Raw genomic sequence first — 1,153,433 nt, 5'->3', positions numbered from 1 at the left:
ACATCTGCTGTATTCCATAACTGATTGGGGGTGGGGGTGGGGAATAATGACAGCAGAATATGTGCCCCGAAAAGGCTGAATGCAAAAGAAGAAGAAGAATCTATATGAGAAAAAAAATCTTTGTGCTGAAAAATGACAGCCAAGTTGATAATTATTGATGAAATATGTGCATCTGATTTTTTTAAAAGTTAGTTTCTAGCTAGTGATTGATTTCATTTAGAATGGGAAAATAACTGGAAAAATACAATCTTACCCATAAGCTTCAGAATCCTGGTTACAGGATGGTATTGTCTGATAACAACTTGTCATGCTATATTTCAGGAGCGTTTTGCAGGCAAAGCTGCTGAGGCTGGGAATACAATGAGGTCCAGGGAAGCTTCCTTTGAGAGCTGGCCTTGACAAAGTCTCTTTGTCCCAATCTTGGTTCTCCATTTTACTTTTACCAATTCTGTTTATCCTGCTGAAGGAAATAGCCTAAGGTTTGTTTGCAATTCCTGATTATATTTACACCTTACAAACATTAAGGGCCTTTTCGCACAGGGATCTTTGTTGCAAATTGTTTGCGGAATGAAAAATCGCCATTTAAAATAGTGGAATTCGTCGTTATGCATACCTGCCTTTGTAGTGGAATCAGTTGCGTTTTTTAGCGTTTCCCACAGGCTTCCGGTCTCAGCAGAAATCGCTAGAAAGGAAGCGCTATTGCCAAGCTCGTCCCGCCCCTGGCCGTCAAGCAGCCAATGGGCAGCCGTTAGCATGCTCCCAAACAGCCCCTTTCCCTTTAAGAAAGGTTTTAAAAAAAAAAAACGACCCATAGCAACGAATCTAGGTAGATTCGTTGCTACGGAGAGACCCGTCCAGCTGCCTAATGTGAGCTGTCGTTTGATTGTATGATCGTTTGCACGCTGCCTCGAGTGATAAAAAAAAAATCCCCCCCCCTCTCACGGGCCCGATTTTCGGCTGAATTTATTTGTAAAAAATAAAGGGACTTTATTTCAGCAAACGGGCTTTTCAGTGGTTTGTGCTTAGTGACTAAAGGTGAAGGACTGAAGCCAGGGAAGCCTCTAAACAGAAAGAGGCTCGCCGGTGCGTTTATCCCCGCTCGCTCGGAGAAAAAAAAATGGCGATCGCTTCGCCGGAAGTTTGGAGGAGAGAGCCAGGGGGAGGGACTTTGAAGAACCAGCAACAATGGTAACGCACAGGTCTTTAGCGCTACTGTTGCAGATTGGTTGCAGGAGTGTATCGCTATCCGGAGGGTGAATCCACTTTTCTGGATTCCCCTGAAAGCGCCACAACGAAGCGCTTTTTGCTGATTGGTTTCAGGATTGTTGCAAATTGTCTACGACGTCGTGGGTTATGGCAAATTAGTAGCGTTTCCAAATAGCAACCATTCTGCTACTTTGAAGCCGTGCGAAATGGCCCTAATGGTTCCTAGTACAAACATTATTTCAATGTGGGAGCAGAAGAGCAGGATCTCCCACTTCCAGCCTTCATATGTTAACCTGAAAGTGCATTGAGACTAATTTTTCCTCCATGCCAACCCAAGCTGGATAGTCCAGGCCAGCCTGATCCCATCAGATGTTGGAAGCTAAGCAGGGTCGGCCCCGGCTAGCACTTGAAAGGGCAACTTCCAAGGTCGTGACACGGGAGCAGGTAATGGCAAACTACCTCTGGTCATCTCTTGCCTGGCAGCCAGACAACCTTATGATCTCCTGACTATACTACACACATGCCAAATCGCTCCATGCAACCAGAATCCTGGCAAACTAGGGTTCCTTTACTGCATAGAGAACATAACTCATAATAAAATAATTCCTGTGAACATACAGCTAGGCAGACCTTCAGTTCCCCTTGCACACATAGATTGAAATAGCATAAAGTTCATGTACAGCCATCACTCATTTTTGTCTACATGCTGTTCCATGTTGGCTTCCAGTACCAAGAGAGAAAAATATTCCTCTACCCAATGTCTCTGGGTTTGTTCTAAGGATAGATTTGCTTTAATTCTATACAGGTTACATATCCTTGTTTTATTGCTGCCTTCCAAACATAGGGTTGGACTCCATGTACCATTCCCACTAGCAGAGGCCCTTCCCTATGAAAGAAGGAGCCTTTTCATGCAAGACAATCATCCATATGGGGGATCATCCCATCAGGGGGAAAGAAGGAAGGAAGGAAGAGGGACAGACAGACAAACAGACAGACAGACAGACAAGAAGAAAGAAAGAAAGAAAGAAAGAAAGAAAGAAAGAAAGAAAGAAAGAAAGAAAGAAAGAAAGAAAGAAAGAAAGAAAGAAAGAAAGAAAGAAAGAAAGAAAGAAAGAAAGAAAGAAAGAAAGAAAGAAAGAAAGAAAGAAAGAAAGAAAGAAAGAAAGAAAGAAAGAAAGAAAGAGGACCACTGTAATCTGAGAATTTATTGATCTATTTAGAACAGGGGTAGTCAAACTGCAGCCCTCCAGATGTCCATGGACTACAGTTCCCAGGAGCCCCTGCCAGTGTTCGCTGGCAGGGGCTCCTGGGAATTGTAGTCCATGGACATCTGGAAGGCCGCAGTTTGATTACCCCTGATTTAGAAGAATCCAGCAAGTATGGTAAAGAAAATCAAATCAAGCTGGAAGAAAATAATAATAGCTTTATTTTTATACCCTTCCCCTCCCAGTTGCTTAATGGTGGCTGGGAGGCAGAGTGGACCTAGAACCCATGTTATGTTGTCACTCCAAACTGAACACTGCATAGGTTATGTGGCATCCAGCTGTTCTGAAGGCAAGCAGGGGGAAGTGTGTTAAAACAAGCAGGAAGTCTCCTATTGAGCTAATCAGGACACTGGAGGAGATAATTTGAAAATCATCAGGAAGTTCCTAATCTCACTATGCTACATATACATCTCCTCCAATGCCCCCTGCAGGACACCCTTTATATTCTGTTCGATCTTGCACACCTCAGATATTACATCTTCCTAATATTGTTTTCTATCTTTTTAATACTTTAGTTTGAAATGGTTCAAAATCCACACTGAATGTCCATGGGTCATTTACCCCATACATTTCTGGATTCCACATACCATATGCAGTGTTCAGTTTGGAGTGATGACAAAACATGGATCCTGGGTCCACTCTGCCTCCCAGCCACCGTGATTGAGTACATGACGAGTTCTGCTGTCAGATGTGGCAATTTGAGACTCGTCTTCCTGCAAAGCATATCTGCTGATGAAAAGCTGCTTTAGCAGCAAAGAGACTGCTAATTGTTTGATTATACAGGTCTTCACATTAATGAAGCACTATTCCATGGATTTGGAGCATGGCGTGCAACCAAATTACCACCCCAGCACTCAAGCTGTGAAATCTGATTATTCATTAGCCAGTCAGTGAGTGGTACAAACATCTTTCCTCCCCCCCCCCCAAGAAAAACCCTCAACAAATGAAAGGACTATTTTTTAAAATTCTGCCCCCCGCCTGTTAGTAAAATTATTAGATTTCAGATATTTCTATCTTTTTTTTTTATTTACACATGCAACAGTGACAGTAGCTGGCTCAAGAGCATTAAGAACGAGTGTGTTAGAGGAAACATCAAGACTCAGTTCTCCTACTTCAAACAGCGTACTTCGTGGATCATTTGTCCGTGTTTGTTTTATCTCCTGCCTCCCTCCCTGCCCCCCCCCCTAAGATCATCATTGGTTACCTACTGTGGCCCGTTTTATGAACGGAGTCATCCATTTCCTCCCCAAACCGACACGACTCAAACAGCAATTCACTTTAAACAAAACAAAACACCGAATCAAAGTGAGGACAGCTCACACAGCTTCTTCCTCTACAAGACTGACTGGGCCCAAGATAAATGAGTCTCTAAAAGTCATTCAGAGCTTTTTGTTTTTAATTACTTTATAAATCTTGTTCTTTTAGCTGGGAAAATATCACAAATTCCCTCTCCACCTAGTGTAAATAGTGAGTCATCTTGCTGAGAGTAATTGGAAAAGAACAGCCAGTTATTTTCCCCCCATCTCCCTGACATATTTCTATGCCAGTAGAGCACAGACATCTCCAACCTGAGGGAGATTCCCGCTCCAGCTAGTCTGTTTATACAATAAATGTATCTGGGATCCGTTACAAAATGAGATGAGTAGAAATCCTTCCTCATATAGAGAAGAGGTACTCCTGACATCGCCAGCAAATGGGATTATCGGTAATGAGATTACGCACAAAGAGATTAAGATGTGAACTGACGCTCCTAGGAGATGCGGAAAAGACTCTGGAGACCCCAGAGAAATTAGGTGTCAGAAGCGGAAAGTGGAATTGCTTCCTGGAGAAGATTTTTCACGATAATGATAATGATCTTATGGTTATAATAGCACCTTTCATCTAGGGAGGACCCCACCCCAGAGCAGAGTGAGTTATGGGTACATATATTTTACTCATCACAGATGGGAGAAATTCCCACTTCTGGACCTCCAATGGGGATCGTCATTAGGTAACACATTAGGATGGAACATTCATGATGAACATAGAAGCAGCAATAAAAATACCTTATGCGCTAGCAATGGAAACCTAGGAACAAAAGGAGATTTTGTTCCCAAATATTGTATCAAAAGATGCATCTACACATTTAGAAAACCAGCCAGAGGAACAAATTTCCCCCAAAAAAGACCAATTCAGAGAAAGTTCGGTCATTACACCTGTATCCTTCTTGCGTATTTAAATTCTGCCAACCAGTATGAACACTTTCTTAGAGCACAATTCAAACTCTGCTCACCACAGAAGAAAATTGCTATTGGTGGACCAGATGTATTTCAGAGACGCTTCTCTGCCATTTACATGAAGGAATCTTTCTGAAGCTTCTAAGGAACTCCAAATGATCTAGGGCATAATATGTCATCTACTGCTTTGTTCTCACCTGGTCACATTGACTTTTAGCTGGTCTGTCATTCATTTCAGAACACCCTACTGCCATTCAAAATAATTTCTAGAATCAGAGTATTTTAAGGGGTGCCTCCCACAAATTCTCTCCCGTTAAAAATATTACTATGGAGATGCAGGTCAAACAACTCTATAATAGATCATTGTTAGGGGTTATTTTTATGCTAGTTCTTGAAATTTATCAGTGGCTCACATAACCAGAAACTAGGCTGTGATAAGCCAAAGAGAAAATTCAGTATGAATCATCTTGTCTTCACCATAGCAAAGTTTCTATTCTTTGCTTAATAAAAACATTATATGCTAAGAACAATCCTATTAGTTTAACAAAAAGTTGAAAAATTAGGATCTTTTCCACTTCAGTAGCCACAAAACTTCATATTGATAATGTAGATTTATCTTCTCTTCCCATGCATTCAAGAGATAAATAGGATTTTTCTCTCTCTCCCAGTTACTGTCATGATTAAGGATAAAACCAAGAATTTTTAAAGGAATTATTTCAAAACAGAAACACAATGGTACTCTTTATTGTTCAGTAGTTTTGGTAAATGGAAGGACTGCATATATTAGTAATCTATAGATCAAATTGAGGCAGCGGAAAGGTGAAGTTCAGGTTCTTATGTTTGCTGTTAAAGATTTCGTATCCCATGCCTCCATCCTCAACCATAAGGGTGACTGCAGCCAAGAACTCAGAAAGAAACAGACTGAGGAGGGCATTCATGAAGGCTCTAGAAAAGATCCTTAAGCGCAAGGATGGGTCACTGGCTACTAAAACCAAGTTAATTCAAGCCATGACATTCCCCATTACTGTGTACAGTATGGATGTGACAGTTGAACAATAAAGAAAGCTGACTGGAAGAAAATAGATTCCTTTGAAATACTGTGTTGGAGGAAAGCTTTACGGATACTATGGACTGCCAAAAGGACAAATAAGTGGGCTCCAGACCAAAATCAAGGCTGAACTCTCCCTAGAAGCTAAAATGACTAAACAGAAGTGATTGCACTTTGATCATACTCTGTGAAGACAAGAGTGACTAGAAAAGACAATCATGCTAGGAAACTTAAAGGCAGCAGGCACTGGGGAAGCTGAAGCCAACATGACATGGATTGACTCAGTCAAGGAAATCTGCAAGACCTGAAAATGGCTGTTAATGATAGGATTTGATTTAATTTAATTTGAGATTTATGCAATCCCCCTCCAAGCAAGCTGGCTCGGGGCAGTTTCCAACATTGTAAAACCACATAATACATGATGATAATACACAATTTATCATAATGATTATACTATGCGTTAGCATTAAAATATTAAAGCAATATTAAAATCAGTCGTCCCAGTTGATAAGCCAGATAAGACCCATACTGCCGTGTTTGGGTTTTGGGATGGTGGTGGTGGAATAATCATATAGAGGGAGTTTCATTGATGTTTTATCCAGTATCACCATGGTGTCCATGGGCCCCAACCAAATACTTGAGGAAGAGCTCTGTCTTGCAAGTTGCGCAGATGTTTCAGAGGACATCGATTCATAGGATCACCATAAGTCAGCAGCAACTTGATGGCACTTCACACATACCACAGAAACTATATTACTACAGTTCTTGCTGAAGCAGCACCAATTGGTGTATAAGTTGCTTCACACAAGCAAGAAATGCTTCCCCCATAAGGTGCTCACCATCTGTACTGGGACCATGTGCCAGCAAAGGAAGGGGAGGAGAGATCCAAAGGGACAGGTATGCCGGGATGAATGGGCACGACAGTCTGTGGACTTCAGCTTATTAAGAGTTGTGGATGAGGATGAAGCATCGAAGCCAACGAGTTTGCAGAAGACATGAGTTTTGAGAGGCATGAAAGAGAGGAGGCACCATGATGGGCTATTAGAGATGGGCAATTAAGTTTGGATAAGACAGAAAGCACCCATAACAATGTAGCTTGGTCTTCCACAATTTCCCCAGCAAGTCAAAGAAAGGAGCCAGGGGTGGAAGGCTCATTGCAACAGTTTGCTCTAACGAGGTATTTCATTTCCCTCTACAAGTGAATGACAATTATACACTTACATGATAACAAATAAAGGGGTTTCAGTCAAGGACACCATGGAGAGTGTCTAAAAGTGCAATCCTAAACACAGGTTCAGGCGGGTAGCTCTGTTGACCTGAAGCAGCAGAACAAAGTTTCAGTCCAATGGCACCATGAAGACCAACAGAGTTTTACTCAAGGTGTAATCTATCATTAAACATAATAAAGCTCGAGTTGACAACTCACTTCCTATCTGATTGGCCCTCCCTGTGGTTGTGCCTGAGAGAGAGAGAGAGAGAGAGAGAGAGCACTCTGCCAATGAGCTTCCCTGGGTACAGTGGGCTTTGCCTCTAGTAAACTATGTTTTCCATGTTATCTGTGAACTGTTTGTACTATTAGTTGGTGGTTTCTCTATAATACAGTACATAACACCACCGATAGAGAAAAGACACCCTGTGTGTCTAGCAACGTCATAGAAAGGAGAGTGTCACCAGGCATATGCTTGTCACATTCTATAACTCAGGTGGGTAAAGTCACAATGGCATATATCTTTCCATTTATAGAAAAATGATAGGCCATAGTTGCTGAGGCCCACTGCAACTGCAAATATCAAAATCCATACAGAGAAAAATGCATATATGTCTCTGTTTTGATGCACTTGCTTCTGGTCTAAAAGGGCAGGATCAAGGTAAACAACTAAGCATAGACAATGCCTGCAAAATTATGTTACCAGATATTCAAACATCCTTCACTGATTGAGCTTATATTTTCATTGCAACTATTGCTGGAAAGTCAGTCTGGCATCTGCAGCACACTTAGAATGGTTCAACCTCAGATGCTTCCTGAAATTCTCATACTGCAAAGGTCTCTACTGATTGAATAAATTATCTCAGTCAGTATGTCATCATATCCATGACAACCCTACACATAAAGGGAACAGTGTTCCAGCCTCTGGCCCAGGTGGCAAGGGCAGAGCTGGAGGGTAGCGTTGGGTCTGACTGATAAGGTTGGATAAAGCATTTGAGGCAACTGCACCCTACTGGAGATGAAAAGGAGACTTTGACCTTGGTCAGAAGGCCCCCTCCTAGGTTCTCCAGATTAGAGGCCGCCACACTTAACCACTACATCAAGCTGGAAGAACAGACGCAAAAAGAGCTTCAAAGAACCAGGGCCTATTCTGCACACAATAGATAATGCACTTTCAATGCACTTTAGAAGTAGATGTTCCTGTTCTGCACAGGAAAATCCAGCTGCCAAAACACATTGAAGGTGCATTATTCAATGTGTGCGGAATGGGCCCAGGTCTGTTTTTCTATGGTATGACTTCATAATGGATACGTGAGTATTTTTACACTTCATTGTAAAGAGTGTAATTCATACAAATGATGGAAGCAGCAAAACCAGGCCTCTAATACATCCATTTCTACAGGGAAAAAAATTGAGGGTAGGATTAGTAAGTAGCCTTAAGAAACTTCTGCCCATTGAAGTCTGGAGTGTACCTGAATGGGATACCCCCTGGGAACCTTATGGACACCATCTGGGCTTCAATGATAGAAGAAATGAAGTCATTAAGTACATTGTGAATCTTTAAATGAAACACCTGTGAATCATTGTACCTTTCTCCTTATTTTTCCTTCTAATACTGAATCACATGATCAGGTGGCTGCAAGCAGAACCGGCAGAAGTGGACTTGGTGGACTCCCCAAGTGTACAGAGAAATATAACAATGTAAATTTAACAAATAAGAGAGTCCAACTCCCAACAGCCTAGTGAGATACTTATCATAGAACATGGTGTGATAAGTGAAACAAGAGTCAAGTTAGAGATCCCCCCTATTGGACTATACAAGATCTGCAAGTGTGCATTAGGCAACAGCCTAAAAAGAATATCCTGCAGGGGGCATCGAAGAAGATGTATATTTAGCATAGTTAGAATAGGAACGTCACAGAATTTTTCAAATACTCTTCTTCAGGGCCCTAACTAAAAGGTAAAGGTACCCCCTGTGCAAGCACCGGGTCATGTCTGACCCTTGGGTTGACACCCTCTAGCATTTTCTTGGCAGACTCAATACGGGGTGGTTTGCCAGTGCCTTCCCCAGTCATTACCATTTACCCCCCAGCAAGCTGGGTACTCATTTTACCGACCTCGGAAGGATGGAAGGCTGAATCAACCTTGAGCTGGCTGCTGGGATCGAACTCCCAGCCTCATGGGCAGAGCTTCAAACAGCATGTCACTGCCTTACCACTCTGCGCCACAAGAGGCTCTAGCATATAGGAAATTTCCTACTCCTTTGAGCACCCTTCCTCCCTGCTGGCCTCAGCAACAGACAGAACAAACAGCAGGCCAGTTAGTTCCCTCTCCTCTCTCTTTTTATACACTGTTGTTTCTCTTCTTAATAAAAGTATTTTATTCTTTTAAGCAGGCAGGTGCAACACTCTTTACGTATTCAAACTCTGCAAACACCCCCAAACCAACTTGCACGAGGGGATCAGCTCCGAAGCACCATGCAGGAGCAGGAAGGGTTTCAGCTTTCCCCCCTTTCCCCCCTGTGCTGCTTTCAACAGAAACAAAAATGGCTGCAGGGGAGGGGGCAATTTGTCTCACTGCTGGTTCCACATGTCTGCCTCCAAGGCCATAAAATATTTCAGTTGCCCAATTACACACATTAAGCCTCTCCTACAGTTCTGCGGACAACCCTACCACTTCTTTCGACAGCACCCTGGGACCCCCAAAAATCCGATGCTGAGTCATGGGACTTTTGTAGCTAAAAAGCTGCAATGAGGGAAGAATTGCCCCTTCCAGTTAGGAGCATCAACTTCTAATTTGGCAAGGCAGTTTGACTCCCCATTCCTCAACATGCAGCTAGGGCTCGCCACAGCACTGATAAAGCTGTTCTGAACTAGCAGTAATATCAGGGCTCTCTCAGCCTCACCTACCTCACAGGGTGTTTGTTGTGAGGAGAGGAAAGGGAAGGATTGTAAGCCACTTTGAGACTCCTTCAGGTATAGAAAAGCAGCATATAAAAACTACTTATTATTATTCTGTCTCTTCAGTGGAACATTGGTGGGATACAATAGTAGCTAGCATTTTCTCCTCTCACAGACAAATATGACTCTTAATCCTACTTCATGGTATTTCACCACTAAAGGGCAGGAACAACGAATTTTACTCTATGCCATTCTAAATTATCACCGGCAGGTGTTTGCTTTTGAGTTAAGGGCAATGTCCTAGTGCCTTCTAAGTGATGGGTAGTTAAGGAAGTATGTTTAGAATGTATTGCTGCTTGTAGTATATGGATCTCAGACAGGACACATCCTGTGGATAACACAATGCTATAGGGGGTCAGGAATAAACTGCCTTTCTTCTGAAATGATGGAAATTCATCCTGAATTCAAGGTCTGAATTCCCATCTGCTTCCCACTTTTTTATTTCTGCAAGTTTTTGCAGCGAATATCCCCTTCAGAATTGTAGAGAGACCCCATCTGGGCTCTGTGTCCTCCCAATCTTCACTAACTCTAATTTCATTATAACCTGTCCTTAAGTGACCCCAACTTCCCTCTGCATTTCTGTTTACTCCCATAGGAAATTAATTCCTGTCTCTGGCTTTAACTCATCCATCTTAGTGAGCCCCGAGGCAGAGAGAGATGGTGCTAGAATTGCTCCCCCTTTCCATCACTAATCTCAGCATCCCGTGCTCTTTCAGAAATTCGGCTGAATTATTCAATCTCCTCTTTGTTTCGTATTTCAAAACGTATAAAATAGATGTTTAACCATAGGTTCTACACTAACATTTCATGTCAGGTTCTGGCTTTTTTATGACCAGAGGAAGCCCATGTCTGAGGATCCACAAGTGGTCAGAATAGCCTTGTTTCCTTCCTCAGTCTCAAACGCTCTGATTGTTGTTTTAAAAAATAGAGATTTTCTTACAAATTTAAAAGGAGGGGAAAGGTACAAATAAATGAAGAAAAAAAATAGAACAAAGAACAGATATACCAACTTCATTGTAATAATTTTTGCATCTCCAGCCAACCAGATCATAAACTATAATCTACACATCCAATTTATTAATTTATACCACACTTATCTCTCAAGGCTGAAATTAAAAGTAATTCTATATTTGCTTCCTTGACTCTCTAAAACCACAAGTCATCCTGTCATTTCCCCCTTTTTCCTGCAAGAAGTCAATAAGAAGTATCCAATTAGTCATAAAGAAAGTGGCTATCCTCTCTCTAATTGGTGGCATCAGTGTAGCCATTTCACTCAATTCTAACATCTTCAACAGTCACTCCGCTCTTGTAGATTAGTTTTGTAGTTTTCAAGTACTGAGCATATAAGCCAGTATCACATACAATAATAAAGTCCCATGGCGATTTTCCAAATCTTTATCAAACTTAACAGAAATGCTTCTGGTCTTATTTGTAGATTCATATATATAAATACTGTTAATGCAGAAGAGAAAGACAAAGAAGAGTTGGGCTTTATATCCCGCTTTTCACTCCCTGAAGGAGCCTTCAGACAGCTTACAATTGCCTACCCTTCTTCTCCCCACAACTGACACCCTGTGAGGTAGATGGAGCTAAAAGAACTCTGAGAACTGTGACTAGCCCAAGGTCTCCCAGCTGGCTGCATGTGGAGGAGGAGTGGGAATCAAACAAAATTAGAGGTCACCACCACTCTTAACCACAACACCAAGCTGGCTTCTCTGAATATATGCTTCCCCTCTAAAATTACTTCATGCTCCGTGTGGAAAACTCTATTTACTGGTTCTCCGCTTCTATGCTTTTTCTCGGAGTGTAGTATTATTTTCTAGTAATATAGAAGCTCGTCTTCCAGTAAATTATTAAAACTTCTTGTCCTGTATTTTTATTGCTGTCCTTTAAACAGCTTTTTAAAAAGGCTTCCGAATAACCAAATAGCACAAGACACCAATCAACTTGAACCATATCTACTGAACAGCTGTACAGATGTGCCCATTCAAGAGTTCCAGGGTACCAGACAGTGGGAAAGGAAGTTACAAAAACTGCCTGTATCTATCCCTTGCCAGTTGTTGAGGGTGCTGCCCTCTGATTGGACTACAGCTTAAATGGCAGGGCAATAACATTTTATTTCTGTCCTGTACCTGACTAATGAGAGTGCTTGGCGCTGATCGGAAATAAACTCTGAAAAGGAGAGGGGAAAGAGAGGGAGGGGGAATAAACCCTTTCTTTCATGTTGTGTCTTTGACAAAACAGCTGAGGTAATAAACAGGGAGTTTTATGGCCTAATTGCATTTTAATCAATTTGAGCTCTGAACTACATTTGAGAGGCTGCTAACTTATATTAGAATCATGTATGGCTTTATTATTCCATGTTCCTTCCATAAATAGGTTTACTATAATGATGCTACATGGCCTTTTACTTCAGTGAGGTTCAAGAAACAGGGAACCAGGTAGCATTAGAAATTGCTGGGTGCAATCCTAAGGACACATTCCTGGCTGTCAGAAAACTTGAACTTACTTCTAAGTAGGCCTGCTTGGGATTGCTCCCAATGCTTATCGGACTAGCCAATACAGAGAAGCATCTCACTGCCATATGAGTGATGAGCAGAAAAATGCCTGTCAAAGGGAATTTCCTCCCACAAACTGGGCCTTGCTTGAATCAATGCTCATCCAGGTTCTTTTACCAAAGAATGTTTATAGGTCAGTCATAGGAACTTGCCCCCTCTCTACTTTACAAGAGATCTCCAAGGTGGTTCACACTATGACCATTTACATACTGGGAATTTCACTGCCTCAGCTCCCATGCAGAAGCACAAATTGGGGACAGATAAGATGTGCTGGGCCAAATGCTCCCCCGTGTGGGTTCAGGAAGAGGTGGGGCAATTTGCCACAACTAAAACTCCAGCCTGCAGCCAGACATGAAACCTCTAGTGCGTAAACGGTCTATGAGAAAACTGAGATACAAAGATATAGAATAAGATTTTGAGAAGGTAATGGTGAAAGATGTGAGGCACAAATATGACTTCTCCTCTGATGTTTTAGGCCTGTTATGTATGTGTGTTTTCTGTAGCTTTCAGCATCCATGAACTTCAGCAGGGTTGTTTCTGCATTTGTTTTCCTCCCTTTAGTGCTTGCCTTGCTTTATGTGCTTTCTTCCACAACTATTGACGTGACTTTTTAAAAGATTTGGTTCCAAGTAAAAACAATTCTTAGAGCTGAATGATTTCACTGGATTTCCCCCTTAACTAAGAAAAGTTGAGTACTGAGACAATCTGAACCTAGCCCTGACAGAAAAATGGTTTAATGCTGACAGATCTGAAATTCAGCTCTGACTGAGAGCATTTTAACACAGACAGGAGAACTGAAGAAAGTTGGCAAGGATTAGTGGGTAGTGAGATAGAAACTTCTATCTGGGATAAGAACTGGAGAAAGATCTTCTAGAGAGAGAAGGAAATTTACCACCTGATTTCACCTGATGTTTCCCCTTTAGGTTGAATAATATATTTTGTCAATTTGGAATATAAAAACGTCTTGTGTGCCATTCAGGTCATATAAGATAAGGAGACTCCCATTCCTTCCATCAGGTTCCTGGGCTGATCAAACAGCAAAAAAAATTATACTGTGACAGGGTGGGACAGAATTCTTCAGAAAAAAAAAGAAAACTGATAACTTGGGAGGCTTAGTCACAGAAGGGAAAGAAAAATTGAGAGAAAATCTTGCCTTTGAGGGAGGAAAGTATACTCCTCTTGCTTGGCCCTCTGGGACGTCACTTGCCCCAGAAGACCAATCAGGTAGGGGATTCCCTGCCCCCCCCCCCGACTGCTTCTGCCTCCTCTTTCCACCCACAGGAAGAGTTGGCAGCTGTAAAGTAAGCCAGCTGAGCAGGGTGACTGGGTGGGAGTGAGGGAGAGAGTGAGAGGCTGGGCTGCAGGCCAGCCCCAGGAAGCCTCTGAGGCTGCCTGGCTACCTGCCTGAGATCCTGGGGAAGGGAGGCCGGGAAATGGACACCTGCTGGCAGGAAGTGGCCCACAGCAGCCTGGAGAGGCCATTACATGGCCCCCCAACTTCAGGGGACCAGTAATGCCCTGCAACCACCTGCCCCAACCCAATCAGCCCCCTGCCTGCCCCGAGCCCGAATGCCCCCACCATGACTTGTACAGGCCTTGGGGCCACCCACCCAAGGAGGAGGAAGGCCCTGAAAATGCCATGCACTGCAGTGCCAGTGTGCAGCATTTTGTGCCTCCAAGGGCACAAAACTACCCAAGTGCATAGAGAGGCCTGTACCTGCTGGCACAGTTTGGAGGGGAAGGCTGCCAACTCATAGGGTTCACAGTGGCCTTGGGGCACTCCTCTATGCCTCCTGACAAGGGGTGGGTGGGGAAGGGTCTCCTTTCCTTTTTCCCTCATTCCCTCTCTTTCTCTCTTTTTTCCATCTTGTCTGTCTGGCCTGTGTTTTGTTTTTCCTGTCATTTTCTTTTTTTTCTGGCTGTCCAACTTCCTTCCTTCCTCTCCTCATCCTCTTCCCCTTCCTTCATCCTCTTTCCTTCCTTATGTCCTTCACTCTCTCCCTCCATCCTTTCCCCACCTGAGGTTGGCAAACCAGCTGACTGCATGTGGAGGAGGAGTGTGTGTGTGGTGGGTGGGGGTGGGGGTGGGGGTGGGGGTGGGGGTGGGAATCAACCCTGGCGCTTGGTACTTCAGTCTGTTAATCTTTGCCCACTTCACCAAGCTGGATCTCAAGATCGAGCATGGGGAGGAGAGCCAGCACCCAGGAAGAACATACTTCCTGGGTGCACCAGACTTTGCCCCTAGTAAAATTGTGGGCCCTCCAAGATGTTCCAGTGAGGACCCTAGCAGCCATATCCTGTATCAGCTGTAATTTCCGGGTCAGGAACAAGCTACACTCATCAATTTCAGAATAGTTTCCAGTTTCAAGAAATCCTCCCTCCTCCTTTGTGTTCCTGTTCATTCAATAAACTAAGGCTAAAAGAAATGTACAACTCTGAACCAGTGGGATTTAAGGCCCTTACTTAATGCTACTGTGGAGCTGGAGTAGGGCAATTGCGGATTTTTTTTAAAGCTATGGGAACCATCCCCTACGTGACACAAATGAGGTTCCCAACTCAAGAAAATTGCAGGGTTTATGTGGTAACTGCAGAATAAATATGCAGAAAAACCAATGGTACATAAAGCAGACACAGAATCCAAAGTCAAGCTTAAGGACTCGACTACTCAGAAAATCTGCAGTAAGCTCTTTATGCGCAACAGACTTAAGTCTGATTACCACTCTGTAAAGTTCCCACAATAGGTGTAAGGGAAATCACTTCTGCCTCATCCCCACCAGTGGCCAGGTATGACTGGCAACTCTCCTCCATTTTATAAAGAGGCTCAGAAACAGTGACTGGCCAAGGCTACCTGGCAGACTTCATGGCCAGGTAGGATGTATTCCCCCCTAGTCTTCATCAGCTATTCTAGCAACTTCTTCATGCTGGCTTTAGACTGAATCGCAACCATCTACATTTATACTGCAGGGAACAGAGGCAGTAAACTAGCTGGTATTTATTTCTCCATCCATGATTGTGTGTGAATACTGCTTGCTGTGGCCGGCTGAGCCATGAGATAAACACATCCCAAAACCAGCAAGGCATTATGTCAGCTATTGGGCATAGAGCGACACTCATATACAAAGCACATAGGAAACTTTTCGGCATCTAAACTGGCAGCTGACTGAAATTTCCCCTCTACTTTCCCAGAGGTCTGAGGTGTGGGATTCATGAGCCAGGGTCTCAGCTAGAACAGGTGTCTATCGCTGTGTAAACAGCAATTAGGCCCAAATTTCAGACTTTTTTTTCCAAATCCCTATCTGAGGAAAAGCCCAGGAATAAATAGTTGCTGTAACGGCCAGGGGTATTGTGTAGCATTATAGCCTCCAGCTGGGCTATTACATACTATAGACGGGTGAAGAATACGAGCACCTGACAGATGTGTTCTGTTAGCTTCATTAGGAAAGAAACAAAGAAACTCCTCAATTAATAGCAGTGGAGCCAACGGGAGAGGGGTGGGAGGAATCATAGCCTGTTATTTAAACAAAGTCAGGGAGCTTTTCACTGGTGGCTTAATATGGTTCATTAATAAAAACAGCTTTCTGAATGCCCAGTTTAAGTCAAAAGAAATCACTAGCATTTTTTTCGCTCAGAAAAGGAAGGGCAAAATGATAAACTACAGTTGTTACATTCATGTCATGTGGGGGGGGGAGGAAGGGGAGGGCAGTCAATCTCAAGGATCCCTTTAAACTGTAAGTCTGGTTGTTTTTCACATTAAGTGGCAGAACAGCCCTTAGAAGCAGGCTGAGTCACAGCAAGACCTCCCCTGAATGGTTTGCTGGGGTTATATAACCATTTCCAAAAGTCCAGACCAAGTAGCATTCACTGCAGACTACAGGAACTATGATTTGCAAAGTGCTAAAAAAAAAGGATCTCTTTATTGTAATGGAAATAAAATCTGTCCACAGAGCCAGAAGACATTGTTTTTTATTATTAGTATATTCCTGTTGTAGGGATTTGAAAGGCTGGTAAAATCACGTTGACTGTAGCTCTGGGTATCATTTCTTCAGAACAATAGCCTTTACCATTACTTTGGTTTAAAACACTGGATTATTGAGAGGTACATAACAGGAGAGTCAAGGGTTCTTGAGCATGAACCCCATGAGTCCCCTGATCTAGTGTGTACAAGAAAACAATCCTTTTAAGATATATAGAGTTTATTTGAATAATATTCAGAAATGGCTTTATCTCTAGGCACTCTTAGATCATACAGCAAAGAAAACAAGGAAATCTAGCTTAACTATCTAACACATTCAAAATCTGCATTAGATGACACAATCTTAATCTTCCAAAGTCAAAGACCTTGGCTCAAGCATTCTGTATGCTGCTGCCCATTGCAATAGAAGCGTATTATAGCCCAGGCCTTTAGTCCATCAGAATCCAAGCTAGCTTTTTTTCTCCTGGCTCTTAGCACAATTACAGCTTTTTGGCCAACTGGCATCAGGTGATGATGACAATCCAAGCAGGCCATGTTTTTCTGGAAGCTTCTAGAAAATGACCTCCTCTTATTCTACCCCTCCCCCCAATCCTGTTGGCCACAGGTTTGCATAATGAACCAGTTATCCCATTCCTAACTCTGGCGTTGAAGATGATACAGGCCAGGTAGGCAGAGAGGGCCCAATCAGCAACACTGGAATCAGGGGTGCTTTGCCTAACAAGGAGGAATGTATTTTTCACCATATATGTAATAACTGCACATAAACTAGTGCACATTATTAACATTATCTTCATCCAAGTTTGGTAATACAGAACTGCTGTTTTCATTCTTTTTTTCTAAATACAACACTGGGGAAAATAATAGCCAGGCTTTTTTATTAAAAAGAAAAGAAAAGAAAGAAAGACAAGAAATGAAACCCAATTCCAAATGCAATAATAAGCTGGGCTTATTGCTACCTCACTGAGCAATAAAGTTGCCTGTTACCATTTTTGTATGGGGGAATGTATCTGTTCAGGTGCCGTGAGCTTAGAAATAGGAGGAAAGAGCAGAAGCACATTGCGAAAAAGAAAGCTGTGCTGTGGGAATTTTTTTTAAGTACCTAGAAAAGACTGCAGTGAATAGATATTGCAATAACATGAGTTGGGGGTTGTTTTAAGGAGCGATTACTGTTCATAGTTTGTACTTTGCAGGTTATAAACATATTTTACTAAGCTGTGAAACTGCTTTATGCCAGATCAGACCCTTCGATCCCTATAGCTCCTTATTATATTTCACGAGGAACTGACTGACCAACAGAGCATCAAGGACAAGTGGAGGGAATACACAGAATTGTATGCATGCAGAACAAAAAGTTTGCTGTCTTCAAAATGAAAACGAAATAGAAATAGAAATTGAACCAGCCATTCTTGAGGAGGAAGTTGAAAGGATCTTGAGTCAGTTGACAAACAACAAGGCCCCAGGCACTGACATCATACCCATGAAACTGCCGAGATGTGTACCAATCAAAACCATTACAGCTTTGTTCCAGAAAATTTGGCAAACTAATAACTGGCCAGGAGTGGAGGCGATCTGTGTTCATCCTATTACCAAAAAGGGTGACTCAAAAAACTGTTCCAATTACTATACAATAGACCTCATTTCTCATGCTAGTAATATCATGCTGAAAATCATACAACGCATAGCAACAACCATTGAAAGGGAATTACCAGGTGTTCAAGCTGGCTTTGAAGGGGGCATGGAATATTTGTGCTGGAATTTAGAAAAGTCACGGGAATATTAGAAGGATGTCTACATCTGCTTTATCGATTACAAGAAAATGTTTGATTGTATGGATCACAACAAATCGTGGGAAACTGTGCAAAATTTATGGGCGCCGGTGCATTTGATCAAACTGATCCAGTCACTGTACGCAAACCAAGAAGCCACCGTATGTACACCATTTGGTGACACTGACTAGCTCAAAATAGAGAAAGGAGTGCGCCAAGGTTGTATTCCGTCCACCTTCCTGTTTAATATGTATGCTGAGATCATTATGAGAGAGATTGAATTTAAGGAATCAAACACTGGATTTAAGATTGGAAGGAGGAATGTAAATAATCTTCAATATGCTGATGACCACCCTCCTATCAGAAACTAAGGAAGGCCTAGAGCAGTTGATTACAAAGGTCAATGAAGTAAGCAAGAAATTTGGCCTTTTCTTAAACACTAAAAAGACAAAAATAATGACCACTCAAAAAACAGACATGTCACAGTAGCAATTGATAGTGAAGAGATCAAATACATTCAAGAATTAATTTTTTTGCATCACTAATTGATGTGAGTGGTGATTGCAGTATGGAAATAAAATGTCAGATTGCTCTGGATCGCTCAGCAATGATGACTTTGAACCAAATATGGAAAAGCAAAGCCTGACTACCAAATGTTGATTACTTCGATCAATCATATTTTGATAGCCATTTATGGTTGTGAAAGTTAGAAGATGAAAAAATCAGACAGGAGAAGAATCAATTCATTTTAACTCTGGTGTTGGAGAAGGATTCTGTGGGTTCCATGGACAGTAAAAGGCACAAACAAGGAAATACTACAGTACATAAAGGCTGATCTGTCACTAGCAGGCAAAATCACAAAATTCCAGCTCACTTACTTTGGCCATATCATATGAGTCAACTCAATGGAGAAAGCAATTCGGATTGGTTGATGGAAAAAGGAAATGAGGCTGGCAAAGAACGTGGTGGTTAGTATGATCAAAATGGACACCGACCAGAAATTACACAACTAAAAGAAGTGGTGCAAGATCGAAAATCATGGTGGCAATCGTGCAATAGGATCGCCAAGAGTTGGACTCAACTGAATGACTAAGATCATCATCATATGTCACAGGAAGTTAATTTCCTCTCAGCCCTTCAAAACTATTATCTGCCTGTAGCCAGACAGATGGAATGTTGTCGAGCTATCTTTCTACATCAAAGGCAGAATCTGCCAGGCTTTACCAAACACAATGCAAACCTATACCATGCAAATTTGAGCTCCATTCAAACTGATGGCTAAATACAGGATTGTTTTCCAACGGGAGTGACAAACTAACCCATGATATATTGTCATTTGGTCTTGAGAAATGAAAACTTTCCAAGTATGTCTAAGATTAATTTTTAAAGAAATATTATAGGTAATATAACAGCAGTGAGATAGTTGCAAGGTCTATGTTCTGTGTCCACTAACAAAACAGAGCATGTCAACTGGTTCTCCATTTCCAATGCAGTTCCCCATAACACATTCTGTATTGGTTCACAAATTTAGGAGTCTGTAGCTGGGAGGGAAAGTCATGAAAGATCTCTTCATTAGACCCAATCAGTACTTTGTATCTAAAAGATAACCAGGGTATTAAGAGTCTTTCTTCAACTTCATCCTATATTCCTCATATTTCTTGGTTTGTCAGCCTACGACTCAAAGATCTCCCAGAATTATTCAGAGTACAGAATTCAGTTTCCTTAGAGAAAATGACTGCTTTGGAAAGTGGGTTCTATAGCACTTTGCCCCACTGAGGTCTCTTCTCTCCCCAAACCCTAACTTCCCCAGCCTTCCTCCACAAAACCTCTAGGAAATTCCTAACTTGAAGTTAGATATAGGTAGGTAGCCATATTGTTCTTTAGTAACAAAGCAAAGTTTGCGTCCAGTGGCATCTTTAAGACCAACGAGTTTTAATTCTGGGTAAAAGTTTCCATCTGCATGCACACAAAAACTTATACCAGAAATTAAACTGTATTGGCCTTAAAGGTGTAACTGGACTCAAACTTTGTTCTCTGGCTTGGAATTGTCAGCCTTACAGTCCTCTTTCCATTGTTTCTGCCTTTTAACTTAATCCCATCCAGCTACTTCTCCCTCAGCTATCTGAGTCTTATGAGATAGGGCAGTTAATAATAATAATAATAATAATAATAATAATAATAATAATAATAATAATAATAATAATAATAATAATCTTGTTAGAAACGCAAATGTCCCGAATGTCACCTTGTTCAGACCACATTAGGATTCTACAATAGCTAGTGCACCTATTGGGTATAACAGAACAAAAGCTAAATAAATTGTTTCAAAAGAGAGGTGGTTGGCAGAAGATTTACAGCTAGAGAACTCTTTCAAATGCTACTGATAGATGGCCTCTTTTAGTTCACTTGCTATGTTTATGGGGAATCTTTGGTACAAATAGGAAACTGTTTTGTGACCAATAAAGCCTACTTTACTTTCCAGGATTTATAATACCTTCCTTTTTCATCTTTTCATCACCCACATTGCAAATTATTCTAGCTCTATTTCCCTGGTGTATTAGGCTAGTATCTCTGCCAAGTCCCAGTTCTCTGTTTAGATTCTGGCATCACAGCCTTAGGCCAATTTTATTTCATTTGTATTTTGCTGTCAGAAAAATGTCTTTATTCTAAAAATGTCCCTTGTATATCAGCACTCAAGTGACCTGATGAAAGTGGCAGGAAAATTCACTTTTGTTTTCTCTTGCCTGTAGACACACTTTTGCATTTGTTTGCCATTTGTTTACCAGCTTCTCCTTTCACAGACTGCTAAATTCAGACTGCTAGGAAGAGTTTTTGAACTTCTATTTTAAAAATATAGGCTGGTTAGTCTACGTCAGTTACAAGAATCAAAACAACCATTGCTTCTGCAAAGAACTGCTTACATGGTGGACAGATAGAGCAAATGTAGTATAGTACAGGGGTGGCCAAACCATGGCTCTCCAGATATCCATGGACTACAACTCCCATGAGCAAGTAACATTGTAGCCCATGGACATCTGGACAACCATCGTTTGGCCATCCCTGTCCGACAGATCTTGGGAGACCCAACTTCAGATTCCCACTCAGCCATTAAGCTCATTGGATATCCTTGGAATATTCACTCTCTTTCAGCCTAGCCTAAGTTAAAATGGAAGATCTGAGGACTATATATGTCCTTCTGAGCTCAATGGAGGATGCAGAAAAGTGTACTTGGAGAAATTTCAAGTTCACAGAAGGGAACATCTTGCTTGCATTCAAGGCTCCAATGTTCCACTGCTAATACAGATGTGTATTATTTGTAGAAACAATAGCAGATGTTGATCCTCATTGGTGGCAGTAGAATGTCACAGCTGGCTTATGGCGAACCTATAGGGTTCTCAAGCCAAGAGACATTCAGAGGTGTTGCCCAAAACATAACAAATTAAGATAAGAATTTTGGGTCTCTTTTTGGCCTGGATGATAGGTCTTTATTGTCCTACATGACGATTTTTGTGAAATGGCAAATTACTTAACTCATCTAAATACTAGCCAGGGCCTTGGCAGATGGCTGGTCATGAGAGTACAAACATACATACATACATACATATATACATACATACATACATACATACATACATACATACATACACACATATATACATGATCATTGGTGGCAGGAAAGGCATATTAAGCAGCCTGTTCCCCAAAACATCAAAAAATCAGGGTAAGAATTCTGGGTCTCTTTTTGGCCTTACATGATGATCTTTGGAAATGGCAGGTTACTTAAGCATAGATACAAGTTGGTAGCCATGTTGGTCTGAAATAGCACAACAAAATTTGAGTCCAAAGGGACCTTTAAGACAAACAAAATATTATCCAGTGGGTACACTTTCATGTGCACAGCACACTTTAACCAGAAAAAGACCATTTCCACACAGGAGGCTTTGTGCTGGGCTGCAGGCTAGAGTTTGAGCTGGGGCTGGTGGTCTTCTCTCTTTCTGCTCCCGCTCAGGGGAGCATTTGGCCTGGTGCATCTCATCTACCCCAGAACACTGAAGTTCACAGTATAGAAGCAGTCAAAGTGTGACAAGCTTATACCTTCAGTAAAGGTCTTAAAGGTGAAATTGGACTCAAACTTCTTTAACTTAAACACATTTAGAATCTAGAAGAGAGGAAGAATTGTTTTTTTTATAACCCACTTTTCACTGTTTGAAAGAGTCTCAAAGTGGCTTACAATCTCGACAACAGGCACCCTGTGAGGTAGGTGAGCCTGAGAGAGCTCTGACGGGACTGTTTGGTCAGGGCTGTGATGAGTCCAAGGTCACCCTGATAGCTGCATGTGGAGGAGTGGGGAATCAAACCCAGCTCATCAAATGAGAAAACACATTTAATCACTACACCATGCTGGCTCACTACCTACTAATAACTCACCACCCATAGTTCAAATAATATGCAGAACAATATAGGAAGTATTGTCAATGTCATCAGCTAGGCATTGACGTGCCTTTGGATGTTTCAAAACCACAGCCAGTTGTGTGGTTGAAATATTAAAATAAAAACAAAGTTGAAACAAGAGTATATAACACAATATAATATTTCTCACTAGACCATGGTTTTTCACCATATGAACAGAGATTACAAAATGACCACTTCCCTAGAGCCTCCATGTTTTTAAGGTTTTAAAACATCCTCACCCGGGAGCTTCCACATACACTGAATAATGCATTTGGAACCCACTTTGCAACTGAATGTCACTGTGTGAAATGGCAAAATCCACTTGACAACAATAGCTCAAATGCACCAAAACCATCATTTAATTCCACCCATCCCAGCTCTTCCTGTTTTTCCCTACAATGTCCTCTGCGTGGTGTAGATGTTAAGAGCAGTGGACGCTAATCCGGAGCATGGAGTTTGATTCCCCACTTCTCCACATTCAGCCAGCTGGGCAACCTTGGGCTAGTCACAGTTCTCTTAGGGCTGTTCACCCAGTAGTTCTGTTAGAGCTATCTCAGCACCACCTATCTCACTGGGTGTCTGTTGTGGGGAGAGGTGTTGGTAAGTCATTTTGGGACTCCTTTGGATAGTGAAGAGGCTTGAGGATCCCAGGTCTCCTCCTCCTCCTCGTATATTCTGAGCAAGGCTTCCCTATATTTCAGGTATGTATGAATTATGTCCTTTGTGTTATTTTAAATGTTAACTGTATTTCAACTGGTGTGTTGGGATTTTCTGGTTGCTTTATTTTGCTCACCATTGTGAGCAATTCTTCAACGACAGCACACAGGTTTTATAAACAAATGTGAATGTTGCATTCAGCTGCTGCATTTTTAGCCTGGAATCTGTCATGAGTATTTTTACTTGGGGGACGAACCAAATGTAGATCCTCAAAGAACTCTGATGTTACAACTGGAGTCAGAGGTCACTGTCACAGCATTTCAAGCAACAGTTCCCCAGATTGCTAAAAAAAAAGCACAACTTATTTCTCCAAATGCAACTTTGCCTATGTGGTCATGTCACTGACACTTTTGCATGTTTACCTTACTGTCATTTCTGTTTCCTAACAGAAGTTCCTGAATTTCCAATTGCCCCCTGGTTCAACTTTTAAAAAAGTGATCATGGAAGATCTTACTTAGTAAATATCTCCCATAATAACCTCAGAAGGGCATTTAGAAGAAAAGTTGGTTCTTATATACTGCTTTTCTCTACCAGAAGGAGCCTCAAAGTGGCTTACAGTCGCCTTCCCTTTCCTCTCCCCGTAACAGACACCATGTGAGGCAGGTGGGGCTGAGAGAGCCCCGATATTACTGAAGAAAAAGAAGAGTTAGTTCTTATATACTGCTTTTCTCTACCAGAAGGAACATCAAAGTGGCTTACAGTCGCCTTCCCTTTCCTCTCCCCTCGACACCTTGTGAGGTAGGTGAGGCTGAAAGAGTCCTGATATTACTGCTCGTTCAGAACAGCTTTATCAGTGCTGTGGTGAGCCCAAGGTCACCCAGCTGGCTGCATGTGGGGGAGTCGGAAATCAAACCCAGCTCACAGATTAGAAGTCTGCACTCTTAACCACTACACCAAGCTGGCTTATGATTTCACTTCTTACTGGTCATTATCCCGAGTGCCATTAGTTCTTCATTTTTGTATTTGCAATGAAGGACTTAGTACATTAGATCTTCTTTTACCCTTGGTATACAGATCAAAGGTCCAGATTTGTGAATAAGCTTTTAATGGGCTCTTAATTTATTATCTGATTTGGACTAATTTGGAGGTTTTGCTCTCTGGTATTAACTTCTGGGTTACTTACAATATATTTCTCACTTTGGCCACTGAAAATCTGGGCAAAATGTACCTCTTCAGTGAGCATACCCTTTGGCTCTTTGGCCTTGTAACATTTTATTGTATTTATTGTTATAGTTATTAGGCAAATGTTTATCTTAATGTAGTTTAACTGTATTTTTAACTTAGAGTATAAACATGATATGTGCAGGGAAATTTATCTGTTTATTTTTTTATTATTATTTGCAGCAGCCTTCAGTGCAATGCAATGAATTTCTTGACTGACTGACTAAGCTTCCAACTGCACAGGCTTGAAAGTTGAACAAATACCATACAGTAGAAACAATAATGCAATTGAGACCTTCTCAAACTTCCCTTATGGAACAGCACAATCCGGTGTTATCCTGCCCACCAGCATCTGTGTGACAAAGTGTTTTTATTTTAACATCTCTCTTCTCCTGATAAGAGAATGCATTTGAGAGAGGTTCTGTGGCATTCATGGCTACAAAGCTGCAGAGGTAGGGGAAAACAATCAATACGAGAAAGCTGGATCAACAGTAAGGTTGGGCTTTTCACCCCTGGAACTTTTCCCTACGACAGAAGAGGGAAAAGTGAATGAAAACCTTTGTTACAGCAGACGGTGAGCGTGATCTCAAGAAGACAGAGGGCAGGGCAAAGGAGAAATTCTGGGTTTCAAACTCTCTAGGATGCACCTCTGACTTGAGATGCTGTGAATTTCACACAGAATGTGTTCAGTTGACCATGTTCGAAATTTTCAGATGGACCTGAGCTGATCACCCACTCCATTTGGTCCAGGTTGAATGTCTGCAAATGCCTGCCAAACAGGTTTGCATTCAGGAGGGTTTCCCCAAAAAACCTGAGCACGAGCCAAAACATTTCTCTTCCAAACAGGTCAACAGGTGGCATGACTAGCTATGACAAGCATGAAGAATTATGACTGATTTATCTGCTTATGGATACATCCAAGCCACTGAGCCAACATTTCCCTGCCTTTACCCCTGCCATGCTACCAGAGGGGAAAGAGCTAGAAACTTTAAAGAATGAAATTACACTTGCACGCATGTTATTGTTTCTTAAAGCCTTCCAATACCACGACAGAGAAAATGGGGGTCACAGCTGGAGGGAGAAAAACCATTTGCCATGCTTTTCTTTGTTAGGAAGGAGGACAGCGAAGTTACCTGCTGAACAATCCACAAATGGATTGATGAAAAATCAGCTCCCTTTTTGTAGCCCGTCGACAGGACATGAGCTGAACCAATGAGCTAATTGCACCAGCTGAGCATCCCTGCCTCAGACTGATTGAGCCCTTGTCCTTACGTAGGGATGTGGACCTTTTAAAAATGGTATTTTTCAGATTTGGATTCCAGGAAGGAAATAAATACTGGTTATTCCTGTCTCCCGCTATCAGTCTAAGATTTGGGTTTGAGTTTTTTCTAGAATTCAGAATTATTCTCTATGAGGTACTGGGATGTGTGGAATGTCTGATCCACACTTTCAGGGATCCTAGTGCTACCTGTCTTCTAAAGATCTCCCAAATTTTTGGTGAACTGAACTTAGGGGTTCAGTTCTACAGATCCTAGAACAGCATCCTATTAATTTCCATTGTTTACTTTGGGAGGGGGAATTCAAAGAAGCCAATGGCCAGACACACAAGACCAGTCCCTGCCCAAAAACCTCCAATGCCAAGAAAACAAGCAAGCCCAATAGAAGCAACTCCAGACCTGAAAATCCAAGCCAAGCTAGCCTTGTGTTTTTTTAAAAAAATATACCACAACCCTCAGCTACAGTTAAAACTTTACCAGAAATCTCATTCTGAACCAGTTGTGACAACTAAATTGTTAAAAACCAACAGGAACATGCCAAAACTCTATAAAACAAAAAACAAGGGAAACTATTATTTAAAGAACCAGACCTTGTGAGGGAGAGGGTAGAGACTACCCCTGATAAAATACACCCATCCACAGAAGAAATAATATTTTGAAACCAATTTCACCAACCTTGTAGATGTCTAGTAGACACAAAGATAAGAAGATGTTTTCAGGCAGTAGAAATCAAAAGCAGATTAGAGCAGCTGAAACAAGCAGCAGTAAACTTCCAAAAATCTAGCTCTGAAATGGAGTCAGGCTGCTTTGATCCTCTTTGAACCATACACAGAATACTCCACATACAGCAGCAAAAACAAGAAGATAATTGCCACTCTTAGCACTGTTTCAACATAGGAAAGCAGGTTGTGGGGAAGGCAGAAGCCCTTTCTCCATTCCACAGCAGCATTCTGAGCCCTCAGGGTCTCCTTTGTTTAAAACAAAAGCTGTATGGCTGCAGGAAACCTGAAACAGGTCCAGAGAACCTGGAACCACCTTGTTAAAAACCCACCTGTGTCATTAACACTCAAGTGCTCCTTCTAACATCTGATTCTATTGCCTGGGACACCTGGCTCATCCTTCCCTTCCTCATGTTACCAAGGGACACTGCAAGATGGAAGAAAAATATTCTTGGAGCACTAAAATGGTGGTAACAACCCATCTCCCTCCCCCTTATTCCCATATAGTTCCAGGATTTGTCAAGAATCAGTATTCAGTGTTCTGGTATCCCAAATAGAAGAAGAAGAGTTGGTTCCTATATGCCGCTTTTCCCTACCCAAAGGAGGCTCAAAGCGGCTTACAGTCGCCTTCCCATTCCTCTCCCCACAACAGACACCCTGTGAGGTGGGTGAGGCTGAGAGAGCCCTGGTATTACTGCTCGGTCAGAACAGTTTTATCAGACAGTTTTATCAATGCTGTGGCGAGCCCAAGGTCACCCAGCTGGTTGCATGTGGGGGAGCACAGAATCGAACCCGGCATGCCAGATTAGAAGTCCGCACTCCTAACCACTACACCAAACTACCATTTCACCTCACAAGAATATTCACAAATCCCTTTGAAATGTTTTCCAGATATAATTTTGGACTTGACATGACTGTGTGCACTTCCCTAGCCTTGACTGCTTCTACAGAACTTCATCGGTATGCTGCTGGTGGTCAGAGCATATGCATCGGAATCAACAGTAGAAAACTGAATGTGTTTTGTTTGGCTGGCTAGTTGGACCTAGATGTACAGTAGTTGGAACCGCCACATCCTGAACGGTAGCAGAACGTTGTTATGTTCGAAGCAAATGGAGATTCATTATCCAACACCAATAGGTAGCCAGGCCACGTTGTTGTGCTAATGCTTCAGAAAATACTGAGTGACACCCTCCGTTGGTTTATTTTTTTAAGGTGTACAAGACGTTTCTGTAACCCTGCTGCCATGATACATTGTTTTACCATTGTGCTAAGTAATGAACAGCTATACACTGATTTTCTTTCAAAGATCAAATATCTTGGCCCAGAATGAGCAGCACCTAATCTCCTAATGAGTTTTAATTTAAGAGAAATGAAGTGCTCAAAGAGATATATGAGTATTTTGGAGGCTCCTTAACAAGTACTTAATTAAACTACAGAATTTCCACAGTTTGCTGAGCGCTATGAAAAATGGCTGCATCTCTCTCTCTCTCTCTCACTCACACACACACTGTTTCATTCAGGTTGTTTTAGAGAGGATACGGTTTATCCCTTTATCAGTACATGCTAGCCCTGGGCAAACTTACTTGGAAAATAACTGGAATGTTTGGTCTAGGAATAGGGTAGTCAACCAATCAACTGCTCATATTCTCTCTCTGTTGCTTAGCAACTATTACCCATCAGCTCCTCTCACCTTATCTCAGGGATATTACCAAACCAGATTTCAGCATGGCTTTTACAGGCCACCAAATATACCAGTGGCTGGACAAAGGTAAGCCATCGTAATGGTCAGCCAACGACATGACCAGCTGCACCAGCCTTTCTTGTGTATGTGCACTGCATTTGGTAACATTAGAGAATATATAGTTTGTTATTTGCTTCATTTATAACCCGCTGTCTCCCCCAACAGGGACCCAAAGCAGCTTAAATTGTCCTCCCCTCCTTGACTTTATCCTCACAGCAATTCTTAGGGCCATTCCGCACCGGGATCAATGTTGCAAATTGTTTGCGGAATGAAAAATCGCCATTTTAAATAGTGGAATTCGTCGTTATGCATACCTGCCTTTGTAGTGGAATCCAGTTGCATTTCTATCGTTTCCCACAGGGTTCCGGTCTCTGCAAAAATCGCTAGCCAGGAAGCGCTATTGCCGAGCTGTGTCCCGCCCCTGGCTGTCAAGCAGCCAATGGGCGGCCGTTATCATGCTCCCAAACAGCCCCTTTCCCTTTAAGGAAGGTTTTTAAAAAAAAACACACACACACACACACACGTTGCAACGAATATGCATTGATTCGTTGCAACGGAGAGACCCATCCAGCTAGCAGGTGGTGTTTGAGCTGCCGTTTCATCGTTGCCACGCTCCCCCCGAGTGAAAAAAAAAATCCCCCCCCCCTCACGGGCGCAATTTTCGGCCAAAAACAGTGTGAAAAATAAAGGGAAAATAAACCAGCAAACGGGCCTCTGTGTTGCTTGTGCTTGGTGACTTTAAGCAGAGGGACTGCAGCCATGGAAGCCTCACGGGGTAAACGAAGGCTTGCCGGTGCGTTGATCTCTGCTCGCTTGGAGAAAAAAATGGCGATCGCTTCGCCGGAAGATCAGAGGAGAGAGCTAGGGGGCGGGACTTTGCAGAAACCGCAACAATGGTAACGCACAGAACTTTCCCGCTAGTATTGCAGATTGGTTGCAGGAGTGTAGTGCTTTCTGGAGGGTGAATCCACTTTTTGGGATTTCCCTGAAAGCGCTACAACGAAGCGCTTTTTGGGGATCGGTTTCAGGAGTGTTGCAGATTGTCAATGACATTGTGCATAACGGCAAAACTGTAGCGATTTCAATTAGTAACCATTGTGCTATTTTGGACGAATGCAGAACGGCCCTTAGAGTGTGTGCTTGGCCCAAGGTCACTCAGCAGCCACCTGTGTTGGACAAGGAACTAGAATCTAACACCACACTAATGTTCCCTTCCCCAGCAAAGTTTCTCAGAATAAAATCTTCCCTGACCTCTTAGCTGTACTGCCACTTACACAAACCATAGTCCCTCACCAGACTGCTAAACTGGATCTCTGGTTAACACTCATTTTCAGAAGCTACCCAAATTGTCTTCTCTGGATCTGCCTCAAATGGAACCTGGGACTTCCTGCTGACAAAACATGTCCCAGCTTAGTGTAGTGGTTAAGAAAGCCAGCTTGGTAAGAGAAGAAGTTGGCTTTATATGCCGCTTTTCTCTACCTGAAGGAGTCTCAAAGCGGCTTACAGTTGCCTCCCCTTTACTCACCCCACAACAGACCCCTTGTGAGGTGGGTGAGGCTGAGAGAGCCCTGATATTACTGTTCGGTCAGAACAGCTTTATCATGGCCATGATAAGCTCAAGGTCACCCAGATGGGCTGCAGGTGGAGAAGTGGGGAATCAAACCTGGCTCACCAGATTAGAATCAGCCACACTTAACCACTACACCAAGATGGCTGTTGGTGGTTAAGAGTGTCAGCCTCTAATCTGGAGAACTGGGTTTGATTTCCCCACTCTTTCACATGCAGTTGGATGACCTTGGGCCAGTCACAGTTTTCTCAGAGCTCTCTCAGACTCACCTATCTCACACAGTGTCTGTTGTGGAGAGAGAAAGAGAAGGCAATTGTAAACTGCTTTGAAACGTCTTTGAGTAGTGAAAAGCAGGATCCAAAAACACAGTTCTTCCTGTGCCACTGAGCGTTCCCCTTTGTCACAGGTCACAAGCTCTGAAGTGTGCATAATTCATAATCATGAAAAGAATATCCTGTGGGGGCATCAGAGAGGTGTGTTTAGCATAGTCAGAATAGGAACGTCCTCAAATTTTTCATATCCTCTTCTCCAGTCCCTTGATTGGCTCCACAGGAGATTTCTTCTTGCTCTTTCAGGCATACTTTCCCCCTTGTTGTCTCCACAACAGAAAGACCAGAAATAGAATGACTGCAGACAACAGTTAGAACAGTTAGTTAGGTCTCTCCTCACACACACACACACACACACCTTTCAACACAAAGTTGTTTCTCTTCATAATAAAATCATTTTATTTTTTTAAGCCAGGCTTTTTCAAACTTTCAACCATGGAGGAGCCCCTAAAATGAATAGTCAGGCTTTGAGGACCCCCAGAAGTGATGTCAGCTGGTCATTCCTCCCTGCAAGTGACATAGTCAGCCACGCCTTTTGCCTGCCTTTTTCTCCCTCCCCCGCCTTTACTACTACTATCGTGGCTCTACCTAATATAGGCTTGAAAGAAGGGCAGGAGCTAAGAAGACAGTCCGAACCCCCCATACCATGCCACAACCAACACCCCCCCCCCTTTGATTTTTACACCCGTTGCCTACTCACTGAGCCCTCCAGATAGAAGTGGTCAGTTCCTATCTTGTAGCCAAGACCATTAAGGCAGGAGGGGGAAGATTGCAGACCCCCTTTGGAGCTCCCGCAGACCCCTGGTTGAAGCAGCCTGAAGCTTCATTTCTTTGCATATTGAAACTCTGCCAACAGAATGAAGTAAGCTAATTCCCAACCATTAACTTCAATGGCACCAAATGACCAAGTGCAGAGCTGTGTAACATGCTAGCAGTGAGTGATGGAGGAAGGGAGTTCTAGTCTAAGCAGTATAAGACCTTTCAGCTGTGAGAAGCCAGTTCCAATCTGATCTTCCAGAGAAAGATTTTGAAACATTGACAGGAAAGAAAAGCTACAGCCTGTCCTGGACCTTGTGTTGTTCAAAATATTTATAAATGATTTGGATGAAGGAATAGAGGGGGGGGTACATTAAATTTGCAGATGACACTAAACTGGAAGGGGTAGCAACCACAGCAGAAGATGGAATCAGGATACAGGATGATCGTGACAAGCAGAAATCTGGGCTAAATTAATAAAATGAATTTCAATTGTGATAAATGTAAAGTTCTTCATTTAGGTAGAAAAAAATAATATGCCTCACTATAGGATGGGCAAGACTTGTCTTGGCAACAGTATGTGTGAAAAGTATCTGGGGGTCTTAGTAGGCCATACACTGAACATGAGTCAGCAGTGTGACTTGGTGGCTAAAAAGGCAAACAAGATTTTGGGCTCTATTAAAAGAAGTATAGTGTCCAAATCACATAAGGTGATGTTACCGCTTTACTCCACTCTGGTTAGACCTCAGTACTGTGTTCAGTTTTGGGCACCACAACTGAAGAAAGATGTAGAGAAACTGGAGCGTATCCAGAGGAGAGCTACGAAAATGGTGAAGGGTTTGGAGACCAAATCGTATGAAGAAAGGTTGAGGGAGCTTAGTCTGTTTAGCCTGGAGAGAAGACGACTAAGAGGTGATATGATAATCATCTTCAAATACTTGAAAGGCTGTCATATGGAAAATGGAGCAGAGTTGTTTTCTGTTGCCACAGAGCATTGGAACAGAACCAATGGGTTGAAATTAATTGCCACTGTGGGATGGCAGGTGAATTTCCTCCAGGCCAGGCTGGATTCTGGATATTTTTGGTGGGGGAATCACTGGGCATGAAATTGGGGTCACGAGGGCGGGCAGCTGTACTGTGTGGGGTGTTGGACTAGATGACCCTGGAGGTCCCTTCCAGCTCTATGATTCTAGCCCATATGAGCTCAGGAATAGTTCAGGAGGCCCAAAGCACAAACGTAGACATAACTGACTGCAGATTAGGGACTTGCTATCAGTGTTGACCAAAACTTTTCAGAAGTGACATTGCAGGATTCTTCACTTTTTAATACTCAAATCATACCCTAAGAATATTCTGGAAAGGCAAATATGCTTTTCTGAAACCAACTGATATTGTGGAGGCCTTAGGAGATAGAATTTTTGTACATATAGGTTTATCTATAGGTTAGGGAAAGTATCTGTCGAAATTCATCTTGTTACTCCAAGGCTGTAGACTGATTTTATATGGTTAAAGCACATATATTTTACACTGCAATATGATGCAGTCACCCCAGTATTAGCACATTGAAATCAATGGACTTAGAATGGAGTAGCTCCACATAGGATTTCACTGTTTGGAGTCACAGCAATGAAAGGGAATTATGTTTTATTTAAAATGCAATCTCCCAAAATGCCTTTCTAGCCTCCAGTCTCTCCAGATTGAACACACTCCATTCCTTGGTAAAAAACAAAAAACAAAAAACACCCTACTTTCTGCACGTCCCAGCTTGCCGGCTGAAACATAAGATCCAAAAGAGACACCGAGTTCTTTCTGGCCCGTTTGTCATAAGCAATGAAAACTCTGTAACTTCTTGCTAATTAATAATCCCGTAGAGGACATGCAAACCAAAATGCAATCTTGTTTGAGTCCCCAAGGATTTTTCTGGCTTCATGGTGCTTAAAAGAATAAAAAGAGAGACCATTATTTGTAGTCAGCAAAGTAAATAGATGGGGCCATATAAATACAAACTTGAAGGAGACCAGTTGGGGGTTGTTCAAAAGTGCCTTCTAAATATGTTTCCAATTTAAGGGCACAGCAAAAAACTAATCTAGTTACAAGTTGACTTTTCTAGGACTGCCTGACTTTAAATGGATTAATCCATTAAGTAATCGATTAAACGGAAATAAATGGATATATTGTCAAACATTAATATTCTGATTATAGGAAGAATGAAGGGTACAAACTCATTAATGGTCGTTTCATTACAGTATATATAAATTAGAAATTCCATCTCCCGCAGCCCAATTTTGGGTTGAGGCTCAACAAATCAGGAAGGAACTGAAGAGAATGAAAGAAGTATTAATTATCTGGTCAGGCATCAGTGCTTCATTCATTTAATTGGGCCCTAAGGAGCAAATCAGTACAGAAAAGTTGCCCCCCAAAATCAAATGTTTCCAGAGGATTTCCCCTTTCATATAATAATCTTTCATGTGTAGTGGAAGTTACTAACTCCCCTATTCATCAATAAATGGGAAGAAATTGTTGTTTACTAGATGAAAGGACAAATCTTTTGCTCATACATGATGCACAATAAATTTTCCTGTAGCTCAAAATATTGGGAAATGCTGTGCATTAAAATGATTGAACTTGAAAATGTATTTATTCTTTATCCATTATTATCTCCTGTCTTGAAAACCTTGGTAATTCTTTCTGGCACATTTATTTTGCCACATTTATCTATGTATACATGACTCAAAGATTCAGGGGAGCAGCTGCATTGGTCTGAAGCAACAGAACAAAGTTTGAGACCAACGAAGTTTAATTCTGGGAATAAGTGTTCATGTGCATGCACACTTCATCAGATATGAAGTATGCATACACAGGAAAGCTTACACCCAGAATTAAACTTTGTTGGTCTTAAGTGTGCTGTTGGACTCAGGCATTGTTTGATATGACTCATATTTATAGCTCTGACTTTCATTTAGTATACATATACCAACAGTGCAGACAGCAGACAGGGCTGCTGACAGAGGAGAATTGGAGGGGACAAAATTTGGAGGGGGCAATCAGCTGGAGGCCTCACACTGGGTTTGGTGTTTTTCAACATTTTTGTCAATGATCTGGATGAGGGACTACTCATTAAATTTGCAGATGACGCCGCATCGGGAGTAGTAGCAAACAGCCCAGAAAATAGAAATACAGTTCACCGAGATCTGGGCAGGCTGGAAAAGTGGACAAATGAGAACAAGATTCAATTCAATAAGGTAATTCAATAAGTACAGAGTTCTACATCCAGGTCACAAATATGAGAAGCGTGCATATTGGATGGGAGAAACACTTCTAGGTAGCAGTGTGTGTGAACAAGATCTTGGGGTACTTGTGGACTGTAAGCTAAATATGAGCAGACAGTGTGATGCGGCAGTAAAGAAGTAAAGAAGGTGAATGCAGTCGAGTTGTATCAATACAGGCATCACATCAAAATCCCACTGAATGCTGCATTGGTCAGACCACACCTGGAGCATTGTGTGCAATTCTGGAGGCCTCACTTCAAAAAGGATGTGGACAAAACTGAGAGGATGCAGAGAAGAGTAACGAGGATGATCTGGAGCCTGGATTATGCAGTTTTAGATGCAGCTTTATTCGCTGATGAGTTATGCCTGCCAGTGTGATATAGTGATTAAAGTATCAGAGCAGGATCTGGGAAGTTAGGTTCAAACCCCAAGCTGCCACAGAAGCTTGTGGGGTGACTTGGTCCAGTCACACATTTACAGCCTCTACCTCACAGGGTTTTTGTGAGAATAAGACGAAGGTGAGGAGAATGATGTAAACTGCTGAATAGAGGTGGGATATAAACAAACATGGAGAGACAGACCAGTTCTTTTACTATTGTAGATTCCTGGCAACAGCAAGCCAAGTGGCTTGTTTATTTTGTGATGATCTTTGGTTGGGATCAAGTTACTATGGGAACAGGCCCAGTTGGAACCATTGTCCTGGTGGCTCTTAGCATCCCTGAATCCTGATATATCACTGCATCCAGGGGAAATAAGCCATAAAGAAGAACTTCTGGGGAAAGAAGGGAACATATAAGGTCCATTTTAATTTACTAGTTTTGGTGGCTGTGACTGGAAATCTGTAGGGGCTTTGCAGAGCTATGCAAAAGCCCTTGGCCAATAAATGTTTGTTTTTGAGTAATCTCTTGGCCTGAAATCTGGCATGTAAATCTTAAGAATCCAAAATTGGTTACTTGCCTTTACTACCCATAAATCTCTGTGAACCTATACTATCAAGGTCAAATTGAGACCAAGAAATGAGAAAATTAGAAAAACACTTGTTTATCACCAAGAACAGTGTTTGTGACTGGTACACAGCACTCATTTGTCCAAGCACAATATGTCTATGTACTAATTTAAAGTGGGTACTGCAGCAGTAGTGCCCCTGTATTTGTTTCAAGTTCTTTTTTTAAAAAGAAAAGGTGAAAAATGTTGGACTATGCAAGCTCTGTAGTGTGCATGACTGAACAAAATATGAAGAACAGCCTTTAGGGACCATCAGAAGAGATGTCTATTTAGTACAGTTAAAATATGAACTTCATGATGTTTTTCTACGATTCTCCTCTGTGGTCCTGATTGGCTCATTTGGAGACTTCCTGCTCCTTTGAGCCCACTTCCTCCCTGCTTGCCTCCAGAACAAGCTGAATGAACAAAGAGGAAAATTTAGACTATTAAGATTACTAGGACTCTCTCTCCTCTGTTTCTTCACAAAGTCACTTCTCTTCATGTCAAAACTATTTTATTCTTTCAAGCATCTTGGTGCTTAACCCTGCTTTGCATATTTAAACTCTGAAAACAAAAACAAAAAAAGAGGCCAAATGGACACAGTGAGTAGAAAGATGGGAAATAGGAGAGGGAAAGGAAGGAAATGCAAAATATGATAAAGTTGAAAGCTACTGCTCCATTCAAGGTAATTGATTAATATCATCAAGGACTGCCAAGTGCAGAAATCTAGGAGAACCAGAAGCAGCCCCAGGTTGGAGTTAGGGATGGCATTTCAGGTGGGGGTAGATGGTAGCCATTCACAAAAGCAACCTGCTTCCCTAAGCTGTAAAACCTATTCTGAGTAGGAAAAACTGTGCTTGCTTTTCTGGGAACTGGGAAGTAGGAATTGCCAAGCCAGCCCCTCCACCCTCCACCCTGGTCACTTAGCCATCCCAATGCCACCTAAACAGTTAAAACTCAATAACGTCACCCTGGTTTGCCCTGCAGCACTTTGATAAAAGGCTGCAATGCTCTCTCTTAACATGTCTTTCAGGCTTACACAGACAGTTCACTGCAGCATGTGGCTGCAAAGAGAGGAAGGGAAGAGGAAAATACTGGCCAGGACACAAAGTTGTCACGGGAATAATAATACGATGGCAGGCATTGCAAAAGACGACATTGCCAGATCCAAAAGGACGAAATTTATCCGCCAAATTATCTTACCTTTCTCTTTCTTCTCATCTGGGTTTCTTTTTTCTCACCTCCCTTTGTCTGGCTGTCTCAGCTTATTTTCCCAGGTTCTTTTCAGCTAGGTGGCTATAGTGTGGATTTAAAGGCAGCCGTCAAGCCGAATAATGCTTGAGGAGGACAAGAAATGAAATCACCTCCGAGAAAGGAGGCAGACAGATTAGTGTGGAAAATGCAGACTCTCCAATCATAGAAAATGACTTCTATTTTTTTGTTTTGTTAAAAGACATTCCTCTTATTTATGGGTAGAGGTAGACGGACATATAACCTCAGATCTATAAATAGCTACACTTGTACATGAAGCATGTTTGAGTCTTTGACGCAAATACATTTAGCCCCACAAACTTCAGGATGTTCCCTCCACCAATGGCAAAGTTTGTGAAGCATGAAAAGGATGGAGAACAGGATATGGAGGAGTTTGGAGGAGTTGAGCTCTCTCCCACACACACACACACACATTCAGTGATGAAATGGATCACTGAATGCTCCATTGCTATATTTACTATATAATAAGAGCATGATATAGAAAAAGTCTGTGACATTTCAATCCCACTGGTTTCAGTACATTGTTAACACTCTGTTGATTCAACTGAAGTTAAAAATGCTTCATTTTCGCCTAGATTATGCCCTGATTGATTAGACATATCATGAAAATGGTAATAATGCACCAGGTGGCACTAGGTTGGGCCAATTTTGACCATATGGTGTACCTAGTTAAAAGCACGCACTCTTCTTGTGAACAGTTTCTTCATTCTGCCCAAACACATTGCACGTTTCCGTTCCACAGAATGCCCACTTCTCATGTTCTGTCTATGAAGATTGACTGTGGGTGTTTGATTTAGAAAGCCCCCATTATTCCAGATCCCTAAGCAGTGACACAGAACAACACATGGCCATAGAACAATCAGGAGCCAAGCTATGAATAACATGTTCCTCCAGGAGCTTGGGCAGATCTTGAGATGGATGAAAAGCTTCTGAGAATTACCCGTCAGAGTACCCTGATGCCGTCTCGTACACCAGCTTGAAAGTTACATGAATGTGGGCCTGAATGTTTCTAGGAAGTGAGCCACTTGTGCTGTATCTTATCTGGAATGTTTTAATTTGCTTGAGACACTTTGCTGGGCAGTGATTTACAGGACACTGAAGATATGAATGCCAACACAGCAATCCTGTGAGCCTTTACATGGAAATGGAAATGTTACCCACATAACTTATAAGGATGTCCTTCCTACTAATTGTACAGAGCCAGGCTGTTTAGTACTCTGATCAGCCCCATTCCTTAAGGGGTCTGGGAACCCTGGGGTTATACAAAAGGTTTCCCAGAAGTTTGGATGGCTGCTAATATCACTAGACTTCAATGAAGCCCACTTTGTCTGCGGCTCTACAGGCCTAGTCTCTTCTCAATGGAAATGGTGACTGACTGACTGACCGACAGGCTGGCTGGCTGGCTCCTGCATTTGACTTCTGTGCCTACTTCTTTGAAGGGCGTGTCACCACTTCTGGGGGCTATCAAAGCCTGAAAAATATTTCAGGGGCTCCTCCATGGTCAAAAGGTTGGAAAAAGTTGCCTTAAATTATTTTATGTCAAGTTTCACCTAGAAAGAACTACATCTGTTGTATATCTTACATCCACATGGAATTCAGTGTTTCTGTCATACTGCTATTTTCTTTTCTTTCTTTTTTTTGTGTGTGGTGGATTTAGGGAAGCCAGTCCTCAGGCAGGACCTGGAAATCCCCTGGAATTATAGCTCATCTAAAGAGACTAAAGAGGCTAACTCCCCTGCAGAAATGAACTCTGCAGCATTATACTCTACTGAAGTCCCGCCCCAAATCCTATCCACTCCTGGCTCCACCTCAGAAGTCTCCAGACATTTCCCAACCCAGAGCTGGCCACCTTAGGTGGATCCCCTTGTCCAAGATATCTCAATAGCCCAAATCTGTTCTCTTTGTCCAGTCCAAACAAATGTCTTCCTCTAATTTTTTCTGCCTCACGCAGTCAGTTCCAAGTTATTGGTGGTCCTCAGCCTCAGAGAGGCATGCTTGGCCAGAGCTAGGGCTTTTTCGGCTCTGGGTTCATCCTGGTGGAACAAGTTGCCAATAGAAATCTGGGCCCTTTCAGAAGTGTCAATATTCTGATGAGCCTCTAAAACAGCATTCTTCCACCGGGCCTATGGTTGAGGCCAAGGACAGCACTCTTGATGCCAGAATGGCCCCCTGCTCCCTCCACCCCCACCACCTCAAGCCTGGGTGGCTATATATGATCTATCTGCCCCCGGTTTTAGTGATGGATGGCGTTATTTGTTTTAAAGAGATATTATATGATTTAAAATGTAAATTCTTATATTTTTGTATAGAATTTTTAAACTCTTGTTGCCCCCTCAACCCCAAGACTGTTCCTAGAGAGGGGTGGCCTAAAAATATAAATAAATAAAAATGCAGATGGGTAGCAATGGAGGTTGAAGCAACAGGACAAAGCCTGAGTCCAGCGGCACTTTGCAGTCCAGCAAATCTTAATTCTGAGCACATGCTTTTGTGTGGAGGCCCAATTCATCAGGTGGCATGCTTTGAGTGAAGGGGGTATTAAGCACACAACAAAGTGGACCACTGGGAGGTCTATTGATCTCACGGTCATGGGGAACCTCTGTGAGTGAGTGAACTGTTCTTCGTTCAGAGGGAACAGGGACTGAGGGGCACGAATGGAAGAAAATCCCCCTCTTCTCACACCTTCCTAATCACATGGTCTCTGATCTTTCCGAACCAGGAAGGTCATCAGGGGAAAGAAACAAAGGGATGTACAACAGAGAGCATTGTGTTTTGTGAGCCTCCATGTCAGGGGGTCTCAGTTAGGCCCCTGTGAGCACGATGGCACCTGCCAATATTGTTTCTAGCAGCCACCAAGTGTTTTTAAAGCGTGGGTGGGGAAAGGTGGAGCTTCTGATTGACTGCTGGAAATTTGATTGGCTGCACAGATTTTTTTTTAAAGGTTGCTTTGTCAGCAGCTGCCACTACAGTCCAAGGATCTTCACTGGGTGACTGATGATAAGCTGTGGCAGCTGTTCCTCCTGTGGCAACCATTTTGTGGTTGTTCCCACCATGCCAGAATTCCAAAGGTGCCTGGAGACTCAAAAATGTCAGGAAATTTTGTCCCACCTTGTTCTTCCCTCCCTTCTCTCTGCATGGCTTTAAGAACCCTGGAAGGGAGATAAAGGGAGAGATGGTTCCTAATTCAGGGATGAGACACAATCCCTTGGGGGTGGGGATATATAAGATTATATGACATACATCACTTTCTCAAGAACACATCGTAGCCTGACAAAATCCACCCACATATCTTCTAATAGCCACAGTTAAAACCGATCTGTCAAGGAAATGTCTGCTCCAAGATTTGGAATTGCTCTCTAGACAAGAAGCAGTCCTGGATCAGTAATAGCTTCCCTTGAATAAAAACGTCACACGCTGAAGACCTCTATATCACGTCCTACAGAGCTAGGAATTGGTGCTCTATATCACTGGGAAGTAGAAAACCCAGTTTGCTAATGAGACTAAGTACTCCCATCCAGAGCTGAACATGTCCAAGGTGTCAGACTTAAGACCACTTAGGTTTTATGGCTAGAAGCAGCTTTGGCTCATTTTTATCTATAGGCACAAAAGAGATTGAATGCTGCCTTAGACGAGTATCACACACACACACACACACACCCACACACACACATGCTTTATGCCTTTCCCATGTGCATTCCTGCAGGACTGGGCTATCCGTTCCCTCTCTCGGCCATGCATCTTCTTCTGCAGCATCTGTTTTCCTGACAGACATGCTTGCTTTCCATCATGTGCTTGGGTTGGAGTGTACTTTGCAAACTCTGCATGTATGCAGTGCTGCACAACCAGTTATATGATACTATGGCACCATTCTGAAAAGTCCAAGTATTGACAGATTCCCTACTACAGTGGAAATGCAGAAACTGTTATGTGTTTTGAAAGATATTGTGCTTGGCAATGTTATTTTATATATATACCCCATATATTGAGTCTGCCATGACTCAAACCACCCCATATTGAGTCTGCCATGAAAACGCTAGAGGGCATCACCCCAAGGGTCAGACATGACCCGGTGCTTGCACAGGGGATACCTTTACCTTATAGAAAAAGGAGAACGTGAATTAATCTTAACAGTCTAATTGGTCTGTTATTTCATTCTGCCTGCTCATCTTCTGTTCTGGATGCCAGCAGAGAGCAGGTGCTCTCAAAGGAGCAGGAAGTCTCAAAGTGAGCAAATCAGGACATAGGAGGAGATCATTTGAAAATACCAGGAAGTGCCTGGTATGGCTATGCTAAATCCAAGGGGCTTTACGCACCGGGATCTTTGTTGCAAATTGGTCACTGAATGAAAAATCGCCATTTAAAATAGTGGAATTCGTCGTTATGCATACCTGCCTTTGTAGTGGAATCCAGTTGCGTTTTGTAGCGTTTCCCACAGCTTCCGGTCTCGGCAGAAATCGCTAGAAAGGAAGCGCTATTGCCAAGCTCGTCCCGCCCCTGGACGTCAAGCAGCCAATGGGCAGCCGTTAGCATGCTCCCAAACAGCCCCTTTCCCTTTAAGAAAGGTTTAAAAAAAAAAAAACAGACCCATTGTAACGAATCTGTGTAGATTCGTTGCAACGGAGAGACCCATCCAGCTGCCTTATGTGTTTGAGCTGTCGTTTGATCGTATGATCGTTGCCACGCTGCCTCGAGTGAAAAAAAAAAATCCCCCCCCCTCTCACGGGCCCGATTTTCGGCTGAATGAATGTGTAAAAATTAATGGGAGAATACATCAGCAAACGGGCTTTTCTGTGGTTTGTGCTTAGTGACTAAAGGTGAAGGACTGAAGCCAGGGAAGCCTCTAAACAGAAAGAGGCTCGCTGGTGCGTTTATCCCCGCTCGCTCGGTGAAAAAAAAATGGCGATCGCTTCGCCGGAAGTTTGGCGGACAGGCTCAGGAGGAGGGACTTTGAAGAAACCGCAACAATGTTAACGCACAGGTCTTTTTCGCTAGTGTTGCAGATTGGTTGCAAGAGTGTAGCGCTTTCCGGAGGGTGAATCCACTTTTTGGGATTCCCCTGAAAGCGCTACAAGGAAGCGCTTTTTGCAGATTGGTTTCAGGTGTGTGGCAGATTGTCTACGACGTCGTGCGTTATGGCAAATCAATAGCGTTTCCAATTGGCAACCATTGTGCGATTTTGAAGGCGTGCAAAAAGCCCCCAAATCTCCCTTGATGCCCCTTGCAGGAAACTCTTCCTATTCCATTCATTCATGCACACTGCAGATCTTGCATATTCCCACAAGAAGCAGAGGGGGTTTGTCCTTAACTTCTTCTGCAGAGTCTTCCTTGGTGGCCTCCCATCCAAGAACTGACCCTGCTTAGCTTCCAAGATCTAACAAGATCCCGCTATGCCATGCTGCCTTCCCTCCCTCAATGGAATTACAATAGTGGAATTCTACTTAGGGTGGTACTACAAGTCTCTCCCACCATAGCTGGCCTCACAAATTCATTGTGAGGGAAATAATGGGGAAACTCTATGTGCTCCTGCTTGGAGAACAGCTGGGGATCCAGCTGTGACCCTTAAAGTAAAAAAAATAAGTTAAGTGCAAACAGACCTATGGGTTAACCTATACATGCGGCAACTTTATGCACAGTGACAATAGAGTACACTTATTGGTGTCAGTTGAGTATACATCCATAGAACCAGGCTACGCAAAAGGTGCTGCATTTTCTGAATATACCCGAGAGAGCTAAAAGCAGAAAGCCACCTTAAGGGCCGTTCAAGGTGCTGCCATTTTTTATATTTTTCACCATGGAACTTGTCAACGCTTGTATGGCCCTGTCACGGCTGCTTGCTAACTTAAAGGAGAGAGTTGGTAAAACAAATCCCCCAAGAAGCCAGCGAAAAATATAGCTGCTTTGACAACTGACGAGGTCATTGTCTAGAGGGTGATCAGTGTCTGTCAGAGTTTGCCGGTTTTGTTTGGTGTGTGTTTGTATTCCTTTCTAACAGAGTAGGCTGTCAGAGCCCCATTTTCAATGATGCAAGTCCCCCCCTCCCAAAAAAAAACCCTGATAACGCTCTAAATAACAGGTGAGTGACTCCTGGTAGGAAGGAGATTGTCTGACCTCATTGTTTGCCTTTTCTCCCCCCCTCTTTGTTCTTCACAAATAAAGGGTTTTTTAATAAACTGAAAGGTCCTCCGCTCCTGCCTGATGATAAAATGAAAGGAACCAGTGAGGTATGGTACAACGTGGCAGCAAAAAAAGGGAAGCTCATCAGAAAATAACAAAGGTGCAAGTTGAAGATAAGGCAGCTGTCAGAGATTAATCCTGCTGGCCTGATTGTTTTCTTTAATACCAAGGCCTGCAATAGCAAAGCGATAAGTTTGCTGAGTAATTTGGTTTTTGGTGAGGAAATAAAATTCAGGTAAGACTCATAATTGATTTCCTTTTCTTTAGTTTTCTAAACATTAAACAAACAAAAAAAAACCCAGCCCCTACACAGCTTTGAGTATCCCTTCCTCTCCCCCGCTCCACTGATTCTCACACTTTCTTCTCCTTCCTGAGGCCTAGCTGAAGGTGAGAGAAGGTAGCTTCATGGGATGGGCATCACATTTGCACGGCACAATGTCATGGTGCGCTTTCGTTTCGACTGCAAGGGACCGGCCTCTTTCCCCCATGTTTCTGTCGATAGATTTGTACATTGCAGACCCAACAAAACAAACTGGAAAAGCATGGTGGGGTGAAGGAGCAGGCTTGGAAGCACTGCTACCTCTGAGGAGGTTGCGGGGGGGGGGGGGCACACACAACTGTTCCAAGTCTCCATTCAGCAACACCTCTCCTTACTCTAAGGTCACCAGATTTTAACATTAGTAAAGTGGGACACCATTGACCAGGGGGGTTCTTGATTAAAAATTTGGCCTATATGGAGCAACAAAAAGTTTCATAGAACGCAAAAAATAGTATTATAATATATATTTTTTAATTTCAACATAAGTACAATTTGCCAGGTACCTCCAGATGTTCCTCCAAAAGTGGGACGATCTGGTCACCTCACCTTACTCCCAGGGAGCATCTAATTTCTCACTACAGCAAATCTGAGAGCATCTTCTGCTAGATGGATCTGCACATCTAGCACCCTGAATCTGCGTTGCCATTTCAAGGCTTTGCCAATTGGTGTGTCCCTACTTCACTCCCGCGACTTAGCACGGGCAATCACAGTTTCACAATTTCACACTATCAGGTGATAAGTTCACCTGTTGCGTCTCCTCTTTACTGCTCTTTAGGTAACAAGACTGAATAGATATGCTGTATATACAGAGCTCAGGGTTTGAAATCAAAGTATAAGGAAGTTTAAAATGCAAAAATACATGTGGTCTGGAGCACCGAGCTGATGCAGTGGTACCCAACCTTTTTATCATGGGGGACCGGTCAATGCTTGACAATTTTACTGAGGCCCAGAGGTGGTAGTCTTTTGCCGAGGGACGTCACCACCACCGCCTGAGCCCCTGCTCCACTTGCTTTCCCGCCAGCGCCCCTGACTTCACGCCGCCCGATGGGAGGCGCTGCCAGCAGCAACTGCGCAGTGCTACACCAAGGGGGAGCCCCAACCATGGCGGCCATTGAAGAGCACCAAAAGTGAGCCGGTGGCAGAGTGGCAGGGCAGCCCCCGAGGCAGCAGCCGGGGAGGAGGACAAGGAGGAGCTGCGGTGCAGTACCGACTGATGCACGGACCAGTACCGGTCCCCGAACTGGGGGTTGGGGACCACTGCAAGGATGCAAAAGAAGAGTGAAGACTTGAAACGCGCAGACCCTGTATGCAATATTTATCCTAAATGATGCTTAATTAGAAGTTCTCTTGAAGTTCTTGATGGTAAAAGTATAATCTTACCTTAGTTCACTGCCCCTTGACATGTGGACAAGATGGAGGTAGACTTCATCCTGCATATCCTAGGAAGCCGAACATGAAGAGACCTTCCTTTTCATATCTAGAAGAAGAAGAGTTGGTTCTTATATCCTATTTTTCTCTACCCAAAGGAGTCTCAAAGCGGTTTACAATACCTTCCCTTTCCTTTCCTCTCCTCTCCCCACAACAGACACCCTGTGATGTGGGTGAGGCTGAGAGAGCCCTGATATCACTGCTCTGTCAGAACAGCTTTATCAGTGCTGTGGTGAGCTCAAGGTCACCCAGCTGGCTGCATGTGGGGGAGTGCAGAATCAAAGATTAGAAGTCCGCACTCCTAACCACTACACCAATTCTAAAGAATTAATGATCTTCCCTTGGAAGTTCATCTCACTCTGGGATCATTCTGGTATAGTCCATCATCATACTATATTGGTGAGACATGGCCTCAAACTGACACCAACTCTAGGTGGATGCTGCGTTTCAAGAACTAAAGAGAAAAGCCATCCCCACCCTTCTCTTGGAGAGTGCACCGACATTTTGAGTGGAAGTCAGAACATCATACCATTTTTTGTTTTGATTTAAAGAAGTACACAAAAAGTATGTGCCCTTACCTTTATGATTAGGATTGTCTTTTATTTGGTCAACTCAAATCACAACATAATAAGCATTTTGTGTTTGTCAGAACATTTCTTCAGACCAGATATTAAGCAACAACCAGGCAGAGAAAAAAGATGTTGCCGTCTGTGGTTGGTAATAATATGGTATGGAGAAGGCATTTTCAGACTCAGGTTAAATTATGCTGTGTGTAAAAAAAAGTGTCAGTTCAGGTTGTAGCAAAGCATGCTGGGACAAAGGATCTCCATCATTGCTGGTATAAAGGCTATTGTGTTTTTCTTTACATCTGGTCTCTGCCTCATGGGGAATCCAAGAGTTCTGAATAAAACTAGAAACAGCTTAAAATAACAGCTGACCACCCTTCCATTCTTTGATCATCAAGGTGCTATAACATTGTTGCTTCCTCCCTATGAACAGAAAAGTACCTGTGAAAGAGTGCTTCTGTTGGATTCTCAGGCTGGCATCCCTAATCCAGCTCAAATTCCCTGCAGCCATGTTGCAACCTGAATGGGCTTCAAATACTGCAATGGGGGAAGGTCTCCTGTCTCCTTTGCAACCTGTTTTCCCATGCTAAATCAGCAATCGGGGTTACATATTTCCCTGTTTTTGCAGCTCCATGTGCGCAGAATACACTACATGGAGCCCCAGAAACAGGGAATTCACTATCCTGCAGTTCCAAATCTATGTGGAGAAATGGGGGAGGTACAGGAAGTCCCCCCCCCATTCATCGCAGCATTCCAAGACCATTTGGATGTTCCTTTATTTTTTAAAAGCTATTTCCAGCTGTCGGAAATCAGGACCCAAATCATTAGAATCTCGACAGTGTAGTTTGGCCCTGTGTGTCATGGTCCCAGTGGACCATAAGGTGTCCTTCCTATTTTCTACAGCTACAATCCAATTCCTTGATGCATTCGCTGGTAAAGATTTTTTTGATTGAAATTAGATTTGTTTGTCAAAAGCTTCCCTCTTGCATATGCCTGCAAACATGCAAGTTCACAATGAAGAAGCTGAACCGCTTTCACTATCAGGCTGTTGGTGGGTGTATGAGGGGTGGGAAGGTTTTGTGTCTGACCATCCACACACACACACATACACACACACACATAGTACTTCAGCAGCAGCCAACCTTATTTATTGTGACAAAATGAACAGCCCCCAGGATGCTCATCCAACAGCTAATTTCTCATCTTATCTATTATGTGAATGAGATAGGAAAACAGTTTCCTGTTTTTCACAGATACCGCTAACATGAAAGATACAGAATGAATTCCCTTGAAAACCATGCAGTCAGATCTGGCCACAGACTCATTTGTTTCAATGGGAGGCATTAATGCCGTCAGGGCTTCTCGTCAAGGGGAAATAAGTCTATAAACCCCTCTGTAGAAGCAACCTCGAAAATGCCGGGGAGGTTGACAGACACTTTGTTATCTGTTTATTAAATACGGCGCCTGGAGATACAGTTCCCACTTCACATGGAGGAAGAAGAGATACCTTCCCATTAACACCATGCTCTGCTTTCTACACAAGGAGGCTCTGAAGCTGGCATTGGAGAGTGTGGGTAGTACATATTTTGTAAGTATCCGGGGAGGAGTCAAGGGGCACAGTTCGGGAAGACACTACAGGTTGTGTATGTCCATATGTGACCACCCCTGCCCTATTCCTCACACATTGGATTATGTACTTTCAATGTACTTTCAAAGTAGATTTTCCTGTTCTGCAAAGGAAACTCCAGCTGCAAAAGCACATTGAAAGTGCATTATCCAAAGTGTGCAGAATGGGCCAAGAATTCTCAAGCAACAAAATCAAGAGGGAAGTGGCATGGCTTCTTCTTGTGAAGAATCATTCTATCAGGAATAAAGAGTGCAAGTATAAAACAGATGGGAGAGATGTAGATATGTCAGTTAAGATGAACATCCATTAAAAATAGGCACCTCTTCTCTCTCAGCTGAATCAACTTTGCAGGGTTGTTGAGATAATAAAATGGGAAAGGAAAGCACGTCTGCTCCTTTAGCTGCTTGGAGAAGGAGAGGGGATTTGAAGAAATTTAATTCATTTGCTTATTTGGTGATTTGTCCTCCACTTTTCTTCCCAAAGGAGACATCAAAACAACTTACAACATCATCATCACCTTCTTCATTCTATCTTCACAACTGTTGGAATATGGAAGATCTGCAGTGTGCACTGGGATACACCTGCAAAAATCAAAGTAGGACCATCGGGCTCCCTAACAAAGGACATCCCAGTTAGAAAAGGAGTTAAGCAAGGCTGTGTATTGGCCCCTATGCTCTTTAATCTATTCATCAACGACATAGTTCAGAGATTAGATGGTTCACAGTTTGTGGCACCTTCTATTGGTCAACAGAAAATATCAGTGCTGTTGTATGCAGATGACACGGCCCTTGTCTCTGACAAGAATTGGACTAAAAAGGCTGCTGAACAGGTTGGGTGATTATTGCAGGGAGGAAGCTCTTACCATCAATTATAAAAAAAACCCAAAGGTTATGATTTTTAGAAGAAACCTGAAAAGGCTAGCTTGGAGCATACAGGGCATTCAGACTGAATGATGCAAATCATTTAAATACCTAGGAGTCACATTCTCTGGGACCCTTTCATGGAGTGCCCAAAGCAGCCTTAAAAGCCTCAGCAACAAAAATTATTCTTAGTCTTTTGTATGGCATTGAAGTGTAAGGTAGGAAGGAACAAATACTTAGCAGTCTAGAATCCATCCAGAATATCTTCAAGAGGCATGTCCTTGTTCTACCAAAACGGGCTCCAGCTACTCTGATGAAGGCAGAGTTAGGACTTCCTTCCTTCAGGGCACACAGCTACTTAGCTCTATTAAAATGGCAGACTGAAAACAAACTGTCCATCTTTAGTCATCAGTGCTTCAATTTAGCTAGAGAAACTAAGGGATCACTTTCTTCTTTTCTGAATACTATTATTGCACGCTATACACTATCCCAGATGACTTACTAGTGGGTCTAGGAAATAAAAAAGACCTAAAAGAGTGGATCTATTTTCAGGATACAAAAATTGACAGAGCTTGAATCGTGCGATCTAGATGTGCTCCGTGGTTTAAGAACTTCAAAAAAGATCATAACAGAGCCCCATATTTGGCAAATCTTAATGTGAGCAAACTAAGGTCGGTTTTCTCAGCCCTGAGATTCCAGCTAATGCCCTCAGCTGTCCTGTCTGGGAGGTATACCCAAACTCCCATATTATAACATTTCTGCATTTGCAGAGATCAATCAGTTGAAGATCTTCCACATTACTTGTTAGACTGTCCACTTTTTGTATAACTCAAGGGGAAATTTCTATACAAAATAACTAAGGGAAATATCTTCAGTAAATGACCAGCTAATATATTTGCTTTCTGACACGGATCCTTATATGTCACAAAGGGTTGCTATCTTCACGTTGCCCACAAGAAAGACCTGAACTGAGTGCCTGACAAATATCATGGCTCCTTCAAACAGCTGAACTGCAGTGTTTATTATTAGCATTAACTTTTTTTCGGTATTGTTGATAATTGGGTCGGACTTAAATCCTAATGTGGCTCCTGAAAACAATAACGTGGCCTAGTGCAATAAAATGTATTCTAAGAAAACTCTGTGCCTTTATTTATGTTTCTGTGGTAAATACAATATACTAATAATGCAGCCATTCCCCTTCCGGTGTTCCTCTAAATGCCACAGTTCTTTCAATCAAATGCTCACTGAGTCCAAAAGGAGATTCAGATTTCACTGTCCTCTTTGTATATAGTTGAGGATAATGTGGTAGCTGTGTGAGTACCACGCTGAGACAAATTGGAATAACAATATGTTAGCATCCCTTCAAAAATTATCTGTGGACATCAATGCTTCTGCTATTACCTCGCTACTCTGCCAGACAGGAGTGGTTTAAAGATTGGTGTAGTACCAGAGCCAGTTTAGGAATTCGCAGAGCCCTAGCAAAATACAATTGCAGTAGGAGCAGCCAGACTGGAGGCAGAAGGAAAGGGGTGTCACTACAAGTGTCCTTAATGAAGGGAAAGGGGAGGAGGAGAGAGGATATGGCTGTGATCCATGGGTGGAAGGCATCACTCAGATGCTACATGGATAAGCCAGCTGTGGTGTCAGATTCCCAGATAGCCATATTAGATTATAAAGGACAAGGGACTCTGACTGCCCCAAATAAAATGTTGTTGCCTGCGGAAACTCCATCAACCATCAGGTCTCAATTTTTAATGCTCAAACCTATAAAGACCCATAGTGCTCACCCCTCAAAAGGAATGCCACTACCTTTTGTGGAGCCTTTCCCTTTATTTTACGTATCTCCTTTAAATTCTTTTTTCAAACAACAGCTAAAGGATAAAGGAAGCCTGAGTCACTCAGAACTCTAGCATCCATCTCCAAATATGGGCATCTCTAATGAGGCTGCAGCTCCTCACAGCTTGCTTAAGATGCAACTGAGTGAAAAGTGAACGGGGTCTGGCCCGTTTTCATGCAGCGAGAAATCCAAGAGATTGTGGACAGAGCTGATCCTGATATGGCGTTGACCGTCTGAAGACAACCGCTTGGGGGGAACTGTTGCATCCCAATGCAAAATCTGTTTAAGTGGGACCAGAAAACAGAGCACTGCCAAATGACACATAAAAAATTGTGACGTGAGGGCGTTGTGAAGAATTAAACAAGTCCCTGTAACCTATCCTGAAGGAATTCAAAGCAAAAAGGAAGAGAACGATCTCAGAAAAGTAGCCGTATTATCAGCAGTATGCAACTAATCTCAGAGATTCATTTGAACAGCCAGTACAGCAACAAGCCAATAATACAATCCAGATGAAGAAGATGAGTTGGCTTTACATCTGAGTTTTCACTGCCGGCTGGAGTCTCAAACCAGCTCACAATCATCTTCCCTTCCTCTCTCCACAACAAACACCCTGTGAGGTTGGTGGGGCTGAGAGAGCTCTGTGAGAAACTGCTCTGTGGGAACAGCTCTATCGGGACTGTGATGAGCCCAAAGTCACCCAGCTGGCTGCATGTGGAGGAAGGGTGGGGAATCAAACCAGCTTGCTGGATTAGAAGCCACCGCTCTTAACCACTACGCCAAGCTGGCTCCAGAAGTGCATAGCCCAACATCCCTGATGCCAGTGTGGCAAGACCTTCCATTCTATGGCTAGTAAAAGCGAAGTGTGGGAGAGGCTTCTCACAGAAAACCCCAAGTGGAATAAAATTAGAAGATTGGGGTTGTAGTCCTAGGCTGAGCTGCTCCAGAATAAATGTATTGAGATCAATGGGATTAACCTGAAGTAACTCTACATAGGATTGCACTGTTAATACCATGGCCACAATACTTCCCCATCACTAGTTATGTATGGGATTGTTGAGTTCGCAGACTGTGAGTTTTCTCCCCTCTTCATTACCTGTATCTATTATCATTTCCAATCAATAAAAAAGTAGTGAATAAACTAGGAATAACATAAACTGATTTGTATACAAGGCTTTTGTTTGGAGGTAGTTTAACTTTGAAACATATAGAGACATCAAAAGTGCATACTTCCACCATTAAATATGCATTTCTGCTCAGAAAATGTACAGTGGATTGTTTTGGTTTTGACATTTTTTAAGGGCAGTTCATTTCAGAAAGTAGTGGCAAGGAGTTATATTATGCCCTTGTTTAGTTATTATTGTTGTTGTTGTTGTTGTTGTTATTTCGATTTATTTCCCGCCACTCCCAAATGGCTCATGGCGGGTTACAGTGTCTTAAAACCCCATTAAAACTCCCATTAAAAGACTTTAAAATATCACAACATGGCGGCACAATAATAAAATCCCCTTCCTACCCCCCCTTCCTAAAAAAAAGGGGGGTGGAGGAGAAGGAGGTCAACGGTGTTCAAGAAGAAGCTCGGGGGAGAGCAGTCGATGTACCACAGCAGCCCCAGTTTCAACCATAGACCTGGCGGAAGAGTTCCGTCTTGCAGGCCTGCGGAACGTTGAAAGGTTATAGACCTTATCCAGTCAATGCTCACAAAAATCATATTCTACACTAGTTACAATAGGCACTGAATATAGCAGCTGGTAGAAATAGGAATGCCAGTCTCCAAGTGGGACCTGGGTGTTGTATCTGTAGACTGAGCCTGGGGTTATTATTATTATTATTATATTTATTTCCCGCCACTCCCCATAGGCTCGTGGTGGGTAATAGTAGTCTTGTCCCCATTAAAAGACTTTAAAATAATCCCAACATGGCAGAAAACTCTCAGGGCCATTCCGCACAAGGACCAATGTTGCCAAATGTTCACAGAATGCAGAAATGCTATATTAAATAGTGGGATTTCGTAATTCCGCATAACTTTATTTTTAGTGGAATATAGAAGTCCCAGTAGCGTTTCATTCATTCCCCACAGGTTTCCGGTCTCGCTGCAATTGCAACAAAGAAAGCGATTTTTTTCTGTGCTTCTTCCCACCCCTGGCCGTCAATCAAATGGAACAGCCAATGGGCTGTTGTGTTCATGCTCCCGAAAAGCCCCTTTCCCTTTAAGAACTGTTTTTTTAAAAAAAGAAAAACACGTGTTGCAACGAATATGCGTTTAATTGTTGCATCGGAAAGACCTTTTTGCTGGCGTAGGAGCTGGTGATTAATCGTTTACATGCTCCTCAAGTAGAAAAAAAAATCCCCCCCCCACAGGTGCGATTTGTGGCCGAAATTACAGGCAGTGCTGAACAGGGGGCTGTGTTGTGCTTGGGAACTTAGAGAGCTTTGTTTTACTTTAAATTACTTCTGTGGAGGGACTTTAGCCAGAGAAGCCTCACTCGTTTGTTGCTTTCGCGGGTCTAAGGGGGAAAAAATGGTAATCGCTTCTCCGGAAGTTCATGGCAAGAGCGGGGGAGGGACTTTCTTTCTACCGCTACATTGAGAACACACATGTATTTCGCTGGTTTGTTGCAGCTTGTGCACAGAAGTGTAGCGTTTTTTTCAGGGGGAATCCACTTTTCCCGATTCCCCAAAAAGCGCTACAACGAAGCGCTTTTTGCGGGAGTGTTGCAGATTGTGTGCGACGTCATGCGGAACATTGAATTTGTAGTGTTTACCAAAGGTAAGATTTCTGCTATTTTTAAGTCGTGTGGAATGGCACTCATTATTCCCACCCCCTGCTATCAGAGCAGCAGGGAGGATGGGGAGGAGATCTAACCTGCTAGACCCGGGGGGGGGGGGGAATACTGGCTCTCATTCGCTGGCCCTGGTCTCAACCAAAACCCTGGCGGAAGAGCTCCGTCTTGCAGGCCCTGCGGAAAGCTGGTAAATCCCACAGGGCCCACAGCTCACCCGGGAGCTCATTCTACTAGGTAGGGGCCAGGACCGAAAAGGCCCTGGCCCTGGTCAAGGCCAGGCATGCTTCCCTAGGGCCAGAACGACCAGGAGGTTCTCCCATGCAGAGTGTAAAGCCCTGCGGGAGGCATAGGGCGACAGGCGGTTCCTCAGGTATGTGGGTCCCAACCCGCGTAAGGCAATTGGCCAGTGCATGTTGGATTCATCCAGTCAGTTTAAAGTTAAACTGACTAATTGTGCATACTGGCAGGAAGTTCCTTTTGTTCTGCTATGTACATAAGTTTGGGAGTTGTGTGGGTTTGCTAGTTCAGTTCTGGTCCTCTGTACCTTAGAGCTGGGGTCACAATAAAGAGCTGAAATAAATTCCCAGTGTCCTGGTCTCTGAACCCATGAATCTAAAACTGGGGATCCCCTGGAATTACAGTTCACCTCCAGGTGACAGATATCAGTTCCGCTGGAGAAAATGGCTAGAGAGTGGACATCTGGTACATGTTTTCTCAAAAACCACACTAAATTCTGAGTCTCAGTCTCCTGATTTCTGGGTTGCAGTCTCCCGTTTGGTTGAAGATTGATCCCAGGAACAACAAATTCTGAATGGTTTCTATTTCTTCATTGTTAAATTTTGTAATTCCAGAATTGTCATTACTTCTTGGTGTAATCCTGCTTTGGTACTCCCTGCTTTAAACTTCATCAGCAGTCATTTCAAGTCTTCACTATTTTCTGCCACTAATATGGTGTCAATTGCATATCTCAAATTGTTAATATTCCTTTCTCCAGTTTTCACTCTACTTTCACCTAAATCTAATTCAGCTTCATTTTGCTTATATTCTTTATATATATTGAGAAATTAGGGAAATAAAATACATCCTTGTCTGACACCTTTGCCATTTGGAAGCCATTCTGTTTCATTGTGTTCTGTCCATAACTTCTTGTCCAGAGTACAGAACAAGCATTAAAGCAATCAGATGTTGTGGGACACTCATTTCTTTTAAAACCAACCATAGTTTCAATCGTCCGCACATACCATACGATAAATAATAATTCCCCCTACCCTGTTTTGCAAGGCTGTTATGAGACTAAAATAGGAGCATGCCATTCTGTGGTCCTTCGAAGAAAGAGAGGATACATCTTCCTAAGCAGGTCTGTCCAGTGGGGCTTACTCCCAGGAATGTGTTCTTCAGATTTTACTGGTAGTCCTGTACTTGTACTTCAGGGCAGTTAGGTTAGGTGGACCCATTAAGCCATGACAGAATAAATATTTGAATTTCAATCTCCCTGTTTCCAATACAACACTTTAGAATAGTTTTGGTTCTTAGCACAAAGGCCAAGGAAAGGCCAACAGTTGCTTTGTTACTCTTCCCCTTTTGAAAGTCACCTTCTGAAAAAGCTTTTAAAATCCTGCTGCCCAGGCTAGTACACCTCTCTGCGCACTTATGTGATAAGTTTTGGCAAGTTTAGCAGATAACCCTTGATTTCAAGATCTTCTTTGAATTAATCAGTTCCACAAACTGAATATACTGAGGAAATTATTCTATATGTATTTGTCACCCAATATTTATTGTGTATAATGAATAACTAAATTAATCCTATTTACGATTCACTGTTTGTAATGTTAGTCTCAGGAAATGTATTTCAGTACAATACTGTTTTTGACAGCCATGCTTAATGTAATTTTCCCCCCTCCGGTGTGTTTCTGAATTATTGTCATAAAAGAAGGTCTATTTGTAGCATTTTTACCACCCACTCCCACCCAACCTTCTGCTATTTGCATCCACAGAAAAACCTTTTTATCAGTGCCTAAAAACCACTTGTGTTTTTCAAGGAAGGTCTGCAAGCAAAGAATCCTTCACAAATCTACATCCCATTTGGAAGATTTTTCCTGGGAAAGAAAAACATATTTCCCTAATGACGAAGACCATGGCAGTGCTGCTCAGATGCATGGGAATGCATAGCTGGGTACATAATCACTATGGAAAATGCTGCAGGAGTTGCCATAAACTCACTCACCGGTACTAGGCGAGTCATAATCACTAATCAGTTAAGCCTAACTATACAATAAACCAGGGATTCCCAACCAAGTGTCAGTGGACCCTTGGGGGTCTGTAGGAGCTCCAGGGGGTGTCCATTGCCTTTCCCCTCCTGCATTAATGGAGGCGGCTACAAGCTAGGGAATTGGCTGCTTCCATTGCTCCTCCCCTCCTTCCTGAGCCTGAGTTGTCTCATTGTTTCCATGTATGGAAGGGGGCAGAGCCTGCACCCCAACACTCACCTTCAACTGCTTCCTCTCCGAGGGTGTAGTGGGCATGGCTGGGAGGCATGGTCAGCTGATCACTTCTGGGGCTCCTTGAAGCCTGAAAGATTATTTCAGGGGCTCCTCCATAGTCAAAAGATTGAAAAAAGGCTACAATAAACAGTCCTGGGTTTTGTGTCCAGGTCTGCCATCAGAACTATCATTCAGACATACACATGATTTCCTCACATTGGGAATTCAATGATCAGATGCATGGGACAGGGACCATCACACTCAGGGCATGGATCTTGTGTTTTCCTCGCGTACCATTTTCCCAAACAAAACATCCCCAAGCTATTTGCCACATTTGGGAAATCTTCAGGTAGCCCCTCAATGAACTTGGAGCTCCCAGTATAGCAGACGGTGCCCCCCTCAAGATGTTTCTGTTGGGAAAACAGCACAGAGAAAAAGGTGAAGATCCAGCTTGGTATAGTGGTCATGAGTGGCAGCTTCTAATCTGGAAAGGTGGGTTTGATTCCTCACTCCTCCACATCCAGCCAACTGGGTGACCAGAGTCCTGTTAGAGCTGTTCTCACAGAGCAGTTCTGTCAGAGCTCTCTCACCCTCATCTATCTCACAGATTGTTTGCTGGGGAGAGAGGAAGGGAAGGCAATTGTGAAATTCCAATTGTAAAATTCCACATAGTGAAATGTGGGGTATAAAAACCAACTTTTCTTCTTCTTCAGCTTATGTGCCATTTCCCTATCAGACTCTATACACCTGGGACCAGCTCATCTAGTTGGGCCCTCAGTGATGTTTATGAGGGTGTTAAAAGTTTCTGCAGCCTGCTTCAGAAAACCTAAAGAATATCAGACTTACAATAGTGAAAATCCTTATCCTTATTTATTACATATCCTTTGTGAGGGGTGGGTAGGTCATGGAACCCCTTACAGCATGCATAGGTCACCAGCAGGTCTCCCATTCAAAAATTATATAAATCTTCGCTTCAGCCAGGTTGCGTTATCATGGGCTTCCAAATCATACATCCTGAGAATCTGGAATTGTATCACAGATTTGTAGAGCCCTTGCATTCAAACCCATGCATATGAACCTTAGGATGCTGTGTGCAGCTAGAATATTGACTTCAGAGTCAAGAAGACTCATTTGCAGTGGAATAAAATCATGGTCATTTTCTTTTTTTCAACAACACTCTAGCAAATTCTTTGGAAAGCCTGCCACCGTGTGCTAGATCGATAACATGACAGCAACATCTCCTGAAAGATTGGGCGGTATGAGGAACCCACAGAAAAAGCAGTTCTTAAAGTTCTGGATTATAAATTTTTCAAACCTGAAAATAGTTGTAGCAATAAATTTCATTGGGAAAAATCTGTGGACGGAATGCAAAGATGGTACATGAAACACCAGATGAAATACACTAGTGAATCAAACTAAATTAACAAGCTGAGGACAAGATGTAATATTTAATTTTAAAAGAAAGATTTGGGAATTTCTTCATTAGAATTTTTAATTCTGCTTGATCGCAGTTACTAAAATTTCTGTTTAAATTTTTGGGGGGTGTTATTATAATGGGGGGTGTTCTTGTACTTACAGTAGTATTGGATAGAATGGCTACCTTGTTTCTGACAGGTATCCTGTGAATAACTGTAAGATGACAGATCAAAATTTTCCCCAGGATGGAGATGCCATGACAGATCCAAACTTTGGGTTTTCTCTAAACAGTTTAAATCCTAAAGAAAAAAGTTGCAGTACAGTAGCACCTTTGTCTGTCTGTCCGTCTGTCTGTCATCTATTACATTTATATACCGCCCTCTCCTAAGACTTATGACTTACGGTTCACATGAAATGTAAACAAGAACAATACATCAAACTAAGTGATTATAACTAATGAAAGACAACAGTACTAATAAAAGCAATGAACAACGAAGATAACATTGTAAAAAAGTAAACAGAGTGCTTGCACTCAAAAGCTCACACCTTGAATAAATCTTTGTTGGTCTTAAAGGTGCCACTGGACTCTGGTTTTGTTTTGTTGAGGCCTTTGAGGAGAGGCACTTTCTTTTCATTTTTTGCTTAAACATTCAAGCATAGGTTTCTGAGTTTCACTGATTCTTAAAATGTAGAAGGCAAGAACATACAACCACGTTCCAAAAATCCTCCTACATTCACAGACCAGGGATCACTCCTCTTTTATGATCTGTCTCCTTTTCCACTGGACAGGGACTATTAACAAGAAAAATATTCATTTTTTGCTTGAATGGGGATCCTCTTATTCATTTTTCCCCCTTCCCAGTCCATAATTTGTGCTTAACTGTCTCTTCTTCAACTGTCAGTTCCCAACTGTCATTTAACTGACTCTCTCCACAGAATTCCATTTGAACAGCCTGTCACTCAGAGGTTCTCAGAATCAGTTAGGCTTTAACTTTTGACAGTCTATCACAACTATACAAAAAAAGGCCACCTCATTCTGAAGTTGGTGTTGGAAGTTAAGGGTAGCAGCGATCAGCTTTATGGCATTCATGAAACAATGCAGAACCTTGTGAAAACAAGAAATTCCTTCAAGAAAAAATTCATAGCCAATCAGCAGTTCCTTCTATAAACTACTCCCCAATTAGGAACTGGAAGGCACTGAAAACACTGAACTCCCATCTGTAGTTTGGCCCAAAAGGACATTATATTTGGGGGTATCAAAAGCAGTCAAAAGAACTAAGAGGGTAACAGTTTAATCTACAAGACAACTGACAAAAGTCTCTCATCTGAAACTGAACTTGAAGAAAGACTGAAATGGATCCACATAATCTGTTTCATCTCAAGATGGCTGAATCTGATAAACTACTGACTGGTTGGCCATCATGGATTAAAAAGGAAAGTGAAACAAGATCTATTAATTCCCAGCATAAATATCAATACAGATGGTCAGTACAATACACCCTGCCACCCGAAATGAGGCTGTCTGAATTAGTAGTAGCACAGCAATCTTAAATAACCATTCTATATGTAATGATCTGGGCAGTGACCATAGTGACGATGACACATATTTCACCTTGTTTTTGACTGCACAGATCCAGATTCTTGGATCTGTCGAGGTCTAAATCTGTATTAGATTGTTACCTTCCTCTTCTTTTGAGGGTCTCAGAACTCTGATTCTCCTGAGCAGGGGGTTGGACTAGATGGCCTGCATGGCCCCTTCCAACTCTATGATTCTATGATTCTACTTGTTGTTGTTGTTGTTATGTGCGAAGTCGTGTCTGACCCATCGCGACCCCATGGACAATGATCCTCCAGGCCTTCCTGTCCTCTACCATTCCCCGGAGTCCATTTAAGTTTGCACCTACTGCTTCAGTGACTCCATCCATCCACCTCATTCTCTGTCGTCCCCTTCTTCTTTTGCCCTCGATCTCTCCCAGCATTAGGCTCTTCTCCAGGGAGTCCTTCCTTCTCATGAGGTGGCCAAAATATTTGAGTTTCATCTTCAGGATCTGGCCTTCTAAAGAGCAGTCAGGGCTGATCTCCTCTAGGACTGACTGGTTTGTTCGCCTTGCAGTCCAAGGGACTCGCAAGAGTCTTCTCCAGCACCAGAGTTCAAAAGCCTCAATTCTTTGACGCTCGGCCTTCCTTATGGTCCAACTTTCGCAGCCATACATTGCAACTGGGAAGACCATAGCCTTGACTAAACGCACTTTTGTTGGCAGGGTGATGTCTCTGCTTTTTTAGGATGCTGTCTAGATTTGCCATAGCTTTCCTCCCCAGGAGCAAGCGTCTTTTAATTTCTTTGCTGCAGTCCCCATCTGCAGTGATCTTGGAGCCCAGGAAAATAAAATCTGTCACTATCTCCATTTCTTCCCCTTCTATTTGCCAGGAATTGAGAGGGCCAGATGCCATGATCTTTGTTTTCTTGATGTTGAGTTTCAAGCCAACTTTGGCACTCTCCTCCTTCACCCGCATCAACAGGCTCTTTAGTTCCTCTTCACTTTCTGCCATTAGAGTGGTATCATCTGCATATCTGAGGTTGTTGATATTTCTCCCTGCAATCTTGATCCCAATTTGTGACTCCTCTAATCCCGCATTTCTCATGATGTGCTCTGCATACAAGTTAAATAGGCAAGGCGACAGTATACAGCCTTGCCGAACTCCTTTCTCAATTTTGAACCAGTCAGTGATTCCATGTTCAGTTCTCACTGTTGCTTCTTGACCTGCATATAAATTTCTCAAGAGACAAATAAGATGCTCTGGTATTCCCATCTCTTTAAGAACTTGCCACAATTTGTTGTGCTCCACACAATCAAAGGCTTTAGCATAGTCAATGAAGCAGAAGTAGACGTTCTTCTGGTACTCCCTAGCTTTCTCCATGATCCAGCGTATGTTGGCAATTTGATCTCTAGTTCCTCTGCCTCTTCGAAATCCTGCCTGTACTTCTGGAAGTTCTCGGTCCACATATTGCTGGAGCCTAGCTTGTAGGATTTTGAGCATAACTTTGCTAGCATGAGAAATTAGTGCGATGGTGCGGTAGTTTGAACATTCTTTGGCATTGCCCTTCTTTGGGATTGGAATGTAAACTGACCTTTTCCAATCCTGTGGCCATTGTTGAGTTTTCCAAATTTGCTGGCATATTGAGTGTAGCACTTTTACTGCATCGTCCTTTAAGATTTTGAATAGTTCAACTGGAATGCTGTCACTACCACTAGCTTTATTGTTGCTCAGACTTCCTAAGGCCCATTTGACTTCACATTCCAGGATGTCTGGCTCCAGGTCAGTAACTACCCCATTGTGGTCATCAGGGATGTTAAGCTCGCTCTTGTATAGTTCTTCTGTATAATTTTGCCACCTTTGTTTGATCTCTTCTGCTTCTGTGAGGTCCCTACCATTTTGGTCCCTTATCATACCCATCTTTGCATGAAACGTTCTCTTCATATCTCCAATTTTCTTGAAAAGATCTCTGGTCCTCCCCATTCTATTGTTTTCTTCTATTTGTTTGCACTGTTCATTTAAGAAGGCATTCTTATCTCTTCTAGCTTTTCTCTGGAATTCTGCATTCAATTGGGTGTATCTTTCTCTTTCTCCCTTGCCTTTCACTTCCCTTCTCTCCTTAGCTATTTGTAAAGCTTCCTCAGACAGCCATTTTGATTTCTTGCATTTCTTTTTCTTTGGGATGGTTTTAGTTGCTACCTCTTGTACAATGTTGCGAACCTCCGTCCATAGTTCTTCAGGCACTCTGTCTATCAGATCTAATTCCTTAAATCTATTTGTCACCTCCACTGTGTATTCGTCAGGGATATGATTTAGTTCATACCTGAGTGGCCTAGTGCTTTTCCCTACTTTCTTCAATTTAAGCCTAAATTTTGCAACAAGAAGCTCATGATCTGAACCACAATCAGCTCCTGGTCTTGTTTTTATTGACTGGATAGAACTTTTCCATCTTTGGCTGCAGAGCACATAGTCAATCTGATTTCTGTGTTGACCGTCTGGTGATGTCCATGTGTAGAGTCGTCTCTTGGGTTGCTGGAAAAGAGTGTTTGCTATGACCATTGTATTCTCTTGACAAAATTCTACCAGCCTGTGCCCTGCTTCATTTTGTACTCCAAGGCCAAACTTGCCTGTTATCCCGGTTATCTTTTGGCTTCCTACTTTAGCATTCCAATCCCCCATGATGATAAGCACATCATTTTTGGGCGTTGCTTCTAGAAGGTGTTGTAGGGCTTCATAGAACTGATCAACTTCATCCTCTTCAGCAGCAGTGGTTGGGGCGTAGACCTGGATCACTGTGATGTTGAATGGTTTGCCTTGGATTCGAACTGAGATCATTCTGTCATTTTGGGGATTGTATCCCAAGACTGCTTTTCCTACTCTCTTATTGATTATGAATGCTACTCCATTTCTTCTGTGAGATTCTTGTCCACAGTAGTATACCTGATGGTCATCTGAATTAAATTCACCCATTCCTGTCCATTTTAGTTCACTGATTCCTAAAATGTCGATGTTCAGTCTTCTCATTTCTTGTTTAACCATGTCCAGCTTGCCTTGATTCATGGATCTGACGTTCCAGGTTCCTATGGAATAAAAATCTTTACAGCATCGGACCGTCTTTTCGCCACCAGTTACTTCCACAACTGAGCGTCCTTTCGGCTTTGGCCCAGCCGCTTCATTCATTCTGGCGCTACTCGTACTAGCCGTCTGCTCATCCCCAGTAGCATATTGGACACCTTCCGACCTGAGGGGCTCATCTTCCAGCGTCATATCGTTATGCCTATTGGAACTGTCCATAGAGTTTTCATGGCAAAGATACTGGAGTGGTTTGCCATTGCCTTCTCCAGTGGATCACCTTTTGTCAGAGCTCTCAGCTATGACCTGTCCGTCTTGGGTGGCCCTGCACGGCATAGCTCATAGCTTCACTGAACTACGCAAGCCCCCTTGCCACAACAAGGCAGCGATCCTTGAAGGGGGATGATTCTACTACAAGCTCTCAATTATACTAGGGCTTCTCAGGTGTCCCCTGTCCACTGACATGAATGGAAAAAGGATAGCCAGAGTCAAGTTGGGGAACTCCTGGAGAATTGGGGCTGGAGCTTGGGGAGGACAGGGACCTCAGTGGGAGACAAGGCCACAGAATCCATCCTCCAAGGAATCCATTTTCTTCAGGGGAACTGATCTCTGAAACCTGGAGATGAGCTGCAATACTGAAGGATCCCCAGGTCCCACGTGGAGGCAGGCTTTCATACGTGGCTGACAAGCAAATCAAACTCTTCTGCTCCCGCCTACTGATTATCTGCATAAAGGTTCTGGATGAGACAGCCGAGGGTAACACATCGAATTGTGTTTCCGTGTAGCTACTAAAATGGTACTTTGGACTGCAATGTGATGTACCAACATTAGCAGCTGATAAATATTTATCTGCATGCTGGAAAAAGCATCCTCTGCCAATTGATGCTCATCAAGGTGCTGCTGAAAGTGCCAGAGCCAAGCAGGGTGGCGTTGCCCCCCTCCGAGCCAGCTGGCCATTCCTAATTCAACACCTTTGTTTCACTGACCATGCACAAAGAAGCTCCATATCATTACATCTGTGCACAATACATTTACAGGGAGCCCTACGGAAGGAAAGAGGTCCACGGTCACTCCGAATGCACCTTTGCAGCAGCACCTCCATGTGCACACAGAGAAAGCTTTCAGGGAGAAATAGAAAATAATGTTTTGCAATTACGGCTCCCAGCTGCTGTACCTCCAATCTGCTTGCCATACACAGGTGCAGCTATTATGACAATGAATAGTATGCATTAAAGGTGCCATCTATAGGGGTAATAATACCGGGGCTGAAAAAGGTATTTTCATTGGCAGCCTGATGTTGAGGAGAGGAAAAATAAAATAACGTAAAATAAAAGAAGGCCATTCACCGGCAGCCCTGGCAACTCAGCCACTGCTTGGAAACACTCAGGTCTCAAAGAAGTCGAAGGCTTAGCAGGCAAAAGCACAGAGCAGTTCAGAGGTGATTTCTTTTAGTGTCCCAAGAAGATAACAAAAAAGCTGTGAGATAGAAGGAATGGGAACGAACCAGTTCCCAGAGGGCACCAGACTGTGGGGAATACACTGCCACCTCTAATTATTCATTTATTTATCGTATGGCATGTGTGTTATGTAGCCGGGAATACCTAAGGTTGTTCAGCTGCCAGGCAAGAGATGTTTGGAGGTGGTTTGCCATCGCATGAGCCTATGTCATAGCCCAGGTTTTCCTTGGAGGTCATCCATCCAGGGGCTAGCCATGGTTAGCCCTACTTAGCTTGACAGGATCAGGTTTGCCTAGGCTATCTTGGGGGGGAGGGGAGGTCAACCACTTCTAAATATCAGTGCTAGGAAGTAGCAACAGGGGATGGGTGGGTTTCTGTACCCTCTTCCAGGGCAACTGGTTGGCCAGTGTGTGAAACACTATGTTGAACTAGATGGAATATGGGTCAGATGTCACGTGTTGTTCTTGTTCTTGTTCTTGTTCTTGTTCTTGTTCTTGTTCTTGTTCTTGTTCTTGTTCTTGTTCTTGTTCGTGGTGGTGGTGGTGGTGGTGGTGGTGGTGGTGGTGGTGGTGGTGGTCTTCTTCTTCTTGTCATCGTCATCGTTAAATTTATTACCCACCAATTCCAAGCAGGCTCATGTTGGGTTACAGAAGTCCAGTTAACCCCCCCCCATTAAAAGCCCATTAAAATGGACAGAAAATACCAATACAATACACCAACAACCCAGCAACATGGCAGAGAATCCCCCCATCCCCAACTCCTACCTCCAGAGGGAGCAGGAAGGAGAGATGAGGTAATCAAAGTTGCAGCTTGACACTTCTTTAACCCGCTCCTAGCGGAGCGGATTAAATAATTCGGTAAGGGCCCCGAAGGCGGGCCCTGTACGTGATGAGGAAGGGTGCCCATAGGCCCCTTCCCCCGGACTGACAATCAGAGGGGCCAATCGGCAGGCACGCAGTGCCTGCCGATTAGGCCCTCCGATTGTCAGTCCGGCGGCAAGGGACCAGTTGTGAGCAATGCACAGCAAAATGCTGGAAGGACTAAAAGAGTCTCAAGTTGTCCCCTGAAATGTAACCAAGTTTGTCTTACTTACTTATTTTATGGTGTGTGTAGGGGAAGCCGGGAGAGCCACGGATCGTCTGGCAGCCAGGCAAGGGATTTTCAGAGGTGGTTTGCCATTGCCTGCCTCAGTGTCATGACCTCTAGTGTTCCCTGGAGGAACTCCATCTAAATTCTGGGAGGTCTCCCTCCGAAATTCTAGCCAGGATTGGCTGTGCTTAGCTTTTATGATCTTGACAGGATCAGGTTTGTCTGGGGTATCCAGGTGAGGGCACCATATCTGGCACAAATCTGATTCTTATAGGGGGTGAGATCCAATGGCAAGACAGGAAAAAGTCTATTTCTGATATCCATCAACCATACCTGCTGTCACATGACCCATCCACTCCTTAGAAATCTACAGGCAAGGATCCGTTCAAAATTCCAATTAAAGAGACACAAACATGACAAGTACTGAGAGCAGTTGCTTCTTTCAAGGCTGCTGAAGGCTTCTTCAGGAATTTGATACTAGATTGATCTGAATTATTTGTTTGCTTCCTGTCATTCACTCACTCACTCACTCACTCACTCACTCACTCACTCACTCACTCATTCTTCTATATTGCACCCTTTTGGCACAACTGTCTCAGGGCAGTTTACAACATAGACAATGATAATCCTAAAACAAATTCAAACAGGTCGCTGTGTTGGTCTGAAGCAGAACAAATTTTGAGTCCACTAGCTCCTTTATGACCAACAAAGTTTTATTCAAGGTATGAACTTTCATGAGCTACAATGTATCTGAAGAAACACACGAAAGCTCTTACCTTGAATAACACTCTGTGATCTTGAAAGTCCTAAAAGAATTTATAGCAGTTTAAAAGCATTAAAAATGAACCAAGACACTGGGGTTGTCAGATCTGCTGACTGAACAGCTCTGCTCCGTTCACAGGGTGGGAGAGGGTTTTGGAGGAGTTGGTGGTATCCTAACTATTGGTGGTATCCTAACTTACTGGTCTCAAGTAAACACCTGGTGGAAGAGCTCTGTTTTGCAGGCCCTATAGGGCTTGCAGCTTTTCTGGGAGCTTGTTCCACTTGGTTGGGGCCAGGACTGAGAAGGCCGTGCCCCTGGTTGGGCCAGGAATCACCAGTCTGTTTACATTGGTATAGTGGAGCACTCTTTGGGGGATATAGTCAGTAAAGCAGTTCCTCAGATATGCTGGATCCAGACTGCAAATGGCCTTAAAAGTCAATACCAGTCCCTAAAAGGTCAATACCAATACTATGAATGCTGATTTCAGGACAATTTATCCATAAGATTGTTGGTTTTATGTGTCTGTTGTCAATAGCTTTGCATTCCTAACCGGAATGGGCAGATTTTGTGGGTCACCGTTGAGACTGAGGACATTTCTTTGACCTGAAGTCCACGGCTGTTTTAGGAGTAAGAGGCAAGCAAAGAACGTTCTCTCCCTTGTGCTCAAGCTTTTTGTAGATCTGGGAAGTGAGCCACAAGTCACACTGGCATATGTCTAGAGTACACATTTGCTCTTGGCCACACTCAGTAACAAAGGAACACAATAATGTTATCGCTTGGTTCGTTTTCTATCAGACAACGCCCAGACTCAGGCCTTTTGTCTGCATACGCCTGTAGAATAGATTAGTATTTGTTCCAGGTAAGTGGTGCATACAATAGTAGCATTCTTATTTAGTATCCTAATCCTCCAGTTTGAGTTTCTGTTTGCCTGCTGTGTTGTTCAATGCACAGATCCTTGGATTCTTCTAGAGATTCCATCCTTCAGAGCCCCCCCCACCCCACCCCCAATAATTTGGTCCCTCTCTGAATAAAAGGTCAGGACTGCCAGTTTTCAGGGTATAACTTTGATACATAATAAATCAGCATTGGAAGAAAATGGAGTCCAATATTGACCGGTAAAAATTGTGATGTAAAGAAATAATGGATTCTTAGACTATATATGTAAGCTAGCCTTTTTCAACCTTTTGAGTGTGGAGTAACCCTTGAAATATTCTTCAGGCTTCAAGTAACCCCAGAAGTGAACCTCCCTCGTAAGCTCCCCTCCCCCCCCCGGAAGTCACATGTTTACAGTGGGCATGACATCAGAAATAAGATCAATAGCTTGTTAAATAAGAAGTTAGTTTCATTTTTGTGTGTCCGTTACATTGTAAGCGCTGGGGGAAATGTAAACTCTGGAAACAGATAATATGTGGTGTATGACACGAGGTATATATTGTTAAATGCCAGGTTGGTGTAATGGCTCAGAGCGGCAGCTTCTAATCTTGCAAACCGGGTTTGATTCCCCATTCCCCCACATGCAGTTATCTGGGTGACCTTGGGCTAGACACAGTCTTGCTAGTGCTGTTCTCACAGTGCAGTACTATCAGGGCTCTCTCAGCCTCACTTACCTCACAGGGTCTCTGTTGTGGGGAGAGGAAAGGGAAGGCGATAGTAAGTTGCTTTGAGACGCCTTTGGGTAGAAGAAAAGCAGCATCTAAGAACCAACTCTTCTTCTTCAGTAATATCAGGGCCCTTCTCAGCCTCACCTCACAGGGTGTCTGTTGTGGGTAGAGGAAGAGAATGCGATTGTAAGCTGATTTGCGACTCCTCCAAGAAGTGAAAAGCAGGGTATAAAAACTAATTCTTCTTTATCCTTACTCTTCTCAAATAATAGTTCTCTAATATATGGTATGTAGCATTTGTCCCCTTTCTGAATAAGAAAGTTCTATTTTTAAATATATATCTGTAGCTTTAATGGCAGTCTGCGGCACTGGAATTAGCAGGTGACAACTGTGGCTCTAGTACACAAAAGTTTATGCTTCAGTCCATATTAAGATGACCATAATCCATGGATCGAAAGGCGGGATTGGGCCACTGCCCCTCCCCCCCACTGCCGGAGCCGCTTCCCCTCATCCCAACCAACGTCTCACATTTAGCGGGCTCGCTGGCTGGGCTGAGGGGAAGGGAAACCCCTCCCCCCCTCACCCTGCTGACGTAGCCGCTTCCCCTCGGCCCAGCCAGTGTGCCCGCCACATTTCTGACGCAGCGGGAGCCATGGCTGGGCTGAGGGGAAGGAAAACCCCTCCACCCCTCACCGGAGCCGCTTCCCCTCGGCCCAGCCATGTCTGAGACATGGCAGGCACACTGGCCGGGCTGAGGGGAAGGGAAACCCTTCCCCCTTGGCCCGCCGATGGAGCCGCCTCCCCTCAGCCCAGCCAGGGCGCCCACTGCCTGGTTGGGCTGAGGGGAAGGGAAACCCCTCCCCCACCAACAGAGCCACTTCAAAGCAGGATGGAGGGAAACTCGGGACTTTTGCACCCAAGGCGTGAGTGTCCCACCATTTTTGGGACACCTGGTCAAGACTCCTTTTAGAAAATTGTCATTGTATTGGGGGGGGGGGGGTCCTCCAGCAGACTGACATGGCTAGTAGCAGGATTTTACATCTGCTTCACCTGCTTTTCCTGCACCCAAGGCTAGTGTTAAAGCTACAGGTGCAAGACTGGCCAGAAGGGCTGGGCAGTTGATGCCCCTATGCCTTGCACATTTGCCTCTTAGAAGGTCTGTTCTAGCAATTTGTTTTCCTTGAGCTCAGCTGTGTTTTTTCCAGGCAGCTTATCTATTCAGTTTTGTTTTCATTATGCTGGCATCCTGTGAAGTTTCAAATTAATTTTAATGTTTCGTTCAGTTTTAAGGCCTATTTAAAAGGCTTTTGTTCTGCCTGCTCTGGCGCACTGGGGCCTATCATGAATCCGGAAAACGGCTTTGCAGACAATGTGATGCTGTGTATTTAATTGATCCTTGTGCGTGCTTTCAGTGTTCTCAGGCCTTAACTGCTTGGCTTCTGGGATGGCGCTCAAGACCCACTACATTCTTTAACTATTGTGGCTTCTGAATCCTGTAGGTCAGCCAGCCAACAACCAGGATTCCAGGTGGGCTGGGACATAGGAGGCACCATAGGGTGGCAGTATTACAGCAGTTCAGGAAAAACTCATAATCAACGTCAATAGCAGTCTAGGAATCACCAGAAATGCTATGGTAAAACCATAGAGTTCCTGGTAATTCCTAGAGAGGTATGGCATGATTTAAGGGTTTTCCCTGGAAATAATGTGTCATTGCCTGATGGCCATTTTTTATTTCCTGCCACCATCTGCTGAAGTGGTGATGGGCAATGGGAGCTGGGGGGAGGAACTAAGCCTAATCCCCGATCTGTAAACTGAGGAACACAGCAAGCTTTCTTTATGACAGTGCTGCTAGAAGGCATAATTTTAAAATCGAGTGATATTTTCTGGTGATTACATGACATTGTATAGCTCCTTGTGTGGGGAGTGGCAGAATCCCTTGGACATCCAGGAGCTGCTTCAAATCATTAGGGACAATATGTTTGACATTTTACCTCAGTCATTTTTAAATTTGGTTTAATTTTTTGTGCCATTAGAGCTCACTTACGGTTACTTTGTAAGGTTTTCAAGGGAAGAGATGTTCAGAGCTGGCTAGCTGTTGCCTGCCTCAATGTCAGGACCCTAGGATTCCTTGGAAGTCTCCCATCCAATTACTAGCCAGGGCTGACCATGCTCAGCTTCTGAGATCTATCCAGCTCACGGCTACCTCAGTCATAAGCACATTTGAGCACGGATTTGGAACCTCTGATGGTGTAGACCAATTATAATGGACTGCTTTGGAGGCAGATAGATCCAAATGGATTCCTAAGATCCCAAAGAGAGTTCCCTGCCAACAAGGCCTTAGTCAGTTTGCAGAACACAGAAGTGAGCCACACAACCAAAACTTGTTTCTCTTTGACCTTCTCTGTCTCACAGAACACATTCTGCTGCTTCATTGCCACTTCGAAGCTGGGGTGCAAGAAAGTGGGCTGACTCAAATGCAATGCGAGGTAGAAATCCAAATAAGGGCACGGAATATTCGCAGACCACGGAATATTCTCCATGCAGTATGTCTCCTCTTCAAATAATTAAATTGCGTCTACAAGGAGAGTAGATTAATTGGATTTAAATTCCAAATGACTGCAAACGGCAAGAAAAGAGTCGCTAGTCCATTCTAATGAGAAGCTGTATTAAGGGCCCTTTCTCCTGTAGACATATAGAGCAAGGTTATAAATATTTCATATTCAATTAATTGAATTTTGCCTTCTGTCTGCGATGCTGCCTTGAAACGTTAATACACAGAGACCGGGAGAGGGGGAAGAGATGAAAGAAGAAAATAAAGTCAAAGAGAAGGAAAAAGAATTTCATCACAAGAGAAACACTGCCTTCACCACCCCAAGCCTATGCAGGAGCGCTTAGAAACGAAGCTGGAATAGCAACTAGTTTGGATTTCTAGCAGCTGAAGAGATTTTCCCCCCACCAGACTGGCAATTTATAAGACAGATATCTGGAGAAAATTGTCAAAGCCCTTACTTAAATTAAATTTATAGGTATAGTTGCCATTCTGAACAGCCCTCAATAAATAGGCTTATTACATTGGGCATGAGTTCAAGGGTTACCCTGGAGCAAGATAAGAACTGCCATGCTGGATCAGGCCTTGGGATGTCAACTCTGTTAGAAAACTTGTGGAGAGTAGAGTGGAGCTGAGGAGGGTGGAGTTTGGGGAGTGGAGAGGTATAATGTCCTGTAGTCCAGTGGTCTACAACCTATTTATCACCGGGGACCGGTCAACACTTGGCAATTTTACTGAGGCCTGGGGGGGGGGAGTCTTTTGCCGAAGGACATCGCCGCTGCCACCTGAGCCCCTGCTCCACTTGCTTTCCTGCCAGCGCCCCTGACTTCCCGCCACCTGCTGGGGGGCGCTGCCAGCAGCAGCTGAGCAGTGTTACGCCAAGGGGGAGCCCCAGCCATGGTGGCTGCTGGAGAGCACCAAAGGTGAGCCGGTGGCAGAGTGGCAGGGCAGCCCCCAAGGCAGCAGCCATGGAGGAGGACAAGGAAGAGCCACGGCCCAGTACCGACTGATCCATGGACCGGTACCAGCCCACGGACCGGTACTGGTTCACGGACCGGTGGTTTGGGACCACTGCTGTAGTCCACCCTCTCCAAGCTGCCATTTTCTCCAGGGGAACTGACCTCTGTAGTCTGATTAGTTGTAAATCCAGGAAATTTCCTGGCTCCTACTTTAGTTTTCTTCACAGGGTTGGTGATCACTTCACCATACTGTTTGCCCTTTTCTACACCTTTTCAAGGTCTGTAATACCCTGTGTGACTTGAAATAAATAACAAAACACATCACCAGCTATAGGCCATAACAGAATGAGCTTCCTCATTCCAAGTAGCAGTTAGGATCTATGAGGTGGTCATTTTAAAAGCACCACCCTGAACTCACAGCACTTGCCACGGAGAATTTATTTTGTACAAAATATTTTTATTTGCTAGTTATCCTTTGTAAGAATATGTCATTGGAGTCATGAATCCATAACAGAAACATCATACTCCTCATAAGATGAAGTGAACAGTAACATCATCCTAAACAGCAGCAACTTTAATTCTTTACAACATTCATCTTTTTTTCCACAGGGGTGGTCACCTGATGATAGTTCATTCCACCCAACATTTAAATCCTGAACACTTCAGCTCTTCAATGATCAAAGTGTACGTTAAATATTTTTGGTATTGTATTTGCAAAAATGGGTTTTTAAAGTGAAAAAGTATCAAAAGTAGAGAAGAGGCTTGAACAAGAAAAACTCAGTTGTTGCTAGGTGCACAGACACACCCACACCCACACCCACGACCACCATAGTGCTCCATCTTAACAGAATCCCAGTGGGCATTGTGAAACTGATGGTGGAAAACAGCCGACATGGCAACCCTGTATGGTTTTCAAGGCAAGAGAGGTGGGTTTGCCTGCCTCTGCACAGCAACCCTGGACTTTCTTTGTGGTCTCCCATCCAAGTACTAACCAAGGCTGACCCTGCTTAGCTTCTGAGATCAGGCTAGCCTGGACCCCTGAGGTCTGAAGCTATTATAAAGCTACACAGGTGAAAAGAGACAAAGTGGATGAATAAGGAAAGGAGCTTACCAGTGGAGACAGGCTCAAATACACACTACAGCGATGGATTTGTATCTATTAAATTGTTTTAAATTGTGCCCCCCTCCCCCCCAAACAAAGAACAATTTGGGAGGGGCAGAGGAGGGAGGAATAATCTACAAATCAAATGTAAGAAAAAGTTGTATTTTCAAAACCAGGAAATGGCTAGGCAACATTTTCTTAGCAAATCTAGCCAAGTGCTGAACACACAGTCTCCCTGAGTCATTTCCAAGAGCCTGAGATCTTTGCCTTGGATGTGAGGGTGATCTGGCTGCGACATCTGTCACCCCATTGATCACCAGGATCTTTGCCTTGACACTGGTCAGTCCTATTGGCAGTGATGAAGGTGCAGAAGTGAGGTTCATCGACAAGACGTTATGGTGCTGTCGCAGGTGGAAAAATCACGTGCATCCATTGCTTATCTCAGAGTACACATAAGACATGGAACAGCATCCATGTTTCTCATCTCGAGTGGCATACCGTTGATTTTACAATGACATGGAGACCTTTCAACTGTTGTCTCTTACCTAATGGCTATTTCCAGCTACACAGCATGATGGCTCTAAGCTGATGGTTATGCTCCCTTTTAATCACCACTGGAGGATGTATGCCATAAACGTAAGAGATGAGTCTGTTTGTTGACCTTGGCGTGCTGTCTCCAAGGCAAGGCTTAAACAGGGGTCCTGCAATCTATCCACTTGCACGTACTTGATGAGCACTGATCCTGAAATCACACATGCACTGGAGAGTGCAGAGAACTTGAAATGAAATTTTGACAGCACCATCCTGTGTAGATTTACACTCTTGTAAGTATGTTGACTTTCACGGAAAGGCACAGTTCAGCTTAGATTGGTACTGTCGCTCAACCTTTGTATTAGGCCATTCAAAAACCTGATATGAACACCTCCAGCATGCCTTATACACACAAACACAACCACAACAGCAGGGGAAGGGCCACAAAGTGCTTCAAGCGGCAAGCATAAAACTGGTCCATATGCTCTCTTTGATTTTAACCCTTCAAAGCAAACAGCACCAGTCTACTAAGGCCCAGTGATTGTTTTTCTTCATAGTTATTATACATTTCTCTAAAACATGAATCAATTTGAATACATTAAAGATCTTCTATTAAAATATTCTCTTTCCCTTTTTGTTTAAGATCAGAGTTTTTGCCCTTTGAGGATGTAAACAGTATACAGGAAGTTCCTTTCTGTCTATTAAAGTCATTTTTTAAATTAAATCCTTAGATGAAACAACCTAGTCTTCTGTGTATCCTTTTATTGCCAGCATCCATGCCAGATATGGTTCAGGAGCTCCCTTCTGAGGTATCATTTTCCTTTCTTGTTTCTATCGGAGTTCTGCATGCCTCTAACAGGAGGCTGCCTTTTGCTGTGGCCTTCAGGATTCTTTGGCAGCACCAACAGCACAAAAAAACACAAAATGTGCATATGGAAGTAAAGTGACCTGCAAGTGACAAGGACAGAAGCAGCAAACACAATGAGAGTTCCTAGAAATATAAATGATCAGACTCTCATTACAATCCTCAACAAATTAAGCAGCATTTGCAGAATGGCATCAGTAGCAATAATGAGGAGCCTTTTTCAATTTGTTTACCGTTGAGAAACCCCTGAAACATTCTTCAGGCTTCGAGAAACCCCAGAGGTAGTGCCACTGTGCAGAATGGGAAGCTGGGAAGCATAGCTGTGTCCATGCCCACCCAGTGCGCCTCCCCTTCCCACCCCCCCTCCAGGGCCATCGCTGGCCATTTTGGGAGGGGTGGGTCAACATGACCATATATGGTTATAGTACCTGATAAATGTTTAACAAATTTCATATATTAAAAATTAATTACTCCGAGTATATACTTGAGTATAAGCCAACCTGAATTTTAGCCGAGGCACCGAAGTTTACCACAAAAAACTGGGAAAAATTATTGACTCTAGTATAAGCCTAGGGTGGGACATGCAGCAGCTACTGGTAAATTTCAACAATAAAAATAGATACCAACACAATTACATTAACTGAGGCATCAGTAGGTTAAATGTTAAATGTTTTTGAATATTTATTTCAAAGAAAAACAAGAAACTAGCTCTGTAAGTGGAAAAGAGGGTCAACAAAAACAATATGGTATCAACAATAACTTTAAAAGTACAAAAACCTTAGCTCAATCAGCACCCACAGGTAAGCAGGAGAGACCGGAGAACCCTCGCTCAAGTATAAGCCAAGGGAGGCCTTTTTCAGCATTAAAAATGTGCTGGAAAAAGTCAGCTTATACTCGAGTATATACGGCAACTCCCACCCATTCAGGAAACCCTTCCAGTGCCAGCAAGAAACCCCAGGGTTTCATGAAATTCTGGTTTAGAAATTCTGGTCTACAGGATGATGAAGTAGTATAGAGCTTGTGGAATAGGACTATCCTGCCTCCCCTTCTGATGCATCATTCCTCCGAGCAAGTGGAAATTTTGTTCCTGGGACACCAAAGTACTTTTGTGAATGACCAAGGGAGGGCAGAAAGTAAGGATCTGCAGTGGGAAGGGGAGGAAAAATGGTGGAAATTGCATCCTGCCTTGGACAGAAGCAGCCTTCCGTTGTTGGAAAAGAATACAAAGCAACATCTTCCAATTCCAATGGGCAGATTATGTTCTACTAATTAAAAAAAATAGAACTGACCATTCTACTTTCTTAACCAGTATTCAGGAGTCTCTATAAACAGTACCCAGATCTTCTTGGCAGGTATTACCTTTATGTATTTGCTTTCCAGCAGAATGGTGACGGGCTTCCCCTTTCGGTTCTCAGCCTTGCTAGACCAGTATTACCTTCCCCCACTCCCAGATACATAGAAGACTACATTTCTTAGGGGAATCCTCACTTCTCCTTCACCCCTCACCTTGATTCATTCCAAGATCTTTCTTCTCTCCCCCATTCCTTCCAGGGGAAAGATTTTAAAAATGTGGCCTATATTCAAGCTGCCCCGTGGATGTCAACACTTGGAACTAAACCAGTTCTTCTTAACTTGTCCATTCCCACATGACTGGCCTAAAGAAAATCCAGTGACCTTCCTGGATGCAGAGAGGTTTGAACCAAGTCAAAGCCTAGGCATTACACCATATGATGAGAGCCAAATACCTACCTCTTATTGAGTATCCTCTTCAAACCCCAGTAATATTTCACTCAGCTTTTGGTCACAGGCTAGCATGGCCAACAAGACCTTTCTAATCTTGTATTTGTAACAGAAGGGAACATACCTGTATAATTTAATTGTGGGCTCAACAGCGAGCAGAACAAATGGGGCCACCGTATAACAGACAGACAGCTGAGTTACCATCCAAGTAGCAACGTCATAGCTCATCTTCAGAGGCTTTGAAGAGGTGAAGAAATGCCGAAAATTGTTCCTGATCTTTAAAAATCCAAAATAAAATAGCCAAAATGAATCATCATATGTAACAGCACTTCTCACAGACATTCTCACTGTCCCAGGGAAAAGGGGGTGGAGCATCTAGGGTCTGAGGGAGCCTGTTTAAACACTCATATCCCTGGTTGAGAAGGGAGTAATCAAGGCTGCCTCTTGCCTTTAGACAACCAGTGAGAGAGATTCAGAAATGTAGAGAGAACCTGAAGGACTATGAGGAAACCTTTCAACATGAGGAGAAAGACCCATTTGGGGCTGAATGTATTTCCCTCCACATCTGAGGCCAAGACGCTCTCTTCAGCTGTAGAACAGGAGGAGGTTCTGGCAGGTCTACCACGCCGCTCCTTTCTTGGTCCTAGGCCACACTTCTTTGGCCACTCTTCCCTATGACAGGAAGACAGGTACCACTCGTCCTCCCCACACGTGTAAAGGTCAGATTTTGGAATTATACATGTGGGTCAATACATGAAGAAGAGCTGGAGTTTCATGTATCTCACATTTTAATTACCCAACAGAGTCTCAAGTGGCTTACAATTGCTTTGCCTTCCTCTCCTCACAACAGACACTCTGTGAGGTAGGTGAGACAGAGCGCGCTGAGAGAACTAGACAGAAGTCTCATTTTGGACCTGTCCTCAGAGAAGCACACAGTAGGGTTCTCCAATCCCAAGAATGGAATAAGAAATATTTGCTGGCTGAGTATTCTGCTAATATGAACACCTTGCAGGACCAGAACTAACCATATCAGACCATATACGTTTTTTTCACCCTCCCTGTTGAAAATTATAAAAATTGGTTATCTACATCTGTGGCCATCTGTACATTTGACCTCTGATGAAGATCTGTTAGATCAAAACACGTTAGGTCAAGGTCTAAACTTTTTGACATTGCTGGTGTCCTCACTTAAATGTTTTATATGTGCCAAATAGATATTCTTTTATGGTTTTTAAACATTTGAAATCTTATAGTGAATTGTTTATATTTTTCTAAAAATGATTTTAACATTCTTGGTTCACACCTGTATTTCATGTTGGGTTTCTGTTTCTCTTTATGCTACTTGTTAAATTTTTCTCTACACCTGTTTCCTGTACACTTGTTTGTGTACCTCTGTTGTGTTAATCACTCAGCCAACAATAAGCAGAGAAATTGGCCAAGTGAAAAAACCTGTCTGGATCCATCTCAACTGCAATTCAAGTGCTAGTCTCAATGATTTTAACCAGTATAAGTTATATCTGAGTTGTGCCAAGAGAGGAAAAAAATATGATACCCACCACTCTGGCCGCTAGTGTCATAAAGATTCCAGTGATAAATGTGAAATAATATCCAGGGTAAATGCCATGCCAAACAGCTGAGAGAAGAAATGTTAAAGCTGTAGGATACCAAGGAGCTCTGTCGTAGCACACACTGAGAAGGAATAAGAACCACACAAAATTACTGGAAGCCTGAATCAAGGCATCAATGAACAGCACCCTCAAGTTTAAGTAAACTCACAACAATATTCCTCACTCCATCTTTAGCTATATGTGTAATCCTGGAAGCAAGCCAGGTTGATTCAGGTGTCAGTTCAATATGTTGTTTATTCATTTATATTTATTCATTTATATTTAAACTTGTATATCGCTGCTCTTAGAGACTTGCGGTGGTTTCCAATAAAAAACTAAAATCAGCCTGTCCCATAAAGCCCCATTACATGAAAAGATGGCTACACATAAATTCGTCAGAGTCAATGTGGTCTGACTGCAGCCTTACCGTATAATATAAAAGCACAATCCAAATTATTTGAACAATTTTTTAAAACAGAGGTAACATAAAAAAATCAAAGATCTGTCCTTAGCAATGTGGTTGGAGGCAGCCTTGAAAAAAACAGCTAGCTTTACAAGCCTCTCTAATGAACCAGCTCTTCAATTCATGAGAATGGTCTGTGCCTTGTAGCTTCCCAATGGCCTACAATGTAGGAAAATGCAGGTCGTGTGTCAACAAGACCTTTTGACTACAGGCAGCATGAAGCTTAGAGAGTTCAATGTATTAGTATGGGCTTTCCCAAAAGACTTGTATTCCGCTTTTCCAATGTTTGATGAAATGGTATGAAAAATACTACTGATTTGGGACAAATTAGACATCAAACAAGACGATCAAAGGCACCCCTGGATTCTCCCTGAGACACTGGTGAGGGGTTGCTAGAAAACGGGGTAGAGTTGGTTGGATGTTCTTTTTTTTCGCTGCTGGGGCTTGATTGTAAGGGGGAGACTGATAATGTTTTTAAGTTTTATGTGGGGTTTTATCTTTTTATGTAAGCCGATGCGAGACAGCTCGCTGACAGTGGCGAGATAGATAGATAGATAGATAGATAGATAGATAGATAGATAGATAGATAGATAGATAGATAGATAGATAGATAGATAGATAGATAGATAGATAGATAGATAGATAGATAGATAGATAGATAGATAGATAGATAGATAGATAGATAGATAGATGTGTGCATACAGAAAGATCAGGCAGAGGTGGGGGGAGTTTGGATTGCTTTGCCATTGAAGATCTATGGCACTTTGTTCCCATCTTGTTCTCCATATTTCTACTAATTATTTAGCTGATGTTCCCAGCCTGGATGTTGACTTTTAATAATATAACATCTTTATCTCAATTATACTGTACTATATGAATTCAATATCTGCATGTCGTTTATATAGTTTTAGGTTTGAGATTTTTGTAAATGGCTCTGACATTTCTTCTGGACTGTGTGATTTTATACTGCAGTCCTAAACCGTGTTAAATCTTTCAAAGTGCACTGGCATTCATGGGCGTAATGTTGCTTAGAAATGCACTGTTAAACAATCAAATACATTTCTATAGGGTAAATGTCACTGACAAATACTAAACTAGTATCATATTTTTGAGTGTGTATAGTAAAAGGAGGATTACCAAAGTCTAAAAGCACTGAACTACATTATTCTTACCATTTAAGCCAGGCAGTGGTTTGTATATTCCAGTTTCCTACATACATTTTAAAACTTGTTGCTGTCTAGAAGAGAGAAAATTCCCACGCATTATTACCTTGAATACCTGTTAAACAATGTTGACCCCTATCCAGTTTTAATAAAGAATGAATGGACATAATTTAACAATCCAGAGATCAAATAACATTATAACAACAGAGTCTGTATCAAGTACACACGGCCAAAGCAGCCGGTCTCTCCCAGCACAGCCAGGAGCTCTGCGCCTGTGTGTGTGCACCCGCCAGTGTGCTGACGTCCACACCTCCCCTGCCCCCCTCCATGGCACGGTGCTGGCTGCACCAGGAGAGACCGGCCACTTCGGGCACTAAAGCGCCCAACCGTAGTGTAAACATTAAAGAAAATTAAAAATCAAAAACCTACATTACGCTGTTTTTGAATGCCATATGGCTGGCAACTGTGTTTTCTCACTCACAACTGAGATCATCAATTAATCTCTTAAGAAATCACATTTGGTATTTGTTTTATAGGTAAAAAATACTTGGAGCTTGCATATCTAAACGTCCAGGAAGAATGCATAGTTGGAGAAAGCTCCTGATTAAAACATGGTTGGCTTTGTTGATTTTCATCATTCATATTTCCAAAATAAAAAGGTGCAAGCACCAAGTTATGTCTGACCCTTGGGGTGACGCCCTCTGGTGTTTTCTTGGCAGACTCAATACGGAGTGGTTTGCCAGTGCCTTCCCCAGTCATTACCGTTTACCCCCCAGCAAGCAAGCTGGGTATTCCTTTTACCGACCTCGGAAGGATGGAAGGCTGAGTCAACCTTGAGCTGGCTGCTGGGATCGAACTCCCAACCTCATGGGCAGAGCTCCAGACAGCATGTCGGCTGCCTTACCACCCTGCACCACAAGAGGCTCTATTTCCAAAATAGAACATTTCACACGCTTCTATCACATGTGTATCTGGGCAGCAAGGGTTTTCTTTAAAAAAAAAACAATTACAGGCACTAATGCCCATGATCTACCCCCATTCTATAACCTTTTGTTTGGACTTACCTCAATATTCCAGATATTTAGATTAGATAATAGGTCCCAGTGGAAGCAGCCTTTTTCATCAACACCACTGAACCCATAACCAGCTGCATTGTTGATCACATCAGCTGTAATATCAGAAACAGTAGAATCAGAAACCACATTTGCCTGAGATCCAAAGCACTACTTACAGATGGCCGAGGGTTCAGGTAGTGCCTAGCGGTCCCCTGACCCTCCCAACTGGAACCCTATTAAACACTGCTTTGGAAACTCCTCTTGGTTTCTATGCTTTATCATATGATATGGGGAACTGCTGTTTGAGAAACACAAATTTAAAGCCCGAAGGAACATGTGAAACAAATGGTGTTTGGATCGAGGACCTAGGATATACAAAGCAAGTTATATTGTGGAAGACTTCAAAAAGAGCTCTGCACAAATGGAACATCAATGGTGAATGCTAATATTCAATTAAACAAAATTAGTGCTTCAGAAGAAACATAGTGGCATTTCACTTAGAAATATAGGCTAATCAGACTGGGGAAGCGGAGTAGCTAGATTTGGGTTTGAACTTCCAAGTTACAAAGGAACGGTTTTTTAATGATTCATCCATGGATTGGATACAGCTATAGATCCAAATTATGCTATAGCAATTCTAGTTCTGAAAAATTCACAATCAACAGTCCTGTTACCCACAGATTTAAAAGTCAGCATGCCTTACAGCAGTGGTCCCCAACTTTTTTCAGGCTGGGGACCAGGGGGGAGAGAGGGACGCCCAGGGACCGGAGGGGGGGGAGAGGGAGGCGCACATGCCGGCAAGAAGTGTGGGCACTGGCAGGAGGCAAATGCAAAAGGGGGAGGCATGGGCACAAACACTCAGGTGCGGCAGCTCCGCGCCTGTGCCTGCCGGTGAGTGCCATGCTGCAGGATGAGCAGTGCTCGCCGGTGGGCGCAGGCGCGCAGCTGCTGCACCTGAGTGTTTGTGCCTGTGCCTCCCCCCACTCAGCGCAGCGCTTGCCAGCGAGTGCAAATGTGCAGGTGCGGAGCTGCCGCGCCTGCGCATTTGCGCCCACGCCTCCCCCGTGGATGCTCTATGTCATTAGGCAAACGTTGAGAAAGGGGAGAATGGATATTTTTTGACAGAAAAGCCGTTTTTTTGTACATGCGTTTTACTACCCGAAGGAGTCTCAGAACAGCTTATAATCACCTACCGTTCCTCTCCCCACAATAGTCACCCTGTGAAGTAAATGAGCTGCTTCTACTGTGACGTTTGACCCATCGTTCATACTCTCAGCAGAAAATGTTACAACACACCAAACAGGTTGTTCCATGAGCTTTCAAATACATTTAAAGACATTTAGTTTTCTACTGATTGCCAAACAAAAAGAACAATTGTGTCAGTCTTACCGAGGGTCCATGCAAAGTAGTATTTTGGTTTTGAAGCCTGCATAACAACGTACAAGTAGCAGAGTCTTGTCAAAAAAGAAGTCTTCTCAATAAACTGGTCATCAACAATGTATGCAACTGGAAAGCTCTTGGTGAATGTCAAGAACAAAAGCAGTGATACAAGGGCAATGCAGAGCTTGCGCAGGACAGCTCCCTGTAAAACACACACGGAAGACGAAGCAATCAGTCTGGAAAGAAGGCCAAAAGACAAAATATGTCCTCCAAATAAAAGGCCCGTTTCTAATTTCATTGTGAATGCAGTAAACTCAATGCCTGCATCAGCAACTTCGTAAGGAGGACCTGGTGGCATGGTAAACAATACTGTCTTTTCAGGTGGATGGTTGTGTTGGTCTGAAGCCATAGAACAAAGTTGGAATCCAGTGGCACCTTTAAGACCCACAAAGTTTAATTTGGGGTAGAAGTGAGAACTGAGTGCCTTAACTTGTGCAGAAGCATACTACTTCAGATACACTAAAGCACTACTAGCGGTCACATGTAGCGCTTAACTCAAACAAGTTCAACTCATCATTACCAACTTACAACCTCTACAGTTCCCTTTCACAGGTACTGGGGGGGGGCAAACCTTTTCTTGCACATTGTCAGCCCCCACAATAATTCAACATCTAATATGAACATGGGTACTATTAAATTAATGGAAGTCAAGTTAATAGGGCAATCTTAAACTCTTCCGTCCCTGTTGCTATATAAGTTTGGGATCCCAAAAGTTAATGCAGAGAAACAGTAAGAACTGAGAGTATTCAAATACTGGGAGCTGCATTGTGCCTACAGGATGAGCGATAGTGTAACAGCATCTGAAGTAAGGACTTGCCATTTTATAGCTTACCCTTGGAGAAGGTTCAAGAAGTTTATCATTCCCATTTGGCTTCCTGCTGACTTCTAAAAGCTTCATCTGCAGGTGTCTCCCTTCAATGAAAGCTATGTAGTCCTTGTAATTGCTGCATGGTCCCGCCAGGATACTCATAAAGTTGAGCAGATAGCTCAAATACTCCAGCAAAGAAGGCCTTGTCCTGTCAGAGTACATAACAAACGAGGTCAATAAAATATTTAAGAAGCAAAGTTTCCCAAATGTTCAGGTACCAAATATTATTAGTTGATAATTTAATATTCCTGTGGTCATCTCCATCTGTGTCTTACCTTCCAGTCTAATATCTATGTAAAAGCAATTTCTACATACCTAATAGATAATTAAGAGCCTCTTGTGGCGCAGAGTGGTAAGGCAGCAGAAATGCAGTCTGAAAGCTCTGCCCATGAGGCTGGGAGTTCAATCTCAGCAGCCAGCTCAAGGTTGACTCAGCCTTCCATCCTTCCGAGGTCGGTAAAAGGAGTACCCAGCTTGCTGCTGGGGGGTAAACGGTAATGACTGGGGAAGGCACTGGCAAACCACCCCGTATTGAGTCTGCCATGAAAACGCTAGAGGGCGTCACCCCAAGGTCAGACATGACCCGTTGCTTACACAGGGGATACCTTTACCTAATAGATAATTACAGTCTTGGTGTAGCAGATTTCCAAATAAGATACCCTTAGGGGGCATACAGCATACATGCTACCAACCCTTTAACCAAAACTTATGTCCCCTCTTTATTTGATTGTGTGTAGTTGGCATTTCATGAATCTGTAGGAGAAACCAGAGTCGAAGACGGCACATTCTTCGTTTTGGAAGGCGGTTGCCTCAGAATTTCACCCCGTTCCCATAACTGCCACAACTTCCTAATCAATAGTAGATGTAGAGGGTGGGTTCTAACATGTAGTTCACATATTTACAGGTCTCATTCCCCAACACAAAAAATTAGGAGCAGGGGTAAAAACATGTGTCTCTAAAACCTCTCCAATTAATAAATCTGGAGAAAGATGAGCTTCACAAATCACCTTTCATGCAAAGGAAGACAACAACCTAAAGTGCTTGCATGCATACAGTAACTGTGAAGATTACTGAATGTTTTGGTATTTGTTTCCTCCGCATGAAACCATCCCACCCACCCCCGATCCTGACTGCATCGGCTTGGAAGTAAACTTGCACACGTAGGTAGGTTAACTTTCCCCAGACCAGTTGGATTCTGGACATTTTTTGTGGAGGGATCACTGGGGCATGTAATTGGGGTCACTGTGGGTACTTGTAAATTCCTGCATTGTGCAGGGGGTTGGACTAGATGACCCCAGAGGTACCTTCCAGCTCCATGATTCTACATGCACACATGCACACAATGTAATTGCACCAGAAGATCTTCCAAAATTAGACACCAGTTCTTAGCCATGACTTGGTAATCCTCTCCAGTTTCAAAAACCAGCGGTCAGGGATTGTATAGTACATGGCATGAATGTGGAAAGATGGGGAAAAGGAAGCACGAGGGAGTCACAAAGTAAGTAGCTGACCTTCACATGTTTCCATGTACATCACAGGACAGCTCATGAAAACAAATATTAAAAAAGACATGTTCTTGACTGTAAATATTTCAACAGTGGGAAGCAAAGAGCCCATTAATAGGGAATACACCATGAACGCATCCCAACATTTAGACTATGAACTCCATGTATTTGGAGAAAGGTGCAATATATAGTAAATAAGTAAAATGCAGCAGGCGTAAACAACAGAATTTCATAGAAATGATTAAATTATTAGAATTACTTCCTTACTTTACAGCAAGCTGATTCTGCTCACTTGATAAGCCTTCTGCTTTCCGGCCTATTCCTAGGGGGGGAGGGAGGGAGAGAGAGAGAGACAGAAAGCTAGTTTGCACTGGACAATGAAAACACAAACTAATGCAATTATGCCAGTACATTAATTAAAGCTGCCTCCTTCACCACTACAAGATCCATGTTTCCCTCTGCACTATTATCCTGCCTTCTTTTCATCATCAGCGAGCCAGTGTGATTCAATGGTTCAATGGTGTTAGACTGGGTTCTGGGAGCCCCAAGTTCAAGTCCCCACTCTGCCATGGAAGCTTACTGAGTAACTTGAGTCATACACACTCATCTTAGCCTAACTAACAAGGCTGCTGTGAGAATAAAAAGGAGAGGATAATAATATAAGCCTATTAAGAAGGATAGTGAGGGGATGAAATAAATAACTGTTTTCCACTAAACTTGAGGGCAGGATGCTGTTTCTGTTGGCTGCAGAGGAGAGGACACGCAGTAATGGGTTTAAACTACAAGTACAACGATATAGGCTAGATATCAGGAAAAAATGTTTCATAGAGTAGTTCAGCAGTGGAATAGGCTGCCTAAGGAGGTGGTGAGCCCCCCCCCCCTCACTGGCAGTCTTCAAGCAAAGGTTGGATACACACTTTTCTTGGATGCTTTAGGATGCTTAGGGCTGATCCTGCATAGAGCAGGGTGTTGGACTAGATGGCCTGTATGGCCCAACTCTATGATTCTATGATGACTTTGTAGTGAGCCCCAGCTACACACTGACCTGGGAAAGCTGTGACTAGATTTCCTGGCCATTACTTCAGCACGTAGCTCTTCAGAACTCTTACCTTAACACTGTCGATGTGACTTATATGGTGGAGTCCGTGCAAGAGGACAAAAAGTAAGCTTCCCTTTCTATTGTTGCAAAACCCCTGACCCACATCAGGCTCCCCCACAGCTGTTTTTCCACTGTTAAAAAATGAGAGATTTATTTCTTAATCCAAGATAGTGGCCTCCTTAGAGAGGCCACCTTTTTTTTAAAGTTATTTATCATGCTGCAAAGTCTAACTGTTTAACTGTTATGATTTTGAAACAAATCCTGGAACCTGAAGTTGGTCAAGGATGCAGATATTTTTGGCAGATCCCCAGCCCCTCACAGAACTATATCCAATTCTTTCATCCCAGAATATCCTGCAATTGTATTTATATGAGAAGCAGATATCAGATTTACATGGATTTAACAGAAACACCTTTTCAATTCATAGTGGCACAACTGAAAGTCTGTCAGTCACCCTATGCAAACTCCATTCTAGGGCTGCAACTTCAAAATTGGGATAAAGTTTTAGTTAACTGGAAACACTCTAATTTGCATCTCATTTTAACTACATTTTTACCCTTTACAACTCCCACTCCTGCAATTGCCTTTCAATGAGCTTTGGTTGAAGGAAGGACACAAAGTAACCTATTTTCAAGATCTTTTAATCCCCATAATACACTCTTCCCCAATTAACCCCACACATGTTAAATACATTTTAAAGCCAAAGGTGTCTTTTGCAAGGGGAAAAGTGTTTCCACTTGGTCAGATCTTCTTCCAAGAGAACAAGGACTATGACGTGTTATTTAGCCTTCTACACACATTAACTGAATTACAACAATGTAACTTCCTTCATTTTAGGGTTGCCAGCTCTGGTTTGGGATATATCTGGAGGGGGGGGTAGAGCCCTCGGTGTTGTATAATGCTATGGAATCCACCCTCCAAAGCAGCCATTTTCTCCAAGGGTCGGATCTCTTCAGTGATCTCTGGTGTGGTGCCTCTGGGCACTGTGATGGCTGCTGTTAGTTTTCTTGGCCTCTATTTACTTCTTTCCCAAGCCAGTCCTGATTCCCTTCAGCTCACTTGTAGCAGGAGGTGTTTCAGAAGAACCTAGAATCACTGCTGTGTCTGCAAAAGCACCCAATTCAGAAACAGCTGCCACCATCTTAGGAGGATGCATATCTGTAATCTGACAGCATTTTGTGATTTTGTGATTAGCTTCAGTATGCCATGAAGGTCTTTTTGTGATTGGCCCTGCCCACCCCAGCAGTCATTTTGCGTTCATGCCCACCTCCCCGTTCCTTGAATTCCAAAGGTGCCAACTGACTCAACATACGCTATACCGTGTACTGTATGTGCTGGCAGGGGCTCATGGTACTTGTAATCCATGAACATCTGGAGGCCCACAGATTGGTCACCCCTGCACTATAAACTAGACAGAAAACTGAAGATCTGGTACATTCTTCTAATGCAGTAGAGCAAAAAATATGAGAGAGGCCTCTATGAACTTCAGTTCAACGTAATTTTTCTAACTGAAAGAGAAGAGCAGATAAAACCCTAAATGTAATAGAATGACTTCAAAAGTCGGCCAATGAATCGCTGACTGTTCCTTTGCCAAAAGATGCTAACATCTTTTTTGGAGAACTTTACGGAAGACAATGGGATGGAGAACAGAAAGGTCATCTTCCTTACCATCATGTACCTGGAAGGCAAGTGTAGTGATCTTCTGTGTTATAATCATTAGTGGCCTAAAATACATGGGGAAAAGGTGTCAGATTGTACATGCCATTAAATGGTTTTTGATATATTCAAATTGATTCTTCATTTCACATTCATATCAACTTTTCCCCAAGATGCTCAGGGCAAGACACAGAGAATCTCTGAATTGAATAAGTCACAATTAGTCTAATTTACAATCTCTCAATAACTTATGTCCAGCTCGGGACTTTAACCTGTCCCAGGTCTGTCTGATTCCCCAACCATAACAACATATATGCTCCATCATCTAATTCCCTGTTGCAGTATGTGAGATCTATAGTGTGCATGGTTCAACAGCATATAAAAACTATCCTACAGGAGGCATCCGATATGTATTCAGCATAGTCAGGTTAGGGACTTCCTGATACTTTCAAATAGTCTCCTCCTATTTCCTGATCGGCTTAATTAGAGACTTGCTGCTCATTTGAGGATACTTCCTTCCTGCTCACCTCCAGAACAGACAAAATGAAAGAAGAACAATTAGACAGGAATCTCTCTTCTCTCTTATTCAAGAAGTTTGTTTCTCTTCACAATAACACTATGTTATTATTTTAAGCATCCTGGTGCTTAACTCCTCTTTGTATATTTTTTCTTCCAAAAGACATAATGGGGAACAGAGCTGGGGAGAGGATGTGTGGGCTCTGAGGACAAATGGACAGAGGATTCAAGGCAAAAATAACTTCAGGGCTATGACAAGGATGGGAAAGAGAATGTTGGGAGGGGGAAGAGAGGATGCAGGAGGATGCAGTAGCTACAAAGTGACAGAGGACAACAAGGGATGAAGGATGCAGCAGCAAATGGGGGGGGGGGAAACAATGGTAAAAAGGCACCAGGAAGATGTTGTTCCCCTGCATATCAGCAATTACTTTAACATTTAAAAGTCATATTTCTGAGCCATACTGAATGACTGGAAAGGTGGCCAAGTTAAAATAATTCTAAATAATCTTTCACACATAGTTGAATATTCTAGGGTTTTCCTCAAAAACTTGGCCAAGTTTCTCTTCTGTGGGGTAGATCTTACAAAAGATTTCTGCTAAAGATCTCCCCTTCTACTGCAGGCCACCATCTCTCCCCTCTTTATTTATTTATTTCTCCTATTTCTATACCATTCCTTTCGGACCAGTCATCTCTGGGTGGTGTACAACCTTTAACATTATACATCATTACATTATCGTAAGTGATAAAAATAACATAAATATTCGATAAAATAAACTTTAAACAATTTACAATTTCATATATAATCAGAAACTGCATAAGTTAGTAATAGCCCCATTGGGGAGTTGGGGAGAGAAGGGGGACGGACAGAATGAGGGAGGTCCAACAAGAATGTACTGAGTACATTTCTGCTGGCCTCAACCATAGGCTTGGTGGAAAAACTCTATCTTGCAGGCTCTGCAGAACTCAGTGAATTCTGTCAGGGCTTTCATCTCATCTGAGAGTTCATTCCACCAAGCTCTTTCTATTTCTGGGATTCTGCAGGCTCCCAGAAACAGCATTTTTGAGAGAATTTCAAGCTGCAGTGGGACAGGAGAAGTGAGAAATCTTTTCCATTGATAGAAATCACCGCCAGATCCACCCATGTGCCCCACTGTGGTTCAGAGAATGTGCTTTTTAATAGGAAAATGTAATAACTGAGTCAAGGGTTAATCGCAAGGTATTCTTAACAGCTGTCTCTTAGAGGTTTGACATAGTCTGGATGTCCTTTGGAAATTAAGCTGCATTTGTGTTTAGACTCACAGTCTGAAGATCAAGATAAATTTTGTGACAAATTCATTGCAACTCAGTGTTGTCACATAGAAGACACATCATACAATAGACAGAGCTGCCAAATGATAATTTGAAGAAATGAGTGGTAGCAGATGGTATCCATATACTGCATTTTACACTAAAGAAGTACAGCTTAGCTCTGTTCATTGAACATTGGCTTCAGTTTTTCATGTGTAAACTGTAGCAACAATTATCTGCATTAGACAGTTTTGGTGAGGCTGGAAGGAATATGAATACATGAAACTTTGCAAAAAAGCTGCCCAATAACAGCAAAATACTATCAAAAACAAAGCACCATCAACAGTGTAAAAAGATGACAACTAGTTCAGTGAGCTGTATTTCCCTGCACCTTCTCCCCCAATTTGGATCAAGGCACAGGCACAACTAGCTTAATTCTTCAACCAAAAAAGCAGGCAAGATAAATAACCAGGATGCTGAATACTCTCCATTTGCTAGATTTGTTGTGGTGTCAATTACTGTCCCTCAGAACTGTCCATTTTTATTATGTGATGTGAAATTAAACATGACTGAACTTAGGAAACGTTTAACAACTTACCAACATAATCCGTTTGGCATAAAAGAATAAGATATGCAATTTAAAAAAGCACTACTAGTACAACTTCTGGGGTTTTAAATACAAAACAGATAACAGGTGATATTTTAATTGCTGAACAACCAGAACAAACAAGACAAACTATACAGTATCATTTGTTATTGCAAAAGGAGGGCCAGTGAAAAAGGGAAAATCTTATTTGCACTTCCTCACTGCGGCTTCTGGCTTCCCATACATCTCTGGCCTGCTTTTCCTGTAAGGCCCCCTTGCCTGAATTTGCTGCCCCACTATGAGACCCTGGGTTGCTTCCCTCCAGCCTACTGTGGTTCTCTCTCCCATCATCGCCACCACCATCACCACAACTCACCTCTCACCAGACACTTTAGTTTCTCTAGCCCAGTGGTCCCCAACCTTTATATTACCGGGGACCGGTCAATGCTTGACAATTTTCCTGAGGCCCTGGGAGGGGGGGGTAGTCTTTTGCCAAGGGACACTGCTGCCGCCTGAGCCCCTGCTACGCTTCCTTTCCCGTTGGCGCCCCTGACTTCCCGCTGCCCACTGGGGGGCGCTGCCAGCAGCAGCTGCGCAGTGCCACGCCGAGGGGGAGCCCCAGCCATGGTGGCCCTGGAGAGCACCAAAGGTGAGTTGGCAGCAGAATGTCAGGGCAGCCGGTACCAGTCCCCAGACCGGGGTTGGGGACCACTAGCCCCTCCTGCCCCAAATTTGGTGAGGGCTGGGGCAGAAAGGAAGAGAGACAAGCAGGACAAGGGAATCAAGCCAAATCTTCACTGTATCTTGGCTGCATTTTTGCATGCCATGTCTTCCAATTTGCTTAAAATATGTGGGTTCATTTACTTAAAATATGTGGGTTCAATAACCACATGACACTGGAATCATTACAGCTCTTTTAATTGTGAGAGTGCATGGTACAAAAGACTTCCCTCTGCAAACCATCCGTCCCCCAACATATATACAAGCAGACAACAATGGGGCTGGCCAAGGCGCTGAGCCATTGGCTCAGAGCCCTTGATTAATTTAAGCTGATTGGCTGTTGCAGAAGCCACGAAGGTTAAGAGTCCAGGTCTACCCGATCCTACTGTGGACCATGTGCTCGGTCCTTTGTAGGATCACCCGCGTGTCCACATACACAACAATTTGCACGCAGCGAACCTTAAGTTCCTGTCCTGCATATTAAGGCAGCTGTGAAATGCCGGTAACTGGTCCTGATTACCCTTCCATAACATAATGCAACTTGTTATTGCCCTGTCTAAGGACTTTAGTTTCATAATTCTGTTTCTTTTGTAGAGGTAGCTATGACACCCCTTCTCCATTCACACAGAGTGCCTGCCCCCCTCTTAAACCTCTCTTTGCCAGATTATGGGCTAGATCAGGATGCCACACTTCCCAACCTTCCTGCTTCTTTAAAATATAAAGAGAGCCATGCCCATTTCACATCTCCGGTCCTCTCTCACACAGAGAAAGAGGGTAGCCCAGCCCCCTTTAATAACATGTCCTCATATAAAGCGATATTCGGCTTAGGGCTCACACACTGCTCCATTCACACACTGCCAACATTTATTCATTTCACATTATCTATCGGTCAGTCAGTTTGTCTGTCATCACTTTTTAGTTATGGTATAAACATATCTGAAGAAAGTAAGATACAAGTAGCAACATCTTGCTTCCACTGAACTTTCGAACTGAGGTCCTCTTCCTGCATCTGGGATCCTTTAGTTACGGATTTTCGGCCCTGGCCCCAGCCTGGTGGAACACTTTGCCTGAAGAGATCAGGGCCCACTGTGATTTCAAGCAGTTCTGGAGGGCCTACAAAATGGAGCTGTTCCATCAGTCCTATGGTTGAGGCTAGGGTGGGGGGCGCTTTGGCCACCAAAGTGACTATTCGCGCACGAAATAACCAGCAGCGAGGCATGGAGGGGAAGGGTGGCGCATGTGCTGACTAGTGCACCAGTGCCTGCACTGCCCCTCCCCCTTGTGCCGTGGTGCTGGCTGCTTTGGGCACAAATGGCTGCTTTGGCGGCCGAAGCGCCCAACCCTAGTTGAGTCCAGATAACCACCACAACGGTCAACTTGCATTTGAAGCATCTTGAAGAACATTTTGCATGTTCTATGGATAATCCTTTTTGGGGAATTTATCATTGCCTGGTGATACTTTATTGATGGTATCCTCTTGCTATGGACTCTTATGGGTATCATGAAGGACAGAAAGGTTCTGACAGTAGGGTTGCCAGCTTTGGGCTGGGAGATACTTAGGCAGAATTTGGGGTAAGGAAGGACCTCAGTAGAGTATAATGCTGTGGAGTCCACCTCCAAAGCTGCTGTTTTTATACCCTGCTTTTCACTTCCCAAAGGAGTCTTACAGTGGCTTACAATTACCTTCCCTTCCTCTTCCCACAACATGCTGTGATTTTCACATTGGCAAAACCCTGAGTGGAAAAAAGTACATTCTGCAGAAAATCAACGTAATATCCATCTTAAAAAAATCAGTTGCCACTTTGGTTCAGCACTTTCTAGAACATAACCACAGTTCAGTTTGTGCTATTTCTAAATCTGCATGCCACAGGCAGCATGGTGGATGGCAACTCAGGTTCTTTATGGGTTAAATAAAAGCCTTCAATTGTTACCATCGATAAGATAAAAACCTGAGTCAAACTAACACACTTCCTTCTCATTAAAATTTGGTTGGTGTGGGAACTGCTTGATACAATTACATAGATTAGTTCTTTAGATACAGCTACAGATGACCTTTAATGGAAGAAAAGAAAACTCAAATACATACAGAGTAGTTTTATATTTGTCTAACTTGTGGGAGTTCTCTGGTTTGTTGTGTCCAAATGCTGCTTTAAATTCTGATTCCAACTACATATTGCACCTGTATTATATCGGTAATATTCTGTGCTCTACCCATTATGACAATTCTGTGCTCAACCAGTCACGAATTCCAGCACAAACAACAGCATCAGGTATGTCCACTAGATTACCCGACATTCCTGCTTAGTACTGAAGAAATGGTAGTGCTATCAATTAAAAAGTTATCACTACTTACCCAGAGAAGTCTGTAGTAAGAATACCATAGTGGAATATGTATATCCGGCTAGCATGACACACAGTGAGGTATCCCATTGCTACTACAAAAGAGTACCTAGAATCATACAAATTTAATTACATGACATAAAAGAATTAACAAAAACTGTAATCAAAAACCTCAGCAACAAACCCCAGCTCCCAACCCAACACGATGAGCTACTATTTATTTATTTATCGTATGGCAGAGTTACACACAAGAAGAATTTATAATAATAAAATTATGTCACCAACCAGGTACAATGGTTACGCAGACAGATTGAGCAATCCCACTAAATACTAATCTCTAAATTTTCAATCTACTCAATAGCAATTCTGTCTCATCTCCTTGTGGCACACCTTGGATAACGCTAAAAGAACTTTGGGCTGCCAGACAATTGTAGGATCTCCTGGCGACACAACATGCATAGCAACAATTAACATGATGAACTGTGACAAAGGAAGAAAAGAAGGAACAGCTAAATTCTTTGGCATGTAAACGGGTATAGGGCATCTGAGCTGATTTCTTGATGTGACAAGCTGTCCAGTTAGCTCTTTCAACAGGCTATATTTTTCCTGGGATTGCCTATCCAAAAGGATGCAGGCAAATAATTGTTCTGCCCTCTCTAAAGCATATTAGTCCACAACAGTTTAGTCATGGATGTTCAGAGATTGGAAAGAGAAAGCAGAAAATGAGCAACTCTTAATTTGAGGAAAGGAGGCAAGAAAATGACAGGAATAATCGGCAGAGACAAACTGCGGCAGACGCACAGCCTTACCTATGAATGTTGGCAATGCTGGCCGTGCTCATGATACCGTAGCTCAACATCACTAACACAAAAATATGGATGGAGTACCTTGGATGTAGGAAGCAAAACAATAATAACATTCAAATGTCAATGCAGGATAACAGAAGTGATGGAACTTTTTGTCAAGTAACTCAATCTGCATAGAAAGGGAGGGGGCAGAAACATCAAAACACTTTATTGAATTGAAAAATTGAAGTCAACCAGTTACCTTCTGAAACAGAAGTGAAAATCTGGAAGCCAATTTCCCTCAGTCAACTCTTTATTGATCAAATACTGCCCTGAAAAATATGCTAAAGATTTTTGGTATTTAAGTTGTTTTAAAGGCTACTTCCTTGTGGTGGTTTTTCCACCTTGGCTGCCAAAATCGAGGTCTTTTTTCTTAAGAAAAGTATGTTTTCATATCCTGCTTTCCCCTACCTTAAAGAGTCTAAAAGTGGCCTACCATAACATTCCCTTCCCCTCCCCACAACAAGCACTTTGTGAGGTAGGTGAGACACAGAGTGCTGAGACGGGCCCAAGGTCAGGGGCCCAAGGTCACCCGCAGACTTCAAGTGGAGGAGGAGAGAATCAAGCTCAGTAGGTTAAAGTCTGCTGCTTGTAACCACTATACTGCACTGGCTCTTCAGTGTTTCAACATGATGTAGTACTACACTTATCTTGTTTGCAGGTTTTCCTTGATCTCAAAATTGAGAGGGTTCAGAGGAGAGCGACAAGGATGATCTGGGGCCTGGGGACCGAACTCTACGAGGGAAGGCTGAGGGACTTGGGAATGTTCAGCCTGGAGAAGAGGAGGTTGAGAGGGGACATTACCTGAAAAGTTGCCACTTAGAGGAGGGTAGGGAGCAGTTCTTGTTGGCAGCAGAGGACAGGATCCACAGTAATGGATTTAAACTACATGCATAATGGTATCAGTTAGATAATGGGGGGGGGGAATTCAAAGTCAGAGTACTTCAGCAGTGGAATGGGCAGCCTAAGTAAGTGGTGAGCCCCTCCCCTCCCCTCAGTTGTGGTGTTTAAGCAATAGCTGAACAGATATATATCACTGACACTTTAACTCAGGATTTCTCAACCAACGTTTCACAAAATCCTGGGATTTCTTGATGGCCCTGGAAGGTTTCCCAAATGGGTGGGAGTTAATTAATTTTTGTATCTTTTTAAAATTTGTTAAAAAATTTATTGGGTGATATGACCATATATGATCCTGACGACCTGCCCCCCTCCTTAAATTGCCAATGATGGGCCTGCAGGGAGTGGGAAGGGGAAGAGCCCCAGGTGGGCGTGTATACAACTATGCTTCCCAACCATATTCTGGATGATCGTGCCACTTCTGGGATTTCTCAAAGCCTGAAGAACGTTTTGGGGGTTTCTCAATGGTAAAAAGGTTGAGAAAGGCTGCTTTAGACTGATCCTGCATTGAGCAGGGGGTTGAACTAGATGGCCCATATGTCTCATTCCAATTCCTATGATTCTATGATATGCACTCTCAGATTTGCTTTATTCCAATCATTTGTGAAGAAGACAGTCTGAACACATTAGCATTGGTAACAAAAGGTATACAGTTACCTGCCTTGGAAAGGTCCTGCTTACATTAGTGCAATTTCCTGCTCTTAGTACCTTATGAAAACCTTATTTTCAGATTTTTTCCTCCCTAACATGCCACCAGAGTGTTTTAGAGCTTTATAAAACATACGTGCAACTGGTAATCGCTATAGCACTGTAATAACCTACTGACACTTAAAATTAGAAGTGGAAATAGTTCAGTACTGTTATAGTGCTATAGCAAATATGTGAAGGGAAAAAAGACCAAAAAAGTGGTAGTGAGTCATAACACCAGTCACAACAACCATGTTCTTGAGAGCTAATGTAAAGTTGCTGCAGAAAATGTATAGAAGGGAAAAGCTGGGGAAAAGATGGAAGAAATGTGTGAAATTCTGACACCATTACACATGTCTGTGCATTCCTGGAAGTGATTCCTGGAAGACAACACGGAGTGTTGTGATTCCTGGAAGACAACACGGAGAATCCTTGCCATGTGGAAGGAGGCACTGCATGCATGTATGATGCGACTTATTTAGAGGTAGAACCCAAGTAACCTTCCAAACCTATCACAAAATACATAAGCAGCTTTATGGAAATACTCACCAACCAAAGCAGAAAACAGCAAAACATATTCCAAAAACAATGGCAAATACATGTCGGACACCAGAACCAGCACGACTAGGGCTTAAGTACAGGCGAAAACAAAATGCTGCCAAGAGTGCGAAGAGCTGACAAGCAACAAAATTGACCTGGGAAAATGAAAAGAAGATTGAAATCTGACCTCTGTTGTCAGCAGCTTCCATTACTGGCAAGCCAAGAACTCAGCTACATGACCTTGGAAATGCCATGAAGATTTCCCCCATGCAGCCATCCAAAGAAGCTTCAAGGTATTCTTGCCAAACATTTAAACTCTATACAAAGCTACCAGTTACACACTGTGGTCAATTCAATGTGCAAAAGAGGGCATCTTCATAAATGTTTACATACCTAGAGGTGCCATATTCCAGGTGGGACACAGAGATCTCCTGAAATTACAGCTACAGGGATCAACTATCCTGGAGAAAATGGCTGTTCTGGAGGATGGACTCTGAGACCCCAGAGAGGACCCTCTTCCCCCCCAGAAAGCTTTTCCCCCCAGAGAGGACCCTCCTTTTCCCCAAACCCTGCCCTCCCTATGCTCCAATTCCCCACATCTCGAGGAATTTCTTACCCTCCGTAAGTATTAGTACTGTTTATGGTTTTATGGAGGTTTTATTGATTTTTGACATTTGTTTCTACACTTTGTGAACCTCCTGGAGCCTGTTCATTAAAAGTGGTGGTATAATAAATAGATAAATCCCCTGTCACTCAAGGTACTCAGACCAGGTTAATAAATTAACCATGTACTGTCCATTATACATATATCTGGGTGTTACTTTAAAACGAGAAGAAAGGGACTAAATAATTTATTGATTTTAAGAGATTCAAATTTATTTATTTATTTATTATTTGCATTTATAGACCGGCCCTATTGACCCAGTGATCTCAGGGTCCTGTATTCATTTTTCTTTATTTCATGCATGGGTTGAAATATGCCTCTGTTCTTGACACTGTGTTGTTCTGATGCTCTCCTTTTCCAAAGGCTGCACAATCCTTCTGAGATTTGGACTCTAAAATTGAAACAGATGTTCTTTGTGGATTACCATTATGAAGCAGCCAGAGGAATAATCGCTAACAGACTTTGTGGTGAAGCTGCAGAATAGATTATAAAGTCCTTAGTCAACAAAAAACTAAAGAGGGAGAATCCTTAGTCAACAAAAATATACAGAGGGGAAAATATTTAAAGTAAAAAACAAAACTGGAGAATTAAACATTGTGCAGCAAGTTAGTGAAATCATACAAATGGCAATTATGGTTTCCTGCTTTTACTGGTGGGTTGAATGAATGGTGGCTTTGGTCCAGATGCAATTTTCTGCCACTCAACAACTCATATTGAAATGGAACTGCACACGACACAGAGGTGCCTAAATTTTTCAATCAGAAGCAACAAAGTTCTGTCACTATCTCATGAAGAGGGAGTGCCATACACTTGTGAAATTGGGTAAGAAGCTTGTGGGGTGTGGCTCAGAGTGGTGACTAAGACTATTCTTCCATTTGATTGAGCTGATAGGAAGACCTGAAAAGTTCCTAAACATTCCATACTAGTTTCAAAGCCCCTTTATAAAAAGGGGTTTTGAAAGGGGGGTTGCCTCGTGCGGCGGTCTGACGCTGCGCGAGGCGCTTCGCGGCTCCCGCAGCGTCAGACCAGGAGCAACTGCGAGCCGCGCTGCGCGCGGCACGCAGTTGCTCAGCCTGGGAATCGGAGGGACCTGCCAAAGCGCCTGCCGATTGGTCCCTCCGATTGTCTGTCGTGAGGAAGGGTCCAACCCAGACCCTTCCTCATCACGGACAAAGCCCACCTCTAGGGGGCTTAACGAATTATATAGTCCGTGGCGCCCATGGCGCCACGGGCTGTTTAAAGATGCTCAGAAAAGCTCTCGGGCATGCATGATACTTTGGTTTAATGACTGAGAATGGAAACATTTTTAATACAAACATTGTGCCCACTGCAATTGGAACATTGGTAATTTGGAGGGGTTATTATTTGGGGTACTTAAAAATAATATAGACTAAAGTACAGTGAGGGTCAAAGCAAATTCTAGGACAATGACACATCCCCAGGAGAGAAAACAGCCACACCAGAGCCGCAAAGTATTATTTTAACATTTCATGAATTAAAACAGCCTGAAGTCCACCAACTTGTTATTGCACAAAATATATATTCAGGACTGCAGCATATTTATCACAACTGATTGAATGCATCTAATAATAAATTGTAGTGCATCAAATCTGACAAGAAAATGGGTAAGATGTTACAAAGATTTCTCACAAGTAATCAAAAAAAGGGCAATGTACCACATTTGAAGCGGGATACCATCTACCTTTCTAGAAACAAAATTTACAGGAAGCTGGGAGCAAAACTACTTCCAGTACAAAGGTCCTCCTCAGATTTTTTAGGCCAATCTTGTTTGTTTCAACCGTTAGCTAAGTCAAAAAAGGAACAAAATCGAACCTTAACAGGTAGGAACTAAAAAGTTGAGCTGAACAATAAAAATAATGTAAAATTTGTTAATTATTTATTATAGTGCACAATTAAAAACAGAATAAAAACCTCTTAAAAACTATACCGAACTAACAGCACATAGAACCAAGGACCAAACGTGTTTTGACCCTTCCGGGTCTTCCTCAGTGGTCAAGATTATAATAATACACTATATATACCTATACAGAACTTTCTATAATGTGTAGCTGAATGGTTGAGTGGGATCTGTAATATATAAATGTTATCCTTTTTGGAGACCAATTCCTTTGTTATGTCCCTAAAGTCACCACTCTTCGCTACCATTAAGTTCTGTACTCAGAGTGTAATCTCATGCTCGTCAGAAAAAGCTATATATATTAGAGATCCCACTCAACCATTCAGCTATACATTATAGAGAGTTCTGTATAGTAGTGATCCCCAACCTATGTCCCGCGGACCACATGTGGTCCTTCGACTAATTGGAGGTGGGCCCCGAAGGACGCCTTCTCCCCCCCCCCCGGCCCTTTACTTCATCCCCCCCTCAGCCCTTTACAACACACTTCATTGTTGTGGCGTGTCTGTATCTTATTTTGAAGGGATGTTTAAACATTACCATAGCGATCAGAGAGCGCTAGGGCAGTGGTTGAGAGTAGAGGAGTAAACTACCCCCCCCACCGGGCCTCAGTAAAAGGCGTTGAGTGGTCCCCGGTAATAAAAAGGTTGGGGACCACTGCTGTATAGGTATATATAGAGTGTATTATTATAATCTTGACCACTGAGGAAGACCTGGAAGGGTCGAAACGCGTTTGGTCCTTGGTTCTATGGGCTGTTAGTTAGGTATAGTTTTTAAGAAGTTTTTATTCTGTTTTTAATTGTGCACTATAATAAATAATTAACAAGTTTTACATTATTTTTATTGTTTCAACCGTTAGGCCAATGTTTTCAAGGGTTTCATACCCAGCAACCAAAATAAACAGGAAGAAATATATAGCAGAACTGTTAAGTCTAAGTGAATAATTTAAATGAGGCTAAAGGGGAGGGGAAGCAGTAAATTCAGGAAGAAGTGACATAATTTCCCCCCCTCTGAAAACACTGGAATATAAGAACTTGCTTCCATACTTTTTAATTGATTCTGTATAGTGCAACTAAGAACAGCAAAGTATTTGGTTCAAGACTATTTTTGTAAAATGAACTTGCTTAGTTTCCGAGATGTGATGAGACGGGGCTTGCTTAGGTAAAGAAAATGATTGCAACCTTCTGACTGAACATAGTTATCTTTACACCCCTCCGCAGGAGTGGTATAAATAAAAGGCTAAGGGGTACGGGGGTGGGCTCAGTCTGGGACGGGGAACAGAGCCCATTGGCCCCGGACTGACAAGCGGAGGGGCCAATCGGGAGGCATGAAGCCTCCTTCCGATTTTCAGTCTGGGGCCAAGGAGCCAATCGGGAGGCGCGCAAAGCATGCCTGCCGATTGACCACTTGGCCCTGGAGTCGGAAGGCGCACAGCGCCTCCCGACCTACCCACACCTCACCGGATGCACGGGTAAGCCCGGCAAGCAGTGGGGGACTAAGCTGCAGGGGGGGAAGAGCCAGCCCTTCCTGGGGGCCTGGCAAACGCAGACACCACCTCCAAGAGCCGGAATCTGTGCTTGCCAGCCTCCCAGGAACAGCTCCAGCTGCAGAAGGGGGACGGGGGGGGGGGGAATCGCAAAGCCCATTTATTATAAATGGGCTTTGAACCTAGCTAGGCTATAATTCTACATCCTGGTCTGTCCTGGTTCAAGTCTTTGGCAGAGAATACAGCCTGTTCCTCTCTGGAATGTAGTTTTTTATGAGCTCTTTCACAAAATCCAAGTTTATTTAAAAGCTGATATAGTCCTTTTCAAGGCTAGAGAAATGGAAGAAGAGTGTGTGACTACTGTTCATGTAAACAATTGGAGGTTGGGGGGGAAAGCATGCGAGCAGCTTTTGGACCTGTCAGCAGTTCCAGGAAGGGTGGCATAAGGGCTGCAGGGTATTCCCAGGAGGTGAGTGGAGAGGTATAAACCCCAAGCTATTGGCTCATCCTGCAAGGCATCATCTTTTCCCGCCTCTAAGGAAAACATATTTAACATTATGTAATCCTATTGTTCTGTGCACAGGTTTGGGTACTCACCTGTATCTATATTTCTTCTGCAGTAAAAATTTAAAAAGGTTTTTCTTTCCGGGTGATTAATTGGGGCTGGGCAAAAGAATCTTAATTTGGCTATCATAAGCTACCAAGGTCAGGGCTACCCATGATCAATCAAGGTCAGTATCATGTAGTCAGATTGGCAGTTGCTCTCCAGGGTCTTAGACAGAGACCTTTCAAATCATCAGTAGCTCGGTCCTTTTTAAACTACAGATGCCAGGTATTGATGCTGGGAATGTCTGCAGGGCAAGCTGATATTCTCTCTCTGAGCCATGGCCACCCTCAAACCTTGTGATAATATCTGGGCTTAAAGAATGCTGGACCAGACAGCCCTGGCTCTACTCCAGCAAGGTACTTCTTATTCTTAAACAAAAGAGCATTTGCAGAATCACAAACATGTCTGAACAAGGTTCAAGGTGTCACTGGACTCAAATTTTGTTCTGCTGCTTCAGACCAACATGGCAACTCACCTGATTCCAAACATGGATTCCTCCCCCCCCCCTTTTTTTATTATTAAGCTCATATGACCAAATGTCTTGCTCCTGAAACCAATAAATCACATCAGGATAAAACAAGTGTTGCAAAACATGCCAAAAAAGACAAGTGGAAAATACAAAACCATAAAAGTACGTATATCTCTTAAAAGTTCAAAAAAGTATTGGATAAAAGAAAACATGACTGCACATATGCAGATCTCAAATTGTCACTTAGATGAGATCAAAACATGGATGAAGTTATTTTTCTTCCTTTAAAATGTGCTGGCAGACCATGGGGGATTCTGTTTTTTTTTTTTTAAAGAGTAGACAAAAGGGAAAAAACAAAACAAAACCCCGACACATCTAAATAACTCAACAAGTCAGTCAAATGCCTATCTAACAAGATCTCTGAAAACTAGATCAGGCTCCAGGTACCTAGATAAAAAGTGCAAACCCTAGGGAAATAATAGGATTTGGGAATAGTACTGGATTGCTTCACAGTATACTATTGAAAACAAATACCTCTTTTCATGAGCATGTGTGAAGGCAACACCTTTAAGTAAACATTGTTAAAAAGCCTACAGGTGAACATGTTTGCATTCTGTTCCAATTAAGCTGATAAAGGCATAGTCTATTTCAGACTCTAGGGTAGAGGTGCCCAGCCTTGACAGGGTAGATACTCTTTTAAGGAAGTCTGAAAAAACTGACATTTGACATTCCAAAGGACAAGTGTTTGGCCTTCAAAAGCAGGTTAAAAGCTCTGCACAGCAGCCATGCTGCAGAGGTAATGAAACCTCAAAACTGCTTGCAGGAAGTGGCGTGTGCGGGGCAGGGACAGAGTTAACTTATCACTAAAAATGTTTGTTTTGCATCCTACAGATTCTTCCAATATTGCATGTGAAAGTTGAAATTTCAGTTAGTTTGGGGCATCTTCCAAAAACGTAACCCTTGCAAGTTTTTCCCCCACTCCTGATTTCTATTTTGTTTTGCTGCAATTATCTAATGGCTACCAGATCAGATTTTTCATTCCCACCATCCTAACTGCATTCAAACTTCTACAATTGCAAAGCTCCCCCTGTACATAGCTCCTTCAGCATGCTTTCTTTTGGTGTAAACAGAATGAACCAGAATGAAATCAAATAAATAGAGAATGAACCAGAGATTATCCACAACACCCTAGGAACCCTAGGAAGCAAAGCAGTATATTCCTGGTTCAGGGTATTTGGTTTGTCAAAACAAGCACAGGTAGCTACTGAAGCTTCCCCCCCCCCAAGCTAAATTCTTCTGTTCTCATTGGTAACATGAGAGAAACAACATCATTCAGAGCTGCAAGGTCAAATGCAATAAAGTGTTTATTACTATGACTACTAATAAAAAAATCCTTTGGTGGGAGCATGAAACAGATAAAAACCAGTTTCTCAGCTGCTGCTGGTAATGCATTTGGAGCAGCAGTTCTCAAATACTATAATTGGCTGTCCAGGCTGCTCCTCAGAAGCAAGTCCCACCGAACTTAATGGAATTTCCTTTCTAGCACATAAACACACGTTTCTAAATAAGTATCAAGCAAAACGTAGATCATGATTCACAGAATCACAGAGCTAGAAAGGGACATACAAGCCAGCTCATCATCCCCTGCTCAGTGCATCCAGGATAAGGATCTGTCCAGCCATTGCTAGGCTTATCCTGCAATCAAGCAATGCTGCCCCAGGGCGTAGAATCATAGTTTGGGTCATAGAGTTGAAAGAAGTCATACAGGCCATCTAGTCCAACCCCCTGGTCAATACAGGATCAGCCTAAAACATCCTTGATAACTATCTGTCCAGCCACTGCTTAAAGGCTAATAGTGACGGGGAGCTCACTACCTTCTCCACTGCTGAACTACTCTGTTAACATTCCCTGATATCTAGCTGGTACAGTTCTACATTTAATATAAACCCATTACTGTGGATACTATCTTCTACTGCCAACAGGAACCACTCCCTGCCCTCCTCTAAGTTACAACCTACTAGATACTTAAAGAGAGCAATCATGTCCCCCTCTCAACCTTCTCTTCTCCAGGCTGAACACTCCCAAGTCCCTTAGCCTTTCCTCATAGGTCTCCAGGCCCTGAATCACCCTCTCCTCTGCACCATCTCAATTTTGTCCATGTCCTGTTTGAAATGAGGCCTCTAGAACTGCACTCTGTACTCCAGACTATGGCATCTTGCAATTTTGATGTGATGCCTCTGTTGATACAGCCCAAAACTTCATTTGCCTTCTTTACCACCACATCACACTGTTCATATTTAACTTACAGTCTACAAGTACCCCAAAATCTCATTCACGCAAACTACTAGCCAGACATGTATCTCCCACTCAGTATGCATGCTTCTCATTTTTGTGACCCAGTTGCACAACTCTGCACTTTTCCTTATTGAACTGCATCTTGTTCTCATTTGCCCACTTTTCCAGCATGTTCAGCCCTTGTTGAACTCTTCTGGGATGTTCGCTACTCCTCCCAATTTGGCATCATCTGTAAACTTCCCCGAGCTGCAAGGGAGGGTGGTATAGAAATCTAAGAAATAATTAATTTAAAATATATTTAATGAGTAATCCCTCATCCAGATCATTGATAAAAATGTGGAAAAACACCAGACCCTGTGCCCTGTGGCGCCCCACTACTCACCTCCCTCCAATCCAGTAAGCACCATTGAAAACTACTCTTTGGGTGCAGTTTTCCAACCAGTTTCCTATCTACCTAACTATCTGAAAATCCAGTCTACAGTCCTCCAGTTTACCCACCAGAACGTCATCCACTAACAGACTGGCCAGTTTTAGACCATCTAGTGTAGGGGTCTGGAAGCTATTGCCGCAGAGCCAAATAAGGCTCAGTGCAGGACAAAATGTGGCTCTTTAAAGAAGAGAATGAACCTTTTAAGTTGCGGGTTGTTGGAAGGGCAAGTGAGGTATCAGAACAGCCAGTATTGTAAAGGGAATAGCAAGCAAGGATTTTTATGGGACCAAAGGGCTTCTTAAAGAACTTTTGAAGAAAGAACTGATAGAAGTGCATGCTTTCTTATAATACAGCTGCACAACATGCATAGGTATATGCCAATGTATTACAATCACTGTGAGGTAAATGCAGGACAAATTATGAGTGCCACTCCCTAAAAAAGTTCTCCCAACCACCTGCATTTGGGCAGCATATAAGTAGCAAATTATTAAACCACAAGTATCAATGATTGTTAGAGCCTCTTGTGGCGCAGAGTGGTAAGGCAGTGACATGCTGTCTGAAGCTGTCTGCCCATGAGGTTGGGAGTTCGATCCCAGCAGCCGGCTCAAGGTTGACTCAGCCTTCCATCCTTCCGAGGTCGGTAAAATGAGTACCCAGCTTGCTGGGGGGGGGGGGGTAAACGGTAATGACTGGAGAAGAGAATGGCAAACCACCCTGTATTGAGTCTGCCATGAAAACGCTGGAGGGTGTCACCCCATGGGTCAGACATGACCCGGTGCTTACCTTTTTATCAATGATTGTTAACGTTAAGCAAAAGGAAATTGCTTGTATGGATGATTTGCTGATCTCGTACCCTGAACTATGTGGATCTTTGATTAGCTAAAAGGATAGCTTGGTGATTGCTGGGGTGCTCCAGAGAATCCTTGACCAGTCAGTTTGGTGTAGTGGTGAGGATTGCGGACTTCTAATCTGGCGAGCAGGTTCGATTCTGCACTCCCCCACATGCAGCCAGTTGGGTGACCTTGGGCTCACCATGGCACTGATAAAACTCTTCTGACTGAGCAGTAATATCAGGGCTCTATCAGCCCCACCCACCTCACAGGGTGTCTGTTGTGGGGAGAGAAAAGGGAAGGCGACAGTAAACCGCTTTGAGACTCCTCCAGTTAGAGGAAAGCGGCATATAAGAACTAACTCTTCTTCTTTATTTGATTCTGCAAAGAACTAGAAAAAGTACACACACACCCAAGATCAGTCACCACAGATTTGTTTTTGAACTGATCCAAAGCAGAGTAGCGTCTTTTAAAAATTAAAATGCATCGGTTGATCACAGGGATTCTAGTTGCACAGAAATAGACCATGCCAGTTATACCCAGGCTCAGGTCTAGGCTAGAGCATCCATGTGTATTCTGCATTCAAAACCTACTACAACAGACTTTTCTGCTCACTTTATCTTGCTGTACAATCTAAATAGTGTAACCCATTTATTCAGTAGGTAGAGCAAACACCACAAACTTCCTCGTTGCTGCGGAAGTACAGAAAATAGCAACAGATGCATGTCACGGTGGCTCAGAAAGGAGGAGGACAAGAAGTCAGTTATCTTATGATACAAGCCATACTTTTGGGGAGTTGGGGGTTTTTTTGTACGCACTGACTCTCTCCCACAAACCTGGATCTTGTATACAGGATGTGCATTCAAAGTTCCAACCAAAAATCTGTGCAAAATGAGACACCATTATGTTGACTGTAATGGGGAAAGATCTGCTCCCATTCCTGCAACTGCTAAATTAGTCGTCTGGCACTTACAGTACATAGCCACTCATCCTGAGGGGACACAAGATCAGTAAAGCGGTTCCCCTGTGTACGAAACTCTGTACTCAAAACTTTGTACACAACCAAATAATCAGTCTCTGACTAAATAATTGCAGAGGGATGGGGCAGTATACAAATACATTTATCTATCTATCTATCTATCTATCTATCTATCTATCTATCTATCTATCTATCTATCTATCTATCTATCTATCTATCTATCTATCATTCAAACTGCATCACAGACCCCTGGGTTAGACCCCTGGGTTCTTCTTTTGGAGAAATCACTCCCATTTCTGGTGGTGTACACATTCCCCCCCCCCCCAATTTCTGCATAGCAAAGGACTGGCTGCCTGGATGTAAATCTCATAAAGGCTCAAGCACGCTAACCCTTGTCACTGGCTCTGTTTCTAGGAGTACCACAAACTCTCTGCAGGTTGCCCAGGCGACTCAATTTGGGCTGCTATCCATGCACACTCCCTTGTAAACAAGCTACATTGCACACAAGGCTGCTGATATTAACTCTTAGCAAGGTGATGAAATCATAGAACGGGGGCGTAAAGTTTCACTCAAGTTCTATTGCATCACATTTCTGCCTTAACCTGGAACCAGCACAAATGTTTATAGCAAAACAAGGCAAGGGAAGAACCTTGGGCACCGTGTCAACAGAAATCCTTGCCACAGTTCTGTCAACGGTGTACTTCAGAGCAGGCCTAATTGAATCAGAAGGAGTTAATGCTATGTAAATACACGAAGACTCAAGCTCCAAGGTTAATATCCTGTCTGATGAGCCTATTTATATGAATGTGCCGTTACAAACCTGAATTACCAACATTAATTCGCAGTTCTACAAGCAAGCCAGTGTGGTGAAGCAGTGAAGAGCAGAGGACTCTCCTTCCTCACGACTCCACAAGAAGTCTGACGGGTGGCCCTGGGTCAGTCACAGGACTCTCAGCCCCACATACCACACTGGGTGTGTGTTGTGGAAGAGGAAGGGAAGGCGATTTGCAAGCTGCTTTGAGATTCCTTATAGAAAAGCAGAGTATAAAACCCAACCTTCTTCCTTCTTCTTTCGTCTTGTTCTTCATCAATATCATGTGGAATCACAATTGTCTAATATTAGTTTCTTGAGATAACCCTCTTTTAAAATAAGAACAATCATCTAATTTGTAGTGACGTTCTGCATGGGCCTGACCATTGGGCCCCATTAGAATTCTGAAAACCTATTGGTTCAGACTAGGCTTGTGCACCAGGGGCCAGATCTGGACCAATTGACTTTAATGGGAATTCCGGGGTTCCTACCTTTCCAATGGGATGGACTCTCCATTGGATAGAATGGAGAGATGGGGGCACCCTCTTTCGGAACACCTGGGCTTGGATCCCATGGTCCAATTGTTGTGAAATTTGGAGGGGGTGGTCAGGGAACTCCTGGAGCTACCCTGAAAGTTCGAAGGCTGTAACTGCAACCCCAACCCCCCAGGCCCCGGGAAAGGTGGGAATGCCAGAATTCCCATTACAGTCAATGGTGCCATTGACTTTAATGGTCGCCAAAGCCAAATTGTTCCAGATCAGGCCCCTGGTACTCAAGCCTAGTTCAGACCCATTCTCCAAACTTGAATCAAAATGCCTCAGTCACCCATCCCTGGGATGAGAGTAAGAATCAGAACCAGTTTTCCCCTGAAGAAGAGCTAGTTTTTTTATACCCCAAAGCAGCTTACAAACACCTTTCCTTTCCTCGGAGATCACTCATACTGCTTGAGAGCCTATTATGAATGACAGCCTCATAAGCAGGTATTCCCAAATGAGTGTCACAGGGTTGCCCCTCAGCTGTGATTTCAGGGCATTCTTGGGAGTGACCCCCATTGAATACAGCAGGATCAGCTTCAGACTATGAATGCTTGGCTTAGGCTACGCATGGCAATCCGAGAGCCATACCCACAAGAGCAAAAATGACAACAATCTTCCCATGCCACACCCTTGGAGATGATGGGAGGTATCACAGGCAAAGTGCTAAATACTACACAGGTCAAGGAAAGGGCAGTCTTTGTGCTCCTTGGTGTTTGTTTTTTAAATGCCAGGGCTTGCACCAATTTTCACCAATTCCCCACACAGGATGTGGGACAGCCCCCCCCCCCACCACCATGCTGGTACTCAGTGCTGACCAATATTATCACCCCCCCCCTCAAAAAAAAGACCTGGAGTTAACTGATATTATTACTGCTGTTGCTTTTATTATTACTGCTGTTGCTTTTATATGGGAGCCAGCTTGGTGTAGTGGTTTAGAGGTGTGTCCTCAAATCTGGAGAACTGGGTTTGATGCCCCGCTCCTCCACATGCAACCAACTGGATGCCCTGGGTTCAGGCACAGTTCTCTCAGAGCTCTCTCAGCCCCACCTACCACACCCCCCCCCCCCGAGACATAGGAGTCCTGCTGGGTGATGCTGGGCCACTCCCAGTTCTCTTAGAGCTCTCTCAGCCCCACCTACTCATAAGGTGCCAGTTGTGGGGAGAGGAAGGGAAGGTGATTGTAAGCTGCTTGGAGATTCCTTCAGGCAGCAAAGGGGGGGGGGATACCTAAAAATCAGCTTTTCTAATAATTAGCCCCAACTAGCTCAGTACTTTTGACATTCCAAAATTTGCCACAGAGGGGAAAGTAAACATGAAAAAGACTGGGTGTGTACCCCCCCCCCCCCGATTCACCCTCAGGCTTACAAGCAGTTCAGTTGCTCCAGGACACGCCGGGCCAGGAAGCAGCTCCCTGCCCTTTATAACCTTCAGGAGGGAAAGCGGCCTTCCTTGCCCCCTCTGTAAGCAGCGTGGCCTCTTCGCCAGCCTGGAGGGCAACCCCGCCAAGCCACCACCTCGCCGCCGCCTTCCTCACACGCATGGCTAACCGGGCCTCATTGCCAGGTCACCCCTCCGTGGCAGCAAAGCTGTCCTAGGGATGGACCGCGCAGCAGGCTGAGACCAGCCACGCTTCCCTAGTTGGAGCAAACAACGCACGACCCTCCAGGGAAGCGGCTGCGCTCCAGCGTGCCTTGCCCACGTTCCGCGTCCAGGGGAGTAAGAGCGGCGATCCGGATCCGTGCCATTCTAACCAGGGGAGAGGCAAGGAGCGCGATCGGACGCTCCGTCGGGGAAGTGCGGGCTCGGGCGGCCGGTCTCTGCCCGCGTCGGCCTCACCTGGTCCAGCGGGATGCCTAGCCGCTGGCTCAGCGGGCGCAGGAGAGCGCAGCCCGTGGTCGTGGAGGGCGAGCTGCCCGCGCCTGCTGCCATCCCGCATCCCGGCTGCAGGGAGCCCGGGCGGCGGCCGAGGCAGCCAAGCCCCCGCCCAGGCACGTGCGCCGGGGGCCAATGCGGCGGCGGCGGCGGCGGGCGAAAGGAGGCTCTGCCTCTCGGCCGGCCGCGGATTGGCTGCGGGCGCCTCCCTTCCTCATTCGCAACGCGAAACGAACGGGTTTCCCCCGAAAGCTTGCCTGCCTACCGGCTGGCTTGACTGCTTCCCGGGACGCGGTGCGGCGTTCTGGTCGGAGCCACAGGCGAGCCCGCTCGGGAGGTAGCCGAGGCCGGGCAGGGGTCGCTGTTGGCTGCAGAAAGCCATTGGAGCGAAATCAGTGCTTCTCTCTGCAGCCGTGATCTGACTCGTGGCTACCGAGGGGTTCGCACTCTGCACGTGCTCGGATACCTCCACCACCCACCCACCCACCCACCCCTATTGTTTTGCGCGGCAGCCCGGGAGGAGGGATTGATGAGAGACTCGGGAGTGAAACGTAGGTTGCTGGGTTCCCCTTGGCCACCAGCCGGGGATGAAGAAGACGAGCTGGTGTTTTTATACCTCGCTTTTCACTACCCCAAGGTGTCCCCAAGCGGCTTACAGATAACTTTCTCTTCCCTTGAGGCAGATGGGGCCGAGAGAGCTTGGAGGGAACCTTTCTCTCCTCACAACAGATGCCCTGGCGAGGTTGAGAGACCCCTATGAGAACTGTGATTGGCCCAAGGTTACCCAGGTGGACCCTTAGATTAAATCCTGTGAGGTTGTAGGGGCTGTTTTACAAATGGCTTTCTCTCCCCATCCAAAACCTTTAGGCTGTCCAAGGAACTGGTACTAATCTCATCAGTTTCCCAACCGCTTCCTTCTTCTCACACTCCTCATTAGACGGTGCACCCAGCACCTGTCTGTGTGTTCTAGAACTCTCTGCACACCTCCACTTGTGGGTAGGCCAGCCTTCCTCTTCTGTGTGTGTGTATGGGTGTGTGTAGAGCCTCTTGTGGCGCAGAGTGGTAAGGCAGCTGTCTGTAAACTCTGCCCATGAGGCTGGGAGTTCAATCCCAGCAGCCGGCTCAAGGTTGACTCAGCCTTCCATCCTTCCGAGGTCGGTAAAATGAGTACCCAGCTTGCTGGGGGGTAAACGGTCATGACTGGGGAAGGCACTGGCAAACCACCCCATATTGAGTCTGCCATGAAAACGCTAGAGGGCGTCACCCCAAGGGTCAGACATGACTCGGTGCTTGCACAGGGGATACCTTTACCTTTACCTTATGGGTGTGTGTTCTCTGGGCAACTTGCATACACTGCCAACTTGTGAGTAGGCGGTGTCCACTGACTGTAGGTTGTTGCACTGAACATCCACGGACGTCATCACATCATGACAGTAACTATCACCTCTTTCCTAAAACACGATTCCCTTTCACCCTTGCCTTCCTTAGATAATCTTGTGTATGTGTTTCTATGCTTTTGGTGTGTGTTTGTGACTAGGGTTGAGTGGTCTGGCGCACTTTGGCTGCTTTGGTGAGCACTGAAGCCCGAAGCGGCCAGTGCCAGGGAGGGGCAGCTGCCTCGGGCTTCAGTGCTCGCCGAAGGGGCCGAAGTGCGCCAAACTGCTCAACCCTATTTGTAACTACTTTAATTCTCTTTAATAAAAGCAACAAAAGCATACCTAACGGGGTTATTTAGAGTTTCTTAAGGGAGCACTCTTGTATACATAAGTGGAGATCCTGTAGTTACCTTCCGCTCACTATGTCTCCAGCTAAATAGCTAATTACCCAGTTAAAATCAGGATACCTCCAAATTGGGTAACAAGAGTTTGAACATGGGGCTGAACTGTGCTTGAAGCAGGATATACCGGGCCAAGGCTCCTCCTTGTCCTCCTCCCTGGCTGCTGCCTCAGGGGCTGCCCTGCCACTCTGTTGCTGGCTCACCTTTGGTGCTCTCCAGTGGCCGCCATGGCTGGGGCTCCCCCTCGGCCCAGCACTGTGCAGCTACTGCAGGCAGCACCCCCCAGCGGGCAGTGGGAAGTCAGGGGCGGCGGTGGAAAAGCAAGTGGAGCAGGGGCTCAGGCGGCAGCAGTGTCCCTTGGCAAAAGACTACCACCCCTGCCAGGCCTTAGTAAAATTGTCAAGTGTTGACCGGTCCCCGGTTATAAAAAGGCTGGGGACCACTGGATTGGAGTATTTCTATGCTGCTTTGAAACCTGAAGGAACCCAAAGTGACAGACAGAAAATTCCAAAAATTCAAAACTATTTAAACAGAGATGAAGACAATACAGACATATCTGGGCTGGTCTTGGTCTTTCAAGCTGCCTGACATAGATCTCAGGTTGTGAATTAACAGCTGTTGGGTTGAGGCCTGTGCCTCTGGCCCCGCTCAGATAAAGCACCTTCAAGAACAGAAGAAGGCAACAGGATTCTCCTCTGTTTCTACCCTCAGGCTGTGACTATGACGGAGCAAGTTGTTCATATACAAGAGCTCCTCTAGTGGAACAAAAGTGAATAACAGTAAAGATTACACTGGTGAGGAACTAGGGCCAACTACTGCAGCTTTAGAGATAAGGACTAGGAGCAATGGGTTCAAATTATGGGAAAGGGTTCACTTAAATGTTAGAAAGCATGGTGAGGAGATGGAATATGGTGCCTCAAAGGGTGGTGGAGTCTCCTTTGTTGGAGGAGATTGGATGAGCACCTGTTAGAGGAGTGTGTGTTTTTAAGTCCGGGAGAAGGTGGGGGGCTGGACTGTATGGCCCTCTGTGGACTCTTCCAGCTCTGTGTGATCCTGATTCTGAAGATTATTGTAACTGGTGTGGTGAATCGGTAGTAGATGAGCATTTTGCCACAGTGTTTCCATCTGGCAGCTATAATGTGTACATAAGCCCATTTACTTCTTTAAAAATTTAGTCTGAGCGATGCACTTCTGAAAGATAAATTACTTCTTGAGATATATTCTAAAAACAAACATACAAGTCAGTGGCTCTTACTGGAATAGCAAAAGTTGCTTTACGGTATCTGTCTACCTAGCTATTTACTTGATTATCTTGCTTATAATGCATATTGTAAAGCTCTTTTTCATATGCATCTGTATGCAGTTATTCCCACTGGTTGGTATCTTTAATTTTCTCCTTTCTTGGATGGTGGACTCGCCTTAGAAAACTGTAATAGGTCACTCAGGGTTTAGTGAGAAAGAGGACCACCCATCTGAGTATGCCCCTTAAAGGGCTCTACGCTCAGTCAATGCCAATAGGCTGGTGATCTCCAGCCCCAAAGAAGTGCGCCTGACCTTCGCCAGGGCCTTTTTGACCCTGGCCCCAGCTTGGTGGAATGAGCTCCTGAGACCAGAGCCCTACTGGAGCTCCAGTAGTTCTGCAGGGCCTGTAAAACAGAGCTCTTCTGTCAAGTTATTGGCTGAGGCCAGTGCAACTACTAAGTGCACTGCACAATACGTACTTAATGGGCCTCCCCCTACACACTCCACTGCTGTCCATTACAGCACTGGAAATTGCTCCATAAACCAACCGAGTAAACTTGCATCTGTGGCAGTTAGGAGGCAGATTTGGTTGTCCAGTCTTCTAACTGGATGTATTTTATTATTTTAAGAAACTTATATTGTATTTTAATTAATCAATTAATATTGAGATTTATTTGCCACTGCTCTAATGTAATCCTATGTTGTATTTTAATTATGTTCTTAGCTGCTGGTGAGGGGCAGGATATAAATCCAATAATAAGAGGAGGAGCCTGATGTAGCCAGTTTAGAGGCAGCAGAAGCCTACTACCAGGAAGAGGAAATGCAGGCAGACCAGGACTTACAATTGAGAGCTTGTGCTCCCCCCCCCCCCCCAATCTAGCCGATGAAAGCCAGTTGCCATCTCTCTGAGATCACTGACACCTTTAGAGAAAAGCAGGAGGCTGTGGATGGAACTCCAGGCTGAAAGGTGAAGCATACTCCTTGTGGCTCAATGCCTGTTGCCTGCTGAGAGCAATGAAGAGTCCTTACAGGACTGTGCCTGAAAAACTGATGTGGAGCTACGAAGAGAAAATTCTCTCCTGAGAGAAAATTAAGGATGTGGATGCAATGCAAACAATACATGCTGGATAGCTGGCACCTTCCTGAAGAATTCCCAGAATTCCTTCAAGAGGCTTTATACTTAAATTTCAGCTGCTCAGACTTAATCCTGCAAGAATTCATCATCACTTTCATTTGGCTGACATTTAGCCATAAGGTAAGTGCTTCTCCTTTGAGCCTGCACCTCTGCTCCAAGCCTGCACCTTCACCTCTCTAATGATGCAGGTGAGCCTGGAGGGCTGAAAACAGGCAGCTGGCTTTGATCTGCAGGATCAGAGCTGGGAAATGGAGGTGATTGTACAAGCTCTCAGCTGTAAGCCTTGGCCTGCTTGCACCTCCTCCATTTTTTGGTGGCTTCTGCTGCCTCTGACCTGGCTATGCTGGCTTCTTCCTCCTCTGAGCAGTTCTCAACATTGCCGATACTTGGCTGACCCATGACACCCTATGTCCTTGTGCCGTTTACCCATGTCAACTCACTTCTGCTAAGCAGAACTATACAATTTGGGGATAGAAGCACCTAGCAATCAAAGCAGCCTTTGAAGCCTGCTGCCATCACCTGGAGGGAGTCCACACCCAGTGCAGGTGCAGACAGATCACCACAATCTTGAGCATCTGCAAATGGCAGATTGGTTAAGCCAGAGGCAGATTTGATGGTCTCTCTTTTTAAGCTTCCACTTCACTGTTGTCTACATTCCTAGGGTCCAGAATGCCACGTTGGAATGGTACCCCCGGTGTTATACCAACCACCAACAAGATGATTAGTCAACCTTACTGTCCTTTGCTGAATTTGCATATAACAATGGAGGGCGTATTTCCACCCACTAGATGTCCTTTATGGTCAATGATAGGGAAGGGTCCGATTAACCGAGCATTCAACTTCCTTGAGGAACGTTGGATGCCACATTATACTGATTGTGTTGACTTTCTCTGTGTAATCCTCCTTTGACATTCAGTGAGAAAGGGGGAAATATAAACATAAATATATAAATACATAAAATAAATAAATAATAAAACATAAAAGATTCACATGTCATGAAGTCTGAAGCATTTGCATGTTTTTACTTTGCCATATGCACATATAATGGCTTATTCTGAATGAGGGACTTTGTAGGAATTCTTCAGCATGTTATATGCATGTGCAATATTCATATATGGCAAAGTGCATGCCTCCTTTTACCCCCATGATAGAGCACATAAGGAATAATCTTATGTATGTTGTACTAGCCAAACTGCCTACACTGTGTTCCAATCCTTTTTCAAGCAGACAAGACAAAACTTGTGGTTGTTTGGTCCATTAAATGCAAGCTGCAGTGTATCGGTGAGGCCAAAGAGACACACTGGATTAATAATCCTCATCACCTTACTTTTATTTTCATAGTGACCATCACTATAGGCCAGCCTTTCTCAACTTTTTTCCTGTCAAGAAACCCAGGAAACATTCTTCAGGCTTCAATGACCCCCAGAAGGGATGAGATTGTGGGAAACATAGTTGTGTACATGTCCACCTAGGAACCCTTCGCTTCCCACCCCCTCCAGGCCCATCATTGGCCATGGGGTGTGTGTGTCAACATCACCATATATGGTCATATCACATGATGAATGTTTGACAATTTTTTTAAAAAAATTAAAAATTAATTAACTCTCACCTATTTGGGAAACCCTTCCAGGGCTATCAAGAAACCCCAGGATTTCACAAACTTTATTTATTTACTAGTATCGAAGCCCATTTTAAAAATGGGCTTTGAAAGGGGTGGCAGGAAGGAGGGTGTGAGAGGGTGGCCGCAGCTCCTACAAAGCGGGCTAAAGGGAGTGGAAAGCCACTGGCGGCGACAGGGCTTTGTAGCCCATAGGGAGGCTGAAAACTACCCCCCCCGGCTCCCTCCCATCAGGAGCGTACCTGCGGGCCGCAAAGTCCTGTCGCTGCCTCTTCTCATGGGCGACAATGGAGACCGCAGCCACAAGGCTTCTAGCAGGCAAGGAGGGAGGGTGGGAGCTGGAGGGGGAGGGCCAATCAGGGTGGACCTGGACAGACAGGGCCCTGGACAGTCTCCTCCCAGGGTGCTGTTTCCCCAACATATAAGGGAGCAAAATAGTGTTAAGGATATTTATATACCGCCCTCAGCTGAGGCTCAGGGTGGTTGAGAAAGCCTGCTGTAGACAAAAAGAATTTTTGATCCAAATGTTTGTATGCATTCTTAAGCTAAGGTTCTTACCCTGTGTCTGTGGACAGATACTAAGAAATATCATAGTTCTGAACACAGATGCCTTTTATTAAATTTCAATACCACCCTTCCCTAATAGGCTCAGAGAGGTTTACAACATGTATTATAAAACATGTATTATAAAACGTTTATTCCCCTTCTTTTTCTCTTCAGTAGGGACACAAAGTGACTCACAGAATTGTTCTTCCCATATAGTTTGATGTCTTCTGTCCAGTTTTTTTTTTTAGCAACTATCCTGCTTATATATGGGCCTCTTGTGGTGCAGAGTGGGAAGGCAGCAGACATGCAGTCTGAAGCTCTGCCCATGAGGCTGGGAGTTCAATCCCAGCAGCCGGCTCAAGGTTGACTCAGCCTTCCATCCTTCCGAGGTCGGTAAAATGAGTACCCAGCTTGCTGGAGGGTAAACAGTAATGACTGGGGAAGGCACTGGCAAACCAATACGTATTGAGTCTGCCATGAAAACGCTAGAGGGTGTCACCCCAAGGGTCAGACATGACCCATTGCTTGCACAGGGGATACCTTTACCTTTACTGCTTATATAATATTGCTGACTTCCATGTGGGACTTGAAATTCACCCAGAATTACAATTGATCTCCAAACTATTGAGAAAATGGAAACAAAACAGGAAGAAAACAGAACTCGAGACATGGCGGAATACAAATTTTTAAAACAAAGAAAAATATGAAGAATGTCCTGTAGGGGGCATCGGAGAAGTGTATTTAGCATAGCTAAAAGAGAAACTTCTTGATATTTGCCCTATAATCTCCAGTGTACTGATTGGCTCACTGGGAGACTTCCTACTCCTTTGAGTCCACTTCCTCCCTGCTTGTCTCCACAACAGGCTAAATGAATGCAGAACAGCTGTTAGATAGTCAGGACTGTCTCTCCTCTTTCTGTACAAAGTTTGCTACTCTTCTCAATAAAACTATTATTTTAAGCAGCCTAGTGCTTCGGTCAATATATTTAAACTCTGCCCACACTTTGGAGGGTGTGGCATCTCATCCCAGCTGAGTTTCTTCCCAAATCCCCAAGAATATGCTAACCCAGAGTTGGCTATTAAAGAGAATCTTTGCTTCAACTGTCTCTGTATTACTGCCAGCAGGAGCTTGGCTGGTGGACTATGACCTTCTTCACAGTGGACATGATGTTGGCAATTGGGTTAGTATACAATCCCTGCTCCTTGTAGAGATAATGCAATTACCGTAACATCAAGCCTGGGTTAACAACATCCAGGAAGGAAGAAGGAAAGGCAAGAGGCAAGGCGAGACATTTCAGTGCCTGAGGCAGAAAAACAAAGCAGTTCTCCCCCTAGTGGTAAAATTAATCACATCTCTGAATGTCTCTTGCCTTGGAAACTACAGCCTGGTGGCCAAACGGCTAGTGAGAGCCAGCATGGGGTAGTGGTTATGAGCAGTGCCCTCTAATCTGAAAAAACAGGTTTGACTCCCCACATGTAGCCAGCGGGGTGACCTTGGGCCAGTCACAGTTCTCTCAGTTCTCTAAGGCCCACCTATCTCGCAGGGTGCTTGTTGTAGAGACAGGAAGAGAAGGCGATTGTGAACCGTTTTGAGGCTCCTTTTGGTAGTGAAAAGTGAGGTATCAAAACCAACTCTTCTTCATTACGGAAAGCAGGTGAAATCCATGTTCTTAGAACAGAGGAGCTTCATGGGATTGCGCTTTTACCAAGTCAAAGGACTAAAAGATCTAGACAGAGTGAATTCAAGAGATGATGAATTGGCAAAACAAGGTGAATAGTGTACATACACCTTTGAAAAGGGATAATTGTTGTCTGTAATCCATGTGATCCAATTGTCAGATTTGCATATGACTTCCAGCTCAGCTCATTCACTCTCTTGCTGAAGGTGAGGCATGAAATTAGGAGTTTCAGAGTTTTTTTTTTAGTGTTCCAAGGAGAGTCTTGACCTCACTTTCTCCAAAGCAAGGCATTCCTAACTATGGATGACAAGAATCATTTAGCCAAGCTGGAACGAGTGCAGATGGCACACACCTAGGTACCAATGGGGACCTTGGTAACACTCCTCCACACCCATAGCTAGGCATAAAATGGAGATGGGAGCATTGCCGTGTGTACAGCACAGAAAAATAATGCAGTTATTAGAATCCCATCTGTGCATGCTAACAATAATACTTTTGATCTAGTACTTATACCATTTGAAAGGATAAGGAAAGAACAGATAGGTTTAAGTCCCATAAAGACCAACAAAGGCCAATGCAGATGCTAATGGAGCTCTGACTTTTGAAACCATCTACCCTCCAAATCATCTTGCTCTCTAAGCTGCTATTTATTTGTCAGATGGCATGTGTAATGTAGCCAGGAGAGCCAAGGATTGTCTGGCAGCCAGGCAAGGGACGTTTGCCCGTGTTTGCCTCTGTTCCAAGTACCTTGGAGGAACTACCACCCAAATACTTGGAGGTCTCCCATCCAAATACTAGCCACAGTGGGCCCTTCTTAGCTTCTGAGATCTGCTAAGGATCAGGCTTGCCTAGGTGCTGTTGGACTCGAATCCAGCTGTGTTTACATCAGAGTTAGTTTTGCAGGCTACAGGAAAAACATCCTTCAGTCCCACCACTGAGGCCTCCAGTTTGCTAGACAGACTAATCTTTCTCTTCCTCCCCCTCCATACCTTTTCTCTCTTCACAGTCAGTCTCATCAAGTGAAGGTTCCCTCCCCTTATCTTTACAAGGGACAAAGAAAACCAGCCCAGCCTTTCCTAGGCACTTGTGAAGTCCCCATGATCCTGCATTGAGCAGGGGGACTAGATGGCCTGTATGATGACCCCCCCCCCAAAAAAAAACCCTCTATGATTCTATGAAGACAAACAGGATTGATGGAAATTGAGAACCTGATAGCATGGGTAGAGGACAAAACCAAAAAGGGAAACAAAACCCAACCTGACTAAAGTTAGGATCCTAAAGGTTGAACTACAGGGAAAGTTTCAAATGCAAATATTTATTACAGTACTGTGCACAAGTTAAAAATTCAAAACATTGATGATAAACCACAGTCACGTACTGAATATCCATTTCACAATAACACATGGAACCAAGACCAAACATGTTTCGACCCTAAGGTCAAGTGGCCAAGTGATTTTAAGATGCACTAATACAGTAGCTCTTAGGGTTTGCTGGGTGGGAAAAAGAAAAATTCTGTATGGTGCTGCTCCAACTACTCTATGTAATATGTCTGGTATGGAGGCCACAGTTTAAAATATAATTCCAAAGACCACCACTCTCTGCATTTGCCCTGCTCTCATTCAAAAGTGCATTCTCATGTGCCTTGTGCCAGAACCCGCTCCCCCCTTCTTCTTCTGGATGCTACCTGGCAGTGCCCCTGCCGCACGGTCGGGCAGCTCAGAAGGGGCGAGCGCACAGGTAAATGCACGGGCATGGATGTCACCCGATCTTGTGGCAGCGTCCCTGCAGGAGACGACGGTGGTGACGAGCCTCTGGCCAAGCGCATCCGCGGCGTCCTGCTTCTCCCGTCGCCTTCGCGGCGGAGATTCTCCTTCCCGGCAGCCGCCGGCGGATCTTCCCTCGCAGCCTCAGGAGCGCGCAGAGCCCCGGCGACGTCACAAGTACAACCCCCCTCCTTCCCCCCAAAGCCGGTCTGGCCCGAGCCCGGAATCCCGGCCGCTCAGAAGGGAATCCCCCACCCCACCCGCCAATAAACGAGCGGTATGCAAAACAGGGCAACCCCGCGCCTCCCTCCCCCAATGAAGAGTCGGCTAAGCGCGGAGGACTTTCCGCATTGGCCGAACGCGCGGAAGGAGTGGGCCAATGAGGAGCCGCCTCCAGCTCGGCGCAGCCGGGGGGCGCGGCTATGCAAATCCGATTTGAAAAGCGGGCGGGAAATCTGAGTTTCGCGGGAGGCCCTTGGCGCGCAACCCGTCTCCTTTCCCTTCATTCATTGTCAGCGGCAGCCGTCGCGGCTGCTGCGGCTGCTTCCTGGAGCCATTTTCCAGCCGGCGCTGCACAGCGGGAGCGGCTGCCTTCCATCCGTCGCATCTGCCGGCTCGCCGGGCTCGGCGCCCTTCGCGGCGCGGCCTCCCGCCGCAGGAACCCCCCCGGCGCCCCCGGCCGGGACCATTTTTCGCCGGGCGCGGCCGCCGAGCCGCCCCCGGGCCGCGAAGGCCTAGAGGGGGGCGGCGAAGCGAAAGGGGTGGGTGGAGACTCCGCTCCGGGCGCCGGAGGATGCGAAGGGGACTCCAGCCCCACGCCCTGGCGGCGGCGCAGTCGGCCTCCTCGCCGCCCATGGACCCGGCCGCCAGCCCCGTCGTCGCCGTCCGCCTCGCCGCGGCCGCCGCCTTCCTGCAGATCCACACCGGCGCCGGAGCCGCCGTGCTGGCGCCGCCCTGGGTCCGCGCCTGCTTCCCCGGGGCGGACGGCGGCGGCGCGGAGGGCGCTCGGCCCGCGCTCGGGGACAGAGGAGGCCCGGCGCTGAGCTACACCCCGCACGGCCCCGAGGGAGGCCCCGCGCTGCTGCAGCCCGGCCGGGAGAGCGGAGGAGGGCGACCCTCGGTAATGCACCCGGCGGCGCCCCCTCGCCCCAGGACCTCTTGCCCCCCTTTTTAAGGGGGGAAGGGGCGTCTCGCTGGGCACGGGCGGACGGAGTTGCGCTGTCACTACTTTCCCTCCCCCGACGGGGCCCCGAAGCGCCGCTGCAGACCCCCTTCCCTCCCCCCCATTTCTTAGCTTAGCTTGAGAGGTGGGGGGCAGCCCCCGTGCCCCCATCCAGCCCCGCACCCAAAGCCCGGCGACGGGGGGGGGGAGGGAGCCGCGGCGGCCTGCCGGGCGGCCCCTCCGTGGATGCGGGCCGGGCGGCCGCCGTGGTGCGTGGGGTGCCGGCTGCGCGCGAGGCCGCATGGCCGTGGGGGGAAAGGGGAGGCTCCCGCTCCGTCCCGCTGGGCTCGCTCTTTTCTCTCCGCTTCAGCCCCGGACTCGGCGGTGACGTTTCGCACACGTGCGCCGAGGCCGCGTCTGTGACTGGGAGCCGGGCGGAGGGAGGGAGGGGGCGCTGTGCCGAGCGGGGGGAGGGGGACACGCCAGTTTCTTCCTCGGCCTGGGCGACCGCGGGGGCGCGCGTGGCTGGCTGGCCGGCCTGCCTCCTGGGGGGCGCGTCTGGATCGCTCGCCCGCCCTCCCTCCTTCCTTCCTTGCTTGCCCACGCTGGGAGCTGCCTGGTGGGGGGCGGCGGGGTTAGGCTCGGAAATGCCCCTGCAGCAGGTAGGTTAGGGAGTAGTGGGGGGGGGGGGTGAGGGTTTCTTTTTGGGGGGGGGGGAGGTTCAGTTAAAGTACTAGCTGCAGGAGCAGGCGCACCCTCCTGACCTGCCCCGACAAAGAGTTCCCAAATTCAAGGGCTGTCTTCTGGAGGAAGGGTTTTAAGTTGGGGGAGGGGTGGGACACAGAGAGAGGTTTTATAAGGAAGTGCCCTGTCTCTCTCCCCACCCCCATCATGCCCCTTGCCTCAGACCACGGGGGCTGGGGGGGTTAGGTTTTTCTCCTTGCACATAATTTCTTCTTGACTTTTCCCTAAGTTTGGGCCTCCCTCCCTGTCCTGGAGTGGGGGGGGGGGGTTCAAGTAACTGCTTCAGGTCCCTGTTGTCCTGAATGCAACTTTTAATTTGAAATTATTTCATACTCTTTTAATGTTTGTGTGTGTGTGGGGGGTGGGGTTGGACTGGTGTGGGGCCCACAACACAAACTTCCAGGCTTCGTCAGCTCTTCTATGCTGGTGGTTAAACATAACTTGGTAAACTTTTTTGGTAAACTTGGTAAAGTGGAGAGGGGCAACCTTTGAGAGGAAAATGGAAAGCTGTCTGGGGTTAAACTGAGAATTGTGGGGATGTGGGTTTGGATGTCACAGAATAATTTAGCATGCTGTGCCCTTTCTGGAGTCTCAGGAACCTTTTCCTGGAGGTTCCCCCCCCTTAATGTGTGGTTATAACAAATAATACCATGGGAGTTTAATTCATCAGTTAAAATGAGGTTTGGATAACAAAGGGGTTGTGGAGTGAGATGGGCGAAGGTGATTTATTTCCCTCTCCTAGTTTGGGTGTATGGGCCTGTTTAGAGGCAGGGCAACCAGAAATGATCAGGACAGCCTGACCTAAAGGGTTGTAGTGTCAAATAGGAATCTCTTTGGGGCTTGCAGTCAAGGCAAAATAGACATTTTGAGCACCTGTCAGGTAAGAGTGAATGTAGCATATTCTAAAAAAAATAAATTACTGAGGCATTTTGCTTAACCGATTAAACTGATTCTTTGAATATGACCTGATAAAGGAATTACTTTGAGACTGTTATAGCTTATTTTTGAGAGTTTGTCGTGTGACTGATTCTTTGATTTTTCTCTTGGTAGTAGTTATCTATGGTTGTGCCTATCCATGCAGTGGAATGAGGTGTGCCGGACTGCCACCCTGGAAGAGAGGGAACAGGAGGAAGTGCAAACATTATGTAGTATCTTGGCTAAAACCACCATCTGGATCTTAAGTTCCAGAATGATGATTTTTGGCTTGAGAATCAAGGCTTTTTGGAAGCAAAATAAATGATAAATCTGATTGAGAAGTGCATTTTAAGTTTGCAAAATGAATGAGGATTTAAAAACAAAGAAACATGAAAGTGTTTCTAATCTGTGTACTTTACCCCGGTGGTCCCCAACCACCGGGCCGCGCCCCCCCCCCCCCCCCCGCAGTGAGAAACTTCCCAGGCCGCAAGCAAATTGGCCGCAAAAGCGGCCAATTAGCTTGCGACCTGCAAGCTTCTTTTTGTGGGGGTGGGGGAGAAGGAAGCAGGGCCGCCAGCACAAACGCGCATGCGCGGCCGCCGGATCGTCCTCCCCACCACCACCGGTCTGCAGCCTTAGAAAGGTTCCGGACACTGCCTTACCCAACTAAGGGTGCCTTACCCAACAAGATTCCAGGCCTACTATAAAGTGTGTTCTGAAGTTATATAACATGTTTGGGGTGTGCCCTAAAAGGTACCTCTTTAAAAGCTTTGTCCTGATTAAAGAACTAGACATCTCTAATGCTTCAGACATGTAATTTGGAGCATTTCATCATATTGATGGCTTTGAATCTGGAATCTGACTGTATCTAGCAACTGGCTGCAAATACTATAGTTCATGGCTGTCAAATGGTAGATAGATGCAGGTGCTGCTAAGAAAGGCTGTTGCTTGTAAGTTGGTGATGTGCTGGAATTTTTGTATATGAAGAGCTATCTATCTGCATTGAAATAGTGGTTGCCAGAAATAAGGATATTATAAATTGCTTGCCAAGATGATTGTATCTTTGTTTTAGTAAACAGATGCAATATTGGCCATTATCTCATAGAAAATACAATTTTTTAAAATATGCAGGGGTTAGGATATTCAACGCTGCATGAAGGAAGGAATGCACAGCCAACCCAAAGTCAGAAACCAGTGTGGATTGGTTTGGAGTAGTGTTTTCCAAACTTTCTGCATTCTAAGAATCTTTCCAGTGTTGTCTGTGCTTCACAGGATCTCCATGTGGAGTTTGCGTCTGATTCTAAGGTGTGCGCTAGGTTTTGGTGAAGTCTGCTCGTTTGCTGTGTGTTGCCCCATGTGAACTGTGACAGCTTTGAACATACTAAATATTTTCCTGCACTGTGGAAGATTGGTAAACTATCTTACTGAGGAGGCTAAGTTACCAATGAACAATTTACTTTAGAAGTAAGTTCCTTTGACATCTGAAGTCTTTAGTGTTGAAGAAATAAAGCTAAAGCATTAAACCTGCAGTTAATAATATATTATTTTTTAATCTACTGCAGCCTTTTTCAACAGTTTTATCATTGAGAAACCCCTGAAACATTCTTCAGGTTTCGAGAAACCTCATAAGTGGCATAACTGTAGAGTATGGTTGTGAAGCATAGCTTTGTATATACCCACCCAGGGCTCTTTCCCACCCCCTGTGGGCCCATCATTGGCCATTTTGGGAGGGGGGGGTAGTTTAACATGACCATATATGGTCATTTCACCCAATAAATGTTTTAACACATTTAAAATATATATATATTAAGAATTAACTCACACCCATTTGGAAACCCTTCCAGGGCCATCAAGAAACCCCAGGGTTTCATGAAACCCTGGTTGAGAAAGCCTAATCTACTGGAAGGATCCTTGTAGCTCTGGAATCCACATGATCATACCGGGTGCTAATCAGCTTTAGGAAGCAATCCTACACAGATCCATAAATTCCTAGATGTGGGCAGTCTCAAAAGGTGAGACATGGTGTTGCTCCAGGTCAAAGAAACTTATCAAGATCCAGCATGGTGTGGTGGTTAAAGAGAGGTGGACGCTTTAATTGGGCTTGATTCCACATTTTCCCACATGCAGCCACCTGGGTGACCTTGGGCATCTTCGAGCTGTTACAGTCATCTTAGAGCTGTTTTTGCAGAGCAGTTCCTAGAACTTTCAGCCCCACTGACCTCAGCCCCAGGGTGTCTGTTGTGGGGAGAGAAAGGGAAAGGTGCTTATAAGCTGGTTTGGGACTCCTTTGGGTAATGAAAAGTAGGATATGAAAACCCAGCTCTACTTTTATTGCATTTCTTAAAAAATAGATTTTATTTATTCAGAAAGGAAACATCGCAAGAAAAGAGAAAGTTTATATTTCATTTCCAGAACTGTGAATATGAATATTAAACTTATATATTGCAATATACTTTATACAGTTTTCAAAAATACTACTTATATTTCCATTGTTTGTTTATTAATTTATTTAGATTTTTATTTATACTGCCCTTCCATTTGGCTCCAGGGGGTTTACATAAAACACTGTAGAACATTGACATAGAACATATAACAACTAGATTTAAAGCTCATTGTATTTTTTAATACAGTGGGTGCTAGCCTTTGAGCCCTGCTGGGCCCCCCTGGTGCTGAAGTCTTTCTCACCTGCCGAGGCGCTGGCCTTTCCCCTGCCCCCCGAGACCCTGGCTTCGATGCGGCGAAAGGAGCAGGGCCGCCTCATCTTCGACGCGCTGAAGCCTTTTCCCTCCCCAGGCCCCGGCTTCGCCCCCCCCCTGAGGCCCCGGTTTTGGCGCGGCGTAAGGAGCAGACCTGCCACGTCTGTGACGCCGTGGGCCTGCTGCTCTCGCTGCACCGAAGGCTTCCCCCCCCCCCGAGGCCCCGGCTTCAGTGCAGAGAAAGGAGCAGGCCCACCGTGTCTCTGATGCAGCGGACCTGCTCCTTTCTCTGCACTGAAGCCATTCCCCTCCCCAGTGCCCAGCTTTGCCACCGGGAAAGAAGCAGGGGTGCTGCGTCTTCGATGAGTTGGCCCTGCTCCTTTCCCCGCGGCAAAGCCTCTTCCCCCGGCCCCGTCACGTGCGAGTCCGGGACGAGCCAAGGGGCCAATCGGGAGCCGCTTTGCGGCTCCCAATTGGCCACTTTGAGTTTTTGGCCACTTTGAGTTTTTATCCCGACTCGCTCTGCCCCTTTATCCTCCCACCTAGGGCTTACTGCTTTATTTAGACCGCTTCCGCGGGAGGTGCTTTACAGATATAACGGATAACAATCATGATACAACATACCAACTAGAACAGCATTTCAACAAACAGTAACATTGACAATCCCTAAGTAGGTTCAACCTCTCAGTTTGAAGGGAGGGGGACCTGTAGATGTTTTGAATCGGTCGGCCTCAAGCAAATGCCTGGTGGGGGATCTTTCCATCATGCTTCATCAATTGATATATTCTAATATTAGATTCCATTTTCAATTAAAATCTGATGTTGATCTGTTTTGCATCAAAAATGTAAGTATTGCCTTTGACATCATTTCATTTATCCATTCTGTGATACCTGGTAAGGTAAAGGTAAAGGTATCCCCTGTGCAAGCACCGAGTCATGTCTGACCCTTGGGGTGACGCCCTCTAGCGTTTTCATGGCAGACTCAATACGGGGTGGTTTGCCAGTGCCTTCCCCAGTCATGACTGTTTACCCCCCAGCAGCAAGCTGGGTACTCATTTTACCGACCTCGGAAGGATGGAAGGCTGAGTCAACCTTGAGCCGGCTGCTGGGATCGAACTCCCAACCTCATGAGCAAAGCTTTCAGGCGGCTGCCTTACCACTCTGCGCCACAAGAGGCTCACTAATGATACCTGGTAGAGATTCTTTTTTCTATTTTGATGCATGTAAAATCCTTGTAGCTGCTACCGTAAATTTAACAAGTTCACTATATAATTTAAGATTATTTGGTACCATATTTAATAACATACATTTTGGGTCCTTTGTAAACCTGATTTTCAGTATTTTTTTGCATTTCATCATGAATCATAATCCAGTATTTCCTTGCTGTCTGGCAGGTTTGCCACATATGATAGAATGATGTGTTTATTTCATGACATTTCCAACATTTTCCATTATAACTCTTATTAACCTTTGCTATATCTTTTGGGGCTGTGTACCATCTGGAAAAAATTTTATACCAATTTTCTTTTGATGTATGACACTCTGTTTCTGCACTTGAAACTTTGCTGCCTCGACTCCCATACAGGAGCAGAAATCTGGGGCAGATGATGTGCACTGGGCCAAATGCTCCCCCTTGTGGGAGCTGGAAGAGGCAGGGCAACCTGCCCTAGGTAAATTCCAGCCTGCAGCCCGGCGGGAAGCCTCCAGTGTAGAAATGGTCTAAATATCAATTCATTAACTCACAGTGCCTGGTCCATACTTACGTTCCCTTCAGAATTTTGAACCCATTTTGTCATACTTCTATTGCACTTTTTTGTCTCATACTGCCTCCAAGGTATTTGGGGTGGCCCATGTTCTCTTTTTCCCTTTTTGTGTCCTCGAAGCAATAATTTGAGGTAGATCTCATTGAAAGAGTAATTGAAGGCCATTGTATGGTGGGCTTCATATGGAAGGATGGAGATCTGAAGCTCACTAGATATTCACCATTATACCTGTTGGCTCTGTAATGTATATGGGTATCAGCCACACTTGTATGTGTGAGTGATCTAATATTTTACCAAAGTGTGAAAAATGAAATACAGTGTAAAAAGATATCCCTAAGGGTGCTTTATCTGTGTCTTCCTATATCAGGTGGTTCAGTGCTGTGTGCTAGGAACAAATTCTTATACCTTGTAATTCTGCACATTTTATTGAAATCCGGTTTGTTTGCTTGTGTGCTACCAAGGCACAGAAATGCTTTGTGAGTCCACACACTGATCCAACTGAGGAGAGTTGTATACAGAAGCAGGCTTTGGTTGTCATAACACTTGCTGGATCATGTACAGTAAATATCGTAAGTGTGAACTCCCATCTAATTTCACTGAATTTCTTTATATGAATTATATACTTGAATGCCCATCTTTCTCCAAATTATGTCACAGGTTGCTGTTAACAAAATATGCTTCACTAGCACTGGATTACAGTAAGAAGTGATGGTAATCCTGCAATTGTTCCAAATTTTAAAATCTAGACACCTGGAAAGAGGCACAGCTTATATTCCTACAAATTAAAAAATATAATGCTAACAGAACACATTCTCCTGCACTTTGAAGACTGCTATACCTTCAGGGGAAGTCAACCTTCAAATCTGCTACTTATTAAATATCGTTGTGGCCCTTAATTCTGTGCTAACCCCAAAAACATGTCTTAGCATGTTAGCTCATTGTGAGAGATCAACAACTTAAAGAGGTACAAGAGACAGTCCAGAACCAACTGCATACAGGTCTTTGCTAAATTAAGAGCCAAGAGAAACAGGATTCTTCCAATATAAAACAAGGTTTCTTCAGCATGTATGGTTCTGCTTCTCTGGATCTTTTGTAGAGGTAAATAAGCGTAAGGTTTCTTTCCGATTAATGTTCAGCATTAGCAACATTTACTAATTAAGAATCGCAGAGGTTAATGGTTTTCTGAGTATTGACGATATTTTGGTTGGCATTGGAATAAGAACATAAAAGAGGCAAAATGAATTGTGATTTCTTAATCCTACTCTTCTTAATATGCAAGCAGTAGCAAAAGTAGATTCAAGTGCGTCGCTGTGTTGATCTGAAGCAGCACAACAAAATCTTTGTTGGTCTTAAAGGTGCCACTGGACAAAGTAGTTGTAGTTATGGCTCATCAACTCATAGAATCATAGAGTTGGAAGGCACCTCATGGGTCATCTAGTCCAACCTGCTGCACTATGCAGGACACTCACATCCCAATCGCTCATCCACTGTAACCTGCCACCCCCTTGAACCTTCACAGAATCAGCCTCTCCGTCAGATGGCTATCCAGCCTCTGTTTTAAAATTTCCAAGGATGGAGAACCCACCACCTCCCAAGGAAGCCTATTCCACTAACCCTCTAACTGTCAGGAACTTCTTCCTGATGTTTAGACAGAATTAAAAAAAATTAATTTCATCCCATTGGTTCTGGTCTGTCCCTCTTGGGCAAGAGAGAACAATTCTGCTCCATCCTCTATATGGCACCCTTTTAAATACTTTGCCGCCAGCTTTTGTATCATCTCAACACAATGTCTATACAAAGGTCTTGACAACCAAGCTTCTATTTTATTTTGCTTCCTCTGTATCCTGCTTTTCTTCCTAGTGGGGACTCAAAGCAGCTTGCATCATTTTCCTTCCCTCAGGCTTATCCTCACAGAGGCGTGTTGAGCCGAGTGTATGTTCTGGGCCAAAGTTTCCCTGAAAGCTTTCATGACAGGGAAGATTTGGGCTTGATACTCCCAGTCCCTAGTCTGACACTCTAATCCAAGCTTTCTCAACCAAGTTTCATGATGGCCCTGGAAAGGTTTCCCCAGTGGGTGGGAGTTAATTAATTTTTACATATTTTAAAAATTTGTTAAATATTTATTGGATAATATGACCGTATATGGTCAAGTCAGCCTGTCCCCGTCCCCCCCTGACCAATGTTGGATATGGAGGGGTGTGGGAAGGGGCGAAGCCCCTGATGGACATGTACGCACCTATGCTCCCCAACCATATTCTGCACAATTGCACCATTTCTGGAGTTTCTCGAAGCCTGAAGAATGTTTCAGGGGTTTCTCGATGGTAAAAAAGTTGAGAAAGGCAACTACTATACCAGGGATTCCTAACCATGGTTCCCGAGAACCCTGGGGTTATGCAAGAGTTCCCCAGGGGTACTCTTGTAGCCTTTCCCAGAAGTTCAGGTTTCTGCTGACATCACTAGACATTACTGGAGACCACTTCTCCTGTAGCTCTACAGGTCTAGTCTCTTTCTCCACAGTCAAAAACAGTAAATGATCAATTGATTGGCTGGCTCCCACATCTTACTCCCGTGCCCACTTGTCTGAAGGGGCATGCCACCATTTCTAGGATTCCTTAAAGCTGAAAAAATATATCAGGAATTCCTCCCCCGTTAAGGGGTTGAAAAAGACTGCACTACTCCATTAAGGCTTACATCTTTTCTCAGAGGAGTTGCTGTATTAATCGGATACAGCAAGCACAAAAATTATTGTGATCTCTTGAAATGCTAAATTTTAATTTTTTCAAAGAGTTTAGCAACCATCTCAAACTGTTTATTCCCCTTGTTCTAGATGTAGTTCATGTACCATGTTTTGTGCTGGTAGTAACTTTTCTTTGTTGAAAATGCTTTGTAGCTTCTAATTAATTGGTCTGAAGCTTGCTATCCATTTGGACAAGTGTCTTTCATGATAGGCAGCCATGCTTGGTGTAGTGGTTAGGATGCGGACTTCTAATCTGGCAAGCTGGGTTTGAATCTGCACTCCCACACATGCAACCAGCTTGGGTGACCTTGGGCTCCCCACAGCACTGAGAAAACTGCTCTGACCGAGCAGCAATATCAGGGCTCTTTCAGCCTCACCCACCTTACACGGTGTCTGTTGTGGAGAGAGGAAAGGGAAGGTGATTGTAAGCCGCTTTGAGACTCCTTTGGGTAGAGAAAAGTGGCATATAAGAACCAACTCTTCAGTAATATCAGGGCTTTCTCAGCCTGACTTACCCCACAGCATGTCTGTTGTGGGGAGAGGAAAGGGATGACGATTGTAAGCCGCTTTGAGACTCCTTTAGGTAGAGAAAAGCGGCATATAAGAACCCACTCTTCTTCTAGGCAGCATTGGCTGGGGAACTTTGGTACTCCATCAAATAGTTTAGGGGTTTGCATGGTAGTTAAACAGTAAAACTAAGGAAGATAGTACTGACTATTTTTATTAAAAGATGTTCTTCCATACCATTTATGGAGGAATATTAATGCAATGTGTACTTTTGCATGTCTGGTTAGCTGGCTTCTAGATGTAACCCTAGGGACACTAAAGATTTCAGAGGGGTGAGAGTTCTTGTGTCTCAGAGGCCTCCTCTGTTTACTGAAATATCCTTGGGTTTGCTTTCCAAAGCGACACAAAGCAGCTAACATCAACAGAAGAAATATAGCTTAAATAAAAAGCTTGACCAGTCTTTGTTCCAATGGACCTGTTTATCCAAGAGCCATGGGCTAAAACCTTTTACCATTTAGACCAGTTAAAGGCTATTGACTGATTGACTGATGTTGTACCAAAAGGTTCCCATATTTGATCATACTCAAGCTTCATACCTAGAACTAGAAGGGGGGAACCAACTCTCACTCCAGATGTTACTGCCATATTCCCTCCCTGCTGGTGGTCTTTTTAATTGATGTGAAATATGCGTTTATACATGGGAGTCAGAACACAAGAGAAGGTGTGGTTCTTGACCTTGTTGCTGAAAGACTTATATAAGAGAGAAATAGGATGTGCTTATTACCTAGTACTATGTTAAAAAATGAGAAGGGCTGGTGTTAAACCTCCTTGAGAGGGACTGATTACCAGTAGAAGGTACAAAAGACCGGTGAAATAACTGCATGCAATTTTGTAAACTGGGAAAAGAATGTATGAACCAAGACACTAAATGTCTGGATCTTTTTTACTTGGAAGTGAATCCAGTTGCCTGGGATTCAATGTTTCCATAGTAGTTTGTGGTCTAGAGCAGTGGTCCCAACCCCCGGTCCGGGGACTGGTCCCGGTCCGTAGATCAGTCGGTACCAGCCACAGCTCCTCCTCGTCCTCCTCCCCAGCTGCTGCCTCTGGGGCTGCCCTGCCACTCTGCTGCCAGCTCACCTTTGTTGCTCTCCAGCGGCCGCCATGGCTGGAGCTCCCCCTCAGCATGGCACTGCGCAGCTGCTGCTGGCAGCGGTCCCCAGCAGGCGGTGGGAAGTCAGGGGCGGCGGCGGGAAAGCAAGTGGAGCAGGGGTGACATCCCTCGGCAAAAGACTACCCCCCTCCGGATTTCAGTAAAATTGTCAAGCGTTGACTGGTCCCCAATGATAAAAAGGTTGGGGACCACTGGTCTAGAGTTCCAAGAAGTCGTAACCAACTTGTGGTGACCCTGTAAGGTCTTCAGCGCAAGCAACAAACAGAGATAGTTTGCCATTGCCTACTTCTTTGTGGCAACTCTGGACTTTGGGGGTTCCCATCGAAGTACTAACTGAGCCTAGTCCAATTTGGCTTCCAAGATCTGGTGAGATTGGATTAGACTGGCTGACCCAGGTTAGGGCTCTTACTAGTTTGTTGCACCCTCATTTGGGACTGAAAAAATTGCTTCCTGTTCTATATGCTGGAACCAAGGTTTTTGGATACAGTAGGCAAGAGGAAGTCAGAGATGGTTGTCCCAGTAAGGGGTAGAGGAAAGAAGAACTGCTGCTTACTAAGAACACATGGAAGAAGATTTACTCAATATTTATAAAGAGGCTTTGTTCTGCAGTGGAAGCAGAGGAAAACAGGAAAGTTTTACAGTATAGTCTTATGTAGGGTTTTCCCAGTCAAAGCCTTTTGCTTTCAGTTGGTTTAGATTGAATTAACTCTACATAGGATTACCCTTTTTGTCTCCTCAATATGGTGAAGTTTCTCAAAAAGGGTGCCAAAATGAGGTACATTCTGATTTTACTATAATATTAAGGTTGCTAGGTTCTTGCTGTAGGTAGATTTCCTGCCCCTAGTTCCCATTGCTTGCCACAGCGCTGGTAGCTGGCAAGAGAAAAATAATCCCTTTTTGACAGCATTGCATCACTTCTAGGGAAAACCCGGATATGATGTCATGACTCTCTGGGAATTACCAGAAACTTTGTGGTAAACTCAGTAGCATTCTTATGTTATCCCTTGAGACATCTGCCAGTTGCCTGGTGACCTTCCTTCTCATAGTGTGTTTTATAATTTCGGTAGTCTGTTTCAATCATGTTTCAATTATGAAGATGTATAGAGATTCTTAAGATACCACATAAAAATAGAGAAACCTGTTGTCATGTATTTTTAAATGCCAGTTTACATGCGTGTTCTTCCCCACTGGCACTGTGTGTATACTTTGTACCTGAGATGTGCTAAAGCAAAATGTAGCCCAAGTACCTGTTTGTAGTATTTTGTTTTCTGAAGAACACTGAGAAACTCAGTTAATCCTTTCAAAATACAATGCTTTCACTGCATATTGGAGCGCATCACATTTACCCGTATTTGCCGGCATATAAGATGACCCCCCAACATTTCCACTCAAAATATAGAGTTTGTTATATTACATTACAGTACCTGTCATTGTCACCATTGTACGGCCACAGCGCCTCTGGCCCGCCCCTGCATCTCCCTGTGACTGGCACTAGTGCTCATGTGCAAGCTTTGCGTAGACAAGGGGCGGGCCGGAGCGCCACTCCTTTCCACCGAGCAGATTGGGCCAGTCATGCCGAAAAGGCTGGCACCCCTGTCTCGCTGCTTTTGTTCGCCGCAGCCACGCTGATGACCCGCCGCGCTGGATACCGCGCAGTACTGGATGGTATGTAGAATGAGGTGGGCGGGCATCGGGAGGCCACTATGGGCAGCTATGTCTATCCCAACTGAAGTGCACCCGGCGTATAGGACGATCCCCCCACTTGGAGGCATGTTTTTCAGGGGGGAAAAGTAGTCTTATACGCCAGCAAATACTGTAGATGTCGTATTCATGAAGTGATGCTTTCTCCATTTCATAGTAAACAAATTCTGCATTATCAGGTAAACAATTTCAAAATTCAGTACACAGTTTATGAAGACCTTTTGTTGGGTTATCTCATAATAAACTTCCAAAGCACTGCTAATCTCTGGCTATATGTAACATATATGCTTCCTTAAAAAAAAAGATTTTTATTATGGTCAGTTTTTCCTAAATGTAATTCCAATAAGGCTGTAAGTAACCTATTGCTAGGTTTCCAAATGCACTTACTAAAAGAGTAATTTACTAAAACATGCCCCTTCCTTGGTTTTTCTGTGATGTTTCTAAAGTTTGAAATTGTTAAGAGCTTCTGTTCTTAGGATTTTTACTCTCAGCTAATAAATGGGATGTAGTAGCCCTACTAGTCCAGACTGATCTTGGAGCTCAGAAATGGATAAGGATTAGTACTTGGATGGAAGACCACCAAGAAAGACTGAGGCTGCTACTCAGTGGAAGTCTGCTTATCTCTTGTGTTGAAAACCCCATGAGATGGAACTTCATTGGGTTTCCATGAGTTGGTTGTGATTCAAAGGTGCGCTTCACTTTTTAATGAGTAAATGAGGCTCTTGCTGACTAACGGCGTGAGTAGAATACCTGAACTCTTGATGCCTATAACTCTCTTAGATTTTCAAATCTTTAGAGCAGTGAATTATGTTGCCGAGCCAAAAGCTCTGCTTGGAAGTTAGTCATTTGTCACAAAAATGCTTTGTTTCCCAGAAAAAGGGAAAATATAGCCATAGTGCATCTCTGTTATTCCATCTACTTTGCACTGTTCATTTGCTTCTTGGAAACAGTTTCATGTTGGTGTCTTGCTTACAAAGGAGTTAAAATCTACACTGTTTAACACCCTCTCCAAAAAAACAGGTTCCCCACCTTCCCTACATATGATTTTGCTTACTGTCAATTAAACAGAAGTGTTTGCAATAAATGTTGTGGGAAAACAGTGAAGGATTTGATTCCCCTAGGACATCCATCTCCAATGAGTTGTCCATGGACAGCTTGTATTAACTAATGTGAACACGATGATACCCACTTTCTCCTTCTCAAAAGGATATTTCCCCCATAAACACAGAGGCCATCCTGACTTGCTCTTCCTTCTCACTTGAGCAGAAGGTAAGAAGAACCTGGGACTTATCACCTTTGTCTGCAGGGAATGCCCAGCTAGAAATAGCTCCCCCTTCCCTCACCTCTTAATGTTTTGTAATTGTTCCTATGGCAGCCATTTTGTAGTGGCATCCACTACCTTATCTTAAAATTCACAAAGTGCCTCCAGGCTCAGCGAAGTTATTATTGAATACTTCAGTCAGTATCAGCTGCTCTACCTCACCATTACAGGCAATATCTCTATCTAGCTCTAAAACTGGAAAATATTTAGCCACTAAAGAGAAATTAAGTGCCTGTCACATAAATAAAATGCTTGATATGTTCCACTTCCATTAAAACAAGTGTTAGATTAAAATATTGATCCAGCTATGTTAATTTTTTATAATTAAATACATATTTTAACATGAGTTTTCATTGCTACTGAAATGTACTTATTAGCAGCTTCTATAAACTCTGGTATTACCTGTGAGAATATTTAAAATGTGAGCATCTTCAGAAAAGACAGGGCAGGTAGCCAGGACAGGCACCAGGGTAGAGGCTTTTGGATTGTCACAACGTTTAATTCCCATCCCAAGGGTGATTCTAGTATCTGGGCTCCATATATAAACACTGTCTTTGTTCCCAAGGAATTCCTGCAAACTTGCCATAGCATTCTGCCAAAAGGTGTGCTTTAAAGTGTGCCAACAAGAATAACCTACAGTTAATCAGAACTGTGAGATGGAATATGTATTTGCTACACTGTTCTGGGAAATCATTATTACGTTCCCCGGCTTCTCCAGTTTATGTGGTGTTGATTATAAAAAATGCTAGAAGATGACGACATGTGTTTCAAATGCTCTAACTTCTAGAACTGAAACTTGTAGTAAGGAACAGGGATTTCAGTTTGAGTCATGGCAAAGCTGTTAAAGTGAATATCCTGCCTCTAGAATATCTGTTGTACTTGAGCGGCCATTTTAGATACATTTTGAGTTTTCACAGTCCTTTAATGGTGGCCATCAAGTTATAGAAGGCATCACTTGCTAAACATCTTTTAGAACCTTTGGGCAGAATTTTAGTGATCCGAGTTGTATGTACTTACTTTATTTCTATCTTGCCTTTATCTCCAGTGAACATCCAAAGCAGCTTACATTATTCTCCTCTCTTTCGTTTTACTCTCAATGCACCCGTGAGGTAGTTTAGTTAGTGTGTGAGACTGGTCCAAGGCAAGGTCATCCAGCAATGCCAGCTTCCAGGTGGGACTTGAGGTTCCTCCGGAATTAAAGTTCATTTCCAGACTACAGGTCGCCAGAAGAAAATGGAAGGTGTCCAGTATAGTGTCCAGTATCCCATTGAAGCCCCTGTGCTCTCCAGGCTCCACTCCCAAATCTCCTGGGGTTTTCCAACTTGGAGCGGAAAACCTACCCCCTCGCCCCCATACCAGTGGCCAGAGCACCTGGGAGCCCTTCAGCAATGTTTTGCCAAACCTGGGTGATCCCAATTCTAGTCATATACTGATACCACTGCACTACACTATCACATGTCTTGAATTGAGAATATATATTTTATTCATTTAATTAAAGCAACTGGCTAGGTCAGAATCAACCCAAGTTCCAGAAACAGCTTTTGAAACCTCTGATGGTCATAAATAATTTCGAGATCAATACGTCAGTAATGAGTCTGCCATTCCAGGGTAGTTTTCTACCTCTGTGTTAATGATATCACTGCAATTTAATTATGGCTTAGTTACAAAGACTTTTCACTACACCTAGTTACTTTATGACTGTAGAAGTATTTGATGACTGCTTTGCTGCCTGTCCTAAAATTGCTTTCCTGCCCAGCCAGAGTTCAAATACACTGCAATTTATTCTGTTCTTTTATAAATTCAGCTACCTGTCATTACTTTCTCGAGAGACGAGTATGGGGAAAGTGGAAACTTTAAATCTTTCCTATCTTGCTGTTTCCTCATGGTGGGGTCTTTCTCAAGGGGAGTGGCTTTTATCTGTGTGGGTGGGTGGGTGGGTGGCTACCTGCAAGTTTCCCCAACTCCAATAAAAGCTTGGCATGACTTTTTGAGAAAAGGGCAAGAGAAGAATGGGTTAATATCTCCTCTTTCCCTATGCTGGCCTCCTTAATAAAGGAAGCCCAGGCAGCTGAATTTCAAAAGAAAAGGAGAAATATTAACACTGTCATGATGCTGTCTAGGTAGTCTAGTATTTCACTGCCTTTTTGAAGCATAGTGTACCCCGCAGGATTGTGAATATTAAAATAACCTTACATTATCCTGAGCTTGGAGGACAAAATGTAGGATACAATATCCTGCTTAGAATTCTGAAGTTTTCAAAGGATGAAGGATATTGGCCATTGTAAAGCCTGAATGTGTCTGATAATCTGAATCGTTTGTCTGGTTAAGCTTTGACTGGCTGAGCAAGATGATGCTTGAGTAAATAAATTAGCTTCTGAATCTTCTCTGTGATGATGGGGCTTCCATTTTCCATTCATAGCTGATGTTCTGAGTCACCACTAAATTGGTACAGTTTCCTTGATGCAGGTTGCCACAGAGCTAGTATTTCATTTTTGATGGTGGATTTTTAAAAAAATGTCATTCAGAGAACTACCCACAAGCCATAGTTAAGATGTGCATATTGTCTTTCCCTTATTTCACCGGCAGCCAGCTCAAATTCTTAAGATGCTAATAGTACTGGGAGATGTTTACTGCCTTTCTAAGGATGCACCAAAAATAAGAAGGTAGATAGAAATATTCAAAAATCAACTCAAGAATAAACAACCAATCCGGGTATATAGGCCAGTGATACTTTTGATAGAAGTTTATTAATTTTTTATTTATTTTGTTTTTTGTACCACCCTCCATACAGTTCTGGGCAGTTTACAACAGATACAACAGATATAACAATCATAACATAACTATTTAAGCAGGAACATTGACACAGCTTTGGGTTGGTCAGAAACTAAAGCAGGTTCAGTTTTCACTTTATTTCCAATTCTTCAAATTCTGACGTTATATGGCTTGTAATCCTTGTTTCAAATTACAACATACTACTTCAGATTCCATTAATAATAAAGTGCATTACAATTGTGTTTCCTAAGGGATTTCTAAATGCCGACTAACAGACCCTCAGATATTTTCTCGATATTGCTCCAAATCCTTTAGGACAGGGGTAGTCAACCTGTGGTCCTCCAGATATCCATGGACTACAATTCCCACGAGCCCTTGCCAGCATTTGCTGGCAGGGGCTCATGGGAATTGTAGTCCACAAACATCTGGAGGACCACAGGTTGACTACCCCTGCTTTAGAAAAATTAATTGTTATGTAGTTGCATGTTATTATTGGAATCTGAAGAATGTTCTAATTTGAAAAACGGACTACAATCTGGATAATTTGTCAGAATTTGGAGAATTGGAAATAAAGAAATGAGAACTGAACTAGCTTTTGCCTCTGAGCTTCTCTCAAAAGCATCAGTTGCATTACATGGTCTATAAACACAAATTGGTTTTAGTTTGCATTTCTAAGGAGACAAAATGCCACACTCATGGGATAGATTTCTAAATGCTGATGCCATTACTTTGGAGTTCATAGCTATATGCGCAGTATATGTGATGGATGATGTTATCCGTTCAGTCAAGTCCGACCCTCAGCGATTCTATAGGAAAGTTTTCTCCATTCGTCTCTGTCAATGACCGCTTCTTTCAGTTAATTCATGGTCATCCCTGCGTCGGCTTTGATCGTGACGAGCCAGCGGATCCTTTGGCGACCACATTTCCTTTTGCCGTTGACCATGCCGAGCATTAATGATTTTTCTAAAGAGTTTGATCGCATGATGTGTCCAAAGTAAGTAAGTTTTAGCCGTAATATCTTGCCTTCTAATGACATGGTTGGTTTGCTCCTCTCTAAAACTATCTTGTTGGTAAATTTGGCTGTCCATGGTATTCGCAGCATTAGTCTCCAACACCGTAATTCGAAAGCATCTATTCTCCTCCTGTCTTCCTTCTTCAGGGTCCAGTTTTCACATCCATAGGTTGTTATGGGGAAGACAATGGGATTGACTAGCCAGCACTTTGTATTAAGGCTGATATCCTTACTTTTCCATATTCAGTTCATGCCTAACATTGCGTTCCAGCCCAGTGTTATTCGCGGTTTGATTTCACAGCTGCATTGACCACTTTGAGTGATCATAGAGCAATTGCAATGAGTGTCCTTGGCCATTCTTTCCAGCCTTAAAAAAGCTCCTTAAATCCCTCTATCGTATACATTTGTCCATAACAATCAAGTTAACTGGTGTATGTTGGCTTTGTGCTGACCACAGTGATGTGAGCCCCTAAATGAACTAATCTTTATCCATTGTTGGAATCCATGGGTAGGTGGTGCTTCTATTTAGTCAAATGTTGAAGACTTGAGCTTACCTGACCTCATTAAAAAAAATAATTAGGCAGCAGAGCTCTTCAGTACAGTAGCTGCAGAATATACCATTTATAAGGGATACATGACTGTATGCCGTGAATCTGTCCAGCCATTGTTCTCTCTAGCTCTGCAATCTTGTGCACAACTCTTTCCTGGCTGTTAACCCAACCACAGGTGCTAGAAACTGAAATTAAGTCTTCTTTTTTTCAGAGCTATTGTTCGTTTTACCCCTGCCTTGGTAAACTGCTTCAGCCTTCAAAGAAGCTCACATGTTTTAAAAGTTTAGCAGCATCTCAGAGCAGTACTTTCCCCTTAAAAACGAATTAACAATGACCTGCATAAAGTATATTGACGTGTGTCAGACAAACTTTTTTCCTACTGTTCTATAAGCTTTCTTACCCTTATATACAAATTTGTGCTTTTTATGAAAAGTATTGTCTTCACTGGTGTTTGTTGCTTTTGTGTTTGCTTGTGAATCTATGCAATAGCAAGGTGCATCACTGCTGACGTGTTGATATTTCATATACCTTGCTTTTATTTAACTAAAATTCCTCAAGTTTGACAGGTTGTCCTGCAGAGTTGGCTTGTTAGAATGTAGCTGCTCTCAGGACTCCAGTTCTCTTGCATGGTGAATGTAGATATCCTTTTATATCTGAATAATACCACTTGTGTGGTTTGGAAATAATGCAAGTATCAACAACTACATCTGTCCAGGGCTTGCAGAATGTTTATCTCTAGCTGCCATATTAGAGCTTTTTAAGTGTCTTGGAGCAGAGGAAACCTGATGTGGCTTGCCAGGAAGTAATATACTGCGTTTTCAGCTGAAGTAACTTTGGTATATGCAATAAAACACCAAAAATACGATGATGCTGTTGGCCACCTAGGAACTAATAATCATGCAGAACTGGGAAGATGCTGAAGGGTCTTGGGTAAATCCCTTGTCCCAAAGGCTTTCTCCATGGTCAGTTTGATCTCCTCTGGGCACCAAGGCAGTCTTACTCTCAAAATTTTGAACTAGGGAATGAATGGTTGCAAGCAGTTCCACATGATAAACATCAACAAATGGATTTAACTTGTCACATAAATCTGCCAGAGGTAGCACAGTTCCTCAGGGCCTGGAAACGGAGCTCTTCCGACAAGGTTCTGGTTGGGACCAGTGAGCCAACAATATCTACTGGACCCTCCAGAACCCCCTTCTATCGGATATGCCTACTGGACGTGCCATGGAGCAATTTCGATCTGACCAATCTGCTGGGTTATTGTCAAAATGTTAAATGGTTTAAATACTGAATGATTAAATGCTCAGTGTTGTTGATGCTGATGCACTTACTGAGTTTGTGTTGTATCTGTTATATCAGAGTCATGTTTTCTGTGAACCATCCTGAGCCACAAGGGAGGATGGTATAAAATGTAATAAATAAATAAAAGCATGGAAGATGGCTAATGGAATAAGAACAGGCTTTGGCAGGTTGGTTGTGTAGACCTATTTTTTTAAATCAGGCAAAATATCAGGTCCCAAATGTGATTGTGGTGCAGCCCAACAAACTATTTTCCATCTGTAACAGGAATGTGAACGTTGTGCTTTCTAGGGAGATGTGACAGAACTTCTTTGTACTCTTATCAGCTGCAATTGAGTTGATTTAGAACATAGATGTTGGTATTTAGGGGGATTGCCCAATCTGTCTACACAAACATTGTGCTTACTTGGTGATATTTATATTACATGCTTCCTGTGTGTTACTCTGAGAGTAGACATGAAGGATACGCAGCCTTCTTGTGAAGAGTTGCATCAGTCTGCTGTTGATGGCCCCAGAGCAGGCATCTCCCTTGTCTTTGCTGCTTTCTTGCTCTCTCCCTGGCAAGACGTTGAATAACCTTGTGCATCTTACTCTCCCCTGAGCAGCAAGCCCCATGCCAGGGAGAGAACAAGGGTTCTGAAGGTCACACAAAGTCAACAGTGGTGCAGAGAGACAACCTTATATGCTGGCAATAGTAAATGCGAAAAGGATCTGGGGGTCTTAGTAGACCATACACTGAACATGAGTCAGCAGTGTGACTCAGTGGCCAAAAAGGCAAATAGGATTTGGGGCTGTATTAAAAGAAGTATAGTGTCCAGATCATGCAAGATGATGTTACCCCTATACTCCGCTTTCGTACTGTATTCAGTTTGGGGCATCACAACTGAAGAAAGATGTACAGAAACTGGAGTGAGTCCAGAGGAGGGCTACAAAGATGATGAGAGGTTTGGAGACCAAGTCATCTGAGGAAAGGTTCAGGGAGCTTGGGAGAAGAAAGGGAAGGTGACTGTAAGCCACTTTGAGCCTCCTTCAAGTAGAGAAAAGCGGCATATAAGAACCAACTCTTCTTCTTCTTCTTAGCCTGGAGAGAAGACGACTAAGAGTTGATATGATAACCATCTTCAAATACTTGAAGGGCTGCCATATAGAAGATGGAGCAGAAGTGTTTTCTGTTGCCCCAGTGGGTTGAAATTAATTCTAAATAATGTTCTGTTAAACATCCAGAAGAAGTTCCTGACCGAGTGGTTCCTCAGTGGAACAGGCTTCCTTGGGAGGTGGTGGATTCTCCATGGATTCTCCTTTGGAAGTTTCTAAGCAGAGGCTAGATAGCCATCTGACAGAAATGCTGATTTTATGACGTTAGGCAGATTTTGGGCAGGAAGGGATGTGCCAATGTTTGTCTCTTGTGGCCCCTCCTTGCATACCCAGGGTATTGCTAATAGTTGCTGTGGGGTGTTAGATGAACTTTTAACATTTACATTATATCATATTTATATACCGCCCTCCCCAAGGGCTCAGGGCAGTTCACATAAAACAGAAACAGTACAGATAACTTAGGTTAACAATAATAAAGTGGTAACAACAAGCAACATGGAACAAGTCAACTCTGGGAACCAGCAGGAACAGGAAGAGGTGGTCACTGTGGGTGGGCAGGTAGTTGTAAGTTCCTGCATTGTGCAAGGGGTTGGACTAGATTACCTTGGAGGTCCATTCCAACTCTGTGATTCTATGATACTCCAGAAATTTAAAAAATTGTGATAGTGTTTGCTGTCAAGTTACAGCCAACTTACAGCAACCTTGTAGGATTTTCCAGGCAAGAGGCTAACAAAAGTGATTTGCCACTGCCTGGCTCAGTGTCCTGAATCTGCTATTCCTTGGTGGTTTTCCATCCAAATACTAGCCAGGGCCGACCCTGCTTAGCTTCCAAGATTAGGCTAGCCTGGGTTATCCAGGTCTGTAGTTAACCGGCAATTGTTTGAGTGTATGCTGAGGAGAGAAAAGATAGGAAAAACACTAATTATGTGGGTCTTTTGATTAACGGTTATGAGTTTGCTTGTCTGCAAGCCATGGGGTGAGTACTGCTATGCAGAAGAGTTCATATGCCATTAGGAGTTTATCCTGTATAAAACAGGATTTTACTCATTAGGCATTTGCAGCAAGCTAAAAACATGCTGCGGTGTCTGGGAATACTTTAGTTGTTGGGAAAGGTTTGTGATCTTTTTTTTTCTTTTTTCTGGTCATCCAAACTTCTGCATCTTGAGTGTAGTCTTACAATGTTGGTGTTGCTCTTCATAGGGACACTCTCCTGTCTTTGCAGGCGAAACGAAGACTGGAACTAGGAGAAAGTGGCCAGCAGTTTCTAGCTGAAGGGTTAAGAACACCAAAGGGGAAAGGGCGAGCTGCAACTAGAAGCCCAGATAGTCCAAGAAGTAAGTAATGCTTTCAACTATATGCAAGGCTAGCTTCTTAGATCTTTAGCATTTTTGATCTTCTTAGAGAGTTTTAATCTCAAATGAAACAAAGATAAATCTCATCTCTTTGTAGGGAATCCACCAGTACTTAAGTCAGCATGCTCAGTGTATACTTAAGTGTCACCAAACTGGTTGGATCTGCTCGTAATGTGAGGGAAAATTAGGTGTTTCTCAGAAGTTTCAGCTGTGTATTGTTGTGCTGTAAATGTTACAGCTGCTGGCTTGTGTATTCTGTATCAAACAAAATGATCAAATTGGGTGCCAAGAAGAATGAAATTCTGCTTTGAGCTTGTAGGGATCTGCACAGGCATGTCTCACCCTGGGTATAATTCTGTTTGCAAGCTCTAGGATGGCATATAACATTTTTAAAAGTTCAGCGAAGATAGGGATGGGAAAGGGGCTAGAACGGAATGTTGGTGCTGCCCTGGATACCTGCATGCAATGGGACTTCAAGAATAGTTAGAATTCACGACAGAGGGACCTCCTCGACATATTCGAGAGCCTTTTTCTGAATTTGTTTTCAACTTCTGCAGCAATAAGGGCTGGAAATGTGTGTATTTTTTAAAGATGATATACTGAGATGAGATTCATCTCTAAATATCACATTTCACACTTGCACACAGTGATCCCATTGCCATGGTTCTAATATCTTGGTACCGGTGCCTTCTAGAGGTCGGTGCCAGAGATGTCATGCTGAATGCCCAATGCAAAAAGAAAAAAAGAGTGCTGTAATCGTGACTCTGAAACGATAGAAATAATGCTTCCAAAAGTACAAAATAATCATTTATAAAGTACATAATGACTAAACAATATTGTAAGATAGTGTATAATAATACAACAATTCGACAAGTGTAATACAAAAGATAATCCAGGCAACAGTTCAACAGGTTAGTTCCAACTGAAGTCCAAACGAGGATCTGGTAGTCTCCCGTTTTGCAAGGTGGTTTCTACAGTGGACCTAACAGAAGTAATAATATTAACAAGTTCCTCAAGGAAATAAAACATTGACTTAGAAGAATTCTCCCCCCAAAAACTAATTTCTTACATTAATTGTGCTTTTTCAAGCTGCACCAAGCCTGTTCTATGATCCAGGGAAGGATCCCAAAAGAATAAAAAATATAGCTTCCTTACTTTCTAGTACTGATAAGCTGATAGTACACAATTTGAAACCTCTTCTGAAAGCATTATTTTACTGTATCTATGCCTCCCATTTATTCAGAAAATCAGATATATGTAGGGAATGGAAAGCAAACTCCTTAGGACCCTAATTAGAGCCTGGTGAGGTTAATGTAACACTCTGCTTACAGATACTGTATAATTTAAAGCAGTGGTCCCCAACCTTTTTATCACTGGGGACCAGTCAACGCTTGACAATTTTACTGTGGCCCGGGGGGATAGTCTTTTGCTGAGGGATGTCGCCGCCGGCTGAGACCCTGCTCCACTTGCTTTCCCGCTGGCACCCCTGACTTCCCTCCGCCCACTGGGGGGCACTGCCAGCAGCAGCTGCGCAGTGCCACGCCATGGGGGAGTCCCAGCCATGGCGGCTGCTGGAGAGCATCAAAGGTGAGCCGGTGGCAGAGTGGCAGGGCAGCCCCCGAGGCAGCAGCCAGGGAGGAGGATGAGGAGGAGCCGCAGCCCGGTACCAACTGATCCACGAACCAGTACCGGTCCCTGGACCGGGGGTTGGGGACCACTGATTTAAAGTGCCAGGAGTTTGATCTACTTCAGCATATATGCCCAAGCATTCCTCCAGTTTTGGGCTGGCTTTCCTCTTTTGTCTTTCCCATCTCTTGTTCTCCTTTACTTGGCTAAGAAGGAATCAGGCCCTTACATCTTGATTTCTCATGTGCCTCTGTTTTTAGTTCATGTGAATTAGTGGTAGTATCATCTGAGAGGCACAGAGGAAGGACCAAAATCATGTCCAGGGAACAGTGAAGTCTTGTAAAAATAATTAAAAAACTACTATTTCCCTCACGTTCTGCCTGTTAAGGTAATCTTGTCCAACGCTACATTTAGTGTGACAACAGCAAATCCAGGTCCCCCACAGACAAAGTGGGGATTTTTGCCTACTTGCGGAATACCCAATGATGCAGGGAGGTATGGATTTGTTAATCAAAAGAAAAAGATGGGATACCCAAGTTTTTTCTTTGGGAAAAAAAACTTGAGACACAAGGAAGTACTGAAAGAAGCTCAGTTGAAGTTGAAGGAAAGGTAGAGAATAAATGGGTCTCCTTAAGTTTCTGGCATATTAAAGAATACTGTATGAGGAGATTTTGGGAGTACAGGTGGATAACAAATGTGTCCCCTTTCCCACAACTCTTCTGGGTCACTAGCTTGTAGATGTCCAATTGAGAATTGTCTTGCGTGATCTGCAGTACAACATACAAAACAGTTTTGTACATTTTTTTGTAAAAATTCAGATTACTATCAGGATTTTAATTCAGTTTTTTTTCCCTTCAAGCTCCAAAATCTCCTTCAGAAAAGACGCGGTATGATACCTCCCTTGGTCTTCTCACCAAGAAGTTTATTCAGCTGCTTAGCCAGTCCCCAGATGGTGTTGTAGACCTGAACAAAGCAGCAGAAGTCCTTAAAGTACAAAAAAGAAGAATATACGATATCACCAATGTTCTAGAAGGTATCCATCTCATTAAGAAAAAATCGAAAAACAACATTCAGTGGATGTAAGTATTTTTTTGTAACAGATGACAGATCTCACCATCATATCTGTGATGACTAAAATTATATTTAATTGAGTCTGGAATTATTTACTCAGTGGAAGCAACTTAGATCTAATAGACATAGCGATAGGCATGAACTGCACTGCATTTTTGTGGTTTGGTTTGTGTCCAACCCACAAACTGATATGAACTGGGAGGTAGATTTGTGAACAGAACTGGTTTGTATTTTGGTTGTGATCCCTGCTTTCTGCTCACTGCTGGGTTTTGTGGGGAGCAGGAGCTTCCCCCATGAAAAGCAATGGAGAGCAGAAAGCAGTGGTTTAAATGGCTCAGAACCATTTAACCCCTTGCTTTCTGCTCTTCACAAACTGCCATGAGCTGCCTTTAAATTCATAGAAGCTTATGGTGATTCTTCAGTTTGTGAACATTATTTTGTGAACCACAAATGTGCAAAATTCTTCACAAAATTTTGTTTGTAAGCTAGTTCATGCCCTCCCTATTTAGGAAGACCTAATCTATCACAGCAGTGTGTTTGCTGTGTGCTGGGGGCCATCTGAAATGGTGTCACCATATATTTTGCTTATGTCTGGGGATCTCTGAGGGACTCATTGTGCCCAGACCAAACTTGCTTATCTACAAAATATGCACTGAAAGTAATTAAAGCTCAGAAAAAAGTTGTACCCAAGGGGAGTTTGGGGCAAAGGCATTTTAAATGTTCCATAAGCCTGGTTGAACTTCGAATGATGATAGAGGGGCTCAAGCCTTCACACACCCATCCCCTCGCATTGTTTTCCTGAGCCAAAATGGCAGGGTGAGGGGCAGTAGTTTGCTGATCTTTGGACCTGCCTGTGCACAGAAAAGCTGTCAAGAAATACAACGTGTAGCTTGTCTCTCTCCTTGGTGCCAGAGGTGGAATGCCGAATTCGATCAGATCTTCATGATTGTTGTTTGAATATATAGCACGTTGTACAACTTCTTTCTGGACCTTAATTCAGAATGCATGCTTAAGTAAAGCCTCTTGCATTGCATAGACGAGTCCAGAAAGGAACCACGGGGAGGAAGGAGGCGGTGCCTCCTCCCTCATTTAACCCTAGATTTCTAGTCATGTCCACAGCACAACACAGTAGAAAGCTGTTTTTAATCCTAGGGTGGAGGTTTGAGGTTAAAAGACTGATTTGTGGCACTGGAGGTCACTTGCATTTTCGAGTCTATTCATAGTGTGATCCTAAGCAGTATTACACCCTCCTAAGCTCATTGGCTTCAAGAGGCCTTCAAGGTGTAACACTGTTCATGTGTGTACTGTCAGGGAACTAGTGGCTGATATGCAAGAAGCCCTCACAGTTCATAACTTCTGCCGGCCTTTTTCAGCCTTTTGACCATGGAGGTACCACTGAAATATATTTCAGGCTTCAAGGTACCAGGACATGATTTCAGCTGGCCATTCCTCCCCAGATGTCAGAGGAGTCTCAGCTGGCAAAGCCTTAAATGTCTGGGGCACGTCCCCTTTCAACCCCCTTCAGGCCAGTCATTGACCACTTTGGGAGGGGTGGGTCAACCTGCCTAAATACAGGGAGAATTCTTTTTTTAAAATTAAAAACGTTTTTCTTTCCTCTTTACTTGGAGTCAGAAACAGCAAGCACAGGGTGGGAGAGCTCTCCCAGTGGCCATTTTGAGAACCCCCATGCCACAGTACCATGAAAGGGCCTCTGTAGTAGTGTATGGTCTCACGATACCATGGTTAGGAAACCCTGGCTCTTAGCTACTGTTGTGTGCACGTATACATGAGATGAACTGATTTGATCCAGAAATGCAATGTATATGAAAGTAGCATAAGCTAGGTCATGAAATGTGATTCAGCTGACCCTTGGCTAAAAAGGGAACTTAACATCACAAAGGCCAATCTTGTACTTTCTTTTAACCTTAAAATTATCTGTTGTGAAGTAAAGACATTGGATAAAGAACGGAGAACATATTTTATTGGGTCTGAAGTCATAGAACCCCCTTTCCAAGACTAAGTGAAGAAACACCCCACTGTCTGTCACCAAAAGGCCCTAGAGAAGTAATGGTGCTCTCTACGTTGGGCAACTGGGCTTCAGGAACAGGTCTGAACCATCTGCTCATTTTGTTCTTTAGGGGCTGCAGTCTTTCTGACGACGGGAACTTGTTGGCACATTGTCAAGGCTTGTCTAAAGAGGTAACAGAACTCAACCAAGAAGAGAAGAAATTGGACGAGTTAATACAAAGCTGCACCCTTGACCTCAAGATGCTAAGAGAAGACTCTGAGAATCGGAGATATCCTTTATAATGGTTGAGACTAAATTCCTAAGGGAAATGTGTTGCTTTTGCTAGCATAGAAAGATGTACTGCCCAGATGACTTCTGGCACACTAGGGTTTTGAGTGTAAGTGAATTAAGTGATACTACCAGTAATACAATAGGGAAAAGATTTATCAATATGTTACTATCTGTTCCACTATATATTTTTGATAAGGCCTAGGAGGAGAAGCATGTCTCATGGCGTAAGTGTCACTCAGTGCTTAACACCTACTCAGGGTGGCTGTCCTGCTCCTGAGAGCCTCCTCCAACCGGCTTGCCTGTCTGTCCTGCGACCAGCCAGTTACCTTCCATCCCCCACCCCTGACCACCCCCTCCTCCTTCCACTTCCCTCTGAGGCTTGGAGGCTGCAGATCCCTGCTGCATGAGAGCTGCCCCTGATGGTGAATTCCCTAACACCTGCCTGCAGCCTTTCCAGGTCCTAGGGGGAGGGGGAGGCCATCCGCAGAATGCAATGGCTAGTTTTAAAATAAACAGAAGAGGTGTCACTTCTAAATGACTGGTGGAATTCTAAATTTGGTGAAAGAGAAGCTTGCAGCTGGGAGCTGGAACTATACTGTGTATCGTATGAAGATCTGGAGCTACTTCTGGCTTTATTTTGTGGCACTATTTTGTGCAGGTAGCTAATTTTACAATTGGGGAAAGTTCTTTGTAGCTGTTAGGGTGGACTGTCTTGTTATGCTAGTCCTTGAGAATACAGAGCAGGACATGTGTTGGATGTGGTTCTAGTATTTAGTTGTATGAAATGCATACTGTTTTAATGCTGAAATAAAATGGTCTATCTCTATATAACTGAAGACATGTCTAACCATAGCTTTTTTCTGTAAACGTTGGCTTGTTGGTTTATAACTGACTTGTACAAAGAACAGTGTAGAAATCTATACATTGCTTTGTGTGTCTTGGTTGTAGCTATGTAGTTTTCATTCAGCAGAAGTTGGCTTAGTATTTTTTGTCGCAGCATTTCTATGATGCCTCTTGCTGAATAGGGAGGACTAGTTAAGAGGCTGACGGGCCAACAAATTGCATTTGAAAACCTAATCCTGCATGCTAATACTTGTGACTGAAGTGCTACTTTCTAAGGAATTCTTTAACATGGCTCACGTTAGCTTACATAAGGTATGAAGATATTCGAGCAATTAGTAGCCTTAAAGACCAAACTGTCATACTTGTCAAAGCACCTCCAGAAACCAAACTTGAAGTGCCTAACCCAGTAGAGGTAAGAATGACTTTTCTTGTAACTACTGTCCCATGTTTAGGGGTTTTCCTTTTAAACCAACCCGCCCGTTTTCAATACTGCAGTTAGCAACCGTCCTTTACCATATTTGTATATGTGCTCTACTGAACTTGATAATTTTTTATGTGTGAAAAGCACTTCCTGTAAAGAGAACTTCCTGTGTCTTTTCTTTTTCTTTCTTTTTTGTATTTGAAACTTGCAGTTCCTGGGAAGTCCATGGGAAGTCCAAACTTCTGTACTGATCTTTCCTGATGATCATGTGATCTTGGCTTTTTGTTTCACATTCTGTCCCTTTGTCCTGTGTGTTCCCCAGCTCCCTGCTTATTCTGTTCTTTCACAAAATCTTCTGTGACTAGTTTTCTGTGGTTCCTCTCTAGCTGCTGAGAGAGAGGGCCTTATGCAGTGCTGTTCACTGTACCTGGGGCAGCTTCTGTTTCACATTCCCCTTTCAATCAGATGTTTCCTCCCTTCTTTCCTTCCTTGCTGTTGCCACGTGATTTCTATCTTGCATAACCCTCTCAGTGTTTGTAAGTCTCTGACTATATTATTCATCAAAGATAGACTTCTGGGATTCTGTCATGTCACTCTACTATTAAGCTTCCCAGGTTCTGAAATCCTTGTTTGACAGTAACCGCAGTGGCTTACTCCTCACTGCCAGGCACCCATGTTGCATGGCGTCTTGTACACTGAGGGATTTCCCACTTTTGGCATAATTTTCCAGCATTCTTGGGAAGGTTCTAGGATAAGATGAAAAGATCTGCCCTTTCATGCACAGACAAATGAAGCCTCCTTATCTGGAATCAGGAACCAAAAGTTAATAGCAAGGGAAATGACTAAGGCCTAATGGGGTTGCATCATAAAGTTTCTAAAACATAATTAACTATGAAGATACCAGAATTTCACTAAGGGCTTTTATACGTAGCCTCAGATAGAATTCAAGCTTATATAGATACTTTCCGTGTATTTGGCTCCTTACGTGATGGGAGGACACTGACATGGATGCAGAAAGTCCAAGCTTAGACAAGATTAATGCTTGCCTTGACCATTATCCGGAATCAGGCTATCAAGCCCTCCAAGTTGCTGTAATTTCCTCAGACTGAGAGCAGATCTCCAAAGCCTCAGGTGGAGATATTCTGCATCATTTACAGATTGATCCTTTTAACTGGAGATGCTCATGATTGCACCTGGGACGTTCTTCACACCAAGCAGATGCTCTGCCACTGAAGCTGTTCTGGGGGACATCAGTTGTTTGTAGATTAATTCTAATGAGTTTCCTGATTTAAGAGTGAAATCTTGTAGTTTTATATGTATTCTTGGGTATCTTAAAGAATTATCCTGGGACCCAGGTAGCTCCTCCAAGAATGACTGGGATGAGAACGGCAACCAAATAGCATGCAATATTCCTACTTGCATGTATGAATTGTTCAGAAAATGGTCATGTCCTGTGTATCATTGAAAGGGTACTGAATTCTTCAGATGCAGAAGTGCATTACTCTTCTATCTATAGACTTGGCTCTGATTACCGTATCAGTCGTTACTAAAATGAGCCGTCACTCAGTATTTGTTACTTATAATAAATGTGTTGAAAGACAACATGCTGAAAAGTGGGGTGCTTTTTCTCAGCAGAACAAACGGATACATTTAGCTAGTACCCAAGGACCTATTGATGTTTACCTTTGTCCGGAAGAAACAGACTCTCCTAGTCCAGTGAAAACTCACAGTCAGGACCACAATGGAAATATCTCAAGAAACATTTCCAAAGGTAAAGTTTCAAAGTGGTCTTGAGCTAAAAGAGACTGCATTCAAGTGAAGATGTAACTGCATTGGTCGTTTTATTCAGTGTGCATTTATAGGCAGCCTTCTATCCAAATCCCCCAAAGTGGTTTACAATACAATAAAAAGAAACAGTTAAATAACTGCAAAATGCCAGGTCTTGTATCTCTAAGAGCCGAGTCTACTTCTCTAGACCAGCGGTCCCCAACCTTTCTGAGGCTGGGGACCGGCAGGGCATCGGGCCGCGTCCGCGCGGGCCGCACCTGCAGGCCGCGCCCCCGCGGGCCACGGCCACAGGCCGCGCCCCCGCGGGTCATGCCCGCGCATCGGGCCGCGCCCCCGCGGGTCATGCCCGCGCATCGGGCCGCGCCCGCGGGTCATGCCCGCGCATCGGGCCGCGCCCGCGGGTCATGCCCGCGCATCGGGCCGCGCCCGCGGGTCATGCCCGCGCATCGGGCCGCGCCCGCGCATCGGGCCACGCCCGCACGGGCCACGCCGGGCGCGGCCCGGCCCTGATTCCCTCTCCCCGCCCTCCCGCAGTAAGAAGCTTCCCGGGCCGCAAGCTTGCGGCCTGGGAAGTTTTTTACTGCAGGGGGGGCGGGTGGAGGGAGCCGCGGCCCGGCGCTATGGCCTTCGCGGCCCGGCACCGGGCCGCGGCCCGCAGGTTGGGGACCACTGCTCTAGACCTTGCTTAGTCCTGTGGTTAGTAGACGTCTGGTAACTACTAAGGCATTTGTCATAGAATCATAGAGTTGGAAGGGGACAGAGGCCATCTAGTCCAACCCCCTGCTCAACGCATGATCAGCCCAAAGCACCCTAAAGCATCCAAGAAAAGTGTGCATCCAACCTTTGCTTGAAGACTGCCAGTGAGGGGGAGCTCACCAATAGCTGATAGCTGTCAGACTATCCTGATGGCAGGTCAGAGTTTGGGATCACAGCAGCCTCCAGCATCCCTTTTCTTCCTGGCCTGGTGTCAAGCCTCACTTAGGGCAAGGAAGGGGGGGGGTGTTATAGTTTACCCTTGACCCCCTTCTCAAACCATCAGAATATTGTGGAAGTAGTTTGACCCCTGCTCCTTAACCCTTCCTGGGCTGGCCTAATAAAGGATTGCCAGGAAGTGGGCTGACCCTAAACTCCACCAAGGCCCTCTCTTTGGTGCCCATGGTGAATGAAGGAAATCTGGGCCAATTGTCTCACTGTCTGGGGACCTTTGCCTCATGCCCCTTGAGGCTTTATGAGGCTGTTCTGCCTGTATTCACAGGCCTCAGATCCTGCTGGTCTCCTGTGCTCTCATCCCAGATGCTACCCTGCCTCCCTTCCGAGGCCACTCCTGGGGCATTTCCAGGCATAACCTTGCCCTTGCTCTTTTTTCCGTAGCCCCTTGGCGGGCTGCCTGCCTTAGCAGTGCTTAGGGAAGGCTGTTCCCTACTGGAGCCTCTTTTAGAGGAGGGTATTTATTTTATCATTTATTAATTAATTTGACTTTTATACCGCTGCTCTCAGGAAGCTGGATCACGGCAGTTCACAATAAAATATCTCATAAAATAACAATATCTAGTCCTAAAACGTCATATAATACAATTCCCAATAAGCCCCAGAATACACAAAATACCATGACCCCTAGACAGCATGGTACATTTATTCACTGCATGTTGTGAGAACAGGCAGAGGAGCCAAACAAATCATTGCTTACTGGTTAAGTTTCTTTAATATTATGGAAGAATCTCCGAGCAATTCTCATTTTATATTTTCCTTTAAAAGAAGCAAACAACCCAAACATTTAATCTCTATTTCTGTTAACAGAAGTAACTTCTGATAATCCAGGAAGCATCAGCTGTTTGACTGCTACACCAGCCATCTCCCCGTTAACCTCTCCGACTAACTTTCTGCAGCAGACAGAGGACCAAATTCCTTCAAACTTTGAAGGGCCGTTTGTGAGTTTGCTGCCTCCTTTACTCCATGACGACTATTTGCTAAGTCTTGGTGAAGAGGAAGGTATCTGTGACCTCTTCGATGCCTACGATTTGGAAAAATTTCCTGCACTGGTAGATGAATTTCTGTATAGCTGATTATTCCTTGTTCCCCATCAGTTTTTTAAAAAAAATGGAACCAGAATACCTGCTGTCATTCCCTATTGCTCTTTATCTTCTTGCCTTTTAACCATTATCCCATTTCAGGAGCAGTGTGTAAAGGGCTGAGAAGTTTAAAAGGAATAGTCCAAACATGGAACTACGGGGCTACTTTTCTGAGCTAATTTAATCCCAAATCCCAGTTACTTCGGATCTGGCAAACTTATTTTTTAAAAATGCGCACCAACTGATCAACTATATCAGTCTTTCTGTCTGATTTCTTACTATGACTGAAAGCTGCGTGAAGGGCTGGAAAAAAACATTTTGCCACATTAAGCAATTCTTCCTGATATTTCAAGCTGTGCCTTGTGTGAAGAGTGCATGTCTCAGATCTTCAGCTGGGTCTAATGTAATGAATATGAGAATGGATGAGGATTTTAGCTATTTTTCTTCTTTTTTTTTGCTCAAAACTCAAAATAAGTTGTGACATGGGTTTCTTCCAGCTCTTGCTGGAAACGTTTGAATTGTTCTCACCGCTCTTTTTCTGAGCTAATATACCAATAGTCTTGGTAGGGAAAGAGACACCACTTTACTTGGAAATATACTTTACATGTACTCTGTGTTGCCATCCTGGGTACAACATCAAGATTGCTCTGATCCAGCACAGTGTTGCTAGGTTGTTTGCATTGTGTCTTCTTGTTAGCTTGCTGTTCGATGGGAGAAGAGACAACCCAGATCCATGGTGATTTCTCTCATGGCCAGTTGATGAGATCTCAGTGTTAATTGCCAGGTTCATGGCTGTTGGATTGGGCTGGGGAATGAAGTAGCAACTATTTATGTGTGGCTGTATCTAGCTGGAAATACTTGGGCAGAAATTGGCTTCTGCGTGCAGATAACCCCTAGTTGGGCCAGGGTGCTCCCTCTATTTTTACCCTTTCCTTCCTTTCCAAATAGCAACTGAAAGTTGAAAATTATTTGTAAGGAAATGACTTAAAAAATTTAGGACGCACAGTACAGTTGATGTGCAATAGAGCTGGTACGTGTAGTTTTCTGGTACGAAGTGGGGCTTTGTATTAAGTGCCTCCTACCATTGCACTTGAGCTTTCTCCTCAAAGGGATGTTGCTTTATGCCAACTTTCACTTATTAGCCACACTGCGTATTGCTGTGGTTTCGTCGCATCTGCTTCCGGTTCTGGGAGTTGATACAAAGCGGACATTTCACCCAAAGGAAAACAGTTTTCCTCTTGGTATTGGACTGAGCTTAGTTTATAAGACTTTGATAGTATGGTATGTGTATTTTCTAAAACTGATAGTATTCATACGTTTTAAAGCGTTGCCACTTTAAGTAGTTGCCCATCCCAAGCTGTTTGCATTACTGTGTTTTTTCCTCCTGTCTGATGCTTAATGAATAAAATGCTTTGTGTGTTTAAAATGTATGTGCAGGTTTTCTGGTACCACTGAGATGCTGCTAATAGACACTCTCAAATGAAATGGCTGAGTAATAAAATGTAAGCTGTATGAGTGAGCCTTGGAATATAATTGTGTAAAAAAGGACAACCGATTAAGAACTCTTAAACAGTGTTAAGTATGTTTATAACTGTACAAAACATGCATAGTTCATTATTTAATTTGTGTGTTCTTAGACTTTAGTCATCTGATAGTTTTGTACAAATAGGAATTAATTTGTAAACCTGACCAGAATATTTTATAACTGGTTTGTAATTTCTTGAGACATTTAAAATGTGGGCCTGTAAATGGGGGGGAGGGGAACCCCAATATTTATTTTTTTGTCTTGTAGAAGAAAGTAAAAGTTGTGTGAGCATGGATGTTTTTATGAGATGAAGGGGGAAGAATGAAATGAAGGGCAAAAAAATGTTATGCTATGATGTACAAACGACAGACCCAATTTGTGGGGTAAAGTACTAACCTTTAATATAGCTTTGAATTGAATGCTAGTTCTAAAAATCTCCTGTAAAATAATGTAAAAAATGAAACAAAAAATAGCTTTGCATTTGTAAAGACAACATGTTCTCTAGCTGTTACCTTGCCACTTCATATAACCATATATATGTAACTGGCAATTTTGTATGGCAATAAAAAGCTTTATATCTGTATATGAGTATTGCCTCTTGAGTTACTGATTTGGAAATTCAGTGTGTCTGAAATCCCTTTTACACCAGTGAAGGTATATTCAGAGACAGTATAAAAATAACCCGATCTCAGCAATATAAATGAACATGCTTTCTTAATTTGAAAGAGAAACGTGACTGATGCAACATGGTTATACTCTACTAGCATTCTGTAACTTCTGCAGGTGTTCCTGGCCAAAGGTATGTAATAAAATAAATAAATCTTGTTTGTGATACGGCAATACTTTCCTCATAAATGCAAGTTTATTCACAACTTCAGTGTGCAATAAAAAAAAGCCCAATCTCCATACACATTTCCCGTTCCTGTAGTGCAGTGGTCCCCAACCTTTTTAAACATCCCTTCAAAATAAGATACAGACACGCCACAACAATGAACATAAGGAACATTTTATTTTCATGGAAATTTTAACTCATGACAATGACAAATCAATGGGACCCCTGAGCTTGTTTCTCTGCAACGAGATAGTCCCATCTGGGAGTGATGGGAGACAATGACACCCAAAGTGTGTTGTAAAGGGCTGGGGGGGGGGGATGAAGTAAAGGGCCGGGGGGGGGATAAGGCATCCTTCGGGGCCCACCTCCAATTAGTCGGACCACATGTGGTCCGCGGCCCACAGGTTGGGGATTGCTACTGTAGTGCATGTGCTGGATTAAAAACTGTAAAATAATTAGGGTTTAGCAAAAATATATTATTAGACGTTTCTAAGAAAAATCTAGTGAAAAGACTATAGCTTTCCCCCAGTGTTAAAACTGAGTACTTGCATCTCTGGCTTCTCATTTCCTTATATGATCAACTCTGGTACACAAGGCTGAATGTAACGTGCAAAGTCGGATGGTGATCTTCATGGCTGAGAAGGAATCTGAACCAGTTTTCCTGCTTTTCACAACACTGATGCAACCATTGCTTCATATGGATTGTGCAGAATATCGAAGCCCTCCTGCAATCTAGTGGGTAGTGCAGAGGAGAGACCACAGCAATCGGGAGTCCAAAGGGGGGTGATAATATTGGAAAGTGGCCCAAAGGTTGGGAGATGAGTATAGAGGATTCTTTGCTCAACTGCTGAAAACAAGAAGCAAGTGGAAGAAATACAAGGTTGGTGTTAGAGCAGCTGTACTAGTGGAGCAGTACAAGAATATGGGAAGGAGATGGAGACAGGCATAGTTTCCTAATGAAAGTGGAAGCTGGAGGGCTCAGTATGCCGAGCTGGTTCATGGAGTTGTTTCAGATCGCAAGCTTACCCAGAGCCATTGGAATGTAGCATGGAGTCCTACAGTGGCGCACTTGGTATGTGCCCACAGCTATGCACTACTGAAAAGCTGCTAAATATACCAACTAGGTCTCAGTCTATAGAACCTCAAGCTGTGCCTCTGAGCGTATGCAGACTTGTAGCACCACTACAGTGAGTGAGTGATACATTTATTTGTATATAGCCATAGGCCTTTACAAAATATAAAATACAAATTTATAAACAGTAAAATTGAATAAAAGAACTGTATAAAAATATATAATTTAAGACCAAAGAACTGAAGCAGCATATATGAGTACAACGTGCAAGAGTATTAAGAGCTTGCCTTAACACTGTTGGCCCTTATTTTCCTTGCAGCCAAAGCAAAAAAGGCGGTTTTATATGATATTTTATCAACCTGGTCAGATAAAAGATAGTCTTTTCAGCAACAGAGGGCAGGTTAAAGCCCCTTAAAATCTCACTGAGGAATTTGGCCCTGGGTTGAATGTAAAGTAGGCAGTCAAATATATAATGGGGTAAATCCTCCAGAGCTTGTGCACCACAGATACAAAAACGCTGTTTTTTTGGTGTACGGTTAAAACGGCCAGCTAAAACCTCTGTGGGCATCGTTTCAAATCAGAGTGATGTGAAAGTTGCTCTGAGTTTGTGGTTTAGTAATCTTAATTAGGTAAGAGGATCTACAGTGGTCATATTTAAACCGCTTGAACCATGTTGCTGAGTTGATTTTCAAAATTTGCATTCTGTCTAGCTGGGCATCACTTTTGAATATCCAGTCTTTAAGGTTAGAGTTATTAGCTGATGGATTTAGGAGGTCATCGGGGATGGAGTAACATGCACGAAGGCTATTAATAAAGCTATGCTATGCTGGGTCCTTTGATAACATTATATTAAAGGACTGATGACTAAATTTGTTTGAGTTGGCTAACCTAAGGTTTTTCCACATTTTTAGAATTGCAAAATATGCTCAGGCACTAGAAAAAGGCAGGCCCATTTCTGCCATCAAAACAGCCGGAGTTCCCCTAGGTAGGGCTAGAATTCTCCTTAAGAATGTATTTTGAACAGATTCTAGCCTAAGCATGATGTTTTCCTTCCATCCCCAGACCTCTACTCGATACAATAGATGGGGGATAACCTTACACTTGTATAATTTGAGGGCTGGATCAATGAGGAAGCCTCCTTTTGTATAGTAGAACTTTAGAATAGTGCCCATTAAGCAAGTTGCAGAGGCTCTAATGGTGTCCAGATGAAGTTTCCAATTCATGCTCTCACTATGGAATGAATTGTCTTATTATGTTATTTATATAATCCTTTCTCATGAGGACTCGGGGATTACACTTTGAGTTGGTATGATCAACAAAATGGGACATTCAACATCTAATGCATTAGGTAGGAAACTAGAAGTCTGAAACGCACAGAAAGAAACAGACACATCACATGAATATATCATTTTGCTCTTGCTTACATCAGGGGTCCCAAACCTTTTGGTACATGGGGGTAATATTAGCATGCCCAGTGCCTAAAGCCAAAATGAGGGAGAATGCTGAGTGCTATAGCAGCAGACAAGCAGGTTGGAGGGCCACACAGAAAGAAGTCAGGTTGGAGACTCCTGGCTGACATTGACCCTTTTCCTTTTTTTTGTCATATCTGGAAGTTCTTTTTGGACTGCCTCATAATGAGGTTTGGTGTTGGCAGACCCTGGGCCAACTCTTTTGAACTCTTTAAAAAAATCCTGATTAAAAATTCCTCATTTGGAGTTGGACTGTTCGGAACATCCAGCAGAGGTCCCGGCTTCAATCGCAGCTGTATTTAAAACGAGCCTTGTCGCAGGGATCACGTGTCTGAAGCAGGCAGGCAGGGGCTCATGGGAATTGTAGTCCATGGGCATCAGGAGCGCCACAGTACAGCCCCCTCCGCCCTAAGGAAACGCTACTGACGAGAGGCGCCCAAGCTCTTCCCTCCCTTTCGGCGAACGCTGCCCTGATTTGTCCGCTCAGGGACGCCGTCGTCAAGCTGCCCTGTGACGTAAGGGGGCGTGGCGACGGCATGGCGGCCTCCATGTGACCCTGGCAAGTGCGCCAGGCTTGTCCGGTGAGGGTCGCGCCCCTGGCTGCGGGGCTTTGTGCGGAGCGTCGCTTGGCCTGCGTTGGCAAGGGTCAGTTGGGAGGGTTGCTTTGGGGGTCGTCGCTTGCTTTTGACGCTTTCCGTCGTGTCCTTTTCGGGCCCCTGCCTGTCTTTCCCGGGTTCAGCCTGCCAGGTTCTGTGGCTGAGTGGAGATTCAAACCCGGGTCTCCCTCGTCTGGGAGCCTAACCCTTTCGCTGCCGTCCTGTCTCGTCTGTGATGCGGTCGTGAGTACGGATGTTGTTGATGTGGTCCTTCCCTGTAGTGAAACAATGGAGAATATCAACAAGAATGAGTCAGATAGTACAGGGGACTTCAGGGCTGAATTCCTGAAATGCATAATCGATTTGCATGATAGTTAACATGATCTGAGCAAAAGGTACACTGAAATGGAAAGCAGCGGTACAAAACAGAGCTCTGTTTCAGACCTTGTCTTTGATCCCTGGAATTTTGCGGGGGAGGAGTGTTAACGAGTCTAAAGATGAAAATCCTCCAGAGACATTTTGCAGGATCAAGAAGAACTTGTGTTTGGAGGGGTCCTATATACTCAAATAAACACTGAATCTCTCCTTGGTTCGATCTGCAGATCCTCTATGTCTCCTTCCAGATATGTACAAAGTATTTGAACAAACCATATATGAAGGCCCTGGACAGGGGTGTGTGATGGGCTAGCAACTTAGTGAAGATATGCAATTACTGCTTAAAATCCCTTTTTTCATTCAGGAAAAAAAGGCTCTGCTGTCGTACCAAAGTTACTCCTGCAGGAGTGGGGAATCAAACCCGGCCCTCCATATTTGAGGTTGTTGCTCTTAACCACTACACCAAGTTGGCTCGCAATTTAAGCCAATTAATCACCTGGTTCAAGATTACAGATTGCCACATTCCAAATGATATGTGGATTTCTGCAGGCTGGGGATGTTCTCTATCATAATTCCATTTGTTTAAAGCCTGAAAGGTCAGGCGGTTTTAATAATTATGGACTTCTGCTGAATCTACAATGAAATTGAATTTATTATGTCTGAAGGTTATTTCAGTGTTATTTTGTAGGAGTGTTCTTTCTTGAGTAGGAAGGTCCTTTTTTCTGCATAAGTATCAACCATTCACCTTACTGGCAGTTCTTAATATCAGAACATCCCTGCAGGATTAAGCCAGTGGTACATGTAGTCCAGCATCCAGTTTCACACAGTGGCAAACTAGTTTCTCTAGATAGATGCCCATGCGTTCCCCTGGTGTTGCCTCCTGGCACTGGTATTTAGAGGTTTACTACCTCTGTACATTGAGTTCCCTGTAGTCACCATAATGTAGATACTTTATCAGACAGATGTACTCAGTTATTCTATGAAGAATATTTTGACTATGGGGCTGAGCACTGGTGGAATTGTTTCTCATATGATGTATTTTTCCCTGTGTAGAAAATGCCTGCTGTCTGTGATTCTCTTCTTGAAGACATCGAAGATATTGTGTCAGCAGAAGACCCAAAGCCTCATGATTGGCGGTTCAGGCGAGAAAATATTATTCCTAAAGTGCGCAAACGCAATTCACAAAAGAACGTGGAAGCCGATGATGATCCTCCAAGTGACAGGTTTGTTTTCTTTAAAAATGGGTTACTTCTTAGAGATGAAAACTCACTGTGGTAAAATTGAGTTCTGAGTTTCTCCTCCGTTGTTCCTTCCAAGTAAGGTTATTGCCTGTCTCCTGCTTGTTGGGAAGTCACAGGCCCATCTTCTTGTCAGATTTATTGCTTTCAGGTCATTAACAGTTGCACAATTGGTTCCTTTCCTTTTCCTTCTGCTCCCAAAAGTGTGTTCTCACATCTCTTTTCATTGCTTCTCTCTTTTTTTAGTGTTATTCCTGGTGTACAAAAAATTTGGATACGTACATGGGGCTGTTCTCATAATAATTCAGATGGAGAATACATGGCTGGACAATTGGCTGCTTATGGATACAAAATCACAGGTAAGGAGCTTGATACACTTTTTTATTTTTAAAATGTTTAGTCTCACAGAAATGTCAGTATCCTGCTCTGTTTTCCAACCTCTGATTGGATTCTAAATATGATGTGTTGTACACACTTAAGGCTGAGTTAATTATCATGCAATACATCAGATTCGGGTGGCTAGCTATGTTGGCCTGAAGCAGCAGGACAAAGTTTGGGTCTGGTGGCACTTTTAAGGCCAACGTTTTATTCATCGTATGAGCTTTCGTGTGTGTCCACTTCGGCAGGTACAGTGAAACAAGACGTCTTCAACCATAACATAGAAGAAGAGTTGGTTCTTATATTCCGCTTTTCTCTACCAGAAGGAGTCTCAAAGCAGCTGAGAATCACTTTCCCTTTCCTCTCCCCACAACAGACACCCTGTGAGGGAGGTGAGGCTGAGAAAGAAAGAAGGCTGAAGAAGAAAAGTTGGTTCTTATACGCCGCTTTTCTCTACCCGAAGGAGTCAAAGTGGATTACAGTCGCCTTCCCTTTCCTCTCCCCACAACAGAAACCCTGTGAGGTGGGTGAGGCTGAGAGAGCCCTGACGTTACTGCTCATTCAGAACAGCTTTATCAATGCTGTGGAGAGCCCAAGGTCACCCAGCTGGCTGCATGTGGAGGATGAGTAGGGAATTATACCTGGCTCGCCAAATTGGAAGTTGGTGCTCCTAACCACTACACCAAGCTGGCTCCTAACCACCAAGGGCTCCTAACCGCTACACCAAGCTAGGTGGTGGTGGTGGGGCTAGTTACTGGGAAGGGCTACTTAGCGTCAAGATGCATAAGTAACTGAAATTGAATTAAAGCGGTTGGTAGGATCTGTGGAAAGCAGTAAACTAGAATACAAATACAAGAGTTAACAAACAGACGTGAGGACTAGAAGTGAGCTCACTCATACTTACTTCTCACATCTGTTTGAGAGTTGCTGCTTACTGCTATTTGCAGATCTTAATTGCTTTAGCCCAATCTTAGTTCTAATCCCCCAGTTACTTATGCATTTTGACTCTAACCAGCCCTTCCTGTCAACTAAACCTCCTCCTGCCCTGCTTATGTCAGTTGTAAGTCTTAAGCCAGTGATGCAAGCTTGGCCTCGTAGATCTGTGGAACTGGAGAGGCCTGCACACTGATTTGTGTGGTTGCTATACCAAGGCAGGTTCTCTTCACTTACACTGGACACAGGGATAGTCAGGGCAGAGGAGAAAAATAATTGAAGTTCCTAAGGAAGAAGAAAACACTTTTAAAAAGCTTTAAATGCACTGAATATGTTGGCAATCCAGCTTCTATTGTAAACTATGTCAGGGAAACTCAAAATCTCAGTATCATCAGGAAGCTTGTTATCTGCCATCCAAAGCTGTGGTCCCCAACCCCCGGTCCAGGGACCGGTGCCGATCCGCAGATCAGTCGGTACTGGGCCGCGGCTCCTCGTCCTCCTCCCCGGCTGCTGCTCAGGGGCTGCCCTGCCACTCTGCTACTGGCTCACCTTTGGTGCTCTCCGGCGGCCGCCATGGCTGGGGCTCCCCCTTGGTGCAGCACTGCGCAGCTACTGCTGGCAGTGCTCCCCAGCGGGCAGCAGGAAGTCAGGGGTACCGGCAGGAAAGCAAGTGGAGCAGGTGTCAAACGTTGAAAGAACTCACAACTAGCTTCTTAATTAAAGAAAGCTTTTATTGAGAAGTACTACAAACTCAAGACTGGCGAAGTCAAATCTGACTTGGGTACAGGTTTGCTTCTTCTTATCCACCCATTCCTCCCGCCCAAAACTTGAAAGTTCCCAAGGGAGGGGAGAAGGAGAGAAGAGAGTCATGCAATTAAAAACAGTGATACATTCTCATGGCCTTGGCTGGCTGATAATACTGCTGGTCCCAGCCGAGAGGCCTCAACCGGTGATAAGAGTTACAATAACATATAATTCACTTTTACTAGATAGCATGAATACAGGGCCTGAGGCAACCAGGCACCAAGCAATTAAAACTGTCATGGAAGAACTCAGGCTAATTTATGACAGGATTCTATCAATCCTGACATCAGGGGCTCAGGCAGCGGCAGCAAAAGACTACCCCCCCCCCTGCCGGGCCTCAGTAAAATTGTCAAGTGTTGACCGGTCCCCGGTGATAAAAAGGTTGGGGACCACTGATCCAAAGCACAGTTACACCCTCCTAAATCCACTGAAATTATTTGGTTTTAGAAAAATGTAAGTCTGATTAGGATTGCAGTGTCAGTGATATTGGGCCAGTATCATGTGCTCAGTTTAATCTACCTTACAGCATTGATGTGAAGATAAAGTATAAGGAATCTTATATGCAAAGCAGAACGGTTTGGAATTTTATCTAAACATTACTCTTGGACTATTGGAAACTGTTTGACTTCTATGACCTGCTGTATGTAGGACAAGAGAGAGAGAGAGAGTAAATTTTGGAAGATGTAAGATTTTTAGGGGGTTTCATCTTACATTCAGGATTGCCTTACATTTGATTTAATGTGGTATACATTTTTTAGGTTTTCTTCCACAACCAGAGGGCATTAAAAGAAAGCTGAGAGTTTTGAGAATATACCAAATTTCACAGTTGTATGAATGTTCACAATCCTATTTATAGATTCAGGTGGGTAGCTGTGTTGATTTAATGCAATAGAATAAAAATTTGATTCCAGTAGCACCTTAAGACCAGCAAAGTTTGATTCTGCTTTTGTGCATGCACACAAAAGCTTATATGCCAAATTAAACTTAGTTCTTAAAGGTGCTACTAGACTTAAGTCCATTTATAGTGAGCCAAAAATGAGAAACTAGAAAACCAAACTGTACCATTAGAAGTCCTGATAAAAAAAAAAGGTATAAATGTAGTGTCACTTGCTAATGATTGAACAAATTATGCCACCAAGGCTGCTCAGCTAGTATGATATGTGGAGGGAAAAAACTGTTTCTAGATCATATTACAAGTATTTCATCTGTAATAGTTAAGCCGTTCATACCTATGGGGCCACATCTCCCTCTGTGTCCTCCAGAGCAGTGGTCCCCAACCTTTTTATCACCGCTTGATAATTTTACTGAGGCCCAGGGGGGGTAGTCTTTTGCTGAGGGATGTCACTGTCGCTGCCTGAGCCCCTGCTCTGCTTGCTTTCCCGCCGGCGCCCCTGACTTCCTGTTGCCCACTGGGGGGTGCTGCCAGCAGCAGCTGCACAGTGCCACTCCGAGGGGGAGCCCCAGCCATGGCGGCTGCTTGAGATCACCAAAGGTGAGCTGGCGGCAGAGTGGCAGGGCAGCCCCTGAGGCAGCAGCTGGGGAGGAGGATGAGGAGCCACGGCCCGGTAGCAACTGATCCACGGACAGGTACCGGTTCCCGGTCCGGGGGTTGGGAACCACTGCTCCAGAGAACATTAAGATCTATCCAGCAGAATCTACTTAGGAACCCTGGCCCCAAAGAGATAAAACTGCCCTCAACCAGGGCCTTTTCAGCCTTGGCCCCAGCCTCATAGGATGCCCTGTCAACTGAAATCAGAACCCTGTGGGATCTCAGAAAATTCCGCAGGGCTTGTAGGACAGAGCTATTCGCAGAGGACGTCCCCGGCCCTGGGGATGTACAGCCTCTCCCCTCCCTGCCCTGCCCTGACATTTTCCAATGGGCCAGCAAGGCCCTCTGTGGTCTCTGTTAGGCCGCAGAGGGCCTTCCTGGCCCTGGGAGGAGTGCAGCCTCCTCACCACTCCATGCCCAAGGGCCACTTACCTGTTGCCCTGTCAGCGGCTAGGGGCAAACTGGCGGTGATGTCCTGTCTAGTTTTTGGCTCAGTCAGGAGAGACTTGCAAGACAATTTGCACAGCCCTGCCTGGAGCTGGAGGAGGCATAGGTGGTTCCAACATTTCATTTTGGAGTGTGGTGTCTCAAAATACACCGGACACCGTATGACTGACTGCTCATTAGAAGAGGCGTCTTTTCACTGAGACATTCAATTTTAGGTTTCATTCTTGATAGTAGCAACTGTTTTTTGGCAGTGGCAGTTGATGGCTTTGCCATTCTTCATGGAGAACACGACACTAATAATAATAATAATAATAATAATAATAATAATAATAATAATAATAATAATAATAATAATAATAATAATATTTGTTTCCCGCCACTCCCATATGGCTCGTGGCGTGTTACAGCATCCTAAAATCCCCATTAAAACCCCATTAAAACACAATAACATTACCAACATGGCGGAGATCGGCAACTCAACTTCCCCCCCCCCCCACTACTGGCAGGTGGAGAGGAGGTCCTGATGATGTTTACTTCAGGTCGCAGATCCCAGGGGGGGGGGCGTAGATCTATATTATCAGCCCCGCCCTCAACCATAAACCTGGCGGAAGAGCTCCGTTTTGCAGGCCCTGCAAAACGTTGAAAGATCCCGCAGGGCCCGCAGCTCTCCCGGGAGCTCACTCCACCAGGTCGGGGCCAGAACTGAAAAGGCCCTGGCCCTGGTCAAGGCCAGGCATGCTTCCCTAGGGCCGGGAATGACCAGCAGATTTTCACCCTCAGAGCGCAAAGCCCTGCGGGCGGCATAGAGCAATAGGCGGTCCCTCAGGTATTTGGGTCCCAACTCGCGTAAAGCCTTAAAAGGTTAAAACCAAAACCTTGAACCGGATCCGGGCAGCAATTGGCAACCAGTGCAGCTGCCTCAGCACTGGCTGGATGTGGGCCCTCCAAGGTGTGTCAGTGAGGACCCTAGCAGCTGCTTTTTGCACTAGCTGAAGTTTCCGGATCAAGGACAAGGGACGGCCCGCGTAGAGCGAGTTACAGAAATCTATTCTGCAGGTGACCGTTGCATGGATCACTGTGGCTAAGTGTTCGGGGGACAGGTAGGGTGCGAGTAGTCGGGCCTGGCGAAGGTGGAAAAACGGCTGGCCGGTTACTTTTTTGACCTTCATCTCCAAAGTCAGGGAGCCGTCGATGGTCACACCCAAATTCCTGGCCTGGGACGTGATGTTGAGTTGTGTCCTTGCCAGGGTGGGTAAGCGCACTTCCTGGTCCCGCCCCCTACGTCCCAGCCACAGGACCTCCATCTTGGAGGGGTTGAGTTTCAGGCGACTCTGCTCGAACTATTCCGTCACCGCTTCCAAACATCTGGCAAATGGTTCCGGGGGGGAGTCCAGGTGGCCATCCATGAGGAGATAGAGCTGGGTGTCATCAGCGTACTGGTGGCAACCCAGCCCAAAACTCCGTACCAGCTGTGCCAGAGGGCGCATAAAGATGTTAAACAATGTGGGGGAGAGGACCACGCCCTGGGGGACCCTGCAAGAGAGTCTGTAGGTGTGCAAGAACTCGTCCCCTACTGCAACCCTCTGGGTCCGGTCCTGGAGAAAGGAGCATATCCAGCGTAGAGCTGTGCTTCGTATTCCCGTGCCGGTGGGGCGGTGGATCACCAGTTTGTGATCCACGATGTCAAAAGCGGCCGATAGGTGTGTGTATTTTCAGATTAACACTTATGACGTCATAATCTACATAGCTGAAATCCTGTAGTGATACCTATTTGGATCATAATTATTTTGGTTATGAGGACAGAAGCAGGTGTCAGTGGGCTGTGAGAAGCATGTTGTATGCTTTACCTTGGCTATAGTATGACACTGGTTTCCCACGAAGAGCAGATTTGGCAGAAGTTGTACTCAGAGGTATTGCATAACGTGTGTATCCTGATCTGTTAAACAGGGCATTTTGCTCTTCTGGTGAATTGATCACACAGACTGATAAAGGAAAGCCAGGTTGGCAGATACTTTAGTATCACTTTAATAAAACAAAAATTCGCCTCCTTTATCTTGCTGAATACTTGCTGGCTCAGGATCTGCTAATGGAAGAGACTACTTACTACTGCTTGGGCATACCAGGTCTTGACTTCATTCTCTGGGAGCAGGACACCCAACTTCTGTCCTGAACCAGACTTGGATGAACTTAAAGCATACAAATTATAAAACTATTTCTTTTGATACAAATAAAAAGGAGAATGGGCCTTTTCCAAGTAAAGAGGCTCTGGCCTTTATCTTTTTGTGGTGATTCTTGTGAAAGATCGAAGAATGAAGAATTTCCCACCAAGCCCAGGAAGGCATACAGCTGATGGCCTAGATCAGGGGTAGTCAAACTGCAGCCCTCCAGATGTCCATGGATTACAATTCCCATGAGCCCCCGCCAGCATTCACTGGACATCTGGAGGGCCGCAGTTTGACTACCTCTGGCCTAGATATATGCAAGCTTTTGTTGAAGCTAGCTGTATCTCGGTTGCCCGTGTGGCTAAGCAGGTGAACACTTGTTGTGTGGTGTATGTATAAACATGAGTCAAGCCTCTGAACATATAGTTGAAAAGAGACTGCACCCTGTATAGCTGGGCCTTTTTGTTCTTTGGCACTTTTGTTTTCCAGCAGCTAACCCATAAAGTAAAAGGGAGTGTAAACAAACATGGGAGAAGAATGTTGCAGTGTATTTAATCAAGTGGAGGGGGAAAAATCACAATTTTCTTCTGTTTGCTTATTTGTTCAAAAGCAAAACTAGGTATTGTATCTTGTTCCCGATGCTCAAGCGAGAGCGCCCTCTTGCCTGAATGATATGGACCCAGTTCCAACGGCTAGAGAAAGAAAGGGGTTCTTAGGGGTTGCCCCGCAACAGTGGAGCACTCTCCTTGAAGTGAGAACCTGCAATTTTCACCGGAAGATTTCATTGTTTGATGTGATTCTTAGATGAACTAAACTGTGGGTAACTGATATTTCTGGCAGGGATGAAGTTCGTGTGGTATTTTTCTTGGCAGATGTTTTTTCCATCTGTTACCTTGACAGCTGCCAATTTTATGTTATTTTTCTGTAATTGTTAGGAAAAGGCTTGTTTCCAGTTTTATCGATAACATCCATTGTACCTAACCTGATTTTAAACACTGCTCTTGTTTTAATTGTTTAAATTTTATGTTTAACTAGTAGCAAAGCCCGTATTTAAAACAGACCTTAGAAGGGTGGCAGGGTCCCTGCAGAGCAGGGCAGCTGAGCTCACCAGCCATTCTGCAATGCTCTGCAGGAGCCCTGCCACACTTTGTCTTCCGCCCTGCAGATCAGGGAGAACCTGGGAGCGAGTTGGGCTGGACAGTTCAGCAGCTGAGCGCAAGATGGTTTTTAATTTGCAGTGCATTTTCATTGGGTGCTAATATTGCCTTTAATTTAAAATATTAAATAAATGTACTTTGATGAGGAAAAGGTTCATTGACAGTTCTGAAACAGCAGGATTTCAGGTTGCTGAGGAAAGCAGCACAGAAAAATGACCAAAAATTAAGGGGGCTTCTGTCTGATGATGCATACGGTAACCCTTAGATGGCCATATGTCCTTTACATGCAGAGACCCAGTTATGTGCATCCCACCATAGGCTGGAAGACCTTCCAGCTTATGACTCTGGTGTTTGAGGAAAGCACTCTAGGATGGAGGAAGGCTTTCAGGACACATACCAATAACTATATAATGAAGAAGGTTTAAAGAAAGCTAATGTCACAACTCTTAACTTGGCTCTTCAGCTATAGGGACATTGAGGTGATCAATCTGCTGCATTATGATGAGAAGCATTAGATACAGATTAAAAGTAAGCCATGTCAAGATCTTGCATGTGTTGCAGAAATGTGCTTCATGTTGTCGTGGGCTGTTTGTGCCTATTCGTGGAGATAAGGTGTTTGTAAGCCACTTTTGGGACTCCTTTGGGTAGTGAAAAGCCAGAATTAAAAAAAAAACCAGGTCCTCATCTTCTTTTACATAGAATCATAGAGTTGGAAGGGACCTCATGGGTCATCTAGTCCAACGCCCTGCACTATGCACGACACTCACAACCCTATCACTCATCCACTGTAACCTGCCACCCCCTTGAGCCTTCACAGAATCAACCTCTCTGTCAGATGGCTATCTAGCCTCTGTTTAAAAATTTCCAAAGATGGAGAACCCACCACCTCCCGAGGAAACTGTTCCACTGAGAAACCACTCTAACTGTCAGGAACTACTTCCTGGTGTTTAGACAGAATTTCTTTTGGTTCTGGTCTGTCCCTCTTGAGGCTGACATGGAATATGATCTACTAGTAGTAAGGCCCGTTGCATTCTGTAATGTAATGTGCACTAGCTCATTATTTGATGTGTTTAGTGCCTCGGAAGAAGAAAAAGAAGAGTTGGTTCTTATATGCCGCTTTTCCCTACCCGAAGAAGGCTCAAAGCGGCTTACAGTCGCCTTCCCATTCCTCTCCCCACAACAGACACCCTGTGAGGTGGGTGAGGCTGAGAGAGCGCTGATATCACTGCTCGGTCAGAACAGTTTTATCAGTGCTGTGGCGAGCCCAAGGTCACCCAGTTGGTTGCATGTGGGGGAGCGCAGAATCGAATCCGGCATGCCAGATTAGAAGTCTGCACTCCTAACCACTACACCAAACTGGCAACCCTAAGAAGAGGTCTCTCTGTGCACAGCAGTCTTGACCCTGGTCAGGTTTATGCACACCTAGTTATTATAGAATTCCAGAACATGAACCAACACCAATCTGGCAGCCTTACCTCCTCTCTACTTACTGGTATTTATTAGATCTTGCTAACTTCAGGACAGTTTTCTTTGGAAAACATATTCTCTAATCTTATCATGGCATCAAGGAACTATATATTACATAAAGTTTTTGGAAACTGAGAATGACAGTTTGCCTGTGGAACTAAAGGACAATGAAGGATTGTTCGAATTATTAACATCAGTGGAACTGCTGTACGTTTGGCAACTAGATGGCAGTATTGGATTTTGGTTTTGTTGCTCATAGGTATCGTTTAGTATCACAGTTTGAGAATACCTGTCATGCACTTCAAATTACTGAAGTCGTGGTTAGTCTGGATCTCATCTCGAGTCGGACTATTAATTTGCAAGCATTTCTCCCTTGCTCATATCATGGGGATCCCACCATTCCTGTTCTTGTTCTTTTGTGACTGTTAATGGGCCTTGAGTGCCTGCTTGGTGGTAATTCCTTTTGATTTTAGAGAGGGTAATCATAGGTGACTTTTTTCCAGTGACAGAATTAGAATCTATGTACATTATCTATGGGCAAATTAATTATTTTTTTGTTTTGTTCGTCCTATAGTGGAGTATTGGAGTCTGGGCAGGATGCTGTTTTTTAATGTGTGCTTTTTCTTAGAAACCTACATGTATCATCTTGAATCTGAATTGCTAGTAAGTTACGCCCATACTTCCCTTTAATTAGAACACTTTAAAGGCCTGCACCTCTTATATTGCTTCAATTGCTTTATAACATTTTAATGTTCAGTTGCTCTAAAATATATTTGGCGTATTTTGGATAAGCTACAGAAATAATGATCCCTGTGATCCATTCATTCCTTTTTGCCCCTTTCTGCTGTACCTCCCTTGCCCCCCACACTTGGAGGGTTTGAAGACTCTTGGGACTGACATGGAATATGTTCTACTAGTAGTAAAACCTGTTGCGTTCTGTAATGCAGTGTGCGCTAGCTCATGGTTTGGTGTGTGTTTAGTGCCTCACTTGGAAACTGGCAACCCTAAGAGGAGGTCTCTCTGTGCACAGTAGACCTTGCTCAGGTTTATGCACACCTAGTTATTATAGAATTCCAGAACATGAACCAACACCAATCTGGCAGCCTTACCTCCTATCTACAATGTTTTCTTGACCTGAAGTAGTTCAGGGGGTGCTAGGTGGCTGGTTAGCTGGCTTCGGAAGCATTAGACAGTTTTGAGGCTCCACTTCCAAACCTCAGGGAATATTTCCAGACCAGGGACAGCCAGATGGGGCCTAGAGAGCTCCTGGAATTGCTACTCATCTCCAGTCTATACAGATCAGCTCCCCAGGCAAAAATGGCTGCTTTGGAGGGGTGACTCTGTAGCATTGTACTCCACTGAGGTTTAGGAATGCCAGACTCCAGGTGGGGTCTGAAGTACAGGTCCCCTGGAAGTACAGGTCATCTCCAGGCAGTTAGGCAAAATTGCCGTCCTCACATCATGAACCCCGGTATTCCTTGGTGGTATCCCACCCATATAAGCTGACCATACATAGTTTCCAAGATCTGATGAGATTGCACTACCCTGAACTATCCAGGTCAGGGCAAATACTAAATAGGTTGTGATTAACCTGGATCAAGAGTGGTCAAACTGTGTCTCTCTAGAAGATGTCCATGGATTAAAATTACCAGCATGCAGTCAGGAGCTCATCATAATTGAAGTCCATGGACTTGTGGAGAGCCATAGTTTTGATCTGGATGACATCTGAATCTAAACTTGGGTTTGGGGAAGAGGAATCAAAGTGAAAAGGGAACAGATATTTTTAAATAGACGTGAGAGATCACTGCTGCCACTTTTTCTGCATGTATTTAAACAAACTGACCTCAGATGGTTGGGAAACTTCTAAATACTATTGGATCTCATGTTTATGCTGTTGTCGGAATATGCAGAATAAGCCTCCAGCATCCAGAATGCCCCATATTAATAAAACCTATGAAGCTGGGCTGTTCAGTATACTTGATACTTTTCGGGAAGATCTTTAGATTCTGTCTCAAAGTACATAATCAAAACTGCTGTGTTGGTAATATTTCTTTCAAACGACATCTTCATTTTAACATATGTGCCTAGCATTTTGGGTTTTAGGTTCTTCCCCCTTCCCCCCCCCCCCCGGCCTCTTCCAGATAGGGATGGAAGGTCAACTAAATGTTGAAGGGCTGACAGGTTGGCTCGTCAAGGATCAGAGATACCTTGCCAGTGTAGGATGAATAGTTGGAGCTTGTACTCAGTGGCATGCTTGTGAATCTTTGGGCTGTTCTGTCCCACCACAATGAAGCATTATTTTGTGCAAGAGCGGAGGGAGAGACTCCCACTGAGCAGAAGACACTGACATTTGTCTTGTATGTCAAATCCTTGGCGCTGGGGTCTACTTACGATGCAGAGCAACTTTGTCTTGGATGGTTATAAATAGCTTTTTGACTTCATCCAGCCAAGAGTGAATTGCTGTTGATTACTACATAGCCCTGCAATATAAAGGAGCAGGGCTTTTTTTGGCTTGGTTTTTAATGCAAGACAGATCTCTTGGCTGCTCATATATTTTTAAACATTTCAGGCCTTGAAAGTTCATTGGCTAGATTTCAGGGGCAAAATCCCTGTTCGTGTATTCTGTGCCATGTTCTTCCGCTGTGCTAGAATCCGAAACTGTAGTTACTTCTTAAAACCTAGTTTCTCACTCGTGGCACGTTCTGTTCAGTGCAGGGTTGGTAGAATTTTATCCATCAAGGAATGAGGTAAAATGATGAGCTTATCAATATACTTAAAGCGTTTATTTACATAGAATGAGTAGTGGAGCGAATTATGTTATAAGAGACCTTTTTATTTCGACTTTCAGTTGTTTTGCTGTACAATTTATATGACTTGAGAAAGAATACGCTTCTCATTTTGAATGCTTCAGTAGAAGTGAATCCTTATGAACCCTTGAAAAGTAGATTTAATTATTGTTGTTATATTTATTAACTGGACTATCTTGTAAGACTCATGGTAGCTCACAGTAGAATAAGACATAAACATTCTTGTGAAACCCTAACTTAAATACATATAGCTTTAAAAACAATATAACAGTTGCCCATTCTCCTATCATGGGCAAGAACGGGGCTTATAAAGATGGACCATTACTACTTAGTCAGTGGACTCTGACATGGGAGGCCAATCGGTCAGATGGTTTTAGATGTCAATCATAGGCCTGATAGAATATTTTTGTCGATAGCATATTCAGGACTTTTTTGCTTTGGCTCTGAATTACATTGAATTAAAAGGATTAATTAAAATAATTAAATCAAATTCGCTGAATTAAAAGGATCTAGTATGCTTCTACAAATGAAATCTTTTGTGACTTGCTGTGGTACTTTAGAGAATGTGCTGACCACACTCCCACCCAATTAGGATACATGGATTAGTGGGACACTATAGGTGCTAAACGGTAATGACTGGGGAAGGCACTGACAAACCACCCCATATTGAGTCTGCCATGAAAACGCTAGAGGGCATCACCCCAAGGGTCAGACATGACTCGGTGCTTGCACAGGGGATACCTTTACCTATAGGTGCTACTCTAGAGGTATTCATTTTTCATGTTAATTTTTGTCTAGTAGCAGTTTTCCTCCCATTCCTGGGGTTTGTGTATATGTAAAAGTCAAAGCAGCTCACAGCTCACAATAACCCAAATCATAAACGTGTTTAAAACATCATATCCTCTAATACCAAAGTATGTAGGCCTCCGTACAGATAATGAAAATAAAACATGCTAATGCATGCCTCGGAGAAGCCACAGGTATGTGTAAAATGGGCCCTATATTGAATGAAAAGCTGAAGAAACATAATTTTATTTTTTTATATTTTTAGAATTCAATTTGTATGCTGCCCTTCCCTTGGGGGCTCAGGGCAGCTCACAAACAATACATAAAACAAAGATAAATCATTTTAGGTTTAAAACATTTAAACAATATATATTAAAAACGTAGGAGCACATATCTTATTCCCCATGTTCCATACTGGTGAGGGGGAGGTGGTAAGTTGCATGGGCATAGGTGCCATATTGCTGTAGAAATAGAGTAGGGGAAGGGAAAACCCAGAATCTAGCCCAGTCTTTTTCAACCTTTGGACTGTGAAGGAGCCCCTGGAGTATTGTTCAGGCTTCAAGGAACCTTGGAAGTGGTGACATGGCCTTTCAGAGATGTGGGCGTGGAAGTAAGATGCGGGAGCCATCCAATCTATCAATTGATCATTTACCATTTCCATTGTGGAGAAAGAGACTAGGCCAGTAGAGCAGCAGATGAATTGGGCTCCAGGGATGTCTGGTGATGTCAGCAGCCATTGAATTTTTTGAGAAAGGCATAGTAACCCCTGGGGAGCTCCCGTGTAACCCCAGGGTTCCCTGGAACCACGGTTGGGAATCCCTGATCTAGTTGTCCTTTGGGGTTTCACTTTGTTGCACTCAAGGTACATAATTCCATTCCTCCTTGGACCTCAGAAAGGGAAGCAGTTTTGCTGATTGGGGTGGGTGGGGGAGGAGACCTAGTGCTGCTCAAACCCTGGTGATTGTAGGCCATTTGCAAACAACCCAGCCTGGGCCTCAGCAGCATCAGACTTTGTGCTGTCCCAGGTTCAAAGTAGCATCGCTTTCAGGTTCAGAAGCAGCCAGCCAGCCACTTCCCTTTCTGTTTGTCCCTTTCTCCTTCGCGACCCATTGTCTTAGAGGAAGGAAGAAAAGCCATGACTCAGCTAGTATGAGGACCAACAAGGTGAAGTGGGGGTTAAGGCATAGTTTTGCAGTTTTGCCTCAGACCTTTTCAGATTCCTTCCTGATATTTCCCTTTGCCTTTCAGTAATGTCCCTCGTTGGTGTGAGACTCCACCCTCATTGCCCCTGCCCTCACTGCTCTTTTCCCTAAATCACCCTAGGCTGGCTGATGGTAGCTTCTGTATGAAAGCATTTGCACCAGAACTCTTTAACAACTGTGGAGGAGATATTTGATAAATGGACATCTTTTATCAGTTCCATTTTTATTGAGCATTGTTATTCATAGAGAATAAACTGGATTTCTGAAATCTCATTGATTGCATTTTCTAATGTATTTTCTAATGTGTGGTCAGGATTAGACCTCTGAGGCAGACCTATTTTGGGGTCAAAACGCATTAGGTCTAGCATTGTATGGTGTATAATTTGTGATTTCAGTGATTAGCCTATGGGTTCTGTCCATGTTTTTAACATTTTAACTTGATAAGCTGTGCACAATAAATGTTCATTTAATTTGCATTTTTAGATTTTGTGGGCACTTTTGGTTCCTAACTCGTGCTTGATAAGGTTTGTTGTCTTGTAATACTACCCCCTTTTTTTTGTTTTCTTGCAATAGTTCTCTTTGCCAGATGATGGCACTGCTTAACTGTACTATGTGCAGCGTTACTATGGCTGAAGCACTCCCCCCTGCAAATACAGTGACACAAGTACAGATTAAAAATATTAAATTTTATTAGATTTAATTTTCAATTTTGTCACTTAATAGATCCAGTGTGCAATAACCTTGTAGTTCCGTGAACTGCTCACCGTTCGCTCCAAGGTGGTGTTTATTAAGAGGAAGTTGCGGTACATGTTTTCACCTTAAGGCTGGGTCAGACACCCAGACAGATGCAATTGCCATTGATTCACTTCATTGTTTTTGTAAATCATTTTATTTTGCCTAGCAAGACCCAACGGTGGTCAAATTATGGCAAGCTACACAGCGTCCTGCTTGAGATGCAGGCATTGGCTGGACCTGCCCATTGCAGTATTATTCGAACACCAACTTGTGGTTTTCAGGCTTAGAATTAAACTTCTAAGAACCCCAGGCCTGTATCTTCTGCACTTATAAAAATACCGGGGTGGGGGGGATCAGTGCTGTGTTGCATCGCGGATTGTCTCGGGAAGCGTCCCTTCAACTATGAGGAAAATAGTTGTGTCCAAATAAAGCTCCCTCACGTTTGGATGTTAGCAACGATCTGCAGATTGGGCTCTTTCTCTGTCCAATCAGAGCACGACACGTTTTCTTTCGTGACGGTCCATGTTAGCTTGTGGTTCTGGCTGATAAGCTGGGAGAAGAGTGTACTATGCAGTTGTGTTTTTATTTTACCATAAAGGCTCAGTGTGTCATCTTACCTACTCCTCTGGTAATAAAAGTTGCCTCTAGTCCTGAAAGAGGTCTTAAGAAAAAAAACGTATCCAGAAGCTGCCGCTCTTTCTGCTTTCAAAATTATACTTTGACAGGTAGGAGATGGTGAACCACGGCAGCTTAGCAGACTGCATGGTTTTTAGAGCATGGAACAGACTTTTTGGGAGCAAAACGTTTTGGCTTCCAAATACAGGCAGCCTCCGTGTTGCCGCATGATTTAAATTTCTTCTAGTGCTTTATGCGTTAGGTACCGTTTCTTTCAGCAGCAGCTGTTGGTATCTTCCTCCTCCTCCAAACACTGCTCCGGGGTTCTTGCCTTTGTTCAGACATAAAGTAGAAGGTATGTGGTTCTTTGTCGTTTTGGGTACAACGGAAAATTAAGTTGGCTTCCTGGAACTCACCTTAGTACTCTTTGGAACTGCTCTGAAGTCTTGAAGTGAGAACCATTTATGGTTGCGATTCAGAAGTTTAATTCTGAGTTCCATAGCGCTTGTTTTGAATGGAGGTGTAAAACGTAACTTGCTGTCTCTGTAGCTTGCAATGATATCGTCCCAAAGAGTTTCATTTTAAAATGTGAGCCAGAGAGTTCCGGTTTTCTAAAGCTGTTAAATTAGCTAAAGTCAGGATACAATCCAAGGGAGTGATATAAAAGAATAATGCTGAATTTTTCAGTGGACAGTTAATGTTGGTGTTGCAGTTGATACTGCTGCCGTTCGTCTACCTGATCACTTGTCGTAAGAGTATTGGATGGAGAAATGGCACGTTAAAACATGTATTGCTATTCTTCCATTTGTTTTCGGTCGAGAGGGATTAGAAGATTGCATCCAAATGCCTCGATCTCCAAACCAATTCTCTCTCCCTTCCTCTGTATTCAGTCATATTTTTCAATTTGCAGGATTTCCCAGGCTTTGCCTTTGAACCAGTAAGGCATCTGCTAAGACCTGTTAGCTGTAGTTGATTCGTGCTAATTATTTTTTATTATGGCACATTTGGATTGCACAATGTTAAAAGGCTAACTTATCGCCTGGTGCTTTATATCACCTTTGGACCAACTGTTGGCTTTAAAACATTTTAGACTATAGCGTGAATGACTGTGTAGCCGTTTGACATGAACAGTAGATGAAGGACATACTGCTTTCTTCCTATCAGAGTACTTAGGGCCTTTTCATTTACTTTCTCTTTGAGCTGAGGCTGTGTACAAATCATGTGCGCTTGATTTTTATGTTACTGGGAGAACAGATGCCTAAAAAGTTGAGATTACTGAGTAACCTGCAAGTTTGCCATCCATAAGATAGGTGTGCCTCTCCACCTGGGCCTTCTGGTGTTTTCTGCTGTATTAAATCATCATAAAAATGGAAACTAAAAGATGAAGATGCTTTTCTTGTTGAGCAAAGAAAAATCCTTACTGGGGAGATAACTTTCCTTTTTCCTTACAGTTCACTTGCTGAACTCCTGGCTCAAGCCCCAAGGACTGAATCTCATCTGCCAGAAAAATGCCATTTCCTCCTTGAAGCTCGGAATTGTTCGCTCTCCCTGACATCTAAGTAGGGCCAATGCCAAAAATCTGTTTCCTTCAGCACTTGATACCAAGTTAGGTCTGTTAGACGCATGTTACTCTGCCTTGGTGAAATGGATAATAAAAGCCTGTCTAGTATTCACATAAAATAGGAAGAACAAATTGGGATTGATACAAATGGGAAGCTGTGTTGGTCTGAAGTAGCACAATAAAATCAGAGTCCAGTAGCACCCTTCGTCAGACTATGATCTTCTTACATGACAAGGAATATATAGCAAAAATCAATTCTGTTACATCAGTAGACTGTGTCACACAACCAAATACAGCCAATGATAATCCTTTGTCAAAACACCCAATCAATCCCCTAGAATTCAGTGTACTTTACAAAGAGAAACCAAAATACTGTTATCCGAGATCAAAATTGGGATTGTAAATGTTGGGGGGGGGGGGGGGAAGGTGGGGATAGTGTTTTAGCTTGAAACTTTTGTAATCTGAAGAGGTGATAATGCCCATCAGTTTTCCAGCAGAGTCATTTCATGGGTGCCCTGCAGTCATACTGCCGATAGCTTGGTAGGTCCAAGAATACGATGCCCACTTGGAACTCCTTGAGATGGTCTAGCGGTTAAGAGCATTTAAGAACCAGCTTGGTGTTAGTGGTTATGAATGGCAGCCTCTAATCTGGAGAACCAGATTTGATTCCCTACTCCTCCTCCTCCACATGCAGCCAAGTGGTGTACAAAAAAACAGCTCTTTTCTGAGAGCGGAAACATACTTTTTTTCAGAATTAAAATTATAGGCATTCTTCCCTCTTGCATAGTTATCTTTAGAGTGTGTTGAAAATAAGAATTAAAACCCTCAGGTGAACATTAGCCCTCGTGTTTCTTTTGAGTCGTTACAGTCCTAGAGGAGATCAGCCCTGCCTGCTCCTTAGAAGACCAGATCCTGAAGATGAAACTCAAATACTTTGGCCACCTCATGAGAAGGAAGGACTCCCTGGAGAAGAGCCTAATGCTGGGAGCGATGGGGGGCAAAAGAAGAAGGGGACGACAGGGAAAGAGGTGGCTGGATGGAGTCACTGAAGCAGTCGGTGCGAGCTTAAATGGACTCCGGGGAATGGTAGAGGACAGGAAGGCCTGGAGGATCATTGACCATGGGGTCGCGATGGGTCGGACACGACTTCGCAACTAACAACAGCAACTAAACAGAATTAAATTTCTGTGAACCATTAATGTACACTTGCAGCACAATAGAAAAAGAGCTGGGTTTTTGTACCCCTATAAGTCTCAAAAGGCTTATGGTCATCTACTCTTCCTCTCACCACAAAAGACGCTTTGTCAGGTAGGTGGGACTGAAGAAGAAGAAGAGTTGGTTCTTATATGCTGCTTTTCTCTACCCAAAGGTGTCTCAAAGTGGCTTCCAGTCGCCTTCCCTTTCCTTTCCCCACAACAGACACCCTGTGAGATGGGTGAGGCTGAGACAGCCCTGATATTCCTGCTCGGTCAGAACAGTTTTATCAGTGCTGTGGAGAACCTAAGGTCATCTAGCTGGCTGCATGTGGGGGAACGCGGAATCAAACCTGGCTTGCTAGATTAGAAGTCCGCAATCCTAATCACTACACCAAGTTGACTGAAAGAGCTCTGAAAGAACTGATTAGCCCAAGGCTACACCGCAGGTCTCGCGTGTCTCAAAGAGGCTTACAGTCGCCTACCCTTCCCCTTCCCACAACAGAGAGAGCTCTGAGAAAACTGTGACTGGTCCAAGGTTACCCAGCTGACTGCATGTGAAGGAGGAATGTGGAATCAAACCGGGTTCTGCAGATGAGAGGCCATCACTCTTAACCACGATACCAACCTGGCTCTCTAGTAGTAGTTGCTCTTAGGCTTACTATAGTACTACAGCATGTAATTTGGGAGTTAGTACGCCTACCTTTCAAAGACATCAGAGTAGCAAAAGTTTCCAGGTATTTCACTGGAATGAATCAGATCACAATTGCTTTTGTACATTTGTCTGAAAAGTATCAGATGTAACAGAACCCAAACAGTTTTGGAAGTTTTATCCCTGCAGACGTTTTAATAATCAGAATGACTTGTATAAAATGCAGTTGCTATCTTATTTATCTTTAAGCATTTACATTGCCTTTTGGTAGCCTCTGGGAAGCTGGATCTGACTTTTTTCTCCCTTGACTAGTCATCTGGTGTCTATTGATTAATTAAAAATAAAAATGTATTCTCCACCCCCAATTTCTCTTGGCTCACGGCAGCTGATGACTTCCCTTAGGCTGGCAGGACCACCTCTGAAAACATTTTGTGCTCCTTTGGGCAGGTGGCATCCCTGTCCAAAGCAGAGTGCATTACAAACTGGTGTGTGAGCTGCCATATATCTGCAGTTCAGTATAGCTGCTTCTATCTATTGTGTCTCGCAGCAAACAGTAGAAATACAATGCCTAAGAGTAGAACACATCTTAAATATATAAGGCTTACGTATTAGGTAGAATATAAAAACATCAAATAGGCAAACAAACATGGACCATCAACTATCAGTAAAAAGTAACAAAAGCATAGTTTCACACATTGACAGAGATAAAATAAAAGTAAGCAAGTAGAGGTAAAATCCTTGGCCCTCCTAGTTTGTCATTTTCTAGGAGGCCACTATTGGAACAGAATGAAGTTGGATCCAAGCAGGTTGCCCCCCCCCCCCCCAATTTCATCCAGTTCCTCTATCTTTCTATCCATCCATCCCCGGGCCGGCCAGCTCATAGTGATTTACAGTAACCCCCCCCCCTCATAAAACAGTAAAGAAAACAAAACTGTAGCCTGTATTTCGTATGTTTTTGTTCATGCAGATCCCATTCTATGTAATTACGCCCTGAGCCATATGGAAGGCCGGATAAAAATCTAAGTCTAAAATAAATCAATAATATCTGGCATAGACTTTTTTGGTTGCCAAAGGGATTTTTTTTTAACTAGCAAAAAACTTGGGTTGGATCTAACCAAGTTGTTTTCAGCCAGAGGTTCTGAGGAAGCCTGCAGGCAATCCATGAAGGCATCAAGCCTTCCTGTCTCCACCCCTATCCCAATCCCAGCAGCAGTGTCTGTATTACTTTGCCTCTAGATTTTTTGTAGCAGTCTTGGAAGCCAGTGACAATTCACCATGTCTTCTGGCAGTGAATTCCAAATGTTGCGGATACTGTATGAAGAAATATTTCTGAACTCACATTCAGTTTCATAGCTGCTGCTGATTGCTCTTTCTTGCTATTCTAGCTCTACAGTATCGTTTTTGAGATGGGCCATCTAGAACCACGCCAATTCCAACTGTGATCAGATCCTAGATGACAGTTTTCATTTGTATTTTGTCTCTTTCTTAATGGCTAATACAGAATATTCCCCGTCTGCTGCTGACGCTCACTTATTTGATGATAAAACAAAGTTTGAGTTCAGTGGGACCTTTAAGACCACCCAAGTTTTATTCAAGATGTAAGTTATTGCGTACACGCACACTTCATCATATAAGGTGCCACTGGCTTCAGACTTTGTCCTGCTGTTTCAGACCCACAGGGCCAGCCAACTGAATCTAACTTCATGATAATACACTTGGTATTATCACTGGCCTGTTCAGACGCTATCAATATGTCTGAAATAAGATTTTTTTTTTTTTTGCCCAGTGTTTTATCGCTTGACATTCACTTTAAATCCCATTTTTCATTTTGTTACCAATTCATCTAAGTTAGGAGAGAACCTTTAAATAGATATTTGCAGTCTGCCTGGGTTTTCAGCTGTCAGCCTGGATAACTTTGTGTTGCCAGCAAACTTGTTTGTCTCATTTTTCATCCCATCATTTAGATTAAGTTAAATTACACTAGTTTAAAGACACACTGTTTGGGAAATCTCACTGCTTATTTTCCTCTCTTTCGCTGTCTGTTATGTTATTTCATCGGTTACTGATCCATGAGACCACTCAGCTAAACCTGGCAGCCATGGGATAAATAGGAGCCTTCGTGGATGGGTGTTGTTGCACAGTTTTTGGAAGTTCAAGTAAATAATGGCTACTAAATCAATCCTGACTGATTGACAGGCTTTTTCTTGTATACATTTGATAATTTTAGGTTTCGCACCGTTTCCTATCAAGTTGCTGAAATGAATGTAACATCCTGGCTCCTACATATTGTTGACTTTTCCATTTGTCTAGTAAGGAGTTAATTTTTATGCAGAGCTATACATTTCTGTTATGAGATCAACAGTTTCAAATTCAATTCTTTTGAGAGGCATGCTCTCTGATCCTGATGATAACTTGTTAGCTGTTTAATTCATCAGGTAGCCCTTGAATTAGACAACTCTGGCTAGTATTTGGATGGGAGACCTCCAAAGACCTGTGTGGCATTTCCGCCAATGGACACTAGAGGTCATGACGCAGAGGCAGGAAATGGCAAAACACCTCTGGATGTCTCTTGCCTGACTGCCAGATAATCCTTGGCTCTCTTGGCTACAATACACATGTGGCACACGATAAATAAGAACTCAACTCTCATCATTCTCTTTGCCTTTTAGACATCCTCCCTGCAAAAAAGCAGTTCATCCCTGGGTGTCTCTACAGCGTTGTCCACTCTGTAGATATAAATAATGCATCTCTGTGTCCTCCTTCAATAATCCCTGTATGTTTTTCCCAAATGGTCTGACTGAAGCTGGTTGATGTCTGCTGTTTTATGTCTTCAAAATATATGTCATGTTGTATCTACCAACAGGCTCCTCATGCTTTTGCACAGCTTCTTTCCATGGTTCTGCTCATTAACCATGCTGGTGTGCTGTTTAGGCTCATTCTGCATACATTGGATACACTTTCAAATGCACTTCAGAAGTAAATTTTCCTGTTTTCAGAGAATCCGGTCCGCAAAGCACATTGAAAGTGCATTATCCAATGAGTGCGGAATGAGCCTTGTGTGTGTTGTTGGGCTCTGTGATAATACACTGTATATAAGCTGCTGTTGATAAAATATTGCTAGTATAAATTATTTACAACACTTGGCCCCAGTACAAAGGATCAAGATGTATACAGCATATGTGTGCTTATGTGCAAAATATATGTATCAAGGCACGTTCCTACGTTACTGCTGTTGATTATTTATAGAGGGGCATGGGACATCTGTTTGGATTCACAGGAATTGATTTGGTGAGAGATAGTTAACTGTGATAAGGTGACACCAATGAAGTAGTCAAATTATTTGACTTGTTGTTGTTGTTGTTAGGTGCGTAGTCTTGTCTGAACCATCGCGATACCATGGACAATGATCCTTCCTGTCCTCTACCATTCCCCAGAGTCTATTTAAATTTGCACCTACTGCTTCAGTGACTCCATCCACCCACCTCATTCTCTGTCGTCCCCTTCTTCTTTTGCCCTCGATCGCTCCCAGCATTAGGCTCTTGTCCAGGGAGTCCTTCCTTCTCATGAGGTGGCCAAAGGATTTGAGTTTCATCTTCAGGATCTGGCCTTCTAAGGAGCAGGCAGGGCTGATCTCTTCTAGGGCTGACCGGTTGGTTCGCCTTGCAGTCCAAGGGACTCGCAAAGGCCCATGCCATTGCACACGTCCTCTTTACTTAAGGGGAACCACAGATGTGGTAAATGTTCCGTGTACAGATACTTACAGGAGATTGATGTTTATAATCACACCAATGGCTTTAGGGTTAACATTTATAACTTCCACACGTGTGACACAAAAAATGTTATTTACCGTATTTGCCGGCGTACAAGGCGACTGGGCGTATAAGACGACTCCCCAACATTTCAACTCAAAATATTGAGTGAGCCCAGTGGGGGGGGGAGCCGCTCGCCGCCTGCCGCTCGCTGCTCGCCGCTCGCCGCTCGCCGCCTGCGGCGCTGCTCACCCAGTGGGGGGGAGCCGCTCGCCGCCCGCCGCCGCTCGCCGCTCGCCGCTCCCCGCCGGCGCAGCTCACCCAGTGGGGGGGAGCCGCTCGCCGCTCGCCGCCGCTCGCTGCTCCCCGCCTCCGCTCGCCGCTCGCCGGCGCAGCTCACCCAGTGGGGGGGAGCTGCTCGCCACCGCTCGCCGCTCGCCGCCTCCCACCGCCGCTCGCCGCTCGCCGCCGCTTGCTGCTCGCCAGAAGAGCACCCGGCGTATAAGACGGCCCCCCCACTTGGAGGCATGTTTTTCAGAGGAAAAAAGCCGTCTTATACGCCGGCAAATACGGTATGTTATTTTATGTGAATGTAATCTGGTTTATGTTGGCATTTCTACAAGAGCTTCGAAAATTAGAATCCAGGAACATCAATGTCGTATCAGAAACCATATTAGGGATGCTCCCTTGGTCCACCACTGGACAGAAAAACAACACAATGTGGGTGACTTCAGAGTCTCCGGACTGGAAAGTTTAAAATTGGGCTTGTCTAATACAATGGATATACAAACACGTCTTCAACAAAGAGAGACTTTTTAAATCTTTAATTTGGATACAATAACCGCAAAAGGTTTGAATTCCAACATGGACTTTACTTGTTTTCTGTAAAAAGAATATATATGTATTAATATGTTTGTCCACTGACTTGCCCTTTAATTCGCACTAATTGGCAACACCTGCACAATTAAGCGTTTGTTTAAACATGGACTGGAGATAACAGTAGCTGAGCACGTAGGAGTAAAATTGCCTCAAAATAGAGACCTTAAAGCTGAGAGATACGTCTTAATTTACTGTTAAATGGATTACAGGTATGTTGGCAAATGGATCTAGTTTGGTTTGTATTATTTTGTACATTTCATGATATCTTGTTAATTATTATGAAAACATTCATTTGTAGACTCTGCAGTGGCAATCATTGAAGAAGTATTTGAAAACGGGGAAAAATATACCTAGGAGCCCGTTCTGATTGCCCAGAAATTATTTGATTTATACACTATACAAGAGTGGCTGTGTGACATTTGTGTCCTCCTTGATTTTGTGCATGTGGCTTCCTCTGGACTCATCATATGGAATGGTGAAACACAGAGTGTCCTGGTCCCCCCTGGCCAATGGTGGGGTAAGAAGGGATAGGGTTGCCGGATCCAGTTTGGGAAACTCCCTAGAGATTTGGGTATGGGTATTGTGAAGGACAGAGACCTCATTGAGTACAATGCCATAGAGTTTACTCTCCGAAGCATCCATTTTTTCCTTGCGAGAAGATCTGGAAGCAAGCTGTAATTCTGGGGGATCCTCAGAGCCCATCTGGAGACTGGCCTCCCTTGCAAAACACCACTTCAGTGCTGCTTGCCTTTATGGTGGTTGGTACTTTTTATTTTTTAACATGCTTCCTGTTCAAGGAAGCAGCACTGATGTGCCTATGTGACTATCTCCCTTTCAGAGTACACTTCCTGCTGTCTTTAAACATTCTGCGTAAAATATATTCCTCTCTTGAGCATTTGTTTACACATGGGAAGGTACGGGTGGCATTTCGGTATTGCACATACATTAGACTTGACAGCTGCTTGCTTACAAATACTGTTTTCCATTATTGGGGGGAAGGGAAATATGTTTCTTGCCTTTGCTTTAGCTCCCAGAAGTCTTTGTTCTTAACATACTGGATAAACCTGCCTTTCTATACTCTTCTGTTATGGTGGCTTAGCGATCTCTTCCTTTACAGTGCACGCTATGGAGCGTTCAGCACTCCGGAAATAACTTTTCACCCCAAACAATGAAGCAGATATTTGGCTCTCTTGTTTTCTGAATCTGCCACCAGGTAGCATATCGTGAAATTTCCAAGTATAGGGCAAAGTTAGTTCCAGCAAATCTAATGCTTGGGCTGCAATTCTGTCTCCCTCGCAAGGGCTGTTTTTGGTAGATAGCATATTGAACTTTATGACATACATTTTAATGAGTACATTACTTTTACCACCTGCTGGAATCTGGAATAACTGTTGACCTGAAATGAATGTGGATGCTGTGTGTATTAATACTGCATGTTTCAATCCAGGCGGCCGTCTTTCAACTTGACATGCACATAGTCAAAGTAAATTAATGTTTAAAGCCCAGATACTTTGTGTTCAACTAGAGTCTGCAACATTCGTCATAATCTTGGAGAATGCATTTAAGCAAAATTGCTGAGTGCTTTATTTTTAAACCTTGATTCACAGTACTCCTAGGTGAGGTTGGTAGGTAGCAACCTTGAATTTAAATACTAGGTAGCAACACTTAATTTAAATTGTCAGTATTTCTTTTAAGCCTTCCGAAATATGTTTAGGAGCAGGATTTGAAATACAATTCCTATGCATTTTAATGTTAAAAAGCAACACAACTCAAGCACACTATATGTTGGGCATCTCAGATACTTAATGTAATACCTAATGTGCTGCTTTTTATTGAGGGAACCTTCGTTATGTTCCAGCTTCTAATCTTTTTTTTAAAAATGCTAGGTTTAATAAAGGATTGCCCTTGGGGTTTTCATAGAAAGTCAAATTGGATGCAATATGTTTTTGTTCAGCTTTGGGCTTTTCAGTTTTGAAGCTGGCTTCAAGTCGTGCTGTGTCACATGGTCATTGGTTCTGTAAACAATAATGGCTGTACTTCTGCTTTTCTCTAACTTCCTATAGGGTTGCTGTTCCAGCCTGGCCCCTCTAGCAGCCCCTTTGATATTGCTTTGCTCTCCATCAATAATCACGTGGTGTCTTTTCTCTCCCTGTCATAAAAAGTGGCTTCCACTGCCCATATCTTGTAGCCTATACCCACCTGCCCATATCCGCACCTCATAATCTCCCTGTAAGATACCTTATCACTAGGGAGGTCCTGTGGCTCAGTGAAACAGCCTCTGCTTTGCATGAAGAAAGCCTCAGGTTCTAAAGCCCCAGCGTCTCCAGCTAAAAGAACTAGGCAGGAGGTGATATGCAAGAAAACCCCTGGATAAACCCTTGCCTGAAACCCCTAAAGAGCTGCTGCCAGTAGACAGTAATGCCATTAGTGGACCAGTGGCCTGATTAATATAAAGCAGCTTTGTGTGTATTTGTGTGTGGCTGCTTCTGGGTAGCATTTCTTCCAGAATAAATAGTGTCCCTATACCTTTTAATTAGTGCTTCCCCTCCAGCATAAGTCACTTCCTCCAATAATAATCAAACCATGTATTTTATGCCAGTAAAGGTACTCTGACTCTGCCCATGGGTAACCAAATGAATCTATGTCCAGGCTCTAAGCCATGCTTTCTCAACCAGGGTTTCATGAAACCCTGGGGTTTCTTGACAGCCCTGGAAGAGTTACCCAAGTGTGCGGGAGTTAATTAATTATTATTAATATATATATATATTAAATTTGTTATCCATTTATCGGGTAATATGACCATATAGAGTCATGTTGACCCACCCACCTTTCCCACCATGGCCAATGATTTATTTTATCTATTTATCTCCCTGTTTTGAAGAAGAAGAGCTGGTTCTTATATGCCACTTTTCTCTACCCAAAGGAGTCTCAAAGTGGCTTACAATTGCCTTCCCTTTCCTCTCCCCACAACAGACAAGGTATGAGGTGGGTAAGGCTGAGAGAGACCTATTATTCCTGCTTGGTCAGAGCAGTTTTCTCAGTGCTGTGGTGAGCCAAGGTCACCCAGCTGGTTGCATGTGGGGGAGAGCAGAATTGAACCCAGCTTGCCAGATTAGAAGTCCGCACTCCTAACCACTACACCAATCTGACTCTAACCACTACACCAAGCTGCAGCGGGTTACAATCAAAACATAACATCCCACAGAAATAAAATGTAAATATTAAAAACCCCACAATTACCCAATTACCCGGTGGCAGAATAAAACCCTCAGCCCCTTCTGACTCAACCCTCCTCACCCAACACCTCGGGGAGGATACTAGGGGTGCCGGTCCTACCAGCTAGAAACAGCTATTAATGTATGTATGGAGGGCCCCCTGATCACCTGCACCCTTGTCTCAAACAAATACCTGGTGAAAGCGTTTCATCTTACAGATGGGCCTGGAGTGGGTAGGAAGGGGAGAAGCCCCGGATGGACTATGCTTGCCAGCCGTATTCATCATGATCACACCACTTCTGGGGTTTCTTGAATCCTGAAGAATGTTTCTCAGGGGTTTCTCAATTGTCAAAAAGTTGAGAAAGGCTGCCCTAAGTAGTAGGCACTAATACCAACATTAATTTAGCCATATAGTTTGGAAAAAAGCTGGCTGTGGACGCTATTTCAAATCTAGTGCAGCTATCAAAGCATGAGATTTCAGATGAGTTTGGTTCAAGTTCCGGGCCTCCCTGAGCATTTGTTTGTTTTTGTTGAAATCTTGGGCAGTACCTTAGCTTGCAGAAAATTCTCCAGCCTAAGGAGCCCTCAGTTGGAGGAAGGTTAGTAGCGAGATACAGATCATTATGTTATTATTATTTTTTAAATTGAGCACTTTGACAATCTTCCTGTTTTCAAAAAACTGGCTTCACATATAGTGGAGTCCTATGTAGAATTGCTCCAGTGTAAATGCGCTGAAATCAGTGGACTGGAGTCACTCCGCCCAGGATAGCTCTGTTAGACTCTCTGTAAAAATTCTGAAGTGTTAACAATTGTTTAAACTGTAAATTTGTGCAGACGGAAATGCCAGGAAGGCAGTCTTTTCAAATACACTATTAAATGTCCTGTCTGTAAGTAGAGGCTTCCCATATTTTGTCTTCTTAAATACTGCTTTATCAGAGTTTGGTTTCTAGCTGTGCTCTGTACCAGTTGATCTCTGAGCTACTGCTGAATGGCGATTTCTTTTTTTTTTTTTTTTTTTTTTTTTTAAAGTTTTTATTTTTATTTTCCAAAATTAAAGACAGTAAGATATATGCAATCTATGTTGTCAATACAGAAAAAAAAGGACTATGCTCTTCATTTAATACATTTGGTTCCCTGTTTCAATTCCCTTTGTGTTATTTTTTTAGATAGTTCAGGTAAGGGCCCCATTGTTCTTGAAAGGCCTCTTCTGTTTTTCCATTAATTATCAGTGTCAGTTTAGCCATCTTGGCAAAGTCAGCTAGTTTGTTCAGCCAGTCTTCTGTCGAGGGTAGTTCTTGCGTTTTCCATTTCTTGGCCAATTCTAGTCTTGCTGCCGTCGTCGCGTAGAAGAAGAAGCTCTGTGTGTGGGTTGGGAGGCACTGAGGAGGAACACTTAATAACATAGCTTCAGCTTTCATAGGGAATCTAAGACCCCACATTTTCTGCATAATAGTATGTATTTTTGCCCAAAACTTATAAACTTTTTCACATCTCCACCACATATGAAAAAAAGAACCTACTTTATCATCACATTTCCAACATTTGTTGTTACAATTTTTGGCAATTTTAGCGATCACTTTTGGAGTTACATACCACCTATAAAACATTTTGTACCAATTTTCTTTAAGTATTTGACTGTTGGTATACTTTGGTATTCTAGACCATACTAACTCCCATTGTTCCATTGTCACATTAGTCTCAATATTTTGCATCCATTTGATCATACATGGCTTTACCCGTTCCATTTCTGTCTCGTACCTTAGTAACAGTTTATATATTTGGCCCTGTAAATGTGGTTTATCTTGGATTACTAAGTTTTCAAACTCTGGTATTGGGGCCTCTAGATTTAACGGTTGCTGGAACTCTGCTTTAAATCTGGATACTAGTTGGTTGTACTCTAACCATTGAATTTCTACTCCTTCATCCTTTATTGTTTGTATATCCTTAAGCTTACCAGTCTTTGATATTAAGTCTTTGTACTGAATACAGGTCAACCTTTTTTGTTGAGCTTTACCAAAATGTGCCTCAATTGGCGATTTCAATATTGATGGTGTGGGGGAAAGTCTCTTATTATATCTTGACCATACATTCATAAGCCCACTAGTCCAGGTATTTGCTACTACTTTTTGTTTTTGTTTCCCTGCTGGCCATAGTCTTTCATGAAAACTGTTACCCATAGTTTTTCTTTCAAATACCAATTCTCTTGAGTGCGGTTCCCGTATCCAGTCCACTATGTATGTAAGTGTTGCTGCGTCTTTGTATAGTTTTAAATTGGGTACACCTTGGCCTCCTCTCTCCTTCACGTCTTGAAGTATTTTAAAAGCAACTCTTGGCCTTTTTCCACTCCAAATAAATTTGTTAATCGCTGATTGCCATTTTCTTAGCGTTTTTTCCTGGACCACTATTGGTAACATTTGGAACAAAAAGTTGAATTTAGGCAACAGGTTCATCTTGACCGTAGCCATTCGAGCTGACCAGGACAGTTTTAACTCGTTCCATCTTTTGATATCCAGTTGCATGTTCTTCCAGAGTCTTTCATAGTTACCAATGAAGAGTTCTTGGAATTCTTTGTCTAGATAGATTCCCAGATATTTCACCCATTTGGGATTTGTCTCACATCCGGTTTTTCGGTTGATATTTTGCACTTCGAGATCTGTGGCTCCCTGTAAAACGATTTTTGTTTTATCCTTATTTATTTTGTACCCTGAGTAATGTCCAAAGTCTTTCAATAGTTCCAGGAGAGGGGGAATTGACGCTTTTGGGTTCATGACAGTACACACTACATCATCAGCATAACATTTTAATTTGAATTCCTGATCATCTATTTTGATTCCCATGATCTCCTCTGTGGCTCTTATCTTAGTTGTCAGCATTTCCAGTACCAGGTTAAATAACAATGGAGACAAAGGACATCCTTGTCTGGTGCCTTTACCTATTTTAATGGATTGTTTTGTAAGCATTCCATTTATTAAGATTCTGGCTTCTTGTTCCGAATATATTTGTCTGATGAATTCCAGGAAAGTACCACCACAATCGGTTGCTTTCAGTGTTTCAAATAGGAAATCCCAACTAACGTTGTCGAAGGCTTTCTCCGCATCCAGGAATATAAAAGCGGCCTTCAACTTTTCTTTACGCACGTAGTCTGCCACATTCAATACGAATCTTATGTTATTTCTCATTAATCTTTTTGGCATGAATCCAGTTTGATCTTGATGTATAACGTCTCCGATGCATTTTTTCAGTCTTTCTGCTAAGATTTTTGCCAAGATTTTGTAGTCCACATTTAGCAGAGAGATTGGTCTATACGAGTTGGGTGAGTTCGTGTCTCCTCCTTCCTTGTGAATAAGTGTTATTGAGGCCTGTTGCCATGATTTTGGGAGAGATTTTCCAGGATTGTCTATAATCTCATTCACTAGTTGAAGTAGATGTGGAGAGACAACATGACTCATCTTCTTGTAATATATTGCACTCAGTCCATCCGGCCCTGGGGCTTTCTGGGCTTTTGTTGTCATTATTGCATCGTTTATTTCTTGCATTGTAATTCTTTGATTAAGAATTTTTCTGTGATGGTCTGTGAATTTGCTCATTGATATTTTTTGACAAAATGTTCCAGGGTCTATATTTTGTTCCTTTTTCGTAAATATGTTCTGGAAGAATTGGGTAAGACATGAGTGAATTTCTACTTCATTATTATAGTTCTGGCCTTCATGTGATAGCTTTGTGATGCTATGCTTCTGATAGCTCTTCCGCAGTCTTTGAGCCAGCCATCTCCCCGGTTTATCTGCCCATTCAAAGTTTTTTTGTTTGAGATAGTCGAGTTTCTTTCTCATTTCCTCCACCTCTAGGTTGTCTCTCTGTATTCTTAGTAATTTTATTTGTTTTGCTAATCCTCTAGTTTGATGTTCTTGATGTTGCTTTTCTGTCTGTTGCAATTTTTCTTTTATTTCACTCAGAGTCTTTTCTTTTCTTTTTCTTATTGTAGTATTAAGTCGTAAGAGTATGCCTCTCATATATGCTTTACTGGCATCCCACACCGTGGCCGATGAGGAGTCTGGAGTGACATTTAGTTTGAAGAACTCTTGTAGACTTGCTTCGCAGGTCTGCTGAACCTTTGGGTCCTCCAGAAGATAATTATTCATTTTCCACCTTCTTATTCCGACTCTTTTCACACAAAGCTCTATTTGTAATGGGTTGTGGTCTGCGAAGGTGTTTGGTAGTATCTCTGAAGTTCTCAGTTTGTGTAACATTTGTTTTGACGTCCAGCATTGATCCAGTCTTGAGTAGGCATCATGTCTGTTTGAATAGAAGGTATATTGGCGCAATTTTGGATGGTGTTCTCTCCATACGTCCACTAGAGCCAGGTGCTTAAAATTAGATCTTGCAGAAGGTGGAAATGTTGAACCTGATTTCCTTGAAGATTTATCCCAGTATGAATCTTGGACTGCATTAAAGTCTCCGATTATCATTACCTCATTTTCCAATGAGTCCGAGTTGGACAGGAAGAAATCCCTATAAAATGTCTCTTTGGCGTTGTTTGGCGCGTAAAGGTTCACCAAGACAAAGTTTTGCCCGTCAGGAAGCTTAATCCTAAGGATAGAAAAGCGTCCATCTGGGTCCTCGGATATAATCTTCGCATTTATATTGGGGTTTACAATATATGTCACCACCCCTCTTTTCTTTTCCTTTGCTGATGCAATCCATTCTTTTCCTAGGCTTTTGTTTTTTAATAGTTTTTGGTGTCTTTTTGCAATATGGGTTTCTTGTAGACATATTATATCACATTTTAGTTTTCGTAGTTGATTGAAAACTTTCGATCTTTTGTTCGGTGAATTTAATCCATTAATATTAACAGAAACTATCTTCAGAAGCTCCATTTTTACTTTCTGGTCCCAGCACCTTTTCTTGCTACTCCCTTGTGTTCTTGCTGGCTTGTCTGTTTTCTCTGTTCTTCTGCCAGGGCAGAGCCTTCGGCTAGGGTATCCGCTAATTCTTGTGCTTGTTGTAGTGTTTTTATGATCCTTCTTCCAGTTGGTAATATAACTTCCAATGCGAATGGAATTTTCCAGAAGTATCTGATGTTTTGTCCAATCAAAATTTGCCGTAGGAAGTGAAATTGTGCCCTTTTTTGTAATATCTCTGGTGGCAAGTCTTGAAAGATCTTAACTTCTTGGTCTTCCAGGGTGAATGGATCTTCTCTATGCTTTCCTTGGAGTGCGTTCTTTGCTGACTTAGATTCAAAGCCGACGAGAATGTCTCTTGGCTGGTTGTTTCTCTTGGCTGCTCTGGAATTTACTCTGTAAGCTTTCTCGATTTTCACCTCTTCTTCCTCCAAGTATGAAGCGATCGCCTCAGTGAGTTCTTTCTTTAAATCTTCCTTGCCAAAAGATTCCGGGGCCCCTCTGATTTTCACGTTCCTACTTCTCACTTCTGTTTGCAGGATTTCAAACTTGTCATCTGCTCCTACTCTCCAGCCTTCCAGTTTTTCAATTTTAACGTTGTGTTCTTTTAGTTGTTTTGTATTTCCTTCTACAAGTGTTTTTATTCCATCTATACTATCTGTGAGTTCCTTCTTGATGTCTTGTATTTCTTTGGAAAGTTCTTTAGATTGTTTTTTTAATGCTTCATCCGTATAGGCTTTTATCTCTTTGCTATGTTTCTCTAGAAGGCGGGCTATTTTTTCCATATCTAAGCTTTCTTCTTCTGAGCTTTCTTCCAGTTCTTCTTGGTCTTGTTGTTGTCGTTTCAGTCTTTCTAGTTCTTTTTCTTTTTCCTTAATTTTCTTTGCCTTGGCAGCTGTTGACATATCCTTCTTTCTTCTCCAAAAGGCTGTCACATCAACCTTTAATTTCTTTTTTGGTGATCTATCAGCTTTGGGGAGTTGTCTATCTTTTTTTCCAGACATACATTGAATACAAGTTATATTAATCAACAAGTGGTTATATCACCTGGTATATGTCGCTCTTTGAACTCTATTATTACAGGACACTATTAAATCAGCATATATACCGGTATACCCAATATACTTTATAGCCAAATTATAAAAAATAGTTACACCAATGTTCTACCCTCCGATCCTGCAGTGCCTCCTTGATGTCCTGGGTTCACTCTGCTTCGCTTCTTCAACCCTTCTTATCTACAGCATCTCAACAGATGGGAAGCTTATCCCGGTTATATGCACCTGCACCTTAGCCTGTCAGGCACCTCTGGAAGCAGAGAGAGATAAAGAGATAAAGGTGTGTTAGATATGACTTGAAAACACCAGGGGGGGGGAGGATGGGGGGAAAAAAGGAAAAAGGGAGAGAAAAAATAGATCCGGGGCAAAAAGGAAATTTAAAAAAGTAACAAAAAAGAAAGAAAGAAAAAAATAATAATAATAGAAAAATGTGATTTAAAAATAGAATAAATGTGATTAAAAATAGAGTAAAAATACTAATGAGAAGCAATATGCTAAAAATAACAGCAACTTGAGAGGAAAATAAAATGTCCACTAGATGGCAGCAAAGTCTTGATAATCTATCAGTCTCTCCTTGTAAAACTCAGAGTCCTGGGAAATCAGCCAAAATACATTTATGAAGTCAAACAAGGAGCCCTTGCGAAACAGAACAAAAAGGAAAAATCAAAAATAGCACTCCAGATAAAATTTTGTCTCGTTACACGCACTAGTCCCTGTAGTTGCCAATGGGAAACCGAAACTATTTTCTTCACCAGCTGTCGTTCGTCGCTTTGATGACCTGTTGAAGCTTTTCCAAGCCTGAAATCTCGTTCTGGCACGAAACTCTCGCAGAACTCTCGCAAAGTCCTTATATCTGCTTTTTCAATCTCCGGTTTATAAACAATGGTGGGGGGGTGTTCTGGCTGTCTTAACCCCTTTCTCTTCCTTCTCCCACACTCCCTGTCACTCTAACTTGCTTAAATTAGAGAGAACAGCTCTTCACGCCGAAAGTTTGTTCCAAAGGGAGAGGATGCCGGGGGAAACCCCCACTCACTGTTTGTAGGCTCGATCTGATGTCTGCCAGTTGTTTTCACTCCGGAGTTGTGATGGGTCAAAAGTCTTGCAGGGAAGAATCCAATTAGCTTTGAAGATTAAAGTAGAGGCTGTGTAGATTGCAGAGTTGTAGAAAAGGACGAGAATTTTAAGATGGCGAACGGCTCTTGCTGGACCCTGTGCACACTGAGCTTGCGTTCCAGGGAATATTAAATCCCCTGCGGAACAGAAAGGCCCCAGAAATTCACAGGGAATTCCTGAGTTGGTGGTAGGTGAGTTTGCGTACTCAAAACCCGATTATTGTCAATCACAGCAGTGATTGACCCTCAGTGGAACAGGAGCTCGAAGTATTCGAGCTATCCAAGTGCCATGTCTCCGCCCACCCTGAATGGCGATTTCTTCACTGCCAACTGATTAGTGCTGAGGTCCATCGCCATGTCATTGTGCTCTTTTCCTTCCATATGGTGCAAATAAATAACGGGTTGAAATCTGCCTCGGGATTAGCACCTCTGCACAACTAACCTGTGGTCCCCTTTAAATATATGCCACTACATTCCACCACCATCACCCCCTTTGTGGTCAGACAAGCGTGACCTACATTGAAAGGGCCCCTATGGGTATGCCTGGTGCATCAATGTCAGGTTGGATTCTTTGCAGTATGCTTCAGATGCTTCTTGGCAGCTCCCACCTTTTGGGAAGACTTGGGGAAACATAATTGCTATGTAATGCGTAGTTGTTTGCTGGTGGTGGAATAAGCATTTGTTTTCCTGGGAAGGGTTAGATTTTATACAGACAGAGCTTCTTGCCAACCCTCCTGCTTCTGCAGAACGTGGGGGATCTTCCTATGCTTTTTGGATCACCTGTGCTGGAAAGGGAGTAACATAGTACCCAAAAATACCCCTGGCTGCTTTTAAGTGACTCCTAGAAATAACCTTTAGAAACTGTTCTCAGTTTGGCAAGCCTTCCAAGAATTCTTTCACCCTACAGAAAATTCTCCTGCCGTCTGGAGGTAAGAACAGTGGCTCCCAGTCGATGGTCATAGTATTGCTTCTACCCTTCCTTCAATGAGCTCAGGACAGCATGTATCTTGTGTTTTATCTTGACAACAACCCTATGAGCAAGATTAGGCTGAAAGAATATTTATTTATTTATCATATGGCATGTGCGTTAGATATAGATAAATAGATAAATAGATAGGATAAAAGTGGTGCTTCTAGGAAATATTTTTTCTATTTTCTTTGTCAGACTTGGTGTGGCCCTTTTTTACTTCCATGTGTGTCATGTAGCCAGGAGCTCCTAAGTTAGTCTGGCAGCCAGGCAAGAGGCATTTGGAGGTGGTTTACCATTGCATGCTCCTGCGCCATGACCCTGGTGTCGCCCTTCCAACTGCTAGCTGGGGCTGACCCTGCTTAGACATACTCTTTTGCTGCTGAAAGCGTGTGACTAGCCCACAGCCACCTGGCAAACATCACGGCTGAATAGTGATCTGAACCCAGGGTCCTAGTCTGACATTCTGGTTGCTCTGTCTCTCTAGCTTGCACTTGGAGATCAAGAGTTGGGTCTGGTAAGAGTCTGCAGAACAAAGATTTTAAAGAATTTTCCCTTCAGTGTTGCAGGCTGGGGAGCATCCCATAATGTGGGGAACGGTTAGGTATTGGTTCCATTAGTTAACTAATTTGCAGACAGTAGAGGGGAATGAACATACATGAAGGTGCCTTATATGTAATCAGGCCATTAGTCTATCAAGGTCAGTATTGTCTACTCAGAGGGACAAGAGGCTTTCCAGGGTCTCGGGGAAAAGGTCTTTCACATCACCCAATGTCTGGCCCTTTTAAATTGGAGATACCAAGGATTGGACTTTGGATCCCTGCATGCTCTACCACTGAGTCACAGCTTCTCCATGCATGCAGCACAAGGAGGGAATGGGAAGAGACGGGTCACCTTCACTGGTATGAGGACGAATTGAGTTGAGTTCCGTCTGTGTGACCCTGAGGGAGAACTTCCCCACTAAGTCCACCATTTTGCTGTGCTTCTCCTTGTGGCATAGTTTACTGTTGAAGAGGGGCCTGACTGTTGGCAAATAGCTATTTGGGGGACTGCTGGAAAAGGGAAAGACCAGTAAAAACCACACCTTTGAACTTGTTCAGTTCACAGAAACCGGGATCCGGCCTAATCGTTAAAGTATTATTTACAAAGGCCAGCATTTATGAATCGTGGCAAGAAAGCTTATTTGCTGGTATTACATCTGGTATCATATCGATTAGGTAGCCCGAGTGTCCAGTCTAGGTTGCCCAGTTTGTGCAGTTGTGTGGTCAAAGAACCCATTCTGTGTTTCATGTTGTATCCTATTTATGTAGGGAAAATGGCATTTATTAAATAGGTGTGGTACAACAAAGCCAGAACAAAGATCTCTTAGCTTGGCCGGCCTGTTCCGATGCTGACGTTTGGCCATGCAAATAGATGTAAACTTCAGTTAACTTCCTTCAGCCCTTGGAGTGAAATTTAGAGAAGCTTGTTGTTTTTTTGCTTCCTTCACCACTAATCAACACAGTAAGTCAGGCATGTCCGGGTGGTTAGGTTTTAACAAATGGTAATATTGTGGGAAAGGGGAGTTCATCATTTGCTTTTGGCTCCCTGGAGGTATCACAAAAACTGAGCAGGAGGAAGAGAATGGGGAGGAGAGAGGCTTTTCTAGGTGACTTTTTGCCGATTTTTGCAGCAACTACTTATGCTCCAATGGGAAGCCTACCTGTCAGTGGGGGAAAAAACACGAGGAATAGCTGCCGACTGTTTTGATTTGAGACTTTGTTGCAAGCACGCAGACGTTATTTTCGGTCTGCCTCGTTCTCCCCCCCCCCCAGCAGTAACCAAGCCTCCTGCCCGTCTATCTACCTGCCATCCAAGTCATATTTATTTCTTTTTTTGTGTTCCAGTTGCAAAGGAGATAAAAGGTGAAAGAAGTTCAAGCAGTAAAAAGAAACAGTTTGTGTTCTGTAGATGTTCGGCTTTAAATATTAGTAAATCATTGCTGCAGTCTTCTTTATCAGATGTTTGCACAAAAGAAACACTGGGTTAGAATGATACTTGAAGCAGGCCATCTGCTGCGGTTCTCAGTGTTGTTGGAGTGATAAGAAATAAGAGTACCACAAAAGCTTACTCTGTGTGTGTGTGTGTAGTGCAGCTAGGATTTAGGTGGACGGCAGCTGCAGAAAGTCAGCTGGCTTTTCCCATTATCTGTCAGGACAGATGGGTGACACTTTAAAGGAGGGACTGAACAAAGTTTTGAGCCCAGTGGCACCTTTAAGACCAACAAAGATTTATTCAAGGGATAAGCCTTCGTGGGCACACAAGCTCATGCCTTGAATGAAATTTGGTTCATCTTAAAGGTGCCGCTGGGCTCAAACCTTGTTCTGCTGCTTCAGACAATCATGGATACCCACCTGAATCTAAATGAGGGACGGTTTGGGAACACACTATTAGCACATTTAATTTTGATTATTTGCAAGTTCTGTAGTTTTGGAGGGTTTTTTAAAAAAAATCAAGTAGTCAACTAGATTGGTCAAATGGCAACGTGAACAAAATGTGGCTCCTGGGCTTTACAACTGCTGATCCTGCTCTGTCTTTCCATGTCCCATTCCTATAGAGCCCCCCCCCCCCCGTTCTGGAGTAGGGACCATTAGAGCCTGTCCTTTGCCCTCTTCGTCCTACTGAAAGGCGATTAGGCGGATTCAGCCACGGTGGCCAGCAGCAGGCCTAACATCTGTTATCTGGGGAGTTTGGGGAGAGAGCCTGCAGCTCTACTATGTCTCGAAATACCGTCTTGAAGCATTTATAGTGTTAGAATTTGATTGCCTGAATAATAATCCTTGGTAGGGGAGGAGGCTTGGAGATATCTCTCTTCAACAGGGTTTGCTATTATTATTATTATTATTATTATTATTATTATTATTATTATTATTATTATTATTATTATTTATCATGTGACATGCGTGTAGTGTATCCAGGAGATCCTAGGATTGTCTGGCAGCCAGGCAAGAGACGTTCGGAGGTGGCTTGCTATTGCCTCCGTCCGCACCATGAGCCTAGTGTTTCTTGAAGGTCTCCCAGGGTCAATCCTGCTCAGCTTCTGAGATCTGATGAGATCGGGCTTGCCTGGACTATCCAGCTCAGGTTCAAGGTTTGCTTATAAATGTCAAATACTAATTGCGAATCCTGATTATGATGGAAAGTACCGACTTGTGCCAGTGTACTCATGGTGGTAAGATCAGGAAGGAAGGCAGAACGGACATGGCAGCAAAGTGGAAGGAGCCTGCAAGTGTATGGCCCATTCCCAGAGACTTTTACTGTACTGCACACATTGGTAGTTTTGCATTGGCATCAGTCCTCAGCAATACAGGCAGTATTCTTCAGTTAACTATGCGGCATGCCTTCAATCCCTTGCACCGTTCAGCTGTGCCCAACCTGGGTGGCCCAGGCTAACCCGGGTTCATTAGATCTGGGAAGCTAAACAGGGTTGACCCTAGTTGGTGCTTGGATGGGAGACTGCTGCAAAGTGCAGGGTTGCTACTCAGATGCAAGCAGTGGCAAACCACTGCTGGGTGTCTCTTGCATGAAAAAACTCAACAGGATTGCTTGAAGTTGACTGTGGCTCGATGGTACTTTGCACCACCATTGGACAATTGTAGAGCATATTTGTATGTTTTTAATGAAACACAAACAAAACTTGTCTGTTAGCATTGGGCATGCCTGGACCTATATATTTATGCACATGATGACTGCCAGTGATTGAATTTTGCCACACGTTTTTGCTACAGCCAGTTACAATGGCTAGTGCAGAAATTTGAATGACTGAGCAGTGGTGGCCGCTTCTTGTGTTTTAGATTGATGTTTGAGGCTTTGGGGGCCCGGGGACAAACTCTACTCTCCCCTGTATCATCATCTCCCACAGTGATTTTATTTTTTCAGATTGAAGTGAATGGCAATAATTCATTTGTATGAAAAAAGTAAATGGATTCACTTGGGGATGCCAAACCTGACTCTGGCTACCCCTAGGTCCACTTGTAACAAATCATGACTGACCCCACTTCAGGGATTCCTGAATGAAATGGATTGTTTGGATTCGTTCCAGTTTTGTTTCAGACCTGGGGATGAGACTCAAACGGCCTTGGTTGCCTTCTAGATGACATGCATTGGGAGATGGATGGGGAAGTATGACCCTCTCAGTTCTGTTGGGCCTCTCAGCATTATTTGATCCTATCTATCATAGTATCCTTCTGGATTGCCTTTCAGTACTGGGACTGGAGGGCACTATTCTGGGTTAGGTCTGGTCCTATCTCAATGGTACGTTTCATAGATGCTGGTAGACTGCTGCTCTGGCTTGTGAGACTCCTCAAGTTTCCATCTTGTCTCCTATGGTTTTCAACATCAGTATAAAGCCACTGGAAATGGTCGTTTGGAGATCTGGGCTGGGGTGCCACCAAGTTGCAGATAGCTGTCTCTTTAGCTATCAGCAGATCCCAGGGAGTCTGGAAAAACTGTGAGCAGGAGACAGTTCTGGATAGGGTTGCAGCTCCTGAAAGAGCAGGTTTGCAGCTTGAGGGTGTTCCTAGACCCAGGCCTTCTATAAGTGGCAGCAGGGCCCAGGGGTGCTTTTCACAATTTTTTGCAGGTGAGCCAGCTGTGGCTCTTCCAGATGGAGAAGGTCTTGCCTCTATGGTGCATGGTTTGGTAACATCTCAGTTAGATTCCTGCAATGTACTGAATGCAGGGTTGCCCTTGAAGAGTATCTCGAAGCTTCAGATCATGTAGAATGCTGCAGCCCAACTGTTGACTGGAGTGGGTCCTTGAGACCAAATCACTCTATTCTTGGCTCTTCTAAACATGCTTCCAGTTTGCTTCCAGGCTCAATTAAGGGTGCTGGGTGTTGACCTTTTAAGTCCTGTATGGACTGGGTCCAGCTTACTTCAAGGACTGCCTTATGAACCTCCCCATTCAATCTAGTCATCCTTGGAGTTCCTGCTTTGGTTGCCCCCACCGAGACTGGACTGGTGGTCACCTAAGAAACGGCTTTCTCAGTTTTGGCAGTAAAAATTAGAACTCTCTCACCAAAAAGATTGGTCTATCTCCCTCTGTTGGTGTCTTCCACCAGTGGGTGAATACTTTTGTTTCATTTGGCATACCTTGAATAACCGTCCTGTTTCTGTCATTGTCTAGATTCCTTCCAAACTTCTAAAATCTCAATGTATTGTGAATTTCTGGGACCTTTTGTCTACCACCCTTGAAAGTCTAGTCTTCCACTGACCTAGCCTCCCACTTTGCCCTTTGTGGAGACTTTAATGCTAGAAGAGGCCCAGGCTTCTCCAACTCCCCAGCTAGTGTTAATTGCTAGGCTTCTGAGCAAGCTTATCTTCGGATTGGTCATCTCAGGACTCAACCATGAACAAGTCAGGCCTAAGACTACTAGAATTGCTATCTCTCCATAAGCTGCATATTCTTCATGACATCAACTTTGTTATCTCCAGTGGTACATTTTCATTTTATCCATTCGGAGAACAAGCGACTATATAGTAATGTTGGGGAGGTCAGCTAGTCTAGCTGTTATGGTAGTCTGGTGGGCTTGGAATGTTATCAAATGGCACAGAGGCGCTTCAGTGTGTAAATTGTATTTCTGTTATCTATAATTCATTGTGAGGCTTGTTTGAAACGGCTTATTTTTTATCATTTATATGTTGCCGTAGATTGTGCCACAGGATTTGCTGCTTCTCGGCAAAATGCCTTAGGCAGCTTAGCGGGAGCCCGCCTTAGCAGTTCTGCACTAAGGATTAAGTACTATTTTCATAAATGTATAATAAATAAGCTTTCTTATTTAAAAACACCATAGGGTGAAAGGCACTGCTGGAAAAGCCTGTGTTTTTTTTTGGAGAGTTCACTTACAGTGCATCTTGTCTGGATATTTTTAAACTGTTGAGTTTACTAAAATACTCAACTGGTTTTAAATCAAGAAGCTTTTTTTAAACTTTAGGCATTTGCTAACTTAGGTGAGCTTCTAATTGAGGCATCGACCTTGAATGTCATTTCCTTAGGGATGCTGTTTTCTTAGATTAAGATGACAGTTTCCACGGTTAATGTTGAAAATGGCTCAAGATTTCCTGAATGGGTTCCTCTTCATGATTTCAGCTTGAAATTTAATTATAAAATATGCATTAATTTTCGGTATCCTAGCATCAGCCATTGTGTTCAGTTATGACTCCGGGCAAAGCTTCTAAGCTTTCTGAGCATGAACATTTACTTGTGAATCCCGCAGATGGCTTGCATCAGGTATCATGCATACAATTATAGCCCCCTTCAGAGTAGATGTCACAAGTACCTCTAGCATTGCTTCATTGGCATTTATGGTGGGCAGGACTGGTTCACATGTGAATTTTTGTCATGTTGGCCCAAGAGGATATAGAATGCTTTGCAGGGATCAATGGCATAACCACTTTCATATTAAGATTCATAGATCAGTGATCTTCAGTGCGTCACAAAGGGATGCCAGTATAGCTCTTGGCAGTTGTATACTTGTTGAACTTTGGGGAGGAAAATCAAAAGAGTCTCAAACAGGACAAAAGAGATTCAGGTTGTCCTCTACCAGCTGACTGGCAAGCAAGACCCTGAGCTTATTGGGCAGATATAGGCTAGATATCAAGAAAAAATTTCACAGTCAGAGTAGTTCAGCAGTGGAATAGGCTGCCTAAGGAGGTGATGAGCTCCCCCTCACTGGCAGTCTTCAAGCAAGGGTTGGATACACACTTTTCTTGGATGCTTTAGGATGCTTAGGGCTGATCCTGCGTTGAGCAGAAGGTTGGACTAGATGGCCTTTATGGCCCCTTCCAACTCTATGATTCTATGATTCTATGATTCTATATATGTCACAGCTTATGCACCTTTGGCTTTGGCTCTAATGTAGACATTTGGGTATCTCTGAGCTTGCGTGACATCTCCTTTTGGGACTGGAACATCATATTGCTGTGCTTACGTTCTGAAAAGGTGACTGATGCTTAGGATCTCAAATGTTTTTTTGTTGCAGATTTCCTCAACCAGGGTTTTGTGAATCCCTTGACAGCCCTGGAAGGGTTTCCCAAATTGCCTCTCCCCAAATTGCCAATGATGGGCCTGGACGGGGGGTGGAAAGGGGAGGGGTCTTAGGTGGGCATGTGCACGGCTATGCTTCCAAACTATATTATACATGATTGTGCCGCTTCTGGGGTTTCTCAAACCCTTAAGAATGTTTCAGGGGGTTCTCAATGGTAAAAAAGTTGAGAAAGGCTGCTTTATTGATTTGTGTGACAGGTTGGGGTTGGTTCTACAGTAACATCACTGAGTCAGGGAACAAGTTCCTGTAATGGATAAAACTCTACCTTCCCTAGGGTCTCTCCTAGCATTGTCTGTGTCTTTTTTTCTTTTCTCTGATCTGTGCTCCATTGGGCTTTCAGGACCGCCTTTGCCCTGAGAGCCACACCAGTGTAATTGTTCTCCTTTCATTGTCATACCTCTCTTTGGGATGCTGGACTCTTAAAGCAGATGATTCAAGTAGAGGGACATTCAGAGATATCACCAGGGATAACTCTGGGATCTATGGGGAGACCTAGAAAGGGCCCAGTGCTGAGCAGAAATTTCTGTACCAGCTGCGGGGAGGGGGGGGGGTGTTGCAGCTCCTCTCTTGCTAAGGAGCAGACATCCTGACTCCTTTATGGAGGACGAGGAAGATGCAAAGGGACCAGGTCTCATAGCCTGACAGTCTTTTCCCGTGGACACACAAGGAGAAAACCCTCAGCTTTCTTTGGAAACTGAAACAAAACACCATCTCTTCCACTAGGGCAAAAATTAAAAAGGGCTCCACACCGTAATGTCTACATGTGCTCTAACTATTGCCATTAACATTAAGAAGAAAGCATTTATTAATTTATTTTTAAAAAGCAGTAGCTCACAGGGAAGAGTCACCATGGCTAACGCCACAGTGTTTTGAAACCTGCTGTCTGACTGCCCACTCTAGTACAGTGGTGCTCACTCCAGAGGGAAAACCATCTCTCTCCACCATAGTTGAACCTTTATGCCCTTCGTTTTCCCTGTTTGATTATTTTGCCCTCAGGGTCAGACCTAGCAGGTTGGGAGATTTCCAAGGTGCCTGGAGGAACAGCAAGCCAGCCATGGAGAAAAGGGAATAAAACTGTCACCACCCCACTGTGGCCAGCTTGCCCTTTTCCTGGGTGGGTGCTGTTTCTGTTTCTGCCCTCTTGCTCCTTTCTTGGCAGCTACCCTGGCAGCTGATAGGAGAGCGCAAACACTGCAGGGAAGACCTTGGGGGGTTTGGTGAGGTTGGAGAGAACACGTGCGGTACTTGAATTCCTGGCCCAAGGCCTGTAGTGCATGGAGGCTTGCAGCTTACCCAGCCTATGGTTCTCCAGCAGAGGTAACTTGATGTTCAGAACCATTTGACAACCATGGGCCTTGCCTACTTTCCAGAAGCATGGGGAGGGTACCATGTTGGGGAACACTGCTCAGAAAAGCCATAGCTGTCAGAGATACATATGGTTCCCAAGCCACTGAGTGAGAGCCAAACTGCAAATGTTGGTGGCTGTGGGTCCATTAGGTGGCCACAAATATCAATTAATAAGCATTTGTGGTTCTCTCTGGGCCATTCCGCACAAGGACCAATTTTGCTGAACGCTTGCAGTATGCAGAAACGCTATATTTAATAGTGAAATATCGTCATTCTGCATATCTTTTAGTGGAATATTGAAATCCCAGTAGCGTTGTATTCATTCCCCACATGTTTCCAGTCTCGCTGGAATCGCAACAAAGGAAGCAATATTTTTCCACGCTTCTTCCCGCCCCTGGCCGTCAATCCAACAGAACAGCCAATGAACTGTTGTGTTCGTGCTCCTGAAAAGCCCCTTTCCCTTTAAAAACTGTTTTTTAAAAACCCAAACACACCAGTTGCAACGAATATTTGTTTTTTTGCTGGCATAGGAGCTGGCGCTTAATCGTTTAGACACTCTTCAAGTACCCCCCCCCGATGGGCGTGATTTGTAGCCGAAATTACGGCCAGTGTCGAACAGGGGGCTGTATTGTGCTTGGGAACTTTAAACACACTTGCAGTAGGGAGCTTTGTTTTACTGTTAATCACTTCTGTGGAGGGACTTTAGCCAGAGAAGCCTCGCTCGTTCGTTACTTTCGCCGGTCTAAGGAAAAAAATGGTGATCGAGTCTCCAGAAACTCGGAGGCGAGAGCGAGGGAGGGACATTCTTTCTACCGCTACATTGAGAATGCACATGTCTTTTCCGGATGTGTTGCAGGTTGTTCTCGAGTCTAGTGTGTTTTTAAAGGGGGAATCCACTTTTCTGGATTTCCCGAAAAGTGCTATAATGAAGTGATTTTTGCGGGAGTGTTGCAGGAGTGTTGCAAATTGTGTACGACATCATGCGGAACGTTGAATTAGTAGTGTTTAACAAAGGTAAGACCTCTGCTACATTTAAGTCGTGCAGAATGGCCCTCAAAGTTGCCATGATCTGAACCTGATGTCTGTTTTGCCGTCCTCAAGACCTTTTGGAGGTTATTAAATCATAGGGTTGTCATAAGTTGAAAGGGACTTGATGGCATTCAGTATATACACAAAACCTTTCAATTTGTTTTGAGCCCAAATGGTACCAGGAGGGTTTAAATTACAGGAAAGGAGATTCCACTTAAATATTAGAAATCATTTTCTGACAGTATGGGCTGTTTGTATATGGGATATACTGCCTTGGATGGTGATAGTCTTCTTCGTTGGAAGTTTTTAGGAGATTAGATGAACACCTGTCAGGAACATGTGTGATTTTAAAATTCCAAAGAAAGTAGAGAACTGTACCGGATGGCCCTTTGTTGTCTCTTCCAGCTCTGTGTTATTCTGATTCTGAAAACTGTATGAAATTGTCATTCCTTGTTCTTTTTACAAGATGGTATATGTGTATATGTGTATGCATGCACTCAAGTGGCTCGGGGAGGGGACGACGACAGGGCATCACTAGAGGTCATCTTAGTCAGGGGCTTCTAAAACCTGGATCCAGTTCTAATGTATCACACAATTAAGGGTCTAGCAAGAATATTGTCTGTTTCATGTTGCTTCTGTATTGTGCAGAAAATTCTAGTCATCCTTCACAATTGAGGTGGAAAATCTGCACATTAAAGGTGCGTTGATTTTTGTGAAAACTGGGGCTGCATTAGAACATCCAGCTTGTCCACATCGTCGCCAAATGATTATAATATATATGCACACAATTGTGTGGGATGTTAAAGATTTCGCTTCTACCAGACAAAATCAAAGTGAAAAAAACTTCTCAGTCAAGGATAGAACAGTATTGATAGGCCCTGTGAAGTACACATGGGAAAGTACAATAGCTATATGTGGCACTTTTGACTACAGGAATCTCTCTAGACATTTATTTCCTTAGTGTCTTCATAAATTGCATCCAAACAGAGACAATACAACAGCTACTTCCTCCTGTCCCTATGTACACCTGCTCCTCACAAATCAGGCGTATTTTTCCTGCAGCAAATGTTAAGTTTGACAAGAGCTATCCGTTATAATTTTCTGTTTGGCCCAACCCATGCAAACTTACTTACGCAAACACACAATACTTTATACAAATATCCTGTTCAGTAATTTAAAAAACATTCGGCAAGGATTCTTTAATGCAGTTTGCATAATGAGTCAGCCACCTGATATTGTCCCTTGTCAAAAGTTCAGCTTTTGATACGAAAAAACATTATCTTGCCTGAAATGAAAAGGTGGTGTGACCAATCCCGTTCCCAGGATAAATCCTTTCATGGCAATTTCCATGCACTTTGCATGTCCTCTCCTGCTTAATGTAACCCCGCACAGTGTTTGCAGTTAAGAGATTTGCATATTATTTGCTTGCGTGCTTGCTTGATGAAAAGAGCTGAATCTGGCCCAGCATTAAAAAAGCAAAAGCTGTTTGACTGCACAATTGGAAACTTGTCAGTCCATACAGAACAAAGATGAAAATGACTTGTATTGTAACAACACTCTTAAGGTTCAAAAAGAATACAAGTCTTTAGCCGTTTTGACGGCATGACCTTTCTCTTACAAAAACCCCCAAAACAAAACACCAGCTTGGAGAATGGCGAGTTTCCAAATGCAGCATCTGCAATCTCAAAAGGACATTATCTTGAGTTTATTTTTGATGGCAGGAGCAGGGGGGAAAAATACAGGTCATGCATACTTTCTTGTTTATCTCCCCCTGCCCTGCATTTATGGAGAAATTTTGCTCCTGTTTGTGTTTCTTTCACTCCCATTATTACTTACTGTTACTTAAGTCTTGTCAACTAATGTTTACAGCAGCAGCCAAGAGTGTGTTGCTAAAAAGGAATCCTGTAGCAGGTCCAACTTGTGGCCTACATAACTCAGTCTTGTAGCAGTAAGTTGCCAGATACCCCAGCAAAATTCCAATCAGGCTGTGATGGCCCTTTGTTGCTTTTTGAAGTCAGAGAGATATAGTCTTCGTATTCAGGGGCTGTACTTTTGGCTGCCAAAGTAATAATCTACTAGTAGTTTTTGTTTTCTCTATATCTGCTTGCATATAAGCTCTTCCTTCATGCGCTCAAGCAGTGCATGGAGTGTTGTGTGCTCAGATCTGTGAGGACTGGAAAAATCTGGCTTCGTATTTTTTGCTGATACAGCAACTTTCCTCATAACTTGTTTGTGTCTTCCTAGCCTCATATGCTAGCAATTTTGCTTCTGACAAATATAAGTAAATGGAGGGAAATCATTATTTTGGCTTCTGATTGAATAGGCTTTTCTGACATACAGAAAAGTTATGAACATAAATTAAAGAGGATCTTCTGGTCTTAAAGAGACACTGCTGTTAAAAAGGGCAAAACCACCAGAGATCAAAAAGAATAAAACAGGACTACCCCCATCTGAAAGCTCTGCCCATGAAGCTAGGAGTTCGATCCCAGCAGCCGGCTCAAGGTTGACTCAGCCTTCCATCCTCAACCTTCCATCCTTCCGTGGTCGGTAAAATGAGTACCCAGCTTGCTGGGGGGTAAACAGTAATGACTGGGGAAGGTACTGGCAAACCACCCCGTATTGAGTCTATCAAGAAAACGCTAGAGGGCATCACCCCAAGGGTCAGACATGCCCCAGTGCTTGCACAGGGGATACCTTTACCTTTACCCCCATCCTATAATATTTTCCTTCATAGCAGAATAGTGGTGAATATGGGCTAGATCCCAGGATAGCTTGTACTGAATGGAGGATGGATCTGCTCACTCTAGTGGTGGTCTGTAGGTTCCCAGGTTAAAACTGGAAAATTTACTTCTGTGAGCAGATGTCCACACCTGGCCCTTTTGCTTAGGAAAAGACATGGACAATAGAACCCCCCATTACTTGCTTGAGAATTCTCTTCTAATGGAAACAAAGTGTGTGTAGACTGGGATGAGCATTGTCCTTCAGAACAGGCTAAAAGGCTGAGGATTTCCTGCATTTCAAATCTCGTGTCCTTACGTGGCTGTCCTATTAAGTTAGGTGGCTAACTTCCAGTCAAGGAATCACTCTCAGAATATGTATATGTTGTGATGGCATACAAAAGAGTGAGTGATCAACGTAAGCATATCTACAGCAGCTTCCTTTACAATGCTTGTAGGGCGGGTGAATTCTAATATGCTGCCGTTTCTGTTGTAATCTGGCCTCTGTAGTATACTATTGAATATTAGCATTCATGTAGGTGACTGGTGCCTGTTTTACCCACGCTGTAATCTTTGATCACCTAGTAGGGTTCCCTGCTTTGGATTGGTAAATACCTGGAGACTTTGGGGGTGGAGCCAGGAGTGAGCAGGATTTAGGGGGGCAGGACCTCAATGGAGTATAATGCTATGGAATCCACCCTCCAAAGCAGCTATTTTCTCCAGGGCAATTGATTTCTGTCTCCTGGAGATGAACTGTAAAACTGGGAGATCCCCAGGTCCCTCCTGGGGACTGACATCCCTACCTCCAAGTCTTTTCAGCTGCTCTAACTCAGGAGTGTTATCCTCCCCTGTTGTATCCATGCGGCGCAGTGGATTGTGTCTCTTGGGTGGCCAGTATAGCAAACTGTTACGACCCAGCCACACTGGGACGCAAGATTCAAAATATCTAAAGTCCAGAAGTTTTAAGTATACAGCTTTCATTCTTTAATTTCAGAAAAGGAATTTCTTAACTTAATGACCATTGATGCATTTCCTCCCCCCTGCTCTTGTAAGTAATTATGCAGCTGGAATGGGAGGAGTCTGAGAATTGTAGATCACAATTTTTGTAGTCAACGGTGAAACAAATTAAAGAAAAAAGTGACTGGAATTATACATTGGTGTGGCACTATGATAACAAAGTTACATAGAATGGTCATTTAAATTTTGATTAATAGATGTATTAATAATTTGAAATAGTTTGTAAATTAGCTTTTGAACATTTTTGTGTGCAGATTGCTAAATGACCTTTTTCAGTTAGTTCAACTAGAATGGCATTTCTAATTGCATGAAATAATTAGTCCAGATGGGTAAAAAGTCTGTCTTGACGTGTGTATCCTGCAAATGCTTAATTGTCTTGCTTGTCCCACAAAATGTCTGTAACAAGGTGAATATAGTGTTGCAGAATTCCACACCTGTTCCAACCCAATAATTTAAAAAAACCAACTAGAGATTATACACAACTTTTAATTGATCTTTCCCCAGTTAAAAAAGAAAAAAATTAATGTCCAAGCTTGATTCCAACAACTAGGAATTCAGGCATTAATAATAAGGAACAGCTTGTGACCCCCAAAAACTCTTCATTAAATTATGAGTCTCTGGATAGGGCAGATTCCAACCTAATGCAGCCGTTTTGTGTCTTGCCAAAAGTGGAACAGATTAACATCATTGACAGGCTAGAGAATCTTCTTCTTCCATTGACAGGCTAGAGAGTCTTCTTCTTCTTTTTTTTTTTAAGGAAGCTGGTTACTAAGAACTGGGCTAGCTTTCTTTCAGAGTGCATCAAAAGGTCCTTTATGTCAGTGGTCCCCAACCATTTTTGGGCTGGGAACCTTGGGGGGGAGACCCGGGGACCAGGGGGGAGAAGGTGGGCGCAAATGCGCAGACGTGGAGCTGCCACGCCTGTGCATTTGCGTCCGCCAGCACATTCACACCAGTGCCTCCCCCCCTGCAGCGCAGCGCTTGCAGCACAGTGAACGCTATGCCACGGGGGGGAAGGGAGGCATGGGCGCCACCGCACCAGTGGACGCAAATGCACAGACGCGGCAGCTTCATGCCTATGCGTTTGCATCCGCTGGCGTGCCCACTTCTCCCCCCGCAGCGCAGCGCTTGCTGCGCCAGGAGCAATTGGCTGCCAAAGCAGTGTGCTGCAGGGGGGAGGGGGGAGGGAGGCGCACCTCCTGGCGCGCCCACGCCCGCACCTTCTGGTCCACGGCCCGGGGATTGGGGAACACTGCTTTAGGCCATACCTAAGGAGGGCTAGGATGTCTAGTTTCTACAGCATCTGTGATTCTGAAATGATTATGGCCCAAGATTTTGTTTTAGTAGTTAACACTAGGGACCCATACTATAATTTCATTCCACTGTTCAAGCCAATCAGTTAGGGCACCTAGCAGATATAAGGAGTACATTTCCCCCAAGCAAGGTACTAAATGGATTAGACAATAGCAGCAACCCAAGTCTTGTTCCTGGGAGCAGGCTTATTTAGTATCTTTAGTAATCAAGCTTATTTTAAACTTCTCAGTAGTGAGACCTGACAGTGTGGGCATGAGGTTCTATTTCTTCTTGTCCGTCAACGGAATACAATAAGGCTGTGAGACATTAATACACCAGACCTAGTATGTTACTCCACTAAATGAATGAATAAAACAAGTCGAGGCTTCTCAGTAGAGTTGCTGCAGAGAGTGTTCATAGTGTTCATGCCTTATAATTTGGAAGTATCAGTATCCCTTACACTCCCAAGGATGGTAGGTATCTCCTTTATAAGCAAAGTTGTAGCCATCATGGTGCAAAGAAACTTTAAAAAGTGCTTGCAAGGTTGTCTGTTTGCTGGTTTTTAGTAAAATTGTAAATTATCAAAGCAAAAGGCATATTATTTCCTTTGCGCTCTCTGTGTCACTATGGATTACTATTTGTATTTAATGCCTCCATCCTTTCTTTTTCTTGCTACTTTTATCTGGAGTTCATCAGTCTCGCCCCCCTTCAGTGTAACCCAATCACGATATTTTTGGTTTTAGCAATAAGTTCAAAGCAGCCCAATAATGTTATTTTTAATTCAATTTAGAAAAATAAGAGGACTATTTTATGTGACAGATTATCCAAGAGTCTTAAAACCTAGAACTGGGGGATTTCTTATCTTATTCCTGTTGTTTCATGATCAGTATTATAGTTTAATACAGCATGTGATGTCTTATCTCTCTGAGTTTTATAAAATGCAAAATTGTCCCTGGCTCTTTGACACTGTTAGGGATTCCCTTGCTGAGTCAGAAAGAAAGGTCTCTTTGAGATCCTGTAACTGGCGATGCCAGGGATTGAACCTGAGACCTTCTGCATGCAAAACAGGTACTCTTCCAGTGAGCTCCTTTCAATGCCAAATCATTGAGTCAATGTATAACTGTTGCATTTTCTTTTTTACTCCTCTGTACCAAATTCTCTTATCTGAGAACCAGCAAATAAAATTGTTCATGAACAACAAGAAGAAATATAATTAGCAGCTGGTCTTATCTTTTTGTCTACTAGCCTAAGTTCTAAGACAAATATGTGTTTACACAGGGTGGGAGTGATAACCCTTCCATATTTCCACACTCACCCTCCATTTCTTATTTGTTTTCCCACTAAGAGTACTTAGGAAAGGCCAAATGACTTTTGAAAACGTTAATGTCCATGGTAAAATAGGACCCTCTCTAGAATTATTAACATGGAAGACAATAACGCCTTTTAAACCATTCATCCATCAAACTCATATAAAAGACTTGAATAGATGCAAAGATACTTATCTGTTCAAATGCAAATTAGATATTATGTCCAAAGGCACTTAGAGTGAAGAATTTACTACAGGCCATTTGCCACATAAGATATGCTGAGACTGTATGATATGTTCTTTAGAACATTACTGGAGCATCTTACTAACATCTTATACAGCAAACAGTTGAGAATTTGTAAAGGCCTACAATCCTGAGCATAACAACACTCATACCCTAAGAAGAAGCTTATTTTTGTACACCACTTTTTGCTATCTGAAGGAGTCCCAAAGTGGCTTACAATTGCCTACTCTTCCTCTCCCCTCAACAGATACCCTGTGAGTTGGGTGGGGCTGAGAGAGTTCTGAGAGAACGGTGCCTGACTCAAAGTTACCCAGCTGGCTGCATGTGGAGGAGTGAGGAATCAAACCCAATTTTCCAGATTAGAGGTCTCTGCTCTTAACCACTATACCAAACTGACTTGCTATAATGGACGTTCGTACAGTATTCACTCAGTAAAATAAAAAATAGAGTGATAAAGCCAGGTTTGTTATAGACTACTACAATACAAGGCCACAAAAGATAATTGAACACCAATGGTTGCATCTCCAGCCTCCAGCTCCAACTAAACCAATCCATCATCATTAAACTGAACCTATCCTCCAGCCTTTTTTTGTTTACAAAAGCTGGCGTACCTAAAACAAGTTCTTACCAGCAACTATAAACCACCTAACAGAAACAATCAGAGGGGTTTAATTCAGCAACAAGCCAAGATGCCAGCTTTGTCCCCATATCCTGCCCCATATACCAGACAGTGCTATTGCAGGACCTAATATCAGTTGTACTGTCTTTCGGTTTTCACCTGCTTATCCTTCAGGGCAGTGTTTTTCAACTTTTTGACCACGGAGGACCCCCTGAAGTATTCTTCCAGCTTTGAGGACCCCCAGAATTATACCAGCTGGCCATGCTCCCGGAAGTCATGTGCCACCAGAAGTGACATCGCCCAGACACTTCCCACTGTATGTGAGATCAACCGAGCACTCCCACATCGCAGGAAGTGGGGTTACCAGGCCTCTTCCTTTGTCACCAGAATTGACATATTTGACTTTCACACATTGCCAGCCCGGGGGGGGGGGGGGGGGGCTGTCCAAAATCCAGGGACCAGCAGGAGGCCCAACAGCAGGGCCAGAACTCCAGAAGCACTTTTCCATTGGTTGGTTTCTAGAACAGGGACTCTTGGGATTTGTAATTCACATGGCCTTCCCTATGTGGCGCAAGGACCCTTGATGGCCTTTGAGATTTGGCCACTGTGAGACTGGTGGACTAGATGGGCCACTGGCCTGATCCAACATGGCACCTTTTTTGTTCTTATCACTGGGGCAATGATGGTCTTATTCTTGGTACTTGGGGGGCAGCAGTGGGAGAGCTTCTGGAGTTCTGGCCCTGCTGGTGGACCTCTTGATGATCCCTGGGATTTGGTAACTGTGTGACACAGAGGGCTGGGCTGATCCATCATGCCCTCTCTCATGTTCTCATGGTTAGCTGGGAGCCCATCTGGTGAATATTCCCAGTCAGGAGCAGGGCTGGCTTCTCCAAGGTTACACTGCAAACAGCCAGCCCAGAGTGCACATATTGTTCTGTTCATGAAGCATAGGAGATCAGTTTGTACTTTGAGGTTGCCAGCCCCCACCCCCCGAGGCTGGCATCTCTAACAATGTGTGAAAGTTAAGTGTAGGCTGGAGTGGGGTAGGCAGGACACTGGAAGAGGCCTGGGAACCCCAATTCTTGTAATGGGAAAGCACCAGTGTACATGGCATCACTTCACTGACAAAATAAAATGATTGTTAAATAAGAAGTTAGTTTCATTTTTGTGTATGCAATATGCTAAATAGCAAACCTTTCCTGAGCAAAACAAGGAAGTATTCATCTCAGCTGTCATAAAGTTTACCATGCAAAGCAGATCTTCAGGGAAAATTATCTGTATGATTTGGATGTGTTCTGGAGAGATCCCCAGGCAATACCAGGAGGGTGGCAATCCTAGGACATGAGAATATATTTTCTCAGGGTCAGAAATGGCTTCCAGGGCAAAAGGAAACCTGGAAGAAAGGAATCCTTATGCAGGCTGTGCACAGTCCTTGCACTGGATCCAGGTGTACTAGCTTTCGGCTAGGGATGCTAGAACTTGGAGATCCCCTGGAATTACTGCTCATCTCCAGATGACAGAGATCTGTTCCCCTGGATAAGATGGCTGCATTGGAGGGTGGACTCTGTGGCATTGTGCCCCACACAGGTTCATGGATGCCAGCCTCCAGGTTGGACTCCCTCCTTTCTTCCTTGCTATTGGGAATGCAGAAGGAGATGGAACAGGGGGAGGGACTATGGGATATTAATAGCCAGCCTCCTCTCTTTCCCCCCCCCCCACGCAAGCACCCTCCTCACACAAGCCCTGGCTCCCTTTCCTTTGCAAACTCACCAGTTTTAGGTAGAACCCACCCTCCCCCCAACAACTGGCTTTCTGCCTTTTCCCATACTATGGAACATACAGCATAAGAGGAAGCAGGGGAATAGGCTATGGGCTGTTAAGAGCCAGCCTTGTGTTTGTCTCCTCCCTCCCCTCCCAGCCACCATCCCACACAAACCTTGGCCCTCTTCACAAAGCTCACCAGTTTTATACAGAAAAATACCCCCCCCCCAACTGGTTCTTTGCCTTCTTTCTTGCTATCAGGGAATTTAGCAGGAGAGGAAGCAGGGCGAGGGGCTATGGGCTAAAGAGCCAGCCTTCTGTCAGTCTTTATCTTTCTCTCCCCCCCCCCCCCAGCCGCCCTCCCCATGCAAATCCAGAATTCCTTTCCTTTCCAAAGCTCACGGTTTTAGGCAGAAAAACAGAACCACCCAATAGCACTGCATGAAAGGAACATTCTCCAAGGAGCATAAATACTAACAAGTAGGCTCGATGAGGACTGCGGGGGGTGGGTGGGGGGAGACAGTAGGCAGTCCTGTAATGTGAACAGGGGTACTGTACCTGCCATGAGAGTCACAGCTCTTAGCAAAAATTTCAAAGAAAGAATCCAGTGTGAAAGTACTGGCGACTTTTTGATTCTAGCTCCTCCCCTGTGTTGAACTAAAACTTAGAATAGTAACAGTTATAGTGAGAGAAGAATTCCTCAGTTTTGTATCAGGACAAGTTTCCTGTCTTTTCCTTCGGTAGGCAGAGGGATTGAAAACTGAAGTATTACCAGTCATAGCCCTGTGGAAATAAAGAGAAAGTGGAGTGAAAATTGAAACGTTTCAAACTTCTTAGGCCATGGAAATAAAAACTTCTAAAAGTATCATAAAACTCTTGTTTGGTTCCTCCCTCTGCGTTATACAAAGAGATTTGACAAACATCTCAGGTGTTCCACTCTTGGTACTTTGCCTATGGGACAGATTGGGAGGCAGAAATGGCCCTGGGAAAAGGCCCTGGCCCACTCTTGGCTCCCTGGGTGGTGGGAGAACACGCTGGTGTTGTCTTGTGCTGTGAGGGTTTAGGGCCTTCTGAATGTGGAGGAACTTCTGAAATACTTTTCAGGCTTTGAGAAACCCTAAAAGTGGTGATGTGCCTCTTCAGAAAAGTGAGTGCAGAAATAAGATGCAGGAACCAGCCAATCAATCCTTTACCGTTTCCATTGTAGAGAAAGATACTAGGCCCATAGAGCAACAGGGGAAGTCTAGTGATGTCAGCGGCCCTCCAGACTCTGGGAAAGGCTGCATAACCTCTGGAGAGTTCTTGCGTAACCCCAGCGTCCCCCAGAACCCTGGTTGGGAATCTGTGATTTAGGCCCACCTCTAATGGAGCCATCCTATGACTTGCATGGTGGTCCTGGCAACGAATGACAACCCTGGGACTTTTCTTGGAGGCCTTAAGAGTCAACCCATCTTGATTTGCGTAAGGCAGCAAAATTTGCTGCATGCATCCAAGAAGGAAGTGCACTCAAAGGGCAGCAGGAAAAAGTGGAAAATAGAAAACCAGTGCTGACCCCAAAGCCTGCTTGCCACCTCCAGGATATCTCTAAAATATTTGCCCTTCTTAATTTGTGGTCTGTGCTAGAACATGCTTAATTTTGGACATCTTCTCTCCCATATTCAGCTATAGTGGTTGATAATGGAGGCAGAACTATTGAAGGGGTGTGTGGGGGTTTGGGGGTATTAGAAAGCTTTTAGAACCCATGGGGAAATCCTTTCTGGTGAACTCATTTTGGAATTTTCTCAAGTAATTCTGTTCCCTTAATACACTAGGCTGGGAGATAACTTTTAAAGCACTGGGAGGCTTTTATGTGGCTACTGGGTATGAGACCTTCAGCTCTGTATCTCTGAATTTTCAGAAGACGGATACAGTAACGAAGGGTAAAGTATGAAGGTAATTCTGTGGAAGTCGATAACTAGCTGGCAGCTACAATTTAATAAGTGTTTGGACATCTCTGGCTCAGATAAGTTCTCTATATTTTAACTCTCTCTATTTCTCTGTTAAAAGTGATAGATGTAGTTTAAATCCAGACTCCTTGTGGGATTAGATGTCGGGGGAAATATGTGGAAGCAAAGCATTTGAAATCAATATATTGCCTCTGGGTGCAACATAATACAGACAGAATTTACAGAAATGTAGGTTGGGAAATGGATATGGAAACAGAGTATGTTTCAGTTTATAAACTGACCTTGGCTCTTGTGAAAACATATGGAAATGAGTGAGACTTTAAAACCTGCCAGTCAGCCTGTGCGTAGAGGTACGAAAATAGCTGTGTTGGGGGAAATTCTAAGTTTGTAAAATAAGAATTCTATTTTTGTAGTGTAGCATAAAATGCTTCGTATGCTAGTTCTGACGGCCTAAGCACTGGAGGAAATTTTTCTTTTTAATATTCACATTATGCATTGAGGGAGATATGAGTTGTCTCATACTCCTTTTGAGGAACCTGCAATTCTCACTGGAATTTTCTTTTTTTATTGCAGAGTGCTTGTCTATGACTTTTCAAGGTTTTCATTTGTAGGGAGGATCACTTGATTTTTTGTTTTTCTCTGTAACTCTAGTTCTTGGTCTTCTTTTAACACCATTATAGGAATAGTCATCCTATAAGAACTTTCGGCTAAAGATTCAGAGGAAACTCCTGACAGTTCAAGCAGTTCTTCAGTGGAACAGGCTTCCTCAGGAGGTGGTGGGCTCTCCTTTGGAAGTTTTTAAGCAGAGGCTAGCCATCTGACAGATTCTATGAACTTAGTAGAAGCAGAGACCACCCATCAGCCGAAGATGAGTAGTCAAGAAAGAAATTTTCAAGCTGGTGATGGCAAAAACTTTATTCAAACAATAGAACGAGTTCCTAGGTATAAAACCTAATTTTCGTATTTTACTTCATCAGTGAACTGTAACAAAATCAAAGTAGACCTTATATATAAATAATATATGCAGACCTTATATATAAATAAATTTTATATAACTAAAATAGTTTTCCACCTTATTTCTTAATTGGTTTTTTCAAGGATACTAACAAGGTCTTCAGCACACTACCTAAATATGGAAACAAATATATACATTTTATATCAAAAAATCTTACATCAAAAAGCGAATTATTAAAGAACATATATCAAGGTATGTATATTTGACGTGTGTTCTTTAAGAATAAAGACCCCCCACAAATCCAGGGCCCTGCTGCCTCAAATGGCCTTTGCTACTAGGATAATCCCTGTTGATGTGAGGAAAGAGAGCATGCACAGTGTTCACTAGAGCTAGTTGTGTGTGTTTGACAGGGCAGAAGCTCATTGTGAGTCCCATTATTTTTCTTTAATAATGCAGGTGTTTGTAGCCTTTTGCTTTTTCATTCCTGCCTCAAGAACGTCAGCATAATGCATCGCAGAAAGAGAACAGGAGTCCAGAAGTACCTTTAAAAGTCTTAACAAAATTTGTGGCAATTAATTTGAACCCAGTGTCTTGTCAAGTACTAATGGGGTGGCTGCAAAGTGCATCTGTCATATGCATACTTTGCCTAGCACAGTTGAGCTGTGGTGTTCTTTATCAACTGTTGTCTTTCTACTGACTTCATTCACAAGCAATGCAAGACATGGTTTAAAAAAACCCATTTCCATATTTCTCAGTGCCCTTATCCCAGTGTCTTTACTATACACTTTGCTAAAAGGCTGGGAATCTAAACTAGGTTTGCCAAGTCCCCCCGAAAAGGAGGTTGAGAGTATTTGAGTATTTTAAGTATTTGAAAGGTTGTCACTTGGAGGAGGGCAGGATGCTGTTCCCATTGGCAGCCGAGAAAAGGACGCGCAGTAATGGGTTTAAACTACAAGTACAACGATATAGGCTAGATATCAGGGGAAAAAATTTCACAGTCAGAGTAGTTCAGCAGTGGAATAGGCTGCCTAAGGAGGTGGTGAGCGCCCCCTCACTGGCAGTCTTCAAGCAAAGGTTGGATGCACACTTTTCTTGGATGCTTTAGGATGCTTTGGGCTGATCCTGCGTTGAGCAGGGGGTTGGACTAGATGGCCTGTATGGGCCCTTCCAACTCTATGATTCTATGATTCCTGGCAAGCGATGATAGGGACTTGTAGGGTTGCCGTATCAAGGTTGGAGAACTCCTAGCTGTTTGGGGGTGAAGAATCGGGCCCTCAGTGGGGTACGCCATGGAGTCCACCCTCCAAAGCACCCACTTTCTAGAGGGAAATGGGCTATAATTCCAGAGGATCCCAGGTCCCACCTGGAGGCTGGCATCCCAAATTGACACACAGTGCCTTTCTAAGACATCCAGTGAGGAAAGGCCTTTCACCTTTCTGGTCTCGATGCAGTTATTCCTCCCTGCAGGTGGGTGGTGCTAGCTGAGAGAGTAACATCTGTCTCTTGGTTTTCTAGATTGGAATAGAATCTGGTAATGTAAGAATATGTTCTTAAGCTTGGAACCTAATCCAGATGTTTAGAGGTAGTAGTTGGATGGAAGAATGCTAGGAGACAAAAAAAGCAAAATTTAGAAATATAAGGGCGGAGAGGGGGAAATATTCTAAAGAGAAACTGACTTCAAGTTACATGTGGGGAAAGGAAGGAGTTTTAATTTTAAAAAATTTAAAAACTGAAAAAATTAAGAAAATGATAGAAATAGAGGTTTTACGAATATATTACTTTTGGCCATGTTAGAAAGTAGTACAATGCCATGACTCCTGCAGGCAACATCCTTCATTCTCATGTCTATGTTTCTGCCTGTCTTACTGTCATCTGACTTTGAGAGGGCAGCTCAATTGGATGGCAGAATAAAGACACGAAACATGAAGGCAGATTATGTGCCTTACTTCTGTGAAGGGCTTTGGTATGCTGTTCTGCTAAGTTTCAGATCTTCAAAATACATTTTGTACTGTCTGTTTTGCCTTAACCTCAACCAAGTTCAACAATTATCTGTCTTTCTTTCACCCAGACCATAAGCTAAGGCTGTGCTATTTGAGGATACACAGGCTGGTATCTAAAGAAGCAGTGAAATAAACAGAAATGCTTTCGGGGTGGAGGTTGGGGGAACAGAGATTGCAAACAAAGATGTTAACTAGAGTGCCAAAGTGTAAATATTTTGGTCCTTTCTGTGGATATCTGTATTGATGATTCAGTTTTATTTTTTTTTAACCAAGTTTTCGCTTCTCCAGTTGCTTAATACCGGTAGTTTTTGCCTCAGAGAACCTCTCGCTGTGTTTGGGTGGTTCAGAAGTTTCCATGACCTTTTGAATTTCTTTAGACTTGTCAGCATTTCATAAAAGTGTGATGATGTGTTCTGGGTTTAAGTGCATTATTTCTTTCTTGGAAAAGACATCCACACTGCTTTGAATTATCTTTGTAAGCTAAACTGTGGTGGTTTAGTATTGTTGATGGATTTTTTGTTACCAGCATACGTGATGACACAGATCCAGTGACCTCTGAACTTTCAGATGTTGGCATCTGTTTGGGGTAGCAAATGTGCTTACATTGGGGCATTGGTTGTCCAGGGTTTTTTAAAAAACCATTAAATGGCTTGCTGATCCTAATCTTTAACCAAAAACTTGAGAGTTGATTTAAATAGACTCGTTTAGAATATTGTTAATATGGGACCTCAAAAACTGTTGAAACACAATCTTGTGTATTTAACTTTCCCACAGTACAAAGCATTCTAGCATTTAACCTGCCAGCCTTCTGTTTTACAAATTTCTACCTGCTTTTTTGAATTCCCAAAATGTTTCAGAGGATCAGATCCTATGAGAGGAGGAAAAGCTGAGGGGAATGTTCAGCCTGAAGAAGAGGAGGTGAGAGGGGTCATGATTGCTCTCTTTAAGTATTTGAAAGGTTGTCACTCAGAGGAGGGCAGGAAGAAGTTCCCTTCAACTGAATGGTGGTGGGATTATGGATAAAATGAAAACAGAGCAAATCAGTAAAGGAATAAATACTAAGACAATTTTAAAACATGTGCAAGAAATTGAGGAACAGCTTCCAGCCAGCTGACATCATTTGAAATCAACAGTTTCAGAATAATATAATTACTTGCACACCAAATGTCAGCGTTGACAAGAGATTCCAGTATATCACACCTATAGCTTTAATAAACAAAGGACAGTGTAAACAGCACATGAGAGACGGTTTCTATGGCTCTAGATGCACAAGAACAATTTCCTTCAATCCAGGGAATACCTTTAAGTCTTCCTGTGTAGTTGGCTGTTGGGAGCAAGTTACATCTTGCCAACAGAATTACTGCAACAACTGTTACACACAGTCCCTTAAATCACCCTCATGAACCATTCCATTATAATAAATTCCTATTACTTTTGAAAAACAAAATAAAACCCCCTCCTGGGATAATTTAGTTTTGCATAGTTTCTCGAACCTTGTTTAATCATTGAGGGGGTGAAGCCTGAAATTCAACCCTGGTAAAATCAATTTATTTATTAAAATATTTATATTCCCCCTTTCCTTGTGGCTCAAGGAGGTTTACAAGTCACAATCAAAACATTACTATTTTAAACATCTGGGTTATGAAAGGTCTGTAGTGTGCATGATTCCACAGAATATGCTCCCTACAGAGGGCATCAGAGGAGATTATAATTCACATATTTAGATCAGGAATTTCCTGTTATTTTTCAAATAATCTCCAGTGTCCTGATTGGCTCAATTGGAGGCTTCCTGCTCCTTTGAGCTCATTTCCTCCCTATTTGCCTTCAGGTGAAAAACAACAATTAGTCCGGTAGGTAAGATACTCTCTCCTCTTTCTTTGCGGAGTTATTTCTCTTCTCAATAAAGTGATTTATTCCTGAAGCAGCAGGTGCATATTTAAACTGCCAACAAAAACCAGCAGAATAAAAGCGAATTTATCTCTTGTTATAAAATTACTTGTCAAATGGAAAATAACAGAATTACTTTCTCTGGGGTGCGATGTGCAGAGTTCATTTATTTAATTTGCTTCATTTGTACCCCAACTTCCTTCCCAATGGCGACCCAAAATGGATGACACTGTTCTCCTCTTCCATTTTATCATCCCTGCAGCCCTGTGGGGTAGGTTAAGATAACAGTGCATAGTTGGACCAAGGTCATCCTGTGAGCTTCCATTGACCAAGTGAGGATTCAAACCCCAGTCCTAGCCCCGAGCATTATGACTGACCTTTGTATGGTTTGAGACTTTGATTTGGACATTGTTTTGTTGTCACTGGTTCAGATTCATTTAAGAGTCAACTTGGTATAGCTGTAGAGCGACGGCTTCTAATCTGGTGAGCCAGGTTTGATTCCCCACTCCTCCGCACACAGCCAGCTGGGTGACCTTAGGCTGGCCTCAGCACTGACAAAGCTGTTCTGGCCGAGCAGTGATATTAGGGCTGTCTCAGCCTCACCCACCTCACAGGGTGTCTGTTGTGGGAAGGGGATTGTAAGCCACTTTGAGACTCCTTCTGGCAGAGAAAAGCAGTTCCTCCTCTTCCTCCTCCTCTTCCTAGTTGGATGGTACATCCTTGGGTAACTTGTATGACAGTCTTCCTATGTTTAAATCTCATTATTTTAAAATGGTGTAAACAATCAATTAAGCATGGTTACATATTAGCCCTGACCCAGATAGGCCAGGCTAGTCATCTTGTCAGATCTTGGAAGCTAAGCAGGGTTGGGCCTGGCTAGTGTGTGGATGGGAGACCACTAAAGAATGCCACGGTCCTGATGCAGAGTCAGGCAATGACCAACCATGTCTCTTGCCTTGAAAACCCTATGATGACTTGATGGCAAAACACACACATGGGCATATTTTTTTTTCGGACTGCTGCACTAATTAATTAGAATCCTAGAATCATAGAGCTGGAAGGGGCCATACAGGCCATCTAGTCCAACCCCCTGCTCAATGCAGGATCAGCCCAAAGCATCCTAAAGCATCCAAGAAAAGTATGTATCCAACCTTTGCTTGAAGACTGCCAGTGAGGGGGAGCTCACCACCTCCTTAGGCAACCTATTCCACTGCTAAACTACTCTGACTGTGAAATTTTTTCCCTGATATCTAGCCTATATCATTGTACTTGTAGTTTAAACCCATTACTGCGTGTCCTCTCCTCTGCAGCCAACGGAAACAGCATCCTGCCCTCCTCCAAGTGACAACCTTTCAAATACTTAAAGAGGGCTATCATGTCCCCTCTCAACCTCCTTTTCTCCAGGCTGAACATTCCCAAGTCCCTCAACCTATCTTCATAGGGCTTGGTCCCTTGGCCCCAGATCATCCTCGTCGCTCTCCTCTGTACCCTTTCAATTTTATCTACGTCCCTCTTGAAGTGAGGCCTCCAGAACTGCACACAGTATTCCAGGTCTGGTCTGACCAGTGTAAAAAATTACTCTTTTTATCAGAGCTGCAGATGAAATTCTGACTGCTTCATGTATCTTTCTGTTTCCCAGAGAATGCTTCCGAAGCGGACCTGTGGCTCTTGAACAGCTGCACCGTAAAGAACCCAGCCGAAGACCACTTTAGAAACTCAATTAAGTAAGTTGATGTCACTTTGTGAAAAAATTAGTTTGCACCTCTAAATGGGGTAAAGTTGTATATTTGATGGATGTCCATTGTAATCCAAATATAACCCACTCCATGCAAATCAGGATGAGTTTACATAGGAAACAGAGAAGACTTACTGATGGTGTTTGATAGAAAATAATGATATTCTGTAGACTATAAAGGTGATGTATCAAATCCTTCAAACCCACTTTCTTGAAGAACAAGTTCTAATTTCTCTTCTTCTTACCTAAAGGTAAAGGTAAAGGTATTCCCTGTTCAAGCACCAAGTCATGTCTGACCCTTGGGGTGACGCCCTGTAGCGTTTTCATGGCAGACTCAATACAGGGTGGTTTGCCAGTGCCTTCCCCATCTTCTTACCTACATGGTACTTAAAACGCTAGTCTTTCTCCAGCAAGTTGAGAATGGTTTAACATTTTATTTTCTGGAGGGTCCCTTACTGAGGCAGCTTGTTGAGGTAGCCCAACGTGCTGCAGCTTCATATTTATAATTATTTCACATAATGCTTTCTTAGCAGTTAAATAGCAACAGGATGGCCCTTGTGGATGGGAGCGCCTGTTGCTCCAAGGCAGGCTTTCTCAACCAGGGTTTCGTGATGGCCCTGGAAGGGTTTCCTAAATGGATGGAAGTTAATTAATTTTTAATATATTTTAAAAATCTGGTAAACATTTATTGAGTGAAATTGACCATATATGGTCATGTCAACCTTCCCTCCCGAAATGGCCAATGATGGGCCTGGAGGGAGTGGGAAGGGAAGGGGCTCCAGGTGGCATGTACACTGCTATACTTTCCAACCATGTTCTGCGCAATCACGCTACTTCTGGGGTTTCTCAAAGTCTGATGAATGTTTCAGGAGATTCTCCTTGGTAAAAAGTTTGAGAAAGGCTGCACTAAGGCAATGCTTCTTGGGTTTCAGACCAATTATTAATAAATGTATTGAAATACTTTGGGCCCCTAGAAAGGTTCTGTCCTTTAAGAAAAACCGTACTGAGCTAGATGGCTCAATGGACCAACCCTAGTTTAAGGCAGCTTCATGCAAATACAATCATTTGTTAAGTGAATTAGAAATGGATTGAGTTTAAAAACAAAACCTATCATCATAAGCTATCCGCACGTTGATTGCTCACAGTACCACAAATGAACAACACCTGAGAGGAGAAGCAGTATTGCCAGAATAGATCAGCGGAGGGCACCCTTGCATGATATTCGGATCTAGATCACACTTGGTGTACCTCAGACACTAGCTGCCCTATCTGGCCTGAGACAGGACAGCAGCAGTCAGCCACTCTTGTCCAACAGACCCCCCCCCCCCTGAACTCTCTCTCAGCTATCAGCTGCCTTCTGTGAAACCTGAAGAGATAAACTGCTTAGCAGTCTTCCCTTGCCTTGTTGGGGCCCCTTTTCTCAGTGGAACGAGCTGCGCCCATTCTTATTCCCTTTCTTGCCATTCTGATTCTTTCAGCAAGAGCAGTATGTGGAGTTAGGAGTTTTTTCAAAGACTTTCACTTCAACTGCAGCAACAAAAGCCGTAGTTCCGGGCTCAAAACTAAATTAATCACATAATTGCTGTAGGGCCACCTCTAACTGTCCCAAAAGTAACGTCATCTGAGTCACACTTAACTATGCTAACTGCTGCTAATGCTGATTTTCCCCCCTAGCTACAGGGAAACACAAAATACTTCAGGTAGAGGAAGATCTCTTATCAATCAATAGAATAGGTAGAAGTGTAATTTTTCACAGTGTGTACAGTGTAACCTTAAATACATTGCCAGTTTTTGTCAAGGCGGGATTGTTACCCGACAATCACATGGAAGTTTATGCAATCAATTGTTTAGTGTGGCGTGCAGATGGGTATCTGCTGAAAACAAGCATAAGCCATACTTAGCGTTCTAGTTAGGCAGCTGGTCCACTTGGAAGAATGAGGCTGTTAAAGCGGGGAGGGAGAGGGGGGAGCTGGATTGAACTGGCATGCTGGAGCTAGTAGAGGAAGAATTGCAGATTTCTCCTCTCCCATGCATTGTGTGCCCATTGTCGACAGAAGTACCTGCAGCCTGGCAATGAGTTAGCGCTTCTCTTGCCAAGAAAGAAAACGGCTTCCCAAACACCAGCTGTTCGTGTGCTGAGCTGGACAGCCAGTTATCCTTGCCATGAAACCCTTATCCCCTTTGGGCTGCAGCTGTTACAGGTTCTTACCCTTTTTGCAATAGTGGGTGCATGCTTTGAAGCCGAAGGGTGCCGACTGAAAATGAAAGACTGGAAATATTCCGTCCTTCTCAGCCACTCTGTCTGCCTTCCCCAATGTGACTGAATCTGAATGGGCCAGTAATTGAGGCTTTTTCTGCCCCCCAGAGTTGCACAGTGGCCTGGTCACTGGAGTATGTGAGAACCACAGATGGCACTCTGTCTCTGGTAAAATGGGAACTATTATGAGGCTTCAGTGGGGCAGATATTCCTGTGCAATTTAATATCCAGATTAATTTAAAGGGGAACTTAATTCCAAATTGATACAAATTATATTTCACCGTATGTGGAACACCACTATATTTCTCATTCCAAGGATAGTGATTCTTCCCTCTCCCAGTTCTGCTGATAATGTGGCCAGATTATGCAGCAGTGGTCTAGAACACATGACCATTGATCTAGCAAGGTCAGTGTTATCTACTCGGACCAGCCGTGGCTCTCCAGAGTCCCAGGTAGCCATCTGCCACATCACCCATTGAACTGGGCAAGAATGAACATAGGGATTTTTTTGAAGCCCAAAGCATGTGCTCTTCCAATGAGGCATGACGCCACCCACAACCTTTTCAGACTTGGGGCCCACCTTACAAGGCACCTACTGAGTTCCAAGCCACATAACAGGAATCATGTGATATCAAGAACCTGTGACAGGAACAGAAAAAGATCCAAAACTGTCATGACAGTTTTTGACATTATTTCTGGAGCACTTTATTGTCTTTCCTGTGTTTGTTGTTGTAAGCCACCTCACAGATATTTTAGTGGAAAAGCCAGTATAACTGGCTGTATCAACAGGGCTGTATCAACAGGGGCATCACATCAAAATCACAAGATGTCATAGTCCCATTGTATACGGCACTGGTGAGACCACAGCTGAAGGACTGTGTGCAGTTCTGGAGGCCTCACTTCAAGAAGGACGTAGATAAAATTGAAAGGGTACAGAGGAGAGCGACGAAGATGATCTGGGGCCAAGGGACCAAGCCCTATGAAGATAGGTTGAGGGACTTGGGAATGTTCAGCCTGGAGAAAAGGAGGTTGAGAGAGGACATGATAGCCCTCTTTAAGTATTTGAAAGGTTGTCACTTGGAGGAGGGCAGGATGCTGTTTCCGTTGGCTGCAGAGGAGAGGACACACAGTAATGGGTTTAAATTACAAGTACAACGATATAGGCTAGATATCAGGAAAAAAAATTTCACAGTCAGAGTAGTTCAGCAGTGGAATAGGCTGCCTAAGGAGGTGGTGGCAGTGTTCAAGCAAAGGTTGGATACACACTTTTCTTGGATGCTTTAGGACAGTGGTCCCCAACCTTTCTGAGGTTGGGGACCGGCAGGGCATTGGGGCGCGGCCCGTGCGGGCCGCGCCACCTCATCAGGCCGTGCCCGCGAGCCGCGCACGCATGGGCGCGACCCGGCCCCGATTCCCTCTCCCCGCCTTCCCGCAGTAAGAAGCTTCCCGGGCCGCAAGCTTGCGGCCTGGGAAGTTTTTTACTGCGGGGGGGAGGGGCGGGGAGAGGGAGCCGCGGCCCGGCGCCATGGCCTTCGCGGCCCGGCATCGGGCCGTGGCCCGCAGGTTGGGGACCACTGCTTTAGGATGCTTAGGGCTGATCCTGCGTTGAGCAGGGGGTTGGACTAGATGGCCTGTATGCTCCTTCCAACTCTATGATTCTATGATTCTAACTACCAGTCACAACATAGAAGCCAACTTTTGGAAGATTACACTTAGCTCTCTTTTGGAAGATTACACTTAGCTCTTGCTCTTCTGATGAGATAGACCACACATCATATTCCTGTTTTGATCATATTAAAGGAGACTGTGAGCTAGTATCCCCTGTACTTGGAACATGTATAGCTGGGGTGGCTTGGATTTGAAGTGTAATTAACACCACTGGTTAATAATTCAGTATCCACCTCAATAGCACTTCCTGTACTCTCTTGCAAGTCCTGATCTTCTCCATCCAGGTCCCTTCACTTAGAAACTATATTCAGGGTGCAGAAAGGAATAGGATGCCAGTTTCATCTTTGGAATATCTGGCACCAAATTTTCTAGTCATGGAGCAATCCCAGGGCAAGAAGCAATGTTCCAAAATGAAGCATCTTGATTGGCTTGGTTGTAACTAATAGTTTTCTTTGAATGGCCATCTATACAGTCAACACAACATGCTCTCCTGCATCTCTGTTGGCATTTCCCCCTTAATAGTCTGATATTTCCTTGCATGTGTTATCCAAATGAGATTGGAATGGGGTGTTTAACTTGTGAGAGGAGTAACAATGGGATTCTTCACCTGTGAATACTGGAGTCCTTCCCTTAGAAACTCACATGGAGGCCAGTTTAAATAAACTGAAAATGATTTTATTGGTGAACAAATTAAAATGTAGCTAGCACACTTGCACACAAACTAAGCATACACACAAGTGACAAACAGAGGTGTGATGATGCGATAGGGGAGTCTAATTGGGGAGAAAGAAATATCCATGTGATGTATAGATGCCCAAGTAGAAACAGGAAAAGCAATTGGTGCTCTAGGTGTATGCTGGATTTCCAGGTGACCCTTTGGGGCACAGATACATAGGGTACAATTGGTCAAGGGCAACAAGATACCAGCACCCTGGTTACAGCAATAGTTGTGAAGGCATTTAGTGAAGACAAAGGATGCTGTATGAATATGTACTTGAACACTTGTAAGCTGTTTGAGATTTCTGGATACAGATGAATGCATTCTTTTAATGAACTCTGCGTCAAACATTTCCTAATGTGTCTAACAACCAAATTAAATGGAAACGGTATGGACAACTTTGTCATTCGTATAGCATTGTCTGTAACCTCCTATCTCACAGGATAAGTGAGATAGGAGGGTAGAAAGCATCTGGGTGAAAATAAGCAGTTCAGCAGTGGAATAGGCTGCCTAAGGAGTTGGTGAGCTCCCCCTCACTGGCAGTCTTCAAGCAAAGGTTGGATACACACTTTTCTTGGATGCTTTAGGATGCTTAGGGCTAATCCTGCGTTGAGCAGGGGGTTGGACTAGATGGCCTGTATGGCCCCTTCCAACTCTATGATTCTATGATTCTAAGTAAACTTTATATCTGTTTCTAATAATGTAACCAGCAACGTTAAAAGATGGATTCTTCCTCGTGGTTAATAGATGTAATAGTGGAGCTGTTCATTCCTCCCCTCGAACTTGGCCATTAAATATTAATTTAATAATTTATAGCGATAAACAGTATTAAAGAAGCAGGATGAACTTGTGAGTATTTCTTGGAACAGAACAACCTTGCTTCTGTGCTCTAAGAACACTTTCACAGCTGAACAGTGTTTGCCGATGGACTAAAAAGAATAGAGCCCCCTCCCCTTGATTTTATTTCAACAAATAAACTATGTAGCACTGGTCATTTTCTGCTTCCAGTACTTTGCAATAAATTTTGTGTAAAAAATAAAAAACTTTAATGAACCTATGCTCATAGTAGTACTGCAGCTAGAAAGATGTTTGTTTATTGGACCCAAAAATTTAGAGCAGCACTTCAGTGGAACAGGCTTTCTTGAGAGGTGGTGGGCTCTCCATCTTTGGAGGTTTTTCAGTGGAGGCTAGATAGCCATCAGTGCTGATTCTGTTAACTTAGACAGATCTTGAGGGACGGATGGATAGACCGGAACCAATGGGATGAAATTAATTCAAAAGAAATTCCGTCTCAACATCCGGAAGAAGTTCCTGACAGAGGGGTTTCTCAGTGGAACAGGCTTTCTCGGGAGGTGGTGGGTTCTCCATCTTTGGAAACTTTTAAACAGAGGCTGGATAGCCATCTGACGGAGAGGCTGATTCTGCAAAGGTTCGAAAGCATTGCAAGTTGCAGTGGATGAGCGATAGGGTTGTGAGTGTCCTGCATGGTGCAGGGGGTTTGACTAGATAACCCATGAGGTCCCTTCCAACTCTATTATTCTATGACTAGGAATAAAGCCCATTGTAGCAAAAATACAATGGGCGCTAGCAGCCACTCTGGCTTTCCTGGGGGTGCAGGCAGTGGGTCCCTGGAAGTGCCCGTGTTCCCTGCGAGCACTGTGGGGCCAGCGAGTGGGTAGAAAGGGAGAGGGGTGGCAGATGTGGCGCATGGTGGGCAGCACGCAGTATAGCAGGGGTCCCGGGGGCAGCGTGAGGGAAGGAAACTTACCGGTAAGAGCAGCCATTTTCGAGGGTGGGCAGTGGCTCCGCGGCGTCCTTGTCATGTCGGCGGGCAGAGAAAGGAGGTGAGAAGGGAGGCCGTGGCTTCCTGCAGCGGCTCCCTGGCAGCCTCATGATGTGGGCGATGAAGTGGGAGCGCGGGTGGCGGCTCCGTGGCGGGTTTTTTTGGCTGCGGCCATTTTGGAGGGCGGGCGGCTCCTTCTGCGACTTGGGTGGCTGTTCAGTGGCTGGCGAGGGCAGGAGTTTGCAGGGGCGTTGTGCTGCAGCGGCGGCAGGCCCGTTGTGTTCGCGGGCATGTTGTGTGGCGCTGTGTGTAGGGTGTTGGTGGCGGAGCGCGTGGGCAGTGGCCTGGTTTTTGCTGGGGGCCTCATGGATCGGCGGGTCTTGCCCCAGCAGCGGCAGTGAAACGGAGTGGGCCCAGGAGCTCGGGAGCTGCAGGCGGCGGCGATGGGCCGTCGGGGAAAGCAGGCTGGATGCGGCGGTGATGGGGAGCCGGCCGGAGAGGCGGCGAAGCGGCGAGGCGGTGAGTGGGAAGCGGGGGGGGGGAAGGTCGCTGGCGGTGGTGAGCTGCGAGGGGCGTTTGCGGGGGGAAGGGCGGGGAGTAATGGCGGCTCTTCCGGTGCCCCCAATCACGGCACCGGCGTCGATCGCGTTGCCGCTGCTGCCGCAGCTCAGCTGGGTTGGGCGTCGGTGGGAAGTGCCCGTGCGGTGTCCAGATTCTATGATTCTGTGAAAGGGAGAAAAGAAGACAGTGTTTGCTTCTTATGAACCTTCCTTAAATGCCCACGGTAATGTTGATTCTCACTTTAGGATGGGAAAGGAATTTTTCTCCAGACCATATTGTCCATGGATCCTGGGGGGATTTTTTTTACTTTCTCTGGTCATAGAGCAGGGGTTACTAGGGAAGTGGGGAGGTGGTTGTATGTTTTCTGTGTTCTGCAGAAGGTTGGACTAGATGACCCTTGATGTCCCTTCCAGTTCGATGTTTCTGTGAACAGGATCCCAAAATACTACTGTTTTGAGCAGGAACTCATCTGCATAGGATATACAATGGTGAATTTGAAATGTAAGGTTCATAAATTAATATCTACATACTCTGCTGATTCAGTTTTATAAAGAGGTATTCCCCCATGTACAGAGGTTTTATTAAAAACTAGAGGTAAAACCCATTGTATTTTCTAATACAATGGGCACTAGGCTGGGTGCTGCTGACCCCGGTGGCCTTGCAGGGCTCCTGTTGGGCCCGGCGCGCTGAAGCCTTTCCTGCCTCCCTCCCCCTAAGGGCCCGGCTTCGGCACGGCAAAAGGAGCAGGTCCACCGTGTTGGAGACGCGGTGGGTCTGCTTCTTTCGCCGCGGCAAAGCCTTTCCCCCCCTCCCCCCGATGTCTCAGCTTTGGGGCTGGGAAAGGAGCAGGGCTGCCGTGTCAAAGAACCGGCAGCCCAGCTCCTTTCCTGGTGGCAAAGACTCTTCCCCCGGCCCCCTCACCTCCCGGACTGATATTCGGAGGCACCAATCAGGTTGGCCCCTTCGAGTTTTTATCCCTGACTCTCCCCGCCCCTTTCTCCTCCCACATTGCCCTTACCGCTTTATTACTACCACTACCACGGAGCTGTTTACAGATAGTTCATGATTAAAAATGCCTAAGGTGACAAAGTAGGCTAAAAATGTTTACATTTGCTTGTAAAGGTGTTGATGTGCCAGCAAACAGAAGGGGGGTGGATGTGTTGAGAGAGAGAGAAGAGCTGTAATTGGCCAGGCACTTCAAGTAGCTAGCAGAACCCCAGTGGTGCGGCCAGTGCCAGAGCTTAGACTGAGAACTGGGCCTGTGTGATAAGCAAAATGATCTGGGGGTACCATTGTTCAGTACTTATGCCAGGGTTTGCCTACCTCAGTTCAGATTTCTGCCACAGATTTTGAAAAAGGCATAATACATTCCACTCTAGTTGCTGGTTAGTGTCCAGTTTTAAGGTCTAGACTTATTTCCCGTTTTGGTATAAACAGTTCTGTTGTGCATTTCATGGTAGACTGAAGGGCAGCATAGAATGCTGAGTGCTGTATTTGCAGTAAAAGTAATAAATTTATGGATAAAAAGAATGCCTGGACTGGCCTTGAAAAACAACTTGTTTTCTCCTGATTTATTTTATTTCCTTGTATAATTTCTCCTCCGCCATTTTATCCTCACAACAGTCCTGTGAGTTAAACTAGACTGAGAGTGTGTGAGTAACCCAGCTAGCTTCCATGTAAGGATGCCAATTCCCAGGTTGGACCTGGAGATTGCCCAGAATTACAGTTCATCTCAAGACCAAATACATCAATTTCCTTGGAGAAAATGGCTACTTTGGAGGGTGGCCTCCATAGCTTTATACAACACTGAGGTCGTACTCTGCCCCAAACCCCATCCGCTCCTGGGTTCTACCCCCCAAACTCTCCAGGTATTTCTCAACCCAGAGCTGGCAGCCCTGCTTCCATGGCATTTAAGCCTGGATTTCCCAGATACAGATCATTACCCCACACTGTTTCGATGATGTTCCATAATAACTCTTAATATAGATAATGTGTTTTGGTCATTATGTTCCTTATGCTAGCAAATAGGTCTTTTAAATTCAGGTATTGGTGACATTTGATTAAAGGGCTTCCTAATTTGCAGCTTAAACTCATAGTCTCTGTGTCTGTCTCTCTGTCTCTGTCTCTCTCTGTCTCTCTCTCTCTCTCTCTCTCTCACACACACACACACACACACACACACACACACACACACACAAATCTATTTTTAATAGCCTATGTCTACATGCAAATAAATTGACTGTTGTGCATTCGTGCACACACACACACAAACAGAGTCTTGGTATAGTAGTTTAATGTGACTTTTTTTGGAAAGGAAAACTGTCTGTGTTACAGACTTATTATGCACATTGTTTAATGTTTAACATCTCAAAAACCACCTAAGTGAGTTATAAGAACAGGGCCTTTTGAAACTGTCCTGAGTTCTATTTTGAGGCCATGGCAGTTATTTTGCCAGGCAAAGTTTTAAATGTTTTGTTAACAGTAACCGTTGGCTACTGCAGAAATGGTTGGTTGCCAGGGAGAGGTATGGTGATCTTGGAACTTGTATGTGTATCAGCAATTTAGCAGCTGTCTTCGGAGTTTTAAATTATTTTTATCCAGGAGTAGTTGGTTGCTTTGTCCCCTCGTGTCCCTAGTGGAACACCAGCCTTAAAAATCATCCACAAAAACCTGCTGGCTCACAAAAAGATGGCTTAGCCCATGTGTCCTTGCACAACTTTGTGGCCTACAAGGAAAACACTACAACCCCGGTAAAGTTTCTCTCCCTTGTCACCTGAAAGGCAGCCTTAATTGCCACAGGCTGAAGCACTGAAATACTTTAAACAAAAAGAGTGGTTAGTTCCGTGTCACATATCAGATGTGCAATCACACTGGATTTAAGCACTGAAGTAGTCGTCACTATCTGGGATGTTCAGTTCATGTGCTTGTCAAAGCTTTGCAGGTTGTCTTAAACATGTATCTGTGTCTGACAGAAATCCGTATTTGCTTTTCTGGCATGTCTAAGTAAAATCCTTAGATTCAAGTCCAGTAGCACCTTGGTTGCCGACACACTTTTGACGCTCAAAAGCTTACAGCAAAAAATCTTGTTAGCCTCTTATTTATATAGTTACCAGTATATTATTTTATATAGTTACCAGTATATTATTTTGTACAACAAAAATTGAGTCCAAATAGCACTTTTAAGACCAACAAAGATTTATTCAAGGTGTGAGCTTTGAGGGCATGCACTTTTCCTTAGACTATATTATTTTGTAGTCCATCTTTCTCACTTGGATTCAAGGCAGATTACACAAAGGGGCTACTGGGCTTGAATCTGACAGTTCTAACTACAGACCAACACGGCTGCCCTGTAAAACTGTGGAATAGTAAAATCTGTGGACTAGTCTTTTACATGCATCTGGACATTGTTTTTAGCATAATGTAGTTTTGATACATTTGCAATCATTTCCTCTTTCCAATCTAAATAAATCAGTCTTCTGTTTTATTGTCCTCTGTGTTCGCCAGGCCCCCCATACTTCATAGTACAAAAGTCCACAGATTGATATAACAAAGGAAATAATGAAGTATCCCAGTTGCAAAACCTTTTGAGTTTTATTTAAGAAATGTACACAAACTTGCATCTGGCTTAATCCTATTAAACCGCAGAGTCCCTTGTCCACCTGCAGATAGGGTGACAATGGAGTTGGTGCCAGTATGACATTTGGTTAACATCCCTTTCTTGAATTTCAGGGTTACCCAGGGGCATAGCTGAAAGAGGCAGTCTTGGTGGCAGTCCTGGGCAGTCTCCGTACAACTATTTTGCAGTTTTTACAAAAATGGAGCACGTCCTGTGTGGGTGTAGCACCTATGTGTGCCTAACTACAGAGATCTGAGATCATTCGAATCCGAAGAAGGAAATAGCTACCCATATGCCCATCAAGCAACATAACTCTTCCTGGAACAAATCCATTCCCTTTGGGATTCTAGTTCATGTACTGAGTGTGTGCATAATCCAGCAGGCGTGTATGTAGCATGTGGAGCCCTTGTAGTTACCAGGCTAGATAACCTAGAAGCCTTGCTTCAGCTACAGTTCTGTGTTTTGTTTTTAAGGGGGGGGGGTTGCTATTATTCCAGATATCTTCTAAAACTAAGAACAGAATATGAAGGGGTGAACTTTGACACTTTCATGAGCTGCCTAGTAATCTGAACTACCTGTTTTGTTGACACAAGAGTTGCAGCAGCAGTATGTTGAAAATCAAAACACAGTATATAGACAGCACAGATCAGATTATTCTAGTACTGTATACCTGAAATACACCACTCTGAAAATAAGTTACAGTTAGTACCAAGTTATTTTAAAAATAATGTTATCTGTAGAATGAAGATTGCTTCAGGTCTGAACTGTTTGTTCTTTTGGAAAATGGGGGTAACATTATGCTTAATGGCAATTCCGGAAACTGGCTGCCATTTTAAAAATTATTGTTATTTGTTTCTAGGTTACTGGGGCAACCATGCAGTAAATACATGCAAATTATTTTTAGGATCTTTCTGAACTACTCCATTAGTAATTTTATCACATAGAGCTTGTTGCTCACTTAGCCCTTTTTGAGGATCTATCTAAGACTTATTTGCTACCTGTATGTATGCTAAGCATTTCTATTGGCTCCTGAACAGCTTTGTGTGATGCTTATGAATTTGCAAGGCTTCTGAAAATGTAATCTGGCAACTCCTGATCTTTTTATTAATATTTATCAATCCATATTTGCTCGATCCCCAGACCCAGGAGTGCCATTTTGTATTGTGTTCTGTGACATGACCACTGCTAGTCATGCAGCAGTCTGCCCAGTTGTTCCTCATTGGCTTTGCCACCGAATTATGCCTTAAACAAGTAGGGCTGAAACTTGAGGTGTTGCAAAAGTATTAAGTATACTTCAGCATATTGTACTTTGTACCCTCACATTCATGGCTGGTTCACAGAAAACCGTTTCTTGGGTCATATCTGGGTCAGTGAACGTTTTGTTAGGCCTTTACACTATGAATGCGGAGTCCATAAAATCAGCTACTATTTGTGTTGGTCATTGGCTCTTACCTTTCCCTGTTTGTAGGACTTCAAAAGATCCACACCTCTCTGCTGGGTGCTTGTCAGCTTTGGAGCAAGGATCAAGTTTAGCATAACGTAGACCAACTATTAGAGCGAATTTATGGAGGCCTAGTTTTTTTTAACAATTCCAGAAATGTGAATACATTCCTAGGACTTGTGTCTGCTTAGCAGGTGTAGTGAAGCCACAAGCAAAAATGCTTGCATACCTTTTGGCCTGTATGCTTGAAACGGTATCATCTGGTAAGATGTTGAATGAAAGCCCATCAGTGGTAACAGATTTGACCTGTAACTGGAACAAAAAATACAAACCAGCTTAGTTAAGATGGCATATGTTCAGCCACAAAAACAAGAACCTGCATTGGCTGTAGACTTCAAACATGAAATAAAGTTCAGGCAACTCACGAAAATTATCTTTTATTTTGGTTAGAAAACCCTTTCCTCTTTACAAGGTCTAACAGGAATAAAAGAAGAGACTTTTCCATGAGTTGCCTTGCCTGAACTGTATTTCATGTTTGAAGCCTGCAGTCAACACAGGTTCTTGTTTTTGTTGCTCTCTGCACTGTGTTTCCAGAGTTGCTTGCTGTTGTTGCATACTTTCAACCACAACCAAGGTTTAGAATCCTGCTTGGTGGGGAAGAAGCAATGTTCAGTTTGCCCAGGCACAAACTGGAATTTGTCAGTTTCCGGAAAAAAGGGATTCAATTGTGCATTTTGCATGAGGGGAGGTGGAAATGAGCATAGCAACAAGCATTCTTCATCACAGACAAGCAGAGGCTTGCTGTGGGATCGGCATTGGCTTGACCTCTTAGCCAAGTCATGAACTTGTGAGTTGGTTTTCACCCATTGGTAAGTAAAAAGGTAAAGGTATCCCCTGTGCAAGCACTGAGTCATGTCTGACTCTTGGGGTGATGCCCTCTAGCGTTTTCATGGCAGACTCAATACGGGGTGGTTTGCCATTCCTTTCCCCAGTCATTACCGTTTACCCCCCAGTAAGCTGGGTACTCATTTTACCAACCTTGGAAGGATGGAAGGCTGAGTCAACCTTGAGCCGGCTGCTGGGATTGAACTCCCAGCCTCATGGACGGACAGCTTCAGACAGCATTTCTGCCGCTTACCACTCTGCGCCACAAGAGGCATCAATAAGTACTATGGAGTTAATGCTGGCCATCGTACAGGGTTGTTGTGAGCATTGCTCACACCACAAAAGTGAAGCACACTCAGGACTTGCTCTTTTTTGAACTTCTGTTGGAATTGTTCATTTTCATCTTGTATGAGTCATTTACCATTGCCGTGATTATGTCGATAGAAATCTTTCTCTTGTCAGGTCTTTCCTTTAGCTGCAAATACAGGATATCGACCAGTAATGACACAGTCTGGTCAATTACTGTGGAGTTGTGGGGATTGTTTTTCTGAGAGCGAGGGGAGACTGCTTATTTTATTTTTTTAAAAATTAAATTTTATCAAATAAATCCACTTTGCGAACTTCATAAAGCATTGGGAGGCTTCTCTGTAATGATGTCATCATAGCTCCCAGGCAGAGCCCTGCTGATGGATATGTCTGTAAAAAGCCAAGGAGGATCAGCTTTTTTGATTGCTTCACGTAATAAATCTGTGTGATGGATTCATGCTGTATATTTCTATTAGAGATTAGTTAAGCCTAACTGAATTACTTGCTCAGTCCTTGGTAGATTCTGCAAATGGCTTGATTTCTGCCTGAGGCCAGATTGAAGGAAGAGAAAGCCCTGCTCTAAAAGTTTAGGCTATCCCCATGAGGGGAAAAAAAAAGGAAATTTTGATTCACCTACTCAATATAAGAAAAAAGAGGGGTAGATGCTGAGGAAGAGCTGAAAAAAACTGAAAATTAAAGGAAAGAATCTGTCCTGTTGATCAGTAAAAGAATGGAACTTTGGAAGGGGTTGGTTATAACTTGGCTTGTCTGTGAAAAAGCAGAACAATTACCCTTTCCCTCTTTCTAAAATAAAATCTTTAATTTGTCTGTTGGTAAAAACACCTTAGTACCATTTTCTGTGTGCCCAGAAGATTGTTAAGATCAAGCGATAGAAATCTGCTTAGGATTCCCGGCCCAAAAGAGGAAAAACTGGCCTTGGCTAGGGCTTTTTCAGCCCTGGCCCCAGCCTGGTGGAATGGTCTCCCTAGTGAGATCAGAGCCCTCTTGGACCTTAAACAGTTCCAGAGGGCCTGTAAGACACTGTGATCGACTGGAGGCTTTCCTAAACCTAGGGGGAAAATAGACATTTTGATGAGCCTATGGGAATGCTGGTCCAGCATCCAATCACCTTTCAGAGGGGGAAGGGAATGTTGGAGGAAGTAAAGCAAGGAGCAGTTCATGATTGTCTCAGAGAGAGTTCAGTGCTTGTTTGGGTCTGCCTGAGTAAAAGAGCAGTTGGTTTGAAGGCTATATCTGCTTGGTAGCATGACAGAATCGTTTTAACTTTAAGTCTGGGAGGGAACAGAGTACCCGGATAAGTAAACTCTCATTTATAGAACTCCTGCCTCAGTGATCTTAGCTGCTCACCACAAAAATTAATTCACTGCAGTGAATCCAAAGCATTTGCACTTGCAGTCTTATAAAATTTGGTAACTGAGAGGAAGGTTTACACTTGGTTCGTTCCCCAAAAGCACAGGCTGTCACAGGTGCCGTACAGACAATTAGGCTTAGCAATTTCAAGGCCACAGAATCTGAGAGAACACATTCTATTACATTAGTGCAAAGGCCATATGGGTTGAGGGAAGGTGCTTGCTTAATTTATTTAATTTATTTTTACATTTGTACTCTCCCTGTTCCCGGAGACTCAAGGTGGCTTACAAAGCATATAAAAATAAATAGGAATTTAAAATATTTTTAAAAATTAAATAATCAAATATTAATAACTATTAATAATAATATATTAAGAATTAGACCCTATTTAGCTGTAAGGAATACAGTGTTGTTAGGACAATCTTTCTGACAGGCTGAGTCACTTGGTTAGCAGCACAAATTATTGGTCAGGTTACATCAGTGAGTATACATTTGACTGGTCAACTAGAATTGTGCCAACACAAGTCATTTTAAAGAAAGATTCCACAGTCTACTTTTTGCCCTTTCCCTCACTGCCTTGAATTTCTTTAAAGAGGACGCAACTTCCAGTCAGTGAAAGAGTATTTGGTTTCCCTGATCTTCATTTATATCATCAGGCATATTTTTAACCTTGTACTAATTACATGCAGATGGACTTATCCATCTTGGGCTATTTTGGTGTATTCTTGCCTGGGGCACCTAACTAAATGTATTAGGATGTACTTCTGCTAGAGTGGATCCCATTCCTCCTGTGATTTCTATCATTAGAAACCATGATGTATAATATCACAACACGATCAGTTTGATCTATTTTCATATGCTCAATGAACAGTATGGACCAATCCAGAACTAAAAACTGAGGTCATTTTTTTTTTAAATGGAAGACTTGCGGGGGATTTTTACATCAGGCCAGTTGGTAGACTATGATGATTTTTGTTATTGTCTCAGCAGAGGTCTAGAGATGACTTGTCCACTTTTGTTGTGTGGCAATATTTACAATTGCAACATCTGATGGAATCTAAATATGGCCCTGCAGCATTAAGTGTCTCAGAGTTTCCTTAGCTTCTGGAAATACTAATTGAATTAAGGCAGAAAAAAAACCAACAACATTTGTTCGTAAATATTTCATGCCAGTTAATAAATATGATAAGCAGAGTCTCAGGAATGAGTAGAATAAAAGGCTAGATCAACCCCTGTTGCCAAAGCAATGGGATATGGCCTCAAAGTTTATACCTGCTCTTTCCATGGATCTTAGGGCTGATTAGATACTGCATTATCGTTGCTACACAGTGGCAACAAGGTGACTGACTTTCAGTTTTCTTATAAAATGTTTTTAGGACTTGCAATTTTAATAGATTCACACATGATATGCTAGAATTTGGTTTATAAAAAACTTTTCTAATGTTGAAAATGCTGTGAAAAACTAAAATTCCTTTTTATTTCAGCTGTGTCTTTGGCCAAAACTGTACCCCTCAACTGGTCATGAAGAACGACACTGAAGTGTTTTTTAATTTCCTATAGATACTTGAATTCCCCCTGACAGGTTACCTTAATGTCAGTTATTATACTTGGTCAGGCGACTGATACATAATTGTCTCCTCTGGTGCACCTTGGTAAAAGGAATGATAACAGATAACTTGTGTTGTAATAAGCTTCCTTTTTAGAATTGTTTTGAATATGTGAAATACAGTATTTGCTGGCGTATAAGACTACTTTCCCCCCCTGAAAAACATGCCTCCAAGTGGTGGGGTCATCCTATACGCCGGGTGCAATTCAGTTGGGATAGACATAGCTGCCCATAGTGGCCCATAGTACTGTAATGTAATGTAACAAACTCTATATTTTGAGTGGAAATGTTGGGGGGTCGTCTTATACGCCTAGTTGTCTTATACCCCTGCAAATACGGTATATAAAGACTGACACCAGGTCTCCTGGATCTTAGTCCCATACTCTAGCCACATAGTGGCCATCCATCATCTCTCTGTGTGTGGGTGAGTGGTCCTACCCTGTAAAGATTTCTTACTGACATACTAAAAGATGTAAATTCCTATCATAGAATCATAATAGTTGGAGGGGGTTTCCAGGGTCATCTAATCCAACCCTCTGCAGAATGCAGGAAATTCACAACGTACCTGCCCATCCACAGTTACCCCAATTCCACGCCCAGATGCAGCCCCCCCCCCCAAAAGAAAGAAAACAGAATCCCTGGGCAATCTGGCCTGGAGGACATTCTCCTCCCGACCCCAAAGTGGCGATCGGCATTACTCTTGGCATGCAAAAAAGGTCCATAAGAGACAAGCACCAACACAATCCCTTTGCCCAATTACTTATAATCTGTCTATGTTCACAGAATCCCCATTTCTGTGAGTTGGCTATCTAGCCTCTGCTTAAAAACTTTCAAGGAGAATCCACCATCTCCTGAGGAAGCCTGTCCCACTGAGGAACTGCTCTAACTGTCAGGAACTTCTTCCAAATGTTTAGCCCAAAGTATTTTGAATTAATTTCACCCCATTGGTTCTGGTCCAATCCTTTGGGGCAACAGTATCCTAATTTTCAGCATCCTAATTTTTCTTCTCTGCAATTTGGATAAATTTGTCTCTTATAGAATGGCAAAATTAGCCATTGCAGCAAAAAAACTATGGACCAGATATTGTTGCACGGCACAGCACTTGGTGCTCCTCCCATCCTAAAATAAGTTTAACTTCAGTTGTTAGGTACATATTGTCTGATTTCTTCTGACGGTCTGATTTGTGATGCGTTCATTTATGGGTTACAGTGAACTGCTGCACCTTGTTCTGATGTTCTGTTTGGGAAACAAGCACTGTAAAACCCATGTGCAAGAGAACAGGGTGTACATGCCGTGCCCGTGAGGCAGGAGGTCTGACATATTCTGTCTTAATGCTGAATGTTTCAAAATAGTTGCACTGCAGGCTGGTACATGGAATCAAATTCACCTTGAGGCTCCTTCTGTCAGTTATCCATCCCTGCCTAATCTTATGAATGAAACCTGAACCATCTGTTTGACAGATGGCGTAGGCAGGTAGGTAACCAGAGGAATTGTGTGTTTTTCTTGCAGATAAAGTTGCGCTTACCATATGTACTTTATTTACCAACTGTTAGTGGTTTTCTTTTGTAAAAAACAAAAAACAAACTTTGTACCATCTGGATGAGAAAGTCCTAACTGGAAGCAGGACAGTTAATTCTATACACAGTGCCTTTCTCTAAGACTGATGTTTTACTGGATTGTTTATGACTAATTATTACGCTGACTAATTCATATTGCTCAATAGTGGGTGGAACTGGCAGTGCATGAAAGCAGATGTGAAGAACTCTCCTGCTTCTAAACACAATCAAATCGATTCTTTTTTATTTTAAAAAATGGAACTCAAATGTTTCCAAAACGCTGATTGAGCGATTACTTAGAATGGAAATAATATGGCCATTGTATACATTGACTACAGCTTTTAAATCTGATTCAGTGTCTTATTTTCATTATTCTGCTCTCTTTTTTTCTATAGCCAGTTACAGACATGTAGAAATCTGGTGGGATTTTATGTAGTTTAAGGCAGGGACTCTTTAATAGCTTCTTAAACATATGTTTAATTTTAAACCTTGAGGGTTAAACGTTGCAAAACCAAAAAAAATCCATGGAACAAAGGAAGTCTCTTCTGAGTTCAGACAGGTGCAGAGCTGCAAATAATTATAGTTCTAGACAAAAAACCCAGTTGTAGAACAGCTGGCAGGCTTTACCTGTGACAGGTATTTCAATATTGAGCGTGAGGTGCACTCTGTATATGTGGCATGTTGTTTGTGTAGACTTGTTTTGTCATTATCCCACTTTTAGAACAGGCTTACAAACCATTTTTGGAAGGTTGAGTCTGAATAAGAGGAACCTGTCTTCAGATGTTTGGAATCTCAGCTGGAGATGCTCTGTGCTACTTAGAGCTCAGGACCTGTTTCCACTAGGGATGGCTTGTAAGGTGCATTGCCATTCCCCTTGTCTTCACTGGTACCATTCTTTCTCTAGGATGGAGAAACTTAAGAAGGATTGTGGGAAAGATTGTTTTAGAGGCTGCACAGGAGGGGCGGTTAGACCTGGGCAGCTGTGCCTTGACATCCCTTCCAGCATTTTCTGCTTTACCTGCTGAAGTACAAATTTCTGCTTAGCTGCTTCAGCATAGACTTAGGAGCATACATAACCGTTAAAAGAAAATACTGTGCCACACTTAATAGTAAAACACGATTATCTGGGATTAAGTCATGCTAGATTCTCTTTCAAAAAGCAGCTGCTTATTTACTTTCCTACCCTATTACCAACCAAAGTAAATGTGTTAATGACACTAAGTTGAGTGAGTGCATCTTAAAGATCTGTGGATGGGAAGAGGGTATATTGGGGATTTTTTTTTTAAACCAGGAATGCTGTCCTTCCCTTCACCCAGTACTGGAATTCAGTCTTTATCATTTAACCATTTACTTGTGTTCTGCTATCAGTAATTTTAAGTTAATGAAAACAATCCCTTTAAACAAAAGGGATTGCACAAAGATTAATACTATGTTCTATGCAGTATATGATTCATTTTGGAATAGTAGATACCCACCTGCTGCGAGCTGTAATCCGGCAAGGGAGGTGGTGTTATTTGGGATCTCTTTAGATCTATCCAGAATAGTTTGCGAGCTGCAGTGGTGAAATGCTTAGGTACTGTGCGCTTATACAAATACAACATTGTTTTGGAAAATCTCAAATTCCTTTTAGCTGACTTGTACAGCATTTGAACTTATTGAAAACCAGCTTGTATTTGTACCAAAATCACTAAAATAAAGCACCTTTCTGAGGGATTTAATAGAAGGGGTCTCATCTGCATTCTGGAGTGCTGATCTAAAGCTTGCTCTGTGGGCCATTCATAGAATGCAAAGAGTAAAACATTCAGTGCTCCATGAGCCACCTGGATCAAGAGCCAAAGTTCACATTGCATGCTAGGATACTCCAGTTTCACAGTGCCAAAATTAAAATCAAAGGAGAGATTTTCTCCTTAATTAAAAGAATTTCACCGTAGAAATTCCGGCAACTGTACAGGGTATGGTAGCAAAGCAATGGACAGATTCTCTGTATTTAAGTAAAATTCCACCACTCCCAAAGGGAGAATTATACCTAGAAGATTGTGTTGATGCTGGTAGTCACGTTGTCAAAAGCACTTAAAGAAATTATTAAGGGGGGTGTTTCATGTGTGTGTACATTCTGTACATAAGTAACAGATCTTCAGTGCTGGTTTGATAACTATATTCATGTAAGACTAAAATGCCAGTAATTTTGGTATCTCTCAGGAAAAGAAATACACTTATCAGACAGGTCTAGTTAAATCTGCCTCATTTTGCACTATTGCTACTGTTAAATTGCTACCCAATCTATATTTTTTGTCTAGTGCTTGAAGTATCAGTCCTGCTCGTTTCATTTTTTTTAGCTGTGATGGGATGAACAGTGAAATACATGTTCATTTTTCTGCTCTCTTAGACACAAGAATGAAACAATAATGATAATAGTGTATCATCATCACAGAAGTAGCTTTGTTGGGGAAGGCATGGAAGGTGCCGTCAAGAAACAGTATGGAATTCAGTTTACAAAATGTGCTGTTATTTAGTATATTTTTATTCCACCCTTCCAAGGAGCTCAAGGCAACATACATCTCACCTCCATTTTATCATCACAACCAACCTGCCAGGTGGGTTAGGCTGAGAAAGAGTAAGGTCACCCAGGAAGCTTAATGGCAAAATGGGGTTTTGAAGCTGGGCCTCCCAGTTGTTAGCATGTCTGACTCAATACTATACCAGGCTTTCTCAACCAGGGTTTCCTAAACCCCTGGAAGGGTTTCCTGAATGGGTAGGAGTAAATTTTTTATACTTAAAAAAATTGTTACGTATTTATCGGATGATATGACCATGTATGGTCATGTCAGCCCCTCTCCCCCATGGCCAGTGATGGGCCTGGAGGGGATGGAAAGGGGAGGGACCTGAGTGGGTGTGTATACAGCTATGCTCCCCAACCATATTTTGCATGATTGTGAAGAATGTTTCAGGGGTTTCTCAATGGTAAAAAAGTTGAGAAAGGTTGGCCTACACTATGCCACCCATATTCCTTTGGGATAGATCAGTTGGTAATGTGAGTCTTTCAGGATGTGAACTGTACCACACACACCAGGATAGTAAACTGCCCCCAACTTATTGTTGAAAAGACTAACTTGAGACCAGACAAGGGAGCCTTTTAGTAGCCTTTCATAAATTGGAACAAATTGTTTAAAATATTGTGGAAATAACTTGAAAATATCTTTTCCTTTCTGTTTCTACCTCAGTCAGAATATTTATACTACAATTTATTCCCAAGTACAATGTGTCACATGATATTTTTATGGTGGCTTTTGAAGTCTGCTGTGCTGTAGTTAAATAACAATGTAGGAATTATTATCTTTAAATGGATTTGTACCAGCCAAGCAGACTTGCCACCTCAGGACCCATTCTTGGATTTAAAGTATGAGGAGGAATTATTAAATGTTTTTGAGGGCCAAGCTACTTAAAACTTATCTTGCTCAACATGAAATATAATTTAATAACCCAAACATTTTAAATCCTATGCTTACCCCTTTAAATCTGAATCATGCTCATATAACTTGCCCAATCATTATATGGACATCTTCAGGGATCTTGCTTTGGATGCTCTTGGCCTTTGGTTTTTTGGCATCAAAGTTATGGAATTCTCACTCTAGGGAGATTTCTTTGCCCCAGTCTATCATTGTTCTTTGCCAGTGGGGTAAAGAGACTATTTGTTTCATTTGGTTTTCCCTTATTATTATTTTATACAAACCTCTGTATTGTTTTTGAAGTTTTTAAACTGTCCACCACAGTTGGTGGTGGGCCCAAATTGGTTGTGAAGGTGGCATGAAAATATTTTAAATGAATATATGGCTAAATAAAATGGAAAAAGTCCAAAATGATAGCTCCACCTCAATTATCGAAAAGAAGTGGTACATGGACCTAATGAGTCATATAAACCATATATATCCATATATCACACTAACAACAATAACTATAGCAAACAGTGATATAGCAATTCAACAAAATATTACTTACCAAATCTGACCATGGCAAGAATATTTCAACAGGTGTATTCTAGCAGGTCAATAATCAGGCCATAATCATTCAAAAGAACCAATATATTTCTCAGTTTGGGCCAAAAATACCAATTAATATGTTCTTTCCAAGCATCCGGTAGATTTCATAGTCCAATAATCATTCCAAATATGAATCAAAATAGTCTCATAAACCTGAATGAACAACATAATCATTCAGATGAATCAGTATATATCTAGGCCCAAAATACCAATCAGTATAAGGGGTGTTCATTTGGCTAAACTGAGCTGAAAAAATACCTGGAAAATACCTTTAAAAATTCAGTATATTAACTTCATTATAAATGTAGAGAGGCTTAGACAGTTTAGGCTTATTTAAATGTTAGGCTTGCTTAAATGTTATTTCATATTTGGAATGGCTTTCATTTTTTCATTTTTTAAAAAATATGGTGGCTGTTCATAGGAGCATTCTTGCAGTATGTGGGTGTGAAAATGCCAAACTACTTTAGGGAAAATTAGTAGTGCTCCTCCTAAGTAGTTTTGCTTACATTGAACAGTGTTGGCAATACTTAGCAAGGTTTTTCTTGCCAAAGACTGTGGGAAAATCTTAATGTTGTTTTTCTTGAGTCAGACTTTTTTTTCGGTGGGTGATATGAAACAACCCAGTCTACTCATAGTCTTAAACTGAACAGACTTTCTACTTAAACAGATCCTTTCTGCTCCTCAACCTGATTTTCTTTTCATTTTTCCTAACAACAAAAATGCATCAGCACAAACTATTTCATATGAAATGCATAATCAGTTTTATTTGAAAAAAAAATTGAAGTGCAAAATAATAACAGTACTTGGTCTTTTATTTGCCTAAATAACTTTTTAGTAGTTTAGGAAAGGTTTTTTTGTTTTTTTTGTTTTTTAATATTTATATCAGTCAGCCTTTATTACAGCCCACAAGCCATTCAGATGCAAAGTAAAAACAGATAAAAACACTAATATAAAATTAATTAGCTACATAAAACCTATCCTTACATCACTCCTAATATAGTTAAAAGGTTAGACCCTGAGTAAATTACTCACTGGACGCTACCTCAGCCTATGTTTTTATTGCAAAGTATTTCTATACTGCTTTCCGCCCCAAAAGGGGCCCAAAGTAGTTTACAGTTCCAAACAAACCCAGAAGCAGGAGAAATGGAAGCTTCTGAGTAAAGAACAGGGGCCCATCCGTGTAAAAGCTGATAGATAAGAGCCCTTTGACTCAAACTTCTGGGCACACTCAGCCATTAAAGAACTATGAGCACAGAAGCAAACCCAGCCAGATCTTATGCAGCTGTTGTAAGTCAGCTAGGAGTCTCTTCCTCACTTCCTGGCCCTGAAAATGCAAATGATATTTTCTGACAGTTTTGTTTCAGGAATACGGTCTAGAGGTAATAAGGACTGAAAACTGGAAGCAGTATTATTCTTGTAAAATAAGTGGCTATTTATTATCTCAGTAGGAATTTATGGTTATCCCAGGCAATGTGAATATACCAATTTTATGTTTATATCAGGCAATCCTTCACACATTATAGTTTCTTCCACATCATGTGGAAGAAAACTTTATGTATAGGTAATATAATATACACCATGGCATTGCCTTGTGATTTCACTTTGAGAACATGATGTAGGGAGCTATGATTAGTACCATATTTGTAGTCATTTATTAGGGAACAATTGTTTGAAATACGATGTTGGGAGATCCTGTGGACAGCCAAAAAGTGAAATAAGTGGGCTCTAGATCAAAGCAAGTCTGAATTCTCCCTTGAAGCATAAATGACTAAACAGGCTATTGTACTTTGGTGACTTTGTGCACAAAATCTGCAGCATAGTTACTGGTGTCTCTACTTCAAAAAACTCCCCAAGTTTGAAAAAGTTTGGACCAGGGGGTCCAGTTCAGTAGGCCCCCAAAGAAGGTGCCCATTGTTTCCAATGGAGGGCGGAAATACATTTAAACTTGAAAGGGAACATGGTCCCTTTAAAATTTACATACCTTTTGCAAGCCACAGTGCTCTGAAGGCATTCAAAGATCTCACAACTCCCTTTAAATGCCTTCTCCATTCTCATAGCACACTCCAAAGGTATTTGAAAGGATTGAGAGCCCTTTAAATGTACTTTGACTGCAGATATCTGGCAGTCCCGAAAAATCCTGAGTATTTTTGGGATTTTTTTGAGGTTGTTGTTGTTTTTATTATAATTATTATTTATATCCCGGCTCCCCCCGGAGGCTCGAGGCGGGTTACATAAAACAATTTCATTAAAACAATATCATAAAAGTATATCATAAATATCATAAAACAATATCACAACTAATCTTTAACAACATAGTTATAGCAGGCTAAGAGTGGCGGCAAGGTTCAATAACTAACCCGATCTCTACCCCCCGTAAAAGGGAAGTGGAGGGGAGCTGCTGATATACGCAACCGTCGTTCATTTTGGATAGCCAAAAATTAGCAAAAGACCCCCAAATCTAACTGAATTAATACCCAGAAAATACCAATCAGGTATATTTTGAGTACTTTTTGGGCTTTAATCAGCCCAATACATACCCCTAATAAATTACAGTCTACATTACTAATTACATTTGAGTAATGTAATATAACTAGACAAGAAAAATGCATAAGTAATGCATATAACTAGACAAGAAAAAAAACGACATACTTTTGTAGTGTTAAATAAAAATTACTAAAAAATCAATGGGTATCCTTTCCCAAATACCTAATTTCACCACATCTGGTTTTATATCAGGAGACTGCTAATTTCCTCCTTCCTCTTCCAGGCAAATGGGTCAACTGTAGGCCCCTATCACTGTGGTGGTTTTGTGAATACTGAAGAGAGTGTCGTGCTGCCTCCTTATCTCACAAAAAAAAAAATCACTGAATGTTCCCTTGATCCTCTTGCCTGAGGAAGTCCCTTAAGAGCACAGAAATTGTGCTTTGGTTTCTCCCTCTGCTTGCAGAATGGATCACTAAAGGGAAACCTCTTCAAACCAATTCTTAATGAATGCACAATAAACTGTTACGGGATTTCCCTTTTTCAGCAAAGCTATTATTGCATGCTTCCACTCAAGCTTTTCTCCATGAGGATGACAAAATGTACTGCTCTTGCACTTTCAGGTGTGTTTTAAGTATGTATCTGGCTGTCAAGGGAGTCTGCTCCAAATTAACCCTCCTGTTCACTGGTTGGACTCGCTGTTTGTATCCCAGGTTGTAGAAACAGCCAAAGAAAAATTCCAGAAAAAGATAATCAAGCTTCCAAGTTTTTTTAAAAGTATGACTCCACTAAATGTTTTACAATGCAGATTTCCTCTCCTAAATGTAAAGAATATGTTTATTGATGTGACTTGTTCACCCTTTTTAGTACTCCTTTAAAGGTCTATGTAGCTCTCTAAAATACAGCTCCAAATGAAATTACAAGAATACTTTGATTTGACTTCCTAATGCTAGAGGACAGATTGAGGGAGACAGTGGACATCAAGGCGTGCCATTACAGCTATCTCACTTGAATTCTCATTTTTATTGAGTAAAGGTTGTTGTTGTTTTTTAATTCTACTGGGAGCTACAAAAGTAGAAGGTCTTACGCAGCGCTAGAGCATGCCCTCAGTATGGACTGTGTGTCTCTCTGACAACAACACCAGTTTAAACGGAGTGTGATTTGCTGCATTTTGTCTGTGTCCAGTTACTATAAATAACCATTCCATGTTTATGTTTTATGTTGCTGCATCTTCAACAGAAAGTCCAAAATCCTTCCCAGTAAGGGAAATGAACTGTGAAGGCATATGAGTGATGAACAGGAAACCTGTTAGAGGATTTCCCAGGCAGAAGTGCCTGTTTGGGAGGGGGGGGGGCAAGTAAACAGTTAAGCAAATTTCTGGCTGCTTGTGCAGAATGGAATAGCACAACATGGTTCCGGTACGGTGGTAGTTACAATCCCTAGTAGAAGCTGACTCCTGGCAGTCTCTTCAAGGCAAGAGATGTTTGGAGGTGGTTTGCCATTCCCTGTCTCTGCATAGCAACTCTGGGCTTCCTTGGTGATCTCCCATCCAAGTACTAGGCAAGGTTGACCCTGTTTAGCTTGTGAAATCTAATAAGACTGGCTAACTGGGGCTGTCTCTCTCTGCCCCCATCAGTGATGGAGGAGCAAGAGTTTTCAAGGGCTGATGGTTTTGTCTTCTCCTGAAGGCTTCTGTTGCTGTACGTCTCAGTATAGAAGTTGCATTTGAATTTAATTTATTTTAAATTATTAATTGAAAAAGTTTTGGATGTGAACATATAGAAAGCTAAACCTGGTGAACTAAGAAGTTGTTTTAATTCAGAGACCGTTAATGTTCCTGAAAGAGTGGACTCTTAATGCAGAACTCTTCTCCATCGGATCTTTCAAATCTGCTACCAACATGCTCTTCTTCTGCTTCTGCTGCTTCTGCTTCTGCTTCTGCTGCTGTCACATCTTAGGGGGGGAAATCTTTACATCCCCAAGGCTGTATAATGGAATGTGCACATTGTTGTTTCAAGAGCAAAGTCCAAGAGGAAGTTTTTCTTTTGGAAGCAACCTTAGTGTCATGGCAGGTTCATCAGCCATAAAAAACCCCCTCTATCTGCATTTTGATGCCTACAGATGTTTTACTCCTTCCTTTATTGCTAGAGTTTCTGTCCAAAATGATACTATAATGCCTCTGAAACCTTTTAATGATTTTAAAGCATGTGGCTTTCTTACTACTTTGCCTTGTTCCTCTAGTTTGATAAAAATGATTGTCACATCTCATTTACTTTTAACTCATTTCCTTCCAGTCGGTCCAGTTCTGACCTATATATTGTTATGCAAACTTTGAGGGTGATCTTGCTATTCCTTCCAGAAACAACGTCCAGTATTTTTTTTCCCCTTCTGCCAAAGTTTTACCAATCCATTTGAGTAATTAAAATCTTTAGTGATTAACGTCTGGCCGGTTTCCAGAGCTGTTAACTCACTTCCTTATTCAGTTTTTCCACCTGCCCTCCAGATCGCCTGTAACGACTTTGCATCTCCTTGACAACCTTGTTATCTTTGGCTCAGAGCTCAAGTGAAAACGTATTATGGGATATCTACACCATGGGATACCTCTTCCCCTCTAGAAGATCTACCCCTCCTGTTTTTTAAAATCTAGCCTCCATTTGGCTTTGACCTCTGTTCCCTTTCTCTTTTTTTGTGAAGAGAGATATCTATTTGATGCCATAAATTAGTGAGATCTTTAGTTCAGAATGACTATTAATTCTCCCTCCCCCCACAATGCCTGAAAACTTTACAGTATTTAATGTTCCCAAAATTATATTGAGAGTACCATAGAGATTGTCAAGGTATATGTGCCTGAGGATAGGCTTCCTGAGTTTTACTACTTTAGCCTTTCAGTTTCAGATTATTGTTTGAGGAGCTTCCAAGTAGAAATCCGTCACAATGGATACCTGGGCCTTGGATTTGGGTGTGCAGATATTGCATACCGTGAAGCTACACTGGCATATTCAACACAGAAAACTAATTTCATAATTTTGCAGCACACTTACTTGGTTTTCACAGCGGTAATTTATTTCCAGAGCCTTTGGACAAGTTGTCTCTGGAGGAAAGGACTGGGGAGCCGGGGGGGGGGGGGGAGTAAACATACTGAAGTCTTGTTTCAGCTGGACAGATACTTCTAGGAGTTGAACCAGACAGCCAGCTTGGTGTAGTGATTGGGAGTGCGGACTTCTAATCTGGTGAGCCGGGTTTGATTCCACGCTCCCCCATGTGCAACCAGCTGGGTGACCTTGGGCTTGCGTTAGCGAATTAGGGATAAAAGTAACACAAAGTTTCATAACAGCAAGTCCAAGCCAGCATAAAGCAGAATACAGGCTTTAGAATACATGCTGCTGAACTGTGGAATAAAAATCATTTAGAAGACTGAGAAAATAAATCTTTTCAACAGCTCCAAGAATGCCAGCAAGTAAGACTTCAGGAGAATCACTAGCGGAACTCACTATACACAGCCATGGTGCTACAACTGAGTAGACCCTGTCCATCATTACCAGCTACTTCAGTTGCGGAGAGTAGGTGGCAAGCAGCCCTATACAGGCAGGTACATTGGTCTCAGACTGCTTAGGGCAGGGGTAGTCAAACTGCGGCCCTCCAGATGTCCATGAACTACAATTCCCAGAAGCCCCTGCCAGCATTCGCTGGCAGGGGCTTCTGGGAATTGTAGTTCATGGACATCTGGAGGGCCGCAGTTTGACTACCCCTGGCTTAGGGCTTTAAGGTAAACTCCGATCACTTTGACTAAAGCTCCGAACCAGACAGTGAGAGCATATCCTTCAGCACAGGAGTGATGTCCAGAAACAAACCCCTACTGCAATCCAGTTGTTACACCTGGCAAGCATTGAAGCTTCTTGGCCCTTTGCAAATCCAGCACACCCAGGCCACATTGCCCTGACTTAATCTAAATGTTCTCAGAGTGCAGATTACTGAATCACATGGCCAATAACATGGCATGACCTTAGCAGGTGCTATCGTTCTGTTCAGAGCATTTGCAGTCTGTATTAAGAGAGATGATAAGGAAAAGAACATTCTAAAGGATTTTCTGTAAACGATGAAGATGAGTCAGGACAAAGAGGTGACAGTGAAGGTCCTGGAGCTGGGATGCTTGCTTCGGAAGACACCTTGGTAGAGGAAAGGTCTCAAGGATTTAAATTACAATATAGACTAGCTAAAGAAACATATTAAGACTTGCAGCCACTGGGTCAACTAAATACCATTTCTTAGTATCATTTTATTAAGTCAGTTTGTGCAGGAACAGTCTTGAACTAATCCTCTTGCATGGCTTGTGCTATCTCAAAATTAATGTGGCAGGGAAGAGAATTGACAGTTTCCCAAGGAGTCCTCTATCAGTTTTGCACCCCACGTGTGCAGTTTAGAAGTCTTTCTTATAAGTCTGAGCCTGGTGGCACCATTAAGGCTAGCAAAGTTTAATTCTACGTATAAGCTTTTTGTGCTCCTGAAAAAAGTGTGCATGCACAAAAGCTTATACCCAGAATTAATCTTTGATGGTTTTAAAGGAGCCACTGGACTCAAACTCAGTTCTGTTGCTTCAGGCCAACACGGATATCTGCCTGAATCTATACACATGCAGTTAGGCCACCAAATTCAGAGATCACACCATTATCTGAAAAGATTGTACAATATAAGAAAGAAGACTTGTTTTTAAGGAGGGTCTGGTTTTTCAGCTTCTATTAATGCTACATACACAAAATGAGAAGTTCCCTGCAACATCACATGCCAGTGTCTGCTTGTTGAGTAGCTATAAAAATGTCATTAGTTGTTTTGTTTCGTCTGACAATGTCTTGTCAGTGTCTCCAGTTAGAACTGAGGAGGTACAGGTTCAAATTCTGTCTGTCCCATGAAGCTCACTTTGTGACTTTGAGCCCATTGCATACCTTCTCAGCAATTGCAGAGTTTGGGGCAGGAGGGCAGATTGGGGAGTGGAAAATTACGCACACTGCCCGGAATTCTTTGGAGTAAAGATGGAATTAAGAAACAATGTAAGAAAACATTATTCCAGTTTACTGCCCTCTTTTAAGCATCTGAACATTCTTGTGATTATTTAGGTATGTTATGCTCTAGAAAAAAATATAAAATCAAGAGTCATTCAAATTTAACTGCCTTTAATCAACATAGATTGCGGTTCATTGAACTGCATTGGAGATTGTTTTAGAAATTGCCAGCAGGTGGCAATATTGGTCTGTTGAATTTGTGTTCCAGGGCCACTTGGGATATGAAGAAGCTTCAGTCCTGAGTCCAGGGTAGCAATCCATTATCCAGAGTGTTGTATCTGTATATTTATATTAGATTCTCAGTTCTCAGTGTGCCTCCCGCCCCCCCCTCTGTGGTTACGTAAATCCATAGGCTGAGTCCATAGCCTCAGAAGCACAAACAAAATCTGAGACCTAAAATACAGTACATTGGGGCAGGGGTAGGGCTAGCCTTCTCAATAATACAAGCAATATATGTAGGTTTTAAAAGAAGAAGAGTTGGTTCATATATGCCGATTTTCTTTGCCAGGTGTCTCAGTTTACATTCCCCTTCCTTTTCCTCTCCCCACAACAGACACCCTGTAGGGTGGGTGAGGCTGAGAGAGCCTTGATATTGCTACTCAGTCAGAACAGCTTTATCAGTGCTGTGGTGAGCTGTATTTGGGGGAGCAGGGAATCAAACCCGGCTCGGCAGATTAGAAGTCCACACTCCTAACCACTACACCAAGCTGGCTCTCCTTTAGAAGCAAGTCTTTAGAAGCAAGTACCCTCTCGGTGGTCGTTGTGGTAGTTGCCAGGTAGCCAGAACAGTATTGCCAGCCTTTCAAGTCTTGGTTTCTGTCAGTAAAAGAAAGGGTGAGGGAGAAAAACCTTTTTCAGAACTGTTCTGGCCTTTGAAGGAGGACCCATCAGGGTCAGAACCACTGGCAACAACCAAGCAACCTGATTTGCACAACTCAATAAGGCTTAGCTGCTTGCCATTGTTTAGAGAGCCAGCTTGGTGTAGTGGTTAGGAATGCGGACTTCTAATCTGGCATGCTGGGTTCGATTCTTCACTCCCCCACATGCAGCCAGCTGGGTGACCCTGGGCTCACCACAGCACTGATAAAGCTGTTCTGACCAGGCAGTGATATCAGGGCTCTCTCAGCCTCACCTCCCTCACAGGGTGTCTGTTGTGGGGAGAGGAAAGGGAAGGCGACTGTAATCCGTTTTGAGCCTCCTTCAGGTAGAGAAAAAAGCGGCATATAAGAACCAACTCTTCTTCTTCTTCTTCTTCTTCTTCTTCTTCTTCTTCTTCTTCTTCTTCTTCTTCTTCTTCTTCTTCTTCTTCACTCTGTCACACAGTGGTCAAAATTCAGATGCCATCAAGAGGTCCACCAGAAGAGCCAGAACTCCAGAAGCTCACCATCCCCCCTACCCCAGCACCAAGAGTCCAGACATACGTTGTGGCTAATTCTCACTAATAGATCTCTACTCCATATCTATGCTTGTAGCCACCACCACTTCCTGCAGCAGTGAATTCCATCTGTCCCATCTTTTGGTGAAGAAGTACTTCCTTTTATTTGCTCTAAGCCTACTGCTCAGAAATTTTATTGAGTTCCCATGAGTTCTTATATTGTGAGAAAGGGAGAAAAGTACTTATTTCTCTATCTTCTCTATCCCGTGAATAACTTTATAAATCTCTATCATGTCATCCTATCTGGCCCTGCTCCCGGGTGCCCCAAATTTCTTCTTCCTGCATTGGGAGATGCCACCCCACCCACCTTGATGGGGCTGATAGGAAGAGAAGCACCCCCATGGCCCATTATGCACGGGGGGAATAGCACACATTCGGGGTGGAATGGCAGCGACTAAAATCACCTATAACGCACGGAGCCGGCTGCAACCGGCTGCAGATTCGGTGCATGCTGCCGAAACAGCTGCGTTAGCGAAACACGGAAGAAAGCGCAGCCAGAAGTGGCGCCGGGGTCGCTGCGTGCATAATCGGTTACTCTGGGTTTTGTCGCCGTTGCGTCCCGTCCCGTGCATACATGGTTTGCTTCGCTTCTTCCCCCTCCGCGTTTTCCATGTGACCCGAAATCGCCGTTTCGGCGGCCATGCATAATGGGCCCATCTCCAGCAAACATTGGCAGCAAACTTTGCAAGCATCGGGGGGTGGGGGATACATGCACAGCTGCCTTAGTTATGTAGTATAAATTTCCCACTATAAGGAGAAAGCAAAACAATGTCAGCTTACGATTTGCCTGTAGAAGGCCAGGGTAGCAATCTTGGGCCTTGAAGCCATGGGGAAGAGAGGATTGGAGCAACAGTGAATTGTAAACAGCAATGATAGGGATTTCAGAAAGAGCTCTGTCGCACTGTCATGGGATCTTCTACAAGCGGATCATGGGTTTAACTGCCATCACTTGCAGGTTTCCATTAATGTTTGGTGGAGATATGAGGCTTATGAAAAACGCAGAAGCTGGCATTTCTAACAGTTTCCACTTTTTCAAGTCAGATCCCTGCTGTTGTCTCCTCCAGCACTTTGCAAGTGGTGTGCTACTGCTTACGCTCTATTTTTATTTATTTTTATTTTTACTTTTACAAATCTGAATCAGCAGCAACAGAAGTCTTTCTTCTACATAAAGAACTTTTTAAGAGTTAGAACGTGGAAGCTTTAGCCTGGAGTTAGCTAGAAGAGGAAGAGAAAATGATAGTTTTATTCAGTAAATTTCTGCTGAAAAGAGCCAATTACCTGTGCTGGATTCATTCTAAATGAATGATTGAATTTGGAGAAAGATTAAGCAGGAAGTTTTTAATTACCAAGAAAAAAAATAACAGGACATTTATGGATTACAATGTTATCCTGGTTTAGTTTAAGGATGTCTTATGTTGTTCTGACTTCACTGGCATCTCAGTGTTTCTGCAATATTGGACAGCTGCTATTTTGATTATTTATTGTACCACTTTTTCAACTTTTAAATGGTTTGTGGTGGGAGCCGAGTGAACGGAGATAGATTATTCACACTACTGAAACTAGCTTCCTTTTACATCAAAAGGGAAAGTCCTTGGCAAATAATAACATATTTTGATGAAATAACAGCAGATGTTATAGTAGATAGATTACCTTTAATGGCATAGATACAGATAGCCACAGCTCAGGTGAACATAGGTGGTATACGCTAAAACCCAAAACACAGTCTACCATTTTGCAAACACAAAAAAAACAAAAATTTAATACTGAGCAAAGTACATTGACAACTTTGAGCAATAGAGCACGATTCTTCTCATTGAGCAGAGCTTTAAGGATTTGCCATTCATTCCTGCAGTTCAGCCCTAATTTGGCTATATAGTCGTGAATAGGGGTATCCAGGACAGGCCAGGATGATGTGGGGGAGGGTGTCAGGGACACCACAGCCATGCAGGCAAAGTCCAATTCAGGAACATTTGAGCAGATGTTATGGCAGGTGACAACATGTAGCTCTCTGTATCAATATGTTGGAATAGTTGGACTAGGTTCCGGGAGACCCGGATTCAGATGTCAACTCTGCCTTGTTGAGTGGCATAGGCACATTTCTCCCTGTCAGATAGGCATGCTAGTCCCCAAGTGGGACCTGGGGATCCCCTGGAATTGTAGCTCATCTCCAGGTGACAGAGATCAGTTCCTCTGGAGAAAATGGCAGATTTGGAGGGTGGACTCCATAGCATTATACTCCACCGAGGTCCCTTCCCCACCCCATATCCCGCCCACTCTTGGCTCCACCCCCAAAATCTCCAGGCATTTCCCAACCCAGAGCTGGCACACCTACAGCATCAGCCTAGCCTGTCTCTCAAGGTTGTTGTGAGGATAAAGTTGAACCGCAAACTACGTATGCTCCACTGAGCTCCATGGAGGAAACACACGATTGGAAAGAAATGCTTTAATCTGTACGATCACCTCCTCTCATGCTGTAGCTTCACATAAGCAAAATGCACTCATGAAAGATTTGGTTTGTTTTGAAAGATGTCTATATTTGGGAGATTAAATACCATTAATCTTTCCTAAGGTGAATTTGAATGGGATTTCACCTTATTCAAAGTTTTGGGGAGGCTGGTAGAATTAGAGAAGTATGACTTATAAAGATCCTGGCAATAACAAAGGAAAACTTGAAAGAATTATTTGAAGGCAATAGATTGAAGGCTTGCAAAATCTTTCTGGACTCTTAATAGTGCAGTCTTGAGAACACTCCCCTGAGAGCAAGCCTCATTGAACAGACACAAGTATGATTTGGAGCAGACCAGCTTAGGATCGCTTTCTAGGAATGCAAAAGAAAACAGTTTCCCAAGAGTAAGGTCCAATGACTACAGCCAAATTTTCCTCTGAATATTTCTTTTGTATTTATGTACAATTTATTAAGGACTTTTTTAATGACCCTGAAACAAAATGATGCCCAGCAGTAAAGAGGAGCAAACTTGGCAGAACAAAGGCCCTTTCTGTGCTCCAGGAGAAAGATTTTGCCTGTAACATTTCTTTTGTTTGACCAGAATTTGTGCTGTGGACTCAAGAACACTTACAAGGGAAGGATTCCTCCTTTTCTGTATCCCATTCTCCCGTACTGTTGTGAACGGAGTTGGATATTTTCGACTAAAGTTTCTTTGAATTGTTCATTTACTGGTAGTAAATGTTCCATGTCTTTACAGTCACATGATATGCATATATTCCGCTGGTAGTGTGGCATAATTTCGAGTGTTTTGTAGAAATGACCTTAGTAATGTTCAGTGTCACGTCACCAGGCCATGCTCCCTAAATATCGGGTTTGATAAGCTGGGGACCAATAACCCTAAGTAAGAGGCTAGCCAGTTTTTTTTTTTTTAATTACCACCGTACCAGAAAGTGACAAGATGGATAGGAACCCTGGCACAGCATGCATCTCTTCCTTTTTTCATTGATTTAGTCAAGATTGCTTACAGTAGTGTCTGTAGACTGAGTGCTAGGGGAACCATCTGAACTTGCAATTTTACATTGAAAATCACCTCTGATCTGGATTTCTCTTTAATTCTGTGGAAAATGGAACTAGAACAAGTTGAATTTTATACTTCACTATTATTATGTGGCTGAATTAATTTAGTCTCCTCTTGGTACTATTCAGCCAATTAAAGCTCCTGGGGCTGAGGTCTTCAACCCCAGCAGCCAATCAGCACATTTTCTGGTTTGTGATCTCAGGTTATCTGAAAACTAAGTGACTGTTGGTGGTGGCTTTAGAAACCCCCACCACTTGAAGGAGGAAACTGATTCTGTTCCGCTCTTAGAGTAGTAGCATTTCTACTGCAGTTCTTAAAAACCTGACAGGACTGACTCTATTTTCATGGTATTTAGATGGGCATGAGAAAGGCTTGTGATCGGTCCTTGTAAAGAATTTACAGACCCCCCAAGTACGCCACCTCAGGGATCCCAGGCTTCTAATTTGAGAAATTTTGTTCAAGTATGGAAAGCCTTTAAAAGAAAATTGACATTATTCAAATTCTATGTCATGAGATTGTGTAAATCCATTTTAAATGGAAGCGTATGTCTGGAAGGAAAGTTTTCTGAGGTAATTAAACGGTGAATTCAAGGTAAAGTTTGTTTAATTACAAAAGTAGAAAAGGTTTTGAAAATGGAGAGTTATTTATTTATGCTACTTAAATTCCATCAGGTATTCTTTTGGAGTAAACATTTTAACGCTTTTCTTAGTAGCATTCCATTTATAGCTAGTTTTCTAAAGAACAAATAATTTCCAAAGCTTTTGTTCTCATCTGAGCAAAGCTCATTAAAGAGTATTAAAAGGAAGTAATCTTGAATGGTTTGGTTTGTGTCAAGAGAAAAATATAATTAAAGTAGCTTTTTAATGTATAGTATTCAGTGAAATTCTAAGAGTATATAAAAGTCTGTAAGGATAACTACAGATAAATTAAAGAGAGATTAATTTTGGCTATGCTGTTGTCTTGAAAAGTATTGTCCTGGGTTTCTACCTACATTTCATGAACATTCAGCACAGTGTCAAGGTTATCTGATACCATTAACACATTACCATGTAATACATCAAGCAGGATTTATATACCTTTTTTTCAGTACATATCTTTGTCGTACTTACAGTTTGTGAGAAATAAGGACTATACAATTTAAGATGTTTCAGACATCTTTTTCTCCCTAGAAAGTTGGCGAATGAAAGACTTAAGGTGATGACTGATGACAGCAAAACAAAACAACAACCAGAAGCAAACACACAAATTAAAAAAAATAATTAAATGAAAAAGAGTTGCCAGAAAATGCATAAGTACGCCTTTACTATTCTGCCTGTTCCCTTAAACTTCTGATCTCTGAATAAATAAATAAAGGAGGGCCATTCTACAATGCAGAGGTGACTTGAGACCATATAGTTGTAGATGTAACAAGCTGCATTGTGTGTGCAGTCAAGACACTTCTGACTTATGGTGACCCTATGAATTAATGACCTTCAAAACATCCTATAGTTAGCAGCCTTGCTCACGTCTTGCAAACTGAGTCAATCCATCCCATGTTGGGTCTTCTTCTTTTCCTTCTGCCTCCAGCTATTCCTAACATGATTGTCTTTTTCTGTGACTCTTGCCTTCTCATAACATAACCAAAGTACAATAGCCTCAATTTGGTCATTTTAGCTTCCAGGGTGAGAGCACTCGTGATTTGATCTAGAACACCAGGTCCTTTTAGTTCACTCACTCCTAGGTCTGAATTGCTTACAATGCTCTGTTTCTCGTTTTGTGCTTACCTAAACTTCTCATGTTCCGTGTTCCTGTAATATGTTTCTGACAACTTTTTGCATCCACTCACATCAACAACTTTCAGCTTTGGTCCAGTTATTTCATGAAGAATAGCACTCCTCATACTTGTCCTCTAGTTTATTGGGTGCTGTCTGATCTGGGGTCTTCTCGTCCAGCACTATATCTTTTTCATTTTGGTTTGTGCCATCGTAGGGATTTCAAGGTCTGAGATGATCAGAAGTGGCTGACCATTGCTACCTTCTATGCAGTATTAACCATGGTTAGCTCAGGTGTCACTGCAGTTGTCTATGATAGATCCTGCATTAGGCACAGAAAGATGGCCCGGGGAAGAAGCTTTTTTGCAGTTTTGTATGCTGACCTCTTGCTTTGCTCTGAGTGTTAACATTGATGTGGATCCAGTAAGAGTGACATTGCTATATGTTTTATCAAATATTCGTATGTATACTATGGCTTGTTTGTCAGTATGCCATCAACTATAGCAGCCTTTCTCTGCTTTTTTACCATCAAGAAACCCCTGAAACATTCTTCAGGCTTCAAGAAACCCCAGAAGTGGTGTGATCATGCAGAATATGGTTGGGGAGCAGAGCTGTGTACACGGCTACACAGGGCCACTTCCCTCCCTTCCCCTCCTCTCCCCTCCCCTCCCCTCCCCTTCCCTTCCCTTCCCTTTACAAAGGTGTTCACCAAAATAATGGTAGTGACCCAACATGGAACTGCAGACTCAGTTACTTCCCTAGTGCCAAAAAAGGTACCACTGGGTATTGCTTAGAGTAGGTGACTTCTGATCCAATATTGAGTGGACATATTATAATATATGGTAGGTAGGTTTTTTGTTCCCCCTCCCCAGTGAAGTGTGTGCATCCAAGTACTATTGTGAAAACATGCCAATGGAAATTACTTACTTAGTTAACTGCCATTTCTATTCATTTATGACTATTCAGAACAAGAATATCAATGTGAGGTGTCTGTACATTGTGGAACCCTGTATCCATGTTTGATTAAAAATTGGTTTATTTTTAACTTTCCAGTTATTCTTCTAGAATTACCAGTAAAGCATACATTTTTCTGACTTGTTGTCTTCTGAAGAAAACATTTCCTGTGTCTGGAATTCTGTACTTTTTCATCTAGTAGTTCAGATGCATGCATGTTCTATATTTTTGTTGTGCAATTCTAGGGAAGTAATATTTTTAAAAAAATACCTTTTTAGGAAAGCACAGGAAGCAAAAAAGAAAGTTGTCTTAGCTGGGTGTGTTCCACAAGCCCAACCTCGCCAAGAATACCTACAAGGCCTGAGCATTATTGGGGTAAGAGCATTCTTTTATTCACTATACTTTCCATCAATTCTCCAAAAGTTTAATAAAGAATTAGAATAATGAAAAAGTTTTAGTGCATTTTTCAACTTCCAGAAATCCAGATGCAAATTTCTGTTCTGCCACAAAGTTCACTGGGTGACCTGGGTCATGACACAGTAGTAGGGCCCCTGCTTTGCGTTAAATTGGCGCCAGGTTCTGTGGCCATTATCTCCAGTTAAAGGGACTAGGTGATGTAAAAGAGGCCCTGAAGAGCCTCTGTCAGTCTGAGAAGCTAGTACTGACCTTGATAAATCTCTTGCTTTTCAGGTCCAGCAGATAGATCGTGTAGTAGAAGTAGTTGAGGAGACTATCAAAGGTAAGTCATCCCCCCACTAAATTGTACTTTCATTTATGTATTGCTTCTGTTCTCTTCATTGGTAAGAAATCTTACTGTTATGTGCCATATGTGCATTAAGCCGATGACAAAATAAACTAGGGGTCCCCAGTATTGAAGCACCTTTAGAATTCTGACAGCATGGTGGGTACAGCCAAAAAATAACTGCCGCAGAAGGCGGAGCCAGACAAAATGGCTGCTGCAGTTTATCTTCCATCACACAGTAAAGTTCTTTGTACTATGGCGGCAGCTGCTGCCAAAGCAACATTGTTATAAATCTGTACAGCTGATCAGGTCTTAACGGCTAGTCAGAAGCCTCGTTGGGCAAAATCTTCAACAATAGGCTATAGTTCCTGGTGGATCTTTAAAAAATAAGCCAAAAGATTGTAGATTTATTAAAAGGGGGGGGGTCAACCTTTACCAGCAAAAGCCCACTTATTCTCTGTTGACCTTGGTGTTATCAGAACCCAAGTAGAGCCTTAGTAAATGGGTCATCCTTCCAATGGATTCATGTATCAATTGGATCACCCCCATGGGAGGAGAGGTGAGGATAGAGGAATAAATTCTATCCTGGATAATATGCCTTCAGCAAGATACATTTGGAACATTTAAAAATGTGCCTATTCAGACTGCCATTTCTTTGGTGCTCCCTTAAGACTCTCTTATTATTGTTAAGGTTGTTTTTAAATTCCTGGCTATTTATAAAGATTATGTCATAAAATGCTACAGACATATCACTGGTTAGTTGAATTAGTTGTCTAATAAACTAGTCCTTCTGCTTATTTTATTGTTCTGTGACTTTGTGATTATAAAGCCTGCAGAAGGAATGTGTGAAAGTTGCTAAGTTCTGTTTAAGCATCTGTGTTTTTAATAAAATCATTGGTTCTTTTTTGACAATTTCTCAGATTATTTACATATCGGTGTTCTGTTCCTCTGTCTTTTGTTAGTCTTTAGGGTTGGAGTGTGTGTTTTACTTAAACATACATATGTTTTCTTGAGGGGATGTATTTTTTTCTAAACATACATAAGTGAATATGAATCTTTATACCCTTCTCTTCTATCCAAGTACTTAGAATGACTCACAAAATTTAAAACTGCAGAATTAAAACAGACACAAACAAAGGTCACCAGTTAGCTTTAACTATTGAGTAGCCCTTCAGTTACCAGCCCCCCCCCCCGATAAACCTTTGGGGCTTTCCTTGTTACATTTTTCAGCCTGTGGCCCCATTCAAATGTGCCAGGGCCTCCCGGGGGCCAGATGGCCCTCATTGACAATGGTTGCTATTGAGCCTCAGCCATATCTAAAATTTTATCTCAAAGCAGTAAAACTAAACCTGTAGAACTCTTCAGTACACCAATAATGCTTTCAAGTAATATGAGAAAACTCCTATTCACACAGCAGGAAATCAGTACCAAGAACCTGGTACCAAAATCATCACATGGGTTCAGACCCTCAGAGGCCCTACAGAAAATAACTACTTTCACCATTCTCTGAAGGACCTATAATGTGCGGGCTGAGAACTCTACATCCCATTTTATTCTCTGCTGAATATAATATTGTGTACCTGTTTAACTTAATAATCTTCCTGAGATCATCTGCTGTTCTACAGCATACGAAACAACAAAGGGTTCTTTGCCTCCTAACATAGCTACAAGTCAGTTTTTAATAGGTTTAATTGCCTGTTTTATATTTTATTCCTTTGTAAACTATCTTGAGTTTTTTGGAAAGTGTAACGCATATAACCATATTTTAAAAGTAGCAGTAAATACAATGGTGTCAGTCTGTCATTCTATAAGAATGGTCATCCTTGGCCTTCCAAAATATTGCCTTGTGCAGAGTGGAAACCTGTAGCACTTTTATTGTGCTACAAAACTAAACACTATTATTTGCCCTAATCTGTATAGCCCAGGCAAGCCCAACCCCATTAGATCTTGGAAGCTAAATAGGACTGACCTTGGCTAGTATTTGGATAGGCAGTGGCATTGCTAGGCAGTGGCAAACCACCTCTGAACATCCCTTGCCTGGCTGCCAGACAATCCTAGGCTCTCCTAGCTACAATACGCATACTATACTATGCAGTAAATAATATTGTAGTATTTGAATGTGACTCTTTTACTTTTGTCAAAACCCAATTTTTTTTCAGGATTTCTTGTTTAGCACAGATGATCACTGCACTACAAGGCACGCTTACATATTGCTACTAATTGATATAAAACGTTCAGGTGCTAGAAAGGCAAATATTATTGGTCTTATATGTTTCCTCTTGTATTATTGACCTTACTCTGGAAGGTAAACAGCACTGTTTATTTACAGTGAGTGCCATGTGGGTTACGAAGAGATGAGACTTTCTAGTTGAGTAAAATCTATGCCAGTCCTGAGTTCTTCACAAAGCGTTCTTTTGTGAAATGGGCCAGTGGACAGGACTATGGAAAATGAGCACAGGAAATTATTTCAAGGCTGAACCTCTTCAGACATCATATAACCTTCCCTGGTTTCAAGTCACATTAACCTGTCTGGTAATACGGTCTATTGGATACTAGTTTAAATATTAGCCAGTGTGTGTTGACTGTTTAGCTACTGTACAGAATTAATCGGCTGTCTTTGGCAATTGCTAAAAGCTGGCAAGATGAGGTGTGTATACATTGAAGGTGTGTATACATTTAATCCAGATCTATGCACCAACCACTGCTGCTGAAGAGGATGAAGTTGACCAGTTCTATGAAGCCCTACAACACCTTCTAGAAGCAACGCCAAAAAATGATGTGCTTATCATCATGGGGGATTGGAATGCTAAAGTAGGAAGCCAAAAGATAACCGGGATAACAGGCAAGTTTGGCCTTGGAGTACAAAATGAAGCAGGGCACAGGCTGGTAGAATTTTGTCAAGAGAATACAATAGTCATAGCAAACACTCTTTTCCAAGAGACGACTCTACACATGGACATCACCAGACGGTCAACACAGAAATCAGATTGCTATGTGCTCTGCAGCCAAAGATGGAAAAGTTCTATACAGTCAATAAAAACAAGACCGGAGCTGATGAGGTTCAGATCATCGGCTTCTTGTTGCAAAATTTAGGCTTAAATTGAAGAAAGTAGGGAAAAGCACTAGGCCGCTTGGGTATGAACTAAATCATATCCCCGACGAATATACAGTAGAGGTGACAAATAGATTTAAGAACTATGGACGGAGGTTCACAACATTTTAGAAGAGGTAGCAACTAAAACCATCCCAAAGAAAAAGAAATGCAAGAAATCAAAATGGCTGTCTGAGGAAGCTTTACAAATAGCTAAGAAGGGAAGTGAAAGGCAAGGGAGAAAGAGAAAGATACACCCAATTGAATGCAGAATTCCAGAGAAAAGCTAGAAGATATAAGAATGCCTTCTTAAATGAACAGTGTAAACAAATAGAATAAAACAAAAGAATGGGGAGGACCAGAGATCTTTTCAAGAAAATTGGAGATATGAAGAGAACGTTTCATGCAAAGTTGGGTATGATAAGGGACCAAAATGGTAGGAACCTCACAGAAGCAGAAGAGATTAAAAAATGGTGGCAAAATTATACAGAAGAACTATACAAGAGCAAGCTTAACATCCCTGATAACCACAATGGGGTAGTTACTGACCTGGAGCCAGACATCCTGGAATGTGAAGTCAAATGGGCCTTAGGAAGTCTGAGCAACAATAAACCTAGTGGTGGTGACAGCATTCCAGTTGAACTATTCAAAATCTTAAAAGACGATGCAGTAAAAGTGCTACATTCAGTATGCCAACAAATTTGGAAAACTCAACAATGGCCACAGGATTCGAAAAGGTCAATTTACGTTCCAATCCCAAAGAAGGGCAATGCCAAAGAATGTTCAAACTACTGTACCATTGCACTCATTTCTCATGCTAGCAAAGTTATGCTCAAAATCCTACAAGCTAGGCTCCAGCAATATGTGGACCGAGAACTTCCAGAAGTACAGGCAGGATTTCGAAGAGGCAGAGGAACTAGAGATCAAATTTCCAACATACGCTGGATCATGGAGAAAGCTAGAGAGTTCCAGAAGAACATCTACTTCTGCTTCATTGACTATGCTAAAGCCTTTGATTGTGTGGAGCACAACAAATTGTGGCAAGTTCTTAAAGTGATGGGAATACCAGAGCATCTGATTTGTCTCTTGAGAAACTTATATGCAGGTCAAGAAGCAACAGTGAGAACCAGACATGGAATCACTGATTGGTTCAAAATTGAGAAAGGAGTTCGGCAAGGCTGTATACTGTCGCCTTGCCTATTTAACTTGTATGCGGAGCACATCATGAGAAAGGCAGGATTAGAGGAGTCACAAATTGGGATCAAGATTGCAGGGAGAAATATCAACAACCTCAGATATACAGATGATACCACTCTAATGGCAGAAAGTGAAGAGGAACTAAAGAGCCTGTTGATGCAGGTGAAGGAGGAGAGTGCAAAAGTTGGCTTGAAACTCAACATCAAGAAAACAAAGATCATGGCATCTGGCCCTCAATTCCTGGCAAATAGATGGGGAAGAAATGGAGATAGTGACAGATTTTATTTTCCTGGGCTCCAAGATCACTGCAGTTGGGGACTGCAGCAAAGAAATTAAATGGCGCTTGCTCTTGGGGAGGAAAGCTATGGCAAATCTAGACAGCATCCTAAAAAGCAGAGACATCACCCTGGTAACAAAAGTAACAAACAAATAGTCAAGGCTATGGTATTCCCAGTTGCAATGTATGGCTGTGAAAGTTGGACCATAAGGAAGGCCGAGCGTCAAAGAATTGAGGCTTTTGAACTCTGGTGCTGGAGAAGACTCTTGCGAGTCCCTTGGACTGCAAGGCGAACAAACCGGTCAGTCCTAGAGGAGATCAGTCCTGACTGCTCCTTAGAAGGCCAGATCCTGAGGATGAAACTCAAATACTTTGGCCACCTCATGAGAAGGAAGGACTCCCTGGGAGCGATTGAGGGCAGAAGAAGAAGGGGGCGACAGAGAATGAGGTGGCTGGATGGAGACACTGAAGCAGTAAGTGCAAACTTAAATGGACTCCGGGGAATAGTAGAGGACAGGAAGGCCTGGAGGATCATTGTCCATGGGGTCGCGATGGGTCGGACACGACTTTGCACCTAACAACAACAACAAATACATATAGCATCAACATAGAACAGCCTTTCTCAGCTTTTTTACTATTGAGAAATCCCGGAAAAATTCTTCAGGCTTTGAGAAACCCCAGAAGTGGGGCAATCATGCAGAAAATGGTTAGGAAGCACAGCTGTGTACATACCTACCCAGGGCCCCTCCCCTTTTGACCCCCTCCAGGCCCACCATTGGCCATTTGGGGAGTCAACATGACCATATAGGGCCATATTACCCCCAAAAATGTTTACCATATTACCCCAATAAATGTTTACCAGATTTTAAAAAATATATAAACATTAATTAATTCCCATCCATTCAGGAAACCCTTCCAGGGCCATCAAGAAGCCCTAGGGTTTCACGGCCAAAAACCTGGTGTAGAGTATAAGCACAAAAGGTAATTTCTCTCCATCCATTTTGTATATGAAATTTCCTCTATAATTATACCCCTTCCCTAGGAGAAAAGAAAATGCAATTAATCTGGGAAGAATATACGTGTGTATTTGCCATAAGGGTATTCACAGATAAATCGGCTTACTTAGCTTTCATGCCATTCCGCTCATATGGTTACGTCAGTATATATATTAATCCCTACATAGTATTGTTGTCTCAGCAGGGAAAGCATCATGGATCAATTCCTTTCTAGATTGTACCGCTGTCTCAGCAAGCAAAGCAATACTCTCCTGTATATATCTTCCTTGAAAACCTTATATCCCCCTTCTGTTCGTGTGTTTCAACATAGCCAAGAATGTTCTTCTACTCTGCGTCTGTACCTTTGCAGGAAAGTAAGTTCACATTAGGAACTCTGTTAGGAACATTAAATTCCTAAAAGACAAGACTGGTTATCTAACTGAAGTAGCATAATGATAGGGAGAATACAAAGGGTTGTAGGGAGAGTACGAGGAGGCTGGTAGAAAAGCAGTTTTTTAAAGAAAGTAATATTAGAAAATGGTGGATTGCTTGTTGACAGTTTTGATTTGATGATGCAAAGGCCCAGAATTCAGTTCCTGTTCATGTTACAGGTATATCTCTAAGCAATGCTGAACATTCAAGTTTCAGGGATGGTTGAGGTCTTTTGTTTTTTCCTGTGCATGATTAATTTGTCATTATTGTGTTGTGGGATCTATGCAGAAGGAGGCTTTTGGAAAGAATTTATGGCAGAAAAAAAAATTAGTGGCTCTCGGAAACAACCCAGTCCCCTGTTGTTCTCATAGCTGTGCTATGGTGTTGCTAAACAAAATAACGATAGTTGTGATTGTTGACTAGAACAATGTTAAAACAGTCAAGATAACAGAGTAGAAGAAGAGTTATATGTCACTTTTCTCTACCAGAAGGAGTCTCAAAGTGGCTTACAATCGCTTTCCCTTTCCACTCCCTGCAACAGAATCCCTATGAGGTGAGGCTGAGAGAGCACTTATATGTTCCGAGGTAGGTGAGGCTGAGGGAGCCCTGATATTACTAAAGAAAAAGAGTTGGTTCTTATATGCCGCTTTTCTCTACCAGAAGTCTTAAAGTGGCTTACAATCACCTTTCCTCTCCCCACAACAGACACCCTGTGAGGGAGGTGAGGCTGAGAGAGCCCTGATATTACTGCTCTGTCAGAACAGCTTTCTCAGTGCTGGGGCACATCCAGGGTCACCCAGCTGGCTGCATGTGGGGGAGCGGGGAATCAAACCCATTGGCCAGATTAGAGGTCTGTGCTCCTAACCACTACACCAAGCTGGCCTTTTGCATTGGCCATAGGGTATAATAATTTGCAAATGATTTGGATAGGCCAAGCCAACACTATTATGAGATCTTGATCTGACACTCTTGCTCATTATTGTGCCCTGTTCTCTAAATACAGCCCACTTGTGAATGTTACTGTTTTTTGTATGGGCAGATAAGATTTTGACGTTCTACATTTGCTAGCGATAAGAGTTATATTTTTTTCCCCTTGCGAGACTGGAGTAGTGTAAATAAACTCTCTTGGGTTAAAGTATGTGGAATTAATACTGTTTGTATGAATCTGCATGGAATGCGACACACATACACAGTCTGTGTAAACAATGACATAGCATAGACAACTTTCTAGTTGATTTGGGATAACTGTACATTAAATGGCTTATTACTGCTTTGTTTAGATAAGAATGGATATTCTGAGCCCAGCAGGCCTCAGTATCTGTAGAAATCAGTGTGTGCTACCCTGTAGTGACAGTTGTGATACATTGTGGTGCTCTGAGCTCCTTTACCTTCATCTCACACAGCAGTCACAAGCTTTATGTTTATTTGCTTTGCTTGACAGTAAGGCAAGGAAAGAGTTGTCACTTCTGATGGCTAGCTCTTGCTTGATTTATGAAGATTTATTTTCCTGTCCACCTGCTATTCACTATCAAAACATGTATGTCCTGCTCTTGGCCCTTATGTGAAGGCTTTCCCCTGCCTGGAGTTTTTCAGTGACCACAGCAGAATTTATAGTATGTTGAACATGATGGCCCCGTAGGTTTTGGAATGCCCAGGCCCTGTAAGTAGCGGAATATCAAGTTTATTCCTTAAAGTCCATCATTGATTATTCGGGCAGCCCTTTCTCATTATGAGGAACAAGCTTCCTACTAAGTGCATTACTCATATGGATCATTCATCACTCCCTATCCCTTTTGATGTAGTGTAGTGGTTAGGAGCACAGACTTCTAATCTGGAGAACTGGGTTTGATTCCCTGCTTCTCCTCCACAGGCAGCCAGCTGGGTGGCCTTGGGCTTGCCACAGCACAGATAGAGCTGTTCTGACCGAGCAGTAATATCAGGGCTCTGTCAGCCTCACCCACCTCACAAGGTGTCTTTTGTGGGGACAGGAAAGGGAAGGAGAATGTAAGTTCCTTTAAGACTCCTTCAGGTAGAGAAAAGCAGCATATAAGAACCAACTCTTCTTCAGTTATATCAGGGCTCTCTCAGCCTCACCTGAGGGTGTCTGTTGTGGGGAGAGAAAAGGGAAGGCGACTGTAAGCTGCTTTGAGACTCCTTCTGGTAGAGAAAAGTTGACATATAAGAACCAACTCTTCTTCTTCTTTGGTAAGAGACCTTGGGTTCAGACACAATTCACTCCTTTCTTTGCCAGTCAGGATTAATTCACTGTGTAGAATCATTGCGTGCAAAGAAAACACTAACCATTGTTTGGCTATAACTATAAAGCAAGTTTTGACCGAAAATTAACAGTAAGTAATTAGATAGATGGCTGCGTGCGGGAGAAGAGGGGGAGAAACCACATATCTAATTGTCAAGGTCATTCATGCAGCAGCAGATCAAAGTAGGTCATCACAACACAAAACATAACACAATACTACAATTTATATTAGCTAATGGCTACTTGGGGCAGGAGAATTCTGCTCACAGGTAATCACTTAATCCTGGTTTACCTTCCTGGCTGAACTGGTCATGTAACTAGTGAAAGGTGGTGAAAGACAAGAAGCACTCCAATTCTGAGCCATTCTGTGTATGTGTAGCTCAGAGAATACCTGAAGTGTTTGAAGAAGCACCAGAGAACACCTCTACATATGTCATGAAAACCAGTAGTTAATTAGCAAATGACAAACTATGGTTTCAGATGCTGGTTGGTGGGGTTGCCGTTGCATGTATAGATGATCAGCCAACCACAGTTAATGAAACCACAATTTCATGTGACGCCTGAAGTGAACTCATGTCTCCATCACACTCTTAAGTCTTGTAGTATCAGCCATGATTTTAAAAATGTATGTAGCAAATTTATATGCTGCTTCCCTAGAGATCTGCTCAAGGCATCTCATAAAGTAAATATTAAAACAGCACCATCATGATCAATATTAGAAATGGCCATACAAAAAGCAAAAATAACTTTCAGTAGTCCAAAAAGATATCCATACAACAAGCCTTTAGCAAGAAATATACCTTTTAGAAAAAAGATGGGGCGCTCTATCAAAGCAACCAACCCCCCACCTACCCCCGCTAGGGACCAGGGGAACAACTGACCACCACAGATGGAGCATGGTGGAATACTCCTCCTTTGGGGAGAGGCATAGATCTTCTTTTCGCCCTGGCCTCAACCATAGACCTGGTGGAAGAGCTCTGTTTTGCAGGCCCTGCGGAAAACCAGAAGCTCCTGCAGGGCCAGCAGCTCCTCTGGGAGCTCATTCAACCTGGTAGGGGCCAGGACCAAAAAGGCCCTGGCCCTAATCAAGGCCAGGCAAGCCTCTTTGGGGCCAGGGATGACCAGTAAGTTGGAACCTGCAGAGTACAAGGCCCTGCGACAGGCATAGAGCATAGAGCGACAGGCAGTCTCACAGATAAATAGGTCCCAGACTGCGTAAGGCCTTAAAGGTCAATACCGAAACCTTGAAACTTATCTGGGCCGCAACTGGCAACCAGTGCAGCTGCCTCAGCACAGGCAGGATATGGGCCCTCCAAGGTGTTCCTGTGAGGACCCTAGCAATTGCATTCTGCACCAGCTGCAATTTCCGGGTCAGAGACAAGGGCAAGCCAGCGTAGAGTGAGTTACAGAAATCAATCCTGGAGGTGCCCATCGCATGGATCACCGTGGCCAGATGCTCGGAGGATAGATAGGGCGCTAGTAGCCTCGCCTGATGAAGATGGAAAAACGCCTGGCGGGCTACCTTCTTGACCTGTGCCTCCATGGATAGTGAGGCGTCCAAGGTTACACCAAGATTCCTGGCTGAGGCACGCTGGTTAGTTTCGTCCCAGCCAGGATTGGCAAATGCAATTCCTGGTCTATCCATTTCCTTCCCAGCCATAGGACCTCCATCTTAGATTTTCCCCTGAGCCTCAAGGAGAAGTACATTCTGAAAGTGAGGCATCTCCAGTGGAGAAGTTCTCTGTGGTTGCTCTCTGCCTGACCTCTGCAGGTGGGAACATGGAGAGTAGGACTATGGAAGAGATCACACTAGCAAGGTGCATGGTATGGAAAGAAGGGGTCTTTTGGGTAACCTGGCTTGAAGCCTAGACATCACTTTGGTGCCCAAAGATAAGCCAGCAATATAGGTCTCCCAGCACAAGAGGGCCAAATGTTGTAGTGTTAACTGTCACAGGTCATTGATAAAGTATTAAGCTGCATTTCTATGAAGTATTGTGTTGAAAAAATGTGCTTTGAATATCAGATGATTGTGCCTTGCTTCCACGAAGAATGTGTATATGAGAGCATGTGCTTAACTGAGCAGATAGCATCTATGTTATTCAGATTAATAGCTGTGCAAAAGAATTTCTCTTCATTTAATCACACAGTATTTTTAAGGATCCTCAAAACACTTCCCTCCTTATGTCTTATTGCTGACTAGTAATCAAGCCCGCTGCCCTCGAAATGCAGCGGGCGCTAGCAGCCGGCAGAGGCTTTCCGGGGCTGGTGGTAGGCTTAGGGAGCCCCCCCCCCGCAGCCGCCTCCGCGCGTTTCCGAGGCGGGTCGTCGTCGCTGCAATGCCTACCTGTCAATGGAGTGAGAGAGATGTCTGCGGGTGGGTGGGCGCGGAGTGCCGCTGTGGGCTGGGAGAGAGGTTGGTGGGCGGCAGGCCGTTGGCGGAGGCGCGGCTGGCGGGCGTCCTTTGTGCGGGCTCTTGGCGTTGGTTGTGGGTGGCAGTTGCCGTGTCGACGTCTCTGCGTTGAGCGCTCCTGTTGGCTGCGAGGCAGAAGATGGCGGCGGGTTGGCTTCAGGGCAAGCGGCGGCGGGTTTGGAGGTTGGAGAGGCGCGGACGTTCGCGCAGCCTTCTTTTAGGGAGCCCACGCAGCCGCGCTCCGCGCGACTACCAGGGGCTCCCTCGGGTGGTGTCCTGATGCGGTGAGAAGCGCTTTGCGCCTCTCGCCGCGTCAGGCCACCGGGCAGGGAGCCCCCGGCAGCGGCGCTCCGCGCGGCTGCTGAGGGCTCCCTTGCGGCCGGCCTGACGCGTCGTAGGCGCTTCGTGCCTCCGACGCTCCAGTCCAGCGGCAAAGGTAAAGGGAGCAAAGGCAAAGAAAGCAACTCCGAGCCGCGCTGTGCGCGGCTCACAGTTGCTGGGGCTGGGAATCGGAGGGACCAATCGGCAGGCGCTGCGTGCCTGCCGATTGGTCCCTCTGATTGTCTGTTCAGAGGAAGGGTCCAATCCAGACCCTTCCTCATCACGGACACATCCCGCCCTAGAACCCCTTAGCCTTTTATATAGTCCGTGGCGCCCGTGGCGCCACGGGCGGTTTAAAGATGCTTTGAAATTGCTGCAGAAGTAATTATGGTCAACTGATGCTGCATGAAAAAATTGATCTTTTGACTTCTTAGAAACATTTTGGGTTTTTTTCAAGATGGAATTTATTATTTGATCTAAAAGTTGCCTTCAGCTTAACTAGTTTGAAAAGGGGATGGGGAAACAATTTCCCATTTTGCTACAAAATGAGGGAAAGGGAATTTCAGGCACTACTATTCAGCAGGAGGATGCAGTGCTAAAAATGTTGGATTAATGTTGGATTAATCTATCCCAGGGGTAGTCAAACTGCGGCCCTCCAGATGTCCATGGACTATAATTCCCATGAGCCCCTGCCAGTATTTTCTGGCAGGGGCTCATGGGAATTGTAGTCCATGGACATCTGGAGGGCCACAATTTGTGTACCCCTGATCTATCCATTTTGTGTTGAAATGAGCAAAGGGTTATGCTCCTATAATAGCCACAAAGAGATAGTTTTAGAATTTTGCACTGTTAATATATTCGTATTTCCTAATTTTGAAAACAAATTTATTAAAGGTCACAGTTTTGGTGTAAATTTTGGTACGCTAAAAGACATTGGTCAGTTGTCTTAAACGTATATGTTTCTTGCAATTGCGGTAACAGTATTTTTAACTGAAATTGTCTTCAGGGTTTTTGTTTAACCTTGACTAATATATATTTCATATTTTTTACATTAGTATTTATGAGAAGTCTAACAATATTCATTTCAGTTTTGTTGCATATTATGCTGCATTAATTTTATTTAATTAACAAGGATAATACATGTTAGATCTGTGATGCTGTAATGAATGACAGCACTGGAAAATATCTGGTTATCTCATCAGCTGGTGATATTGCCATTATTATTAAAAGCAATTGAAAATGAATAATTTAGTGGTCCCTATTAGCATAGTCCATATATTACTGAAATCGCAGCAGGATATAATGGAATTCTTGGCATGTGCTGGTATGAAAATAGCAGGTTTACTCTCAAAATGGTTGAACTCTTGACATATTTTATGGTATTAAGTGCTTTATCACACCTGTGTTATCTATTAATTAAAAGGTGTTCTTAAAGTTTTATTTTGCTTTAACATTCATAATACGCGCTTTTAATATTATAACTATATTACAACTTTCAGGATATTATATCCATGTTACTGTTAAATTAACTGTTTGCCTAAGATGAGTGTCCAGGGCACTCTATTCCGGTGTTGATAGGTGGCCAGAAGCTGGTGTTGGGTGATAATTTATCTGCTTCTTGTTCTATAGAGTCATTCAGGGTTCCATTTTGTCCTGCTTGCTATTCAACATCGATATGAAACCATTGGAAGAGGTCATTTTAAAAATGGGCCTTGAAAGGCTTCCCTTTGGGCAGCAAAGCCCTGTTGTCAGCTCTGCAAGCCGGTGAGAGGGCTTTGCAGGGCAAAGGGAAGGGAATGCTCCCCTCCCCCGCCCCTCTCCCCCTTGGCTCCCAAAGCCTCCTCACTGGCTCTGCAAGCCAGCAAGAGGGCTTTGGGGGCCGAAGAGAAGGGAAATCTTCCCCCTCACCCTGCGGCAGCCTTCGCGGGGTAAAGGGCTAGGGAAACCCCTCCCCCAGGACAGAGTACCTGGGAGCTGTCGATGCACCCTCCTCGCAGGCCAGGAAGCTTCTGACAGCCAGTCTGGGTGCACGGCTGAAGGAGGCGGGTGCTCCAGGGGCTGGCCCAATCCGGACGTACTGGACGGGAAGCTCCTGTGCAGGACAGCTGCCGGACAGGACCGCCCAGGTGGGCATTTCAAAAATACATAGAAGACCTATGGTAAGGATATGGCTTATCAGATTGCTTGACCCACTGGCACCTGTTCTCACAGCAGAAATAAATGAGGGGAATGGGTTGATGGGTCAGCTACAGTGACATCATTTCCAACTGCTGTACTCATGACACTCTAGGAATTTTCCCGACTATGGTCTTTATCATATTGCTTGGGAGAAAACCTTAGAGAAGCACAGGCTAGAGTTTAAGGGATCACCCTGATGTGAAATCACCACCCCATGCTCTGCTTTCAAAAGCTCCCAGAAGCTGCCATTACAGGTATGGCAACCCTAGCTATGACCATAATGACATCTGTAAATACATGATCTTCTGCCTTCCTTAGTAACACTATGCTGAACAGAGGCAAATCCTTTAAATGGTACCATACGTAGAGGCAAGCAACAACTTGGAAAAACCCCTTTCTTTCATATCACCTTTTAAAATACAAATTTTAATTTGCAATTTATGCCCCATTTGGTGACCACAGCATACAAAGATTAGCAACTTTCTCAAATCAAACTCTGTCCTACTGCTGACTGGCCAGACTGAGGGCTGGGATGGGATCAGCTTTATAAACTGCTCATGCTCCATGACCTTTTGTTCTATGGGTACAGACTGATAGAAGCGGTTTACTTAACTTTTTAGAACAATATTCTGAACTGAAAAATATAGATTATATATGTTCCTGTCGTATTTAGCACAGAGTATTGTAGTCTGCTGTACTAGGCTTTTCTCATTTGGAAACCTCATTTGCTGCATGTCATAACCACAAGATTGCTGAGTTGTGATGCCAGGCATCTTTTGGTGCTGTCGGGTGGGACATGGAGTGGAAAGGATGATGGTCACCAGTCTAGAGAGTTACTTGGTGTGCTAACATCACATCCTCGTTTTTGCCTGGACCTGACGTTGTCACATAATTGTCTTCTTAATTTCTGTTTTCACAACAATAGTCATAAACAGCAAGCCATCTCACACTAAAGGAAAGCCAAATGTAAGTTTCCTGAGTTACTTGATTTTGTAACAGCTGCCAAAAAATTAACCACACCCAAGTTACTTGTTTGTGTTCAACTCTTAGGAACCAAGGAAGCTTAGCCTCTCAAGAGACAGAGGCCTGCTTAAGCAAAGGAAAATGCAATTCAGTTCTGAAATCTGAAAATTCAGGACAATCCAAAAAATATGATCTACAGCAGTAGTTCTCAACCTTCCGAATGCCACGACCCTTTAATACAGTTTCTCATGTTGTGGTGACCCCCAACCATAACATTATGCAAGTGTTCTTTCACAGAAATTAAACCGAAACTGACCCATGGCATGAAGATCCATTGTTCATGATTGTATATAAATTGTTTTTTTCCTGGGGTTTCTCAGTTCAGTTCTGCCTCTTGTCCCACCATGCCAATCTCGCTCTTTTCTGCTGCTCCAGACAGATGAATGTTCTATCTTGATTTACCCCGCAAGGCTGTTGTGTGGATGGTGCCCCCCAGCCAAGCTCCTTGCCCTGCCACGACCCCTGTGAAAGGGTCGTTTGACCCCCAAAGGGATCCCGACCCCCAGGTTGAGAACCACTGATCTATAGGATCAATAAAGTTAGTACCACATAGCAGAATCTATTTGAGTGTGGAATATCATTAAAACTTCCTGACAACACTATGAATGGCAAGGTATTCAAATATGCAAGCATAAGTGCCGTTCTGAATTTTGGGAGAGATGATTCTAACAGGTATGGCTTTTTTATTGAAAGGAAGAAAAGAATGAACATATTAAACAGGGCACTACTGGCTTACTCTTATAACTGATATTCGTCAAATATCTTTTAATTGACTGACTCAATTCGCAGCTAGCCATTTGATGAGAAAAAAATGGACCTTTTCAAATTCTGCTACAATCGATTTGGCCAAATCCGAATCACCTCGAATCATCCTTAACTGGGTTGAAAATCAGCTGAATACAAAGAGGTCCCAATTTTTTTCTATGCATGTCTCTCCCCTGTACCTTCCCAGACAGTGTCATGATCAGCTGCCACTGCTTCCCCAGGGGATGCCAGGGAAGTGGGGGAAGAAAGTGCACCAAACAGCTGATCTGTCGTGTCAGCTCCTTGGTGGGCCCTTTAAATGCCTCCCTCATTTCCGCTGCCTGAGAAAGTGATCCAGCCTAATTAATCCAAGAAGACCTGATTCTAAGTGTCGGATGAATATTTTTCTTTTTATACAAGCACTCACTGGGATTCAGACTAGCTTTTCTATAGATTCAATCTTTTCTGCTTCCAGATTATGGCTTTTTCATATCCTCCCTCCCATAGCAGCCCAGGAGCATTTTGAGCTGCTGTGGGAGAGGGAGGGTGCTCCATAGGTGGAAATACTAGTCTGGATGTAAGATGTTTTCTTTTTTTTTTTCCTTCTGTGTTTTGTAATCTCAGTTTTAGCTGTGTTAAATTTCCTGCACTATGCTGATTTCATTGTTGTGCTGGCTTCCAAGACATTTAAGGATTTGAAACTTGACTTTTGATTTTGTCTTTTAAATGTTGGCTTTATAAAAATTAGTTTTTGTTGCTGATCTTACATTACAACCTGTCTCAGGGCTTGAGAGCCCAATTCATAATTTTGAATAAATAAAAATAACTAGATCTCTTCACAAATGAAACATTAGTATGGCAGCGACCTATACAAAGAAGATGCACGGAAGTTGCTTCATGGAGCAGGCGCGTCAAGCAGAGGATCTTGTCATACAGTCAGCTTTTTCTTTTCTCCCCACATCACCAGAAACTGATGTTATTTTTCACAAAGTTGTGCACAATGCTATATAGAAAAAGATTGTCATACCACCGAGCAGCCTCCCATTCCATCCTGCTTATATAAAAATGAGAAAGAGAAGCAAATAGACAAGAATGGGATTGAAAAAAATGTTTCTGTGACTCATGACTTAATGAAATGACAGGTATTTGTACAGTAGAACCACAAAGCTATTTAAAGTTTGGTGCCCCAGCCCTTGTGTGAAAAAAATGTTGCTGCAGCAACATCAGGAAAACTTTGTTTGCCTACGAGGTTCTGCCCTGAACACGTTGTCATCCTTTACTTTGCTGTTCAGTGCTTATTTTATGCTATTTTTGCACCCATGTTTGATTTAATAGTTTTTTAATGGTTTAGTTTTATTGTCTTATTTATAAATCTCAGGTGGGTATTTAGAAAGGCAGCCTGTGTTGTTGTTTTTTTCCAAAATAAATTAATCTTATTGTCTTTTATTTTAAGTGAGCAGTGGCTATATCACTTGCTCCTGATTCTTTTTCATTTGTTTGTGAGAACTATCACCAGCAATGCATACTGCCCTCCACTTTAGATACCATTTTAAAACTTTCAAACAAATAGAAATGCATTTATTTATTTGCTTCATCTATACTAGTGATCCCCAACCTGTGGGCTGCGGACCACATGTGGTCTATCGACTAATTGGAGGTGGGCCACGAAGGACACCTTCCCCCCCCCCCGGCTCTTTACAACACACTTCGGGTGTCATTTTTCCCATCACTCCCAGATGGGACTATCTCATTGCAAAGAAACAAGCTCAGGGTTCCCATTGATTTGTCATTGTCATGAGTTAAAATTTCCATGAAAATAAAATGTTCCTTATGTTCATTGTTGTTGCGTGTCTGTATCTTATTTTGAAGGGATGTTTAAACATTACCATAGCGATCAGAGAGCGTTAGGGCAGTGGTTGAGAGTAGAGGAGTAAACTACCCCCCCCACCGGGCCTCAGTAAAATTGTCAAGCATTGAGTGGTCCCCGGTGATAAAAAGGTTGAGGACTACTGATCTATACCCCACCTTTTTCCCCAGTGGGAAGCCAAAGCTGCTTACATCATTCTTCTCTCAGTTTTCTCCTCATAACAGCCCTGTGAGGTAGGTTAGGCTAAGAGTGTGTGACTAGGCCAGGGTCACCCTGCAAGCTTCCACAGCAGAGTGGGGATTTGAATTTGAGTCACTCGGATTCTTGTCTGATTCTCTAACCGAGATTTTTTTCAACTTTTTAAATATTGAGAATCCTCTGAAACATTCTTTAGGCTTTGAGAAACCCCAGGAGTGTCATAATCATGCAGAATATGATTGGGAAGCTTAGCTGTGTACAATGACCACCCGGGGCCCCTCTCCTTTCCACCCCCTCCAGGCCCATCATTGGCCATTGGGGAGCGATTGGCCTTTGGGGACCATTGGCCATTGACTCCCTGTAGATCAATATCACCATATGTGATCATATCACCTGATATGTTTAACAATTTTTTAAAAAAATATTTTAAAAATCAATTAACTCCTACCCTAGGGTTTCATGAAACCTGGTTAAGAAGTCTTGCTCTAACCACTGCCCCACACTAGCAATTTCTACTGTAACTGTAATTAGCAAGCGGATTTTTTCATTAAAGTTTCCTAATATGCTTAGCAAAATACAGTAGGCTTAGCAAATAGCCGATATTCAGTTCATATTGAAGTTCCTCAGTTTTTGCTATATCAGGTGAGTGTTGAGTTGGTGCCAGACTGTTTAGTTCATATCTATTTAATAATATGCAAAATATTTGTGTGGAATATATTAAAGCAAATAAGATTTATGTATGATGGCGCCATATTTTTTTTCTTTATTTCAAGGTCACTCTGTGAGATTGCTGGGTCAGAAAAAGGATAATGGAAAACGGTTGGGGGGAGCTCGATTGGATTTGCCCAAGATTAGAAAGAACCCACTGATAGAAATAATTTCCATCAATACAGGGTAAGCATCATTCAAACTGACATAAAATATTCAATACTGCCTAGAAATTCAATTTCATTTTTGCCCATTCTTAATACAGAATTGCTTCAGGTCATACCATAAAGAACAATTTAGGGGGAAACGCAGATAAAATGAATGCTGCTTAGTTGTGTTACTGCGTTTAAACAAATTACTTAATTATTTGCAGTTTATAGTTTTTTTTAATGAAATCTTTATATGTGGTTTAATTTTCATATCTCTTATTTATGATCTTGCCACTAACTGTGTTTTCTATGTTGTGGTAGTCATTTTGAGGATAGGGTTAACTTGTTCTGTCCAGGTTTTAAAACAACCCATCCACTTACCTATTCTGTGGCCGGAGGAACTGCAGTGAAGTGACTTTTCATAACATAGCGGGGGGGGGGGGGCTCTTTTCTACTTGGATATTTCTACTTAAATAGAAAGTATTGATAAAATTCAAGAAATTGCTGTCGTTCTAAGAAGCAATAACAATTTTTCCAGAGCATAGCTCATTTATGTAAGCCTTAAACCGCTTTAAAATACAAACCTGTTTTGAAACAGTGAGAAAAGTAAGTACATTTTTATTGCTGTCTATAAAGGCTTATGTTTTGCTAGGAAAAATCGGGCTGTAGAACAATGTTATCTACCACGTATCCTGTGCCATGCGAGAAAAATACTGTAAGAAGAGTTACTCATACAAGAGCCCACTGACTTGTACATTTCCTTGTTTTTGTTTAAGACAAAAGTAGCATGGGGTATCATTTTTATGAGGGCAACAGCTGGTTCAATAAAAGAACTTCTGCTCTCTTGTTTGCCTGGCTCATACCCCGGCATCAGCCTAGCAGTGATGATGCAACCTTTGTAAATTTGCTCATATAGTCTTGATCTGTGACTGCTTAAGACAATGCATTTCGTACTTGGCAGTAATCCTTTGGAAAGGTATCGGCCCACATTGTGTGAATCTTTCCTTGTGGTCTTGTCTGTCCAAATTCTCAACCATTTGCTTAGTTTTCGATGTGCCAAAATCCTGCTTTTGATTCTGAGGTGGTAATTTGTGGGGGTTTTTACCAGGGAGAGGCAGTGAAGATCGCTTGGGAATACTGCATCACTTTGTAATTTTTTCTGCTGTTATCACATGGCATTTCTTTATGTAAGATATGTAAATGTTTTTGTAATTGTTGAAGAGCTATGCACAGAGTAGACTGAATAAGTAGTATGGATGCATCTTCCTAAGAGTGAGAAAAAACAAGTAAACAGCTTTGTTACATCTTCCTATATAAGGGGGGAAAAACCACCCTTGTGCTTAAATGTTATGGGAAACCACACTGGTGTAGCAACAGAGAGAGAGAGAGAGAGAGAAATAATTGTTTACTTCTGAAAACATAACAATCTCTGATTTTGCCTGAGGTTTCTTCCTGGTATGTGTTACTGGAATACTTCAAAGATGCAATTTCCTAATTAGACTATTTAAATTGGGTGCCTGACACACAGTATTTTTCCAATTACTTTTCCAGCTACATAACCACAGGTTTTAGAATCTAAGTAACTGGATTTGCTTTTTAAATTATTTTATTTATGAAGCTCTATGTTGTTGAGTGTGTTTGAACTGACGTCAGATGTAGGTGTGGTCACATATGCGCTTAGTTTTATACTCACATCCTAGATGGAGAATTCAGAGCAACAAAGACATTGTTTTGACAGCCCGGGACATGCCTCACACCACCATCATTAAAACAGCATTCTGTGCAAAGTAAATAGAACCACCTGTTGTACCTTTTGGTTCATTCACATTGTATCTGCCTATTACGCATTGCATGCAGTACATGGGGTAGCTTTAGGATTAGAACCGGCTCAGGGTTCTTTCGAAGCCGAATCATTGCTGTATGCCTTTATTTAATTTATTTGTCACATATTTATGATTCCCTCCCTTGTGGCTTACAGCATAGATTCCATTATAACACGTGGTAAACTATTCAGGAAGTTAAGAAATTGAATTCAGTAACTTATGTCAAACTGCTAACTATATAACCAAATAGCCATATTTGAAACTATTGCCAGGACTCAAGATCTAGTGGGCACATCTGATGTGTGTGTGAGGGGGGGGGGTTCTGGGGGGGGCAATGGATATTATTAGTTCATTGGTCTCAGCTGAAGGCTTGCTGGAAGAGCTCTGTTTTTCAGGCCCTGCGGAACTGTGCTAGCTCTGGCAGCCTTATCTCTTCTCTTATTAATAAATAAACTCTTAAGTTGGAAGAGAAGGACATTGCGATGCCTCTCAGCCTTCAGAGGGAGCTACAATGTAGTTAGACTAGAGATAGGTAGCTAGGACCCTAATATCCTGTGGTTTCTTCTTCTCTATAGCTGTCCTCATTGAAGTAAACTGATACTCTCAGGGAATCTTCCTTCCTTCCAGCTTGCTTTATTTACTCCTCCCTCTCCCACAGCAAGAAGCTCCCAACTTGGCACCCTGATGCTGGACATGGGTTCTGCATCCCTATCCATCTTAGCTAGTTAGCATAAAATAGGAATCTGTCTTTCTCCTGCATTCTCCAGCAGTGTAATTCTATAATAAAAGTAGTTATACTAGATCAGGGGTGGTCAGACTGTGGCTTTCCAGATGTCCATGGACTACAGTCCCAGGAGCTCATGGTAACTGTAGTCCATGGACATCTGGAGAGCCACAGTTTGGCCACCCCTGTTGAAGAGGGACTGTCTGCCTGTTTATTTTGTTTGTTGTTTTGCATACTTACACGACAGGGCCGGTGGCTGCCACTGTTGCTAAGGCTAAAGCACTCTGCTGACTTCAGAGAATATAGCCCAAGTGCCTATTCTGTTCTTGTACTTGGAGAAGTCAAAATGCTGTAAAAGTCCATCTTGTGTTGCAGTCCAGGTTCACTGGATTTGATGGCAGAGTAGTATATGTTTAAACGCTTGTCTCAAAATTTGAGTTTTAATAGAATTTTAGGAGTATTTTTTTCTGCCCAGTGTCACAAATGAAGCTGCCATTAATATCTTTTCAGCCTGATCTGGTACCTATTTGTTCAGAAATAAAGGCCCTTGACAGACACTGGCACCTATTCCCGCTAAGTGTGCATTGATCTTGCAGCTTTAATATTTACAACTTTATTTTAAAGCATTATTGTTAGTATGCTGAAATCATTTGGCAAATTGGAATGGAACTCATAGAGGAAATTTGCCTACTGACGTAAAGAGCTGCATCATAATGGACCTTTATTTTTCCAGGAGAAGACTCTCTTTGTTAGCAAGAAACTGAACTTTGTGGAAAGCAAGTGCTGACAACTCATTTTAAGGAAAGGCTGTTTACTCATTTGGTTTTCCCTCTCTCTTGCATGCCCAAGATCATTTCTGTGTTTTGCCCACTTTGGCTGACATTCTAATTTAAGGTGTTGGGTTTGCATAAGATTGAATGTAATTCAAACATGCTTGTAACAGTTTGTGTTAGAGAGAGAGCATTATGTCTTGATAATCACAGAAACAAACTTCTATCCATGTCTTTAGAAGATTCCCTGCTTTGCTCAACCCCACTCATTTTGTTCTAGAGCTTGTTGTCATTCCATTAATAAAATGACTTTTTGCAAATCTCTTGCTCCACCTTAAGTGAATCTCCTGTGCAGCTCTCGTTCTTGCACTGTCTGAGAGGTACTGGTGCAAGAACCAAGAAATATTACTGTTCCAAAAAGGTAATTAGCAACATTTCTGGATTAGTCCACATTGGCAAACCAGAGTGGCTAATTGAAGGGATAGCTAGCAAGTTAAATTCCTGTGCTAATATGCACTTGAAGCTTGTATAGCTCCAGTGATACTATAAATGGCTTTGATCTAGGTTTTGCCACTTCATGATGTAAAAAAGCAAGGGCGAGGGATCTTCCCAGTCCTATTCTGGCCTTTGAGGGAGACTTCATTGGCTATAGGCCTGGCTAAGGCTGCCAACTCTAGGTTGGAAAATTTAAAGAGATTTTGGTGGAGAGTCTTAAGGAGCTCAGGGTTAAGGGGTTTTTTTTGGGGGGGGGGGGTCCTCAGCCAAATATGATATATCGAGTCCACCCACCAAAGCAGTAATTTAGACAGACTGCATTAAAAAAATTGTAACCTAAAGCAGGGGTAGTCAGCTAGTAGTCCTCTAGATCAGTGGTCCCCAACCTTCTCATCACCGGGGACCGGTCAACACTTGACAATTTTACTGAGGCCCGGGGGGGGATAGTCTTTTGCCGAGGGATGCTGACACCTGAGCCCCTGCTCTACTTGCTTTCCCACCGGCGCCCCTGACTTCCTGCCGCCCAGGGGGGGGGCGCTGCCAGCAGCAGCTGCGCAGTGCCAGGCCAAGGGGAAGCCCCAGCCATGGAAGCCACTGGAGAGCACCAAAGGTGAGCTGATGGCAGAGTGGCAGAGCAGCCCCCGAGGTAGCAGCTAGGGAGGAGTATGAGGAGGAGCCATGGCCCGGTACGAACTGATTTACGGACCGGGACCGGTCCTCGGACTGGGGGTTGGGGACCACTGCTCTAGATGTTCATGGACTACAATTCCCATGAGCCCCTGCCAGCAAATTCTGTGGACATGGACATCTGGAGGACCACAGGTTGACTACCCCTGACCTAAAGAAAATGGTATAGAATAGTTTGATGAAGCGAGCAGATATCTGAGTTTCAGTATACGTATCTATAAGAAATGTTATCTGATATCCAGAAGTCTGTGTTTCTCTTTTACTATAATTCTTGCTAGTATCTGCTGACAGTCCAGAAGCAGGCTAGAACACCAGCTGGAGTGTATCAGATATTCATAATATCAGAAGCAGTTAATAGTAACAAAAGGAAAAGACAGTTTCATGGATCAGTCTGTGCTATAACTCTTCTAAACTAAACAAAATGTGAATCCAGTGGCACCCTTAAGACCAACAAAGTTCTGAACTGAAGAGGTTTGCATGCACTTGAAAGTTTGTACCTTAAATAAAACTTTTTTTGGACTCAAACTTTGTTCTTCTGCTTCAAATCCTCCAGAATCTATCTTCTAATCCATATCTTAAATGTAGTTATTGGGGGGGGGGGATGGGGAGCTTGGAAAATATGTGACTAAAGCTTTCTTCCATGTTGTTTACAAACTGGATTTAGCCTGGATCAGATACTGTATAGGACCAAGAGCAGTTTATCCAAAGTTGCTGTAAATTGTCACATTTATTGATAGAATAGAGAGCCAACATCTTCAACCTATAATGTGTTTTATAATGTGTCTTAGGAGTGTTTTCTTTCATTTTTTCAAATGCAGTGGAGTATTCTGTGTAGCAAGTAGGGGAAAAAACAGGGGGAAAGTTCAAAATTTTAAGTCAGGATTTGAAACTGTTTAGCAAACCGGTGAAGAGATTAATTCAGGTGGGTATCCATGTTGGTCTGAAGCAGCAGAACAAAGTTTGAGTCCAGTGGCACCTTTAAGACCAACAAAGTGTTATTCAAGGTGTAAGCTTTCATGTGTGCATGCCCACGGAAGCTTGTGCCTTGAATGAAACTTTGTCGGACATAAAAGTGCCACTGGATTCAGGCTTTGTTCTGATGAAGAGAAAAGCTTTTTTGGATGCTTTTATTGTTTCATTTTGGAGTGTATATATTTCATATTTCAGAGAAAGACAGGATATAAGTATTATAAATAACTAATGTGTTTTATGTTCTATGTTGAGCTTTGTTCCTTCCCCTAATAAACAACTTTCACAAATAATCATATAGGCATTATATAAATATTGTATGCACAGTAGTCTCAGTAGAGAATTGGTTTCTTTTACATGGCAAGCTTTTGTTTTCCTAGTTCAGTTTCTCCCTTCTTATTGACAGTTTTGTCTCATTTTGCAGTGGACCATCCCATATTGATAACCGTCTTTAAAGGGTTAATATCCAGTCCTGGGATACAGATTAAGTAAAGTGATCAGAATATGCCATGTTTTCATATAAGTCTTGGATTTTTATTGCACCATTAGTCTTCATATATGTTATCATCATATTAAATGTAACCATAGGCAATACACTTTAGAAATAATGAGAGGAGAAGAACAAAGTTCAAATTTTGTGTAGCCTTTAAAGCCATCTTTATTCAAGATATGATCTAGTGTTTGGATGGGAGACCTCCCAGGAACACTAGGGGTCATAACATGGAGGCAGGCAACAGCAAACACCCTCTGAACATCCCTTGCCTGGCTGCCAGACAATCCTTGGATTTCCTGGCTACACTAGACATACCATACGACAGACAGACAAACGGATCTACCATGGCCATGACATAGTTTCCTGATGATGAGACCCAAACAGTAGAACTCGAAAACAGTAACAAGTGTTTTTGTCTTGTGTGATTTGTCTTATATCCTTCCCTTTTGTTGTTTTTATTTGATGTGATATCATAAAAATTGAAGAATACAACACATCTAGCTCATGACAAGAACCACTTTTTAAGATTTTCAAGTCTTACTGGTCAGTTCTGATAATCTGAATCTTCCCTTAGGAAGCTGTGTCATGCCTCTCCCCAAAAAGGTGCCCTGGATAGTTTAAGCTAGCCCGATTCCAGTGGCAGCTGAGCAGGGTGGACCTTGATAAGTACGTGGATGGGAGACCCCCCTAAGAATATTCAAGTGGCAAACAATGGCAAGCCACTCTTGCTTTGAAAGCTCTGTGGGGTCACCATAAGTCAGCTGAGACTTGATGGCACTTTCCACCACCACCATTCTAGAAAATAAAATGGGTAAGCAGATGGGGTTGGGGCCCTCATTACCATATTAGGCATCATCATTACCATATTATGCACCCGAAGAATGGCCATGCTGGACAATCCTCTGACCATCTAGTCAAGGATAATCAGATTTCTCTATGATTATCACATTATTTTCTGGATGCAACCTATGAGATCAATAAAAACAATAGATCTCCAGTTTTAGATCATCAGATGCCATTTAGCTTGCCCCATTTCCTTATATTATACATTTCCCCCCTTTCAAAGTCCCAGCCTCATCTAGCTAATCTGGGAAGCGGCAAAAAGGAGCAGTACCATCAGATACCCCTGCTTTTCCTTTCAGTTTGATTGATATGATGTGCCTTAAGGATATCTCCCATTGTCTTGTGCAGACATGACCCCAAAAGTTTTATCTGTAGGAAAGAAGGGTTCCACCCAATTACCAGGCCCGCCTCCATGCATTGGAGGTCTTGTCTGCACACCAGCAGATGCTTATAAACCCCACCATATGTGATCTGTACTCTTCATATTTTAAGCACATGGATGACAAGTACAAAGCTTACACACACTAGGACATTATGCAACTTCCAAAATACTTATTTCCCAAGCTCCACAGTTCTAATATTTATATATTAACCTGTCTCTAAAGGCAATTTGCAGATGTTGAAAAGGTTGGGGGAGGAAGCAGGTTTCACCTTGGGTCGGGGCCTGACAGCAGCATTCATCATGTCTACCACTTGTTTTTAAATTCCCTGAAAATGCTTGACAGTCCCATGATCTTTTTGCTCTGCAAATGGGAGCCAGACTTGGAGTCTTTATTGTTTTTAAGAGATAAATGTCTAGTGTTTTTATGTTTGAGGAGTTTGTGTGTGAGTCATGCATATTATATCTTCCTTTTAAAGCCTCAGTTATCTTGGAGCAAGGTAACATTGCTCAACAATGTGGGGTTTCTATTAGACTTAACAGTGCAGTGAGGAGTGTGTTTACAAAAGAGTTTGCTTAGTCATCTGCTTTCCCCAGCCCATGCCAGTCTGTTTTTCTTCTTACTTGTATAAACTGTCCTCGTATGTTGGCAAATTAAATTGGGTTTGATCTTGTTTTGTACTTCCCATAGTTCCGAGAGTAAGTAACTGTTCTTCTGCATTGATTTAATTTTAGGGTGGCCAAAGGCAGTATATAACAAGAACAAAAAGGTGAAACACAGAAATGGAACTAATGCTGAATTTCATAGAATCATAGAGTTGGAAGGGGCCATACAGGCCATTGAGTCCAACCCCCTGCTCAATGCAGGATCAGCCCTAAGCATCCTAAAGCATCCAAGAAAAGTGTGCATCCAACCTTTGCTTGAAGACTGCCAGTGAGGGGGAGCTCACCACCTCCTTAGGCAGCCTATTCCACTGCTGAACTACTCTGACTGTGAAATTTTTTCCCCTGATATCTAGCCTATATCGTTGTACTTGAAGTTTAAACCCATTACTGCGTGTCCTCTCCTCTGCAGCCAACAGCAATAGCATCCTGCCCTCCTCCAAGTGACAACCTTTCAAATACTTAAAGAGGGCTATCATGTCCCCTCTCAACCTCCTTTACTCCAGGCTGAACATTCCCAAGTCCCTCAACCTATCTTCATAGGGCTTGGTCAAAATAGAATCAGTATCATTAAAATCAAGAAGTTAAGACTAAGATTTTCATTATGGCTCAATACATGAATGCATTGAGGTAAATGATATTCTCAACAGGGTAGTACTTCTTTATTTAATAGTCTTCAAGCATTCTGTGCATTTTATTTATGCGGTGGCACCTGGACTATTCTGATATCAGTAGAGTTGTAGAATAATCATTAGTGAAAATATCGTAGAATAATAATCATTATTGTATATGATTTATAAACTGCCCTTCTCTGTGTTACTTGGGGCAGTGGACAACAAGTTAAATTATACATTTATTTATTTTTATTTTATTTACAATTTGATTTCTAGACCACCGCTCCCAGCAAACTGGCTCGCAGCAGTTTACAGCGTATATAAAAAAACATAGTTACAAAAAAATCTTATAGCAATAAAATCCCCAAATCTTACCCTAATAAAATGAAATACAAATGAACAATAAAAAGCAACAGAACAAGATGGCAGTACAACTAAACGATCTCCCCAGCCTCTAATGCAGTTGATTAAGTGGGGTGGAGTGGCTAGGGATATAGAATACAGCAGGGCAGTTCTACATAGGTCTAATAGCCAAGAACTGGAGCGGGGGGAGTTTGAAATTTTCCGGTACTTATCATGTCCAGCCTAAACCAAATGCGTGGAGGAAGAGCTCAATTTAGAAGGCCCTGTGGAACCTCGAAAGCTCTTCAGGGAACTCATTCCACCAGGTAGGGGCCAGAACTGAAAAGGCCCTGTCCCTGGTTGAGGCTAGGCGTGCTTCCCGGGGACCCAGGACCATCAGCAGATTCATACCTGCAGAGCGAAGTGCCCTGCAGGGGGCATAAAACAATGCAATAAAATAATATACAAAAAAACATTTAAAACCATACTTCTAGATTTCCACTTGCTCTTCACAAACTTTTTATCCAACCAATATCATTGGCCAGTTATTCTAGTGTATTCGGGGGGGGGGGGATGTTCTGGGAGGAGAGGGAGACCCATTGATTGTGTTGTATGCAAAAGATGCATTCAGATAGATGGCCATGTTGGTCTAAGGGAACAGAACAAACTTTGAGTCCTGAGGCATGTTTTTTATTCTGGGTACTAGGGGCTAGAGCTTGGCAGTGGGAAAAGGAAGGAGGGGTGTCCAGTCTGTAGGGAGATGGGGTTGAATGTAGGTGTTGTGTTGGAGGTTGTGATGGCATGGTGGAAAATGAGGACATGGGTGTGGAGATATGGGTGTCAAGAACCTGTGGTTTGGAATGTTCGTTGAGTGGGACAGGACTGACCTTTGGGAATTGTGGCATAGTGGTTACAGATGAGCTTTTCAGAGCCATGTCTTCAGATATGTAAAGGGAAGATCAGACTGGAGACTCTTCTTAGGGGAAGATTACAAGGTAATCAATTCCTCCCAGTTCTGCGCCATTTCCCTTCTTGTGTGAATTAGGCCACATTTTTTCACTGTTAATAAAATGTTATGTGCCCACCTGCTTCTTTAATGATTACTCCTTAGAAGAAGAATGGATTTTTGTACCCTGTTGTTTACTACCAAAAGAAGTCTCAAAGCGGTTTACAAGCACCTTTTCTCTTCATCTCCCCACAATAGTCAACCTGTGAGGGATGTGGGGCTGTGTGAGGTATGAGAGAACTGGGAATGGGCCGCAGTGACCCAGCAGGCCCCAGGTGTCTCAAAGCATTTTCCAAAAATCTTCCCTTCCTCTCTCCATAGCAGACTCCCCATGAGGGAGGTGGGATAGAGAGCCTCACATGGAAGCTGGCAACCCTAAGAGGAACACTGTGCACAGCAGTCTTGGCCTTAGTAAGGTTTTTTATACTTTTTAAAAAATTTCCCACGTCAAGGTTGAAAGAAGTGATTGCAGTTCCCATGTCTCTCCAGCCATTTACTTGTTCACTATTTACAGTTTCAGGCTGTAAATGTTTATTTAGATCTTCCTGCACTTTCCAGACTCACAGGACTGATGCTGGTCTGGTTGTCTGTGCCCCAGAATACAAACAGTTGCTGGTAAGGGCTGGCCATAGCCCATAGCCCAGGAGGGACGCACCTGCACCACTCCCTCCCAACTGCAGGCAAAAATGGCTCCTTTGAAGGCTGGACTCTGAAGCATTGTACGATTTTGAAGTCCCACCTCCAAACCTCCAGGAATATTTCCAACCCAGGGGTAGCCAACCTCCAGGTGGGGCCTGGGGAGCTACTGGAATTACAGCTTACCTGCAGAGTATAAAGATCAGTTCCCCAGGCAAAAAGGGCTACTTTGGACAGGATTGTGGTAGAGAAGAAACATTTAAGGCCTCCCACACAGGTTGTTGTTGAATTGAAAGACTTGAGGCCTACTGCACAGGGTTGTTGTGCAGATGAAACAGGAGACAAAAGAAACAGCATCCAGTTTCGTCTGCAGAATAATGCTGCGCAGCAGGCCTCAAATCTGCAAAGAGTTGCAAAGAAGAAAGACACATGGCTTGGCTGTGTCTAACCCCCAGCCAGAGCAGTATTTTCAGTGAGAAGGGGCTTTTCTGTGGCCTTCCTGTCAGCCAGCTGTTTGGCAGAAGGGGAAAGTTCCCCCCCCTCAAAAGGAAGGCCCTCAGGCTCCCCTGCGTTGCTCTTGGAAACGCCTCCCTCCCCTCAGTCAGGGCCTGTCAGAGGCTCCTTCACAGCAGGCCTGAAGGGAGGGGGAGGGAGCGCACTGACCAGCCTCCTGCCAACTCTGTCAGGGTTCTGAGGCAATTTACAGTTGGACCTGACAGTTAGGACAGCCTTAGGGCAAAAAGGGCTGGCGCAGCCTGTCCAAGCCTCTGTTCTCATTCCCCTTGGCAGCCCTACTGATCTCCTCTCCCTGCAGTGGTCAGGAGCAAACTGGCAGCTATGTCTCCTGATTGCCCTGGAACTCTGGTCTGTCCTGGTGAGGGCCTAATTGGAAGGCATTTCGCACCTTCCAATTGGGCCCTCCACTTGTCAGTCCGGGGCCAAGGGGCTAATCCAGGAGTTTTGATCCCAGACTCAGCCCACCCCAACCCTTCTTACTGTTTTATTAAGAGGGACAGATAAGCTTACATGTGCCTGCACACGTCTTCATATCCTTCAAAATCTTATATATATACCACTGGATCCAAACTTATGTATGACTTTATACAACTCATTACTCAGTGTCATCTATGAAAAACTGGTTATAAGAAGGAGCCATGGGTTGGATCATGTTAATAGCCAACACAAAGAATGACTGTATCTAAAAATCCAGCTTTATAACCACAGCAGTAAAATCTTAAAAGCCAGCACATAAAAATTAATCATACAGCAGCTTGAAAGACCTTTACAACTGTCTTAACCTCAATAGAAATCCTAATGATTCAGCTCCAAGCAATTCCCGAAGGCCTGGATGTCTCAAGAGAAGATTTGGCTTGGACTACAAAATGTTTGTGGTGCAGAGTGGTAAGGCAGCAGACATGCCGTCTGAAGCTCTGTCCATGAGGCTGGGAGTTTGATCTCAGCAGCCGGCTCTAGGTTGACTCAGCCTTACATCCTTACGAGGTCGGTAAAATGAGCTTTTGAGTGCTTGCTTGCACTCGAAAGCTCACACTTTGAATAAGTCTTTGTTGGTCTTAAAGGAGCTACTGGACTCTGATTTTATTGTGCTACTTCAGACCAACACGGCTACCCATTTGAATCTATCTGGAGTTCCATTAGTGTTAAATAGTTTCCAAGCATCCTCTCAGGATATGACTCTCTTATGTTTCACTTTCAGCTTCCTTATAATCATTCCCTTCATCTTTGTACAGTTCCCTCTTTTGAAATCAAAAAGTTTAGGGGTAATTTTTCATTAAAATGAATGCTGGACGTCCAGATTTTTCAGGAGCTTTCCTCAAGTTCGTAGAAAGATAGGACTTGTACCGTTATCTGTCCTTGGCTCCCATCTTCAGATTTAAGTGTCCATTGAGAACTACCATATTTGCCGGCGTATAAGATGACTGGGCGTATAAGACGACCCCCCAACATTTCCACTCAAAATATAGAGTTTGTTACATTACATTACAGTAGTATGGGCAGCTATGTCTATCCCAACTTGAAGCGCACCCGGCGTATAGGACGACCCCCCCACTTGGAGGCATGTTTTTCAGGGGGGGAAAGTAGTCTTATACGCCAGCAAATACTGTAGATATATTGATTCTTGGATAGACACAGCTGTTGATGGCTTATTTACAAGGTATCAGTGCTGCATTTAAAATAACTCTGCTGTTTAGTTCCCCCGTTATTTTGTTCACACCATTCAAAATCTCTTTTCCCACACAGGATGTTGAAATTCTTTTTCTTTTCTTTTTTTTAGAGAAGCAAGACTGATAACTTTATTTCACTGTCTAAATTTAAACTCGCTAACTTCTGCATGCTTGCAGAGAACTCTTAACCCCTTGCTTCCGGATGTTTTGGCCAGCCTTCAAACAATACCTTTTATTCCAACAACCTGTTAAATGTTACAGTATTTACCGTCGCCAAATGTTTCCTTTGAGATTTAACCACTCTAAAAGGCTCTGTCCCAGAAGCCATTTAGGAAATGGAAACAACAGCTCTTATCGCAGGCAGCAGTCCATTTTTCAGCTGAGTTTTCTATATGGCTGGTTCAGGAGGCATTAATCTTCCAGAGCTCCATGGTTTACAATGCAGAACTTTTAGCATTAGCCATTTTGAAAGGACCAATGCAGTCATTACGGCACAAAATGAGCCATATTTGACTTCCTTCAGAATATTGTATGGCTTCTACTGCGAAGAGGATCTATGGCAGTGATTTTATCCCCCACCCAGCAGGCTGATCTACAGGTATTCAGGGGAGATTCAGTATTTTAGGCAGCCTCTTCTCCCTATTACAGTGACTTTGGGCAGCAAACAAAGAAGAGTTCTTCTTAAGCACTAATCTCACATTGAAGACAAAATCTCAGATGAGATGCTTAGATGATAAAAAAATGCCCCCATAATACACTTTAAAAATCATAGTAAACCTAACTTGAAGGAATGGGCAGGCCTTCAGATACAATTGTTTGATTGAATATGTGCTTTGAGTCCTGTGTACCATATGTCATAAATGTCTTGGCTGGAATGCTGCTTTCTGTTCTTTTTTTCTTTGAATGCCATCCCACATTCTCTCATTCAGCCACAGAACTGGCCCACTCTCTTTTATCCCTGGGAATTCTGCTGTCCACCCCATGTAAGAAGTACGAAGCCTGCTTTGTCTTGGCGGCCCTGCATCTTTCCTGGCACCCCCTCCCCAGTCAAGGTCCCTGGGTCGCCAGTGGGAAACGAGTAGGGCCGCTGCATCTTCGACGAGGCGGCCCTGTTCCTTTCCCGGTGGCAAACCCTTTGAGCAGCCAGTCCAGGGTGGGCCACTTGGCCCCAGAGTGACACTTGGAGGGGCCAATCAGGAGCCGCTTTGTGGCTCCTGATTGGCCCCTCCAAGTTTTTATCCCGGACTCGGCCCTCCCCTTTCTCCTCCCAACTTGCCCTTAGCGTTTTATTTATACCACTCCACAGGAGCAGTTACAGATGATGATGACGACAACAACAACAACAATAATAATAATAAAAACTGTGAGTGACGGGGAGCTTACCGTTTCCCTAGGCAGTCTATTCCTCTGCCGGACTACTGTGAACAATTTTTCTTGATATCTACCTGCTACCATCCTACACATAGTTTAAACCCATTACTGTTATCCACTAATGTTTCATGTAAAATTTCGTAATGTTCCATGTAAACCGCCCAGAGCTATAAAGAATGGGCTGTATAAAAATTCAAATAAATAAATAAATAAATACTGCGGGCTCTATCCTCTGCTGCCAACAGAAACTGCTCCCTGCCCTCCTCCAAGTGACAACCTTTCAAATACTTAGAGTGATTATGCCCCCTCTCAACTGCTTCTTTTCCCAGTCTGAAAGTCCTTCAGCCTTTCCTCATAGGGCTTGGCCCCCAGCTCCAGATCATCCTTGTTGTCTTCCTCTGTACCCACATCCTTTTTGAAGGGAGGCCTCTAGAACTACACACAGTATTCCAGGTGTGGTCTGACCAATGCGGTATACAGTGAGAGTTTGACATCTTGCGGTTTCAATGTGATGCCTCTGTTGATACAGCTCAAGACTGCATTTGCCTTCTTTACTGCTGCATCACACTATCTGATGATATTTAGCTTACAGTCCCAAAATACACCAAGATCTTGTTCAAGCTTCAGTATGCTGTGAAACAAGAAGCAGTGTCCTAATTTGTATGTTTCCCTCCTAAATACAGAGGATTAACCATTTTTCTTTGTATAAGACATATGTCTGATTCAAGAATAGTTTGCAGCTTTACCCCACTTTGGCAAATCCCAATGCAAGATATGCCAGTATGCCATATAAATAAATGTATGCTCAACCAAAACTGCATATTTTTAAAACATCAGTAATCCTATTCTATTGTTACTGAAAAGAAACATTTCTGTAATTAATACTTTAATTCTGCTGTGTATTATTGTAATGTAAAATTTCAGTCTCACACACATACATTCCTGCCACTGTTTCTCTAAGCCAGCGTTTCTAAACACTTTTACCATTGAGAAACCCTTGAAACATTTTTCAGGCTTCATAAAATCCCAATCATCCAGAATATGGTACACATAGATGTGTACATGCCTACCTGGACTCTCCCGCCCCCCCCCCCCCCTCCAGGCCCATCAGTAGCCATTTTGAGAGGGGGTGTTGGTCAACATGATCATATATGGTCATGTCACCCAATAAATGGTTAACACGTTTTTTAAATATATAAAAAATAATTAACTCTCACCCATTCCAGAAACCCTTCCAGGCCATCAAGAAGCCCCATGGTTTCATGAATGCCTGGTTGAGAAAGCCTGCTCTAATCAATATCAGAAAAGAGTAAGGTATTCTTATAGGAGGAAAATAGCTAGTGGAGGTAATTGTAAAGGCAGAATCTGGGTGTCCTATCCAGATACTTGTTTGATTTAGTACCCCATAGGAATTCATGACCTGTGTAAGTACTCTAGGGAGTGTCAGATATTTTATGGTGTTTTTAGTGGATTTAGTCATAGTAGTAAAACAAAATAATTAAAACTAATTCTGTGCAGTCTGTCTTTTGTCTCTGTGAGCCCTCTCACAGAGAGCAAGACAGACATGCACAACCCAATTGCAGACTCCAACGCATCGTGACCTTCCACAATTATCAACGAATCGCACATGAAACAGCCTGCTTGGCTACATACAGCCTTAGGCATGGTTTCATAAGCATGATGATTATTGTCAATTAGACAACGAAAATTCAATTGATTTATAGGATCGATAATTTATGCGCTCCTGTTTTGAACACTTGTGCAAACATATCTGTCTGTTGATATGACCTAACATGTATTATGATATTAGGCTGGTGCATAGCTGGTTTTTTTCCCCGATCTGAGTGCTTGAGTTGAGGCAGAGTCACAGTTAGGCATACGCTGTTGCATTATATCTCACAGAATTTAGACCCCACACATCACTGAGTGGCTCTGATGTATATTTTTAGGTGTGACTCAGCTAGCCATGTTTCTGAATGGATGCATCTTCATAATGGATGTTTGATATGAGTTCGAAGGTTCAAGTTCAAGAGTGTTTATTGTATGTGGCCAAAGACCATTACATTTGAGCAGATAAAACTTACATGTAAAACATGAACAAAGAACAGCAACGAGCAAAGCAACACAATACAATACAAAACCTTTAATGGCATTCACAATATAAAACAATATACGATTGGTTCTGTAATAAAAGTCTAAAAAACTGTGAGGGAAGTTACAAAAGGCAAGGGAGCGGCAAATACAAAAAGATGAAGCCAGTGACGTTTACTTCTTTACCCTATGGGACATTACTATAGATAAAAACTTGGCTACCCGTTCAGTGGTCTCCGAGCAATTATCGGTAAGCAGCAATTCAAGAGCCCCCCTGCCATCTGAGACATTAGGGAAGGGTAGAAGTGGGGAGATCAAGTCAGAACATTTGTTGTTATACAACTCACATCACAGAATGATATGGCAAACGGAGTCTGGTTCTGTGTGGCAATACCTGCAAATTCTTTCATTGCGGGAACGAGCAAAGCTATAATATTAAATGCACACAAAAAGTTTATGAGAACAGATTAGCACCTTCTTTGCGTACTGGTGAAGGAATCTTGAACATTCATAGCTGGTCTATAAAAAACATGCATCCATGTCAGAAAAAAAGGAGGGACAAAATTAGGCCTTTTAAAATTTCTCCAATGAACAGGATTTTCACTTCTTTCACACCAGTGTTCGGCTTGGTGAGTGCCAAGGAGGAGAACTTTATAGTGTACAGACCAGGCTACAGTGAAAACATGATGATGCCCCAAATTAATAGGAGTTGTACATTGCTGACATTTACTAAGCATTGTATGTTCATTGCAGTAAGGCACAAGCTCTAGTTCAATAGGAAGGGATGGAAGGAAAAGTATAGAATAAAGTTCAGTTTGGCAATTTCAAAGTAAAGAGGTGTGTTGTAAAAGGGTCTTTTACATCTAAAGAGGGAACAGACTGATGTGCCCATTCTGATAGTTTTAGAGCCACTTTTGTTTTTGTTTTTTCATAGCCAGGAAAGGCAAAAAGAGCTTCTCTGGGCATGCTCATTTTCTGTCCTCTTAATGGGGACCCACCTCTTGCTATGGTGTTCTCCCTGGGCAGGAGTGCAATTTTCCATTGGCCCCTGGACTGATGGATGACTTTTCTTTTTGAATTGGCAGCAGTGCATTTGTAGTTCTGTTATATCGGGAATTCGTTGTTGCCTGGGAGTGCTGTCTGTCACATAACTTGTTTAAGCCCATGGCAGTCAGCAAAACATTAGCCCCCATGCGCTGGCTAAAAACACAGTTGTGTAATTGCATATTACTTCCAGTTGGGTTAAAAAAAATGAACCAATTTCTTTCCTTATCTGTTGCATAGCGTTGGCTTCTACAAGCAGAGATGGATAAAAGTGAGCACTTAAATGCACTCCGAGGGCTGTAATTGGCTTATAAAACTTGAGCTCTTTGATTATTCTTCTCTAAAAAGCACTTTATCTTTTTTACTGTCAGTACGAATGTCTGTCTTCATTCTCCCATCCAGATGAGAGCCATACTTCAGGGAAGTCTTTTCCCGTGTTCTGTCATACTAGTTCTGACTTCCAGCTGTGAAGCACATCACTTCGTATTCCGCTCATTTTAGAGCCTGGGCAAAAGTGGTGTTAAACATGCTGTGTATGTAATCTTCACTTTAACTAGAACTTTGCTTTTCTTGGTCTGCACGTGAGCTTTGTGGTATCCTTTCTCCGTACATGAAGGTTCACAGTCCTATTTCATAGACATGGTTATTTTTTACCTTTTCAGTATCCAAAAATATATTTTAAGATGTTGTAATGTTCTTGCAAGAGCCTCTTGTGGGCGCAGGCTAGTAAGGCAGCCGACATGCTGTCTGAAGCTCTGACCATGTGGCTGGGAGTTCGATCCCAGCAGCTGGCTCAAAGTTGACTCAGCCTTCCATCCTACCGAGGTTGATAAAATGAGTACCCAGCTTGTTGGGGGGTAAACGGTAATGACTGGGGAAGGAAATGGCAAACCACCCTGTACTGAGTCTGCCATGAAAACGCTAGAGGGCGTCACCCCAAGGGTCAGACATGACTCGTTGCTTGCACAGGGGATACCTTTACCTTTAACGTTCATGCATTTCAAGCAGGTCTTTTATTCCTAAGTTGAAATATCCTGCTATTTTCTAGATATAGTTTTTTTCCCCTTTTCTTTCTTTCTTTCTTTCTTTCTTTTTTTTTTTTTGAACCATCTAGTCACAGCTGACTTACGGTGAATCCATGGGGCTTTCAAGGCAAGAGATGTTCTGAAATGGTTTGACATTGTCTGGCTGTGCATTGCAACCCTGGACTTCCTTGGTGATCTCTCATTCAGATACTAACTAGGGCCAATTGCTTCATCACTAAAATACATACATACAATATAATAATAAAACAATATAAATGTCATTAAAATAGTAAACATCCGGTAACAGGTAAGACTGGTAAGACTTTCACCCTGTTGACCCCATGTGTGTGGGGGGGGGGGGGGGGAGAGGCCCGTCAATATCTGCAATTTGCTGACCTCAACCAATGGCTTGGCATGTCGTTTCTATATGTATAATTTGCATCAACCTTTACACCAGCTGCATCCATCCAATATGTTTAGAGTCCTGTAGAATTGAATGTAAGACTTTAAAGCAGCCTTTTTCAACCTTTTGACCATGGAGGAGCCCCTGAAATAAATGTTCAGGCTTCTAGGCCTCCCAGAAGAGATGTCAGCTGGCCTTGCCTCCCTGCCGTGCCCTCGGAAGTGGACATGCCACTGGACATGACATCACCATCCATACCCTTCACCCTCATTTTGCTATCTTCCCCTGCCTTTACTAATACTATGGCAGCTCCGTCTTATATAGGTCAAAAAGAAGGGCAAGAGTTAAGACAACCTAGACCCCCCATATCACACCACAATCAACTCTCCCTCCCCCCTTTGATTTTTACACTGACTGAGCCCTCAAGGCGGAAATGTTCAGTTCCCTGGCTTGGGGCTAAGTCCATTAAGGCAGGAGGGGAAAGGCTGTGTACCTGCTCCAGAACTCCCACGGACCTTGTGGGGTCCACAGACCCCTCCTTCATTAAGTAAAGTCAGTGGTCTTGCTTTTGAGTTGCTCAACATTTAACAGCTTTAATACACTGGGTGAAAATTTCAGTACGTTTTGTGTATATTGGGAAAACTGAATTTTGGAGAGGTTTACTGAGAAGATGTACCATAATCAAACATCTGTCCATGGTGACTATACTTATAAATCTAATGGTCTTTTTACTGGGATTCACCCAGCAATTGCAGGCTGGATGAAGATATTTTTTCCAGCTCTATCTGCCTAGAAGATGCTTTAAATAAATGTATTAATAGGCATATTTTAAGAATCTACATTACTACACTATATCTTGATCACCTAGTTTTGTTAAAAATGTTAATACTATGTAATAAATACCTTCTTGATTTCACTGTCTTGAAGAAATTGTCTTCAGTTCTACCACAAAGTCACCATTAATCACCAACCAATTATATTAAGCCTTGGCAGTTCCAGTGTGGGTTATTTGAAACAGCATGCCATGTTCCTGTTTGCTGTGAAAATTGATTGTTTCACCAAATCTTTCCATTAGTTGCTTATGAGCAAATGGATTTCATTTGTTATGCCCACAGAGATTGTACAGAAACAACTCTCTTGGCATTGGCTTTAACCAGAGTTAAAAGGTCACGATTAAACCATGGGATTATGCACTCCCTTCTCTTAACCCCTCATTTTTCTTCCAGTGATAATTTACAGCAACTTCAACCTTTGCTAACACGAACTTGCAACCATTCCCAACCCAGCATCTGAATACAACTTTGATAAACATAAGATTAGAAAAGGTGCTGAAAATCCAGGTCCTGGATATGACCTAACATTTACCACTCTTAACGATTGCAAGGAACAGGACTGCTTGATATCCAGAGGTAATGGACTTGGTTTAAGAACTGTGAGTGGGAAAAAATTAGCTGCTGCTACTGTTCTGCCAGAGTTTGCATAAAAAATCATGTGCTGAAGTAGCATGATTCGTAATTGGTTCTCACACTTGCATCTCTGCAACAGGGCCTGCAGGCTTCTTGTGCAAGAGAATTCTGTTGCACTTTGCATGTTCGATGCCATCACTCAGGACAAAAATAGCCCTTCCATAACTAGAAAGCTCCTTCCCCATTTTGAAGGACATGTGCTCTTTGGATCCTGCTTTTTGTTTAGGATATTTGCTTAGAATATAATCATTCTTTTTCTAGATCCAAGTTTGAGTCCAGTGACACCTTTAAGACCTATAAAGTGTCATTCAAGATAAAAGCCTTTGTGTGCAAGCTGACTTCTTCAGAACAGCATCATCTAGAGTGGTGGTCCCCAACCATCGGGCTGTGGACATGCTGTCTGAAGCTCTGACCATGTGGCTAGGAGTTCGATCCCAGCAGCCGGCTCAAGGTTGACTCAGCCTTCCATCCTCTCTCCTGGCCAGTGCTTTTAATTGGTGTTTTTGTTTTGTGTGTATTTTAGTTCCTGTTTTTAATTATTTTAATGATATTTTGGGGTGCTTTTAATGAACTTAAAATACAATGATTTCAGAGAGTATGTTTTAATTGATAGCTGCTTTGATAGCAGTTGCGAAGGGAGAAAGATAGAAAACCAGGGTCAATGGTGCAAAATCAGATAAAGAATTTTATTACTCAGTTAAATTTCCAAAAATTCGCCATGTATTTTGCCAACAGGCTTCGCCAGCGGAATCCATAATCTATAATATAATAATATCATAACACTGCATTTGCATAGGTATTGTTAAAATTATACAAATGATACTTTATTGAAAATTAAAACCCAAGTCTTAACTGATGCAATATTTTGTCTGATTTTGCCCCAAATGCCTTGGCAGTGTTTTTTCGTCTCTTCTGATTGGTGCAGCTATATATTTTCTTGTGAAGGTAGAAAGGCAGGGTACAAATTATTATGTAAAATAAAAAGAATAAAATACAACCCTGTTTGGGCTGATTACGCATTGAGAGCTAATTCTAATACTGCATTATTTCAGCTTGAATTGTACTGTATATTTGATTGATAGATAGATAGATAGAAAGAAAGAAAGAAAGAAAGAAAGAAAGAAAGAAAGAAAGAAAGAAAGAAAGAAAGAAAGAAAGAAAGAAAGAATTTGGTTGTAGATTTCCCCCCTGGAATAGCAGATTAAGTATATCTGACCATCCAGGCAGAGAAGGCACACAGAGTTTTTTTGTGATCCTCTCTGAACCTATAGCCTCTTTGAACACCTGGGAAGATCACTGCTAAGGCTGCAGAACCCATGTTGAGGAACAGCTGAAACAAGGAAGGTTAAGGAGATAAAATCAATCCCTTTTCTCAGTGGAGCTGCATTTATGGAAGAGGAAGGAAAAGTGATTTGACTCCCTTGCCTTCTTTACGCCATCATCCACCCTTGCATGTCTATTCCTCCATGCAAATTTTACAACCCTGGGAACTGATCTTTTCAGAAGATAGAAGGAGCTGTAGGAACAGAAAGGAACACTGTAACAGGTATTGACACAAACTTATAGAACCTTAGTTGCTTGGGACACATGCATTCTCTCCATTGTCCCATCAAAACCATAACAAATATTTGTCAGCAAAGAGTATAGTTCAACAATTCTCAAATGCTGCTCCAAAACTATGTGACTCATGAGTACTTTCAGAGTTTGAGTCTGAATACTTTCTAGAACAGCTGTAAAACATGGCTTCAGTAGTCAAGGCTATACAAACAATGGGAAGTCTAAGGGGGAGTTGTCTAGGGTGTGTGTTCTGTTATATTTTTGTTATTCGCTATGTCTCTTAAAGTTTGAGTACGCGACATTCAAAATATATTAGTTACAATTCAGTCAAGCCCGGTGACTGATTAAAACGTCTTAAAGATGAACCATGATTTTAAAATATTCAAATTAATTGCTTGTGTTATTTCTGTTATGAATGTTTTAGATATAATTAAGTATATTTATTCCATAAATAGGAAAAAATAACTGAGTAGCAAAAGGATTAATGGAGATTTCAACACTGACAAATATTGCATGAATCATTTTTGAAAGGCTATATATCACTTGATTGAGCTTGGCTTTGGAGAGGTCAAGAGTCAAATTTGTTTGTCAGTAAAGGGCTGTTGTTTACTTGACCGCATGGCAGATTTGTTCCTATAGATTTAGTAGTATAATATACATTTGGAACCTGGTGCCATTTATCAACATATTTTCTTAACACAGAATATATGAGAGTACTTAGTACATGGTCGCCAACATTATATATTGAAATTGCTGTAATTTTCATAAATCCCTCAATATTTTAGAAATACCTGGTGATGACACTGCTGCTTAAAATGGAGGAATATGAATGCTTAGATAAATACCAGGATCAGAATTCTGATGTCATCCTCTATGGATTGGAAAGCTCTATGAAGGAAGAAAAGGATTAAATTCTAAAATGCTAATAATTGGAAGATTTGAGTTTGCTTGCAAAAGGAAAATGGATACCTACTAAGAGTGGGAAGCATGGAATATTTTACGCATGGAATATTTTACTGAAGCCTATGCAATTATTAAGAGTGAAGATATATGTAGATCTTTTGTTGAATCTGCTGAGGATTTTTTTTCCTTTCCTTTCCCTCCTTTTTCTGTCATGGAACATTTTTTGTGTGTGATTCAATTGCTATTTTATTTGGGTATTACTGCTTTTACTGAGTGTGTGTTTGTTGCTGTTCTATTTTGATAAGTTGTATTTATTTAGGAGAATTCTGTGTCATCTTATCAGAGTCCTGCTTGAGGTGACTTTCAATCGACATCATGTTGGTTGGTTTGTTAGTTTGTTTGTCTGTTTATTTTAGTTTTATATAACCACCCCTACCAGATGACGGGCTCAGGACAGTTTACAGCATAATAAATATGTTAAAGCGTTGATTATAACCCACAAAACAATGAACAATTGAAGATTTAAAACTGCCTCTAAAATTAAATCCATAGATAATGATCTTGATTCTTTAGCTAACTCTGGAAAGGACCATATTTTCAAACCATCCAAAGAAAAATCCAGGCTATTGATCTCCAGATAATTTATGCTGATTCAGGGGGGCTGTGTTCTCCACGAGTTCCTGGTCTAACCAAACTGTATGGCTCATTATTTTTCCAACCTTATAATACCTTTGAATTGTAGAGCGTTTATGTTAGCCAGACTAAATGTATTTCTCTCCGGTTGAAGGCCGGTATAAGAGAATTCTCCACAAGGAAAGAATCTGCAGGTATTGCCATACAGAACCAGACTCAATTTGCCATATTATTTTGCAATGTGAGATGTATAACCATCAACATTCTGATCTGATTTCCCCACTTTGGCCTTTTCCTAATGTTACAGATGCTAGGTCTCTTGAATTTCTGCTTACTGATAATTGTTCGGAGACCACTGAACAGATAGCCAAGTTTTTATCTATAGCTATGACCCATAGGGTAAAGCAGTAAACATCACTGGCTTTATCTTTTTGTACCTGCTATCAATACAGGGAATGTGTCAATACAGACTGGTATCCCCATACCTATGTGAGCCTGTGGCCAGTATTATACTATTAATATATATAAGGACTTGTCACTGATGAAAGAACTGAAAACGGAGATTACCTGGATTCCGTTTTGACAGAAGTCCTAAAGAATAAAGAAACAAGGAAAACCACAAAAATAGGACATTTTTCTTTATTTATCATATTGCCAATGGATAGGTCTGTTTCTCTCTGCCTGCTGCTCCCTTGTCTGCTGTAATTTTTATAGTTTTATAGATCCGTATCACAGAACTAATTTGTATACTGTTTTATATTTTGGATGCCATTAAAGTTTTTTGTATTGTTGTTTTCGAAAACATTTAAAACATTTGTAGAAAAGCCTAGGCTTCCAAATCTCAGCATAATTAGCTTGCCAGTGTGACAATAAGCAGCATAAAATAAAACTATCCATAAAATAAAGCTGTCCATGAAAAGCTGGAATGATAAACCCACTAACTAAAAGCTACATTTGGCCTGATGCTTGGAAGTCTGTAAAGCAGGTGCCAGACAATGAAGAGAATGTTCCAAATGTGAGGCGCAAGCACAGAAAATGCCCTGTCCCTACTTCCCATCAGTCTCAGTTCTGAAGGCAGGGCCACAAATGGCACAGGCCGAGAGGCAGATCTTAACTGGCAGACACGATTGTATGGGAAGAAGCTGGTCCCTCAGGTACTCGGACCCCAAGCCTTTTGTGACCTTATAGAAGCCAGCACTTTGTGGCTGAAATTGTGGCTGAAAACAAATCTTTCAGCATGTGGATGAGATACTCCCTGTAACCAGCCCCTGGCAATACTCTTTGCACTGCATTTGGGACCAGATGAATTTTCAATATTATTTATCAAAGGCAACTCAGAGCACTTTACAGTAGTCTTAACTTGGATATAATGATCTATATTGCTGCTTGGTGACTCCGGCCACAACCTCCCCCACTGGGATTTTAGTTGGGGGGCACAAATTATAATGTTTTAAAATTTTAACTTTTGTATCTGTTTTATATTGTTATGCACTGTGAGCATCGAAAGGGTAGGATATAAATGAAATTTTATGCTCACTGTCATCATCATTATTTTGTTAGGTTACTTGTATGGTGGGTTTGGTTATTATTATTATTATTATTTGCTTTTAATGGCTTGTTAAATTGAGAGTGGAGTATACAAATAATTAAAATAATTAAAATAGAATGAGTGTATCTTAAATGTAATTTACTAAAATGTGTTTGTGCTTGTCCCCCCCCCTTTTTTTTAATCCAGGTGCCTGAATGCATGTACATATTGTAAAACCAAACATGCCAGAGGAGATCTAGCGAGTTATCCTGTTCAAGAGCTGGTAAACAGAGCGAAACAGTCTTTTCAAGGTAATTTTTTTGGAAAAAAATCTTCATTCCTTGCAGGCATTGTCTGTGTTGACTGGTTTCAGTATGCTGCCAGATTTTACTAGAATTTCAGGGGTGGATTTGTCAGTAAGCTTTTCTGTAGAAATTTATAAAGAACCAGTATTGTATAGTGATTAAGAGTGTCACACCGCAGTCTCGGTCAATCCAGCCTGTTCTGAGGCAGCTGCATTGGTTGCTGGTCTTTTTCTATATGAAGTTCAAGGTTTTGGTATTGACCTTTAAGGTGTTACATGGTCTGGACCCTACGTACCTGAGGGCCGCTTATCCTCCTATACCCCCCACTGGCTGCTTTGCTCTGGGGGCACTAACAGACTGGTGATCTCTGGCCCTCGTCAAGTTCACCTGGCCTTGACCAAGTCAGGGCCTTCTTGGTCCTGGCCCCTACATGGTGGCATTAGCTGAGGGCACCTGACAGAGCTGTCACAATTCTGCAGGGCCTGCAAGACAAAGCTCTTCCACCAGGCATTAGGTCAGGGCTAGGGCTTGGAAGATTCATAGAATCATGGAAGGTACCTAATGGGTCATCTAGTCCAACCCACTGCACTATGCAGGACACTCACAACCCTATCGCTCATCCACTGTCACCTGCTACCTCCTTGAGCCTTCACAGAATCAGCCTCAGATTGTTGATCTCCCCTCGTTTTCTGCTTCCCCTTCCCTCATTTTTAGGATGGCTCCAACTTTGTTAGTTTATCTTCCTATTCGCATAGAGTAGGGCCTGCCAGGACATCTGTTTGGTAACTGCCGTGGTCCTATTAATTTTGTTGTTGTTGTTGTTATGTGCGAAGTCGTGTCCGACCCATCGCGACCCCATGGACAATGATCCTCCAGGCCTTCCTGTCCTCTACCATTCCCCGGAGTCCATTTAAGTTTGCACCTACTGCTTCAGTGACTCCATCCAGCCACCTCATTCTCTGTCGTCCCCTTCTTCTTTTGCCCTCGATCGCTCCCAGCATTAGTCTCTTCTCCAGGGAGTCCTTCCTTCTCATGAGGTGGCCAAAGTATTTGAGTTTCATCTTCAGGATCTGGCCTTCTAAAGAGCAGTCAGGGTTGATCTCCTCTAGGACTGACCGGTTTGTTCGCCTTGCAGTCCAAGGGACTCGCAAGAGTCTTCTCCAGCACCAGAGTTCAAAAGCCTCAATTCTTTGACGCTCAGCCTTCCTTATGGTCCAACTATCGCAGCCATACATTGCAACTGGGAAGACCATAGCCTTGACTAAACGCACTTTTGTTGGCAGGGTGATGTCTCTGCTTTTTAGGATGCTGTCTAGATTTGCCATAGCTTTCCTCCCCAGGAGCAAGCGTCTTTTAATTTCTTTGCTGCAGTCCCCATCTGCAGTGATCTTGGAGCCCAGGAAAATAAAATCTGTCACTATCTCCATTTCTTCCCCATCTATTTGCCAGGAATTGAGAGGGCCGGATGCCATGATCTTTGTTTTCTTGATGTTGAGTTTCAAGCCAACTTTTGCACTCTCCTCCTTCACCCGCATCAACAGGCTCTTTAGTTCCTCTTCACTTTCTGCCATTAGAGTGGTATCATCTGCGTATCTGAGGTTGTTGATATTTCTCCCTGCAATCTTGATCCAAATTTGTGACTCCTCTAATCCCGCATTTCTCATGATGTGCTCTGCATACAAGTTAAATAGTCAAGGCGACAGTATACAGCCTTGCCGAACTCCTTTCTCAGTTTTGAACCAGTCAGTGATTCCATGTTCAGTTCTCACTGTTGCTTCTTGACCTGCATATAAATTTCTCAAGAGACAAATAAGATGCTCTGGTATTCCCATCTCTTTAAGAACTTGCCACAATTTGTTGTGCTCCACACAATCAAAGGCTTTAGCATAGTCAATGAAGCAGAAGTAGACGTTCTTCTGGTACTCCCTAGCTTTCTCCATGATCCAGCGTATGTTGGCAATTTGATCTCTAGTTCCTCTGCCTCTTCGAAATCCTGCCTGTACTTCTGGAAGTTCTCGGTCCACATATTGCTGAAGCCTAGCTTGTAGGATTTTGAGCATAATTTTGCTAGCATGAGAAATTAGTGCAATGGTGCGGTAGTTTGAACATTCTTTGGCATTGCCCTTCTTTGGGATTGGAATGTAAACTAACCTTTTCCAATCCTGTGGCCATTGTTGAGTTTTCCAAATTTGCTGGCATATTGAGTGTAGCACTTTTACTGCATCATCCTTTAATATTTTGAATAGTTCAACTGGAATGCTGTCACCACCTTTATTATTATTTTATTATTTTTATTATTTATTTTTATATTTATTTTTTATTTATTATTGCTCAGACTTCCTAAGGCCCTTTTGACTTCACATTCCAGGATGTCTGGCTCCAGGTCAGTAACTACCCCACTGTGGTCATCAGGGATGTTAAGCTCGCTCTTGTATAATTGTTCTGTATAATTTTGCCACCTTTGTTTAATCTCTTCTGCTTCTGTGAGGTCCCTACCATTTTGGTCCCTTATCATACCCAACTTTGCATGAAACGTTCTCTTCATATCTCCAATTTTCTTGAAAAGATCTCTGGTCCTCCCCATTCTATTGTTTTCTTCTATTTGTTTGCACTGTTCGTTTAAGAAGGCATTCTTATCTCTTCTAGCTTTTCTCTGGAATTCTGCATTCAGTTGGGTGTATCTTTCTCTTTCTCCCTTGCCTTTCACTTCCCTTCTCTCCTTAGCTATTTGTAAAGCTTCCTCAGACAGCCATTTTGATTTCTTGCATTTCTTTTTCTTTGGGATGGTTTTAGTTGCTACCTCTTGTACAATGTTGCGAACCTCCGTCCATAGTTCTTCAGGCACTCTGTCTATCAGATCTAATTCCTTAAATCTATTTGTCACCTCTACTGTGTATTCGTTGGGGATATGATTTAGTTCATACCTGAGTGGCCTAGTGCTTCTCCCTACTTTCTTCAATTTAAGCCTAAATTTTGCAACAAGAAGCTCATGATCTGAACCACAATCAGCTCCTGGTCTTGTTTTTATTGACTGGATAGAACTTTTCCATCTTTAGCTGCAGAGCACATAGTCAATCTGATTTCTGTGTTGACCTTCTGGTGATGTCCATGTGTAGAGTCGTCTCTTGGGTTGTTGGAAAAGAGTGTTTGCTATGACCATTGTATTCTCTTGACAAAATTCTACCAGCCTGTGCCCTGCTTCATTTTGTACTCCAAGGCCAAACTTGCCTGTTATCCCAGTTATCTTTTGGTTTCCTACTTTAGCATTCCAATCCCCCATGATGATAAGCACATCATTTTTTGGCGTTGCTTCTAGAAGGTGTTGTAGGGCTTCATAGAACTGATCAACTTCATCCTCTTCAGCAGCAGTGGTTGGGGCATAGACCTGGATCACTGTGATGTTGAATGGTTTGCCTTGGATTCGAACTGAGATCATTCTGTCATTTTGGGGATTGTATCCGAAGATTGCTTTTCCTACTCTCTTATTGATTATGAAGGCTACTCCATTTCTTCTGCGAGATTCTTGTCCACAGTAGTATACCTGATGGTCATCTGAATTAAATTCACCCATTCCTGTCCATTTTAGTTCACTGATTCCTAAAATGTCGATGTTCAGTCTTGTCATTTCTTGTTTGACCACGTCCAGCTTACCTTGATTCATGGATCTGACGTTCCAGGTTCCTATGGAATAAAAATCTTTACAGCATCGGACTGTCTTTTCGCCACCAGTTACTTCCACAACTGAGCGTCCTTTCGGCTTTGGCCCAGTCGCTTCATTCATTCTGGCGCTACTTGTACTAGCCGTCTGCTCATCCCCAGTAGCATATTGGACACCTTCCAACCTGAGGGGCTCATCTTCCGGCGTCATATCGTTATGCCTATTGGAACTGTCCATAGAGTTTTCATGGCAAAGATACTGGAGTGGTTTGCCATTTCCTTCTCCAGTGGATCACCTTTTGTCAGAGCTCTCAGCTATGACCTGTCCGTCTTGGGTGGCCCTGCACGGTATAGCTCATAGCTTCACTGAACTACGCAAGCCCCCTTGCCACAACAAGGCAGCGATCCTTGAAGGGGGAATATTAATTTTATGGGGCTATATTGTGGGTTTTTAAATTGTGGGTTTATTAAGACTGTAAGCCACTATGAGCCAGCCTTGTGTAGCTATGAGCCAGCCTTCAAATAAATCTCAACAAAAAATAAATAAACCAGATTCATAGCTCCACTCTGTTATAGAAGCTTGCTTGTGCCACTCACTCAGCCTGATCTACCTCATAGGGTGGTTCTGAGAATAAAATGAAAGAGGCAGAACAATTCTGCTAGTGAACCTGGGACAAAACTATATTAAACAGATGGTTCTGGTTACAAAACAGTCTCTGGTAAGTCAGTGGAAGTTGCAACTGGTCAGTGATTTATAATTTTATACCAATGAGGAATAAAATTGGATACATTTCAGTGCCATTTTCATGCCATTAAAGGTGTATTGATTGATTGTTGATTTCCCTGCAATCACTTTTCTCCACACAAAATATACACAATCAGAATTTCTTGTTATTAGCCTTAACAGGAGCAATTTTATATTTTCTTTTTGCTGGATCTGGAGGTTGTGATAATCCAGGGTACCCTTGTGTTGAAACATGTAAATTGAGCAGGATGACTTACTACAACAAGATAAGTTGTACTGGTGAAATGGTGTGAGGCCAGCTTCAGGTCTAGCTGAGTCCCAAAGAACTGGAATGTTTAATTTCAGGCATCAGGTTAAATTTGTATAATCTCAGGAACATGTCTTTTGCTTTGGGGGATTTGCCCCCATTACTTTCCAAGGAGAGGAATCCAGACACAACTTTGGCTTTCATTGTACATTGAGACAATTTCATTAGAATAGTGAAGCATTTGTCTCTTTTCGCTTTGAAATACTGTTATTTTATTTTTCATTGTTTGCTTATTCATTGTTTAAGGTTTGTTTTGGTCTTTTTCCCCACATTTTCTTGGAGGGTTGTGTGTGTGTGTGTGTGTGTTAAACATCCAGTAAGCTCTTCAGTTTGAAGCTGTTTTAGATTTACATGTGTTACTTGTTTGTTTTTAAACTGTCTCAACTTTAGAAGTCTGCGTATCCCGGAGATTGTTTCACTGTCTTTTGTTGCAATCCCCTAAGACTTGAAGTGGCCTGTTGTTGAGCATAATGGAAGGAAGGTCAACAAAAAGGGAGACTGTTTGGTCTTGGCCAGTGCAAGGGCTTGCTTTTGATTAAATGAAAAAAAACATCACTGTTGTGTTTTATCATATTCTTTGTCATTATTTAATAAGTATAGCTTTCTCTTGCCGCTTAAGGTGACATGGCAGCAACTTGGTTACCCTGAGGACTTGACTCCATGTAGGAAGCAATTTGTATGAAGTGATGGTCCACTTCATGACCTTTACTCCTAACTGATTCTTACTCAGCACTTCATACACTGTGGTTTCAGGGGGGTGTTCCAAGGTAAATAGGGGTCTTTGGCAGTAGGGGTTTTCCACTACTACAACACTGCAAATATCTGTCGCCATATAGCCAGTACAAACACATAGACTTAGAGGAAGGTTTGGGATGTCACAGGCAGCTCCCAGACTTAGAAAGTATGTAATAGAAGATAAGAAAACAAACTCCATAAGAACTGTACAAATGGCAGCTGGATAGAAGTTTGTAGATCATTTGGGTGCGCTGTTTTATTACACGTGTCAGTAAACTTTCAGAGAGCTTTTATTCACCCTTTTCTCATATGGTCCCCAAAGATGTAAAAGATGGAAGTGATGAGGAATGTATTCTGTTAAGATAGCTAAATGTGTTTTGTTGCTACCTTTTGTGGTCTTGGCATTTCTTGTTATTGTCGAAGTGCTTAATGGCTGGGTTTTTTTTTTAAAGCTACGTGGGATAACATGAACAACCTCTCCCCCCCCCCAGTATTTCTTAATAGCGCGTGAAAGGGGGGAGGAAATGATGTTTACAGTTCTTAAGAGTATTATTTATCTAGAGATCCATGAAGACTACTGTGCTGCACAAATAGAAGCATGGAAAACAATAACTTAAAAAAAAATAAGGAGCTCAGTATAAAAAAGTGAGTCATAATCTATGTTAGCATACTCAATGCCGGCATTTTTTTTTAAAGTCTGCCCTTCAGCTAACCTTTATACATTACCAGGGGGTGGGGGGAAGCCTTACTTCTGGATTTTTATGTCCTTATCCTTGTTTTCTGTTTATGGTGACTTTTCTCTGTGTGTATATGGTTGCCATAGATCCACTGTGTGGTCAGAAAATTGAGGATTGTTGTTTCAGGGCTGTTGTGTTTATAAAACGCCTTTTCTGCTTAGCTGGCATAGTCTGATTGCCTGAGGTCGAGTGTGCTGTAGTTTGTGGCTGAAAGCTTTATCAGCTAGATTAACTTGGGTTTGTGCTTTTAAGGGCAGCTTTTGAGGGGAAACCAGAGGCGAAGGGTTGCTACATTGCCCTATTCAGTGGGCATTCTTCTGAGGAGCTGGAGGTTGATCTTGGAAATAAGGTGGTTGTTTCATGTGGGTTTGGTTTTGCCTGATGAGGCTTTTTCCACTCCTTTTTTTCCCCATTCCCTCCTTTGTATTTTTAGATTTGCAAATACTTGTTTTGCGCGTGGAAAACCTATAATGCCTCATAAATTACATATGCTTGGCTGTTTCTGTTACCACCATTCAATAAAACATGAACCATGACTGTTATCAAGTTGATTCCCTTTTGGTCGTGAACTGGCTATTGGTTGTGAAGAAGGGTGTGTGTGTGTGTGTGTGTGTGTGTATGTGTGTCTAGATATATAAATTGTATGTTAGAATTTTCATTTGTTCAGACATTAGGTGCCTGACAAATAGCAAATGGAGTTAATATTATAAACAAACTGAATGTTGGATCAAAAGTTGAATTCAGTGTTTCAGGGGTGGCCAAACTGTGGCACTCCAGTTGTCCATGGACTACAATTCCCATGTGCCCCTTCCCATGTGCATGCTTCTGGCAGGGCCACATAGGAATTGTAGTCCATGGACATCTGGAGAGCCACAGTTTGGCCACCCCGTAGTAGTTGATAAAATGTTAGGCCAGCTTCAGGTAAGTATGCTGGCACTGAATGAAGAGTCCCAATCTACTGCCACACAAGAAATTGTATATTGCAATGCTTGGATTATTTATTTATTGTATGGCATGTGTGTAACGTAGCCAGGTCATCCTAAGATTGTCCGGCAGCTAGGCAAGAGATGTTTAGAGGTGGTTTGCCATTGCCTGCCCCCACATCATGGCCCTGGTATTCCTTGTAGGTCACCCTTCCAAGTGCTAGCCAGGGCTGACTCTACTTAGTTTCCAGGATCTGACGGGATTGGACTTACCTCGGTTATCCTGGTCGGGAATGCTTGGATTCCAGGTAAGCGATGGAGGGGACAGGTGTTACTTTTGTCAGTGGTGAACTGCAGTAGTGTGAGGATCAGTTCCGATTGAGAATCCATCTAACTGGTTTTAGTGAGTAAATTAATTTGCACAAGTAAGTCAGTGGGTTAAACTGCCTTTCTATAGCCAGCATAACTAACAGATAGCAGATAAGTCCAGCGGAAATTGACATGGGATGCTCTGGAATTTGGAGATGACAGGCAGCGGATAGTTCCTTTGACAGTTCTGCAGGGTTAGCAAGATGGAGCTGTTCCGCCAAGTCTGTGGTTGAGGCCAGAAGTTACATCAGTAACCACTGACCTCTGTGTCCAATTCTGCTGGTCTGAAACCTTATTGAGAGCTCTTCCCCACATGAGAAATAAAGCACTAGAGGCAATTTTAACAACTAATTTTTATTATTCAATTTTTTGTTTTAATGCTTAATTTGAAATTTTATCTTGCATTTATGTAATTTATATTGCTGTAATCTACCATGAGTTTTCAAAGATAGGGTGGAATATAAATTCCTAAATCAGTAAATAAATAGAAATAGCTTTGACACAAGCTAGGGATGAGAGAAACTGGGGGGCAGGGAAGGTTAGGGAGTAGGAGCAGAAGAGTTGTAAGACATATCCTGAATCAAAATTACAGTGATGCAAGACTGGCAGGAATTGAAAACAGTCTTCAGGAGCTGGATCAGATAGGAACCTTCATAAAATACATTTTCCTGCAATAGTCATTGCTTTGCTCCTAAGCAACCCCCTAACAGAGAATGGTAATGGTCCTGTCATAAGGAACAAAACCTGGGACTTTTTGCATTCATGACCAAGACTTTAGTAATATATTGCATTGATACTAGTTGTCGATCCAGCATCTAGGAGTAGAACTGTAGGGGTAGCTATGAAGGAGAAATGAATGTTCCCTTTAAGTATTTGAAAGGTTCTCACTTGGAGGAGGGCAGGGAGCGGTTCCTGCTGGCTGCACTGGATAGGACCCACAGTAATGGCTTTAATCTACATGTAGAAAAGTACCAGTTGATATCGGGGGGGGGGGCGTTTACAGAGTACTTCTGCAGTGGAATAGGCTGCCTAAGGTGGTGGTGAGCTCCCCCTCATTCGCAGTCTTCAGGTAGTGGCTGGGCAGATACTTATCATGGATGCTTTAGGTTGATCCTGCATTGAGCAGGAGCTTGGACTAGATGGCCCCGTATGACCCCTTCCAGCTCTATGATTCTATGAATGCCTCTTTTCTCTGTGTTTGACTTCAGATGTAAAAGGGACATTGGCAGCTGAGACATTTGATCACTTGGCACTCAGGGTGCTTCTCAGCCTGAGAATAATGGTGCTCATTCACCCCTTTTGACACCAGGAGAGTAGCCATTCCCTTTCATCAAGATCAGCGCTTGCAATAATTGCTACTGGTGACTTTGGCGGCAGCATCTCACATTGGAAATAGACTCCTCCAATAATTGAGGCACTTTGGTTTCTTAATTTGCGGAAGAGTACTTGCACTCGAAAGCTCACGTCTTGAATAAATCTTTGTTGGTCTTAAAGGTGTTACTGGACTCTGATTTTATTCTTAATCAAGGGTTTGCTGTCTCCGTGGCTTGCAGACGTTGTCCTTCAGTGGAAATGATCTGCAGAGCAGCAGTTGGGCCTCCATTACTGAGCAATGTTCTTTCTTGCCAGCGTTGCCTTCAGCAGTTGGATTCTGCAACAGATGGTGCTAGCATGGCCCAATTTATTTTGTCCTGGTCGTGCATGGTTTTTCTGTATCCATGGAATTAAGACTGTTCCCTCTTGGTACTGACAGAGCAAAGAAAATATGTGTTTACCTGTGAAATTTCATTCTCGGTAGTGTAACAGTGGACAGCCTTCTCATCCATATTTTAAAAGGAAAAGAATGTTTCATACCCACCCACAATAGTTACGGTCTTACACAAGTTAAGTTTAAGATGACCTTATTTCCTGACGTCCTTCACTTTTTCTTTATATGGATCCTACTAATTTTGTTCATTGTCTATATATTGTCTCTATATAGTCAGCTATATGTTTTCATTCAGCTCTTCGCATTGAGTGTTCCTGATGTGTGTAATTTTTTACCGGTTTGTTTTAATTGCTTTTGCATCTCTGTAGCTCCACTCATTGCCTCTTACTACCTCTAGAATTCAGTAGGATCAGAGATGATGCACATGTCAAAAGAATATACAAAAATTAGCTCTGCTGATTTTATTGCACCTGATTTGCGTAATGGATTTTAATGGTATGCTTATGGGCCTGCAAGATTTTGGGGAGTTGGGAGCCCTATAGATTGTGATGATACATGAATTTAACATCTATATCTCAAACGTTTATTGCGGTGATATGGTCATGTCAGAGTGACCCCTCCCAAAATGGCCAGTGATAGGCCTGGAGGGGGTGGGAAGGGGAGGGGCCCCAGGTGGGAATGTACATAGCTACGCTTTCCAACCATATTCTGCACGATTGCACCATTTCTGAGGTTTCTTGATGCCTGGAGAATTTGAGAAAGGCTGACTTAGAGGTAGGCAATGGGAAATCACCTCTGAACATCTCTTGCCTTGAATACCTCATGGGGTTGACATAAATCAGCTGCAACCAAAACTCCTACTTCTAGTCTTGTTTCATAGAATCATGGAAGGGGCCATGCAGGCCATCTAGTCCAACCCCCTGCTCAACTCAGGATTAGCCCAAAGTATCCTAAAGCAGATAAGTGTAAAATGTTAATGGTGGGATGGATCTGAAATATACGTACAGAACAATTCACAATTACATTAAGGTAAAATGCCTGTGATGAATGTGGTATAAGCACTAATATGTTCAACGTTGGTGTGTTCCCTCCCCCCTCCTTTTTGCATGGTCATATAGGAGAGAACATTCATTTTAAAACACTAACACATATACTTTGATTGCTTAGAAATGTGTGCTACGTTTTCCGGTATGTGCTTGCATTCAAAGATGTTTACATTTTAATTTAAAATGCATGTTGTAAACCTGACCTGTACAAATTGTGATTGCCATTGTCCTTGTGGGGTGCTCCAGCGTTGCCCAAAGGGAGGTGCTGTGGCTGCTTTTAATTTAACTTGTGTTTGCAATCTGTCCTTTTCTTTGCTTTTATTTGCAGACCTCATGCCCCAGGTAAAATAAATAAATAAACCCGCTCCTGTCCCTGGTTTATTTGCAAGCCGGGTCAGATGCCTTTGATTAGGTCTCAGCTGGAGCATGATTTGAAGTTTGACAGACTGAATCTAAGCAGCAGGCTCTCTCCGGCTCAGCCAATCCAGGTGGGGTGGAGAAGAAGGGGCATAAAAGCCCATTCCAGTTCATAAGCAGAACAACAGTGCTGAATAAACGTGAAACTGTTAATGAACAGGCATTTCAAATATTTACAAAAGGTTGGAATAAAAAAAACAGACTGGCGTCTCAGTCACTACTTCCAGAGGGTAAACTTTAAAAAATAAATTTGTAAAATAACAGCCAAGTGCAAATGTGTTTGTTAAACCTGATGTGAATTCAGAAGACCATATAGCTTTATATTAAAGAAACCTAGATCTCAGATGACCATGAGCTGGAAAGCCAGGACAAAAATATGTAAATATCAGTATTCTGCATTCCCGTTAAGACTCTTTATGTCTTCTGCATTTATGTAACTTCTGTACTGTGGAAATAGGATTATTGCTAGATTGCATCAGTGTGCATCCCGTATTTTGAACATTTTGAAGTTTCTAACCTGTATTCTGATTCAGCATACTCTGCAGAATTTATTTATGTATTTGAAATATTTCTGTTTTGTTTCACCTTCAATGCTTGGATTCGAGGTATCTAACAATGCAACAAGTAGCAGGAACACAAAAGTATCGACCCATTAACAAAGTGAAAACGAAACTTAAAAACACAGATTAAAATTAATCTACCGTGGCAGTTTGATAATGTTATCCATTCAGTCGTGTCTGACCCTCGGTGATTCCATAGGAAAGTCTTCGCCATGCACCCATCTCTGGCTGCTTCTTTTAGTTGGTGGCAGTTTAATCTCTACTAAATGCCCTCTATAGCCAGTAAAGGTGGTTTCTACACCTGATCTTTTAAACAATTCCAGAGAACTGGTCCTATCACTGAGAAAGCCATATTGACAAGCCTAAGAGAGGATTCCACAAGGACAAGGCTGTCTGAAAAACATATTTAGATTGTAGATTGTAAATTTTGTTTACATTGGTCAGAAGTTGTACATATAGAGAAGAGCCATAAAGAAGTGCTTTGAGGAATCTAAGGGGGGGAATTGTGATAATTGGATTGTCACAGATTATGTGGAAACACATTATTTGCGCCAATGTAATTCTTGCCAGGGGCCACCCCTGCCCCCACGGCAGCATCCGTCAGCCTTCTTGACCTGAAGGCTGGAAAAGGAGACTAGGATACTCGGCCTCAAGTGGAGGCCAATATGGGAAGAGGTGGAAGGGTGCAGCAGCAGCTGGTGAGGCCTGGCACTGAGCCCCCTTGCTTCACTGCCACCACCTGTCTTACGTGCCACGCCGCCACTGCTGCCCATCTTCTGCACTGGGCCCTGGCCTGCGGCTGCGCTGAACTATGCTTGTTCCACCTCAGCCTGCCTTCGGTGCCTGGCCCTTCGGTGCCTGGCCCTGAGCTGCCGCTGTTGCTTCTCTTCTTCGGCACCCAGGTCCAGCCTGTGGCCATGCCAAGGCCCACACACTCCAGTGCTCCTCTTCTTTGGCCCCTGGGCTGCAGCCACATCAAGATGTGCACACTTTGCCGCCACCGCTCTTCTTCAGTGCTCTGCCCTGCCTCCGCCTCCCTATCTCTTATGCCACCTGACAGGGTCCTCGCGGGTAAGTCAATCCTGTCTGTCACGGGGACTGGGGTGGAACAGACAGCTGTCATGTCCATATTCATTTCCGTTACACTCCAGCCCCTGAATGTGCCAGAAGATGTGTTTCCACATCAGCAATTATGCTCTGATCCATTGGCACGTTTCCATAGTTCCCTTTCTACCCAGGAGTAGTATTTTTGAGGAACTGTTTTGGGCTGCAGAAATGGAGGGGAGGGTTATGGGCTGTGGCCACAAACTCTTCCACCCCAGAAAATGGTTCCAGTCCAAAAATCTGAATTCTAAAATACTACTTTTAAACTGGGAAATAATTTCTAGAGTACACTCTAGCATTCTGCAATGCTCCAAATCACTATGTTTGCTTGTCTCCTGACAGCCAATGTATTGTAGTGGTTAAGAGTGGTGGATTCTAATTTGGAGAACCAGCTTTGGTATTCTACTCTACCACAGTTCTGTTCTTTCAGAGCCATTCTCTTAGAGTTCTTTAAGCCCCACCTATCTCACAGGAGATGTGTTGTTGGGAAAGGTATTTGTAAGCCATTTTAGGATTCCTTCAGGTAGTGAAAAGTGAGGTATAAAAAATCAGCTCTTCTTATTGTGTGATGTTGGATATCTTTTGCATTGATTTTGGTCCTACTTGGTAGGACTAGATGAGGTCTCCAGAGGAGTTGGTGGTCACATGGCTAAGGTCAGAGTATTATTGGCTCTCATATTATCTTGCTTTAGTTGAACCCACACAAGGAGATGATTTTCACATTTATAAAAAACATGTTCAAGCATAATATTTGAACAATTACTCAACATGTTGCTTTCTTGACATGTTTCCAAGACAGAGCTGAAAACTGGGCAGGCAAATCGCTCTGGAGGTTGACTCACCTATGGAAATTATGCATCATTGTACCAGTGGCAGAACTGAATTGAAGTAGACTTGTAATCCTGAACCTAAGGCCTTTCAAAATCGAGTTAAAACCATGAGTGAAGTAAGGACTGCCTGCTCCCATGTATGCCTGAGAATAACCACCTTTAGAGAGCTCCTGCTCTTCCACAATCCTTCAGAAATTAGGTGAGAGGCCACTAAGGTCAGGACATTTTCCACTGTGGTGCCTCATCTACGGAATACTCGACCGATATTTTTCCAGCTGGCGCTGAATCGAATGTCCTTCAGTACTAGGTTTTAGTTGCCTGGACTTTTTCAGTTGGCCCATACCTGTGCTTTATTAGCTGTTCTCGAGCTATTATGCTGTTCTTTTCAGTCTCTTTGTGGCAAATTAAATTACAATGTGTCTTCCCTGTTGTTGCTATTCATTTTGAACATTTTAAAATTATTTTAATCCTGCAGCTTGTTCCTCCTTTTGTACTGTCCGTAATATGCCAGTCCATTTTATTGGCTCGCAATGGTTTTGTTAGTAACAGTCTTAGACGTTTTTATTAAGACGGCACTATTCAGCTATATTGAATATGTAATATAGAACTACTATATTTCTCTTTAAATGATTAAATGCCTGACTTGCCCACAGGGTTTTGACATTGGTAGCATCCATATATATGATAGCCATAGCCTAAGACAGCCTGTTTACTAGAAAAGTCTGAAAAAAGGACATTTGTATGCCCTTCATTCAGACATGTGGATCATGAGCCCACAGTGTTCCAGGGCACCCGGACAGTTGGAATGTAGCATGCACATATGCCAGAATACTTGGATTATTTGAACACTCTCAGAATAGAATGTTTTGTTCATCTAATAGTCCAATATGACATTTCTTTCACAGTCAAGGCTGGCATTTTAAAGATGAACAAGCCAGGTTGCATGTGCGATACAGCAAATGCTGTATTTGAGCCGCTCTGTCGCCTCTTCTAGTCTATCTAGCTGCTGTGTAGTAGAAGGATGTGAGAGGAATATATACAGGCAGTTCAGTTGCAATCAGAATGCAAGCTTTCCTTACTGTTATAATCTATAGACTCCCCGTGAGATGGAGCAATGTGGTTTGTTTTTGAGATCTGCTCACCTACCTAATTCTGCCTCCCACTATGTTATGCAGTGGAGGGAGGGGATGGACAGAGAGCATTCCAGCTGCTTAATTAAGTTTCCACAACAATTCTTGCTGGAAAGCTTGCAGGGAAATGACTTGGAATGGTTTGATAAATAGACTGTGAACAGTCCATCCTTTCCTTTGCAGTCTTGTGCATTTTAATGTATAGAATGGGAGCCCAGAGTTTACCAGTGTTTTCTAAATAGCTGTGCATCCTGGCGGTAAATTAAAATTAATTCTGACTTCCAGTAAGCGAAACTAATGAGCCTGGCCTTGCTCCCTGCTCTTTTGGCAGGGCGAGGCACAACATGCCTAGTTTTGGAGGTACCATTCAAGGAATTAAACTTTCAATTACTATCGTCACTGACAGTGAAGTACCAGGTCTCTGGGCTGAATATGAAAATTGCACATTGGAAACTAGCATGAAGGAGGTTTTTGACCCCAAGGAATGCAAAAAAAATAATCAGTTTTTTTTGGGGGGGGCAGAGACTTTTTGAAACTAAAAATATAATTAATGAAAGATTGTATATTCTAGCTAGAACATGCTGTCATGGAACAGGAACTGGCAGCACAGCATGGGTCTGTCTACCAACCATTAAGATCCACAGCCGTAAATGAAAGTCTTGTTGTCTTGTATTCTCCAGCAGTGTGATTGATCCTCCCTCCCTCCCATGGCCTGATTCATGACCGCAGAGCATGATTTTCCTGGCTTCCCCTCCCTCAGCAGCTCCAAATGCTCCTCAAGATCCTGTTCTTAGGAGAGAAGGAGCATGGGATTTGGGATGGGGCATTTCAACCTCTCCTAGGAGGGAACAGAGGAATAGCTTCCTGTGGGTAGAAATCTGTGTACCAGCGGAAATATTGGTATGGATCCAATTCAATATACCACCATTTATCAACTATTTTACTATTGAGAAACCCTGGAAGTGGCATAATTGTGTAGGATATGGTTGGGAATCATAGCTGTGTACATGCCCACCTAGGGCCCCTCCCCTTCCCATACCCTCCAACCCAATATCGGTCATTGGGAGGGTCAAGATGACCATATATGGTCATATCACCCAATAAATATTTAACACATTTAAAATATATATAAATTAACTCCCACCCATTCAGGAAACCCTTCCAGGGCCATCAAGAAACCCCAGGGTTTCCCGAAAGCCTGCCATATACCGATGTTGAGGGGAGTAAGTCAGAAGAACTATGGAAGGCCAACCTCTGTCAAGGAACAGTTGTGGTTTTCAGTGATCTTTCCTCGCTGGCATTGGGGGGGGGGGGAGAAAACAGTCACAGAGGCAGCCAGCAATAGAATGTGGTGATTCAAATCCTGCTGACCTCCTCTGGAAGCTGTGAAACTGTGGCAAAAATTGCTGACCAATCCAATTCCAAGATGAAATACAGCAATTTGCTACAGCCCGTAACGGAAGCACTTACTGGGAATAGGTTTGGAAATTTCTGCATTCCATTCAGAGCTATGAGAAGACCAAAAAAGGTTGTGACCTAGTACTGTATTGCTCAAAAACGAAATACTACGGAGTTCAGCATCTTTCCCCCCAGAACAAATTAGCATATACAACATAATAAAACAGTTTGCAAACATGTGCAAGAAACTGAGTGACATTAGCATGAATAGTGAGGTTAGATACTGGTATCTCTGTTAAGCCCTGTAGGTTCCATTGTCCTGGGTGTTGTGGGTGTTGTAATAACTAGTAACTCAGCCCTCTCCCGTTCTAGTATGTTTCTGAAATATGTTTGCAATAAAACAAATCTTTGAAATCCCTCATTGAGTGTCCTGGGAGGTTGACGTGTTTCTCACTTTTGTGATTCTTGATAAAATGTTAAGTGAACCAGTCCAGAAACATGTGTTGCCCCCCTCCCCCCGCCTGCAATACCTCATGGCTAATTCACATTCCCTTTCACCTGTTTTTCCATACAATGGGAGTCTGCCATTTTCTGTCTTGGGCACCAAAACATTTTTGGCAACGTATGGCCTTAGCCCCTTAATATTATGGTGGTGGCAGTCACCGATTAAGAACAGGGGTAGGAACAACCCCCTGCTGTCTGCTCCAGAAGGGATTTCAGGCATTCCTCGGTCTCACCAGTGTCGGTAAGGGATATGTTTTTAAAATACTAATACCACATCTGGTTTGCTAAACTCTCTGTGAATAGTAATTGTTTTTCAATTAAGTGTGTTAAGTTGGTTCATTATTGAGCTTCAAAATGAACAAAGTTGCATGAAGTATAACCTTCCTTTCGTGTGTTTTTAAAAAAATATTCTGTAATTATTGAAAGCAGATGCTTCTAGAAATGTCTTAAATGTAGCATGGAACAAAATGCTTATGCAGCACAGCTGGTTCCAACTTTATAACAATGTTGTAAACATACATACACAAATACATGTAAACTGTTAGCATAGTATGCACAGTGAAGATGTTACAGATCTCTAGGTTCTACCCCCACAAATTCTTTGATTCTGAAGATTACTCTAGTTTACTACTTGCTCCTGTCATATATATGCGGCAGCTTCCCATTGCAACCTGCATTAAATGTGCAACTTGAACTTAACTTGCCATGACCAGTTTGGATGTATTACTCTCCCCCTCCCCCCTCTTTGGTTATGCGCTGGTAGATATGTATTCCATTAAATAAAGGAATGCATATTTATAGGTGTGACAGTGACAGTCTGGCAATTTTTGGAGCTCTGTCTGCTTCAGTTTTTTGGTAGACCAGAGTTTGTGTGTTACAAACACATAATTTATATATTAATCTATGTTCATCTATATTCATCTATGCTCCAAGATGACTGCAGATGGGGACTGCAGCAAAGAAATTAAAAGATACTTGTTCCTGGGGAGGAAAGCTATGGCAAATCTAGAAAGCGTCCTAAAAAGCAGAGACATCACCCTGCCAACAAAAATGTGTCTAGTCAAGGCTATGGTCTTCCCAGTTGCAATGTATGGCTGTGAAAGTTGGACCATAAGGTAGGCCAAGCGTTAAAGAATTGAGGCTTTTAAACTCTGGTGCAGGAGAAGACTCCTGCGAGTCCCTTGGACTGCAAGGCGAACAAACCGGTCAGTCCTAGAGGAGATCAGCCCTGACTGCTCCTTAGAAGGCCATATCCTGAAGATGAAGCTCAAATACTTTGGCCACCTCATGAGAAGGAAGGACTCCCTGGAGAAGAGCCTAATGCTGGGAGCAATCGAGGGCAAAAAAAGAAGGGGACGACAGAGAATGAGGTGGCTGGATGGAGTCACTGAAGCAGTAGGTGCAAACTTAAATGGACTCTGGGGAATGGTAGAGGACAGGAAGGCATGGAGGATCATTGTCCATGGGGTCGCGATGGGTCGGACACGACTTCGCACCTAACAACAACAACTATGCAGATGTAGCTGTGTCCAAAATGGAGGGTTGGTTTGCTTGACAAAAACTAAAATAACTGAAGTAATTTATCAGAATGTGATACTTGCAAGACTCAGAGCAGGGGTGGCCAAGAAGGGCTCATGGGAATTGTAGTCCATGGGCATATGGAGAGCCACCCCTGTTCCAGAGACACTCCCTTCTCAAAAATTTTTAGAATGCAGTGCCAAGAATCATAGAATCTCTTCTCTCAACAAAGGCAGTAGTCTGTGTGGTGGCTCTGACTCCTGTGGTTTATGCTGTTGTGATGACACTTTGGCTGCATCAGATGTCATGGTAAGCTGTTGTTTGATCAAGCACAGTTAACTATGTTGTCTAAATGCAGATGCTTGTTGGTTAGCACCAAACCAAGATTTCGAACTATAATTGATAGTTGGTTTAACTTCAGGCTATAACTGTGGTTCATCGTGATGTCTGAATTAAAAAGTGATAGTTTGAGTAACGCTACCCCCTTCAAGCTGCCTCATGAGAAAGCAGATGACCTCTCTACTTGAGAGGCAGGGAAAAGTAGACAAACCAGGGTTTATGCACAGACCACAATGGGTTGCAAGAGTCTGTGCAGACTCGTTGCATGCGCCGTGGCTTGAACAAGCTACAGCTTATCATGAGTCATGAGTTTTGAGTGCCTGCTTTGTGTGTCTATTATAATTCCTCCAAAAGGCTGTTCAGCAAGAGATATCTACAAGTGCTGAACCATAGAACTTAACTGGGAGAGATGGCAGAAGCTCTCCAAAAATATTTCCAAAGCAAGTTTTCTGTCATGTGACAGAGGTGGGGTGAGCACTCCTCCCTCAGCTCTCTTCTTGCTGTCATGAGGAAAAGACATATCTCCAACACTTGCTTCGTGGGGCCTTAAAGGGCAGTCCACTGTGATTTTCCAGGAAGATAGCAAGAGACTTCAACCTTCAAATTGATTTTTTAAGCAATGTGTGGAGTGCAAAGAGGGAATACTCATATGGAAATGGCAATAAGACACAGGATGCAATTTACAGCTGAGCAGGGACATAAAAACAGAGAAGGAGCAATCTGTATCAGACCACTATCTGGTCCCAATCTTCAAGGAGTGAGGAAATCCCAAGGTTAGCAGACGACAACAAAAAAAGTGCCCCCTCTTCTGCACCAGGGCAGCAAAGGACTTGAGTTCTTTGGAGATGCCTTCCAATAGTGATGACATGGCCATCTGTTTTATGTGTTCCCCTCATTGGTGTTTTTCACAAGATGAAGACAGGCCAAGCCTCTTGCAGACTCCTGGCCCCTGCTCCCACAGAAGAGTGTGGTTCCCTTCACTGTGGAAGCTGGCCAGGAGGTAACATCTAACATTGCCCTCAGAAGATGATCTCCTCCACATAGGCCCTGTTCACCACCCACAGGTGGAATCACTGCACTTGACAGCTTGGTTAATCCTACAATCGAAAAGTTCTCACAAATAGTAGAGTAGGTCATTACAACCTCCTGTAAGCTCACAATGAGGAACTCATGGGTACAATCGGAAAAGGTTTGTTCACTGGGGTGACAATCAAGGACTTGATCTGCAATCTTGCAACCTAGATAGGATTTTCAGTTATTTCCTATAGTTACCGGAGGGGGGGAGGTACTGACCTCATCAATAAAGGTTCACCTGGACACATTATCTGCCCATCATAAGCCAGTTAGAGGGCAATCAGTCATCTCAGTACTAAAGTCCAATATTTTTAAAAGGTTTACTTAATATGTTTCCATCTGTTGTACCCCTGGTTCCCCAATTGAGTTTGTTCCTGGCTTTATCAAAGTTAATATATAAACCTTTTGAACCCATGATGATTTGTCTTTTGTTTCTTATAAGACCACCTTCTAAGAGGCAGTTACCTCTGCCAGAACGGTAGGTGAATTCTGTGCACTGTGACCCTCCTTTCATTGAATTCCATCCAAAGTAGTGTCAGACCTAGCCTAGATTTTCTACTTAAAGTAATATCACAATTCCATTTCGACTAGAACATCAATGAGCCAGTGCTTTTCCCGCCACCAACGCCATTGTCAGAACAAACACTACACACTTTGGATGTGAAAAGGACACAGGAACTTCTTCATATGTTTAGAGGCCCAAACAAAGGGAGAGCTCTAGGTGGGTGGGTGGGTGGTTTCAGCAAACAGAACCACTTAGGATGAAACTAAAGTCTCTTTCCCCATTTCCATAAAAGCGCATTTCATAAGGCCTCTTCAGCACCTTTCCCTGTTAGACTTGCACTGGAGGATGTGTGCAAAGCAGTGACTTGGTCTGCATTCGTCAAACACTATTCAATAGATGTGCACTCCAAAAAAGAAGTTGCTGTGCGAAAGGCAATGTTATAGTCAATTTACGCTGATCAGACTTTTGCCACCCCCTTAGTAAGTGAGCTTGCCTTGTCAGACTGCACAGAAGCCTTGTCAGCAAAAATGGGGTTGCACTTACTTGTAATAGTTGTTCTTCAAGTGATCTTCTGTGCATGCACACATCCCTTCCTCCTTCCACCATGATGGACTGCAGAATATGCAGGGGCTTTTTCACAATGGTGAAGAGAACTGAGGGAGAAATACTTTCTGTGCCCTATCATGTGACCCTTTGGAGGGAAAGAGGATTTATGTAGAAAGAGGGAAGGGGAAGCATTCCAGAGCCCAAACACTTCTCTGAAAAGCTTGGAAGCTCCTTTCCACGGATGGTTTGCAATCATGCAGTCCCATGTGTGCCTGCATAAAGGCCACTCAATAAACAATGGTTACAGGTAACTGCAACCCTGTTTTTTTTTTTAAAGAAAAAGGCCTCTGATCCATCACAATGTGATCTTTGGTAAATTAGCTGGCGTCCCAGCTATCTAATGTTTGCAAGAGCACAAGTCTGCCTTTTATTACCCAAAATTTCCAACAGAAGACAAAATACCATGTCAGGAACCAATCGTTCAAGAAGATAAATAGTTTACCTGGTTGTATTTGAAAAGTTAGCACAGAATAATTTTTAAAAAGCATTGAAACTATGGTTACCAAATGCTGGAATTCTAAGAGACTAGTTACCCTTTAGGAAATAGCATTGAGGGATAGAGTCTGTGCTATTCCCATAATGCTTAGGACAATTGATTGCCCCTAGAGCAGGGATGGCCAAACCATCGCTTTCCAGATGTTCATGGACTAGAGTTACCTTAAGTCCCTGCAAGAATGGCCGGTTGGCAGGAGCTCATGGGAATGGTGGTCCATGATCATTTGGAGATCCAGAGTTTGGCCATCCATCATCTAGAGTAACATCACAACCCAGCTGAACTCTCCAGGTATTTCCCAAGTCAAAATTATGGTCACATATGCCCATAGGGTTGGCTGGACATTGTGTGGGATTAGAGCTGATCTCCAGGTGATTTTTTTGGGTGCTAATGAAGAACACTGAGCGGCATATTGAGGCCTGGTTAAAAACTTTGCATTGTTAAATATGGAGGTAGGAAAGTTGGAGCAGAATTTATTTATTTTCTAATTTCTCTGCCACCCTTCTCCAAGGGCTCTGAGTGGCTCACAGCATAGCAGTACAATTAAATTAAAACATTTAAATTGTTAAAACTAATTTACATTACAACTAGGGAGCTCACCATCTTCTCTCCAAAGGGAGAGAGGGGGAATAAAGTGCTATGATGACATTTACTGCATGGCATCTGGATGTTATGGTCTGTGTAGAGAGGCCAGTTATTGATGGTAACCTGTGGGCCTCAACAATAGGCCTGGTGGAACAACTCTGTGAAACTCTTAAGTCCTGCAGGGCCCTGATCACACTTGGAAGAGAGTTCACCAGGCCATTGCCAGGGCAGAGAAAGCCCTGGCTCAGGTTGAGGCTAGTTTCAGTTTTCTGGGCCCATGGATCTTGAGCAGATTTGGTGTGCTTGAGCACAAGCTCCTCTGAGGGGCATAAGGGAGGAGGCAGTGAACAGAACACACTGCCAATTTTAAAGTATCTGTTCCACATAATATATTTCTGGTAAGGGCTTGGAGGAGGAGCGGGTCTCATGGCTTAAGTGCCACTCTGCTTAACATCCACTCAGGGCGGCTGTCCCGCCCCTGAGTGCCTCCTCCAACCGGCTTGCCTGTCTGTGCAGCAGCCAGCCAATCACCTTTTGTCCCACACCACTGACCCCCCCTCCTCCTTACACTTCCCTCCGAGGCTGCAGATCCCTGCTGCATGAGAGCTGCCCCTGACGGTGAGTTCCCTAACAGCTGCCTGCAGCCTTTCCAAATCCTGGGGAGAGGGGGGCCATCCACAGAGTTCTTCCCCCCCACCCCAATCTAGCGCCCATTGTATTCCTGAATGCAACAGGCTATATTTATATTATACGTAGTCTACCAGTTTTGGAAACTCTTACTCATTGCCAAAAGCTAAACAAAACACATATCCAAGAGTAATGATTTAATGATCAGGATCAGATGTTTGGGGGAATGACATGATCTTTTAAGAAGAGACTTTGTTTCTTAACTGGAGGTAACCTTGTGCTAGCTTTGATAGACAGTGGCATATTTGTATATTTATAACTGCTGGGGCTCTGGTGTTGAAGAGCAGTCTCAAAGCACTTGAGACACTCACAGTTTAATGTCTGCTTATTCTTCTGCATGATAAGGGTCTAGGTTAGGGTGGCATACTTTCAGAATTATCCTGTTTCATAGGCGCCATATATTGGAGCAAGCGAGGAAAAGAATTGAAGTTGCCCCTGAGCTTTTCTGCAAGGGTACATTTTTGTTGTTACCTTGAATTTTCTTGCCTTTGCTAGGCTTGGGTCCCAGCTTTTTCAAATATATTTCATTCTCTCCCCTACCCGGGTATGTCTTTTAATCTACACACTGAGGTTTAGTTAGAGTCCCTTCTAGATAGTTTGTTTTATGCCTCCAGCTGCTTCCAAGCAGCCATTGTGCTGAATAAGCACTTATTTCAGTATGCCCTTGATAAAATTAATGAAAGCATCTGTAGAAGTGGCGGCGGCAGCTGCGGGTGCCTTCTGGAAGCCGACTTCTGCTTAACGTTGTAATAAAAGGAATAGTTCTGTGCTCGAAGCAACCGTTGACTGACTTGGAGCAAAAAAAGAGCGGGGGGGGGGGAGTTTGCACCTGCCGCTTCTCGTCTGGGTTGTGTGGTGTGTTGATTGTATGCTCTTGTTAGTGCCATTGTCATGGGCAAAATGAGGGTGATGTCATCTTTATCCAGCCCATTTTGGCACCTCGGAGGGTGACAAATAATTTGGCAGCGGCTGTCTCTCCTCTCTTCCCCCCCCCCCGCCCCCCGCTTTCCTATCCAGCATGTGCCATGCTTTAGATGTAGGGAAATATCTTTTGGTCACAGTTCTTGTGCAGGACAACTGCAAAGGTGCATGAAATTGAAAGGAATTGATACTTGTAATTGGTGTGCACAGCAGTGATGAAGGTGAAACATAAGTGCACATTTAGGGTAATTATCCCATTAGTAGCTGGTGTCCTGGAGCTTTCATATTATACTGAAACCGCTCAGGGCTGTGCACAAGGGACTGTGGGACTGTGCCAGCTTCTTAATTGCTTTTGTAGTTTTATGTCTGCTCAAGTCCATTTTAAAATGTCTTTGGCCATCTCTGTTTAATCCTAATAGCAGCTGTGAAGGTTGCTGGAATGCCCACTTCCAGAAGTTACCTTTAAGAGCTGCATGCGGGCAGGGAGAGAATTTCACCAAGTGTGGTTTTTCCATTGCAGTTTGGCGGGCACAGGTGAAGCTGCACCTGGTGGAATCCTATATGTGGGTATTCCAAAGGCAGTGAAATACATTCAATATCTCGGCCTGGCAACACTGGTAAATGCTGTGACACCTTTGAAGACCATCAGAACCTTTCATGTCAAATAATATTCAGTAATTTTGGCAGCAATAGGTATGCCTGTTCGTAACAAAGCCTCTTGGGATTTTAATGTACACAAAAATTTCAGCATTGTGACGACTTCTTCTTTTTATATTATTATTACTATTATATTATTACTATTATCACTACTACTACTACTACTACTACTACTACTACTACTACTACTACTACTACTACTACTACTATTTATTGGACTTTTATACCATTGCTCCCAGCAAGCTGGCTCATGGCGGTTCACAAAAAAGAGACATTTTTGGCACATCCCCCCCCCCCCCATCCAATGTATTAAGAAAACACAGGAAGAAAAACGAACCAGGAGAAAAGTTTGTAATATTTTTGTTTTAATCAGTGCTCTCAAGAAACTAATTCCTCAATTTCTTTGATGCATATACAGTCAAGAAATTAAAGACCCCCCCTCCCCCAGGTTAATCTGCAGGTCCTCTATTTATTTTCGAGTTTATATTCTGACCTATCTGCAGTCTGAGGGCGGATCACAGTAATATAAAATTCATATAAATGTCATGAATACAAAATAAACTTTAAGTTAAGCGTTCAAACACCAAATTAAATATTAAAATATTAGTTATTATTATAATTGCCTCTAGTCCTGTCTCTTATTTGTGGTGTAGGAGAGGAGAGGTCATGTGGAAGAGTGTCCAGTAAGGGTTCAGCTTGGCCAAGCTGAACAGAGAGGCCAGTAGTTTCTGATGTTACTCCAGGCTTCAACCATAGATCTAGGGGGACAACTTTGTTTTGCAAGCCCTGCAGAACTGTCAAGGGTCTTTCAGGGCTCTGATTTCATTTGACGGTATGTTTTGCCAGGCTGGGGCCAGGGCAGAAAAGCCCTGGCCCTGGTTGAGGCCAATTTGATCTCCTTGGGGCCAGGGATCCTGAGCAAATGTTGCTCACTTGACCTTAGTGTCCTATGGAGAACATAGTGTGAAAGGCAGTCCCAAAGATACATGGTCCCAGGGTGTTAAAGGTGACCATGTGACATAGAGGGGAAGATCATCAGGAGGACTGGGCATGTTTGTTTCCACCTGTCTAGAGGCACGTCACTAAAATAGCCTTGTATGCCAAATTGGGCTAGGATCATAATGTTACCTTTGAAAGAACTAACAGTATTATGTATTATTAACCTATATTTGGCCCCATTAAGTATTCATTCCCAAATTGAAACCCTTGGGAAGGATATAGAGTCCTTTATAATCATCTTCATAAATAAATATCCTACTGGTCTTCTCCTCTTAGGAGGTGATTTAAATGCTAGCCTAGGGCACAGTGATGAATGTTTTAGCAAATAAATTTCAATATAATCCCCCATCTAGAGAAGGTGATCAATTTTTTCCACCCCGTTCCTCTTTCGATGCAAAGCCTAATTTTGCCCAACAGTGCCTCTGGTGTATATTTAATAAATTAAATCTGTTCATTCTGAACGGCTCCACTAGTGGAGAACAGCCTGGTCAGTTCTCCTTTTGGACTGCATCTAGAACCTCAACCATAGATTATCTTTCCCCACGTCTGGCGCCAAGACAAAATAAATTTGAAATAATTTGAAGATCAGAAAGTGACCATCTGCCCCTTACTCTTTATTGTAGTCTTCATATAGATTTGTTAAAACACCAGGGACAGACTCATTTAGATGCCTTTGTCAAACCAGGAAAACTTAAAATCAAATAGAGCTGCCAGCTAAATAATAATAAAAAAGGGTGGTTAAATTCTCAAGAAGCTAGAATGATTCGCGCTAAGATGTTGAACCCTGGAGATAACAATTCTATCTTTGACGTCTATGGGGAAATTATACAACTAAAGGGGGAAACCTGAACCTTGAATCTCAATTTGGAGCTAGTGCAGCTTGGGGGATCATGGATTGTATGTGGCTCTCCATTGGCCCATTATGCACGGCCGCCGAAATGGCGATTTCGGGTTACATGGAAAACGCGGAGGGGCAAAACCCAGAGTAACTGATTAGGCACTTGGCGACCCCGGCGCCGCTTCTGGTTGTGCCCCGGTCACCCGGAAGCTGTGCTTTTTTCCGCGTTTCGTTAACGCGGCTTTTTCGGTAGCATGCACCGAACCTGCGACTGGTTGCAGCAGGCTCCGTGCGTTATCGGTGATTTTAGAAGGTGCGCTATCCCCCTCGTGCATTGCCTCGTGCACTGGGCCATTGGGTCCCAGTGAGGATCCTGGCCCAATTGAAGTTTCCAGAGCAGCTTCAAGGGTAGCCCTGCGTAGAGTGAGTTGCAGTAATATATCCTGGATGTGACCATTGTGTGGATCACGGTGGCTAAGTTGGATGTCGACAGATAGGGTGCCAGTTGCCACACCTGGCAACCATCAATAAAAAGCTGGTGGCCACCATTTGTGATCTGGGCCTCCATAGATAATGAGGCATCCAGAGTCACACCCAGACACTTGAGAGTTATTGAAGTTCTAAGTTAGACTCCTCCAAAAGTCAGGAGCTATAGCAACCCACCTGGGGCATGTTGATGCAGCCCGAGGACCTGCGTCTTGGCTAGATTTAACTTCAACCAACTCCGCTTGAGCCAATCAGCAACAACATCCAAGAATCTGGGAGTGTGGATTGATATCATCTATCAACAGATATAGCTGGGTGTCATTAGCATATTGCTGACACTCTAGCCCAAACCTCCAGATCAGCTGGGTTAGGGGTGCATAAAGATGTTAAATAACATAGGTGAGAGAATAGCTCCCTGTAGGACTCCACATATTACGGTGTGTCGCTGGGAGGTTCTCTAACACCACCCTCTAACCCTGATCTTGGAGGAAAGATTGAAGGGCTGTACCTTGAATTCCCACGTCAGCTAGGTGCTGGGCTAACAGCCTATGTTCAACTGTGTCGAATGCTGCTGTCATATCTAACAATAACAGGAATTTCGACCAGTTTAGATCCACCTGTTTCTGAAGATCGTCTGTGAAGATGACCAGAGCCATCTCCACCCTATGGCCAGGTCAGAAACTGGATTGAAAATTTACCTGTTGCATTTGGGCATAAATGGCATGTGTGTAGGGGGGGGGGGTTGCAAATGTTATAATTTCAGAATTTATTGCTGCATGAAGGTAGAAAGATAGGCGTGGAGGGAGACGTGGTGAAAATATCCTGGAGTTTGATGGAACATCCTGAGTTCAATCCCTTCTGAAAACAATTCATCATATACCGCAACTATGCTTGTACACCAGAGACAGTTAAAATTTCCTTATACTCCTCCCTGGAGATCAGTTGCCCCCCCCTTTCAGCCATTTGTGGGTACTTTATTGAAATATTTCTGCTACATGTTGCTGAATTTGTCATTCATCAGGGCTTGGCTCTCTTTCCCACATCTCTGGATGTCTGTGTTAGGTGACAGAAGATCCATCCGCTGTACAAGCATATAAGTACATACTCATAGGCAATAAGGTACCACATAGAACTGTATCCTGCTGTAGCACACAGTTTATTTTGAACTGTTGATAAACTATAGCTTGATAGCTAGGTTTTCTGATACATCCTTAAACAAACTGGTTTTGCGAGTGTGTGTGTGTGTTTAAATTAGTGCTTTGCATTCTCTGTGCAACAGATTGAACCTGCTGTATACAATATTGAAGCCAGAAGTTTGGACTGGGACTATTTAGGGTTCAAAAATAGAAGTGTTCTGTTTTTCAGCTTTGCATGTTATGGGTAGGGATGTATGATACCTGAAAATATTAAGGTAAGAGGTTTGCTGGAACTGCTGCACTCTATTTTAGAGCTGTAGCATTACAACACAGCCCTGACCAGAAATGCAGCTGGAAATTTTAAATGAAACTTGTAAGCAAAATACATCAAGTTATCCAAATTCCCACAGTACTCTTGTTTATTGATTTTATCAAATAAATATACATATACCTTGACTTTCTCTTGTGGCTCAGGGTAGTTTAAAATAACAAGATTTAAAACATACAAAATGCAATAAACTCCTGTTAAGTTCCCTCCCCAAGGAAATGCTTGCCATGTATCAGTTTAATCTTTTCCAAATATCTTTAAGAAACATTCCAGCTTCTCGTCTGCAATGCACTAAGTATTCATACAAGGTGGTACCTCCTTCACGAATAGGAGAGGACATAGAGGAAGCCATTTGTGCCCTTTGTGAACCACTAAAACATAAACACAAAGAACTTGTGCATTGTGGACTGACAGATGCCTAATCGCTACCCCTTCTGGACAGTCTTATCACTTGAAAAAAATAATACAGTAGTAATACAATAATACAAGGTGGGGCATGAAACCCATGGGGGGGACCCCATTGCTCCCCCCACTCACCTTAAGGTCTACAGTGTCTGGGAGAAGCTCCAAGCCCCAGATGACTCCCAGTGTGCATCACCATGGGCACAACCTGAGCAGTTCCCAGCATCTGCTTTGCCTGAGCCTGGGCCAGCTTCTGGCATCCACTACCATATCTGGGCCAAAAGTGGCTCCTGGTGTCAGTTGCAGCCAGTCTCCAGAGCTCTGTTGCAGCTGCCACAAACATTTGTTTTGTTTTGCCTTACTGGGGTAAGACCAAACAATTTGGATTTTTATTTAAATCTGGAGAGTCTCCAAATTTTCTGAAAAATGTGTTTAGAGTCCATGTGGCCCCAGCCTATGGTTTTAGGTATCTGCAGATACATCATTATAATAGTATATAGATCCCATTAGCAGCAATCACATTCATGCATGATATTTCAGTTGAACTGCGTTTTTTCACTTCTACTTGTCTCTACAGTCCTTTTCAGACATTTCAACCACTTGTACTGGAAGGCATTTTGTGTGCTCTGATCCTGGTATGTGCAATCACAGGAGCTCTTGACACAAAATTACAGTTGTGTGTACCAGAGCATTGTAGGTAGCATGTACCTGCTGGGTACACAGTGCATAAGGTTGCAATGATGGAAATTGACTTAATTACCTTCAGAATGTACCTTAGTGTGAATGTATATCTATTTATATAATTTCATTTTGGGGTCACCTTAAATCCAATTATTAAAGCTAAAGAAAATTTTTAAAACAACCTACATCTAAATGGATTTTAAGCAGTAAAGTATATGTGAAAGTTGACAAACTACTTGCATACTCATGATTCAACCACTGAGTTCTGATTATTGGTTGCTTGAGTGAGTTAGTGATTGTTAAGGCAATACACAAGGTAAAATATAACCACAAAAATATCTTGGTTAGCATTAAGATAATTCTCCATTTGGTTACTTTTTAAAAAGTGCATCGTGCAATGTGCAGAGAGAAAAGAAAAAAACATATAAATGAAGGCTCAAGAATATTGGTGAGTGTCGCTGTGGGTTTGGAACACAGGCCCAGCTGTTAATGTACTTGCTGTTGAAGCAAATTAGGCTGCTGTCTTTAATCCATCCTGAAACCCAAGAGCCCATTTTGGCATCCCATCAGGCCACATTCCCAGACTCTTGTGGATAGGCCAGTGTGTTATTTGACAGCTGTCCTATTTCTGGTCTTTTACCCTAAGTTTCCTTCGGCCAGCAAGCTCGCTACTTTTCCGCAACTCATCTGCTGTACCTTCCTGTACTTCTATAGCAATTTCCATAAAATGGAGAGAAGTGAGCAAGAACTACCACAATGTGTCAACTATTAATTTAGAGAAAGTAATTTTCCACATAAAAGAGGAATCATTGAATAAGTTCCTAAAGCAAGAACTTCCCAGGGATTATTTGAATACAAATTCCACTGTTGCCAGTTTGCCACTGATTTCCAGTTTATTAGCTTCATGTAGGATTTCCCCTTTGAACATTTTTGTTGGTGTGTAGTGATTTTGATATTTTTTTTCAGAAATATTTAAGCATATTGTGTAGCCTCTGCTTTATAAGTATCTCACATTTTAATATTGACTCTTGCCCTTTTATTCTCTTACCTAGCAAATGAACTATGTTATGGGTATGGTTAGCGCGCACAGACACACACACACACACACACACACACACACACACATATATATAAGTTGGTGCTGTTTTTTTATACCCTGCTTTTACTACCCAAAGGAATCCTACAGAGGCTTACAAAAACATAGCAATTTAAGTATCCAAAATTAAAAATAAGAATCTTACGTTTTTAAAAACACATATGAAGAGCATTTCACAGATATCCCCAGTTTCTGGTGTGACAATTCGGACATACAGACTGTATTCAGACAAACCTCAATTTGTATAATGGGTACTGCCAATTTGGACCACTCCTGACAAACGTAAAAGGAACAACATGTAAATGGAAGCTGAAGCCGCATTGATGTGCCCTTCGAGAAGGAAAACATGACTCAGGAGTCATTTCATTTAGACTGTCCTTGGCTGATCATCTGATAATGCATTCCCTTCCTGAATCAATCCATTGTTCTGTTGCCTAGCTCTGGAAAGTGATGAGAGGTATTTTGCTAGAATTCTAAGTAAACATTACCTGAGTTTCTTTTTAAAAGGAGATTAATTTGGAATTAGTAGCTCAGGCAATGGAAGAGCAAATCTATATGAGGCCAAAGTTCAGCCCATTTTTCTTAATCTTTGTTTACCAATAGGCTTTCATTTTAGGGGGGGGGGCATGAGTTTTTAGTGATTTTTTTTCATACAGGGATTCCAACCAGTGTCATATAGAGATAGTAAGCATAGTTGAAGAGGCCTTCTGAACGTAGTCAACACCTCAGTGATGACGGTCTCTTGCATAGCTCAGTTGATTGTCATGCATGGAATGAAATGTTGAAAGTTAATTTCAATACAATGTTCTGTTTCCAATATTTTTATCCAATTTCAAAGAAAAGGTGGTTTCCAAGTGACATTAGAGAACTTTCAGAGGGTATAGTCTTCTTTCTGAGACTTGTCCAGTCATTTGTAATTCTACATGAGCCTCCACGTGCCTCCCATCCCTTCAGTCTAAAGATGATCAAGAAGAGTTGGTTCTTATATGCTCCTTTTCTCTACCTGAAGGAGTCTCAAAACGGCTTATAATCACCTTCCCTTTTCTCTCCCCACAACAGACACCCTGTGAGGTAGATGAGGCTGAGGGAGCCCTGATACTACTGCTTGGTCAGAACAGCTTTGTCAGTGCTGTGGTGAGCCCAAGGTCACCCAGCTGGCTGCGTGTGGGGGAGGAGTGGGGAATCAAACCAAACTTGCCAGATAAGAAGTCTGGACTCCTAACCACTACCACAAGCTGGCCTACTTGATATTGCATAAGATAGAGAACTACAACTAGCTAAGTTGGTGGCAGGCAAGCGGGCATCAGCACTGTGGAAAGGGGAAAGTAGTAAAAGAAAGACACCACGATGCTCTGCCCACTCTTCTGTCTACCATCTTCCGGCCGATCGGTCAGCTACTGCCAACCAGCAATCTGTTCACTGCAAGTAGCACTTCACTGGCTCTCTATTGAATTCCTCTTTCCCTGTCAGTGGGCCCGGCCTTGCTGTACAACACCTCATTTTGTCATGGTGACACTTTCAGAAACATGGCCCATGAGCCTTTGCTAAACATGAAAATTTATGCAAGCCTATGTACACCTCAGCTATCAACTAATATGGTCTGGTCTGAGCTCTATCCAAGTAGCTGCGGTCTGCTAATCAGACCTAGGCCTCCAATCCTTTTGTTCCAGCACAGGTTTATAGGTGCTAATTTTTATATAATGAAGAATGTGAAAGGTGTTGATTTGTATAGCATTATTACAGTTGTGAAGGTTATCTTTTGGCAGACGAGGCAGTTCCTCCAGCAGAAAAGCCCTTCCACCTAGTGAAGCCTCCAGGCTTAACTGAGCAGGTTGGTAGGGTAAAGTCCATAGTTCTGCTCTGCTAGCAGTAGCACTTTTCTCCAATCTTCTCCTGATGTGAGGGTCAGTGCCCCTTACATCCAGGGAAGACGTGCTAGAGGACAAGGTCACCATTAGCTGACTGTATTTGTGGAATCTAACCCATTATTTATTTAAATATTTATGAAATTTAAAAGTATAAATGCCTTAATTTTATTCAAATAATCTTTAGAAATGTACTTAGTATCATAGATGGAATTGTAAGATACTGCACAATAAGGTATGTTGGACTACTTTGGTTTGGGGCAGTTAGGTTATGTAATAGCAATATTTAAGGGAAAGCTTTTATTTGCAGGGCTTAGAAATAGCAGACTGAATCGAAACTCACACAGTTAGTCCATGTATCCAAGGTGTTGGAAGGCCTGGATTTCTCATTTCCCCATCTGATGGCAAATGTCTTTTTGAAATTCAGGAGGGTTTTAAAAGCAGTTTATGGTACAAGATTGTCATTCAAAGGAAATAAACCCCACTGGCTATGACCAAGGCTTCCGAACACTTACAGGATGCCTTTGGATTCTGGCATTATCATCATACAAAGATAAAATAAGTTCTCATTTTTAGAGGGGAAAGCTTTGAAAATATTTCTCTTTGGAACTATAATGCATTTTTTAAAATTTTATTACATGAATATTGGACATTCCAGCAAACTTTATAATGGTATGCCTTTATCCTGTCCAGTACTGCACTCATGAATAAGCAGTGAGCTTAGTGGCTTTTGCTTCTGAGTAAACAACATGCTGCAAAGTATGAGTAACTATAGTCATGCTTAGTAGTGCTGAATTTGATGCTACTAGTCTAGGTATAACTCTACGAGGTCACCATAAATGGGTCGTGACGATGGCCCTTTTTCAATGAAAATATAGTTTTCTCTCCTTTGTCATAGCTACGATGTAATTTACGATGCAAAAAAAAGGAGGAGGAGAAGAAGAAGAAGAAGCATTTGTGGGATGAGAAGTAAAAGGAAGGAGAAGACTTTGACCTCTGTTCTCCCAGAATATTGGGTTCACAATAGTTAGGAGCAGGATGTGAAGCTGGATGGAACATTGGCCTGACTCAGCCGAGCTTAAGGTCTTAGGAGAGCAGAGGCAACTGAGAAGCAGAGATGAGTCGTGATGCACCATGGAGTGGCCACTATAGAGCAGGAGCATAATATTCTGGTGGATGAATTGCTCCAGAAGATTTTTTTGGGGGGTGGGGGGAGTATGTGTTAATTCCTCTGGACTTCTGAGTAGCTTTTAGTACCATCAATCAAGGTATCCTTCTAGGCTAATGTGACTATACACCCCAAGAATAGTGGGGCGGTCCCGGGATTCCCCCATTGTCTTCTGTCTCGGGCCATTGTTAGAATCTCCCACGGCATCCTGGTGCTCAAGAGTGTCTGGCGTTTGCACGACCCCGGCCTCGCTGTTCCTTCGCTGTTTTTTTCTCCCTGCCTGCCCCGGCCGTACTCAGCCCGAAGCACCCTCCAGCACTGAGCTCAGCGCCGCCCACCACGGACATTCTTCCATGCGTCTCTCTTGATTGGCTGCCACTTCTTCTTTGCTCGGTGGGTCCAGAGAGCGGCAGCACATGGAGAGGAGGTGAGGCGACGTGAGAGCTGAGCCCGTGCAACTGCGAGAAAGGCAGAAAAACGCGGTGAGCCTCCCCGCTTCTCTGCAGAATCTTCCTTGGCTGTCTGTCCTCCTAATATCAACCCTGATTAGCTTCCCAGTTGGAGGGGGAGGGGGGCCTGCCACTGCGCCACCACCGCCACCCGTCCTAATACCAACCCTAGTTAGCTTCCCAGTCAGAGGGGGAGGGGGAGGGGGCCCGCTGCCGCGTCACCGCTGCCGCGTCACCGCTGCCGCGTCACCGCTGCCGCCAGTACCTCGGCGCGTCCCACCTTTCAGCCCATGAATTCTGGTCACCTTATTCTAGGCCCCCTTTTGGGGTTAGGAGCGTAATGGACTGGAAGGTGTTGTTTTGCAGTAGTTTTGGTCCAGTCTTAAAGGTAGATTTCAGAGTGCAGAGCTGGGGAACCGCTGATCAGTCCTTTGACTATTGGGAGAAAGCTTCCATTTTGTCCCCTGTGCTTTTTAACATCTATGTGAAGATCATGTTGATTCTTATAGCTGGAATATTTCAAATTTTATACTATTTTAATTATCAATTATTCTTTTATGTATTTTGTAATTTGATAACTCGTCTAGTACTGTAATAAAGAGTATTTGATTTGATGATCACTGAGGAAAAATGAGGGCAGAGTTGCTACCAGCTGTGTGGAAGATGCTCAACTCTGTCTCGCTGTTCACCAGGGGGAAGGTGTAACTCAGAAATTTGGGTGTGTCCTGTTCTGCACACTCCCACTAAAACAGCAGGTTTGTAGCTACTGGATTCAGGCCTCCTGCTGGATAAACAGGTACCAGTAGTGGCTGGGGGCACATTTTACCAACTCTGACTGGTGAACCAGCTGTGGTCTTCTTTTAGATAGGAAAGATCTCACCACTGTGGTGCATGCCCTGGAAAAACCTCGCTTAGATTTCTGCAGTGCAATCTACATCGGGCTGCCCTTGGAAACTGTTGAGAAGCTACAGCTGATGCCATCTGCTTCAACCAGTTTGAAGCAGTGTTTTTCTAAAATAATTCAGTCTTAATTCTGAGAAAAAATATTTCATAGGAAGGTTTTCCCACCCTAGTTTTCCCTCAAGTATTACATTTTGGTAATTAGAAAAAGAAAACCAAGAAGATCTTTCCATATCTTAACATCTGTAGTTAACAGGACCTCATAAATAGAAAAGTGACCTTTTCCCCCTGAAAAAATAATTCTTATGTAGCATACCTAGCAGAAGTTTAAGGGCGTTTAGTTTTTGTACAAGCTTACTGTTTGTAAGCTTTAATTTTTGCTGGTGAAAGGTTGAAAGGTTAAGAGATGCATGCCAGATCACTGGGAGGCAAGATGTGTGTGGGAGAGGAAAAGGGAAGGCTCCATGCGTCATGCAAACAGCGCCAACCCAAGCCTTTGAACAATGTATGAACTTGTATCAAAACTTTTATTTGGAGATTTACTAATGAACTGTTGGTGGCTCCAGGAGTGGAGAGGAGGAGGGCTGATTTTTGTTAGCCTGTTTTGCTGATTCTCTGCCTCTCATTATAGTTCTTTGCAAACGTATTTGATAATCTAAAATATTTTAGCATGTTTTTTTGGATGTGTGAAATAGTTGTGGGATTACCCAGATAATTGCACGTATTTCTGAGAACTTGAGGTGATAGCCAGCATTTTCTCCTTCAGAGCACCTGGTGTGTTTGTCAAGGTGGGGGAAAGTGAAAGAAGGGTTGTTTTTGGAAGCGCTTATTTTAGAGAATTTCCTGATTTATTCCAGATGCTTCCCCGCTTGTTTCATCATCAGCAACTCTCTTACTGGTCCGCATTTATCAGTGTTTCCCCCCCCCCCAGAACAATTACTGTTATTCAAGAATGCATTTCACTACGGATGCGTTACACCTCTTAACTAATCCTCCATTTCTTTAGGCCACACAAGTTTCCAGAAAAGCTAGCTTTCCCCAGTAATTTTGACCATATTTCTCTACGTGACTTCTCATGGAACTCCAGAGCTTGATGGCCAAAGTAATCGGGATCATGGGGGATGGGAAATCAGAGCCCAGAAGAGGGCAGCAGTGCTATTTGGAACTTGTTCGACTCAGCTTCATGTAACATCACAGGCATGCTTAAGCATCGTGTGCATATAAGCATAATCTCTGTAACATTTGCTTAGTTTCCTTTTACTGAATGATAAATAAAACACTTGTCACAATTTATGGGGGGGGGCAAAGGTTCCTCTGGCCTTCCTCTTAAAGTATAACTCATCTAAGAAAATTTTGATTTTGTTATATTGAATGTTTCTGTGGTTCTGTATCATAGCTCCTCACTTCTTGCTGTACACTAACACTATGTCGAGTGCCGTCAGTGTGGTGCAATGGTTGCAGTATTGTGTTTAGACTCGGGGAATTGCAGTTTAAATCCATAATCACCAATCAAGCTGGCTTCTCCTCTCTTCATTAGCCATCCAAAATCCTGAAGATAAAATTGGGCACATGCATACTGTGATGGAATACTTTGGTGAAATCAGGGCCCTGCAGGAGCTTAAGCAGTTCCACAGGGCCTGCAAGACTGAGCAGTTCCACCAAGCCTATAATTGAGGGCCTAGGAAATATCAGAATTTTAGTTGGTTTCCCTGCCTATACCCACCCTAATCAACATCTAAGATTTGATAGTGTACCTCTCTCTCCCTCTCCCTCTCCCTCTCCCTCTCCCCCTCCCCCTCCCTCCCTCCCTCTCTCCTCTCTGAGTAAGATAGAGCATCCAGCAAAGCAGTTTTATATTTTTTGGTATTATATTTAATGGAATTGTAATGACAAGGATTTTAAACTGCGCTTTTGTGATGTAACCCACCTAGAGCTTTTGGAGAAGGGTGGGGTAACATATGATAATAAATATATCTCATGTGCATTGTACTTTACACTCCCTGGGAGAAGGGTGGGATGCATATGTGCTGAGCAAGAAGTGAATAACCCTAGCAGGCAAGTAGACCATTTGAGCTTGCATCACTGTGGCCAGCAGGCAAGTGTTTGGAGCTATAATTGGCATTCTGAGAAATCTACTTGTGAAAAGCCTTTCATGAGCCGTTATATGTAGGGAGAGGCATCAACTGGGAAAATGTGGTTCCTGTCATGGATTCTGAACCATGGACCGTCATGAATTTTTTGATGCTAGATGAACTATTTTGGTTCATGAGGTTCATGATGCAGTAGAAGGCCTCCCCTCACAGCACAATAGAGACACCAAACTTCAGGGGATCTCCAGGTGACTCTTTTCTCCCTAAGGTTGGTGATGATTGGCTATACAGGATCTGAGTTACAACCCCCCCCCAAAAAAAGGTGTCCCAAGAAAGTGCTTCTTAGGGAAATGACAGGCAGAGGTTCAGGACTTTATAGAATGGATCCTGTGCAAGCTAGAGACACCAGATTTATAGAGGATTTTCAGATTGACTCTCCTCTACCTGCTGTCAAAGTTTCTTGAGCATTGGTTTTATGGGGTCCAAGTTACTTCCCTCCAAACAACGTACCCCATCCTCCATTGTTTCTAAGGGTAAACCAGATAATTTCTCAGTGGAAACTGATAAGGGGGGGGGACAATTCTGCAAGCAAGAGGGAGACAAAAACTCAGTTGAATTGTTCTCTGGCTGGCAAGATATTTCTTCAACAACTCCCCTTCAGTGCCCCAGAAACCAACGTCTGTTGGCAAGTGTACATTCAGTGATAGTGGATCCCCAGAAAGAAACAGTGTGATATAAATGTTACTGTTGGGATTATATATATTTGTGGTTAGAACTTTGGTTTGGAGAGGATCTCCATGCTGAAACTCTGATGTTTCCCTAAGGAATCCAAGTACTCACTCCTAAACCCTATAGAAACTCTGCCACCATCTCAGCTCTCCTGGGTCCCTGAGAACACTTTGAATTCTAAAATCTTGAAAATACCACAACACCCATGATTGAGTGTTGATAGGCTTTCAAGAGCAACATCCAGTGGGCACAGAAGTATATATTACCTAAGAAATCAGAGATCCCACGATATTTTAAACAATATTTTGAGATGAAACCCATGCATACATGCATTTACAAAGTTCTAAGAATAAAAATTCAACTTTCAGATACAACTCCAGTGCACAGACTGATCTCATATATGTCCAAGTACATGTCTGTGCCACTGTAAACAAATTAATATGGACTAAGTAACTTGCTGTAGAAACAGATTCAAAGAAAATTTACTTGTTTTAGTCAATGTCACAATGGGGGATAGTTTTTTACTCATTTGTTGCATTTCCCTCTGAACATATTAGGCATATTTTGTTGAGTAAGTTGTTATTGTTCTTCAACTCAGTTACTGGAATCAGGTTGACTAAAGGAGGCAAAGATCAAGGCATAGATAGGTGTGGCTACCTTGGCTTCCACTGAACATCTGTTGTGGTGACAGGCATACAAAGAAAACTTCTACTGAGTTACCTGGACAGAATTTGAGGCAGCAGGTGAAAGGGTTTGATTCTTTTGTTCTGCACCTGCTGCACTTCAGGTAAGTAGGAACAGCTGTTGCCAGTAGGATAATGTTATCCAGTAAGAAAATGAAGCATCGACTCAAATATGTAGTTTTGTGTTCACTTCCTACTTTTAATAACTGTTTCAAACCGTAGATCACAAATGCAGTTCAAATTAGACGAGTTGAAAAACAAAAAGATTAGCTGCTTGGACTTTTAGCAGCCATAGGATGCTAATGGGATTTTTCAAGCATAAACATGGTGTGCAAAATAAAATTTGATACCTTCAATTTTGAAAACTTTGCTTATGTAGAACAGAAAATAAATTATACATTTTCCTAGGTAATCACATGACATATTTCATTTGCCTTTGAAATAAGTAGTTCCTATATTCTGCTAAAATATTTATGATTAGAAACAGAAAAAAATAGTTATATAAAAGTGTGACACAAAGTGTTAGTTATTACCATTAAGGTGTTAAATAGCCGTGGGACCAGAATATTTGCAGGACATCTCCTCTTGTATCAGAGGTGGCCAAACTGTGGCTCTCCAGCATGCTGGCACAGGCTCATGGGACTTGTAGTCTGTGGACATCTGGAGAGCCATAATTTGACCAGTCCTGTCCTATACTGTCCAGGCTAGTGATTTTTCTCCTCTTTTCAAATTTTATTTATTTATTATATTTATATACCGCCCTTCCCGGAGGCTCAGGGTAGTTTACAGGGAACATAAGAACAGTAAACGAAACAGACTATAACATATGAATAACCGTGAATATTAATAACGAATAGTTGTAACCATATAACAATATAACAGTATAAACAGTATAAACAATGCACTGTTGCAAACAGGTCCAGAGTATACTGGTGGAGTTCTGAGGGGGGCAGGGGGGGGAGCAGGGGCCCTTCAGTCGCTGTTGGTTATGTCTGGTCTCAACCAAATGCCTGGCGGAAGAGCTCCTTTCTGCAGGCCCTGCGGAACTGTTTAAGCTCCGTCAGGGCCCTGATCTCCTCCGGGAGCTTGTTCCACCAGGTGGGGGCCAGAACAGAATGTTCTGGCCCTGGTTGAGACCAGGCAGACTTCTTTAGGACCAGGGATCATAACCCGGTTGGGAGAGGTGGAGCTGGAGTCCATTTTGCACTTTATCTTGCCAGCAGAAAATAATGGGCGGTGACCAGAGACAGGGCTTTTCAGTGGTGGCATCCCATCTGTGTCGTTCCCCTTGTGACTTTCCTGATGTCTACGTAACATCCCTTTTGGCAGCAGGCCAAAACAGTTCCTTTTGCCTAGGCTTTTAATTGAGGTATTGCATCTAAGTAGAGCCTCTTGTGGCGCAGAGTGGTAAGGCAGCCATCTGAAAGCTTTGCCCATGAGGCTGGGAGTTCAATCCCAGCAGCAGGCTCAAGGTTGACTCAGCCTTCCATCCTTCTGAGGTCGGTAAAATGAGTACCCAGCTTGCTGGGGGGTAAACGGTAATGACTGGGGAAGGCACTGGCAAACCACCCTGTATTGTGTCTGCCATGAAAACGCTGGAGGGCGTCACCCCAAGGGTCAGACATGACTCGGTGCTTGCACAGGGGATACCTTTACCTTATTGCTTCTAACTTTAGCAGTCCCTGTGTGTTGCTTCTAGCCTGAAGGCTCTCTCATGAAGGCTAAGGTACCTTGAGAATGATAGCTTAAGTGAAACAGTTTGGAAGGAATTCAGATAAGGAGCAAACCCCCAGGGTTTGAGTAGTACACCGTTAGACCTCTTTCTCCACCCCTGTAGTAGCAGGGGTTGGGAGTGGGTTTTCCGCCATGTTGGGTTTCTTTGATGTCTTTTAATGGGTGTTTTAATGGGGATTTTATAAGACGTTGTAACCCACCAATATCCAGCTAGGGAGTAGCGGGGAATAAATCTAATAATAAATCTAATAATAATAATAATAATAATAATAATAATAATAGGTGATCTGCATATATTTAAAATAATTAAAGACAACATGAACTAGTTATTTTTTGTTCAGATAAAAATATGGTATTCCATTAATATAGTTTAATTCTATACTTTTTTTTGCATTTTTGATTTTTTAAAGTCATATTCCATTGCAAAATCCTACTCAGTCTCATGAGTTGATTATTTAAATAATGCAAATTATTCACTGTTTTCAAGAATTTCTGGACGCAGTTAAAGGAGTTCTTTGATGAGGTTGTTTGTGGATGTATACCTACATAAGAAGCTTCTTCTTTACCCCTTCCCTTGATGGAAAATATGCTCAAATTTATCCTTAAAATATGACCAAATGTCTTACTATAAAATCACCAGTAGTTAGATATGTTGAAACCACTAAAAACAATAATCCTGTTAATTTGAAACACGAAGATAAAATAGCAGCATAAGAATCAAAGAATCATAAAGTTGGAAAGGGCCATAGAGACCATCGAGTACAACCCCCTGCACCCTCTCAGTTTTGTCCATATCGTTTTGGAAGTGAGGCCTCCAGAACAGCACATAGTACTCCAGGTGTGGTATTCAGCAGGACTATGACATCTTTGTTGTTGTTGTGTCCGACCCATCGCAACTCCATGGATAATGATCCTCCAGGCCTTCCTGTCCTCTACTATTCCCCTGAGTCCATTTAAGTTCCCACCAACTGCTTCAGTGACTCCATCCAGCCACCTCATTTTCATTAGGTTCTTCTTTATTTTATTTATAAATTCTCAGTTTATAGTCCTTCCGTTCTCTGAATCGGGGATTGATATTTTTAAAAAAGCACAAATCAAAGATTTGCTTTTGTTGTAAAAACTGAACTTCACAATTCATCTTGACTCTTTTTAAAACATTAGCCTAGTGGGTGTATATAAACCCATGGAACCCGAGTTGGTACCATTTCCAGTTCAAAACCTTGGCGCTTCAAAGATACCTAAAACTATGAAACAAGCAAGTATTTATGAGCTCAGGTGCCCAGCCTACTAAATGCTGAGTTAGAAATGTTACCCTCCAGAGATTCCAGTAAATAGAATATCACTGATTCACAGCTAATATGGCGTATCAAGGGAATGAGCTTTGAATTAGGAAGTCGTAATTAGGTATGAACTTGCTAGCTGGCCTCGGGTCACACATCTTAGAATCACTCTGTTTATTCACCTTGGATCATGGTTAGAGCCCCAGGTATATCAGTTCCCTACAGATCTGCCAGGTTTGATTGTTTAGCCGTTATTGCTCCTTCCATTTCTTTTGAGTGATGTCATTCTGTGTTTTCTTCCTCTCCTGCCCAAAAGTCTCCTGTCGACACTCCCTCCTGTTTGCAACTCAAAAAAGAGAAAAACTTCACATTTGACAACCACTTAAAATAAATACCACATTTTGTATTAATGTTTTGCTTTAGCAAGCCCTATCCTACCAAGCTGCTTAGCTAGATGCAGCCCCGTATTCTGGAGGAAGAAGCGAGTTCTTTAAAGGCAGAGTTCATGCTCGGAAAGGCTCTGAGTCCGAACTGAACCGGGTGGGATGCAAGTGCTTGAGTCCAAGTAGGTAGGTGCTGCACGGCTTCTTAAAATGCTGCAAACTGAGCTCTTGACCTCAAGGCTAGGATATTCTTAAGCATCTCATTAGAAGATGAGTTTTGAGAAGGCTTTCACAGGCCATGCATTAGTCAGTTGTGTTCTGCAGCATTGCATGCTCCCGTATCTGATTTGTAACTGTTGGCTGTGGCATAAAATGAGTGGTTTCTAAACAGCAGCGTGGGTGTGTTTGTACGCGCATGTTTTTTCTTAGAACGAGAGAAGCTCTTGAAGCATTTCTTCAAGACAACTGTGTATCTTGTTGAAAAGAATGACAAGTTGCATTAGTTCACCGTCCCTTATTTACCAAAGGATGTGACTACTACGATTTTAAATGGAAACCATTAAAAAAAATAAACCAGTTTTGACTTGCGTAAGGGGACCTTTTACCTTTGATCTCAAGCCTGTTATGAAGGCATTACCATATCCAGTGGTATAGTCTTTAATCTTTTCCAGGTGTTTCTACTTGACAATATTTCAGAGAAATGCCTCTCAACCAGTTGATGATCTTGGGCAGCAAAGGCACATACTGTCCTTGGCGTACTGCGTTTCTGTGTATTCTGGTATATTCTAGTATTTGGTGCTGAATAAAAACAAAACAAATAAACCCATACTTTCGCCCAACTGTGTGTCACACAAATATTAGTAATGTGGTTTAATTATAGGTGGTTATGTACTTATGTATATTCACCTAGAAAGTTGCTAACAAACCCAGAGATGTTACTAACTTTTGACTGTTAGGAAACCTGCAAGGACAGAAACATTAACCCATGTTGCAAAATAAGAAATAAAAACAGTTGATTTCCTAAGGGTCTGTGCACATAATCAGACTTGTGAGTTTTTCATAGTTGTCTTTCCAGACTTATAACTCTTGTCCAAACGTATGCAGGATTCTGTTTCTGTCATTCACCTTTGTGGACTGTGGATCCTTCAGAATTGCCACCCTGGACCTGTGATCTGAACTGTCAGTAAACTAATATGTAAAGGTCTGTAGTACTAGCCTTGATGGCACCTGATGTAATTTCATCTTCTTTTGTATCTTTTTCATTCCTCTCTCTTATACCATGTGACAGATTAAAGACTTATCTTGGGTCCTTTGTGCACTTTTAAGTGATAATCTTTAAAAGAATGTGCCTTTGTATACATTTGTTCTGTATAAAAAGATCAAGAAGACCCATAGCCCATGCTTTGCTTGTGGAATATTCCAGGTTCTCTTAGTGGCTTCTCCTATTCAAGATGTTCAGGATTTCTGGTTGCAAGTAACAGGAAAGTTTTATTCTCTTCCTGAAATCATGGAGAGCTGTACCCAGTCTGACAAGACTAAATTTCTACTATTCTCTTTCCTGACTGTGTACAAGACAAATCCATGTATTCATGCGCTGCATGTACCTGAAAAGGGAGTCTGGGATTTTTTTTTCCAGGTCTGCTGTCAACCAAAAGAGTGTTTCACCTTAAATGTTCATACAAGTTACAGGTTTGTACAGTCATTACAGTTGTGTATAGCATTTCTTAAAGAGTGTTAATCTGTATTCAAAGTCATTTTGTCTTGTGGTAAAGATGTTTGTATCAATTTTGTACAAGCAGAAACATAAATGCATTTTGTGTTGTTCTATTTGTGTAAGATCTTGTGAGGTACCTCACACAACCTTTTCGAGATTGTTGGTGCCTTTATAATACTGCCACAATGTGGTGGGTGTAGCTACAAAATGGCTGCCACAGAAGGCAGAGCCAAGCATAAAACCGTGGCGTCTGGCCATGGCAGCCAAGGGCACCATTTTGGGGACCTCTAACCTAGCATTTTCCTCCTCATATATTACAGTGCCCAGCAACTGGTTGCACAAGATCCTCCACAAGCAGAAATGCACGTCAGGAGGAGGAGGAGGAGGAGGAGGAGGAGAGTTGGTTCTTATATGACGCTTTTCTCTACCTGAAGGAGTCTCAAAGCAGCTTACAGTTGCCTTTCTCTCCCCACAACAGACACCCTGTGGGGTGGGTGAGGCTGAGAGAGCCCTGATATCACTGCTCAGTCAGAACCGTTTTCTCAGTGCTGTGGCGAACTCAAGGTCATCCAGCTGGCTGCATGTGGGGGAGCGCGGATTCAAACCCGGCTCGCTGGATTAGGAGTCTGCACTCCTAACCACTACACCAAACTGGCTCTTAATCAGTTTAACTTAGTGCAATCACCTACTGTGGTCTTTTTAATTTTTCCATTTCCACTTGCTCAAAAGCCCAAGCACAAGTGTAAATTGTGTGTTGGATCCAACCCAATATGTATAAGTGGCTCTGCCTGGGTGCTCTGTTATACCTTTGAATAGACAGGTCTCCAAAAGAGTAGATCTTGGCCTAGCACAGGGGCATCCAAATTGCAGCCAGTGGAATACTGCAGGCATGCACAGCCCAAGAAATTATCCCCCCCCCACCTTATAGAACGCTCTTGTAGGAGGTTGTGGGAAATGAAAAAAATAATAGGGAGTATGGCTGTCTTAGTTGAAAAGTAAACTTTGTTTAGTGCTGGTATTACTGAGACTTGGTTTCACAAAAGCAAATACATGAGTTGATTTTTCTGCAACACACACACATGAAATTATTCCACTGGAAAAGGATCCCATTTGAAATGTAAGGAGAGAAGAAAATTTAATCTCTGATGGCTCATCGTTGGGCACTGCATATCTTATTCTGGAGTTTAATTTACCCACTGGGTACACCATGCATATTTTAAAGGGGGGCTCACTCAACTATGTTTTATTGTATGGGTAGTCAAACTGCGGCCTTCCGGATGTCCATGGACTACAATTCCCGTCCGCTGGTAAGGGCTCATGGGAATTGTAGTCCATGAACATTTGGAGGGCCGCAGTTTGACTACCCCTGTTTTGAAACTTTGAGCATGACGTTTGGGACTGCCGTTTTTGTGGCCATAAACTGCAAATGTATGGATTTAAAGAAAAATCTGCTTGCTGGATTTTAGGAACGTGTATATTTATGTAACTATGTAAAAAATTCTTTGGGAACATCGCAAGGTTCTGCTCGTTTATCTTGCTGTCGTAGTCTGTCCACTTTGTTTACTTAATGTAAAACCAGTTTACTTGGTCTTTGTAAAGTCTGGCAAGGAATGCAGGTTGTATTTGTTTTATAAATGGAAGTAATTGCTCTTATACATGGAATGTGTTCACCTGACTTGTAGCTTGCTGGCCAGCTTTTTCACCAAGATAGCAATTACTAATAAGCGTTGGTAAGTCCAGTCTTATGAATGAGGTACCAGTATATGTTTAGATGTAAAATAAATCATTCTACATTAAGGTATGCATTGCGATATAGCTGAGAGTCTGCAGTCCTAAAAAAATGTGTATGAGCCAGTTTGGTGTAGTGGTTAGGAGTGCAGACTTCTAATCTGGCATGCCAGGTTCGATTCTGCACTCCCCCACATGCAGCCAGCTGGTTGACCTTGGGCTCGCTATAGCCCTAATAAGCTGTTCTGACCGAGCAGTGATATCAGGGCTCTCTCAGCCTCACCCACCTCACAGGGTGTCTGCTGTGGGGAGAGGAATGGGAAGGTGACAGTAAGCCGCTTTGAGCCTCCTTCGAGTAGAGAAAAGCGGCATATCAGAACCAATTCTTCTTCTTCTTCTGCCTTTTCAGCCTTGGCCTCAGCTTGATGAAATGAGCTCCTGGAGGAGATCAGGGTTCTGTCCTCAGGATCTGCAAAGCAGAGCTCTTATGGCAAGCCTATGGCTGAGGCCAGTGTGAGCAATGTATTTATCCAGTATGACCCTCCCCCTTTCTCCCCCTGAAAATGGAAGACTGCAGCTGATATTTTTAATTTTTTTCCAAAAAAATTAATACTAATGCAGAATGTTTTGTTTTAAATGGTTTTATGATTTATTGCTAACTTATAAACCAGGCTGAAAATCGATAATTGTTGAGATTAACTGGTCAAGAGGGGGTGATATAAAATGAAATATAAATAAATATTGGATTAGGGAGAAGCAATTAAAGTCCCCACTTTCCCATGAAGCTCACTGGCAGTGCCATCCTAAGAAGAGTAGCACTCTTCCAAGTTCATTGAAGTTAATGGGCTTACTTAGGATGGCACTATGGGTCACTCATACTGGAATAAACTGTTAAAAACTCATCATGATCATCACATATTCAAATAGGCATGTTAGGCAAATCTGAGAATACTTAAATCCAGTGATTGAAGCCACAAATGGACAAGACATATTTTTCTACAAAACACCCCAGGTTTGCATAAAAACCTGAATTCTAAGAAAATACACTGGGGAGAGTTATAAAATCCCAAAATTATAAAAGGTCTACCTACAACTTTTTTAAAAAGAAGCCCTCAGTGGGTGATGTTAGGCGACCACAGCAGTCTAAGCTTGGTTTCTGATAAGGGACTTATCAGAGTCAGGGCTGGCAGCAACCACTGGGTGCTTCGATACCACCTGACTTGCAGGACTCACCTAGGCTTGGCCGCTTGCTGCCGTTCAACAGCAGGCACCTAATGAATACCAGTGTGGTGTAACAGTTAGAGCGCCAGAGTAAGGTCTGGGAGACCAAGGATGAAATCTTCAGTCTGCCATGGAAACTCACTACGTGATGTTGTACCAGTACCAACTTTCAGCCTAACCTACAGGTTTGGTCCCCACTAAGGAGAAAGATGGGGTCTAAATTAAATAAATAATAAATATGACTGGCAACAGAAAGCAGATAAAAGGTAGATGGGTGAATGGCTGAAAAGGGGAGAATAAGGCAGAGAAAGGGGAGAGCATAGCCAGTTGCCAGCAGGAGGGAAATAATGTGAATAGGAGGATATAGGGAGAAAGTGATGTGTGTCCTCACAGGTCCTTGAATGCTCCCCATTAGGCAGGGGGGCCTGGCCCAGCAGCTGGTTTCACACAACTGTGACATCATTTTCCAGGTTAGGGAGCTAAAAAGGGGGGCAGATAAAAGTAGGTAGGCCATCAATTGGAAGGATGGAGTGATCAGGAGACGAGATAGTGTGGTAGGGAGAAATGAGATGCTCCTGTGTGGATCCTTTCATGTCCCTCGGGCTCTAAAACACAGTAGTAGTACTTCAAGCATCCGGCTTGCATAGGTGGCCCTTTGATTGTCTACTTGGGGACAGGGGGTCTGTCAGCAAGAAGGAGGCTGGGGGGGAAAAAAGAAAAAAAGAGAACAGGAGTAGGATCAGAAAGACAGGGGAAAAATTGAAACCAGAGAGAAAAACAGGCTTGTATGTATTGACAAAAATAAGAAGTGCTTTTCATGCTGAAGGTTAACTGATATATAAAAGTGAAGTTGTTATTATAGAACACTGGGTCCAGGATGTTAAAAAGTTGAAGATTATGCTCCAACTTAAAGGAAGGCCATGTGCATTGCCTATGCATTTCCTAACATTGTTTACAATGTATTATATGGTGTAATCCATCAGCCAACTTTAATTTCACGAGCTATTCATTGTGTTTAAACAGTCCCTTCCTTGCATTAAATATTTATGGAAGTCTTTGGGCGGAATACATTAAAATGGCAGATGGGGGTCATCTGAAGCATTTTCTTGATTGAAGGCTGGGGACCCCTGTGAATTTGTAGTCTGCTTTCAAGGAAAGTTCACTGCACCAAAGGAGGCAGGAATTCCACCAATTCCCAGGACTGTGGTTTCAAAAAGCAACAACTGCCTGCAATCTTCATGCTTCAGCACTTTTCATTTCAAAATCATTTGAAAATGCAGTGGAGACAGGTGAACAAAAAACATTTTCAGTTGCATTGCTTATTAATAATGGAGAGGACCTGAAATTCTTCCACATTATGATTACTTTACTCATTGATTTTTAACCAGTGCCAGCTTACTAGAAAATGAAGCGATTAGTCCAGGGGAGATATGTTTTGTGGAGCAGAATTGTGTGACTCCAGGACACTAGCGAAGAGTAACTGTCTCTTCTGATGAGGGAGTGAGCAACTATGGTGGGAAACCAAGTGTCAACTGGACATATTTTGGAATAGCAAAGGCCATTCTCATGGGTTCAGAGACCCTGCATAAGAGACCAATGTTGGCTCCACTTTCTAATGCACTCCAAAAGAAATTTGCAGGGTTTCCAACATGCTCCCCGCCCTGGAGAGGCAAAGCAAGCCCGATCCTGTATATGTAATCTCTATGTTTTACATGCCCCAAATTATCAATAAGCATGCAACTTTGTTTTTGTTTCCCCATGCAACCTTATGGCCGTGCTGCTCAAATTGGACACAAGGATAGGAGACATCTTTACAACTGTGCTGCTTAACCTATGCTGCTCCTTTGGGTAATGAAAAGTGGGGTATATAAAACCAGCTGTAGTAGTAGTAGTAGTAGTAGTAGTAGTAGTAGTAGTAATAGTAATAGTAATTTATTTCTAACCCAACTTTAAAAACAATTTTATGGTCTAGGACCAGCATATCTACAGGATTGCCTTTTCCCTTATAATCCCCCAAAGAGCACTAAGATTTTTGAATCAGCCTCTGCTCTGGGTCCCCGGCCCAAAAAAGGTGAAATTGGCCTCAGAGATGAAATTAGCTTGGTGGAATGTACTTCCAGGACTTAAATGAGTTCCACAGGACGTGCAAGATGGAGCTATTCCACCAGGCTTATGGACGAGGCCTAAAATGACATCCATCGAGAAAGGCTATCCTAACCTTTGAGGGGAAGAGGAAAGATGGAAGATCAGCTCCTTGCCAAACACCCCCCCCCCCATATTTATATTTATTTTTATTTTTTTCATTCAGCTTATATACCACCTCTCACTGTGTTGTGGAGGCATTGGTTATACTGTATATATTTTGATTTTTAACCTTTGTATGTCACTTTTAATTCTGTTACCTGCCTTGAGCATATGGAAGGGTGGGATAAAATTAAAAATTGATTATTATTATAATTATTATGCAAACTTAATAAAAGCAATAAAATCAACTGTAATAATTTCCACCTTTCTGAGGTTGGTCAGAGGTTGGAGAGTCTTCTGCTGGTGGATGGGTTCTCAAGCTGGAAGGCCGGTATCTTGATGTTTATACCTCAACTATGGGCTTGGTGGAACAGCTCTGTTTTACAGGCCTCATGGAACTGTTTAAGGTCCCCGACGTCCCTGATCTCCTCACCAGACCTTGCCTGGTTGAAGACTGAGATACAGTCACTGGGAGATTGAAATTGATAGTTGTAATGACTTGGGCTTCAGTATTCTCATTTCCTGTTCTAATGATCTACTAGCTGTTGCAGAGCACAGCCAGGGGGAGTCAGAGTCGACAGACAGAAGGCGACAGAACACAATCCACATAAGACCTCTTATTGGAACCAATCAATAAAAGTTTGTGAGCTTTCAGGCTCATCAGAACTATTAATCGGATTTTACTTTAAAAAAGAAGTTTTAAAAGAGAGATGCAACAACTATTCAGTCAACACCATTCAAATGACTTGAACCAACCTGAGATAGTAGCTACTCTTGATCCCTGTACAAAATCAGTATCACGATGCAACTTATTTGCTTTGTAGATAAAATAATATCTGCTTGTGAATAAAAGCATATCTGTTCTGATTGTTTAGAAAACTTAAGATCCATGCCAGAACTCACATTGAATTCAGCCAACCGACATTGCCTGGATGAATCTCAGTTTATTTCATATAAGGAGGTTGATATTATTTCAAGCAGTCCAGGGCATTACATGTCCTCTCAGTACTTGCCTTTCTTGGCTAATAGTAGCAAGCCACAGGATATTGGCAGTATGCTGTTGAACTGATCATTCAGCAACGCACTACCTGTCCCCAAAGTTGTGAGCTAAATTCCCTTCAAGAAACCCAGAGTGCACACCACTGATGTATAAATTATAGATCATTCTCACTCCTTAATTTTAAATGTCTCTCTTCCTATATAGGTCACATATCAATTGTAAATGTATCTTTTCACTATTTTCCCAGTCCGTAAATTAATCAGATTCCAAAAAGGTGAAAATGGAAGAGGGCTCTGGCACCCCTAAGGATTAACATGTAGTTGTGACATGAGTTTTTACTGGAATAAAACTCTTCAATGCACCACAGGGAACTTTGGTTAAGTTCATTCATCAAACAGAGTCATAGTTAAAATTGGTTATGGAACATAGGACACACTGCTAAGTATGACTAGTCAACCTATTAAAAGGTAAAGGTAAAGGTATCTCCTGTATAAGCACTGGGTCATGTCTGACTCTTGGGGTGACGCCCTCTAGCGTTTTCATGGCAGACTCAATATGGGGCGGTTTGCCAGTGCCTTCCCCAGTCATTACCGTTTATCCCCCAGCAAGCTGGGTACTCATTTTACCGACCTCGGAAGGATGGAAGGCTGAGTCAACCTTGAGCCGGCTGCTGGGATTGAACTCCCAGCCTCATGGGCAGAGCTTCGGACTGCATGCCTGCTGCCTTACCACTCTGCGCCACAAGAGGCTCTAGTCAGCCTATTAAATAATAATAAATAATTATTTATGAATAATAATTTATTAATTTATCATTTATAATAATTGTAAAAGTTAATATTAATTTTTGAGTCACATTCAAACATGGAACATGGATGTCCTTGCTTGTCCTATGGTGTTCCTTTAAGGCTGTCCAATCCCACCCTGCACCCCTGCGGGGTAGGGGGGGTAGGGCTACTGAGTCCATGTTGGGAAACTCCTGGAGATCTGGGGATGGAGCCTCAGGAGGACAGGGCCTCAGTGGAATGCTATGCCGTGGAGTAGACCCTCCAAAGCATCCCTATTCTTCAGGGGAACTGATCTCAGTAGTCTGGAGATGTGCTATTACAATATTAGCTATGATATTAGCTAGGCACACAGAATCCCCAAGTCCCACCTGGAGACAGGCTTCCCTTTGCTTATATTACTGTGCCGGTTGGGATACCATCTGAGTCTCTACAGGGAAGGAAGGAGAAAAAGCAGCAATGATAAAGCCAGCATTTTTTTTAAGCAAACCATAATTTGAATGCCTGTCTGTGAGCTGAATACTGACTTCAGTAAGAGCAATGCCACACATGTTAAAAAATAGTGTTATGCCAGTGAAATGGTATAGTGCTAAAATATATCCCGCCTCAAGCCATACCTCACCTTTTGGCTCTCTCACTTTTGCCTGCCTCCTTCTCATGCTTCTTGCACTCTGCATGCCTGCTTGAAATGGGGGAGGAGAGCAACGCACTTTACAGGTGACTCTCTTCCGCCTGTCAATCAAGCCAAGCATCCAATCCCCTTTCTCCATATTATATAATGGGAAATTCAGCATTCCTGCCTTTTTCAGGGTCTGGGGGGGATGTTTGGGTTTGAGGTAGAGCCTCCAGACTTTCAGGGTAGGTCCAGGAGACTCTTCCCTGACTTCCCTTGAATCAATAATTCTGAAATTTGGAGTCAGGGAAAAGCTTCCTGGAACTACCCTGAAAGTTTGGAGGCTCTACCTCAAACCCAACCCCCCCAAACCCTAGAAAAGGCAGGAATGCTGAAATTCCCATTATAGTCTATGGTACCATAGACTTTCATGGGTGCTGAAGCACAGAAAGCCAGATCAGGGCCTTAGTGAGTCCTTTGATTTGGGGAGAGGGCAAGAGAAGAATTGTTCTTGATGTGGGGAGGGGGGAGAAAACTTTAAAAAGGCATGCCTTGTGTTTAAACTGTGGGGCTATGTTTCTTCTTTCTTTTTCTTTGCCTGCATGATTCAATGCCTATTTGTTGCTCCAAGCAGTTTGCTTTAAAAAAAAAAACATCCCCGGGAGAAGGGAGAAAAAGGTGGGTGCGAGGGCAGGACATTGGAGGCAGATATAGCACTACTTTGGCTCCACACATCTCCTTAGTGTGTGGCTTGCTTGTTGCTCTCCTCTAGCTGGCGCTTTTTAGGTTGGGGAATCAACTTTATGCAGTTCCCCAGCTAGCAGTTTAAAATGGAGAATGTAGCTACTGGTTTGCTGCTTGGACACTGGATATTGGTGACATCGTGCAAAACACCAAAAATATAGCATCTGCATAAGGTAAGCACTTCACTACATTTAACGGGTGCAGAATGTTCCTAACTAATCACAATGGCCCTAACTAAACCATTGTATCTGAATACCTCTGTTGTTGTTTTTTTTCAAACAACCCGTACAACCACTTTTATTGTAATTTTTTGAAATTGTTTACTGTATAATGCTCAGAATTTATTGGAGAAAGAACCGTTCCAGTAGCAATAGTAAATGATTTCATTATTCTATAAAAGGCTGAATGTGGGCACCCAAATGTTGTTGAACTGGTGACATAATATATTCACTTTCAAAATTTTCAAGCTTTGTAAATAAGCAACTGGCTGCCTCAGGCTAAAATTTTTACTGATGCAGTGAGATAGAAGTAATTAAGAAACTTGTAGAGTGATGGGTAATTAAATCCATGGGAAGCATTTTGTGCCTAATTGCTATGCTCTAATCACAGATTGCTTTCTATTTGTCAAGGTAAATATATATAATTACCCAGTTCCTATTTTCTTTCATCTAAAATCATGCTAGTAAGGTGAAACTTATTTTATTTTGTTGTAGTAAAAGCAAAAGTCTTTACATTTCAAGTTCTAATATTTGAAGATGGCAGAAGGAAATAGCCATAGTCCACAGTGATATTGGCTTGGCTTACTTTCCTCCCAGTTGATTAATTTGAACCAGCTTTTTTGTCACATTCATAATCTTGTCATAGACATTCTGCAGCCCAGTTGACTTAAGGCATGCACTCCATCTCTTGGGGATTTGCATGGATGTTTGTAATCAAAGCATCCAGAATTCGCCATTAGAAACCTGTTTCCTGAGAGGCAGATCAGCAGTGGTACTTACATTCTCATCTTACAGATCAGAATCCAAAGTTCTTGCATTCTGTGCTCTAAAACTCAGGCTTCATTCAGATATCATAGTAAGTTTCAGGTTAAATATACTGGGGCACAGATGGTTGCTGTAACTCATGAATGTGCCCCTTGCTTCTGCCCTCTTTCATATAGCCTGTGGATTTTGATTGAATACTTCCCAGCTTGAATGCTCCAGTTCACCAAAACATTGGTGAGGGTACTGCCAGTTCTTTTTACCCAAATCTCACTGAACTCCTTCACCATATCCTTGCCTACATGGCTTTTGTCCATGCACGTCCCACAGTCCACAATGTAAGAGGAAGGGTTGGTTGTGAAAGGGGGGGGGGGGGGCTGTCTTCTGTTTTTCACAAGAAGGAGTAGGTTTTTATACCTACTTTTCTCTACCTTGAGGAGTCTCAAAGCAGCTTACGATTGTTTTTTCTAAGCTCTCTATTTGAGAGGGATTTCTAAACTGTCATCCTTCGGCTTGGGATTGCGTGCTAGTTGTCCATTTAATGGTGTCCGAGCACACTTTCCAGGAAGTGTGCTTAACTGATCACGCATCAGTCCTAAAACGTACCTTGGAAATTCAAAATCCCCATTTGCTATCATGACTCTTACATAGGTGGCTAGCATTCCATTCTTTAATAGTAACAGTATTTGACAGATTGCCGTCTAAATATCTTAAACATGACTCCATTAGACCACATAAATCTTACAAAAGGTAGTAAATGAGCAGGGCATGTCTGTGGATCCCATTGTAATGGTACAGAAGCTGATGTTAGTGTAAGTTGGCTGAAACATCCTAAGCAGCAAAAAAAGGCCACAGAACCCCTGGGGAGCTCTTCCATAATCCCAGAGTTTCCATAAATCCTGGCTGAGAATCCCTGCTCTACTATGCTTCAGGAGTATAGTTGCTGCCACCCTCGAATCACAGCATTGCACACTGATGCCCTCACATGGAAAACAGCCTTTGACACAAAGCAAAAAAAGATGTCCGTAATCTCAACACTCTCAGTATGTGCTGCTTCTACACATGGTATAGGCCGCCAGTGGGTGTCTTAAACATATATCTCCTCTACAAGCCCACAGTGCAATGGGGGGAAACCATACTCATGCTTCTACAAGCTCTGTTTATCCCATCATAGCTGATCCTTGTTCTTCCTCTGCTATCACAGTCAGGTTGCCAGTGATTTCTTTGCCGTCTGTTTTGTGTTGAGGGTATTTCTATTCCTGGTACAATTGTTTGGATATAATGAATGCACTGCAGGCCAAGGAAACTACTGCAGTTTACCAAATGGGTAAGTGTTGCAGAAAGCTGTTGCTTACAATACGTTAAGGTTTGTGAAGAAGCACTTGAGAGCTGTCAGTGTGCCAAATGCATCATCCTTCTTTGTTGCATAGTTTAAGTTTAGCTAAATATCCAGCTGCCTGGTGCCAGTTGGAAAGGTCTGTATGTCTTTCTCACAGAAGCACCCAAAATGGGGGGTCTGAAATGCATGCCTTTATCCCAAGTAAAATATGAATACCAGAAGATGCTCTGCAGGTGGTCAGTCGCACGGCTAATTTGCGCTCGAGATGACACAGGTCAGCAGAGGCTGCTGGTTTCCAAGTTACAGATCAGAATTAGAGTCAGCCAGCCGGCCAAATAATTTGAGCAAACATTTAATGGGGTGGCTATTGTATGGAGGCCTAGCTATGGAATAAGCAAATAGCTTCATAGAAACTTTGAGAATTTTTTTTTTGCGTGTAAAGCCCCATGTTGCTCAGTTACTGAGGTGCTAGGTGGTTTTTTCAAAAGTGAAAATGCTCGTAGAAAGACTGGATTGGGGGGGGCGGGGTAGATGTTATCCTGAGTTTATACAGGGCTGACAGTGTTTCAGTGAGTGAATCTTTGCCAAAATCTTACACCAATGCCAAACCAATACACAATGTGTCTTCTAGCTTACATTTAGATTTAGTAACCCATTTTTAAAGTGGCATATACCTTAACATTCTTTGCAGAGTGAACTATAATTTTAAATGGATTGTGTTCTCTCATTCAGCTTCTCAATTCATTGTCTCTTATGCACTAAGCATAAAACTTCTCTTTAAACATGAACTCAGTGATCACCACTCTTATGCACTAAGCACTAAGCATAAGAGTAATGATCACTGAGTTCATGTTTAAAGAGAAGTTTTTGTTAAGCTGATTATACACCAAATACATATCTGTATCCACAGTTCACATGCCATCTGTTCAATATTCATTGGGCTCATACATACACATGTTCACACAACATATTATAACAGGGTTGTGAGTCCTCAGTTGGGGTATGGAGAGCCCCCAGTTTGGAGGGAAAGAATCAACATTTTTCGGTTCGTTTTTTTGTATTTCCAAAAAATCCTAGATCCTAATATCAGTACGATATTTGGACCTGAGATTTTTCCAGGTCCACGAGGCCCAAGAAGAAAAATACTGATTTTAAAAAGCTACCCTGACCCTGAGACTGATTTGGCCTCTGTTGCAGCTTGGTTTAAACTGTGCTGCAGGAGACACTGACTTCAGGATCTACATGGTTGGGGAGGTCTCTCTTCACTGCAGCCAGATCTGCCTGGGAGCTCTCAGCTTCTGCTATCCCAGCAGATCTTGGAATCAGATCAGCCCCACAGTTTGAACTCAGCTGCAAGAGGTGTTAGCCCCAGCCGAAATAGCACGATGGTCTCCGCTCCCGCTGCCCCACGTGATCATTGTATAATCAAATATTTCAGCTTTTATTTGGGCTAAACTATATTGGTAGCCAGTCAAATTCTTTGATCTATAATCAGCTGAAATAATACCTGGAAAATACTAGTAAGGGTTTTTGTTTTTTGCTCAGTTAATGCCAAATGCACACCCCTAATACATAAGAATATCCTGTGCAGATGTTTCCTGAGAATGTCCAGGGAATGTGTCATTAAGCTGTGTGTGTGTGTGTGTCTACCATAGAAACATTCATGTAAAACTTAATTACAGATCATTGAATAATAAACAGGGATCACAAAAAATGCAATGTGATGTAATGCTGAATAGCTTAATAGCATCCCCTCTGAGCTCAGAAAAAGGTTTTTTTGAGATGGAATGTAACAAGGATGTCATTAAAGTAGATAGTGGTTTCAGAAGCTAATTGAACAGGAAGAGTATAGCATTGCATTACCTTCATCATTTGGACTTACTTTAATCTACCTTCCCATGAGTGCTTGTTGATCAAGGCCTGAATCATCTGCATAAATGGTAAGCATTAAACAGTCTGAATCAGTAAATAGCCATCAGATGGCCTTAATTTTTTATTGTTATTTTTTTTAGTTGGCAGGAAAACAGAGATTAATCAAAACTAGGCTTGAGGTCACCATAAGGGCAGCGTGAAGAAAGCTGCAGAGTAAAGTTTAAATGCATCACAGGAAACCTCCAGATAAAAATACTTATTTCCTGATAGCCTGGACATGTGTAGTCTGCCATGCGTCGATATAAATTTGCCTTTGATTTCAGAACAGTTATGATTCAGGTTAATATACCTTAAGAGTGTGTGGTTTTGAAACTATAGGTTGCTTGGGGCCCAGCAGACAAAAGAGAAGTGGCATAGAAATGTTACATGGCTAGTGCTACAGGCAGTGAAGGCTAGAACAACTCTTCCTATAGCCAGTTGGTTAAGTGAAGTGACTGAATTGACCACATGTGAAAAAGTGATACATAGAGATGGAAGGGCACCCCTCACCTCTTCACCAAAAACTGCAACATGGAAGGATTCAACATACACTAGATTCAAGGTACCATAAGTAGCATTCTCTTCTACACCAAAAACACTGTTCCTTGTATTATATATTCAGAATCACACAGATCTTGAAGAGACCACAGAGTGCCATCCAGATCAGCCTCCCACCTTAAAAATCACACACATCTGTCAGGTGCTCATCTAGTCTCCTACTAAAAGCTTCCAACAAAGAAAACTTCACCAGCCTCAGGGGCAGCATATTCCATCTATGAACTCCTCTCACCACCAGAAAATGCTTTATAATTTATTTGGAACCTCCTCTTGTAATTTGAGTCCATTGCTCCTAGCCCTTGTCTCTAAAGCTGCAGTGACCAAATTGAATCCCCTCTTCAATATTTTACATAGTTAAGCACAACTATTATATCAACCCTTGCCCTCCTCTTCTCTAAGCTACACTTCCCTAGTTCTCTCAACTTCTCCGAGTAAGGCATGGATTCCAATCCATCAACCATCCTAGTCGCCCTTCTCTGAACACATTTGAACTTGTCAATATCCTTGAACTGTGGCACCCAGAACTGGACACAATATTTCCAATGAGGTCTAGCCAATGTGGAATAGGGTAGTATTATAAACTTTCCTTGCTCTAGATCAGCCTTTCTCAACTTTTTTTTTTACCACTGAGGAACCTCTGAAACATTTGAGAAACCCCAGAAGTGGCGTGATCATGCAGAATATGGTTGGGAAGCTTAGCTCACCTGGGGCCCCTCCCCTTCCCATCCCCTCCAGGCCCATTACTGGCCATTTTGAGAGTGGGAGGTGGGTTGTCACTCAATAAATGCTTAACAAATTTTATTTATATAATATATGTGTGTGTATTAATTAACACCCACCCATTCAGGAAACCTTCCCAGTTCCATCAAGAAACCCCAAGGTTTCACAAAACCCTGGTTTAGAAAGCTTACTCTAGATTCTGTGTGTCTAGCTAATATCGTATTAACTGCCATATTGCACTGTTGACGTATATTCAACTTACTGTCCACCAGAACTCCTAAGTTTCTTTCACGTGTACTACTGTCAAGCCAGGTGTTGTTGTTGTTGTTGTTGTTATTATTATTATTATTATTCCAAAATGTAATACTTTACACTTCTCCCTATTAAAATTCATTTCGTTGACTATGGCCCAATTTTCCAATCTATCCAGATCTCCTTGAATAGTAGTTCTTTCCTCTGTGATATTAGCCACCCCACCCAATTTAGTGTTATTTGCAAATTTGCTCAATATGCCCTCTTTGCCTGATCTAATAGAAATAAGACTGAGTCCTGTAGTTTCTCCAGTATGCAAGGACTTGCTTTATTTGCCAAAGGCTTCCTCATCCTGTAGGAGTAGCCCATTGGAATAATGATTGGTCGGATATGTATAATATATCATTTATACTAAAGAACCAGTCATGGTCAGTGTTGGATTGTGTGTTTCTGTAGAGGTGGCCTATCATTTGTGACAAACCTCCCCAATGCAGACAATAAGCTATAACTTAATGATAGAGTATATGTTTTGTCTGTGCGGGAGGTCCTTGGTTTAGTCCCCAGTATTTCCAATAGGACTTTTGATGAGAGGAATGACGTTTCTCCTTCTGGTACTCTGGAGAGGCAACACCAGTGAGAGTAGACAGTGTCGTGATTTATCTGCTTCCTAGTACATCATTCTTGCCCAGAACTATCTGCAGATGACTATAATATTTCTACTTGGCTGCTTGACTTAACATGCTGGCATAGATTTAGGACAGGTAAAGTTTAAGAACATTGTACCTTTCATTAAATGCATTGTTTGAAATCAGGTTATGAAACGGAAATAGATAGATCATTGAGTAACAAATTCCAGATTAGAACGGCAAGAGAACTGGTAAACAAACAAACAAATAAGCAAAGTTCTCGGGTGTGTTAAATGGGATTCCAATGGGCTGTGTGCTTTCTATTCCTGCAATACTTCTAGTGAAGCCATCCAGTCTTGTAGAAAGAGCTTCACTGTAATGTTTCTTCTACTTAGTGAATTTATGTCTTTCAGTTCTTACAAGCTGTAGGTTTGCTAGAAGGACTCTAATAATATATGAATAAACTAGTATTATTTTAATTTCTGCAAACAGCATGGTACATAATAGCAACTGAAGTATGTGTGCATCTGATCAGACTATTCTGATCCTTTGAAAGCTCATTTCATTTCCCCCTATTAGTTTGATTAAACTCAGAATCCAATTTATAGAATTCACTGCCAGAAATCCATAGCAAAGTGATAAAGCAATTAAGGGCAAAGCAATAATATAGACTGGTCAGCTACTTACGTGTTGAGGCTCCATCAATCTAAGAGCCATAAGCCATGTTTGCTATTGACCAGGTTTGATTTATTTATGTCACTGACGTGAATTGTTTTGTTGAGATTTTTTTTATTGCATAAAAAGGTAAAGGTAAAGGTATCCCCTGTGCAAGCACCGAGTCATGTCTGACCCTTGGGGTGACGCCCTCTAGCGTTTTCATGGCAGACTCAATACGGGGTGGTTTGCCAGTGCCTTCCCCAGTCATGACCGTTTACCCCCCAGCAAGCTGGGTACTCATTTTACCGACCTCGGAAGGATGGAAGGCTGAGTCAACCTTGAGCCGGCTGCTGGGATTGAACTCCCAGCCTTATGGGCAAAGCTTTCAGACAGCTGCCTTACCACTCTGCGCCACAGCATATATATATATATATATATATATATATATATATATATATATATATATATATATATATATATATATATATATATATATATATATATATATATATATATATATATATATATATATATATAATTTGGTCTATTTGCTTGCTTTTGTTTAGTTGTTCTGAGGTGGCGTAAATATTTCTTTAAGAAACACAGAACAGGGTTTGAGTCCAATGGCGCCTTTTCAACCAACAATAATTCTGAATATAAGCTTTCATGCATGTGTGTACTTCATCAGATACATGAAATCAGGAACACGAAATCTGACACCCAGAATTAAACTTTGTTAGTTGTAAAAATGTCACTGGACTCAAAATGTGTTCTGTTGCATTAGACCAATAGTGCTACCCACCTGAATCTATAAGAATGATCCAAATAAAACAACTATACAAATATATGGTGAGTCGGAATAATTTGGAAAATGACTATAATCTGTAAATATTATAAAATGTGATCACCTCTGGTGGGAAAATATTGGTGACGATCTAAATTGGTGCATTCCCAGGAGTGATTTAAGGATTCTCAGGGACCATAGCTCTGTCTAGAGCCAGTTTAGGGATTTGTGGGGCACTCCCAGTTGTGTGGGAGCAGTAAGACGTGGGGCAGAGGGCCCCTCCCAGGGGAAAGGATTGTCACTCCAAGTGTCCTTAAAGAGGGAAAAGGGGAGGAGGAGTTACAGCATTGATCCATGAGGGGACGGGACTATGTGGGGCCCCTGGAAGCGTGCAGCCCATAGCACGTGCTATGTAGATAACCTGGCCCTGCACATCCTGCTACAGCCTTCATGTCCCACTAGCTGCTCTTTCTAATAGAAGCAATTCAAATGCCCAGCAGCATCTTAAAGACTTATAGCAGGGGTAGTCAAACTGCGGCCCTCCAGATGTCCATAAACTTCAATTCCCATGAGCCCCTGCCAGCAAACGCTGGCAGGGGCTCATGGGAATTGTAGTCCATGGACATCTGGAGGGCCGCAGTTTGACTACCCCTGACTTACAGCATTTATTTCAATATGAGTTTTCATGACTCACAGCTCATTACTTCAGAAAGAGGTGGTCAGGGGATTCTTGCGATTGTGTGTAGCCATGCTAGGGTGCAAGTTGAAGCCAAATTAGGTTGACCGCAGCAAGGGGCTCTCAAGGCAAAGTTGCCTTTCTCTGCAAAGGCTTCCTTACGGGTCTCCCTTCCGACCCTGATTATCTTCCAAGCTCTGACGAGATGGGAATATGCCACTGGGGATTCTTACGGGAAGGCAATTAAGCAATCACCCTCCTCCCCTTGCTCACAAGGAAGCACTTTCCACTCTCCCATAGTTAGATGCCAACTATAGCTATTCCATTTTAGACGCACCTGACTGAGAGTTTGTTGAAAAAGACAGAAGTTTGAATTAACAACCCCTGGGACGTTTGCCAATCAAAGATGCTGATTACACTGTAGTAACAAATGAGGACGGGATAATTTTTTCATTTGAATTAAAGTTCTCTGCATATCCTTCCCAAGTTTTAAGTCTCCTTACTGCTATATTTCTCCCTCTTTCTGCTTTTTATTAGTTCTTTCCCCACACAAAGTACATCCTCCCCCCCACTCCCGGAACCAGTTTGAGGATCAAAGACAAAACTGCTTCCCCCCCCCCTTTTCTTTCCTCTTTTGTGTGTATTTAATTATGTCTTGTTTTAAACAGGATGGGATTGGACTTGATACAATTCAAGACCTCTTAACTATTTTCCCCTTAATTCCGTCAAGAGTAATTAATACCTTCAATAATTCTCAATGAGAACCTTTCTTTCGACACAAGTTCTAAGAGATAATAAGTTTTGCATACCTAATTTTTCTTTCTGTTTATTTCTAATAAAGCTGAAGAAGAGAATAGTGTTGTAGCTGGGTTACTCATGGGGTTACTCTTGGCGGGTGACTGATCTATCGACCCTTTTCTGCCGCTTGGCTCAGGTGGGGCCAGGTTTAGGTTTGTAGTTTTTCAGCCACTTGGTTATTCTGTATTTCAGGTATCTAGGTTTTGAGAATTTCTTGATGTTTTATGGGGTGTTTTATTGAGGTTTTTATGTATGTTGTAACCCGCTATGAGCCTTTTGGGAGTGGCGGGCTAGAAATAAAATAATTAGAATAAGAATAATAGCTATTATAAGGGAGGTTTGTTGTGGTAACTAAGTAAGCTGGGGGGAGGGGGTCCTTCAATCTCAGTGATCAAAGCACATTTAACTGGGGCATAATTTCACGGACTGCACCTTTCCCACTGTATACTTTTTTCCAGGCCTGACTTGGTGGATCTTTGTGTTTTGTTACCTACCAGAAATCACTGAGACATTAACCTCACTGATTTAGAAATAGAGCCTGCTAAAATTATGAGACTTAGTCCTAAGTAGACGTTTCTAGATTTGGGAATATATGGATTCCCATGAATTCCGGATCAGACTAAAGGTTCTGGTAATTACCTTCAAAGCCATACGCGGTCAGGGCCCAGTGTACCTGAGGGATCACCTCCCCGCCTATGTCCCCAAAAGAGCTCTGCGCTCCACTGCCACCAACCAGCTAAGGATCCCTGGCCCTAAAGAAGTCCGCCTGGTCTCAACCAGGGCCAGAGCATTCTCTGTTCTGGCCCCCACCTGGTGGAACGAGCTCCCGGAGGAGATCAGGGCCCTGATGGAGCTTAAACAGTTCCGCAGGGCCTGCAAAAAGGAGCTCTTCCGCCAGGCATTTGGTTGAGACCAGACACAATTAACAGCGACTGAAAGGCCCCTGCCCCCCCCCCTCAGAATTCCACCGACATGCTCTGGACCAGTTTGTATTGTTGCATTGTTGTATTGTCTATATTATTTATACTGTTACATTGTTATACAGTTACAACCATTAGTTATTATTGTAAAGTTATTCACATGTTTATAGATTGTTTTATGTATTGTTGTTTGTTCTTATGTAAACTGCCCTGAGCCCCTAGGGAGGGTGGTATATAAATATAATAAATAAATAAAAAATAAATAAATAAATATATTTAATGGCAGCATGGATGAATGGCAAAACAGGATCTAGGAGTCCACCATTCAAAGTCCCAGTCAGTCATGATTGGTCATTTAAGTGAAGTTGGGCTGCTCACTTTCTCACTGCCTTATTATATTTCTATTATAAGCTCTGCCTCCCCATAAATAGGACAAACCAAATATAGACTGCTCAACTCTCAATCTGGGTGGGGGGTTCCCCACGCCGAGTTCTCATAGCCCACCACCACTTGGAGCTGCAGTGGGGGATAAACTTTTTAAAGCTGTTGAGTTGGACTTGTGACTGACAGGGGATTTTGATCTATGCTCTCCAGATCCAAGTCAATCCTGTCTGATTCACTGTGCTGCACTGATAGAACTGGCTATCTATTTCATAGGTATATTAAACAAGACTATGGTACATTCATTTTTGCTGCTGGATTTTTGCAGTTTACACAGTAACCATATGCTCTAAAGGGGACAGACCCCCAAAACGTACACAGATTGCCCTTCTTGCATTAGGGCACATGTTTTTATATTCTTCACAAACACATATTTGTTAAGTTTTTTTTTCAATCCAGTTTGCCAATAACATTATTTAATGCTAGAAAGTTATTCCTTTGTGAGAACATGAAGAGGAGGAGGAAGAGAGAAAGATTTTAGCTCTGTCTTTCTGTTAAAATGAGATGGTGATGACTATTGGGACAGCCGCACTTCTCCTGGAGGCAGCAAAAATATCTGAAATCCTACTTGTTTTTATTTTGACAGGTGCAAGACATTCCCTAAATAAGGGTACCAGTGTGGTAGTGCCTGTGGGCACCATAATGCACACAAACACTTTTTCCTGGTGCCCGCCTAGTGCTTTTAGAAAGTGGGCAGGGCTGGGTGGAGCTTGTGCCCAGCAGATTCTTCTGATTGGCTGTTAAACAGAGCTTCTGCCTGGAATGTCTCCTTGACATGTTGTGGTTGGCTGTGTTTCTTATGGCAGACAGGGGGCGGGGTTATATTGATCAGTGTATCACCTATCAAATCAGCTTCATATTGCCAGCTTCATATTGCCAGCTTGGTGCAGTGGTTAGGAGTGCGGACTTCTAATCTGGCGAGCCGGGTTTGAATCTGCGCTCCCCCACATGTAACCAACTGGGTGGCCTTGGGCTCACCACAGCACTGAGAAAACTGCTTTGACTGAGCAAGAATATCAGGGCTCTCTCAGCCTCACCCACCTCACAGGGTGTCTGTTGTGGGGAGAGGAAAGGGAAGGCGACTGTAAGCCACTTTAAGCCTCCTTTGGGTAGAGAAAAGCGGCATATAAGAACCAACTCTTCTTTTAGCTCAATAAACTGCTTTTGCTGCTAATGCCAAGTGTGTTCATTGAGAAACTTGACCGGGATCTGACATCAGTCAGATTAGATTTTGACAGGCCAGTGGTCTGACTCACTATAAGGCATCTTGATCTATGCATGTAGGGTTAAGGTCTTAGGCTACCTTTGAAAGAATAGTGTAGGACTGTAAATCACTTAAAACGTTTTACTGGAAAGCTGCCAAGCAATATAAAAAGAATACAACAAACTTGTTCTTAGATTGGTATTCTGCACACTAATTCTGACTACAAATGTTTTCCCCAGCCATTTTTAATCTTTCTGTTTCCTCTAGACAGGCTGTAAGGCCAGGAAAAAAGCCCACTTGACCGGGGGTGATGGGATTGGCCTAAAGAAATACATTTGCAAAGGAGCATCAAGGGTCACTAAAATGACTGGCTCAGCCATGGCAGCTCCTGCACCTGGTCAGATAACTCCCTCTCCCCCTCCCCAACCATTAATTGATTTATTTCCATTTTGGAACAACATAAAAATGCCTGTGTTCACCTTGAACGTTTCTAATTGTAATCTATTTGCTATTACAAAAATGTGAAAAGCCATTATATCTGTTTCCATAAAAACAAGTTATTTAAATGGCTTCCAATGCTTATTTAGTACTAAATAGTTTAATCTTTCCTACATCCTGCAATGTGTGTAGAATCCATTAATATTTCCTGTGATTCTTAAAAATGTGACCCTTTGTGTCTGATGTTTTAGCTACACTAGTATTTGTGCTATGTAGCTCTCTTTTGCTGTTTCTACTAGCATTACTGAAGTAGGACTCGATAATCTGATTAAGGGTTCTTTAAATTAGGGGTAGTCAACCTTTGGTCCTCCAGATGTCCATGGACTACAATTCCCATGAGCCCCTGCCAGTGTTTGCTGGCAGGGGCTCATGGGAATTGTAGTCCATGAACATCTGTAGGACCACAGGTTGACTACTCCTGCTTTAAATGATCAATGCAATATCTTCCACTGAGTGCTTCACTGTTAAAATCATAGTTGAAATTACTGTGGGTAAACAGCTCTCACAATCTTAAAGTTGTAAGAGGTACATTGCTGCCAGCCGAGCCCTGGTTCGCTTTAGGGCCTCCAATGGCCCACAGCAAGGGAACACTGAAATATTAATTCCATAATAAAAACTAGCACTAAAAAAATCAACTAAAATGTATGTATTTGACAAGAAAAGGGCTAGTTTTGAAGGGATTTCTATTTTGTTTTGTTTTCATTTTGTGTCACGTGAGAGTGTCATCACAGACCAGGCTACACCCTGAAAGACCTTCTTCAGTTTTGCTGTATACAGTGCCTCTTTTACAGGTAGTGGCATATTGATGACGGCAACTTGCTCCTCTGGTATAGCTGTTTTAGAGAAGAACTCTAGTCGTGTCCTCTCACAGGACCTGGCATTCATCAATGGAAGCCAAGAGCCAGCAGGTGGGGGCAGCAGCAGGAAGCTCTGGCCCAGATCTGCCACAGTTCCCCCTCCCCCAGGACCCATAAGAAGTACCGACTAGCCCCAGACTGAGTTTTGTGGCTGTGTTACCAACTGGACCAATACTGAGACCAGCTTGTGAGGGGAAGGAAACACGGGGACTTGCAGTGGCAGCTGGGCTACACCAGAAAACAGGAACCAAGGCAGCGTGACCAAGAGCTGAAAGCAGGAATTACAACTTCCAGGTGGGCCCTGGGGATCCCTCAGAAGTACAGCTCATGTTCAGACAACAAAGATCAATTTCTGTAGAGAAAATGGATGCTTTGAAGCATGGACTCTATAGCATTGTACCTCACTGAGGTCCCTGTCCTTCCTAGATTCTGTCCTGAAATCTGCAGGAGTTTCCCAACCAGGATCTGGCAAAACTTCCCCCCATCCCTTACTGGAGACTACTGGGGAGCTGGTAACTATAGCTGGGAGGAAGAACTCCATGTCCCACATATTGAGCCATCTGTCACTATAATGTTTGGTGCATACTGAATTTTAATCCCTACGGACATCATCTGTGAGGAGTAACAGTGACCTCATTTACATTGATACTGGAGGATTTCAAAGCCTAATCCTTTTACCCCAATATATTTGGCCACTGTTCACAATGATGCTGGCTAATTAGCATTCATGATTCAGAAGAGGAATTTGTCATGTTGCCTGTGGTTCTATGACGGCATTCTTAACCTCTACGTACAAGATGGCTAAAGAGCAATAAAGCCCTCTTCCCTCCATCTCTGTGCCATTTGAAACGCAGATGTGTGTTCTCATCCACCGCTCAGCTTTCCGTGCCGTTTTAGACTGGCCAAAGAACACCATCAATCATCGTAACATATGACATCACTGACCACCCTTTTTTTTTTTTTAAGGGAAAAATGAAGAGCATACCCATATTGATCTATATACCGGTTAAAACAACAACAAAGACTTGTCTGTCTCTCTTGGTTTCCTTTAAGGTCTGCTGTTTTTTGTAGCCAAGTGCAGCCATCACACTGTTTTCAGTGATCAAGAAAACCATAGCATGTCGTCCCCTCCGTACACACACCCCTCCTTTGCCCCCTGCTGCAGCTCTGTAACTGCAAACTGTGAGTCAGGGCTGTTAGCTTATACTCTGCTAAGCTGCAAAAGCAGAAGTCCCTATAGGGGTAGAATAACCTCTTTTATAAGCAGACACAAAGCTAGGCATTGTGAAGAGAAAGGAACTGGTTATGCTCCATTTAGCATTTCATGATCGTACAGGCCTATCTGCTGCAGAAACGGAAAAAAATATATATAGTGTGCTTAAAAGGGGGGGGGGTACTCTGTCCTATATTTAAAATGCCCTTTATTTTATGGTTAATGCCCAAGTCATTAGCAATACACTATGTTCATACATATTTTGACCTTTTACATTTTTTAACCGATGTTTTCAGTCTTAGTGAAGGTGTTGTTGTTGCTTCTTGTTGTTGTTGTTGTTGTTGTTTTTGTGCGTGTGTATTCAGACAAGTCTGGCTAAATAGTTTTCTTGGTATTCTTATTCAGGCCTTTTATTTGCATTTGATTCGTCTTCCTTCCTCCTGACCTCCCCCCCCCCCAGTCACTCTCCCCTTTCTCTCCCAGCTTCCTCTGCCCTATCTTGGTGCCTTCCTTGAGAAGCTTGTCTACTCCCCTATTTTATTACTTGATATTACTCCTCTGTCCTCTATCAAAAATCTCACTCTTACAAGGATCACAGTTCTTCAGTGGAACAAATTCTACACTATCTTATTCAAATTCTCCCCCCTCCCCCCCAGTAAATGCCCCCGAAATGCCAACAAATGAAAGAATGATAATTCCTGTCAGCTTAAGATTCATAATATGATTGAGGAAGAAGAATAAAAATGCACTAAATCTATTTTTTTTGAAATCCTTGGTTTGGGTAATAAGAGCTGAGTTTATTTACTATCCTAAGAAATCACCTGTCCACAGCACACACCCTGTGAGGTAAGTGAGGCTGCAAGAGCTCTGAGAGAACTGTGACTGGCCCAAGGTCACCCAATGGCTGCATGTGGAGGAGTGGGGAATCAAATTCAATTCTCCAGATGAGAGGCTGCTGCTCTTAACCACTATACCAAGCTGGCTCTCAGCACAGTTCCAAATAGATTTCAAAGGCAAGATATATGGATCAGAATTTAAACCAGAGAAATATATGTAGCAGTACTAAACCTTGCATTGAATTAACATGATCACTTAGAGGTGTGTTCACAAAGTTGCTTTCTCCTTCATCTGATGTATGGGGATTTTGGCTCTAACAAATTTTATGAGGCAAATTAACAGCTAAAGAAGAGACAGCAAAAAATTGACACCCTCTCCCCCCCCCCAAAAAAAAAAACAATCCTCCATCTTTCATCTGATGAGCCTGCTATCTTTTATAGTAGATCACTACTTTAACAGCAAACCTCTGCTTTTGGGAAAGTATAAGTTTCAAGGTCCTTGCCAATTTTTGCTTAAATCCCTAAGATAGAAGTTTCTTTAATGATTTTGCTTTAGCTTAGAGACATGCAGTTAATTGAATACCGAAGCATTTAAGTTGAGCGAGATTAGCCTTCACAGGGAGCTCCTATAAATTGCATTTTATTTTATAAGAAGACTTCCTTTTTGGTATTTGGCTTAAAAAAAAAACAACTCCTCATGTTCAACCTCTGATGAATTCTGAGAGCATGATCAAGAATGGTGACTTTGGATTAATTGTCCAATTTTGGACCTGAAGGAACCTCTTCAAAATTAGACTAAACCTCGGCAGATAGTATTCTTGAAGATGTGTCTTATATGGGAGATTTCTGTGTTCTGGGCAAGATGGCAGGCTGCCGAGTCAAGTTCTCTGCTGGGAAAGCAATAGGAGATAGGTCAGACAATTACTGATAAGAATATGTCGGTGAATATGAAGGTCAGAGCTGGTTTTTCCCTGCAGTGGAAGCATATGGTGAATTTTTCTGAAGTACAAACCATCCAGGAAAGGCCAGAATAAATGCTTGTTGGTATTCTTTAGGCCAGGGGTGTTAACCAATCCATCTAGGGCTCTTAGCTGGCCCACAAACAATTAGTGTGAGGGAGGGAAGGCAGGAGGCTGCAGGGGGGCGGGGGTTGTGCACGTGGTAAGGTGTGTGTAGCTGAAGCTGTCCGGAAATAGAAAGGAAATTGCTTAGGGGACGACTGGGCATATGTGGTAAAATAGTGTGGGGGAATGGCAGCGAAGGCAGAAAAACAGGAGGCATTGTGGGCGGGCATGTGAATTGAGAGGCAACTGGACTGTCTGGTGCATACAGCTCTGTGGAGAAGGATGTCTTTGGAAGTGAGTGAAGGAGCAAAGGGCAAAAGGGGCGCTGCTGTCACCGTCGTGCTTCTGTTTGGCTGCAGAACTGAGAGGCAGAGTGAGTGTCAGGAAGGGTGTGGAATAGCGACCTCCACGCTCCTTCCCGCTTCATGGAAAGACAAAAAGGTTTTGGAAACAGCCTCTCTGTTTCTGTGGGAAATGCAAGAGGGATGAGAACTGGCTAGGGGGGAACTGGGAGGGCCAGGTCCGTCCCCCACAACCGAGCTAGGAACGTGTTGTCTGGGTCACCCAGAGCTGGTCACTCAGTCTGGACCACTTCACAGGGTTGGTGATGGGAATTGGGCAGTGGAGGGAAAGACTGGTGTGCCTCCTCGAGAGTCACAAAAGTAGGACAGGGAAGAGAGGAGACCAAGGACAAGAGATGGATTTTACCATTCTTGGCTACTGAGGCTGAGGGTATGGGAAGGGCGCTGAAAAATGAACGTATTTATTTGCAAGGAGGATGGCACTTCCTAAAATTGCTATATAACTAATCTTATGGAAATGTAAGATAAGATATCCCTCCCCCCTGATATGATATCCCTTGGATATGATTAAATACTTTTATCGAGGCTTTTGTAGATTCTTCCATAAACCAATTGCTTTCATTTCTAGGAATCAATTGCTTTTGTATGTATTTTAGTCGGAAAAAAAAATAATATTGCTAATTGCGTGTGCCTGTGTCCTTGATAAAGTTTCTACCTGGCATTGCATTTTAGGGCACGCATATCCTGACCCAACAGTGATAGTTATGTTGGATCAGGCCCTCATAAGCAAATGAGTTTGACACATCTGGTTAGCATCTGCAGATGTAATTTCACAGATCCACTGCGGACTTTGATAATGTGTCCAGTAAGAATGTATTTACAAAGCTTTATAATTAGGATACTGATAGCAAGCATTAATTAATTGATTAAAATGGAATAAAAATCCCATGCCCATTATGACCGCATTCTTGCACTGCTCAGTTATATACTCCTTAAGATACAATCTTCCATACCTTCTTAAAAGAGGAAGAACTCATGGTTACCCTAGGTAACACAGATAACAAGGAGACATTATGTTGGTAGGCCTTATGGGACATTGTCACCCACCTTCCTCTGAGACTGAAGGTCAGGGTTTCTCGACCTTTTTGAGCCTGTGGGCACATTTGGAAATTCGTATCTAAGTATTCTGTTCTCAGCTAATGTGCCCTAGAAATCTCACTTTAAATTGTACTTAATAGGCAAAACACTGCTCAGAAATTTATTCTGTTCTCTTTGGACCTGCAGTTTGGATAAATACAGTGAAAGAGAAAATTGACATTCCACTTCCCCCACTGTGTTGCCTTACGGGCAGAATTTGGACAGAACTCATTAGAAGCTAGATCATGGCTCCTTGCTTTTAAGCTGAGGATAAAAAATGTGTTCTCTGAAGACACTCTGTTTGCTCTTCTGCCAAAAGATTCTTTTAACTCTACATGGCTAAAAATGGTGGTTGCTAAACTATTATTAACTAGGGATAAAGACCGTTGTATTCAGGGATACAATGGGTGCTAGAGCTTGGTGGTGGGAAGAGGAAGGTGGTGGGAAGAGGGTTGTCCTGCATGCAAGGGCGTGGGGATGAAGGAGTGTTTGAGGGGGGGGCAAATGGGAGCGTGGTAGTGGGGACGGGTGTGAAGAAAGTGTAGTAGGGAAGGTTGGATGGAAATGGTTGCTGGCTTCGAAGGGGCTGGGTGGCAGGGGGTAGTGGGGAGGGCTTTTGCAGAAAGGGGGACAGTAGGGCAGGGCAGCTTGCGGCTGCCAAGGTGCCCGTCTTGGAGGCCATGGCAGCATTTTGTTCGAGAAAGGGGTCCAATGCCTGGCCATGTTAGCTGTTTTGTAGGTGTGCTTGGTTGGGGAAGCTTGGGGGGGAGGGATGCAAGTGGGAGTTGGTTTCTGGGGGGGGGGTGGAGGGGGGAGCCATAACAGACACCCTGTGTGGGAGGTGGGACTGAGAGAGCTCTCCAGTTTAGCGGCCACCATTCCTTAACTGTTGGCAGGGGCTGGTAGGGGCTCATGGGAATTGTAGTCCATGGACATCTGGAGAGCCACAGTTTGGCCACCCCTGCCCTCAAACAACCAGGAGAATACTGGGGCAAGTATGCATGTTGTAATTCTAGAGGATCCCCTTCCACCTGGAGTCTGGATCCCCAATTAGAATGCAGAGAGTGCACCTTTCAAAGCATCTGGAGCTGGGGGCCCTCCCCTCTCCCTGGCATTCCTCACTGGCTCTCCCCTCTGTTTATGGTTTAGGCTGGGGCTATTGGGCTTTTCTCAGCCTGCAAGCATTACTCAGAGTTGCCGGGAGGCATTGTGGTGCTGGTAGCCTCCATGTCATGTGGGTGGGAGGGACGGCCTAGCAGCCATTGTGCTCTATCATTCATAAGAGGGGGAAGGCGGTGGTTGGAGGGGCACTCCCCCTCAGAAAAGACACAGGCTGACTTCTCTAAGCTCTGACAGTAGGAGCCATTGCCTCAGGAGGGTGAAGCAGAAGAGCCCCCAGGCACCCCTGGCAGCTCATTCATCTCAGAGACATCTGAAGGCCAGAGACTGCGAAGAAGTGGCAGAATTGTCGGAAGATGGTTAGGGGCGGGAGTTCTAATCTGATTGGGAAGCCAGTGGATGGACGGCCAATCAGAGGCCTACCAGCACCAATGATGGACCTGATTGGCCCATAACCCTTAACACCAACTTCTCCCAGGATGCCTTGCCACGTTTATTTAGACTATCATGGTTACAGATGTTGATGCTGAGGTGTACTTATAAGTCCATTTTTTCTGTGCTAATGGCTCCTAAATAAATGTTAATTATTTCTGTATAAAGTAGTTAAAGTAGCAGTGGAAGAAAGATCTATAACTTGGGAAATTTGAATTTGATTGTTTGGCATCTAATCTAGTTTCAGAACTGTCTGTGGAACCTTTTCATTGTAGACCACCTCAGTCAGCTAGTAAAAATGCCTGTGTGAAATAGTGTAAGGTATTTTCTAAATACATAGGACAATAAGCTTCTTGTATCCTGAAACCACTCACATTCCAGCGTTCACTAGTAGAATGTTTACCATGATTTGGGGTCTTGTTTCAATCATAATCCAGGCGAAGTGGGTGGGGTTGCAAAGACAGCAGAACCAGTACAATAGTGCCCAGCAGCACAATAGTGCCAATGTAGCAGCACTGCCAGCCCAACAAAACTAACCAGTGTCACACCAGAGAATCCCAACAGAAGTTTTTATAAGAAGCAAGGGCATTAGAAGCCCAGCAGAATACTCAAAAGTGCAAGGATAAGCAGGCACTTATGTTAGCCACCCTGAACTCAAGGCCAATCCAATGCACAGAAACCCAGTAATATTTTGTTTTCTTCCCAAGCCCAGGGCAAACCCATAGGAACACCATTGCCCCATGGAAGGCCTCAGAAAGTGAGAGGGAGAGAGTTGTGTCCACTCTGATCCTGCTGTCTTGGCCATCCCTGCAAAGAGGAAATATTTCACAGAAAATTGGCTTATTTTGGGGACTCATGTGGGTTCTCGCTGGTTTCTGTTTAGCGCACAGGTTGCAGTACTTTATTCTACCCTTTCTTTTCCATCAACATGAAGAACAGAGTTTTTGGGCTGCTGTTTTGATTTCAGCTTGCAATTTTGGTTTGGAGTGGCTCGTGATTGAGCGAGTGATTCTAAGCATACCACCTTCAGCATCAGCCCATGCTGAGCTCCTGCCAGGGTTTTGATGCAGCTGTATTCAGAAGGGTTGTGGAGAGAAGGGTGCAGCATTTCTATGCCAATCCAACAAGTTAATGTCCTTGCTACTTCTTTCTAGTCTCATTTTAACTTCCCAACACAGATTAAGACGGGATGCAGGATTAACTGTATGCTCACTTCAGTCACCCTCAAAGTCCAGGGCCAGGTAGAGCAGTAGCAAGTTGACACCCTGTGGAAGGCAAGTGCTCAACTGTCACAGGGTGCAGGTATGAGCACTGTGAACTGACAATGCAGGTGACAATGTCACTCAGCATGCTCGTCGGAGGGCATGAGGTCAGCCTCTAGCCCATGGCAGCAAGGTCTGGCCAATATCTCCTCCTTCATAGCCCAGTAGCTCAGCAGACTGGTGGCCTGTGACTTGTAGGGCTTTGCAAGGTAATTCCTCACCATTGCGGCTGCTACGTCCTGTCTACGTCCTGTCTTGTGTGACTTGTAGGGCTTTGCAAGGTAATCCTCACCATTGCGGCTGCTACGTCCTGTCACTCCCAAGTGGGGTGAGTATGCACCGGTCATCATGGTAGTCATGGTGGTGGTGGGGGATGCTGCCTAGCAGGGGAGGTGAGGCATGAACATCAGTCAAGCTGTTTTTACTCTCCTCTTCCTCAGCTTACTCCAACATGCCCCTCTTGGGCTGCATGCACTCAACTTTCCAGGAGAGCTCATTGCTCCAACGAATGAGCTTGTCAGCCTACTTGGCAATCTTGCCCTTGATGTGGGAAACACACATGGTCGCCAACGTGTACATCTTCTTCTGTATGAGAGGCTGAAGGCAGGCTTCATGTCTATCTTGCAGCCTTTTCACCAGCATGCACACCGGTGAAAGAACCACATCTGCAGGTCCTGCAGCTAGGTTACAAGCTGTTTGGATTAGGCATGGGCACTTTGGCTCAGATAAACTAGAAAACACACAAATCAATGCTGATTTGAGTACTTTTTCGGCTCATCCAGGCTGAACCACCCATTCCCTGCATAAAAATGTTCCATATAACCAAAAAGCCCCACAAGCTTCTGTAATTGGCTAAATTGCAGTGTTCCCCCTAGTCTAAAATCCTATTTGCCAAACCCTCACCCCCTCTTGTTCCTTGGAAGACTGGAGTTCACTTTTGAAGCCAGCAACAACCTTGTAAGTTGCAAATCAGCAATGCAATACCATTTTCAAAAGCATTGCAATGACTGGCTGTAGCTTCCCCTAAGGTGGTTTTGCCAGTGGGCTGCAAAGATGTCACTTCCCCCTCCCACCTGTTGCTCTAGTAACTAGAGTAAAAGACTGGAAAGAGCACTTGAGAAGAGAACTGAAAGTTAACTTCACAGCCCTTTAAAGTTGAAATCACTCTACCAGCAGCTATTTGGTATAGCCAAATATACCCGAATAAAAGGCAAATTGCTTTGGCTTTATTTGGTATCATATATACCAATAATCAAAAAGATTCTCTCTGTATTTGATTTTTTAGAATACCTAAATGATGGGAATTTTTTATAGCTCAAAATCCTGGATTGCACACCTGTAAATACAACCCATTATCTAGATCTATTTTTTTTAATGGCACCCTAAATGCTAACAATTTTTCCAAACTGTATAGTTTTGTGGGGGACAGATGAAGTAGCTTCACAGTGCCCCAAGCCTCCTTGTTCTTCTCCCAGCAGATTCTTGTGGCTACCCCACCAATGTCAGGAACTTCTAAAGCACTTATTAATCATAGCTTATTGCTATATTTCTACCTGTCCTTGGGTGCAATCAAATTACCTGTCTTACCTTCATTTTAACCTTCTCATGTGATTGCTCTTAGAACCTGCACCGCAGAGATCATTTACAGAGCTTCATGTTACTTATAGATAGGGCTGATTTTTCAGTTTTGAGGTGCTCTGGGCAGAGAGTTCCCAATGTTCCCTTCTACCCACTACCCAGACCACCAAACATGCCCTTCCCTGCCTTGCGCCTGTGCGTCCTCCTGCCTGCTTGTGAGTTCTCCAACTGCCTGTGCTCACCACAACTTGCACCCCCTCTCCAGTGGCCCTGGGCAGTGTGTATAACAGGTCATGGTGGAGTACTAGCAAGTAATTGACGAGGCAGCTGACAGCAGTGGGCTCTTCCGGAAGACACGGGCCCTGGCAGCTGCCCCACCTCAGGGCATGCTGACACTGGCCCTGCTTATAGATATCCAGGCTAATGGTTTTTTGGGAGATGCACAAAGATAGAGTATGCAAAGTCTGTTTAGGAATAAGCATTTTTGCCTGCCTGAATAACCACTGTTCCCCGTTCTCTAATGCCCTTCTGGTTCAGCAGCAAAGACGGCTATTCCTGTTGTTGCTAATTTACTGTTACAGCTGCTTCCTCTTTACTGGATTTAATTTTCAGCCCGCCAGGGGACTGTTGGTCTCCGACCACGGCGATTTTCAGGGAGGCTGCTGCTCTCCATGTGAATGTTGTTTCCATTCCTAGTCAGAGTTACTGTTTCTTTGCCCTCCTCTGGCAATCGCAAGGCAACATTCCAGCGGCCCTCTTCTAGGGCAAAAACATGGAACTGTTGGGATGGAAAATTTATACATTGAGATGGCAGTATTCTTTTTTTGTTTTTGATGGACGCTTATCCCTGGAAAATGATGGTTAACGTCCTGTTCATATGAATTGCTTTTCTGTTTTCCTCAGTTGGCTCCTCCCACCCCCCCTCCTTTGGTGAACATCCGATTGTTGATTGAAACAATGGATGGAATTTTAAGACCACAAATGGAGAGTTTGCTGTGATATAATATTTTAAAATGCTGTTGCTATTTGTTAATTTTTTTATCTGCATGTGGGTGGTAGGTTCAGACCTGTCTTTGTACACGTTTCCGTTTTAGTCGTACACAATTTGCAGAGTGGGGGGTGGAAACCCATTCTTTCTTGTTGTTCATTCGCATGTACAAAGACAGGTCTGAACATGCCACCCACATGCAGGCCAAGGGACCAAGCCCTATGAAAATAGGTTGAGGGACTTGGGAATGTTCAGCCTGGAGAAAAGGAGGTTGAGAGGGGACATGATAGCCCTCTTTAAGTATTTGAAAGGTTGTCATTTGGAGGAGGGCAGGATGCTGTTCCCATTGGCTGCAGAGGAAAGGACACGCAGTAATGGGTTTAAACTACAAGTACAATGGTATAGGCTAGATATCAGGAAAAAAATTTTCACAGTCAGAGTAGTTCAGCAGTGGAATAGGCTGCCTAAGGAGGTGGTGAGCTCCCCCTCACTGGCAGTCTTCAAGCAAAGGTTGGATACACACTTTTCTTGGATGCTTTAGGATGCTTTGGGCTGATCCCGCGTTGAGCAGGGGGTTGGACTAGATGGCCTGTATGGCCCCTTCCAACTCTGTGATTCTGTGATTCATCTATTTAACGTTTGCCCCCGTTCTAGAGACCCAAGTAAATTACAAAATTTAGTACACAGTGAACTCAATCTAAAGACATATTTTCTAACAGGCCCCCAGGACACCCTTTGGACAACTGATCAGCCACAAACTTCTCAGCTTGGTCTTGATTCTGCATGCATGGCTGTGAGTCACAAGGCCTTCAGCTCTTGTCCTTAGGCTGGGATCTTTGGGCAAATCCGGGCTCCCACAATATGGAAAAGGACAGAGATGCTCCACCCAGGTCTCATTCATCTGGTCCAGATGTTCAGAATTTCTTCCTCATAACCATGGCCACAGGGCTTGCCATGAACTTGACAATAGTCCTGTTTTTGTTGCTCTTTCGGGACTTCGAAAGGGAGTAGGCAAAGATTGCTCATGGCTGGCAAATGGCATTCTGCTGGGAGTTCACAGATTGTGCAGGACCAGCAGAGTGGCTAAAATAATGTGAATAATAGGGAAACTATGAAATAATAATTCTTATAACTTGTGGAACAAATTAGGATTTATTTCACAGTGTTTTAACAGGCAATTAAATATGATTTTGATAGTTTTTGGTCTTGGTGAAAACTGCATTGCTGAAGAGAACACATTTTGTGTTGCTTCTTTCCGTGTGACTAGAAACCATTGGAGATCTCTCCTCCCCGCCCCATATATGCCTTTTCAAATCCTTAAACTGCAGTCCTAATGTTAATATTTTACTATTCGTCTATTAATTCCCTATTGAAGAACCAGAGTATAAATCAAGTGTCTTTTGTACTCTAAAAAAAGATAACAGCCAATATATATGCACTTTGCTTAGTTTCATATCCAAAATAAGTTGGTAAAATTACTTGTTTGGGGGGTGAGGAGGCATAGACAATGAATGGGAATAAATGCAAAGTAATGGTGTTGTGCTTTTGAGCAAATGCATTTCCATGTTTTGGCCTTTGCTAGGGTTGGGATTAAGATAATCCGTATTACAAGGTAGATGCAAACAGAATTCCTGCTCTGTCCCATTTTCATTATATTTTCAAGGGGAGGAGATGCCGAAACACTGTCTGAGCCTTCTGTTTACAGACATGGATTAGTGTGGGTCCCCAAGTTCATTCCGTTGCAAAGGAAGTTGTGACCAGCTTTGTATAGTTGAGACCTTTAATTAAACTATTAAGGAAATGTTACTACTTTCTACTGTCTTCCTGATTCATAAGTATCAACTGATCAGAAAATCATTACCTCGATGTGGGGCTGTTTCTCCATGCTGCATTGATGGTCCCTCCAAGTGCACCATTTTATTTCTCCATCCTTGTTAATACCATTTTACAGGCCACAGTTGGCAACAGTGGCTTTGCTGTAAAGGACAACCAGTATAGTCAGCAGCTGACTTGCTGGAGCCCTCATTTACTTGGTCTTTTTTACAGGCCGTTAACTAGGCAATTACTCAGCTCACCATTAGCAGTTTAACCATGACTCGATTACTACTTCCTTGAGCAGCATTGCTCATAGAGTTTAATAAGCCGGATAGCCTCAGAGATGGGAGTGCAGCCTCTTGCTCCTGTCTGAGTTGCATGAAAAAGGCGTCTTGCATTAGTCACTGGCTGTGAATGTTAATCACTCCACAGCAATAATTTACAGCATTGTTGTAGCACTCTGGTGCTTGTAAAATGAACTCGGTAACCCGCTACTACCCAGGGGATATGCCTGCCTTTCTCCGCAGTTGAATACTCGGTCTGCCTGCATAATAGCTGGGCTTATGCAATATGGCATCTTTAAAAAGAGGGGACAGCTGTATGAAAAAAACAACCATCTCAAAAGCAGATTCATTAATTATCTCCCTCCCTCTCCCTCTCTCCCCCCCCCCTCTCCCCTATTGACAGAAGGGGTATGCGAGATATGGCTGACCAGCGAAGACACGGGAGCTTATGGAAGAGACATTGGCACAGACCTCCCTACGCTGTTGTGGAAACTGGTGGAAGTGATCCCTGAGGGATCGATGCTAAGACTCGGCATGACGAACCCACCCTATATTTTGGAGCATCTGGAGGTACGTTCAAAAGGGCAGCCATACATGTGACACAGATAAAAGGATTATGCATGGCCACATTTACATCCTGCGCGGACTAAAGTCTAGCAGCTATAACCATCCTTCAGTGTGGTCAGGATTGTCAGTATTTCATGAGTAACACTTACTAAGGAGGGCTGAGGAGGCCAGTAATTGTCTTACTGGTCAAGGAAAATGCAAGGACACACACCTGCAACTGTTAACATATAGCTATAGAACTATGAACATATATTTTTAACATGTGATCTCTGAAAGTGATAATTTATCGTCAAGGGCAATATAGAATCTTTCCCAAGGAGCCCAAGTATAAATTTGTGATAGTTACGTATGGTGTGCAAAGAACTATTTTGTGTCGTCAACATCCCCGTCTTCTGCCTAGGTTCTTTCTTTCCCTGTATTGCCAACGTAAAGCTATCGTCCCTTCCTCGCAGATATACGAACACTGTGAACTATTCTTTGTCTCTTTAGAACTTGTAGTAGCTCAAGCACATGTTAGCTTTATCATAGATAAACACTGTATCTTGGAACACTTAGGGAGTTTTATTTTAGCTTTATGCAATTATGAATGCCTTCCAAGAGTCGTTGATAGGGCTGTTGTTGTTTTTTTCTGGGGGGAGGGGTGTTTGTACTGCTAGAAGGTGCTGATCAGATTTACTTAGCATGGTAATTTAATTCTGTGTCAGACAGCAGCAGCAGGATGCTAGCAATAAAGACTGCATGTTTTAAATTAGAAGTCTTGGACTTCTTAAAAAGTCCAAGAGATTTTTATACATCTGAATGGTAGTGAATTAATTGCCCTGATGTGACCTCAGACGGTGATCTACAAAAGGAAAGAAAAATATCCCACGTGGATGTTGCCCAGTCAAGTCCCATGTCCCCCAACATAGCATGTTGGGTGGCCAAGAAGACCCCCTCCTCCTTGGGTCACCAGGGAAGAACTGATTGGACCTAACCCAATATGAGTATCTCTTGATCATACTTCTGCACACCTTTTTTAGGTTGCTCCTAGCTTTTAAGTATGCTGTTTGCTTCCTAGCACAAGGAGCCTTTGCTATGGAGAGACCATAGCTCCTCCAGTCATCATAACACCACTCAAGGCTCTTTTACCTTCAAAGGAATCTGAACTTTTAATGGCCTTATAGGATGATGCGTAGGGGGGGGGGGGAGACTAGGCCTTGGGGATGTGTGCTGCATAGTCCATGACTCTGAACCCTAATCTTTTCTTCACAATAAACTATCAAAGACTTGAACAGGCTCATTCTCGGTCTTCTTCCTTGGTGGAACAGATGGAATTTTTGTTTGTCCTTGGCACTAGTTTCTAGAGAATAGCAATCCTGCACTGTGTTTGTCAGGCCACTTTTGAGCCACCCCCACCTTTTGGGGGAGGGATACAAATCAGTATTTTCTGACATGTCTGGTAAATACCATTTTTGTCCATTTCTCTGCCTTACTGGCAAGCCCACAGGTCCCTTATTAGACGCAGTAACATTTCAAGCTTCTTTCTTCATTGCTGGATTTGTGAAAGTTTTGCATATGAAAGTTGGCCTGCCTTTTTTCTCCTATGAAGATAGATTCAAGTGGGTAGCCCAGTTGGTCTGAGGCAGCAGAACAAATTTAGAGTCCAGGAGCACTTTTAAAACCAACAAATTTGTATTCAAAGCATGAGCTTTCGTGTGCACATTGTCATTGTTGAACTGGTATTTGAGGAAGTGTGTGTGCACATGAAAGTTTATACCTTGAATAAAACTTTGTTGGTCTTAGAGGTGCCCCTGGACTCTAAATTTGTTCTATTTTCTCCTAGACCATGTAGTAACACTAGCAACCTTGAAAGTGTCATCTGCCACTGAAGACCACAATAGGATTGGCCAAGCAACATCAGCATCTGCCACACTCAAATGGTGCCTCTGGAAGAAGACAGACATCTCTCTCAAAACCAAAGTTCATCTCTTCCAGATGCTAATCCTGCCAATCTTCCTATATGGATCAGAGACATGGACTTTACTAAAGCCTGACATAAACAAATGTGAGACCTTCCAAATGCGATGCCTGCGGCAGATTCTGGGTGTCTCTCTATGTGATCCTAATTGAAATGAGACAATTCAGACAAAATGTGACAACCAGCCGCACGTTAAAGAACAAATCCAAAAGCGCAGACAGCAATGGTTTGGCCATGTCTGCAGAATGAACACCAGCAGACTGCCTCATAAACTCCTCTGGCAAGAACGATCAACTGAATGGAAAATCCAACAACTGGTGCCAAAGAAAACATGGCTTAAACAGATTGAGGAAGACCTTAGAAGCCAGTGAGTGTCTATCCACGTAGCCAAAACTACTGTCACCAATCGCCAAGAGTGGATACATATTATAAACAAGGCAAAAAATCCAGAGGCACCTACAGCATATTGGCTGAGAGGACAACCTTCTCCACCAATTGCCAGCTAAAGCAGGGGTAGTCAGCCTGTGGTCCTTCAGATGTTCATGGACTACAATTCCCATGAGCCCCTGCCAGCAAACACTGGTAGCGGCTCATGGGAATTGTAGTCCTGGAACCTCTGGAAGACCACAGGTTGACTAACGCTGAGCTAAAGGATAAAAAGAAGAAGAAAAACCTTGAACCAGGACTTGTAGAAATCACTGATGCTTCTCTTTTGGCTAGCTGAGTTTAGAAAAACTTGAGCAATATGTACCAGGATGAATTAAGGAAATCTTATGGGCAATGACTAATTTTATGGGAAGGGCCCATGCCTCACTGGTAGAACATCTGCTTTCTGTTCAAAAGGTCCCAGGTTCAATGTCCAGCCTCAAAAACAGTTGCACCTGCAACTTGATTTTTGCTTTTCCCTCCAGGCCAAGATTGGCAATCCCAAACCAAAGGAAGTGCAGCACTGGCTCATGGCCGCACCTCATGAGCCAGCCTGATTGAGCTCCACGACTGCAGCAGCCAGCTGAACCATGTGTGAGAGCCTCCTTTTTTGCTGGCATTCATGGATCTTGACAAAGGGGGCAGACAGGCAGGAAAGTGCGAGCACCAGAGAGGACACCCCAGAGACAGCAGTCTGACATTGCGAGTGAGAGGGCAACAGAGCAGCAGAGGCCTGTCCTGGCCATGTTCCTGGCCCAGCAGAGTAGGCCTCTGGGCCATTTCTGGTGTTGTGGGGGCGGCATGACAAAGCATGATGTCACATCCAGTGGGAGTGTCTGGGTGATGTCACTTCTGGTGACATGAGGCTTCTGGGGGTGTGATAGGGAGGTGTGACCTGCTGACAACATTTCCAGTGTTTCTCGAAGCCTGAAGAATGTTTCTGGGGATTCTCAATGGTAAAAAGGTTGAGAAAAGGTGGCGTAGGGTTTGAACCTATGTAACTTTCCCTCAGATTTTTTAAAATTTCTAGGTAAAATTAATTATAGTTACAAATATCTCTCATTAGATTCTTGTTTGTCATTGAATGGCCAATGCTTGTTCATTCCTTTCCACTAGTGATACTTTTAACAAACAACTAGTACCTCTTGAGACATTCTGCCTTTCGTTCCATTTACAAGTGTGTTCAGTGGCTCTATATGACAAAGCTGCCTTATATCAGGTCTTTGTAGCTCAGTACTGTGTGTATTCCAAGAGCCAAGGCCCTCTGGGATCTTGGGCACAGATCCCTTCAAAACTTGACATTCTTGACCAGGAAATGCCAAGAACTGAATCTGAGACCTGCTGCATCCCAGGCATGCAATCTACTATTAAGCCATGGCACCTTCTCTAAGTTCATAGGGTATTTACCGAGCAGCCTATTAACTCATAGAAGTTATATTTTCCTGGATTGCAATTATTGAGGTAGTATTCATTATTATTAATGCAAGAATCTGGCTAAACTTTGTAATTACTAGAAGATCCCTCGGACAAAGTCTTATTGCATCTTCTTTTGCTAAACTATGCTTATATAAGTATAGTACCTTTTTTATTACATGCTGCAGAAAAACATGCTAATCCACTCAGTATTTGTGGGTTTAAGCTCCCAGATGTTTCTTATCGCCAGACTTTTGGACAATCTCAGGACAATAAGCAATGAAATGTGCATCTGGACACAGAAGATTTTTAGAGGTCCACTTTATCACTAATTTAAAGTAGCATGATTATAGTGTTAATCTGTCAGAATGATTGCCTGATCACAAAATCAGAATCTATCCACACTCAGGTTTTTAAAGGAGAAGTCCAGCTCTACTTAGCGGTACCCCTGCAGGATTGTTGTGAGCAGAACTTGGTTTCCTCTCAGTTAGGGCCTATGTACACGGAGCCTTAATAAGATTTTGGAGAAAACAAAGCAAGGACACCATCAATCTACCTCATGGGCAGGGTTAGGAGATGATGTAGCAAAATGATGCTGCCCGGATAATCTGCTATGGTAACAACCTTCCTCCAGAGTGTTCTTCCCTCAACCTACAGTGTCCCTGGATGGACACTGCATGCCCCTGTCGGCTCCTCGGAGCCACAGAGCCGAACAGGGAGTCCCCCCACCCCTACCTTGGTGGGAGAGTAGCAAGCCGCTCCCCGCCATTGTGCAGTGGGGGCTCCATTCCCCCCCACTCCTCCCCCACTCACCTCCTTGCTGTTGCTGCCTCCAGGCAGTGTGTCCAGCTTTCCAGCCCTGGCGCTGTGCATGTGCGCCTGTCTGCACTACACCAGGGCAGCCCGCATACTCTGGGGGATTCCTTCCCCGTGAGTACATGGGAAGCACCGGGGCATTGTGCCATGGCATGATGCCCAGCAGCAGCCCGCCGTTGCTGCTGCCATGCATAAAGAGTCTTTGACTGGTTCCAGCATTTGTGATTGGAGGTTTGTGTGATTCTGCAAAATATGGGCAAGTCAGTTGCCCAAGCCAAATTCTTCCCATGGTTCAAACTGATTAAAGAGCACTGTGTTAGAGCCTTCTACCTGGTTAATATCTCCTTCTACAAGAACAATAGCCTTCAAATCACTTTCAGATCATGTCAACAGCTTTGCTAATTGCATGTTACTCTCTGAGAGCCAGCTTGGTGTAGTGGTTAGGAGTGTAGACTTCTAATCTGGCAAGCTGGGTTTGATTCCCCGCTCCCCCACATTCAGCCAGCCGGGTGACCTTGGGTTCGCCACAGCACTGATAAAGATGTTCTGACCGAGCAGTGATATCAGGGCTCTCTCAGCCTCACCCACCTCACAGGGGAGAGGAAAGGGAAGGCGTAAGCCACTTTGGGTCTCCTTCGGGTAGAGAAATGCAGCATATAAGAACCAACTCTTCTTCTTCAGTCATACCAAGGCTCGCTCAGCCTCACCTCCCTCGCAGGATGTCTCCTCGCAGGATGTCAGCTCTTCTTCTTCTGATATAGTTTTCCTATTTGCAAAGCTTCAGGGCCATTTCGCACGGCTTCAAAATAGCACAATGGTTGCTATTTGGAAACGCTACTAATTTGCCATAACCCACGACGTCGTAGACAATCTGCAACAATCCTGAAACCGACCCGCAAAAAGCGCTTCGTTGTAGCGCTTTCAGAAAAGTGGATTCACCCTCCGGATAGCGATACACTCCTGCAACCAATCTGCAACAGTAGCGCTAAAGACCTGTGCGTTACCATTGTTGCTGGTTCTTCAAAGTCCCTCCCCCTGGCTCTCTCCTCCAAACTTCCGGCGAAGCGATCGCCATTTTTTTTTCTCCGAGCGAGCGGGGATAAACGCACCAGCGAGCCTCTTTCTGTTTAGAGGCTTCCCTGGCTTCAGTCCTTCACCTTTAGTCACTAAGCACAAACCACTGAAAAGCCCGTTTGCTGAAATAAAGTCCCTTTATTTTTTACAAATAAATTCAGCCGAAAATCGGGCCCGTGAGAGGGGGGGGGGATTTTTTTTTTTATCACTCGAGGCAGCGTGCAAACGATCATACAATCAAACGACAGCTCACATTAGGCAGCTGGATGGGTCTCTCCGTAGCAACGAATCTACCTAGATTCGTTGCTATGGGTCGTTTTTTTTTTTTTTTAAACCTTTCTTAAAGGGAAAGGGGCTGTTTGGGAGCATGCTAACGGCTGCCCATTGGCTGCTTGACGGCCAGGGGCGGGACGAGCTTGGCAATAGCGCTTCCTTTCTAGCGATTTCTGCCGAGACCGGAAGCCTGTGGGAAACGCTAAAAAACGCAACTGATTCCACTACAAAGGCAGGTATGCATAACGACGAATTCCACTATTTTAAATGGCGATTTTTCATTCCGCAAACAATTTGCAACAAAGATCCCCGTGCGAAAAGGCCCTCAGTTCCAGAGGACCTATCACACTACACTATATCCTCATGCAGCTAGCTGGGTGACCTTAGTCCAGGCACAGTTCTCTCAGAGCTCTCTCAGTCTCACTACCTGACACAGTGTCTCTTGTGGGGAGAGGAAGGGAAGAGAAGGAAATTGTAAACTGCTTGGAGACTCCTTCAGGTCTCTCCTCTTTCACCTTCTTTAAATAGATCTCAGAACCAAATTAATCACAGCATTATTAATTAGCTGATTTTTTTCCTTCAGATACAGAGAAGCTGTTTTTTCTTCTCTCATATGTTGATTCGTTTCTCTCCTTTAGAGTCTCCTTGCTTTAGCAGCCAAGTAAATATGGGCCAGAGTAGCATCTAAAGATGGCAGTGTTTTTTATTTGATTAGTGATTTTGCGTTAGATTGTTTAAATTCTGGTATTTGTTATTACATTATATGTATCAGATTGTGTCGGCCTTTGGCCGTAGACAATAAACTTCACCGTGCCGTGTTAATGTATGCTGCCTATTTCTTTCCTCCTTTGGATATCATTAATGTTAACCTATTAAATATTTTCACAATCTTCCCCCCCGTCTCTGTGGCACCTTGGTGTGATGGTGTATGCTTCAGCCTGTATTTTTAAAAGGCTGTTCACACCTGCCGGTGCCTTTTTAAATGCTTAATTTCACATGATGAGATGCATAGTCTTCCATGTCACCTGTCAAAACGAATCTAGTTCAGACTCCTCCATGTGCCATCTGTGGGTTTTATCTTCATTATTAATTCAGAATGTTTCAGTGATACACCCGGCATTGAAAAGGAGCCTGTGCAGTGTGTATTTTTCTCTCTGGATGCACGCAGAATGCCAGGAGTGCTGCAAGTTACAATAGACATTTCTTTGCTCTTTCTCTTTGATTCTTTCTTGTCAACTCAGCATTTTTTTTTGTTCCCCAGCCTCATTTAAGCTGCTACTCTACAGATGGCTGCCACCAAACACGCCCTAACACGGCACCTGAAAATGCACTTGCAATACAACGGCTCAGCTGCCCTCCCTCCGTTTGTAAAACGCCTTAAGTATTTTTAATATTCCACGCCGTCAGGTTGTAAGTAAAGCAGGAAAGACATCTGTTTAGCAAGCATTCATAAATATTCTCATATTAGCAGAAACTTTGAAACAGATTTTCACTCAACTGCAAGTTTCAGCAGAATTTTATTCTTCCTGTGTTCTCAAGTGCTGCGCAATCTTATTTTTCCCCTTTGGCTTTTATATTCTTCTCTTGATGATGATGATTGTGTCCTGTACATCCAATGCAGAGCCAGGGTTACAGTTTCATAACATCAAATGATTTAGGCTCTCTGAGAAGATGCCTTTAGGCCACAGTTGGAGGATCTCATGTTTTCAGCACTCCCTTGTCAAAAAACCTGACCACAGTAAACCAGCATGACAGTGTTTTAGCCTAGCTGCCCTTCTTTTTTTTTGATAATGATTTTTATTAGCTGCTTTAGTGCAGATAAAAGAGAATGAGAAAGAACAAAGAAGAGATGTATCAGCCTCATTACAATAAATTTTTGAGTTTCCAGTCACTCATACTCTGGATTAAAAGGTAAAAAGGTAAAGGTATCCCCTGTGCAAGCACTGGGTCATGTCTGACCCTTGGGTGACGCCCTCTAGCGTTTTCATGGCAGACTCAATACGGGGTAGTTTGCCAGTGCCTTCCCCAGTCATCACCGTTTACCCCCCAGCAAGCTGGGTACTCATTTTACCGACCTCGGAAGGATGGAAGGCTGAGTCAACCTTGAGCCGGCTGCTGGGATTGAACTCCCAGCCTCATGGGCAGAGCTTCGGACTGCATGTCTGCTGCCTTACCACTCTGTGCCACAAGAGGCTCTTATACTCTGGATTATTACTTATTAATTCAGATTTGCCGTTTATCTCCATGTTACTTTGAAATTATTTCAGCAGATATCTTCTTTAGAGCCCGTTTGGTGTAGTGGTTAAGAGCAGCAGCCTCTAATCTGGAGGAGCAGGTTTGATTCTCCACTCCTCCACATGCAACCCTCTTGGGTGACCTTGGGCTAGTCACAGTTCTCTTAGACCTGTTCTAGCAAAGCAGTTCTCTCAGAGTGCTCTCAGCCCCACCTACTTCACAGGGTGTAAGTTGTGGGGAGTGGAGGAAAGGCGAATGTAAGCTGCCTTGGGACTTCTTCATGTACTGGAAACAGGGAATAAAAAGCAACTCTTTTTCTTCTATGACCTCTAAGGCCACAGGTCATCAAATCATTTCTTCTCTTTCTTGCAAGAAGTTATAAGAGATGGCTACTTAGTCATAAAAGAAGTTGTTGAGTTCTCTCTAGTCAGTGGCATACGTTTAGCCATTTCTGCGGATTCTCTCTATTTCATCAGTCAATCCTCTATAGCGGGGGCTGTCAACCGCCACGAAGGCCACAGTACCGGGCCGCCAGCAGCCGCGCCTGCCTCCTCCCCCCGCAGCGAGAAGCTCACCAGACCCAGCTGGCTTCTTGCTGCGAGAGGGAGGGGAAGAGGTAGGCGCGGCCACCGGCATGCTGCGCATGCGCATTTGCTCCCCCTGGTGGCCCCCTGTTGGCAACATCGGCTCTCTCCTCACCCCCGGAGGCGGTCCCTGACCACAGAAAGGTTGGGGACTGCTGCTCTATAGTAGGTATATTAGTGGTTTTCTAATGCTGTGCATATAGTAATCGCACAGCATAGCCTCCCTTCTCACATGCTGGTTTTCTATATGCAGGGATTTTTTCCTCCTTCAAATATATGATCTCCATCACCACCATCTGTAAGATGATGAGAGTTTCTGCTGTTAGTTCCACCCTAATGTTTGGCTCATAGCTGCAGACACACACAGCAGAAATGATTATCATGGGATAATGTGAAAATTGCTTCCTTGGGTACTATTAAAGAATCTGTGAAAGAAGTCACAGAAATCAGAAAAGTAAAGAACAAAAGCAGCAAAAACTTGTGGAATAAGTCCTATAAAGTAGTCAAACATTCACCAGATGTTTGGAATCCGCAGCTGGATGGCTGGAGCAGAGTTGCCTGAAACTCGCCTCCAAGTCCTGTGGCTGGGCAGGAAGGCCCCAGTTCAGGAAGAAGAAGAAGAGTTGGTTCTTATATGCCGCTTTTCTCTACCCTAAGGAGGTTCAAAGAGGCTTACAGTCATCTTCCCTTTCCTCTCCCCACAACAGACACCCTGTGAGGTGGGTAAGGCTGAGAGAGCGCTGATATCACTGCTCAATCAGAACAGTTTTATCAGTGCCGTGGTGAGCCCAAGGTCACCCAGCTGGCTGCATGTGGGGGAGTGCAGAATCAAACCTGGCATGCCAGATTAGAAGTCCGCACTCCTAACCACTACACCAAACTGGTAGGAAGCGCACCTACCCACCATGGCCAGGGTGTAACTCAGCATCTCGACCTCAGCCAGGAATCTGGGGGTGATTCTGAATGCCTCCCTTTCTATGGAGGCACAGGTCATGGAGGCACAAGTAACAGGTAGTGTGCAGGGCATTTTTCCATCTGCACCAAGTAAGGCTACTAACACCCTACCTATTGCTTGGCCACAGTCATCCATGCAACGGACACCTCCAGACTGTAAGTCACTCTATGTGGGCCTACCCTTGTCCCTGACCCAGAAATTACAGCTGGTGCAAAATGCCTTGGAGGGCCCATATCCAGCCTGTGCTGAGGCAGCTGCATTGGTTGCCATTTGTGGCCCAGATCAGATTCAAGGTTTTGGTGTTAACCTTAAGGCCATCTCAGTCTGCGCCCCATATACCTATCTCTTTATAGCCCCCGCAGGGCTCTGTGCTCTGCATGTATGAACTTGTTGGATGACCTCAGCCCAAGGGAGGTGCGCCTGGCCTTGATCAGGGTCAGGGCCTTTTGAGCCCTGGCCCCTACCTGGTGGAATAAGCTCCTGTGGGAGTTGAGGGCCCTTTCTTAGTTCTACAAGGCCTGCAAGATGGAGCTCTTCCGCCAGGTCTAAGGTTATTAGATCTGAGCCCCTGCTAGTTGTCAGTCCATCTCCCCCCATGGACGCTGAAGCGCTTTTTATTAAAAGGTCTATTAAGTCAGGGGAGGTGGTAACTTTCACTACTAAGGGTGAGTTTATACAGGGATTTTATATTGTTTTAGGGGATAGGGGATTTTAATGTTGGGTCAATATTGTCACCTCCACGAGCCTTGCTGGGAATTGGTGGGATATAAATTAAAATTAAAATTAAAATTAATAAATGAATAAATACGGTAATAAAAGTCGTATTGAAAATATGGTGCCATTAATTTTATTTCCTTAATTGAACTCTTGATTCTGCTGGGAACTCTTTAGGTAACCTTAGACGAGCCTTTCCCTTATCCCCCATTAGATATAACCATAGCAGCGATCACTATGGTTTCCTATTGCTCTTTCCAATTTTTTTTTTAAACCCATAAACAAATCATTCCACAACTTGTCACACTATCAGGCCTTGTCCTTGCTGACCAATCCCGCCAGTCTCCCCATCTATTATTCAATTCAGCTTGCTTTTCCTGGAGTTTCCCTCTGCTGTATTGCTTTCACCCCTCCCTTTACCCATCGTCCCAAAAATTGCCATACCGCCGTAGGGTTAGGTGTACTGATAAGGCTTTCTATATTATTTATTTCAGCCAGAATGATGCCATTTTACTCTTCTGTGGCAATCCTCCTGTCATTCCAAAGTGTCAGTTTGCACAATCCACTATCCATCCCAACAGTTCATTATGCTTTCACTGAATTTAAGAAAAATTAAGAGGCCTGAAAACCTGACCCACAGAACCCAGGCAAGCCCGATCTTGTCAGATCTCAAAAGCTAAGCAGGGTCAGCCCAGGCTAGCACTTGGATGGGTGACCTCAAAGGCAGGGGTAGTCAACCTGTGGTCCTCCAGACGTCCATGGACTACAATTCCCATGAGCCTCTGCCAGCATTTGCCAACAGGGGCTCATGGTAATTGTAGTCCATAGAGATGTGGCGGGCCGCAGTTTGACTACCCCAAAGACAAATTACACAACTTGCCATTTCTGTGTTTTTCAGAGTCCAAGTAAATTCTTAATCCAACACATTCTTTTTTTTTTTTTAATTCATACTCCCACCGAAATTGATTCTCAGAGTGGTTTCCAACAGTTAAAATCCACAAACACTGACTGTTCTAATTCCCCTGGTTTGGTTGTCAAGAGAGATTTAAATACAGACTTTTTGCCTTCTCAAATCTTGTGCTCGATGCGTCAGGCTCTCTGTCAGTCACTCGTAACACCATCTGCCTGTGGCGCATCTTTGGAGCAGAGGCTCATTTTGCTTGTGGATTAGCAGCAGGGAGATCAGCATTAATTGAGTGTTTGTAAATGTCTGACTGCAAAAAACACCCCCCCCCCCAAAAAAAAGGTATTATTTTGTTAAAATAATATCTCGAGGACTTGTGTTGATTTAAGACATCAGGGCAGAAGGTGTAGATCAAATGTATATTTTGCATAATTAACTGTCTCCAAAGTTTTCTTTTTTATATTAGTACATTCATTAATAACCAAATGAGATATCACCACACTAGTTATTTATATTCTGATGGGTAATTAAAGTTTTACCAGCAGCCACCTCTGCTCTTACAAAACTGTCATTTGACTTGAATGCATAAAATCTTTTGTATGCCTTGATAGATGACCTGACACATTTTTTGCTTTGTAGCATCATCTGAATAATCTGCAGTAACACAACTTGCTTCATTAGTATTTGTGGAGGGTTGGTTTTGTTTTTTTTAAGTCACATGTTTCATTTACATTTTTTTTAAATGAGCATGAGAGAGAAATCAAAACAATCAAAAGCTTAATGAGTCTATTTCAAACTACCATAGATGTCGACAGTAGCCTATATTAATTTCTGTTTTGGGGGTTTTGTGCATTAATTTCACAGCAGTCAGTACAAATGTGATTTCAAGCAAAGGAAGAAGAGAAAAACAAATGGAAGCGGTGAAAATTTCTACCTCACTATGCTTCTGTTAATTTTGATGTTCATTTAACAGAAATACAAGTGTTAAGCAGAAGGACTGGAAGGTCTAAACCCTAGAATTAAGGGGCTTTATGAAGAAGAGGAGTTGGTTTTTATACCCCACTTTTCTATACCCTGAGGAGTATCAAAGTGGCTTACAGTCATCTTCCCTTCCTTACCTCACAACACCGACCTTGTGAACAGTTTAGAATGTTTAACTCTAGACCCTTTCCCAGTTTTAAGAAATATGTACATATGGTGAACCCCTTCATTGAGGATGGTGAATGGATATGACTAGCTGTCTTTTAGTTAGCAGCAATTTGTCTTCTGTAGAACCATCTTTTATCCCTTTGACTAAATTATGCACCAATGACAGTTACTTGCCTTGTTGGTTGTGCCTCACCTAAGCTTTTCCACAGATGTCCCCAGAGTCAGCTTTCTATGTGAATGCAGACTCTTCTTGATGATCTGTGTGGCCTGGTCCCTGAATGAATTGCTCCTTTCCTTCAAACTCGATGCTGAGTGTTTCTTCATTAGTGCTTCTTGAAGCCTTTTGCCTTTCTTTCAGCAGCCTCCTTTTCAAAGAGTTGTAGGGTTCATGGCTGTAACACAGATGCATCTTCAATAAAACCGACACTGCCCCATTGCTATGGAGAAACATCAGACTGATACAGCATTCCCCCACACACACCTTTTTTTCTTTTTTTGGAATTGTAGGGTTTTTTTGCAGTTTATTTCTGCCTGTGTGGATTTCTGAGATGCTGAGCATTGTCCCTGGAGCCCAAGAAGACATTTTGTGCTAATGGTTGGCTTTAAATCAAGCTGCTCAGAGACCTGTATGATCAGGAGAAGGGATCCAGGGTGTAATTTGCACGGGGCTTTTTACCCACTCCCAGTTCGAATAAATCAAATAAACATGGCTATACTACTGAATCTAATAATTGCCATGTTAGCTGTTGAGTGGCATGTGTGACTAGTATGTCACAGATGGGACCTTGCATGTGCTTCTTTTTTGCTACCCAACTTCCAGGTATATAAGGTTCCAAATGTCCGTTATTTTGAACCATCTCCTTTCCACTCTCCCAACATCTTAGACTATCCTTATGCTCTTTTGAAATCATTAAGTGTTCTGATGTTATGTAATTTTTTTACTTTATCTAATTAAAAAAGAAGTCTTTCTATGGTGGGATGGGCTGTCACACCAGTTATGTGGCATTTAGGGGCTTTTTGTGCTGGGGATTCATGGAAGCAATGTTAATGCAATGCAAATGTTGCCATTTCTTTTCTAGGAAATGGCAAGAATTCTCCGCCATCCAAGGGTGTATGCTTTTCTCCACGTCCCTGTCCAAACCGCTTCTGACAGTATACTCATGGACATGAAGAGGGAATACTGCGTGGCAGACTTTGAAAGGGTAGTGGATTTCCTTAAAGAAAAGTAAGTTTCTTAACACCTGGCCAAGTGATCAACAGGTTCTTTTTCAGAGTCCTGACCGTGTAGCTTACATGCAGATACTTGCAACTTCACAATTAAAGTAGAAAAAGGATGCTTTTTCTACATTTCCAGGCAGAATGTTTTCCCTGCAATTCCTTTGATGTGGTCTGTTTGTTTGCTTGAATCTTAAATATGAAGCTTGTGTTGTTATATATTCCTCTTTGAAACGTGTCAGTGGATTGCTATTCTGCTTCAAATTACTTTTATGTCTGATTTGCATTATTTAGAAAGTTTGGAATTCAATTTGTTGAAATCTCCTTTAATGCATCTTTTCAGGATAGTTGACACTGCATGCAAAAACCCTCTGCACACCACATTAATATAATTGGATAATATTATCTCAAGTTGCTTTTTGTTTCCTGCATATACCACAGGTTGTCTTTTGTGTGTTAATCCCAGGCATTTGCTTTAGCAAATTATGACAATTTATTGCTGTACTTCCCAAATCCTTTCCCATAATGACATGAGCTATTTTGACAACAATTGAAGCCTTTTTAGAAAATACTTTCTTTCGGCTCCAACGTGCCCAAAGAATTGTGTGTTTATCTAAGAAATATCTGCATCAGCCAACAATAGTTGGTTTAGACATTTGTTGAGCAGTTCTGTTGAGTGCTGAGAAATAGAGTCTGGCTATTTACTGAGTAGTGTGCTGATCTCATGTGGAATGACTATTTTACTGGAAATACAAAGGTATGGATATATAGAAAAGTTTGTATTCAGTTTCTCCGGGTTCTGTCTGTTAAATTACTTAGCTTCTGTTATGGGTTTTGAGTTTTGTGCAAATGCTTGCGGCATACTCATTATTTATTTGCCTAGAAAACATATATGCTGCCTCTCCTGAGAACCCGTTTGAGACAGCTTACCAAATAAAATTGCGTGTGCTTATCAATTTGACAATCCATTTCCTGTAACACAGAGAGTACATGTAGTCTAGGACTGGTATCCTAGCTGAATATCTCCCACTATTACAACTGATCTCAAAGTGACAGAGAGCAGTTCACCTGGCGAAAATGGCCACCTGGGAGGTAGATGGTATCACAGGCATTGCTAACCAGGAAAGGTCCCCAGGGAACCATCACTTCCATTTACCAGGGTGTGGCGTTCTCACGTGGCTGCTGCACCTGGGAAAGGGGGTGGGGCCTGGATGCCTACTCCTGCCTCAGATTACCTCCTTTCTCTCCTTCCCTCAACTCTCGAGGAGGCGTGGCCAGCTGACATTACTTCTGGCCTGATTCCAAGGCTCCCCAAAACCTGAAAAATATTTCAGGGATTCCTCCATGGTCAAAAGGTTGAAAGAGGGTGCTCTATAGCATTACACCATTGAAGTCTTTCTATTCCTCAAACCCCACCCCCCCATTTTTTGGCTGTTTCCCTACCTAGAGTTGGCAGCCCTTGTGTGGTCTTACTGATTGTTGGCTCTTAATGCTAAATTTGGGACTCTAGAAGAATGCGTTCTGTGTATCAGTGCTCTTCAAGTATAGCAAATGATTGCATATGGGTTAGAAAACCTGGGATCCCAGAAGCTACTCTAAATAAAAATGAAATACATGTAAATAATTTGTTTAATTACAATGAATTATTTTAGAATCATGGACTTTTTACGCATTGGAGGTTTCTTGCCGGGCTGCAGGCTGGCGTTTTAGTTGTGGCAGGTTGCCCCACCTCTTCCTGCACCCACACAGGAGAGCATTAGGCCTGGTGCATCTCATCCGCCCCCAAACTGTGCCCTTGACCCATTTCAGTCGGGTTTCCAGCCTGGCTATGGCATGGAAACGGCACTAGTCGTTCTGACGGATGACCTCCGTCGCCAGCTAGACTGAGGCGGGTCAGTGCTGCTTGTTCTATTAGATCTGTCAGCAGCATTGATCACCTCCTCATGCCATTCATTTCAGTAGATGACTCTGTATATCATATTTAATAATTACTATCAAATATTTATAAACAGATATTGTAGATTTCATTTTTTGCTATGATTCTATCAGAATTTCCAGGCACAAAGGGGATTTTGAGACACTTAATGCTGCGGGACCATATTTAGATACCAACGCAGTTTGCAACTGTTAAGTATTGTCATTCTACAGAAGGTGTCAAATCATATCTAGACCTCAGCTGATAAAATGATAAAAACTCATCCTCAGGATATAGAATATATCTGCCAGGTATATAGAAAAGAATTGCATGTTGAAATGTAAAGAATCCTCAGTATAACATTCATTCCCATAGAGACAAGTTTAAAGGTGTCCATCTGTCCAAATCCACAGATATATTGTCAATTAGCTTGTTAAAGTTTATCATAATCCTATGCATAATATCTCTTGGCATCAGTATTCCAAGTTAAGTAATGACACCTGAAAATGTCCATATTCAAATACACTGTGTGATATATTGTCTCCCAATGGCATCAACTCAGATTTTGCCCAATTAATCAGACATCCAGACAAGTCTCCAAAGATACTAATCATATCCATTAATGCAGGAATGGAAGACTGAGGTTCTGAAATAAATAAAAAAGATCAACCGCATGAGAAATAACTTTAAATGTGAAAGACTTATGTATAAAGACATGAATATTATTATTTTGTCAAATGGCACAAGCCAGAGGTTCCAAACATAAATCAAAAATAAGAGAATGAGGACAGCCCTATCTAGTACTCTTCTCAAGAGAGAATGGTGTGGAATATATGCCCTTAGTCAACACCCTGGACCTGGGAGATGAATAAAGAATTCTAATCTACTTGAGAAATTCATGAGAAGAACCACATTTAGTCAATGTAGCAAAAATAAATTTCTAGTATATTTTGTCAAAGCTTTTTCAGGATCAAGTGAGAGAACGGCAGTGTGATCTGCTACTGTTTAAAGCAGTCAGATCAGTAACCAGCCTAAGAGTATCACAACATCACCTACAATATCTGCACAGTATTATTATATCAATGATAAACTGTAACAATAGAAATAGCAGGTTCCTGGAATTCCCAGGTTTCATGGGGGGGGGGGGAGTTTCTGGTCCCTTGCATTATGGAAATATGACCCACCAGAATGGAAGTGGAGAGCATTGTCTGCATTTTGGAATGTGTGTAAAGACTGAGATCAGCATATTTAGAGTTCTAGGATTTGGCAGTCCCAGGTTTGAATCCCTGCTCTGCCGTGGCAGATTGTGGGCTGATAGTATAAGAAAAAAATAACTGTTTTTTGTTATATACTCTGCTTTTCACTACTCAAAGGAATCCCAACGTAGCTTACAAAAACCTTCCCCTGACACTCTTGTGAGCTAGGTGAGGATGAGAGTGCTCCAAGAGAACTGTTATGTGAGAACAACTCTGAGAGAACTCTGACTAGCCAAGGTCACTGAACTAACCATATGTAGAGGATGAGTGGGGAATCCAACCCAGTTCTCAAGATTAGGGGCTGCCACTCTTTAACCAGAGTAGATTTAGTTGTGGCAAACCTGGCTGCCTTTGTAATCTACCTCGAAATCAGTATATAACAAGAACAGTTGGTTTTCGTACCCCATTTTTCACTACCTGAAGGAGTCTCAAAGCGGCTTACAATTGCCTTCCCTTCCTCTCCCCACAACAGACAAAATGAGGTGGGGCAAAGAGACCCCTGAGAGAACTGCTCCGTGAAAACAGCTCTAACAGGGCTGTGACAAGCCCAAGGCCCCCCAACTGGTTGCATGTGGAGGAGTGGGGCAGTGAACCTGGCTCTGCAGGTTAGAGGCCACTGCTCTTAACCATGACACCGAGCTCAGCGAGTGGATTTGTGGGCATTTGCCATGTGACTCATCCAGACAGGACAGGCAAGGTAGCTACCGCTGTGTGGCTTCCTCAGGCTAGGCTTCCACGGTGAGGGGAGGAGGGAATCAGGGTAGGGGACAGGACTCTTTCAGGGATACTTTGGCATCCCGTTCTACCCCTACAGGCAGTGGACTGCCTGCCTCCCAGTATCTCTGGATTCTGGCATTCGTGGTGATGCCAGGACTGGATTCCTTATGAGGGGCCTGCTGTACACTATGAGGAAACTCAGTAAGTGGGTAGAACTGTTGTGGGGAAAAAATTATATTTTAATAATCTAAATGCCATAAATTGAAATAATTAATAGATTGCTTAGGACAATCATTTATTGAGGGGGGTTATAATCTTATGCAACTATTAGGAACTTATGTGGGTTATTTTCTCCCAATAATGTATCACTCTAATTCACACTGCTTTATTAGGAGCGGCAGATGTTCTAGGCTTAAAGTTGTTTCATGAATCTTTTCAGCATTAAAGTCTGGCAGCTAATGTTTGTAATAGCATCTTGTTGCAAGATGACCTAGTCAAGCTGGTGAAGTATGCTTGCATGTTGAATGGCGTAGACATCTTTTCAGCCATACAATCATATATAACAAAATATACGTGTAATTAGTATTTTTTCAGATTTGGCTACGGAATATTTAGTGTGTATCAATCAGTTGTGAGTAATTCTCCATTTGATTTTTCTTTTCTTTCTTTGTTAAGTTACCAACGTTTGGTGACCGGGCTCTTTTAATAGAAGCATTTTTTTGTTAAACATTGCATTAAACTTCTGCATCTGTATCTAGTGAGTTCCAGTTGCTAACAGCTTCTAGAAAGCCTGAAAAATTGTTTCCATTATAAAGAAATCAAGGAGTTGGGAAGGGGAGCTTTTTGGATATTTGAACCAGCTCACACCTGCAAAACTCATTTATTTTTACTTCTGTATTTAGGAGGTCTTTATTTATAGTGTCTCATCTCCTAGAAGCAGCCAGCTATGACCTTCCTACATTACCGTTCCCATATAGACAACTCATCACAGACTTAGGGGTGGCAAAACATTTAACCAGATGCCTGCCGTCTCTACCAAGAATGTGTTGTATTAATAGAACCTTTATGGGTGTGTTCCAGTAGTCCTCATAAGGTTTTTCCCCCTTCTCCCAGCACCTGGATATTACAATGAAATGAAGCAACATGGCTGCTAACACAAGGTTGCTCAAAATCTGATGGTGATGTCTCTTTGATGCTGAGAATCAAACTACAGAATCATCATGAGATGCCAACCATGTCTAAATTATGTTTTCTCCTCTTTAAAAATGAATAATTTTCACAAGATATATTGGAGCTGAGTAAACATACAGTGTAAATTCGTTGAAGGCCTGCTCAGAGGGTGTAGTTATATACATATGGCATTGATCTGGTTGTCTTTTTTAAAGCTGACATAATCCATAACACCTGCAAATTAATTGCAAGGGGTAAATCTAAAAGAAAAAGAAAGGTACATTGTTCGTTTTCCCTTGGTCCTTGATTCTTTACTGAAATAGTGTCAAAACCAACCACCTGGCTGTTAGGGACCAGCACCTGGTGGGAGAGATAAACTGTTGGCCCTGCATGACCCCTCTGCAGGCCCACTCGCCCCACGCATCTCTTCTACCTGTCAGCTCTCCCCCCACTGAAGGGCTGCTGGTCAGCCAGCTTCCCAGTCCTCCTGCACTGCAGCTTGGTCCCCATACTTGGATATGCTACCAGTGATAGAGCTGAAAAATCTTTTCATTAATTTTGAACTTCAAAATTCTCTCACTTGGTCTCCATCAAAACAATATTGCATCAGTCCTTGTGGTTCATGTCTAGAGTTTGGGTCTACTCTCTTGAACCGGTAGCTGTGCGTAAGGCAGATTCTTGACTGTTGTGAATTTTGAAGCTTTCTATCGAAGAGGAAGCTGGACAGAGTCACAGGCAAATACATGGGAAAGAAAGAGCCACTGGGCCTTCTTTCTGCTGCTTATCTTATCCTGCTTTTACTGGTTGATTTGCCGGGTTGGAGGAATACAGGCTGCTAAGGAGAGATAAGGTAGGTAGTGACTGGCTTTGGTTAGAGAGATGGCCAGCAGTTTCGGCTTCCATTTGCCTGTGATCCTTTAGACTTTTTTTTGGCTGTCTCCAGGGATGTTTCCGAATTCTCAGAGCTTGGCTTACATACAGCTGCTTTTGATGATTAGTACACAGTCAGTCACTTTGATTGTTTATTCTTTATCAGGCATTAATTTAACATTATTCTCTGCAAATTGGGGTGTCTTGAATAACAAGATGTGTAATCATATGTACAATTTTTTTCTTGAACAAGCAGTCTATTAATTGGTGTTTCAAAGGCTGAAAATTTTCTTTTTTCAGGACTGAAACATAATTACATTTTTGTTAGGATTTTTTGCTAAAAAAATAATAAAAGTTATGTTTTATAACTTGCAAACTCTACCCAGCTTTGGGTTTCTTGCAGATTAATGCTAGAGATTAGAAGTAATTGGAAAATTATTTTTAGTTGAACAATGTCCTTCATCTAAATATGAAACACTACATTTACTTCAGCGACATATTATCAGCTTCAACATCTTAAAAATATTAAAAAATATAAAAACCAACTTGCTGTCCTCTTCTGTGTACCATTTTGTTTAGGCCATGGGAGAAAAATCTGGGTTTTTTAAATCTCCAGTTGGGCTGAGCAGAATGAAATAATTTTTCTCCACTAGCTGTCAAACACTGTTGCAAGTTAAGAGAGAGAGAGCGACTGTCTAAAATGCCAAATTCTACCCATTTCCCCCACAAATTTTGAATGCCCATAGATATTTAGGTCACACACTGGGGTGCCATGTGGCCCCTTTTAAGAATAGCTAACCCACTGTTTTAAAATGTATAAAAATTAATTGGTAGTGGTGATGTGCAATATCCTTTGTCTGAAAACCAGAGTGTAAACATAATGAGGTGTCTTCTATCTATGTTCTATAATAATTTATAAATCACAGAGCAGCACATTATATGCAGATTTGTGTAAATCCAAATTTTGAAAGATGCAGTTTTTCAGATTCCATACAAAAAAGGAATATTCTTTACCCAATGCTTACATATAATTACTATTTTTTTAAATGATGGCATAAAAGAACTGTTAACAGAAGCAATTTCTGAAAACCACCTTCAAATTAATTACAGCCCTTTTGCTGATCCTTCTTCATTTACAGACCACTGATCCAGTAGATCTTAATGCCTTTCAAATGAATTATTCTTAATGGATTTTTAAAATATGGCATTTCTGGTAGTTCATGCACTTATTTCAGGAGAATTATCATTTTAAATGCTTGTTGAAATTCTCAAAACCTCATATTTATTTAAATTTCTGTTACTCTGTGCCAAATGCCAGTACAAAAGAGCTGTCTTACACCTACCCAAAATACTCATGCTTTCATTTATGCAAATCTCTGAGTATAAGGACATTTTTTATTGTGAGGCATTCCCTATGCACATTTCTTTATGCGTGTTTTTTCCATTCAAACATGAGTCACCATGTTTGTGTTCTTTAAAATGTTCTTTAAAATAAGAAACAGTGATAGAGCCAAACTGCAGCTGATTATGGGAATTCCAGGGCTACAGTTCCCAAATCTTTTTTTTTTATTTTTTGATTCTACAATCTGTGAGTACAAGGGTATTGTAGAAGCTTCCCTGCTCTCAGAAGAATCTAATTACTCTTCAAAAGCTAAAAACGGAGGCTCAAGAAGTTTTGAGGACACAAAGCAAGGAATGGCATTGATAAAAGCAACTGTGAGATAGCAGTATCATTATCATTATTGTCCTGTCCTAGAAGTCGAAGAAGAACTGATTTTTTAGATCCCGGGTTTCACTACCTGAAGGAATCCCAAAGCAGCTTACAAAGAACCTTTCCCTTCGTTTCCCCACAGCAGGCACCTGGTGAGGTAGGTAGAGCTGAGAGAGCTCTATGAGACCTGTTATGTGAGAACAGCTCTAAGAGACTGTGACTAGTTCAAGGTCACCCAGCTGAGTGGATGTGGAGGAGTGGCGAATCTAACACGGTTCTCCAGATTAGAGTCCACCATTCTTTAACCCAGGGGTAGTCAAACTGCGGCCCTCCAGATGTCCATGGACTACAATTCCCAAGAGCCCCTGCCAGCGAATGCTGGCAGTGGCTCCTGGGAATTGTAGTCCATGGACATCTGGAGGGCCGCAGTTTGACTACCCCTGCTTTAACCACTACACCATGCTGCCCTAGCATCTTCCCGTGAAGCTCCTCTACTCTCGTATTAGATTTTTTGGAGGGAGTGGGCATCAGTGACTGCTGGAGGAAACGGAATGCAGGAAAATTGCATGTGCACATGGTGCTTGCAGCATCCATTCCAGAACCACTTTAAGAACCTGCTTTCTGTTGTTAATTAAGCCTGGTGGTTTGGGCTTCTGTGGAACTGCATGATTGCCAATTCTTAAAGTTGTGGCTCTAGCTCCTCGTTGAGTTACTGTCATTACTATCCATAGAACTTTGGTTTTATAATATTTATATCTGTCCCATCAACTTGCACATTCCAAGCTCTAAGATGTCAACTTAGGAGTATCCAAACATTGACCTTCAGCCCATTAAAAGAAATCCAAACCCACTTTGTACTTCAGCTGTTTGTATCAGCTAAATAAACACTCTTTTGTGCCTAATAATATTAATTTGTTGCAGATGTGGTAATTTTCAGTTACTTTGGTCAGAAGACCGGAGCAGGAGTTACATGAAGTGACAGTATTCCTATACGCATGCTGTGGAGTTCACTTACAATGCAGCCTTGACTCGTGTGTCTGCTGTTGGCAACTGCTTCAGTCAGCTAGTTGAGATATGAACAATGACTATAAAACTGTAATGTCATTGTACATTTTCTCTTGCAGTGGACCTTGCACTCAGAAACAGTGGCCTGTGACTTTATGTGCTGTTTCCAAAGCTTCCAAACAATCACTCCTTCATTCCATTCATGCCGATCATTTATAGTCTAGCCTCCTGCTTTGAGGGAAACTCAGAAAATACAGTGTGTACTTCGCTTAATTTCTGTATACAGTTCATTCTTGGTCAAGTTACGTACTTGCTCAAGTGTGTTAGCCTTCCACCTTCTGTGTAGTTGATATTTTTCTTTAAAATTCTTTTAGTGGTAGCCAAGTTCTTGGCAATTACACTTGATCACCTGTTTTCTGGGGGGGGGGAGTTGGTTCTTCCCCACGTGACAAGGGGACTTCTGTTCATTTAAATGTACATCAGACTGCTTCCACACTGGGAATTTGCCCTGCTTTACTGCGCTTCTGGTGGCAGGGCAATTCTCGGTTCCAGTTGACGTTGGCACCGGGCCAGGGCCATCTTAGATGTGGCCCGACTCAGGCCCTCCATTGCTCCACGGCAAAGGAACGTGGATATATATCCATGTTTCCTTTTTGCCACAGATGGCAACGTCCATGTGGCAGGGGAAGAGTCGAGCCATCCTGGCCCGGTTCTTCACCCACATTCAGCCGACTATGGCATCCCAGAAGGGACAAAAAATGCCCCAGGTGATTCCGCTGTGCAGTGCAGTGCAGCAAAACCACTGAGGCATTAAAAAAAAAATAAAAATGTGGTATTGTATAGGAACAAAATGCCAAGTTCTTAAAAATAAAAACAAACCCAAGGGCATGTCACCGTGCAGCACAGTGGAACCTTACTGCTCAGGCTCCCATGCAGGAGCACAAATCCGGGGCTGACAAGGGACACCAGACCAAAGAGCAGGAAGAGGTGGGGCAACCTGCCCTGAAGCAAACACTGGGTGGTGGCCGAGTGCAATGGCATCCGTGCAGTAAACGTCTCAGACAAACTATTGAATACTTCTTTTAATCTAGCTCAACGGCTTTCATACGATGTTTTGGGAACCTTTAATTTTCTTCGAAGCTTATTGCGGTAGATCAGTTTCCACAGTGAAAGACACTTTTTCCCACTCCTACCAATCTAACTGAGTAGAGTTGTGAAATCTCCTACATTGGTGTTCTAAGTTCTCATTGATGAAGCCCAGTAGCACTCTTGCCTAGCACTCTGTATAAAATTATCCTGCATCACAGACTATTCCAGGGATTTTTGCCTGCCACCTTAGCAGTAGTGGTTAATATTATTAAGGGGAACTTATTATTAATATTATTAAGGGGAATATATATTGCTTGTAAACTGCCTTGAGCATACCCAGGAACAGCAGTATATAAATTTATTTATTTATTTTAAAATACATTTATTTATTTTTAAAGAGATAAATACATTTGGGAAGAGTTCATTGTGTTATCTTATCCTTAATCTACAACTGACAAGTCTTCTGAAATAAAACCTATCTATGGAATTGTTAGCAGGACCCTTTTGGATGTAATGTTATATACCATAGCTCATTTTAACTGAAGTCTGTTTAGCATTCAGTTCACATGACATCAAGCAATTTTGGTTTATTTTGACAAATCTTGACCCCTTCCCTTCAACTATCCCAGCGTGCATTGCACCCACAGGCAATGGGCCAACCATTACTGCATCACTCAAGACATTCATCATTGGCTGATGACACTCGGAGGGTAAAGAAGCTGAAATCTTGGAGCACATAAAGTATCTACTAGTTTGCATATGAATAGCTTGGCTGGATCAGATCAGTGGTCCATGTCAGCAGCCTGCTTCACACATACACCCACCATTTACTCTGAGTATAAATGCACAGGGCACAAGGACCCTGATATTGCCTCCTAGCCACTGGCATTCAGAGGCCTACTCTCTCTGAATATGGAAGTTCCCTTACGTCACAATGGCTACGTGTAATTGGTTATATCTGGCCTCCAATGTGATTCAGCTGTTGGGGCACTGGAAGATTCCTTGCCCTTTAGCCTTCCCATCTTAGGAAGAACAATGGCAGGCTGCCATATTCTTTTTCGGCCCCACATAGAATGGTAGCGTCTCCCTGTGAGCAGCACCTAAAGCGATCTCTGCCCACCAAGTCATTTTGTGATGTGGAATATTAGTGTGGCCATCTTCCTATAGAGCTGCTTGGCTTTCTGAATAGTTCCTAGGGGGTGGCAGCCAGTTTTTTTGGCTTTCTTTTCAAAGGAAATATTCTTCAGAGGAACAGGGATTTCCAGGGGCAGCCAGGAACATATCTCTGCTTGCTGAATGCTTACAGAATGCTGCAGGGTGTGTGTTTCAAAGCTGTAGTCATTAGGTAAGCCTCGGTACTTCGTTCTAAAAGGAAGAGTTATGCTTGCACTGCCCCATCAGTTTTAGATTGCAAAATACTTCAGGACTCCAGAATGCCAGATATGGATACATTAGTTTAGAGGAACTAAAGAGCCTGTTGATGTGGGTGAAGGAGGAGAGTGCAAAAGTTGGCTTGAAACTCAACATCGAGAAAACAAAGATCATGGCATCCGGCCCTCTCAATTCCTGGCAAATAGATGAGGAAGAAATTGAGATAACGACAGATTTTATTTTCCTGGGCTCCAAGATCACTGCAGGTGGGGACTGCAGCAAAGAAATTAAAAGATGCTTGCTCCTGGGGAGGAAAGCTATGGCAAATCTAGACAGCATCCTAAAAAGCAGAGACATCACCCTGCCAACAAAAGTGCGTTTAGTCAAGGCTATGGTATTTCCAGTTGCAATGTATGGCTGTGAAAGTTGGACCATAAGGAAGGCCGATCGTCAAAGAATTGAGGCTTTTGAACTCTGGTGCTGGAGAAGACTCTTGCGAGTCCCTTGGACTGCAAGGCAAACAAACCGGTCAGTCCTAGAAGAGATCAGCCCTGACTGCTCCTTAGAAGGCCAGATCCTGAAGATGAAACTCAGATACTTTGGCCACCTCATGAGAAGGAAGGACTCCCTGGTGAAGAGCCTAATGCTGGGAGCAATCGAGGGCAAAAGAAGAAGGGGACGACAGAGAATGAGGTGGCTGGATGGAGTCACTGAAGCAGTAGGTGCAAACTTAAATGGACTCCGTGGAATGGTAGAGGACAGGAAGGCCTGGAGGATCATTGTCCATGAGGTCTCGATGGGTCGGGCACGACTTCGCACCTAACAACAACAACAATGAATAAGCTCATTCATCTTTTAAGGCTTTGTTTTTCCCTGAGATTTCTCCTCTGTCTATAGTTTGTCAATGTAGTTTTCCCTCCTTAGCAAGAGTATTTGCACTCACTTTCCACTGTGATGCTGTTTATGTGGATTTTTCTATAGATTGGGGGGGGGAGTGTTTGCTGTCTGTTATTTACTTATGGTATGTAACAAATTGAACTTTTTATTTCAAATATTTCTAAATATGGTTAGGAACATAAAAATGTTTTTCACTAAAGGACTTCCCTCTTCAAGAAAATTAGATTGGCCCGGAGCTGAATATGTGTGAGAACAGAAGCTAATAATGTTTCAGGTTTGTCCTAATTGCTCACTGAGTGCAAACCTATCATCAGTTATGCGTAGCTAAGCACCATTTACTTCCATGGGACAGATGCATTAATAACTAGGGCAGGATTGCAGCCTAAATAACAATAAATGAAGGTCTAATTAACACATTTATTCATCAGTGTTGAATCTGTAGTAAGGTGTAAATTATATTTATTTTGCTACCCATGTTAAGACTATACATAGGTGAATTAAGAAATAATTGAAATTGGAGGTGGAAACCAATCTTAAAAGCACAACACAACAGTTTATCCATATTTAATGTCTTCCCTGGTGACATTAAGTAGGATTGTATGGCATGTAATGTGTGCATCAGAGCAGATCGTTACAGTAATCAGTTCTGAAGAGTCAAGTACGATTTTGCACCATGAACTTCCATAGCAGAATGAAGGACATTTCTGGTAGGAAAAAATAGAAATAAATTTTCTATTAGAAATAAATTGGTATAATAGAATTCTGGTAAAATCTTTTAAAGAAATATACAAATCACTGTTTATGAAGAGAAGCAAACTGATTTTTAAAAATATACTGGAGATAAAAACTTCTGTTGAGGAAAACACAACAGCTTGAAAAACTGACGAAGATTAGTTTAATTGAAGGGGTTGACAACCTTTCTCAAAGTTTTTACTGTTGAGAAGCCCCTCAAACATTCTTCAAGTGATGTCAGCAGGCCTTATCTTCCTGTCACGCCTCCTGAAGTCACATGTCACCAGAAGAAACATCTCCCAGACACTCCCACTTTATGTGACATCACTAAGCCACTCGTACAGCACAGGAAGTGACAGCACAGAAATATTTTCAGATGATTTGCGAACAGAACCATACCTACATTCTCGGCTAGTTACTAGTTTGCTTTTCTTCACCAAAGGGAGCCTACAGAGACAGTCAGGTCAGACCTCCATTGCCCCCACTCCCTGCAATTAATTTTTTTTAATTATAATTTCTCAGACTCCGCTGTTTCAGATTGCTGAAAAATAGCAATATCTATCTATCTGTCTGCCTCTGTCTGTCTGTCTGTCTATCTATCTATCTATCTATCTATCTATCTATCTATCTATCTATCTATCTATCTATCTATCTATCTATCTATCTATCTATCTATCTATCTATCTATCTATCTATCTATCTAGATGATGTAGATGTAGATGTAGATGGCTGAATTAATACCCCAAAATACCAATATGGTGTTTCCCGGGTATTTTTTCAGCTCGGATTAGCCAAATCCACATCCCTATTTTAAGACTATTGCAGATAAAATGAATTGATACAGAATTTAGAAGGGGAAATGTTCAATTGGGATAAATTTTGGAAGGACTGAAAAAGGACAATTCGCTGCACTCCTTTCTAAGAAAAACATTCAGTTATTTTAGAATTAAATAATTGTGTAATTGTGTAATTGGCATTGAGACTTCAGTTCTGTATTTTCACAGAGTTTTCCCCAGGGATGTATTATTGAAATTAAGTTTGAGTGCAGGAGGCTATAAACTGGGATGGGAAGAAATTACACACGCAATTCCAGTATTACCTGACACACTACCTCAAATTCTGATCCCAAGTAGGGAATATGTACTTTAATAGGATGAAGATAGATGACCTTAGATATAAGTAGGCATGTTATTTAAAATGAATGACTCATCATTATGTCTTTCCTCTTTCTTACTTTATTAGAAGTTTGAATACATAAGTAGTAAATATTACAATTAGCCCCAATGACTAATACTAGACCAGCTAATAGATAAAGAGCGTAATCTTGAGGCCACATTTCTGAAAGTAAGCCCCACTGAATAACATGGGGCTTTCTTTTGAGTAGATCTTCTTAGGCTTGATCCTAGAGTTTCTGCATGCAAATGTTATTGTTATGACTCTTAATTGAACCCAAAGTTTCACTGTTACAAAGTAATCAGCTGATTATTCCATATTAGGTTTTTAACCAAATTAACAAAATCAATTGGAGTTAATGTGCTCCATTGGCCTTGGAAAAAAATTATGAAAACTTAGGGATCTAGGTCATTAAAAGATACAATTATTATATCTTTTAGGGAAAATAGTTTTTTGGAGGGAAAAGATGGGGATAATTTTTTAAAAAATGTAGAGCATTGGACTTGACCTTTCTGGGGAATGAGATGAGTGATCAAAAAGAAACTTCAAAATGTCCTTGATGACTCCTCTACACTTAACCCATTTTAATCTGACCAGGCTGGCTTTGATACAGAATGATATTAGTAGACAACTTCTGCTTCCCTTCTGTTATTGTTAAATATTTCAGAAGCTTTCAGTACAGTCAAATCACAATACTAGTGAAATGTTTAGAGCAGGTGGTTAGATTAAGAAGTGTATTGAAGTGGTTTACATCTTTCCTTCTTATGTTTATGGTAGAGATTGGCAGAGCCTCAGCTGGCAACATGGAATGTTCTCTGTGGAGTGCTCAAGGTTCTGCATTGTCCCTAATGCTTGTTAATATAAATGTGAAATCCTTGGAGAATATCGTCTGTCTGTAGATTTGGAGTGGCCTGCCATCTCCGTTATGGCTATTTTCCTCTAGATTCTGAGGAAGTGCAAATTGAATCCAAGATATAGGCCAGATGGGCTAAAGTACTAAAGGGTACAGAATTTCCCGCTTTTGATGCATACTGTCCCTTTGGGCTGACCCTGTTAACAGTTTCAAATTATATCTAGATCAGGAATTCCTAACCAGGGGTCCGCAAGAGCTCCAGAGGGGGTCTGTGGCCTTTTGCCTTCTGTCTTAATAGACAAGCTAGGGAACCAGCTGCTTCTATTGCTCCTCCTCCCAAGCATGAGTAAACCTGCATGCCTACTCCTGCATTAAACCATCTCCTATCTCTTCCCTCTCAGTCCTTTTCGAGCCGGCAGTAATGAAACTTCCAGTGACATGTCACTTTCAGGGGTGTGGCAGGGAGGTCTGGTCAGCTGACACCACTTCTGGGGCTCCTTGAAGCCTGAAAAATATTGCAGGGGTTCCTCCATGGTCAAAAAGTTGAAAGGGGCTGATTTAGATCGCTCTTTTCCGGAGGAGAGCATCAGATGTAGTGGCTAAGAGATCTTTTTACTATCTGCATTTGTTGTGAAAATTAGCTCTCTCCTTGGACTCCATCGATCTAGCCATACTGCTCCATTGGACTATTCTAATATACTGTTCTTGAAGACTTTGTATACTTCAACCATTGCCCATTTTCACTATTGTTACTCTCTAACAACGCAATCCTGAGGGTGGGGGAGTGCCCAAGGAACCAAGTGACCTTTGCATCAGTGTATGTCCAAGATATGCAAGCATGCAGGTCAGTGTTTGTGGATGGTGTTGGGGTCATGGCCAGAGTTAGTTGGCTCCCTGAGCCCAGAGGCAGAAACTTATGCCAATAAAAACCATAATGGAAAACTGAAAAACAGTTAAATTCAGAACAGTTCAGGATGCTGACTACATTCTCAACCAGTCACTTCCATGAGGCAGCCAAGCCCCCTCCCCAGCACCCAGTCACAGACCCCTTACAAAAACATCAGCCAGGATATCTTACATCTCTGTAGTTAGGGTGCATAGCACAAGATTCTGTCCCAGAGCTCTCTGCTGTATGGAATAAGAGCAAGCAGCATTGTACTACTGTGGTTAAAATACCAGGTCATGAATTTAATTATGGTGCAGCCTGATACTCTATTTTCCCAACTGTCACAAGAATGTGAGCATCATGCTTTCCAGGGAGATATGACAGGACTCTTGTAGTCTCCCCAGCTGCAATTGAATGGATTGAAAGCTTGGGTACTAAATTCATTTATCAGATTAAATTGTACTCAGAGTTCCATTGTGCTACCAGAGCAGATCATTGTCTGTCTACATCAGAGTTTTCAGTGGTGGCTTAAGTATGGTGGGTGGCTTTCTAGAACATATCATATTAGCATATTGACAGCTGTGTTAACCTGAGTTATTTACATGGACCTTCCAGTACATGTTTTCAGGTCATGTGTTTTATTTCATAGGACCTTCATGGGAAATAACTGATTTTTATTTATCAGGCCAGGCTTGAGCAAAGTCACTTCAGTCCCTATGTCTCTCCAGCCAGTTGCTTGCTCTCCATTTACAGTTACGGGGTCTAAATATTCTTTATTTAGATATCCCTGCACATCCAGACTTGCAGGACCCTTGCTGGTCTGTCTGTCTGTTTGTGCCTTATTGCTGGTAAGGTAAGCCCACAGCCCAGGTGGGACATACCTGCGCCACTTCACCCCAACCTCAGCCTGCAAGATTCTGCCATCGTCTCTACTATCCAGATGATCTGTCTATCTGTCTGTTTGTGCCAAAAAGTGCAAACCGTTGCTGGTGAGGGATGGCCAGAGCCCACAGCCCCGGTGGCATACACCCATACCACTCTACCCTAGTCTCAGCCTGTAAGCCTTTATTATCATCTCTACTATTGTTGCTCATCAACTCTGCAGACAAAACTTCCTGCTTTGGAGGATGGACTCTAAGGCATTGTACCATCTTGAGGCCCTACCTCCAAACCTCAAGGAATATTTCCAGCCCTGGGGATGCCAGCCTCCAGGTGGGGCCTGGAGATCTCCTGGAATCATAGATCATCTCCATACTATAAAGCAGTGGTCCCCAACCTGCGGGCCGCGGCCCGGCGCCGGGCCACAAAGGCCATGGCGCCGGGCCGCGGCTCCCTCTCCCCGCCCCCCCCCCCGCATTGAAAAACTTCCCAGGCCGCAAGCTTGCGGCCCGGGAAGCTACTTACTGCGGGAGGGCGGGGAGAAGGAATCAGGGCCGGGCCGCGCCCGTGCAGGCCGCGCCCGCGCGGCCCGCGGGTGCGGCCCGATCCATGGGTGCGGCCCGCGGGTGCAGCCGGGCGCGGCTCGCGGGCGCGGCCCGATCAGCGGGTGCGGCCCGCAGGCGCGGCCGGGCGCGGCTCCCGGCCGCGGCCTGATCCGCGGGTGCGGCCCGATCCGCGGGCGCGGCCCGAAGCGTGGGCGTGGCCCGCGCGGGCGCGGGCCCTGCGGGCGCAGCCCGATGCCCTGCCGGTCCCCAGCCTTATAAAGGTTGGGGACCACTGCTATAAAGATCAGCTCTCCAGGCAGAAATGGCTGCTTTGGAGGGTGGACAGGGCTGTTGTGCAAAAGAAACATTTGATGTTATTGTCGAGATCAAACCTATTCTTGCATTGAAATCACCACCCATTATAATATAGGAATTTGGATAGTGAAGGAGCAAGGATTCTATGGTATCAGCCAGGGAGTCCCAGAGATCGTCTCCTTGGCTCTTACTACTATTAGGTGGAATGTATACATTAATACATATTAATCTTCTGGGGAAAAGTCCCTTAACTAATAGGACCTGGAAGTTATTGTACTGACTATTTTCTAAGATTAAAACATCAACCGTTAAATCAACTGAAACAAAGGTAACCAGGCCTCCACGCCCCCGTCCCTTTGTATGTATCTTGGTTGCTGGGACTGAGAAGGCCTTGTAGCCCTGAATAGAAAGGAAATCCTGTTCCTGGATCCATGTTTCCTGCAGGAGAATAATGTCATGAATTTGCAAAAACTTTAAAAAATCAGTGTCATGGAGCTTGTTCTTCCACCCCCCAATATTCCAGGACAAACACTTTAATTGTCAGGGCTCATTTGTGATCTTATTCAGATCTCCCTCCGGATCCAGGACTACACAGCCATTATTACATGATGGTGCAAGTGTAGTGCTTTCCTCTCTCGGTTTTTTGGATTTTTCATTGGGCAGAGTGCCCTCTAAGATCTCCCGATTGGTGCTGGTAGTGGGTTCGTTTTGCTTCCCTCTACTTGTTAAAATTGAGGTTGGGATCAGCGGCTGAGATGACCCAGATGTACTTGCTGGCGGTACATTGTTTTGATGAGGAGATTCTGTGCTTTGTGAGTGCACGCCTTTTGAAGTACTCAAAAGCTTAAGCCTTAGATGTTCCAATCTGGTAGTGATCTCTTTTTGCTCTGTAGGTGGAAGATCAGAGTAGGAGTTCAATAGGTCTTCTTCTATTGTGTTTTCAGGTTCAAAATGAGTTGGATCCAAGCATGGTTGAGTGGGTAGATCAGTCCACTGTATCAAATCTTGCTGGCGAGCATCCGTTGATGGTTCTTCAGAGTGACTACCCAATTTCATCAGGGGATTAGTATGCTGCTTCGGCAATAAAGGTTTTCGAATAGTGTTTTCAAAAATGCGAACTGGGAAAATACCTTTTGAGCGAAGAAATAACTTCTTACGGAGTAGTAGGGAAGGAAACCTGGGGCTATGAAATTCCAGTAAGATTCTTTGCGTTTGATTCAGATTGTAGAGAGGCTGTACTTGAACTAAGTCAAGTGAAGAAGTATTCACACCGAGGATATTACTTAGATGACGTATCACCAGTTGTTTTGTCTTCCAAGGAATGAGATGGTCTCCATACTTGCAAACAACCAGACAAACTTTGCATGGCAGAAGCTTAAGTTGGTAATTTAAACTCTCCTCCGAAGACTGCAGATGTGTGCTAGCCTTTTTAGACTCTCCATTATTTGTAACAAATGGCTTCTTGTCAAAATTAAGTATTTTGGGAGGTTGATTACATACCTCTTTCCCACTGAAGTCTAGGTTGGGGCCGAAGTGTTGTGCAAACAATTGTGTCATATTGTCAATCTTATCCTCAATAAGCTTTATTCTTTCAAATAAGGCGTTCACAGTTTTGGCAGTCAGATGTGAGAGTTCACTTAGGATGTTATCGGAGGTTCTGCAATTGGCTTCAGCCTGGCCTTCTAACAGCCAAGCAGTTGAGTCATCTCCCTCTTTTCTTTCTTCTTCACACTGAGTCTTGATTATACAATTTTCCATTGGAGCAAATCGGTTTGAGGTTGAGGCAGCATATTTTGAGATACCACTTGCCATAATAAAATCGTCTATCTTTGTCTGCTTGCTGGCAGGGGGTGGGGTAATATCGCCATCACCTTCACGCACCCTCTTACTCACCCTTTTGCCACCTCCCATTGCAAAAGTCCTAAAGCTCACAAGTGCTTAAAGCTCACAAGTGAGAGGCTGTTATTGTCACAAATAGGCAATGAAAGGAACAGTCAGGAGGACAGGATATTCAAATAAACAAATGATGTTCAGGGGAGAAGAGAGACATAAAAGCTCGCTGCAGTCCCGTCCACTGAGCTTATTAGTGTTAAGGCGTGTTGAAGCAAAACAAACTGAATACAGCAGACAAGGAAGAATTCCAGACAGGAAAAAAAGAAACAAGAGTTGCTAACTATAGATAATTGGCTTCTTATCTTCAGTATAGTTAACTCCCCCGGTGAGCTCCAAGGTAAAGACTCTCTTAGTTGACGGCACTCTGTTCTCGAAACACAGCAGAATTTAAGTATAAATGAGTCCTACCAGGTGTTTAGAGTTCCAAGCTCGGATGTAAAGACTCAGGGTAAATCAGGTGGCACCAACGATAATACAAGCAACTCAAACAAGCTCCAGGAGTTAATTAGAAAAGAAAATGCGTAGGAGAGCCTCTAGAAACGCTGCTACTGCTCCGTCGCCATCTTGGAAGGCTTCGAGATCAAACACTTAAGGCCTACTGCATAGGTTTGTCGTGCAGACAAACAGGAGGCAAAAGAACCCTCGCAACAGCATTTAGTTTTTCCTGCACAGCAACCTTGCACAGTAGGTCTCAAATGTTCAAAGAGTGGTGGAGAAGAGTCACACACGGCTTGGCTGTGTCTTCCCTTCAGCAGCAAGACTGGCCACAGCAGTGAAAGGGGGCTTTTTTGTGGCCTCCCTGTCAGCTAGCTGTTAGGCAGAAGGGGAAAGTTTTCCCACCTCAAAAGGAAAGAGGCCCATGCCCTCAGACTCCCCAGCGTTGCCCTCGGAAGCACTTCCTTCCCTCAGTCAGAGATTATTAGAGGCTTCCTTCACAGCAGGGAGGACGGGGGTGCGGAATCCTGAGCAAGAGCAGCATTTCGGGATATTCCACCAATAGGAATCTTCAGAACCTTAAGCATTTTGCCAGGCTGTAAGGTCACAAATTTCTGTATACAGAAGATGCCTGAAATGATGAAAGTTTTGTACTGGTTTATAGAATGGTAGCCATTTCCTCCCCCAAATGGTTTGGAATGAAAGTTTTCAAGATAAAGTCGGACCGTGTTCATTGTTTACTATTTTAGTTTTTACTACAGTCTAAGAGATTTATGTCTTCTTGCATTATTTAGGGTGTTTACCTATGTTTATCTTATTTTCAATCCGCATTTATCCAAATTTATATTGTTTATGCTGTTATTCAGTGTTTATTTACATTCATGTTATTTACAATATATGTTTGTATTTTTGTTAGCTTAACACTATAAAAATACAGTCCAGTCAGTAATTGGGTAAAATATATTGAATTCTGACTGTAATGCTGTGTCAAAATGGAGAGATGTATTTTTGAAAAATGAACTCTGTGGAATATCTTTAGGCCCATGGAGGCAGTATACATCTCATGTTAGAGATATAAGTTTTACTAAGAAATTTATGGGAAATTGAGCTGCAAATAAGTTGTACCCAAAGGACCATTGTTGGAACTGCTCTTCTGCATTAGTTCCTTTGTTTCCAGATCTATTCCAAATCTGGCTATGATCCCCCTTGACTTTCGGGGTGGTGGGTCAAACCCTTGCAAACAAGGTGTGGTGTGTAGATCTGTAGTGATGATTGGCAGTAATATTCCTTCCCAAGCATACAAAGGAACTGGAATTCTCTAGTGTAATATTCCAAACCCATATATTGATCAAAGGTTATTTCACCACTGCATTATGTATAATGCAATGGGTTTCTTCCAAAGGTATGGAGGGTGTGGCAAAATGTACTTTAGATTAGTTGGATAATTAAAATTGACTTTTCTCTTGAAACAAATTTCCCTTCTTGAATGAGAATGACCTTGGGAGCAAAGGAATAGCAAAGCAATTAAGGAGTGTGTGTGTGATTGGGCGGGGGCACGCAACGGTGCTATCCACAAAGGGTATCTTCCCTATCATATAAATTTGTTCAAACCTTACATACCACCTGTGCAAGTTCTGTAGTGTTTTGGTAGCCTGTGCAATAAGATCAATACATGTCAAGAATGCTATTTGTTATGGAAGGGGGAAAATGTCAAATTATGGCCAGTATACTTTCTGAGTTTCTTGTTTTTTTCATGTATTGTTCATATATTTCATATATTTTTTTCATATATTGAAAGCACAAAAAAAACCAACTACTTTTATATCCCACTGTTTACTACCCAAAGGAGTCCCAAAGGAGTCCCAACGTGTCTTATAAATACCTTTCCTTTCCTCTCCCCACAAAGGACACCCTATGATGTAGGTGGTTATGGTAATATTTTTCTTATGTCTTGATGATGATCATGTAAACTAATAAGATTGTGAAATCTATTGGGAACTCAGACAGTCATGTTGGTCCATTCTTAAAAATCCAAATGAGAAGGACAACTCACAATGAGCTAGCTCTTGAGCGCTACAGAATTCTTCCTCAAATTTGAAGTTCAACTAAGGAAAATAAAAATAGAGAGGTAAAAAAAATGTTGCTGTCAGATGATAGGAGACCTGTCTGCATCATGTTAGTCTTAAGATTGGGACATGGGATTCTCAAAGCAGTCTAGGTTAGAGTGCATCCAAGCATTGTGGAACGACAATGGAAAGATCACTTGCCCTCTGAAATATAAATGTGAGCTCTTATTCATATCTGTGTCAAGCCCTAATCAGTATCTGATTAGGTAAGAGACTGAAGGAAAATTTAGTACACCTTCTATGAGCTTAGGTGGACATTAATTCTGGATGCTAAATTAGGCTGGAAACAATAAAAGCCAGACTGTCTTCAGTTTCCTCTCAGAATCCACACCAGGGACCCTCAGATGTTAAAAGTTTCTTTCATTCTCGTTTGATGATATTTTGTCTGCCACTTTCATGCCCCCGAGCTCTCAGGCCCATAGCTTTTAAACTTGTACCGTTTGCTTTAATTTTTCGAAGAACCGTTAGATGTGCTGCCGTCTTAGTACCATGTTTCACAACATTGACTGATCTGCGAAGTAACCACAGAGGCGATGAACCATTAAAGAGAAGCACTCTGCTTATATGAACAATAAAAAAATTGTAAATGTGTGCCTCAGGGCATTTTTTTTATTGAGTTGATGCTGTTTCATCTAGAATAGCTTCTGGCTGAGGTAATTTTTGATAAACTAGACCACTTGTTTTCCAGTCTCATCCTTTTTTTCATCCTGACTCCACTGAAGAGTTTTTTTTCCTCAAGAGTCAGTTTTTCAAGATGAAAGGTCTATGATAGTAACCGTTTTCAGAAGCAAATTTGTGAGTTTTTGAACTGCACAGTTAATAGACAATCCAGAGAAAGGTAGATATGCTTAAATCATCCACACACATTTAAGCACTTCAGCTTCATTGTGTTCTACAACCTTGAACCTATTGGACATTCAACAGAAAACAGAAGTGTCCTGCCAAATCACATCAATGGTCCATCTAGGAAAGGTTTTATTTATGTTACAGATGGTCGTCCAGATATGAAATGCTGTTTGTGTCTCATTTTATTTTTTTGATTTATGTTTTCTGTCGGATCCTGGGAAGTTCAAAATTCAGTAGCTTTATTGGCATAGTTATAAAAGAAAACAGTAACATTTAATCCATAAAAGAAAGCGAGTCTTCAAAATTTAGACTCGGGCAGTCAAGAGTTAAACCTGGCAATAATCTCGGTCATCTGAGGGGGGTGATCTTGAAGAAAGTAACATCTTCTTAGTATTGTGGGAGCCATCACTTCTCATTATTGGCTTCAAGAGCTATTCTCTGGGGTGGTGATGTCACTCACTTTTGGTGGTTTTTGTTCAGTGTTTATATACAATTCTGTCATTTTTTTATGGCAAGAGCTACGGTGAGAGCTCTCTGTTAAGACTGGTGATTTATAATCTGAAGAACCCTTCTCTTCCACGTGTGGCCAGCTGGGTGACCTTGGGCCAGTCACAGTTCCCTCACAGCTCTCTCAGACCTGCCTACCTCACAAGGTGGCTATTGTATGGAGAGGAAGGGTTGTAAGCCACTTTGAGACTCCTTTGGATAGTGAAAAGTGGGGTATAAAATAACTCCTTCTTATGAGCCACCCTTTGAAGAGCTTTTTTTTTTAATACCCTGCTTTTCACTACCCAAAGCAGCTTACAAACACTTTCCCCTTTCTCTCCCCAACACAGAGACCCTGTGAGGTAGGTGGGGCTGCAAGACTTCTAAGAGAACTGATCTGCAACCACAGCTTTGAGAGATCTGTGACTAACCCAAGGTCAGAGTGAGGAGTCTAATCCGGTTCTACAGATTAGAATACAGAATTAAGAAGGAAGAGTTATAGCGCTGGGGATCTTTATTGCCATGGTCACTGAATCATATGGGAAGGGATTTATACAGTATTCTTCCATTTTGACGCAGTATCAAAGGTGAACTATAACTGGTTAAAATTATCAAAGGCCAAATCTTGAAGTTTAAGGCTGTGTCATAGTATTTCCTATTACAGTAGGATAAACTGCAGTTGATGATTGTGTCCCAGAGGGATTGAATAGGGATAGGCTCTAGAAGACTGGTGACTGCTCTCAGTGTCTGCTGTCCTGCAGCAAATACGAAGCCAGTTCATGTGATCATTTCCCTGGTGCTACCCTTAATGAATGCCAACCTTAGTTTTGGTTATGACCTTTTGGAATGCGAACTTTGATCCATGGAGGTGCTGTTCACTTCTGATGCGTTCTCCAAATCCCCCTTTTTATGCATTTGAAATCAACACATGCTTGCTTTGAATTTATGCATGTGCATAGAAGGAGATGTAATTTAAACACATCTGTTCAAATATGCATTTCAGATAAACTTGGTGCTGGTTCTCATAATATGGCTGGGTTTTTTTGGCGTGTATTATATCCCCAAAGTACACACCAGATGGCATTTATTAGAGATTTAATGGAAATGAAGTTTAAGGATGTTGAGCTTTTGTCTTGAGTCCCTCAATTTAAAGGCATAAAACAGTAATGATCTGCAGTTATAAATCTTTAATGAAGTTTTGTGTAAGGATTTGTTTGGGTGGAAAGTGTATGCTGTTTTAAAGACAAGTAAACTGAATGGATGTTGGAGCTTGAAATCAGTTCTTCAAACGAATAATTGGTGAAAGGTAGGCATGTTTAGTAGTAGTAGTAGTAGTAGTAGTAGTAGTAGTAGTAGTAGTAGTATACATTTATATTTATATTATTTATATTTATATACTGCCCTCCCTGGAGGCTCAAGGTGGTTTACATAAAACATAGAAACAATACAAGAAACAAGTAGTAAACAACTTTAATTTTCTCACCCATCCTTCCCATAGGCTCAGGGCAGTAACTTCAATCAATCATCTGTACACCGCCCGTGGCGCCGCGGGCGCCACGGACTAAATAAAACAGTAAGGGGTTCTGGGGCGGGATGTGTCCGGGATGAGGAAGGGTCCGGATTGGACCCTTCCTCATGACAGACAACCGGAGGGACCAAACGGCAGGCGCGAAGCGCCTGCCGATTGGTCCCTCCGATTCCCAGCCCCAGCAACTGCGAGCCGCGCTCAGCGCGGCTCGCAGTTGCTCCCGGCCTGACGTGGTGAGAGGCGCGAAGCGTCTCTCACCGCGTCAGGCCGGCCCCAAGGAAGCCCCCGCCGCAAACACAACACAAGACTCCAGCCGCCGAGAAGCTGCAGAAAAAAAAGAAACACCCCCGGAGGAGCCTTTCGCCGCTAGCGCGACGAGAGGCAGCAGAAAAAAAAACCCCTGTAGGAGCTCCAAGCCGCCGCGCCGACGAGAGGCAGCAGAAAAAAAAAAACCCTGTAGGAGCCTTTCGCAGATCCAAGCAGCAGAAAAAAAAACCCCTGTAGGAGCCTTTCGCAGATCCAAGCAGCAGAAAAAAAAACCCTGTAGGAGCCTTTCGCAGATCCAAGCAGCAGAAAAAAAAAACCCTGTAGGAGCCTTTCGCAGATCCAAGCAGCAGAAAACAAAACCCTGTAGGAGCCTTTCGCAGATCCAAGCAGCAGAAAACAAAACCCTGAAGGAGCCTTTCCCAGCTCCAAGCAGCAGGAAAAAAAACCCCTGTAGGAGCTCCAAGCCGGCACGCCCACGAGAGCTAGCAGGAAAAAAAACCCTGCAGGAGCCTTTCACAGCTCCAAGCAGCAGAAAAAAAAACCCTGTAGGAGCCTTTCGCAGATCCAAGCAGCAGAAAACAAAACCCTGCAGGAGCCTTTCCCAGCTCCAAGCAGCAGGAAAAAAAACCCCTGTAGGAGCTCCAAGCCGGCACGCCCACGAGAGCTAGCAGAAAAAAAAAAAACCCTGCAGGAGCCTTTCACAGCTCCAAGCAGCAGAAAAAAAAACCCTGTAGGAGCCTTTCGCAGATCCAAGCAGCAGAAAACAAAACCCTGTAGGAGCCTTTCCCAGCTCCAAGCAGCAGAAAAAAAAAACCCTGTAGGAGCCTTTCACAGCTCCACGCAGCAGGAAAAAAAAGCACCTCCTGGTGTCCCCTGGGTCCTAGCGCCCATTGCATTCCTGGTTGCAATGGGCTTTCTTGCTAGTAAATACATAAAACATTTAAAATCATGGTTCACATTAAAACAGTTCCAGCTAATCCTCCCACCTCACATTAAAATATTACACATCGAAGGATAAGCCCTTGATATTGTATTGTTATTAGGAGGATATCCTTGTTTGAGGAAATAAATCTTCCCTTGATGGTTTGATGGATTCCTTTCCCCTCACTCATGTGGAGCCCTCATACACAGAGCAACCCAGCCCCCATCTGCCTCCTGGTGAGGGAGTGAAAACGTACCAACAGGATGCATAGAGGGGGAAGGAGATAGACGACCTGGCTGAAGGAACAGACAACCATGCAACCATGGGGGCCAATGACATCCATCCACCTGCTGCAGCTTTGGAAGGGAAAAGTCCAAGTTATCAGGAGAGGAACAGACCGGGGCCTGAGTCACCAAGCGAGCACCATAGCCTCTCTAGCTGGAAGAGGGAAGACAGCTGATGATGACCTTTAAGCCCTCTGGGGGACAGAACGGCAAAGAGAAAGGAAGGAAGGAGGGAGGGAGGGAGGGAGGGAGGCATCTGAGCCAATTGTATGGGAGGCTAAAAGGGATAGCCTGGCCTGCAACCCCTATGGAAACACCCAAAGACCTTACAAAGATGTTATCTTCCTGACCTCAACCAGAGGCCTGGCAGAATAACTCTGTCTTGCAAGCCCAGTGGAATGGATCAGAGTCCCACAGGGCCCTGATCTCAGGTGCCAGAGCATTCCACCAGGCTGAGGCTAGGGCCAAAAAGCTCCTGGCCCTGGGTGATACCAGTCTCACCTCTCTGGGGTTAGGGACCCTGAACAAATTTAGGTCTATAGACTTCAGTGCTTTTGGGGGGACATAGTGGGAGAGGCAGTCCCACAGGTATGATGGTCCTAGACCATATAGGGCTTTGAAGGTCAGCACCAAAACCTTGAATGTGATCTTGTTTGCAATCTGGAGCCAATTCAGGTGGGCAAGTACTGGACATGACCATTGCATGGATCACCCCTGTTAGGTCAGGAGCCAAGAGGTAGGTTGCTTATTGCCGTGCCTGGCAAAGTGGAAGAATACCAGGTGAGTGACATTCATGATTTGGGCCTCCATTGACAAGGAAGAGTCCAAGATCATGCCCAGGCTCCTGTTGGAGGCTACAGGTGTCAGTTGGACCCCACCAAGAGCCGGGATTGCCACCATCTTCCTCTTAGCATGCTGGCCCAACCAGAGGACCTCTGGCTTGGCTGGATTCAGCTTCAGCTGATTCCACTTGAGCCAATCCACCATGGCCTCCAGACACCTGTCCAGGTTGTCTCGGAGTGTTTTTTTTAAAATAATTCATATGTTTTGGAATGTTGAAGGGTGGCTGTCCATTATTCATTAGCATATTGGTGACAATCCAGCATGAAGTTATGGATCAGCTGAGCAAGAAAGCATATATAGATGTTGAATAACATGAGGGGGGGGGATATTGCTCCCTGCCAGGACCCCGCAGTCCAGGACTTGCTGCTTGGAGATTTCCCCCCTTGTGCCACCCTCTGTCCCTGACTGCAGAGGAAGGACTGTAGCCAGTGAAAGGTTATAGATATTCAGATATTTAGTCTGCAACAGCTTGTGCAGGAGACCAACTCTCAGAGTGTCTGTTGCAGAAATAAAAGACCTTGTTTTGCTGATGTCTATTTAATGTTGAGAGCCTCTTGTGGCGCAGGGTGGTAAGGCAGCCAACATGCTGTCTGAAGCTCTGACCATGAGGCTGGGAGTTCGATCCCAGCAGCTGGCTCAAGGTCGACTCAGCCTTCCATCCTTCCGAGGTCGGTAAAATGAGTACCCAGCTTGCTGGGGGGTAAACGGTAATGACTGGGGAAGGCACTGGCAAACCACCCCGTACTGAGTCTGCCATGAAAACGCTAGAGGGCGTCACCCCAAGGGTCAGACATAACTCGGTGCTTGCACGGGGATACCTTTACCTTTACCTTTTATTTAATGTTGAGAATTCTGGTATGTATAAAAATATGTAATGTAATGTCAGTGTCATGTCCTGAGGAAATCCCAATTTATAACGTGCAGTAATATGTTTCTTGCCACTTCTTGGGATGCAAGAGAGGGCAGATGCTGATCACAATTCATGTGCATTTAACCATTTAGCCAGCTTTTTTCACAGATTTAAAACTGATGAATATAAGACACTGAGGAATACAGTGGGTGCTAGCATGTACTATACTATTGCTTTCCTGGGTACTGCCCCTCCTTCCCCTGCTCTCTGCTCAGTCTATATCCAGCATGTTGTAATGGTTAAAGAGTAGCAGACTTGAAAGCCTGATTTGTTCCCTCATGCCTCCCCCATGTGCAGCCAACTGGGTTGCCAACCTCCAAGTGGGGGCTTGGAGATCTTCAGGAATAACAGTTGATCTCCAGGCATCAGTTCCCCTGGAGAAAATTGCTGCTTTGGAGGGCAACCAGTGAGAGGCCCTAAGGCCTTGTTGCTGCAGAGTTGGCCCCCCTCCCCCCCAATGCACCCTATTGCTACCTGAAGTGCGGGAAATGCCACGGTAAAACAGGCCTTTCTTTCCCTCCTCCAGTCCTCCCCTATCTGTAGTCCAAGAGGGCACCAGACTAGATGCCCAGCTGGGAAAGAAGCGATACCGTGGCAAGCCCTTCGTCTGGGAAAACTCATTCAAATAGTCAAAATCTTTCTATTCTATCCAACTTGTATGACTCCCCCAAGCCTGGCTGTTTGCTACTCTTCAACAGCATCTACCCAACAAAAGCCAGTATGGTGTAGTGGTCAAGAGTTTCAGAATACGCTCTGGGAGACCCAGGTCCAAGACCCCATTTTTCTGTGGAAGCTCACGTGGGCAACTTCGATCCATTCATCCCTTCTCAGCCTAATTCTCCTCACAGGGTTGTGAGTATAAAATGGAGGAGAGAATGATATTGGCTGCATTGAGTCCCCATTGTGAGGGAAACGGGTTATAAATGAAATAATAAATATCACTGTAGCCAAACATGGTGGGGGAGGAGAACAGACGGTTACTGGGTAGAAACGGTCCCCTCCAGGCATAAAGGCACGTTAGTGGGTGCGTGGGTGAGAGGGAAGCAGGAAAAGTGTAGAAATGGTAGACTAGAGGTTTTTAGGGAAGGGAAAGAGGAAATAGTGGGAGGGGATTGAATGAGATACTCCCTTGTTAAACAGAAATTCAGCAAGTCCTTCTACATATTCCTCTCAAACTTTTGTAAATGCTTTACTTTCCCCTTTCACTTCAACTATCATTTAGGTTTAACTGTGGCGGTGTTGCTTATAAATATGTTTGGGGAAAGTTTAGCATGTTTTTAATGGTTTGGGTTGGGCCTGCTTCACTGGGTTGTGGTTAACAGTTGTGTTTTTAATCAATTCTGCCACTGACTTTCCATGTTTGTTTTATTTGGAATGCAAACATATATTGACTATCCCCCCACAAAACAAATAAATTAGATGGTAATTATTGCGAAAAAAGCTCTGAGCACATATGCTTATTATGATTTTTAAAATGAAAGAGTTTAATCCCATGTCAGTCAGGGGAGTTTGTCAGCGACAAGCTGCGGAATTTGTGTCAAGGACATTTCACCAATTCCAGAATGACTGGAACTTACCATTTGTGTTTCCATAGAAACTGGCAAACACATCTGAAATAGGTGACATTGCCAGTGCTGTAAGGTATTGCATGTTTTTGCAAGAGCCAGCTGTGTCATTAAAATGAGTGAAACAACTAAAATAGAATGGGTTTTTTGTCAAATGTAATGCACATTTTATTAATCTTTTGAATGTCAGACAATGCTACTTTCCAGAGCACCATCTTGTGCCCCGTGTAGGCCTTGCTGACCTGCAACTCCTGTGGAGCAAGAAAAGAAACTCAGAATGCAGATTTATTTTCTTTATTCTGATATTGAAGTGCAGATCTTGAAAGAGATCAGAAGTATGTTAAATACACTTGATTGTGCTGGCATTGTACTTATTGACATCTTCCTGGCATTGCCAGTAGCAACATGGGGGAAGAAATACCAGTATTTTGGGTGCTTAAAGCTCTCTAACGAATGAAATCACAGTAAAGAAAGGGGTAAAGCAGGGGTGTGTACTAGCCTCTATGCTTTTCAATATTTACATCAATGATATAGTTAGTGCAAAGACTATCAGGCCCAGAATTTGTACCCCCTCTGTTGGTCAGCAAAAGGTTTCTATTCTGCTTTATGCAGATGACAGGGCCCTGGTCTCCCTTACAAGAGTTGGTCTGAAAAAGCTACTTAACAACTTGGGTACTTATTGTAAGGAAGAGTCTCTCTCCATCAACTAGAAGTTATGGTTTTCAGGAAAAGACCTAAAAAAATTATTTGGAGTATACACAATATCCCTATTGAACAGTGTAGTACATTTAAAAATCTTGGAATCACTTACAGTGAGACCCTGAGCTGGAATGCCCAACTTGCAACTATAAAGGCCTCTGGTCTAAAAATCACTGGAGCCATTTTGAGATTTTATTACACCAGGGGAGGGTTTCTAGTTGATCCAGCTCTAAAGCTGTTTGCAGCCAAGGTCATTCCTCACCTACTATACGGCATCGACATCTGGGGCTGGAAAGAACAAATAATAGCTTGGAGCCCATTCAGAATTTTTTTCCCCAGACAAATCCTGGCTCTTCTAAAAAGGTCTTCTGCAGCCCTGATGAGGGCAGAGTTTGGTTCTCCCTCGCTCAAAGCCCGTGCCCACTTAGCTATTCTGAAATCTAGGAAGAAAGTCATTACAACCAAATCAGATACTTTAAGCCATCAAAGCTTTAAGCTCTTATTGAGCAAAGATAGGACTCGGTCAAATCAAATCAAATCTATTTAATACAGCACTGCAGCCAGATAAAACAGATGGCAAAAAAAAAAGAATTTTACAGCAGAAATTACATAATCAGAGAGCCAATACAAAATTTACAATTTTTAAAATTGCATGATTGATAGGTACATTTATAAAACATGCATAGTAAAATTCCTCTAAAACACTTTTACTTAAGCTTAAGTTGTCTTTCCCATGTGCTAAGGACATGAGCACAAAATTTGGCAACCTGCTTAATAATATTGCCCCTATTATTCCACAACAGAAATTTGACTTTTCCTTTATTTGAGCTATTGGAGGAATCCCTGAGTAATGGGAGGATGAATTTATTTCTTACAGAATTGAAGGTAGGGCACCTTAAGAGGACATGCTCGATTGGCTCTATCTCCCCAGAATTACAGGGTCAGAATCTTTCAGCTACTGGGGTTTTCTTGAAGCGGCCCACCAGTTTGGCAGAAGGTAACGCACAGCATCTTGCTAGTGTGAGTGCTCTCCTATAGTATTTTGTTTCCAAACAGGAGAGATAGTCTGCCGAGGCTTGGATATATCTGGAACACAGTGGTGCACTATACCTAGGGGAGCAGGACTCAGTCTGATTATTTTAGCTCCATTCTTTCACGCTATACCATACCAGATGACTTGCTGCATACATCAGCCAGTATTTCTGATGTACATGATTGGGTGCTCAAAGGTTGACCATTTTTCAGTTCTGCTATCACAATCAGCCCCATGGTATAAAACAATTTAAAAAGTCCACTCTAAAGCATCATATTTAGTAAACATAACAACACGTAATCTTAGAATTATACACCTATACCCCCAGAAGAGCTCTACGCTCCGCCACCTCCAACTGGCTACGGATCCCTGGTCCTAAAGAGGCACGTCGGGCCCAACAAGGGCCAGAGCCTTCTCGGTCCTGGCCCCCACCTGGTGGAATGAGCTCCCCGAAGAGATCAGGGCTCTGCCGGAACTTCCACAATTCCGCAGGGCCTGCAAAAAGGAGCTCTTCCACCAGGCATTTGGTGGGGCCGACTGAGCCATAACACCTACAGGTGCCCCCCAGACTGAGGGAACGAACCGACTGAGGGATTGTCAAGTTATTGTTGAAGTGCCGTTCTAATTTTTCCAGTTGATATGTTGTTGTTATTGTTATATTGATTTTTGATATTGATTTTGATAGTGTTCTATGTGAATGTTCAAAAATGTTTTATGTAAACCGCCCAGAGCCGTAGGGAAGGGCGGTATAAAAATGTTATCATATCGTACCAGCATTTTTGGTGTGCTTCCTATTATAGTAAAGGGATTGCCTGGAAAGTGTCATGGACACACGTCCTAAGTGGGTGGTTTTCAAACTTCCTGCATCAGGGGACCATCTTTCTATTAATGCTGAGTAATGACTGAATACCTGTAGTATAAACTTTGGAATATTGTTGAGGATTCTGGGGTTCTAAGGTGCCTAGGGTTGTTGGGCTTCACTGCTGCTTCTTATGCACTGAGAACTCACCCTAGCTTATAGCCGAAGCTTTCCTGCAGATTCACATTTTAGAGGGCAACTGGGTAGCATGATCGACTGATTAAGGAACCCCTAATCAGCATTTAAGAAGTGTCAATGGGGTCCCAGAACAGTACTAGAACACAACAGATAGAGGCTTAGTCTAAATGGTGGATTAGGAAATGTTTCGAGGGAAGAAGGACCCTCAACCTTTTCTCATTTTTCACATATAAGGCAGGATGGTTTGGATCAAGGAATGGCTCCTCTCTGATCCATTGACACTGATCCATTGACACTTGCTCCTGTACCCCCTCCCCAATATTTGCTGTTCTAGTCTCATATTGAATGACCATAAGACCAACTTTCTTCAGATACAGTAATTAACAACTGCTTGTACTAATGAATTCATAAACCACAAAAATCATCCATTCTGCTTGAATGTCTGAATTTATGGGATTTTGTTGACAAATCGATAGTTTTTAATGACTAATCACAATTCAAGGAATACACAAAATACTGGTCTAGGGCTTTTAGGAGAATGAAATGTCAAAACAGGAATATTTCATGTTTCCCCAGCGAGTTCTGACACTTAAGGGCAAAATTAGTAATTAGAAAGTTTTTACTAAAATGCTCATTCCACTATTTACAGTTCTTTTCCAGTTTCAAAAACCATTTGTGTATCATGTTCTCTTTTATGAACATTCCTTTATTAATACACATTTTTTGTCTCCAAGACAATCTAACCAGTCAACTATTGTTCTTTAGACTTTTCTATAAAGCTATCAGCTGATCTACAGTTGGTGATCTTCAGCCCGAACTGAGAACTGGATTTATTAAATGCCTGGTATTTTGCTAGAAAAAGAAATTAATTCTTCAATGTAATGCTTTCTTTCATTTCAGAGTGCCTGGAATAACGATTGCTACAGACATCATTTGTGGGTTTCCAGGGGAAACAGATGATGATTTTCAAGAAACCATGAAACTTGTAGAAAAGTATAAGTTTCCAAGTCTCTTTATTAACCAGTTTTACCCACGCCCTGGGACTCCTGCTGCAAAAATGCATCAAGTTCCAGCTCAAATAGTAAGTGATTTTTTTTCCTTTCCAACTTTCTAGGCCAGATCATCTTGTGCCAGATACAGATTTACAGTACAATGGGCATTAGACTAAGTTTTAATCACTAGAAACTTTTAGTTGGGGAGTTTCATTTTGCAGGAGATTGAGAATATGATAGAAGTTTAAGCTTGATCGGACATCCTCTGTTCAGACTTTTGCTGAAAATTGGGTTAATGGTAAAGGTACCCCCTGTGCAAGCACCGAGTCATGTCTGACCCTTGGGGTGAAGCCCTCTAGCGTTTTCATGGCAGACTCAATACGGGGTGGTTTGCCAGTGCCTTCCCCAGTCATTACTGTTTACCCCCCCCCCCCCAGCAAGCTAGGTACTCATTTTACCGACCTTGGAAGGATGGAAGGCTGAGTCAACCTTGAGCCGGCTGCTGGGATGGAATTCCCAGCCTCATGGACAGACAGCTTCAGCTAGCATTTCTGCTGCCTTACCACTCTGCACCACAAGAGGCTTTTATGAGGTTAATTGACTTGGAATCAAAGTGATGTGGCATTGATTATTGTAGATTTTTCATCTGCATAACAAGATACAGAAAAACAAGATCCTGAATAATAAATATCTAGTTACCACATCCTTATCCATTGTTGTTCCTCTATGTATTTGTGAAACAGCCTAGGGGGTGAGACTTGTCCTGCTGTCCAAGTTAGAATAGAGCCAATCAGAGTGCAGCCAGCTTTGCCCTGCAGCTCCCGCCCTCCGTCCCTGGACTCTTTGCTCTCAGACACCTCAGTTCCTGGAGCCAGCAGCAGGTAAGGGGAGAGGGCCCTGGGAAAAGGGTCGTGGTAGAGGGCCTGCTAACGCGGGCCTCCCGGCCTGCTGACTGCCTGCTAAGGAGCTCTGTCCAGGCCCTGCTAACGAGCTGCCCAGCCTCTGGCCGCCCCACTTGATCTGGCTGTGGCTCAAAGCCACCTTAAGCTGCCTGGCAACGGTCATCTCTAAGCTAGTTAGTAGCATTATAAAATTTAATGTCACTTCACCATTTCAACCTATAGAGCAGTGAATTTTGCAAATGCTGCTTAACTTGTGAGTTTTCAGGCACATTGTGGTCATAGTTCTATAGCTCTTTGTGTTTATCAGTTAGTTTTATGTTTAATTCCTCTTTAGTGACCAATGTGGGAAATAGTTGCATTAAGGAAGATAGCTATCAAATGTATTTTAGTTCTTATAAAGTGGTTTTCTAATTTTGTTTTTGGTAGTTAGTAGTAATGATTATTTTTGAAGAGTTATTTGATATTTTAAAAGATCTCATGTGAATAATTCTGGGGTAAATGAATGTTGGTGTCAAGAAGAGTATTCATCAAAACAAAGTTATTTTAAAGCCAAAAACATTATGTCAATTAATATTATCATATATTGTTTCACAGTGCAGGGATATCCTTGGGATATTAAAATTTATTGACTAGTTTTTTTTTAAGTCTTTTTAAAGTTTTTTAATTTGAAAGCAGTATCCCCTAATCCCAAATATGTGGTTCATTTACTTTAATTAATTTACCAGCATTATTTTCTGGGTAATGAGTATTTAGAGATCCTTTCCTTATTTTTGGTATCTTTCAGGGGACAGCCAAGTAGTATGATTGCCTAAATATTGGTAACAATAATATGTTTTGTCAAATTTGCGGTGCAGGGCTCAGTTTTTAGGAAATCAAATTCACTCCTATTATTCATATATGCATCTTTTAATACATGTATAGTATTGGTATTTTTAAATGAATTACTTTTTCCCTTTGTTCCACAGAAAAAGCAAAGAACAAAAGAACTATCTAGTTTGTTTCATTCATACAACCCTTATGATCACAAGGTAAACAAAAAAATATCTTCTTATCAATAATAGCATTGTAGTAATCAGAATTTTCTAATGATTTTCAGTCTGCTGTGTGAAAGAGTATAACCATTTTGACTTCCTGATGCAACCGGGAATGCTTTTTGCTACTGCACTCTATAGAGTGCTTTTTAAATTTTGTTTTTGGCAGTTAGTAGTAATAATCATTTTGAAGAGTTATTTGATATTTTAAAATATATTTGATATTTGATAAAGGTAAAGGTAAAGGTATCCCCTGTGCAAGCACCGAGTCATGTCTGACCCTTGGGGTGACGCCCTCTAGCGTTTTCATGGCAGACTCAATACGGGGTGGTTTGCCAGTGCCTTCCCCAGTCATGACCGTTTACCCCCCAGCAAGCTGGGTACTCATTTTACCGACCTCGGAAGGATGGAAGGCTGAGTCAACCTTGAGCCGGCTGCTGGGATTGAACTCACAGCCTTATGGGCAAAGCTTTCAGACGGCTGCCTTACCACTCTGCGCCACAAGAGGCTCTTTGATATTTGATAGATGTGTGTAATTCTGGGGCAAATGAACATTGGTGTCAAATGAATGTTGGTGGACTAGATGGCCCTGGAGGTCCCTTCCAACTCTATGATTCTATGAACCATCATGAAAGTTTAGGCACTAAATGAAGTGGTTCACTTCATGAGGTTCATGATGTGGTAAAATTACCACCTCATTTGCCAGAGACACCAAACTTGCAGGATATCTCCAGCTGATTCTCTTCTACCTGTCCGCCAAGTTTGGTGAGAATTGGATTTACAGGGTCCATGTTACAGCCCCTCAAATAAAGATACCCTCAGGAAAGTGCTTTCTGGGGAAATGGCAGAAATGGCAGGGACCTGCCTCTGATGTTCCTCTACTTGCTGTCCCAATTATGTACACATTGGATTTAGGCTGCCACGGATAGGACATCCCCCTTTCCCAGGTGTTTGTGTGTTTGTTTGTTTGTTTGTTTGTTTGTTTTAGGGGAAATTATATATGTATTAAAAACCCAACACATTTGTCTATCCAAATCTTTTAATTTTCAATATTTTTAGACTTTATTTTGTGTTCCTTCACTTTGTAGATAGGTTTACATTTTCACAGTTTGATGTTGGGTTCTATTCTGACCATCGAAAGTAATTTTAAGGCATCTCTGTGACTTTTAGGTGTGGCATTCCCAATCAGGTAGCAATAATTTATCCAAATTATGAGTCAAAACAGTGTTAGTAATTTAGATTGTTGCAATATTTGGCAGTGATACATACCAATAATAGCATGCATCAAACCATGTTGTGTTTACAATAATACAGGATAATTGTAATTGTGGAAAATATAGAATAGTATTTGGGATATTTTTCTTTGCACTTAGAAGTACCAATGTTTTTAGCACCTGTGTAAATCGATTAATGTTTTCTAAGCAGATCTTTTAAAAAAGTTTTGCACTAACATTTCAGAAAAGGGTATTGTATTATTCAGCTGGGTCTATTTAGGCTAAATATTATAATAGATCAATTAAGATCTAACAAAGAGGTGCAACTGAAGAGCTAGAAGCTTTGATTCTTTATTTCCTTCTCTAAATTCCCTGGTGGTATAGATTTCTTTTTTATGCACAGTACGAGAAAATTCCTTTAGCCGTCTGTAATCTTCTCCCTCTTCCTGTTCATATCCTTTGTGGCACAATATCAAAGTATCCTCAAATGATTTTGACTCTGCTTGTGAACTTCTATACTTCTTTAGCAAATTAGTCATCAGGTAGTGTGGCAAATAATATAAATGCTCCGATTTGGTCTTTTTGATACTCGTTTTAAGGACTTTCATGAATAACAAAAATGGTAGAATCAAATGGTGAATAGTTTTTGAAGATCAACTGTGTGTCTTTTGGAGTGTGGGGATTTGTGCATGAAGAAGAAAGGGGAGACATGCAACAAATTGCCAGCACTGATGGATGAACTTTCTCTTGGTTCAGTTTAAATTTCATTCTGTTTGCACCTGCCAAATCAAGGTATTAAAAAAAATTCTCAAAAATTCTTGTTGAGTCGAGTTCTGAAATCTGGAAATCTTGTGTTCTTGCTGCTGTTATTGGGAACTTGATTGTCCTGTGAGCTTCAATCTGGCTTTGGCTCTTTACCTGACTGTATCAGCAGCCTATGAGTTCCCTCTCTTTCCTGAACTTGGAATGCTGATGTATTCAGCATTGCTACTTTCCTGGTTGTGGGAAGTCTGAGCCATGTGGTATGTAGGGTATGTTGCATCCATAGGACAATCATGTCCGGTGCCTTGGGAAGGCAATATTTCTGAAGGTTCCTGATACACATAAAATATTTATTCCTTCTTGATGCCCCACCAGTCTTCACATTAAATCTGTGAGAGTGAAAAAAGGGGGAAGATTATAGTTCTTTGCCCTGGATTACAATTTGAGCAGTGTAATGCCCACCTTGGTTTGGAGGCTACCATTATGGGCCTTTTCACTTCTTAGAAAATTACAAGTTTTCGATAGCTTTATTAGTTGTAAGCAGTATGCCTTGAATCTCAAAGAGTCGTGTGCTTTAAAGGTGCAGTTGACTAAGTGACTGTCTAAAGCCATTTGTTTCCCTTTGATCACTCATCATGGTCCTTTCCTTTCTGCCCACCTCAGAAGCTGCTGCAACACGCAGCATGGTCCTTTCCTTTCTGCCCACCTCAGAAGCTGCTGCAACACGCAAACTCTATGCTGTTATTTTTAGTTTAAACCTTCTACGATATAGCTTTTATAATTCAAAACATGTGTGGAGCTGCCTTTTGGCCTGGCAGATTAATTCATTTCATATATTTTTAGCTTTTAATCGTTTCCATGGATACTGTTTTCTGAAGTGTAATTCCTTACATGTTAGTTGCAAATTAGTTACAATGACTTCAGTGGAACTTACTTCTACATAATGGCAGTAGTCCAGCAACCTTTCTTTCCTTCCTTCCTCCCCCTTTTCTTCCTGTCTGGACAATTGAAAACTCTTTTGGTTAGGTTGGGTGGGTGGAGGGAAGTTTGTGACTTCCAAATGACACCAAGATCCAGAGTGTATGCACAACACTCTGGATCAGGGCCAAACTGATTAGTTAGTGTGCCAGTAACCTTTCTACATGAAATATAAACATTATAATATTATAATGGCATAGTATGTGTTGCATTATCAATGCTGAAGTTTGTCTCTGCAGTATTTCTGTAATAGACCCATTATGTACGGGGGTTTTAGCGCACATTCGGGGTGGAATGGCGGCGACTAAAATCACCGATAATGCACGGAGCCGGCTGCAACTGGCCGCAGCTTCGGTGCATGCCGCCAAAAAAGCCGCGTCAGTGAAACGCGGAAGAAAGCGCAGCTTCCGGGTGACCGGGGCGCAACCAGAAGCGGCGCCCGGATCGCCGCGTGCATAATCGGTTACTCTGGGTTTTGCCGCCGTTGCGCCCCGCCCCGTACATAACCGGTATGTGTCGCGTCTTCCCCCTCCGCGTTTTCCATGTGACCCGAAATCGCCGTTTCGGCGGCCATGCATAATGGGCCATAGGGATGTCAACCTCCAGGTGGGACCTGAGGGTCTCCCAGAACTAGGTCTCATCTCCAGACTACAGAGTTTATTTCCCCTGGAGAAAATGGATGCTTTGGAGGATGCGTTGTATCATAGAACTTCTGTGGCATTGTATACGGCTGAGGTCCCTGTTCTCTCGAGTCCCTGCCCCGGAACCTCCAGGAGTTTCCCTGGAGAATAGTTATCAAGAGTAGTTATCAATGGTGCTTCATCAGATTGGAGGGAGGTGATCACTGGGTCTGGTAATTTTAAATATTTTTATCAATGATCTGGAGGGGCTACTTAAATTTGCAGATGACACTAAATTGGGAAGAGTAGCGAGCATCCCAGAAATTAGATATACAGTTCAAAGAGATCTGAACATGCTGGAAAAGTGGGCAAATGAGAGCAAGATGAGTTCTACATCTGGGTCGCAAAAATGAGAAGCATGCATACTGGATGGAAGATACATTTCTGGGTAGCAATGTATATGAAGGAGATATTGGGGTATTTGTGGACTGTAAGCTAAACATGAGCAGACAGTGTGATGTGGCAGTAAAAAAGGTGAATGCAGTCTTGGGCCGTATCACAACAAAGTTGCAATATGTCATGGTCCTGCTCTATACCACAGTGGTCAGACCACACCTGGAGTGCTGCGTGCGGTTCTGGCGGCCTCATTTCCAAAAGGATGTGGACAAAATTGAGATAGTGCAAAGGAGAGTGATGAGTATGGTCTGTGGCATGGTGACCAAACCCTATTTGGAAAGGCCTATTTGGAGAAGAGGAGACTGAGCGGGGACATTTGCTGTCTTTAAGTATTTGAAAAGTTGTCATTTGGGGGAGAGCTAAGGAGTGGTTCCTGTTGGTAGCAGAAGATAGGACCCACAGTAGTGGGTTTAAACTACTGGACAGATACTTATCATGGATGCTTTAGGCTGATCCTGCATTGAGCAGGGGACTGGACTAGATGGCCTGAATGGCACCTTCAATGATTCTATGGATCTGACAAACATTCCCTGTCCATCCCCTGCCAGAGGCCTGGGGGAATCTGATAACCTTATACTGTTGCCTGATACTTAGGGTGTCAGTTCTGATATTAAAGAGAGGAAAAATCATAAAGAATCATAGAATCATAGGATGGAAATGGACCTTTACATCATCTAGTCCAACCACCTGCAGCATACAGGAAATTCACAACTACCTGCCCACCACAGTGACCCCAATTCCATGCCCAGATGATGCCCCCCCCAAACCAGAATCCATGCACCCCAATTCCATGCCCAGATGATGCCCCCCCCCCAAACCAGAATCCATGGCCAGTCTGGCCTGCAGAAAATTTGCTTCCGAACCCCAAAGTGGCAGTCAGTATTTCCCAGGGCATACAAGAAAGGGCCACAAGAGCCAAACACCAACACAATCCCTTCTGCCCATCCATTTACAATCTGCCCAAATTGACAGAATCAGCATTTCTGTCAGATGACTATCTCGCCTCTGCTTAAAATCTTCCCAAAGAAGGAGAATCCACCACCTCCTGAGGAAGCCTATTCAACTGAAGAACTGCTCTAATTGTCAGGAATTTCTTCCAGATATTTAGCTGAAAATTCTTTTGAATTAATTTTATCCCATTTCTGGTCCAACCCTCTGGGGCATCAGAAAACAACTCTGCTCCATCCTCTATGTGGCAGCCCTTCAAGTACTTGGAAGATGGATGTCATATCAGGGGGTTGGACTAGATGACCCATGAGGTCCCTTCCAACTCTATTATTCTCTTAGTTGTGTTCTCTCCAGTCTAAACAGACCTAGCTTCCTCAATATTTCTTCATATTTCTTCCTAGATACTTTATCACATACTACTACTAAGACAGCTCTCCCCATCTTATAATGGTGCATTTGATTTTTCCTACCCAAATGCAGAACTTTACATTTATCACTATTGAAATTCATTTTATTCAGTTCAGCCCAGTTTTCCAGCCTGTGAAGATCATCCTGTATCCTGATTCTGACTTCTACTGTATTTGCTACCTCTCCCAACTTAATATCATCTGCACATTTAATAAGCACCCCCTCTAGCCCTTCATCCAAATCCAAATCATTTATATGTTTGTTGAACAACACAGGGCCTGGGATAGATCCCTGAGGCATTCCACTTGTCATTCCTCTCCAAGAGATCAACAAACCATTAACAAGCACCCTTTGGGTGCGATCTGTCAACCAGTTCTTGATCCATCTAACAGTAATAGGATCCATATCGCATTTTACCAACTTGTCAACAAGAGTGTCATGTGGAACCTTATCAAAAACTTTACTAAAATCAAGATAAACCATATCTGCAACATTCCCCTGATCCAGTAAGGTAGTATCTTTCTAAAAGAAAAAGAAAAAAAAGATAAAGTTAGTCTGACATGACTTGTTCTTGAGAAAGCCATGCTGACTCTTAGTCATCACAGCCATCTGCTCTAGATGACTGTTTGATGATTTGTTATAAAATTTAGCTAGCTTTAGACATCGATATGACAGGTCGGTAGTTACCTGGATCCTCCTTTTTCCCCTTCCTGAAGATGAGGACAACACTTGCCTGCCTCCAATCTTCTTCAAGAATTGTCAAAAATAATGGACAGAGGTTCAGAAATTACATCCAAAAGTTCTTTTAGTACTCTTGCATGCAATTCATCTGTCATTTAAAGAAACTAAGTGTTTATGGACTAGCCAACTCCCAACCCTCATCATGTGGCATGATTTTGCCATGTTGAACACGATTTCAGTTCAGCGCTCTCTTCATCACCTGTTACAATGTCACTTTCTTGTCTTCACAATGGTCCTACCATATCCCTATTCTTTTTCTTACTTTGAACATAACTAAACCTTTGTTGTGTTTAGCATTTCTCATTAAAATGCAGGGGCTTTAATAAGGGCCATGATATACTGTCCTTTAGGTATTTAAAATCCTACTTAATGTGTTATTGTCCTTTATTTAAAAGAAGCAGAAAACGGGGCGGTCAAGGACACTTCTATGTTTTTCATTGATCCAGAGTTTTTAAAAGCCATGTTTCTCCCTTATTTGTTAAAAATTGTGAATAATATGGTAATGGGGGGAATGTGTAATGTTGTCCCTATATTAAATAAGGCATTTCACCAAATATATTTTGCACAATCTGAGAATATATGCTCCATTGTAAATGCAGTTTTTCTTCCCTTTTTGTAGTCTTGAGTTTATACTAGGGTATATTATTTTTTCTATACTTTCTCAGAGTATACCCTTTATAGCTCCAGGAACATGTTTGGAGGCCCTGTGGTTGTAAACAAATTTTGCTTAATCTCCAAGAGCATAATGCCAATCTTGTGAAGAAACAGATGCTACAGCTAACAAATGCCTAGATCTGATGGGACCTTAAAAAAAAAAGTTTTCTGCATGATATGGAAAAGATCCAGATCAAAAATTTTCTTCAGCTGATTGATGGTTGTTGTATGATTTCATCCCAAACCAGATATCTTTTACTTAAACCAGTTACATACACTGATCAGATTTTCCCCTTGTTATAAAGCCAATATTTGACTTAATATGGTCTCCGGTTGTTTCAGTTAAAATTCCTGACTTTGAAAGCATTACATTAATTTCCCTTTTCCCCCTCCATCTGCGATGTGGTATGTGATGGCAAACATAGAGAACATCAGCAATTCTGAAGCTTAGAGGAATGGATAAATGTGCAGCTTTATCATTTTTCTGGAACTGCTCCTGTTTGGATGACTTCAACAAGTCTAAAAGAGCATCCACATTGCTGAATTCTGTATCTTTTATCTCCCTAGATTATTTTTTTACCCAGGTCAATATTTTTTTTCCATGGGAGGGTTTTCATGAATTTTTCTGTCTCCTTCTGCTTGTTTTCTCACTGCTGTTTTACAGTTTCATCTTGATACTTGCAAAGCTGATGTACAAACTGTTAAACTAATAATTTGTTTTTCTATTGTCGATGGTGTTGCTTCTTTCTTTGTGCTGCGTTTATTCTAACATGTGCCTGTTTTATGAAGGGGACTAGAAATACCTGTGCTGAGGACTCTAGACAATTTGAAGAATTCCTATGGTTAGAACTGTCATACATTGGTTGACTTAAACAATATCATTGCTCTGCACAGATTCCACAACTCCAGGAATTATGGGGGGGGGAGAAGGGGCTGCAGGAACAGAGAGGAATATGGGAAAACTCCAACCCCATGTGTCTTCCGTACACAAGTGGTTGGATGCATGCCAGTGTACACAAGAATAAAGATAGACCTTGCAATGCATTTTTACTTGGCTCTGAATCTGTGGAAATCATTTGAAATGATGGAAACTCAACAGCGTTGTCCTTAGTGACAATTTCCATGATGGTTACTGAGGAATGATCTGTACAAAAACATACCACAAAATCTCACCTAAATGAAAATCTAATGTCCCATTTGGTGCTTGTAAATTATTTCTTGTGTGTTACAGTGCATATCAATCAAGACCTTGGACTAATAAGTCTCTTCAAGTTCAGAAATGTTATTTCAGCGCTCTCTCCAGAATCAGTACTTTATCTCCTCATGTAGTTTAGGTCTTCCATTTTTTTAAAATAAAAAATGTTTTGATGTGTTGCATATGAAAAAAGGTGGGTTTTGGTAGTTTGTCTCTGTGTTTGTTGCTTTATATAAAGCAAATGAGCTATGTTTTATTTATTTATTTATTTATTTTCTTAGATTTTTATACCACCCTCCCATATGGACCATGAGCCTCTTGTGGCGCAGAGTGGTAAGGCAGCCGTCTGAAAGCTTTGCCCATGAGGCTGGGAGTTCAATCCCAGCAGCCGGCTCAAGGTTGACTCAGCCTTCCATCCTTCCGAGGTCGGTAAAATGAGTACCCAGCTTGCTGGGGAGTAAACGGTAATGACTGGGGAAGGCACTGGTAAACCACCCCGTATTGAGTCTGCCATGAAAACGCTGGAGGGCGTCACCCCAAGGGTCAGACATGACTCGGTGCTTGCACAGGGGATACCTTTACCTTTTACCCATATGGACCAGGGCATGAGAACATTGTGGGATACATAAATGTTTTAAAATAGTAAAAGACATTTTATTTTTTACGAGGGTAGCCAAAGGTGTTTTCACTACAATAAGAATGTTTTACCTTCTGTTGTCTTCTGGTATAGAAACATCTTCCTAAACATACTAAGGTTAACATAATGTCTGTGACTCATCTTTGACTACCCCACAGAAGAAAACATTCAGGATAGCAGATAAATCTCGAATTGCATCTTGATAGAATGTGTAGTTTCTGGGCTACTTCATGTAGGCAAGGCTCGATCATATCTTTGTGTGCGTGTGTCTACAGCTACTTGGCACATGTGTTTTATGCTGATCAACATAATACCACATTACATTTCAAAACCTCTATGTACCTCCTTCAGGAAAGCAGGCATTGACTGTCCAAAGAGTTTACTCGGGTGTAGAAACTCCCTTGGAGTTTATTATCCCCAGGCGTGCCTCCATGATTGGGCCAGTTCTACCTCAGAATCATAAATATCTGTTTTGTCACCTCTGTGTATGGTCATAGCCACCAAAAACGGGAGTGTGGCTAGGGGAACAAAATCATGAGAAACTTGGTGTCCATGAAGTTGGGGAAATAATGTTGTTTGCTTTCATACAGTGATCGTTGTGAGTCTGAGTGATATGAGCTAGGCTGAGAGAGAAATGCAGTTCTACAGCTGAAAATGTTTAGTTTTAGTTTGTACAAGAAGTAAGAGTTTACGCAATCTCAGGGGAGCACTTCCCATTGTGATTTTGCTTCCGTTGTTGATCTTGATGCATCTTTTGTTTGAAAAGAAGGCATACCAGAGCAGTAAGTCATACAGTTATTCTGTTGAAGTGTCCAAAGAAATATTATGATTAACATACGCCACAGTATCTTGAATGCTCCTAGCAACATGTTAAGAACTCGTAAAAGACTCTTCCAGTGTTATTTATTTATCGTATAGCATGTGTGCAATATAGCCAGGAGATCCTAAGATTGTCTGACAGCCACACAAGAAATATTCGGAGGTGCCTGCCCCCCATTATTTGGAGGTCACCCTTCCAAGTGCTAGCCCAGGCCAACCCTGTTTAGCTTCTGAGATCTGATAGAATCAGACTTGCCTGGGCTATCCAGGTCAGATTATTCCAACGCAAAACTCCTTGCGGGTTTGAACGAATGAAGTGCTATACTAAGTCCATTGAACTCTGTATTGACTCTTCTAACTGGCAGCAGCCCTCTGGAGTAAAGCCATTCCTGGTATCTTTTGAATTGTAGATACTGAGGGTTGAACCTAAAACCTTCCATGTGCGATCATATGTTCTACCACTGAACCCACAGCCCACTTGTGTGCTTCAGCATTGCTTGTACGTCATTTACAGGAAAAAAAGTTATTTACAGGGAGACCTTAGTCATTCGAAAGGTAGTAAGAAAGAAAGTGTGGAGTATGTGGCATGCATAATCGATGTATAACAATAGTGGTGTATTGACACACACACACCCTATCTTTTATTTATGCAACCTTCTTTGCAAAGGCGCTTGTGTTCATTTCTGTGAAAGTGATACACAGGGAAGTCGAGGATTTAGTTCAAATTCTTCATTTTTTGAATGATCCTGTTTCAGAAAATTCACTGCAACTTTCTTTGTGTCAATTTGTACAGATTCCATGGTTCTGATTTACAAAATACTCCTTTAGCAATTGAAATTAATCAGATACCAGCTATCACAAAGGAGTGAGCATTTGTTTTATTTTAGAATTGGAGGGGGGGAATGCATTGTAAAACCAAGACATTTGGGATTACTGTATTCAAAAAAGCTTGTGCAGGTCACATCATTAAATGCCAATTCATGTGTCAGGCAGACAGTGGCAGCTGCTTGTTAATGTGTGGCATTATCCCATGTTAAATCAATGGCAAATGGACAGCTTGACACATACTGTCATCAGTGCAAATAGTATTCAAATAATTTAAAGCCCTACTTTTAACTAGCACAGTATTTTGGGCTTCAGCACTCTTCCCCACTCCCAGCCATGAGCCTTGCCTTTCCAGCTTCTTAGCGTAACAAAACACAACCCACCTCTGCTGATTCCTTGACGATAGTTCTAGTGTGTGCTGGGTATTCTTTGTATATCCTAGCCATGGTTCTGTGAACAAAATTTCCATTTCCAAGGCACATCATTGTGGAATAGCACTTGGTATTTTCATGTTGATTGATGGTTTGGTTTTGCACCATCTGGCTTTCTGATAAGCTGCATTAATCATAACCTAGAGAAAGAAAACCAAGGAGGTTTAGGCATACAGTGTATGGATACGTCAGTGTTAATTAATATAGTATTTGAAATGGGAGAAATAGATTTAAATAGTTATATATAAAATTATTGATGCTGTCTGCAAAGAGAGCAATCTAAAACGTGTATATTTCATAGTAACTGGAGAAAACAGTTGTGTTTTCATTAACATTGTGTTCCTGGCACAATGATTATGGATGTATCTGCCCATCTCAGAATGTCTTGATGTGAAATCAGGTTTCAGAATCTGGGCCCTGAGGACCTAAAATTATTAGCTGAGATTTGGTTGATTTCATGCAACAGCGTCTCAGAATTGTGTACATGATTTTCCGGTTTGATCACATTTCCTTGCAGATGCTCCACATAAACTGAGGTTCTAAACAGAGATTAAACCTTCTGTGGATGGAGTAAATAGACTTCCGTTCATTAAGGAGCTTTAGGACATGGCAGTGAACTGTAGCTTGGTCAAATTAAACAGCTTTGCGTCAATTTCAAAGACAGGATGGAAGAAACAGGAAGTCTGTGTGAACAGCTGCAACATACTGTGTTGTGCCTGACAACTTCAGTTTGGTGGAACATCTGAATGCAACCCTAATGTACAGGAGAGGATTAAAATTTTAAACAACCAAAATATTAATGCTCCCTGACTTAGTTGGACAAATATTTCCCATTTCTTTGCATTTATATTCTCATGAGTTGTTCTCTGGGCAAAAGGCGGGGGGGAGGCATTCCCTCTGAGGCCTAAAGGAGGTTATTAATGTGTGACTGTGTTCCCTGAGGACCTACTAAAAGTCAGTATTTCCATTCTTTAGGAACCAGCATGGCAACCAAGAGTCTAGGACTTTTATGTTCCTGTGCCCCGCTTAGCCATCTAATTTCAAGGATCCAAATGCATTTGTGGGTAGGAGAGGATATCATTTAAGTGCATTTAAGTTTCTGAAAAAACTATCCCTTACATAATATTTAATGGCATCATAGCATTGACCCAGGTCTGAGAAGGGGATATTATGAGTACCTTTGGAGGAAAAAGTCCCAAGATTACTGCTTCTTCCTTAGATAGGTGGAGATGAGACCCCCACATAATCTAATACATTAAAAAAATAACATCCCCAAATACGGGTACAGTCATTTAATTTTTTAATCAAGTAATCGATGGTACTGATAACAATTTACCTTTTGTCTCCTCTTACCTTTTTCCTTTCTCAGTCTCTTTCTCCTTCTTTTCATTACATTTAAAATCGTTCTTAGAAAATAGTGTGTAATAAACTAAATAGAGTGTGCAATCTACATGCATGCTTCTACCCACTGAAATTAAAACCATTGGTCTAATATTAGTTGTCCCAGGCTTCCCAGGGTTTATTTTAAAGTAAATATTTATGACATTTATTTGGAGATATTGGACATGGTCACAGTAATTAAACAGTGTCATCCTAAGCAGAGTTATGTCATTCTAAACCCATTGATTTATAAAAGTTGTAGCTGGATGCAAAATGACTGTAGTACTACAAGTTGTCCAAAAATTGGAAGAACCCATTGCTGACCAATTCCAGCTGACCAAGTTTCTTACACATAATGGCCTAATGGCCATTTTAACATATCCAGAGTTACTTATTATTTATTTTGTTTAGATTTTTAAAATTTATTTTATTTTATTTATTTGTTTAGATTTCTATACTGTATTTGAGTCCCCTTAGACCTCTCTGTGTGTATATATATATATCAAATAAAACCACACTTCTGCAATTAAAATAACTATTTTAATGCCCGTGTCACATAGGACTTGTTAAATTGCATCCAACAGATGTTGTCTGAAAAGTATTAGTCTGACCACTATGCAGTATGTTCAATTGATTTTATCTTGTTAAAGTCTTGTTCTTCCACGCCAAGAATATGAGCAAACTTGATGACCTCCTAAGGACTATAAATAAGATGTTGTGAGTACTGAATTTGTTGTTTAAGCCTTGATAGTTAAAAGCAGCATGATAACCTTGCATTGGGCTCAAAAGTGTCCTTTCATTGGCCCACTCCCACTGGGGAAAGGGGTGTAATTATGGAGCTCTTCAGCTGCTCAGAAGTGGAACTTCTACATTTTTGTACTAAACCTAAAAATAATTTAAAGTGATTAACTTAACCAGAGGCATCAAAATAGGAATATATATGGACCTATCATTTAGTAATATTGTCTAATTTGCTTAGATTAAAAGATTCAATAAAGATTTTGAAAATGCATTTACCAAAAAGTAATTGATCAGTGTGCAGAAAATATGGCAGTTCAGTGAATGAAAATAATCTTGATTATTACATTACAGAACTTTAATTAGAAGGCCAATTCCTGCAGCTGTGTTACATTTATTTGTTTGCTTGTTTGTTTTGCCTTTTTCCTCTCTTAATTCCCTTACCATCAGAGGTGGCCAAACTATGGCTCTCCAGACATCCATGTGCTGTCAGGGCCTCATTGGAATTGTAAGTTTGGCCACCTCTGATATATATACACACACATAGAAAGATTTCTAAGCTGCCTGACATTTCCTCCTCACCACCACCACCACCACCACCACCATTCTGGCACGTACAAATGGTCATTGATGCTTCCTTCTGTCAAAGGAAGGCACAAAATGAGAACAGGTTTTTTTCAGTCCTCTTCATAGAAGGTCATGGTCAATCTTCTTGATCCCACCAGAACACAGTAGCCAGTAGTCAAGTGCTTTTCACATTAGATGAATTCATTATGTTCCTGCAGGATAGGAAAGCATATAGGTCTGAGAGTGATAAGGTTTTCCAAATTGGACTCTCTCTGGTAGCAGCAGTTCATCTCCATAACTGTCAGCCCTTCTTAAGATGAAATGGCTTTTCCTGCTCTCATCCATGGCACGTACTATTTTATTTTATTATTTATTATTTATTGATTACATTTATATACAGCCTTCCCCTAAGGTTCAGGACGGTTCACATGGAATGAACAATATATCAAAGTCAGTGACTATATCGAATGAAAGGCAACAGTAATAATATAACAATAAACAGAGGAAATAACATTTTAATAGAGTAAACAATCTAGCAGACCCATGGTTGGTCAGTTCAGTTGTATGTGTTCAAGGAGGGAGGTTTGGGAACCCAGTAGATGTTAGCTTTGATCAACCTCAAACAAATGCCTGATGGAGGAGCTTAATACTAGAATACGAAGAATACAAAGACAGAGGACTTCCCTCTGAACAAATGTTTGTTTTAGGATCAGGGTGAAAGGATGTAAACAATGGGCATATAGGCATAGTTCAGGGGCCCCATTGTGGTGCCCGCGTGTGCCATGTGGTCCACCAGCACTTTCCCTGGAGACTGCAAAGTGCTTTTAGAAAGTGGCTGGGGTTGGATGAGGCTTTTGCCCAGCAGGCCTTCTGATTGGCTGTGCAGATTAAACAGCAGAAACATTGAAGGGTTACTATTAGATTATATAATATCGTTCCCAACATTTAGTAGTTGGCTCCACCTCCTGTACGCAGCCCAGAATGTCAGAATTCCAGAAGCTAAAAAAGAGGAGTCCTGGTATAGATTACTGGGGTAATGCCTTTTGGCAAATATTTTAATTCATTTGAGATATTAAGGCCATACGCTGCTTGGGTCCTACTTACCTGCAGGACTGTTTGGTTGCTTATGCCCCCCGCAGGGCTCTCCGCTCTGCGGGTATGAATCTACTGACTGTCCCGGGCTCCTGGGACATTCGCCTGGCCTCAACCAGGGCCAGGGCCTTTTTGGTCCTGGCCCCAACCTGGTGGAATGAGCTCCCGGAGGAGCTAAGGGCCCTGTCAGAATTACCATCTTTCCGCAGGGCCTGTAAGACAGAGCTCTTCCGCCAGGCATATGGTTGAGGCCAGGGCAGAGCCCGGGTTCCATCCAAGATCCCTAATCCATCGGCCAATCTTTCTCTCCTCTCTCTATTACAGAATTAACATCCGACCTCTCTCTGAACAAGTGGGGAAAGTTATAGAATAGAATGCCATCTTTTATTGTAATAATGGGGTATTTATGGGATTTTATGTGATTTTACTTTGATTTTATATTTTATTGTGAATTACCGTGAGACCTTTTGGCAAACGGCGGTATATAAATCCAATTATAAATAAATTATAAATAAATAAATATTTAACTTGATTTCCCCCCCCCTGCATTTACCAAAAACAAGTAAGCATTGTAGCTAGCTGTAATATTGAAATTAAAACTATTGTATTTCTTAGGGGGAGTAAGGTGCAATCTGCTTCATCTTGAATTTTCAAATCTCTCTCCTGACAGTTGTGTATGTGTGTTTTTAATGAAAAAGTATATAGGGAAAGTAATTATTTAGTAGTAAAAGAACCACTGTCTTAATGCAAACCTATACTAATAGCTGATAAAGCTACACATTTAATGTAGAAACTGCATATCACTGAAAATTAGCCATTAAAAAGGGCAAAGAGGATCATATTTTGTTTATAACTTGCACTTAATAATTATATGTAGTATAATTCAGCTTTTAATATTTGACATTGTTACAATTGCTGCGTTGTCCATAGTAGTGCTTACAATAGCTGTATGCAATTAAAAATATGAGTTATGTCTTTAAGAACTACCTCTGGCTTTCAGTTGCCTTAAGGCCAAATTATCCTTGTTATTAACTTGTGTTTCCCTCCCTCATAACTGTCAGTAACCTAGACCTAAAACAGGGGGGGGATTCCATTTCATTGTATTTATGAAATCGGAGCTTGCGGAGTGGCTATTGAATGTTTTTAAAGTTTCCCTGGCTTCTCCTAGACACAGTGAGCCATTCCCTAAAGCAACTTTATTAGAAAAGAAGAATACATGGACAGCTGGAGAGCCGGCATGGGGTAATTCATAGAGTGAGAGATGTACCATGGAAGCTTTGGTTTAAAAACTTGCTCAGATATGATATTTAGTAGGTGACATTTAGTAAGTGACAGGAGACGTAAAACTTAAACACAGTTGAAAATAATCAGATATATGAGCACAGTCATTCACAGGTGGCTGGTGCTGCTACAGCATTTCCAGGCTCTTAATGTTAATTTTAAATAGTTGGGAGATCATGCCTTCTCCTGCTTACTGTCTTCCTTTCCTCATATAAATCCTCTCTCTTTCCCTTGTCTTGGTTAATTGTGGTGTACAGCTGCACTGAGGTTAGTGCCAACCATGATTAACTTTATTCAGGACTTGAAGAAATCTGGTTAAAAGCTAACCATGGTTGGCATTACCTTATGTGTGATAAAAATGCTTCATAGTTAAAAGTGATGAAAGAAGAAAGGAGATAAGCAAGGGTGAAGTTATGAACATTTTGTGTCAGCACTGGCCCATGGATTTTAAGAAGAGATCATTTTTCTAATAGGTGTCAGCTTTCGTACAAGTTTCCTGCTTTGTTCATTTAGCAATGTATAACTGTTGGTTTATGGAAACTGTTATGGGACACATGCACATAATGCATCTTACAACAGGCCTTCTCATCTAGGGTTTCTTGAAACCCTGGGGTTTCTTGACAGCCATGGAACAGTTCCGCAAATGGGTAGGAGTCAATTTTGTATATATATATTTTAAATTTGTTACATATTTATAGGGTGATATGACCATATTTGGCCATGTTGACCTGTTTTCACCCCCAAAATACAATGGCCTGGAGGAGGTGAGAAGGGAAGGGGCTCCAGGTGGGTATGTACCTAGCTAAGTACAAAAGGAGGCTTCCTCATTGATCCAGCCCTCAAATTGTACATGTGCAAGGTTATTCCCCATCTATTGTACGGAGTAGAGGTCTGGGAATGGGAGGAAAACATCATACTTAGGCTAGAATCTGTTCAGAATACATTCTTAAGGTGAATTCTAGCCCTACCTAGGGGAATTCAGCTTTTTTGATGAGAGCAGAAATGGGTCTACCTTCTCTTAGTGCCCGAGTATATTTTGCAATTCTAAAATTGTGGGAAAACCTTAGGTTAGCCAACTCAAACAAATTTAGTCATCAGTCCTTTAATACAGTGGTCCGCAACCTTTTTTAGGCTGTGGACCGGTGGGGGGGAGGGTGATCCGGCTGCCAAGCATGGCAGTCCACACATGCACATTTGCGCCATGTGTGGCTGTAAGCACGCATGCATGGCAATTTTGCGCATGTGCGGCTGCGAATGTGCATGCACTTGGCTGCTTTGGCGGCCGATTTGCTTGCGGTCTGGGAAGTTTCTCACTGCGGGGGGGCGGGGAGAGGGAGCCGCGGCCCGGTGCCGGGGCCTTTGCGGCCCGACCTTTGCCGGGACCTTTGTGGCCTGGTGGTTGGAGACCACTGCTTTAATATAATGTTATCAAAAGATCCAGCACGGCATAGCCTTATTAATAGCCTTCTTGCACGCTATTCCATCCCCGATGACCTCCTAAATCCATCAGCTAATAACTCTCACTTTAGAGACTGGATCTTCAAAAGTGATGCCCAGCTAGACAGAATGCAAATTTCGAAAATTAAGTCAGCAACATGGTTCAAGCGGTTTAAATATAACCACCATAGATCCTCTTACCTAATTAAGATTACTAACCATAATCTCAGAGCAGCTCTTACATGACTCCGATTTGGCTGACCGTTCTAGCTGTATTAAAAAAAAACAGCATTTCTGTATTTGTGGTGCACAAGCTCTGGAGGATTTACCCCATTACATATCTGACTGCTTACTTTACACTCAACCCAGGACCAAATTCCTCAATGAGATCTTAAGGGGCTCTAACCTTCCCTCTGTTGCTGACCAGGTTTTATCTGACCAGGTTGATAAAGTAACATATAAAACCACTCTTTTTGCTTCGGCTGCAAGGAAAAAAAGGGCCAACATGATTACTGTTAAGGCAGGCTCTTAATAGTATTGCACTCTGTAGTCATGTATGCTGTTTCATTTCTTTGGTCTTAAATTTTATATTTTTATACAGTTCTTTTTATTCTATTTTACTGTTTATAAATTTGTATTTTATATTTTGTAAAGGCCTACATGGCTATATACAAATAAGTGTATCACTATCACTACTACCTAGCTAAACTTCTCAACCATATTTTGTGCCACTTCTGGGGTTTCTTGAAGCCTGAGGAATGTTTCAGGGGTTTTTCAACGGTAAAAAAGGCTGTCTTAGAGGTTCAGCAAGTAAGTGTAGAATAACTATGTCTGCCATTAAGTGGAAACCCACTGGAGTCTGGAATTATAAAGAGAAGATGAAAACCAAGAAGGCCAGAATGGAAAGGCCAGCATGTAAACACATGTGAATGTCACTTCTAGGCATGTGTCAAATCTAGGTAGGCCACAAGCCATGGTTCTTCTGGAATCACAGCATGGAAGAGAGTGAGAATTGTATTCCAGATGTCTCTCAGGGAATAAGTTGGGCCAGAGGCCTGTTGTAATTCAGTAAATCCGTAGTTTATTGTATTCTCTTCGTTTATTTGTGATGTATAGTTGAAAGTTACTTTATATGAAAAATGCTACATATAAATTTGATACTTCACCATGCTAGATATAAGAGTGGCTTGATCTGTTAAAATAACCTAGGAACATGCCAAACTGAGTGGACCCCCCCCCAACCCAGCCATGACAACTGTAATCAGTGTAGACTTCATCACCGTCACCTCCTCCCACACCTCCAATGACAGCATAGGAGGAGGCAGTGAGGTAATTTGTCCCTGTTGTCATCATCACTCACCAGGTCCAAACTTCACATAAATCTTGTGGCACTGTTAGTGATGTTGCTGCTTAGTTTGGCCTGCTCCTTGCCACCACTGGCCCTTTCAGTAGCAGGCCACCAGAAACTTCTCCAGTAAATTAAGTGGTTAGACCACTTCTGACTGTATTCAGGAAAACACACAGCTGAGGCCTTGTAAAACAAAACAATAGCCTTTTGTCTTATTCCCTGCTCTCCCCCTTCTCCCCCCTCCCCCGCTCATGCTACTATCCTGACCTGACCTGGATGACCAAGGTTGGCCCCATCTCATCAGATCTTGGAAGCTAAGCAGGGTCGGCCTGGTTAGTACTTGGATGGGAGATGGCCAAGGAAGTGCAGGGTTGACATGCAGAGGCAAGCAATTGCAAACTACCTCTGAATGTTTTGTGCCAGGAAATCCCTACAAGTCAGGGGTGGCTAAACTGTGGCTTTCCAGAGGTCCATGGACTACCATTCCCAGGAGCCCCTGCCAGCCCAAGCCACTCCTACTCCAGGGTCACCATAAGTCAGCTGCAACTTGATGGCACTTTCCACTGCCACGCTACTGTCCTAATCCCTATGTTTCCTTCATATTTATCATTTAAGTAGCCACATGATATCCTTCTTGCCATCCCACCCAATTATTCTATTTGAAGTAGACATTTATTTCAAACCTGTACAAAAGGTACAAAAGGTGAACACGGCATGAAGCTGTTTCATATCTTTTCCCCATGCTTTTGTTATAAACGAACTTACTCCAGCAGAGGCAATATAAAAACCCGCATAATCCAGTAAGTACCTAATGAGGTTTGAAAGGAGAAGCTTCTTGCAGACTGACTTAGCTTTCAGAAATGGCTTTTTGGCATCTCTGTGAATTCTGTGGAGGATCCCATGTAAGCACAGCCCTCCTTGACTGAAACCGTAGTTGGTTCTGTGTGTTTTTTTCCCTCCTGAGCTCTTCTAGACCAGTAAGTATTTGACATGGAGCAGTCACATTTCTCTTTTGAAATGAAAGATCACAACCTCGGCTCAGTAGAAGTCAAGTCAGTTTTCCACAGATGAAAGCACAAGAATTGTTTGTTCTTCATGGCAGAGATCAAAGGAATGATGAAACACAAACCTTCAGCCCTTAATGTATTACAATGAATTTGCCTTTTTACTCTCAAACCCTGCTGTTGTACTGAGTTTGTTTTTCAGCATAATACATGACACAAAGGGGGGGGATGTAGGTTTACATAATTTGACCTTAAGTATACATTACTGGCACTGTGGTCTACTAGGCATGCTCATACACAGCTCGGTGTTTTTCTATGAGGAGGTACAGATCCCTGGATTTGCACTCTTCAGTAATGAAAATGTTTTACAAGTCTGTCAAGGAAATATATGTCTTTGACTCCCAGAGGCCAAGGGCCCTAACCATATGCATTGGTTTTCTACCCACCCAGACTGTTTTATCAATTAGTAATAAATAAGCAATGCCATAATTATAATGGTGTTGTAGCTTTCTGTTTACAAACCATGTCCCTGCAGCCTACTTGGATTTCTAGTCTTTGTCTTAATTCCATAGCTGTACAGATGAGGGTTTAATTCACACAAAAACTGAGCTGATTGGATTTCAAATAAGTAAAAAAGCTGATACAACCCATCACTGCGATAACAGTATACCTTAGTATTGTCCTCAGGCTATATGAGCAGGCTCATTTACTTGCTTTTGGGTCCTTCATCAGGCCCTTGAGAAAGGGGGGCAGACTGGAGGAATACAATTCTAGATATCCTGGTCATGCTGGAGACTCAGCATCATGGGATTTACATTCATATGATGTTTGGGTTGGATGGACATCTCTTTCTGTTATCCCCTTATCTTCTTGGCTGCCTGTCTCAAAATGACCAAACATAATTTGTCTTCCATGGTCATTTGGTATTGTTGCTGCTATCCCAAAATTTATTCATTTACTGTTTTGCTTGTTTAATGTTAATTAAAGGTCTAGGCAGAGATCTCCCTAATTTCTAGTTTCTCAACAGAGAGTCAGCATGGGGCAGTTGGTGAAGTGGTTGCAGACACTCCAGGAGGTATTCTGCATGGAGTCAAATAAAATAGTTTAAAAAACAACCAGTTTAGACCGCTTTATTATATTACAATCGTTGTTCTGCATTGAATATAGTCTATTGAAGAACCATGTTGCAATGCTCTCTGCAGGAAACAATTCATAGCCCTGTGCCCCCTGTAGTTTTGCCAACTTTGCTTTGTTCTCTAATGCAGTCACTAATCTGCATAACTAAGGAGCTTCTCTGCATAACTAATAGTTTCATCTCAGGCAGAAATGAATCTGTGAAAAGCATCTTTCAGAAACAACGCTTAAAAGATGCTTAAAGCACCGAAGAGGCAGTTCACCATGCAGAGCAAAATCAGTTTTCCGGAGTAAATTCACTCTTCTGTGCAGAGATCAGAAAAACAACAATGTATTTAGTGAGTTTTCATCAGCTTATCCATCATGCAGAAGAGGCCCAAGTCTCTGTTCAGCCACAAAGCTTTTTTGATGACTTCAGGGCAGTTGCTCTTTCACACAGGGTGAGAAGGGAAACTCTGTGCATATGGCATGGAAGGACCATTTGCACTGCGATGGAGGAAAGGCCAGGTTAAATAAACAACTTATAACTTACTATGGCATAACATCACTTACTATATCCTCTTTGGATCTAATATTGTAGAAGGATCCACTTAGCTAGAGTCTATATGTTTCCATTGGTAGATTCCATTGGTAGATTGGTATATATATATATATTCGAAAGCTTAACGTGTATCTAGAAAGGCAACTATGATCTAATACATTTGAACAAAACCAAGTAGACAGACATTAATACTAATGTTTAACTAATTCCTGCTCCTCTTGAGGTAGTTCAGGAAATTCTGTTAAAGCTAACTATTCTTGCAGAATAATAGGGGAGAACAGAAATCCTTTTTAACCGAAGGCTAGAAAAAAATGCAAACTAATTAACCTCAAAGAAACTTCCTTAAAGTACAGAAGTACCCCCTTCCCTAAACTTGGGGTTTTCAGCTTTGCTATTACAGTCGTATTTTATATTGCATTTTATCACCATTTGTTCCTTGATGCTAGTATCTGCACAGTTGGAAACATTCATTAACAAATGTTTCAGGGAGAATACCAGACGGTAGACATAGTCCAACTAATTGAGTTAACTTCTAAATGTAATGCAGTGGATAACCTCTTAACAATTTTATCTCATACCATTGAGCTTCACTGACCCAATGTGTGATGCTGCTGTAGATGCACATATTCATAAGATTGCATCCAAGTGATCTTTCTTGTCTGCATCATTTTCCTTTTCAGCCTTTAATCATATTACTTCCAGGGAAAATTAACATCAGCTGAAGCTGTTGATCATTAACCAGTCTATTAACAGTTCTTCAGAGTATAGAACAAAGGGTTATGCCCTCCCTATTTCCTAAGACAGAATCATAGAATAACAGAGTTAGAAAGGACCTCCTGGGTCATCTTTTTTCTTTAAAAAGTCTCAAATATATCACCAAAACTTCGCAACAATAGGCTTAGCAAGTTCTCTGAATTCCCAGCTTCCATATTTTTAAAAGGTAAGCCTCTATCCCTTTCCCTCACTGAGATATAAAGAAAAAGGCAAATCTCCATGAGGGATGAGACTAGAGACTTACCTTTTTATTAATGAACACTGGGAATTCAAGGAACCTACTGTTCAGACAACCTACCGTTATAGTGTTCTGGTATTCTATCTGTATTTTAGTGCTTTTTGTAAAAAAGAAAATAAAACCATTTGTCTTGGGGGGGAGGGCAGAAGAGGCAGTGATTTAATAATGAAATAGTGGGTTGGAGGTGGGTAGGAAAAAGAAAAATAATAGCAGCATTAAGCACAAGGAAAAAGCTGACTTAAAATTGGCTTTCGGGGGGAGGGACATTGGTGTAAAAGTGGTCTCAAAAGATATGGGTGAGAAAGGGATTTTAAAAAAGAGAAAACCAGTGGCACAAAAATACATGCAAAAATCAGGGGATAAACCAAAGCAGCGTGAACCAACAAAACAAAAATGTGGAAAAGGTCTTTGTTCCATTGCCCTAGTCCCTTGATAAAAGGGGAATGAGGGAGGGCCTGTCCCTGCAACAAGAGAATGCACAGGCCTTCATTTTTTCAATCCCAGGCATGAGCAAGAATTTGGACATAGGAATTCAGTCCTCCCTGAAACTTTCCTGCTTTTATTTCAGCTGTGTATTTGTGAGACAGCACATGTTAAATCTCTCTCCTTTTTCTTCCTAAGGCTGTTAATAAAGTTTCTACACCATCTCCCATCTTCTAGCTTTAATAAAAAATATTGATTTGTCATTATCTCCACAAACGTAATGGGGCTCATTGCCACTTCCCCCTCTTTCTGTTCTTTGAAAATTGTATTTATCTTCAAACATGAAATAATTCACCCCTTTTAAAGAACATTAAAGGTAATAATTGGTTTGTTTTCCTCCAGAAATGATCTGAAGAGGATGGAATTCAGTCCTGTTTTTCCCCCCTCTTTTTCCTCAGCCAGTATCAGGCCAGAGTTACTCTCATGTGTGAGATAGCCTTATGACTGACAATACAGTATCTCTGAAATGATGTGGAATTTCATAATAGTATGATTGATTTCTGGATTATAGCAAGTAAACAGGGAAGAGAGTTGTGGCAGATAGGAAAACAGATTGCAGCTTGAAGGCCCATCTTGAATTTACTACCAGTGTCTCTAACAAGATGATTTTTCTAGACATTTGAATTGCAAGGGAGAAAATAAAATCAACTGGTCATAATTTGTAGATCATTAAAGAACTAAAATAAGAATGTTACATCTCACAGACATGCAAAAGCAGCACCGGAGAAACACTCTAGTTTTAATACTTTCTAAATCAGCCTTTCTCAACTTTTTAACCATTGAGAACCCCCTGAAATATTCTTTAGGCTTCAAGAAACCCCAGAAGTGTCATGATTGTACAGAATATGGTTGGGAAGCATAACTGTGGACACACCCACCCAGTGCCCCTCCCCTTCCCACCCCCTTCAGGCCCATCAGTGACCATTTTTGGGGGGAGGACAGGTCACCATGACCATGTATGGTCACATCACCCAATAAATATTTAACAAAATTTAAAAAATATATTAAAAATTAACTCCCATCCATTCGGGAAACCCCTTCAGGGCCCTTAAGAAACCCTAGGGTTTGACAAAACCCTGGTTGAGAAAGCTTGTTTTAAATATTAACGAGTATGTGCATCTTTTTTATTAGAGATGTTTATAGCATAATAGCATTTCATTTTGCTTGTTCAGCAGAGTATAAGACTTTTGAATTCAGCTGAAGGTGAAACAGTGTCTTAACACTGCAATTTCATATGTCTTAATCACATAGCTATTGATTCCATAAGGCACCATTTCAGTGACATTTGATACCAGTTACTTTTATTTAAGTCAGTGTTATGAATGGCGTCCAATATATTTGGACAGTGCTAGGTTGTGCCTTGTGTCCTCTTCTGAATTAGGAAAACTCAGCAGCATGTCAGGTGCTGGCAGATATTACAGCTAATGATTGATGAGAAAATGATTGCAAATTAGAAAGGTAGCTCCTACTGACTACAGAGCCAAGACACTTTCTCAGCTGCTATATGGCTCCTTTTCAGGAGCCCCAACATCTAGTGTTATGCTACTGGAAAGGGTGCAGTCAACATTTCTAAAGATCATCCAGCTCCCCAAATGCATTTCAAATGCCAGAGTGAGATTGGAAACAGGTATGCAAAGTGTGGAAGATAAAATCTATATGCTATCGATCCTCTATTGACTGAACCTAACCTACGACCCAAAGAGATTGTCTGCTTTGCTCTTAAGAGATAACTTCAGTCAATTTGGCTAAAAACTGTAAAGCGCAGACTATCACAGCTCGGCTTTATGAAACAACAGCTAGCCAACTTACACCAAGATCAAGCTAAATCCATAATTAAACAAAAGGCCAAGGACATTAGTCGGCAAAGTGATCTAGCCAAAACACCAGAGTTTCTGTGTCCAGATAGGATCCGATACAAGCTTGTGCCAGCCCCATATCTGTCAGACCTAGAACTTAACACCCATAGAAGGGCCTTCGCCCAAGCGAGATGCTCAGCTCTACCTACAGCCGTGTTGGAGAGGCGTTACAGAAAAAAAAAAACCTTGCTCAGTGACTCTGTCCTTGTGCCAGGGGATGGATAGAGTCAGACGAACATGTGCTTCTGTTCTGCCCCATTTATGATACCATCAGATGCAACTTTATTCAGCCACTTTTGAACACCTACCCAAGATCTTCCCCGAAGGAGGAAGTCAAGGTGCTGCTTCAAGATGAAGACAGGCAAATAACTCTCTGCACAGCTAAATTTTGCACTGCCACCATGAAATTACGTACTATGTATGTGGATCAGAAAATCTGATCCAATTTCAAATTACAAAGAGCCATTTGTCACTGGCAACTTAAATTATGTTTTAAATATTGAATGTGCCATCTTAAAGTTTTTATGTTGTCAGATCTTTTAAAATTTTTATAGTACTATTACTGTTTTTTCTCTTTTTAAATTGTCTTAGTTTTTAATTGCTTGTATTTTAATTTCGGTCTGATTGATTGATTGACCTACTTACTGAAGGCTCAGATTGCTCTCCAGAATCAGGAATATGGATAAAGACAATGTTTGTGACTACAATTGTTTAAAATTAGCGACCACCGGTAGCCATCATGCACACTCATGGAGCATTTTACATTCACTCTGTAGAGCGGATGTTGATTTATAGGTCCACCACAAATTGAGAAGATACACTGTAGATATGTTTACTTATAGGGTTTGTGTGAGATCAACATTTCTCCTGTATAAACAGTAATTGGTAAAAGCTTGAGAGTTGGCCATACATTTTCAATAAGTCTGTTGCTGGTAGAAAGGCTCTGGAAAATGATGTAACACCTTAAAGCAACCTAGTGTTAACCTAGTGGAAAATGTGTGTGTTTTACCATAATATTCTTTTTTAATGTTTTGATCTTCTCTGTTTCTGTTCTGTATTTCCAAATCTGCATGTTCTATATTTCCATTTGGGCATGCCTGTTAACTTTTTGCATTATATTAAAATGCTTTAGATTCAAATGGGTAGCCGTGTTGGTCTGAAGTAGCACAATAAAATCAGAGTCCAGTAGCACCTTTAAGACCAACAAAGATTTATTCAAGGTGTGATCTTTCGAGTGCAAACACTCTTCCTCAGACTAAGAACTCTCTACATGACAGTGGGAATATATAGCAAAAATTAAATCTGTTAAATTAGTAAACACATCCAAATACAGATTAGTTTTCCAGATTAGAAGATGCTTGTGTTTACCACTATACTAATCTGACTCTGTAAGGGTTTTAGAGAAGGCATCTACACTTTGGCTTGAATGGGGATCCTCTCTGATCCTCTCACTTCATATGTCTCCTTCCCAGTCTATTCAGAGCTTAACTGTCTCTTCTTCAACTGGCCATCTCTACCTGTAATTTCTTAAATGACTGTCTCCATAGAATTCTGTCTGAACAGCCTGTCACTCTAAGGTTCTCATGCATTAACCCTTGACAGTCCATCACAAATGTTCATTTCACAATGTCTGTAACATCTCTGGTCCTGTATGACAAAATTTCCCTGTTGGACTATTAGTGTCATAACAAGTGTAGTATAATTAGAACAGCTGGGGTGGGGAAAATGAGTGGGAAATTAGTTGGTTTGAAAAATAGAAGGAAAGATAGCCATGCTGCTTTTGAAAACGATTTTGAATGGGATAAATGAGAAGGGAGGATATTTCCATGTCTGTTCTCAATGTGATTTCCACTAATATACTTTGATTTAATCCAGTATGCATCAGGCTATAATTCTTTTCTTGTGAGTAATTTTTTCTGGTCATGGAATCTTTAATTGAGGTGATGAAAGAAGCGTATCAGGAATATCATTTCTGCCAAGTGTTGATAAAAAGCTTAAGGTTTTCTTAGTTAAAGAGGTATGAAATGTATTGTCAAATGAGGCACCATTCTGTATTCTGCAAGGGAATTATATCAAATGCTGAAAATAAGTGAATCCAATTTACAAGCCTAATCTCTTTAAAATCACAACATATCCTCCAGCAGTATTTGTACATCTGTCTCAAGGATCCAAATTTGCTTCTTATTCCTTCTCACCACAGTGATTTAGAGAACCGGAATTCCAGCCAGTGTAGAGAGCAGGAGTTGGTTAGTTTGCAGGATGGTAACATTCTCTCTTGTTAAAAACTGGTTGAGACTCCATATTGATCTAACCTTTTGGTTGGCTGATTTGCGATACTGAAGAAATGCATGGTTCGGTCCCTTTATCCAGCCTTATGTTAACCTTTAATAGATGAGATCCAACCCCTAGTTCATCACTCATTTTATGAGACAGTCACTGAGTAAAAAGGTAAAGGTAAAGGTATCCCCTGTGCAAGCACCGGGTCATATCTGACCCTTGGGGTGACGCCCTCTAGCATTTTCATGGCAGACTCAATACGGGGTGGTTTGCCAGTGCCTTCCCCAGTCATTACTGTTTACTCCCCAGCAAGCTGGGTACTCATTTTACCGACCTCGGAAGGATGGAAGGCTGAGTCAACCTTGAGCCGGCTGCTGGGATTGAACTCCCAGCCTCATGGGCAGAGCTTCCAGACAACATTTCTGCTGCCTTACCACTCTGCACCACAAGAGGCTCAGTTGTCACTGAGTAGAGAGCAGCAAGTGATAAAATGGCTCCATCTCCCAGTGTGAGCCTCTAGAAAATTCCAATTCCATAACCCACACTCTAATACTAGAGATGCCCACCTCCAGGTGGGACCTAGGGAACCCCTGGAATTATAGCACAGAGATAATTTCCTCTGGAGAAAATGTGTGCTTTGGAAGGAGAGCTCGATACGATATTGTACCATACCAAAGTTCCTGCCACACCCAAGCTCCACCCCCAAATCTCTGGGAGTTTTTCTACCAGGATCTGGGATTCCCTACCGGTGGCCAAGGAGAACTGGGCAATCCTATCTCATATACATCTACCTACTAACAGGGGGAAAGGGAAACTGGTATTTAACAGAGGTGTAGATCCACAACCAGCAACAGATGCTAGAAGTGCTGCTCTCATTTTAATATAACTTCTTTGCAAATGCCAGAAAATTAAAGAAAGCCTTTAATTAAATATGTATGTGTATACATACATACGTACATACATATGCACACATAAACACACACACACACACACACACAACCCCCTAGGAGTCCACCTTTCTTGTTTTGATTTTTCCTGACAAAAATGGGTTAGGAAAAGCATATTATACCAATCTGTTCCTGCTCCCATACAGAGTTCCAGTTCTGCTTTTCTTAGTTCACATAACACCAAACTGCCTGGCAAAGCAAAGGTTCTTCACTTATCTTGCATGCCAAGCTGACTTCAGCATCAGAGCAGCTTAAGAACACGATACAGTGCATTACCCGGCTCAGCCTGTTGTTCAGTGCAGGTCATTCTGTCCTGTCATTCCTGTGACAGGATGTCAAAGCTTTACTTTCTGTTTCCAGCATCTGGAGGAATCCGATATGCTACCTTCTCATTACACAAGGGACCAACATCAAGCAGTCTTGATGGAAGCCAGGAAGCCAGACAGCTGCAGGCCGCTGCATCATTTCGATGTTAGAAATACGTATTATTTTCCTTCCAACCTCTTATTTCAACTCATTTGACATCTTGAACCTTCTGACTTTTACGTTATTGTGACAAATTTACTCCTTCTGCCTTGGTTTTTTCCCTCCTGTTGCTTTCAAAGTAAATAGTGAAACAAACAAAATGTTGAAGATTTTCTGTCAGAAATTATGGCACATACTGCAGTAGACAAATGGAGAATGGTACCTCCATAGCCAGGTGTTTTATTTAGGCAGTAGAAACTGATGCAGGGAAAATAATCTAGAGCGGTGTTCCCCAATTACCGGTCCGCGGCGTGGTACCAGGCCGTGGAGGCCTTGGTACTGGGCCGTGGCAGGGGAGAGAGAGGTGCCGGCGCACCAGCAGGCACGCCTCCCTCCCCCTGCAGCGCTCGTGGGGGGAGCCATGGACGCAGGCGGGCATTGTGCCCACCGGCGCCTGCGCCTCCCACCCACTGCGCAGCACTTGCTGCGCCAGGAGGCGGCCGATCACTCCTGGCGCAATAAGCACTGCGCCGCAGGGGGGGAGGAGGTGTGCCTGCTGGTTTCAAGGACACTGAAATGACACTGAGTCACTGTCCTGGCCTCAACCAATTGCCTGGCAAAAGAGCTCTATCTTACAGGAATTGCTGAACTAAATCAGTTCCATCAGGGACCTGAGATCCTTTGGGAGCTCATTCCACCAGATGGGGGCCAGGACTGAAAAGGCCCTGGTCGAGGCCCGGCAGACTTCCCTGGAGCCAGGGACTATCAGCCTATTGGTGTTTTTTGAAAAGTGGAGTGCTCTCTGAGGGACCTAAACTCTACTAAGGTCCCTTCCCTCCCCAAATCCCACCGCCCTCACTCCCCCCCCCCCAACACATTTCCCAACCCAGAGCTGACAGCTTTACTGACCCTCAGGAACAGATTTTCAGGTTGTGCTGCAAACACACACACACACACACACACACACACACACACATAGAAACACAAGTTGGAAGATGTGTTCCTCTAGCACTGTTCCTACTCATAGGTTTTAATATCTAACCCAATAGTATTACATTATCTTGCTCCACGTGCAGATATTTGGGAATCTGTGATGCAAGTAGAATCTTGTAACTTATTAGAATATTCCTGTGATTATATTATTTAGTGCTGCCATCTTAGTGCAACTTACAAAGTGGTGGCATAAAATGTCAATTAAAACCATTAAAAAGACTATAAGGAACAACAGAACGATAACAATGTCATAGAAAGCACTGTTGCCTTAAAGCTAGTCTAAAAACAGACGCAACAACTCAGCAAATTCGCTGCCTGACCACCACCGGAAAAATCCCTAAGCCTCTCTTTCCTGTCTTGAATGCAGAGGTTTGTATGTTTTCAATCCAAAGGTTCTGTCATTATGCAGTCAGTACGCAAGATGAGTGGTAGAAGGCCTTTGCAATGCTAGTATACCCTGTGATGAAGGGAAAGGAAGGGCTTTCAAGCTTTCTGCTTAGCGCGCTGTTATGGGAATCAATGCCACAAGACATCGTTTATGGGGAATTCTTGGAGCAGCATGTGAACATCTGATCTTGGATTGCCACTGGGAAATCTATGTGGGGAGCAGTTCTACTGAAAACAGCTTGTGATTTTTGATCCATGCCTCAGGTACCTTTGCTCCATTGGTTGATACTTATTTTTTTAAGCCAGTGACTAAAGAGAACAGCCAATCTGACTGGGACTGGCACTCACAAACATTTATTGGTCATATCTGACACATTCCAATCTCCTCTCCTGCATCTCCCTTTTTCTTGGATTATTTCCCATTTTCTCAGGTCTTTATTTAAAGTCTCATTACCCAAAAATATCTAATTGCACATGAACAGATTTGGTATGGTTGTTTATCTTTATCATAGTTTCCCCCATACACACACACTCATTTTTTTGCTGGATTCACTCTAATATGTTTCTACGTTTATTTTTCCAGGATTTCTCTTGACTACCAAACCATACTTCGTAATTGGTTTTAGATAAGAGTGCATTATTTAATATTATTGACCCCAGAGGAAGACCCAGTAGGGTCGAAATGCATTTGGTCTGTTCATGTGCAGTTAGATCTGTATAGTTTTTACAGTGTTTTTAACCTAATATTGGTCCACTTTAATAAATAATTGTAAAAAACTGTATATTGTTTTATTGCTCAACTTTTGAGTTCCTGACTTTGTTAAGGTTGGGTTTTCATTCCCTTTTTGTTTTAGCATTCTTTTCCCCCAGTAACATACTACATCAAATGAACACATCAAATGTTGGTTTATCACATTGCCAGTTAGTTACAGAATATTCTGTTACATCATAGAGAGTAGCTCCCATTAACTTATTTTTTAAATTCCCCTTATCGATTGGTTACTAGTGAAAATGATATTTAGTACAGAAAAATCTGTATCCATTTTATATAACTCTGCAGTTTTGTTCCTCCATGTCATTTCAAGGTTTATTTAATAAGAGACTCTTTCTATACTGTGTGATATGTTGCTTTTAGTACCACATTACATAGCTGGAATGGAAGTACTGCTTAATTATTCGTCAAGACAGAATGGAAAAAAAGTCATTAAGTTTTAAAGCTTTAGTTTCTATGTATATCATTCCGAAAACCAAGCTTTTAACTCTACATAAAGATGCATTCAAAATTATACATTCTGAGTGTTCTTTGGAATTGTGATGACTTTCTTCAAATTCTGGACTTAGCAATTTAAATTTTAAACAAAGAAATTCCAAATGTAGGCTCATCTGCACTGCCTCCTTTGTCTGTATTACTATTGATTAAATAGCAATCCATTACAATTGCTATTTAAACAGCCAGGGTAAAAAGTACACTTTAGGGGTATATATGAAGAAATATTGAATTAACAGAGGACCCATGAATGCCAGTATCTCATATGGCCAAAGTAGGTAATAATCATATTTAATAATTTCCTGCTTTTGTACAGTTCAGGGATTTAATGGTTTATTTGCTGCACTGTCGTGTTTCATATCAAATATGTTGCAAGTCTCAACCATCTGTCATAAAATGCTGATCTAGCTGGGTTATAAATAAGCAAATTCTAGCTATCATGTAAAGCTACGTGATATAAGTTATCATGGAAAGTATCCTGTTGTCTGTTATCATAAGTTCACAAATTAGGAAAATTAGGAGACTGTGAACAGGGGAAGTTGATCAGAACAGATAATATTTGGAAAGGCCATGGTGATCAGTGTAATTTATATGTTCCTTCAATTCCCTTGTAGGTTGAGTTGCAGGAATCCATAGTTAGAAGTACACATCAAATGGGTCTCTTCACATGTGTATGTATTATAGAATATAGCCAGATATGTTCATTTCTAAACCATACTGTGAAAACCATACAACAAACTGTTGACTTTATGCTTAGAAACAGAAAGCAAATGTCCAAAACAATTAATAACATTCCCAAGAAAAACAAGAAATATTCTGAAAGAGTTCATTTCTCCATTTCACATTTTTGTGTTTTAATTACTACCATTACATTATAGGGTTGACTTTTGTTTTATAATGCTTATACCAATGATCTAACATGGATCTTTTGTCTAGAAAGGTTTTTTTTAGAAAATAAAGCTGAGACTCTTGCTTTATCAGTTCAGATAAATAGACTTATCTTACCAAATTTCATGAGGTGCAAGCAGGTGGCAGCTGTGCATTTGGATTTTATCCTTATGAAATCTGCCAGGATTTATCCAGGCACATCTTAAGATTCTTCCAACTTTTTCTGCAGAAGTCTATGTACCAAACCCCTTAAGCTACTTTCTAAGTCTGCTTTTTGTTAGTAGTTTATTGCAGGCAATCACTAGAGCAGTAACTGCTGCAGTAAAAAACTGAGATAAAAATATGCATTTTAGTAGATGTGGCATTCTTTGTCATGTGTGAAGGTTCGTGTGTGTTAAGTGCCATCAAGTCACTTCCAACTTCTGGTGACTGAATTAATGTCCTCCAGAACACCCTATTGTTAATAACCTTGCCCAGGTCTTGCAAACTGAAGGCTGTGGTTTCCTTGATTGAGTCAATCCATTTCATATTGGGTCATCCACCTTTCCTACTGTTTTCAGTTTTTCCGTGCGTTATTATCTTTTCCGGAGACTCTTATCTTGATGTCTGGAACATAATTTCTGGTTCAGTGAAAACTTACTGATATTTTGACCCATGATATTGATGGAGCATATTGAAGTGCTTTAAATCAGGGGTAGTCAACCTGTGGAACCTCCAGATGTCCATGGACTACAATTCCCATGAGCCCCTGCCAGAAAACACTGGCAGGGGCTCATGGGAATAGTAGTCCATGGACATCTGGAGGACCACAGGTTGACTACCCCTGCTTTAAATGATGTAGGAGTAAAAGAACCAGTCATTACCAGTATCTGGGTAGTGAATTTTTTACTAAGAATTAATTTTGTGATGTATATAGGGGTGCATTTTTGTATTTAGACTGGAATCTGGAGGATAACTTTAAAAAAATTATTTAGATTCTCTCATGTTTCTTCTTTGTTAATAATCACTGCTGAGTGGTGATATGTAATTAATTTGTGCCCATTGTAATCAGGTGTTTTTTAAGATGGAAAACATTGCTTGAATGCATCCATCTTGCTTCAGACGTGTGTTCAGATTCATTAAACTCTACATTGACAAATGATCCAGATAATTACTGATTTCTACCCGATACTTTAACGTCTTCCATTGAACAGTTTTCTTCTTTTATATATATTTTTTCATTCCCAAAGCGGAATGCAGAATTCACAAGCCCAACATCTGTTCTGATTTCTGTTTTGCAAAGCAGAAACTAGACTAGACAGATCATCTGTGATGAAGTTCTTGGAACAGCTGAAATGGAATCTAATTTCCTGGCAAGATGACAATTGTGTTACATACTGGACAGAGCCACTGGATAGGCCAATCTCAGCACACAGCAGTTGTTGAAAAGAGTAGGGTTTCAGCCTCTGGAAAAGTGAAGCAATTGAGCCAAACAGACTGAATCAATTAATTGGGGTATGCAAAGCTCAAGAAACCAGTATTGCACTTTAAAAAAAAGATATTTGGTCATGAAATTTACAATAACAACAAAACCCTGACTCACAAAAGTTTGAAGTGTTCATACAAAAAAAGATAAATTATGCATTTGAATTTTCTTTTTAAAATCCTAGCAGTCCTAATATTGCATTCTAGTATGATTTTTTGGTGTTATGTACAAATGGATTCGTTAGCAAATTAATAGTTTCTAAGCAGCCCTGATTTCTTTTTTTTATTGTTGGACTTTATTACATAATGTAAGGTTATTTTCCAGGAAAGAGTAATTCTAATGATAATAGAGATAGACAACAAAGAAAATTATCGTGGAACCATCATTTTAAGATGGAAACATTTAGTTGCTTTTAAACCATCATTGTTTGTTTATTTAGGGAATTTATAGGTCACCATCTAGCATGTTGTTCCCAGGCACTTTACGATAATTAAAAACAAAACAAAACTATGAGCCATCATTTTAAAGACAAAAAACATAGTATATTAAAATGATCTATAAAATCTTGAAACCACCAATAAAACCAAACATAGACATAAAACATTCTACAGCAGTGGTCCCCAACCCCCGGTCCATGGCCTGGTGACATGCCGCGAGAGCTTCGGCAGCGGGCCGCAGCTCCTTCTCCCCGTCCCCCCCCCCACCCACAGCGATAAGCTCGCCAGGCTGCGAGCAAATCGGCCACCGAAGCGGTCGATTAGCTTGTGGCCCGGCAAGCTTCTTGCTACGGGAGGGGGGGTAAGAGGGATGCATGCCTGCCGGTGGAGCAAATGCGCATATGTGGACCCGCCACTCATGTGTGTTTGCGCCCGGTGGGGGCGCAAACACGCACGCACAGCAGTTTTGCGCAGAGCCACTGTGCGTGCGTGTTTGCACCCCCACCGGGAGTGCAAACGCTCGTGCGCAAAACTCTGGAAAAGGTTGCGGACCACTGTTCTACAGCAAAAACAAGAATTATATATTTTTAAAAACATTAAGGGCAAAAGGGAAACAATTAAGCAAAAGCCTTAGTAGTCAATACTCGCTAAATTTGGAATTAGGTTAGCTGCTCTGAGAAGAACATTCAACAAACTAGGTTTTACATAGAGAATACCTTTTCCTTAGTGGTGACCCAAGTTTCCTCTGTTGGAAGGGGTATGTAAGTAGCATTGCCAGCTCTGTGTTGAGAAATACCTGAAGATTTTGGGGGTGGAGCCTGAAGAGTGCGAAGTTTGGGGAGGGGATGGACTTAAATGGGTTATCATGCCTTAGAATTGGCCCTCCAAAGTGGCCATTTTCTCTAGGTGAACAAATCTCTGTTATCTAAAACAGGGGTAGTCAACCTGCGGTCCTCCAGATGTTCATGGACTACAATTCCCATGAGCCCCTGCCAGCAAACACAGGCAGGGGCTTATGGGAATTATAGTCCACGAACATCTTGAGGACCACAGGTTTACTGCCCCTGATCTAAAAACAGTTGTACTCCTAGGAGTTCTCCAACCACTGCCTGAAAGCTGACATCACAAATGCAAAGTCAGGCCTCCCCTGTAGATGGTAATTGACAGACAACTTAATATAGGTACAGGTGGATGACCAAAAATCACACAGAAAGAAATTAGAAGCCAGTGAAACTCTCTCAAGGCTGACAAGATGCTTCTTGTCCCACAATGCTGATCTTTCTCTTTTCTGCTGCTCCAGACAGACCAACACTCTATCTTGATCAACCCTGCAAGGTTGTTGTGTGGATGGCACCCCCCCTGGCCAAGCTGCTTGCCCTGCCATGACCCCTGTGAAAGGGACATTCGATCCCCAAAGGGGTCCCAACCCCCAGGTTGAGAACCACTGTCATAAGTAAAGATAAATCATGCTTTACTAATTGTTAGGAGTACGTGGAGTCAGTGGTCGTCACCCTCTGGTCAGCGGCCCAGTGGCGGGCCGCGAAAGCCTCGCCACCGGGCCGCAGCAGGGGAGAGGGAGGTGAGCGCTGCACTGCGTGGAGGGAGGTGCGGCCGCCGGCATGCCGTGGGGGGTGACGGGAAGGGGCTAATTTGCACAAAGCTAGGATTGCATAACAATGCAGTCCCACCTTTATGCAATTTTTAAAAATGCCCTATTTGTCCCTGCGCCTCCAAAATGCTGCAGAGGTGAACGTGGCATTTTTTTTGTCCCAACTGGGACATCATAGATAGGGAGGAGAACTTAGCTGTTCTCTATCCAAACAGGCCTTGTCGAGCATGGCCATCGTTGGTACCCACAGTGGAAAAGGTTACACAGAGACAACAAAGGGCTTAAAGTGGGCCAGGGCCAGGAAGGGTCCAGGCTGGCACCGACATCATGTGGAAGCAGGGATTAGCCCCACTGCCATACGAGCACTGGCCCAGCCTTTTCCCCCTCATGCAGAATTGGTCTGCCTCTACCTTTTGTTCACAAAGGTAGCATTGAGTTCATATAGCCCTCCTATCATTTTATGTTTTGTTTTAAGAGCCAGTGTGGTGTAATGGTTTAGAGCAGCAGCTTCTAGTCCAGAGAGCTGGTTTTTATTCTCTACTCCTCCACATGCAGCCAGCTGGTTGTCCTAGGGCTACTTGCAGTCCTTTCAGAGCTGTTCTCACAAAACAGTTCTCACAGAACTCTTTCAGAACCACCTACCTCACAGGGTGTCTGTTGTGGGAGACTCCTTTAAATAGTGAAAAGCAGAATATAAAAAACAACTCTTGTCTTTTTTGTTTAAACAAATGAAAAGCAAGAAATGTTTTAATGTGATTCTTTTTTAACTGCATGAATGTAATTAAAGGTTTTATTTATGTCAGAGCAGTTCAGCATAAACGGTTCTTTTGTCTACTTCATCCTACATCACTAGTATCTGCCACATCTCTTCTCTTCCTGTGCTGTGTGACTTAATGATTTGTTCATTACTTCTGAAAAATGGGTTGTGCCCTTTGTGAACATAATATAATTTGCCTTCTCATAATTTCTAAGTTGGTTGCTCTGCCTGAAGAAGGATTACATTGGCAGTACAAAGATATGTATCTACGCTCATAAATTTAATCTCATAGTGCCTCACAATATTGAAGAAAACAGTAATTGAAATCCAGATCACTGCTGAAATATAATAAAAGCATAGCTGGATTGGATTCAGTCCCAAGGTATCTGGATTCTAGCGTTATCTTTTAAGCAAAGCAGAGACTGAAAAGGGGCCTAGATAACCAACAATGGGAGGAATTTTTATAGTCCGATCCTCCCTGTTAAATTCCAAATTTTTAACAAAAACCAAAAGTTGACTCAGGGTATATTAAAAACTGATAGATTTATGGTGCCACAAAGTTTGATGGTCTAGAATCCTCTTAATCACCTCTTCAGCACTGATGAAGTAGAACTTTATCCACACACAAAATTTCTGCCACAATAAGGTTTAAGGTTTTTGATGCAGTTGTCAGTGGTGCATTCCCACAAAGAAAACATAGTGTGTTTTAAAACATCTTTTGCTGTTGCTTTATGTATTCCTTTTGCATATTTCTTTGGGGTGTCACATATTTGTCAGCCCAATGTCATGTTTTGGGTGTCAGCTCTGAAACAGTTTATGCTGGCAACAGTCTGAACCAAGCAAGGTTATTGACTTCGTTCATTATTACTGTAAAGTAGTAAAACTATACCTTTTAATTCTGCACTGAGGAGAAAAGGAAAAGAATAACCTTTCTCCTAAAGAGTACTTTCCTGTTCTATAAACAAATATTTCTGCTAACAAGAAAAAGGTTGGCTTTGAGTGCCATAAAAGAGAGGGAGCAAGATTATGCAACAAGTATTATCAGTACAAGTTTTCTCTTAATGCTCTGGTCCCCTAAGGTAAGATAATCAGAATGACGCCATATTGATTTTCTTCTCTTCCTCTCTAACAGGGGCTTGTATGAGCTTGAAAATTCACAAACTGATGCCGGAATGCCATTTTAAGAACAATGAGTTAGTTGTTTAAAGTAATTGTAAATGAAAACTGCCATTATATTTAAGTACCTGGCTGCAGCTATATACAGAGTATCTTGAGAAAAATCTGTAAGATGATTTGGGCAGGCTTTGGCATGAAATACGTTGCCATTGCAACCGCTATAGCTGAGTTCATATATGAAATGAAGAACAATAGACTTTTCTCTCTTAAAATATGTTAGGACTTCTCTAAACTTGTATTTTCTGTCCTAAATGGCCTCAAGTTAGCCTGATCTCACCAGATCATGGAAACTAAGCCAGGTCAGCCTTAGTAGTTGGATGGGAGACCACCAGGGACGTCTACGGTTGCTGTGCAGGAGTAGGCAGTGCCTAACTGTCTCTGTTTATCTTTTGCCTTGAAGACCATGTGGGCACTACCGGCCAACTTTATGGCAATTCCCACCACAAACATGTATTGCCTTTAAAACCTTTTCTTTGAGGCTTCCTTTGTGCCCTGAGCACTCTCATAATCCTGCTTGTCTAACAGCACATACCCCCCCACACACCCCGTGTTCCTGTGCCTGATTCTTCTTCTCCCTACAATCAGAATTTGTAAATGTTTCTCACAGGAGGGAGGGGGGGAATGGGACTGATAGCACCAAATGAAGTGTTTTGATTAGAACCAAAACAAAAACCTCTGAAAAGCAAATGTATTTATTTATTTTATTACATTAATATACTGCCCTCCGTTACAGCTCAGGGTGGTTTACAATGAAGATTTGTAATACAATATGTAACACAATTCAAACTACTGCACCATTGCACTGATTTCTCATGCTAGCAAATTTATGCTCAAAATCTTACAAGCTAGGCTCCAGCAATATGTGGACCGAGAACTTCCAGAAGTACAGGCAGGATTTCGAAGAGGCAGAGGAACTAGAGATCAAATTGCCAACATACGCTGGATCATCGAGAAAGTTAGGGAGTTCCAGAAGAACATCTACTTCTGCTTCATTGACTATGCTAAAGCCTTTGATTGTGTGGAGCACAACAAATTGTGGCAAGTTCTTAAAGAGATGGGAATACCAGAGCATCTTATTTGTCTCTTGAGAAACCTATATGCAGGTCAAGAAGCAACAGTGAGAACCGGGCATGGAATCACTGATTGGTTCAAAATTGAGAAAGGAGTTCGGCAAGGCTGTATACTGTTGCCTTGCCTATTTAACTTGTATGCGGAGCACATCATGAGAAATGCGGGGTTAGATGAGTCACAAATCGGGATCAAGATTGCAGGGAGAAATGTCAACAACCTCAGATGATACCACTCTAATGGCAGAAAGTGAAGAGGAACTAAAGAGCCTGTTGATGCGGGTGAAGGAGGAGAATGCAAAAATTGGCTTGAAACTCAACATCAAGAAAACAAAGATCGTGGCATCCGGCCCTCTCGATTCCTAGCAAATAGATGGGGAAGAAATGGAGGTAGCGACAGATTTTATTTTCCTGGGCTCCAAGATCACTGCAGATGGGGACTGCAGCAAAGAAATTAAAAGACGCTTGTTCCTGGGGAGGAAAGCTATGGCAAATCTAGACAGCATCCTAAAAAGCAGAGACATCACCCTGCCAACAAAAGTATGTTTAGTCAAGGCTATGGTATTCCTAGTTACAATGTATGGCTGTGAAAGTTGGACCATAAGGAAGGCCGAGCGTCAAATAATTGAGGCTTTTGAACTCTGGTGCTGGAGAAGACTCTTGCGAGTCCCTTGGACTGCAAGGCAAACAAACGGGTCAGTGCTAGAGGAGATTAGCCCTGCCTGCTCTTTAGAAGGCCAGATTCTGAAGATGAAACTCAAATACTTTGGCCACCTCATGAGAAGGAAGGACTCCCTGGAGAAGAGCCTAATGCTGGGAGAGATTGAGGGCAAAATAAGAAGGGGATGACAGAGAATGAGGTGGCTGGATGGAGTCACTGAAGCAGTAGGTGCAAACTTAAATGGACTCCGGGGAATGGTAGAGGACAGGAAGGCCTGGAGGATCATTGTCCATGGGGTCACGATGGGTCGGACACAACTTCACACCTAACAATAAAATACCGAGAAAGCATTATGATTATGAATGTTTAACATTTCTAACAGTAGAACATTATCCTTACCATAAGTTCTTATATTTGTGAAAGAGCCATCTAGCTGGCCCCTGTCTGGGTGGTGACCAGGCTCGGTCTGGGAGACCGGAACCACCGGTCCGACCACCTCTTCCTCTCCAGTGGGCCTGAGCGCATCCAGATTGGGCCGTCCCCTGGAGCGCCCGCCTCCATCAGGCGAGCACCAGCTACTTGCCTTGCCTCTCCCCCAGAAGGTTCCTCACCCCTGAAGAGGGTGCTTGGACAGCTAACACCCTTCTCCACGCCTCCGCAGCAATGCCAGCAACCAACAACAAAGCACTGCCAGCTCCTGAGGTGTCCTGCCGGGGGGGGGGGCCTCTCTGACACTGCTTCACCCAAAAACGGCTCTCACCGCCTCCCAGCCGCGGAGAGAGCCCTTCGCACCCCGACTGCCACCTCCTGATGGACGACAACGATGGGAGGTCTCTTTCCCTCTCAGCTTGGCCCACCAACGCCCTTCACCACCCACCAGCCAGCTCCCAAGGACTGCAGCTGCCAGAGGTTCGCTTCCCCTCCCCGCTTGCTGCCAGAATGCGGCGACAGCCCTTGCCGCCCCACCTGTCCGCTCCCAAGGAGTGCGCCTGGTGGCGGGTCGCTTCCCCTCGCCACTGCTGCCCTTTCCACCACACCCGCCAGCTCCTAGAGACCACGCCTGGCGAGGGGTTCCTTCCCCTCCCTGCTTGACCCGAGAAGGTCTGCCACCCTGTTTACGATGTGGCGACAGCCCTTCCCGCCCCACAGGGTACCTCCACCGCTCGCCCCTTTGCTCCAAGTAATGTTATAATTATGTAACTGTTAATTTTACACCTGTAATTCAGCTCTTTCTGAGACTGTTGTCGGGTCAGGAGTTGTTCTGTACATCTGCTAGGCGCAGTTGGTGGTGGGAGGACCTTTTGGGGTCTCTAGTTGGTAGAGTTGTTTCATTGGCCTCAACCGAAAGCTTGGTAGAAGAGCTCCATTTTGCAGGCCCTGCCAAATTGTTTTAGCTCTGGCAGGACCCTGATCTCTTCTGGGAGCTCATTCCACCAAGTGGGGAATTGTTTCATTTTCTACCTGTTAATTTATATTTTGATCTTATGCACCTATGAATTTATGCCATTAATGGAATCTGAATCTATATGTATCAACACTGGGTCTATTTTGAAAATTGTCCACAGACATTCAATTAACTCTTTGCTCTCGTTAATTTTGTCAGAGGACTCCTGCCATGTTTTAGTTGTCATTGTCTCCAGTTATTGTTTCAGGACAGATTGTTTTCCATATATTCCATGTATGGAGCATTACGTTGCATTCCACAGTGCCTGCTTCAAAAACAGATCTTGAAAATTGGCTGTTCAGCCAGTTGTATGATCTGTACATTCCCCCTAACACAAGTCTATTCTTTGTTTTCTGGACAGCAAGATCTCTTGTGACCTCTTGTGCCCTCAGTATTTTTTAGGCCACTTTATGCGTGAATCACTCATTTAGACATTTAACATCATAACCTGCAAATGACAATTTTATAAATTTTACCCTCTATTAATAGTTGGAGGCTTTGCAGAACTCTTCACTTCAATGTCATCTGTCATCGTTCTGCTGTCTTTTTTCTTCCTTTTTAGTCTCTTCTTAGGTCAGGTGACCAGAATTAAGGGACCGTAAGGTGGGACGTGCTGCCACTTCCGCCACTGGCAGCAGTATGGTGGCAGCGGCGGCCTCCCTCCTTCTGACTGGGCTCACCTCGCCTCCTGTGCACCTCTCCCACAAGCCCATCTTGTGTGCCTGCACAGCGTTGGCACAGGTCAGGTGGAGGCTGAGGGCGGGCGGGCCTCTGCCTGGTGCGCCTACACAGGCCAGCCACAGGGTCAGCCAGGGCAGAGTGCCACTGCCGACCATCCTGCTGGCTGGGGGGCAGGGAGGAGACTGACTGGCGGGACTTTTAAGAACCCGGGCGGGACCCAGGATAAAGACCAGGAAAGCGTGAGTGTCTTGTGGGAGTCGGGATGGATGGGCAGCTTATTCTTAGAGTTGACAGTGAAAATGTCAGACGCATGCAACCTGATAGATATGCTCCCCCCTTCCCAAGGCAAATCAGTTTCATTGCAAATCTGACAGAAAAAAAGCACATTGTTTATTTTCAAAATGGGCCTTCTTGAGGATGAAAGACCAGCAGGAAATTTTTCACCAGCCCTATGAAAGTAAACAGGAGTGCTGTAGTAGAACTTTGCGGTATCTCGTTGTGGCAATCATGCGTAAAAGTCCCACCTCTTTGCTGGGGTTTTGAACCGATCCATACAAATCGAAGTGCTTGTTAGCCAATTGGAGCCTATGGAATTTTACTAGCTGGAAGGTCCCAGTTAAGGGGGTGACGAAAAATTGAAGGGTTTTTTTTCTCCCCTCAGACATGGAGATGTTGTTGGTCTAGATAAGAGCATCAGCTTAGCCAGGCTTTTATTTGGTTTTCAGATAGGGTTTGGGGTGAACTTAGGAAAGAAAACGTGTTTCAGAGAGACAAAGTCCTGGCAAGGGCCCTACATCCCTAACATAAATGCACAGGTTCTGTGGATAGGAACTCTGTGTGATAAAAGAGCAGCCACAAACCTGTTGAAGTATCTCCCTGAAACAGTAAAAAAAAATCTCTGCCCTCAAAACAAGGTAAGAAATTGAAAATATTTTTTCCTTAGCGCACACCCCTAGGAGACATTCCACATATATTGTGTCTTTTACATATTTATTGTTTTAAGCTTAGTTTTTCAGCTAGATTGTCTCCCAAAGCGGCTTACTTACAATTCTATATTTTCACATTCTTTAAAAACAAAACAATGCATAGTTCCTTTTCTGTATGTTTGTTTTACACAGTGAATGGAGTTTTACCAAATACAGCAACATCTCTTGAGATGTCCTAGAACACCCAAGATACTGGGGCTGTCAAAGCAGATTCATTTTATTTATACTCCTACCTTTCTTGCTGAGATTCAAGGCAGATTACAGAATATAAACAGTGCAATCAGACAGTATAAAGCAATCGATGAAAACAATGCCAACAGCAAACTACCTTAAGCAAGGTATTCTATAAACAATATTGGAAACAGATTACAAGATTCAATAAAAGCAGATGATACCTGTACTTGTTGCCATGGACTACAGCCCTATTCCATTTTAAAGGTGCCCTCCTGGACAGTTTATTCTACTACAGTTCTATTTTTTCCCCAATGCTGTCTTGAGCATTCCAGTTTTGCATATTTTGTCAATGGCTGAAGTGTGTGTTGGGTGGGGGAGACTTCTTGACCTCCTCAGGGTCCACCACTGAGTATGCATGTGAACAAGCAGCGACTGATCTTACCTGTTCAGAGAGGGTAGCGCCTTTCTAAAGCTTTGGATAGAAGGAGAGGCAGTCCCGTCAAGTATGTGGGTCCAAGGCTATTCAGGGATTTACAGGTGATAACCAGGACCTTGAACTGAATTCAGTAACCAATCAGTAACCAAAGAAGTGTCTGCAGAATAGGCATGATGTACATGTTCCACTTGTTGCCTGACAGTAACCAGGCTGCAATATTCTACATTTAACTAACAAGAGATAGAGGATTTTTTGTGGCGATATCCCAGCTTTCAAACTCCCCTTCTCTTTGAGGATCACTGGGTACCTACTTTACTTCCTTTTAGTTCCTTTTAGTTGCCAGGCTAGAATTCCTCTTTTTACCCTGACTTTTACTTAGGGGTTTTATCTTATCAGCTTGTTTAATGGGCTGCTTCTGTTTTATGGATATGCTGCTGCTCATATCCAGTGTTTTTTTTTAAGGGTTATTCTTTATATTGTGATGATCTTAATTGTAAGAGGTGGCATAGAAATATCAATCAATCAACAAATAAATAAAGTGGAGTTTCTGACTTGTCTTTAGGGGCAGGCCTATAGAAGAAGAGTTAGTTCTTATATGCCACTTTTCTCTATCTGAAGGAGTCTCAAAGCAGCTTACAGTCGCCTTTCCTTTCCTCTCTCCACAAGAGACACCCTGTGGGGTGGGTGAGGCTGAGAGAGCCCTGATATCACTGCTCAATCAGAACAGTTTTATCAGCGCTGTGGCAAGCCCAAGGTCACCCAGCTGGCTGCATATGGAGAAGCGAGGAATCAAACCCAGCTCGCCAGATAAGAAGTCAGCGCTTCTAGCCACTACACCAAGCTGGCTGTAATACACCAAGTGTATTACAGTAACCTAGCCTCAATGTAGCCATAACCTGGATGCACATGGCCAAGATCAGTGAAGTCAACATGGAGGACCAACATGGAGGTGTAGGTGGTAGAATGACTTTTTGCAGCTGCATCAGTTTGCTTCTCCAGTGATAGTTCTGGATGCTGTATAACCCTTGGGCTTTTGAGTCTATGAGTGTCATGTGGACTCATGGTATTCTTCAAGACTTCCAGTAAGTGAAAACTCTCAGATGTTAGGCCTCCACTAGCTCCTATATTCCAGCTGGTGGATTCAATAACTGGACCCTAGGATGTCCTTGACAACTGATGAAGACTTCTCTCCTGCAACTGCAGCCTAGTATAAATAAAAACAAAACAGTGTAGTGGATTAGATCTGAGAAACCAAGTTTCAAATACCGACACTGCCATGACCTTTGCTGGGTAATCTTGGACTGTTCAGACACTCTCATCCTACCTTACCTCAGCTGTGCTTTTGTGAGTTTACAGAAAGGAAAAGCGAACTGCATATTCTGTTGTTTGTACCTTGGAGGAAGGGTGATGTTTATGGGGTAGAGAGAGGGTGTGTGCAGGAAGGCTTGGTCCATCAGGAGAAACCTAGTCACTCTTATGGCCAGTAGAAACACAGAGAAGTAGTATTGCAACTAAAAATTAGCATGATTTCCTGATGGTGCTGTTCTGTACTGACTCACAACACAGCTGAACCTTGGACTAAATAGATAACCAGGAGCATCCTGTGGTATCATGTGTTTCCTTTGCACTTTGGGGGTTGTATTAGTGTTACATGAAGATCTGTGTGTTTGCTGTTTTTTAAAACAGCCTGTTGTTGGAAATCAATTAATTAGTTCTGTGTGATATTAACTGTGATTGATTTCAAAATTGAAGGAGGAGGAGTGGCCAAAATGAAAGGGGATAGGGGCTAGAGCCCATTAAGTCCATAAAATCGTTCCTGGGTAGACATTGGAGCTGTATTACATCTGTGTGGGGCCACCAAGATGTGATTAATGTGGGATATATGGACGAAGATTAATAATACAGAAGGTAATATCGTGTCTTCCTGCTATGTATTCAGTGAAATAAACAATTAAGCAATTATTCAGCATGGAATTATGAGAGAAATGCTTCCTAGTAAATTTTTGACCTTCGAGTATACAAATGTTAAGCATCCTTGCAAGGGTTTCCAATAGCCATCTCTGTGATTTGATAGCTATGAAATATATTTTCCTGTAGAATTGCTGAACGCCTAACCAGGTAGAGCTTTGAAACGCCATTAAAATTTTATTGCACCATCGTAGAAAACCAGGAGCAACAGAAAAGGACTACAGATCTGCACAACATAACAGAATTGAAAAGAAAGCAGATAGATCTGGGCCCGGTTGTCATTTTTAGGTCACCGCTGACATCTCTGAATATAATTTTCATATGAACTGCATTTCAGGGGCTTGTGTATGCTTGAAGAAGCGACATTTTCACAGCAGGAGACCAAATCAGAATGAAGTAGTCAGATGCAGGTGCACACTAATGGAAGCGGGCTATTTACCCTGAAGCAGGATTGCTGGGTTGCAAAAGCAGAAACTCTCCAATGGCCATGCTATTTCTCTCTGATATAATATAGCTCTGTGCCAAACAGTATTTGGGGGGGGGGGCAGAGGGGGGATAATAGTTCTTTCACTTGCAGTTAATGAGATGCATTGCCCAATGCTGAACAACTGAGGCACTTCCTTTTGTTATGCTAACTAGAAGCTATTGAAGCCTTCTTTCTTTGACTTCTATTTAATCCTTCCTGATTCTCTAGCCTCCAGCCAGGCAGAGAAATAGTTGAAAAGATGGCGCTCAGCACTGTGTACATCTGTTGCCTAGGACAGTTCTTCAGTGCTAAATGAAAGCAAGCATGGGCTTAGTGTATGCAGCTTTATGAACAGGGCACAGTATTAAAATTGTTCACCCTATACTATTATTATTATTATTATTATTATTAATCTATCTAATAATAATAAAATGTATTGGCTGCCCCTCCCTAACATAGGCACGGGGTGACTAACATCAATAAAACACATATACAAAGTAAGTATAATGCATTCAGAAACAGTAGTTTAATTTTTTTTAAGTATTTTTGAGTATTTCGGTTCTGCCTGCTTGAGTCAGAGAACTTCTGGGGTTGATTTTATAACCAGATTTCAGATGGGTAGGGAGCCAATTTGAGAGCCAGTTTGGTGTAGTGGTTAGGAATGCGGACTTCTAATCTGGTGAGCCAGGTTTGATTCCCCGCTCCTCCTCCACATGCAGCCAGCTGGGTGACCTTGGGCTTGCCACAGCACTGATAAAGCTGTTCTGACCAAGCAGTGATATCAGGGCTCTCTCAGCCTCACCCACCCCACAGGGTGTCTGTTGTGGTGAGAGAAAAGGGAAGGCGACTGTAAACCATTGGGGGGGGGCTTTCTGATATTATTTTGTGCATTTGTGTTGGACTCATATATAAACTGTTTATGTTATTTACACAGTGATGGTAATGCAATATTGCCTATCATTAGCATCAAGTATTTACCAGCAATTTCTTTTAAGCAAGAGGGTCAGAAAAAAATAAGTTTTAGCTTGTGGCCTGTCAGCAACACTCCCTGAAAGTCCCTGGCTAGACCTGGAATTCTAAATTCTGTGATCTCTCCACTACCTGTCTCAAGCCAGCTGCGACCCTCTGTGACTATTCCGTAAGAGCAGCTAGGCCTGGGGCATCCCGAGAGGTGGGAAGATCTTCAGACTGGCAGTACAGGCCCATATCTTTAGGAAAAAGATGCCTGTTGAAGAAGAACCCCACCTGTGAAATGGGAATGTGCTAGCTTAGATATATCTAGATTTTGCCATTTGAGGCAGATGCTTTGTAGTACTGGTCTGCTTTTCTGTCTTGAATCTCTCTTTAGGATGCTTTGGGCTGATCCTGCGTTGAGCAGGGGGTTGGACTAGATGGCCAGTTGCTGGCAGGGGCTCATGGGAATTGTAGTCCATGAACATCTGGAGGGCCACAGGTTGACTACCCCTGCTCTAGAACAGGCCATACCAAGCACCTATCTGCCAAATAAGGCCTGTACCTCAGGGCAAAATGTTCCAACAGAAGAGTGCACTTTGTATTTTAATGCGTATGGCCATTCTATCACCAAGTGCCTCATCGGTAAGAAGATTATAGGTTATACGTTGTGTGTGACATTAAACATGGAAGGAGATTTTGGACAATTTATTATCACCAGAAACTTGAAACCTTGTGGGACGTTTAGATCTGCGTTTTAGGAATTATCATAAAAAATTGTTGAGTGAAGAATTCAGACTTGTAAGACTACACAAGGGGTGTAGGAAAAGTCAGTTGATAAAGATTGATTGGTTTAGCTCTGCCCCAAGCTTGGTAGATCTAATGGATAATTGTGTCTGGCATCATGGTCAGTTCCTTTAAAAAGCACACACACATAAAATCACTTCAGAATCATTGTGAATTTGTGTTTATATTTGCACACATAATTGAATGGTCTTTCAAAGGTGGGCATGGCAGCTTACCACTAAAATGTACAGCAATCCTGATTTGTACCCATTTCCCTTCACGAAATACGTAGATGAGGAAAAGAGGCAATAGCTATAAAAGCATTAGTAGTGTGTGGTTAAAGGCTCACCCTTTAGACCAATGGTTCTCAACCGCCTTATGGCTGCAATCCCAACTGCAGCGGGGGCAGGGGGGCAGGCGCAGAACAATCGAGGCAGTGTGGAGGCGGCCAGTGACTCCTCCGCCCCCTGCTGTCACCTGCCACCACCTGCTACTGCTGCCGCCAGCTGCTGGCTGCTGGCGACCCTGCGGAAGGGGCCAGATGACCGCACTTGGGGTCGGGACCCCAAGGTTGAGAATCACTGTTTTAGGCTGTTCCAACGGGATAATCATTTTCCATTGAGGACATTAAAAGAAAATCTCTTCTTGCCCTTTTTGTTTCTTTGATGTATGAATTTATGCTCTGCTTGTTTAATGTTTCCCAGTTCCCAGTGGGCAGGTGGCCCCAGCTAAGATTATTAAACCCTAATAACCTATTTCCCAAATGTACGTGTGTGTGTGTGTATACAGAAGACACACTACTTTGTTTCAGCAACCTTGAACATAGGTAATGCATCACAAAGCATCAGATTTTAAATCACAGGTGCTACAGTGGAAACATACATGTTGCACTGATGTATGCCTGTTGTTGAAATGCACCAAAAAAAACTTGACAAAAGTGAGCGTTAAAAGAAATGATACTACATGACTTCAGAGCTAGTTAATCTCCAGCAGTCATAGATTTTCGTTATCTGTTCTACGGGTAACTTAAGGAAGTACATTTTAACAGTGGGTGATGAATTATCCAGACAGCAGTATTAATTAGCACAGGAAGTTTCTAAGCTACTTCTTTCTTCCTTAAGTAATTTATGGCTTTACCTCTTCACTGATCTACGGTTGTCTTTTTTTACCTACAGATTGGGGAGAGACAGAAAGTTCTGGTTACAGAAGAATCATTTGACTCCAAGTTTTATGTTGGCCATAATCAATTCTATGAACAGGTACTCTTTTATAAGGAGTGGGGGACATGGGGCTTTCAATTTTTGAAGCGTATCACATTCAAACCTGCATTTAAAAGGGAGCTAGCATTGTATAGTGGTTAAGAATGGTAGCCTCTAATCTGGAGAGCCTGGTTTGATTCCCCCTCCTCCACATGCAGCCAGCTAGGGGAACATGGGCTAGTCACTGTCCTGTCAGAGCTGTTCTCACAGTAGTTCTATCAGAGCTCTCTCAGCCTCACAGCATGTTTGTTGTGGGGAAAGGAAGGGAAGGCGATTGAAAGACACTTTGAGACTCCTTCAGGTAGTGAAAAGTAAGGTATAAAAACCAATTCTTCTCCTTATAAAACCCTATTAACAACCAATTCAAATCCTAACTATGAATCAAAGATTGTAATCATAGAAACTTAACTGGAACACATAAAATCAATACGTATGATTTAATCCAGGTGAGATTAAAAGGACTGCTAGGAGACAGTGTGGGATGGATTATTTTCCCCTCTTTCCTAGTGCAATCCACATTTCCTGGGGGTCTTGGGAATTGTGAGAGGTAGAACGTAGCGGTCTACAGTTAGAGAGCAGAATCTCCAAAAATCCCCCCCTTCATAGAATCATAAAGGGGCCATACAGGCCATCAAGTCCAACCCCCTGCTCAACGCAGGATCAGCCCTTCCTCTATTGGGGTTGTTGGTTGAGTTCAATTGTACAACTTTAGGGAAGTCTCTTCAGATTCTAAGCAAATTTGAAGTCTTCAGGGAAAGCTTTTATTCTTCAGCAGAATGAACTCTTCTCCCTCCTCTGTTCTGTAGTGACAAACAAATCTGGCTCCTGATTCAGCATTAATTGAAGCAGGCCTTTGGCTTATTTTTGAAATAAATAAATAAATTCCAGGCACCTGACATGTTCATCTAATTAAATGTGAATCCGTTCTGCTTCTAGTTGGAGCACTACTGTGGTAGAAGAATGGTTGGTGACTTGTGAGTGTCACAACACCCAGCCAATCAATATGCTGCACAGCTGACTGCTCCTGGAAGGGGGGGGGGGCAGTTGCACCAGGGCTTAATTCTCTGAAGGAAGCAGATTTAAGCACTCCAGGAGGACAAATGCTTATTTACAATAGGCAGCAGACAGAGTATCAAGGCTAAATTTCATAGCCTTTTCTCTATGGTGATTTGTCTCATGGTCATTTAAAAAGCATACAAAAAAATAGCGTACTGAAACATAAACACCCAGTAACTTTCTTAGGAAAAAAAAGTAGGAAGCACCATAAAAACATTGTCAGGAGAGTAATGGGAAATCTAAAAGAGGGTAAAATTGGTGCCATACAGATATTACTTTTTATACATCTAATTGTGTCTTAACATACACCTGCAAAGCACTAGGACTGAAATGTTGATCTAATTCTGCATAGGTTTAGGTAAGACAAAGATCTTGCTAAATTTTCACGTACTACAGCCAAGTGACTTGAATTTTGAAGGATTTCTGTTTACGGTTCTCATTTCTGAATGGGGAAAAAAGCATTCTTAATCATCCCAGTTAGAAAATTTTATATTATTCTTTAAAGGTTCTTGTGCCCAAAAAGCCTGAATTCATGGGTAAAATGGTGGAAGTGGACATCTATGAAGCAGGGAAACACTTTATGAAAGGGGAGCCGGTTCCAGATGCCAGAGTGTTCAGCCCATCTATTACTACACCATTAGCCAAGGGAGAAGTTTCTGGTTTAACAGAGGTAAGTAAAGGACTGCTTCAGACTTTGCAACTCTAGTAAATAGCCATGCAAGCATTGCAAGCCTCGGAGCTGTTTCTCTTGTTGTGGACTTTTGTGGGCCTAGCATTTCTAGAAATGTTCATATCTTTAAAATCTGATCTTTAAAGATGTTGTACTAATGTGCCTAGATTTATTTTGCACACTGCTAGCTGTACCTTGTTCTTTATTTTGTTACTAGGGGCCAAACCCATTGCATTCAGGAATACAACAGGTGCTAGATTGGGTGGGTGGGGTGGAATAACTCTGCACACAGCCTCCCCCACCCCCACCCCCCACAGTTCTTCAATAGGAGGAATTAAAGGCAAGATTTTTTTTTAAGTAATAGAGGGTTGATGGCGTTGTTTTTACACATAATGGCACATTGATCTGTATGGCTTCCAAGCAGCTTATCCACATTCTCAAGTGTCACTAAGTAAAGCTCAACCACTGAAATAAGACAAGAGGAATGTGGTGGATGAGAGGCAGATGGGGCTGATGGTTACGACTGACCAGCCTGAAGGAATCACAGAGGCTGTGGAAAACCCATTTGCAAATTAGGCTTTTATCTACAACCAGGAGAGAAAATATGCAAGCTGGACCCAGTAGGCTTTTGGGCTCAGAAACCTGAGGTCCATATTGGCTAATGCTTTATCTATCTATCATCTATCTATCTCTCTCTCTCTGTGGGGATGAGAGCAGAAAAGAAACTGTCCATATTATGTGAATGCATGTGTTAGTGTTTGTGGAAAAGCTATGTCGAACCTCTCCCAGCATACAACCACCTGCAACCCTCTGGTAGGACCAGGACAGGTAGACAGGATTTGTAAGTCTCAATAGCTTAGCGGCCTTTTCTTTGGACACCCCCCCACACACACACACACACACAAAATTGTCTCATTTTGCACAGTCATCCAATAACCCAGAAAGGCTGCATTTAGAATCTGCTCAAATGAGTCCCCTATGTTGAGACTCTACTAGAGCTCTGTTCACTAACACAGATGTCGAATTTCATCAGAGGACCTGATGATGCAGAGGCTGAACTAAGACCGGAGAGACCTAGGTTCAAATCACAACTTGTCACAAGATCCTTCAGTGACCAGGGGTTATTCACTCTTTCCTAGCTCACAGGGAAGTGTTATGAAAATAGAACAGAGGAGGAGTTGACAATGTATATTACCCTGAGCTCTCTGAAAGAATGGTGAAAGAAAAATGGAATCAAGGGCATGATTGTATCACTTCTTTATGTGTCCTATGTGTCTTGCTCGAAAGATTACTGTGTTGATAATTGATTCAGAGCATATTTGATTCAAAGCATATTTTTTGTGCATGTATAAAGTTACACTCAAAAGAGAGTTTTGAGTAAGACTCTTAGAACATCCTAATGTATCCCTGTAATAGATTTGTTTCCCCCCCATGATGCTATCTTGGTACAAAGCTTTCCCCATGGTTAGAAGCACGCATGAATTAATCAACCCTTCCCTTGTATTAACCGTGGCCATTGACTGGTTAATGCAGGTTAATAGTTTTATTAACTTCAGGAAGGGACTCATGCAAATTAGTCAAGTAATTTATTGGGCAAGTTGCCACATCACTAAAACAGCTTTTTCTTTTTTGAAACACAGATGCCATTTTATCTTAGTTTCTTTGATTTTATTGCTGCCACTGCTGCGGTGGTGATCCCAGGGAAGGGGCCAAGTGACCCCAAATGGGGTCGCGACCCCAAGGTTGAGAATCACTGTTCTAGAGTCACAGAACTGCCACCAAGAATGCTTTGTCAGTGCTGCTGAACCACTGAGGGCAGCAACAAGTAAACCATTTCCAGAAGGTTTAAGCAGATGGTTATTAGACAAGGTGGTGCTTGAAATATCCCAATCAAAACCATCTAAATCAGGGGTAGTCAAACTGCGGCCCTCCAGATGTCCATGGACTACAATTCCCAGAAGCCCCTGCCAGCATTCGCTGGCAGGGGCTTCTGGGAATTGTGGTCCATGGACATCTGGAAGGCCGCAGTTTGACTACCCCTGATCTAAATAATAAGAGTAACATCTGGTCAAGAAATATACTCACCTACAAACCTGGTCCATTGAGGGGAATGAAATACCATCTAGCACATGTTGAATCAAACTTTTCAAATCATATGACAAATACACGCTAGTCACCACAGTCTATATCTTGTCATGAGACTCTGGTTAAATAATATTTACAGTCTCCTTAGAATGGAGATAAAACAACACAAAGGTTTCATGTAGCTGTTAGATATCACAGGAGATGTGAACTCTTGCAAGATCCCAAAATCCATGGGGAAGATCAGCAATCTCCTAGCACCTCCTGGACTCTATTCACAAGGAATGTCTGAAAACAACACAACATGGTACCTCTCAATCCTCTTCCTGCCAGGCAGTCCAGAAGGCTACCATAGTCGGTACTATAGAAAACCATTCAGTTATCTGCCAAACTGACAGGGGTGCCAGTCCACAAACTGCCAAGGTAACCAGGACTATTTCAAGACTAAGTCCAGAAAGAGGTACAAAACTATTGACATAAGTTTTTTATGAATAAATTCCATCTGATTATGTTGAGCTTTCTAGGATATTTGTGACAATGGAATCTGAAACCAGGATATTAAGAACGGACAGGACAGCAGGGCCACCAAGAAAGCATTGGGCAGTATTCAACAAATATTAGTCTGGGAAGTAGGCTGACTAAAGGAGCTGGGTAGAGCACGCAGGAGGATGAAAAGAAACAAAACGAGAACATTCAGAGATTCAGGACACAGGACGTCAGAGCAAACAAACTCAAACCATGAACTGCCTGCCAGCCTGACTGAAGCTTTTGCCTGCTTCCCTTTTTGGGGACTAAAGGCAGTCAGATTGTGCACAGGTGGGTTTAACTGCAGAGTGATTTCTGATGGAACGTTCAATCCCAGTAACGATTTTACCCTTGAAAAAGGTGCTGAGGCTGATGTGGAATAGCTAATGACTTCTACTGCATGTGGTAGGATGTGAAAATGGGAACACAACAGCAAATATGGGCCTCAGCCACCATGCCCTATTTGTAGGTAATCCGGGAGCATCTGAAAAAGAATGCCGAACAAGATGGACCATTGGCCAGATCCATCATGGGTACTGTTAAATGTTGGACACAGTTTGGAATGTAGATTTTAGCACACTAGCAGAGTCTGCAAATATACATAACTTCCAATGTGTGGCTTTGCCGACTTTACTGCTGTGCTAACATATAGTGTGCATGTCCTGGGAAGGATGCGTGTGACCCAATTTCAGCATTCATGCTTTCCAAGCACAGTCAGTAGCTATTTAATAGGGCTTTATTTCTTCTTGTTGGAACTGTACCAGAGCTGCTATCGTGAGGAAGACGTGCTTCCAAGAAACCTGTAGCTGGAGGGACCAGCAGGTGGCTGATATATTAGATATTAAAAATGAAAGATGGACAGAAATAATGATTAAAAGCAACAGGAAACAAGTGGTTTTCACCAGGAGCTGCGATGCTAATGCAAGCAGGGGGTAAGGACCTCAGGTGTTCTGCTGCTGTCCTTTAGCTCTTTGTGACTGCATTTCTTACTTTCTAAATGATGCACCACAATAGAAAAGTGAAATCCCAAACAGCATTTCAGAATTCTTTGGCTGAAGAGGTTGTGCTTTCAATTAATTATGTACTTAGGCTTTGTTCATTAAAAAGCAAAGCTTCTTTTCTTCCTTAATCCTTGAATTTCCATTCACTGTAAGATCTGATTTGGAGAGTACTTGAAATCCCAGTTGCTCCTCACGGCTAGAGGTTTGCATCTAGCTGTTTTCCAGGGGATCCAACACTTGCCACCTGGATTTCAGCTCACGCAGCAAACCATTAAGAACTGTTCAGCATTGCTCATGATGAAAAACTGGCAGATCCACAAGGTGAGCAGCTAAATATGAATGAATCATCGTCTAAAGAAGCTTCCACACACTTTAAGTTGCATGTGGTAGCTTGGCAGCTGCATGTTGGAGTGAATCAGGTCCAAACAATTTGAGAAATGTAGGAAGACAGCAACCGCATAATTGTAAATGTGTCCTACAGTAGCTTGTTGCCATGGTTTCTCAGGCTAAAGAAAACCTAACTTGGCAAGAACAAAGTTCAATTCCAGTGGCACCTCTAAGACCAGCAAAATTGTATTCAGGGCCTAAGCTTTTGTGTGCATGCACACTCCTTTAGATACACTGAAATTCATTCTTGGACACTTTCAGGACGCATTTTTAATTTTCGTATATAGAGAGTAGGATTGGCTTATCTTAGCTCAAAAATACATTGCAGCTGTGTGTCAACCACTTTCCAGAGATAATGGAAGAAAGCATCTTTGCAAAGAGAAGTGGGTTGGGGCAGTTCGTGGCTCTGTGAATATCACTGCTACTGAAACAGGTAGCTCCAATGGTAGTTCTATTGAGTGTAAGGTGACCAGATTGTCCCACTTTTGGAGGGACATCTGGGGGCACCTGGCAAATTGTACTTATGTTGAAATTAAAAATATATATATTACAATACTATTTTTGCATTCTATGCATTCTATGAAAATTTTTGTTGCTCCATATAGACCAAATTTTAATCAAGAACCCACACAGTCAGTGGTGTCCCGCTTTACCAATGTTAAAATCTGGTCACCTTAATTGAGTGCCTAATTTCTTAATCTTTAAAGATGGTTTTGGTGTTATATTTCCATCCATAGCCATTGGCGCTGGCCTGGCAGCGCAGCCCTCGGCAGCGGGTAGCCTCATAAGAGGAGGGATGCTGGGTGCGGCCATGGTCTGTCTCAGCGGCTCTTCCGCAGCCATCACAGGGCCACCGTCTCCAGCGCCACCACCTCACCACCAGAGCCACCATAGGGAGGGCCAGTCAGGCGGGCGGGAGGTCCTTTGGGCTCCTCAGCCAATGCATGACTGGGCTTGAGGGCAGGCAAGCCGCGTACAGCTGGCTTGTGGGGGCCAGTGCTGTAGAGGCCAGCCCGATCCTTGGTCGCCCAGCTTTACTGGCATCCAGATTGGCCCATATTTCAGGCCCAGAGAGTCCCTGGCGGCTGTTTCTCTTTTATTATAAGGGCTAATGGTTAGGATGGCTTTTTATCAGAGAAATGCTCTGGCATCTGCGATTACAGGGAATTTTTTTGAACATGTATTCTGTTCCTAGACAGCAAATGGTTTATTTTTTTGGTTTTTGTTTGTTTTAAAAATGCCTTTCATGGACATTTGGTTGTAATGATCCCGGGAGAAGAACGATACAGGGCTATCTTGATAGAATCAAGCTGAATCATCATACAAGAATGCTGCCAGTCTTTCATGAGAAATCTCTAATTGTATGTAGAAGTAATAAATGCTGCTTACAGCTTTTTCTCTCTCGCTCTTTTTTTTAATTGGCATGTTTATTTTTGGGTCACCGTCCTAGTTTCTGTTGCATGCCAGCCATACTCCTGCACTTGAAATAGCTGCATCTCTGGAGTTAAGTTTTTCCCCTCTTGGGTTTTGTCATAATTCATTCCGTATGTTGACTACTCTCTGGATGAACAATATTGGGCTAAATATTTAATCTATATTAGTTTTGTCTCATGGCTTAACTATTAAACTGGCCCTTATTTGGCTTCTAATTATTTTAGTTAAAACAAGCATGAAATAAACCTCCAGTGAATATTGATTGCTGCTATTATTATTATTATTATTATTATTTGAACACACCTGTGATGGACAAGAGAAAATTTCATCAGTTGTTCTGTCTACTCTGAACCAGCCAATCAGATTCAAACAAGCTGAATAGAATGCTGTAGTAGGGGAAAACCGGGGCGGGGGGGAGGAGTTTACCTGTTGCACTCTGCAAATTCCAGTCCCCAGCCCAGAGCAGTGTGATTGGCCTCGACCAGAGCCAGGACCTTTTCGGCCCTGTTTCCAACCTGGTGGAATGAATTGCCGGCCAGGATCCAGGTCCCAAACAGCCTGCAAGACGCCACTCTTCCTATGCACAGTATGACATCAGGAAGGGCCCCTCCCTTTCCTCTCTACCTCCCTTACTTTCTGAAGATTTACCTAATATCAGTGCCACAGTTTTTCTGACCAATATGGCCAGAATTAGAGCACTCGATTGGGGGTTTCTAAATGTATTTATTAATTTTAATTTAAACACTTGTTCTTTAATGTTCATATTTGTATATATGTCTTTATTGTTGTCAGCCACATATCTGTATAGAAACAATTCATTCTGAGAACACTGTATTAGTAAACCACAATTCCTTCAGAGGAAGAAATTGTACTGCTTCTGCAGGGATCATCTTAATATAGTAAAGCTACTATTATCGCAACTGAGAAATAGGCACCATTTGTAATGCCTCTCCGATTATGTCTTACAAATTTTCTGTTATTGGACACATGATAGCTGGTATTGACATTAGCTAACTTTCCTAAGACTACTTGGGGAGAGACATAGACAGAGAGCTAGTTCTCAGAATCCCTGCTGTGCTTATGAATACAACACAAGAGGCCCACATTAATTGTGCTTCTCTTATTGCTAAGAAATTGCATATTACTTAGAACCTCTGACGTTATTATATACATGATACAAACTGTTTCCAGCATAAACATTTTAAATCCATTTAATGTAGCCAACTTGCAGGAAGGAAGAATTCCTTTTAGTGATGCATGATTCTTAGAAAGAATTCTTGCAAAGATAATTATGCTGCGCCTCTTGTTGGCTGGCTGGCTGCTGCATATTGATAAACTGCGTTGCTGTGAGCTTGTTCATCTCCGGTAAGTGAGTCAGGGATGAGTTGGGAAAGTGGCTTTTCACTTCATCGGGGTGGCCTTTAAACCTCAACCGTTTCGGGTTTGGAAGTTCAGTCACAAATTCTGTTTTGCGGTGGGAGAAAATCCTACTAGAACAAGACAAGCATACCTATTCAGAGCCTTGTGGAAACATATATACATAAATAGATTCAAAATATTCCAAATTTCATAAAAAGAAACTGCACAAATATTTAAAGGATCCCTGAAGATTCTTAAGCTCATACATAATGTATGATTTGAAGTCTCAGGAGGACTGAAAGGTTCAAAGGAGAAATGGGAAGAAGTAGTTGATGGCTTTTCCCTCATGATGCTATTTTGTATATTTGACATTTTGGGATGCGGGGATGTGATTGAACAATGGAAAGTCTAATGGCAGCATTCAGGGGCAAGGTTTTGTGGACATTCATTTCCAAAGTTCAAGGCTTAAAACATGGGAAGTGGAAGGAGAACCATAACTCCCTGTGGATAAAAATGCTTAGACCAGTTTTCTTGTAAGATCAGATCAACATCTGTCTAGCTCACCTTTTGCTACCAGTAGCAGCCAGCCAAAAGCTCACAAGCCAGGGCATGAGATGACAACTTACCTGTCTTGTGTTGTAATGTTAGCAACAGTAAGGACATGGAGGGTCCATTGGTGTGGGCGATTAGTTTGTCTGCAGGAGACAGGCAAGTAATTTAAAAGTACATAAACATCCTAAAATATCAATGAATGTTTTAATTCAAAATTAATATAAGTAATTTATTCTCAAAAGACCAAATAACTGGACAGGCCCAGAACATTTAAGAGATGTGCCTTGTAAGTTACAGTACCAACAATTAGACACTTAATCCTCTACTAAGAAGTTTCTGTGGTGTCCAGTATATCCTAAACATAATTTTTAGCAGAATATCGTCAAAGTTTATGGTCCATAGAAAGAAGTGTAAAATTTAGGGCCATAACCTATTGCTTTGGCAAGACAAGGCAATTTATGCGGCTCATTCCATTCTTTTGTGGGACTATGACTGGTTATGCATGGGCAGGGAAAGGCAGGCCAGCGCCTACATGACAGCAGAGCTAATCCTGCATATGTACTATGCCGATGCCATCCGGGGCCCCTCCTGGCAACCACGGCAACCATCAGAAGCCCAGCCAGGCCAGGCCTGTACATACTAGAAGAGCTTGGCCTTTGAGGCTTGGCTCCTTCACCCACCTACGGTGTCCCTGTAGGGACACAAAATGCCCCGTAAAGCTTTGCGGTACTACACAGCTGAATGGGGCATTTTTACACACACACCCATTATGGTGGGATAGCGCCCCTTCCCCCCCCCCACACACACACACACTGCCACTGCCCCTGTGAGGCGCACTGGGACCTTCCAGCCCTGGAGTTGTGCATGTGCACATTCAACTCAGGGGTCGACTGTGTGTGCCAGGGGATTTTGTCTCCTTTGCATACACAGAAAGTGGTAGGGCATGCTGCCCCACTGAAAGAAACCGGTGGTGGCATGTCCTCCACTGCGCATAATCAATCTATGAATGTCATATTTATTAATCAGCATCAAAAATTTATAAATAAATACTGTGTTATATTTTCTGCATTGTTTCAATGAGAGTATCCAAGAGTAAGGAAGATTCTGAAGCACTTAGTAATACTAGGCCATATTTAGATACAAACAGATAACTATAGCCTTTCTACAGAGACGGACAGATCATATCTAGACTTAAGGTTAGAAAATTATAAAACATTACAGAAATTCATGATCATAGTCTAGAAATTGTTCCAAAGTATAAATCTCGCTATCTGTCGAAGCCTTCCATTAAAAAAAAAGGTTTCTTCCCGATTTTTAAATCTGGATTGGCCCATACTGATAATTTAGAATGTGAAAATAGGTCCAGCTGATGTTGTGACATTCTATCCCGTAATTCTCCCAACTGCAAAAATTGTAGGAGGAACAGGATCTATTTTAGTATGAATAGACCATAATGCATTCCCTTTAAAGAGGGTCACTGGATAAGGACTCCCCCCCCCCATAGCCCATGATGGATTGCCCAAATGAGAGGAGCAATCCCAATTATGAATATAAATTCAGGAAACCAAGTAATTGTTCTGCCAGATTCTGACCTCTAACCACTTACTTTCCCAAGGATTTGTATTAGCAGAGAATGCCAAGGCTTTAACACAGGGAGAGCTGTAATAGGACAGATAAGGTGAAATAGAATCTCCCCATATCAGAATTGTATAATTGAACAATGTAGATATATTAACATAGCTCAGATAGCAGAACTATCATGAAAGAAACTAATCAAAATCTTGGGTTTAGCATCTCAGGGTTACGCTACAGAAATGTAGGCTGGTAGCAGGGATGTAGAAAGTGCATGGCAAGACAGTAGCTGAGATTCCAAACGGCAAACTCTAAACTGAAAAACCATTACAAGAAACTTGGCTGTGTTTTTATAAGTAACTTGCATGTGGCCAAATGTGAAATTGGCATGTGCCTACTTTGGGCATGGTTCTAGGGTTACACACATTTATTGTTGGGCAAAACAAGTCTGTGCTTGAGACGACATGTCTAGGCCTGTGCTAGACAGTGCTGCACCTGTGCCCCTTAGAACGGAAGGCAAATTTAATCTATATCAATTTAACATTTTATGTACCCAACTCTGTGACAAGTGAGGATTAGACTTTTAAATGGCATACTGTCCTGAAACAGTGTCTAGACTGTTCTAATAGAACCCCAACATGGGCCGTCTGTTCTAAAAGAACTATAATTTAATCTCATTTGAAAAAGAATGACCCTGTGATTTTGCAAGTTGTGTAGTAGTTATTGTTGTAGGAATGCTGATAGATTAGCCCTTTGTTTCAAACACAAAGATCATTTCTATGAGATTTTACAAGTGCAGGTTAAGTTGAGGAGGCCTTCCAACCCCTGCCTCCCCCCCCCAAAAAAAAAGAACAGTGTTTCCAGTGAGAGAGTTCTTGTTAACAATCTTTAAACTTGAGTGAGCATGAAATTAAGAAAAGGTTCTCAAGTCACTCCCTCAGGTGTTCAGATGTATGCTAGTTGGCACTAAAGCACTTGGAGGCATAGTGGAACCATGACAGTTCGGTATACATTACCTTATGCTGAACTCACTGAGAGCCAGTGTGATCCATTGCTGGACACCTGGCTGATCTGATGTTCAGATCTCAGGTCAGATAGCAACACTCATTGGCATCAGCTGGAGAAGTATGCACACAAAGTGTGCTGCCCTAGCCTGGCGCACGCAGGGTTAGTGCAAGGGCAAGCACAGTTACCGAGTCAAACAAGTTCAAAGCGCGTACCAGAGAGTAGTCAAAAGTCCAGTCCGGGTCTTATCAGGAATTGTTAGCTGATGAAGTTCAAAGGAGAACCGAAAGAGTTGTTGTTTATCTTTACCAAGGTCAAGCCGGGAATCAGTCAAACAGAGCTTCCCCGAAGCGTTGGGGAGCAGGAAACCAGTCAAGGCAACGGGTAGACATGTGCACAAGGTTGCAGCCACACTGAGAAGCACTTCTGTTGTGCTTAAGAACAAGCTGAGCTGTCACACCAAGTGGCTGCACCTGGCACTCAGCCTTCCTCCGATGAATGAGCCCCACCTGAGCCCAACCTAGCCTGTTGCTTTAGTCTAAGCCGAGCACTTTTCTGCGCTTTTCCTGCGTCTTGCCGACGTTGTCCTCCTGCGCTCTGGAGATGAGTCTGGGCTGTTCAGGGGTGTTGCTGCAGGCTGAGGTAATGCTGGTGCAGAGGGCATGGTGCTTGTCTGGCTGGGACCTGGTTGTGGCTCCCTATCGGGACTTGCCTCTCTAAGCAGCACCCTGCTGCTTTGCTCCAGCTCCTCCACTTCTTCCTCCGAGGGAGCTGGCAGAATGAGCTCAGGCAGTGGTGCAGAGGCACCCTCTGGAGATGGGGCCATAACACAAACCCATATGCCAGGAGAACTATACAAAAGGGTGCAGTTTCAGAGCAGTCTAAAGCAGGGGCGGCCAAACTGTAGCTCTCCAAATGTCCATGGACTACAATAACCATGAGCTCCTGCCAGCATGGCCATGAATGGTCTAAAGCAAGGGAAATGGACTAATAGGCCCGTTGCTGGGATGGCCTTGTTCAAGCTGTAAAATGCAGAGTGGTCAAGTTTTATAACTAAAGGGAGGACAATTAACTTTTTTTAAAAGGTAGTTGCTAATGCTAAATTTTTCTCCTTTACCCCTGCTGCCACTCCCCATGGGAACTAACAGTCATACTTGGAATGCATTATATTGTATTTATGTTTATTTAAAACATTTATTAGGTATCTTTCTTCCTTACAGATCTCAAAGTAGTTTACAATATAGATAAAATCATGTGGGTAGTCGTGTTGGTCTTAAGCAGCAGAACAAAGTTTGAGTCAAGTAGCAATGAAGAGAAGGAGTTGTTGTTTCTTATATGCCACTTTTCTCTACCTGAAGGGCCTAGTCTGCACACAAAGGATAATGCACTTTCAATGTGCTTTGGCAGCTGGATTTTCCAGTGCAGAACAGGAAAATCTACTTCTAAAGTGCATTGAAAGTGCATTATCTATTGTGTGCAGACTAGGGCAGAGTCTGCACTTACTTTCTTTATTCCATTGTCAATCCTGTTGAATTCAGATCGCTTTGAACTCAGGTCTTCTTCTCCCCCCCCCCCATTGAAACAGGAAAGTCTTCTGCATGTGGTTAGGGAGGCTCAGAAGAGGGGGGGGAGGCAAATGGAGACTCTTTCTCTGTTTTCTTGAAGGTGGGAGAGGATTCAAGAAGTCAGAGGAGGAAGGAAAAAATCCTTTCTTTTCTTGAAGTGGGTAAGAGGATCAAAGAAGGCAGAAAAAATATCTAAGACCCACAGAAGTTGAGAGAAATTAGGGGCTTCTCCTTTAAGGCAAGCATGTCACATGACCAGGTGTAGCCTATCAGAGGTTCTCTACCATGCAGCTTTCTTTCCCAAATGGATATTGAGGATTAAAAGCAGTCTGAGATATCGCACAATAAAGGTAGGGTCACTCCGGATCAATCCTTCTTGCTGCAGAAGGAAAATTTAAATCGCCCCAAATCCAAACAGAAATCGCATTCTGTGTAGAGGGCAGGGACTGAATGGATCTGGGGTTGGAATAAAAGCTCAGTGCAGTTTACACCTAGGCCAAGGAGTCTCAAAGCACCTTACAGTCGCCTTCCCTTTCATCTCCCCAGAACAGCCACCCTGTGAGGGAGGTGAGGCTGAGAGAGCCCTGATATTACTGCTCGGTCAGAACAGCTTTATCAGTGCTGTGGTGAGCCCAGGGTCACCCAGCTGGCTGCATGTGAGGGAGCGGGGATTCAAACCCAGCTCACCAGAATAGAAGTCCACACTCCTAACCACTACACCAAGCTGGCTCTTGACCATAAACGTTTAAGACCATCAGAGTTTTTTTTCAAAGTATAAGCTTTCATGTGCATGAACTGTTCTTTAAAGACAGTGAAATGGAAATTGGCAATCCATACACATAGGGTGAGCAGTGAATTAGCATACAGCATAAAGAGGTTATTGAACTGATTCAAGGACCAAAGAATAATCACAAGCTTAGGTTATATAGTTACCATTTTCCATGTCATCATGTTACATTATAATCTTCTATTCTAATCTTGTCTGGGAGTGGCGGGGTAAAAATCTAATCTGTAACAGCTAGCTAACTTTAATATTTGAGCAGAGGCCTCCTGGGCAGAGACTGTCTGCCCTCTGCTTCTGGATCACGGGCCAACCTGGCCAGGGGCACCCTGATGCTATTTCCCCCCGTCTGCCCCTGACCGCTGCCAGTACAGGAGGCTGGTGGGGCTGCTGGGGGGGGGGGGGAGGAATTTCCTGCCAATGCTCCCCATTGCCCTGAAAAGACCCACTGAGGCTTGGACAGGCCGCGGCAGGCTTGCCTGGGGGGGAGGGGGCAGAGTTCCCTACAGGCCAGCCCCGATAAGGCTTGCCACGGACTCTCAGAGCCTCAGTGGCTGTTTTAAGTTCTTCACAGCCCTAGAGCCTTAGGAAAGAAAGTGTGTCTTTAAAGATTTCCCACTCAAAGATCCTTATGCATAGCAGCAGGCTGCATGTATGATATTGGATGCGAGAATCTCCACTGCCAACCAATCAATTTCATAGACTCCATGCTTAATCTTTCAGTTTCTTTTGCACCTGCCTGTCTGCTCAGGTAACTATCATGAAGCTAAAATATATAAGATTCTTGTGGGGGAGCTAATGTTATTAAAATCAGATACAAATATTCATAAAATATTCATATTCATAAAGTCAGATACAAATATTAATTACTTTAAACGCTTAAAACATAAGGCAGACCACTCCATCCCAGGAACTTCCTAAGAACTTGGGGCTGATAGGTCCAGACCAAGTTTACAGTCTCAAGGTTCAGATGGAGAAGGTGTACTCTGAGGTGCCCATTCAAGGACATTACCAAGTTTTGGCAATGGCCACAACTATATGCCCTGTGGAAGAGTGCCATTTTACAGGCCCTTCAAAACTTTACTAGTTCCAAAAGGGCCCAAATTTCTGTTGGCAGCTCATTCCTACTGGCTGGAGCATGGGCCAAAAAGGCCCTGGTTGAGGCTAGCCAAACATCTTTGGGGCCAGGGACCACTAGTAGGTCGGTATTTGCTGAGGGGAGAGCTCTTTGGGGGACATACTTGGAGATTCAGTCCCTCAGATACATAAGTCCCAGACCACATGGGGCCTTGAAGGTCAAAAACAATACCTTAAACTGATGCAGAACTCAGCTGGAACCAGTGTAGCTGCTGGAGGACTGGTTGAACATGAGCTCTCCACAGGATCCTGGTAAGGATCTGGACAGCCGCATTCTGAACCAGCTATAATTTCCAGATCAAGTTTAACAGAAAGACCACGAAGAGCAAGTTACAGTAGTCTATCCTAGAGGTGACTGTCACATGTCAGCAAGGTGGTAAGCTGAAAGCTCATAACAAATACTGCTGTAAGGTCTAATAACGCAAGCAACACTGACTCACCTTGATCCAGCAGTCTTTGGAGATCATCTGTCAAGGTAGCCAAAGCTGTTTCCACCCTATGGCCAGGTCAGAAATTGGATTGAGATAGGTCCAGTCCTGATGCTTCCTTTAGGTATGCCAAGCTTTCTCACCCAGGGTTTCATGAAACCCTGGGGTTTCTTCACAGCCCTGGAAGGGTTTCCCAAATGGGTGGGAGTTAATTAATTTTTAATATATTTTAAAAATGCATTAAACATTGATTGGATGATATATATAATCATGTCAACCTACCCACCCCTCTCAAAATGGCCAGTGATGTGCCTCGAGGAGGTGGGAAGGGAGGTGTGCACGCAGCTATGCTTTCCAGCCATATCCTGCACAATCATGCCACTTCTGGAGTTTCTCGAATGGTAAAAAAGGTTGACAAAAGCTGAGGTATGCCTATAACTTGTCCAAAGCCGCCTGTTCAACCACCTTCCCCAGAAACTGTTGCATCATAAATGGAAGCACATCAGCACATCAGCTGAATAAGCATGTGCAAAAAAAAAAAAATTAACAAGGCAGAATTATTCAGAAAATAAACTGCAATGCATTTGATCAAACACTGGCAGTTTTAATAATGCATATGATGCTTTATTAGCTGAACCTTCTGTTTCTGTTGCTGCCAAAATAAGTTAAAAGACTGGTTCTTTGGATATATTCCGTGCATGCCTTGTGGCTGGTGATTTCTACACTGAACTGCGGGGATTTCCAAAAACGCCATCCTTTTCCCAGTTTTGATTAACAGTCTCTCATTTTAGTCCCTACACATCCTTTCCCCTCCTCTCTCTTGATCTGCTTGAACAATGAACCCATTAAACTGAAGGAAACTGGCTTTTTTCAGTTGCTTCTTTCATAGCAAAAATGTATTTCATGCCATATTGCTACAACGAGAGAGAGAAATTGATTAATTATTAAAATTCCATCATTATAGAAAAACAGCCTCATGACATTTCAAGGATTTCATGTCAATCTGAGATGTCCCTGAGGGCGGGAAAAAAAACCCATTTGTTATGAGCATTCCCACCTTCCTGTTAATGCTAAATATAACTGTCTTTTAAAAGAACAGTATCTTAAGACGTGTTTTTGAAAGCATAATTGGGATGATTTTGATGTATATTTGTTCTGTACTTTCTAGCTAACAGAGCAGCTACAATTGATGTAAATATAAACAGCTGCTTACTTTGGTTGAATGACCTTGGAATCAATATAAAAAAATCAGAACTATTCCAAACCTTTTTATACTTGAGATGCATACTTCCATTGGATATGGAAATCTTCTGTGTAATACATCCCAGAACTACTTCTCAAACTGCTGTGGATATTTTCCAAGAAAAGTCATTCCACCAGCAAAGACCAGCATTACACATGAAAGATTCAAAATGTTGCTCCACTCATTCTGGAGCTCTCAACCCAGCTGAGACTCACCAAGGAAGCTGTAGTGAGAAAACAACAGATGTTTCAGGGAAGTTCAGTAACTTTTTAAAATTTGAATGCATAGAAAAGAGTCCTTTTGCTGCTGCTTCAGGCTAAACAGCACAATAGATTTGGCCAGCTTGTCTGTCCTGATGCCCCTGGACTCCAGCTCTGTTCTGATGCTTCAGGCCAACACCGCTACCCCACCTGAACTTAACATGGAGAGTTGCAGGGGGTCGTGGAAATTGTACTCCATGAGCATCTGGAGAGCTGCAGTTTGGCTACACCAGTTATAGACATAGCTAAAGAAATAACTACAATTCAGTAGTGCCCTTCTGGCCTTTTAATGGAGCTAAAGGAGGAGATTAGAAACTTTTAAGAGCTCTGAAAGAGATAGGTATGATTGAGAGGAGGGCCTTGGTGTCTCTTTGTGGACACAGTGGTGCTGGGAAAGAAGTTAAGTCAGGTTCCTTTATACACTGCACCATCACTGTTTCTCTACTGAAACAAGGGATCAGAATGATTGCAAGGAAAAAATCAGTCCTGCGTCTCCATGCTATAATCTTCTTTTGGTCCCAGTCATATTCCTAATTATTCCAGGTGGTGGGGTTTGAATGGTTGGGCTAGGACCAGAGAGATGCAGGTTCAAACCCCTACTAGCTATGACATTTACAGAAGACCTTGGTCCATCCATTTTTTTTCTCTACCTAGCAGGGTAGTAATGAGAATTAAACAGAGGAGAGGCGGGCCATCTGTGCTGCTCTGACTTCTTTGGAAGAAGAGCAGGATTAATAATGCCCACAATGCATCCTTTTGCTTACACTAGTCAAATTAGACTAAGTCCATTTTACAAAATAATCATGAATTTTTACCACTGGGGTAACAAAATTTATTCACCCAATCTAGAGTGTATTGTAAATTGATAGTGGGCTGAGAGGAAAAGGGGGGAAAATTCTAATAGGGATATAATGAGATGCCCCAAGTGAATACAATTTTGTGCAAGCTTTTCCTCCCAAGTTTAATCAGTCTGCAAGATGAAGCCTATTATGAGGTGGCTTTTGTTGCAAATTAGTAAAATGTTTAATAATTGGTACTCTGTGGTTTCCAGTTTATTTCTCCTTATAAAGGTTAATTAGCTTTGACTCCAGGAATGAAATAGTTGTAACAAGTTATTAATTTTTAGATTCATTAGGCAATCGATTTTAATTACTCTGTCTGTCACTACAAGGAAATAGCCACTGAATGTTTTGCAGTGGAATCTAACCCTTTCTTTTGAACGATGGATATTGTTGTCGGCTCCTTGTGATTCCAGGGCTTAAGCATCTGTGTGCTTCCTCCTCTGTTTCTTCAGTTTTTTGGGAGGGTAATATTTCCATAAGTCTCAAGTTCCTAGTAGTTCACTCATGCAGTGCACATCAATACTGCCTTGGCAGAAAAACACACAAACCCTTCACTTCTCCTCCTAACCTCCCAGTTGACTCAGTGATAGGAGGAACAGTGAGAATAAAGAATACCATCCTATCTAAATTGGTGTCAACACTGGGACAAGTCCACTTGCCCTTCTTTCAGCCACCATCACTTCTCAAAGGTGGCCAGCAGGATGAGCAACGTGACCAGCTGTGTAGGGAGCAAAACTTCCAATAGGGACACCACCCTGTGCCATTCTGTTTTCAGTATCTGCTTGTTTGTTTGTTTTTGTTTTTTCTTGCAGAGTGTAGCGGTTAAGAGTGGCATCGTCTAACCTGGAGAACTGGGTTTGATTTCCCACTCTTCTACATATAGCTAGCTGTGTGACCTTGGGCCAGTCACAGTTCTCTCAGAGCTTTCTCAGCCCCTCCTACCTCACAGAGTGTCTGTTGTGGGGAGAGAAAGGGAAGGTGATTGTAAGCTGCTTTGAGACTCCTCCAGGTAGTAAGATGTGGGGTACAAATGGCAGCTCTCTTCTTCTTCCCTCTTCAACTAGTGCATGTATTACTCTGCTGTTTTTGACAAAGCAACAGCAGAGACATGTGCCTGCTTCTTCTCTTGTGCTAGGCCTTGATACTGGGGAGGCAAGATCTGGTGGTGGTAAGGGGCTGCTGAACTCTTTCCGACCCTGGGAGTATTCACTATATCCCCAGCTTAAATTTGACTGCCACTTAATTAAGATAGAAGAGCAAGAGGAAGCAAGCTCTTCACTAAATAGAAACGAAGCTGAGTCCAAACAAAATCAAAGCAATAATACCTGCTTCCAAGTGCTGCAAGACATGGAGAGTGAGGCCTGTAGTATCCCGCACCATTCTTGCTGGTCATTTCTCTCTGCTTTTGGAGTTCACAACCGGAAGTAATTTCAGATGTCTCCTCGCACTTGTAAAGGACCCGTTTGCCAACAAGTACATGTCATCACAGGGCTCAGTCAAGTCCTCCTGAACCCACCTAGTTCTTTGGGAAGTTGAGCTCTCTTTCCTGGGTTATGGCCAACTTAGGCCATATTCCTATTCCAGATATCTTCTTGGCTTCTCTGCTGAGACCCAGTTGCCCTCAGTGACTTCAAATGAGGGCCTTTCATTGTTCCAGACATTTGGACATTGTGCCTCAGTGCCTTTTCCTTCCACTGACATATCTTCCAGCTCTCAGGGATCCACTTCTGGTAGAGCCACTGAGTCTGGAAGTGGCTCGTGGCCAGCCATGGGAGTATATGGTAGACAATTGAATTAGGAAGATGGAATGAAGAGAGATTATGAAACGATAGGAAGAAGAATACAAAACCGGTCATATTGGAAGAGGTGTTGATACCCAGCCATGGCAGGAGAATACAAAAGTTCTGGAGCTGGCGTTGAATAGAATCACCTTGAGAGGTATCTGAGAAGGGTCTAGATCAGGAATAGTCAACCTGTGGTCCTCCAAATGTGCTTAGACTACAATTCCCATGAGCCCCTGCCAGCATTTGCAGTCCATGAACATCTGGAGGACCACAGGTTGACTACCCCTGGTCTAGATGACATTTAGAAAGTGGCTCAGTGCATGTGTGGTATAGGATGGGCTTTTTTAGGTTGACTACAGGGACACGAAAAAGGGGACGTAGAACACTGATGGACAAGAGGTGTCGATGCAGGTGAAGGACCAGTGGGCAAGCATGAGAGCCTGGCAGTCAAGATCAGAAACTGGCTGATTCCAGATACAACACAGGAGTATTTATATCCATGGAAGTAAAGACCAAGAGAGTGCTTAATAAATCATGATTTGTGATGTGCTGGCGGGGAGGGGAGCACTCTTCTGAGAATGTACACAGGACCTGTGGAAATACTTATCTGTATCCCTATTAACAAAAGGATTATGCTTTAAAAAAAAAAAGGTCTGTACACAGGCAGTGTGGAAGGTGCTGCAGCTTGCATGTAAATAACTGCCTGTAAGATTTGCATTCATGTCTGCTTCAGGTGCTGGAAACAGCAGCCAGCCATAGCTTTTCATACACAGACAAGATGAACTAGATCCTCGTGCCTTTTCATATGTGTTTATATGCTTTCCCTGCTTGCACAAATTGACTCTGGGCAGGATCAGGAAGGTGAATCTTCTGGTGCGGCTGAGAGAGAAGGGAAACGAACAGTAAGGATGAAATTGCACTGCTGAGCTGACATAATGTGGGACAGAAACAATTATCTGGCTTTGCGTTAATGTACAGAGGGCAAAACAGCAAGCATCCTCCATTGCAGACCGTTCAGGAAACCCAGAGACATCCAAAAGCCTAGATTAGAAATGAACAAGCGCCACTCTCTTGTAACCAACTCTGATGTCCACAGCTTTATCGCAGTTCCTTCCGTTGAAAAGGGTGACCCGGCAACATCTTTGGCACCATTTTATTGCATTCTTTAATGTCCCTCTGCAGATGGGCCCCATCCTTTAAAGTCCAAGGCAAATGTCCGTTGTGCTTGATGCCTGTCAAAAGCGCTTTTGCATCTGCTCTCAGTTTAATTTCCACCTCTCTCCACAGGAGTTCAGACATGCACCGGAGAACAGCTCGGAATCAAAACCCTGCCCATCTACTGGGAAGCAAAAAGTACCATTGAGCCACCGGGTGGCAATGCGGTTGCCATGGCGACAAGGAGGAAACGCTCTGAAGATGTTGTCAATAGGCATGGCTCTTCTGGCCGTTCTCATTGCCTTTTACTATGGAGGTGCCTAAGTGGAAGGCCGAACGGAAGGACAGTCTCGTCAAGAGATGCAAATTGCTGACCGAAAACTGCAGTGGAGAGGGGGGGGGGGGGAGGACAATAATTTGAGCGCTAAGGCATTGCCTGGTGAGGTGCTGCTCTATCAATTTAAATAATTAAAATCATATTTTCAAGATCAAGGTATCAGTGTGCACTAAAGACTTCCACACCATCTATTTTTTTAAAAGGTGGCTATTTTCCTAGTTGCTAAGAAACCTTGGGTGAGCCTTTTTAGCAAATTAAGTTATTTCAGTATTCTCGTACCACAAGTAATTGATAATGTCCTGGTTTTATGAGCATTTGAAGTCTTATTAAACAGCTATTTTTTTCCTTACGCACCTTAAACCTTGCCTTTTTAATATTACCTTGAAATGTTCAGAGCTATCAGACTACAAACAAACAAACAAAAACCCCGTGATTATTGTTTATATTACAACGTGAGTACTTGATCACCCACTTCCTGGAGACCTGGAAATGTCAGCCTCTAGATGTAGCGGAGAATTGAATCGCAGTAAATAACTATAGAGCTCATTCCTTAAATTGCATGGAGGCAAAATAGCTAAGGCAAAATAGAAACGCATTGATATTTTTGCCTTTCCCTGCTTGAGTCCCCTGGTACCAGTGCATTGTCAATTCACATATGTGCATTTTTTACTGCAATTTCTGAGCAAGGACTTGGTTAGCTCCTGTTTCCCCAAATTTTGTAGTTCCCAAGACAATGAAAAAAGTATTCTTGGTTGAAGCAGAAGGGTAACTTATAACTATCGGCATGCTTCAGGTGATTTTCAGCAAGAGAGCTCCTCCTGTCTCTTGAAGCTGCTGATGACCAAGGAGTTTTAATATTCTTTTGGCCTATGGAGGAACCCTGTTTGATTGAGAATTTTCCAAAACGTGTTGATTCAGACTGGTCTGTCTGCAGTCATACCGGATCCTTTCCTTCATCAGAACATCTCCGTATTCAAAATCAGTAGCAGACCAGACAGGAGGCCGGACCGACAATGGATTCCAAGGTTTGCAGCACTAAAGGTCAAACAAAGTGCATGGCCCAGAACAAAATAATCAATGGAGACACAGGGACAAGTTTACAAGCACAAATACGAGAAAAATAGCCTTATTTTAGTAGCACAATAACTAATTTAACCATTGCTTGTCTATATCGGTGGCAAATTCTGAATTTATCCACAAGTCTGGGAACTGGGATACCCAAATCTACAAAATGAAAAGAAAGTCATTTCCAGGAAGGGGGGGAAATGCCAAGATGAGTTTTCTCTAAGAAACACAAAGAATAGTTGTTGTTTTTATTTTGCCATCAAATCACGGACTATTTATGGCAACTTCACTCTTACTGTGTTGTTAAATGATGATTAAATCTGTTACTACTTATGTATACATTTTAGGAAGCTGGATTATGAGTCTCTTACTTGAGATGGGGAGTCGTGTGTTAAAGGCGTACCATTTTATATGGACAATGTAATATATACATAATATTTCTCTGTGTCTGAGGGAGTAATGGTTCCTTCTGAGGAGAGCTCGGGCACCTCTGTCACATTTCTGCCTACAGACTTCCGAACATCTGACAGCTCCTGTTAATTTAGTCTCACTCCCTAGTTTTGCTTCCCATATGGAAAGCTGGAGTGATTTTTGAATAACAGTAAGTAATATTTAAAGTGGCAGCAACTGGCAACTCTGATACGGAGGCTGGTTGTAGCCATTACCCAGAATTCCTGCGTTCTCCTTGAGAAGCAATTACAATTTCACAGGTTGGAATTAAAATTCCCTGCAGTATGCAATGGAGTAACAAACTGTCAAAGTGATTTCAAGCTGCTAATCTCTCACCATGGTATGAGTGAAAATAGAATTCCTCATGTCCTGTATACAGGGCTGACAACTTTAAAAGAGCTCCAGATTTCCAGCCTATTTGAATACATGTAGGAGAACAGCCTGGCCTGCCCACACACAGAATGTTTCGTAATACGTTGTGTGTGTGTGTGTATTTATATATATCTCCATACATATGTGTGTAAATTCAAGGTGTCACAAAGACCAAGTTGCACGTTATGCTGGGGGATACAATATTCTCCAGTGGGCTAGTGATGTGACATTTTACCCACTTTGGATACCGATGCCACACAAGAATAGGTATGCATTCAGTCTGTGTGAGTTAACATCATGTCCCAAGCGTAGTAAGTGGGAAACTAGGATTTGGAGAGGCAGTCTGGGTTGTAATCTCATTAGAAGAAAATATTTTTTTTTCTTTCAGGGTTCATAAATGGAAATTATAGGATAGTATCAGGAATGCAGGCACATTTGTAATGGGTACCAGACCCAGATAATTACTGCTGGAACCCAGGTTATTGTTCGTTCAAGTGGCATATACTCTAAGCCCCAACTAAACTGGAATGGCATGTTCTGGAGGGCACTGAACAAAAATGAAAGAAATAAGATATGGTTAGCTGTGGAAATAATAGTTATTATTTATTTGCACATACAGTTATTGGCAAGTAAGTTATATTTTTATCTTGGCTGTTTTGTCCCCTTAGTTTCCCAATTTAAAGGGGGGTGTCCTCAAATATCTGAAGGGCTGTTGTGTAGAAGATGGAACAGACTTATTTTCATTTGCTCTGAAGGGCAGGAGTAGAATTAATGGATGGAATTTGCAAGGAAGTAGATTTTGGCTAAATAATAGGAGAAACTTCCTAATGACGAGAGCTGTTCAGCGGTAGAACAGACTGCCTTGTAAGGAGATGGACTCAGGAGATCCTTTAAGCAGAGTCTGAATGGGCCATCTGTCCAGGATGCTGTAGTTGTGGGTTCATGCACTGAGCAGGGGGCTGGGCTAGCTGACCTCTAACACCCTTTGACTCTAGGGCATTTGTGCACTATATGCATTGTAATTAGAAAGAATTGAGCCAATCAGGACAAAGGAGCAGATTACTTGAAAATACCAGCAAGTTCCTAGTCTAAATATGCTAATTGCATATCTCCTCTGATGCCCACTGTAAGAAATTGTTCATATGCGGTTCAATCATGTACATTATTGATCTTGCATATTCCAAAAGGGGATTGGCTGGAAACCCAGCCTATTGGAAGCGGGAGAGTTAGTATCGTTATATTTTTAACTTTTTAGTGTCGTCATTCTGGTTTAAACCTTACAAGCCAGGCAAGTATGGCCCTGGGTCAGTGGTAGGGCATCTGCTTTGCATGCTAAAAATCCCAGTCTTCTAACGTTCACATGGCTCATACACCTCCTAAACCACAGGAGGAAATGTGAGCACATTTTTACTTAAAGAACAATTCTGTAGAAGCCTGTGCATAGTGCTCAAGGTTAAGCATGTGAGTTAAGTGCTTCTTCATCTCGCTTGTTGACACGTCTTATACCTTGAGGGAAGCTGCGACTACACAACAAAACATGTTGTTAGTCCCTTTAATGGTCAGACTTCTGCAAATGTTGAGTTATAGTCTGCTTATGAACATTCAGGTTTTCTGGGCCAGATTATGTAGTCATCCCATGCCCCTGAAAAAGCCTATACTATGCAGAGGAACCAAATGGGGCAAGAATACCGATGGGCTCTACAAAAAAATCTAAGGGCCTCCACATGGCATTGAATGTCTTCACCTTTGGGACAGGAAGCTATGGCTGACACCTGGAATTTTCAGAACCCTTGGTGCTTACTGTGCTAGTTCTGGCTGTGATTCCCCTTTGCCACATTTTGCATTTTGTTGTTGCATCACAGGAAAGAAAATATACTGGCAGCACAGAGAGACCAGACAATACCTTTGGTGACGTTCTGTTGCTGCCTCCTCTGGGCTTCATTTTTGTTATGGAATCCCCCCTCCCCCAGCATAATATATAGTGGTGGGAAGCTGAGAGTGGAGCATAAACCCTGATTTTGCTGAGAAAAATAATAAACCTGAAGAGAACATTAATAAATTCCTATGTATAAGTACCACAGTCATAATTCAATCTCATAAACTCATTTAGAGGTGTATCCTCTACTATGTAGCAAACCTATGTGATCCCAAAGCACAACAAAAATACAAGCTCCCCCATGCTTCAGCCTAAAGGAAAAACCAGATTGATCCCCCAAGGCCACCTCGCTTGCTGCCCCAGCCAATCCACCAAGCCACAGACAAGATACATGCTGATCAAACAGGTGGTATATTTGGAGGCCGGGCCCTCTGTCCTGCAGTGCCCTTGGGTACATGATGACAGCCAGTAAGCACCCCACAACTGGCATAGAGTGACAGGAGGCTGTGTACAAGCACTCCAACCCTTAAATGGGCTAGCCGACCCACGGCCTAACAAGGCCTGCCATGAGCAGCATGCTAGTTGTGTACAGTCAGTTGCATGTACTGAGCATGCCTGCCTCCTAGCGGGCCCCTCCCTTACCAGCACCAATGCCCATTCTCCTTAGTCCAGCCTCTGAGTCCTCCGTGGCTGCAATCTAGCAGCCTCGGTGAGTTGGGAGCCAGTGTTGTGTAAAAGAAAAGACATCTAATCTGGAGAGCTGGATTTGATTCCCCAGCTCCTCCTCCACATTAAGCCAGCTGGGTGACTTTGAGCCAGACACAGTCCTTTTAGAGCTCTCTCAGCCACACCTACCTCACAGGGTGTCTGTTGTGAGGAGAGGAAGGGAAAGCGCTTGTAGGCTGCTTTAAGACTCCTTTGGGTAGTGAAAAGCAGGGTGGTATTATTATTATTGTTGTTGTTGTTGTTGTTGTTATTATTATTATTATTATTATTATTATAGAGATCTAATTATATCTATATATCTATAATTATAGAGATAATAATAATATTTAGATTTGTAGTCTACCTTCCTCCTGGGACTCAAGGCAGATCACATAACAATACAACCCCATAAAACCCTAATCCCTTAAAACTAGATTTAAAAACATCACAAACAACAAGATGCCTAAAAACCCTCCTACCTCCCCACAGTCCTCCAGAAGGGGGTTCACTCTATAGTATAGCATTGCCTGAGGGGGGCCCACTCTTCTTCTATCTAATGCTGTAGCCCTTGGTCTTTGAATTCAGGAAGGTTATACATTATAATCCATAGGCATATATTTTAAAACACCCTGGCCAAGAATCCAAAACAAGGGATGACATTTGCTTAACGTATTAAAATGTCTTTTTAAGTATACAAACAATCCAGCTAATTTCCACAGCATTTGCTCCTGCACATTTATTGTATTTTTGAGCAACTTTCATGTGTTTCTGAGCAACCCCCCTGCTGTGTGTTTTACTGTTTTAGAGGTGCAAACTGAGACAAGGGATTTTGGTTTAGCTGCTAGAGTAGAAACCTGTGAAAATATCAAATGTTTCTCTAAGGTGAATCTGAACCCTAGCTTTGGCAGTCTTAGAGCCTGATTCTTTTGCACCATCCCAAGCCATTAAAGCATCTGGGAGGGGTGGGAATTCTGTTACTATTAAGATATAGATCTAGAAGTATTCAAGAAGAAAACATAGAAAAGCAAATGCCTGCCCATATTTCCTAAAAGAGCTTTCAGGGACCATCTTGAATGTGCTGTTGTACACAGACCGCATGTCAACATTTCCCCTTCCTCGTCCATTCTAGAAAAGACACTTGACCCTTCCAACGCACCAAGGGCTCTGCTTTTCCCTCCTCTTGCTGCTGTGCCACAACACAAGCCTGTTTGTGAGAATTCCTTGTGGACCAAAGAGTGCAGTGTTACATTTTAGTTGGCCTTTGAATGGCGTCTCAAAGTATTAGAGAGGTCTATCTCATTTCCTCATGACATTCTGTGCTGGTCTCCGAAGACTTAGGGCCTCTGTGTGACCTAATTCCACAGTATTTTCACCTTTTCCATTATCAGTTTCATGTTCACAGCTCGATTCTAAAGGTTGGGAACAGCACACTTCCCCGTTATTAGTTCTTTCGCCACATGAGGATTTTATCAGATATTATCAGAATCTAATTCTCTACTTGGCCAAAGAGTTTCCCATCTTCCAGGAAAAGACTGGAGAACTGAACGCAGAGAAGCATTTAGTGACACTTGTGGATATTTTGTTATATGTAAATGGGTGCTTCAGAAAGGTCCTTCATTTGCACAGAGCCTGTATAGGAGTTAGCCTGGCCTGACTACTCTAGGGCAGTGGTCCCCAACCTTTTTATCACCGGGGACCACTCAACGCTTGACAATTTTACTGAGGCCCACTGCCCTAACGCTCTCTGACTCTGGTCACTATGGTAATGTTTAAACATCTCTTCAAAATAAGATACAGACACGCCACAACAATGAACATAAGGAACATTTTATTTTCATGGAAATTTTAACTCATGACAATGACAAATCAATGGGAACCCTGAGCTTGTTTCTCTGCAACGAGATGGTCCCATGTGCACCTGCCGGATCGTGGATGAAGTAAAGGGCCGGGGGGGGGGGGGGGAGAAGGCGTCCTTCGCGGCCCACCTCCAGTTAGTGGACGGACCACATGTCCGCAGCCCACAGGTTGGGGATCGCTACTCTAGGGCAGTGGTCCCCAACCTTTTTATCACCGGGGACCACTCAACGCCGGGGACCACTCACCAGAGACCACTCAATGCCTTTTACTGAGGCCCGGTGGTGGGGGACAATTTACTCCTCTACTCTCAACCACTGCCCTAACGCTCTCTGATCACTATGGTAATGTTTAAACATCCCTTCAAAATAAGATACAGACACGCCACAACAATGAACATAAGGAACATTTTATTTTCATGGAAATTTTAACTCATGAGAAGGCATCCTTCGGGGCCCACCTCCAATTAGTCGAAGGACCACATGTGGTCTGCGGCCCACAGGTTGGGGATCGCTACTCTAGGGTACTCCTGGGTTCAAATCCTCTTTCTGCCATAAAGCTTGCTGGGGTGGTGACATGAAGACCAGTCACATGTCCTCAGTTTAATTGTCCTCACAGCATTGTTGTGGAAATAAAATTGTGAGGAGGTGACATATGCCATCCTGATGACATATGCCACTTCTTGGAGGAAGAGGGAATAAAGTGGTACTGGATCCTCATTAGAAAATTAGCCAGTATTGTGAAGGAAAGGGATTGATCTGGCCGTAGACCTTTTCACCTCCTTGGCTCATCACCAAATTCTCAGGCTGATTCCGCACAAGGACCAATATTGCCAATTGGTTCCACAAAGCGGAAACGCTATTTTAAATAGTGGTATCTTGGTGTTACGCATACCTGCATTTGTAATGGAATCCAGTAGCGTTTCATTCGTTCCCCACACGTTTCCGGTCTCGCAGGAATCGCTAGAAAGGAAGCGATTTTTCTGTGCTTGTTCCCGCCCCTGGCTTATTTGGTTTATGCGATTCGTGTGTTTTCTTGTTTTCTTGACTGTTCGGCTGTCGGTAACAGCAGGCCCTGAGGCCCTTGGCCTATTTCTCATAATGCTGTGTAAGGGACATTATTTATTTTGTGAATTGGTTATTTTTAGTGTTTATGGATTTGATTCCACCTGGAAAGGTGGAACTTTCAAAACAAGCCCTGCTGATACCATGGGATCCTGGCAGTGACCTGGGATGGAATGAAAGATTTTTAGAGATGCTGCGACCAGAAATGCCCATAGTATTGCAAATGAGGTTGCACCATAGATCTATACCAGGACATTGTAATATTGTCTGTTTTATTTTTTATTCCTTTCTTGAGAATCCCCAGCAAGGAGTTTACCTTTTTTACTACCATGGCCCTGGGCTGACATTTTTCATTGCCTGATCCACTACAACCCCAAGGTCTCTTTCCCTCTCAGTCTCAGCAGTTTCAGACCCCATTAGCATGTACTTAAAACTGGGATTTTGTATTCCAAGACACATCAGGTTACGCTTACCCACACCAAATCTAATTTGCCATGATGTTGCCCACACACCGAATTTGAGTGAGATTCTCTTGGAGCTCTTCAGAGTCAGTAAAGTATTAATTAACCTTAAAGTGTTCTGTGGGGCTTGCAAGACAGAGCTGTTCTGCCCGGCCTGTGGTTGAGGCTAAGAACTAGTATCTGCATCTGCTGGACGCCCCGCCCTGCCCCACCCAAGCCCACCCATTTGCAGGAAAGGAGGTTCCACTTAAATACCAGAAAGCATTTTCTGACATTGAGGGATATTTATGGATGGAATATGTTGGAGGGTGGTGGCGTCTCCTTCATTGAAAGTTTTTAGCAGGAGATTAGATCTTTCAGGAGGGTGTCATTTTTAATTCCCAAGAAGGTGGGGGTCTGGGCTGGATGGCCCTTTGTGATCTCTTCCAGCTCTGTCTGATTCAAATGCTGATTTACATCTACAGCTCCACCCCACATCCCCTGAAATTAGAGATGTCGAGATGAGACCAGTTATTTTAAATTATTTGGAACAACATAACTGCAATTTTATTGAATTTTATATTTTATATCCTCAGTATATATTTTGAAATTGTGTGAGTCGCAGTGAGCCACATAGTAGGGCCACATATGAATGAAATAATAAAAGTATTATTAAATATAAAATAAATCAATAATGACAGCTTTTCTGCCATCTCCTCATCGTTTTTTATCAATCCTTTTATTCTTTGGTCATCCCAAGGCCCAGCTGCCTCTCTGACCAGCTTCCTGCTACAGATAAATGCTTGTCTTAATGCTTTTATCAATCTGTTATTCAGATTTTTTTTCCTTGCGTAATTATTAATATAGACTTCTTTTGACAGACCCTTCCGCTCGCCTCACTGAGGAGACCTTTCACTTACAAGCTTTTTTACTTTTTATGGCTTTCTTGACTTGGTGTTTTAGACTTGTCAGGATGTTTCCTAACCTGGGAAATACATTAATCTGGCCTTCAATTAGTGTAGAATAGTGAACAGCTTTCAACATCTTCTGGAATCTGACTTTTTCCTTCCTTCTCATTTTTTGTGAAGTTCCCGCTTTTGAAAACCCTCTGGTTTGCCCTGACCAATAGGCTCAGCATATTGCAAATTTCCTCTCTTATTTTACTGTTTATGTCTAGCTGTGGCAGAAATTCCAGGGGGGTCGGGGGAACTATGCCTCTATAAGGAAATATATTATTGTATGCGTGTTCGTTCCTCTGCATATGTACATGAAAGATGTGCTCTATCACTGAAGCAAGGAGCACTTACAAACACACTGTCAACTTACATAACCATGGGTTTATCTGAAGCTGCCATCTAAGAGTCATCTCATTATGAACCGAGATGGCCAGAATAAATTTCTCCGTAGTGATACAGATGGAGGCAAGGAAACCAAGCAGATGTGTTGTAGCTAATCAGACACGAGCTCAGCAGGGTAATTAAAATCTCTGCTGGCATTTCATATCCCTTTGAGGAGTTTTTAATTAAAGAGCTTTTTTTGTGTGCATCCTTTTTGTTTTATCTGTTGCCAGTATTTTGTCTGTTTCCATTGTGGGCAGCTCTTCCAAATAACTCCTCAGTTTGCCAGACTAATCCAGAGGAGGAGTAATAGGATGCTTAATTATACAGAGTAGAAATCGATTCTGGCAGCTGAAGAGTTAACAGAGCTTGCTGTTGAATCAGAAAGTGTTCCTGGAACCTCAGTTGCCTTGTTAACCACCATTAAGTGGAGTCTCCAAGTGGTAAGTTCTGCTGAACTTCCTTTGAGAAGAGGCAAAAGAAAACCACCAGACAGGCTGTTAAGGGGGATTGGGGGGTGGGATAAACCTAGGAAAGCAAATTTTTTATTCGGTGCCTGACAATAAAGTTAAGCCAGCCTGACAAACTCACTAAAGCATTACCCAGTAATGCAAACACAATTCCGCATGCAGAGTAAAAAAGGTAAAGGTATCCCCTGTGCAAGCACCGAGTCATGTCTGACCCTTGGGGTGACGCCCTCTAGCGTTTTCATGGTAGACTCAATACGGGGTGGTTTGCCATTGCCTTCCCCAGTCATTACCGTTTACCCCCCAGCAGCAAGCTGGGTACTCATTTTACCGACCTCGGAAGGATGGAAGGCTGAGTCGACCTTGAGCCAGCTGCTGGGATTGAACTCCCAGGCTCATGGGCAAAGCTTTCAGACAGCTGCCTTACCACTCTGCGCCACAAGAGGCTCATGATGCAGAGTAGATACCAATTAATCTCTTGATCAAAATTAAGGCTCAAAATATAATCTTGTTCTGCCTCAACAGGTGTCACTGGAGGCTGATTTTTCTAGATATGAGAAATCCTAGAGCTAATCAAGGACAGCTCATTGCAAACTTATTGTAGAGCTGGATCCATGAAGCAAAACATAATGCCCACAAGCCACTGTTTTGAGAGATTAGCCCCCAAACATAGTAAATGTAGCCAGTCTTGTTCTACAATAAGCAGTAAACAAAATCAATAGTTGTAGGAATCAGTGACACTAAGGCTAACAGGTTTGAAAAATAGCATCACAGACTGTCCTCAAAACAGATCTTCTTGTGAGGAATAATATGGGTCCCCTTTTCCATGTTTTGTGTATAAAATTAGGAGTAGAAAATTAAAGATCAGAGGTTTAGGCTGTAATTATTCTCTCGTGATATCAGTCAAGTGGAACATAACTTTCAAGTTCATGGCTTCCTGACAGCTCTGAGGCAAACAAGTTCTTCCTATCTGGAGGCCTCATAAACATAAAAGCCTTTCCCCTCACTCTTTTAAAAGGAAAAGGGCTATGAAACCCTTTTCTTCTTGAACCTAGCTCTGTGGTAGGGCATATCTGCTTTTCAGGTTCCAAGTTCAATCTACGTCACCTCCAGTTAAAGGTTAGGAACCTTAGAGGTTGAGCAACAGAATATACTAAAAGTTAAGATGCAAATATTTATTTCTATTAATGTGTACATTTATTCATTTTTAAATGTCAATATTAATCATACACTGTTCCACAGATCCAGTACATATCGACACATGGATAAAGTGACCTAATATGATGGACCAAACACATTTCAACCCCTCTTTGGGTTTTCATCAGTGATCTGATATTAAAATGTTGCAATAGGGACTCTAAGGGCATAAAAAGAGGCTCGTGCTAGTATAAAATGTCTCCAAATATCTCTCTTTAGGAGCCTCCCTGTATAAGAAGGGAATATAGGAGGAGAGACCAAGGCACTCAGTTGGTCAGTAGGGGAGGCCCATGTGCTCTTTTAGTTCTTTCCTCCAGACTGGCCTCAATCATATGCCTGATGGCAGAGCTCTGTCATACAGGCCTTGTAGAATTGTGCCAGCTCTGTCAGGGCCCTGATGTTTTCTGGGAGCTCATTCCACCTGGCAGGGGCCAGGGCCGAAAAGGTCCTGGCCCTGGTTGAAGCCTGCCACATTTGTTTGAGGCCAGCCACACTTTATTTTCCAAAGTTTTCCCTTTATTAGGGTCCTCTCTTAGCCTGAGTGCATTCTCATATACTTCTTATGACGATGTGAAATGACTTTGAATAGCATAACTGAAAGGGAGTTTATTTTGTTTATTTATTTGCATTTATTTCCATTTCTTGTCTCCTTTCTCACTGGGGCTCAAGGCGGGTTGCAAGTATGAGAGAAGGATCCAAGCATGGTCACTCTAGATGTTCTCAGGAGGTACCTGAATGGTGGCGTTTGTCTATCAGGGTGCTTTCCAAGGAACTCTTGATCTAAGAGAGTTTTCCAGCAAGGAAAAATATCTCCTCTGCCCTGGTTTCCTTCTGCAACAACACAGTCCTTTGAAAAGGAGCTAAATTCATCTGCCTCCCCACAGTAATGTTAACTCCTCTAAGGTTTACATTATAGGGATTTGTTTTTAAAAGTGCTTTCAGTAATTACTTATGTCTGTTGGATGTTAATTTTTCTTTGCAGTGTCTCTGGACTGTTGAAATCTTGTTAGAGAAAGAATCCTTTAGACAGTTCAATATGTCTCTTTAGGAAAGCCAAGATACTATCTGTATATTAGTACGCTGAACTTTCCACTTTCCATTAAAAATGCTAGGCTTCATAATCCAAATAAGCAAATTGGAGAGGCTGCTGATCGTTCTAAAACAGAGGGATTGGTTTAATCAACCGTATCACCTCAGCTCACCCTTAGGCCTTCATTTCTGGGTATATCTGTGACAGAGTAGCTTTATATAGTACTAAAAACAAAACTTGTGAAATACCTATTATTAGAACAAATCGAAATAGAAGAAAACCACTATGCAAGTGTTTTCAGGTCTCTACAACGTTTGCCCCACCAACCTGGATGCCCCCCCAGGAGCTCCATGAACCTTTCCTTTCATGGGGAAGGAGCTGCAAAAGCAGAGCGTCAAGCAGCCAACAGGATGCATGCATGGCCGGGTGACTGTATTCAGCATAGGGGCTCACAAATGTTGCAGTAGGGAAATTACATTAGCATGACCCAGAGCCTTTAGCACAGGGGTAGTCAAACTGCGGCCCTCCAGATGTCCGTGGACTACAATTCCCATGATCCCCTGCCAGCATTTGCTGGCAGGGGCTCATGGGAATTGTAGTCCATGGACATCTGGAGGGCCGCAGTTTGACTACCCCCGCTTTAGCATAATCCCCTGGACTATGAGTTACTACCATTTATTTATTGTTTCTTTCTTACTCAACTCCTCTGACCTATAGGTCTTGAGTAGCAATTACCAAACATAACTGGGAATATGAGGAAAAATTCAGACCAGGCAGGCTAGTACACACACTGTTCTCTTGTAAGATGCAGGTGGATAATTGTGTTGGTCCGAAGCAGCAGAACCAAGTTTGAATCCAGTGGCACCTTTAAGTCCAACCAAGTTGTATTCAAGTTGTAAGCTTTCATGTGCATGCACATTTTGGATGTGATGAAGTCTGGATGCAAAGAAGGCTTATACCTTGAATAAAACTTTGTAGATCTTAAAGGGGCCACTGGACTCATACTTTGCTCTTGTAAGTTGTCCAAACTCATAGCTAAAAAGTTGCTAAAACAATTATATCTTCTGCTCTGGAATCTGCTAGTAATGTGGAAACAAGAATATCTGCTGAAGACTTGGTCCACTCTTGGGTCAAAGGTTTAATCCATTTCTGCCTCACCTTATTATACCAGGGACATTCAAATAGAATATGTCTTACAGATTCAGTAGTTCCTAAACCAAAGCTTTCCCAAACCATTTTGGGAAAGAAAGTTTGTAGATTCCTGTTTAAAGGAGCAGGCATGTGCTTGAAAATGGCTATTTTTCTTACTAGTTTTTTCAGACATAACTAAAAGGTGGAAGACCATCCTTCAAGCTAATCTGGTAGACAGAGAATTCTGTACATTGAACTTTGAATTTGATTAACTGATTAAACTGATTGATTCATCGGACCAAGATACAATTGAATCGTGTGACATCTCTGGGTCCCATGAAAAGTCTCCACCTTCTGTTTCTCTGGCACATATGGGGTTCACTACAGAAACCAGATTAGATGGGTGCTTAGTTATTCCTGCTTTATCACCAGGACTAATTAATAGAATCATGGAGTGGTAAGGGGCCATACAGACCATTTAGTCCAACTTCCTGCTCGGTGCAAGATCAGCCTAATGCATCCCAGCCACTGCCTAAAGGCTGTAATTCTACCATTATATGCACCAAGTAAAAAACTGGTGCCATCTATAGGATTAGGGGGAGGGGAAGTTTTATGGTGGGGAGAGATCTAACATGAATACTATGTTACCATTAGGAATGGGCATGAACTGGGAACATGTGGTTCAGTTCGTAGCATGTGTGCGTCAGGAATGTTTTGATGCTAGATGAGCTGACTCAGTTTGTTTGTGGTATGATGAAAGGCCCCCCTCCCTTTTCCAGGTATGTTAGATACATCAAAATTATAGGGTGCCGTAGCCCCTCCTGTCAGCACTGAGAGCTCCTCGGAGGAAGAGCTGGAGGTGTTTGCAGGCATAATGCAGGCAACTAAAATTAATCAGCTTCCAGCCTGACCAACCTCAGGGGGGTTGAGATGGGGAACGCTCAGCCAGAGGCAATTAGTCAGGCTTCACACAGTGACAGCTCTGACTCCCCTCCCCCAGCTCATAGGTGCAGATGGAAACTTTGGGTAGCACTACAGGAGAGGCAGAGCTCTGCTTATCTGCAGCCCCAGCCCTGTTTGAAAGATGCAGGTTCCGGGTGATTGCAGAAGCTGTCCCCAGGCAAATGGCAAACTGGATTTAAGGCATGACCCGGAAGAACATGGTGTGGAAGTAGCGTGCGTCAACTTGTGCAAGCCGGACTCCATCTGCATACCTTGATTGTTACATTTATATGTCGTCCTCCCTGGAACCCTAGCCTTGGACTTGGGAATTCCCTGACTGGCATCTTGATTACATGGCTCTGACTGCTCAGCTTGCTTTTGGTTCTGGTAATCCCCTGGTGGTCACTCGTTTGGTTTGTTTATGACTCGGCTCATTTGGTCATTCCTTTCAGTGCAGCCCATCGCTGTAGGAATTCCAGTTCTAGTTCAGACTGCGTTCAGAAGCTGTTCCAGCGCATCCTGTGGCAGCAGCATACCTGACCACTCAGCCAATGCAGAGGGGATCTCCAATGGACTCATCTCTGTCTGCCCTCCAAGTTCAGTGGGAATTGGATTTAGAGGGTCTGAATTGTGGCCTCCTAAAGAAGGTCCCCCCATCCATTGTTTCCAACAACTAAGCTCAAGACAGAGAATCTCCTTTGTTTCCAATCGACTAAGATTAAACCAGAGAATCTCTCAGTAGAAAATGGGGTTGTTTTTCAAAAATTGCTTTTTTTCATTTGCATGTATTGGACCTGAAATAATTATGGTGTTGCCAAAAAGGGGGGTAGGGTATTTGGATTCCAGAATTTTTTGGAAATTCTGGTTTTTTTTATCAGGTCCAATTGACCTGAGAAGGAAAAAGTCTGATTTGTTTTAAAAGCCAGCCTGATCCTGGGCCTGACTTGCTTCAGTTTAAACCAGTGGTGACCAAACAAGGGGGGAGGGATAGTTTGGTAGTTTAATCTCCCCCCATTAAATTAAATAAAAGAAAATGCAGAAAGCTACTAATTGAATCAATGAAAACCTATTAACAATGGAATGAGATAGAAAAATAATAGAAAAAGAGTTTAAACATTCAAGGAAAAGTGAGTTTCACAAAAGTTCTGGAATGTACTGCAATCCTTCTCCCTTTTAAAAATCCTGTGCATAGACCTGCTGGGGGATGGTCCCTGAAATTTTGGGGAAAATCTACTGTATCTCAATGTGAGCCCAATCTGTGGATTCAGATACCTGCAGATCTACCCACAGCTGAGAAATAGATGTATAGATGTATAGCTGGATTGTGACTGGTATGTATTTAGATACCTAGCAATGGATTTCATTCCCATGAAGGAGTGTAGCAATATTGAGTATGTCTCTTTCCCCTTGCATTGCCCATTCACATTAATCATAAATGTCAGCAGTCTCCAGATAGCATCCTGACTTTTCAACCCCCCCACCCTGAAGAAAAGCCTCCATTCCTGTCTTTTAAATTTCAAGGTCAAGGATAATGTAACATTCTGAATAATTATTGGCATTATTTTACCTTGACATTTCAGCCATGCTTTTCATTGAACATTTCATCCAAGGAATGAAGAAGGATGTCATCTTTCCAGTCACTGGAGGGACTGCCCCAATTAAACCTGACTGCAAGGATATCAGAAATCCTGCATTAATTTGCCCATAATTTGCGGATACTTCATGAAGGGGAGGGAAGAACTTTCATTAAAGGTATTAAAAGATTTACCATGACAAGAACAAGCAATTTTTGAATCCCACTCCTTCCCCTAAGCTAAGCAACTAATCCGCTCTCCTCCACACTCTTGGGGAAACACTGGCCTGACAGTAAGTATATGGGCCCAAGAGACTTGCTCCTTTAATTTCTGCTGAAAGGTCAGTGTTGTAATTTTGTTGTGTCATTGAATATTAGGGATATCTTCTCAAGGCTTTGCTACATTAAAGGAAACTATCTTTAGTCAGGTTTAGCTATAGAAGCTCATATTTACATCTTTTTTTTAATCAACATAATGGCACACAAGGATGTTTTTTAAAAAAGATTATCAACTACTAAATTTTATGCCCTTTAAACGGTTATACATGTAGGCATGGGAATAGCTGTGCCTTTTTCACTTGAAGTGAATATATATTTTTTATCATGGACTCCTTATCCAGCCCAGCACAGAAATTTTTATATACTGCTTCTGGCCCATAGGATTTCAACCCCCAGCCCTCTCTCAGGAACTAGATTTTAGAGTTTTTATTGCTGTTGTTGTTAGTTTGAGAGTTGGCAACACTGTAAGCTGAGCGTGAAAGAGTTCAAGTCAGATCATTGGCTCTCAAGAGTATAGTGGATAAAGAGTGGCATAGTGGATAAAGAGTGGCAACTCTACTCTGAAGAAATGGGTTTGATTCCCCACTCCTCCACATTCAGCCAGCTGGATGACTTTGGGCTACTGACAGTTCTCTTAGAGCCTATTCTTGCAGGGCAGTAATATTAGAGCCCTCTCAGCCACCCCTACCTCACAGGTTGTTTGTCGTGGAGAGAGGAAGGCAAAAGTGTTTGTAAGCTGCTTTGGGGCATATAAAAGTGGGGCATATAAACCAACTCCTCCTCCTTTTCTTCTTCTTGCTCAGGGGAAGATGGATTATGGGAGCTAAATCTTGCCTTTCCAACAGCTGGTTGGTGCTATTGTCCATTTTGTGATTGGGGATGTATGCATCCAGTTCTCACAGCAGGATTGAGTGGATTATCAATGCAGCCACATGAGTCCATTTCCTTGTGGGATAATCCCCTTCAGCTGCATGATTCTGCCAGCGTGGGCTAGTGGTGAAGTGCAGACTAGTGGGTTAGTAGTGAAGTGCAGACTAGAACTGGGGAGGCCCAGAGATCATTGGGTGACCTTGGGCTAATTGTTATCTGTTTGCTTATTTTATATGACTTATATCCCAGGCTTCGTATGGCTAACAAGCTTGTTGCCAAATTTGGGACAGAGGGAGATGTGGGACTTTGTGGCTGCCTCTCCTCCCTTCCCCACCCCAAAGCTTGCTGACCACATCAGATTCTTGAAGGCAGGGCTTGTTGGGTTCTCCTGCCTGATGTGGCTTAGCCGCCTGTCCTTGGCTTTTGAAATGTGCCATCTTTTAAAAAGCCAAAAGAGTCTCTGGTTCTTAAGCTATGCTTGTCAGGCAATTGCTCCCTGTTCTGGCCCACACTTCTCATGCATATTGATCAAAGGGTGGTTGGTTAGGTGTTGAGGTGGGGTGTGGGGTGTAAGATAGCTCAGGTACCTGGTATTGCATTTTATGGCACACATGGCCCAGCAGACTTCAGATCTGGCCCTAGTAACAAATGAGTTCAGCAGCTCTGCCTAAGAGCCATCACCCTCTCCAGTTTCCATTTAAACACAGGTGTCTTCAGAGTCAGTCAACAAAAAGCCTTCTGCTATATAGGCCTCATGCCTCCTGGTCTTTCTTAAACAAGATGCTTACCATCCTAGATGGGTGAACATGGTAGATGCTAGACTAAGGCTGCTAGGGTTTGTAACTCAGGGGCACCCAAAGGAGGGAGGTGGCTACAGCAAGCCCACTTCAGGCCACACAAGCTACGTGTTGACGGGATAGTCAGAAGTGATTCCTGGGCATGGTCCTATAGCAGGAGATTCAGTCCTTCGGATATGTCATAAAAGAGTTTTAAGGTCATGAGCCGCACCTCAGGATTACCAGCCTCCAGGTGGGGCCTGAAATTCTCCTGCAGCTACAGCTGATATCTGGGCTGACTACAACCCACCACCCAGTCTTCAGGAGGCTGAGTTTGCACACGTTGAACTGAGGCAAACAACAAACAACAGGGAAGCCAGCACAATCGCTTTAAAATGTGTTAAAACTGGCCTGCCCCTTTAAGTAAAATGGGTGGCCATATTTTACACAAGCTTGGATTTGAAGCTGCAAGGGTCATCTCCCAGCCTAGCCTACCATGAAGGGTTGCTATGACAATAATATTAGGCAAGGAATATTGCTCTGATTCCACCAGGCCTGTGGTTGGGGCCTAAAGCCATCTGCTCTTTTGGCCTCCCTGTCAGAATCCCACCAAGCAGTCATGGACCCTCTTTATAAGACCCCTTTATCTCCCCTGATTGGAGAGTGGGCAACTGTTTTTATGGTTTTAATGTTATAATTTAATGTATTTAAATTTATATTTTATATGTATATGTTTTATTGTTAACCACTCTGAGGCTCACGAGACAGGGTGGTTAACAAATATAAAATATAATAATAATAAGACGCAAAATCTGGTGAAATAAACGTATATTGAAATGCCAGGGTCGGCATTGCTCGAAAAAGGCTTCTCTCCTCACTTGCTGCCCTCCTTCCTTGTTAGGGTTGCCAACTCCAGCCAAGGAACTACCTGGAGATTTCAAGGGTGGGGCCTGAGGAGGGGCATCCGGGGACGGGAGGGATGCCATAGAGTCCGTCTTCCAAAGATTTGATCTCTGTTGTCTGGAGATCAGTTGAGATCTCCAGGCTGCAACTGGAGGCTGGCAACCCTCGTCCTGGTGGGGTATCCAGCTCTCTCTCTCTCTCTCACACATACATACCCAAAGCTGTATTGACTCACATCATGAGAAGTGTCTGTGTGGCAGAGGGAGGGTGGTCGGGGAGACAGACTGTTTTTCTCTCTAGCCCAAACGGTGATACCTTCTGGTAAAATTGGAAGGCCATTTCCCCAGCTCCGTAGTGGATTTTCTTTAATCCTTTTGTTCCTTGGCTGTTCAGTTAATTTCTGTGGAAAGCATGGAAAGAAGAAAGCTGAAGGCCTTACTGCTATTCCACACACCCCCTTGTTAATGTTTATCTTAAGTTTAACTCTCAGCTAAACTGTTCAAAGAGGGGGGGGCAGGACTACAGAAATGCTTCTATTTGCCCGCCTGATAATACTGCAGGGGTGCATCTGGCAATTTTTCACATAGTATTTCTAGGGTTTGCTTTTTTATGTCTCTTATTCCGAAGCAGCCCCCTCCATCCCCCTTTCCCTCAATGTCACATTTCCTTACAGGGATGCCGGTGGAAGAGGTGGTCTGTTATGCAGTATAGAATGAAAATGCCGTAAAATATCAGGTGTTTGGTGGGGTTCATGGTCTCACTCCACCCATGTAGCTGTGAGAGGTCTGTGTGTGTGTGTGGTAGGTTTTACGGGCTTCTCCGTGCTGTTTTCCTCCGTCTTTGTGTGGATGCTGACATGTCAAGATGATTGCGGGCTGTGAATTTTCAAAGGGCTTTCAAATAACAAGACCACCCTGGCGGCTCCACTAATGCTGCTGGAGTTGTGAGACGGAACTTTCCAAGTATTTGAAATGCAGAGGCTTTAAAGTAATTAAGGAGGGTTTGTTCAGGAAGCCGGCTATAAGCAAACTTTTCTGCCCTTTTCTGCCGTTGACAAGGGAAGAAAAAAGCCCAGAAATATGCCCCGAAAGCAACTGTGACAAATATCTTAATGCCATTTGTGTGGCTTTTTCGGCCTTTGTCTTTGTCCCTATAAGTCAGAATAAGTCAGTCATCTGTGCCTTTCTTAACAATATGCAGAATTCCTGGCATTCCTTAATAGGTTTTCAGAACACTGAGCTATTCAACAATGTGTTTTCAGCAGCTTCCATTTAAAGAAGCCACTCAGCTTTGCTTAGCAACAGCTGGTGTAGTGAAAGGAGACCTTATAGTAGGGAAGGCCCAAGCATAGAATGGGTGGAATGTTCCAGAACAACCGTAGGAAATACCTGAGTCTTCTAGCGTCCATGGACAGGAGAAAAAGGCTCAGGAAAGAATAACAGGGGAGTAACCTGTAATGTATTGACTGCTGTTGAACAATTTGAGGATGGACTGTATTTGTGTATATTATGGCAGCAATCGATCTCAGGTGCTGGAATACAATCCATGCAAAATGTGTACAGTGTGTTGTGATGGGCTTCTGCTTGTGAGCTCTTTTCAGCCATGTCTCTCCAGGAATGGTTACTGCCAATCTCCAACTAGGTTGTCAGGATGTAGCCAGGGCTCAGCAACAACGAGGACTCCTCAGAGGAGGGGGCCCCCTGTGTAGCCAGCCTGCAAGCAACAACAGCCACCCAGCTGGGGAATTCCATGACCTGCAGCTGAAAGTTTGTAAATAGTCGCTTCAGACCTCCAACTCTGACTCAGCAACTGAACGCCAGCAATCCCTCCCCCCCTTCCTTGGGGTCACCAGCACCCTTGGAGTGCCGCAGGAGATGGCTCAGTAAAGACTTACAGGAGAGGTGTCAGAGCGCAGGCCTCTTGGCTCAGCACCAGCTGCCTGCTGCCTGCATGGACGAGTCATCGCAGGAGCTTCCCTGAGAAGCTGGCTGAGTACAATGCTGTTTTGGCCAGTGGCTCACAAGGGGGGCTCATGGGCATGGACGCTGTGTGTTCCTTAGATGCTGAATTTGCTGACACTGACTTTGACAGATCCTTGGTAAACATGACTCCTGAACTGTTCACAACGTTGAGCTTCTGGAACCCCCTCTGGCCTTGTTTCTGTTGGCACTTTGGTAGACACTGTAACTTGACACAGAAAGCCTGTTCCAGCAGCATCCTGAATCAAAACATATGTATGGTGGAAGAACTCATCACCCCATCCTAGCTGTGCATACCAAAAGTAACCCCCCCCCTCCATTTGATAGGAATTCAGCAAATACTTGATATCTACGGGTCTTCTGCCTCTGCCACACATTCTTGGGACTTTTATAGGAGGGGGTGGGGAGAATGCAAAATAAAAGCGAGAACAGCAGATGCTAGGAAGGTAATAATAAAGTGTGTTTTGCGTTTCAATTCCTGCCTAGTCTATTGGCCTTGTCAATATCAAGCCATCAACATGGAAAAAGGATTGTAACTGGAGACCCTTCAAGACTCTGTGGGGTTGCCAGTCCCTTAATGAGGTTGGGGGATCTTCTAGCTCCCATTTCCTGTTGCCACTGAGAGTTGTGACAGATAGGGTTTTTTTAATAGCCAACAGGGCTGTGGTTGGCCTTACATCTGGAAAACACCCAGAGATGCTGACATGCCTCTCAAAGAATCACCCCAAATTCTATAGTAAGACATAACGTTTTCAGCAATTCCTACAGGTGATTGATGTCATCGGCGGGGGGGGGGGTACCATAGAGCATCTAATAATTCCTAGAGAGAACTGTCCATTTTTTTTCATTAGAAGTCTGGCAGGTTAGTTCATTGTGTGGTAGAAGAAAGTACAGGATATTAGTTCAAAGGTCATTTGAAACCACAATTTAATTACTGTGCCTGGACTGCAAAATGTGGTTTTTAGCTGTAGCTTTCCATGCTGTACCAATGCAAATATCCTGGTTTATTTCCAAGCTCTGAATGTTGCACACACTGTCTGACTACAGCATTGCATGGCCAGAGACAAAGTCAGGACATCTACAGCAGCCATTTCCTCCTTCACTGCCGTTTTTTGTTTGTTTTTAAACCAGTAATTGAATGTTATGATGTTATGTATATCAAGTTCTCTGAATTCTCAGAGAATTCTCAGAATTTTTTTAAAGTAGGTCTGTTGCCTCTTTCATTGTGGAGAAATAACGGGAAAGACATAGATCTGCAACAAAAGGGATTATAAAAGGACTTTTAAATAAACAAACACTGGGAGTTCAGGGAACTTGATTGTCGTAAACTTATGAAAATATTCATTTATGAGATTTCCTTTTAAAAAAATAAAAATTCTGGTGGTGCAGGTGAATAGCTACTACTGGGAGACAAGGCAGGAAAAATACAGGGAAACAATCCATGTGGAAGTTCAGTTCCTACTGCCTTTGAGGGGGGGGAACTACACAATGTGGAAAATTCCATGTGAAAAGTTGGGAAGAGTTCCAACAAGCATCACTAAAGCATCCTGAATGTTATGACTGTAAGAATCCCCAACTAAAGGTTGCTATAGGTCGCCCGATGATTGAAGCCAGGATCGCAGGACAAGGCTCATGTAGATCAGGGCTAGTCGCCTGTGGTCCTCTAGATGTCCATGGACTACAATTCCCATGAACCCCTGCCAGCATGGGAATTGTAGTCCATGAGCATCTGGAGGACCACAGGTTGACTACCCCTGATCGAGATTATACTAATCCTGATATCACAATAGAGGCTGCCAAATTTCTAGTAGTTGCTGCTAAGACTAACATTAACCTTTGTTATTAGTTCTCCTAGTTTTATGTTATCCTTTGATCTGATGGAGCGGTTTTATCAATTAACTCGTGCTGGGGGTTTTTGAGGGAGGAATTCAACAGTGCTTTAATTTTATCATCTTTTATATGCCATTAAAGGTGTTTAATTTGGCTGTAGCCAGGGTGAGGCAGCTGAGTACACTGCCACACCAGAAACATAGTTTTATCCCAACAGAGACTTTTAAAAGTAACGCTTTAGCACTTGCAATTTCAATTTTCTTTTAAAGGAGTGAAGCTTCTTTTTGGACAAAGAAAAGCCTTGCCTAAAAACAGTCCCCTTAATCGCCTGTGGCTGTGAGTGTGTGAAGACGCTAAAAGCAGGTAAGAGGAACTAAAGCCAGGGAGGCCTGGTTTTTCTGCTTGGAGAAAGGCCCTGATGTCACACTGCCCACTCACTACGTAGAAATGGTCTCAACCGGTATGAACCCCGAAGTCTCTAGCAACTCCTTATGTGTCAAGGGCACACACATGTATCCAGATTTGCTTAGCGCATAGCGTATGCATAATATAGCCAGGAGATCTGAGGATTGTCTGGCAGCCAGGCAGGGGACGTTCAGAAGTGGTTTTGCCATTGCCTGCCTCTGCATCACAACCCCTAGTGTTCCTGGGAGGAACTACCACCCAATTCCTTGGAGGTCTCCCATCCAAGTACTAGCCAGGGTCAGCCATGCTTAGCTTTCGAGATCTGATGGAATTGGGCTTATATATATCCAGATGAAATCAGACTAGGGACTCTACCTGTGTAAACCAAGGTCCAGAAACTGGTAGTATCACCTCACTATGGGAATGGGAAGGTTTCCAGAAATAAAGCAGGTGGGAAATAGAATCAGAGCCTAGATCTTTGTTTAGAAAAACAGGAGACACCTGGAGAGCCGCAGGTGTGCACACACCCACATGCATTGTAAACATAACCCCAGGCAACCTAACACCTAAACCAGGGTTTCTTGACGGGCCTGGATTTCCTGAATGGGTGGGAGTTAATTGATTTTTAATATATATTTTTTTAATTTGTTAAACATTAATTGGGTGATATGGCCATGTCAGCCCGCCAACCCCTCCCAAAATGACCCATAATGGGGCTGGAGAGGGTGGGAAGGGGAGGGATAGGGGAGGGTGTGCACACAACTATGCTTCCCAACCATATTCTGCACGATCTTGCCACCTCTGTGGTTTCTCAAAGCCTGAAGACTATTTCAAGGGGTTCTCAGTGGTAAAAAAGTTGAGAAAGACTGACCTAAGCAATAAAAGCACATGCTAATCATATAAAATCATACAATTCTGTCTGACATAGTAAGGGTGTCCTGAGAGTCCAGGATGGAAGGAGAGAGAAAAAGGAGGAAGCAGGGCAGAGATCATGGCTGGCTCCAAGTCTCTGAGGCTCTTGTGTCCAGCCTACAGAAGGGCAGGAGGAAGGATGTTTGGGAGAATGGCTACTGCAAATCCTGGGGCTAGGGGGTGGGGCAGGCTCTATTGACACTGTACACATGCTGGAAATTGAGTTCCAAAGCCAAGATTGGTTTGTAGCTTTAATGGTTGAATATTACTGGCCAATTTGATTCTAAATGTTAGGCAGGAACATCATGAATGCCAAAGTGACCCTTTGAAATCTGGGGTGGGGGGAGGTTTTAGGGCTGGACTGGTCCCTGTCCGGTCTAGAGGGTGAATGAAGAATCTAGTGCAGAGGTGGTCAAACTGTGGCCCTCCAGCTGTCCATGGACTACAATTCCCATGATCCCCTGCCAGCATTTGCTGGCAGGGGCTCATGGGAATTGCATTTGCTGGCAGGGGCTCATGGGAATTGTAGTCCATGGACAGCTGGAGGGCCACAGTTTGACCACCCCTGATCTAGTGTAAACTGAGGATCATACCCTGGGGAAACAATCGGCTTAAGACTCTCCTTTTTGCGTTATGGATGTGCTATCATAATTAATCATGGATATATGACCTACATTTTTAAATGGAGAGTGGAGTAATTCAAATATTTTCCAGATGGACCGACTAAACTTGTTTTCTCTTTTGTCATGTTGGGCTGAGTGGAATTTTAGTCCTATTCAAACGACTTCCCTTTTGTCATGCTGGGAATTGCCTTCAGGCTGACTGGAATTTTCCTGAATCTGTGTCTTGATTACTCTGGCAACTGGGAATAGGCTTGCCAACTTCCAGGTGGGGCACAGAGAATTCCCAGAATTAGAACTATAGAGATCAGTTTTCCACTGGAGAAAATCACTGCTTTAGAGGGTAGACTACAGGTCAGGCTTCCTCAACCAGGGCTTCGTGAAATCCTGGAGCTTCTTGGTGGCCCTGGAGGGTTTCTCAGATGGGTTTGTTCAACATTTATTCGGTGATATGACCATATATGGTCATCAGCCTCCCCCCACCCTCCAAAAATGGTCAGTGATGGGCATGGAGGGGGTGGGAAGGGGTGAGACCCTAGGTTGGGGAAACTATGCTTCCCCAATATATTCTGCATGATAGCACCACTTCTGGGGTTTCTTGAAGCCTGAATAACGTTTCAGGGGTTTCTTAAGGGTAAAAAAAGTTGAGAAAGTTTTTGTGTAGTGGTTATAGTGTAGTAGTTAGGTTGTTAGGTGGTGTATGGTTAAGAGTGTGGACTTCTAATCTGACATGCAGGGTTCGATTCTGCACTCCCCCACATGCAGCCAGCTGGGTGACCTTGGGCTCACCACAACACTGATAAAGCTGCTCTGACCGAGCAGTGGTATCAGGGCTCTCTCAGCCTCACCCACCTCACACGGTGTCTGTTGAGGGGAAAGGGAAGGGAAGGTGACTGTAAGCCACTTTGAGACTCCTTTGGGGAGAGAAAAGCGGCATATAAGAACCAACTCGTCTTCGTCTCCTCCTTCTTCTGCTATATGGCATTATCCCCTGCTGAGGTCTCCTGCTCAGGCTCCCTCCTAGGTCCACCCAAAGTTCTCTATGAATTTCCTAGACTGGACTTGGCAACACTCCCTTGAAATGAAGAGACCCTTGCTTGGGTGGAAGACTGGCTGCAGGCCTGCCTGTCCAGAAGTAGGTTGTGGTATTGTGGCATGAAGGTCTGTAAAATCCTAATTGTACAGACTGGAAGTGAGGTTTGTAGGAAGTGGTCAGTGTCCCAAGGCTAGCAATGACTCTCTGGGATAAGAGAGCTCTGAGAGAACTGTGACTGGCCAAGATAACGTGAAGGGGTAGGGAAATCAAACCCTGTTTTCCCGGTTAGAAGCTGCTGCTCTTAACCACCACACCAAGCTGGCTCCAGGCAGGAGATCTTAGTTGCTGAAGAAATAGCCTGGCCTAGCACATCATGTTTGTCCGCCTGTAGTCTCCACCTGCAAAATGCTCATAATAGTGACCTGCTTTACGAGGTAAGGCGTTTATAAATACAGTGTTCCCTGTAAAGTGAATGAGAGAGAGAGAGAGAGTATTTACACACTTCCCACTTAATTTAAATCGACTCAGGAAGTTTTATGCAATCCAAATGCTATGCCAATGAGTGGGTGAGAACCAAGAAACGGAGCAGGCAAGTGTTAGATATTTAAAAATAGAAGGTGGTTAATCTTAGCTCCTGGAATTTGGGGACTTTCCACTGCTCACATGTTTCAGTGTGTGCATTGTTAACTCGAAATGCATGCCAAATATAATCACGGCGAGCCATGGGAGACTGGAGAGAAGTCACCAGTAAGGGTTGCCTGCCGCAGGGAATATACCAGACTGCAACAGTTGATTGAGTGGCTGTTTTTGCAAGCGAGGGGGTGTTGTGGCTTGGTAGAAGGCAGACCCCGAAACAGGGTCATAGCAGCTCCCCTCCACACACGCACACAGACACACACACAGTGCAGCTCCATCTAGAATTGTTCAGTTGGTGAATTATCTTCTGTACTGCAATAAACAGTAGTAAAAATACGATTACTGTTTATTATTACAGCAGCATCTTTACATTTTGTAGAGGAACATAATCCCGTGCCAGTTGCCTGGCCTAATAAACCTACAGCCTTAAGCTGCACTCCTAAGGGTGTTAACTCCACTGAATAACATAGTGACAGAAGCTGAGTAGACCTGCCTTCCTTTGTGTTTTGTTTTGTTTTTTTACTGTGAAGAAGGCAAAAGCAGGAAGGCTAAGATTCAGACAAGGGTAACTGGGGGCAAAGATGACAGTCCTTCAGAAAATGCATTTGGAAACCATCTCTCTGTAGGGTGCACGTCATGATGTTTCAAACTCCGCTTTCTCAAAGTTTTAGAAAAATAAACTTTTGCAACAAAATCATGCAGGTACATAATGATGCCTTTACACATCCTTCCAAAATGATTTGTAAGCCATCTGTGTTGTAGCAAGGGCTTGCAACGGCTTGGAAGCAGTGCCTGGTGGACAGCTTTGGGCTGTTTATAATGAAACAGTCCATATCATTAAATCTGCCGGTAGTGTTGAGAGAGCAGAGACATTTCAATTAGGCCATATGTCTCTGCACGGTCGCTTAAGAGGCCAATGAAACAGTCTTGTTCCTGCTTTCCCCGCCTCCTAAAATTACAGTGTACACAAATACTGAAGCATTGATCGTTTCTACCTAGCACACACACACAAACACACAAAGGTTAACATTTTCCCCAACCTCCAAATATTACAGACAGTTGGTGTAGTGGTTAAGAGCAACATCCTGTACCCTGGAGAGCTGGGTTTGGTTCCCCACTCTTCCACATTCAACCATCTGGATGACCTTGGGCTAGTCACAGTTCTGTTAGAGCTGTTCTCACAGAGTAGTTCTGTCAGAGCTCTCTGAGACCCACCAATCTCACAGGGTATCTGTTGTGGGGAGAGGAAGGAAGGTGATTGTAAGGTGCTTTGAGACTCCTTTGGGTATTTGAAAGCAGGGTATAAAAAGAACTCTTCTAGTATCTAACCATTTGTCCACACAAAAACAGAAAAAGGTGGGTGACTCCTGAAAAGAAGGGTTTCTTTGTACCCCACTTTTTACTACCCAAAGCGGCTTACAATTGCCTACCCTGTCATCTCCTTCCAAGTTTCCCAGCATGTCCAGGAACCCTTGCTTGGCAAGAAGTTCCAGGTGTCTCTGTCTGGTTTGAAACAGTAGACAGGACTGGACAGACACTGGGGCTAATCCATTAGGATTCTGCGTGCATTCTAGAATATAATATCTGTGATGGCTTTCTAAAATTAGGATTTATGAGAAAGCAGGAAGCACATATTGTTGTTGTTCTTGTTGTTGTTCTTGTTAGATTTGATACTCGCCTCTCCTTAGAGGCTCAAGGTGAGTTACAATAGATAAAAACCCCAATAAAAACCCCATACAATAAAATCACACACACACAAACACACAAAACATGAACATAGTCAATACAGTAAACCAAGATACAGTAATGCCTAAATATCTAAACCAGTGCAGTAAACCAATACAGTAAAATGTGGCTTTTATTTTGATTTGGTACTTTATGTAATATATCCAACTAGTAAATAAGCCCACTGCAGGCAAAATGCAGCGGGCGCTAGCAGGGCGCGCAAAGAGGGCGGCGGGGCTGTGCGGCCCTGCCTGGCAAGGGCGGGGGCGTCCTGTGGGCCTGGTGGCTACCTGGGGTGGCGTCGCAGGAGCTGGGTGGCTGGTGCTCTGTGGGGCATAGCGGAGCTTGCGGCGGCGGTCCCCAAGGTTGCTTTGGCGGCAGCTGCTGGCTGGTTGCACCGGGGGGGCGAAGTGTTGGCGGCAGCATCAGGCGGCGGCCTGACGCGTCGGGAGGCTCTTTGCGCCTCCCGATGCGCCAGGCCTCCGGGGAGTGCTCCCTTGCCGGCGGCCTGATGTGTCGGAGGCGCTTTGCACCTCCCGACGCGTCAGGCCGCCGGCAAAGGAGCAACTCTGATTGAATTGAGCTTCGCGGCTCCTGATTGGGCCCTCCAAGTGTCCATCCAGGGCCAAGCAGCCAATAGTGAGGCGCGCGAAGCACATTCCTATTGGCCCCTCACTAGGACAGACCAAAAGTCTGGCTGCCAGTCTGCTCCTGACCACTGCAGGGAGAGGAGGTCAGTAGGGCAGCCAAGGGAGATGAGAACAGAGGCTTGGACAGGCTGTGCCAGCCCTTTTCGCCCCAAGGCTGTCCTAACTGCCATGTCCAACTGCAAACTGCCTCAAAACCCTGACAGAGCTGGCCGGAGGCTGCAGAGTGCTCCCCTCCCCCCCTCCCTTCAGGCCTGCTGCGCACGGCTCGCAGTTGCTCGGGGCTGGCAATCAGAGGGACTAATTGGCAGGCGCTTTGCGCCTGCCGATTGGTCCCTCCGATTGTCTGTCCGGAGGAATGGTCCAATCCGGACCCCTCCTCATCCCGGACATATCCCGCCCCAGAACCCCTTACCAGTTTATTTAGTCCGCGGCGACCGCGGCGCTGCGAGCGGTGTTAAGATGAGAGCATGATCTGCTTAAACTTCTATTCTGGAGCAAAAACAAATAAACCTGTGTGACTTCTGTGGCAAGGTGCCTGCCCGGTCACATCTTATGGAAATGATTAGTCCTGACATACCTTGGACACAATTTAAAAAAAAAACACTAACTTAAAAAAAAAACATGTGATTTTACATCCTTGCTCACTGTGTTGATCAGAGTTTCAAGGATAGTGGAGGCCAAAAACAATTTCAGATTTGCGTTTACTCTTTAGATAAACATGCCCAATAATATACTGACTCACTATGAAGCCATTTCAAATTCCTTATCCATCCAAGAGAGCATCATTTCATGTAATGGAGCATGGGAACTGTGATTTCTTGTTTCTCCAGATTCAAGAAGCTAAGTTGGGAGGCCTAGGATAAGTGCCATGTTCCATGCAAAGAAACTGATGTCATTGAGCATAATCAGATTAGTAGCCAGTGCCACCCTGTAAGGATAAGTGCCACAAAGGTGCCTCTTTACTGCTGGCCATTCCCCCCCCCCCACACGCACACTGCACAAGAGTAGATTTGGCAGACCTTATGTGCATCGGCCGGAATGTCAGAAGGAGCTGACATTCAGCTTGTATTTAGAGTCAGGATTTTCAAACTTGGTGGAGTTCAGTTTCCAAATTTTCCCAAATTCTGAATGTACTGACAATCACTTTATTTTGTCAGTTCAAGTAGGTAGCCGTGTTGGTCTGAAGCAGAACAACAAAACAAATCCAGAGTCCAGTGGCACCTTTAAGACCAACAAAGATTTATTCAAGGCATAAGCTTTCGAGTGCAAGCACTCTTCCTCGGACTATGACTAACCCTCATGACAGTGGCTCATGCCTTGAATCAATCTTTGTTGGTCTTAAAGATGCCACTGGACTCTGATTCTGTTTTATTTTGTAGGGTTTGTGTGTGTCACGATGTGTCACGATGATGATTCTTTTTGTACTTCTTATGGCTGTATGAGTCATCTGTTGGGTCCAGATTTGATATAAAAATGAGAAATGTATGTCTTCAGAATACATACAGGGGGGAGGAAAAACTGCACCAGAACACCATGTATGTCTTTACTTTGTTTCCATATTTGATCCTTACAGGTTAAAAGCAAATTGATCGATTTATTTTAATTATTTAGACATTTGCTTTGGGAGAAATTAATAGGGAATTCTGGTCAAAACTGTATGCAAATCGTAATGTTTTTTAAAAAGCCGGTGCACATTAATACAACTGCTCTAAAGAGCACAATTGTCACTCTTTTTGACATTACCGAGGAAACATGAATTCACACATAGATAGATAATTAACTACATCTCCAGGTTGTATTATTCTCGGCTCTTGTATTGTTGAGGGTGTTTTTTACTCATTCAGTACTTCAAAGTCGGAAGGTGCAAAGATTAACACCTAGCAATTGTAGAAGTTCAATGCAAATGAGAAAAGAGACAAGCTGTTGACATTTTTAAATAAAAAAACATCTGATAAATCATTCCAGCAATAGCAAAAGACCTTCTATTACCTTTTTTTTTTTGCAATTTGCACACATGCCAATGATTTTTCAATTTTTCCTACTATTATTCTTCCATATGGCAAATTACTGTCACTGCAAATCTTATAGTTCAAAAAATACAGAATTTCTGGATAGATTTACTAGTAACAGAATAAATTATCTGTGTTGCAAGTAAAAAGAGAATATTGTTGTTAGAGACACCACAAGCTTTCTATGTAACAATTGTACCATCTGGAAACAAATTATAGCTTTTATTTTAAAGAACAATTTAAATCTCCTGTGCTTGAATTTCAGTTGGAAACCAATGTTTGACTAAGTTGTTTCCAGACTAATTTGGTGTTCGGATTAGTTAAGCCTTCAAACTAGCCTGACACGCACTCCTAACTTTTTTAGACTTAGGCTACAAGCATCATTAGTAATTAAAGATCTCAGAAAAAATGGAGTAAACTGGTGATTAAAAGATGCAAAGGAATATCAGTACTCTTGTAGACAGTCTTAATGTTCCCACACAATTGAAATGTATATCTTTACCTCCATATAGTTCATTTTTAACCAGCAATACTTTGTGATTAAATTAGTGCTGAAGTTCTGTGCTTTCTCCCCCGAGAGGAAGGAAAAAGATAGCAAAGATGCCTTTGTGGCTGTGTAAATTGATTCAGTTCTGCCTGGTCAGCTAACAGCAGAATATAGTGGCCAGAGTAGCAGACCAAAACTTGGGTTCAAAAGCTCATTCTGTCAAGAACCTTACGGGGCTTGTGGCTCGTCACTGTTTCCCCATTAACTCACCTTGCAGGGATGTCGCTGAGATCAAATGGGGAGCAGAGAACCATTATGCATCACTCTGAGTTCCTTGAAGGAAACACAGGCTTAAAATGTATTAGTTCTAAGGGCCATTACTCTTCCTTATTATCAAGTTGCCTATTTGTTGATACGTGTATGTGGATATCTTTTATAACTGCCATTCTCCATCCTTATTCAATCTGTTCCTTTCAGATCTTTCTGCTTACTTCTCCAGGGTCAATGAGCAGGTACCCAAATTAAATTCTCAGCCGACTCCATTATTATTATACACAGATGATGCAGTGCTACTTTCCATCTCTCGAGTGGGATTAAAATGTCTTAACATCATTCACTTCTTATTGCATGTGGAATTCCTTACTTATTAATTATGGGGGGAAAAACAGATACTGTTTTTCTCTAATTCTTGGAAATATAGGCAATGGAAGGTTGATGGAAAAAAACTATTGAACAGGTTAAAACCTTTAGATATTTAGGTATTCTCTTACGTTACAAATTAAATTGGGCTTTGCGTAGGGAGTGTGCTTTGTCAGTAGCAAAAGAAAATCAAGCATTAGCCACTTCTCATGTTCACTATCAATATGGGCACCAATTTGTGCTAGCTGCAATCCAGATATTCTAGGTTAAGGTGATTCCGCCATTATTATATGGGATTCCTGTCTGGATCCAAGCGGTTAATGAGAGAAATATAGCTGCCATTCATGGCAAAATTTTCTCAGTCTGGTCCATCCGCCCAACAAACATGATGCTAACAGTATGTCTTGAAAATGTTTCAGAAAAAGTCATCCTTTCTTTAGGCTACAATGACTGCATTCTAACAATACTTGATTCAAAATTACCTTTCTAAGCATAAAGCCTCAGAAACCTCTTAGATAATTGTATACGATAGACCAGTACATCCTGTTTTATAGGCGCCCCTGAACTCCTCAGGAAGAAAGGCAACATGCCAGCCAGCCAGTAACAATATTCCCAGGTGAAATAAAGAAAATGTAAGGAAACTCTCAGGAGGACTTGAAATGTTATTAGAAGATGCATAAAATAAATGGTTTCCTGGAGGATTCGTTCTAAAAACTCAATTCACTGCCACAAATTCTGTGTCTTCCAACAGAATAGCAGTACATATGCAGAACATAAGCACCTGTGTGGTTATAATGTCCTCCAAATATGTTGTTTCAAAAGGGGAAGTTGTAGATTGGCTAAAGCCTATGGCTATTATGAATGGAGAAAATAACACTCCTTTGTTGTTGGATTTTGGAGAGTCCCCTATAAACCCTGACTATAAGCAGCATCTTCAAGAAGCAGGAGCAGCTTTCTTCAGGCATGATTTAGATGTCGGTCACGTTAGAGGAGTGAAACATGCTATTCATCTTTCAGATAATAGGTCCTTCAAAGAGAAGACAAGACCCGAGTCACCAGTTGATTTCGATTTAACACTACACCTTTATGAATTGTTCACAAACGGTATTACCAGACTGAAATGGAGAAAGAAGATAAACCCAAAACAGCATTTACTCAACCAGTGGAGAATTGACAGTTCTGTATAATGCCGCCAGGGCTAACAAAAGCTCCAGTGGCAATTCAAAGGATGATGAAGAGTGTCATGAAAGATATCAACCACACTGAAATAATAGCATTCCTGAAAAATCTAATAGTATTTTCTGCAACCCTGGAAGAATATGAGGCAAGGTTGGTGCAGGTTCTACAATGCCTGATAGAACATGGGTTAAACTTATCAGTTTCAAAGTTTAAATTCTTTTAAACATCAGTAAAGTATTTGGGGTTTATAATCTCTCAGGAGGGCCTACAACCTGACCTAAATAAACTGTCTGTTTTAATGGACTGGCCAAGGCCAAATCATAGAATAATAGAGTAGGAAGGGACCTCATGGGTCATCTAGTCCAACCCCCTGCACTATGCAGGACACTCACACCCCAGTCGCTCATCTACTGTAACTTGCCACCCCTTTGCCTTCACAGAATCAGCCTCTCCGTCAGATGGCTATCTAACCTCTGTTTAAAAATTTTCAAAGATGGAGAATCCACCACCTCCTGAGGAAGCCTGTTCAAAGACTGTGTAAGAACCGAGGACTTGTTTGAGGTTTATAAGGAGTACCAGAAGTTTGGTAAAGAATTAACTATCACTAAGCCCTTAACATCACTTATTGCAGGCAGAGCACAAGGTTGAAAATAAAGAAAGCATTATCAGAAATTAGAAGGAGAGTGGAGTGGAAGGTGTCAAGAAGCGTTTGATGCAGTAAAAAAAAAGGTTGACATCTGCAGCTGTTGTGGGTTTTTTTAAATTGGAAACTCCCATATATATTTCATACAGATGCCAGTTTGACTTGATTGGGATCAGCTCTGTACCAGAAGCAAGAAAGATAAAGGATGATTGAATATTCCATCCATAGATTGAGTGCAAGTGAAAGAAATTGCTCAGTACATAAACTAGAATTGATTCCTCTTGTTGTTGTTATGTGCGAAGTCGTGTCCGACCCATCGCGACCCCATGGACAATGATCCTCCAGGCCTTCCTGTCCTCTACCATTCCCCGGAGTCCATTTAAGTTTGCACCTACTGCTTCAGTGACTCCATCCATCCACCTCATTCTCTGTCGTCCCCTTCTTCTTTTGCCCTCGATCTCTCCCAGCATTAGGCTCTTCTCCAGGGAGTCCTTCCTTCTCATGAGGTGGCCAAAATATTTGAGTTTCATCTTCAGGATCTGGCTTTCTAAAGAGCAGTCAGGGCTGATCTCCTCTAGGACTGACTGGTTTGTTCGCCTTGCAGTCCAAGGGACTCGCAAGAGTCTTCTCCAGCACCAGAGTTCAAAAGCCTCAATTCTTTGACGCTCGGCCTTCCTTATGGTCCAACTTTCGCAGCCATACATTGCAACTGGGAAGACCATAGCCTTGACTAAACGCACTTTTGTTGGCAGGGTGATGTCTCTGCTTTTTAGGATGCTGTCTAGATTTGCCATAGCTTTCCTCCCCAGGAGCAAGCGTCTTTTAATTTCTTTGCTGCAGTCCCCATCTGCAGTGATCTTGGAGCCCAGGAAAATAAAATCTGTCACTATCTCCATTTCTTCCCCTTCTATTTGCCAGGAATTGAGAGGGCCGGATGCCATGATCTTTGTTTTCTTGATGTTGAGTTTCAAGCCAACTTTGGCACTCTCCTCCTTCACCCGCATCAACAGGCTCTTTAGTTCCTCTTCACTTTCTGCCATTAGAGTGGTATCATCTGCATATCTGAGGTTGTTGATATTTCTCCCTGCAATCTTGATCCCAATTTGTGACTCCTCTAATCCCGCATTTCTCATGATGTGCTCTGCATACAAGTTAAATAGGCAAGGCGACAGTATACAGCCTTGCCGAACTCCTTTCTCAATTTTGAACCAGTCAGTGATTCCATGTTCAGTTCTCACTGTTGCTTCTTGACCTGCATATAAATTTCTCAAGAGACAAATAAGATGCTCTGGTATTCCCATCTCTTTAAGAACTTGCCACAATTTGTTGTGCTCCACACAATCAAAGGCTTTAGCATAGTCAATGAAGCAGAAGTAGACGTTCTTCTGGTACTCCCTAGCTTTCTCCATGATCCAGCGTATGTTGGCAATTTGATCTCTAGTTCCTCTGCCTCTTCGAAATCCTGCCTGTACTTCTGGAAGTTCTCGGTCCACATATTGCTGGAGCCTAGCTTGTAGGATTTTGAGCATAACTTTGCTAGCATGAGAAATTAGTGCGATGGTGCGGTAGTTTGAACATTCTTTGGCATTGCCCTTCTTTGGGATTGGAATGTAAACTGACCTTTTCCAATCCTGTGGCCATTGTTGAGTTTTCCAAATTTGCTGGCATATTGAGTGTAGCACTTTTACTGCATCGTCCTTTAAGATTTTGAATAGTTCAACTGGAATGCTGTCACTACCACTAGCTTTATTGTTGCTCAGACTTCCTAAGGCCCATTTGACTTCACATTCCAGGATGTCTGGCTCCAGGTCAGTAACTACCCCATTGTGGTCATCAGGGATGTTAAGCTCGCTCTTGTATAGTTCTTCTGTATAATTTTGCCACCTTTGTTTGATCTCTTCTGCTTCTGTGAGGTCCCTACCATTTTGGTCCCTTATCATACCCATCTTTGCATGAAACGTTCTCTTCATATCTCCAATTTTCTTGAAAAGATCTCTGGTCCTCCCCATTCTATTGTTTTCTTCTATTTGTTTGCACTGTTCATTTAAGAAGGCATTCTTATCTCTTCGAGCTTTTCTCTGGAATTCTGCATTCAATTGGGTGTATCTTTCTCTTTCTCCCTTGCCTTTCACTTCCCTTCTCTCCTTAGCTATTTGTAAAGCTTCCTCAGACAGCCATTTTGATTTCTTGCATTTCTTTTTTTTGGGGATGGTTTTAGTTGCTACCTCTTGTACAATGTTGCGAACCTCCGTCCATAGTTCTTCAGGCACTCTGTCTATCAGATCTAATTCCTTAAATCTATTTGTCACCTCCACTGTGTATTCGTCAGGGATATGATTTAGTTCATACCTGAGTGGCCTAGTGCTTTTCCCTACTTTCTTCAATTTAAGCCTAAATTTTGCAACAAGAAGCTCATGATCTGAACCACAATCAGCTCCTGGTCTTGTTTTTATTGACTGGATAGAACTTTTCCATCTTTGGCTGCAGAGCACATAGTCAATCTGATTTCTGTGTTGACCGTCTGGTGATGTCCATGTGTAGAGTCGTCTCTTGGGTTGCTGGAAAAGAGTGTTTGCTATGACCATTGTATTCTCTTGACAAAATTCTACCAGCCTGTGCCCTGCTTCATTTTGTACTCCAAGGCCAAACTTGCCTGTTATCCCGGTTATCTTTTGGCTTCCTACTTTAGCATTCCAATCCCCCATGATGATAAGCACATCATTTTTGGGCGTTGCTTCTAGAAGGTGTTGTAGGGCTTCATAGAACTGATCAACTTCATCCTCTTCAGCAGCAGTGGTTGGGGCGTAGACCTGGATCACTGTGATGTTGAATGGTTTGCCTTGGATTCGAACTGAGATCATTCTGTCATTTTGGGGATTGTAACCCAAGACTGCTTTTCCTGCTCTCTTATTGATTATGAATGCTACTCCATTTCTTCTGCGAGATTCTTGTCCACAGTAGTATACCTGATGGTCATCTGAATTAAATTCACCCATTCCTGTCCATTTTAGTTCACTGATTCCTAAAATGTCGATGTTCAGTCTTCTCATTTCTTGTTTAACCACGTCCAGCTTGCCTTGATTCATGGATCTGACGTTCCAGGTTCCTATGGAATAAAAATCTTTACAGCATCGGACTGTCTTTTCGCCACCAGTTACTTCCACAACTGAGCGTCCTTTCGGCTTTGGCCCAGCCGCTTCATTCATTCTGGCGCTACTCGTACTAGCCATCTGCTCATCCCCAGTAGCATATTGGACACCTTCCGACCTGAGGGGCTCATCTTCCAGCGTCATATCGTTATGCCTATTGGAACTGTCCATAGAGTTTTCATGGCAAAGATACTGGAGTGGTTTGCCATTGCCTTCTCCAGTGGATCACCTTTTGTCAGAGCTCTCAGCTATGACCTGTCCGTCTTGGGTGGCCCTGCACAGCATAGCTCATAGCTTCACTGAACTACGCAAGCCCCCTTGCCACAACAAGGCAGCGATCCTTGAAGGGGGTGATTCCTCTTAAGTGGGCCATATCGGGGCAGGGGGAATCCATGGCTATTTGTATGGAGTAAAACTTAAGGTTACAACTAATACAACTTTGTGTAGCGGTTAATAGTGGCAGCTTCTAATCTGATAATCCAGGTTTGATTCCCACTCTTCTGCACGAGGCCTGGGTGACCTTGGGCCGTTCTTACCGAGCAGTCCTGTCAGCTCTCTCAGCCCCACCTACTTCACAAGGTGTTTGTTGTGGGAAGAGGAAGGGAAGGCAATTATAAACCATTTTGAGTCTCAATCTGGTAGTAAAAAATGGGGTATAAAAGCCAACTCTTCGTCTTCTAATGACCCTAGGAGTGGTGGCATAGAAGTCTACCAACAAACAAACAACTGAAATCCTTTGACATACGTTCTCACATCAGCAAAGTTGGATGCCACCAATACATATAAAGCACGCAAAATGAATGTGAATGCAGATAGGTTATCCCACAGACCACATGACCCTGAAAAGGAAGATTATAGTTCATTAAAGGTACAAGAACATGTCATAGGATTATTAGCAAGAGCTAAGCCTGTCACTGAGGATTTCACATTTGTTTGACAAATCATAAGGATGCTGTCATTTATTGTTGAACCCCCTCCACCTCTGATTGGAAAGGGATATATTTAAACAAAAGGAAGATGATCCTTCTTTTTAAAAAGGTAATACATAAAGGGTTTTTAAAAGATTACTATGCATAACTCTGTTACACAAAGGTGTTACTGTACCTGACTGTTTGAGAATTTAGAATATCCCTCTCTTCTTCTTGATAGTCTTCCTTTCATGTTAATAGGATAGTTTTGCTGTTTGTGTGTAGATACCTTTCATATCTTTACTGACATCATAAGGAACACAGAATAAGACATAGCCTATCACTAACCTTCATGTAATTGTTGCCTGATGCAAACTAATTTATTCTCCTACTAATTTCCTTTTAATGATTGATGACTTCAGATGACCTTAATTTATGAAAGTTAAATCCTGTCCATCAAGCAATTATTATACATAGTAAGGAAGAAATAGTAAACTTCTACAATTACTTCTTGATTATCCTTGATAAATTCATTTTTATCCTAATTCATTTCATCCTAATAATTTGATTAATCCAGATTTGCAAGATAGGACTATTGATTCTCTTCTCATTGGAAGCTTCTACTCAATACAACCTACATCTTTCTAAAATATGGCTCTGCTTGTGGTACAGTTAGGTGAGAAATCCCTTTGTAGGCCTTTCTGGGGAAGTATGAAGTTTCATTTTTGTGGATGTACCTGAAAAATGATTTAGACATTTCAGCCAAAAAAGGAATAATTTTAAATTTATAATTCTACTGTTATATCAGTTCCTGAGTGACTGATGCTATATTCCAGGAGGTGTGCAGTCTGGACCCTAAAGAATCAAAACTTTATACCAACAAATGCAGAATCCATGACATCATTATTCAAAATGTTCCTGTTGTGGATTTGTAACCTCTCTTGGGATATTTCCTAATTGGTTAAACTCTCTCTGGCTGGTTCTGCCTTTTTTCAGAGCCTAATTTAAAAGCAGAGGTTGACCTTGACACTCCCCCATATTTTCTGGCCCACATGGTGTCTTATTTGGAGGTCAGAAGAATGGGGAGATACTTGTGCTGCTTTTGGCCTTCTTCAGAGCCAGCAGAAAGCGTGAGGAAAGCTCCACCCATCTTTGAATTCTCTGAGTATGCCAGGGGATTTCAAGAAAGTGCAGGGCCAGTGTGTGTGTGTGTGTGTGTGTGTAATGTGCCATCAAGTCACAGCCAACTTATGGCCACCTCGTACAGTTTTAAAGGCAAGAGACTTCCAGTGGTGTTTTTGCCACTGCCTGGCTCTACATAGTGACTCTGAGCTTCCTTGGTGATCTCCCATCTAAGTACTAGTCAGGGCTGATCTTGCTTAGCTTCTGAGATCTGATGAGATATCTGATGAGGCTATCCTAGGCAATCCAGTCCAGGTGGGGCCACTAGGAATTACTAATAATGGTTGGCTACTAAATCTAGCCAAAATCTGTGGAGCCTTAAAAGTGCAATCTTTCCAGTGCTGAGATCTGTTTTTAGTATTTCCCCAAATATATCTAGTTCTGTGTGTATTATTTTTCCTTTTATTCTCATTCTGCCCCCAATGGCTTTGCTTAAAAACAAACCCTTAAGCAAATCCTAAAAACACGAATTCCCCATCAGGTCTGGTTATGACCCATTTATCAATTCTAAGTCACCAGTTGAAAATAAGCTACATTATTTCTAGAAATATAAGGGAGTGGGTCGTCAAACATTATTTAGTAACCCTCCATTTTAGAAATTTTGAGTATTATGATTTCCAGAATTAATTGCAGCCACTTCTCTGCCTTTTCAACACAGGTTGATGTTGGCACTGCAGTATAGTGACTCAGGAGGCCGTCACAGTTTAACACCTCATTCAAAAACTGTACTCAGAAGTAAGTTCCCACAGCTGCAGCTTGTATCTAACTAAAATGGACATTAGGGGAAAGTTCGATAGATTGCATAATTTTAGGTACATTTATCTAACAAGTCGCAATGCTCTATTATTGCCATGTAAAAAGAGAGACTGCAGTAATCCAATCCAGATTCATGTGACTGATATTCAGCAATGTAAATTATAAGGAGAATCTTGAAGAATAGGATACACAATTGTATTACAATCTGTTACTAGGGTCGTCTAAGAAAATTACATAAATGTAAAGTATAATTTATCGTCCTGTGTTTACCTACAGTCAAAAATGGCAGAAAGCTGAAGCCGCAGAGAACATTTCTTCATACTAGCATGCTGAACACAATGCATTGTGGAGTGAGTTCATCATGCTAAAGCAGGCTTTCTCAACCATGGGCAGGGGAAAGCTCGTATTTATTAGATTGCTCTGGCCTCAACCATAGGCCTGGTGGAAAGGTGCCATATTTCAGCTCTGTGGAACTGTGATATCAGCTGATTCCCGATTGAGGGGTACTATACGACCCCAAACTTCTTGAAACAGGCTGGAAAGAGTGAGAAATATGAGCCTATGGACATGTAAACAAGAATTACCTCCCATGAGGACAGGATGCTTGGATCTGTGGGATTTCCAGAAAAGCAGGGGAAACATAAAATGTTTCTCATGTTTCTTCCTTACAATTCAGTTAATGTACTGTCCAGAGGAGAGTTTTCACCTGTGTTGAGGTGCAAAATGTGTATTTTGGATGAAACGGGACAGTGGGGAATCTTACGGTCCTGATAAGCAGCTCTGAATCCTTACATAGTGGGTAACTTTTTTTTAAAGGGGCTTTTAAAAATGCTGGTTGTCCTAGCAGTTTGGTGTAGTGGTTAGGAGTGCGGACTTCTAATCTGGCATGCCAGGTTCGATTCTGCACTCCCCCACATGCAACCAGCTGGGTGACCTTGGGCTCGCCACAGCACTGATAAAGGTGTTCTGACCGGGCAGTGATATCAGGGCTCTCTCAGCCTCACCCACCTCACAGGGTGCCTGTTGTGGGGAGAGGAATGGGAAGGCAACTGTAAGCCACTTTGAGCCTCCTTTGGGTAGGGAAAAGCAGCATATAAGAACCAACTCTTCTTCTTCTTCTTCTTCTTCTTCTTCTTCTTCTTCTTCTTCTTCTTCTTCTTCTTCTATTGATTCCTGTTGTTGTCCATCAGGCAACAGAAGAAGGAGACACGGGCACTGACTGGGGAAGGTTGGTGGGTGAGCATTTCTCTTATCAGGCTCAGCCAGGAAGAGATTTCACATTGTAACCAGTTCTGCTTCTGAGTCAGACTGGACGGAATATAAACATGTACTTTTCCTGCTCTGCTCTTCCATGGCAGCCAGTCACGGAATCCTCTGAAATCCCTCCAGAATAGTCGGCCCCAAAAGGAAAACGTGCCATGCCAAAACATATTTCCACTCCCGGAGGAGAGCGGGACGCTTGCCTCATGCAGGTTGCTGCTTGGAAAGGGTGGATGCATTCTTGCTTTCCAAGAGGGGGATTACACACACACTGTAAAATAAAAAGGAGTTATAAATCATACCTTGCTAAAACTCACACAGGCTTTGATGCCTCAAGGGGTGCCAAGTTTGTCTTACTTAGGAAGCCAGCTGGCTCAAGAGGCCAAAGTTACATCTTAAAAGGATGCTGATAACTGTCAAAGAGTCAGAGCAGCAATATTCGTCTCTGAAGTCTGCAGAAATAGTTCCCTTCAGCGCTGTCAGAACTGCGCAACCCCAGCACTTGAATAAGATCAATGAGCCAATTGAAGCGGCTTGAAGGAAGAGTAGCCAACAGGCTAGGCTCCTTTGACTGGAGTGCATTTATATCCCCACACAGCACACTGTCACTGTCTGGTATGCTTTGCAGGACGGCAGGATGAATGAACTGCCGTGTATTTGCCTTGGAACAAAGTATGTTTTAGAAACCCAAGAGAGAAATAAGTGATGGATCCAGATATAATAAAGATCGGGTGGCTGTAGAATCTTTTTAGGCAATTGTAGCTGTTGGCACCATTAAGAAATGAACAAGCTTTCTACTCTGCCCCTACATCCACGGGAACTGTTCGTAACAGCCTTGCTTTCCCATAGAAGACAAAATGCGATGTGTTCATCTACATTCCAGGGCCTGAGCCTGAGAGCTGGGCAGAGCATGTCTCCTCAGCTATGCCAGTAGATTCCAGCAGTCTTAGCCCTTGTGCAAAAGTTCACAAAATGGATAAACGCTACGTGTGACACCTTGGTGCTGGTGCTGAGATTATCCGTGGCTGCAGGATACGCGAAGCAAGAAGGACAAGCCGCAATCCTGACTTACTTGGACCAAATGTAACAGGTCCATATGTTGTTTTAATAGGCTGCCGGGAAATTAAACATTTACGATATTCATTGCTGTCAATTTTTCCTGTGGATATGATGGTTTTTTGAGGCCGCTCAAAGTTCGTGAGGTAAAATGATCTTGTGTGAAGGATACCACATGGTAAATTGTAAGGTCCTCAAGCATAGCCTTTGCTGTTTTGGTTTTGTAGTGTTGTTTTTTCCCCCAAGGAATGGTAAATTGCAGTTATGTTATGTGGGTGTTCCTTCGCAACACCATTTGCTTGCTAAGTTTAGAGGTGGCAACTTTTGGTAACTCCCTTCAAATGTCATTATACGCCTAAGGGCAGAAGCAGTGTAAAGAGACACCCGAATCAAAGAAGACGGTTAATAAGTGAAAAAGTGCTTTTGAATGAAAATTAGCATGTTATGCCGAATGCAATAGTCTAATGTAGTGTCACAATAAAGCAACTAATGTTGCCTTCAAAGTTCATGTAATAGGGTCTCTAACTAGTGTAGTACAGAAACTAACAGAGCTGTCCTATGTCAGTGGGGGTAGACTAGTAGTAAGTCCGCACCATGCAAGACTCAATTACTTGGTGTAGTGGTTAGTATAGTGTAGTGGCTAATGCTTGCTGAAGTGGTTAAGAGCAGCAACCTCTCATCTGGAGAGCTGAGTTTGATTCGCCACTCCTGCACATGCAGCCGGCTGGGTGACCTTGGGCTAGTCACAGTCCTGTTAGAGCTGTTCTTGCAGAGCAGTCCTGTCAGAGCTGTCTCAGCCTTACCTACCTCATGGGGTATCTGTTGGGGGGAAAGGATGGGAAGATGATTGGAAGCCACTTGGAGACTCCTTCAGATAGTGACAAGCAGGGTATAAAAGCCAACTGTTCCTCTTGTACAGATCAAGAATACTGTGCTTCAGGCCTCACCTCCACCATGAACTCCCTAGATAGCCTCAGGAAAGTCATCCCTTCACATGACTCATCTGTAATACTGGGATAATACCAAGCTATCGTCTAGAGTTGCTGCAGCAAAAACAAGTTAACGTTTTAAAGTACTTTAAACACTTTAAGGGATAGACAAAGTCTACTGATTAATAGCCATAACGGGGCATCAGAGATCTTGTGTGATGCTGTCGCCTCTTTGTATGCCAAAGTTATTTTGCAGCCTTCCCTTTTTATCATGGGTGTTTTAGAGATAGGTCATTGCCCACACTCGGGCGTAGTTCCTAATATGTGCCAGGATGGATGGTCTATCAGCAGTGAAGAACAATGTCAGGAACTATTAGAGAACCACTCCCGAGCGATTAAAAATAATTTCCATGTGAGTTAATATTGTTCCTAAAGCTGCTAGTGGAAACACCACTCTGTTTCTGGATGCTGAAAAGCCTCTGCCTTAAAAAGAATGTGCTTTTGATCCTCTTGGTAGAACTCATGGTCTCCAGGCTGGATTGAGGGACAGGTGAGCCAGAGGACTGCCTTGGTAGACTGCCTGACATGGCTACCTGCTCAACTACCAGCTCAACTTTCTAAGGCTGTCACTTATAGTAATTCTCGTTATTAGTAAAGGTAAAGGTATCTCCTGTGCAAGCACCGAGCAAGCAACCTCTAGCGTTTTCATGGCAGACTCAATACGGGGTGGTTTGCCAGTGCCTTCCCCAGTCATTACCGTTTACCCCCCAGCAAGCTGGGTACTCATTTTACCGACCTCAGAAGGATGGAAGGCTGAGTCAACCTTGAGCCAGCTGCTGGGATCGAACTCCCAGCCTCATGGGCAGATCTTTCAGACTGCATGTCTGCTGCTTTACCACTCTGCGCCACAAGAGGCTCTATATCGTTAATAGTAGAACTACTCAATAACCATACTCAGCTCAGTTTTGTAGAGGTAATACAGTTACATTATTTCTAAAATTAAAAAGAAAGCTTTTTATGAATGAACAAATAATAGGTTTGATGCTGAAGTTATAGGCTCTAATCCAGAGGTAGTCAGCGGCCCTCCAGATGTCCATGGACTACAATTCTCATGAGGCCCTGCCAGCATTTGCTGGCAGGGGCTCATGGGAATTGTGGTCCATGGATATCTGGAGGGCAGCAGTTTGACTACCCCTACTCTAATCAAATAGAAGACTTTATTCATTATTTATTGTATTGTCCTTTATATGGTTTTATATGGTCCAGAATCAACACAAAGATGTCACTTCCAGGTCACATTGGAAGTGATGTCATTGTGCCAAAATCTCTAATGCCCCCTCCTCAAAACTGTTAAATACCTGCCTCTCCCCCCACCTGCTGGTTGCCTGGCTACCCTTATTGCTGTCCCTTTCTGTGTATTGGCTGAGTGTGCAGATGGGTTGTGTAAGTAAGGGCTGTGTCAAGGAAAATATTTCAAGGGTGTTTGCTACAGAAATGCAGCATATGAGACATGAAGACATAGTCCATCTTAATTTCAATAGATGGTGTCAATCTGCATATACCAAAGAGTTCTGTTGGAATGGGAAGAGCCTTCAAACATGCAAGAAATATTTGCTATTGTTATCTTTCTTCCACTTCCCTCATTCCGAAAAGAATCTTGTCACCAAGGTGAGGGCTACATTGTGCTTGCCGTCTGTTGTTGAATGAAAATATACTGTTGATATAGTTCAAGGTTTTGATTTTCCGGGGGGGGGGGACACCAATGTAACTATTCATTTGCATTTCTCCTCTTTTCTAAGCAGCCACATCAAACATGCAGGTCCAAACAATTTCATTAAAAGAAATTAAAAGGAAACAATTTGCTTAATGCGCATCCTTCTCTTTGGCAGCTTAACGTGAATGGAACGTGCATGTTGGTACTATCTTCAAATAAGTTTTTGTTAAAATGGAAGTGGTCAAAACTGAGTTTTGGAGTAAGTGGGGGGGGGGAATAATGGAGCCATTCTTTTTGGTCAAAAGTGCTTGGTCAACATAAGAAACTTTTCTTTCTGTGTCATTTTCCTGCCCTGAAATGGCCTTATCAAGCTTCTGTTTGCTCTTTTGGGACAAAAATGCAGGCAACAGAAGTCATGCCTTTGTATTTACCCAAGAGGGGGGAAAGTGGCCTAGCTGGGCCGCTTCACGTATGGTTATGCCCCCTCCCCTCTGGGCTACCAGTCTCTAAGTGGTAGATAGAGATCTCCTGGAATTACAACTGATCTCCAGAGTACACAGAGCAGTTCTTGCAAAGAAAATAGCCACTTTGGAAGACGGCCTCTGTGACTCTCCGGCTCTTCATTTTGTCCTCACAACAACCCCGTGAGGTAGGTCAAGCTGAGAGTATGTGACTGGCCCAGGGAGCTTCCATGTGAGAATGGGGGGGTTGTACCTGGGTCTCCCTAATCCTCGTGTGACATAGTAAACTCTATACCACCCTGGCAGTATTCAACAGCAAACTGGGGAACAAAGAAATTCAGAGACAGCAGACTTGCAGCGGTTACTGAGGATTTGTAACCATTTTAAGGTGGTGAAGAGCTGCCATTGTCTGTGTTAGATCTCCTCTATAACAGACAGAAAGCACAAGCAACACCGGACAATAAAATTGGAGCAGTGAATATGTGCATGTCCAGACACCTTCCCTCTTACAAGGATGTCTCCCTATTGTTAGAAACAGAGAAAATAGTGCAAGTGTTACATTAATGCTATGTTGAAACCTCTCATATGTGACGTGGGTCTTTGTGATCCACTACAAAATGTGTGTGGGTCTGTGTAATACACTACAAAATGTTAGTGTAGTCAGTGCACGATGGTTGTATAGGAGAAATTTTCCCTTTGACAGGGCTTGACTGAGTTCCCAGTTCCTTTTGCAACATGTGCAGCTGGTCTAATTTGGGATGAATGGGTACTTTGGGAAGAAGAAAGAGCACTCTGCGCCTCTCTCCATGCTCCTGAGCTGGTTTAATTAATTTCACTTATTTTCAGCTAGGCCAATCAGAATGTATGGGGGGGGGTTCCACTGGGTGAGTGCCTGCCTGCAAGAGCAGAAGCCGCCAAGCCTTTAATAAGCTCCTTTGTCTATGGCTGGATTGTGCGAAAGCGACTTGGGGGCGTGCATTTGGACTGGTGGTGTCTTTATGTCTGTCTAAGGAGTTTTGCAGGTGGCTGCATTGGCCTTTTCCTGCACTCACACTTTCAGGAGCTCTAGAAATCTGTTAGGGACAGTCGTCCTCACTATTGAAGGGAAAATATAACCTCTAAGGCCAGAATCTGGACACTGTTGTGAAAAGCTAAGAAACCAGAGATGCCATTTGAGGAAAAATCAAATTGTGATTGTGGAGGAGATAATCACACTTGAATGGATGCAACATTTTCTGCGAAGTGCTTAGAACAGCCTTTCTCAACTTTTTTTTTTACCACTGAGAAGCCCCTGAAACATCCTTCAGGCTTCAAGAAACTCCAAAAGTGGTGTGATCATGCAGAATATGGTTGGGAAGCTTAGCTGTGTATATGCTCACCTGGGGCCCTTCTCCTTCCCACCCCCTCCAGGCCCATCATTGGCCATTTTGGGAGGAGGGGTGCGTTGACATGACTATATACGGTCATATCACCCAATACATGTTTAACATATTTTAAAAATATATTAAAAATGAATTGACTCCCACCCATTTGGGAAACCCTTCTAGGGCTGTCAAGAAACCCCAAGGTTTCATAAAACCCTCATCGAGGAAGTCTGACTTAGCATCTAGATGAGCCCCTACAAAGCATAAATATGTTTCACACCAAGGAAGGGGCGAATTCTTCAGGATTTCCTTGTGGGTGCTGATTGATGACTAGAATGGACTTCTACAGTGCTTGCTTCGATCCCATCTGATGTATCTTTCCTTACTAGACTTTCTTACCAGGAGGCAAATAGGAATGTTATAGACCAAAGGTTGTCAAGATAACTACAAAATGCACGAGTACTGATGTAATACATGGTTTCAGCAACATAGATTCATAGAAAGAATGCCTCTCTGAGGAACCAGGTCATCTTGCTACTTATACTGGCACTGATGATTGTGCATCCATGTGATCCAGAAGGGCAAGAAAGGGCAAGAATAGTATCTTCCTGAGTCCGCAAGCAAAAAATCATCCCCACTGCTGTTTCCTGGAGCTGACAGTGCCACTTTATTCTTCCAGATCACTAGACTGATTGCAGAAAATGTGTGTCTTTCTTCGACCCTCTCCGGGCAACAGTGACGTCTTTCGAAGGCTGGAGGATGTGACTAGGCTTAGGTCACTGAAGTTCAGCTTTCCCAAATGTTGACAGCCTGAACGGAGATTACAGTTGAACATCTTCTCTTTCCTTGGCCACTGACTCCATTCATGATCCAGTCTGTCATTTAGAAACAAGAAGCCAGGTAAGTCACCATTTTCAAGGGGCAACCTTTGTATCTGAAGAAGCATGCATGCACACAGAAGCTATCGTTGGAATAAAACTGTTTTGGTCTTAAGGGTGCCACTAGACACAAACTTTGTCCTGAACCTTTAGGACAGATCTAGACTTGCTTCATTCCAGTCCGGTTTCTAGCCTGATCATGGGGTGGAACCAGCTTTGATCGCCCTGACAGACAACCTCCAGAGAAAACTGGATCTAGGGAGGATGGCGCTACTGTTTTTGTTAGATCTGATGGCAGCATTTAACATGATCAGTCATGAGCTCCTGACCCACTGCCTACCTGACATGGGGATTTGAGACACAGCCCTCAGATGGCTGCAGTCCTTTCTCCAAGGTCAGGGTGGTGTCAAGGGGAGGAGTACCTCCCAGCACCAGGCCTACATTTGTGGGGTCCTGAAGGGAGCAATACTCTTCCCGGTGTTATCTAGCACCTACATGCACCTCCTCACCCAGTTGATCCAGAGGTTTGGGCTGGGTTGTCACCAATACACAGACAACACCCAGCTATTCCTGTCAATGGACGGCCATACATCAACACCACCAGACTGTCTGGCCAGATGCCCGGGAGCTATGGTGGAGCGGCTGAAGAAAAGTCAGTTGGTTGAATCCAGCCATGACAGATGTCCTCTGGCTGGGTTTGTAGCAGAGACACAGCGGACACACCACCCAGCTTTTGATGGGGCCCAACCAACACCGGTGTCTTCCATCAGGAATGTGGGTATGGTTCTGGATGTCTCCCTTTCAGTGAGGCCCAGATCACAAACATTGCTCAGCAAACATTTTTCCATCTGCACCAGGCACGACAACTTATGCCCTATCTCCCTGCATCGGACCTAGCCAGGGTGATCCATGAAACAGTCACTTCTAGACTAGAATTCTGCTACTCACTCTATGCAGGGCTTCCCTTGAGACAGCTCTGGAAACTCCAACTTATTCTGAATGTGGCAGCACAGGTCCTTGCAGGGACCCAGTGAAGAGTACACATGACACCGGTGCTCTGCCAGCTGCATTGGCTCCAGATTGGAGACCGGATCAAGGTCAAGGTTTTGGTACTAACCTTCAAAGACCTGAATGGTCTGAGACCAGCATATCCACAAGACTGCCTTTTCACTGCTCCCTCTCCCCCACCCACCCCCGCCAAGGTCATCTGACCAAAACCTGCTCAGGATCCCTGGCCCAAAGGAGGTGAAATTGGCCAGGGCCAGGGCCTTTTCAGCCTTGGCCCCAGCCTGTTGGAACATGCTGCCAAGAGAAATTATGGCCATAATTTGGCCATATTATGGCCATAATATGACCTTAACCAATTCTGCAAGGCTTGCAAAATAGACCTGTTCCACCAGGCCTACAGTCGCAGCTCTGATGGAACTGCTGGCCTCACTGCTGCAAACTGAGAGAGGACCTGTCCTCTAAAGATCTTACACACATACACACACATATATACACACACACCAACACCTGGACTAGTTAGAGGCTTCGGAAATAAGATGTTTTAATGGTATTTGCACATGATTTTATTATTTTAGGTAAAGGTAGGTAAAGGTATCCCCTGTGCAAGCACTGGGTCATGTCTGACCCTTGGGGTGACGCCCCCTAGCATTTTCATGGTAGACTCAGTACGGGGTGGTTTGCCAGTGCCTTCCCCAGTCATTACCGTTTACTGCCCAGCAAGCTGGGTACTCATTTTTCCGACCTCGGAAGGATGGAAGGCCGAGTCAACCTTGAGCCGGCTGCTGGGATTGAACTCCCAGCCTCATGGGCAGAGCTTTCAGACTGCATGTCTGCTGCCTTACCACTCTGCGCCACAAGAGGCTCTATCCTCTTTAGAAAAATTAACTCATTTTCATATTACTGACCTTGTTCCTGAATGTGGTTTGCTCTGCTCTGACCAAATGGAAGTGCAGTTGCTTTTCAGTGCTTTTTGGGCTTCTGGAAGAATCCTCAAGGCATTTTCAGGTATGAAATGTAAACGTGTTTCTCTCCCACTGCTTGTACCCTGTTTGAACGTTCTTAAGCCAGGACAATACAGAAGGGCAATCTACGGAAAATATAGGTTTTCCATCAATGTATCTAATTCTCAACATGGCTGCATCTGTGAATACTTAAATCTAAAGACTGGAGCCATGAATGACAAGACAAATCTTTCTACCAACCTGAGGAAAAAACTAAATTCTTAAAAACAACAAAAACACAACTTTGGCGGTGAACCCCCTCAGTAATAGAAGCAGCATTTTGTACTGTTAAGAAATCAACCCCTTTTGCAGTACCTGTTGTAGGGATTGCTAACTAGCCTTCCAACATTGGTTCCTAGCTTGGCCACAGGGCCCTTTCCAGAACTGCTTTGGTCTTTGAGGGAGGACCATTGTGAGCAGCCCCAGAAGTGACTCCTGGCTGGCTCAGCTTCTTGTGTCTATTCAACAGTAGCCACCACATGCTTAATGGTTAGAATTCTGGAGTGGTAGCCTTGGGCTGGTTACACATTCTCAGATAACATACCTCACAAGTTACTTTGGGTCCCCATTGTGTGGAAAAGTGGGGTTTAAATGAAAATAATGAATATAGCCGAAGATGAGGAACACATAAAAGGTCAGTTTGTTGGTGGGGGTGCAGGGAAAGGTGAGGAGGTTGCAGAGGTTGTCCAAAGGGAAAGAGGAAATGTTGTGTGGAAGGGGAAACAAGAAAATTAGTAGCTCCCACAAATCCTAGTACATTCCCATCCCAACAGGCAGCTGGGCATAGTTTTCCTGGATAGAGAATACCAGGGAAGCAGATAAGGGCAGGTCAGTCAGTGGTTGGGTAGAAGAGAAGGATGCAGAAAAGGGGGGAAGGTTATAGAGGCTTTAAGGCAAAGAAAAACGAAATAATGAGGGAGGGGAGAAATGAGATGCCCACACAAATCCTTGTGGTACCCCATTTATTTAAGTAACAGTGTGTATACACCCTCCCATGGTAAGCCCCACAAAAGTCAGGGGGTTTACTTTCAATTGACTAGAACACAATCCAAAGTCAGTTTAATAATAAATAAGTTTCATTGTGCTTTTTCCTCTTTTTTTAAAAAAGTATGAATAGGATTGTACCTTTTTTGTTCTAGCAGATATAGCATAGTAATACCAATGTAAGTCTTCTATTACATAGCAGGCATAAATATATAGAAACTACTCCTGGAAACATTTATAAAAAATACTGGTCTGTGATGCTAATTACACGGTTCACTTTATATATCAAGTCCTGTTTTGAGATAGAAATGACCAAGAAGAGATATGTAGAGCTGTATGTTACACTGTAGTGAACTTATTTGAGAAATATACATTTTCTGCACCCAAAATGTGTTAACATAGTGCTGACCTCCCTAATACTGCACATCTGCTTACCTGCAAACTTATGCTAGCACTGTACAAAACATAAACATGATTAAGCTTGCGCCAAGAGAACTTTTTATTGAGAGAACTGCACCTTTAGGGTGTCTTTTCTCGTATGTGAATGTTCTAGAATGTGAACATTAGTTATATATGATTCTGACTATCCCATACTTCTTTTGGTAAGCTAACAGGAGTTTCAACATGAATAAATGTAACATCTTCTGTTTGCAGCAGGACTGTAGAAATTTTCATGCTGGCAGCTGTGTTCTTGAAGATTAGGGAAACCAATATCTTTGACCGTCTTGTGTCATGACGAATGTTGCATTCGTGAAAGTGGCCCAAGGCGAGACACATATAGTGCTCTGCTTTATGGAAGCTGTGAAGAGCTGATACAGTTCATCGCCAGACCAGATTGTCAAAGAAATCTAGAGCAGAAGCCCTGATGTGGAAGGGACAGGGTAGCCTAGAGCTGTTTTCCAGGAGAAGAGGAGAAGGTGAGGGAAATGTTAAAGACAGCATACATGATAGGAGAGAAAGTTCAACGACCCTGAAAAGGCATTAACAAAAATGGGGGTGGGGATGTTTGGGTAAGGAAACAATGAAAACTCAAAACAAAATCATTGAGAATATATGTTTATGAAACCAAGTTCAAAGAACTGAATCGCCGTCCCTGGATTCTTACATCTAGCTTTACTTCCATATATAGATTTGTGAATGGGATGAAATCTAATGTGTTAGTAGGGGTTAGCCCAGGTTTTCCCCAAACCGGGTTTCATGAAATCCCAGGCATTCTTGATGGTCCTGGAAGGGATTCCTGAATGGGTTAATTAATTTTAATGTATTTTTTAAAACTTGTTAGACATTTATTGGGTGATATGACCATATATGCAAGCCATTTCAGAAGTCAGTTTCACTTCCCTCTTGTTTGGAAGGGTGGAACCAAAATGGACCAACCCAAACCATCCAGTTAGTTTCAGGACTTTTGGTTCAGGGGTTCAGTTTGGGAACACTCCAAACTGAAACAGGATTTTCTGATTCACACCCATCTCTAATTGGGGGAGTCTTCTTTCCCCGGGAGGCATTTCAGTCTGCTGGGAGAAGTGGGTAAGCTGTGAAGTTTTGTAACACGTAAACAGCCTTTGAATCAATTGTTGGGGTTCAAAGCCTACAAGACTTAGAGAAGCTGGTGTCCAGTTATTCTTTCTGGTGCAAAATAACTATACCTGTTTTGCACCATTGGTCTTGGCCTTGTTTTTCCATATTAGGAATAAAATTCAATCAAAGGATTCCCCTACAGTTGAGAAACAGACTGAGCGAGAACTTGGTCTTGAAGTAGTATCATGGCAATACCTTGTTTTGGACTTTGCAAGTGACCCACGGACATGCTAATTTCTGTCTATTCAGCTTTAAACTTTAAATTTTCCTAATTGTCATAACTGCAAATAACATTTCTGCTATTTTTGTCTAAAGCGGAACATAGATACTGATTTATAAGATCACTGATGGGGAAGCCAAAGCACATCGATGTGGTAGTATAAATGTTGTTCATCTCCATGTGAGAACAACATGATGCTTAACATATTGTGTTAAACATTTCACATGGTAAAATATTTGGGCATAATCTGACAAAGTTAAGCACCCCTAAACTATTTTGAGGCCACCATCTATACAAATAAAGTGATGTTTAAGCCCCTGCATACCCTTTGTTCTGCAGTAAGAGGGCATAGCACTGTGTTTGTATAGTTTGGGTTTGCATGTATAGTTTTGGGTTTCAGAAATTGTACAAATGAGATATATTGTTTATCTTCATTTTGTTTATTTGCTCCAATTGGCCCTTCCTGACAACAACCTCCTCAACCACTACCTATATGTAAAGGTTGGTTACTTCTGTTTCAGTGCATCTGAAGAAGTGTGTATGCACACAAAAGATTATACCCAGAATAAAACTTCGTTGGTCTTAAAGGTGCCCCTGGACTCAGACTTTGTTCCGTTTATTTGCTGTCGTTATTGATGTTCAAGGGATGGATATTTCTGAAGGATCTGACTAAATAATAGAGACACCTGTTGATGATGTTATCTTTGCAGGAAAAGTTGAGTCCAAAGGCACCTTGAAGACCAATAGAGTTTTATTGAAAGTGTGAACTTTTGTGTGTAAGCACACTTCCTCAGACAATAGAACAAGAATAATAAGAGCACATATATATATATATATTTATTATTATTATTATTATTATTATTATTATTATTATTATTATGGAATAAATTAATAGTTAATTAGTAAACAGTGTCACAACAAATAGTTGTGGATAGTTCTTTGCTAGAATAACAAAATCAGTCCTTTGGGTTCAAATGTCATTCACAAACCCACAGGGGGAATAAAAATGTTAAGATAAGTGATTAATGGCAGACACTTTCCCAGTTGTGGAAAGTAATTAAAAGAGACTTGTTGCTTCCATTGTCTTTGGGAGTCGGCATGCACATGAAAGCTCACACCTTGAATAAAACTTTGTTGGTCATAAAGGCGCCTTCGGATTCAAGTTTTGTTCTGCTACTTCAGACCAACATGGCTGCTCACCTGAATTGATCTGTCTTTACAATTCTCCTAACCATATGCAACTTTCATAATTGGAGAACTCACCTACTTACCCATCAGTTCTTGGTGCACTCATTTGATATTTAAATCTCATTAACCACCATTGCAGTGTTTTTTTAAAGAAACTTGAAAAGAGATAATTTAAAGACATTAATCAGGTTGGCTAATGCAAAACAATTTGCACGCATAATTTAGTAAAATAAAGAGGCAGTTTTCAGTGTGGCTGGAAGAGATGGGGATCAGCATAATTAAAAAGTGCACTGAACTCAGCTGGAGTGGAAGCACCTTTTCTACTTTTAAAAATCATGGGAAAATTCCAATGTTCCAAAATTCCAAAATATAAACAGTGCTTGGATTGTATGGATAAATGTTAGTGATGACTATCTAAAGGTAAAGGTATCCCCTGTGCAAGCACCGGGTCATGTCTGACCCTTGGGGTGATGTCCTCCAGCGTTTTCATGGCAGACTCAGTACAGGGTGGTTTGCCATTCCCTTCCCCAGTCATTACCGTTTACCCCCCAGCAAGTTGGGTACTCATTTTACCAACCTCGGAAGGATGGAAGGCTGAGTCAACCTTGAGCCGGCTACTGGGATTGAACTCCCAGCCTCATGGGCAGACAGCTTCAGACAGCATGTCTGCTGCATTACCACTCTGCGCCACAAGAGGCTCTTGATTACTATCTAGTCAACTGCAAACTTGTAGCAAACTCATAACATGTTTTCCTGGCCTAATAAACCCAGAATGTGAGAAAAACAAAACTATGAATTTCTTTGCGCTAAGTATCACTCAGAAATTAAGGGACACAATATCTGTGTCATGTATTAACATTTTTACAGTGCAATAATGGAAAAGCAAACTTTCTGCATACAGGACTGCTCATACTTAATTTTAAAAAATCAGTGTAGAACAATTTGATGTTCAAGTAGACTACAGTGGCATGTTTTACCTTTAGAATCTGAGTTACTTAGCACTTCAATAATGAAATTTCCATAAAAATATATTGTCTTAATCCTTAAAAAAAGAAACCTACCTTAATTCAAAGTCCCTTCCTAATTACAATATAAAATTGGAACATCTTTGCAGAGCATATGATTAGATATCTTTTTCACCTGATTGCCCTTTGCAAGAGAGAGTGTTATTTTTGTATTAATCACAAGGATCAGTAACATAGGCAAAATTATAAGATCTTTGAAATAAAAGAGCAAAACAGAGCCAAAGTTCAGCAATTCTGAGTCCAAATGATGCCTGCCAGAAAAAGTTAACCGTGTTAAAAACTTAGCATTGAGCTAGGATGGTGTCAGTGTGCTCTGTCCCTGGACTGTTTCTTCCCCACACAACATCTCTCCCATGTCTCTGTTGCACCTCAATAAGTTTCCATGCAGCCAGAAGAGCTGTGCTTGCCTAGTACCAACTGTTGTGTCTGTAGTTCTGCCAAGGATTGAGCCTGAGGTCCGAGGAAGAATTGAGCACTGAAATTGTCCAGTATGCAGGCAGATCCTGTCTGCCGGATCCAGTCAGTTTAAAGTGAAGCTGACATAGCACACAGTCGTGGGAAGATCTATTGGGTGGCTTTTGTATATAAGTTGTGGGTGATTGAGGGGTTCTCCAGTTCAGTTCTGGTTCCTGTACTATCATGCTGGGGTCACAATAAAGAGCTGAAATTAACTCCCAGTGCCCTGGTCTCTGAACCCACAGATCTAACAACAACTATTAGAAATATGCCTACTAGAAATATTGGAAGCCACTCTAGGCCAGGGCCCCCTAATTCCGTTTTAGCTAGGATATCCAGAAGAATACCATGATATCTAAATCCACTGAGATACACAAAGGAACCAGCGGAGATGCATTCCCTCTACTATGACTAGTTAGAAATTTAACTTCAAGAAAACTGTGAAAGAGAACAGTATGCCAAAAATGAAATTTCAAGCAACTCACACTAGTGAAAATTTTAATAAGGCATCCATAAAGAGGAAAACGGGTGTCTACCTGGATCATGAACTGGAAAACAGGAGCCTTTGGAGAATTATCTAGATGGGCTGCTGTTGATATGCTTGAGCCAGGTAACACTTTACAAAATCTTGCCGCTGCAAGCTAGTAAAATGCCTAATAAATCAAGCATAAGACAAATGGGGGATTCAAAATAATGAATTTCTTCAACAATTAGAGAATTGTCTTATGTGACTAATATACTATGAGTGATAGAAATTGTGCAGGATGCACTGTTGAATGGGAGCTGGGCAAATGCAGACAGTGGTGGCCTTTGGAATTCTATTTTAATCTGTGGGCTCCAAACCAGACATTTTTAGCTTAGTTGGAGCAGCACCATACTTCAGATACTTGAAGATGATGGAGCAGAATTGTTTACTGTTGCTCCAGAGGGGTGGATCAGAACCAATGGGTTGAAATTAATTCAAAAGTTCTTGACAGCTAGAGCAGTTCCTCAGGAGGTGGTGGGTTCTCCTGCTTTGGAAGTTTTTAAGCAGAGGCTACATAGTCATCTGACAGAAATGTTGATTTTATTAACTTAGGCAGATTGTGAGCACGAAGGGCAGGAAGGGATGTGCCAGTATTTCTCTCTTGTGGCCCTGAGAGCCAGTTTGGTGTAGCGGTTAGGAGTGCAGACCTCTAATCTGGTATGCCAGGTTCAATTCTGTACTCCCCCACATGCACCCAACTGGGTGACCTTGGGATCGCCATGGCACTGATAAAGATGTTCTGACCGAGCAGTAATATCAGGGCTCTCTCAGCCTCACCCACCTCACAGGGTGTCTGTTCTTTTTCCTTACATACTCACGGAATTGTTGATCACCACTGTGCGATGGTAGGTGAATTTCCTCCAGGCCAGGCTGGACTAGAGATTTGTGGTGGGTTGGATCACTTGGGCATGAAATTGGGGTCACTGTGGATGGGCAGATAGTTGTGAGTTCCTGCATTGTAAAGGCAGATGGACTAGATAACCCTGGAGGTCCCTTCCAACTCTATGATTCTATGATTCACCCAGAAAGCCCCCAAATTTACATATTAGTGCATTTTAAAATAACCACTGAGGAAGACCCTTTGGGTCAAAATGTGTTTGGCCTCAGTTACACGTGTAGTTGTGAAATGGTATACAATGTACAATTGTGATTTATCTATGTTTTAAAATTTTAACTTGTGTACTTTATTGTTATAAATATTTGCATTTCAAAATTATCCTTGTCGCTCAAACTTTGGGTTCCTGTTTAGTTAGGTTGGGTGTTGGTTCCCTTTTTGGTTTTGTAGTGTCAGAAAGTTAACCATGCAAAATCAACCTTTCATATCGTCGTTAAATTGTTATTGTTTTTTTCTAGTGCACACTTAACTTGCATAGCATAAATGACAAGACAAGCAAAATACTTCTCTGAAGAAACATAACAAAACAAAATGAAGGACCCCAAACTTAACTTTAAAGTTTTACTTTGCCCACAGGAATAGCTATCAAGATGTATTATGTGCACTAGATGTGCGCTAATAGGCCATTTTCACTGGCTTTGTTGCTGGAGCGTCAGACTTGGAATCCAAGGGAGACACTGTTTATTTCGCCCTCCCTAAAAACTCGGAGTTTCATTTGCTGAAATGTAGCATGGAAGTGAAAATAATATCAAGGCTAGAGGCACCGCAGGGGGAGCTGCTAATGTGGGAACAGAGGGCATTTGGCCAGTTACAATAAGAACCGATGGTGCAGCCTTCCCAGGGATGGCCGGGGCCCAAGTGGTCCTTTCCAGACGGAGCCACAAAAGGCCTCTCAAGGGCTTGCGGTTTGGCACCATCAAAGAAGAGCGAATTCACTTTCTTAGAAAGGAAAGAAATATAATTAACCACCACAAGAAGGACATGCGGTAGAATGTCCTAACGTTTTTAAAAGGTCTCTGATAAGCGATCAAAATGCTAGGGCTGCTCGCTGAATAGACCTGTTGTTGCCTCCTCAGTCAGGCCTAAGGCAGAGATTTTCTACCACAACTTGGCTCTAGTGTGTGTGTGTGTGTGGGGGGGGGATTTGGAGGTACCAATCCCTTTTTGGTGCTTCTGTGACCTGGCTACTTCTTGCATTTGCACTAGGATTGCCAGCCTCCAGGTGGTAACTGGAGATCACCAGGGATTACAACTGATCTATAGGTCAGTGGTCCCCAACCTTTTTATCACCGGGGACTGGTCAACGCTTGACAATTTTACTGTCAATTTTACAACTCCACTTGCTTTCCCGCCGGCGCCCCTTACTTCCCGCCACCCGCTGGGGGCACTGCCAGCAGCACTGCGCAGTGCCACACTGAGGGGGAGCCTCTGGAGAACACCAAAGGTGAGCGGTGGCAGAGTGGCAGGGCATCCCCCAAGGTAGCAGCCAGGGAGGAGTACAAGGAGGAGCCACAGCCCCAGTACCGACTGATCTACGGACCAGTACTGGTCCCCAGACCGGGAGTTGGGGACCGCTGCTATAGGTGACAGTCCACCTGGAGAAACTGGCTGCTTTGGGAAATACATTCTACAACATTATATCCCATTAAAGTCCCTCCCCTCCCCAAATCCTACTCTCCTCAGGCTCCACCTCCCCACATCTCCAGGTATTTCCCAACCCAGACCTGGTAACCATAGTTCCCACTGCTTGGGGTAGCAAAAAGAGCTGTGGGTCAAATGAACATATTTTGAATGCTGAGCTGTTTATGAGGAAGGTTTCTTTAGGACCGGGGAGATGACTTCTCAACCTTGAAGATCACTGGATGACTTTGGGGCAGTTCCTGTCTCTGGCCTGCCTGCCTCACTGCTCCAGCCTAGGATACGAGACTGATGTATGTAGAAGAGTGCACGTGTGATGGAACTCAACTCATAGAAGAAGGAGAAGTGTTTTTTATACCCTGCTTTTCACTGTCCGAAGGAGACTCAAAGCGGCTTACAATCACCTTCCCTCCCTCTCTCCACAGCAGACACCCTGTGAGGTAGGTGGGGCTGGGAAAGCCCAAATGTTACTGCTTGGTCAGAACAGCCCTAAGAGAACTGGGACTGGCTTCAGGTCACCCAGTTGGCTGCATGGGGAGGAATGGGGAATCAAACCCTGCTCACCGGATTAGAAGCTGCCACTCTTAACCACTACACCACACTGGCCCTTCCCTCTCCTACATGCCTTCATCGCTTGTGGGTACAGACCTTATAGTTGCAAATAAACTGTATTTGTATAGGGTCTGTTGCCATAGTTCCAGTTGGAAGCCAGTGTTCTTGTTTGTGGGTTGAAGCGTGCAACTTGGAGACATTATTATGACTTATTTTATTTCATGAGTATTAATAAAAATAGGTATGTCGTGTAGAAGTGGGGCCCTGCCCAGGACACCCCCAGCCTAGCCTGATCTCAGAAGCTAAGCAGGGCCGACATAGAGGCAATCTATAGCAAACCACCTCTGAACATCTCTTGCCTTGAAAACCTTACAGAGCCTCTTCTCTAAGCTCAGGTTTCACACTTCTGGGGAATTATTAGAATTTTAGAACTGTTTAACCATGTTTTCAGGTGTATTGAACATGCTCCCTGCCCTGAGCCAGTTTGGTGTAGTGGTTAGGAGTGCAGACCTCTAATCTGGCATGCCGGGTCCGATTCTGCACTTCCCCACATGCAACCAGCTGGGTGACCTTGGGCTCGCCACGGCATTGATAAAACTGTCTGATAAAACTGTTCTGACTGGGCAGTGTTATCAGGGCTCTCTCAGCCTCACCCACCCCACAGGGTGTCTGTTGTGGGGAGAGGAAAGGGAAGGCGACTGGAAGCCACTTTGAGACTCCTTCGGGTAGAGAAAAGCGGCATATAAGAACCAACTCTTCTTCTTCTAAATTTAAAGAAATAAAAATGAAATAAATGTGTCAGCTGTAACTTGATGGCAAAAAGGGGTAGGGAGTTTACAAAATTATCCATTTTAAGCACCACATGGTCTAGGTATGCCACTGCCTGTACTCAAAGTGACTACTTCTGTGCAGTGTCTGCCCACTCCCTTGCAGCTTTTCCTCTAAAGGTGCAGAGAATACCATGGGGTTGTCTGGGCAAGCAGCTGACCCTCCCTCCCTGGGATTGGGACAATTTTCCAGGGTTGCTTTCCCTTCCCAGCAATGCTTATAAGTAAGGATGGAGCCTCTTGCTTGCTTCCCCACAAGCCTTGTACTAGCCATAAATGCATCATGTGTTATAGAGCTTCAATCATTACCCTTGATTTGTAGCAAGGTCACCTGGCCCCAGTTTCAAGTGCCAGGCCTCCTCTCTTTCCTTAAAGCACCTGAGGAGCCTGCTGCCTCTCCACTCTGATAAGGACCTGGACTTAATCATCCATGTTTTGGTAACTTCACAGTACTCTCAGTGTGCTTCAAAAGCTGCAGTTCATGCAAAATGCCATGACTCTCCTCACGACATGACAGGCAACTCCATGCTACAAGGTATGTGGTGTTTCTACTTTGGATCCATTGTAGTGGCTCCATACATGATTCTAGGGCCAATTGAAAGAGCTGATGAAAATCCTACAAGGTTTGAGTGCTGGAGAAAATGGCTGCTTTGGAGGGTGGACTCCACAGGATACTCCATTGAGGTCCCTCCTTGCCCCAGATTCACTCCTAGCTTCACCCCCCAATGTCTCCAAGTACTCCCCAACCCAGAGCTGACAACTCTCCTGGGGAGAGGACCTTCTTAGCTGTAGTGGAAGAAGAGCTGTGAGTATCTGTACCCCACTTGGAGGAGTCTCAAAATGGCTTACAGTCCCCTTCCTTTCCACTCCCCACAAGAGACCCAGGTTCAAATCCTCATGAAATGTACCATGAAAGTTTGCTGGGTCACCTTGAGCCAGTCATACTTTGTCAGCTAACCTACGTGATGGGGCATTTGTTAGGATAACATGGAGGAGAAGAGACTACTATAACCTCTTTGTGTCCCCCTCTGAAAGAAAGGTGGAATATACATGAATCAAATAAATAACATAAATGACAAAGTTAAAGTATGATTTGCATGACAGAAAAGAAGTCAGAGGTATTTGATGTTCTGACATTTTAGAAGCTGAGGTTTTGTTTATTATGTTCTTTTTTAGGCTCTGTTTGATATTATTTCAATTGCATTATTTAGTTATTATTATTTATTGTATAGGTGTTTAAACACTTGCATGAAGCATTGCCTACACCAGTGGTCCCCAACCTGCGGGCCGCGGCCTGGCGCCGGGCCGCAAAGGCCATGGCGCCGGGCCGCAAAGGCCATGGCGCCGGGCCGCGGCTCCCTCTCCCCGCCCCCCCCCCCGCAGTAAAAAACTTCCCAGGCCGCAAGCTTGCGGCCCGGGAAGCTTCTTACTGCGGGGAGGGCGGGGAGAGGGAATCAGGGCCGGGCCGCGCCCGCGCCGCCCGCGGGTGCGGCCCGATCCACGGGTGCGGCTCGCGGGCGCGGCCCGATTCGCGGGCGCGGCCCGCGGGCGAGGCCGGGCGCGGCCCGCGGGCGCGGCCCGATTCGCGGGTGCGGCCCGCGGGTGCGGCCGGGCGCGGCTCGCGGGCGTGGCCCGATTCGCGGGTGCGGCCCGCAGGCGCGGCTAGATCCGCGGGTGCGGCCGGGCGCGGCTCGTGGGCGTGGCCCGCGCGGTCCCTGCGGGCGCGGCCCGATGCCCTGCCGGTCCCCAGCCTAATAAAGGTTGGGGACCACTGGCCTACACTGTCTGGCACATGTCTAACACACGTGAAACCTCTCTTATTCCCCACTTCATCTCCACATGCAGCCAGCTGGGTGATCTTGAGCTACTCACAGTTCTCTTAGGAGTATCCTCATGGAGCAGTTCTCTTAGAGCTCTCTCAACCCCAGGGAGAGGAAGGGAAAGGTGCTTTGGTACTCCTTTGGGTAGTGAAAAGTGGAGTGTAAAAAACCCCACCTATTATAATAATAATCATAAAAATCATTATCAAGGATGAGAGAGTTCTCTGGTGAGGCTGGAATCAGCAGTCTAGTTGCTACTTCAAACTGGCTGCTAAGGATATGGGAACTGCTATGCAGTTGGACTTATAACATCAACCAGCTCATAAGAATAAAGCTTGAACTGTGGCTGTTATTTCCTCTTTTCAATAGCTTTTTGCAGTTTCAGGGGAGGGGGTTTTAAAGATAAAGAGTTTTTAATTGGACACGTGATTATAGACCCCCAAAACACCATCTAATCCAGCCCATCTTGATGTTCACTCTACACAATCCAGGTGACGATCACTAAGTCCTGGTATTAGGCCTTAGATTGTTTTATGTCTGTTCATGTGATAACGGTATACAGGTCTCTTCACACATTAATTATACAGGTTGGGTTTGGGGTCACCAGTAGGAATGCCAGTCCTCAGTCGGGACCTGGGGATCCCCAGGAATTACATCATCTCCAGACTAAAGACATCTGTTCCCTTCAAGAAAATGGCTGCTTTGGAGGGTGGGCTGCATAGTATTATACTCCACTGAGGTCCCCCTGCGACCCCAAGTCCTGGCCTCTCCTGACTCCACCCCAAAAATCTCCAGGTATTTCCCAACCCTAGTTACCAGCCTGCGACTGATTAGGATTATGACTGTAGCATATGTGGGGAAGGGTCTTCTCAATCCCATCTCCAATTTCCTGATCTGAAATTACTCAAGGGTGTGAGTGTTGCTATCTGGCTTATGAGGAAACCCACTAGTGCAGGGGTAGTCAACCTGTGGTCCTCCAGATGTCCATGGACTACAATTCCCACGAGCCCCTGCCAGCATTTGCTGGCCGGGGCTCGTGAGAATTATAGTCCATGGACATCTGGAGGACCACAGGTTGACTACCCCTGCACTAGTGTACATGGGCCAAATAGCACACCCACAGGACCACTGCAGTTCAGGAAATTGGTGAAGTGGGAAAAGCAGAAGCCCCGTCTTCGTACTGAATACACTAGGCTTTCGTGAAACCCTGGGGTTTCTTGCTGGCCCTGGAAGGGTTTCCTGAATGGGTAGGAGTTAATTTTTATATATTTTTTTCAATTTGTTATACATTTATCAAATGATATGACCATGATATGACAGCTATGCTTCCCAACCATATTCTGCATGATTGCACCACTTCCCAGGTTTCTCAAAGCCCCAGAGATTTTTCAGGGATTTCTCAATGGCAAGAAAATTGAGAAAGGCTGGGCTACACTCGTGGTCCAAATTGGACACCATGTACGTAGACACTGGGGGGAACCTGCAAGTCATATGTGGGGCACATGCTGGGGAGGATCCCAGTCCCAACCCATGTCCTCTGTAATGTGTGATGATATTGTTGCAACATTGTAGTCTGGCAACCCAGCTTCTATCACCTTTCTTCTCTTTGCTTCTTCAACTCAAATAAAGATAGCAAGAGAGGATGGTGCTAAACTAGTGATGGTCTGATTTTAAAGTTGCCAGCTCTGGCTTGGGAAATACCTGGTCACTTTGGGCGTGGGGCCAGGAGTGGGCGGTATTTGGGGCAGGGAGGGACCTCAAGGGAGTGTAATGCTATGGAGTCCACTGTCCCATCTGCCATTTTCTCCAGGGGAACTGATCTCAGTCACTTGGAGATGAACTGTAAAACTAGGGAATCCCCAGATCCCACATGGGGATTGACATCCCTATTTGATTTGCTGTTTGAGTCTGCTAAGGACACTAATACTTTCATATACAAAATGGCCTACATCTCCTCCCCCACCCCTCCAGCCACTTTATTCATACACTAAATAATTTTTTCATGATACTGCCTTTTCTTTCTGCTCCACTTTGCTTTCCGAGGCCACGTTAGTGTGTCATGTATTATATATTACATCCCATATAATAATCCAGTGAGAGAGAGAGAGAGAATAACATTTTTCTTAAGGGTTTGTGTCAAAGGTTACCTTCAGAGTGTAGTCTTGGCCCCATGCTGCTCCCATAACCATTCTTCCTTTTCTTTTGCAAAGACAATTCCAGTCGCTTTCACTTTATTTTGCCCCATCAATAAAAAATGGGTTATGGTAGGACAGAGCATCATGCTGAAATCCAGAAGGGAGAAAATAGATACTCCAATGTAAAATAAAGCCTTACAATTCTCTCTGTGCGTATAAACAAAGGAGACATAATGAAAATAGCCTTCCTGAGGCAGCTGGTTATTGCTCTTGTAATAACACCATTTTTAATGTGCACAAGAAAGGCAGCATGCCAGATAAAATGAAATCTCAAAAAATATAGAACAACTCCTGCTGCCAGAACCATCTTGCTGAGACCACACATTGGAGGGTGAATTACAGGAGCCTTACAAATTTCTCACATGCTGCATTTATTGTGGGGAAATGACAGAAACAAAATTTATCTCTACCTATTCTGCCACCTCCCATTCGAAAAGTGGAAACAAGGATCAAACACAATTGCTCTTAAGCTCCCATCTTTTTGGGGTCTGATTCTAACGATGTTAGTGAAGGGCATTTCAAATATTCATAAACTGGAATGTGGAAGCCCAAGCTGAGGTGTGAAAGATAAAGCAATTAAAGAGCTTTGCCCCCCACCCCTCCGACCTGGGCACCCCCTCCATGTTGTGGAGCCCCTGCCCTGAAGCCTTTCCCCCTGCCCCCCTCCCAACCAAGTCCCCGGCTTCAGGGCAGGCAAAGGAGCAGGCCCACCACATCAGAGATGCGGCTGGCCTGCTCCTTTGCCCGCCCTGAAGCCTTTCCCCCTCCTGACCAAGTCTCTGGCTTTGGAGTGGGCAAAAGAGCAGGCCTGCTGCGTCTCTGACACGGTGGGCCTGCTCCTTGCCCACCCCAAAGCCCTTCCCCCCGTCCCCTCCCTCCCGAGTCACTGGCTTCTGGGCGAGCAAAAGAGCAGGCCGCCGCGTCAGAGATGCTACTGGCCTGCTCCTTTACCAGCCCCGAAGCCTTTCCCCACCGCCCCTTCCCTCCCGAGTCCCTGGCTTTGGGGAAGGCAAAGGATCAGGGCCGCCGCGTCGCACGATCCTTTGGCTGCGCCGAAGCCTCCGCCGCCTGCCCCCCACTTCCCCAAGTAGGGCCAGATTGGCCCCTTGGCCCCGGACTGCCATTTGGAGCGGCCCCTTAGAGTTTTTATCCCAGACTCGCCCCGCCCCTTTCTCCTCCCTCATAGGCTTTACCCTTTTATTTTTACCGCTCCTGTGGAGCGGTTTACAGATATATATATTTGCCAGCAAGTCAGTCCAGGTCTCCTTTGACTGACAGGCAGGTAGGGTTGTCAGCTCTAGGTTGGGAAATATCTGAAGATTTTGGGGATGGAGCATGGGGAGGGTGGGTTTTAGGAAGGGGACAGACCTCAGCAGGGCATAATGCCCTCCAAAGCAGTCCGCCCTCCAAAGCAACCACTTTCTCCATGGGAATGTGTTTTGGTCATCAAAAGATCAATAGTGGGAGATCCCAAAGCAACATCTGGAAGCTGGCAACCATAGCTATATCAAATCAGTAATTGTACACCTTTCATAATTGGGCACTTCCACTTTCTAGAAATACTCACCTCTGGCAGGCAAGCAGGGTTATAAATCCTTCTCATTATGTTTTTCATCATACATTGGGAGTGCTCTTGTGAACAGCAGCTGTAATGTAGAAAGTAGCCTTAAGTTATTCAATGACTAGAATGTAATGCAGCTATTATAAAATCTACTCCTACAGTTTAGAACCTCAGAACAAAAAACAACTCTTTCATCTGCTCCAGAAGTTCCGTGTTCTGGAATTTATGTACTGAGATCAAGTTCATGTGTGTCAAGAATATTTTCCCGGAAAAGCAAGTGAAAGTTTTCGTACTGTAACGCCCTAGTAGAATAACCAGCTGGAGAATGTTTTAAGATGTTTCATGTTAAATTATGAGTGAATCCTTCCCCCCCCCCCCATCAGGTCACCGATTATTTATGATCACTGTGTGGGGTTTTCAAAGCAGAAGATATTCAGAAGTGGTTTGCCATTGCCTCTGTGTCACAATCCTGGTATTCCTTGGTGGAATACCAGGGGGCTTTCCGCACCGGGATCCTTGTAGCAAATTGTTTGCTGAACGAAAAATCGCCATTTAAAGTAGTGCAATTCGTCATTATGCATACCTGACTTTGTAGTGGAATCCAGTTGCGTTTCTATCGTTTCCCACAAGCTTCCGGTCTCAGCAAAAATCACTAGAAAGGAAGCGCTATTGCCGAGCTCATCCCGCCCCTGGCCGTCAAGCAGCCAATGGGCAGCCGTTAGCATGCTCCCAAACAGCTCCTTTCCCTTTAAGAAAGGTTTTAAAAAAAAAAAAAAACGCACCCATTGCAACGAGTATGTGTTGATTCGTTGCAACGGAGAGACCCATCCAGCTGGCAGGTGTGTTTGAGTCGTTTCATCGTTGCCACGCTCCCCCCAAGTGAAAAAAAAAAATCCCCCCCCCTCATGGGCCCGATTTTCGGCCGAAAACAGTGTAAAAAATAAAGGGAAAATACATCAGCAAACGGGCTTCTCTGTTGTTTGTGCTTAGTGACTAAACAGCTCTAGGGAGGGACTGAAGCCGGGGAAGCCTCTAAACAGGCTTGCTGGTGGGTTGAACTTCGCTCGCTCGGAGAAAAAAAAATGGCGATCGCTTCGCCGGAAGATCAGAGGAGAGAGCCAGGGGGAGGGACTTTGTAGAAACCACAACAATGGTAACGCACAGAACTTTCCCGCTAGTGTTGCAGATTGGTTGCAGGAGCGTAGCGCTTTCCGGAGGGTGAATCCACTTTTGGGATTTCCCTGAAAGCGCTACAAGGAAGCGCTTTTTGCGGATCGGTTTCAGGTGTGTGGCAGATTGTCAACGACGTTGTGCATAATGGCAAATCAGTAGCGTTTTCAATTGGCAACCATTGTGCGATTTTGAAGGCGTGCGAAAAGCCCCCAAGACAGATCCTGCTTAACCTCTGAGAGCTGACGAGGTGGGATTAGCCTTGGCTATCCTGTTCAGGTTAGGATTATCCTTACTAGTTGATATTGTGTGGGCAGACTACAAGCACCTGATCTAATCTTGGCCCCAGCCTCTCCGCTGGTTTCCCATATTTCCGATTGGATTGTTGAGGCCAAGCAAAGTTTTTAGGGGCAATCTGCCACCAATTTCCAAAACTGAGAGGAATCCCTATGGAGGACCACTTGCTAATTTGCTCCCAGGCTTCCAGCGTGGCCTTTTTCTTTTTGATACGAATCATATTTTTGTATTTTTATTTAGTTGCTTCATCTCATTTATTAGGGTTCCTGTAGAGTTAACCCTATTACAAACATGCAAACCTCTCAGTGTCTTTTTGAAAGACCTGCAGTCCTGATTGAACCAGATTTTAGAATGGCCACTTGGGTGCTTACTCAGTTCTGATGTTCTGCCTCTTAGAGTCTCCTGGAAGCTTCTTCTCCTCCACTGGTTTTAATTTTAATGTTGTTTTTCTTCACATCAGTTTCATTTACATGGGGAAGGTGCCCCTCTCCCTCTCTTTATGTGCTATGCCTGTCTTCTATTTGCATGCAGTGTTTAACCCAAGGGAATATTCCAAAATGGAATCATCCCTGATCCTCTCCCTGAACTCTTCCGTGCTGTTCTCTATGGTACCATCTCAGGCCCTCGCCACCTTTGTTGCCCCCTCATGGCGCCCATGTATGTAAGCCAGCTCATTCTCTCATAAATGTTTCCCCTTTATTTCCATAATAATAAAAATATGCAGAGTAGAATTCTGTCACAGATTAGAAATATTTTTTTTAAATATACATTAGTTGATAAAAATGACAGCTGAAAAGTGGGATAAAAGTTTTATAAATAAATAAAAATAGATTAATAGTAGAAGGAGGAAAGCTGGACTTTTGGACCTCACTTTTTACTACCCAATGCAGTCTCAAAACAGGTTACTATTGCCTACCCGTCCTCTCTCCTCAACAGACACCCTGTGAGGTAGGTGGGGCTGAGAGAGCTCTGAGGGAACTGGGACTGGTCTAAGGTCACCCTTTCGACTGCGTGTAGAGGAGGAGTGGGGAATCAAACCCGATTCTCCAGATTAGAGTCCACCACTCTTAACCACAACAAGCCTAGATAAGAAGAATACTAAAAACAGTTATAAAAAATATTTGAGGAACACACAATGGAATATCAAAACAACCTTTCCATGTGTACCTTGATAAAGTGTTACATGGTGAAACAGAAAACAATTAGTTTAGGTATAGTACCGTTCAAAGCAGTTATTTCATAATTTCCTTCTCCTTAAAGTAAACTAAAGCAAGTCGAAGATAAAAATTATGCTTGTTGGTGGAGAGCATATTTTAGAAAGGCTTTATCTGCATAGTTTTCCCTGTCCCGAGCCTTCAGGAAGGTCAGTATATAAACATAATAAATAAATAATAGTTTGGATGAAATTAGGTGTTCGCTGAATGATAGGAACAAGTCATGTTCTCTCATCTTCTACAAGTTTAAAGTCCAATGGCACCTTTCAGACCAACAAAGATTTATGATGATTTGATTTATAGACCGCCTCTCCCCAATGAGGGGATCAGGGTGGTTTCCAACAATGGAGTACATTTACAACTATAAAGCTCTAAAAAAGTGATAAAATACAATTAGCTCTGTAGCCACCATAGTATAGCTGGCAAATTTAATAATTCTCTACCAATAATGGTAGTTACTTCTTACAGTTCTGAGCAGTTTTGAGTGTATATCAGTGTTGTATCGGTTGCAATAGCTACTCCTTGGCTTCGAGGATCAAGCCAAGATGCTAGTTCCTATCTTTAAAGCATTTTACAGCCATCAATCCTGGTATGACTGAAATGAGTAGCCGTGTTGGTCTGAAGTAGCACAATCAAATCACCTTTAAGACCAACAAAGATTTATTCAAGGCATGAGCTTTCACTAGAAAGGGAAATTGCAGAAATGCAAGTTAGTACAACACTCAATACTTTGACATACCCTGGACTCAACAAGGACAAAGGTTTTTTATCTCACTATGCATGCTAACCTTATGTAACTTGAGTATCCACATTCCTCACAGTTTATTTTAAATGGATTATGTGACTGTTAGTAACATGTTATGTAATTTTAAATTCTACTTTCTGGTCCCAGGACAAGATAGCTGCCAGGTTAGCTTCTACTTGTAAGAAAATTTCACACTGGTATGGAGACAGATCGGGCCGGCAGTAAATAGTAAGGTGTGAGCCCTGGATTACTGGCTTTGACAGTTTTATTTCTGATACGTCTTTGTGAACTACAAATGGGTTCCAGGGGTCTGATTGGCTGGTTTGGCAGGGAGTTATCATGTGGCTGTGTTTGGATGCTGTGACACAGTTTACTAATGTAACAGGATTAATTGTTGCTTATATACTCCTACTGTTATGATGGTCAGTTCTTAGCTCATGCCTTGAATAAATCTTTGTTCATCTTAAAGGTGCTACTGGACTCTGATTTGATAATCCTGTTCCTTTTGTTAGTTCCTTCGGCCAACTGATTTGTACAGCCTCTGCAAGGAGTTTGGCATATTCTGTCTGGGCTCCTCTACTGCAGTTGATTGCCAGAAGATGGGTGTGAAAAGCTGTCTCCTTACTGGCATACAGGAGGGTATATAACACATTTTTATTTCAAAGGGCATTCCCCAAACCTTTTGTTTAAATTTATGCTCATACCACTGAGTGAGATTTGATTCTATTATAGGCAGCACTTCCCTTTTAAATTTTGCGTTGCCTTGTATTGTGGTTTTCAAAAATGTCCAGCCTCTAACATTTAATTTCACAAGCTGCTGAGCAGAAATTAGAAAGGCAGGGTATAAAACTTCCAAATAAGTAATATAATCTTGCAGGTACTGTATACATACATATAGGTACAATGAAAAAAAATAACCGCACCTAAAGGTATAATTTAATCAGAACCCTAAAATAGGGATATTACATATGAATGTTACATCAGTCCTATTTAGTTATGAATCACTAGAAGTATACTTGGGAGTTTAAATGTATAAGTACATTAAACAAGTAAATTAAATTGCAAGTTTTCAACAAATTAACATAGAACTAGTTTCTTGTGGCGCAGAGTGGTAAGGCAGCAAACATGCAGTTTGAAAGCTCCGCCCATGAGGCTGGGAGTTCAATCCCAGCAGCTGGCTCAAGGTTGACTCAGCCTTCCATCCTTCCAAGGTCGGTAAAATGATTACCCAGCTTGCTGGGGGGTAAACGGTAATGACTGGGGAAGGCACTGGCAAACCACCCCGTATTGAGTCTGCCATGAAAACGCTAGAGGGTGTCACCCCAAGGGTCAGACATGAACCGGTGCTTGCACAGGGGATAGGGTTGCCAGTCCCCAGGTTAGGGGTTTGCAATGCCTTCCCCCCAATTCAGGTCTATCAGGTAGCAATGAGAATTATCTCCTGAAACAGGCAAGAAGTGACGTGCCCGTGTCATCTGGAAGTGACATAGTCATGTCGGTGACATGGGGGGGGGGGACAGTCTGGTTTTTAGGCAAAACTCTATGGTAGGAAGCTAATTCTAGCATGGAGATTTTGCTCACAATCCAGGGCACCTGACATGCCTAAATCACTTCCAGTGACATAGGCACATTGTGTTTATTTCCGACTTCTTCACTTCCTCTTCCCAGTAAGGTCCCCACACCCCATCAGCTGGTCTGATGGACCTAGCAACCCTGCATAGAACAAACAATGGTCAAATAAGAAATGTTATATCTGATACATTGAAGAATAACTCCCTGGTCTTAAGTATCTACATCAGTATTTTTGTTTATGGCAATGTCATAACATCCTTGCAAGGCTGGGGGAAAGTTACATTGCATGATACCACATCATTATTTATATTTATTTATTTATTTATTTATATTTTTATACCGCCCTTCCCTACGGCTCTGGGCGGTTTACATAAAACATTTTTGAACATTCACATAGAACACTATCAAAATCAATATAAAAAATCAATATAACAATATAACAATAACAACAAAATATCAAATGGAACAATTAGAACGGCACTTCAACAATAACTTGACAATCCCTCGGTCGGTTCGTTCCCTCAGTCTGGGGGGCACCTGTAGGTGTTATGGCTCAGTCGGCCCCACCAAATGCCTGGTGGAAGAGCTCCTTTTTGCAGGCCCTGCGGAATTGTGGAAGTTCCGGCAGGGCCCTGATCTCTTAGGGGAGCTCATTCCACCAGGTGGGGGCCAGGACTGAGAAGGCTCTGGCCCTTGTTGGCTGAATTATCATTCAGTATGGTGAGTTCAATAAGTCTTAGGCTAGCTTATAGAGCCAGTTTGGTGTAGTGGTTAGGAGTGCGGACTTCTAATCTGGCATGCTGGGTTCGATTCTGCACTCCCCCACATGCAACCAGCTGGGTGACCTTGGGCTCGCCACGGCACTGATAAAACTGTTCTGACCGAGCAGTGATATCAGGGCTCTCTCAGCCTCACCCACCCCACAGGGTGTCTGTTGTGGGGAGAGGAATGGGAAGGCGATTGTAAGCCGCTTTGAGCCTCCTTCGGGTAGGGAAAAGCGGCATATAAGAACCAACTCTTCTTCTTCTTCTTCATACAATACAAAACAATACAAAAACCTTTAATGGCATCCACAATACAAACTTAGGCTGGCTTGCACAGGGCAACATCCATTGACAAGTGGATGTGTGTGCTCACATTTTGACTTTCCATCACATTATCGTGTTGCGATAGGAACCTGGCATGTTCTTCAAAGGACACGTGTAAACTCTAGTCATAAATCTGGGTGTGTGCCTTCCCACAAAAAGGAAATGTGGAATTTCCCTTTGGAGACATGAAAATAAGTTTATTTGTACGTGCCATTTGCAAGGTATTATAACATCAACTCACCCTCTAGATCAGGTGTTAAATCTATTTCACTGCTCTGGGTGAGGCCTGAAGCCACCTGCGGATGAGGAGTTAAGGGGGTTAACAAATATTCTGTCTGACCGGATCTGTCAAAAGATTTTACTAACACCCAATAAACAATTAAAATGTTTAGGGCTCAATAGGAAAGTAAGAAAGAAAAACGTTGATGTCATGGGACCAAGTAGCTTCTTATGTGCCATCATCACTGTGTTCTACAGGTTGCTATTACTTGGTTGATGGCCGTTTCAGCATCTTTTACACATCCATATTTAGTATGCTGTAAAGGAACTCTTGCCCTGCATCAGACAGGTAAACTGGAATGCCTAGAGCCAGTGTATGCCCTGTTCTGTATCAAAGTGTAACAATTAAATTAACATTAATCTAAAAACATTTTGCATTCCGTTTTTTACTCAATTTATTTATCCTCCCTTAACAGGATTAGTATTGTTGATATATATATATATATACATAAAATATTTTTAAATCAGACTGCTGAAACTATAAATGTAATAAAATAGAAATACGCGTTGATTTCAGTAAAGCTTATTCAGAGACAGTTAATAATGAGAAAGCCTTTTAGAAAAGATGAATAATCTTACCCTTTTCTTCAACTCCTAGTTACCAAATGGAGAGATTACTGAGAAAGATTGTGCCAGTAGATTAAGGAAATCTTCTACAGCCTGATTCTATCCGCTTGCTCCCAGGATGCCTAGAACCATACGCAATGCCCCCTCTACCGGTGCAAGCCTCAAATTTGGTATACCCAAGAGACTCCAGACTTGGAAGTGATATTTTCAGTTATAGATCACATAAAATCAGAGCATGTCTATAGTTGGAGATAGGACCTTGGATGGTCGTGATACAAACTATTCCAAGGCTCGTTTGGGTCATTTTGGTCACACAAAAAAACGGGAGCCCCACAAAGGCAAAATACTGAAGAAACAAATGGTCGGTCAGGGTTATTCAATCATTAAGAGCCTCTTGTGGCGCAGAGTGGTAAGGCAGCAGACATGCAGTCCGAAAGCTCTGCCCATGAGGCTGGGAGTTCAATCCCAGCAGCCGGCTCAAGGTTGACTCAGCCTTTCATCCTTCCAAGGTCGGTAAAATTGAGTATCCAGCTTGCTGCTGGGGGGTAAAACAGTAATGACTGGCAAACCACCCCGTATTGAGTCTGCCATGAAAACGCCAGAGGGCGTCACCCCAAGGGTCAGACATGACCCTGTGCTTGCACAGAGAATACATTTACCTTTATTCAATCATTAAAAATTATTTTCCTTTTACACTACTGGTTTCTAGTGCAATCTTTCCTACAATTTCCTTTCTAGTATCTGTGTGGCCAGGTTCTTATAGGGAGGACAGCTTTGCTTCATTTGTGAGAGGTGCCATACTGTGGTGCAATCAAATTCATTTAAAAAGTATGTCACCAGAAATTCCTTCAGGTATGTTCCCAAACCCAGGCAGTTAAAATCAACAGACCCAAATATTAAAATTAAGTTAAATTTGATTCAGATCCGATTCACAAATTACTGAATTCAGCTCTGTAACGGAGGTAACTTTTTGGATGAAGCAGCCTGATGCATTGTGATGTCATTGCAAAGACTTTAGATACTGTTCTGGTTGGACTTTCTACAAAAGGTTTTAATAGCCAACTAGTAATGCAAAGGAAACTAAAATGAAATGAAAAGGAAAAGCCTTGAGTCAATGGAAAACGATCTTTAAACATTTTAAAAACTTTTATTTATACAATTGCACTCAATGTATTTTGTGAAATATCCTCTTGCTGGAGTAACTTGGCTGTGTAATTGCATGCACATAGAAAGCATTTTCTGTTAAACTCAGTGAAATGGTGCTAAACTAAACAGCCTTGTAGCTGGAAAAAAAATGCTACTTACCTCCTTTGTTTTGTTCTGTAAGAGATATTTTCCAAAGATTAACTGAACCTGCTGATGGAATGAAAGATAAATTGAGGGGTCAAGTCAAATAGCAGCTCTTCCCATACTAACACATGTTTTTAACCTGTTATATTCCACCTATAGCCCTAATATTACCATAATTAGATGCAGCCTCTGTCTAAACTTGTGTTCACAGCGTTGCTCACAGCACTGCACCTTTAGGAAGCACCTGATATATTGCTGTTCAAACCTTCAGTCTTCCTATAGCAAAAGCTAGTTTCCAAACAGAGACCTGATCCCAAAACCTGCCATCCAAAGGGCTCATTTGCAAGACACCACTAGTAAATTATGGCCATGTCTTACATTGCTCCTCTGATCCTCCCGTTGTTCAAAACATGTCCCTTTATTAAATAAAACGATTAGCACCTATTAATGTAACCAAATATATAATTGTAAAAGCACAACATTAGCGCTGTAGAAGGGTGGCATAAAACCCTAGCTATCATCAGCTTTGCCTTTTGCATCCATTTTCAGAATATGTCCTTGTTCTATCGTTATACCATAGCTGTCAGGGATGGCAGAAAGCTTTTCTGACTCAGAAACAGCTAACCTTTCCGATGAAAGAAGAAGAAAAAGAGAAGAGGCTTATGAAATTAAAGCTCCCTGCGCTACCTTAGCTGGACAGATCGTCCATACAGTTAGAAACTGCGGCAACTTTAAGCACTTGAGCATTACGATAGAGAAACAAACCTGTAACGGAACGACATCCTATGCCCAGGAGCTAAAACGTAGTCATTGAGAACGTCGGGAAACAATCGTGTAACATACATTGGCTACCGTTTAAAATGAAGCTATATTTTCCCCCAGCTGAAGTTTAAAAAGACTGTGATTCAGTGCAAGGTGCCAAGTACGAAGACCTGGGCACAAGACCAATGCAGACAGCCTGAGTCAATTAGGTGAATTAGAAATCACTGGATGACATTCTATTCTTGCCATTGTAATCACAGTAATTTTCGTCGGTAATGGTGCTTCGTGAAGAAGTGGGTTCTCGCAGAATAATTGCAGGAGGTACCGACATGGGATGGTAGCATCTGGCTGCGTAAAAAAAAAAAAGCTCTTCAAATTCAAATTGGCATTATATATATTTTTTATCTCAAAAAATTTATTAGAAATGCACATCGTGCCATTCGAAATGGGGGGAGAAAAAGGTGAAAGCAGAATAATTTTTGTTCTATGAATTATTCATAATGATATTCAGGCTGGGTGAGATTTGCCATCCAAGCACTGATTCCTCCGACAGTTCCTTTTGCTCGTCTTCCATTACGCTTGTCATTTTTATTTCTTTTATCTACGCTCGCGCTCTTAGTTACGGGACTTGTCCCTTAGGGCTTCTTCTTCGCCAACTGAGTATTTCAAATCAGCAAGAAACGCAGAGATGCGCTGTTTGCCTCAAATCGCAGTTCTTCGTGAGCCGTCCGTCTGTCTCTCTCTTTTTCACAGCATTTAAAAAATTCACATCCACAATAAATGCCTGTTAGGCTCTTTGATTAGACGGTTCAAAAGGGAAAAAAAAGAAACAGCAAAAGAGGGGGGGAAACCCGAACATATTGCATTGAAGAAGAGTTATATATATATTTCCCGAAACAATAACCCAGAAGAGAGTGAGGTTTTGTGCTCCTTCCTTTGTTGTCCCTGCAACCCATCCTAGCTGCATAGCATCACGCAGAAAGAAACAACTGTTAAAGCAGGCTGGTTTCAGCGCGTCCTCATTTCCAACAGGAAGCAGGGAAGGACTGCATTCACGGCAGGCTAATCCACGCAAATATACCCATAAGAGACCCAAAAGCAATTAGTAGCTGCTTATGGAAAAGATATATTTTTGTAAAAAGAGAAAAATCAGCAGCAGTTGGGTAACAAAAGTGGGAGCATTCAGTTTTCAAAGGCTGAAACGGAAAGAGATTGTAATCCCAGAGATTCTCCACTTGATGGCTGGATGTGTCACTGCTAGTCGGCTGCTACCCTGCATCCATCCAAAAGGACTGGGATTGATTTAGGTCAGGGAGCCTGCTTTCTCGTTTGAGCTTTTGCCTGGACCGATGTGAGAAATCCTGGCTGTCTACAGGCCAGGACTAACCTATTACTCAGGGACCTTCGGCTGGCTTCAGCAGCAACAAGAAGAGGGGGGAGGAAAAAAGGCCCCAGACAGTAACAGGTATCGCCTCCTTTGTCCTGTCCTTGCAGGTATACCCCGGTGTGGCACAAGCAACTATTCACCTACGAGGCAGAAAGCCCATCACTCTTCGTCAGACGCCATTTACGTGAAAGGCTCCGAGCAGTGCCTGGCTGGGTTCAGAGCCGTTGTTAACGTTAGAAGCCAACGTGCGCATCCAGGTGGCATGCTGCTCTTCTGCTGTAACCAAGGTAAACCTGCACGGCACACTTTTATCGGCAGAAGACTTTGTTTGAGGAAGAAAAAAATTAAGAATAAGCCTCGTTCTGCTCCACACCCGGCTCTTTGCGTCTGCCTTGCCGCACTGCGACTAGGAAACTGGAGCAGTGAGAGGTCTGGCACTTGCGATAATGTAGAAAGCAGCAGCTCTGTGACAAAGCAGTCAGCTGACTTGCACTGTTATAATTCAGTGTCCTCTCTAAAAATAAGGCCGGTTTTGAGTGAGTGTAGCATCAGAGGGTGACCTGGCATTCCAAATCCGGCTTGTGTAATAACAGTGAACACAACGGGGGGGCTGGTTGCTCGGGTTTTCCAGTTCTGCCATAACTGTTTTAAGGAGTTTTGCAAGAGTGGTTTGTTTTCCTCCTTTTATTTATTTATTTTCAGATTTTTAGGCCGCCCTTCCCCGAGAGCTCAGGGCAGCTCGCGTGGCATCCAGATGAAATTAAATTAGAGCCAGTTTGGTGTAGTGGTTAGGAATGCGGACTTCTAATCTGGCGAGCCAGGTTTGATTCTGCACTCTCCCACATGCAGCCAGCTGGGTGACCCTGGGCTAGTCACAGCCCTGATAAAGCTGTTCTGACTGAGCAGTGATATCAGGGCTCTCTCTCAGCCTCACTCACCTCACAGGGTGTCTGTTGTGGGGAGAGGAAAGGGAAGGCGGCTGTAAGCCGCTTTGAGCCTCCTTTGGGTAGAGAAAGGCGACATATAAGAACCAACTCTTCTTCTAAAACATTTAAGTATTAAAATCCAGTTTACTTTTTAAAATTAGGGGGATCATCACCTTCTCCCCGGTGGGAGGAAAGGAGAGTAAAGCGCTATAAGGTTTTGGTGGGTGGTGTGCAGACGTTGTTGCCTGTATAGGAAGGCCAGTCTGTCGCTGTTTTTCTGTGGGCCTCAGCCACAGGCCTAGTCAAACAGCTCTCTTTTGCCGGCCCCGCAAAACAGCTCTGACACTGGTTCAGGCCAATTTGATTTCTCTGAGGTTGAGGATTTCGTGTGCTCGATTGCAAATTGCGGGGGGGGGGGAGGTAATCAAGTCGTGCTGCTTTGTAATTGGGGGAGGGGGTTGGTAATCAAACTGTTGACAGTGTCTACCAAAAAACGATAACACAGATCAGTTTTAACACTGGAAGCAAGAAGAGGTGTGTAACAGCGAGTCAGGAACTGAGTGGAGAGTGGTTTTTGCATGACTCCACAGGGATGCTAAAGACGCGGTGTCATAAAGGATACGGATCAAAGTCAGCCTGAGGTAGCAATCCAATAGCTGGCTTTTAAGTGCCAGCGTAAGGATTGAAGTGGCTGTCCTTTACAGAGAGGATTAGCATTTGGTCGTTCTCGGCTAAAGAGAACTTTGAAAGCCGTTCGGAAACTTCAGTGGGTCCAGAATGTGGCAGCCAAGTCATTGATGGGGGCCAGATACACGGATCATATATAGAGCAGTGGCAGGAGACCTGCTTGGAAGCCCTAGTTGCTTGCTGTTACTCAGTGCGGTGGCGGGGTAGGGGGGAGAATGGCATCATCAGCCATGTCACTCAATCACTTCCAGCGAAAACCTTTCATGCCTCATTTAAGAAATGAAGGTGAACTGATGTAAGTGTTTAACCATTTGATTTTAACTAAGGGTTTCACCTTAGAGTTTTGGGCAGTTCTTACACCTTCCGGACATGATGCTGTGCTTGCCCCTCCCCCAATCCTTTGCCCTAGTGTGGTGTAGTGGTTAAGAGCAATGGCTTCTAATCTGGTGAGTCGGGTTGGATTCCCCACGCCCTCACATGCAGCCAGCTGGGCGACCTTGGGCTCGTCATAGCCCTGATAGAGCTATTCTGACCAAGTAGTCCTGACAGGACTCTCTTGGCCCCACCTCCCTCACAGGGTGTCTGTTGTGGGGAGAGGAAAGGGAAGGCGAATATAAGCTTTGAAGACTCCTTTGGGTAGTAAAATGCGGGGCACGGAAAACCAAAACCCATTCTTCTCCTTAGGAGCAGCATGGAGGGCAAATAGAGGTATTAAGTCTGATAGTGCTATTCTCACACAGCAGTCCTGTCAAAGTTCTCTCAGCCTCCCCTACCTCACAGGGTGTCTGTCATGGGGAGAGGAAAGGGAAGGCGAATGTAAGCTGCTTTGAGACTCCTTCAGGCAGTGAAAAGCGGCGTATACAAACCAACTCTCCTTTTTCTATATATGTCAGCCTTCTGGTTGCCAAAATCACATCACCTTCTCAGGCACACCCGATCTCTGAAGCTAAGCAGGGTCAGCCTTGGTTCATATTTGGGTGGGAAATCTCTAAGGAAAACTACGGCCATGATGTGGAGGCAATGGCAAACCACCTCTAAAATCTCTTGCCTGGCTGCCAGGCAGTCCTACAGACTATACAAACACCATACGATAAATAAATACATCTGCCATGCTTACCCATTGGTTTCTGGGCACAAATCAAAGTGCCTAGATCAGGGATAGTCAAACTACGGCCCTCCAGATGTCCATGGACTACAATTCTCAGGAGCCCCTGCCAGCATTCGCTGGCAGGGGCTCCTGGGAATTGTAGTCCATGGACATCTGGAGGGCCGCAGTTTGACTACCCCTGGCCTAGATAAAGGACTAGACCTTTAAAGTGGCTTGTACCCTAAGTCCTTGAATGAGTCTCTCTTCCTGTCCTGGCCCATCCACCAGATAACCTTCCCCTGCATCTAGCTCCACTATCTTTGCCTCTCCCTGCAGAGACAGGGCTTTTCCTGTTGTGGCACCTCACCTTTGAATGCTCTCCCCCTTGAAGGCTGCCCGGTGTCTAACTTACTATGGTGTAGGGGTTAAGAGCGGTGGACCTCTAATTTTGATGCCCCACTCTTCCACATGCAGTCAGCTGGGGGCCCTTGGGCCAGTCACAGTTCTCTCAGGGCTCTCTCAGCCTCACCTGCCTCACAGGATATCTATTGTAGAAAGAGGAAGGGAAGGCAATTGTAAGCTGCTTTGAGACTCCTTCAGGTAGTGAAAAGTGAGGTAGAAAAAATGTTCTGCTGCTTCTCTTCTTCGCACAATCCTTCAGGTGCTGAGGCAAAACAGTTCTGTTTACCTAAGCTCAGTTTGTTTTATGTCTTGGCATGGCTTTCTTGGATTTTTTTTTAACTTATTTTTATTGTTGGCATTCTTTTATTGGTGAGCTGCCTTGAGCAGGCTCCGGGCGGATGGCATGCAAACTTTCTAAATAAATAAAGTCAACTGGAGCATCCCAGTTTTCAGTACTATAGTTTGAAAAATGGAAACAGCGTGGCTCACATCCAGTGGTGCACAAGTGGGGTAAAACACAGGCATAGCACAGTTGTGCTTGCGCAAGACCTTGTGCAACACCTATGGCTTTTGTTCCTATTATAGTGTCCTGGAACTGGTTGCTCAATGTCTTGCACAAGTAGAAATAAGGATACAAAAAACTTAACTTAGTACAAGTAGTTATTTTTCATGCATTTTTGCTTGTGTAGGAGCATTAATGGAAGTAGAATTTTGCTCTGAATCCAAGCCAGGGACTGTAATCTCAAACCATATTCTGTGTCATGTTCCCTGGGAACTCTAATTTTAGACAGAGACCAAGAATCTTAACACAAATTTCTCAGCATGTTAAAGGATAATAATTTTCTGGCAAGAACTTTTGATTATTAAAGGTATAAATGCCTTTGCGAAAATCCACAGTTTTAAGCTAGCTTCAACTTGGTTCCATTTCCATTTTTATTAAGATCGAATAGCTCATAACCCATGTACCTAAAAGTTCAAAAATTAAAAAATAAAAAGTTTACTGCATTGACAATACAGTTTTGCCCCCCCCCCCCCAAATCTTGATCTTACACTATTACTGCAAGCCCAACAATTCGGCACTTCAATAATGCTACAAAAGTGAAGTATTAGACGAGTCTTTCTCAACTTTTTTTTACCGTCAAGAAACTCCTGAAACGTTCTTCAGGCTTTGAGAAACCCCAGAAGTGTCATGATCCTGCAGAATATGGTTAGGAAGCATAGCTGGGTACAAACCTGCCCAGGGCCCCTCCCTCAATGGATGTTTAACACACACACATATATATACACTAGCAAGAAAGCCCATTGCAAGCAGGAATGCAATGGGCGCTAGGACCCAGGGGACACCGGGAGGTGCAGATCTCTCTCTGTGTGTGTCTCTCTCTCCCTCCGTGTACCTCGAAGGAGGAGGCCTAGCAGGTAACTAGGGCTGGTTTGTAGGAGGGAAGGAGGGCTAGTGTGCAGTTTGGGGCAGCTCTCTCTATGTCTCTCTCTGCCTCCCTTGCAGCAAAAGTGATAGGAGGGAATGAGGGCTCGTGTTCGGTCTGGCAGAGCTGTGTGTGTCTCTCTCTGTCTTTGGCACATCCGTAGCTAGCATCCAGGGAGGGAGGGTGGGTGGGAGCTGTAGAGGCAGGGCCAATGAGGGTGCAGTGAGCGTTGCTGGCTGCACCCTGATTGGCCCTATTCCAGCTCGGACAGCCGGACATGCTCCACCCCCCACGCTGTTTCACAAATATATATAGATGAACTATGGATAAGGATTAACTCCTACCCGTTCGGGAAACCCTTCTGGGGCCATCAAAAAATCCCAGGGTTTCACAAAACTCCGGTTGGGAAAGCCAGTATTAGACTATGTCTTCTATAATCAAATGAGAAGATGACCTATAGAGGCTTAATTAAGCAGGAGTGCTGTGTGCCTCTTCAATTATCATATTTGTTGACTGGGGTTATCAGTTAATAAAACCGCTCTGCACAGATGCACTATGAAGATGGAATCATGCTTACAACTGTTGATTAGAGATGGGCATAAACTAGGGAATTTGGTTTATTTTGGTTTGTGGTGTGCCCTATTTATGAGCCATGAATCTTCATGAACTTTTTAGAGCTAATGAAATTGTTTAAGTTTGTAGCATGGTAGTACAGCTCCCCTGTCCCCTCCCCCCGGCATGCTAGAGGCACCAATCTTGCAGGGGATCGCTGGCTGACACCACTTCTGGATTTTCTCAAAGCCTGAAGAACATTTCAGGAGTTTCTCGATGGTAAGAAAAAGTTGAGAAAGATTTCCAGAGTCTGAATTACAGCTCTCCCAAATAAAGTTCCCCCATCCTCCATTGTTTCCACATCCTCCAATGCACGAACGTGCAATTGAAGCCCACCAAAACAATCAAAGTCCCAGAGAATCTCAGCAGTAGAAGCTGAAGTTTAGGGGCATGTTTACAAGCCCAGCAGAATTACTGTCACTATGATAGTGCAACCTCAACAGGACTAAGGTCAAACCAGAGAATGTCTGCCATAGAAAATGGTGGGCAGGCATTTTTGCAAGCCCAGCAGAATTAGTGTAATGTACTAGTGCCCAGCCAGCCCAGCCAGTACCAATGTGGCAATGTCAGCTCAGCAGGGCGGATGCCAAGCACAGAATCACAAATCAAGCAAGGGGGAGTTGGTATGAACTTCCACAAACAGCTGGAAAGATGATACCACTCTAATGGCAGAAGTGAAGAGGAACTAAAGAGCCTGTTGATGCGGGTGAAGGAGGATAGTGCAAAAGTTGGCTTGAAACTCAACATCAAGAAAACAAAGATCATGGCACCCGGCCCTCTCAATTCCTGGCAAATAGATGGGGAAGAAATGGAGATAGTGACAGATTTTATTTTCCTGGGCTCCAAGATCACTGCAGATGGGGACTGCAGCAAAGAAATTAAAAGATGCTTGCTCCTGGGGAGGAAAGCTATGGCAAATCTAGACAGCATCCTAAAAAGCAGAGACATCACCCTGCCAACAAAAGTACGTTTAGTCAAGGCTATGGTCTTCCCAGTTGCAATGTATGGCTGCGAAAGTTGGACCATAAGGAAGGCCGATCGTCAAAGAATTGAGGCTTTTGAACTCTGGTGCTGGAGAAGACTCTTGCGAGTCCCTTGGACTGCAAGGCGAACAAACCAGTCAGTCCTAGAGGAGATCAGCCCTGACTGCTCTTTAGAAGGCCAGATCATGAAGATGAAACTCAAATACTTTGGCCACCTCATAAGAAGGAAGGACTCCCTGGAGAACAGCCTAATGCTGGGAGCGATCGAGTGCAAAAGAAGAAGGGGACGACAGAGAATGAGGTGGGTGGATGGAGTCACTGAAGCAGTAGGTGCAAACTTAAATGGACTCCGGGGAATGGTAGAGGACAGGAAGGCCTGGAGGATCATTGTCCATGGGGTCACGATGGGTCGGACACGACTTCGCACCTAACAACAACAATAACAACGGTATGTTACGGTTCAGGACAGTGCATTCAGCAATATTTCACGTGCTCACATTCTTACACTCCTAGCAAGAATCCTAGTTCACCCACTCCGGCATAGATCCAGATTCACTGCTTGCTGCTCAGCAGCTAATCCCATAAACAGGGAACAAATTAATTGGCCAGTTAGTGATTATTAGCCAAAGACCATTTTTTTAAACATGCCATTTTGCGTTCATCCATAGCATGTTATTGTTGAGGTCATACATGATGCAAGTCTTTGCACAGGCATGTGGGGAATCATTGTACTGTCTCTGCATCATTTATTTTCCTGATGATCCTAGGAGATAACCAATTTCACCTACCAAGCAGATTCAGAAGCTGTTTGACAGACAGAAGGGAAAGACTGGATTGAGGCTGTGGCACAGCTGCAAAGCTGTTTGGCAGCTGTTCAAGTGAGGAATGATGAAAGGACATGGGAGGCTCAGCCACATGGTATGGTCAACAGCAAACATGTTCACTGTGAAGCCTGCATGCAGCATCCCTGTTTAGGACTGAGCAACTGTACTAAAAATATCATATTTGCAGCATGAATCTATTCGAGGCTTTCTCAATCTGGGTTTCTTGATGGCCCTAGAAGGGTTTCCTGAATGGGTGAATTTTTAAATATATTCTTAAGCGTTTATCAGGTGATATGGCCATAGTCACGTCAACCCACCCAAACACAATGGCCAATGATGGGACTGGAGGGAGTGGGAAGGGGAGGGGTCCCCAGTGGGCATGTACACAGCTATGCTTCCCAACCATATTCTGCACGATTGTGCCACTTCTGGGGTTTCTCAAAACCTGACAAATGTTTCAGGGGTTTTTCAATGGTAAAAAGGTTGGGAAAGGCTGGTCTATTCTGTATTTAAGTTGCCTAGCAGGTCAAAATGCCCTGTGTTATAGTGCAGAGTTCTAAAAATTGCTTTGCAAAGTATATTGTAAGAGTCCCAATCTACATGCACACAGAATTTTTAACAAGAGGGCTAAACTTTGCAAAAGCTTATGTAATGTAAACCATCCTTAAATCCTTTGAAAAAATGTATCTTTAAAAATATTACCACTGTACATTTTAGAAAGGAAAGGAAATACTGAAACTTTAATATTCATGGCCACTTGGCATCTCAGAGAACAAATTGGGAACTAAACTATATACATGCCTACAAAATTAATTGCCACCAGGTTTGCTACGTGTGTACCATAGCAGAGCCCAACAAAATTTGAAGCAGCTGAAATATTAAACTGAGTAATGAAAAGTTGACTCCTAGGTATCAAATTGCTGACAGGATATTGTGCCAGAACATGCTTTTTGAAGCAATATTAAAAAATTTACATATATGTGAAAAATGGGAAGCCACATTTTTCTCCAGGGGAAGCTGATCTCAGTCACCGAAAGATTAGCTGTAAAACTAGGGTATCCCCAGGTCCCACCTGGAGGCTGGCATCCCTAGATGGCTCCCTCTGGTCTACAGGCTGTAAGCTATGGGCTAAGACAGTGTTGGTTCTAATCCTTTGGCTTGCATCAAAAGCCTAGCATCTTCTCCACACCCAGGCCTAAACACCGATACACAGGAAGGGAAGCAAGAAGACAATCCAGAACACATTCAGCTGGCAGACAGTTCCCCCCAAATTCCCCATCTTGTAAAGCCCTTTTCTATCTGGTTGTAGTCTCAAGCTTGCTTGGTCTCCTTCCTCAATATAGCTTTCTAACAAGCATAGGGATAACCACTTCTTTGGGGGCATGCATTATTTGAATTTTTAATTTCTGTTTGTCACACATATTTTGTTGAAAACGGCTGGCATTTTAGTCCACTGGAATGGTACCTATATCAAAGCATATATTTCAGTAATGAGCTCGTGCAGTTCTATATTGCCAGGCTCTGCCTGCGTATGATGAATACATCTTGTTCAATCTCTTCACACACCGCCCTGGAGTCAAAATGTCAGATCACCCATAAACGGGACTGCAGTCAGTTCCGCAGCAAAACAAGGCACGGCTAGAGTTCCCTTCCTTCTACTGGGTGGTCATGGATTTAAACAGTGGTTTTGCTCAGAGTTATTGCAGGTTTCTATTTTAATTTATGAAGCAATAATGAATGGAAGAATCATGCCACCCCTGTGTTTCCTAATGCAAGAAGGTATTGCATTACTTATTTATTTGTGCGCGCCTTAAAATACATTTCGGCATGTAGATATTCATGGAATAATTTTTGGCGCAGGTGTTCAGTTGTGTTAAAACCGAGAGGCTACAGTCAAAGAATGTATGAAGGGGTGGAGTTTAGGTTATATTTCAGTGGGTTCATGTATAATCTCGTCTGAGGACGAGAAAGGGGAGTAAGTAAGAGGGAAGGGATTCCCTGGAGAATTTTAACTGTCTTTTCAATTCTGGCTCTGGAAGGGATAGACGTAGGATAGGAAGAGTAGGAAAAATTAATAGACAATAAACCAACCTCAACTATAGTAACAATGGAGTCTATTGTGAAGCATATTAAAGGAGATATGGTTAAACTTTTCCCCTGTACTTTCAAGTGAGAAACAAAGCCCGTTTTTTAATGTTAAGCACTATTAGAAGAAAAGAGGGATAGAGTTTGGAAAGGAGAAATTATTCCCCCAGCATCTTTTAGTTCCAGCTATTGCTTTTCTCCAGAGCAGGCTTTCTCAACCAGGGTGTTTCTTGACAGCTCTGGAAGGGTTCCCCGAATGGGTGGAATTAATTAATTTTAAAAATATTTAATTAATTAATTTTAATATTTTTAAATGTTTAAACATTTATCAGGTGATATGACCATATATGGTCATGTCAACCTCCAGGTTGAGAACACTGGCCTAGGTAGCAATGAATGCCATCTCCCCCCCTGGTTTTATATTCCCTGATAGTTATTATTTAATGAGGTTCAGATTCAGTCTTATTTCCAAACAAATGGCTTCTAAAACTGCTTCAATTTGTGAGAAATTTTCTCCCGTCATTTGACGAAACTTCCCAGCCCGGCAGGATTCATGCTGTTTACAGGTGCACTGCATTTAGAAAAATGTCTCTTCTAAAGCGTTAGAGAAATCTTTCTGTAGGCTTATCAGCCAATGCGAGGCATCTTGGACAGAGATTAGTGCCTGGAAATAGCTGGAAAAGGAGGAGTTAGCAGATGGATTCCAGAGGAACAAGCCCTATACAACATTATCAGTGTTTCCACTCTCAGATGGGCTTTTAGAAATCCCAGGTCTTCTGAGTGTTTTAATAATAAAATCAGAGTCCAGTAGCACCTTTAAGACCAACAAAGATTTATTAAAGGCATGAGCTTTCGAGTGCAAGCACTCTTCCTCAGCATGTAATTTTCAACACGTTAAGTACAAAACCTGTTGCCATTGTGATGTCTTGCCCCACCCAGTAACCATTTTTAATAGCTCTGATGTTCTTCCTGACATGCTGTGTTTTAGAACAAAGTTTGAGTCCAGTGGCACCTTTAAGACCAACAAAATGTCATTCAAGGCATAAGCTTTTGTGTGCACACACACACACAATTCTTCAGGATGCCACTTTGTTCTGTTGTTTAACACAGCTTGATACCATGTTGTAGTCTACCATGAAATTCTCAGCCAGCTCAAAAACAAAATCAGAACTGATAAAAGATTTAAGAGGGAAAAAATCTAAATGTACATTCAGAGTGTGTGTTTCTATTGCTCAATAACTTGTCTGGCTAGGAGGAAACAACCCAGATCAGGTGGGATGGGGGGAGGGAGAAGGAAGCTTCACCCTATCAGGCCAATTTAAAACAGGCCAGGTGCCAACTTGAGGTTTACAGAAGTACACATAAGTACACATAGACAAAACCTCAAGCACAATTAGCATTCCAAGTGTTGCAGAACGAGAACAGGCACCAAATCCTTCAATAAGAGACATGAATGTTTATACATCTTTTTTTTTAAAAAAAAAACCTTATTTATTTGCCTCATACTGTTGTACCATGCTTGAGATAGGGTAGACTTCATGATGGGAAGGAGAGATTCGAGAAAAAATATTTACAAATGAATGGCACAAATGAAATTGTGTCCTTGTGCAGCTAAACATTTATACTAAATATAATTTTTGGTTAAGTTTATTCAAGGATTTATGGCTTATTCCGGAACAAAGGTGCACCAATTTTCAATTTTTAACTGCAGATGGCCTACGAAAATGTCCATGAAGCTTTGGTAATATGAAGTATGTTCACTTCTACTAATTAATTAATTAGACATAAATTAATTCTAAAGAAATTCCGTCTATACATCAGGAAGAAGTTCCTGACAGTTAGAGCGGTTTCGCAGTGGAACAGGCTCCTTTGGGAGGTGGTGGGTTCTCCATCTGTGAAATTTTTAAACAGAGGCTGGATAGCCATCTAACAGAAAGGCTGATTCTGTGAAGGCTCAAGGGTGTGGCAGGTTACAGTGGATGAGCAATAGGGATGTGAGTGTCCTGCATAGTGCAGGGGGTTGGACTATATGACCCATGAGATCCCTTCCAACTCTATGATTCTACTTTCTTTATTAGCTTGTTGTATCAGTCATTTCAGTTATCAGGCCCCTTGATATGTGACTCGGTATGGGTCTTGGAACACACATTTTTGGTTCAACAATCTTTGGTGGTGGTTCCAATGTTGCATTGATGCAAAACAATCCAACTAAAGCATCAGATCCTTACCAGTGGCTGTAGACCATATTGGTCTCAATTGGTCTCCTTTACCTCAACTTGTGGAGCCTCTTGTGGCGCAGAGTGGTAAGGCAGCCGTCTGAAAGCTTTGCCCATAAGGCTGGGAGTTCAATCCCAGCAGCCGGCTCAAGGTTGACTCAGCCTTCCATCCTTCCGAGGTCGGTAAAATGAGTACCCAGCTTGCTGCTGGGGGGTAAACGGTCATGACTGGGGAAGGCACTGGCAAACCACCCCGTATTGAGTCTGCCATGAAAACGCTAGAGGGCGTCACCCCAAGGGTCAGACATGACTCGGTGCTTGCACAGGGGATACCTTTACCTTTACCTTTACCTCAACCAGGGTGAGGTCTGCCAGGCTTTCTTAGGAAAACAGTGTATTTGGCAAAGGACATGGTATAAATACCTTCATTAAAGAACATCCAGACTGTTTGCAACAAATTGGTCATGTTGGAAAGACCACTAGGAATTCTTTCCATTGAAAATACCTGTGGATGAAATTTCCTATTAATGAATGTATGTGCCTCAATGGTTAACCTATGGGAAGATGTGGAGTGTGTCAATAGCTAAGCCAGGCATTCCCGACCAGGATCCATGGACCACCAGGGGTCTGCAGGAGCTCTGGAGGTAGTCAAAGGCTTTCCCCCTCAAGCCTTAAACAGGCTGAGCCACAAGCTAGAGAACCAGTCTTCTATTGCTCCCGCTCCCAAGCGTGAGTTCTCTCATGCTTTATGTGCCAGTATGCCTCCTCTGCCTTAAACCACCTCCTGCCTCTTCCCCACTCAGTTCTTCTCAAGCCTGCCTGTTAAAGTGGGTGGTGATGTCACTTCTGGGGGTGTGGTTGGATGGCATGGCTAGCAGACATCACTTCAATCTTTATGTTGAAGCTTTTGTCCCAATGTTTTCCAAACACTCCAGTACCCTGTCCTTGGGTATTTACTGGATCTTTTGGTTTCCAGAAGGCTGGTACGCTCATTCCAGTATCCAAACCCTTTCTCTTGAAACACCAATACTTGTCTTGAGTTTTAACTGACTCCTAAGGTCTGTAGAGCACTTTCTAACCAAACCACACCAGGGATCTCTGAATCCTTTAGAGCTAAACCCGTTTGACAGAAATTGTCCTCTCACTAAATCTATCCCCTTTGGCCTAAATGGGATTCTCTGTCTAGCTATCCATTTGTGCTTGCCAACTTCCCCCAGTTTTCCTGTCTGTGTTAAATTGCTCTCAGTCAGCCGTGAATTCCAAAACTGTCAGTACTCAACTCTTCTCTGCTTGGACTCAAATCAACAAAGCATCCAGTTCAGAAGTCTCTCTGCTCAGCTGATGTTACCCAATCTGATCGTTTGAAACAGTCTGTCACTCAAGGCTCTCTGGCTCAGGGAAGAATTAACCCTTCACAGTACTTTATCTGTTTACACAGCACTTCTAAGCTCTTGAAAGTGCAGTCTGTCACACCTGGACAGAGATTATTATATTGCTGCAACAATATAGGTTGCTAAATTGCAAATTAAAAATACAAGGGGAAAAAGCCCTTGGGGAAGTCTTCTGCTTGAGGAGTGGGTAGTAGAACTGTAGCCTGTGAGATGGAAACCCCAGTGTCGCTATACTGTATCAGAAACAGGGAAGAGTGGGCATGCAAGTCTCATTCCCAGTGTTATGGCAGGAAGCACGTAGCCGCCATTCTAACTAGAGCCTGTTCCAGCCATTATCTTACAAAATAGCTGCCTTCTCGGCTGATGGTTCAGCCCCAGATGGTGCAAATGCTTGAAATAAGGGTCAACTCAACAGGGGCAGTTCAGGATAATAATTTTATTGACTACACAAGGGTTTTAAATCTCTAAACAACAAAGGCCACTAAATTATAAATGGCAGAATTAAAATTCAGCTGCCAGCTTGCACACACACATTTCGGCAACATACTGGAACTGAGTCAGGAAGCAGCTAAAAGGAAGTAAGTACACTTGAGTCAACTATTAACTGACACCAACTGTTGCAGCTGTAGGTAAAACAAATGACCGATAACAATGCACCTGCCCTTCTATAAAATGCTCCCTGCGATGGGCACTAGAGATTATGATAAGTGAGCAGTAAACTATATTTTCCAGTTTGGTAAATAATAAGGGGAAAAAAAAGTTTTGTTGTCAGTAGGAACAGCTGACGTTTATTCTGTTTAGCACAAACTTTTGTCTGAACTGGAGATTTGTAAGACAAGAAAGGCTGTATGTGGCATAAATAGTTTGGGACATGTACTAGAAGATGTTGGCTGACTCGTATAGATTAGTGCCTTCCAGATAAAGACAGATTTTCACTAAAATAATACACTGGTCTTTATTAGGCAGCTGTTCTCATTTCACAAAGACTGCCATTCCACCAGAGTTAATATTTAAAGTACAAGGAACAGTTGGGAGTGCACAGAAAACATGCAAGGTGTTTGGCAACCGAAGGAACTTGCAAAATGTTGTTACTGCAGCTGTGCTGAATTACCCGTGATTGAGTTTTTGCTGTTTACTGAAATCGATTTTTTTTTGTTTTGTTTTCTACCATTTTAAAAGTTCAGGATGATAGGCTCAAAAAGTGGGCTAAACTGAATAAAATGAAGTGCAATAGGGACAAATGTAAAGTTCTGCATTTAGGTAGGAAAAACCAAATACACCAATATAAGATGGGGGAGACTTGTCTTGGCAGTAGCATGTGCGAAAAGGATCTAGGAGTCATAGTAGACCACACATTGAACATGAGTCAGCAGTGTGACTCAGTGGCTAAAAAGGCAAATGGGATTTTGGGCTGTATCAAACGGAGTATCGTGTCCATATTACAGGAGGTGATGGTACCACTTTACTCTGCTTCGGCCTCACTTGGAGCACTGTGTTCAATTTTGGGCACCCCAGATGAAGAGGGATGTTGACAAACTGGAGCATGTCCAGAGGAGGACAACAAAGATGGTGAGGGGTTTGGAGGCCAAGACGTATGAAGAAAGGTTGGGGGAGCTTGGTGTGTTCAGCCTGGAGAGGAGACGACTGAGAAGGGATTTGATAACCATCTTCAAGTATTTAAAAGGGTGCTATATAGACTTACAGAGGATGGAGCAGAGTTGTTCTCTCTTGCCCCAGAGGGACAGACCAGAACCAATGGGATGCAATTAATTCAAAATAAATTCCATCTAAACATCCAGAAGTTCCTGACAGAGCAGTTTCTCAGTGGAACAGGCTTCCTCAGGAGGTGGTGGGTTCTCCATCTTTGGACTTCCTCAGGAGGTAGTGGGTTCTCTATCTTTGGACATTTTTAAACGAAGGCTGGATGGCCATCTGACAGAGAAGCCTTCTTATGAAGGCTTAAGGGGGTGGCAGGTTACAATGGATGAGTGATAGGGTTGTGAGTGTCCTGCATAGTGCAGGGGGTTGGACTAGATGACCCCTGAGGTCCTTTTCAACTCAAGAGCCAGTTTGGTGTAGTGGTTAGGAGTGCGGACTTCTAATCTGGCATGCCAGGTTCGATTCTGCGCTCCCCCACATGCAACCAGCTGGGTGACCTTGGGCTCGCCACGGCACTGATAAAATTGTTCTGACCGGGCAGTGATATCAAGGCTCTCTCAGCCTCACCCACCCCAGAGGGTGTCTGTTGTGGGGAGAGGAATGGGAAGGCGACTATAAGCCGCTTTGAGCCTCCTTCAGGTAGGGAAAAGCGGCATATAAGAACCAACTCTTCTTCTTCTATTATTCCATGATTCTATGATTCAGTAGTGTTCAAGAAATGCCTCTAATATTTGATGACATCATTGTGCTGTGATATGATTGGCCAATATGGCATATGTAATTGTGTTAAGAATGAGGGATTTATAGCAGCATCAATAGACTTGGGAATTCATTTTTAAAAAACCTCACCTACAGTAGGTACAATGGCAGACAGAAAATGGTGCCCAACCAACTTTAACAGACCTCCACAGAATTACAAAAGAATTCCACAGGAACCTTTAAATTCCCAACCACTGGACTTTGGTGGGCAATACAAACAAAATAGAATGTTATAATTCTAATTTTTATTTTAGCATGCCAAGTTTGCAAGATCAACCAAACTATAGCTATTCTACTCTGACTCTAAAGTTCAATAGAATTATTTGCAGCCGGGAATGGGCAGAGTTGCCTACAATTCTGGGTGTAGGCAAGCTGATTGAGAAATGAATTGTTTGGTTTGTGCTGCTTTGAGCTGACGTTCTAGATCTGCAGATTCAGGCATGTTTGGGAAGATATGAAAAAGAGAATAATGTCAGATCATAGCAAAAATGTGCTGCAATTATCTTTTCTTTATTCTTAGACCAGAATAAACAATTATCTTTTCAATACCATAATCATCTAGACTAAAGCTCCATGCACTTATATTATTACCTAACTAAGGATATCCTGGGTAGTACAAACAATTCCACAAAAAGACCAGAAATGAGCGCATAATACTTTACTATAACAAATTATAATTTAAATCAATGTAGGGTTGTTGTTTTTTCCTTACAGGAGACATAATATAGCCATGAACATAAGTTTAAGAAAGTAAATTCAAGTTTGCTCATCTGTACAGCTAGCATAGACACAAATATCTAGTTGCCTATTACTAGGCCAGATCCAGAGGGCATTCTGGGATCAGGCCTAACCGACTGGAAGAATGCAAAACCTCAGCATCCTGCTTACCCAGCTAGTATCCTTCCCTCCCAGTGCTGTTCTTGGATTGCTGTCCTTAAGGTTCATATACACATTATGGCTGCATCTATGTGGGGGGTACAAAAACGTATTTGTTGCAGTGAGCAGTACGGGAGGCAGCAGGAACACCGAGGGCTGCCAGCTCTGGATTGGGAACTACCTGGAGACTTGGGGGTGGAGCCAAGAGTGGGTGGGATTTGGGGTAGACCCTCCCAAGCAGCCATTTTCTCCTGGGGAACTGATCTCCGTAGCCTGAAGATGACCTGTAATTCCAGGGAATCCCCAGGTGACTGGCATTCCTAGGAACAGTACTCACAAGCTTCATCCCTGTGCCGTTTCCTACTGCCTCCTTTTTTCTTATCGCATCTGCACAGAAGTACAGATGTGGCAGTGACCAGGAAAAATCCCACACCATGCCCCAGAAACCCACCTTCCCTTTCCCAGATTAATGGGGAGGGGAACCCTTAAAAGGCAAAAAATGGAGTGATGTATTTGCAGAGCTCCCCTCTGCCATTTTGAAGGTAGAGCTTAGGTCCATGATAGTAAAATATGTTGAAATTATTTCCAGCTACAGCATCGGGACATGGCATACTATCAAGAGCCCTGGCAGCTAAGTGTTATGCTGCAGTGATGTTGTACGGACATCCCAATTGAGGTTTCAAAACCTTGGTTCTGCCCCAAATGCTATCTAACAACATGCAATTCTTGATGGAGGGAAGAGGAGAGGGATTAACCACATTGCTTTGTGATAATAAACTAAAGCAGGGAAGGGTAGACAGAAATTCCCAGGTGCCATGTTGGAGATTTACCATACCTTTGCCTGGGGATTTCCCAGTCTTGCTGACACGGAGAAATAACTTTGCCTTTTAACATTAGTTACAGACCTTAGGATATCTGTTGCCCTACAGCACAAGATCTAAAACGATAAATATTTTGATTTATTGAAAATGACAAGTTTTATGCAGCCTTTGGAAACGTGTAAGACATTGTAACTTCCTGATCTCCTGGCCAGACAATTTATTAGGTAACAATTCATCAGCCTTAAATACAGACTTCTTAGGGGAGGGGGGAAAAATCAAATCTGAAACATCCTGCCTCAATTAAGCACACCTGCACATTACGGTCAGTCATAAAAACTGGTTTTAGTGTGAGATGTGGCAATTCTATGCAAAAGTGAAAAAAGCCCCTCAAACACACCTAGTGATGACCAATCTAACCTTCCCTGCAGTACTGTTTTAACAGAGTGATTTTAGAAACAAATGCATAAAGAATTATGTGAGGCATTGCTTAAAGATAGATCATTTTTAGAATTATAACTAGCCTCGTTATCTACAGACCAATAACTGGCAAATCAACCTCAGTGTCTGAGCTACCCTGCCCAGTGACTATGGTAGCATAATGACATGGTAGATACAGTGTAGGCTATTTTTGTGGCAAGACCCTGAAGCAGAAGCCTAGCAAATAGCAAAGTGGCATTAGAAGTTATGCACATTTCTTCACTAGGAAAAGCTTCACCTCTCCATCATACTGCTGCTGACAACCTAGAAGACAAAATAATGATAATAAAAGGTTGAAAGCTCTAGTGATAGCTCATGGTCACTTGCAAAGGTATATGTTGGGGTCCCCAGCCATTTTGAATCTGTGCTCCTTTTTGACACAAGAGGTGGAGCCAGCTGCAAAATGGCTGCCACAGCTTACCTTCAATTACACAGTGATAGCAGCTTCTACTAAAGTGACATTTTAAAACATGTGCACAGTCAATCAAATATCCAATGACCAGTCCAAAGGCTTGCTGGGCAAAAGCTCTATCTGGCCCCTTCCACTTTCTAAAACACCTGGCAGTCACCGTGGCAGCTATGGGCACCACCCTGGGCAACCGTAATGTATATTATTATTGTGTATTAGTCATGGTATCTAGTCTTTTGGAGACAGCCTCTTTTCTTGATAGCCTGAATATTCACATTTAAATGAACCATTCAACAGAGTAACCAGAAATCTCAAGGCCATAGGAAAGGGTACACTGACCACACAATTAAGCTCTCCATTTACTTTCTAGCATATCATTGAAATCACACATACATTTTGTAGCACTTGGGGGGAATCTTTCCCCATTTTGTTAGCTTGCACCATCATTCCTCCAATTTGTGCAGGAGCAGATACTTCCCAGCCCATTAACTATCCAATAAGTAGACTAGGTCAGCTACAATCCAAATGTGACTGACATATCTAGTGAAAGGTTGTGTTGTCAAGGGCCGCCAGTCCCTTTTTTCATGGTTGGTGTAACTGACATGGTTGTGTGGATAAGGTTTGTGAATGCCACCTGTTTGTTTTTCACTCTTCCTGGATGAAACACAACTTCCTTCATGTCTATGTATACAGATGGCAAGAAAGAGCCCTTTTTAAAGTGAGATAAATCTTATGTGCAGTAGGAAATACTTTTAACAAATCAAACTCAAGGCATTTGTTTTCATGCAGCAAAACTCTTTTCCTTTTAATCCAGCCTTAGAAACCATGTTATCTTCAGCCTAAGCAGTGCCCCTATTTCAGAAAAGCTGATGCCCAGAATCTGCAGTGCAAGAAGACAGGACAGATGCTCTTAGAGGAAGCGATGTGCAGCATGTCTTGTATTTCTGCCTGCAATCCTAGGGATACTTACTCGAGGGCAATCTATGGGGCAGGGGGAATCCACGCTGGTGGCATAATTCTGTATAACTCCAAAACTTAAATATTTCAACATGCTTTGGCAGCTTTTGGGGTGCAGAACCCGCAAAACAATCTGCTTCTAAAGCGCATTATGTACCCTGTGAAGGGTTCCTCTGAGTCATCCGGTGCCCATCAGGCATCCCCCACCGCTAGCCCCCCCCCCCGTCGCTCTGCGGCTTCCCGCAAGGCCCCCGGCGCCACCTGCCCGTCTCGCGCAGCCACGCGCCGCGCCCGCTCCTTCCTTTGGCGCGAGCCGAGCCAAGAGTCGCGTGGCATCCACACCCCCCCCCCTCCACCACTTTTGCGAGCCGCTCGCTCGACTGCACCGCCGCGCCGTTCCTTCCCCGGAGAAAACGCGGGAGAGAAGGGGAGGGCTTCGTAGGCGGAGGGGGGCTGCTGGTCCTGGGCGTGTACCTACACCCCCCCCCCCGCCTGACGAGGCTCCTTTCCCCATCTCCAGGACAAAACGGGGGCTCAGCGCCCGCTCGGTCCCCTCCCTTGGAAATGAACCCGAGGAGGCGCCCTTCCTTCCCCCTCACAAGGCAGCCACCAATAAGATCCTCTTGGGACGGACGGACAGGCTGAGTCTCCCTTGGCTCCGCGCGGCTGCCCGTCGGCGAGAGAGGCTGACCCCCCCCCCCCCCCCGCCAGTTGACCACGAAGAAAGCGCCGCTCAGTCCAGCGGGGCTTCACGCCTGCCTAAGCAAGCCAGCGCAGGAATGCAGCCGTTGCGTTCAAGCCTGTGTTTCCTCAGGCGTAGCTGAATTAAAGGGGGGGGGGGCAACCTCGAAGGTACTTTCACGAAGAATTTCCGCCTTCCAATTTGGCGGCGCTTTTAGGCGCGCCTGCAACGCGGATGCGCCGCCCCTAAGGAAGCGGGTGAGCAATGTAGGCTTTGGTGGGGAGGGGGGGAAATCCCCCCGTGAAGTGGGCGGGGCGTGCTACACCCGCCTTAGCCAATTAGACGGTCAGCCAGAGACCGCGGGGGCCAAAGCCGCCTCTCTGGCGCGCGCCCGCCAGGTGCAGTCCTGCGGGCCTTGTCCGCGCTTACCTGCGCCTCGGCCTCCTGTTCCAGCAGGTGCTCCGGCCCGGCCGCCCGCTGGAGTTTCCTCCGCTTCCAGTTTCTTCCGTTGACCCCGCCGCGACCGCTCTGGAGCAGAAGGGTGGAGCGGGGAAATGGAGCTCCCTGAATAAACGGTGCCGGAGCTCGGTCTTTAGGGATCCAGGCGCTGCCTGGGTTTTGTGAACCGAATTCAAGAATCCGAGTTCTAGCAGGGCATGCCCCGGCAAGGGCTGCAGTTCAGTAAATAGCTGCGTGATACTCCACTGCAGGCTGCAGCTTTGGAATCACAATATACTAGGTGCCCAATTCAAGCCAGATGGACTACTCTAGTCAAGGGCGTTGAACCAGTGGAGCCACTATGGTGGAGAGCAGTCTTTCTCAACTTCTTTACAATTGAGAAACCCCCCCCCAAAAAAAAAATATTCTTTGGGCTTCAAGAAACTGTAGAAGTGGTGCTGGTGAGCAGAATATTGTTGGGAAGCTGAGCTGTGTAAATGCTCAACTGATGCCCTGCCCCTTCCCAACCTTTCCAGGCCCATCATGGGCCATTTTGGGAGGGGGGTTGTCATAAACATATATGCTCATATCACCCAATACATGTTTAGCAAATTTAAAATGCGTATTAAAAATTACAGGTTTTGCTGGCGTATAAGACTACTTTCCCCCCCCTGAAAAACATGCCTCCAAGTGGCGGGGTCATCCTATACGCCGGGTGCACTTCAGTTGGGATAGACATAGCTGCTCATAGTGACCCATATTACTGTAATGTAATGTAACAAACTCTATATTTTGAGTGGAAATGTTGGGGGGTTGTCTTATACGCCCAGTCATCTTATACGCCGGCAAATACGGTAATAAACTTCCACCCATTTGGGAAACCCTTCCAAGGCCATCAAGAAATGTATTTAATCAAGAAACACTGGTTGAGAAAGCATGGTGTAGAGGTTGGAGTCATGGACTGGGAACTGGATTCAGATCCTCACCTCTTAACAGTCTCACCTCACAAAGGTGTGGTGGGGATTAAAGCAGGAGAGGGGGTACCTCACTCTTGTGTTCCTTGGAAGGGCGGAATAAAAGTGTTTTATTCACAAAGGATGAGGAAGTGTCCACATCTGTCATAAGGCACTACATTGTGGTTGAAGCTTGAGTTGATGCAGCTTCATTTGGAAGAAGGTCCTGCTGAATCCAGTGAGGCTTACCACCTAATAAGTTGTGTATGCAGGAAGGTTCCCTCTCGGTGCAAGCCTAAGTTTTGATTCCTTAGCTAAATTCAACAAGGCTTCCTCCCAGACACTTGTGCATAGAATGGCACTTTTAAAAATATAGCAGGAGTAATACAGGTAGGAGGGCCACCATAAGGACTAATGAATTGACTTGGCATCTTAGAACCAGACAGCTGCACCTAGGAACATTCTATTGAAAGCAGCAGTAATTATTCCTAAAAGTGTAGGATTGCCATACAGCATACACCAGCTTCCTCCAAACCATGAGATAATTTTAGCAGTCAGTGGTTAGTGTTCTCCCATGCTAAAGTATATAATGCACTTTACACAGTACTGAACTTGTTTATGAAAGTCTCTGTTTATAGCCACAAGCAAGCTCCTGCTTGTTTCCTGCAGACAGCAATGACCTCTTAACACGTATTTTTAAGTATACATCTAAAAATGTAACGTGGAACTGCAAGAACCGCATATATCATATTCATGGGCTCCCCTTCTTATCTACTGTAGCCTGAGTGGTGAACCCAGGGTTTCCTAGCGTCTCATTTGAACCTTGTTAACTTGTCCATGGAAATCCTGCCTGTTGTGTAGCTTTTAAAGGCATATAGAGACTTCAGGGCACAAGGACATCAAAGGAGAGGGACAAGGACGTACAGGTTTACAGTAGGCTTCATTTATGCTTGGAAAACGGGACACTCAGTAAGCTTGCAAACGAGAACTCTCATTCAGCAGCCACTGCTAGAGGGCAGCCAGCAAAAGAAGCATACTTAGCCTCCCTGTATTGACTGCTATGATTGATAAGCCACTTCACATAATGTGTTTTTATTAATGCACACAAAACTATTTATGGGTCATTGTAAAACTGTCACCGTGAACAAGGAAAATACATGTTTGATGCCACAAGTGGGTAAGCAACTGGGACTGGTAGTACCTTGCTGTGTGTGCGGACAGTATCATCTCACCAGTGAAATCCTTAGGGTAGGGTGCGTGCTTGCAGTTTCCTAAGTGTAGCTGACATGAAGCCAGAATCACTTGCAGGCTTACAAGTATCATGGATCAAAGGAGTTTAGGATTTAGCTGTGGTATACTAGCTATCTCTGACATTAGTCGTTAACACCTGTGATATATTGTGCCAGGAGTCCCAACATGGTGGCCAAGTAGAGCTTTTGCCCAGCAAGGCTTCTGACTGGCTGTTGGAAATTTAATTGGCTGTACAATTTTTTTTAATGTTGTTTTGGTAGCAACTGCCATCCCAGTACTTGTGACTGCCATCTTCAACTTGTGACTGAATATAATCTGTGGCAGCTATTTTATGGCCTGTTCTGCCTTCTGTGACAGCTGTTTCATGGTAGCTAATCTGTGATTCCACTGGCCACACTGCCTGAGAATTTGAGCGGTGTCCACATGTTCAAACAGGTTGGGCTTTAAAACATACTTGCATTTGGGAGAAAGTGGGTGGGAGTTCCAGTTCATTTCTGTCCACTGGGGGTTCTGCAAATACCAGGAGTCTCATCCTGCTTTTGTGGACTCCCCAGGCCTGAGACACACCTAATTACTAACCTGTCTTCAGTGTTTGGAAGGATTTGCCCCCACAAGGGCCCCCGAGAAGCGTGCTTGGCCTTGAACAAGGTCACGGCCTTTTCATTCTTGGACCCAGCCTGGTGGAATGAGCTCCCGGAAGAGCTGTGGGCCCTGTCGGAATTCTCTGGGTTCCGCAGGGCCTGCAAGATAGAGCTCTTCCGCCAAGCGTTTGGTTGAGGCTGAGCATAATAAGTACCTGGAGGAAATTGGACCCCCCTCCCAGTTGCCATGCTTAGGTGCTAGACCGGCAGGAACTACCCTGAAATGTTTTCCATTCTCAGCTGTTTCAGATTCTGATTCAACAGCATTAGAGGTCTAGGAGAATTAAATTGGTTAACCGTCATATTGGGAATTTGTGTAATATTACAATATTTTATTGGGTTTGATGTTTTTATGAATGGTAGTTTTACTGTTTTATTATATACTAGCAAGAAAGCCCATTGCAACCAGGAATGCAATGGGCGCTAGGACCCAGGGGACACCAGGAGGTGCTTTTTTTTTCTGCTGCGTGGAGCTGTGAAAGGCTCCTACAGGGTTTTTTTTTCTGCTGCTTGGAGCTGGGAAAGGCTCCTGCAGGGTTTTTTTTCTGCTGCTTGGATCTGCGAAAGGCTCCTACAGGGTTTTTTTTTCTGCTGCGTGGAGCTGGGAAAGGCTCCTACAGGGTTTTTTTTTTCTGCTGCGTGGAGCTGGGAAAGGCTCCTACAGGGTTTTTTTTTTCTGCTGCGTGGAGCTGGGAAAGGCTCCTACAGGGTTTTTTTTTTTCTGCTGCGTGGAGCTGGGAAAGGCTCCTACAGGGTTTTTTTTTTCTGCTGCGTGGAGCTGGGAAAGGCTCCTACAGGGTTTTTCTTTTCTGCTGCGTGGAGCTGGGAAAGGCTCCTACAGGGTTTTTCTTTTCTGCTGCGTGGAGCTGGGAAAGGCTCCTACAGGGTTTTTCTTTTCTGCTGCGTGGAGCTGGGAAAGGCTCCTACAGGGTTTTTCTTTTCTGCTGCGTGGAGCTGGGAAAGGCTCCTACAGGGTTTTTCTTTTCTGCTGCGTGGAGCTGGGAAAGGCTCCTACAGGGTTTTTTTTTTCTGCTGCCTCTCGTGGGCGTGCCGGCTTGGAGCTCCTACAGGGTTTTTTTTTTCTGCTGCTTGGATCTGCGAAAGGCTCCTACAGAGTTAATTTTTTTCTGCTGCCTCTCGTCGGCGCGGCGGCTTGGAGCTCCTACAGGGGTTTTTTTTTCTGCTGCTTGGAGCTGGGAAAGGCTCCTTCAGGGTTTTTTTTTCTGCTGCTTGGATCTGCGAAAGGCTCCTACAGGGTTTTTTTTTCTGCTGCCTCTCGTCGGCGCGCCGGCTTGGAGCTCCTACAGGGTTTTTTTTTTCTGCTGCCTCTCGTCGCGCTAGCGGCGAAAGGCTCCTCCGGGGGTGTTTCTTTTTTCTCTGCAGCTTCTCGGCGGCTGGAGTCTTGTGTTGTGTTTGCGGCGGGGGCTTCCTTGGGGCGGCAGAAGGCTTCCCTTCCCCCCCCACCTATCCCCCCCCCCGAGGCTCTCTGGAGCCTTCTGCCGCCGGCCGCAGCGGGCTCACAGCGTCTACGACGCTGTGAGCCCGCTGCGGCCGGCGGCAGAAGGCTTCCCTTCCCCCCCCCACCCATCCACCCCCCCCCCGAGGCTCTCTGGAGCCTTCTCTCGGCCGGCGGAGCGGGCTCGCAGCGTCCACAACGCTGCGAGGCCGCTCCGCCGGCCGAGAGAAGGCTTCCCGGCCCACCCCCCAGCCGAGGCTCTCACCAGGCGGGCCGCCATTTTCCGAGCGAGTGAAGCAGGCAATGGGGAGCCGCGCTTCGCGCGGCTCCCCATTGTCTGCTTGGGGCGGGATTGACACTCGGAGGGGCCAATCAGGAGCCGCTTCGCGGCTCCTGATTGGCCCCCCCCGAGTTTTTATCCCGGACCGGTCCCGCCCTAACTCCTCCCCACTACCCCTTACTCCTTTATACAGTCCGTGGCGCCCGTGGCGCCACGGGCTGTTTACAGATGCTGTAAACCGCCATGAGCCAGAATCTCTCAGAATGGTGGTATGTAAATCAAATTATAAATAAAATTAATAAAGGGAAGGGAAAAGACACATTCTATCTGCTTCTGCTTGAGTCATCCTCTTCTCCATTGTTAAAGAATACACAAAACAAAGTACATGGGAATTTGCTTGTATTGACAGCCAAGGGATGCATGATTAAAGTAGAGGTGACTTGGGGCATCTAGTAATCAATGATGGAAAAGCTCTTGGGGAGTGCAAACAGGACATAGCAGGTCATTCTATATGCATAATCCACTCCTGGTACATTTATGCGATGTTATACACCAGTGGTCCCCAATTCCCGGTCCAGGGACTGGTCCCGGTCCGTGGATCAGTCAGTACCGGGCTGCAGCTCCTCCTCGTCCTCCTCCCCGGCTGCTGCCTCGGGACTGCCCTGCCACTCTGCTGCTGGCTCACCTTTGGTGCTCTCCAGCGGCCGCCATGGCTGGGGCTTCCCCTCAGTGTGGCACTGCGCAGCTGCTGCTGGAAGCGCTCCCCAGCGGGCGGTGGGAAGTCAGGGGCACCAGCAGGAAAGCAAGTGGAGCAGTGGCTCAGGCGGTGGCGGTGACGTCCTTTGGCAATAGACTACCCCCCCCCCCTCGGCCTCAGTAAAATTGTCAAGTGTTGACCGGTCCCTAGTGATAAAAATGTTGGGGACCACTGGTATACACAATAATCTCCTAAAGGCATCTTTCTAAGTCCATTAAAGTCAGTAGGCTGAGAAGGGTGTAAGTCTGCTTAGGATGGCACTGCAAGAGTAAGATTCTGCCAGAGTTTTTTTACCATTGAGAAACCCCTGAAACATCCTTCAGGCTTGAAGAAACCCCAGAAATGGCATGATACTATAGAATATGGTTGGGAAGCATAGCTGTGTACACGCCCACCCAGGACCTCTTCCCTTCCGACCCTTTCTAGGTCTATCATTGGCCATTTGGAGAAGGGAGGGCAAATCAATATGTGGTCATTTTATCCAATAAATGTTTAGCAAATTTTATATATACAAGTTAACTCCCACCCATTTGGGAAACCCTTCCAGGGCCATCAAGAAACCCCAGTGTTTCATGAAATCCTGGTTGAGAAAGCCTGAGTAGTACTAGCCTGGGTTAAGGTGAAGCTGGTATTTGTGTGTGTGTATGGAACATCAGGGGTGTGGTTCTGTAGGCATTTAATACAGCTCTTGTGCTTAATTATAGAGAATAGAAAAAGAAAATAGACTGTGATGTGTTATACTGTAGTAAATGGCCTTTTGCCATGATTTTTAATGAAAATTACTTAAGCAGCCGTGTCCTGTGGATGTTCACCAAGAAATAGGCCCCATTGAGTTGTGGCATGCTTTAATAATGCACAGGATTGAATCTTTAAAGTAGAACTGTTACTAGACATTTACACCACAGCCAGCTGCTAAGGTAACACTTCTGGCACATTCTCCTTTGCATTACAGTTTATGGGCTCCATGCTTTGTACAAAATGCAAAAAATATATTATTTTCCCACAATGTGGATATGTATTGTATTAATTTCCAACTGTCAAAGCTGTGTGTAGGTGTGTGGTGTTTTCCCTTAAGAAAGCATTTATAAAAACCATTTGGAACTCAGTCAGAAGCATACACTTGTATGCTTTCAATAAATCATTGGGGGGGAAAGATATCTTGGGTTAGTTGCATCCAAATTTTCCTTGGTCTATTTGTTTTTCGGTAGAAGAGGCTCAGCACTGCCATCTAGTGTTCTTTTTTATGATGTATTTTGGTTATTTGCAAGAAATTAATTAGGAGTGTCTCCAGTTATTTATTTATTTTTATTTGTTACATTTCTCTGCCACCATCCCTTATGGCTCAAGTGTACTTGTTGCGGTACACCTCAGTTGTTATCCTCAAAAGTCCTGTTGAGCAAGTGATTTGAGGATTGTAGCCAGAATGTCCTGTCCTTTTAAGAGGTGAAACTTGATTTGAACAGAGATAACAGGATAGTCTTAGCCACTTTCTAAATGACTCCACTTACACTTTCTTCTGGCTAGACAGAATATAATCTTAGAATTCCCTTACAATGTCAATCCATAAGCATCATGTTACTATATGGTTTAAAGTATCTGTTTGATGTTGCATTGTTTAAAATGTTCAGACTTCCCCATTGTTATTTCTGATGTCTACAAATGTGATTTCAGTCCTTTCCACACATTTTTTGAGAACTTATTGACACAACTGTGGCTACAGACAGGACATTGATTTTATATGCAGTGTTCTGTGAAAAGGAAGGTTCCTGCTATAAAGCATTGTTGATTACCCCCCGCCCCCCATTTTTTAGCCATGCTGGTAGAAAGCAGATTTACAAAGTATTAGGCCAGGCTTTCTCAACCAGGGTTCTGTGAAACCCTAGGGCAGGGGTAGTCAGATTGTGGCCCTCCATATGTCCATGGACTACAATTCCCAGCATTGTTAAAGCATTCGCTGGCAGGGGCTCATGGGAATTGTAGTCCATGGACATCTGGAGGGCCGCAGTTTGACTACCCCTGCCCTAGGGTTTCCTGACAGCCCTGGAAAGGTTTCCCAAATGGGTGGGAATTATATATATATATTATATGACCATATATGGTCATGTTGACCCCCCAAAAATGGCCAATGATGGGCCTGGAGGGGATGGGAAGGGGAGGAGCCCCTGGTGAGCATGTACACAATTATGTTTCCCAACTATATTCTGCACGATTGCACCACTTCTGGGGTTTCTCGAAGCCTGCAGAATGTGTCATGGGGGTTCTCAACCGTAAAAAAGCTGACAAAGGCTGTCTTATGCCCATGGCCCTTTGGTGCCCCTCCTCCATTTTCTGACCTTTCTCTCTGGCCACAAACCCTCTGTTTTTTCCCAGTACACCCTGGATTGAAAATGAGCTGTGGGGACTCCTGCCCTATAGCTTATGTTACCATGACACTTGTGTTTATTTAATAGAAGGAGTGTTGTTATTTCCCCGCCCCCTTCATACTTTGCTTGCTCTCTCAGGGTTTTAGTTCATTCTCTCCCTGCTGGCAAAGGACTATCTATTCCCTTGAATGCTGCAGCCTGGGAGAGAAGCAGCAGTCTGGGCATGCTTAGAAAAGCACCTGGAAGATTATCTTATCCCGCAGAGCTCCAGCACTCAAATGGGTTTTTCCTCTTGTGCCCTTCGTATGACTTGACCTGAGGCAGGCACTCCTCCTGCCCCTCCCATCTGCTCCAAGATCTGAAACATTTCACAACTATCTTGCTAAATTAATGCTGTGGGTAAGTCAACTGCTGCTCGGTGCCATGAGTACATCACACTGGCAAATAAGTTATGATCAAATTTGATAGCTGCTCTACCAGCCCAATGTTACAAGGACTAGTGGGAAACAAACCCAGAACCAATTTGCTGGTCCGAATCAATGTGGTTGTATAAGCTATGATGCCACCATAATCATGTACTCTGTGGCAGTAAAAGAGCTATTGCACGGCACCAGAGGCTGAAGATGGCCCAGAACCAGACCCTCAGAAAGCTCACCTATGCAGCATCTTTGATGCTCCTAGCCCCACAACACTGGCAAATCCTCCTCTCCCCCCCCTCCCCCCGTTTCTGAAACTAAGAATTTATACTCATAGGAGCGTCAAGATAGGCAGGCCTATCCTCACCTAGGATGTTGCTTAATTATGTCAATATACAAAGTTCTAATGATACAGACCAAAGCATGGGATAATTGGGCTACTCAGAATCCTACTGAGGTGTATTTGATGGGACAGTGCCAGGAAAAGTGTTTTTAGGATGGCACTGTTAGACCTCAGAAGTATTGTGTGCTTCTGCTTGTGTGCTTTAATCCTTTCTGCCTCTTTCTCCGTCCATCTTCACTTTTCTGTCCTGTAGAATTCCAAAAGCATTTGTGAGGGCTGAAAACCCACTAAGAAGACCAGAACTGTATTGATTTACATTGCTTATTTAGTGAACATTACTTTGGGAAGTTGTTTTTTTAGCTTCAGGAAATACGTTTTTGCTAATTTTTTTTTTGATAAACTTAGTTTTCGGGGAGTAGATTATCATCTTGGTATAATAAGCTAAAAATGATATTTTAGAGCTAAAGCTTGCCCAGAAGTAACATCTGCTCTGGCCGCTCTTAATCCTAATCATGATGATGTGTCCTGGTTGTAATTACTCAGTATTGAGAAAGAGGTGCAATCCAGCTAAAGCACACTGTATGTGTTTACTTGGAAGTAAGCCCATTGAGTGGATTTATTTCAGGGAAAACTTGTCTAGGTCAAACATTTCCCTTTGGAATACATTGATTAAAAGCATTTTGGTGGACTGTGCCTTTTATGTTTTTACACACACCTGAAAACAGGCTCTGAGGTTAAGAACGGGAGAATTCAGCCTGTGTGACATACTGTTGATGAAATCAGTGAGGCATACAGTACGAAATGATATTGGGCACTGTTTAGTCACACTTGTGTTGTTGCAAACAGAGAGGGCTAGGTAGCCCAAACAACACATGGCCTTGAGACAGCACCTTGTTGTAAGTTTTTATAAGCTAGGAGCCATGCACACTTAGAAGGAAGGGAAAATTGTTACAAAGGGAGAAAGCTCAGCAGCAATACAGTATTTGTTACAAGTATCTGGACTGAGTTTCAGAAATAAGGTTGGAGTAAAAGGTTAGGAACTGCACATACAAGGCTATGTATACTGATGCTGTATGTTGATTCCTACTTGTTAGGTTTTGCTTTCTTTTTATGTATCATGCTTCACCTGTGGTTGGTTTCCGCATCTCTACAAGTCAAATCCTATTGCATTGTTCTGGCTGTCCCATCTTTTTGATTTCTCAGATTGATTCTATGCAATCTGCCTTGAACCCCCATTGAGAAAAGTAGACTATAAGTACTGTAAACAAATAAACAATAAACAAACATTTGCTGACAAGTGCTATTTAACCCTATGGGATTTTAATGGAAAGCAACTGCAGAGGTAGGGTTTAGATTAGAAATCGTGCTAGTGAAATCATAGTTCAGTTTGTGTCCAGGTTGCAATTCTGTACACACATAGTTTTGACTTCTTTTTGCATAGACATGCATAGGATAGGAATGGTCACTGTGAATGGTCACATTTAGTTTTACATTACTCATGTAATTCCAATAATACTGTTTGCAAGATTAGGTTTTCTACAGTATTTAATCAAAGTCAGTAAGAAGCCAGAAAAGGAAATGGTTTTTAGATAGCTGGATAGTTTGGATTCAGTGAGATTTACTTCCAAGTAAATATGCATCACATTGTGGTCTTAGCATTATCTGTTGGGGAAAGTACCAATAATAGCATTCAGTGACTTATGGGATGGTACAGGTGCTTGTTATAATTAAGATCTTAATGGTCTTCTTCATTGCTATCATCTGGGTTGGCTAAATCATTGGTTACAATTAAACTCCACTAACTCTTTACCTTTTATGTTTTGGACATGGGGTTGATTTGATGCCGGTGCTAGTGTATCATCCATGTATTGTGTGTGTTGGCCTAACATGATTCTGTCAGTGAATCATCTTATCCCAATATCAGGCTGAAAATCCCTGTTCTCAGACTTACTGCACCATTACAAATATGCCTAGGATCACAAATGTCTTGCTTGCAGTGTCATGCCAGTTGTGTCTTTTGCTTGGAAATTGTTGTTAGTCATTCAGTCATGTCTGACTCTTGCCAATCCCATGGCACAGCTGTCGCCATGATCCTGCACCGTCTCCCTCAGCTGTGCAATGTTCTGGCCAGTGTCCATCCCAATTGTGTCCAACCACAATGGCCTCTGTCGGCCTGGTTTCCTTTTTCCACTGACCCATCTTGCATAATTGCTTTTTCCATTGAGTTGGATTGCATAATATGGCCAAAGTAAGTGAGCAAGAATTTCGTGATTTTGCCTACCAGTGATATATCAGACTTTGTGTAGTACTTCCTTGTTTGTGACTTTTGCTGTCCATGGAACCCACAGAAGCCTTCTCCAACACCAGAGTTCAAATGAATCGACTCTTATCTGTTTTTCCATTAGTTGGAAGTAAACATCTTTAAATCTTATGTTTTACTTCCACATCAACATGCATAGGATGGTCTGCATCACAGCTATTTGGGGGCTTGCATCATAATCTTGAAAAAGAATTGGAACAAGAAGACCCCCTAATGAATCACTGATCGCTTGTGATACATAGAGAATGTGAGTGTATGAAAGAGATTGCATTAAAAATAATTCTGTCCAGATATAATTTTAAAAAATTCTCTTATGAATGCCTTCATAAGGTTTTCCCAGTTGTGTTGTAGTTATTGAACTGGATTCTAAAAGCCTTGTCAGGCTGCTCTAATAAATAAGGATATTTTTATAGGAAGACTGACTTCAATTACATTTTTAATATTGTATTTATTTTTGGAATTCTTTGTATGATTTAAGTCCTTGCATATAGTTCGGGACAAGCACTTTGTTAAATTATTTAATTCACTTGATTATAGATTGCCACTCCATCATCTTTTTAAAAGTTTACGCGGTAAAAAGTGACTTTGCGTAGGTATCTTATCTCCTCTTCTCTATAAGGTTGCATAGAGCGCTTTTACTTGAAACAGGTGTCCTGTGATATTTATGTAATTGTAAAGAGACAGTTACTTACGGTAGCTTTATTTAGTTGAAGTGGAATGTTTTGGTAATGTGAGTTCTGCTGTCATTTGGGCCTTGAATCTGGTGGTTGTAACTTCTGTCCTTTTGATGTGTTTGTGCACTGGAATACAATAATAGCATTATATTGCGGTATATTAGTTTCTTGATCATTACTATGGCTGCACTATTAAAGTTCATTATATGTGTGTGTATTTAAAGATTGTCACTGTGTTGGGAGCTTTTCCTATTTCTCAGCTGGTCAGTTTTGAAGTCTTTTAAGACAGGGGTCCTCCAGAAGTCCATGGACTACAATTCCCATGAGCCCCTGCCAGCAAACTCCTGCAGGGGCTCATGGGAATTGTAGTCCATGGACATCTGGAGGACCACAGGTTGACTACCCCTGTTTTAAGAGTCATTTCTTGTCAGTAACAAACAGATAAACCCATTTAGTTAATTACAGCTATAACAGCCTTAGAGATTATTGGGGAGACTTGAAGAGCTTATGTTGAATATGTTTTTTTTTCCTACACCCTATATATTACAATAATCAAGTGGTGTGTGATTGTGAAGAAAATACCCTCCCCCATCTTTGCTTCAGAAATTTCCTTGCTGAGTGCCACAGAACCAGTGTTTACATATAGTTCATACCTTCAAACCACGTTTTTAAAATAAAAACACAGCTTCTTCTCATATGAGAACAAATGGTATTTAAGAGTGTAAATAATAATAGATCCCTAATGAAGTTTTTTTAAAGTGTATCGTGGATATCCTCCAGCCTCCTTGTTCATCTTTTGCCTTTCTGTTGATCAGTGCTTTCCAGAGGCAAGGCTTTCTGCATCTCCACAAGAGATGGAATGGGGGGAGGGGACAGGAAGAAGCTCTGACACAATGCTCCATGTAAATCATACCACTTTACAAGAAATCCGGTGACAGATGTGGGTTCCCATGCTCCTAACCCTCCTGCATGGAAGGATGCGGTTAGGCTGCCTGGGGGTTAGGATGTATCCCCCCCCCCATCACCCTTGCACTCCCTTCTTCCCAAACAAGTAAATAGAAACTACCGTGGAGAAATGGCTGCAATCACACCTCTCCGTGAGCATTTTGTTTACACACATTAACTATTTAAGTGAGCACTATTAAACTGGAGGGTGGGAGATCCACCTTCTGGCCCCATGAATACGGTCGAGGAAGGTGCTGTGTAATGCCCCTAGCAGTTTAAGCGGACTGCCAGTGCTGCATGCCCAGTTGCCTCATCAGCAAGTGTGTTGTGTATTATTTATTTCTCTCATCCCGATGAAGCGCTCTCTAGCAGGCACTTTTCCTTTCGTGCAGAAGCTCAAGCTTCTAATGCAGCGTTTGTTTTCTCCCATCCCCCCTTTTTTTCTTCTACTTCCACGGGCAGAGCTCATTTCTCTCTCCCCCCTCCCACCCTATACTGTAATATCACACGCACGCTTCCCCGCGCGCGCGTGCACACGCGCTCACACGCATACATGGCGAAGGAGGAGAAATGCAAATAACACACACGAAAAGCGGCGCGCGGGGCAGGGGGGGCGGCTCAGAAATCTCAGCTGCACTTCTGGCCCTTTTAAAAAGTTTGCTGTGTAAATTGGAATGAGGTCAGATTTGGAGCTTCTCATTGCACGCGGTGATTATTATTGCATTGGATTCCAAGCCAATAGGAGCCGCGGGGGCGGGGTTTGGCACGGCGTCGCATTGGATACAGCTTGCGATTGGTCCAAAAAATGACTGTGAAAGGATAAAGGGGGCGCGGGGCGGAATTGGGGTCCGCTCTAGGCTGCAGCAGGAGAAAGTGTGTAAGAGTGGGAGACACTTCAGTTGCATAGCCCCGGTTTGTACATGTCTCTTTCCTCTCTTTGGGGCTCTGCGTTCAAGGGAAGGCGAGACGGGACTAAATATATTTACTGCAACACTCAGCGCTCTTCTTACCAGGAAGACACACATTTATTAATGCTCCTGGGTTGCATGAGCGGGGCGGTTTTTTTCTTCTCTTTTTTTCCCTTTAATCCCTTGCAACCGCTGAACAGCAACCGAACAAACTTCTGACTCCTCTACCACGCGTCCTGCAAGATTATTATTTTTTTTTGGTGTGTGTTTTTTAAATCTGTCTGGTGGGGTTTCCCCTCCCCCTGTGCTTTTGCTTTGCCCTTCAGAGAAACAAGAGTTTGAGCAGTGGGCGTGCTGCTTGGGCTGAAGCACCTCGAGCGCAGAAAGGCCGAGTGAAAAAAAGCACTCGTGAACTCCGGGGTGGGGGAAGAGGGAGAAGGCAAAGAGAGGAAGGGGGGAGAGGAAGGAGGAGAACTCGGATTGGCGGCCGCTTAAAAGAGAGAGAGAGAGAGAGAGAGAAGGGAAACGGCTTCCTCTTGGAGCCCGGCTCCAGCAGTTAAGACTCCCAGCGCAAAGTTGGGAGCGAGGCGTGGAGGCGAGCAAAGCCGGGGAGGCAGAGCCGGTGTGCGGAGCTCCAACTCCTTCCCACAGGGGGGACTGGTGCCTTAGTGGCGAGCCCGAGCGGAGCGTTCGCAGCAAGGCGGCCGAGTCGCTGGGGAAAGTTGCGTGCCTTGTCTCAAGCTGGTGCCAAACTGAGCCCCGCCGACCTCCCCACAGCCGCCGCCGCCGCCGCGTGCGAGCCCCAGAGATGGTGCAACAGACGAACAACGCGGAGAACACGGAAGCGCTGCTGGCCGGCGAGAGCTCGGATTCGGGCGCCGGCATCGAGCTGGGCATCGCCTCCTCTCCCACGCCGGGCTCGACCGCTTCGACCGGGGGCAAAGCGGACGACCCGAGCTGGTGCAAGACGCCCAGCGGGCACATCAAGCGTCCCATGAACGCCTTCATGGTGTGGTCGCAGATCGAGCGGAGGAAGATCATGGAGCAGTCGCCGGACATGCACAACGCCGAGATCTCCAAGCGCCTGGGCAAGCGCTGGAAGCTGCTCAAGGACAGCGACAAGATCCCGTTCATCCGGGAGGCGGAGCGGCTGCGCCTCAAGCACATGGCCGACTACCCCGATTACAAGTACCGGCCCAGGAAGAAGGTAAAAGCGGGCACCAGCGCGGCCAAGCCGGGCGAGAAGAGCGGCGGGGGGAGCGGCGGCGCCAGCCACTCCGGCAGCCCCGCCAACGCCGCCAACTCCTCCAAAGTGGCCCTGAAGAAGGGCAGCGCCGCCAAACTCTCCCCCAGTGGCGCCGGCAAGCCGCATGCCAAGCTGAGCCTGAGCGGCGGCTGCGGCCCCAACAAGGGCTCGCCCGCCTTCCCGCCGTCGGAGCCGTCGGCCGCCCTCCTGCCCCCGGAGCACCACTCGCTGTACAAATCCCGCGCCGCCTCGCCGGGCTCCTCCTTGCCCTCGAGCGGCAAACACCTCCCCGAGAAGAAGGCCAAGCGGCTCTACCTCTTCTCCCACGCCTCGCCCGGCGGCGCCGTGCCCGCCAGCCCCACGCTCAGCACGTCCACCGAAGCCAGCGACCCGCTGAGCCTCTACGACGAGGCGGGCGCCGCCGCCAACGCCACCGGCTCCGGGCCCGGCCAGCAGCACCAGCACCCCTCCGACGGCGCCGGAGGAGCCGAGCGCGCCGTTTCCCCCGCGGGCGGCTGCTCGCCGTCGGACCACCGCAGCTACACCAGCCTGCGGGCGCCCTCGCCGGCGCCGTCCACCTCGCGCTCCTCGTCGTCGTCGTCGGGCTCGTCCTGCGCGTCCTCCTCCTCGGACGACGAGTTCGAAGACGACCTGTTGGACCTCCACCCCAGCCCGGGCTTCGACAGCATGGCCCTGGGCAGCCTCGGCGCGTCGGCGCTCGACAGGGACCTGGATTTTAACTTGGAGCCCGGCTCGGGCTCCCACTTTGAGTTCCCGGACTATTGCACGCCCGAGGTAAGTGAGATGATCTCGGGGGACTGGCTCGAGTCCAGCATTTCCAACCTGGTCTTCACATACTGAAGGGCGAAGAGGGGAGAAAAGAATGCTTTTCTTTTTTTTTTTTTAACCGGGGGGGGGGACGGCGGCGAGAGAAGACACCCCCCCCCTCCAGCGCGCTACAGACTGAGCGAGAATTTCGCCCGCGGTCGCTCTCTCTTGGTTCCTCCGTGAAACTGACTTTAGGGGGTGTGTTCGTTTGTTTGGGTTCTCCCCCCCTCCCCCCAACCTTGAAACATTAAGACGACAAAAAAAGGGATCGAGCCTTTGGAAAATAGCAAACCCACAAGTGTATCTCTCTCTCCGGCGAAGCAGATCCCCACCCCCTTTCTCCCCTCCCCCCCTCCGCCAAACGACTGAAAAAGAAAAGAAAAAAAGCGCTGCAGAGACCATGGCAGGCAGCCCTCGGAAGGTTTCCTGCCTCTTGTCCCATTGATATTGGAAGGGAGTATGGGAGGGGGGGGCTGTCTTGTGAGCTTTGGTGGCTGTCTGCCTGTGTGTGTGTGTGTGTACGGGGGGCGGGCGGGGGACGACGACGCTAAAGGTTGATTGATATCCAACACGAATCTGCAGGAGTTGCAATGGGTTGTGGGGGTGGGTCCTCGTCCGGCCCTCCCCCCTTGGTCTGCATCAACAGGAGAGATGGGGTGAAAAAAAGCCCCCCGAGATCCTCGACTGAGACCCAGCTGAGAAAGATTTGGAAGAAATGAAGGGGGAGGGGGGCCGTCCCGACGAACTGGAAGGTGGGTTAAGAGAAGATAATACATCTGAGAAGGATTTGCACGTTATCAAGGCGAAGGTGGCCGCGATTTTTCTGAGCCACCGTAGTAGATATACAGAGGAGTCAATTTAGGTGTGGAATTTCAACAACACTGAACTTTTTTTCTTTAATTTTTTTTTAAATAATAAAGAAATGGAGTCCGGTATTGGAACATACCAAGTTTCTGTAAGGACGTGGTACAAGGGGAAATGGAGGGCAAATTGGGGGGGGGGGGGCGAAAATGTGTTTGGTTTTTTTACTTAACTCAGAATCGTGATGGTGTTGGATTATTTCACTGGTGGGGTTTAATATAGCATGTTATCCTGTCTATCTTTCTGAGATTTCTTGTTAAGACTGTTGAACAGTTTGGGGTGGGGGGGAATAGTGTTAGAATAATATAAGAAGCAGATAGATGGCGCTATGTTTGATTCCTACAAAAATATCACCAGCTTTTTTTCATTCTTAACTCTTTAAAGGATTCAAACGCAACTCAAATCTGTGCTGGATTTTTAAAAAAATAATTCAGGACCAAATTTTTCCTCAGTGTCTGTGTGGGTGCGTGCATGTGAGAGAGTTCTTTTATAGCTGCAAATGAAGAGCCTTTTATTTTCATCCCCATGAACCATCCTTTGAAATGTTTCTTCCCCCTCCTCCCCCTTGTAAATGTAATTGGATGCCATTTTATAAGTGAAGTATTTATACTGGCCAAACGTTTTTTTGTTTTTGTTTTTTAACTTGTATTATTTTGTCCTCCTTTCGGTAGTTCTGTTGTTTACCCACACCATTTTTATGTCACCTTCACTGAAGGGCTAGAGTTTTAACTTTTAATTTTTTATATTTAAATGTAGACTTTTGACACTTTTAAAAAAAAACGAGAAGAGAGATGAAAACGTTTGATTATTTTCTCAGTGTATTTTTGTAAAAAATATATAAAGGGGTGTAAATTGCTGTTTTTGGATTTCCTGATTAAACAGGGCCGCTGGTTAAATGTCTCTCACACACACACAATCAGCGACTATTCTCATCATGTTTACAATCTGCAGGCTTCTTAAAGAGACAGCATCCCTTTTTAATTCACGGTCTGACTCCTCTTCTGGGTTGAGGGGGAGGGGCTGAACTAATTTGTTATAGGGCTGAATTCTAACAAACAAGAAACCTCTGTCAGAGTCCGTAGTCTGTTGTACAGAAAGAACTGGGTCGTTTTTCAGGAAAAAAGGGATCCTGTAGCTTTAAATTGTAAACCACATCTTTTGCACTTTTTTTATAAGCAAAAAAAAAAGAAAGAAAGAAGAAAAAACAAAACCCGTGCAGTTTTAAACCACTGGATCTATCTAAATGCCGATTTGAGTTCGCGACACCATGTACTGCGTTTTTCATTCTTGTATTTGACTATTTAATCCTTTCTACTTGTCGCTAAATATAATTGTTTTAGTCTCTTATGGCATGATGATAGCATATGTATTCAGGTCTATAGCTGTTGTGTTTAAGATGAGGAAAAAAGTGAAAACATCTTTGTACATTTAAGTCTGTATTATAATAAGCAAAAAAAAAAGATTGTGTGTTTATGTATGTTAATATAACATGACAGGCGCTAGGACATCTGCCTAATGAGGAGGTTCCGTTAAGGGTTTTACTTTTTTTTTTGGGTTATTCATCCTGTGCAATATGGCTGTGTGGAATATCTTTGTCTAACAATCTGCCCATAATACAACATGGGGGTGGGGGGAGGGGGAGCTGGCTAACGTTGCCAAGTTCACTGCCTGTCAGATTGTCAATATACTTTCTGTAAATAACCTTTTCGTTTTTTTTTCTCTCTGAAAGGAAATAAAATCAGCTGGAACTGAACCCTAAAACTCTGCTGTTCTTGTTGTCATTGCTCCAGAATTCTTCTGTTGTGGTTATTCTTTGTTCTCGCACACCCTTCCTGGAAAATAAGCCTTAAAATAAATGCTCACAAAATGCAAAAACTGCTAGTGGAGAGCTTTCTGTATCTCACCCCATCTCCCCCCCTCCCCCCACTGGATAGACTCCATAGGACCCTCCTACCTACATCTTTGTATGCGGCTGCAGGCATGCTTCCTTGGAATTCAGATGTACCTAGCAAAGGCAAATGTCATTTTTTTCTTGAAAAAATTCTAAAAGTGCAGGGAGAGGTGAAAGGAGATGTGATACCAGCTCTCTAAGTAGCTGAGTTGAAGGCCATTGGAAATGGAATGCAGCCACAAGGACTGTGGCAGAGCCCCACCCCCCTCAGCCATTTGTCATAGCTTAACCTTGCAGTGTGAAAAAAAATCCTGCCCTTATCCTTTTCTGTAGCTGTCTGGCAGGGATTCTGTTGTGTTCATGGCTGGGGGTGTGTCTGCACTAAAGCTAGAGAAGGCATAGTGATTCCCATAGTGAAAGACTTCTAGAATTCTAGTTATTAATGGAAATAAAGTGGGTTCCATGTTTAACCTAGAAAGTGCATTTGGTCTGGAAAATTCTTGTGCTCCTTAAATGTATGGAAATTACACTAACTGGATCTCTCCATCACCCTGCCCTCAACAAGCCATGTATGGGAGTAATGGGGGGAGGGAAAGACCTGATAATTGCATCATAAACAGCCATAGCAGAGGGATGGTTTGCCAGCTGAAAACTGGCTTGCTTTACTTGTGTTTTCTTCACTGACTGGCAATCCCTATGATGGCCTCCTAAGTAATCCTTTTTAAGCAGATGTGCGACATTTTTAGGTCAGTGGGTGAGTTTGCTGCCACAGCTTTGATGAAAAGGCTTAGAATTTGCATTGCAGATCAGTGAAGTGTGTAATCTGTGTAGCGTATAAACTCAAAATTTAACAGCCATTATTCAAAGTTTGGCCAGATCTTTTATTTAAGGCCTATTTTTACATCTGAGAATGGTGTCACTCGGCCATATTATGAAGCTGGTGATTACAGGGCTAGAAATGGGACCTATTACCTTGACAATTACAGCATAGCAAGTTTTAAAAGTATATTACAAGAAATGATCTTGTTATATAAATATTTCAATATCAGTCTTGAGCAAGATTTTTGTCACTTGTTTTTATTAAAGCTAAACCTGTTAGAGAAGCCATGCTGAAAAATTACTGCAATGTTATTGAGGGGGAAACATATGCATAAAATAATTAAAAGGAACCTAACTGTACAAGGAAAGCTATGGCAAATCTAGACAGCATCCTAAAAAGCAGAGACATCACCCTGCCAACGAAAGTGCATCTAGTCAAGGCTATGGTCTTCCCAGTTGTAATGTATGGCTGTGAAAGTTGGACCATAAGGAAGGCCGAGCGTCAAAGAATTGAGGTTTTTGAACTCTGGTGCTGGAGAAGACTCTTGCGAGTCCCTTGGACTGCAAGGCGAACAAACCGGTCAGTCCTAGAGGAGATCAGCCCTGCCTGCTCCTTAGAAGGCCAGATTCTGAAGATGAAACTCTTTGGCCACTTCATGGGAAGGAAGGACTCCCTGGAGAAGAGCCTAATGGTGGGAGCGATTGAGGGCAAAACAAGAAGGGGACGACAGAGAATGAGGTGGCTGGATAGAGTCACTGCAGCAGTCAGTCAGTCAGTCAGTAACCTTTTATTGGCATTGCAGCAGTAGTCAATGCGAGCTTAAATGGATTCCGGGGAATGGTAGAAAGGATCATTGTCCATGGGGTTGCAATGGGTGAGACATGACTTTGCACCTAACAACAACAACACTGTACAATCTATACAATTTCAAATCTCTAATAAATTCGTGATCTAGCCCAGCGGTCCCCAACCCCTGGTCCGGGGACTGGAACCGGTCCGTGGATCAGTCAGTAACGGGCCGCTGCTCCTTCTCATCCTCCTCCCCGCTGCTGCCTCAGGGGCTGCTTTGCCACTGGCTAGCCTTTGTGCTCTGCAGCGGCCGCCATGGCTGGGGCTCCCCCTTGGCGTGGCACTGCGCAGATGCTGCTGGCAGCGCCCCCCACTGGGTGGCGGGAAGTCAGGGGCACCAGCAGGAAAGCAAGTGGAGCAGGGGCTCAGGCGGTGACGTCCCTCGGCAAAAGACAACCCCCCCTCCCCGGGCCTCAGTAGAATTGTCAAGCGTTGACTGGTCCGCGGTGATAAAAAGGTTGGGGACCACTGATCTAGCCAAAACAGGGTTAGACTGCAAGTAGATACTAGTCCCCCAGTAGACAGATCAGATTGAGTATAGTTTAGTCTGTTTATGTAACATGCTACATTCCTTTCCTGCCATTTTTCCATGATATACTTTGAGACAACACACAGGGATTTTTCTCATCCATACACTGATCGCAACCATATGTTCTTAGCTGCAGCTAGATCATATGCCATCTAATCATACCCTGGATGCAGCAAGGCACATCTTACACATGCTCACTTAAGAATTATCACTCTGAGTCAGTGGTGTTTATGTCATAGCTTCTGGATAGCTACATTTGCAACTATCATAAACCAAGAACCACATTTCTTTTCCAATTGTGCTATGACACCTGCACCTCAGAGAGCTTACCTCTTTGGGTGATGGCTGCTTCAAGGTGGGGTGCACCTGTCAACCAGAAATCCTACCCGGGCTAGAACCTTTCTTGAGACATGGAATATGTACCATATTGGGAAACAGTGCTCCAAAAAGCCACAGGCAGCTTCCAAATCACTGAATATCATTGATCTGTGTGATATTTGGTGCGCTTTGGGAGTTACCTCTGGCTCTTCTGGGTGCCTTTCCCCAATGTGACATGTCCCAAGGTTGATGGTACTTATGAGGCCATTGCCTTGTGGGGTTTGTGGTTGGCAGATGGTTTCTGCTTCTGACAACTGCCACTGCAGGAACTGGACGATGAGTAGGCTGCAGGTTTTATGCTCGGAATGAAAGAAAAAGGTACGTCTTCCCCAGCTACCGCCCTCCATGGGCAGTACTCACACTCGGTTTGCACACTCATCCTAGCACCCAGGGAGCTGTCATGAGGAGAGCAATCTAGCTGCAGAAAAAAGAATACCATAGCAGCCACCCAGGAAAAGAGCAACTTGACTGCAATTTTATTCTCCTTGTTCCACGGCCTCACTGTAACTTATGGAGACTGCAGGAAGGCAGAGAAGGGAAGCCCTCCCAAAGCAATGAATCCTATATGCTCAAATATAATCTGGAACTTTTAACATATTTAGTAGTTAAAATACTAGAGTGGATCCTGCCCATATCCTGCCATTACCAATTCTCCTTTTCATTAAAATATTTCTACTCTACCTTTTTGCCATCAAGTCACAGCTGGCTTAAGGTGACCCTTTGGGTTTCAAGGCAAGAGACATTGAGAGGCGGTTTGCCATTGCCTGCCTCTACATGATGATTCTGGACTTCTTGGTCATCTCCCATGCAAGTACTAACCAGCCAAGGCCAACCCCGGTTATCTTGTAAGATCAGGCTAGCTTGGGCTATCCATGGCAGGACAGAAGAAGACAGAAGAAGACACTGGCAAACCACATCTGCTTAATCACTTGCTTTGAAAAGTCTCCAGCTTCAAAGGATTTGTCCGTAGTCAAACACCTAGATTCCAAATCTTTTTGGTCTCAGATCCCAGTCCAGTAACACCAAAAAATCTTGCTGTTCTCTTAATGTGCTGCTGAACTGGAATCTAGCTGTTCTTCCAACTTCCATTGCTCTCCCAGCCACCATAGTTAGAAGGTTACCTAGAAGAAAGTTGGATCTACCCACTGTATGTGTGTATGTGGCATGTGATAGTCATACCGTTCTTGTCGTTGGTGGTAATTGTGAACATGTCTCTCCACTAGCTGAGGAATGAGAGCCACTGCCTTAAGACTTACAGATCTAACATGTATATCCCTGATTTTGAGAATTTGAAAGAGACCATGATGGTACCTAAATGAGGTCACTACTTATGTTGGTAGTAATGATCTCATTTAGAAAGTTCAGTTGCTAGTAATCAGTGTGGTTGATCTTCATAACATCTCAAAAGTTCTTTGTTACTTGAAGACAGATGAGAATATAGTTTAACGTCTGATGTGTTCCATCCTTTCTCTCTTCACCAGCATGTTGAGACTGAATGTTGAAATCTTCAACTAAATTTTGTGTGCTATCCAAATGTGAGTACCTTGGTAAATTTGAGGTTTGGTTCTTTCTCAGTTACTTCATTTTCAAACAGTGGTGTAAATCTGGTTGAGGATCCTGGTTACTGGGAAATAAACCAGCCTTGATTTTTTCATCATTTGGATGTCATTGGAGATTTCCATCTTTAACCCTGGTGACAAATCAGTGTTCACAATATAGTATAGATTCAAATGAGTAGCCGGGTAGGTCTGAAGTAGCACAATAAAATCAGAGTCCAGTGGCACCTTTAAGACCAACAAAGATTTATTCAAGGCGGAAGCCTACTGTTATGATGGTCAGTTCTTAGTCTGACAAAGAGTGCTTGCACTCGAAAGCTCACGCCTTGAATAAATCTCACGCCTTGAATAAGTCTCACAATATAGTATGTAACCTGTGCACAGAAGCTTGCTGTTTGTCTATGTTTAAAGAATTAAGGGTTATAGTGCTGTGCTATCAAATGCAATTTATTTCAGTTTTCCTTGTACAGAAAACTGTTAACATGAGGTGTGTTCAAACTTACGATCTACCTGAAATCCTAGTTTCTTCCTTCTTAAGCAGCCATTTGAATTAGAAACATGGAATGGCTATGACCATTCATCAACACTAGTGGTGTCTAATGCAGATAAAGGAAGGTAGATGAAATTGGACCTGAGGCTGTCAATATGGAACAAGTATGCTCATTCAGCCTTACATGGGGGGAGAGGGATTCCTCCAGGAAAAAAAGAAAGTTGGTTCTTATATGCTGCTTTTCCCTACCCGAAGAGGCTCAAAGCGGCTTACAGTCGCCTTCCCATTCCTCTCCCCACAACAGACACCCTGTGGAGTGGGTGAGGCTGAGAGAGCGCTGATATCACTGCCTGGTCAGAACAGCTTTCTCAGTGCCGTGGCGAGCCCAAGGTCACCCAGCTGGTTGCATGTGGGGGAGCGCAGAATCGAACCTGGCATGCCAGATTAGAAGTTCACACTCCTAACCACTACACCAAACTGGCTCTCACAGATGCAGGCTTTTACCTTCTGATGGTACTTCTCCCTCTCAGACTGGAGAAGAGGTCTGAGAGAGGGAAAGAGGCATCCATAGTGACCTCTTGGATAAGGTAATTTCTGTTCTTTTGTAGACTGTATTTTAAGTTGCCTTCATTGCTTGTTTTTCATTGTTCCTGTTTAGAACTCTGTCATAGCTTTATTAGTGAGTTTAATTCTGCATCCTTCCTTTAAAATTCAGGGGAGGGAGCTATAGTCAGATGTCTTCTTCAGAGCTGTAAATACTTTAAGTTTGGTTCCTTAGAAATTTTTCACCCGTACATGTTCGTATGACTGCAACATACCTTACATGTGTGAACAGTCCATTTGATACCATACAGAAATTCCATTTTATCCAGAATCCCACTAAAAACAGTAGTTTTCATTTCAGTTAGTTCACATATGATCAAGTTCAGAGGTAAAGGCAACCATGGTTTGTGCTTTCTGTGAGCAAGTGTGGGCTTGTGCGTATAGTCCACTTTATGTAGTCACAGTATTCTAACTTGCCATTCTTTGAACCATAAACTGTGGCTTGTGTTCCTTTTAAAAAAACAAGATTTCAAATTTACTTAATGTTCAGAATTAAATACATTTCCAGTTTCTCTCATCCCCCATCAAAGTTCGTCATTACATTTTAACCATCTCTCTCTGTCAGATAATCAAGTCATATATATGCTTGTACAAATCAGTAACTTCTGCCTGGAAATGTGATGCTGTCATCGATTGATTTGAAATATTTATTCATCCCCATGCAGGGATGCTTAAATGTTTCATATTGGTGCTTAAAATATTATACGTGGTTAAAGAGATCTGAAGATGAATGTTCAATTTGATGTATTTGGCAGGATTTCAGTAATGTTCCTTTTTTCAGCTTATTAAAAGTAGATGGACTATTTCCCAAGTATATGTGTCTACATTAAGTTTTATTAGATTGTGCAGGATTTCTTAATCTGTGACCTCAATGGATGACAGGCACCAGAAGTAAGAGTAACCAGTCTCATCTAGAAAAAAAAAACATTAGATATTTCCTGATTCTACTTTAACTACTTTTTATTTGAGAGAAGTATGCAGAAAGCTTACTCAAACTATATTTAAGGTATATTTACTGCCCTACGCCAATTCCAGTTTTCCATGGGGTACTAATAAGTCTCCCCAGAAGCTTTAGGATGCTTTGGGCTGATCCTGCGTTGAGCAGGGGGTTGGACTAGATGGCCTGTATGGCCCCTTCCAACTCTATGATTCTGTAATTCTAGATACATAGTGGCAGAAGAAAATGTGTTCTATATTGCAAACTGTACTAATCCTGCTTGCAGTCTGTATCTAATCTCATCTCAAATAAATAAACAACATCTAGAGTGCATTTCAAACACCTGTCATTATTATTCATTGACATTTGGAGACTCCCCCACCTTCATCCCACCACGTAAGGACCATGAGGTAAATGTTCTCTGGTGAGGCCCATCATTTTGCCAATAATTTACAAAACTTCATTTCAATATTTCCCTGGATCAGTTTTCCTTTGCAAACAAACAAAACAAACAAACAAACCAAAAAACGGACATCTCAACCCCAAATGCATTACACTGGCTGGGACAATAAAGCACCCTGGTAGCAAAACCTAGTAGATTTTGAGGGTTAGGTTTATCTCCCAGGGCCCATTCTGTGCACATTGCCCTTTCTCTATGTACTTTAGAAGTAGATTTTTTCCTGTTTCGCGCAGGAAAATCCAGTTGCAAAAGCACACTGAAAGCGCATTGTACAATGTGTGTAGAATGAGCCCAGGTGTACCCAAAAAAGTGCAGCCAAGATGACTTTTTTACCCCATGTTGTTTTGTTTTTATTTAATGGTTGCTGTGCTTTGATATAATTCTGGAACTCTGAGGCATAGACTTTGGGGTACAGACCTCCTGGTTCCCCTGGCTGTCATTGACTAGTGCTGTTTTGCTATTACAGAAGAACGGGCAGCCTGTTGGATAAGGAAGTGGCAGTGGTGCCCAGCAGTTTTGGCTGATGAGCCAGCTGTGGCATTTTCAGGGAAAGGGAAGATGATATGGGAACTGCCAGGAGGAGGGAAAGAGGAAATAAGGTGGGTAAGGGGGGGGGATAAATGGTAAAGTGAGGTATCCCCACAAGTCTGCATTAACTCCACAGCGCAACTCCACCGGGGCCGCAACTTGGACCAGCTGCTGGCCCCATGCCACTCCTAGTTTTTTCAGCAGCCAGGGAAAGAGGGAAAGCTGAACACGGGGAGACAGATTATTGTAGGTTGGCTGATGAGTGGGAAGTGGAAAAGGGAGCAGAAAAAGGGGAGAGTTTATGGGGCTGCTGGGCAGGGGGAAATGAGATGCCTCCAGCAAGTTCTTGGTGGGTCCCTTGCTTTACAATAGTATATACATACAATGCATATAATGAATAAAGTATTCATTGGGAAGGAAATTGTTTCCTGGCCATCTTATGTTGGACCCACCAATGACATTAGGGAAATATCCACTCCATATGAACCCAAGCACAGAATCTTCCCTTCTCTCTGATGGTCTTCTAGATGGTAGTTGTAAGCAAGAGAGACATTCTCTAATCCAGTGATACGGGTTCAGAAGCCGTATGTGGCCCTTTTGAGCAATGATTGTCCATAAGGCAGTTGTCCCATGTTTCAGGAAAGTGGGACTTCCGTTGCCCAGTGGGGCTCGTGGTTGGGAAGTGGTTGCTACCTCAAAACAACTGCCTCCAAAGGAATGGGTAAGCTGTGAGCCTCCTTGATGAGCAGGCTTCATCTCAGGGATGGAAGGAAATGTAGTTCTTTTAGTTGATGACAATTGTGTATGTGGTTATCCATGTCCCGTGGAACAAGTATCACTGTTCTAACGCCAGTGCTGTAACAGTGTACAAAAGCAATGGGACAAAGAAATCTTTTGGGGGAGTAGGGGGTAGCTTTCCATCAGGTAAAAAGCTTTTTTTAAAAAAAAATCTCAGGCTGATATTGAGCTATATCTATTCATAGACACATTTATCCAGTTTTAATATTTTTCTTCAGTGAAATTCATGGCAATTTTCAGTGAATAGTTACTTTAAAAAACAACAACACTACATTTAGCTTCAGGAAAGTCTAGTGAAGAAAGGGATTGGGAGATAGCAAGAAGGAACAAGGTAGAAACAACATGGCAGGATCTGATTGGGTCTACTCCTGGGTTCCAGTCAGGGCACAAACTCAAGATAAATTCTGGAGAATAAAAAATTACTAAATTAGCTAATCAGAACATTTCAAAACAGTTAATTGCTCAATGATTTGTAAAGCTTGATCTTTTAAACTCTGGAGACTTGGAATAGTCTTTAAATATCCTGATCCCAAATCAATTAACTCAAGACAGTTCCTTGCATTTCAAAGCAAGTATACTTTGGCCCCCGTGATTAAACTAGTGCTGAGCTGCAAAGCTCATGTTTCCCCCTTATTTGGATTAAACCTGAACTCTCATGGATGTTGGGTTTCCAAAATAAACACACCAGAGATTTGCTGAAGTGGCATCTCCAGGCAAAAGACAAATCCCATACATAATATGTTGCTTCACTTACTGGCACATTTATCTTGATTGTTATATCTGGATTAGAGTGGTCTAATGATTTAATTGCTATTTCTGTATGTAATTGCAAAAGCAGCATTTGTAGGGGCTGAAGACACAGTGTGGAAGAAAGTGTAGGTAATGTATTGAATCTCATTTATTCTTTTATTTAGTGCTTCTGTATGCCATCTGACCAATAAAAGACCCTGAGCAGCTAACCCTAGCATAATATTTTACAATACTTAACATTAAAACAAAAACTGCTTTAACTAGTTACCAATAAAAGCATTGTGTACACTAAAACAAAAGTCGTCCCACAATCAGTTCAGCTCAAAATCAGGAAGAGAAATATCTTCAAATTATTCAGAGAGGCTTGTGAGGATGCTACTGCTTTTATCTTTAGAACAGTGAATTGGGGGGTTGGGGGCAGCGGTTGCAAAGGTCCTGTAACCAATTTTAGCTAACCACCCTTCCAAGAAGGGCCCATTCTGCACGCATTGGATACTGCATTTTCAATGTGCTTTTGCAGCTAGATTTTTCTGTGCAGAACAGGAAAATCTACTTCTAAAGAGCATTGAAAGTGCATTATCTAATGTGTGCGGGGTTTGAGGGCAGCGATTGAAAAGGTCCTCTAACTCAGTGGTCCCCAACCTGCGGGCCGCGGGCCGGTGCCGGGCAGCAGTTCCCTCTCCCTGCCCCCCCCCCGCAGTAAAAAACTTCCCAGGCCGCAACCTTGCGGCCCGGGAAGCTTCTTACTGCAGGAGGGGGGGAGAGGGAATCAGGGCCGCACCCGCGCACCGCGCATGCGCGGCCGGGACGCGCATGCACACATGCGCTATGCGCAGCCAAAATCACGAAAGTGCCGCGCATGCACAATGCGCGGGCGGGGCAGTTGCCCTGCCGGTCCCCAGCCTAAAAAAGGTTGGGGACCACTGCTCTAACTGATTCTAGCTAACCAAACTTCAGAGAAGGGTCCATTCCACACACATTATCAGGTGCCACTTCAGAACTCAGTTGGATAGGTATGGTTGGTGATGATGTTTCAGGTAATCTGAACCCAAGCTGTTATATAGAACTTAGAATCCTACCTGAGTTTACTCATCAGATGGAGCTTATTCCCAGGAAAATGTTTGTAGCATTGCAAAGACCAAGATCAATACCTTGAGCTAAGCTAGCGGACAGATAAGCAACTGTTATAGCTGGTAGAGCAGTGGCAACAGATCCTCCCCATGGCAGGTTCTCCTACACATTCCTTGCCTCAGTATCTACATAGCCACTATTCCAAAATCAACAGCCATCTTGGTACACTTGGTGCCAGTCCCAGTGGTGCCTAATCAGATGAGGAATCTGCCCTATCTAGGGCTGCACCTAGCCTACTGGTGAAGGAGAAGGAAGATGTCAGGTCTCAGCCCATGTATCATTCTCATTTTTTGGTGTCTAACTCCTAGGTCAAGAGGTCTCCTGACCTCCCCCCTCCCACACACACACACATACACCTCATGCTCAGAAACAGAGACGATTCTGCATATAGGAGATTTTCTCAGGGCTCTGTTCTTTTCGTTTACTGGTGTAGTATACAGTTTGTGAAAGTATATTAACAATTATTTTGTTTTTTTATTTCCTTCATTAATATCCTGCCTTTGTCTCCAATAGGGACCGAAAGTGGCTTACGTCCATCCCTTTTTTGTTTTCCATATGTGTCTTCCAGGCCAAGCAGAAGAAAAAAAACTTAGCTGGTTACCAATTTTGTAGAAATTTATAATATATATTCTTTTTTCTATCTTTGTCTTCCTTTTCCTCAGTCCCTGGACTTTGAGGGTCTGAAGGGGGAGAATGTTCAGGTAAATGTAGCATAGCCTACTGGGAAATGAAGGTGTAATAAGACGGGAAAGAGGAAGTGACATTTATCTTAGAGGATTTACAGTTTGCCTTTTGATACAATGAATCTCATTATGAGGAACACTATATGATAGTAATAAAACGAGTTGCAAGAAAAGATCACCATATGTATGTATCGTAAGCATAAAATCAACTGAAACTTAACAGGCACATTAACCAGTGATAGCCTGTATAAATAAATGACTTTAAAATCCATTTAAAATATCAAATCAGATATCTGCTTCCATATCCAGAACTCTCAGTCTTTAGTGACCACCAACTTGACAAATGGTTATCATCAAAATCTTTGAGTTTTAAGTTGTCTTGGAGCCTTCTGAATGTAGTCTGATCTACTCATTATGACAACAGCTCCACCTTTATCTGCTTCTTTAAAGCAAAGCACACACTTCTCTACAATGGATAGATTCAAATGAGTAGCTGTGTTGGTCTGAAGTAGCACAATAAAATCAGAGTCCAGTGGCATCTTTAAGACCAACAAAGATGTATTCAAGGCGTGAGCCTTTGAGGGCAAGCACTAGTCGTCAGCTTCGTCTAAAAGCTTGTGAATTTCTCTTCTTCCATAGCAGGCCCTGATTCAGGGCAGTTCCATGTGCACCTGCACAGAAGACACATGATTAATCAGACCCTTGATTAATCGAAGTCAGTGCTATCAAAGTCAGGACAGCTGTGGCTCTCCAGGGAGTCAGGCTGAGGTCTTTCGTATCATCTCCTATCTGATGCTTTTAACTGGAGATGCCAGGGATGGAAACTGGGACTTTTTGCATACTTAGCAGATGTCCTACCACTGAGCCACAGCCCTTAGAGAAGCATGACAAGACATAAGGATGAAAAGATTAAGTCTTCCATTACTGCTTACACCAGCCTTTTGACCATGGAGGTATTGCTAAAATACTTTGAACGCTTTGAGATACCAGGAAGTGATGTCAGCTGCCCACACCTCTCTGCCACACACCCCATGTGAGAAGAGCCTCAGCTGGAAAAAGGTTAAATGGCTGGGGGGCCTACTCTTCCTACCCTCTCCAAGCCCACCATTGGCTACTTTGAGAGGGACGGTCAACCTGCCTAAATAAGGATAGCATTAAAAAAAACAACCCTTTTTTCTCCCCTCTTCGCTTTGAGCCGGAAACAGCAGGCACAGGATGGGTTGGCTCTCCCCAGCTGCCATTTTGAAAAACCCTACGCACTGTGGATGGGAAACCCTGATTTACATAATCCTTTCTGGCCATGATTAATTTAAGAAGTGTGCATCTTTGTATGATAATGAAGTATTTAGATCATGATATATTGCAGATATGCATCATTTATTGCTTCATTTATATCCTGTCTTTCTCCCATCTCTACTATTCTATTATCACAACAACCTAGTTAGATTAGGTTTAGAGTGTGAGTCAAGGCCACCTAGCATATCTCCGTGGCAGTGGGGATTGTGACCTGTAGAGACCTGTATAATTAAAATAATATAAAAGTGTAAAATAAACCTGGGCTTCCCAGATTCTAGCCCAACATCCTAACTACTATACTATATTGGCTCTCTTGGATGGTGCAAATCTAGTAACAGTTGTCTTAATTTATGTAGAAGACTGCTAAATCAAGGCGTATAATGTAAGGAACACTTCAGATCTATGATATTGGAGAGAATAATATTGTTATATTCTGTGCCTCTGTGATATTCTGCTGTCCCTTAAAATTAGGAACAGCCTGATTCAACAATAGTTTTTTTCCAGATTATCAGACATGGCCAATCTTTCTGTGCTTGCAAACATGTTTATACTTATTTGAACAGCTGCAGATGGCCCATTTGCTGAGCCAATTTTACGTTCTTCAATATGCTTCTGAAGTTCTGCCTGTGAAATAATTTAAAAGCAGCTTCTCCTGGCTTGAAAGGACCCAGTGAGAAGATGGAGTAAGCATGGTTACACATATGGGTGAGCATTGGAGTGATTAATATAGGGATGTAATGGTGTGATGTGATTTATAATCCTTGGGGTGGTCTGAAGATAGAGAGTTTTACTGCTAAACAATGTGTTTCTGCTCCTGTAAACTACCTGGATGGGGGGATGCTTGAGAATCATATCCAAGCTGTTTGAGCAAGAAAGAGCAGGTGTGATAGCCAAAGATATGGATTGCATAAACAGTGTTTAGAGTTGTGAACTCAGTCTTAGTGATGTGTTCAAGGTTCAAACTTGGCTAAAAGGGAAGCCTCTCATGTTATACTCACTCTATACCTCTAATGCTAATACACATAAATATATCAAGGTGCATGGCTTTATTGCTGAACTTTCTGGAACAGCTTATTGTGTTCCAGTTCTTATCAGGTGCACTTCCTTTCTGATTATGACCTAATGGGAGGTGGATTTTAATGGCTGAGTGACAATTTTATTTATTTTTTAACTTATTTAATTCATTCATTCTTTGATTTCTATGGCATAGCCATAGGGCGGTTTACAACATTTCAATAAAACAATTAAATGATCAGTCACAATCAGTCCAGAATGGGAGAAAGGTATATTTTATTTAGTTAATTTGTAACATACACCCACCCCAAGCTTTTGTCCCCAGTGGGGACCCAAAGTGGCTTGCACTATTCTCTTCTCCTTCATTTTACCCTTACAACAATCCTGTGAGGTGGGTTAGGCAGAGCATGTATGACTGGCCCAAGGTTATCCAGTGAGCTTCCATGTCACAAGTGGTGATTCGAAGACAGGTCTCCCAGATCCTAGTTTAGTATTCTTAACCACTATGCCACACCGTCTCTCTGAGACCAGAGGCTGGCATCTGGTTGGTTTCCCCCTTAATGATAATTGGGTTCGATAAATAGTCTTTAACCCATGAGCTGAGACCTTCCCTTGGGTCACACATTCTCACCTTCTGAGACACAAGCCCTTCTGTTGCCCACATGCATAGAGGGTGCCCCACCTTGTGCTGCTCATATGCATGGTGAGAGGAACAGCAGGACAGCCAAGTAAGGTCACTCGCAGATCCACAGATCTGACCCTTTGCCTTATTTCATTATGATACATCTCCTGGTGCTTGGATTTGAGTTTCTAGGTCTGCTGCACACGGTCTTCTTGACCTTGACGCTAGTTCTAATTCTGCCCCCCCCTTCTTCCTGTCAGATGACTTTGTGTCATATTTGCAGCTCTGTGAGCCCTGTATTTGGAAAGCTTGAAGACCTCAGGATAGCTGGCTTCTAGACAGCTTATTATCCTTGGTAAACACTTGACCTTGGAAGTTGGGGAGGCCCAAACATTTTTTTCAGCCCCCAGCTTGCTTGATGATCCTGATTGGGTGGCTAACTTCCATCTTCAGTTCCTTATCTAGACACTGATTGCCCTGCAATTTTATTGAGGTGAACTGCAGTGCTGTTTAGATCCTGGACGGTCCATAGAGTAGACTTGTATAGGTCACATAGGTTAAATTGATGCACCTTCTATCATCAGCAGCTGTGTGCATTATTTTCAAGGAAGGTTAGACTCCAGGGCACCTTTGAATCCAGCATACTTGATTCAACTGGCTCCCAGCAGATTTCAGGTAATGTATATTCCATTCCCTTAGAACAGTGGTTCTCAACCTTCCTAATGCCGCAACCCTTTAATACAATTTCTCATGTTGTGGTGACTCCCAACCATAAAATTATGCAAGGCTTCTTTCACAGAAATTAAACCGAAACTGACAAATGGCGTGAAGATCCATGGTTCATGATTGTTTATAAATTGTTTTTTTCCCCCAGGGTTTCTCAGTTCAGTTCTGCCTCTTGTTCCAACCATGCCGATCTCACTCTTTTCCACTGCTCCAGACAAACGCTCTATCTTGATACACCCTGGCCAAGCTGCTCACCCTGCCACAACCCCTGTGAAAGGGTAATTCGACCCCCAAAGGGGTCCTGACCCCCAGGTTGAGAACCACTGCCTTAGAAGATGACCTGGGGGTTTGTACTTCTCTTGTTATGACCCAAAGGTGTCTCAAAGTGGCTTACAACAGACTTTCCTTCCTTTCCCTACAACAGTGAGGCAGAGGTGAGGCTGAGAAAGCTCTGAGAGAACACCAACTGGCTGCATGTGGAGGAGTAGTTCTCCAGATTACAGGCTGCCTCTCTTAACCGCTCTACCAAGCTGGCTCTCCATTTAGTCTCTCTCCTAAATGGCTTCTTAAAATATTTTCCCTTTTAGAAACTATTGCCATCCCACCCACCTCTATTTCCACAATGGCAGTCATTAATCTGAAGTACAGCTGTTAATACTAGCTTCTTGTGTTGCCACAACTTCCCCCAACCCAGATTACAATATTGGGCTACCCCTACCTTTAACTAGGAAATATTTTACCTCGTGTGTGATTAGGACTAGGACTATGCCAGGAAGAAGTAAATTACTACTCTTCCTCTGTCAAAAGCCCCCATACTAAAGGAGGGAGCTGTCTCTCATAATTCCTTCAGAGTAAGAGACTATGGATAAGGGCTGAATAATTTACTCCTACTTCCCTTTGTCCTTTCCTGAGGGGCCACAGCGGATTGCTGGTGGATCTTCCAAAGCTGGAGTACCGCTTCACAGGGCAGGTCGAGGTAGTAGTGCCTGGAAGAAGTCATCAGCAAAGTCGAATTGGCTGGTTCCTGTGTGCTGAAAGGGTGGATGCTCCAACGTGAATACAAATTTCGGCGGGATAATGACTTCGCCTTAACAGGGCGATGCAGTGCATAGAGCCTGACACTGGAGGGGATGTCCAGGTTCCCGGGTGCGTGTGCATTTGGGTGGGTCTCGCTAGCCCGCCTGTATGCTCGAGTGGGGGAAGCAGCAGAAGGGCGGGATTCCCAGTGGCGCGGTTGGACTTTCTAGCCCTCCCCCCTTGCAAGCACGTGCACACCATGGGGCAACCGCACCACTGCTGCGTTTTCACATCCCCCCCCCCAATATCCCAATTGTGATGGATTTCTTGGGGTCCTCCAAAACCAACCCCTCCCAGTCCTTGGAATCAGTCGCTCCCTTCAGACTTTGGAAACTTTCAGCCTCGCTTCTATTCCGTAACAACCCGCCTCCCCTCCCCCCCCCTCCTGTTTAAGGCGTGGGTGGCTCCGCGCGATCGTTTTCTTCTTCTTTTATCCCCCCCCCCGCAAAACAGGGGGTGGGCGCAGGAAAGACGGGAACGGAGGCGGATGGGGGGATGAATCGGGTTCGCCTTTGTGCGCCGATCGCTGCCTCGACGCCCGCCGCTGACACGGGCGAAGTTGCCAACGCGGGCTCGACGCGAGAAAGTTCAACACAAAAGGCGCTCTGGCGCGGCGCCTTTGTTTGGCTCGGGACACGAGTTCAGACGTACGGCTCGGCTGCAAGGGCATGGCCTCCCCCCCCCCCCCATCGTTTGGAGGAGGAGAAAGCGGAAGGGGTCCTCCTTCTCTCCCCCAAGGTGAGTTGCGCTTCTCTTTTGTTGCGACACTAAAGTTTAGCCGCTCTCTTCTCTTTCTTCCTTTTCTCTGCCCCCCCTCCCCCAGCCTAACGCAATGGGACTTTGCGGCCCCCGAAGTTGCTGCCCATTTTTTTTTGGGGGGGGGGGTTCGTGGTTTGTGCGACGAGCGCGTGCGAGCTGGCTGCAGAATCGGTGGCCCGTCGTTTTGGCAGCGCGCTGGGATTTGTTCCGGGGGGGGGGGCGGCCTGCCCTCCCCTCCCCGCCTTTCATGCATTCAAATCTAAAACTTGGAGAGGAGGCTTGGCCTGAGAGCGTCTCTGGGAAGAGAGTAAGAGCAGAGGATGCGTGCTAAAGAGCGCCCCATTCACTTTTCTGGGTGGCAAACCCGGGGGGGGGGGGTTAGCTGGCGGTTCCTCTCTACTCCATCTCTCCCCCCCTCCCCTTTCTGGCGCTTGGCAAACTGAGCGAGGAGGCTCTGGGTAGGAGGACAGGTGAGAGGCATCCTGGTTGGCTTGTTTGTTTTTCTCCCGGGAGGAGGGGAGGGGGGAGAAGATGCTCTGGTTCCACTACTCCCTCCTTCCTCTCTCTCTGCAACAGGTAGAGAGGTGTCAAAAGCGGGGAAGAGCTGAACTCCCGGCACTGGTGGATGCTTTTGTTCTCCTTGGCTGGATGCGCTTCCAAAAGTGAAAGGGCGGGCAGGGGGAAAGAGTGCGAATCCAAATCTGATTTCCCCTCTCCCTCCCTCCCCCCCCTTCCCAATTACGTTGCGTTGTAAGTATCGCTTTCTCTTACCAGTTTTCTATCCCGTTTTCGGGAAAGCTGCGGCTCGTCCTTGGGAACCCTAAAGGGGGAGGGGGGGGTCTCCCATAACCGAAGCCAAACGCCGAGGAGGAGATTGTTCTCCAGGACCGTCCAGGGGATCCAGACAAAGAGGTGCATCTACCGGAAATAATGATTTGAGATATTCTCCTCCTTTGGCCCCCTCCCATCTCCATTAAAATTGTTGTTCTGGGAGGCTCAGTTAGAGGGAAGCGTCAAGGAGACGTCCAGGGGGGACTTTGTCTTCTTGCTTGTTTGTTTTAAAAAGTTCCCTCCTTGTGGAACTGATTTGAAGGAGAGGGGCAGCTAGAGCCGCTCTTGGGGTCCACAAAGGGGGGGAGGTGGGGGTGAGAAGGGAGAAGAAACCTGCTGCCGCTTGCTGGTTCTTTGTCTGCTCGGAGAACTTGAACAAAAGAGGAAACTCGAATGAACTCTCCATCTCTCCTGTTGGCTGGGTTGGTCTACAGCGGTTGATTCAGACTTCTCTAACTTTTCTGGAACTAGGCTTCCCAGACTCTTCATTTGGGGTGTCCCCCTCCCCAGAAAAAGGGAAGGTGAGTTCCTCTCCCCCCCCCCCTTGGGGCTTTGTTATCAACTGGAAGTCGAGTGGGAGGTGTGTTAGCCAGTTCTTGTGGAGCACAAGGTGAACAATTCTCTTTGGTCTATTTGTGTGTGATCATCATTATGTATTGTTTAAAGTCTGCCCATTTGGGTCTGCTTCTGTAAAGGATTGCTGGGCACTGGGGGGGGGGGAGAGAAGTCTTCCTGTGCATGAGATGCCCCCCTCCCAGTATGGGGGGGTGAAACAGAGGTTTCTGTTTTTCTTTTTCTGAGGAGATGAAGGTGTGATCATTGATGTGTCTGTGTGGGTGAGATGCAGGTAAACGAATCTGGCTCTTTGCTTATTTCATGGCCTGTGAGTTTGTACTGGTGGGACCTATCCTGTGCCATCTCAGGTGTGCCAAGTTGTATAGAATAGAAAGGTGCTGAGAAGTGGGCTCACAGATGCAGGACAGCTGGGGCAGTGTTGGAAATGGAGCTCTTCAGTCAACTTTTTTCAAGTTTCATTGGTATAGAGCTTTGGCACCGCTGACTTTACATAAGTTTTGATTAACTCTATTATACTCTTCTTGTCCTTCCGTTCTCCTCATTAGGTCTTTTTATAGTGGCTTTTCATTCCATTGTTCTTGGCTGCTTTCTCTCCAGTTACACTTCTTTGCTAGAGCTTACTAAGAATTTAGTACTTAAAAAAAATAGTGTAAAGGTGTATGTTCCCGAGTATCTTAGTTTTGTGTCTATAGTATGGTTTTTATACTAGTTGAATAGCATTTCTTTCTTCTGTTAAGGAATCTTAAGTATTGTCAAACAAAGTTGGGATTCTAGTGGCTCCTTTAAGACCAACAAAGTTTTATTCTGGGTATAAGCTTTGATTTGCACACACACTTCTTTAGATACCTGGGCATTGCGGATTCAGGTGAGTAGCCAGGTTTATTCTAAGCGGCAGAACAAAGTCTGAGTCCAGTGGTACCTTTAAGACCAACCATGTCTTATTCAAGGTATAAGCTTTTGTATGGTATCTGAAGAAGTGTGCATGCACGCGAAAGATTGTACCTTGACTAAAGGTTAAGATTCAGCTTTGTTCTGGGTATTGTAGCTAAGCCAGATGACTAGGGATTAAGACTTTGCACCATAGGGTATTTTGTGGAAAGCCATCTATTAAACTGGTATAAAACAAGTTTAAATTTATGGTGTAGATACAATGTTCTGCTCCTTCCCCCCCCCCCCCACAAGGCATAAGGCTTCTCTTAGGCTGTAAATTTATTTATCATATGGCATGTGTGTAATATAGCCAATAAATGGGATGTACTGAATATAGCAAGTAAACAAATTAACCCATGCAGGCGCAATAAACAGTTCAAAGAGGGAACCTCCTAACAGGAGAGTGTCAATTTCCAGCAGGGTTTTCAACAAAACAAACCCTGGTGAATTACCCTTGTTTCAATATACTTTGTCAGTGTATAATATAACAATAAATGGGCGAAATGCGATATAATGGCAAATGTTCAATTTTCTCTCCGTCTTCAGCAACGTGCAGTGGCAATTGCTCCTGCCATTCCTGAAGATGGAGAGAATGTAAAGCATTTGCCGTTATATCTTTTTTCATCCATTGGTAGTTATATTTTACACTGATGAAGTATATTGAAACAAGGGTAATTCAACAGGACTTACATGTTGAAAATTGTGTTGGAAATTGGCACTCCTCTGTTAGAAGGTTGCCTCATTAAATTGTTTATCAAGCTTGCATGGATTCATATATGTTATATAGCCAGGTGATCCTAAGATTGTCCGGCAGCTAGGCAAAAGATGTTCAGAGGTGGTTTGCCATTGCCTGCTCCTGCATCACAACCTGGTATTCTTCAGAGGTTGCCCTTCCATGTGCTAGCCAATGCCAACTATGCTTAGCTTCCAAAATCTGACAAGATTGGAAGCTAAGATTGGATGCATCTTGTGACGGTTGGCTTCCTTGATTGATGCTGGCTCCTGGATCCAGTCATGAGGTGACCTCAGTAACACAGCCAGGTTTCAGCAGTACTGGGAATTGCTCGAGAAAACTTTACAGTTGTAACCCAAGATGAGACCAGGCTGGCAGGACTACCAGTAAAGACAAACAGTCAGCAATCTGGTCATCATTAGTATTAGGCCTGCTAGCAACTCAAAATACTTTGGCCACCTCATGAGAAGGAAGGACTCCCTGGAGAAGTGCCTAATGCTGGGAGCAATTGAGGGCAAAAGAAGAAGGGGACGACAGAGGTGGCTGGATGGAGTCACTGAAGCAGTCGGTGTGAGCTTAAATGGACTCCAGGGAATGGTAGAGGACAGGAAGGCCTGGAGGATGGGGTCGCAATGGGTCGGACACGACTTTGCAACTAACAACAACGAGTCTTCATCCTGTCCAGCACTGGATTAAGATATTCAGAAGTATTAAAATATGTATGTAAATATGTAAAATATGTAAAATAAAGTATGAGAAGCCAAATAGCATTACCAAAAAATGTGTATTATTTGAATATTGACATTTCACTTGAAGTTGTATTAAGAGGCCCTTCATAAACTGAGATCCAAGGCAGTAACTTGCTTAGTTTGTGTGCAAATCCAGTTTTAGTCTGTCTTGTAGCTTGAGTGCATACAAGCTGGTATGGTTGGTATAACTAGTTGAGTCTAATGCCAAAAACTTCTCATTTCCTTATGGCTTGTATGTCAAGAATATTTCAGAGAGACAAGGGAGGAGACATGGATTCTAACTTGATCTGTCGTTTCATAACTCATTTTCTCCTCTAATACCTACTGATGTGTATGTTTTCTCTTTTGTTACAGCTGCCTTTCTCAGACCTTTATGTACACATGCAGAAGATACGGGAAAGTGCTGAAGTGGTAAAATGGGCTCTACCACTATAGGTCATGCTTCATATACTTTCATCTGGCTTGTGAATAGCAAGCAGAACTATAGGCTAAAAACTCTCTGATGGGAAACTTTTCTTTCTGGAGGAAGTTTCCTAATGGAAATATTCCAAATTGGAATATATATCTTGTCTGAGTCGGAGAATCTATTCTACCACTTCTGCATATGCAGATTAGGCCTTCCTTTGTATAATTTATCGAGATTACTTGTTAAATTTTGTGCTCCATCCCCCACATTCTGTGTATCCGTCTGCACTATATATTAACAAAATAATATGGGCATTCAGCCTAGGAAATTCTCCTGTGGGTTGGGCAGAGCTATGTTATTGCTGTGGTATAAGGAGTTGAAGTTCATTGGGTGTTTTTTGAGGGGACAATATGCCCATGTTTTGTGAAAAGCTGGACTTGAAACCACAGTCAGTAATGCCCAAAGGGGCTTTAGTTGTAAGAATTGGCCTGAAAATCTACACAAAGCTACAAGAACTGAAGATCTAGTATGGAAAGGCGATCTTGCTAACCATCCTGTATTTTACTCAATATTCATTTTTGGATAGAGGTGAAAATTGCTGAGACCGTGGTCCATATCTGGGCAGAGAATCACCATCTGTTAGGGCTATACGTTACTGCAGCTCTGAGTAATAAACCCATAGCCTCTTCAGTGTTTCACTGGAAAAGAGGGGAACAAGAGGGTAATTCTGAATCCTTCCCTGCCAGCCTGTGACTCCCTACAATTACACCATCCCCCCATTTTTTCCATCATGGCAGGTTTCAGTTCTGTACTTACAAGGTTCCAAACCATGTTTACCTTGCAAAAACGCTAAAACTCTTCCAGGGGGACGGGGGGATTGAATGACAAGGGTTGGACCAGTGAACTTCCTTCCCATAGTGTGTGCAATAAGAACTGCCATACTCCTAAAGGCATTTGGGAAGGGGCCCTTGAAACTTTGTTAGTCTTTTCCCCAAAATCCTCAGGAACATGCAATAATATAAGGCAAGCTTCCTCGACCAGGGTTTTGTGAAACCCTGGGGTTTCTTGATGACTTTGGAAGGGTTTCCCAAATGGGTGGGAGTTAATTAATTAAAAAAAACATTTTGTTTAGATTTGTTAAACATTGATTGGGTGATATGACCATATATGCTCTTATTGACCCACCCACCTCCTCCCAAATAGCCGGTGTTGGGCCTGGAGGGGTTAGGAAGGGGACGGTCCCCTGGTGGGCATGCACACAGTTATGCTTCCCGAGTGTATTCTGCACAATAAGGCCCTTCTGGGGTTTCTTGAAGCTTGAAAAATATTTCAGGGGTTTGTCAATGGTAAAAAAGTTGAGAAAGGATGATTTTGGGTCTGTTCACACTGTCAGGTCAGGAATGCTTGGGTATTGTGGAAAGTTGATTATCCAGAATGGTGGTGGCTACTTTCTTCATCCCATAGTTCCGTACTTCATTTCATCTTATTTCACCATAAGTTCTGTATCTACATATTTGGTTATACTGCCTGTCACTTATAAGGAATCTCCTCTTATACATAATCGGAATCTTCAAATGTCGAAACCAACTAATTAACCATCAGAGGGTTTTAAATATTCTTTTAAATTGCTAGTTGTGTTTGGTTTCCTAGCTTATTATGAGTTATGGAAGCATTAAAGCTCATGCCTTTCTGAGTACTAATTCCTTATTACAATGCATGGATTGGAAAGTGTTACCACAATTATCAGGGATTTATCAAGTAATGACAAGCTTCTGGATGTCAAGAACTACCTCTAAGGACAGCTCTTTAAAAAGATGGTTCAAAGTACACACCAGAACAGTTAGGAGAAAATTTGTAATCAGGGTTTCTTCTAGAGCAGTGGTTCTCAATCTTCCTAATGCCGCGACCCTTTAATACAGTTCCTCATGTTGTGGTGACCCTTAAACATAAAACTATGCAAGTGTTCTTTCACAGAAATTGAACCGAAACTGACCAATGGTGTGAAGATCCATGGTTCATGATTGTGTATAAATTGTTTTTTTCCTGGGGTTTCTCTGTTCAGCTCTGCCTCTTGTCCCACCATGCCCATCTCGTTCTTTTCTGCTGCTCCAGACAGGCGAACACTCTGTCTCAATCTACCCCTCAAGGCTGCTGTGTGGATGGCACCCCCCCCCCCAGCCAAGCTGCTTGCCCTGCTGCGACCCCTGTGAAAGGGTCATTCGACCCCCAGGTTGAGAACCACTGTTCTAGAGGGATAGCAACATGGCTTTGTTACCTTCAGCTCGAGATACAAACAATATGTACTGTAGGACACTTTATCTACCTGAATCAAGGTGAAATTGGTTCCATTAAATCAGTGAAATTTAATTCCAAGTAAGAGTGCTCTTCACCCAGGCTACTGTGATCTTGTCAGACCTCAGAAGTGAATCTGAGTCAGGCCTGGCTTGTAAATGCATGGGAGACCTCCATGGAATACCTGGGGTATGATGTGGGGCAGGCAATGGCAACCCACCTATGAACATCATCTGCCTTGAAAACCCCATGGGGTTGCCATAAGTCAGCTGTGAGCTGCTAGTACCACCCAGAGTGCTCTCAATTATAACTTCAGGGTGTTGCTGCTGATATATATTGTATATGAAACCTTACAACCCTTTGTTTCATTTGAATAGGTAAAAAGTCAGAATGTCCATGGAGCAAGACAGCAGTGGATGCACCACATGTCTAAACCTGGGTCAAAGCTACCGGATGGATGCTATATTGTGTTGTTGTTGTTAGGTGTGAAGTCATATCCGACCCATCACGACCCCATGGACAATGATCCTCCAGGCCTTCCTGTCTTCTACCATTCCCCAGAGTCCATTTAAGCTTCAGTGACTCCATCCAGCCACCTCATTCTCTGTCGTCCCCTTCTTCTTTTCCCCTCGATTGCTCCCAGCATCAGGCTCTTCTCCAGGAGTCCTTCCTTCTCATGAGGTGGCCAAAGTATTTGAGTTTCATCTTCAAAAACTGGCCTTCTAAGGAGCAGTCAGGGCTGATCTCCTCTAGGACTGACCGATTTGTTCGCCTTGCAGTCCAGGGGACTCGTAAGAGTCTTCTCCAGCACCGGACTTCAAAAGCCTCAATTCTTTGACGCTCGGCCTTCCTTATGGTCCAACTTTCACAGCCATACATTGCAACTGGGAATACCATAGCCTTGACTAGACACACTTTTGTTGGCAGGGTGATGTCTCTGCTTTTTAGGATGCTGTCTAGATTTGCCATAGCTTTCCTCCCCAGGAGCAAGCGTCTTTTAATTTCTTTGCTGCAGTCCCCATTTCTTTGCTGCAGTGATCTTGCCATATTGTATTGCCCTTCAAATAATGGAATGGAGTACAGTGCCAGGCAAAAGAAGACATATGCTTGGATTTCTAAGCTGCTGGATATTTTCTGGACAGGAAAACCCATGGAAGCTGTAACATGATTTGGATTATATTAAAATGAACTGTGCATGTTCCTGGTCCACAGTGAGGTATGTGTATTTTCTGGTCATTGCAAAGTAATTTTTTTCAGGATTGAGTGAAGTCTAATCTGACAAATGGTAAAAACTGTTCTTACTGTTCTCACATCCCTCCTGTGCCCATTAGCCATGCTTTCTTTTTTAAAATGGTGTGGTTTGTTGATATTAGGATTGGAGGGAGCCAGTTTTTTTTTTTTTTAATTGGTGAAAAAAGCAAGAAGGGGGTTCACCTAAAAACCCATGCTGGATATTATGGGATCTGTATGGACCAAAGGCCTGTGGCTGTTAATAAGCAGGGGAAATAGGTTGAGTAAAAAAGCTGGCAGGATCTAATCAGACACTTTCACTACTTTAAAAATATATTCTCAAGTACTACGTATGCATGGCGGTATGAACCAGTAGGTTGTAAAGCATGCCGTCAACCTAGGGTTGCCAGCTTCTCAGAGGTGGCTGGAGATCTAATTTCCTGGCTGCAGTTCACCTGGAGAAATTGGTTGCTTTGGAAGGCAGACTCTGCAGCATTATGCCTCACTGAAGTCCCTCCCCTTCCAGACTCTGCCCTCCTCAGGCTCTATCCCCAAAATCTCCAGGTATTTTCAACCTGGAGCTGTCAACTCTAAGTAGAACTGAATGTTTAAGATCTGTCCACACATACCATTTACACTCCCTGCCCCCCTTGGAGCTGTTTCAAACATAACTGAGTGTAACATCAGTGAAACTGTTGTATTTAAGCGGAATGTCTTTGAAAAAAGAAGGGATTTGTATCTGGAAGAAACTATGAAGTGCTCTTTACTGCTGCCATTATTTCAGTTTTAAGATTTTATGCCTTTTAGCTCTAGTACTTTACTGTTACATCCATATTGGCCCTGCGGTGACTCCCCTTGCGTGAGAATACTGTATAACGTTATTGACTGGAGTATTGAACGCACAAGGAACTACCAGCTTGGGAATTAAAAGCTTGTTTTTGGGCTGCAATTCTCCAAGCAGAGAGACAGTTGATAAGAGATGCTTCTCTAAGCACTTGTACCCCTGACCAGAATGGAAACAAATTTGTACCTAGATTACCTATGGCTGCAGACTTCCTTGTTAACTTTGCAAGAACTTGCCTGTATATGCCTACAGCTTCTTTTTGCAGAAACAGTAGATAACAAAGCCTTCCTAAGCAGGAGGGATTGTGTGTTTTCGTTCTCAGGGTTATTAGTCAGGCCTCCCCCCTCTCCTAATTAAATTGGATGTTCTTTCATCATATTATCTTTGATGTTTGTGTACTTTGGGGTGTATCTAATATACTCTTCAGTTTTGCTATTGTGGCAGTCCACCTGCAAGGTAAATCTGGCTGCAAGCTTAAATGATGCAGGTGTCTGCAGAGAGTATGGCTTTAAAATAACAAAGAAAGAAAGAACAAAATCCTAGTAAACTAAGGTGTGGCGAACAGCAATATTTAAAATGCCATGTTGGGAGGGGGGCTATCCCTGAGACGTCATATTTGAGTTGCAGTTAATATGTGGAACTTGTTTGTCTGTTGGTTTTGTGTGTACAGTAGGAGCGCCCTGCTAGTGATAGGCATATTTTTCCCCGACTGGTTTGTCACGGTCCATAAAAGATGTAGGGCAACTGAATGTGGCTTTCTTAAGGAAAGTACTGAACGCGGTTGGTTGTTATGAGTATCAGAGCAAAAGGAAACTAATTAAATAGCTGCTCATGTTCACATTAAAACATCTTGTTAACTATGGGCTACACCCATAGCAGAGGTGCAGGTTCACTAAAAACTACTACTGCAGCAGCACCAAGAAAAGCCCAGTGGCACCTTGAAGAGAGATCCTATGGTGCCTGTGATGTATGTTTCTTTAAGAGGTTCATTCTCTTAGCACACCTGTGATGCATTTAAGCAACCTTGTTTTTCTGGTGGGTGGTTCTCCTTTCGCTATCGCCTTTTTGTTGCTGCTCCAGCTTTCTTTTAATCGTCTTGCAAATAAATGTACCTGTGTTCAACAAGACAATCTGGACGTTGGTTCTTGGGCCAGCAGAGACATTACAGTGCCAGCATAAACTTTTGTGAGTCAGAGTTCACTTCATCAAAGACATGATAAACGAGCATGTCTGATGAAGGGAAGTCTGGCTCGCAAATACTGGAATAAAAATGGTTAGTTTTTAAGGTGCTTCTATTTAATTTTGCTGCAACTACCTGCCATGACAGCCTATCAAGAATTATCCTCATTGCAGCTGCATAGTCGCTGTGTCCTTTTCCCCGTGGTGCTCCATTGATGTTTAGATGAAGACACTGCATATGAGCTGCCTGGCATGGTTTGTTCCCTGTCCGCTTGACGTGTGACACACACATGGTACTCTTAGCAAAAATACGGCATCCCTGCAACTACTTTGTATGTGGATCCAGACAGGGTGAACGCTGCAGCTACTTCCCACATGAACGTGATTTCTTCTTTAGTTTCTGTTTCTAAACTGCTTTAAAGCAGAATGCAGTGTAAACAAGGAATGGCATGGCAGCCCCACCCTCTTCCCTTCCTCACATACAAGGTGTTCCCTTCTGTTTACTTTCTTGCTGAGCAACCCCCTTTATCTATTTTTGTCTTATTCGTTTGTCTATAACTGTCCTATCCAGTTGCTGTCTGTCTATGCAGCTTTGTATAGTGGTTAAGAGCAGTGGCTTCTAATCTGGTGAGCTAGGGTTGCTCTGTGGCCCCTGCACATGCAGCCAGTTGGGTGACCTTGGACTAGTCACAGTCCTGATAGTGCTATCCGCAAAGACAGTACTGTCATAGCTCTCTCAGCCCCTCCTATCTCACAGGGTGTCTGTCGGGAGAGGAAAGAAAGGTGATTGTAAGCTGCTCTGAGACTCATTCTGGTACTGAAAAGTAGGGTATAAAAACAACTCTTTTCCTCTATCATCTATTCTCTTATTTAATTTTGTTTATTTAGATTTCTATACCGCCCATTTCTTTGCAGCTCTGGGCGGTTTACACTGAACATTCTATAACTTACACAGAACATTATACAGACTATAACATCAAAACAACTTTCAATAAAGCATCAAAAGATTACAGAACCACATTTATAATATAAATAACAATTAACAGTAACATTGGGAGAGTCATGGGCGGGTGTCTGGGGGGACCGGCAGGTGTTCTGAGTTGGTCGGCCTCAAGCAAATGCCTGGTGGAAGAGCTCCCTCTTGCAGGCCCTGCGGAACTGCGGAAGTTCGGGCAGGGCTCTGATCTCCTCAGGGAGCTCGTTCCACCAGGTGGGGGCCAGAACTGAGAAGACTCTGGCCCTTGTTGAGGTCCGACGTGCTTCACTGGGGCCAGGGATCCACAGCCAGTTGGAGGTGGCGGAGTATAAGACTCTTTTGGGGGTATAGGCAGGGGGGCGGTCTCTCAGATACACTGGGCCCAAACCATGTATGGCCTTAAAGGTGATTACCAGAACCTTAAACTTAATCCGGAATTCAACTGGGAGCCAGCCAAGTTGTTGGAGTGCTGGCCGGATGTGGGATCTCCATGATGTTTTAGTGAGAATCCTGGCTGCAGCATTCTTCACCAGTTGTAGTTTCCAGATCAAGGATGAGGGTAGGCCTGCGTAGAGCGAGTTGTAGAAGTCCAGCTTAGAGGTGATTGTGCAGGAGAAGACTAGGCCCACAGAGCTACAGGGTAAGTGACGATTAGCAATGTCAGCAGCCTTCTGAACTTTTGGGAAAGGCCACATAACCCCTGGGGGGCTCTCACGTAATCTCTGTTCTGGGGATTATACTGGATCTCACATTGCTGCTGGAAAAACAGGTCAATGCAGATATAGATAGCACTTTTTCCCAACTTAACGTAGCTTGGGACTTGGCCTCATACCTTGGCTGGGCTGATCTGTCTTCCTGGACCCATGCTGCAGTAAGGTCAATACAGGGCTATCGTAATGTACTCTACATGCGTCTGCCCGTGAAGTGAGTTTAGAGACTTCAGGTGGAACAGAATGCTGCAGGTTGGTTTTTATCAGGAGCTAGGCAGAGCATGCACATAACTTGATTCTGCAGTCACTCCTCTGGCTGCCCATCAGTTACTGGGTTCAGTTCATGGTCACAGCTATGACATGTAAAGATCTTCATCAATAGACTTTAAGGCAAAGTCTTGTTTAATGCTGACTCATCAATAGTTGGGCCATGGAGAAAGCCCACAAAAGGCTGAAGAGGGAATCCTCACAACTCAGGGCATGTTGCTACCAGTCATCAGGCAGAGACCAAAGAACTAAGTCCTCTTGAGTCTTAAGATTGAGAAGTCAGCCTTAGAAAGTGAGTTCAAGAAAGCAGTTGTTCTGATAGCTGTAGCTGTGTTGGATTCAGATTGAAGTTCCAAAATCACCAAAAAACATAATGGAAGTGATTCAGAAATACACAATTAAAGACTAGTGAACAGTGAGCATTGGTTCAAAATCCATATTAACCAGCAAGGAGTCCAACAGGATTCAGAGTCTAAGGCAAAGGCTCTGGGCCAGCATGGCCCAACCAAAATCAGGAAGTGTCCCAAAGTCAGATGACATCAAGACATAAGGTAGACATTAAACTGAAGGATCTTTCTGTATGCCCAACAACCTGTCTTGGTATGGTTCTAGTTAATCAATCAAATGCCTGGCTGATGATGTCACTTGGCTAGTCCAATTTGTTACTAACCAGGTGATTCAACCAATCAGGTGAGTTGCCAATTAAATCAAACATTCTGCAGCTACATCAGGTTTAGTTAAGCAAACCCCTTTCTTTGGTCCATAAGTTTGCACTAACAAGATGGAATATGTCCTGCTGCATTCTTTTGGCCTTGAAACTGCCAGGCCTAATAGTTGCTCCGGTATTGCCTTCCATCTCCTTTATCTCACTCTTTGAAGCTACAAACAGCCTGACATTAGTTCTCAGAGAGAGAAGCTTCCATGATTTTCCTTGGGCCTCAGCCATTGTTTGAAATGACAAGAAGCTGCAAAAAAGGACCAGTCTCTTGACAGAAGAAGGATTGAATGTTCATTATATTTACAGTAGATCACTGGAGTTTTCCTGTTAGGGAGGACACTGTTTCTCAAGCCATTCCCTGGTCAGGGCCGTTCAAGTATGCATCCTGTACAACTAGGAAGATTGTACTGGTAGGTGATACCAACTTTAATGACAGTGTTTACCTGTCTGTGAGGGACTTGAGTATTCTCTGGAGCTAAGAATAGGGAAGTGTGTTAAATCAAGCCTTATTCATGTCTGAAGGGCCTCTTGTGGTGCAGAGTGGTAAGGCAGCAGACATGCAGTCTGAAAGCTCTGACCATGAGGCTGGGAGTTCAATCCCAGCAGCCGGCTCAAGGTTGACTCAGCCTTCCATCCTTCTGAGGTCGGTAAAATGAGTACCCAGCTTGCTGGGGGGTAAACGGTAATGACTGGGGAAGGGAATGGCAAACTACCCCGTATTGAGTCTGCCAAGGAAATGCTAGAGAGGGCATCACCCCAAGGGTCAGACATGACCCGGTGCTTGCACAGGGGATACCTTTACCTTTATTCATGTCTCCTGCCCAAGATCAATTTAAGCAGTCATCATATATTTTGCTTACTAATGTTTCTGCTTCTAGTTGGAGGTCAGTGAATTTTTCCTGTAAATTTGTCTTTGTCATTTTAGTTTTTTTAAACCCTAGAAGCAAATGAAGTTATTTTCCTGTTCTTTTCTCTCCTCCTTCCAAATTCTTAGTCTTGCCTCTTTAAAAAAACAAAATGGGGAGTTTTTAAATCATAAGGACTTAAAAGTAAGCCAGACGGTATCAGATTATCTAGGGAATCAAATTAATTTGAATTTCCTGTTGGGGAAAGTGCACATGTCCACATTAGTGTTTGTATAAGGATCTCTGTGTTGACCCTAACAAGGAAAATAGCCGTTCCAAAGGAACACTTCAGGTCTGGAAAATAGTGCCAGGGTGGCCATAGTTCAAGTTTTGAGTTGGGGGGGACTGGCCAACATATTTTCAAACAAAAAAATCTCATGGGAAGTTAGTTTTTGCAACTCTCAGCATCAAAATTGCCCCTACTAGATACAGAATTATGTAGTATCCTTCTATTGTTCAAATTCAATAAAAGGTGAATAACCCCCATTTCTTGTGGCGTCTGTTGCCAGTGGATCTAGATAAGGGTGATGACTGCACAGTTGATTCTCTTTCAGGTTATGGAGTGAAAATGGTAAAGTTCCTAAGGCTTACATATGGAGTAAAGATTAAGCAGTAAGAATATTGCAAGTCGTCTCCCAGCCTATGATGCTTGTGCAGCAGAAGGAGATACTTAATTGTGGCTACATTTGCTGACAGAGAGTATGTTGCTGACAGTATGTTTGCTGCCACTTGAAACTGCGCCCTTCCCACCTGCAATTCTATGTGTCAGTAAGCACCTCATCCTGGCAGGATCATATGCTTAATTACCAGGAAACCCAGTGTTTCTTGCAGTGCCTATTTAGATCTTTTGCAGAATGTAATGAGGAAGTTTCCATTAAAAATAAATCAAAGGGGATTACTTTCCTCTAGGCCAGCCTTTTCAACCACCTGGGCCCTCTTCCTTCCCACCCCCTCCAGGCCCATCATTGGCCATTTTGGAAGGGGGTGGGTAGGTTAGTATGACCATATATGGTCATATCACTTCAGGGTCGGTGATCCAGTCTGCTTCTTGCTTACGTAAGTAAATATTTGGATAAATTTCCATATATTGACCAATACTTGCCATCTTCATATGCCGGAGTCCCATCTTGGGGTTGTTACACAATCTCAGGTGGTTCAGGACTGCTTGTGTTGCTGTGTAAAAGTTCCAACGTTAAAAGACCTGCTTATAAATTTGCTAGAGAAGTATGAAGCTGTAACTGTACACAAGAGTTTTAGGAATAACTCTAGAATCTGGGAAGTTGTTACCTCAAACACTTTCAATCTTACCTACCATTTTTGCTTCAATACTATAAGTTCCTTGGAATTTTCATGCCCTAATGCACTGCTACCAAATTGTCGGATTAAGATGCTAAAGTTAGCAGGGAGTGCTCAATTTTTTTCTCCTTAAATATTTTGACTAAACGAGTAGAAAGGGTTTAATTATACCGTTTCATTATAAACACTCCTCCTACACTTTATCTGAATATCTTCATTTATGAAGCAGTGACACAGAAAAACAGTGGCACATTTAATTACTATCTAGGATCCCCAGTAGTAACTGTTATCTGGGATCAACTCTTCAACTTTTAGGTATGTGAGTGCCTGGTTAGATTTCCTCTGTTACTCCACCCAGGTGCTGCCTCATAAAATTGTCTGTCTTCCTCCACCACCCACTGTCTGGAGTGCTATACCCAGGAGCCATTGTGTCAGAAGCTGATTAAGGAAAGATCCTCAGCGAGAAGATCAGTTACAATGGACAAACTTCCTTGAGTTATTTATTGCATTTGTATACCACCCTCCACTAAGGCTCAGGTTCAGATAGAACTAAACAGAACAATAAATCAAACTCAGTTATTATAGTGAATAAGAGATAACAATCTGAATAACAATACACAGAGGGATAACATTTTAACGTAGCAAACAATCTAACAGGCCCACAGTTGGTCCTATCTGTCACATGGGTTCAAGGGAGGGAGGTTCAGGGGCCCAGTAGATGTTGTTTAGATTTGGTTGACCTCAGTGCCTGGTGGTGGAGCTTACTTTTGCAAGCCCTATGAAATTATTAGTTCCATTAAGGCCCTGATATCCTCTGGTGGGTGCCAGGACAGAGAAGGCTCTGGCCCTGTTTGAGGTGCTGGTGGGTGAATCAGGGTGGTCATCCATCAGGAGGAGGTGCTGGATGTCATCCGCATATTGGTGACAACCCAGCCCAAACTTCCGTACCAGTTGGGTGAGAGGGCGCATGAAGATGTTGAATAGGATTGAGGAGAGGACTCTGCATGTAAGTTGGTGGCAGCTTAAAAATCTCTCTCCCCATGCTACCATTTGTCCGCAACCCCAGAGAAAACAGATCAGCCACTGGAGGGCTGTCCCCCAAATTCCAGCATCGGTGAGGCAGTGAGCTAGAAGCTCATGGTTGACTATCAAACACTGCTGAAAGATCAAATAAAACAAGCAGCACCAACCCGCCTCAGTCCAAGTGGCGATGGAGGTTGTCCATCAGAGTGACTAGCACTGTTTCTACCCCATGGCCAAGCCAGAAACCTGACTGAGATGGGACTAGGACTGAAGCTTCTTCCAGGAATGCTGATATTTGCTCCATGGCAGCCCTTTCAATAATTTTTCCCAGGAACACTAAGTGCGAGATGGGTCAATATTTGTCAGGCTCTCTCAGGTCCAGAGATGTTTTTTTTCAGTAGTCGGAGTACCACTACCTCTTTTAGCCTCTCTAGGAATTCGGCTGCTTCAAGGGAGGGGTTGATCTCCTAGAAGGGGCGCCCTATTCTTTAGTCTGGTGTTTTTATTAGCCATGATGGGCAGGGGTTTAGTTGGCTTGTGGTTGGTCTAGCTTCTGTAAGCATCCTACCTACTTCAGTCAGTGAGTTATTTTGAAGTTACTCAATGTTCTCTCCACAGATGGCGAAGGTGCCTCTAGTTCACTTTCTGTGTCTAAGGCTGGAGGGAGGTCATGGTGGAGTGATGAGATTGAATTAATTATGTGTGTTCAGTTGGGTTGGGTTGATCAGTAAAGGAAAGTGATCAGTTTGGATTAGGATTGATGGGAGGGTAGACAGGATTAGGATTAGAGAGAGGTTAGACAGGTTGAATTAATTGGGCGTGATCATCTTGGGAGTGAATCAATCAATACCATTGGGTCAATCAATCTAGAGAGCAGTCAGTTTGGATTAGATTGGAGGGGGAAGTAGATTGGTTGAATTAATTGGAGTGGTCAGTTTGTGTAGAATCAATCATGGGAGCAACAATTTAATTAGGTTAGTGGCTGATTGGACAACTGCCTTGTCCCCCATCTTCCATCCCCCTCCCCCTTTACCCCCTTTCCCCTGCATGTACTTACATGACCCGCTAAAAACTATTCCTGCCTGCCAGGATGTTTCCTGCCTAAATTTGTGGCCTGGTGGTAGACTTGGACTTGCTCTATGTAGTAACCCTCCTGCCAGATTGACCCCCCCCCCACAGGCCAAATAAAGTTTTGTCCAATTCTATTGTGGGTTCCTCTGGTGGCCTTTCCCACCCCCCTCTCCTTTTGTTGTCCTGTGTACTCGTTTCTTCCTGTTCGTTCTTCCTTCTTTTTGTCTTTCCTTTTTATTCCTTCTTCATTTCAGAGGTCTTCGCTGGTGCCTTCACAGGCTCTTGGGCGGGAGTTTGGGGTCCTGTGAGATCCAGGTGGTAGCAGTGCTTGGTCTCGCAGATATGGGTGGTGTTGGGTTCGAGGTGCAAGTCCAGGCACTGATGCCAGGCAGTCCCGGCACCACCTGGCACAGTGACGCATGACTTGGGGCAGCGGCTCCACGATGCGGGGCCTGGTCACTGGGGCCCATGGCGACTCCTGCCGTGGTGCCCAGACAGTGGCAGCCCACCTGGTGCCCCACTTGTGGCAAGCTGCATTGATACCAAGGCAGCCCAGCGATTCCCAGTGTAGCCCCTGGCCAGCAACAGGGTGCCCGGTGCTCCCCTCGCGGCAGGCCACATTGACAGCAAGTCAGGCCTGGAGCAGCAGTGGATCCTCACAGGGCTTTCTGGATCGCTGCCATGAGTCAGCACTACTCACCTCCCATTTTTATCTGAGTTTTCTGTGGTATAGGTTGATGCAAAGTGGCATTGAGATCCAGTGGAAACTGAGCATGTGTTCAACACCAAATCCCATAATCCTTTGTTATATTCACTGTTTCTCTGTCAAGTTCTCAGAGACTACTTGAGATATAAGGCTGCATAGGAAAGGTTTTCAAAAAAATACAAAGCTTGAAAAGCTGGGCTAGAGAGCCTTAAGTAGGGATTCATAAGCAGTGTCTCGACTGTTGGGTTTCTCACTGCCCACGCATTTCTTTGACAAGTCATCTCTTCCCTGGAGGAAAGATAACCTTCCAAATGCCTCTCCACTTCCCCGTAGCAGAGGCATTTGGAAGAACCTCAGAGGCGTTAGCTTTGTACCTACAGCAGGGATTTCCAACCAGGGGTCCATTGGAGCTCCAGAACAGGGGTAGTCAACCTGTGGTCATCCAGATGTTCATGGACTACAATTCCCCTGAGCCCCTGCCAGCAAATGCTGGCAGTTCTCTCACAGTGAGTGAGTTCTCTCACAGGAGGGAGAAAAATAGGATCAGTCAGTGCTGAGAAGTAGATAAAAGTAAGGCTTGTGCCCTTCCTATCCTATTTATTAGCTTAGTTTAGTTTATTTGATTTATTGCCCACCACTCCCTTATGGTCTGTGGTGGGTTACAATAACTAGGTAAAACCCCAATTAAAACCCCTAATTAAAATCTCAGTATAAAATCACACACAATTAAACAACTCGCAAAAGATACATGGCGGAAAAAATAATATCTTCAAAACTCAGTTATCCCAGTGTCACAAGAAAGGAGTGGGAGAGAGAAGGGTGCAGATATTACTTACAACTGTCCCACCTAGAAGGGAGGGCCATACAGATAACCCTGTCGGGACTGACCTCGACCATAGACCTGGTGGAAGATCTCCGTTTATAATATTCTTTTTGGCCTTCCCTTCCCATTTAGAATATTCTTTAGGCTTTGATCTAGTAACAGAATAAGTGGTTCTTCTTGCAAAATCTGTTTCATTCAAAATTCATGTGCTGCTTTTTTTTTGTAGTCTGTTAGCCTCAACTGGAAGCCTTTCTGCACGAGGTTATTTGCTCTTTTCAGGATGGTTTTCCATTGTTCTGCACTGGGATGTTACAATGGAGATAAAGCAAAGTGTTCACAATGGAGAGGCGTCTGAAAGGTTATACTCCCCACCCCCCACCGCCTCCAGATGGCCTGAGTTCTTGGCTAGTCCTTCCCTCACTTAATGATGGTATAGCTGGTCACTATTATCAACTGTGACCAGCTTATTTTTGTTGCACGCCTTGTGAATCATTCCTTTGATTTCCAGTGCATGACAATGCTGTCCTTTGTATATCTTAAAACATTTCTGGTAATTTTCAGTCACACTCCAGAGATAGTTAGGTTTTGAGCACATGCTTTTTGCGCAGCGCTGAATATCGTCCTGTGTTCAGAAAGCACCAGGAGTTCTGAGCACTAAAGCCGAAGGACATGAGTAACCCAAGCTCTGTAACCTCACAAATGTAATTGGAAGCACCGTGCTGGATGTCCAATATAAAAATGGTTTGTGCCTCCAAATGCTGGTAAATCACTTAATTGTGTAAAAGAACGTCTGTGGGGAGGATTTGTTTCTTTTTTGTGATTCAGTGTGACTTTTCTTTCTTGCTTCATGCTTTCTGTCTGAAATCAGCCAAATAGAATGTGAGAAATAACTCAGATGTCTGGACCAAAGTAAGTCTGAAAGATTGTACAGGGAAGCTGGCTTTTGCCTTTATTTCTAATCAGGTTCCTGGGGAGTTGGGACCCCTTTTGGGGGTCGAACGACCCTTTCACGTGGCAGGGCAAGCTGCTTGGCGGGGGGTTGCCATCCACACAACAGCCTTGCAGGGTAGATCAAAACAGAGCGCTTGTCTGTCTGGAGCTGGAGAAAACAGCGAGATGTGCATGGTGGGACAGAGCTGAACAGAGAAACCCCAGGAAAATAATTTGTATACAATCATGAACAATGGAACTTCACACCATTAGTCAGTTTTGGTTTAATTTCTGTGAAAGAACACTTGCATCATTTTATGGTTGGGGGTCACCACAACACGAGGAACTGTATAAAGGTTTGTGGCATTAGGAAGGTTGAGAACCACTGCTATAAAGACTTGTTCATAGTTTTTGGTACCCTGCACATTTTTTTAATGCAGTCTCCATCACTGTAGTCAAAAGTGCTCTGTAACAGGTATTGTGTGAACAGTTAGAGGAGATGTTGTAACACTGTACTGTCTTTATTGGTCGCAGTTTCATGTAGTGAGGGAGCGTAGCATCATGAACAAAAGGACACATCAGCTTTGCTTCAACTTATGCATGGTCTTTATTTAGCTCTCTGGTCTGTGCTCTCTCTGGCTTGGGCTTTTCAGGTTGCCTCTGGATCAGCTTGCTCATCCACGGATTCCATATAGACCTGCAGGGCCGGAATGGCACACAAAGCAGAAATTTGCCTCTACAGGTATACATTACAACAGGACGAACAGACCTATCCACTGGCAATATGATAAATATATTCATAAAAGAAAGAAAAATGTCCTATTTTTGTAGTTTTCCTTGTTTCTTTATTCTTTAGGACTTCTGTCAAAACGGAATCCAGGTAATATCCGTTTTCAGTGAGATTCTTTCATCAGTGACAAGTCCTTATATATATTAATAGTATAATACTGGCCACAGACTCACATAGGTATGGGGATACCTGTCTGTATTGAGAACGTGTCAATACAGACCGGTATCCCCATACCTATGAATTTATCATATTGCCAGTGGATAGGTCTGTTTCTCTCTGTTTGGTTTAATTATTAGACCGTCCTTCTTATACTCTTGTATGATACATTACAACAGGAACCTGGGTTCTACAGTGTACCTGGATCCTACACTGCTGCCCACTTGGATGAATTTTAAAACAGCTGGGGAGGAGGGGACGATAGCAGAAGGTGGGGCAGCTCCTTCTTCCCCAGGCTGGAAACTGATAAAAAGGCAGGCCCAACTGAGAGAGGAGGAAGGACTGCCAGGAAAGGAGGACTTACTCACAGGCAGTTTGCTCCAGGGAGGAACTGAGGCAGCTCTTAGGGAAAGGATAGGCCTTGGGAGCAAGGATGTGCAAGGAGCTCTGTGGCTGAGGTGGGATAAGCAGACAGGCTCCAACTCTAGGGAAGCAACTGCAGACCTAAACTGAAGGGATAACTGAAGGGATAGCTGTAGGCCTGAAGAAGAGTGGAAGAAGAGGCGTTGGTTCTTATACCTCACTTTTTACTTCCCTAAGGTGTCTCAAAGCAGTTTACGATCACCTTCCCTTCCTTTTCCCACAACAGACACCATGTGAGGCTAAGAGAGCTCTGACATAATTGCTCTGTGAGAAAGGCTCTAACAGGACTGTGACGAGCCTAAAGTTGCCCAGCTGCCTACATGTGGAAGACTGGAGAATCAAACCCAGCTCTCTAGATTAGACGCTGTCGCTCTTAACCACTACACCAAGTATATAAAGCTGAGGTGGTAGCTGAGGTGAAGATGGGCAGCAGAGGGAACACAGTATAGCTTGTGCCCCTGGCCCCCGAGGCAGAATTCTGTGCCAGCTTGACATAATTTATGGCTGTGAAATTTCTTAGCTTGTTCTCTCCTGTATAGAGGGTGTGTGTGTGCGTGCGCGCGCGCTGAATTTAGAATTTGGTAGTAAGAGTGGACTGCCTCTTTTATTTTTATTTTTTTGATATGTTGGGGCTTGTGCTGCTGCCTTGCCTCTTTTACTGTTGCCATAACTTCCCCTAAAATTACATTTTTAAAAACTCTATTTATACCCTGCTGTTCTCCCAGTGGAGACCCAGAGCAACTTAAGCTGTTTTCTTTTCTTCAATTTCATCCTCACAACCCTGACGTTGGTTAGGTTGTGAGAATAAGTGACTGTCTCAGGGGCCCACCACAAGGTGACCCAGCAGAGTGGGGATCCACACCTCAGTCTCTCAGTAGCCCTATAGCCTAATTCAGCTTTCTCAACCAGAGTTTTGTGAAACTCTGGGGTTTCCTGAATGGGTAGGAGTTAATTAGTTTTTCATATTTAAAAAACATTGTTAAACATTTATCTGGTGATATGACCATATATGGTCATGTCAACCTGCCCCCCCCCTCCCAAAATAGCCAATGATGGGTCTGGAGGGGGTGAGACAGGTACAGGCCCCATGTGGATATGTGCATAACTGCTTTCCAACCATATTCTGCACGCTTGCACCACTTCGGAGATTTCTGGAAGCCTGAAGAATATTTAAAGGGTTTCTCAATGGTAAGGAAGTTGAGAGGGACTCATTTAACTGATGTGCCCTGGGGTGAATTTTTTTTTAAAGGCCTCTTTCACATAAATTATCTGCTATATCCTCATCATCTCCTGTGGACCAGGGAGGCAGTAGGGCACAACAGATACCCTGTTTCAAAAATCATTGTGGGGGAAAATAATTGAAATATAGTATTTGCTGGCGTATAAGACTACTTTTCCCCCCTGAAAAACATGCCTCCAAGTGGGGGAGGTCGTCTTATATGCCGGGTGCACTTCAGTTGGGATAGACATAGCTGCCCATAGTGGCCCATAGTACTGTATTTTGAGTGGAAATGTTGGGGGGGTCGTCTTATACACCGGCAAATACGGTATATACATTTCATGCTTTGAGGACTTAATTGTAGTTAGCACCAGTTATTCATCAGTGGACAATTTTTGGTTGCTGCAGGCAATGAATGACACAATAAAATAATGTGCATATTAGTTTTATTGCCTTTTGGGACAATTCTGGGTATTGCAGAACTGTAAAATATTAATGATTGTTTGTATAATTTCCCAGGAAGTATGTATGACCAGGGTCCTGGAATCATCATGAGACTTAATCTACTTTGGAGGCAATTGGGCCTGATATATTTTTTCTCTCTTTCTTTAATAGCCAGGTTACATATTCCCCCTACATGAATGCTTAGAGAGAGCCCTGTATATATCTGGATTCTTTAGAGATTTAGTGGTACCTGATGCTGACTTTTGTTATCTTGAAATGTATCTAGCTTTCGTCCATTGTCAGTTTCAAATGAAATAGCAGTTCCAGGAGATTTTCTTTTTATTTGGGTTTATTTAAGCCAGGCTTAAGTGGTCAAGAGGGGTGGCCAAGAGGGGTAAGCCAGCCCACTGAATGCTGGCCAGGAATTGGGTTGTACCACCCCCCCTACACACCAACCCTACCACATACACAGAGTACAACCCAATTCCTGTCTGTGTATAGTTGTGGTTTGTTGGAGTGATATTTGTGTTTCTATATAAGCTGACTTTGGGATCAGCATTGGGTTAAAAAGACAGCATGTAAGGTTTTGAATAAATAAATAAGAAATCAGTGCAAGCCAGTTAAAATAAGGCAATTAAATGGTTTATGAACTGAGGCATTTGTGCAAAGTGAGAACTCCAAGTGGTTCTGTGTATGTGCCTCCCTCCCATGGATCAGGGCTGTAGCCTCTCCCCCTCCCTTTCTCCATCTTTAAGAACAGCACCCCTTTCCACTATGGGGGCCCCCCTCTGCTCCCAGTCTGGCTGCTCCTGCCCCAATTGTACTCTTCTAGGCTCCGCCAATCCTTAAAGCACTCCTGCTTCCAGACCACTCAATGTGTCTCTCACCTGAGTTGCCTTTCTCAGCAATGCACATGCTACTTGCAAGTCATTCGTGGTGTTTGGGTGGCTGAATTTTTGCAGCCCTGTTTCTATGAAACTCTTTATCATCACAAAACTTCTTGTAAAGGGCTGAAGAAATAAAATAATGACTTGAGTAACATTCTTTGACCTGCTGATTTCCTGTAATGAACTCTCAAATATCTAAGATATTAAGGGCTAAGTAAGAATGATACAAGCTCAGCTGGCTGTACCATCTGAATGTAAAATCCTCCCTCCTTTCAAGATTGGCAATATGAAATCCACCTACTGAAGATGTTAGCAGTTGTTTGCTTCAGGATCTTTGCTACCATTAACTTCTGGAGCAGCACTTCCGTAATGCAAATAACCTCTGTCATTTTTTTCTAAGTGCTTTAAATCCAGACAAGTCACAAGGCTAATCACTAGGAATTATGGCCCATTATTTCTCTTCTTGCACAGGTGAAACTATTGAATTTTTTAAAAAAGTTTTGAGTACGCTACTTGACAAAGCTATTGAATCCAGAAGCAGAGCATGGTGAGGTGGTAGAATGAAGTCAGCAAGATGGGCATTGATGATGTATATGCATCAAAGACCTAAAAATCTTAATCTGGGTTCTTGAGTTTTGGGAGATGGTTTTAATGATACAGCAGGTTAGAGCTCTGAAATGCAAGGGAAGATATAAACTGCTCCTGCCACAATTTTACTCTTCAAGGTGCCCCACAAATCACTAAACTGTTTCTGGTGCTGCGGGCCTTGCAAATCCTTAAACCACTCCTGTGTATTATGAATACTATATTTAAGAAGTTCTGAAAAAATAAAGGTTGTGAGAACATTGATCAGTATTTGAAGACCTGGAATGTGCTCTTTTCAGTACCTGAACCTGACACTTTTCTTGGGAAAACAAATCCTTCATTGATGCTCCTAGGCACTATAGATTTCAAAAATGCTTTACTACAGAAGTTCTTTCACAACTTGCTGAATAGAAAATATGTACGAGATTAAACCAGTGGCTCTGAGATAGGGGGCCAGGTCTTTCCAGAGGGTCATGAGAGTTTTATTTGTGGATCACTAGCCAGCTACAGTGTGCCCAGGGCGCACTACGGCACAAAGCTATAAAGGAGAGGAGAGAGTTCACTTCTAGGTTAAGTGGGTCTCGGACAAAGATGAAATTCCTTGTAAAGAGCTTTGGGAACTAGTGGATTGCACAATTAGTGTGAAGGCTGGTTTTTACGAAGTTAAAAAAACCCAAGCAAAATCTTGCAAGATCAGCGCTTGAACTCCTGCAAAGAACTTTTTTGAATAAGCAAAGCTTTATTTTTCCCTATATACTTTGGTCTTCACTATTGTACAAATGTTTGGCGTCCAAGAGGCCTGTTTTTCTATGATGCTTAGCCTGTCAGCAAAATATATGAAATAGTATATTGTATACAAAAAGGGTGTTCTGTTGCATTTTGTCTTGAGAGGAATAATTCAATTCTGGTTTTGGATCATTTGTCAAATCTTAGGGTGACTAGCAATGATTAGTTTAGCTTAGAAGTAGGATTGGTCATATTCCTTGACTAATACTATTTGCAAATTGGGCATTGAGTTTAGTCCCCTCTGAAAAGATGTTGTGTTGATTGTACTCCTATACTATATTAATTCATTGTACAGTTTGAATTGAGCAGTGTGTACTTAACACTTCTTTGAAAAGTCAGTGTTTTGTCCGTGATAATCACTTTGGAGAAAGTGTTAACTTAATTAAATGTTAGGAAGTATGACCTGGATTGAGATATAGTTTGTTTTAAACAGTTAATGAATCAGTAGCATGCAAAAGAATTATTGGAGATTGTTTTATTTATTTGTTTGTTTATTCACATTTAAAAAAAAACAACAAACATAATCTTGAATTGGTTGGTTACGATTTGTGAAAGCATTAGCAGCTAGGAACAAAAATCAAGTTGATTTTTCTGGCCAACATACAGCTGACCAGCATAAAGTGTTTAACTATAGTGAATTGAAAAGGCTTGTGGGAATGTGTTAATATGTTCTGGCTTTTGGACTTTTTGCTACACTACAGCAATACAGGGAACAGTAGGGGTGAGTTATATACTAAACATATTTCCCAATAATAAAAATGTCTAAATAAAAACCAATAAAAAAACCCGTCAAATATAAGTATGCTTTGTCCTAAGGATTTCCGTGTTAGATGTATGCTTTAATACTTTCCCATTAGAATGGTTTACCATTGGTAAGTTCTGTCTCTGGCTTTTTCTGAAACTAGATTAGATTTTGAGTCCAATAGCACCTGAGAAGATTTTTGGGGTATCAGCTTTCGAGAGTTGTTGTCAGATTCTTAAAAAATAAGTCCTGGCTGTCAAAGGCAGGTATCTGGAAAAGAGAGCTTTAACTCTCAAACATTCATCTCCCAAAACTCATGTTGGTGTCTAAGATGGTGCTTGGGATCAAATCTATCCTCTGAAACTAAAAAATAAGTGTGTTTCTTATTTGGGCCATTTTGGGCCATAATGAATGCCTTTTACACCACAGCCTTGCATTTCTTGATCTGCCACCCACTGCTCCCACTGTCAGTTTAAGTTGTCATAGCTACATAGGGGGCAGGGGTCATAAGAAACTTTGAGAAGTTGCTTCTCCTCTTTATAAAATGCTCCCCACTTGCTTTGTGCTGTGTGGAATTCACCTTTAGCTAACTACCCCCATCTAAACCATAATCCTGTGCATCATTGTGAGGAAATTTAAAGGAACCATCTTCACACATTTATTGTCCCAACAATTCACTTTTCAAATGACTAGCATTTCCCTCCCCCAAACTAAGCCTCTTGACAAAACAGACCACAATGCTTCATTGTTAGTATTGGTGATATCCATATGAAAGAGTCTTTAGAAATGCATTTCTAAGTAGCCCTTAATCTATTGCTTGGCTCTTTCATGCCAAGAGAAGTCCCAAGGTATCTGCTGTGTTTCTCCTATGCATTTTTAAAAATATTCAGCTTCTAGTTACCTATTTATGGTAACCAATAAATGTAATACAACCCGACAATGTCCATAATAGCTTAAGTGGACTTGCCCACAGAAAACCTCTTCCTTCTCCAAGCAAATTGCAACAGCGAAAACATTTACTAATTTAGTTTACAAAATCAGCCTATTCAAAACAAAAACAAAAACCCTTCCACCCTATTATTCCTTTCTTCCCCCTAGTTGTGGTGCGTCAAATGAAAATGCAGTTTCTTTTATGTCTTACTAGGTCTGATTCTGCATTAGAAACAAATTTGTGAGATGATTTTTCATTTTTTTTGGGGGGGGGTAGAGTAGAAACAATTCAGTTCTTAAAATTTTAAGTTCTGGTTATCAAAAGGTGGGAAACGTAAACAGGTGGGCATAAACCTTTGCTCAGTTTTTCAGTGTCACTCTGCTTATGTGGTCACAATTGCCCTGTTTAGATTCATGCAAGGAGAGCAAGGTCTAAATATGAAAGCATTCTCTTTTTTAGGATATAAGAAACAGGCAGGATATTTTCATGTTGCATGAGTTTTATAGAATTTTTATCAGCTGCCTGTGTAATTAGAAAGAAAGTTCTGCAAAACAGGTACAAACTTGGGTTTTCTGTGTTTTAAAGGCTATGTACGATAGAATCTAGTAGCCACACAAATAAATACTCAGTATCAGTTCTTTACCTTCGTGTCATTTGTTGTGTTGTACTCCACCCTAAAGAAGTTTTTCAACCACCTACATCTTGCATGGCAGCCATTTTGCCTCCCAGTTTCTGGTCATTGTTACGAGGTTGGTGACATTAGGATATTCCACAGTCACCTCTTACCCTCTGAAGGGCAGAGGAATGGGAAGTCTGGAGATAACAGGGAGACGGAGTCTGTGGTGAGGTTGGGATGATGTTATTCTCTTGAAGGTGTGATAGACACCAAGCAATAGCTTCTTGTTCCTTCTGGGCTTTTGTTGGAGACATGACAAAGCTGGGAAAGGGAGAAAGAGGCAGGCCATTGGTGAGGGGAATAAGATGCACAGTGGCATTAAAATACATGCTTGTCATTGTAAACACGCTCTCTGCACTGCCAGAACCAAGCATATTTTATCTTTCTGTGATCAGTTTGTACGATGGTCACTTCAGCACACTGTGTGTTTACTGGAAAATGATAAGAGAAGCTGATCTGCACTTCATTCACATAAGGTCAGACATTGCTGAAGGTTGTATAGAGTAGAAGAGGTGTTGCATCCATGTGTAGGAACATCAGAGAGAAGCCTCCAACTGGTATCTTCCCCTTATTGTTTATTCATTCATTTTTAAAAATCCACTTTTCCCCCTTAGACTCTTTTCTCTGAAGCAGATTTGTTTCTTCATCTTGTAGAGAAGCTTACTCAGGATTTCTTTTCCAGAGAGTAGCTGGTTAGCATCCTGTTTTCCCAAAGAAACAGGACCTCCTAAAACTCGGTTTGGTTTCCATACAGGGGAGCCATCTTTCCCAGGTACTGGAGGCAATATTTGCACAGGCCCTTAGAGGCTTATGGTGTACGGTGGTCTTTGAATAAGAATTTAACCTCTGACTAAGCTTGCATATATCTGAATGATAAAGCTTCATTGGGTTCTAGCATATGATCTCAATAAATGAAACATTAAGGACATGGCCCCCCCCACCAAAAATGCACAGAAGATTTGTAATCTACAATATTAGAGACTGATTGTTTCTGTATAGCCTGTAGTGGATAATTTGCAGTAACAATCAAAGAGTATGTTTCCTTCTTAAATGTAACTGGCCTAGTCCGCGGAACTTATTTTGATTTGCTAGTTTTATTTTCTTTTTTCCATTGCAGACAGTTTCCCATCTCAGTAAGAAACTAGGTGATAAAAAGCTATATAAAAATTTAGAAAATATAAATATAAATGTAATCCTGCATGGAGGTAGGCTTCTCCCTACCTCAGATTATCAGATTAGTTTGATTTCCTAATGGGGCAAGGGGTACCCTGTCAAAGATATCTCTAGCACTATTCACAAGTAACACTGAATCATGTACAAACCATGTACACTGTACACAATATTTTTCTTTATATGTGCATTGTGTAAGTCACATGTTGAGTTCAGTGCACATACAGCTCATCATGTGATTCAAACCCCACACCGATCCAGCTGTTGGACCTTGGTTTCATTCGTAAAGTGAATGTGCTTTAGCTGTTGCTTTAAAACAGGTGTAGGCACATATGTGCAGGTTGTATGTGATTTCACTGTATAATATGTGATCAGGACTTGTATAGAAGAGAATGAACACACTCATTTAACTCATCAAGGCTGAATTAAATAATAACTTAATTTTTATAGCCCGCCATTCCCGGTTGTCTCAGGGTAGGTAACAATGAGACTTTGCTTGCTCTGCAGAAGAGGCCAAGAAAAATGGTCATGGGTCCTTCTGTCTATGCAGAAAATGCCTTGACCTCAGATGAAGCAGGTTATTTCGAGTTTTTTCCCAAGAAGCATTTTTCTCACCAGTGTGTTTTTGATTCTCTTACATTACACTCATTCCCAAGATACGTTGGTCGCAAATAGCTTTTGTCCCATTTTTCCTTCTTGTTGCTTGAAATTTATATACCTGAAGATTTCCATCACCTCAGTATCCTGTAAAGCACTTATCTCATGTCAGGCAATAAATACAGTATAGTTTTTAAAAACACACCTATTTCTGGAAAACGTGCCTATTGTATGTTAATTCCCAATAATAACTATCTTCATTTTCATGGAAATTTACTGCAATACAAAGTGTACTGTGATAGGTGGGACAGATACACCTGACTTCTCTTAAATCTTATTGAAGTTGTCATTGGGCACATGGTACGCTTGAAGATCTTTCATGCACTGTGTCAGAATCCCTACTTATGAATGAACCCTTTGATGTACAGGTTTCCGCTTTTGTTGTACTGCCTCAGTAATGTTTTGAGCTTTTGTAGCATATCCCTCAGAAGCTACAAGCCTAGGCAATATGGTTAAGAGTGTGCAAGGCATCATATGACCAGCCTCTGTAGGGGTCTCCTGTTACTACGTCACTCCAAATTAATTGGGTAAATAGGCAATTAATGGAAATATATGGCCGACTGCTGCCATTTTAAAATCATTTAAAAACATTGCAAAGGTGATGCACTCCTGGTTTTCCCCACATGCCTTACAAGGGCTGAAATTGTTTCATCCACCCCTGTACATGGCTGTTTGCGCAGGGAGAGCAAAGAAACAAGAGTGTTACATTGCAGGTCCAGTCAGGATTGGACCCTTACCGTTTTTTAAAATACCTGTAAAACAATGTCAGTGTTCTCATGGCCAGCACAAGGATGCCATAACATCTACTTTGGTCCTTATCTATATTTAAAGACAAAGCTTTTGCCTTTTTGGTGGATTTTATTACAATTTTTATTGTAATGTTTCCTGAGAAATGTTTTTTTTAATGCTCATTCAGAATATGCTGTCCTGCTGGGACTCCATTGTAGTTTATAAAAACCTTTCATTGCACATTGAGTCGGTTGGCCTCTAATATCTCTCCTTGCCACTTAAAAAAAAAATACACACACACACACACACAACCCAGTTGTTTCATTAGGATAAGCATTGTTTGTGTTCTGAGTGTGCTAAAATACTGACAGTTAAACGGGTGGTTTTTACATAGCAAGTAATAAATAATCCCTTGTCTTATTTTTCCTTTTGTACTTCCTGTTCGGTTTAATTTGCTTAGCTCTTCTGGCACAGTGGAATCTGTTAACTGCTACTGCATTGATGGGATGACAAGGCGATTATTTTTAGTGTGTTGTTTGTCTTAGTCAGTGGGGTATTCTGTTGGTGAAAATTCATACAGTTCCTGTCTTGTTTTGTGTTGGGCGATGTAGAGTTCTTACAGTCATGGTCCTAAACCTGGGCTATGTCGTTAGGACAAGCTTTATCTATGTCTAATCTCCCCTTCACATCAGATGTTCTGTAACATCTGAAGTGGCCCTGACTAAACCCCATGGAGGTTTGCGTGGGTTCATGACCCGCAAGAAGAAAAATTGGGAATAGTTTACTTGGGCTCCCAATTTTGTGGCATAATTCAGAGCTGAACTAAAAAGAAAATATAAAATCATGCCTGCAGCTTTCATTCCTCCAGGAGATGAGCCAGCTTCTTTTTTCATACCAGGATGGACAAAATGTGCTCTAAGCATGGAAAGAACTGAGCCTGCTTCAATGTATAAAACTTTGCATTTGGATATTTGACTTTTAGAGCCTCCCTCCATACTCGTATGGTGTATTTCACATTTACACCCAGTATTCTGCATTGGGAACCCCAATCTTTTAAACCCTGAGAGCACCTTTGAAATTCTGACACAGCATGGTGGGCGCTGTGACAAAACGGATGTCACAGGAGGCAGAGCTAGCCATAAAATGATTGCCGGAGCTTAACTGCCGGAACCTTCTCAGTTCCGCAGGGCCTGCAAGACGGAGCTTTTCCACCAGGTCTTTGCTTGAGGCCAGGGCAGTTAGATGTGCCCCCCCCATTGGCTCAGGGGTAGTCAAACTGCGGCCCTCCAGATGTCCATGGACTACAATTCCCATGAGCCCCTGCCAGCATTTGCCAGCATAGTCTATGGACATCTGGAGGGCCGCAGTTTGACTACCCCTGGGCTAGATCATCAGCTCACTCCCCTACCATCTGTTCCCTGAGGCACAGGGCATTGGAAAGCCTGCTGAGCATGGGGGAAGAAAGTAAGTTTTTTCTACCAGGGCAGGATAATTTTCGTATCTTGTTTTATTGTGAGGCTTTTAATTGTGTTACCTGCCATAAGCCAGCTTGTCTGGGAGTGGCGGGCTATTAATTAATTAAGCACATAAACAAAAACAAATAAACAAACAAATAAACCTCAGCTACACTGTGAAGATCTGTGTGGTGTAGTAACAGGGGTGCCAATAATGTTCAAAAAACAATCTTTACAGCCAATCAGAAGCCTTGCTGGGGAAAAGACTTACCTGGCAGCAAAATTTCTAAAAACATTTGGTGGGCCCCAGATGTTAGGGATCTTTGTTCTCTGCATGCTTGCTCTGTTTTTACCAATTGCTGCCAGAGCACTTCCTCCAGATAAGTCAGTTTACAGTCCCTAATCAGCTCTATGTGGTTGTTTAGGCTGTTGGAGGTGTGGTCAGAGCATTGCCCTGCTGTGGTGTCTGTGTGGTTCTGTCGACCCTGATCAGCTTGGGTGTAGTGCTGGCCTTCTTTTGTTAGGCCTAAGAAATATTCCAGCAGACCAGCCAGTGTGCATGATTCTTGTTCTGAACTGTCGCCAGTGGGGCTCAACCAGGACTTTGCTCTGGCCCTATTTTGAGGGTCTAAAATGATGGGCTTCGGGGGGAGGGGTGTATCAGGGTTTCCAGCTCTGGATTGTAAAATATCTGAGAATTTTGGGGGTGAAACTTGGGGAGGGAAGGGACCTTTGCAAGTAAGATACATTAAAGCCCACCTTTTCTCAACTGTATTTATTTTATTTTATTTTTGGAGTTATATACCGCCACTCTCAAGGAGACTCACAGCGGTTTACAATAAAACAATGCAACCCCCCAAATTCCCTTAGCATATTAAAACATTTTAAAAATGGCAGTACATTAGAGCAGCGGTCCCCAACCTTTTTGTAGTCGGGGACCGCCTCCGAGGGTGGGAGGGAGCCGGCGGGCCCAGCCACAGCAGTTGCACGTAAACGTGCATGTGCAGTTGCCGCGGATGCGTGTTTTCGCCACTAGGTGGCGCTAACGCGCATGCGCAGAACAGCCACACGTGAGCGTTTTCGCCAGCAGGGGGCACAAACACGCATGCGCGGCGGCTCCGCGCGTGTGTGTGTGTGTTGCTGGCGTGCCAGTGGCCGCGCCTGCCTCTTCCCCCCCTCTCGCTGCGGGGGGAGGGGAAGGCAGGTGCGGCCGCTGGCGGCCCGCTACCATGGCCTTAACGGCCCGGTATTGGGCCGCGGACCGGGGGTTGGAGACCTCTGCATTAAAGTTCCACTCTCCCCCCCTTCCTATCCAGCTTACAGTCAAGGAGCTGTTTCATTAGGAGCAAGGGTCCTGATCTCACTGACACTAGGGGATCCCCAGATGGTAACACCTCAGCCTGGCCTCAACAGTATGCCTGGTGGAAGAGCTCTGTCTTGCAGTCCCTGTGGAAAGCTGACAACTCTGGCAGGGCCCTCTGCTCTTCTGGGAGCTCATTCCTTGGTCGAGGCCAGGCAAATGTCCTGGCATGGAGGTCTGGGACAACCAGCAAATTCATACCCGCAGAGCGAAGTGCCCTGTGGGGGGCATAAGCAGACAAGCAGTCCCGCAGATGCGTAGGGCCCAAGCCGCGTATAGCCTTAAAAGTAAAAAACAATACCTTAAACTTAATCTGGAAACAGACTGGTAACCAGTAGAGATGACACAACACCAGCTGAATACGGGCCCTCCAAGGTGTTCAAATGAGGACCCTTGCAGCCGCCTTCTGTACCAGCTGTAATTTCCAGGTCAAAACTAAGAGTAGGCCTGCATAGAGCGAGTTACAGAAGTCTAATCTGAAGTGACTGTTGCATGGCTCACTGTGGCCAGATGTTCAAAGGACAGGTAGGGCACTAGTAGGTGCAGGTGGAAAAACCTGCTTGACGCAGGTGTAATATACAACCCATTCCATCACAATAAAAGAAACTATGGGCTGAATGACTGAGTGAGGGGCATTTGAAGGGTAAATCTAAGTGGAGAGAGGATTTCAGTACCACCATCCGTTTTACATGCTCTTCTTTGCCCCTTCATTAGTGTTGCAAAGGGGGAAAGGTTAAGAACGTATTGTTTCCTTTGTAAGATCTGGTTAATATTTTCTGTAGTGATTTGTTAATAACTATTTTCATCCTTCTCTCCCACATAAGATTACTGTTGGAATGGTATTACTATTAAACCTAGAGTGTCAGAGGTTGTTAGTAGAGCCAGTTTGTTGTTAAGAGAGCCAGTTTGGTGTAGTGGTTAGGAGTGCGGACTTCTAATCTGGCATGCCAGGTTCGATTCTGCGCTCCCCCACATGCAACCAGCTGGGTGACCTTGGGCTCGCCACGGCACTGATAAAACTGTTCTGACCGAGCAGGAATATCAGGGCTCTCTCAGCCTCACCCACCTCACAGGGTGTCTGTTGTGGGGAGAGGAAAGGGAAGGCGACTGTAAGCCGCTTTGAGCCTCCTTCGGGTAGGGAAAAGCGGCATATAAGAACCAACTCTTCTTCTTCTAGTATTCAACCTCAGATTGGCATTATTAGTTTTACAATAGGGTAATTTACCATATTCTTGGAGACAGCTAAAATGCTACAAGCTGTTGACTTTGCTTTGCTTTTCTCATTCATCCTCAAGTCTCCTCGATCCTTAAAAGAATGACACATATTGCAGCCCTATTGTTCTTGAAACATTTGAAAAATTGCATCTGAAATAAAATCAATACACAATGCAGTAGGTTATTTACATTTAAAATATTGCATACAAAAGCAATTTATCAGTTAAAGAAGTGATGGCAGAACAGACCGGTAGTTCATGCGACAGTGTGTTTTCTCTCACGGTTGTCAGCTCCATTTGGTTTTTGTCTTAAAGTGATATGTATATTGCTCATTTTGCCCAGATTGAATTCAGATTATATTTAGTTCTACATATACTATTACCTCAGTTGGCCAGATTTTGAATCTGTTCTAGTTTGATTAGTTATGAACCAAAATGGCAGAACTTGCTGCTCATCCTGTCTGCCTTGCGGATAGATTCAAGTGGGTAGCCATGTTGGTCTGAAGCAGCAAAACAGATTTGGAATCCAGTTTGGTCTTGAAGATGCCACTGGACTCAACATTTGTTCTGCCTTGTTGAGCTGTCTGTATCTGCAGTGTTCCAAAATAAGGAATATATTATTGTTCCCAAATATATTTGTTTCCTAGGTCACGTCTCTAGGAACACTGCCTTTGTCATGCAGGATATATGACAACTGTACACATCCTACATGACTTCTCCGTAATGGACTCTCTTGCAAGAGGAGATGAACAACGCATCTCAGGCTGGCTGCTGACTCTTATGTCATTAATAGCAGTGTGGCAAGATGTTTCTTGCAAAGCTACAATGGTGGGGGAAGCGGCATTCTTCTAGACTTCTCCCTTGGTTATTACCATAAAAAACTCAAGCACACATTTCCAGACATTAGTAGCTGATATTCCTGACTTACTGATTCAATGCGTTTAGGGCTAAAAGATACTTAGGTCAGCATTCCAAAACTTTTCTGAAGCAGAGCTTAACCTTCATTTCAGAAGAATAGTACAAATCATTTGCGAGCCCTGAAAAATGTCATTCTTATTAGCATCAAACTATAGATTTTGGAGTTGTTTTTCCTATTGAAGATGGAGGGGCACCCGGTTGAGCCTTGTTTGTAATCAAAGGTAACATGCCTTGAATATTCTATTATGTTCAACTAACTCCAGGTTGCTTTTATAGTCTATTGTAATGTAATGTTTTATTCTATGTATCACCTTTAACTGCCTCGTCTTCTGCCTATGTAATCCACTGTCTGCATTATGGCGTATCATGCCTCAGACAATATTTTTATTGGTTTAGGTTTTTTATTCTGTAATCCTGGTCAGACTGCAGTGTTTATTGGATGCCTTATGCTGGGTGCTTACAAAATGTAAAAACAGCTCAATCGGCCCTGAATCTCCAGGGGAGAGGCAGACTCCAGATGAAGTATAATTAAATAAATCATCTATGAGTATTGAGAGTGTAAGAAATGCCTTGCAGGTCCCAATATGTTGGGGACTAATTTTATAACTTGGTTTTAGATGGACTTTCCCCCTCTTACATTTCTATGGGTCATTCCCCTCCATGGTTTATTCAGCTTGCTAGCGAAATGTAGGCATCCCTGAGCTTAAGATGTTATTAGACCCCATGGAACAAGAGCCAGGGGATTGCTTCCCTTGGAATCTCATGAAGTCTTGCAGAGAGGAAATCTCTGGAAGTGGCACAGCAGTAGCAGCATTGACTTATCTAGTCTTCCTGTCAGAAGCAGTTAATGTTTTATACTGCATAGGCTAAGCAGTTTGGCAGACGTGTGGCTAGGGGTGCCTGCAGTTGTGCAGTGTTCATTTGTATTTGATTCTAACCCAGATAATACACAACTGTACTAACGGCTGCAACTCCACTATGAGCAGCAGTAGAAATAACTTATGCTCTAGTATATTCAAACATGGGGAAATGAGGTGGCAGAGACCTGAGATGGTAGAATGGGCTGGCCTGCATTGGATGACAGGTATAATGCCACATTTTGGAATGTGCCGCTGTGCTAAAAAGACCTTGTGAATAGAACAGTAACACAGCAAGCAAAGTCAGGGTGCGAAACCTTGCTCTCTGCTGTGGTTGGTTTGTTTGCAATGAACTTTCGATATGGATGAACACTGAAATTTAGACTCTACCACCTGTAGTCCAAAGTGCTGTGCTCCATTCTACAAAGTCCAGGCTTTAGCACCCTAGTGCCATGTAATTCTTATGGAAACGTGGGTCAGAATTCAGAGGATAGTCTCACAAACACCATTTTACAAAAGGACTATACTTGGTAGCTAGCAGCTACCTGCAGAAGTCTTCAGATTTCCCAGGTGCCTGGTCAATACCTGATGCTTGGTGTTAAGAAATTTAATTATCATTTGTAGAAGAAGAAGAGTTGGTTCTTATATGCCGCTCTTCTATACCCGAAGGAGTCTCAAAGTGGCTTACAGTTGCCTTCCCATTCCTCTCCCCACAACAGACACCCTGTGAGTTGGGTGAGGCTGAGAGAGCCCTGATATTACTGATCAGTCAGAGCAGTTTTCTCAGTGCTGTGGTGAACCCAGGGTCACCCAGCTGGCTACATGTGGGGGAGTGCAGATTCAAACCCGGCTCACCAGATTAGAAGCCTGTGCTCCTAACCACTACATCAAGCTGGCAATTGTGTGCAATTGCCAGGTTCCCCAGCAACCTGAGGGGAACGCAGCGGACTTACTGGACATGCTGTCACTTACTTTGTGCACTAAAAGTGATGTCGGCACATTGCCCGTAATGCTGTTGACATTGACCAAATACCAGATCATCCCTGGTGTTCTGAGGTCACATTCAGGCATGTGCAGAGTAACATCAGTATACTGCTGACATCCCCCCCTCCATCGACTAGCTGAGTGTGGCAAGGAGTGCCCATTGGAGGCAGGGGATTTTCAGGCTCCAGAGAGGGCCTGGTGAGGTATTGCTTTGACTGAGCAAAAATAGTCATTGATGATAAATAAGACCTTTAAGAATTTATTACAATGTATCATTATTTCCACCAGAAGCCTGGACAGGGACCTCTGTAGTAATATAGTTCATCCTTCAAAGACTCAATTTTCTACAGGGGGATTGATTTTTGTAGTCTGGATATGGCCTGTAATTACAGGGGATACCCAGGTCCCACATGCAGGTTGGCATCCATACTCTGTATGCTTCTGTTCTTCACCTCCCCGCAATCCTCTTCCCTCCTGCTCCCCTCCCCCCAGTCTCTCCTTTTTCTCCCCCATATTTGTTTATTATATTTATATATCGCCCTCCCCAGAGGCTCAAGGCAGTTTACATGGAACATATGCACAATAACATGAATAACCGTACAATAATATTAATGATAGTTGTAACAATATAAACAGTGTAAACAGTGCAACAGTGCAAACAGGTCCAGAGCATTCTTGTGAAGTTCTGAGTGGGAGGGGAGCAGGGGCCCTTCAGTCGCTGATGGTTATGCCTGGTCTCAACCAAATGCCTGGTGGAAGGTTCACTCAGCGCCCCTTCTAAGCTGCTCATTTTCTTGGTGTCCTGTTCCAGTTCCTTCCACATCTCTTTCTTGTGGCCCATTAGAGTCTTCCACCTTCCCCACACCCTGCCTCAGCTTGTCTCTGGGGTAGACTTTGCCTTCTGCTGTTTTGCAGCTTGTCTTTTTTGGGCTGAGTCTGCTAGCAGCCAGATGCCCACACCCCTGTCAAACAAGTGTTGGGTAGGCGCACGCCAACTTGAGATAATTTGACAATTCTTTTCCTCACTGGGCTGCTGCAGCTCTCCAGATGCCTTTCTGGTGTAGTGGTTAGGAGTGTGGACTTCTAATCTGGCATGCTGGGTTCGATTCTGCACTCCCCCACATGCAGCCAGATGGGTGACCTTGGTCTCGCTACGTCACTGATAAAACTGTTCTGACCAAGCACAAGGTAAAATAAATAAATACATGTAAAGCCCACACTTTGGAAATGGTTTTGGATACGCAGTTTAAGATTTCACTTTCTAGCTAGCTGCCTTCGCAAAGGGGCCGCATGTGTATGTCTCAATCAGTGGTGCGGCTAGAACAGGATTTTGTTGGGAGAGGAGGAGGAGGAGGCAAAAGCTGGCAGTAACACAACATCTGAACTAGATGCTGCCATCAAAAGGGGGTACCATAAGATCCTTAAATCCAGAGTCTGAAATTACTCCCCCACATGCAACCATCTGGGTGACCTTGGGCTCGCCACGGCACTGATAAAATTGTTCTGACTGAGCGGTGATATCAGGGCTCTCTCAGCCTCACAGGGTGTCTGTTGTGGGAGAGGAAAGGGAAGGCGACTGTAAGCTGCTTTGAGCCTCCTTCAGATAGAGGAAAGCGGCATATAAGAACCAACTCTTCTTCTTTCTTAAAGCTCAGTGAGGGAGGCACTAGAGTTGCAAGCTCCAGGTTGGGAAACTCCTGGAAATTTGGGATGGTGTCTGGTGTTATCCAAAAGCATCTGTTTTCTCCAGGGTAATTATCTCTGTAGTCTGCAGATGAGCTGTAATTCTGGGAGACCCCCAGGCCATACCTGGTGCCCGGCATCCCTAGTTGATTTAATAAATCTTAGAATCAGTCTCTTTAGAAATTAGAATTTTATGTTTTTTTTTTAAATAATGAAAGATGGGTTTTCAGATGCCATAAGCCATTTTCTACCTATGGAATTCTGTGGGCAGTCATAACTAACCTTACATACCTCAGTTGACTAACAAAAATGCTTTTAAGACCAATAAACCTATCAAAATCCCAGATAGAAGAAAAGCAGACGTTAATTCCAGTGGAATTTTGTTGGCCTCAAAGTGGCCTCAAACCCTTTTCAGCATACGTAGAAAAAGTGATTTAAAACTTAGGGTGAAGAAAAACTGATGGTTCTCTTTTGGAAAACAGATGTAAAAAAAAAAATTGGATATAAATTGTGTAAAACAGTTACACAAAGTGTCTTAAAGTAACCTGGCCTGCTCTTATACTCTTTTAAAACTAAACCAGCATCAAAACGGAGGGTTGACATGGCCTTTTCAATACAGAAAAGGAGACTCATGAGGGAAAAAAATGTGATTTCTGAAGTGATAAACATTATAAATGACTCAATAGGTCATGTATTGCATTTACTATTGTAAACTTCCTTCTGGGTAGAGAAAATAACAAGTAATTACCAACACTAAAACCCAGGTGTTGACAACCTGTATTGTTTCAGGCTATGGGGACCATACAGGTCGGCTTATAGTTTCGTTTTATGCCTCCTCCCTAACTGCCAGGGCTCTGTAATGCTTGTTTTCCAAATCATGAACAATTGAATCTTGATCAAATAGAGTAGTTCAGTTCAGTAGTTATTATTACTGCCTTAGACCAGCAAAGTAAAAACATACAAAACAAACATATACATGGGAAAAACTGCAGTTCTAAAATAAATAAATTCTAAATTAAAACAAGAATTATTAATATAAAATTTTAGCTCACCCATTGCTGACATATTTTACAAGCGCCAGCATAGAATCTCGCAGTTAAAAGCATCTGCTGGGGTACTTCGTCGGACAGTAACAGTCCGACATCTTCCGAATCTGGACATCCTGGGAAATTGTTAATAATATACGAATTAGTCCTGGAACAAAGCATTTGATACAGGGGGCAGTGGAGTAGGGCATGCTCTGTGGTTTCCCCTGATTCACATGGACACATCTTTTCCACATTGACCATCCAACACAAAAGTGGGTAATGCCAGGAGTCTGGCCAGGGAGACCCAGCTTGGTGTAGGGGTTAGGAACGGCAGCTTCAGATCTGGCGAGCCTGGTTTGATTCGGTGCTCCCCCACATGCAGCCAGCTGGGTGACCTTGGGCTCATCACAGCACTGATAAAGCTGTTCTGACCAAATAGTAATATCAGGGCTCTCTCAGCCTCACCCACCTCACAGGGTGTCTGTTGGTGGGAGAGGAAAGGGAAGGTGACTGTAAACCGCTTTGAGACGCCTGGTAGAGTAAAGCGACATATAATTTCTGCTGTTGCTGACTGAGAGCCTGAAGAAGTACATGCCAGGAGACACAGAATCTGCTTTTATAAGTTGATATACAGTATTTGCTGGCGTATAAGACTACATTTCCCCCGTGAAAAACATGCCTCCAAGTGGGAGGGTCGTCCTATATGCCGGGCGCACTTCAGTTGGGATAGGCATAGCTGCCCATAGTGGCCTCCCGATGCCCCCCACCTCATTCTACATACCATCCAGTATCGCGTGGTATCCAGCGCGGCCGCGGCGGGTCATCAGCGTGGCTGCGGTGAGCATCAGCAGTGAGACAGGGGTGCCAGCCTTTTTGGTGTGACCGGCCCGTTCTGCTTGGCGGGAAGCAGCGGCGCTCCGGCCTACCCCTTGTCTACGCAGAGCTCGCACATGCGCACTTGCGCACTAGTGCCTGTCACAGGGAGATGCAGGAGCGGGCTGGAGGTGCTGCAGTCACACTGCGGCCGTACAATGGTGACAATGACAGGTACTATAATGTAATGTAACAAACTCTATATTTTGAGTGGAAATGTTGGGGGGTCGTCTTATATGCCGGCAAATACGGTATGTTGTTCCGTATCCTTCACCCTTTGCTTCAGGACCGAGACGCAATAACATAGACATTTATGTCATATGGAAAAAAACACTGTCTTATATGATAATTACTTTGCTTCTGTAAAGTTCTGGACCCTTGCAGATATACATGTATATAAATCACTCTTCCTTCAGTTGAACTTCCTCCAAAATGTGCACAGGATTGCAGGCTTGGCCTTCAGGTATGTTCAGCATCCTTTGTAGAGGGAGCCAAACGGGAGTCTGTCTCTTGTCTCAAAGCAGGTGTGTGATGAAAAATTTTGGATTTGGTTCCAAGGCTGTAAAAAGAGTCCGTTCAGCTACAGACCAGCGTATCTTAATTGCTATGTATGCATTCGTACTCAGGAAATACGTAAATATTTTTTTAACCAACGTTAAAAGTTGCCTCTTTCTGCGATTTAAATTATGTTGATTATAAATATATCCTTGTTAAACATTTTCTAAGTCTTCTCTAGACTGTTCCAGTCTAAGTGGCAGTTCTGTTTCTTCCGGAGGGGATGATTACAGCTGAAGTTGAATAATGTAAACTGTAGAACTGACACCCAGCCTGTAATTTCTCACTCTTCTCCTGACTGTTTCTTGTGGGCCTTCGAAGAGACTGATGGTTAACTGTTCTGGTGCTAACCAAAGTTTGTCATCTTAAGAAGATGGCATAATGCTCTTTCAGAAAGTACATGTGCACTTTATGAGGAAATATTATGGCAAATCAGACTGCAAGGAAGAACAAATATCAGGACAGCAGAGTTAGCAGAATGATGATGCCTTTGATAACAAAAGCAGGTTAATTCTGTTGATGCATACGATCGATGTGAGAATGTGCTTGGAGCAATTGCTAGATACAAGATTCGTATTCTCTTCCATCTCCGCTAAACTAGGCCAGGAACTGAATTGTTGTTTAACCATGGAGGATCCGAGGCCTTCTGAAGTGTTGAAGAAGCTGGAAGCCAAATTAAACTCCTTTAGCTATGCGACCAGTTCTTCAGCAAGGAATTATTTTTAAAAAGGGTTATCATCAAATGTATTTTCTCTATGTGAGAGCCTTTATTTGGTTATTTGTAGTGTCCGCATTTCCAAGGATCATTCCTGGAGAATATCTGACATTATATTCAAGGAACTGCCAGTTCTGGCCTTGGTTCATAATTCATGATTGTGACATTTTTCTTTGGGCATGTGTACATGCAGAAGGAAAGGATTTGGCCCCACTGCTGCAATTCCTTAAGCCTGGAAAATGCATTTTCTGACAATTATGTTTCTTGAGTGGATTCCATAACACACAGATTTCCAATCCAAGGACCCTTGGGGATCTGCAACCTTTCCCTTCCTACCTTAGTGGATTTGGCCACAAGCTAGGGAGCCAATTGCTTCCATTGCTCCCCCTTCCCCTCTCCTGAGTGTGAATGAGTTATCTCGTGGTTTCTGTGCCTGGATGCGGATGGAGCTTGCAAGCCTTCTCCCACTTTAAACTGCCTACTGTCTCTTCCTCTTCACTCCTTCTTGAGACAACCTATTAACACAGGTGGTGATGATTGAGATTTTCCACCTGCTCAACTTAGTCATTTTTCTTGGGAGTTGATCCACAAATAATAGAATCAGCTTGGGTATGTTTGCACCCTGTCTGTGCATGTTCACAGTTGTGGGGTTTATTTTCTCCCAAATGTGCCTTGAATAATTAGGATTTTCAAGAGAGATGCTGTCATCATTGGTGATATCACAGCACCCAACCCCCATTTTTTCAAAGAAATGTCCCGATAATATTGATAGGCATGGCACAGGAATCTCACGCATGATACCCATTCTCAGAAAGAACCATGGTGTTCTATAGGTTTTAACACTATTAATAAAGCAGTCATATGAGCAGTTGTTTGTTTTTGCACAAGTGGAGTTGTTTGATTTTTGAAAACAACTGTTATGGTTACCTGTGCTGTGTATCTCTTGTACAGGAGTAGTCAAACTGCGGCCCTCCAGATGTCCATGGACTACAATTCCCATGAGCCCCTGCTGGCAGGGGCTTGTGGGAATTGTAGTCCATGGACATCTGGAGGGCCGCAGTTTGACTACCCCTGCTCTTGTATATACAGCCAGCGATCAGGCTGGATTTTTAAAAGACCATTACTTCTGACTTAACTTGCAAGAGGTTGTAAATATCTTTAAGGTGAGCTGAGCTCACCTCTTGTCCTGGCTCCCTGGACTGTGAAGCTAACCAGAGGCTGAAGTAGGCCAAGTAAGTAATTACCCCTCACGAGGATTTGCTGAATGTACGCTGTCTGGTTACTGTGTAAATGTAAACCCTGAAAACCATAATTTTTAGTTAGGGACAAAAATACCAAGTTGTGATGTAATTTGATTGCAAATCACTTTATTTTTGAAAGGTATCTCAGTGTTAAATAGGTGCAAGGTACTTGATATTATTGTCTAGATGATGTCACTATCCCCCACCCCTCTGGTTTTGTGAGTTTATAATGAAGTTAACAGGAGGATGCTATATATTTTGGTAGCTGTAATAATTTATTCTTGAAAGTTATGAGCTCAAGCTGGTAGGTGAGTGTTAAGGATGGTAATTAGTTGAGCAGATGACAACTTGTCGATATCAACCATGGGTATAAATGAGAAAATTGATATCTAAGAGCTGTTGTAGGTTATCTGTTTTAATCCTGGAAAGGTGTTTCTAAGCATCTTGGTCTCAGTCTGTGCTTTCTCAACCAAGGTTTTCGTGAAACCTTACAGTTTCTTGATGGCCCTGGAAGAATTTCCTGAATGGGTGGGAGTTAATTGTTTATATATATATTTAATTTGTTATCACATTTATCAGGTAATACGACTATATTTTGTCATGTCAACCCCTCCCTCTCATAATGGCCAATGATGGGCCTGGAGGGGGTGGGAATGGGAGGGGCCCCAGGTGGACATGTACACACTTATGCTTTCCAACCATATTCTGCACAATTGTGCCCCTTCTGGGGTTTCTCAAAGCCTGACAAATGTTTCAATGATTTCTAAACAGTAAAAAAGTTGAGAAAGGTTGGCCTAGATGAATATATTCAGGAACCATTGTAATGTGGTGAATTAGTGTCCATAGATATGAAGAGAAAATTCATGAATAAATGTAGTTGTAAGAAAACAAAAACTGGGCAAAACTTTCTTGGTTGAAGTTTAATCTCAGTAGGAGGGAGGAATGTCCAAGTGAATATTTGTTTTAGAGCTTTTGTTTGTTTAGAAAATAATAGATCTCTCCATATAATATGATGAAAACAGCATCAAAATTCAAATGGAAGCTACATTTCAAACATCTCTTGCTTCACCCATGTGGTTTTAGGAGGAACTATGAACATTCATTGGCTTTATATGTTTTAATGCCTTTTAATTGCTGCAATTACGCGTATTTAGCAGCAATTGGGACTTCCAAACCTTTTTATACGTTTTAAAAAAAGATAAAAATTTTAAATACAAGAGGAAAAAAAGGATAAGCTTTGTCTTGGAATCTACTGTTGCAAAACCGAATAAGAATAGAGCATTTCATATACATATTTGTTTGGTCACTAAGCATATTCTTAGATTCACCTGGTCAATTTTGTGATAACTGTTTTCCATGCCTTCTGATAGCTGTCTGGTATTGATGGCGGTATTCCTTTTTCTAGCTAATTGCAGTGTATAATTTTACTGCTGCTAGTAAGCAGCAAAATTAAGAGGGGACCATAATTGTTAGTAAAGGTTAAGTAAGCTAAATATCATCTTGAAGTTAGAGCTATCAACTAACATTTCATAAGGCATGATAAAATAATCTTAGGATCTATGGCTAACCAACACCCCATCATTCCTTTAATTGTTCCTATAACCATATGCTTAAAAAGACTGAATTAGAATGCAGTCCCTGTTATGACCTGCCTTGGCCCAACTCTTAACTTGAAGACTCATCAGGGGTTGAAGAGCCCTCTCCCATGTCAATGCTAGGTCAGGGCAGGTTCTGACAATTACACAAGATATGAATAATCTACATTTCTTTTTTGATATCTCAAAAGTATGCATATTTTGATAACTGAGGTTGTTTTAATATATTTTAACAACAGTTTCCATCAGATCCTGTCAGGAAGGGGGAGGTATAAATTGAAAAATAAATATTGAAATAAACAGAACCTTTATTTGAGCAAATATTACCTTAGATCTATCCCCAATCCTTCAAACATTTGCAGTCATGGTGGAATAGGCACACAATTTTCATGAATGTGCATTTTTACTTTTTCTAGGATGTCTGGCAACCAGCAGTAGGAGTAGGGGTATCTGCCCAGGAGATAAATTAGAAAAGACAATAAGGCTTCACCTATTTATAGGAAGCCATTACCATAGAATTCCTGGTGAATTTCATATCTGTCTGAAAGTGACAAAGGGTAGCTCTAGGAATCACCAGAAACTCTGTGGTAAGCAGTTTCTGTAAGTAGACATTGTGGTGGGCAACAGGACTTGAGGGTAGGTGAATGGCAGCCTTATCCCTCCCCAAAGATTGCATATATATCATATAAAAATCATTTTTGCAGCAATAAAACTCTTAAGTGTTTTATCAACAAAAAAGTGTATATAAAGCCATTATCCTGAAGTTAGCAGCTTTTAAGAGCATGCTACATTTTAAAATGGGCATGTAATTACTGTGACACATTTCTGTTTAGAAAAGACTCATATTTTCTTAGTGGTTCCAAAGCATTAAAGCGTAGATATATGATGAGAGGCAGACCAAATTTAGTTAATGAGAGAGCTTGTGCAGTGCCAGGTTCCTTTGGGAATGATAGTCTCCTAGGGAGGGTTTTGATACTTGAGGAAGGTACACCGTAAGGTGAGACTGTCATTTTAACAAGAAGATATTCATACAATCAGAATCAACTTTGTATGGTGGTTGATCAGCTAGACACCGGCAGGCAATGTGTTTTCTGAGGGGGTGGGGTAAGTTGGAGATATTTTTGAAAACCACGAAAAACTTACAAATTTGCCAATTTAAAAAAATAAGACGGTAAAAAGAAATAAGTTTTAAATTGCAACCATTTTGGATTGCCTAGGTAATAGCATAAAAAAGGCTGCCACGGTTTCACTTTGAAATTGGAGGTGAATTGTGGGGGAAAGGATGAGCGGGCAAGCAGGAAAAGCAACTATGCGGAGGCGTGAAACAATGCTTGGCAGGAATGGACCAGCTTCTGTTGGCAGAGTTTAAATATGCAAAGAAGTTGAGCACCGGCTGCTTAAAGAATAATAGCTTTATTCCAAAGAAAAACAACTGTGTAAAGAGAGAGGAGAGAAATAGCTTGAACCTCCCTCCTAGGAATCCATGCACCTAACTTGAACAACCATGGACCTGCTTGTTATTCTATTAGATTGTTATTCTCTTGTTGTTATTCTTATCATTAGTATTGCTGTTATTTCTATTCGATATAAAAAAAACTGAGCTTGATGTATAGTTCCTTTATGTTTCATGTGAACTGCCCTGTGCCTGAGGGGAACACGGTATACAAATGTAATAAGTAACTGACAAACTGTTTTCTTCCTCTGAAGGCAAACAGGGAGAAAGTGTGCTCAAAGGAGCAGGAAGTCTCCAGTTGAGCAAATCAAGACATAGGAGCAAATTATTTGAAAAATACCAGGAAGTGTCTGATCTAACTACGCTAAATACACATCTCCTACAATGCCCCCTGTAGGATTTTCTTCATATGCTGCTGAATCATGAACACTACAGACACTATGGACAGGTTCAAGGGTGAAGATGCAAGGGGTTGATGGCTGGGGGGGTAGGGTTGCCAGCTCTGGGTAGGGAAATACCGTGGGATTTTGTTGGTGGAGCTGGGAATGGCTGGGATTTTGGGCAGGGAAAGATCTAGTGCCACAGAGTTTACCCTTCAAAGCAGCCATTTCTACAGGGAAACTGATTTTGTTTGTTTGGAGATCCCCAGGTGCCACATGGAGGTTGAGGGAGAGGAGTTAGAAAACAAGGCAAGTGGGTTACAGAAGGTGAGGGGGCTGGCAGAGCAGAGAACAAGGGAAAGCTGAAAACTGCAATGGAGCAGATATAGGAAGATGGGGAGAAACCGTGAGGGCTGTCGGTGAAGGACAAGCAGAGATTATTTGAGGAGAGGGAAAGACCAATAAGGTGAGAGACTCACTGCACAGACACACAAGTCCTTGCTTGTTTCCTGCTTTTGTTTCATTAATAATGGTCAACATGCCTAGTGCAGTTAGGACAGACTGTATTTCCTTGCTGTAGCAGTGGAATGGTGCAAGGCCAGATTCTGCCTTGGAGCCAACAGTATGAGTGGAGAATTGGGCTATAGATGTATTTCAAAAGAAAGCAGTTGCCAGCACTTCATCACTCCCTCAATGGATATGAGCTTAAAATTAGAAGAGGAAAGAAAATCTTTCCTTCCACCTCTACCCCAAACTAGCTGATTCCTGCTTTCCTGTTTTTTCCAGCCGTGTTATGTTTTTTTAAACATCCTCTTGCAAAGTGTGCATGCAAATAATAATTAAAATGATACGAATCCCTAAAGGGGAAAGGCTTAAAATGGAAGAGCCTAGAAAGTAGCTATGCCTGTGTGTCAGATGTCGTCTTCAAAGGTTTGTTTTTATTTATATTTTATAGGGGTGTGTGTGTGTGTGTGTGTGTGTGTGTGTGTAGGTGAAGAAAAGGGCTTTTGAGCTTTGTTATCAAGCAAGTCTGCATTCCCATAAGAATTGCCACACTGGTTAATGAGATGATAATGAATACAGCATTGTTAGAGAGCCCTAAAATACAACCATCCTACTATATTATGTGCGGTTATATAAATTGCTAACAAGCCTCTTTAACCTTTTGGGTTTCTTTTTCTTAATCCTTCCCATTCAGTGTGGAGAACTTGAGCAGACCAGAAGTAATTCCTGTCTTTAACAGAAACCAGAGCAGTACATGGAGGCCTGGATGACACTTGCCTTTATGAATTTGCTGGATGACCCAGGGGGGCGGGGGAATGGGGCTGATTTGTCAAACTATTCCATAAGATGGTTTTGTGACAAAAATGTCTTGAATCATCAGCTCTGAACTCTTGAAAATATGGGCAAGGTATCACAATAATTTCCATAGCTTTGCTAATATTGAGTGGTGTCTAGTGTCCAGCTTTGCTAGTGTGGTATAGTTAGAGCAGCCTTTCTCAACTTTACCATTGAGAACCCCCTGAAACATTCTTCAGGCTTTGAGAAACCCTAGGTGTGGTGCAGAATACAGATGGGAAGCATAGCTGTATACATGCCCACTCAGGGCCCCTCCCCTTCCCACTCCCTCCAGGCCATTTTGGGAGCGGTGGGTGGGTCAAAATGACCACATATGGTCATAAAGGTAAAGGTAAAGGTATCCCCTGTGCAAGCACCAGGTCATGTCTGACCCTTGGGGTGACGCCCTCTAGCGTTTTCTTGGCAGACTCAATACGGGGTGGTTTGCCAGGGCCTTCCCCATACATATGGTCATAGTACCAGATAATAGTACCAGATACATATGGTCATAGTACCAGATAAATTTTAAAACAATATATAAAAATTAACTCCCACCCATTGAGGAAACCCTTTTAGGGCCATCATGAAACTCCCTGGTTTCATGATACCCTTGTGAAAAGCAAAGTTAGAGTATTTTGAATAGGATCTCGGACACTTAGGTTTGATTTTCCACTCTTCTGTGGTTTAACAGAACCTCCTGCACAAAGTGGTGATAAAATGAATAAAAGAATGATGCTCTGAGGGTTTGTAGTTGTTGTTGTTGCTGTTGTTGTCTCCATGGTGGAGAAAGCTGCATATAAATATCTAAAACAATAATAGTCATGTGATCTTTATAGCAGAAAATTGGGGGCTTGGGTTAAAGACAGCAAAGGATTTCTTATATTTGATCTTCATGACTGAAACTTACGAAAAACTGATGGTATCTCTTGTTGTGGAAGACAGATCAAATTGTGTCGTTAAACCTTTGCATTTATAAAGTGGCATCTTATTGACCATTAAGATGCCCATTAGCAAACAATCACCCGATTAATGGTGGTCAAAAGGGAAAATGATTGCTTGTTGCTGTGCCGCCTGAAGAATTTCTTTAATTACAGCTTAAGACTTGAGTAGATTGCATAAGCAGTTTTACCTAAAATAGAATGCAGGTGGCCGGCAGATAACATCAACAGAAATTTGCAAGTACTGGAGTTCAGAGTTCTCCGTTCAATTGCACCAAATGCATTGGATTCACTGAACTCTGCAATAGTTCATAGAAGAGGCTCTGAGGAAAAGTGTTGGTATGGCCATGTGCATCCAGAGCTCAGCATTTAGGGACAGAGGACTAGACACTGTATCCAATGTTCCCAAGCCAGAAGTGGTGTATCCTAGTAGGACATATAGCACGTGCTAGGGGTTCCACGGTTCCAAGGGCCCTCGGGGTTCTGTACGGTTAATTTTCGGTTGTATTCTTTTTTATGCTAAGGAAAGTTTACATTCCAAATAATACTAGCAAACATTTTCAGCAAAGTGAAAGCTGTCAGTTGCTTCCAGAATTCCAAGTATTCCCGAGAGGGGTGTGCCGCTGTTAGTTGTGCTCCGTTAAGGCCCCCACAAATCCTTAAATTGGCTCTGGTGCTGTGGGCCCCACAGATCCTTAAGCCGAGCCTGTCCTAAGTGTGCGCTGAGCCCAAATCCATCTCTTCTCTTTTATTCCCATTTTGGGCTGGTTGCCTTAGCAGGAAAATGCCTCGTTCTAAAAGTATCTAATTTTAGCGGAAGAAAATTGAAATGAATAATTACAGCTTGAGGACAGAGAACCTCATTGTGACTCTCCTGTTTCACAGTACAACCCTGTAATAACTGGCCTGGAGAAATCCCAGGTGTGTATTTGCACCTAGACCCTGCAATAGAGAGATTAAAACGGGAGGGTGGAGCAGACCCACGAACATATGTCAGAAGCAAATGGGTACACATTGTTTTGTTTCATCTTGTGTGAGGGGGGGAAAGGATCTCGGGCAGTACAGAGGGTGCCACTTCCATCTCACACCCCAATAAGGAATTCTGGAAACCTTACCATCGATATTAAAATTACTCATATTCTATCAATCACAGGGTGTGTGTTTTTTTAGATTCAGGCAGGTAGCTATGTTGGTCTGAATCAGTTTGAGTCCAAAAGCTTTATTCAGGTTATAAGCTTTCATGTGCAGGCACACTTCCTCACATATATTGAAATGGAAGCCATCAGTCTGTACATATAGGTAGAGAGTGAACATCAAAATTAGTGTCAGTGTAATAAACTGTGTTTAACAAATGCAAGGACCAAACTGGAATAATGAACTTGGCTTATATGGTCGCAGTTTGCTTGGGTTTAATTTCTGTGGAAGACATAGTGAAGGAGATAAATATATCAAAATTGGGTATAGGTGGGCAGATCTATCATTCTTTATTGTGAAATGCTGAGAGTAATTAACTTAGGCCCTGCTGTTATGCTCTGTCCATCTCCTCGGAAACACATGGGGAATCTTGCAGCATCCTTTTCTTTGAGGTGAGGCGATTGTTTGTGCAGGGATCTGACACTAGGCGCTTTCATTTTAAGCCTTTCCCCAGACCACAGAAATACATTCCAATCTACCATTCCAAATTACATTATATTCTGCTATTCATTACATTACAATCACTGTTCCAATCGAATAAAATAATTAGGATGTATAGTCCTTCTTGGTGGGAATGCAGGTGTAAGGACTGAATGATGTTAGCATGTACAGTAGGATAAGAAACCAATATCCCTGTTAAGTCCTGGGGGCTCCATTGTTCTGAGTGTTGTGGTGTAGTAGTGATGTTCTGTTTTTCAAAACGTTGTTCTACAAAATGTTGTCATGATTGAAATGTAATAATTCACTGAATATTGCTTGATATCTAGCCTCATAAGAAAGTATTTTCTGCTAGCCAAAGAGGTACAGTATATCCCAGTATTATATCTGTAATAATTGACAGAATGGGGAAAGAAGGCACTTTACCTATTACACAAGTATAGCTGGAGGGTATCGGAGAAGTAATTGGTTTTTATACCCTGCTTTTCTCAAAGTGGCTGACAATCTCCTTCCCTTCCTCTTCCCTACAACAGGCACCCTGTGAGGTAGGTGGGGCTGAGAAAATTTGACCCGACTGCTCTGTGAGGACAGCACTATCAGGACTGTGATGAGTCCAAGGTCACCCAGCTAGTTGCATGTGGGAGGAGCAGGGAAATCAAACCCAGCTCAGCAGATTAGAAGCCACCCCTCTTAACCACTAGGTCAAGCTGGTAGGGTATTAATGCACAGTGTTACCTTGAAGCCCTTGTTAACCAAGAATGATTTAGGCAAGCCCAGGCAGAAAGATTTGCCTGACTGTTGCTGTGAATAGAAATGCAAGGCCAGTCACAAATGTTAGTCACTAATAATCAGGCTAGAATTAACACTCCTTATCTGAAATTAAAGCTGTACTTCATTAAATGTACTGTTCCCAAGTTATAACTTATTGCAGTTTGGCGATACAGATATTGAAAATGTAAAGGAGCAGAGTTGTCTTGGGATGCCTACAGCCAAATAATTGCTGGCCTTTGTAAGGGCTGGGCTATTCTCCCAGTTTCGCTTGGACAGGGCTCCTTTTTTCCTTGGGCTTGAATTATGATGGGCTTGCCAGCTCAGACCTGTACATGGCTCGGAATCACAAGGTAAATTGTGTAACTAATTACCACTCATGCTCAATCTTTTTATGCCTTGCTGGATTTGTGCTTTGGAAAAGTATGGGTCTTCGAGTCAGCGGTTGGTTGTTAGCGTTAATAGATAACCACTTGCTTGGGTGTGTTGTGAAGGAAGAATGTAGGAGGATTCTTAATTGTGCTTAGACTGATGGTGGAGGCTCCAGCAGTCTTGCAGCTTGCCAGTTGGCCTACTAGCTCAGGGCCAACTGCATCCCACCATCCCGTGTGAGTAACTTTCCTGGACAGTTCAAGCTGCTTGTGCGCATCTGTGTGGGATGTTGAGCTTGTTAAAAAATATTTACAGCCGTTAAAAGGCCTGAGCTGTATTCTTGATCACGTTTAACTTAAAAATTAGTCCTTAGAACAGCGGTAGCTTTGAATTTCACATTTGCTTTTGGATGATGGCAGATCCTCAAGACATTTTGTGTGAGCATGTTGGCAAAAAAGAGGTTCCTTTTTGCTTTCTATCTATCTGTACCTGTTTCCCTTCTCCTTATCTAACAGTGCTTGTCTTCATGTGTCAGGTGGGTAGCCGTGTTGGTCTGAAGTTGCAGAACAAAATTTGAGTCCATTGGTACATTAAAATCAGCCAAGTTTTCTTCAAAGTGTAAGTTTTCGTGTGCATTGTCTGAGGAAGCGTGCATGCCTGTGGAAGCTCACACCTTGAATAAAGCTTTGTTGGTCTTCAGGGGGCTACTGGACTCAAATTTTGTTCTGTCTTTGTGTGTGTTGCTTTGCATACCAGGTGTACCTGTTACAGTGCATGCAGAAATACAAATACTTGAGATCTCAACACATCTCATGCTGTAGTCATTTTGCATCATTGCCTCTTTTCCCCTCCTGGTCAGTTAAACATACGAATGTGCATAAAAATAAAATTCTTCCCATTATTCTCTTGGTGTTTGGGAACACACATGGAAACCAACCAGTGATAAAAGCCTGTCTTTCATGTATGTAACACTCTCCTGTAACTTGTTTTCTGCACCCTGAAACGAAAAGGAAAACCACAAATTTCGAATTCTAGCAAGATATGTGCTTGCCATAGCCTTTTGTACCAGCTGAAGCTTCCAAACCGTCCTTATAGTCAGCCTCACAGAGTGCATCATAGTGATCTGTCCTGATGTGATCAAGTACATGCCTCTTGTTTTTGCTTTGGATAGATTGTGCCTTGTTTTCTGAAGTCTTAAGACACCGTAGTATTCTTTGAAAGGGCATTATGTGTGTTTTGATGAAAAGACCAGAAATTTATATACCATTAGCCCAACTTGGCCACCACCTGCAGATATTTAAATCTGCAGATCAGGGCCATGCGGAGGCTAAAAGAGATTTATTTGCACACTTGGGGCACTCACCCCCCAAATGAAAAGCTGTGTACTTTGTGCACTGACTTCAACAGTTGGCAGTGGGACAGGGCAGCCATGCTGTGTGGCACAGCCCAAGAGCCCCACTGACCGCTGCTGTGACCCAGCTGCTGCAGTGGAGGGTGCCGGCTGGTGTTCTGGGCCTTGCAGCAGCAAAGGAGCAGGCCGGAAAGTAAGTCAGCCAGGCTGTGGAGGATGCCAGCTGCTGTTCTGATCCAGCTACAGAGGATGCTAACTTCTGCTCCCGGACTGGGTCTCCTCTGTAGCTTCAGCTAGCATCCTCTGTGGCTGGGCCCAGAGCAACCGAATAAGAGAATCACAGAATTGGAAGGGGCCATACAGGCCATCTAGTTGAACTGCCTGCTCACTGCAGGATCAGCCTAAAGCATCCAGGATAAAGATCTCTCCAGCCACTGCTTGAAAACTGCCAGTGAAGGCAACCTCTGTTCCTTTGTTGCTGCCAGGCGTAGAGCTGCAGCTCGCATCCTCCAGAGGGAATTTACAGCAGTGGGAGAGGTGAGTATTGCAGCTTCACTCTTGCAGTATCTAATTGTTTCAGGGGACCTGTAAGAAATTTGGAGAAGGGTCCTGTTTGGGTGGCTTAGTGGGTTCAGAAAGCAGCTAGTTCCTCCCCAAGGAATCATACTTTTCTGCATACTGAAACATTTCTCACATTTTGCAAACTGTAAATTTAGAGGTGGTGGCAGAAAGAGTGTCCTAATGGAATCAAAGGCTCAGCTTTGAAGTTGAACTGCACCTGGACTCTTTATGATGACATCTGTTTAGCTGTCTGTCTCAGGGCATATCTCAGCAGTTTTGCCAGCATCCAGTTACTGGCTTCTCCCTCTCTTTGACAGGAAGCATGATAGAGTGACACTATAAAGCCAAATGGAAATTCTAGGGCCGTTGAATTAGGTAATGGTTTAATGTTCACAGCTGTACTTCACTAACCTTTGCTCTGTAATAACCAAACATTCAGTTGTCGGTTCTTAAATGTGTGGGCGCTTTCTTCTTCATATCTAGCCTGACTTGTTCATGTTACAAAAAAAAATCATGTTTTTAATATGCCCTTGGGTTCCATGTAATTGCAGTATATGGGAATGTTTATGTGGTTGGGCAACATTATTGGGACTTCTGAAGTAAAGGGGAAAACGTTTCCATGACCAGGGTTAAGTCTGTTATAATAAAAAATACTGGAGGATCCATTTTTTTAGAGTAAGCCAGTGAGCAGATCACTAGTTTCTTTTATTTCTGTGGGCTAACAAAAATAAACACGTTTACAAAAATGAACATTCAAACCGTTATGTGGAGTACTGCTCAAGTGCCATGGATTATGATGCTTGTGCCCGAAATTTCATGGTCAGAGATGGAACCTTATGTATCAGTTGCTTGTGTAACCCGTAGCAAGAAGACCAACTAGCCGAAAATCCAGACAAATGAAGAAATATCAAGCTGGCTGCTACGGTAAAAGTGTTTTCAATTTTTAATCATGCCAGAACGAGATCCAGTACACCTCGTTTTCAGATATTACAATCTTCCTCAATGGCTTATTAATGTTTGGTAATCCTTACACCTCTATTGGTAGTATAACATTGCCATTTATAATTATCACCTTGCCTAAAAGGTCTTCACTTTATTAATTGCCTTGGAAGGGATTATGTCCCAGCCTACTCCTTCACCGACTTTTGATTGTCCAGGACTAGTATGACTTCTTAAACCTGAACTTGGCTCCCTGTCTGATCAGCATTTTTATTCTATCATTACTTTAAGGAGCTACCTGTGCTACTACTTTTCATTTTCATGCTCCCAAGTACCCAGTGAGGTAAACTGACAAGAGCTGATTCAGGATCACCCAACAAGTTTCATAGCTGAGAATCCTTCTTTTACAAATTTCAGAATTTCATTCCGGCTACCACGTGTGATTTTATGTGCAATTTCATATGTTCAGAGATTACCCATTTCTGTTGCATTTTCTTCTTATCGCCTCATGTTATATCTACTCTTAACATGGTATGTATTTGCTAGTATGCAAATACTAGTATGATTTACTGCTGCATATCTTGAGAGATCCAGCATTTACAGTCCTAAAAGTATGTGCAACGTAATTAAGAAATTAAATATTAATTTCTTGGTCAAAGGTTTTGAGAGAAGAAATTTCTTCCTTTTCTGAAATTGTTACTGTTGGTAAAGTATTCATGGTCTTTCAAATTGTGGTGCAATTGCTGTCTTAAATTCTTTAAAAGAGTTGGAAAGTATATATAAAGTTCCTGTTTTATGATTGTAGGTATGCCATGTATTCAATTTAAAAAATGGAGCAATATTAGACAAAAGAGGAGAAATCAGTATGTTTGATCATGCAAGTTGTTCCTGAGTTGTTTTTCTACCTGTCTGCATCCTCTCCTGCCATTGTCACGTTTCAAATAATTGTAAGCTCATTGAGACAGGATCCTGTCATTTTTATGCTTTATGTGCACATTGATAGTACTGTAGAAACAGCAACGTTTCTGAGTAATCCATTTGTAGACAAATTTTGTGAAAGGAATAAGCATGTTTAGTTCCATTTAATTAATTGTTTAATGTAATGTGTTTATTTCTTCATGCAAAGTCAATTACAGAATTGAGCTTTTCAATATTTAGTTAGGTTTGGTTAGGTACAGTAATGGAAATCCAGAAAAAATTTAAACAAGTAAAATATTTCCGGTGGAGAGGTACCCTTTATTAGCAAAGATATTGTAAATGCACGAAAAATGTTTAAGGTTGCATTATAATCTAAAGTATTATCATAATATAATAGATTTTTCAAGGTATATGCATTAAAGATTTCAAGTCTATTTGCTGAGGACAAGTTTGTGTCTTACCCCCCCCGCCCCCCCTCCCCCCCAAAAAAGAGTGGATGCACAGATCACATTCCATACCCACAGATTGGTCATTGGTGATCAGTTTTGTGAGATAGCACAATTGATGCTCTCTCTGTTCTAGAAATATTGGGTGTTGTTTGCTGGAATGCAGGTATGCTACTGGAACTGAGGAACAGGCAGCATTGTGATCATTGCAGTAAGATACAGTAACTGTCAGAAACATTCCTTCACAGGTCAAGCAAGTTTTTTGTCCTCCCCAAACTGAAGGATCTGGAGCTCAGCTCATATATGCCAGGCAGGTCAAGATTATGAAATGCTGTACGTTTTCCTTTTTTCATTCCTGTTTCCATATATGTTGAAAGTCTCCAGTATGCTTTCTAACACAGCTCTTTTGGCCACGTGGTGTTCTACTTGACTTGGAAAAAAAACAAAACAAGTAATTCTGCTATTATGAGCCCAGATTGAGTGATACTGCTGCAATTTTTGTTGCATAATCCTTGAGGAATAGATCCATAAGGAAAGCAAATAATGCTCAGGGCACAGGTTTAATCTGTCACGTTCTTTAAAATTGCCCATTAATGAGACTGAGATGTTCACCCATTTCCTGTGTCCTCATTTTCAACTTTAACTGGAGCTGGGTGCATCTTCATAGTAATCTTCTTGGTCTACTCATTGCCAACATTTTTAGTCATAGATCAGTAAGTACTGTCCTCTTCCTGAAGGTTTCACCATCACCCATAGAAGAGGAAAGGGAATCTGTTTACACAGCCTGGAGGTATGTACATTCTGTGACTTCACTGTTGCTCTCCAGAAGTCCTGACATGGATAGCCCAGGCAAGCCTGATCCCGTCAGATCTTGATGGCTAAGCAGGGCTGACCCTGGCTACTATTTACATGAAAGACCTCCAAGGATTTGGGTGGTAGTTCCTCCAAGGAACGCTAGGAGTCAGACTTATTGGAAATGCCAAAGCAGGTCAAAGTTGCATGAGTACAGGCTTCATGAGGAGAAACCCATGGCCTTGTATAGAAGAAATTCTTTGTCTAGCCACACAGCATAAGACAGAACAACATCTGGTTGTGAAAAATATGTAATACTCTCTGAATGTGTATTATGAATATTTAGTGTATTTGTAACCATTGAGAAAGGTTGTAGAAACTGAGACATGGCTGGCTTTATGTGGTTTTTAGGACATATTCATCCACCAGGAATGCTTGTAAATTGTACAGTCTGATATTCAAGTCCCTAATGTGTTTTTTTTTGTTTGTTTGTAAATTTTATATGTGCATACTATAGAATAAATATTTAATTTGTTATTTAATTTGTTGCAGCTTTTGGAAAAAATTGGAAGATATTTGGTGGAGTTTGTTTCCCCTATTTTGTTGTATGCTACACATGCCATATGATAAATAAAGACCATATGCAGTCAGGGTCCTATGTAACTCAAGGACCATTTACTTGCCTATACTCTCCCAAGAGTGACTCGCTCCATCCACTCCAACTATCTGGTGATCCCTGCCCCCAAAGAAATCCACCTGGCTTCAACCTTCCTCAACCTTTTTCATCAGAGGCCTCAACCTGGTAGAATGAGCTCCTCAATGAGATCAAGGCTCTACTGAAATTCAAACCGTTCCCTAGGGCCTGCAAAACAGAGCTTTTCCACCAGGCTTTTGGATAAGACCAACGTTGAGTTACCCCCATTACCAACTCTATCAACAGTAAATTCTAACAGACACCCATCAGTATTATGTACTGTTATTATATGTTATATATATACTGTTACGTGCTATTCACTGGTCACTTATGACTGTTATATCTACTCCCCGAAGAAGTCATGGCTTACAATCGACTGTTATATCTCTTTATTTCAAATGGTTGCAAATGTTTAATGTACTTTCTTGTTCTCCCTGTTCTATGTACATTGCCCCAAGACGTCACAATGAGGGGCGGTATGTAAGCTGGAATGAATAAATAAATAAATGCTTTCCAGAAGGCATGTGAATTGCCACTTTGTTCCTTTTACAATGCAATCTTAAGCAGAGGTGCTCCAGTCTATACACATTGCTTTCAGTAGGTAGTATCTCGTCATAGGATTGTGAAATCTTGTCAGGTCCACACATCTTGTATCCTAGATGTATTTCATATAATTAATTTGGCATTAGTTTATCTAAGCTTAGCAGAAGCTCTCCTAGTCTTTCTTGCTGAGTCACATGCTCTGGACTTGTTGTCAAGTGCAATCAATCATCATCAAACCTTATATAACGTTTTATTTCATGTGGCAGTGAGCGTGGTGTCAGGGCTTGCTTCTCTGGTGTCACTCGGTGGCTATTGGACCTTTGGGCCTACGCAGAAACTTGTAATATTAGCTATTGGATTTGAGGTGAAGCTGGACCATTTTTTATTGTGTATGAATTTGTCTGGCGTTCACAGCCTCTTTCTTACAGCAGTTTTGAACTTAGGTTTGTTTGTGTTTTTTTATCCCCCCCCCCCTTTGTTGCTCTGATTAGTTTTGTAGACTTGTACTAAGGTACATGATTTTGCTGCTAGGTTTTCCTTGGAGAAAAGTCTCCTCTGTTCCTCTGTGAGCTTTGTAAAAGTTCCCTTAGATTAATAGCTGCAGGTAGAACACTTTCTTAATTCTCTTGTGATCGTTGGTTACAGTTATTATTGTTAGCAGGGCCACACAAATCCCTGTTGTTTGGATCTTATCACAGGATGCACAGTGACCAGTCTATAAACATAGATTATTTCATACTTCTTATTGCTTATAGTAGACTCGCTGTTAATTTTTTTTAAATATTCACATCCTACTATCTTAAACTCAAGATGGGAGCAATATGGCAGTGAGTTACAAGAACACAGTTTTATAAAGATAAAAACAAAAATTAAAAACAGAAAGCTCAAACAAAGATTGAAAACAAAAACCGCAAACAAACAAAAAACAAGTATTAAAGCCACAGAGAGATTAAAAAAGAGAGCCAAGTCTGCTCAAGCAGTTTACCTTCCACCAAATGCCCTCTGAAATAATAAGTGTTTTTTTGTATACCTTTCTGAATGGAGAGTGAAAATGTGCCTTCCACAACCACCCAGGAACAAGGCTAAAACAAACAAAAAACAAGTATTAAAGCCACAGAGAGATTAAAAAAGAGAGCCAAGTCTGCTCAAGCAGTTTACCTTCCACCAAATGCCCTCTGAAATAATAAGTGTTTTTTTGTATACCTTTCTGAATGGAGAGTGAAAATGTGCCTTCCACAACCACCCAGGAACAAGGCTAAAACCTGCCCTGTGGGAGAAGATTTTCTCCTGGCTGAAAAGTGTTGGTCTCTCCCTAAGAAAATAGCTCAAATGCCCTCTCCCATCTTTGTGCTTTCCTGTACTCCAATGATGGCTGCTTCAACATTGAAATCGTCCTTGATGCCGATAGTGCTGTCGGAGTCACCAGCTAAGAAGAGGAAGTAGTCCAAACAGATTTCTCCTTGATGCTGGTCCTCAACACCTTTCTGAGACTCCCCCACCCCCAGCGACTCCAATAACTGGCCCAGATGGAGTCAGTATATTGTTTAATTACAGTCCAACATCAGCACTATATAAATATGAAATACATGCAGTAATAATTTAAAAGTTAAAAGCTAGAAATCGAAATGTAGTAATATAGAATGTAGAACATATCATTTTTGACTGCAAGTCATATAAAAACACCCAAGAATTTCTCCCAATCTCCATAACTTTGCCTCTTGAGAATTATTCTTTTAAATATGAATTCAGAGAGAAATTATAAAAGTGGCTAGATTTGAAGGGCTTACATCCAAGATTAGGAGAACATTAACAGGCCCTACTGATGAACCCTAAATGTGCCATTATTGGTTTTATACTTGTGTATTCTAAGGTCGCTATACCTTCAGCACAATGAGGGCTTATATATTAATTATAGGATTATAATTATATTAATTATAGGATTTTTAAAATACTTGCCTTCAAGAACAGCTGAAGGCAATGCATCATATTGCATCAGTGTAAATAGTCTTCTGTATTCATAATTTACTATATGAGAAAGAAGGAGTCCTTTCCAAGACTGGGGACACCTTCACTATTTATTCATGCTGACCAACTAGCCCCATCTTCAGATGATGAAGTTTTAGAAGTTCTGGTGAAAACACTGGAACCGACTAGACCTAAGGCCTCTCTGAACCCGCAGTCTTTTCTGGCCACATACTTCCTTGCCATGTCTCCTATCTCTGTCAGATCCACACATTGTCCAAAGACCCTCAGGACAGAGGTCCATCTAGGGCTTTCTGCCTCTGTCAGAATGCTACGATTCCGAATCCAAGGAAGTTATTGTCAACAGATTCAACATCAAATTCAGTGCCCAATCAAGAATCCCTACAGAAGACACTGTGGGGTCCTGTTCTCTGGTATCTCCTATTGGGGGGACTTGAACCTTTATGCAGACCAGCTCCTATGCATGGTCAAAGCTGTTGTTTTGGATACAAAGCCTATAGACACAATGGTGAAAGTATTGTATACAGAGCATATGTTGCCTTCCCAGTGCTCGAAGAGTAGCACCATGTACTGCAAATTACAGTAATCCGGCCTGGAGGTGGCCATTGCAGAACCAGGTGACATCACTTCCTGGTCCCTTGATGCTTGAAAAATATTTCACTGGTACCTCCACACTCAAAAGGCTGAAATAGGCTGCCATAAATCATACTTTTCTAGATGGGATGCATTTGTATCCTTGACTTCAGTCAAAAACATTTGTCTGGCTTTATGCCCTCTACTTCTTATTTTTGAATACCTGCTGTAACTGAAAGATAGGAGTCTTTTCATCTTTAAGTGCACTTAGTGGCCATCTCAGTGAACCATCTCAAAATTGTGGGGTGTTCAATTTTCTCTCACTCCTAAGTTAAGAAATTCATGAAGTTAACCTATTCCCACCATACTGCATGGCTCAGGCCTCATGGAAACCTTTCATTATTTTTGACTAGGTTGATGGGAAAGCCCTTTGAGCCAATGGGCACACCAGATATAGCCATTGTAATTTAGAAAACTGCATTTCTTATCACAATCACTTCAACGTTCAGAGTCAGTCAGTTGGGTGCCTTTAGGTGTGATCCTTCTTTACTTAAGTTCCATTTTAAATAATCCTAAGACCTAATATGGCCTTCCCCCTTAAGAAAGTATTGAAATTCCACCTGTCACAGGATATAATCCTACTTGTTTATTTTTTTTCCAAATCCTTCCTCTCTAGTGGAATAGTCTCTTCACATGCTGGATATTAAGAGGTTTTGTTGTTTTACAAGGGATTTTTACAGATCCAACTCATTGTTTATAAGCATTTCTGGGCACAAGGGGGTTTTAGTGGCTTCCTCTTAAGTGGTGTCCAGATGGGTAGTTTCATCAATTATAGCTCCATAGGTACTCCTTGCCTGCTTTCTCTGAAGGCATGCTTGACCAGAGTCCAGGCATTTTTGGCCACTTTCATCAGGAGAATTGACTTGACTGACATCTTCAGAGCGGCAGTCTGGTCAACTCCCTCCACTTTAGTGCGACACTCCAGACAGGAGGTGACTGTAGGGAAAGCAGTGCTCCAAATCAATCTTTCACTGACCAGCCTATGATCTCCTCCAGGGTGAGCTTGCAACTCTCTCAAGTGGGACTGCACAGAAGCCACAATGACAAAAACATAGTTGCACCCACCCACAACTGATGTTTGTTGAGTGGTCTTCTCTCCATTCTTCCCTCCCATTGGCTTTTCTGAATGTGGGGCCAGTTCTTATGGCAGCCATAGAAAGACTGAGGTCAGATTACTCCCTTTCTGTAGTCACATGGCTGATTAGGGCGGCAAGAGCTGACTCTGTGAGGGTCAGGGGCAATCATGCAGATTAGAACTTTATAGAGCTTTGTAGAGTTATCTCCACAGCGGTTCCATAATCCCCTCATTGAAGAGCACTTGATGAATGTCAGTTAAAGGTAAGTGCAACTATATTTTTCCAATTTGTATTAAAATTTTGATCTTGAAGAACCTGGTTTTCTACTTTCCCTTCTCCAAGCAGCCCTTTATGACCTTTCCAAAAGGTGATTCCAGGAGCTGGTGAGCTGTAGCCTCATGAACAAAGTTTTGTGGGAGCATGGGCAAGTAGGGAAAATGAGCAAAATCATTCCTAGCCACTAGATGAGGCTTTCTCAACCTGGAGTTTATTGGGTGATATGATCATATATAGACATGTCAACCAGCCTCCCCCCCAAATGACCAATGATGGGCTGGGGGAAGGTCCCCGGGCAGCTGTGTACACAGCTATGCTTCCCAGCCATATTCTCGAAACTTGAAGAAAGTTGCAGGGGTTTCTCAATGATAAAAGGGTTGCGGAAAGCTGCATTAGATGTGTGTTGGAATTGCCCCAACCCAACTTTATCCTTTTCATATATGAGAAATAACATTCCCAAGTGGTCCAGGAATATTGTCTGCTCCTCCTTCTAAATCATGTTCCAGAACTAATTTGGGGGCACTACATGCTTGGGAACATTGGTTCCCCAGTGGTATGCCTGTCTGTGAAAAGGAGAAAGTCGGGGTTGAGTTCTTGGGGCACATGTAACATATTGTTTGGCCTTGAATGTATGAATTTTGGGTGAGTGAAGTGTTACAGTATACATGCTTCTTTAAACCAGCTTTATTTGTTTGGTGGCCTGTTAGTTCTATGTGATATAATCTGTAATTCTGAATTACTGTTTTGGTATTAACTGCTGCATTTGAGTTTACTCTCACAGTTGTTGAGGTGGGTTTGAACCCACCTCCCTTTTCACAGGTGTTCTTTAAGGGGATGATATTCCCTTTTGCCACTCATGAGCCATTCCTTCCTGTGTGCACATGGAATAGCTTAAAATAAATCTAGTAACCTTGTCTTGATCACAGGACATGTGTTCCATACTGCTGCTTGTTTTCCCTTCCCCTTCCTATGTTTTCTACATGTATTTTTTCTATCATTCTGTAAACTGTAAGAAATCTTAAGGACTGAAGCCGTGTCTGTGTGTGTTTGTATGCCATGCACATGTATCTAATACTTGAGTGTTGCAGCTGCATTTTCAGAAAAATATTACGTTGAATAAGGTCCAGGTGAGAAAGTCCGCAGGAAGGAAAACTGTCATCCAAGGTCAACAGAGAACTGGAGCTTTATTTGACTGGAATGTTAACTGCAGTTCCATGGTAACATGTAGGCACCTTGCCAAATGTCCTTATTTGGATGCGGTATATATTTGAAAGACTCAATTGCATCAGGATGTGAAACAGCATTTTCCTCCCCCAAGGATGTTTTTGAAGGCTATGGTTTGGTAAAATCTTTTTTCTCCTCCTTTGCACAAGTAGAAACTCCTCCCCCCTCCAAGAAAAAGAGCATTTCACAGCTTTGCTTCAGTTACATTAATTCTTTTCCCCCTGGAATAAACTACCAGCTTCAGGAGTCGCCGTGGTATGTAATAGGGGGATTATTAAACGATGCCAAGAAAGAAAGTATTTCACTTTCTTTGATGTGCAAAGCAGGCTACTTGCACTGCAATGCATATTATAGAAGCTGCCTATACTCTGAGAACTTGGAATACACATCAGTTTCATAATGGCACATGCAGCCATTACAGGTTAATTCATATTGTGAAATTATTTGGTAATATTAAAAGCCAGATTGGTTGCCTAATTACAGCATTACTTGAATGGGAAAAAAATCTGTCCTTTCTGATAGTGCTGCAGTAGTGTCTAGCACTGCTGCTTGGCAACCAACAGGAAAGGTATTAGATCAGTGATTCTCAACCTTGGGGTCGCCTGGCCCCTACCCCGTGGTGGTGGCAGAAGTTGTGAAGGCGGGTGGTAGTGGTGGCAGGCAGCGGCGGTGGGCGGAAGCGACAGAGCCATGGCAATGGCTGCCTCCACACTGCTTCGGTCGTTGTGCGCATGTGCACACACTGCCACTGCTGCCGAAGTTGGGGTCGCAGCAAATAAAACGTTGAGAACTGCTGTAGTAGACAGAAGAGAGGAGACTCAATACTGTAGAATTGTATGGGGTTGACGGGCAACAGAGAAGGGAGCCTAGTAGTAACAACGGGGTAAAGAATCCCATAGGTCACAGCCTGGTATGGAGTAAATATAGAATTGGTTAACTATCAGGGAAGAAAGAGCTGAGCATCCGGGTGAGATTTGCTTAACTGGGCAGTTGACCCAGTTGCAAGTCCTGTCAAGATTTCAAATAGGAATCATAGGATCAAGGAAAGGGGGATGTCACATCCAGAAATGTTGGGTGAAGGGAGATGCCAGGAAGGGGAGTGGGATGTCATCATACCCATTTCCCAAGGGTAACAAATGACTGATGGCTTTCAAAGAGGAATCTAAAGAGCAGATGTTTTAACATCCACTTATTCTATGGATAAATAAGATTATATTCTATGCAGATGATGATACTAATCTTATTTATAACCCATCCTTCCCTAAAGGCTCAGGGCAGGTAAATAATGAAAATTCAATATAAACATTTAAATCATCGATCACAGATTAGATTAAAATGGATCCTTCTAAAGACACATTCTTTCTCTTGAGATGAGTGATATAAACATAAAGGGGTAGTAACAGGGTTGATGGGTTAACTGATGTTCTGAGCAGATGGATGTTTTGGGCAAGATGCTGAACATGAGTATGTTGAATAAGTTTCCTATGAAAAGGATGATCTAGGGAGTATTTCATATGAGAGAAAAATGTCTCGGGATCCCTCATGTAATTGATGCCTTGTACAACATAAAACACAGGAGAGAAACAAATTGTATAGTTTAAGCCCTTTTAAATATTAGAATTGTATACCAATTTTAAAGCTCTGGAAGACTCTTAACCGTGATGTCCAGATAGTTTCTCTCTAGTTTCTGCTCTATTGGTTGTGGAACTATACACTGTTTTTCTTCACCATGTAGGTTGCATATTTATTTGTTTGTTTAGCAGATTATATTCACCCTTTGCTTGTCAGGCACCTAAAGTGTTGAAAAAGTTCAACAGAATACAATTTACAACATAAACCTCAGTGCGTTTGTACCCGGGCCGCCGTCTCCCCCCACGCAGGTGGTCCCCAGCCTTACAAAGGTTGGGGGCCGCTGACTTACAGGATATATTCTTGATGTGAACTGTCACCCATACCAATTCCCAAATTTCTTTGAAGGCATCCCCAAGATAAAATCAGAACACAGATAACTGTGGGCAGATTCTGTTGAACACAGAACAGCTGCACCAAGTCAAGTTTTGGGCCAAACTCGTGGACAGGAAGAAGACGGGAGCTGGCTGGTTACCACCCTACACGTCGAATACCTTGTATGAACAATATAAAAAGATATCTGATCAAAACAGGGCCCAGCTCCGGTTAGTTTGCACAGCTGGAAGAAAACAGTGCTGGAGTGCCTGCTGTTTACTGTCTGTTAGCTTCTGGCAGGAAGGGTGAGACAGATAGGATGTCTAGCCAGCTGAGGTACATCCTTTCAGATGACCTGCAGTACTGAACTAACCTCCTCCCCTGTGCATGTACTCCAGGAAGGAAGAGACAAACAGTCAGGCGTGCAGTAGTTTGAGATGAAGATCTTTGTTCTGGAGGCAGTGTGCGTAGTGGTTAGTCTCTTCCATTTAGAAGTAGTAAGAAGAGAAGCAGCCGCATGCATTGCTCCGAGAATGACAGGTCTGTCTCACCTGGAAATTATTGTTACTTCAGGCGAGTGGTTTATTTTTCAGGCAGATCCTCACAACATGGGTTACCACAAGGGCAATGGTAGCGGATCGTTCTACACAAATAGTTTGCTACTTCATATTTTCTAGGGGAATAATTAGCAAGTTCTGGGTGGAATCATTGTGGTTTAAAAATACATATTCATTTCAACCCTTTACACCTTGTCCTTTCAGCACCACCATTTCTGAGGTAGTTGGTAATTCCTACAAAGTTATGTTTAAGAGTGTTTTCACAAAGGTTTGAAAAATATGTCATGGGTATGAGAGGGTTTGACGGAATTGATACTAGCTATTCTGTAAGTGAAGTGAACAGAGGGATTATTTTGGTGCTGTGTGCATGCCCAGTCTGCATTAATTTCAACCTCATTTTAAATATCTATAAGGGAGACTTAGATTTTTATCTTCTGCCAGTATCATTTTCTCATTTTTTTAAAAAACGATTTAGCTAGTTGCTGACTAGCAGCATTTAATAACTATCCAAATGGGAAACTGCACCGTTTAAATGCCTCAGAGCTCAAGCCATAATGCTGTCACACTTAATTTAAAAGGAAACTCTAGTAAGGCTTTAAGAGCATTCCCCACTTTAAAAAAATACTCATCGATCAAAATTATGATGTCATTGATTAAAGGAATGTTAGTTGGACCGTCATAGGATTTTTAAAAATTATATCTGCGCAATTTTGCATGTCAATAAATATGTACTTTTAATGTAATTTTTTGATGATTACATATCACAGTAGGTATTATCTAAGGCAGTGGTCCCCAACCTTTCTATCACCGGGGACCGGTCAATGCTTGGCAATTTTACTGTGGCCCGCGGGGGTAGTCTTTTGCCAAGGGACTTCGCTGCCACCGCCTGAGCCCCTGCTTTACTTGCTTTCCTGCCGGTGCCCCTGACTTCCCGCTGGGGGGCACTGCCAGCAACAGCTGCGCAATGCCATGCCAAGGGGGAGCCCCAGCCATGGCGACTGCTGGAGAGCACCAAAGGTGAGCTGGCAGCAGAGTGGCAGGGCAGCCCCCAAGGCAGCAGCCGGGGAGGAGGATGAGGAGGAACCGCGGCCCGGTACCAACTGATCTACGGACCAGTACCGGTCCCCGGACCGGGGGTTGGGGACCACTGATCTAAGGCATGATAGAGTTGGGAGGGGCCATATAGGCCATAGAGTTGGAAGGGGCCATATAGGCCATAGAGTTGGAAGGGGCCATATAGGCCATCTAGCCCAGCCCCTTCTCAGTGAAGGTCAGCTGAAAGTATCCTTGACGAGTGTCCATACAGTTGCTGCTTGAAGACTGTTTGTGAGGGGCAGTTCACCATCTACCTTGGCATCCAGTTCCACTGCTGAACTCTTACTGTAAAAACAAAAACCCAAATCTTCTGAGGCGTTCCTTTGATTATGAAACTGAGGCGGAGATAGCTTTTCTAAGATGGTGCCTATAAGTATTAGAATTATAACCTGTTATTAAAGTGTTAACCTTTTAAAACCAAGCCTGATGCAAGATAATTTGGGGATATCTTCTCTTAGTCAACATTTAAAAAAAATAAATCAACTAAGAATTTTTGTGATCAAAATGCAAAACCATTGCAAAAGTGACAGTTCTAACATGTATTTTCCCCAGCTGTTCCTTGTTACTTAACTCAGCCTTATAATTTTTTCCTGTTATTGATCCATAAATTTGTTGTATCGGAGAGCTAAAGTATACAAGGAAAGGTGGATTCAGTGAATGGGAGCATAGTGGCTTAAATGAAACATAACTACCTAAGTCAGGTTTTCTCAACCAGGATTTTGTGAAACCCTGCGATTTCTTGACAGCCCTGGAAAGGTTTCTTGATTGGATGGGACTTAATTATTCTTAATATATTTTTAAAATTTGCTAAACGTTTATCAGGTTATGAACACATAAGGTCATGTCAATCAACCCCCCCCCCTTCAAATTGGCCAATGATGGGCCTGGAGGCAGTGGGAAGGGGAGGGGCCCCAGGTGGGCATGTACGCAGCTATGTTTCCCAAGCATATTCAGCATGATTGCACCACCTCTGGGGTTTCTCAAAGCCTGAATAATATTTCAGGGGTTTCTCAACAGTAAAAATGATGAGAAAGCATAACCTAAGTGTTTTGTTTAGCAGGCTGGTCATCTTAAATAAAAGTATTTAAATCTGAATTACAAAGAGGAATTGAACAATGAACTGATTCTGGAAAAACTTTGTGTCCTCTGTACCCCACAATAAGATTTGGTCCACAACACATTATATACCTCCATGTTTAGGGAACTTTGCCCTTCCAGAGGACATATGCTGTTTCCTTGTCAAAAGCCCACTTGTTGTGCCAGCAGCCCCATCCAAAGTGAGATGTCTGTGGGGAAGAGCCACAGGCAGAAACTGGGGCCAGGCTGTTCCCCAAAACAACATTTGGACCACCCTAAATCATGTATCCCCACAGCTCAGCACCTGTCCTCTGCAAGAAGACATTGGATCTGGTTTCTACTGGTTTAAGCTGCTATTTGGATTGCTAGCTGGGATTCTGTTATTACAAAGATGATCTGAATAAGGAACTGGAACAGCCGCATGCCCTCTGCATCCCAGAATAAGGTTTGGACCCCTATAAATTATACACCTGCATGATCAGGGGAGTTTGACCTTTGAGAGGACATATGCTGTTTCCTGTTCCAAAGACCCCTTCCTGTGCCAGCTGCTTCGAAGTGGGCTGCCCTGAAGACAAATAGACATGTAGGTACTGGGGCTAAGCAGCACCCCAAAATGAAAAATCCCCACATTATGGAGACTATCCTCTGCAAAAAGACAGAGTGGTGCCCAGTCCAAACACTGGTTCTGGCACCACAAGCATCTATTTGGCTTGCCACCCGGAGCCTTGATTGCAAAGAAGATTTGAATAGAGAATTGTAATGAGTTCATGCTTTCTGCACCCTCAGAATGAAAGATGAACCACTGTATATTATGTACCCCCATGTTCAGGGGACTGTGCCCTTTAAGATATGCTGTTTCCTGGTAGAAGGCCTACTTCTTGTGCCAGCTGCTTCACAGTGAGGTGCCCCCAGGAAAGACTGGGTCACCCTGCACCCTAAAACAACATTTGGACTACCCTAAATTACATATCCCCACACTCTGCAGACTCTTCTTCAATTGGTACAAAATGCAGCAGCTTTCAACTTGCACCTCTTTGCACATTATCTGTTTTCTTCACCTTGGCCCAATACAAGGTGTCCTTTACAACCTGAAAATGTATCACATCTCCTAGTCCATTTCTGTTTGTCAACTGGATTTCTCAAATGAGCTCCCTTGCTGTATCTTTTCTGAAATTGTTTTGTTCCTTGTTGACTCAGCTGAGAACATTTTTTGTCGCAGGAGCAACAGTTCGATAGGTCTGCCTGAAAAGGTGTAGACTAGAGGCACATTTTTCATAGGTTGCGTAAAGGAAGCTGTGTGTCTTTTATTGCTAGATTTCAGTGTGGAGATTTACATATATTGCTGTGAATTAAAACAGAGTCCTGTGAATTAGAAAGAGAGGGGCTGGATGGGTGATTGAAGTGTGTTCTGATTGGATGGTAGCTGTACCCAAGAGGGTGAAGATGACTGGGCTCTGGAGAGGAAGAGACAGTTGGTGAAGTACCTGAAGGGACTGACACAGGTGCTTCAGACCAGTGGTCCCCAACCTTTTTCAGGCTGGGGACTGGGGGGAAGAGGGAGGCGCAGGCGTCTGCACGCCGGCGGGTGCAAACGCACAGGCGTGGCAGCTTTGAGCCAGCTTGTGCCAGCGATTCCCCCCCGCACCATGGTGCTCACTGCGGGGGAGAGGGAGGTGTGCCCACTGGCATGCTGGTGCTCGCACCTTCCTTCCCCCTGCCATGGCCTGGTACCAAGGGCTTCCTGGCCCGGTACCAGTCTGCAGCCTGGGGGTTGGGGAACAGTGCTTTAGACCATGCTTTCTCAACCAGGGTTTCGTGAAACCCTGTGGTTTCTTAATGGCCCTAGAAGGGTTTTCTGAGTGGGTGGGAGTTAATTGTTTATACTTTTAAAAAATGTTAAACATTTATTGGGTGATATGACCATATATGGCCACATCAATCCCTCCCTCTCAAAATGGCCAATGATGGGCCTGAGGGGGGTTGGAAGGGGAGGGGCCGAAGGTTGGCATGTCCACAGCTATACTATATTCTGCATGATTGTGCCACTTCTGGTGTTTCTTGAAGCCTGAAGAATGTTTCAGGGGTTTCTCAATGGCAAAAAAAGTTGAGAAAGGTTGGGTTAGACACATTAATTCTGGTGATGCAGGAGGAGAGGAGGAGATCTGGTGACTCCACTTCCTGCAATATGGCTGCCGGCATAGTCTGGTCACATCCAGTGGGAGTGTCTGGGTGACATCACTTCCAGGGGGTGTGGCAGGGAGGCACGTCTGAGGTTCCTCAAAGGCTGAAAAAATATCTCAGGGATTCCTCCATGGTCTAAAGGTTGAAAAAGGCTGATTTAAAGGATTCCTTTTTACCAACATGCTGATTGTTCTGTCACTCTACCATACACGACTAAGCCATCCTGTTCTTAAGTCCAACTAAGAATTCTAAGGCCTTTTGGTGGCAGCAAAATTTGTGCTAACTTTAGTGGGCTCGTTGGGAGGAAAATAGCGACACATTGACTAATTAGGCTTGAAATTCACTTTGCTTTGAAGAATTCTCAGCACCCAAGTGAAAGGTGGATCTCTGGCAAAAAAGCCCACACTTTGATTTTCCCTAATGTTACCTTCCTTTTAAGTTCATTGACACATCCTGCAATTTTACCAGAACTTTAGCATCTCATTTACATGTTTTGCTGATTTGATCTGCAGCATCAAAAGTTCAGTAATCAAACCTTATTTTGTCACATGACTGTCTAAATATGTGAGCTGGTAGATCGTTAATATTTTAATACATCGGGAAGGAGTGCATTCTAACATATTCTAACATAACAGAGCAATATTTGTGTTGCTTTTAGTTTGGCAGTAGGTTCTGGCACTGAAGAAATGTAAAAAAAGATTTGGGGAACAGGGTATTTCTAGTCTTAAAAAGCAATGAAACACAAACTTTAATGAACTGTAGAGTCCTCTCAAAGTCTTTCTCTGTATTTGGCCCTCTTCTTAAATCAGTTTATTAATGACTGTGTGAAACGTGTTAGTTGATTAAAGTTTGTGTACCATTTCATTTTTACCCCCAATGGTGTTTTTTGTTATGTTTTTTGTTTTTGTTTTTTGGTGTGAGTTTTCAGCTTCAGCAGGTTGTGGGCTCCCTCCCCCCCCCCCCACAATTTCCTTTCTCAACAGAAATGCCAGCCTTGATTTTAATGAGGAACTTGCCTGGGTGACATCTTCAAGGCTTGGCAAGAGACTAGTGTAATACTCGCCATCAGTTGATTGTAGCTAATGAAAGTAGAAGCACTCATCTCTAGAGCTTTAATGCTTTTGATTGTCAGAAAATGCGTAGTTGGCACTTGGGAGACGAAAAGACTTTTAAACAAATACCAATTTCTTGCTTTCATTACTGATGGAGAAGTTATTGGAGGAAGGTTATATTTCTCAGATTGTTTGGTTTATGCTATGAACATGATTATTTTCTAAAAAGGAAATTTAATACATATATTGTGTTCATCTAGAAGACATCAATAACTGAAGGCAGAGCAAAAGGATGAACACTTTCCAGACATCTCTAGTTGTGAATTTACTTTGTGCCCCAGAAAGTCTGTAATATTCATATAGTGCTAGTGAGTCTTTTTTTTTGGGGGGGGGGGGAATGAAAAGGTTGCAGTTGTATGCATGTGTAGGCACATGCACTTTTGGGCTAGTCCCAATTCACTTTGAGCTGTTCTCACAGAGCAGTTTTCTTAGAGCTCTCTCAGCCTCACCTACCTTACAGGGTGTCTGTTACGGGGAGAGGAAGGAAAAAGTGTTTGGAACTCCTTTGGGTAGTGAAAAGCGGGATATAAAAATGGCTCTTCAGAGATACAATAACATAAACAGCCACTCAGATAATGGAAAACATTTTCAGGGCGGGTGAGGGCTTTAGCTAGTTAGCTTATTCATTTTCAGAAAGAATGCAAAGGCATCAGATTTAAATGAATCCAGAGACATTTCTTTCTCTTGCAAGGTTTTCACAATAATTAATTACCCTGATACTGAATGAATTTTTTTAAAAAAATTGAACAACAACGAAGAGAAGTAGAATTTGTTTTAAATATATATTTTAAAAAACCATCTCTGACATTTTAGTGCCTGAACAAATGGCCCAGGTTTATTATTTTCCCAGATCTCTCTCTATTCCCGTTTCTATCCTGATGTGTATTCTGGTTTTCTCTCTTCACCTTCACTGTCACTCTGGTATTAACACTTCCTCTTCATGCATCTATTCCCTGTTCTTTGCCCTTGAGTGGTATTTATCCACCGTCACTCTGCTGAGTTCAGGTTTTGCTGGCAACGTGGGGGGGGGGGGGGGAGTATTAAGACTGGGAGCTGGGAAATGCTGTAGCAGCACTTCAAGATTAAGATTTTAATAAATTTCACCTTGCTGTTTGGAGATCTTCCTCCTCTCTAGCATGTGATATTTATGAATAAGCTGTTGAATCACTGACCTTGTCTGTTGTCCCACTTGCTGTTGTTGTCTTTGTGACCCCACAAATTATTATTTTTTCTTCTTATGCCCCCTTTTAAAAGCCGTGTCCTTAAAGGAACACAGATACTGCAAGATGCCATTTGAAGCATGTGTATGTTTCTGTGTAGGTATTTGGCAGAATTTCCTAATGTTATCAACTTCATTTCAGAGATGAGGCTGTATCGGTCAATTGCAACAAAAATAGAAAAGTCACGGCATGTGAAAGATTTAACAGATTAACTGTGGCATAAACTGTTATAAAATAAAGCAGGGATACCCAAACTTTTTGAACCTGTTGGCACTTTGCAGTTCTGACGCAAGGTGATGTACACAACTATAAAATGGCTGCCACAGGAGGCGGAACCCCCCCCCCCCACACACACAAAGGAAGCTCAAGTGCAGGTGGAAGAGGGATAAATCTAAAAATACATTGGGGAATAATAATAAAAGAGAATAAAACCAATACGGTGGCGGTAGCTGCCACTGAAACAATAGTATTCAATTTGCATAAGCAATCAGATTTCCAACGACTGATCAGAAGTCCCACTGGGCAAGAGCCACATTTGGCCCCACCCACACTGTAAAAGTACTTGGTGGGTGTCAGGGATAGTGTCAGTGGGAACTATGTTGGGGACCCTTGGATTAGTTCCTACTTCATCAGATTGAAAAAACAGTATGCTTTGTTGGAGTGGGGGAGAAAGAAATGTTAACATGAGGATTAAGGAATGTATGAAGTGTGACATCTCTGTGTGAAGGCCAAATGTAAGACAAGTACAGTGGCTATTCATAGCATCAGTGAGAAGAGATAATTTAACACAATTGTGTGTTTCCCTGGGAGTATTCTGATAGACTGAAATATTCCACTGGTTTCTGAACGTTGTCTGTTACTCCTGCTGTGTAGCCTGTATGAGTATCTTGTATGCATTCAGCCTTTGCATAGTATTATTACACCTTGTACCTCTTGACATTTGTTGCTTTTGTCTTATGTTGTCTTATGCCATTGTTTTCATGTTGTTTTCTTTATGCCAATGTAATTATTTCCTGTTTGAGGACATGTCATAAATGGGTCCAATGAGCTCTGTGGCAAAACATCCTAAAATCCTAGGTGTTAACTTAAAATCCTAGGTTGAGAAAGCCTGACCAAAAACATCTCTGACAAAGGTTCTTCCAACCGCTGCTTGAAGATTGCCAGCCTTGGCAGCTCCAGGCCGAGGAGGAAGAGCTGCGGGACATTCTCTGCTGTTCCTAGAGCAGGCTTTCACATTGGCCCATGATGATGTATCTTGCAATATATTTTGCAGTTGATTGTGAGTCAGTAGAGATGGATGCTTTTGGTTCCAGGCTGCTTACTACAATATTCTGTAGCACTCAGAATCGTCTACTAGCCCCCAAGCTTGATATAGACAAACGTTTGTTAGTCTTTACATATTCAAAGTTTAGCTTGTTAATCAATATTTCACAATGCTTGTCCATTGTTGTACTCTTCGTAGAACACCAGTGCATGAAAGCTGTGAGACAACAAATCTGTTACTCTCTAATGTGCCACAAGGCTCCTTTTATGGTTGTTTTCTATCATACCAACCAGATATAAATCTAAATGAATGATGTCCTTAAAGATGGAGTTAATGTCTTTTGACCAACCTTTTGGCCATGGAGGAACTGCTGAAATATTTTTCAGGCTTCGAGGAACCCCAGAAGCGATGACACGCCCCTTCAGAGAAATGGGCATAGAAGTAAGATGTGGGAGCCAGCCAATCAATGGACTGATCATTTACTGTTTCCATTGGGAAGAAAGAGACTAGGCCTCTAGAGCAGTGGTCCACAACCTTTTTATCACCGGGGACCACTCAATGCTTGACAATTTTACTGAGGCCCACTGCCCTAACGCTCTCTGACTCTGGTCGCTATGGTAATGTTTAAACATCCCTTCAAAATAAGATACAGACACGCCACAACAATGAACATAAGGAACATTTTATTTTCATGGAAATTTTAACTCATGACAATGACAAATCAATGGGAACTCTGAGCTTGTTTCTCTGCAACGAGATGGTCCCATGTGCGCCTGCCGGATCGTGGATGAAGGGTCGGGGGGGGGGGAAGGCGTCCTTCAGGGCCCACTTCCAGTTAGTGGACGGACCACATGTGGTCCACGGCCCACAGGTTGGGGATCACTACTCTAGAGCATCAGGGGAAGTGGGCTCCAGTTATAACTAGTGATGTCAGCAGCCATCCAAACCTCTGGGAATGGCTGTGTATCCCCTGGGGAGCTATTTCATAACCCTTGGGTTCCCCAAAACCTGGTTGGGAATCCCTGATCTAGAGGCTGCTGAGATGCCCTGTGCTTCCCATCTGCCCATCACCACTACTGGCTGGATCTTGGCAGCTACTAGCTGAGGAGGAAGTGCTGAGAGAGGCTCTGCTGTGGAGTGTTCCCAAGGAGAGGGGAAACAACCAGCCAGCCCTCCTGAGGGAGGTGGGGACCAAGAGATTGAAACTCCCTCTCCCCCCCCCCCATTCTCAGGCCTTAAAGGTGCAGGCAGGGAACTTGCCAGCCATCAGTAAGGGGTGGAGCCGCACATGCTGGATTGGGACCAAGCTTGCGAGGTCCAGCACATCAGCAAATGTTGGCATGTATTTCAAGGCTATGGAAAAAAATTTTAAAGTCATACTAAATCTTTAGAGTTCAGTGGCACCTTTAAGACTAACAAAGTTTTATTCAAGGTATGAGCTTTCGTGTGCACGTACACTTCCTCAGATGCAATATGATATCTGAGGAAGTGTGCATGCACATGAAAGCTTATGCCAACATGGGCACCCTTGAATCTATATTCATCTTTGTACACATTTGGACTGTTTGAGTCTTATAGAGAAAGTTGCTCAGCAAGGATCTTCTGATATTTTTGGTACAATACCATAGAGCTCTGATGAATGCATGGTCAAGGGCTTTAGCTAGGTGTCCTGTACTCTTCCAGACTTTTTAGCAATCATCTATGACCTATTAATGTGTGTGGAATCTTGCATTATTTTTAATTACTCTGGCTGGTACCTTCTTGAAACTTGATTGATAATTTCAGGCCTTTGTGTTGCCTACAGAACTTGGATATGTGGGAACTATAGCGCCAGGCTCAAAATAGCTTTTGAATTTTTTTTGTGTCTTTTGCTTTTTATTCTGTATTCACATATATGGGTTGTGTGTGTTTATCTCTTACTTTGCAAGAAGATGGATTTGTGGTAAGGAATTCCCCCTCAGATCTCCTCAGTTTTCCCATGACTACAAAAAGGCAATTGCCCAAATCCTGGATTTGTAATGGACATTTTGGAAACCTTGATTATAATCCAGATTAATGCCTTCTGCCCCTAATCTTCGTTTCCCACAGTTGTGTATTTCAACTTTCCATTCCCTTCTTCTTGTTTCTTTTTTAAATTCTGAAAGAAATTCAAGTCCTCACAGATTGCTTGAAGTGGACAGTAGCCAAGGGAAAGAGTGTCCTTTTCTTGTTATTGATCTGAAACTTTCCTTAGTAACAACTCATAAACGGTGTTAAGATGATGGGACAGAGGCAGTACCCATGGCCTAAGGAAGAACTTACAACCATCTCTCTCTCTCTCTCCCCTAAACATTTCCTTGGCAGTGATTTTCATGGGGTGGGAGAGGGGCACTGTCAGGCCTGACTTGCTCATATTATTCTTGTGAAGTAAGTGACTAAATGTGGGAGGGAATATAATCTGGCTGTATTCCCAGTTATTATCTGGTGTGTGGTTCAATCGGTCTGCTAAAGCCATCACATTCTCATGCAATTTGTATTAAGGGGAAAGAGAATGTCACTGAACTCTGACCTAGTAGTTAGATCAGAGTGAGAACCTGAAGTATTTTTAGAGTTTCCAGATTTGGCTTTTCATCACATTTTTGTATTTAATGGGGGTTTCTTTAGCATTGTGGATTTTTGTTTAGCGTCACTGCAGCGTGTCACTTGAGCACAAACATCGCTTTAATTAAAACAGCCTTTCCTACTGTGGAGGTATTGTTGGCTAATTAAGTGGCTTTCCATTCCTGAGCACTCCTCTCGTTCTTAATCACCTGAGTTTCCAACTGGTAATCCATGGACCTCTTCTGAAGTGTCTATGTTCAACAAAACGACATTCAGATTCTTGGATGATACTTGTCATCATTTTCTTCAACTGATACAGTAGATTTGATAAAAAAGAATCTTGTTTTCTCATGAAAATAAATAAGGAATTTAGCCATTATTTGGTGGAGAAGTATGAAAAAGGATCATAATGTTGGAGAATTAACTAGGTCTTGTCTTCCTGATATACCCCAATCCTAATTTGGTGATCTCCAGCTGCTTCTGTTTATACCCAGTATAGGAGATGCAGCTTCCAAACTTTAGTGTGTGCATTCACCTTTCCTGCTGTGCCCCTTACCCCTTCTTTTAGCCTATCCATGGGCTTGGTTTCACAGTGCATTACATATCATCAAAGGGACAATGATGAAGGATAAGACCAACACAAATATCAGAAGCCGAGGAGAGGACTCTTGGGAACATCTGTGACAGTGGAGAAGGATCTGTGGTAAGCTTTGGTTCCTTTGACTCTTAACAATGTTTAAACTTGATCATGGCCAAAGACTTGTTCCAAGAGATTTGTCCCTCTGGCCATGCCCTTGATTGAATATCTGTAAAAGAGGAGAGAATGGAAGCTCAGCCCAGATCAAACTCAGCTGTCAAGAGGTCCCCAAGATTCAATTCCACAGCTTACGAAACCTGAGCTGGTCTTATTTTTTATCCATATCACTCAAACCACAGAGCTGGAGTCCGAAGCAAACCACTGTGTGAACATAGAATCATAGAGTTGGAAGGGATCTCTAGGGTCATCTAATCCAATCCCCTGCAGAATGCAGGAAATTCACAACTAACTGCCCACCCACAGTGACCCCAATTTCATGCCCAGATGATGCCTCCCGCAAAAAAAAAAAAAACACCCTCAAAAAAACCCGGAATCCCTGGTCAGTCTGGCCCATTTTTAGGACAAATGCTAGCAGAAAAAACTGAACAGGAAAGAGGGGATGTTTCCTTACTGATAGCATTGACCTGGATAGCCCAGGCAAGCCCAATCCTACCTGATCTCAGAAGCTAAACAGGGCTGAGTCAGACTCAGTATTTAGATGGGAGACCTCCAAGGATTTGAGTGGTAGATCCTCTAAAGCAGTGGTCCGCAACCTTCTTGAGGCTGCGGACCAGCGTCGTCGGGGAGGGCGATTGCCCGGCCATGCATGCCACGCATGGCACAAACGTGCATGTGCGGCCTTGCTTCCCTCTCCCACACACAAAAAGAAGCTTGCTGGGCCGCAAGCTAATTGGCCGCTTTTGCAGCCGATTTGCTTGCAGTCTGGGAAGTTTCTTACTGGGGGGGCGGGGAGAGGGAGCCGCGGCCCGGTGCATGGGCCTTCGCGGCCCGGTGGTTGGGGACCACCGCTCTAAAGAACACTAGGGGCCATGATACAGAAGCAGGCAATGGTAAACCACCTCCGAACATCCTTTGCCTGGCTACACTACGCATACCATATGATAAAGAAATCAGTCCTTATTCATCCAATTCTTTCATCCTCAGCCTCCTCTGCTTAATCTCCTAAATTCCCAAGTGGAGGTGAGCAGCATAAGCCTGACATGATGAGTCAGATGAGCAGAAGCCATTTGTTCCCTTTCCCCAGCAGTTGTTCAATCTCCATATCATCCTCGCAAAAAAGACCGTTCAAACTATTAAAGATACTAATATTTACAGAATGGTTCCCAGTCATCTGAATCCTCCCTAAGGTATAGCAGGTCAGAGTGTGGGAGAGTCATAAAGGAAAATAGGCTAATCTGATGAAATCCTACTGGATGCTGTAACTACAGACTTTACTGCTGTTTCATGCCTTAGTCCATTCCTTTGGGGAGTGAATCAGTTGGCTTTCTGTGTGTTTCAGGCACTTTTGTGACAACTGGGTTATGTAATTTGTTGTTCTTGGAAGCTCAGCTATCTACTTGCTGCCATGTTAGCCATGTGCAAGATGCTAGCAAAATATAAAAATACTATTTTTGTAAATAGCAGCTAGAAATGGACAATCGTTTCTGCTCTTTGGAAACATACTTTTGGCAACTTTTGCTGAGATTCTTTTTCACAATTATGTTCACAGTTGTCTGTGTGCTATGGAGTCAGTTACTTTAACCTTCTAAGTGAGTTTCCATTCCCGTTTCCATTGCTCTGCAATGGTTTGTTACTTAGAAGGTACGCCAATCTGAAGGTCCTGACTCATGAGTTGAAGACCACCAGTGTAAGGAGGTGTTTGGAAACTTTGGATGGCTTGGCTTTAGGCCTTGGGCAAAAGTCCAAGGAGTTTGCATGATACTGAAGCCATATTCACTATATTCACTGACCCATGATGGAACTCCTAATTCAGTTTCTAGGGTTGCTTCATTTTCTCCAGCAACAATTTCAACAGATTTAATCTTTTCCCTAAACATAAACTGTCTGCCAGAATGAAATATCTGGATGCCTGATCACCAGTCCCCCAAATGATGACAAGGACCTCTTTTGCTATTGTTCCCCTTTTGTCTTAGTAGTGAGAAAATGTCAGCATATCCATCCAAGATGTACTTGCGGAATTTAGGAGTCACCTTTTGAAGGCTCTGAAAGCTGCTGAAATCTTAGTAGCACCAGGTTGTTCAAAGCCTTGAGAGCACACCCATATTGGTATCAGTGCCCCCAGTACCTGAGAGGCCATGCAGGTAAATTTGGAATGTAGACACTCTTAACCCAAAACTACTGCAAGGTCCTTTGTTGCCGTTCCCATTTGCTGAGCCTGTTGTTGCTGCGTGGAAGAAACTGAGATGGGTGGGCCCCTGAGCTGTTTTGAAGATCACTGCCAGAGCCGAGCCCCCCAATCAGTGCTGTAGCCTCCAGAGTAGATGTGCCTTACTGGAGACCACATGCTCGAGTGTAAGATCCGAGTCACTCAAGGGAACTTGGAGCTGCCAGAAACAGCTATGCAGGGTGCCTGGTGGTCAGCTTCTTAAATAGTGTTGGGCCCACCCCCACTGGGCTGGCTCATGCTGCTGCTCACCAGCTCAAGGTCACTGCTGGGCTGTGTCCCCCTTATTCCACATGGCCAGTTTAGGTGGCAGCTTCCCTTCCTGCTTACTCCCAGCACAGGGCCACAAACTTGGCATTTGGTGAATTGAGGCCAGGGTTTCCCCTGAATGTTAAATTCCGTCCTGAAACAAATGTGTGTGGAAGGAACGTAGGCCTGAATATGTCTACAGCTCCTGCTGGTCAACAAATGCTTCCAAATTCCTCATAAATCTTCTTACTAAGATAAAGTGTTAACAGACTGTTTAAACTAACATTGTTTCCTCTCTAAAACATTACCTAATAATTACACTCAAGCATTCTCTCTCTCTCTCTCTCTCTCTCTCTCTCTCTCTCTCTTTGTATATGTAAATTGCAATTTGGGGTGGCCTTTAGAATGAAAGGATCATGTGAGATTCTTCGTGGGTGGTCAGAAAACAAGAGACTTTATACATTATAAAAATGCCAGTTTGTTTTTTGCGTGGAATCTTCAAAGGCTTTTAGACTTCCTTGCATGAGGACACCATCAGGAAGTGGTGTGGGAGGAATTTTCTGAAGCTGTTTTATATAATGGGAAGCCTACTTTTAGCTGCAAACTTAATACAGCTACAGCTTTCTCTTTGCACGTAGAAATCTTGAGATGTCTGCATTAGTTCTTCTGTCTTGGTGTGTTTTTAAATTCAGCACAGGCATGTAAAATGCGATGCTACATTCACGGGTCGAGCTGTGAATAAGGTTTTGAAGTTTGGGTGACTTTTGTGCATGTTACATCGCTTGAGTGCCTCGTTCTGGGACATGTTCCAGGCCTAATTTCCCTCCCCAGATTTCCACTTCCTGCACTTGAGGCAGAGCATGAAGATGGTGTGAGTTACAGCCTGGAACTCCTTAGTACCATTCCTTAATGCTCAGTAGGGATGAGTGGAGGGGGTTTTGTCTGCTGCAAACAATGAGACCACAGTCACATATGACATGGTTCTCACACTGACAGCTGCATATTACAAGCGTGTTTTGGTGGGTTCGGTTAGGGAATATTTCAAATACCAAGGTACCATGTAACCTGCGCTTCACTTTAAGAAAAATATTTTAAGAAAAATAAAACCTGAATTTGGTAAGAATGTCAAGATGCGTTTCTGCACCCAAGCAGAGAAATGTCATTAAAATGTCAGTGTCATGGGATATATCGTATATATACTCAAAACGTCTAAGCTGGGAAATTGGTGAAGGCCATAATTACTACATTTTCAGCAGCATACTTTATGGCGGTTTTACAGCAGTTTTATAGTACATTGGTTCAGTAAAGATTCTTGATTCTTGCGGCAGTGGCTAGAGAATTGTTGTCTTGTTGGAGAGAACTCAGCAGCAGCAAAGCCCAAAAGACAAGCTGAGATAAAAATCAAAGTTTTGCCCTTTGATTTCAGCAGCCTTAAGTTTTACCTTGGATCTTCCAGATCATTTTTGTAAATGACTAGTTTCTTCTGATCAGACTCAAACAGCTTCAGCAGAGCTGCTTTATTATGTGCCTCCCGATCATATTCTGGGTATGTTCTTCCCGTGACCTTGAAGTTTTGTAGAGTAGTATTGAGCATATTTGGAAAATCAATATTTTTATCACCAAGACGTTTGCGGTATCAAAAACGCAGTTTTTTTCCTGATAGATGAATGTTCTAAAAAAATCAATTTGTGAAAACTCAATTTATTTCAGTCCCTTCCCGTCACTTATCGGAAAGACTTCCATCCTCCCTTAACCCATGACTTCTAAGTTTTTTCACCAGGGTACTTTGTATGCCAGGTCACTGCAGTTTACATGCTTCTTTATATCCTCTCTGAATTCTAAAAGATGGTTTAACTTGGCAAAAGCTACCCCAATTCTTTCCTGTCATGGCTTTTTCTTCTGTATTTTTAACAACTGTAGCTTTCCAGCCATTGCCCTAAATCATAGAGATGCTGACAGATTGTGAATTTACTAGATATTCTTCTTCTCCCCTCCCCCTCCCCAGTGTTATTTTCTACCTTCAGCCTTTGCTCAGGATAAGGAAATTACTTGAAAAAGCATTTATATTCTTACAATGGACCAAATCTACTTTTTAAAAACAGGAGTTTAGTATATGATCCATTTCCCAGTACTGCAAGGGGAGTTCACATGAAGTTGGCTGGTTGGGATGCTGTTCAGTTAGTTGCATGGGAAAATAAAATGCTGTTGGTTTTCTTGGCAGTACGTCCTCCTTGTAAGCATCTGGGGCTTCTCTGGCTGTAACTGGAGATAGCCCTATGCATTTTGTGCTATCCAGCTTCCCATGACCTTTTCCTACTCTCTATCCTTAGCAGTGGAACTCTCATTCTTACATTTATTTATTGCCTTTCTCACTGAGATGCAAGGCAGATTTAGAGATGCCAGCTTCCAGGTGGGACCTGGGGATCCCCTGGAATTACAGCTCCTCTCCAGACCACAGAAATCTGCTCCCCTGGAGAAAATGGGTGCTTTGGAGGGAAATTGTACCCCACTGAGGATCCTATCCTCCCCAGGATCCACCCCTAAATCTCAGCCATTTTCCAACCTAATTTGGCAACCCCCCCCCGGCCGATCTCCTGCTAGCGGCCAGGGGAAATCTGGAAACCTTAGCTGAATTTTGCAGTATAAGTCAAACACAATCAACAGGATGGAAACATACAGGGAACCAATAAAGTTTTGGATTGCAGAAATCTGAAAATGGAGAAGTTTAAGTGAAGCATACTTCGTAGGATCATCCTCACAGCAACAGATAGTATGTACTATGTGTGGTAATATAGACAACAGCCCCAACACATCTTTCTGAAGCATTTTATTGCAATATAGTCATAATTACTTGGGTGAAAAAGCCTTCCTGAATTATGTTTTGCATAGTTTGTAGAAAGCAAGGGTTGGGAGCCTGTCTTAACTGATCAGGTAGGCCAATTTGTAAGGTGGGAGGAGGAGCATGAGAGAATGCATGCATGCAAATCGTTGTTGATCTTGCCCATTTGCAAGATGGCACCTGTGAGAGGCTGTGCGCCAGTTACTGAAGCTGTCAAAGTGGGAAGCACAATGCCCATCAGATTTTCTGCCTTTACCACCAGTGTCAGTTCCATCTTGTCTGGGATTAGTCTGTTTGTTCACTTTCAGCTATTTAACCACATCAGTCAGGAATGGGATCAAGACCTCTACTGCAACATCAGTGGGTTTGGATAGAGAGCTGGGTGTTATCAGTGTATTGATGGCATCTAATTCCAAAGCTATGAATGATTTCTCCTAAGGGCTTTGCATAGAGGTTAAATAACATGGGGCCTAAGAATTGTGCCCTCTGGAACCCACACATGAAATCTTCCACACTGAAGGTAGCTTATCTCTAATGGTAACCCCTTCGAGTCTGGTCCATGAGGCATGGTTTAAACTAATTCAAGATGTATCCTCTGACATCTACTTTTGTTTTCAAATTGGTATGATTTATGGTATCAAAGGTTGCAGATAGAACTAATAGGAGCTACAAAAAAGCTTGAGCTTTGTTTGTATTCAAATGGAGATTACCTAAAGCAACCAAGACCATTTTTGTCTCATAACTGGTCCTGAAACTAGATTAAAAATGGTCCAGCACATGAGTTATTCAAGAAGACTTGGAACTGGGCTGCTATTGCTATCTTGATCGCTTTCCCAAAGAAATGTAATTTAGAAACAGTGCAATAATTGGTCATGGCATTTTTAGGTTGAGATGTTTTTTTTGTTTGTTTTGTTTTGTTTTGGTTTTAGTAGTGGATGGATAACTGCCTCTTTGAGTGAGGCAAGGTGCCGTGAGTTTGTGACTGATTTATGATGGACTAGTATCAAACCCCATTTTAAAAATGGGCTTTGAAAGGGGCGGCAGGCAGGCTCCAAACTCCCCCCCCCTAGCTCCCTCCCAGCAAGAGCATACCTGCGGGCCGCAAAGCCCTGTCGCTGCCTCTCTCCTTGTGGGCGACAATGGAGGCCGCAGCCACAAGGCTGCTAGCAGGCAAGGAGGGAGGGTGGGAGCTGGAGAGGGAGGGCCAATCAGAGTGGATGTGGACGGACAGGGCCCTGGACAGTCTCCTCCCTGGAGGCTGTTTCCCAAATATAAGGGAGCGAGATAGCATTAAGGATATTTATGCTCATTTATGTGGTTGTTACACGATTTTAGCAGCCAGGATATACAAAGATCCCTCCACATATTCATAGTTCCCTCCACATGTATGCTGGATCCCTGCCTTATCCCTAAATAAATGTGCTGCTTTAAACTTCTTGTAGCAAAATCTTCCTCAAGGTAGTGCTTCGGTTGCAAAGGTATTTGTGCTAGGGTAGATGTGATTAGATAACAAAGTCATTGTCATGCTGACCCTGTAACTGGTTTCAAGAAAGCATCATCGAAAGGGAGATGGAAGTTGTATTGTCAGGAAAAGTTAACAGTGTGTGACAGCTCTAACAGTCCCTGGTTGTGCTCATTTGGCTTGTAATTTGTGTAAAACCGAGGAAGAAAGTGATTTGATTCTTTGAGGTGGTCCTAACTAAACCACTTGAAATCTTTACAGAAAACAAACAAACAGTGACTTAACAGGAATGGAAGTCTCTGGTCAGGTCCATTGGCAGCTCTTGGGTTAATGCCCCCTTTTGTCATTGTGTCCTCCTTGGCTGGAACCCTTAGAGTCTTCAGAATGGGGGATAGCCAGAGAGTTGTCTTCAGCTCACCACCCTGATGAAGGAGCAGTTAATCTTACTCTGTTCGCTGCCTCCCTGACTTTTGGCTTGGATCCTCCTTTTATACTCCAGCATTTCCTTCCTTTGCCCTTCTTCATTGCAGTAAGGTGGCTTCCCCAGCTCCACCCCCTAGCCCAAGTGCCTTCTGTCTTCAAAGCTCTTTCTCTGGAATGGGTGTGGCCAGTCTGCTTAGCTCTGCTCTGTTCTTGCTCCGAAATGCCTCATGTAGTAGCTTGGCTGAGACTGGCTACTCCTCCTTTCCTCGTCCTCATCATTGCTGGTGCTCGGTTGCCTGCTTGGCTCCAGCACATTGTCCTCCCTGTGAACCCCAGGTGGCTTTAGCAACCTCCATAGACCCCAGATTGCTTCTCTCACCTCCTCTGGCCTCAGGGGAAAAGGCCTGGCCCTCTCCTGTGGAGCCAGGATAGACAGGTCCTGACATTTCCCTAGGTATTGATTGTCACTCTCACTAAAGCATTACCTGTGGGAAGGTTGGGTACCTACTGAAGCTTCTGAACCACTAATAAGTTAAGCTAATTACAGTGCATTATGATTGTATGACTTTTGCAGCTACATGAACGGAAGAAAGCAACGTATGCATGTGATTCCTGCAGCAGCATTGATTTTATGGAGAGCAAAGTAGAGAGTAAAAGTGTGACCGCCATCCTAAAGACAAAATAGCTGCTGAAAATCAGTGTGCATTGATTTTGTCTGGAGTTATTTTGTGTGTGGTACAATTAAGATGGGAGATTGGCATAAAATACCCACACCGTTCTTTATTAAAAGCCTTTCAGCTCGCATGTTCAGTGGTATATGTACAAATTGTTTGAAAAGAGTGTAAAATGTAGCAAACCGCCTCAGAAAAAGCCTTCCCAACCAGGTAAGTATTTACAAACTAGTAGAAGTAGTGTAAATAGGAAGCTAAGTGTTCTCCTCTGGGCAAGGAATTTAATGGGGCTGATGCTGTTACTGAAAAGGAATTCTTAGCAGCTCTTCTCAGCTTAACCTCTAAAAAGAGGGCAGGAAGCATTGCTTTTCTTGTGGATGTCTGTGGTTGGAGAGAATTTTTCTCTCCAGAAAGGTACTGTTGCAGTTATGGAAGAATGGGGCTTAGAGGCAACTGCACAGTCCATTGAATTCAGAATGTTGTGCCAATGTTGTGCAGGTCAAATTACAGTTGTCCAAAGGGAAGATACTAGTGCCTGAATTATAGTAAGGTAAAGGTATCCCCTGTGCAAGCATTGGGTCATATCTGAGCCTTGGGGTGACGCCCTCCAGCGTTTTCATGGCAGACTCAATACGGGGTAGTTTGCCAGTGCCTTCCCCAGTCATTACCATTTACCCCCCAGTAAGCTGGGTACTCAGTTTACTGACCTTGGAAGGATGGAAGGCTGAGTCAACCTTGAGCCGGCTGCTGGGATTGAACTCCCAGCCTCATGGGCAGAGCTTTCAGACTGCATGTCTGCTGCCTTACCACTCTGCGGCACAAGAGGTTCTCTGAATTATAGTAGGCACGTCTAAAAAGAATGTGCCACCCGTTCATTAGCCAAAGTTGATAAAATGAAATCCTAGATACTCCTGCCACCTGAAGGTCAAGCAGAAAAGCAGGATTTAGAAGAATGTGAAATGGAACTGCCAGAAAAATTATTCTTAGGGTTTCATTTGTAGAAAAAGGAATTATGTGGTAAAGTGATCCTTGAACTATATTGGTAGTATAATGAACAGGACAACTATTTTAAATGAGCAAGTTAAAATCCTTCAGCAATTCCATTTCCAAATTCACATTTGGCACGATTTAACAACATTTACATTATTAATTCATATCGTATTTTTTGGAATAAATGCATTTAAACAACTACGTCCTTGTTAATGCTAGCATATTTTAGGAACCCATTTTACAGCTTAAGGCACTCTTTTTCAGCCTTTCTACTGTGGAGGTGCACCTGAAATATTGTTCAGGCTTTGAAATACTGTGGAAGTGATGTCAGATGGCCAAGCTCCCTGCCACACCCCATATGCAAATTAAAATATGCAAATAAACATAAAAAACAGCCCCCTTCTCCTCACCCCACCACACTTTGTCTGCAATGCCCCTTATGCAAATAGAATTGAAATTAAAATATGTCTCTTCCACTCAAGACAGGCCCAACACACAGCAGAAGAGCCACTGGGCCAATTTACCCCAGTTACAGGGGAAGAAGTAGTACTGCTGTGCCGGTTTTGTTCAACCACTGTCTTGAAATCCTCCATGCTGTGGTACATCTGAAGGGCTCTTGAGGGACATAGTTGTACTCTGTACTCTGGTTGGGAAACTCTGGCTCAAGGAGATGCTTTGAAGGTTCATTTTTATGAGCACTTAAAGAAGCCTACTGATAAAATAGCTGTTCATTTTCTTTTTTAATGTGTTGTTTACATAGTCTAAAAGCCTGAAAACGCTTCCTTTTTTACCTGTGGTATCTTTTTTTGAGCGAATCCTTATTTTGTATGAAGGTGGTCGATGATACTTGGAAATGCTTTTCTCTCAAGTTATATTTGTGTGCATGCATTTAGATTCAATTTTCTTCTTTTTGTAGCAGCTTAGGAAAAAATGCAGGGAGAAATAAGAAGGCATTTATTTGTAATTTTATTTTAAGTTCCATTTGTTTTGTGTCTTTCCTACAACATCATTGCTCGCTTAAGGAAAATTAACACAGTGTGCGAAGAAGAAAAATGTTTTAAGTGAACAGGTTGAAAAGTTAGGGAATTAGCTGTTCTGAGTCACTGCATTTGAAACACGGGTTGAAGATCATTTTGCAGTGGTGGCAGCATCAAAAGAAGCTTTTAATGGATTTTAAATTTCAGAACAGATTATGAAAAATGATCAGATTTGTCGGCATGAGATTGAGTTCAAAAACTTTCAGTGATTCCCAGTTAAGACACAGAATTTTCCAATCCACTGGGGGATCATTGTTTTGTGTTTGCGGCTTTGAAGCATGACGCCAATTAGTTGAGTTGGTGTGGTGCTGCATAATGTTCATGAACATTTCATTGGCTCAGGAGAAAAGGTGACAGAAGCACTTCATGCTGCGTGATAAGAAAAAATTACCAGATTTGCTGGGATGATAAAAGTCACCCAGACCTTATGGAAGGTTGAGCTGCGTGGGGTAGAGGCTAAGGACCACGCTCCCGAATCCACCCAACCTAAATAACATACCCAAATCTGCCCAAATAAACTTCATTGAAGACTGTATTGTATGGCTCCCTGTTTTCCTTAGGGAGGGACAGTCCAGGCAGAGTAGTTTTATTCTGCTTTTAAATTATGTTAATTTAAATTTATATGTATACTGTATTTCAATTATATTGTATCTTTTGGTATTATATATTTTAATTTACGTAAGTGGCCCTGAGCCGTTGGGGAAGAGTGTTAAATAAATTAAAATAAATTTAACTTTAAGCAGATGGAGGCACAGAGGTGGAAATGGGGTGATAAATGAAAGGGGCAACGTTAATCAATGGTTATAAGTCTGAGGGAAGGAGTGTGAGGCAAGCTTGTGTGAGGCAAGCTTGGGGAAAAAGTTTGGAAAGTTGGCTCTTATTTGGAAGCTTGACTCATGTGGCCCCTTCTTGCCTGCCCAGGGATCATCTGGGCAAGGAATTGGGTTCCCTGTGGGCGGGCAGGTAGTTGTGAATTCCCTGCATTCCTTGGACTAGATAACCCTGGAGATCCCTTCCAACCCTATGATTCTGTGATTGATAGCCAGTGAGCAAGCTATGTTCCCGAAGTGAGCAATCTATGTTCCCGGAGGCTTGCCACGCTGCCTCATTCTGAACCAGTTGTCATGTCTGTATTGTCTTCAAGGTTTCTCATGGGGCTGTGGCACTGTGGATGCTGAGTTAGGGCACTGTTAAAAGGAAGAGTCTGGTGCCCTATTTGGTACATGGGTACATTATAAAACAATCGAAGTTCTGCTGTAGATTGTAGTCAGAATTTGAATAGACAAATCCAAGCTGTGGTTAGGATACAGAAGCCTTACTCAGGAATCTGTAGTCTTTTGCTCATTTCTCACCTCTAACATCAGTTCCTTATTGTATCCTGTACTCAGTGTAGATGCCATGGAAGGAGAGTATGAAGTTTTGAAGCCCATGTAGACATTACTAACCTCCTGTTAAACAAATGCTAGAGATCAGAGGCCTTGTCAAGAAAACAGTCCTCAGCATTGCTTGACATTTGGCTTGATCATGTGAGATTTTAAGGGTGATTTCAAAACAAAACAAAAAATATTGGTGTCACTTTGAAAAATTGAAACAGAAACTTCCCAAACAGCAATGGGTGATAATTTCTGGAAGTAGTTCTCCCATACTGATTTGGAGGTAACTATTCTGGGGCACAGATTTGTGGAATAGTTTGGTATACTGGCTTTCTGCAGTGATGTTAGCAAACTTTTGGCATTTTGTGGACAGGCTACCAGTCTTCTGTCTGGAAATGTTTATTACATGCAATCTTTGCTGGCAATGAGAATGTGAAATTGAATACACTTCTCCATAGAACTGTATTGCTTCAGCCATGCAAGCATAAAATAATCTGTTTAAAACATCCTCACTTCGAAATTTTGCTCACATTGACAAAGCAATCATGACTAAGCCTGCAATCTCACATGTACTTATTGGCTCTGCATGTGGAAATACATGTATGGATTAGGTATTGGGGGATGCTTTTGAACAATTATGTCTATACATAATGTCTGTACCATTTCCAAACACCGAAGGCTCGTATTGGTGCCCCCCCCCCCCGTAATCATATTGATTCTGGGCTTCTCCAGTGATCCTGGGTGGGGCAGTCTCATGTCTGGGATGAAGCTCCTCCTCCGGCTGGCAAGGTCAACCAGCTTTTAGCGATCCCTGTTGGGGAGGGGCTTCTCCCAGAGCTCTACAGATTTTTCAGCCCTGCCCTAGAAGCAGGATGTGAGCATTGCTCTTGGAGAGCAAAGCAATTCCTCCAGATACTTTTTGAAGGGTTTTTACAAAATTTTAAATCAAGGATCTGGTATGACCCATGCCCTCCCCTTTTTTTATCTGGATCGGGAGGGCATGGGTGGCCATGTGCCATCAGTGCCTTTTTTCTCTTCCTGGCTGGCTGAAGTGCAGATTCTGGGCTTCTGTCTGAATGTATGACTCAGTGCTAAGTTCAACCATTGAGAGATGAGGAAAGTCTTTATTTTGGAATAATTTGATTTCACATTAGTGTGATGGTTTAAGTGCTCAGCAGAGGACAGGCAACAGTCCTTACACCCTCGCAGAATCAAGGATAGTAGTAAGGAAGAAACAAAATCAGCTTCCCTTTGATATATGAAAAAAGCCATACAGAAGCAACAAAAGATTGTGCAGCTCAAAACTTAAGGTCTGTGGCCAACTAAAGCAGCCTTTTTAGCGGATGCAGAAGTAAGATGCGGGAGCCGTTGATGATTGACTGTTTCCATTGTGGAGAAAGAGAGTAACCCTTGTAGAGCAACAAGGGAGGTGGGCTCCAGTGACACCTAGTGATGTTAGCGGCCATCTGAACTTCTAGGAAAGGCCATGGACCTCCTGCAGAGCTCTGGGAGAGCTATCTGCAGAGCTATATTAAAAGCTTGACCAGTAAACTGATGTAGCATAGCTTGTCCCGATGGCTGTTGTGGAGCATAGTGGCTTTCTTGGGCTCTAAAACAATTGTCTGTGCATCACGCTGGTCCCTGTTTCTTCAGTTTTGTTGCCACCTTTTTGCAAGACTGTGGACTAGCTTTTGCATTGGTGCTTGCATATCTTCCTTCTGTTCTCAAGGCGCAAAGAAACAAATGATAGAAGACTAAACGTTGGGAGCCATGGTGGAGTTATCCTGTATTTTTTTGCTCATCAACTGTTTTCCTTCCAGAATGTGGTTTTTATTGTATTATTCCATTTGGGGAAGAGTGGGTTTAGGAGTTCACAGTGACATTCTAAACTAGAGTTATGGCCTTCTATGTCCATTAGCTTCTTTTACATTATAGCAACTCGAAAAAGCCACTTAGATAAAAATAGCTCATTTGCATTGTATCATGTAGCATACAAACAAACAAAACATGCCTCAGGGTGGTACTTCCATGGAAAGTGATCTTAAAGGAATATCACAGTAGAAAAGAAGTGCTGAGCGTTTAAGCAAACAAGGTTCACTTTAAAACTCTTTTGTGAACTTGTGTTTGTCAGAGGAAAGGCGAACATACTGTTGTTTGTGGTGGGGCTTGGGGTGGGATGTCTACTGGTCTAAAATGAGTTCTGCAAATAGAGTTGCCTGTATACAAATGATTTCAAATAAATTGGCTTTGTGTGTGTGAACCATTGAATTTTTTTAACGGGTTAATTTGTGGAGGAGCGCTGTGTTGTTCTCTGTTTACAGTGTAAGGTTTCTATAAAAAATAACTCTTTATCAGCGTGACAAAATGAAAAAGAAACCCAGCCCATTCCTACATGTGGTACAGATTGCTTGCAACTTGGATAAGTCCATTGGAAACAAAAATATTTTGGACTCCAGGTCAAGATGATAATGCGTGTGCTTCAGTATCGGTGTTGCTGCATATGTGATTCAGGCCTCTTATCCAGATTGAAGTGGACTGTACTACTACTATCTGTCCTCTAGACCAGTGGTCCCCAACCTTTTATTCACCGGGGACCGGTCAACGCTTGACAATTTTACTGAGGCCCCAGAGGAGGGGTAGTCTTTTGCCAAGGGACGTTGTTGCCGCCGCCACCTGAGCCTCTGCTCCACTTGCCTTCCCGCCGGCACCCCTTTCCCACCGTCCACTGGGGAGCACTGCCAGCAGCAGCTGCGTAGTGCCACGCTGAGGGGGAGCCCCAGCTATGGTGGCTGCCAGAGAGCACCAAAGGTGAGTTGACAGTGGCAGGGCATCCCCCAAGGCAGCAGCAGGGGAGGAGGACGAGGAGGAGCTGCGGCCCGGTACCGACTGATCCATGGACCGATACCGGTCCTCAGACCGGGGGTTGGGGACCACTGCTCTAGACCAGTGGCCTCCAACCTTTTTATCACCGGGGACCAGTGAACACTTGACAATTTTACTGAGGCTCGGGGGGGTAGTCTTTCACCAAGGGATGTCTCCGCCGCCTGAGCCCCTGCTCCACTTGCTTTCCTGCCGGCGCCCCTGACTTTCCGCCGCCTGCTGGGGGCGCTGCCAGCAGCAGCTGCGCAGTGTTACGCCGAGGGGGAACCCCAGCCATGGCGGCCGCTGGAAAGCATCAAAGGTTAGCCAGTGGCAGGGCAGCCCCCGAGGCAGCAGCCAGGGAGGAGGACGAGGAGGGGCTGCAGCCTGGTACCAACTGATCCACGAACCAGGACTAGTCCCCAGACTAGTTGGGGACCACTGCTCTAGACCCCTGCCCCTCGTGGGTCCTTAAAACAAGCAAGAATGGAATGGGAGGAGCACCCTAGGAGATAATAAACCAGTCCCTCACTTCAGGGACCTCCCAGACAATCTGAAGGAGGCAGTAGTTTGCACTTCATTGAAGCCGTCAATGGATCCATGCAACCTAGCCAACCACCACCCCATGTTGCATCTCATGTTCTTTGGGAAAGTCATGATTACCTAAGGCAAATTTCCAGTAGCAGAGTTTTTGTCGGACTTTGCATGCTATGGCACGGTATCTGGCTATTTGCTTGGTTACCTCAGTATTTCCCTTGGAGAAGAGGCCCTCCCTTAATTTTCCCTTCCTCAGCGTCACTGGGAATCCAGGGCAAGAGGGTGTGTGTGTGTGTGATGACTTTATTTCAAATTCCCACATAAAGTGAACATCTGAAGAGGACATAGTAGCATTAGTTACTATAGACCGTTAGACAGAATTGAAGGGGGAGAGGAAACGCTAAAGAAACCATATGTTTCACATTGCAACATGAATAAGTCATCTCTGCAAAATATAACCATAATTTGGAAACCATTCCTTCCCTTCCCTGGAGGAGCAGGCCAATTTCTTTTTTCCTGTGTTGGTTGTAAGTGATTAAGAATATTTTTGCTTTGGATAGGGAGCAAAAGCAAAATCTTCCAACTAGATGTGTCATAACTGTTTTATATTATTTTGAGTATGCGTAAATATATTCCTTTATGTATACATATCTGATGCAGACACTGTTGTTAATTATCTGAAGTTTTTTAATGGCCTGATCAATTACTTTCGGTGCCAAGAAACTGGTTTTTCAGTATTGTAAATGTACTGCCAATTCTGACTTTGGAGACAAATGAAAGGCCAACCTCCAGATGGGACCTGGGGATCCCCCGGAATTAAAGCTCCTCTCAAGACGATACAGAGGATGGACTGTATGACATTGTATCCCACTGAGGTTATGTCCTCCCCAGGCTTCAACCCACCATCCCCTGCTGTTGGCCATAGGGGGACCTGATAACCCTAGAAATGAATGGAAATTTAGGGGTAGTGACTGCAGAGGGTAGAGTTTGGGGAGGTAGATGATGCCCTAGAGCAGGGGTAGTCAACCTGTGGTCCTCCAGATGTCCATAAACTACAATTCCCATGACCCCCTGCAAGCAAATGCTGGCAGGGGCACATGGGAATTGTAGTCCATGGACATCTGGAGGACCACAGGTTGACTACCCCTGCTCTAGAGTCTACCTTCTGAAGCTAACATTTGCTCCAAGGGAAATGATCTTTGTGGTCTGGAGACTGGTGGTTGTTCTGAGAGAAATGCAGTCTCCATGCTGAGATGAAGGCATATATTACAAGGCATACATTAGACCAGCCTTTCTCAACTATTTTACCATTGAGAACCCCCTGAAACATTCTTCAGGATTCATGAAATCCCAGAAGTGGCATGTTCATGCAGAGTATATTTGGGAAGCATATCTTCATTTTTATATGCGGCTTTCTTCTACCAGGTGTCTCAAAGCAGCTTACAATTACCTTCCCTTCCTCTCTCCAGAAGAGACACCCTGTGAGGCAGGTGAGGCTGAGAGAGCCGTGATCTTACTTCTCGGTCAGAACAGCTTTATCAGTGCTGTGGTGAGCCCAAAGTCACCCAGTTGGCTGCATGTGGGGGGTGGGGGATTAAACCTGGCTCGTTGGATTAGTAGCTGTGGCTCCTAATCACTACACCACGCTGGCTCCAGGAAATCCACCCTGGGCTGTCAAGAAGCCCCAGAGCTTCACAAAACTCTTGCTGAGAAAGCCTGCATTAGACACAACAAAATTGTGTTTTGGTTACTGTTGAGTGTAATTTTCTATGTTTTTTCTTCCATGAAGTAATCTGTGGATATAACTTCAATTTTGAAGCTGGTGAGTTAGAGCAAATATGAGTTAGAGCAGCTGTGGTCAACCATATTTTCTGAGATAAAGCTATTATAATCTCACTTGACTCTCCCTGTTAGCCTTTCCACTAAACCTTCTCCTGTTCCCTTCCATACTGCAGTCTCTCATCCCATTTGGCTTTGATTCATGTAAGTCCTGTGATATCTGGCACAGCTTTTGGGTGGTCAGAAGGACCCACCACCTTCTGACCGATAGACTACAACCTGCTATGGTGACTACATATGGCTTGACTTGATGAAATAAAATAAACCCGCAAGGTACAGATGGAATCCAGAAACATCTAAAAGAAACAGTTCAGCGATGCTAAATGCATTCATTTTTGGCAGGTGTTCATTGCGTTCCTTTAATGTTATGTAGACTTACTTTTATGGCACTGGGTTTTACTTAATGTGACTGAACCTCTGTTTCTATCTTTAAACAGGCTTAGACCCAGACCTTATTTCACTGCTGAACACTTGTATCATAGGCTGGCCACGGTGACTGAGGCACATCTCGAAGGTAGGAAATTATTTCCATAAATATTAGAGTGGTTCATTCTTTATTTGCTGTTTTATATTAAGGTTTACATTAAGATGGCCTAAGCTGTTTCACAGTATAACATTTTTTTTTAACATACAGGAGCCATATTTGACATTGGTATCAGACAGAAATGAAATCCTGATTAATCAATTAATGAATTTATTTATTTATTTATGTACCACCCTCCCCTGAGGCTCAGGGCAGTTTACATAAAATGCTGGGATACTGCAGTGTAAATTCATAGTATAACATCATAACAATGATAACAATGTATACCAGAACTGAAGACGAGAATTTTAACATTTCATAAAAGCATTAACCACATTAACTTGGTAAAGTAAAACTTGGCTTACTAAAACAAGCAAACAACAAACGAACAATGAAAGGAAATACAAAGATACATCAAATACAAAACCCTATCTCACCTTTCAACCATGGATACAGACACTGTTTATCAGTGTGTAGCACAATTATGGTATTAATTCAGTCTATTCTGTTGCCAGTTCCATTCTTTCTATAATCCCTGAATCGTAATAGGTCTAATCTGAATGTGTGTCTGCTTTTCTGGTACATTGTTAATTTCACAAGTGTATGTATCTCTTTTAGATGGAGCGACTTGGCTAATAATTATCAGATTTCTGTATTCACTGAACGGCCATTATATTGTTATGGTCTGTCTATTGTAATTATATTATTTATTCATTCAGTTTATATACCGCCCCTCAATATGACGTCTCGAGGCAGTGTAATTACTTTTATTAATATCATTTCAGTCAGCTCTCTGTTGTTGTTTTTGCTTGTTTTTAATGTTGGGGGTTTTATGATGTTAGTGTATTGTTTTTTTATTTTGTGGACTACCTTGAGTAGATCTCTCAAACCATTGTTTTTCCAATGGGATGATCCCAGAATTGCCTTCTCTCTGCTACACTGAAGTTACTTTCATGGTTGAAACTTTATAAGATGTAAAATGTGAGCTTTATATTTGTAGAAATTTAAGGCAGAAACCTTCAACAATACTGTTATTAAATTCTGGGCTAACTTTTCCAAAGGATAGTTGTTAATCACGATTAATTATGGTTTTAAAGGTAAAGGTATCCCCTGTGCAAGCACCGAGTCATGTCTGACCCTTGGGGTGACGCCCTCCAGCGTTTTCTTGGCAGACTCAATGCAGGGTGGTTTTGCTATTTGCTTCCCCAGTTATTACCGTTTTACTCCGCAACAAGCTGGGTTTATGTACATGTAAATCTTATAAGTTTAGGCCCTAAGCTTCTTTTATGCTTGCAGTAAGTACTTCTGTGCATGGAAAACAAGTTGGGGGTTGGGGCTAGTTTCCCCTCTTACACTGCAGTCCCCTGCGTAGACCACATTGATGTAGATAGAAAGACAAATGAGGGCCAGGGCTGTATAGCAGGGGTGGTTAACCTATGGTTCTCCAGATGTCCATGGGCTACAATTCCCATGGTCCATGGACATCTGGAGAGCTACAGTTTGGCCACCCCTGTTCTATAGTATGAATGATGAAAACACTACGAAATATCATCTTGGACATATGGGGCATACAAAATGTCCAATAGCTTGGCTGGTGTTTGAACACACAGTTTGTGATTGTTCGGGTTTTAGAACAATGGTATGCATTGCAGGCTCCCTTAAAACATGTAGTATCCTACAGTGTGCTTCAGCATCAATCTGGTAGCAGGGAAGATCAACTGGGTGATTCATTCTAGAATTAGATGGAGTTTTCCCGCGCTAAAATTATATCCATGGTGATTCAACCTCAAACACTTGTGCCTTGTGGAAGATGGGGATGGTCAGTCATTGCCAGGCATCTTTTAAGCTGCAAGGGCTATTACTGAGGCAAGCAAGTGCTGAGAATGGTGTGGATTACAAAGGCATAAGGCATGCCAGGAGCCAGTTTGGAGAAAAGCAGAACCCGGTTGGCAACAGAGGACAGCAATTCAGTGCGATGTTGATCTTGCTTTGTTGGAGGAAAACATCTGGGCAGCAGAGTTCACACAGCTGGATAAATGTTGCACCCTGTAGTTTCTTTTTCCACTTGGACTGACATGGAGGTGTTGGGCCTATAATCTGACCTAAACACAAGGCCAACATGGTGTTGTGCAACAGTGTTTTCATTCTGTCTGTCTGACCTCATTTCTCCTGCTCCCTGCTTACTCTTTGAAACGGAGAATGCTAAGGGTCCTTAGACAAAGTAAAGGCCTTTCAATTATACTGAAAAACTGAATTAACCCAAAATCAAATGTGACATTCTGTTAAAGTCAGTCCTGTCAGAAGCATTTTTTTTAAAGGACCCACGAGAGATAGTAGCTTCTCAGAATCTGTGATTCTGTGCTCTAGGTATGAAGTTGGCCGATAGAGGATAGTATGACCAGCCATTGTGTACAACTTCTTTCACAGACCAAGGATAAAAGCATCTTTCCTTTTTAAAGCATATTTTCTGCATTCCCAGTTGTATGCTACATTAGAATGTTGGGAATCTAGGAAATAAACGCGTAAACTCTAGGAAGAGTAAGGTTCAGCAGGTTGCTAGAGTTGTAGTTTGGTAAGGAGCTCAGGAAAGTTCCTATTATAGATTGTCATTACTGCTTTTCTAAGAGCAGTAGGTAGCTGCCTGACTTCCTCCTTACTCAAGCATGCCAGAGTTTAATTTAGTTAAATTCATTCACAACAGTGAAGTGATCTGAACATGCATTAAATATGAGTTTATTTGTTCAACTGAAAAAGCAGTAACAGAAATCTTAACGTATTTTGCACAAATCCATTAATAATCCTAAGTGACAGAGCCATTAAAAGCAGTAAATAATACAACTAACTCTCTTGTATACTAAATCACCTCCTTAAGATATACCATTTAGGCTGATAACAATGAGACTTCGCTTTATCAGTAATAACAGCAACATTTACTTTGTTAAAGCTAGCCAACTCTAACACAGAACTGTTAGGAGGGAAGACAGAGTTATACTTTTTAAATAATGTTGACACATTTTACATGCAGAATCAATCTACTGTATATTCATGTAGATTCTCAATTATTTGATACATATTTGTGTTTGCTCATGTAAATTTTATAGGCCTAGGTCCTAAGTTTTCTTTCTGCTTCTCTTCTGTATGTGGAAGAGGGAGGTAGAGAGTTTGGGTCAATTTTCCATCTTACACTGCAGCCCCTTGGTTGCACCCCATTGATGTAGGTAAGAAAGACAAATGAGAGCCAGGCCTGGTCACTTCCTCATCAGTGTAGGGATATTTCTTCTTGAAAATGAGCAAGTAGTCAAATTGTCCTTATATTTTGTGTGTCCCCTTCCCTCTTTGAATGCTTGGGACCTCAATCTCACAGAGGACCTCCCCCAGTGCTCTTCTACATGCCCTCCAAGTTATGTTTATAATGGGTTTTGGCGGACCAAGTTGTAACCCCCCCCCCCAAAAAAAAAGTGTCCCCAGAAAAAGTGCTCACTTTCAAAAGCATGTAGAATGGACCCCCTGCAAGTTACCCACACCAAACACATAGGTAACCTTACCCTGCTGCTCGCTTCTCTACAATCTCTTCATGTTGAGGGTAAATTGTTTTGAAGTTTTGTAAACATTTTAGTGACCATCTGGAAAAGTATGTATTCACAAACTGACACAAACTGCTTGAAAGCTTGTGGAAAGTTCATACCAGTTGACCTGCCATGAACTTCAATTTGTGAACCATGAACTAGCCAAAATTGTCACAAACTTTAGTTCCTGAACCAGTTCATGCCCATCCCAATATTAATTTGTTCTTGAACATAACTGTAACTTGTATGTGAATAAGATGACCAACTCCACTTTTGTTGTTGTTGGCGTTCTTGTGACAAAACCTGTCTTGTATTTGAGTAAATACTGTCAGCCTGCAGTAACGCAATCAACAATGTTCAGTCATAAAACTAATGTTATAATCCACTATTAGCAATCAGTAACAAATCAAAGCACATAAAATATTACAGGGTAATGGCACTATGGGGGCCAAGAGCAAAAAGGGGAAGGGAGAAAAATGACAATTTTTCACCTGAAACCTAAATTTCTGTATGCCAGATGGCAGGTGAACAATTGAAGAGAGGTATTTCCGGTGTAAAGGTCCCACCACAGAGAAGGCTGTCTTTCTGGCATAGCCAAAAGCTTCACTTCAGAACATGGCGACATGCAAAGGATAGGGCTTGACAAATATCTCAATTGCTAGGCCTCATTTCTGTGCTCTCTGGAGCTTTTACTTTATTTTACTCATTTTACTCCTGCTGTCCCACCCACTACTCCAAATCCTTAGCAAATTTAATTAAATTAAAATCTTATTCATTCATCAAATGTGATCCAGGTTCAGCAATTCAGGCTTCAAATGCAGGAAAGCCGACATATGGCAGCTTGTCTGAGTAATTTGAGTGTAAAACCAGTGCTAACTTGAAAAGGCATTTAATGTTTAAAAAATGTTGTACTCCACTGCCTGTTACTCTTGAAGAAGTAGAAATACCTGCAAAGAAGTAGAAATAAGGTTAAGTGCAAAGCCGCTTAACAACATAACCTGCACTTCAGGATGGTGCTGAATAGTCCCTTCCCCAACCCTTCAAATGGGCACATTGAGGCCTTTGGCTCACTGGAACCAAAGAAGCTGCTAAGATGCTGCTTTGGCTGTAAAAGAAAACAAAAGAAGGCAGATGGATTTCTTTTCTGCTTTCCCCCCAGTTTCTTAAGAGCAGGACTGTACTCCAGCTATTGTGGTACAAGTTAGGGCTTGCTTCTGAACCCAGTCCATTTTAAAATTATTTACAAATCATCATTTTAAATAAGTAGTATGGGCCCAGAACAACATGTTAGCCCTTGATTAGGCTCATGGCATGTTGACAGTGGCAAGAATTCAGTGGTGAAAGTTTAAAACAAATGAAGAAAATACAATACATTTTATATACAGCTTTCTCTAATCCAAAAATAAAATTATGGCAAGTATTTATTAGTGACTGAAAATTTGTGATTCCTTCCTGTGACACCAAAAAGCTGGCTTGGCTGCTCACTTCCACCATATTTAAACCATCGTAATTCCCCTCCCACAGTCAGGTTTCAGCACCCTGAATAATGACATTTGTCTAGAGAATACCGCGACCCACAGAATTAAGTTCTGTGTCCGTTAAACTAGCGATTCCCAACCTGTGGGCTGCGGACTACATGTGGTCCTTTGACTAATTGGAGGTGGGCCCTGAAGGACGCCTTCCCCCCCCGGCCCTTTACTTCATCCCCCCCCAGCCCTTTACAACACACTTCATAGTTGTTCTGTGTCTGTATCTTATTTTAAAGGGATGTTTCAACATTACCATAGCGATCAGAGAGCGCTAGGGCAGTGGTTGAGAGTAGAGTAGTAAACTACCCCCCCCGGGCCTCAGTAAAAGCCGTTGAGTGGTCCCCGGTGAGTGGTCCCCGGCGTTGAGTGGTCCCCGGTGATAAAAAGGTTGGGGACCACTGCATTAAACTGTCACAGTCTGTGCTGAAATGCTGCACACCCCAAACTGCTGCTTTTTGTAACCTTTGCTTTCAGTAGGCATGCTGCTTGGACTCCATGGCTGCAGTCACTACAAGGAGCCAACCTCAAATGCTCGTGCGAATTCGTAGAGCATTTCTATACTCCTTTTACTGGTGTTTGACAGAGCCTTGTGGGTTTCATGTGTGAAATGTCTCCCTCTGACTACACAATAGTAATCGATAAGAGAGTTTGGAATGTGCTTTTTTCTTTCTTTCTTAGCACTAATGGAGGAATATATTTGGATAAGTGGAACATCTGCATGCTGGAAGAAAACTGGGAAGAAAATAATTAGCTTTCAGAAGATTTGCACAGCTTTATGGTGAGGGGTGGTGGAAATGTGCTGCTATATATCACTGTCTTAGAAAGACCAATATGAACAGCTGAGACCACACTGTGTGCACCAGTGCAGATAAGTAGTGTGCTTGCCTGATATGGGGAACTGAAAGATAGCTGGGTTCTGCATGGAAAACTAATATCTAGCTTTACAAATGTGTGTGTGTGTATCATGTGTATTTTTAGTTTGCCTTGTGGAATAGGTAATTGGGTTTCAGCAGACTAAGGGAAATAGGTTTCTTGTCATAAACGAATCCTGACGAAAATCGTAAACGAATCCTGACTTAAAATGGAAAGAGGTGGGCATTTGTATCTTCAGTGTCCTGCAGCTGGAATGGATCCTTACGTAGACCTGGGAACTTCACTGCCCCAGCTCCCGTGCAGGAGCACAAATTGGGGGTGGATGAGGTGCACCGGGCCAAATGCTCCCCTGCGGGGGTACAGGAAGAGGTGGGGCAACCTGCCACAACTAAAACTCCAGCCTGCAGCCCGGCATGAAACCTCCAGTGCTTAAACGGTCGTAGAGCTTTGGTGGCCTTGCAAGTAAACGGATGCAATAGATCTCTTGTGAGAAGTTATCAGTGAGGAAGGAATTTCATCCCTCTATAGGATATGGAATTCTATCTTTGGAATTGGACCACCCTTGCACTGAGTGGAAGCGCTGTTGGTGGCAGCGCTGAATCTCTGCTGTGTTTGTAGGTTCAGAGGCAGACAGGCAGGCGATTAGGCTTGTTTCAAGCTGTCTCATTTTCACGGTTTGTTCTCCTTTTTTCTGATCCCGGTTATTAAAAGCTTAGGTTTCTTGAAGTATTGGTATTTGCTGGCCCTTGTTTGTTTTTCCTCCAGCCTGTCCTCCTCCTGTCCTGTGGATCAGCACTCAAAAAGTAGCCTTGAGATTTAAGAATATTTAGGGAGCATTTTCATTCTTGGGGCGGGGGAGAATTATTAAGAATTATTCCAAAGGTGGCGGCTGTGTTAGTCTATTGTAAAAAAAAATTAAAATAAAACGATTCCAGTGGCTCAAAACTAACAGTATATATTCCAGCACGAGTTTTTGTTAGTTGTTAGTATATATTCCAGCACGAGTTTTTGTTGTTAGAACATACTTCCGCCGATGCTGAAATTAATCCTAGTTTAATTGTTACACTTACTGTTTCATTAATTAACATAAAAAGTGGTTCTGGGTGTTGGAAGGCTAGCCATAATAATCTGCTGCAGCAAAATAACTGTCACCAGCAAAAGAACACATGAAAGGTCAGCGTGTCTATATAAAGGTTATCTCCCGGTTGCCTTCATAAGGTGGTGTAGTAAGATGTGTGAGCGTCCCAAGGCCTCCCAGTTTCATTTTATGTCTAGCTGGGATTCAGACCATCTCACTGGTCCAAGTCCAGCATTCTAATTGTGACACCATACTGACTTTCTTAAAGATTACTGTTATGGTATTGGGTATATTTCTCCAGGAGTAAACTCAAGTGGTATTTTTTCTATGAAGTAATGGGACAATGTGGCTGGGGTTAAATATTCATACCTCATCTTTCTCCTGCCCTGCCCTGCCCTGGGTGGTCCAGGCCAACCCGATCTTGTCAGACCCCGGAAGGGAACAGTGTTGGCCCTGGTGAATACTTGAGTGGGGGCTACAAGAAAGTCCAGAATTAGCTATGCATAGTCAGGAAATGGCAAACTACCTCTGTATGTTGGTGGCCTTGAAAATTTAATGGGGTTGGTATAAGTCAACTGCAACTTTATAGCAATTTCTACTGCTACTACTACTACCACCACCACCACCACCCCATCACCAGCACTGCCCCTACCTTCAAAATGCAACATTTGCAACTGGATTTTGTAAGAAAGAAAAATGCAGGGAAAAAGAGTTTTGGAATTAAATGTAGCATGCAATTTGACAATGAGTTACAGTTATCACTAATACAGTGCTTGGTTTGGATAGGTTGAGAACATCTGTAAAGTTTTTCTGACTTCATAGGATCTAGGGGTACACTTCATTTTTCCAGCAGCACAAAATTGGCTTGCTCTACATCATTATAAGTAAAATTATGCTTTTCTAATGGACTGTGAATCACTTTGGCTAAATGAATCTTTTCCAAAACGTCGATTCAGTATGAACAAATCTCAGGCCCAAAAGGAAATTTGTATGTAGAACAATTTGGAAATCCCACCCTCCCCAAATTTTCTCCTCTGGGTTATTATAAACTCTCAAGAATTCAAACAAACTAGTCCCTGTTTCCCCCCTATTTAACTGGCTCTTAATTGCTGTCAACATTCTGTCCCTAATGAAGCATTTTGAGTTTTTAGCAGGTTCCTTTTTGTTTTCCTTTCAATTCATTTATGGTCATATTTTCTGCATAGCTGGGAAGTCCCTCAAGTATTTCAAAAACTACTGATTTGTCTGTGGATGGACTGGTTTTGCTGTTTTCTTCTTTGGCATGAGGACCACCACTTTATTTGTAGGTATCAATTATTCCATCTAATTCATATTGTCCTGTCTCAGTTATCCCCTTGGCTCATGATCCCTTGAAGGGTTTATGATCACGCTGTTCTTTCTAGTAATTCTGTAATATGTCTGCTTCTTCAAATTAAAATTGGTTGAAAAGGGGGAGATCTCTGTGCATGTTGACAATAAACTCCATTTCTGTATCCAAAGGGGCAGCTAATTTATTGTGACATGATACAATTCATGGTAAGGAAGAGAAAATAAGTTTGTGTTATATATAAGTGCAGAAGAAAAAGTAAATGTTAGAAGGTGAATGTGCTTTGAGCAATGAAACTAGAAATTGTGAAAAATGTAAGGGGAAATGTTGCAAAGATAGCCTGAGTATAACGATAGATTTTTAACTCATTAAAGGTGTTTATTGATTTTGTAAGAAGTATAGATCTGCAGTTACATATTTGAATAGCTTAAGATGCACACTAAAAACTATATCCCAGGACACAGATAAGCAATTAACCACCCAACCAAAGTAGAAATCATTAATATATCTAAATCTCCAAATAGTTCTTCCTGTGGATACTCAAATCTGAGGTTGGAGCCATGAACAGTCAAGACAGATTTTCTTACAAACCTGGTTAAAAAGCCCCCAGGTTTGCAGAAGAATATGAAACCTGAAAAAATATACACATGGGGCTGGTAATCATAATCCAAGATTGGAGGCACATGAATCTCTGTGGCCACTAAGGGAGTTGCTGGGCAACAATAATCAGTTAGCATAGAGCAGGGGGTTGGACTTGATGGCCTGTATGGCCCCTTCCAACTCTATGATTCTGTGATTCTAACACAATTTCACTGGGCTCAGCACAACATAGCCAAGTAGTAGGCATCACCCAACTCATCTGAGAAACTTGCTACCACACAACTTTTTATTATTAGTATTAGTATTATTAGTATTAATGTTACGGTTATTTATGTTATGGATTGTTTCATGTATTGTTTATACGTTTTATGTAAACCACCCTGAGCCTCCAGGGAGGGCAGCATATAAAACAGACAAAGTAATAAATAATTGCTCGCCACTCCCAAACTAGCTGGCTTGTGGCAGGTTGCAGAATAAAAACCGCACAATAAAACACATTCGTTCCAATCACTACAATTCCCACAGCACTGAAAATATGCCCTAGCTCTCTGCCACCTTCCTCCTTCCCTGGACTCAACAAATCCACCCAACCTGTGCCTCAGGGGGAGATGCTGTAATGTGGTGGGGAGTTAGAGTGATGTACAGGCTATTCTGAGGATGGGGCCCCTGATCTTAACTGCCCCGGCCTCAACCAAAAACCTGCCAGAAGAGCTCCATCTTGCAGGACCTGCAGAACAGTGAAAGCTCTGGCAGGGCATAAGGAGATAGGCGATCCCTCAGATATTTTATTTATTTATTTTATGTATTCATTTATTTGTATTTATATACCACCACCACCCATTGCAGCTCAGGGTGCTATATGTAGGGGTCAGATGATGGATGGCCTGAAAGGTTGATACAAAAAAAAATCATCTGGGACATAGCTAGCAACTAGTGCACCATGGCCAGGTGCCCCAATGACAGATAGTTCACTAGTAGCCTCGCCTGGCATAGATGGAAACTGGTGACCTGTGCCTCGATTGATAAGGAGGTGTTAAGGATCACTCCCAGATTCCTGGCCAAGGGCAAGATTTTAAGCTGCACCCTAGGCAAGCTGGGAAGGCATACTTCCTGATCTAAGTTCAGCCAGACTTCTCTGGGAGGCTGCCAAGGGAGAACAGGAAGCAAAGCTGAGTGCCAGTGTTGTTCGGATGTTAGATCATCAGACTAGGATCTACAGGGATTTACAACCAGTGCTCCATGAGAGCTCCCCAGGGACTCCACAGCCTTCCACTATATCATGCCTTAATGGTCTTGGACACAAGCTATTCCCGGCATTGCCATGAAAGCAGGGAATAAGCCTCTTCCATTGACCTGGGGTGGCGTTCTTCCATGGTTACCATGGCTGGGAAAGGGGGCAGAGCCTGAACTCCTGCCTCAAACCCCGTCATTGTTCTGCTGTTATGACTGTATTGCTATTGTTCAATTTACCATGTTATCTGTACTGTTTTTTCTCCAGTTCCATGTAAACCGTTCTGAGCCTCAGAGGAGGGCAGTATATAAATATAATAAATAAAATTTCCCCCCTTTCAGTCCTCCTTGGGTGTGGCTAGCTGACATCACTTCTGGTCCAGTTTTGGGGCTCCTCAAAACCTGAACGAAATTGGGGGGCTCCTCCATGGTCAAAAGGTTGAAAACGACTATGGATTTGAGGTACAGTTTCAGATACCTGTTCTGCCATGGAAATGTTGCTTCCCTGGGTGCCTGCAGGCCAAGCATTCTCTCTCAGCCTAATCTGATGAGGTTGTTGTAAGGATGAAGTAAATGAAAGGAGAATTGCTTTGGGTCCTCATTGGGAAGACAGGTAGGGTGTAAATGCAGTAAATAAATAATAAATGTTGTGAGATTGCGAGGGAACAGATAAAAGTGGTGGATGGGTAGTAAAAAAGGGAAAGCAAGAGGGCATCTACCAGGAGGAGAGAAAGAATGTGGGGAAGGGATGCAGGGAAAATCATCCCTGCAAGTCCTTGCATTATGTGACTTGTCTTATTGACTCCAATGGGACTATAAATTGTTTCAAGTCTGAGAACTCCTGCTCGAGTGGGAAATGGATCAGACTGAAAGCTGAATTTTTCTTTTGCATTCTCATATGACCCTTCAAGGAGATGTCTAATTATCTGGAACCTCAGCTCCATAAATAACTTGCTTCCTGCTGGTCTTGAACACCACTAGAGAGCTGAACAGAGCAAAGTACTGTATAAGCCACATCAAAGCACATCCTACTCTTGTCCTAAAATATATGTATTTCATTTTATTTGGGCCTGAAAGTTAAAGCAGGCATTTGGAAGAAATACCTTCACAATTAATTATGCTTTTTAAAAAAGATATCAATCAACACATTTTCTAATCATTGCCTTAAAGCTATGTCATCCTGTAATTTTAAGGCTATGTATGGTATTAGGAGCCATTGATTTGATGTGCCTGGTGGCTTGACCATAATAACTCATAATCATTACTGGGATGCATTTTTTGAAAGAGGAAGAAACTAATCAGGACTTCTAAAGAAAACTGGTTAAAGGAAGTTCTCTGTAAAAGCTACTGCAAATAACGTCATGTAATAAATGATAATAAAGGATCCCTAGTTGTGTCTGAGGCAGTGAGTTCTAATAACGTCATGGTTAAGATACTACAAGTCTTCATCTTGGGCAGGCTGAAATTGACTTAACATGGCTAACCTTTAAAAAGGACATACATTTGTAGTTCAGTCCTGAATGTTGCAACTCTCTAACCCAGGGGTAGTCAACCTGTGGTCCTCCAGATGTCCATGGACTACAATTCCCATGAGCCCTTCCCGACTACCCCTGCTCTAACCCCAAAGACTTCAGTAGATTTAGGATTGTAGCTCTGTTTATGATTGTACGGTTAGTACGTGCACAGCCCAAAAATTCAAAAATGTGGCCTTTGACAGCAGATGTCTATTTCCAATGTCAAATAGAACAAGAATCAGCGAACAAATTTCATTAAACTAAGTAGATTTAAATAACTAACTTCTATTTTTGTAATTTCATTATCATCCTACAGTGAAGTACTAACGGTATTTTCAATAAATACATTGTAAAAAATATACCATTGAGTGATTTTGTGAAAAATATAGTTTCCCCGCCTGTCTTTAGTTACTTTGTATGAGAGTTGTATGAAAAGAGTATGAAACAACCCTGCCATTGTATGAATCAAAGGGTGTGATCATATTCTCTGCAGACAATCCAATCTGCAAGACTGGATTTCATTTAATCTCCTTTGCACTGCAGCAAAGCAATTAGTAACCATGTTGCCATTGCGCAGTTGAAGCAGAAGCTGCAGCGGGGCATCTAAACTAGGTGTCTGAAACATCTTCAGATTCTATAAACTGTTCAGTCATGTGGCAAATCACAAGAATGTGGCCTCAACTAAAATTCTAAGAAAGATTCCTCCCCCTGTTCTAGCCTTTCTATGCTGCATGTATACTAAAAGGCAGAACTTCAGACTTCAATAAAATCTGAATTGAATGTGGAGCAAATGCTGTGTTCTTGCTCTAAAATGTTGTGTTGGCAATATTGAATGTCACCATACATAGAATCATAGAACCATAGAGTTGGAAGGGACCTCATGGGTCATCTAGCCCAACCCCCTGCACTATGCAGGACACTCACAACCCTATCGCTCATCCACTGTAACCTGCCACCCCCTTGAGCTTTCACAGAATCAGCCTTTCCGTCAGATGGCTATCCAGCCTCTGTTTAAAAATTTCCAAAGATGGAGAACCTACAACCTCCCTAGGAAGCCTGTTCCACTGAAAAACCACTCTAACTGTCAGAAACTTCTTCCTGATGTTTAGACGGGAAAAATACCTTTTTTCTCCTGTTTGTTTTTGTAGGAATATTGATAAATCTTCAAGAATCGAATTCACTATTCCTCGCTGGCCACATTTTATTCCCATACCCATCGAAATCTAAACTCCTGAGGTCTTATTTTAGTCCCACAAGTGATAGGATGATCTAATGCAGTGAAATTGTGAGTTTTTCATGTGTCCCTTAGTCCTCATTTTCTCAGTGATGTTCCTAAAGATTGAGTCATGCTTGGAGCTATGAGTGCTGCTATCGTTGTCCATCCTACATCATTGCTGCCTTGGGTGAGGCATAATGGAGAATACTGGACTTTTTCACTTGACTTATGCCTTATTTTCTTGGCAGCCTATCAACAAGGCCTGGAATAGTTCTGGATATGCTTTTGCCCTCCCTCTGTATTTTCATAATTGTGGAGTTCATTTATTTTGCTATCAGTGCTTGAAAATCAGAATTTTCAAGGGGAGAGTGCTGCTGTCATTAATAGTTGCTCCTTTATTTTTGCCATGTGTTTGCATCAATATTTAAAGATTGAAAATTAACATAGGGATGAAGAGAAAGAGTGTAAGGTATTCCATTGGCACACAAAGGCTGCTCTGGCGGGAAGGGTAGTATTTCCGAGTCAGGGGGACTGCGGCTGGCTATTATTGGGGAGGGTTGATATGATTCCCTAGATCCCAGTAGATTTTCTCAAGGTCTGTTTTATCATGTGTTCCATGATAGCTATACACCTAGACTAGCATTCATTTGTTGAAAAGTGTAGGACTGAGCAAGGAGTTGGAGCTATTGGTGTTGGCATTAGGGCAGAAAATAATCTTCTGAAGATACCACTGCAGTAGTATATTTTAAAAAAATCAACAACTTTGAATTACCTAGATAAAATTTTGGCATAAGAAAAGATCTAGCTGCTGCTTTGTCATGTTTCTCAAAGTGCATATGTGCTCTACAGCCAGCATGGTGGTGCGGGTTAGAGCAGCAGACTCTTAATATGCAGAATTGGGTTTGATTCCCCATTCCTCCAAATGAAGCCTGCTTGGTGACCTTGGGCCACTCACAGTTCTCTCAGAACTTTCTGAGCCCTACCTTTCTCACAAAGTGGGGAGAGGAAGGGTAGGCGATTGTAAGCCATTTTGAGACTCCTTATGGGTAAAGCGAAGTAGGGTTTAAAATCCTCCTCTTCTGTTTCGAGCTTCCTGGGCAGGTGTGTATTCTTTCTTAACCTTGTAGAGCCATCTAGCAGTCATTAAGCAAAGAGAGCAACACTTTATTTTTTTCTTTGCACATGGTAGCAGCCTTAAGCCTATTTAGCAAGTCCTAGGAAGGATTGGTTGCCTGGGGAAGGCACTGGCAAACCACCCCGTATTGAGTCTGCCATGAAAACGCTGGAGGGCGTCACCCCAAGGGTCAGACATGACTCGGTGCTTGCACAGGGGATACCTTTACCTTTACCTTTAGGAAGGATTGGTAGGAATTGGTAGGAGTTCTTACTAGTAACAGGATACAAGACAACAGGTTAGTGGACTCTACTTTGGTCAAGTTCAGATGTAGCAAGAATCGGAGAGGTCTGTCAAGACCTGTGGCATCCTGAGAATGAAGACTCGTAGATCTTGTTTAACTGTTCATGGCAGATTTCCAGAGGCCACAGAATCCCATCGCTAGACTAGAAATTTCAATGTTTTTCACTGTACATTCGTTTTATTGTTCTTTGTTAGAACTAATTAGAGTGTTGTTATTGCTCCCCCCCTGCATTTCAGTGTGTGCCTTGTCTTTTTCATAAAGTTACTTTCCATAGTGCATGCTTGAACATGGAAAACATGTTTGCTTTATGAGTACTTCTTCCTCTCCAGTTCATAATTATATTTGCCTTTCACCCCATTTGGAATTTCTCATATGTTTGATTCCTCCAGCAATGAGAGGTATTGGTAAAGGCATGCAGTACTTGCTTGCAGGAGCTGCTTTAGCTCCTTTGCGTTTTATTACACGCTTGCCTGCTGCTTATTTTCCCCCCTAGAAGCTCATTAATTCACTAGCATGACGCAGTCCTTCCAGTATGAAGTAGTGTCAAATGGTCCGGTTCCATGCCAGCAGTGTTTAGAAATGCACACGCTGTTTATTTTTCCAGGGACTCAATAGATAATTCATTTGTCATATCATATTTATGCTCCATTTGGATCAGAATTTCCTTTTTTAAAAGAAAAAAACAAGAAAACTGCACCAATTCAAGAGGATTCACTAGAATTCACATAGATTACATATCATTACATATTAGAAATTATTTCAAAAGATTGTTTCCTGATTACTTTTATTTAATGAGCATGCTCAAAAATATAACATGATGAAGACAATAATTGTTTTGACTGATCTGCATGTTGATGTATACCAGTGGAGCCATAATTCTTAGGATCTTCCATACATGTATAAACATACACTGGAGTCCAATAATGTGTGAAACAGCCTAGAGGGAAAAAAGAGGGAGAGAAAATATCTTAAAGGAATGTTCTAAATGTTCCTATTAAATATTTAGTGATTGCTCAGAGCCATGTGGATATAGTAGATTGTGTCATGGTGATATTAAACACATCCAAATTGAAGGTGTGCAAACAGCTGGATGACCTTGGGCTAGTTACAGCACTAATAAAGCTGTTCTGACCGAGCAGTAATATCAGGTCTCTCTCAGCCTCACAGGGTGTCTGTTGTGGGGAGAGGAAAGGGAAGATGACTAAGCCCCTTTGAGGCTCCTTCTGGTATAAAAAAGTGGTATATAAGAACCAACTCTTCTTCAGTAATATCAGGGCTCTCTCAGCCTCACCTACCTCAACTTATTGCACCATATTTACAGGTGTGAGTAACTTTGAGATTCCATTGAACCACAAACTATTGTGAATCAAACAAGATCCATTTTGGGTCGGAACATTTTCCTTTGTAAGCTCTACATACAATACTTTGCTGATTCTTTTAAGAATTCCTCAACAAGAAATACATTTCCTTTTTGAAAAACAATGCAAGACAGTTTTTGTCTGTAAATATGTTTTTATTGCAAGCATGTCTTCTAATTTTACTCATTGCACCATCTATTGCGGTATGTAGTCTAAGAGAAACCAAGGCAGATACTCATTTAGAAAATGTACATGATGCCTCTCCAGAGACCTGCTCAAATTGGCATATGAAGTACAATAAAAACAGTAAAATCACAAAAGCAATGTAAGAATGATCAATGATAAAACAAGCTATAAAAACAAGCCAGGGGCATTATTAGGACAGCATAAAACAGCATGTGACATCCTAAAATGATGTTCATAAAATAGTCCTCAGCTTAAAAGCAAGACTATCAGAACATCTAAAAGTAAAAAGCCTGGGTTAAAAATTAATGCTTTAGCTTGGTGCTGAAAGAACCGTAAAGTATGTGGAACAGATGAATTTCAAGGGGGGAGAATATTTTGAAGATGAGTGGACACAGTTGTTTTTTAAAAAATTCTTATCCTCCTTCTTGCCTTTGCAGTCTTTGTTGCAACAGGGCTTGGGAAGGAGATCTTAACTGGGCTGTATGGGAAGAGGTGGTCCACAGAGTACCCCAGAACTAAGTCACTGAATGCCTTAAAATTGATGTGGTGGAATTGTGCCTGGAAATAGATGTGCAGTGGCCCCTGATCTTTTTAACACAGAAGACTGTAGCAAAATGGCAGATTTCTGATAATTAGAAAACAAGGGGAATACACAGAAATGTGTGAAACTACCATGTTGAGTCAGACCTTTGTTCTCTCAAGGTCAGTATTGTCCAACCAGACTGGCAACAGAGTTCATTGGTCCCAGGTACTAGAGGTTGTTCCCATCACTTCCTACCTAATCCTTTCAGTAAGAGATGACAAAGATTGAACATAGAACCTCTTGCAGACACTACAGATGCCCTCTTCCTTGTTCACAGCAAGTGTGTGTGTGATCTGTATGGACTTCTATAGCCTCTTGTGTGAATTAAGACAGAAGCAACTGCATATTGTAGATTAGTGTCCCCACATGTATCTTAAGACCAGGGGTAGTCAACCTGTGGTCCTCCAGATGTTCATGGACTACAATTCCCATTAGCCCCTGCCAGCAAATGCTGGCAGGGGCTCGTGGGAATTGTAGTCCATGAACATCTGGATGACCACATGAACATCTGGAGGACCACAGGTTGACTACCCCTCTCTTAAGAGATTGCTTTGTCCTTGCAGTTCAGTGCTTGACAACTTTTGTTTTTGCTTTTAATCATTTCACCTTTCCAAAAGACTCGTGGTAGTTAACATAATAATTTAAGCTGCAAAATTATGAACTGAGCTCAGTTTTCAACAGATAAAAGGTGCAATGTGGCCAAAATACTCCATAAATGACTTGGGTTATCAGTATTGTGAAGTTGAATAGAAAGGTATTTGGAAGTTATATGCCTTACAGGCCTTATGAAGGTCAAGCAGAAAAGGTCCCTGCATATTAATTTTGGCTAGCCGTTCCATAATTGAGAGGTGATGCATTAGAAAACCTGGCTTCTGGTGTTGTGCTAGGTGGACTTCACAAAGGGACGGTTTAATATTGTGTTCAACCAAAAGAACTTTGCAGGGAACCAGGGAAACAATCAAATGTTTTGATTTTCTTTGAGCACGGCATGGGACTGTCTTTCTCTCTATGTGTGATCAAGAAGAGACTTTCCTACTGTCAAAGGCAGGCATTTTAAAATACAATTGTTTAGTGTTCAGATTTTTATGCATCACATATGATTTTACAGGTATACCTTGGGAAGTGTGGAACACTGGGAATTTTGATTACTATTTTTTTGAGAACAGTGGAACATAACATAGAAAATACATGGTGTCTTTTAAGTGGTCACAGTTGGTGGTGCTGTTCAAGACAGCAGGGACTAAAATGCAAGAAAAATACTACCTGCCACTGTGAAGTACCATCTTTCAAACTTCCTGCCCCATTAAACTGGAGGCCTGTCAAACAGAGAGCTACAATTTGACCTAAGCTTCATTCCATCACTGCAGTGTGTGTGTGGGGGAGGGGCATTTAAGAATGTATGGTTGGTAATAGTATTGATTCTCCTTGGAGAATAAGTTCAGTCTGCAGCCCAGTTCTCCACATACTCAGGAAATCTTACTCCCAGTTAAGTGTGCATATAGCCATAGCCCTAGTAATTCTTGTTCTTGGTGGTGGAAGGTGCCACCAAATCACAGCTGACTTGCAGAGAGTTTTCAAGGCAAGAGACGTTTATGTGGTTTACCATTGCCTGCCTCTGTATAGTGCAGTGGTTCTCAGCCTTCCTAATGCTGCAGCCCTTTAATACAGTTCCTCATGTTGTGGTGACCCCCAACCATAAAATGATGGAAGTGTTTTTTCACAGAAATTAAACCAAAACTGACCAATAACGTGAAGATCCATTGTTCATGATGGTATATAAATTGTTTCCCCCCCCCCCCGGGGTCTCTCAGTTCAGCTCTGCCCCACCATGCCGATCTCGATCTTTTCTGCTGCTCCAGGCAGACGAACGCTTTATCTCGATCTACCCACAAGGCTGTTGTGTGGATGGCACCCCCCCCCCCGACCCAGCTGCTTGCCCTGCCGTGAACCCTGTGAAAGAGTCATTCGACCCCTAAAGGGGTCCCGAACCCCAGGTTGAGAACCATTGGCATAGTGACATGGGACTTCCTTTGTAAGGAGGAATTGCAGAGATCTTTTTGAGAAGGAAAATCTTTTTGTTAAAGAGTTTTTGGCCTACTAAATGCACAGCAGATATAGAGTCTACTGCAATCCTGGGCATCATTACAAAAAATTTCTATTGCAAACTTTTCTCCCAAGCATTTATGAAGCTGCCAGTACAGCTGCTGTTGTCAAATTTCAGTATCTTGATTTATATTTCCCCCTGAAACCCCAATCCAACCTTCATTACTCACCAGTTGCCCGATAAGCCACAGAGACTTCCACCCATAGTAATTCTCACTGGAGCAGTTTGAGAAGTCTTATCAGTGGCACATTAAAAGAAAGTTTAAGTAAAGTGTGTGGAGTATGTGCACAAGGGGCTAATACAAGCTGCCATTTTAGTCTGAACAGGGTTCCCAGGTCTTCTAGGTTCTCCCCTCCCAGCTGGAACCATATCCAGTGCTGGGAGTGTTCCTTTCTGTAATTATAAGTAGGTATTGGCAAACCACCCTGTATTGAGTCTGCCATGAAAACACTAGAGGGCGTCACCCCAAGGGTCAGACATGACCTGGTGCTTGCACAGGGGATACATTTACCTTTACCTTAAATAGCAGGTGTCTTTTTTGGGGGGGGGATTTGGGGTTTGTTGTTTTATCTTTGGTTTTAGCTGGGGGTGCTTTAACAAGCATTATAATCCACTTTGAACAGAGTGGAAAGGTGGGATATAAATAGGGTTGCCACATCTTTCACAGCTGCTAATGGGGGTTGGGGAACTTTCTGGGAGTGGGAAAGGGCAACAAAACATGCTGACATCACATGGAAGTGACATCGACATATCAGTGATGTTGTGGGTGATGATCTGGCCTTTGGGCAAAAACTCTGTTAGTATTAGCTTCTAACTGTAGAGTGTTGACCCCAAACCAGAATATCATACCCCGATAACTCCAGTGTGTTGACATTATATCCGGTGACATCATCATGTTGTGTTAATTTCCAGTTTTCTTCCCTGGGGTGGGGTTAATTTGGGGGGGGGGTGAGGTATGCCCGGTAAGAGGGGGAACTCAGCCTGACCAGGGTAACTGGCAATCCTAGTTATTAAATAATCCTTAACACCGCAGCGCCGCGGATTAAATAATGTGCTAAGGGCTTGGTGGGAGGAGTTAGGGTGGGCTTTGTCTGTGATGAGGAAGGGGCCTGATTGGCCCCTTCCTCCGGACAGACCATCGGCCGGGGCAATCAGCAGGCGCTTCGCGCCTGCTGATTGGCCCAGCCGATTCCCGTCCTGCCAACAAGGAAGCGCGGCTCTCAGTTTCTCCCTTGCCAGCAGCCTGATGCAGCAAGAGGCGCTTCGCGCCTCTCGCCGCATCAGGCTGCCAGTCAAGGGAGCCCCCGACAGCCGTGCCGAGCACTGCTGCCGGGGGCTCCCTTGCCTAGCGCCCACTGTATTTTAATTACAGTGGGCTTGATTACTAGTTTAATAAATAATGCATCAGCTGGAGGTTAGTGTTTATGGTTGCTAGGTAACATTCTGGTGCAGGCAGTTCCACCACTGCCTGTTGTGAAACAGGAAGCTGGCAGTGATAGGCCCCATGTTTAGAGGCCCATGTGGAGCCAATCAGTAACTGCAGGAGATACCTTTTTTAAATGGGTGGGCTTTGGGCTTCTGCAGCTTTATGCTAAGTGTTCTAGGTTTTCTAGTAACTGACAGGATTACTTTCCTAGAATGTGATGGTAGTTGGTCCTGAGCATCCTGTAAGATACGCAGCAAGATGTATTACGCACTTCTATGTAGTGACCTGGGGCTTCCTTGGTGGCCTCTCCTCTAAATACTCACCAGGGCCAACCTGGCTTAGCTACCAAGATCTGACAAGATCGGACTAGTCTGGGTTATCAAGTTCAAAGAAATGTTCCTGAAGTGGAAAGAAAAAGCTATTACTTGGGGGAGGGGGGCATTCATATAACAGGGTGGTCCTCTGCAGCCATTTAAAACCTAACTAGGAGGGGGGGGGGCTGTGGAGTCTGATTTCCATCTTCACCACCCCATTTCCCATGGCTTTTATCAATTTTACTTTTCTGTCGTTACTAAGTTGCACAGAAAAAAAAAATCTTGGAAAGAAGTCAAATGCTCCGGAGCACCTGTTGCTTTCCTTTCGGAAGTTTGCCTGCCTGCTCAGTTTTCTCTTTTAAGGATGTGCTACTCAAGGGGCCAGTAGAGCGCAGCCCCATTATGCACCCCACCTTGCATTTTTGACAGCGATATGAACAAGAAAATAACGGATAGTCTGAATTTCCCCACATATAATTGTAGCTCTTTGAGGGCCAAATTCTCAGCAGCGAGAGATGGCTATGTATGGAAACCAAGCTGAGCTGCAAATTGGAACTCCAGTCCATTCTGTTGGTGTGTTGAGATTCATGCTGGTAAGAAAAACTAGCAGTTGTCCAGACATGCCTACTTCGGTGATATAATAGATGCCTCCTCCTTCACACTTTTCCTCCGCTTTAAGAAAGATGCATTATGCAACAGTCAGCTTGTATGAATGACAGCCCCTTCCAGACATGATGTGTCTCTCTACTGCCAACAAGATAGTTCCACAGCAAAGTGAGCCAATTTTAACATTGTGGGGGGGAGGTGTGAGTGCCTGTATGTCTGCTTCAGTGATGGATGGCCATCTAGGAGATGAGAGGAATCCTTTTATGTTTCTCATCAGTGGCCAAGACATATCATGTGAAAAAGCTTTGAGATAGAGCTACTTTGCTACTGTCGTTGTGGATTGAGAAATAAAGCAACTGCATTTTTGAAAGCACGGTTTTTCTTACTCTGTAGCAAGGGAGCCAAGCTTCTTGGGAGAGACTCCATTAAAGAGAAAGGAAGTCCAAAGCTTTTAAAGTTTTAGAGAAGGGGTTGGAAAAACAGTCACCTGTCTGCGTAAATTATATTTGAACAATAATATGAAGATAGTAATTAGTAAAGGAAGATTTGGAGGAACTGTGAGCACAATTTCTTAGTATGTATCAGTAGAGACAAAGGCTTCCTACCACTAGGTTCTGTTTATCTGGGGGTGAAACCTTCTAACTTTTATTAAACTGTGATAAACAACTGCTGTTGTTTTTATGGTCTCATCCAGGGATATGAACAGACAAGTCCACATTCCAGATCTTATATCCAGTGTGTGTGTGTGTGGGGGGGGGGGGGGCGATCAGTTTTGCAGCCAAATTTTGATGCCAGTTGGAATAAAGGGTAAATTGTCAATGGATTCAGCCTGGAGGTATAGCTAAAATCCCTGGGTATTCTGTAGGTAGGTAGGTAGACCTTGATTGCATGAGGCCAGATGCCATAACAATATAATAATAGCTGCCCGAGCAGTAATAAATATTAGAATAAAAACACAGCAAGGTTAAAAACAATGTAAAAATTTTCAGGACCAGGGTATAATGTAGAATACAGCATGTTGATCTAGGATGAAAACTTGGCACAAGTATTGGGGGTCAACAAGTATTGACTAATGACAGGAAAGCCTGTGATAGCTGGCAACTCAGAGGGTATCCTCCTGGACCTGAATAAAACAATGCTTAGAAAGATGACTAGGGAATTCTTTAGAGAATTAGACAGTACAGGCGTTTTGAAGAAGAATGCTAATTTATAGAATCACTGTGAGTGGGGAGGTAGTTGTGAGTTCCTGCATTGTACCAATTTTCTGCTGAAGTCTCAAGGTGGATTACATGGTATAAAACAATGTAATTGAATAGCATGAAACCTGAAACCATTTGCTATATGTGTCATCACAAGCTTATTGTATTGTAATTGTAGAACCATCTTCTGCATTATTCGACACATCATGTATAATGATTTTTAATGGAATCCATGACTTATTGCATTGTTTATTAGAATAAATGCCACAGCCCTCCATAGTAAATAAGATTCCTGTGGGGTAGCATATATTAGCAAAAGAAGAATTGTGCTCACCTACCTCTGGTTCTAGATTCTGTATTATTTTTCTCCTGTCCTGTCAAAATATTTTATTTATTTAGAATTATATACTGCCCTCCCTTGCAGCTCATTGTGCTTTACAGAGTTGTATAACAGAGTACAATATAATCTGTGTCATCAATAACATGGTATTGTCAACAGTAATTATAACATTGGCAACAATATAACATTTGTTTACAGGAATATTATGACTACAACCCATGGAGTGAGCATATTTGAATGGGAGGGGATTCTGAGAGCCCAATAGATGTTGCTACTGATCTCAACCATACTCCCTGGTGGAAGGATTCCATTTTGCAGGCCCTGCAGAACTGTGGTAGCTCTGACAGGACCCAGGTCTCTTCTGGGATCTTATTCCACCAGGTGGGGGCCAGAGCAGAGAACAACCTGGCCCTGGTTGAGGCCAGACATGCTTTCTTGGGGCCTGGGTTAACTAACCAGTGGGTGTTGGCTGAGTGTAATACTCTTTACTCCAGCAATAAGAGTTCTGCAAGACTATTGTGAAATAATGCCCTAGTGTAGCAGTCTTTATTGTTGCTTTCTTATAGAGATAATTTATATTTGAAAGACAGATTTCACACCAACCTCTAGTTCTGATAGGAGGGGAATGACAAGTGGTTGATGGGGCCCAGCCTTTTTGTACTAGAGTGGCTTAAGGACCTGGGTTAGAGTTTCAGACTACATATGAGAGATGCTGGTCACAATCTTCACTTGGGACCATTATGCACGGAGTGGAAGGTCCTCATTCGGGGTGGAATGGCGGCGGCTAAAATCACCAATTATGCACACTGCAGGCGGCAACCGGGCGCAGAGTCAACATATGCTGCCGAAAAAGCTGTGTTAGCGAGATGCGGAAGAAAGTGGATCTTCCTGGGACCAGGGCGCAACCAGAAATGACTCTGGAGTAGCCACGTGCATAATCGGATACTCTGGGTTTTGCCGCCGTTGCGTTCCATCCCGTGCATAAGCGGTTTGCTTCGCTTCTTCCTCCTCCGTGTTCTCCATGCCGTCGTTTCAGCGGCAGTGCGTAATAGGCCTTGGAATCTCACAAAGTGACCTTGGATCAGATATAAACTCTCAGTGTTATGAAGATAAAATGGAAGAGAGGAAATTGATGTAAATTGTTTTGGCTAAAGTGGAGTATAAATGAAATAAATAATATAGTTGAAAATTCAGAGGGCAAGTAAAAAGTTGGAAGACTTGTGGGTGGGAAGGAGAGAAGGAAGTAGTGGTTGCCAGGAGGAGGGAAAGGGGAAATTGTGTTGGGAAGGGGATACTGGGGGGAACAAGAAGTCCCCAATAAACTCTTCTGGGTTCCCTGTTGCACAACTTGGTCTAGCCAGGCAACCAGTGCTGCACATCTGGTCCATATTCTTCCCAGGTAAAGGCTGCCAGGAGGGAAGCAGAGAAAACTGAAAACAAGAGGACAGATAAAGTTCATTTGGCTGGTGATAGAAAGGGAAGAAAGTAGAGTAGCTTTCAGGGAAGGGATAGAGGAAATTGTGGGGGAGAAAGGTGATATCTCCTACAGGGCCTTGTGGGTCCTCCACTTGCTTGTATTTTTTCAAAGTTAGGAAAACAGAGATTAAGTGTACTTATTTTTTTACACGTAAACTACATTGCATTATGTGAGATGCAGACCATTTTGAATAAATGCTTTGCTGAACAATTTTAAATAGTTCCATATAGTAAAACCACTTTAATCAAAGCTTTCAGCTTTGAGCGGATTGTATTCTGGACTGCAGTTTTCTTTTTAAATGAATGTTGCTCGGGACTTTCTGAAATCAGAAAGCAACAATATTTGCTTCCTCTGTTACATTTCTAGAGTATCTTTCTGCTGAAACAAGGCTGTTGTCATTAGTTCCTGAGAGACCACTGTATAAATCTGTTCTGCTGTTTTAATGGTGTATGTTAATTATTTTAATAGATGGTTAGTTTTTATTTTATCTGTTATTGTTACCTAACCTTAGGTCAGAGTTCTACTCTGAATATCCCATATTTTTGGTGGTTGATACAACTAATGTTTCTGTAGAATACATCCAACCTGTTCAGTGCAATTCCATGAAAATGAGTAAACCATGTCAAAACTGGGTCAGAACTATATATCAGATCAATGCTCTGTGGATTAATTCTCTGTCTGTGTAATCAGGTGCATTTTGATAAAACCCTATATAGCAGAAAGCAAATAAAATTTGAATTATGACTATACATTCCAATATGAAAGCAGCAGCAGAAGTGAAGACACAAGGGAGAAATACCAGAATACGCAGTGAGTTAATGCATTCAGCTGCCTGTCATGTGCTGGTTCACACAGGCATGTGTACCACTGGAGAACTGAAACTTCAAGTGGTGACTTGTATGTATCTGTGGTTTATCACAAATTATTATCACGTGCTATGGATAAAACTTTTGCACCCATTGTCAGTGCTGTGCCTTTTAGTGGAGTTCACATGATCAAATCATTAAATGTAAGAAAATGCAGAGCACTTAAATTATGTATACAAGTATGAAAGCAAGTGTAGAATGACCAAATGACATCTAAATGTGCAGGGCGTAGACCTCTAATTTATGGGGTGGGGGGAAGGCAGCACAGAGCTAAACCTGGTCCAGGCCATCATTTAGTAATCTATATTAAATTACTTAAATATAAAATTAGTATTTTCAAAAACATACGCCATCAACAATCATGTGGTTTTAAAATGTTTTTTCCATTCATAATAGTTCGAATCTTAGTCAAAGAGGACTCTGTGAGAAGAAAGATGTAATGAACTAATTCACTGAGACATTTTGAGTAAATATTTCATTTGTGCATGAAAGGAAATGCTTCTTCCCCCTCACTCTTTTCCTTACAACCACGCACTTAACTAGGTTAGGTTGAGAGTGTGTGACTGTCCCAAGGTCACATATTGGGCTTTACGTCTTGGTTGGAATTTGAATTCTAGTCTCTCCAATCCAACAACTACGCCACTTGCATCCTGGTTCAACATGAATCTCCAAATGCATCTCGGAATCCACAGTAAATGCTGGCTTCTCAAAGGCCCATTATGCACGGCCGCCGAAACGGCGATTTCGGGTCACATGGAAAACACAGAGGGGGAAGAAGCGAAGCGAACCGCTTATGCACGGGACGGGATGCAACGGCGGCAAAACCCAGAGTAACCGATTATGCACGCGGCGACCCCAGCACTGGTTCTGGTTGCGCCCCGGTCACCCGGAAGCTGTGCTTTCTTCCGCGTTTCGCTAACACAGCTTTTTCGGCGGCATGCACCGAATCTGCAGCCGGTTGCAGCCGGCTCCATGCGTTATCGGTGATTTTAGTCACTGCCATTCCACCCCGAATGTGCGCTCCCCCTCCCCGTGCATAATGGGTCAATATGAATCTCCAAATTCATCTTGCAATCCACAGAAATACTGGCTTCTCAGATACCCTAACCTGAACTTATGGGAGCATTTGTTGACTGAAGCAGCAGAATCAGCTCACTTTCTATAGTTGGTGAACCAGCTTTTTTTCCTGTCCTCTCATGTACAGACACAAAGAATAATAAGATGACTATTCCCATATCTTCCATTTCTCCCAAGATACCCAAATCTCCATAACTTCTAGTCTGTTGTATGTTTCCATGATCCACAGGTTGAAAGTAGGGACTTTAGGCAGACCTTCCAAAGATCCCAAGGAATAGAATATGGTAAGGCAGTGAAGGGGTGCGCCTGTGTGAAAAGTAAATGTCTCAGGGTTCCAGAAACAGGAAGACTTGGCAGCCTCTTTACAAGTGGAGAGAATGAGACTGCACAGTTTAAGGCTGAGCAGCTTCATGAAGTTACCTGGCAGCCTGGGGGAGAGGACAGCATCTCCAGGAAATTGGGGGTGGGGGTCTTGAGCCTCTTTGCCTCCCATAGTTTATGCCCTCATACCTGTATGTGTTTGCTTTGGTATCAAATAATCTATTGACAGGATGTTAAGGGATGCTCATATACATATAAATCAATCCCGTTGGGTGTTTTTTTGCAGAGGAGATTGTAAATTGGGCTACATGTGTATGTCAATATTCTAGGGGCGGAATAGGTAAAGCATGGTGTGAGAATGGATTGCAAAGAAAGGCAAAGCATGGTGTGATAATGGATTGTCAAAAGTAAAATAGCCCTTGATAAAGTTCCTTTGTGATATGGTAGTTAGTGGTTCAGATCTCTACAATCAGTTATGGAGCTTCATGGATCAGTCTTGGTTTTTCCACATAATCCACCTCATGGGGCTACTGTGAGGTAGAGAGGGTTTTCACTGCCCTGAGCTCTTTTGACTAATGATGGGATTAAACTATATTGCTATTAATTAGCAGTAACAATAAAAGCATTATACTCGTAGCTTATAGAACCTCAGGTATCCAATAAAATATTTGCTGACTGGATGCTTTCTTCCTATTAGTTTGATTTTTAACAGTGATTTTGTGCAACTCTTTCTTTTCTGAGTGATTCCCTACAGATGTGTGGTCCTGATATTTAGTTTCCTTTGGTTTCAATTTTTTGTACTGGTTTTGTACTGGTGCCTTGAATGGTGCAAAGTATTTTGTGACATTATTGTTCTAGTTGCGTTTGTATGTGTGATGACTGGAGAGCCAAAATGGGCTACTGGCAGATATTTGGAACTTAGAAAGGTTCATGCTTATTTCTATGAGTCACTTCTGTTTCCTATTTGTAAAACAGGCAGACCTCATGGTTACTGTTGAAATCTTCTACATATCATAAATGCTAGCAGAGCCAGCTTGGCGTAGTGGTTATGAGTGTGGACTTCTAATCTGCCAAGCCGGGTTTCATTCCCCGCTCCCCTACATGCAGCCAGATGGGTGAACTTGGGCTCGCCACAGCACTGATAAAGCTGTTCTGACTAAGCAGTAATATCAGGGCTCTCTCAGCCTTACCCACCTCACAGGGTGTCTGTTGTGGGGAGAGGAAAGGGAAGGGGATTGTAAGTCGCTTTGAGACTCCTTCAGGTAGAGAAAAGTGACATATAAGAACCAACTCTTCTTCTAGCATGCATGTTGCATGTGAAAAGAGATTGGATTAATGGGATGTTTTTAGGGGTACACATGAACTTATGAAGCTGCCTTATAGTGAATCAGACCATTGGTCCATCAAGATCAGTATTGTCCATTCAGATTGGCAGGGTCTCAGACAGAGATCTTTCACTTCACCTACTGCACTTTCTTTTAACTGAAGATGTTGGGGATTGAACCTGGGACATTCTGCATGCTAGGCAGATATTCTACCATAGAGCCATGGCCCATCAGTTAGACTAGCGATCCCCAACCTGTGGGCCACGGACCACATGTAGTCCTTCGACTAATTGGAGGTGGGCCCCGAAGGACGCTTCCCCCCCCCGGCCCTTTACTTCATCCCTCCCGGCCCTTTACAACACACTTCGGATGTCACTGTCTCCCATCACTCCCAGATGGGACTATCTCGTTGCAGAGAAACAAGCTCAGGGTTCCCATTGATTTGTCATTGTCATGAGTTAAAATGTCCATGAAAATAAAATGTTCCTTATGTTCATTGTTGTGGCTTGTCTGTATCTTATTTTGAAGGGATGTTTAAACATTACCATAGCGATCATTAGGGCAGTGGTTGAGAGTAGAGGAGTAAACTACCCCCCCACCGGGCCTCAGTAAAAGGCGTTGAGTGGTCCCCAGCATTGAGTGGTCCCCGGTGATAAAAAGGTTGGGGATCACTGAGTTAGACCACATTTAATGCTTTTGCCACTTTGGGTGTCTTTATTTTTTGAATTTCTTAGTAAGACAAGAACTCTAGTGTTCTTTCGGTGAGTTTTCCCAGTGTATTTACAGGGTAACACCTTGGGTATTTTCTGAGTGTATGTTTAGTTTGGCCATAATATTGCTTCCCTCTGTTACTAAGGAATCATGAGATTTAACTCATTGGTATTTGTAATAAGCTATAAAAGCACGAACTATTTGAAATCTCAAAGTTTTTTTTTTTTAAGAAAATGTGCTTTGGATAAAATCATGCATGCAAAAATTTAGTGTTTTTTTATGAGGTTTCTGAAATTTGAGTAGGTTTCTGAACTCAGGAAATAATTCTCTTAAAAATAAATGGAAATACTGTAAATGTGTAGTCTGGATGGTGTCAGATTCTTCTGCAATACAAATAATACTTGGGTCGGAATCTACTATGAACTAAAGTGGCATCACTCCTTTAAAACAAACAAACAAACAAAAAAACCCTTAACTTTGATTTGCTCACTCTTTTTTGAGAAATTGTTTCCTTTCCCACCTTTAAAACTTTTTATTTTCATGTATGTAAGGATTTCAAAGGAGACAAACGACTACCACTCTAAGTATTCATTTATGTCATGGCTTCTCATATACATCTTACTATACAACTCTGTGATGATTCACTCTCTGTATTGTAGTGATGCCAGCTTCCAGGGGATCTGTCGCCAGCTGGACCGGGGCGGGTTGGCGCTGCTTATATTATTAGATCTCTCAGCAGCGTTCGACACAGTAGATCATGAGCTTTTAGCTCACCGCCTCTCCGATGCTGGGATCAGAGGACTGCCCTTCAGTGGCTGATCTCCTTTCTCCGGAATCGCGGACAGAGGGTAGCATTAGGAGAGAGCTCATCAAGCCGTCACCAACTGGCTTGTGGAGTCCCCCAAGGGGCAATTCTCTCTCCAACTCTATTTAACATGTTTATGCGCCCTCTTGCCCAACTGGTGCGGAGGTTTGGGCTGGGTTGTCACCAATATGCTGATGATACCCAGCTATTCCTCCTGATGGATGGCTGCCCTGACTCTCCCCCAGAAACATTAGCTAGCTGCTGGGAAGCAGTGACGGGGTGGCTCAACCAGAGTCGTCTGAAGCTCAACCCTTCAAAGACGGAGGTCCTGTGGCTGGGCAGGAAAGGTCCAAGCAAGGAAGCGTGCCTACCCAATATGGTTGGAGTGCAGTTAACAGTGGCCCACTCTGCCAGAAACCTGGGAGTGATAATCGATGCCTCCCTCTCTATGGAGGCTCAGATCATGATGGTAGCGTGGCTGGCATTTTACCACCTTTGCCAAGCCAAACTACTAGCGCCCTACTTGGCCCCGGAACACCTCGCCACATGATAGTCACCTCTAGGCTGGACTTCTGTAACTCGCTGTACTCTGGCCTACCCTTATCCTTGATCCAGAAACTGCAATTGGTCCAGAACGCGGCTGCCAGGGTCCTCACTGCAACACCTCAGAGGTCCCACATCCAGCCCATCCTTCAGCAGCTGCGCTGGCTCCCAGTTGAATTCCGGATCAGGCTTAAGGTTTTGGTTATCACCTTTAAGGCCATACGCGGTCTGGGCCCAGTATACCTGAGGGATCGCCTCTCTGCCTTCACCCCTGAAAGAGCCTTGCGCTCTACTACCTCCAACCTCCTGGTGGTCCCTGGCCCCAAGGAAGCCCGCTTAACCTCAACCAGGGCCAGAGCTTTCTCCATTCTGGCCCCCACCTGGTGGAACGAGCTCCCAGAGGAGATCAGGGCCCTGACGGAACCTAAACAGTTCCACAGGGCCTGCAAAAGGGCGCTCCTCCACCAGGCATTTGGTTGAGCTTGACCCGGACCATCGCTTCCAATTGGCCCTCAGCCCCCCCCCCCCCACTCCTATTATAATCGCCACTAGTCTGCCTGGCGCACTGGGTCCCGGTGGGAGTTGAGCTGAGGCTCCTTTGCAGTTCATGTTATTACTGTTATGTTGGGATTATTATTGTTGTACTGTTGCTGTTGTCACATGTGTTCTTCATGTTATATGTGTCTGTTTCCTGTTCCCTGTAAACCACCCCGAGCCTTCGGGGGAGGGCGGTATATAAATATAAATAAATTACATGTCATATCTAGACTATACAGATCAATTCCCTTGGAGAAAATGGAAGTTAGGTTTTATGGCACTGTATCCCCCTGAGGTTTCTGTCTTTCCCAGGCTCCACCTCCAAAACTCCCAAGATTTTCCCAGCCTGGATCTGGCACCCACCCTGATCCCCTGCCTACTGTCCAGGAGGGACCTGGCAACCTGGTTGAATTTCCATAATCTTTGTCAGATACTAACTTGCTATTTTGGACTCTCTTAAAAATCATTAGTTTGATTATTGTTTTCTTGGGGTTCTGTTCTGCCACAGAATTACAATACATACACAGCAGTCTAGCCATTATTTAAAAGTTTCTGTTGTACCCTGGAATAAATAGACTGACCCTGACCCCATTGTTTAGAGAATTTCAGAAAGCGTGACTTTTCGCTAGGGGCGAAACATTTCATGACAGCAGGGAGAAAATTAATATCCCCCCAAAGCTGGCTTTGCAGAGACTTGTATTTTATTTATTCATTAAATAATATGCCGCAAAATTTTTGGCAGATGCCTGGTGCTAGCCTTGCAATTAACTCCCCATCCCCCATTCTGTTGAATGGACTGAATTTACTAAGAGTGGTCACTGTTAGGGTTCAGTAATGGGTAGGAACCTTAAAAGGGGGGGTTGGTTCAGGGTTTGGGACAGCCTCCAAACCAAAAACAGAACTGGCAAAGCAAGTTTGGCTCCCCTTTCTTCTGGCTTCAGCAAGTTGTGGCTGAGAGAAAGTGGGGATCGCCCTAGAAGGAACTTCCTTTTCCCCTTTCTCCTCCCAGACACAGCTCACTGTGGCTGGGAGAAAAGGGGTAGGGACTGCACAGAAAGGGGCTTAATTTAACCCTTTGGTCTTACCCCCCCCCCCAAAGTGTGAGGGAGCAGAACCGGGTTAAATGGTTAACATCCATTTAAACCTAACAGCTTTGCAGTGGACCCCAAACCACTCGCCCATCACCACCTAGGGCAGGAGGGCTATGTGGCTGCCAGCCATTTAAACCTGAAAGCTGCACTGCTGTTAGGTTTAAATGTTCGGCCCTGAATCATCCAAAATTCCAGTAAATGTTAAAGGAATGTATCTTTCCCAAACATCAGTTCCTGAGCTCTGCTTGTGCCCATCCTTAGTTGTATCTTTTTATGGGATTGCTTCACTTGCTTTATTTCCACCATTGCTACTTCTAATAGAAGTATTCTGTGTTTTAAGTTTCTTCTACTACTAACTGAATATTTTGTTTATAAAAAATTAAAAGGCAAATGTTGGCTTTTTGAAAGAACTGGAGCAGATCAGACTGCCTGTTGAAATAATGTACCAGCCTGCTATGTGTTTGTTGACAGCAATGCTTTTTTTTTGTTTCTGTTGTTAAAATAAAGTGCAAATCCTCATATATAAGGTTGTGTTAAAAGGTAAAGGTATCCCCTGTGCAAGCACCGAGTCATGTCTGACCCTTGGGGTGACGCCCTCTAGCATTTTCATGGCAGACTCCGGGGTGGTTTGCCAGTGCCTTCCCCAGTCATTACCGTTTACCCCCAGCAAGCTGGGTACTCATTTTACCGACCTCGGAAGGATGGAAGGCTGAGTCAACCTTGAGCTGGCTGCTAGGGTTATAACTCCCAACCTCATGGGCAGACAGCTTCAGACAGCATTTCTGCTGCCTTACTACTCTGCGCCACAAGAGGTTGTGCTGGTTTCTACTAATTCCTCACTTCCTCTGCAGAACCCTACTGGACTGTTTCTGTGGATCCACTCACTCTTTCCCTGGCTGGGTGAGGTGGGTGGGTTACCAGTAGGTATCATCATTTTAAAAAAGCCCTGATTGAAAGTAATATATTGCTTTTAAAGATTCTCCCAGTTCCCCTCTTGCATCACTATAGTAACCCTTCTGTAATATGCACCTTCATGGCAGATTGTATGAACAGCTGTAGAAGGTATGTCAATTAGAGACATCAAGGTTCTTTGACCTTTGCTATGTCTCCTTTAAGGTCAGCTGTAAAAGCTTTGGCCTGTCTTAGGTCATTTTTGTGTTTAACATTCGGTCTGGACTGTTTACATTGACATGCCTAGGATTATACAACTTGAATGTGATTGGTTAGCTTCAACATACTCCCTCTTATTGCTAATGCTTTATGCATAAATAAATCCAGATTGGAGCATTGGGAGGATATTTCACTCGGAGCTGTGCAAAATACCTGTGTGAGATATTGTTTGTTATTGAAGCCATGACCTAGGTTGTCTCCACTGTTTTCCATGTTTATTCATTATGTGTAGCCAACATGCCCAACGGGGCAGGCAGGTTAATAAGAAAAGAATAATCTTGATCAATTCCATTTTCAAGAATGCTCTTTTCTGCATAGTTAAAACAATTATGGAAGCCTTCACCTTTGAAGCAGAGAAGTATATGAAAAGAGACCGTTATGTCACACCAAGGTGGAAGAAAGGTAGGAGGATTGAGAAAGAGTGTATCCCCCCCCCTCCACACACATACACACATTTCTATGGAAGATAACAAACAATGCTGGCTGAATTTGAAAATGTTGCCCTTAGTGGTAGAAAATAAATGAATGGCCTTCACTGGTGAGGACAGGTTACACATTTGTTTTGTTTGAGAATTTGTCTTGTTAAGCTGTTCACAAAGTCTGAAGGTAGCCTTATGTTAAAGATTTGTATTAAGACTCCCCTCAACATTCTATGGTCAATATACTTAGGAGCCGCAGTTTGGCGGGTTATCTTCCACGCTACCGTCTTGTTTGCCAGATTCCTAAAAAAGTTTTAAATAGAATACATTTATTGAGAACACACATAAGGAGATCATAAGAAGTGGTTTGTGTTCCAGGTTATAACCACGCCTGTGAAAGTCAGTAATTACGTATGAGCTGAAACTGGAACGGATCTAAACATGTATAAGAATTTTAGACGCAACTTTTTTGCAAGTGGTGACTTGGGTAAGGTTAACAACCTAAATCAATATTATTGCTGGTGTTCTCTTCCTGATGGAAGAAATAGCTCTCCCTGTCCCTCCCCACTCACCCTGCTTCATCTTGTGAAAGCTGTTACCGACAGAGAGAGGCCATCACTCATGAACAGGATACTTAATCCTACACAGGTGCAGTTTGAGTAACTAACTATACAGGACCTCAAGGTCATCCTGGCTGCAGGTTTCCATAGACACAAGCTTTTGCAGATGTTGGGGGGGGGGAGGGCTCTGAGCCTCGGTAATATTTCACAGCTGTAAGTTCTGCACTTTTTGCTTTGGGATCCACTTCTGTAATTCTTCCTTGCGCTTGTTCACATACATTTTCACACGGGCTTATGTTTATGTGTTTAAATTACAACTAGGCCTCTAGAAGAACAAATAAATATATTATTTGGTCAAAGAACCTGAGAGCAGTTTGCACACATGGACACATACACATACGCACACACACACACATACACACACACACACACGGTGAAAGCACAATCCTTTGAAAAGAAGATGTAATCAGGTACTAAATTTGGATGGATGAGTTTTAAGGCAAGAGTTTTATTTACTACCTTCTCCTGCAGTGATTTTTTTAAATGACCAAAATTGTTTTTTTTTTCCCTGCCTAAGATGTAGCAGTTTGATCATCATCGATCTTCTGTACAATCCCACATGGCAGGACTGCACATGAGCAGGCCTGCCATCAAAGAGATCCTTACAGCTAAAAGCCTCCATGGAGTGCTGTGCGCCAGATCCAGAAATTTGTTCCTGCCCAGGGACCACGTACTCCCACAGAGCAGCTCCCCTATCCTCAGTTCCTCTTTTGCCGCCAAAGGAGAAGGTCATTCTGTGATTTGCTTCTATGACTCACTGGGATGTTTTTTGGTTTCTGATTTTTGATGGACCAGAAAGCTCTTTTCATAAAGTACATCAATTGTGGGGCAAAGATGATCCAAGTAGATGAACATGGCTTATGTCTGTTTTTCTTGGGTGAAGGACATGATGTCCCCACATGTAATGTTTGCCAGTGCTTTACCCGCAGAGCTCAAGGGGATAGGGCATCAAAAGGTAGCATTGTTGCAAATAGCAGTTGTTCCATGGCCTCAACCTCAACCACCTATGCAGAGGCTGTCGAGCTATATATGATGTCTTCGGGTTATCTGGAGGAGTGGGGTGACAGTGAACTTGTATTCCTACCCTCATCAGGCACCCTCCTACCCAACATCAGTTGTTGTTTAGTTGACACTACTTTTATTGTATGCTGTTAGAGTTCAGAATAGTTAATTAAGTCTTCAGAGTACAAAAATTTTAATATGCAGATGAACTTGAATCAGTTAGAGCTTTTTGATGGATAAAAGTCTTTCTACCTTCCCTCTTGTATTCCAGCCCCAAATGCATTGGGAAGGGCAAATTTTGGGCTGCAGCAGAAGCTGGTGGAGAAAATAGCATTTTGTAAATAGACATCATAAATAGGGACCCACAGTACTCATAGGGAAGTCCCTTTCCCCTCTTAAATTTAATCCCCTCATCAGTGCTAGTTAAGAGAGGGAAAGGATGACTGTCCTGTAAGTATTTATTTTTGGATTTATATCCCTCCACTCCCAGACGGCTTGTGGCGGGTCACAGAACATAATAAAATCCCTGATAAAATCCACCACTAAAACCCAGTATAACCCAATAATAATCCAGAAGCGGCGATAAAAACCTCTTCTTCTTCGGTGGGGCCAAAGTCATCCAGAGTGGTTAGGCCATGCTCTGCTCACTCAGGTAGGGCAATTTAAATAAAAATTTATTGCAGCCGCACATCTGGTGACCAGGAGCCTGACCCTCCAGTCTGGATAGCCCTACTGCTTGGATAGGAGATCCCAAATCCTGCTTTTGATCTATTCAATTTAAAACTTAAACTTTAAGCCTAAATCTTATAAAAGAAGAATCGTTAACTTACCTAAAACAACAGATTATTGCTACCTGCCTGAAGCAGACTTTAATCAACGTACCTGCAGTGGCCACAGCAAGCCTTAAGTCCGAGGACACTGTGACTGCTCATCCAGCTCCAGAAAGGCAGGCAAAGCACAGTGCTGAAGAGGCAGTCATTGGTTCTGAAGAGTGGCCAGAGTTCCAGACTACCACTCCTCCAAGGGAACCATGGAGCACCAGAGCAATGCAATGGCGGCCCTCCCGCCGCCACCAGGAAGTCCACGTGAAGAAAACGGGGCACCCTCCAGGAAAAAGGCATCTGCCGCTGCCAGGGCCGTCAGCTCCTGTGATGTGGTGCCCAAGCAACTGGCAAAAAAGAGAAAGAGGAGCAGGCCCAACCGTGGTGCGAAGCATCCCTGAGCTCTGGGGCATGCACTGACTAAGGATGTGGCCACCCAACTGTATCTTCCCACCAGCCTGCAGGAGTGTCCCAGGGGTCAAGCACACATGCAGGGGGAAGGGTAAGGAAGAACAGATGTATCTTTGAATTCCTACAGTGGAAGAAGTTTACAGCTAGGAGGGCTAGTGCCCTCCAGACTGCCAAGCACCACCAAGTGATGTCTTCCCACAGCAGACATCTCCCTAGGGACCTGCCACAGGATTATATGGACTCTGACCAGTCTGACTCTGAGTTCTCCGAGGAGGAGAATGCAAGGCTCATGCAGGTCCGGGGGAGGGGTTCTGCTCCCAGGCAATGCTCCCATCCCAGTCCTAGGCAGGATGCCTACAGTCCACACACGCCCAGCAAGGCACATTCTACAGCTTCCTTATTGGAGGTCCTGTCAGATAAGGATGAAGGGGAACTCTCAGGAGACATGCCAGACACATCTATGAGACTTTTCCAAGCTTAACACCTGCATTGTCTCCTGCCTAAGGTGATTTCCACCCTGAAATATGAGATGGAATTTCAGGAGAAACACGATCAAAAGCATCTGCAAAACTGGATACCAGAGAATTCAAGCAGCCCGTACCTGTTCAAACTGTACATCTCTTCCCAGATAACTTTGATGATGTCCTTGACGTCCTGAAGGCGGAGTGGGCCATCCCACGCCTGGAAAATTCTCTCACCTCCATCACCAAGTGTCTACACACTTACTGAGGAGGTGATGGAGGACCTCAAAATCCCCCTCATTGATGCACCTGTGGTGGGGCTGCATTCAGTCGCCATTTTGGCTAATTATGAATATCCGAGACCTCAACCAATGGGTAAAAAAGAGGCACTTCTGGTTGGAGTCTCTATGACATATCCTTCGGATTCTACAGAAGGGGGACCTACTGAGATCTCTAGATTTCCAAGAGGTCTACCTTCACATCTCAATACACCCTGGTTCCAGAAGATACCTCCATTTCTGTTATTAGGGGAGGCACTACCAATACACAGCCTTGCCCTTTGGCCTCTCATCAGCACCCAGGGGAAGCCCACGGCACAATCAACACGAGCCACAGAATCTTCTGCGGCTTTCTGTGGCAGAAATATGTCGAGCAGTGACATGGTCGTCTTTCTCCACCTTCATCAGACATTATCTCATTGACCAGACAGGAAGCTTACTTCAGACACCGCGTGCTACAACGCATGGCACAGGACTGACCCCAGGTACCACTTTGGATGACTTCAGCCCTGCTGAAGGAGAATGAAACATTGGACTCACTTGAAGGGTTCTTCTCTTCAGTGGAGCAAAGTCATCCACATTCTACCCATGGGATATAGTGCTTGGCATTAGACATTTAAAACAAAACAATGCCAAAAGGTGAGAAGGGAACAGAAAACACCGGCAACAAACAACTGGATAACAATGGACACACATGTTATCATGCCATGCCACCTACACATCTGGATCTCTTCCGGCTATACACATTCCAGAACCAGCGCCAACATTGATCACCTGACGCAAATACTGAAGGAAAGCAGTCAAGGTCAGGCACACTTTTCTAGGGCCAGAGACTTCCAGGAAATTCATACCTGCAGGGGGCATAAGGAGGCAAACCGTTTGGATTTGTATAACGGCCCCTCCTGAAAATTGGCTCAGGGCGGTTTATAGCATACAGTGGGAGGGCTCGTGCCTCCCCACTGTAGCAGCCCCTGCTGTTGGGTTGCTGAGCTCTCTCTCTTCAATCTACCACTGGTTACTGATATTGCCCAGAGCACCTCCAAACTTCTGCCACCAGGATGCTGCAAGCCCTACAGCTTCTTCTGCCAAGCCACCTCACTTCCCCCTCTGACCCACAGCACACGACCGTCATTGATGCTGGTAAGCCCAGAGTGGCTCCAGGCCTCTACCATCAAGCCCACTGCAGGCCCTCCAAGCCCTAGGCCCTCTTCTTCATTCCCTGGGAACCCCCCCCCAAAAAAAAATATACTGATGGCAGCAAGGTCAGCATGGCTCCAGGCTACACCTGTTGTAGCTTCCAACGCCCTCCATCAGTAAAGCTTCTGCTGCCAAGTCACCTTGCTCCCCACCCAACTTCCCCAATTGATATCAATACTGGCAAGCTCCAGGGTTTACTCACCATTACCCCCTCTTAAGACTCTGCCAGAGGTAGGTGCATTGTCTGCACATGCGTAGACAACACTTATTTCAGGGGGGATTTTTGTATAACCTGGAATTTTCCCAAGTTTTGAAGAAAATCTCTTTTATATCAGTATGGGCCTGACTGGCTGATTTAGATATCTGTGGATCTACCCTTAGTTGAGAAATAGATTCTGCCCTCAAAAAAGCTTTGTTGGATCCAAGCCACTTCACAGTATTATTGACAGTAATTCCAATTAATCCATCTTTTCAAAACATGACGATATAAAGGTTTTATTTTTCTTTTCGAGAACAGGGGTTAAGGCTAGAATCCTGAATGGACTTGATTGGAGGTAATTTCCACTAAAGTCAATAGAATTTGTTCCAAACCAAATGTATTTTGACACTGACGAACAGGTATGCATCACATTACTTAGTGAGTTTTATAGCAATCGTCTGGTTTGTATTCAGGTCTCTTACATTGTAAAACTAACAGTCTGCTGATCTGCTTTGTTTTTCGAGAGATGAGTGAACATTGGTAAGTGAATTTTCATCACTGGTAGGAGAATTTGGAGAGACATAGATGTTTATGTCCTGCCTTGTGAAATCTCTCCTGACCATCATTTGTACACTTAAGCCTACATTGTATTCCCATTTTGCAGGAGTGTTTTTTGGAAGGGTGTCCTATGATGACCCAGCCAAAGCAGAACAGGGATTTATCTTGCAAAGAAAAATGGCTAATTTATTAATCCATGAGTCGAAAATCTAGCTAAGGACAGTATGAGATCTGTGTCTCCTATTCATCTTATACGGGCAGCCCAGCCATGTTTCACAGAAATAAAACTCACAAAGTACCCCTATACAGATGGTTAAAAAACAACAACATAAAACTTAATGCATGCATGTCACAGATCACCTAGCTGGGGTGCCTGAAAATAACAGGCCCCTGCAGTAAACTGTGGTTTAAAATCAGAGGGTCAGAAAGTTCAGAAGAAGATGGTTCTGTCTGAATATTCTTGAACTTCACCAGCTGTCATCGTTTGACTTTCCTGTCCCAGTAATCTGCAGTAAGATCAGTGAGTTGGCCCCTGGCCTGCATTTGAGGACTTTGTTTTTATGTAGAAGTAGCAGTCATCAGTGAAGGGGGAAAAGACCAGAGTCAGAAAACGAATAATTCTAATATCCCTCAGTAACCGAAATTCCTCACAATAATGGGTGCCTGTTGAATCAGAATAGCAAATGTTTCGCTCAAAAGAATGCTTTGCATAAGGTAGTTCTAGAAAAGAATCTGCTCAACAAGTTATAAAATGCAGTGCTACGATCGCTTACGACACTTTGAGGCATGCCCTTCTGTTACTCATGCTTCTTTAGTCACATCCATGTCCTTGTTTTTTGGTGGTGTTGGTTTTTTCACTCCCAATTTCAAGTATCCATTTGGATATATTCCAGTTACCCGCCTGACTTTGCCATTCTTGTTTGATTAGTTGACTGTAGTAGCCAGTTATTTTTCGGGTTGCCTGGCTATGTCATCATGATGTGTTTCATTCTCTACTTCCCCGCTCTTCTATGTTCAGATTGAAGGGACAAAAATAACTCGCCACAGGCAATTTTGGGCAGAAGACATTACTATTTAAAGTCTTCTATGCTTCCGGCAAGGGAGCCACTTGCTGATTATATTTCTAAATTGTGGGCAAACTATTTAATAATGCCTATTTTGGGAAAGTGCTGTGGGTGTAATTATACAAATCTGTAGGAAAATAAACAGATCTGTATAGGCATTACCTGTTAGTGTCCAGTTTCAGTTGAAGAATCATTTTCCAGCTTTACTTCGAACAACATCTGGAGTCCACACGCTGTTTAGTCATCAAACTGCTACCTATGATATAATTGAAGAAATCCCTGAAAAGTGAGCAAGTATCAGATCAGAGAGCTAGTATTGCAGAGTACCTAAAATGAGATGCATTGTGTTGGAAGTCACTGGTTTGAAATTCATCCTGGTTACCAACCCTTCAGATATGATTTACTTCATGGCTTGTTTAGTGTAGCCAGGAGATCCACGGATTGTCTGGCAGCCAGGCAAGGGATGTTCAGAGGTGGCTTGCCATTGCTTGCCTCCACGTCATGACCTCTAGTGTTCCTTGAACACTAGAGGAACTACCATCCAAATCACTGGACGTCTCCCATCCAAATACTATTCAAGATCAGCCCTGCTTATCTTCCAAGGTCTGATAGGATCTGGCTTGCTTGGGTTATCCAGGCTTAGGCACCCTTCAGGTAGCTTTGATTGATTAATTGATTTATCATCTATCAATCAATCATTAGTTTTTATACCACCACTCCCAAAATGGTTTCTGGCGGTTCACGAGAAATTTTCCCCACAATAAAATGCCATAACAGTAATAAAATTCCCCAGTTAAGATCATTTTAAAAACTTAGTTATAACCACCGCCTGGTGGTGACATCTCCCTCAACCGGTAACCAATGCAGCTGCCTCAGCCCAGGCTGGATGTGGATCCTCCAAGTTGTTCCCAGGAGGCCTTGATCTCAAAGCTATAAACGTCATCATCTTTGGGCCTGTTGACAATTTTAGCACAAAGACCATCTCCAGGAGAAATTATCATGCTCACGGTCCCTTGATTTTCATGTGAGGCCAGCCAAGTTCCAGGGTATTTATATCCCAGGACAAAGAGGACCCCAGGCCCCTCCTCTCCTCTGCCTGCTACTAGCTCCTCCCTTGTCATGCCTCCCTTTTTCATCTGTTAACCTGGATGCCTGTGCATCCTTTCTCTATCCCCTCACAAGCCTTCTTACCACCTGTACTCACAGACACCTGCACCACCCACACATACATACATTTCCTGATGATACTGGGCAATGCATATGGATGGAAGCATGGATGGCTGAATGCTTGCGAGCAAGTGGGTAAGAGGAGAGGCAAGTGGGCATAAGGGGAGATAAGTGATTAGTGGCAGCAAACTCTGCCAGAAGCCCTGGGCCCTGGCAGGTGCCTCTGCTCAGAGTCTGCTGATACTGGCTGGCTCACAAGAAAAATAGGTTTTTATAGCCTGCTTTTCTCTACTTTAAGAAGTCTCAGTGGCTTACAGTCCCATTCCCTTCCTCTCATTGCAACTTGTGAGGTAGGGGGGCTGACATAATTCTAAGGGAAATCGTGACTGGCTCAAGCAGGCTTGGATATCAAACCAGGTTCTTCAGATTAGAGCAGCTTTTCTCAACTATTTTACCATTAAGAAATCCCAGAAATATTCTTCAGATTTCGAGAAACCACAAGAGTTGCTTGAACGTGCAGAATATGGTTGGGGAGCATAGCTGTGTACATGCCTACCCGAGACCTCTCCCCTTTCCACCCCTCCGGGCCATTCCCTGGCCATTTGGGGAGGGAGGCAGGGTTGACGTAACCATATATAGTCATATCACCCAAGTTTAACAAATTTTATATATATATATATATATATATATATATAGAGAGAGAGAGAGAGAGAGAGAGAGAGAGAGAGAGAGAGAGAGATAGAGAGATAGAGAGATAGAGAGATAGAGAGATAGAGAGATAGAGAGAGATAGAGAGCCTCTTGTTCAATCCCAGCAGCCGGCTCAAGGTTGACTCAGCCTTCCATCCTTCCGAGGTCGGTAAAATGAGTACCCATGTATATATATATATACAAAATTAATTAACTCCCACACATTTGGGAAACCCTGGTTGAGAAAACCTGGATTAGGGTCTGCCAATCTTAACCAATACACTATGCTGCAGAATATGATTTGCATCCAATCAGCTTTTTATTCAATATTGCCCAACTCCCTTCTTTACTATATCTTGCATCAGACAATATCAGACAATACAATTATCCTTAGTGTAGCCTTTTTGGGTAGTCAGAAAGAAACCCTTCCTTGTACCACTAGCAGAAAACCTGATTGGCTCCAATCCTATTAAAAGGAGAGAGGGGGAAGTGTTAGAAAAACCATTATTCTGAAAGAAGTATAAATATTGCAAGCTTTGAAATTCTGGCTGGAAAAAGAAATGGTCCGGGAGCATTTCTGTTCATCTATTCTGCTAGATCTATGCCAATTTTGTGCAGTCAGAACAAAACTTCCCATCTTAAATGGTGGTTTGCTGTAATATTTGCCTTGAAGCCATCCTGGCTCCAGCCCACAGATTCTGTCCTTGGAGCCTTATTTCTTTTCCAGATGAAGTGGACAATCTGTAATGTATGTGGTATAAAATGCACTGGAGGGAAAGAAAGACTCTGGAACCATCGTATTTCTATGGAATGTATTGAAGAAATTATGTAGGCTTTTTTCTCCCTCCTCTTTCCAAACACCTGGAGTTCATGCTGTTGCTACTTCTGCTGCTGGCTCACTGCTGCTTTTCATACATCACCCTGTCAGGGGCCAGGGAGGAGGGGAATAAATGTAAAAGAAATGTGGAAAAACAGGCACGGCTGGGAAAGCTGCGTCTGATATTGAAAAACTAACTACTTGGGCAAGCATAGATTCTACAAGAATTTATTTCTCCCCTCCCTGGGCCTTATTGGCTTAAGAGTGCTGGATAGGGGAAGAGCTTTGCAAAATTCTAGTGCAGATGTGACTCGTTTTGGAACAAGGGTGTAATCTTTCAGTTCGGTACCCTTGCTAAATAAGAAATTTGGTACTGAGGCGGTTATGACATGCTGGAGCGCTAGTGCTGTGTTGTGGTGAGAGTCTTTAATGTAGGCTGGGGAAATGTAGATTCAAATCCACACCCAGTTAGGAAACTTGTTCCCTTGGGTTTAGTCACCATCTCCCATCCTAACCTAGCACAGAACTGGGTTTTTTTTAAAGGTATCCAGATGTATCCAGAAGATACTTAGCTGTCTGCCTGCCATGATCTGCTGTCTAGGCCTCTGCCCTTCAAAGGCGAAGGGGATAGCAACTAGAGACCAGGCATTTTCTGTAGTCATGCTTCACTTAGGGAAAGTCATTCCTTTGGTGTCTACATTGCTTTGCTTTAGGTGCCGGGCTAAAACATTTCTGTTTGCCCAGGCTTTTATTTAAAGGGTTGATCTTTTAAGAAGATGAGCGTTTTTTTTTTGTACTTTGCTTTTTACTACTCAAAGGAGTAGTACGTGGGGAACTGTGACTGGCCCATATTCTTACCCATATATCTGGGTTGGATATGGGTGCACTTTATTGTTTTGTAGGGTTGCCCTTGATGATGGCACAGAATGTAGAAGTCAGAATATTGACAGGTATTTTATACCTGATGTTGAGGGCTGGTCCAGTGTAGTGGTTGGAGCAGGGGTTCATGAAATCCTGGGCTTTTTTGATGGCCATGGAAGGGTTTCATGAATGGTTGGGAGTTAATTAATTTTTATATATTTTTGAAATTTGTTAAATATTTATTATGTGATATGACCATATATGGTCATGTCAACCTGCCACTCCCTCTCTCCCAAAATGGTCAATGATGGGCCTGGAGTTTACAAATTATGACCAGCTCTGTCTTTAAAAAAAAAAAAAAAAAAAAACTATACACTTAAATCAGTTTAGACAAATCTCAGAGAAAAACTGTTCTTTTGTAACCCACATACGCAAAGGAGTCAAATGGCTTACAATTGCCTACCCTTTTTTTTCTCACATAAGACACCCTGTGAAGTAGGTGAGGCTGAGATAGCTCTGAGAGAACTGTGACTTGCTCAAGGTCACCCAGCTGGCTACATGTGGAGAAATGGGGAATCAAACCTGGCTCTCCAGGTTAGAGGCCAGCACTCTACACCACGCTGGCTCTTCAAACAATATGGTAGAAAACAATAATTTACAAGACAAATCTACATTTTGTTTTCATACAGTTCTATTTGTGCTTTGAGTATTCTTGTGTGCCCGTATGCTTGTGTTAAGAAGATTTAGATGAATTGTTGGTGGAATGTAGTAAAGACTTTGCCTACAAATAATAAAGGTTGCAAGCAAATGCTGGGTGGACCTTGTTCCAAACAATTCAGTGTCTGTGTTTATTTCAGGTGAAAGGATTACAACCAAAGGAGGGTGATATGGAAGAGGAACATTCATTTAAATAAGCTAGCCTTTCAGTTCAATCATGTGGTTTAGTAATGCAAGGAAGTCTACTACATGTCTTTAACCCATAGATAATAGTTGAACACAGATAACAGTTGAGAAGTCTGTAGTATCCGATTTGATATCTACCAGTAAGAAGTGTCACACATTAGTAAAATAACCTTTGGACTTACCGATGGGAGTCCTTCTCCCCTGGAGTAAGGAGGACATCTGCAAGGATGGGTTTTCCCTTCGACTTCTCAGGGAGGGAGGGGTTAATTAAGACATCTTCACTTCCTGTCCTGCGTGCTGCGCCTCGTTCCCCAATCCGGACACTCCGAAAGCCATAGAGTAGAATAACTGAAAGTAGAATTTATTAACCTTAAACAGATTTATTATATTAACTTTGCAAACTTCTTGTTATAGAAAGAAGAACAGGAAGGAAAGAGGAAATTTGCTGCATTTCGCTAAGTTCATCTGTGTCTGTCTAACTGAATAGCGCTTCATGTTCTGGAATCAGCTTGGGAGGGCCAGATGTCCTCCTTACTCCAAGGGAGAAGGACCCTCTTCGGTAAGTCATTCTTCCCCTTGACATTTGCAGGGATGGGCCCTTCTAGAGCTTAACATACCTAGGTGGTTACCTTAGACTGGTTCCAAAACATGTTGCAAGCCTCACCTGCCAAAGGCAGCCTCAGCAGAACTATATTGATCGATTTTGTAGTGCCTGGTGAATGTGGCAATCGAGGATCATGTTGCCACTTTACAGACTTCTAGAATTGACGTTCTGTTTACAAGAGCCGGGTTAGTAGACACACTGCATATGGAATGCATGGTGATCCCTGTAGGTACTGACAAACTAAGTGATTTGTATGCCTCAACTGAGCCTCTTGTGGTGCAGAGTGGTAAGGCAGCTGTCTGAAAGCTTTGCCCATGAGGCTGGGAGTTCAATCCCAGCAGCCGGCTCAAGGTTGACTCAGCCTTCCATCCTTCCGAGGTCGGTAAAATGAGTACCCAGCTTGCTGGGGGGTAAACGGTAATGACTGGGGAAGGCACTGGCAAACCACCCCGTATTGAGTCTGCCATGAAAACGCTAGAGGGCGTCACCCCAAGGGTCAGACATGACTCGGTGCTTGCACAGAGGATACCTTTAACTTTACCTTTATGCCTCAACGATGCAGTTTCTCAGATTTTTACTGATTGCCACCTTATACATTTTCTGTCCCATGTTTGGAAGGGTTACTGAAATGAAAAGGCAGAATGAGGAGTTGTGCGCAGGACAGGAAGTGAGGGAGGGTGTCTTAATTAACCCCTGCCTCCCTGAAAAGCCATCCTTGTAGATGTCCTCCGATCTGGAGGGAGAACAGGTTTTAGTCCAGTAACCTTAGAGACCAACAAGCGTTTCAAGGTATAAGCTTTTGAGAGTCAAAACTGTGTCTGATGACGGGAACTTTGTCTCACAAAAGCTTATACCCTGAAACGTCTTTTTAGTCTATAAGATACTTAGAAGATGTTTATAGGCAAACAAGGTCACTGGCCTAAGGTAAGTGTTCTACTGCAGACCACCATAGCTACCCTCTGAAAGCATGAAACAAAGTTTTGAGTCCAATGATACCTTTCTGTATCTGACAAAGTGTCTATGCACACGAAAGCTCATACCTTGAATATGTCAGACCAACATGATGTCACCCTCATGAATCTATCTTTATGGAAGGCATTAGTACGAGGTGGCCAAACTCTGCTCTCCAGATGTCCATGGGCTACAATTCTCATGAGCCCCTGCCATCATGCTGGTCCGGGCTCCTGGTCATCTGGAGAACCACAGTTTGGCCAGCCCTGTATTAGTAGAAGCCTCCCCCCCCCCACACACACACACAATTAAACTCCATCTGTTCTCTGTCATTTCAGGGATTTGTTTTAGCAGTCTACATGTAACTTTGGGATGCTGACAATGGTCACACTCAAGTGTTTTTTATTTTCCTGGGAAATGACCTTTTTTGCTGTGAATCAAATACCTTATTTTTAGATCTGCAGTTTGGTTTCCTTTAGAGAAAAAAAAAGAGAGGAGGGAGAAAGAAGGGTTGTTTCTGTTTGGAATCAGTCTCACCTGAAGCATTCTTGGGTTTTTATTTTCCCTTTAGCCTGTAGCTAGGAAAAATTGGCAGCTCAGTTCGGTAAATCTCTGTGAATCATTCGAATCAGCACATGGAGGATATGAGCCACCCTCCAGAATGCAGTTAGCGATCTGCACAGGATTCTGCTGAAGCTGCAAGTTGAGATTAGGACAACACCTCAGTGTAGGCAGGGGCTGGGTGACTGAAAGGTTGTGGGGTGCTGGAGATGTTAGTTCTGCCTTCCTCACCTCTATGCAGACTGGAAAGAGACAGCAAGAGAGAGAAGGAACACATGCCATAAACCCAGAGCTAAATCATTCCAAGGCTTGCCTTGGCTAATTGATTTTGTGGTGGAGGAAAGAGAGGAGATGCCACAGAACAGTCAGGCCAAGGTCTGAAACCTTGGAGATGATGCCACATCAATGCAGCTTGGCGGACTGGCATTCCAGTTTTTATAATTTGTGCTGGTGCCTTGTGTCTGTTTGTCTTCTTTCCCCACTGTACTTAAAGGGGGGGAAAAACACCTAACAACTGGATGTCGTGGAAGGCCAACCACTTTTGCACTTCTTGTTTTCTTTTCCCTCCGGGATCTTTGGCCGGCGAGTGACTTAGAGCTGCCTTTGCTGACTCCACCAATCCTTTTGGCGCGGCTCTCTTGCCTCCACCAACTCAGTGACCTCAAAGAGGACTTGTGAGGACAGACACTGCTAGAAAACAAGCTAACCATATCTTCCCTTAAAAAAAAACACACAGAGTTTTCTTCTCTTGTAACCGTCTTGTGCCAAAGCTTGGAGCCTGTCAGCAAGGGAGACCAACTTTTCTGTAGCATCTGAGAAGTTTAGTTTATTGTGTTTTCTGTTCAGTTTGTAGCTTTTGCAGTGGATTCTCAAGCAGTTCTCATTTGACAAGTGTGCTGACACCGTACACTTGAATGGATTCTTCCCCGGGTGTTTCCTTTTTGTTGTTTTTCACACGTGTATGCTGGCTTCCACGGCTCATGTGGAGGAACGTTACCCCTTCCTCTCACACATGCACCTCTGGTCAACTGGGGAGAGCCTCTTTTGCCACCTTGTTGATAGGAGAAGATTTTGCTCTGCTCTTGGTTTCAGTGCAAAATACACTCTTGTGCTTTCAAATAAGCCAATCCAGTTTGACATACTGCATTCTTCACACTGTCTGTTTAAAATGTTATCTCTGTCAGCCAAAGCTGTGTGTCAGGTTTTGTGGGTACTTTGTTGGATTTGACTGTAAAGAATTCTCTGTGTTAGTTTTCTTTATTTTAAGCCAATAGCATCAGGGAGGGGGCTAAGCCTGATATCTGCCCCATTGACCCATAATGATTAGGCCTACCCTTAAGAGCACAGCCCCTTTCAGAGTTGTGTGCTTTGGTCACCATAGAATGTGATAAAATGTTAGGAATGCTATGTCTGTAATCACTGTGGGTACTTAGCTCCTAAGTGACACAGAAGTTGTTAGTTTGCACACCTGTCAACAAACAACCCACTTATCTTGGGAAGGAGAGGTCCTTTTTCATGGGCCTCACTCTATTTCCTGTTTGTTAGTGCAGTTGAGTTCAGTGCTGCTTTCAAACTCTGTAACACCTTGCTTATTGTTTGCAATGAATTTGTTTTTCTTCCTTTATTCAGAATGTTTATATGAACTGGCATGCTCCTGTTTCTTAGAGAGCAGAAGATAAAGAACGGTTTTTCTATACGCTGCTTTCACTACCTGAAGGAGTCCCAAAGTGGTTTACAAAAACCTTTCACTTCCTTTCCCCACAACAGATACTCCATGAGGTAGGTGGGGCGGAGAGAGCTCTTAGAGAAGTGTTCTTCGAGAACCGCCCTAATAGGCTTGTGACTGCCCAAGATCACCCAGCTGGCTGCATATGGAGGAGTGGGGAATCAAACCTGGTTCTCCAAGATTAGAGTCTGCTGCTCTTCACCACTACCTCATGCTGTGTGGGAGGTCGTGCCTTCAAGACAGAAGCAGAATGGTTTTTTTGTGCACATTGGGGGTTGTTGTAGTTACAGTTGGTTGTACAGTAGCATTTTACAGCCCTAGAGAGGTGCTTGGAGTGATTCATGAAGGGACACATTGCAAAAACTTGTCTCTTTTACTGCACAGTGAAAGAAAGTGGAGGTTGATTGCACTCTTGGATAGTTGACAATGTTGAATGCTAGAACAGTTTAACTTCCGAGTACATCCTGTGCAAAGTTCTTTTGTCAACTTTGTTTTAACTATGCAGGGACCAAGAAGCATTCCCAGCTATACATACTGTCAAATAAATATCTTTATTTCTGTTTCCTCTAACGGGATTGTGTTCTAAAGCACAGTTGCTTTGTGTTTGCTTGGAATTGCATTTGAGGAAGAAATTATTCCTCCATACAATCACATGACACTTAGTTTTCCTTATTTGGGGCACATACGTGTACGGAAGAAGGGTGATTCTATTTCTTTATTATGTGTTTTTATTTTCTTTGCTTGACTGGTAGGTTTTCTCTTGTGTTGTCCCACCAGAATAGTCTTTCTGTTCCTCACCTGTTTTAAAACAACAGATCCCATTTAGCAAAGGTAAGCACTGATGGGTGTGACTTCAGAATGCAGAAGAGTATGTTGTGACACAAGCTGATTATGTAGAAAGAGAAACATCACAAGGATGAAATGATACTGCAAAAAAAAAAGTATACTGTATGACTTGACCTAATGGAGCTTGAGATAAAAAATTTATGGAGAGAGAAATGAGCAGCATTTGATTATTTGCCCCCATACCCTCAGATGAGTAGAGACAAGTCAAAAAGTATTGTTGGCTGGGTGTAAAAAATCAAAGGGCTCACTGTGTTCTAGGTAGTGTTCACCTTGATGGAACAGGTTTGAGAGTGCTCTTGAATCCTGTCCTGCTACTTGGGACATTGGAGGGAGCCAGGAGTGCTTGTTCTAATTTACCATTTGCAGCAGCCCCTGCAGCAGAAGACCTCATCATGGCTACAAGTGAGACTACCATAATGCACTGCATGTCTTTGTAGATGTTTGAGAACCTTACAATGATACACAGTGTGGCATCCAGGCATTTACACTGGTTTTGCTGTATGGATCACAATTTCCCTATACTACAGCTGTTACATTGACTCTCATTTAATTTCGGGGTCCCTTAAGGGCTTTGCTCTGCCTACACCTTCATGAGCCCACCTGTCAAGATGTGCCCAGTCTCAACATGAGAGGAAGATTCTTGAGAAGATTCCCCAGAGGAATTCCCCTGTCTGGTTTGTTGGGCACACTTGGGGTTCTGCCATCTTTCTCCTTCCTGTTGCTCACAGGCAAGGTGCTCGCAGAGGTCGCCAAATGAGTGTGGCATGGCCTGCTGTTCAGGCTCCTTACCCAACAACAAGGTAACAGACTGCATCACCACTTTTTCCACTTCCTTCTCCAGCCTCTGGGCTTGAGCTTCCCTTTATCTTCTCTTGTCTTCCCAAGCTCTGTCCTTGTGCAAACTCAAACCCCCTGGGTTCTGTCTCTTATCTCTCTCTCCTTACACCTGAAGCCATGGGCTTGTATTGTGTTTTGAGCTCGCTGTAGTGTTGCTTTTGGCAGCTCCTGGGTAGTTTCCTCATAGTCTTCCCAGGATCCTCTCAGCTCTGGGGTCCTGGCTGGCATTGCCATCAGTCTCCAGCATTTCCCGAGTCTCCCCTCAGACTTTAGAAGCCAGTAAGCCAGAGGGCCAAAACTGAAACCTGGGGAGGTACATGCCTGGTCACTCAATGCCTCCTATACACCAGATTCATTTGAGTGGAAGTTTAGATCTTGGCAGGATCTGTGGCTAGAGGAGTGGATGGGGCTGTTAGCTCCTTAAATCATCCTTCCATTTAGCTCCCACCTCTGCTGGTGTAATATCTAGCAAAAACCCATCTTGTGTTTCTCGCTTGGTAGCTGTCTCCTGCCTGGTTGCACCTCTCTAGACTTATTGTGGAAATTCCTAGGTTCCAATTCCAGCTGGCTGGTCAGATCTGCTCTGGTTGTTCTTGTCTGGCCACCTATGACCCTTATTCGTTATGTCTGTGGCTTCAAGATCTTCCAGGTTGAATTCCTTTGCATGCCAACCTCACCAGAGGCGATGATAGTAAGCAGGTGAGAGAGGGCCTTCTGTGCAGTGGGCCCCTGTCTTTAGATCTCCTCTCCCCTGACATAAGCTGGTGTGCCTCTCTTTACTGGTTTTCTGGAAGTCTGCTGAAATGTTTGCCTTTTGCCGAGCTTTGGGGAAAAAGGGGTTTAATCCCAGTTTCTTCTCCCTCCTCACCCAGTTAATTGTTTAGGCTAAGCTTTCATTCTATATTTTAATTTTTTTTTTTACTATTGCTGGGTTTTGTAAATATAGCTGGAAATGGTGTTGTGTTAAGCTTTAACTTCCAGATTTTTGGTAGTGTTGGAGTTTTGGTGGTGGTACGTCCTATTGATCAAGTTGTGAAAACAGTTGCTGTTAAATTGCTGGTATATAGTTTAGAAGAAGAGCTGGTCTTTTGTACCCTGCTTTTTACTACCCAAAGGAGTCTCAAGGTGGTTTATAATCACCTTCCCTTCCTCCCCAGCAACAGATACATACTTTGTGAGGTAGGTGAAGCTGAGAGAGCTCTGAGAAGAACTGTGATTGGCCCAAGGTCACCCAGCTAGCTGCATGTGGAAGAGGAGTGGGGAATTAAACCCAGTTCTCCAGATTAGAGGCCACTGCTCTTAACCACTGCACCACGCTGGCTCTCAGACTTTATTGTGTTAACATTTTGTAAATCAAATCGGCCACCCTGAATGCTTTTGTGGATGTGCATGATATAAATTTCATGGAAACAGTAATATTTTCATGGAAACAGTAATAATTATATTTCACATATAAGCTATAGTTAAGGTTCTACCACCTCTTCTTGGGTTCTAGTACAAGCGAGTGGCTGGAAGGAGTCATATTTTCGTTTCAAGTGTGCCTTTCTGCAATATTTTTCTTTGATTTTGCATGAAAACATCATTTCTTGTCTTATTATGGGTAATGATAATGAGCAATGAGGAAACAGCTTTGAAGATGATAAAGGACATTACAGAAGTCATGCTGTGAGTTAACTATAAACTAAATTGTGTTCAAATCATCTGCCTAGGGGAACGGGATCCTGCTGTGCTTTCTCCTTTATCCGCTTTCCTTGTAAGATTTACTGTTTTGTTCCTGCCAACGAAATGTACAGCGCTGGGAGAAAAACACTAAAATTGTCTAACTAATTGTACCGAGGTAGTACTTAAAATACTGAAATAGTCCTGCCGCTTTCCATGTGTACAAGCAGGAGTCCACATGTTGTCTTTTGTCTTACTAGCCAGCCATTGCTTTTATGGCCACTGACATGTCCCCCTTTAAGTAATCTGCCCGTGACGGGAGAAAGGTGGGGTGGACCTCTCACTTCCTGTTGGGGGATGGGGATGGAGAAGGCCAGATGCAGTGTGAGTCTGGACTCTGCTTCCGGCCACTTCACTTTCCCCCTGTGCAGTCAGTGGTAAGTGCTGCATAAAAACTAGGGAGGGGTGGGAGTCTCTTACTTTCTTCTTGAGAATCTGTTGCTGATGAAGAATCTGTTGCTGAAGTTAAAGGGAATGCTTGCCGCTTGCAGCTATTCTCTATTCCCTAATATTTATATAGTTACAATCATCCTTTTGATATGTATAGTAATATTTATTCTAGATATATGCCATACATACTTACTGTTGCCAGCCAGTGCTGGCAACGTTTAATGGTAGGCATCACAAGAATTGTAGTGTTTTGTATGGGATACCACACAGTCCCTTGAGAGTGACTCTACAACAAGTTGTATGTCAGGAAAGACAGACACCAAGCAATGATTTTGAAAAAGAGGTGAGAAATGAATGTTTGTTTTTGTTACTGGGCCTTGTATGAAGCTCTAGTCCCCCAGGGTTAGATCCATATTATTTCATAAATTTTGGTTATTCAGGAACTGGGGGGGGGGCGCATGACTCATTTCCCCCTCTCCAACTATTTCCTCATTCCCTTCCCTGAAAGCCCCCAGAGGCTTTATATTTTCCTGATTCTTTCTCTCCCTTCCACCTACCAGCCAATCTACCTTTATTTGTGCCACTCTCTTTAGCTTTCTGTCCTTTCCTTCTCCTGGTGGCCTGTCCTTGGGGAAAACACTGGCTCAGTTGCATGGTTACGGGGGAGCACAACCAAAAGTTGTGTGACCAAAAGTCCAGTGCATATTTTAAATGTGTTTTTCGATTTCATATTTGTTTTGCAAACCCGGGGATTTTCTTCAGGCGTGAAAAAAGGCATGCCTTGTCTATCCATGGCTTTACTCTCTAGATTTAAGCATCCACAGATGGGGCCATGTTGAGAGTTAGATGTAGTTATGAAAAGCTTTTAGAATTAAGTAGGAACTTAACATGACATTTAGGTAGTACATTTTATAATTTGTTTTAATTGGCACATTTTCTACAGTTGCATGCCCTACAACCCCCCCCCCCTATATTGTGCCTCTTGTTTTTGAAAGTTTCCTTTGGTGTTGCTTAGGAAATGCCCTATACATATGTGCAAGATCCCATCATGAAAAGGGCATTCTCTCTTCTGTTTAACGTTTGACTGCTTCTGCCTTCCATGTGTAATCCCTTGCTAATTAAAGGGTCAGGATGTGTCCTATTCCTCTGTGTCTCTTATGTTGATTTCTTTCCAGACCTCTTGTAACACAGAGAAACTGGCAATTAGTGACCTTCTGCATCAGTAGTTCCTTCTTCTGAGCATTAGACTTGATGTTATGCATCTTGGCATGTGAAGATTTAGAGCATGGCCCTTGACCCCATCACCAGAGTAGTGACTCCAGCTGCCAAAGATGCAAGGCAGAGTAATGGAAGTGTGGCAGCTTCAGGATGTTCAAAGGGGATGGAATCAGACAGAGGTGGCTCCAGTGCTCTTATTTACTTAAGGGACCAAATTCATGTTGATGCATGAAAAAAAAATGAAGAAAGAAATATCTTGTTAAATATGTGGATGGATATATATTGGGTTTAAAAAAAAACACCCAGGGAGACTAGGAAAAGGGGAATTCCATATGGCATATGTATTATATCTGTGCCCAGTTATGCGGTCAACCTAATTATGCGGTCATCCAAACTCAGCCCAGATGCTGGTAGGTCTTTTTTCAGATCCTTCTTTTTTTCTTTTTTCTTTTTAATGAAGTCCATGAAATTATCCCGCCTTGTTTGTGTGAAAGAGTAATGTAAACAGGCATATGTTAATTCTTTTGAATTAAAGCTGTTGATAAAAAGTGTTTTAGTCTCTGGAGAAACTGAAATTAGGGTTTTACATGTTGAAAAGCACTCCAGTTAACAGTGATGTTCCAACATTAACAGTGATGGGAGAGTTTTGCCAGCCTATAAATGTGATAGTAGATTCTCCCCTGCCTTGCTCTACCAGCTTGCAGCCTGGTCAGAAAGCTGGGGTAGAAATTGCTTCTTGCCCCCCCTCTCTTGCCCTGGTGGCATGTCACCCCATAGAATTGAAAATATGCCTTCCTCTCTCTTAGTGTCACTCAAGGATTATCACTAAAGGGGCACATTTCATTAGCACAGCTAAGTAGCAAAGCTGTGAATAAAGATGTGTGTAGGGCCTCTTTAGTTAAACAACTTTATTATTACAAGGCACAATCTCAGGACAACTATAAGACCATTCTAGAGACGGCTAAGCAAAATAAACAAAAAAGGCAAGGTGGCTGGCTAATTACTTACAATATTTGAACATCTGGTCCTGCCAGCTACATTGAGCACCTCCTCCTCCCCGAACCACACCTGCAAGCAACCTCCTTGGTGTAGTGGTTAAGAGGAGCAGCCTCTAATCTGGAGAACCAGGTGTGATTCCCCCTTCTTCCTCTGGATGCAGCCAGCCGAGTAACCTTGGCCCAGTCAGTTCTCTCAGAGCTCTTTTAGCCTCACCTACCTCAAGGGTGTCTGTTGTGGGGAAAGGAAGGGTAGGCAAAAAAACAGCCCTCCTAAGAAGAAGCCAGTTTATTTGCTTCATGGGGTTCGGTCTGTCCTTGCCTTCTCATCCATATGAAAAGGCACAAAGCCACTTTCTTGACCAGATGTGTTTCCCAATGCTTTTAAAAGCTAGGCCTGTGGAGGAGTTCAGCTGTTCCTTGGCATTAACAAAAACGAGGATGTTAGTAAGCTAGGTCCCTGTTCCCCTGGAACTGTTTCAGCTTATGAATTATATGTTGTTCTAAAAATGCATATCTGAAGGCTGCTGCCACCTGAGCTTTTGAAAGCAGGCCGAGATCTAAAAGAGTTCCAAAACGCATACCCAGTCCTTTCAGCCACGGTAATCCAACAGACCTTCCCATCTTCTTTGCATTACCAGTTCGGCTTTGTCAAAAATTCACATTCCATTTATGTGCCGGTCAGCTATGGCTTCAAACTACTGGTGTAGAATGTCGATTGCTACGTCCAGGTTTGATTGAGCTGGAAAAACAACACTGGCTATTTATGTATTCATTTTAGGCTGTTTCTCTCTGTGGCAAGTTGGCTTACAAACAAGAAACAATTTCCAAATTGGAAAAACAGATCAGAAATAAATCTGGGCTGATCCAGGTTTGCCAAGCTGACTCTCACAGGCCCAGGAGGCAAGGCACAAGCTCCTGCCTTTGACTTCTACCCAAGGGCTCACTCTGCACCAGAGGCTTTGAGCCAGGACACATTGCCCGGCCTCTTCCTGCTGCCTTACGGGGGAGCATTTGGCCCAGTGCACCTTGTTTGCCCCAGATTTGTGCTCCTGTATGGGAGCTGGAGCAGTGAAGTTCCCAGCTCTAACCAAGCTAAGTCCCTGAAGGAAGATGTCAGGTTAGACTGCGACCCTTTATTACAATTCCCCATGTTGTGATGACTCCAACTATAAAATTATGCAAGTGTTCTTTCACAGAAATTAAACCGAAACTGACCAATGGCATGAAGATCCATTGTTCATGATTGTATATACATTGGTTTTTTTCCCCCAGGGTTTCTCAGTTCAGTTCTGCCTCTTGTCCCACCATGCCGATCATGCTCTTTTCCGCTGCTCCAGACAGATGGACTCGATCTACCCCACAAGGCTGTTGTGTGGATGCCCCCCCCCAACCAAGCTGCTTGCTCTGCCGCGACCCCTGTGAAAGGGTCGTTTGACCCCCAAAGGGGTCCCGACCCCCTGGTTGAGAACCACTGGGCTAGATGGAGCTCAGCTGCCACTAATTTGCCTTCATAATACTGGAGGTGCCTCCCTCTAACCCAGCCTTTTCCAACCTTTTTACCATGGAAGAACCCCTGCAATATTTTTCAGGCTCAAAGAACCCTGGAAGCAGTGACATGCCCCTTCAGAGAAGTAAGATGCAGGAGCCAGCCAGCCAATCAATTGATCATTTACCATGTCCATTGTGGAGAAAGAGACTAGGCCTGTTGAGCGTAGGGGAAGTGGGCTCCAGTTGACGTCTGGTGATGTCAGCAGGTATCCAAACTTTTGGGAAAGGCCGTGTAACCCCTGGGGAGCTCCTGCGTAACCCCAGGGTCCCTCTAGCCTTTAAATGCTCTTTTCCAGAGTCATAATTCCAATGTTAAGCAGTTCTATGTGCAGCATTTCCATCAGCAAGATAGTTTGATGCTGCCTTTCTGTTCAATCCTGTACACTTAAGTAAGCATAGAACAGCAAGGAAATACTTTCTGGTGCAACAGTGGGCAATGACAAAGACACCTGCTCCAGTGGTCTTGACACGATTCCAGCAGGGGAATCACTGAACTGTACATAACCCAGATATTTTCATAAACCACAAACTGCTCGACTGTTACGATAGCGACCTTGTCTGCAGCCTTCCACTCTTGAGTGCAGGATGGAAATTTCTCAACCACAGTGCACTGGGAACAAATTTAAGGCTAGGCTTTCAGCGGGTCTGTTTAATTTAGGCTCTCAGTTCCACTCTGGATAAGTTGTCTAAATTGCTTGCTGGTACGTCTGTCCTCTTATTTGCCTAGCCGGTGTTTCCTTTTCTAGCACTCTTAATAATGAAGGTAGTAATTCGCCACTTCCCAACTCTTAAGGGTTGGATGTAAGCCACAGCATTCTCTTTTGATCGGTCCTAATGTGAGATTCTGACCTTAACAAAGGAGTTTCTGCTGGTTGTATTTAAGTGACGTTTAAATATTTAAATTCTCTGTTAAACTACGAGACTAGGGGGGGGAGGGAGCCATTCCTTCTGTTTATGTGATCCTTAATACACAAAGTCACCTTATTTTTTAGAACAAACTTCTGTGGATTTATTCTTTGCATGTTATGCTTGGCCATCTGGTGGGGGGGGGGGGCAAATCCCAGTAATCCCTGCAGAAATATTTACTGACTCTTTAACTGAAATGTTGTTTTACTTGGTGGTAGTTGAATTTGATGTGATTTGCTTCCAAACTTGTGAAGTGTAAGACTGATTGTGCTGAAAGTTTTGTTTTTGTGTGTGTGGGAAAATAACACACCTAGGTGAGTCACTATTAAAAGGCTGAACACGGGGTGTGTGTGTGTGTGTGTGTGATTAAAATGCATCATTTTCATGATCGAAGAATTTATTCACTCATTTGCTGAATACCATTGATCTGCCAACCGTGCTCAGTGAGGATGATTTCTTGCATTTTATTTTTGGGGAGGCACCCACTGAAGAAGAGTCATGTTGTGTTTGCCCATGAGCAACTAAAATAGAACCTTGACAGTAGCAATGTGACCTGCATCTTGAAATGATTTGTGGGGTCATGGTCTTAATGTTTTTGTTTTTTGCTTTGGAAGTTGCTGTTTAATATCTGTATTCAGACAAAAGCTGTGGCTTAGATCCATTGAACCATAAGCAGAATCCTGTTCATAGAATGGGACTTCACTGCTTTCAGATCACTGATGCCTCTGTCTTGTTCTTGAAAAGCTATTTTTGGTGTAGAGGGTGGCTCTGATGGTGTAACCAAAGTTTGAATACGTGAAGGAGAAGAGCACCAGGTTGGTTAAAGAATAAAATAGTTTTCATTGTGAAGAGAAACAACTATGTATAGAAAGAAGAGAGTAGAAAGAGACTAGCTGTTCTAACAATTATCTAAAGACATGCTGTCTGCTGCACTGCTGTTCTGGAGCCAAGCAGGGAGAAAGGGGCATGAAAGGAGCAGGAAGTCTCCCACTGAGCCAATCAGGATCCTGGAGGAGATAATCAGAAAGTTCCTGATCTAACTATGCTAAATGCACATCTCCTTCGATGCCCCCTGCAGGACACACTTTATATTCTGCACAATTATGCACACTGTAGCTCTTGCATATTCCAAGAGGGTGATGGAGTATAGGTAAAGAATTGGGGACCCTTCTGTGGGTAAGTGAAAATGTCTTCTCTCTGAGGAGCATGTGTATTCTCTTTCTACTTTCAATAAAAGGGAAATATTTATGTTGGCCATGCAAAAAAGCTTCCCCCCAGGCCTGCCTGTTTTTATTTAATTTAGGGAATTTAATTAAGGGAAGGCACATGCTCATTTTGACCATACGTTCATGCTACCTGTAATAAAAGTTGTAAGGCTGTGTTCCAACAAAGCAGGAATGGCTTCTCCCTTTGTAACCCTGGAGGATTAACCCTGTGGCAGTGGTGGTAAATGACAGGCCAGTGAAAGGAGGGCCAATACATGTGTCTGCAGAAGGCAGCATGCATCTGTCTGCAGGATGTATATCAAAACCCATTTGAGCCAAAAAAACAGGGTAAACCTGCCTTCTTCCTGTATGAATCTGGATTCCTAATAATATAAAATGTGCTACGTCTAATTGTAGACGGTGGCAACTCACAGGTATATTTTAAAACTTGACTTCCAGAATATCAAAATCTTAAACTTGAGTTCCAAAACACTGAGTTCAAAAGGATAGATTCAAGTGGGTAGCTGTGTTGGTCTGAAGTAGCACAACAAAAATAGAGTCCAGTAGCACCTTTAAGACCTGGTCTTAAAGGTGCTATATTTTTATTGAGTTCAAAAATTTGTCTTGTAAATAAATCTCTTTTGTTGGGGGAAGGTGTTAACATGGAGTTGCACCAGTGAATTGAGTTCAGAAAAAATATGTTGGTGTCATGCAGAGCACAGTGAATTTGAACTGTGCTTTTCTTTAGTGAAATTGCTCCTGTTGACACAACATGATCAAATCCTTGTCTATAGTAAGCATTCTATTTCAGGTATGACTAATGTCAGTACAGTGAACGGTGATTTATGTTTTGGAAAGTCAGTAATTAAGGGATTTACATGTAGAACAGTAAACTGCAGTTTCTTCCTGTTACAGGACAAAACACCCAAGGTAAGTGAGGAATGGAAACATGTATAATGCCACAGGCCTTCCTTTAGGAGTTCTGCAATTAAAAAAACACAGAGAAGGATATTATCTAGATGTTTTCACATTGGAATAGAAACCCACTGTGATGTTGCAGATGCACCCTTTCATTAGACATGCCAAATTCTATGCTTCTCTTTTCCTGTTCAGTAAACCTGTAGGTCTTCATGAGAAAGCAGTAGATAAATTTTTGTAAATCACATTATTTTTTCCTATGTCTTCAGTATGTGATTCTTTTTATGTGTTTTGGTCAAGCTGGACAACTGTCTTTTTTTCAGAGCTGACTCTTCCTATTATAGGGGGCTCTAAATAGTTTATCATAATGGTAGGTAAAGTCCTAGTAGTATATCCTTCTCATTTATCTATGTGTAGATCAGGTGGAACCGCTGCATAGATTGCAGTTGTATATATATTCTATATAAAATCACACTGGTGTTTCCAGAGAGAGTTCCTCATCTGATCAACGTCTTCCTCTTTCCCACCAGTTTCTTCACTGGAAAGAACTGCTTTTTTTGTTTTTTTTTTGGTAGGTTTTAAATTTCTGATCTTGGAATTTTACAAGGATGTGTGTGATAAATAACAGAATGCTCCAGGAAAGGGGCACCAACCCCTTCGCCTTGCAGAGGAGATCTCCACAAGCACATCTATCTCCTGCAGCATGCAGTCTCCATCCTTGATCTCCCAGCTCTCCCTACCCCCTCTGTAGGATGTTAAATATTTTATTGTTTAATTTCTGTGCAGTTCTTCTACCCATCCCTCCAGCAAAGATGTACTATTCCTGCTTCTGCGTAACTCTCTACAGCATCCTTTATCAACCTTTTGAGCATTTAGGCATACCTGTGAAAATTTTCAGGCTTCAAAGCACACTCACCTCTCTCATATAGCTGTCACCAGCACAGGTCGACTTGAAGTGAGAGGAGCCTTGGCTGGCAAAGGTTTATATGGCTTGTGCCCCTCCCCTTCCCCGCCCCTCCAGGTCTATCATCAGCTACTTTGGGAGGAGGTGGGTCAATCTGCCCATATAATAAGGGGTAATATGGGGGGTAAAACCTTAATTAAAAGATTAAGACGGAGCTCTTCCGCCAGGCTTTCGGTTGAGGCCGGGCAGCAAGAAGATCTAGCCCCCCTAACAAATGTGACGGTTGCGTCTGTCATCTGCCCCCTCCCTTTCCCTTCTTAGCGGGTGTGGAATTGGGTTAGCTATGCTGAATTTTGCTGCCATTCTAGTCTTAACTTTTGTAATTAATTGTATTATATTTTATTGTGTTTTTATTGTTTTAGGGGATTGGTTTTTTATGTGACCCGCCTCGAGCCTCTGGGGGGAGGCGGGTTATAAATTTAATAATAATAATAATACACTTTAGAGGCTCCCGCGGTACACCATTTGAGAATCTCTTGTTGAGAATCTCTGTTTTACAGGACTGTAATGGTAGTAGTAGTTTTCCAGCTCATAAATGAGATCAAATGAGCAATGAGTTCCTCAGTTTCACAGGGTCTTTCTTTGCCTAGTGCTCTAGCAGAGGAAATCTTTGGTCTATTTCCAGGGCCTCTCCTATTGAAAGCCGCACCATGGATAAGGAGAGTCACATTCATGGACTGCCAGTGCACATTCAGATGAAAATTTGGATCCGACTGAAAAGAAATCCCGGTGCAAGTGTCTGTGTGCTTCCGTACTGACCACAACAATTGTTTGCATGCATTTCCATTGTGCATTCTTCATATGGTGTACAACAAATGAATGAAAGGGACCAAGAGTGGCAAAAAGCACAGGGCTGAGTTTAGCAAGTCACAGAATGTGGGTTAAAGGCAGTCTGCAGACAAGTGAGATGGAACGAACCAGGGAGGGGGAAGAATCGTTCATCTCTGCTTGGTGCCTTCCTTCTGAGTTCTATTAGCACAGATGTGCAAATGGATTGCATTCAGGTGACTGCCTGTAGAACAGGAATGCTATATAAGCACTGACAGTCTTCCATTGGCCAATGGATTCCTTTCAGTTCAAGGCAAGAGTAGCAAAGGCAGGAAATCATGTGGAAGTATGCAGGCCCACAGCCAAGGGGAAGCTGAAGGGGAAGCTGCAGCTGGTGAAATTTCCCTCGGTATGGAGCCCTTAAAGGTCCAACAGGTCCCCCAGGGTCTAGACTAGGTAACTCAAGCTATTTTAGATTTGCTTTTTATGTTGTTGAATACACTTTATTTAAAACCACATTGAATGCATTAAATGTTAAAGGCATCAGCCATTTCATTTATGCGTTTTCACCTTGTGGTGCAATGACCCACTGGAACTCTCAGCTCCCTTATGGCGCCCTCACTTTGAAAGCTCTTGTAGAAGGGTCATGATGGCCAAGCTGATATTGCCAGGGGTCGGAGGGAGCCGGAGCAGGCCAAAGGTGATGACAAATCATATGCAGCAGCGAGAAGTGAGAGGCAGCAGAAAGCCTGGGTCAAGTCGTTCCAATTTTAGTATATGTGCTGCCGAAGCAAGCCTGGGTCAAGTCAGGAAGAACAAAAGGACTTGGTATGCCAGAGTTACACAGTAGACTAGTCACGGTTATGGATGGCAAACAAATAGGGAGCAGTAATAGATCAGAAATTGTAAATTCATGTGGGTAGCTGTGGGGCATTAAAGTTGTTTTTTTTTAGTTCCCAAAGGAGTCTGGAAGTGGCTGGCCATCACATATCCTTCCTCTCTCCTCAACAGACACCTAGTGAGGTGCTCTGAGAGAACTGTGACAGGCCTGAAGTCACCCAGCTGGCTGCAGGTGGAGGAAGAGTGGGGAATCAAACCCAGTTCTCCAGAAGACAGACTGCCGGTCTTTTACCACCACACCTAGCTGGTAGCAGAACAAAGTTTGATTGATTGACAAAGTGTGTTGTACAGAGGAAAGCTTACACCTTGAATAAAACTTCGCTGGGCTCAAAGATCAGAAATGGCTTAATGTCTAAGCCAGCTTGGTGCAGTGGTTAAGAGCAGCGGCCTCTACTCTAGAGAGCTGGCTTTGATTCCCCCCATGCAGCCAGTTGGGTGACTTTAGGGGTAGTCACAGTCCTGCTAGAGCTATTCTCACAGCAGTTCTGTCAGGGCTCTGTCAGCCCCACCTACCCACAGGGTATCTGTTGTAGGGAGAGGAAGGTGATTGTAAGCTGCTTTGAGGCTCCTTTGGGTAGTGAAAACTGGGGTATAAAAAACAACAATTCTTCTACAAATGGTTGTAAATTCCCCCTGCTTAGCACTGCTTGTCTTTTAGGGATAGGACCAAAGCAATTTTTTCTTTTGGTGCACAGAAGTTTTCTTTTCTTGGATCAAGGTGATTGGCATATGGTTTGTACAATTCCGTCATTGTCTAGTTTAATAAGACAGATCCAGCTTTCAGCTCCCCTGTTCTCTTCCCACCCTTTAAAACACTGGTGATGCTGATTCCACCAAGCCCGCAAAGATGCTGACTAAGCAACATAGGAGCTAGCCTGATGAGGTGATAAGTATTTCACACCCTGGCTTTTATCCCTCTGATAGGGGGTGGGTGGGGGGGTACTCCTTCCAACTTAAGTAAATTAATAAAAAAGAAAGCCCTTTCACATCTGGAAGACCTTGTGAAACTTATGACATCATGTGGCATTGCCATAAACTTAAATTTATGAGAGCCAGAGAGGTGGAGTGGTTAAGAGCAGTGGCCTCTAATCTGGAGAGCTGGGTTGGATTCCCCCACTCCTCCAGCTGGGTGACCTTGAGCCTTTCACAGTTCTCTCGGAGGTCTCCACCGACTTCACAGGGTGTCTGTTGTGGAGAGAGGAAGGGCTGGCGATTGTAAGCTGCTTGGAGACTCCTTCGGGCAATGAAAAGTAGGATGCAAAAAGCCAGCTCTTCTCTTAATGCTGACCATTGCTTAAAATGCAAGACAGTAAATATTAATATCTCCAACCTCTGGATTCATTATTAACATTTCCATTCCTTGCTGTTCATATTAAATCCCGTCTTCAAAGCCAAAACTGCTTTTATGGAGCATGGAGTTACATTGCATCAAAGCGGCTGTGAAGTAGCGACCGTCTTTGGAGCAAGCAGCATGTAGCAATAAGGGTTCTGTCTAAAAACGGCAACCCTGTTCTATTCCCCCCTCTTCCCTAGGGCTCTGGGTCTTCTCAAGATGCGGTGTGGTGTAATGGTTAAAGGGTCACACCTGCAAACTTGGGTTCGAATCCCCACTCGTACCGTGGAAGTTTGCCAGTCAAACGCTCTCAATCTAACATACCTTGCAGGGTTGCTGTGAGGATAAGAGGAGAGGAGAATGTCGTAAGCCACTTTGGGTCCTACTGAGGAAGAAGGTAGGGTATAAATTAAATAGGGGAGCGGTATCAATATCTAGAACAGCCTTTTTCAACCTTAAATCCCTGAAATAATTTTTCAGGTTTTGAAGAGCCCTGGACATGATGTCAGCTGGCCACGCCCCTGCCATGCCCTCAGAAGTGACATCTCTACCCACACCTTTAGCCTTCCTTTTGCTCTCTCCCCCACTTTTATTACTACTATGGTGACTCTGCCTCTTGTAAAGCCTGTAAAGATGAGTAGGAGCTGAGCCCAGACCCCCATGACATGCCACTTTAGAGCTCCCACGGACCCCCTTTTGTGGGTCTCCCATGGTCCCTCTTCAGAACTCCCATGGACCCCCAGGGATCCATTGACCCTGATTGGGAATCCTTGATCTAGAATCTGCCTGATGAGGTGGTGTCCTGATCCATGTTTCCCTACTGTGTGCTGTGGATTATTTGGGATGGGAAAACATTGGAGCAAGACATCTGCACTTCCATGTCTAGGTCGGCCCTTTGGGGCATGGCTGACATGCCCCATTTGCTTTCCCTTCTCTTCATCCCTGACTACCCTTGGAAAATTCAGAACAGACTCTGTACTGTGGTCTGCAGTAATCCAATCTTGCCTCTGTTTACATTAGCCTCAATTCCTTGGAGTCCTTTTCCACTTTTTCCCCAGGATAACAGTATTGAAAGCAAGGGCCTGGTTTCCCTTCCCTTCTTGCAGGGACGGAGGGGCATTTTCTGGAAGTTATTTTGCCAGCATTTGTCATTCATTATTACCGTACTTTTATGCAGTGTTTTGTTGGCAAAAACAAGAGCAGGACGTGTGTGTGTGTGTGTGTGTGTGGGGGGGCACCCTCTCAGTGTCAAAGGCATTTTAAAGGAACTTTGTGTGTTTGATTCCCCCCTCTTCACCTAAAGCCAGTTTCTATGTAATCTGCCACTTTATTTAAGAAGTCCCTTAAGAAACGTTGCAAGAAAAGAGTTTGCGGTGCGGGCCAGTAGTTGACTCTGAAGTTCTAAAGCTGTAACAGGAGCTACACGACTTGTAATCCTTGTGCCTCATCAAGCGCAGCGCCTGAAGCACGGGTAATTATCCTGCGCAAGTAGTAACAGGAATGCACGCATTACTTTCTTATTGGAAATTAAGATATTCTTGTTTGGTAATCTGGCCAGTATTTGGGTGTGCAGTCAGCATAATGCGAGTCATAAAGTCTGAGGGTTGTGCGTGTGTGTTGATGTGATTCACCGACAGCCCTGCATGGAGAGATTTTTTCCTTATTCCTCTCCTCATATTATTTGCAATCAAGTTGTCTGGACCTCCAGGCTTCTGTCTGGGGGAAAACATTAATGCTTATCTCACTGGGGAGGTCAGTACACAGAACAGCTGCAGTCGGGACTGTGTTTAAAATAGTTGTGCATTAAAGAGCAGTCTGGCCACACCATGAGGCTTAACGTACTGAAGTATTTCTTCATGGATGGAAACCACACATTGACTAACTGTCGTGCTACTGGCTGCTGTGGTCGCTGTTTTGAGGCTCCTGCCCAGTCTTGTTCGTGCTATTCTTTCCCTTCTTACCCACATTTTCTGCTTGGTGTAGTGGTTAGGGGTGCAGATTTCTAATCTGGCAAGCTGGGTTCAATTCTGCACTCCCCCACATGACCTTGGGCTCGCCACAGCACTGATAAAGCTGTTCTGACTGAGCAGTAATCTCAGGGCTCACTCAGCCTCACCTCCCTCACAGGGTGTCTGTGGTGAGGAGAGGAAGGTAATGCGATTGTAAGCCGCTTTGAGACACCTTTGGGTACAGAAAAGTGGCATATAAAAATCAACTCTTCTTCTTCAGTAATATCAGGGCTCTCTCAGCCTCACCTACCTCACAGGGTGTCTGTTGTGGGGAGAGGAAAGGGAAGCCTCTTTAAGCCCCCTTCTGGTAGAGAAAAGTGGCATATAAGAATCAATTCTTATTCAGTAATACAGTTCTTGCAGAAGCTTTATTTGCTTAAAATGTCCAGATGAGGAATGCACCTTGAAAGACAGCTTAGTTTCTCTGGCACATGAGAAAGGTTTTGGTGGAGTTTAAATATGCAAAGAGATAGAGCACCCGTTGCTTGAAGAATAAATAAGCTTTATTGAGAATAGAAACGACTTTGTAAAGAAATGGAAGAGAGATACTCCTAACTAACTCAGGCTTTCTCAACCCTGGGGTTTCGTCACAGCCCTGGAAGGGTTTCCTGTATGGGTAGAAGTTAATTTTAATATATTCTTTTAAACTGGGTGATTTATTGGGTGATATGACCATATATGGGAATGATGAGCAACCCACCGTCCCAAATGGGCAATGATGGGCCTGTGTTGAGTGGGAAGGGGAGGGCCCCCGGGCGAGCAATGCTTGCCAACCAGATTCTGCGTGATTGTGCCACCTTTGGGGTTTCTCAAAGCCTGAAGAATGTTTCATGGGTTTCTCAACGGTAAAAATGTAGAGACACGCTGGTCTAACTGATTGTGTTTCTTCTTCTGGAGGCAATCAGAGAGGAAGTGTGCTCAAAGGAGCAGGAAGTCTCCATCTGAGCCAATCAGGATGGAGTTTATTTGAAAAACACCTGGAAGTTCCTGTCTTAATATGCTAACCTCACATCTGCTCCAGTGCCCCCTGCAGGATGTTCTTCATAAGCACACTGCAGATCTTGCATATTCCAACAAATGGTAGCATCTCCCCAATTACTATTTTTAAGTCTAGAGTGTGAAAATCCCTTAAGCTGTAATGAGTTCAAGTCATAGACTCATTTTTAAGAGAGCTGAATAAAACATAAGCCCTAAGTATAGAAATAATTAAAAAAATATTTACTCTATAATCATTGGCAGGGATCTGAAGTATTGTAATGTGCACTTCCCTTTCAAATAGGTGGTTTTCTTGGAAGATGAAACTATTTAAATAGCTTGCATATTGTTGCAGAACATTGCACAAGTCCTGTTTTCTTTTGAGAGAGGAAGAAGAAAAGATGGGGGTGGGGTGGGGAGTAGGGAATAGCCAGCATGGAGGAAACCCAATCCCTTGGATTCTCACCCAGAGTAGCCCGGTTCCTCTGACACACTTACATTTTTTCCTTAATTCCCAGGCTTCCCCCCAAGATGTTTCTGCTCTGATTCAGAAGTTATGTGGGAAAAGTGGAGGCAGGTTACAAAATAGGTTTGGGAAAGAGAACAAGACTTCAGAAAACCTGTTTTGAAAACAACAGCCAAGTCTTTCTGAAATAGGAAAGTTGAAATTTTGAAAATGAGTAGTTTTCAAAATAGGTCACCACTTTCTTCCTTTGAGTCACTAAATTCAGCTGTTTGGATGTTCTGATTGCTTCTAAAAATAACGCCTAGTTTCCAGCCACTGTTAGTTACAGCATGTCATGCAACGTTAGGGTGACCAAGGACAAGTCTTGCTTTATAAAGCAACTCCTCACCTTCATAGAGCAGACCAGGGTGAAAAATGAACATCCAACCCAGCCCTTTTCAACCTTTTGAGGAACCCCTGAAATGTTTTTCAGGCTTCAAGGAACCTTGGACGTGGCAACATGCCCCTTTAGAGCAGCTGTCCAGGGACTGAGACCAGACCGTAGATCAGTTGGTACCGGGCTGCGGCTCCTCGTTGTCCTCTTCCCCGGCTGCTGCCTCAGGGGCTGCCCTGCCACTCTGCCACCGGCTTACCTTTGGTGCTCTCCATGGCTGGGGCTCACCCTCGGGTTGGCACTGTGCAGCTGCTGCTGGCAGCGCCCCCCAGTGGGCGTTGGGAAGTCACGGGCGCCAGCAGGAAAGCAAGTGGAGCAGGGGCTCAAGATGTCGCTCAGCAAAAGACTACCCCCCCCCGGGCCTCAGTAAAATTGTCAAGCATTGACCGGTCCCCAGTGATAAAAAGGTCAGGGACCACTGCTTTAGAGAATTGGGCATGGAGAAAAGATGTGGGAGCCAGCCAATCAGTCATTTACCATTTCCCTTGTGGAGAAAGAGACTAGTAGGCCTGTAGAGCAACAGGGGAAGGGGGCTCCAGTGACGTCTATTGATGTCAGCGACCATCTGAACTTCTGGAAAATGAACTTGGGTCTATCCCCAGTTTTCCCTGGAACCCTGGTTAGCCTAATCCATCCATCATCATGTCGGATTTGTGAAATTGTTACCGGACAGAAGATTTCAAGAACGGTAGAAGCTTATCATCAGCATGTTTTTGGTGCCACAGGGGATACTTTAAATTGTTCTAGCCAGTTTCTCACCCGGCAGCTTCTTTCAGCGTGCAGCTGCAGACCTTACAGTTGACTAGAGGTCGTTTTGCCATCTTATCGTGGCCCTTGTTTGTTCACTTCGAGGAAACGTGGACATTTTTAATTCAGTAGCTGTATGTGTGCGTATTAATGGAAGCTGCTTTTCTGTCGTGTTCTACTGTACGGTGAGGCAAGCGATCGGACTCGTCATGTGAAATGACTCTGCACCTTTAAAGTTTGCTGTCACGTCTCGGCCAAGGGATGGTGACCCCGTAAGCTTTTCAAGGCAAGGGGCCTGCAGAGGTAGTTTGCCATTGCCTGTTTCTGCCGAGCAAACTCAGCATTCCCATCCAATATTAGCCTGGGCTGATATATATCTATTTCTAGAGATAGAGATATGATATATGTAAGACAGATTCTAGATCATTCAACCAAGAGAAGCAGGTGAGTTCATTTTTTTCCGTGAATACGTTAAGTCAAGCACACACACTATTTCTTTTTCCCCCCGTGAGGAAAGCTGAACTTTATAGCAATTAATGGCATCATACACACCAAAAAAAGGTATTCGTTGGTTCAGTTGCCAGTCCCCCCCCCCCACAGACAAACCCTTTTGATTCCCTTCTCACATTTTTTCAGTCTGTGGCCTCCTTCAATGTGCCACTTCCCTCCTGGGGGCCACATAGCCCCTTTTGAGAACGGCTGCTGCAGAGGGATTCAGGTGGGTAGCCGTGTTGGCCTGAAGCGAAAAAACAAATCTATAGTCCAGTGGCACCGTTAAGACCAACAAAGTTTTATTCAAGGCGTGAGCTTTTGCATGCATGCACACTTCCTCAGATACAGTATCACGGAATGGAAGTAGTCAGTTCAAATGGACAGGCAGAGTGTGAGAGTAAATTAACATGCAGCATAATGAAAAGTGGTTAACAGATTCTAGAGATAAATAGGGACAAACAGCAATTTGGATTTGCTTGTATTCACTTGAGTTTGAATTGTACACCACATGTTTCCCATGCAATTCAGTCTCAAGGGAACACAAACAAATCCAAATTGCTGTTTCTCCTTATTTATCTCTGGAGTCGGTTAACCATTCTCATTATGCTGTATGTTAATTCACTCTCACACTGTACCTATACGTTTGAACTGATTAGTTCCATTCCAGGACATTGTATCTGAGGACGTGCACGTGCTCACGAAAGCTCATATACCTTGAATAAAGGTTTGTTGGTCTTAAAGGTGCCACTGGACTCTAAACATGTTTTACTGTAGAGCAGGGGTAGTCAACCTGTGGTCTTCCATATGTTCATGGACTACAATTCCCATGAGCCCCTGCCAGCAAATGCTGGCAGGGGCTCATGGGAATTGTAGTCCATGAACATTTGGAGGACCACAGGTTGACTACTCCTGCTGTAGAGGGTTATAGATATAGCTTTCCAGATGCTCATGTGTAGCCACTGCCTTTTGCAGCAATCTAGACAAGGTGAAAAGTGACGCCCCATGTGAGTCCATGCAGCAGGCTTACCATGTGATAACCGCTGGCATATGGGCAAGCATGAAGTCACCGTTCTTTAACCTGAAGTGTCTGCAAGGAGGTTTAAGACGGTTTTGCACTCACAAAACTTTGTTGACGTCTATGTGAGTATACCGCGTCTCTGTTTCTTGCCTGTGACCTCTGAAACGAAGCTAATCCAGGCATCGCCCTGTATGTTGTCAACATAGATATACATAATTTTCTTTCCCCCTTCCCTTCCCTGCTGGGAAAAAAAAGATATTTTGACTTGCTGTATGCTGTGTCTGGCTGTTTTCAGTGAGTGAGATGTTCACCTCGGAGGAAGTATCGGTTGACCTAGCCTGCGTGTCAGTCATCTTCATTCTAAAACACTCTGGGAAGCCTTTCGGGGTAATCCGAGTGGCCCCCAAAGCATCGTCTTGCCCCCAGAGAGACAGACCTAGCCAGACACAGGCAGTTCGTATTTCTTTATTTACAGAGATCTGTATAAGGATAATGTCAGGCCTCCTAGAAGATTGCTTATTTGGAGTTGTCTCTGAGGTGAGGGAGGAAGGCCTCTCGGGTGCTGCTTTTACCTGTCAGGGTCTGTTAGTGGTAATGCTTCCTTGGAGAGTGAGCACTGAAGCACAGCAGCCTATGCTTTGCCCTCCAGGCATAATGATGGGTACATTTGCTTAGGTGGAGTGGAACCTGTCTCTTGGGACTGGGGGTGTAGTCCAGATTTGGGAGGGAAAATTGGGCCTTCAGGCTGTTCTCTACTTCCTGGTGTAAAAGAAGGGAGGGTAAGCAGGGCGTGGTTGGCCTGCAATGTTGACATTTTAAATCAACCGCTCAAAGCATATCCAGCTTGCCATGCAGGAGAGCCAGAGTTCTTGAGTTGATGGAGGGAGAAAGGGGCCTTTATCAGATCTGTGTAGTGGTTAGGGGCGGTGGCCTCTAATCCGGAGAACCAGGTTTGATTCCCCACTCCTCCATATGCAGCCAGCTGGGTGACCCCAGGCTAGTCACGATTCTCTTAGAGCTGTTCTTGCAGAACAGTTCTCTTGGAGCTCATTCAGCCCCACCTATCTCACAGGGTATCTGTTATGAGGAGAGGAAGGAAAAAGTCTTTGAAAGCCGCTTTAGGACTTGTTCAAGTAGTGAAAAATGTTGTGGAGAGAGGAAAGGGGAGTCGACTGTAAGCCGCTTTGGGTACAGAAAAGCGGCGTATAAGAACCAACTCTTCTTCTATTGTAGAATTGTACAATATTTGTTGTATTTATTTACTGAGCGTTGTATTGCCCAATAGTCTTGTTCTTCCAGTGCTTTCAAGGTCCTGTGGTAGTTCAGGAACTAAGCAGTTCACCAAAGCTTGTTGCTGAGGGTGTCTTTGTTTTCTGGTTTGTGCCAAAGAAAAAAGCCTTGTATAAGCAGGACTGAATTCTTGAACCACAGGAGTTTATTGAGAATCACAGGAGTTTATAGTGGTTAACAATGGTGGACTCTAATCCGGGGAGCCAGGTTTGATTGCCCTGCACCTCCTCCAGACTCAGCCAGCTGGGCTAGTCACCTTGGGCTAGTCACGAGTCTTTTAGGGCTGTTCTCACACAGCAGTTTTCTTAGAGCTCTCTCTCTCTAGAGCCTGCCTCATAGGGTGTCTGCTGTAGGTAGCAGAAGGGAAAGGTGTTTATAAGCCGCTTTGGGACTCCTTCAGTTAGTGAAAAGTGGAGTATAAAAACCCAGCTCTCCTCCTCCTCTTCCTCTCTATAGAAATCTCAATGCAGTTGACCAATTATATTCTGTGTGGTATGGGCAATCCAGAATTATGGTTTCTCCAAGGCTGAACCATGTTTTTTTGCAGATTATGTGGGGGACATGTAAAGATTGCAGCTTTCAAAATACTGGTTCAGTACCCTACTGCAAAATTATAATCTGGCCACATGGAAACAATCAGAACAGCAATTCAACATGCTTGTACCCAAAGGAAGAAAATATCGCCATGCTAGGGTCAGTCCATACATAATACCATGTGTAAACCATAATGTTTGTATATAGTTTACCATGCGGTTGGGGCTTGCCTCTGATTTATTTCACACATTATTTACATGTATAAACAGACCAACGTTTATATTCGTGAGATGTTACTCAGGCTGCAATCCTCAAGAATTTTGCTTGAAAACAAGTACTGTTGAAATCTGTGGAACTGACTTCCCTATACACTTGTTAAGAATTGTGGTGTTAGGGACTAATAGAATGGGACAGGATGATAAAACTGATGATCGGCACTATTAAATCTGGCACTTCTCCCTACCTGCTGATGTCTAGCTGCCCAGGTAATGACTCCAGATATGTTAAGTTTGCTCACCCTGAGTCATCCTTCAGGTTTCAAGTACTGAGTGTTTCATAATAGGAGGAGACAGCTATGAACCTGATGTTGCTAAAATGGCTGCAGTCCCAACATGAAGATTGAAGTTGTTACGGTTTCTTCCCCTTCCCCCTGTAAAAGGATCTATTTTTCCTTAAACTGCAAGGAATAACCTCATGAGAACCAAATGTGTCTCAGGAAAAGGCTTGGATAATCATTACTTCATTCTCAAATATCTGCCATCTTTTGTATTGCTTTGGCTGATGCTTAGTGGCTAGTTGTTTTTGTAAGCGATATAAAAATAAATAGCTCATGACATTTCCTGCTCTTAAAATCACTATACATTCTCAGTATTGTGTATCCCATGTCTGTTAATTCCTCTGATATGGTTGCTTAAGATTTCTTTTTCTTCTTTCCTTTTAGATTGTATTGTGCTGTTCGCACCTCTTCTACTGTCAATCCAAGTGTTCCTATTTATCAGTTTGTTTTCTTTTAATCATTTGGTCAGTTCACATGATCCCCTTTAATTCCCTCTCCAGTTTAGGGAGGACTATGCCTCCTTAAAGGAAGAGAACTGAGGGAAGCAGACTTTTCTTATTCCAACAGAAATACTTGTAGGTAGGGATGTGGGTCCCCAGGTGGGATCTGGGGAGTCCCTGGAATTATAGCTCATCACCAGGCTAAAGAAATCAGTTCCCCTGGGAAAAAATGTGAACTCCATAACATTGTACTTCACTGAGGTCCCTCCCTGCCCCAAATCCCACCCATTCTTCGTTCCACCCCCAAAGTCTCCAGGTATTTCTCAACCCAGAGCTGGAAACCCCTACCTATAGGTAAGGGATCCATCACATTGAGCCTGTGTGGATTTAATACCTTCCAGACATCCTTTCCCAGCGAGGTACCCTGATGAGTGTGGATTTTCATTTGCATGTAGCACTGCAGCTACAGCTACATACAACTAAATCAATCAAAATGCTTTAAACAGGGTTGCTTACTGCATTGCTAATGTGTCTTTTTGGGAGGCAGGAACATAATTTGTTATCCATTCCATAATAAATAACTTTTAAATACGTGGTGGAGGAAAGTTGGTTATCTGCATTTTTTTTTGTCACCTTCCATGCTGCGTTCCTCAGTTTCAGTGTATCAGCTCTTGTCTTTTAGATTGTATTGTACTGTTCACACTTCTTCTGCTGTCAATTCTAGTCTGTTCCTATTTATCAGCAAAATGTGTATCAGCTCTTGTCCTGGTCAGAAACAAAAATCAATGTGTTCTCATACTTCACTTTCCAAAGCTGGAGATGATCTAATTGCTTTTCCCCCCACACCAGAATAGAGATGATAGGATGACTTTGGAATGAGTGGTTTTAATGTATGTTTTATTGTTGTGATTATAATGAGTATTTTGCTAATTTATCATTATTACATATGTTGTTACCCACTCTGAGCCTTCAGGGAAGGATGAGTTATAAATAAAGAGAGATCTGCTCCTCCCAGTGTCCCCTAGGTCCTAGCGCCCATTGCATTCCTGCTTGCATTGGGGTTTCTTGCTAGTTTATATATATATATTTTAAATTTGTAAAACATTTATCAGGTCATATGCCCAAAACGTCCAGTGATGGGTTTGGAGGGCGCGGGAAGAGGAGGGGCCCTGGTGGGGGTCCCAACCATATTCTGCATGATTGCACCACTTCTGGGGTTTCTTGAAGCCTGAAGAAAGTTGGGAAAGACTGCCTTATGTTTTTCAAGGCAAGGGATATTCAGAGGGGGTTTGCATAGTAACCTTGGATTTCCTTGGTGGTCTCCCATCCAAATACTAACCAGGGGCAGCCCTGCTTCCGGGCTCTATAAGACAGGGCAGCTATCGGTTAAGTCTACAAAAATGATGTGAGAGCCATTGAATGGAGTAACAACGGATAATCCAGGGATTCCCATCCAGGTGTCTGTGCGTGCTCTGGAGGGAGCCCATGGTCTATCCCCTCGTGCCTAAATGGATTTGGCCACAAGCTAAGGAACTGGTCACCTCCTTTCAGAGAACTCGGTGGGTTGGCCGTGGGTATAAACATCAAAGGTGGTAGGAAATCAGTTGTGGCATGGTATGGGGGTGGTCCAGGCTGTCTTATCAGCTCCTGCCCTTCTTTCCAACTTGCATGAAGTGGAGCCACCATAGTAGTAGCAAAGGCGGGGCGAGGGAGTGAAAGGAGGGCATAGGGTGTGAATGATTATGTCACTTCTGGGGGTGTGGCAGGGAGGCATGGCCAGATGACATCACTTGCCGGGGTCCTCGAAGCCTGAAAATTAATTTCAGGGGTTCCTCCACAGTCAAAAGATTGAATAAGGCTGGGATAAACCATAGAAAAATAAGAACAGCTTAACATTCCTGGTATTAAAGGATATCAAGAAAGAAGATGTATAGAGCCACTTGAAAGAGTTGAGGGTTTATTTGATGACTGGATGATCACAGAAAACAAGGCCAGCAAATGGGTTGCAAGTATGGGGAGGTCTGGCAATATCCTTGGATGAAATCTTTTTCTATTTGATCATCCATTGGGAGCCAGCCTGGAAAGCATACAAGTAGGAAAGTAGATGAGAGCCTTAGGAGCTAAGTCCAGGGTGGGATGTTAGTATTTAGTTCTCCAGCTGAACCTATACTGCCAGCTACTCTGTGTTCAGTGTAGTGAATGATGCTGTCACACCTTGAAGACTAATACCTTGGTTTTCTGAATGAGCCTCTCTGGCTCAAAAACACTAAGATGCAATCAATTTGTTAGTCTTAATGTCTCACAAGACTCCTGTAGCGCCATCCTACACTGTTCTAAGTCTAATGAGGTCAGTGGGCTTGTCAGGATGCTTCTGACTTACGGCAGTCCTATGAATTAATGTCCTCCAAGATGTCCTATCATGAATAGCCTTCGGCAGCTCTGCAGACCAAGGGCCATGGCTTCCTTTATTGAGCCAATCCATCTCACATTGGGTCTTCCACCTTTCCTATTTGCCTTCAACGTTTCCTAGCATTATTGTTTTGGCTGCAGGGGTTTTTCATTGTGTCACTCCTCTATAATACACGCAGAAACCAAAAGCTGGCTGTTTGTCCAGCATCTGACTTTTTTTGTGGTATAGAAAGCTCTTCTGTTGTTTTATTAAACAAGACACCAGTAATTTAAAAAAAATCTCTAGAACAGGCAGATATCATTTGCTGCTTGGTGTTTTCAAAGAGACGTGTGTTCCGAGCTTCAAGACATTTTGTAGATTGATGGTTCACCAGGTGTATTAAGATGATGACATCAAAGTTGAAGTCCTGTTCTAAATAGTACAGCACATTGGTTATTCCTGTTCCAATTATCTTAAAAATAATAATAATAAAAATAAATGCAAACCAAGAAAAGGGAAGCATCTAGTCCTCTGCCTGGAAAGCCAGAACATCCTACAGAAGCAGTGGGACTCGTGGTCTTAAGAAGGAGCTGTGCTTTAATTTTTTGACTGAATTGTGCAGAGTGACGCAATAAATGGGTCACTCTGGATCCCTGCAAAACTATTAGCTTCTTTTCTCCTTTCTGCTCTTAAGAGCTGAAACCCAAGGGCTGGTTTCAACCAAGGGGTATTGGGGAGGTTTGGGAGAAGACGAGGGGATAGACAGCCACATGTGATCAGGATTTGATTACCATCCTCAGGAAGTAGGAATAGATTTTTAAAAAGAAGAATTGGGGGGGGGGATAGATTGAAGCAAGGAAAGTTAATTATGGTGAGATATTTGACAGGAAATTACAAAACACAGACAGAAGAAATGCACTCTAAACAGTCTAGGAAATCTCCAATTACTCTATGCTGTGTAGTCAAAAATCCCCTAAGCAAGTACTGGAACTAGTAGTTTAAACAAAAGCTATCTTATCTGATAAAGACGTTTTGACCACAAAGGGAAATTTATATATTAAGCCGGCAGTCTTTAGATAAACTGATTGCCTTGATAATGGGGTGGATTTAATTGTGGGGGTGGCGGGTGGCAGGGAGAAGAGTTTTGTTTTGAATGATCTGCCGATGCTGTGCACGGTTTATCTTACATGCACATTTTTCTAGTCTTGTAAACATTGTTTATTGCTGCATGGTAGAAATGGTAAAGGTAGATTTATGGATGTAGGATGAAAAGGATAAATATGTGCATATTTTAAAAGCTGCTATGCTGAGCTGATACAATCCATTTCATTTGCTCCTGTATGTAAACCAAGGTTACCCATGGGGTTACTCATGCTGAGAATGCATTTTGACATACAAACTGTGTTAAGGTGTGAGTGAAAAATGTCAATGAATTGGGGATTCTAGTAGATTTATCATGCTGCTACTTCACTGTTAGCTTTAGTGTGTCCTGGTCTTTAACATTCACCATGACTGTCTTCCAAAACGATAGATTCAAATGGGTAGCCGTGTTGGTCTGAAGTAGCACAATAAAATCAGGGTCCAGTAGCACCTTTAAGACCAACAAAGATTTATTCAGGGCGTGAGCTTTCGAGTGCAAGCACTCTTCGTCAGACGAAGGTGCTACTGGACTCTGATTTTATTGCATGACTGTCTTGCTAGCCTTCAGTACAAATAAGAGAAACTTCTCTTTGTATGTTATACATTTATGTAGGGTGTGGTGAAAGACTTTATTCCCACTGGTTTGTTCTTCTGAACTGCCTTCAATTTCAGAGTGGAAAGAACAACATGGCAAGGCTGATGCCTTCTTTGGCTTCTATTCCTCACAACTCTGTCAAATCAGTGCTCTTAGCAAAGGGCACAGTGAAATTTTTCAACCTAGTGCTCCATTTAACCAATATAGTGTTCTTTCTGCTCAGTCTGAGGTCATGGGCACAAAGAATAATCGTATTGCGATATAAGGTAAAGGTAAAGGTTTCCCCGGTGCAAGCAATGGGTCATGTCTGACCCTTGGGGTGACGCCCTCCAGCATTTTCATGGCAGACTCAATACGGGGTGGTTTGCCAGTGCCTTCCCCAGTCATTACCGTTTACCCCCCAGCAAGCTGGGTACTCATTTTACCAACATCGGAAGGATGGAAGGCTGAGTCAACCTTGAGCCGGCTGCTGGGATTGAACTCCCAGCCTCATGGGCAGTCAGCTTCAGACAGCATTTCTGCTGCCTTACGCGGTTGGAATAGATAGTCAAAAAAATACCTTAGTGGTGTTTTCTGGATGTATTGGGTCTCCAGATGATATCTGGGCTTTTCAAGGATACTGGAAAATAGGTCCCAAAAATTCACAGAAATATTGGGGATTAATCAGAACTATCAGGTGCAGGATTTTAAGGGACTGGTTTTTCTGTATTTTCCCCCCTGTGTATCTGTGTCTTTCTGGGGGTTGATCTCAGCTTCCCAGATTGATTTCACTTTGATTCTGCCCTTTTCGATTGGTTTTATTACTCTTGCAACAATTTCTTCTTTGCATGAGATGCTTCATGTGGTTTTACTTTTTGTGGTGGATTTTCAGGTTTGTCTTTGTCTTTGTGGAGGGGGTTGTAGGTTGGCTCAGAATCCTTGACTTTACCTTTGTTGGACTTGTACAACAGCCATATATAACTTGGCTTGGATGATTCTCTCGTTTGACATTGGCTTGGATTCTCAGATTGTCCATTTGTTGTGTTAGTTGGCTTGCCATGCTGTCCCACAGATCTGCTAGGATTTCCGGGTTTTGCACTGGTTCTCTGAGTTTGTTGGTTCTGTCTGCTTTGAGAGGGTTTTGGCCTTGGTTTGCTTTGGCTGCTCTTGTGTCTTTGGCCATTCTTTATCCTGGAGAAAGCATGGAATTCCAACCCCCCCCAAGCTGCCACCCCTAAAGTAAATGCATGCTGCAAATTTAGTGCACTTTGTTTGAAAAACAGCCCCTCCAGCCTTCCAGAAAGCTTCTCTACACAGAATAAATGAGCCTATTATTATTATTATTATTATTAGTATTATTATTATTATTATTATTAATTATATTTCTTACAATATCAGAATCCCAAGCCAAAAACACCAGATCCAAATACCAAATGAGTATTCAAAACACAGGAACCTCATACTACTGATATTTTTCATGTCCCTGATGCACATCCCTACCCTTCACTTAACATGCTTAGTACTGTCACTATGCTTTACGGGGCCACAGTGATACTTGAATGATCCAGGCATGATTTTAACAACACACCACCAGGAGGTTTTGGTTTTCATGTGACATTTTTATTCCTTTGCAAAAGCTACCCCATGTTTTTGGCATGGGGAGTTGGTAACCTTGCCCTTTCAGGAATCTCAAGAACTCAGACGATTCGGTATGAACATTTCGATCTGTGGCATTTTGAGCATTGACACTGCATTCACAGGACAAAGTTTTTAGTGATGTCATCTACCTTCCCACCATTGTGTTTCGATTCCAAACCATCTGGAAGGATGCAGACTGTCTGCCAGAAGTTGTCTGTATATCTGTGGTGCTCCTTCAAGGTTCAGGCCTTGGATACTGCTTCTGCAGCTTTCTTACAAATTAGCAGTGACTCATTTGCTATGAACGTCTTCAGAGCTACTAGAATGGAGAGGGGAGACACATTGTGATTTTTTAAAAGACCTTTTCTACCACACAGTGTATGTTATTTTTTACAATGATCAACACACATGACAAGTATTTGCACCAGACATCCTGTCACCTACCAGGAACGTGGTAAGTGTAACAGACCGGCCCTCAAATTTCCTTAGAGCTGAGAATATTGCTGTCACATTCTCGTCATATGAGTAAGGATGCTGCTATGACAGTTTAGGGCAGCTGTGGACTAGAGATGCAAAACCTCTAGGAATTTTGAAGCCAGGTAAAAAAAAAAACAATGGAGGTTTGGGGGGAAATTGAGAAAATGTATTATTAGTACTCTTTACAGATTGAAAGCTACTTTGTTACTTTGGGAACATAAAATGTGATGTGCATAAATCGCCTTGGCACAAAAATATCATGTTTGCTTTATTATAAAATACAGATTATTCAGAAAATAACAAATTGAATGTACTTCTTTACATTTTATTTGCTTGCTACAAATGGTCGTGAAATGTGAAGAACTTCTGAACTATAAGAAACCTCTTTTGTCAGTTTATGAAAGCAAGCAGAAAAACAGCAACAACAAAACATAAAAAGCAGAGAAACCATCAACCAGAGAAACCAGGTGAACTACCAATATTCCTTTATCTCCTTTAATCCTCCTATTCCTCCATTGTCCAAACAGACGTAAAGCACTCCTATCCATTAAAAATGCAAAAATAAGAATGAGAGAAGAAAATCAGGACTCCGTGAATATACATGATGTGTAATTGGTCAGTTTTTTTCTTCTACTGCTCCTTCATATTCTGCCATCATCATTTTTATCAAGGACTTCCAAAAACTGAAGATTTGCCCAGATCAAAACAAAGCTTCTTCACCCTTTCACAGGTCAGCTACTTTTGTTGCTCTCATAGCCTTTTGAGGCCTAGCTGAGAGGTCAGAAACTAACCCACCAACTATACCAACAAGAGGAAAGCCCACAAGCAAAAAAGAAACTGAAATCTTTTTCCTTCTCTTGTGAAAACTGCAGCGCCCCCTAGAGACAGAAATGCATTTTTCTCTTGCATTTGAGAAATGTATCCTCAATATTTTCTCAGTACTTGAATTGTATTTCAGTATTTGCTGGAATACTTGAATTGTATGCCAAAATTTGGAGACTCAGCTTGATGTAGTGGTTAGGAATGCCGGCTTCTAATCTGGCGAGCCAGGTTTGATTTCCCGCTCCCCCACATACAGCCAGCTGGGTGACCTTGGGCTCGTCACAGCCCTAATGGAGCTGTTCTGAGCGAGCAGTAATTTCAGGTGATTGTAAGCCACTTTGAGACTCCTAGTAGAGAATACTGGCATATAAAACCAATTATCCTCCTCCTTGGAGGAGGATTGCCAACATACGCTGGATCATGGAGAAAGCTAGGGAGTACCAGAAGAACGTCTACTTCTGCTTCATTGACTATGCTAAAGCCTTTGATTGTGTGGAGCACAACAAATTGTGGCAAGTTCTTAAAGAGATGGGAATACCAGAGCATCTTATTTGTCTCTTGAGAAATTTATATGCAGGTCAAGAAGCAACAGTGAGAACTGAACATGGAATCACCGACTGGTTCAAAATTGAGAAAGGAGTTCGGCAAGGCTGTATACTGTCGCCTTGCCTATTTAACTTGTATGCAGAGCACATCATGAGAAATGCGGGATTAGAGGAGTCACAAATTGGGATCAAGATTGCAGGGAGAAATATCAACAACCTCAGATATGCTGATGATACCACTCTAATGGCAGAAAGTGAAGAGGAACTAAAGAGCCTGTTGATGCGGGTGAAGGAGGAGAGTGCAAAAGTTGGCTTGAAACTCAACATCAAGAAAACAAAGATCATGGCATCCAGCCCTCTCAATTCCTGGCAAATAGATGGGGAAGAAATGGAGATAGTGACAGATTTTATTTTCCTGGGCTCCAAGATCACTGCAGATGGGGACTGCAGCAAAGAAATTAAAAGACGCTTGCTCCTGGGGAGGAAAGCTATGGCAAATCTAGACAGCATCCTAAAAAGCAGAGACATCACCCTGCCAACAAAAGTGCGTTTAGTCAAGGCTATGGTCTTCCCAGTTGCAATGTATGGCTGCGAAAGTTGGACCATAAGGGAGGCCAAGCGTCAAAGAATTGAGGTTTTTGAACTCTGGTGCTGGAGAAGACTCTTACGAGTCCCTTGGACTGCAAGGCGAACAAACCGGTCAGTCCTAGAGGAGATCAACCCTGACTGCTCTTTAGAAGGCCAGATCCTGAAGATGAAACTCCAATACTTTGGCCACCTCATGAGAAGGAAGGACTCCCTGGAGAAGAGCCTAATGCTGGGAGCGATCGAGGGCAAAAGAAGAAGGGGACGACAGAGAATGAGGTGGCTGGATGGAGTCACTGAAGCAGTAGGTGCAAACTTAAATGGACTCCGGGGAATGGTAGAGGACAGGAAGGCCTGGAGGATCATTGTCCATGGGGTCGCGATGGGTCGGACACGACTTCGCACATAACAACAATCCTCCTCCTCCTCCTCCTCCTCCGTGTACAGGCATTTCGATGTTTTGATACTTTACACACACACACACACTCATACATACACACACATATGCACACACTTACATAAAAACTTGATGTTACATAGCTTTTAGATCACTTTGTCATAAACAAGTTATTAACTATTATAAAAGACAATATTCCATAATCATTTCTTCCAATTTTTCTTGGGGGGAGGGGTGAAATGGAACCCCCCCCCCAAGCTTTCCCATCTCTAGTCTGGACTAGTAGTATGCTTTTTAGGGGCAACTGGAAAACCCCTCTCACTTATACAGAACAATACACAGTCTAGCCTTCTACAAATACATTATCTTGTGGAGAACCCCTATTTTTAAAACGAGTACGGGTCTCTTTCTAGACCCGCATCATTCCCTCCCTAAAAAGTAGATGATGAAGAATATAAGCTTGTAAAATACTAATATATGTGTGTTCACAGAGAGCATAATGGGTGAGGTGATATGGCATGCCTAGAGGTAGGCATGATCTGATCTGTTCTTTCTTTCCCTGTTATCTTGTCTTCAGTTCAACAGGCTGAGAGCAAATGGCATCCAAGATCAAAAAGGTGGTAGATTGAATGTACACTAGTGGTTAGACTAAGATCTGCAAGACCCAGGTTTGAGTTCCCACTTTACCGTGGAAGTTTGCTGTGTGACCTTGGGCCTAACCCACCTCATAGAATTGTTGGGAGGACAAGATGGAAGAGTGGGGAATAACATTGTAAGCCACTTTGAGACCCACTGAGGAGAAAGGTGGGGGATAAATGAAGCCAAATGAATACATTAAAAAAAAAATTTTATGGCCATGCTTGCCAGAATATAATTATATAATTTATAACTTAAGTGGGCTCGGGGCGGTTCACAAGAAGAATTTACATATTAAAACCATTTCAATAAAAACATGATAAAATACTTTAAACGATTGGCTCCCACATCTCTTCTGCTCCAAGCTTGTCTGTGATGAAGCTCAGTTATGCTCAGCTGGCTCTGGAGAAAAGCGCTCGATGATAGACATCACACAGATATTACCGGCACCGGTGTGATTTCATTGGCCAGGCTTCTCTTCCTCCTCTACGGTTTCCAACTTTTGCCAGTTTCACTGTAGTGTGTCTTACGTCATCTACGTTGACAGTTTTACAACCATGCAGATGAAGGGGAAGAAAAGCCAAGGGGGAAGAGGGCCGGGAAAGAGTCCTGCTCGCACAGCAGAAATGGCTTTGTGTAATGCAAAATACTTCCCATGCTTTGAGACACCGGGATTTAGTGGCGCAAGGGATTTTGGAATGAATGCTACCAAAGTTAACATTATAAATGCCCCAGTCATACCTATGAATCACCGGTGCATCACTGTGCTGCCTAGCTCTTCTGGGAAATGTCAGACGATATTTTTTCTGGATTGCTGACTTGACTGAAGGTGCAGACCACCAGGTTTTGCTGATACACATCCCCCCCCTGTTTATTATACTGCTACCCGTTTGGGACTCCCCCACAGGTCTCATCAAAAATGAATGGAGATTGCCCTTGAAACCTTCAATTTTAAGCAAAAAAAATTAACTTCCAAAGGATCTATTAATGCTATCTGGGACAAAGCATCAGGATGGGAACTGTATATTTTAAGCAATATAAAAATACAGATTCCATTTTTATTTTTATTAATGCTTTTCTTCTTCCCTTTTCCCATTCTCATAGATTCTGGCTTAAAAGTATTGAGGAGTAATCTGAAGTAGACATACAGGGAATAAAAACTCATGAAGGATCTTAGATTCTTTAGAAGAAGGGAAGACCTCTAGAATGTTAAGGGGAAAAAACAAAAATAACCCATCGGAGTCTGACCTGAATTATGCACAAGCTGAAAAGTCATTTCTCAGCCAGAGTATATAATCCTCCAGTGACATGTTTCAACTAAGTTCAAGGGCTCAGAAAAAGAGGGAGCTGTACATAGGTATGGAAGTGATGAGCACACATCTGCTTGCATCCATAAACACAACAGGAGGAGATCTGGTTTTAAATTACCATCCTCCTGCTGTGAAACCTGTCCTCCTAATCCTATAAAGCTGTCAGATGCTGATAGGTCCTTGAGGGTTATGGGCGTTTTCAACACCCTGCTATCAAATGTCAAAAGAATGGGAGGCTTTGGTTACTATACAAATATTCAAAAATGGGTTTTAGTGCATTTCATTTACAAAACAACACCTAGAATCTGAATAAGAAACAACCATGGAATGCTGTAATTTTCCCCCTTTACCTGTAAGAACTGTTATTTTAAATTGTTCTTATCAACAGCTCACCTTCAAAGGCAACCCAGTTAAAAACAGGTATGCAAGGGGCTAACCATTCTTTAGGTGTCAAGTAAGTATGTATTCCTCATCCTTGAGTTTGTGTTCTATTTTGTTGGATTTTTCTCTGTGCTGCTTAGTTGATAGCTTTGTTTCTAGTTCTCTTTCTAGTCTGAGTTCTGTTTCTAGGACAAAACAACACTCAGTAACATGCTGAGAGAGAGGTGGGTGGTATGTAGCTGCCTTATACTCAGTCAAACCATTGGTCTGTCAAGGACCGTTTATGCACTGAAGGTTTCATGCTGGGCTGGAGGCTGGAGCTTTAGTCGTGGCAAGTTGCCCCACCTCTTCCTGCGCCCACGTGGGGGAGCATTTGACCCGGTGTACCTCATCCACCTCCGATTTGTGCTCCTGCATGGGAGCTGAGGCAGTGTAGTTCCCAGTGCGTAAACGGTCAAGGTGAGGATTATCTACTCACCCTGGCAGTGATTCTCTGGGGTCTCAGGCTGATGTCTTTCACATTGTCTACTCTCCTGGTCCTTATAGTTGGGGATGATGGAGCTAGAACCTGGGATCTTCTGCATGCCCTGCACAAGAGTCACAGCTCCACCGCCCACAGTTTGGCAACTTCCACACCAAACCAGCTACTTCATCAGGCTCATCAAGTGAACTGAAAGTTATACAGAGAAACATTATATCCCAAGGTACAGGAATCACTTCTTCATGGTCTGACGGTGGGGCAACAAAGAAGACCATGCTGCCCTTCCTAGGTGTTACTTGATTAAACATTAATTAATTAATTAATTAATTAATTAATTCATTCATTCATTCATTCATTCTGTATACTACCCTCCCTTTGCAATTCTTAAAAGAGATTGCTGATTAAATGAGGGCATGGTTGGTTGCAATTCTTAAAAGAGATAGCTGAAGGTGTCATATGATAACTGTGTTTGTGTTTTTAAATACACAAATTTCCACCTGTATAGGTCCTTTAGAACAGTGGTGGCCAAACTGTGGCTCTCCAGATGTCTGTGGACTACAATTCCCATGAGCCCTTGACAGCATGCTCATAGGGACTCATGGGAACTGTAGTCCATGGACATCTGGAAAGGCACAGTTTGCCCATTCCTGCTTAAGAATGAGTCATCCTACGGTTCAAATCTAATAGCACTGAGGAAACTGCTCTGACTGAGCAGGAATATCAGGGCTCTTTCAGCCTCACCCATCTCACAGGGTATCTGTTGTGGGGAGAGGAAAGGGAAGGCAATTGTAAGCCGCTTTGAGACTCCTTTGGGTAGAGAAAAGTGGCATATAAGAACCAACTCTCCTTCTTATAAGTTCTTATAGTTCTGGATTTTGTTTTGTTACAAATGTCGTTATGGAAGGTCAACAATGCAGTGTGCAACAACTTGCTGTATTTCTGATAGATGATAGTGAGGTATGTGCTGAAGTGACTCTGTCCAATGGGCCATTTGGAAGAGGCGGCGCTGGATTAAGCTCTATAGGAAAGGAGGGTCACCAGGTTTCAGGAAACAGGAGCTGAAACGGGGCAGGGATGTTGTGATGACCAAAGGAAGGGGAGAGGTTCCTGTTCAATATGTGTTGAGCAGATAGGTGGGGTGTGTGTGTATGTACAGAAATATTGTAGACTTCTGCATGATCAACGCACAATGCTTATGCTGATTCACTAGTGAGCAAGTAAATTGCCTGTATAAACAGTCCTTTTCAACACAGAAATAAAGTCAAATGACATGCATGAACTGGTAGGGATATTCGTATTCCATCTACATTAGGGGCTGATATTCATTGACATTATCATCATTTTGGGGGGGGAGGAGTCTCTCCCCTGATTTGTTCCAGCTAAAACCAGATCTCTCCAGTCTCTGTTCTATCAGCTGGCCTGTTGTATTTAGAGCTGCACCTCATTCCTTAGCAATGCTGGGCCACAACATTCAGTGGCCCAGTGCTTTTAATCTTGATTGACCCCTTCCTCATTTTCCTGTTTCATTTGTGTTCCAGGAGTGCAAGAGCATGCCTTTAGGTATTCATAAGAGCTGCCAACCTCCAGATGGGGCCCAGCGATCCCCTAAGATTATGATCCATTTCAAGTTTACGTAGATCAGTTTCCCTGGATAACATGGCGGCTTTGGAAGGTGAATTGACCCTGTGGCATCACATCTCTGCCATACTCCTTTCCCTCCCCAAAATCTCCAGGAATTTTACGTCCAAGGAGTTGGCAACCCCATTGTTTATGCATACTATTTTGATACATTTTCAGTTTCACTCTTGTTTTTTAGGGGCACCTGAAACTTGAATAGGGAACATGTGACAAAAACATGAAGATGCTTTATATATTCTAGATAATGTTCTTAAATTGTTTAAGACTGCATGAATTCATGAGATTAGATCTTGGACTTGATCTGTAGCTCAATTTCTTAAGTAGTAATCAGGGACTCTGCTTTTTCTTTTTGTAAAAGGAAATAACACTAATTATATTCTGTACCTTTAAAGAAGCAATAATCTAGTAAATTTAATGTTTCTGGTAGATAATTGAAATAAGTATGGCTTCTTTAGTTTGCCCCTTCAGCAGTCTTATATGGGAAATATTCTACTGTGCCATATTTAGATAGGCTTTGCCAATGCAGTATGAAAAAAGGTTGATTCCCTATCTCACATGATATTGGAATGTCGATCGTGATTCAAAACAGTGGCCACTAATCTAGTGAGACGGGTTTGAGTTCCCGCTTCTCCACATGCCGCCAGTTGGCTGCCCTCGGGCTAGTCACTCTCCTGTTAGAGCTGTTCTCATAGATCAGTTCTGTTAGAGCTCTCTCAATCTGTTGTGTCTGTTGTGGAGAGAGGAAGGGAAGGCGATTGTAAGCTACTTTGAGACTCCTTTGGGTTGTGATTCAGATTCAGAAACCCTTTATTGACATAACATTGATATACATACAACAACAAAGGTAAGATTTCCAAACAGGGGTGTAAGAATAACAAGTGTAGTACCTTATATAATACAGCCAGTCTACATCAGAGATAGATTTGTCCTTGAAATTATCAGCAAAATTTCTTTGGATAGTGAAAAGCAGGGTATAAAACTCAACTTTTCTTCTTAACTCAATTAACTTTGTCCACAGTGAAAGACAATATAGCCCCCAACTTGTTGGTGTATAGGGACCCAAGGATTACATTGGCAGTGGCTAAGTAGCTCTCTGCCATATTTTCCTTAAAGAAATAAAAGTTCCTTATTTACTGCTTAAGATCCTTAAATCAAAGGAGCTTAAAGGAAAACTAAGGAACCAGTTTCTTTATACATGCATTTATTCTCTTGTGGCCCAAATACATAGAAGAACTATACAAAATATAATAAGATACAGCATAAAATATAAAATATTACACAAATTAATAAAACTCCAGCTTCTTCAGTTTGCAGACATTTCTCCTCTCTGTTACATGTGCCAGTGATACTGATGTTTCATAGATTTGTCACTTTTAACAGTAGAAATAGTAGCTGCTTTTAAGTAATATTCTTGTCTGCTTCACATGGTCCCTTAAGGTGAAAATTCTGTGAATTCCCAACCATTCCTCTTATCTGTTTTCCTCCAGTCATCCATTCGAAATAACTGAGGTAAAATCATCCATCATGCCTGGAGGCTGAGGCATGTCTTGATCCACATAACCTACCTGGGACCTTTTGTATGCAAAGCATGTGTTCTGTCACTGAGTCTCCCCCTGATTTCTGTTGAGACAGTGGGATTTAAGAGGTAGGCTGCCATGTATCTTGATTTGATCACAGGTTTGGAGGATATCTGAAAAGATGAGGACTGAAGGAGCTATGCCCTATGGAGAATGTAAATGAAGTAAAATAAAAGAAGGGCTAGGTGCTGCATTTAAATTTCCGAGAGAAAAATATCATATAAGAAAATTGCCACCTGCAGCATTTCATAATGCAGTGAGTGAACTTCCGTGACTTCGGATTAGTTGTCTTGTCTATGATCAAACAAATGGGAGAAAGTTGAATATTACTTAACCATATATGCAGACTACAGACATCTGGCTTCCCAGGTGAATACAGGTGTGCAGTGGAAGGTTAAGGATTTATTTAATAGATGTCACTTGTAATCCCCACGACCCCTATTGAACATCTTTTTCTTGTATGAATGTACAATATCTCTAAAGGACTGTATATTTCCATATGGTCTGCTGGACAACTTGGGTCATGAGCGAAGGCCCCCATCTGTCTATTTTTCATCCTATTTAATGTAGCATCCTCATGGCTTCCTGCTATTAGCCAGACCTTAGTTTCAGCCGTAGAGTGGAATAATTCTCATCCATCTAGGCCAGCCTTTCTCAACTTGAGAATCCTACATAGGGATGTGAGTGTCCTGCATAGTTCAGGGGCTTGGACTAGATGATCCATGAGGTCCCTTCCAACTCTGTTATTCTATTATTCTAACCCCTGAAATAATATTTAGATTTCAAGAAACCCCAGAAATGGCATAATCATGCAGAATATGGTTGGGAAGAATAGTTGTGTACATGCCCACACAGGACCCCTCCCCTTCCAACCCCCTACAGGCCCATTATTGGCCATTTTGGGAGTGGGGTGACAGATCAACATGATCATATATGATCATACCACCCGCTGAATGTATAATAATTTTTTAAAGAATATATTAAAATTAATTAACTCATCCATTCAAGAAACTCTTCCAGAGCCATCAAGAAACTGCAGGGTTTCACAAAACACTGGTTGAGAAAGCCTGATCTAAGCATTTGGCTTGAGTGGGCTGAGAATTTTTATTTGTGTCTGGTTCCTTTTTCTTTCTTCCTTGAATTACGCATTTTATGGTTGCCAGATCTTTGAGCTGTTTTGTTTTGAAACTATTTTGAAATGGGTTGCATTTTCTTGGATTTCATTGTATTAGCCCTGGGAGCCTTCTAAAATTTCTAAAACAAGCATCTGTTTATACTCCACTTACTTACAGGTTCCATTTGTTGAGTGATTGGATTGTCCATAGCTGTGTTCCTCTTTCTGTAAGCATTAAAGAATTTCACTGGCCTATTCTTATTAGAAAAGTCAACAAAAATTTGGCTGCCAGCACTTGTAACCATGGAAGACAGAAGCTTTGTCAAAGTGCTATATTCAGACAAGGAGTGGGTGAGTGAGATGGTCAGAATCTTGTCTGTATGTAATATTTCATGTCATATAGAGATGAGATTTCTGGTGACGATAAGTGAAACAAATGGTAAAACTGAAGAAACCTCAGCAGGGGAACCTTCATCTTACTTTGAATAACAGAACAACATTTGAGTCCAATGGCACCTTTAAGACCAAGAAGGTTTTATTTGAGTTGTGAGCTTTCATGTTCATGTGCACTTCCTGAGACACTGAAACAGGCCATGTTCCATTGAATAACAAGTAACAGATTCTGCTCTACTGATTTCATGCTTGAGTATTTTCAAGCAATTTTACCCATTATTTTTACTTTTAGTATTTTTATCATTTAAATTGCTTGTATCTTAATATTATTATGGTGGGGGGCGACCACCCTAGGAGCCTGATGGTTGACAGACAACATAATCTTCATGATAAAGCTGTATGGATACCTTCTGATTTGTTCATGCATCCTAAGGGAGGAGTTTGTTTCTTTTGAGAAATCTGTGTCATGCATGAAAGCTATTGTTGTTCTCATTGACATCATTTTGGGACACTAATACAGGTGTTTGTGGGGGCATTTACGACAGATATACTTGAGTTGGAAATTTCCCCTTGAGATTCACTTTAGTTGGAATTTCCCCCCTTATTTCCAATCTAGCACTGTAATTTTAGGGCAGCCAGTGGGGAAGTGGCCAAATATTTGTAGCCGTTGCAGTCATCCTGATCCATATATGCCTGTTTCTTGTACCGGCTAGCGGGTGGCTGGGTAACAGGGTCTGGAGTGGTGGCTTGGGAGGGAATGGATGGGATTATGCTGCTATTAGTGTAAGTTTTATTCTGTTTTTATGGGTTTTATTTAAACTGCCCTGAGCCGGCATGACTGGGAGGGGTGGTAAGTAATTAAGTAAGTACATAAATAAAGGTGGAGTCAGCCCCCTTTCTTGTCCGCATCTGAGGCCTTTTACCAGCCTCAGCGACTCAGCTGGGATCATGGAGGTGGGATCAGAGTACAAGGCAGATTGCATCCCCAGGACCGCCGCAACACTGTTTTGAAGGGTTAAAACTTCAACCTCATCATAGACTTACCCTTGACTCCGCCCTATTGATTTTCTTATTGGCACCATTTTCTGTATTCACACATTTGTGGTGTGTCATGGTGACATTGAAGGCCGCTTTCAGGCAATACTCATTCATCCAACAAATGAGGTAGAAGAGAAGTATTTGGGAAGTTCTGCTTCATGAGCAGGCATCACACCCTGTGCTTTTTTTTCTTGTTGCAGTTGTAAATTGTTTCAAGGCATTGTCATGATGATGAGTTATCATTACCGCCTGTATTTGATCAATGTTACCAGAACCAGGCTGAGGAGGATCAGTCTGATGGAGGGCAATGAGGACGTCGGAAAAGCAGCCTGGCTCTTCACAACCGTCTATCAGAAAGAATTTGTTAAAAGTGCCGCCCTCAGACAACAATGAGACTTCTGCATGCATCAGTGTGGAGGAAAGAATATATACAGTGCTGTGAGATGCAAAAAGTACAAGATATGACATTTTTATATAAAATGTATTCACAATAAGTATAGTTACCTCTTATATAAAAGTTATAATCTATGGTAATAGGATTAAGCTATTCATCACCTGCAGTGTGTTAGAAAATCTTTGTCTGTGTTCCGACCCTGAGAAGTACAATTCAGTGTTTTGAACAATTATAATTCAGAAAATTTGTGCTGAAATCTTACTTCGGAGTTTTCAAGTTCTAAATATAAATAAAATAAATATTTAATTTTATTAACTGCCCTTCCTAGACACCCAGGCTGGTCAACAATATATAATGTCGCTGTTAGGTGCGAAGTTGTGTCCGACCCATCGCGACCCCATGGACAAAGATACTCCAGGCCTTCCTGTCCTCTACCATTCCCCGGAGTCCATTTAGGTTTGCACCTACTGCTTTTCAGTGACTCCATCCAGCCACCTCATTCTCTGTTGTCCCCTTCTTCTTTTGCCCTCAGTGGCTCCAAGCATTAGGCTCTTATCCAGGGAGTCCTTCTTTCCCATGAGGTGGCCAAAGTATTTGAGTTTCATGTTCAGGATCTGGCCTTCTAAAAAGCAGTCAGGGCTGATCTCCTCTGGGACTGACCAGTTTGTTCGCCTTGCAGTCCAAGGGACTCGCAAGAGTCTTCTCCAGCACCAGAGTTCAAAAGCCTCAATTCTTTGACGCTCAGCCTTCCTTATGGTCCAATTTTCACAGGTATACATTGCAACTGGGAAAACCATAGCTTTGACTTTCGTTGGCAGGGTGATATCTCTGCTTTTTAGGATGCTGTCTAGATTTGCCATAGATTTCCTTCCCAGGAGCAAGCGTCTTTTAATTTCTTTCCTGTAGTCCCCATCTGCAGTGATCTTGAGGCCCAGGAAAATAAAGTCTGTCACTACTTCCATTTCTTCCCCATCTATTTGCCAGGAATTAAGAAGGCCGGATGCCATGATCTTAGTTTTCTTGATGTTGAGTTTCAAGGCAATTTTTGCACTCTCCTCCTTCACCTGCATCAAGAGGCTCTTCAGTTCCTCTTCGCTTTCTGCCATTAGAGTGGTATCATCTGCATATTTGAGGTTGTTGATATTTCTCCCTGCAATCTTGATCCCAATTTGTGACTCCTCTAATCCCGCCTTTCTCATGATGTGCTCTGCATACAAGTTAAATAGGCAAGGCGACAGTATCCAGCCTTGCCGAACTCCTTTTTCAATTTTGAACCAATCTGTGATTCCATGCCCGGTTCTCACTGTTTTATTATATATTACCTTTTAAAGATATAATAACAACTGATAAAAATATAAAATCTTATAATATAAACTATAAAACATTTACACTCTAATAGCGCATTGTAATGTAGATTGGGGTGGGGTCAAATCCTTGGGGGGCAGATCTTCCCTCAGTTTCCTGCAGTGAGTCCAGCACTTCTTGATGGTCGATCAGGGTCTCAACCTTTCGTTGAAGGATGCTTGCTGTCTTTCTGTTAGCAACATAGTGCCCCGGGAGTTTCAAATTCAGACAGGTAATGGCATATATCGTATTAAAATATAAGATGAGAGGCGTTTAAGGTCCTCTGTGTGGATATATTGGGTTAGAATGCAACCTGGGTTTGTTATTGTTTGTGTGGTCTCTTGGTTTATATCTACTTTAAATAGCCTTTTGTTGCTGGTGAGGAGGGCAACTGGGAGAGAGAACGATCATTGGCCAAGATGTTTTGTGATCGCAGAAGATGTATTAGAATGGTTGACTCGAAGAGACAAGTAGTCATTTCTCAATTTCTGTTTAGAAAATAAGAGCTGCATCTTGAGAGTGGGCTGATCATATTGCTAGACCACACACAGAACTGAGTATCTGTGAAGTTTGAAAGGCTGAGGACAAAGTCTTTGTGAAATCTTCACTACATATGGTTGAAAGAAGCAAGAGTGAAAGCAAATATCCATTGAGAGATTGGTATAGATAAAGTTAACAGTACACACATGGGGTTTTCCTGATAGCTTTGTTGTATAGTGAGGCTAAGTGGATTCATTGCCAGCACATTAAATGACTTGACACAAGAACAGGTTTTCTGGATCAGTGACATACCTCTAAGTCACTCAGAAGAATAGATCTCAGTTATTCGAGCAAGCTGTATTGGTGAGATGGAATAAAGAGCTGTAATAAGAATACTGACCATTCAGGGGTATCTTTCCATGACAGGTGAGAGACCTCAAAGAATGAAGTGAAAGTTATAACTCTGAACTTTATTATTGTTCAGTTATATGAAACTACTCTTCAAGGCTAGAGTTACTGATTAAACGCAGTAATAGAAAGTTAATTTGGTGGTTGTGGTCTAATGCCCAAACTGTGGTTTGCTTCAATTGTGTCTTGTACTATGTGTAGAACGAGAGAACGATGGTTTGCATTTCCTCTGCGATCCAGGATTACAAACTGGATTCATACCATTGTGACTAAGAGCAAACCATTCTTTTCAGACTGGGATGTAAAGGCAAACCATGGTTTCTATTAAATCAGGAGTCATGCATGATGGGTGGAGTAACCCAAGCTTTGTTCGAGTAGCAGCATCCCGCAGTTGAGACTTCTGTATGAACCATCACCATCAGTATGAAGGCGAAATAGGCTTCCACCCCCTGCTTGAAAACTGGAGTATGCCAGTAAGTAAAAGGGGCAAATAGCAAAGGCCACTAATCATCATCATTATACATGATGGTTGCTAACCAAAATTTCTTTAGCCTTATACATAGCTCAAGATAATTCAATAATTTCCTTACTGAATAAATTTGCACATCCTTCAATTTAATACCTCCTGGGTTCAAATGAGATGATTGCTTTTTGGATAACAGGCGGTTCATCTCCCATTCCCCCCATCAAGGGAATTACCACCTCTTTGCTGGCAAGATAATGAATATGTAACACTTTAGCTGACCTGCTTAGGAAAAAGGGCAAGAATTGGAATGATTCTGCTTATCTGGCTTTCTTTAGGACAGTCCTCTTAACCACCCCCTTGTTTGATTCCGTTCCGCCTTCACCGTTCCACATTAATTTGACATTAATTTGCTTCCAGCCTTCTAACAGCAGGGAAACATGTGCAGCATTAAATATGGCTTAATGTTTTAACAGTGTCCGTTTTAATTTGTAGCTTTTCATTTTTAAAAGGCAAATCACTTAAATTTTGTCATTCTCATTCAGAGAAGAGTTCTGAATGACAATTTGAGGAGGGCAAAATGAAGAAATTGGTGTAACCTCAAAATCCATGGGAGGAACCATGTTGATTATTTTTCTGGAGCTTGCATTTTAGAATTAAAATATAGATTAAAAAAACTGAAATAAAATTAAATTGCACATTAGTGTCATTTTATCTTTATGTTAATATGCAATTTAATTTTTCTATGGATTACAATAATTTTAGACCTGTATTGTTTAGTTCCATATAAGTATTTTATTCTGGAATGATTGCCACCAAAAACAAACCTTACTTTTCAGCTTTTAAAAATGCAACATCTAGTACAATGCTGCTATATTAGAAAGGACATAAGGAGGAATCAGCAAAAAAAAAAAAAGATCTTTTGAAGACCGTTGAACTTTCTTTTGTTGACCTAGCACCTGTTTTATTAACATGATGTTCAAATAAGGACCAACAAACAGATATAAGGAGCTGGATGTGTGAATGTGAGTTTACAGATGTGAGTTTACAGTTTACAGTAGGGGTAGTCAAATTTGCAGCCCTACAGATGTTTGCTGGCAGGGGCTCATGGGAATTGTAGTCGATGGCCATCTGGAGGGCCGCAGTTTGACTACCCCTGGTTTACAGAGTTTCCCCTTGTCCTGTATTCCAAAAAAGCTGCTGCTGAAAGTTCAGTGCAGTATTGTGTGGTACAGAGGGCTGCAGCAAGAAAGGACATATGGTAGAAATCATACTCAAATGGATTTTTTAAAAATTTCCTACTAGGGATGTATGCAGTTTTCACTGTGCTCATACAGAAATGGAATCATTTTTCTAACTCTACCCCCCCCCCCTTCCTGTGTGTTCTTCAGTAAGCCTTCTGAGGGTTGAAATGAATACTTCTCTGACTAGAACAGACAGAACTCATGAGGGAGTAATTATGAGTCTAATTCAAATGTTGTAATGACATAAATTGAGCAACTTTAGAACTTGAAGGCCATCATGATTGCCTGGCTTTTAACTCAAACCCTTTGGGAGTTTCATTAAGGTGTTTGCTTTCAGTGCTCTTTAGTTTTGAAGATCATCAGAATTTTATCGCTATGTCATAGGTTTCTGTTGACTATCCCTGACCTAGTGTTGTCAAGATGGATGTGGGAGCAGAAAGGATAAAAGATTAAAATAAAACACATTAATTTTAGTGGGAGAATTGAGCATGCTCTTAAAACTGTCCCACAGTAATGAATGGGACTTGAAATACCTTTGATTGGATAACTGCATGGCATGTTGTAATGCCCAAAGCTCTTAATCGATTACTAGAGAGGTGAGGCAGGTTAGCAACCAATCTTCTTAGACTGAGTTACATTTTAATAATGAATTTAAGGAGAAAAAAACTAAGAAACTGATTATTCCACGATTGCCAAGTAGTGCCAAATACTTTCTGGAAATTCCTAGAGCTATCCAGATGTTTCTGGCTTTTACTAGCGCTACCCTATGTCACTTCCTGTACGTACACAAGGCTTTTCTTCCCACCACCGCTTGGAGCAGGAAACAATTCTGACACACAAAGTAAACCCAACCTCCAAGTTATTATTATTATTAGTTTTTTGTAGGTAGCGTTCAAATGAGTTTCAAGCCCAGTTTGAGTCTCTCTGCATATTCTGTCAGCTTCTTTATTCCTCCCTCCCTTCCCTTGGTCTGAATTATATAAAGTTTCACAGTGTTCCATTGTTTACTTGTCTTTCATTTTTTTCACTATCAAGAGTTATTTAAGGGTTAATGGCAGGCACATATAGCTTTTTCATTAAATGTCAAGGCAATTTTGGAACAAATCCATCAAATTAGCTTAGTGCATACTTTCTCTGTCTCCCTGTTTTCTAACTTTTTAAAGCTAAGTTTTACATGGCATTTCTGTTAAAAATATGTGCCTTTGTGTTATAACATTAGGTGTCAGAGTGGGTGTGAAAGGCAAGGAGGCTGAGAAAGCAATCTGAAAGAATCAGGATGAAAGGAAAGCAATAGCTGTGGTGATTGGCGCCTTGAAAACTGCCATGATAGAGACCATGAAGCCCTCATTTAATATGCTAATACACTGAAACATGCATGCACTAATGTAAACACAAGATCATACTAAACAAGTCTCCCCAACAGCTGTTACTCCACAAATTTGGCTGCATGCTTCTAATAAGTCATGAGAGCCAGTGTGCTATAATACTTAAAAGTGGCAGACTCTATAATCTGGAGAACCAGCTTTGATTCCCCATTCCTCCACAGCAGGCTTTCTCAACCATGGTTTTGTGAAGCCCTGTAGTTTCTTGACAGCCCTGGAAGGGTTTCCCAAATGGGTGGCAGTTAATTAATATTTTTATATAAATATAAATAAATAAAAATATAACATTTGTTAAACATCAGATGATATGGCCATATATGGTCAAGTAGGCCTGCCCCTCCCAAAATGGCCAATGATGGGCCTGGAGGGGGTGGGAAGGAAAGGGGCCCCAGGTGGGTGTTTACACAGCTATGTTTCAGGGGGTTCTCAATGGTAAAAAAGTTGAGAGGCCGAGGTAGACAAAAGCAGAGAATAAAAACCTAATATTTAATGATTTATGGTCCTTTTGTACTATCTCTGACTGGCTGTTTCCCTATTATTATTGTTACAAATGATGTTGTCATTTAAACTTCTGTGTTGGATCCAGTGCAGCGTTTCTGTGAGTCTGAGGACTTCCCACTGATCACCACTTTCCTTCCTATGGGAATCTGAAATTCCCTCCCCTCAAATCCTGTTCCTGCTGGGAAGTCCTTGAGTCCCTGGAAATTTTGTCCGGGAGGAAATCCTATGGCTGAACAAGACATTAGGGTGACAATAACAAGCCAAAATAATAGTGCAGTTAAAAACATATAAGACAAATTGAATATTAAGTTGTGCAAGTGAGAGCACATTTGAACGCTTGTTTGTGCCATAAATGTGAATTAGGTTAAATTACTTAGGAACAAATGCATGCAGTATAGTTTAAGAAATATAATTTGAAGTATGAAAAACAATGGGCCTTCCTCCCCGCAATTTTTGAGAAAGGTTACTTCTGTCAGTATTCCTGCTCATTAAACCCTACTGTTTAAGAAAGCCAAATCAAGTCCTCCCTACCAGCTGTTCTTTCTCCAAGTACTGGATTTCTTTGATCCAGATACAGAAGAAACTGAGGGTGGAAAGGACGAATAAATTCAGTTATACCGGAATGGTTCATGATGCATAGCGTAGACACAGACAGTGAATTCTTGCATTGCTTTGAAGTCAGTGGTTTTTTGTGTGGTGCAAGCTTATTTTGTTTTGTGTTCTGTCATCTCAAGAGCCTCTTGTGGCGCAGAGTGGTAAGGCAGCAGACATGCAGTCTGAAAGCTCTGCCCATGAGGCTGGGAGTTCAATCCCAGCAGCTGGCTCAAGGTTAACTCAGCCTTCCATCCTTCTGAGGTCAGTAAAATGAGTACCCAGCTTGCTGGGGGGTAAACGGTAATGACTGGGGAAGGCACTAGCAAACCACCCTGTATTGAGTCTGCCATGAAAACGCTAGAGGGCGTCACCCCAAGGGTCAGACATGACCCGGTGCTTGCACAGGGGATACCTTTACCTTTACTGTCATCTCATTTTGACCTTGCTCTGAGAGAGAGGGACTTGGACATGGGGAAATTCAGGGCTGTGCAGGATTCAAACAACATTGACCTGTGGTGGTCCACATCTCTGTGTGAATGCGTATATAGATTACATTGATTTATGTGACAACGTGAACAGTCTGTGCAGTATGGGGCACAACTGAAAGAAACAGTTCTCGCATGCTCTGGACATCCCTATCAGTGGGCTTGTGCAATATAAGTACCACAGTTTGGGCATTAGACCACAATTTAAGTGTGAAACAATCCTTTTTATGGTTCACTTTAAACAGCATCAGAATATTCCTGTCATCTACTAGAACAATTCATTATTTGGTATATCTCAGCATTTGATAAGAAGCATATACTTTTTCACACATGACTTCTCACATCAGTCGATCAAAGGCAGGATGCAAAAAATCAAGAAAATGGGCTCACAAAACTGTTTTCTTGATTTAAAAATCTGTAGGTGCTTTTGCATGTCCCCCAAATATAATGTGTTATAGTTCTTACTTCTGATCTCTCTAAACTGCTTCTTTTTTGGAAGTAGGCAATTATTATAAATTAAATCCCAAGAGACTTGGGGCCTGCTGCTTCAAAGTGCAAAGTCTCCATTAGCTAGTTCAATGTGCTATGAACAATCTTTAGCCACACCGTCTGTTTTGGTGGCTGAATGTTTCCTATGATAATGAGATGGTGATGTTAGTGTTAATTATTCTTCTACTATTTTCCATAATTTTTTGTTGTGGAGGGTTGGTCAGTGTGTTGTTATCAGCCGCATCCTTTATAATAGACTAGGCTTCAAAGCCTGCCCATAAGGATGGGCTTTGAAAAGGCTGGGGCACCCCCCGCTCGCCCCCCTCCCCGCCGAGTCCCTTGCTTCCCTGCAAGCCTCAGAGCAGGCACAGCCAGCCTGCTCTGAGGCCCGCAGGGAAGCCTCCCCCAGCTTGGCTGCCTACCTGCTGAGTCCCCGGGCTACGGCAAACTCCAAGCAGTCAGGTAATGGGCTAATCGGAAGGCGCAAAGCGCCTTCCAATTGGCTCCTTGTTTCCGTATTCCGGACTCGGCCCGCCCCTTGTTAAGTCTTAACCAATTATGTGTACCCCTCCCCGAGTGATTTACAGATGTATATTGGAAAAGTTAAGTTATGAAATAGCATAAAATAACAACAACAACAACTTTATTTTTATAGCCCATCCTTCCTAGTTGAATCATGGTAGGTAAACAAGAAGCATGTGCATGTAATAAAGTTGCACATATAACAATTGATAATAAAACTTTTCCGATTGAATTATTAAATTATATTTGTTTATATTAACCCACCTCTGTTAGGGTAAAGAGGAATTTCATTTCGGCTGGGCGGTTGGTTTGAGGATGGTGCATTATTGGTTTTGTATGGAGGGAGGTCAGTGTTGTCTTGGTGTAAATTTCCTGGTCCCAATTGTAGGCCTTATGGAACACTTCTGTCTCCAGAACTGTTGAAGGTCCCAGGGGGAGGGAGAATGTTCCCTGAAAACCCCTCATTCTGGTTGAGACCAGTTTTATTTCTTTTGGGCCTGGGAATCCTGATCAAATGCTGGTTATTGGATCTTAGTGATCCTTGGGGGAGTACAGCGGAAGTGGCAGTCACGTAGATACAGGGGTCCCAGACCATTAAGGGCTTTGAAGATTAGTATCAAAGCCTTGAACCTGATCCAGTTTCTGGATGTGGAGAGCCAGTGCAGCTTGCCGAGCACTGGTGTGATTTGGGCACTCCATTGAGTACCGGTAAGGACTCATGCCGTTGCATTCTGGACCAGCTGCTGTTTCTGGATCAGCTTCAAGGGCTGTCTTGCATAGAGCCAGTTACAGAAGTTTAGTCTAAAGGTGACCACTGCATGGATCACAGTGGCTAGGTCAGATGCCAATAGGTACTGCACAATCTACTGTGCCTGCTGAAGGTGGTAGAATGCTTGGTAGGCAATGTTTGTGATTTAGGCATCCATGGATAGAGAGGTATCCCGAATTACACCTAGACTCTTGACGGTGATCATATAGCATTAGGAGCTGAATGATTATATGTTGAATGAGAACATTGTTCTATTGTCTTCTCCTAACACATGCTCTCCGAGATGCTCTCAAATAGAGATTTTAGGAATTTAACCCAAATGCAAAACATGTGCTCTAGTGTTGAGCCATAAAATGTTCATAATATTCTAAGGTGGAACATGTAAATGTAGTATTATACAGGGTTTTTTTTGCCACAAAGCTAGGTAACTGTGGTAAGTGATTAGTTAGTGTTTCACATTATTTACATCTAAGGGGAAAACCAATGGCATTGAAAAATATTCTTGAATCAGTTTTAGCAAACCCAAAGATCTGTGCACAATATACTGTGGATATAATTGCCCACTGGTCTATTTGAACAGAATGTAACTCTTGTTCCTGGAGGTTCACTGGGCTATCTCAATTTCACCATTATTCACTATAGGGTCATTTGTGTTACCGTATTTGCCAGCGTATAAGACGACCCCCCAACATTTCCACTCAAAATACAGTACTATGGGCCACTATGGGCAACTATGTCTATCCCAACTGAAGTGCACCCGGCGTATAAGACGACCCCCCACTTGGAGGCATGTTTTTCAGGGGGGAAAGTAGTCAAATACTGTAGTTGTTACTTTCATATCAGAAGGAGACAGAGAGTAAATCAGATTCAGAACAGCTCAGGCTGCATTCTATTTTGCTAAAAGATGGTTTTAACATTAAATATGTTTGCAAGAGCAATATACCACACTCCATCTTTTAAACTAATTGTGCTTGTGACTGATTCTCTAGACTGGGGCCTTTTGAACCCCATGCACAGTCTTTGGAATTCTGATACTGGGTGCTAGTTGATGTCACAAAATGGCTGCAGCAGGAGGTGGCGTTAGCCACAAAATGGTTGCTGTATTGCCTGCAGTCACACAGTGAAAATACTTGTGTAGTGGTGGCAGCTGCTGCCAAAGTTACATTTTAAAAAATCTGCACAGCCAATTGAATCTCCAGTGACCAGTCAGAAGACTTCATGTGTAAAAGCTCCACCTGGCCTCACCCATTTTCTAAAAATGCTAGGAGGGCACCAGGAAAGGTGTCAGCTGGCAGCAAGGTACCCTGGTCACATGTTGGGGATTCCTGCTTTAGATGCATGAGATTTTGAGAAAAAGAAACAGGATTAGCAAGGTAATCATTTATTTGTTTTCTTTCTTTTTCATTTTGATTTTGATTGAGATGAAATCCTTATAGTTCCATTCACAAATGTCCTTATGCAAAACCTTTCATCTTCTGTGGGCCAGGGGGGAAAATGAGACATTGCTCATTTTGTGTATGTGTGTGTAGTAAAAGTGAAACATAATTAACCATAGATTGGATTTAGGATTCACTTTGCCATGAAGCAAGACTGTTAAATTTGTTCTGGCTTGGCTAATATTGTATTGGCAATGAAATCCATTCATTGTTATTTTTGTTATGAAGCAGCCTTCTAAATATTTCTAGTGAAAACCTTATGGTGAAAAATAAAACACTGGAAAATGTTCTTTCCCCCGTGGGAGGGTACTTATACTGTTTAGTTGTCAGACAGCCTTCATGCTTTTCCTGAAACTTGGGAATCATGGCTTAGACTCATACTGATAGAATAGTTTCGGAGGCAAGGTGAGTCAACCTATGGCCAGGAAATTGCAGTTGGAGTCTGTGCTTAATGATCTTTTGAGTGCAAGTCATGCATTGCTTCACTTAATAATGAGGTCACATCCATGTCTGAAAATACAGGCTTCCAAGTGGAGGTGGCTATGTTGAAGCCTAGCAGGAAAAGTTAGACCCTCTGACATGAAAGCTCTTCTGCGCTAATTAAACAGGGAGTGAAGTGTAACTGTTCACATCCTTAAAAATTATCTTTCTTTATAAAGAACATGTCTAGTTGTATATTCTAGAGATGACCTCTGGTCTCTAAGCTAATGTCTAGGACCAAGGCATTGTATGTTCTGCTATGTATTTATGTCTATGACTCTCTCCCCATTCCCATCTCCTACCTGTAAGGATTTTCAATTGCTCAGATATGCAAATTCTTGACTTGGTGCAAAAGGTTTCATTTATTCATAGCAAACTATGCCAACAATATAGAAATTGAGACATAGGCGTAGTATATAATCCCTCAAGAGCCTCTTGTGGCGCAGAATGGTAAGGCAGCAGATATTCAGTCTGCAGCTCTGCCCATGGGGCTGGGAGTTCGATCCTAGCAGCCAGCTCAAGGTTGACTCAGCCTTCCATCCTTCCGAGGTCGGAGTACCCAGCTTGCTAGGGGGTAAACGGTAATGACTGGGGAAGGCACTAGCAAACCACCCCGTATTCAGTCTGCCATGAAAGAACCAGATAGAGGCAGAGCCCAAGACTGAATTCTTGAGTGGAATGGAGATGGATAGAGGAGAGGTGTGAAGGCAAGAGGAACTGACCAGGGCAATAAAACATGGCCAAAAGGCTAATTAAACTAACAGATCACAAAGCTACTATGAATCATGGCAGAAGCATAGCATTCTGACACTAACCTCCCATAGGTTCAAGATTTTCAGTCTGTTTTAGGTATCGGTTTTAATTATTCCAGAAGAATTCAATAACACAATATTTGAAATCAGGTCTATTGTGGCCTCTGCCCGACTGACTGAAATAAATAAATCAGGGGATAAGATTTCAGAGGTATCTCAATATAGATAACTCTGAGGTGAAATCATTACATGTACAGACTTCAGTTCTCATGTTTCAGGCTAATATGAATTTCTTGAGGTGTTTGCTCCAGGGCATCCAGGGAGGGCGGTATATAAATATAATAAAATTAAAATAACTAAAAATCTTTTTTTGGCAAGAGATAGACTTACCAGATTCCCTGGTCCATATGGGGTTCCCCCGTTTTAAGGATGCACCTTCCCCCCACAAGCCCTTCAAAACTGAAAGAGCACTGCAAATTAACACAATGTGCTGATGTCACCCATGCGGCCAGCATGTCAGTGACGTCAGGGGTCAATACTCTGTTTTGGGTCAAAACTTTATGGCTAGAAGCTAATTTTATCAGAGTTTGTGCCCAAAAGCTAGAGCGTGTGTGTCCCCCCCACACGTTGCTGATGTGCCAACGGCACTTCTGAGAAACGTCATTGTCTTTCATTAATTTGTGGTGTTCTTCCTATCTCCCAGAATGTGCACCCCCCACTGGCAACCTTTGATGAACCTGGCAACCATAGGAAGAGGCTTTTGTTCCAGTGTTGTCCAAACACCTCAGTACACCTTGTTTGAGTTTTCACTGACTGTTTTAGTTTCTAGAAAGCTGGCACATTTTTTTCAGTACTTAAACCTTCTCTTGAAACACTAGTATTCTTCTTGAGTTTTTAACTGCCTCCTTAAGATTCTTCAGGCAGTTTCTAACCATACCATATCAGGGATCTCTGCACTCAACAGAGCTATCACCCTATTTAGAGTGGATGCTCTCGCTACAAGGTCCATCCTCTTTCCTTGGCCTGAATGAGTCTTTGCCCAGTTTCCTAGAATTTCTTGCCAGCTCTCCCCCAGTACTCCATCTGTGTGAAGCTGCTCTCAGCTATGACTGAAATTAGACTCAGTTCCGTCAAAGCAGAAATCTGACTGACTCTTTCCTCAGCATGCAACTCTCAAGTCTTTCTTGGCTCAGCTGATAATTTTTATTTTATTTTATTTTATTTTATTTTATTTTATTTTATTTTATTTTATTTTATTTTATTTTATTTTATTTTATTTTATTTTATTTTATTTTATTTTATTTTATTTTATTTTATTTTATTTTATTTTATTTTATTTTATTTTATTTTATTTTATTTCTATACCGCCCTTCCATATGGCTCAGGGCGGTTTACATACAACATCATAGGGGATACATGGAACAAGTCAACATACAACATAGTCAATATACAACAATAACAACCCAACAGAGGTTCTAAACAACAACTTCAGTGGTCCCAACAATAACAACATACAAGCTAAACTCCCTAGAGAGGTCAGGCTGCTTCAAGCCATGGAGGGGATGTCAGAGGTGGGGGAGACCCGTGGTCGGTCTCAGGCAAGTGCCTTGTGGAAGAGCTCCCTTTTGCAGGCCCTGCAATAACCAATCAGATTGCTTGGAAGCAGCCTGTCACTCAAGACTCTCTGTTTACTCTGTTTGTACAGCACTTCTAAACTTTTAAAAGTTCAGTCTGTCACAGTATCCAGTTTTTCACAATTACAAAAATTATAGGTGACCCTAAAGCAAACAACAACAATATGTCTTGGGTGGATCAGGATTCAATTGCTGGTTCATCTTTCATGGGCACCATCTACTTGCCAGAGGGTAAGACCTCTTTGGCTCTAGCCCTTTAGCTTGTGCTTCTGGTCAGTGGCCAAGTTCTTCCTTGCCAGAAGAAGATGGAAAACAGCCCAAGAGGAACTCAGCACACTGGCAGGAACTGGCACACTGATGATAAACAAGCAAGAACTTCCCATTATTTTTATAGGTATTCAGATGTAAGAATGACTTGTATGGAAGCACCAATCTTCTTTTTTTAAGTCCTACCAAGAGTTTGTCATGTTGTGACTATTTCCTTTTTATTTGAGAAGAAGATGAAAAACCAAATAAAAAGCAACATAAATGCCAAAGAGGAACTTTAGGACTTCATAATTATAATTGTTTTACTCTATCATGTAATTTTTTGAAATACAAACAGCTAATATTTTTGCATGCTCTGCAAAGCATCTCCAAAGACTCAGAAGTTACTTTGAACTTGGGTTGATAATGTTTTTAAAAAAACAGGGAGGGGAAATTCTTGGTACATTTGTTTGTACTTCATATTTTTCTGGCTTCTTTTTGTGAACATATTGAACACATGTTTTGGTACTGTTGAAAGTCAGGAGTTGATTGAAATCTCTCAGTTCTACTGAAGTGGGTGGCCAGGAGTAGAGGAGTTGAACAGCTGCTTTAAGCCCACTGATCTTTGTCATTTATAAATTATTTCGCATGCTGTCTGGAACAAGAACGGAGCTGTAGTTTTTATGGAGGCAACTGCTGAGCTCTGTAGCCAGGGAAATATGTTCTGTGCATATTTTGGGTGTACACTATATAGTTCTTCAAAGGCTTCTCCCCCCTCCCCACAGTTCGGTATACAGCATTTCTCATACTTTTTCCTGACTTTTCAGGGTCAACTTGTGCAGTTTTTTGTCAGTTGCGGGCATAAGGTTGCCAGGTCCCTTCTGACCGCTTGCAGGAGATGTGGGTATAGAGTTTTCAGATCTAGGTTGGAAACTCCTGGAGTTTTTGGGATAGAGCCAGGAGAGGACAGGGATGTCAGCGGGGTGGAATTCTGCAGAGTCTACCCTCCAAAGCATCCATTTTCTCCGTATGAAGTAATCTCTGTAGTCTGGAAATGAGCTGAAATTCAGTGGGATTTCCAGGAGGCTGTTATCCCTAGATGGCCAACTTGTCTAAATAGATTAGTGAGATTGTAGGGCTTTCTCTCCCCATCCAATACAGCAATGCATATCTTCAGGACAATAGGCTCTCCAAGAACTAATCTCATTATATTCTTAATCTCTCCTTCTCCTCACACCCCAGAACTCAATTAGGTATTGCTAACAACTTGCTTTACCTTAGCAGTTTCTTGTCTAGTGATCAAGGAGTCATCAAGAAAAATTAACATCTTTAGTTCTTCTCCAGTAAAACAGTCACAGGTATAATCTACCACCTGGGAATTCATTATGAGTTCACACTGGGTATTGTTTAGACAAACCCATCATATGTTCTTTGTCAAACCCAGACAATTTCATCAACACATTGTTTTAGATGGTGTCATGTCAGCTATCATCTGAGGTGACATTTCTCCCTATAGTTTGGTGTACTGGTTAAGAGTGGCAGCTTCTACACTGGTGAGCTGGGTTTGTTCCCCCCCCCCCCATTAAATTCAACCAGTTTGGTGACCTTGGGTTTGTCACAGCACTGCTGGAGCTGTTCTGACCGAGCAGTAATATCAGGGTTCCGTCAGTCTCACCTAGCTCACAGGGTGTCTGTTGTGGAGAGAGGAAAAGGGAAGCCGATTGTAAGCCGCTCTGAGATTCCTGGTAGATAAAAATGTCATATAAAAACAACATAAATCAGAGCACCCAGAACCATTATCGCTGTGTGTTCTGGGACTCTCAGCACACATATACACCCTACCTCTGTGCAGACTGGTCATTTTCCTGTTAACTCCTTGAACTTCTCCATGTCCTGATAGGTAAATATTACTTCTTTCCCCCAAAATACTATCCCTATTACCCCTTGTTTTCCAAAAACTTCTTGGGTTTTATGTGTTTTTGTGGTGCTTGTACTTCTTTAAATTCTCCTTAATAAAAACAACTTTCCAGTTTACTTTGGACAGGTTTATTTATAATTTCTTAATTATACTTATACTTAGATGGCGATCCTGTAGTTACTCATTTCTCGCTAAGTCTCCAAGTAATTAGAGGGTGGGGGTTGGAATTTTACCATTGGATTAGTTTTTATTGGGGGGATGAGTAAAATTTTAATTTTTAACCTTATATCTGTGAGAGTTTTATCTTATGTTACCTGTTGCGAGATGGCTTTGCTGATAGCGGCAGGCAATAAGTATAATAATAATATTAATTTGTTAGTTCCCCAATCTAAAATTCAGTAGATCTATAATTTGGGTAACACTTTGTCCAATCTAAGCAGAGTTAGAATTGGTCATTTGTCATTGACCTGTGCATTGGACAAATCCAAGGTGCAAGTACAGAATAATGTCTAAAACACCTTCCAGATTTAAGAATATTGAATGTCTAGGACAATTTAAGAAGATTTAAGAATATTGAATGTCTAGGACAAGGAATGAAGGTTTATCGCCTTGGGCAGTTTCTAGCCATGGAGCATATCTGTAAAAATTATTGCAAAAATCCATTAATAGAGCTTCTGAGGAATATCAAGTAACCTATTGGTGTGGCAGTGCATTTCATATTGCAATAATTCTTACATTTCTTGTAAGGAAGCATGTGGCATACAAAGCTGGTAAAACTGTTCCATTGTTGACATGTGCTTATAACTCAACCTATTGTTAAAAGAGAATAGCTGTCAACTATTAAGAAATAGACAAAAATACAATTTTATACTAAACGGTTTGCAGTGCTGAAGAGGCAGCTCTCAAGTGGCATTCTGAACCTTCTTTATTCGGTATGAGGGAGAAGAATTAAATATAGACCTTTTATGCATTATCATCTCTACTTAAGATGCATTCTCGGCCTACACCATAATGGCTTTTTGAGGCTCGTAATGGAGTATCTGCTGTGCGTACCTAGTTAGAGTAATAGGTTTCCATTGTAGCTTTGAATTGTAACAAGCATGGTAAAAAAAAAATCTATAGAATTATACCATGTGCACTGAGACGGTTTCTTCTTTCTATTTCTTGTCAGATTCAACCTTAGTTTGCCTTAGGATTCAATATCTGCAGGCTGTAGAAAGCTAACACAATCGCCATCATTAGAATGGAGAGGAAGGAGTATCATTTAAGGGAAGGCCAGTCCCTTGGAAGAGTGCAATCAGTACTTAGGCACGCATGGTGTCTTGCCCTTTTGACCCCTTTGAGGTTGGGCCCTCCAGTATCAGAAGTATTATCCAGGTGTTGCTAGCCATATCCCCAAGTGTTTTGATTTGTTTTTAATTTAGCCATGTTTCTCCGCAGATCCCTTCCTGCTTCTTTTACAGCACCTTCTCTCTCACACACAGCCAGAGTTCTCCATTTTTGGCACCTTGGATGCAGGCATGGCTCCTGCATCTCCATCCATCCTAGACTTTGTCCAACCTGTCTCTCCCCTGTGCCATCTAGAAATGTAGTTCCTTAAGAAACCACTTATATTTCTTTGTTTTGTTGTTTTCTCTCTTGCACCCACCACATGGTCAGCTCCTGCTGCTGCAAGTTAACTCTGCTTACTTTAGGGAAGATTGCCCAAGTTTTCCAACATTCCCAACCCCATCCCACATGATCTCATGAATCACAAAATTAAGAAATTACTGAAAAGATGTAAATGAGCAATATGCTGCAAAGTGCTCGGGGAATGGGACAGGAGCACAGAAGCTCATAATGCTATAGCGCTGCATCAGATGAAAACTCTATGTGTTATGGCAAAGATAGGGGTCACACTGCAGAGAAACTCACAATTTCTTAACAAACAAAATGAGCCTTGGTTATGAATGGTTTTTGAAGGTTGAAAGAGCATGTGATGGGAATAATGAAGTAGGGGAATCCAATGTCGCTATTAATGCCTGGCACAGATAAGCCAACTAGTTCCTTTAGAAAGAAGCTTGGAAATTTCACTTTTGCATTGATTTCCGATACTATCAGGAGTTTAACTGCCTTCTGAACTTTTAGGATACCTCTTCAATCAGCGATTGAGCCCAAGACAGCACCCACAGCATCACTCTCCTGAGGATTTCTGAACTGTTACAGCAGATGATGAAGACCTAATGAAAGTCTACTTATTCAAAAGAACCGATGGGATACAACATTAATAGAAAAATCAAATATATGCAGGTAAATAACCATGTAATTAACTCAGTGCAATTTGTTCATTTTCTTATTTGATATGTGTGCGCGTGGTATTGTACTGTCAAACATTATTGTGTTTCTTGAAAGACATGATTTAATTAGGTCTGAAAAGGGTACAGGAACTTCAAATAATGGGAAAATAATTTCCAGTATGTTCCCAGAAGAAAGTTACAATATTCTAATACCAACATGTAGGTGGTCCGTGGCCCTAAATATGTATGGCTGGCCTCATCCAGAGCCATGGCCTTTTCTGCTTAGACTCCAGCCTAGTGGAATTAGTTGCCAGTTGAGATCCAGGCCCTGACAGAATGACTTAGATTCCGCAGGGCCTGTAAAATGGTATATTTGATGGTGGAATAAGTAAAGAACAAGTAAATAAAATAATATGGGCCTCCCTCCTTCCCTCTCCAGAATATCCCATCAGTTGACAAATAAATGGCTGAGAAGAGCATGGGGTGTTGTTGCTTTTATTGTTTAATTATATTTTAACTAGATTTTAATATGTTGTAAACCACCCTGAGCCTGTTAACAGAGATGGGTTTTATTATTATTATTATTATTATTATTATTATTATTATTATTATTATTATTATTATTATTATTATTATTATTATTATTAATGTTCATTTGGGTAGTACTGGTCTCATGACTACCTTGTCAACCTAGGAAAGCTGTATATTCTGTTTTAGTAATTAACCTTTTAGAAGTTGGGGCTGGACAGTTGGATTAGCAGTCCTTTCCACAGCAGAGATTTGCATTTTCTACAGGCCTGTGAAATGTACTTAAACAGAGAAATACTGAGTAGAGATAATCATTCTAATCCAAAATAACATGGAATGTGTTTGTTTGTGTTTATGTGTGACAGCACAAGGCTAGTAAAATAGGCTTAATTTTAGACATGTAACACTATTGTCAGAGGACCTGAGAGCATTGACAGTTTGAATCAGCCCTTCCTTCAAGGCACCTTCTAAGGTTTTTAGTCAAACAAGGACTTGCTTTGAAGTGTGATATTTTACCTTAGGGACTGAAGTTCTTTGATATCAGGTGTCTTGTATATTGATGTAAAACCTGTGTGTTGCATTTATTCAGGAGAGAAAATTATTTGTGTATTGACACTGAGAGCAAATTGTTTAAAGATCTCTGGTTTACACAAAACCATGGTAAGCATAAAGCAGGCATAAGGCTAATGTACACAGATCCAAGGTGATCCAATGAGCTGGTATATGTTTGCCTAAACCAGTCTGTGACAACTTTTTTACTGTTGAGAAACCCCTGAAACATTCTTCAGGCTTCGAAGTGGCCAAATCATGCAGAATATGGTTGGGAAGCATAGCTGTGTACACGACCACCAAGGGGCCCTCTCCTTCTCATCCCTCCAGGCCCCTCATTGACCATTTTGGGAGGGGCAGGGCTGGTTGACATGACCATATATGGTAGGCTTTCTCAACCAGGATTTCATGAAACCCTGGGGTTTCCTGGAAGGGTTTCCTGAATAGGTGGGAGCTAATTGATTTTTTATATATTTTTAATAATTTATTAAACATTTAAAAGGTAGTATATAACCATATATAATTATGTCAACGCACTGGCCAATGATGGGCCTGGAGGAAGTGGGAAAGGGAAGGGCCCCAGGTGAGTGTATTTACAGCTATACTTCTCAACCAAATTCTGTATGATTGGGCCACTTCAGGGGTTTCTCAAAACCTGAAGAAGGCTGATATATGTTCATATCACCAGATGAATGTTTAACATTTTTTAAAAAAAATATATAAAAAATAATTAATTCCCACTCATTCTGGAAAACCTTCAAGAAACTCCAGGGTTTCATGAACCCTGGCCTATATGCACTAAAGCTTGGATATTTTTCAGGTGACTTCTTTCAGAACAGCTCTACACATTTGCTCATTTTGCTACCTCTGCAATATTTTTTTGAAAACCGTTCCAGAAACTGAATTTTCTGTGTGCCCCACCAACCCTTCTACTTAAGGCCTTCTCATTTGTGACTGAAGCAAGAACCATTATTTCTCTCTCTTTCTTGCCTTTTTGGTATGATTTTGTGTGAGTGAAATATGATTTGGGGTATATGTGTTTGTGTGATGTTTAGCATGTATCTATAAAACTGGACATTAAAAAAAGGGTGAAAATGTATAATGAATCTGAAAAGGGACTTTTTTTCTACTGTTGAGTGAGCCTTGAACCTTGTGGTAAGATATTCCTATGCTTTCACCCAAGTATTCTTTTATCATTCATCTTCAATGGATTGCAGGGATTGGCTTTAGTCATGTGGAACTGTTTAGAAATGCAAGCAATGACAATAGGAAATGTCAAGCAGTAATGGAATAAGTGCAGTAAAATTACAGACAACAACTGTTCATTAATAAATTAGAACCATGTGCCTTTTTTGCATTATGGCATTGTTCTCTGACATACAAAGGATCTTTTCTGCAAGGGACTTTTATAATTTAGCTTTACTTTAGTGGGGGAGAAGGATGGTATAAAGGTTGGGGGGCACTGAAATTGGAATCCTTTCTACAAATGACTCATTTAATTTTGCTTCTATTAATGAATTGATTAGATTTGGTTCAGGAAGTGTTTTCACATGACACAACTATGATTTGTAGGAAATCATGGTTGCTATTATTTTGAATGTAATGTCTGCCTTCACTGTTCAGCAGTTCTTATAGAGTGCTGCTAAAGTGAACTAAGGCTATGTGGAATGGTTCTAGCACAGTTGGGGGTCGGGCCCCTTTGAGGGGTTGAATGACCCTTTCACAGGGGTTGTGGCAGGGCTAGCAGCTTGGCCGGGGGGGGGTGCCATCCACACAACAGCCTTGCGGGGTAGATTGAGATAGAGTGTCTGCCTGTTTGGAGCAGCGGAAAAGATCGAGATCGGCATGGTGGGACAAGAGGCGGAGTTGAACTGAAAGAACAATTTATATACAATCATGAATGATGGATCTTCATGCCATTGGTCAGTTTTGGTTTAATTTCTGTGAAAGAACACTGGCATATAATTTTATGGTTGGGGTCATCACAACATGCTACGGTTGTGCGATGCGACCGCCAAAGCGGCCGTTCCCGCCTGTCGCAGCCAGCGCCGCACCACGAGGTGTGTGTGCGTGCTGGCATACCAGTCGACGCACGCATGCATTCGCTGGCTACAATGGGCAGGAACAGCTGCTTCAGCGGCCGAATCACACAATCCTAATTTCTGCATAAATTTATAACTGGGGATCACCAAAACCTGAGGAACTGTATTAAAGGGTCGCAGCATTAGGAAGGTTGAGAACCACTGTTCTAGCATTAGATGGGGATCTGGAAGAGCTGGATTGTCATCCCCAAATTTCTACTCTGGGCAGCTTTGGGCAAATCACATTCTTCTAGACAACCTACTTCATTGTTGTCAGGATAAAATGGGGAAGGGTAAGTTCCTGAACTCTAGGGCAGTGGTTCCCAACCTTTTTATCACTGGGGACCAGTCAACGACAATTTTACTGAGGCCTGGGGAGGGGTAATCTTTTGCCGAGGGACGTCGCTGCCGCTGCCTGAGCCCCTGCTCCACTTGCTTTCCCGCCGGCGCCCCTGACTTTCTGCCACCCACTGAGAGGCGCTGCCAGCAGCAACTGCACAGTGCCATGCCGAGGGGGAGCCCCAGCCATGGCGGCCATTGGAGAGCACCAAAGGTGACCTGGCGGCAGAGTGGCAGGGCAGCCCCTGAGACAGCAGCCGAGGAGGAGCCGCGGCCCGGTACCGACTGATCAACGGACCGGTACCACAATCCAGACCGGGGGTTGGGGACCGCTGCTCTAGGGAACAAGGGTGGCACAAAAAATTACAAGAGAGCTAGATAGCAGATCAGTTAGGGGAAACCAAGAGGAGCTCCACAAATAAAAATTGCTTTAGTGTAAACAAACCACAGTAAACCCATAAGCTGTAGAGATCCTACATGTGTCCGTGCACGTATCTTTGAATCCTTGCCTTTGGGAAACTGGGGAGCAGCAGCACCTGTGCCTTCTGCAGGAACCCTACGGGGCAAAGCTGCTGCTACTTCTCACGGTTCTTGTTCGTGTTCTTGCAAGTGTAGAATTCTCTGACATGAGGTCCTCTAAAGAAATTAGCTCGAACGCTGGAGAGTATTTCCTAGCTCCAAGTAGAGAATGTGTTTAGTGGGGGACAGCCCACCCTCCTCGTTAATCTCTCCCTTTCATTCAAGAGGAGTGCAAGCCCACTTCTCTTTCCGCCCTAATGTTTTCAATTTTAAACACTAAGGAGCTGCCTGTGAAAAGGAAGGGCCACCCAGTTCTTTGTTGGAGCAGCTGTAGCCCTTCACAGGGCCTCTCCATGGTCAGAGAGCAGTAGTGCATGTTCTCATTTATCTGCATTAAACATGGGTGGCCAAAGATCTCTCCCCTTCTGGAGGTGGCAGCTATTGTCCCTCGCTCCAGCTTTGCTATCTGAAATGGTTTTCTTTGGCTTCCTGTATCTGCTGAGTCATGCTCATTTGGTTAACAATAATTGCACATGGGACACGGGTCCCTTGGAAGACTCGGGTTTAGTTCAGAGAAACACAATTATCATGAGCTGTGCTTTTATGACGTTTTTTGTTTTCTCGGACCAGTATTTCTTGTGTTGCCCTAACAGTGGCTGAAAGAACGGTATTACTGTAGAGAAGTGATCGAGCAATGTTTTCTCCTTTTTGTCTGGCCAAAGATCTCAGCTAGAACCTTCTCCTTCATTCATTTATCCTTTTAGTCTTAGGGTGTTTATATATGGAGGAACATTGAGTATGTGGCCACTTTCTCCTTGCAGAGTGAAATGGTGCAGTCTGATCTACAAGGATGTTTTTCTGCAGCTGTAGACCAGTCTTGAGAGCATATTTTTATTAATGAGTTCCATATATTAGACTTAAAATGGCATTTACCAGGTGCCTGCATTATACGGTTCTGGTTAAAACATGGCTCTTTACCCAGGCTTTTGCTGTTTAGCTTCCTCCGGGTACTGTCCTGCTAGGGAGAGAAGATGGGTGGGTGGGTTATGTTTTTACAGAGAACCAGCTTGGTGTAGTGGTTAAGAGCAATGGCCTCTAATTTGAAGAACTGGGTTTGATTTCCCACTCCTCTGCCTGCAGCCTGCTGGGTGACCTTGGGCTAGTCACAGTTCCCTCAGAGCTCTCTCAGCCCACCTACCTCCCAGATTGTCTGTTATGGGGAGAGGAAGGGCAGCAAATTATAAACCGCTTTGAGACTCCCGTGGATAGTGAAAAAGCGGGACATAAAAACTGACTCTTCTTCTAAATGTGTTTTTAGACAGTATATCTTATTTTTATTGTTGTGATCTGCCGTGGGATCTTCGGGTGAAGGGCAGGAAATGAATGAATGAATGAATACTTGGACAACTGGCTTGCACAATGGATTGCAGGAAGAATTCCAGCTACGAGCACTGCTGATGAGGAGGGAACCAGGGGAAGGCCACTCCATTCTCTCCATATGATGCTGGGAAAGTCATGAAACAGGGTGGGGAAGGGGGTGGAACCCCATTAGGCATCTTTGAGCTTTGGAATCCTCTATGCACTGTGTGCAGAATGGATGACCATTTGATGAATAACAATTACAGGTAAGCACAACTCTGTTATCCTCTGATTTTTTTTAATGTACTCATATATTCAGCATAAGAGGTTATATCCATAACTGTGTTTGGTGAACCAAAAGGTACTTTTCCTTATGTCAGCTTGCTTAGTATCTAATCAAACTCTTGTAATCAGACTTGGTGAATTGAGAATGGTTATTTCAGGATAGCAGAAGTGTGTAAATACTTCTTACCAGGTTGATGGGGCCACTCCAGTGTCTTATGGACAAGGGATTATGGAGGAAGCGTTAGACTGACAGGTACGTTTGTATTTTTCAATTTCTACTCTTTTCTGTTGTTCTTCGCCATTGTGTTTCAGGAGGGCTTATTGATACTGGCGATATTTATTACAAAGAGCTGCAGAGCCTGGGGAGAATAATCAATAAGGTGCAAAATAGATGTACATAGAGGCTTGGAACCTGCTGAGTCTTGCAGAGGTGTGAGATAACCTAGTAATGATCTGGCTTTACTGCAGCTTTGTAACTTCAAATTACCTTGCCAAAACTTTGCGTTACTGATGTCATTCAATACATATTGTTGGAAGCCACCAAGAGTGCTCTGATGTCTGCAATTGTTTTAGTCATATATGTAATGTAGAGAGAAAAACACACACATAAGATCTCAGTTTTGTATGTGCATGTTGGCTGCTCATGCATATACTGCATTATGGAGTTTATGTACTGCAGAAAGTAGTATTATGGTTACAGTGCATTTGTCCTGGTTGCAGACACCCAGCCATTAGACACAGGTAATTTCTAGCTATCAGGGTTTGTCAAAATAACAGTCAAAGTCCAGATACCAGTTAGGTCAGCACAGCTTCTTGTTCAAGGGAAAATCCAAGAGCAGGTTTTTAGAGCACAAGCCAGAAGATGTTTCCTCTGGTCCCCCCTCAGACCCCCCTCCATTACCTGAATCAGCCTGACCTCCCTGGGGTTTTTATCTAAGTTATAGTTCTATTTGAAGCCACCATTAGATTATTGTTGATATGTTATTTATGACTGTGTTATATACGCTTAGACTGTTCTATGTATTACCCTTGCAATGTTTTCTGTGAGCCGCCCTGAGCCGTGTAGCAATCGAGTGAATTAATGAATGAATGGATGAATGAATGAATGAGACAAATAAAAGCAGAGCCAGAGCTGAATAGTGGTTTGAGTGTTGGACTAGACCTGGGGAGATTCAGGTTTAAGTTTTTGATCATTATGAAAAACTCTCTGGGTAACTAGGACCAGTCAGGCAACAGTATTGTAAGGAAACAGTGGAGGGAGAGGAGAACCACATCTGGTGTTTTGAGCTCCTTGGAGTAAGGGTGGGATAAAAGCTAATATCTAAAAAGAAAATACTATTTGACTAGTAAAAGGCTGTTGATGTGTGCTAGCAGACATTTCTGGGCAGCTTACAGCAAACTTGTCACAAATGTGGCTGGTGTGTATGGCCCTCAGACATTTTGGAGCAAGTCTGGAATTGCCCGTACTCTAAACTCTTTCTGTACTTCAAAGCTCAGTCATTTTAGATAATGTGCACCTTTATAGGAAGCAGGACCAAGCTAGGAGTGGCTGTTGGAATATGTCCAAGTAGATCCCACAGCTCTTTCCTACATCTTTTAAAACTGTTAGTGAGGATCAATGAAAACAAGGTCATGGCTTCCTACAGTGTCTTGAATGGAGGCTATTGAAGCCTCGGACAGTGAATGACTGCACTATGTTCATGGACTTTTCAGCCACAAAGGGACGGAGAATTTTTTCCCAGTCCAGCTTCTGTGTAGGAAGGCTCTCAATTTGGCTGGTCTTTAAAATCTCAGCCAAGTATTTTGTTGGACACAGAGACCTAGAAAAAGAAAGTGGACCCCAAGTCAAGGTCATTGAAGGAAGGTGCAGAAAAACTAGTGAACCAAAGAATGGGTACCTCAGGAAAAAAACAGTAGAAGAGAGGGGAAATGGCATGGTATTGAGGTGCATGGCGTACTTAAGGGCTGTGTCCGGAGGGACAGGAGGCTTGGTAAAAGACAGGGAGGCGGAAGGAAGTTTGGACTATGTAGAATGAGGGCTGAAAAATAGGGCCCCAAGAAAACAGTAAGTGGTAAGTGCATAAGGAAAGGACAGATTAAAGAAAAGCTCAAACCTGATGATGGGTATAGGAACAGGGATGAAGTAGAAAGATGGGATGTTTGGAGGGTGGGGTGGGTGTGCAGCTATATAGCCATAAGGTTTAGACCCTATTGCCAGTGCACCCTTGTGACTCGGCAGTGAAGGAGCAATGAGACTCAAGAATATGGGGGAGTGGATTCACACATATGGATTTCAATTTCCTAGCCAATACTTGGGTTGAAAGCTTCTAGTGCTGGAAAATACTGTCAACACCATTGTGATACCAAAGTGATACCATCAACTTATAAATCAATAGCTACAGTTCCTTACTCTTGCAATTCAGTAGGATTATTACATTCTACCAGGCCTATGGCTGAGATCAGGAGAAGTAAATACAAGTAAATGGGCTTCCCTCCTTCCCTCTCCAGAACTTTCCCTTTTCTGGAACATCCCAACGACATTACAACTCGGATATGGCCTAGTGGCAGGAAAGCGGAGCATTACTGTGGTTTTATTGCTTCATTGCATTTTAACTAGAATTTCAACATGTTGTAAACCATCATAGAGAGGGGCAGTCTAAAAATTTAATTAATAAATAAATTGTGCTTGCTCTTCACATAGCAATGTGGCAGTGCATACTATTGAATGGGATATTCAGTGCCCCTGTCTATTGTTTGGTTCAGAATATTGGTTTATTCCAAAAATAGCCATCAGTGTCAAGCCAGTGACAAGCATTAACATACTTAAAATCAGGATTCCTTCCACTCCCTGCTGTCATCCATCACAGTCACTATGCCTCTGATAAATTCCCTGTGACCTGTTGAGGTTTATGTTAGCAGGGCCTTGTGCTTTTCTATAAGAGGAGAGAAACAAAGGCGACTAAGAGTCATCTTGTTGGATACACAAGATGACCTTTTTGTTGACAGTCTTATTTATGAACACGGTTAAATATTTACCATAATGGACGCAGGCCGTTTGATTCACACACCGTGTTAAGACTTGGCTTTAAGACAGTTGGAACTAAACGGTCTTAGGCCCAAATACCTTGGGTTGTGGATGTCAGCTAGACATTTGTATTAAACCCTGTCAAATGCACCAGAATGAAGCGAGAGTCAGGTTTTGGAGACTTGAGATTGTAGACTGGACAGTACTAGGGTTAGGTGCTTTGGCGGCCGACGTGGCCAACCGGCACGCCAGTGCTTGTGCCTTCCCTCCTCAATTCCCACGGTGCTGGCTGCTTCGGGCACAAATGGCTGCTTCGGACGCCAAAGTGCCCAACCCTAGACAGTACTATGTAGCTGGAGGATCACATTGTGGAATGTTTCCTAGAGAAAAAAGAAAACTGTCTGCAGGACTGGGGGGAGGGACAGGAGTTGAAATTCCTGGGGCTCAACTTAGCTGGAGGGCCCCTGAAGCTAGTGCCACCCTACATTCAGAATGCATCCCGGTTTATTTTCCTTCTATTGCAGTTCTGTGTTGCGGCCACAAGGGCCCAGGGAAGACAGGGTGTAAACAGCAGTAGTTCCCCAAGCTGTTTAACAAAGTTTACTACAAGGAGGCATATTCTGCTAAACCCAGCTACCAAGCCCACAGTGAAGCAAGACAAGACCAGTATGCACCGCTCAAGGCTGCAGAAGTCTTTGCTAGGCTGTAGCTTCCTAACCAAGTTTTTGTCTCTAACAGTCTGTTTCTCTCTTCCTTTCCTTCCACCCAGCTCTGTACTTTTTGTGCTCAGCCAGATCATCTTTAGCATGTTGTAGAAAATAAAACCTTTCCTTTTTCTCTTTATTTCCCCAAAGTGGAGCACACATCCTGCTCCTCTTTCCACATACCATGACAGGAGCAACATGGCAAGGCAAAGTCACCCTCAGTGTCACATGACTTCCTGTCACTGCAATTGCAGTTCAGTGGGTCCCATGGGGTTAAATGTGGGTCTTTAGAAAGGTAGAACATCACTTCTAGTCAGAGACAAATTGTTACCATTTTACCATTTCTACAAATGCTAAACGGCATTTACATATGATCTGAAAACACATCATGCAGCAACCTTGCTTGGAAGTTGACTGTTTGGGCTGGGTAAGTGCCTGGATTGGAGGGCTTTGTGTCACCTTGAGATCCAAGAAAGAATTAAGGTGGAATATTAATAAACAGACCATTAAGCTAATCATAACAAATCAGGGCATAGTGTTTATCCAATGCATATAATCTTTTGCCTAATATATTAAACAGAATCTTTGCTATCAGAATTTGGTTTCTGGCTAGTAGTAGAGTAGGATCTCTGTCCATGAAAAATTATATTCATAGTAAATAAATGCAGAGTTTGTAACTTGCTCATAGTTTGAGTTCACATTAAAAAGAGACTCTATTTCCTGGCAGTGTTTGTGGTATGTTTACTTATTGTGAGACTGTACTAATTTATTTTGGGTGCCAAATGTGGGGGTGGGGGTGGGGGTGGAGAAGACTTTGGCAAATATTATCCAGAGTGCAAAAGGGCGAGGTGACTGTTGTGGGAATGCTACTGACTTCCTCTCACATAACCACAGACACAAAATTACACTGAGTATCTCAAAATTTACCAAAAATGGTGTCTTGTTCTGATATTTATGGATGCTTGCAATGTCCATAGAAGTGCAGATATCCTTTCTCCCTGAAATTAGGAATCCTGCACAATAAAAGTAATGTGATCTGCTCTGATCTGCAATGGCTCCCATGATCCAAGATTTGAGGAATAAAAAAGAGTCATTTAGGAAATGGAAGGAAGGCCTTATTACCAAGGATGAGTATAAGCAAATAATCAATAATTGTAGGGGGAATGTTAGAAAAGCTAAAGCTCAATATGAGCATAGACTAGCAAGAAATGCTAAACATAACAAAAAAGGCTTCTTTAGTTATATTTCAAGCAAGAAAAAGAATAGGGACCTGTGTTGTTCAACATATTTATAAATGATTTGGATGAGGGATTAGAGGGGATACTTATTAAATTTGCAGACGATACTGAACTGGGAGGGGTAGCAAACACAATTGAAGACAGCAACAGAATACAGGATAATCTTGATAGGCTCGAGAAGTGGGCTAAACTGAATAAAATGAAGTGCAGTAGGGACAAATGTAAATTTTTGCATTTAGGTAGGAAAAACCAAATACACCAATATAAGATGGGGGAGACTTGTCTTGGCAGTAGCATGTGCGAAAAGGATCTAGGAGTCTTGAGTAGACCATACATTGAACATGAGTCAGCAGTGTGACTCAGTGGCTAAAAAGGCAAATGGGATTTTGGGCTGTGTCAAATGGAGTATCGTGTCCAGATTACGGGAGGTGATGGTACCACTTTACTCTGCTCTGGTTCAGCGTCACTTGGAGCACTGTGTTCAGTTTTGGGCACCCCAGTGGAAGAGGGATGATGACAAACTGGAATGTGTCCAGAGGAGGGCAACAACGATGGTGAGGGGTTTGGAGACCAAGACATATGAAGAAAGGTTGGGGGAGCTTGGTCTGTTTAGCCTAGAGAGGAGACGACTGAGAGGGGATCTGATAACCATCTTCAAGTATTTAAAAGGGTGCCATATGGAGGATGGAGCAGAATTGTTCTCTCTTGCTCCAGAGGGACAGACCAGAATGAATGGGATGAAATTAATTCAAAATTCAATTTCATCTAAACATCTGGAAGAAGTTCCTGACAGTTAGAGTGGTTTCTCAGTGGAATAGGCTTCCTCGGGAGGTGGTGGGTTCTCCATCTTTGGACATTTTTAAACAGAGGCTAGATAGCCATCTGACGGAGAGGCTGATTCTGTGAAGGGAAAGGGGTAGCAGGTTACAGTACATGAGCGATAAGGATGTGAGTGTCCTGCATAGTGCAGGGGGTTGGACTAGATGACCCATGAAGTCCCTTCCAGCTCTATTATTCTATGATTCTATTATCTTCCAGTGCTTCAGTTGTTTTCCGCTTAGTAGTACTCCTTGATTTTAAAGGACTTCTGTTGTAATTCTCGGTTACTATGTGGATTAGAGAACTGATCCTTAAGAGCATGAGCCGTAACTGTTCAAAAATACTTTCCACTGTTTTGGCAGTTGGGGAGGAAAGATCTCTTAGTGTGTTACCAAGAAATGCATTTTCTACAATTTTCTGTAATATGGGGGCTGAGTTTCCACATTGATCTTCAAGCAAATTATTGCTCAGGGATGGCTGAGAATAGCCAAATCGATTTGTGCATGTGTGTGTGTGTATGGGGTGGGGGGAGTTAGCAGGAGCAAACTATTTATTCTCCCCCTCCCCATTCATTTATTTATTTAAATTTATTGCCACCCCTATCTAACAGCAGCCTCAGGTAAACTAACATCAGGAAAAACCCATACACATTAAATATAAAATCCAATACAAATAACTACTATTAAAAGTATAAAAGGGAACTTTGGCAGCTGTGATAGGACCAGCGTCTCTGCTGGCAACTCATCCTACCAGGCTGGAGCCAGGGATGAAAGAAACTATCAGTAGCTTGCATCCCTTTTAGCCTGGCCGTGAGTCTCCCATTCTGAATCATTGCCTTTATACCCTGTTCTGCTTCTGTAGGAAAGGAAGGAACTTCAGTTAGGCCCATCAAGAGGGGGGTTGGATCTATTTGCTATCTCTTGGGTTGAGCTCCCCCCCCCCTATTTGTTTTCCCAGTTGAAAAATTGCTTAGCTGTGTCCCTGCAGATATTTGGCTCCTTGAGATAATTCAGAAGGGGTAATGCAAACAGAAGGAAGTTGATCCCTTCTCTCTGCCACTTTCAGTTGTGGCTTTTACAAAATAGCACTGATGAAGGCTAGGTGATAGGACTCTGAACAAGTGAGGGAGAAGGAAATAAAAGGCTGACAAGAGGGAATTTGTAGTCCTGTATAGTTTCAAATGAGCATGGCAGCCTTCTAGATGCACAACTGAGCTGTAATTGCCAAGGGCACATTGGGAGGCAGTAAGTTGACAGTGCTGCAGGTCTACACAAATTTGCTTTTGTTTAAGGCTAGTCAGTGGGCTTAAACTGGAGTCACTCTGGACACTAGTAGTGGCAGAGGTGAGAGGTGACTGGGACAAAAAACAACCTAGTGTTCCAAGGAGGAAACCTTTGCAGAATGGAAGCGTCAAACTGTGTAAAGATCCTCAACGTACTCTAGAAGCTGCCTGAAAAGACAGGTATCAGTGAAAGGCACCTGCACTTTCTTGCTGTGCTGCATGCCTTTTAGGGTGATGGAAATTGTCAAAGCTCACTACTATGAGTGCAGTCCGGGATCTAGCAGGGTTGCAGTTCTGGGATAATTCCCGCATTATGGGCAGGATATGCAAAGATATTTTGGCTGCAGAGAAGGGAAGAGCGAGTTATGTACATGCGTAGCTGGCAAAAGAAGCCTCCTGTTTTGTTTTTGTTTTTTCCTGCGCTGAAATCTTTTAAGACGTTTTTTTTCTTTTCTTTCCTGTAGCATAAGGCAACAGGAAAAGTTTTTTAAATTGACGGGAGAGTTGGAGTATGACTTCCCTCATTACTAAATTTTGCCCACTTCTTGTTTACAGTAAATATTTATAGTTGTCTGGAAGCTGTGCCATGGAAATCTGAACCATTATTTCCTAATGTGGCAAATGAAAGGCAGGTAGTCTTTTTGAAATGGTTTTGAGATTTGTGTACAGCCCTACACGATGCTTTTCTGCCCAACGGGAGAAAAGGCATATCGAATCAGACACGACCTAACGGCTTTCCATAGTCTCATTTTCTTGCTAATACCTGTCAGCTTCAGTAGTATAGTGATAATATTGACATGAGTCAAGGGAACTGCTAGAGATCAGGGAGGAAAATAGATTTATTTCCACTTGTTGATTGCTTTCAGCTTCTTTTCAGTTTGGAAACAGTAAGTCACAGCTTCATGCGGTTCCAGAAGCTCCATGTGCCGTGCTTGCTCAATTGAGATAAAATAAAATAGTTCAGGTGATGTCTTTTGTCCTGAACCAGCTGTGTCGATAGGTTATTCATTTACACAAAGCTCTGATTCAGGCAGAAGAGTTCCATGCAACTTGAAACCTTGCTGCTTTTAAAATAACCTTGTGACCCTTTCCGTGCCCTTCTTTCTCCAAGGAACTTGGAGTGTGTACGGTTTCTTCCTATTTTGTTAGCACAACTACTCTGGGAAAGGTTGAACAATTACGTTTAGTGAGTTTTCCTGCTGAGGGCGTTTGGAAATCTTAAGGATTTCCCTGCAGAAAGCAGGTGTGTTGCCCGCTCATTTTATTCCAATAAAAGAGGATTCCTGGCCAATTTATGTTTGTCTTAGGCAGCCTTTCTCAACATTTTTAATGTTAAGAAACCCCAGAAACATTCTTCAGGTTTCTAGACACCCTGGAAGAGACGTCTACAGGCCACACCTTCCTGCCACGCCCACAGAAGTCACATGTCACCAAGACACTCCCACTGGATGTGATTTCACCAGGCCATTTCCACAGCACAGAAAGACAGCCAGTGTGGTGTAGTGGTTAAGAGTCGCAGCTTCTAATCTGGCGAGCTGGGTTTGATTCCTCACTCCTCCACATGCAGCTACCAGGGTGACCTAGGGCGCGTCACAGCCCTGATAGGGTTGCTTTTGCAGAGTAGTCCTGTCAGAAGCAATGTTGGCCTCACCTACTTCACAGGGTGTCTGTTGTGCGGAGAGGAAGGGAAGACGATTGTAAGTTGCTTTGATACTTTTTTGGGCAGTGAAAAGCAGGGTATAAAAAACAAATCTTCTACAGGAAGTGACAGCATATAAATATTTTCATATGATTTGTGAACAGAACCATACCTGTACTCTGGGGACTGGCTACCAGTTTGCTCTTCTTCACCAAAGGGATCCTGCCGTGGGAGCCTGCAGAAACTGGGCAGGGGCAAGCCTATTCTGCTCTGTCACCAGTGCCCCCGCGTGTCAGAAACTGGGCTGGAGCAGGCCTGTACCATTCCACCTGTCTCCTCCAGGTTAAAATGGGAGTACTTACCTCCCTGGATTCCAGTTGCCACCATGCGCAACAAGCCTCAGCCAACAAGGATTTGTATGGCTGGGTCTTCAAATATTTCCCAGTCCAGACCTGGCAACACTAGTCTTGGACAAGAACAAAAAGGTAAGCCCCTCTCATACCTTTCTGGATCACCTGAAAATGGAGCTCAGTGTTTTCCAGGAATGGGGGAGGTGATACAGCTGTTCTGATGACCTCACAGCACTAGCCAACGGGCTGTTTGCTAGGACCCAGTGCCTCATCCCCAGGCAATCTATCTGGCTCAGTTGCTCCAAGAAATTCCTCAAAGAGGCACCTTAGTTACTGGTTTTTGGTCTATTTTCCAAGGAAAAGGATTTTAGCAGAGAGGGAAGTCACTATCCATCCACAGACTCTAATAGCCAATGGCAATTTTCAGCTGAATACTTGGAACTACAGCTGTTATTTTTTTTGCGAGAGACTCTGAAAGTTTTAACAGACTTCTTCCTCCTCCTGTTCATCAGCCCTTTGGCTAAAATGTTCCTGACAAACAAGGAATTTTCTTGGTGCCCCTATGCCAATCAAGGAGATACTGTTAGAACTTGTGTTAGAGACTTTTGAATGTTTGCTGTATAGAGCCAGTGAGCACTAACCTTGTAGGCTGTGTACAGACAATAAAAACATATTTCTTAAATTTACAAAGTGTAGCTAGGGCTACCAGCTCCTGGTTAGGAAATACTTTAAAACTTGTAGGTGGAATCTGAGGAGGGCAGGATTGGAGGAGGAGAGAAAATAAAATGGGGTATAATACCATAGAGTTCACTTTCCGAAGCAGCCACTTCTATGGGTAAGCTCGTCTTTGTTACCCTACTTTTTCCGGGTAAACTCGTCTTTGTTGCCTGGAGATCAGTTGCTACTACCTGGAGGTTGGCAACCTTTAGTGTAGTTGATGTGGTTGTTACTGAAGTGGAGGGGGAATGCATACAAGTATCCAACCATGTTTAGGCGCATAATAGAAAAGCTTATATATCGAACCCCGGAAATATTGGCATTTTCTGATATTCCTAAATCCCTCTATTGGTATGGTGTTTGGAGTTGTTTTTGTTTTGTTTTTTCAGAAATTTCACATTTTTTTAAGCTCCGTTATACTGTATGGGGATCATCACAGTTACACCATAGGGTGTAAAGTGTAATCGATCCAGAGGTAACAGTTTTGCTTGTTTTTAAGTAGAGGTCTCCCCTCAAGTTTCAAAGGTACAGTTCTATGGGTCCCCAAAGAAGCAAGTCTTATATTCTATACACATCTATAATCTAGTCATATAAGGACCTGTATTACCTCTACAATCTTAATTGTAGAGCCAGTATGGTGTAGTGGTTAGGAGTGCGGACTTCTAATCTGGCGAGCCGGGTTCGATTCTGCACTCCCCTACATGCAGCCAGCTGGGGGACCTTGGGCTCCCCACAGCCCTGATAAAGCTGTTCTGACTGAGCAGTGATATCAGGGCTCTCTCAGCTTCACCTACCTCACAGGGTCTCTGTTGTGGGGAGAGGAAAGAGAAGGCGACTGTAAGCCGCTTTGAGCCTTCTTCGGGTAGAGAAAAGCGGCATATAAGAACCAACTCTTCTTCTTAATAAATTTACTTTTGACCATCGGAACATTGAAAGCCCTCTGAACACCTTCAGGTCATCTGTCTTTCTGAGTGTCATTCTACCTCTGGGTTGATTTAGCAATGGGGCTGTTGCATTGGAATGGATGTACAGGACACTGCTTCCGTAAGGAAAGGCTGAATCATAGACTCTCATTTCTGTAAGTACTTTAACAGTGCAGTCCTAATCAGAGTTTCACCCTTCTAAGTCTCATTGAAGTCATTGGGCCTTAGAAGCTAATAATTCTGCTTAGAGTTGCACTGCAAGGTTACTCATTCCATTTGCGGTCCAGCTAACCTGAGCCAGTGCAAGACTCTGAGAGGAATGCATGACAAAACTGTGTCCAGCTTTCTATGTATCAAGCCTTCTTGTGTCATGACAAAAGGAAGTACCAGGTTACCTGCAAAGGGTAGATAGGAGCAATGAGGAATGGAATGACTAAACTTGCCCTTATGTTTTTCTTCCTGTTGCAGCATGACTCTTTGTTAGCAAGTTTATTGATTTGCCTTGACTAGAACTGTGTCAGCTGGTTGCTATGTAGTTTCCTCACGTTGGAAACTTTCTTCATGTCCAAGTGAGAAGAGACAGAGGTTGAAGGCTGCCCTTCTTCTCATGTTGGGCTTACACATTTCCAGATGATTCTAAAACTAGGGTCTGAAGAAAAAATGGTATTTTTCTGGCTTGGGTATATTGAACCCCAGAAATATTGGTATTTTTTGATATTCCCGAATCCCAATATTGGCATGTTATTTGGACTCAGGTTTTTCAGAAATGTGATATTTTTTCAGCTCCCTATGATCATTAGCTAGGCATAGGGTAACTAGGTTGTAACTCTACTTTGCCTGTGAACCCTAATTTGTAGACTCCATAGGTGAAGACATAGACATGGGGTAGCTCTCAGCGTAGAATGAAATCAGAAATCTCTGGAAGCTTTAACATGGCAAGGATCATTTTTGTTATATGGCTCATTGGATTATAATTGTGGGGTTATAACCCAAAAAAAGGCATTTGAGTTGAAAGAAATCAAATTGGCAGTGATATCCCTGGATTTTAGGAGTACATAGAGGTATATGCTCAGTAAACTCATGGCCTACTACCCTTTAAGTTTTTTCTACAATATGTTTTTTAGCTTAATGGTGCCACAGTCTAGAAAGGCATTTATGCTGGCTAGACTAAATACCTTTCAAGGAAAAAAATAGGGCAGTTTTTATCTTATACATTTTATCTTTCTTCACTTAGTCGTATTCTGATGTTAATATTAGATACAGATAATAGGATCACGTTATTAGTAGCAATTTAGGTTAGGATGGATGAAATTTTATAATCTGGAATTTTCAATTCTCTTACATAAAATGTTATTATTTATAAAAGTTTATATGCACATGCTTTAACAGTTGGACTGTATATTTTATACTTTAAACTAGTGGTCCCCAACCTTTTTGAGGCTGGGGAACCGGCGGCAGAAAGCAGGGCGATTGCTCGGCTGCGCATGTCGCGCATGCACGGCTGAAAATGTGCATGCACGGCACTTTCGTGCATGCGCGAAAGTGCCGTGCATGCACGTTTCGGCCGTGCATGGCGCATGCGCGGCCAGGCCACGCATGCACAATGTGTGGGCGCAGCCCTGCTTCCCTCTCCCCCCCTCCCACAGTAAGAAGCTTGCCGGGCCACAAGCTTGCGGCCTGGTAAGTTTCTTACTGCGGGGGGTGTGGGGAGGGGGAGCTGCGGCCCGGCACCGGGCCATGGCCCGGTGGTTGGGGACCACCGCTTTAAACCACAATTGTTACTGTATATTGTTTTTCTATTGGCCGAGGACTGTAATTAAATGACTGACTGACACTACCATTTATGTAAGACAATCTACATCCTAAAGTGAAGTCATGATGAGTTTATTGTTAGTCAGTTTCCTATGGGGAGTTTACCAGGGTTAGACCTTGATGTTGATAATATAGCTAGATCTTGATGTTGATAACTTAGCGGTGCTTACCCATCATTGGCTCCCATGCCCTCAGAAACCCTGTGTGTGTGTGGGGGGGGGGGGAGTGAATAGAGCCTTTTGTGAATAGAAGAGGCCAAACCCTTTAGAAAGGCCTGAGGCATCCCAGTTTTGTTGATGACAGTTCTAGGCTGCCTCCTGCCCCCGTCATGTGAAAAAGAAGTGATAATTTTAGAGTGAGTTGGCAGCACTATAGGGTCACTTACATGAATGCACCCAACCTGACCGCACGTCCATGTTCTCATCCAGCAGGATGAGATCATGAGCATGAAGTCAACAAGCTATCACTCTGTGTAGTCAGTTCTCTAGAGAATCTAAACCATTGAAACAGTGATGCAAGCACCATGCCAAGTATATATGCAATCCCATGGTCTGTTTTGATGTGGTGAAGCTTTGGAATGTAGATTCCTTCATTTCATTTGACTTAGTACTCACTAACTGAAAATCACCCTCACAATTTCCCCCTTGGAACAAGATTTTTAGCTTTGTTCAGTTATTGAACTCCTTGTTTTTAGTGTGTGGAAAATGTGTATTGGATCACTACTGTCCCAACACTTGCTACTGCACCCTTTTCTTACAGGGGCTCTTTTTGAAGAAAAAGAAGAAGAAAAAGAACAAAAATCATGTTTTGCTCCTCAGTGATTTTAAAAGATTGGTGGCAGGCAGTGAGGTGAAGGCAACTGATATGATAGCTGCATGGTATATCTGTTGTTTGTCTCCTGTTCTAAACATCTCACCTGCTTGTTGAGAGAGGGATAGAAGTCATCCCATGCAATTTGTCAATAGTGTGTGCTTAATAGCCCAGATCTCTAGATTGCCCAGCAGAAGTCTCTGTGCCAGCTGTTAGTAAACTCATTTCTTCCCTCCACAAGCCTCTTATACAGATTATTTCACACACAATGGGGGCATCTCTTTCAGCCTCACTTTCATGGTAGTAGACATGCTCAGAGGGCTGATGGGAATGGATTTCTCCATGTGAATCCTCTTTTGCAGATGGAGCTGCCTGGAGTATCTGTTAGTCCCTGGAGAGGATGTGATTGTGGAACAGAGAAATTTGAGAGCACAAGTTAAGCTGGTGTAGACTTCAAAAACCATGCACACAAACAGCAATTGCATGTGAACCGTGGCTTGAATCCAGGGTTAATTTCTGCAGATGGATGAGAGTTCCATCTACACAATGACACTTTCTTGCATCTTTCTCCTGCTGTAGCCCATATCTGTTCCCTAGAAATGCTGCTGTTGGGGATAGGGAACCCTTGAGAACAATCTGAGGTCTTTATTGTTGTTGTTAGGTGCGAAATCGTGTCCAACCCATCGCGACCCCATGGACAATGATCCTCCAGGCCTTCCTGTCCTCTACCATTCCTTGAAGTCCATTTAAGTTTGTACCAACTACTTCAGTGCCTCCATCCAGCCACCTCATTCTCTGTCGTCCCCTTCTTCTTTTGCCCTCGAACGCTCCCAGCATTAGGCTCTTCTCCAGGGAGTCCTTCCTTCTCATGAGGTGGCCAAAGTATTGGAGTTTCATCTTCAGGATCTGACCTTCTAAGGAGCAGGCAGGGCTGATCTCCTCTAGGATTGACCGGCTTGTTCGCCTTGCAATCCAAGGGACTCGCCAGAGTCTTCTCCAGCACCAGAGTTCAAAAGCCTCAATTCTTTAATGCTCGACCTTCCTTATGGTCCAACTTTCACAGCCATACATTGCAGCTGGGAAGATCTTAGCTTTGACTAGATGCACTTTTGATGTCAGGGTGATGAGTCTGCTTAGAGAGAGTTTGTGTGATGTAGTAATTAAGACTTTAATCTGCAGGACCGGGTTTGATTCCCCACTTCTTTGCATACAGCCAGCTAGGTGACCTTGGGCCAGTCCCAGTTCTCTCAGGGCTCTCTCAGCCCCACCTACCTCACAGGGTTCCTGTTGCAGGGAAAGGAAGGAAAAGGTGTTTGTAAGCCGCTTTGGGACTTCTTTGGGTCATGAAAAGTGGGGTGCAGCTCTTCTTCTCTCTTCTAAATCAGCAGGAAGAGAAAAGCTGAAGTTTTAGAAGAGAGAATCATCATTGTGGAAATGATCATTTGAAGGGGTGGTGCTTTGGTTTGTGGCGTTAGCAAAGCTACAGGTTCATAAACTTGTTTTAAGTTCAGCCTCTCAAGCTTTGTTTGCATCATCTCAGAGCAGGAATCTAAATATTGTGGTGAGAAAAATTTAGCGGGCTCTTTCCCTAGCCTGAAATGCCATTTAGGGGACACAGTCACAATTGACAAAAAAAGGAGAGCTTTGAAATAATTCCCTGCAAAGCAATTTGACAATTCAAAATGTAGACAGAGCAGAGAACATTATTTACAGCTGAATGGTGACAGTCAAATATTGAATGGTGACCAGCAAATATCAGGCTTATGGAGTTGGATTCCACCAGGTTTTTCACTCAGTGCCTTCCTATTCTCCTCCTTCCTGAAGTCTTCTCCCTACATGGCTATTGTACTTACAGGTCTTTTGTTCTCCAGCAAAAACCTTTTTGGGTGGTCGGGGGGGGGGGGACTTTCTCTCTTTTTCACCAGTAGCAAAGCTGATTAGATCGATCCCAGGGCTTTTGGAATGCCTAAGGAAACATTTTTCATTGTATATTTTAAAATGAGACAGCACCGTCTTGTTGTTTGGGGATCTCATTTGCACATTTGAATGGGGGGGCGGGAAAGCACTTTGCTCTTGTTTTCTTTGGTAGAGAAGCAAGACTTAAGGATTTCAGTAAAGACTGATATCCATGAACTCTAGAAGTTATTGGTGCTGCTCTGATCTCCCCACATTGCACAGAAAGAGAGAGGGGGAAAGCATGAGTTACCACCTCATAACACAGGAAAACAACTCTCAACTCGTTTCTCTGTCATTTTTCTTAGAAATGAAGCCACATTTTGCTAAGCACTCGTTAGCACCAAAAGATAGTCAAACTACCATTGCTAAGGAAACAAAATTGCAATTCTTTTTTTTTCCGTAGTATTTCTAGATGGGTCTGCAGCAGAGGTGTTTTTAAACCCCCTTCTTTGGCAGCCCGGAAAGCTGTTTGGAAAAAGTCAACTGAAATGGCAAAAAAACAACTCTAATTATGTGTGTTTTAGCCATTTTCACTATACACTGCACTTTTCGAATCGCTTGGTAGAATGAAACGGGACATCTGGCCACTTAGAGCTGGGGTGCAAGACTCACTGGGTGGGCCACAGAAGCCATTTTATGATAGTCTCAGTTTGATGTTAGAATCAACTTCCTTTGTATTTTAAAGGATGTGATGTCAACTGCGTAAGGGCTTGTGATCAAGTCGGGGGGTAATCTCTGGTAGTTACATTGACCAGTGTCAAGTTCTGCATTAGTTGTCTGTATCTTCTTTGAATTCCACACTTCAGCAGTGAGAAAGAAGGACAATAGTTCTGATTTGATGGTCCTACAATTTGACTTTGCTGCTTGTCTGTTTGGGCTAGCAAGGAGCAGCACAGGATAGTCCGTCTCCACCTGCCTTGTGATGGTCAAATGCATAGAATCAATGCGGCCAAACTTCCACTCACCGCCAGACGCGGCAAAATAGTAATTGCTTTTGCCAGCCCTTTGAAATCTTTGAAGTGCTTTCCGAATAGTGTGAATTTTTTAAATGTTTCATTTTTGTACATTTGACTTGCCATTGAAGTTCTTGTACGAAACCCAAAGAGATTAAATTTTCAATATTTTAGAATGGAAAAGTTAAAGGAGTCTCCCCCTCCAACCACCACCATTGCAAGAGAAACCCTATAGTCATCCAAACATTTCATCACATCACCGAAAGGTCATGGCAATTTCCTGTGGAGGCAGAAATTTATATACAGAAATATAATCCATGTAACAGGACTATGATTATACACACATTTGATCAGCTTTACTCAGTCATACCCCCAAAGAAAAGAACATTTATTGAATCGTTTTAGTGCTGGCTTTAAGGGATAAATCTTCTCAAAGTTAGACCCTTAAAATGTGCTCCATAGCATAGCACTAATTTATATACAGTATATAGACAGAGTTGGATCCTGATTAAGTTACTTGCTAACAGGAGGTAATTTTTTAAAATTTCCTCTTCTGCTGCATAATTCAGATTCACCCCTCATGCTCAACCTTGACTCTCAGGAGCAGCACGTCTTCCATTAGCAAACACCATTGTTGGTATCCCACTTACAAGTTGCAAAGTTAAGGTTTTTAAGGACGAAGTTAGAATGAGAGTTGACATGTGCCTTCTTATCCTTCAGAAGCCTGTTTGGAAGACTTGCCGTCTGCGCAAATATCTTTAGATTCAAGACTTCTGTCAGATCAATTTTGTGCACTTGATTGCTTGCAAACTTCTTATTCTTGAGATTGTTTCTGGTGAATCTTAGATTTGTACAGCACTAAAAGTAGAAGTAACAGGAGCAGTAAAATGTTTTGTTGTGTCATAAGAATGCTCACCTTTCATGCTGCTTTCACAATTACCGGTTGCTTTATCCTGTTTCAGTATTTAGCCATCTGTGAAGACATTTATCGGCTTCTATATTCCTTGACCAATGAGTAAAGGATTGCCTGGTGCAACCCAAAATAGGGGGATTTAAAAATTTTATTTCAGAGTGGTAAGTCTGTGCATGCAGCCAATAAATCTCATGCGTTCAGAGCATTCCCAGAATTATATTGCACAGCAATATATATGTTTGTCCAACAAATATTTCAGCTTACTGCACAAAGAGCCATCAGCTTTTGATAGTTTGTCAGAACTGATCACAAAAGGCATAACCTCTTACAAACTTTGACATGAAACTTGAGGTTTTGTAGTCAACAACAATCTGAGTTTCCTTCTAGGTATTTGGTCTTTAGACTGACCTTCTTTGAGTTCAGCCAAGCAATTACTTAAACTTGTACTGAATCATAACCTGATTAGAACTTTTCCCTGACCTTAATAATCCCCAAATGTAAGTTTTCTGTCTTTTTTTTCTTGCTGGGTTATAGCTGGAAAAGGGTCAGTTTTTTTTTAAATGTACAAAGAAGCTAAAAGCACACCCACCCACCTTTCCCCCTGATTTTTATAATTGTGTTACCCTTGACTTGTTAAAGGGCCTTTAATTTCAGATTAAATACCTGTTAGATTGATTTTAACAATTCATTTGCACATACATCTGCTTGGCGTGCAGAAGGTCCTAGGCTTGATTTCTGGCATTTCCAGTTGGAAGGATTAGGTGGCAGTTAAGGTGAAAAACCTCTCCCTGAGACCCTGGAGAACTGGTGCCAGTCTGAGACGACGACGCTGGATAGATAAGTGGTCTGATTCAGTTTAAGGATGCTTTATGTATTCATGGTTTCTGCACTCGACAACTATGACTTCCCACTGTGAGTCTATCTAGCTATTTACATGCTGCCGTGTTGTCCCCTCTTGTGATATACATGTAAGAATGACACAGTCCCACATATGGAAGCAATTTCTATCCAGGAATGTGTGGACCAGCCCTGAGTCTGAAAGTGCAAATGCTAGCAGGTTGTGTCTTCTTCCCCACCCCCTTAAGTTGCCCATGTATATGCGGTGCTTTCAACCTTATGAAAAGGCTTAATGGCGGCCTAAATTGCATTTGCATTTGCTGAAATCAGTTGTTCAATACAAGATTCAGTTAAATAGCTATTTCTGGCCCGTCAAAGGAGAAAGTGAGTGACTGTCATTACGAAGATGCTGATTACTGGAGTTAGGGCAGCTTCACAGCAATTTGCTAACCTTGTTTACCAAACAAAATTGGCCTCATAAGCCTCACGAGGGCCCAGTGCCAGCTTTTTAATGTTTTCTTTTTAAACTAAAAGGTTATGAATGCTGTGCACTACAGGGGGTTCTTTGGTGATTTTTGCAAAGTTCTTTTCTCCAAAACTGTTGTTTCAGTTGGTTATCTCTCTTCCTTGTCCCTTTTCAGTCAGCCTTTCTGTCACTTTCCTTACATGCTCAAAACACATGGACTAGAAGAGTCTCAGTTTCTTGATGGACATATGAAGCCACTGCCTTTGGTCCAGTAAACTCAGCACTGTATACCGTAACTGGTATTTATTTATGGCATGGCATGTGTAATTTAGCCAGGAGATCCTAGGATTGTCTGGCAACCAGTCAAGGCATGTTTGTAGGTGGTTTGCCATTGTCTAGCTCCATGTCATGGCCCCTAGTGTTCCTTGGAGGTCTCCTATCCAAATGCTATCCTGGGTCGACTTTACGTAGCTTCTGAGATCAAAGGAGATTGGGCTTGTCTGTAACTGGCAATAGCTGTCCAACATCTTGGATAAATGACTGTTCAGCCATTGTTGCCCAGATTCCTTGCTGTTCTTTTGGATGGGAGTGGTTACTATCTCCACAACATGAAATTCATCCTGTCAGTGCCAGATACTTGCGGCCCTCTGCATCTGAAGCATGTGTTTGATTACTATGCCAAGTCAATCAGAAAAGAGAGGGAAATAGCTGCTCAGCTGTGAGGCATTTGCGACCTATTTCGCAGGCAAAATCTCGACACTCTGCTGTGACTTCCCTCCAACCTTAGATACAGAGAGTGAATTAGAGGCCCCTTGGCCGCCTCTGGAGGAAAAACTGAGTAACTTCAGATGATTCTCGCTGACTGAAGTGGACAGGTTGCTAGCTTCAGCTCAGCCGACGCACATGTCCTTTAGAACCCTGCCTATCATGGCTACTCAAAACAACTGATGTAAAGATAGTGGCCCTCCTGCGGGAGATAATCAACCTCTCTCAATGGGAGAATTCCCGGAGGGACTGAAAAAGGCAGTAGTTTGCCCGTTGCTGAAAAATCCCATCACTGGATCAGCGAGAGCCTGCCAACTACTGACCTACCTCAAACTAGCATTTCTGGGAAAGATGAGGGCTGTCGCGGATCAAGTATCAGCATTCCTGGAAGAAACTTCAGTCCTAAACGGATCGCAGTCAGGTTTCCAGCCTGGCCATGGAGTTGAAACAGTGCTTGTCACCCTAGTGGATGATTTCCACCATCAGATGGATCAAGGTGGGTCAGCGATGCTTGTACTATTAGACCACACAGCAGTGTTTGGCACAGTCAACCATGAGCTCCTAGCTCATCACCTCACCAATGGCAGGATATGTGGGACAGCCCTCCAGTGGTTGACCTCCTTCCTCCGAGATCACAGACAGAAGGTAGCAATAGGAGACAGACAGTCAAGCCACGATCAACTCACATATGGAGTCCCACAGGGAGCGGTCCTCTCTCCAATCTTGTTTAACATCTTTATGCGCCCTCTTGCTCAGCTGGTGCGTACATTTGGGCTGGGATGTTATCAATATGCTGACAACACCCAGCTCTTCCTCCTGATGGATGACCGCCCTGACTTTCCTCCAGAAGCCTAATCCAGGTGTTTGGAAGCAGTGATAAAGTGGTTTAAGGAGAGTCGTCAAAAGCTCAACCCTTCAAAGATGGAGATCCTATAGCTAGGTAGGAAGGGTCCAAGTGAGGAAACGCAATGGTCCATCCTGGTCAGGGTACAGCTAACAGTAGCTCACTCTGCCAGGAACCTTGGTTTGATCCTTGACGCCTCCCTCTCCGTGGAGGTATAGGTCACAAGAGTAGCACGATTGGCATTCCACCACCTACACCAAGCCAAGCTACTAGTGTCCTACTTGGTCATGGAACACCTAGCTACAGTGATCCATGGAATGGTCACCTCTAGGCTGCACCTCTGCAACTCGCTGTATGCAGGCCTGCCCTTATCCTTGATCCAGAAACTACAACTGGTCCAGAATGCAGTGGCTGCAGGAAAGAGAAAGGCAGCAGGAAAAGAGAAACTGAACATGAGATGGACTGATTCAATTAAAGGAAGCCACAGGGCTGTTAACAATAGGACATTCTAAGTAAGGCTGTTAACAACAGGTTGTTCTGTAGGTCATTAATTCATAGGGTTGCCATAAGTCAAAAGTGACCTGAAGGCACTTCATGCACACACACTGTGAAGTCCACCACAGACCTTAAGTAGAAAGCAAAAGGCATTTAAGGAGATAGTGAATAGTTAGACATTTTTGTAAAGGGACCTGTGAGTCCACGCTTGCCAGGTTATCCTTGTCAGTAATATGGATGCTGTGACCCGTGCTGCTGTCTGAGGTTTACAGTCCAAAGGCACATAATATCTGCCATTCAGTCTTCTGTTGAGGTCATTTCAGAAATGACAGTAAGGAATGTGACACCAGAAGAAAAGTAATCTGACTATTACTATCTTTCTTACTTAAAACGTGCATATACTTTTGAGGCTGGATCTGAGGATTTTGTTGAGTTATGCCATGAAGGAGAAGAAGAAGATGATGAAGAAGAAGAGTTGGTTCTTATATGCCGCTTTTCTCTACCCGAAGGAGGCTCAAAGCGGCTTACAGTCGCCTTCCCATTCCTCTCCCCACAACAGACACCCTGTGAAACAAAATGCATTTTAAACTTTTAGATAACCTCACACCAACTACTTAAACACTGCGCATTTCTGAGGAACATTGACTCTGGTTGGTCCAGTTGTGAACTCAGTTACTTTGATGCTGTATTTGGCACTTTGACTTTTAGATTTCCCTAAGCTTGTTCACTGTGTAAGGAAGGACTCCTCTCAGCAATATGTATTCGTCGAATGCAGCCCTAGAAAGCATTGGCACATTAGCTACTTTTCTTGTGCCACATTTAATAGCCTGTCCTCTTGAGTGTTTCTTTCTCTCAGCATTTTCACCCTTTTCTGGGGTTTGCACTTTTTTTCTGCACCTTCCCTTCTCTCTCTGGTCTTCGTTTCCTCCCTTGGATTTTCATGAGCTCTGCTAAATCCACATTATTGATTATTTCTCTCTCTCGGCAACATCAAATATCCTTTTCTTTGCTGTACCTGGATATGAGAGCTTAGACAGCAAAGTGACCAGAGAATACACTTCCAGGCTAACTTTTCTTCAGCCTGACTGTTTCAGGAAGGTGTTTTAACTTTAGTTCCCAATATGCACTATGGTTAATAGATGGCCTACCTTACAGGGCTGTTTTAAAGGGAATTGAGATTATATTGGCAGACCTTACTGTTTTACTTACTAAATTTAATATTGGTTTACTAAACATTCTTATACTTACTTCCTCACTGGCTTGTACTATTCCAGAAGGCTGGTTGTTTTGTTCATTTTCTTGTAAACATGATCCAAGTTGCTATAGTATTAGGCAGTTTGCAAGCTAACTAGCTTCTTGGTTTTTTGCTCTTCTGTCTTGCCTTTTCCCCCTTTTGATCTCCTTAGTGATTCTTTGTGGTTTGATTTCTTAAATTATTTGCTTTTAAACTGCTTTCATCACAGATTAATTCCTTAATTCCATTGTTTCCCATTTCCTTTGGCTGTATAAGAGCTTACGTGCGCATCAAAGCTTATTTTTGTTTGGGGTGACAAATAGTGTTGGAAATTGCAGTCCCCGCTGTTTCCCCTTTCTCCTCTTCCTACTTTTCTCTGTAACAATAAATGAAAATACCCTGGAGGAGGAGAGGTCTAGAGGGGAAGGGGACAGTCTAGACTTCCAAACAGTTTCCCTTTCCTGACAAAGTAGATCACATTTCCTTCCTAAGGAACAAGGCTGTGAAGTCACAGGTTTGTTTTCAGCCTTGATCTTCCTGAAAGTGGTTGAGTCAAAATCTGCTTGTGGAGGATGACTCAGAGGAGCAGCAGTATAGCCAAGGTAAGGGAATATATTGAAGGTTATTTCGTGCGTAGTTTCTATTTAGTAGAGAATCTTATTGTTGAGCAATAGTAGAGAAATTATTATTATTATTATTATTATTATTATTATTATTATTATTATTATTATTATTTAAATTTATTACCTGCCGCTATCAGCAATGCCGTCTCGTGGTTGGTTATATAGTAAAACCCCCACATAAAAGACGTAAAACCCTCATTAAAATTATATACCCTGGTGGCATAAACCTATCTTCCCATCCCAAACAACTAGCTCCCTCTCTGTGTGCCATAGGGGGTAATCTATGGATGACAGTGGTCCACCACCAGGTGATGTTCTGGCCCAGTGGTGATCTCTCCTGGAGGGGCCATTGGAACTTCCATGACCTGGTCTCAACCATAGACCGGACTGAATTGCTCTGTGGAATACAGGCCCTGTGGAATGCATAAAGCTTCCACATGGCCCTCAGTTCTTCTGAGAGCTCATTCCTCCAGGTTGGGGCCAAGTCTGATCAGGGCCCTGGTCAAGGCGAAGTGAACCTCCCAGGGGTTAGGTACCACCAACAAGTTGGTACCTGGCCGGGCTGCCAAGAACCGGACGGTAAGAACAAGAAATTCTCATGGATCGCCTTCATCCCACAGTGGGGAGGGGGGATGGTTCCTGGTGGATGGTAGTCATTATTCACCCCAATTTGTCACAATTCTGGGGCTAAGTCATGCAGGGTATCCCCATGTAGCCCGATGCACAGGGGGGAGGCGTGGTTTGGGCAGTGGTCCCAAGGGCTTCCCCAGTCCAAGGCAGCATGCCATCCCCGATGCCTCCACTATGGCTCCCACCACCTTGCTCCAGTTCACTCTCCCGGCACTTGTGTTGTTGAGCTGGGGGCATCTGCTATGTGAGTCTGCTGATCTCACTGGTAGCGGTAGGGCCTTCTCAAGCTCTGTCCCCTGTACTCCTCCAGTGCCTGGCTGCTGTTCATTTCCAGCCTGGATAAAAAGGTAAAAGGTAAAGGTATCCCCTGTGCAAGCACCAAGTCATGTCTGACCCTTGGGGTGACGCCCTCTAGCGTTTTCATGGCAGACTCAATACGGGGTGGTTTGCCAGTGCCTTCCCCAGTCATTACCGTTTTACCCCCCAGCACGCAAGCTGGGTACTCATTTTACCGACCTCGGAAGGATGGAAGGCTGAGTCAACCTTGAGCCGGCTGCTGGGATTGAACTCCCAACCTCATGGGCAAAGCTTTCAGACGGCTGCCTTACCACTCTGCGCCACAAGAGGCTCATTGCCCAGCCTGGATAGGAGAGGGTTATTGTTCCCTTCCTTTCCTAAAAGTCCCACATGGAATTGGGCTTAGGCCCATGATGATATTGGGGCTGAAAAACCAACCAGGCATTTATTACACTCCAAAAACACAAGATGGGCAGAGCCTTCACGCGTCGGTGTCCATCTTTGCCACCATCTTTTGTCTCCCAGCTTGCTATGGTCCAGGCTCACGGGCCCGGTAAAAGACTAACAAATTTATTTTTGTTCCTGTTAGTTCCTGCATTGTTATATACAAGATCTGCTTATTCTGAAACGTTTAAACTTTTTTAGCCGTATGGATTAGAACCAACAATTGTTTTAAAAGAACCCAATAAAATAAAGATGTTTGTCCTTGTTAAAGATGAGCCCAGTCCCCTCTAGGGGCTTTTGGGGTAGAAGTGTATGAGTAGTTCTATCAAGTTGGCCAGCCAACAGAATGGCAAATCATATATTGGATTCTGTTCCAACATTTCCTAAGGGACTACAGTCTATTTTGCATAACTGAAGAAAGTTGGTGATAACTTACTGTTCTTGTTTAAGCTGCTGGGCTTTGCCCAGCTGCCTTTTGCCCAGTCGTCCATTTTCACATCCATCTGGCCAGTGCTGTGTTTACCATCTGTTCTTGAATTTTTTGCCTTCAATCATCTCTATGTAGAATCTCCCTTTCCCAGTTTGTTTTTATGGAACATCCAGATTTTCCCCTTCTTCCTGGATTCTCTCAGAACCTGGAGACCCAGTTTTCATCTCCCAGCTAGTTCTTGAGGTTTGTTTCCTGGGCAGAGGCCACATTCCTTCCATAAATTGAAATGACAGCTTGGTTAATTCTGACTTCCAGTCTTCTTTGATATTGTGGCAGCTCAGCCAATGGCTTCATGGAAAAGAGGCTGCTTCTCAGTACTTCACCATTTTTCATTCTATGATCATCTTTTTGGAGAACAGATTTTTGGAAACTTTTCATTTCCTAATGTCCCATGCAGCTTCCACAGCATATAATAATAATAATAATAATAATAATAATAATAATAATAATAATAATAATAATAATAATAATAATAATAAATCTATATCTATCTGTACACTGCTCAGGGAGCGGTATAAATAATTGGTTAAGGAGGGGCGGAGTGTCCGGGATACAGAACCCCTTGGCCCCGGACTGACAACAGAGGGGCCAATCGGGAGGCGCTTTGCGTCTTCCGATTGGCCCTTCCACTGCCTCCAATTCCAAACTGCCTCCAATTCCAAACACCCATTCCCCCCCACTGACGGCTCAGGGTGGGTAACAACAAAAATGAAAACAATAAATAACAATTGCCACATTAAAACTTTCATTGTAAAACATTCTATATTCAGATTAATTTAAAATTGCATTAGTTTCTCAGTGAGATGGTGCAGGTGTCAAGTACAGTGAAAGCTTGGTTGATGGTTTGGACAGAGGGTCCAGAATATTTGGTGTCATTTCTGGCCTTAACCATGGGCTTGGCGGAACACCTCTATTTTATAGGCCCTGCGGAACTGTGCCTAGTCTTGCAGAGCCTTGATTTCTCCATGAAGAGCGTTCTACCATGCTGGGGCCAGGGCTAAAAAGACCTTGGTCTTGATTGAGGCCAGTGATGTAAGGCAGTGGTCCCCAACCTTTTTATAACCAGGGACGGGTCAACGCTTGACAATTTTACTGAGGCCCAGGGGAGGGGTACTCTTTTGCCGAGGGACGTCACCGCTGCCTGAGCCCCTGCTCTGCTTGCTTTCCCGCCGGCGCTCCTTACTTCCCACTGCATGCTGGGGGGCACTGCCAGCAGCAGCTGCACAGTGCCATGCCGAGGGGGGCCCCAGCCATGGCGGCCGCTGGAGAGCACCAAAGGTGAGCTGGCGGCAGAGTGTCAGGGCAGCCCCCGAGACAGCAGCCAGGGAGGAGGACGTGGAGGAGCCACAGCCCAGTACAGACTGATCCACGAACTGGTCCCGGTCCCCGGACAGGGGTTGGGGATGGCTGGTGTAAGGAATCAAAAGCAGAGTAAAGATAAAGATACCTTACAGAATATGGGCCTTCTGTCTTGTTGAGGCATTGGGCAGTTTAAGAGTGGAAAGTGGGTGCTGCTACAAAATGGAGGTAATGGGGAGCTGCCATGAGAGTTTTGGGGCCAATCACAAAACGCTGAGACTCTCCAACCAAGAAACCTCCTATCATGGAATGACTTGTTTCTCACTCCCTTCTACAGACTCTTTGGTGATACCATCTGTTTTTTTTCTGAAGTATGCCCTACTCCAACAAAGTAGACAGCTGAAATTGTTTTGTTTTGTTTTGTTGAAGAAACAAATGAACGTCAGGTAACCCATGGTTGGGGACTTCACAGTTCTAGAGGGTTACCTGCAGTGGTACATCCTAGCAAAAACAAACAGCTTTCTTATGGCACTGTGGTGCATCTGCTCAGAGGGATCCCATGGAAAACCTCTTGGTCACAGATATCAAGCCCCAGGAAAGCATAAGCAAAAAGCAAGTGGTCATGGTCGGCAGCTTGCAAGGAATAATCTCCGTTAGTGAGGAACTAGTCTTTGCACCATACCCCACTCCAGGCAGAGATGGGAGGGCATGGCCATGCATTAGCCAACTGGGCCAGGGGCACTTAGCATTTAGAATACCTGCAAGGGCAGATGGAATAGCCCTTGGGTTGCATAAAACTCTGGATGAGGGCGGTGTATGTAGTGGAGTCAGTCTGTCACCTGGGGGAGACAGGAACCGGACTTTGTATCCCGACCTCTCGCAAATGAGACTTATAACAGAGCTGATTCTTAGTATTTCTGCGTGAATCTGGAAGAATGGAAGTTTGTTCTCCTCCCAGCTTCCTATGGCTCAGGCTCATTGGCACCATAAAAGACTGACAAATTTATAGTGGACTGGTGCCTGCATTGTTATATACACAATCTACTTATTCTGAAGCTTTGAAATATGTTTAGCCATTTTCCTTTAAAAAAGAAATGGGCCTGTATGTTTATAATTTGCATACGTAGTAGAAAAGGCATTACATTTCCTGTTATCATGGTGCAGCACTGTCGAATAACGACTATGGCTTGTTTGAAAGATGAATCTACCCTTATGACCTGGAGAACCCTTCATTTGTTCCTCTGCAGTCTTTTCTGCAACCTTTCCCCCCCAACAGAGAACCTTCCTATTCTAAATGGTTAGCACAACAATTAGGGGCCTTCAGGATGTAATGTTTTTAAAGGAGTCAGGTTTTCTGAGGACAGAGCAGTTCACCAGGAATTAAGTGTAATAGTTTCCCAGTAACAATCAACAAATAAAAATTTATTACTAGAGAAGGCTCGCCAGCATTTGCTCTTTGAACTTCTGTCATGGTCTGGAGAGGAAGTTGTGAGGGTCTGGATTTAGTGTAACTTCCGTGTCTTGGGATCAGTACATCTGAAGCTCAACTGAGGTCAGTGCAAGAAAGGGCCTCATTTCTTAAGCCCTGCAGTGGTAGTAATCAGAGGTTCACTTGTTCTAGAATGATCGTCACATACTTTCCTTAGAAGTTTTCTGATAGGAGTGCAAAAGAAAGCATTCCCTTTCTTTTCCAGCCTAGCGCTAAATGTAAACAAGACTCCAAAGCAATTGCACACAGATCAGTATTGCGAAAACAGAGCCATTCTTTTCAAACCTGTATTTTGCTTCCTTTAATTTATAGCCCTCCCCTCCCCAAGGGTTCAGTGCCGGTTGCAACAGATAAACACACCAATTCTTACAAAGTTTTAAAACATAAAATCTTAACTTTAAAATCACTTGAATGGAAAATTTCCTAAAAAATGCAAAATTGCAAAAAATACAAAAAAAGGCCAGCCTGATACCATCTTATCTAAGGAGGAGGAAGGGCAATGTATGGAGATGTGAGTTCCTTAAATAACTTGATGGGTTAAGGCAGGAAGGCCACCTGAAACTCAGATGTACCATCAAGGCCTCAACCATGGGCCCAATGGAACAACTCCGTCTTACAGGCCCTGCAGAACTGCTTAAGGTTTCATGGGACACTGATCTCACCAGGAAGAGTGTTCCATCAGGTCAAAGTGATTTCTTTGTTTGAGGCCAAAACTGACCAATGGTGTGAAGATCCTGTGTTCATGATTGTCATGCCTCTGCAATAGGCTAGCTCACCCCCTTGTCACGGCAAGGAATGCGTTGATTGTATGGGACTTTCCGCACGCCTTCAAAATCGCACAATGGTTGCCAATTGAAAACGCTACTGATTTGCCATTATGCACAACGTCGTTGACAATCTGCCACACACCTGAAACCGATCTGCAAAAAGCGCTTCCTTGTAGCGCTTTCAGGGAAATCCCCAAAAGTGGATTCACCCTCCGGAAAGCGCTACACTCCTGCAACCAATCTGCAACACTAGCGGGAAAGTTCTGTGCGTTACCATTGTTATGGTTTCTACAAAGTCCCGCCCCCTGGCTCTCTCCTCTGATCTTCCGGCGAAGCGATCGCCATTTTTTTTCTCCGAGCAAGCGGAGATCAACACACTGGCGAGCCTCCGTTTAGAGGCTTCCCCGGCTGCAGTCCCTCCCCAGAGCTGTTTAGTCACTAAGCACAAACAACAGAGAAGCCCGTTTGCTGATTTATTTTCATATGATATTGTTTTTTAAAGGGAAAGGGGCTGTTTGGGAGCATGCTAACGGCCACCCATTGGCTGCTTGACGGCCAGGGGCGGAACGAGCTTGGCAATAGCGCTTCCTTTCTAGCGATTTTTGCCGAAACCGGAAGCCTGTGGGAAACGATGGAAACGCAACTGGATTCCACTACAAAGGCAGGTATGCATAACGACGAATTCCACTATTTCAAATGGTGATTTTTCATTCAGCAAACAATTTGCTACAAGGATCCCGGTGCGGAAAGCCCCTATATATATTGTTTTTTTCCTGGGATATCTCAATTCAGTTCTGCCTCTTGTCCCACCATGCTGATCTCGCTCTTTTCCACTGCTCCAGACAGGCAAACGCTCAATATTGCAATTCCTCTCCCTGACCTTTTGTCCGTGATTGGTGAAAGATTGAGAAACCAGGTGGAGTCAGTTTTCTCAGGATGATGGACTCACGCTCTCCCACCCAAAACTTGGTCTCACATGCCAAGTCCATGTTCTGCTCTGCAAGAAAATTCTGCAGAGCAGCCGTCTTATTATTTATGGACCTGACATTGCAAAACACCAGTGTCAGAAAAAGGTTATGATTCCTAACCCCACCACCTTAATACTAGGTTGGAAAGGATTCCAGTATTTTCCACACTTTCATTTAAACCATCTTCTACTGCCATACTTCCCATGCACACCAAGAACAGGGATCCTCAGCCCTTTGTTGACCTCCCTGTCATGCATCTCCCTCCCTTCTCTCATTCCCTCCCAACCACCCCATCTAAACAGGAACAGCTAGAATCCCCCCCCCCCCAATAAGCCTCATTTTCTTCATGGATGCCTGCTATTCAAATAAATCAGAAGGTTCCTCAGAGAATCAGATATGATGTCATGCTTGGCATCAATTGTGACTTTTGTGGTGGAGATTGTTGTATGTATTACACCTTTTTATTGCCTTTTCTTCTTCATAAGTAAATAAGACTGCAGGTATAGAACTCATATGATATTGTTTTGTCCATATGTGTCCATAAATACAGTGAAACCATCCCCAAGGTAGCTTCCTAAGAGTCTGCAGAAGAGCAAGACAACAAATGCCAGAGTGGAAAGATGACATAAAGGGAGAAGTGAAGAACTGCCTTCCCTCAACCATTGGAAGACTCTTCCCCTCTCGGTCAAAATTCCTCTTTTGCAGGAGATCTCTGATTGTCCCTTTTCCCTCTTTCCAAAATGCAGTTGCTGGGTTGACAATTTATTTCTTGTGGGGGGGAAGACTGTGTGTAAACAATTTGTCCGCTGTGTTTTATCCTTAATAACCACCTCCCCAGACCTTGTTTTGCGGGGGGGGGGGGTTGCATACAAGGATGCTTGACTCATGCCCTGACTCCTTTCCTGGTTTGGATGACTGGTATTTCAGAGCAGTAATAGCCCTTGCATTTCGAATAGAAGTGGCTCTGCATCTTCTTGAAATCCATGTGGGAAATGTTTGATGTCTATGTATTTGTTAAAAACGTTTGCCTTCAGTCTTTCTTTTTGCCAATTCACTACAGTTTATGCTAACACCAGAGTTTCGTGCCAGGCTACAGTTTAACACAAAAAGTAGAAACAAAAAATAGAGAAAGTGATATTCATCATAGACATTTGTCTTCCAGAAATTAAAAGGATGTTTAATTTATCTCATAAGAAAAATATGCTTAAAGCATATGCTTATATGTTGAATATGGTAGGATACATGGAATATGAAATCCCTGTAAGTTTTTAAAATAAGTATTTTTGCAGAAAACGTGTGTGTCTGCATTCTAAATAGTCTGTGGTGGTGAATTAAGAGTTTCCCATTTATGCCCACTCATTAGAAGCTACTTCCCACCTATTTGTTTTCTTGTGTGTGACATTTGAGGTCAAGTGTTTATGTACATGTCTCTGTGTGGGTGTATACCTGTCTCTTGCCTCTTTGTATCATGTGTAAGTTTGAACAAGCACACTGCTTCCTGCCAGCCCACATCCTTTGCCCAAACAGCTTCTGTATGAAGCAGCTGCAAGGACATCAGATGGGGAAACCCTTCGATCGTGTGCCGTTAGAGCAGGTGCATGAGTGTTCCTGGTTTTGTCATGTGACTGTCTCACTGAATTGTATGTGCTCCTCAAAGTTGTTTGTCTAATGCTTCTTCTCTGTGCTGAAACAATGGCCCTTCTTGACATTTTAACGAGCACAAGGGCAGGTTTTTACACCTTGTAGGTCAACGTGTAGCATTTCATTAAGAAAGGAAGGAACATGGAGGTGAGCAGAAGCAACAGGAGCCCTGCTGCGCTGAGAGGGAGCAAAATCACTATAATGACAAAACTGCATGGCAAGAATGGCATCAGTTTGCACATCTTTGATGAGGGAAGGCCGAGTGGCCCTGCTGCTCTGCCTGTACAGGTTGTCCATGGACAGCTAACAAACTCTGTTGTCAATAGGCAATTTGTTTTATTTTCTTAAGGGTTGGATGGGGAGAGATAATAGTCTGCTGTCTGAATTGTTGTTTTGGACTCTGAATTCAATTACCTGGGTCTGTACTTGAGGGCAGAGCCAGCTTGGTGTAGGGGTTAGGAGCGGCAACTTCTGATCTGGTGAGCCAGGTTTGATTCCCTTGCTCCTCCGTATGCAGCCAGCTGGATGACCTTGGGCTCATCACAGCACTGATAGAGCTGTCTTGACTGAGCTCTCAACCTCATGTACCTCACAGGGTATCTGTTGTAGAGAAATGAAGGGCAGGCAATTCTAAGCCACTTTGAGACTCCTGGTAGAGAAAAGTGACATATATATATAAAAAAACTAGTCCTCTTCTTTTTTCTTCGTCCATGAATACCATCGCTCCTATTAAAAAAGATCTGGGGAGGAAGCTCAAGCAAATGGGGGCACAAGTGGTATTCTCTTCAATCTTGCCTGTCAAGGGAAGAGGAATGCGTCGGGAGAGGAAGATAATGGAGGTGAATCAGTGGCTGCGTAGTTGGTGCCGGCAGGAGAGATTTGGTTTCTGGGACCATGGGATAGGCTTTCTTGAGGAAGGCCTACTAGCACCTGATGGACTGCACTTATCGAAGCTGGGGAAGAATGTGTTTGGCAGGAACCTGGGGAGATTCATCAGGAGAGCTTTAAACTGAAGCCACAAGGTGGAGGAGACGATCAACATAGGGAGTCTAAGGAAGGAGAACAATTGGGGGGAGCCCAACCGGCAAGGCCAGCTCATAGGGAACCAAAAGTAAAAGGATTCAGATGCCTTTATACTAACGCCCGAAGCATGGGCAATAAGAAGGAAGAGCTGGAACTTCTCATGCTAATGGAAAGGTATGATCTAGTAGGCATCACAGAAACTTGGTGGAATGATTCTTATGACTAGAATGCAATGGGGGATGGATATGAACAGAAAAAACAGAATAGATCAAAGAGGTGGAGGAGTGGCACTATAAGTGAGGAAAGGGCTTACCTGTCAGGAAATTCTAGTGAAGGAGAGCATATCTACAGTGGAAAACATCTGGGTGAAAATAAGCGAGGGGAAAACAAACAGTGTGGTGGTTGGTATCTGCTACCGACTGCCTGACCAACGAGAGGATGTGGATGCTGCACTTTGTGAGCAGCTTGAGAAAATATCCAAGCAGCTGGATCTTGTCATCATGGGTGACTTCAATTTCCCAGATGTGTGCTGGGAAACAAAGAGTTGTTGTCAATGATGTTTCATCAGACTGGAGAGAGGTGAGTAGCGGGGTACCTCAGGGCTAAGTGAAGATAAGTGTAAAGTTCTGCATCTGGGTGAGAAAAATGAAAAGCATGCCTACTGGATGGGGGATACGCTTTTAGGTAACACTGTGTGTGAACGAGACCTTGGGGTACTTGTGGATTGTAAACTAAACATGAGCAGGCAGTGTGATGCAGCGGTAAAAAAGGCGAATGCCATTTTGGGCTGTATCAACAGGGAGGGGCATCACATCAAAATCACAAGATGTCATAGTCCCATTGTATATGGCACTGGTCAGACCACACCTGGAGTACTGTGTGCAGTTCTGGAGGCCTCACTTCAAGAAGGACATAGATAAAATTGAAAGGGTACAGAGGAGAGCGGCGAAGATGATCTGGGGCCAAGGGACCAAGCCCTATGAAGATAGATTGAGGGACTTGGGAATGTTCAGCCTGGAGAAAAGGAGGTGGAGAGGGGACATGATAGCCCTCTTTAAGTATTTGAAAGGTTGTCACTTGGAGGAGGGCAGGATGCTGTTTCTGTTGGCTGCAGGGGAGAGGACACACAGTAATGGGTTTAAACTACAAGTACAACGATATAGGCTAGATATAAGGGAAAAAATGTTCACAGTCAGAGTAGTTCAGCAGTGGAATAGGCTGCCTAAGGAGGTGGTGAGCTCCCCCTCACTGGCAGTCTTCAAGCGAAGGCTGGATACACACTTTTCTTGGATGCTTTAGGATGCTTAGGGCTGATCCTTCGTTGAGCAGAGGGTTGGACTAGATGGCCTGAATGGCCCCTTCCAATTCTATGATTCTATGATTCTTGTTTTGTGTCTGTTGCTTTATGGTACAGAGCTGCATTTATGATGAAATTTATGATGAAAAGTGAGTTCTGATGACATACTAACTATCTATCTGTGTGCTGGGTCGGGCAGTAAACAAAAAAAATATTGTTGGCCGTTTAGGGGTCATTGAATGGCTGGCCTGTTTTACTGTTGCCTCGAACAACTTAGGTAGTTATCTCAGATCCTCAACTTCTGCATGTAGAAAAAGAAGTAGGACAGGCTGGCTTAGGCATTGGGGAAGACTCAAAGGAAAGAAAAATATTTTCCAGGATTCAGTAATGTTAGTCAAAGGGGGAGGGGGGAAATAATTGCATTTGAAAAGGAAGAAATGGGTGACCCCCTGTTTTTCTCAGGAGTCTCTGACTCTGAAACAAAGCTGGCTTTAATGTTCACCAGGTGTCACCAGAGTTTTCCACTTCCTTTCAGCTGCAGCATATAATGTTCTGCATGTGAGAATATTCATGTTCCTTCCAGGTACCTCCTGGTTCAAAGGGCATTAAAAGGTTAGGGGAAAAGATTTATTTTGCCTGTTTGTGGGTAAGTATGGCAATTTAATTCATTTGGCGTATAAGAGGGGTAAGAATGGGGGGTGGGACAGAGTCTTACCTGTCTTGCATGGAGCATTCTACAGATCTTATAACCTGCCATTTCTTTTTTTCCACCTGTTGTTGAAGTTTCCAACAGTCAACATTCCTGCCTTTTGCTGCCATTTCTAGGAACATCATGAAGAGCCAGCATGGTGTAGTGGTTAAGAGCAGCGGCTTATAATCTGGCGAGCCTGGTTTAATCCTCCGCTCCTCCACTGCAGCCAACTGGGTGGCCTTGGGCTCATCACAGCCCTGACTGTGCTGTTTTGACTGAGTAGTCCTGTCAGAGGTCTCTCAGCCCCACCTACCTTACAGGGTGTCTGTTATGGGGAGAGGAAGGGAAGGCAATTGTAAGCCTCTTTAAGACTCCCTTGGGCAGTGAAAAGTGGCATATAAAACCAGCTCTTCTACTTCTGTATATGTCATCCATTGTTTAATTCAAAATGGTGATGTGCAAAGAGCTGGCCAGAACACAGGTGACGCCATCCTCCTTCTTAAGCATAGACCAGACATCTAAACTACTACTACTACCTCTTGTCCTTCCAGTATCAACCATCTGTTCTACAGCAGAGCAGCTGGCAAGGCTCACTGCATGCTCTATTGTGAAACATGGGTTGGCAGGATTTGGGAAGGAATATGGGAGCAGGTTAGGATAAGCTTAGAAGCAGGGCCCAAGCTAAAAATGTGGCAGAACACTTTACTGACCAGTCTGTCGCCAATGTTTGGTGGGAAGAAATGATTAAATTCTGTGCATATGGCACAGTGGCAAACAAGTTTATGGGAAGGCCAAGCAGATTTTTAAGGGCTGGTGGAAGGCAATTAGTCACTGTGACTTGATGCTCCTTAGTTCAGATCTCACCTGTGCCATGGACTCAGTAGGTGACCCCATGGCAAGACATTTTTTCTCAACCTACCCTCATGCAATATAGCAATAACAATAATGGGTGAATAGGGAGGCTGTAGTAAGGTTTACACTGATATACATGAGAGTGAACAATGAAACCATTATGTAAATCATTCTACCTATCCAAAGAATGTGCTATGTAGCTGGCAAAAAAAAAAGGAAATAAACAAAAAATATCAATCGAGTAATGGCTACAATAAAAGGTATTTTATTCAGAGAACCTATATTAATTAAAAGCTTTATTTATTGTTTTGTCCGTGACTTAATACATGAAGCATCCATTAATGGAAACCCCTCTAAACTCTGAGAGATCCATAGAAAATTCAATTATAGAATACAGGTTTTTAAATGTAAAAATATGTGATTTTATCATGTATGGTTTTATACTGTTGTAACCACCCTAAGCTAATAGGATGGGGCAGTATAGAAATAAAATATTTATTATTACCGTATTTGCTGGCGTATAAGACGACTGGACGTATACGACGACCCCCCAACATTTCCACTCAAAATGCAGAGTTTGTCACATTACATTACAGTACTATGGGCCACTGTGGGCAGCTACGTCTATCCCAACTGAAGTGCGCCCGGCGTATAGGACGACCCCCCCCCCACTTGGGGGCATGTTTTTCAGGGGAAAAAAGTAGTCTTATACGCCAGCAAATACTGTACTTATTAAACCACTGTTATTTACACACTATATCCCTATCCTATTGCTCGCTATAGATTTTTAAAATAACTTGTCGAAGAAGACCTGGTTGTTTGTACCCTACTTTTTATTAACTGCCCTGAGCCCCTGGGGAGGGCGGCATATAAATATAATAAAGAAATCAATAAATATTACCCAAAGGAAGCACAAAGCAGCTTATGATGGCCAACCCTTCCTCTCCCCATAACAGGCATCCTGTGAGACAGGTGAGGCTGAGAGAACTCTGTGAGAACTGTGACTGGTCCAAAGTCATCCAGCTGGCTCCATGTGGAAGACTGATGAATCAAACCCAGTTCTCCAGATTAGTGGGCACTGCTTTTAACCAGTACACAAGCTGACTTTCTATCCACAAGCTGATAGAAAGACAGGCGGAATGCAACTGTGTTGATCCCCCCCCCCTTGCTTTTTGGTAGCTTTTGATACTATTTGTCCTGGTACCTTTCTGGGTCAGTTGGCTGAGATGGGTATTTGAGGGGTTCAGTGTACAATTTCACTTTAAAGGCTTTTTTGATCTTTCTGTCTCATTGTTGAGAAAACGATTATAATATGTGGCTCATGGGTAATTGAAGGGCTGTTTCAGCAGTTTTATTATTAGTTTATCATGCAGATATTATAAGCCGTGCAGAACTATGGGACAGGGCTCTCATTAGTGGTCTATTAACATGTTGCCCCAGTTATGCAGAAGCCACTGGGAAATGGCTTCCCTCCATGGGCAGGACCCACATGGGAGATATGAATATAGAGAAATACTTCTGTATTGTTTCCATGTATCATATGGAATCTCTGCTTAGGGAAGAGAAGAAGTCTCATAAGGAATCGGAAGGGTATTGTAAGCATTTTCGTATGATGCACGCAAAGATACGCTGCGTAGAGCCATGGTCAAAGAGAAGTGTTATTTCCTAGCAGCTTCCATGCTGCTGGGATACTATTTAAACTGGCCCTAATTTTAACGCAATAAAATAATACTGGAAGCTTTTTAAAAAATCTGCCTGTGCCCTTGCTATTTTACATAAATGGGCTCATACTGTGAAATTTTAATAGCAATAAATTTCTACTGGGAAATTCTCACTGAACCATTTGTGGTGCAAGCTGGTTCTTTTTGAACTGTTGACAATTTTTCAGCTGATCGTTTTTCAAAACTGGCTCCTTTTCTCTGTTTTCCCCTCGTAGCGTTCCCCTTTAGGGTTAATGTTATTTCTTTGCTGCCTGAGAGATTACATGTGGAGTCCTGCCCCTTTTGGAATGAGTCAATAAGAGTCGTTTGAAAGGAAATACTCTAGTCCCATCATCTTTTGTTGAAACCATTAGAAAGTTACTTTATTAGTACTTGGCTGTGGTCCCAAGTCTTTCAATCTAAGCTAATGGAAGCTCAGACAATGTAAAATTAAATGGACACATTATGGTAAAATGGTGAATTTTAGTAGTTCTTGGGAGTATATAGTCAATCAACACACCTGTTACCAGGTAAATAGCCATTTTTGGCCTGAAATTGTTTGATCAATAAAATTCTGAAACACTATGAATGCATGTAAAGAAAAAAATTGCTGTTGGGTCAAAATTCTGTTGTCAAGGGTGTTCTTGAGAACCTCTTAAGGATTCGGTACAATTGATGGAGCTAAGCCCTAATTGGAATCAGAGTGCCTCAGAAATGTTTGTGAGACAGAGATGATTCATATCCAGAAAAGTGTAAGAGGTTTCTTTCTATGTTTCCCAGTTATTACCTTTCCAGGTATCCTTTATGTGTGGCCCTTTATGAACAGGCGCTGGGAATTTTGTGCAGCTTTTCCCACTCCACCCCCCTAATCTAGCACCCGTTGTATTCCTGAATACAAGAGGCTTAACCCCTAGTAGTAAAATATGTCTGAAGTGTAGTCCTGTAAAGCAGTGGTCCCCAAACTGCGGGCCGCGGCCCGGTGCCGGGCCGCGAAGGCCATGGCACTGGGCTGCGGCTCCCTCTCCCCGCCCCCCCCCCCGCAGTAAAAAACTTCCCAGGCCGCAAGCTTGCGGCCCGGGAAGCTTCTTACTGCGGCAGGGCGGGGAGAGGGAATCGGGGCTGGGCTGCGCCCGTGTGGGCATGGCCCAATGTGCGGGCGCGGATCGCGGGGCGCGGCCCGATGTGCGGGCGCGGCCCGATGTGCGGGCGCGGCCCGATGCGGGGGCATGGCCCGGGCGTGGCCCGATGCGTGGGCGTGGCCCGCGGGCCGCGCCCCAATGCCCTTCCGGTCCCCACCCTCAGAAAGGTTGGGGACCACTGCTGTACAGAATGCTTCCAGTATGTCTATTGATTTTAATGGGGTTAGATTGGAGTAATTCGGTGCATGACTGTTAGGCCTGTGCACTTCGGTGCACTTGGCCGCTTTGGTGGCCATTCAAGCCCGAGGTGGCTAGCATCATGGTGCAGGGGGGAGGGGCAGTGCCAGTGGCGGTGCGCATCCTGGTGCCTGCACGCAGGTGCAGAGCTCTGCACCTATGTCCATGTGCCAACTTTTCCGGCGGCGGCGGCGGCACCGCCCCACCCCCCACACCATGGCACGGGCGCCCGCCTTGGGCTTGAATGGCTGCTGAATCAGCTGAAGCACACTGAGGCGCAGAAGCCAATTGGCTATATTGTGTCTAAGCGAGTATCTAGCAGTGCACTTGAGAGAGTACCTCCGAAGCACATTTAGAGTGATTTTGTTTCCTCTTGAAGGGATGGTGTGAATAAGGAAAGCCTTAAAGCAGCCTTTCTCCACCAGGGTTTCATGAAATCCTGGGGTTTCTTGATGGTCCTGGAAGGTTATCCCAAATGGGTGGGAGTTAATTAATTTTTATATGTATTAAAAATTTGTAAAGCATTTATCAGGTGTTCCCCCCCAAATGGCCAATGATGGGCCTGGAGGGGGTGGGAAGGGGAGGCGCCCTGGGTGGGCGTGCCCACAGCTAGGTTTCCCAACCATATTCTGCATGATCGCATCATTTCTGGGGTTTCTTGAAGCCTGAGGAATGTTTCTCAACGGTAAAAAAAAAAAAAAAAAAAAAAAGAAGAAGAAGTTGAGAAAGGCTGTCTTAAAGAAACAGGCTCTCTGATCTTGCATAGACTTCACCTTGAAGAAATTCAGTTTTTTTTTTAAAGCATGTTCAATGCACTTTCCTATTGAAGATAGCTGTGTGCTGTAATTTAAGTGTCACAAAAATTTCATTAAAGGGTGTGGCTTCTCCCATCCTTCACAATGCCACACTGATTGTATTAAATCCATTCCTTTGGAGTGGGCGGGAATGCTGTGCTTCAAAGTGTTGCACCAAAAAGAGCATGGTGAATGAAACTCTTCATGTTGTAAATTCTAATTTTAATGGAACTCACACAACCTTTGTTCAAACTGTATAATTGGCCAAGCAAGTAAAACTGTGTCCGGCTAACATTCCAGCTAGTTGGCAACCTTGATCTTTCAGGTACAGCTCCCCCCCCCAGTCTTAATTATGGGGAGGCATGCAGGATGAAGAGAAGCATACCAGCCAGCTGGGATACTAGTGATGCCATTTCCCCCTTTGTGTGTGCTTGCAAACAGGTAATTACTGCTTGCTGCTGATAGGCAGATGAATGGCAAATTGTAGGGCTAGACACTAGGGGATGATGTCTGAAGTGGATAGGACTTCATTGGACTTAATCAGGACAGCTGGGCCATTCTGCAAGCAGTAATGGAATGATTTTTTTTAAACCACCCTTCTTGGTATATTTAAATGTAAAAATATTGAAGCATTAACCAAATAAAGTTTAAAAAGCTTGTCTGTGTTGTCTTTGGCTTTAGCCTATAGCTACACTTTTTTAATTTGGGGAGGAATGAAAGAAGGAGGGAGGACGTTTCTCTATCTAAGGCTAAAAGGTCTAACGTAACTATTTCTTGTTTTGCATCTTTAAGCTTAATTTCTCAGTAACATACTGCTTTGGAATGTTTTGTTTAAAGAACAGGATTAAACTCGATGTTCTCATCCTTTTCTCTGAACTCTGTCTTTTTTTTTAAGTGAACTTACATTAACAAGAAAACAGTGCTCCAAAACCAGCTTTCAAGCTAAAGAAGAAAGAGTGCAAAGGTGCTTAGTGGAGTCTCATCTAAGAGAATCAATGCAGCCTTCTGTGCACTTGAAGTTGGACAAGCAGGAATGCTGCATAGACAGGTCTCTGCCTCCCATCAACTACATGTATCTACCAATGTATCTACATGCTCTTGCCATGACTATAGTGACTCCATTTTGTATGTCTTTGCTTTTAGTGTCTGCGCTACTTTGTAGTAGCTGGGATGGGTCAACTAAGGTTCAGAAAGTGGGGTGCAGGGTTGGTATTTTCCACCTCTGCCATTCCATTGATAGTAAATCTGGTGGTTTGGATTATCTCTGTGTCCTTGGAGCCCAGGCAGGGCTACTGTTTCAAGTGATGAGTTCCGTTTTTGGACAGCATGAGAAGTGAATGGGAGGGGAATCCCCTGGAGTTTTTGTGCCTGAATTCAGAATTGGGGGGAGGGAGTAGGGTTGGATTTTCTTCTACTAAAAGTCTGCTTACTTGGAAATATTAACAGGAGCCTCATTTTATGTTGCATCTACTGATAACTGTTCCTTCTAGGATTACTTCTGCAACCATCCAGCAGCCTCTATTTTCCCTTCCCCAGAAGTAAGAATTGTCACTCCCAGCCTATGTATGAGTTAGTTATGATATTATGACATGGAGAGGAGTGAGACACTTGGTACTTAAAGGCTAACCATTCATAGGTATGGATTGTGTCTGGCATAGCGATGGAGACACCCAACCTGGGGTCAGTCTGACAGTACAAGAGCAGAGGAAGGATACATGGTTTCATGGAAGCCCACTGTACATTTAGTGGTGAGTAGTGCATCGTTTGGAAGACCTCATGAAACTATGCTTTCATTTGTGAATCTGGTTCCTGACCAGCTTGGCAATTTTGTTTGTTTATTTGTGGTGACTCTCCAAAACAAAAAGGAGAAAAATATGGACCCAAATAAACATCCAGGAATCCAAATACCAAAAAAGGTTAATAAAAAAGGGAATGTCTATACGCCTAATGGGTGTCAAGGTTTTTAGCTGATGCAAGTTTGATATAATTTTAAGTGTTTTAGGTATTTAGGTGTTTGAATGATGTAAACTAGCGATCCCCAGCCTGTGGGCTGCGGACCACATGTGGTCCTTCGACTAATTGGAGGTGGGCCTCGAAGGACGCCTTCTCTCCCCCCCCCCCGGCCCTTTACTTCATCCCCCCGGCCCTTTACAACACACTTCGGGTGTCCTTGTCCCCCATCACTCCCAGATGGGACTATCTCGTTGCAGAGAAACAAGCTCAGGGTTCCCATTGATTTGTCATTGTCATGAGTTAAAATTTCCATGAAAATAAAATGTTCCTTACGTTCATTGTTGTGGCGTGTCTGTATCTTATTTTGAAGGGATGTTTAAACATTACCATAGCGATCAGAGAGCGTTAGGGCAGTGGTTGAGAGTAGAGGAGTAAACTACCCCCCCCCACACTGGGCCTCAGTAAAAGGCATTGAGTGGTCCCCAGCATTGAGTGGTCCCCAGCATTGAGTGGTCCCCGGTGATAAAAAGGTTGGGGACCACTGATGTAAACCACCCTGAGCAAGGTAGATACAGGGAGGAACAGTATAGAAATTTAATTATAAATAAACAAATAATGTTGCTATAAAAACATTGTTTATTAATATGCATTTCAGTATTGCTGCCTTTATCAGTGGTCTGCCATACATATAAATTTAATGCAGGTTACCATACCGCTTGGAAGCTAGAATTTTTGGCTGTGCTGCTAAGTGTTTGGAAGGAATGGCGAGTTGTTCTTCTAGATGTTACATTGACTTTGATTGTATTTTTGGTATTTTGCATATTTCATATTCTTTCAGATGTCATATGCTGTGGAAAAGTGAAGGTGAAACAAGATATTCATCACCAGAACCTTGTTGTATATATTGGAATGAAAAAGAAGACAACTTTAGAAAATCTTTTTGGGTTGGTTTTTGCCAGTCATGCCACAGTGTCTTTTGTTTTACTGCTGTTGCTGCATACATATAAGTACAGCATACAAGAAATATACAATGCATTTTGTAATACATAGGCAGAATCTTAACAGATAGACAATGGGAACTGTGTTGACTGTTAGTCACATGTGTGGATCAGTGGGCCAGATAAAATAAATGAGGTCTCTAAGTTCTCAAAAACAGGCCCTGGTCAAGGCAAGCATGAATCGTGCCCCAGCTTGCACTTTCAGCTCCATGTCAGTTTTCTCCAGTCAGGTGGGGAGCCAAATATATTGAAATACGTTGAGGGTCAAAACGAAACATGTTTGGTCAGTGGCTTTGAAACATTCATATGTTTATAGAATTGGATTTTATCGGAGGCTATGCATAAAGCCTTTGAGTGTTTTTAATTAAATTATTATTAAGTACTGGTATTTTTATATTATATTTTAGAAATTTTATGGCACACTCCACTACAGATATTACCTTTTTATTAGCCTTTTTTGGTATTTGAGGTAACTCACCTGAAAACCTGTAATAAATATACAGAAAAAAAGTATCTATCGTCAGTATCTTTAACAGTAACCATTAAAAGCATCCAAGACTAGTATCCTGGGTATAAACTAGTTTCATTGGACTTCCTCAGTTGCATGATCATTTTCTTCTTGCTCGGCTTAATGTTGACCTCCAATCTTAACACAGCCCGCGGCGCCATGGGCGCCGTGGACTAAATAAAGCCGTAAGGGCTTTGTAGGAGGAGTTAGGGTGGGTTCTGTCCGGGATGAGGAAGGGTGACGATTGGCCCCTTCCTCCGGACAGACCATTGGCCCAGCTGATTCCCGCCCTGCCGACAAGGAAGCAACTGCGAGCCGTGCGGAGTGCGGCTCGCAGTTGCTCCCTTGCCGGCGGCCTGACACGTCGGGAGGCTCGAAACGCCTCCGACGCGTCAGGCCGCCGGCCAAGGGAGCCCCCGGCAGCCGCACTGCGCGCGACTGCTGGGGGCTCCCTTGCCTAGCGCCCGCTTTATTTTTATTACAGCAGGCTTGATTACTAGTTGAAATATAAGACCGTATTCATGTGTAAGCGCTTCCTCAGATACCTGAGGAATCATTTACCTTGAAAATAAAACTTCATTGATATTAAAGGTGCTACTGCTCAAACTTCCTTCTGCTGCTTCAGACCAACATAGCGACCCACCTGAATCTATCTTATGGACATCTGTCTGGCTGTTTCCAAAGTATTTAAATCAAATACTTTGGCTACCTCATGAGAAGGAAGGACTCCCTGGAGAAGAGCCTAATGCTGGGAGCGATCGAGGGCAAAAGAAGAAGGGGACGACAGAGAATGAGGTGGTTGGATGGAATCACTGAAGCAGTCGGTGCAAACTTAAATGGACTCCGGGGAATGGTAGAGGACAGGAAGGCCTGGAGGATCATTGTCCATGGAGTCGCAATGGGTCGGACACGACTTCGCAACTAACAACAACAACAATTAGCTGTTTCCAAAGTCCTACTTGGAAAATGAGTGTCAAAATTACAGACAGTTCAGTGCTCTCCTTGCTATACCCAGGTTTCTTAAACTGAGGTTTTTTTGCCTCACACTATTCACCATCTAATTGTACACTGAGTTCCTTGGCTCCTGGGATACTGTCTCCCTTACTTGAATATATGTACAAGCTGGTATTACAGCTGGAACTAACTAGGTTTACTTCATAACAATTTCCTAATAGATGTAAGCACTGTTTGCTCTTCCTGAAAGCTTAAAAGCTCATCCCCAAGAGAATTATTACAATTTAGTTGCCAACTTTTATGTGTTCTTATACTGAAATGCTAATATATTTTTGACAGAGTGGGAGCGCTCTGAAGATCTTCGGTACCATTATAAGATGCATAGCAAGACGAAGAATAAAACACAAAATTAGCAGTTGCTTGGTATATCGACTGACAATTTTTCTTTTCAGTCTGAAGACACCTGAAGACTCTAGCTAGCTGAATAATGGCCTAATCTCCATATGGTTTCCGCTCTTTTAGGGTAATAACGTACAGAAAGAAAATCTACTTTTAGCTCTGGCTTTCTGCTTCTTTGTGAGTGCCTCAGAGAGAGGTTCCTGTCTGCTTGCAGATAGGAAATGTTAATAAAACAGTCTGGTTGAGTGACATTTCTCATGCATTAGTAACATTTGCAGAAGTAGCACTGAGAAGCTGTTTCCAGCAAGTACATAGATTTTCTCCCTGTCAGAGAGAATTGCTTCATGTGATTATAACTTTCCTGGTGGTTTTAAAAGAAAATAATTTATCTGGGTGACTTGGGTTCAGATCCCCATTCTGTCATGAAAGCTTGCTGATTGACCTTGTGCCGTTCCCAGGTCCTGATCTCACCTGGTAGAGTGTTCCACTGGGCCAGGGCCAGGACTGAAAAAGTCCTAGTCCCTAGTTGAGGCCAGTTTAACCTCTTTGGGGCCAGGGATCTTGAGCAAGTTCAGCTCACTAGATCTTAGTCTCCTATGGAAAACAAGAGGAGGTAGCCCAGGCCATTTACAGCTATCCAAACAAATACAATATTGTCTTATGGCTTGTGCAGTATACTGTCTGTGCACTGGCTCCACACACACTAGTTCATCATTGATAAGCTTTGATGCTGGAGGATTAGCTACTTGATCATTTATACCTGGCTCTCCCTACAAGGCATGCTATAACAATGGCTGCTGAGGTGTAAGACAAGTGTTAGGAAGCCACTCATCTAGCCATGAGCCTGAACAGTATGGTGTATACGTGTGAGGAGGGTGGGGTTATCATCTCTGTTTGGGGAAATATCTGTAGATGTTGGAGGTGGAGCCTGTGGAGGGCAGGGTTTGAGGAAGGTGGGACCTCAGTGGAGTACAGTGCCATAGAGTCTATCCTACGAAGTAACCATTTTCCTCCAGGGAAACTGATATGTTATCTGGCAATCAGTTATAATAATGGGAGATCTCTTGGACCCACCTAGAGGTTGGCAACCCTAGTGGTCACACTAGTGAATATTTTGCTGGAACCTATAGTGTATAATAGAGCTAACAAGCATCTCACTTCTCCCACTGGAGAAGTATCTCCTCCCACTGAAGAAATAGTCTACTTTGGACGGTGGACTCTGGCATTATAACACGCTGAGGCCTCTCTCCTCCCCAGGCCTGCACTCCTCAGAATTCATTACAAAATTGCCAGGAATTCCCAACCTGGAGCTGGCTCAAAGGCTAAGATAGGGCTGAAAAGAGCTCTATTATCTCCCTCTGCTTCTTACTGATAGAGGCAAGCCTGGAATGCTGTGGTTGCCTAGAAACAGCCACAGAGAGAATCTGTTGCTTAAAGTTACAGGTGCACCTTTTATCATTTTCCGATTTCTTAAAGCTGCCCAGTGTAATTTTATGTTAGACACACTTTTCTGCAAACCTAGGGCCCTTTTCATGTTTCTAGAAAGACCTGTCTTGCCTATTCATCGCGTCAGCCATGGGGTTTAAGTACCCAAAAACATCTGGTCGTTGCTATTAGAATATAAGATAAATCTTACATATGAAGTTTTATTTATCTTGATGATTACTGTCATGTTAGTCATTCCATCTAAATGAGGTATAAGGTAATCTAAATGTGCAGCCTAGCTAATTTGATCAGGCATAACTATATGATGTCACATCCTTACAGTGCTTTTTTGGCAGAATTTGCACCAGTTCCAGTGAACAAGCTCTTTGCTTTTTCCACATTGAAAGACTAACTACATCATTAACATAAGAATGTAAAAATGACCCCTGTTGGATCAGACCAATGGCCCAGCTAGTTCAGTTTACTGTTTCCATTGCCCAGGAAGGACTATGGCAGAGGCACAGGAAACAAAAGTAAGCCAGTGTTAATAGCATGCTTATTGTAAGATCCACAATTTCATATTTGATGCAATTAACTCCACTGGGAGATCAGAGCCCTGACAGAACTCTATTTCTGCGGTGCCTGCAAGACGGAGCTCTTCTGCCAAGCTTATGGTTGAGGTCAGCAGAAGTACAATCGCAGCTTCTGATCTGGTCCCTTATGGGACCAGTGCTTTTATATGGATGAGATTTTATCTGTGCATCTATCGAATATTTATGCTTTATTGGATTTATACTATCGAATATTTATTGGCTTTATACTAATGTGTTTTATACCACGTATATGATGCACACTGCCCTGAGATGATCTTGCCATGAAGGGTGGTATCTTGCCATGAAGGGAAGCTCTAAAATGATGGATGGATGGATGGGTTTCTCAGGAACACCTAGATGGATGCCATCAGGACTTGGTGACTTTGTCAGTGAGCCCTATCATTTCATTTCTTGCCACCATTTCATACATGGAAATAGTAGCAAGAAATGAAATTCCAGGGCTCACTGACAAAGTTACTGAGTTTCGTACATTGACACAGTGGTCCAAGAATAGATAACTTCCGTAATGAAGACAGACAAAAATAATGTGTTTGTCTTCTCTGCAATCTCTCTGGCAGTTCTTTCACTTCTTTGTCATCCAGTAACAGCACTGCTTTAGCATGTTTCTCTGGTAAGCCTCTATGGCAGGCTTTCTCAACCAGGGTTTCATGAAAACCTGGGGTTTCTTGACAGCCCTGGAAGGGTTTCGCACATGGGTGGGGGTTAATTATTTTTTAATATATTTTTTTCAATTTGCTAAACATTGATTGCGAGATGGCCATATATGGTCATGTTGTCCCCAAATGACCAGTGATGGGCCTGGAGGGTGTGGAAAGGAGATGGGCCCCAGGTGGGCGTATACACAGAAATGCTTCCCAACCATGTTCTGTATGATTGCACCTCCTCTGTGGTTTCTTGAAGTCTGAAGAATGTTTCAGGGGTTTCTCAATGGTAAAAAAGTTGAGAAAGGTTGCTTTATGGTCTTCTGCAGTCTTTTAGTTTGCCATTATATATAGCCCCATAACGTTTTGACGACCTAAACATTTAAGAATCATTAGAATTCAGAACATTTTCATGGTAATGGGTTTTATTAGAGTAGTACATTCTGGGTCTGTCCTTCCATCCCCCTGCCACAGTGCATGTTGAATACTGGCCCTTTAGACTTTTAAAAGGACTATATCTTTTAAGACTTCAGCTTAAAAAAAAATGTTAATGATTCCTTCCTTTTGTCATGTATCCAAACTGCAGGGGGGAAAAAACCCCGAATTACCTCATGTTTACATTACAGGGAGTTTGAAAGACTGCCAGGGATAGAACTGTCTGTTCTGGACGTTGCTGAAGTCTGAATCATGGAGAATTATTAGGTTTGCTTGTATTCCAGAGACCCCTTAGGACTCATGCCCTGTCCATTCTGGTGAAATGATTAAGAGTGGCAGCCTCTAATCTGGAGAGTCGGGTTTGAGTCCCCACTCCTCCACATGCAGCCAGTTGGCTGACCTTGAGCTAGTCACAGTCCTGTTGGAGCTGCTCACAGAATAATTCTGCCAGTACTTTTTCATCCCCACCTTCCTCACAGGGTGTCCCAGAACCAGTTTGGTGTAGTGGTTAGGAGTGCGGACTTCTAATCTGGCATGCCAGGCTCGATTCCGCTCTCCTCCACATGCAACCAGCTGGGTGACCTTGGGCTCGCCACGGTACTGATAAAACTGTTCTGACCGAGCAGTGATATCAGCGCTCTCTCAGCCTCACCCACCCCACAGGGTGTCTGTTGTGGGGAGAGGAATGGGAAGGTGACTGTAAGCCGCTTTGAGCCTCCTTCAGGTAGGGAAAAGCGGCATATAAGAACCAACTCTTCTTCTTCTTCTTCTTTTGTGGGGAGAGGAAGGGAAAACAATTGTAAGCTGCTTTGAGACTCCTTTGGATAGTAGAAAGGGCCTTGTGCTGTATCAGATGGCATATCTGGTGGGGGAAGGTTCTAGGGGGGCCCAGTCGATGGCATTTGTTCATTGGCCTCAACTGAAAGCTTGGTGGAAGAGCTATATTTTGCAGGCCCTAGCAAAATATATCTAGCAGTCATATCCAGGAGCACCATCATACTGTTCCTTCACAGGGACTATGGTCAGTTCTTCTGCTCACCAGTAGTGCTTCCATCTTGTTTGTGATCACACTTCATATTCTTAGCTTGCAGACAGCTGGTTCAGGGCCTCCTCTGCAGCCTCCCTGAGAATAGAGCTGTCATTTGCAACCTTGCTTACATTGCATCATAGCGTTTGCAATTTCTTGTGCAGTACTTTCTGTTGAACTGTACCTTGTGTATCTGCCATTCCTCTGACCCCATTATAATTTTACTGTGTGATCAGCATAACTATGGCTTGTTGTGTATAACACAGTATAAAACATGTAAAATGCTGATTTTAAACCAATACTACATCTCTCACCTTGGACAAGGCCAACAGTTTGAGAATTCATGGCAGATTTCCACTAATGGAAAGGCGAGTGAGTTGATTTCCCACCTTTTCACAGAAGATCAACATCCCCCCCCCCCGTGTTTCTGAAGGTTCTCTCTCCTTTTCAGGATTGTTCTGGGCTCCAGTGGGAGTGGAGGACAGGGAACGAAGAGGTACCACTCAATTGATGGAAATAAGTTAAATCGGGAAGATGAGTTCCCCATCAAGGTCTGGAACATATGACTGGGAAGTACTTCAGAAGACTGCATTGGCTATAGAATGTGAATTATTAGCACAACAGCCCAACAACAACAAGGTACTTATCTACAGTCTAAGTACAAAAACAGTTATTTGAGTGCAGTATTCACTTTCCAAATGCATGGCAAGAAAAATGTGAACAAGTTAGTGGGGCAGATGAAGGGCTGACCATGTGACCATTTCCTTGCTGCTGCCATGGTCTTATCCCAGGAAAACTTAATCTGTTTATTAAGTAGCACAGAACCGAACCATGTGAGCTAAGGGTTGCCTTTTGGAGCACCGAAGGGAGATACGAAAGCACTGCATGGATACAATCACAGCAAATTGTTCACAATAGCTTCAACAAGGAGTTCCAAACATGCACTGAAGCAGTTCTTGAGTAGGTCGGGGGTGCTTTAAATGCTGCTTTGTTTTTTGAAAACAGCACCAACTACTTAACCATTTGGGATTATCTGTTTCCAGATGGGTTTATATAAATGGGATTGTGAGAAGCTTTCTTCTGGTTGTTTGGATTTGATTTCTTTTCATGGCCATTCATAGCTGCTCATGGAACTGCTCTGGTACTTGAAAAAGTCACAGTGGTTGGTGTTGGTTATTTTAAACATGGATGAAATTTTGCCTTTCTTAGTGTCACTCTTCACCTTCATCTGGGAATCTTGGATAAGAAAATGTTGAATTGCATCATTATAACTTCCTGATTTCATTGTTGATCAGTCTGTTGAAGGCATGCCGATAAGATTTTGACAAAATATAGCTAAATGGCTTTATTAGGTCTATGCTGCTCTGTGTCATACTGCATTATGTGCTGTACCATTACGGCATATATTAAGGCTCTTATACTGTGGAGGTATATACACTGTCTGTTCTCTTGGCGTAAGTATTTTCCTGTGGATTGTGCTAAGTGATATTGACAGGTCATGTGGTCAGTAGGGGCTTGACACAGCAGGAGGTAGCAGATATGCATCTTCGGCATTAATACAATCAACATCCGTTCAACAGAAGGCCAGCTGGGCCTTTCCCTAGGAAACATATGCCAAAACTATTATCAAAGGCTACAGTCTGTCCTGCAGCAAACTGGACAGGATGCTGATGGGGAGGGACCCTGTGCAAGTCAGGCCCTGAGAGGAGCCCATGCTTCCCAAGTAGTGTGTTGGATGAAAATGGTGTTTCCATGATTGGAACCGTACATCGGTGTTGTCAGCAACATTCGCACAGGGATGGTTGGCCTGCTTTCAATTCCATATGCTCGCGTTGCTTATTTTGGCCGCCGCCTCACAGTGAGTGTGCCAGAAGTAGAGGAGGGCAAAAACATCTGAGATTATTATAAAAAGCACGGAAGGCCCTGGACTGCTCATTATTTCTCTTTGAGGGAGAAGCCTGTGATGTACATCAGGATATCTGTCACCGTGTGTAATGAGGCTCTCTGCCATGTCAGACTCGAGTGTCGTAATCCCATCCTATTTGGCATATTTTTCTTTTCTTTTTTTTTTGTAAGTACTATTATCAATAGGCTTTAGAGGTATAAAGGAAAAATAGCATATGTTTATATACCCGTGTTATATATTGAAGAGCGGGCGGAAAGAGAGCTTAAATCAAGTTGTTATCATAAGGAACAGAGATTTCAAATCCATGTCAAATAAACTAAAAAAAACCAAACAAAAGAGGTGGGCTTGGGACTCATTGACAAACTGGAAATGAACCAGCAGCTTGGACCAGTTGGCAGTCAACTGAGAAGTCTTAAAGGAGCTGAAGTGATACCATTAAAATAAACTGTCTTACTGAGAAATCACCCTGTGTAAGGCCAGGGTGGGGAAATCCATGGACAATCCTGAAAATTATAGATTCATGAGCCCGACATCAAACTTTGCTGAGAGAGAATTAGCACGAGTATGTGCAGCTGCCTAATAGTATGTCAGGTCACTGGTATACCAAGGTCCGTATTGTCTCCTTCAACTGGTAGCTGCTCTCCAAGGTCTCAGAGGTCTTTTGCATCATCTACTATTTGATCTTTATATGGCAAGATGCCAGAGATTGGATCTGCAAGGCAGATGAACCACAGTCATTTCCTGAGCATGGAATGTGCAAAAGTAGTGATGCGTCCTCCCCCTTTTATGCTTTTTTGAGAATCAAGAAACGTGGATCGGGCCATCACATTAGCAAGAATGCATTCCCTTTTGCAGCTCTTTGCACATGTATCAAGTCAGACGGGTGAGTGTGCAGGAAAAGTGCAGGAACTGAGGTCAGACACCAGGGCCAGATACCAGAGCTGGACATAGAAGATTACTTCACCTAAACAATAAATCTGAAAACCGTGCCAAGACAGTCTTGTGGTCTGCTGAGATCATATCTGTGAAACGATAACTGTGTCTCTTTTTACTACTGTAGAAACCCTTCAGTTAAACGCTCTGGAGAAATCCTGCCTTAAAGAATACCAGAGCGAAAACTCTCTTCCTGATCATCATCCACCTACCCCTGATTAGAAAATGTGTGGCTTACTCCAAGCCTTTCAGCCTAGGCTAGTTGATATGGAAACCTTGTTTATATCTGGTCTTCGACATTACTCATGCAACAAGAACAAGAGTTGGTTTTTATACCCTGTTTTTCATTGCCTGGAGGAATCTTGAAGCAGCTTACAATCATCTTCCATACCTCTCGCCACAACAGATACCCACCTTGTGAGGTGGGTGGGACTGAGAAAGCTCTAAGAAAACTGTTCTGAGAACAGTTCTAACAGGACAGTGACTAGCTCAAGGCCACTCAGCTGGTTACATGTGGAGGAGCGAGGAATCAAATCTGGCTTGCCAGACTGGAAGCTGCCTCTCTTAACCACTGCACCACGTTGGCTTCTACACTATCCCCGTGCCACTCTGCATGTGTGCAGCACTGCTTATCAAGCACCCACTTCTTGATGACTCCATCTTCCAGCTCATCCCCACTATATTCTGGCTTGTTCAGTTCTCTAACTTCACAAGCCTTCTGTTCTCCTCCTGCCATGCCCTTTCCTATGACTAAGTCTCCGTCGTCTCTCCATTTCTTCCTTTCACTTCTACTCTCTTTCTACAGACGCGACCAAACATGGGGAAGCCAGTTGTGAGTTACATTTTCACCAAAGAATTGTCCCTTTGGTTTGTTCCAAAAGATTTTTTTCACTGAGTGTTATGCATAGGTTTTGTATTTGTGTATTTGTGAAGAACTGGCAGCGGAGGACTTACATTGCATCTAATTTTGCTCTTTGTACTCAGACCCAAGGTCCAAATTGTAAATAAGCTCTTAATGGACCATAATTTATTATCTGGATTGGACAAATTGCCTGTTTTGCTTTATAATATTAACCCCTTGGTCACTTACAATATGTTGCCCATGGCCTTGGCTGCTATGAAAATTCGTGCAAAATTGATTTCTTCTTTCTTTGGTCTTACTGTGTTTTATTGGATCCATTGTACTTTGTTATTGGGTAAATTCAAACCAGGATAGGGATTTTTTTGAAGGATAAGTTTAACATAATGTATTTTAACAGTATTTCAATTTAGAGGTCAAGAATGATATGTGAAGGGAAATTATTCTATTTATTGTTACTTGTACCTGTTTTTACATGAAATATGCCCCCTCCTTTCCGGATACCACATTCAGGCATGCTAGCTTATATAAACACATCAAACGATCCCATACATGGATGGGAAGCACATGCATGAATGTGTAATGCGCGTTCCTTATCTCATGTTAACAAATCAAGTAGAAATGGCATATCTGGACTATCAGAAAGTTATTGATAAAATCTTGTTTCCTTGATGCTTCTTGAAAAGAGACATTTTCAGTCGTCATACTGTCCTTACTCTGTGCCTCTGTGTCTATAGATTATTGGAACAATATCAACATGCATTTGTGCTGCTTGTTATGGGTACAGCATGTAAGATGTGGAATAGCTCCAGAGCAAAACTTAGCCATCCCTTATTATTTGGTCAGAAATATACTTTGTACTGTACATTGAGGATGATGCCTAGGGAGAAACTGGAGAGCAGAGCCAGGTATCTGACTTAAAAAAAAGAAAAAGCAATGTCATTAGATACTCTATAATTTACAAAAAACACTACAGCTATGCCAATTTGTAAATTCTAGAGTGTCCTTTAAGTGACTTCAGTTTTTTGCTGGATGGTGACATCAGTGCATCTGTGGACTGCCAGTGTACCCTTCGTACCACAATGCCAGGAGATCTCTGGCAAAACTTCATATTGTATTCAGTAACTCATTTCGAATAGTAAGTCCAATGTAGCCTATATCAGGGTTTCCTGTGTTTTCTTGACAGCCCTGGAACCATTTCCCAAATGGGTGGCAATTAATTAATTTTAAATATAGTTTTTATATTTGTTAAAAATGTGTCCGTGATATGACCATACATGGTCATATTTTAGGCATGTTTATGGGGGGTGGTTATATTGTACCTTGACACGTGTCCCCGGAGAGTGGTGGGCTAAAAATGTAATTGATAAATAAATAGTCCGCCCACCATAGTCAATAATGGCCCTGGAGAGGGAGGGAAGAGGAGGGGCCCCAGGTGGGCATGTACACAGCTATGCTTTCCAGCTGCATTCTGCCTGATCACACCACTTCCGGGGTTTCTTGACGCCTAAAGAATGTTTCAGGGGTTTCTCAATGGAAAAAATAAATTGAGAAATGCTGACCAGGAGCTTAGGGAGGACCAGATTGCTGAATGTGGCACACTGAGGTCCATGAGAGCATTTTAAGGCTGCGATGTAGCAAGTGAGAAGTGCTTGGCTGACTGAATAGTACACTGATTTTTTCAGTGTTTTACTTTGTACCCAAAGCAAATAGCATTGAGGCCGAAATGAACTAGAATGCACATTCTTATTTTCAGAAACAACAGGCAGCATTAAAAAATGGGAACGGTGTAGAGATTGAAATGTGGGCACCTTCTTAATGGGATGGCTTCTATAGGCTGATCACAGTTGTTGCCGGGGTCAAGACCGAAACAGCTCTGGCCCTGGTCAAGGCCATTTTTATCTCTTTGGGGCAAGGGACCCTGAACAGATTTTGATTTCTCAGTCTTAACACTTTTAGGAACATTGTGTTTGTATACAGATACCATTTTTACTTGAGTGAATACCAGTTGAGTTGGAAGTCCTGCCTTATATTTTTCTTCTGAGTATTGCACCAATACACGTGCATTGATTAAAATCTACATTTTATAAGGCGAATGAATAGCTGGATGCTATTTGTAGAAAGGAAGTAAGCGTTCAGCATAATGTTCCCTCTTTAATTCAAGCCCAAGAATTACGAAAGGCAGTTGGATGACTTGTGATAAAGAAACCCTGTAATAAATAGGCCTGGGAAATAATATGGGAAAATATATGTTTAGCCCATCCACATGGCAGCTTTCTCTTTTGTTCTTTCTTTCCATTTCAGGCATTGCTATAAGTGAACTCCATGTTCAGTGACAGATTGAATATATGTCGTATAGCATTGATTTTCCTATCCTGGTCGATGCCTATCAGCCAGTATAAATTCTGTTTTGCAAAACTGAGTGTGATCTACAGTCTCATCACATTCTCCTCCTCTTAATGTGGGAAAGAGTGTGTTATGCTCCTTGTGTAGAAGTCAGTGTATTCTGGCCTGTTTATATGCACTCTTTTTAATCCCACGGTCTTTCACTCTTCCCAAGGTGGTTGTAACATGAACTCATAAAGATAGATAGTTATAATTGCCCAGGACCTTCCCTCCCAAGGTAATTGTGCCATGCAAGGAGCTTGGTGTCATGGTTAGGAGCAGTGGCCTCTAATTTGGAGAACTGGGTTCAATTCCCCACTTCTCCACAGGCAGCCAGTTCCATATATAGACTGACCTTGGGTCAGTCACAGTTTTCAGACCTCTCTCAGCCTCATTTACCCCACGTGGTGTCTGTTGTGGGGAGTGGAAGGGTAGGTTTATAAGCAGCTTTGGGAGTCCTTCAGGTAGTAAAAAGTGGGGTATAAAAAACAGCTCTTCTTATTTTCACCCATGATGAGGAATTATCATGTAATATATATGCATGGGTTTTTAATTACTATGCAGATTATATGATGTACAAATGGCTTTCTCCATCAGGGCAAAATAAAATGTTTCTTAAAATTACTTCCTTAAACAGGTGCAAAAGCATATGATCATTAAATATATGTTGGTCTATCAAAGCTGATAATGATGGATGTAGATTGGATGAGACATTTCAAGTATTAACCCCCTCCCCCAAATGATGAGAAATTGCATCACATTTTTGTCATAGTAATTTATAGAAGCTGGAACATGTTTTTAAAAAAGCTTGCAGTAAACTGGGGCCAGTTATTCTTCTACTAGAGAAAATCCTACAGGAATAAAACCAAAAGTGTTATGGGGAAACTACCATATGGTTCTCTTTCCATAAGTTGATGATAACCTTCTGACCTTGGAAGAAATCCAGTATTTTGACAGTCTTATAAATAAATTGAACATTGAGAAAAGGATGCCACTCGAGATGTATATTTCATGTACATGCCAGGATTGTGATTGTGATATTTATGCTGTGCAACCCATATACATTCGCAAATGGAGAAGGTATTCTCTAGTTCAACAAGGCAACAGCCTTGTTGAACTAGAGAATACCCTCTCCATTTGTGAATGTATATGGGTTGCACAGCATAAATATGCTGAATTTTAGTATTATATATTAGAAAAACTGGGTCATCATTTTTTACTGCCAAAATTTTAAATATATTATAGGGGTACGGTTATATTAAATCTTTTTTTTTTATTACCTAGTATGCTGCAGATGCAGATGATTGATTGATAGCGGTTCAGCTCCGTATCTCTGAAAGAGAAAACAAGAAGATCAGCATAGTGCACACCCAGGGCAGGGGGAGTTCAAGTTCTGACATCCTCTGCCATGAGGCCAAGGTGTATCATTTTCCAAATGCCAAATCCCAGTCCAGTCTGCATCTTGGCACCAAACAAGTTTGAGTCTGAAGGGTTAGCCAAGAGGAGGGTCATTGCACAAGCTGGAGTCGGGAACCGAAACAGCAGAGTTAGGAGCCAAGTCAAAGTCTGAGCATCAAAATCTGGAGCCAAAACCAAGGTCAGGAAACTGATGAGCAAACGGGCAGAGCTTCACTGAAGTGAGGTAAAGACCGGAACTGGAGTTCAGGACGATGGGTACATTTAAAATGCAGTTGCACCCTCAAGCAAGTGCACTCCCTGCGTTGCTAACTAGCTGAGCAGCTGCAGCTGCAGTCTCAGGCATCGTCCACTGAAGTGGCCTCGCCTGGATTCCATCTGTTTTGACAGCGGCCGGCAATGCTCAGTGCATGCGACCTGCCTTCGCCGCCTTCTGTGCTCTGGCAAGCTCTCTGGGCTAGAGGGAGGTGCAGATGATATGGAGGACAAAAAAGGCATTGTCTCAGCTTGGCTTGTCCCCAGCTACACCTCCCGATCAGGGCTCACTAATCATGCCCCGGCTCTTTGCCACCCAGCCCCTCCTCTACTACCACATATTTGACAGCAGTGGTGACAGTGGGGCTGACCACAAAAGTGCTGAGTCTTCCAGCAGTGGAGCTAGTAATGCAGGTGCTGGTGCTTCAGGTGCAGAATTATCTGGCAGCGGCAGCAGCTGGGGCTCAGATTCCTCCAGCAGCGACTGGGATGAAGGGGCACTTTATGAAATCCCCAGATGATTATGAGCATTTTGCCAATGTGATACTATGATTACTACTATGACAGTATATTGGAAGAGCAACCAGTGACGAAGATAGAACAGAAAGCGGGTTACTTAACCTAGGATCCTGTTTTGGTTGACTCTATGTTTGATCATATGTTTGACCATTTAGAATTTATGTTATAACCTTTTCACTTATAAACATAGAGAAGACTACTACATGATTGTGCCTCATGATTTCCTTTTTTCTTCTAAGTCCACATTGAGGAATCCACGGTTCTATACTTGATTGGTGACTGGGATGTAGGCATGACACATAGTTTGTTATCCTTTGAAACGTTCATGCAGTTCCTGCCCATCTATTTCTTGAGATGAGCACATCAGTTGATGACAACATCATTACTGAATAATTCTGCTTTAGGTGCAAAGGAGGTCCAAGAGCATCGCATATAAAAAGAAGAGTTGGTTTTTATATGTCACTTTTCTCTACCAGAAGGAGCCTCAAAGTGGCTTACAATAGCGTTCCCTTTCCCCACAACAGACACCCTGTGAGCTAGGTGAGGCTGAGAGAGGCCTTCATCAGAATAGCTTTATCACTGCTGTGGCAAGGCCAAGGTCACCCAGCTGGCTGCATGTGGGGGAGCAGGGAATCAAACCCAGCTCACCAGATTAGAAGTCCATGCTCCTAACTTGGTGAAAAGCATTCCAATTTGAAATTGAAGAAGCAGCAGTGAAACCTCCTACTTCCTTCCTGACTACAGTACAGAAAATCTGCTTGTTTTTGGAACAGAGTGTCAACTATAAGGACCATGTTAGCTTTAGAGGAAAGGGAGGGGGGGTGGTCCAAGTATAACTGCTGAATTTTGCAGTTCACTTTTTTAAAGGGGTGGAAGGGAGATATACTAATAGCAAGTGTCCTGCCATCTGGTTTTGTTGATGCAGGATAGGCTTTATGGATTAACTATCAATCTCCCCCCACTTTCAAAATCCTAGAAGTCCATCTAAGAGCTTCTGTTTCCTCACAGAGAAGTTACTATGAGAACAGCCCATTAAAGCTATCTTTTGAAGGGGGAAAAAACCTCTAGATCTATAAAATCAGAAACTGCTGTGTGCTTTTACCCTCTTAATTCTATAGCCCTATAGTAGACCCTTCGGAAATCATTTGTTTAGTAATTTTGTATGTGTGCAAAGTGCTTAACTTCTGAGACCTGAAAAGATCGGGCTATTCCATGCTGTCTTCCCACCCTTTGCTACCTTTGTGTATATTTAAATGTTAGAAAGTGGTGAATTGCTGATTCTTTAGAGGAAATTGGCCCAGCGCTTTGTTAGTTGTTCCCCAGGACTCGACTCTTTTGGATCACCTCAAGTAATTGCTGCTGTTTATATTTACCTACGTTTTTTGAATTTATTCAGTATATAAATGAATAAGCAAAGTGGAAGAGAACTTTTCAACTATGCAGCCCACTCTGGGTTCTGAATTGAGTTCTGTTAGGTATTATAATTTTGTGATTTTACTCAGGAGAGGATTCTTCGGAGAAGAAACTGCATTGCTGCTAGAATGGAATTCTGTTTATACATTCTCCAATTCCCATGATATAGTGAATATTCTTTGTAACAGTGTGATATTAGTACCACTGCATGTTGCTCAGATTCCAGTTTCTTCTTTGTACAAGGTATGACTTTGATGCAAGTAGAAGAGCTTGGAGAATAGAAGCACAGGTTGGATTCCACTTGTGTAACAGCAAATTCTGTACCTAGCAAATATAAAGTAATAGCAAATTCTGTATAGCTCATTTTTTCCCTCATCACTCTATTATATTTTGACTATTTCAGGGTAATAAGAGAAACCTTAGAGTCTGGAACTCTTAGACATTGAAAGCATGGTGGCCGTGCAAGAGTAACTTTTTCAACATAAGATATATTTATCACAATTTATATGTCAAGAGCTGAATTATATTCACCTTGTTATGCATACCAATGAAGCTATTAGACCATCAAAATATATACATTTGATCCCTGTATTCAGTATTAGATGAGGGTGGGTCTTGTTTAGCGTTATGTGCACATCTGAAATTAATAATCCTGTCACTCGTAATAATTAAGTTTTTCACTAACAATAATTAAGTTTTTCACTAACCAGCTTCCTGTTGAACCCAAAACATCAACTAGGTGCAAACAAGGATATGGAAGACCTGCACTGAAGTGTCACAGTCACGTCCTGTGAAGGTGAAAACATACCTTCTCAAGCCTCTGCCATTTGCAGCTCAGATGTATGGGTACCTGCAGGGGAAAGTCCCCAGCCATCGATCAAGGAACTCGAGCAGAGGCACAGTTAGGTGATCTTTTGGCCCCTGCCAACTTTGATGCCAGTTCATACAATAAGACTATGGTGCTTGTAAAAATTTGCCTTCAAACTGGAATGAGTAAGTGTCTTCTGATGACCTGTCAGGAACATAGACCGTAATTCTCACATAGAACAAACTGCCTCTTTATGAATCTATTAATTGTGCAGTGCAATACAAAACAAAATATTAGCTTAAGTGATACATGTGCAGTGTCTGCTGCCAAGTGTGTATTGATCGTGCTTAATGGAATCTTCGTCAGACTCCTGTCTGCCTGGCCTAGTCTATGTTCATGCTAGCTAGCCAGAAATTATTTAATTCTAAAGGTTATCAACTGGCTAGATGATGCAAAATATGCGAGTTCCTAAACAGGAAATGTGTAGCCATAATCACATGTACCATTTATGCAATGCCTTATTGATCCATTGTTCCCGACACCCCTTTAGATCTCAAAGGTTAGGGGTGGCCAAACTGTGGTTCTGCAGATGTCCATGGACTACAATTATCCTGAGCCCCTGCCAGCATAGTTATGATTATGTTGGCAGGGGCTCATGGTAACTGTAGTCCATGAACATCTGGAAATCCACAGTTTGGCCACCCCTGACATAGGTACTTGACTTGATTCCTTCAAGGAGTTTATCTCATATGTACATTGATAGGGTAATATTGGCAGGGAGACAGTAGAGCCCCCCCTTCAGGGTTATACCACCTGGGATGATGGAAATCCATGGTGGAGAACGTCTGTCCCTTTAATGTGCTATATGTAGAAACTATGAGGATCCCGGCCTTTAATAAGAACTGCCGTGCTGTATATGTTTGATGAAGTCTTCCTTCTCTATGCCCTCTTCCTGATTAAATGGGCCACCTCTGTGATCTGCTATCTGAGCATCAAAGAGAACATACACTGATGTTTTCCCAGTCTTGGCTTATACAATCACTGGAACAGTTCAGTCACAATCCAGATAGGAATGCCAACCTCCAGGTGGGACCTGGGAATCCCCCGAAATAACAGTTCATCTCTAGGCAACAGGGTTCCGTTTCCCTGGAGAAGCTTGATGCTTTGGAGGGTAGGCTGTGCAACACTATACCCCGCTATAGTCCCCCCACTCTGCAGGTCCCACTCCCAAAGTCTCCAGGTTTTTCCCAACCCACAGCTTGCAGCCTTACCTCTGTGTATTACAGTACGGAATAATAATAACAATTATTAATAATTATCAATTATTAATAATTATTAAATATTATTATATGGAAACTGTGTTCACATAACTGTACTACTTTTGGTAATATCTCATTATTTCTGTTGTTTACAGGACGTTTGTTCAACTTTCCTGGCTGTAAAAAATTTTTTTTTGTTGTTTATAGATTTTTAAGTATGTGTGGATATGTAATTGACCTCTGAAGAAGATCTGTTTTAGACCAAACAGGTCATTTTGTTATCTGGGCATATTTTATGTCATTCATAGTATATTTTCTACTAAGATTTAATGTATTGTTTTTAATTGACCTTTAATACTGTGCAATAAAATGTGTATTTAACATATTTTTATGATAATAATTCTGCACTGTTCAACCTCTTGGGTTCCTAGCTTGTTCTACAGGTTGGGCTTGCTATGTATGGAGATGAGAGAGATGATCACAGATTTCCAAATACGTTATCTAGTCATACCAAGAAGTCTCGTAAAACTGATCCAATACCCTCTTAAACATGAGTTCGAATTTTAAATGGTTCCCACAGTTCTACATCTATAGCAGTAATGGTGAATTCAGTCTATCAAGCTGCTGGATCAGCCTGGAACACAGAAAGTTGTATCCTACATTTTTAGGTATGGGACAGAATTGCCTGATTAGGGTTGATTAGGAGAACTAGGCAGGTTCACATGCCAGCTTGGTGTAGCGGTTAGGAGCACAGACTTCTAATCTGGTGAGCTGGGTTTGATTCCCTGCTCCTCCACATACAGCCAGCTGGGTGAACTTGGACTTGTCACAACCCTGATAGAGCTGTTCTGACCAAGCAGTGATATCAGGGCTCTCTCAGCCGCACAGGGTGTCTGTTGTGGGGAGAGGAAGGGAAGGCGAATGTAAGCCGCTTTGGCTTCTAGTAGAGAAAAGTAGCATTTAAGAGTGTCCTCCTCCTCTTCTTCCGTCCACCTCTAATATCTGTGCATTCTTCCTCAATTCCACGAGATGAATGTCAGACTGTGATCCGGGAAACAGAGGCTGTTATGGAAGCTTTCTATGTGAACCTTTCACTTCTTTTGAACATAACATTCCTTACAGGGTTGTTATGAGAATGTAAGCCACTTTGGGACCCATCAGAGAGAAAGGTGAGATATAAATGAAGGAAATAAACCCTAAAGAAAGAAATCCATAGTTTACCATAGTTGTCATGCATTGTGTTATCCTAATTCTGGTTAGGCCACACCACAGTTTTAAGATCTGCTTCTCATTATGATTACAAACCATTTCTTGGAACTATAAATGATTAGTGAAAATGTTGATGCAAATATAATGTGAACCAAGATTAGATTTGCAAAGGAAGTTCAGGCACCAGAGAGCAGAAAGAGCAGTTTACCTATGTAGATATTTCATCCTCCTGATTTCTGTATCTTATGGCTATTGTGCAGGAATAATTAGCTATGCAGGAATACTCAGTCTTTAGAATTTAAAATTAGTCCTCCTTGATTGAATTGCTCTTAACAAACCAGCTGCTCTATATGTACGTATTCCCTAAACAGTAGATGAATGGTTGTCACCAGTGTGTGTGTTGGTGTGTATCTAGAGGACACCAATGCACTTAAAACACTGGGCCCATATGTAGATATTTTGAAGTTATGTAAATAAAACATTTTATTACTTTTGCACTTGGAAGATGCCACTGTCTATTTCTTTTATATGGAATCTAAACAGTACCTTTGCAAAGAATAGGTTCAAGGTCATTTCTTAAAATCGGGAAAGCAAGCAAACCAGATGGTTTTGGAAAAACCTGCTTTACTCTCCTCAGTGCCTTGTTGGGTATATTAACCTAAAACTAGGATTTTTCCGTGTCATATGTATGAAAGCAGGATCTGTTCTGCAAAATGTCTTCTTTTCTTGTTTTATAAAGGATAAAATCAGTGTTGACAATTTAGGTGCAAAAAAGGATCTGTAGTTATTAATATATCTGGTAACTGTAAAACTAGTTTTGTTGACAGTCAGTGCAAGAAAATGAAAAAAAATTGCTGGTTTGAATTTTTGTGTCTTCGAGAATGAGAGATTACTTTTCTGTTAATCAACATACAGCAGTTAAGCATTTAAATTCATTATAAAATTCAGGATAATTCCATATAAAACAAACCAGTGGGTTGATTATTAGTCTACCATGTGATTCATATCTCTACTGTGCCATGGAAGCTTGTACGGTGACCTTGGGCCAGTCACTGTCTCTCAGCCTAACCTAACTCACAGGGTCGTGGTTGTAAGGTGATGGTGTCAAAGAAAGTGATGGTAAAAGTTATTTTGGGTCCCCATTAGGGAGGAAAATATTTAAATTAATAAAATAAAAGTGGGCAGTAAAAACACCATTCAGAAGTTTTATTCCTAATGGTCTGATGAACTGTTTGATAACAGGAAGCCCCTTGCATTTTACCCTTATGGGCCTTATTTCTAGTAACCATCCCCACTGCATGCTGTGTGTCAGAAATCGGTGCCTTATCTTGCAATCCAAATCTGTGTGTATTCCACAAAGACAAGGTCAATCTTAGGCCAGATCCAACTTTTGGCACCAGGGTTGATTCAGGATACGGTCACTAAATATGTTTTTATATAGGACAGAGTCCAGAAAAATGGAACACATCCATATCTCTCTCTTAACCTAGTTTAGGCATGCAAATGTCAAATCAGCTTTTAGCAGATGCCTGAAATCTTGTATTAATGAGGCTTACAAGGCTCGGGGGGGGGGATTCTGAAAGATATTATCATTCGCTCAATCCGTAGCACTGCTACTAATGCGGCATTTAACAGACAAACCTCCAGTAAGGAAATTTTCCGTGTGGCCACTTGGTTGTCGGTATCTACCTTTATCAGACATTATAAAATTAACATCTATAGTTCTGCATAGGCAGCCTTTTGAAGACTAGTCCTCCAGTGTGCTGTACAGAATTGTGTTAACCCCCAATTCCCTTTAGGGGCACTGCTATGGGAGGTCACACAAGATGTCTTCCACCTCAGGGGGAAATCAACAATTGGCTTCTTACCTGTGAAGGGTCCTTCTCCCCTGAGGTACAGGAAGGCACCTTCATCCCTCCCACATCATTATTACCCAACCTGACAGTACTCTATATGTTGACATGGCAGGTTAGAGCAGGCATTCCCAACTAGGAGTCCGCAGGAACTCTGGAGGGGGTATACAGTCTTTCCCCTCCTGCCTTAATGGACTCAGGCACAAGCTATGGAACCAGCTGCTTCAATTGCTTCCCCTCCTGAGGATGAGAGAGTTCCTTTGTGGTTTATGCATCTGCATGCCTCCTCCGCCTTAAGCTGCCCCTCCCCCACTCAGTTCTCCTTGAGCCTGCCCATTAATGCAGGAGGTGATGTCACTTCTGGGGGCGTAGCCAGGAGGTGTGGTCAGCTGACATCACTTCCAGGGCTCCTCAAAGCCTAGAAAATTATTTCAGGGGCTCCTCTATGGTCGAAGGTTGAAAAAGGCTGGGTTCAAGTCTTTGGAAACTAGACTTTGTTTCTACTCTGACTACAGCATTCTTCTCTCTGTTGTGCCTTTTTTGCATTGAGAATAATGGTTAAGGTTTGTTAAAGTTATATTATATATAAAGTTATATTAATTAGTTGGTTATTAGTGGGGAGCTGGAGTACCCAAACTGAAGAGGAGGTAACTCCCACCACCGGAAATAGGAAAAATAAAGAATTCCTGCCTCCCTAAAGCAATCACCCACAAGATGTCTTCCTGTACCTCAGGGGGAAAGGACCTTTCACAAGTAAAAGGCCAATGGTCATTTTCACTTGATCCAAGTAGTACAGTGAGGAAATCAACCCAGAGAATAGTAACAGATAACAACTGCTACCTTATGAAATGGAATAAGTCCTTGACTGGGGATGGGTGGGCAGCTGTTAACATGTTATTACAAGTCACCTGATACTAACCAATGCTATCACCACGTAATTTTAGCTGCCCCTCAGAGGCCAATCCAGACTATAGCCTTGTCACAGTCAGAAAAGAAGGAATAGCCTGGTCAGGCATGGCATGCTGCCATTTCAAACTTCGCAAGCTGGTTCTTTTCATGTGCATACATATCCTTTCAGGCCTTCTTTAATGACCAGCAGATGTTCAAGAACATAATTAATTACTCTTCTTTAGAGGAATAATAGCAAGCCAGACTAAGGGAAGAAATCAAGCTTTACACAGCAACTGCTATCCCAGAGTCAGAAACTACCCACAGTAGTTGTTTTCCACACAATTAGCAACCAATGGTTTGGATCCAACTGTCAGCAGAAAGTATTCATGTTTCCCATGTCTTCCTCCCTTGGCAGTCCCTTTGGATACCTCACCCCTAGACTATTCCTGGAGCCAGTGGAACAAAAACCCACATGGGTCAAAGGGCTACAGTGAGGAGGAGAGAGCCCGATATTTTTTTGTCCCACAACTCCAAGAATATTCTTTCTTGAGGTTGGAAAGAAATGCCAGGGAAAGATAAGGGAAATCTATAGATTCACGGGCACCTTCGGATAATCGTTGGTTGGATCTGTGCCTTAGTTCCAGAAGCTTGGCCACAGAATAGTAGAGAGCCCTGTTCGGACAGGTGTCTCCTCAGTAAAGGAAAGAATATTGGTTTAACGTGATGGCTTCAGAGAATGGCGAAGCACATATAGAAGGAATGAGTCTCTGAAATCTTCCAATCCCATATGTTTAGAGCTTTACAGCGGTAACTATAGGCCTTAGATTCTAGGAGGAAATCCTTGCAGATGTTTCATAACTGGTGGGATGATTTTTGGTAGACCAAGGCCTCCCTTTCAGTACACTGCCGTCTGCATTTTATGCCTGCTGGAACATCGCAGTAGTCTAAGTAGGAGGTTGCTAATGAATTTCAGATGCTAAAATGATTTTTAGATTGCGTGTTTCCAGGGGATATCTAATGTGGAAGGCCTTTGAGGTTAGTAACAATTTTCTGTCAGTGAGGGTGAACTCAGTCATTTATTCCAAACAGGAAGGCAAAGTCCTGTGGCACCTCATGACTAATTAGCTTTTAGGCAAAAGCCTTCTTCATGCTATGTGCGAATTGGTCCAAGAAAGTGGGGGTGGGGGATTTACACATGCACACACACTTACAGAGGGAGGAGGAAAAGAAATTAACCATGTGAGACTTAAGTAGGACAGAAATGAAAAGAATGCATCCTGATCTATGAAAGCTAAAAGACCATAATTGGGATGCATTCTTTGACTTTTCATTATCTTTGAATATTTGTGCACAATCCAGTGCCGTTCTTTCCATCCACAGTTGTTCAAAGGGGATTAATCCAGCATGTCATGCTTTTTATGTTTGTTTGTTTTTTTAATGTAAAGCCACTTTCAAAAACTTGAATTGAAAACCTGAGGGATGGTATGTATTTTTTGAATACATAAATTTTGTCAAGGAAGAGTGCTTTTAGCCAGGAGACGGTTTCTTCAGAGAGCGTGCTTTCATTCTTTGGCTTAATTAGGGGTGGGTGTGGGGACCAAAGCTGTAGTGAGGCATGTATTGGGCAACAAAAATATATGATTAGTGCATTCCTGAATGCAAAATGAACCTCTGAACTTTGTGAAGGAAGAAAGAAGAGAGAGAATTGCTAGAGTCAAAGTAGACATGGCACGGCAGACACGTGCATTTATTTATATGTCCTGTTCTTGTATAAAGGGAGAGGGAGGGGTGGGAGTTACATGAAAATAAATGGATAGGAATTAAAACATTGGCGTATTGATATTGTCAAACTGTTTTCTAGAAGTTCTCCTCAGCGGGTACAATAGGAAGCCGTTCTGGACTCCCCGGGACATTTACCTGGCCTTGACCAGGGTCAGGGCTTTTGTTGGAGGAATGAGCTTCTGGAAGAGCTACAGGCCCTGTTGGATTTGTCAGCTTTCCACAGGGCCTGTAAGATGGAGCTCTCTCACCAGGCGTATGGTTGAGGCCATGGTCAGGACCCGGAGTTACCAACAGAGGATCCCTTAGTGTTGGTTAGATCCAGGACCCTTGCTTCCAATGAGAGAGAGAGAGCTTTTGAACACAATTTGGACAGGGGCTGGGACTTAGAATTTCTGCATCACCATTTTTTAATGTTTAATGTTTTAAAGGGGATTTTTAGGGGTTATACTGGTTCTTATTGTTTTACTGTGAACCGCCGCAAGTTGGATTGAGAGTGGCGGTATACAAGTTTAAAAATAAATAAATAAATAACCCTCTTTGCCCATCAGTTTTGGGGTGAGGGTGCTGCTCCATTATAGGCCATCTGAGTCCTGTGTATTCAGGCGTTGTGTTCCATCTTTTTTACTCCTTCGAACCCTAGTAACCTGGCAATAAAGGATGATGCTTCTCAGTTCTCTGTCCCTCCTTTGGCCTCCTTCAGTCTGTCACCATGGGAAGCATCTCATTTGGCTTCAATTGAAGATATTCCTTCGTTTCCCCCTCTACTGAATTGCTAACTTTCAGGTAGCCTGGAGATTCCCCCCCCCCACCATCACAGTTGATCTCCAGATAACCAAGATCAGTTCCCCTGGAGAAAATGGCTGCTGTGAAGGTGGACTTTGTAGCATTGCACCCTGCTGAGGTCTTTCCCCTTCCCAAATCCCATCCTCACTAGGCTTCTCCAAAATTTCCAACTACATCCCAACCCATTGCCTGCAAGCATACCCCATTACCAGCTGGTTGTTTCGCTCCCCTGATTTAGAGAGAGGTCCTACCCATATTATTTTTAAAGTGAGAAGCCACTTCTGGCTTTAATGGCTTTCCTGATATCTAGCCAGTATCATTCTACAAATAGTTAAAAAACATTACTGCAAGTCCTATCCTCTGCTGCCAATAGGAACCTCTCTGTATTCACCCCCAAGTACTTAAAGAGTGTAATCCTGTCCCTTCTCAGCCTTCTCTTCTCCAAGTTTAACATTCCCATGTCCCTCATCCTTTCCTCAGGAGGTCCCTAGGCCCCAAACCATCCTCGTTGCTCTCCTCTGCGCCCTTTAAATTTTGTCCACTTCCTTTTTGAAGTGAGTCCTTCAGAACTGCTAACAGCACTCCAGGTACATCATAGGGTAGGCATAAGGATAAATAGGCATGGGTATTCTTGCCACTTCAGGTTTGACCTGCATTTTCCATGGGTTAATGGAAGCAAGACTTATTTAAAGTCTACCAAGTGAACCAGCTTTTTTCTTATTCCTGTATGGGCATCATATCCCAAAATGTTTTCTTTAATTCCCGAATGAGCTGTGTATTTATTAACAGGCTTCTTCACATGGTAAACCTCGTGGATGGAATAAGGTATGTTATTTCCCTTCCCAAGTTGATCTGCATATTTTGTCATTATGATGCATGGTGGTTGTGATTGCTGTCTCCTAGCTGTGATTTTTTTTTAAGTATTGACTGATGATTAATTCTGTGGCTCAGACAATTGCAAATGGCCTTTGCTCCAGTCACATAAATTTTGCACATCTCTAATAGCAGTGGCATACATTATAATGTGGTGTGTAGATGTGGGGTGGGGGGAGGGTCCGAGAGAAGAGTGGAAAGAAATATTGAGGTGTTCCGGAAAAGAAGGTTGCTGATCCTGATAATCAATCACTTGGATGATTCTGAAAATGCTAAGAATTGCATTGTAATGTCTTACGTTTGCACTTGTGGTTTGGGATAGGGGTACAATCAAAGCAAAGATGTCACCTAACACCAAGGGATTTTTTAAAAAGGCTTTTCTGTATGAATCAGGCCTGCCAAGGGAGCGTTTTAATTTCCAAGCTCACAGCCTTTTCAGAGTTACTCAGCCAACAAATGAATCCTTGTGGAACAGAAAAACTCCTCCATTCTCTCTGCTGAGTGCCGCTTGCAGTGCTGGTCCCTTTGGCACTTCATGTGTTAGAACTTTGAGAAACTCTCTTTTGAAGACATGCTGTTTCCTTTCACTACTGCAGTCAGCTTTGCTCTGCAAGAGTGTTGAAAATGGCCAAGGGATGCCCTGATAGATTAGAGAGAGCTACTCACAGCTTTGAAAAGCACCTGGTTACTAAAGCTGTCATTCTCCTGATAAGTATGAAGTCCCCTCTTCCCTCCTGGAACTCGGCACACTAGTTTGGTGGCTACACATATTTTGTGGCAATGAACTTGTATGCTGCATACCCTTGTTTGTTTCAGGCACATATTTTTCATACTTTGCTTCTGAGATACATGGTATAGTCAATGAGGTAAGGCAATTGGGATTTGGAATTGGCTGCAGCAAACAGCTATTTCCTCCTCCCTACCAATAAGAAAATAGGTTAGGATTTGATGAACACAATTGTGAAATTTTCAAACTCCATTTTGTGCCTGATGACATCATTTGGAGTGTTTCTGAATCCCAGCCCTAACCCATTATATTCCCCCATATACATGACCTAGCTTGTTCAAGTGGTGGTGATTGGAGCAACAGTGAGGAAGGTTAGTTATAGGGCACTCCCCCACCCACCCACACTGTGATCCCTTGAATGCTTAGTATTCCAGACCCGAACATAAGGGGCTCTGGGCAATGTAGGTTTACATTGTGCTTTAACTACTATTCCCAGAATCCCTGGTGCCTGGAACAACAACTTTCTGTATTCCAGGAAGGGAGGGAAGGAATTCTTGCCAGGCTCAAGTTTAAACTGGGCCATCTAACAGCCTCCAAGCCCATCTTGAGAGGAGAGTGCTACCTGCATACTCAGCTGCTTGGCGGGCTCTGCCAGACAGTCCCTTTAAACTGGGCTGCCCAGCAGAGCCTGTGGTGGAGGAGTGGCCTCTGGGGGCATAAAAAGAGCAGAGGGGGAAATACAAGGGGATCATTAAGTTTGAGAATTACCTTCATATTGGGAGCAAAGAAAGATGGAGAAACGCCACAAAAACACCCTCAGAGCCCTGATGAAACAGCAGCAGGAAAGAAAACTGAGCAGTAAAGGGAGGAAAATGAATGCAGAACTCAAAATGAGATGTGTGGTGAAAGCAAGGGGAAATGCAGAACAGGAGAAACACCTGAGGGACATCCACTGTGAAAGCACAGGGAAACACCAGTGCATAAAATGCTAAAGTTTATGCTGTATTCATCTGGCTCCTAGCTTCTTTCTTTGTATTTCCTTCATATTGCCATATGCTTCCTTTTTCATAAACCAAAGTAGACTAAAATACAGTGCTTTACAGTTGTAGAAAGGCTCAGTAACCACTACCTTTTGCTTACTGGAAGTGTTGTTATGCTAAAAGTCAGCTTTAGCTGGATGCAGCCAGCAAGAAGTCTAGTGTCTATTAGGAGATATCCTACACCCTGTATTTTTCATAACAGACGTTCATAAAGTCCAAAGGATTGAGTATTTCCTTTATTTCATTTGATTGGTGGGTAGGGAAGGGTAAGTTCTGGCAAAAGCTGGAAAACTGAGACCAGGATGTGACTTTCTTCTGATGACTGTCATTTCCCCCTTTGTGCAATGCTTTATTTACTGTCAGCTGTTTTGTCAAAGACGCCAAACAACTTTGATTCTGTCGAGCCAATCCCTGACTCATGTGTAGTAAACTTGCTGTGGCTGTCTGTTTGAACAGATGATAAGGTCACTGTGGTAAGCATTCCGGGGGAGCTTTCACAATCTTCCTTAGCCAGGCTACTGTACAGCATGTTCCCTTTATTGACTTCCGTAAAAAACGAATGATGACAGGGGAGCTCTCAAATAGTTTAAAGGTAAACAGGGCAGTCGTGGGATACAAGGATGTTTGGTCAGTGTGTTGCACCATAGATTTTATCTGAAAACATGGAGTAGTGGCTGTGTCTGATGTGTGTGATATTTATTATGTCTGTAGCATGATCATAAGGGGGTTGGTGAGTAATTCAGTAAAACCTTCCTTGCTGTTTTTGAACCAGATATGGTGGCCTGTTCTTTTTACGGGAGTGTACTGGTTTTTGTAACTACCCAGAAACAGATGCCAAATTGATTTGAAGGAAATGTTTTGAGAAATATTGGGTCAACCTCACTGGCTGCTCAATAAGGCCATGGATTGTGTCGAAAGAGTGCTGTTCTGTGATGTGTTCTGCTTGATTAGTGAACCCGCTGACCCGGAAGTGCATTACTTTGGAGACACATCCACGTTAGGCATGTCTGCACTGAGATCTGTTTTAGGAATGATAGGAATATTTGGGAGCACATTAACACGCTTGCTTCAGGAGCCCAGTAAACGGCATGAGAATACTAACATACTACACTCTCAGCCTAACCTACCACACAGAGTTGCTGTGAGGATAAAGCAGAGGACAGGGAAATGATGTAAACCACTTTAGGTCCCCAGTAGGGAGAAAGGTGGGATAGAAATGAAGTAGATATAAATGAAACATAATTATTGATTTACTGAAAACATGCTTGTCCCACCTTTCCACTTGCTTGGGATCCCTAAGATGGTGAACAGTTAAACACTAAAACCAATTTTGTGTGTGTGTGTGTGTGTGTGTGTGTGTGTGTGTGTAAAACAACAAATAAAACCATAAATAGGAAGGACGGTAAATTTGAGAACACCCAATCAAGCAAAAGGTCTTCACCCTCCGGTGGAAAATAGCTATAGAGTGGGGAAGGATTTCCACAGTATTGGTGATTTGATCAAGAAGGCTGTTTTTTTCAGGTGACAGGGCACCTGAGAGCAAAGTCCAAAAGATGACTGTAATGATTGGGTGGGCTCTTATGGGAATAGGGGGTCCTTGTTATGCTGTTCTCAAGTTGTATAAGGGTTTAAAAATCAATCCAGTTCCTTGGATTTGGGCCAGGAAGCAAATTGGAACTCAGTGTTGATTAAACAAGACTGGACTGATAAAGTCCTTATGATCCATTCAAGACAATATTTTGCCATTCTGTGCCAACTGTACTGTCCCGACAGTGTTCAAGGGCAGCCCCTTATCACCCCTCTTAGATGTAATCAGGACCTGTGCCGCAGTGGCAAGACCTTTTTTTAAACTCAGAAAAGGGCACAGCTGGTTTACCAGCTAATGCTGGCAAAGGGCATTCCTGGCCACCGCTACTGCTTTCATACCCAACAGGGGCCGCAGTTCTAGCAGTCTCTCCAAGCTGCAATCCTACTTCTGTAGGCAAACAGGTCAAACCCTCCACCTAACAATTAATGGACACAAGTCTGAAATCAAAAATCATAGGACTGAAAAACGTGTAGGGGAACACTTCAGCCTTCCTGGACATTGAATAAGGGATATCAAAGTAGCTGTTTTATTGCAAAGGAACTTCAAGAACAGACTAGAAAGGGAAATTGCAGTAATGCAACATTACAACACTCAAAACAATGGCATACTCTGGACTCAACAAGGACATAGATTTTTTTTGTCTCACTGTGCATGCTAACCTCGTTCAACTCTTATATCCACATTCCTTACAATCCTCTCTACTTTTTAATTTATTTTATTTGGGACAGTGTGACAGTAATGAGATGCTAGTAATATGAAATGTCATTTTGAATTTAACTCTCTGGTTTCAGGACAAGATAGTTGCCAGCACAGCTTGTCATTTGCAGGGATGTTTCCATACTTGGGTGGAGATGGATGGGGCCAGTAACAACTGGGAAAAGTGTCTGCCATTAATTACTAATGTGGACAGATTTATTTCTCCAATGTTTTTGTGAACTACAACTGAACTCTAAAGCAGTGGTCCCCAACCTTTATTAGGCTGGGGACCGGCAGGGCATCGGGCTGCGCCTGCGGGGACCGCGCCCACGCATCGGGCCGCGCCCGCAGATCGAGCCGCGCCCGCGAGCCACGCCCGCTGATCGGGCCGCACCCGCGGGCCGCGCCCGCGGATCGGGCCACACCCGCGGGCCGTGCGGGCGCGGCCCGGCCCTGATTCCCTCTCCCTGCCATCCCACAGTAAGAAGCTTCCCGGGCCGCAAGCGTGCGGCCTGGGAAGTTTTTTACTGCGGGGAGAGGGAGCCGCGGCCCGGCGCCATGGCCTTTGCGGCCCGGCGCCAGGCCGCGGCCCGCAGGTTGGGGACCACTGCTCTAAAGGACTGAAGAGCTGTTTTAGCAAAGAATTATCATATGGCTTAATTTGGATATTATGACACAGTTTATTAATTTACCACAATTTGCTTTTGTCTTATATCTCCACATTTATGATGGTTGTTCATTTAGTCTGAGGAAGAGCGCATGCACTCGAAAGGTCACGCCTTGAATAAATCTTTGTTGGTCTTAACGGACTCTATTTTTGTTATGCTACATCTTCAAGGAAAGTGCTACCCCATCCAGAATGGGGGACATCTAGGTCAGGCCTTCCACCTATCAGTGGCAGCTCTTTAGTCTCTACATGAAGTAGACATGACTCTGCCCAATTGTCCATGGAAGACCACTGGGAGCCCTGTGAAAGAAAGAATACGAGCATAATAATAATAATAATAATAATAGCTTTTTGTACCCCAATTTTTACCAGTCAAAGAAGTCTCAAAGTGGCTTACAATTGCCTGCCTTTCCTCTCCCACTACAGACACTCTGTGAGGTAGGTAGAGCTGTGAGAGAACAGTGACTGGCCCAAGGTCACCAAGCTGGCTGCATGTGGAAGAATGGAGAATCAAACCCAGTTCTCAAGATTAGAGGCTGCTGCTCTTAACCACCAAGCTGGCTCTCAATAGCTGCAACTTAAAAAAAATGTTGCCTGGATGTATAAAAATGAAACAGAAGTCCAGCAGCCCCTGAATGACTAACAATAATTATTCCAGTATGAGCACTCATGAATGATAATTAACTTCTTCAGATCCCTTTGGACGTACGTGGTTGTCACAGGCAGAGTTTTCAGGAGCAAAAGAGTTGTGGTCTTCTGGTGTGTCCATGTAAGACTGACCTTTAATTCACACATGGGTCTGAAATTAAAAAATGATACTTCATCTGAAAACCCTGTTTCTAAAGAGTGACCTCTGACTGCCCCCCCCCCCGGGTTGGTAAATAGTGGGGCCTTTCTAGAAAGACCCATCTTGTGTTTTTGAGAATTACTGCTTTGGGAATGGCAAAGTTCCGTTCCACATCACCAATATTTTCCTTTCTCTTCCTCTGTCTAGTACTGTCAGTCATATTCAATGCAAATCATACTTCCTCGTAAACATTCCCATCTAACAAGCATGTGAGTCTCAGCACTTGTTGAAGATGAGGCTCTTTGATTGCCAATGCTGTATCAACAGCTGTGGGAAGCCTTCCTGTCCAGAAGTATGCTCAGAGCAGTACCATCTGGGCCTGAGGGTGGCTGAGATGTTGAAGCATTTCTTGATCATCAGTGATAAAATATTTATGTGAACAACAGTAACACCACCATATTTTAGCATCTGTGCAGTACAAATCATCTATGGATTCCATAAGATACACAGCAAATTGCAATAGTCCTTTGGCAAACACATTCCCAGATTCTTCATTTCATTTTCTCCCAAAATAATGTGACCTGGCTATAATGATCTGTTTTCTAATTGCTCTATGTTGTACTATCTTTGAAACCAATTTTGGAAACTTCAATTGGTCCAAAATATGGTGGCCAGGCTACCATCAGGGGTTAATTACAGGGTCTGTATTAGTCCTGTGCTGAAAGGTCTGCACTGGTTACCAATCTGTTTCTGGGCACAATTCAGAGCACTAGTTCTTACATTTAAGGGCCTAAATGTCTGGGATAGGGACTGACTCCATCCCTGTTATCCAGCCCACCAGTTAAGACAGCCTTTCTCAACTTTTTTATCATTGAGAAACCCCTGAAATATTTTTCAGGCTTCAAGAACCCCCAGAAGTGGTGCAGTCTTGCAGAATATGGTTGGAAGCATAGCTGTGTACACGCCCACCTGGGGCCCTTCCCCTTCCCACCCCCTCCAAGGGTATCATTGGCCATTGTGGGGGGAGGGGTCAGGTCGACATGAGTATATATAATCATATCACTTGCTTTCACAAAACCCTGGATGAGAAAGCCTGAGTTATGATATACATTTCAAGCCCTTCTCTCTGTGCTGTCTTCAGAGATGAAGCAAGTACTAACTAGGTACCAACTGTGATGTCACTTTCTCTTTGGAGTACCCCCCCCCCTTTGGTTGCCAGCTCTGGGCTGGGAAATCCTGGAGATTATGAGGGTAGAAACTGGGGAAGGTGGGTTTTGGGGAGGGACTTCAGCAGAGAACATCCTCTAAAGCAGTCATTTTTTCTGTAGAAAGTGATCTTGTTCAGCTGGAGATCGATTTTAATAGTGCACCTCCAAGTGCATCTCGATTTTGGCAACCCTAACTCTCCCCGTTGAGGCTTTTTTGACATTTAGTTTACCACCTTCTTCTAGCTGCCAGACCAAACCAAATCTTTTTACCAAGGCTTTTAATCAGGGGTTTTCTTGACTTTTTAAATGGTCTTCTGCTTTATGGATTAGTTTTTGTGATCCTTGTGTCCAATGGTTTGTTTTTAATATTGTGATGTAGTTTTAACTGTAAGCTGTCTTGACAAGGAGGCAGCCCAGAAACAGAGTTAATAATTTTTGATCACTGACAGGAGTTGGGTTCAGCATACAGGTAAGTAAATAACCTAAGGTTACCCAGAGTGAGTGGGAGGAATGTTCAGGGCAGTCCGTCAGTGCTTTTTACATATGCATGGGCGTAGTGGCCCAGTTTGCCAAAGTCAGTATGTAGTAGCCATATTGATCCACTGAAAATTTCAAAAACAAAAGTGGTGTAAAAGTAGTTTGTATTAGAATAGCACCACCAGAAAAAGATCACAAAACAGAGTACAGAATTGGATGTTCGGTATAAATCATGAAAATGGAGAAACAGAGGGAGGAAAAAAGTCACTTCAAAGAATGGTAGCAAAGTTTATCTTGTGTTCAGTCTGTATTTCCATTTAAGTATACTTTTGTGGCATCTTTTTCAAATGATAATTTAAAATGGCTCTCTGTGGGGATGTTCTCAGAGTCAATCTGCCTATCAATTTTCCAATCTTGAAAGCAGAAGTATTTGATTAGTGTATTTAAAGCAATAAAGATGTCTACGGTGCTACCACAGTGATTGATAGTAATTATAAGTCTTTATGTGGCTCTTCCAGTTTGGCCACTTCCTGTGCAGATTGCAATTTTATTGTTTAAAATAATGCTCTGTAGTCCACAGACTAGGTCATAAATTGTGCACTATCTTTATTGATTTGGGTCCAGTGGTAGAATCTCAATAGCCTTCATTATCTTTGCTCCAAGAAGTCAGTGACTTCCATCGTGAGCAAGTAATAGATTTACAAAGGCCAGCTGAAGACTGGCTGGGAGCACATCAGAGGTTATCTTGATAGTGCTTCTGGTGTATTAGAATAAGCAGAAACATTAGGCAGGCACTTGCGGATAACTGATGATTTTCATTGGTGTCTTTCTTTCACAACACTGCTGTCTGGGGGAACTTCTTCAGTTGAATAGGTCAAAACACAGTGTTAGCAGCTCAAAGGCTGGGGCTGGTCTTGACTTAATACAAGAACATAAAAGAGACAATACTGAGGAAATTCTGTTAAACAGATTTGGCACCCCTACTTTTAAAATAAGCATATTACTTGAAATGTATGTTCTCAGTCTGGAATTTTTTATTGGCTTGATAGTGGTGCAAATTTCTTTTACTCTTTCCTTCATGGCAAGTTTCACAGGAAAACTGCAAAACTCTTGCAGAGAATAAAGTGCCAAGATCTTTAGGGTAGATTTAGAGAGCAATCCTAAAAAGCTTTACTCTGAAGTCAGGATCATGTTATTCATTTACACGGTCCCTGGAGCATGTCTTTAGGATTGCAATCTCTGTTGTTTTTCAGAAGCAGAAATTTCATGCAGCACAGATAATTCAGTGGTAGGTGCTGTGTACACATAGACAGTTCTTGGAGAAAGAAATTATTGTAGTCCAGTTGAATATACTGACCTTGGAAACAGAATAAATGCACAGACTCGTTAAAAACTAACGAGTACAAGCAAAAAAAAAGGAGAGCAACACAACCCTGCATGAGAAAGGTAACCAAAAAGGTTGAAACAAAAACCAAGTAAAATATAACTATGTATATAGTGCAAATGCACACAATATAATATATAATTAATCACAAGTGCTAAAATATCATTTAAAAACAATAATCCTATGGTTACGCATAAAGACAAATGTCTAAGCGGGTTAAAAGGTACATAATGTCTTCAATATATGCAAAACCCAATGCCAAACGTATTTCGGCAATAAGCCTTTCTCAGTGCTATAATTCAAACTGAGCACTCTATTAGTTTAAAAAAGATACGAATAAAACTGATCATACACAGAATGGACCTGAAATGAAAGGTGGAGATATATACCATCTTGTGTACTGAAGGGATAGGGGTGAAGGGGAGAGTGGGGCAGACAGAAGCTTGGTGTGAATCTCATCATATGCCTTTGAGGTGTGATTCTCTGTGCAAGGAGCTGGAATGGATTAGGTTGTTAAACAAAACATGGATATCAGGACCATTTCCACACAAGGAATCTGCCCCTGGACAGCCTCTGGTTGCTGGCTGATTTTAGAGACCCCTCCACATGACATTGCATGCATCCCAAGGCTGTCCAGGGACTGGCTTGTGTTTTGCCCAGATTTGCCTCGGGAGGAGGGGAATCACAAAAAAAGGATTTGTCACTTTTTATTTCACATCCCATTCGTGAGAAACTTGAAGCATTCACTTTTTGAGGGGGAGTGGTGTGATAGTCTCTGCACCCTCCCCTCTCCATTTCCTGCTCTGAGTAATTAAAAATATATTTGGTGCGGTCCGCTACATTGTCAAAGGTAAGATAAAATCTTCTGCAAAGTGTCCACAGTCTTTTTGGGATCAGGCAGACAAAACACAGCCCCTTTTTTGTTTTCTGGAAGTGGGCAATGAGCTGGGAAAGAGGTGGGGCAGGTCATCTAGCTGCCTTCTCCTGTTCATGAAGGGGTCTGAACACTTTGTTGTTAAGACAATCATTTACACAAAATGTGTTTTTGGGCTTCAGTTACCTGACCAGCCTTCTCACAATTCAGACAGGCAAAAACAGTCCCATTTGTGTTTTGTGGAGGAGGGAAATGAGCTGGAAAAGAGGTGGGGGGAGGGTGATTGAGCAGCCTTCTGATCATACAGGGTTCTGAACACTTTGTTTTTAAGCAATTTACACAAAATGACTTTTTGGACTCCAGGGACCATGTTCATCATCTCAGAAATCCACCCAGAATCAAATAAAGTCCAAAAGAACACGAATCTCAAAAAAAAGGGCTGGGATGCTGTATCATTCTGGTAGTTCTCCATAGCAATGCAGCAGTGTGGATTTTTGTTTTAAAAAATTCTCCATAGCAATGCAGTTCCTTTTTAAAAAATAATAATTCCGGGGCTCAGGGAGGGGGGGAAGAAAGTTTCAATCCACGAGAGAACTGCTGTACTGTGATTGGTGGCTTGCTGTGATTGACAAGACAAGGAGCAGAGGGAGAAGTATGGCTTGTTTTCCCTTGCAGAGGGAAAATGCAAGAGGGGTCTCCCGTGAGGAGGGCTGCAAATGCGAGGTATACTATCACATGCTTGCATGCGGGAGGCCACACATGTTTTACCCCTCAGTGCGGAAATGGTCCAAAGGTTCTGGCCTTTGTCATGAGGTTCAGGTAAACAAAAGTCTCATTAAGTAGGATGAACAGCAATTAATTGTGGAAGAAGTGGTCTGAAGCACTGAAGAAAATTAACTGATATCGGTAAAAGGTTCTACAATGTTGCAACATGTTAAGAAGGCTCCAAGTTCTAAAAAGTGGGTTGAGCTGTTAGAAATTATAGTAAGAAACCCAAGTGTCTCTTTGAGCCAGGGTGAGAGGTAGCATTTTGTTTCTTAATGAGTTCTAATTCAGCATTTTTGCATTATATATTCCCTTTGAATTTTTTTGGGTTTTTTTGTAGAACAGTCACTTACACATCTGTAGTAGTATGTGCAGGAAAATTAAAACATACCTTCACTGGTTCCTGAAATTTTGTCAGATTTATATTTATCACTCCTCTCATGTAGGAATCAACATGTTTGTTCAGTATAGGTAGTAGAATGGCTTTGTTGGCACATGATGTCATATATTAAATTGGATGATGTGCCAGTGGATGTGCCCACAATGGTGTAGCTGATATTATTAAGTCCCATATTACTATTATTTCAATGTGGAGACAAAAGTGGAATCAAAGTCTTTGTATGATTTTGATTCTTGATTCTGAATCTCTCTTGGCTGTTCCATTCTTTTAGGTGATAAGCTTTTTTATCTTTAAGTCTGTAAGCAAGGAAAGGATTCCTACACAAGGCTTGTAAAATAGAATTATTCTTATCCAGGATTGGCTATAGGTTGCTAATGATGCCTTGAAGCAGTTTAAATTGTGACTGTAGGTACCAACCAGTCGTGTTCTGTTGTTACTTTCTTTGAACTTGTCTTTTACCAGTCTGGCTCTGTGAGCCATACTCACTTTATTGACATGAACTTTTACTGTGAGATTACTGTAATCCAAACCATGTTTTTGTGACTCCTCCAGATGCGAGTCCCTGTCTGAGGAATCGGAACAAATCTCACAATGCTTGTCTATGGGTTACTTTATATTTTCTAAATGGTGGCTGGAAGCATTCAGGAATATTTAGCAGTCAAAGAGTTTTTGATATATGTGGCCATTAGAAAGTTTCATGGTAAAGGAAATATACCTGTTGTGATGGCAGGTTCATGGTGCGATTTATATTGGGATGAAAATAGTTAAAAGTACTGATGGAAACTCTTGAGAGCATCCTTCCCTTGTCATCAATGAATCTCATATACAAGACAGAGGTGTTAATGGGCAGGAGCTTAAGAAGTGTTGCTCTAAGTCATCCATGAAAATGTTGGCAGACTGTGATGCCAATGGATGGGCCAATAATCTGATGGTATAAACTGTTATTATATTCAAAGTTCATCTTCTCTCTTCTAATGCAGCCCCCCATAGGGACTGTGCTTGTACAGGCCAGCCATGGATGTTTTGTTTCTAGCTCAACACTTTTGAAGTTGGCATATTCATGGGAATTCCCAACAAACATGTCATGTACTCTGACAACAGCATTCCTCTTCCCTCAGGTCCATTTTGCCACCACCAGGATAGGAACCATTTCTAGTTCTTGAGCTTTATGTAGTAAAATTTGCCTTTATCTCCTTTTCAGATATGCTCAGAGGCACAAGGGTGTTGATCCAGACAGAAAACATAGCTACGATGTATTATTTCAACAACCAAGGTCAACTGAATATAATTTGTTAGTCACTGAACTGGACCTGCAAGCAAGAAAAGAAGCAGAGGTGGGGAAGGCGATTTTCTTCAGGCTCAATTCCAGCAAGTGATTCACTTTGTCTCCTCTTGTGAATACCCTCATTTTAGAGTTTTGAGCTAGAAACAAAATGTCCATGGCCAGCCTGTGTGAGTGCAGTCCCTTTGTGTGTCTCTACATTGATGAACAACAGTTACAGGTAAGTGCAACTCTGTTTAGTTATAGTTGAGAGTAAAAGACAGTTTTGCTCTGGCATTATCTGGGATAATGGTCCTTGATGGTTTATAGGTCATTTTTATGGAGGATGTTGGTATATAGACACTCAAACATTCATGGGATGCTAACACGGAATTTTCTGGGAGGGTGAAACTACTCAGGTTTCCTTAGGAAGTCAGTTGTGTCCTGTAATTAACTTGGGGAGCTGATAATACAAAGTCTGAGGATGGAAGCTGTGTAACTAGACACCCCTTACTGATAACTGTAATATGATCCCTAGTTACTTTTGGGTTGGAGAGTGTGGCACTTAAGCCAAATTTTTCCTTGGGCATGCATTCATCACTTATTGCTTGTCCGGAGACAAAGCATAGTAGTGGCAAGAGAACTAGCTTGTGGTAGACTTCTGGGTCTAAAAAGTGGGGCTTTGAGAGGGGTGAGTTAGAAGACTGGAGATAAATGTCCCTGTGAGAGTCATGAGGAATGTGGTGGGCCCACAGAGTTTCTTCTTGAAAAACAAATTCAGAAGGGTGGCCATGTTGGTGTGAGGCAACAGAACAATGTTTGCCTTCTTCTTCATAGTGACCCTGGAATTCCTTGGGTGTCTCCCATCTAAATTATAACGTAGCCTCCGAGAACTGATGGGTTTTGGGATAGCCTGTTCTTGATTCTCCATTAAAAAAAATAGTCTTGTGAATAGTATGATGGAAAGGACTGCAGATGTAAACAGCCATCCCTTGGATGGCATCACCACTACCCTCAGTATCTTTTGTTCGCTCCCATCCATCCTTTGCAGGTCCTTGAGGATTCCAGCATAAAATGAAATGTTATTCTATATGAATATTAATATGTACAGTCCCGCAGTCTCAAGAACTTCCAAAACATTCCGATAACCAAGCATTTAGATAAGCCTTTGTGATATTTACATAGGATTATGTTGCTATTATGACTAATTTACAAAGCACATTCTTAGTATGCCATGTGGTTTACGGCCCTTATCTGCTCCTTCCCTACAGCAGCCTTATGAAGGAGATCATTATTATTCCTGTTTTTACAGATGGGGTTTGAGAGATAGCGCCTTGCCCAAAGCCACCCAGGGAGTCTATTGCTGAACTAAGATTTAAAATTGAGTTTCCCAGGTTCATTTTCCAGGCTCAGTCCACTAGATTATGCTGACAGGCCTGGGGGCACGAAATGAATTCTGATTATTAGTTCTGAAAACCTGACGCTGAGGTTTGTGGTTCAGGAAGCTGCATCATATTCTAACGCGCTTGCTTGGACTCTTCGGCTCCCACCGTTCTTCTATTTTTAATGGCTTAAATATTGATCGGGCAAGCCGGGATTGTTTGTCTGCCTTATTAGTGCTTTCTCCTATTTGTGCTGTTTTGGATATCCCATAGAGGATTAGACGCTGGTTCGGTATCCACATATGTAAAGGAGAAATATATGGGCCAGGCAGTGTAAGAGTAAAGAAAGACAATTTCCCCCTCTTCATCCTCCTCCCCTGCTTTTCATGCCCAGGGCAAGAGTGTGTATAACTTATATCCAGCCCAGAATTCCATAGATAATTATATCAGAGCATTCTTGGATGATGGCTGTTAACAGAGGAATGCAGCTTTTGCTCAAGAGTCATGCAGCATGTATGTAAGACCAGTTTGCTTGCCCCGGTCTTGCATACTAGCGCCTTACCAAAGTTGCCTTCTTGCATGACCAAGGTAATTTTGGCAAAGTACTCAGGAGTGCTACTTCTGGGAGAAAGGATTTGCTTATTTCTGATTTATTTATTACTTAGATGAGATTAGAGTTATATGACTGCCCTTCCCGATAAGCCGGCTCGGGGTGTTTAACAACATAAAATTGGATACCAGTAGCATTAAAACAATTAACAGTAATTAATTACACCACCTGAAAACAATTTAAAAGGCCTCATTCCCTTCCGTTACTGCACCAATATTTAAGGCCGTTGCCTGTAGTTATTTCATGATTAGTCCAGGGGAGAGCTCATCGCAGAAATGGGGCCTCAACCAAATGCCTTGCAGGCCCTTCGAAACTGAGCCAGCTCTTGAAGGACCTGACACATGGCCTGCTGCTCTGCTGCTTCCGCAAGTACGATCTTCTGATATTACTGCTCCTACGAGATGCTAAAGGCCTAATTTATCCCTAATTGGTAACTTATGAACCTATCCCTATGAAACAGCGTAGATGCTATCTGTGAAAACTGGATTGGTTGTACTCCACTGTCTCAGCATTAAACAGAATTAGCTTGGCACAAACTGCAAGCAGTGATTTGCTCTGTGCAAACATTTGAGAACAGGTGTCTATTTTGTATAGGCTGTGTGCTGCGAACTAGAAATGAGTTTACTTCACCGTAGCATCTATACAGTCTGCATGTTCACTCCAAATCTGGCACTCGGCGTTCTCTGGCTAACAACTTGTCGAAACTCATCTAGTGCTCCCAATATACTTGTTTAGCCCTGCCTGAAAATCTGGCTTTCCCTTCCCACCCACAGAGCTAAATTTCTCATCCATGTAAGCATCCAGTATCTCCTTTGGCTGATGGTGCCTGACCCGAAGAAGCTTCATATGGCCGAGAGTTAATCTGTTGTGCTTCTCTTGCCAAAGTGCTACAGTAATGAGAGAAGCAATAGATCTCCATCTCACAAAACCATTTCAAGTACAGGAGATGCCCAGTAGACTAGAGGATAGCTACCTTATTTGTTGCTTTGTTACAATAACCTATCTAGATAAGGGCTCTCCCTCTTGCTCTCAATTATATAGTTATTCCAAATTTTGCATTATCATTATAACCTTGATCCCTACTAAGCCCCTCCATGTGACGTTGTAGCAGGAGACTTTCTTGCTGCTAAGACTTTGAAACTGGGTGCAAATTAACCTTGTTCCCCTGCATTGTCTGAGGCTAGCCAGACCTGCTGGCTTGAAACTGAACCCTGGATGGCTCTACCCCACCAGACTCACCCTATGACCCTGACACTGTAACACAGACTCAATTTACACAATCAAAATCTATTGTGCAGCCAAAGACTATATATCGATCTTTGAGTTCATTTTTTCTAGATAATTCAAGATTATATTCAGCTGCACTCATTTAGATCTTGAAAATGACAAAAATGTGGTTTGGATGTTTGTGTTTTTGTTTTTTGTTTTGGCTAAACTTTGACATTATTTTGTATAAATTGCAATTTAGAAAACCAGTCCACAGATACAAGAGATCTGTATTTTCTCTATTTGTTGGATTTATTTATCTATCTATCTATCTATCTATCTATCTATCTATCTATCTATCTATCTATCTATCTATCTATCTATCTATCTATCTATCTATCTATCTATCTATCTATCTATCTATCTATCATCTATCTATCTATCTATCTATCTATCTATCTATCTATCTATCTATCTATCTATCTATCTATTTATTTATCATACTTATATACCGCCCTCCCCGGAGTATATCCTACTTTTTGACTATCAGATTTTCAGATTGGCCCATAACATTTTAAAAACCTGATATTAGCACCACCATTCCAATCCATTAATTCTATACTGTTCTATCTTGCATTTTATTCCTTTGGAGTTATTGGAGTGCAGTTTGCATGCTGGTGAATACTACTTCCCTGTTCTAGACATCTGTAACTTCCTGGGGCCAGTTTGATAAGTAAGTAATTAATAGGAAAACTAGGAGTTTCATTAAGAGGTGATGTGGAAGTTTCCTTTGGTTATTCATGAAATTGGGGTCATTGTGGGTGGGGAGGTTGTTGTGAGTTTCTACATTGTGCAGGGGGTTGGACTAGATGACTTCCAACTTTATGATTCATAAAGAATCCCCTTATGAATCCATATTTACTGAATCTAGGGCTGTTTCTTATTCCTCAATCCATAGGGAGAGCTCATAGACTGAGGTGAAACAAATAGCCCAGTAAGTGGCCACTTCTAAGATTCTGTCATAACTGATTACTGGCTTGATTGAACATTACCCAGTATCCAGGACTCTACTCCGTATCGACCAGAGAGTAAGCATTTCGGACCACTGATTAGTAGAGACTTAATAATATTATAGTATAGACTGAGGCTAGACTTTGTGGGTTAAATCCAAAAGTACCACAAGCAGCTTACAGAACCAGTCATTCCTGCTTCCTGAAATTCTGCTCAGGGGGACAATCAAGGGACTCTCATGAGAAAGATTGGAAGTCTGCCGTGAGAAATGGGAATTGGCAAACATTACAGTTCCTGTTTCTTCTGCCAATGTGACATATGACAAAAGTGGAAGGGATCCTTTGGATGCTACCCTGTGTGCATCTGGGCCATTTATGCCAAGTGCCTGGCCACATGTTGCTCTCACAGTGTCTTAAAACTCACTGGCACTTGTGAATGTGCAAAGGGACACTTGTGTATTTTCTCAGTTGCTGCCCTCTTGTGGAAGAGCCTCTTGTGGCGCAGAGTGGTAAGGCAGCTGTCTGAAAGCTTTGCTCATGAGGTTGGGAGTTCAATCCCAGCAGCCGGCTCAAGGTTGACTCAGCCTTCCATCCTTCCGAGGTCGGTAAAATGAGTACCCAGCTTGCTGGGGGGTAAACAGTCATGACTGGGGAAGGCACTGGCAAACCACCCCGTATTGAGTCTGCCAAGAAAACGCTGGAGGGCGTCACCCCAAGGGTCAGACATGACTCGGTGCTTGCACAGGGGATACCTTTACCTTTACCTTACACTAGATGCTTCTGTCTTGTTGAAAATGTATAGTAATGGTTTTTACAGTTTGTCTCTGAGTGTTGTGTGGGCCGAAAGGCCTGGCACTATCCATTATGCACAGCGCCGGCTCGCCTCAGCCCCTGCCACCGTCCGGCGTATCCAGGAAGCTGCGGAAGTTCCCGCATTTGCATAACGCGGGCCTTCCGTAGCCCTGGCCTGGGAAACGTCTACGCTGGCGGCATCAGCGGTGAGCATTATCGGGGATTTTCCCCGAAGCACTGCTGCTGCCAGCGCGGGCGTTCTGCCCCATGCATAATGGGTCTCATAGAGTTGTTTGTAGAGTGGTGTTCCTAGATATTACATATCTTAGAAGGTGGGGTTCCAAAAAGAAACTCCAGTATTTGATGGGGCTACACCTAACAGATTTCCCTTGACCACCCAGCTATACTTCATAATTGGTTTTAGATAAGAGTGCATTATTTAATATTATTGACCACAGAGGAATACCCAGTAGGGTTGAAATGCGTTTGGGCTGTTCATGTGCAGTTAGATCTGTATAGTTTTTATATAGTTTTTCCTTTGTTTTTAACCTAATATTGGTACACTTTAATGCATAATTCCTCACTTTGTTAAGGTTGGGTTTTTGTTCCCTTTTTGGTTTTGCCAGATCCATTGCCTCATCAGATCTATATTTCAAAATTTTACAACAGTTATCGTTGTTCCTCTGGATTAAGTGACAGCATGAAAACGAGGTGTTGGCTAAAGGATACAAGTATACCAGGATTGAATTTGTGCGCACATATGCACTCCAGATTCAGACCATCATAAAACTGATTAGTTATTTAATTTTAATTGATTGTTCTGGCCTTTTCAGACTTATGATGGAACTGAATATAATAGTGTACAATCAAAGTGGCAGAACGGGCCTGGACTTGCCTAAAGGCCCTATTCCACCCTGCCCACTGTAAGGATCTCCCAACACCTGGAGATATCTCTCTCAATCAATCCATCAATCCATCAATCAATCAATCAGTCTTTCTGCTACCACCTGATTTTTTTTTTAATAGAATTGCTTACTGAGTGGGTCATGCTGCCCACTATCTAAGGCAGGGTATACAATCAATGATACAGAAAATAGATTAGAAAATATAGGATAATGTAAGACACAGCCAACTTAAGGTGACTCCATAGGATTTTCAAGACAAGAGACATTCCAACGTGGTTTGCCATTGCCTGCCTCTAGTAGGGACCCTCATGCAGCTGGGAAACATCTGCTGTTCGTGGAGTTAGGCCTACAACTCACAAGCCAGATGTAAGACTGAGAACAAGATATTCATTCATCAATCGATAGCCAGCCAGCTGCCCACCCGCCCAGAACGGGTTACATCATAAGACAATACAATACATTATAAAGCATACATTAATAAGTTTAAAACTCTAAAACAGTTAACTGAAGCTCAGTCATCATTTGACGTATGTATGTACAGAGCTGATTGTCTGGTGGGCCTCTCCCTCAAGAGAGGAAACAGCGAAAGATATAGTACCAGCAAGGGAGACCCATATTATGTTTTCTGTGTGTGCTGGCCTCAACTATAGGCCTGGCAGAAAAGCTCCGTCTTACAGACCCTGTGGAACTGTGGTATTTCCGTCAGGGCCCTGATGTTCTCCAGGAGGTCATTTCACCAGGCAAGGGTTTGGTTGAGGCCAGCCACACTTTTTTGGAGCTGTGGATCACAAGTCGGTTGGCCATGGCTGATTGAAGCATTTTCCAGGGGATATATAGAGATAGGCAGTCCATCAGATGTTTTACTCTTGCTGCTATCTCGTAAAGGAGATGTACCCAACCCATCATTGCATTGGTCGGTTCAGTGGACTGAGTCCATGGAAAGTTCTCCAAAGTCAGCTGAATTGTTTATGCTTTCTTTACCAATAAAGTTTTCATGGTAATTGTTGATGATTATGTGGTTAGTTTGTTTTACAATAATATGCAGTTCTTAATATGCCAGTCTCACAGCAAGAAAAATAAAAATAAAAAAAGAACTGGATGTTTTGCCTATAAACGTTCTCAATTTTTAGCCCCTTTACCCCCCTGGATTCAGCTTTTGTTTGTTACAGTTCAGCCCATTCCCACTTGTAACACTTGGATGGCTGCCATGCGCTATTTGTTTACAGTAATAGGGATGGAAAATCTTGCTTCCTGACTGCACTCCCAAAGTCTAAGGTGAAGTGTCTGGCAGGTGTGGAAAAAAAAACACACATAGTTCTTGCATTTGAGCTGGAGTAATGTGTTTTCCTGTAAGGCCCCCCAGTCTTATGCCGGCAAAGAAAAATTGGACTGATGCCCAAAGCAAAATGTTAACACTTTGCTAGGTTGCGGTCTGCTTAGATGGCTAATCTCATGCATCTACCATCAGAGCTTGGTCCTGTTTACTTCATTTAATTTTTCATTGCACATTTTCCTACAGGCACAGTCAGATTCCACCAAGCAACTAGAAGGTTGTACAGGATCAGAGTGAGCATCAGACCTGTTTGCCAATGAGAATCCTTCTGTTTCAGGTTTGTAACATACTTTTTGATTGTGTGTATACCTATGTTTAAGGAAATGGCTGATATTTTAGGATTGGTTAGGGATCCTTTTCCATGAGAGCCTAAGCACATGGTAATGTGGGGACGATCCCAATGTGCATGTCCAGGAAAGACATTTTTCTATTACTAAGTACCCCCCTCCATGCATCTGAAGGTTTCCCCCCCTATCCAAAAGCTGTTCACTGTTACCCTCTTTGACTGCTTTCACATGCGATGCATAATTCACTTACAATGAACTTTAACGTAGAGCGCTGCAAACAATCGCTAAAGTGCATTGAAAGTGCATTCTCCAATGTGTGTGAAAGCAGCTTTTGTATGAGTTCTTCCAATTATTCTTTGGATGGCTTAACTCTATTTAGAAGATTCTTCAAAGAAATTCTTGTTTTGTGCCGCCTGCTATGTATTTTGAATATTTGTAGTATAGCTCTGAGAAATAAGGGTTTATCCATAATCTCGCAGTCAAAATCAGCCCCATGGTATAAACCAATTAAAAAAGATAATTCTAGTAAATATAGCAGCACACAATCTGAGGGCCATTCCGCACCCAGTAAAAAAAGTGAATGCCATATTTTTGGCATTTTGCGCGACATCGTGAACATCCAGTGTTATATCTGCAAATCGGCAGCTACATCCTCCATTTTAAAGCGCTTGAAAGGGAATTGCATAAAACTGATTACCTCTGCATTTAGCGTGAGCAGGATGAGAGTAGCCAGCAAGCCACAAGCAAAAGACACATGCATTACCAAAGTAGCGAGATCTCCAGCTTCAGTGCCTGCCCTTGAGCCCACCTCCCTCTCTCTTTACCCGGAACGGGGCTTTCTTTCTTTTCTTTAACTGCCTGGGGCCACAAATAGGCGTACAAAGTGAGAAAAAATTACTTAACTGCTTCAAGGCTCAGGATTCCAAGAGGGGTGGCAGTAAAAAGAAAAGCCCTATACATCTATGATGCCTAGATGCATAGGCATTTAAACTGGGAACTTTTATTTTTTTTAAATTAGCTGGCATCGCGTTCCCTTTAAAAGAGGGAGAACGGTGATTGGCCGCCTGTCTTGATTGACAGGCAGAAGAGAGGAGTGTATATAGCACGTTCCCCTCTTCTGCCATTTCAAGCAGGCGTATGGAGTAGCAAGATGTGCAAGAGGGAGGCAGAAGGACCAGCAGGTGAGGGCAGTGCAGTCATAGTTATTGTTTGGTTCCCAGGAAACTTCTGAGGTGCCACCCTGGGTATTGTCTTCATTCCAGACATATCCATCACATGCCTTCTGATTTCTTTATCATAAACAAGGAATCACATCAAATACATTGTTTTAGGGGTTTTAGGGCACATCGCCCATAGCCCAAGGATACAATTTCTCAAGTAGAGCACCCAGCACCAGTATGCGTTCCTGGGTGCCAAGCATACACTGCCTGCTTGCGTGTAGGATACTTCTTTTTCCTTCTCCAAGACACATCTTGTTGATGTGTCCATGTTGTGACATTAACTGTAGTCTCCTCCTATTACACCGAGCAGCACAGAGATGTTTCCTGGTCATAACTTTGTTTCACCTGAGCACTCAAACACTAATAAGAAAGACAAGTATAATTTGAGTTGGTCAGAGTTTATACAAAGAGATGAGCTGTGCTGTTGCTTGGTCCTTCTAATGGATGTCTGTGAGCCACTCCCTTAGTATAGGGCTTAGAGCTTGACGTTTTCTGCTTTAATCTAATTGTTTCGACAACTGAACTCTAAGCAAACTTACATTGACGGGACTTTGCTGATGCAAGTGTCTTACTCTGTTTTGTGTATTGATAAGGAAGCTGGGAGAGGAAAATAAACAACCAAAGATGTGTACAACCAAAGAGGTGGCTTTCAGTAAGTCTGAAGCCACTAAATAGCCCTTGGCTCACTGCACCAAAGGTAGGGATGTTTGTTTTGCTTTACTGGCCAACATCCAACACGGGTCATTGCCAGAGTTGTGTGTAATTCTTGGGTTTCTATATATGTAAGAGCTGACAAATGTTTGTTTTGGTTTCAGTCCATAGGCTTTACACCCCTGAGTTTCACTTTGAGGTTTCATGTTGAGTGAAAAATAAAGAGTTCTGTTTGGTTTGGGGTTAAAACCTCAAGTAACCACAGCCGTGTCTCTAGAGTCTTCAGGAAAAGGAGAAGGTTCACTGGAAAGGGCTACATCAGCTGTGCTTTGTGAGCATTTCAAAGGAGCATTGGGTGAGTAGTAACTAAAACCTTTTCCCCTGAGATCCACTATGGCAGGTAGTAGTGTACCTAGCTTATTTGGTACCAAGGACAGATAATTTTTTAACATCCCCTCCTGTTTTTTGTTGGGGGAATTTATGGACATTAAATCACAGCTGACTTATGGTGACCCCATAGGGTTTTCAAGGCAAGAGACATTTGGAGGGGGTCTACTATTGCCTTTCTCGATGTTGGCCCCACTTAGCTTCTGAGATCTGATGAGGCCTAGGCTGGGGCTATCCTGGTCAGGGCCCTTCCCTATACAACAAATTTATTTTCAGATATAATAATGGAATAAAATTAATAATAATACTGGTGAGAAAAGAAAGGCAACAGTGAATATTTTATTTAACTTTGTATCTATAATCACAGCAGTAAAAAAAATTAAATTCCAACATACTGTTCCATCACAAGAGTCAGCGTGGTAAATGGTTAAAGTGTTGGACTGAGATATAGGAAAACCAGGTCCAACTCTCCACTCAGGCCATGGAAGTTTATTGGGTGATCTCGAGTCAGTCAATCTACTCTCAGTCTAGCCCTGACCTGGATAACCCCAAGATAATCAGATCTCATCAGATCTCAAAAGCTAAGCAGGGCCAACATGGAGACCTCCAAATGTCTGTTGCCTTGAAAACTCAACATGGTTGCCGTAAGTCAGCTGGGAGTTGATGGAAAAAGACAACCCCCCCCCCCCCCAACAACCTCACACCACGTGTTCTCAGCAAGCGTTTTGCAGGGCTTCTGTTGCCTAATTTTAAGTCTAAGAGCTGACTACACCAAACATCTGCAATACTTTTTTGAGTGATAGAAGCCTTTGTACTAACTTATACTTACTAACACTAGCCAAAGAATAACAAAATAATGATCACAGACTTTACCAGACTGGATATTAAGAAACACTACCTCCCAAAGAAGGTACCTGTATATGCCATTGGTTCCAAAAGACTAGAGTCAAACCAGAGAATCTCTGCAGTAGAAACTGAAGTGGGATATTTTTGAAAGCCCAGCAAAACCAGTGACATGTACAGGGTACCCAACAGTACCACGGCAATCACAGAGTGTTTAGCAGAACCCAGTACCATTGTGGCAGTGCCAGCTGATATCAGGCACATAATCACAGTCCAAGCAAAGGTGGAGTGTTGGAAGCCCAGCAGAACCAGTGCAATGTACAGTGCCTAGTAAACCCACTGCCGTTGTTGTAATGCCAGCTTATTCCATAACACTTCAGTAGTAGTGTCAACCAAAGTGAAATGCAGACTCTAGGCCCCAGGGACACATGTTGATTTTGTAGAGAATTCCTTTTTAGAGCCACATGGGACTCTGATTCTATTTATTTATTTACTTACATTTTGAATTATATACTGCTGTTCCCCGGATGGGCTCACGGCAGTTTACAATAATAAAAAACTAAAAACACAAGCTCCATAAAACTTGTCTTATAACAATTAACAATTAAGGCAGCAGCTGATAAATAATCCTCTAAATTATCCCACCCATCTTGTCCAGCCGGAGGCCAAGCCATCTACCAATGGGAGTGAAGTGCCAGATCTGATAACACCATAGGGGATCCTCAGATTGAATATCGGGACCCCCACCCTGTCCTCAACCATACACCTGGTGGAAGAGCTCCATCTTGCAGGCCCTGTAGAAAGTTGACAATTCCGACAGGGCCCTTAGCTCTTCTAGGAGCTCATTCCAACAGGTTGGGGCCACGACCAAAAAGGTCCCGGCCTGGGTCAAGGCCAGGTGTACATCCCGAGGGCCTGAGACTATCAGTAAATTCATACCCACAGTGTGAAGAGCCCTGCGGAAGACAACCAAGCAGTCCTGCAGATAAGTCAGATCCACACTGCGTATAGCCTTAAAGGTCAATACAAATACCTTGAACTTGACCCGTAAACAGACTGGTAACCAGTGCAGGTATTGGAGCACTGGTTGAATATGGGCCCTCCATGGTGTCCTAGTGAGGACCCTGGCAGTCACATTCTGTACCAGCTGTAACTTCCGTATCAAAGACAAGAGCAGGCCCGGGTAGGTCAAGTTACAGAAGTCTAATCTGGGAGTGACCGTTGTGTGGGTCACAGTGGCCAAGTGATCTGAGGACAGGTAGGGTGCTAGTAGCCTGACTTGGTGAAGATGGAAAAAAGCCATCCAGGCTACTTTTGTGACCTGAGCCTCCATAGAAAGGGAAGTATCAAAGCTCACTCCCAAATTCCTGGCAACTGGTGCAGGTGTTAATTGCACCGTATACTTCGTGCTCCTGTCCAGGACCTCCGTCTTGGACTCTGCCTGAGCCATCCAGCCACTGCTTCCAAGCAACTGGAAAATGTATCCAGGGGGGGAGTCCGGCTGGTTATCCATTAGGAAGTAGAGCTGAATGTCGTCTGCATATTGGTGACAACCCAGCCCATAGCCCTGGACCAGCTGGGCTAGAGGGCGCATGTAGTTGTTGAAAAGCCTGGGGGAAAGTATCGCTCCCTGCGGAACCCCACATGGGAGCCCATGAGGGTCTGACAGCTCATCCCCCACAGCAACCCTCTGCATCTGATTCCGGAGAAAGGAGACCAGCCATTGCAGTGCAGTCCTCCTAATCCCGGTTCGGCCAGTAACTCGTGGTCCACCACATCAAATGCAGCCTACAGGTCTAACAACACAGGTATGGCCGAAACGCATTGATCCAGCTGGTGCTGGTTATCATCTGTCAGGGCGACCAGCATAGTCTCCACCCCGTGGCCAGGATGGAAGCCATATTGGTATGGATCAAGGGCCAAAGTTTCCTCCTGGAATGCTAGGAGCTGATCCACCTTGACCCGCTCTATCACCTTGGCCAGAAACGCAAGATGCAAGACTGGGCGGTAACTGGCGGGGTCCTGTGGGACTGGTGATGGTTTTTTCAATAAAGGGCACACCACTGCCCTTTATTCTGGTTGGAACCACTACAGCACAAGGGGCATAGGTGCTCCTGACTTCCCACACACAGTTTTCCCAACCTGAAATAGTGCTGGCTGAATAATGGCCCCAGGTGCCATTTTGAGTCAGAAAAATGATGCAGTAAAGCAGACAGGAGGCTCTTCTCCCCCACTCTGTGGTGATCTCAGCACAAAGCAGACCCCTTAGATACTCTTATAATGTGTTCTCTGACCACACAAAATGGAAGTGCATCTCCACAGGGCAAATCCATAAGGTAAAGGTAAAGGTATCCCCTGTGCAAGCACCGGGTCATGTCTGACCCTTGGGGTGACGCCCTCTAGCGTTTTCATGGCAAACTCAATACGGGGTGGTTTGCCAGTGCCTTCCCCAGTCATTGCCGTTTACCCCCCAGCAAGCTGTGCACTCATTTTACTGACCTCAGAAGGATGGAAGGCTGAGTCAACCTTGAGCTGGCTGCTGAGATTGAACTCCCAGCCTCATGGGCAAAGCTTTCAGACGGCTGCCTTACCACTCTGCGCCACAAGAGGCTCTAAGCAAATCCATACTTTGGCCCTAAAATGGTTTCCTGTCAGTCAGCTGAAGCTAGAGCGTCTTATCAAGTATTTCAGTTTCAAAATCTTTAGTCTGTACTTTTTTGGGGTACTTTCTATCTTTTGATTTAGTTGATGATGGAAGAGTAAATGAACAAAACCAGAAAATTCCTTGCCTTAAAATCCTACAGAGTTGCCATACATCTGCTGTGACTAGACGGGGCAACAACAACAAAAAAAGCATAACAGGAAAATGCCTTTTGGTGTCTTACATTTTCTTGCTTTGCCTGTTTCAAGTATTTTGTCTTAACATCTTGTGCGCAAACTAGTTCTGCATTGAGATAATGCTGCATCTGTAGCCAGCTTGGTGTAGTGGTTAGGACTCCTAATCTGGCGAGCTGAGTTTGAATCCGCGCTCCCCCTCATGCAGCCAGCTGGGTGACCTTGGGCTCCCAATGGTGCTGATAAAGCTGTTCTGTCTGAGCAGTAATATCAGGGCTCTCTCAGCTTCACCCACCTCACATGGTGTCTGTTGTGGGGAGAGGAAAGGGAAGGTGATTGTAAGCTGCTTTGAGCCTCCTTCGGGTAGAGAAAAGCAGCATATAAGAACCAACTCTTCTTCTTCTCCTAAAGTGCCTTATAGAACTGGACCAAGAAGAATCATCTTTCTTTCCAGGCCCAATGACTGTCATGATGTACTGTCTTTGCTGCTTTCCCCTCCCACTCTCTGTTTGTACCTGGATCACCCCCCCCCCCACTCTCACTCCCTCTCTTCTTATCCTAAATACCATACATATATATGTATACATATACACACATATATATACACGCACACATACACACACACACACTCACACATATGCATGATATTTCCATTTCAGTTCTGTCAAGTAACATTCTCATATCTTGCCATCTGGATGCAACAGAAAATGGCTTGTGTACCCTTGGAAGGCGCTGAGTCTTTCCAACACTGTGCATTTGCACTCTGGGAAGGAATAGAAGGTAGCTTTGTAGGGAGGGTGCCCCTGGAGCTGCAAGCAAAGGGCATGAAAGACACTGTGCAAACCTGCTCCGTGGCTTTGTACAAACACTGGAGGAGAGCAGGCTACAGAACGGTTAACAGTTTGCCTGACGATAGAGTTATGCCAGCATCCTTTTTGCCAGCTATCTTACTTCCTCATCCCCACACTCTTGTCGGCAAGGTGGCAGACAGAATGTGAGCATTAACCCCATGGAGACTTGAGAATAAACCACAAAGAGAGTTCTTTGGCTTTTGGCTGGGAACTGAAGGAAGATACAGAGTTAATAAGGAGAAAGGCACCAGTAAAGCATGTCTAGAAGGACAAAACCAATCAGGGTGATTTTCCTCATTCTCTTTCTAACCTCGAAAAATCCACTGCTCAGACCCTCTCATGCTCCCCAGTTAATGACTGCAGATATCTGTGTCGTTTACAGTAACACGTAAGCCAAAAGCTATTTCGTGCCCCATGTAGTAAAAATATCCAGCTCTGTTTAGTTGTGCAGTGCGTGGTGCTTCTGGTCAACCCAAGCAGTTGGGGAAATGATTAAAGCTGCTGCATCTGTGTCCATCTTTTCACCAACACATGCCTTACCTCGATAATGAATCCAGCATGTGACAGCAACGGGGGAAAGAAACAGCCTAGGTGAATGTCTTATTTGTCTGAAATAAATTATTCAGAAAGCTGTTTCAAATAGAGATTGCAGGGAGAGATAATGGCATTGGGATATTCCTCCCCCCCCCAGTCCTCTCTGCCCCCGCCCCCCAGCATGCTCAAGCCGTAGAGACATGGAGCCTCTGCTTTTCAGGAATTCACTTCAGTGAAGCCGGCTTTGAATAACGCAGCCAAGAAGTAATATTGCTGCCATCCAGCTAGTGTCTGAGGAACAGCATCCTCAACATCGCTTTGCGTATCAGTAACATGACACACACAGGCGCAGATACGGTCTTGTGTTCAGAAGCATCATGTGCATACATACCATGTTCTGTTAAAGGACAATTTCTGCATGGTTACCGGAGAGTGTGTTTTGTTGATGTTGCTACCGTCCCCATGAAATAGTTGACCATATCAGCATCTGGCTGCTACTTGGCGCATCATGTGGTTTCTCGTGAGATGCTGGGCTGGTTGCAGTTTCGGGAAAAGAGAGGCTCGTGCAGCTCTGTGCTCCTGGACTGTCACACTTGGCAGCGCAGAAACCGCAACCCGAAAGGATAGCAAATAAAGTCATAAGTGGCACGGTTACGGTGCTCCTGTTTTAACTCTTGTTTTTGGGGTGGGGTGGGGCGCTGCCTCCTTTATACTTCCTGCAGGATTCGAGCCACGCTGTTTGCAAGGGAGCGATTTCGTCTTCTCTCAGAGCGATGACGCTGCACCACTTTCGGCATATCCTGCTTCCCCCATTTACCTGGGTGTCTGCTGTTGCCGCTACTGGGCTTGCTACTGCCTGACTGCCTGTTCTTCAACCTGGCTTCTTTTATGGGGAGAGTCACTCGTCTGCACGCAAATGAAAAGCCCCGATGAAATCTGGACGTTCTGTTTTGTTGCTTCTGCTGCCGGAAAAGGGAAGAATTGTCTGATAACAAGGTTTGCGTGTCTCCTCCTCACCACCAAAGGGTGAAAAATGTGAATTAAAGGGTTGAGGAGTGAACGTTTAAAGAACTACGATGCCAGTTAATCCAGTGGGTACAGCAAGGGCATCGACAACAATTTGCTGTGCATGGCGAGGGCATCAACAGGACAAATCCAACTTCTGCTGCTCAAAGGAATTATGATTATAGGGGAAGGCTATGGCGATGCAGTGTTTCACCTCCGCGCTGTTACGCTGGAGATGGATAAATAAAGTGCCTGATGCGTGCGCCTGTCAGAGAATAGCCATGGGAGAAAAAGAGTGGAAGGGAGCAAGCCAGCAAATGAAGAGGAAGGTGGCATGCCGTTTGATTGTCTGATTCTGTGTGTTCTCATTCCAGCAACGATGATGGCGTAATTTACAGAACCGAGTCTGGATGGCGGGGGACTCTAAATTGTATCACTCTCCGATGTGGTTACGGAGGCAGCTAAAGGTGTAGATGGCTGGAAAGACTCAAACACTTTGTGGGGGGAAAGAGAAGTGTACTCTCTGTGTGTGTGTGTGTGTGCGTGCATGTTAGTATATGCATTGAGATAAAAATGATTTCTGACTCAGGAATGCATAGGAAATCTTTCAGGCTGCTGGATCAGGTTTGGTTGTGTATTTTTGTTTGTGATGTTTATTTTTAACTACCTCCTCTGTATGTTTGTGTGTGTGTGTGTATTCCTCTTGTAATAAGCAGTTGCCTTATTGTAAAAGACACATTTTCAGGCAAGATTCTGGAAAACGTCTTTTCTTTTTTAACACCTTGGAGCACTAAATCTTCTATATGGTCTGTGAAGGAGCGGTGAGGTCCCCCCCCCCCCCCAGTCTTTAGAAAGATTCTAAACACAGCTGTACTCGGTCTAGTGAAAAAAATTCTATACTGTAAACAGAAGTGTGATAAGTCTAATCAAAATAAATTATCCGAGATGACTTCTGTAGCCCAGCTGGCAACTCCTTGCTTTCAGATGATGCAGTATCCAGCCGAGATGAAATCCGCAATGTATTTGCATTTCCAACGCAGACTGCAACATTTTGTTGTTGTTGTTTTTTAAAGGGGAATCCAAGTCCCACTGTGAAAAGGCACAGGACTCACATTTGGCAAGGCATAGCTCTGAAATGTTTATACGTCGTGGTTTTTATTCCTGGTGTTGCATGAGGGTGGAAGAATGGAGCCTTTGTTATTGTTTTTTAGAACAGCTGGGCTTGTTCTGAGACAGACAGACAGACAGACAGACTTAATTTTGAGCACATTGCTGGATTGCTCAGAGTGGTCATATCTACGTTATGGGCTGAATCGCGTACAAAGAAGGAAATGCTGGAAATAAAGAGGGTGCCGGGGAGAATTTTTGCAACTATTAGTTCGGGGTGTGTGTTGGTACCTGTTTGACTCCATGGGGCAGAGAATCATCTTTGCCAGAATCCAAGGGAGTTTCCCAGTGGTCACTGAGCATGGGCTGCAAGATGCTTGTCTTTCCTCTTACATGATTTGTTGCCACAGCAAGCACAGTCTGTGGGATTTTGGTTTAGCCTACTGTTGGAATTCATCTGTTTGTTTTAAAAGAGGCTGCAGATAAACGTGGGGGAAGAATTGGGGAAAATACAGTTTTCTCTACAGGAAAACCACACCTCTTCCTCTAATATTGTGGCTCCGACTTCAGTTGGAGACATTTTTTAAAAGAGCACAGAGAGATGGGGAAGAGGGAGGGGAGCAACTTGTATAATTGGTATAAAGCTGCATAGCCCAGCAAAATGTCAGCAGCTTGTAATTAGCAGCTTGTGGTTACGTCAGCGGCCGTATCTTTCCAAGAATAACTGTGATGCATGCCACAAAGTGAGGAAGATACTCATAACCCAGTGATCAAGTCCAGTTCAAACAAGGGCAAATGGATTAATGAATGTGCTGTGTTCATAAATCAAATATGGATGCATTGCGCGGTGCATCAGGCTTGCTGAGTTCTGCATACTTCAAGGTTGGATGATCAAACGAGGGGGAGAGAAGAGCATGAACAAAATGCATGACATTTCTTTAAAAATGCAGGCTGGTCGCCCTTAGCAAAAGCTCCCCCTCCCCCCTTCACAGCCTCTGTGTGACACATGCAGCTGGCTGACATGAACATGCTACAAATGGAGGGGGAGGGGAGAGAAATGTCCAAACAGCTGTGATGTTTTGCCTTTGGAGAGAATTGCAAAGCCCAAAACGAGAGCTCTCTGACTGCTTTACCATGTGTTAGGGCTCACAACCAGCTTTGTCTGTCTCAGTGGAGAAAGAAGGGGTCAGTTCTGTGCAGTCTTTTAAATCTATAGCAAATCCTGCCAAAGCTCCCTTGGGAATATATCGGGAGCTGAGCTTTAGTGGGGCATCCTCCTGTTTTCGATCTGCATTTGCAGTCCTGCCACATGCAAGCGGGGAGGACATGGGAGGTGCCTAATCTGCGATTGGCCTTTTCCAGACGCCTTTGAAGCTGTGCTTTTCTGGCTTTTTGATCGGCATGCCTGTGCAACGGGCGGTTTGTGTGTCATTCTCCCTTTCAGTTATGCACTGGCCAAATTACTCAGAGCCTCTTCTGGTTTTCCAGATTCCTCTTAGAAGTCAACCTCAGTTCAGCAGCTTATTTGTTTAGCTTTCCTTTAATAATATGCCGAAAATAGACGGCATTGTGCAAACATGTATATTTGGGGGCCGGGGGTGGGTGGGTGGGAATACGCAACGGGTTACACTAAACTAATAGCTTTCTTTTGTGTTTCATGTAATGCAGTTTAAACCTCCTTTAGTGACTTTCAAGTGGGGGTGGTGGTACAAAAGCTGACATCTTCCCTGCCTGCATTTTCTAGGCAACGCATAAGCTGCCTGGAACCCGAATGGCGTTATTCTGTGCACCCAACAGAGTGGAAGGATTTCATTTGCTCTGTGTCAGAGTTCCAACAGCTGGTCATTAATGCTGGCCTCATCTTCAGGGCCAGGCAATAGAGGCTGTGAATGGCTGTCTGATTAATACTGCCCCTCAAAGGCTCCTCCGTCCCAGCAGCCATGCTTGCAATGGAATAATGCAGCCTGATTTGATTGCGCTCTAACAGGGCAGTATGTCATTGTGTCGTCCAGCCATTGAGGTTATTACGGGGCAGGCCTGACAGACGGGACAGTGAGGTTACTAGACCGTGGCATTTTTAGAAATACAGGCCTGCCCTACTTAGAGTGATTCTGGCTGGCAGCTGCATGGAGCACTCTGATAGGCTGTCGCTGTTGCTAGGGGGAATTAGCATGAATTTTTCCACACGCAGCCGCTGTGACCGAATGATAAAAGCTGATGGGAATTAAAGCGGTTCGGCCCAGCATTATGGAGATTTATCTCCCTTATTTCTCTCTTCACAAAACATGGAGAGAAAGAGCAAAGAACTTATTCTTTGACCCATTTTTTTCCCTATCTAAGGGAAGGCCGAATCGCCTGCTATTTTTGCTCCTGAAATGGTGTAGCGTGGGAGGAAGGGCTATTTTAGCTCGCTGTTAAGAGTGTGTAGCTCAGCATTCGCCTCAGGTTTACATAGCACCATTTTCTGAGGCAAACATTCTTCCCATCTAATCTTTCTTTTAAGAAAACAAAAACTCTTCTCTCACCCACCCCACATGTGCATTTTTCTTGTTTAAAGCCAAACAAGAGGTAGGATGCTGAGATTGAAGGAATCAGAAGTTTGCTCTTTCATTACATGATGTAAACCTTAGTAATTTTTAGCAGGGCTAATTTTATTCCAACATAGCATTCAGGTCTCTCCTTCCTAATGCGTGAAAGCACAGAAATGAACTGTGGAGCATATGGGGGAAACTGCATTTTAGAGTTTTCTTGTCCCCAGAGTTTTCAAAAATCTAGTGAGAGTCCGACTATCACAGGGTATGTGGAACATAGACCTGCTGTGGGACTCCTAGGTCCTGGTCCCTTCCATCTCTGTCACAGACACACACAGAGACACATAAACACTCCTTTCCCCCCACTCCCTTCTTGCCTCTCCCACCTACATCTCCTTCCAGGTCCCTCTCCCACCCACCCACACACAAACACACCTCTTTCCCCCCCCCTTACCTTTCCTACCTACCTCTCCTTCCCAGTCCCTTTCCCTCCCTCCCTCCCTCCCAAACACCCCACACCCTCCCCCTTCTCTTACCTGTTGCAGAAGTTCTGCAGCCCTCCACTACCCAGCTCTGAGCCTCGGATCTCTGCAGGCATGGTCGCACTTCTTCCCAGGATGGCCCCACTCTCCAGAGGGTGGGATTGATCTGGGAAGACAGCCAGTGGTGTGGAAGACCGGCGCTGGCCCTCGGTACTCTGCTGGCAGTGGCTGTGGCATCTCCCCACTTCCCAGGCCTGCCCAGCTCTGTGGAGGGTGGGGCTGGCCTGGGAAGAGGGGCACCATGCCAGCTGAGCTCTAAGGCCTAGGGCTGGACCTCTGCTGGCAGTGTCAGCAGCATCTCCCTGATTCCCTGGCCTGCCCTGTTCTGCAGAGGGCAGGACCAGCTTGGGAAATGGGGCATCGCCACGGCAGAGCTATGAGGCCCTTCTCTGAGCCTCACAGGTCTCCTGCTGCAGCTGCCATCTACTGGCACGCTCCCTAAGGCAGGACAATGGATGTCATGTCCATTATCATTTCCATTTTAGGGAATGCACTAGTAGATGTGTTCCACTTAAAAAAATACCTTTCAAGGCTTATTTTGTAATATATTTATTTGGGATGGTTGGGACAAAAGGGAGCCAATACTCTCTTCTTTTAATTGAGTCTTCTTCTGAGATCAGGTTTGATTTTCCGTGCACTAGTCTAATGAGAATTGGGTTGGGAGAAACCTGGAGATTTTGGAGATGGAACTTGAGGAAGGTGGGTTTGTGACAGGGAGGGGCTTCAATGAAGTAAAATGCCATAGAGCAGGGTTCCCAATCTTATGGTACATGGTGGCCGCCATTAGAACCCTCAATGCCTAAAAAAGAGCTACATCTTAAATCAAAATATAACAATACTAACCAAATAACTGTTTAGATCAAAAGTAAATATTCAGAGGTCAATGAAGAAATGTTAATTTAAACACACTTTTTTTTGGAACAATATTTTACTGTGGAATCCTTTTATCTAGCTAAACTTGCTTACCTAGTCAGTGTGATTTTTGTGAAATATTCTCAGTTAGCTAAAGCACTGATATCCAAGTCAAGATTTGTAACAGACATCCTTAAAATATCATGCAAATGTTCATCTGTGAGTCTTGATCTACACATGGATTTTATAATTTTCATCTTGGAAAAAGTTTGTTCACAGATGCATGTAGAGCCAAGATTCTTTCAGCAAACTTCTTTAGGTTCATAAATGTATCAAGTAGACCAAAATAGAAATCTATTTTCTTTGTAAATTTCTCTGAGATGATCACTGGCTTGCAAAAGAATTAGTTCCATCTGAAAAGTTATTTTATCTTCTGGTGCTACTTCAAATGGATTCAGAAACATTCTTATCTCCTTTCTACACTTATGGCAATCAGTGAATCTGTTCTCGAATTCCACCTGCAAAATGTTCAGTGCTTCTATATGTCTTTCAACATTGAATTGTAAATTCCTGTCCTTCTCAAATTTTAGTGTGTCGCAGCATGAGAAGTTTGAAAAGTTACCTTCCATCAATCAACTTTATTGTTATAACCCACCCTTCACTAGATGTCTCAAGATGGGTAACAACACGGTTTTAAAAACAGTCAAATCATATTGCAATAAAAATTCATGAACTAGCTTAACAAAAATATTTAGTGTTGCTTCAAAAGCTTTAAGTTGATAAGACACGTCACATACTATTTTTCCTTTCCCTGCAGCCTTAGATATAGTATGATCAGATGCTCTGTGATATCTGTTAAGAAAGCCAAACCAAAAATCCACTCAGGGTCAGAAAGTACTACTTGATATATCTCGGAGAGATAATTTTGAAATGTGACAATGAGTAAGGTCAGGATGCCTGATGTAATTAATGCTGGATACAACAATCTGCATCATACTTTCCCACTGAGGGATCTTGCTATACAAGGCTCATTGATGGAGTGAATTTGCATTGAAACTGTACTGTTCAATTTCAATATCTGTTCATTGATTATTCAAACTACACCAGTTCTACTTTCTGCCATATTTTTTGCATCATCAGTTGTGATGCTTTTCTATTTATCCTATCTCAGACCAATATTTTATACTGATTTACATACCTTCAAGAATGTTTTCTACAGTTATAGTGTCTTTTAACCTCTGCAATGCATACAACTGTTCTGTAATTCTGAAGTTGGAATCTATCCCCCTGATAAACATTAGGAGCTGAGCATTGTCAATATATTATTAGTATTAGTATTAGTATTAGTATTAGCATTAGTATTAATAATAATAATAATAATAATAATAATAATAAGTAGTAGTAGTAGTAGTAGTAGTAGTAGTAGTATAGCCTGCCCTTCCCTGGTAATAACACAATTTAATCATTTAATGTAAACATTACAATAAATTATAAACAGTAAAACATTATTTAAATGATTTCAGGGTATATTTCCTCCATTACTTTATCGCTTATTTTTATTTATTTTCTATTAAATGTATATGCCGCAGCATTTGTGGACAGGCTCAGGACAGTTTACAACATGTTAAAATCATTTTAAAATACAATACATTTACAGAATTCTCCAATTTGCCTGCTACTTTTCCATATCTTCAGTATTCAGTGGTGGGATTTTATTCTGGAGAGGGAATGAGTGAGGCCTATATGATTTTATTTGCTTGTTCTGGCCTCAACCATATGGCTGGTAGAATAGTGCCATTTAAACAATTGAATACACTATAATAGTTTGGTCAGGGCCTGTATCTCAAGTGGCAACTGCTTCCACAAGGTTAGAGCCAAGCCTGAAAAGTTCCTGGTTCTGGTTGAGGCCAGACCTTCTTTCAAGCCAAGGATCACAAATATGCTAGCATTTGATGACTGTAATGTTCTTCTGGGAATATACTAGTAAAGGTAGTCACTCATATACACCAGGTTCAAACAGCATATGGCTCTGAAAGTTAGTTTATCTTGTCCGCTCACATCTCTTATCAGGCAAACTGCTTTACCCTTGTTTAAGACAAAGTAGTCAGTAGTCCATTTGTCATTAAAGACATGATGCTCATCTATAACTTTTATTGCTGTGAAATAGAATTTTCTTTTGCAGACATCATCTTCCACAATTTTTAGCAAAGCTACAGTTGCAGTATTTCAATATAATCCTTGAACAAATAAAAATACGAGGAGTATAATTTAGGGGCTCAACTCTTATCAAATCCACCTCACTCTAGCTGCTATTAGCTGGGGGTTTTCATTTTGAATAGTAACAAATTCATTCACCTCTCAAAAGGGAGCATCAGAAGATATGTGGTTAGCATATTTAGATTAAGAACTTCCTATTATTTTCAAATAATCTTTTCTTGTGTCTTGATTGGCTCACTTGGAGACTTCCTGCTCCTTGGAGACTTCCTGCTCTTCTCTGTATTCCTCTATAACAGTTAGTTTCAGTGTTGGATGCTCTGTGTGTGTCTTTCTCCAAAATGATTTCTCTTCTGAAACTATTCTCTATGTAGCTAGTGCTCTGCTCATTTGGATATTTAAACTCTGACAATATTATCTTCCTTATATAGCCTTCAACATAGGAGGAATGAAAAAGCTGAGTGGAACAGGTACCTGTGCTTTACTGGCTAGCAAAGCACCCAGAATGGCCAAAGTGCTGGTATTGAGGATAAGACCAAGAGGGAGGATGACAGAAGGAACCATGGAGACCAGAAGAAACAAATGTTTTTCCCAAGGAAAGAATTGAAAGAGCAGCAGTAGATGGTGCCTCTTGAGGCAGGAAGAACAGTGTGAGTCTGAGGTAGCCTTTCTCAACTTGTATACCATTGAGAAACCCCTGAAACATTCTTTAGGTTTTGAGGAACCCCAGAAGTGGCATGATTGTGGCAAATATAGTTGGAAAGCATAGCTGTGTACACGCCCACCCGGGACCCCTGAAAGGCTGGTCTAAAGGAAAATGGGTTGAGGGTGAGAGCAGCAAAAAGCAGATTGGAGGGCCACAAAAAAAAAGCTCAGTCTGCAGACTAGAGACTCTTGCCATAGAGTTCACCCTTCAAAGTGACCTTTTCTCCAGGTGAATCGATCACTGCTGCCAGGAGGTCAGTTGTAATAGTGGGAGATCTCCAGATGTTACATGGAAAGTGGCAATCTCTTTCCCTTCAAGCAGTTCAAACACCCAAAATTCCTAGGAGGTAATTACCAACCATTGTATTATGAAAGATCTGGCAAATTTATGTTTTCCTTTTGGGAGGCGAGTGATCTGTTACTGTTCAAAGAAATGTGTCATTGTTGATTTATTATGTAGAACTCACTTCATGACAACAGCACTGTGGTCATTTAAAATTAGGATAGCCTAATTAACAGACGGAACTCACACCTGGGTAAACTGATAAAGAACGGCTTCAACCAAAACGGGGCCACCAGTTGACCCCGCCGGGGCTGGACAAAAAGAGTGGCCCCGCCGGGGCTGGACAAAAAGCTGTGTCCAAGCCCAGTAGGCACGCACAGCGGTGGTGTCAGGGGCAGGGCCTAGGCACCTATTTAAGGCATCGTGTGGAGGCGGCAGGCCTCTCCATCTTAGATCGGTGCCTGAACAGCTTCCTGCCTTCCCACCTAGGGTTTAACTTGTTAAGAACTTTGTTGTTAAAAATTATTGCATGTTTTATTGTCACAGCTTTGGCTTAAAGGGGCATGACAAGGAGCCTTTGGGCAGGGATCCAGTTTGTGTACTGGAGCTCTGCGTTTGGGGGAGGGGGTCTCATTAAGACTCCGGTTCATGAATGAGTGTGACTGATTCAGCTGGGAACACCAGGGGCTCAGAGCCAGGCAGTTGGGGTGGCCAAATGAGGTGGGCATTTGTCAGCCTCCCGATCAGGCATCTCCCCGGGACGGGACTCCAGGGGCAAAAGACCTGCCCTCCCTGGCTAGGAAGAAGGTGGGACCCAGCGTGCCTCTGGAGCCCAGGTACATACCAGCCAGCTGGCTGATATTGGTAGCTCCACTACTCTGCTGGGCCAACCCTCTAGCTGGAGATGATGAGGAAGACAAAAATAAAGCTGTGGCCTTGTTATCGCCAATTTGAGTTGTGTCTTGTTTGGCCTCTATGCCACCCTGCCAGTCAATAAGCAACACTCACTGGCTTCTCTTTTCTGAAATCATGGTTACAACTTACTTGAAACATGGGAGACGGTGCAGTGATGAAGGTTTTAAGGACTGTTGTGAAAAGAACTCAGGCACTGGGCATTGTATTGCATGCTTCATGCTTGCAGTAGTAGTCCAGTAAACTGAAACCCTGAGAGATGTTGTTTCTGTTATATTTTGGGGAATTGAGCATTCAGTAACATAAATCAAAGGAAGAAAATACATAGCATCCATTGAAAAAGGCCAATGGCAAAGCCAAAAAGTGCAATTAAATTTATTACAAACTCTGCACATGATTCATTCCTCTGTTTCACCAGAAGTAGCAGTTATAGAGGTACCTGTTATTAAAAAAAAAAAATCCTCCAGAAGAATCTCAAAAGACACCAGGAATTTCTTACTGCAAAAGGGCTTTCTATATTAAACTTTTAATTGCACTTTTTGGCCCTGCCTTTGGCTGGCATTTGGTTCTCTGGGGTTGTTTTCAATCTTTTCCACGGCTCACAGTTCTCGGGCTCACCCCTGCAGCAAAATATGGCTACCAACATGCTAGCACTGTACGGGTTATGGCACGCAAGCTGGGCCATCGTGTCCTGTGGTCAGAAAGCTGACACGTGACTCAGCGGATCAAAAGGCTAGATGATGTAACTAGGGGCAATGTATTTATTTATTTATTACATTTATACACCACCAGTTCACATCAGATAAAAACATCTCATAAAATTTCCAAATATTCCAACATTCCTAACATACAATAAAATCTCCATAAAATCATACCCTTACAAAACCTCTATAACAACAGTTAGAAGAACAATACAGATAGCATTTAACAATGTCAGTGGTAACACCCAATTCTTCCCAGAGATCAGTAGCATCACAGATGGAAAAAGGATAGGGAAAGGATGTCCTTCATCCAGACCTGGTCTTATACCAGGCCCAGTCACAAGTTGAGGGAGGTGACCTGATCATATACCTCAGGGCCTCCATCCAGCCTCAACCAAACGCCTGGTGGATGAGCTCCATTTTGCAGGACCTGCAAAACTTTGAGAGCTCTGTCTGGGCCTGCAGCTCTTCTAGGAGCTCATTCCACCAGGTAGGGGCCCAGACTGAAAAAGCCGTGACCCTGGTCAAGGCCAGGGGTGCCTTCTTGGACCCCAGGACCATCAGCAAATTGATACCCGCAGAGCGAAGTGCCCTGTGGGGGGCATAAGGTGGTAAGCGGTCCCACAAGTAGGTAGGGACAGATGTTATTGTTAAAGGCTATTTTGGAACTTCAAAAGCTGTGGGGGGGGGGCAGACAAATCTGGCTCACCTATGCTGTGGACATTTATAAATGGATGCTGTTAGTGTCTAGTTAGGTGGTTAAAAAATGATGAAAGAGGCGAGTTGGGTACTCTCCCTCCTCCATACGAACAGAAAGAAAATGCAGAGGAAGTAGCCTGTCTGACCTTTGGGAGGAGAAATTCTTCGCTGACCTCAGAGATAGTGATGAATCAAAGCCTGAATGAGTCAAAGCAAGGCAAAGTATACATCCTTGTGGTTACTCAGAATCCTATCTCAGACTTTTTACTCCCTTTTCAGCTTTTAAATATCTTGCCAGCTAGGAATATGTTATAGCAAAAAGTGTCTGTTTTCTTTCTGCCCCCAACCTGGTGGCCTGCCATTGACTTCAATGAGATCTCAAAAGATGCTGTTTTCTGGGACTGCTTGTATCATTCACATAACTCTATGCCCTGCATTCTGGCCAATCTAACTCTGGTCTTTATTATTTGCTGACTTTTTTTTCTCCATTGGAGACCTTTATCAGGATAACCTGATGCTCCTGATCTCCAGTTCATCCCCTAGGCTTAACTGTGACCGGATGCAATATATAAGAGGAAAGAAGCAGAGACGACTGTGAATCCGCTCAAGGGCCTTGGAGGTTTGTAGAACAGGGACCAGGCGATGGAGTCCAGGTTCAATCACTGTATTTGGAGCAGAAAAAGTATATTCTCATGTTCCTTAATGGCCTTTCATGTCCCTTGAGTTGCTAATTGTGAAACAAACTCTGGGAATTGGGAGTCAACAATGCCACAGTAAAAAGTATACCATACGCTGGTGTGCATAACAACAACAACTAATAAATTTCGTTACCCTGTTATGTTGGAACAGTAACTTATTTGCAGTGCTGCAAATCACATCACAAAGAAAAAAAGAGACAAAATGAATGAATACTAGAGGCTTTTCTTATTACCTTCCATATTTTAAAGCAAAAGGAGCATGCCCTCACAAAAATACTGTTTGTAAGGATTTCATTTGGTCCATGGTGATTTGTCTGGAGGGCACAACTCTCAAGTATATTTGTGATGAATGCAGTGAGACCAGAATGTATTTTTTTTCTTTCTATAGGTGAATGTTTCTGGATCAGAATTTGTAGATCCTGAATGTTGCTTTGCAGTAGTTGTTTCTGCTCTCCGTAGAAGGAAAGCAGATTTAAGAGGCTGTTAGTACTGACCACATAGCAATTTCTTGGAAGAAACAAAACCACCATATTTAAGAATATGGCTAGACTTCCATTTATTGTTTGCTTTTGTTTTCATTTAAAGCTCCGGCGGATCGCAGTAGCTGCAGAAGATGGGGCCTTCAATATTTCTGCAGGAAAGAGTGTCAGGTGGCAATGCTTTATTATTTTCAGAGGTGGTTATTCATTTAGCCTCAGTGACAAAGTTGGATGATACAGCAAATGAGAGTTCATGTTCCTATAACGTAGGGAATTAGTGGTTCGTAACACAGGTACTACTTTACTTGAATCTTTTTTAAAAATTCATATATGCTGTATATCTAAAGGCCTTAGTTTATACAGTATATATTTTTCCAAGGAAGAGACAGGAGTTAAAATTATAAATACCTTTTATCCCCTGAGCTGCATATTGCAAATGTTGCAGAACTGTCCTTGATTGGAACTACACATTGTGAAAGTATATGATGTCACCAGGCCCTACCTGATTCAGTGCTTGGGATGTTAGTGATGTGGTGACATAACTATTGTCATCACAGTGCATCATTAGAACTAGGTGTATCACCGACAAAAGAAGGGTGAGTGAGAACAGAAGACCCCACAAACTCCTCAACTCTTAAATTTCTTACTCTGTGCCACCACTTCTGTCTTCCCCTCTGTTCCCATCTACTGCCTCATAACAAGAGGTTAAGTGTATCTTTGCTGGCTACCGCTTCCCATGTGTCTTTAAAAAGAGCTTCTGGGTAGTCAAGATATGTACAGCTCTTGTGAGAGTTTGGAATCAGAGGCCTTGACCGCCATGCCAGGCATCTACACCTTTTGGCAGGTTACCTGAGACTCACCGATTTCATGCGCTGCCACTTATTTGATGACCAAGTACCATGATAGGACTCAGCCCCTCTTGGAATGGCAGCCAATCTGCCTCGCTACCAGAATTGGCTGTGGGAGCTGCAGACTGTAGCATATGGGTTGGCAAGATGCCCATGGTCCCCAGGATTTATGTGGAACCCCCTCTTTAAACTTCCATTATAGGGAAGGTGTTCTATTCCATTCCCTTAATCATTTTAGTTGCCCTTTTCTGCACCTTTTCTGCACAAGGTTAAGACACTTTAGCTTGGAAAATAACAAGTAAGGGGTAGAGATTTCACAAATTCTGCATGGGATAGAGAAGGCAGAGAAAGAACTACTTTTCTCCCCTTCTTACACTACAATAACTCATGGGCATTCAATGAAAAGGAAGCATTTCTTCACCCAAAGAGTAATTGGCATATGGAATTCATTGCCACAGGAAGAGGTAGTGGCTACAAGCATAGAGAGGGGATTATATATACATATGGAGCAGAGGTCCGTGGATGTCTATTAGCTACCCTAAATAATTATGCCGGGCAAGAGCTAGCAGATGCGATTTCGGTGGTGACACCTTCACTGCCATCCTATACGCCCTCATAAGCATGCAGTGAGATATTCTTGCTGCTTCATCATGAGTTTTCCACCACACTCACTCTAACTATCTCATTGCCCTCTTCCTTTCATGAAGCTCCTGGGAGTACCATGGAGCCTGCTTGAGGCGAAGGCAGAGAGGGTGCCGAGGAGCAATCTTGTTGATAGCGACAGGAAGCTTCCCTTTAGTCATGTATCAATTGATAGTATCAATTGATGACCTATCCTGCATAAATTCCTCTAATCCACCTTTAGTGGCCATCACTGTACCCCCTGACAATGTATTCCAGAATGTAATTAGTTGCTGACAGAAGAAATACTTCCTTGAGTTCAGCCCGAATCTCTTGCCCATCAGCTTCATTAGGTGCCCCTCAACTGTAGTATTGGGAATGGGAGAAAAAGTTGCCTATCCCCTCTCTTCATCCCATGCATAATGTTAGAAATCTTTCTCATACCTCCCCCTCATCATTGTCTCTTATAAACTGAAAACCTCCAAACTTCTTTGACTTTCCTCACGCAGAAGGTATTCCACTCCTAAATATTGCCCTCTTCTGCACTTTCCTCAACTCTGCCAGTTCCTAAGTTTTCTTTTGTTCTTTTGCTTGTCGAGCAAAAATGCTTGAATTTGCAGTTTGTGAAGCTGTCCGCGGTGTGTAAAAGAGTGAGAAAGCAAAATGAAGGGTGAGAAAACAAAACTGAGAAATTGTTATTGTCAGAAATTCAGTTTGAGAGGAGGCTGATTTAAGAGGACATTTGCAGTGCTCAAACATTTTCATTGCCATTTGCTGATCTGGCTTTACAAGGGTTGTTTTATGTATGTGAAAGACAACTAGTGCAGTGAGACAACAGCCGCTCTCGAATTCCCACCCAAAATTGTCTACTGATCTCAAGATACATTTTCTGTTGGACTTGGGAAGGATTGGGGGCTTGAGTAACTGGCTAGCATTTACAGACAGGGTTTAAAGAAAAATGTTAGTAAAACAACAACCACCAGATCTAAGTGGTTGCCACTTACAAGACAGTTTCCCTGTAAAATGTTTGCTGAGATTGTAGTAATATTGCAACTCAGATAGAATGTGTGCAGGCAGCAGTACTGAGTATCATAGGATATTGTTGCTAGATATCGAGCAAAGTAACAAGCCCTAAATCAGAGATTCCCAACCAAGGTTCCGGGGAATGCTTGGATTCCATAAGAAGAAGACAAAGAAGACAACGAAGACGATGAAGAAGAAGATGAAGAAGAGTTGGTTCTTATATGCCGCTTTTCCCTACCCGAAGGAGGCTCAAAGCGGCTTACAGTCGCCTTCCCTTTCCTCTCCCCACAACAGACAGCCTGTGGGGTGGGTGAGGCTGAGAGAGCCCTGATATCACTGCTCGGTCAGAACAGTTTTATCAGTGCCGTGGCGAGCCCAAGGTCACCCAGCTGGTTGCATGTGGGGGAGCACAGACTCAAACCTGGCATGCCAGATTAGAAGTCTGCACTACTAACCACTACACCAAACTGGCTCTCACAAGAGCTCCCTAGAGGTTACATGGCCTTTCCTAGAAGCTTGGGTGGCTGCTGGCATCACTAGGAAATATCATGACTGCTAGAGCCCACTTCCCATGTTGCTCTAAAGGCCATGTCTTGTTCTCTACAGTGGAAATGGTAAATGATTAATTGATTGATTGGATGGTTCCCGCATCTTACTTCCATACCACTTCTCTGAAGGCGCATGTCACTGCTTCGAGGGTCCTCAAAGCCTGAAATATATCTCAGGGGTTCCTCTACAGTCAAAAGGTTGAAAAAGAGTGCCACTGTTGCAGCTTTTCACTGGTTTGTTGCATATGGGCATAACATAAGCACATGCAGTTGTTGGATATAGCTGGTAGAGGAGAAAGGAACTGGAAGCATATGACCCAAACTAGATGCTGCTGATTGGATAGGACTGGCCAGCAAGTGTGGGAACCAACAGTTTGAGTAAGTGTAGTCTGAGTTGGGAATAGAGATGTCCATTCCCACGTGGGACCTTGGGATCCCCCTGAATTATAGCTGATCTTCAGGCAAGAGAGATCAGTACCCCCGGAGAAAATGGCTGCTTTGGACGGTGGGCTCCTCAGCATTATACTCCATTGAGGCTCCGCCCACTCCCAGCTCCAACCCAGAGTTGGCAACCCTAATTGAGAAGCATTTGTCTCCACTGCCTTTAAGCAACCACAATCTGTCTTGCTGTTGAGTTTTGACATGGGGATGCATGGTTCCCAGGAGGAGAGTATAGAATAGGGTTGAGCAAGCACCGATGCCCGAGGTGGCCAGCACGGAGGCCAGGGGTGGCACTGGTGGCAGTACGCTAGCCGGCACCCACACGCCGGCACAGAGCTGTGTGCCTTGGGTGTGGGTGCCGGCTCATGCACCACTGGTGTTTCTTCGCACCGCAGCACTGGCTGCCTCGGGCGTCGGAGCTTGCCGAGGTGGCCAAAATGCGCTAGTGCGCTCAACCCTAGTATAGAATGAGGAAATCATAAGGTATTGCATTGCACAGGAGTGTACTGTGTGTTTTAATTTTGTATCATTTACCTATAAATTCCAGGATAGTATAAACACGTTATTTTGAGACTCCCAGGAGGATGTGTGTGTGTGTGTGGGGGGGGGGAGACTAATAACTCTTAGTCATGAAACGGAAATGTCCTTCAGGAACTACTGAGCTGCTTAGGGGGGCTTGCTGAAGAAAACTCATATCATCAGGCAAAGCTGCAGGGGCAGCGAGGAGCCCTGCCAGGAATCAAAAGGGTATATTTTGAATTAAACCGTGTGAGAGATTCAAATCTGTTGCCTACAGCTTTCTGTCGAAAGTATGCAAACAAATGATATGAAAGGTCACTTAGGAGGGGTGTGTTTTTGAACGGGATCACAATACCAGTAGTGATAAAAGCATAAAAATAACTGGTTTATAAGAAAAACCCTGCCAATTGTGTGAGAGGAATTCCACACAAGGAGGCCTCGATTGGCCAGGCACACATATAGAGGTCTTCATCTTGCAATTGAAGCATAGTTTGAGGCAGAAGCAATTCAAACGTTGCGGGGGCATGGGCTCCTTTCCCTGTGTAGCAATAGGTACCTGTTTTTTCTGTTACCTTTTCTGTCTGTTTTGTCCCTCAGCTGCCTAAGAATGCTTTTCAAGATGCGTTTGGATTTTTAGGGTGGTTGTTTTCTTACTTCTAGACCGGCACACTAGGGGAAAATGCGTATATTTAGACATTCATGGCCAGACATCTTGGAGATCCAAGAAGAAGAAAGTAGTAGTAGTAGTAGTAGTAGTAGTAGTAGTAGTAGTAGTAGTAGTAGTAGTAGTAGTAGTAGTAGTAGTAGTATAAGTTGGTTAGTAGTATAAGTTGGTTCTTATATGCCACTTTTCTCCAAGCTGCTTACAATTGCCTTCCCTGTGAGGCTGAGAGAGCCCTGACAGGTCTGCTCAGTCAGAACAACTCTATCAGGGCTGTAATGAAGCCAAGATCATCCAGCTGGCTGCATATGGGAGAGCGGGGAATCAAACCTGGCTCGCCATATTAAAAGTTGGAGTTCCTAACCACTATGCCAAGCTGGCTTGGTGGACATCTGGAGAGTCACAGTTTGGCCACTCCTGCTCTAGGGAATAGCGGGAACAGCAGTTGTTTAGTATAGATACAACAAGCAAAAACAAAAAATACTCAAATGATAAACCAAAATATGAATTCTTGATTTTGTCTGTTTATTTTTCAATGTGAATGCATTTAATTCTTCACCAAAACGATGTCCGGATAAAGTCACTTGCAAGTAGCTTTCATCAGTGGTGAAGACTGTTCACAAAATTAATACATAAAAATTAATTTAAAAAATATTTTTTTACTATCTTGTACTATCTTTTTTTTAAATCGGTTCACTCACCACAGAAGAAAATCAACAAGTCCCTAAAAATTGTGTTGTAGAAAGTCATCTATCTAGGAAATAATACATGATGATACAAATATATCTGTATCAATGAAAGAAGAAGAGTTGGTTCTTATATGCTGCTTTTCTCTACCTGAAAGTTAACTCAGCCGTTGCAAAACTTTCTTTTGTCATTCACCCACAATGATAGTAGTGGCTATGTCTTCAAAATCACTTTTTAGATGAATGACACGGTACTCCGGGTTGGGGAGGGGGGACCCAAAAAATGGCTGCAAACCATGGTTCGTCAAATGGCATTTGCTTGTTTGGTACAAAGGGCCTAACATAAGCATTTTCAGTACTTTATTTGATAATAAATTGTCCACAACTTGAAATACATTTTTTGACAGGTAGCCCTTTCTCAGCAGCAGCATCACAAAATAAGACTTCTGCTAGAAATCTGGTGGCATTTGTGTATTGAGATGCGTTTTGTCTTTCTGCATTGAATTTCTGAAGGGCTAGTTACAAATTGTATGTACCTTCGAAAGGTATGCAGTGGAGGCCTGGCACTCAAATGTGTTCCTTTTAAAGAGAAAAACAGCTTCCAAATGCAGCAGAGAAGTATCTGAGGAGGAAGTATCCTGGAAGTTCAAACTGCTGCAAGGAGATTTTGAGAAGCAGTGTGCGTGTGTATGTGTGTGTTGGGCGGGATGCTGCTTGTCTGCTCAAAACTGCCCTCTTCTGGCTTTTTATTATTATATTTTGTATGTATAATGTAAATATCACTTCTATAAATGTTTTATATTGCATGGGTGCTGAGTTATTATAGATAGGCAGGATTATGTTAGTAAGGCTATAAGCATCAGCTCTTGAAGGGGTTTTTTGTATCATACTGTGCCAGAAATTAAATTATTTTATTGCTAAGGTTACCATTGGAAATGTAACTTCTGTGGTCCTTGAGAAATTATCCCTGTGTCCTGTTCTTGTAAAATATTTTGCTCTTTCTGAATTCTTTCTCTTCATTTGTTTATCTCTTCCATATTGATTTTGATATGAAGCTCTTCAAGAATAGGACATAGGTCCACCAGGTCCACTTTTCCTTTGGCACAGTACCAGTAATGGAAAGTAATTCTGTAATTAAATGTATCCAAGTTTAATGCTTAGGAAACTGTGCTTATATTCATTTTGAGTTGTCAGGACTGTAAAAGTATTCTCTATAACCCTCCTTTCCTCTCCTCCTTTCCTCTCTGCAAAGTCTTAAACAATGCAGGATGTGTTACGGCAAAACTGTTTCAAATTATACTGAATGATTTTCCAAGGTTAATTCAAACAACTGTCCGGGAGCCTGGTTTCAAAACGATTTTTTCAAAAATTCTGAATAATGGGTTTGAATAAATTATGCACTGCTATGGAACAGAGTTTCCACTTACAGAGAGCTTGAAATAAGTTCAACTACTTCAGTAGACTGACGTACGCTGCATAATATTTTATTGGTTTTTGAGGGTAAGGCCAATGTTGATGGTTTATTATTAATTATTTATTTGATTTCTATGCCGCTCCTTCTCACAAGTGGACTCAGGACAGTTTACAATAAACAGTAATACAGATAAAATCCATACCCCTCCCCCACCCTCTTAAATTTGCTCCACTAAGCTTACCAGACTGGGAGACTTTAAAAATGAGAGAGGAAGCCAAGGAGGAGGGGGGAGGCTTGTATCAGTAGCCTGGCTGGCTGGAGGGCAGGTAGAATATGAGCCCTCCACGGGATCTGTGTAAGTACCCGTGCAATTTTAGGGGCCCCAAATCACCATCTCCACATCTTTCTTCCAATTTTAATGCTGTCAGGCCTGGGTCTTCTTACTGTTGTTGCCTGGAGCCACCTATGATGTAATGTGTTGAGTCCTGGACTGGGGGGAGGAGGGTAGCTCATTCATGCCCCCCAATCATCTTGACAGCAAGTAGTGGGTCTGGGGAGACAACCACCCACAAGTGGTGCAGGTGGTTCTCAGGCCAAGGCAAGGAATGTTGACCCTGCACTCACCTTAATAGTGGGTGGTGGGTGGGTTCAGGGTAGCAGCTACTCACAAGCAGTGCAGGTGGCTCCTGAGGTAGGGCAAGGGGGTTGTCCCTGCCCTGGGGGTCATCTTGCCAGTGAAGATAGGGTGGACCTAGAGACACAGCAACCTGGGGACTCCTTCCTAGGCCCAGGAGAGGAGGGAAATTGTCCATCTCAGGGAGGTCCACTGCGAGTTTGATGCTTACATAGAGTCTATCCTGTACACTTCTGAACCTGCAATGATGTCTCCCCCAGAAGCACTTTCTGGGAGCACCTTCTTGGGGGGTTGTAGCTCAAAAAAACCCATGTCCAATCCGCACGTAACTTGGAGGGCATGTTAGGAAGACATCTCAGGGATGTCCACTGCAAGTTTGTTGCCTGTAGCACACCCAGGATCCATTCTATACAGGCTGAACTTGTGAACCCATAAAAACACTTTCTTGACAGCATCTTCTTGGGAGGGGGGCTGAACTTGGATTCCTAGTCTTCACCCAACTTGATAGGTGTGTAGAATAGAGACAGCTGGAGATTCCCTGTGAATTTAGATTCTCTAACACCTTCAGGGGCCATTCTCCCACTTGCTGAACTTCAGGACTAATTTGGTCTATGTGAGTTTGCTTTTTTCCCCTGGTTCAGGGTCCAGTCTGGATTCAGTCCATGAGCTATCATGGGCACCAAATTGAACCAAACTGCCATTTTATTTCCCTGTGGCTATCCTTACTGCTGATCTACACACTAGTTTTCAGTGTTGCTCTGAAACCCTAAAAACTAAAAAACTATTTGGAATGAATGATGGATTCCTCGGGGACTTCTGATGAATTTATGTGCACATACAGCAAATTAATTGTTCAAGGTGAGCTCACTGGCTTAAGCCAAATAACTGCACATTTACATCTGACACTCTTATTTGGAAAATAAGAACTTGCTACTGCTTTAAACCTACAACAAACCTCTCTTTGCATTCAGATCACCTTTTAAGTGACTTGTTTAGCACATGCTTGATGCCATGCCTACATAAATCATCATCATTGTATATAAATTTCTAAATAAATATGTGTAAGACCCAGCTTAAGCAAAGTGTCTGTGAATGATGTTGTCTGAGCCTACTGGTATACCACTGTCAAGGTGAATGGTGTGCCAAAGCCACAATAGGCTAATATTTTGTAATTAAAAAAAAACTTTCAAAGAATATGTGGTTTGAATTTTCTTCGCAATTTCCATTGCATGTTGCTGTCGACTCTGGCTGTGGTAACAACAGAAGCTGAACATCTTGCTTGGTAACCAATGAAATGCAAATAATTCCCCACCTTTGAGTGTTCTGTCTTCTTAATCTCAAATATCCAAGACAATGGAAAGGTTTTCTGTCTTTAAAAAGTGGGCATGATGTGTACTTGGGCTGATCTTAGGATGTGTACTTGGGCTGATCAAAAATGGGAGTCATGTTAACTTTTCATCCAGTTTTTGTCTTTGACTCAAGTAAGATGTCTAGAAAATAGGGTAAGTTTGATTATAGAATAGAATCATAGAATCATAGAGTTGGAAGGGGCCCTACAGGCCATCTAGTACAACCCCCTGCTCAACGCAGGATCAGCCCTAAGCATCCTAAAGCAATCCTAAAGATTGGGATAAGAAGGTGCCAGTGTATTTCACATTCCTGGTCAGATACAATTTTTGTTGTTGGTGATATTTCTTCCTGTTTTGCACGGCATACAGTTCATATGTCACCTCGAATTGGGTCCTAGCCCCACCTTTTAAATTGTTGACTCTCTTTTAATGAATCTCCTCCACGTAAGATACAGTAGAAAAGTATTTCACAATGATCTCATTGTTAAACACTGTTAAATTGTGTCAGCGTATTTCTTTGAAACACAGCGAATTATCCAATGTGACTGAGAAGGTTACTTCAAAAACACTCTTGAGAGTATACAGATAATCAAAAAAAATTAACAACTCTCCAAATGATTGGGGTACTTGCACGTTGCTGATTAATCAATTAATTTGGCAGTCTGAAACAAATGTACAGACTAAGAACTGTGCATTCTGTTATGGTGACCTTCACAATAAAAGGAAAAGGGTATTGGACCAACTGATCGTATGTGGTGTTTTTGCGAACTTTTTCAATCAATGTCTGTCTTGTGCTCGAAAAGCTAAAATATATCTGACAACTAGGACACAGACAGGATGCCCTGCCTTGGTTGCTGTTTAATAGCCCTTCCTTTCTGGGTTTGCTAGTCCCCAGTTGGGGGTGGAGGAGCCCCCAGCTTGGAGCCTCTCCCCCTGGTTCTGGGCTCTCAAAAACTGGGAAATTAACACCCCAACAGGTAAGGAGCTGTAGGCACATTGGTGACATTGGGGGAACAATGACATTCTGATTTGGGAGAAATCTCTATGGTAAGAAGCTAATTCTACCATGGAGCCTTGCCCAAAAACCAGAGTGTCATCCCCAGCATCACTAACGTGCCTACATCACGCTTACTTCCAATTTCTTCCCTCCCTGCTCCCAATAAATCCCCCAATGGATGGTCAAACAGACCTGGCACCCTATTCCTTTCCTATTTTTTCCTCATACAGTAAGTTTAATGCTTTCTTTGTATCATGGGGATAGGACTGCCCCCCAAATTGTATGCTTGTTTGCTTTGAAAATTTATATATCATCTCACCAGATAACCTGCTTAAAATAAACTCATAGAACAGCATAAAAACGTTAACATTAAGTATTAAAGACCCAGCCATTAACTGGCAGACAGGACAGTACAAGAGGAGGTAGTGGTTATAGAGTATGAGGCACTTCACCTGCTTATTTCATCCATATGTTGTATGATTACATCAGCTGTGCTTTGAGTTCCACTGAGGACTCTCAGATTGAGGCCTATGTTTGGGGGAAGAAGAAAAAAAATGTCAGAATGAGCTCAGACCTGTCATATTTCATAGACTAGAATCAGAGAGTTGGAATGAGCCATACAGGCCATCTAGCCCATCTAGTTTTGTTTGCTTGTTTGTTTGTTTGATTTCTATACCACCATTTCTGGTACAGCTAGCTCGCAATAGCTCACAACCATAAAAATCAGTACAGTCATTAAAACAGTTCCAATAAAAACGTCAATTTATTTTGCCTTATGTTTCCACAGTTACGATGGCTGTTCATTTAGTCTGAGGAAGAGTGCACGCACTCGAAAGCTCACGCCTTGAATAAATCTTGTGGATCTTAAAGGTGCTATTGGACTCAATTTTTATTGGACTTGATAGTCACTTCACTGTTTTCTCCTTGTTATGGGGAACAAAGATAGGCATTTAGCACAACGGTGAGTCTTTTTCCTCCTAATATTCTTGCAGTACACTCTTCTGTGATGTGATGCTTGCTCTTTTTTATAAGGTAGGCAAATTTATATTTATAAGTTCAAATCCCACTAATCTTGTTGAAGTGCAATTAGAATTCTGACAAGATTTGAAGAAATTTAAGGCTGTCTCTGGAAATCCTGTCAGCACATTCCTCTTTGCACAAAAAATGAAAAAAGACATGGCTTGTACTTCTAAAAAGAGATTTGCATAATCAAGTCTTCTAATTAACTATTCAGACTTCATCCCCCCCTCCCTATATGTTGGGAGTGTAGGGAAGCCGTGTGTGTAACATAAGGAAAATGAAGGAAGGGAGTAAATTGTCATTTAAGCTAACCTTACAGTTTTACATTCTTAAAAATAAGACAGGAGAAAAAGCTAAGAGACTGGCTTGGCTACATTTCTAATTATTCTTCCCTTTTGTGCCGTGCAAGGCTCATTTTTAATAGACATCTGATAACTGAATAAATACGTGATCATGAGTTTCAATAAGCCATAGTGGGTATAGTTGATGAAAAGTCTAATTATAATAATAGAGGCTACACTGTGCATAAGAAGGAGGCATGTGTATTTTGGATTTATCATGAGCATATATCTGCTGAGTGAATTGTTTGACAGTAGCAGTCTGTGCCAACGAAAAATGTGTGGGGTTAACCCTTAAAAAGTAACATGCAAGCTACCGTTCCCTCTCTCTTATATCTTAATATGTGTTTAAAATCTGAATCACAGTATCTGTGACATTTCAATCTCCTTGACAATAAAGCCCACTCTGTGCAAACCCTTTTCATCCCGAGTTTTCATTGTCACCAGTGGTATCTTGTTGTGGGGAGAGGAAGGGAAAGATGTTTGTAAGCCACTTTCGGACTCCTTTGGGTAGTAACAAGTGGGATCTAAAAAAAACAGCTCTTCTTTCAGGCCTTTTTTTTTTTAAATTAGTGAGGAAATGGTCAGAGTTCCTGTGTTTTTGCTTTTGCTGTAGAACAAGGCATTGCAGCAGATGCAGTTTTTCAAGGGGATAAAGCCGGGGAGTGAGCTTAGAAGAGGGCTTTTTATAAAACAGACACCCTGTGAGGTAGGTGGGGCTGAGAGAGCTCTGACAGAACTGCTCTGTGAGAACAACTCTAACAGGACTGTGACGAGCCTGAGGTCACCCAGCTGGCTGCTTGTGGAGGAAAAGTAGGGAATCAAACCCAGCTCTCCAGATTAGAAGCCACAACTCTTAAGCACTACACCACACTGGTTCTCAAGGTGTATCAGCTGAATTTTTTTTCTTGAGCCAAGTTTAGGATAGCCCAATTCACCCACAGCAACATGGGCTTCTGCTGTCTCAGAAGACTCAGTTCCTTCTATTGCTGCACCCAAGAGCAGCTGGAGAGCCTTGGGAAGGCAGGTAGGGGGAAGCTCACGGAGGTTCGGGACAGCACAGCTCCAACTACCCCGCAGCAGCTTGATGAGGCCCACAGCAACTTCTCCCTGGTAACGGGAAGGCTGTGAACAGTGGTGCCTCCCATCAAGTGGTGTCCAGGACATGTGCTACATATGCCACTGGCTGTCATGATGGACCATGGATGGAAAGGCAGTCCTCCAGATATTACAGACCCAGCCCATGAAGGGCTTTGTATATGATACATGTTTAAGACCCACTACTCACATTTTCGAGATTCCTTCTAGTGTTCCCTGTTTATTTCAGTTATTCTAATTTCCAAACAAAACCATTCACTAGGTCAGGGACCAGACCAGTAAAGCCCTGGAAAGTGTTTGCATGGAAAGCAAGCCACACAAGAAAAGACGTTTACCAATAATATTATATTCCATATAAATTTCTACAGGCAATGAGGAAGCCTGTGTGTGTGAAAGAGAGGCTCGACCCCTGTCTTCCTGCTATATGGGGTGGTGCTTTGCACCTTGAGATCAAGACAGAAGTGATGTCCTCTCTTCCTCAGCCTACTGACTGACTTTAACACCTTCAGACATTTCTGTTTTAAGCGTGGTCAAGCAGCCAGATGCCCTGGGTGAGATCTTTGAACACAGTATTAAGTCTTCAGAAGGGGAAAAGATCTTTGTTAAATAACATATAATTTCAAAGTAAAATACCTTTGTTGGCATAATAACATAACAGAACATTTATATAAATGTTATATACTAAGCAATTCAGATCCCAGATCACTTGTAGAAAATCCCAAGGAGGAATTTTGCAATGCCTTCGGTTACTTGAGGATTGTGATCCAGCAAAAGAGAGTGCACTCCTGTTGAGGGACTGTGGATCTTGCTTGCCCGCATGAGAGGATATATGTAACGTTCTCTAAGATGGTTGTGTTGCTCACAGAGGAGAAGAACGTGCTCCATTGGGTCATGAGCGGGACATGAGCAGAGTCTGTCGGCATATCGGATTTTAGCATATCGACCTCTCATCACTGCAGTTGGTTAAAGGTTCAGCTTTGCTAGCATAAAATTTTTTTTTTAAGATGTAAAGTACTCCGGGATCCTTCTTGCTGGGGGATAGATATCAAAAAAGATGGGAGAGCATGTTCTGCGTGCTCCGGCAATAGTGTTCTGATAGTCAATATCCATGATTTGTTGCCTGATATATAATTTCAATGCACTAGAGCGCGAGGGCAGCAGAAACACTAAGTAAAGAAATGTAGGGCTGGGTATTATCTGCATATTGGTGACATCACAGTCCATACCTCCTGATGACTTTACCCAGAGGCTTCTATAGATACTAAATAGCATGGGGAAGTAGATTAAACCCTGTGGTACTCCACAAGCCAACAGCCATGGGGCAGAGAAGGAATCCCTCAGCACCACATTGTGAGATTGACTCTCCAGATAGGCCATAAACCATCATAACATGGTCGCCCCCACCCCCAGTCCTAATACCAAGAGGCAGTCAATATGGCCAATAGTATTAAAGAACACAGAGAGATCACAATGCCCCCATCTAGTCCTCAGTAGAGCTCATCAGCCAAGGCAACCAAAGCAGTTTCTTTTCTACATCCATGCCTGAAGCCTGATTGAAATAGGTCCAGAAAACCAATCTCTTCCAAGAGCCTCTGGAGAGGAGAAGCAACAATCTTTGCCCAGGAATGGAAGTCTGAAAACTGTCCAGAAGTGCTCCAACATAGTAGGGCTTAGGGAGGTTTTTTCTTCAAAACAGGTCTTATTGTTGTCCCCTTGAGCAAAGATGGCAGCACTCCTACCCACAAGGAAGCATTTACCACTTTCCTTACATACCCACCCAGTCCCCGAGTGGTGACTTAGCCAGGAAGGGCCAGGATTGAGAACACAGATAGTAGGTATCACCTCTACAAGTCTACAAATCCAGGCTTCATAAGCTGAAATTTATCCACATAAATTAGAAAACCATATACCAAAGGTATATCATCTGAACATGTATCTATGTTGGCATCTAATCAAAAAGGATCTGGGCAGTTTTGTCTACCAACAAGAGAAGAGCTCTGCTGGATCAGACTAGTGGTCCATCTAATCTACCAGCCTGTCTTACACGGTTCCGTTGGAGGGGTAAGTACAGACTGCAGAGGCCAAGACCCTCCCCGATGTCACCTCCTGGTGATGGTGTTCAGAGATTTTTTGCCTCTGAATCTGAAGGTTCCCTATAGTCATTAGGGTTGTGCGCAGCAGAGTCCAAATCGGCCGTTTTAGGCTGACGCAGCCAGCGCCACGCCACGGGGGGGGGGGAGGCGTGGGCACCAGTGCATAGCTTGGCGCACACATGCAGGCGCGGAGCTGGAACGGCTGATTCAGACACTGCTGCACACGACTCTAATAGTCACCATGTCATAAGAACATAGGAACATAGGAAAAGGAAGTAGCCAATCGATAACAGGAAGCTGTCATGTGGTCAGAATGCAATTCCTTGGGGCTATTATGGAAAACCTTCTGAACCACACAAAACCAAGCTTCCCAAAAGGACTTGACTCTTCTTACTTTTCCTTTCAGTTCCTTCTTCACAAGCCCCCCTCATTTGAGAGAAGTTAAAGGTAAAGGTAAAGGTATCCCCTGTGCAAGCACCGAGTCATGTCTGACCCTTGGGGTGACGCCCTCCAGCGTTTTCATGGCAGACTCAATACGGGGTGGTTTGCCAGTGCCTTCCCCAGTCATCACCGTTTACCCCCCAGCAAGCTGGGTACTCATTTTACCGACCTCGGAAGGATGGAAGGCTGAGTCAACCTTGAGCCGGCTGCTGGGATTGAACTCCCAGCCTTATGGGCAAAGCTTTCAGACGGCTGCCTTACCACTCTGCGCCACAAGAGGCTCTTTTGAGAGAAGTTACCCCTTCTAAAAGTAAATATGGTTGTGTGTTTGTCTTTTGGGGGCAACTGCCTATTTATATAAATACTAAAGTTTATACCATCATGGTCACTCTTTCCAATTGGTGTTAACATGTCTACATCTCTCACCGGATCCTGAGCATTACTTAGGACAAAGTCCAGGATTGCCTCCCTCCAGTAGGTTCGTTTGCCTGCATAGCTACGTTGCCATTGCACTGCTTTTTGGTGCCCTTTTTTGGCTTTGCTGGCTTCTCCGGGGCTGTTGCAGACGGATGCTGTCCACCAGGTCCACTGATCCCCTAGCCGCTACTTCTGCAGTCAGCAAGTACAATTCAGACAAGTAGTCATCCTTTAATATGCCAGACACCATAGAGGTGCTAAACTATGGCCCCTAGCTGATCAATGAGCCAATGGGCTCTAACTGCTCTAGCACACACACAGTCGCCTTTTTCCAAACACTCTCAGAGAAAAGAGGAAGAGAGAGAAAGGGAAGGGTAAGTAGAATAGGAAATTAGAATTAAAGAAGACTTAAAGAAGAAATAGGATTAGAATTATAGAATCGGTAAGATTTTGGTGAAGAGCCAATGCTCAATCAAGCATACTCCCTGAGAGGCAGCAGAAAAACTGAGGAAGATGGGCGGTTCCAGCAAGGAGACAGGAAGAGGAAGAAGCTTTTTGTCCTGCCTCCCTATCAACAGCAGTGAGAACCACCCCATCGAGGATGGAGTCCTAGAGCCAGGGGTGAAACCCAAGCTCTTTCTGCTGACTTGAACATATATTGACCCAATCAATGTATGGATAGTTAAAATCACCTATTATGGCAAAGTTATTTTGACTACCTGCTTTCCTTAATTCATTTGTGAGCTTAAGGCACTGAACTCACAGCAGACCTCCTCGACATGCCCTCCAAGTTCTGTGCAGTTTGGAATTGGGGGGGGGGGGATCTGAGTTACAGCTCCCCAAAGAAAATGCCCCCAGGAATGTGCTTTTTGCAGAAATGTCAGGCACAGGTTCAGAAGTGTATAGAACAGACTCTACGGAAACTAGACACAGCCGGCAGTGCCCACCAAACTTTGGAGGTCCCTGATTGGTGTTTCCAAGGCTTGAGATAATTCCACTCCCATTGTTGCCCAGTAGTTTGCTGGTGTCAATACCAGATCTTCTGGGAGATGTTTATGCTTCCCAGACTGCGCCTGAAACTTGGGGAATGTTCCTGGAATATATGCTTTGCTGAATATCACCTTTCAGACCAGTCTATATTCAGCATCGATTTTCCTTTGTGAGCCAATTCATGCCTATACCAATCAGCTTTCCCCCAAGACGTAGTTCAAAAACTGCTCTGCCACCTTTAAAATTTTTACTGCCAGCAGCCTGGTTCCTTCTTGGGACAAATGGAGGCCATCTCCTTTGTCCGAGCCCTACTTGTTCCAAAAAGCATCCTAGTGCCAAACAGTTTTTTTCTTCCTTCCTATACCCTTGTCTCATCCATGCATTGAGACCTCTAATTTGTGCCAGTCTAGCAGGCTCCATGTGTGGAACAGGCAATACTTCTGAGAAGGCCACCTTGGAGGTCCTGGCCTTGAGTCTTCCGCCTCACAACCTAATTTTTTTCTTCACACAACTACATTTACCCACATTGTTTGTGCCAACAATGTACCATGATTGCTGGCTCCTGCCCAGCACTGTCTACCAGACTATCTAGTCTAAACCATGTATAATGTCTGCCACCTTTGCATCAGGCAGGTAAGTCACTCTGTGGTCAGTACACAGGTACACAACCCATCAGTATACATGCCTAAGGATTAAGCCAGGAGGCAACCTCGCTTCCTGCCCAGGAGTAGTACCTTGGTATGAAAGGATACCTTTTCAACAACTGTAGGAGGAGTCCCGTCTATGGGAATATTTTCCCTGCCGTCAGCACAGTGCCCTGTTTCCCCCTGACCCTCAAACTCTCTGACTGATGTGGGGCTGCCATTCTTGGAATGGGAAACAACTAACAAGTCCCCAAGAGTCTTAGCTATGTGACTAATTGACTTCAAGAGTGTGAACTCGTTCTCTGAGAACCAAGAGCTCCTTGCACCAAGCCTATGCCCATGTGGAGGAACTAGTGTCCTGGCTTCCTCATCCTGTAAGCTTCCACAACTGGCCCAGCTAGTACGGAGTTTTGGACTGGGTTGCCACCAGTATGCTGATGACACCCAGCTCTATCTCCTCATGGACGGCCGCCCGGACTCCCCCCCGGAACCATTCGCCAGATGTTTGGAAGCAATGACAGAATGGTTCGAGCAGAGTCGCCTGAAACTCAACCCCTCCAAGACGGAGGTCCTGTGGCTGGGACGTAGGGGGCAGGACCAGGAAGAGCACTTACCCACCCTGGCAGGGACGCCTCACCATCAGGTCCCAGGCCAGGAACTTGGGTGTGACCATTGACGCCTCCCTGACTTTGGAGACGCAGGTCAAAAAAGTAGCGGGCCAGGCGTTTTTCCACCTTGGCCAGGCCCAACTACTAGCGCCCTACCTGTCCCCCGAACACTTAGCCACAGTGATCCATGCAACGGTCACCTCCAGAATAGATTTCTGTAACTCGCTCTACGCGGGCCTTCCCTTGTCCTTGATCCGGAAACTTCAGCTAGTGCAAAACGCAGCTGCTAGGGTCCTCACTGGCACACCTTGGAGGGCCCACATCCAGCCAGTGCTGAGGCAGCTGCACTGATTGCCAATTGCTGCCCGGATCTGGTTCAAGGTTCTGGTTCTAACCTTCAAGGCTTTACGCGAGTTGGGACCCACATACCTGAGGGAATGCCTATCGCCCTATGCCCCTCGCAGGGCCTTGTGCTCTGCGGGTGAAAATCTGTTGGTCGTTCCCGGGCCTAGGGAAGCACAACTGGCCTCGACCAGGGCCAGGGCCTTTTCGGTCCTGGCCCCGACCTGGTGGAATGAGCTCCTGGGAGAGCTGCGGGTCCTGCGGGATCTTTCAACGTTCCGCAGGGCCTGCAAGACGGAGCTCTTCCGCCAGGTTTATGGTTGAGGCCGGGGCTGATAATAGATCTATGCCCCCCCGGGGACTCGGGTTCCGGACCCGAAGCAAAACATCATCAGGACCTCCTCTCCACCCGCTAGTAGTGGGAGGGAGGGGGGGGGAAAGTTGAGCTGCCGTTCTTGCCATGCCGGTAATATTGGCAATGTTATTATTGTTTTTATGGGGTTTTAATGGGGATTTGTGATATTGTTACCCGCCACGAGCCGCAAGGGAGTGGCGGGATAGAAATATAATAATAATAATAATAATAATAATAATAATAATAATAATAATAATAATAATAATAATAATAATAATAATAATAATAATAATAATAATAACAACAACAACAACAACAACTGCTAAACTTGCTTGTTTAGTCCCTTGTTCCAGATGCACCAGCTACTGTACAGAGTTGGCTTAGGCCAACCCTCCACACTCTAGTGAAGGCCATCACGTTGAGTCAGCCTCTAGTTAACAATGAGTCTTGCTGAACAAAGTTTGTGTCCAGTGACATTTTTAAGACCAACAAAGTTTTATTCCAGGTATAAGCTTTCCTGTGTATGCATACTTCTTCAGATACAAAGAAGCGTGTATGCACACGAAGGCTTATACCTGGAATAAAACCTTGTTGGTTTTAAAGGCACCACGTAATAGGTATTGCTGAAAGAGAGCTGCTGAGACAATTGCTCCTCTCCTTCCCAGGCTGCCTTCAAATTCTAATTTAATTTCAAATGTTAATTTAGCCCTTCTAGGCTTGAATTAAAGGGGATTCCAGCCAAGTTGCTTCAGCAGTTACAAGAGGTATCAAACTTCTCGTTTTCTTGTAGAAAAAACCCTTCTTTAAAAAATGTGAGAATTAGCTTAACAAACTCTCCTTTCCCCCTTTTTCTGTTACAAAAGCCTCCTAAGATCTAGTGTAATCCGTAGACTCACTATCTCTAGCCTCTGTTATTAGTTTTTTGATCTTTAGGTGTAATAAAGTGTTAAAGTGATCTTAAGAGCTTAAACTAGCCCTGTTGTTACCAGAAATAGACCTGTCTCCTGAATTTATGATGGGTAAAATATCGATTCTAGGAGACGAATAAGCAATGCAAGAGGCAGTAACAAGCAAGATACTCTCCAAAGCAAGATACTCTCCAAAGAGAGTATCTGGCAAGAAATCTTAGACAAGGGCAGTTCTAAAAATTAATACAATTTTTTATTGAAAACAAATCAAAAAGGCCCCAAACAATATACATCTAGATCATACATACAGAAGAAATAAAGAGATGATTGGGTATGAAAGAGGGAGAATTTTGGGTAATAAAAAGCAAACTTTACTATCCAATGCAGCAAGGGGGAAGATTACAGAAGAAGCAGCCTGTCTAGCTAGCTGGGTCTCATACAAGGTATAGCTTGCATGAGAATGAGAGAATGCTTGTCTCTGTTCTCTTTTTATAGCAAATCTGTACCTTGGGTCTAGGGGTAGGGTGCTCTAAAACAAAGCCTTGATATGATCAGGAAGGCAATGTCAAAGAAACGGAGATTCATTAATGGGCAAAGCAGATTTTGATAAAGGAACTCTAATGGGCCATTAGGAATACCTCTTGACTAGGTGAAAGACTTTGGGAGTGACTTTGTTTGTATTCCGGTTGGGAAGGGGAGTCCAGGTATAGAGGACTCACTGTTAATAGGAGTTTGATGTGCCAGTTATTAAAGACAGAAGGAAGCTCTTAGAAGTGCCAGGAAGAGACATTAAGGTGGAAATATACAGAACTGTTAATTAGTTAACAGAGTACTTAATCCAAGTGTGGTCCTATTCTTTGTTTCATTTGTGCTTGGGTGAGGATGAACAGCCTTCCCAGTTTTTCTGTGCAAATGATTGCATGATTCCTGTGACAGCCAGGAGACCTCTGGTTGAGGATCCTGTCTTCACATCGAGTCTGCCAGCTGACCTATTTATATCATGCAAAGCTTTATGGATAGCCGTGCTTGGCTTGACTTGTGTTGCTTATAGTGAACCAGAAAGATGGAGGATAGCAGCCACTTTTCCTCCTTGATCATTCAAGGGCGTATCACTGTGGCTTCCCCTTTTAAGATGGGGGATCTTGAAGAAGGGCGTATGTGGGAGATCTTAAATGTCTGAGAAACTCATGCCGGAGCAAGTGGTTTAGTCTTAGTTTATAAAGAACTGTTTCCAATATTCATGCTTCTGTGGTCATATTGGTGCACATATTTTTGAGGTGAGTACACAACATCATTTCTGGAAAATATTTTCCCCTCGCTTTATGGTTCTTTTATTTTATATATCACAAAAGCCAGCCCAAATCTTCAGAAAAAAACGGGATTGTCATTAGAAGTTTGATTGAACTCAGCATATGTCTGCCTTTATTGTCTAACACACAAAATACCACATTATTGCTATAAATAGCCACTGCAAAGCAATATGAAAGTCTTAAGTTACTATGAAAAGTTGCGTTCTGCGATTTCCCTATCCTTGAGACATTAACTTTTAAGTTGCCTGAACAATGCTGCAGAAAGGTGCATTGTTTTCCTTTGTATACAAATAATTTTAAAAGATGAATGAAAAAAATTAAATCTGTGATTTCCCAAATGGAAGCTTTGAAGAGCTCTTCTCAATGCTTCAATTAAGGCATTCCTTTGCTCCCGAGGCAAAGAAAACTTTACTACTGTCAGATCCCAGGAACAGGAGTTAATTTTTATTACTAACACATCTGATTTGTTTTTTTAGAAGAAAAGTACACACAACGCCTGTTGTTCTTGCGTTTTCCAGTGTGTTTCCATCAGGAAGGCTCTTGCCACCCCCCTCCTTCATTTTCATGTTTGTTGACAGGGAGCCTGGCTGAACTGGCATTTTCATTTTTCAGTGCACCAAAGGCTCCTTAAAAGAGATAGTTGCAAGTGCGAGAAAATAGAGATGGTGCTTGCTCCCTAATGGCTTATTACCATCACATTTGCAATTCAGATCAGTTTTAAATTGACTGAAAATTTTGAACACATAGCAGGCAGTTTAAACTAATGATTGTCTGGAGGTTCATATCTGACATGAACTAGGATTCTGTTCAAAACAAATAGCAAATAATTCCTCCCATAGAGTCAAAATGTCACAATTTAAAAGTGTACCATTGTTGCCAGATTGTGTCAGTTCTATACGAAATCCTCATATGCAGCCATCGTTTGACATTAGGAAATTCTGACTGACACGGTTTTTTGCTTGAAATGTATATCTGTGTCTCAGTACTCTGAGTGAAAATCCTTTAAAAAAAAAACACTCCCCCCTCAAATATCCTAATTGTAAAATAAAAGGCCCTTGGGGCAGTGGTAGGCCGGAGTTGCCTAGCAACCCTCAGCAGGTAGCAGAGATAGAGCTGCAGCTGTCCTGATTCTTTCCTAAGAACCTTCTTATAGCTGTTTGTGTTAATCTTTAACCAGGCTTTTAAATGCTCCCCCCCACACACACACACACGCACACTTGTTAAAATGCAGAACCAATGTTCAAATCTTGAACCAAAGCTTCTGGTACTAGCTGCATTTGTTAGCTGTTTAAAGCAATGATAAACTTGGCTAGGTTTCGACTTGCATTTTATGCTTAATCTTCTTTTGCATAGCATTTTTTGACATGACAGTTTTACCCAGTAAGAGACATAGGTTGGTGCTGGCCCACAGTTAAAAAGCCATATTGTTCTCAGCTTCTTATCTGTAGGATTATCTGCCTTTGTATAACTGTTTCTAGTGAAAAATTTATGACTCTTCAAAGAAAGCATTGAGGATTTGAATTTACTTAACAGAAGAAATTCAGTCTGTTGGTTTGATTATACTACTATGTGTTTTTTTTTAAGTCAGATTTTTCAGGGGATGTATTTTACATATGATTGAGATAAGATTATAAAAAGAAAAAGACTGCTTCCTGAAATCTTGACAATCTGTAAAAGCCTTTTAGTTGTTAATTGTGAGGTTTTGCTGTTTTTGATAGTACATCAATTAGCTTGAAAATAATCTTAGCACAGTTGTTATTTCCAAGGTCTTGGTGTTAGGGGCCTCCATTTTGAAAATGGTTTCAGCTTATCATCCATTTTGTGTACTCTTTACCTATGGTAAGCAAAAATACAAAAGTCCTGTGATACATGCCATTTCAGCTAATGGATTTCTTATGTCATGTCAACCACAGCCATTTTGATTCCCATCTGATGACCATTTTTTTTTTACCCTTTTCAAAGCCAGTTGAGCTCTGTTTGCAAAGCAGGACTGAATGTTTCTTACAAACAAACAACTCCTGTTTTCAGGTGACTTTTGCACTTCTGAATTGCTGTAATGTGAAATGTCAGAGGTGCTTCTGAAAGTACTGTCCCCCTTTTCTTGCAGTGTGTTCTTTTTTGCCTTTTTAAGAAGCATTCTAACTTTTACACTGTTACATTAGACTAAAATAACAATTCAGTGCTATAATGATGGAATTCAGATGCTTGCAGATAGAAACAAGCGATGAAAAATAGCCTATTGCGTGATCAGTAGAGGCAGTGATTGGTGTTACAGTAGTTGCTAACCCAAGGTATTTGCAGCAAATGAATTGACATCCAGCCAGCCATGTAGCCCATGAAGGGTGAGCCAGGATTGGCCAATAAGTGACTTGTTGTCAAGAGAATGGTGAAAAAGAACATGCTGTAAAACAGGCAGGGACGGGGAGCAGCACAGTTTGAAATGGGCAGAGTGCTTCAGACATGGCTCATTAATGGTTTTAAATATGCTGTCTGAAACCTCCATTCCTATGTCACTATACAAGGAATCCGGATGGCAACGGATAACAACTGGTTTAGAATGGCAGTATGAAAGGGCTTACAGTTGGCCACAGCCTGTGAACACAGAGGTAGAACTGCTTCATATTCCCTATTTCTTATTTCACAATAACCCCATTGTGAGGTACATGAAAACATTCAAAACATTAATGTGGAAAGGTTTTAAAATGTTAATGTAAATGTTCCAGAATGTAGAATGTCTTCGGAGACAAATGCAGATTAGACATGACACATTTATATATAAAAATGTCAATTATTTTAGTAGTGGGTGGAAGACACCTGCAGGAAAGTAATCACATATCCTATTAACTGAAGACAGGCAGTGGTTACGTTACCAATCTTCACTGCTTCCCCACACCTACCCAGAGTTGCCTGTGAGTCTTGAAAAAGGTTAAAGCTGGATTTAGGGGATGCCTCATATGTAAAATACTATGAAGGGCAGTGAGCTGCAATAAACAGGAGACATCAGGTGAAATTCCACCTTTCCCTTCTAGTGCAAATGGAAACCTTGCTGAGTTTCTGCTTCCTCAACCAACAAAAGCACAGATGGGGACAACTCAACCATATTCTTCCTCCTTACTGAAGCTCCCCATTCCATAGGGCAGGTTGTCAACAAGGGTCCTCTGACATTCAGCATGGATTTTGCAGGGGAATTGAGGGGAGGGTGCCAGAGAGAGGTGGTAACTATGTGCTTTAAAGATCCAAATACATATTTCCAACATCTTCTTCTCTCTAGTGTTACTGGTGTGCCATGGCAGAAAAGCAACAACATCAAGTCTGAAAGAGTACTTACTCATTTATAAAAGATCAAGAAAGCAACCCTACGGATGTTTACCTAGAATCCTATTCAGGACTGTTCATTGACACTGTAAGACAACTACAGCGATGTGCAGACTTTCTGGGAAATAACCAAATATGGAAGACAGTTTAAATAAATTGGTAGCTGGCTCTTACGAAATATGGTCAATATAATTTTGTCAGACTCAGCTCATTGATTCCTCCATGAATCTTTCCACTCACATTTAATGTATAATTTCCGTCAGAGACCAAAATGTTTTGTCATCTCATGGCTGTCCAGCACATTTTAGGAGCCATGTTTAGTCAAAAATCCTACCATTTGGTTGCAGATAGACTACCATGCCGACTCAGATATGGTTTATTTTTGTTGAGGTGTTTTTGGTGGGGAGCCACTAGGTCTTAACTTCTTCAATTTCTTTACCATTGATTTTTGCAGAGGCTAGTCTGCAGCACACCCTGTGCATCCATTTCATTTCTAAGATCCTCATTTTCAGTGCAATTTCATGCCATTTGTGCTCCAGCTGTTGCCTTTCCCTCTCCGATTCCAGTGCATTAGAAGCAACCAATTTATCTATACCAGGATCCTCTTTTGATTCCCAGACATGGCTGAACATCCACAGTGATGCAAACTAATTATACATCAGGCAGACAATGCACAATTTGGCAATCTGAACGGTTCTAGTTATGACTTCATTCTCTGTCATTCAGAATTATTTTTGTTTTTCCCAGAAGTAAAAATGTTGAGAAAGGCTGCTCTAAGGGAATAGTCAGGGGGTCAAGGAAGCCTTTCTAAAAAGTGGATTTCCTCAGGGATGGAGGTTGTATAAGAAAGTGCTCTTTCCTGTTGATTTTAATGGGATTCTGAATATTTGGAAATTTCCAAGGTATTTAATTCTTAATCTGAAGAATCACAATTCTGAATCCAAATTTGAAGTATCAGGCTGATAGACTTTGAACATCCTGGGACTTAGAAGGTCTTTATAATATTTAGTTATTTATAAATATATGCATAATGGACAAAAATAGAAGGTAGTGGGAGGAAATGGGTGCCAGCCATACGCTCAATTGCCTGTGCCCCATATTAGTGCATTCAGCAATCAGCTGTTGTTTTTTCCCCTCCCACCACAAATATACAAAATACTTGACAGCTAAAATCTGTCAGACATATATGCCTACACCTCATTTGCTGTTGAGACGTTCTTACAACACTTAATTCTAAAAACAACACTACTAAAGTACACACTTCCCCATACGGGATAAATTAATCTTTGCTGGCATATAGGGTTCTTTCCTTTGAAAGGAGAACAGTAAACCTGTTTTGCGGCCAATTTTATGTCTGCTCCCTTAAAAGGTGCTTTCACTACTGACTCTTTTACCATTGTCAATTCACTGACTTTTTTATTTTTTGTTCCAATCAAGAAACTCTAATCAGTTTCAAGTATCAAGCACCTGGCTAGAACGTAACATACTCCATTCAATTAGAGAGGGGGAGGAAAGGTTTTCACTCAACCAGCACCATTCCCCTGATAACCTACATTTTTCTTCATCCAGTACACTAGTAGGACTCCACTGCTGTCACAATTTATACAAGGCATATTTTCAGAAAGACTTCATGAAATCAGATTGCTTCTCTTGCATATTTTTTAAATGAGCCCCACAAGAAAATTGGCACTAATGCTCAAAGGTGATAATATACAACTCTTATTGATTTAAGTAATAAGGGACAGAATTCATGTGGTATCCTTCATAGCATCTAGAGTCTTGTCAACATTATTCAACAGTCCAAAAAAAAAGAACTGTATAATCCTGCTGATCCACTGCTGCTTCAAGTTGGAGTGGATATGAAATGTAATTAGCAAACAATCATGCAAAAACATCAACACGAACAACCCGTTTCTTATTCTGAGTCTCCATTTATAGAGTTGTCAAATACCAAAACTATCTTATATGACTGAGCTGGCTGTGATTCCGTTGACACAATACTAGTGGGGAAATATTCTTTCTTTGCCTCCATCACAACCGTTTGACAGGCATTTTGAAGTTCCAGCCAAATTCTTCTTATGGTAGATAGCAGCTATATTTCTAACAGATATTTGGAATTGCGATCAAGGATGGGCATGAACCAGGAAACTGCAATTTGATTCATGGTTCGTGGTGGACCCATGAATCAAACCACAAACCAAACTGAATTAAAACGGCTTCATATGAACTGAATGAGTTCATGAGGCTTGTAATGCAGCAGAACAGCCCTCTGGAATGCTGGAGACCCCAAACTTGCAGGAGAACTCCAGCGGACTCTCTTCTACATGGCTTCCAAGTTATGTGCAGATTAAACATGGATGGGGTGGGGGTCCAAGTTATGTCTCCTCCCAACAGGTGCCCCCAGGAAAGTGCTTTCGGGAAAATGTCAGGTGCCGCTTCAGGAGTACATAGAATGAACCCATGCAAGCTAGAAGCATCAGACTCACAGTAGACCTCCTCAGGATGCTCCCGTATGTGCCTTCCAAGGTATGTATGGATTGGCCTTGAAAGGGCCAAATTATGCCTCTCCAAAAAGTTGTCACCAGGAGGAGAAGGAACCCCAACCACTAAATGCTCTATGTCATCACCCACTCTCCCAGGCTGTGGCTTACAGCCAGGGTCCAAAAAACAGATGGAAAGTCTGAGTAGGACATGACAGAATGCAGCCCACAGAGATTAGCAACCCACATTGATTGGACTTCAAAGCACGGGCACACACAGCAATCATCTCTTATGGCCCATCTGCAGTGAGGAGGCCAGCGGCCAGTCCAGCCCTTGAATCAGGGGGATGACTTGCTCCAGGCTGGCCACATGTTGGAGTCCTCCCTTCCAAACTGCTGCTGTTTGTGCGGTGCCAACAACTCTGGCTTCCTGTGAGAGTCCCACGGACAGATTAGGAGAAGGAGGCTCTTAGATGCCCTGCTGACGTCATGCTGGAGGGGAGGCTGTGTTTGTGCTCATGGACAGGGCACTGTGGTACACAGGAAGATGAGGGCTTCTTCCCCTGGTTACCATCCCATCTACCCACTATCACCTTCATGGTGTTGAAGCCCTTAGTCTGCTCCTGACACTCATGCCTACCACACACCCAACTAATAGCCCAGAGAGATGATCAAAAAAAGGAGGGGTGGGGGTTGTATGAATGCAGGAAAAGCCCAGCTCAGAAGCAAAGCCCCGCTGCTCAACGGGGCAGCTTCTGTTGCCATGCAGATTATACTTGTGACTGTCTTGCTAAACCCATGAGTCAGAGCCACTAGTAAAAGTTTCTGGGAGCAGAAAGGACATTTTCTTAGCCTTAATGGGTTGCTCATTTGATTTGAGTGTCATTATTTTATATGTCAAGTCCAGGCTATAGAGGAAGCTACTGCTTGTTGTTGGAAAAGTTACAGCCAATTCAATAGCTGTGTTTTGTTGTGTTATGTTACAGAAGCGTGTGCAGCAGTAACTAGCTCTTGGCCATGGGAGGCTGAGTAGACTGGTGTGACTTGTTTAAACATAGTTTTCTTTGATTTCTTGGAATATGTATTATAGGATATAGTTGCTCCACAGCTATGAGATATGTTTACATAGGAATATCCCATACCCACTAGATCAGTACTTTAGCATATAAAAATATATTTGGGAAGGAATACATGGAAAATAATAATAATTTTCATTGATAATGATGATGTGATCCATTCAGTTGTGTCCAACCCCCGGTGATTCTATAGGAAAGTCTTCCCATGTGCCCCTGTCTCTGACTGCTTCTTTTAGTTGGTTCATGGTCATCCCTGTGTCGGCTTCGATCATGTCGAGCCAGCGGATCCTCTGGCGGTCACGTTTCCTTTTGCCGCTGATTATACTGAGCATTAATGATTTTTCTAACGAGTTTGATTGCATGATGTGTCCAAAGTAAGTGAGGTTTAGCTGTAATAGCTTGGCTTCTAATAACATAGTTGGTTTGCTCCTCTCTAAAAATGTCTTGTTGGTAACTTTGGCTGTCCATGGTATTCGCAGCATTTGTCTCCAACATTATAATATAATAAAACGTTATATCATCCTTTGTGATCTCTATGGAAAATTTTTTTGTCAGGAGTTAGTTCAAATAGAGTCAAGGAGCCAGTAAAACAGGCCACACTGTTGGGATTGTAGGATAATTTCCCATCTTGTTTTCCTTTTCGGTTTCTTTCACTCCTGGGAAATATCAGCAATAAGACTTTCATAGCATGTTTGAACTCTGTTTTGCACCACCAGTAATAGTTTTATGTAGGAAGATTTGGTGTATCATAAAGTCTGCTCGGCTAGCAACCCTGCAAAGGCATCACTGCCAACATCATGCTGTTCTTTGCCACCTGCTTTTTGCATTAGCATTTCTTGTGCATCGGGTGGTCTATGTTCAATATGTTAACTTTGAATAGTTCTCTGATAAGAAGAAACGCAGTCCTCACAATTTCATGAAATAATTGAAAGGATTTACTGTTTGCATTCCGCAATTCCACCCATTAAAAATAGTTTCTAAGCAAGCCCAAAATTCACGCTCACAGAACACTAAAGCAACAGGCCTTTATGACAGAAGAAAAAATCCTTCATTCCAGTATTACAAAGAGAGAACCGTTTTTCATATTTCATTTCTATTTTATCCTTTTGATGCAGCAGGAAACAGAATCATCAACTGAAGTTAAGTGCTATTGAAAGCGCTTAAAAAAAAAAGGTACCTGCATTGCATTGTTACTGATAGGCATAAGATTTCAGAAAACTGTAACCCATTGGCTTGACTATGGGTACCCTGGGCAGGCTGATTAATTAAGTAGCTGTCATAGAGCAAAGTGGTATATAAACCATTTTGAAATGATACATGGCTATTCAAAGAACAAAACTGTGATGAACAAACTACTAGATGTTCGATTTAAATTACCTTAATCCTTTCATCTGGGTACATGGGATGGATATGTCTTAGGACCTTTCTACTTGGGCAAATTGTCTGGTCTTCCAGCCATAAGAAACTCCTCTTTATTGGTGATTTGGCTGTTCTGAAAGTGATGGAAGCTGGAAAGATGTCATGTTTGAACAAATCAGAAGCCAGACAAGCTTTTCAATTTATGAGAGGTAGTTATGACAGACTGCCTTTTTAAAAGCTTAGAAGTGCTGCGTAAACAAATAAAAGTGTCTTGAGTGACATGCTGTTCCAAAAGATCTGATTGGTTAGCATCTGCTGAACAGAGAAAGGCTGACCCTTTTGACAAGTTCTGGCCATTACGAATTATTGTCTTCACACCCGTATTCCAATGGTGGTCAGGTATATGATCTCAGTTGTTCTTAGAAAATGTTTACATGGCCAGGTATGCACGAGAAATATGGAAAGGATCACTGATTATTTTTTCAATCAATGTTACATATTGATTTTTAACAAATAGGCCAATCATTATGAAAACAAAAATACAAAAAATTAAAGGGAAATAAATACACTAGTCAAAAATGTTTACATTTATTATTTTATTTAAAATATTAATACTCTAACTTATCATTCCAAACTGAAGATGGCTAAGGCTCTATGTGCACAGGTGGCTCCACTGACTTCCAGTCTGAATTCTGAATCAGGTTCAAGGTATTGGTATTGACCTTTACGACCATTCATTGTTCTCTGTCTGGCATACCTGAGAGACTGCTTTACTGACTATATCCCCCGAAGAGTGCTCTGCTGATCCCTGACTTGAGAGATGAATGTTTGGCCTCGGCCAGGGCCTTTTCAGTCCCGGCCCCGACCTGGTGGAATGAGCTCCTGGAAGAACTTTGAGCCCTATAGAAACTGCCCCAGTTCCCAAGGGCATGCAAAATGGAGCTCTTTCACCAGGCATTTGATTGTTTATGTTGTTTATGTTGTAAACTGTGCCAAGATGGCTGTGCTGTGAGGGTGTGGTATAGAAATTGAATAAATAAAGTCCCACTCATGGAGAACAACATGAGGACTTTGATAACATGTATGATGGCTATTTTGTGCCTCACAGATGTCCATCGGCTCTTTTCTTTTGGCATGCAAGGAGTTGTGGCTGTAGCCTTCCTTTCTCCTTTATGTTGTTTTTATATCCTCAGCTTGCCCCATGGAGTCACCATTGGCTCCTTTGTGAATCTTATGTGTGGCCTCATAAGAAACACAATGGTCTTTTAAGCTCAATATTTTCTTCTCTTAGTGCCAACAGCTCTCCAGTGTCTTAGGAAGATAAACATTATTCTCAGCATCTGTTCTGTGAGCTCATTTAAATTTCATTCTATCCCAGAATGTATTTGATGATTATAGGCACATGTAAAACTAGCTTATACTGAGTCTATACAGTTTGATACAATGCAGCCCTTTAGTCCACACAGCATTAGCAACCCCCCCCCCCCATGTAGGATGTAGCTTCAGTGGGACTAGCTCTACCCTATTCACCTCCATCTTTGTTCTTGCACTTCTTTCCTCCAGTGCATTCTGGGAGTTGTGCTTCACATTAATGACGAACACCATTAAGATCAGGGTCTAAAATCTCCTATGCACACCACTGATTTAGTATGATCCATTTAGATTGACAGCAACTCTCCAGAACTTCAGGGAAAGAACGGTCTTTCTTAGCATGCTGTATTAGAAATATTTTATCTAGAGATTCTTCATCAATTTCTTAGATGGTAAACCAAGAAGATCTCTAACATAGTCAATATTTGGAAGTGTGAAAGCTTTCCAGGCTTTTAGGATAATCCATTTAGACATTGGGGCTGCTTGTTTAATCCAAGCAGTCTGTTTCTTGATGCATGAAGCAATTCTACCTATACTGTAAATTAGAACAATGTGTATGGGCCTGAGGGCATTTGACAGGACACAAGAGGTGTACCAATGAAGGGACCAAGATACTTAATTCCTTGGAGACTGCAGGAAATCAGCACAAGCAACATATATCAGGGCCTACTCCAAAAATATACAGTCCTGCAGTCTGAAAGTAAATGCTGGGAATAAATGCCTCTGAGAATTCTACCGAATGGATATTACTTGTTGTTGATTTTTGTCTGTAAGATATTGTTTACTGGTACTGCAACTGGTGTGGAGTGTTGTTTCCTGACACTTTTCAGCCACCACATAACATCACAAGGACACCATGAGATTCCAGCACTATTTTTTTCTCTGAAGGAAAATGAAGCAAGAAAGGCTCTCCAAAGTTTTTCTATCCCTCCACAAGGAAATCAATTATTTTTATAAGCCAAGTGAGTGATGATTACATTTCATCTATTGTTTAGTCACTTTTTCAGGACACATAAAAAGGCTTGGGAGTGGGCAGAATGTAACTTGGCTCACTCCCTGGTCCTTCTTAGCCCCTAAGTACACATGTGAGTGCATAAAGTAAACAATATTCTGTTTTAAGGTGTGATGATGAAGGTTGAATTTACGTTGTAAGTTGACTAAATCAACATCTTCTTCAGAGGTAACATACCTCTGAATTACAGATGCTGGGGACATAGACTGAAGAAGGCTATTTGTTGCAGGTCTCACATGTGAGCTTTCTGGTTACTGTTTGAAAACAGGATGCTTGGAGAGCTAGAACACTGACCATTAATAGATAATCAAAATGAAATTGATCAAGTTCAGATCGGTTCTTATATTGCATGCTTCCCCCCCCCCCCTGGTAAATCATAGGTCTTATTAACACAATCCAATGTGTTAAATGTGGTGTAATTAAAAAAAATAGTGCATGTATTGTAGGAGAGAGCAAATACCCTCTCGTAACTGAGAACATGGACAATATCAAATTTAAAATATATGTGACTTGGAGAACATTGGTGGGTGGAAGGAGATATTTCTGGTGCTTAAAAACATGAACAAATTACAGTTTGACATATATTCAGAATTTCATATTTTATTGCTTGATTTGACTATCAATGTGATGCCAATGCATGAGGCAGTAAAGTACTTGGAACAGAAATGGAAACCAATTTCTTGCATCCAAAAGAAAGAAAAATCAGAATTGCTATAGATCTCATAACCTGGGATGAGATTTTTAAATTTTTTAAAAAGCAATAAACTAAAAGTAGGCAGTTTTGAAGGTTTGGGTTCTAGTGTTTGAATGAAGTGAGGCCCAAGTTCCTTAACAGTTACTGTCATGGATGAGGCGACACTTCAGGAGTTTCAGATAGTTATCAATTTTGTGGGAGTCCCTGCGCAAGCAGTGCAGCAGATTGTAGAAGGCAAAGAGACGAGAGTCTTCATCAGCTAGCTGGAGCGATGGGAGCCCTGACCATGTAGAATAAACTTCATTGCCTAGGTCTCCAGGATGAACCTAATGAAGAAAAGGAAAAGGCAATGAGCAGACTTCATAAATCATTAAGAAGACTTGTTACCTCAGAACAATGGGTTGGATTTAATCAAAAGGATCTGAGCAAGGGAGGACTTTGCATAACCAGAACTTCCCTGCATTCTGCCTTCCACAACAACGTGAAAAGTGATGGCGGACCCCAGGAACAGCAGTAGTTGGAGGGTTGCCTTGGAGGGGGAAATGATTACTCCCCATACACAAATCTTTACAACAGGATCCAACTCAGTCATATTGAAGGTATTGTAAAATCAGAGCTGGGTATCAATGAAGTGTTAATTTGAGACTTTAAATTACCCTTGCTTAGGTTACTGATACCTCAAATATAAAACTTAATTCTTTCTCTTCTCCCCAGAGCAATAGAAAATCTAGCCTTGTTTTTCTTCTTCCGGTTTAAGGGGCTAGACATCAAAGTACTGCAGCAACAAACAATCTCCTTTTGTTTGAAAATTGAATAATTGAAACAAGCCCCAAAGCACTGAGAAATGAACTGTCTTTCTCGGGGGTAGTCAAACTACGGCCCTCCAGATGTCCATGGACTACAATTCCCATGAGCCCATTGTAGTCCATGGACATCTGGAGGGCCACAGTTTGACTACTCCTGCTTGAGCAGTCATCATATGAGAGATTTAGGAATACACGCTAATTCTAGAGACTATGATTTCTGCTCTATGGAATGGCTTAACTTCACCAGATGATGAAAAAGCAGCAACTTTGGTTGAATCTTACTTCCCCAACTGATTAAACTAATAATGTAACTTGTCAAGAGTTTCATTTAGGTCTTGGTTTTTCAGGGTCATGTAAGAAGAGAAATCAGTCCGTTAATGATAACATAAGGTACTAATATGCATGTTTTTGGTGGTTTGACCTCACTAAGGGCCTTACCAGATGTGCACTGATACCTCTGTATTTGAAACTTCCAGCAATTATTTCTAAACTTAATTTTCAGATGCACAGAGACTGATTTGGCTTGGGATCATGCTCCTTACCTAGGTGTCACTTCAGCTTTTCCCTCATGCCCAACATGGGGGTCTGTGCTATACCTCTTGGACTAAACTTAGGATCAGTTTAGCCCAGTGCAGTATATTGTGACCCCCATGGTTGTGTCAGACCAAGTAAAGGATGGGCAGGCACTTAAAAATCCCAGGAAATCCTAACACAAAACTCCCAGTGTGTATCTGGTGACTCTTACTATTTTAGTAGGGGTTTGCTCCCAGTATTATATGTAGGTAGGAAGAAGAGCAAGTTTAGGTCTTACAGAATGAAAAGCTTTTCTGTTTAAAAAAAAATTACATTGCAGCTATGGTTTTATTGAGCTATTAATGCCAGGTCGATATGGATAACTGTTTGCCTACTGAGGCCTTCCTACAGACTTTCGCTTATATTTTTTATTTTTATAATTTTATTTATTTTAAAATAAAGCATACAACTGTACCAACATGAAAAGACAAAAATAAAATATGTAATCATATATGGTTTCATTTTAAATATGCTTCCAGGCAACATATTTTGTGCGATTTCAAATAAAATCTCACTTTTGGATTTTTAAAAAAAACATAATAAACTAATAAAATCAATTTCAATAATAATGATGATAGCTTTAATCTTATAGCCCATCCTTTCTTATAGGCTCAGAATGGGTAACATACAGCAATACATTCAGTAAATTATAACAATAAATTAAGTTTTTAAATTAAGTTTAAAAGCCAGCATCCCATTTCGGATAAAAAATATTCTCGCTTCTTCTCAATAGACCTTGTGGATGGACACCAGCTAATCCAGTCCAAAGAGCTGTGCTGTATATGCTGTCTTGGCAAATGTTTACCAGTTCTAGGACGTGCAATCTAAGTGCAGTTAGAAGACTGTACTGAAATAGCACACTTGTCACATATTGGATTTTTTTTAAAGGCAAGTAATTAGATCCTCCACCATTCTATGTAGGCATCATGCAATAGCTTTTTGGAGCAAGGAAACCTTGCTACCTTTCTATCTTTTACCTTTGTAATAACTTCCCTGAATCTTTTTGGATCAACTAGAACATCTGTGCCCTCATTATATATACCCAGCTATAAAGGCATTGGGATTTGGTTAACTCACCCGTCCAACTATTTTCTCCATCCCTTCCAGAAGCCGTTTGTTTTGTTCCTCAATCTCCATGGCCTTCCAGAGGATGGTATCAGGAGCTTCTTTGATACTTTGAACCTCAGAGACCAGGTGGAGTAGAGGGTCATTCCAGGAGCGGAGCACGCTTAGCACTACGTTTAGCAGATCTTCATGCTGCTCATTAGCAAGAAAATGGTACTGTTAAGTAATTCTGTGCTAACCTCACTCAGGAGACAGGTAATTTATTCTTAGAAGGCTTGCCTTCAGTTTCTTTTTATCGTGTTCTTTCTACTCACCCATCTATCTATAATAGATGCTATTAGAGGTTGTTGCAAAATCAACTATTTTTGGACAGCTAGGGCACAGATCAGAATACACTAAATATCTTGCAGAGTTATATGCTGATAGAAATAACTTTGTTCAGTCATGATGAAGGGAATGCCAATTAACCTGATGAAAAATTTGAACACTAATAGGACATTTTTAGAAGTCCAGAATCTTGAAAATATTTTAGCATAACGGGAGATACAGTCTGTGGTCCTCTCTCCAATCCTATTTCCGAGATCAGATGAGATCGGGTGTGTTCAGGGTGGTATGGCCGTAGGCCCTATCCAATCCTATTTAATATCTTCCTGTGGCCTCTGGCCCAACTGTTATGGAAGTTTGGGCTGGGTTGCCACCAATATGAAGGCAAAACCCAGCTCTTTCTCCTGATTGATGACTGCCCTGATTCTCCCCAAGAAGCATTAGCCAGTTGCCTGGAAGCAGTGACAAGGTAGCTCAAGCAGAGTCGTCTGAAGCTCAGTCCTTCAAAGACAGAGGTCATGTGGCTGGGCAGGAAGGAACCGAGCGAGGAAGTGTGTTTGCCCAACCTGGATGGAGTGCAACTATCTGGCTCACTCTGCCAGGAACTTGGGAATGATCCTGGATGCTTTCCTTTCCATGGAGGCTCAGGTCACAAGATTAGCGCGGCTGGCCTTCTACCAGCTTTTCTAAGCCACACTACTAGCGCCCTACTTGGCCCTGGAACACCTAGCCACAGTGATCCAGATGACATTCACCTCTAGGCTAGACTTCTGCAACTCGCTCTAGGCAGGCCTACCCTTAACTTTGATCCGGAAACTGCAACTGGTCCAGAATGTGGCGGCCAGGGTCCTCACATCAACACCATGGAGGTCACACATCCAGCCCATCCTTCCAACAACTGCTCTGGCTGCCAGTTGAATTCGAGATCAGGCTTAAGGTCTTGGTAATTACCTTCAAGGCCATACACGGTCTGAGCTCAGTGTCCCTGAAGGACCGCCTCTCTGCCTATGCCCCTCAAAGAGCTCTGCGCTCTGCTACCTCCAACTGACTAGTGATCCCTGACCCCAAGAAAGTCCACTTGACCTCAACCAGAGCCTTTTCTTTCCTGGCCCCCACCTGGTAGAATAAGCTCCCAGAGGAGATCAGGGCCCTAACGGGAGTAAAACAGTTCCACAGGACCTGCAAAAGAGAGTTCTTTCACCCGGCATTTGGTTGAGGTCAAAGAAAGCAACACCTACTGGGCCCCAAACCCCCCTCCTTTGAATCCATGTGACAGATCTGATAAGCCATAGGCCTGCTAGATTGTTCGCTGTTAGAATGTTATTCTCTGCTTATTGTTATTACTATTGTTACCTTTATTTATTATATTCAGTTAGTTTAATGAATTGTTCTGTTACCTGCTATGTGAACTGCCCTGAGCCTTAAGGGAGGACGGTATACAAATGTAATAAAATAAATAATATAATTTAATATTTTGCCCAAAGCATTTCTAATGTCTTTATATAGCTCAGTAAATATGCCCAGGCGGGGGTTTGGTTTTCCTTTTGAAGAGTTTTGCTGCTAGGAAGATTTCTTTTCGTTTGAAACTTTGCAACTGCTTGGGGTGAATTTGACGATCAAAGGGCCTTTTGCTTTTCTGGGATCCTCCTAGCCATTTTGCTGCCCTTGAGACCTCTGTGATGTTGACACAAACACTTTCCACTCTGCTTACTGTGGCAAAATACACCTCCCCTGCGGCACAGCCCTTTCCTGCCTCTTACGCTGAAAGAAGGGCAGTGCTACCAGTCCAAATGCTCAAGCACCACCCATCTTGCCACTGAAAACACAATGAGGGCAGTCTTGCATGGTGCTTTCCGAAGAGGTAGATGGCATGCAAAACAAAAGTCCTTGCTTGTAAAACCAAACGGCATTGTTTTAAAACTTTCCTAACAATTCTCATTTCCTCCAAAAGTGAGCAGCTAGACTGATTTTTAAATCAAATCATTATTATTTTAAAATTAAAATCAGGATTATTTCAATGGATTTGTTTATAAAATAAAAATCCTTCCTGAAATGACCACCTCTGCCTTTGTCAAGGTAGTGGTGATATTTACACTAACCAGCCATAATTGCCTCCTTTGTAGTAGAAGAAGAAGAGTTGGCTTTTATGTCTTGCTACCAGGAGTCTGAAAGCAGCTTAAATTGGCTTCCTTCCCTCTCCCCACAACAGACACCCTGTGAGGTTGGTGGGCCCGAGAGAATCCTGATGTTACTGCTCTGTGAGAGCAGCACTATCATGGCTGTGATGAACCCAAGGTCACCCAGCTGGCTGCATGTGGAGGAATGGGGAATCAAACTTGGCTCTCCAGATTAGAAGCCAACACTCTTAACCAATACACCATGCTACTTTTAATAAAATATGGATTAATTAACATTTCATTACCCAAGCTGATCTTACTTTCTGAACACTGTTTATGTTACTAAGCACAAATTCTCCCTTTATACAGAATGAGGACTTGAGAACCGATTTCCTCTGAACAATACAGGCTGCCGGAGGACGGAGGGGCTGTGTCCATCCCAAATCGACGACATGATTTTATTACAGCAACTGAGTATGCTTAAATGCATTGACACTGTTCAAAAGATGGCAGCTGACTTTTCTAGCATTGTGACATACTGTAGACTTGCAGAGCCTGAGACAAATCATATACCACTGGCAGCTGCAACAGCCTAGCCAGGCTCACTCAGAGCAAGCAGAGCAGGGCTGCAGTCTCTGGATTAAGTAATTGTGTTTGGCAGCTAGGTGGAGCCAGTCACATCATCAAGTCCTGCCCGGGAAAGGAAGCAACTTGGGAGGCAGCTGCAGCTGAGACGGGGAGTGTCACATGACCAAATGGTAGGGAACTGCAAAAGATTTCATACAATTGGCATGTACTACCAGACTCAGAAGACTTAAATAGTCATATATTATAGTTTTGTTATAAATCCAGGTAAAAGTGTAGCCTTGGTTTCAAAGTTTCCTCTTCCATGAGTGGACTGGTGTTTGCACTGTGCACGTGTTCCTGCCAATTCTCCTTTCCTACTGTAGTTTACTATGTTGCATAGGAAGCAGTTCTGGAAGGCCCCCTGGTTCCCAGAAGCTGCTTTTTAGAATGCACAGAGGACAACACAGGGAGATGGAAGAGAATTTGTTCCGCATGTAATCTTTAAGATCCAGCACACAATTTAATATTCCTGGGGTTTTGAATCTGAATCACAGTGATCTCTTGATAGTTGTACAGAATGGCTTCACAAGACACATTCTGATGGTTGTAGCCACAGAAATGGGAAAAATCTGAATGTCTAATTTTAATAGTGCTTGGACAGATTGCTGATGGCATTCTTCAGTGCAACTGGTCATGTAAACATTCCTTGCTCTTCCTACAGAGAAAATGGACATAACTCACATGAATCTGCTGCGCTTGCTCCTTGTCTTCAGGAGTGGTTAAGGAGGAAGTATGGCAGCTGTTAATGGCCTTTGCAATAAATCCTCTTCCCTGAGCATAGCGTTCATCCTGAAGATAATGAAACATTGCAGTTAGTAAAGTCACTAGCCAGAATTCCTATCAAAAGAAAAAAAATTGCTCCTTTTTATTTGGTGCACAGTGACTTCCATCCCACAGCATCTTATTTATTTATTTTATTTTATTTATTTATCATACTTCTATACCGCCCTCCCCGGAGGCTCAGGGCGGTTTACATTATAACAGAGAACCATACATAAAACAGTCTGTAGAACATGTACATCAATAACCAACAATTGCAACCAAACACAACACAGTATAACAATAAACAATCATAATACAAACAGGTCCAGGGCTTGTTGATGGGATTCTGAGGGGGGTGGCTTATTGATTGAATTCTGAGGGGGGTGGGGGGGAGCAGGGCCCCTTGGTCGCTGTAGATTACATCTGGTCTCGGCCAAATGCCTGGTGGAGGAGCTCCTTTTTGCAGGCCCTGCGGAACTGTTTAAGCTCCGTCAGGGCCCTGATCTCCTCTGGGAGCTCGTTCCACCAGGTAGGGGCCAGAACAGAGAATGCTCTGGCCCTGGTCGAGACCAGACGGACTTCTTTAGGGCCAGGGATCCTTAGCTGATTGGAGGCAGTAGAGCGTAGAGCTCTTTTGGGGGCATAGGCGGGGAGGCGGTCCCTCAGGTACACTGGGCCCTGACCGCGTATGGCCTTGAAGGTAATTACCAGAACCTTTAGTCTGATCCGGAATTCAACTGGTAACCATTGCAGCTGATGGAGAATAGGCCGGATATGGGACCTCCACGGTGTTGCCGTGAGGATCCTGGCTGCTGCATTTTGAACCAGCTGTAGTTTCCGGGTCAGGGCTAAGGGCAGGCCTGCGTAGAGCGAGTTACAAAAGTCCAGTCTAGAGGTGACCGTCGCATGGATCACTGTGGCTAGGTGTTCCCCATCTTGTCAAGTATATTGACTCATCCTGTGTAATCTTCCTTGCACATGAAAGCTTATACATTGAATAAAATTTTGTTGGTCTTAAGTTGTCACTGAACGCAACATTTTGTTCTGCTGTTTCAGACTAACACTACCCACTTGAATTGATCTATGAACTTGTTTCATTAATATATTGTTTTTAATGAATAGTCAGTATTCTGCCTTGATTGAGACGGTAGCAATATTTTTACAATTTGCCATAAGGTTTGCAAGAGTTCAAACGGCCAAATCCAATATTTGTCCACCCTTGATATAAGCTGCATATAATGGTTGTATTAAGTGCATTTTCTCTCTTAGAATAGGTGTTGTTGTAACTTACTTTAAAATGCACTGTAGAAAGGAATCACATTTGGTTTCTCCAACATCTTTACACTGTTCCGTGGGAGCGGTATAAATAAAACGCTAAGGGGTGTGGGGGAAAGCTCAGTCTGGGAAGGGAGGGGCCAATGATTGACCCCTTGCCCCCGGACTGACGAGTCAGAAGGCGCAAAGCCGCCCACCCCCCAACCTGGGCTGCCTTTGGTGGACAGCTGCCATTTTGCGGCTGTCCGCCGACAAGGCAGGTAGGCAGCCGCCTGCCCTAACCTGCCATGTGGCCCTTGGAAGTCAGGGGGCTTGGGCCACCCACCGGACCCTTTGCCTCCCCCCACCCTCCACCGCTCTCTGCCTCTGCCGCTGCTGCGTTGCTCCTGCTCTCCTCCTTCTCCCCCATGCACTCTTTCCTGGCCCCCCATCATGACTCACCTCCGCTGCCACTTCCCCGCCCCCTTCTCCCCCGTGCACTCTTTCCCGGCCCCCCATCGCGACTTACCTCCGCCGCCACTTTTCCGCCCCCTTCTCCCTTGCGCACTCATTCCAGGCTTCCCCCCCATCGCTACTCACCTCCGCCGCTGCTTTCCCACCCCCTTCTCCCCCATGCACTCTTTCCAGGCCACCCCCCTCATGATGCACCTCTGCCACCGCTTTCCCAACCCCAACCACCCAGCCACCCACCCTTCTCAACCCTCCACTCTTCCTCACCCCTCGCTACTTGTCTCTCCCCCAACGGGACTTTCCCTCCCCTTCCTCCCACCCCTGCCCCGTCCTCTTTTAGGGCACCCACCTGCCTGCCTTCCTGCCTGCCTTCCTCCCAGCATTCACTTCCTTCCTTCCTTCCTTCCTTCCTTCCTTCCTTCCTTCCTTCCTTCCTTCCTTCCTTCCTTCCTTCCTTCCTTTCCCTGGTGTATGCACCAGACAAATAAATATGCTCAAAGGTAGCTGTTTCTTGAGTGCTTGCTGTTTTTTCTTATGTCATTTTCAACACATATTTAAAAGGTAGATTCTGTGATAGGGTACTCACAAATTCATTGAACATTTCTGCAGACAGAGAGTGGATATAGTGTGAGAGTTTGACGGCACGGTCAAAAAGATCTCCGAGAGAGACCTGGCAAGTGTCTGATCCATTGGGACAGATAGGTGAAGAAGTTACAGCCTTCCTTGAAAGGAACAAGTTCATTGTCAGCAGAATAACCAGCAGCACACCTGTTCAGGTAAGAAAAAGGGGAGGTCACTCACTAAGCGAAATAACAATTTGAAAGACATGGGAAGCAGTTTTCTGCACCCTATTGCCTCTTGCTTTAATTTTCGCCTTAAATATTCACAAGCTAGGCAATCCCCCTTTTCACCATGTAATTATATTTGCATAAATGTAAGAAGAATGTAGAAAGATAGGTTAAGTCCTTTTCCTTTCTGGCTATTCCCCAAGGTGGCTTTCTTCTCTATAAACATATGGAGTTTAAATTAAATGGAAATGCGGGTGGCTAGCTACTCTCCAGATTTTGATTGTTTGGGGATTTTGTCTGCAAATTTTTAGCAGCTGTGCTGCTTAAATTCTTCTGCAAGAGTAACTTTTAAGTGTCTACAAAGATGTGCAATACAGTGAAATTCATTTGAAAGGTTTCTTGATGCCTCCATCAAGTACTTCCTCTAGTTCATAGCTTTATAAAATCAGATCTATTCATTTTACACAAGCTGAATTCAAACTGATTGTGAAAGAAGAAGCCTTATAACCCATACTATCTGTTAGATTAGATGTAAAGATTACTGCATCCCTTCTTCCCCTGAACTTAATAAAAATTTTGTGTGCTGAAATTGTAACTTGGATTCAAGAGACACTTGCTTTTGTAATTCAAACTAGTAGTGCTGTAATGCCCATTATGACCAATTGAAAAGCTACAAAATCATAAGTGTTCTGAGTTGCAATAGCTGGTCTTCAGGTCAGATATTCAATTTTAAAAAAGGAGTTAAAAAAGGTTTTGTCAGTTTCCATGGAAATCCCTAACCAGTTAGCAAAGAATGTGGGTGTGAAAGAGGGATTGCACCATTATATACACAAGTCACATGTCGTATCCTTTCCTGTTGGCAGCAGAGAATAGGATTCACCATAATGGGTTTAAATTATGGGTTGAAAGGTACTAGCTAGATTTTTTTTTAGAGTAAAAGTAGTTCTGCATTGGAATTGGATGCCTAGGTAGGTGGTGAGCTCCCTGTCACTGACAGCCTTCAAGCAGCAGCTGGAGGAACGCTTGTCAGGGATACTGTAGGCTGATCCTGCATTGGATTAGATTGCCTGCATAGCCCCTTCTAACCCTACAATTCTAAGGCCCATTAAGGTAAAACTGTGCCATGATTTCCAAGCTTCTGTGTAATTCCGTTAATAGTGTAATAGTTCATATTGTCAAATCTAGTGCATTTCTACATGTTGTGTATTACTATTGCCTCTTGTGTAACAACAGCAAAAGTCAAACAGTCCTCCCCACTTTCCACAAACTGTATCAGTCTATTTTTGCAGCTTTTTAGGAATAAACATGCAATCCTAAATTGGTCTAATAACTGGGGCTTACTCCCAGCTTATTAGGATTGTTCAGTAAGTCACTTGAATCAGCAAAGCTATAATTTTTCTTGAATTAATCCACAATGGATGGAGAGGAAGACAATTTCCAGGTTTGTGCAGCACATGTTGCTGCTCTCAGAAGACATATTAGGTCATCTTGTATCCTCCAACTGAGTTATTCAGGATCATTTTAGCATCATATGAGATAACATAGTCCATATTTCCTACCAATTTCCAGAATTCTGCAGTATATGGGCAGCCTGCATACATTATATTCCAAATTATATGAAGAAAAGTCTGCACCTGATACTTGACAGGACCAACATTTCACACAATCCTGCTTCAATGGAGATTGGGGGTAGGGGAAAGGATGAAAGCTTATTGTAAAAACATTGAAGATGAAAGGTTTTGACCATTGTCCAGATATTCACTTGTAATATATCCTCCCAGTACCTGGTAACTGGGTTGGATATGCCCAAATGAATTCCACTGGTACAGAGTCAACAGAGATCATAGCTTTTATTTCAGTATTTTTATTTTAACAATGGAGAAGCTAGAAAGAGAAATCAGTTCTTGAGTATGTTTTTAACAATGTGAACAAAAAGTTAAATTCTAGTGTAAAAGATTAAGAAATTTCTAGAACCTAATATACTTTCCCCAAACCTTTCTCTTAGAGCAATATGTGTCTTATCTTGAAAGTTTATTGGATGTTCCATTAAATTTCTCTCTTCCTAAGCAGTATCCTTCAATTTGTAAATAAATTCCTGATTCCCCCCCCTGAGTTTGAGTCTGTTTTACTTAATTCTGAAGAATATACTGCCCTTGTAGAACCAGATTATTTATGGGCTGCATAAATTCTCCTCTTTCCTTGGATGTAAGCCTAATTTTTAGTATCCCTTCTTTTAAGATGGTCCCCATGATGTGATTATCCAAGTCTGTCCAGATGATTTTGTAACTCAATTACAAAGAAGTCCCTTAATTGATATAAGAAAAACATGAAGTGACAATGAATGAATAACACAAGACTTACCTTTCAATGAAAGCTTCTTGACAGTCATGGTAGTGATGTTCTCTGCTCACTTCCTTTATCAAGCAAATGATGGACGCTCTCATTCTTGTCACCATCAGGATCCAACTTTATATACACTTTGGTGGTCATACTGAATAAATGTAGGATGCTTCGTTTTCCCATTGTTGGTCACCTTCCTCATCATTGAGATTATAGCCCTTAATTACAAACATAAAAAGGTCCCTACTATCCAATTCATATTCAGCAACAGTTTGTGGGCTTCCGGAGAGATCCTGATTAATTAGGTTGGTTACCAAAGACCAGTAGCCTAGTCCTGCAGTAAAAACGTTAGTGATGACTAATCTGATTCTTCAACTTTCTCACTTCCTCCTCGATTTTCAATATAATTATAATAGTCAAAGAAAACTGGAAAATTAGAGACATTTGAATTTGAGATCCAAAAAGCGCAAGAGAATCAATGGATGTTCTTCCATGATGAGCGTGTTTCCATTTTTTTCTTTTAATGATATTTATCATATGGATAAGCTACCCTAAAAGAACAGTATTACCCCTCCTCCTTTGTTTCTTTTCTCCCTGTGGGTTCCTCTTCGTGGTGGTACCTTCATTCAGTCGGTGAATTCCAGACATGGCTCTCAACTTCAGGTTTTATTTACACTAGGAATGTGCTACAGAGAAAAACGAAAACATAAATAACAGTCAGGCAAAACATTTTTTTAAAAAGAGACTACAAATCATGCTATACTGGTTAGGGGCCAGTAAAAGGAAATGTAGGCCATATCACTAACATCTTGATGCAAAGGCCATCAGTCTCTCCTACAAGCATGAAGATGCACTGAAAATCATTGAACGTGAAGAAGTGAAGAGATACCATGGAAAAAAGACTCTTTTCTAGAACTCCTGATCAGCATCAATCATAAGCAATAAAGCTCTTTCCACAGGTTGAGCATTTTCAGCCAAAATTCAATTCCCAGGTTCCAAATCCTCCCGTTCAGTAATGCGATACCTTCTTTTTCGGGGGGAGGGGGAAAATTATAACTAAAACAGACTACAGGATCCTTTTGCATTAGCACAACCCTCAGGCTGAACTGACATGCAGGTGTCCATACCACAAATGGTTAAATATAACCTGGTGGCTTAAGAACTGGAGCTTGAGTAAACCTTTCTTTAAGAAACTGAAAGGCCTTCTGGCATCTAGCCAACTGCCACACTCTAATAGGTGGATTCCTCTTACACAACTCAGTAAGAGATGCTGCTAGATTTCTATCGTTTGGAATAAATCTTCTATAAAATCAGCAAGCCCACTCAAAACTAAGAGCCTGCCTCTTTGTCACTGGAATGGGCCAATTTACAGTCGCCTCAACTTTAGCATCATGAGGTGAAATTCTTTCTCCCCCCAATCTGATGTCCCAAATACACTACCGAAAAAGTTTCAGTTTGATATTTGGATGGCTTAACTGTCAAGCTTGCCTCTTGGATCCTTTGAAATACTGTGTCCAAATGATGCAAATGTTCTTGCCCTCTAGAATTAGACACAGCTTTATTGTCTTGGTAAGCTATGGCACAATCCGTTGTTTGGACCACTTGATCCATTCATTTTGGGATGTTTTGCTAGCTGAATTGATTCCAAAAGGAAGCACATTAAAATGAAACTGTTCCATAATGTATGAAGAAGCTCTTTCTTTAGCCTACTCAGTTACTCACACCGGCTAGTACACCCTTGCAAGATCAAAAGTAGTGATATACTTAATACGTGTCGATCTTTCCAAGACTTCCTCCATATTAGGTAATGTGTAATGGGTTGGTCTTACAAAGATTTTTAGATTCCTGAAATGTTTACACAAGTCATACTGTTGGGGGTCATTCTTGCATAATTTCTTTTCGGGGATAATTACTAGATTACCATTCCATTCCGATGTACACGACTTAATGACTCCCATTTCCATCATTTTCTCAACCTCTTGTTTACCACTTCACACATTGGACCCCTGATCAGATATGGATTACACTTAATAGGCTGAGCATCCCTATATCAATATCATGAACTATCTAGTTGTTTTTCCCTGGCCTGTTGGTAAACACTGGGGCAAATTTCTGCAGAATACTCATTAATTGCTCATGCTGGCATTCAGTCAAACTCTCAACCCAATGGCTGCTCAACATCTGTTAATAAACCAGGAACATCAAAATCTCCCTCAAATTCTTCCACTGAAAATTTAACCATTCCCATCCTTTCCTCATATCCCTGCCTGACAAAGCAAGCCATCTCTTGCTCCTTAGACCTAGCAGAGTCAAATTTCAAAGGCTTTGAAATTTGAGTCTCAACAGAAAAAAAGGTCCATTTTAAAATCAAATGGCTTGTCATCCCCCCCACTCCTCCATACCCTTCCCTTTCCCTGATTATCACAAGGGAGAGCAACAGAAGGACTGACGACGGTTACGATTACAGGTTCTTCTGTGATCTTTGTTCAACTGCTAGTCAGCACTTGTCACTGCTACCCCTGCTGCCTATCTGTGGTCACCTTATATTTAAGGTCTACTTCATTATGGGCCATGACTCAGACCCCCTAAACTTAATCCTCGCCAAACTTGGTTAGCATATAGAAGATCATCAAGGGAGGTCCACTGTGAGTTTGATGTCTCTAGTTTGTACAGGATCTGTGCTATAAAACTCTTGAATCTCATGAACCTGTGACTGTCATTTCCCAGAAAACATTTTCCTGGGGACACCTTTGGGAGACTGCAACTTAGACCCTGTAAATCCAATCCACACCAAACTTGGAGATCAGGTAGAGGAATGCAGCCAGAGATCTTTTGTGAGTTTGGGATCTTTAGCATGGTGTGGGGAGGGCATCCTATCTCATCATGAACCTCATCAGCTGAACTAAGTTTGTTTGGTGGCTAAATGTTTGTGACGGCTCATGGTTCGTGAATCAAACTGCATTTCTGGTTTGTGCCCATCATCGACCAATTAAAGGCCCAAGAGCTGGCATGAACAATTTTTTTCCTTCCTGAACAGTTGATAACACTTGTCCTCAGAGTGCTGCCTTCATGAAAGGAATGATGTTGAATGTGACGAAGACTGGGATAAGTAAAATGTTTGTATTCCAGATGTTAGGTTTTGGGTAACCTGCCAAGCCTAGTGCTTCTTCCCCCTTCCTCTTCTGGCTCTCTTAATGCGCAGGAGCCTTCTATATGCATATATTAGCCAATAACGTCACTCATCTATTTGTCAGATCCTTTTTACCTTTGAAAGGGCTTTGTAAATTCAATGAATAAGGAATAATTATAATGAATGTTCTGAACTTCAGCTGATTTAATGAATATTGTCATCCAAGTCTACGTAATGGTTGCGCCCTGAACTCTGAAGTTTTAGTTGTTTTGTGGCTGTTTGGGTAAGTAAAGTCTGAAATTTGTAGGCAAACCCTTTTTTGGGGGGGAAACAGCAGATGTTTTGGGGTTAACTTTAGAATGGGATATAATCTGCTGAGAACAGGACTGAGAAAGGTATGCTTTTGTGAAATTCACAAAGTTAGCTTTCCACTGTTATTGACAATAAATGTGCTGAGCCTGGGAATATATTTATTGCCAGAACAATGGAAATGTTTAGATGCATTCCCAGTACAAGTTTCAATGGCGTTTTTAACATGTTAACTGGAAATGTAACACGTTTCACTTATGAACTTGTGAACCAAATGCACCCAACCGTTGTCTTTTAATTTAAAAAAGCCTCAGATTTTAGGCCACCTATTGGGAACTTTAACAGGAATGCATATTTTCATTGTTTAATTAAGAACCCAATGTTATCTTTTGCTGTGCAATTAAATGGACTTTTTGCTAAACTATCACTGATCGCGCACATTAATTCTAATTTTCCTCAGGCTGGTTACCCCATTCCTTTCATTTATATTTATATACATGCATATTCTAGGAGGATGGTTGAGTATATATATGTGTGTGTGTGTGTATATACACTCCTGAAGCTGGGTCTGGAACCTACCTCATTTGTGTGTGTGTGTTTGTGTGTGTGTGTTTGCTTGTGCAGAGACTGCAGGACTTTGAGCTTCAGACTCCTTCTCCCATCCACCCTGGTCCCTGAGTTACAGATCTGTGCAGGCTGAAAACACAGCATGGTTAATTCAGATAAAAATTGTTTGTGTATGTGGGAGACAGTGAACACACTTTTAATTTTTATTGAACATTTAAATAATTGATGAAGTAAAGCAAGAGAAAAGTAGGTAGATTCAAAAGTAATGCACTCACTAAGTTTGGAGAATTATTGTGCTATGAGAAAATTAATGGGATCTAAAATTGCACAAGCACTTGGAGAATATGTGACAACAAGCATGTCAAATGGGTCCCCATGGATGTTGTCTCAGTTATACTAGATATATCTTCTCTCAGAATAGTACAAACTTGGAATACACCCTTTTAATTGTTATTCTCGTCTAGTGTCCACAGAGAGGGAGAAGGTGTCTGTTTGTGTGTGTGTAAGTAGGAGGGCAAGGGCTAAAGTTTCTTTCTGAGCAATACTTTGGACAGAGGAGTGGAAGGGATAAGCAATGCATGGGTTAAAGGATGTAAAGAAGCAAAGTATAACTTTTCATGCATTGCCTGATCCTGTGGTGCAAATTGGCAAAAGAAGGATTCAGATGGAAGATGAGAGATTCTATCCTAAAATGCTGACAGTGAAAGAACAATCCGGATTGACTAGATTAGCTTAAACATTTAGCCATTCCTGGTTGCCCTTTTCCAGGTCCTTACTACTGAGACTCAAAGTCATAGGCTGTACTTTTTGGACTTATTGGTTCTACGGCCAAATTTTCGGATCCTTGTTGTGATTTGTGAAGTTAGGATAGCCCTATGATTGGAGCAACATTAGAATCTGTCATCCTATCAGGGGGGATGTTATAAGAAGCTTCTGTGATTTGTATGAAGGTATCTGAGACAATGCAGAACCTAGGTAAGGATATCTGAGTCATACAAATGTTGGGTAGGTACCTCTGGGGCAGGCAATATGTAGATTGTCCTAATTGTGCAGTTTGTTGTGGTTCAGTCTCACTGAAACCACTGAAAATGTTAATTATCTCAACAGGATTGGCTTGATTGAGGTCTAGGTATTTATCAGATTTCTGTATTGAAAGGGTGCATATTTCATAGACAAGTGGGTTACCTTTGCAAATATATATAAATAATTATTATTGAGATGTTTTACACTTATTTTTATCCTGTCACTATACTCTTAAGTGATGGATGAACTAAACAATATTCAAGAATGTGATCAGAGACATTGCATAACGTTTTTGAGTGGCTGATGTTCTGGGGGGGATACAATTTCTGCCTACCTCTTTATGCAGTTTTAAATGAAGATGCTTTTGTTTCTACTGAGGTGTGAAATGTAATATACTTATGGTTCTCTAAGACTCAATAAGTTAATTTGTCTGTTCCTTTCTCTGTAAAGTCGCTCAGAAGTCAATATAGTTTACACATGATTTTAGTTATATTTGAATGGAAATGCGGATGTTAATCTTTAAAGATCTAGACAGTTTAGGTTCATGGAAGCTAGAGAACCAGGTCTACCTGCTTGTACTTGACTGAGACTTGACACTGGCCATTGAGGCCCTTCTGATAGTACTTGTAGTATTATAACTGAGACTGAAGGGCAATGGTAGCATGGCTTTCTCAGCAGTGGTCCTCAACCTGAAGAATTCCTTCCCTATAGAGGTGGATCTATTCCTTTCATTTGTTGTGTGTATTACTATGTGGACCTATTTAATGGAACATTTTACAAGTAACATTGCTGCTTCTCAGAAGTTAATTTTATACCCAGCTTTTCTCTACCTTAAGGAGTCCCATCTTAGCTTACAATCATATTTTCTTCTCCTTCTCACAACTGGCACCTTGTGAACTAGGTGGGGCCAGATGGCTGCATGTGGAGGAGTTGGGAGTCAAACTACTTCTCTTAACCATGACAACACATTGATTCTTATCTTTTAATTTTTTTAATTCATTTCAGACTGAAAGGAGAAAGTAACATTTGTCTAAAAACCAAACCAATGTGAGTTGTCAATCAAGTGTCCTTGAGATGTTCTCCCAGAAGTTGGGAGCTGCTTATTGGTGAATATTTCTAGGAGAATATTTAAATAATCTGAGCATGATGGTGGGTTTCATCACATGAATTTTACCTATGGAACTGACACCTAGTGCTAATTGCATTCCTTGCAGTCTATCCCCCAAAGCATGTCATGCCAGCCACTGTGCAGGGATCTGCTAATGGAAAAGTACCTTCAGTGTGGGTGAGGAATTTATGTCTTAAAATCTAGCTTGGCCCATAAGGCAGAAATAATGGAGTTTTAGTTCTGTCCAAGGCAGCATGATACCCTTCTAAATACACAGAAGTCAATGGGCCTGGAAAGGTGTAACTTTCCTTAGAATGGTACAGTTAGTTTCTCATTTAGAGGGGAGAAGGTAATCTTCACTGAAACAAAACAGATCTACAACAGAGTCATATTGATGTGGGAATGAGACTTGTACAGAGATCCTTGCCTACATGACAGCTGATGTAGTACTGCAGAGTGTGAATGCTGAGACCAATTAGCCAATTCAGAACCCTGCTAGAAGTGAAATAGGTGAAGTGCTCTTAGGCTCTCTTGCTTTTCCCACCTTAATAAGTTACTAGACTCAGGTAAAATCTTTGAACAACATGGAAGTGGCACTGAACAAAGGGAGCTGTTTTAACCCTTGCTTCCTATGTGATCCTCCTCCTCAGGCAATGTAGAGTGCTCAGCTGAAACTGTTACCAGCTCAGTAGTGTTAGCCATACCCCACAAAACAATACAGCATTTGCAAGGAATTGCAAAATAAAGCATTAAAATGAATTAGTTAAGCTTATTTCGGGACAAGCAGGGAGCTGCAACTTTAGTCATGATGATTTTTCAAATATTGAGAGTTATATCCACTTCAGGATATTGCGGGGAAAAGGTAGGGTCACTCCGGATCAATCATGCTTGTTGCAGAGGGAAAATTTAAAGTGGCCAAAATCAAAATGGAAATCACACTCAGTGTAGATGGCAGGAATTGAATTGACCTGGGATTGGAATAAAAGCTCCGTGCAGATTAAGCCTAGGTCTACTCTGGGTACCAGTGCGGGTTGGAGAGGGTAGGGTTAGGGTTGCCACATCCAGGTTGGGAAACTCCTGGAAATTTGGGGGTGGAGCCTGGGGGAAGACAGGGACATCAGTGGGGTAGTCCACCCTCCAAAACATCGATTTTCTTCAGGGAAACTGATCTCTCTTAGGGTTTTACTTACAATCCTGTTTCCATATAAAGGATTCTGTCATTTCAAAAATATCTTTTCAAATAATTGTCACAGCATTGATGGATTAAGAATAAATAGCTGTGTTACACAAAGGTCAAGGCTAAAACACAATGGGAAACTTGATTTGTTTTTTAAAATGTTATACACAACTGTGATCTTTTTCCTAACAATTAATATCATTTATAAAACAGGTAAATAATCACAGTGTAAGGCAAAGCCTAGAAATGATAAAAAGAATGACAAAAGATATGATAAAAGACATTTGCCCAATAGCTGTTAGTTTTCTGTGCTAGAGGAATTGGAATATGGAGCCAAGTATTATGGCCCGATCTTTCCTTGCAGGTGCAAGAGCTCCAGATTGTAAGAACATCTTTCTTCACTTCATTCTTTTATTTATGGTCCTTGACCAGCATCAAACTTTCTCCACTTCAAGGGAAGGGCAGTTCCACACTAAAACAAAGTTTTATTATCCAGCATGAGGTATTATGCTGCTGTTGCAGTAGTGTCTAGGGGCTTGATTAACTGGCCCCTCTGTTCTCAGTTCAAGCTTTTAAAATTATGGTGTTTGGAACATTATGGAGCCAGCTTTATTGGAAAAGAAAGTTAATGCATCTTAAAAAAATACTATCTACCAATTCAGCTTAGCCTATAAGATGGCCTGATCTGGCCACCTGGATATGTGCCATGGCCACTGGATCTGCACTGAACATTTGTCTCTCCTCAAGACCAACTCGGAAACGCCAACTGGTCCAGAATGCTGAGGCTTGACTATTAATGAGAGCTAAATGAAGCATGCATATGAATCCCACAGGGTGGGAGCAAAAGTATATGAGTATATGCTTAGTTTTCATATTGCAAAGTTGTAAATTTTTATGCAGATACCTGGGATGAACCCAATTATAGCACTACAACCAGTTCTTATTCTGTAGAGCACTAGACAGTAAATTTGGAAATTTAATATGAATAAATATTTAGTGATTTCTTCTATGATACTTGTAACCATATAGCCAATATTTGATAGTGGGAGGTGAATTCTAAGCTGCAGGACAGAGTAGAGACATCTTCATCTGTCTCTACCTTCTGCTACATCATGTATTGTCAGCAATGACTATGGCTTGGTTCAAATTCTGAGAAGTCTCTCTTAATATAACCCTTTAGTCTTCCAGAGACATGGCAATAGTTAACTGAAAAACAGAAAGAATGTGGAGATCGTCAAAACTTTATATTCTTGCATTCTTGTCTTTAGTCAAATTAATGCAGCGGTTCCAAGAAAATTGCCATCTTGGATGCTTCTGTTCACTTTAAAGCTGAAGAATTGAAGGACAGGAAGGCTAATCTCCCCTCATGTGCCCTATTCAGCTAAACCAGGCTTTCTCAACCAGGGTTTCATGAAACCCTGGGATTTCATGTAACCCTGGAAGGATTTTCCAAAATGGGTGGGAGTTAACTAATTTCAATATATTTTTAAAATTTGTTAAACTTTTATCAGGTGATATGACCACATATGATCATGTCGATCTGCCCCTCCCCAACAGACAATGATGGGCCTGTAGGGGTTAGGAAGGGGAAGGGTCTCTGGTAAGAAGCTATGCTTCCCAACCATATTCTGCACAACCACGCCACTTATGGGGTATCTCAAATCCTGAAGAATATTTCAGGGGTTTCTTAATGGTAAACAAGTTGAGAAAGGCTGAACTAAGCTTATTGACTGGCTTATTGTTTAGTGTGAAGCCTCCTGTGGTTTTTCAAGGGCTGACAGATCTACCCATCTCCTTCAGTGGCAAAAATTAGTTGTGGGGATGAGTTGTGGGGTGGGAAGATAGCTTTTTTTTTGCTGCCATGGTGTGTGTTATATTTTAATGGGGTTATAATAATTGTTTGATGTGGGGTTTTATTCTGTAATGTGCTGCGAGATGGTTCGCCCATAGCGGTGGGTAACAAATCCAATTTAATAATGATGATGATAATAATAATAATAATAGCTGCATAGTTCAGATTTCCCTGGTCCTTTGACTAGCAATGGATAATTACTGCTGTGCAACTGTCAGGCTGGACCTTCAAAATCAGAATCGTGCTTTGACTTCACGTTCCCAGCTAAAGAGACATGGAAAATGATAGAATCTACAATGTCCTTTTAGCAATAACATAACCCAGAGCTGGCTGCTGTTTTAAAGGTCAATTGCATTTTTAAAAAGGATTGCAGTTTAATAATTTTGAGTTTAAAAATTCATTAAATAATAGGTGTCATCTTCTCCAGCCAACGCTTTAATGAATGTATTTGCATCTCATCATGCTAAAGGTTGTTCACCTTCGCAACCCACTTCTACGTCTTTATATTTGCTCTGCTGGGAATTTGGGTAGGCAAATTTGTAATATTAATTGGGATGATACAGAAGAACTATCATGGCATTGACAGGAAAAAGAAGAAAGTTGCCAAAACCTATGGGCTAGAATATTTTTGCTCAAGAGGGTTGGTGTTGGTGGTCATTAAGTATGCATCTGCCAATCCCTAATACAGGCATTGTTGTCAGCTCTTGCACAGCAGAGCTTAAAGTCAGCACCATTAATCATGACTGGACCCATTCTCATGTTTCCTGTCTTTTAGAGAGAGTTCATAGGATTTCTCAAATCAAACTGGAAACCAGTGACATGCGTTACTCTCATATTAAAATATCTCTATGCTCAGTCCTACACCATCCCTCCAATATGCTACCACAAACTTCAAAAACATGTATCACCAGGGTAGCCTATTCAGTAATCCTGAATACCAACACTCTTCTCTTGTATCACTTTGTTCTGCTCTTGTTTTTGGGCTACAACATGGTAACCCAGGAGGGCATTTACCCTTGCAAGGTCCTCTGCCTTACCATCTGCAATATTAGAGTGATGGTATAAAAAGATCCTGAGAGTTTACGCATACATGGGAATCAGAGACCTTTGGACATTTTCTTTAAAGGTGCCTACTTTGTGTAGTAGACCAGTGGTGGCCAGACTGTGGCTGTCCAGATGTCCATGGATGCTCCGAGGTGGTTTGCCATTGCCTACCTCTGCATCACAACCCTGGTGTTCCTTGATAGCCTGTACCAGCGTGAAGTAGTGGTTAAGAGCGGCTGCTTCTAATCTGGTGAGCTGGGTTTGATTCCCCACTACTCCGCGTGCAGCCAACTGGGTGATCTTGGGCTAGTCACAGCTCTGTTAGAGCTATTCTCAGAGAGCAGTTTTTCTCAGAGTTTTATTTGCCTCACCTACCTCACAGGGCATCTGTTATAGGGAGACGAAGGGAAGGTGATGATGCTACTTTGAGATTACTTCAGGTAGTGAAAAGCGGGGTATAAAAACCCACTCTTCTTCAAGATAAGAGTGGGCAGAAGTTTATTTAGGAGTACCAGTCACTCACCACACAATTATAAGTGGCCCTCCATCCCTCCTCCAGTGATGTTCTCATCCCTTTCTTATCCTTCCCTTTAAACCTGATTCCGTTTTCTCTTTTGTGTGAAGCAGAGTCATGCTCGCCCATACACCTTTGCTCTGGATGTGGAAACCAGAGCATCAGCACCCTTTCCAGTCTCCCTCACCCTTTTCTCCTTTATATGAGCACACAAGCTGTGGATGGGAAAGAGACATGTTATTATTTGCCCTTCCAGGGAAAACAAAGCCATGACTACAGCCTCTGTTTAAGGATTCACAGGGCCTGTAGCTGCAGAGCCAGTTTAAGGAGTCACAGGGCCTTAGCGGTGCACAAGGGGCACTGTTAGTAGTGCTGTAACGATGGGACACTCTGACCAGGGACAGTTGGTGCGAGATCCGTGGATTTGGATAGAACACCAACTATCCCTGGTTCGGAGGAAGCCAGGACACTGGGTGTCCAAACAGCTCCTTTTATTGTGATCTCAGCATGAGTAAGGGTTGCTAGTGAACCAGACAACAAGACTACAATCCCCTTGAAAAACCCAACATTTATACACAAAGCAGACAATGGATCTTCCCGCCAGCGTGTGCGATTGGTTGTTTACAAGTTTATACCGATTGGATCCAGAATATGGGATCCAATTTTATTAATTATATTTATTTTTTCCTTATTTATATACTGCCCTCCCTTTGCAGCTCAGGGTGGTTTACGGAGAACATGAAAAGGTACAATATAAATTCAATAATAGACAGTAGACGTGGTGATAGGAGCAGTAACAGTTGTAACAGTAACAGCCATTAGCAACAATAACAGCAGTAATAATAGAGACGTTAATATATATGCTGTCACTGTAACCCCATAGATTAGTCAGTTGCCCCTTGATGTCTTTAATGGGCATGTCTATATGGGAGGAGGGGTTCTGGGGACCCAGTAGATGTTGCTGGTTCAATTCTGCTTGGATCCTGCCTTGGAACTCAAGCTCGGTCCTTGGCAGTTCACAAACACAATAGTTGGAATTTTGGAACCAGCTTGACAGCTTCTCTTTTTTTGTTCTTGTGGACCATCACGGTGACAATCACAGTGTCAAAGCACCCTACCTGTACAGCACTGAGGGGTCTCTGGAACCACGGGGCCCACAGCACATACTACATATGCTACTAGGACAAACCACCACTTCATGACTCTTGGGTTGCCAGCTGATGACTGTCATCCAGTGGGAAAAGGGTGGGGGACATAGGAGGACATATTACATCTCTCTATGAACTACAGTGATTCCTACATCATTTCCAGTGAGTGATGCTACATCATTTCCAATTCCCCCTCCCCCAAAATGACATCATGCTGTATGCAATGCAAGGGGTGCCTAGGGCCTCCCAAAGCCTGGAACCAGCCCTGCTCTTATCCTCCCAAAAGTATTTGTTTTTACTATTGGCACTCCACCAGGTATAACTCAGTTTATCATCCAGAGTGTGCCTGGAAGGCAAGAGTGAGTGGGACGATAGGAAGATCTATTGTAAACTTGTTTGTCTGGCTGTCTGAGAGCCAGTATTCTGAGAACTGACAAAAAAAATTCCAGGCATAAAGAACTAATTCAGAAATAAACAACACTTAGGGGGGAAAAAACACCAAAAACAGTATATTGCATTACTCAAAATTGTTGTATGGGAAGATGTGCTGACAATGTAAATGCCAGCATGCTGTAGTGGTTAAGAGTGGTGGCATCTAGTCTGAAGAACCTGGACCCATTCTGCACACTGGATAATGCACTTTTAATGCACTTTAAAAGTAGATTATCCTGTTCTGCACAGGAAAATCAAGCTGCAAAAGCACATTGAAAGTACATTATCCAATGTGTGCAGAGTGGGCCCTGGTTTCATTTCCCACTCCTCCACATGCAGCCAACTGGGTGACCTTGGGCCAGTCACAGTTCTATTAGAGCTGTTTTTGTAGAACAGTTCTTATAGAGCTCTTTCAGTCCTACCTACCTCACAGAGTGCCTGTTGTAGGGAGAGGAAGGCAAAGTTGTTCATAAACTGCTTTGGTAGAGAAAAATGGGGTATAAAAACTAACTCTTCTTCTTCTACTTACCTCATCTTGAAGAGTGTTATATGTACAGGCCCTATGGATGGCAGGTCTCCCACTATAGCAGGAGGCCTCCTGGCATCCAGGCTTGTTGCCAATTGATGCATAGTTGAAGATGCACCAGCATTGTGCCAAAGAGCTTATGTAACATGGTTAAAATCTGAAGTGACACGGGGATGTTCTAGCATTTTACAAACACCCTATGGTAAATCCTGGCATGTATAAAGTGGTCACTTCAGATTTGACCCAGAAGTGAAGTCAGAAATGCTGGTGATTCGGGGCCTGTCCCCAAATTCCTTCCAGGGGTTGCTGGCTGCAGCCTGGTAAGCAATATGCTGAACTTCGTGTTTGATCACGACTATTGATATAAATGGCAGCTGCGACCTCATCTTGTGTCTCTCTGTTGCCCCCAGCTTTCCCTTTAACAGGCCCAACTAAAAGGAGGGAGGATATTGGGAGAGTCCCTGAACGTTCCAACTCTTCTTACCACAGGCAGCACATTTAAAAATAGAATGACAGCCCTCCTTCCTTTTTCATAGCAAATTGTTCTGAAGGATGAAGTCATGCCTGGACGTCTCCAGTGCCTCAGTGGGCAGTTTCCAACAGAGTGTACCGAAGCAAAGACTGCAGGAGTAAAGGGGGTTGTGTGGGTTTTGCAAGTGATGTCTGGGAGGGCAAAGCAAGCAAATCAATGGCAAATCAAAATCAAGGGCAAATCAAAAGCAAATCAAGGGGGAGTGGGAAAGGAGGCTTTACAGATCTTTGGATTTAAGATGAGAGGCAGTTTGCTTTTCAAAGGGCTGGGATATATATATATATATATATATATATATATATATATATATATATATATATATATATATATATATATATATATATATATATATATGATTGACCTTTCTGCATTTTTCATCTTGTAAGATTTTTTAAAAAATAAAGGGGAAAAGCATTGTATTTGTCATGTGCTTTAAGCTTTTGAGAAAGCCCTGTTTTGTTGTTTTGTAGGGACCCTGTGTAATTTTGCTGTATTTTGACAGTTGGTGACCTTTGACCTCCCCATTCCAGGCTGAGAGAGGTTGAAAAGAGCTTTCACGGAGCGCTTGGGTTCACGGTCCTTTGGAGACAGGCTATAACCATCCTTTCCTCCCCTTTCAGCCCATATATAGCAATTTGCTTTTAATCTATATATTGCTCTGGTGGAACAGAGAACAGATCAAAGGCCTTTCTTACATATGTTTGAAAAATGCACATCCGCATTGCAGCAAAAGGAGGACGGTATGGAAATCAATAATATCACATTCAAACAGCCTGGGCGACTTTGACTTCAAAGTTACTTCAGTGTGTGTTCTCAATTTCAAAAGAAAATGGAAAGGGAAGGAAGGGGGGGGGAGAAAGGAAGGGAAGAGGAGAGAAAAATGAGGAAAGGGTGCCCAGTTTCTCTGTCCTTCATTCTTTTTGCAACCTAGCTGAGTTCTAGAGTGTTCTTTTATGGCTTTGTGAAGGAGACCCTGCTGTGCCATGTCTTGGAGGCAGGCTTATTAATTGCCTGCACCTGTGACTGTTACCAAAGATGAGGTTACGGGAGTTGTGAACTGCCTACCACTTCCCTCCTTTATGATTCACACTTTTGTGAGAGGAAGCAGGAAGGGGACAGCACATAAAGGACAGCCATTCTCGAAAGGTGTTTCACTTCTGGCTCATTTAAGCAGGGAAATGTCAAATCCCCTTATCAAGCGTGTGGATAAAAGTTTCTTGTGACATTCCATCTTTTCTAGGCCCAAAGTAGCACTAGCATTTCTGAAGTAAATCTGAGAGGGCAAAAACTGATCCTAAAACTGAATAAATTACAGGTAAGAATAAGCCATTAACTCAAATATTTCCAGTTATTGGTCACAATTTAAATGTGTGGAGAGAAAGTTGCTATCAATTGCTAGCATAGTCCAACAAGCATTTGTTAGACTGCAGGTGACTAGTAGGCCTGATTCTGAGTTTTCAATGTGGATTAATTTTGTTAATTATATTTGATGTAGGTCTTTCCTCTGCCCCTTCCCCAAGAACCTCAAGGCTCTATAAACAGCAGGCCCAGACAATTTCCTATGCAGGCAATGACAAAATGCAGCTACAGGGATGTGTGACATCAATGAACCTGTGACTGTTAATACAAATTGGCCCAGTCATTGTAAAACTGTGTGTGTCTGTGTGTGTGTGTTAGGGTTGTCAGAGTCTAGCGACTGGCAAGAGGGTTTATGGCAGGACGGTTTAGGGCAGCTCAAGAAGGATATTGACAAGTTAGAATGTGTTCAGAGGATGGTTGAGGGGTTGAAATCCAAGCCTTACGAGGAGAAGTTGAGTGAGTTGGGTATTTGTAGCTTGAAGAAGAAGAAGGCAAGGGGTGATGTGATCGTTGTGTTTAATTACGTAAGAGGTAGACATGTTGAAGAGGGGCCAACTTGTTTACTGCAGTTTTAGAGACAAGAACTAGGAACAATGGATTCAAATTATGGGAAAGGAGGTTCCAGTTAAACTTCTATAACTTGCTCTATGCGGGCCTACTCTTGTCCTTGACCCAGAAATTGCAGCTGGTGCAAAATGCAGCTGCTAGGGTCCTCACAGGAACATCTTGGAAGACCCACATCCAGCCTGTGCTGAGGCAGCCTGTGCTGCATTGGTTGCCAGTTGCAGCCCGGATCATTCAAGGTTCAAGGTGTTAACTAAGGTCATCCATGGTCTGGGCCCCACATATCTGTGGGACTACCTGCCTCCTTATGCCCCCCACAAGGCTTTGTGTTCTGTGGGTATGAATCTGTTGGAGGTCCCGGGCCGGATGGAGGTTCGCCTGGTCTCGACCAGGGCCAGGGCCTTTTTGGTGCTGGCCACTTCCTGTTGGAATGAATTCCCAGAAGAGCTAAGGGCCCTGTTGGAGTTCTTGCAGTTCCACAGGGCCTGTAAAATGGAGCCCTTCCACCAGGTTTTTGGTTGAGGCCAGGGCAAAGAATATCAGGGCTCCTCAAGCTCCCCATAGGAATATCTCCCCAGGGCCTTAGTATTAGAAGGTCTGTTGAGCCAGTGGGAGGAGGGAGCTGTTGTTTTTTTCCTGCCTTCAATGGGGGTTGTAACTGGGGAATTTTAATGATTGTTTTATGGGTTTTTATTGTTTAAGGTTGTTAACCATCACAAGCTATTTTGGGAGTAGCATTATAGAAATCAAAATAATAAATAAACAAATTAGAAAGCCATTTCTGGTGGTGAGGGCTGTTTGTAGATGGAATCTGCTGACTCAGAGATTGGTGGGTTTTTTTCTTCATTGGAGGTTTTTAGGAGGACATTGGATGAGTACCTGTCAGGAGTGTGTTATTTAAGTCCCCAGTAAGGTGGATAACTGGACTGGATGGCCTTCTCTGGTCTCTTCCAGCTCTGTGTGATTCTGTGACATTGTGTGTATGCAGGCATGATGACCTTACTTCCAGTAAAAGACCAGAAATTATGCTGGGTAGCTCTAGGGTTTCGTTAAAACAAACCATCTAATTCATCACTTAACATTACAGGGTTTTATTTGGGGGAGGGAGGAGGCATTCAATTTGCCTTCGTTTCTGTTGGCAAGTGAATGAAACCATACAAGAAAGGAATAAGTTTCCCTAGCCTCTTTATTCTATATGTATAAAGCAAAACTGGCCTCCCTCACATCCAATTCAATCTCTTCCAGGAGGCAAGGCTAATGGAAGCCAGCCAGTGAACCTGTTCCCTCCCAGCTGCTTGAACTATCGAGTGGTCGCTGTAGTCTGCAGTTGGAGGCCCCCGTGGCTTTCAGGCTGGTGTGTGGAGGACTAATGCAAAGGATACCTGCCCCATGTGAGCAATTTATAAAGCTGAAATGAAATAAAACCTGAGGCTTGCTTGTGATTTATTTTACTCCTGAAATGGTGGGTTATGTAAGTGTAAGGAAAGGCCTGGAGCTGAAATTTGAATATGAAGCATAGCTAAGAATTGTTTTCAGCCTGTATAATACAAAGCTGGTGTACCAACCATTTCCTCACACCCCATACCTTTTATGGAATAGTGGGTTCAATAAGGTGTGGAGTTACTCGTAGAGTGAAACATCAGCTCTTTATTAAGTTCACACCACCCACATTTATATACAGTCCAGGGTTCCTGCCAGAGCCTGTGATTGGCCCTCTGAGGATTCCCCAGGTTCAAACTGACTGGTCCATTTAAACGATCCAGTAGCAGGACAGATCCTGTGTGCTGCCCAATGCAATTACAATTCCCCGATGTCTGAATCACGGTTCCCGCTCTGCGGTTCCGTTAAGGCTTGTACACAACACCTTTGATTGCTAACGGAGGCTGCGCTGTTACTTTCCTTGTCGTGGTTGTGCGGAATGAGCCTAACACTGCATGCTTCATAGGCACCAGAACTCTTCTGCATGGGGGCTGTAAGTAATGTTGCCCTAGCCTTGTTGAATTCACCCACCAGATTGCTAGTGATGCATGATTTGTTCTTTAGGGCAGGCCTTGTTCCACTTTCCTGATCTATGGAAATATGGATAATTCATAGATTTTATGAAGTGTGTGTAATTATAGGATTAACTGGTAAGTCCTTGGCTTCTGCATATTTAACCATTGTGAGGAAAAGGGCAGAATGAGTGACGGAGATGATCTTGTTTGTCTCAGCAGAAGAAAGGGTAGAAAATTAATTTAGTGTCTGTAGCAGAGCATGCGCAAGATCGGTCAGGTGTATGCTTGCAGGAAGTTCATGGGATTCAGAAGATGCTTCTGATCTCTCAGCCTAAGCAATCATGCAAAAAGTTGTTCCTTGTTCTTGTGGCCTGGTTTCTTTATTCTGATCCTCCTTTCTGTTATCTTCAGTAGCTTTGGAGTGGAACATGCATGGGAGGAGGAAGTACAGCTGCAAGGCAAGAAACCTCTGCTGTGGATTTAAGTTTGTTTTAATTGGTCCTGGAACAGCAAGAGGAGCCTGATTGACACATGGCATGTGCTCTCTGGCAAAGACCTCAGAACAAAAGACCTCAGATCAGCGCCAACTAAACTCAAAGAAAGACTCAGCTCGGTTCAGCCGGACATTGCTCTTGCAGTTATTATGAAGTCTTGAATTTCAGTAGCTACTATGCTACATGAGGTTCCTGAAATCCTCCTGGAGATGTTTCCCTCAGCACCTGCCTGTCCGTCCTCCCTCCCTCCCTCCCTCCCAAAGATCTGTTATTAATTTAAAGCCGCAGAGCATTTTGCCCAGTGCAGTTTAGCAGTAGTGGTAAAATGACTTGGCATCTGAATTCATGATTATGTTTGGATTCGGTTCTTTGGAAAGACATCTTAGAAAACATCCTATTGTTTCCTTGTAATTTATCTAGTCAGTTTTCCTTGGTTTAATTCTAAACTACTTCATATGTTTTCAGATTTTACTTCTGCATCATTCATGGTAATGTAAGAGAGTATACTGTCCAATTCAGCTTCTGTGTCAGATGTAAATTGGGTGGCAGATTTTGGCAATCATGCAGATGAGAAAGTAGACTACTGTTCAAGGACCCTCATGCCCCAACAGATTAATTGGCTTCAAAGAACTTCTTGACGTCTAGTTCTTTCCCAGTCATAATCATCCACAATTTTGTTCTGTCTTAAGAAATTATTTTCCTCATCTAAGATTCCCCATTTCAACCCCACCCCCCTGCACCCATAACAAAGGCCTCCCTCCACCTCTGTGAATTTAGGCAGATTGTGAGCGGGTGGGCAGAAGGGATTGTGTCAGTGCTTGGTACTTGTGGCCCTTCCTTGCATGCCCAGGGAAATGCCGATTGCCACTTTGGGGTTGTGAGGCAAATTTCCTCCAGACTAGACTGGCCAGGGATAATGGTGTTTTTTTTTGGGGGGGGGTGCATCATCTGGGCATGGAAATGGGGTTCACTGTGGTGATTATCCTGCATTCTGCAAAAGGTTGCACTAGATGACCCTGGAGATACCTTCCAACTCTATGATTCTCCCTATTTTATGTCATCTCCAGTTTGGGGTAGCTGTGGATGGCACAAAAGGGCAAGGGGATGGCGAGGGAGTTTCAAATGGTATTTTATCGTGATTTTATAATTGTATAATGTTATTGACTGTTTTATTGTTATGGACTCCATAAGTAAACTGGTAGAAATTATCTTCGATTTAGTGTGGGGAATATCCAGGGAATATCCACTGTTCCAGTGGAATATCCACTGTTACTTCTACAGTGGAATGTTCCAGTGGAATATCCACTGTTACTTCTACAGTATTTTAATGTCTGTGCTTCAGACTATTTGGACTGGTACGGATTAGAACTTCACAGCCACCATTTAAACCACGACGCTGGCCCAGAAACTCTTGGTCCAGAAACAATGAGCCAATCTCTTTTGAAAAGTGAGTGTATGCACCTTTGTGAACAATGTCTGTATCATGACTAGATTACTACCTAGAGAGGTTTAGACTATCAGCTGCTCTGAATATCTGCACTGATGAAGGACAACTCTGTTTTGTCTGTTCCTGGAGAACAGTGGTTTCAGATACCTTTGTAGGGTATTTTCCATTTAACTCACATGGTTGTGTCTGCTGTCAACAAGCTATGCAAAGTAATAACAACCGCATGCCCTAATATTTTTTCTAAATAATTTTATGAATCATCTTGTACAGTGCAGGTTTATTGCCTGTATATAAAAGCTCTCTAGTTCTGCATAGTTTTGAGGAAAGCCAGAAGAATGGGAGACTTCCTGACGTCCTCAGGCAGTCATTCCACAAAGTGGAGGGCCACGACAGAAAGGCATGTGTAGAGGCAGCTGTTGTTTTTGCCCATTTGTAGGCTGGCACCTGCAGAAGACCCTGGCATTATTTTAAAATACCATCGTCCAAGCATCGTCCACTATAGCACCAGAGCCAATTTAAGGATTTTCAGGGTCCCAATATCTAAGGGACCTTCACACTAATGTGGCTTGTGTCCCACACACATGCTCAATGAGCACTGTGCATGCTCAGTCACTAACAGAGCATGCATATCACCCTGTTTTTGTTCTTGCGGTCCACAAGCCACATAAGTATGAAGTCTCCCTGACAATCACAGTGTGAAGGCCCCCTAACTGTACAGGACCACAGAGCCCCTGGAACTGTGGGGCCCATAGCATATGCTGCATGTGCTACTAGGATAAACTGCTTCTGAGTCACAGTTCTTGTAGAGCTCTATCTGCTGTGACTCGATGGCATTTTCAATTCCCTGGTGTTTCAAGTTAATACTCCAGATTCAGATTCAGAGTACCTTTATTGGCATAAAATTGCAAAGCATAAAAGTAGTATTTCGTCGCCCGTTAGCTAATTATCTGAAGAAATTGAAATTCAGCCATGTTAATGAGAAACACTGGATTAAAATGATACTAAATGTGAGGGACACAGCAACTATTATAAAAGTAGCAAAGTTTTTACTGGCAATTTTAAATTAAAATCTGTTACGATAGATTTTACATCTGAAACTGTTTGAAATTTTCATTTTATGCTTTGCAATTTTATGCCAATAAAGGTACTCTGAATCTGAATCCAAGTTAATACTTATGCATTGCTTCACTTATGTTTTTGGATTTCTCATTGATTCTATGACCCTAATTCTATTGTGCTGTTCATTGCATGTCCCTTCTGTTGATTACATTGATGCACTCTGTGTAATTCGCCTGGAGTCCAAGTGAGAAAGACTATTAAATAAGTAAACACTTGATGATGATATGATGATGATGATGATGATGAATACAAGTTAGCAGCTACCCCTACAAATTTCTATGAGACAGAAGGTATAGATTGCTTTAATTAATAATGATGACCTGGTTTGACCGCAGCATGTGAATTTTGCTTTTCAAGCAACCAAACAGGAGGGCAGAGCAGCTATGCCTCCGTTCCACCCTGTCCTTTGGTTTGTTTTGCTTAGAAACTATTTTGTCATGACTCTGTTGTACTTTAAGAACAATTGGGGGGGGGGAGTGTGTCTGATTAAAAATAAAAGCCATCTTGACAAAAGAATTCCAGAAAAGCAACAGGTGCTTAAAATTCTGTAAAACAATGCTCCTCAGAACAAACAGGATGCCCTTAAAATGGCTGGGTGTAATGGGGCCAAAGTGTTGACAAAGTGGAAGACAGGCTACAGGTGCTGCCTGACTGGTGTATCCTGTCGTTGCTACTTTTAGTTTTCTTTGCACAAAAATGCTGTCTTATCATCAAAATTCCAAATGAATTAGGTGTTCCCATTGCTTTGCTTTCTGTACATATATTAGACATAATATATTATCAATAAACGAACAGCTTTTAAAGTTCAAGAATGTGAATCCAATAAAGGAATCTCATATTGTCTTGGTTCTGTGCCTCAAGTTACTTTCTGAGTCATGTTTGGAAATAGTTTAAGATGGAGGATGTAAACATGGCTGCATCTAATGTTCAATTGTTTTGTGAGGAACCCTCAGGGGATTTTTTAAAATGTGATTATATTTATTTATTTATTATTATATTTATATACCGCCCTCCCTGAGGGCTCAGGGCGGTTTACAGTAAACAGGAAAAGATACAGATAACATATAGTAACAGGTGATAACAGTAATAACATTATAACAATAATAACATGATCATAACAATAACATTAGAAAATAGAAATTGCAAGAGCCTGAGGACCCAGTGGGTGAGGCCGATTAGTGTCAGACGTAGTGGGGGGGGGGGCTTGGGGACCAATTGGAAGCAATGGTTTGGGTCGACCTCAACCAAATGTCTGGCGGAGGAGCTCCCTTTTGCAGGTCCTGTGGAACTGTTTAGGTTCTGTCAGGGCCCTGATCTCCTCTGGGAGCTTGTTCCATCAGTGGGGGCCAGAATGGAGAAAGCTCTGGCCCTGGTTGAGGTCAAGTGGGCTTCCTTGGGGCCAGGAACCACCAGGAGGTTGGAAGTAGTAGAGCACAAGGCTCTTTGAGGAGTGTAGGTGGAGAGGCGGTCCTTCAGGTATACTGGGCCCAGACCGCGTATGGCCTTAAATGTGCCATTGAGAATTTTTGAAATGCCATTCTGTTTTTCTTAGAAAAGCCTTGTTCCTGAGTCAGGATCTTTAACAATGAAATAAATTAATATCATAAAATTTAACGCTGTGATTGCATCAATCTGTAATAAAGAAAACCCTTGAGAATAAAGAGAAATTGGAAATACCCACATTTCTGTGCACTGATGATGATCAATTGAGTCGGACTCTTGGGGATCCTATGGCTCAACTGTTGCTATGATTTTTGATCTTGAACCTCTTCTGTTAGTTTTGTAATATTATAGCTGGTGAAAATTTTGATTGTATCTAACACCTGTGTTCTTTGTAGGCCTAGTTTCTTTTACAACTGATCAATCCTAGCACAATTATTTTCTCCACTGAGTTGGATTGCATGATATGGCCAAAGTCAGTGAGCCGGATCTTGTGACTTTGCCTTCCAGTTATATATTTATTTTTATTTTATTTATTAGATTTATTACCCGTCGCTTTCGTGAAACTTCTTGAGGTAGGTTACAGAATAAAATCCCCACATCACATAAGACATTAAAACATTAACATTACAAAATAATAGCTCTGGCAGCAAGAAGAAAAATCAAACTCATTTCACATCCCCCCCTCCCTGTCAGCCTCTACTCACACTAGTAGGTTTTATGCAATGTAATATTTCCTTGTTTGTGACTTTTGCTGTCCATGGAATGTGCAGAAGCCTTCTGCAACACAAGAGTTCAAATTAATGGATTTTCCTCTTGTCCAATTTTTTCATTGTCCAACTTTCACAGCCATAAGTGACTATTGGAAATATGATAGACTGAACTAATCTGTGCATTAACCTCTTATTTACCAGTGATTACACAGTGTATCAAAATAATTTAAAATCTGGTTTTTAAAATCTAGCTAAAGTCAATAGCTAATTAAACAAATACTAGGATTGGGATTTATGGTGTGCATAACTTTCAAATTTCTCTATAAGAAGCTCAAGTACTATAAGGTGATTTCCAGAAGTGAAGAAGTCATTTTGAAAAAAAGCTTCCTGACTTTCACAGAAAAACAAACATTTGACTCAGAATAATTCTAGGCATTAATTGGAACTCCCTCCCTTATTATTTGAATGGAAAGAATGGGTCTCTATAGAAATGAGCTGTGAGCTTCTTTTTAATTTGGGAATTATATTTTAATAATGCCCATTTTAATAATGCCCATTGAAATGGCAGGCAATTAATTTCATGGTGAAAATATATATTTTGGGGGGTGGACTCTATGGCATTGGATCCCCCAATGTCCCTGTTCTCCTTGGGCTCCATCGCCAAATCTCCCTCGCCCCCCTACAGTCACCTCCTGCAGGGGGTCGCCTATGGCCATGGCTGGGGGGGGGGGGCTGGAGGAAGCTCCTCCAGCTGGGTCCCTGCTGGGCTTTGGCGCCAAAGTTGGGATCACAGCAAAAAACAGGTTGAGAACCACTGCGGTAGAGGGAAAGTAGTATTATCACGGTAAGATCTTTGATTCTTGTTTCGTCGTTAAACAAGGAAATCTTGTAGCATTTGTAAGGAAATACTTAAGAAAAATTTTAGGTCGCTGAAAAATCTATAACATTCTAGCTGACTACATACATGAATATACTTTGCCAGATTCCATATGTGTGTGTGGATAGGTTTTTTTTTCAGGCTGAGGTTGGGAAATTCCATCAATGTTATGGTTCCACAGATAGCTCTGAGACCCCATACTTATTGTACTTCGATAATCTGTGTCATGGAAAGGTAGGACATTTAAATTCACCATTTTCTTCTGATTCTTGTACTAGTGCCTCTGCCCTGGCCTCATAGCCTGCCTTTAGCTGCTCTATTTCCTTAGAGGTGCTCTAGAGAATTAGTTCCTCCTGGAAGAATTTGTTCAGTCTCATAAAGTCACAGGGTCATTTCCCTTTAGGATGTTAGCTCCTTTAGATTGTAGAACTAAATCACCTTCTCTTGAGAGGCATTTTTGTACAGAAAGCAGCAAGGCAGCAGTCTTTCCTTCCCAGAAACAATACAGTACAGGAGTCAGAGACAAAATAACATTTGAGTCCAGTAGCACTATTCAGACCAAGCAAGTTTCATCCTGGGTATAAGCCTTAGTGTGCATGCTTACTTCTTTAGATGCATTGAAACAGAAGTCGCCAACTATTACATATATGTGAGGAGGTTGTTGCCAGGAAGGGCTAATTAGATTCAAGATGCACCCGCCATTGAGCAGTAGATGTAGTGAAAAATGGATGAAGGCAATTGGTAATACCTGTGCAATAATTCTTGCTACAGAAGCTTACTCTCTTAGCCAACCATCACCACTTTTCTGGGTCAAAGAGATTTTAGGCTAGGACTAGGGGTGTTCTCTGTAGCCAAGTCTGCTATCCAGAATATTAGCCCAACCCCCGGGAATTCGGTTTAAAAGAGAACAATCTGTTTCTGGGCTCATTTCACCAGTGTATCGTGAATACATGGACTGCTTTGTGTTCCAGCAGGTTTTTCAGGCTCATTATGGAGTGACTTAAAACTCAGGAATCGCAACACTTCTGTATGAACAGTAGGAGTCCGATAATTTTACTTCAATCATGTGGTTTAATATCTGAATTAAATCTAGTCAGACTGTAAAATCAATCTTGTAATTATTCTAACTGCATGACATAGCAGCATGATGCCTAATTCTACCCTTTCCTTATCCTGACCCTGATGTTCTTGTGTTCTTTTACCAGCACTGGAGCAACAACAAGTGTTGTCAGGACACTGGTAAGCTTGGCTAGATGTAATGGATGAAGAGGAGATCAATTTAGATATGTTGGTATTATTTTTGATGGGCAGTGAAATATTTTATTTGGTCCTAAAGACAGCTGTAGCAATTAATGTTCTGACTTACTGTTATAGTAACTAGATAAAAACAAATGTTTTAGAGTAAAGAGATAGTCTAAAAAAGACCCTATATTTGACATGAATCTGGATCTTATAAACCAGGGGTAGTCAACCTATGGTCCTCCAGATGTCCATGGACTACAATTCCCATGAGCCCATGTCAGTGTTTGCTGGCAGGGGCTAATGGGAATTGTAGTCCATGAACATATGGAGGACCACAGGTTGACTACCCCTGTTATAAACCATATAGAAGCCACAGGTGTTGCTGCCATTGTTCTTGGCTCATTTTATCCAAATAGAGAATTCTGCATCTGTAAACGGGCATCAAAAGTAATCAATTATTTCCTTCCCCCCCCCCTTTACTGCCTCCTTTTCTTTAAAAAAAATGTACTGGAACACTGCCACCAGCTATGATGAACTGGAGTCATCTTTTAAAGTCAGAGGGTGATCAGCAACATGAAAATCAACCAGCACCTCCATTCAGCATTTGAAATTGGCCTTCTTTAAAAAGGGTAAGGGAGAGAGAAAAGTCTGTGTGCATGCATGTGTGCGCACGCAGGGGAAGACCCTAAACATCAAGGAAATCAGAACCATGCCATGTAAAATTGTAACAGCTGTTTCTGTTTTCATTGACTGTTTCTTTTGGATTCATTTCTCCAGCAACTTCATGTGACCGAGAAGGCATGCAGCATAACATCTGTGTGGAGAAGTCCTGGGGCCAGGAGCGGAGAGGAAGAGGGTGTGGTGATTAGGAAGGTTTGCAGGGGATACATCAAAGTACAGCTTCTTAATGTATTACAGGAACCCAGGAAATTCAGTTCAGATGTTTTCATTTTTTTTTAAATCTGAATAAATTAGAGACTTGGGATTTATGATCTCAGGTCAGTTCACCATTCCACAGAGTCCACCAGTAGCTGATAGGAAGCTTGATGCTTTTCTTCAGAGGACAGGACACCCACTTTCCAGCCTTGAAAGAGAAGCCTTTAGCTCTTTGATTTACTTTTCCCTCCCTAAAATTCTTCAAAGGAACTTAGATGGTCAGCTTCCCACACATGCTTACCCTTGCAAACCCAAGCAGGCCATATACTAATTAAAGTCTTCTCACTTGTCTTCAAAAGAAGGCAGGGAGGTTATTATTGCTAGGACATTTGTGGTACTTTAGTCATGCAGGAATGGTGGTGGTAGAGACGCTAATGTTAAGGATATTTGAAAGCACTATGGCAAGGGGCTCTGAACCATTTGAAAAAGGAAGACGGGACAATATTTTAATTTCACTAGCTAGTGCAGCTAAAATGAATTTCCAGTTCTTGATAAACAACAATCAGAGCATTGGTGCGGAGGATCGGGAATGGGGTTTTAAATGTTGTTCCCCCTCATTCCTTTCTATCTGCCTAACAGGAAAATGGAAACTGTGAGATTATTCTAATGTGGTTTCAACAAACTGACATGGCCAAACTTTGACCTCCTCGAGGCAGGAGGCGAGCCAATGCATTTGTGTCTTTTCACTGTTTGTCTAGTGAACTGGTCATGGAAGTTCCATGTTGAGTTGCTCAGATGAGCTATAGACATTATTTTTTTGGAGACTAATCTTGATCTGTGGTTGCAGTGATCTTTGAAGATAAGCTGTCTCTCTCTTTTTCACACAGACATTCACCACACGGGCGGTGCTGTGCTGGGCTGCCACTGAGTGTTTGCAACGGGGCAGTTTGCCCCACTGCTTACTGTGTTCCTATGGAGGACCGTTTTTAGCAGTGCGCTATGTCCCAGATTTATTCCTCTGGATGAGGCAGGTGGGGCAGAAAGGTTCCCCTGCATGGGGGCTGGCGGCGGGGCCCATCTTTTTTCTGTTTAGGAACATGGTAGCAATATTGTTCCTAAACAAACAAACAAAAAAATGCCCCAGGCTGCTTGGCAGCACTGTGCAGCATCATAGAGTCAGCCAGGGCATTTTTTGTCCCTTCCGGGATGCCACGGTCAGGGGAGGAGCCGGGCCTGGATGGCCCAACTCTTCCCCTACCACATGGGCCTGTCCTGATTAATGCCCCGTTGCCACCTAGGGCAAAATAAGGGATCCTGATATATCCGCATTCCCTTGCTGCAGGGCAATAGAGGGCCAGAGTCAGGCCATGCCTGGGATGGGCCCAGTTTACCACTGATGTTATGCAGAACTGGTAATTAGCCCCACCATTGGAAAAGTGGTAAGGCAGGACTAATTCCCAGTGCGAGTCCCAGAGGCTCAGATCCTGTGCTGACTTATCTGTCTCTGAGCATTTTTTTTTAACCAGAGGGGAGGCCTTGGGCCACTGAGTGCACACTCCTGGGCCTGGTCTATGCCTTTGCCTCCTCTCCTTTTAGGGTGCTTTGGGAGATGATGGTGAGTCTGGATGCCGACCCAGGGTAGTCCATGACAGAAGCAAATAATTAAAGAATTCTGATTTTTTTTGTATCCTGTTTATACTTTTCTTCAATTTTTAAAAAACTTTCAGATTATAGTAACTTCTCCTATTGAATTTATTGACTGTTTCACACTTTACAGGAAGCATATTTACTAAACCTTTCATCTGAGAACTGAAATATCTGGAACAGCTTTGCTGTATAATATAAAAAGCTAAGGCGGGGCTAGTTTGATCTTTGGACCATCAGCTCTCTCTCTCTCTGCTCAGCTGATGCTATCCAATCCGATTGCTTGGAGCAGCCTATCACCCCAGGCTCTCTGTTTCTGTGAAGAATCAAACCCTCACAGTCCTTTATTTGTTTGTACAGCACTTCTAAGCTTTTAAAAAGTGTAATCCATCATAGCAACCTAAGCAACATTTCTGAGGAGTTTTAAAACCATGCAAGGCACAGTAGAAAAGAGTAAGAGTTCAGTAGCACATTAAGGACAAATGAAATTTGTGTCAGGGGATGAGCTTCCATGAGCCACTGCTTCAGATACCCTGATACCTTTGCCAACAAAAGGCCAAGGGTCCATAGCACAGGGGCTATCCTAACCAAGAGCACTGGCCCAATGACCACTGCTTCCCATCACTTTGTGGCTTTGAGCAAACCACCAAAACTACAGTAGCAGACTCAGCTGAGATTAGTACACCTTTTGCAGGTGAGAAAATATGCTGAATCAGTTTACAGCTGATGAACTCTAGAGCAATTCCAGGCATGTTACTATATGCCAGGGAAGATGCTTAAAGGTTACAGAGGACCTGCAGAAGAAGTAGAAAACATGTGATGGTTGTAATGCTTGTTCTGATGCCAGTAAATTGTAGCATAGACTTCTTAAAGTGCCATCCTAATCCAAAAACCAGCCAAGTTTAGCTTCCAAGATCTGACGAGACAGGGCTATCCCCTGCTGCCTTCATTTCCTGCTTAAACTTTACCTGACAGTTTATCCTATAAGGTTTTAAGGGCAGTTAATGATCAACAGGACCAAAGTCAATTCTTTAAAATGTACATTATTGAACACATTAGATGGTGCCAATATTCCATGTTAACATTTCCCACCATTAATAGCCAATCAATAAAGGGGTGAACATAAAATATTTTGAAAAGTTAATCAGCTATTAATAAGGCATGCAGCAGGCAAAGATAGAAGCGGTTTATTATCTCCGGGGAAGCAAAAAGTAATCCATTTTATTGTATAGTGGAGTGTTCATTCGGCTATGGAGTGAGAGCTATATGTTAAAGGAATAATACAGCTGAATCCCCTCCCCCTCATTTTTAATCAAAAAGAAATGATTCAAAGACACAAAGCAGTTTCCTGCTGTTTATGGAATGGATTATGCTGCTGACCTAGGAAAAATCAAACTGGTTTGTGTTGTCATGTTCTAGATCTCGCTTTCCTTTCTGGTGATAATATAGAGTTAATTGGGTTTAAAGCCTGTTAAATCTATTCCATTTCTCTGTAGTGACTGCACCAGGCAGGTCAAACGTTCAGAGGCAGCATGCTTAATGCAAGCTTTATATAAGCCGTTGGGTAGCCATAAAATGTAAATCTCTCCAGTCAGCTATTATTCAAATTACTTTTTATTTGCTAAATGGCAACGGCTTCTTAGATCCCTGTGTGCTGTGACTTGCATGTAGCCTTTTCTTTCAAATCTATGTAAAGTGTACATTAAAAAAACAACAACACAATTATTGGGAAAAGCCAAGTCATAAGCTCATTTCAAAGTTTATTTCTAAAATTTGAACATTCCCTTGGCTAGACCAGCTACTTTCAAATAATCAAATCAATAATGACATTCTTTCTTAATGTGGAAAGGCCTCTGCTTATTCTTCTGTAAAATACTTTGTTTTGCTCATAATGTGGCTATTACTATTGGTTACCAGTGAAAGGATCAATTATAATTTCTAGCTAGGGCAGAAAGGATTAAAACACACACACACACCCTAATATACCTCCAGGCTTTTTAGAGGTTACTCATACAATGATTTTCACTTCATGCTAGACAAGTGAGTTACCTCCAAGCATTTTGGCAATAGCCTGTTGCTATTGGGAAAAACCATGTCTACTCCCTTCCCTCAACAATCTCTGCTTAGACTCATGACCTGTTGCCTTAAGATCAACCTTGCTATGCATCTCATTCACACTGACTCCTTTACTCCTTCTCCTAGCACATGTCTTTTGTGTTAGGAGCATTCCAAAGTCCTGACTATGTGATTTGTGCCATATTTAGCTAATGACATTGTCAGTCAGTCAACCCTGTGGTTGTTATATAGCATGTGGGGCTTGGCTATACCATTCACATGCTATGAGCTTGGCCCGGAATATTTCTACTTTGATCACATTAGAAGAAGAAGAAATGTTCGTTTTTATACCCCATTTTTCACTGCCTGAAGGAGTCTCAAAGTGGCTTACAATTGCCCTCCCTTTCCTCTCCCCGCAACAGACACCCTATGAGGAAGGTGAGGCTGAGATAGCCCTGATATTACTGCTCGGGCAGAAAAGCTTTGTCAGTGCTGTGGTGAGTCCAAGGTTACCCAGCTAGCTACATACAGAGGAGCGGGGTATCAAACCCAGCTCACCAGATTAAAAGCTGCCACTCTTAACCACTACACCATGCTGGGTACTAACTATAATTTCTCCTGCACAGGGGGTTAACCAGACATTTTGGTCCTATTGCTGCTCCCAAAATTATAATTGACTTCAGATGTATTGGCCCAACAACAGATTATGAACATAAGAGTTGAGTTCTAGGTTAGAAGTCTTTATTTGTTCTTTCAAAAATAACATAGTATTTTCCTTCAGCTTGCCAAGCAGTGGCTCAAAAATGCCTAATTAAAGACATTTCATTTCCATAGGTTGATTCTTAGTCCAGCACTATTGCCAGACTTTGAACAAGTAATAGCATTGTCTATAGGAGAAAGTTCTACCAGGTGAGCTAACATTTAAAGGAAATTCCCTCATGGAAGCAGTGTTGCTGGTGTTAACTTTTTGCTGGAGACCAAGGCAGTCTCTGCTGCCAAAATCTGTGTCAGTCAACTTTGTTAGACTTATCCAATTACACACAACTTACATGTCCATAGAGTCCATGACCTTGTCAGTGTATTTTTCTGTACTTGTGATACGTTTAATGCTAAAAATGGCTAAGAAAAAGAAATAAACATAAATCTGGGTCCTGCAGGCAGTGCATACTACTGAGAAGTCTAGAATGACAAAATAGTAATCTTGGAAGCAAGTCTCATGTATTTTGTTCTGTATTTTTTCCATTAATATGCCCATACTTTTGTCTCATGATGAACCTGGCCTCAGCGTATGGATCTGAGAAAACCTGCACAATGGCCCAAGGGGAGATGTTTCTGCAAGCCTGAGGGAACACTTGGGATTGTAGGAAAATCTTTAAAAAATTAAAAATGTGTGTTTTTAAACCCTGAAAGGGAAAATGCCCGCAGAAATCTTATGAAACTTCTTGGGGTTTTCAGACTAAACTCAGTCCTAGATCCCTCCAGAAAATTAGAGCTGCATAGTAACAGATCATTTTGAAACTATGCAGTTATTAATTACCTTGGTGGATGAGCCATAGATCCAGGCTCACAGTGCTTTGAGATTCAAAAGAAAGAATCTTTACTGAATGGTAATTTACAGAAATATTTCATATCAATCTGTTTCAGTCTCCTTATTGAAGCAGAGTATAAAAGCTTAAAAGATAGTTACAAAGGAAACACATTGAAAGCCCCAATGGCTGGCTCAACCAGACTACATTCCTACATCTGCAAATAGAGAGAGAAGAAAGCTTTCACGGAGGACCTTGTTCCTAGCTTCTTCGGAGGACGCACACACACTGATCAGCTCTTTCTTTTCCTGTTTTTTAATTTTTTTGGACATAACTAGAACAATGAGAAAAGTTTCTTTGGGCAGTAATCATATGATCACAATACTTGTTGGTTCAAATTATTCAAAACTGACCATTCTAGACCTCTCTGTTTAGTTAATACTTCAAGTCAGAAGTTGTCGGTCTCTTTGTGAAGTGTTTCTCAAAGCTAATAATATTTTTATTTTATTTATTATTTATTATTTGGTTTATAGACTATCCTCTCTGCAAACAGACCCTTGTATTGTTGTTTTATAAACTTGGTATTGTTTGTAGTGGCCTAGGGCAGGCTTTTCTCAACCACAGTTTCATGAAACCTTGGGGTTTCTTGATGGCCCTGGAAGAGTTTCCTGAATGGGTGGGAGTTAATTAATTTTTTATATATTACTTAAATGTGTTAAACACTTATTCAGTGATATGACCATATATGGCCATGTCAATCTGCTTCCCTTCTTCCAGAATGGCCAATGATGGGCTTGGAGGGAGTGGGAAAGGGAGGGGCCCCAGGCGGACATATACACAGCTATGCTTCACAACCGTATTCTGCAAGATCACGCCACTTCTGGGGATTTGTGAAGCCTTAAAGAATGCTTCAGTCATTTCTCAATGGTAAAAAAGTTGAGAAAGGCTGGCCTATGCCTTTATACAAATAAATTAATTCATATTTACTAATTTACTAAATTATTGACTTTACTAATATAATATTTATGTTATTGTTCTAAAATCTGTGGATGCTTTATTGAATGAAGTCATTGTTATGGGGGTCATTCACTATGTGAGCAGTGGACACGGGTATATCCAGAAGGCAATTTGGAACTGTTATCACCTGGCAATCATAAGTGCTATGTTTAGTCCAGAGGACTTCAAGGAAAGGAAAGGAGAGAATGCTAGGGACAGAAGGTATCAGTGGTTGTATTTCTTTGTGATAATGGCCTGTATTTCTTGTGATAATGTGACGGCTTAGGGTATGGGCCTGGCTGCAGTCTTTCAGTCTAGTCTTACATAAAAATGCAGCCATCTGGAATAAACTTCTGGACTCCAGCAATATATTCCAGAGGCTTTCGGGACAGGTATGTTTTTCAGAACACATTGAGACATAAATCAAGTATAACACACTTCTAGGAAAAAGGGGATCTTGTCAAAGAAAATTTTAACTTGTCAAGAATATACTCCCCCCCCCCCCCGATCAGATGCATTAGACTACTAAGATGAATGTGAAATGAAAATGCATTATGGTATGAGAAATGTATGCATGTTGCAAGTACATTAAGGAAAGACTTTGTGATTTATTTGTGCTAATTTATGTTAAAGTGCTAAAAATAAATTTAAGGCTAAACTTGAGATGGACTTCTGTAAAAAAATTAAATTATAAACCGGCCCTCTCTTAAATCAATTTAGTTAATTCTCATAGGTACGGAAGCACCTAGAAGGAATAACGTGGTCTTGAGCAAGCTGACACCTCCCACCTGCCCCCTATGTATAAAAGGCCCCTGCCTCTGGACACCGAACCTGGTAGGGCATCAAGGTATCAAATTCTTTCCCCACTCCATCCATGCCTGCCAGCCTTATAGTACATACAGACTGTTGAATAGATGTTCTTCCATTCCTCTTCTATTTCTAAACAGAGAAGCAGTATAGAGCTTTGATAAATAACATAAACCATTGTATAATGTGCCAAAAATAATCTTGTATTCCTTTAATTCTCCCCCAAGTAAAATCGACCTAGGTGCTTTTCTGAGGAGTTCTGGAATGAGGACCAATCCTGGGGTTCGTGGGTCCCACTTAAAAGCTCAAATTCAAGGATCTTCAGTTGAAACTGATCTAACTAACAGATGTTTCAGTGAGCCTGGCTAAGGATCAGGGATTTATAATCGGCTCCCCACTGGCTTCTCTGCTCTCCTGCTCTGAGCTGCAGTAAAGTTTTCTATGTGCCCACTTGGATTTTTTCAAGCTGTTAAAATTTATGTTTGTTTGTACAATACGAGCAGTGTTAAATTTGCACACTCTACCTTAGTTTATAGAAAGCTCCCTGTTTTGTGTTGTACTGCCGGGAATGAGACTAAACCCTATTCTGCATTTGATGTGGAAGAAGGGGAGCTATTTAACCTGACTGCTGAGCTGCCTATATTGGCTCCCATTCTCCTTTCTTGCAGAATTGTGGCAACATGTTAACTGATTTGGCCCTCTGTGGCAGCTGGGCAGGAGTGATATTTCAGATCACATAAGGGGCACAAAGCTTTTCATTTAGGCCAGGAAACTCCAAACCGTCTTCTTTTCAGCACTGCTTGATGTGGGGAGGGGGGGGGGGGAGAGCTGGGCGATGGGGTAGAATGTAATGTTTTAAATCTGTTTCATTCCATTCGTTTCTTAAGAAGTACTTTTTGTTCTTTATGGCCACTACCTGTTTGCAAAGGTGGAAAAAACTGTTTTGTTATGCCACTTGCTTGTATATGTGTCCTGTAAGGGAACCTTCATATTTGGAGGTATGCATATTTGCATACTATGGAGGAACATTTGCCAGTGATATCTGGAATCTGGAAATCAGATGTAATTGTAATGGGATATTTCCAGGCCCCACCTGATGCAGGAGTGGTTCAAGAATTTGTGGGGCCCATAGCAGGGCCCTTGCAGAGTACAATTAAGGCAGGAACAGCCAGACTGGAGTTGGAGGGAACCCCCACAGTGGAAAGGGGTGTCACTCCAAGTGTACTTAAATAGTGAAGGGTGGGGAGGCGAGATACTATGGCCCTGATCCATTGGGAGGCACTATGCGGGGTCCCTGGAAGCATGGGACCTGTAGCACATGCTATATGTGCTACATTGATAACCGGCCCTGACCTAATGGTTGGCAACGCTACCTGGAGAACACTTTTTAGCCTTCCTCTGTTTTGGTGTTCCCAAGAAAATAACTGCTCCCGCTGCTTACATTCCTTCTTCCTGTTGGGAAGGTGAGGTAGCATCTTGTCAAGTGCGCTGTGATTTCTTCAGGCTAAACAGATGTTGGAATAGCGTGCAAAAGTTTTGAGCATCTAGTTATTGATAATGTTTCTCATATGTGAGGCCATACCATGGGCTTCTGAGGAAATAGGACAAATAAAGATTTAAAAAATAAAAGGAGAAAGCAAGTCAGAGCAAGTATAATAGCATTTGTCAACATTATTGGCTTACTTCCATCGTCACACAGCAGTACACAAAAGCAGCTTAGCCTCACAGGCTCGGCAAAGGGAAGAATGGAGTTCTCCAAATATCTAGATTCCTTGGAATCTAGGGCAGAATAGGTTCCCCAACACCTGGCCTCCTCACACTGCTCCTTTCCCCCAGCCCGAGTATTCCTCCCTCCTGCAATGCTCTCTGGCTTGACATACCTTCCCATCCTTACTCAAGTTATTGACATGTTTGCTAACTGCATTTTGCTTGAATGCTTAGAACAGTATATAAACAGTCAGACTATAACATAGTATAATTCTTTAATTATTTTACACACCTTGAGAGAAGGAGGGAGTTCTAGGATTCTGAGAATATTCATTTTCACTGGATGCATTGATTTGGAAAACCGATGCTAAAGTTCAGTGTTATGGCTCATTCCATCAGTTTTCATTGGATTTTTAAGGCATATGAAAGAGTTCCAGAAAATGGGAGATATTTGCTGTGCAGAGTGCATCATTCGTGAGAAAGGCATGTGTCACAATCTGGTTTAGGAAATTCTTTGCTATGCCGCCTGAAGGAATTGGCGGCTGCACTGTGCTTATATCATCCAGGAGTACATCGTACCATATGCAGTTGACACAACTGGCCTGTGTAAGGATTGTAACATTTCCTTCTGACCAGTTCTAGGGCATCATTAGTTCTTGACACTGTTTCTTGTTACTACTTCTATTACCTCAGGTCTCCCGTGAATTACAGTGGGCCTACAATATTAGTAACACAAAGCACAAGCAAAACAAACATGGAGAAAGATGTCTGAATTGCCAAAATGACAGTAATTAAAAAAAAAAAACTAAGCATATTACCTCACAAATCTTCTCCCTGTGTCCACAGTGGTTCAAAGGATAAGACAAATGTAAGCCTTGTCTGAAAAAGGAAAGGGAAGGAAAGATATTATGACTTGGAATGTAGAAACCAGTGTCTATTCCCCCAAATCTGGTTTTAATATACGAGAGGAAAAATCAAGATCAGTATAATATCCTTGTTCTGCTAATTTTGCTTTTATATTGTAAAGAGGGGGGAAAATCCCGTCATGACATGTACACCACATCAAATTTGCTAAGTGTGCTCATTCAGCTCTTTTTTTATCTCCATGAATTTCTTTTGTGTATTCTGCTTTCATGGCCTCAAAGCAGTTTTGCTTACAAAATGGTGCACATACCGTATGGATAAAGATGGTCTTTTCTATCCATAATGTTAATCTAATGAAGTATCTTCACAATATACTCACAGATTCAGGACATTCTTTCTCTGTGAAGCAGATAACCCCTCCAAGACAGAGGTCCTCTGGCTGGTTAGAAGGAGGCAGGATCAGGAAGTGCGCTTACCCTTCCTGGTAAGGAAGTGCAGCTTATGGCTGTAAGGAATTTGGGGGTGATCTTTGGAGGCTCAGATTATAAGAGTAGCCCAAGTGCCCTTGTGTGCCAAACAGGGCTACTAGTGCCCTACCTGTCCCCAGAACTCTTGGCCACCGCGATCCATGCTAGATCCAGGCTAGATTTCTGTAACTTGCTCTATGCAGGCCTTCCCTTATCTCTGACCCAGGAATTGCAATTGATCCAGATGATCACGAAGTCATCTTGGAGAGACCATATCCAGCTGGTGCTGAGGCATTGGTTACTGGTTAGCTTCTGGATCAGGTTTAAGGCTTTGGTTCTTACCTTCAAGGCAATTCATGGTCTGGGCCCTGCATATCTATAGGACCACTTATCTCCTTATGTCCCCTGCAGAGCCCTTTGCTCTGTGGGTTTAAATCTGTTGGTTGTCCCCGGCCCCCAGGAGGTATGCCTGGCTTTGACTAGGGCCAGGGCCTTTTTGGTCCTGGCCTTAACCTAGTGAAACGAGCTCCTGGAAGAACTGGGAGCCCTGACTGAGCTAGTACAGTTCCTCAGGGCCTATAAGACATCTTCCACCAGGCTTTTGGTTGAGACCAGGCCAGGAAGATCGGTTCCCTCCCTGTATGAGCCCATGTGTCAGACATCTGGGCAGCAGTTTTGCCCCCCCCCCCCCCAGGGCAATGGTGTGGGGTTGCTGACAAGTAGGGACAGGTGGAGGATGCAGATGGGATTGTTTGCTGCCAGTATTGTATTTGTACTTTTATGTGGGTTTTATAATCTTACTGTCCAGGCAGGGTCCGGGAGTGGTGATCAATAAGAACAGATATAATTAAATTATTTATTTATATTTATATTTATTTATTTGAACTTGTAAGCCACCCTATCTATCGAAGCAGACTCAGGGCAGTGGACAACAAACAGTAATACAACTGAGTCACATTAAAAGCATTCTAAAACCATTCTAAAATTTCACCCATAGGTATAGCCTGAACCCTGAGTGGGGTGTGATACAGGAGGGAGGCCAACCTGATGTTAATAGGGAAGTTAACAATCTAATGCTGCTCCTTGCATACTTTGCATGCGGTGTATTGAAGTGGTGCAAGTATTTTGAAAGAGTATTTTAGATAAAAAGAGTCATGTTAGATCATCATACATTCTTTCTCAGTGACTTGTACTCACAAAGAAGGAACGTAAGTCCTATGCTGTCACCAGAATCTAATATTTAGATGTATGCCCCCTAAGATTTCATTAAGCCACTGATAGATTAATTTAGGACGGATTTAGCTATCTAGCGGTCATTAATCCATCCCGTGGTAATAGATTCCATAAGTTAATGATGCATTGTGTGAAGAAGTGCCCAGTTCAGTCTTCAACCCACAGCTTCATTTAAGGAAGCAGCCAGAACTATTGTCACTTTCTTGTTCAAGTCAGAGAGAACAATTATTAGCACATGGATTTTGGAAAAACTGCCTGTCCGGTGTGAGCCCTGTCAGAAGCTTTGGAAATGACAGCCTCTCAGCTGCTAACCCTGTTAATTCTCTCTCTCTCTCTCTCTCTCTCTCTCTCTCTCTCTCTCTCTCTCTCTCTCTCTCTCTCTCTCTTCCTTTTTTCCAGCACACCCCCTTTTAAACTGAGCTTTGATGTCTTGCTGATCTGTGAAACACTATATGGAACTTCAGTTCCATATGTCTCGGTAAGCTGTTCGCATGACATTTGGATGTACCCTGAAAGTTATAAGATAATCTCTTTCAAAATTTTTGTAAAGTTTGTAACAGCTTCATATGGCACATACCAAATGTGCCGGTTGTGCTAACAAAGAAAACGTGGTCTCTTTTCTCGTAAATAATCATTCACGGAGCACGTGGGCCAAGGTTGTTGACAACCTCCAGTGAGAGATAAGAAAAGGCAAAAGAGCAATAGATAGTTGGATATATATTTTATCTATTAAAAAGGGATTCATGGGCGGATGGCTTTTTGGCAGCTCACTCATCGCTTAGGCATTATGACTAGTATGGGGGCTTTGTTTTACAGCAAACATATTCGCTGTATTCACAAGTCTGGGAAGAAGTCCATGATTTCGCCAAGTAAGCATTCCCAAGTAGATGTCCTGTGGGCAACAACTAATTTGTGTGATGCTTTTTTGTTTCCTTTGTATATGTGAGCTAAGGACCATCAGGTCACTTTTGAAGGAACAAGTTCAATTAGAAAATCTACCAAGTAGAGGGGGCATTTCCCCAGGGACAGAAGAACCACTGCAGTCTAGGGCCCAGAAGCAGAACCCACTGCCACCCAACCAGTGCCCAGCAGCACACCTGAGAGCCCCATTGTGGCAAATGCCGGCTCAACAAAGCTGCAGCATAGAACTGTAAGCTAAACATGAGCAGGCAGTGTGAGGCAGCGGTAAAAAAGGCAAATGCCATTTTGGGCTGTATCAACAGGGGCATCACATCAAAATCACAAGATGTCATAGTCCCATTGTCCCATACGGCACTGGTCAGACCACGCCTGGAGTACTGTGTGCAGTTCTGGAGGCCTCACTTCAAGAAGGACGTAGATAAAATTGAAAGGGTACAGAGGAGAGCAACAAAGATGATCTGGGGCCAAGGGGCCAAGCCCTATGAAGATATGTTGAGGGACTTGGGAATGTTCAGCCTGAATAAAAGGAGGTTGAGAGGGGACATGATAGCCCTTTTTAAGTATTTGAAAGGTTGTCACTTGGAGGAGGGCAGGATGCTGTTTCTGCTGGCTGCAGAGGAGAGGACACGCAGTAATGGGTTTAAACTTCAAGTACAACGATATAGGCTAGATATCAGGAAAAAGTTTTTCACAGTCAGAGTAGTTGAGCAGTGGAATAGGCTGCCTAAGGAGGTGGTGAGCTCCCCCTCACTGGAAGTCTTCAAGCAAAGGTTGGATACACACTTTTCTTGGATGCTTTAGGATGCTTAGGGCTAGTCCTGCGTTGAGCAGGGGGTTGGACTAGATGGCCTGTATGGCCCCTTCCAACTCTATGATTCTATGATTCTATGATTCTATGAACCACATAGAATCACTGCAGGAGCAGTGCAATACTGTCCAGAAATTATGATTCTGTGCTGCAGTCTTGTTGAGCGGGCATTTGCCCCAATTGGGCACTGTGTTTTGCTGCCGGGCACTGGTTGGTTTGTACAGGGTTCTGCTGCTGGGATCTGTTACATTGCACTGATTCTGCTGTCCCTGCAGAAATGCCCCCCCCCATCAGTTTTCTCTTCAGAGCTTCTTGAGTCTGCTGTGAACTTGGTCCTGTTGGGTTGGCATTGCCACAATGTCACTGGTTCAGCCGGGCTGTATTGCACAGGTCCTTTTGCTGGCCTGGCCTCACAACTCCCCCCCCCCCTTCACTTCAAGAGTCTATTGGACATTCTGTTGGGCTTGTATTTCCTAGTCCTTTTTTATCATCATAGGAAACAGTGGCGGGTGGATTTAAGAGGGTCTGAAGCAGCAGAACAAATTTAGAATCCAGTGGCACCTGACTTATAGACTAATGGCACCTACCTAAGACCAATAAACTTTAATTCAAGGTATGAGCTTTCATGTGCATGCACACTTCCTCAGATACACTCACTTTGGGACCCATATAATTGGACACCGTGGTCCAAACATTTTGAAACTTGGAGGTACTTCTGAGGAGAGCCTCCAGCAACTATGCTGCAATTTTGGTGCCTCTACCTCCATCCCCACCCCCACCAGAGCACTGAATAGGGAGAATAGATTTCCTATAGTCTTTAATGGCTCCATAAGTGGGGAGCGAAATTGAGTTAGGAAACCCAAATCCTAAATCAAAAGCCGAATAGATTTGGCTTTTGAGATTTGAGTCTCGAATCACACCAGAAAATTTCAGCTCCGGTAAAAACTTGAAAAAGCCCTGAATCAACATTGATTCAGGTTTTTTTTTTTTTTAGTTTACTTGAATCAAATGCATATCCCTACTTCCCTACAAATGGAAGACCACATTCATTACCCAGTATGATGCAAAATACATTCAGTGTCCTCATTCAGGCAATGTGGTAAACACACAATTCAGAACAGTATGCTCATTACGTGTATGGTTTCTGGCCACCCAATATGCCCTGACATAACTTTTGAGTGGGGTTAATATGCAATATCTTTTCTATTCTTGATGACTACAGATTAGTGTACAAGCACGTTACAAGTGTATCGAAAAGATGGATGACCAGAAGGAAGATTCAGAGACGGGGTTAATAGGCTGAACTTGTTTTGAACCCAAGGCTATTTCTGGATTTTATATGAAGGGTTTCACTATATAGCCATTTTCGGAATTTTCATTATCCATACAGTCCATTGGCTGCATTTACAAAACTTGCTGGCACGGTATTTATGACATCCAGATGCTATTATAAAATGCCTTAAAACTGAGCAAGTTAACTTAGAGTTGTAAACAGACATTTGGAAGAAATCTGTCCAAGATTACTGCTGCATTACATTTGCTTTTAGAAGAACTTCAAGGAACCAAGGGGAAATGTGTGATGCGTCAGCAAAAGCAAGTCCTCAACCCTCACACAAACATTAAAACTCAGAAAATCTATTAAGTCCCTTGGCCTGTATCTACTTCCATGCCTTTGCCTGCTGTTTTTAATCCTACTGTTTTAACATCAATGAACTGTACATGTAAAGTGCTGACAAGTCACAGCCAACTAACGGTGACCCCATAGGGTGTCTCAAGGCAAGGGACAAACACTAGTGTTTTGCTATTGCCTGAGTCTGTATAGTGGCCCTGGACTTCCATGGCAGTCTCCTGTTCAAATGCTAACCAGAGCTGGCCCTGCTGGTCTTACAAGTTCTGATGAGATCCATCTAGCCTGGGTCATCCACATCAGGCCTATATGCATTACTATAGACAATGATATTACTCCAGCCCACCAGGAGTAAACTAGAAAAGTGACATCAATTCTCTGCTGACTGTCTGGAATTCCTTTGTGTACGATTATTTCTTCTGTGATCCATTGGTGATTATTGAAGGCCAACCCACAAGATACGAAATCTTCAACTCTGAATGGTAGGCTTGAGTCTGGGTAACTTAGCAGTGGTTTGGTTGCAAACTGGGTCTTGAGTTCCTGCTTTGTTGAGCCTCTGTTGAACAATGGGAAAGTTCTTGGGGTGGTTGCAGCTTTGTGAGGGACACAGCTAGGGATGCAAAGTACAGGATGAACTGTCAATAATAGTTGGTGAACTACTGGACATCTTTCCAGTTCCATGTTGTCTGTCAGGACAGCACAGCTTCCACCTTTTTGGGATCAATCTTTATGCTCTATGGGATGATAAGGTATCCCAGGAATTCCACATCATCCAAATCAAGTGCACATGTCTCCTGCTTGGCAAACAAGCCATGTTGTCACAGGCATTGCAGGAGGGCATGCATGTGTTCCGTGCATTTGGTTGGGTTCTGAGAGAAGATTGAAATGTCATTAAGAAAGATGATGATGAAGCAATACAGCAAGTCCCAGAACACGTCATTCACAAAATGCTGGTATACAACTGGGGTATTACCCAGGCCAAACAGCATGACCAGTTATTCATATTGGTATACTTCAGCTCATGCTAAACTGTGAAACTGAAAGAAAAAGCTATGCTGAACTTCCTTTTTTCCAGAACAGGAAGAAGGTACTAGAGAAAGCTTGGGGTGAGCTGATGTTTGGCTTACATCCTGTTCACAGCTCCTGAACAGGAAGCTAAATTTTCAAAGAGTGGTCCAACACTTTATCATCTGTTTGTGGATTGTATTCCTTCCAAATCATGTGGAACAGGGTAATCAGATCTCCCTGAAGCAATAACTACCATTTCCCCAGCTGTGCCACTGTAAGCTCTGTTTTGAAAGTCTTATTTTAAAAACTGGTAATTGCTTTTGCATTATTGCAAACTGACTTTCTGACAATCAATTGCCACCTATTAAGTTCAGCTATTAAGGTTTTATAAAGTCTCTTGGTCCTGTTATGGGAAAATGTGCTGCCTGCACCTTAGCCATAATAAAAGGCAGGATAAATAGTTTAATAAATAAATCTAGGGGGCCCTCCATATTTAAGAACAATCAGATTTAAGACCAACCTATATTGGGAATAGTTAGCACCCCTGGGAGTTTGTACCCTGAGGTTCTGGGGGGGGGGAGGGAGAAGGAGGATATGGGATTGGGTTTTTATTTTCTCGCCAATGGAGTCTGCTTGGTTTTTAAAGTTATTAATCTACTAGATATTAAGCCCGCTGTGGGCAAAATACAGCGGGCCCTAGGATGATGGATGGGTGGAGGGATGGGGTGAAGGAAGGAGGAAAAGGAGAAAGAGAGACAGAAAGACAGAAAGAAAGGGAGGAAGATAGAGACAGAAGAAGAGGGAGAGAAACAGGTAGCCAGGAAGAGGCAGATGGAGGAGAGGGAAGAAGGGAGAAAGGGAAAAACAAAATGAATGCTGGGAGGAAGGAAAGGAGAAAGGGAATGCTGGGAGGAAGGGAAGGAGGAAGGGAATGCTGGGAGGAAGGGAGGAACAGAGTAAGGTAGGTGGCATTGGGACCTTCTGCTGGGCCCAGGGGCAGGCTCGGCTGCCCCAGGGCCCGGCAGAAGGCTCGGGACGGGGGCGGCAGGCTTTGCGGCCTACTGCCGGGCCCAGGGGCAGGCTCGGCTGCCCCAGGGCCCGGCAGAAGGCTCGGGACGGGGGCGGCAGGCTTTGCGGCCTACTGCCGGGCCCAGGGGCAGGCTCGGCTGCCCCAGGGCCCGGCAGAAGGCTCGGGACGGGGGCGGCAGGCTTTGCGGCCTACTGCCGGGCCCAGGGGCAGGCTCGGCTGTTCCAGGGCCCGGCAGAAGGCTCGGGACGGGGGCGGCAGGCTTTGCGGCCTACTGCCGGGCCCAGGGGCAGGCTCGGCTGCCCCAGGGCCCGGCAGAAGGCTCGGGACGGGGGCGGCAGGCTTTGCGGCCTACTGCCGGGCCCAGGGGCAGGCTCGGCTGCCCCAGGGCCCAGCAGAAGGCTCGGGACGGGGGCGGCAGGCTTTGCGGCCTACTGCCGGGCCCAGGGGCAGGCTCGGCTGCCCCAGGGCCCGGCAGAAGGCTCGGGACGGGGGCGGCAGGCTTTGCGGCCTACTGCCGGGCCCAGGGGCAGGCTCGGCTGCCCCAGGGCCCGGCAGAAGGCTCGGGACGGGGGCGGCAGGCTTTGCGGCCTACTGCCGGGCCCAGGGGCAGGCTCGGCTGCCCCAGGGCCCGGCAGAAGGCTCGGGACGGGGGCGGCAGGCTTTGCGGCCTACTGCCGGGCCCAGGGGCAGGCTCGGCTGCCCCAGGGCCCGGCAGAAGGCTCGGGACGGGGGCGGCAGGCTTTGCGGCCTACTGCCGGGCCCAGGGGCAGGCTCGGCTGTCCCAGGGCCCGGCAGAAGGCTCGGGACGGGGGCGGCAGGCTTTGCGGCCTACTGCCGGGCCCAGGGGCAGGCTCGGCTGCTCCAGGGCGTGGCAGAAGGCTCGGGACTTCGGGAGTGGGCTTTGTGGCCTTCTGGCGGGCCCAAGGGCAGGCGAGCCTACCCCAGGGCACGGCAGAAGGCTCCCTGGGCGATGGGAAGCCGGCCGGAGGACTTACCGCTGGGGAAGGCTTCTTCCTCTGAGCGGCAACTCCCCGGCAGGCCCAGGTGAGGCTGGGCCAACCAGCCAATGGGGAGCCGCGCTTTGCGCGGCTCCCCATTGGCTGCTTGGCCCTCGAGTGACACTTGGAGGGCCCAATCAGGAGCCGCTTTGCGGCTCCTGATTGGGCCCTCCGAGTTTTTATCCCGGACAGGGCCCGCCCTAACTCCTCCCCACTTGCCCTTACTCCTTTATTCCTCCCGCTCCTCCGGAGCGGGGGGAGGGTTAAAGATATGAGGGGTTATTTTTTATTGTAACCCGCTGTGAGACATTTTTCGCTAGCAGCAGATAAGAAATCTAAAAAATAAATAGAACAAATAAATAGCAAATTTCCCTGTAGAATTCTGCAATGAAAGAGTCTTGCTTTTTGGGGTTTTTTTTAAAAGAAAGCTGTAGCTTCAAAGATCATGGTAATAGATCATTATAATGTTCATTCACAATAGCGTACTTGCAATTACTGATCTTCAAAAAGCCTTCCCAGGGACACAGCAGGCAAAAATTGCATGGGGAATGGTGGCTTACTGTGTGGATTCAACCTTAGATAGTTAAATCAGTCATAAATAAAGGCAGTGTTTTTTAAAAAAATGCCTACCATTCAGTGTTCAATTAAGTAGGCCTTAGTTAATGACTGTCAATCAGTTTGGATTGGCAGCATTTTTGTTCATTAGCAGTCTTGTAAAAAACAAAAACAAAAAACCCTCTGCAAACCTGTCCAGCAGGCGTTTGTGGTTGTTCAGCACAAACCAAGGAGACTGGATGATTGGCTCACATCTGATCAATACCTTAGTGCAGTGGTCTCCAACCCGGTGCCGGGCCGCGAAGGCCATGGCACCGGGCCACAGCTCCCTCTCCCCGCCCCCCCCCCCGCAGTAAAAAACTTCCCAGGCCGCAAGCTTGCGGCCCGGGAAGCTTCTTACTGCGGGAGGGGGGAGAGGGAATCAGGGCCGCTCCCGCGCATTGCGCATTCCGGCAAGTGCCACACATGCACGATTTCAGCCACCCATGGCGCATGTGCGCATGCGCAGCCTGGCGGGTGGGCAGTTGCCCTGCCGGTCCCCAGCCTCAAAAAGGTTGGGGACCACTGCCTTAGTGGTAAGTTGGACCATCAAACATACTTGATGCTCAGCTTGCAGATTTCTAGTTGAAGCTGTAGAGCAGGCTTTCTCAACCAGGGTTTCGTGAATGTAGTTACACATTTATTGGATGATATGGCTGTATATGATCATGTTAACCTGTCCCCCATGGCCAAAGATGGACCTGGAGGTGCTGGGAAGGAGAGGACCCCTGGGTGGGCTTGTACAAATATGCTTCTCAACCATATTCTGCACAATCTTACCACTTCCAGGGGTTTCTTGAAGCCTGAAGAATGTTTCAAGAGTTTCTCAATGGTAGAAAAGTTGAGAAAGGCTGCTGTAGAATTTTCACATCTGGTTTCTGAGGCTATTCCTGAGGTGAAAGAACCTGACACTCTGTTGTCTGTGGCACACATGCAGTGATATGAAGGGGTATAAGAACCCACCAACTGTAGAAGTTCTCAGGGGCTGTCTGTAGTCAATGTGAGTGTCCCTTCTCTGGCCACTTCTTTACGTTCAAGGCCAAGTGTTTAGCATCCACCAGCTGACTCTGGCAAAAGGGAAAAGGGTAGTAGTAAGTCTACTACTAAGTCTGAGACTTAGTAGACTTTATTTTCCTCTAGCTTCTCAGGTGTGTGGCCAGGGGTATCAGCCCTTGCACCCTGGTCAAAGAGCTCTTGTCCTGCCCTTAGCCTGAGAGCTGCTTCTTCAGGAAGATTAGTCAGGAAAGACATAGAAAGGACCTGCTCAGTACTCAGGAGCCTCTCCTCCCCACCACTTGGTTTCTCTTGTTTATTTCGTTTGTATTGCTCATTTTGTATTGTAAGCTACATTAAGTCTCTGCTGGAGAGAAAAGCGGAACACCAATAAATAAATCATTGCTATTGGATGTGCAATTAACTTCAGGTAGCAGGTAAAGCCTGGAATCAAAGGCTGGGCTGCTAGCATCTCCCTAAGCTCTAATATGTATTGAAACATTCCTGGACTGGGCGCATTCTCAATCTTCCAGCAGTCTCTATAGATCTATTTTTGGGATCCAAACCTTACGGTGTCTGAAGCCACAACACCACGACAAAGGGACGGCTACCAGAATTTTTTAGAACCCATTCATTAAAATAAATAAATAAAAAGACGATGCTCCGACTAAGACATTTCTCTTAAAAAGGTAATGATGAACAGTCAGCCATTTCACAGAGACCCCTCCCCAGAGGACAATTTGTTTTTGTTTTTTTAACTGCCATATACTGATAGGCAGTGCTTTGATAGACTCTAAAGCAAGTGCCTACCAAATGATTTTGAAGTTGCTCAAGGTCCTTTTTTGAAGCAATGAATTACTTTAATGCAGCAGACTATAAAGCATCCTAGCATCATCTAGAGGCCAGTTACAAACTACGATGCCTGGCTTTTAGATAGGCTTTCAATAAAGTAAAACACACATCACCCTGATAAAATGCTAAGAACAGCAGTACCAGCTGGGCTTACTGGAGACCATAAATACCAGCAAATGGTTGTTCTTTCCTGAACCTATTAACAGCAGAGGAAGAATGTAATGTAGTCTTTCTGGGGAGGGTGGGAGCTGTAATTTCCCTACTCATTATTTCCTATGCCTCTAGATCTAATGTACACTGGCCATTATATAAAGACCCAGAAGTTGAGGGATTCTGCTAACCCTGAGAAAATGCTCTCCCTTACAGTTCAAAATAATGAGCACCCTGCAGCACAGGTTTTAAGACCGGGTGAATGGGATATATATTTTAAAGCGCCATATGAATCAAAATGTGCCATATATTATAAACGGTAATGAGTATTGGACAGCTCACAACTTGTACAAACCAAATAAGACCATGGACCAAATAGTCTCCCTAATGTTCAACAGGGGTTTTTACATACCATTTTGGTTTTATTGTTTGAAAATATTTACCCGTTTTCAGTATATTAGGAAGGAGTGGTTCACTTTGCTTTGAAACAAGTAGCAATAAAACTTTTAGCCAGAGTTCAGTTAATCCCTGTTTAGGGATGGGCATGAACTGGCTCATGAACTAAAGTTCATCATGAATGTGGGCTGATCTGTAGATGTGTTCTTTGGGCTGCTTTTGAACATGTGGGAGGGCAGTCTAAGGCAGTGGTCGCCAACCTTTTTATCACCGGGGATCAGTCAATGCTTGACAATTTTACTGAAGCCCGGGGGGGGTAGTCTTTTGCCGAGGGACGTCGCTGTTGCCCGAGCCCCTGCTCCACTTGCTTTCCCGCTTGTGCCCCTGACTTCCTGCTGCCTGCTGGGGGTGCTGCCAGAAGCATCTGTGCAGTGCCATGCCGAGGGGGAGCCCCAGTCATGGTGGCCGCTGGAGAGCAGCAAAGTTTAGCCAGCGGCAGAGTGGCAGGGCAGCCCCCGAGGCAGCAGCTGGGGAGGAGGACGAGGAGGAGCTGCGGCCCGGTGCTGACTGATCCACGGACCGGGACCGGTCTCCAGACAGGGGGTTGGGAACCACTGGTCTAAGGCACAAGTTCCCTGTCCATGACCTTTCATTCAGTTAAGAGCCTAGGTGTTGTATTAGATCCAGCATTACTAATGGAGAAGCATCCTTGTGCAGCTTCAAAAAAAGTGTATCCGTTTCACTTAACTGGGCAATTTGCCCACTACCTTGAATTGGCCAATCTGACTATATGGATCCATGCTATGGATTTATCAAGGTTAGACTACTGTAGAACCTTCTACTTAGGTTTTCCCTTGAAGTCTACTCAGAAACTTCAGTTGGTATAGAATGTGGCATACTGATGCTAGGCATAACATGCATGTCACATCCATCTTGCTCTTTCTTGTTTGGCTACTAATAAGTGACTGGGCTCAATTCAAATTACTGGTTATTACTTGAAAGTCTCTTCATGACTTAGGTCCTACATACCTAGTGAACATCACCTTCTACTATGCTTTGTTGTGGCAGCTTTGGTGTTCTGAATAAGACTTCTTGGAGGTTCCTCCCTCCAAATTGGTCAGATTGGCAAGTGCCTGTTCACATACATTACATGTGACAGAAGTCAGGAAAGCTTACCTTTTGTTAGGTTTTGCCACTTGATTTTTCCATAACAATTACTCCAGTGGCATTTATACATGTACTTGCATGCATTGGGTTATTTAGTTGGTTGCAGTAACTCAGCCTAGGCTCTTCTGTGTTAATAGCTTCTCTGGCTTTGATTGTCAAACTAGCCTCAATTGAAACTGACACATTTAACTCACAAAAATATATATGAAGAGAAGGACATATTAGTAGAGAAAGCTAAGACCACTGAGACATTGGTGCCCAAAGAGGGTTAAGTCCCAGCTGAGAAGGCACCTTGCATAATCTAAGAACATTAAATAGCACTATTGACAAATTGGACTTCATTAAATTCTCTGTGTCTTTGCTTGGTTGATAGGACTCTGGTAGTCTTCAGACTCTACTTGGGATAATATGAGTCAGTTGAAATTAGGATTCGGTCAGATCAATACTGGGCTTTCCAATCCGGTCTCCTCTTTATATTTTGGTATATGAATCTAAACTTGTTTTTCTGAAACTTGTGCTCTGTACGTTTTCTCTAGAAGGTCTGATTGGGCCCCCCCAGTGTTAAGCAGCGGCTGGCTATGTGTCATCTGTGCTCCTCTTCCCACATCCTCTATTAGATATCGCTTGGGGGGATTGGAGGTTGGGTTACATCACTGTGTTCTTTGGGATTTTTGATTTCTTGTAATATGATTTTTATGTCCCAGTATGTTTTAACAGGATTTTATTGGGGTTTTATTACGGACAATTGTACCCTACCATGAGCCGGTTTGGGAGTGGTGGGAAATAAACTGAAATAATAATAATAATAATAATAATAATAATAATAATAATAATAATAATAATAATAATAATACAACTATAACTTGCTACTGTCTGATCTCATCCTGAAGATCAACAATCACAAAGTCTGATTTCAACAATCACAACAATCAACAATCACAAAGTCCGTTCTAAGGCTGCGGAACGGAGGGGGGGGGAGGGCGAACCAGCGGCCGCGCGTGCTGCACATGTGCGGCCTCGCATGCTGCGCATGTGCGGCCTCGCTTGCTGCGCATGTGCGGCCTCGCATGCTGCGCATGTGCGGCCTCGCATGTGTGGCTGTGCATGTGAGTTTGCATTACGCATGCATGTGTGGCTGTGCATGTGAATGCATTATGCACGGCCGCAAACGCGCATGTGTGGCAGGTCAACGCATGTGCGTTTGCGCCATGTGTGGCCGCAAACACGCATGTTGCCACTTCCGCGCATGCGCGGATGTGCCACGCATGCACATTTGCACTGCCGGCCCTGCTTCCCTTTCCTCCCCTCCCACAAAAAGAAGCTTGCCAGGCTGCGAGCTAATAGGCCGCTTTGGCGGCCGATTTGCTCGCGGCCTGGGAAGTTTCTTAATGCGGGGGGGGGCGGGGAGAGGGAGCCGCGGCCTGGTGCCAGGTATCTAAGGTATAATTTCCTTGTCTATGACCTCTACATACCCACAGGAGTTCTATCCATACATACAGACAACTTGTTCCCCTTATTAAATATGGAGATTTGGGGTGGGGCCAGCAGGCAAGAGACCATTTCCTTCCAAGTTAGTATGCCTGCACCTGCCTGAAGGTAGCTGAAAACAACTACAATAAAGATAATAGCATCTTTCTAATTTCAGGGAGGGGGATGTTATCAGTAGCAGTATAGATACAAGCTTGCTCGCAGAAAACTGACTTTTTAATAAATTGATCAATCTCAAAGTTGTGAAACAAGCCCCATGTAATAATAAATGTAAAGCTGCTGGAATAAACTGCCGCAGGCCAATTATGGGGAAGAAAAAAGGTGAAAATGTATCATAGCCATGTTCTATATAATTCTATTTATTCAACAATACAGTACAATTCAAAAACCTTTAATGGCATCCAAAATATAAAACAGTATTCAAATTAGTTCTGTAATGTTTATTTATAACCGACTACATCCTCCGGAGAGCTCTCTGCTCCGCCAATAGAAACAGGCTGGTGATCCCCGGCCTGAGAGACATGCACTTGGCCTCAATCAGGGCCAGCATCTTCTTGTTCCTGGCCCCCACCTGGTGGAATGAGCTCTTGGGAGAACAGCGGGCTATACAACAACTACCACAGTTCCGAAGGGCCTGCAAAATGGAACCCTTCTTTGGCTGAGGCCAGTGAGTAGGCAGAATACCATCTGGGTTCCTCTTCCATTATTGTCCCCCATCCTGGACTACTAAGGAACTGCTGAATCTAACCTGGCAGCTACAGTGACTCACTATATTTTCATAGTTATAATGCTCATTGTATATTATGTTTTTGTTGCAAACTGTCCCAAGATGGCTATGCCGAGGGGGCAGTCATAGAAACCCATTAATTAATTAATTAATTCAAATGAGGTTGTTCAGGTATCTTAAATAATAAGTATCCCTACCTTAAAAAATTATTACCTTAAAAAAACTGGCATTTAATTACATGCCCGTTTTCTTTGTTCAGTACATGTTTTTAAATGTCATGGCATTGTCTAAACCCCTGATCCAGAGTTGGTTGTCTGTGGCAGTGTGCCGCAGTCATCGGGGGGGGGGGGGAATTTAGCTGGACCAACTCCAGTCCAACTAGTGATCTGAACTTTCTGAATTTATTTATTACTAGCTTCAAAGAGCCCCCTTGAAAGGGCCACCTCATCTGGACCCTGGCCAGGCAACTTAAGGAGGCTTTGGGCCGCAGCTCACAGTCAGGCGGGCGGGGGCTGGCCAGCTTGGTAGCAGGCCCGGGATAGAGCTCCTTAGCAGGCAGTCAGCAGGCTGGGAGACCCTCATTAGCAGGCCCAGCCTAGCAGGCTGGGAGGCCCTCGTTAGCAAGCTGTCCACCACGACCCTTTGCCCAGGGCCCTTACCTGCTGCTGGCTCCAGGCACTGAGACACGTCTGAGAGCAAAGAGGCTAGAGTCCAGGAATGGAGGGTGGGAGCTGCAGGGGAAGGGTCAATCAGGATGCAGCCAGCTTTGCTTTGCTGGCTGCACCCTGATTGGCCCTATTCCAACTTGGACAGCCGGACACGTCCCACCCCCAAGGCTGTTTCACAAATATATAGAGGAACCATGGATAAGGATTATCTACTTCAAGTCAATGAAAGACATACAGGAGCAGATCTCCTAATACTATATTTCTCCATATAACAATCTGAATGCCAAAAATGTCACTTAACACACAAGCAAAGACCATTCAATACAAAGGTCAAACAATTTATGGAAATAGTGGAACAAAAAGCTACACCAAGTAAATTTCTTCTCCTCCTCCTCAGCTTTATTTACAGGTAGAAGACTTGCCAGAGCATTTCCTGGTTCAATGGATGCTTTCACATAATAATTTTCTTCAGTGACAAGTCTAAATTAAGAAATGAACTAAATTAACAAAAATATAGTGTGTATTGTCTTCTCTAGTATAAAACTTATCTACTTACAGTCCTTTTAAGTTGATTATAACAGATTCCAAAACAACAGTAAATTTAGCACAATGTACTCTGACCTCTGTAACATTAAAGAATCGTACTATTATAACTGTATATAAAAATTTACAAAGTATTCCATTATAGGTAAGGTAGAGAGATAGTATACATAGAGAGATAGTATACATATCTTGAGACATTCAACAAAGTTTTAATATGTTGTTTACAATAGAAGGCAATACACATTTTTGTTAATTTCTTAATTCAGACTTGCCAATGAAGAAAATTATTATTTATGTGAAGAAGATAAGAAGAAATGTACTTAGTGCAGCTTTTGGTCCCAGTATTTTCTTATATTGTATGAAAAATGTTACTTGTGCAAGTTCATTTCATCACAGCACATTAAAATATTGTCTAATTATGATTCTTGTATATTGATTACCTTCATAGCATTGGACTAGCCATGAGAACGAGTGAACATTGATGCTTATCATGCATATGGAAAACATGTGGACAAAAGTAGGTGTATCTATACTGTATATTTTTTACATGATGAGAAGTGTGTTGGTGAAAGGAGCTAAACCGTGCTGTACAGTCCTTCTATACTCTGTTGGTTAAATCATTTTTATCCCAGACTGGTCTTAAATTGCCCTGAGCTGAATGGAAGGGTGGTATAAAAATCTAATAAATAAATGCCACAGCCGAGCCAGCTGGAAGAAGAACCCTTTAAACCGCACATCAAGGTAATGAAAACCAGGTTTAAGACATGGGAAATGACGCATTAGATATGTCAGAACATTCATAGCACTTAGAATATGTTGTTCACGCAATGTATTAAATTCAAGTTGGCTTTTGTGGTTATGATGCATTTCTTCTTTTCTAGGACTATTTCTAATATTAAATAAGGAACAGTTCTGTGAAATAAGGAACAGGTGGTGCGCCTAATTTTGAGATGCCCCATATAAAATATTGCCATTTGTGAGCAGAGGGTATCAATATGTGTTCCACAGGCAATGAACAGCTTCGGAATCTTGCTGTCCCATGTGGTTGCTGTTTTTTTAATAATATAATTTCATCTGTATCTAATACTGCTTAATACTCCATTATTGCCTGTTATTACTTTGCCTTCTTGCGTTGTGCTGTTTTCTTTCGACTTGGTTCCCCCCCTCCCCGCCTGCTCATATTTTATTTCCCAGAAAGCATGCCTCTCATACCATAATTAGATTCCACTCTTTTTACCAGTTCATATTCAACATTCACTGATGTAGACCTAGACTTTCTGTGGCCTTTAATAATTCTGGGAGGTCCGTGACCAGGTATAGACTTGTGGCAGCCTCTCTTTCATTAAAAATATTAGCATAATAGGTGGTGCTGTAACGTTGCTCTTGGAGACATCATTTCCACGTAGGCAAAAATTATGGAGGTATAAATACATTCTGGAAGAAAAAAAGGAAGACAAACCTTCCTGGGTTTTTAATGTAGGAAAACTATCATCGCGATCTGCTGACTGGCATTAAGTCAGAATTTCTGTGACAGATCTTAGATGGTTATAAATAATGATAATCCAATACAGGCATGTGCATATTAGGAGAGATAAATAGAAATAATGCTACATGGGGGGGAAAGCTCAAGAACTCCAGCTACTGAACTTAAATTGTCAAAACTCCCATAGCATATAAAGGCTCTCTGAAAATCTTTTAGGGTTGAGAATATCAGGTTTCAGTGTTTTCACTGAAATTATCAAAGAATACTTACTTTTAGAAACCCCTCCCCTCCGTGAACTTAGTGCTAGTGAGAGGGCTGACAGTGCTGGGAGCACAAGACTGTAATCTTTACCTTACCTTAAACCTTTTGCTAACAATATGTGTCAAAGAGATTATGAACTGGTTCATAAACCAGCTCTTTAGCTAGAAGCTGAGAAGAAGCCATTATTGTTCCAGCCAATTTCGTAATCATCTGGCAGGCCATGTTTCCAGTTAGTTATGGGGCCAGGCATGAACCTAAACTTTCTGGTTCAGTTTGGGGTTTGTGGCGGTCCCTGAATTGAACCCCAAACCAAGCCAGAATTTCCTTGAACCGAACTTGCTAGTTTCTTACGGCCATGGCTTGCTGTGGCCAGGAGAAAGGGGGGGGGGATCACCTGGAAAGGGTTAAATAGTAGTTCCTTCCTTGGTTTGTTGAATTTATTCACCAATATTTGTGGTAACTTTGCCACCAATTCTTCTCTTTTTAAAAATCTTCTTCTACTTCTATCTTTTCGACATGTCCCAGTTGCTATTATTCTTTTTGCCCTTCTGTATCTAAAAATATTATACAAATTTTCTATATACCATTTCCATATATTTTTCTACATATATAACTTTACCGTTAGCACATTTTATATTGTTAAAATCACCAAATTATAGTGAATATCTGTTATAATAGGGAGAGATTTTTGTCTTAAATCTTTATATAAAAACTATTTGACAGATATAATAAACATTCTAAATTCAAATAAGATAAATGGAAAATATAACTTCTTTCTAATCATTATATTATCATCAAAACATTTTATGTTTACTTAAAGTTTGGATTTAATAAAGAAAGGAAGGGGAGAGAAAAAAGAAAATGGAACTGGGAAAAGGGAATGGGAATGGAAGGGGGAAAAACAGAAAGAAAGGATTTTAGATTAAGTATTGAAAATCATGTTTTAAAATGAAAGAAAAAGATCTATCAATATAGATGTATAGATATATTTATTTGATTTGTTGGTTCATAAATGTCTATTTTAGTCTGGTATATTTCTCCTAAAGAAGGCCAAGAAACAAAAAGGTGAAGGGGGATGGGCTCACCCAGCAGCTGTATTTTTATTTCCCAATATGCTATTATTTTCTAATATGAATTCTGGAGATTTTTGGTGTGGGGGCGTCACTTGAGCATGAAATTGGGGTCACTGTGGGTAGGCAGGTAGTTTTCTTGGGGCCATTCCGCACAGCTGGTAGAAATCCGTAATCAACACTGAATATTCCATTGCTATGTATTATAACGTTCCATTGTCATTTCACACCTCGTCAAAAACTCTGTTTTCCTAGTGGGACTGTTTCTCCTCCAGCATTCCTCACCTACTTCCAGTTCTTGCCGAGGAGCAATGAAAACGCCACAAACTTCCCTCGCCCCCTCCCACCTCGAGCCTGCCAGTCAACCAGACAACCAATCAGCCTCCACTAGCCACTCAAAGCCCGCCTCTCCCCCTCCTTAAAAAAAAAAAAACGAAGTAATCATTGCAACGCAATTTCATTTGTTCACAGAGGCACTGGTTATCTGTCACAGCTCCGTCTTCAAGTTTTGATAGTTTCATAGTGCAAACTTATATAGAGAGATTGCTGAGCAAATCTTCCCAAATGGCAGCCCCTTCTCAGAAGCAAAGAAGTGATGCTTTGGGGCCAAAAGATTTGTCGGTGATAGGGAAAATTTATGCCTTGGAGAGTTGATTCCAACTGTAGTCTCTGTCCTTCCATGGCAGTTAACTTATGGCAACCTAACCCCCCCCATCCCTTCCAGCAGCCAGAGGGGACCTGTCAACCCTGGGGGAGATAACCTGTAGTTTCCAGCCAAAAACAAGGGTGGGGGGTAACCTGGACTTTCCAGTCAGTCATCTCCAGACAAGAGGGATCATTTCTCCTAGGGAAAATGTATGCCTTGGAGAGTTGATTCCATCTGTGGTCTCTGCCCTTCCCTGGCAGTTAACTTGCCTGGATCTGGCAACCTCACCCCCCCCCCCATCCCCTTCCAGCAGCGGGGGGGGGGGGGTTACCTGTAGTTTCCAGCCATTCACAAACAAAAAAGAGGGGGGGATTTTACTGGAGTTCTACATGGGTCCCCCAATGAAAAAGAACAAAAAATACTATGTGACACATGCACTCATGTATAGAGCAAGGTGGCAGCCAGATAATTGAAAGGGTTCGGAAGAGACGCGATTATGCGTTGCTACTCAACATTCTCTATTTTTAAAAAACACTCACCTCCTGTCTCCTGGAAGCCATGGAGGCAGGACCAGGGGAGGGACATCTCCATGGCGAAATGAGTACTGATGACACCTCCTCTCTGAAACCTAACAAGTGATTGCGCCATCTGTCAGATTTTGACCAGGGGAATGCAGTTTAATCAATTCCCTGCTTCCACTACAAATAGGCAGATGGAGTGAAACTGGGATGGGAGGCTTACGGCGTCATCTGAAACCATGATTTTAAAGCGACAGCATCTGGTAATGATTTCGCTGAAATTCCCTCATGTGAAATGGCCCTTGCTGTGCCATTTATAATGCTAAATAAATTTGCACAAGTGAACTTACTGCATTATCTCTTCAGGTTTAAGAAGGATATAGCCTAAGTTCCTTGACATTTTTGTACTTGGTGTCGTCATTACAGAATTAGGGATATGAATTGCATGACACTCTGTGATGATGGTTTGAAAGAGATTTTCCACCATAACGGTACCGGAAAAGTAATTGTCTGAGGCTGGTTTTAACAACATAGGTATAAATAGTAATCTAATTATGTTTGGGAGAGATTTATAGCTCTAATTACTACTAGTTTAAAATTGCAAAGGGATTGACACGAGCAATCAACACATTCCATGCTGTGAATCCATCTTGCTATTGTAAAAGCTACCTGCCAATTGCTTGTCAGCAGAATGATACGACAGACTGCACCCCTTATTTCAAGAATTAGCAATATAACAGTTCCATGTGAACAAATGTTGTCTGTTCCACTGAATGTAAAGGCTTAGAGCCCAGAGGTCATAAAATTGAGGGGTCATACTAGCTTTTACTATTTTTGATGCAACGTGAATCAATTTTCATGAAATTCTTTATCTCTTCAGGTGGCTGTAAGTTGCAGTAAGCCTCTGGAAAATATCACACTCTTCCTTACTTGGGGCCTAAATTCTTTGTTGCATGATCTGCTGATGATCACAGAAGATGGTTTTTCTTATAATCATTTCCCCTCTTTCAGAGGCACATTCACCAGATATATATTTAATGATCCTACCTGGCACTGCTTTAGCTATTACATAATCTTTGCAAAAGATGTTTAGAGGCAATGGAATTCCTGCATTTATTTACCCTATAAAACACAGATTTATAATAAAATCAGTCCAGTAGCACCTTTAAGACCAACAAAGATTTATTCAATTTATGTGAAACACAAAAGATGAATACAGATGTCCCAAACAAATGTAATACTTTTGGTTTGCAATTTTGTCTCTGCACAAAAGAAAGGAAGAGTGGACAGAAAGTGCCAGAGCCAGAAGGCTGTGTTACAAGCCTCAGTCTGTTTTCCATCAGAATAAAAGGCTCAAGCAAATCTTTGAGCTTCTTCATTCCTGTGATTGTAGTATAAGGTGATGCGCTGGAGGCGGCTGTTCTAAAGCTGTTTATTCCTGTGGCCTTCACTACATCTTTTGGCAGCAAATTTCATATTTTAATCACTCTATGTGTAAAGTAGTATTTTTGTCTATTCTCCACTACTGCCCATCAGCTTCATTGGATGCCCTCGGGTTCTAGTATTTTGGGAGAGGAGAAAAATGTCCTTTTGTCAACTCTTTCCATCTCGTGCATAATTTTATAAACTTTGATCATCCCCCCCCCCCCGCATCATCTCTTTTCTAAACTGTAAAGTCCCAGACTCTTCAGCGGATCCTCATAGAGAAAGTGCTTCAACCACCTAATCATCTTGGTTACCCTCCTCTATACTTTTGACAGCTCTGCAATGTCCATTTTGAGATACAGTGATCAGAATTTTGTGCAGCTTTTCAAATAAGGCAGAACTATAGATCTATACAAGAACATTACAATATTAGCCTTTTTATTCTCAAACCCTTTCTTAATACTCCTTTATTTATGAGTTTGCTTTTTCTATCACTGCAGCACACTGATTCAACACTTTCATCAAGCCATTCACTGTGATCCCAAGATCTTCTCCCCACTAAGTCTCAGCAAATTCAGACCCCATTATCCTATACTTCAAGTTGGGATTTCCCCCCAGTGTGCATCACCTTACAGTGATGAACACAGAACTTCATTTGCTATCCTTTCACCCACGCACCCAGTTTGTGGAGGTTTAGGGTACAAGCAAACCCAAAGGCTTTGGCTTGTTTGCATTGCAAACTAACTATGGTACATTTGTGTCTTCTGAATGCATCCTAATATATCTGAATGCATTTATTTCATCGTGTTAAATTCTTGTATTACTATTCCAAGTAAATATAACTACGTTTTTGGAACAAATATGTCATCTCGTCCAAAAAATTGCTTTCATTTACTCACTAAAGTTTATGTATCTGTGGACTAAGCATTATAATAATAAAAAATACTCTAAGCTATAGAACGAATCTTTCATTCCCCTTTTACACCATCCTGATGATCACTTGTATTTTCTCATGCTATCTACATTTGCTGAAATTATATATTTCAAATTGAACTATATTTGAAGATTCTGTTCCTTGACTGCTCTAACAAATTAATAAAAACCTGAGGAGTTTGAACAACAGTTGAGGGGGTATGTCTGAATGCTAGAGCACCATTTTAATTTTATTTATTTATTAAATTTATATACCACTTTCCCATATGGCTCAGGACAGTTTACAACAGGGCTAATTCTGCACTTACTTTGTTTTTTCCGTTGTTGATCCTGCTGAATTCAGATTGATTTGAACCTGGGTCTTCCTCCCCCCCTCTCCCGAATTGAAGCAGAAAGTGTTCTACACTTGATTGGAGAAGCTCAGAGCGGGGAGGGGAGGCAGCAGGAGGCTCTTTCTTTTCCTGAAAGTGGGTGGAGAGGATTGGAGACAGCAGTCTCATGGAGAACGAGGAGGGGGAAATAAATCCAAGAGGTAAATCTCTGCTGAGAGAAGTGTGGGCTTCTGTAGATCCCAAAATGAGGGCAAAAAAAAAAAGTCTTGGGAGGGAAGTCTTGCAACCAGGAACTAGGAAGTCTTTAGACTGACACCCTGGCCAATCAGGGAGGACTGCTTTGCTATATCAGCATTGCAGACACAGGCAGGAAGTTAATCTGCAAAACGCAGAACATCTGTACTTATACTGGGGGCTATAAAAGCTGGTTCTTCAAATATAGCGACTTATATCTGCTCATCTTGTGGCGCAGAGTGGTAAGGCAGCGACATGCTGTCTGAAGCTCTGACCATGAGGCTGGGAGTTTGATCCCAGCAGCCGGCTCAAGGTTGACTCAGCCTTACATCCTTCTGAGGTCGGTAAAATGAGTACCCAGCTTGCTGGGGGGTAAATGGTAATGAGTCTGCCATGAAAACGCCGTATTGAGTCTGCCCCGTATTGAGTCTGCCATGAAAACGCTAGAGGGCGTCACCCCAAGGGTCAGACATGACCTGGTGCTTTACCTTTATCTGCTCCTGAATATTGTGGGGGAAAGGTAGCGTCACTGCAGATTAATCATGGATGTTGCAGAGGGAAAATTTAAAGCACCTAAAACCAAAATAGAAATTGAATACAGTGCAAAGGGGAGGGGTTTATTTGGCCTGGAATAGGATAAAAAGCAAAGTGCAGACTCGACCCAGGATACAATACAAATTATAATCCATATTAAAATTAGTTTCAATAAAATTGCATCAACATTATTATCATTTAAACTTTTGAAACCATTTAAAACACTTAAGCCCATAAATTAACAGGTTGGTTGATCCTCAGTTGGCTCACTGTTGATGTACCCATTGGACATTTCTGGTGAGGGGTTCTGAAGGGCCCAGTAGATATTATTAGCTCATTGGCCCCAACCAAAAGCTTGGCAGAAAAGCTCCATTTTATGGGCCCTGAGAAATTGTATTAACTCTGACAGGACCCAGATCTCCTCTGGGAGCTGCTTCCACCAAGTAGGGACCAGGACAGAAAAAATTCTGACAGACATACTTCCTTCAGGCCAGGAATCACTAGCCTGTTGGAATAGGCTGAACATAATGGTCTCTGAGGGGCATAAGCACGCAGATGGCTGTAGGTTCAGTCCCCAGCTCTCATAGATGATAAAAACAGAAAACTCTGCCTGAGACCTTTGGAGAAGCACTGCTAGTCAAAGTAAATGATACGATCTTGAGGCCAATGATCTGATTTAGTATTAATCGTTTTCCTCCTCTTATTTGTCTAAATCTGCCTGTTCCAACTTTCTGACCATGAAGGAACCCCTGGAATATTTTTTATGGCTTTGATAGTGACATGCCCCTTCAGAGAAATGTGCCATTGTGGAGAGAGAGACTAGGGGACGTGGACTTGAGTGACCTCTAGTGATGTGAATGGCCAACTGAACTTCTGGGAAAGGTCACGTAAACCCCGAGAGCTCTTGGGGAACCTGGTTGGGAATCTCTGGTTTAAACATGGAATTAACACCAAAATCTGAAAAAGGTCTCTTTGTACTTTATACTGAAAATTGAGATTTAAAACATTTAAATAAATTAGCAACTAAAGTATCTGTGAGGCATTTTGAAATGTTACACTTTTCCATACTGGCATATCCCCCATATGTTCAAGACCCGCTGTTGTTCAGTGAAAGTTTGAGATGTCTTTTCCATTGTTGTGCTGTTGATGCCATGAGAAGACACAGGAAGCTCGCCATGTTTCTGTAATAAATTCTGGATCCCACTGATAATTAGGAGTATAGAAATAGGGGTTAAATAATTGTGATCGCTTAACTGCTGTTTTCTTGTACACAATATTTCAGAAACTTTTATTCTTCAAGTATGATCATCAACAAACCACAACCCTTCCAATTAATGAAACAAATCATTTCAGTCATTTGATTAAAAGGAGCAAATTTAATTTGAAATTGTTATCTCGATGGATAGGCACACATTTAGGATTAAACAATTAAGCACATGATGGATTCTGAACTGATTCTCCTTCTGAATTTCTCTTGCAGAAGTCTCCTGAAAGGCTGTCACCCTGGGAGCAGTTCTCTCACTATTCAGGCTCTTTGATTAGCTGCCCTACATGAGCCCTTATCCAAGTATGACTATTTCTTGGTCTTTTTTTTTAAAGATTCATTGCCTGATTCCATCTTGGGGTGTCCAAAACAAAAGGCGTTCAGAGAGCCTGCCCCCCCTCCCAGAACTTGCCCAAGATAAGCTCATCTAATTGCTTGCATTTTCAGCACAGCTGTGTGCAATTAAACTCCCTTCAAGAACCCTCACCATTTAATGTCTTCCCACCCATCCACACAATATGGCATAAGCAGAGTGAAAGCGTTCCATCGTTCTTCCATGTAATTATTGCTCTTCATTGCTTCTTCTTTCTACGAGAAGCTCCATGAAACGTTTCTATTAAAGTATTATCGTTGAGCACTAGTGTCAAATACGAAGAGGTGTTCGTAATGGAATCCGAACACACACGCACACGATACACATAAACATACAAAGGCATTGCTTGAGTCACAGTAGAAAAATCACTGGTTTCAGATGCAGTGCTTGAAGCTGCATTAGTTTTTATGCAAATTCTCAGCAGAGCTAATATTCTCTCCCTACCCTCCCTATATTAATTTCCTTGTTATTGTACCTCCTGCCATCTTAGTGTTATATTTGGACTTCATTGTGCCTTTTTCTTTTTCTGGTAATGAGACTTATTCCTTCCAAATGCTTATTCCACATTGTTTGTGGTCTAAATGTTAATTTCCAGCTCCCTTTAATATGCAGTGTGAAAGCTTTTGACAGTTTATCAGAGTCCTATGAAAGGTACTCCTTTTCATTGATTTGCTCTTCTTGACATTAAAGAGAATGTTTTTGCACTTTACAGGTCATGGTCTTGTTTCCAACTGTTAGAGACACTTCTGCTGGTAAAAGTGTATATGTGTGTGTGATGTTATTCTGATTTCTCCACCTCCCGCTATACAACCTGGGACCAATGCTTTGGGAGTCCTGATGGGTGGCAGAGTATGGGAAGCAGGCAGGACAATTTTGTTCTGTGAGTGGTACTGTGCTTGCAGTATTTTGGATTAATACTTGCCACTTAGAATGCTGATCCTGAGTTCTTTGAGGAGTTTAGTTTATTACGTGGCAGTTTATTTATTTGAAACTAACTGGTGCTCATCATATTCTGATGGGCTATTCTTGCCTGCACTCAAGCTGTTTCAAAGGTTGTTTTGCTGAAACAAAAAGACAGTTTTCTACAAGGCTGCACATGAGGGCCTTTCTTTGCCCTATCTCTGATGTAGGGGTGGTCAAATTGTGGCTCTCCAGATGTCCATAAACTACAATTCCCATGAGCCCCTGCCAGCACATGGAATTGTAGTCCATGGACATCTAGAGAGCCACATTTTGGCCACCCCTGCTGTACTGGGCATGAGAGAGGAGTCCCCATTTTACCACAACACTGGTTTGCCATGCTTTCCCTTCCCAGAAGGTTCCGTCATTTAGGAGATTCAAGTCTCATGCTGCCTTTTAAATATAAATCACGCCTTCTGTGGTCATTACTGATGTTTGGCTGAGAGGGTCTCCTTTAGGAATTGGAGATCTTCCTGTGGGAAACTGGTCTTAGCTGAAGTCAGGTTGTAAGGCTAAAATAGATGGGAGGAGAATGACAAGCTGTTTAGGCTCCCCATTAAGGAGGACGTTAGGGTCTAAATCAGGCTTTCTCAACCATGGTTTCATGAAACAAAATGGCCAATGACAGGACTAGACGGGGTGGGGAGGGGAGCGGCGGTGGCCTGGGTGTGTGAGTACACAGCTAAACTTCCCAACCATATTCTGCATGATCAAACCACTTCAGAGGTTTCTCAAAGCCTGAAGAATGTTTCAGGGATTTCTCAATGGTAAAATGTTTAAGAAATGCTGGTCTAAATGAATCAAATAACAAATAAATAACAAATAAATAAATAGGAGCAGTTTCTCTGATGAAAATAGCAGCTTTGGAGGGTGTGCTTTATGGCAGTGGTCCCCAACCACCGGGCCACGAAGGCCCCAGCACCAGGCCGCGGTTACCTCTCCCTGCCCCCCCCCTCAGTGAGAAACTTCCCAGACCACAAGCAAATCGGCCGTCAAAGAGAGAGGGAAACATGGGCGCCGGCACAAACGTGCATGCGCGGCAGGTCCACGTATGCGCGCTTGTGCATGCACAGCCACAAACGTGCATGTGCGCCAGTTTGCGCATGTGCACACGCGCGAAAGTGCCATGCATGCTCATTTGTGGCCATGCATGGCACAAACGAGCATGTGCAGACCTGCCGCGCATGCACGTTTGCACATGGGCTGCCGCGCATGTGCGGCGGCCGGATCGCCCTCCTCCCCACCAGTCCGCAGCCTAAAAAAGGTTGCGGACCACTGCTCTATGGCATTATATTTCCACTAAGGTTCCTCCCCTCTCGAAACTCTGCCTTGCCCAGGTATTGCCCCAAGGTCTCCAGGAATTTCCGAGCTGGAATGAGCAACACTACTTCTGAGCTACAACAAAAACTCTTTCCCAAAAGACCTTTAAACGGGATTAAAATTAAAAGATGGTGTTTGTTGATTATATTGCTGTACTTTATTGATGGTATTTTTACTTGCTTTATGATGGTTTTACTTGATTTGTTTTATATTTTAGCTTTCTCAAGGACCCATATGGGTAAAAAATGTTCCTAATAAACATTCTAAACCAATCAACCAATTGCATAGTAGGCATCAGGGACAATCCTCCCTGGACCTTGCAGATCAAGGATTTCTGAGTGACTCAGTGCCAGAATCCCCTATATGTACAGTGATATCTGTGCCAACTTTCAAGAAACATCTGTCATAGGGTTGTGCTAAACCTCTGAAAAGCTCTGAGCAGTTGTGAGTGTAAAGTATGTTTTCCCATTTCTGCCGTCTCAATTCACTACTAGTCTTTGTGAAGTGAGAGAGGTTTACAACCGTTGTCCCTTTTTATATGTTATTTCTTATATCATGCCCATCATACAAGGCTAGTGTGAAGGAATGAGCTTTGTTTAATGGAATAGTACAAGCAATGCTATTTGTTTCTTTGTGACAGCTGGGACCATGAACATGTTCCATCTTAGCAGGGCTATTGAAGTTGCATGACAGCTGAAATGCCCTGGAGGGAATCGGTGCCCACCTGTCCTTGTTTCTTTTCAAGTCTTGATCTAGGTCAGAAACATTAAAGGAATGCATTTCAACATGTCCAAATCAAAATTCAGTGGCAGATCTCCTCTTTCAGAAATACTACCATTTCCAGGAGCAATAATTCACCTTGTTTTGGATGTTGGTTAGGTTTTCATTTTTTAATTGACAACTGTGACAACACCTACTTGTTGGCAACAAATTATCTTTAATTTAGTGTAAGTACAGTTACTTTGGTTCTTATTGTCTGAATCTACCTGACCTTCCCCCTCCAAGTTAAATAAAATATTTTGTTTAATTTTGAAATTTCAAAAGCCTTTAGCCTGCCATTCTGGAAGTAGAATAGAAGCAACTGATTTTGTCTATTCTCTCCAGTCCCTGGGCTTGGCCAGAACCACATATATAATAACATAAAAGAGTGGGACAGCAATAGGCCAATAAAGAAGAATAAAGTAGATATAGGAGCTGCTCAGCGAGAAAGAACAAACAAAGGGGAAATTCTATGTATATATACTTCTGATGTATATCTATGTCTTAGTTTTGATGCTGCTGAATAACTTAGCTACTCTCTTGCCTTGGCATCTCATTTCCATGGTGACATAGGTCAAGTTTTTATGTATTTAATTATTTTTTTAAAAAATTAATCAAATACCTGATTGACTTTACTGCTTATTTCAATAAACTGAGGATTTTGAGGGCAGGCTGCACTAGGCTTCTGCTTGGTATGTCTTTTGGATAGATCCACCCAGGCTCTAAACTCAGCTGGCACTTCTGCAGCCTTGCTTATCACTGCCTGTCGAGCTGCTTAACATCAGGGTCAGTCTTTCACAGTGCATCCAGCTGTAAGGCCTATGACGGCCTGTTCCCGACACTCCCTGCTTCATGCCAGATGTTTCAGGATGCCTGCTAATTAATCCTACTTATCCTGAGCAACCTGCCCTATTCCTGCCAACTTTCGATGACCGAACCAATTTTATAACCAAGCCTATATAATGAATGGTACCCTCCCCACAGAGATAGCACAGTGCAGATTTTTAAAAAAGACTGCATACTTAGCCAATCTGGCAACCTCCCTCATTCCTGTTCCACCCTTCTATGGAGAGCAGCTAATCTCATGCTGTCTATAGGAAGGGTGGATGGTTCAGCTACAGTAAAATGCTGCAAGAGAAAGGGGCAACCGGTCAAAACACCCTCTCCTGATTGGCTGACCTTTCTGTGAATTAATTGCATCCCAGGCCAGGGCAAATTGATCCATAGCATCAACTGCTGTGCATGTCTCTTCTCCAATTTATTACTGTATCACCATTTTCCTCGTTTATGCTTTTGATCTCAGGTTATTAAATTTTACTTGGTGCAGGTCATGGTCCCATGGGTGTTTATGACAAAACGGAGACTCAATGCTGAAAGCTGTTTTGTACAGCAGTGGTCCCCAACCCCTGGTCCAGGAACCGGTACCGGTCCGTAGATCAGTCGGTACTGGGCCACGGCTCCTCCTCTTCCTCCTCCCTGGCTGCTGCCTCGGGGGCTGCCCTGCCACTCTGCTGCTGGCTCACCTTTGGTGCTCTCCAGCAGCCACCATAGCTGGGGCTTCCCCTCGGCGTGGCACTGTGCAGTTGCTGCTGGCAGCACTCCCCACTGGGCAGCGGGAAGACAGGGGCGCCAGTGGGAAAGCAAATGGAGCAGGGGCTTAGGTGGCGGCGACATCCCTTGGCAAAAGACTACCCCCCGGGCCTCAAATCACATTCAGTGTCCACCCTGAACCCATAAATTTAACAGCATGGTCACTGAAAGTCAACACGGACCAAAAAGAAATTAAAAATGCATTATCCATCATTGAACAAGTATGGAAATATCTTATGTTTTCTTTGTACCCCCCCCCTGAATTCTATTTCAGCTGAAGTATTTCTGTAGGACCGAATATATTGTCAATGTGTTGCTACAACTGTAATTTAGTCTTTTGTTTTGCAGTATTGTGTCAGAATAGGTGGTAATAAGAATGTTTTATGTTATAGCAGAGAGGATGACTTTGTGGGGTTCTGCTGGGATGTGAGCAAGTAATTTGCCAGGCAGAACTGAGGCTTATAAATTTGTGATAGACCTCACACTGGCTAGAGGATACAGCAGGAGAATGTATATCTAAAAGGAGATAGGCATGCAGCTCTCAAAACACAGGGAACTGTCTGCCCTGCTTGTGACCTTTCCTACCCGACTTATTGGAAAGGAAAGGGAGAAGCTAATGCACCCTACCTTCATAGTTCAAAGCAGGTTATATATTAAACGGTAGAGAGCACAGTAAGAAGGGGAGGAAAGAAAAACACTCATGGAATGAAATCTCTCTCCCCCCACCCCCCAACTCATGCAGTATGCTAGGCACTCAGTTTTGGAGCTTCAGTGCTGCACTGGTTTATACATCCTGTTGCTGGCCTTGAAGTAACCGTTATTCATCAAAAGGGAGGTTCCAGCACAAAACTGATTAATTAGATTTCATTGGGAATCTCATTAAGCCTTAGTAAAAACCATGGATTCCTATCACAGTACAGTTATTAACTGAGCAGTTTTATCTACCTGTTCTTGCTGTTGTGAACAGTCAGTGATTTGGATACAGCGTTGAATCAAAGTCATGGGATGTGGTTCTTCAGTCCTGTTACTTCTCAGTTTTATATATTTTTTCACTGTCCAATTTGCGTGTGTCCATGTTTGTATTTGTAATCGACTCCAGAGGTTTGATTTTGGGGTTCTATTCATGAGTAAACATGCTCCCTCAAAAATGTGGGGTTTCATTTGGGCCAAATGAATTTCCCGCGTATAAGACGACTGGGTATATAAGACGACCCCCCAACATTTCCACTCAAAATATGGAGTTTGTTACATTACATTACAGTACTATGGGCCACTATGGACAGCTATGTCTATCCCAACTGAAGTGCACCCGGCGTATAGGACGACCCCCCCACTTGGAGGCATGTTTTTCAGGGGGGAAAAGTAGTCTTATACGCCAATAAATACTGTATATGTGCATGGGAAATACATGTTGCCCATTCACACAAAATGGCAGTCATGCACCCTGATAGTGCTGGAGTATGGCTGGAACACCAAAACTGAATAGCTGGAAAGGGCTTTACCTCAGATATTTAAAGTGGGCTCTGGTACATGAAAACTCGTATGACAATAAACCTGTTGGGAAAATTGGGCTTTCAGCCTGGGATCCTGTTTCCATTTTCTGAATCTTGATTCATATAAGACTTTTCACATCTCCAGGACTTCTCAAAATTTATATTCTACCTGTGGCGGGTAGGGTAGGTATAAAAAAGGCAGTGTGTCAAGTAAAAAAATAAATAGCTTGATTCCTGAAGAAAGAGGTTTTTAATTTTTTCCCTCGAATATTCCCTCAATTCTACCCACTGCATATCAACTTTAATAGCACTTCTTGCTTTCCCAGTTGAGCAAACATGTAGCATATTCACTGTGTGAAGAACAGGCAGAGATTGCCTGCTACTTCTAATTCAATCTTGTTTTTAATAGATTGGGATTCCCAGTGATGTTATTTACTGGTTCCGGTTGCTGGTTACTGACTCCCCAAGAATGTTTGCTTAGATAGTTCAGCCCTTCAGGTTCTGACGTGGATGGAATGAACTTGCAGTCAAACATCTGCCTTTGTCAGTCTCTGTTTCAAATACCACCATTTTGGGTTCATCTATCTTGTCAGATCCCCAAACAACACCAGTTTTCCCTATCGTCACTTCCCCCCCTCCTCATCGCATCCAAAAACCCGTGTATTGCTAACTCTGGTTGCATTCCCACTTTTCTCAATCTGTCAGCACAGTATCTCTGCTCTAGTTGTTATGAGGGCAGGGGAGAAAGAAATCTGGAAATATATGTATTTTTAAAAATCCTGAAGCATACTGTATCTGTCATGTCAGGCTTCTGAATTTCATTAGCATTGACAGCAAAACATGATGGTTCTTAATTGAGGAGTCACACCTGTGCTATGACAGCAGCTGCTGCTTTTTGGGGGGCTACCTTTAGGCCTCTTCTGCAGCTCTCTGCTATTCTGAGGAATTGCATTTCCCGAAACGAGCAAATTGGAACCTTTAGGAATGTCAACAAAATATGGGTTTCCAGGGTGCCTAATCCCAGGATCAGTTCCTTCCTCCCTTCTGTTTCTTATGACCTGATGCCTTTGTTTGTAAACCCTAAAAGAGATGAACTGAAGGAAAAGAATGAAGTAACCCTCCAATGTGGTCGCAACTGAGACCCATTTTTAGTTGTTATAAAAATCTCAAATCTTTGTCTCAAATCTGCAAACATTTACTGCCCATTATCCATACAAATAGAAACAATCCTGGCTATGAAATCTGTCAGACCTGAAACAAATGACAGGTTTTTCTTCCTGTTGATAGTAGCTTGAATCTACTGTAAGAATTTCTGCCCATAGAATGTTATTGTCTGGCTTATTCCCTCCCTCTGCGTTGGGAAATACCTGATGATTCTGGGGCTGGAGCCTGAAGAGGGTTGGATTTAGAGAGGAGAGGAACTTCAATGGGGTATGATGCCACAGAGTCTACCTTTCAAAGAGGCCATTCCCCCCCCCCCCAGGAGAATTGCTGCCTGGAGATCAGTTATAATCCCAGGAGATCTCCAGCCGCCACCCAGAGATTGGCAACTCTATGCTGGAACCTGAAATGCCCCCTTATGAACAGTATCGGGGCAGCATGTTGGGATGCAGTAGGAGGGCGAAGGCAAGAAAGATGTTGGGTTGAAATCCAAACCAACCATTTTCAGATCACTTATCAAATGTGAAGATTCAGAAGAGTGTACCAAGAAGGTTTAATTCACTTTATTTCTGTCTATAGAATCATGTGTGGCTGGTGGGATTAACCATCTAGCATTTTCCGTATGCTTAAGATTTCACATACTTGAGTATGTATGGGGAAACACTACTGCATACTTTCAGTCTATTTGTTTATTTAAATGCATACAACCCACATTCCCACCTGTGCAAAATGGTGTCATTACTATAGCTGAAAGGTGCACTGAGTGCATGTTTACTCCACAATAAAGTGTTTGTGCAAACTTAAACGTTAGGTGTTATTCCTCTCCATTTACAGTATTTTATACCCACTCAATACCACACTCCTCCCATACCAATCCTCACCTTTGCTTTTGGAGGAGTTACAGTTGTTTTAACCTGAATAAAAACACTTATCTGCATTCTAGTCCTTTTAGCGGTTCTGTAGTCTACATGGTTTGTTCATTAAGCCATAACTTTGATGTATGATAACATATTGAACAAACAAACAAACAAAACCAATCCAACGTTGTTCTGAGCACATCAGCTTAGCCTCCATAATTTCAAAGTGCAGAACAATTTGATGAATGTAAAACCACTGCACTACATCACTTGTCAGTTGCTACTGCTATAATTTTTTTAGAATTATAGAGTCATAGAGCTGGAAGGGGCCAGACAGGCCATCTAATCCAATCCCCTGCTCAGTGCAAGATCAGCCTAAAGCATCCATGATAAGGATCTATGCAGCCACTGCTTGAAGACTGCCAGTGAAGGGGAGCTCACCACCTCCTTAGGCAGCCTATCTCACTGCTAAACTACTTTGACTACAGATTGAAGCTTGGTAAAACAAATTATTTTTGTAGCAACGTGCAAAAAAGTCTATTGTGTGTGTGTGTGTGTGTGTGTGTGTGTGTGTGTGTGTGTGTGTATATATATATATATATATATATATATATATATATATATATATAAAGGTAAAGGTAAAGGTATCCCCTGTGCAAGCACTGAGTCATGTCTGACCCTTGGGGTGACGCCCTCTAGCGTTTTCATGGCAGACTCAATACGGGGTGGTTTGCCAGTGCCTTCCCCAGTCATGACCGTTTACCCCCCAGCAAGCTGGGTACTCATTTTACCGACCTCGGAAGGATGGAAGGCTGAGTCAACCTTGAGCCGGCTGCTGGGATTGAACTCCCAGCCTCATGGGCAAAGCTTTCAGATGGCTGCCTTACCACTCTGCGCCACAAGAGGCTCATATATATATATATATATATATATATATATATATATATATATATATATATATATATATATATATATATATATATATATATATATATTGCAACTGGCACTCTGGTTAAAAGTAATATATACATGTTACAGATATGTAACAGTTTGTCATCTTTGCTGCAGATACCCGCAAACTCCCCTTATTTGTGGAAGAATTACCACACAATGCTTTAGAATCCACGCATACAAACTGGAGACACAGAGTTTCTCCAAACAGGCTGGCTTTAATTTTAAATAATGAACAACAAAAAAAGGGGGGTCAATCCCTAATATTTGTAATGGGTTGAATTTAGCAACATGTGCTTTGAATGACCTTGCATCAATTTAGAAGAATGCTGCAATTTGTCAGACACTATAAGATTGTCTGACCGAGCCACTAGGTTAAGAGCAGAAAGCAATAATGTTAATAGAAGTAACTATCAGCAAATACTGTAGTAGAGTTGGTTCAGTACTTGGGATAGCTATTGATGTGCCCAGCTGATTTATAGAATATGTGCCTCATTTTAGACTCCTGCTCATATTGAAAATTATACTCTTTTTCAAAAAATGCAGATTTGGATTTTAAAAAATGCTGATGAAAAATAATCACAAAGTCAAATGCACATGGGGGAAAAAACAGGTGTTTAACATTCAGTATTTCTTTTGTCCTGCTCACAAGGATTTCAATACATTTTATCCAGTTTACGGGTCTTTTCATGGATAAATCTTAAAATCATTGTTCTGTGCTGAGGGATCTACAACAAATCTCTATGGCCTAAAATATCCACCTGATAAAGTTAAGAAATAGATTAGCGAAGTCAGTTTGGTACCCAAAGAAAATCTGTTGCAAGATAAGTCCTAAAGAGACAATAGCAGAAGACTACTAGTGGTCACGTACAACTTGAATCTCACAACAGTTCAACACATCATCAGCGACTTACATCCTCTAATGCATAATGGCAGTTTTTCTTCCACAAGTACTAGGGGGGGGGGAGGTAAGCCTGTTTTGCACAGTCAGCCCCCCCACTCTTAATCAACTCTTCACCCACAATGATGCAACATCTAATTTTGAACATGGGCACTGGTACCAGAGCTTGCAATAAAGCCAACTTTGCTGCCACATACACCAAGACAATACAATCACTGGGCCTAACAACATCAACCACACCATCTCAGGCACATTCACTTGCTCATCTTCTAATGTTGTGTATGCCATTAAATGCCAACAAAACCCTTTAGTTCTCCACACAGGCAAAGAGGTCAAACCCTGCGCCAAGGGATGGAGATAGACATTTGGCATCAAGAACCGCAAAATTGAGAAACCTGTAGGAGAACATTTCAGCCTCCCAGTTGCCTTCTGAAGAATTCCACGGGAGGAAAATGATGTCTTACATGTCTCTGAACATTAAAAATAGGGCAGCAGGATATACTGCCCTTATGATGTACAAACTTTAAGTTGCCTTTTCCAGGTGTGGTGCATATGTTCTTTTACAAAAATACTTTGGGGGAAAAACAAAGAGGCAGCAAGCCTGGTGTTTCTTACAATATAATCCAAAGAACACTTTCCTCCCACTGTCTTTTGGACACTGTCTTTTAAGTGTTAGGCCTGTCCTTTGCTCTAGCGCTCCCTCTCTTCCTCTGTCCTCATCTTTAAATCCTAACTAGCCAAAGATCTAACACTGCTTGTGTGTCCCTCTCTCTCCTAACATCTTGCCCTACCTGCTGGCCTCACCTGGATGCCTGGCTTGTCCTTGTAGCTCATTGCTTTCCTGGTGCCTTTCCTGGCTCAGCTTTGTGGGTGGTGTCTTCATCTTCAGTCTTTTCTCCCACCTCTGATCCAGTAGCCACCCTGTACTTTTTCTGGCCCTCCATTTCTAAGAGCACCAGCAAGTAGGATGGGACCCACTCTCCAGAGGGCAGCAGTACGTCACTTCTGACTCAACTGTTTTTTGTTCTGGCTGGGCTGTTGGGGCTATGTGAGGTCATCCAGACACAACACAATGCAATATTTTTGTCTCCAAAGAACTGAAAGGACTTGACAGAAGCTTGACACCCATTTTGGTCTCAAGTCCCACAAATATGACCATTAAAAAAAGTTGACCATTCTTTCTTGAGGTCTATGGGAAATTTCTCTTGAAATTTCTCTTGGGAGCCAAGTTAAAATGGGAAATGTTTCTTTCATATCAGATTAACCACAGGATTTAAGGTTAATGAAAAGTGAAAACTTCCCAGTACTAGAGGAGTGTCTTCAGAAGACTCATGATACAATCTTGGCGTCTGTAAAGTTGCACGCAAGGATAAGCCTAAAATAGCCAATTCTTTCCTTAAACCAAAATTTGATTTAAAAAAACATCACAGTCCAGAACTTAGAAGTATTTTTGCAACACAGTGTTAAATCCAATGATTTTTTTTAAATCCCATCCCTTACCTCTGCTGCTAATTAATGTTATCAAGACATAGCAGAATTATGCTGCCTCCTTTTTATCTCTGCAGGATGAGTAGCTTCAAATATCCTCCCTTCTCCCATTAACAGTTGGATGTCATTTGGAAAGGAAGCCACAGAAGCTGCTGTTCTCGGCAAAGCACTTGCAGCCCCCTCTCTGAGGTGGGATGTAAAATGAAACATGCACTTTGGATTTCAGGCATAGTTTTTAAATTTTTTTTAATGTCATCATATAAATTTTTCCATATGAAATGAAAAGCTGCAAATTAGTTGGGAGAGCAGATTCCTGGACGTGCAATCTCATGAGAGAATGGATTCAAAAGAAAAAGAAAAGAAAATCCTTATGTGCTTTGGTGGCCTTATTAAGCTTCCCCTTTTGCAGCCAATGATTTGTATCTCTGAGTCTGTTGATGTAGATTGGGGTGGCTATACTGTGGCTCTCCAGATGCCCGTGGACTATAATTGCCGTGAGCCCCTGTCAGTAGCGTACTGGCAGGGGCTCGTGTAGTCCTGGACATGTGGAGAGCTACAGTTTGGCAACCCCTGATTTAGATGCAGCCTCCTCAATTAGTGCATGCTGTTTAAAATTTCTTTTTGCTGCAAATTTTGGGAGTACTGTGACAGGCCCAGTGTCGCACCAATTGGCAGCGTGTGGAGGAGTGGGGAATCAAACCTGGTTCTCCACTTAGAGGTTGTTGCTCTTTAACCACTACACAAAGTGGATTCTCATTAGAAAATAAACAGGGAGCAGAACTGTATATCGTTGCTTTGGGCTCCTTCTGCTTTCCTCTTCCATGAGACAGATCTCTTGTCACTTTTTCCTGTTGACCGAGGCATTTTATCCATTCTGGAATTCGTTGTTTTTCGTTGCCTTTGCTTTTTCTTCCTCCAGAGTGCATGCACTATTTGAGCCTACAGTTTACCAGATGAGTCCATTGCAATTGTTTATTTAATTTACAGGCAACACGTTCTTACTTACCTGGGCATAACATCCCTGGACTCTGGGATTTACTGAAGCACACACTGAAATTCAATATAGCTGCAATATGATTTCTTTAAAAAAATTACTATGTATTATGATTTTCAGTCATAGATTAGCACCTATCATTTTACAATTTGAAAATGGTTGTGTCCTGGTTACTGTGGGAACTAGGTCAATGAGCTGAGGGCTGAATCCCCCATTTCATGGATGTTGTCAAATACAGAAAGGCACCCAATTGCTGCACAATAGGTTCCAAACATGCCATTCAAGATCCTAAAAACGTAACCAAATGTTAATGTGTTCTAAACCAGGGGTAGTCAACTTGTGGTCCTCCAGATGTCCATGGACTACAATTCCCATGAGGGAATTTTTTCTCATGGGAAAAGTAGTCCATGAACATCTGGAGGACCACAGGTTGACTACCCCTGTTCTAAACGGTGCCCAGATGGCCCAGGCGACCCTGACCTTGTCTGATCTACGAAGCTAACTAGGGCCAGCCTGTTGGCTTTGGATGGGAGATCACCAAAGAACTCCAGAGTTACCATGCAGGGGAAAGCAATGGCAAACCACCTCCATGCGTCTCTTGTCTGGAGAACCCTACAAGATTGCCGTAAATCCACTGTGACCTGATAGCACTTGATGCAAATACAAATGAATAAGATAGCTATAGGACATTTTCAAACTTTTATAAAACGATGAACAGAATGTTGAGGTGCAACTGAGATAAGCAGCACACTGTGTTTGTTAAACAGTTTACAGTAAACCGCAACTTAATTACATGACAGAGACTTAAGCAGATTTGTAAAGCTATTAAAAAATCAATAGCTAGCTTTCAACTAATGAATTAATTAATGAAGTATAAATGTTGAACATCCACTTTGGCTGGGGTGCATTTTGACTTCTGATAATATCACTGAGCCAAAAAAAATGTCATAATGATTACTACAATGGGTCAGTCCTTGCTTGGCGCATGGGAATACATGTGGTACATCATGACAGTCTTTATGGTTCTCTTGACATCTTTGCCACACAAATATTGTGTCCAGATCAGTGGAATACTGGACTCAATGAGAAAATAACTAATTGTTATTGTGTTTTTGTTTTGAGAGAACACAATTAATTAAATTTGCTGGAATGGAAATAGAAGTACACAAGAAAAGAAAGATGGTAAAAATTATGCAGTGGCTTGAAACAAATGTCAATAATGATCTCGATTTAGATTGAACCCAATTACCTTTTGTATGATTTTATTTTACATTTGTTGTTCTGTAATTCCATCCTCCCAGGCAGATCTGGAAGCCAGGATGGCAAATTCTGGGAAGAATGGGTTCGTGTGCATGGCCATCTTTAAGAGTTTGTATAAGCTTGGCAGTTAATACTGTAGATACTTGATGTTAGGAATAGTCGGTAACACCAGACATCTCATGTTGCAGACATCTTGAGACATCTTGAGTATCAAACTCAAGTGTTGATTAAGGGTTTGTTTTTTTGGTAAAGTCTAGCAACAGGTAAATTAACCCTCTGCCTACAGTTCTTTGAATTCTGTAGGCCTAATATACAGCAGTCTCTGTGCCCTGGACAACCCTATACTCAGGGACCAAGTAAATTGATCTGAAGACATGCATTTTTTAAAATGAATAGCCACATTTGGCCAGTTTCTGCTGTTATACCTCAAACATGGGAAACAGCAATGCTGGCATTTGATCAGGCCTGGGGAGATCAAAGGGGAATGGAAGAAGTACCTGATATCATCTCACTGCTAAAAGCCCCGTCCCCCTCTTCACGGCAGCTTGGGAAACCTTTCCAGGAGACAAAGTACTGCAACCAAGCGGCTTCTCCCAGCCCGGAAGAGACAGGGGGCTTTCCCTCACCACTCGCCATGTGAACGCCTCTCACTGAGTCCCGGCTATGGCAAGAGGCCATTGTGAGCCAAGTGGCTCCCCCCTGAGATGTCAGCCCACCAGAGGGGGTCTTTCTATGACCCCTTGCCTGGCTGGCAAGCTGGTGGAGGGGACCGCAGGAATCCCTTGCCAAGTCCCATTTTTTAAAATGGGCTTTCCTACTAGTGTATGCATAAAAATTAAATTCTAAATTCTAAAAAGTGTGTCTTATTTGGCAGCATACCTTATAGTAACTAATTTTTCCTTTCCAATAGAATTTATGATTTCTTCACATTTATGTCTGTTGTATGTATCCTCCAGGCCTTCCTGTCCTCTACCATTCCCCAGAGTCCATTTAAGCTTGCACTGACTGCTTCAGTGACTCCATCCAGCTATCTCATCCAGCCATCTCCCCGTGGCCTCTTTACTTTGTCTTAGACTTTGTTTTGGGACCTCTTCCCTTGTTAACACTTGCACCTCCTCACCTGAAATCTATTTTGGAGCTCCAAAGGCCCTGAGAACCGTCTTGCTCTACGCCGTTCAGTCACTGGCAGTCTTCAAGCAAAGGTTGGATACACACTTTTCTTGGATGCTTTAGGATGCTTTGGGCTGATCCTGCGTTGAGCAGGGGATTGGACTAGATGGCCTGAATGGCCCCTTCCAACTCTATAATTCTATGATTCTATGATCTCATTATCTGTCATCCCCTTCTTCTTTTGCCCTCAATTGCTCCAGCACCAGAGTTCAAAAGCTTCAGTTCTTTGATGCTCGGCCTTCCTTATGGTCCAACTTTCACGGCCTTATGTTGCATATAACAGAGATAAATTCTCCTGGAGAAAATGGCTTTGGAAGATGGACTCTATGGCACTGTACCTACTGAACTCTCCTCATGAAGCTCCTGATTTCTCTAGTTCCTCATCCTCAGAGGAAGATGCAGCTGACTGACTCATGACACTATTGCCAATTTAAACAGATTCCAGAATGTCTGAAATAGGGTAGCATAAAAGACATTTTCCCTCCTATGAATACTGGCAGAAGTAAAAGTAATATATCTACATGAGAAAAAGAGCTTAAGCAGGTTAGAGGCAGAAGTAAACACAACAAAGCAATTGAAATGCAACAAAGCTCATTTAATTGTTTGCTTTCTGTGATAAAAATGCTCCTGAATATAGTGAATGCTGCTAGCTTGATATGAAAAAATAAATTGATAGCCCTTTGCGTCTAACGGCTGCATATAACATGACCATCTTTTACCTATTACAAAGGGAGGAAGAAGGCCTTGGGAAGGGTCAAGGCACTGACAACTATGTCTTCTTCTGTCATTCAAGTGGCTGTTTCATAAAGCTCACAACCCCATTCCTATCGTTCTTGTTTAATGCTGTTTCAGCTGTAGAGAATCAGTGGTTTCCAGCTGTGGTTGGTTCATCCCCACAATGAAGATGTGCAGGTCACCCAGGGAAATAAAACATTAGGACTAGCTAAATGTTTGGTGACTTTTAGCTGTTGGTGATTGTGAGAGGTGAACAGTTTCCAGATGGTCTAATACCAACGGTTCTATCCTTTCTTTTAATCATGCTGGTCCTGGAAGAAGTCTAATTGAACCCAATTAAGTTATCCTAGGCTGAAATCTTAGACTACTTAAAGCAGGTTTTTAACTTGGACTGATGTCTGTGGACTAACACACACAAAAAAAGATCTGTGTTTTATCTAAGGAACCCGTCTTGAGACTCTTATTCATAAAAGTGAAATGCTCAAGCTATTCCTTTTCTTTCATTTACTTTTTCGGGTGACTGGTCAGTAAGTGATATGATAATTGGATGAAAGCGTTTCCCTTGGATAATGGCAACCGCTTCAGTGATTGACAAAAAACAGCAACCCCCCGACCTCGCCTTGTAAAAAGCTAGGATTGGGCTTACAATAACCACTCCTAGGACTAGCATCCCAAAATTATGACAGTCCTTGGATTTTTCAGACTACAATGCCTAGCTAACTCTGCTTGCCACAGGTTTAACCCCTGGTGGATACAGAGCTGATGGCATTGCTAGTTAAAGGATATCAGGTAGTAGGTGTGCAGAAAGATCTTCCTGTGCTTATAAACCTGGAGAACCACTGCTAGTCACAGCAGAAAATAGCTTGATGAACCAATGGGATGACTGAGTGGAAGGCAGTTTCTGGCTCCCCATCATTACCCCTGCTCCTCCCTATCCCAAATTCTCGGGAGCACACATGAAGCTGCTTCAGATAGAATCAGGCGCTTGGTCCATCCAAATCAGCATTGTCTACTGGCAGCAGCTCTCTGAAGTCTCAGACAGAGGTCTTTGACATCGCCTACTTTGTTCTTGTTCACAGGGTGAAATGGAACCAATGGAGCAAATATTTTTCAACTGTCCTTTTTATAGGAAGATTCATATGTTGGAAGCCCATTGTTGGATAGGTTCCTGGGTCAATCCAATCAAATTAGGCTTGAATACCTTTTGTCTGCTGAAATTTCAGGTAGCCAGATTTTGAGTCCAGGTCGCAAGGTTAAGGAATTTTATACAGTACCTGAGGCCGGATACATACTAAATTGTAAAGGCAAATCCGGTGAAGCAGTTTTGTTTTATTCTGCTCTCTTTTCTACAATTTAAATTGTGGAATGTTGTGTTTGTACTGATTGAGGACTGTAACAATAAATGAGCACATCACCTCCTGTCTGGTCAATTCAACTGGAGATGCTGGGGATTGAACCTTGGACCTTCTGCACACCAAGCAGATGCTCTACCACTGAGACATAGCACCTCCCCATTCATTGTAAATTCTCTGCTCAAGAAGGGCTTACAAACTACTACAGCCTTATTTTTGTTTTGTTTTGTTTACAAGGCTGATTAAAAACTGTTCTGTTCCAGTAGGCCTTTGGAGGAGCAAAATTTTAATAAATGGACCACTTGCTCTTTTAAAATATCTGATAAATGTTTGTCTCACTCACAGATTTGTGCTTTAACTTTACCTTTAATTAGAAATGGTTTCTCTCATATTATTAATTGCATTGGGTTTAAATAAAATGTACCTATACAGAGGAGGCTGTATGTGTGCGTTGTACCTTTGAACAGTAAAGAGCTGGCTGCTGTACAGGAAAGTGAAGCATATGTTTCACGTTTTAGGAAATGTAAATGTTTCCAAACAAAATCTGAGCCACGGTGTCAGAAACCAGCCTTGTGGTACTGGATAGATTCTGTAGATGCTTGCGCCAGCTATGGAAATGAAGCCGTGGCCTTCCTCAAAGGTCAGCTGTAAAGCCCACTGTGAGCAAAACATGAGGATAATTCCCCAGGGATGCATCCAGAGTTTCCACTGCATATGCCCTCCTGCCCTACTTCTCTTCCTTTCCCCAAGCCTCGACACAAATGCATTTTTTAATCAATGTCAATTGATTCCAGATTTTTTTTAAATGGCTGGGAGGCACTAGATAAACAAGGAATTTAGAAGGGAGACCTTAGAGTTGAACTGCAGGCTCCAGTTCATTGTCACTGTCATTTGGAAACCGGGTAGTTTGAAAAGTTAGTCTCAAGTGGCGGTGAAGAGATCAGACACTGCGTTTGATTGAACATGATTTGCTTGGTAAATTGTACATAGTGAAAGGAAGCAAGGAAGCATGTGTGTCAAAAAACAAGAGCCATCGCTTGGCACTGCTTTATTTGAAGTAAGCCAGTGCAAATCTCTGGGTGAAAGTCTAGTTCCTTTTATAAGCCAAGACTAGATGCAAGTTGAGGCCATGTAATGGGCTATTTATTTATAGACTTCATTTCTTGTCCGCCTTTCTCATAGACAAGGTTATGAAAGACAATGCAGAGTTATTTTCCTTAGAAAGGGAGATTGCAGAAATGAAAGTCATTACAACACTCAAAACAATGGAATACCCAGGACTCAACAAGGACATACGTTTCTTATATCACTATGTACACTAATCTCATTCAACTCTTATATCCACATTCCTTACAATCCCCTCTTCTTTTTATTTTATTTGGGACAATGTGACTGTAATGTGACGTAAATAGTATGTAATGTAATTCAGAATCTATCTGGTCTGAGGACAAGATAAACTAGCACAGCTAGCCACTTGTGGGGATGCTTCCATGCTTGGGTGGAGATGGATGGGGCAAACAACTAGTTTCTTTTAATTATTTATTTTCACAACTGGGAAATTCTGCCATTAATTACTAATCTTCACATTTATATTTCTCCAGTGTTTTTGTGAACTACAACTGAACTCCAAAGGACTGATTAGCTGTTTTAGCCAATATTTATCATACTGCATAATTTGGATATTATGGCACAGTTTACAAATTTGCCACTAATTTACTTTTTCTTTATATCTGTACTCTTATGAATCCTTGTTCCAGTTTGTCTGAGGAAGAGTGCATGCACTCGTAAGCTCATGCTTTGATTAAATCTTTGTTGGTTTTAAAGGTGCTATTGGAATCAAATTTTGTAATGCAGAATTAGGAAAGACAATGCAATCAAACTATAGACAAGGAAAAACAAAACAAAACTGGATCATACAAATAAAAGAACAGAAACAGTATGCTTTGTCATGTGAACTGGATTCAGTACAAACAGGATAATGCACCCCATATAAAATGTAGTAAAAGAACATAAGAAAAGTCATGCTGTATTAGACCAGTGTTTTATCTAGTCCAGCATTCTGTTTCACGCAGGGGCCAACCAGTTCCATTGGGGTCCAATAACAGGGCACAGAGGCCTCCTCTGACATTGCCTCTTGAATTCAGTATACAATTCAGTTTAACACAAATTGGTTCTTATCATAAAAGGGTAGTACAGTTTATAGCTGGCCTCTTCAGGTGGGAAGAAACAGCCACAGCATTGTACAAATATCCATTCTACAAATATGGAATGTTTGTTCTGGCTTGATTTTTGTGCATTTACTATTAGCAGCAGCAGCAACAACAACACCAGGTATTTAGCTGAGGCCAGGGCGGTGACTGGAGTTTTGAACTGTGGATACCCCTCTACTTTTTAATGATCAATACCCCCGGGTCATCTTTGCCTAGGGTCATCAGCATGGGCCCATAGGCTGGAACAGTGAGGTTGGGTTTAGAAGAAGAAGAAGTTGTTCTTATATGCCACTTTTCTCTACCTGAAGAAGTCTCAAAGTGGCATACATTCCTCTTCCATTTCCTCTCCCCTCAATAGACACCCTGTGAGGGAGGTGAGGCTGAGAGAGTCCTGATATTACTGCTCACTCAGAACAGCTTTATCAGTGCTGTGGTGAGCCCAAGGTCACCCAGCTGGCTGCATGTGGGGGAGCACGGAATCAAACCCAGCTCGCCAGATTAGAAGCCTGCACTCCTAACCACTACACCATGCTGGCTCAGTCAGAAAAGGAGAGAAAAACAATGGGGAAACCTTTCCCCTGGGGGAGGGAAGTGGGGGAGGTCACAATAGGTCCCCACTGTAGAGAAAGCTGGGCTATACTTACAAGTTTCCAGCTGTGTAACTTGACCTACCCTGGCAACCAGATTAGAAGTCCACACTCCTAACCACTACACCAAGCTGCCTCTCCTCCAAGCTGGCTCTCTATGGATCCTATAGATCAATAGGCTATAGATTCTAAGTAGGCCACTGTCATTTCGTATGTTGTTCATTTGTTTCTTTGGGGGTTTTATATTGTAATTGTATTGTTTTATTCTGTGAACCGCCATGAAATGGCTTTTGTTGAGAGTGGCGGTATACAAATTGAAAAACAAACAGACAACATGGTGCAATGTTAATACTGTACCCAGTGTTGGTGAATATGCTGGTGAACGTTAGAGTTGTCACAAGAACCACATACATGTCATTGGAAGAAGCAGCTGTTGGCACCCTCTGTCATTTCAAACTGGTCTCAAACACAGTGCAAAGCATTCCATGTTCACAGTATGCAGAGGGCGTATGGTTATTTGAAGGAATAGTGTACTTGTATATTTGGAACATATACCCTCTATTTTACTCCTGAGGTAGCGACCTATGCTCTAATATAAATTGTTGACAATATAAATAAAGTAAGACCAATGATAAGTCCAAGCATCAAAGCCAAGAAACGAGCATAAAACAAGGAAATGAAAGCACCAAAAAGTTTAGAGGAGGAAAAAGCAATAACATTGGAAAAAGCAACAACATTCTACCATTAAAATAATCAGGAAAACAATAAACACCGTGCAAGAAATGGAAGAGAGATAATCAATAGAAGGCAGGGGAAAACAAAGCATATTTCTGTTCCTTTTGCCTTAGTCTGCTTGTGACTTCTTGGTCTTACTGATGAGCAGTTTTGCTGTATGGAGTTCTATCTTTAGAATCCTCACCCATAAGCATATCCTGTTCTTTGCTATTCTTGAACACTTTCAAGTGACTTCCTCTGATTTATTACTGTTGAGTACCTTCAAACAGATGCAAACTATTTTGGACATTTTTGAAATTTATATTTGTACAGCTTGACCATATTCCTATTTCCCTTTGAAATGTTCCCACAGGTTTTTTGGAGGTGGGGGTGGAAATACATATATAAGCCTCACTTTGATCTTTTCTCTACTGCAAGTCAGTCCTCCATGCAGGGCACCGAATACCTGGAACTGACTAAGCCAGCCTACATGTCCTTTTTCTAGTGATTATAGTCTCATAGTCCAGCCTGATATGGTAAGGATTTCATTGGCGTGTCTTCCAAGTAGCTATGGGGAGTTGTTAAGTTGATTAGGGAAGTAACATTGTGGGGGAACGGTGCTTTATGCTCCCTCCCACACCACTTCTCCCACTTTATTTTTTCCAAGCAATATGAAAGTGTAATCAGTAATGGAAAAACAGTGCAGGCTGAAAAGACCCTTCCCTAGTCAAATTAACAACCTCCAGAATTTGGAGTGGACTAAAAAATAACTTGTGGTTGATACTGATCACAGTGGAGAAGTCATGGCTCAGTGGTGGATCATCTGTAGAATGTCCCAGGTTTCATTCCTGAAATCTCCAATTGAAAGTATCAGATCATAAGTGATCTGAAAGACCTCAACCTGAGAACCCGGAGATCTGTTGCCAGTTACTATAGATAAGACTGAATTTGATAGACCAATGGACCGACTAACTGTCATGTGTTTATGACTTCTCATTTTGGAAGGTATCTAGTTCTTCCTGTAAACTGGAAATATTTCTGATTGGATTCAGATAAGTTCCAGTGTTATGAAAAAGTATGGTTGGTTATTCACCGTTTTGAAGAATAAGAATAAAGGGCTATATTGTCCCCATTAATCAAAACTGGGATTCATTCCACATATTACCAGTCAATTAAATCCTGGTTCAAAATAAAAGCTAATTTTAAGGCAGTCTGTGGTGTTTCGTGAAGAGCAGAAAGCAAGGTGTTAAATGGTTCTAAGCCATTTATTTTTTTGCATGCTAATTCCTGCCATTTTGGTTCGGAGCAGAAAGCGAAGGGTTAAATGCCTCGGACCCATATAACCCCCTACTTTCTGCTTCATGCAAAAGGTGGTGGGGAGCAGAAAGCAACGGTCATGAACTGATACGAACAGGTTCGGTTCACAAACCAGCATTCCTGTTCATATTATGGTTGCAAAAATGTGGTTCATGTCCATCCCTACTGGTTTCTCTTGGTCGTCTTCATTTGTCATGTTTTCCTCTCCCCGTTCAGTCCTGTTACCTTCACACACTGCCACCTCTGAAATCTTGCCATTTCTGCCTCTTTTTATTAGTGATGAACAGTTGTAAGAATTATTTTTCTCTTACCCTTCAGATGAGAAGCTCTATTGTTTTGCTTCTTCTTGGTGAGATTAACATAAAGAGAAGAGATTCATTCTTCTCTCTCCCTCCCTCTCATTTTGGACAAATACAGAAAATTGTTGCCAAGAAATTTTGGTCAAACTTTACATTTCCCAGGAATAGTTCTGTGGAAACTGGATGCTTGTTTTAAAGACAAGGAAGAATATATTATGAAAATATATTAGGTAATGACAAAGGAGAAAAAATGTATTACTAGTCTCTGCCATAGTACATAAAATTATGGTGCTATTAATTTAGCCTCCCTTTACAGTGGAGGATTGTGGGAGAGATACTTAGGAGCAGTAATTAAGAGTGTGTGTTGCACGTGTCACCGAACTGTATCTTATTGGAAGAATCACAGAAATAGGTGAGTCAAGTAGTCCACCAAGAGAGCCATTCATGTTTGCCAGAAGACTGGAGGTTAAACTAATAAGTATTCCCTGATTAGAAGAGGCTGCCTGTTCGTAATTATCATGATTAGCTACTAATATGATTTGTGTCCAGCTTGTAGGTAGAGATTGCAGGAGCTGAACATTCATTGGACTATTGAGCTGCATCCAAACAGTCTGAATGTGTCCAATGTCTTGGAATCCAGTATTTCCAGCATGGCTTCTGTATGGACAGCTCCAGGAAAGGAAACTGACCCCTATCCATAATAAGGATAAATTCACAATAAGACAGGGTAAATTGTGAGCAACCTGTGATAGAAAAGCATGTCACTTCCTATGAAGGTTCCTATGAAGGAGAAAATAATAAAACTAGAATAGAATAGAAATGTATGATAGATATTTGTTCTATAAACTAGGCTAGATGTATTTATCCCATTTTTTGCCCAGTTGGCACCTATTGTACACCATTTGTTAATCCTTGACAGCCAAGGGTACAACAATAAAATGCTACTGGACTCTGATTTTATTGTGCTACTTCAGGCCAACACGACCTGATTTTATTGTGCTACTTCAGGCCAACATTTGAATCTAAGGGTACTACAATTATGCATGTTACTTTGAAAATACTGAAATATATGTTAACAAAATTATTTTTTCACAAGAAACTAGATTCTGCTCTTTGTGCATCTGCATGGTTATCATTAGGGATAGGCACAAACAGGGAAAATGTGGCTTGCTTCCTAATTTATGGCATGCCTGGTTTGTGAATCATGAATGGTCATAAACTTGTAAGGGTTAAATGAATGTTTTCAGTTCATTAGGTTTGTGATTTGGTAAAATGCTAACAGGACTAAGTTCAAACCAGAAAATCTCTGCAATAGAAACTAAAGGTGTGTGTATGTGTGATTTTTTTCAAGCCTGGCAGACCTAGTGCTGTTGTGAAAATGCCAAATCAGCAGGAATGATGTCTAGCACAGAATCACGCTCTAAGTGTGTGTGGGATATCTGCAAGCCCAACAGAGCCAGTGCACTAGTGCCAGTAGAACCTAGTGGCAATGTGACAATGCTAGCTCAATCACAATCCAAACAAGACGGGCATTTTTGCAAGTTCAGCAGAACCAGTGCAATATACAGAATGCCCAGCAGAACCCAGTGTAAGCTTGAAAGCACTGATTTCAAAGCACAGAGTCACAAATCCAAGGAACGGGATGGAATTTTGCAAGCTCTTAGCAAGAAAGGAATTTCAGCAAACTGGGGGGGGGGGCGCTAACACTTGAAACTGACATGAATTCTGCCCCTTCATTGCTTTGATGTTTGCTAAACATTTTGTTTGAATGGAGAAAGTCTGGAAATGTATCCATTCACAAACTGTCATGGACTTCCACAAATAGTTTGAAGTTCATGAAAAGTTTGTGTTAGTTGACCTGCCACAAACATCACATCACAAAGCATGAACTGGCCAAAAATTACCGTGAACTTTAGTTTGTAAGTCTGTTTGTGCCTCTCCATAGTCATCATTCTCTATGGCCTGAAAAGAGGGGAGTAGGAGAAATGCAACTTGGTGTTGAATGATCACAAGCGAATTGCAAATCGAAGATCCCACCCCAATGAAGCTCCTACTTCTAAAATTACCCATTAAAATCCAGGTATTACACAGACCATTAGTGGTCTTGCTGAAGCATCCTGTCTTGACTTGATTTGTCGCTGCCTGAATTGCCTGAATGCCAGTTATGATGCTCTGAACAAACTGGCCATAATTAATCTTTGCTGTAGTGACTTGCTGGAACTAGTTATTGTTTAATGTCTATCTTTAGAAAGAAAGAAAATAATTGCATTGGGGTGTCAGGATGTTGTACTTGCCAAATCATTAATTATGCCAAAACAAGTTGCTCACTACTAGGACTGCAGCACAACAAGAGTAGAATGAAAAGGGAAAATATTATCATAGCAACTGTCTACAGGCTGCATTATATTTCCCTGTCATGACCTTGTTTAAAAGTGGAAGCCACAAAGTACTGTATTGTTGTGGCTGCCATCACCTCCGATTAATGGCCCCCATTATTCATAACAAGGCAGCTAAAGTCACTTCCCTGTGCTTTGTGAAAAGAACCCCACTATTCATACTTTATAGTCCCCTGGATTTTGAGTGGTGGCAAATGGATTAAGCAAAGTGTCCATGAGCCTATTCCTTCTACTTGAGATATCGATTTGAGCTCCAGTTGTCCTTGTGCATTATTATATGATTGTTATTGTGTGTTACAGGTAAGATTTAAAAAAAAATAAATTGCTTGAAAAACAGGACAGAATTTTCTTTTCAAAACTGAAATGGGGAAATGAGACTATTTTGTCACAGACATCTTGGGTAGTTCATCAAATACAGATGTTCTTTAATGATTAGAAGAAACCAAGCCTTTATCAGTTGATATGGAATACCAAACAGGATTTTAAATGCAACCTCGATTGGCTCCCTCTGCTATCTTGTCAGTCTGGTCAATAAATGCACATGTTGAGGTAACAAAGGACAGGATGGCTTCTGGACCATTGTTGTTGTTGTTAGGTGCGAAGTTGTGTCCGACCCATCATGACCCCACGGACAATGATCCTCCAGGCCTTCTTGTCCTCTACCATTCCCCGGAGTCCATTTAAGTTTGCACCGACTGCTTCAGTTACTCCATCCATCCACCTCATTCTCTATCATCCCCTTCTTCTTTTGCCCTCGATCGCTTCCATTATTAGGCTCTTCTCCAGGGAGTCCTTCCTTCTCATGAGGTGGCCAAAGTATTTCAGTTTCATCTTCAGGATTTGGCCTTCTAAGGAGCAGTCAGGGCTGATCTCTAGTACTGACCGGTTTGTTCAGCTTGCAGTCCAAGGGACTCGCAAGAGTCTTCTCCAACACCAGAGTTCAAAAGCCTCAATTCTTTGACGCTCGGCCTTCCTTATGGCCCAACTTTCACAGCCATACATTGCAACTGGGAATACCATAGCCTTGATTAGACACACTTTCATTGGCAGGGTGATGTCTCTGCTTTTTAGGATGCTGTCTAGATTTACCATAGCTTTCCTCCCCAGGAGAAAGCGTATTTTAATTTCTTTGCTGCAGTCCCCATCTACAGTGATCTTGAAGCCCAGGAAAATAAAATCTGTCACTACCTCCATTTCTTCCCCATCTATTTGCCAATAATTGAGGGGGCTGGATGCCATGATCTTTGTTTTCTTGTTTTTGAGTTTCAAGCCAACTTTTGCACTCTCCTCCTTCACCCGCATCAACAGGCTCTTTAGTTCCTCTTTGCTTTCTGCCATTAGAGTGGTATCATCTGCATATCTGAGGTTGTTGACATTTATCCCTGGAATATTGATCCCAATTTGTGACTCATCTAACCCCGCCTTTCTCATGATGTGTCCCGCATACAAGTTAAATAGACAAGGCAACAGTATACAGCCTTGCCAAACTCCTTTCTCAATTTTGAACCAATCAGTGATTCCATGCCCAGTTCTCACTGTTGCTTCTTGACCTGCATATAGGTTTCTCAAGAGACAGATAAGATGCTCTGATATTCCCATCTCTTTAAGAACTTGCCACAATTTGTTGTGCTCCACACAATCAAAGGCTTTAGCATAGTCAATGAAGCAGAAGTAAATGTTCTTCTGGAACTTCCTAGCTTTCTCCATGATCCAGTGTATGTTGGCAATCTGATTTCTTCTGCCTCTTTGAAATCCTGCCTGTACTTCTGGAAGTTCTCGGTCCACATATTGCTGGAGCCTAGCTTGTAGGATTCTGAACATAACTTTGCTAGTATGCGAAATGAGTACAATGGTGCAGTAGTTTGAACATTCTTTGGCATTGCCCTTCTTGGGGATTGGAATGTAAACTGACCTTTTCCAATCCTGTGGCCACTGCTGAGTTTTCCAAATTTGCTGGCATATTGAATGTAGCACTTTTACTGCATCGTCTTTTAAGATTTTGAATAGTTCAACAGGAATGCTGTCACCTCCACTAGCTTCATTGTTGCTCAGACTTCCTAAGGCCCATTTGACTTCACATTACAGGATGTCTGGCTCCAGGTCAGTGACTACCCCCTCGTGGTTATCAGGAATGTTAAGCTCTCTCTTGTATAGTTCTTCTGTATAATTTTGCCACCTTTTAAAAAATCTCTTCTGCTTCTGTTAGGTTCCTACCATTTTGGTCCTTTATCATACCCATCTTTGCATAAAATGTTCTCTTCATATCTTTTTTTGAAGAGATCTCTGGTCCTCCCTATTCCATTGTTTTATTTTATTTGTTTGCACTGTTCATTTAATAAGGCGTTTTTATCTCTTCTAGCTATTCAGCATTCAGTTGGTTGTATCTTTATCTTTCTCCCTTGCCTTTCACTTCCCTTCTCTCCTCAGCTATTTGTAAAGCTTCCTCAGACAGCCATTTTGCTTTCTTGCATTTCTTTTTCTTCGGGATGGTTTTAGTTGCTACCTCTTGTACAATGTTGCGAACCTCTGTCCATAGTTCTTCAGGCACTCTGTCTATCAGATCTAATTCCTTAAATCTATTTGTCAGCTCTACTGTATATTCCTCAGGGATATGATTTAGTTCATACTTGAGTGGCCTAGTGCTTTTCCCTACTTTTTTCAATTTAAGCCTAAATTTTGCAACAAGAAGCTGATGATCTGAACCACAATTGGCTCCTGGTCTTGTTTTTACTGACCGTATAGAACTTCTCCATCTTTGGCTGCAGTACACATAGTCAATCTGATTTCTGTGTTGACCATCTGGTGTCGTCCATGTGTAGAGTTGTCTCTTGGGTGGTTGGAAAAGAGTGTTTGCTATGACCATTGTATTCTCTTGACAAAATTCTACCAGCCTGTGCCCTGCTTCATTTTGTACTCCAAAGCCAAACTTGCCTGTTATCCCGGTAATCTTTTGGCTTCCTACTTTAGCATTCCAATCCCCCATGATGATAAGCACATCATTTTTTGGCGCTGCTTCTAGAAGGTGTTATAGGGCTTCATAGAACTGGTCAACTTCATCCTCTTCAGCAGCAGTGGTTGGGGCTTAGACCTGGATTACTGTGATGTTGAATGTTTTGCCTTGGATTCGAACTGAGATCACTTTGTCGTTTTGGGGATTATCCCAAAACTGCTTTTCCTACTCTTTTATTGATTATGAAGGCTACTCCATTTCTTCTGCGAGATTCTTGCCCACAGTAGTATACCTGATGGTCATCTGAATTAAATTCACCCATTCCTGTCCATTTTAGTTCACTAATTCCTAAAATGTCGATGTTCAGTCTTGTCATCTTTTGTTTGACCACATCCAGCTTGCCTTGATTCATGGATCTGACGTTCCAGGTTCTTATGGAATAAAAGTCTTTACAGCATCGGACTGTCTTTTGCCACCAGTTCCCTCCACATCTGGACCATTATGTTGCATCAAACAACTGGATTTGGCAGTTTCTTCCTCACAGCTGGAGATCAGCTTTGAACTTGATTAACTTGAAACTTAATTCTTGGGGCCCCTTTAGTTGGAAACATAGCTTAGAAGGGATTGTGAACAGAAAACAGCCAGGGAGTCATGAGCATGAATAAGTATATTACTGCTGCTGCTGCTGCTGCTGCTGCTGCTACTACTACTAGTACTACTACTACTACTACTTCCAGCCCAACCCCCCTCCTACTCCACCTACCCGCCCAACCCCACCCAGCCCCAACCGTCTTCCATCTGACTTACAGCCTGCAGTTGGCTGGGAACATATGCCCAGTCAAAAGAAAGTACGAGGAACCTGGAACTGCTTTCCTGAAAACAAAATATCCCATCAAGGGACTGTTACACGCACCTGGACGGTTTCTGCACCGGAGGCTCCGCAGTGGACTGCAGGCTGGAGTTTGAGCCGGGGCAGGTTTCCCCGCCTCTTCCTGCTCCCGCATGGGGGAGCATTTGGCTTGGTGAATCTCACCCACCCTGGATTTGTGTTCCTGCATGGGAGCTGGGGCAGCCAAGTTTCCAGTGCAGAAATGGTCCTGAGGTAGAAGATGTGTGGATTGGATAGTTTGGCAGTTTTTACTCGTTCTCTCTTCCTGCTGCAGCTTCCCCTCATGTCATCCTCAGACTTCCTTATTTCTCCCAGTAGCAGCCATTTATGATAATCAGCTGTGGTAGGTGCACACATTCTTCCTGCACTATATTTGTTTACAAAGACATTCTTTACAAGGTTGACATTATATTGGAAGTTTTGGCTGTGCTCTTAACCACTGCAGAGTTTCAAATGCTCCTGACAACTATTTTCTTGGAATCCCTGAATAACCCTGGGATCCATGGCATTTGGCGTCACAAATGCACTTTCATAGGAGAAAAAGAATGCTTTCTCCTCTCAGATTTCAAGGTTAAGATTTGCAAAATGACTAAGTCATAGATACTGTTTGAGAGCTCTCTGTACTTAGAATCCTACAGTGTCTATGATAGTCAGCCTCAGTAGAGTTGGGCAGGTGAGGTGGAAACCCACTTTTGTGGAATGAGACTGTGTTTGTTTATTAGGTTTAGGATCAAACAAGTAGTGACCCCCAAGGACTTGCTGGAGGCATTTCATTTTATCCACCTCCACTATCTCTTCTTCCCCTACCTTGAAAGCACCCATAAACATTGTCTTCTATTCTGCAACACTGTCTTATTTGCATCCACCAGCCAAACTACTTTTACCTCCTCCCTGTCTCCAGCTTTCTGCCTTTGGTACCATCCATGAAGGACAACTATGGCTCAATTGCACAGTGTTGGTTGTCGGGGTAGGTCGAGTTACACAGCTGGAAACTTGTAAGTATAGCCCAGCTTTCTCTAAAGTGGGGACCTATCATGACCTCCCCTACTTCCCTTGTCTAACCCTGACCCTTCCTACCAACAGGGATATGGAAAGAGGAAAGAAGGGACAGCTTGCTTAAGCAGTTGGCCACGTGCTGCTTCCCTCACTTCTGGCAGGCCGGGCATGGCCTCCCTCATTTCACATGGGCTAGGCAGTAGTTCCCAGGTTTGTGTCATCATCTATCTTGCTTAACAGCTGGGAACCGATTGATAACATTGCTGTGGTTGACTAGCAATGGCCTCTGAGGACATCTGTTTCTCACAGTTCCTTTAAGTTGTTTGATCATTTTTAGGGAAACCACTCAATGTATTTTTTTAAATTCAGGCTTTTATGCAAATCTAAGATATTTTTCAGGTTTGTATCATCTACCCACATCCCAACAAACAGCTGATCTGCAGAGAGAAGACTCTTGATCAGCTGTTTTGGGGCTCTGAAGGCATTCTGTGGGATCTAGATCCTTTGGAGCTGAATAATAATTCAGCATACATCAAATCAAACTGCACTTCAATCCCAGTACCAAATCTGGGATTCGGGTGATTTGGGATATGTCAAATTGGGTTGGGGTTGAAGTGACCTGATTATTAAATGAACAGATTTTTTTTGCACATCCCTAAATTATATGGGTACAGATTTATTACACAGAAGAAATGGCATTTTTTCCCCTAGTGGAACATCCAATATGATAGCCAGCCAATGTTGGTCATGATTGCTAGATCATTAGTAGTGCATTCACTATATAGTAGGGATTTGTGCACTTAGAAAAATTCATTGTATACAGGTAGTAAAATAGAGATGTATCACTAACTAGAGTTCTTATTTGCTTGCCAAGGGGACCAAGTCATTGGATTTCACTGCTTAGAATTCAAGAAACGATTAACAATACAAAGGTATGACTGTAATTCAAACCATAAAAGGTAAAGGTAAAGGTATCCCCAATGCAAGCACCGAGTGATGTCTGACCCTTGGGGTGACATCTTCTAGCGTTTTCATGGCAGACTCAATACGGGGTGTTTTGCCAGTGCCTTCCCCAGTCATTACCGTTTACCCCCCAGCAGCAAGCTGGGTACTCATTTTACCAACCTCGGAAGGATGGAAGGCTGAGTCAACCTTGAGCCGGCTGCTGGGATTGAACTCCCAGCCTCATGGGCAGAGCTTTCAGACTGCATGTCTGCTGCCTCACAACATGCGCCACAAGAGGCTGAGTCAAACCATACTATCCTTTTAACTTGATATCAAATCCAGCCTTCCTTGTTTGCTCCTGTCCTTTGCTGACTTTATGAAGGAGAAATGGACTGAGCTTCCACTGATGCAGTGGTGTTACATCGGCATAGTGGTTACTTCTGTAGCTCTGCAGTGGAACAACTGTTTTAATAAGACAGAAAATCAAGGCAGCAGCATCCTAGCGTATATTATTTCATTCCCCAGTAATGGCATCTGGGGAAAAAATATAACACACACTCATAATATGCACATGATGTACTTATGTCATTATATAATGGATTACTCTGTGCCAGCTTTTGTTTATATTGGTGGGAGGATGTCAGAAGGAGATGTATGCATTGTTCGTGTATAAAACACCTGAATCAAACACCCCTTTGTAATTATACTGTTCAGAGTGCAGCAGGGATAACAATTTGCATATTTTAATCTCAAAGTGAGGCACCTCTGTCAGTGTAACAGCTTGGCCCAGGTCAGAAAAGAGAAATAGAGGAGAGACAAATAATTGAAAAGGCAATTCAACAGGAAAATGAAATTTGTCTCATTGTCACTTAAGGTTGTCTTCCCATCTGTCTAGAGGAAGAAAGTCAATTTACCAATGAAGGCACAACAGCAGCCGTGTTACAGCAGAAGGGCCAAAGGATAATTTCCTTTTTAATAAAAGTAGCAATTGCAACATATTTATTGTGAAAACAACAAAACTCCCATGCTGCCCCACTTTTTAAAGGAAGATTGAAGGTGTCCTTGGAGGACCACTTGGAGGCATTTTATAAGGTAGATCTTGAGTATATCTTCTAAGACATACACAAGTTCCAGAGGCCAAGAAATACTTCATGAAATAATTCCTTATGACTCATGGACTTTAAAGGGAAGAGGGCAGAAGAGGATGTGCAACACATCTGAAGGCTTTTTCATCTGAGTAGACAAAACTTGGGAAATGCATTTGGATATATCTGATTTTAATACATCAGTTTTTAAAATATATACATATTCAAGTCTCTCAACATTTTCTGGGAAACAGAAATATATCCTGAAAAATCCCAGAAATATTCATGAGTAATTAGAAATATTGGGAGCCAGCATCTCAAAGCTCCTAGGACAGGTTTTTCCCCTTGAATTTTGCTGTCACTTTCCTTTGCTTCTTGTAATACTTTATATTTTACTTTGTTTTTTTCCCTTGCCAGACAAATTTAGATACATCTTTCTGCCATTGTTCAAATGGTACATCAGAAAATAAAACGGGTATTGTTTGAAACAAAAATAACATTCTGGGAAGTACATTCATCTTCATCACTGAAATTTTGCCCATCAATGATAATTGTAGTTTCTCCCATTTCATCGTATCTTATTTCACTTCATTCCAGACCTTTACATAATTATTCTGAAACAACATGCAATTCATGTTTGACAATGTAATACCCAAGTATTTAACTTCCGTTTTGACCTTAAAGTTGCGTTCATGCAGTGAGGGACTGGGCCTCCTGCTTTTAAGAGAGTTCTAACTGGTAAAAAAGCAGACAAGCCAACCAGAAACTGCATGCAAAGATTCTTCCCAAATCAAGTTTGAAGCTTGCACTGAAATGCATGCATGTGCTTGCAAACATTTTGCTGTTGCAGTTCATAGCCCCCTGTGAGTCTCATAGAAACCATAGCTTATTGAATGATGTGTAGGAAGGTGAGCAAACAAGGGTTGGAAACTGAAGAAGGCCATGCTCAAAGTCAGAAAATCAGCATGGCCAGGAAATTCCATGGGGGGTCCAAGAACATGAACAGGAGTTCCATAGAGGCTGTTTCAGCAAAGGCAGGCATGTACAACTCACTAAGCTTTATGAAGACTACATTATGTAGTTAGGCAAAAAAATAGGTTTTGCTGTCAACTGAGGATGGCAAAATTAGAGGGATCTGGTTGTAAAGCAAGTGACAGATCATAGGCCATGGCTGCTAAGTTGCACTTGGTCTGAGATGTACATCACGCGTTTTCCTGGAAGTTGTTGGTGGAAAATACTATCAAGTTGCAGCCAACTTATAGCAACATTGTAGGGCAGGGGTAGCCAAACTGTGACTCTCCAGATGTCCATGGACTACAGCTGCACATGCTGGCAGGGGCTCATGGGAACTGTAGTCCATTGACATCTGGAGAACCACTGTTTGGGCACCCCTCTTGTAAGGCTTTCAAGGCAAGAAACGTCTAGAATAGGTATTTTTCCTTGTTTTCTCTCTCTTTCTCCAACATTTATTGAATATTCAATCCTGTCTATATGAATGTGCAATCTACTTCATATGTGGGTATTTTTTTTGAGGAAAACAAAAGAGCAGATGGTCGAGCTGTAGTTCAGGAAAGGGAAACGGGCGTGGAATCACTGTCCTGTTCATATCTGGCTTATGAGCAATCAGAGATATTGGTGCTGGAAACGGAATGCTGAGCTTGGTCATCCAAGCAGGAGGGTGAGATGGTAAAGAAGAAGAGCTGGCTTTTTGTATCCCACTTTTTTACTGCCCAAACAAGTCTCAAAATGGTTTACAATTGCCTACCGTTCCTCTCCCCACTGAAGACACCCCATGAGATAGGTGAGGCCACGAGGGCTCTGAGAGAGACAACTGCAGTCAACCCAAGATCACCCCACTGGCTGCATGTGGAGGAGTGGGGAATTGAACCCAGTTTTTCAGATTAGAGACTGCCGCTCTTAACCACTACACCAAGCTGGCACTTGATGGCAGGTGAGCTGGATGACGGATTCTAGCTTTGGATGCTGCTTTACAGAAACATTTCCAGGCAAAAAGAAACCACTCCCTGCTGTTCTTCCACTCCCTGCTGCAGAGATTTCTGATTTGCAGGGAGTTTTTAACATAGCAGAAAACCCCAAGATGTGGTTCTCCATGTCTTCCAGTTGCTGTCTGCAATAACACAGTACATTAAACATTCTCACTGTTCTGTGGTCTCATTCTTCTTCATCAAGCCTTGGCTTAAGGTAGACTTGTGAGGCAGAGGAGAACTTGTGTAGGGAACCATTTTGCCTGCAAACGGATTTTATCCTGGACAGAACAATATACTGTAATCAAAGTTGAAATCTCTTTTGTTTCTCTGAGTTAAAGCAAACAGAAAGAACACTGAATACCATTAAAAAAAACATATGAAGAAATTAAAACACAGAAATTACTACTTACAGAAAGCCTGAATGATTCTTATGTTAGACATTTTAAATAGCACTCTCAGCTTCGATATCTTTTTTGTTTTTTGTTTCCCCTGGCAGAGGAGGTGGAATGGTTAATTTGAATTACAAAAAAGCCCCTACATGTCAATTTACCTGTGAACAAAAAGATTCACACAGAGAAAATGGGATTTGGGAATATTTGATAAATTACTGCAGACTACTTGAATATTCCATTAGCAAAATAATAGCTCGTTATGGAACCCAGAAGAACGTATTCTAATTATGATAGCACCGTTCCCCCCCCCCACACACACACACACACACTATGGAGTAAGAGGAATGCAAATGTTAGAACTGATAGCTATTTAAAAACTGCTTAGAGATAAGCTTGAAAACAAATGGAGGGGGTTATATGATCTCTGGCTTTTAAAAGGGTTTCTTTTTAGCGTTTGAGCATATATTGTAGTTAGCTGAAGGTCATCTATGTATGCTGGCCATTCATTCACATTTCCATATGGGCTTTTTAAGCATTCACATGCTCACAAACCTACTTGCACAAAGGAAAATATTGTGTGGTGTTATATGTGGAAAAAGAAATCTAAAGAAAATATCTCTTTGTCCCCCAAAGAATAAGATCAGTTATATGATGGTAGAAATGCCTGAACCTGGTTCACAGTGTTTCATTTATGTTATCCATTATTTTGTGCATGGTTCATTAGTGTTACAGTAATTAAAAACTCTGGCTCATGATGATGCTTCACTATTTCTCCAAGACTCAGATAAGAACATTTTGCCCCAGGGAAAATGAGACACTTTATCTGGTTACCACATACATTTTTATTGATGTTACAGGTATGTTACAGGCACTGTATAGAATATGTTTGTGTAATTTTCATTTTGAAATCAACAAGAAGTGCATTGTCATCGTTCCCTCTACAGCAGGAGTGGACAACCTTTGGCTCTCCAGATGTCCATGGACTATAATTACCATGAGCCTCTGCCAGCACATGCTGCCACCATGTACTGACAGGGGCTCATGTGAATCAAAGTCCATGGACATCTGGAGAGCCACCATTTAGCCAATTTGTCTTGCCCTACAGTGTCTGTACAGTTTTGCATTTTTTTAAAAAAAGAGTATTACAGATATATTACTACTGCAATAAACTGAACTCTTCACATTCTGCCATTCTACTGTGGGAGTGTACATTTAGGCCTTCATAGTGTGGCACATTCTAATGTTTTGTTTATGTGCATGATATTTTTTGCATGCATAAACTGTCTTGAAAGTTGCTCTTTTCATGTAACTTAAACGGTTGGTGTTCATTAAAGTATGGAAGAAAGGTCCATCCCACTGAGATTTATGATTTCCGTTTTCTCCGACGTGCTACTGACCTGCTGCTTTGTTTTGGCACAAATGTCTGCAGCCAGCCATCTTCTACCAATCACTGACTAATCTTCAGGAATCCATTCAAGCAGTGCTTGCTTATTGAAGCCAATGCCAAAACAAGTCAGTCAGTGTCTATGGTAGCATAACACCTTTCTTTTTTGTCTGGAAGGATCAATTCATGCCATACTTGTTGTTTGTTTGACTGGTGAGCCATTCCATTTCTCCCCGAAATAACGTATGTTCACGAACAAATATGACACCAGGACCAAGTATATATGCATATCACTCTTCTTTTAAAAAATATTATTTATTTGAATTCTACAAAACAATGGATTGAATAGAAAAAACTGTGCTGCTGGTTGGGGGAAAAAAAGGAAGGATCATCTTTGTCCACCTAAAATGACTGTGCTTGGGGATCTTGGGATCTTGGAACCAGGTAGGATGGGGGTTGTAGCAGGGGAAGGAACTAGAGAAATTCAGTGAAAAAGCTGAGTGGTTCCAACTTAATGATGATGATTATTTTGTTAACCATTCAGTCGTGTCCAACTCTAGCAATCCTATTTGTCAACGGTTGCCACATCCAGCACTGCTTCTTTTAGTTGTATAATGCTCCTGCCAGTGTTGATTTTGATTGTATCTAAGCATCATGTACTTTGTCAGCTTGGTTTCCTTTTACCACTGACCAGTCCTAGGATAATTGCTCTCTCCGTTGAGTTGGATCTCATGATATTGCCATGAGACTAATAATAGTAAATGAATAAAGAGATAGTTATTTGGGCACAGGGGAAAGGAGAATAAGGTCATGCATATTTATCATGCAAATTTTACAAAAACCAGTATTACCATATACATAAACCCTGCTTTTCTCTCCAGTGGAGACCGAAGTACCTTCCGCCTTCCAGTGGAGACCGAAGTACCTTCCCCCTCCTGCTCCATTTTCTCCCCACAAGTACCTTCCCCCTCCTGCTCCATTTTCCCCCCACAATACCCCAACCTTGGAGAGAAAAGTGAGGCTGAGAAAAAAGTGACTGATTGAAGGTCACCCAGCAATCTTCCATGGCAAAGTAGTGATTCAAACCTGGATCTCCCAGAACCTAATCAAATTCTCTAACCACTACACTTCCCAGTGTCAGAGGGATGATGGTGATGTAGTTTGAGTAGAATTGTCCAAATCCATTGTAAAAAAAAAAATCAACTTTATTTGGCCTTTTGCCAAAACACAATTTTGTTTAGTTGTCCCAGAGTCTAAATTTCCAGGGCACAGGGGCATGGTGGCCATTTTATTTACAGGTAAGTTTCTCAGTGATCCACTGCCATGGAGAGCCACTGACAGCCGGGAAATCTGCCAGCGCTGCAGAGACCACCCAGGTCAGATCTGTCCAGTGTTGCCAACAACTTGGAGTACTGTGCTCAGTTTTGGTCACCCCAGTTGAAGAGGGATGTTGACAAACTGGAACGTATCTAGATGAGGGCAACAAAGATGGTGAGGGGGTTGGAGACCAAGATGTATGAGGAAAGGTTGGGGGAGCTTGGTCTCTTTAGCCTAGAGAGGAGACGATTGAGAGGGAATCTGATAACCATCAAGTATTTAAAAGGGTGCCATATAGAGGATGGAGCAGAATTGTTCTCTCTTGCCCCGGAGGGACAGACAAGAATGAATGGGATGAAATTAATTCAAAAGACATTTCATCTAAACATCCGGAAGAAGTTCCTGAGAGTTAGAGCGGTTTCTCAGTGGAACAGGCTTCCTCCGGAGGTGGTGGGTTCTCCATCTTTGGAAATTTTAAAACAGAGGCTAAATAGCCATCTGATGGAGAGGCTGATTCTGTGAAGTCAAAGGGGTGGCAGGTTACAGTAGATGAGCAATTGGGGTGTGAGTGTCCTGCATTGTGCAGGGGGTTGGACTAGATGACCCATGAGGTCGCCTCCAACTCTATGATTCTATGAACAACTGATATTTTCATACACTCTGCCAGAAGAAGAGTTGGCTTTTATAACACAGTGTTCACTACCCAAACAAGTCTCAAAGCAGCTTGAGATCACCTTCCCTTCCACTCCCCACAATAGATACCCTGTGAGGTAGATGGGACTGAGAGCTCTGACAGAACTGTTCTCTGAGAACAGCAATAATAGGACTGTGATGCCCCCAGGGTTACCCAGCTTCCTGCACATGGAGGAGTGGGGAATCAAACCTGGCTCTCCAGATTAGAAGTCACTGCTCTTAACCACTACACCAAGTTGGCCCTCCACCTAGTAATAATGCCAGAGATAACATTCATCATTGCAATTACTGCCTGGTCTGAGGCCCTGCAATATTAGAGCATAGTGCTGCAAGGACCAATGAGTTTCTCCTTCTCTGGGACCATTTTATCTTCCTGCTCTGCTACTTCTAGTGTAATAGTAGTGACAGTACTGTGGATGTGCAGTAGAATGTCAGGAGTGCCCTGACAGATACCAAACTGGCTATTTCACATGATGTTATCCCTAGAACCAGCTTGGTGTAACAGCTAAGAGTGTGGACTTTCAATCTGGTAAGCCGGGGTTGATTTCCTGCTCCCCCACATGCAGCCAGCTGGTGACCTTGGGCTTGCCACAGCACTGATAGAGCTGTTTTGATCAAGCAGTAAGATTAGGGGTCTCTCAGACTCACCTACCTCCCAGGGTGTCTGTTGAGAACCAACTTCTTCTAGGAAAAGCAGTGTGGCTAAAAAGTATATTTTGGAGACTGCATTAGATACCATCAAAGTCTAAACCTTCTGAAACTGCAGTTCTATGTACTTAAGAGAATTTCAATAACCCGGGAAAGCAAAATTGGAAATTGCATAGCCTGTTCACAAGGGCTGTTTGGACTCCAGTAAAATCTACAGTTCCTAGCAAAAGTTTTCTGGAAATTCTTGCAAAACAGCTCAATATCAATATTATAAATGATATGCATTTCAGTACTGAACATGTCCATGTCCTGGAATATAAATAGAAATGTCCAATATGATGAGTTAATGAATATGTAACAAATTGCCCTTCCATTGCTCCCTGGGAAAAAAAAATAGTCATATTTCTTGTCGATTGCAAGGATTTAAGCTTCTTCTGTGAGGTGCCAGAATGTTAAATGTGACATTCAATAAACCACCTAGGAAAAGCTAAACAGTGCTAATCAAGCCATTTAATCTTTTAAAGTTAAGAGCTGCTGCAGGAGAACAGAAGGTGTAATTAATAACTCAATCGGGGAGAGAGGTAGAGGTTGGGGGTTTTCCCCCCCTAAAGCAAAATCTCCGGTAATAGTTCAGGACATTTTTAAAACACAGAATGAAAATGTTGAATGTTGCAAACTGTGCAACTGTGGGGGGAAAAAAATCCTGAATCTTAATCCAATTAAAATAAATGTGCACTTACAAATGAATGACTTTTTCTTAAAATGTGAATTCATATGCATGCTTAAGGCATTATACGCACATCTGTAACATATTTCTTCTCTCCCTCGATTGGCTTCTGGGCCCATTCCAGAGGGCTGGTTGGTACTCTTCATAGCCCAGGGCCCTCATAATTACCGAACTATCACACCCCAGCTGAATTCTTCTGATAGGCTTCTCCTTGAAGTGCCCTCTCTTATGATTTTCCATGCAGCACCTGGTAGGCCACATGCCTTCTTGGTGGTAGGTTCAGTCCTCCGGAATGTCCTGGCAGATTAGGTGATAGGATTGCCACCACTGTTTTGGGAAATCCCCACAGATTATGGGGGTGGATACTGGGGACAGTGGAGTTTGGGGATGGGAGGAACATCAGTCAGGTACAGTGCCCCAAAGTCTACCCTCCAAAGCAGCCATTTTCTCCAGGGTAACTGATGGTTGTAGTCTGGCTCTCAAGTGGTAATTTCAGAAGCTCCCCAGGCTCCACCTGGTAGCTGGCAACCCTAGTGGGTGTGGGGAGAACCACTACTCTCTGCATTCAGAGAGGCATGTACAATAACTGTGTTTCAGAGGGCATTTGGTGGATGGTGAATGATTTGGGGCCGCTTTGTCTGTGCTTTTAACCTGTGTATTTTTAATGTATACTTTGTTTCTGTTGCTAAAGGACTATTACATTGCTTTGTGTCTTTGCAACTTGTCCTTGCTCCCTTGAGTCAAGGGAGATATAAATACTTTGAATTAATCTGAACATTACGAAAATTCTAATATGGCATTATTATCTGAACACCGCCCGTGGCGCCACGGGCGCCACGGACTAAATAAAAGAGTAAGGCGTTCTGGGGCGGGATGTGTCCGGGATGAGGAAGGGTCCGGATTGGACCCTTCCTCATGACAGACAATCGGAGGGAACAATCGGCAGGCGCGAAGCGCCTGCCGATTGGTCCCTCTGATTCCCAGCCCCAGCAACTGCGAGCCGCGCGCAGCGCGGCTTGCAGTTGCTCCTGGCCTGACGCCCGAGGGAACCTCCGAGGGAACCTCAGCAGAGTGCAGCTTCCCGGGGCTCCGATCTTCCCACGCAGGCCGCAGCCCCCGCGCACCACCCCCTCGCCCCCAACTTACAATGGTCTCCGCCGTCCTCGCAGCCGCTCCCGGCTCGCTTCCTGCCCCGGCTTCTGCAGCGCCGCCTCTCGCGTTATCGTGCAGCCAACAAGGTTCCAGGAAGAAACAGTCCACCAGCGGCCCTGCCAGCAAACGGCCCGATGTGCGGGCGCGGCTCGCGGGCGCGGCCCGGGCGCACCTCGCGGGCGCGGCCCGGGCGCGGCTCGCGGGCGCGGCCCGGGTGCGGCCTGTGCCGGTCCCCAGCCTCAGAAAGGTTGGGGACCACTGCATTACAGAGTGCACAGAATTCAGAGTGCACAATGATTTCAGTTGTTAGCCAGGGCTGCCTACTTAGGCAGAGAGCCGCCGCCCGACAAGGTCAGTTTCTAGCGCCCGCTGTATTCGGCATACAGCGGGCTTTATTACTAGTCTTTTATATAACTCAAGGAGTAGTGAAAAGAGGTAGTCATTACTATAACTTGGTTTAGACAGAACAACAAACTATAATTGCCACCACATTAGTGGAAGCACCTCAGTCACACTTTCCCCTTCCTCTCCCTTTCCCCACTGTGAATGGACAGCTAATTAGAGATTTCTTTTTTTTCCCCCTCCAGTGTGGAAGGCCTCATTCCAGTGAGCAGACCTCATTCTTGGTCTGCTGCATAAGACAGTTTTTTCAAGATCTGTAATAGAGGCTGAGTTTTTACTAGGAACCTAGGATATTTAGAGGTCACTTGAGAACTGCTCTCTGTCCAATAGAGAAGAAGAAGAAGAGTTGTTTCTTATATGCCGCTTTTCTCTACCAGGAGTCTCAAAGTGGCTTACAATCACCTTCCCTTCCTCTCCCCTGAACAGACACCCTGTGAGGGAGCTGAGGCTGAGAGAGCCCTTATATTACTGTAGAAGAAGAGTTTGTTCTTATAAGCCACTTTTCCCTACCCGAAGGTGTCTCAAAGCAGCTTTCCTTTCCTCTCTCCACAAGAGACACCCTGTGAGGAAGGGGAGGCTGAGAGAGCCCTGATATTACTGCTCGGTCAGAACAGCTTTATCAACGTTGTGGTGAGCCCAAGGTCTCTCCGCTGGCTGCACGTGGAGGAACGGGGAATCAAACCCGGCTTGCCAGGTTAGAGGTCAGCGCTCCCAACCACTACACCAAGTTGATGCTTGAATTTTTTTTCTCCCACCATCAGTGGGAATGTGGGTAAGCAGAAATACTTTTGGTGGAAATTTACAAGAATAGCATTTTATGTACAAGAATAGACAACAGTTATATAAACCTAGCTGTACAATGGTGAAAGATGATGGTGAGAAAGACTAATATACTGCTTTTCTTGTAGATGTCTGTAGAAAAGACAGTAAAAAGCAACATTTCTAGCCTGATTTTATGTGCACCCATAAAATGTTCCTTTCCAATATATGGTCAATTATAAAATGTATGAGGATAACCCCTTGCTGAATTCTGGAGAAACTGTAATATAATTTAATACCATTCTAATATAGTGCAGATTTTTTCTTAGCAAGTTGGTTATCATGAAACCCTCAGGGTTTTTTATATATATAACTTGACCTAGAGCTAAGCTGAGCCCTGAATTACAACACATTTTAATGTGAGGTAGGTGAGGCTGAGAGAGCCCTGATATTGCTGCTCAGTCAGGACAGCTCTATCAGTGCTGTGACTAGCCCAAGCTGGCTGAATGTGGAAGAGCGGGGAATCAAACCCAGCTCGCCAAATTAGAAGCTGCCACTCTTAACCACTACACCAAGCTGTCATAAATCCTACTATACTTTTAACGTAAGTGCCATAGCAAGGATTGCCCTACACTTTCTGAATACACTTTAGATACACATCCGGAGTCCAGCTTGGGTTGCCAAGCATGGTTGCAGGACATCAGGTAGAGCAGGGACTTCACCAGAACCGGGAGAGAGATAAAAGTGACATCCGTCATCTTTAAGAGTTGGCAAAACTCTGTTTTTTTCCCTTTGCCTTTTTCTTCTTCTGCCTAGGTAGGTCATAGTGGGTATCAAAAACATACCTTTCTTTCTCAAGGTTTTCAAGCTGAATAAAGTATGGCTTCTGTCTGTTCTGTCTGTCTGGAGGCCTAAGTCTAAGTTTTGACCGATGATGAAAACTCCATTAATGGATGCTGTTTTCTCACAGTATTCCGAATTGAGCCCAAGTGTTTCTTGTTATAACCCTATGAACCAAAAGCATGAAGCCTATTACTTTTAATGTTGTCTATGTGCTTGGAATGCTATCTGGTTCTAGCAGAATATCTGACTGAAAGCTGTGCTCACAGGAGCACATTCTTGGCTCTGCCTGACAGAGTCAGCAAAAGTTCACTTTCTTATACCTCTGCCTGCTCTTCATTTGACCGTGTATCCACCCACCTGGTAATCCTCATTCGGCCTGCATTCGACTTTAGAGGAAATGTTTTTCCATTGAATTATAACATTATTGCAGAGCTGGGCCATAGCAGCTGCCAATTTAGATAAGTTTTCTCGGCCGAGTTGCACGGTCAAAAAGTGAGATTGATGAGCCATTGAGCTGGAAAAGGCTTCCTGTTTAGGAACAACAAAGGTAACCCCTTGTAAAATGAAATCTTTGTGATTTTGCATGCCTACAGTTTGCTCCAAACTGCTCATATGCTGAATATTGTGTTAATCGTTTGTTCCCATGGCTCTTGGGTGGAAGAAGGGAACACATTTCCCAGGCAACCGCATTGAACATTCTGCATCATGAGCTTAGTGTGATGACTGGTGGTTGGGAGTCAAGAAAAGAAGAAGAAGAAGAAGAGTTGGTTCTTATATGCCGCTTTTCCCTACCCGAAGGAGGCTCAAAGCGGCTTACAGTCGCCTTCCCATTCCTCTCCCCACAACAGACACCCTGTGGGGTGGGTGAGGCTGAGAGAGCGCTGATATCACTGCCCGGTCAGAACAATTCTATCAGCGCCGTGGCGAGCCCAAGGTCACCCAGCTGGCTGCATGTGGGGGAGCGCAGAATCGAACCCAGCATGCCAGATTAGAAGTCCGCACTCCTAACCACTACACCAAACTACACCCTCCCTGTTCTTCCCTGCACAGCCTCACTTATTTTGTCAGCAAAAAAACATGGGGTTGCAAAGTGTGTGGAGATAACACAAGAATCACTCTGCTAGAGAGTCCTGTATAATCAAGTCGTACACTTTTAACCTTTTTTCTCTACACTTCTGCTTCTTCAGTGGGCTCAAGAAATCAAATAGGAACAGTGCCTGAATGATTCCCAAAGGAAAGGACCTCACAACTACAATGTCCTAGAAGAATTCTTCATATTGTTCAAATAGTTTGTAACTCTAAAAATGGTATCTCCTCCTGGATGCTTAGGAATTATCTGTGGTAAAGTTGTAAGGTCCTTGATTTTGGGCACCATAGAGTTGTGCGTGGCAGCATCCGAATCAGCCGTTCCAGGGTGATGCAGCCAGTGCTGTGCCTCAGGGGGGGGAGGGTAGGCACGGGCACCGATGTATAACTCGGTGCGGGCGCCGATGCATAACTCGGCACTCACACGCAGGCCCGGAGCTCCGTGTGTGCACCGAGTTACGCACTGTGTGTGAGCAGAGTTACGCACCGGTGCCCATGCCTCCCCTTCCCCCCCCCCCCCGTGGCGTGGCACTGACTTCGTCTGCCTGGAACAGCCGATTTGGATGCCGCCACGCACAACCCTAATTCAGACATTGTACCTATTTGGTTAATTGAGTCTACCAGATCTTTGTGTGGATTACAGGGTGATATTTAAGACAAGGCCTCATTTATAATCACTTTATGTGCATTGTCACTTATTTTGTCAACAACTGAGGGCCAAACTACACATTAATGCATCCACAGGTCCAACCTGTGCCTGCCGATTCCATTTTAGAGGGAAAGGCAGCCATTTCAGTCAATCCATTTATTTACAGGCCATTGACCAGTGACTTCCAACAAATACGTAAAATGCCACAATACATATAGATTATATTAATGTGGCATAGCTGGTTAATAGCAGCAATTCGTAAAGATGATAAAATTAGCATATAATAATAATTAGAGAATTACATAACCATTTAAAAGAGCTTTGCATTTGCAAATCATAACGTGACAAAATTTTGCCACCATACATGAAATTCTCATGTGCTTGTTGGCCAAAAGATGTCTTAGTATCAGACCTTCAGAATATTTAAAAGAATTTTCTAGAGGGAAGAAATGTGTGAGGAGGGGAATGATTAATGAATTCCTCTCTTCAGCATAGAATGGGCAATTGTCTCAACAGTATCTGAACAAAGACAATGCCTCAGTAGCATGGGGATGCCCGAAAATCTGCCCTGTAAAACTGCCAAGGGGAGGGCATTACATCTAGCCCTGGGAAATGTCCATCTTAATTTTGTACTTATGATTTGTATCAAGATATGATGCTGGAATCACACTCAAGTCCGATTTTAAGTTCTTAAAGAAGGGAGGCAAAGCAGTCAACTCATTTTGAGCTTTGATATCTGTTAGCCGCTGCCTTATCAAACTTCGCTTTAATGCATGCGCTCTCTAAAAGCTGTTCAGGGTCTAGCCCAATCAATCTTAGTTTGTCCAGGACTCTGAGAGACTACTGCAGATGTGGAACAGATGCTGGCAAGGCAGGAATTAAGCCAGTAGGTTTTAAGTAGACCCTTACCCAATAATACAGTGTATGAGACTAAGGTAGACATTTTATAATAGCTCGATCCCACACTGGAGTGATACCAGATGATCTTGTTCCCTTGTTGATCCTTTTTAAGTGCCAATACAGCTGCTTTTGGCCCTTTAAAGGGCATGAAGCAGAGAAATGAGACTGCCTGTTGCTGCTGTGCCATAGACCTGATCAAGATCAATGGCTATTGTGGCCATTTTTAAACATCTAGATTGTCCTCTAAAGTTGGCAGCCTTGGGTTTGGCCTGTGTCAGCCATAAGATTTAGTTTGGCTCTGTGGCATCTGGCAGCCATGGCAATATAATTTCCAGGCTACCTGAGAAGTCAGTGTGCTCTGGGTGCACCATAGACTGACAAAATTATAAGGAGGCATTGAAAGAAGAGAAAAGGGGGGAGGGAAAGAGGCTCTTCCCAACCAGCCAGCCAGTTGACTAGCTCACTAGCCTAGGAGGTGGGAAGAAAAACATTACAGGTGGAAAACTTTGTCTCTGAGGCACCTTCCAAACCAGAAGATTGTTGTGTGTGCTTCACAGTGCAGGTGAGCCTTATAAGCTACTGAGGCATGGACTTTCGGCTTAGGAACTTTGGTGGTATCGGCACTTCAGGGTGGAGTGCATGTGTGAGGTTAAGTGGATTTGATCCCCCCCAAATAATTAGTAGTTCCTGGGAGAGATAGAATCAAACCCCTATCTTATCCACATATTCATTCATTCATTCATTCATTCATTCATTCATTTGGATTTTTATACCGCTCTTCCATATGGCTCTGGGCGGTTTACATAGAATGTTGTAAAAATAGTTACATAGAACATTATAACAATCTGTCAGATAACAATCACATGGCATGTCAACCCGAACAGTATTTCAACAGAACAGCAACACTGACATATCCCTGGGGAGATCAGATTGTTCAATCATGGAAGGGGCATCTGAAGGGGGGGGCAGCAGATGTTTTGAGTCGGTCAGCCTCAAGCAAATGCCTGGTGAATGCCTTTGGTATAAGGCAGAAAGTACACGGAGGAGACAGGAGTGGAATCAAACACCAATGCTGTCCTATTTGTCCCTAGGGAAGGCAGGCAGCACCTGGCATCCTTTCTTTCTTCTTCTTCATTCTTTCTTAATGTGTACATAGAGGACTCCCTGCTTTGGTACCGATCTCCCTGTTTCAGGGGGTTAAGAGAGCTCCTGGAAATCCCCCCACCCAAAATTTTCATGGGAATTGTAGTCCATGGATATCTGGAGGACCACAGGTTGACTACCCCTGCTCTAGGGAAGTTCCTCCTGGCTTGCTAGTATCTCAAGGTTCAACTGCCCAGAGCTTCTCCTGTTAAATGGTGTTCCCGGTAGTACAAAAGTGGACACTGATTTTTGCAGTGGCCTTTGGTGACTTTTGCCTTATCACAGCATCCTTCCATGTGCGTCAAGCCTGCAGGGCTTGATCAGTCCCTTTGAAAGGGCGACCACATCTTTTAAATTTTTCAGTGGCCTCTTTTATTACATCTAGTTTATTCAGCGCAGATTGACAGCTTATTAAAGCAGGGAGAGAGCACCGTGATTTGTTATTGAAATTCCACTGTAATTACTTCCGCTCTCCGCTGCATTACAATTAAGTTCAGTGCTGAATACTTTAGGTTTATTAGGATATTAATAACTATTAAATGCTGGTCGGCGTAATCTGTTATTAAATTAAGCAATAGGCCATGGCTGGCTGCCTGTTATAATCACTATTGTCACATCTCTAGTGTACAGAAACGCATAATGATAGAGACATTTTGAGGAGGAAGGATTAAAATGGGTCTAAGGGCAGGAGTTAGATGGTTTTCAATACATACCAGGATGGCATTCTATACATCAGGGGTAGTCAACCTGTGGTCCTCCAGATGTTCATGGACCACAATTCCCATGAGCTCCTGGCAGCGTTTGCTGGCAGGGGCTCATGGGAATTGTAGTCCAGGAACATCTGGAGGACCACAGGTTGACTAACCCTTCTATATATAGAAGAACCAGGTACACAGGTACACACATGTACAGGCACGTTTAATCTCCCCATGCCAGTAATTTTGAGGACATATGTTCTTTTTTTTTTTTTATAGAAAGTTTTTATTTTATTTTTCCAAAGTTGAAGACAGTGAGATACATGCAATCTACATTGTTAATACAGAAAAGGAGAGCTATGCTCTTCATTTGATACACATGGTTCCCCATTTTAATCCCTTTTGTAAATAGTTCGGGTAAGGGCCCCATTGTTCTTGAAAGGCCTCTTCTATTCTTCCGTTAACTATTAGTGTCAGTTTGGCTATCTTGGCAAGATCAGCTAGTTTATTCAGCCAGTCTTCTGTCGAGGGTAGTTCTTGTGTTTTCCATTTCTTGGCCAATTCTAGTTTTGCTGCTGTCGTCGCATAGAAAAAGAAGCTCTGTATGTGGGTTAGGAAGCACTGTGGAAAAACATTTTGGTTCTCCGTTTCAATCTTAAAAACCCTCTTCTCTCCATTTAAGATTATAAGACTGGCTACAATATTATGGACTTTTACCCAAAGCTTATAGACTTTTTATAGACTTTTTCACGTTTGCACCACATTTAAAAAAAGAAGTCTACCTTGTTACCATCATTTCAACATTTGTTTGCATAGTTTCTGATAGTTTTAACAATCATAAACAGTTTATACTTAACGTATTCCTAGAGCCCTCCACAGTTCCACTAGAGAAAGGGAAAAAGGAAAAAAAAATAAGCCTGCTTAGTTGTACGGAAAGAAGAGAAACAAATATATATAAGTGTACATTGTTAATACCAGAAATAATAAAATGGAGTCTTCATTAATTAGTAGAATAGATTTTTCGTTAGTTATATTTACACCTCCTCAGTTAGAAACCTCCTTTTAATTATGCTTTAAATTTAGGCTGAAAGTCACTACAGAGATATGTTAGATAATTCAAATTCAGCTATCATAGGAAATCTAGAACCCCACACTGTAATATAAGCCCATTCCATTAGGTGTCTTCTTTTAGTTATGCTTTGATTTTGGGCTGATAGACACTGCGAAATTAGGTTTAATAATACAAATTCAGCTTACTTAAAAGATCTTAGACCCCAGATTAACTTCTTAACTAGTTATATTGCCTATATGGCTACATAAAGGAGGGAAAAGAGGAAAAGAATTTCAACCACTGTGTTACATTTCCATTCCCCAAGTTTCTTAAGGGGGTCTCATATCGAGGCTTATTACGTCTTGTGGCTCCCGTTGACTAATGTTCTGTCCTATTGGTCTTTCGCTGGGAAAGTACAGTTGTAGTCTTTCCCTCGGAGTACACATCGATAAATCTTGAAGCAGTTGTACCTCCTGGACTCCAATATCCGTACCGATGTTTTTCCATGAAGCTCCTTTCAATCGATTGCTTTCACCGCAGATCCATATGTCTTTTAATTGATTCTTGTGTATTGTTGCTTTGGAGTGGCTATATATCTTCTCAGGTAGGGTGTCCTTATCTGAGCTGCAAGACTCTGACATCCCCTTTTCCATCTCCATAATTTCAGATTCCTCTTCTGCTGATAATTTTCCACCTTGTTTAGAGCTATCATCAGCCACTACTATTGGTTCATCATTCCTGTTGGAGACTTCTTCCTTAATACCTTTAAACTCCATGAGCATATTTTTAAGTGAGCCATTTAGACCGTTTATGCACTGGAGGTTTCATGCCGGGCTGCAGGCTGGAGTTTTACTTGTGGCAGGTTGCCCCACCTCTTCCTGCACCCACATGGAGGAGCATTTGGCCTGGTGCACCTCATCCACCCCCGATCTGTGCTCCTGACAGGGGGGTGGGGCAGTGAAGGTCCCAGTGCATAAACGGTCTTATAGATTCTTTCAGGTCTTGTGTTTGTTTCTCTAGAAGATATGCAAATTTTTTAAACGAAAACATGTTCCAGGTTTGGAGTTTTGTTAGACTTAATCAATTATGCATATGTTGTTTCCAAAGTATATTTGCAGTTTTGCAAATAATCAGTAGAGGTCCCTCCTTATAAAACTCAGAGTCCTGGGAAATCAGCCAAAAGACAGTTAAAAAACAAGGAGCGATTGTAGAGCAAAGCAGAAAGACAAGACCAAAAATAGCACTCCAGATAAAATTTTGTCTCTTTGCACACACTAGTCCCTGTAGTTGCCAATGGGAAACCGAAACTATTTTCTTCACCAGCTGTCGTCCGTCGCTTTGATGACCTGTTGAAGCTTTTCCAAGCCTGAAATCTCGTTCTGGTACAGAACTCTCGCAGAACTCTCGCGAAGTCCTTATATCTGCTTTTTCAATCTCCGGTTTATAAACAATGGTGAGGGGGTGTTCTGGCTGTCTTAGCCCCTTTCTCTACCTTCTCCCACTTATCTCCTTGTCACTCTAGCTGCTTAAATTAAGGAGAGCAGCTCTTCACGCCGAGAGTTTGTTCCAAAGGGAGAAGGTGCCGGGGGAAACCCCCACTCACTGTTTGTAGGCTCGATCCGATATCTGCCAGTTGTTTTCACTCCGGAGTTGTGATGAGTCAGAAGTCTTGCAAGGAAGAATCCAATTAGCTTTGAAGATTAAAGTAAAAGCTGTGTAGATTGCAGAGTTGTAAGAAAAGACGAAAGTTTTAAAATGGCGAACGGCACTTGCTGGACCCTGTGCACACTGAGCTTATGTTCCAGGGAGTATTAAATTCCCTGCGGAACAGAAAGGCCCCAGAGATTCACAAGGAATTCCTGAGAAGATGGTAGGTGGGTTTGCGTACCCAAAACCTGATTCTGTCAATCACAGCAGTGATTGACCCTCAGTGGAACAGGAGCTCGAAGTATTCGAGCTATCCAAGTGCCATGGCTCCGCCCTCCCTGAGGACATATGTTCTTAATATTTGTGATTTGTGAAGCAAATCCAGTGTTTCAAAAACAAGATTCATTATCAATATTATTGACTTCCTCTCCAGTATAAATGTCTGCTAAACAAAAATTGCCTTAAGTATGGGCAATGTACTTTCAATCTTTGGAAACCCCTCAGATTTCCTCCCTGATTCTTTGTCATAAATAAATAATAAACAAATAGTTTCTATAATACCCCATCCTTGGCAGCTCAGGGCACTTAACGATATTTTAAAACGGGACATGTTAAGCAGTAAAACAAAATAGCAAATCTTTCACAAAAACTGCCTCCTGTTATTTGTTTCTCCATGGAGATAGATCAGAGTTTGGTGGGGATCCTGTCTGTGGATATTTCAAGTGGGGAGGCCAGCATCTCATGATGTTCTTACCCGGCCTCAACCATAGGCCTGGTGGAACACCTCAGTTATGTAGGCCCTCCGGAATTGTTTGACATTCTGATGGACCCTTATCTCTTCAGGCAGAACATCCTAACAGGCTGGGGGCAAGGCTGAAAAAGCCCTGGTCCTGGTGGAGGCCAGGGGGCACTGAGGGGATTTAGACTGTCTGATCTTCCTGGGGGGGCATATAGGTATGTGTGTTGCAGGATGTATGTGTGAAATGTGACTTTCTTTGAATAGCAACAATACACGAAATGTTGTTGTTGCTATTATTGAATTTGTTATCTGCCATTTTCAGTGAACCGTCTCATGGCGGGTTACAGAATAAAAGCCCACATAACAATTATAATTAAATTAAAATATAAATATATAAAAGCTGTTATTCTTCTTCACCATTCTCAAATTTAAATTAAGAGGGGAGGGAACACCTTCTTTACTACACAGGTTGTTTTACTGAGTAGGGCAGGATGAGTAGGTCCTGATCCCCACCTGATCAGCTGTGTGTCAGTTTCTGACCTATAGGCAACTGCAGACTTAGTGTTTGATCACTGAATGATTGATCCAGTCCAAATGTATTTCTGATTGGTGTGGTGGTTAACAGTGGTGACTTCTAATTTGGTGAACTGGGTTTGATTCTCTGCTCCTCTGCACACATCCAACTGGGTGACTTTGGGATCATCACAGCCCTGATAGAGGTATGCTGACCAAGCAGTCCTGTCAGAGCTCTCTCAGCCTCACCTCCCTCAAAGGGGGCCTGTTGTGGGGAAAGGAAGGGAAAGCAATCATAAGCTACTTTGAGACTCCTTCAGGCAGTGACAAGTGAGGTATAAAAACCAACTCTTCTTCTTCTTCTGGTTCACTGTCTGACTGTAAATATCAAACAAGGTAAGCATGTCTGAAAAAGAAGATCATGGCTTCTCTACTTGGAAACAGAAAGGGGTTTTGTTTTTTTAAGGTATCCACAAAGCATCATCTTCTAATCAGCCACTCCCCATGGTATCCAGGTCCTTGGTATATTCTTCCTTCAACATGATTTGATCATGTTGAACAACTTGAATAACACAGTCCAAGCATGTCTGCAAGCCATGTGGATGAAGATGCCCTTTTTAAAGGATTCACCCAGGCTGATTCTGCACTTACTTTGTTTATTCTGTTGTGGATCCTGCTGAATTCAGATTGATTTGAACTCGGGTCTTCCTCCACCCCCATTGAAACAGAAAAGTGTTCTGCATGTGAAACTCAGAAGGGTGGGGAGCCAAGCGCAGCAGAAGCCTCTTTCTTTCTTTTCTTGAGGGGAGGGGGGAAAGAGGACTGGAGACAGCAGAGGAGGATGAAAAAAACCAAGAGGAAAATCTCTACCGAGAGAAGTTAGGCTCAGCAGCAAGTTTGGAACATGCTTTCTGATGCCGATTTTTCAAATATTGAGGGTTATATCCACTCTAGGATATTGCGGGGAATCAGGGGTCAATCATGCTTCTTGCAGAGGGAAAATTTAAATCAGACAAAATCAACATGGAAATCACATTCATGGAGACGGCAGGGACTGAATCGACCTGGGATTGAAATAAAAGTTCCATGCAGATTCAGCCCTACATTCCCTGAGCCCCCCTCCTGCTGCCCTTCAGTCTCCAGCTCTTTCTGCTGCAGAGATATATAGCTATAGAATGCTGCCATTAAGATATCTCTGCAAAAAGAACAACACATCTCTACAACAGCAAGGACTTAATAACATTTCTTTGGAACACATTTCATATGATAAAAGGCTGAAGAATCTGGGACTTCTCAGCCTCATTAAAGATAGTTATGGCATCTCAAATTATGCATGGGCTTGAGAAGGGGGATACAGATGGAGGTGGTCAGAGCATTCAGTTCCCTTCCTTCTAAACTTGGTATTACTGTGACTGCTTGTGGAAGGATGAAACTTTTCTTCCTGTATCTGAGGAAGCTGGAAGTGGGGGCAGAGAGAAAACCATTCTTGGCATGGAAACTTTTCTATTACCATGTAATATCGGGTATATCCACAGGCAGCTGGCTGAGAGCTATTTAAACTGGGCGCTGAACTAGGCACAGGCACTGACAGGCAGTAGTTAAGCTGCTGTTATCCTTTTTCCTCCATGTCACTGCTAATGATACCGCAATTCTCCCCAAACTGGGATCCTTTGGCTATGTTTTGACAGCATGCTTTTATTCCAGTGGCCTGCACTATTCTTTGACGATGTCATTTCCGCTGGAGATCTCTCTCCTCCCCTATCCTTTAATTTATGTTCGGCTTTGAAGAAATGGCCCACCCTTGCCAGCTTTTCTTCCTTGTAGTTCTTCTCCCCCACCCCACCAGGCCAGATTGTTTTGGCTAATAGACATCTTTGCTTTCTGTACAGAATGGTGTTGCAAAGAGATGCAGATAATAGTCCTGCACATTTTGAAATAAGCTTATGTCCCATAACTGATTGCATGATTGTAGCCTAACAGGGATTGATGGCAAGTAACTTGATCAGCTGGTTTCTTATGTTGCTCCTGTTACCCCATTATCAGCCAGTTGGCCTGACAAGGCCTCAGACATCTGCGAAAGGAGCAGTTTCATGAAAAGAAAGGCACAATTGTATCAGTGAAAGCCATACCTGGTTGTCTGGAATTGGTGATAATGGACAAGATTTCTGAACATGTAGAGACCAAGTATAGAAAGTGATCCTCATAATATGCTGGATCCCTGAGAGCAAGGACCTTTTTCCCATGGAGAATGGTTTTCCTGTGTCCTCCCTCCCACAACAGCCCTAAATGCTTGCCTGAAATACTGTTTCTAGGTGAGAGGGGAGCCACAGAATGGATTTGGGTGAGGTTTCAGACAGTTGTCTGTGTGGAGGGAACAGAATAATCACAGTCCATGAGTTCAGAGACCTGGGTCTTATCTGCACTGGGCTTTTTATACTTTATCAGCTCAGATTTAAAAGAGTAATCTGCACCTGATCCAATTTCCAGTATGATGTCAATCACTTTATTATTCCATCTGCAACTTCCTAGCTCCACTCTAGAGTGACATCACCTTTTCCCTGGGATATCTGAGAATGGATATTATGCTTTATTGGAGGAAAGAGTTCCAAAAGCCCATTATTCCTCCATGCAGATGTTTGCCTTTTTGGATTTTCTCCTAGCCCAGCCATACCTCATCATACTCTCTGTGTATACATTTTGGCTCTTTGAAGGCCAAATTGGGGCAGACACAAGGATGAACTCCTTACACAGTTGAGTTCCAGCCATCTTCTGAGACTACAACACAGCCAACTGGTGCAGTAACAGGTATGTATTTTTAGAAAACTCCAGTTGTGAATGCTTGTCCTGCTCATGATTGACCTCTTCCTCATGGGCCTGATGCTGGGAGAAGGTTAAGAGCATCTTCTAATATTGGTATGTAGTCAAGAGTCCTAGTGGTCATGGTACAGTCCACCTTTCTATGGATGGTGCCATTTTTCCTTTTTTGTGCTCTCTTTTTAATGGACAAGAGGAAGCAAATTGAAACCAAAGTATTTGTGCTTACCCCTCAAGAGTACTAATGCTATATTTCTGGCTGTGTAGGAGTTTAAGAAGTATATTAACTACTTGTATTATACATGTAGGCAGTCTAAAATGATTCCCACATTTCTTTCCTTCTCTTCTATGGCGTTGTTTTCCATATCTTTTATGCCACTAATAACAAGCAGACTCATTGCAATCTGCAACCATCAAGCCATTATATCTAATTTCTATAACGAGAGGATAGATGTTAAAATGTCTGTGCATTGTTTACACAGAAAATAGAAAATGTTATTTCATTATCTTTCTTTGCTTAAGGTTAACTTGCATATCTGTAGCAAATGATCACTTTTTGGCCACAATGTGATCCAAGTTCACTCTTTGCTCACACTTATTTAATCATTAATTTATCTTGATTGGTGGGCTTGGGATTTTAAGAAACTGAAATGCCCTCCCCTCAAATATAAATGATGGGTTTTCATTATAACAACATGGACTCTACCACCATCTATCTTCCATGCGGATACAACTTTCCTCCGACATGGTTCTTTGTCATTTCTGCTTCCATCTCTGTAAAGTTAGCCAGATACTAATATATGCATGCAAATGGAGAGCAACAGTGAATATAATTATGGTGGCAATGTGATAAGTGTATAGCCATGCTGCTCAGTAATACTAAGTATTTAGCAGTGGCAGCTAGAGTTAAATTATGTTTTGTATAAGAGCATGCAAATAGCCTTTAGCAAAGCGGCCAGAGTTCTGCCTGTCTGCAGAAGTGATGCTTTTGGAGTCTTAATAGAATGGAAACAGTTCATTCCCTGCCACCCAGATATAGCCTCTGGCAATTCAATATATTGAAGAGTCACTAAATACTGGATTAACTTGGGTAAATGTGCACAAAAGGACGTGTGATTTCTGTGGACTATTTATACAAATGAGCCTTCCTCCTCTCCTGCAGCCCATTCTGGTCTCACAGCCATCAGGATCAGCTTTTTGTGGTGATGTAATAGGGAGGGGGTTGCAGGAGTTGGGAAAGGTGGGACGGAGCCATTTCACAAGTGAGTCTAGTCCCCTATCTAGTTCTCATCGGTGTTCCTATATTCCATGAATGCAACCTTTCAAGTTTTATTCTCATTGCCACTACTAACTATTTATGAAGTTGATCTCCAGGTGCCTACCAGTGTGCTTCGTGGCTTCCACATGCTTTTCCTTGTCACATTTCTTCTGCAAAGCAAACAGCATATTTTCTCCCCCATTAGAGCAGAAGATGATCAGAAGCCTCAGTAAGCATCAGCTTTGAGTCTGCAGGAATGTCCATTTGGAAGCAGCTGCTGTCAAGATGCCACCTTATATAGTTGCCTTCCATTTTACAGTGGTCCCCGTTAGCTGTTCTGTAAATTCCAAAAGAGGACAGATGCTCAACAGTGTTGTCTGAGTGCAGCTTGCTGACTCCTGTCCTCCTGCACTGCCCTGTTAGGGTGCATAGAGTTGACTCCCTGCACCCTGCCGGGGTGAGTGAGACTGTAAAGAGCCAGCAAGCATCTTTCCCCATCAGGAGAGGTGCTTGCCAGCTCCTTCCCTTCCATGCTGCTCTGTCAGGGTCCAGGGAGTCTTCTCCTGGCATCCTACCTGGATGGGGGGAGTTGGAAATGTAGAGATACAGAAAGTGTCTCTCCCCATTGGGAGAGGCAGTTGTTGGATCCTTTGCCCCATGCCACCCCTGCAGGGAGCCTTCTCCTTGCTCCCTGCCTGGGTGGCTTGCTGAACGTTCAAAAGCCTCCTGGTATGGGCAGGGCTCTGCTGGGAAGCTTTCAAATGTTCAGCATGTCATCGGGAAGGACAGTAAAGATTTTATAGATTATGATCTTGCTTCTAACTCCCTCCTTTCTCTGTTTTAGCAGGTGAGGAGAGGAGAAAGGGTTTAATAGTTGAGAACTCATTGTGAAGCTGGAGCAAGGCTCATCACTTTGAAATTAAGGCTAAGATTTATTTTTGTTTTGGAAGCTGACATACAAATGTTGGTTGTATTTTCTTAATTGCAGTTGCTTAGTCAGAAAATTAACAATTGTGTTGTGGTTTTTGGATTGCTTTGAAAATAATCTTTTAAAGTATTAAACTTGCGCCTCATGATTCCATGAAACTTCCTCAAGTTGCTGTCGTAGTCCCCCTAGGGCAGAAAAAGTAGACGCTGCTTTTAAGTTATTCTTCCCATAATGGCAACACAAGACCACATGTTCCAAAAACGAGTGGCTCTCTTCATGTCCCAGCAACGTCTTTTCTCAACAGGTTGTGGGAGAATTGAAGATAAAGGCTAAAATCCCAGGTCTAAATCATTTATGTACAGTTGAATCATGTTGATCTTAAAGATTATAAAGCATGAAAATGTGTGCCCTAAAACCCCCAGTGCCATTATCAGCTCATATTTAAAGGCTTTTTCTTCTTTCTTCTTATACATTGAGCAGATATAACGAAAATTGCCTTGAATCTGTTGGGAGCAATCACATGTAAGCTTTGAAAGATATAAACTCCTTTCCTCGTCACTTGCCAGAAAGACACAAAACAGATATCTGGCTGGGGGCCCGGTCGGTCTGTTTTTATCTTACAGGGGGTTGGAGGTAGATGTTATTCTTCAAGGTCATGGTACCAGAGTGCTGTGAGGTCCCGTGACTTTGCAACAAAACAAGTAAAAAAATAAATAAATAGGCCACTTGTGTTGCAACTGATAGCTGGATAAATAGAGCCAGTGTTAGGAGGAACAGCTGAACTGCTTTCTTTTGGAATCCATAGTGACAAAATGCCCTCTTTGAGATACTGAATGTTCTAGCGACCAAGGATTGGGGGAAGTAAACTGCAGAGTCCACAGAAGGATGGCATAAAGCCCACACAAGGGGCAACCTGCCTGTCTCTTTTTCTAAAAAATAAATTGTTTGCAAAATCAGAGCAAGGGCACCACTTCAGTTTTTGGTCCTAGAAAGGGAGGAAAGATTCCTCGAGATTGAGAATTCAGACTCCTTTAAGATTCATCCGGGGAAAAGTGATTGCTCTCCTTTTTTATATCTCGTGATAACCACAGTGGCATTATTAACACAAAGCCAATAGGCCCTTCCTGTTTTAAGCACAGGTAGCAGAGTCTCTGCAATGTGGAACTAATCCAGGGGGCAGTTTAATTGCTCATAACCATAGCTAGCCAGCCATTATATGTATAAAATCCGTTTAGCTGGCTTTTTCCTTGTCTGGAAAACTTAAACACCTCTGAGGCGGCTGACAGCTAAAACAATAAAACAGAACCCATTAAATCACTGCCCTGAAGAGCCAAATGAATCTAATCAACATGATGGGGACTGCAAAGTGTGCATATTTACCATAGTGACAGCTTTCTTTATTTCTTTTAAAAATGGCTAAAATTGTTAAATAAAAATTGAAAAATCAAAAGTTAACCTGTCCCCCCCCCCCTTGATAAACCTATTAAAACGGGCCATTTAAAAGCAAGCCTGGGCATAAAAACAGGTTAAAAGAAACATCGAACAGCTGACTCAAAACAGCTAAAAAAGACAGAACCCCTTAGTTTAAAGCCTGGGTTAGCATTACCAGTCTCAAGATGGGGCATGGAGTTCCCCCCTCGCCTCAAACTCCTTTCCCTCCCCTAGCTTTGCCCCCCTTGGGAGTCACTCATCAATATCCAAGAATTTCCCAAGCCACAGTTGGTTTAGTCTGGATATAAAGCAATTTTTTTTGGCTTGTCCTCTCAAAGACAGTATGGTAGGCACCAGGAGTGGTGCCCCTGTTCAAAGGGGGGTATTGCAAAGCTGAGACACCACCACTGAAAAGGCTCAATCTCCGGTCACCATCTGCAGCAGGGGCACAGAGAGCAGAGCTTTGAGAAGTCTTTAGAATAATGGTTAATCTCTTCTTGCACTTGTGAATGTGCTCAGAGTATGAACTCTTACATTGTTTTTATTTCAGGAAAAGATTTTTCCTGAAAAATGATATGATTGAGTGTTTGTCTTCAGCAAAACAGCGTATCTAATATATATATATTTAACCATGATTTTCTCTTACCCGTAATAGCTCCGTGGAGAACATTAGGATCTTCTGAAATTGGTTTGTTTTTGGTTTTTTGCTGGAAGGTTTATTCAACCAGAGAATCCAATCCACTGTATTCAAGGGGATGATGAGGTGAGTTTTGACTGTGACCCTCCCTTTCCCAGCCACTCTGGTAAGAAGGATATGGTATCTTTAGGGCATTCAGGGGCTTTCTGCACTCCTTCAAAATCGCACAATGGTTGCCAATTGAAATCACTACAGTTTTGCCATTATGCACAACGTCGCTGACAATCTGCCACACACCTGAAACCGATCCGCAAAAAGCGCTTCCTTGTAGCGCTTTCAGGGAAATCCCCCAAAGTGGATTCACCCTCCGGAAAGCGCTACACTCCTGCAACCAATCTGCAACACTAGTGGGAAAGTTCTGTGCGTTACCATTGTTGTGGTTTCTACAAAGTCCCTCCCCCTGGCTCTCTCCTCTGATCTTCCGGCGAAGCGATCGCCATTTTTTTTTCTCCGAGCAAGCGGAGATCAAATCACCAGCAAGCCTTCGTTTACCCAGTGAGGCTTCCCCGGCTGCAGTCCCTCCCCAGAGCTCTTTACAGTCACTAAGCACAAACAACAGAGAAGCCTGTTTGCTGATGTATTTTCCCTTTATTTTTTACACTGTTTTCGGCTGAAAATCGGGCCCGTGAGGGGGGGGGAATTTTTTTTTTCACTCGAGGGGAGCGTGGCAACGATGAAACGACAGCTCAAAACACCTGCCAGCTGGATGGGTCTCTCTGTTGCAACGAATCAACGCATATTCGTTGCAACGGGTGTGTGTGTGTGTTTTTTTTAAAACCTTTCTTAAAGGGAAAGGGGCTGTTTGGGAGCATGCTAACGGCTGCCCATTGGCTGCTTGACGGCCAGGGGCGGGACGAGCTCGGCAATAGCGCTTCCTTTCTAGCGATTTTTGCTGAGACCGGAAGCCTGTGGGAAACGATGGAAACGCAACTGGATTCCACTACAAAGGCAGGTATGCATAACAACGAATTCCACTATTTTAAATGGCGATTTTTCGTTCAGCAAACAATTTGCTACAAGGATCCCGGTGCGGAAAGCCCCTCAGATTTCTACCAGCCTCTTCTCCTTTAGAAAGTTGATGGGTAGAGGTAAGCTGTGTGCACCTGAACAGGAGGGCATGTTCACTAGAGCTTGAATCTCAGTGCACTCTCCACGAACATCTAATTATATAACCAAATTACAGTGGCAGTAGTAGCCCAGCCATGAATTATTCTGACACTGTTTAACCTCAATCAACCTGTCACAGATCCCCCACTAACGAGGTTAGAACCAGCCTAACAAGAATGGCAGCTCACCAAACAGTGGTTTGCTGTCAGAAATTATAGGTATCCAGCCTGCCACACCAGCAGGAGAGAAACAGTCAAGTAGCATTGGACTCTGTTACACATTCTGACAGTGACAGAAAAACATCACTCTGCAGTGTTTAATCTTCCATAGCTTGTTTATTCCCTTTCCCCATCAATGCTGGTTTGAAACATTTGGCACTGCATTTTGCAGCTACCCGCAATTAATGCAAGCATCTATTTAAATCTTGGATGGATGCTGTCTTTGTTTGAAAGCACTGGCTTCTCTAATCACTCAGCCATTGGGAAATAGGAAGGCCTGGAATTCTTCAGGATTCCTTCTGAAGAGAAATTCAGCTGAATTTCCTTGATTTACCTGTAATAAACTACACTATCCCCTGTAAAAGGGGAGGGAAAACAAACAGCCTTCATGATCTTTATGACCTCCTATGTAACACAAGACAAAATGTATCGGCATCATCTTATGATGAGGCTAATTTAAAAGGAGAGTGTACTTGCTATGAAATCAGGAGAATGTGTTAAGCTCTGACATGGCTGCTGCTCAGCTTGTATTTGTTAGAGCAGTGGATTTCAGTTAGAGCAGTATTTTCCAAGCTGTGGACCCCTAAAGTTTGTTGGAAAGCCTCTGCAAGCAGGTTGCAGGCCAGCCCTCCCTAATGGCAACTTCTGTCCTTTCCACTGCTCTCTTTTGTACCTTGGAAGCAAAGATCTGATCCTGGAAATGGTATCTTCCAGTTGTCTTTCGCTGCTTGTATATGTTGATCAAGTAAAATGCGTCTGGTGGTCACAAGAGTGAGTGAGAAATTTAGGGGGGATTAGAGAGAGGAATAGGAAAGGAAAGCATGGCCAAGGCTAGAATGTAACTAGGAATAGGCACAAACCAGCTCACAAAATAAAGTTTGTCATTAATTTTGTGAAGCAATTGGCATGGAAATGCAATTGGCATGAACATTCCACAAACTTTGATGCTTTTCATGGAAGCTTGTGGGAGGTCCATGAATGGGGATGGGACCTACAATTGCCTTCCCTTTCTTCTCCTAGGTGAGGCTGAGAGAGCCCTGATATTACTGCTTGGTCAGAACAGCTTTATCAGTGCGGTGGTGAGCCCAAGGTCACCCAGCTGGCCGCTTGTGGAGGAGCAGGGAATCAAACCCAGCTCGCCAGATTAGAAGTCGGCACTCCCAACCACTACACCAAATTGATGCTTTTAATTTTTTTCTCCCACCATCTGTGGGAACGTGGGTAAGCAGAAATACTTTTGGTGGAAATTTACAAGGGTAGCATTTTATATACAAGAATAGACTGCAGTAATATAAACCTAGCTGTACAATGGTGAAAGATGATGGTGAGAAAGACCAATATACTGCTTTTCTTGTAGATGTCTGTAGAAAAGACAGTAAAAAGATACATTTCTAGCTGGCTATATATACCCATCAAATGTTCCTTTCTAATATATGATCAATTATAAAATGTATGAGGATAACCCCTTGTTGAATTCTGGAGAAACTGTAATATATTTTAATACCATTCTAATATAATGCAGATTTTTCCTTACACACAAAGTAATAGCAAGTTGGTTATCATGAAACCCTCAGGGTTTTTTTATATATATAACTTGACCTAGAGCTAAGCTGAGTCCTGAATTACAACACATTTTAATTTGTTGCCAATGATTTTGCTATAATTGGGTAATGTGGTTTTTAATTTAGCCTTGGCTCAACTCAATTCTTGCTTCTCATATAGACAGAAAAAGGCCCACACGCAGGAAGGAAAGAATTCTTGGCTGGTCTGTGGAGTGTTTTCAATAAACTGGGTGCCTTAGGAATGAGTACTTTCTTTCATTACAGGACTGAGTATAAACTTTGCCTAAAATTAGAAAATCTATTACACTTTATCAGGAACCCACTAACTCAGGAATCTCATCTTACATTTGGATTGTGAATTACATTAGTATTAGTAGAAATCCTGGAAATGTACAGATACATAGGAGTATAGTCCTGTTACATCCCCTAAGAGTAAGTGAACATCATACTACCTGGCTTCCATCACAAAATATGTTGAATACAGCCGATCGAATGGACTACATCAGTGGTCCCCACCAGGGACCAGTCAATGCTTGAAAATTTTGCTGAGGCCCAGGGGGGGGTAGTCTTTTACCGAAGAATCATCACCGCCACCTAAGCCCCTGCTCTACTTGCTTTCCCGCTGGTGCCCCTGACTTCCCACTGCCCACTTGGGGGCGCTGCCAGCAGCAGCTGTGTAGTGCCACACCGAGGGGGAGCCCCAGCCATGGCGGCTGCTGGAGAGCACCAAAGGTGAGCCGGCGGCAGAGTGGCAGGGCAGCTCCCAAGACTGCAGCCAGGGAAGAGGATGAAGAGGAGCTGCGGCCCAGTACCAACTGATCTACGGACTGCTACCGGTCCCCGGACCGGGGGTTGGGGACCACTGGACTACATTGTCTCCTTATTGGTGTTTATACCAGCCAGGATAGTTCCCCAGTTAGTTCACTGGGGGGCTGAATAAATCCCAGTAGCTGACAGGAAACTCATTGAGTTGGATTAAGTCTCCCTCCCCCCCAACTTTGGCTTCTGTGTCCTCCCCCTGAGCCTTTGCTCTTCAGGTTTTCAAGCCTGTCTCTGACCTTGAAAATTGTACTTGTGCAGGTATTCTCCGCTTGTGACCAGAACTGCTTCCGGGAATGTGGAGCTCTAAAAGCAGGTGAATCACTTAGCTGGACTTCTCAATCGGAGGGTGCAAATCTAAGAACCACAGAGGCAGGCTGGATATTGGATGCTAGGCATGCCAGACTCATTTTCATCTTCGTGGGATCAATTGGTCTTCATTTTTGGTAGACTACAGATGAGACCTGGAGAATTACAGTTTATCTCCAGACTACAGAGATCTATTCCTGTGCACTAAGGTACCTGCCCTCCTCATGCACCATCTCCAAATCACTAGGATTTTCCCATCCTGGATCTGCCTACTGGCGGCTGTGGGGGGGGGGATCTGGCAACCATATTAGAAGCTGAAAGGTCAGCACTGGGGTAGTGGTGGCACTGGATGAGGTACCATTCAGAGAGTGAGAACTTTCACTACTCCTTGGGCTAGATTATCTCTATGGGCACCCAAGACAAGTCTGTTTTTTGCTTAATTTAATTGTGAAGGCCTTCTGGAATGCCATTTAATTTTTAGTAGCAGAGAAGCTTCCTACCATAACAGAGAAAGTGGCTGAATTTTTGGCCACAGTTCTTCAAGAGAAAACTCATCTATGTAAGGAATAATATGTCTCTTTTTCTCCTTCAGGATGGTTTCTGTTTTATGATCTTCCCCCCAGCTTACCTTGCTAGTAGTTAATTTTTAACTCGTGGTTTAAATATTAATTTATATCCTAATATTAATTTGTTAGATCTATTGTTCCATGTCTAGGCCCTTTATTATTTTAAATACCTTATTTTATGTAGGACGGATATACCTGTTATGTATCTGGATGCGTTATTTAATAATCTGTTATTATGCCACTAAAAGTCTGAGATTTGAATTGTGAAGCTGCACTGATGGCAGACTGATCCACACATTTTTTTGAATCAATTACTTATATATCTAATTCTCAGATGTGGCCCTTATCTGTAGATATCTAAATCCGGAGATAGGGATCACACATCCCAAAAAAGGTTTTCTACAAAGTTCCAGAAAAAGTTGAAAAGTTGAAAAAAGTGCATGGGGGTGCTGATCTCCTCCCAAACTTTAAAAATAAACATTGTGCACATGCAGGCAACATACTTTGAAAGTCCCCACAGTGGAAGCAGCTGATATGATTAAGCGGAGCCTACCCAGCCCAGAGATGTACCAGACAAGCCACTGAAACCCTTGGCAGGCCTTCCAGGAGCAGCTCTGGGTGAGCTGGTGCCGGAGGAGAGGGTCAGACGGCTCACCCAGAACAGCTCCAGGTGAGCAGTTGAGGGCGGGGAAGGGGTCTCAGTTGGTCAACCAGACCAGCTTCAGGCAAGCCAGTAAGCACAGCAAGGGGGAGGGAGGGAAGCTTTGCTGACTGGCTCAGAGCAACTCTGGGTGAGCCAGTGTGGGAAGGCAAAGGTGGGATAGCTCACCTATTTTCCAAGCCTAAGATGTTATTAGATTCCATCTAGTCCAATAGCTTAGCCAATAAATAAGAGGAGTATAATTAGTATAATTTGCCTAAGCAGGATAGTAAAGAAAGTGGATGGTAACATGCTGGGTCAGAGCAGGACCCTTTTTAAAATATGGAGACTGTGATAGTCTGCTTCCAAGCATATGGGATGTTACTGGAGGCATTTACTGCACTAAAGACTGGGCTCTAACTGCAGCCCTCCAAGTAGGATTAGCTTTAAATATCTCATTAGGAATTAAACCTGCACCCAGGACTTTCCCCACCTGCAGACAAGAGATAAGGTGTTCAACTACTTTAGGAGTGATTGGGGACAAACAGGAAGATTGTCAGGAGAAGTAGGTAAGAGTGAATTAGAATCCGTGGAAGAAAAGAGAGAACTGAAATAGTTAATCCAGATGCATGTCGAAATGCAAACGGGGATAACAATTGACCAGAATGCAAAGGCATTATTATGGTTAGCAGCCGCAATCAATTGTATCCAATTCTTACAGATGAAGTTGTATTTGTGATGTGCCAACAGGGATTTATAATACTTTTTTTTTAGTGCCAGCAGTTCACTCGGTGACACATGGTCATTTTTCTTTTAAAATTCTCTGTACTTTCATGAGAACTATTTTTTAATCTGTTTGCCCTCGTCATTAAACCATGGTTTTCAATGTATTATTATTCTAGGGAGACGACATCTCTGTGTTTCAGGTCTAATATATCTTAGTTTGAAAACTTTAAAGAGCTGAGAAAGAATGTACAGAGAAGCTGCGGAAGGTGAAGTTAATTTATTTTTATATTTAGAGACTCCTGTAGTAAAATGTAAACTCTGAATTTCTGAACAAAGTCCAAGGTTCCATCTAGTATGACATACGTGATTGGAAGATTGGCTGAGAGACTCAGAAGGTAGGGACAAGTAAGAAGTCTAAACTAAAATAATTGGGATATGTTCCCAGAAAATTGTCCACTTCCATACGCTTCACCAAGAGAGCCACTCTTGTTGATACGATTAAGTTGTCAATGACACTTGCACTATTCGTACCAGTATAGGTGTAATCTCCCTTGGAGTTGAGACCTACGCAGCCATTAACTGGAATTAACTTTCTCTGAATACAAACATTTGTTAGATCTAGACTGTTTGAATTAACAACTATATTCGTAGGAACTCTGCCAAACCCATAAGGATTGAGAAGGTCTTCATTGTCTGGGCAATTAATTTCTGCATCAACAGGCCCCATTCTAGCGTTAAAATATATATCCAAAATAAGCTGACTAAATGGATGACTGGCCCAAATATTTTCTATTAGACTTCTAAATTGTATCGAATTCTGTTTTGCTATAGATCTTGACATAGGGAGCAAATACACAGAACAAATTAATAGGAAGTAGATGTTAATTTCAAGACTAATTCCCAGCAAAAGGTAATGAGATATTACCATTTCAACTTTCTTAATGTTCATAATTGTAGAGACTAATCAGGCCAAGACACTTTTTGTGTGGCCTTTAGCTCTCTTTGGAGCCTGATGAGAAAAAATAATGTATCCAGGGAAAGAAATGCCTTCCGAAGTTCATGTTTCTTGAACTAAAATTATGCCAAACATACCCCAAAGAGTCTGAGATTCCATGTACTTTGATCTTACAGCCCACATTCTAAGAGGCATTTTTAAAATAGGGAGATCATCCACTGTCAAGATTTTGTTTGAATTGGCTCAAAAGGGAACTCTTTCTTCCTTTTCATGATAATATGAGAAAAATGTGAAGATTGAAATTTCATAGGGAAATCTTTTCTTTACTATCCCTTACTTTTCCCATTCTCTCCCCCCCCCCAAAAAAAAAGACAAAAGAAACCTGAAGAGGTAGGTAGGACTAGTTCAAATGGCTTCAGAGAAGTTCCAAGAGTTTTACTGGCAGAAAACTCAAGAATGTTAATTAAAGAGAAAAACGTTCTTTCTTCATTTAAATGTAACATAGTGTAAAAGTAGTGTAAAAATTTAAACATAAAGTATAAAACTCATAAAAAAGTGTAAAGATGTAAAGATAAAACTTAAACATAAAACTTAAGACTTATAAATAAGGGTGGGGAGGGAAAGTTAGGGGGAAGAAAGGGCAGAAGGAGGCTTTTGCCTAACTTCCACTAATCTTAAATTAAGCCCCACTGAATATTCTAAAATAGCTGGAATAACAATTAAAAGAAAATAGAACAACTGGATACAGTTAAAAGAATAGTTGAGAAAATCAAACTATTAGAAACAGTTAAAATAACATTATGGAGAGATAAAAGGAGTTAAAATTGAAAGAGCTAAAAGTTAATGTTTAATGGGTTACAGCTCAGATTTTCAAAAGGTTAATGCATTAATACTATCTAATCCTAATTATACATTGGAATTAAATTAAATATATCTGCTATTGTCTTCAATCCAGTAGGGTTCTTCGCTCCGACAAATGTTCCTGATAGGTATTTGAAAATGTTATACACTTCTAGCATTTAAAAGTCTCCTTCCAATTGCCAGCTTAAATAACAATAATCCATGTGATGCATATTTTCAGAAATATTTTTGTGCAGACAACCAGGTTGCTGAATGAAATCATCTCTTCCTTTTATCAGTGGCCTTTATTTATTTATTTTTAGATTTTCACCCTGCCTTTCCCCAGAGGGCTCAGGGCAGCTTCTACCATTACTTGGAAGTCTCTGTGAGGAATGGCAAAGTAGCTGTACTGGCACATGAGCAGTTCCTCAGTGGAATAGGCTTCCTTGGGAGGTGGTGGGTTCTCCTTCTTTAGATGTTTTTAAGCAGAGGCTAGATATCCATCTGACAGAAATGCTGATTCTTGAATTGAGGCAGATTGTGAGTGGGAGTGCAAAAGGGGTGGTGTCCATGCTTGGTTCTTGTGGCCCTTTCTTGCATACCGATCACCACTTTGGGGGCAGGAGGCAGATTTCCACCAGGCTACGCTGGCCAGTGATTTGGTTTTTTTTTTGGAGGAGGAGGGGCATCATCTGGGCATGGAATTGGGGTCACTGTGGGTGGACAAGTAGTTATGAATTTCCTGCATTCTGCAGAGGGTTGGACTAGATGACCCTGGAGATCCCTTCCAAGTCTATGTTTCTGTGATTCTATGCTTTGCAGATTTTGTGTGGATCTTGAAAGCTGACATTGATCTTACTTGATGTTCTAGGTCCAAACATTGCAGTAACTGCAATTATTGTGTTACCCATAGGAAAATGCTTCTGAGTGGAATGCTGAATTCAGGTTTAGAGGAAGTATATCTGACTACCAGGTTTTGGGGGTAGTAGAAGGGAAGACTGTGTCCTCTGTGCCTCTTGTGGATATGGTTGCCAGGTCTGATTTGGAAAATTCCTGGAGATTTGGGCGTGACTTCAGTGGGGTATACACTGGGGAAAACAACCATTTTCTCAAGTGCAACTTATCTGTGTTGTCTGGACTTCAGTTGTAATATTGGCACTCTAGCTGGCACCCTTCTTTGTCATCTGATTGGTCATTGTACAAAATAGAATACTGGCCTAGATAAATATGACCTAGTAAGATTTTTTAAAATATAATATACATTTTTAAAAATGTATTTTGCCCCCTCTTGGTTTCTAGTATAGCCGACTGCTATTCCAATTAACAACAGTATAATAAAAAGCCACAATCAACAATCCTATAAGTCCCAAAGCATAAAAGTATCATACAACAACAAATAGCTAAATGTTAAAGCAATCAATTTCTGAAAGGACATAATGGAGACAAAGAAATGAAACTGTAATGTATTGGGTGAATTGGGCATCTGCCCCTTTAAGAAACTGTAGAAGTCTTCTCGCATGTGGGAAAACTGGGTGCAAATTGAGCCTATATATGTGTGGAGTGTGTGTGTAGTTGCCAGTTGCTAGTTGATCCTGTTGCATTAATAAAGGCTTATTGAACAGGGTGTCTCTCAAAAAATATAGTACTGGTGATGAAGGTGGGATAGTAGCCCAGAGAGAGAAGCAGCAGCAGCAATGGCAACATAAGGGCACATTGAAGAGTTCGATGTGTCTGATCCCGGAAAGTGGGAAAGCTACATGGAGCGGTTCAAGTTTTACGCAATTGTGAACAGCATCACTGATACCGACAGGAAAAGGGCACATTTCTTCAGTGTGTATGGGGCCTGGACGTATGAACTGGCAAAGGCCCTATTGACCACAACATCAATCACAGTACTAATTCCTGAAAAGCTGCGGAGGCGTATGCTGTTGGCACTCCATGTTGAGCATCCAGGCATTGTCCAAATGAAAGGACTGGCCCACAGCTATATCTGGTGGCCAAAAATGGACACAGACGTAGAGCAGTGGGTGCACAAGTGTGCGGCATGCCAAGAGTCCCAGCTGCCCGCAGCCCACTCCCCAGTTCACACATGGGAGGCAGCTAGGGGTCCCTGGTCAAGACTTCACGTAGATTTTGCGGGACCTTACAAAGGGCAAATCTTTTTGATTGTTGTGGACTCCTATTCCAAATGGCTGGAGGTGTTGCTGGTCCCATCTATGACAGTACAAGCCATAATCAAAGAACTGCAATGCCTGTTTGTGACTCGCAGTATCCCTGACATTGTAGTATCAGACAATGCTGCGCAATTCAAGGGTGCCCAGTTTGAGTCATTCCTGCCAATGGCCTTGTGCAACACATGATATCAGTGCCCTTCCATCTGGCAACCACTGGCCAAGCAGATTGCATGGTACGGACCACAAAGGATTCGCTGGCATGGCTGGTATATGGGTATTGGGCCAAGCAACTCACAAGTTTCCTGTTGGCACTGCATGAAACACCCTGTGTGTCCACCGGTTGTAGCCTAGTGGAATTGCTGATGCACCACTGGCTTACAAACTTGCTGGACAGATTGCACCCAATTTTGGGGGGGGGGTACAAGGTGAATGGTGGCCACCGAGAGTGATTGTTCCATCAGATACGGAGTTTATTAGGAATTATGAAGACTTGCCTATGTGGTTGCCAGCAGAGGTCCAGGAGGCAATGGGTCCAATTTCATACAGGGCAGTTACACCAGACGGGAGGGTCTCTAGGCGTCATGTAGACCAAATGAGATGTAGGGTTCCAGTGGATAGTCCAGCTCCCAGGGAGGAGCACAGTGGACAGGTGGGGCTGCTGGTTGATCAGGGAACTAACTCATCTGGAGATCCAAGTCCAGAACCAATTCAAAGTTGTGGGAGTGAGGAGGCTGAGCCACGCCTCAGGAGATCAAGGTATGGTCCCCTGGAGTCCCCAAACAACACAGTTCTGTTGCCAAGACAGTCTCAAAGGGTACAATCGAGACTTCAGTATTTGAAGGTGTTTGTGGAATAGGGGGGAGAGGTGTAATGTATTCAGTGAATTGGGCATCTGCCCCTTTTAGAAACTGCAGAAGGGAAAATATAGGCGAACAGAGCCTATATATGTGTGGAATGTGTGTGCATAGTTGCCAGTTACTAATTGATCCTGTTGTGTTAATAAAGGCTTATTGGAACAACCTCTCTCTCTTTCAATATACAATAGAAACCCATGAAATTGTCTAGTTAATTTTCTGCTGAAAAGATACCACAGCTACAATTTACCTGCGACTTTAAAAATTATGTACCTGAAAAAAGAAACCTCTCCAGGTTTGTCGAATCCTCTCCAAGAATTGTGCAGCCCAAGCACATGTGCATCTGAAGCAGAGCACGATGCTTCTACAGTGCTACAGCTAGAGGAAGCTCCCCTAAGTTTTGCCCCCTGAGCTCAGGAAGATTGTGCTTTCAGCTCCAGTGTACCCAGATGCCTGTGTGCACAGGCTTACGCCCTACCTGAAGCCATACACACTTGCAGGCACCATCACAGCCAGGTGAACCAAAACCTACTCTTGGAAAAGCTACTAGAAGCTGTGCCAAGCTTGTCTCAGCAGGAAGGAGTCTTTTCCTATAACTCCGGGCTTTCCTACAAATCGTTTTCTTTTTCAGTAGGTTGTAAATTCTCTGGGTCAGCAGATAGTGCTCAGGGAAGGGGGAGGAAGGGAAGGGAAGCGATCTATTCTTTGCTCCAATGAGCTCCCTGTTGAAATCAATGCCATATACGGTTTACTTCAAGGATGTGCTTCAGGGGCCAGATGCAGAGCACAAGAGCCTTTATTGCGCACCCCCCCCCCACAGGGCTCCCAACCAATGTCGCAATGCAGGGAAAGCCGATGCTAGCGCTAGCCTCCCAGCTGGTACCTTTCAAGTCTTTACTGGAAGAAGAAAAAGAAACACTGGCACGCGCATGTGTTTTACATGTGTCGATGTAAAAAAATGAGGGAATTGCTCTACCCTCCAGTCGACTTGGCCCCATTCAAGGATCGGTTTGGGGAATTCATAATTTGTTGCTGTCGTTATCCACTATCCTCCCCCTGCTGCCGCCCACTACAGTTTCTCATTTGATACTGACCTCCCGAGACACTGCTGCAGGAGCAAGCCACATGCCAGAATAAGAAAAAGGCCCATTTTGCATTTCTTTTAGCAATGTGACCTTAGGTATTGATTTATAGCCTGCAACAGAGCTCCAGTGCAAAAAAAGAAAAAGGGGGGGGGAAGGAAGGGGGTAAGGAACTGTGGTAATTAAGTTAGTATCTGCATTTTCTAAAATACTGCTGAGTTTGCCATAAAGAGAGACCCCCTTTATTTTTCCTGGCTGTCTCTTACTGAATGCAAAGGCAGGCGCTGACCCCTGACCTTCTGCAGCTTTTCTCAACTGCAGCTGCTATTTTTATTCTCTGTATGCATTAAGGTTACTGGTAGACAGAGGAAAATCCATTCATTTCGGTGCCTTGAATTAATAATGCCACTTATTCAAGTTGTCTATTAATAGGAAAAGCAAATAGAACCAGAGCATAAAACACAAGGCGGCCTTCTTCTTCCTTCCACCCCCTTAAAGAAAGATGGCTGCACGCAAAGTCCCGCTGTCTTAGCAAGACACAAGGTTCAAAACACACCCTCCCAACCAAAAAAGCACTTTATGCATGAGGGACAGCAAAGCAAGTGAAATGAGAAGTCTGTTTTGTATAGGATTACGCTGATTAACAAAACAGTGCTGCAAAAAGTAATGGCAATAAAACCAAGTACCTTAGGGTAAAAATGCAAATGGCATGCTAATGTATGCAAATAAACTCACTGTGTTCAGGGTCCATAAAAAAGCCACTAAATACAGCCAATGAAAGATAGGTACAATGCTGCCTCGTGTTACACAGAAGGCAGTATATAATCAGAAATATAGCAGGTGGCCCTTGGGGAGCCGGCCTTACATCTACTATTCCTAATGCTTTTCTCCTCCTTTTGCAGATTTTTTTTCTGGTTTACTAGAAGCAATCACCTCATTTCCTTCTTTTCTCAAAGACCCAGCACAAGTCAACTGTAAAATTTAATAATGAAACAAAAAGAATGGATCTGTAAACACTGCTGAATGCTGTGCAGTTGAGCTCAGTAGCCTATTTCATACGCCACCAGTTGCCCTGCAGGTCCAACAAATAGAGGAATGTGTCCTTAAGGTTGACAATTCAGGGTTGGGAAATGCCAGGTAGAGGAACTCTGGTAAGCAGTCGCCAAGAAGAAACCGTCGATGCAGGGCCCATCTGCCAAGGAGACTATCAACCAAAATCACTGGTGCGGAGCCCTGCCACCAAGGAAGGACAAACCGCCAGCTGAACCCATGGATCTAAAATGGACACCTGGGCGGCCACAGTTTGATCATCCCAGTGTAAACTTTCTATGCATCCTTTCTATGCCAGTTTTGTAGTGCGGACTTCTAATCTGGCGAGCCATGTTCGATTCTGCACTCCTCCACATGCAGCCAGCTGGGTGATCTTGGGCTCGCCACAGCGCTAATAATGCTGTTCTGACCGAGCAGTTTTATCAGGGCGCTCTCAGCCTCACCTCCCTTACAGGGTGTCTGTTGTGAAGAGAGGAAAGGGAAGGCTACTGTGAGCCACTTTGAGACTCCTTTGGGTAGAGAAAAACTGGCATATAAGAACCAATTCTCCTTCTCCTCCTCCTCCTCCTTCTTCCTGACTTTCTTTGTTTGTTGTTATTTTTTGCCATCAAGTTGCAGCCAAGCTATGGAAACCCCAATTTTTTCAAGTCAAGAGATGTTCAGAGGTGGTTTGACATGGCCTGCCTCTACATCCAGGTGTTACTTGGTGGCTAAATTGACCAGGTATCCAGATTCTGGCGGGACAGTCACACTTTTGCTCCAAATGCCCAACATTCTGCCACGTTCCTTAAAAGTCCTGCATTCCCATGACCTCCCCCACTCCTGAGTGCACCACAGGCTAATTTCTGCATTCTGGCCACAAAAATCAAAAACCAGTGACTGAGCCACGCACTCTCTCGCCAGCTTTTCCACTGTAGAAAAGCTGAGCCCAGCTTGTAGGGTGCATGGCCGGGCAACCCCCACCCCCTCCCGCAGGCTTTCCATACGGCTCCCCTTCCCCGCCAAGGCAGCAAGACTTGGCTCTCCAACCTCTGCCTCCCCTCCCGAGCACCCCCTCGGAGAAGCATCTGCACCTCAGCTCTGCTGGCTTGCCAAGAGCTGCCTTTCGTGCTGTCTTTTGCATGTCGCCTTTCCGGGCTGGAGCGGCTGTTCCTCGGAACGAAGGAGAGATGCCTGTGCAGCAGGTAAGAGGTGCCCTTTTGGCGCCAACCTTGACCGCAGCTTGGAGGCAGCTTCAGTCCGACTGTCGGTCATTTATCGTACTGCCAAACAGAAGCCGCTGCTGCCCTGCCCCCATCCCCTCTGCTGTCACCACTGAGCAATAGCTGCCACCGCCGCTGAGCAAGAGCCACCGCCCCACGCTGCCCCACGCTGCCCCACGCCGCCTCCCCCCCACAGCTGCCCCCGGTGTCCCGCTTTAGCTCCCTCACAATCTGGTCACCTTATTGGTGGCCTCCCATCCAAATGCTAACCAAGGCTGACCCTGCTTAGCACCCAAGGTCTGACAAGATTGGAGTATTCAGGCCAGGGTTCTAAACAAATTTTAATCCACAACAGAACCTATCCTCTTATGCCATGACTGCTAAGCTTATTCAGGAGTCTTTGGTGAAGTACCTTGTTAAAAGCCTTACACTTATCCACATGCTTGCTCACCTACTGAAAGAACGTCACAAAGCTGGTGAGGAAGGCCTTCCTTTTTCAGAAGCCTTGTTGATTTCTCCTTTCTTTCTCTAATAATTTTATCTTTAATAATTTTATCTTTAATAACAGGCTAGTGGTTATTTGTTAATATACATTTGTTTGGCCAGGACTTTGCTCTTTTCTGCTCACATTTGGTGTTTGCACTTTTTGAAGGTATTTTGTCCTTTATGACTTCCTTGACTTAGGACATTAACCACACAGGCAATCTTTTTGATACGGTGGTACGTTTCCTGATTCCACATTTGCATTGCATCTGGGCCTCAATTAGCGTGGTTTTAACAAGTTTCCAGGCATCCTGGAGAGACATGACTCTCATAGTTCTGCCTTCTGACTACTTTTCTCTCCCTTTTTTAAAGGTCTCTTTCTTAAAAGTAAATGTGATTATTTCAGACTTTGGGGGCATACTTCCATTAACATGAATGCTGAACTTCAAGCATTCTGGTTACTGTTCTCTATCAGTTCAAGATAATCTCACAGCAGATCTCAAGCCCTGCTCAGAATCATGTCCAGGGTCACTCACGACCACTCGATTTGGCTGTGACCAACTGTTCTAACACATATTCATGTATGATGTTCAGGAACCACATTTCTATGGCATGACTCAAAAAACAAAATATCCTTTTTGCCACAGGTAGGTTTGCTGAAATGCATTTGGGGTTTTTTATTTGTTTGCATCACTGTGTAAGAGGTTTTATTGTCTCTTTGAAGTTTAGTGACATTTGTTATTTTGGTTATTTTATTTTTCACATTTTATATTAATATTTTATATATATTTTTAAAAAAATATTTAAATAATTTAAATGTTGGAAGATGCTGAGGCAAATGAAATTTAACAAATCTAATAAATAATTTTAAATTATTTTATTTTAAAAACAGATAGAAATATGAAATGAAAGGGGCTATATAAAAATCATATTTCTAAAAAATTGTACATTGCAGGATATATAGAACAGACATATATATGTATGTATTCTCCCTAACATCCTCCCCATTACCTTTACAATCATCCTTACTTCAGACATTTCAACCTAAACATTATAACTAGTTTATTTTACCACTATACTGCTAATTTTCATCATAGCTACATATTCTACATATTACCCAATTCTACATATTAAGTATAACTCTTAATATATCAGAATCTAAAAAGAAATCTTTTATATATCTTCAAATAAAAACAAAATTAAAAATAAAAATACTCAAATTCCAATTTTTTATAATTTATATTCACACTAGAAACTAAGCCCGCTGTACTTGAAATACAGTGGGGGCTAGCAGGCCTCGGGAGTTGGGCGGGGCGTTTCTCTGGCTTTGCGGTCCCCAGCTCTGCACACGAGGCCGGGCGTCGGCCGGTCTGTGAGCTGCTGCGCCTCCTACAGGCCCCCTCACCCCGCTGCCTACCTCTGCCGTTGGTAGCGAGGCAGCAAATGGCGACGGGCAGGCTGGAGGCCGGGACACAGGCGATGGCCTTGGTCGTCACAGCGGCTGCCACCCCTGCTGGCGCCACCACTCTCTCAGAGTCCGGTGCTCCAGGCTGCATGGGCCGGCAGGCGATGTGTCCTGGTAGTGGGCGGCTCAGATGCCGCTGCTTCCACAGGGTCCACCAGTGGCCACTTGTGGCCACATGGTGCGGAGGCCAACCTGTTGTTTTAGTGGGCGGGGTGGGCACTGCCGCCACCATCATTTCATGTGTCGCCGTGGCCAAGTTGGCGGCCGGAGCCGCAGCCGCCAGCAACGCCACCGCCGCCAGCTCCTCCTGGGCGCGTGGCCAGGCAGTGACCTGCCCTCTCCGCGGCGAGGCAGGAAACGGTGGCGGGGGGTGTATCGGGAGGCGCTTCACACCTCCTGATTTGTCAGTCCAGCAGCAAGGGACCAATTGCGAGCTGCGCTCAGCGCAGCTCACAATTGGTCCCTTGCCGGCGGACTGACAATCAGCCCTCCGATTGTCAGTCTGGAAGAAGGGGCCTATCGGCACCCTTCCTCATCCTGGACAGGGCCCGCCCTCGGGGCCTTTACTGTTTTATTTATCTGCTCCGCAGGAGCGGTTAAAGATTTTGCTCTCATTCTGCTTTTCCATTGTAATCCATTGTAAACAATTTGCTATATATTAATATACTATTTTAAATTGCTTTTCATTATAAATTTGTTTCCAGCTTTCAAAATAAATTATCTCTCCTCGGATTTAAAAATTGATCTATTTTTTCAGATATGATGTTAATTTCGCCATTACTGCATAATCGGCCAGTTTATTTTCACATTCTTCTAAGCTTGCAGTATAGCTGATTCTAGTCACTGTCACCATATATTCAAATATCTCTTCCAAAACATTTGATATTCTGTCAGGCAATAGTCCTAGTATCATATTCTTGGCTTTCATAAGAAATTTAAATGTTAATATATTCTGCTAATTTCCCTAACAATATTTTAGGAAATACATGAGAAAATAAATACATTTGTGGTTTACTGATATCTGTATTGTTGTATGAATCAGATGGGTAGATAAGTTCATTAAAATTTTATCTTGGAACTATATCTTTGGAATCTTTTTATTTGGGGGTTTGTTCTTTCTCATAGCCAGAAGTGCTGGTAATTAATAAAAAATATGAAGAGATGGCAACTTTAATCAGGTTATTCTACACCTGTTAAATAACCATGTTTTCTTTAAAAAATGGTGCCATCCATCTCTCTCTTTATGAACTAGCAAAAGGAGGACACAAATTTGCTACTTACTTTGAGCACACAGATAAAATAACAATGATAATGCTTCTCCATCAGTTACAGATACTGTCTTCATCTTTCTGTTTCTACACACTTCTACACTTATTGTCCTGGGGCAGAAGCTCTTTTTCAACTGTCTTGGATCTGACAGGTCAGTGTCAATCCCTCAACAGTATTGTTCAGACTAGTTATGAAGCTGCAGACATAATAGTGTTGTCACCTGGCCTCCGGCCCTTTCCTACCACAGAACTGGGTAGATCAAGACCAGGTGCCTGTTACGGATAGCCCTGTTTTCAGAACTGACGATTCAGCATGTCACAGAGGGAGGGTGGGAGGGGATCTGAAAGTAGAGGATGTTGTATGTGATATAATCAAGAGACAGCATGGAAAGGCCTTGAATAACAGAAGCTGGGTTTGGATAACAGAAGGAAGGGTGGTGTTTGTAAACCAGCATTTCTCACATTCCCAGAAGCTTGGCACCCCAACTTTTACAAACTTGACATTTATCACCGGTTCTTTCCAGAGATAATTGTGTATAAGCCGTATTCACTCTTCCTCCTCAATCTTTTTCTCACATTCCCATGCTATATGGATACTGTGAGAAACTCCAGAAATCTGCTGCTGAAGTTTTGGTTAGCCGGGTGTAACTAGATCCTGCATCCAGCTGTATCCTCAGGATATTATGGAATGGATTCAGGTGGGTAGCCATGTTGGTCTGAAGCAACAGAACAAAGTTTTATTGAAGGTATGAACTTTTGCCCCATTATTTATGCATCTTGACTCTAGCTAGCCCTTCCTGGCAATTAATCTCCCCCCAAAATACCCCACCCCTTTCTCTACCTACCTATAATGGTTGCAGATATTCTGTTTCACTCTCTGACAAAGTGTGCATGCACACGAAAGTTCATACCATGAATAAAATTTTGTTGGTTTTAAAGGAGCCACCAGCCAGATCCCACAATCTCTCTTTACACCTGGTAATATGAAGCAAATAAACTAAGGTGCATGGTTTGAGGGAATGTCTGATCCTTCTGATCTGAAAGAAGATTCATGCATCAGCTGACATATGGTAAACACTTTCTGCGTTTGAGCAAAGCAGCTACTCCACTGGTGATTCACTGGCATTCCTTTTGACTGTTAAGAAGCTGCGTGTGATTAGCATGTACAAAAGCAAGTGGGATGGGGAGGGGGTTGCTATTAAGAGGACTGGGTGAGTTTCAGCAAAAGAGCTGGCTGGATCCTACTCATACACTTCAGCATAATAGATGTAGTGGAGCAGCTCTATTCTATTGGCTCTGTATCAAACGCTTCAAGCTGATGCCACATTCAGCACAATCCACTCTGCTACGTGCCATCCACAATTCACACCATACACTAATGCTCAAGTACGTGCACCATACCATGCAGCAGTGTTTTGCTACACAAAGGTGCCTATTTAGGTTTACTGGCTACCCTCAATGTGAGGGAAATTAACCTTTGTGTACCTTTCCCCCATTACATTATTACTGTGGGATCAGTCATACTTTCAAGTTTATACAAAAATAATGATTAAGGCAAGGCCACCTAGTGAGCCATGTTTGAGGTGGGATTCGAGTTCAGGTTCAGTACTTGTAGATGAAAGAGAGGTGTAACTGTGGTCGATGCTGTGTTATAAAAGATGTTTCAGCATATTTAAGAAGCACTTCAATGGAGTGGCAGGGATGGGATGGGATGGAATGGAGCAGGGAAGAGGTTGCTGATCTTGGCATAGGTGATCCAAGGTAACGGGCTGTTTTACAGCATTACCCTCAGTGAGGCTTCTTTGTTTTGTTTTGTAATAGCGATGGATCTGGCGTTGACATGCCTTTCCCCATTTGTTTTACTTATAAATATCCTTCAAACACTTCAGTGTACAGAGCTATGCTTTGATCCTTGGAGCATACTCAGCACTGAAGTTCACAGTCACCATCCCCTTCAAGTTCTGTTCAACTGGTGAATTCTGTCTGCATTCAGATTTCTCCTTATCTTATATCAGGGGCAGTTCCTTTTTCCAAATTAAACTGCCTCCAAGGAAGCCTTGCATCTGCCAGGAGTGGTTGGGAATTTGGGTTGAAGGGAAGGCATTTCTCTAATAAATACAATAGACCTTCACTATTTGAGGGGGATCTGTTCCTGGGGTCACCAAAAATTGCTTAATCCACAAACAGTGGGAGACAATGGTCTGTTGCCCTCCAGTAGCAAAAAATTACCAAATTTCCTGCAAAGTAGGTTTGTTTGCTTATTTATTTGGGAAATTTCTCTGCTGTCTCTCCAGGGAAACTGCTCCAAATAAAATGTAATAAAAATATTAAACATTACAAATGTTATTAATTAAAACCCAACATTAAAAACCCAGCCAGAGCATAAAATGGGTCTCAAAGCAGTTCTCAGACTATCAGGCAATGTTAAAAGATCAGCTTCTTAATTAAAAGCCTGATTAAAAATAAATGTTTTGGCTTGATGCCTGAAAGAGTAGCACAGGCCCAGGACAAGCCTCAAGGGGAAGGGCATCCCAGAGGTGATTAAAAGGAAAACTAAGACCTCAGGTACTTACCAGAAGTTCTGACTGCAGCGTTTCCAGTGATTCCTAGAGCAATCTGGAAGGGACAAGTCTAGCATAGAATTTCTGGTGATGGTGCTACCCTTATTGTTTCTGGGTCTTGTCATGAAATCTATGATCAGAACTTCCTGTCTTGAAGTCCAACTAAATAAAAGATTTTATTTAACATACAAGAAAAGATTAGATGGAATGAGGAGATAAAACTTTGTTGTAAAGATTCAGTTGTATAGTTTTCAGAATTTAAGTACAGGCTTTTGAGAGGTATTGAAGCTTTTTCTTCGTTTCTGGGTTCTTCATACTGAGAGGCCTTTGTTTCTGTGTTTACCTAAACAATATTTCTGCTGCATTCATTTCAACTCCCCTGATTTTTTTGTTTTGATTTTGTTTGTTAGTACACTGATCTCCTTCCTTAGAAACACCAGTTTCTCTCTGACTCCTGAGATGCTCACAGCAGGGTTCCTCCTTCTCTCTCTAGAAAATTTTCTCCCTTTCCTTTCTCATTGGGAAGTCTCAAAGCACTGCCCAAATTCATGAAACCCTGGTTGAAAAAGCTAGATCTAACTTGTTCATCTCCTGCTCTCTGTGACACTGGCTTCTTCAGGGCCTAGAGATATCTGATCCCCTGGTGGAGATGGAGTCTGTTCCCCCAGTTGCTATCAGGGCATGACCTCAGCTGCCTATCAGTTAGCTACAGGTGAAGACCCATCAACCGTGATAAAGTAGAAGAAAAAAATCTCAAGCTGGCGATGGCAAAGGAACATGAAAACACTCATATACATATAAAGTAGGGGGATACCAGAAGTCAATCAGTTAGCTGGCAGGGGAGCTTACCAGTAGAATGCTGAAAGCCCAGGCCATGTTGCTGGCATTGCACAGGAAGTGACATTATGACACTATCAATTTCCAGGTGATGCTTTGGTACTTTGGCAAAAACTCTGTGGCAGAAACTGGCTTTACTATAGTTTTTGTACAATACCAGAGCATTGCCTGGAAATTGCAGTTGTGATGATGTCACTTCTTCTCAACAGCAGCAATGTGGTCTTTTTCCTCCTCCTCCATCCCCCATGATTGTCAGGAGGCTTCATGTTCCAAAGCAGGAACATATCCAGGTGTTGATCTATGCCATTTTCTCAATTCCCCTCTCTCAATAGAGCTAGGGATGATAAGGTCCTCTGCCATAACTGGGTTAGTAGTAATCCTGGGTATAGTGGGATCAGTAAAGAGGTCCTGCTTCCGGGTTGGAAATTTCTAGGCTGTGCTGGCAGTAATGTCACTGGCAGCACCAAGAAGCCTACTTCTTTGCCTAGTAGACCATCTCCACCACACAATCAACTTCACATTTATATGAAAATGTACTACACAAATTCAGGTCATTGGTCTATCAAGGTCAGTATTTTCTAGTCAGGCTGGCAGCAACTCAGGTACAGGTGTTTTGCATGACTTGCTGCTTGATCCTTTTAACTGGTGATACCAGGGATTGAACCAGGAACCTTCTGCATGGCAAGCAGATGCTTATACACTGAGCCATGGCCCTTCAGTCTATCTGGGCTGGGAAGAGTGCATGCTACAAGATGGACCAATAGAGATCTGTCCTCTTGCAGACATGTTTCTTCATTAACCTATTTTAACAACTGTGGCATATGATCACTTGGGAAAAACAGAGGAAATGTCATGCCTAAAATGTTGGCGGCATCCTTGTGGTGGACTCACGGATGCCGTCACATAAAGCGTGGCTCACAGAAGATCACAGTTAAATACTGTGATGAACAAACCAGCTTCAGATCCTGATTATAGAGGTCAGTTTGATGGACCAATAATTAGCCATAGTTGAGTGGTTTACATTCAGATGATCACATGAGCCATAATTAAACCATAGTTTTGCATGATATATGAACCGAACCTTTGTCATATAGCCTAATTTGATTTTCTGCATAGCATTGAGCTCTATAACTGCATAAACTGCTTATGTCAATGTTAATGTTTTGGTTTTGTCCTGGACAGAAAATGTGCTCAAGATGTGAGATCGGTTTGACTTGGCATAATCTTTATCTAGTGTTTCCTGTCTACACAAAGGAGACTTGGTTTCTTCAGATGGATGACTAGTGAGGATTGGTAATGAACAAATTTTGGGCATTCTACCAGTATGTGAATTAGCTTGTCATAAAGATACATGCTTTCTATAGTCAGTCATTTTCTTTAGTTTAATGACATTAATGACCAGACTGTCCTTCAGCAATCTGGGGTGCTCCATCACTCTGCGGTGGATTCTGTAATTTTTTAAGGAACATGAAGACACTCATATACATATAAAGTAGGGGGATAAGGTAAAGGTAAAGGTATCCCCTGTGCAAGCACCGAGTCATGTCTGACCCTTGGGGTGACGCCCTCTAGCGTTTTCATGGCAGACTCAATACGGGGTGGTTTGCCAGTGCCTTCCCCAGTCATTACCGTTTACCCCCCAGCAAGCTGGGTACTCATTTTACCGACCTCGGAAGGATGGAAGGCTGAGTCAACCTTGAGCCGGCTGCTGGGATTGAACTCCCAGCCTTATGGGCAAAGCTTTCAGACGGCTGCCTTACCACTCTGCGCCACAAGAGGCTCTATAAAGTAGGGGGATACCGGAAGTCAATAATTTATACTTTGTGGCATGAGACTGCAAAGAATGTGAAGGGGGCAATAATAAAATAATTGTTGCACTAATGAATTCCAGTGCGATCCAAAGCCACGTTGCACCCTTCTAAAACCATTGCCTTCAATGCCCTTAGAAAGGTATAAGATCTGTTTAGGTTTGAACTGTTTGAACTGAAAAGCAAGACAGGAACATCAGCTATAGCCTGCTATGAGGCAGAACTGTCTCACCTCGATCCACACCATCTATGTCAGGGGTAGTCAAACTGTAGCCCTCCAGATGTCTATGGACTACAATTTCCATGAGCAATGCTGGCAGGGGCTCATGGGAATTGTGGTCCAGGGACATCTGGAGGGCCACAGTTTGACTACCCCTGATCTATGTTATAAATAAAGTGATGCAAACATTTGCTCCTGGAACTGGAAATTCAGTATGGGCCTATTTGAATATCTGTCACATTGTGTATTATGATGTTTGCTTCTTTCTCAGCTGGATCAAGCCAGTCTGTAATGGGAGCTTTCAAGAGATGAAAAAGAAAAGAAATCTATCACAAGACTGCCTTGCTCCTGCACTCCTCCTCTGTTTTCAGCCGGAGTGACCTCAGAGAGCACAAGACTTGGATCCCCTCTCCTTTCGGACCCAAGCCTGTGTCAAAAGAAGTCTTGTTTTCTTGCTGGCTTTCGCACACCAAGGCACTGTTGTATGACTTAAAATTGTAAATTATGTCTGTTTAAGAAAATGTCAGTGTTTTTGAAAACAGAATAACAAGAACTGGAAAAGGCTGGCTGTGCATTTGCCTCCAAAGTTTGAATGCAAGCAGAATGATGCATTCATCATTATAACCAGGAGCAAAAGAGCTGAATGGAGGAGGCACAATGCAACATCAGTCTGAAGTAACGTGATCGCTGTTTCTTTTCTTTAAAGCAAGATTATCTGGGAGATATTAGTGCTCATAAGCTGACATTAGAGAACGGAACCCTATCGATACACAGCTCTTCTTACAAATGGCTAAAACTCTGAAAAAGCTCCTTTCTTAAAACTGAGGCTGCATTAATATGATATGTCACTTTAACCAAGAGGTTCATTTGTGGGGAGTTTTGTAGTACTCTACGTATGGCTGTGAAAGTTGGACCATAAGGAAGGCCGAGCGTCAAAGAATTGAGGCTTTTGAACTCTGGTGCTGGAGAAGACTCTTGCGAGTCCCTTGGACTGCAAGGCGAACAAACCGATCAGTCCTAGAGGAGATCAGCCCTGACTGCTCTTTAGAAGGCCAGATCCTGAAGATGAAACTCAAATACTTTGGCCACCTCATGAGAAGGAAGAACTCCCTGGAGAAGAGCCTAATGCTGGGAGCGATCGAGGGCAAAAGAAGAAGGGGACAACAGAGAATGAGGTGGCTGGATGGAGTCACTGAAGCAGTAGGTGCAAACTGAAATGGACTCCGGGAAATGGTAGAGGACAGGAAGGCCTGGAGGATCATTGTCCATGGGGTCGCGATGGGTCGGACACGACTTTGCACCTAACAACAATAACATCATATGGGAGATTTACTCTCACATATTATTTCTGTGATTCCGCCCCCCTCTCCTTGTGTTATAAGGAATTTTTACGGGCATTCCACACAGCGTTAATGTTGCTGAAGTCTTACCATTGTGTAATGCTATTTTTAAAACATTACGCATGACGTCGTACACAATCTGCAACACTCCTGCAACACTCCCGCATAAATTGCTTCACTGTAGCACTTTTTGGGGAATCCACAAAAGGATTCCCCCTAAAAAAAACGCTACTCTTGAGAACAACCTGCAACACATCCGAAAAAGACACGTGTGTTCTCTGTATAGCGGTAGCAAGCATGTCCCTCCCTAAGCTCTCGCACCCGAGCTTCTGGCATCGTGATCGCCATTTTCCCCCTTAAACTGGCAAAAGCAACTAATAAGCAATGCTTCTTTGGCTGAAATCCCTCCACAAGCAATTGTCTGTAAGGTTTCCAAGCACAATACAGCCCCCTGTAAGACACTGCCCGTAATTTTGGCCAGAAATTGCATGGGGGGGGATTGGGAAGAGCACGTAAATGATTAAGCGCCAGCCCCTACACCAGCAAAAAAGGTCTTTCTGATACATCGAATGAACAAATATGCATTGCTACAGGTGTTTTCGAGTTTTTGGAAAACAATTTTTAAAGGGAAGCACGAACACAACAGTTAATTGGCTGTTCTGTTTGATTGACAGCCAGGGGCAGGAGGAAGAGTGGAAAAATATCGCCTCCTTTGTTGCAATTTCTGTGAGACCGGAAACTTGTGCATTACAAGAACAGCACTAGTGGGAGAGCCTTTTTTTCGATAGAAACGGCTGTGTGTGTTACCGAGACCTGCCGCTATTGATTGCAGCACTTTTCAATAGCACACAGATTTAGCAACATTGCCCGTTGTGCGGAATGGCCCTTAACTTTACTCCCAAGTAGAAAGCAGCCATGTGGATATTTTTGCCTTCAGGGATTAGTTTTGCCTTCAGGGAATATACCCTGTATGTCAGGACTAGGGATGAGTACAATCTGGGTAAATGTGGTTCGGTTCATGGTGTGCTTGGTTTGTGAACCATAAACCATCACAAGCTTTAAGGTGACAAATGAACTGGTTTGGTTTGTAAGGTTTGTGATGTGGTAGAGCAGCTCCCTAGTATCCTAGAGGCATCAACCTCACAGGAGACCTCTGGCTGACTTTTTTTTACCTGCCCTCCAGGTTGGTAAGGTTTGGATTTACAGGGTCTAAGTTACAACCCACAGACGGTGCGCCTCGGAAACTGCTTTCTGGGGAAATGACAGGTGCAGGTTCAGGAAATTCAGTAGTGTGTATATCAGACCCTTTTAAACTTAGAGACATCAGATTCATAGGGGACCTCCCCTTGATGCTCCTCTATATGCCCTTCAAGCTTTGTGCATATTGGATTTAGGAGGTCTAAGTTGTCCCCCAAAGAAGATGCCCTCAGGAAAACGCTTTGGGGTAAAAATTCAGGCACAGGTTCACATCAAATGCATAAGAACCTATTGGTGATTCTGCCCCCCTGTTGCTTTGAAATTGCTTTGAAATTTGGTAAATATTTTGTTTAAACAGTGGGTCTGTCTGGAAATGTTTCCATTCATGAACCTCCACAAATGGCTTGTAGGTTTATAAAAAGTTCACGCCCATTGACTTGCCACGCACTTTCATTCACAAAGTATGAACTGCCCAAAATTCATGATGACCTTTCGTTCATAAGCCAGTTCATGACCATCCTTAATCAACACATTTATTTAATGTGAATGGAACTGTTAAATTCTGTTTCTGTTGGTATAGTTATCAGGTAATTTATGTTTTAAATTATATTTGCCTACCAAGCTGAAAAACCCATGTTCCCTCTGCAGAAAATTACAAAATAGAGGAAGCAAGGACCAAGGCAAGCCTGAGTCATCTGCTGATTCCAAATTGCGGGTGGAGCTCTGAGGTTACATCAAAGGTTGTTTGTGGAGCTGCCTGAAGAGGAGTGAGACTTACAACTAAAAGTTCACCATGCTGTGGCTAAGGAACTCCAAGTAGTAAGGTGAAGTAACCTCAGCTCCCTCCCACTGAGACCTTTCACTCTGTTTGCGTTTGGGCTGACCATACAAACTGAAATGCTCCTGAAATGCTTGCCAGATAAGGTCTCTGCATACCTTATCACCATATGAGGTCTGTGTAGAGACCTCTCTTAGACATTTGTGTGATTCAAACCATGATATTTACTTGGCAAATCTCATAGTACTGCTCATTCACAATTGTATTTATGTTAAGGGCAGGACTTTTTAAGTTAAGAAGAAAGCAACCTACAAGATTTTGGAATTTCCACTATTCTAAGTCCATTGACTCAATTTTACCAGATACTGAAGTTCTCTGAGACAGACTGTCCATTGTAACCTGTGGGAGCAGAGCTGCTGGAGGCATCTAGCAGAGCAGTGCAAGGAGCAGGACTGGCCGACTACTTCTCCCTCCCTGACCATTTCTGTACAAGGAATTTGGGTTGACTCACCACCTGTCTGGTGCCAGACCAAATTCCTGCTTCTGCATGACAATGGAATTGTCATGGGGCCCTCATTTGCCCCATGGCAAGGAAACAGAGATAAATCCATATTTCCTTTTTTGCCTTTGGTGTCAATGGGGCCAATGTAAGGCCTGGGCTGTGCGGCTGCAGAAGAGTTGGGCCAAGTAAAGAAACCCTTAGTTGGAATGTGGTGTAGAGAATGTATGTGTGGTGTTGGACCTGGAGACCTGGTTTCATATCCCTATTCAGCCATGAAACTCAATGGGTGATCTTGGGCCAATCATTTTTTCTGGCCAACCTACATCACAGGGTTGTTGTGAAAGCAGAATTTTCTTTTTTTAGAACATTTCCTTCTACTCACCTTATGGTCCTCAAGGTGGCTAACATTCAAAACCATTAAACAAGCTTTTTTTTAAAAAAAACATATTTGTTGTGAACTTTGTCACATTGTAGGGCAAGACTAGCTAATATCTTGTTCTTCCTTTTACTGATTCCATCAACAGCTTGAGTAAAATACAGCCCTTCTCTTCCTTCTCTCATGGGTTGCCCAAGGCTTATGCCACAGGGGTGTATGACTGTAGCAAGCCAAGTGTATCTCAGAGTCTTCCTTGGAAGAAGGATAGGTTAAAGATAATGGATGGATAGAAAGTATATAAAGAGCCTCTTGTGGTGCAGAGTGGTAAGGCAGCCGTCTGAAAGCTTTGCCCATGAGGCTGGGAGTTCGATCCCAGCAGCCGGCTCAAGGTTGACTCAGCCTTCCATCCTTCCGAGGTCGGTAAAATGAGTACCCAGCTTGCTGGGGGGTAAAACGGTAATGACTGGGGAAGGCACTGGCAAACCACCCCGTATTGAGTCTGCCATGAAAACGCTAGAGGGCGTCACCCCAAGGGTCAGACATGACTCGGTGCTTGCACAGAGGATACCTTTACCTTTACCTTTAGAAAGTATATATAAATTTAGTAAGTTGAAGAAAATAAACAGCTTGGAAGCAGGACAGGAGATCTAGAACAGAATAAATGATCACTATGCTAATATATGTTTATTCTGCCAGCCGGTGATCATAAAAAAATATTCAATTGAACAGAGCAGAATAAGCCAAATAGGTATATCATAACCCCTATTGATGAGAGAAAGTCATTTATCTCTGAAAAAGCCAGGTTGGGCCATACATACAAGGAAGAGCTGGGCCTTCTAGATCCTCCCCTGCCTACAGTGTCCCAGCAGCGACAAACAATGGGGCATCGGAGACCCTAAAGTGGGCCATGGCCAGGAGAGGGCCAGGCTGATGGTGATGTCGTGTATCAGTGGGAATTTGCTCTGCTGTTAGGCAAGTGCTAGCTCGGCTTATACCTCCCATGCATAATCTGTCTGAGCGGTGATTCCCAAAGGCGGTACTGGGACAGTGTTACTTCAGACCACAAATGAGGGATCTACATGTTTAAATACTGCCTTTACTGTAAATAAATAAACTCTCTCTCATACACACCGCCCTCCCCAACTCTCGGTTCATTATGAAGACTAACACGTTGTGGAGAATACTGTGCTGGAAGTGCTAACCAGTTTGGTGTAGTGGTTAGAAGTGCGGACTTCTAATCTGACGAAACAGGTTTGATTCGGCACTCCCCCACATGCAGCCTGCTGGGTGGCCTTGGGCTCACCACACCACTGATAGAGCTGTTCTGACTGAGCAGTAATATCAGGGTTCTCCCAGCCTCACCCACCTCACAGGGTGTCTATTGTGGGGAGAGGAAAGGGAAGGCGATTGTAAGCCGCTTTGAGACTCCTTCGGGTAGAGAAAAGTGGCATATAAGAACCAACTTTTCTTCTTTTTCTTCTTCCTCTTCTTCTTCTTCTTCTTCTTCTTCTACTTACACAGGGGAGTTTGCAACTCAGGTAACCACTCCTTCCAAAAAGTTCCTCCACACTGTCCCTTGTCTCTGTTCATCCCAGATCTTCCTTACCCCAGTTCCATTCAAGGAAGCTTTTCCTAGAAGCCATGCTGGCTCAATGCAACCACATGTCAGAGTCAGGATACCTCCAATTACCCAATGTTGGAGCAAGCTATGATTGAATCCTGTTACACACATGACGCACACATGTGCTTCCCATAACCAGATGACTGCTGGAAACAGAGTTCTGGATATGACAACTGATTCCACAAGGCCACAACTGAATACAGTTCTGAGGTACACAAAGCTTTCATTTAGCTCCACATTTGCTGTTGCAATGCATCCTCTCCATCCCACAGAATTTATAGGTAAAGGCTGCTCTAAGACCATAGCTGAAGTACAACTAGTATTGGGGCCTCACTTCAGACATCTCCTGCACAAGTTCTCCCTTCTGAATATTATCCCTTCCCATCCAAAATTTGTTACCATGTCAAGTATCTTTAAACCGCCCGTGGCGCCACGGGCGCCACGGACTATATAATTCGGTAAGGGGAGTAGAGGTGGGATTAGTCCGTGATGAGGAAGGGTCCGGATTGGCCCCTTCCTCACGACAGACAATCGGAGGGACCAATCGGCAGGCGCGAAGCGCCTGCCGATAGTCCCCTCCGATTCGCAGCTCCAGGAACTGCGAGCCGCGCACAGCGCGGCTCGCAGTTCCTCCCGGCCTGACGCGGCGAGAGGCGCAAAGCGCCTCTCGCTGCATCAGGCCGCCGACCCAGGAGGCCCCCGATTCCCAGCTCCAGGAACTGCGAAGCGCCTCTCGCTGCATCAGGCCGCTGACCCAGGGAGCCCCCGGCAGTCGCAACAAGCGCGGCTGCCGGGGGTTCCCTGCCTGGCGGGCTGACGCGGCGAGAGGCGCGAAGCGCCACTCGCCGCGTCAGCCCGCCGCCAACGAAACAAGCTCGCCGCCGACCAGCCCGCCACCGACCAGCCCACCGCCGCCGCCGACCAGCCCGCCGCAGCCCGCCGCAGACAACTAAGGTCAGGACCTAGCGCCCGCTGCATTCCCCTGCAGCGGGCTTGATTACTAGTGAAGGTATAATTCAGAAGTGTTCTTCTATCTTCTCTAGACTTCCCATGTTTGCTAAGGGAAAAAAGGGAAATAAATACAGGTAGCCTTACTAAGTAAGTGCTGGGTCTATGGAATTCAGCACTGCAGGGCGTGGTAATGACTATTGGCCACAAACGTAAATGGAGAAGGTGCCTGGTGGCCGGGAAAAAGTGAAGCTATAGCTCTCATTCTTCCTTATCAAACCACTATTTACTGATTGTCTTTCTGTAGACCAGGATTTCTCAACGAGGGTTTTGAATGGTCATGCCACCCGCTATGCCTCCTGAAATGGCTGATTATGGGCCTGGAGGGGTGGGAAGGAGTTGGGCCTCAGGTGAATAGGTTCACAGCTATCCTTCCCAACTATATTCTGCATGATCGTGCCACTTTTGGGGTTTCTGGGGAAATGTTTCATGGGTTTCTCAACAGAAAAAAAGATGAGGAAGGCTGCCATAGGCATTACAATGTAAAATTCATTTTTAATGTTGGTGGGTGGGATGAGGCTGCTCTTAATCTGGCATTTCGCACCCTGTGCATAGTGTATCATTGTTAAATATGCAGTCCTCAACTGTAGTCAGAAATGATGCCTACTGTGTACTGTCACCCTGTGATTCTTCCAAATGTGTAGATCAGCTCTGACATAGTTTGGAATATATCTGAGGACGAAACATCTTCTGTCAGAGAGAATGCTGCATCCTAGCACTTTGCAAACTGAACAATATCATGGGCTATTAATTTAGCTCCTAGTACTATTTGTAGCCTTTGAAGACTCAGGTCAGGACAAAGTGAATTAATGATTTCCAATGATTTCATTTAGTCATCTTCAGGATACATTTACTGTGTTGTCAAGGAAGGCAATATTCCTTCCGGGAACAGAAATTACATTTGTATTTCTCAAGTTGTATCTGTGATAGGCCTACTGTAGGAACCATTGAACATTTCTTCTTGTTCTGTACAATTTATTTGGATCTGAGAAGAAAATGTCTGGAGCCTCATCTGAATAAGAAGCTTGTACGCTCCTCTATCATTTAATGACTCTGTGAGCAGACCTGGATATTAAGACATTAGATGTGTGCAATTAAATAGCTGCTGCACTTAAACATCATTTAAAAAAATAAATATTGAATAGAAAGAACGTTTGGTTATATTGCTGTCTTTTTCTGCTTGAACAACGTGTTGGCTTTAAGATCTAAATGGTTTAAGAAAAAAGAAATTAGAATCTTTTCCACGTGATTTCCATTTCCTACAATATATAAAGGGTGAACAAATCAATTTTAAAGTTATATAACATTGTGGAAATGATGGTTTCTTTGTACAGTGGTTTGCATTCTTTTGAAAAATTTCTAAAATGTTATTAAATAAAAATATTTTACAAAGAAAAAAAATACAAGGTTTAGTAGTTTGGATGGGTGACTTCCAAAACATACCAGGTCACAGCATGGAGACAGAAAATGGCAAGCCACCTCTGAACGTCTCTTGCCTTGAAAACTCAATGGGGTTACCTCACTTGGACCCATTATGCACGGCCGCCATTACGGCGGGTGGGGGTTGGATGGAAGATGCAGTGGAGGAAGGTGCGTGGCAAGCCGTGTACGAACAGCACGGTGGCAATGCCTGGAGCAGCCAGTGGCAACAGCCGAAGAGACAGCAATGTGGAGCAAACAGGACAGGAGCACAGAGTAGGGCCCCGGCCCGTCAATTGGGCCATCCCCCCAAGATCCCCCTCTCCTGTGGGATGTCCCCTGCCCAGTCCGAGGTTCCTGCCTCTGTGTCCTGGACTCGATGGACGCCGTTCGGTCCCCGTTCCCTTCATTCCCGTGCGCTGACTGCAGCTGCATGGTACACTGCTGGCAGTGCCTGCCGAACATGACATTCCGGCACCCACCTCCAAGGTAACGCTGCCTGGGCGCCCGTGACCCTCCTCAATTATGCATGCTCTCTCTCCGGTGCTGCGTCTGGTTGCGCCCTGGCCAGGCGTCAGGCTTTGCTTTCTTCTGTGTTTCCCTAACATGGCTTTTTCGGCAGCCTGCATCGAACCTGCACTCAGCTGCTGCCGGCGGCATGCATTATCAGGGATTTCTGCCAGTGTCATTCCAGGTCTGAGGCGGACCTTCTCCTCCATGCATAATGGGTCCTGGAGAGCCCAGCCTAGCCTAATCCCATTAGATCTTGGAAGCTAAGCACAGCTGACCCTGACTAGTACTTGGATGGGAGAGTCCAGGGATTTGGGTGGTAGTTACTCTAACGAACACTGGGGGTCATGATGCAGAGGCAGGCAATGGCAAGCCACCTCTGAACGTCCCTTGCCTGACTGCCAGACAATCCTTAGATCTCCTGGCTACAACGCCAGCATGGTGCAGTGGTTAGGAGTGTGGACTTCTGATCTGGCAAGCCCCCCCCCCCCACATGCAGCCAGCTGGGTGACGTTGGGCTCACCACAGCACTGATGGAGCTGTTCATACCGAGCAGTAATATTAGGACTCTCTCAGCCTCACCCACCCCACAGGGTGTCTGTTGTGGGGAGAGGAAGGGAAACACGAATGTAAGTCACTTTGAGACTCCTTCTGTAGAGAAAAGGAGTATAAAAGAACCAACTCTTCTTCAGTAATATCAGAGCTCTCTCAGCCTCACCTGCCTCACAGGGTGTCTGTTGTGGGGAGAGAAAAGGGAAGGAAATTGTAAGCTGCTTTGAGGCTCCTTCTGGTAGAGAAAAGCAGCATATAAGAACTAATTATTTTTCTTCCAAACATGGCATGCAACAGATAACTAAATAAATACCCTATGGGGTTGACATATGTCAACTGTGACTTGAAGGCATTTTCCACCATGAAGTAAATGATCACATGTTCATGCCAAGAAATTCCTTTACACATTACTAAGAATCACAAGCTTGATCTATTCTTCAGGTTTAATCCTGTTGCAATATTTTATGAACAGAGACCATTTTTGTACAAATAATGTCTGCACTCTTATGTTTCCTTCCTTTAACTGCTTAAACACTGCAATTATTTCAATCACCATAGTTAATCAGCATTTCTGCAACCACATTTCAATACCTGGTGCTCTCCTTGTTCCAGTGGCCTGAAGTCAGCCATCTTGCAGCCACCACCAAATTTCTTATTTCTTACAATATGACTATATTTCTTATCTAATGAGCAGTCAATTTGTCCACATGGAATTAACATTGGTGAGCATTCAACTCCATGGGCTATGATTTCAATTAATATATTATATATTCTCTCCTAGAATTGTTTTATAACAGGTAGTTTGCATTTTTGTTTCTTTTATATGAAAATGACATAGTTGTGTTGACTTCCAGGGAAAATGACAACTTGAAAGGGAGCATTGGGTGTACCATTGCTGTTGGGTGTACCATGCCAGGAAAGGAGAGAATTTATTTCTCCCTCCTCACCTCTCCGCTATAGGGGAGACCTCACTGACGGGTGAACCTAGGGATATGTGGGTGATTTATTATGTTCCATTGGGCTCTGATACCATCAAGGACAATGGAGAATAGATGGGCTTTTTGTTGACAAAGTTGGCCATCCCCTATTTTTATTTCTTTTAAAAAAACAATCTGTAATTTCTATAATCTTTTGGCTCATTCCTTGGCTTCATTCTAACAACAATACTTCATGGAATTGCAGTTTGGAAGTTTGTCAGGCTGCCAATAAGAGGAGACTTCCTGAAAATTTATGGTCTCTACTAGTGTGTCTTTATTAAGATGTTTTTTATGTTCTTGTTCCAACCTCTGGTTTTTTTCCCTACCATTATCTTAATTTGTTCTGATTTTTCTTGCTTCTTTCTGGTGGTGACTGCTAGTAAAATTCCTCTAATAAAAGCTTTGTTTGATTCCCAAATTTTAGCCGAGGACATTCCTTCTGTATTGTTTATTTTAAAGAATCCTTCCAGATTTTTTTTGTACTTGCTTGCTACATCTTCTTATAGTAAAAAAGCTTCATTAAGCGGAAATATTCCTCTTAATTTTCAATTCCATTGCCAGACTATTTCTGTGGGATTATGTTCTGCAAATATCTTTGGTTCAATCTCTGTTTTATCCAGATTCTTTGTCAAGCTTTTTCACATCACATATCTATTCTTGAGTACATTTGATGTCTGTCCAAAAAGAAAAAAAAAGGTAAAATACTTACCCTTTGGGTGTTTGAATTCCAGGCATCTTCTAGTTTCAGCATTTCAAAAAACTGGAATACGTTTTGGACCAATTTTCCACCTCTAATATTCCTTGATCTGTTCTTTTTTGGATCTACTACTCCATTCATGTCTCCAAGGAACATTATATCCTCTTTTTGTTACTCAAATAGTGTGCTTTTTTGCTTTGGCAGCAAAGAAAATTAGGAGGTTTTAAAGAAAGTGATTACCCAGAAATTTCAGGTAATACTTAGGATAGTAGCTGTTTCCCAGCTGTTTAGGAATAGCTATTGTTTTTTACTTACTTTTTCTTTCCTTATCATGCATACTTTCCTTATCATGCATACGTTGCTGGCTGCACCCTGATTGGCCCTATTCCAACTTGGGCAGCTGGACAGGTCCCACCCCCAAGGCTGTAACACAAATATATAGAGGAACCATGAATAAGGATATAATTTTGTCCTGACCCAAAAGCCACACAATGTCTAAACCAATACTTTTAAGCTTAAATAGAATTCTATTATACCAAGTAGAGATATAAAGATTGCTTAGCAGGTCTCAAATCAAGCTTCCCAACTTGGCTGAGAAGTGGATTTTCAACCAATACTTAAGGGTTAATAGCCAAGCTTTTAAGGCCAAATGTTGTTGACCTAGTTCAGTGAGAATGGTATAGTTGATGATGCATCTGGGTACTTTGAGTAGGGATCTCAAAAACATAAATTGGAGAGACTCCAATTCATTATTAAAATCAGTGACCCAGATTGGAATACCATATAACATTTTAGGGATGCATTTCACAGAATACATTTTTAATGGAGCCAAAAGATTTTTATTTCCCTTTTGATGGTAAAATTTGGATAGCAAAACTGAAGGACCTTTCATGGCCTTGACTATCTGTGAAAGGCCCAATTGTTGTTATAACTTAGGTTGAGGCCAAGGTATTTGAAATAATTTACTTATTTAATACAGTGGCTTCCAACAGTCCAAGAATATTTGTTCTGGGCTTTTCCAATTGGTTGCTATGTCAGTAGTCCATGAAACTGCTCACATAGCGCAGAAGTCCAATGCATGTTCATGACATGATGACAGTTTCATCTTCATAAAGTAACAATGGGGTTGGTCTTTTCTGCTACTTTTAGTGGTGTTTCTCTTTGCTTCTTTAATACTGGATCTTGTGTTTTCTTGTAAGTTAAGTTAGCCAATCTCAGGGGAACTTTATTTTATTTTATTTTTTATCTGTTGGATTTCTGGGCCGCCCCTCCCCAATAAGGTCTCAGAGTGGCCTACAACAGAATATAGAATAAAATCCCCAGTAGAATAAAATATTTAAAATTCAAAAATTGTTAAATTCAACCACCAGCTGCTCTGCAATGAGATATTTAGAGATGGCAGTTTTGGACACTTTATTGGCTTCCTCCTTTATTGGCCTCCTCCTTTAGTTTTTTATCTGGGTAACTGGCTGGTTTTAGCATTGTCTTACTCTCCAACACCTTATTGGGAAATACAGTGCCAAGGGTTCAGTCTCATTATTTGCAACATTTGTTGATTTAAAATCAGCATTTGATTCCTTGTTCGTGGGCCAAATTGGAGGCATCTACTATCAATAAAAGGCTTCTCTTTCATATTTGTGTCCTCCATGGACTGTTTGCAATAAGAGTACGATGCAGCAGAGATGGGCATCTCACTGAACCAATTAACACACACAAAGGAGTTGGCCATTATGCTTTTCATGTATTAAATCAATGACCTGGTAAGTTGCCAGGAATTGTCAGATCTCTGCCCCTAAATTGGCATCTCAAAACGTCTTGGTTCTCCTTTATGTAGACAATGTAGTGTTACTATCCAGAACACCAACTGGTATGAAAAGGGTGCTGGAAAAATTGGCAGAATGCTGCAATAAAGAATCCGTGATAATCAATTACAAGAAAATGAGAGTAATGATCTTTGGTAAGCATTCTAAAAGTTAGGCCCGGTTTACAGGAGGCAAGAGATTAGAGCAAGCAAAGAGCTTTAGATATTTAGGGGTGACCTTTCAATCCTCTGGTTACAAAATAAAACATTGCAGATATGTAGCTATCCTTGGGGGAGAGAACTCCCCATAATATAGTGAAATTCTACCAGATAAAGGGAGCTCATTTTGTCCCAACCACTATTAAGGCAGAAACAATAGCTTAGATGCTGCATGGAACCCTTCTTGATCCTCCTGCCTCTTGCTTTGCAATATTAGAACAAGTACATTCTAAGTTCTTTAGGGCTATGGTGCAGGTCCCTAAATGTGTTTCTAACTCCATGATTCACCTGAAATTAAGCATATTGAAGACTGAAGCCAGAATTAGTCTGTCATCTATTTTGTTTAGGCTAAAGGATCATTTATCTGCAAATGGTATGCTACCACTAATTATTTGTGACAACCTTAAATCCAGATGCCAGGAGTTTACTGAAAATGAAATTGCAAGCCTTGGTTTTTCTATCCAATCTTTACTTGAGCTGGGCAAAGATCAAGCAAGGCAAATTATTAAACAAAAGTTTAATTTAATGATATAGAGCACCAGTTAGATTTGTCTAGATCTCTTGAGTTTATGGCATCCCAGGTAGTAAATATATTCAAAAGCCGGCAACAGATCTGTCCTTTATGAAAATCAAGCATAATTGAAGGGCACTTACCCTTGCGGGGTGTTCTGCCTTACCATCTACAATGATAGAGGGGTGATACAAAAAGGTTCCAAAGGCCAAGAGAACATGCATATGTGGGTCAAGGGAATTAGACACTTGGATATGTTTTCTTTAGGTGCCCACACTATGTGGTCCACCACAATAAGCAATTGCACCACAATAAGCAATTTCTTGGAGCACCAGAGGAAGGAAAAATCAAAATGCTCCTTTCAGAGGGAAACACTGATGCTTCTAAGCAGGTAGCTAAATATTGTGTTGTAGCTTCTATGTTATATCAAACATACATTAGTACTAGAAATTCATTATGCATTTGGGGTAATTTAAGCTATTCCTCTAATGTTATTTTTAATTCCCTATTTTTATGAGAACGTATTGGTTTTGTAACAATTATAGCGATTTTGTAACTATACAAAATTGTTACATTTTGTAATTTTGTACAAAAATATTTTGTACAAAACAATATTTTGTAACAATTATAGTGTTTTTGATTTTTAAGCATCTTTGTACCTGGTTTGGAGCTGTATATCAATAAATCTGAAATCTATAAATTTACATTTATATACAGCTCTGCATCAGATAAAATATGCAAAGAGCAAAATCACCAAAATCAATGGCAATGGTGTTTAGAAGAAGAAGAGCTGGTTTTTATGCCCCGCTTTTCTCTACTAGAAGTAGTCTCCAAGTGGCTTCCGATCAGCTTCCCTTCCTCTCCTCACAACAGCCACACTGTGAGGTAGGGGAGGCTGGGAGAGCTTTGATGTTACTACTCTGGGACAGCTGCACTATCAGGGCTGTAATGAGCCCAAGGTCACCCATCTGGCTGCATATGGAGGAGTGGAAATCAAACTCGGCTTGCCAGATTAGAAGCCACTACTTCTAACCACTACAACCTAGCTGGAGCCACACGTGCAGACATATAGACTAGATTCCCAAACCTAAAGTCCACTATCTCTTCTTTATAAAATAACTGAAGAAATAATGGATGGCCAAGAAGACAGGAAATTGGAAGTTTTCAAAATAATGAGATACATATTGTGGTGTTCTTGGAACAATTACATTTAGCATTGGTACATGTCAACTTCAAGAAGAAAATCTTCTTAATTTATCTTTCTATCTGAGGCCAACAATTGTGGAACCGACCTTGAACAAGGTTTGTAGTTCAGATCATCCACTGAACATACATTAATACATTTGATTATTTCGATGAGTCACAAAGCTGAAGGACAAATCCCTTTCCACCTTCCCCACTTTCCCCTTTCTTCCCTTGAATCAAAAGATCTGTTCAGCTTGAGGCCAGATGTGAACAATCACAGCTGTACACAGGGTACAAATAACACCTATGCCAGGCATCTACTTTTCAATGGGAACAGTGTCCTTGATGTGTGCTGGAGATTGCTCTGGTTTCTGTAACTTGCACACAAACAGTAGGAGGCATCAAATGAGATTTACCTGAGAAGCCTAAAGGCAGCTCTGGATTCCCAAAGGATGGTGGCAGCCATTTCAAAATGGAGCTGGGTCAGAGTTCAGCCTGATTATATAAGTGGTCTAATATGTTTTGTAAGTAAAAATCTGCCCCCCCCCCCAAAAAAAAGTAGAGGATAAGTAAGAAAGAAAAGACTCTGCCTTCAACCCAAAATTAACATTTGTTTTCATTTTTCAGCAACTGCAAAGCACACAGGGGTCATTGAACTGCTTGTAGTGACACTATTTAGCATTCATGATCTGGAGAAAAATAAAGTGCTAACCTTTGACCTTTCATTAGAGTGTAGCCTAGAGTAAAAGTCGAGAGCAGGGACACTTTGTGACTGAAAATAAAACAGTAAAAAGCGTTATTCCCTCTTAGAAAACTGAGCTGATTCTGTTAGGCCTCACAGTGTAGCCTATTGTACGGAATTTGATGTGCGTAACTGTAAATGAAGTCTGTATTACAGTGAAGCTAGTGGGGGTTTGGTAACACGAGTAATTTTTTAAAGACATACCATAGACTCTTTCATCTTGTACAAGTCAAGTTTTGCCAAATATAGCAACTAAATAATTTGGTGTTTTTTTATTATTATTTTTCTCTACAAGTGTTACCTCTTGATTCCCTTTCAGGAAAATAGTTCTACCTGAAAAGCATTAAAATAAACACCATTCATCCATCACAGTCAATATTTTACGGAGTTCGGGGCTAAATGCCACAGTGTGTAACTGTAGAGGGGATACAAATACTCATTTCCAAGCAAGGACCCATATTTTCCCCTCAGTAAGGGACATGATTCTCCATGGTCTTGCATTGTTACTGGCAACAAACCCATAAAGATCTAAGTACTATTGTTCTAGATAATATTTTCATTTTTTCCAGACATGTCAAAGAAACCAGAAGCAGAAATGTTACTCCCCTCCTAGGAAACAGAAGATGGAGAGTCTGGGACACCTTCCCCTCCCTCCCAATTTAGCTTTATATGAACACTTGAGGTTTTGATATATGAGAAAGTGAAATGTCTCATTCTGGAAATAGAACAGACAGCTTTCCCTGCAAAGATAGGTGTGCTAATCCTACAACTGTGAGTTGTTACAAATTGCTGCCATCTGTTGGCCATTCCAATGCCAAAAGGAGACAGTGGTTGCTATTCAGTTTTTAGGTTCATTGCAACATGGAAAACCTGGGCACCATTAACTGAGGGCATTTCCGCATATCATTAAAAATAGTGTTACGCCAGCTGAATGGCATAGTGCTAAATATTATTGCGCCTCCGGGCCATTCCTCACCTTCTTGCTGTCTTGCTATAGTCTGCTGCCTTTTCACACTTCTCACCCTCTACAAGTGCTGCTGGAAATGGCGGAAGAGAGCAATGCGATTTATACGCGACTCACTTCTACCTGTCAATCAAGCCAGGCAGCCAGTACCCTTTCTCCTTTTTTATAGGTCCCACAATGCCCGCCATTTTTCTAAAAAAAATTAATAGTTCTCCATTTAAACACCTATGCATCTAATCATAGATGCATAGTGCTTTTTGAATACCACCCCTTATGAAATCATGAGTCTTGAGTCTTTTAAAAACTAATCTAATTCCTGATTTTTTTGGATTGGACTTTAGAAGGGCATGCTTTGGGTTTTATCTTTTGGGGGGAAAATTTTTTTCCAGAGAAGAAAGTGCAGCTACCTGGGGCTGCCAGACCTCCATGGGAAACTCCCATATATGCCCTCCAAGTTATGTGAGGATTGAACTTGAGGGTCTAAATTATGGTCACTCAAAGAAAGTAGTTTCTACAGACATGAAACATAGAACCTTAGAGCTGCAAGAGACCCCAGGGTCACCTTGTCAACCTAGCATTACAACTTCCCCTTGAGTGGGTGAGCCATAATTAATCCCTTCTCTTTGGAACTAATATCATCTCAGTAACCAAAATATAGAGAGATTTGTGTCTGAAGAAGATGTAAACATGCGGATTGAAAATTAGCCTGAAGCTGGTGGCAATTTATGTTGAAAGAGAATAACATCACTGTGGAGAGACACTGGAACTGCACTGGTCTTGGACCTTTTGATACTACAGTTTATTATGTTGATGTACAAGATCTTTTTTTATCTCTATTGTACTGCACTGTGCTTTCCTATTTGTTCCAATGAAATATAGTTCTATCAGCCTATGTTTGGCAGAATGTAGTATCTATCTAGAAACAATAAAACATATAAACATGGAGGTAGAAGAGATCCCAAGAGTCGCCTAGTCATTTCCTTTGCAGGAAATCCACAGCTACCCCAACCTCCCCCAGTGACCCCAGCTCTATGCCAGGATGAAGGCAAAAACCCTCCAGGAACTTTGGGCCAATCTGACCTGGGTGTAAACTGCACGGGGCTTTTATTCCAACCCCAGATGGATTCAGTCCCTGCCCTCTACACAGAATGCGATTTCTGTTTGGATCTTGGGCGATTTAAATTTTCCTTCTGCAGAAGAAGGACTGATCCGGATTGACCCTACCTTTATTGTGCGATATTTCAGACTGCTGTTAATCCTCAATATCCAGATTGGAAAAAAAGCTCCGTGGTAGAGAACCTCTGATAGGCTACACCTGGTCATGTGACACGCTTGCCTTAAAGGAGCAGCCCCTAATTTCTCTCAACTTCTGTCGGTCCTGGATTTTTCCTCCCTCCTCTGCCTTTTTCGATCCTCTCCCCCTCCCCTCCAAGAAAAGAAAGAGGCTCTATGCCTGGCTCCTCTCCTCCCCTCTTCAAGAAAAGAAAGAAAGAGGCTTGGCTCCCCCCCCCCCACATTCTGAGCCTCCCTAACCACGTGCAGAAGACTTTCCTGTTTCAATGGGGAGGAGGGGAAGAGGAAGATCCGAGTTCAAAGCGATCTGAATTCAACAGGATTGACAATGGAATAAACAAAGTAAGTGCAGACTCTGCCCTAGAGGAAAATTCTTTCCTGACCCCAAAGTGGAAATCAGCATTACACTGGGCAGATAAGAAAGGGCCATGGGCACTTGCTCATCCCTTCCTGCCCTCCATCTCTGCTTGAATTCATAGAGAGTCATAGAATCAGCACTGCTGTCAGATTGCTCTGCTCATAAAACCTCCAAAGAAGGAGAGTCCACCATCTCCTGAGGAAGATGAACACTACAATGCACAGCACCAGAAGATGACTGAGTTGCCAGCAGCAGCTGAGTGGGAAGGATAGGGCTGATCACAGCTTCATCCCTCTACTCTTTGTTTCGGACTGCTTTGAGAATGTGCTGTAATCCTGGGGGGGGGGGGAGGGGGGCAGATATATATGTGTGCATGTGTTTGCAGCCTAGAAACTGAGTAGTGTTAAGTGGAGAGATGATCATTTTGCTTATAACTAGAATGTCTTGCTCCCAGGGAATGGAACGTCCCCTGTCCAATAGATATCTGGTTGCAATTAGGCAAGTCATCGCCAGCTCACTTTAAGCACAGGGCATGGCGCATGCTACTCTATAGAACCCATGCCTTTTGAAGCACACCCTTCCCCAAATCCCTTTGTTTTAAGGGCTGTCAGTGCTGCTCCCCCACCAAGTTTTTGCAGTACAGTTTTGCTCACAGTCAGCACATTCCTCCCTGCTTCTTCATACAGGGATAATGCACTTGGATAATATCAGATCAGGTGGCAGTTTTCCAAGAAGTCTGAGGCTCCTCTCCAATGGAATTAAAAAAAGAACAACATACTCTCAGTCTGGCATCATTAACCCTCTTTCAAAATATATCTAATAGCCGAGCAGTCAAAACACTGTGTGAGCTGCAGGAAGAATAAATCAGAACCATACAACTGACTGTGGAAAGATACTTGTAAGCTTGATTTAGTGCAGTGGGAACTAGCAAAGCCTATAGATTAGATAGAAAGGTACCAACTGTGCTTCTCAAAATACTCCTGCTCGGGGCTTGTTGCCAGATCTCTTTAGAAGAGAAGGAAGAAGGATGGTTCTTTTTATGCCCTGAGTCTCAAAGCGGTATACAATTGCTTTCCCTTCCTCTCCTTCCACAACAGACACCCAGTGAGGTAGGTGGGGCTGAGAGAGCCCTGACAGAATTGATATGTGAGAGCAGCTCTGACAGGACTGTGACTAGCCTAAATTCATCCAGCTGGTTGCGTATGGAGGAGTGGGGAATCAAACTTGGCTCTCCAGATTAGAGGTTGCTGCTCTTAACCACGACACCAAGCTGGCTCTCTTTAGAGGGAAGGAGTTCCCTGTATACTGTATTTCTATGAACTTGTGATGCTTTCCCCATTTTACAAAATTAGAGTAAAGAATAATACTTGGCTGTAGTGAACATTTGAGACACTCCCCACTCTGCAGAATCAGTGTCTGCTATATGTGTATAGGAGCAGATCCAGTAGTTCTGTTCGAAAAACCTTAGGACTGGGTAATTCATTCACAAGTATTCTGCTTGGTCATAGCAATATCATCAGTTATGTTTCTCTCCTTGGTAGTTTGGTTCAATACTTGTTTATCTAGAGGTATACTGCGCTAGGGATGGGCACAAAGCAGGTAAATGTTCATGGTTCACATCAAGGTATATGAACCTAAACATGAACCAAACCAAACCAAACCAAACCAAAATGACCTTATATAAACTGAATAAGTTTGTTATGTTTGTGATGTGGCATAATGTCCTTCCTGGAATGATAGAGACCCCAAAACTCATAGGGAATCGCCATCTGACTCTTCGTTACTTGCATGCCAAGTTTTGTAAGGATTGGACTTAGGGGGGAGTTTGAGATACAGTCCCATGAAAGTACTTTTGGGTGGAATGTCAGGTGCAGCTTTAGGAGTATGTAGATTGGACCTTGTGTAAACTAAAGGTCTCAACCTCACAATGGAGCTCCCCAGGATGCTCCCCTACCTGCCCTCCAAATTATGTATAGATTGGACTTGGGTCTAAGTTATGCCCCCCTTAAAGAAGGTTCCCCCAGGAAAGACAAGGTGATTGCAAGGTATAGCCAACCCCCTCCCCCCTGTTCTGAGTTCAGGAGTCACCCACAGCGTTCCAGGTGGCCTTATCCCTGGGTCCTAGTCATTGTCAGTGGACAAGGTGATTGCAGGGTATGGTCAACACTTCTCCTCCTCTGGGCTCCAAGATATAGAAGACCCAGACTTAACAGCATTGAAAGGTTGTCATGAATGGAGAGGCTGTGGATCAGAGCCCTGCTTTCCACCAATCACTCAAAACTGTCCAGCAGAGAGCTAGAAGATCACAAAAAGAAGGTGTGGGCTGGGGGTATGCAAATGTGGATGCTCTACATAGGAACCCACAGCAGAAGCAAAGCCCACCCAGCAAACATTACCCAACCCATAGAGTTGATTTAAAAAAAAAAGGGGGGGGGGAATGCACACCCTCTCCAGAAGAACCCAAAGAAGAAGCAAAGTTCACTGCTCAACATGAACAGAGCAAAAAGCAATCCTCTGCCAACAAAACTGATCCATTTCCTTTTATTCCATCCTTTCCAACTCATTACTGTGAAACACAACAAAGGAGGGCTGGGATGCAGCTTGGGCTTTCTGTAGTTTTCAGATCCCATAGAGGTGAATAGAACTGGAGCTCTATAATTGGCAGCCAGCAGTGCCTGTCAAGCTTTGGAGGGTTCCCATTGGTGTTTCCAAGGGTGGAGAGAAATTGCTTTGAAGTTTGCTTGATCAATGCCAGGTTTTCTGGGAAATGTATCTGTTTCGTGAACCATCCCCAAAGTTCAGGAACTCTTTGTGATGTGTCTGCTTCCGTTGCTTCGTGACCCCATGGTCAGTACAAACTATGATTCACGTGCTGGTTTGTGCCCATCCCTAATAGGCTCTCATGCCTTTTGAATAATTTCTAGGCAATGCCAATGCTAGACTGGTATCTACATTAGCATAGAATTTCATTCTTGGTAAAACAACATAGCAAGTTTTAAAAGCATCAAACAATACTGGCCGGTCCATCCAGTGCAAAGGCTTTCCAGTTTGAAGGAATATTTGTGAGTCCTGACTACTCAGCATGTCTCCGTACTTCTCTCTTACAGAAAAGCAAACCGAAGACTTGGAGGAGTGAACTGGGAAGTGAACAGATGGCGGTTGTGATCATATTGCCTGAAAGGTGAAAAAGTTGGATCTACTTTCTTAGTATGAAATATTTTCCAGGGTGTGCTTGAAAAACTATTCTGGGGTTTAGGAAGGTAGCTTTGGTTTCGGGTGTGCCTGATACATTGCTCCAGGTCTATTCCAAGGTGTGGCTTACGAGTGTTGGTTAGGCATTGACAGAAGTCCAGAATTTTCACAAGGAGTTTTTTGAAAGCAGTTATATGAAATTCTGGGCCCCGAAGCTGCTATTTTTGAAAAGTGGACGTCTGCTTATCTGAAAGAGGCACACAAGATCCGTGAAGAGAAGGATAAGATTCTCTCTGCAGGGCAGAACTGCTGGTTGGGGACTGTAACCTGTCATGCTCTGCTATGCCCAGTCCAGTCAGTCTGACTTCAAGTCCCTGGAAGAAGACATCTCTCTCTGTCTAAAAGATGTAGTGGGGGAAAGAGCCATTTTAAAACATCCAAGGAAGGGTAGAAAGATGAGAAGCAATAGACACCTGTTTCCTCTCCCATATACCTCTAGGCATCATCATGTCAATTTTTTCATGCTCCGTGTAAAGAAATACCCTTTCCAACTCATCACTGGGGATATGTTTTTGAGGCTTTTTTTGGGCAGTGAAAAGCAGAATATAAAATCAAACTCTTCTTCTTCAAACCTTACCTTTAGACAATCCAGAAGCAAATGGAAAGGAAAAGTAAATAACCCATCAGTAAAATCAGAGTCCAGTAGCACCTTTAAGACCAACAAAGATTTATTCTTAAAGGTCTTAAAGGTGCTACTGGACTCTGATTTTATTGTGCTACTTCAGACCAACACAGCTACTCATTTGAATCCATCATTCCTCGGGATATCCAAAGTGGCTCAGGAATCCTGATGGCATTTTAAAACTATGCTTCAAAGCTGCACTTGTAGAGGGATGTGTAGGTTTAACTGGTTGTCCGAACAAGCAAGCAAAGAACTCTTTCTGGCTGGACATACCATTACTTGTATATTTTCCCTTGCTGGGGAAATACCACCTCCAGAGGAACACTGAAATCAGGAAATGTAAAAGGGAAGAAATGTTAAAGCCTCCTTGCTTCAGTGCTATGGCCCTGATTCAGTCCCCATGGCTACAGGGTTGGTTAAAGCATTTCATGAATTAGCTGTCCAGCAGCAAAGCCTTTGGTTGCCATCAGCAGGAGCAGAAATAGGGAACTGGAGTAGGAGGAGATGATTTGACTCTGAGGAACCGTCAATTTAAAATAGTAATAGAAAATATACTGTAGAGATTGTTTCATGCAAAACGTAAGGTTTTCCTGCCAGCTATATGAAAAGGAGCTTAAATGATTATTATTAAGAATTGTCACAGATATTTGATCTAGATGGTGTTTTGTAATTTGTGATCTAGCCAAGTTTTGGTGAACTGCAGAGGTATCTTCACAAGATTCTGGCTGTTCCAAGCAACACGGTCTTCTGGAGCTGAGCTGGTGTTATTTGCTCAATGCCCACAATATCCAGGTGTTCCTTGAGTCTCCTGGGCACTGCTCCAACGGCTCCAGTAATAACCAGCATTAGCAATCCCCGACATGTGGTCCGTCGACTAATTGGAGGTGGGCCGCGAAGGACACCTTCTCTCCCCCCCCCCCGGCCCTTTACTTCAGGTGTCATTGTCACCCATCACTCCCAGATGGGACTATCTCGTTGCAGAGAAACAAGCTCAGGTTTCTCATTGATTTGTCATTGTCATGAGTTAAAATTTCCATGAAAATAAAATGTTCCTTATGTTCATTGTTGTGGCGTGTCTGTGTCTTATTTTGAAGGGATGTTTAAACATTACCATAGCGATTGGAGAGTGTTAGGGCAGTGGTTGGGAGTAGAGGAGTAAACTGCCCCCCCCGGGCCTCAGTAAATTGTCAAGCGTTGAGTGGTCCCCGCTGATAAAAAGGTTGGGGACCACTGACCGGCATGATGGTAACTTTCTGCTCCTGGAGGCTCTTAACCTGTATTTATAGTCCTGTATTTTGTGGTCTTCTCCTGTTCTTTCTTTTTCTATTCTGCTGTTTCCTAGCATTACAGTAGCAATGATCCAAACCCTGTGATATCCAAACATTGTGATATCAGAATATGACATTTCATCCTAGAAGGAGCCAATTGAGAAAATGGAGACCTGACTTCCATCTGCTCTCCCCTTTAGAAGCTATTGCTCTGGGTATTCTCTCCTGACCTTTCCATGTCATAATGCTATGATAGGGAACAAAAGATTTATTTATTCGTTCATTCCATTAATATACTGCTCTCATGGTATACCAGCTCAGGGTGGCATACAACATCAATAAAACAATACACAATTAAAATAATACATTAAACTCTTTAAAAGCATCTTAAACTAACAGCAACATCAATTTCAATTACAGATAGTATTTCCAATGCTGTCCCTTTAAATAGGTCAGTTACCAGATTGATGTAGAAATGGGAGTGTTTTTTAAAGGGGGGGCCATTAGATGTTATTGGATCACTGGTTTCTTCTTCATTGTTGTGACCTGCTGCAATGAAATAATTATTACATTTATCTATCACATGGGTCGTGGCTGGGATGGCCTGCCTGCAGTTCTCAAGCAAAACTCACACAGCATTTTTCTTGTATCCATTCTTCATACACAATATAATAATAATAATAATAATAATAATAATAATAATAATAATAATAATAATAACAACAACAACAACAACAACAACAACAACAAATAAATAAGTAAGTAAATAAATAAATAAAAAGATGAAGTATGGCCTGCCATCAGCCAAAAATTCATAGAAGCACAAATCAGACAAGATCACGGAGAATGATGAAACAAAGATTCTTTGGGACTTCCAATGACAACAGATAAACACTTAGAGCATAACACTTTTGCCCCATGGTATCATTTGTAAAAATGAGGAAGCCAATGATAGGAAGTGGAAAGAAAGTAGTATGGGAGCTCCATTAGCAAAGTACCTCTCTGCTGCCTCAGCAATTTCAGGGTTGATAGGATGGTGGGTTTGTTTAAGTCACCATATATTTCCCCTCCTCCACACCCACAAGAGAATAGGCCATCAACAAATGAGTGAGATGTATGCATTATACATGCATTCATAAATGAGAATTGATCAGCACTTAGATATTAGATTACTAGGAAATGAACTCATTCTTCTTCGATGCCTCCCCCAATAGCACCTTGGTGGGATCACCAGGCGCATCCTAGCTTTGATCTTTTGATGTGAAGTCTCCAGAATCCTTGTCATTGGATTTGGCAGTGTTCTATAGAATTAGAGAGAACAGTACTGTCTTTTAAAGAAATGGATCCTATGTTTTATTTCCAAATGATCTGAGAATACTGGGAGGATTTTTTTTTCTGCTTTAGGTATTTTCACATGACAAACAGGCATGCCAATTTGCATCAGTATTTGATTGTTGCCACAGTGATGTGAGTATGTTTAAAATAGGGATGAACCAATATGACCACTTCAATTGGCCTAGAGTTCTGCGTAGGCTTGCAGTCTAAGGCTGCAATCCTATACCAATTTGGGAGTCAGTTTTATTGGACACACAAGACTACCACACAAGGTCAAGGTTGTGAGGAAAGGAAGGGAAGATAATTGTAAGCCACGTTGAGTGTCCATAGGGCAGAGAAAAGTGGTATATAAAAACAATGTTTCTTCCTTATTACTTTGGGCTATCACAAATCTTCATTTATTTTAAATATTTATATCCCACTTTCTCTTAGTCAATGGAACTTGAAGTAACTTACATAATTTAAGCCTGATAAAATCTTATTTCATAAAATATGAATAATAATAAGAGAGCAAGCTGTTCACTGCATCATAAGGACTAACCTCTACTCACAAGCCACTGAAATTGCTCCAGCCTACAGAGTTGCCTCAGCAGAAACAATTTTCACCATCCTGAGTGGAGGAATTGTTATCAATCCCTGTTCTAATAATTAGAGCTGCCTTTTGGGAATACATGGGTGGAGGCAGTCCCAAAGATGGCTGAGTCATGAAGGTCTGTAAGGGTTCGCATTATGTTGTACATTACGTTGTACATTATGTTTGCATTATATGGTCCCCAACCTTTTTATCACCCTGAGGGGGAGCCCCAGCCATGGTGGCCGCTGGAGAGCACCAAGGTGAGCAGGGCAGCCACTGAGGTAGTAGCTGGGGAAGAGGACGAGGAGGAGCCGCAGCCCGGTACTGACTGATCTACGGACTAGTACTGGTCTCCGGACTCGGGATTGGGGACCGCTGTTGTACACTACCCTGAGCTGCATGGGAAGGTGATATATAAATTAAATAAATAAATAGGACCAGGCAGGGCAGTGGAGAAGGGGTGTTGGCCATTCTCTGCAATCACCATGTTTGTGAAGAGTGAATGGGGCTGAGAGATGCAGCCACTCACAACAGTGTGGGTGGCTCCTTGGCCCAGGAAGGGCAGTGGAGAAGAGGTGTTAGCCATGTTCTGCAATCATCTTGACTGAAAGGAGTGAACTTGATGCAGGGATGTGGCCACCTGCAACAATGCTGGTGACTCTTGGACCTGAGGGAGGAGGCAGATTTGCCATTCCCAGGAACATTCCAGGGATGTCCTCTGTTAGACGGATGCCTTCAGCTTGCACGAGATCCATTTTATACACTCCTGAAGATGCACATAACATTACCCCAAAAGCACTTTCTTGGTGGCACCTTCTTGGTGGTGGTGGGGCATAATTTGGACCCCTAAATCCAATCCTCACATAGTTTGCAGGGCCTGTAGGGGAGCTCACCTTGGAGGTCCACTGTGAGTCAGAGGCCTCTAGCTTGCACAGGGTCCGTTCTATACATTCCTGAAGCTCCATCCAATTTCTTTGGGAGGCTGTAGTTTGGACCCCCCAATTCAAATCTGCACATAACTTGGAGGGCACACAGGGAGAGCAGCTGCAAGTTTGATGCCTGTAGCTTGCACAGGATTCCATTCTATACACTTCTGAAGTTGTGCCTGACCTTTCACCAAAAGCACTTCCATGGGGACACCTTCTTTGAGGGGGTGTAACTCAGAGATCCCAAGTCCAATCTTCACCAAACTGGGTGTGCAGGTAGGGAGTAATCTGGAGATCCCCTGTGAGTTTGGTATCTCTAGAATGCCAGGGCTGTTCTGTCACATCACAAATTTCACAAACCGGTTTGTTTCATATGAAACCATTTTAGTTCGGTTTGGTTCATGGGTGCACCACAAACCATGAACTGAATCATGTTTTCCTGGTTTGTGTTTATTGTTCCATGAAAGCAAAATCCATTTCCTAGACCATTTCCTAGTTTATAAGCCAAGAGGAACTGACTCAGGGCCGTGTTTCTCGAAGAACTGGAACCTTTTGCTAATTCAATTTTGTTTGCCTACCAAGAAAGAGATGGGAATCCAATGTGCAATACTTAACCTACAATGCACAAATCCTGGGCAACAAGTGAAGAGGAGGTAGCAGGATGTGAAGACTGATCCTGTCACACAAAGTTACAACAGTGATTATTTACTTCCAAAGAGAGAATGAGGGGGTAAGGTTTGTGCCCTTGCTGTGTAACTTCTTTGCTTCCTTAGAATTGCACACAATATCTAAATCTGTCAAAGCAGCTACATGAGACTTGACATGTCACCACTTGCAAACATGAAACAACAAGAAATGTGAAAGGAAGAAAATGTAGATGTCTGATTAATGCAAAGTACAACTTGCCTGGGAGAAGTTGTAAACCTGAATCTGCCAGGAATTGTTAAGGAGAAGGATTGGTTTCCTGTTCTCTTAATCACATTGGAAGCAGTCTCTCCATTAAGTTTGGTTTAATCCACAATTCTATTAGGTTCACTGACCTAGGTGTATAGTACTGGCTCACATTAGAAGGCCAATACATGCTTTCAGGGAAACTCTGCACACAGGAGGTAAAGGATCATAGAATTAGCAGTCTGGAGAAGGAGCACATATTTTTTTCTAAACAAACCCACACATTATAACATTTAGATTAGACCCTGCTGTTGGATTAGACCTTCCCCAGCAACCTCCCCTCCCCAGCAACTGGTATTCATTGGTACTTCAAATTCTGAGCATTTAGTTATCATGGCTCATATATTTGGACAGATTAGCCTTTATGAATCTATCCAGTCCCATTTTACAGTCATCAGAGGTAGTGGCTATCACAACAGCTTGTGAGACTGAGACCTGTAAGTTAATTAGGGGAGTTAGGCGTCAGAGGAGCAGTTAGAGGAGCAATTGGTGGCCTTGCTGCTCTCAATCTTTGGCCTTTGGTCTAGCTGCTTCAGCATTGTCCCTCATGGGAGGTGTTTGCTTATCCAGATCCTCTTCCTTCTGCCTGATCTCATCCCTCTGCTGTTGGGAGTGGTTGATTGGTCTGTGCAGTCCTTGGCTACCCACCTGGTGGAGTGAGATAGTTTTGGTAGTGGGTTTTTGATACCTGAGAATCTTGGCATTATGATCTCCATTGCTGCCAACAGAATATTGGGAGCAACTAAAAGCACCGTAACGTTAAAGATCTGTCTCCAGTCCAACTACACAGGAACAACTGCTTTAGTACAGGAAGTTCAACTCAGCCCATAGACAAGTGGAAACCCAAACCATCTGTTGATGGGCTGGCTTCAGCACCTTTATGTGCCCCAATACGTAATTGGTGCTATTGCCTTTATCTTGACTCTGACGGCTTCCATACACATATGTTTTGGGAAGCCATGGTTTAAAGATTACGGTAGAATACTTAGATGAGGTTACCAGGCTTATCATATTTACCTGATCCCAAACCGAACAGGAACTATTTAACAGAAACAAAATGCCTCGATGGTCAGGTTCTCCTTATTTCTCTTCAGAATTGCATGCAAATCCTACTGCAGCCCTTCAGCTCATGGTAACTTTTTCAGGGTGACCCTCAGCATGGAATAAGTAGGCCTCTCTAGCTCCTTGCCTTATAAACAATTATTTTGAGCATTTTCCCGTCTATATGTTTCATAGCCACAGTTAGTAGCCATGGATATCTGGCAGTGCTTGGGCGGTCTTGTAAACTGTGAATGTTATTGTTTATCCATAAATAATTGGTTGGATAGAAAATCTTCCTGAATGAATTCCCAATATGTGAGCATTTTCATTCCCTTTATGTTTTAAAAATGAAATCTCCAACAGAAACTACCTATTAGAGAACCCAGCATTAAGGCGATTGCTCTGTAGTGCACAGGGCATATGTATTGATACTTTGGTGTCAGCATGATTCAACCAATGAGGGCTAAAGAGTAGTATTCAAGGGGACTTGGCCTACTTAAGAATAAAGACTAAAGCCTGTTGCTACTGGGTTAAGCAAGAATTCTGCGGCTGAACTAAAATCAACGAGGGATGAATCGGGGCCTGAACGGATAATGAAATATGTATGTTTGGGGTTTAGAATTAAATTTGGTGTTGACTAGTTGATGTCTCTGGGGACCAAAACGTCTTTCATACCAACTAACCACTTATTGGACAAGTCGGACTCTAGCAGTGTCACCTTAAGGAAATTATAAGGTATAGGCAGGCTTATATTGGGGGTGGCCAAACTGCTGGCTGCTGGCACATGGGAATTGTAACCCGTGGACATCTGGGAACCCACAGTTTGGCCACTCCTGGCTTAAATGATCTTCACAGCCTTAGAAAGAAAACTCGATGAGATAATAATGGGTTCCTATTCCAGTCCTTAGTAGATGGTGAAACGTTACATCTATTGTTGCCGGGAACTGGATGATGTCAATGTCTTTTGTATTCTTTTTGGGAAACATGCTGCAGAACAATCTCATGGCCATTACATGTAATTTAGGACTGAAGCTGTTAACCCTTGGAATCCACACCAGCAGGTTGAGGGTAGAAATCTGTTTTATTGGAAGCGCAGCACACAAACCCTCAACCAGGCATCCATCTTGGGGGCAAAGGCCAGTACCACTTCCACCTTCCCCAGAAGCATGCTCCACAAAAAGTCAACTAACAGGAACATATATTGCAGAACCGAGGACCTGATCAATTACTCCTTCATATGCAAGGTTGTTTGTACAGGAGGTGACCCTCTTGCGGTATTATGGAACTGTGCACTCTGGAGGGTTTGCAGCATTGTGGCAGGCGATCTACAACTTACCAGAAGCACAGACCACCTTGGGATAGGTGATGGGTGTGGATCCCTTCCGTAGGAAATGCAGAGCGCTCATCTCTCCATGGCTTTCTTATGAAAATCTTTTCAATTGTTGCAATAAGTGAGTTGGAGGGTGGGGGGAATCCTTTTCCATCATGATTGACTAAAATGTGTTCTTTCAAATGAGTGCACGAAATGTAGCCTGGGCAGACCTGCTGTTTAAGTCTAGTAAATCCAATCAGCTATTTTTAAAATAGCCCTAGTGGGTGGTGAGACTGTTCCTACTAGGAATCTGGATCCGGTGAGGAGGGATTTGCCTAACTCTCTTTTCTTCAGATGTCTAGGATGCTGCACTTTATTTGGCATGTAATTCACAATGTGCCACAGTGAGAATTAGTTTTCTCTGCATGCCATTTCTGTCTTTGCAAACAGCTCCTGGGGTATCACATTTCCAATTAGAGTGTGGATGTAGCTGCTTTTCTACCTTACAAGCCTTGTGTTAAGACGGGTGCCTTCAGTGGCTCTGTGCAGGGCTCTGTTTTTAATTGCGATTCGGACCCAAGGGGGTTAGATTTATAGCCCAGTGGCCTCTTTCCATGGCTACTTTAACAGATCTGACATCTTTCTTACAAAATGCACTAGAAAACAGTCAGTCAGGAAAATATTCCATGAGGATCAATAGACACAGTGGAATAACAGAAAGAGATTATTGCAAGATGCAGCTTGAAAGCTGGAAACACACCCCTTTAGGGAAACAGAAGCAAAGGATTCTGTCAACAAAAATTAGATGTGCTTTAGACTCTTTAAATTCTTTTCTGGCACAGTTTTGATCAGGTACCCAATTCTGTGCCAAGCTGATTTTAGTGCATGGTGCCAGCAAGCTGGTTCAGCCTGTGGCAGCATGGGTAGAAATTAGGTCCAAACCTGATATGGAACATTCAAGAAGTTGTGATGTGGCTTTAAGTCTCATGGATTTCGATGGATCTGTAGCCCAGTCCTAAATGTCTTCACTCAGAAGTATGTTCCAAGGAGCTCGATGGAATTTAGGTCCCAATAACTGTTATTTATTAAAGGGACATTTAATATGACAGATGTAAGTGCTAAGTTGTGTGCAAGAAAACCCAATTGAGTAGGTATGCTGAAGTACCTTGGGATGACATACAAATACTGGTTACATCTATACTGGAAGTTTTTAAATTATACTGTGTGCAGTACCTATTGTACATTTCTGCTTCTTCTAGGTCCCCCATATCTCATTGATTTTATTCGACTGTAACCAGTGCAGTTGTTGGAGAACAGGCCGAAAGTTGTCACCTGCATCTTAATCAACACAGCCCCCAAAGTACAATCACTTACCACTTACAGATTTTGTTTGCATAATCAATAAAATTCTTAGAGTAGAAGACAACTCTAAAAATCTTTTAATTTTGCACAGATTTTTGTGAGCGTGTTTTTTTAAACACAGTCTATTTACATATTGGGATACAAAAATCCCCCATGATTTCTTCTCCAAAACACTGATCTAGGGTTGCACTTGCGGATGCTCTGGAAAGATACAGCCACTCCTGATAACCCTTCTGATTACCTGGAGAACTATTTCACCACACTGCAATATGTAATGTTTGATTTAAAAAACAAACTTGGAAATAATTTAAAAAAAATCAAAAGATCTCTAGAGTTTGCCTTCTATCCTAGGTTTCGTATTGATTACACAGTACTGCGTTGATTGTTTCAGTGCACAGTGAAACAATCACATGGCTGCTTCTCCATTTGACAAAGGATACACACAACCACACAACCTGTGTTCCCAGTCTTGCTGTCTGATTAGGTAGACTTACCTGACATTTGCCTTCCATTCACCAAAAAGGACCTATGGAGCTTTCAGTGGGGGCAAGACCTTCCCGTGCAGAATGCACTGAGATACAAGTTCATCCCCGTGAGTGGAGGTGGAGACAAGAGCGGTGCAAATAGTTCCTGACAAGTCAGAGGAGTTCCTGTCCTTGCTTTGGCAGCTAAGTGGGTATACTCCATCATGCTCAGTGGCAAGAAATTCCCTACTTTGAAACTCAAGCCAGCTGGATTATTAGAAGCATAAATCAGGGCTATGCATTGAACAAATCCACCTAGCCTTTCAGACAACACAGAGCCTTTACTACATTAAAGCATTATTATAATCGTGACACTACGATAGGATTGATGAGGCCTCTCAGTGCAATGGCCACCTTGTACTGAAACAGTCAGATGAATTACTGTCTGCAGCGTTAAAGTGTATCTGTCCGCTGAAAGCACTTAGGTTTGTTGACCGGATCTCTTAAACCTTTGCATTTGGAATGGCAAGAGTTGAATTATAACGGCAACAGACTTTGAAAAGGAAGCCATAGATTATTTCCCCCCTTTTGTAAGCCCTGCATTTCTCTGCTGAATCACTTGCCTTGAAAACCCAGGGGGTCACCGTAAGGCTGTTCAAGGCACTTTACGCCCCCAAACGTACACACACACAAGCCTTGCTCTTATCTGTCATCCATCTGGTCCTGTTCTGAAAGGAAAAGGAAACCTAAGAAGCAAGATGGTTAGTTGAGACAGCATGACATAGCAATTAAGAGTGGCAGCTTCTAATCTCAAGAGCGGGGTTTGATTCCCCGCTCCTCCACATGTAGCCAGCTGGGCGACCTTGGGCTCATCACAGTCTTGATAGTGCTGGTCTGACTGAGCAGTCCTGTCAGGGCTCTCTCAGCCTCAGCTACCTTACAGGGTATCTCTTGTGGGGAGAAGAAAAGAAGGTGATTGTAAGTCGCTTTGAGACTCCTTTGGGCAGTGAAAAGCGGAATATAAAAACCAAGTATTTTTCGTCTTGATATTACATTGTATAAATTTCTTATGACCAGTTTGCATTGTGACACAATTACGTTTTCCTAAATGTCTTTTTAAAAACAACCCACTAATATTTCTCTTGTCACGGCACATAAAGAAAATGTAGATTGTTTCCAAATTTGCCACCTGTGGTGTTCTGGTATATGACGCAAAAAAAAACAAAACGAAGAACCACTAATGAAAGCCAGATTTAGGAGAACACTGGTCCCCACACCTAGCTCCATCTCTGTTAGACCACAGGAATTAATTTGGCCAAGCACTCTGTGAAATAGGGTGTCACTGTTTGCTTGTCAAGGGCTACACTCCAGCTGTAGTTTGCTCATTTTCCAAGAAGGTGCGATTAGATCAGGTAAACCTTGCTGAAAACCCAGACTTAGTTGGTGCAATGATATGGGATGGTTGCAGGCCATAAGAAAATATTTGCCTCTGGGTCAGCTTGAGGTGTCTATCCATCTTCTTCTGTTCAAGTAGATTTATTTGAACCTTTTTGTGAGACAACTTTATAAGGGAGAAGAAGTTACAAAAGACATTCAGCTCTGTGTACAGCACAGGAATTGCTTCTTGCCACCTGAAAGTTCCTTATCCTTATTGCCAAAAGCAATATGCAATGTACAGTGGAGGGTTGCCTTATATACTACTTGCAGGGTTCAAAGACAAAGCTCATGCCTCTTTTATCCTGGATGAACCTCCTGATTATGTTTTTAGGGGGTTAATGGGGTTATAGATCACCATGGTTTTACAAGTTTTGAAGCCTGCTGTATTCTGAATGTCCAATTATTAATGGGTTTTAATGGGATTTTAATGGGTTTTTATTTGGACATTTTGTAACCCACCATGAGTTGTCAGAGAGAGGGATAGAGGAAGAGGCCACAGCTTTGTTCATTGACTATGAGAGCCAGTTTGGTGTAGTGGTTAGGAGTGCAGACTTCTAATCTGGCATGCGGGGTTCGATTCTGCACTCCCCCACATGCAGGCAGCTGGGTGACCTTGGGCTTGCCACGGCACTGATAAAGCTGTTCTGAACGGGCAGTGACATCAGCGCTCTCTCAGCCTCACCCACCCCACAGGGTGTCTGTTGTGGGGAGAGGAATGGAAAGGCGACTGTAAGCCGCTTTGAGCCTCCTTCGGGTAGGGAAAAGCGGCATATAAGAACCAACTCTTCTTCTTCTTCTTCTTCTATGAATAATCTGTTGTATGGTCCCTCTTTTTCTTTTGTGTCCCCTTTATATTATATTGCTTTTTAAGATAAGAAAATATTGTTATCAAAAAATCATTGAGCATTTCAACATGAATACATCAGAGAGACTGTCTGATATGACCACTACAGTAGCCAAAAGTGCCATCAAGTCTCAGCTGACTAATGGTAACACTGTAGAGATATCGCAAGAGGCATTCATAGGTGTTTGCCATTGTCCACCTCTGCATCATGATCCTGGCATTCCTTGGAGGTCTCCTATCCAAATGCTGACCATAGCCTAGCTATCAATATCTGATGAGATTGGGATAGCCTAGGTTATCCAGATCAGGGCAGTGACCACTATGCCCCCCAAAGAGCACTATGGTAATCTGACCAAATCTTACTCAGGATCCCTGGTCCAAAGGAAGTGAGATTGGCCTCAGTCAGGGCGAGGACCTTTTGTTCTTGGCCCCAGCCTGGTGGAATGCTCTGCTGAAAGAGATCAGGCCCCATAGGGACCTTAACCAGTTCTGTAGGGTCTATAAGACAGGCCTATTCCACCAGGCCTATAGCTGAGGCCCAAAGAGACCATCAAGAAGTTCTGGCCTCACTGCTGAAGTGGAATGAATAACTGCCCCTCCCCTCGTTTAAATTAGTTAGAGGTTACTGTAATTTGCAATATGTTTTATCAAGTATATACTTATTTTATTATGTAACAGTGTTTCTAAACCAAGTTGTTATCCACCATGATCTATCTAAGAAGGGTGGGCTACAAAAATAAAGTGTATTTATTGTTGTTGTTGTTGTTGTTGTTGTTGTTATTATAAACAAATTGAAATTTAACACATCTCTATTATAGTTGAAATTGGCTCAGAAAGCATCTTAAAAGAAAAGTTAGTTTTTATACACCACTGTTCACTATCCAAAGGAGTCTCAAAGTGACTTACAATCGCCTTTCCTTCCTCTCCCCACAACAGACATCCTGTGAGGGAGGTGAGGCTGAGAGAACTCTGACAGAACTTTTGTGTGAGGAGGACTGTGACTAGTCCACGGTCACCCATCTGTCTGCATGTGGAGGAGTGGGAAATCAAACCCATCTAACCAGATTAGAGTCCACCACTCTTAACTACTTCACCAAGCTGGTTCTCTTACACCAATGAAAATTTAGAGGTCGAAGAGCATACAATGCCAGGGATACGTCTTCTTGTCAGATTCTGGCCGTTTCTTCCAGAGGGAGAAGGCAGAAAGCCCTGCAGGAGGAATCATAAGCCAGCTAATGGACAAAGCTCCTTTGCAAAAACAATTCTTTTATTGAGCTTCTAATACAATATGTTCCACATTCTCCAGGCATTTAATTGCATGTATAATTAATTATTGGCTTAGCCAAGACACTGTGTGAAACTATGGTTTAATTAAACTATGGCTAGTGTGATTGTCTAAACATGGATTACTATATTAACACTGGTTACTTAGTATTCATCCACCCAGTATTGTAAATTGGCTTCTTAACCACAGTTAATCTTATAGCCAGGATGGTGCAGTGGTTATCCCAGTGGCATACTGGGATCTGGGAGGACTAGGATTAAAGCCCCAGTCTGCCAAGGTCACTGGGGGACTTAGGTTGGTTACACACTCACAGTTTAACATACCTCACAGGGTTACTGTGAGGATAAAATGAAGGCGAAGGGAACAATATATGCCACTTTGGGTCCCCTGAAGCTGGCGAAGCCTATTTTTGTAGTAAAAAATCCCAGACTGAAATGATGTGCAGAGTTTTAGAAGAGAAGAATGAAGAGATCGCATTCAAAGTGGCTAGGTACAATAATTTGACAATAAAATCCCGGAAGGAATGGTTAAAATGTAGATGTGTAGATTCTGGGTAGCCAAGTATATCTGCAAGTATGTATGAGGTTTTATTGATTTTATATAAGTGCTTTTTATCTGACATACTGTAGGCTATTTTACATTTCCTTAGATGGCATATTCTGATGGTCTTTGACCATACAATGAATTACTTGATTTAAATTATTGTCTATGAGCTGTCTCCTGGCTTCATAAATGAACCACCTTTCTTTTTTCCTTGTTTTTTTAAGCACGGATTTCACACGATGCTTGAGCTGAGCCACCGAGTAACTGCATGGTAGCAACCTTACGTCCTGGTCAGTATCATCCTGAGAGTTGCATGTGTATATGAAGGCAAAACACCCATGCATTTCCCACATTCAACAGTGTGTGTGCAGCAGTCGCTTCTGGGATGCAACCTGATATGGGTACGGGGTGATATCATTTGCTGGCCCTGGGGCTCATAAGCCATTCAGGAACTACATGACTGCACATTGTTGCAGCCATGGCCCTGTAGTTCCCTTGCCATCTCTCATCACCTGCTGCTAAGTACACCCTTCTCTCTCCTTCAGTAATGTACTGCAGTGGAAGCTGGAATATTCCCTGCACCACTTGAGCCACCCCTTTGTGTTGTGTACATGAGAAAAGAGAGAGCCTGGTCTATATATGTATGCTATATAAAGTGCAATTTTCTCCATTGAAGGAAATAGGGATGCCATTATGTACTGACTCCAAATTGGAGACTGAATCAGATTCAAGGTTTTGATTCTTCCTTTCAAAGCTCTAAACGGTCAGGGATCCTTGTATCTATGAGACCTAGTCAAAGCTGGTTTTACTCCTCTATGGCTGGAGGCCCTGAGTAGGTTTTGATTACTCAGTCTTAATACTCTTTGGGGAGACATATGTAAGGAGGAGGTCTCATAGACACAAGGGTCCCACCAGCCTCAGGAGAGGCCACAAACCTAGATGAACGGGCATCCAGGGCCTCTGAAGGAGGCACCCAATCTTCCTTAGCCCAGCCTCAACCAAATGCCTGGCGGAAGAGCTCCATTTTTCAGGCCATTCAGAACTGTGACAGCTCTGTCAGAGCCCTCAGCTCTTCTGGAAGCTCATTCTACCAGGTCAGGGCTAGGACTGAAAAGGCCCTGGCCCTGGTCGAGACCAGGCATGCTTCCTGGGGGGCAAGTATAGATATGAATACTTTAAGTTCATAAATTATTGAATCCCTTTGTTTAATCTATCCACTCATTTTACACTTTATTTGTGCCAAAACTATCTCGGGTTGTACATCAATGCGGATCTTAAAAAAACACACCTCCACTCTTCATCCTATACTTAACAAAAACATCAATTTACGTGATACTTTTTTTAAGGCCCACCAATGGCTTAGCCTATCGACATATTTAAAGCATTTTGCCTGTCTAGACAGTCAAAGACCCATTAATGGTACAATAGTAAAATTAACACAACCAGCAAATAAATACATCCACATCAATATTGCAATTGTCTTAATATGGATATAAGCTGCTTGTATGCCCCCAAACACATCACTGTGTGCCTTAGTGCATTCTGGCAGTATTCTTTATGGCAATTTTACAGCTGTTTTGCTGCTCTGAGTCAGCAACATAGAACTGTAATCAGTTTACTGCTTTATGCTCCCAAAGGTCAGCCTGGAAACAGCTATGTGCTTCTGTAATTTGTACAGACAAGTTTTACCCTGGAATTTCTGAAGAGTGCATTGTAAATAAATATGTTCCTAGTTAAGCAATGAAGTATCTGTTAGAATGATTTGTACAATAGAGTACCAGCCTCCACAAAGAACTTAGAAGGTAGATCTATTTCAGTTATACGTGCTCTATATGCTGCTTTTTAAGATGGTCTCTTATCCGACTACCAAGAGACTGGGACAATTACAAGATTTTGGGTTGCATATAGTCTTTTATTATTATTCTTTTATTAAAGTTTATAGTAAATACAGAAAAGACAGCGAATAGAGATATTATGTACAGAATCCCTCTAGAGCAGGGGTAGTCAAACTGCGGTCCTCCAGATGTCCATGGACTACAATTCCCAGGAGCCCCCTGCCAGCAAATGCTGGCAGGGGGCTCCTGGGAATTGTAGTCCATGGACATCTGGAGGACCGCAGTTTGACTACCCCTGCTCTAGAGGGTACAAACAATTATCTGACTCCTTGGTTTACTTCTTTTTGCTCAAAAAGTCTGTATAATAATGCCATAGCTCTTGGAATTTTAGCGATATTCTCCCATTACCATGGCTTGTTAGTTTAGCCAGTTTTGAAAGTTCTGACAGTTTATCCAACCAAGACAATATTGTTGGTAGAGTTGGGGCTTTCCATAGCTTTGCCAAAGTCATTCTTGCTGATGTCGTAGCGGAAATAAAAAGAAAGTCTCTGCTTGGCGTGGTAAGTCTTCAGGGCAGATACTTAACAACATATATTGTGTAATGTAATTTAGCCCCAAATTTATAAATTTTACTACACCTCCACCACATATGGAAGAAGGAACCAGTTTTCACATTAGACTGCATATAGTCTGAAGTTTCAGCATATCTAAGGAAAGATTAGAGCAGGGATTTCCAACCAGGGATCCATGGATCCCTAGGGTTCTGCAGGAGATCTGGAGGAGGTCCATAGAAAGTCCAGACCTTGCGCACTCAGACACAAGCTGGAGAACCAACCGCTTCCATTGCTCAACCTTCTCCCTCCTGAATGTGAGTCAGTTCTCTTATTTCTGTGCCTTGAAGAGGGTGCAGCCTGCACACCTGCTCCCACCTTAAACCGTCTCCTATCTTTCCTCTCTCAGTCCCCCCTCAGCCCTCCTCGAACCTGTTAATTTGGGTGGTGATGTCATTTCCATGGGACATGACAGGGAGGTATGGCCAGCTGACATCACTTCTGGGGTTCCTCGAAACCTGAAAAATTATTTCAGGGTCTTCCCCAAGGTCAAAAGTTTGCAAAAGGCTGCATTAGAGCTACAGAAAACCTGCAAGAAAAACTGTTTAGCAAATTACTTTTTCTAGCCATAAAATTGTTCAAACTCTTAAACATCACTATATATGTGTGCTTAACCTTGAAGTCGCATTACATCATGAGATTCATTAACTTGGACAAGTTTTGTGTAAAATGGGTTTCTATGCATGTATCGCACTTCTGGATATGAATGGAAGACTAACTTGATAACAAAGGAAGACAGATCAGTGCATAGTAAAACTGGGAAGCTATGGCCAATTGTGCACAGTCTGAACCACGATACTGGTTGTGTTGTGAGAGGTCACATATACAATAAGGTCTGGATGACTTGGACGGATGAAAATATCTTGGCTTCAGCTTGGAAGTTCCACAAGGTTAGTTCTTTGGTCCATTGTAAGTCAGAATTCTCCATGAATGACTTCTGTCAAGCAGGTGGACATTATAATAATCAAATGAACAGATAATATAAAAGTGAGAGAAGAGTGAAATAATGTAAGACCTGCTGCCTGATCTACATATACAACATAATGAGGAAGCAGAGCATCAGATAGTAGGCTGTACCCATTTAGATTGTGAAGGATACCATGTGAAAAGATGGGTGAATGAAAATAAGAGTTAGTTTTTTAATTTTGCTTTTCACTACCTTAAGGAGTCTCAAAGCAGCTTACAATCACCTTCCCTTCCTCTCCGCACAACAGACACCTGTGAGGGAGGTGAGGCTGAGAGAGCTCTGACAGGACTGTTCAGTCAGAACAGCACTATCAGAACTGTGACAAGCCCAAGGTTATCTAGCTGGCTTCATGTGGAGACACAGGGAAGCAAGATCAACTCACCAAATAAGAAACCCCTACTACATCAAGCTGGCATGACAGAGGGAGGTTCCAGTCCATCCTGTTGTACAGTGTGCTAGTTTACGTCTAAGAGCTTTTTATGATGGGGGGGCCCTCTAAAAATGTGATTTCCCCTATTTACATACTGCATAGCAGAGGTTTTCATTCCCACATTGTTCTGATAAATGTATAGGCTCAGGGAGCATCATTGTTAAGGATGTAGAAATGAAGAACCAAACAGTGCAAGATGGAATAGAACTGAGGGCCATTCTGCACAAGGACCAATGTTGCCAATTGCTTTCACAAAGCGGAAACGCTATTTTAAGTAGTGGAATCTCGGTGTTCTGCATACCTTCATTTGTAGTGGAATCCAGTAGCGTTTCATTCGTTCCCCACAGGTTTCTGGTCTCGCAGGAATCGCTAGAAAGGAAGCGATTTTTTTCTGTGCTTGTTCCTGCCCCTGGCTGTCAATCAAACGGAACAGCCAATGTGCAGTTGTTATCATGCTCCCGAAAAGCCCCTTTCCTTTAAGCACAGTTTAAAACACACACACACACACACATACACACACATTGCAATGAATATGCGTTGATTCGTTGCAATGGAGAGACCCATCTAGCGTGTGAGCTGGCGATTCATGTTACCACGCTCCCCCAAGTGAAAAAAAAATCCCCCCCTGCATGGGCACGATTTTTGGCTGAAATTAAAGCGAACTGGCGAACAGGGGTCTGTGTTGTGCTTGGGGACTTAGGGGAGCTTTAAAGCACTTCTGTGGAAGGACTGTAGCCAGAGAAGCCTCGCTGGGTGAATGAAGCCTCGCTGGTTCGTTGCTTTCCCTGTTTGCTCTGAGGGGAAAAAAATGGCGATCGCTTCGCCGAAGTTTGGAAGAGGGACATTGTTGCAACTGCTACATTGAGAATGCACATATCTTTTTTGCAAGTGTTGCAGGTTGTTGGCAAGAGTGTAGCGATTTTCTGAGGGTGAATCCACGTTTCCCAATTCCCCGAAAATCGCTACAACGAAGCGATTTTGGCGCTAGTGTTGCAGGAGTGTTGCAGATTGCTCACGATGTCACGGAATGCAGTTTTAGTGGCG

General features: G+C 42.9%; 5 protein-coding genes and 5 long non-coding RNA genes across 55 annotated transcripts; 4 read left to right on the top strand and 6 right to left on the bottom strand.

Annotated features, from left to right (window-relative positions):
• Positions 1-69,419: 69,419 nt before the first annotated feature.
• MBOAT1 (membrane bound glycerophospholipid O-acyltransferase 1) lies at positions 69,420-105,478 on the bottom strand. 2 transcript variants are annotated; one of them, XM_077353037.1, is made up of 13 exons: positions 105,329-105,478; positions 92,480-92,625; positions 90,308-90,385; positions 89,512-89,607; positions 84,062-84,117; positions 81,562-81,616; positions 79,754-79,937; positions 78,871-79,063; positions 77,491-77,594; positions 76,436-76,500; positions 74,750-74,882; positions 73,318-73,469; positions 69,420-71,536 (listed from the first exon to the last, which is right to left on the bottom strand). In XM_077353037.1, the coding sequence occupies exons 1-13, from the start codon at positions 105,419-105,421 to the stop codon at positions 71,401-71,403; spliced, it is 1,491 nt and encodes a 496-aa protein (XP_077209152.1). In that variant the 5' UTR covers positions 105,422-105,478; the 3' UTR covers positions 69,420-71,400. The 2 variants fall into 2 exon arrangements, with proteins under 2 accessions (XP_077209152.1, XP_077209153.1); XM_077353038.1 differs by lacking the exon at positions 92,480-92,625 and having other exon boundaries at positions 105,329-105,463.
• Positions 105,479-115,666: 10,188 nt separating this feature from the next.
• E2F3 (E2F transcription factor 3) lies at positions 115,667-150,151 on the top strand. 2 transcript variants are annotated; one of them, XM_077353036.1, is made up of 7 exons: positions 115,667-116,243; positions 137,792-137,903; positions 140,407-140,626; positions 142,757-142,915; positions 144,058-144,172; positions 145,817-145,952; positions 147,767-150,151. In XM_077353036.1, the coding sequence occupies exons 1-7, from the start codon at positions 115,917-115,919 to the stop codon at positions 148,030-148,032; spliced, it is 1,335 nt and encodes a 444-aa protein (XP_077209151.1). In that variant the 5' UTR covers positions 115,667-115,916; the 3' UTR covers positions 148,033-150,151. The 2 variants fall into 2 exon arrangements, with proteins under 2 accessions (XP_077209151.1, XP_077209150.1); XM_077353035.1 differs by having other exon boundaries at positions 145,814-145,952.
• Positions 150,152-153,411: 3,260 nt separating this feature from the next.
• Positions 153,412-492,116, top strand: CDKAL1 (CDKAL1 threonylcarbamoyladenosine tRNA methylthiotransferase). 3 transcript variants are annotated; one of them, XM_077353032.1, is made up of 15 exons: positions 153,412-153,517; positions 154,961-155,130; positions 155,392-155,504; positions 216,316-216,400; positions 253,697-253,793; positions 254,109-254,157; positions 271,924-272,044; positions 296,863-296,966; positions 373,463-373,629; positions 387,206-387,351; positions 420,460-420,640; positions 422,419-422,481; positions 470,509-470,592; positions 472,154-472,318; positions 491,563-492,116. In XM_077353032.1, the coding sequence occupies exons 2-15, from the start codon at positions 154,964-154,966 to the stop codon at positions 491,752-491,754; spliced, it is 1,734 nt and encodes a 577-aa protein (XP_077209147.1). In that variant the 5' UTR covers positions 153,412-153,517; positions 154,961-154,963; the 3' UTR covers positions 491,755-492,116. The 3 variants fall into 3 exon arrangements, with proteins under 3 accessions (XP_077209147.1, XP_077209146.1, XP_077209149.1); XM_077353031.1 differs by having other exon boundaries at positions 153,436-153,581; XM_077353034.1 differs by lacking the exon at positions 153,412-153,517 and adding an exon at positions 153,621-153,775.
• On the bottom strand, positions 428,355-437,668 carry LOC143844264 (uncharacterized). The gene is made up of 3 exons (XR_013233901.1): positions 435,909-437,668; positions 433,125-433,312; positions 428,355-428,392 (listed from the first exon to the last, which is right to left on the bottom strand). It is a non-coding gene; the product is annotated as an uncharacterized LOC143844264 (long non-coding RNA).
• A 21,944-nt stretch (positions 492,117-514,060) lies between the features above and the next one.
• Positions 514,061-1,136,277, top strand: LOC143845043 (uncharacterized). 40 transcript variants are annotated; one of them, XR_013234233.1, is made up of 16 exons: positions 621,126-621,556; positions 627,099-627,937; positions 713,116-713,192; positions 757,473-757,617; positions 819,214-819,375; positions 872,591-872,778; positions 903,098-907,088; positions 910,582-912,908; positions 941,260-941,433; positions 964,830-965,042; positions 967,598-967,986; positions 970,952-971,118; positions 1,010,656-1,010,734; positions 1,024,675-1,024,743; positions 1,134,438-1,134,511; positions 1,135,887-1,136,277. It is a non-coding gene; the product is annotated as an uncharacterized LOC143845043 (long non-coding RNA). The 40 variants fall into 40 exon arrangements; XR_013234230.1 differs by lacking the exon at positions 1,135,887-1,136,277 and having other exon boundaries at positions 1,134,438-1,135,254; XR_013234235.1 differs by lacking the exons at positions 1,010,656-1,010,734; positions 1,135,887-1,136,277 and having other exon boundaries at positions 1,134,438-1,135,254.
• LOC143845044 (uncharacterized) lies at positions 537,067-566,466 on the bottom strand. Of its 2 annotated transcripts, XR_013234263.1 has the most exons (9): positions 564,967-566,466; positions 564,217-564,267; positions 562,307-562,361; positions 555,986-556,064; positions 554,371-554,505; positions 547,310-547,442; positions 546,502-546,618; positions 540,419-540,600; positions 537,067-538,502 (listed from the first exon to the last, which is right to left on the bottom strand). It is a non-coding gene; the product is annotated as an uncharacterized LOC143845044 (long non-coding RNA). The 2 variants fall into 2 exon arrangements; XR_013234262.1 differs by lacking the exons at positions 546,502-546,618; positions 547,310-547,442.
• On the bottom strand, positions 594,626-621,109 carry LOC143845046 (uncharacterized). Its single transcript, XR_013234266.1, has 3 exons — positions 620,976-621,109; positions 597,538-597,645; positions 594,626-594,772 (listed from the first exon to the last, which is right to left on the bottom strand). It is a non-coding gene; the product is annotated as an uncharacterized LOC143845046 (long non-coding RNA).
• SOX4 (SRY-box transcription factor 4) lies at positions 599,302-604,068 on the top strand. Its single transcript, XM_077353027.1, has one exon. It carries the CDS (start codon positions 600,181-600,183, stop codon positions 601,477-601,479), a length of 1,299 nt encoding a protein of 432 aa, XP_077209142.1. The 5' UTR covers positions 599,302-600,180; the 3' UTR covers positions 601,480-604,068.
• Positions 935,915-952,287, bottom strand: LOC143845045 (uncharacterized). Of its 2 annotated transcripts, none has more exons than XR_013234264.1 (3): positions 951,905-952,287; positions 940,925-941,000; positions 935,915-936,005 (listed from the first exon to the last, which is right to left on the bottom strand). It is a non-coding gene; the product is annotated as an uncharacterized LOC143845045 (long non-coding RNA). The 2 variants fall into 2 exon arrangements; XR_013234265.1 differs by lacking the exon at positions 935,915-936,005 and adding an exon at positions 936,915-937,206.
• PRL (prolactin) lies at positions 960,059-973,558 on the bottom strand. The gene is made up of 5 exons (XM_077353028.1): positions 973,492-973,558; positions 970,929-971,110; positions 968,537-968,644; positions 964,800-964,979; positions 960,059-962,669 (listed from the first exon to the last, which is right to left on the bottom strand). The coding sequence occupies exons 1-5, from the start codon at positions 973,517-973,519 to the stop codon at positions 962,478-962,480; spliced, it is 690 nt and encodes a 229-aa protein (XP_077209143.1). The 5' UTR covers positions 973,520-973,558; the 3' UTR covers positions 960,059-962,477.
• Positions 1,136,278-1,153,433: the final 17,156 nt, after the last annotated feature.

This window comes from Paroedura picta, chromosome 9 (assembly GCF_049243985.1).
Source record: "Paroedura picta isolate Pp20150507F chromosome 9, Ppicta_v3.0, whole genome shotgun sequence".
NCBI classification, from domain to species: Eukaryota; Metazoa; Chordata; class Lepidosauria; order Squamata; family Gekkonidae; genus Paroedura; species Paroedura picta.
This window is presented reverse-complemented; position numbering and strand designations above follow the sequence as displayed.

What these genes read in the sequence shown, in the direction of transcription:
- MBOAT1 (XM_077353037.1), bottom strand. Translation starts at nt 105,421, where the DNA reads ATGGCAGCAGGCGCGGGCAGCTCGCCCTCCACGACCACGGGCTGCGCT. An exon ending in TGCCTTCCAGGTACATGATG is followed by an intron (nt 81,617 to 84,061) that starts GTAAGGAAGATG and finishes CTCCCCCCCTAG; the next exon opens with GAATAGGCCGGAAAGCAGAA. An exon ending in CCCACAATTAAATTATACAG is followed by an intron (nt 71,537 to 73,317) that starts GTATGTTCCCTT and finishes TGTCACTTGCAG; the next exon opens with GTCACTTTACTTCCATATGC.
- E2F3 (XM_077353035.1), top strand. Translation starts at nt 115,917, where the DNA reads ATGCGAAGGGGACTCCAGCCCCACGCCCTGGCGGCGGCGCAGTCGGCC. An exon ending in AAAAACAACATTCAGTGGAT is followed by an intron (nt 140,627 to 142,756) that starts GTAAGTATTTTT and finishes TTTGTTCTTTAG; the next exon opens with GGGCTGCAGTCTTTCTGACG. An exon ending in CTCAAGAAACATTTCCAAAG is followed by an intron (nt 145,953 to 147,766) that starts GTAAAGTTTCAA and finishes TTCTGTTAACAG; the next exon opens with AAGTAACTTCTGATAATCCA.
- CDKAL1 (XM_077353032.1), top strand. Translation starts at nt 154,964, where the DNA reads ATGCCTGCTGTCTGTGATTCTCTTCTTGAAGACATCGAAGATATTGTG. An exon ending in TTATGGATACAAAATCACAG is followed by an intron (nt 155,505 to 216,315) that starts GTAAGGAGCTTG and finishes TCTGTTTCCCAG; the next exon opens with AGAATGCTTCCGAAGCGGAC. An exon ending in ATCAAGTTCCAGCTCAAATA is followed by an intron (nt 420,641 to 422,418) that starts GTAAGTGATTTT and finishes TTTGTTCCACAG; the next exon opens with AAAAAGCAAAGAACAAAAGA.
- SOX4 (XM_077353027.1), top strand. Translation starts at nt 600,181, where the DNA reads ATGGTGCAACAGACGAACAACGCGGAGAACACGGAAGCGCTGCTGGCC.
- PRL (XM_077353028.1), bottom strand. Translation starts at nt 973,519, where the DNA reads ATGACTGTCAAGAAGCTTTCATTGAAAG. An exon ending in CAAGAAGCTTTCATTGAAAG is followed by an intron (nt 971,111 to 973,491) that starts GTAAGTCTTGTG and finishes TTACCTGAACAG; the next exon opens with GTGTGCTGCTGGTTATTCTG. An exon ending in TGGAGAAAATAGTTGGACGG is followed by an intron (nt 962,670 to 964,799) that starts GTGAGTTAACCA and finishes TTTCTTCATTAG; the next exon opens with GTTCATCCTGGAGACCTAGG.